Source organism: Sus scrofa, chromosome X, assembly GCF_054392235.1.
Source record: "Sus scrofa isolate SSC_HxYL_T2T_F1_AM1 chromosome X, Sscrofa_HxYL_maternal_Yorkshire_Landrace_v2.0, whole genome shotgun sequence".
Lineage (NCBI taxonomy): Eukaryota > Metazoa > Chordata > Mammalia > Artiodactyla > Suidae > Sus > Sus scrofa.
The window spans coordinates 14,294,601-15,448,033 of NC_139401.1; the positions used below are offsets into that span (position 1 = coordinate 14,294,601).

At 39.4% G+C, this 1,153,433-nt stretch overlaps 4 protein-coding genes, 2 long non-coding RNA genes and 1 pseudogene across 70 annotated transcripts; 3 read left to right on the plus strand and 4 right to left on the minus strand.

Annotated features, from left to right (window-relative positions):
• Positions 1 to 7,619: 7,619 nt before the first annotated feature.
• On the minus strand, positions 7,620 to 31,775 carry GEMIN8 (gem nuclear organelle associated protein 8). Of its 9 annotated transcripts, XM_085006218.1 has the most exons (7): positions 31,649 to 31,775; positions 30,165 to 30,233; positions 27,857 to 27,940; positions 26,124 to 26,163; positions 22,896 to 22,940; positions 21,803 to 22,253; positions 7,620 to 8,164 (listed from the first exon to the last, which is right to left on the minus strand). In XM_085006218.1, exons 5-7 carry the CDS (start codon positions 22,905 to 22,907, stop codon positions 7,908 to 7,910), a joined length of 720 nt encoding a protein of 239 aa, XP_084862344.1. In that variant the 5' UTR covers positions 22,908 to 22,940; positions 26,124 to 26,163; positions 27,857 to 27,940; positions 30,165 to 30,233; positions 31,649 to 31,775; the 3' UTR covers positions 7,620 to 7,907.
• A 4,433-nt stretch (positions 31,776 to 36,208) lies between these two features.
• On the minus strand, positions 36,209 to 778,304 carry FANCB (FA complementation group B). 50 transcript variants are annotated; one of them, XR_014835725.1, is made up of 22 exons: positions 778,197 to 778,304; positions 771,684 to 772,748; positions 768,101 to 768,253; positions 767,233 to 767,325; positions 760,773 to 760,901; positions 758,472 to 758,638; positions 757,401 to 757,843; positions 757,041 to 757,278; positions 755,995 to 756,313; positions 721,950 to 722,077; positions 700,062 to 700,217; positions 642,703 to 642,776; positions 633,980 to 634,123; positions 465,496 to 465,584; positions 419,896 to 419,975; positions 334,452 to 334,591; positions 327,147 to 327,304; positions 289,305 to 289,437; positions 249,197 to 249,287; positions 211,933 to 212,070; positions 39,057 to 39,235; positions 36,209 to 36,840 (listed from the first exon to the last, which is right to left on the minus strand). XR_014835725.1 is itself a non-coding variant. In XM_085008540.1 (10 exons), exons 2-10 carry the CDS (start codon positions 772,614 to 772,616, stop codon positions 634,064 to 634,066), a joined length of 2,535 nt encoding a protein of 844 aa, XP_084864666.1. In that variant the 5' UTR covers positions 772,617 to 772,748; positions 778,197 to 778,304; the 3' UTR covers positions 633,981 to 634,063. The 50 variants fall into 50 exon arrangements, 6 of the variants coding, with proteins under 6 accessions (XP_084864666.1, XP_084864665.1, XP_020936173.2 ...); XR_014835727.1 differs by lacking the exons at positions 36,209 to 36,840; positions 39,057 to 39,235; positions 211,933 to 212,070; positions 249,197 to 249,287; positions 334,452 to 334,591 and adding exons at positions 274,697 to 275,166; positions 275,951 to 276,097; positions 279,024 to 279,076; XR_014835723.1 differs by lacking the exons at positions 36,209 to 36,840; positions 39,057 to 39,235; positions 211,933 to 212,070; positions 249,197 to 249,287; positions 327,147 to 327,304 and adding exons at positions 274,697 to 275,166; positions 276,159 to 276,230; positions 434,101 to 434,243 and having other exon boundaries at positions 419,900 to 419,975.
• On the plus strand, positions 217,497 to 218,180 carry LOC146394481 (serine/threonine-protein kinase 16-like; annotated as a pseudogene).
• Positions 480,883 to 658,023, plus strand: GLRA2 (glycine receptor alpha 2). 6 transcript variants are annotated; one of them, XM_021080517.2, is made up of 11 exons: positions 480,883 to 480,927; positions 481,361 to 481,539; positions 483,642 to 483,775; positions 520,760 to 520,827; positions 520,924 to 520,991; positions 529,080 to 529,303; positions 547,289 to 547,371; positions 550,325 to 550,462; positions 552,108 to 552,322; positions 619,739 to 619,888; positions 656,449 to 658,023. In XM_021080517.2, exons 5-11 carry the CDS (start codon positions 520,989 to 520,991, stop codon positions 656,725 to 656,727), a joined length of 1,092 nt encoding a protein of 363 aa, XP_020936176.1. In that variant the 5' UTR covers positions 480,883 to 480,927; positions 481,361 to 481,539; positions 483,642 to 483,775; positions 520,760 to 520,827; positions 520,924 to 520,988; the 3' UTR covers positions 656,728 to 658,023. The 6 variants fall into 6 exon arrangements, with proteins under 6 accessions (XP_020936176.1, XP_084864670.1, XP_084864671.1 ...); XM_085008544.1 differs by lacking the exon at positions 520,924 to 520,991; XM_085008545.1 differs by lacking the exon at positions 520,760 to 520,827.
• A 319-nt stretch (positions 778,305 to 778,623) lies between the features above and the next one.
• On the plus strand, positions 778,624 to 843,406 carry MOSPD2 (motile sperm domain containing 2). 3 transcript variants are annotated; one of them, NM_001195355.1, is given in 15 exon segments: positions 778,624 to 778,745; positions 778,912 to 778,981; positions 801,128 to 801,283; positions 802,901 to 802,987; positions 804,788 to 804,942; positions 808,333 to 808,393; positions 809,872 to 809,910; positions 818,026 to 818,150; positions 823,998 to 824,174; positions 824,853 to 824,965; positions 829,882 to 829,978; positions 830,772 to 830,868; positions 831,126 to 831,255; positions 840,167 to 840,269; positions 840,873 to 841,489. In NM_001195355.1, coding segments are annotated over 15 exon segments (1,557 nt in total). In that variant the 5' UTR covers positions 778,624 to 778,736; the 3' UTR covers positions 841,011 to 841,489.
• On the minus strand, positions 830,534 to 890,018 carry LOC146394482 (uncharacterized). The gene is made up of 4 exons (XR_014835766.1): positions 889,871 to 890,018; positions 839,532 to 839,681; positions 834,367 to 834,538; positions 830,534 to 832,128 (listed from the first exon to the last, which is right to left on the minus strand). It is a non-coding gene; the product is annotated as an uncharacterized LOC146394482 (long non-coding RNA).
• A 153,130-nt stretch (positions 890,019 to 1,043,148) lies between these two features.
• On the minus strand, positions 1,043,149 to 1,147,457 carry LOC110257731 (uncharacterized). The gene is made up of 4 exons (XR_014835767.1): positions 1,147,391 to 1,147,457; positions 1,104,357 to 1,104,555; positions 1,099,929 to 1,100,050; positions 1,043,149 to 1,044,284 (listed from the first exon to the last, which is right to left on the minus strand). It is a non-coding gene; the product is annotated as an uncharacterized LOC110257731 (long non-coding RNA).
• Between the last annotated feature and the right edge of the window lie 5,976 nt (positions 1,147,458 to 1,153,433).

Consider the following 1,153,433-nt stretch of genomic DNA (forward strand, 5'->3'; position numbering starts at 1 on the left):
CCACACTTTTGGGCTATTATTCTCGCCTGTGGCTTCAGGGCCTGCTCTCTATCATGACATACATGCTATGGAAGATGAAAAGCTGTGGGGTATTTGCAGATCCTGGCATGCCCTTAAGCCACGGCATTGTCTCATTCACTTTCGTCTACTTTTGTTATTTGTACCTAAAGAAAGCAAACCACTTGCAAGCTTGTCTTTACTGTTCCTTTATGGTTGTATCACAGTGCTTACATCAGTGCCACATCATGTAGAGGCCATGGACCAGCAGCAGCAGCACGTGAGAGCTTGATGCCAATACAAGTTCATGGGCCTTACCCCAGACCACCAAGTTAGAATCTGCCAGTAGGGCCTGAGAATTGATGTTTTAACAAGCGCCCCAGGTGATTCTTACACGTGCTAAAGTTGGAGACAGAGTGGATCACACCACACCTCAAACTGAACATCAGTCGGTCCCCACATCATACTTGAGAACTGCTGATCCAGACCAGCAGGCACAATGAGACCCCCAGAGAGCTTTCATTAAAACGGTGGTGCCTGAACACCCACTGCCTTTCACTGTGATTGAAATGGCTGGAGGGGGTTCACATGATTCTAATATGTCGCCAGGCCTGGGAACCTTGGGAGCCTGGCAGATGGATGTCCACTCTGTTCACCATACATGACTACATTTTCTGCCTCTGGCTATTCCCTATGCCTGGAGAGTCAGTCTGTGCCCTCTGCATATTGTCTGATATGGCCATTCTAGCCATATTCCCAAATATGGCTTCTCTTCAACCTGGTCTGGGATCCTCTTCTCTCAATTTCCTGAAGCCACATGGGTGGCTTCCATGACACTTGCAGCCAAATCAGACCCCTACCTTGTTTTCTTTGTTAAAATGGGGCCTCATTCAATGGAAAGGTGCTTCTCAAACTGTGTTCTATGGAGTAGAAGCATTCGCTCAGATGCTAATACTTATTGGTGGGACTGTTCTTTGGCCAAAAAATGAAAGTTGAGAACTATTACATACCACATGATTTCTGGACCTCACTCTCTAGGTGTTTCTCCCATCCCTGGACCGTATCGCTCAATCTTTTAAAAAAAATAGCATTTTCTGTCATGGAGCTGAAATTCACATAACATAAAAGCAACCATTTTAAAGTGAACAACTCAGTGGCATTTAGTGCGTTCACAGGGTTGTATAATCACCACCTCTATCAATTTCCAAAACATTTCAACGCCTCGAAAGGAAACCCTGCTCCCACGTGCTGTCACCTGCCGTTTCCATCCAACCCCTCAGCCATTAGGCATGTTACTACTACTTACTTTGAATCAATTTGCTCTTCTGAAAATTGGGGATCCTGCTCTATCAGGCTGTTAGGAGAAACAAGGCAGGTGATGTGTGTAAATTGTCCAGCCCTGTGCACATCAGGTACTTAATGAAGGTCGGATCCTTACTTCACTTTGTCGTTGGTCTCATCATTCTGGGGTCCCCGAGGTCGGATCCCACATCACTCAGAAAAAGAAAAAAGGCTTTGTAAATTCTTTCTTTAGAAAACTAAAAATATATCTCCCCCCTCTGAAAGATGGAACAAGAGTAACTGCTCTAAAGACCATTAGCAAGAATCTATATAAAATTTCCCTTTTTATTTTAGAACCCTTTTAATTTGGGAATTATTTTAGGCTGATAGAAAAGTTGTAAAGATTATATGGCTCCTGTAACCCTGCACCCAGTTTCCCCCACTGTTAACTTTTTATCTAACTATGGGACATTTGTCAAAAGTAAGAAAACACTGGCACATCACTCTTCAATACGATTACATCCTTCATCCAGATTTCAGCATTTTCTCCACTAATACTATTTTTCTTACCCAAGATCCAACCTGAATCCCACACCCTGGAATTAGTTGTCCTGTTTCCTTGGTCTTCTCTGTGGCAGTTTCTGTCTGGCTTTGCTCTTCATGACCTTGAGGGTTTTGAAGGGTATGGTCAGGTATTTTGTAGAATGTCCCTCAATTTGGGCTTATCTGATGTTTTCTCAGGATTAGACTGCGAACATGGGTTCTGAGGCCACTGCGGGGGTGAAATGCCTTTCTCATCACACCAGATCTCATCAGGTAGTAGCGCGTGGTACCTGCAGAACTTACAACCGGTGATGCTGACCTTGAGCTCCGGCGTAGTGTTGGCAAAGTTTTTCCACTAAAAGTTATTTTCCTTTTTCTATCCTCTGGTTTTTGGAAGTGAGCCACTAGTTTAGCCCCTACTCAATGGAGATGGAGAATAAGATCAGCCTCCTAGAGGGGCAGTATCTATAGCCTTTATTTGGAAATCTTCTGGAAGATTTGTCTCTTCTCCCCGTATTATTCACTTATGAGGATGGACTCGTGTGTATTTCTATCATACTTTGGGTTATAATCCGATTCTCTATTATATATTTTGTTGCTCAAATTGTTCCACTTGGGCTGCTGGGATGTCCTTCAGATTGGTTCCCATGTCCCTTTGACATTTCGTGATCCTTTTCTTTTCCTAGTATATTAGCTTGTGTTTGTGTGTGTGTGCATGTGCGTGTCTTTTTAGGGCCGTACCTGTGGCATATAGAAGTTCCCAGGCTAGGGGGTCAAATCGGAGCTACAGCTGCCAGCCTATGCCACAGCAACTCAGGTTCCAAGGCGTTTCTGAGACCTACACCACAGCTCACAGCAACGCTGGATCTTTAACCCACTGAATGAGGCCAGGGATTGAACCTGTATCCTCATGGATACCAGTTGGGTTCATTACCACTGAGCCATGATGGGAACTCCCTAGCAGCTTAGCTTTTGATACACATTTTGGTTTTCTTCCCCACCTATCCACTGAAATTCCTGTAAGGTCCTTTAGGTTACAAAGTTTTCTAGATTGTCAGGCCAAAGTATACCAGTTTGTTCTTAGGTTACCAGACATTTCTGTGACAATACAATTGATCTCTTTTCTTCAAATTCCATTTCATTTCCTAAAAATCTACTACGGAATTTTCAAACTTAACAAAGCTAGAGAAAAGAGAATAATGAATCTCCATGTATCCATCACCTAGCTTCAACAATTTTCAGCATTTTGCTGACTTTGATTCAACTGTCACCTCTCCCATGCTCTGCCACTGGAATCCTTTAAAGCAAACCCCTGACATCATATGAATTCAACTACAAAGAGTTCAGTCTTCAATAGATCAGAACTTAAAAAATATATATATATATATATATATAAAACCAGAAAACAATCATTACACCTAATGAAACTTGTAATTCTTTAATATCCTCTAACGCTCAGTCCATATTCAAATTTCCCCTCAAATTTTAATAATTAATCTGTTTAAGTTACAATCCATACAGAGTCCACACATTACACATTATGACCATCTTTCCCCCAGCCACCACCCCTTCTCCATCACACATTTTTTAAAAGTCAATTTGTTGAAGAAACTGGGTTTTCTGTGCTATCAAATTTCCCAATTCTGGATTTGGCTGATTGTGTCTTCACAGTGCCTTGTAACATGTTAGTCTAGTCCTTGAATATCCCATAAATTGGATAGTTAGATATAGAGTCTTAATTAGATTCTATTTTCATATTTGCAAAAATATGTGCAATATGTTTGATACATATATCAATTTATCTATCTTAGCTACTTTAATAGCATACCTATTTTGCAAAAATACTTTATTGGTGGGGAAGTCAACTTCCTAAAGCCTCACAGTAGAGGCCCTATTACCCACCTGTCCCACTTGTAATTTTCCCTTTTGCGATTCCTCCAGTTCCTGGTGTCGCTGTTGCTTGTCTTTACCATTTTTTTCAGTTCCCTTCACCTGTGGGTTCACGTCATCGTCTTCAGGGCCCCTCTGTCACTGGTCCATTCCTCCTCGTCTCTACATGGTTCCCTTTTCTGTATTCCTAAGGCTGAGGGCTCCGAAGTCTGTAGTTTTGAAGCAGACCCTTTCCACTGAGTTCCAGGCCCAAATATCCAGTGACCGACAGGATGTTACTGGATGTTCAGTGAGCTCTTCAAACTCAGTGTGTCCCCAAGCGGAGTTAATTATCCTTATTCCTAAACGCTCTTTCTCAGCATGTTCTCCACCTCAATGACAAGAACCACATTCCAAGACAGAAACCCAAGCCACCTCAGACATTTCCTCACCTGCCCCAAATCGCCAAGCCACAGGACAATATCTCAACTGTGTCCCCTTTCTGCGCTGCTATTGGCTGATTTCTAAAATTCAGACAAAGCACAAATGCCTTACTCGGTCACACACTCTCCAGCAGGAGCAGAACCTAACCCTTTGCTCCAACGTGGAACACCCCGGAATCTTGCCGAGGGCCGTAATCAGCTCCGAACTGTACACTGTGCTCTGGATACACTGTGCTTTACACATATTGTGAATATGTTTGTAGAAAGGGAAGCAGCTAAAAGTAGGAGTTTAGGAGTCAGAGCATCTGGGTTTGACATCCAGTTCCACCACTGAGAGTGAATTTGATTAAGTGGGTTAGTTCCTCTGTGCTTCAGTTTCTTCATCTGCAAAATGAGGGTAATAATCCTTCACTACTTTTCTGAAATTCTCAAAGCTCTGGAAACTCGAAGTTGTGTTTCTTTTGTTTTTAAATAATTTGTTTGGTAGCCAAACCTGACTTGACTGTAAGGATTTTAAAATTGAAGCACAGATGGAGTTACCATCATGGCACAGTGGTTAATGAATCTGACTAGGAACCATGAGGTTGTGGGTTTGATCCCTGGCCTTGCTCAGTGGGTTAAGGATCCAGCGTTGCCGTGAGCTCTGGTGTAGGTTGCAGACGTGGCTTGGATCCCACATTGCTGTGGCTGTGGTATAGGCTGGTGGCTACAGCTCCGATTCAACCCCTAGCCTGGGAACCTCCATATATTGTGGGTGTGGCCCTAGAAAAGACAAAAAAAAAAATTGAAGCACAGTTAATGTGCAATGCTGTGTTAATTTCAAGTATACAGCCAAGTGGTTCAGTTAGATAATACGTTTTTTCAGATTCTTTTCCATTACAGGTTATTCCAAGATATTGAATAGATTCCTGTGTTATAAGTAGGTCTTTGCTGATTGTCTATTTTATGCATAGTAGTGTGTATCTGTTTGTTTCAAACTAATTTATTGCCCTCCCATTTCCCACTACCCACTTTGCTAACTGTGTTTCTTTTCTATGTCTGCAAGTCCATTTCTGTTCTGTAAATAAGTTCACTTGTCATTTTATTTTAGATTCCACATCTAACTGATATATTAGGCTTTCTCTTACTTACTGTGACTGACTGTAAGGATTTGATGACAAAACCTGATGTGAACGGAATTGAGGACATTTATAGTCTTTGTCCACTTAAATAATCTTCCATTTTACTGCAACGACTGGCTTGGATGACAGGCTGCTGCCCCAACCCACTGAGACAAATTCCACAATATGCTGTTCTACTTTTCAAAAAAATGGCAGTGTCTGAATTCTGAAACACACTTAAGAGTTTTTGAAAACTCGGTTGTGTACCTGTAATGGCTGCTTCATAGGTTGGTCACAGGTTGCTTGTAAAAGAAATGAGTATTTGTTAAGCAATTAGAAGAGTATGTGGCCCATAGTAAGTCCTGTATGAGTGTTTGATAAAGAAGCTTTTCATGTAACAGTTCACCCTAAAAATGAAGTGAAACAGAAACTATTTTGTGTCAGAAGTTTGATGAATTGGGGGGGGGCTCCATCAAAGCTGGGTTCTTATCATAGCTTTTCTGTTACAAAGAAATTAAGCATGAGAGAGACAGAAAAACCCCTTTGAATTGGCACTCCAATCCTCTGCCTGCTCAGAACTAACCTCCATTCTGAAGCTACCGTGTGTGAATCTTTTCCAGGGAAGTTTCTCAACTTTAGTCCAGACAGTATGCATCCGTGGTATGTATTATTTTAGAACCAAGAATGATCCAGCCCAAATGTCAACAGTGCTGAGGCTGAGAAGCTCCGCCCTCACCTTGCTCTCTCCTAAGCTCTTGCAGTGCTGCCGCGCCTCTGCCGCGCACATCCTGCAACTACTACCACTGCACCCCTGTGAACCTCCCTCCTAGACTGCCAGCTCCCCACAGGGAGAGACCGTGCTCTAGCTCACTGGGGTGGAAAGGCCTCAGTATGTGCTGGGTCAGTGAATGAACAAGGCACGGATCCTTCCTATCACTGATGATCACACAGGAGACATGAGGGCAGAAGGACAGGTGGGACCGACAGTGCTCACAGGGAGATATTTCTCCATATTTGGAAGAAGGTCCATACCGAGGACTTGCACTGGCACTCTGGCAATTTTTAAGACGGGGAATACGTAAGTGCCAACATTTATCGAGCAGATACCATGCGGCCAGTGCTGTGTGTGTTACAGGCACTAACTCCAGGTGGTCCCCTCACGAGGAGCCCAGGTGTGGGGGTCATGAATACCCACTTCGAGAGCGAGGAGCATCAAGCCCTGGGGGTTGTGTGTGTGTGTGTGTGTGTGTGTGTGAAAGGAACTTACCTGCAGTCACAGAGCCATCAGGGCTGAGACCAGCCTGGTGGCTTCTCTGGGGGAAGGTAGGAGAGTCCTTTGTAAAGAGGAACACTTCACTCTGAAATGGCTATGAGCCTGCTGCAATTACAGGCTTTGGTCTGTACTCACGCTTCAGTCACATTAATTTTCTGTTTAGGCGGATGGGTTTCAAATTAAAAAAGAGAACCACCAAAGAACTGAAATTTTGCTTGTGTGTTACCTCAGGGGAAGTTAATTCTGATTTTTGTCTGCAATACCCAAGCACAAAGTGCAACTCCAGTAATAAAACGTGAGCTAGGAAAAATAAGCACCTGGGGCTGATGAAAACAATGCATCTGTCTCGGGCCAGGGGCTGAGAAGTGCAGCCAAGTGTTCCGGGGAGAAACGTGTCAATACCCCGTCTTCTTACCAACCGTTGATGGATGTGCTCATCTTCTCAGGTCAGCGAGGCCCACCCTGGTAACGCTCAGTAATAACTTATTTAGAAGGCGGCTGGCTTTTATAAATGGATGGCACCATCAAGTTTTAGGTTTTCATTCTCAGAAACAGATTCTCTTAACCAAACAATATTCTCTATCTGTAGTAAGCGCTCAATTATACCTTTTCTACCACAGAGGAGACTGTAGAGGTGAGCAGAATTACTGACCTTGGCTCTTGATTCTGGATGATATTCAAGCTCTGTAGGGGTAAGCAGATGACCAGAATGTCAGACATGGATTCTTATCCCTTTAGAGCAGGGCGGGGCGAGCTACTGCCCAACCGGCCCAACCTAGCTCCCGGCCTGCTTTTATAAATAAAGTTTTATTGGCACACAGGCAGGCCCATTTACTTACCTGTCTCTGGCTGCTTTCCTGCTGCAAGGGCAGAACAGGAGGAGTCAAGACACAGACCACAGAGCCTGAAATCAGGAACAATGCGACCATCTATAGAGCTCCCCTGTCGAGCTTTGTGCTGGAGAAGTGGTGCTTGTTCCACACGGTTGCATCGTTTTCATCGGGGCTAAAGGCCTTGGAGTAGGAGCGGCCATCTAACTCGTTTAAAGCCTTTGCCTCCTTCAGGTGAGTTAAAGATGGAAGGAAACAGAAAACACAAAACCCAGGCAGAATCTCCAAGTAAGAACTTTAATGAACTCTATGCTATTATTGACATTAAAAACCAGGGGGATATATATGATTTACCTATGTCCAAAGAAAATCTCACGGTGGCCACAGGGCACGTCCTGCCCCCTCTAGGTGGCTGACACCGCTCCCCCTGCCCCTGCTCCCGGGCGGGGGCGGGGGGGACACTCGACTTTGGTGAGAATGCTCATTTGTCAGCATCCCCTTTCCTGGAGAAGACCAGGGGCGAGCGAGCGAGGGCAGAGGGCAGCCCAGGGCAGGGGCTGCAGGCGGGGCGTCAGAACTTGAGCGGGATGACGGGCCAGTACTTGGGCTGCTTGCGGTCGCAGTGCTTGTCGAAGCTGAGCTGCACGGCCGCCTCCATGGCCTGGATCTTGGCGGCGCTGGCCCCGTACAGGCGCCGCATCTCGGCCGCGCGCCGCTCGCCGGGCCGCTCGGCCGGGGGCAGCGCGGAGCGGCGCGTGTCACAGTACAGGTCGTGGTCGGCGTTGACATAGTCGTCCAGGCGCGCCGCATCCAGCTGCTGCTGCCGCCCTGGGGAGCAAGCGACACGGCCCACGGCCCGGTGAGCTGGGCGTGCCCCACGGCCTCACTCCCTCTACTCTACCGCTCGAACCCGGGCCGGGGTGTCTCAGAGTCAAGGCGTACGGCTCCCGCCTAGTTATGAAGCGGTGGGCTCCCTTATCGGGGGCTACACGCCCACAGAAAGGGCAACAGGCCACAAACTATCAAACCTCTGCAACCCGCCCTGGTAACATAGGGGAAAAACGCAACCACGTGGGCCTCTCTTTTCGTCTACACTGCTGCCCAAGAGCGGCCCAGTGGGGCCTGGCTGGTGGGGCCCACTTGCTCTCAAACAGTGCACGGGGCCAACAGGGAAAGCAAAGGCTTTCCACTGAGTCCCACGTGGTGAGAAGTTGTACTTCCCACCACAAATGAGGCGGTGGGAAAAATCACTTCTCTGAAAGAGGTACGGATTGGAGGTCATCTGGAAAAGGGAAGTGCTAACAGCTGGAGAACTGAAGATGATCGATGATCCCTGCATGCGTCCCAAAGACCAATCACTTCACTCAAGGAAAGGTTAGTGGAGACAACACTTGCCCAAAGCAACAGGGCCGAGAAAGCCCAATTGTGCCCACCCCATCCTGCTGTTGTGTGAACACCCCCACAGCAGCCTGTGCCTTCCTCACACAGAATGGGACCTGCCCCTTCACCTCCCAGGTCAGCTCAGGCTCAGCTTCAAGGAGGACGCCCTAATGCTATGAGTTTACATGGATTCTTGCAGAGCAAGAAGTATTTACTCAGGTTATTCTTGCCTCTTTCTTTTTACTATAACAAGTAACTTTATATTCTTTTTTTTTTTTCTTTTCTTTTTGGGCCGCACCTGCTGGCATATGGAAGTTCCCAGGCTAGGCGGTCGAATCAGAGCTGCAGCTACCAGCCTAGGCCACAGCCACAGCAACGCAGGGTCCAAGCCGAATCTGCAACCTACACCACAGCTCACGGCAACACTGGATCCTTAACCCACTGAGCAAGGTTAGGGATCGAACCTGCAACCTCATGGATACTAGGTCAGTTTCTTAACTTGCTGAACCACAATGGGAACGCCTGTAACTTTTATTCTTACGTAGGTAGAAAAAACATAAAAATGTCAATAAAACCAACTCAATTTAGCCAACTGACAACGATTTTTGTAAGGGACTCTGTCAGGAATAGAGAAACTGGTAGTAGAGTGCGAGCATCTTTAGCCACCACTGCTACCTAGAGAAATGCTACTTAGTAAGGAGGGAAGATGGCTGTAGGGGAATCAAACAATGATACAAATCATTCCCCCTTGGCTGAAAAAAAAAAAGGTAATAGAATGAAAGCTTACTATGGAAGGGAACACAACAGTGAGCAAGTCAAATGAATGGCAAGATATTTACGTGGCTGTGTTATTTATGTGGCTAGGCAGAGTCACTCACAAATCCTATTCTTTATAAATCACACCTTGGAGATAGTGGGAAGGAGTTTCATAAACTTGGAAATATTACTACAAATACATGTGGCCATTTCAGTCTGTGCGCATCTGCAGCTTATTTAAAATTTTTAAATTATAGTTAATTTACATTGTTCTGTCAATGTCTGCTGTACAGCAAAGTAACCCAGTCATACATATACAAACATTCTTTTTCTCATATTACCTTTCTTCATGTTCCATTACAAGTGATTGGACGTAATTCCCTGTGCTCTACAGAAGGACCGCATGGCTTATCCATTCTTAATGTAACAGTTTGCGTCTATGAACCCCAAACTCCCAATCCATCCCACTCCCTCCCCGTCCCCCTTGGCAACCACAGGTCTGCTGTCCATGCCTGCAAGTCTGTTTCTGTTCTGTGCAGCTTATTTTTAAGTAAGGAAGTAATGCATGGATAAGCCATGACTGTCAAGCAGAAGAAATGCAAAACAACTGTTAGCTCGCCCATGGAAAAGGCAGAACTGGACTCACTGTGCAAGGCACAACTAAGCCAAATACTGGCCTGATATGCAAATGAATGGTCAACCCGCATTTCTTTCTCAGTTTTGGTCTTTCCAGCAAGTGCGAAACTTGAGGATTTAAGATGTTCAGTTCTCATGGGCGTTTGAATTCTAGCCTCTCCTCCCACTGGGGCCTGCTCTTCCCAAGGCTTGGCATTTCCACCCTAGCCAGGGACAACAAATTCCCTCTGCTACCTGGGAGAGCCTTGGACTTGTCACCAATTCTTGGGCCCCAGGAAGCGACTTACCATGTGCGGCTGCTGCGGCAGAGGTTCCCAGACCACGCACCCCCTACTCTCGAATTTATCCCAAGACTGACATCATTCTCACCGACTGATTTAGTGCCACAACAGATGTTCAACTTCCTGCCGAAATCTCAGTCTCTGAGTTCGAAAGTTTTAATAAACACCGGAATCTCTGCTCCCTTAGTAAGTGTTGCTCTCTGCCGTTACGATATGTGAATTTTACCTTTTTACTTTTTGCCTCTTTTCTTTTTCTTAACATGGTTGTAATTACGCTTGTTTCTGCTGCCCTTCTGACAAAAACTATCTTCCAGACATTAGATTGGTTCAACAATTATACACCAAGAGCCCTTTCCTCTGAAACACTACGTGATGCCAAAGCAAGCCCAGCGGGCCATCAATGGAGCCCGTGCCGCTCTCCAGGTCTGCACTCAGCACATGCTCATCTCATCAACCGTCATAGGGTTTTAGTTCTTAATAAAGTTTACCCGGTGTAAGAATAAAAGAATACAAGACACGGCCCTCTGCTCCTGGTCCTCTACTTGTATCTCCGTCCCATCCAGGTTTCTTCATGAAAATTTAAGGCCCAACCCTTGTGCCCTCCCTGCCTCACAAGAAGTTGAGGAAACGTTCTAAAATTAGGTTGTGATGATGGCTGTACAACTATAAATATAATAAAATTCATTGAATTATTAAAAAAAAAAGAAGTGCGGCGGTTTCCTGCACGGTGGGCAGTCGTCCTCAAACACAGATTGGAGGGGCGGGGAGAGGGGCCCGTGGCACCAGTAGCCCGACCCAAAGCAGGTGCTCAGAAATGGTTGTCAAGAGAAAGCTCGGACACAGGCCATAAGTTATTTTTTGTGAACAACTGTTCCTTCCAGATGCTGCTGAAGAAAAATGACAACCCAGGGATAGAGAAACAGATGCTCAACTCTCAGAAGGCGCTGGGCAGAGCCCCCTCCTGCAGGTCCTCAGAGCCGCGGAGGGGAGAGGCTGGGGGAGCGGGGGAGGAAGGGGTACCACTGAGTTGGGGCCTGATTTTGTTCCCTTACATTTCCATCGCTGTGCCTGTACTTCCTCACACAATTTCAAAAAACAAGTTCTAATGTTAGACTACAAATCTGACAACCAGTCACCTTAAAACCAAATACCCTCAGACTGGCTGGGCACTGGAGGCTACAGGTAGCATCTGAAAGTGCTTTAGTGTATAATGACTTAGGGGAGGCAATATGCATTTGAAGGCCCCTACTTACTCTGAGCTCTATTTATGGCTTCCTCCCTCCTGATGAAAGAAAGTTTTCTCAATCACTGGCAGGTTTTCTTCCCAACAAAACAAGGGGAGGGATCAGCCAACCAGCTGGAGAATCATTTGGCTGAAGCAGAGAAGTCAACATCACACTTCAGACAGAACTGAACGGGGGCCCTGTCGTGGACAGGTGGGTCATTTTCCCTGAAAAAAGCTGTGGACTCAATGTTACCAAGCACTTTTTTCTTATAGGCTATTTGGGCAGGACAAATTTTTTTTTTTTTGGTCTTTTTGTCTTTTTTTTTGAGGGCCACAACCACGGCACATGGAGGTTCCCAGGCTAGGGGTCTAATTGGAGCTACAGCTGCCGGCCTACACCACAGCCACAGCAACACCAGATCCCAGCCGTGTCTGCGACCCACACCACAGCTCACAGCAACGCCGGATCCTAAACCCACTGAGCGAGACCAGGGATCGAACCCAAAATCTCATGTGTCCTAGTCAGATTAGTTTCCACTGCACCACAACGGGAACTCCGACAAGTTTTTTTTTTTTTTTTTTTTTTTAAATGGCTGCACTTGAGGCATATGGAAGTTCCCGGGCCAAGGACTGACTCCAAGCTGCAGCTGCGACCTACGCCACAGCTGTGGCAATGCTGGATCCTTTAGCCCACTGCGTGGGATGGAACCTGAACTTCTGCAGTGACCCGAGCTGCTGCAGGTGGATTCTCAACCCGCTGAGCCACAGCAGGAACTTCCAAGGCAACTGGTTTGAATATAAATCAGAGTATCTTTAGATTCCAGCTTTAAAATAGGGTATTGGAGTTCCCGTCGTGGTGCAGTGGTTAATGAATCCGACTAGGAACCATGAGGTTGCGGGTTCGGTCCCTGCCCTTGCTCAGTGGGTTCACGATCCGGCGTTGCCGTGAGCTGTGGTGTAGGTTGCAGACGCGGCTCGGATCCCACGTTGCTGTGGCTCTGGCGTAGGCCGGTGGCTACAGCTCCGATTAGACCCCTAGCCTGGGAACCTCCATATGCCGCGGGAGCGGCCCAAGAAATAGCAACAACAACAACAACAACAACAACAACAACAACAACAAAAAGACAAAAAAAAAAATTAGGGTATTAGTGGGTTTATTGTTGTCTCCCCAAATTTACATCAACGGGGAACTTTAGAATGTGATTTTATTTGGAAATAGGGTCTTTGCAGATGTAATTAAGGGAAGGATCGAGAAAAGATTGTACTGGATAAGGGTGGGTCCTAAGTCCAATGAGAGTGTCCTTATGTGAGACAGAAAAGGACATGCATAGCCACAGGGAGAAAGCACATAAAGATGGCAGAAGAGATGGCAGCTATGCTGCCACAAGCCAAAGAAAGACAGCAGCGAGCCACTGAAGCTGGCAGAGGCAGGCCCTAGAGTCTTTGGAGGGAGCAGGGCTCTGCTGACACGTTGATATTGGTTTTCTGGCCTCCAGAACTGCGAGAGAAGAAAATTCTACAGTTTTGCCCTACGCGGTTTGTGGTAATTTGTAACAGCAATACTAGGAAACTAATTCAAGAGTGAAACAAGAAAAACAGTATACTATTAAGAGAAACGCTACTGGATTTCACCTGGGTTCAGGATATATAACTTAGATATTCTCCACCTAACCTGTACATTTACATGATGTTACCATATGCACATTTAAAGTCTATAAAGGAAAAAAAAGTCATGGGAAGGGACTTGGGCTTCAGAGAACCTGACGTGGCAGGAAAATGTTCATTCAGTTTCCACAGATAAGTAGCTCAAAGGCAGAACATTTGGAAGACAAAGCACTAAGACAGAGGAGTGTTAAAGAGTGTGATTCCCCCCCTTTTTCTAGGATTAGCATGTCTGGTTATATTCTCCACTGTGTTGCCAGAATTAATGACCTCAGAACAACCGAGTGCAAGCACAGCCTTGATTTCTATCACGGATGCCCCATTTCCAGCTTGTCAGCAACACACCCAGAACACAGGTGCTTGCCAGCAGAGCTGGACCATTTCCGATGGGTCTGTGGTCCGCATTCCGCTGCCCTCTCTCCATAGCAAATGTAGTCCCTATGTCCGCGGACAATCGCCATGTGCAGTTTTAGAAGAAACGTGCGTTTCTAGCCCTCCCTTCCACTGCTCTATGGCCACTCATGTATCTTCTCATCCATCGGTTTCATGCCCATCTAAACATCTGGACTGGATGAAACAGGCACATGCGGCGGGACTGTGCGCAGACAACATGATCCCCCATTTCAGTCTCACTGACGGAACCAAAACGGCTCACTAACCCTGGACCGTGGCCTTTGCTGGACCCTCTAGGTTTTCAGTGGAGTGCAGACTGAGGGAGAGCCAGGTGGGGTTGCACGGACTGACGCCTCGCTAGGAAAACCGGGGTCGAAACTGTGCCCGAGTGGACACAGATGTTGACCATTGGATGTGCATAAGACACATCCAGGTCCTTGGGTGAGAAGAGCACTTTGGGTGCTGGGTGGGGAGGGCGCTCCCCCCCTTTCTTTCCCTGGTATTCTGCACCCGGGCCTCAAGGCCTAGCGTACGCTCCGTTTCGCCACCACGACCCGTGGGGCTCCTCTGACTGCTGAGTTCACTGGCTCTTCCCCTCACTGGCCAAGGACCCATGGCCCACACCAGGTGGCTCTTCCAGGTACCATTTTCAACTTGCCTTTGCCTTCTCTTCCCACCTAGGTTTGCTCTTTGTGACTATGTCCCTGTTTGGGCCCAACATCTACCCCCAAAACATAGGTGACAGGTATGTGACTGGTTCATGCCCCAAACGACAGTGGCAAGGATTTGTTTGGGGGGCCTGCTTCTCTACGGGGCATGAGAGCTTCCACTCATTTTCCCTCTAAGTATCGGGACGAGGAACTTGCAGTCTCAATGGATGGTTACAGATGGCTAAAAAACTGGTACCTTTCTTAACCTAACAATAAATGTTTTTCCTAAGAAATAACTGAAAACACAGCTGACCTTTGAAAACTTTACAACTGTCTTTCCTGTAAGCGGTGCTACCACTGAAGTTTTAAATGAAAGAATTAACTCCTTAGGAAATGATGACATATAACCAAAACCATGCCTGTCACCACTGCACAAAAGGGGTTCTTTTGTTTCTACTTAAAATCTTTTGGTTTTATCACTGAAATATGTGAAATTAGAAATATCTGGAAGAAGAGTAAGCACAAACAAGAACACGCTGTCCAGTCTAAAGGATTTTATCTCAAGGAAATATTAAATAAGACTCCAATGATGAACTATACCTTTCAAGTTTTGCTACATTTTCCCTTGCTAATAGTATCTTATAAAATCTGTGTTCTCTAAATGATTTGTGTTCAGGGTGGAGTCCGCCACTTCTACGGGCTCAGGAGCAAAATAACTTCAACCAAGTGTTCATACTGCTCGGGTCCCTCATCTCTTTAGCAAAGCATTTCCTCAGTTGTGTAGGTAACTACACCTCCGTGAGCATTCTGAGCGAAGGTGATGGACTGGGAGGCACCATGGGCATTCAAATTGCTTCCATCTGAATGCCATCATTCATTACTGCTCCAAGGGACATGTACTGATCCCACGTGCCACCTGATGCTGCAGCGCTGAACTAATGGGCAGCACTTCGCCAGCGTTACGTTTCTCACCAGCACTTTTGGTGTAAGATTAGATTTGGACACCACAGCCCATTCTCATGCTCGCCAGACAAATCTCACATCTCCTGGGGACCTGATAGTGCTTTCAGGGCAGAATACAGGACACAAGAGCATCGGTGACCCCAGCACAAGCAGTTTTGAATTATGCTACAATTACACGCTTTAAAAGCACACAGTCACAGAAGCTGAAGGTGTTTAGTGCTGCTATGAGAAATGTGGAAGTGGGTTCATTTTCCCAGCCCCTGCATTTTACTATATTAAGTTATATCAAGCAAGAAGGTCCTCAAAACAGAACTAAAAGTTGTGTTAATAACTAAATCGTATTAGTGCCTAAACTTGACAGACCCCAAAGCTTTTCATTCTTTTCTGTTTTCATTATTCTAAATAAATTTAAGAATTTGAAAAGTGCTGCCCAGGGCAGAAATATATGACTTTTTCTTGAAGTCACTGAACACCTTATTAAAAATAAACAGAATCTCAATCGAGCACTAATCAAGACAAAGAGTATCAGAGTAAATGCCCTCATGGTTAATAATCCATGTTAAAGCAGGAGTTACCAGCAACCAACTGTAACAATGAACATTCCGTGGGCGCTGACTTGCGAGCAGAACACTGTTCTGTTAACTTTTCCTTCTTGTCTCCTTGATCTTCACAAGTACCACCCCCTTCATCAGGATTCCCATTTCACAGTGGAGGAGACTGAGGCGCAGAACGGCGAGGGGAGGTGGTGCACAAGAAGAGAAGCCCTGGCCAGTAAGGGCTGGAGCGAGGCTGGAAGCCTGCGATTGGAGCGGGCCTGTGTATAACTACACCAACGATAACGTGAACATCGGTGGGTAAAGACGGAGGTTGTGAGGGTTTTCACCAAATTCCCTTTTTTGCTGTTTGCTACCTAGATCATGGCAAAACAAAGAGGTACCACATCTTCCTCACAGGGACGGCAAGACCCGCGTGGTTCACTTCACGGCCTGCTCACAGACTGCATCGGGGAACAAAAGAAAACTCCGACGGGGTTACCCGATCAGCTTCCTAGGGTTGCTGTAACAAAGTGCAGCAAACTGGGCGCCTCAGAACAACAGAAGTGTATTACCTCGCGGTTCTGGAGGCTGTCAGCAGGGCTGTGCCCCCCCACAAGCCGCTAGAGAAGGTCGGCCCAGGCCCGTCCCCAGCTTCTGGCAGCACAGCCCCAGGCCTCACGTCCTCATGCGGCCTTCTGCCTGGGTGTGTGTCGGTCTCTGCATCCAGATTTTTCGCTTTTTATAAGGACACCGGTCACACTGGATCAGGGCCCACCCTGATGACCTCATTTTAACCTGTTACCGCAGGTTAAAAAAGCACCTATTTCCAAATAAGGTCACATCCTGAGGTCCAGGGGATTAAGACTCCGACAATTTTTTTTTTTTTTAGGTCACCCAATTCAACCCATAACAGTTATGATAATAATATGATTTGGAGCCCTGATGTAAACGAAGCAGATTTAGGAATAATATCAAACAAGACATGAAGTTCCTCAAGTCTACAAAGGCATCAAAGCCTACTTTCACTCTGTAAAACGGCCCACAGAACCACAGCAAGTTCAGCCCTTCACAGGACGGGGTTGGGAAAGTTCTGATTTAAGGCTCATAATTCATACTGCAAGACTTCATTCATTCACTCTAAACAATATCAAGTGCCAGGCACGACTAAGCAGACAACCTTCATGAGTTTCCCTTAACCTAGCTGGAATTCTACCTGACAAAGGCAAGAAGGAGAAACAGGGTTTTTTTGTTTGTTTGTTTTTCCCCAGGCTAGGGGTCAAATCAGAGCTGTAGCCGACGGCCCACGCCACAGACACAACAACTTGGGATCGGAGCCTCATCTGTGACCTACACCACAGTTCAAGGCAACACCGGATCCTTAACCCACTGAGTGAGGCCAGGGATCGAACCCACATCCTCACGGATACTAGCTGGGTTCATTTACTGCTGAGCCACAACAGGAAGTCTCAGGGATGGTTCTTTTATTCTTTTGCTTTTTAGAGCTGCATCCAAGGCATGTGGAGGTTCCCAGGCTAGGGGTCTAAACGGAGCTACAGCTGCTGGCCTATGCCAGAGCCACAGCAACGCAGAATCCAAGCCATGCCTGCAACCCACACCACAGCTCACGGCAATGCCAGATCCGTGACCTACTGAGTGAGGCCAGGGATCGAACCCACAACCTCATGGTTCCTAGTCAGATTCGTTTTTGCTGCGCCACGACGGGAACTCCCTCAGGGATGGTTCTTAACCATGTATCTGCAACCGAACTGCTGACATGGGAAGGACACATTTCATTATTTTATTTTCATTTCATTCATCTCTATTTTCCACTGAATAATTCTATCAGGTTTACTTTAAATTAGCAAGTAATTAAAAATGGCCTTTCAGATAGAGTTACCATATGATCCAGCAATTCCACTCCGAGGCATCTAGCCAGACAAAACATTCATTCCAAAAGACACATGCACTCCTATGTTCAAACAGCACTATTCACAACAGCCAAGACCAGGAAACAACCTAAATGTCCACTGACAGATGAATGCATTAAGAAGATGTGGTACATATATACAATGGAATACTACTCAGTCACAAAAAAGAAGGAAATAATGCCATTTGCAGCAACACTGACAGAACTAGAGATTCTCATATTAAATGAAGTAAGTCAGAAAGCGAAAGACAAATACCATATGACATCATTTATATGTGGAATCTAAAATATGGCACAAATGAACCTATCTATAAAACAGAAACAAACTCATGGACAAGGAGAACAAACTTGTGGCTGCCAAGGGGGGAGGGGCTGGGGGAGAGATAGACTGGGAGGTTAGGGTAAGCAGGTGGAACCCCATGGAGGGGCTTAAACAACAAGGTCCTGCTGTATAGCACAGGGGACTATATTCAATGTCCTGTGATAAAGCATAATGGAAAAGGATGTTTTAAAATATATACATGTATAACTAAATCACTTTGCTGTACAGCAGAAACCCATACAACACTGTAAACCACCTATATTTCAACTTAAAAAAAAAAAAGGGCCTTTTAGATGACTGAGGTTTGCCCGCATCCTGACTTACAACTTCTAGCACAAAAGGAGTCCTCTCTGGCAGGAAAAACACGTTCTTCTGCCTTCAGGTAAGGACAACAGAAATAAGCCCTATCTCCACCATGTTTCTTTTTCAAAAGCTGTAACTAACAGCATTGCAACCACAGGTGGACACACTCCAATGCTGACTCTCCTTCATTTGTTGTGTACTTCTAAATTAGGCTGACAGTCGTTTCATATGTATTTTGAAAAAAGGTAAAATTTATTTCTGAAGATCAAGGAAAGCCATGCTTTCTATGTGTAATAGAAAGTACTGTTTCAAAAATACCTGCTTAGATATACTTTCTAATATGCATCAAAGAACTCAATGGTTTAATCAAAAGAAGGGAAGTAAAAAAACCCGAAAGAATAGTTGGAAGAATTACAAGCAAAACCACTGAGGGGCCTGAGTCCTATACACAGCTCACTGCTCAGGAGGGTGGGAGTCCTTGGTCCTACTCTGAGCAGCCCCTGGCCTCCGAGAACTCCCACCATCAGTATTCACACGCAGGTGGGCCTGGGCCGTGTCCACGTGACACAGAAGAGCCAGCTTCTGGTGGTGGGAGTCCCCAGAAGCCGGGGGACTGCTCAGAGTAGGACCAAGGACTCCCGCACTCCCCAGTTCCTGGGGCCCAGTAGGGATCAGTACATGCCAGCCCATCATTAGGAAAACAGAGATCAATCAAGATGGAAACGACACTCACCCATCCCCAGGCTTCTATGTCTCTGTTTATTAGAAAATTCTAAAATTTCCTTGATTAGTGTTTTATAGTTCTCAGCATATAAGTCTTTCAATGGAAAGATATTCCATGCTCCTGGGTTGGAAAAATTAATATTGTAAAAATGGCCATACTACCCAAGGCAATCTACAGATTCAATGCAACCCCTATCAAATGACCCATGATATTTTTCACAGAACTAGAACAAACAATCCCAAAATTTATATGGAGCCACAAAAGACCCAGAATTGCCACAGCAATTCTGAAGAACAAAAACCAAGCAGGAGGCATAACTCTCCCAGACTTCAGGCAATATTACGAAGCCACAGTCAACAAGACAGTGTGGTCCTGGTACCAAAACAGACAGACAGACCAATGGAACAGAACAGAGAAACCAGAAATAAACCCAGACACCTATGGTCAATTCATCTTTGACAAAGAAGGCAAGAACACAAAATGAGAAAAAGACAGTCTTTCTAGCAAGTACTGCTGGAAAACCTAGACAGCTGCATGCAAATCAATGAAACTAGAACAAACCCTGAGACCATGCACAAAACTGAACTCAAAATGGCTGAAAGACTGAAATGTAAGACAAGACACCATCCAATTCCTGGAAGAGAACACAGGCAAAACTTTCTCTGACATCACCCTCACAAATGTTTTCTCAGGTCAGTCTCCCAAAGCCACAGAAATAAAAGCACAAATAAACCAATGGGACCTAATCGAACTGACAAGCTTTTGCACAGCAAAGGAAACCACAAAGAAAACAAAAAGACAACTTACGGAATGGGAGAAAATAGCGTCAAGTGATGCAACTGACAAGGGCTTAATCTCCAGAATATACAAGCAACTTATACAAGTCAACAGCAAAAAAGCCAACAACCCAATTGAAAAGTGGGCCAAAGACCTGAACAGACATTTCTCCAAGGAAGATATACTGATGGCCAATAAGCACCTGAAACAATGCTCAACATCCCTGATTATTAGAGAAATGCAAATCAAAACTACCATGAGATACCACCTCACACCAGTCAGAATGGCCATCATTCTTAAGTTCACAAATAACAAGTGCTAGAGGGGGTGTGGAGAAAAGGGAACCCTCCTGCACTCTTGGTGGGAATGTAAGCTGATACAACCACTATGGAGAACAGTATGGAGGTACCTCAGAAAACTATACATAGAACTACCCCATGACCTAGCAATCGCACTCTTGGGCATATATCTGGACAAAACTTTCCTTAAAAAAGACACATGCACCCACATGTTCATTGTAGCACTATTCACAATAGTCAAGACATGGAATCAACCCAAATGTCCATTGACAGATAATTGGATTAGGAAGATGTGGTATATATACACAATGGAATACTACTCAGCCATAAAAAAGAACAAAACAATGCCATTTGTAGCAACATGGATAGGACGAAAGACTCTCATACTGAGTGAAGTCAGTCAGAAAGAGAAAGACAAATGCCATATGATATCACTTATATCTGTAATCTAGTATATGGCACAAAGGAACCTTTCCACAGAAAAGAAAATCATGGACTTGGAGAATAGACTTGTGGTTGCCGAGGGGGAGGGGGAGGGAGTGGGATGGACTGGGACTTTGGGGTTAATAGATGCAGACTATTGCTTTTGGAATGGATTAGCCATGAGATCCTGCTGTGTAGCACTGGAAACTCTGTCTGGTCACTTATGATGGAGCATGATAATGTGAGAAAAAAGAATGTATACATGTATGTGTAACTGGGTCACCATGCTGTACAGTAGAAAAAAAAGTTAAAAAAAAGAAAATTCTATGTAAAATATATAACTAGAACTCAATAAAAATACTACTGAGGCTGTATTATGGTTGTAATAGGGAGAAAAGCGTGTGTATGTCTGTGAGAGCACTTAAGAGTGTAAGTGGGCTGGTAAGTCTTAGTAGTAGGAAAAGTACAAAAAGCAGTTTTAGGTTTTTTTCTGTGGCAAGTTAGTAAGAAATTTTAAAAAGAAAATTCCTGCCTTCCAACTGAAGACATACGATCACTATCACAATTCTCTCACCCCAGGGACGGACAGCCATGTGCAGGATCAAACCAGAGAGGGTAAGGACCAGGCATTTTGTCATTCTGTTGAGGTTCATGCTGATTGCAACTCTGAAGGGAGCTTAAGATTTAAGACTTGGTAGCTGTGTAGCCCCAGGGCAGTCTCAGGGCTGGGTGCCAGTGAGCGGGAACAGTATTTTAGGAAACTAGGGGTCTTAGGGACAAAACCTAACCCCTAAGTGTGTGCTAGAATTGGAGTCAGACAGACCTTGGTTTGAATCTTAATAGCAAATGACAAGTTGGGGACCACAGACCACGTCAATGAACCTCCTGAAGGCTCCCTTTCCTCACGTGTGAAAGAGGCTTATCCTGAGGGACTGTCAGGTAGAGAGGAAACACACACACGTGCACACGCACACACCCCATCTGATGTAGTGTCTAAAAGCCAGTAAATGGCAGAGGGACTCTTAGGATGAGTTTTGCTCTAGGACCACAACTAGTCCTACACTAAAACAACTCTGGAAACGTATATGGCTGAGGTTCCACATCCCACGGAAGCTGTTCCAGGCTCAGGACTGGGTTGGAAATACTCTCTGTACCCAGCAGAGGGTTTGAAGGATACAGAGGCGGGAAGGGGACGCAGGGAGGACTCACGGCGCTCCTCCCGGTGCCGCTCGGTCTGGGCGAAGTACTGGCGCAGCTCCTCCGTGATCTCCATGTTGCTCAGGTCGCACTCTATGCCGCCGTCGTCGGACTCGCTCTCCTCCTCCTGCTCCTCCTCCTCCTCCTCCGCGGACCAAGCTGGCTCTTCTCTGCCGCGCGGACCCGGCTCAGGCCCACCCGCATGCGGATACTGGTGGCAGGAGCCCCCCGGGGCCGGGGGCTGCTCAGAGTCGGGCCAAGGACTCCCGCCCTCCTGGGCATAAGCCCCCTGGGCAAGGCCTGCGGGGGGGAAGTACCACGGGGAGGAGAAGAAAGATTCCACGGCCTTCCGATAGGCGCTCTGGTGGCTGCGCATCCACGCCATGGCCTGATGGTAATGGTGCCAGTATCTTGCGTAGACAGGATGGGAGCACCAAGACTCGGGAGCTTGCCCGGGGGCCGTCTACAAAGCAAAGGGAAGGGGAGGTTCCACGCATGGGGCAGCCTCAAGGGCGTCCTCAACTGTTTCATCGGCCGAGCGCCGTGTGTTTCCTGCACAGCGACGGACTTCCTCTTCTCCAGAAGGACGCAGCTGGGCCAAGGGGGATATAGGACAGGTCCACGCCGACGGTGGGCGCCAAGCGTGGGCACACCTGCTCTGAAGCACGTGTGCATGAGGCTCGTGTGGAACACTTAGTCTGAGGCTACAGCCCATTATAAAGTGCAGACAGAGGCTATTTAATGGACATTTTTAGATGAGATGCAGGAGGCAATGAGGACTCCACGTCTATCATCTTGGCCCTTTCTTCCCAGTGTAATTAAGTGCCTAGTTCCAAGTTACAAATGCCTACCAAGGACCACATGAACCAGTGAGCATGGTGTTCTCCCGCCCCTCTGTCTCTACCCACCGCCCCCACCCGCGGCTGCCCACTCCTCTGCCAGGGCCAGGAGAAGACCAGCAATGCAGCCATTGTGCTTACGTCTGAGCTTTCAGACGATTTCTTTGGTCTTCTCCATCAATGAGACGTCAAGACTTTAAAGACTAAAACTCACTTTTTTCTCCGGTGAGTTAAGAAAAAACAAAACAAAACAAAACACTTCTTACCTCTGCTGCCATCTCCAATAGTGAAAGTCCAAACGAGCACAGGAACTAGGAAAGAACAGAATGCAGACAGCTGGTCAGTAGAGGGGTGTGATATTTGTGGCCATTTTGCACTTCGTAAAGCAGCTCCTCAGGCTGCTCTCCTCAGCCGGTGCCTGGTCTTCACACAACACACCACCACGGCACCCTGGCACCTGGCTGGGACCTTGGGCTCTGAAAAGGGGGGAGCCCCTTTGGTATGATTCAGTGGCTCAAAGGACACTGCACTGTTCAAGCATAGCCACCTGTTTCCCTATTGAAAGTAAAATCTGTGAAAGTAACCATATAAATATATATATATATATATATAAAATAATATGGGCATCATCAACTAAAAATGAATAGCTATGACTTTATTAACAAATCCTTAGCTCATGCTAGCGCCTGTTTATCTTTCCCCTGGATGTCCCCGAGGCCTAAATCGAATACCTCTTGTCAACTCACTGGGAACCTTAGTTGGGTCTTTCCTCAGACTTGGGATTTGGGGAAGCCTCTCTAAATAAAACATCCATCTCTCTAGCCGGGTGGTCCCCTGGGCTTTAAGCTCCACAAATGGGCCTTGTTTTGTTTTGATTGCAATAAGCATCTTTCAGCCAGCACTGACCCCATACTCTCCTGGCTTAACAACCCTGTATCTCTGCAGGAGGAGACACAGTTCTGCAGAGACCCTCCACTGAGCAAGTGCATAGAGTACCTCTGCCCAACAGCCTTACTCTGCCAGGATTTACCCCTTTTCCCCCACCTACCTCTTATGATTTACTGACATGACAGGAAATACCTGAAGGTAAAGCTTAACCTGCAGCTTCAACTTTTACAACCTGTTTAAACAAACTCTTTTTTTTATTTCTTGTTCAAGGGTTCAGAGATACTAAGATGCCAGCCTATACCAGAATGTACTTGGAAAAAAAAGTTACACAAAAGTAATGACCTAAAACGCATGAGAATTTAAGCATCTATGAGATGAAACCACTAATACAACTGGATACTGAGTACACAGGTACCTGGGGTTTCAAAGTGTGGAAATCAGATACTGAAGGAGTCCTATTTTTCCTACTTCACTTAATTATACAGTAGAATTTTAAATCTCCAAGCCTTAAGAAATAAACTTGACTTATTGTGTAATCTCCATCAGATGTTTTGCTATGGTTAATATGGAAAACTGAGATGTTAACTGACCTCATCTTTTAAGATTTAGCCTAAAGAGAATGAAAGCTTAGATATAACAAGCTTTCAGATGGGGTATTTCCAACAGTACTGACATGATCTTCTGTAAATTTATCTTAAACACAGCCCACACTTCCTGTTCCCTGTTCTAAATTCACAAACACACACATGCGATGAATGTCAACCAGGGAAAAGGTAGTAAGTACAGTGAAAATACAAGTGTAAATGAAGTTCACAGTAGTTCCCATCATGGTGCAGCAGAAATGAATCCGACTAGGAACCATGAGGTTGCAGGTTCGATCCCTGGCCTCGCTCAGTGGCTTAAGGATCCAGCGTTGCCGCGAGCTCTGGTGTAGGTTGCAGATGTGGCTCGGATCCTGTGTTGCCGTCGCTGTGGTGTAGGCCAGCAGCTGTAGCTCCGATTAGACCCCTAGCCTGGGAACCTCCATATGCCATGGATGCAGCCCTACAATGACAGGAAAAAAAAAAATTAAGTTCACATTACTTTAAAAACTAAAGGCTTAAAACACTAGCAATTATCTGAAAATCTGGCTAACTGCTATGTGCTTTACAGACTACTGAGGAAATATGTATAAAACAGTCAATACAATTAAGGGGCTAACGACCTACAGAAGTAAAACCAACACAACAGAAATTACAGTAGAAATCAGTCTATACTTGAGGGCTAAAGTGTAAGGTGCAGCCTTTAAGTGGCTAATTCACTCCAGCCAGGTTTTATATGTCTACCACGAAATCTGAACAGCTTTCTGAGAGCCTAAAGCACATAATGACATTAAAGAGAACTCCATGTGTATCTTAATCAAATTTGTTTTAGAGATTAACAATTAGCACAGGAACTAAATTAGAAAAGCCTAGGAGACATCTGCGTGTCTGCAGGAAATTAAGAGTTTTGAACCCACGTGTCTATGCCTTATAAAATGTGTACTTAGAACCAGATCATTGTAAATATTAATTATCTCAAACTGGGAGATCTGACAGCTTCAGATATGTAATAAGCATTATCATGAATGAACACGACTGCAGACCTTAGGAAATCCTGTTTCTTATTTATAACTGGGAACACCCAGGCTGGCTTTAGAAGCAGTAGTACTAGTATTCTGAAAATGCACAAGATGGCTTATGAGAGGCTCCTCTCTTCAGGGCTACAAGGTGGACATGCGCAGTAGAGTAGACAACTGTTTAAGAGGTTCAAGTGCAATTCATCATGTTCGCCAGGCTGTTCAAATGTCAATGGCTGTGATTAAAAAGGGGATGGGAGTGCTAATTTGAGGAGTGGTTACTTACTTCTGACTTTGATTCAACAAATAAGCTGATAGAAGGGCTGCCATGTGCCACTGCCTCAGAAGTCACAAAAGGCACTGTGAGCACTTGTGCAAGAAAGCAGTCAGGACAATGAGGTGTGATGACCGAAGAAAGCCAGTTCTAGCATTTGGATCAGAAGCAGCTCAGATTCAGCACACTGTGCCAACTCCATAAAGCCTACCAACTCATCTGCTGAGATGCTGGACTCTTTTAAGACCCAGGCCATGAAGGAAAGATGAATTTACATTCATCATGGAATACAGGCAGCTCTGTCATTGATTTTATGCTGATTATGCTTTCTGTATTGTTTTGGCCATGGAACAGGTAGAATTAAATCTGCTGCCATCCTCCAACAGGTTTAGAGTCCTCAGGCTCTATGTGGTATATGCTGCTCACTTCACCCTTGGCTTTAATTACACCCCCCCTAAATTCCAAAACTCGTGTATCATACCCTTTTACATTTTAAGTATCTTTAAGATTCCTAAAATCCTATAGATATTTTATTAAAAATAGTACCACTTATATGTGAAATCTTAAAAAAAAAGATACAAATGAATTTATATACAAAACAGAAACAGACCCACAGACACAGAAAACAAACTTATGGTGACCAAAGGGGAAATGGGGCGGGGGAGGGGGAATAAATTTTAGGATCTTGGGATTAACATATACACACTACTATATATAAAATAGACAAGAACTTACTGTATAGCACAGGGAACTCTACTCAGTATGCTGTAATAATCTTGAAGAAGAATCAGAAAGAAAAAAATATAAATATATACACACACACACACACAAATACACACACATATATAATATCATACACATATGTATAACTGAACCACTTTCCTGTACATCTGAAGCTAACATAAATCAACTATACTTCAATAAAAAAATATATAAAACTTCAAGTTGAAAAAACAGTTCCTGAGAATGAATGACAAGTTAATCAATTAATCTCTCTAAAATCAAATAAAATATAGAAAAACACATCTAAAGAAAGAGCAGCTTGCACAGAGCTTTATAATTATTACTAGCTCACTATTTCCAGGATTACTCTTGGTATTTTATGCCAGCAATTTTTTTCTCTAAAGGGCCAAATCGTAAACATTCTGGGCCAATGGGCCACATCCAGCCTGTCACATGGCCTTCCTCTTTTTTTTTTTAATTAAAAAAAATCCTTATAATGGAAAAGAATCTGGAGAAGAATATGTATGTGTGTGTGTGTAAATGAATCACTTTGCTGTACACATGAAACTAACACAACATTATAAATTAATTACACTTCAATAAAAAACATTCTGTTAACCATATCAGCAAGGAAAGGAAGAAAAAAAAGGAGGGAAAAAACCTCTCACGATCCTTTAAAAATCAAAACACCATTCTTAGCTGCTGGGCAGTACAAACACAAGCCACAGGCCACCACATGCCCACCCCTGCTAGAGTTAACACATTATGACACTGTAGACTCTGCCCTCAGGATGGTGAGCATCCTAATTGTTCCTCACTTTGCACTTGGACATCAGTGGAGGAACTCTGAGATTCTCACCTGTCCTGTAAGTTATCAGGCTCAGAATAAGACTGGTGGCAGCAAGAAAACTGTGATGATGACCAACAGCAATTCTGGTAACCAGTTCCTAACACTGAGGGCAACAGAACCGTCTCCGTGACTAAATAAGCAAATTGGACCATTTCTTAAAGAGCTACATAGACATTTCAAGACTTAAGGGAGAGAAACAAACCAAACAAAAAACCAGTTTAGGGTTAATAGATGCAAACTATTGCATGTGGAGTAGATAAGCAATGAGATCCTGGTGTATAGCACAAACTATATCTAGTCACTTACGATGGAACATGATGGAGGATAATGTGAGAAAAAGAACATCGATATGTATGTGTGACTGAGCTACTCTGCTGTATAGGAGAAAGTGACAGAACACTATAAACCAACTATATGGAAAAAATAAAAATCATAAAAAAAGGAAACAAAAAACAAAACGAACAAACCCAAACTGCTGAAAACAGCATCAATCGATAGGGCTTAGAAAGCATATGCAGTGCCATGATTTCTGATGGGGATTGGACTAGCTGCCCGGGCTAGGCAGTAATCTGGCCAGGAGAGAGTCCTGAGTGTTATTATTGCAAGAAGCAAGACAAATCCTTCCTTGCTGACCGCATGGGTTAGCGCCCAAGGGAAGGTGAGAATCTGTAAGAACGGACCTTATTAGCTTTTTAAAACTGGTTCCTCTTCCTGCACAGACACCTTAAGGACCTAATAAAAATACCTGGGTTTCCAAAAAGTGAACATTAAAATAACTCCAGGAGCTACGGCAAGACTTTCACACACCGCCACCATCTCAAAGAAAAGAAAGCTATGTTCATAGCAGATTGAGATGCCCTTTCAATGGTCTTTAATTTTATCTTTCACGCCCTACCTCCCCGGGAGGGTCTCCTACTCTACAGTGGCCCCCTGACTTCAAGGACTGCACGGCAACTTTTCTTCTAACGGGATGGCGGAGCTGAAAGAAAGGAGAGGGTCAATGTCAGGGAAGGCTGGGGTCCACAGCCTGACCAACTGGGCAGCCCTCCCCAGGAAGGACAATGGCACAATAGTCACTGCCCAGCTGAGCCCAGGCGAGTACAGAGCCCGAATTCATCCTCTGTCCTCAACCACCAGAGAAGGAAGGAAAAACACAGCGCTGAGGTCATTCACGAAACACTGCCGCGGGCCCTGGGCAAAAAGACAGTGTCTCTGGGTCGTGAATGATATATTTTCCCATATGGCCTTTCTTAAAAAATGCACTCATTCTTCAATGACCCTGCTTACCCTGGGAAATGTATTTTTTAAATGCATAAATATACATGAACAACAACAGGCAAGAGCTTTGTGGTTTTCCATAGATGAAATGTGACTATTTCCATCCAGTCATTAAACATTTCCACCAATAAGTAACGTGGCCTGGTTGAAAGGTAATGACACTGGACACAGTCTTTTTACTGCCTATATGTATTCTCATAAATAGCAGATCTAGGATGTGTCATAGTGACAAGATAAACAAAATAAAACTCAAAGTCCTTTCAAAATGACAATATGTACTCTGGAACTGGATCTTCCCCTCTACCCTCCTTTTCCACTGGAATTCTGAAAATTAAAAACATGAAAATTCTTCTGCTTTGATTTTTGCAGGGAAACACATTCAACGTCAGCCATTAAAGAAGTTATGCAACTTTCCTGTAAGGCTCCTACTAGTGTGAGTTTTTTGAGCCAACCAGAGAATTGAGGGAATGTAATTAGGCCTTCAATACACACAGTTCCAAGGCAGAAGGAAAGGGCTCTGCTGGACATGGCTCAAAATAAAAGATGGGATGGTGAGAAATCTGAATTACCTACACCGAATCACATGCAGCTCTTGGAATCTCTGTGCAGTAATGACCCTATCAGAGATGTCTCCCAATAACACACACGCCCGCAGGAACTTCCTCAGCTAAGATAAATGAGAAAATGAGGTGTTTTGGAGAGCACTGCTTCCCGCCATCACCCCTAGCTCCCACGCAAGGTTGGCAAGTTCATCCGGCTCGCTGCCCTCAGGGGCTCCCTCCTGTGGCTTGGCATGGTCCCTGCTTAGTGATTTGGACGTCGAAGGTGGCTTGAGTCTGAATGGCCTTTTTCCACCCTCAGCGGCCCAAGCTCCATCTTCCCAACCTGGCAGAGGCCTCCCACAAGTGCACGGGCTACTGTGTTCAGAAGGCCTGCACCTCTCCGTCTGTAACAGTTAAAGCAGATGGGCGAGGGAGGCCAAAAGCTGAGCTTTATTTCCTTCTCATTCCGGCAACACCAAGCCCCAACTTACTCTTGTGGATGGTGCAATAAGAAGCAATGTCACAAACAAGGTTGAAAGGGTATAGTTAACAATTCTTTTTAATACCAATAATATTCCACCCACAGAAGGGCATTGTTTAATGTGTCAGCAAGGGTGATGGATTTGTGAATGGATTTATTTGCAAGTTCACCAAATCCCCATGTGACTAACATAAGAATCAGAAGTGAAATATGAGGACACCTTAAAACAAAGTTACCCCCTGACTCACAAACACAATAGGCAATAGGATAGCTGAAGACTGGGATAATTGAGAAAGACGTACTAATAATACAACACAAATCAGGAAGACGTACTAATTATACAATGAGGAAAAAGTTAAGTTCCCTTCATTGCAAGGATATTCTTCCAACAGCAAAACCTAGTGTGACTATAAAGGAATAAGGATTGGGTAGGCGGCAGGTAATACAAGTTATGAGCATATCAGCCCAAACCATGACTAGTTTTAAGTGGTTAAAATCGCCAGCGGATGTCAGGAGTATTCTTTCAAATTTTACTTCCGTAAACACATACAGGGTAATTCCACGTTAATCTCTCTTTTATAAATTTAAACGGCACTCACTATGTCCCTGCCATTTGGGTATTACATCAATTACCTGTAGGCATGGATTCTGTCATCTATTCCTTTTAAATTTCCTATTTGCTTTCCAGCACACACAAAAAAATCACAGCTAATATTTCCTGCCCTCAGATGCTATGGGGATTGTTGTTTTCTGTTAACACTCTCCTCCGACCTCTACCTTCCCTAAAATCACTGGCTAGCTAGTAACTCAAATAACTCTGACTATAATGCTCCAAATCTCTTCAGAGAGCAGACATTTAAATACATGAATATGTTTTTAAAGATATTTTCAAATCATCTGACCTTTGATCAAAAACAGTTATGCTCTTCTTTCACTCGTTCATTTTTTTCACAGTTCTGTAGCTGGATTTCCTATTGTAGAGAAATACAGAAGTCCCTCAGTGACTGTGGGGAACTGGTTCCAGGATCCCTGCCAATACCAAATTCCGCAGATGCTAGGTCAGTTACACAAAATGGGGGACAGTCGGCCCTTCGTACCCAGTAATGCAGAATGAAGGGCCAACTGGAGTTCCAACAGTAACACAACTATTTCGTGAATTCTCCGACCTCTACTCTTTGGTTATTTGTTCATTTTTCCCTCCCTATCTATCCTTATCATCCCATCCTATCCTTAAATGTGGCATCCTAAAAACCAAAATAATCCTTCACCATCTGTAAAACACTTTTAGAATGAAAATTCTCTCTGGAGCTTTAGTTTATATCCTTTTCCAAGACAGCCACAAACACAGAGAAGATCTGTACACCTTACTGTAAACTTGCCTTCAGCTATGCCTATCCAAAGTTACTTACTAGCCAACAGTCTTTTAAAATACATGGTTTCTGTTCACAGTGCCACCCCAAAGAGACTGTTATTCCTATAAACTACATTAGTATCAACTGTACTTTTAAAGATTACTGCCACTCCACAATTCATGGGAACGCTGAAAGTAAGTAACTGCAGAAACGTTACTTGTGTTACTAATCTTGAGACTTTCAGGTAATGTTCTGACTTAAGGTCCAAAACAGCTGAATACAGAACCTAGCCTGTGAAACAACTTTAAAAATCATTCCTGAAAGAAATAAAATTCTTCAGAAACTTCTGATTTGTTCTAAGGGACTCTCAGGGTTTCAGAGCTAAAAGGTACTTTGTTGGCTACTGGTTCAACTCCACCTAACTACTAAGAAAGAAAAGTGGGAAAGGACACTCTCCACCACAAGTAAGGTGCAGAGAGGACCACAGGTGGCCAAATGCTCTCCAGATGACTTCCATCAAAACCTCTGACCTCCCACAGAGGTCAACGTGCAAGGGGAAAGAAAACAACAATTTTTGAGTAGATGGGGCCAATATTCTGGACATCCCTCTAAGGATGAAGCTGACCGGGGCGATCTTCTGATACAGGTCTGGGTGGGCAAAGTCTGATTTCACTTTCCAGACAGTGTAACGTAGCATTTCCCGGCACATTAAAATCGCCTGGGTAGCTTTAATAAAATTACCAATGCCTGAGCCCCACTTCGCGCAATTCAAATTTAACTTAACTGCGCATTTAAGTCATCCAGTGATTTTCGTGCATGGCAGAGCCAAGAGGCTCTGGAACCAGTTCCTTCTCACAATTAACCAACGATTTAGGGATCTCATGGGCCTGTGTCCACCTCTTGCCTCAGGATGATAATGACGACAACGTGACGGCCAAGCCCTCAGCTCTCCTGGCCTCAGAGAAAGCCAGGCTCAGAAGCCTGCAAGACCCTCCTTCATTCCCCAAATGAAACCCAGCCGCCCCCGAAGTCACCTCGAGGGCGCGTAAGTTGAGGATCCTGGGCGGTGGGCGAGCAGGGACCTACTTCCGGTGGGAAACTGAGGATGCGGGGAGCAGGAGAGGCTGTTGCCGGGGCGACTACACGTGGGCTTCCGGTAAGGGTGACGCGCCGCGCAGCGCCGGAAGTCCCGCCCCTCGATGTCAACGTCACGTCCTCGCCGCGTTCCGCGCCACGCCGGGGAACTGGCTGGGAATGAAGCTCCTCCCCTTGGGGCGGGGCGTCGGGATCGCCGGTGTAGGGTTTCGCCTCCAGATTGAGGCGCGCGGCTGTAGACCCTCCCCTGTGCTGGGGTCGGGCGTTAAGGCGGGAAGGTGAGGGTCGTTTCTGCGCGGCTGCGGTCCCCGCAGCAGTTCCGCGGCTTTTAGCTTTTCGCCCTTCTCTCAGTTTTCTCACCTTCGTTCCCTGGTGTTTACTTAGCCTTTCCCTTTTCAACTAAAAGGGAGGGTGTTCGTGGCCCCAGGGAGAGACGCCCAGCCATTGAAAATAGTCACCCAGATCAGAGTTTGAGTCCACTTCTAGCCCTTAGTTTATTAACTTCCTTAAGCCGCAGGTTCTCGCCCCGTAGAGGTGACTAATAGTGCAGAGTGGCTGGTGCCTGATAAACATAAATTAGTGCTTATTAGCATTTTTAAAAATCACAGTCATTATCAGCAATACCTGTTCTGTTAGCGTCGCAGAGGATCATTAATAACTAAGCATACTCCACTCAAAGACTGGCACATCCTTTCTGGGGCAATTTGGCAAAATGCTGCAAAAGCCCTAAAAGGGGGCATATTTTTATACTAGAATGTTCACTTCTGAGAATTTATTCCAAGGAAGAAAAAGACGTAAACCGGATGCTCATTGCAGAATTATTTGAAAAAGGGGAAAATAAAGTTATTATACTGAATACACTAATTAAAAAAAAGGAAACTATAAATAGAAACGAAACCAAATAGAGTTATGGAAACTTTGTGAACAAATTTCTATTTGACCAAAAAAAAAAAAAAAAAAAAAAAAAAAGATGCAGGTAACTGAAAAAAATGCCAAGAAACATGAAAAAAAAAAAAAAGTGGAGAGTGAAAACAACTTAGATTCCTAACATGAGTGGATAGCTTGAAATGTAGTCTGAATTGAGGCGGGCTGTAAGGGTATATTACACAGTGGATATTATAGAATTCGTTTGAGAAAAAGACTAGATCTCATTTTTAAATAGTGACAACATGTTAAGGAAGGACTGTTTAGGTTGGATAAAATATACAAATTGGGAGTTCTCTTGAGGCACAGTGGCTTGGGTTGCTGCTGTGGTGGTGGTTCAGTTCCTTGCCCAGGAACTTCCATAGGCCAAAAACCGTATTTTGTATAAAAATTAATTTTACCTTTTTCTTTTTACTTTATAAATGTGGCTACAAGAACATTAAACATTCTATATGGGGCATGCATTATATAATTATATATGTCTGTTGGACAATAGTAATTAGCACAGACAATAAATTATATAATTGTATACCGTGGTAAGCGGAATGCAGAAAATACAGCAGAACAAGGGCCAGAAAATGCGTTTATATTGAGGGTTGTTTTTTTTTTTTTTAAACAAGGTCTGTCCTCCATTGTTCAGAAAGTGATTGTGGGAGGAAATAAGATCTCTGTGGATAGAAGGGTTGGGGGGAGGGGGGAATAGCAGGGATGTGGTATCTTCTGGGAAAAGTCAGGTATGGATGGAAGCTGATAAGTCAGTTTTGGTTCTGGTGGAATCCCTGCCAGAGGGAAGAAACCACATGAAGGGGGGGGGGAGGAAGCGGGGTAAAATACCAGAGAGGAAGACCTCAGGGGGCCTCTGGAGAAAGCAGAACAAAGCAGGCTCAGAGTTGGATGGGTTTCAGGTAGTTACTGGAGTCCCAGGAGTTATAGGCTATATATAGTATTGTGAGTTTGTGTGTATATACTCTCTTTTTGGGTGGAAGGTGTCCAGAGTTGTCAAGTAGACCCACAAGACCAGGGAATCACATTCCACCTACCTTGTGGGTCTACACACCTCAGTTTGCTGTCTCGGCACGCATAATCCAAAATGGCACACCTTTGCACCTCCCTTCTAGCCTGTGGGAAGAGGGAAATGAGAGGCAGATTCACGTCCCTTCCGTCGAAGGTAGGGTTTCTGCACCTCGACATAATTCATATTTGAGGCTGCATAATTCTCTGTTCTGGGGCCTCTCTTGTGCGTTGAAGGATGTTGAGCAGCACCCACTAGATGCCAGCAGCACCCCCCATCTGTGACAGCCAAAAATGTCCCTGGACATTGCCAAACGTTCCCTGGGAGTAAAGTGACACTCCTCCCCCAGTTGAGAATCACTGTTTTAAGCGGTGCTTTGACCTCAGCAACTGCCCACAACACTTCTGCTCAGGTGGCCAGAGCTTCATCACAGCTATCCTAACGGTAAAGGAGTCTTGAAATTGTCTGCTGGCCAGGTACTGAGGTAAAAGCTCCAAAAGAAGGTGAGGAGCTATCAGATTCTTCCACACCCTCCTTGCTAGAGGGAATGGAAGTTTCAGAGCAGACCGAGGAGACGGCCCTTTTTTTTCTGTCTTCCAGGCAGAGTTTTAGTCATTATTCGTTGCAATTCACTTGCATTTAAATGCTGGTGGTGAGGACACTAAGCACCTAAAAAGTAATGATCCCTTCAGGAAAGAACGGGCATTGTTACTCCAGAGAGCGGAACCTTGGAGAGAAGCTAGATTCTGAAATGGAGGCTGGAGGTTGGATTTTTTTTTTAACTTGTGTTTTAGCGCCATCTGGTGGAAATGTGTAAATCCTACCTTTCCTTACTCGTCCGTATTTTCTTTCATTTGTCTCTGGTCTAAGCCTCAAATTATAAAGAAACATTTGCTGGGTTTTAGCAAAGCTTTAAAGGGTCCTTTAAGAAGAGAGACTCTTCAAAGCAGGGTTTCTCACCCTCGGCACTATTGAGCATGGGGGGCCCTGTGCACTGTACAACGTTTAGCAGCATCCTTGGCCTCTATCCACTGAGTGCCAGCAGCACCATTTGAGAGAACCAAACATTGCCAAATCTCCCTTGGGGTGAGAGTGTGAACTTTGCATCCTTTAGAAAGAGCATCTAAAATTCCGCGGTCAATGTCAGTGTGTCCTGGGATTGGGAATGGTGTGCCTTGAGGAGATGGGAAAAAAACAAGACTCCAGCCACAGAGTGACACGTTCTGTTTTGTACCCTCTGGACAGCTCTGCTCCTGCTTGTCCCAGCAGCTGGAGGTGAGGTTGACTGAGGGATGCCCAAAGGCCTGGTGAGAGGATGTGGTGTTTCTTTAAGCCCCTTGGTGAGAAAATCCACAGAGGCCATCACCTAAAGCCAGAAGTGACTCAGAATAATCCCAGGCTGTGACACTCGGCCCCAGAGTTCCCCTTAAGGATGCGCAAGTGTGGATGATTCGGCCAGGGATGGGATGCCACAGCTAAACTTGTGGGGCTCTTTGGATCCGTCGGGCGCCCCTGTGTCACCTGGGTGTTGTGCAGAAGTGGTTGGGAGCCAATTCCCTTGCCTGGGAACAGTCCCGACTCCTTTCCTCAAAGCTGGGTAAAGGGAAGGTCAATTTCCCAGGAGTAACTCCTAGCAGGTCCGACTTCCAGCCTCTTGGAGGGCTCTCCTCTCATTTGCCTTTGATTGGACCTTTTCTGGAAGCCCCTGCGCCACAACCCACACTCTCCCTTTCAGTAGAGGACCTCATGTCCTACTGACAAAGTGAAGATGACCAGGGGCAGATCCCATCACTTAGAAATGCAATGCCGTCTGAACTCTGCACTCATCGTCCTCCTGTTTTAGAGGAAGAGGTATCTTGGCTTCTGCCTGGACTGGTCCATTCTTATATTCCCTGGATCCAGACCCACATCTTCACAGATGCCCCACTCCCTTGGTTATGCATCTCTCCCTTTCCCCACCAGTATGAACCTTGCTCAGGCTCCCTGATTTTTACAAGAGTTTTGGTTGAGTTTTCATCTCTCGCTCCTTACTGTTCTTTCAACTTCTCTTTTTGGCCTTACTCCTGCACTAAGTGGGCTAGCTCGACCCCCTTGCCTCCTTCCCACTCAACCCACGGCCATTTCTCCTCTGTCACGTCCATTATAGTACAAGGGTGTCACCAAGTCTCTCTGCAAACTTTCTCCTATTTACTCCATTGGCCTCTCTGCAGAATTTGAGCCTAGTGACCATAACTCTTTCTCTGCACTGACCACACTTCCCCTCCCCAAACTGCAAAAGCAACATATGCTCAATGCAGAAAACAAAACGCAAGAAGAAAATAAACACAAGAACACAAATACCAGCCTTGAAAAACACACGTGCTTAAGCATGAAGGAAATCAAGAAATACTCCCACTACCTGAAAATAACCACTCTTTATGTTGAGCGTGTGTCTTCCCACTTTTGTTCTGTACTGATCCATTTAAGCACATCCTTGCTACTCTCTTGAACATGTAAAACCAAATGCTTTTTTCTGTAGTCCCCTTGCGTAACTCTCCCCCAGAAAGCTGACTCTCTGTTGGAGTTTAGGGTGCAAGATGTTTATTACAGAATGACCCTGGAACCGATATCTATGAAAGGGAAATGCAGGAAGCAGGATTAGGTAGAACAGGGCTTCTCAACCGTGGTGTATTGCCATTCTGGACTGGGTTGGGTAATCTTTGTTGGGGGGCTGTCCTGTGCGTTGTGGGGTGCTTAGCAACATCCTTCTAGATGCCAGTAGCGCACACCTCACCACCCCCACCCACTTCCCCCCAATTTTGATGACCAAAAATGTCTCCAGACATTGCCAAATATCCCTGGGGAGGGATGCAAAATTACCTTCAGTTGAGAAATGAACTTGGATACGGCCTAACAATAGTCTTCATGGGCCACACAGGCATCTCAGGAGTGAGGATGGGGCTGAGATGGTTTGGCCTTTGTCTTTCCCACATGGAGCAGTCACTGGACTTGAGCTGCTGGAAAGGGGTGTGGCACTGGGTCAGGTGGCACTCGGCAACTGGAACAAGTCCTTCCCTCAAGGGGATCTGGGCCATCCAACGTTCCCAGCATGTGCTGCTCTAAATTGCTCACTTTCAGCATCTTCCACTCAATGATAGAGCTGCTGAGAAGTGGGGCTGTGCCTCATTCAGATCTGTGTCATCAAAACCTAGCATCCTACATGGGAATGAATACCGGTTAAATGAAAGAATAAAATGAAATGGGAAAATCATCGTGGCTATTTGGATATATTTGCAAACTGAAATATTATACGGAAAGGCTTCATTACGCATTTTCTTGAGATGCTGGAAACTCTCAAAGGGTTAATCCATATTTATTATGTTAAGTTATCAATACTTTTCTGAGAAGTAACAAGGGTCACGATCTACTGATTATACTAAATATTCTGAGCTTATCTTTAATGGTGTTTTGAATTTTTGGTAGATGAGATTCTTTATCAGTAATTTTAAGAGAGGATCAGGGGATTGGTGTAGCTCAGAAGTGTGATTCAGAATTCAAGTAATAAAAATTTTTACTTAGGCGTTCCCATTGTGGCGCAGCAGAGACGAATCTGAGTAGCATCCGTGAGGATACAGTTTCCATTCCCGGCCTCCCTTGGTGGAATAAGGATCCAGCATGGCCATGAGCTCTGATGTAGGTCCCAGACGTGGTTCAGGTCTGGCGTTGCTGTGGCTGTGGCGTAGGCTGGCAGCTGCAGCTCCCACTCAACCTCTAGCCTGGGAACCTCCATATGCCACGGGTACGGCCCTTAAAAAGGCAAAAATTTTTTTTACTCAAATGGATATGATTATAAAGCATTATTATGTCTATGGATAAATCCACAAAGTAGTACCCATTTCTGTCCAGCAGATGGCACAGTTATACATAGTTATCGATGGAGAAACTTTTTAACCAGTTTTTTTTTTTTTTTTTTTAATTTTTATTATAGTCAATTTACAGTGTTGAAGTAAAAAAGGAAGTGCATTAGTCTCACGGCCATACACTACAGTGAAGTGTGTCATCAGATGTCAATGGATGTAACTGTACATAGAAAGTTCAATAATGTATTTTTTTCCTAGACTGAGTTTCCAACTCTATTCTTCCACATTTTTTAAGTTCTTATATCTTCAACAAGCTTAGGATTAGGTAAAAGTTAATCTTGAAATAATACTGATTAAGTTCATCTGGCTAATATCACTGGAGCACAGCAATGTGTAAGGGTTTTTGAGAGCATGATTTCACATATGGCATGTTTTCTGTTCTCACAAGTTATTTTACAGGTCAAGACACAGAAATAAAGCACACCTACCTACATATACAGGGCAGTATCCCCCTTACAGATTAAGAAAAAAATCAAGTCATAGTGCTCCCCCCTCCAACATTTTCAGATTTTGCTTGGTGTGGATATTGCACATAAGCGCTCCCGTGGTGAAACAGACAAAGAACTGTTCTGGGGGGTGCAAGATCTGGCTCTGTCCTCTACTGGTTGTATGACTTTGATTATGTTCCTACTTCTCCGAGCCTATCTTCATCTGCTAAGAGAGGAACAATGATGCTCACCAGGCTCTCTTCATAGCTGGGTGATGTGTGCTCAACATGTAAAAGCCACAGACACCGGCTCCTTAGATATGCAGGGCTGTCTGTGCTACAGAACAGAGGAGCCCAAGCAACGGCCACTGTCATCAAGTGTCTACCAGACAGCAGCCAGGGTCTCTAATGTTCTCTCTGTGGAGAGGCTGAGTCCATGAATTTCTGGGTTCTTGGCCAATTCAGGGTGCCGGGAGGAAGCAGACTCCCGGTGGGAGGTTAGATTTCTGCTAATCTGGGAAGGGGCTTTGATGAGTGTCCTGACCTTTTTACCGAAACCTTGTAAAGATGGGCACTCTTCAGATATGTTTCTTATTTTACTTTACTTCGGCTCTATTTCTAATTTCATTTTGGGTAATCTCTCTCTCTCTTTTTGGCCACACCCATGGCATGAGGGAGTTCCCAGTCCAGAGATTGAACCTGCACCATGCAGTGACCCTAGACAGCAGTGACAATGAAGAGTCCTTAACCCACTGAGCCACCAGAGAACTTCAGGGAATTTCTGTTTTGATAGCAATTCAAAATGATAAAAGGATATAATGGCTATATATGTACAGACATTTATTACAGTATTGCTTATGGATAATTAGTGAAATTGGAAGCAATTTAGGAACATGGAATATTAGGCAGACATCAAAATTAACATGATGAATATTGTATAAGTGCATGGAAAATATGTCTGATGAATGATAAAGACATTTTCTAAAAAAAGCACAGAATGAATTATGTGTCATGTTAGTAACTGTGGAAATTGAGAGCTTATGTAGCTGTGAAAAAAATCGCATGAAGGATGGAATGGTACTAACCTGTGATATGTCAGAGCGTTAGCAGTCTCTTTCTTCCTATATCTCTGTCTCTGTGTGTATGTCTCTCTTCTTCCTAAATCATATTATTGCTGTCATACTGCTATTTGCAGAACCTGACACTTCTAAAGAGATCTTCACGCTTTGTTTGAAATACAGTAGCAGCTAATGTATCCAGTATGCTAGGGAAGAAGTGGCATACATAATGACTTATGAATCTGATTTTTTTCTGTTAACCGATCTTTATTCCTCTTAACACAAAAACAACAACAAAACCATTTTGGCAAGAAATCTTTCTAGGATGTATTGCCTACTTTCCTGCCTCCTCCAACAGTTTCCTGAACATATTCAAACATCTTTCTATTTCAGGCTTACCATGATGAAATATCAATTTCTCTCCCACACTAGAATATACTGTCTTTGTGTGTACTTCAAGCATAGGGTTATGTGCATCTACATGGCATGATCAAATCTCTGCTGAGTTTTGATCCTTTTATTCTTTTTTTTTTTTTTGCTTTTTAGGGCTGCACCCATGGCGTAGGAAATTCCCAGGCTAGGGGTCCAATCAGAGCGGCAGCTGCCAGCCACAGCCACAACCACAGTAACACCAGATCTGAGCTGCATCTATGACCTATACCACAGCTCATGGCAATGCCGAATCCTTAACCCACTGAGTGAGGCAAGGGATTGAACCTTCATGGATACTAGTCAGGTTTGTTATGAGCCTCAACAGGAACACCTGATCCCTTAATTCTTGCTTTGACATGTTTTCTTTTTTCGTGGTTTGGTCTTTTTCTCTCTTGAAGCCTATCAGCTGTCATTTTCGTGGTTGCCAGTGTCCCAGTCTTTAGGAGCCTTCCTTTCCTAATCTCCCCACAAATTTGCTGCTTCTGATAAGCCTTGTTAGAAAATAACACAATCGAGTTTACCGGAATTATGCGCAGAGAGCGTCAAAAGATTTTCTGCTTTGTATAGCTGTTTGGACTAGAGACATGGCCATATCCATTTTGGTTGCTCAGAGGTATGTTGACTCCTTTCTCAGCCCTTGGCTGTTTCCTAGCTACACTGAAGTCTCAGGGAAATGACCACTCACAAGGGACATGCTGTTACAGGGCAAACAAAACATTGGCTCTTAGAAACAAAGCATACTAGTGGCAAATGCGGTCAATGTCAACAAATCCATGGAAACCGAAAGCCGAGTCATTCAATCAATAGTCATCAAAACCCACACTTGCATCTGTGTCCTGTGTCACTTCATCCCTTCCATTCACAGACGTCATCCTGGTACAAATTTGCCTCCAGTTTAGAAAGGAAGAATGGAACAAGACAAAGCAGAAACTGTACAAACCAAAGTAAAGCATAATTAATGTGATTCAAGGATCTTTTCCTCTAGCCAACTAATCCATAGCACACATTTTGAACATAAAAAGGCATATTTTTAACATACAAAGTGGGTTGCTAGATGCCATGGAGACTCAAAAGAGCTATCATTTATGCTCCCTACCCTCTTTTTTTTTTTTCAAAATAATGAACTATAGGAGTAGGGTGGACCATTTGTTCCCTTGAGATGGAATTAAATGGAATTAATTAAATTAAATAACACAACTCTCTGGTAATATATATGTTCTATAAATTCAGTTATTCCTGCTACCTAGGGTGGTGCTATTTTCTTTTAGTTCTGGTTTCTAAAGTAAGACTTCAACTCAATGTTGGCCACACTGCATGTGTAGGCACTGTTTTGAATAGTGTTTCTACAATAATTTATTGAATTCCACCTCACTTTTTTTTGGTCTTTTTTCAGGGCTGCACTCAGCATATGGAGGTTCCCAGGTTAGGGGTCCAGTTAGACCTGTAGCTGCTGGCCTACAGCACAGCCACAGCAATGCCAGATCTGAGCTGCGTCTGTGACTTACACCACAGTTCATGGCAGCACCAGATCCTTAACCCACTGAACAAGGCCAGGGATCGAACCTGCATCTTCATGGATACTAGTCAGATTCCTTTCCTCTGAGCCACGATGGGAACTCCAAAATTCACTCCATTCTTGAAGGGATTTACGAATTTCCTGGGCCTGGGGAAAACTTATTATACTTCCAAGCCTTCTCTTTATTTCAAAAAATAACACAACAAAATTGTCAATAGTGACAACAGAAAATAAGCAAACCCACCCCCTAATCATTAGAGTAGCGGTGGAAAGATAACTCACAATGGGACATAACTTTTGGTTTCCTTTGCTTAATTCTGAAGAGACTTGCAGATGCCAGAGGTCGTGTGTGAGACGCAACCTACACCTAGATCAGGATATGAGAAGTGACCATCTTCTAAGCATCAATGCCAATTGCTGGACAAATTTTTGTTCCTTGTGGTTAGAAATGATCATCAGTACTGGAGAAATGATGGGGAGGTCTATACTGTTTTACTGGCACGTGTAGACTGTCCAGAGAATGCATTTGGAGTGAATAGCAGCACTGGGTCTAGATTAGAAAACATTTTCTGGTCATTGTGATAGAAAGCTAGTTGAGAACATGGGTATCATTTCCAGAGTTTGAAGTCTATTAATGAAAACCTACAATGTCCTGGGAGTGGCACAGTGGATTAGGAATCTGGCTTTGTCACTGCTGTGGCTTGGGTTCAATCCTTGGCCCTGGAACTTTCACATGGCAAGGGCTTGGCAAAAAAAAAAAAAAATTAAAATAAGAAAAACTACAATGTCCTATTGTTATTGGAATATATATATATATATATATATAATATATATATATATATTATATATATAGGAAACTGATACATCTACTGAATTTTGAATGGTTCCTGGTGGTAGGGACAGGGTTAATATTTAGAAAAATCATTGAATCAAACATATTGGAATAATCACAAAGAAAGTATTTAGAGCCCTGAAACCATTCCAAATCACATTTTACCCAATAATTTAAAAAATTCTTCATCCCATTTTTACGGTGTTGTGAAAAATTATGAAATGACCATCTTTTTTGCTCATTCTCTACTGGAAATGATGCTAGGAAACAAGATGGCCTAAAGCTTAGGAACTAGAGAATACTTTGGTTTCTGGTTATAGAATACTATAAACATCTACAAATTTGATGATCAGTAGCTCAGTGATGATTCAGAACAATTGTATGTACTTAATTGATGAGGCAACCATTTGGTTTTCTTTTAAGCTAAACGAATGCAATCAATCTAATATGCATAATTGATAAGACCCAGAGAAATAAAGTACTCCTTGAATGATTTAGATCAAGGGTTCTCAGCTCTGGATTCCCACTAGCAGTACTTGGAGAGCTTTAAAAACCCCCAAACACAGGCCACATCCCAGACCAATTAAATTAGAACCTCTTGGGGCTGAGCCTGAGATACCAGTATTTTTAAAACTCACTAGGTGATTCTAATACATTGCTGAGTTTAGGAAACCCTGCCTGATAGAATATCCCTGCTTACTCTTAGTTAAGCTTAAGTACATTAGGGGCTCTTTCTTTAACAACCTGTAACAGTCTGTTTCTTTAACAGCCTTTAGGAACCATTTCTGTCTCTTTTGCTTTAAATAAAAGCAAATTGTTCCAAAAGAATATTCCCATTTGTTTTCTCTCTCTCTCTTCTTTTTTTAGGGCCACACCCCTGGCATATGGAGGTTCCCTGGCCAGGGGTCCAGTTGGACCTGTAGCTGCTGGCCTACGCCACAGCCACACCACATCTGAGCTGCATCTGCGACCTACACCACAGCTCATGGCAACGCCGGATCCTCAACCCACTGAGCGAGGCCACGGATCAAACCTGTGTCCTCATGGATGCTAGTCAGATTCGTTTCCACTGAGCCACAACTATTTGTTTTCTCTTATTCTGCTTTTCTTTTTTTCTACTTTTGGTTTTTCTGCCATATTGATCAATGTAGCATAATAGCATATGGCATCAAATCATTCTAGAGTTGAATACTGGCTGGGCTATTTACCAGTTTTCATAGATTGGCAATGTATGTAACCTCTAGGCTAGGTTTGTTTTTGTTTTTTTCCCCCCATCTATAGCAGTGATTTTCAGCTGGAGGTCATTTTACACCCAGGAGACATTTGGCAACGTTGGAGATTTTTTTTTTTTTTTTTTTTTTTTTTTTGCTCGCCCAAAGCATATGGAGTTCCTGGGCCAGGGATCAGATCCAAGCTGCAGTTGTGACCTACACCCCAGCTGCAACAACGATGAATCTTTAACCCACTGTGCTGGTTGGAGACATTTCTAATTGTCACCCCTGGGTGTTGCTTTTGAAATCTAGTGGGTAGAGGCCAACAATGTTGCTCAACATCCTACAATGCACAGGACAGCCTGCACAGCAAAGTATTACCTGGCACCAAATGTCACTAGTGAATGTCACTAAGTGAAGGAACACTGATCCACTGAGTAAGGCTCTGGAGTCTGACTGCCTGTATTCGAATTCTCATTCCCCGACTTCTTAGCTGTGTAACCTTGAGCACTGTAGTAGTCCTGCAAGTCTGAGTATCGTTGGCACTCGCTTTGCAGTTGATGGGAGGTTTAAATGGGCGGATGCATGTGGAATAATAACACAGTGCCAGGGAGCGACTTATCTCCAAAATATGTTTCCTTCTATTTTGGGGGTCATTTAAGGCTTCTTGCCAATATCCTCGAGATCATTTTTTTGATCCTACTCCTAATAATCTCATTATTAATACTTCATGATTTGGTGGCAGAAGGGGGAAAGGGGTTGCAGGATGGAGTTGTCTTTGAACATGCACCTGCTTTGGGGTTCCAAATGGAAATTCAGAGGAGACAGTCCTACAGAAGGCTGTTAAATTCCATCCTCCCACCTTTCATGTTCCCCTCGCACTTTACCACTAGCATGACACTTGTGTTGAGGTGGAGTGTTCCAATAACCAAGCTTGAGTTGAGTCAAAGAGAAGTCAACGTGATTCTTACAAGTGCTTATTCTAAGGGAAGAGGGTTAATTGCAATGAACCAGTTTATTAATCATCTTTATAAACAAGGTCCCACTGTATAGCACAGGGAACTATATTCAATATCCTGAGATATACCATCATGAAAAAGAATATGAAAAAGAAAAAGAAAAAAAATATATACTGAGTCACTTTGCTGTACAGGAGAAACTAGCACAACATTGTAAATCATCTATACTTCAATAAAATAAATTTTAAAAATAAACTTTATTATTAACAAGAGGCAGATAGCTACAGGAGTCTGAAAGTTAGGAAAGAGCTCAGGCCAGAAATAGATTGGGCAATCAGAACTTCAGAAGGAGTCAAAGTTACAGCAGAGAAGGAAATTGCAAGGGAGGCTGTAGGGAGAAGAGAGAAGAGGCTCAAGATATAACCCAAGAAATCTCTGCTCGGCTAATATGAATACAGACCTACCATGCGTTTGCCAGTCAGCTTTTTATCTCTTACGTACATTTGACTTTTAGGGAGCATCACTTCCTACTCCTCCAGCTCTTGACCCAAATGTTCTAAGTCTGGCTTGACACTGATAAAATATATCTTTACTAAAATTTGAATTTTGCTATGCATGTGCTTTTCTCTAGTCATAGTGGGCATATAACTAGGGGTGTTTTTAATAACAATTTTATTGAGCTATAACTCACATACCATCCAATTCACCCATTCAAGGAATACAGTTCAATGGTTTTTAGCATCTTCACAGAGTTGCGCAACTGTTGCCACAATCAGTTTGAGAACAATCTCATCAGCCCCCAAAGAAACCCCATACCCATTAGGCATGGCTCCCTATTTCCCCTCAACTCTCCTAGCTCTAGAGACTTTCTTTCTCTATAGATCTGCTTATTCTGGAAGTATATATATATACACACACATATATATATATATACATTTGGATTAATTCAATATATTCAAATATATATATGGATTATTTCAATATGTCCTTGGTTTCTTTCACCTAGCATATTTTCAAGGCTTATCCCTATTGCAGCACTTCAGTACTTCATTCCTCTTACGGCTGAGTAACAGTCCATTGTATGGATAGACCACATTTTGTTTATTCATTCATGAGATGATGGACATTTGGCTATTGTGAGTGGTGCTGCTCTGAATATTCGTGTAGAAGTATTTGAACACTTGTTTTCAATTCTTTTGGGTATATACCTAGGAGTGGACTTGCTCAGTCACATGACACTTTTGAGGAAGTGCCGGAATGCTTTCCAAATTGGCTGTACCGTTTTGCCTTCCCATCACAAATGCATGACTATTCAGATTTCTCCACATTTTCACCAATTCTTATTATTACCTGTCTTTTTTTTTTTAGCCACCTTGTGGCAATATGGAGTTCTGCCAGAGATCAGATCTGAGCCGCAGTTGCAACTCACATGGGCAATGCCAGATCCTTAACCCACTGTGCTGGGCAGGGGACTGGACCTGCATCCCAGCGCTCCAGAGACACAGCTGATCCTGTTGTCCATGGCAGGAATTCCTGTCTTCTTCATTTGAGTCATTCTACTGGGTATGAAGTGGTATATCAGTGTGGTGTTGACTGGATATTGTTTAAAAAAACATTCTTTGATATACATTTCCAAGTCACTATCTTTATAATCAACATTTAAAATAGCTTCAAAATATTCTTTCAAATGGCTAGAGTATAATTTGCTAGACCACTCTTCCATCTCGGGACATTTAAGTTGTTTCCAAATTTTTACCATTATAGATAGATTTTTCTGGCATACAGACTTTCATTGTTTGAATTATTTACTTAAGCTAATTTCAAGACCCATTCTAAAGTCTTTATCTGTGAAGAATGCATAAAGGAATACACAAGTGGAAAATTTTGTGTGATGGACAAAATATTCTATCACGGATTAATATTTATCATCAAAGGTTTAAACTTTCAGAAAGCTCTCAATAAAAAGATGGATTCCAACCAAATAGTGATCACTATTTTGACCACCTAAGCCATCTTTGAAGAGAAATGAAAGGTCCTAATTCCCACTTGAATAGAGACAGAACTCCCATTGTTCACTGTTGAGCTGGTAGACTTAAATTTATTATTACCTAATAATAGATTTTTATTGTATAAGAAAACAGGAAATATCAGCAAAAAGAAGGAAGGAAAAATTCCCCTCCTTGGGAGTACCCACTGCTTCTTTCTACAGGTGCCTGGATGAGCATCTTTATTATTATTGTTCTTTATCTTTTGTCTTTTTAGGGCTGAACCAATGGCATATGGGGGTTCCCAGGCTAGGGGTTGAATGGGAGCCATAGCTGCTGGCCTACATCACAGCCACAGCAATGTGGGATCTGAACTGCATCTGTGACCTATACTACAGCTCACGGCAAAGCCAGATCCTTAACCCACTGAGCGGGTCCAGGGATCGAACCTGAATCCTCATGGATAGTAGTCGGGTTCATTAACCACTGAGCCATGATGGGAACCCCATGGATGAGCATCTTTAAATCATTAGCAGGTATGAATTCCTGAACCTCCTGTGGTTAAGCCTGAGAACAACCATCCACAGGCAGTTTTAAGAAATGCCAAGAGCTCCCCTGCAACGCCTGGAGCTTTCAAATTGCTAGGGTTTCTTCAAGGAAGTCCCTTTGGAGAAAAGCAACCTTTTTTTCTATTTTCTTTGTCTCTTAAGGTTAGTTTTTATGTATTTGAGAGAAAAATTCATACAAATATGTGGAAGAAATTTTCAGTAGGCTCTTCTATTTATTTAAGAAAATTTATTTAAAACTGGAATGACATTAATTTCCAATGCATTAATTAGACAGCTTGCAGGGTCCATCTAATTTAAATAATTTCCCTAAGTTCACTTTACCACTTTTGTATGCAAAGATGTGCCACTGAACTAATTTGACTGTCACAAAAGGGGCTTTTTTGACTGTAAAAAGTAAACTTTTAAAAATATCTTTGAATATGTCAAATTATGATTATAGGAATAATTCTACAGATTAACCATTCACATTCAAACATTTACTGACTACCTATGGTGTGCAGTGCAAGATGCTGGGGCCATGGGCTCAGTTACAAAATGGGTTGGGTTCTAGGGAGAAAGACTAATCTTGAGGCAGTAAAGTTCTATTATGAATGTCAAAGCATCCACTGTATAGGGATTCGCTAATTGGGGATTCTCTAGAGGCCAGCTTTATTAGAGTTTTCCTTTTTAGAAAGCCTGAGCATCAGGATTTTTCCAAGTTCCCCATGTGATTGCCATGGGTAACCAAGTTGAAAACCACTGGCTTAAAGGCATTCAATCCTGATGAATAAGCCCTCTTGCTATCAAAGTTCAAAATAAAGAAATACAGAAGGAAAGACACAGGTGGGGGGGATTAATAGATAAAAACTACTATGTATAAAATAGACGAGCAAGAAATATATATTGTACATCATAGGGAATGACAGACTATTTATTTATTTATTTATTGTCTTTTTAGGGCCGCACCCATGGCATATGGTTCCTAAGCTAGGGGTCAAAACAGAGCTACAGCTGCTGGCCTATGCCACAGCCACAGCCACAGCCACAGCAACGCAGGATCCCAGCTGCATCTGTGACCTATACCCAACTCACGGGAATGCCAGATCCTTAACCCACTGAGCGAGGTCATATATCGAATCCATGTCCTCATGGATACTAGTTGGGTTTGTTACTGCTGAGCCACGATGGGAACTCTATAGCCATTATTTTGTAATAACTTATAATGGAGTATATCTATAAAAATACTGAATCACTGTGCTGTACACCTGAAGCTAACGTAGTATTGTATATCAACCATACTTCAATTTTAAAAAGTGAAAAAATTAAAAAGGCATATTTGATTTGTCACCCTCTTGCTTGACAGAGAGAGAGAGAGAGAGAGAGAGAGAGAGAGAGAGAGAGAGAGAGAGAGAGAGAAATGGTGGCAGAGCAACTGAATCAGACAATTCAAGCGGATTGGGAGAAAGCAGAAAGGACCCAGAGTGGAATGTTATAGAGGGAGGGGGATGCATATCGTTATCAGTGTGACACCATTAAGAGCACCTGTACCTGCTCATTTAAGGGGAAAGGGTAGCAGCAAACAAAACCACTCTTTAAAAGGCCTGCTGCTTCTGTAGGGTTCATAAAGTGGCCAGTGCCTTGATTATGAAATGAAGCTTTTGTTTACAGAGGATAAGCATCTCAACAATCCTCTAGGTCCGGTAGAAACATTGAGAGGACCTGGTCTGGTGATTTCCCACCTAAAGGTGGGACACTTGTGCAGAGTGAGAGGTGGCCTTCACATAGATAACAGAGGAACTAGGCTGGTTTTTTTCGTAGCCTCCATACTTGTAACTCTGCATTGTTTTTTCTCACTTCTAACTGGCACAGCAGATGGCAGTCCAACATAAAAAGAACGAGATGAATCTGGGACCATCTCCAAGGAGGCATCGACACAAGAGACAGACTCTGGGAACTGTACAGCACCTGAAGAAACACTGTCTAATAGAACTTTCTGGGATGACAGAACTGTTTTCTGTCTGCACTGTCCAGTACAATAACCACCAGCCATGAGAGCTCCTGAGCACTTGAAATATGGCTGGTAAGACTGAGGAATGGAAATTTTATTTAATATTTTTTCCTCTTTTTTAGGGCTACACCCGTGCTATATGGAAGTTCTCAGGTTAGGGATCAAATTGGAGCTGCAGCTGCTGGCCCACTCCACAGCCACAGCAATGCCAGATCCTTGAACCACTGAGCGAGGCCAGGGTTTGAACCCACATTCTCCTGGATACTAGTTGGGTTCTTAACCCACTGAGCTACAACGGGAACTCCTAATTTGATTTAATTTTAATTAAGTACAATTTAAATTTAAGTAGCAACATGAGGCTAGTGACTTTTGTACTGGTCAGGTTCAGCTCTAGATAATGAATCTTGGTTCTGTCATTTGCTTCCCACTTAACCTGGCACAAATTTCTAAACTTCTTCAAGCTTTGGTTCCCATATCTGTATCTCTTGTTTGCTGGTACCAGAATTCCTCTCAGGGACAGAACTCTCGTTGGCTGGAGAATATATCTTGATGGAAAATTTGCCTATGAAAATATAGTCCTCAGAGAAGGGTCTGGAAAGGCAATGCAGAATACTGGAAGGGTCAGTCATTTTCTATAAGAATGTGGGAGAAATGATATTTATTTTTGGCCCTGTTGAGAAAAAATCAGGGAGGAGGGGAAAGAGGAGCAGTAAGAAAGGTTGGGATCCTTGAAATATTGGGGTGCCAAAAAGGATGCTAGGAACATGGGGAGGTAATATTAGTTCCATTACTTCTGTTACTGTGTTGTACGCCTACTCTATCTTTCTAAATCTTTGGTAAAATTTCTGTCAACACAAATGGCTTGGTTGGATTTGTGTGTGTATTTACATGTATGTGTGTGTTCGCCTGTCAATTAAGGAAAGGGAATGGGCCCAATGTTTAGAGTAGAATTGAACAGAAAAGGGAAAAAAATGGAATGATCAGATAGTTACTAAGTTAAATTCATTCAGCAAGAGCAGGTGCTCAGAGGCAGGGAAATCCATCAGAAAGTAAGCTCCTAAGGAAGTTTTAGAAATCAGAGGGCTACCAGAGTTTTTTTTTTTTTTTTTTTTTTTTTTTGTGAAATGGAGAGTGAAAACAAACTTATATAGCTCAAGGTAACTGCAGCTACTACTTGTATTATATGTAAACTACGTAAAGAGATGTGAAGATAAAATTAGGCTTGTAAACTGTACATATGCCTTGAACATAGTAAGAACTTAATAAATGAGAGTCAAGCTTCAGTTTCATAGGTTTAACATGAATATAATACTCTTTGTCTTTTTTTTTTTTTTTTTTTTTTTTTTTTTTTTGGTCTTTCTAGGGCTACACCCACGGCATATGGAGGTTCCCAGGCTAGGGGCTGAATCGGAGCTGTGGCCACTGGCCTGTGCCAGAGCCACAGCAATGCCAGATCTGAGCCATGTCTGTGACCTACACCACAGCTCACGGCAACCACTGGATCCTTAACCCACTGAGAGAGGCCAGGGATCGAAACTGCGTCCTTGTGGATAAGAGTCAGAGTTATTTCCACTGAGCCACGAAGGGAACTCCAAATATAATACTTTTTTTTTTTTTAAGAAAATTAAGCAAAATCCCTTGTGAGTTTCTTGGTTAACCATTGACATTCCTTAAATGCCATGATCCTTCCTTTTTACATTGTAGACCCACACAGGGTCCAGAAAATTATTAGCAACAAATGATATCTTTTCTTGTGTCCCTTCTCTCAATTACATATGGGCATTCCTTTAAGGAACAGTGACGTATTCCACCTATGAACTATTTTGTGGCAGAACAGCCTTTACACTGAGCTGCTGTCCGGTGTCCAAGTTCATCTTTCATCTTTACTCACAACCATCTCAGATTTTTCTTTCTTGTAACACATGGGATTATTGCATAACATCGATGAGCCTAGCTTCTATCTATTTTTACCAATTTGAGGATATTGTTTACTCAATCAAATGTCCTTGCCTCTCCCATAGTGGCCTTCATTTTCAATCATTTGTATTCCTCCTGCTTTTTGAATGTTACTAATTGTTTATTCAGTACATTCTGCCTTTGGCTGAAATGTTCCTTGCACTGTTTTTTTTAACCTCTCTTATTCATGTCAGTCTCCCTGTTGTTGAGTGAGTACTTAAAGATCCTTCTTGTATTAAGAATCAAGCCTCTTCCTGAGAGGAGACTAGGAAAATTCTGAGAATCAGAGGGCTTGGATTATAGCTCCTAAAAAATTCAGAGTGTTCAGGCTACTCTAGTGCTCACCAGAGAGAGGTCTGATTTTCCTCATGGCCAAGATGGTGACTTTAAGTTTGAAGGTTCAGTTTAAAAGTGTTTTCTCCATCCAGAAATAAAAAAGAAAAACTTCCCACCTCACCTGCAATTCAGCTACCTTGCCTCTGGTTGGTGGTGTGTTTGGTCCATGCCACTTATCAGCGTATGTGTGAAAGTGTGTTGATCAAAATAAAGATAAGCATGCCTTTTGTCCTTCAAAATATATACTTCTTTTTTTGGCCACACCCACTGCATGTGGAATTTCCTGGGCCAGGGGTTGAACCTGTGCCACGCAGTGACAATGACGGATCCTTAACCTGATGCGCCATAAGAGAACACTTCTATGCTTCTTATTAGAACAGCTTAGTGTAAGTATGATGGCATAATTAGTCAAATTTATTACTTGAATTTTCAGCTAACATTTCTATCCAAGAGATGGAGAACTAACTGAACCAGGATCCTTGTAGATTCTGATGCTGAGTATTTAATGATTTGAGGCCTGGGGATTATTGCATTTCCCAGTAATGCTTAGATTTTTTTTTTATGGCCACACCCATGACATATTGAAGTTTCTGGGACAGGGATCAAATCCAAGCTGCAGCTGCCAGCCTAGGTCACAGCTTCAGCAATGCTGGAAACTTTAACCCACTGCACCAGGCCAGGGATCAAACCTGTACCTCTGTAGCAACCCTAGCAGCTGCAGTCAGATTCGTAACGCACTGTGCCACAGCATCAACTCCTGCTTAGGTTGTTAATGCAAGGGCTCAGGTGTGCTGAGTAAAGACAACTGCAGTGCCACTTCTGAAACCCCAATAGCAGAATGAGAGTCCAGGAAGAACTGTTCCACATTCTGATGTCTCAAGAGAAACATCATTTTGTAGTCATTTCCTTTCAGCTCTTTACACTCCATGGTGAATAATAAACACAGACATAACAGGTAAGGAGACATTTTCTTTTCCAAGAGCTGGAGTTGCCTAGAAAACTCTGGAATAATAATAAAAAAAACCAACCCTGAGTATAAATCTTGTCAGAACTGATAACTAAAGCTTGAAGTCTATCTTCTCTAAGTGGTGAGAGCTGCCAAAGAGTGTATTAAGAGAAGCACCCCAGTTTGTCTCTGAATAGATAGGGTGTTTATCAGTCAGTATTAGATAGGAAGAGTTCACCACAGACTTAGTACATTCTGTCAAGCTCTCTCATTTTACTGTGTTTGTAAATCATAGAGCGTGTTTGAAATACAAAGTAATGGTGGGCTCTGATGTATGGTAAAGGGTTTCCATTAGTGTCAACTTTTTTCCTCTCTATACCTTTCCTACAGCTCCCATGAGGGACATACTACTGGGTAAAGAGCACATGCTGAGAAATGGAAAATATCTGAGAGGTGCAAGGGACATTTACTTTCTTCAAAAGAGGGGGTTTCTATTTAGAACCTGAGTCAGTTTTTTCTTTTTAATATCCCTAAGGTTGGTATATCAGTTAAGGTACAGTCAGAAGAGACAAATCACAAACAAACTGTTTGAGCTCTCAGTGGAACAGTTTGTGAAATTCCAAATCTCCACAAAAGGTTACCTAATATTTTCTCACCATCTCCATGGTGCCTCAAACCAGGCTGTCACTGTAATCTTGTGAAAAAACTAAAGTTATGTATTTTAGCAGTTTCCATGATTCAGACACAAAAGTAGTGAGGTTTATTTGAAAAAAAATTTATGCTTAAATCTGAAAAATTATATCGTGGAAGAAAATGCTAACTATAAAGGAAAATGTTTAAGCTAAATTGTTGGGTAAACAAAGCAAATTACTCAAGAGTATGTATAGAGGATTTCCTGTTTTAGTGATGGTGGAGTAGCTAGGATTGGACTAACCCTACTACATATGCAAATTGTAAACGAATGACAAAGTTTTAACAAAATAACTATTTGAAGACACTAGAAAGTGGCAAAAAGGCTACACAAATTGGATTTGATTCTTGAAAGAAGGGAGTTGCATGGGTAAGGTCCAAGTTTATATAGCTTTTCCCCTGAAGGCATTCTCCATCTATAAAACTCAAACAGAAAGCTGATATCATATTGGCTACAGATATCAGTAGATCAAATTAGGAGATGCAAGAGTGGCTAGGACTTGAGTGGTAGAACTCTAGAAAGGAAGGAGTCACAGAGGTGGCAGCATATAATTTCCCCGAAATCCTATAAATGCATCTCATATACACACAAAACTGTGTACAATCTCCCTTTACATCCTAGGCTGACTGCTAAGTTGAACTTGCACCACGGAGTACCTAAGGATACTAAGGGAAAGCAACAACCAGGAAACTGAAAAATGTGGGCAGAGATTTAAGCTCCTGTTCACAACAAAGGAGATAGTTTGGGGTGTGAGTTCTGCCAAGGTTTAGAGGGATGGCAGGTACTTTGGATTTTCTATGAAAACTCCAGAAAGGCCATGACCAGGGTGCTAAAAACTCTGTCACAGGACTAAGAAATTAATCCTAAGACTAAGGACAAATCAGAACAGATCTATCCTGATAAAAGTGTAAAACCAAGCCTCCAGAAATTCAAGGCTATTGGCCAGTAATTTAACTACCTGGCAAGAGAAAAATCAGCAATATTTCATTTGTGGATAACAGAGTCTAGATTCTCTAAAACATGTCTCCCATGATGTCCAATATACAATAAAAATTATAAGATATGCAAAAAAGCAGAAACATGTGACCTAAGGCCAGAAGAAAAAGCAGTGAATAGAAACAGATGAAAATTTGCAGACAGGGACATTGAAGGAGCTATTATAATCGCATCTAAGAACTTAAATTAAAAAATTATTATAATGAATGAGTAGCTGGGAAACTAAAGCAGAGAAATAAAAACTAAAAAAGAACCAAATGAAATTCTAAAGCTATAAAATACAATTACAGAAATAAAAAATTCACTGATGGGCTTAACAGCAGCATGGACTTGGCAAGAGAAAGGATAAATGCTGTTTTAAAGAGAAATCAATAGAAATCATCAAAATGGAAGAATAAGGTGAAAAGAAGATTAAAAAAAGGAACAGCTTTCAATGACAAGTGGGATGATATCAAGGGAACTTACATATGTGTACTTGGTGTCTGAGAAGGCTTAGAGAGAAAGAAGCAGAAAAAAATGTCTGAAGAAATAATGGCTAAAAAGTTCCCAGTGGTGAAAACCATCAGTTTGTAGGTCTAGGATGCTCAGTGAACCTTAAGTAGGAAAACCACAAAGAAAACTACACCTAGGAGTTCCTGTTGTGGCTCAGTGGATTAAGAACCCGATTAGTAACCTTGAGGTTGCAGGTTCAATCCCTGGCCTCACTCAGTGGGTTAAGGATCTGGCATTGCTGTGAGCTGTCATGTAGGTTGCAGATGCAGCGCGTATCCTGCATTGCTGTGGTCGTGGCATAGGCAGGCACCTGCAGCTCCAATTTGACCCCTAGCCTGGGCATTTCCAGGGCAAGTGTGGCCCTAAAAAAAAAGGAAAATTATACCTAGGCACATTATATTCAAACTGCTGAGAACCAAATGTAAAGAGGAAACTTAAAAGCAGCTTGTGGGGAGGGAGACACATCAGAAAACAGTGGAATGAATTATGTCTGACTTTTCATCAGATATAATAGATACCCAGAGACAATGGAATGACATTTTAAATGAGCCTAAAGAAAAAAAAAATTCAACCAGAAATCTATATTCAGTAACAAAAAAAAAAAAAAAAAAAAAAAGAAACCCAACACAAATCTATACCCAGAGAAAGTGTTTTTTGGAAATAAAAGGAAAAAAATAAAAATATATTTTGAGAAGAACAAAGACTTAAGGAATGTGTTCCAAGCAGAACAGAACTGCAGGAGATGAAAAAGGAGTTTGTTCAGGCTGAAAGGAAAGGGCATCAAATGGTATCTCCAATACAAAGGAAGAAATAAAGAGCACTGGAAATGATCAACATTTGCATAAATGTAAACAGATATTTCTTTTTGTTTTTAATTTTAATTTCTTTAAAATACAACTGACTTTTTTTTTTTTTTTTTTGCGGGGGCGGGGGGCATGCATGCGGAATATGGAAGTTCCCAGGCTAGGGTTCAAATCAGAGCTACAGCTGATGGCCTATGCCACAGCCACAGCCACAGCCATGTGGGATCTGAGTTGCATCTGTGATCTACACCACAGCTCACGTCAAATGCCAGATCCTTAACTCACTGGGCAAAGCCAGGGATTGAACCCAAGTCCTTGTGGATCCTAGTTAAGTTTGTTACCTCTAAGCCACAACAGGCACTCTGTTTATTTATTTATTTATTTATTTTTCAACTGACTTTTTAAAACAAATGTAATATTTTACTTTGGCACAAGCGTAATACATCTAGCAACAATAACAAGGGAGGGGTTAATAGAATTCAAGTGTTATAATAGATATAATAGATCTATTATATCATTTTATGCATAGTGATATCGAAACCGTGTAACTCAGATTGGGACTTGAACTCACTGTCTTTTTTTTTTTTTTTTTTTTGTCTTTTTGCCTTTTCTAGGGCCACTCCTGCGGCATATGGAGGTTCCCAGGCTAGAGGTCTAATCGGAGCTGTTGCTGCCTTCCTATGCCAGAGTAACAGCAATGCCCAATCCCCAACCCACTGAGCAAGGCCATGGATCGAACCCGCAACCTCATGGTTCCTAGTCGGATTCGCTAACCATTGCGCCACGACGGGAACTCCTCCACTGTCTTTTAATTAAAATCACACACCTGGTCTCAGGAACTACTGAAGTTCAAGTTCTTTCATCTCAGCACAGAAGGAATTCATCAAGAGGCAAAGTGATAGGAAAGAAGGAGATTTTTTAAGAGACAGAGTGTGGGCTGTCTCATAAGAAGAGAGCACCCTGGGAGTTGCACATTCCATAGACAGAATGGGGTCCATCTCAAAAGGCCAGAGAGTGCCCCTGAAATTTGGGAGTGATGAGCTTTTATGGGGCTGGGTAATTTCATAGGCTGATGAGTGGGATGATTATTCCAACTACTTCAGGGAAGAGGTGGGGATTTCCAGAAATTGGACCACCACTCATTTTTTGGCCTTTTATGGTTGGTCTCAAAACTGTGGTGCCAGTGGGCATGTCATTTAGATGCTAATGTACTATAATGAGCACCTAATAAGGCTCAAGATCCTCTGGAAGTTGAACCTTCCACCATCTTGGGCCTAATGGATTCTAACCAGTTCTTGCTGTATCCTCAGCAAGGATGTACTCTTTTAAGGTTGTACCCTGCCTCTTCCCTCCTGTTTCAATGTAATGTTAAATCTACATAGTTTCTGGTAAGTTCAGGATACATATTATAATGTTTAGAGTAACTACTAAAAATAACACAGTTATTAAAAAATCAATGCAGGAATTAACAAGGAATAATAAAACAATATTTGACTAACACAGAAAGCAAGAAAGGAGAGAGGAATGACAACAAACTTTGCAAAAATAAATAGGATTCTAAAATTTACCTGGAAGAATAAACAAATGGAGAATGGCCAAGAAAATAATAAAAACTTATTCTTTCTGATGTAAAAATGACCAGTAAAATTCTTGATTAAACCATTCTGAATACTAGTGGAGGAAAAGAGAGATCATTGGAAATAGACCCATGAATATAGGGGAATTTGATATTTAATAAGTGTGGTATTTCAACTTGGTGGTCATGATGGGCGATCCTGTAGCTAACATACTCATTCTTTCCAAAGATTGGAAAGAAGGCAAGTACATCTGCTCTCACAACTTCTCTTCAACATTGTATTGCTTTTATTTGCCGATGCCATGATCATGTCATGGCAGTTCAATGAAGGAAAGGATCATCTTTTCAACAAGTATTCCTAGAACAACTGGATATCCACATGGAAGAAGAGTAACCTCAGTCCCCAGCTGATCCACAGACTCCACACAATTCCAATCCAAATGCCAACAGGTTTCTGGGTAGAAATAGATAAGCTCGCTCTAAAATTTACATATTAAATATGACAGACCCAGAATAATAAAAATCAACATGACAAAGAAGGACCCAAAAAACTGGAGTTCTCGCCGTGGCCCAGTGGTTAACGAACCCAACTAGAAACCATGAGGCTGTGTGTTCGACCCCTGGCCTTGCTTAGTGGGCTAAGGATTCGGCTATGCCGTGAGCTGTGGTGTAGGTCGCAGATGTGGTGTGGATCCCGCGTTGCTGTGGCTCCAATTTGACCCCTAGCCTGGGAACCTCCATATGTCTCCAGAGCGGGCCTAGAAAAGGACAAAAAGCCAAAAAAAAAAAAAAAAGGAAAAAAAAAAAAAGAAAATTGGAGGAATTTACCTTACTTCAAAACTTGCTTGCTGTGATTCAGATTCCAATGTGGAAATGGTTGGTTCTGAGCCTGTGACATTTGCATGGAGGAACTTCACTGGGGAGTGCTCAAAGGAACCATGCTGAACAATGTACGATTAAGTAGAGGGAAAAATTGAAGAGCTGCAATGAATGTGTCAGTTGACCTCTCAGGAAACCCTGCAAATGAGAGAGCCCTTCACAGCTACCCTGCTTTCAAGAAGGGGAGGCCTGGCTTTTAAACCCTCAATTTGACCACTCATTGGTTTTGGGCTTCTCCCAGGGAGGGACTATCACCTTCAACATTCTTTGGCTGGGGGCCATCAGCCACTAGCACTTCCAGCAGTTGGCAAAATGAGGGCTTTAGTGTTTATAGGGGATCTGGCTGGTGTCAGACCACACCATCCTTTGTGCCACTCGGATATCCTCGCATCTTACAGTAAGCTCTGGGAACGGCTTCTTTGCAAGTCTGGCTGTTCTCTTTTCCCACAAGAAATTTTGTGAGGAAAGTTCGTGAGTACTACAGTTTTCATCTTGGTAGCTATTTTGACAACACAGCTGATATTTATCAGTTCTCTACTGCCGATTCGACATTCTACTTACCCTGCGCTATCAATACAAGATAGAATAAACAAAATGTGGTATAACCCTACAATGGAATACCACTATATTGATATGGTGGAAAATAGCTAAGCAATAAAAAAAAAAAAAAGTTAACTGCTCACGCATGCAACAACATGAATGAAACTCAAGAACACTTTGTTGTGTGATTCCATTTTTATGAAGGTTAAGAACAAAGCAAAACTAATCTACAGTGACAAAAATCAGAACAGTGTTTGCCTATGGAGGGTAGGAATAGACTGGAAGGAGACACAAGGGAATCTTTTGAGGGAAACGGAAACATTCTGCTTCTTGAGTCTGCTGGAAGTAACATGAGTGTATACATTTATCATTCAATTTTATATGACATAAGCCAAAATATTAACCATATTGGAATTCAGTGATTTTCTTATTTGCTATATCTGTTTTCCACAACTTGTAGTTCTTGAATAACTAGAATTTATTTTTAAGAAATAAATTGTTTTATTATTATTATTTTTAGGGCTGCACCAGTGGCATATGGAAGTTCCCAAGCTAGGGGGCGAATCTGAGCTTCAGCTGCCGGCCAACATCACAGTCATAGCAGTGCAGGATCCAAGCTGCATCTGTGAGCTACACCACAGCTCACAGCAATGCTGGATCCTTAACCCACTGAGCAAGGCTAGGGATCAAACCTGCATCCTCATGGATACAAGTAGGGTTCATTTCCACTGAGCCACAGCAAGAACTCCTGAAATAAATTGTTTTATTGTTTAAGTTCCTGAGCTAGTTTTCTAATTTGGCCATTTGTGAATTTATGTCTACACACGGTCACATTATCTCTGGATGTACTTAATGCTATACTATTTGAATTAGATTATTGGCAACAGAAGATTTCAAAGTTCTAAAGAATCACAGATTTTTTTTTTTTTTTTTTTTGCTTTTTAGGGCCGCATGTATGGCCTATGGAGGTTCTGACCTCTAGCTGCTGGCATACGCCACGGCCACAGCCACTCCAGATCCGAGCCGAATCTTTGACCTACACCACAGCACATGGCAATGCTGGATCCTTAACCCACTGAGTGAGGCGAGGGATCGAACCCGACACCTTATGGTTCCTATTTGGATTCGTTTCTGCTGCGCCACAACAGAACTCCTAAAGAATCATAGATTCTGTATGGTTGGAAAGTAACTTGAAAAATCAGCTGGTCCAGAAGATTAATGTCCATAGCTCTTGGGAGAGGTGGTTATTTATTTTCTTCTGGTATATCTCTAGGTATAGAGAGCCTGCCACTTCCTTTAGCCAGCCTCTTTCAATACTTTATCATCTTGATGGATGATTACTTAGAAGATTCTTTTCAGGCAGGTATATGCCAAATAGAATACTGTTACATTGAGGGCAAAGGAAGGTTATTGACTTCTAGAATGTTCTTACACCCACATAATCTTATTGCTCTATCATTTGATATTTCTGTAGTTTGATTTTTTATTATTCATGATGAAATTAAAGAGCTGTTTGTATGTATGAAACTCACTTTTCTTTAAGGACAAACTTCCTTTTATTATTTAAGAAATTTTGAGCCCAGAAGCACCTTGGCTCCATAATGATGCTTTGCCTCTAGTACAGAATAAAGGCATTGTACATCCATGCCTTCTATCTAATAGATGGTCTGAGAGAAGAAATACCTTATCTAGAAACTTGTATAAATTATCTCAAATTCCTATGAGAACCAGGGGATAGTCTTTGATTTCCTAATCCCTTTCTGCTCCCCTAATCTATTCTGTAAGCCTGCCATGGTCTAGCATCTGAGAGGTTTAGCATCTGAAAGGAAATTTGGAGGAGTCCCTTCATGGCTCAGTGGTAAAGAACCCAACTAGTGACCATGAGGATACGGGTTCCATACCTGGCCTTGCTCAGTGGGTTAAGGATCTGGCGTTGTCGTGAGCTGCATTGTAGGTTGCAAAGGCAGCTTGGATCCTTCGTTGCTGTGGCTGTGGTAGGCTGGCAGCTGCAGCTCTGATTTGACCCTTAGCCTGGGAACTTCCACATGCCATAGGTTTGGCAAAAAAAAAAAAAAAAAGAAAAAAGAAATTTGGAGATGTTCAGGAATGCTCACCAAGATTCAAAACTCCTTATTATGTCAGATCAGAAGAGAATGAAAATAGAATCTTTCAATGGGGACACCATAGGACCAGAGAATTTATATTCCAAACCAGGGCACTTTTGGGAGGGAAAAGGGTACTATTCCTAATTTAGCTAGCGCAACAACCATAAATGGGACTATCCCAGAGTAAGTTCATCTAAGCTTCTTTTAGCCAACCAATGAGAGATGGCTGCGATTGCATGCATGTTTGTACACTGAAGGGGAGTGAGGGAACATCTGTCTAGAGAGAGGAAGACTCCAGTTAAGGTTTTCTTTGTGAGTTCAGGTAGAGGAGAAAAATAGCTTATGTTTCTGCTGAAGTCAACAGTTATCATGAATAGTGCTACAAACAGAGATTTCATTATATTTTTGTGGTTCATGATGCTCTGAATATTGATGGGGATGTGGTTTGGTGCAAAGCTCTTTTATTTTGGGGGTGGTCTATCTTCCTATTGACTTTTCTGTATGCAGTCATGTGTCTGGTTGAGAGACTACCTGTTTGCCTATTTGTGAGAAAACTTCCCTTTGATTCAGTTTTTGGCCTGCTCAGCGCTTCCCTGTATTACTGTTTTGCCTTCCACTAATCAAAATTGACAGCTATTGACCAACTCTGACACCATTCTGATTTTATGCGTATCTTTATACACAAACTTCTCCTTGGTTATGCCCATAATTGGTACAGTGGCTATGGAATCATTTTTAGATTTAATTGGTTGTTCTTACTTTTAAGTAGTTTCTCATGTGTAAAATAGCTCCTAAATATTGCCTGATGAGAATACCATTCATCAGTTTAAAAATGTAGTTCCTGTTCATGGGTCTACAATTAGAAGGAAGAAGTTTGTTAAGGAAAAATGTGTAGACACTAAAGTGGACTTTCAATATTCAGTCTGGTCTGGGAACAAATAAGGGCAATGCCTTTCACTTAATTCAATTACTTGTGAGTTTGATTCTATTTAATTTGATCAAAAATCCATGAAACCAAACCATTTGCAATAAGGGCAACACAACTCCTCCTCTTTTATTTTGATAGATGTTAATTACTGCAGGCAGGCACTATGGGGTAATTCAATTACTGGCCATAATAATGTTGTCATTTAATTAATAATGCATGCCTCATATGTGATTGAGAGTGAAGAGTGTGAAGGCTTTGGAGAAGGATTTCAACAACAACAAAAAATTTAATTCAGATACAGGTCATTCAAATTCTAAGCATTTTGCTAAGGGTAAAGGCCTGCTGTAGCCTAAAGGGAATGGAAATGATGGAGCATGTCCAGTTGTCTGGTGAATAAGCCATTCCTTAGTGAAAAAAGTAGGAGGTACTTCAGGAAAATTACTGATTCTGAGGTTGCCAACTATCAAAAGTGGAGATAGTAGTGATAATAATAATAGTAACAATAATAATAATAATAACAATAATAATAATAACAATAATAACAATAATAATAATAATAATAGTAACAATAATAACAACAATAATAATAGTAACAATAATAATAGTAACAATGATAACATAGAATGCCAATTATATGTCTGGCATTTAAAAAATTTATAGATATTCCCTCCTTTAATCTTTATGACGTCCTTTTTCACCTTGCTATTATGGACAGGTGATGTTTTAGCATTGACTCCCTTAGAAGACTCTTCAGACAAGAATTCAAATGCAGGTGGCTTATTTGGGAGGTGAAGGAAACTCCAGTAAAGATAAGTGAGACAGGAAGTGGAAAGGCAGGCAATAAAGGATTAACAAGTTATGTACCATGAATGGGAACTGATGAGATTTGGGGATACAATATAAAACCATACCTCAGAATTAGCTCAGGGGCAAGGCAACGGAGGTACTTTTACTTGCCAAATCCCATTAGCCACTTGTTGAGAGCTGCTCTCAGAAGGCATTAATTCCCTGGCACTTCTAGCCTGCCAGTGGGTGGTCAAAGCAACTACTATGCCACAAGGAGCCTTTCAGTAAAGGAGATACAGGAAATGATGGGGCAATTTGGGCTATAGGCATGGAAGTGGTAAGTGCTCTAAATAGCATTTTACTACAATCCTTCATAATGCATAAAGTTAAGAAAGTAGGATACCAAACAATATGTATAGAATGACTCCATTTTTGCAAGCCCACTCCACGTACATACACACACACTCTTATAAATACATAGAACTTGCCACTAGCTTGTTGTGATTCTCTTCCCTCCAACCCTTCCACTTGACCTCTGGATCCCATTCTCTTATACCTTTTTGGGCATTTTATTCCTTCAGTCAACTGTCTTCTCACTCTCCCCCTGCCCTACTTCTTTCTCACATGTAACAGTAACCTTCTTGTTCTATTGAAATATTCTCATCTGATATACATATACTGTACTCGCTCTCATCCTTTCCCTTGGGGGAGATGTCTGCCCTGACAACAGAATGAAAACACACTATGAAGCCTCTATTTCAACAGTCAAACTAAGATACACTTTCATGTGGTGTTTTTATATTTATTCTGTTTGGGGTTCACTGAGCTTCTTGAATCTGTGGGTTGCTATCTTTCATTGGTTTTATCAGGATTGGAAAAATTCTCAGCTGTTAGTGCTTTGCTCAGAACATTGGTTGGCCATGTTAGTTGCTGTTTCTATGGGTTTCCTAGAATCTCACCTTGTGTGTACACAGCTTAGGAGGCAGCCAATCACTTGAGGAGAAATTTTGTGCAGAATTTGGGCCTCAAAGTCTCTCTGAAACTTTCCCCCTCAAGTTCCAGCCACTTTGGCAGCTCCAAACCGTGACCTCCATCTCCTTAGCTCAGTAACACCGTTGCTTTTGGCTTAGGCTGTGAGAATGAAGCATTCTCTGGGAAAAGCTGGGGTGAATGTGTAGCTTACTTCCTGGGCTTCTCTCTTATCAAAGTTTCTAGAGCTGCTTGTCCTGAGTGCTTTCTAATGTCTGTGCTCTTTACCTTGTTCAACATTTATAACTATTTTCATCATGAGTATTAGTCTGATATTAACTGGTCATCTTTTGGTGACCTTGAAATGTCACCTCCTCAAAGAGGTTTTCTCAGCTACCATCTCAGAGTGTTCTCTTCCTTTATCTCTGTTTATGTCTTAGTTTTTTTTTTTTTTTTTTGTCTTTTTTTTTGCTATTTCTTGGGCCGCTCCCGCGGCATATGGAGGTTCCCAGGCTAGGGGTAGAATCGGAGCTGTAGCCACCGGCCTACGCCAGAGCCACAGCAACGCAGGATCTGAGCCGCATCTGCGATCAACACCACAGCTCACGGCAACGCCGGATCGTTAACCCACTGAGCAAGGGCAGGGACCGAACCCGTAACCTCATGGTTCCTAGTCGGATTCGTTAACCACTGCGCCACGACGGGAACTTCCAGTTTTTTTTTTTTTTTTTTTTATCATAATATGTATGTTCTTTGCTTGTGCCTGTTCCTCCCTAAATGAATGTGCTGGAAATTTCTATCCATGGAACTCATGAGTTAGTTCTTAAGTTAAATGAGTTGTGAAGGAAAGTAAGGGAGTGCGACAAGTTGGTAGGAAAGGGAGGGGCAGCAAAGATGCTCCCTACTTTGCTAGGAGCAAGGGTGGTGGGAGGGGTTGCTAGAACTCCCAGGGTGAGGGCTGTAAGATGCTGGTGTGGGTGCCTATGGGCTGATAAACCAGGTCCTGAGATTGTTTCCTAATATGACCATTCATCTCATCTCTACTCCCAGGGACACAGAAGTAGCGATCATTATCCCCATTGCCCAAGGGGCACACAAAGAGACTGCACTTGAATCTAACCTGGATTTATTTGACTCCATAGCCAATGTTCTATTCCTGACATCTTCAGGTCATACCCTTTAGTATGTACACATTTCTGAGTCTCTGGGTCTAAGCTGGGTTCAGAATCTGATTTGGTGATTTGAATATTAATTGTCCAGTGGTTGTCACTTTGGGAATCTCCTGTTATGGTACTGAATTAAATTTGAGGTTCAAAGACTGTATTAATAGCCTTTGATTAAAATACATCATTATCAGGGGTTTCTGCTGTGGTAAAATGGGTTAAGGATCTGACTGCGGCAGCTCCGGTGTGGGTCACAGCTGCTGTTCAGATTCAATCCCTGGCCTGGAAACTTCCATATGCTGCAGGTGCAGCCATAATAAAGTAAAGTAAAATAAAATAAAATAAAATAAAATAAAATAGACCATTATCATGAAGTGCAAAAAAGCAAGGGACATTCCAGTGTGGATATAAAAAGAGAAGGAAAAAATGGACTCACATTTTCTTGGGTGTGCAGAGAAAACCTTTGGATGATACACAAGTAACTAATAACATGGGCGAGGAAATGGGTGGGTAGGGAGATGGTGTGCAGAGACTGTTTGCTGTATGCCCTTTTGTAACTTTGAACTTTGTACAATAAAATTGTAATATGTATTAAAAAAAACTAAATTAAAAATATCTACATAGGGTGTTTCCGTTGTGGCTCAGAGGAAATGAATTCAACTAGGAACCATGAGGTTTCAGGATTGATCCCTAGCGTCACTCAGTGGGTTAAGGATTTGGCGTTGCAGTGAGCTGAGGCGTAGATTGAAGATGCAGCTCAGATCCTGCGTTGCTGTGGCTGTGGTGTAAACTGGCAGCTGTAGCTCCAATTGGACCCCTAGCCTGGGAATCTCCATGTGCTATGAGTGCAGCCCTAAAAAAAGAAAAAAAATCTACATAGTACCTGTACAGATGTAGATGATTAACAAACACTTTTTTGCTTTGATTATCTGTCAACTGCATCCCTTATAGCCTTTCTGTTTCAGGGTGCTCCTGCCAAAAAGCCAGATTTTGGGCATATCGTATGAACATTCTGGATGAATCTTCCATAGAAATACGTGGAAATGAGTACCAATTATAATGACATTATTTACATTACATTTAGCTACCTTATGGATTAAATAGGGTTTTCAATTGTCCTGATCTTTATTTATTTATTTATTTTTTGCTTTTTAGGGCTGCACTCACAGAATGTGGAGGTTCCCAGGCTAGGGGGTGACAGAGCTACAGCTGCCAGCCGAGCCACAGCCACAGAAATGCAAGATCAGAGCCGCGTCTGCGACCTACCTCACAGCTCACGGCAAATTGTCTTGACCTTCTGTCATGCTGTTTGCATGGTATTATATGTTTCAAGTTTTTAAAAATATACTTATTAAATGAACATAACAGAACTTTTATAAATTGTCATGATTTAGATAAAATATACCTATACACAATTTATTAAAAAATTTTTGTTTAGCATTTTCACCTTCATGCGGGTACAGCTGCTAATTTTTCATGTTGGAAAGGGAAAAATCGGGCTTTCATTTTACAAGGGAAAAATTACTTCCTGGATGATGACAGGAGTGAAGAACATTAAGATATAATTCTCTAATTCAAGGAGACTCTCAGGAATCAAAGAAATTCCTTAATGATCCAATAGATTACTTAAAAGAGGATTTTTTTCTCCTCTTCTGTCTAGAAAAACTGGTATTAATTCATCAGAATAAAATGCGGCTTTTAAGAGAAAGAAAGAGTGCACTTTGCTTTGACACTGAGTGTATTTTTTTTTTCCAGTGGAGTTTCTTTCTTTCTTTCTTTTTTCTTTTTTGGTTGCACCCGCAGCATGTGGAATTTCCCAGGCCAAGGACTGAATCCAAGCCACAGCTGCAATCTACATCACAGCTGTAGCAACACCGGATCCTTAACCCACTGTGCCTGTCCAGGGATCAAACCCATGCAGCCATAGAGACTACACTGGATCTTTAACCCACTGCACCACAGTGGGAACTCCCATGGAGTTTCTTTCACTTATTCCATTAGAGCAAAATAGATGATTCTGCTCTTTGGTGTCACATATGGTCATGTCGAAATGAGTCTGTATGTTTATCTTAAGAATATTTTGGTTTAAAGGCAGCAAATAAGTCTTCAGTTTCTTTGAATCCTAAGAAGTGCCATCTGACTGCCTGAATAACACTGAAAACAGTGCCTTGATGACGGGGCAATTCTGTCGCAGGAGCCTTGCTAATTGAAGATGTGTCACATTACTCCCTTAATTTAAGCATCCTGCTTTGCAAATGATGACTGCTCTTTTATATTTGTGCTTTTCTTCCCAAGCAAATCATCATTGCTTGCTCTGTTCCACACCAAGGAAGATACAGGGACTGCTTGACGGGATGAAGGCGCCCAGCACCATGCCTCCTGGTACATGGCAGTCCTCGAAACTGATATTATTATCTAAAAGCACTAAAAGGGGGAGTTCCCCTTGTGCCTCAGCAGTAACCAACCTAACTAGTACCCATGAAGATGCCGGTTTGATCCCTGGCTTCGCTCAGTGGGTTAAGGGTCTAGTGTTGCCATGAGCTGTAGTGTAGGTCACGGACGTGGCTGTAGCCGTGGTGTAGGCTGGTAGCTGCAGCTCTGATTCAACCTGTAGCCTGGGAACTTCCATATGTCACAGGTGCAGCCCTAAATAAATAAATAAATAAATAAATAAATAAAAGCACTAAAAGGGAGGTTTGTTTGAATTTATGTTCCCCAGGAGCAGACCCTGACATAAGAATTTCCGAGGGAAGTGCTCCCAGGAGTGGTAGGAAGGGAGGGTGCAAGACAGAGAAGTCCCAGCTTCTGCCCAATCCCTGGGAGCTCGGCGTGATGGATGAAGCCTCAGAACCTGTCCAAGCCTCAAGGTCTCAAGGCAGGGAGCTGAGCTTCCATACTCCCACACTCCTGGGGAGGAAGTCAACTTCCAGACACCAAGGCTCTCAGTACAGGAGAGTGAGGTGGCAACAGAGGCTGAGGGCCTTCGCTCTGAGGAAATTTGTAGGGGCCAGCCTTGAGAAGCAAAGCCTGTAGAAGCCCGGAGAAGGGCACACAGAACCCATAAAAGAGATTTGAAGGGGTCAGTGCAGGGCATCCATGTGTCTGCTGCAAGGTCAAGGCAGGGCCACCTTCATGGGCATGTAACTAATGCGGTTGCACAGCGTCCTGCCCTTAGAAGGGCCCCAGGCTTGGCATTCAGTGCTCTGCAGCCACCATCTTGAAATTTTCAGAAGTTTTGTTTGACTTTGTGTTTGGCAAGTGGAGTCCAATGGAACAACAGAGCATGTGCTGGGCGCTTGGATCCTGGGTGCAGGCGCAGCTCCCCCTCCCACCATTGCCACTACCCAGGAACCGGCTCTAATCCACTGGTTTAGTTGCTTCCTGCTGCTGGGGGCCCACCTGCCCTTCCTCATCCCTCCCCACCCACTGACTGTAGCCACCTTCTGCTCCAGCAGAGACTGTTGTGAGGGTGTTGAGGAGGCTAGTTCCGCTGCTGCTGTCCGCCTCTAGCAGGGGAGAGGGGAAAGTGTGGGGAGGCCTGGGGTTGAGTGTGTGCTGGTCACATCTCCATATCGTCATTACTGGGGACCAGAGGGAGCGGGGTGAGGGGAAGGACGGCACACCCCACCCACCACAATCCAGGTGCTAAGTGTGTCCTGGGAATGGGAGATTCCAGCCTGTTGCATCACCAGGTAGCCTGCTGGAGGGGAAACATGGCAGCCAAGGGGTGGTGCACACACATGTATGACCACATCAAGTTACACGGTCAGGGTTCCCATTGTCTGGGAGGGGAAGGTGTGCATCACATCAGGACTACCCCATGGCAGAGGCTTCAGGGAACCTAGAATGGACTACCAATTACCACCATCACAAGCTGAGAGAGAAGTGGTGAAGGAGGGAACACTTTTTATGTGTTAATAACTTTAAAAGCACCTTTCCTTTGTTTTTCACATTTTCTTTTTGCATTGGGTCCTGCAAATTAGATTGGCAGCATAGGTCAAGGGAAGATAATATTTAATAGGGAGGCTTACTGTAGAAGGACAGAACAGGTAGAAACATGTTAATGCTCCCATCAGGAAAAGTAATAATTATTATACTACTGAAAATGAATTACCTTTCATCGAGCCCTTCTATACCGTTCATTGTACAAATTACCTTATTTATCTCTTTTAAGCTTAACAAAGATCTTACAAGCCATAGATGACAAAACCCACTCTCAGAAAAGTGTGTCATTTGCAATTCACAGAGTAAGTGGAGACAGAAACCAGGCTTTGTTTGATGACAGAACTGATGACTTCTAAGCCAGCTCTTTCCAATAGAAATACAGTGTAGGTCATCTCTGTAATTTAAAATATTCTAGTAGTCGCCCTAAAAAATAAATGGGTGAGGAGTTCCCGTCATGGCGCAGTGGTTAACGAATCCGACTAGGAACCATGAGGTTGTGGGTTCGATCCCTGCCCTTGCTCAGTGGGTTAACGATCCGGCGTTGCCGTGAGCTGTGGTGTGGGTCGCAGACGCGGCTCGGATCCCACGTTGCTGTGGCTCTGGCGTACGCCGGTGGCTACAGCTCCGATTAGACCCCTAGCCTGGGAACCTCCATATGCCGCGGGAGCGGCCCAAGAAATGGCAAAAAATAAATAAATAAATAAATAAATAAATGGGTGAAGTTAATTTTAATCATCAATTTTATTTAATCCAATATATTCAAATTATAATTTACAAATGTAATCAACACAAAATTATCGAGAACTTTTATATTCTTTTTTTAATCTAAGTCCTCGAAATCCAGTGTGTACTTTACACTGAAATCACATCTCAATTTGGATGCTAAATTTTTATTCTACATACTTAGTTTGCATTTGGATTTCAGAAAAATGACAGTTGAAAAAGTAGATTCACATACCCAAAGACGTTCCAAGCATACTTAAACATTTTCCAGTAACTGAATCAAGCATTTAATTTTTATATTTAAATTTCAAGTAATTAAAGTGATATAAAATTAAAAATTCAGTTCCTCAAGGGCTCTTGGCGTATTTTAAGCACTTGACAAGCCAAATGTCCCACCGAATTGGACAGCACAGCTCTAAGCTTCATGGTGGCAGTTAGAGGTGGCAATGGAAAGCCTCTTGGCAGGGTCTTGAGATAGATTTGCAAAGAGTCAAGAGACATGAAGAGAGGCAAGAGGGAGTGGGTACAAGCACGGGAGGTGGCAATGGCATCTCAGGTGCCAAAACATGTTACAGTCACTTCTTTCAATAAATATTTATTGAGTGCCAACTCCGTATTAGGTGCTGTTCTAAGTAACAGAGATACAGGACCTGTCTTTGCCCTCATTTTCATGTTTGTGGTGTATGTGGCCTGGGCCTGGGTAGAAGATAAACTGTAAATATGTGTATTAGATTCCTGACTTCTGTGACCAAGTGTGACAAACTTGGTTGCTTAAAATGACAGAAATTCAATCTCTCACACTTCCAGAGGCTAGAAGTCCTAAGGGTCATGCTCCCTTAAGAAGGCTCTAGGGAAGAAGCCTTCTTTAGCTTTTCCTAGCTTCTTAGCCCCGGGCATTCCTTGGCTTTTGGCAGCCTGACTCCAACCTCTGCTTCTGTCTTCACATTGCTGTGTTCTCTCTCTCTGTTTGGGTCTCTGTCCAAATTTCCCTCTTCTTGTAAGGACACTGGTTATATTGGATTAAGAGCCCATTGTACTCTAGTACCACCCACAGGTATCTGGGTTTAAGACTTCCCCCTTTTTTTGGTGGCACCTGTGGCATACAGAAATTCCCTGGCCAGAGATCGAATCTGCACTACAGCAGGGACAATGCTGAATCCTTAACCACTCAGCCACCAGAGAAATCTAAGACTTCAACATTTCATTCAAGGGGACACAATTCAACCATAACAACATGTAAACTTATTACAAAAAGTTCAGTATTATTGTTCCTCTCCTTTCCTCTCCTCTCCTTTCCACAGCTGCACCTGTGGCATATGGAAGTTCCTGTGGTAGAGACTGAATTGGAGCTGCAGCTGAGGCGTATACCACAGCCAGAGCAATGCCAAATCTGAGCCACATTTGCCACCTACACCATAGCTCGTGGCAACTCCGGATCCTAAGCCCACTGAGTGAGGCCAGGGATCAAACCTGCATCCTCAGGGACACTATGTCAGGTTCTTAACCCACTGACCCACATTGGGAACTTCAAGTTCAGTATTTTCCAAGAGTGATTCAATGGAAATAAAGCAAGACAATGGGACAAAGATGGGCATGAAGTGGGGTGGAGTGAAATCTCACAAGAGGAGGCACAAGCTGAAGGAATAAAGGAGAGACACAAAAATTCTGCCAGCCAGCTGGCCAGCCAGCTGGCCAGAGGTGCCTGAGGACAGCCCTCCCTGACCTTCCTATTCTGTGTGAGGATTCCAACCAGTGGCCCAGGGGCGTTAGAAGCTCTGCAGAGTTAGAAGCTTAGACCCTAAGGTCTCTGAGCATCTGTCACTCTTATTCTATTGCTCTTTCTCCAGCTCCTTGCTGAAACTTGTGCATTGAGACTCACTATCAACAAGAATGAACTTGTGAGCCAACATTTTATCCCCACTATAGGCACAATATCCCAAGAACAACTTTGATAGTATCCCCAACAACCTGGCCCTAAACCCAGTTCTATGAGACTTGGTCAAATGGCCATAGACTTGGATTGTTGAGAACTATTGTAAATGCCCACATCATCATGGTGTTGCCACTCAGGCATCTTCCCTTCCTTTTCTTTGACTTGAGCTTGGTTTTGTTCACATCTACAGCTGTACACTCTTGTTCAAGACCCACTGGACCAAGTCTGGAATCAAAGAGATGTCCATGAAAAGGAAAGGGGCCATAACAGTAGGCTATGAATACATTTTAAAAAAATTGTAATTGATTTACATTTTTTGTGCCAATTTCTGCTGTAGAGCAAAGTCACTCACTTCTACATATATATCCCAGGAGATTGGATATAGTTCCCTATGCTATAGAGTAGGACCTTATTGTTTATCCATTTTAAATGTAATAGTTTGCATTTACTAACCACAAATTCCCAGTTCATCCCACTCTCTCCCCCCTCTGCCTTGGCAACCACAAGTCTGTTCTCTCATCCAAGTACTAATCAGACCCAACCCTGCTTAGCTTCCAATATCAGATGAGATCAGGCACATTTAGGGTGGTATGGCCATAGACACAAGTCTGTTCTCTATGTCTGTGAGAATGTTTCTGTTTTGTAGACAGGTTCATTTGTGCCATAGTTTAGATTCCACATATAAGTGATATCATATGGTATTGGTCTTTCTCTTTTTGACTTACTTCACTTAGTATGAGAATCTCTAGTTGCATCCATGTTCCTACAAATGGCATTATTTTGTACTTTTTATGGTTGAGTTATATTTCCTTGTGCATATGTACCATATCTTCTTAATCTATCCATTTGTTGATGGGCATTTAGGTTGTTTCCATGTCTTGGCTATTGTGAATAGTGCTGCTATGAACATAGGGGTACATGTATTTTTCAATGAGTTTTTGAACAGTAGTACTCTTAAATCAATTCTGTTGTGCCTCTGCAGTTAAAACCATTCTCCACAGCACCATATGTGCAAAGATAATTGAAAAAACTAGAATAAAAACAAAAAACTCACTCCTCCAAAAACAAAACCAAATTTCAAAGCCCCAAAAAATCAATCAAACAAAACTCAAAATTCAGAGATAATCTTATGTGATATTCTCATTTCTAAAGTGAGAGCCCTGATTTTCCCCCTAAAAACCCCAGTGGACTAAGACTTAAACAGGAAAAGTAAAACCTTTTGAGAAGAACAGGGAAAAGGATCTGACACCCAATTCTAATGCGTGTGTTGGGGGAGGGTATCCCACACCACCAAGCTATTCTTGGACACAAGCTAGGTGTCCTACAACTCATTTCAATTCTGACACTTACTACCCAAAGACAGCATCAGATCCCACAGGTTAAGGCTAGTTCTACAATACTGTCTTCCACCCCCAACTCCCTTCTCAGACGCCAGTTGCAAGTCCAGGTTGTCATCTAGGCTTCTGGCTATAGATCAGAGGGTCCAGTGACCCATTCCTTGGGTTCCATTAATTTACTAGAGCAGCTTGGGGAACTCAGAGAACTATTTCACTTACTAGGTCACTGGTTGATTATAAAAGGTTATAACTCAGGAATGGCCAGATGGAAGAGATGCAGAGGGCAAGGGATAGCAGATGGGCATGGAGCTTCCATGCTCTCTCTGAGCATCCCACTCTCCCAGCACCTCCACATGTTTACTAACCCACAAGTCTCTGAACCCTGTCCTTTTGGGTTTTTATGGAGGCTTTGTTACCTTGTCTTGACTGATTAAATCATTACTCATTGGTGACTGAACTCAATCTCTAGCCGCTCTCCAATCCCCAGAAATCAATGGGGGTGAGCTTGAAAGTTCTAACCTTGGAGTACCCCTGTAGCACAGTAGGTTAAGGATTTGGCATTGTCACTGCCACAGCTTGGGTCGCTACTGTGGCTTGGGTTCACTCCCTCACTCCTTGTCCTGGGAACTTCCAGATGCCACGGCCATGGGGGAAAAAACAAGAAAGAAAAAACAAAGTTCTAACCCTTTAGTCACATAGTTGTTTCTCCTAGCACCCAGCCCCATCCTTAGGTGTGGTACCGAATTCACCTCACTAAAATAAGAATTTGCATTTCCCAGATGAGTAATGATGTTGAGCATCTTTTCAAGTGCTTATTGGCTGTTTGTCTATCTTCCTTGGAGAAAGGTCTGATTAAAGACCTTTGCCCCCTTTTCAGTTAGGTTGTCATTTTGTTGTTGAGTTGTAATAGTTCCTCCTATATTCTGGATATATATTCCCCTTTGCAAACAAAGAATGTCACTCATCCCTTGAAGACTCAATTCAGATCCTCTACAAGCCTACTGTCCCAGCTAGAGTTTTATTTCTCCACAATCAGAGAGTATGCAACAAAGACTGTACGTGGCCCACAAAACCTAGAATATTTACTCTTTAGCCTTTTACAGGAAACAAGCCGACTCCTGGATTATAAACTCCTCAAGGACAAGGATGGTTCTTGACTGTGTTAAATACTCTCAGTGATGGCCCTTGGTCACAAAACAAATCTAGTGTTTGAAATTTAGTCCAAAGTAGTCTGTTTTGGACCAAAAACCAATTCCAATGTGATTAGGACTAAAAAACTCTGAACTCCACATGTGTTTATTTGGAAACTGTACTTACATGGAATACCTCATTTTCTGGTAAGGTGGAATAAATGAGGTGTTCCTATAATTTTGTTTACCAAATGTTGTGGCTGAGTTTGTAGGGAATGATTTGCATAAAAATTTACATGCTTTGAACTCGGAAGTCTAAGATACAGGGTAAGACCAGAACATTGCTATCATTCGGTCCATTGCTGTTCTCATCACTATTGTAGAAACATAAGATTATTATTACAGTGTCACTTAAATACATGGCTCAGGAACTGAACCTCTTGGGTAAGAGCCAGCAATTACCTCGTGGATGGCAAAGGCCTGTAAATGTCTGGGCTCTTACCTGAAGAGGTTTCAGACTGAGAGAAGAAATGCACTTAAAAATAATGCATCTATTTTAGACATCCTGAAACTTGGATATTTCCACCTTGCTATTTTCACCTTCGACTAGGCTTTGCCTATACATCAGAAATAGTACAACGACAGAGAGGACAAGATGGCGGAGGAGTAGGGGGACACGCTCGCCCTCTCCCACAAACACAACAAAAAAAGCACATCTACAGAAGAAATGACTCGCACAGAACAACAACCAATCGCTGGCAGAGGAACCTAAACTCCAATAACGGCAAGAAGTTCGTGACATTATTGGGCAGAACGGGAGAAAAGAGGAGAGTGAGAGAAGGTGAATCCGAGCGGGACGGGCGCTCCCGAAAGGGAACTGCGGAGGAGAAAGGGATCCCGCACCCTGGAAAGTCTCCTACCGGGGGAAAGATCAAACGAACCGGAGGAATCTCCAGATGCAGAGAAGAGTGTAGCAGTAAGTCGGAGTACGGAAAAAAGATCAAGAACCCAACGGACCATCTGAACTACGGGCACAGTCAGCAAAAATTGAGACGCCTGGGTGGGGGCTGGGCACCGAATCCTCGGCTCCAGAGGTTAGTCCCCGGGAAAGGGCCGGGGGACGCCTGGGTGGGGGCTGGGCACCGAGACCTCAGCTCTGAAGGTTGGTCCCCGAGAGGGGGCCGGGGGACGCCTGGGTTGGGGCTGGGCACCGAGACCTCGCCTCCGAAGGTTAGTCCCCAAGAAAGGGCCGGGGGACGCCTGGTGGGGGGGGCTGGGCACCGAGACCTCAGCTCCAGAGATTAGTCCCTGGGCTAGGGGGGCGGGGAAGAGCGGAAACTGCTTGGGAGGTCTCTAAACCATTTGACGGGGCAGAGACTGCCTGGGAGACTAGAAAACAAAGCTGTCGCAGAGGAAGGGAGCAATACTCTAGGGGCGGGGAAGTGGAAAGCCGCCTCAGAGGGAACCTGGGAGAAGAGCCTGGTCTGCGCCCGTGCTGGGGAGGGGAGAGAAGAAGGGGTGGGTCCCCATAGAATACCCCCCACGCCACAGCAAGCTTACAGGCCCGCTAGCTAGCAGAAAGCTGTGCTTCCCAGTGCATTCCCTCCCCCCACCCCCGCCACCCCCTATGCTCTCGCCGAACCTGGGGCTGCCTGCCATCCAGGAGGGCTGGCCTCAACAATTGCCTGAAGCCTACCACCGCAGGGGCTCTCCCTGCACAGGCCTGCTTGCCCTTTGGAGGGGCTACACTTCCACAGAGCAGCACCAAACACCACCAGCCCCCTAGAAAAGGCCTGCAGCCCAGAAAAGCTAGAACAAGCCTAGCCAGGCCGTGAATAGATCGACCTAATTCTCCCACGGTTTTTCTGAGACGGGCTCCCCCGGGGAGGAGCCTCTTGAGTCTCCAAGGGCCTTGCTACACGCCCAAGACCCCAGGGGGTGCTAAGACCTAGTGGACCAGCTGCATAGGACTGCCAGCTCCAGGCAGGACCCCCTGCAGCCCAGAAAAGCTGCAACAAGCCTGGCCGAATCGGGAAAAGATCTCAGACGGTCTTTCTGAGTCGGGCTGTCCTGGGGAGGAGCCTCTTGAGTCTCCAAGGGCCCTGCTACCCGCCCAAGACCCCAAGGGGTGCTGAGACCTAGTGGACCAGCTGCATAGGACTGCCAGCTCCAGTCAGGACCCCCTGCAGCCCAGAAAAGCTGCAACAAGCCTGGCCGAATTGGGAAAAGATCTCAGACGGTCTTTCTGAGTCGGGCTGTCCTGGGGAGGAGCCTCTTGAGTCTCCAAGGGCCCTGCTACCCGCCCAAGACCCCAGGGGGTGCTGAGACCTAGTGGACCAGCTGCATAGGACTGCCAGCTCCAGGCAGGACCCCCTGCAGCCCAGAAAAGCTGCAACAAGCCTGGCCGAATCGGGAAAAGATCTCAGACGGTCTTTCTGAGTCGGGCTGTCCTGGGGAGGAGCCTCTTGAGTCTCCAAGGGCCCTGCTACCCGCCCAAGACCCCAGGGGGTGCTGAGACCTAGTGGACCAGCTGCATAGGACTGCCAGCTCCAGGCAGGACCCCCTGCAGCCCAGAAAAGCTGCAACAAGCCTGGCCGAATCGGGAAAAGATCTCAGACGGTCTTTCTGAGTCGGGCTGTCCTGGGGAGGAGCCTCTTGAGTCTCCAAGGGCCCTGCTACCCGCCCAAGACCCCAAGGGGTGCTGAGACCTAGTGGACCAGCTGCATAGGACTGCCAGCTCCAGTCAGGACCCCCTGCAGCCCAGAAAAGCTGCAACAAGCCTGGCCGAATTGGGAAAAGATCTCAGACGGTCTTTCTGAGTCGGGCTGTCCTGGGGAGGAGCCTCTTGAGTCTCCAAGGGCCCTGCTACCCGCCCAAGACCCCAGGGGGTGCTGAGACCTAGTGGACCAGCTGCATAGGACTGCCAGCTCCAGGCAGGACCCCCTGCAGCCCAGAAAAGCTGCAACAAGCCTGGCCGAATTGGGAAAAGATCTCAGACGGTCTTTCTGAGTCGGGCTGTTCTGGGGAGGAGCCTCTTGAGTCTCCAAAGGCCCTGCTACCCGCCCAAGACCCCAAGGGGTGCTGAGACCTAGTGGACCAGCTGCATAGGACTGCCAGCTCCAGGCAGGACCCCCTGCAGCCCAGAAAAGCTGCAACAAGCCTGGCCGAATCGGGAAAAGATCTCAGACGGTCTTTCTGAGTCGGGCTGCCCTGGGGAGGAGCCTCTTGAGTCTCCAAGGGCCCTGCTACCCGCCCAAGACCCCAGGGGGTGCTGAGAACCAAGTGAAATCTGCTACCATCGTGGGGTGGACCTCCCAGTCCTGTCTGCCCTCAGGAAGTCCTCCTTTGCTTCAAAGAAACACTGTTAGTCCCATCAACACTCCAGAAAAGCCACACTGCCTCAAAAAAAGATTGACCAACAACGACAGCCCTCAGGAAATATTCCAGGGCAGTGACAAGGCAAACACTACCCGATAACGGAGAGTACAACTCCCTCAGGAGAAAGAAGACAACAAGCAAGATGAAGAAGCTGAGAAACCACCCCCAGTCAAACCAACAGGAGAACTCACCTAAAACAGTCAACAATGAAACTGATCTCTGCAGTCTGACAGACCTGGAGTTCAAAAGAGAAATAGTGAAAATACTGAAGGAATTAAGAGAAGATATGAACAGCAATGCAGATACCCTCAGAAAGGAGCTAGAAAATATAAGGAGGAGCCAAGAAAAACTAGAACATTCATTTGCAGAGATGCAAACTGAACTAGGGGCAGTAAAAACCAGAATGAATAATGCAGAAGAACGAATCAGTGATATGGAAGATAGAATAATGGAAATCACTCAATCTGGTCAACAGACAGAAAACCGAATCAAAAAACTGGAAAGCAATATAAGAGACCTATGGGATAATATAAAACGGGCCAATCTACGCATAATAGGAATTCCAGAAGGAGTAGAAAAAGATAAAGGAATGGAAAATATATTTGAAGAAATTATCGCTGGAAACTTCCCAAATCTAAAGGATACTGGATTCAAGATACAAGAAGCACAGAGGGCCCCAAACAAACTGAACCCAAACAGACCCACACCAAGACACATCATAATAAAAATGGCAAAAGTTAGTGATAAAGAGAGGATCCTAAAGGCAGCAAGAGAAAAACAGAATGTGACCTACAAGGGAACCCCCATAAGAATATCAGCTGATTTCTCTACAGAAACACTACAGGCCAGGAGGGAATGGCAAGAGATATTTAAAGTGCTCAAAGGAAAAAATATGCAACCTAGAATACTTTATCCAGCAAGAATATCATTTAAAATAGAAGGGGAAATAAAAATTTTTCCCAACAAACAAAAACTTAAAGAATACAGCAACACAAAACCCAGGTTAAAGGAAATATTGAAAGGGCTTCTCTAAACCAAAAAGAAAGGAAGGAAAGGGAAGAAAAAAGAAAAGAAAAAAAAAAAAAAAGAAGAAGAAGAAGAAGAGGAAGAACTAGGACTGAGGAAGATACAATCAGAGAGCAGTCACTCAAATAAGCCAGCATACAGATTTAATCATGAACATGCTTCAAACAAAATAAAATTAAAAAGAAAAAAATAAAAGAGTCATCAAAACCATAAAATGTGGGCAAGGGATGTTAGGAGGTAAATAATCCTTTTTGTTTGTATGTATGTCTCTCTTCTTAATTTTAATATAATAATGAAGTGTTTGAACTTACAGGACCATCAGGCTAAAACACACAATTATGGGAAGGGGTTAGCATACTTAAAAAACAGGGCAACCACAAGCCAAAACCAAATATTGCATTTGCAAAAAATGAAAAAAAAAAAATACACTCAAGCAGATAATAACAGGAGACCATCCAACCAAAAAAAAAAAGAAAAAAAAAAAGAAGAATGGAGAACCATAGAATCAACTGGAACACGAGGATCAAATGGCAATAAATAATCATCTATCAATTATCACCTTAAATGTCAATGGACTGAATGCCCCAATCAAAAGACACAGAGTGGCTGAGTGGATAAAACGGCAAAAACCTTCAATATGCTGCCTACAAGAAACTCACCTTAGGACAAAAGATACATATAGATTGAAAGTGAAAGGCTGGGGAAAAGTATTTCATGCCAATAGACATGACAGAAAAGCAGGAGTTGCAACGCTCATATCAGACAAAATAGACTTTAAAACAAAAGACATAAAGAAAGACAAAGAAGGACACTATTTAATGATTAAGGGATCCATCCAAGGAGAGGATGTTACTATCATCAACATATATGCCCCAAACATAGGAGCACCCAGATACATACAACAAATATTAACAGACATAAAGGGAGATATTGATGAGAATACAATCATAGTAGGAGACCTAAATACCCCCCTCACATCAATGGACAGATCCTCTAGACAGAAAACCAATAAAGCAACAGAGATCCTAAAGGAAACAATAGAAAAGTTAGACTTAATTGATATCTTCAGGACACTACATCCAAAAAAATCAGAATACACATTCTTCTCAAATGCTCATGGAACATTCTCAAGAATCGACCACATATTGGGACATAAAGCGAATCTCAATAAATTTAGGAGCATAGAAATTATCTCAAGTATCTTCTCTGACCACAATGCCATGAAATTAGAAATCAACCATGGGAAAAGGAAAGAGAAAAAACCTACTCCATGGAGACTAAACAACATGCTACTAAAAAACCAATGGGTCAATGAGGAAATCAAGAAGGAAATTAAAAACTATCTTGAAACAAATGATAATGAAGACACAACCTCTCAAAATCTATGGGATGCTGCGAAAGCAGTGCTCAGAGGGAAATTTATAGCAATCCAGGCCTTTCTCAAAAAAGAAGAAAGATCCCAAATTGACAACTTAACCCTCCACCTAAATGAATTAGAAAAAGAAGAACAAAGAAGTCCTAAAGTCAGCAGAAGGAAGGAAATTGTAAAGATCAAAGAAGAAATCAATAAAATAGAGACTCAAAAAACAATAGAGAAAATTAATAAAACCAAGAGCTGGTTCTTTGAAAAGGTGAACAAAATTGATAAACCCCTGGCCAGACTCACTAAAAAGAGGAGAGAAAGAACCCAAATCACCAAAATTATAAATGAAAAAGGAGAAATCACAACGGATACAGCAGAAATTCAAAAAACCATAAGAGAATACTATGAACAACTATATGGCAATAAGTTTGACAATCTGGAAGAAATGGACAATTTTCTAGAATCTTACAGCCTGCCAAAACTGAATCAAGCAGAAGCAGACCAACTGAACAGACCAATCACTAGAAATGAAATTGAAGAGGTCATAAAATCACTCCCTACAAATAAAAGCCCAGGACCAGATGGCTTCACAGGTGAATTCTATCAAACATATAAAGAGGAATTGGTGCCCATCCTCCTTAAACTCTTTCAAAAGGTTGAAGAAGAAGGAATACTCCCAAAGACATTCTATGAGGCCACCATCACCCTCATTCCAAAACCAGGCAGAGATACCACCAAAAAAGAAAACTATCGCCCAATATCATTGATGAATATAGATGCAAAACTTCTCAACAAAATCTTAGCCAACCGAATCCAACAACATATCAAAAAAATTATACACCATGACCAGGTTGGGTTCATCCCAGGTTCACAAGGATGGTTCAACATACGCAAATCAATCAACATCATACACCACATTAACAAGAAAAAAGTCAAAAATCATATGATCATCTCAATAGACGCAGAAAAAGCATTTGACAAAGTTCAACATCCATTCATGATCAAGACCCTCGCCAAAGTGGGTATAGAGGGAACATTCCTGAATATAATCAAAGCCATTTATGATAAACCCACAGCAAATATAATCCTCAATGGGGAAAAACTGAAAGCCTTCTCACTCAAATCTGGAACAAGACAGGGATGCCCACTCTCACCACTGCTCTTCAACATAGTTTTGGAAGTCTTAGCCACAGCAATTAGACAAACAAAAGAAATCAAAGGCATCCATATAGGAAGAGAAGAGATCAAACTGTCACTGTATGCAGATGACATGATTCTATACCTAGAAAACCCTAAGGACTCAACCCCAAAACTCCTTGAACTGATTAATAAATTCAGCAAAGTGGCAGGATATAAGATTAACATTCAGAAGTCAGTTGCATTTCTGTATACCAGCAATGAAGCATTAGAAAAGGAATACAAAAATACGATACCTTTTAAAATTGTACCTCACAAAATCAAATACCTCGGAATACACCTAACCAAAGAGGTAAAGGACCTATATGCCGAGAACTATAAAACCTTAATCAAAGAAATCAAAGAAGATGTAAAAAAATGGAAAGATATTCCATGTTCCTGGATTGGAAAAATCAATATTGTGAAAATGGCCATCCTACCCAAAGCAATCTACAGATTCAATGCAATCCCTATCAAATTACCCATGACATTTTTCACAGAACTAGAACAAACAATCCAAACATTTATATGGAACAACAAAAGACCCAGAATCGCCAAAGCAATCCTGAGAAACAAAAACCAAGCAGGAGGCATAACTCTCCCAGACTTCAAGAAATACTACAAAGCCACAGTCATCAAAACAGTGTGGTACTGGTATCAAAACAGACAGACAGACCAATGGAACAGAATAGAGAATCTGGAAATTAACCCTGACACCTATGGTCAATTAATCTTTGACAAGGGAGGCAAGAACATCAAATGGGAAAAGGAAACTCTATTCAGCAAGCATTGCTGGGAAACCTGGACAGCTGCATGCAAAGCAATGAAACTAGAACACACCCTCACACCATGCACAAAAATAAACTCCAAATGGCTGAAAGACTTAAATATACGACAGGACACCATCAAACTCCTAGAAGAAAACATAGGCAAAACACTCTCTGACATCAACATCATGAATATTTTCTCAGGTCAGTCTCCCAAAGCAATAGAAATTAGAGCAAAAATAAACCCATGGGACCTCATCAAACTGAAAAGCTTTTGCACAGCAAAGGAAACCCAAAAGAAAACAAAAAGACAACTTACAGAATGGGAGAAAATAGTTTCAAATGATGCAACTGACAAGGGCTTAATCTCTAGAATATACAAGCAACTTATACAACTCAACAGCAAAAAAACCAATCAATCAATGGAAAAATGGGCAAAAGACCTGAATAGACATTTCTCCAAAGAAGATATACAGATGGCCAACAAACACATGAAAAAATGCTCAACATCGCTGATTATAAGAGAAATGCAAATCAAAACTACCATGAGATACCACCTCACACCAGTCAGAATGGCCATCATTCATAAATCCACAAATAACAAGTGCTGGAGGGGCTGTGGAGAAAAGGGAACCCTCCTGCACTGCTGGTGGGAATGTAAACTGGTACAGCCACTATGGAGAACAGTTTGGAGATACCTTAGAAATCTATACATAGAACTTCCATATGACCCTGCAATCCCACTCTTGGGCATCTATCCGGACAAAGCTCTACTTAAAAGAGACACGTGCACCCGCATGTTCATTGCAGCACTATTCACAATAGCCAGGACATGGAAACAATCCAAATGTCCATCGACAGAGGATTGGATTCGGAAGATGTGGTATATATACACGATGGAATACTACTCAGCCATAAAAAAGGATGACATCATGCCATTTGCAGCAACATGGATGGAACTAGAGAATCTCATACTGAGTGAAATGAGCCAGAAAGACAAAGACAAATACCATATGACATCACTTATAACTGGAATCTAATATCCAGCACAAATGAACATCTCCTCAGAAAAGAAAATCAATCATGGACTTGGAGAAGAGACTTGTGGTTGCCTGATGGGAGGGGGAGGGAGTGGGAGGGATCGGGAGCTTGGGCTTATCAGTCACAACGTAGAATAGATTTATAAGGAGATCCCGCTGAATAGCATTGAGAACTATGTCTAGATACTCATGTTGCAACAGAAGAAATGGTGGGGGAAAAACTGTAATTGCAATGTATACATGTAAGGATAACCTGACCCCCTTGCTGTACAGTGGGAAAATAAAATTAAAAAAAAAAAAAAAAAAAAAAAAAAAAAAAAAAAAAAAAAAAAAAGAAATAGTACAACGAAAGAGGCACTTTGCTCTTTTCTTAGTTTTTATACCTTGTTTTTTTTTTTTTTTTTTTCAGTTCTAGCTTGAACATTTCTCAGGCCTTGACAATCAGATTGAATTTCACTGCTGATTGCAGCCTAGTGGAGGGAAATTAAAAGTTGTGACTGTATTACCCTCTAGTCTTCTGTGTGATTGGCTGAGGTCTGGATTCGATTCTAATTAAAAGCAGATAGGAATTACTGAAGTGAAAGTAAAAGAGAAATAAGAGTCTTTACCTTCAGGAAGGCAGATTGGCAGGGGTCTGCACGTCAGGGGAAACCGATATTCCATGGCCCAATCAGCAAGTTTTTTTCTCTGAAGGGCCAGAGAGTTCAGCTTTGCAGCCCATACAGTCTCTGTTGCCACTATTCAACTCTGTCATTGCATAGGCAATAAGAGAAAGAAATGGCAGGGCTGTGTTCCAAAAACTTTATGTGCAGAAAGAGACTAGAGTCTAGATATGGCCTGGGGGCAGTAGTGTGCCCCTCCACATCTACACAGTCAATCTGGCCAACACACTGAGGATTTCTGTGTTTATAACCCACCCAAAGAAGGTGACCAGGGAAGGAAAAGAGAGACGCTGTTACACAAAGCACATTTTCTGTTAAGATTCTGCTAATGCCTTTGGATGGGGGCAAGGCTAAAATCACGGCCAATACGGGACTGATGATCCATGAAGTTCTAGCCTCATTTTTTGTAGTAGATTTAATCCAAAGAATCAAGAACTGACTGAGGTGATCCATAGATAAAAGAAATGGGGTAATAATTTGTCTCAAGATTGTCTAAGTGTCCACAACTCTTACTACCAGATAATTTTTTCTTTTTTGGTTCGAATCTGGAACTTTTCTCTTAGAAACTTGATGTTAATTACCTGTGTATGGTTTCAGCTAAGACTATTCACTTATATGCTGGGTTTTTCTCTCCTAATATAAATACCCCCAAGATACCCTTTAAGTTCTTCTGAGAAGTCAGAACTTGGAGGGGTATTTTATCATACAGCTTAATATTAACAGATGTTCAAATGTCTGCTAAAATCATAAGAGCTTAGACAGTATTGAGCTGGTGTAAGAAAAGACAGACAAAGAGAATGGCTTAGAAATGCCCCCCATCCAGTTCTTACCCTCATATAACCGCCCATTTTTACCCTTATTTAGACTCCAGTGTTTACATAAAAGATACTCACAAACCAGCAAGGGGAGGGGTGGTTTATGTAATAAATGGTAGTAGAAAAGTCAAAATCAGAAAAAACAATTTGGAAAGAAATAGTTTAGGACCTCACCCCATACTATACACTAAATGATTATCAGATAATATGAAGAGTTATAAATGATATGATATCAAGATATGATAAGACAAGAAAATATAATAAAATTCAGAAGAAAATTTGGTTGACTGTTCAAATGACCTAAGTAGGGAATGACTTTGATGCATAAAAGCAAAGGAAGAAACTGAAGCGGATAAATAGATTTATAAATCTATATCAATTTATAATATATACCTATATTCAATCTATAGCCAATCTATACAATTTCAAATCACCTCTATAATAGAAAATATTAAAATCAAAATAAAAGCTCAACAAATTAGAAAACTATTTGCCAAGAAGAGTTAATACGCCCAGTATATAAAGAGCTCCCATGACTTCAACAAACAACCTCAACTTAAACAAAGAATATTTCAGTAACAAATGAGAGAAGAGCACACAACATATATGCTACAAATGAGGAAATGTACATATCAACGAACAGAAGAAATTTTCCAACCTCACCAGAGATAAGAGAAATGCATTGTAAAACATGATGCTAATTTTTATCCATCAAATTGTCAAAAGTTAAAAAATGGTAATAGTCAAAACTGACATGGTTACAGTGAGACAAACACATTTGAACCCTGCTGTTGAGCATTGTACTTCTTTTCTGTGGAACAATTTAGCAATATGCTTTTAGAACCTGATATTCATATTCCCTAGCTTAGTTGTTCAGGTCCAGGAATTTATTAGTAATCTATCCAAAGGAACTGATCAGAAATTCAGACAAAGATTTATTTCTCCAAATGCCTAATATAACTCTCTCTCTTTCTTTCTTCTTTTCTTTCTTCCTTTCTCTCCCTTTCTTTCTTTCTTTCTTTCTTTCTTTCTTTCTTTCTTTCTTTCTTTCTTTCTTTCTTTCTTTCTTTCTTTCTTTTTTTCTTCCTTCCTTCCTTCTTTCTTTTCTTTTCTTTTCTTTATTCTTTTTGCTTTTTAGGGCCACATCCAAACATTCCTGGCTAGGGGTTGAATTGGAGCTGCAGCTGCTGGCCTATGCCACAGCCACAGTAACGAGGGATCAGAGCCACATCTGTGACCTACACCACAGCTCACAGCAACACCAGATTCCTGACCCACTGAGCAAGACCAGGGATCAAACCCACATCCTCATGGATACTAGTCAGCCTCATTACCACCGAGCCACAATGGGAACTCCATATATACATATATATGTATATATATTTTTTTAATTGGAAAAAAAATGGGTTGGCATATTATGGCCCGTGGGCCAAATATGGCCCCCACCATGTGTTTTGGTGCAGTCTGTGAGCTAAGAATGTTTTTTGACATTTTTCGATGGTTGAAAAAACTCAAAAGAAGAATAATATTTCATGACACGTGAAAATTATATGGACGTTTTGTTGGAACACAACCCACCTGTTTGCTTACGTGGTGTCTATGGCTGTTTTCACTCTGTAGCAGCAGACCTGAGTCATTGGACAGATGCCATAAAGGGTGTAAAACCTCAAATATTTGCTATTTGGCTCTTCCCAGAAATTTTTTGTCAACTGCTGGTATAATAAATAATGAAACACTTATTTGATGTAATATTTGATATATTTGCAATTAACATTTAGTAATATGAGAAAATACTCATAACTTCTTGTTAAGTGAAAAAATCTGGAACCAATCTATTTATATAAGAGTTTCCTGGGAGTTCCCGTTGTGGCTCAGTGGTAATGAACCTGAATAGTATCCATGAGGATGTGGATTTTATCCCTGGCCCTGCTCCGTGGCTTAAGGATCTGGCGTTGCCATGAGCTGCGGTGTAGATTGCAGATGTGGCTTGGATCTGGCATTGTTGGGGCTGTGGTGGAGGCTGGCAGCTGCAGCTCTAATTTGACCCCTAGCCTGGGAACTTCCATATGCCTCAGGTGCAGCCACCCCCGCCCAACTGCCCCGCAAAAAAAAAAAAAAAAAAAAAAAAAAGGAGTTTCCCAAGGACTATTTTCTTGGGTAATAGAATTCATAAAGTGAGAAATCCGAGTTTCAAAAGTTATGCAGGACTCCTCTTGGCTTCCACAATGCTACTTAGCAGAGTGAATCTCTCAGAGGGAAAATATGGTCTTCTATGTTCCCCAATTTTTGTTCACAGATCTCAATGTTCCATGGAACATAATCTTGGAACTGCTAGTTTATGTACAATGGCTTCCATTATTCTCAAATATATTTTATGTTCACATGCACACACAAGAGAGTGGTAAAAATGAGTCAAAATGCTGACCACGTTTCCTTCTCAGTGATAGGATTATAGATAATTTTGGGGGAGTTTATGTATGTAATTCACAAGTATGAATTAATCTTGCAATCAGAAAAAAAGGTTAATAAGAAAAGAATATGGAGTGATGCCTGCTAAAGGAAGATTTTGGAATGAAAGTAGAATCTCCAAGTAAATCAGAAATATGTAGAATACTGTGTACTTGAAGCAAAATTTCAAGTTATTCTCATTTATCCAGTACTTCTTCTCCTCTGCTTCCTTTCCTTTCTATTTATGTATATATGTATGCATGTATTTAAGTGTGTTCCCTATGTCTAGGGAACATAGGACAGGTTTCCACATTTCAATATAGAAGTTAATCTTGTTATTTTTGCCTCCAAGTAAGAAAGAATCATCATTTTCTCCCAGTCAGTCAAACTGGACTAGTTTACTTTTCAAAATAAGCTTCTTATTTTGGAATAATTTTAGATTTACAGAAAAGTTGCAAAGCTAGTAAGAAGGTTCCTACGCAAACTTCACCCAGCATCCTGCTAATGTTAACAACTTGTATAACTGTGGGACATTTGTCAGAACTGAGCAATTAACAGCGGCATGTTACTATTAACTAAATTCTAGAGCTTTGATGGGTTTCCACCAGTTTTCCCATTGTTCTCCTTTTTTTTTGTTCTAGGATCCAATCCAAGAAACTACATTGTATTTAGTCAACTGGTTTCTCTGGGTTCAGTGGAAACTTTCAAGACTGAGCTCCATCTCAAGTGTATGATTTATAAAACACTAAATAAAGATGAAGTTTTTGGCTGTCCCTTATCAAATTCCTGAAAGTGATCAGGAGGTATTCAGGAGACCCTCTACTTGTGTTTCCAGACTCTCATGACCTCTTCTCTGGATAAAGAGCTTTCAAATTTGCAAAGCGTTTTTTTATAGATATCTCAATTCATCACCCCAATCATCCCATGAAGGATGCAAGGCAAATGGAATTTTGTTTTTTTCCCATTTCACTGATTAAAATCTTGAAATCCAGAGACAGTACAACCCATGTGGTCATAAAGGGTCTTATGCTTAGAAGTGATTTTGTTTTGGTTTTTTGTTTTGTTTTTGTTTTTTGGTTTAATGCTCTGTTGCAACCTTCATCTTTTTTGGCTACACCCATGGGATATAGAAGTTCCAAAGCCAGGTATCAAATCCAAGCTGCTGTTGTGACCTATGCCACAATTGCAGCAATGCAAGATCCTTAACTCATGGTGCCAGGCCAAGGACTGAACCAGGAACACCACAAAGACAAGCCTGATCATTAACCTACTGCACCACTGTGGGAACTCCTGTTGCAATCTTTTGGAAATTTTTTTTTATATTGAAGTTTAGTTGATTTACGATGTCATATTAGGTTCAGGTGTATAGCAAAGTGAGATATATATATATATATATATATATATATATATATATATATATATATTCACACACTTTTTGAGATTCTTTTCCATTATAGTTTGTTACAAGATATTGAGTAGGGTCCCATATGCTATATAGTAGGACCTTGTTGTTTACCTATTTTATATATAGTAGTTTGTATATGTTGATCCCAAACTCCTAATTTATCCCTCCCCCATTTCCCCCTTCGTAACCATAAGTTTGTTTTCTATGTCTGTGAGTCTATTTCTGTTTTGTAAATAAGTTCATTTGTATCATTTTTAAAATTCCACATATAAGTGATATCATATAGTATTTGTCTTTGACTTACTTCACTTAGTATGATAATCTCTAGATCCATCCATGTTGCTCTATATGGCATTATTTTGTTCTTTTTTATGGCTAATTCCATTGTACATATATGTACCACATTTTCTTTATCCATTCACCTGTCAGTGGACGTTTATGTTGCTTCCATGTCTCAGATAGTGCTGCAATGAATATTGGGGTGCATGGATTTTTTTTGAATTAGAGTTTTTGTCCTTTCCAGATATATGCCCAGGAATGGAATTGCTGGATCATGTGGTAGTTCTACGTGCAGTTTTTTTAGGAGCCTCCATACTGTTTTCCACAGTGGTTGTATCAATTTACATTCCCATCGACAGTGTAGGATGGTTCTTTTTTCTCCACACCCTCTCCAGCATTTGCTATTTGTAGACTTTTTGCTGATGGCCATTCTGGCTGGTGTGAGGTCAGTGTTACCTCACTGTAGTTTTGACTTGCATTTCTCTAATAATTAGTGATGCTGAGCATCTTTTTATGTGCATATTGGCCATGTGTATGTCTTCTTAGGAGAAATGTCTATTTAGGTCTTCTGCACATTTTCTGATTGGGTGGTTTGCTTTTTTGATACTGAGCTGTATGAGCTGTTTGTATTTTTTGGAAATTAGTCCTTTGTTGTTTGCAGGGGCCCTGCAGTGATGAAGCAGGTCCTGCCTGGAGGGCTTGCCTTTCTCACATGAGAGCACATAGAATTGGTGCAGTTGAGTGGATTTTAGTGCTTTCTGCCCTGGAGTTTACTCTTCCTTCTCCTATGCTACATTTCCATCAAACTTAGGATCTATGACCTGAATCTAGTCTCGTGGTCTGTTCCCTTAATTTCCCCAAACTTTACTTTTCTAGTTCTATATCAATGCGTCAGCATTTTGTGCATGATTTTTCTCTCAACAACTTTGATCTCTGTTTTAAAAACAAATCAGTCTGAAAACTTGCTTACCTCTGGGTTAGACAAACTGTGCTGCTAATTTATGTTCATAATAATTTCCTGGCAGTGGCTACTGCCTCAGCAGCTATGCATATCATTTTTATTAAACAGGTTTAAAATAAAATAAAAACGGCTCTATTTTGTTTCCAAGGTTGGTTAATTAGCTCATGCTGTTGCCAGGGCTGAACTGTGAATTATAACTACCTTCCTGAAGGGGAGATATTAATTTTTCTGCAGACATGGAAACATTTGGCTGAGCAGCATGATTTTAAAATCAGGGAGCACTGTTTTGTGGCCACATAGTCAAAGTGATGCTTAGTGGCCTGGATGGCTGATCCATATATATATGTTGGCCCAGAGAGCACTTGATAAAATTGTGCTATGGTTTGGGGGAGTGATAAGGGCTTTACCAAATAAGAACTTCACCCTGGGCTTTATATCATTGACAGAAATAGCAGTTTTGTCTGGGAGCAAAGATCTGGATCAATCTATTTGGATTTAATTTTAGTCCAATAAAGGTCTGATCATATGGGCACTGGTTGTCTAAGAGAGTTGTGTCACAGTCATGCTTGCATTTAGTTTCTAAAAATAAACCACAAGAATATAGGAAAGAGGGAAGAGAGTGAGAGAAAAAAAAAGGAGACTTCTGGGGATGTTAAGATAGGGTGAATGTATTTTGCATGTGGGAAGGATAGGAGTTTTGGGGAGCCAGAGGGTGGACTGTTATGGTTGAATTTTGTCCCTCCTAAATATGTGTTGGAGTCCTCACCTCCAGAACCTGTCAATGTGACTTGATTCAGAAATAGGGTCTTTGCAGATGGAATCAAATTAAGATGAGGTCATACTGGATTAGAGTGGGCCCTAATCCAATGACTGATGTCCTTGTAAGAAGAGGGAGATTTGGACACAGACCCAGGGAAGAGAGTCATGTGAAGATGGAGACAGAGATTGGAGTGATGTGTCTAGAAGCCAATGAAGGTCAAGGATTGCTGGCAATCACCAGAAACTAGAAGATGCAAAGAAGATCCTACCCTAGAGCCTTCAGAGGGAGCAAGGCCCTGCTGACACCTTGATTTCAAATTTCTAGCCTCCAGAACTGGGAGGGAGTAAATTTCTGTTGTTTTAAGCCATCCAATTTGTGGTATTTTGATATGGCAGTCTTCAGCCCTAGGAAACTAATATATATTGTAAATGAGGGGAAAAAAGACAAACAAAAGGCAAAATAGCTTATCTATTCTGTAAGTATGAGTGTAAAAGATGGTACATCTTAAATAAGAACTTTTTTCTATCCGATTATGCTTACTGTAGAAAATCTGGAAAATAAAAAGGAAGTAGAATCCCTTTACACATATATAAAGAGTACCATGATCCCTCTATACATAACACATTTGTATTTATGTATTTCTCACCTATTCTATCTCTCACATTGTCTCTAAAAGTAATGTCAATTTAAATATGCAGTTTTGAAAGATTTCTATTGATTTTAATGTGCTAGCAGGACCATTTGAAATGCCATGAAATGTTTTTAGAAATATATTTTATACAAACTCAATAAGATTCATTTGTATAGATGTGTCAGATTCCTCTATACGGATGCACTATAGCTTAACATAAAAATGTTTTAAAAATTTCTATGTTTTTAGATATTTAATTTAAATTTCTTTAGTCTGTTTTTTTGTAAATAAAGTTTTGACCTGGTTGCTGATTTTTCTCCCTATGGTAGCTTCCAAAAATGGCTTTGTATTAGAAATACACACACAGACACGCACACACACTCACACAATAACTTCAAAAATCAACAGAGAGGAGAAGAGACTTTTCAACAAGTAATGATGTGGACCTTTGCAGTAGTCACTCTAGGGCTTGTTAACAAGATTCCAGGGACTTCTGGGAAATTTCCCATTCTGATGGCACAGAACTCAGCCCAGGCTGATCTGGTAGTTTGGGGACATTGGGCCTATGTTCATTCCCGAGTGTTTTGCACTGTTCCTCAACCAGTAATCAAACTGTATAATGTACAACTCCAAGATGGATGAGAAAATCCTGGCTGGATGACGTGTTCCCTCGTACATAACTGGCCTGACTCACCTGCTGACCTGCTCCTCTCTCTACATATGTAGGAACAGGGCACAAGACGTTATGAAGCATTAGTTTCTAACTTGTAAGAAATGGACAACAAATTTCATTTATAATGTTACATCAAGCTATAAAATACTCTATCAGTAGGGATATAGAACTTAACATTTTATTGAAGAACATGAAACAACACCTGAATAAATGGAGAAACATAGCCGTGTACTGTTCGGGAAAACTTAGTAGACTACAACTGTCATTTTTTCCCCAATACATATATAAATGAAAAATAATTCCTCTCAGAATCCAAAGAAATGCATATTTGGAAATATAAAAGTTGTTCTAAAAATTTAGGTGGAAGAAGAAATGAGTGAGATTTGCTAACAGAATTTATGTTTCAGAAGACAATCAGGAGGACGGGATCTAGTGTTAAGCATATAAAGCTTATAATAAATCTATAGTAATCAAAACATAATGTCAATGGCCTGAGAAATAATAAGCAGAATAATGGAACATGGTAAAGACTCTCAACACATATCCAAGAATATAGGAAAGTTAATACTGGAAAAGCTGGCCTTACAATTCAGTATGAAAAGAAAGATTATTATAAAAAATTGTTGGGTAACAAGGACTTACGATATAGCTCAAGAAGTCTATTCAATAGTCTGTGATAGCCTACATGTGGAAAGAATCTGAAAAAGAATGGATATATATGTATATGTATGGCTGATTCACCGTGCTGTGCACCTGAAAACTAACACAACATTGTAAGTCAACAATAATACTCCAATAAAATTTATTAGAAAAAAAGAAAAGGAAGACCATTAAATGTTGGTATTATTTTGCTATCCAATTGGAGGTAAATTATTATAACCTATGGCCTTATACCATGGATACAATTATGTACCTAGTGGATTAATAAATCTCAATGTAAAATGAAATCTTTATGAATATTAGAATAAAATTTAGGAAAATATTTCTGGAACCTTATGAGTGAGCAGAGATCAGGAATCTTGGAGGCAATCAAGAAAGTGACTAATAGAATACACATTTAAAAATATTTCTGAATAAAAAATGTATACTAAAAAGCTAAAATACAAGGAATAGATTGAGTCAACTATGCAAAGTATATAAGACAGGCAAAATGCAATATTTTCAATTTTCAAAGGACTCCCACAAATTGGGAAAACAATACAATAGAAAAGAATGTTCACATTTATAGAAACTAAAATGCAGATAATAAATAAGCTAATGAAAGGAGGCTTAACCTTGTTAGCTTTAAAGGGAATGCAGATTTGAAGCACAACTTTCCCTTGCCCAGATGGAAAAAAAAGGTCGATAACATTCAGTACTGGTGACAATCTGGGAAAACAGACATTTGTGTATCGCTGTGGGAAGGTGAATGTTGTACCATCTTCTACATATGGAAAGTTACCTTTTAATGTTTGTAGAAATGAAAAAATGGATATATCTTTGGGCCAGCAACCCCAGCTATGGGAATCTATCCTACAGGATTGAACACACTACGACATAAGGTATAGCCAAAGGAATATCCAGGCAGCTTTTTCTTTTCTTTTTTTTTTATTTTCCCACTGTACAGCAAGGGGGTCAGGTTATCCTTAGATGTATACATTGCAGTTACAGTTTTTTCCCCCACCCTTTCTTCTGTTGCAACATGAGTATCTAGACATAGTTCTCAATGCTATTCAGCAGGATCTCCTTATAAATCTATTCTAGGTTGTGTCTGATAAGCCCAAGCTCCCGATCCCTCCCACTCCCTCCCCCTCCCACCAGGCAACCACAAGTCTCTTCTCCAAGTCCATGATTTTCTTTTCTGAGGAGATGTTCATTTGTGCTGGATATTAGATTCCAGTTATAAGTGATATCATATGGTATTTGTCTTTGTCTTTCTGGCTCATTTCACTCAGGATGAGATTCTCTAGTTCCATCCATGTTGCTGCAAATGGCATGATGTCATCCTTTTTTATGGCTGAGTAGTATTCCATTGTGTATATATACCACACCTCCCGAATCCAATCATCTGTCGATGGACATTTGGGTTGTTTCCATGTCCTGGCTATTGTGAATAGTGCTGCAATGAACATGCGGGTGCATGTGTCTCTTTTAAATAGAGCTTTGTCCGGATAGACAGGCAGCTTTTTCTTGCAGTGGTGCAACTGGAAACAGCTTGATGTTCCTCATTAGAAAAATGGCTGAATTAATCATGCAAATTCTTCCTATGAATTACTAGAAAAATGAATTATAGCTGTATATATTGACTTAGTGATATATTACTGAGGAAGGAGGGATAACAATCTTCAGGGTAAAATAAAGGTTATGATATAAGTTAGGTGGAAAAAAGTAGACCCTTTTGCTCACTTGCAGTTGTTTGTATACCAGCCTAGTGAGAGATGTAATTTAGGACATGCCCTAAATTACTATTATTGGTTATTGTAGGGGGTTTGATTGGATTCAGGGATAGATATGTACATAAAGGATTTAGCAATACATCTATTACATAGTCAACACTTTAAATGAATGAAATGTCATTATTGTGCTTCAATTCCAAATTTTATAAATGCTTATTTACTTTATTTTATTTTTTAAAGAGTATCTGCAATTTTATTTATTTTTTTTACATTTTATTTTTATCAAAGTATAGTTGATTTATAATGTTATATCAATTTCTGCTGTACAACATGATGACCCATATTATTTTATTATCATATTATCTTATTATCATATTATCTTCCATCCTTCACTGTTGGTGCAAGTGTAAATTGGTACAACTACTATGGAGAACAGTATGGAGGTTCCTCAGAAAACTAAATATAGAACTACCATATGATTTTGCAATCCTACTCCTGGGCATTTATCCAGAAGAAACAATAATTTGAGGATTTACATACCCACTTATGTTCATAGCAGCACTATTCACAATAAACAAGACATGGAAACAACCTAAGTGTCCACTGACAGATGAATGGCTTAAGAAGATGTGGTACATATATACAATGGAATACTACTCAGCCATAAAAAAGAACAAATGCTTATTTATTATAAGCAATATGAAAGAGCATTATAGTGTTTATAAAAAAGAAAAAATTGATTATGTCAATTTGAATATATCTCCCTGTGTCTTTTATATCTATCTATTTATCTATGTATATATGTATGTATTGGCATCATAGATATATATATAGTTTAGAATTTTGCTTTAGTCACTTTACTGTGCATTTCCCATGGTATTTTACAATTTTCAGTATTATATATGTATATACTTCTAATACTTAGTTTTTAATGGCTGAATGGCATTTAATTTAATTGAAGAATCATGATAACTTTTCTAACGGCAGATGTATGTTATTTTCAGTTTCCTGATACTGTGGTTCTTGCTGCATGAACACCTATATGTTTATTATTTTTATTCTGCTGATTAATTTAAAAGATATGTTCTCTAATATGGGATTACTATACAAGTTGTATAGGAATATTTATTTATCCTGTCCCACACTGTGTTAGCTATGACATTTTACATCAGGTATTTGAATTGAGATTCATTGAAATCCTTTCCTGCCTGTCTTACCTTCTGAAGGCAGATCAGAAAATAATTTGCAAAGTGCTGCTTTTCCCAGCATTTTACTGATATCTCATCAATAAGGCACACATTACCACTTTTTAATTACAACTAGAAATTTTAAATATGTATACCAAAGTACCTGTAAGAGCTGAAAGGATCTTTAAAGGAGAATTTGACAGCATTATTGACAATAGTAGCAGTAATTTGCATTTATCTTTTACTCAACTGGATGACTCCACTTTCTTTTTTAGTATAATGGATTAATGCATAATTTCTAATGCTGCTTCACTACCATCTTTGTATACATCATTTAAGGAACAGTTTTCACTTGCCCGAGTTACAAAAGCTTAGTAGTAGAAATCTGAGAGAAAAACTATGACTTCTGTTTCCCTAGTCATTAATGTTTCCAGGAATCACATTTCCTATGTTTCTGATGAATTCCTTTACAGTAGTTCTCTTTGGGATTTAGGGGGAGGTTCTGCAAACACCTGTAGGCTTTGAGACATTCCCCCCAACCCGACACGTCTCTTCTCTATTGACATCTATGGGATTGAGGATTCGGGCATCTCACTCTGTTCTTTTTGTTGCTTATAAATGACTAAACTATATCCATGAGTCATGGAGGTGCATCACATGACTGTTTTCTACTATCTTTGGGGTTTATTAAATAGGATTTGACCTTGTTCTTCTTCCTTTCAAGATAGAATTCCTACCATGGATATCTAATAATACTACAGATATTTTTACCTCCTCTTTTTAAGCAATCTTAGCCAGTTCAGACAAGACACTTTGTATTCTTTTTTTTCCCAGAGCCACACCTGTGGCACATTGAAGTTCCCCAGTTAGGGGCTGAACTGGAGCTGCAGCTGAGGCCTATGCCACAGCCACAGCAATGCCAGATCTGAGCCGCATCTGTGAACTATGCCACAGCTTGTGGCAATGTCAGATCCTTAACCCATTCGGCGAGGCCAGGGATCGAACCTGCATCCTCACAGAGAATACATTGGGTCCTTAACCCACTGAGCAACATTGGGAACTCCATACTTTACATTCTTAAGCTTCATTAGTCATGATTTAGGAGCTCTAACGAATCACTTTCATTTAATTATATCTTGCTTTTAGGATAAAAGCGTCATAGGACTTGATGTTTTATTACTACTCCAGTATCATCAAAGTATCACTAGTATGTTACCTGCCACACTCCCTTCCCCTTTTATGATAGAGGACATAAGACACTGGTGGTGGTGAAGACATCTGTTTTTAAACTCATGTAACAGATGGTACCATTTGAACTCAACAGAAGTAGAGAAGAAATGGAATGCAAACTACTTGCACAGTTAGAAGCTATTTAACTGATGTTCTGCACACTCGGCTGGTACAGATTGCTTCGTAAGTGATACACCTTAAATTGAAATGCTCTGAGATATTTACTGTTTCACTTTCTGCTAATTTTTTTGTCCTGCACTAAAAGCAAGTTTTTGTTATTGGCTATCCTCTGCCCTCCTCCCCCATCTAACAACCCTGCTAGTAATTGACAATGGGACTGGTATGATGTTAAGCAAGTTAAACTTATGTAGCTCCCACCTCTATGACTTACATTCTAAAAATAGCATTTCACAGGGCTACACACTGTTGAAGGAAAATAAAAACACATGGAACACTGTCATAAAAAAAATGTTTTACCAGCTGTTCCTCCTACCTCTCTGTTTTCTTTGTGTGTATGTGTGAAGTACAATTCTATACAGTAAAATGCTTTTATCTTTAGCATACAATTGGATGAGTTTTGACAGTATGTACACCTAAGTAACCAACACCTCCATCAAGATATAGAATCTTCCAATCTTCCATCACTTCATAAAAGTCCTTTGTACATCTTTCCTGTTAATTCTCTTTTTCCACCAGGCAACCTCAGTTCTGATTTCTATTACTATAGACTAGTTTTAGCTGTTCTGGAACTTCATATGCCTGGGATCATAGGGTATTATATAGTCTTTGGTGTCTAGTTTCTTTCACCTAACCTAGTGACTTTGAGATTCATCCATGAGGTTGCTTGCATGAGCAGTTAATTTTCCTTTAATGCTGAGCTGTATCTCATAGTACAGATACACCACAATTTATTTTTCATTCTATTGATGGGGCACCTGGTGTGCTGGTAGTTTTGGGTTATTATGAATAAAGGTGCAATGAACATTCTCGATACAGTGTTTTTGAGGCCATGTGTTTTTTATTTCTCTTTGTCCAGTCTCTGGGAATGGAAGTGCTTGGTCATGAGGTAGTTTTATGTTTAACTTTATTAAGAAACAGCCATATGGACATTACATTCCTGCCAGGAATATAATAGTTTCCTTTGCCCTGAATCCTGGCCAGCATTTGTTTAGTACTGCTGGTTTTTAATTTTTATTTTTTTACTTTTTATTTTTTTAATTATTTTTATTTTTTATTACTCAAATGAATTTATCACATTTTTAGTTATGTAATGATCATAACAATCCAATTTTACAGGAAAATTTTATATTTAAAGTTAGAATTTGAGCCTTTCTAGTGAATATGTAGTGGTATCTCATTGTGATTTTCATTTGCATTTATGTGGGGACTAACAATGCTGAACATCTTTTCATGCTTTTATTGGCCATTCACATATTGACTATTTTGACAGGTCTGTTCATATCTTTTGCCCATTTTTTGTTCAATTGTTTGTCTTTTTTGTAATGGATTTGTAGGAGTTCTTTACATATTCTGGACACAAGTTTGATATATATAACATGTATTTAGTATTAATTAAATATGTATTTAATTTTTCTCAAGTCTGTGGCTTGAATTTTTTTTCTTAATGCCGTCCTTTGATAAGGAAAAGTTGTAAATTTTTATGAAATTTGACATATCAATTTTTTTCTTTTAAGGGTAGAGACTTTTGCATTCTAAGAAAACTTCTATTTTTTTCCCTAGTAGCTTTATCATTAAGCTTTCGTATTGAGGTCTGGAATTCATCTGGAGAAAGGTTTGTGTATGGTGTTAGGTACGGGTCAAAGTTCACCTTTTTTTTAACTCAATGAATTTTATTACATTTATAGCTGTACAATGATCATCACAACCCAATTTTACAGCATTTCCATCCCAAATCCCCAGCACATCCCCCCACCCCTCAACGTGTCTCACTTGGAAACTAAGTTTTTCAAAGTCTGTGAGTCAGTAGCTGTTCTGCAAAGAAATTCCATCCTTTTTTTAATACAGACAGTCATTCATTCCAGTGTGATCTGTTGAAAATCTTTCCTTGCCCACTTACTGTTGTGGAATCTTTGTCAGAAGTCATTTGGCTACAGGTGTGTGGGTCTGTCTTGACTCTGGTGTTTTGTGGATATAGTTGTGGATCATAGGCCAATACTACACTATATTAACTGCTATAATGTTATACTAAGTCTGGAAGGCAGGACCGAAAGTCCTCTGGTTTTGTTTTTCTTTTTCAGGTATTTGGGTCCTTTGCATATTCTATATGAAGTTTAGAATTAGCTTTCAATTTCTACAGAAAACTAGCTTTTTTTTTCCTGTTTTCATATTAACCTCGACAATTAACCTAATACTTCATTCCATTACCCCATGAAGTTTTCATTATGTTCAACACAGTACCAGTTTCTGAAGAATACTTTAGAAACTAAAGTCTGATTCTATGAGCATGTCTTTCAAGCACAAATTATTACTGAAAAATAAAGTTTTGCCTTTATACCTAGTACAAGAATTCAGGATGACTTCAAAGGCAGATGTGGGCTGATTGCTGTCATTTGAACATTAAGAAAATGCCAACCCAGAGGAAGCCAGACATGCTTATCAACACATTGTGAATTAAACACTGTCACTCTGGGAAATCGCTTGGAGGCCAAAGTGATTATAAAAAAAACAAAGCAAGAGACATATCTGAAAGTAAAAAACAGTTTCTGATTTAAAGAGGACACTCTGATGATCCACAATGTGGCATATTAAAACTTTAGGTTATTATTTAAATGAAAACACAAAAGTAAAAAAAAAAATCCAGACTTTGCAGACCTTAATAATATGTCAACTGTTGGGGGCAGGGGGGCCCTAAGATGCCATTTTGAGAACCTCAGTCACAATATTTTTAATCATATAGTTTTCTGTTTGGTACCTTATAGGCCTGTAACAGTTAATATTGCTACAGTTTGAATACAGATATTTTCTTCATCATTTTTTGAATGACTGCCAGTGTGTAGTAATGGGAGGGGTGTTACAAAATATTCAGGAAGACACACTGGGACTGAATAATTTCCGTCCAGTAAAATACAAAGGGAATAATTTTAGGATAATGGCTTCATTTCTTCATTTACTCATGCACCAACTATATATTAGGAACTGTGCTAGGTGTCGGATACAGAGTGATGAACCAAACAGCGTTTCTCTTTCAAGCTTGTAATGTATTTGGAGTTCCCATTGTGGCGCAGTGGTTAATGAATCCGACTAGGAACCATGAGGTTGTGGGTTCGATTCCTGGCCTTGCTCAGTGGGTTAAGGATCCGGCATTGCTGTGAGCTGTGGTGTAGGTTGCAGACGCGGCTCGGATCCTGCTTTGCTGTGGCTCTGGCGTAGGCCAGTGGCTACAGCTCTGATTGGCCTAGCCTGGGAACCTCCATATGCTGCGGGAGTGGCCCTAGAAAAGGCAAAAAGACCCCCCCCCCACACACAAAAAAAGAAGCTTGTAATGTATTTGGGAGGAGCATATAATAAGTAAATAAACCAGAAAACATGACTATGAATTGTGATCCATGCAACAAAGCAAATGATCAGAATTCAATAATGGACTCAATCATTTTCATTGATTGGTGTTAGAGAAGGCTCCTGTGAGAAGAGAATATTTTACCCAGTGTAAAGTAGGGTTGTGTAAATTAAAGGAAGTTCTCAGAGGACCCAGAAGTCAGAGATTTTGATCATATGAAGTGGGGTTAAAGGTGGGAAGCTTTGGGGGAGCTAATTTCCAACATAGACTTTTGAATATTAGAGGTGGTTTTATGGAAAATAGTGGGAGAGAAGGAAGAGATGTGGAGACCAATAAAGTTAGGAAATGTACCTAAAAGTCAGGAGAGATGATTAGCCTTTAAGTTTTAGGGAACAGGCAGAAGATGGAGATAGCTGACAAGGCAAAGTTTTATGACAAAGTTATAAGAGTGTGTGGTACACAGGAGGGTCATTTAAATGGATGGAAAAATTGCCAAACCAATGAAAAAGCATAGCAATAGATCCTCTTATTTTTTATTTGTCTCACCTCTCTGAAATTTTCATCATTACCAACACTTTTTTTTTTCAAATCCACTCAAGTTCCACTCTAATAAATTGATGTTATGTGTTCTCAGGGATCTATTTATAGATGAGATGTTCTTTTACAAGATAATGTTGAACATCAATATGAGAATAAATTCCTTTGGGCAGAAACCAAGATATGTCCCATGGGGTGCCCCCTTCTGAATATATTATAGTGGTGACCACATTTTTAAGAGAAAATAATTATTTTCTGTGCATGCTATTTTCAGTTGGGGATACTATTTTTCGGGTCAGACATTTCATTTGTGAAAAATGAGAATAATCACACAGAGCAATTAAAATATGGTGACCTCTTGAAAATATCACCTCATGTATTTATAATCTTTTTCAAACCATAAATATCATTCATTATTAATTCAACCATGAAACTAAAATGTAATTGAGATAATGAAATAGCCCATCGGTCTTATAAAATCAGTTTTTGTTGTTTGGGTTTTTTTTTTTTTTTTTTTGGCTGTGCCCACAGCATATGGAAGTTCCTGGGCCAGGGATTGAACCTGCAACACAGCAGTGACAATGCCAGATCCTTAACCACTAGGCCACCAGGGAACTCCTAAAGTTGGTTTTATAAGCTGGTTACCTTAGGAACAAATGTAATGACCCCATAAACTTAATGTGTCCGGTTTTCTTCAGGTGCATGTCACTTGCATCATTTTATCTTCTAGAATCTTCTGTCTGTTCAATTGCTACTGAATAAAGAGAGTATTTCACAGACACCAGGGGTACAAGTTTATCATTCATGATTATTTTGCTCCCTTCATGGATCTGATAAATTTTCCCTTAAGATATAGTTAATATTCTTATGAACTGCAACTTATGCTGTGGAATATGAGTTACTGATAAAATACATATATATATATATATATATTTTTTCTTTTTATGGATGTTCCCAGGCAAGAGATTGAATTCAAGCTGCAGCTGTGACCTATGCTGGATCATTTAATCAGCATGGAGAGATCAAATGCCAACAAGATTTTTGGTGGACTTGAAGCTTTCCAGAGCATCACAGAACTTCCTGATTCCAGGCATGCCCAAAGCCAAAGCTGGATGCCTCAGACAATGGGGTGGTACTGGTGAGGGGAGGGTATGAACGAGACACCTTGGTTCTTTTTTTTTTTTTTTTTTTTTGATTTTAGGGCCTCACACATGGCATATGGATGTTCCCAGGCTAGGGGTCACATTGGAGCTACAGCTGCCAGCCTACACCACAGCTAGAGCAATGCAGGATTTGAGTCATGTCTGCAACCTACACCACACCTCACTGCAACACCAGATCCCCCCAACCCATTGAGCGAGGCCAGGAATCGAACCTGAGTCCTCATGGATACCAACCAGATTTGTTTCTGCTGTACCACAATGGGAACTCTTTTTTTTTTTTTTTAACCTTGGTTCTTTGACAGACTACTTCAGGCAAACTCTGTAAAGCCACGTGTTAAACCCAATTACTCTTACTTGAAAAGGAGACAAATACAGACCGAAAATAATAATGTGACCTAAAAATTAGGTGTGGTTGCAATGACTGTTTAAAGAGCTACCTAGGAGTACCCTGGTGGCTCAGTGGTTTAAGGATCAGGCATTGTCACTGCGGTGGCTCAAGTTGCTGTTGTGGCACAGGTTTGATTCCTGGCCTGGGAACTTCCACATGATGTGGGGGCATCTCCCCAAATAAATAAATAGCTACATGTAGTAGCTCCTATTTTATAAAATTTTACAATTGTCACCTTCAGTTCCTTGATCATCTGAGTGAAGCATTAAAATCTATTTTTTTTCCAAAGAGGTAGAGGAGTTGGGAATGAAGGCAGCAGATGCCATATTTTGGCTAATTTACTAGAAACATCTTTCAATGGAGTCATGATAGAGCCTGTGGTTTTCTTGCTGACCCTGAAGTGCAGGTTCAAAGAGAACGATTATCATCAGATGATTTATTCTCTTTAAAAAGTTGACTCTTCCTAAGACCTTTGGATGACCATGTCATTTATCACTTATTCTAAAATGAAGTGAAGATACTTGATAAATTGCTCAGCCTGGCCTCAGAGAGCTTGGCTGCACTCTGCTTTTCAGGTGGAAAAATCAGTTCCTTGAGATAACTGTCTGGCATTCTTTAACTCACTGCCTAAACCGTTTTTTAGATTTTTGTTCCCTGAGTTCTTGATCCACCCATATTAGGATTGCAAAACAGAGAATTAGCTCTTACGGACCACTGACTGTTCATGAAACCACTAGGTAAAAATGCGAACGTCAGTCTTCTTTTTCTTAAAATGTAATTTTAGAAGCTAGGGGTAACTTGGTGTAATTGAACTGCAGGGGGCATGACAGCAGTGATTCCTCCTGCTGTGTGTTGTGGTCAAGGCAGGCTTTTCTCGATAAAAGAAAGATTTTATTCAAGCCTCTGCAGGATGATGTCATTTATAGTGGAATGTAGGAGACATGGATAGGGTGAAATACCTTAAAATAATGTCAGTATTACTTCCAGACAATACCAAGTCTAGAGAAGATTCCTTTTCTCAGTGAAAGCCATGGAGAATGCCACTTCCTCCAATCAGAATAGCGCAGAATGGAAGGAATACACGGGTCTTCTGAGTCAGTGGCAAGGAAGACAGAGCTCCTTCTACCCTTTATGTGGTACCCCAAATTTGCCCTGGAAGAATGGCTTCATGTCTGAGGAATGTTAAACTACAGTGTGAAGGGTGGAAAAGAAGACCTGAAAACGCCCAGGAGAGCAGAGTGTGGGAGTCATTTTTTACTTAGAATGTAGTGGATAATTTTTTGTTTGCCTCCTCAGTATGTAGTTAGGGAGCCACATGGTCCACGTGAGTCTGACCCCATCCCATGAGTCTGGACGTGGTCACCCATAATCCAGGTCTGGCTCATGAGAAACTGTGCAGGACTCCGGGTGATCATTCAGGAAAGCAGCTTTCTTCTCCACTGGTCTTGTTCAAGTGGTGGAAGGAAGTTCTAGAGCTGCCAGCAGCCACCTCTACCGTCATGTTGGGAAAGACCACTTACAGGAAAGCAGAGCCTAGTGTTGCTGACCTATTTGGGCACCTGAAGACATGGAAGCAACCTAAATGTCCAACTGCATAAAGGATAAAGACGATGTGGAACATATATACAATGGAATATTAGTCATAAAAAGGATGAAATCATGCCATTTGCAGCAAGATGGATGGAACTAGAAATTACAATATTAAGTGAAGTCAGACAGAGAAACACAAATATCATATGAGATCACTAATATGTGGAATCTAATAAAAAATGATACAATGGAATTTTTCGCTAAATAGAAAGAGATTCAAAGGATTTTGAAACCAAACTTACAGTTAAAAAGGAGGAAATGTTGGAGGGGGGTAACTAGGAGGTTGGGATTAATATATATACACTGCTATATATATAATAGATACATCACAAGGACCTACTGTACAGCACAGGGAAATCTATTCAATACTGTGTAGTAGCTTATATGGCAAAAGAATCTGTAAAGGAATGGATATATGTGTACATATAACTGATTCTCTTTCCTGTACACATGAAACTAATGCAACATTGTAAGTCAACTACTTATATTCCAATAAAAACTGTACTATATTCCAATAAAATTTTTTTAAAAATTGGGCACCTGGATGTGGCAGCATAGCCCACGTACACCTTTGGGATGCGTGAGAAATGTGGAGGAAAGATAGATGGAGGGAAAAAAAGAGAAAGAGAAGGAAAGGGTAGAAGAATGCTTAATATTCCCCATGAGACAAAGGCCAAGTTTCTTTGGGGAAAAATACCCACCTTCCAAGGCTGTGAAGGAGGTTAGAGCAAATGCGTAAGTGGCTAAGATGGAATCTGCCTACCTATTGGCCACATGAAGAGCTGGAGTTATTTGTCTTAAAATCCATCTTTGAAACAGTTCATTCTGCAAAATTTCATCTTCCTCTTCTGTAAAATGAGGAGTTCACCCTTGATCATCTCTCTAAGTGCCTTCCAGTTCTGGTGTGCAGGAAGCTGCCTCCCTCCGCAAACGCCAATGTACTCAAGTATAAGGCACAAATGCCCGCCAGAGGTCACTGTAGGATACGATTGACTGCTCCTTTCAACCAGGCAGGTACCACTGGAGACAGTGGAAAACCCCTACACAGCCAGCTCTGCAAGCCCTGGGGCAGATCACGAGCCACACCTTCACTTTCCTTATAACATGGCACTGACAATACCTTTTACTTCCTTGCTTCCTAGTCACTCACCATGTATAATATTTATTTACTCATGACAAACTCCTCTTTCCAAGTATAGTTGGAGCAGGCACTTTCTGTCTCTGAAGAAAAGCACTGTGCTTAATTATTGAGACTAAAAATGTTGTGCTTCTTTTGAAAAGGAGTTTGAACACAAACATCTCGGCAGCCCTTTGCGTGTTTCTCTTTCCTTCTCGGTCCTGGTATGTGCTGCCTGTCATCTCAAAGCCATTACTGGCCGGAAGATGCCCTGCCTTGCTTGGAGAATGTTCTAGAAGCCCCAGGAGTACCCCATAACTTGTAATTTCACTGATAATGTGAGTTCTAGCCTTAGGTGCAAGGGTCTTGGGAAGGTGGTGAGCATATGCGTGTGAGCACATGCACATCTGTGCTGTCCTCTCCCAATAAATATCCATTCTATTCTATTATTCCAAGAGTTTTAATTTGTAGACATGGAAGAGACTGTACTGCTCACTAAATCACCATGTTCACTCCTACATTTCCCATGCTTCCTTGAAGCTAGTCTTGAACATGTGATTGTTTCTGGCTAATGAACCCTGATTGAAAGTGACACATGTCACTGCTGGGTAACACAATTAAGGATCTGTATGTCATCTCCATCTCTCTCTTCACCTGCTACATTGAACTGTAGCCACATTTTCCAGCTGGCAGAGCCAGAAAAAGGAAGAAGATGGATTAAGAAATAAATCTTCATGCATTAAGACGCTGAAATTCCTGCTTTTTTTTGTTTTGTTTTTTGTTACTGTAGCATAGCCTATCTTACCCTGACTAAAACAGTGGGAATGTGAACACATTTGAGAGAAAGTGAAGGGCTTTATTCAGAAGCTAACTGAAGTCCTTGACATTTTAACTCTTAATTATTATTAATTTTTATCAACAAATTTATAAACATTGGTGAGAGGAACACTCTTATAAGCTGAATGCTATGTCAGAGAAAATGCCAATACCTGGAAAGCATATTTCTGAGTTCTTGTAGAGCCTGGAAATTATCATATGGAGATTTTAATGCTCCAAAATATTATACATTTGAATAACACATGTGGATGAATATTGAACTAATGGTCCTATGGAGAAAGACCCAGAAAGGTCATAAAGGACACAGCTCCCAGGTGAAAGAAGCCCGGCCACTCCTAAAATTAGTGGAGGTGCTAGTTATCTCGCCAGGCTCTGGAGAGCAAGGTTTCAGTGTCTTTTCAAAAACACAGAGATTCCTATTCTCTCTACCCAGGCCAAAATGGCATGTTATCCTAATTTTACCGACATGAAAAGAACTTCAAACAACTTTTTTCCAAGCAGATTTATTTTTGATGTCTTTTGATTCCAAGTTCTAAACCAAAAGAAAGGAATTTTTAGTTTGACGGTTATGACCCTCGTAGATTTTTTTCCCCACAGAAAGAGAATGATAAGGAAGTGTTTAATAGAAAATTCTTCACTTACTATAAAACTTCTGGTGCATATCATTAAAGCTGACTAGTGATTAAGGATTTTTATGGTTAGTCACATGTAAGAGAATTTCCTTTCTGCACAATACAGCTTGATTCAGCTTTATTTACTGATGGATTTAGTTTTAACTTGCTTTCTCCTTGCCTATTTTTATCTTTTGCATTTTATTAACTCAGATGCTAGAACATTCCTCAGCAGCCCACGTCTTCTCACAGGACCTCAGGCTTGTCTTTCTGCCTTGGGGTTCAGTTTGAAAGTGAGTTATCTCTTCAAGGTCTCTCCTTCTCTCTAGTAAGTAGGAGATGCCTCAAGAATCCACAGCTGCTATCATGTCAAGCTATTAAAGATATCCTTAGACTCCAGATAGCCAGCTCTAGGCTTCCCAAGTGACAATCCTTGATAAATTGAGAGACGTGAAAGTCTACAGAGTAACTTGGAGACCTTCCTTTCAGGTGTCATAGATGTACTATCTATGCCCTGGGGAACCCACAGGCATTATTCCTAGATGGTAGTTCTGTCCCACACATTATATACTGTGGAACAACTGTATGAGTCTAGCCTCTTGTTTGCTTAATTTTTTTTAATTTTTTAATTTTTTTTGGTCTCTTTTTTGCTATTTCTTTGGGCCGCTCCCGTGGCATATGGAGATTCCCAGGCTAGGGGTCCAATCAGAGCTGTAGCCACTGGCCTAGGCCAGAGCCATAGAAATACCAGATCCGAGCCACGTCTGCAACCTACACCCACAGCTCACGGCAACGCCGGATCGTTAACCCACTGAGCAAGGGCAGGGACCGAACCCGCAACCTCATGGTTCCTAGTCGGATTCGTTAACCACTGCACCACGACGGGAACTCCTGTTTGCTTAATTTTAATCCTTTAACTGAACTTCAAGGCTAGGGGTTGAATCGGAGCTGTAGCTGCCGACGTACGACACAGCCACAGCAATGCAGGATGTCTGCAACCTACACCACAGTTGACGACAATGCTGGATCCTTAACACACTGATTAAGGCCAGGGATCAAACCCGCATCCTCATGGTTACTAGTTGGGTTCATTGCCGCTGAGCCACGGTAGGAACTCCCTCTCCTCCTTTTCTTCTTTTCCTTCTTCTCTTTTATATGTTTCATTCTTTTGCTTGTCTTTACCACTTTACCCTGACTCTGTCATCTTCTCATTGATAGGAATTATGAAAAGGGGAAATATACAGTTTAGAACAGGAGAATGAGAAGTGAAGTGATCTCTGCAATAGGAGGACATGTTTTATAACACAGTCTTGGGCAGAGAATAGGAAATTGAAGGAAAACTTTTTCAGATGAGTAAACATGCTGTTAGCTCATTGCACAAGTAGGTATTTGGGGAAGAGTGACCAGGTATGTTCATTCCAATGTTTAGGAAGGAGAATTTCCCTATTTAAGAATGGGCTGAGTGTTGGGGGTATAAAGATTTAAGGAGGCAGGGTTCCTGACATTAAGGAGATCACTGTCTAGTGCCTTGGTACTCAAAGTGTGGTCAAGAAATGTAGCATTGGAGTTCCCATCGTGGTTCAGTGGTAACGACCCCGAAAAGTAACCATGAGGATGCAGGTTCAATCCCTGGCTTCCCTCAGTGGGTTAAGGATCTGGCATTGCCATGGGCTGTGGTCTAGGTCACAGACGTGGTTTGGATCTAGTGTTGCTGTGGCATAGGCCAGTAGCTACAGCTCAGATTCGACCCCTAGCCTGGGAACTTCCATATGCTGCAGGTGTGGCCCTGCAAAGACAAAAAAAAAAAAAAATCAAATTAAAAATACTGATAGAGCCAAATTCTTTGGCGGAAAAAAAAAAAAAAGAAATGAAGCGTTAACATCACCTGGGAGTCTGTTGGAAAGGTAGAATCATGGCCCTATCCAAATATGCTAAGTCAGGATTTTCATGTCAACCAGATGCCCAGGTCATCTGTATGTCTGTTAAAATTTAAGAAAGCACAGACAAGTAAAAAAAAAGCCAAGGACAACAGATGAAGTGTGAGAATGGATGTAAACATAGAGTGCTGTGGGATCACACTGGAACACCATCTGGCTCTTGGCTGCCAATGGCAGGTGATGTGAGTAGGGAGGTCAGGAGATGACAAGTGAATGGGAATTTGAAAAGGGAAGGGTTCCCTAGGGGCCATAGTACAGAGGCAGTAGACTATACAAGGGCCTGCTGGTGCTCAGAGGCAGGGCCCATTCAATTAAATGCAAGTAATTCAACTGGATAGAACTAGAATTTGAAATAAGAAATGACAAGAGGTGAGATTTAACAGGTGGATGGAGTCAGATCTTGAAGGGTTAACCGTGCCCTCCTAACAAGGAATGACATTATCTGTAAGGCACTGGAGACTCACTGATTATTCTAGTTTGTACTGCTGGGAAGTCAATTCTTAGAGGAACAGGAACAAAGCCAATAATAGTTATAATATTTATTGAGCATGTATTATATGCTAGGTGCTCTAACAAGTACTTAAGATGGCTTATTTCACTTAACCCTCCCAACTAGCCTATGTGAAAGGTATTATGACAACTTCTAGGGGTACAGGGGGTGGTACTGCTGTCCCCTATGCATGTGAGTGGGAGTGTAGGGAAAAAGTTCCCTTGGGGATGCTACAGAAAGGGGTGGAATACAGTTGCTTTATATTTGGATCACAAGGGTTAACCTTATGTTATCTTGGGGGTCACCGATTCTCGAGAAGGGAGGAAGTGAGAGCCAACTGTTCTCCTGCCCTCCTTTGTTTACTGCTTTCTGTTAAAATTTTGTTTTGTTTGAATAACAACCTCTTCTTCCTCCTGACATGGGTTATGCATTGTCAGCCAGCTTAACACAGAGACCCCAGGCAATGGCAGGTGCTCTGTGGGTTACCTTTAGAGCGAATTCTGTGAATAAACAGTTCAGTCAAAAAACACCAGGTGCCCAATCTCACAACCCATAAAGTCAAACCTGACTTTCACATCCTGTGGAGAAGTATTTTTTCCAGGGTTGGCGAGAGCCAGAATTGGGAGGCAGGGCACATTTGTCTTAGGGCTGCCCCCTGCCTTCCCTTTTTGGAAAACTGTCAGAATTAGATGGATTTCTCTTCCTCATCAAAACACACCTGGCTTGTATCCATTTCCTCAGATCCTATCCATCTCCAAGAAAATGTGTCATGATATATCAATGAACTAGCTGTCAATCCTTTATAATGGGTTGGCCCATCAATAACATTGTCTCTCCCAGATAACAGATGCCTTGTATTTAGAGTGATGCTGATGTGGAGCATGAAAAACAACAGTCAAGAAGATTCTCTGCTTTGGGATGCCTTCTCTCCATTTTCCATGACCATTACATTAATGAAGATTGAGAAAGAACAAGAAGAATCTCTCTGCCTAACTAGTCTCAGTTGTTCCTTCTCTTGGTTTTGCTGTTTCTCTGTCTAATACTGACTTATTTTCTAGGTTGTTCCTGTGACAGGCAGCCCTATGATTGGGCTCTGGTCCATGGTGTGCCATGTTTTCTTTGAAGGGTGCTGTAAAGGTTACTTCCTGATACATTTCCCTAATTTTAAAAACTAGCCCAGCACATTTTCTTCTGTCTCTCCCTCAGGTACTGCCATGGGTGGTGCACTCCATAGCAGCTTGAGGCTGGCTCCCCTCTCACAGAAGGTAGCCATCTTGGGTTGGGAGCCAGTAAAATGGCTCATGATCACTTGAATACCAAAATGAAGGGCATTACTCCCCTTCTCCTGCTGCCTAGGGTCTCCTGCCTATTGTCCTCTCCCTTGCTCAGGGAACCCAGAGGCAGAGAAGCACATCTTCTGCCTGAATAGATGTACAACTAGTGTCCAGATGGCAGTCTTTTCTTGCATTCTACTTGTGGGGACATGCAACTAGTGGTCCCCTTAGTGCCTGTCCTTTCTCTGGATTCAGAATTGGTAAGGATGCCGTGGAGTATGGGAGGAAAAAAACTACTGTGCTCCCTTGAGTGACTGACTCTTCTGTCTCCTGCCCCCTGTCTTTTAACATCATCTAGGAAAGTGGGGGAACTATTGTGGGGAAAGGGTGGCAAATGAGGTTCAATTCCTTCCTAGCAAGTCCTTTGAGGAGTTTTCTGCTCCCAAGTATTTATGACTCTCTTTAAAATAGGGAATCCTTGATATTTTAGCTCCAGCACCAATAGCTGCCACAGGAAAGCTCTTGTTCAAGTTCCATAAGCATCACACAAAAGCCAAAAATAATAAAATAAACAATGAATGGTTTGAGTAAAATTTTTAGAAGTTCTACATGTCAAAACTTGACTTTAACAATGACAAACTGGAAAAAATATTTGTACTGTGTATGCCAGACCCTATTGTTAGTATAAAATGATTGTGTTTCTTAGCACATAAAAGCTGTTACAAACCAGTTACAGAAAAGAGGAGTCTCAGGAGAAAATTATGACAAAGGACCCTAATGGGTAAGTACTAGGAAAGAGTTATAATGTAAAATTGAAAATGAACAAATAATTCAACCTTTCCTATTACCAAAGAGCTAAAAAATAAAATAACATTGAAATGCATTTTTGTCTAACAAACAACACAGATTAAAATAAACAAGATAGTACATAATGTGGTCAAAGGTCAAGAAACATATATATTATATATAGAAAAAATATAGTCTTTTCAAGGCAGCATATGGAAGTTCCTTGGCTAGGGGTTGAATTGGACCTGCAGCTACTAGTCTACACCACAGCCATAGCACTGCAGCTCACAGCAACACCAGATTCCTAACCCACTGAGTAAGTCCAGGGATCAGACCCACATCCGCATGGATACTAGTTGGGTTTTTAACCCACTTAGCCACAATAGGAACTCCAAGAAACAGATATGTTTATATACTGCTGATAGATGTATAAATTGATACAACCCACTTGGAGAATACTTTGGTAGTACATAGCAAACTCTTAAAATATTTTAATCCTTTTAGAGCCTGTGGTTCTACTTTTAAGATAAAAGAGGAAGCAAATGAACTTGAATCAATATGAAGAAATGGCTACAAGGATGCTCACTGTAGTACCTTTTTTTGTGAAAACTTGGAAACCACTAAAATATCCAACAAAGTGGGACTGATTAAATAAATGATGAAATACTGTGCAACTACTAAACACAACACTGCATGAAAATACTTAATAGCAGGGAAAGTGTTTGAAAAGCAGCTTATGAACAATATTAGGACATGATTTCATGTTGCAGAAGAACTTTAAATATTTGTACACCTGGAAAAAATAAAGTTGCTTCAAAATGTTAACTGAGGTATTGATGGGTGGGGAGTGAAGGGAAATGGAAGGAGGGTGGTAATTTTTCTTCCATATTTTCTATAATTCCTACAATGCATATGTACTCAATTCATGTCATGAAAATAAACAGTAAGAATCACGGACATATGGCAAAGGGAATGAAAAGTAGAAAAATGATATGCAAGTAAAGATAAATTTAATACACCAAATGTATATCTATATCTTAAGCATACTAAAAGAGATGGGCCTTGATGTATCACCTCACACAGGTCAGAATGGCCATCGTCAAAAAGTCAACAAACAATAAATGTTGGAGAGGGTGTGAACCCTCCTACAATGTTGGTGAGAATGTAAGCTGGTGCAGCCACTGTGGAAAACAGAATGGAGTTTCCTTGAAAAACTAAAAATAGAACTACCATATGATACAGTAATCCCATTCCTAGGCATATATCTGGAGAAAATCATAATTCGAAAAGATACATGCACCCCCTATGCTTATTGCAGCACTATTTACAATAGTCAAGACATGGAAGCAACCTCAATATCCAATCACAGGTGAATGCATAAAAAGATGTGGTACATATATACAATGGAATATTACTCAGCCACAAGAAAAAACAAAATAATGCCATTTGTAGCAACATAGATATACCTAGAGATTATCATACTGAGTGAAGTAAGTCAGACAGACAAATATCATATGATACCACTTATGTGTGGAATCTAAAAAAAAAAAAAGACACAAATGAACTTATTTAAAAAACAGAAATAGAAATACAGATACAGAAAACAAACTCTTTTTTTTGTCTTTTTAGGGCCGCAAGGGCAGAACATGGAGGTTCCCAGGCTAGGGGTCTAATTGAAGCTGTAGCTGTCAGCCTACGCCACAGCCACAGCAATGCCAGATCTGAGCCACATCTGAGACCTACACCACAGCTCAAGGCAATGCTGGATCCTTAACCCACTGAGTGAGGCCAGAGATCAAACCCTCATCCTCATGGATGCTAGTCAGGTTCGTTAATAGCTGAGCAACACCAGGAACTCAGAAAACAAACTTATGATACTAAAGGGCAAAGGTGGCTGGGGGAGGGATAAATTAGGAATTTGGGATTAACATATACACACTACTATATATAAAATAATCAACAAGGACCTACTGTGCAGCACAGGGAAATCTACACAATATTCTGTAATAACCAATATGGGAAAAGAATCTGAAAAAAGATGGATATATGTCTATGTACAACTGATCACTTTTCTGTACACATAAAACACAACTTTCTAAGACAACTATACTCCAACATAAATTAAAAATTAAATTTAAAAAAAGTAAAAAAAAAAGAGACGGGGTTTGCATTTAAGAAATATTCTCTCAAGAGAATAAGAAGACAAGTGATAGACTGAGAGACAATATTTGAAAAAGACCATGTGATAAAGAACTGTTGTCCAAAACGCAAAAAGAACTCTTATACCTCAATAATAAGAAACCAAACAACCTGGGAGTTCCCACTCCAGTGCAGTGGCTTAAGAATCCAGTGTTGCCCCCGCTGTGGTATAGGTCACAGCTGTGGCTCTGATTTGATCCCTGGCCTGGGAACTTCTATATGACGCAAGTACAGCCAAAGAAACCAAAAACAAACAAAAAAAACAAAACAACCCCCCCAAAACAAAACAATTAAAACCCAAGACCAGAACAGACACTTCATCAAGGAAGATATACAGATGGCAAGCAAGCACATGAAAAGATGCTCAACACAATATGTCATTAGGTAAATGCAAATTAAAACTACAGTGAGGTATCATTATACTCTCTTAGGCGAAAACCCAAAACACTGACAATATCAAATGCTGGTGAGGATATGGAGCAACAGGAACTCTGGCAAAGAAAAATGGCAGAGCCACTTTAGAAGAGAGTTTGGCAGGTTTTTTTTTTTTTTTTTTTCAAAACTAAATATATTCTTAACATATGATCCAGAAATCCTTTTCCTTGGGATTTACCCAAATGAACTGAAAACTTATGTCCACTGAAACCCACACATGAATGTTTATAGCAGTTTTATTTATAATTGTTAAAGCTTGGAAGCAACTAAGATGTCCTTCTGTAGGCAAAGAGATAAACTGTGGTATCCAGACAATGGAAGATTATTCACTGCTAAAAAGAAGTAAGCTATCAAGCCATGAAAAGACATGGAGGAAACTGCAATTCATATGGCTCAGAGAGAGAAGCCCATCTGAAAAGGCTACAAACTGTGTGACTGCAACTTTATGACACACTAGAAACGGCAGACCTATAGAGACAATGAAAAGATCAGTGGTTGTCAGGGGTTAGGAGGGAGGGAGGGATGAATAGGCAGGGAACAGAGGATTTTTAGGGCAATCAACTATTCTGTATGATACTATAGTGCTAGATACATGTCATTATACATTTGCCCAAAGCCATTGAATGTATAACACTAGGAGTGAACTCTCATGTAACTATGGACTCTGGGTGATAATGATGTATCAATGGAGATTCATCTACTGTAACAAAAGTACCTCTCTCTATGGGGGATGTTGATAATGGGGGAGGCTGTGTTTGTGAGAGATGGGGGCTATATAGGCAATCACTGTATTTTCTGCTCACTTTTGCTGTGAACCCAAAACTGCCTTAAAAAAATAAATTCTACTTAAAAGAGAGAGAGAGAGAGAGAGAGAGATGGGCCGCTTATCCCAATCTGAGCCAAAGTAAAGACCCCTCATATTTTAGTGGGAGCATATATCATAGACACTGCTTCTCCTGGGTCTTCAAAGAGTTTTCTCCTCTGGCCTGTACTAAAAAGGACAACATGTTATGTGCTAAAAAACAAACAACTTCCACCCCACCCCACCCCAAGAAAGCAATGTGAGCACTTTTTTTTTTAATGTAAATCAACTCCCTTATGTTGCCTGCTGGTCTAATACCAAAGCCCAGGCCAATAAATGCAAGACTAGGAAGAGCCAAAATAAAATGGATAAAGAGCACAAGTCTCTGATGATCTGGTCTCTACAAGGATAACATTTAATGTTCATGCAATCAAATAGAGTAGACAGAGGAACATGCTGGCCACAATGGACAAACACTATTTCTTAAGACTGAGCTTTGCTGAGTGGTTCTCCTCTTTGGCAAGAATCAGAAGGGAGAGATTCCACACCATCACTACAGTTGGATCCAGACATTTGAACTCAGCAGAGATGGTATTTAGGTTGACTCTTGTGGGATTTGAATACTTGCCTGAAAAGAAATCCATTCAGATTCTACATGGTAGTGGTAGGCATACCAACACAGGGTCAACCATGGGCCCAGTGAGGCATTACTAGAAAGTATTTCTGGGTTGGCTTCCAAAACATGATAGGTCTGGAAGAACTTGAAGATTTTATCTTTTCTCAAAGTCCAATTTTTCTTCTTTCCTTTCTCTGTTTATCTACTCAGACTCATCACCCCTTCCTTTCCTTTTCCCTTCCTTCTTTTCAAGTTTTTATTGAAGTATAATTGATTTACAATATCATGTTGGTTATAGGTATACAGCAAAGTGATTCAGTTAGACATTATCTATCATCTATTCTTTAAAAATTATTTTCCATTATAGGTTATTACAAGACATTGAATATGGTTTCTTGCACTTTACAGTAGGTCTTTGTTGATTATCTATTTCATACATAATAGTTTGTATATGTTAATTCCAACCTCCTAATTTACCTCTTTACCCTAGCTTTCCCCTTAACCATAAGTTTGTTTTCTTTTCTTTTTTGTTTTTAGGGCTGCATGTGCGGCATATGGAGGTTCTCAGGCTAGGGGTTGAATCAGAGCTGCAGCTGCAGGCCTACAGCACAGACACAGCAATGCAGGATCCCAGCTGAGTCTGCAACCTACACCACAGCTCAACTGACAACGCCGGATCATTAACCCCCTGAGCTAGGGCAGGGATCGAGCTGGCATCCTCATGGATACTGCTCGGGTTCATTACCACTGAGCTTCGATGGGAACTCCAAGTTTGTTTTCTATGTCTGTGGGTCTATTTCTGTCTTGTAAATAGATTCATTTGTCTCATTTTCTTTTTAGATTCCACCTATAAGTGATCTCACATGATATCTGTCTTCCTCTGTCTGACTTGCTTCCCTTAGAATGATCATCTCTAGGTCCATCCAACTCTTCCCCCTTCTTGTTTGCCTTTCTCTCCTCTTTTCTTTCATCTCCCACAGCCTTGAAGCCTGCTCTCCTGGTTGGCATGTGGAACTCTGCCTTCTAACACAGACAGAGATTTTAATTACGTAGGGAGACACAAGCATATCGAGCCAAGATTAACTGCCTGGGCAGTGCAGATTAAGGAAAGAAATGGGGAAATTAATTATAAAGACGAGATTGTTTTCTTTCATTTCGTTTTGACAGTCTGATAAGGGCTCCCTGGGAAGAGACCTGCATTTGATGTGACAGAAAACCACTGCTTTTGTTGTTGTTGTTGTTGTTATCCTGGGCAATTATTTCTGAGCTTCTCTATTCCTTTTCTTTTGTAGCTTTCTCCTGAGTGAGCTTGTAAGACAGGACAAGGACTTATGATATTCTTCGGGTTGCCTGATGTTTTTCTTCTGGCCTTTTCCACAGCCTGGTCACACTCACATTGCAAGGAGCTTTTACACGATGCCACAGCTGGACCCTTGGAAGAAGCAGTTCGATGCTCTGTCCTCATTAATTGCCACCAATTGAGCTATTCCCCGAGAAGACCAAAACTTTCTAAATATCTTTTAGAGTTCTACGAGGATAAAAGAAGTACCTTAAATATTTTTAAAAAAATGTGTTATACAGTCAGAGAGATGGTAAAATAAAAGGAAAGTAACACACTGTTATGATTCTTAGTTGGTTATTATGCATTGGCATCTATCAATGAAAACACGGAATAGTGCACGTGCAGTTGCTTCAAAAAGATCAAATGTACCTGTGTATCTGGGCAACAGATATTTAGAGCTGAGGTTACAGATATCAAACCATAAGCACGAATTTCCCCTTCTGCATGTGAGCTGATAAAGAACTATCCAGAACTGTCTTGTGTCTCATAGTAGAGGTTTCGTTGCCTCTCCTCAACCTGAGGGGGAGAAGTATATTTAAGAAAAAGGTAAATACAATTAAGGAACTGCAGGGCCAGTTCTTTTGTGAGCAGAGTTATCCAGTTCTTCTTCTTCTTCTTCTTTTTTTTTTTTTTTTTTTTTTTTTTTTTTTTTTTTTTTAGAGCTACACCTGCAGCATATGGAAATTTCCAGGCTAGGGGTTGAATTGGAGCTGTATGCAACTGTGACCTACACCAAAGCTCATGGCAATACTGGATCTTTAACCCACTGAGTGAAGCTAGGGATTGAACCGTGTCCTCATGGATATTAGTTGGGTTTGTTACCTGCTGAGCCACAATGGGAACTCCCATCAGTGGGTTTTCAGGTATTTTTTCTGATCATTCTGAGAGGAATATATCATAAATAAAAATTGTGAGTGAATTTGAAAAGAAAAAAAGACAGGTGGTTTGCTATCTAAAACTAGGAGCCAACTCTTTTTTTGTTTTTAACAGCCTTTTTGAGGTATAATTGACAAAGTTTTACCAATCTTCAGTGTACAATTCAATGCTTTTTAGTAAATTGCTAGAACTGAGTCACCAGCAGCACAAGCCAGTTTCAGAACAGCTCCATCATCAGCAAACTATGACCTGATATTTGTAAATAAAGCTTTATTGGAACACAGCCACGCCCACTCATTCAGGTATTGTCAGGGCTACTCTCCTACTGCAATGAAGTCAGGTTCAGTTCTAACAATAGAAACCTTATGGACTGCCAAGCCTAAAATATTTACTAACTCGGCTTCTTACAGGAAACATTTGCTGACTCCTGCTTTAAAAGGAAACATGAAAAATAAAACACAATGAAAATTGCCCAATGTGATGAAATGTGCCCTATTTAGATAAGGCTGGTTCTATTTTTAGACATCAATTCCGAGATACATCAGACTCACTTTTACATAATACACCTCTCTTAGCCTCACTTTTCTTCCTCTGTAAAAGGGGGACAGTTTCCACTTCATGGGGCTAGTATGAACACGAAGTTGAGATTATGCATGTAAAATACATTTAGCATAGAGCAAGGGTACATGGTAAGTATTCAGTAAATTACTCTGTGCACTTCCAGACGTCAGTGTTCATTTTGTTGTTTAGCCAGGGAGGGGAAGTTAAATCATTTTGTAAAATTGACTCTCAATAGAAAGGGTGGCCACTTCAGGGAAAGCTGCAGCTTCTGAAATGCTCCATGAAAGTAGAGTAATCTTTTTTCATGTCTCTGTTGAAGAGGGTAGCGTGGGGGTGGTTGCATTAGTGTATGCCTAGAAATCCTCAGCACTTCATGTTCAGGGCGGGGGTCACTGTTCTCCCCCATCAGCAAAGCCCCACAAATGTGCCCAGAGGAGCTGGCTGGGGGTCTCCAGTTACTCCCCCCATCTAGGGGTTTGGGATCAAATGGTCAGACAAAGCTATGTGAGAGATGAGAGATCATCTGACTAGGCTTTTAATTTCTGTAAGAGTCATATAGGTCTGGGAGATAAGAATTACATGAAAGGAGTCAAGTTCAAAGGTTTTTTTGAATTAGAAGGAAAACGCATGAATATATCTGGGTAAAACACATGTACATATCTGATGAGCTAAAGAAATTCAAAATTAAATCAACTGAGGCCAGCACTTCGGTGGGAGTGACGGAGTAAATCTAGCTTGAAAATATGACACATCGAAAAGATGCTATGTACCACTATGTTTGAAACTTTCGAAGTTGCTGTTAAAAGAATAAATAAGGCCCAGTTAGTTCTATCCGTGGTGTTGTCAAACATTCAGTTGTGCCTGGGCCAACACTCCAAATTACAGGGGAAGCCAACCTGCAAATGGTGTGGGATGACATAAAGTTTTTTAGTGGATCAGTAGTATTTAATGCCAGAAAAATTTAGAATTAAAGTTAGAAGTATTTCAGACAATCATAGTAGTAGTATTACTATGTATTTGTCTTAAAGCAGTGATATATATTTAGAATTTTAAGTGTCTGTAATGTTTAAAAGAATTTAACCTTTTAAGAGTGTTGGGTCAGTCCTTTAATTTTAAATTATGTAATTAAGTAATCAGATTTGCACTGTTAAATGGAAATTTTACTATATAAGCTGAATTAGAATATTTAGAGTACTTAAGTATTGTCCTACTTATAAGTTTAATTTATTAGATTTATAAATATTACTTAACTTGAAAAAAAATTTTTTTTGTCTTTTTGCTATTTCTTTGGGCTGCTCCCATGGCATATGGAGGTTCCCAGGCTAGGGGTCGAATCGGAGCTTGTAGCCACCGGCCTACGCCAGAGCCACAGCAACGCGAGATTCGAGCCACATCTGCAACCTACACCACAGCTCATGGCAACGCCAGATCGTTAACCCACTGAGCAAGGGCAGGGACCGAACACGCAACCTCATGGTTCCTAGTCGGATTCGTTAACCACTGCGCCACGACGGGAACTCCTTAACTTGAAAATTTTTAATTGCTATGATCCAGCAATTCCACTCCTAGATACATATATCTGGAAAAAAATAAGGCACTAATTCGAAAAGATACATACACCCAGTGTTCATAGTAGCATTAGTTACAGGAGCTATGACATACATGGAAGCAACACAAGTGTCCATCCATAGACAGATAAAGAAGATGTGTTATATATATATACAATGGAACATTACTCAACCATAAAAAGAATGAAATAATGTCATTTTTAGCAACATGGATGGACCTAGAGATCATACTAAGTAAGCCAAAAAGAGAAAGACAAATACCATATAATATCACTTATATGTAGAATCTAAAATATGTCACAGATGGTACTATCTACAAAACAGAAACAGATCACAGCCAAGGAGAGCAGACTTGAGGTTCCCAGAGGGAGGGAGGAGGGATTGAGATGGACGAGGAGTTTGGGGTTAGTAGATGCAAACTATTACATTAAGAACGGAAAGTAATAGGGTCTTACTGTACAGCACAGGGAACTATAGCCAATCTCTTGGGATAGACCATGGTGGAAGATGATATAAGAGAAAGAATATAGTCAGTCATAAGAAAGAACAAAATTCTGCCATTTGCAGTAATATAGATGGACATAGAGAATATCATGCTTCCTGAAATAAGTCAAAGACAAATACTCTATGGTATCACTTATATGTGGAGTCTAAAAAAATAAAACAAAGACATGTACATAGCAAAACAGGAAAGGACTCACAGATACAGAAAACAAACTAATGGTTTCCAGTGGGAAGAAGCAAGATGGGGGTGTGGGATTAAGAGACATAAACTACTCTGTATAAAATAAATAAGCTATGAGAGTATATTGTACATCACAGGGAATCATAGCCATTTTTTCATAATAGCTTTTAATGGGATGTAATCTGTAAAAATGTTGAATCACTATGCTGTACACCTGAAACTAATATAATATTATAAATCAAGTATACTTCAATAAAAAAAGAACTTGAAAGTTTTGTCTATGAAATCAGACAATTGTAGTTATTTTTTTGAAAAATAAAACTGAATGTAATACATTTGTAAATTTAGTTAAAAGTACTTAAAGACATTTAATTAAGTTTAAAACCAGAGCAAAATTATATAAGGGCCTTTTAAAGGTTATTCCTAAATTCTGCTAGACTTACACACAGAACAAAATTTTAAGCTTTTAAAAACTTAAGTAAGTAGATTTTTGAATTTGTAACTTAAATAAGTTGAATGTTGATTTTTTTTTTTCCTTTTTAGGGCAGCACCTGTGGCCTATGGAACTTCCCAGGCTAGGGGTAAAATCAGAGAGCTACAGGTGCCAGCATAAGATACAGCCACAGCAATGCCAGATACGAGCTGCATCTGTGACCTACACTGCAGCTCAGGGTGACACTGGATCCTTAACCCACTGAGCAGGGCCAGGGATCAAACCCGCAACCTCATGGATACTAGTCAGATTTGCTACTGTTGAGCCACAACAGGAACTCCTGAATGTTGGTTTTTAAAACACATGCACAAAACTTCAGAATACTCTTCTAGGCACAAAAATCACCCTTAAGGATGGACACACACACACACACATACACAATGTCCACAAAAATAGGTGACTGGATGAAAGTAGAGAACATTGTTGACATAGAGTGATTTTTCCTTTCTTTGCTGTGCCAGTGGGGAGGTAGAGAGAAGGCTCTCCCCATGCCCCCAGACTTGGATAAATTAAAGATGGTCACACATTCTTTGAAATTCCTTTTAAGAGGTGGGGTTTGTGTTTCTTCCCTTGAATCTGGGTAGCTTGACCAACATTTGATAAGGCTGAATACGCTGCTAGTCAAGCTCCATCAATGCCACTCTTGGGTACATGTCCCAGAGGAACTCCCTTACGTGTGTACAAGGAAAACTGCCCAAGGATGCACATAGTTACAGAATCAACTGACATGATTATCTACAGAAGAACAGATAATCTGTGATACACTCATGAATCAGAATGCTCTTCACAGTGAAAAAGGAATAAACTAGAGTTACACATATCAACATGCACGTATCTTACAGACATAAAACTAAGGGAAAATAGCAGATGGAGAACATGTTCTCAACTTTTTCATTACCACAGCACAGGGAACTCTACTCAATATTCAATTCCCTCAATTCCTCTATGGAAATAGAATCTGAAAAGGAATGGATATGTGTATATGGATATCAGTATATGTATAACTGATGCACTTTGCTGTACACCTGGAACCAACTCAACATTGTAAGTCAACTTTACTCCAATAAAATTTAATAAAAAGAGAATAAAAGAAAAAATAAATCAAAGTTTTTTTGTGTGTAGGGGGGACGCACCCATGGCATAATCGAAGCTCCCGGACCAGGGGTCGAACCTGTATCACAGAAGCAACCTGAGCCACTGCAGTGACAGTGCTGGATACTTAACCCACTGACCTACACAGGAACTCCAAAAAATATACAAAAGTCTTTATAAAAGAAAGAAACTTGCAAGCAATAATTATTTGCTTATGGATACATACACATGTGGTAAAGGCATAAAGGAAAGCGTGGGAGAACAGTTTCAGGAGATCAGTAACTTTGCAGGAGCAGGAAGGGAGGGAAATGAAACTGGCAAAGGATGCACAGAGGCTTCAAGCCTGTTGCTGGATACGTGATATCACTGATGTTTCAAGTGGAGACTCCCGGGGGTAGAGCTGCAGCCCCTATCCCAAGTACATATTGGTTTCATCCAGTTTCCCTCTCTGAAAAATTTCCCTGAGCTTCCATTAAAAAAACCTCTCTTCAGAGAGTTCCTATTGTGGCTCAGTGGTAATGAACCCAACCAGCATCCATAAGGATGTGGATTCAATTGCTGGTCTTGTTCAGTGGGTTAAGGATTGGCATTTGCTGTGGCTATGGCGTAGGCCAGCAGCTGTAGCTCCGATTCAACCTGCAGTCTGGGAACTTCCATATGCCACGGGTCTGGCCCTAAAAAAACAAAAACAAAACAAAAAAACCCTCTCTTCAAAGAAAATAAATTTAGTGGATTGTACTCATCACATTTTGTAATAAATATAATTGAGTCACTAGCATGTTTTACAAATTTGACTGGATATGGCATAATATTAAATAAAATGAAGTTGTGTGTCACAAACAGAAACCACTCTCCCCCACCCCAAATCAAAAAATGTGTGAAGTGTTGCAGTCATTGATTTATCTGAGGAGGGGCAGGACTCCCTTGGCATGTATCATCTTAAGAGAATTTTATAGAGGATGCCAATTTACATCATAAGAAAGCAAAGCCCACAGGTTGGAAGCATGGAACACACACGGCAGAACTTGTCATTTCTTAATTAGACTCATGAAGTAGCTTTCATGAAATACGTATTGGTATGTTTTCTTTTTCCTCTGTAACATGAAACTGAAAATACAAATGCAACATCGTCTTCGAAATGAACATTTTAGAGAACTAGAGTTCAGTATTTTTACACATGGCCATGGTTTAAAATGAACTCATTTGAAATATGCTGGCTACCTCTGTGAATGCTATGGCTTGAGTTGCCTTCATCTTGTAATTATATATTACGACTTCCTCTGAAGGTAAGCTCCATGTAATTCATTAAAACTCCCAAAGTTTTAGCTCACTGTCACATTAAGTATTTTAAGCTTTAGCTCACTAAAATATTTTCTACATATATGTTTATACTTACACATCTTTATGTGTATATAATATAAAGGGAAATTTACAAACACCCATTTCTGCAGCACTTGTTTTCATAATAAGACCCAGCAGGAACAAATGGTTTGGGTTGGTGCACATTGAATATATCAGATTTTACAGATTTTATTCTATTGTGCAGAAAAGAAATGCATCATAACATAGCAATGTAATTTCTTTTCTAAGTGATGCAGTGCTTTAATATGGAACCATATAAGAGGATCCCTTTCCCAAGCTACCACTGAATGAAGGGCTATAGCCGTTCTTATGAAAGAGATTAAGTTTGACTACATATAGCTATCATAACTTATTTCTAGATGAATCTTATAGGAGACTCATTATCGGATATTATATGGGCTCCTATAATCATACAAAGGAGAAGGGCAGTTTATACAGGAATCATGTAACAGGTAGGGTCCCAAGGAAAGGTGTGTCCTTCTCTGTGCTAGGGACTGAGGTGAGTTTTGGACTCACTTTTCCTCCTTTCCAAACTCCTGGGTGATGGAGAATATAAACAAAGTATTACAAGTCGAAGGATGCCAGCATTATTAATGGCAAGATGAAAGTCGATTAACTCTCAAACATAGAGATATCACTAAATCCTTGATACGCACAGACTGTTATTCCCTGGTGTTAATCCCTCAGCTTTCTGGAATGAGGTGGCAAAAGAGGAGCTCCTAGAGCCTGAGTTGAAGAGAAGCATTGCTCTGGGCTTTGGGGAATTCTGCATAGTTTTCGGAGATCATATACAAGACTTGGCTACATGTTCTTACTATGCTATGAGCATCACCTTGCTATATTATTCACAGGTTACATAATACTGATCAGGCATTAGACATGTAATGTATTAGAACCATTGAAGAGATGATAGCCTTGAGACTCACACATTCAGGTCCTCAAAAGGTCCAGAGACTAAGCACAGTAGATGGTATTAAGCTCTACCATACTTGTTAAGGATGGTGAGGCAGGAATTAAAAGCTCAGATTTCTTTTTTTATTATTAAAGTATAGTTGATTTACAGTGTTGTGCCAACTTCTGCTGTACAGTAAAATGATCCATTCATACATATACATTCATTCCCTTTCTTATATTATCTTCCATCTCCTGTTCTATCCCAGGAGACTGGATATAGTTCCCTGTGCGGTATGTCAGGACCTCATTGCTTACCCATTCTAAATGTCATAGTTTGCATCTACTAATTCCAAACTCCCCATCCCTCCCACTCTCTCCCATTTTCTGGGTTTTTTTTTTTTTTGTATCCACTCATTTTATTTTTTAGATCCCACATATAAGTGGGATACAGTATTTTTATTTCTCTGTCTGAATTACTTCACTAAGCATTATACACTCCAGGTCCATCCATGTTGTTGCAAATGGCAAAATTCCATTCTTTTTTATGGCTGAGTAATATTTTGATGTATGTGTGTGTGTATGTGTGTGTATGGTCCATATTCTTTACACATTCATCTGCTGCTGGATACTTAGGTTGCTTCCATATCCTGGCTATTGTGAATAATGCTGCTATCAACATGAGGGTGCATGTATCTTTAGTGTTTTTGTTTTCTTTGGCCATATACCCAGGAGTGGAATTACTGGATAATATGGTACTTCTATTTTTAGGTTATCGAAGAACAACCATACTGTTTTCCATAGTGGCTGCACCAATTTACATTCCCACCAACAGTGTTACTAGGGTTTCCTTTTCTCTACATCCTCACCGACATTTATTATTTGTTGCCTTTTTTTTTTTTTTTTTGTCTTTTTAGGGCCGCACGTGCGGCATATGGAGGTTCCCAGGCTAGGGGTTGAATTGGAGCTGTAGCTGCTGGCTTATTCCACAGCCATAGCAACGTTAGATCAAAGCTGCATCTTCGATCTACACCACAGCTCATGGCGATGCCATGTACTTAACCCACTGAGTGAGGCTAGGGTTTGAAACTGCGTCCTCATGGATGCTAGTCATATTTGGTTCTGCTGAGCAATGATGGGAACTCCTTGTCTTTTTTTAAATTAGTATTTTTATTTCTTCTATTATAGTTGACTTACAATGTTTCATCAACTTCTGCTGTATGGCAAAGCGACACAGTTATATATATATATATGTATATATGTTCTTTTATTTGTTGTCTTTCTGATGACAGCCATTCTGACAGGTGTGAGGTGATATCTCATTGTAGTTTTGATTTGAATTTCCTTGATGATTAGCAATGTTATTCATCTTTTCATGTGCCTGTTAGCTATCAGTATATCTTCCTTGGAAAACTTTCAATTCAGGATTTTGCCCATTTTTTAATCCAGTTTTGTGTGTTTTTCTTCCCCCTGATATTGAGTTCTCTGAGCTCTTTATATATTTTGGATATGAACTCCTTATCAGACATATAATTTGCAAATATCTTAACCCATTCCCACCCCTCTACTCATTTTATTGGTGGTTATCTTCACTGTGCAAAACTTTTAAGTTTACTGGTCCCATTTGTTTATTTTTGCTCTTATTTCCCTTGCCTGAGGAGACAGATCCAAAAAATATTGCTAAGACTCATGTTAAAGAGTGTTCTGCCTGTGTTTTCCTCTATGGTTTCCAGCCTTACATTTAGGTCTTTAATCCGTTTTGAGTTTATTTTTGTATATAGTAGGAGAAGAAGTTCTAATTGCATTTTTTTGCATGTAGCTGTTCAGTTTTTGCAACACCACTTATTGAAGAGACTATCTTTTCTCCATTGTATGTTGTTGCCTCCTTTGTCATAGATTAACTGACAATATGTGCGTGGGTTTATTTATGGGCTCTCTATTTTGTTCCATTGATCTATGTGTCTGTTTTTGTGTGAGTATCATAGTACTTTGATTACTTTAACTTTGTAGTATAGTTCCTTATGATTTTCTTAATAACATTTGCTTTAACTTACTTTATTGTAAGAATATGTTAATACATATAACATGCAAAATATGCACTAATTATCTGTTCATGTTATCAGTAAGGATTCCAGTCCACAGTAGGCTATTAATAGTTAAGTTTTGGGAGAGTCAAAAGTTGTGTGAAAATTTCTAACTACATGGAGAGGGGGGGATCAGTGCCCCTAACTCCTGCGTTGTTTAAAGTTCAACTGCAAATGTTTACATACATAGGTCTGTAAATGGAAAGACAAGAGTCCAAGAAGACATGATTTTTTTTTTTTTTGCTTTTTAGGACTGTACACATGGCATATGGAAGTTCCCAGGTTAGGGGTCGAATCAGAGATGCAGCTGTGGGCCTGCACCACAGTCATAGCAATGCCAGATCTGAGCTGCAGCTGCAACCTACACCATAGCTCACGGCAATGCCAGATCCTTAACCCACTGAGTGAGGCCCTCATCCTCAGGGATACTAGTCAGATTTGTTTCTGCTCTGCCACAACAGGAACTCCTGATACACTGAATTTTTAAATGTTTTTACTTTTAGGAAGGATAGTGGTTTGAGATAGGGCTTTTATTTTTTAATCAATATGCCTCCAAACTGTTAGATATTTTTGTTATAAAAGGAATGTATTTATATCTAGAGTAAATAAATTTGAAATAAAATAGCTTATACACACTCTTTGTTAAGACTTCTTTTATATAACCTATGTAATTCTGAACTCCAAAACTCATGAAGTTTAAGAACCTTAGAGAGTTCATACACAGCTCAGAAAATGCCTACATTGTAGGAAAGTAAAAACAGCAGTGGAATTGAATGACTCAGAGAGGCTAAAGGGAAATAAGAAAATGGACACAGGTAAATGAAAGTTTTTCTCCATCAAGTGAAGACAAAGGGAAAGTGGTTTAAAGTGCAAGATTAAGGATTTAAGTTAGACATAAGGAAGATCTTTTTCATGGTCTTGTTTGTTAAAAATTGGACTGAGTTATAATAGCAGTGTGTGGAATCTCATTTCCCAAAAGCTGGTGTCAGGAAAGAAGGGCCTATGTTGTTATATTCCTTAAGGTGGATAGAATTCCATCACTTTTGACTCTCATGGACATAGTTATTCTAGCTGAAATAGACTTAAAGGCTGTTGGTGTCTCCTATTTATCTTGTAGTTTTTGTCTTTGTTTACATCATTCCTGGAGAACTAGATGGCATATGTTACAGTAAGAGAAGACAGGTTGGCTAATGGTTGTACCCAGGTGGATGTATGCGGCTGAGGCAGCACAAAGCTGTCATCTCATTAAGCAGGGTTAAAACACAGATTTTCCCATTGATTACACTTTGTTCTGCATTCATATATATATATATATATTTATTTATTTATATGTATTTATGTATATATTTACATATTTGCTGCTTCTTTTCAGATTATTTAGGAGAAATATTTTGCCTATTAAGGTTGGTATGAATAAATGTTTAATCATCATCCCCTTATTATTCTGCATATAATGCTGGTATAGTACTTTCTAACTTGATAAATGTGTTAAATTTACTTGTAAATTAAGGATATTCATATTACAGATGGGTTTGTCATGAAAGGAATAAAAGCTAAACTTAATACAATAAAGTCTTACAGGATATTCACGGTGAGCTTTTTCTTTCTTTAAAAGTGTTTTCAATTTCTAGATTTAGTGTTCACAATGTTATGGCATGGAAGGGCAAACAGAATAGGGTAAATGAGCAAAGTGGTGTTAACTCCTTTGCTGGCTCCTGCTCAATCTTTTTTCTTCGTTAGTTAAACCACTTGAGACACCCTCCCCACAATATGGGGTTAAAGTGTGGGGGAAGGGAATCAGATTGAGGGAAAAGATGGTAAGAGGAATTTCTTATTCTTTAATAAAATCCCAGTTCAGGTCAGGTAATCTTCTATTTTGAGAAAATTTTGGAGAAAAGTTTGGAATTCTATAATTTTCATTTTAGAGGCTCTCCATTTACATTTTTACCTCTGATCTGCTTAAGCAGAATACTCCTCCCGCAATTTATTGCCTTTTAAGGCCATGAATTCAGAGGGCTGACAGTAAAGCTGGACAAGTTCTAATATGCCTTGTGCCAACTGTAATTTAGCTGGTCCTTTGAGAGCTCAAGTTTTTATTACCATAAATATTCTTCTGCTTCCAGGCGTCTCCCTGCTGACAACATTGTCCAATTGTGAATCCCAACATCAAAAGCCTAAGAATGAAACTGCAAAGGTCAGGTTTCATTGTAACTGCAGGCTGTGGTGAAAGAGAAACAGTGTTCCTTAGGACTGAACTGCCGCCCACCACTTGCTCTAGACAGCACAGGGCTTGGGCAAAATGTCACTGTGCAATTCAGGTGAATGATCGTACCTGGCACTTGGATCATCAGGAAATATTTGGTCATTTTTCACAGTGTCTGACTTTGTCACCATACAAGGAGAGAAAGATTTTTAAAGAGCACGCTGATTTAGCATACATGAATATCGCATCCTCCTACTTCTGGGATGTCCTTTTCTCCTTCTTTATCTAACGGGTGTTTCCCAACCTTCAGATCTTATCTCAAGCAACACAACTTGATGTGGCTGACCACTTAGTACCTTGTATTTACCTGCAAAACAGAGATAATGATGGCTTCTACCTCCAAGAGTCATTGGGAAGATTAAATGACTCAGGGCACAGCAAAGACTTAAAAGGGTGCCTGGCACGGAGTAAATTTCTCAACCATTGTTAGTTCTTATTATGACCTTTATCTCTGTAATAGCTAAGGCTGTCTGAGCAAGGTACTTTATGTGTTTCACTTGTACTTTCTCATTTCAACCTCACAGTAGCCCTATGAGGTCGGCACCACTGTCATTTGTAAACTACAGTGGAGGAGACTGAAGTTTGAATGGTAACTTGTTCAAAGTCACAAAGCAAGTCAATGACGCACCCAGAATTTGCATCCAAGCACTGAGACTCCAGCACTCATGCTCCTGAGCAAAGCCGTGGAGACAAACCTATGTAGGAGATGCTGTCGCTCCCCTGCCCATAACCCATCATCCTTTACTACATCAGGGCACACTGTCCTGACTTCCAACTCCCAGCACCCACATTTTGTTGCATTTCAATTTGGTCTCCAAACACTACTTTACCACTCATGTGCAAGACCAAAGATGTCAGGGATCAACATCTTGGGAGCAGCCCTTAACAAAAGATGGCGATGTGTTTGTGGATACCTCATCTCTGGGTAGGATAACTCTAAGAAAAGTTCTACCCTGGCTCCTGGGTTTAGCTGCCCACTCTGGCAGTGAACTCTGCACCCCTGACCCAATTCTTCACTCTCCTGTTGTTTCCTCCACCTCCCAAATAACTTCCACTCAAACCTTGTCTGAGAGTATGATTCTGGGGGACACCAAAGTAAGCTAGTATCTTTCAATGCTAGGAGTCCACATGATTCTAAAGATGCTAGGTGTGGAAAAGAGCAAGGGAATGGCTGGAATCAGACAGAAGGAAGAAGGGTGGATCATCAAGCAGTGTGTCCTGCAAGTATATGGCAAGGTTTCTTAACCTCAGCACTAGTGACATTTGGGGCTGGATATTTCTTTGTTTGGAGGACTGCCCTGTGTATTATAGGAATTTGAAGAGTATCACTAGCCTCTACCCAATAGTAGAATGGCAACCCCCAACACCATCTACGACAATGCAAAATGCCAACAGATATTGCAAAATGTCCCCTTGAGGGGAGGGCAAAGTCACTCCCAGTTGAGAAACACTGAGTTAGAAAGATGAGACTGTTCTTTCCTATTTCATTGATGTACTGACTTGGCAGGTATTAATTCATTCAAGAGAATTATAATGATATTGACATCACTGAATGCCCATGTGCAAGGCATTCTACCTGCTGCTCTACGTATCTTGTCTCATTTGGTCCTCATGGCATTTTGCTACTTCCATATCACATGTAAGGAAACCAAGGCTCATGGGAAGGAAATGATTTTCCCAGTGTCATAAAATAAGTCAAAGAAGGATCCAGGGTTCAAATCCAGGCCTGGCAGCCTGCCTGCAATTTCATTCCCCTTCAACTAAGATCCATTTATGTATTCATTAATGCCTTAGTGTATGCAATATTTATTGAGCATCTGCTGGGTGTCAGGGATGGGCATTAAGAGCAAATGCTACAACCATAATGCTTAGCTTGGTGCATGACACAAAGTAGTGGCTCAAGATCTCTTATACCAAAAGAAGCAAAATCAAACTACACTAAGTTATGGGGTTAATGTAAAAAATTAATCACTTTCTTGGACACCATTTTGTTAAGAAAATATATTCTACATTTCAAAAACCTTACGAAAATAAACTCTTGGAACACAACTTGTCCAAAATCTGGAAACTACCTGCACATATTTCAGAAAATTCCCTTTTCCCTTTATTCCTTGGATTTGAAAAGTAAAAGCTTCACTCTGCAAACAGTATGCAGGTATGATTTCAGTGGATGTAAAGATTTTTATGAGAACTCATGAGAACAAGAGTTCTGATGTTTCCAGAATGCCATTTCATTTCTATTTGACTTAGACAATTAGCAAGAGGACCTTAGCCACTTATCAAATCATATTTTCATTTACATTTCTCATCACTAGAAATTAGAAAGTAGTTTCCAAGGTAACAGAAGCCAAAGATGTTTTTCCCTCCAGTGTATCAGGAGTTTAAAATGGGATTCTACCTGTTTTAGCTTTTGCTAAAGTCTCAAAGGCTCTTAACAAAAAATAAAAAGTATTAAGTACCCTCACCTTCCAATGTTTCAACATGAGGGACTCGATGAACACATAGACAGAATTTTGGACCCTTAGCTCAACATCAACTCAGGTATATAAGAAGATAGATGCTTGAGAGGCCAGTAGAGGGGGTGGGGAGCTCCCAGAGATGGAGGGAGAGAGAGGTAGAGGGAAGGGGAGAGGGAGGGAGAGATATTTATTGATTGATTCTTTGGATTCTTTAGTTGTGTGACATTTCCTCTTTCTTCATCCCATGGTGGAGGTAAAAGTGGATGCTTCACCTTCCCCTCAAGGCACTGAGGAAGGCTTCATTGGTACCTCTTAGAGAGAGCTTGTTCCATGTGTCCTCTGGATTCAGTGAGCATGAAGAAGACTGGTATAAGATTCATGATGAAAGAAGGAATATAGGCAAGAGAATGACTGAAGTAGCCAGTATTAGTTTCCCAGGGCTGCTGTAACAAAGTACCACAAACTGAGTGGCTTAAGACATCAGATAGCTTTCCATTTATTTGTGTCTTTGTCAATTTCTTTCATCAACATCTTATAATTTTCAGGCAGAGATTTTTTCCTCCTTGGTTAAATTTATTCCTAGGTATTTTATTCTTTTTAATGGGGGTTAATGGGATTGTTTTCTTTATTTCTTTTTCAGACTGTTGTTGTTAGAGTATAGATACGTAAATGATTTCTGTATGCTGAAATTTCTGTATGATTTCTACTGTTTATTAGTGCCAACAGCTTTTTGGTGGAATCCTTAGATTAATATATGTGTATCCTTTCTGATTTTGATGCCTTTTATTTCTTTGTCTTGCCTAGCTGCTGTGGCTAGGACTTCCAGCACCATGTTGAATAGCAGTGGTGAGAATGGGCACTCATGTCTTGCTCCTGATCTCAGTAGGAAAGCTTTCAACTTTTCCCCACTGAACATGATGTTAGCTGTGGGTTTGTCATATATGGCCTTTATTGTGTTTAAAAATGTACACACACATTTTATTTATTTTTTTAATTTTAATTTTTTTTTGTCTTTTTGCCATTTCTAGGGCTGCTCCTGTGGCATATGGAGATTCCCAGGCTAGGGGTCTAATCAGAGCTGTAACCACCGGCCTACACCAGAGCCACAGCAACGCATGATCTGAGCCACGTCTGCGACCTACACCACAGCTCAGGGCAACACCAGATCCTTAACCCACTGAGCAAGGCTAGGGATCGAACCTGAAACCTCATGGTTCCTAGTCGGATTCTTTAACCACTGAGCCACAACGGGAACTCCCACACACAATATTTAGAGGTAATTTCCTTCTACTCTCAATTTGTTGAGAGTTTTTCCCATGAGAGGATGTTGAATTATGTCAAATGCTTTTACTGCATCTATTGAGACCAGTATCTACATTCCTTTTTCCCCTGGCTTTATTGAGATATAATTGATATGTAACATTTGTACACTTAAGATTATATATGTATATAATGCAAAATACTTACCATAATAAGGTTAGTTAACACATCTATCACCTTACATAGTTACAATTTTTGTATGTATGTGTGATGAAAACTTTTAAAGCTACTCTCTTAGCAACTTTCAAATATACAATACTGTTTTGTTACTTACAGTCACTATGCTTTACTTATCACAGAACTTATTCATCTTATAACCAGAAGTTTGTACCCTTTGATCACTTTTACCCATTTTCCCTTCCTCCCCTACCTCCCATCCCTGGCAATCACTAATCTATTCTCTATTTCTGTGACTTTGGGTTTTCTAGATTCCATATGTAAGTGAGACCATAGAGTGTTTGTCTTTCTCTATCTGACATATTTCACTTAGCATAATGCCCCCAAGGTTCATCCACGTTGTCACCAATGGCATCTACATTGCCACAAGTTCCCAGGTGAGGTTGACGTTACTGGTGTGGGGACCATACTTACAGTCATGTGACTTAGGGTTATCTGCTAAATACTGTATGCGTGTACATTTTCTGAGAGGAAAGAATTTATAGTTCCCATCAGTCTCAAGCAGTCACTGACTTGAAAAACAGCAAGAACCAATGCCTTGAAGAAAATTAAGGTATTATCAGATGAGTTAAGAATTCTTAAAAAAAAAGGATTCTTTATAAAGGGAGGGATAAGTCAGGAGTTTGGGATTAACATATACACTACTATATGTAAAAAAGGATAAACAACAGGACCTACTGTATAGCACAGTGAAGTATACCTAATATCTTGTAATAACCCATAAGGGAAAAGAATCTGAAAAGAGGATTGTATCTATATTTATGAATAACTTTGCTGTATACCTGAAACTAACACAACAAATGCAAATTGAACCATTTTACATAGTTGTAAATAAATCAACTATACTTCAATAGACCTAAAAATACAAACTTGGAAAGAGGCTAATAGAGATACCTATGGTGGGAGCACACTGAAGTCTTAGTTTGTGAGAAGGCATAAGGCTATACTTTTCTTTCTTCTTTTTTTAAAATGATTTTTATATTTTCCATTATAGCCAGTTTACAGTGTTCTGTCAATTTTCTACAGTACAGCAGAGACCCAGTCACACATACATATATATATACATTATTTTTCTCACATTATCCTCCATCATGCTCCATCATAAGGGATTAGATATAGTCCCTTCATGCTATACAGCAGGATCTCATTGCTTAACCCCATTCCAAAGGTAATAGTTCGCATCTATTAACCCCAGATTCCCAGTCCATCCCACTCCCTTCCCCTCCCACTTGGCAACCACAGATCTGTTCTCCAAGTCTATGAGTTTCTTTTCTGTGGAAAGGTTCATTTGTGCTGTATATTAAATTCTATATATAAGTGATATGTATCAAGACTATACTTTTCAATATTTTCTCTCTCTTGAGGATAGGGTGTAGGAGGAGGGAGAGTTTTTCTTTATTTCCAAGGCTCAGTGCCTCAGTGTTGCTACTTGGTCTCTCTAGGATGTTCTGGTTCTTCTGTTGCTTCTCTACCATTTTCCAGAGAGCAGTATAAGGAAGTGGAAATTAAACAAAAGACAAAATTTTGGGGGACATAATGACTACTGGAGAAGGTTACTTTAAAACGCAGACTCCCAGGCTCCAAGATGCCCTGGATCAGCCACAGAAGTGGGGTGAGCCCAGGAATCTGCATATTTAAAAACACCTCAAGGAGTTCTTATTGTGGCCCAGCAGTAACGAATCTGACTAGTATCCATGAGGTTGCGGGTTCGATCCCTGGACCCGTTCAGTGGGTTAAGGATCCAGCATTGCTGTGAGCTGTGGTGTAGGTCACAGATGTGGCTTGGATCCCACATTTCTGTGGCTGTGGTGTAGGCCTGAATCTGCAGCTTTTATTCGACCCCTAGCCTGGGAACTTCCATATACCATGAGAGTGGCCCTAAAAAAATAAAAACTAAAAAACAAAAACACCTCAAATGATTCTGATGTGGTCCTGCCCAGCCACTTTGTGAGAAACCTTGATCCATTATTTTCTGAGCATTATGCTGGCTTGAAGAAAACAAATTAAATCTCTAGGTGCATCACAAATCTAATTTCTTGGCTACCCATGGTTATGAAAGCCAGGCATCTCTCTTTTCTCATTACACTTCCAGCTAGGGTCATTTCCTCTTAAGATTCCAGCTCTCCCGTGCCCGCAGGTGAAGTCAGAGCATTTCTTCTTACTTACCTTCCTAATTGCTGGGAAGAGCTACTGTGCCAGGTTTTGCAACCTCTTCACCGTACCCTGGAGGGGAGCCATCCCAGTGGTGGGCCTAGTACTTTCTCTTTGCAACATGCTTTGTAGAGTCAGTAAAGTTTATAAAGTGCTTCGTGAGCTATTTGGACTCGAGGCACTGCATAAAGAGATTATGCAAACACAAAGACGTCCACGCTGCAGGCAGGTGGGGAAAAATTTCCTCTCCTCCCCTCCTACCTCCTTCAGCCCTGGGAAGAATTTGAGTTCAGATCTGCTGGGATGCCTTTGCAGAGAGAAAGGCTGAGCTGTTAAAAGAGTAAAGTTGGTAACACAAGTTGGTAACACCTGCAGGCTAGGAGAGTCATGGGATGAGATGGATTGGAGGTTGCATGTTATGCTTGGAGCAGAAAAATTTATTTGCTGAGGGTATTATAGTATTACCATTTACCTAGCATCTACTATGGGCCGGGCACTGAAGTAGGTGTCTGCTTATGTACTTTCTTTCATTTTCATCACAATGCAGTGAGGAAAGACATTCTTACCCCAATATTATACAAAGAGAAACAGAAGCTCAGGGAAATGTGAATTTGTTCCCTGTAATAAAATTACCAGCTGGAAAACCTAGGATTTTCTCAGCCATAAAGAAGAATGAAATAATGCCATTTGGAGCAACATGGATGCAACTAGAGAATCTCACACGAAGTGAAGTAAGTCAGAAAGAGAAAGACAAATACCATGTGATATCACTTACGTGTAAAATCTAAAATACAGCACAAATGAACCTATCTAACCAAAAAAAGACTCACAGACATGGACAGAAGACTTATGGTTGCCAAAGGGGAGGGAGTGGGATGGACTGGGAGTTTGGGGTTAGTAGGTACAAACTATTACATTTAGAATGGATTAGCAATGAGGTCCTACTGTATACAAAGGGAACTATATCCAATCTTTTGGGACAAACCACGATGGAAGATAATAAAATAAAGGGAATGTTTACGTATATGTATGACTGGGTCGCTATGCTATACAGCAGAAATTGGCACAACATTGTAAATCAACCATTAATAAAAAAGAAAAAATAACAAAAAGAAAATCTAGGATTCAAAACCATGTTTCTTAACTACAACAATCTTCTTGCCACTACACACATCTCCATCCATTAATATTTGGCTAATAGAGAGAAAAAAGAAGGATGACAAGAGAGATTTAAGATATACTGTAACACAAATTCCTCTCCAGCTTATTCTTTATACCAAGTTTTTGGATAGTCTTGGTATTAAAAAGCACTACCTCTGTGCTATACTTGGGAAATGTTTCCATTTCTGCTGAAGAAAAAATATAATTTTGAAAACAAGTAGATGGTGATGACATTTTGAAAATGATAACAATATATATTTTATTTCCTTTTAGGTGTTGTTCCCTTTCCACTATTTTGTGGGTCAAAAGGTTTATAACTAGGGGAGTTCCTGTGGTGGCACAGTGGATTAAGGATCTCATGTTGCCATGGTTGTGGCATAGGTCACAGCTGTAGATCAGATTTGATCCCTGGACCAGGAGCTTTCATTTGCTGTGGGCATGGCCATAAAAAAGGTTTATGACTAGGAAAAGAATGGGAGAAACCAAAGATTGTACACAAGGAGAGAGGGAATGGGGAGGAGATGCTTCTATTCCACTGGGCCAGGAAGTTCTTTTGGTTCTGGAAGAAAGAGCCAAGGAAAAAGAAAAAGGTTTAAGAGATCAGATATCAGTGTCCTTACTTCTTCCTTTGTTGATGGCTGAATCTCAAGAAGTGAAGATGCATTGGTAAAAAATTCCACATAGTTTCATGGGTGATGCCAAAAAGAGTGGGGCTCATATCCTATCTCCAAATAGGACTCTGGGAAGAAAGCTCACCAGGCTTTCTACAGGCACATGTTACCCATAGATTGTTCCAGAAGAGAACCCAGGTTTTACCGAGTTCCTCTATTTGAAATCTGCCATAGAGTTCTGATCTAACCACTTTAGACAGTTTTTAATTTAGTTTTTGCTAATATGAAGAGTTCTCTTCACCAATTGTATTTGGAGACACATACAAGTTTTTCTCTCTCTCTCTGATCTAGTAGCAGAACACAGTTGAGTCAAATTTCTTGACAGGTCAGAAAAATCTGACGTCTGTTATGGATGTTGAAAATTGTGATTCCTTATATGCCAAGGGGTAGAATTGGCTCCTCACTGTCTGCTCCCATTCCCAACAATACAACATGGATACGAGCCATGCCACTAACACTTCATGTTCATAGTAATGATATCAAATATAGGACAGACAGAGGTGGCAGTGCCCACCCACCCTTTGTGGATTAAGGTATATATATTTTTTTGTTTTCATGCATCACATGCACATGGGTTGATCTTACTTTAAGAAAATGCTGTAGAATATTGCAGTTGTTGGATATATTGAAAATAGACAATGATTCAAGAATGTCTGAAGCTGCCTGGTTTTAATGATTGTTAGTTCATTGATATCATGTCTATGTCCAGGTTATCAGCTTCAGATGCTTGGTGAATTGCATGCAAGGATGGTTCAATTTGTTCATGGCTTCCAGTAATCATGTTCTTTAGTGCTTCCCTCCTTCATTGACTCTGGGCTTAGCCTTGTGACTTGCTTTGTCCAATTAGACAAGAGCATATGTGATATGAGCTGAAACTTTAAAAGTGCTTGTGCATTGGGTCTTGTCCTTTTCATGCTCTTGAAATAATTCCACCAAGCCCAGCCTGACCTACTGGAGGATGAGACACCATGTGGAGGAGAACTGACAGTCAGCCAGCCTCCAGTTGGCCTGGCAGCTGATTAGAGCTACATGTGTGTGTCCCAACCAAGGTCAAGCAGAGTAGCTCAAATCAGCAGAGCCAGCCAGTTGAGCCCAATCTAAACTGATGACCTATAATCATGAGTTCAATAAACAGCTGTACCTTTAAATCACTGTGTGTCTGGGTGGTTTGTTTTACAACCAAATCAGTATAGCTATCAAGAATATGATTTACCCAGTCTATTCAGAATTAGTTGGTTTGGGGGGATGACCTCATGAAGGACAGATGAATAAAACAATGCAAATTTATTAACATGCTAAGATGCAAGATTGATAGGTAGATAAGATGATTATCAATGTATTTTCTCCCTTAGGAGACTATTCATGGGAATGCAAATGATACTCAAAAGGCAACCTTGATAGCAAAAAAAAATCAGCCCGAGGGAGGCAAATGCTTGATCTCAAAGCTAGCCTGATACATTCATGTCCACTGCCATAGTATGGATTTACAAAGAAGGTAGAGAGAGAGGGAGGTGGAGGAAGAGGGGGAGAGGGGTAAAGGGGTAAAGGGGGAGAGGGGGAGGGGGAGAGGGAGAGGGAGAGGGAGAGGGAGAGGGAGAGGGAGAGGGAGAGGGAGAGAGAGACTTAAGTTCCCTGTATAGATTATTCATTTTGCTTTACCCTTTCCTAGAATCCATGAGACCGGTATCACATATGCCTGCTGAAGTTACGCCCAGGTCACTTTGCTTACACTTGGAAATTATTACATCTTACAAATCATCTTTTATTATAGATTGTCTCTATGGCATTTTATGTTTAACTTTAAAAATAATATATACTTTAATGTTATGTGAAAATGGATTGAGTTGAGATGGATGGTTGGTGGAGACCAGTCAAGAGGGAACCCAAGTGAAAAATGGGCAGAAGACCTTAAAAGACATTTATCCATAGAAGACATACAGATGGCCAAAGGCACATGAAAAAATGTTCAACATCGCTAATTATTAGAGAAATGCAAATCAAAACTACCATGAGGTACCACCTCACACCTGTCAGAATGGACATCATTAACAAGTCAACAAATAACAAATGCTGGAGAGGTGGAGAAAAGGGAACCCTCCTACACTGTTGGTGGGAATGTAAGCTGGTACAACCACTATGGAGAACAGAATGGAGGTACCTCAGAAAACTAAGTGTAGAACTACCATATGATCCAGCAATCCCACTCCTGGGCATATATCTCGACAAAACATTCATTCAAAAAGATACATGCACCCCTATGTTCACTGCAGCTCTATGAACAATAGCCAAGACATGGAAACAACCTAAATGTCCATCAACAGAGAAATGAATTAAGAAGATGTGGTACTTATATTCAATGTAATACTTCTGAGCCATAAAAAGTACAAACTAAAGCCATTTGCAACAACATGGATGGAACTAGAGACTCTCATACTAAGTGAAGTAAGTCAGAAAGAAAAAGACAAATACCATATGATAACATTTATGGATTCTAAAATATGGCACAGATGATCCTATCTACAAAACAGAAACCCATCACAGCCGTGGAGAGCAGACTTGTGGTTTCTGGGGGCTGGGGTGGGGGGAGGTGGGAGGGAGTGGGATGGACTGGGAATTTGAGTTTTTTTGGTTGCAAAGTGTTACATTTAGAAGGATGGAAAATGGGCCCTACTGTACAGCACACGGAACTGTGTGTGATTAGGTCACTTTGCTGTATAATAGAAATTGAAGAAACATTGTAAATTAACTATACTTTAATAATAATAATAATAATAATAATAATAAAAAGAGGCTACTGCAGTGGTTCAGGCAAGGGAAATGATAAGATTAAGCTGTTGGCTGTGCAGATGGAGAGAAGTAAATGGAATCCTGAGAGAATTTGCAGGTAGGGCAGTCAGGACAGGATGACACCTGGGTTTAGGATGGAGCAGCTTGTTGGTTCTATTTGTTGGATGAGTTAAGTATCTTTATCTTGGGTTTTTCTTTTTCTTTTTTTTTCCTGCATAAAAAAGAACAGGGGCTCAGAGATGTTCTTTAATTAGGATGACTTGGGCACAGTTCTGGCACCAGTAAGCTCTTAGTAAATGTCACATTTTATTTTCCCTGCCTAGTCACACAGCTAGCCTGACTCCAAAGCCTATACTCTAAGCCAGTGCTTCTCCAACTTTAATATGCCTACAAATCACCTGGATATCTTGTTAAAATGAAGATTCTGATTCAGCACATCTAGGGTGGGGCTTTAGATTCTGTACTTTTCCTAAGTTTCCAGGTGAGGCTGATACTTCTAGTCCAGAGACCAGGCTTTGAACACGTACATGAACATGGGATTGTCATTACACTTCATTATTTTTATTTATTTATTTATTTATTTATTTATTTGGTTTTTTAGGGCTGCACCCACAGCATATGGAAGTTGCCAGGCTATGGGTCAAATCGGAGCTGCAGCTTCGATCTATGACACAGCCTCATGGGATCCAATGCAAATTACAGCAACCCACTGAGTGGGACCAGAGATTGAACCCACATCCTCACGGATACTAGTCGGGTTTGTAACTGCTGAGCCAAAATGAGAACTTCTGTCATTACACTTTAATAAGAGTAATGATGTCACTTTGGCAGCAATAAGAGCTAAACAGTATGTCTCACACTTACAGTGTGTGGGTAAAACATGACCAGTAGCCATCTGTGTTTGTCTTTGGGGCTTTAGTTCTAAACCGGTAATGGAAACAGGTGGGATGGTTCTTGGAATGGAAGAGGTAGGCTATGAAGCTCTGACATGGTAAGAGACTAGGATGCCCCAAACGGGTCGTAAGTAATTTGTTTTAATTTTGTGTATCCAAAGTCATGGCTTTTGATATTTTTTTGGTGAAATTCAAATATTCAGACAGGAATGAGCCTTAATCTTCTAAGAAGAAACAGAATAGTTTTGTTTGGAGCAAGGGCTAGCAGAACTTTCTGGGCATTCCAACAGAGACCTAGGGTAGCCTGGCATAGAATGCCCTTGAAATGTAAGTGACGGAACCACATTTGACATTCTTTAATGCATAAAGACTCACCCCTCTTTAAGAAGTTATCTCCAGTAGCTGACAGAACATAAAGAGCTAAAGAAGCTATCGCAGGCTGTCAGAAAATATTCAACTACATTAGTACAGGATCAGTTCGCTTGCTCAACAATTTAACCCAGGATGCTGTTGACAGATTTCTTAAGCAGCTCCATCAAACTGCATGCAACCTGACAGCATTTTTAAGAACTAAGCCCACATTTTTGTCAAAGAAAAACATTTTAAGCTGATTTCTCTTGGGCGGTGGGGTAGGGGGTAGACCAAGGTGTACAATAGCTTTTCATGGGCTGTCAGAGGAATCATTGTGAGTTAGCTTCAAAAGTGATTATGATCACCAAACTTTAGGGTTGGAAAAAATTTAGAATCCATAAAAGTCACAGAATTTCAGAGCTGGTAGGAACAAAGAATAATCTCTTATGATGCAATCAAGAAATCTGAGGCTCAGAGACTGAAACAACTTGCAGCAAGTCATAAGACTGGTGATTGACCATCTTTAATATAGCTTCTTGTCACTACCAATGGTGCAAAATAATCCTGTCGTTAAACTCTAAGAATTATAATTTTGCAAGGCCCACATTTCCATAGAGAGATTTATTAAAGCAAGGCTTTGATTACCTTTGAGCTCTTTGATGCAAGACTTGTTTAAAAGAGTGTTTTTAGGAGTTACCATTGTGGCTCAGTCGGTTAAGAACTCAGCAAGATGTAGGTTCAATCCCTGGCCTTCCTCAGTGGGCTAAGGATCTGGCATTGCCATTGCCATGAGCTATGTTATAGGTCGCAGATGCGGCTTGGATCCCATGTTGCTGTGGCTTACTGCAGGCCTGCAGCTTCAGCTCCGATTTGACCCCTAGCCTAGGAACTTCCATATGCCGGAGGGAGCCGTAAAAAAGATAAATGAATGAATGAACGACTGAATTCTCCTACGAAGGAGGAGATAATGTCAGGGGGCTCCTATTTGTAAAACGTGGAATGCCTCTAAGTCTCTTTTACATGACCTCAGGGATGGAGGGGATCATTTCATACTTTACTAAGACAGCCAGCCAGGACTCCTTCCTTGAAGGATTAAAGTGCAGCACCCAGCAGGGCACCCAAGGCCATTAATGATCTGGCTCCTTCCTGGCCGACACCCACCTACTGTTTCGCCAGGGGGAACCATATTTCTTTTAAAAATGCATCTTCCTTTTCCATAACTTTGTGTCTTTATGCCTGGAATATCCAACTCCCCCCCCCACCCCTACCCTGTGAGCATTTTCTTATCCAATTAGACCAGGTCCATGTCTCCTCCACTATGAAGTCCTCTGCAGGGTCTCTGGTCTGAAGTGGTGCTGCTGTCTTCACGCTATTTATAGCACTGTGCGCTTCTCCTCACCACAGTGTCTTCTAATTACTCATTTACATTTGTGTCTCTCCACAGGGATAGGTGAAGCCTGGTCTGCTGTTTTGAGTAACCACTAGCACCATCCTGGCCTGGCCCCTAGAGATTCTGATTCAAAAGGTCTCGGGGTGGGGGGGGCATGGACAGTGGTATTTATGCCTGAAAGTCCCCCAGGTGATCTGAATGTGCAGCCAGCATTGAGGAAATACCATGATTAGAAGGTCAGCTCTTTGCAGAGACTGCTTATTTGTCTTCTTCGCTATCTTTCCCTACCAAGTGTCCAGCATAGTGCCTGGCGAGGGGACTTGTGTAAACCCAGAAACTGCAGCCAAAGTAGGCTCCTCTCAACACTTGATTGCTGACTTTGTTGAATGATCCTCGTTCTCAAAAGGGATTTAAATCTCATTGGGGGAAGACAGGTACACAAGTGCCACAAAGAGGAATATGTGACTTCCATGTTTTCAATTGATCTGACATCCAAGCATACTATTTCCAAAATAAACCTACAAGGAAGCTCCCCTGGAGAATCATTTGTTTGCTATTAAGGAGGGCAGAAGTGGGAGGAGGTGGGGTCAAGTTGTGTAAGGTGGGATACTCTGGTAGGCGATGACAGAGTGCTTGGCAGAGCGGTGGAGAGCAGCATGAACATGAATGAATGCCAGAGCCATGCTGGCTGGGTCCAACTCTCAGCCCGGTCACTTTAGAAGTTCTGTGATCTTGTTCAAGGTACATCACCTGCCTTCCCTCATTTTTCCCATCTGCAAAATTGGATTCTCGTATTATTAGTGGTATCTGTCTTCCTAGCCTTATCACAATGATTCAATAAGTTCAAATACATAAGATACATAAAACAATGTCTGATGCAGAGTAAGCTCCCAATGAACACTAGCTCTTTCATTACTACTACTACTACTACTACTACTACTACTACTACTACTACTACTACTACTACTACTAGGGGAGGTGGAGGCTTTGCTGGAGCAGGGGAGCTGATGGAGTGAAGCCTGTCACCTAGCATAGAAGGAGATAAATGCAGTCTTATTGTTGTCCTCTGTTCTCTGTTTGTCGAGTATCTTTGATCTAATGTATTAGAGGAAGATGCTGCCTTTTATCTTTAAAAGATAAAATGAAAAAGTGTTTGGGAGATGCCTTGGGGCACCTTGTCCATTCAACTAGAGAAAGATCAATGATGGCACTCAGCTTTTCAAAAAAGAGCCTCAAGGGCATCATTTAAGCAGAATTGGCTTGGAACCTTTGGCTCAAAATACCATTGCTTTCCTACAGTCCTGCTGGGGGAAATTTCAGGTTTAAAGATATATATGTAAATATATATATATATATATATATATATATATATATATATACACACACACACATATGTACACATATATGTATATATATATATTTCCCTCCATCAGTTGTTTTTCTTAGGGGACGTCGAGAACATACCACATATTTCTGTAAAAGTCATTTCAGAAATGATAATGATTCATGGAAAATATATTTTATGACATCTTTCTTGGATTTCTTATGTGACTTGAGAGGAGAATTAACCCTTTGGTCACCACCTGTTCTAGCTAATGGAGGGTACACCCTCACCTACCCGTCAGATGGAAATCATGACCCCTGTGGGTTCCATCTCAATGTAAAAACTCAATTTCTAATTGATAAACCTGATTTAATTCACTAGGAACACAAACTTATTTGAGACAGCTGATATTTTGGCCTAGGAGGCCCTCAGAATATGACTGTATGTGGAGACAGGGCCTTCTAAGAGGCAGTTATGATAAAATGAGGTCATATGGGTGGGCCCTAATCCAATCTGACTGATGTCCTTAAAAGAAGAGGAGGTTAGGACATGCTGAGAGACAGCAGGGATCCACACCCACAGAGGAAGGATAATGTGATTACACCTTGATCTGGGATTTTCAGCTTCCAGAACTGTGAGAAAGGAAGTTTTCTGTTGTTTAAGTCACCTAGCCTGTGGAATTTTGTCATGCCAGCCCTAGTGAACTAGTACACTCCCCTCTGGTCAGTTATGACCCCCAGGTGCAGAACTATACTGGTCTGTTCTTGCTTTTTGGATGGATGTGGCTAGCAATGAACATGATGGTGATAACTCTTCTGCTGGCATCTGGGTGGCGCAGCCTCAGGTGTGCAAATAGGTCATACTCAGAGCAATCTCAAAACCCCTACAGGGTCACTACAAGCAGCAATGCCCCGCCTTGTTTGAGAGCTTATTTCTTACTGGTTCACTTTCTATAAAATCCACTGGAGGGACCTAGGGGTGTAATTACTGTTGCCTGTTTCATCTTGCTTAAGAAGACAAATTTGAACAATGCTGGAAAGTAATTAATTTTTTGTGGCCCCCATTATACTGACTAATATGACCTAATCTGAAATTAATTTATTCAAAAGAGTACATTTCCAACCCAAGTAGATTCAGCATGTTTGCTATTTTCCTGTTTTCCAGTGTGAGAGCAGAAAAGCATCTATTATGACTCTTCCACAATTCCTAAAGCTAAATAAGCGTATATTCTTGGGAAGTTTCTCTGTATATTAGGAAAACACTTGTTTTCCTTTCCTCAACATCCATGGATAAATAATTAAACATAATAATTATAATAACATTTAGAATGATAAATAACAATTATTGACTATTTCCATGGGTGAGGCACCATGTGATGTGTTTAATCTTGTATTACCTCATTAATTTTTAGGAAAATTTTTATGAATTACTTGCTATCAAGATCTTCATTTTGCAGATGAGGAAGTGGAAACAAATACAGAGAAGTTACCAAAAATGTCTTATAAAATTTTAACTTTTTAAGATACTACAAAACAATCTTCCAAAATGGCAGTATGATTTTACATTCCTATCAGCAAGTAAGAGAGTTCCTGTTTCTTTATACTTGTCATTGTCTGTTGTACTGATTATAGCCATTCTAGCCATTGGAGAAGGTGTGAAGTGGTATCTCTTTGGGGTTTGAATTTGCACTTCCCTCATGACTAATGATGTTGAGCATCTTTTCATTTGTTTAGTATCCATCTGCTTATCTTTTTTGATGAAATGTCTATTCACATCATTTGGTCCATGTTTTGACTGGGTTGTTTGTCTTATTCTTTTTTCTTTTTTTTTTTTTTTGGTCTTTTTTTGCTATTTTGTGGGCCGCTTTTGCGGCATGTGGAGGTTCCCAGGCTAGGGGTCGAATCGGAGCTATAGCTGCCAGCCTATGCCAGAGCCACAGCAACGCAGGATCCGAGCCGTGTCTGCGACCTACACCACAGCTCACGGCAACGCCGGATTGTTAACCCACTGAGCAAGGCCAGGGATCGAACCCGCAACCTCATGGTTCCTAGTCGGATTCGTTAACCACTGAGCCACGACGGGAACTCCTGTCTTATTCTTAAGTTGTAAAAATTCTATAGATTCTGGATAGAATCTGCTGAAATCCTTTTACATTGATTTTGAATTTTCCAGTATCAAATGCACCATACTATCCCAGATACATAATAAATATTTGACAAGGATGATTCTGATGATGCTATTCAATTCAGTTTAGCTCAACAGATTTTTATTGAGCAATGACTATGTGCTAGGCATATACTGGGTACTGGAAATGCAGTAGAGAACATGACAGACAAAATCTGTGCTCTCAGAGAAGTGAGGAGTAATCACTGACGGTCAAATGGCTGTGGAATGGAAAAGGCTGGAATTCAATCCAGGCAGTAACCTTTGAGGCTTGGGTTCTCAGACTCTCTGTTATCCAGCTCAGACACAGGTATGGTCAAATGTACTGAACTTCTGTTCTAGAATCTGATTCCCATTGTGACTCAGATCTTTTTGATCACCATGTGGTACCATGAAAACCCCAAATTCCAGTAGTCTTCTATATTTAAAAGTGAAAACTGGCATGGAGTAAAACTTTACTTATTTGGGTTAATCCTGTACAATAGGTTATTTCCATATATGCCATGTATATGTAACCCTGTATTTTTCTCCAAAGGCTTAAACCTCCACCAGAAACTGAGTCGTGGGGTCATAGTTCAGCTCTCTCTCTGACATAATACTTCCCTTTTCTCTTTTTCCACATTGTTGGTCTAAGAAACCCACAATCAGAAGTTCTGGGGTCTAATCTTCCTAGACTTACAGGTAGGGAATTTTATTCCATATTTTTAGGAAGCAGACTACTGAATGATCAATGTAGTCAGTCATTTGCCTTTATGTCATGAGAGTTTTCTCTAGAGACAGCAGAGAGGTCCTTAAACCTTTGCTGACAATGTCTCCCCAGCATGCCTTTCTATTAGCAGTGGCCTCAGTAACCACCTCTGGTGATGATGATTTCCTGCATCTCTGTTGACAGCAGCTTCCAGGAACATCTCCCCTAGTGGGGGCAGCTTTCCCTATGGCGGTTCCAAACTGTTTCTCTTGGTTGCTCTCTGGAGTTCCACCCTCCAGGACCATTTCTGGCAACTCTAAGTATCTCCACAAAAAGTTATCTGTCAACGCTTCTGTTTTTCCCAAATGTGCTTTCTGGAGAGCTGTTTTTCGGATAAGGGCTGGCTTGTCACATACGGGGTGACCACAAAGGGAGCTCTTCCTTCTGGCTATACTGTGACCTTCCTGCTTTGTTCTTCCTGGGAGGGTCTAGATGAGGCAGGGATGCTTATCCTCATGGAGTTGAAAGTACAGAATTTGCTATCAGGCAGTCTTATAATCTCTGCCTTTTCCTAATGGAATGTTCTTGGGCAAGTGACTAATCTTTGTTGCTTCAGCTTCTTCACCTATAAATGGGGGGATAAGTTTTTCTATGTCACTGGGTTACTCTGAAGATTAAATGAAGAGTGCTTTGTGGCTGGCACAATTTAAGAACTCAGTAAATTCTAACCACTGTGATATTAGTCCATGCTGAATAAATATTGCTTGAGTAACTAAACTATGGAAGGGATTTGGAAACAGCACTGCATTCTTCACATGGAGTTCAAGGACATCCTAGAAAATGGGTAAAAGAAACAACTGCTTGTCATTTCCAGAACACTGCCATGTCTTTACACCCACCTTCTCTATTTGGACCGCTGGAGTACCCTTCCTTGCTTCTTTACCAAGGGAACCCCGCAGCTTTCAGAACTAGCTCAAATGTCATATCATGTATGACAGAGGCTCACGGCTTTCCCCCATGTGTATCCATCTAATATTGCTAGTCTGATATTGCATTATATCAATTGTTTGCCTGTCTTCTTTACCAGACTCAGACTGTTTGGGAGATGGAATTTGCCTTATTTTTTGAAGGGTTTCATTTAAAAAGGTACTCAGTATAGAAAGTGACTTATGAGGTCTTTTACTTTTTGTGTGTGGAGGGGTGTGATGTCTTCAAAATCCTGTATTTTACATTTCTAGCACATCCCAATTTGAATGAGCCACGTTACAACTGCTTAATAGCTTTGTACAGCCAATAGATACTGGATTGGACAAGCACGGCTCTAAATGCTCCATATCCTATAGTCTCATAGCACTTCATGCATATCTCAATTATAGCACTTACCATAGATTATGTATATTACCAATTATCTTTTCATGTGTCCATTTCCTATGATCATTTCTAGGGTGAGGATTTTATCTTATTTATCTTTGTATCCCCAGTCCCTGATGTAGAGCTTACCATATATTCTTTATTTCTCAATAAAGAATTATCCAATGGATGGAGTTCCCTTGGTGGCGCAGTGGTTAACGAATCTGACTAGGAACCATGAGGTTGCGGGTTCGATCCCTGGCCTTGCTCAGTGGGTTAAGGATCTGGCGTTGCCTTGAGCTGTGGTGTAGTTTGCAGATGCGGCTCAGATCCTCTGTTGCTGTGGCTGTGGCGTAGGCTGGTGGCTACAGCTCCGATTCGACCCCTAGCCTGGGAACCTCCATATGCCGCAAGAGCGGCCCTAGAAAAGGCAAAAAAAGACAAAAAAAAAAAAAAAAGAAGAATTATCCAATGGAATAGTATAGCTATCATTTATTAAGCAACTAATGGGTACCTGGGACTTTATACCTGATATTTCATTTAATCATTACAATACCTCGAATGATCACTAGTCATCCCCAGTTTGCAGATAATAAAATGGAGACTCAGAGTGTTTAAGTAACTTTCTGGAGGTTAGAAATTTATAGGTAGCAGAGTTGGGATTGAACCCTTCTGGCTCTAAAATTAGAAGATGACTCTCATCAATGCATGTGGGTTCAATCCCAGTTTCGTTTCTAATTGGATGACCTTCTGCATGACATTGAACCCCTTGAGCCTCAAGTTCCTAATTGTAAAATGAAGGAATTGCAATAACTAATGTATAGGGTCTCTTTTAGTTTAGGATGCTGCAATTATAACTTGTTCCATATAATTGAGTCAGTTTTTCCTAACATCTAAGTTTTTTTTCCAGAAAATAAAATATCTCTTAAATTAGACAAGCTTATATCACTTGGTTAACTCCAGAGACTAGCTATATATTCACTTGATTTCACTGTAAGAAACACAAACAAAAATTAAACTTTTGTAAATGGGATTATTTTTATTTTCTATCCTGCATGAGAAAGTAAAGCTTGTTTTATTGGCATTCTCACTTGATCCTAATTCTTTTTATTTTTTTTTGCCACACCCACGGCATGCAGAAGTTCCAGGGCCAGGGACTGAAACTGAGCCACAGCAGTGACAACACTGGATCCTTAAGAGCTGAGTCACCAGGGAACTCTGATCCCAATTCTTTTTTTTTTTTTTTTTTTTTTTGCCATTTTCTTGGGCCACTCTCGCAGCATATGGAGGTTCCCAGGCTAGGGGTCGAATCGGAGCTGTAGCCACCAGCCTACGCCAGAGCCACAGCAACGCTGGATCTGAGCCGCGTCTGCAACCTACACCACAGCTCACGGCAACACCGGATCGTTAACCCACTGAGCAAGGCTAGGGATCGAACCCGCAACCTCGTGGTTCCTAGTCGGGTTCGTTAACCACTGCACCACGACGGGAACTCCTGATCCCAATTCTTTAACATTTATTTCTTCATTTAATTAATTTGAAGAACAAACTCTGTAAGTCTATGCCTAATTTTAACAAGGAGAGCAGTCATTTCCTCTGAATATTCTTTCCGTAAATCTCACAATCTTCCCTTCACTAGTTAACACATACTAAAAAAGCTCAGAGGCAATAAAAGAGGGCTTTATTCTGAAATAAAATCAAGTGGGAATATCTTCTATATTAATTTCCTCATTGGGTTAAGACATCTCAAATTTCCATCTAGCTTTAGCTTCATAAGAGTTTTTCCTACAAATTGTGTAATCATGGCTTTGCATACGCAAAGTTTTCTGAAAGTGGAACCTCATGGACAGTTAATGATGAATGTAATTTGTACTCTATAGTTCTACACTTGATCTTAGTTGAAAGGCCGAGAAGCCCTAGTTCTATAGTTCTAGAACAGAGGTTGGTACACTTAGCCTGTGGGCAAAATCCAACTTGCTGCTGGTGTTTTAAACATAACTTTATTGGCACAAAGATATGTCCAGTTGTTTATGTATTATCTATGGTTATTTTCAGGCTACATATGGCTGGTAAATATGAAAATATTTATGATCTGGTCCTTTACAGAAAATGTTTAGGTCTCTGTTTAGAGCACATTGCTTTGGTCTGCTAAATATCTGTGGGAACAGCTTCCATTATGAGGAACATCAAAATTTTGAAGTGACCCATTTCCTAGGAGTTCATAAAAACCCCAGTTGAAATCCATGTCTGGCAAAAGTTTGGGAAGAAGAAAAAGTCATCTCTAGACTTTGCTGGATGCTTACTTTGCTTGTGCTAGTTGAGATGCAGGTAGGAAAAAATGTAGTATAGTTGTTAGGAGACATTCAATTCTAGAACTTTCTGCATACCATTTATGTAGCTTTACCAGCTTTTATCTGCCTCTTTGTCTTTAATTATTATATATGACTGATGTTAGTACAAATCTCCTGGACATATGAAACTTAAAAGAATTAATACACATAAAGGGCTTAGAACAGAGCCTGGCTCTCAAAGGACATTAGTCGTTATTAGGTAGCTATTTCAAAGGAAGCAAAGCATGCCAGGAAAAACTTTCCCCTTGAAGTTACTCTAGATTTCAGTTTAGAGGATGAATTAAAGCAGTTTCTATCAAGACTACATTTATTTTCCTTGTCACATAGAATCCTATGGTGATGTCACACAGGAAAATAAATTATATGAGAGAAAATTAATTATGTTTGGCAGGGACTTCATTTGTTTATCATTAAAACATCTCTGATGATGCTTTAGCTGCCACAGCCAGAGGGAAGTAACGTACAAACCAAAACAAATTAGCAAATTTGAATGTTATTGTCTGAACACGATTTATTAGGGAGCGGAAGTTGTTTGACAGATACCAAGTTTTTGGGACTCCAGGAAAGGCATCCATCATCCTATAGCACACAATGAAACTATAAAATGGGGGAAAACATTGTTATTTACTCTAAGTGTCACCAGTGCTAGTTATTGTTTTGACTTGAAGGAAATAGCAGCTGCTGTTACAGCCCAAGCCCTACCTCTTCGGCACTGACATATGCTTAAGACAGCTTGACTTTCTTTTTGCTTTTTTTGCTTTTTAGGGCTGCACCCATGGCATATGGAAGTTCTCAGGCTAGGGGTTGAATCAGAGCTGCAGCTGCCGGCCTATGCCACAGCCACGCTGGATCCAAGCCATATCTGTGGCCTACACCACAGCTCTCAGCAATGCTGGATCCTTAACCCACTGAGCGAGGCCAGGGATAGAACCAGCATCCTCATGGATCCTAGCTGGATTCCTTTCTGTTGCACTACAATGGGAACTCCCAAGACACCTTAACTCAACTGCCAGCACCTGTGATTTTTCAAAGGTCTCTCTAGTCACCAAATCCCTTCTGTCTACCCACACACAGTAGTCTAGACATGCCAGAGAATTAATATCCTCTAGATGCAGGCCTCAACGATTACATAATGGGAAATGAAGGGTAGATACCACAGCTCTCTTGCCCTTCGGATGTAATATTTCTGAGGTGTGTGTTTCACGTTGGCTCCCAGATCTCCCCAGTGGATTTAAGCTCTAATCACCATCCCCGCCCCCAGCCTTTTGCAGGAATTTCATCTTTATTAGGATACAGAGACTTGCAGGGTTCAGTGCAATAATATGCCATATTAACTTATTCATACTCAGAGGAAATACAGTGCAATTATTATGATTCAAGCTTCAGTTTTTCAGAGTAGTAACTTGTTTCACCACAATCCCTTTCTTGCCTTTCTTCCTATCCCATATAACTTTCACCTGCCCTTCAAATGTTCCCTGAAACTACCTCCAAAATATACTTATATTTTAGGCCTTATTTCAGAATCAGCTTCTGGAGAAACTGATGTGAAACAGGTGAGAGCCTGTTGTACAGTTTTTGACTGTCTCTTATGGCTATAATTCCCTTTATTATTCATAGAAGTACATATAAGCACATAAATGAATAGGTTAATTATGTAAAGACCAACCATTTTTACTATAAAAACAATTGCTTTCCATACAACAACCAACTGAATCAACTTTCAGACCCATGTGTGAAAGATACAGTATGGTGGATATAAAGTTTAGGCTCACTTAGAATAAGACTTTGAAAGATCTTGAACCTTTTCCTAAGCTCAGAAAGCAAATCACACACACCTGTTGTGGTGTACATATCTTCTCTGGTACCCAAACCTATTTATATAAAATTTATCCAAATTTGCTATGTTGGTTGTTATCAGCTTGTTTTCATTTTTGGAAACAAAACAAAAACAACCACATGTGTATAGCTATAGAAAGGATACTGAATAGGGATTCTTCAATCTGAGTCTGTTGATAGAAATGCTTCACAGCTGGTATGGCACAGGGACATATATCTAGCTACTTGTGATGGAACATGATGGAGGATAATGCGAGAAAAAGAATGTATATATATCACTAGGTCACTTTGCTATACATCATAAATTGATAGAAAATTGTAAATCAACTATAATAAAAATTTTTTTAAATTAAAGAAAAAAAAAGAGAGAAATGCTTCACAGCTAGGCTTCAGGAAATCAATGCAATCTCTGGAATTGCCTGTAAAATGGGATCATGCACATTTTTTTTTTCTGAAGAAAGTTTCCTGAGCTTCTATTGGATTCTCAAATGTGTCTATGACCCAAAATTCACAGGGGAGGGCAACAACATTAAAGATACCAGAACTGATTTGCAAGAGCCTTTAGATGCATCCTCAGGGAAATCTTTGACAATATAAAAGCATAAAAATCAAAGACTCTGATTCTGACCACAGCAGAAATATGACTACTGGATTGATCTTCCCAATACAACCAACTATGAAAATGGACAAAGTCTAGGTAGACTCTGAAGATGATGTCCTCAAGTTGTTTACACGCTTGTAACCTGGGGAGAGGTGAGCAGAGATTATAGAAGGAAAGCAAAAATAATGCAGCAGTATTTCCCTGACAGCTGTGAGCCTAGGCTCCACTATAGCCTGAACTCTACTTGGCCACAGAGAGTATTAATTAGGTTTAGCTTTTCACCAGCTTAGTGCTGAAAGGGCCATAGTGATTAAGGGGACTAATTAGGCCAGCCCCAAGGGCAATATCTGCATGTAAATATAATAGGATTATTCTTCAGGCCTCTCTAGCATGCCACCTTATATTACTATAGTGAAATGTTTGGGGCATTTAACCTAATTACTTGTCTAGACATGTCTTCTAGATAGGCAGGCTTTTCATATTGTATTGTTATTCTTATCAAAAGCAGAAAAATAAGATTCAGTCCAGGTAGAGGCAAATGCAAAAGGGAAAAAATTCCCATAGTCTGGCCTCAAAAGAACCCAGGGAACATGTTGTATATACACCTCTGTTAGGAATCCAGAGCCTGTCAGGAGTGTTCACACAGTAATGCCTTTCTATTCCCACTATTTTTTTTTTTTTTTGTCTTTTCCCGGGTTGCACCTGCGACATATGGAGGTTCCCAGGCTAGGGGTCTAATCAGAGCTGTAGCTGCTGGCCTACACCACAGCCACAGCCACAGCAATGCCAGATCCGAGCCATGTCTGCGATCTACACCACAGCTCATGGCAACGCTGGATCCTTAATCCGCTGAGCGAGGCCAGGAATTGAACTTGCAACCTCACGGTTCCTAGTCGGATTCAATAGCCACTGAGCCACGATGGGAACTCATATTCCCACTATTCCCATACCTTTTGCCATTGTTTTCAAAATCTCTAGTAAACAAAGCCCCTATAGTTCCACAGTGCAAATGGTTTATGACAAACTTTTAGATCCCATAAATAAACATCATCAAAATTCCACTAAGAGGATTTCCCATTGTGGCTCAGTGGTTATGAGCCCAGCTAGTATCCATGAGGATGCGGGTTTGATCCCTGGCCTCACTCAGTGGGTTAAGGATCCTTATGGCATTGCCGTAAGCTGTGGTGTAGGTTGCAGACATGACTTGGATCCCACATTGCTGTGGCTGTGGTGCAGGCCAGCAGCTGCAGCTCCAATTTGACCCCTAGCCTGAGAACTTACATATGCTGCAGGTGCAGCTCTAAAAAGACCAAAAAAAAAAAAACCCACATAGAATAGTGTACACATCCTACCCTGAGGCTTCAAGAGCCTTACTATCTAGAAGTTGAGAAAGACTTTCTTTTCATTGGACCCCCCCCAACTAAGGTGGACCCTCATCACTATGTAAATATAAGTATGGGGGTGAGTAGAGGTAGATGAGAAGAAATGTAATGAAAACATGCCAAAACTGATAGTAATATGAGTATAAATATTACTTTAAAATATTTTTTATTGCAAAATGAAATACATATGCAGAAAACCACACAAATGTGCATCTTAGTGCATTATTATAAGATAAATAGGATTCTAACTACTAAACAAGTCAAGAAATAGAACTTTGCAAGTCATTCCCTGAAATCCCACCTCAAAATTCTTTTTATTTTATTTTATTTTATTTTATTTTCCCACTGTACAGCAAGGGGATCAAGTTATCCTTACATGTATACATTACAATTACATTTTTTCCCCCACCCTTTGTTCTGTTGCAACATGAGTATCTAGACAAAGTTCTCAATGCTATTCAGAAGGATCTCCTTGTAAATCTATTCTAAGTTGTGCCTGATAATCCCAAGCTCCTGATCCCTCCCACTCCCTCCCTCTCCCATCAGGCAGCCACAAGTCTGTTTTCCAAGTTCATGATTTTCTTTTCTGAGGAAATGTTCATTTGTGCTGGATATTAGATTCCATTTGTAAGTGATATCATATGGTATTTGTCTTTGTCTTTCTGGCTCATTTCACTCAGGATGAGATTCTCTAGTTCCATCCATGTTGCTGCAAATGGCATTATTGTGTTCTTTTTTATGGCTGAGTAGTATTCCATTGTGTATATATACCACCTCTTCCGAATCCAATCATCTGTCGATGGACATTTGGGTTGTTTCCATGTCTTGGCTATTGTGAATAGTGCTGCAATGAACATGCAGGTGCATGTGTCTCTTTTAAGTAGAGTTTTGTCCGGATATATGCCAAGAGTGGGATTGCAGGGTAATATGGAAGTTCTATGTATAGGTTTCTAAGGTAACTCCAAACTGCTCTCCATAGTGGCTGTACCAGTTTACATTCCCACCAACAGTGCAGGAGGGTTCCCTTTTCTCCACAACCCCTCCAGCACTTGTTATTTGTCGATTTATTAATGATGGCCATTCTGACTGGTGTGAGGTGGTATCTCATGGTAGTTTTGATTTGCATTTCTCTTATAATCAATGATGTTGAGGATTTTTTCATGCGTTTGTTGGCCATCTGTATATCTTCCTTGGAGAAATGTCTATTCAGGTCTTTGGCCCATTTTTCCATTGACTTATTGGCTTTTTTGCTGTTGGGTTATATAAGTTGTTTATATATTCTAGAGATTAAGCCCTTGTCGGTTGCATCATTTGAAGCTATTTTCTCCCATTCTGAAAGTTGTCTTTTTGTTTTCTTTTTGGTTTCCTTTGCTGTGCAAAAGCTTTTCAATTTGATTAGGTCCCATGGGTTTATTTTTGCTCTGATTTCTATTGCTTTGGGAGACTGACCTGAGAAAATATTCATGATGTTGATGTCAGAGAGTGTTTTGCCTATGTTTTCTTCTAGGAGTTTGATGGTGTCCTGTCTTATATTTAAGTCTTTCAGCCATTTGGAGTTTATTTTTGTGCATGGTGTGAGGGTGTGTTCTAGTCTCATTGATCTGCATGCAGCTGTCCAGGTTTCCCAGCAATGTTTGCTGAATAGACTTTCTTTTTCCCATTTTATGTTCTTGCCTCCCTTGTCAAAGATTAATTGACCATATGTGTCAGGGCCGCCTCAAAATTCTTTTTCCCCCTCAAATGTTACCACTATCTTTATCTTTTATAATAATCTTTCTTTATGTATATTTGTGGTTTTATTATACAACTGGGCATATCTAGAAACTATAACTTAGTCTTGCCCATTAAAAAATGATATGTAAAGTTTCAAGATATATGATTAATGTATAGAAATCTGGTACTTTTCTATATGCTAATAATGAACTATCAGAAAGAGAAAGCAAGAAAACAATCCTGTTTAAAATCCATCAAAAAGAATAAAATACCTACAAATAAACTTGACCAAGGTGGTGAAAGACCTATACTCTGAAAACTGTAAAACACTGATGGAGGAATTGAAGATGATAAAAAAACATGGAAAGATATCTTGTGTTCATGGATTGGAAGAATTAATATTGTTAAAATGTCCATACCACCTGAAACAATCTACATATTTAAAGCAATCCTTATCAAAATACTGATAACATTTTTTTACAGAACTAGAACAAATAATCCTAAAATTTATATGGAACCGCAAAAGACCATGAAGAGCCAAAACAATCTGGAGTATAAAGAACAAAGCTGGAAGTATCACACTCCCTGACTTCAGACCATATTACAAAGTTACAGTCATTAAAACTGCATGGTACTGCCACAAAAACAGACACACAGATCAATGAAACAAAATAGCCCAGAAATAAACCCATGCACTTATGCTCAATTAATCTCTGACAAAGTAAGTAAGAATATACAATGGAGAAAAGACAGTCTCTTCAATAAGTGGTGCTGGCAAAACTGGATAGCTCCATGTAAAACAATGAAATTAGAACATTCCTTAACACCATATAAAAACCCCAAAATAAACTCATAATTGATTAAAAATATAAATGTGATACCAGAAACCATAAAACCTAGAGGAAAACATAGGCAGAATGCTTTTTGGTATGAATTATAGCTATATATATATTTGGATCTGTTTCCTAAGGCAAAGGAAACAAAAAATAAAAATAATCAAATGGGATCCAATTAAACTTAAAAGCTTTTGCACAGCAAAGGAAACTATCAACGAAACAACCTACTGAATGAGAAAAAATATTTGCAAATGATATGGCCAATAAAGGGTTAAAAAGGTTAATATCCAAAATATAAAAACAGCTTATACAACTCAAAGAAACATGAAACTTTCTCTTGAAGCGTAAAAATGCTTTATATCTTTTAAAAAATACAACCAGCAAAACACATTTTTTTTTTGGCCTGGTGTCAGATAATAAGGCAGTTTTACTTTTAGAGTAATATTTACATCTAGATTTTATATACATAGTTTAATTTCTGTCGTGTTCAACTCATCACATGTGGAAGAGTACAAGCTATACAAGAGGGACTTATGTGATGGAAGATAATTACAGATCTATTGGTTTATAATTTAACAGTTAAGACCCAAGTGATGTCTTCACCTGGAGACTTTAGGGGCTAAGCTCAGTGTGCAAATGGTTGTGATTATAAGGGAGTTGGGGGAACATATAGATTAAGAGATTACTCTCTTACTGTGAATGCTTGAGTATGATGGGCATTCTCACTGAAACTGATTCTTTTTTTTTGGCTGTGTCCATAGCACATGGAAGTTCTTGGGTCAGAGATTGAACCTGCGCCACAGCAATGACCCAAGCCACTGCAATGACAATGCCAGATCCTTAACCCACTGCACCACAAGAGAACTCGCTGATATTGAATCTATCTACAAAATTTGGATGAAAATTTACTGAGGTGTTGGAAAGGGATTTCAACATTCTTTTCGGCATTCAGCAGAGTGGTTTTCAGAGTTATAAAAGTTGCCTCTTAGGCAATATTCTCTCTCTTGGTGGGAGAAATATCACTGAATTTACAGAAAAAGTGCCTCCTCAGGCTCACCCTAGGTATGCTATGCAGTTTGCTACTATATTTTTGCCACACACAACACCCCCCACCCCTGCCCTGGGTCTGTGTGGGTATATTAATATATTGTATTCATCGCTGCTGCTTTTAAAATTTAAATAGACATGATTTTATTCATTTATTAAGGAAAATGTGCAGGGAGGTATTAAGAGGTAACTCATTTCCATTTTATTTCTTGTTTATTTTTAAGGTCTTTTAAAAGGGCCTTACTTGCTTGAAGATTGCCAAGTGGTTGAGGAAATTTACAAAATCACATGCAGAATGATTTTTTAAAACATCAAAATCTGAACATGAGACTTTATTTCATGTTTTGGGCTGTGCCTGTCGTGTACAGAAGTGGTCAAACCTGTACCACAACAGCGACTTGGACCTGTAATGATAACACGGAATCCCCAAACTGCAAGGGAACTCCCCATGCAGACTTCTAGATTTTGCCCATAATTCCTATCAGAAGACAAAACTAAGAACTTGACTGTGACTTTAAGGAAGTCACATGATGTCTTTGGGCTCATTTTTCTTTGTCAACTGATAAGGCAGGTTTAAATATTTTTTTAAGTTTCCCTCTCTTCCACTTGTCATTACAAATTATCTGCTTAATAATCTATTAAAGAGAAACAATCATAATGTCATTGCACTTCACATTAAGACCTTAGCCCATATGCCATTTTGAAGTATTCAACAAATGTCCAAGCTTTGGGATATAAATGGAGTTTGGGTAGTTGCAAAGAAATCCATTCTGGTTTAAGATATTTGAACTAAGAAATTTAGTCCTACTCATAGTTTCCTTAGAGGACCCTTTAAAAACTTGTACTCATATCTTTCATTGTCTCAAATTTATTCATGGTTTTCTCTGTTAAACAGAACTTTAAGTTTTTGACATAGCCAAATTAATCAATTATTTTTGCATTATAATTTGTGTTGTCATTTTAAGAAGCTCTTCCCCTCACTTACATCATCTATATCATCAAGATATTCTCTTACATTATCTTCTATTATTTTATAGTTTTAATTTTTCACACTTGGATATTTCATTAAGCTTGAGCTTTCATTTTGTATATGATGCATTGGAGAAATACAGCATTATATTTCTCTATATAATGAGCCAGTTTTTCCTGAGGCTGTACTAAGAACAGTCTTTCTTTCCTACATTTATTTCTGTTACACTTTCAGATATTAAGTTTTCATACATTTCTGGTTCTGCTTTTAGAGTTTCTATTTGGTTCCACTAGTCTATTTGCTTGTTTTTGTTTATTTCTTTGTTTTTTGCCAATGTCTTACTGTATTTATTACCATGGGATTTATGAATACCTTAATTCTTGGCTAGGTCAAGTCCTCCTCTTTGCTTTTCTTTTTCAAAGTTGAAAAGCTATTTGCACATTTTATTCTTCTACATAAATTTCAAAATAATTTCATCAAGTTCCTAAAAAATTTCAGCTGAAATTTAGATAGAAATTACATTGAGATTCTCTAGTTCCATCCGTGTTGCTACAACTGGCATTATGTCATTCTTTTTTATGGCTGAGTAGTATTCCATTGTGTATATATACCACATCTTCCGAATCCAATCATCTGTCGATGGACATTTAGGTTGTTTCCATGTCCTGGCTATTGTGAACAGTGCTGCAATGAAAATGCGGGTGAATGTGTCTCTTTTAAGTAGAGTTTTGTCCGGATAGATGCCCAAGGGTGGGATTGTGGGGTCATATGGAAGTTCTATGTATAGATTTCTAAGGTATCTCCAAACTGTTCTCCTCCTGAGTGAAATGAGCCAGAAAGACAAAGACAAATACCATATGATATCACTTATAACTGGAATCTAATATCCAGCACAAATGAACATCTCCTCAGAAAAGAAAATCATGGACTTGGAGAAGAGACTTGTGGCTGCCTGATGGGAGGGGGAGGGAGTGGGAGGGATCGGGAGTTTGGGCTTATCAGACACAACTTAGAATAGATTTACAAGGAGATCCTGCTGAATAGCATTGAGAACTTTGTCTAGATACTCATGTTGCAACAGAACAAAGGGTGGGGGAAAAATGTAATTGTAATGTATACATGTAAGGATAACCTGACCCCCTTGCTGTACAGTGGGAAAATAAAAAAAAAAAAAAAGAAATTACATTGAACTTACAGGTTTATTTGGGAAGAATTGGCTTCTTCACAATATTAAATTGATTCAGCCCAGAACATGAAATCTCTTTCCATAAATTCAGAGCTTTCATGTCATGTAATATAGTTCAATAATTTCTCCACTGAAGTCTTGTGTATTTATTTTTACATTTTATTGCCATTATGGATGACACATTATTTTATTATATCCCCTAGCTAGTTATTTCTGTTACAGGAAAATACTGATTTTTCTAGGTTGAGCTTTAATTAGTGGTCTTGCTGAGACCTCATTTTCCCCCGGCTTTATTCAGGTATGATTGAAAAATAAAAATTACATATATTTAGGGTATAAAATACTGTATCATGATATAAGTATACCCTGTGAAATGATAGCCACAATCAAGCTAATTTTCATATCCATCACCTCACATAGTTACTTTTTTTTCTGGTGAGAACACTTAAAATCTACTCTCTTGGAGTTCCCATTTGGCTTACTGGTAACGAACCTGACTAGTAACCATGAGGATTAGGGTTCGATCCCTTGCCTCACTCAATGGGCGTTAAGGATCTGGCATTGCTGTGAGCCGTGGGGTAGGTCACAGATGCAGTTTGGATTCCACATTGCCATGGATGTGGCGTAGGTCTGCAGCTGCAGCTTCAATTTGACCTCTAGCCTAGGAACTTCCATATGCTACAAGTGTAGCCCTAAAAAAGCTAAAACAAACAAACGAACAAACAAACTACTCTCTTAGCAAATTTCGGGTATACAATATATTATTACTAACTATAGTCACCATCCTGTACATTACAACATTATGTTTATTCATTCTTCCACTGACAGACATATAGGTTGTCTCTATATTTTGGCTATAGTGAATAGTCCTACAATAAACATGAGAGTGCAAATATCTCTTCGAGATCCTGATTTATTTTTTTAGATATATACTTAGAAGTGAGATTTTTGGATCATATGGTAGTTCTATATTTTTCATTTATGAGGAAACTCCATACTGTTATCCACAATGGCTGCAACAATTTATATTCCCACCAGCAGTGAACAAGGGTCCCCTCTTCTCCACATCCTCACCAACACTTGTGATTTCTTATCTTTTTTAATAATAGCCACTTAAACAGGTGTGAGGTGATACTTCATTATGATCTTGATTCGCATTACCCTGATGGTTAGTGATGTTGACCATTTGTTGTATATGTGTATGTCTTCTTTGGAGGTATTTCCCAGGGTTTCCAACTTGAGGATTGATTTAATTCTGGTTTATCTCTACTCACAGAGTGTAACCCTTTGTTGTCACAACTACAAGACCTGGAGTATTCATCAGAATCTTTTTTTTTTTTTTTTTTGGGGGGGCAGGCCTTGAACTCCAATTTTCATCTATCTCATATCTGAGGGTCTTCTAAAAATATCTGTATAGTTTCACAGCCTTTCAGCCACTACCTTTTGAACTTAACACTGGCCCAAGTAGAAATAAAACCTAAACGCCGAGCTCATTTCTTACGAATTTTTCTTCTCTCTGAACCCTTGGACTTTTCATTCTTTCCTTTGTTTGTAGCTCTCCAATGATTTGAAGACATTTAAATACTTGTACATTATTTCAGTTGTCTTCAGTGGGGGAGTAGGGCCAAAACAATCTAGTCTATTATTTCTAAAAAGAGAACTTGAAAAAGCACTTATGATGAACCCTACCAGGCAACGCCCCTTGCTGAGAATTCAATCTCTTAAAAAGGAGTACAAGAATGAGGCAATTCCCACCACTCCTGGGGCTTTGTAGATCATAGGGGTGGAGGAGTGACTTTTAAGGATGGCAGAGTCACCCACACGTGCTTCATTTTAAATTTTAAAATTTGGCATAATTTCAGATTTACAGAAAAGCTGAAAAAGGGTTCCCATACACCCTTTATTCAGCTTCCCCTAATGTTATCATCTAATATAACCATGGTGTGTTTGTTAAATCTAAGAAACTGACATTGGTTCAGTACTATTAACTACAGACTTTATTCATATTTTACCAGTTTATCTATTAATGTCATTTTTTACTGTTCTACTCTGCATTCTAGGATGCCACATTATTTGTCATATCCTCTTATCTGTGAGAGTTTCTCTGACTTTCGTTGTTTTTCATGACTGATGGTTTTGAAGAGTATTTGCCATATATCTAGTAGAATATCCCTCACTTTTGTGTGCATCTGATGTTTTCTCAAAGGTGGAATGGAGTTATGAGTTTGGGGGGAAATACCTCAGAGATAAATTTCCATTCTCACTCTGTCATATCAGGGATACATGACATAACTGTGACTTATTACTGATAATGTTAAACTTAATCACTTGGTTAAGGATGTCTCTGCCAGTGCAGAGACATCTCCACTGTACAGCTACTATTTTTCCCTTTCCAACCTACACTATTCTCATTAGCTATTAACCAAAGAAGTACTTCTTTGCTCTCTGTTAGCACCCCCAAAGACTCCTGGCAGCCTGGATTTCTCTAGTGGTGTGACAGGTAATGATAGCCTCAAGGTACTGAGAAGAAATAAAAAACAATGGGACATTTAGGTTGCTTCCATGTCTTGGCTATTGTAAATAGTGCTGCTATGAACACTGGGGTGCATGTATCTTTTCAAATTATGATTTTCTCTGGACAAATCCCAATGTCCATCGACAGAGGAATGGATCAAGAAGATATGGTACATATACACAATGGAATATTTCTTAGCTATAAAAAATAATGAAATAATGCCATTTGCAGCAACACAGCTGACACTAGAGATTATTATTACACTAAGTGAAGGTAGTTAGACAGTGAAATATAAACATCATATGATATCATTTATATGTGGAATCTAAAAAAAGGATACGAATGAACTCACTTGCAGAACAGAAAAAGACTCATAGACTTTGAAAACAAACTTAGAGTTACCAAAGGAGATAGGTGGGTTATGGACTGGGGGTTCGAGATTGGCATATGCAAACTATGGTATATGGAATGATTGGCCAATGGGGACTTGCTGTATAGCACAGGAAACTCTGCCCAATATTCTGTGATGATCTATGTGGGAAAATAATCTGAAAGAGAATGGATATGCATATATGTATAACTGAAAAAAATGAATAAAAACAAACAAAAAACAATGGGAGGACCGTAAAGTTGTCTTCTAACCTCTTATCCACTGGTCCATTGCTGCAAATGCTGCATTCCACTCTAGGTAGCCGCCTTCTCATTCCTTCACTCATTTATAACCAACTTGCCCTCAGCCCTTCAGGGCATCCTAAGGTTTTCATAATTTTACTTATTCATTTCATGGTTTTCTCTTATTTTTTAGGAGGTAGTTTGTCAACTTGTCAGAAATAAGAAGCCACCCTTAGGTCATTTTCACCCAATGGAAATCCATAGTAGTGATGACTCAATTTTACCACCAAAGAAAATGAAGCTAAGAGAGGCTAAGGAATCTGCTCAGTGTCACAGAGCTACTTATTGCAGAATTCACATTCACACCCAAGGCCCTGGGTCCCTACCACTGTGATGTAGTATTTGTCAGATACCAACTTGAGCAGCATATTCTCCAAACAATGCCCTCTCATCTCCTCTAGAACCATTGTCCTTGGGCAAAACTTGAATACTAAGCTTAGCTTTGTTTCCTTGGCATGAGTTATTACAAGAGACATTATTTTCTTACCTGAGGAGCCATGGTAAGTCAACCTACAGCCCTCCAGACACCTGCAGGCTTATCTCAATCTCTTGGATCTTTATGGCTGGGGTTCTTGAACTAGAACTCCTGAGATACCTGTTTAAATGGATGCTTCATCTCTGCTGCTCTGAGTGTTTCTCTTGAGCTGTGTGCCAAGGTCCTTTTCAGACAAGTAGTTCTCTAGCAGTAGTTCGAGAAAGCCCAAGATGAAATTTATCTTGCAAATATTTTTTGAATGCCTCCTGAATGGTGAAGAGCTATGTTAGCTGCTGGCTGAGCAGGAAGGTAATTTGGGGAGAAATAAATAGGCTTCCAACTTCATGGAGTTTAATTGGCATTGCAGTGAAAAAGTATCTATTTCTACTTCCATCTCAGTATTTATTTCTCTCTCTCTCTCCACACACACACACACACACACACACACACACACACACACACGATAGCAAGTTCTTTTCCATTACCTTAGAGGTCAGAGAATTACTTTCTATACCTGGATATAGAAAAAAGATCAACAAATTTAATTCTGTAGCTAAACTACATGTCTTGCCAGCCTTAGAGAGGTTTTCTTGGTTAGGAAGCTATGAAGTTTTGCTTTTTAAAAAAATTCTTTTGGGAGTTCTCGTCATGCTCAGTGGTTAATGACTCAGACTAAGAACCATGAGGTTTCAGGTTCGATCCCTGGCCTTGCTCAGTGGGTTAAGGATCCGGTGTTGCTGTGAGCTGTGGTGTAGGTCACAGACATGGCTCGGATCCTGCGTTGCTGTGGCTCTCGCGTAGGCTGGCAGCTACAGCTCCGATTAGAGCCCTAATCTGGGAACCTCTGTATGCTGCAGGTGTGGCCCTAAAACAAAACAAAACAAAATAAATTGTTTTTTCTACCTGTACACCTGATGGGAGATCTTGTTTCACTTCTCTTATTTCTTTGATAACAATTTCCTCTTAGAAACATGTTTAGCTTTTCCCATCCCATATGTCATATCTGTGTAAAATTAGATTATTGACTCATTCTGATATTATAAGGAAGGGAAACCCAGTGACTACTCTTTGGTCTCCAGAGCATAAAAATTGGGAGGAAATTCCTTCATAAGAGAACACAAAATTTGCTAAAAAAAAAAAAAGGGAAGGGCTTAAAAGGACACATAGAATCTCTTTTTAATTGTCATTGCAGTGGGTCTTCCAGATGCATGCATTTTAATTTAGTATTTTTTAAGTCATCTACTGAAAAATAGATATTTTCTTTTTGAGCTAGGTAGAACCAATGCTAGGGGCAATTTAGAAAGAGACTGGCTTTTGTGATATTTACTGGCAATTTTTGGCCATGATGACTATTCCACTATGCCAGATTCTAACCAAGGATGAAATGCTGTTAGAGAGATGTTTTTTCCTGTCTTTATAAATTCTTAGCAATTCATTTGACTTCTGTTCCACAAATATGTTGCTATTTTATAAAAAACCAGAGATCATATCTCATGGTTTGAAAAGTCTTTGAATTGTAGGTTAAGCTCTGTTTTAAAAAGTTTTTATAGAGATAACATTGATTTATAACATTATATGTTTCAGGTGTACAACATTATGTTTCTATTTCTGTTTACCCTATGGTATGCTTACCACCAATAATTTAGTTTCCATCAATAACCATACAGTTGATTCCCTTCACCCATTTTACCTTCCAGCTTCTTCCCCTCTGGTAATCATTACTCTGTTCTCTGTAGCTACTTTTTGTTTGTTTGTTTGTTTGGTTTGGTTTCTTCATTTATTTTGTTCTTGAACTTATTTCACTTAGCATAATACCTTCAAGGTCCATCCATGTTGCAAAGAGCAGTATTTCATCCTTTTTATGGCTGAGTAGTATTCCATTGTATTTTTATCACAATAAAGCTCTATTTTAAAACTTTTTCATCTCAATGAATTGATAAGTTTAAAGATGTGTTATGTGGCACTTCCTGAGTAATTTCCAAATATTCTTGCCTTAAAAAACTACTTCTTAGGTTAATTAGAGCTAGTTAGAAAGAAGTTCAGTGGGCATAGGAAGTGGTTATTGAATGGTGAGAGGATGCTGGTAGTAGAATGGTGCTAGAGTTTATGTATGGGTATGTATGTATGTATATTATGAATATGTATAACATATACATATGTACATATCTCCATATATCTATCTCTCTATATATATAATTTAGAATCAAAATTAGGAAATTCAAATAACTGAATTTAGAAAATACATTCACCTTAGCTTTATGTCAAACTATCCATATAAGTAAAACCCTAAGATCAGATTTTATGTGGCAGATTATGTGCTGGAGTCTGAAAAGTATTGTTAAACCTCTGAGAGCTATGTTAACTATGTATTCTGGTAATTGAGGTATTCTTTTTTTTTTTTTTTATTTTCCCACTGTACAGCAAGGGGGTCAGGTTATCCTTACATGTATACATTACAATTACATTCCCCCCACCTTTGTTCTGTTGCAACATGAGGTATTCTTTAATGTTAGTGTCATTTTAATGCAACTGAAGACAAATCACTATTTTAAAGCTATGGGGGCTCCTACTGTATAGCATAGGGAACTATAACCAGTCTCCTGGGATAGATGATGATGGAAGATAATTTAAGAAAGGAAATGTATATATATATGTATGCCTGGGTCACTTTGATGTACAGCAGAAATTGGCACAATATTGTAAATCAACCATACTCTAATGAAAAATTAATTAAAGCTATGGGAGAACTTCGGAATACATGTATAAATCTTATGGCATGACCATTTTCTTAGATCACCCAGATCAATCCAACAGCCTCTCAATTAAATGTAACAGCTATACCGAGGTATCCATTCTTTAAATGGTTTCAACTCCTTGTTGGCATGTATCATCAGTATGCAAAAGATAGAAAGTGTGGTAAAGTGAAAAGTGCTCCAGATTATGTCAGGAGACCTTGATTCTAATTCTAAATCTGCCATCAACAGTAATAATTAAAAATCCATATGTGTATCTTTTTGCTATTGTTAAAAGCCCTTCTACACACGTTGTATCATTTGATAGCAACACCTAGGGAATCAGATTTCTTATTATCACTTCTTTCTTTTTGAAACATTTTGGCTAATTGGTAATATAATACTATATAATATATATAATGCAAGTTGTACCTTTGGCCAACATCTCATTTTCTCCATTTACTCTAGCCCCTGATAACCAACAATCTATTCTCTGTTTCTATAATTTTGACTTTTTAGATTCCAGTTCTAAGCTTGTGAATTGTTTCTGCTGTGAAGGGCTTTTTAGTAGCCCATGTGGTATGTTAGGGGCTATATAAATGCAAATTTCATTTCATTTAGAAATGAAATGAACCACATTAAATGGACATGGGTACAACCCTGGAATTAAAAGGAGGGCCAAGACAATATTCCATATCAAAATGTAACACTGTAGAAGTCTTAAGCATTAAAAGAAACAAGAGAGTATGGATGGGAACAGAAACAGGATGAATTATTGGTTCCATTTCATTGCTTTCTCACTCATCAGCTAGAAGGCTGAATTCACTGTGTTGCTTTTCTCTGGTGATTCCTGATTCTGCATGGCCACTGGGCTCAAATGAGCTTCTTTTTGATCTAATTGTAATAATTAGTTATAATAATGAAATATACATTGCCACAGCATTGTTGGATAGAGCCTTTCTATTGCTTAGCAGACAATGACCAACTTAGGAGCAATGGTTCCTAGATAGAAAAGAGAGTGGGAGAGAGGGAGAGGGAGAGAGAGGATCAAGCAAATTGTGTGCCTGTGGTGCCGCAAGGCACACATACAAATGTTCTTTCTTCTCTGTGGCAGAAATTTTTAATTGGCATAGCAGAAAAATCTTGTTGCTTTATGAAAAATAACTACAAGTTGGCTTTGTTTAACAAACATACCTTGGTTTCCTAAATGTTGGAGTACACAGAGGAAATATGGAGTTCTGGCAGGATAGCCGACAAGATTATCCTCACACTAAAACTTCAGAAATGAGGACGACATTAAAATGAAAAAAAATTTAAGTACACAGTTGAGTTCAAAAGGAAAAACAAGATCAATCTTAAGCTGCCAAAACCAAAGAAGGAATGTAAATTCATTTTATGAGTGGAAGATTAGAGGGGGTATGAGGGAAATGAATCAGATATAGGCTCCAGTGGGATAGAGGCCGAGGTTGATTAAAGATGGCCACAAATTATTTGCTGCCCTTCCCATCAAGAAGAAAAAGTTCCATTTGTACTAAGGCTGGCCTGCCACTTGCTTTGACCAATAAAGTGAGGCAGAATGGTGCTGTGTAATATTTAAGGTCACAACTTAAAGGATCTATAGCTTGGGAGTTCCCATCGTGGTTCAGTGGTTAATGAATCCGACTAGGAGCCATGAGGTTGCGGGTTCGATCCCTGGCCTTGCTCAATGGTTTAAGGATCCAGCATTGCCATGAGCTATGGTGTAAGTCGTAGATGCAGACTGTATCTAGTGTAGGCTGGCAGCTACAACTCCAATTAGACCCCTACCCTGGGAACCTCCATATGCCACGGGTGCAGTCCTGGAAAAAGACACAAAGACCAAAAAAAAAAAAAAAAAAAAAAAAAAAAAAAAAAAAAAGGAGGGGGATCTATAGCTTGCACCTTCCCTTGGAATCCTGGTGCTTTGCTGTGTGAAGCTCAAGCAAGTCTCATGGAGTGATCATATGGAGGAGCACCAATGCATCCCATCCAAAAGCCTGAGCTAAGCCCCCAGCCACCAGCTAGCATCAACTTCTAAGTCATATGAATGAGCCATCTTGAATGTTTCATCTCCAGGAAACCCTTTACATGACTATAGCTCAGCCGATCACCTCATGGAGTAGAAAATTTGCCAAGCTGAGCTCAATCTATAGATTCATGGGGGATAATAATTAGTTTTATTAGAGTATAGTTGATTTAAAGCATTGTGTCAATTTCTGATGTATAACATAGTGACGCAGTCATACAAAGAGTAATTAGTTGTTTTGTTTTAAGCCAATACATTTCAGAGTACTTTGTTACTCAGCAATAGATAAGCAAAACAAGATCTGAGATAGATAACCAAAACAAGATCTGAGATTTTTTTTATTAAAGTACAGTTGATATACAATGTTGTGCCAATTTCTGCTTTACAGCAAAGTGACCCAGTCACACATATACGTACATTGTATTTCTCTCTTTTTTTAAAGGCTATACCTGTGGCATATGTAAGTTCCTAGGCTAGGGGTTGAATTGGAGCTGAAGCTGCCGGCCTACGACACAGCCATGGCAACACCAAATTCGAGGTGCATCTGCAACCTATGCCACAGCTTGCAACAATGCCAGATCCTTAACCCACTAAGCAAGGCCAGGGATCAAATCCACATCCTCACAGATTCTGGGTTCTTAACCTGCTGAGCCACAATGGGAACCCTCTCCCTTTCTTATATTATCTTGCATCATTGTCTATCTCAAGATTTTATGCCTGCATAATAACAGAAACTTAGGCCCATATAATGCAGAAGGAAGATGCTGGAACTAAGACCTCTACATAAGTTTAGGACATGGAAGTGTTGTTCCCTTGGTAAAGGAGGAACTACAAACACTCTGCCCGTCATCCCAGCTAAGCACAAAGAAGCTTGCCTTTCTTGTCTTTATTAGGGGGCTAGATGAAAAGAACATTTTTGCATGCAATTGAAGCCTCAGATCAGCATTATGCATGAATGCGAAGTCTAAATTTACGCTACTCATTTAGTGAAGGATTTCTCCAAGATGAGAAATTAATATAAAAACTGATCAAGAAATGACAAAGCCTCTGGGGTGATTTAGTAGAAACAAGCACAAACTGTTATATTATAGCATTTCCACAATTTAAGGTGGCTGTGATACTTAATGATATGTGTGTGACTTAATGATATGTTGGGCCCTCAACCTTATTCACTGCCACACATGATGCTATTTTAGATAGAAATCAAAGATTTGAATGGAAAAAACTTGCAGGGGGAGGGGGGCACATGAGTATCACTGATGAACACTGCAGTTCTTTTTTTGTAAAAGTCCCTCTCTCCTTTATGCCAACTCTTCCATTTATGTATAGGTGAAAAAAATCCTTGATTTACCTCCTTTCCAGAGTAATAAAGGTTTTTATCCAGACCTGCTTAAATCAAGATTTTGTATTTTAAGGAAACTGACATTTCCTATGTATGATTGGAAGCATGACATTATAAATGTTACTAGCATTTAGGCTATAAGGAATATCTTACTTCTGCATCATTTTGAATTTATCAAAACTGTCAGTGAAGACTCTAGTACTGGTAATCAAGGGAAGTGGTGGAATGGATCCAAATTTATTTCTTTCCATTTTACAAGATAAAGATAAAAGTATGAGGAGGGAGTCTCAGGGAATAACTGAAGCATAAAGATGACAGCTTTCCAACTCTCAAAAGAAATAGGTTTATCCTTGGTAACCGACCTCAGCCCTCACAGTAGAACTCTTGAGAGAACTGAGGTCTGCTAGAAAGTTATTACATTTTGTAGTAACCAAGAGCCTATAAGCAGAGCTCAATTTTTCTTGTACTAGACACAACAACGATACTTTTAAGATGATACAGGAAAGAGAAATCTCCTCCCACCTCCACAGCAGCCCCACCACACCACTGTCCCCAGCCTGTGTATGGTGCTGACTGAAGCTAAATATCTACAACTTGCATTTCTCTTTGATCTTACCCATCTTTCTTTCAGAGAAAGTTAAGTTCTATCATCCTTTTTCCAAAATAGGAAGGGTCCTCTTTGATTTTCATTCTGAGAACTGCCTACTCAGCTGATGTTCCTCTCTTCTCTTCTCCCTCAACATTTTCCCCCCATAACCTTATTTTTCCTCATCTACCCTTCCTTTCTACTCAGATTTCCTGTACTGATATAGTTTTGGCTTCCCCACATGGAAGTTTGCTCTCTATTTACTTGACTGTGTTTTAGTTCCATTTTCTATTTTGATTTCTATATTTTCCAAGGGTCTTTCCTCACTGACTAGCATGCTTTAATAGCAAGTTGGCTTTTGAAACTCAAACTACTTGATACAGGGCAATAATATTGTAATTGATGGTTATATGTCAAACCACCTACTTCAGAAGTAACTTCAACCCATACTTTGTATAGGATATGGCATAATTCTAGCAACTGGTAAGTTTGTGGAATAGGAGGAAAGTGGAAGGGCAAGAGCTCCTCTCTCTGTACCTGTGGAATCCTGCTGTCCCAAGTTCTCTTCCTTTTGTGGAGTAACAAGAGCTTGACATTCTTTGTTTCCCAGAGTGCTTGATTCAGAATATTTTGCTTCCCCATCTTTCCACTCTAATCATAACATTCATGCTCTCAACCTACTGAATGTTAACTCAGCTTTGGGGATGGAGGAAAAGGGAATAAATTAGTTTATATGGAGACTCTAACATGTTTGGAGAACTTTAACTAACATTATTTCATTAACCCTCACAATCACTCTAAAAGGAATGGCATTTTTTGAACTCAGTTTACAGATGGGGAGGCTAGGACTCAGAGAACTGACCTCACTTGCTTTATTACTTATTTATTGCTGTGTAATAAAGAGTTTACCCAATATTTAGTGACTTAAGACAATACACATTCATGATTTCACAGCTTCTGCGAATTAGGAATCTGGGTGCAGCTTAACTGGGTCCATTACTTCTGGGTTTCTCACAGGCTGCAATTAAGGCATTGAGTGGGTTGTAATCATCCTAAGACTCAACTAGGGAAGGGTGTCCCAAGCTTATGTGGTTGTTGACAGGACTCAGTTCCTCATGGGTTACTGGACTGAAGGACTCAGTGCCTGGCTTTTGGGTAGAAGCTGCCCTCAATTCCTCAGCACATGGGCCTCTCCAATATGGCAGCTTGCTTAGCCAAAACATGCAAGCTGAGGGAATCTAATAGCAAGAGATGTCGTAACCTAATCATGTAAGTAACATCCCATCAAGTCTGCTACATCCAACTTGTTAGAAGCAAGTTACTATGTTCAGCCCACACTCAAGGGGAGGGGGGAGTGTGAATACCAGCAGGTGGGGATCATTGGGGCCATCTTAGAGTGTGCCTGCCACCCTTGCACAAGTCTATACGTCTGGTAAAAGCCAAAAGAGATTTAAAGCGCATCTATCAGTCTCTAACCCTGTGCTCCTTACTCTCAACTAGGTGGTAATGTGATTGGACTAGCTCACATTGATATCTTGCAGGTTTTCTAGATGTTCCTGTTAATGTGCTATCTCAATGGGTTATCAGATTTGACAGTGATATTGGGACCTGGTTATAGAGAACTCTGATGTACAAGGAGATGAGCTGAAATTTCCTGTGATGTGAACTATGGAGTCAGGGGTGAATGAGTAGGGGCATGGCCTGGTGCTGGTGGTGGTGGAGGAAGAGAAGTTAAGTGTAGCCTGAAGAGCAGAGAGAGAGAGAGAGAGAGAGAGAGAGAGAAGTCCATCATGGATATGGCAGAAAATATCTAAGATTTGTAGCATACTTAGGAATATAGTAAATGACTTTTACTTGCTACCACAACTGATGATCACACAGAAAACCACTAATTATATAAGGTTATTAACAAGGTAACTGAAGTACAGTAAGAGGGTACTATGGAGGTAGCAAAGGCAGAAAGCAATAGGGGAATGTGAAAATGCCTGTTTTAAAGATGAGGAAACTGAGAGCCAGAAAGTTTACCCAAGAACTGATATAATTTAATGACAGAGCTAGTAAAACTGTGTTCTGATACAATGGATGAAGTACTTTGCCCTAAATGTAAATAAGTGAATGATTAAGTATGTTTCCCTCCTTCTAACTATGAGCAGAGGAATTAGGTTTGGGTAAATAGAGACTGGCAGCAGGGAATGTCGATGATGCCTCACTACCAAGGGTATGGATCTGGCTTCCAGTAAATACTTCCATTAATCCAGAGATACCCATGGCCACTATTAAACTGATAAGGATTTGAGCAGATGCCAGGGATCTGACCCATCTGCTTCTTACTACATAGGTTCTTGCCACAGCAACTCCTCCCTACATTCCTCTTTGGGATACACATGGACTTATGTGGTCCACCCACAGCCTTGGTCATTAGTGCCACATCTCCATGTGTTTAGGTCCATTTCTTTTCCAAAGTCATAGGATGACTATGAGGTGACACTGAGATTTGAACTCAGGTCTCTTGACTCCAAGTGGTTTGCTCTTCCCTCTACACTATGCAGTTGACCAAACATTGGGAAAGAGTTTGAACCCGAGTCCTCATGGATAGTCGGGTTTGTTCACCACTGAGCCATGACGGGAACTCCCTGAGTTCATTTTAAAGGCTAATGAAATGTCAACCATAACACTGTATCAGTGTCCAATTGGAATTTGTACTTTAGACGAGAAAATACGGAGATTAAAAAATCTTCTCCCTTATACAGGTTATATACCTGGGAATGTTGGGGAGCATAATTTCAAAAGGAAAAGGTTTTAGCTAAAAGATTTATTAAGCTGGATCCTTCATGGTCCAATGGAAACTTCATCTGTTGCTTGGAAACTCTTTTTTTTTTTTTTTTTTTTTTTTTTGAGATGGTGCAACTTGATCCAGTTGAAACGAAAAAAAAAAAAAAAAAAAAAAAAGCCAAAGCAATTGTCTATCACATAAACTCATTCTTCTCCAATAGCTGAATCTGGATTCTGGATCATTTGTCCTCCAGTAACTTCTGTGTCTTTTTCCAAAATGACTAGTACTGTAGATAATATCTGTATATACGTTTGTAGCAAAATGAGAGCATAACATCTGGGATATTCTTTTTGCAAAGAAATGTAAGCTTTTTCAAAGCCCTAGGTAACTGTGGTTTTTCCTCAGGGAATATAAATCTTAAATCATCTAACCTGAGAAATACAGGAAGTTCAGAGATGATAGCAGGCCATCTGGATTCTTAGTGACCTTTCATCCATGTCTATCCTGAAGTAGATACAGTTTCAGTTAGTTTTTCTAGGTGCTACTACATTTGAAAACAGTAAGGACAAAACTTTTCTTCCCTTCTCATCATGCACCTGTCATACATGCGCTTTGAATATGCCTCAGGAGAATCTAGGTACTCTGCCAAAGATGGGCAGTATGAAGAGGTTTTATTTACAAAGAGCAGCAGTGGTAGTAGATTGCAGCAATGGTGAATTAGGTCTGAGTGTCCCACCATGCCAAGAATATCATTGGCTTTCACATCCTTTTCTACTCAAGATTTAAGAGCTTCTATGTGGTAGAGCCAAGATGTGAACCAGGTTCATGAACTCAGGATCACACTGTCTCCACTTTATAATGACAGAGCCTCTCTTCCTCAACTGTCAAGGACACCACTGTCACTGTTTTTTTTTTGTTTGTTTGTTTGTTTTTTTGTTTTGTTTTGTTTTGTTTTTGCTTAAAACATCAGAAATGTATTTTCTCAGAGTTCTGGAGGCTAGAAACCTGAACCAAGATGTCAGCGGGGCCATCCTTCCTCTGAAAATTGTAGGGAAGAATTCTTTGCCTCTTCCCAGCTTCTGGTGGTTTGCCTGCAATCTGAGGACATTACTGTCATTTTGATGAACGGTTTTACACCCTTGGATCACCTCTGCTGTCATGTGGGAAATCATGGTAAAAAACACCACAACCAAGTCCTGGCACTATACAATGGTTCAAATAGTGTTGCTATGAAGCTCATGCTTAGACTCAAATCTAGTAAGGCATTTGGTGGCATAATACCAAGCTTCAGCTTCAAGAATGCAAAAGGAAGAGGATAATCCAGTGATCACTTACATTCATTACCATTACAATGTTATATGTGCATTCACTATCATGAGTATATGTTTGTATAATTGTGAAATTGACAAAGACAATTATGATTTTTATTACGAACCACAAACATCATCATCATTATGGAATTAATCTTTTCCATCAAATTTTTTTGTGAGGGGTCATCTTCTCAAACAATGCAGTAGATGGGCTTGTAGTTGGTTAATTCATCCATTTAAATGGTCTCAGACAAAAATTAAAAATGATATATATATGTGGCTAATTATTACAGTATTATTTTAAAAGCAAAAGGCTAGAAACAGCCCAAATGCCCATCAAAAGAAGACCAAGTTGGAGTTCCCGTCGTGGCGCAGTGGTTAACGAATCCGACTAGGAACCATGAGGTCGCGGGTTCGGTCCCTGCCCTTGCTCAGTGGGTTAACGATCCGGCGTTGCCGTGAGCTGTGGTGTAGGTTGCAGACGCGGCTCGGATCCCGAGTTGCTGTGGCTCTGGCGTAGGCCGGTGGCTACAGCTCCGATTGGACCCCTAGCCTGGGAACCTCCATATGCCGCGGGAGCGGCCCAAGAAATAGCAACAACAACAACAGCAGCAAAAAGACAAAAGCAAAAAAAAAAAAAAAAAAAAAAAAAAAGACCAAGTGAATATTCCGGGATAAATGCACATGATAGAACACTATGAAGCCGTATAAGGAATGAGGATACACTCTGTATACTGAAACACAATGATCTCCAGGCTAAATTGTCAACTAAAAAGAGCAAGGTACAGAACAGGATTATGGTATCTGAATTTTGTGCAATAAAGATGGGGATATGAATATGTATCTTTATATTTACTTACATTTTAAAAAGAAAAATGAACTAAAATTTTAAAGTGGTTACCCAAAGGGGGAGGAAATAGGATGGAAAAGACAGAAGTAAAGGAAGAATTTATTGAATGTACACTGCTATTCAGTTTGTTTTTGAACTATCTAATGTGTTACATAATTACAAAACAAAGCAAAAAAAGAAATTAATTGAAAATAAATTGAAACAAGTAAACTTAATTATATATCAAGATGTCATTAGCTCATAGAAAAAAGAATAATATCAAATGACATTAAAATATAGTGAATTGACTATAAGTCTCTAGAGTGATATCTCCTGAGAACAGATAGAACCAGAAAGAAATCTTAACCATATTAGTGACTTTATGTTAGTAGTAACATTCATACTGATGGTTTATAATTAGTATAGACATATTTTCAATGAAGGAAATAAGTAATTATGTTACTGTCATTAGAAATCAAGATTTTTAGTGTTTGTGAGGATGTGGAGAAAAAGGAACTTTTGTATACTGCTGGTGGGAACGTAAACTACTATAGCTATTACAGAAAAGAGTAGGAAATTTCTTCAAAAGAAATTTAAGTAGAACTACACTGTATAGTTCAGCAATCCCCCATCTAGGTCTTTGACAGATGAATGGATACATATACATACACAGTTGACCCTTGAACAACATGGGTTTGAATGTCACAGGACTACTTATAGGTGGATTTTTTTCATTAAATGCATAATACAGTACTACACAATGTGAAGTTGGTTGAATCTGTGGATGTGGAACCACAAACAGGAAAGAAATGCTTGTATGGAGGGCCAAGTGACTATAAAGTTATCTGTGAATTTTCACCTGCATGGGGGTCAGCGCCCCTAACCCCTGTGATGTTCAAGGGTCAGTGGTACAATAAAATCTTATTAAGCCTTAAAAAAGATGTTAATCCTGCCATCTTCAACAGCATAGATGAATCTGGAGGACATTATGCTAAGTGAAATAAGCAAGACATAGACAAAAAAAATACTATATGATCTCTCTTATATGTGCACTCAAAAATAGTCAAATTTATATAAGAAGAGAGTAGAACAGTGGTTGCACGAACTGAGGGCAAGAGGAAATGGAGTGATATTTGTTATAGGTCAAAGTTTCAGATATGTAAGATGAGATCTAATGTAGAGTAGGGTATACTTGAAATCTGTTAGGATGATATATCTTAAACCTTCTCACCACATACAAATGGTAATTATGGAGAGGTGATGGATATGTTAATTAGCTTGATTGTGGTGATCATTTCACAGTGTATACAAATATCAAAACATCAAGTTGTACACCTTAAATATATACAATTTTTATATATCAAAGCTATCACAAGAAAACTGTTAAAAATGAAGACATCAAGATTTCCAGTATCAAAGAAAAGAGATTTTTGTGGTACAACAAACAAAAATCTTGTAGACTTAGATGTAAACAGAAAAACTTAAGGTTAACTTATTACTTTTTTTTCATAAAATGTTTCCCCCCATCTGCTCATTGAAAATGTCTTGAACTAGTGACAATCCAATAGCAATAAGCCCTTTAACTGCCCTGTCTATGTTGTAAATATACAATTCCTTGATTAAAAAGAGCCAAGGCTCCTTGGAGAAATGACAGATTTTGTATCTGGAGCAAGCCTTGGGAAAAATGGACTTGAAACTCTGTACCAGAAGGCAGATGATGCTATAGAAAATTATACTGACTGTGTCAAAAGGATAATGAGAGCCAAAAAATTACTGTCTTTTTTTGGTAGGTTGTACATTTTGCTGAAAATTGATAAAATGTCAGAGTCAAGATTTTTTTTGACTTTTCTGTATGAATTGCAAGATAGTGAGCAATAATTCCTGAAAGAAGCATAGAAAAGTTCTATATAATAAATACAGAACAAAATTAGAAAATCATTATTTTGGCAACCATTAAAGAAATAATGAATGTAGCCAATGACCATCAATAACATCAAACCACTGGGTGAAATGTCAATCAATAACTTCCCAATGGATGGATTGGGCTGATAGCCCATGAACCCAATGATTATTTTCACATCATTAAAAATGGAACAATCAGACATTGGGTGCCTCATCATGAGATATAGTAAAATGTTCACAGCACTACTTTTGAATTACTCTCACTGAAAACAACTGAACCTTAAATGAACTGAGCCTCAGGGTCTATCTACTGGTTTACAGAAAATATTAGGGAAGAGAGGAACAAGTTGAATGGTACCATGAGGAAGTAATCATAAAAATTCCAACCACACTGTATTCTTCAAGACAAACAACCAACTTTACCCAACAAATTTGTATCATGAGAACCAAAAAATACAAAAGGAGAAACCTCAGTAATAGAATTAATAGAGACTTAAGAGCCGTAAGTAGATGTAATGAGTAGACCTTGTAAATACTGATTCAAACAAATTAACTCAAAATGTCATTTTGAGACAAATGGAGAAATTTGCAATATAGATTAACTGTGAGATATTAAGAAATTGTTAATTTTGTTAGGTATCTTAATGGCAGGGTGGGTAGGTTAAAAATAATGCCTTTATCAAATATAAACTAAACTGAAATATTTACAGTGAAATGAAATGAAGTCCATCATTTGGTTTAAGATGCTCCAACAAAAAGAAAAAAACTGTGTCTATGTGTGTATATGAATAATTGAAACAAAGATGGAAAAATAATGATTTTTTGTTGAATCTGAGTGATAAGCACATGAGTTATATATATTTCTTTTTGTGTATGCTTGCAAGTTTCCAATACCAAAAGTTTTAGAAACTTTCCCCAAGAGTTCCTGCTGTGGAGCAGTGGGTCAAGAATCCTGCAGTGGCTCAGGTTGCTGTGGAGGTACAGGTTCAATCCTTGGCCTGGTGCAGTGAGTTAGAGGACCTGGCATTGTCACAGCTGTGGTACAGGTCACAACTGTGACTCAGATTCAATCCCTGGCCTGGGAACTTCCCTATGCCATATGTGTGGCCATAAAACAATAAAAAAACTTGTCCCAAACTCAAACCAATTATTTTGCATCATTTTTTCAAGATGTAAATACTTTTGATATTGGTAAAGGCTTTGTGATTTCATAATGACATACAAGTTCATATTTACATTTATGTGTAATACAAGGAAAGTACATTTGATGCTTCTGTTAATTTGAAGTTGTCATGGCTTTATTTACTGTGATAACATTCCTAGGCTAATTTTTCCTTTGATTTTTTTAACAGGAAAAGACTGGATTTATAGCTTTTGATTCTATTTTCTTCAAATAGAAGCTAAGGGGCAAGATACAAATGAAAATCCCTTTTTAATGCTCTACAATTCTTGACCTTCTATTTCAGTAAGTGAAATCTGGTTTGCTTGTCAGTTCAATGTTTTATTAAAGGTCAGATTGCAGTTTGTTATAAATAAATCCTAGAAAGGTGTGGGTAACAGGAGTTGCATTTAAGGGCAAATTCAGACATTAAAAAAATTATTAGATAAGGCAAAATATTTTTTTGGTGTTGGCATTACTCCATTATTTATATATTTTGTTTTTAAGGAAACATCTTGCTTTACTTTTATATAGCCTATTTACTGTATTTACTTAACCTTCTCCATTTTTTCCTCCTTATGCCATCTTTTCTAGATTAACTCTTTGCTGATACCTTAAGGCTCAGTTGTAATGTTACTTCTTCTATGACCTGAGTAATAATAATGATGCTCTTAGTGCACACTAATAGGGCCATGTGTGTTATAATGGCTTTACACATAAAAACTCATCCAGTCCTCACTACCAACTTATGAGATATGTGATATTTTGTATCTTCTTTCAAGCAGAGGCCCAGAGAAGTTGTCATTTGACCAAATAATAATATGTAGAAGACAAAAATCAGGTGATACTAAGGGATGGCCAATAGGGTGACCAGTGTCCCAGTTTGCCTGGCACTGAGTACTTACTAGGAAGCTGAATACTTCATTCTAAAACTGGGAAGTCTTGGCTAAATGAGAATAGTTGATTCCACTAGAGCAGTTGCTTTCCTGCAGCAAAGTCAACGATTTATCTCCGCCATAGGGTGTTTCTCTCCACATAGAACTGGAGCAGGGTGTAAGGAGTTAAAGTCAGAGGTATTGCTGAGATATTGCAGAGTTCCTATAAACATGGGGTGTTATTAACTTGTGGTGTTTGCTTTATATACTAGAAATGTGTTTGACAAATGATGAGTACATTTTTAGGCCTGTAAGTTAAACCTTATTTTAAATGTAGTCAGTTCTTTAAAAAAAAAAAATAGAAGGTTCTGATGTGAACCCACACTTACATAAATGTCATTTGTTTCTTTTCCCTAGCTGCTTTCAAGATTTTCTCTTTGTCTTTCATTTTGGTCAGTTTGATTAGTATGTGTCTCGGAGTGTTCCTCCTTGGGTTTATTTTGTATGGTACTCGTTGTGCCTCCTGGAATTGAGTGAGTGATTCCTTCCCAATGTTAGGGAAGTTTTCGGCTATTATCTCTTGGAATATTTTTTCTGTCTCCTCTCTCTCTTCTCCTTCTGGCACCCCTATAATACAGATGTTGGTGCGTTTAACATTGTCCCAGAGTTCTCTGAGACTCTCTTCATTTGTTTTCAATCTTTTTTCTCTTTCGTGTTCTGCCTCTGTAATTTCCATGAATCTGTCCTCCACCTCGCTTATTTGTTCTTCTGCCTCCTGTATTATGCTGTTAGCTGCTTCTAGTGAATTTTTTATTTCAGTTATTGTATTTTGCATCTCTTCTTGTTTAAGTTTTATATCTTGTATCTCTTTGGTCAGTGTTTCCTGTAAGTTGTCCATCTTTGCCTCCAGTTTATTTCCAATGTCTTGCCTCATCTTCAACATCAACAGTCTAAAGTCTTTTTCCTGGAGGCTGAGAATCTCCTCATGGCTTAGCTGTTTTTCTGGGGTTTTTTCTTTCTCCCTCGTCTGAGTTATAGTTCTCTGTCTTTTCATTATTATAGGTTTTTGGTGTGGTGACCATTTTACAGATGATAGAGTTGTAGCCTCTCTTACTTCTGTTGTCTGCCCCCCTTGTGGCTGAAGTCGGTATGGGGGCTTGCTGTAGGCTTCCTGATGGGAGGGGCTGGTGCCTGCCCCCTGGTAGGTGGAGCTGATTCTAATCCCTCTGGTGGGTGGGGCTTAGTCTCTGGATGGGATTAGAGGCAGCTGGGTGCCTGAGGGGTCTTTAGGTAGCCTGTTTACTGAAGGGTGGGGCTGTGATCCCACCTGGGTTGTTGTTTGCCCTGGGACTTCTCAGTGGCTGGCTGGGCTGGCTGATGGGTGGGGCCAGATTTTCCCAAAAGGGCCACCTCCAGAGAAGGGCACTGCTGCTGAATATTCCCGAGAGCTTAGCTTTCAATGTCCTTCCCTCACAGCAGGCCACGTTCACCCCTGTTTTCCCAGGATGTCCTCCAAGAACTGCAGCCAGGTTTGACCCAGATTCCCTTGGAGACTTTGCTTTGCCCTGGGACTCAGTGCACGTGAAAGTCCGTGTGCGCCTTTTAAGAATGGGGTCTCCATTTCCCCCAGTCCTGTGGAGCTCTTGCGCACAAGCCCCACTGGCCTTCAGTGCCAGATGCTCCAGGGCTCTTTCTCCCTGTGCCAGATCCCCATACGTGAGAGTTTGATGTGTGGCTCAGAACTCTCACTCCTGTAGGTGAGTCTCTGTGAACCAGTTAGTTTCCCGTCTGTGGAGCTTCCCACCCAGGAGGTATGGGGTTGTTTATATCGTGAAATCGCCCCTCCTACCTCTTGATGTGGCCTCCTCTTTTTCTTCTGGAGTAGGGTATCTTTTTTAAGGTTTCTGGTCCATTTTGGTGAAGTGTGCTCAGTCTTTAGTTGTGAATTTTGTTGTTTTTAGGAGAGAAATTGAGTTCCAGTCCTTCTATTCCACTATCTTAACCCCGTCTCCCCATAAATGTCAATTTTACTTCATGTATCCTATATTGACCTACCTATATTTCCCTATTTTTTAATATTTTAAGTGAGAATTGCAACGATTTTTGATATTTATTTATTCATTTATTTTGCTTTTAAGGGCCACACCCATGGTATATGGAGGTTCCCAGGCTAGGGGTCCAATTGGAGCTACAGCTGCTGGCCTATGCCACAGCTACAGCAATGCAGAATCCAAGCTGTGTCTGAGACCTACACCACAGCTCATGGCAATGCCAGATCCTTAACCCACTGAGCGAATGCCAGGGATCGAACCTGCAACCTCATGGGTCCTAGTCAGATTCATTTCTGCTGTGCCACAAGGGCAACTCCGCATTTCCCTATCTTATAAAAAGGCACCAATGGGGCAGAGAGTGAGGTGTGTAGAGGGGAAAGAATTACAGTGTGAAATGAACTCATATTTGCCTACAAGTGATGGTCATTCATGAGCAAAACACTCATCAACTTCCTTAGTCATGAGTCTTCCTTCAAAAAGTATCTTTGAGTTCATGAGAACAGGCTATTTTATTTTGCATTCTATATTACTGCAATAACTCCACAAGCTATTTCAGAATTTAATGATATGATAATTCAGTTTTCCAATAGACTTCCCAATATGGTCAAATCACTCATGGCCAAGGATATACCCCTTTATTTATTAAAACCAATTTTCAAGTGTAATTAAACCATGAGAGAAATTGTGTATCTGACATCATTTAAGATCCTCTTCTGAAAGGATGCCATTAGTTGCCCACATCCTTTAATTTGTCTGAGTTTTATTTATTATAGGAATGTCCTCAAGGTAAACCTTGCGACTGCTTTCCTGAAACATTAAGAAAGATTTGAAATTTTCAATGGTCAATATGTTTTAAACTGTTTTATGATTTGGTCATTTAGGATGATACAAATCAGCTCCTTGACCCAAGGAGATAGCTTGAGTGTCAAATGAGTGTTAAGATAGTTTATACAATTTTATTGATTCTTTGAGGTGTTGTTTTTGAGGATGGAGCCAACATCATAAATGACAGATATTATACAGATGGAGGTGGACACATCAAAAAATATTACATCTATACAGGAATGGTCTTACATGAATATAGTATTAGTCCCCTAAGAACACAGTAGATAACTGTTTCTCCTAAACTCATAAAGCAGAAGAAATAAAAAATGAAGAAGCAGAAGAACCCCTCTCAGTTAAAAGATCAAGAGAAGTTCCCTGAAAGGACAAAAAATTGAAATGGACCCTTTTAATAGATTATGAGTTTAAAAATGAGATAATGAAAATACTGAAGGAATTAAGAAAGGCTATTGAGAGGAATTCCCATTGTGGCTCAGCAGAAACAAATCTGAGTAGTGTCCATTAGAATGCAAGTTTGATCCCTGGTCTTGCTTAGTGGGTCAGGGATCCAGCATTGCCATGAGCTGTGGTGTAGTTCACAGATGTGGGCTTGGATCCTGCATTGCTGTGGCTGTGGTGTAGGCCAGCAGCTAGAGCTCCAATTTGATCCCAAGCTTGGGAACTTTCATATGCCACAAGTGTGGCCCAAAAAGCAAAAAACAGCAAAAGAAGGGCTAGTGACAGAAAAGCTATACTATAAAAAGGAACTATAAACTATAAAAGCCAAGAAAAATTATAAAATTCTTTTACAGTGACTAAAGGTGAACTAAAGGCAATGAATAGCAGAATGAATAAAGCAGAAGAATTAATAAGTGATCTGGAAGATACAATAATGGAAATCGTCCAATTAGAACATCATACAGAAACCCAAATGAAACATCATACAGAAACCCAAATGAAAACAATATAAAAGACTTATGGGATAAGATAAAGCATACCAATCTATGCATAAGACTGATCCCAGAAGGAGAAGAAAAAGAAAAGGGAATTGAAAATGTATTTGAAGAAATTATGGCTGAAAATACCCCAATTCTAAAGAAGGAAACATATCCAGGTAAAGGAAGCAGAGAGTATCAAATAAGATAAATTAAAAAATAGACCTATATCAAGACAGATTATAATAAAAAATGGCAAAAGTTAAAGATAAGGAGAGGGTTCTGAAGGCAGCAAGAGAAAAACAAAGAGTGAATTACAAGGGAACCCCCATAAGTCTACCAGCTGATTTCTCTACAGAAACTTACAGGCAGAAGGGAGTGGCAAGATATATGCAAAGTCCTGAAAGGGAAATATCTGCAAACTAAGGTACTCTATCCAGCAAGATTATCATTTAGATTAGAATGAGAGATAAAGAATTTATCAGAGAAGCAAAAACTAAAATACTACAGCATTACTAAATCAATCAATGTGATACACCACATCACCAAAAGACAAGACAAAAACCACATGATTATCTCAGTAGATTCAGTAAAAACATTTTATAAAATTCAATATCCACTCATGATCAAAACCTTTACAAAAGTGGGTATAGAGAGAACATATCGCAACATAATAAAAGCTCTTTATGACAAACCTATAGCCAATATAATACTCAATGGTGAAAAGCTGAAAGCCTTTCTGCCAAAATCTGGAACAAGAGAAGGATGCCCACTCCCACCATTTCTCTTCAGTATAGGACTAGAAGTCCTATCAATAGCAATCAGTCCAGAATAAGAAATAAAACCTATTCAGATTGGTAGGTTAGAGGTAAAATTGTCATCATATGCATATGATATGATACTATATATAGAAAACCCTAAAGACTCCACACAAAAACTACCAGACTAATGAACAAATTCAGCAAGGTAGTAGGATATAAGATTAACACACAGAAATACGTTGCATTTCTTCACGCTAACAATGAAATATTAGAAAGGGAATGTAAACAAACAATCCCTTTTAAAATCTCATCAAAAAATAAAATAAAATACTTTGGAATAAACCTCACCAAGGAGGTGAAAGACTTATATGCTGAGAACTATAAAACATTAATAAAAGGAATTAAAGATGATAAAAAGAAATGGGAGTTCCCACTGTGGCACTGAGGGTTAAGGATCCAGCATTGTCTCTGCAGTGGCTTAGGCTGCTCTTGAAGCATGGGTTTGATCCCTGGCCCAGTGCAGTGGGTTAAGGAACTGGTGTTGTCACAGCTGTGGCATAGCTTGCAGCTCTGGCTTGGATTTGATCCCTGGCCTGGGAACTTCCATATCCTAAGAGTGTGGCCCAAAAAACCCCCCCAGAACAAAAAAAAACCCCAAAATGATTCAAAGAAATGGAAATATACCCCATCTTCTTTGATTGGAAGAATATTTAAAATGGCCATACCACCCAAAGCAATCCACGGGTTGAATGTGATCATTATCAAATTACTCATGACATTTTCCACATAATTAGAACGAATAACCCCAAAATTTATATGGAACCATAAAAGACCCAGAATTGTCAGAGCAATCCTGCAGGAAAAAAAAAAGCAGGAGGTGTAACCCCGCACCTCCCCCCCCCAGACTTTATATAATAATATAAAACTACGGTAATCAAAACAGCAAGGTTTTGTCACAAAAACAGACATACAGATCAATGGAACAGAACAGAAATACCAGAAATAAATTCATGCACCTATGGACAATTAATCATTGACAAAGGGAGCAAGAATATGCAATGAGTAATAGTCTCTTCAGTAAGTGGTGCTGGAAAAGTTAGACAGCCACAAGTAAATCAATGAAGTTAGAACACACCCTCACACCATACACAAAAATAAACTCAAGGAGTTACCATTGTGGCTCAGTGGTAATCAACCCGACTGGTATCCATGAGGATATGGTTTGATCCCCACCCCTGCTCAGTGGGTTAAGGATCCAGCCTTGCCATGAGCTGCTGTGTAGGTTGCAGATGCGGCTTGGATCTGGCATTGCTGTGGCTGTGGCAGGCAGCTGCAACTTTGGTTTGACCCCTAGCCTGGGAATTTCCATATGCTGCAGGTGTGGCCCCCCCAAAAAACCCTCAAAATGGCTTAAAGAGTTAAATTTAAGACAAGACACAAGATATCATAAAACTCTGAGAAGAGAACATAGGCAAAAATTCTCTGACATAAGTCTACTAATGTTTTCTTAGGTCAGTCTCTCAAGGCAATAGAAATAAAAACAAAAATAAACAAATGGGACCTAGTCAAACTTAGAAACTTTTGAACGGAAAAGGAAACCACCAACAATACAAAAAGACAATCTATGGGAGTTCCTGCTGTGGTGCAAGGGATCTTCAGCATCTCTGGAGCTCTGGGACACAGATTCAATCCTCAGCAGTGGGTTAAGGATCTGGCATTGCCACAGCTGTGGCTTGGATATGGCCCCTGGCCTGGGAACTCCAGATACCATTGGGTGGCCATAAAAGGAAAAAAAAATATCTGCAGACTGGGAGAAAACATTTGTGAATGATGATACTGTCAAGGGCTTAATTTCTAAACTATACAAACAGCTCACACAATTCAATAACAAAAAAATATATAACCCACTCTAAAAATGGGCAGAAGACCTAAATAGACATTTCTCCAAAAAAGACATATAGATGGCCAATAAGCACATGAAAAGATGCCCATCATCACTAATTATTAGAGAAATGCAAATCAAAACTACAATGAGGTACCAGCTCACACCAGTCAGAATGGCCATCATTAACAAAGTTTCAAATAATAAATTCTGGAGAGGGTATGGAGAAAAGGGAACCCTCTTACACTGTTGGTGGGACTTTAAATTGGTACAACCACTATGGAAAATGGCATGGAGGTTCCTTAAAAAACTAAAAACAGAGGGGTTCCCATTGTGGCTCAGCATACTGAACCTGACTAGTATCCATGAGGGTGTGGGTTCAATCCCTGGCCCTGCTCAGTGGGTTAAGGATCTTGCATTACTGTGAGTTGCAGTATAGGTTGAAGACATGGCTCAGATCCTGTGTTGCTGTGGCTGTGGCATAGGCCCGCATCTGCAGCTCCTACTTGACCCCTAGCCTGGGAACTTCCATGTGCTGTGGGTGCAGGCCTAAAATAAATAAATAAATAAATAAAAGTAGAGTTCCCCTGAGACCCAGCAGTCCCACTCCTGGGTATCTACCCAGACAAAGCTATAATTTGAAAAGATACATGCACCACTATGTTCCTAGCACTATTTACAATAGCCAAGACATGGAAACAACCTAAATGTTCATTAAAATATGAATGAATAAAGATGCATATATATATATATGCACATACATACAATGGAATATTACTGTCATTAAATAGAATGAAATAATGCTATTTGCAGCAACATGGATGAACCTAGAGGTTATCATAACTAAATCAGAAAGAAAAATACCATGATTACATGTAGAATCTAAAATACAACACAAACGAACATATCTATGAAAGAAAAACAGATGCAAAGACATAGAGAACAGACTTATGGTTGCCAAGGGAGAGGGAATCTGGGGGAGGGAAGGACTGGGAGTTTGGGATGAGCAGAGGCAAACTATTATACATAGGGTGGATTAAACAAGATCCTACTAGGTACTAGATTTAATATCCTGCCATACATTAATATATTCTTCCAATATATAATGGAAAGAATATATTAATGTATGACTGAATCACTTTTGCTGTATAGCAGAAATTATTAACACAACATTGTAAATCAACTACACTTCAACAAAATTTTTTTTTATTTTTTATTGTTATTTTCCCCAACACACTTTTTTTGCACTGTACAGCATGGGAACCCAGTTACACATGCATGTATACATAATTTTTTCTCCTATTGTCGTGCTGCATTGTAAATATCTAGACATAGTTTTCAGTGCTACACAGCAGGATCTCATTGTAAATCCACTCCAAGAGCAATAGTTTGCATCTGTTAACCCCAAGCTCCAAATCCCTCCCCCTCCTTCCCCCTCCCCCCGGGCAACCACAAGTCTATTCTCCAAGATTTTCTTTTCTGTGGAAAGGTTCATTTGTGCCACATATTAGATTACAGAAATAAGTGATATCATATGGCATTTTTCTTTCTCTTTCTGACTGACTTCATTCAGGATGAGAGTCTCTAGTTCCATCCATGTTGCTGTAAATGGCATTACGTTGTTCTTTTTTATGGTTGAGTAGTATTCCATTGTGTATATATACCACATCTTCTGAATCCAGTTGTCTGTTGATGGACATGTGGGTTGTTTCCATGTCTTGGCTATTGTGAATAGGGCTGCAATGAACATGCGGATGCATGTGTCTTTTTTAAGGAAAGTTATGTCCAGATGTATGCCCAAGAGTGGGGTTTCTGGGTCATATGGAAGTTCTATGTATAGTTTCCTGAGGTACCTCCATACTGTTCTCCATAGTGGCTGTACCAGCTTACATTCCCACCAACAGTGCAGGAGGGTTCCCTTTTCTCCACACCCCCTCCAGTACTTGTTATTTGTGGACTTCTTAATGATGGCCATTCTGACTGGTGTGAGGTGGTATCTCATGGTAGTTTTGATTTGCATTTCTCTAATAATCAGGGATGCTGAGCATTTTTTCATGTGCTTGTTGGCCATCTGTATATCTTCCCTGGAGAAATATATTAACAAAATTTAAAAAAAGATGGAGGTAGAATTTGTCTACCTCACATATTCATAAGATTGCCCTCTGATCAGAAGGCAGAATGTTGTACTGTATCTACTGATGTTTGTAGTTTGGCCTACAGAATATTAAATATTATTATAAGTTTTATTATGTTATTTACAAAATATGCTCACAAGGCAAAGGAAGAAAAATTTTAATCAGCCATTATCTCATCCTCTTGTTGACATTTTATTAGTAAACATTCCTATATTTTCTCCTTGAAGAGAGACAAATTTATTTTTACTAAAAATCAGATATACTTCAATAAATAATCAGAAATTAAGAATAAATAAAACAGGATCCAAACTAATATAGTACATCATATCTTGCTTCAAAAATGTTTATAGAGTGAGAACTTCTTCATATGCTTGTAAATATTTAACCTATCATGCTATATTTAATGACTGTATGTGATTTTGTTGTATGGATATGACGATGTATATAATTCAATTCACTATATTTGAAAATTAGGTTTTTCCTTCTTTTTTGAAAGCACTGCTAGGTGAAGTTTTTGTAGCCAAATATTTGCACTTATGCATAACTATTTCATTGGACAAATTTCTTTCTTTTTTTATGCATTAAAAATTTTTTTTCCCGCTGTACAGCATGGGGACCAAGTTACTCGTACATGTGTACATTTTTTCCCACCCTTTGTTCTGTTGCAATATAAATATCTAGACATAGTTCTCAATGCTACTCAGCAGGATCTCATTGTAAATCCATTCCAAGTTGTATCCTATAACCCCAAGCTCCCAATCCCTCCCACTCCCTTCCTCTCCCCCTGGGTAGCCACAAGTCTATTCTCCAAGTCCATGATTTTCTTTTCTGTGGAAAGGTTCATTTGTGCTGTATATTAGATTCCTGCAGGGAGCCGAGGAGATGCAGGGACTCAAGGAAGGGACCTTGCCAGATGGCAGAAAAACCCAAAGGCAGGTTCCAGGCAGGTTCCTAACCAAGGAAGGGAGCTCACCTGAATGCTACAAGCCAAAGGTGGGCTTCTGGTCAGGATAAAAGCCTGCCTGAAAGGTGCAAAACCGAGGGCAGGCTGAAGCCTGCCTGTGCAGGTTACATGGCTCTCATTTTGATGTTGATGGGGAAGAATTGGGGCTTTCCTGGGAAAACAATTTCCATGTTTGTGCCAGAGAACATGGACTGTTTCTCGGGTGACCTAGTCTTTCCTGTTGTTTTACTTGTTGTTCAGTTTTTCCTTAGTCTTTCCTGTTATTTGCTTATTATTCTTATTTTCCATTCTTACTTTCCTGTGGTGATTTGTGATTTAACAAAATTGTAACAATAATATAATAAGAATTTCATCCTGAAAGACTTTCCCCTATTCAAATCCAATTTAATTAAAAACATAGGGTTTATCTACTAACTAGTTATACAGTAAACTTTAGAGTTAGGATTTTAATGAGGTTCATAGAAATTAGACATATATTATTCATTAAACCTAGCTGTGAGTTTTGTCCTTGATTTTAGAAGCTTTTAAGTGATAGCTAGTTAAGTTGATTAATATTTTCTTATACTGTCCCCCTGCCATAACGCTTTAAAGATAAACACTAATCTAAAAACAAGATTTGTGAATGACAAATTCTTGTAAAGACTGGCTGGCCATGGGATGATTTGTACTGAGTCTCCTCCTTTCCACATGATGTATTGTACCTATTTGCCCTTAAATTGTACTCACTAAATTTAGTTAAGATAAAGATTTTAGAACATGATGTATAGCTGCTGTACCATGTAAAAGTTAACCAATGTACTTTTAACACTGTGATGTAATCTGTAGTTAAAAACTGTCTATATAAACACTCATCTATGCCAATAAAATTTGAGCAGTCCAGAGCCCTGAAATAAGAGACAAAGAGGCTGTCTCCGTGTGCATTCGCTGACACCGTCCATTCCCGACAGGGTGCTCATCCCTGGCCGCTGGAGCTGGACTCCGGCAGATTCCAGTTATAAGTGATATCATACGGTATTTGTCTTTCTGACTCATTTCACTCAATATGAGAGTCTCTGGTTCCATCCATGTTGCTGTAAATGGTATTACGTCGTTCTTTTTTATGGTTGAGTAGTATTCCATTGTGTATATATACCACATCTTCCGAATCCAGTTGTCTGTTGATGGACATGTGGGTTGTTCCCATGTCTTGGCTATTGTGACTAGGGCTGCAATGAACATGCAGGTGCAAGTGTCTCTTTTAAGCAGAGTTTTGTCTGGATATATGCCCAAGAGTGGGATTGTGGGGTCATATGGAAGTTCTATGTATAGATTTCTAAGTTATCTCCAAACTGTTTTCCATAGTGGCTGTACCAGCTTACATTCCCACCAACAGTGCAGGAGGGTTCCCTTTTCTCCAAACCCCCTCCAGTACTTGTTATTTGTGGACTTATTAATGATGACCATTCTGACTGGTGTGAAGTGGTATCTCATGGTAGTTTTGATTTGTATTTATCTAATAATCAGGGATGCTGAGCATTTTTTTTTCATGTGCTTGTTGGCCATCTGTATATCTTCCTTGGAGAACAGTCTATTCAGGTCTTTTGCCCATTTTTCCATTGGGTGATTGGCTTTTTTTTTTTTTTTTTTTGGCTTCTTAGAAATGGAATGCCTGCATTGGAAAGCATATCAACCTCCCCAAATCTGTCCATTTGGCCTAATTTTGTTTCCAAGTAGTATAAAAATATATGAACATTAGGTTTCTTTGATTTTTTTGAGGTCCCTTCTACAAATTACCAAACTTCATCTCATGCCAAGAAATTCTGTTATTTGCTTAGTAAGGTTGCAATAAGGATGCAAAATTTCCATTGCTCCCAGCACTTTTTCAGTCTTTTCTTTTTCTTTTACCTAGGTGTCTTATAGGTAGCATGGCCATGTATCTTAGTTAGCTTTGAATAGTCATGGTTTATGCATATTACCATAGCACAATTATTTATAGCACTCTATTTCACTCTCAAAATCATTCCAATTAAGATGGTCATGATGTGAATGTTAGAGAAATGCATTTGAAGCTTTACAAATGAGCGTGAAAACTACTTAGAGCTCACTAGGTAGAAGATGAATGAGGAACAATGAAATCATCATTATCCACCCAAGACATCACTTGAAAATTCTAGTTTCCAAAGGAAAATCATGAAATGCTTGAACTGGGTAAACCATAACAGTGGGGGTTACCACCAGTGGTACTAGAAGCTGGATTTATCAAATGAATGAGAACACCTTAATTTGGAGGGTATTGTGGGTCTCCAGTTGATGGAAATTCATAGAATGTCCCTAGAAGGGGTATAACTGTTGATAGTCAAGTCATGGCTTGCAGAGAAGGGTAATCTTAAAGGAACTGAGTTCCTGCAGCAGAGGGTGCTAGCTTGAGATATTTGAAACAGAGGGAGGGGGTTCTTTGTTCTAGTGCCTACTTGCAAATTTTCCTAAAGTTTAATACTGTTATTTATTTCCTGTACATTACCATTACATCCTAAATAAAATATATATATTCATCTTTTGAATATCCAAGGATATAATCTTGAGCACATAGTAAATGCTCATTAAATGCCATGTATCATGAATAAAATAATGAATATTATAAAAGAATGCATAAGCCATGAAATTTGGCATCCAAACTATGTTTTTCTTTTTGCTTTTTAGGGCCACACCTGAGGCATATGGAAGTTTCCAGGCTAGGGGTCAAACTGAAGCTGCAGCTGCTGGCCTATGCCACAGCCACAGCAATGCAGGATCCAAGTGGTGTCTGCAACCTACACTGCAGCTCATGGTAATGCTGGACCCTTAACCCACTGAGCAAGGCCAGGGATCAAACCCTCATCCTCATGGATACTAGTAGGGTTCATAATCCACTGAGCTACAATAGGAACTCCCAGCATCCGAATTTTTAATTTCAGATTTCTTCTTACTTTTTTTTTCAAAGCAAATTATTTACTGTCTTTTGTATCCATTTTTTTTTCTTCTACAGAATGTTTTGAGCAGAGCTTCCAGGAATTCATTACTGAAGCCCTGGAATTTCTAGGAAAGTCCAGTTACTCCCAGTAGTTTGCACTTACAATATAGCTATTTTATTTTGAGGTATATGTTTCTATGAAGAAGCAAGTGTCAAACAGAATTCTCCATCTTTAATGATGATAAAGAAATTTCTAAACAGTTATGGTAAATAACTCAGCAGTGAAATCTCTGCAGTTAATTCCCCAACCATTTGCCATTAATTTGTCACATCTTACAAGCAGACATTTGGTATTTTCATTGATGCAATTCTTTTTTAATTGAAGTATAGTTGATTTACAATGTTGTGTTAGTCTCAGGTGTACAGCACAAGTATATATAAATACCTTTTCAGATTCTTTTCCATTATAGGTTATTACAAGATATTGAATAGAGTTCCCTGAGCTATATAGTAGGTCCTTGTTGTTTACCTATTTTATATATAGTAGTGTGTATCTGTTAATTCCAAGATCCTAATTTATCCCTCTCAACTTCTTTCCCCTTTGTAACCATGTTTGTTTTCTATGTCTGTAAGTTTGTTTCTGTTTTGTAAATAAGTTCATTTGTATCATTTTTTAAAATTCCACATGTAAGGGGTATCATATGATATTTGTCTTTCTCTACCTCACTTACTTCACTTAGTAAGACAATCTCTGTGTCCATCCATGTCGCTGCAAATGGCATTTTTTTCATTATTTTTTATGGCTGAGTGGTATTCTATTGTGTGTATGTGTGTGTATCCGACTGTGAATGGACATTTAGGTTGCTTCAAAGATGCAATTCTTATTCTGTCTATGACCAGTGATGAGGTAGAACAAGGATCAATCTAGCAACTTTGGTTATCATGACATTTAAATCATGTTTGTAGTACAACCCAATTGATTGTAGAACCATTAATTAAAAGTGGATGAAATAAAGCACTTTGTAAGTTTGTACTCTAAAATTTGCAGTTTTGCTTCCTCATACATTGCCTTTTTTGAAAATATAAGTGCTATATTTCCCTTTTTTATCTGAACATTTTAGTCTAGAATAAAATATAATGGATAATCAAGACTTCAAGAAAAACTTGCTGGGCAAAAAATCTCACCCTTTACATGAGCAAACATCTGTGATTCCTATCTGCAGAGATGGTATATTTAGTCTTACACAATCGAGTTGGTATTCCAACGACATCCCGTGGACCTCATCTTTAGTTAGCTGTAGCCCTAAGTTTAGAAGGTTTATTCTAAACCTTAAAATTAGCCCTAGAGGAGTTCTCTTGTGCTACAGTGAGTTAAGGATCTGGTGTTGCCAATGCAGTGGCTAGGGTTTCTGCTGTGGTGCAGGTTTGATCCCTGGCCCGGGAACTTCCACATGCTGTGCGTGTGGCAAAAAAAAAAAAAAAAAAAAGCCTTAGAGAAATACAGCAAGTATTCCTAATATCAAATGTTCTAACAAAAGATTGTAACTGTTTCATGAACTATTTCAAAGCTCTCAATTGGAGTTGTACACAAAACAACTTTATTCTTTTCTCTAGTTGCTCAGTAGACTGTTTTCTTATGAAATGAAATCTCAGAGCATGATCCATAAGGTTTCCAATCACCCTCATGTAATAAAATCCCTCCAGTCATAAGAATAGTCTTATTTTAGTAGTTGATATTTCCATTCCACACTCTACTTTTTCTTGTCCTATTTCAGATCTAAAACTGGGGGCGGGGTGAACAGGGCTGGGCTGAGTAGATATAGTTTAGGAGGAATGAGGATTTTTTCTTGATTAGGTGCATCTCCTCCTCCCCACTCAGTTGGCTGACCTTAGTTTTAGAAGCTTCCAGCATAAGGAATGGAATTAGGGGAAAGGAAGAGTCCCAAATGACTGGTACTGCGGTGACCTCCTGTTTATATATGCAAGGTTTGGAAAGCAGTTAAAGCTGACTTTTGATGCACTTCAGAGTTTTTAAGAGGCTTCCCTGGGAAATGTGTGGTATGGGTGAGTGTAGGATCTCTGGCTGGCTGCTTAGGAGTATTCTCCCCACCGATTCTTCATCCAAAAATACTCTTCTTTTCACATCACTTTGTTTCATGTCACAACGACTTCTTAAGCAATTTTCCTTTGGAAATAAAACCAGTCTATCTCCCACTTTCAGGGCCTACATCTTGCCCAAAGGATGGATAAAGTACCTTTGTCTTATAGTGGGTGGAGATACATGGCTCTCAACATAGCTCTCTACTCTGATGCTGCCATTAGCCTCTCCTTGGTATGAGTCAAGTATGAGTCAGACCCTAGTCCACTGTGTCCTTGATTGTCAAATGATACTGCTCTGGGGTCACTATTTACGTAGATGGTAGAATGAATAGTGACTCCTGCAGTTATTTAATACATATCAAGCCTTCTGAGTACTCCTCTTAAAGTCTGTCTCATTAGGCTTGAGGTGAGCGGTGAAACACCCCTCTCCCTTTCCCCCACGTGGGAAGGGGATAGGAAAACACCACAGGATTCCCAAAATACTTTCCAAAGAAAATTTCCCCCTAGCTTCATTAATTCATGCCCTCACCTCCCAGCCTGGAGTTTCCTTTTCTTCACTTTTTTTTAAATAAGGGAATAGAGATAAAAAAAAAATCGTAGTAGATTCATGTAGCAGAGAACAAACATGACTCTACATTGGATCTATTCCTCTAGCTCTAAACTTTGTGCTTTGTTGTCTATCCTGAGTCATGCTGTCTCTAAACCTTTGTAAATGACTGTTGTCTATAGCCTGAAATAGAGTTGATAGTCCTTTCTCAATTATCTGCCTCCCAGGCTTGACTTTTAAAAGTACAACACTTTCCCATTCATATAGAGATAAAAAGTGTCAGAACAGAGATAACAATTATCTTTTTGGAGGTTTACAGAACGTCTTGACCAGACCTATGGGTAGCTGTAAGAACAAAGGATTCTGGGCACCAAGAAGTTTGCAACAACTAGCCACACCTCCTCCCCTTTTAGTATAAAAGAAGTCTGAATTCTCACTCCCGTAAGATGTTTCCTTGGGACACTAGTCCACTATCTTCTCGGTCTGTTGGCTTTCCAAATAAAGTCGTCATTCCTTGACCCAACATCTCATCTCACAATTTTTTTTCTTGTCTTTTTGCCTTTTCTAGGGCCGCTCCCCCAGCACATGGAGGCTCCCAGGCTAGGGGTCTAATCAGAGCTATAGCCGCTGGCCTACGCCAGAGCCACAGCAACACGGGATCCGAGCCGCATCTGCAACCTACACCACAGCTCACGGCAAGGCCGGATCTCCAACCCACTGAGGGAGGCCACGGATCAAACCCGCAACCCCATGGTTCCTAGTCAGATACGGCAAACACTGCGCCACGACGGGAACTCCTCATCTCACAATTTTTGGGGCTGTTGTATGGTGAGCAGTATGAACTTGAACTCAGTAACAGTCATATAATGGTCTACTTTTCACCAATGAAACAAAACAACAAAGCAAAGTGAAACCAGCAAAACCTTGTACAACTGATACACACAAGAACATGGATGAATCTTAAAAGCATTTTCTTGAGTAAAAGAATCCAGGTAAGAAAAAGTTCACAAATGATATTAAACCATTTATATGAAGTTCTAAGTCGAACAAAATTAAATTTTTGCGATAGAACTCAGAACAGTGGTTGTCTCTGATTTGGAGAGAGGATTAAATGAGATGGGCATCACTGTGATGGGAATGTCTCAATTTGATACAGTTATCAAAACATATCCAATTATTGTGTGTAAATTATAGCTCAGTAAGTGATTTAAAAGAACTTAGAGTTTACTGGACAGATTTTGCAGAAAATTGGCAAGAGGAACATTGAAGTCAATTACACAAAAGGCACCCTAAGTTCTCCTTGACTCTCAAAAAACAACCTTGTGAAATTTGTTCAGCATTTCAACACATCAAAATGGCTTAGAAACTGTGTTCTCTCCTTGTTATTTTTGTTGTCTGCTATTATTATTGCTTTGTCTTCTGTCTTCATGCATATTGTCAATATAAATGTTAAGAAAATTTTTCCCCTCACCTCCCACCATCTCCTTTCAGATTGAGAACAGGTTGTTCTATCAAATGCTTGAAGTTGTGTTCCTTAAAAAGCTATGCCCCTAACTAAGCTTATTACCCCATAATGAATATGCCTTAAGTCATCTACCTGAATGTCACACAACACTTTGTCAAATACATGGTACACTATATTTCCATGATATATCCTCGGATTTACCAAATTATAACTGGTTTCAAGATGTATTTCCTTTATTAAACTAAAATATGTGAAATTGAGCCAATGTCTCTTTGAAATTATTTTTGGTATTTACAATGTCACGGATTCCATTTATGTTCCTTATCTCTTCATTGTATTTTATTTTTATGCTTACAAGTATACAGTATAGAGAACACTTGAAAGGCTGTAGCCCCTTGCCCTTTATAGATGATATTAGATAAAATGGAAAATGCCTCAAAGCTTTAAGCAATATGGCAGTCTGAGCTGATAAGGAAAATCAAATAGGCACAGATGCTGGACAAAATGTAATGATCTTTTTCTACACAGCTGATCTTGAAAGAAAATAAAGAAAATCCCCTGATACTAGAAATGAAAAGGAAATGGAACACCAGAGCACTAGGCAGAACTGATGCAATGGTGGGAGGTCATGGAAGTATCAGGTCCAGGGGTTTGGAGATTGGGTTTTGAGGCCCACACAGGGACAGAAGATGTATGCTTTAGCCTGCACACTTAAGGAAGCTAGAATGCAGCCCCATAAATAAAGCTACATAGCCCCCCAAATCTGTCTCAATAATGCAAAGTGTATAACTCTTTCTTGCCTTGAGGAAGATACAAATAATATTGCTGTCAGGGGATGTTGTAAAAATAAAAGAGTTGTCTATGAGATTAAAAACGATATGAAGGTACTACCTAAAGCCATCTATAGATTCAGTGCAATCCCTATTGAAATTCCAATGGCATTTTTCACATAAATAGAAAAAACAAACATTAAATATATATGGAACCACAAAAGAGCCCAAATCACCAAAGCAATCCCGAGAAAGAGCAAAAAAGTTGGAGGTATCACACTTCCTGATTTCAAACTTTATTACAAAGCTATAGTAACTAAAATAACATGGTACTGGCATAAAAACAGACACATAAGCCAATGGAACAGAACAGAGCACCCAGATAAACCCAAGAATATACACTTAACTAATATTTCATAAGGGAGACAAGAATAGACAATGGGGAAAGGAAAGTCTCTTCAATATATGGTGCTGAGAAAACTAAATATTCACATGAAAAAGAATAAAATTAGATTCCTCATGTCACTCACAACAATTAAATCAAAATGGATTAAAAACTTAAATATAAGATTGATACTATAAAACTCCTACAAGAAGACATAAGGAAAAGTCTCCTAGACACTGGTCTTAGGACCAGTGATTTTTTTTTGGATATGACATGAAAAGCACAAGCAACAAAAACAAAAATAAACAATTGGGACTACATCAAATAAAAAACTTCTGCATAGCAAAAGAAATAATCAGCAAAATGAAAAGACAATCTAAAGAAAGGGAGAAATCATTTCAAATCATTTATTGGCTAAAGGGTTAATATCCAGAACATATAAAGAACACATATAATGCCATAACAAAAAATTCACCAGACAATCTGATTAAAAAATGTGCAGTGGTTTCTGAATGTTAATCTTATATCCTGCTACTCTGCTGAATTTGTTGATCAGTTCAAATAGTTTTGGGGTTGAGTCCTTAGGGTTTTCTATATATAGTATCATGCCATCTGCATACAGTGACAGTTTTACCTCTTCTCTTCCTATTTGGATGATGCCTTGTAATTCTTTTGTTTGTCTGATTGCTGTGGCTAGGACTTTCAATACTATGTTGAATAACAGTGGTGAGAGTGGGCATCCCTGTCTTGTTCCAGATTTTAGTGGGAGAAGTGAATTCTGTTCTTTTTCCAAAGAAGACTTCCAATTGACCAACAGGTACATGGAAAAATACCCAATATCACTAATCATCAGGGAAATGAAAAATCAAAATGCAAAATGAGATACTACTTCACACCTGTTAGAATGACTATGATCAAGAAGGGGTAACAAGTGTTGACAAGGATGTGGAGAAAAGGAAATCTATGTATACTGCTGTTAAGAATGCAAATTGGCTCAGCCATTATGGAAAACAGTAAGGAGTTTCCTCAAAAAAGTAAAACTAGAACTACTATATGATCCAGCAATTACACTTCTGGGTATTTATCCAAATGAAATGAAAACAACATCCTAAAGATAGCTGTGCTGCCAGTTTGACTGCAGCATTATTCATAAATGTCAAGATTTATAAACAAACTAAGCATTTGTCAACAGGAATGAATAAAGAGGATGTGTTTTATACATACAATGGAATATTATTCAGCTGTGAGAAAGAAGGAAATCTTGCCATCTGTGACAATATGGATGGACCTTGAGGGCATTAAGCTAAGTGAGTTAAGTCAGAAAAAGACAAATACTATATGATGTTATAAAAATGCTGAACTCATAAATACAAAGAATAGGATGGTGTTTACCAGGGGCTGGCACTGGGGGAGTTGGGAGGATGTACAAACTTGCAGCTAGTAGATAAATCAGTCCTGGAGATATAATACACAGCATAGTGACTACAGAAAATATGTATCATAAACTTCAAAGTTGCTAAGAAACTAGATATTAATTTTTCCCACCACAAAAATGAAATGATAATCATGTGATAGACCTCAATCTTAACTAACACTATGGTGGTATAACTGATAAATATATCAAGTAAACATGTTGTATACCTTAAATTTACACAATGTTATATAACAATTATATCTCAATTAAAAATCATAAAGAATAGGTTCTGATACAAGTTACTTACATGATCCAGAAACCCCAAGATGAGAACTTAAAATAAAAAATTTTAGTAAGATGAATGAAAATCACCAAGTTCCAGTGGGGGAAAGTCTGTTCCACTAACTCCTTGGCCTCCCAAAAAGGATGAACTCACAATAAAAACTCCACACAATTATGGTTCTAGCAATATGGTGATCTTATTAATGGGAAAACACTTCTGCTATAAAATGGCCAGAAATGCCAGACAAACTATAACAAATTTTAAGTGTGTAGTATACACACGCACCTCCTGCCATACACACACACAAAGAAGAGAAATCTTCAGAGGGAAAAACAAAGAAGTGGCTACAGACAAAAAATAAAATCATGATCCAAAGTTACCACTTGCCTAGCGTGAATGGAATGAAGGTCACCAGTCTCAGTATTACCAAGAACTGACTTTTAATGTACAGAAATAGTCAATGAATCTTTGTTTCTAAGTGAGGAGGAAATTTGGAAATATGTCTTCTGAATAAACTTAATTTTCTGGACTGTCTGTTGGCATGAATTATCTTTCTAAACTCTTATGCTCTGTCCAATTTCAGTGTAGCTAGGTGCCTAAGAACAACGTTCCTGAGAACTCCCTGTAAAGAGTATTTTGGCTTATATTTGGTCAACAGTAGAGAATTATGGAAAGAGTTGAAGATGAAAGAGAAGCTGATGTCATTGTTCTTGCCTGGTGGTCATGCACAGATGTGTAAGCTGCAGATGTGAAACTGTTGGTATACCTGGAAGAAGTATATAGAAATCCTCTCTGAAGGGATATACCCTCGGTCCTGGTTATAGATTCTTACGAAGACAACTTCATTGAACTTGAACAACCCCAAATGAGGAAACTCATAAGATAGCAACCCATCATAAATGAGAATCACATTGTACTTATCAGTTGTAATCACAGCAGGGTTATATTGCTAAGAAATTTCAGTAATAGAACAATTTGATTAAGATGATAAAATAAGTATGTCTGAAATAATTAAAGACATAAAGAAGGAAATCAAAGCCAACTATGAAAAAACGAGGCAGTTTTGAAATATAACCAAATAGATTTCTGCAAGGAACAAAATAGCCAAGAAAAAAACTATGATTGCTAGTTTTAATGCAGATTAGCAGTGCTGAAGAGAGAGCCAGTGAACTAGAACTCCAGAATGAATCACAAAGAGTTAACCGTGTAGAAACAGGAACAGAATTAAGTGGCATGGAGGACAGAATGAGAAGAAACAGTGTATATCTAACTGGAGTTCTAAAAGAAGAAATGGGAGTTCCTGTCGTGGTGCAGCGGAAAGGAATCCAACTAGGAACCATGAGGTTGAAGGTTCGATCCCTGGCCTCACTCAGTGGGTTAAGGATCTGGCGTTGCCATGAGCCGTGGTGTAGGTTGTAGACATGGCTTGGATCTGGCATTGCTGTGGTATAGGCCGGCAGCTACACCTCCAATTGGACCCCTAGCCCTGAAACCTCCATGTGCCGTGGGTACTGTTCTGAAAAGACAAAAGACAAAAGAGAGAAGGAGAAGGAGAGGAAGAGGAAGAATAAGAGGAAGAGGAAGAGGAAGAAGAAGAAGAAGAGGAAGAGGAAGAGGAAGAAGAAGAGGAAGAAGAAGAAGAGGAAGAGGAAGAGGAAGAAGAGGAGGAAGAAGAAGAAGAAGAGGAAGAGGAAGAGGAAGAAGAAGAAGAAGAAGAAGAAGAAGAAGAAGAAATGTAGAAATATGAGAGTCAATTCTTTGGCCAATAAGAGGTGAGACTATTCTATAATTGTTGAAGGAATTAATCCTCAGATTTCAGAAGCATAAGTATTTCAGGGAGAATTAAAAAAAACTAAAAGTACATCTAGACATATCATTGTGAAATTCCAGTACATGAAAGATAATGAGATAATTTTGGAAGCAGCCAGTAAGAACAGGTCCTATGTTTCAGAAGTTATATGACTGGATCTTAGGTCACTTATCCTTTATCCATAGCTGATATAATTTGCAATGTCATGTTTTTCCTCACTTTATCATACTTTTGGTATGATTCACTGTAGAGTCACTATTGGCAGGCTGCCCATAGCCCCTAGGCCCTGACCATTCCCATGGACTCAAAAGTTTCCAAGTGCAAGTGTGTATGACACTTTTCCTGTCAACCAGGAGAGTAGGCTGGAGTTCTGGAGAGATGATGCACCTGTCAACCCATGAGAACACTGGCTCCTTCTCCCCTCATTTTGGATAACTCTGCTGCACCTAAACTATCTGGCAGAGTACCCCAGGGAAAATGGGCTTCAGTATCCCACAGTGGCAAATTGGCTCTATAACATGCCCTTAACTGACTTCCTTCCTTCTTTCTTGTAATTCCCCAATAGTGCTTCCTGGGATGATGTTTGACATAAATCATGTGCGTTCACATCCTGGTGTCAGGGACTTCTTCAAGGGGAGTCATAAATATATGATTTTGTTCCCACAATTTTAAATAAAAACACTATTTTTTGGAGGGGGAATATTGTTCTTCATTTTCAGACCTGTGAACTCTGAATTACTCAGCAGTTTGCCCAGTCTGTGTGAGGCATATGTGAGGCAAGCAGAATATAGTACATGTGGCCTCTTCTTGGCTGTTTCTCATCAAATCCTGAGTGAGGAACCTCTGACTCCAAACTAAGAAAGTCTTATTTTTACCTTTTAAAAAACTTTTTATTTTAAAATAAAGATTTCCAGGAAGTTGAAAGGAAGTATGGAGAAATTCTGTGTACTCTACACCCAGCTCCTTGTGATGGTAACACCTTACATAACATAGTATGTTATCAAAACCAGGAGATTGATATTGGTACAATATAAAGTCATTATTCACATTTGACCAGTTTTTGCATGCATTCGTGTGTACATGTGTATACGTGTGTGTGTAGTTCTATGCAACTTTATCAATGTATAGATTCATGTAACCACCACTATAATCAGGACACAACGGTTCCATCACCACAAAGGAGCTTCCTTGTGCTACTCTTTAAGAGACACCCCCCCATCCCCTTCCTCACCCCTGGCAACCACTAATCTATTTTCCATCTACTCCCCTTTCATGTATAACCTTCAGACTTGTGTAACAAGAAAAGTTTGACTCTCTCACAGAGACAAAGCAGATTAACAGGCAGTTTTTCAATGTCAATGGGATATTCAGACTTGATTTTAAATAAATTCACTGGCACTTTTGATACAGTGAAGTGTTTCTAAGAGTGTCTTTATATGGGTACAAACAACCCACTTCAAGGGAAATAAATGTTCATTTCAAAACTGTGCTTTTAATATTTATGAAATTGGTAGGTCCTGCTTTATCAGGTTAGGATACAAAATAAAGGGTATTTCTCATGACTTTTTTCATTTGTGTTAACTGCTTTGTTGGCCTGATACCTTCTTTTTGCAAGGAACACCTTTCTTCCCTCGATGTAGTCCACCTTGATGATAATTCTAAGAACTTTAGTGTTGGCTGTTTGGTCCAAAAGCTTCAGTTCTGACTACTATTACCTTCAGCAAAGAACAATGGAAATATACTGTTATTGTTGTTGCTTGGGCCCAGGAGTCCCAAGCTCTTCCATTGTTGTCTTTGTTTCATGATATTGCTGGTAGTCAATCAGTCTGATGACTTCCCCTTCTGCTGCAAAGACAAGATCAAGTTTCTTTGGGTGCAGTTGGGAAGAAGGAAATTTCCATATACCCTCAGAAATGTCTAGATCTGAAAGCATTCCAGCATCAGCCATGCCCTAGAAATGGGACTGGTCTTCTTTACAACCTTGAAGAACACAGCTTCTCTGTGTTCAAGAAGTGGCATTCCTGGCTTGCATGCTGCTTCTGGGTAGAGCTGAATTCTACCACTCTTCTACCCTACCAACAAAAGTAGGGAGGTAGGGAGAGAAAGGAGGTACCAAAGTGGTATTTACTGTGCCTTGTCTCCACAAGGCCAGGGGAAGCTTATCCACAACCCCAGTAACCCACCATCCCCAGTCTTTTTGAGCCCTGATGTCCTTGTCTCTAACCTTAATCTAACCCAACAAGGCTTGCCCATCACTGCTTGAGATGACAGGGCATTTTAATACTGCATATCTTGGCAATTGACAATCAGAGCTTTAAAAAAGTAATTCCTAAGATCTGGATTTTCCCATCTTATGCAGAATCAGTTTGTTATATTCAGAAGTAAACATGTTTTAGAATTACCATCTCTAAAATTGGTGGCAAGAATGAAGAAAACAAAAGGGAGTTATGGCATAGAGTGACTAGAGGTATGAATTTCTTTAGTTAGGAAAAACAGAGAAGGCTCAGAAAGAAGCCACAAAAAGTCCTGAGGAAGACAATGTATGCTTCGGTAGGGGAGGAGTTTTCATGTGTTTACTTCACACAAACCAGAACAGTGCCTGATCCATATACAAAATATGTGTGAAATGAATTAATAAGAGTTCCAGGCAGAGGGACCAGCAAGTGCAAAGGCCCTGAGAGAGAAAGCACAGTGTGGCTGGAAAAGAGTGAATGAAGAGAGAGTCAAAGATGACTTTGGAGGGGCAGGAAGGGGGTCAACTTTTGCATCTTGGCTTTTATTCCATTTGGAATGAGATCCCATGTGGAGAGTGTTGAGCAGTGGAGTAATGTCAGATTTTCATTTTATCTACCCAGTCACCAGGGGATGCAATGGGATACTGTGGTATGGGAGAGGTGGATGGGAAGTTATGACTTGGAGGGCTCACTGGATATCCGGGATCAGTGCTGACATGCCAGATTCTTCCTGGGGTAGGCCTCCCAATCTAACTACACCCTCCCTGGGAACAGTAGAATTGGAAGAAGTCCAAGTCATGAGCATCTCAGGATCAGGAATGAGGTGGGGCTGTGCAGGTGATACCTAACAGTGAATGTAGTGAAAGGACATGACAAAGCAGGAACAGGGAGGGACAGAGAAAATGCATTGTCAAGTGATCAGTGGCAATGACAGCCTAGGTAACTGATTGCCCTGGAAAACAAATCAATCAGAGGCACTGTGGTAGCATGGTCTTCCTCATTATAGTTAAAGAATCAAAATTCACTTTCAAATAGATTCATATGTCTGTTTTAGTTCTTGCCTTAATCTTCTTAGAAGAGAAACATGAGGGCTCACTGGTTCAAAATAAATATATTTCTAGAAAAAATTAATATATTTTTTAACTTTCCTTGTTCCAGAACTTTTATAAAAATTTTCTTTCAAAATTGAGTAAATAGGAGTTCCCGTCATGCTCAGTGGTTAACGAATCCGACTAGGAACCATGAGGTTGCAGGTTCAATCCCTGGCCTTGCTCAGTGGGTTAAGGATCTGGCGTTGCCGTGAGCTGTGGTGTAGGTCCCAGACGTGGCTCGGATCTCGAGTTGCTGTGGCTGTGGCGTAGGCCAGCGGCTACAGCTCCAATTAGACCCCTAGCCTGAGAATCTCCATGTGCCGCAGGAGCGGCCCTAGAAAAGGCGAAAAGACAAAAAAAAAAAAAAAAAAAAAATAAGGTAAATATGTTCATATGAAGCAGCTCTGCTATGAAATAAAAATTGACCAAAACATGATTAAAAATACAGTTTTTAAAAGTGTTTGGATTTTCACTACTCTCCAAATAGTTATATCTATTTCTCCATTAGTGTTTTATTTTTGCTTTTTTCCTCCAAATTCAGGATTTGTCTAGCCAGATTCTATTACTTTTTTTTTTCTTTTGTCTTTTTAGGGCTGTACCTGTGGCATATGGAGGTTCCCACACTAGGGGTTGAATCAGAGCTACAGCTGCAACCTACACCTCAGCTCATGGCAATGCCGGATCCTTAGCCCACTGAGCAAGGCCAGGGATTGAACCCACGACCTCATGGTTCCTAGTCAGATTTGTTTCCACTGCACCATGACAGGAACCCCAATATTCTATTACTTTTGAATTCATGGATATATAGGAAATACTTCATTTATGGATGGGGAAAACCTGACTGAAAGCCACAAAAATGGCATGACAGTTAAGCAGAAAACATGATCACTTTAACTAAAGTGGCCAAATAAAGATGATGCAGCTACATTATTCACGTTTACCTTATATCTTCTTCAGCTTTGAGAGGCTCACATAATAACCATCCTGTTCACGGTAGAATTAAAATCAATTCAATTCTACCTAAGTAACATTTACTGTGTCTCTGTACCTTACAACACGGCTTGAATTTAGTAATGCGAAAGCATGAAGAGATGCGAATTAGCTTTTTTATAATGATTTTAATTTTTTTTCCATTATAGCTGGTTTACAGTGTTCTGTCAGTTTTCTACTATACAGCATGGTGACCCAGTTACACATACATATATACATTATTTTTTCTCATATTATCATGTTCCCTTGTCTTTTAATGCCTATCTTTGGCTCGCCAGCAGACGGTATTATGTGTCAGGGTGGGAGGTGAGTAGGTTGCAGAAATGGCTCTATTTCTTCTCCCTTCCCCAAATTACGGCCCTTGGCCATGCGACTCTGCCATGCCTCCTACCTGGACTCTGGCCCAGGCTAAGAGAATGAGTTGGAAGTGGCGGTATGTTCATTCTGAGCCTAGAGGGGCCCTTCAGGGCCTTCAATGTTTATACGTGCCTCTGACATCTCCACGTCATTGGGGCCTATGCCAGGTAGAATAATGGCCACCCAAAGATATTGACACCCTAATCTTATACGCAAAGGAGTCTTTGCAAATATGATTATATTAAGGATCTTGAGATAGAGTTGTTATTCTGGATTATCTGGGTGTGCCCAATTTAACCATGTGAGTACTTGAAAGTGAGGAAGCTTTCCTAGTCAGTGCGAGATGTGACTGTGGGAAAATGGTCAGAGAGATGCTGGTCTTAAAGATGGCGGAAGGGGCTCATGAACCCAGCAATATGGATTCTTTCCTAGAACTTCCAGAAAGGAATGCAGCCCTGCTGACACCTTGATTTTAGTGCAGGGAGACCTGTGTCGAGACCTACAACCTCCAGAACCATAAGATAATAAATTTGCATTGTTTGAGCCACTAAATTTGTGATCATTTATTACAGTGGTAATAGAAAATTATGCATGGAAATTCACATAGATTATAAATTTGCATAAACTATGCATAGAAAATTATAACTGACACAAGAGAAAAAAGTTAACAGATTTTTCTCTCTCTGCTGGTTTATAGAATCTCTTTTATACAATTCAATCCATGTTACAGAATATGCAATCAATTCAAATTTCACCTCCCCATTAAGGCTCTTTTCCCGTTCACACTTTTCCCCCAATTGTGGTTGGATGGAGAAGCTTGTAGCCCTTCTAGTGTTTGGAATGGGAGGTAGGGGGCCTGGGCCATTTACTTTGTAGGGCTGGCCTGGTTTCTGCATGGATGTGACTGCATACTCTGGATTGTGCTTGCTATGGCCCTGATGTGGCTGCCTTTGGCATGTGAAGCTAAAGTTCATGGTTTATACATCTTCTGGTCTGTCTTCTCATTACAGTCAAGCATCTCTCCTTGTGTCCTGGGCCCCACCTAGATTCTCTCTGGCTTTGTGGACCCTTCAAGTTTTGAGTCACTCTTTTTTTCCCCCTTTTTAGAGCCACACCTGTGGCATATGGAAGTTCCCAATCTAGGAGTCAAATTGGACCTGCAGCTAAGGCCTATACCACAGCCACGGCAACACTAGATCTGAGCCATGTCTGTGACCTACCCTGCAGCTCATGGCAATGCTGGATCCTTAACCCACTGAGCAAGGTCAGGGATTGAACGCACATCCTCATGGATACTAGCTGGCTTCTTAACCTGCTGAGCCACAATGGGAGCTCCCTGACTCATAGTTCTGTTCATCCATTCCCTGAGTGACCTTTCCTATATCCCTCAGATACTAGGCTACTTTCCCCTCCATGGAGATCCTTCATGGAAAGGTCTCAAGAAGATGCTCAAGCCTCACTTTGCTCCTTCTGTGGAGCATGTGGGAACTTTCAGATCCATTCCACAGATGGGAAGTGGGGCAATACACAAAACAGTCACATCAGGACCACTCTACAAAACATCCTCCCTCCCTACCTGTCATGTCAGGAATTCCCAATTAGGAGCACCGCCCCCCCCCCCCAGCACCCTGCCTCCAACCACGCAGCTTCCAGCTTCTCTCCCAGACCGTGCAACATACGTCTCCACTGCGGGATTCAAGCCAGAGTAAGAAAGCCAAGGCCCATGTGCTCACACTTTCTTTCCTCTTCTTCTTCTTCCCTATATCCCTCCAAGGCAGGAGGAGGGAACTCCTTCTTTCTGAGAGGAATTCCCAATACATTTCAGCCTCCTCCTAAATAAGGGAGCATTTTCCTTGCCCTAATCACTGGGTTTATAAAGGCAAAGGGATGCAGGAAGAAAAACAGTGTTAATAATGATGCAAAAGATGTTTTCTTTTACACGCCTATTACATGCCAGGCACTAAGCTAGGTACTGTGATGTGAAATATAGCAACATTCACAAAGATAATTCTTTCCAGAGTAGAATGTGGAGTGTACGTGTGTGTGTGTGTGTGTGGGTGGGTGTGTGTACGCATGCATGTGTGCATTTGCATGTGGCTGGGAAAGAAAATAAGGACAGAATTTTTTACAGCATAACAAAAAGTATTTACATAAAGTTTTGGGGGTAGATTAAAGATCAGAGGAGAGATTGACTTAGAATGGCATATAAAACTGGGTGATGGATCACTTAAATCTGAAAAAAATATATCATTCTATCAATAGGGAACTGGGATAAAGATTCTGAGCTTTTACAGAAATATGTCTGGTTTTGAAGTATAAGACAAATCATTAGCATGAACGCTGGGAGTGATATGAATGGAAGAGAGGCCTTGCTAAGCTGTGATTCATTTAAAAATAATCCTTTCTGCATCCAATAACATCAGATTTAGGGCTTTAATTTGATGTGCTGATTCGTAACTTCAGAATTGGTAAAAATGGAGAGTAACTATTTTGACTTGGGCAAAATCCCAAGTCAAATTCTTAGCTTTATCCTGTTACTTTTTGCAAAAGAAAAAAAAATTATCCATTAAAAATGTGATGCGGAGGGAATTCCCATTGTGGGTCAGCAGAAATGAATCCTACTAGTATCCATGAGGATGTGGGTTTGATCCCTGGCTTTCCAGTGGGTTAGGGATCCAGCATTGCTGTGAGCTGAGGTATAGACTATGGACGCAGCTTGGATCCTGCACTGCTGTGGCTATGGCATAGGCTGGCAGCTGTAGCTTCGATTTAACCCCTAGCCTGGGTACCTCCATATGCTGCAGGTGTGGCCCTAAAAACGAACAACAACAAAAATCTGATGTAGGAGTTCCTGCTGTGCCGCAGTGGGTTAACAATACAATTGAGGCAGCTCAGGTCACCATGGAGGTGTGGGTTCAATCTCTAGCCTGGCACAGTGGGTTAAAGAATCTAGCACTGCTGCAGCTGCAGTGTAGGTCACCGCTATGGCTCAGGTTCAGTCCTTGGCCTGGGAACTTCCATATGCTGCAGGTGTTGTCATAAAAAAATTTTTTTAAATCTGATGTTGGAAGAGAGGCCAATTAAAGCCCACCATGAACAGAGTCTACATGGCACGTGTAAGAGCACTCTGCAAATGGAAGTGTGCCATCCTATGCTGGGTTCTCTAGAAGATACCCTGAGGCAAAGAATCCTATAGTCACAATATGTTTAGCAAGTGCTCCTAAGGGAGACTGGTAAGGGAGTTGGAGAAGCAGGACAGGGAAGAGAGAGTGCCATGAAAGCTCCCAACCTTGGGCCAAGTTCCTTCAAAGTTAGCTTATGTCCAATCCTACACTAGAGGTCTAGGGTATAAGAGAGGCTCCAAGATTTTGTCTCAACATGGAGGAAAGGAGTAAAGTTTCCATACTCTGGCATCTACCAGTCATTGGTTCAGGGCTGCCAGAACAATTGAGCATATGGGGGGTAGGGTGGGGGGGACATCAACCCCGGACACTCCTGGGTCTCTGCAGTACACAATTCAGCTCCAGTTGTTTGTAAAGTGTCCTCTAAAGAGTCCTACAGGTGCAGGTATTGGAAACCAAAGCCCAGAGAAACCAGAGTGGGCAAGTGCTAAAAGTGTAAAAGAGATCTGAAGGGATCTCGGTGGAGGAGCACTGAGAATGTTCATGACTGGTGTCACTAAGTTCATGTCAGGTCATATGATGAGGCAAGACTCAGCTTCCCCAATATACTCTTACTGTTCCCTGAGGATTTTGTGAGAATCATTAACCTCAGACCAGACCATTGACATATAACTGTGATGCCACTTAAACCCCACGTTACTGTCTTATCTTTTTCCATTCCAAGATCGGAGACTCACTTTATAACTAAGCTTTCATTCTCAAGCTTAAATACTTTTCAGCTCAGGAATCTTAGTTTCCCAAAGATGGCACCATCTGTCAGGACAGAAGACCAAGGACATCCCTTTCATTGACCTTCCAGTTTAGGCTCCTTTGCCTGGCTTCTGAGGCTGTCTGAAATCTGTCCCCTTCCCTCACTTTGCAGCCTTCACACTCCTTCTTGCCAGGTGGCTTTTCAACTGCCCACATCTCCTATCAATTGTAACATGCTCATATCTGCTTTGTCACTTTATCCTGCCTGTTTCCACTACCCAGATTCCCCCTGCCTTCTCTTTTACCTGTGCAAATGCCACTCACTGTTCAAATTTTAGCCTAAGTCCCCCCCCCCCAAATCATCCCTCGATAAGTCCAGGTCTCATTGCTATCACCCTTATTTGAACTTTTTTTGGGGGGAGGTGCTGTGACTGTGGCATATGTAAGTTCTTGGGCCAAGGATTGAACCCACACCACAGCAGTGAACTGAGCTGCTGTAGTGACAATGCCAGATCCTTAACCCACTATGCCAGAAGAGAATCCTGAACTTTTATGAGTAGGTTGGTATGAGAGCATTTCACATGCCTTTGTATTGGGCTTTATCTGTGTACCGAGAAAGCATTCTATGAATTATGCTCAGCTATAGTGCTATGGTTTGGTCTAGTCCAGTTGTTATCAGCTCTGGTTGCCTTTTAGAATTATTGGAATTTTGAAATTTTATTTTATATTATTTAATTTTATAAAATACTGATGTCTGCATTCCACCAAACCCAATTATATAAGAATCTCTGGAAGTGGAGCCCTGTATATTATTTTTGAGGACCCTGAGTGATTCTAATGTACAGCCAGAGTTGAGAATTTGAATGACAACTGGACAGAATCACTGTTAGTTTAAGTACTCACCTTTAGAAAACAGATTCATACATTGCGATAGTGGGAACTATCCAACACTGGAAAGAGCCATTTTACAACCATCCTACAAGAGCCCTGCATCGTTTTTAGCTAAACAAACAAACAAAACCAAAACAACAGAAAATAAGGAGGGAACACATATCTATCTCCATAATTTCAGATCCCTGTGTTTGGTATTTTAAGTCTCATTTTTGCTAATAATAACTCACAGTGGCACTACTGATATGACTGTCATCATGTTCCCCAGAAGAAACCTCTTTAGGAATTTCAAACAGACAGAAATTTGATACAAGGAATTGGGTTCTTAGAGAACTATTAGAAGGGATAAAGGGATCAAAATCAGGAGGCCTTTTCTATGATGACTTCAAGGTTTTATGCCAACATGATTGTGATGCAGAGACTAGGAAACTACTATAATGACCATGAAATCCAGCCAACATCAAACCTGCTGAGCCATAACTTTATGCTCAAAGAACATAGAAAAGAATGGCTTCTATCTCCTTCCTGTTCCCCCCCATCTCCTATGAGGATATACAGTTGGCAGAACCTCTATCACACCTAGAATACTAGTGTCAAGGGATTTTGGTAAATGTAGTTTTTGGACTTCCAGCCTTTTACTGTGGGTGGTTGGAAATGCAGAATGCCAAAAGACAGTATCTTGAATACATTCCTGAGCAAGCCCAAGGGTCAAATGCTACAGATGGGTTTGTGAAAAATAACAATGTCTCATATCAATGGTGTTGCCATAGGTCTAGGTTAAAAAGAGGAAAAAGTCCCAGATCTTGAGATAGTAAGTTCCTTTAGAAGAGTTGTTACATCTTAGGCTCCATCTGTGGCCCATAGCTCCTTGGAGGATTTGTCTTGTGTCAATTACTCCTGAGGCCTTTCTTAAACTGGATGGACATGTGCCAGTTGTGCATGCTTGGGCTCATTGCTTAATCTCCCTGAGTAAGTAAAATTAATGCATGAAGAATTAGCATCCCTGATGGCAGTAGGTACATGCAGCTTTTCCAAAGGCAACTCAAAGCTTAGGATAAATGTTAAACATGGAACTGGTTTGAAATGAGGAACTTTGAAAGTTTTCAGTTTGTAGTACAGAGGGAATACTTAGTTAAATGCTTTTATTTTTTATTGTTTAGACAGAAACAGTCGAAAAAGATGATAGTTGGAAATGTTAGTGTTAATATATAATGCTAGACACTGAGAAGTTAAGGTTGGTCCTTATCTGCTTGTCTTACATTCATTTCTATTCAAGCTGATATTTAAACATCAGTGGAAATCTTCTAATTAAGGGAGCTGTACCATTTTGGGGAAATGCATAACTTCTGTGAGTCTTAACCTCTTCAAGTGTAAAATAGGAAGGCTAATGCATTTGTTACGATTAAATAAAGGCCTCTCAAATTTCTTCACTAATGTTCCCCTAATGGCAGAAAAGAATGCAAAGGTAGCCATGGAAAAATCAAGGCTTCTTTGAAGTCTTTTGTTTCAGCATAAAATGTCAAGTGAATTCTAATATGAATCCATATTATATTCATTAATATTTTAGATATTTTTCATCAAGGAAAATTGACATTTTAGGAGGATGTACCTGTTTTATCCTATGGTTTCCAGTAGATTCTAGCATGCTCTCTTGAGAACCAAGGTTAAAACTGGAAGTGTTCCGCCAGTGTCTGCATGTAGGAGGTCCCTAATTCCTCTTAGTTGAATTCTAAAGATATAGAGATTTTTTTTTCTTCCAGGTTTATAATTGTACAGCATAACAATTTGACTTGCATCATGAAATCATGACCACAATAAATTTAGTGAACATCCTTCATCTCATAGAGATATAAAAGTAGAAAAAATAAGTTTTCCCTTGTAATGAGAACTGTTCAGATTTACTCTCTTAATAACTTTCATAAATACATACAAGTGTTAATTAATTCTGTTGTATATCACATCCCCAGTACTTATTTATTAGATACAGAGAATTTAGAATAAGAGTAGGTAGTAGTTTCTAAATTTTAAAGGTTACTGTTCTTGTTTTGCTTTTTCAATTTTGCCAGAAAATGTTCATTCTCTTGGTAATGCCGAGGTGTGATCGAGCCTGTTTTTTCCCTTCCCATCCAATTACAGATACTGCAATTTTTTTTTACCCACTGAGGTCTTCTCTGCCCAGCACTTAGTTAATCCAGACCAAGACTGCTTTTATGCCTTTACATTAGGAGCCCTATCCTTACTAGCTGATGGTGTCTACTGCTAAGCTCAAAAGTCTCATATATGCAAAGTGTAGCCCAAATGCCCAAGTACCACAAAGGCAGGCAAACCACACTGCCAATCAACAGGAATACTGAGCTTAATCTCTGTTTCCCTGAATATGCACTCTAGGTCCTTCAGTGTGGCAGGAGAAATTTCCTGGTCACCGGACTGGAGCACAACATGGGGGACCACAAAAAATCAAATTTCCTTTAGCTCTCAAACATGCTGGTCCAATTCTTCTCTCCCTATGCTGACTAGCCAGATATAGGGGTTCTGTACATTTGTCAATCTTGGATAAACCTATCAGAGTTTCTCAGTCTTTCCCTACTATGCTTCCATACTTTTATGGCTTTGCTTGTAAAGGTCACTAGGACCCAGTTCAAATGGCAAGTGTCTACGTTTTCCTTTCTTAGAAGCCTAATGAATCATCTACCATCCCTTTCCCTTTCCTTCCAACCAAGGTGTTCTAAGAGCTGTTACATATGTCTGTTTTGGCTTTTATCACATCATACCAGTGAATGTTACATGTTGTCTGTCTCCAGTGCTGGTCTGTAGAGACAGGGAGTGGGCCATGTCTTAGCTATGACGGCATACCCAGTGCCTACAAACTATGGGCAACCAAATATTGATTGAAGGAATGAATACACAAATGAACAAGTTAATAGCAGCCTAAATCATAAACAAAAGCACAATCCAAATGGCTGAAATGCGTAAGTGGAACTGAACAGGCTTTCCTTCATTGTGAAATATTTGCAAAAACCATATGAAGCGTGAAGATGTCTTTACGTGAAGGGACTTCATTTGGAAATGAAACATATAGAAGGCATTGCCTTAATACCTTAAATCTGATTTACTAGGAGAGTTATTTCTGAATAAAACACACTGGGAAGATGAACACACACCCTACACCCCGACTCCACCTCTGTTATAAATTGTGTAGAAAAAAGAATCTGCGTATATGAAATTCACTAACGTATAGCTTGAGTTTATGAACTGGCAATGCATCTATGCTGTTAATTATTTTGTAGTTCATGGATTAATTAATGGTTAACAATTACACGGCAATGATGCACAAGCCATTTTTCCCCAATATTAAATTTAATATTTAATAACTATTTCACAGATTATTTATATGCATAAAAGACAGTCTTATGGAACCTCCTTTCTCAAGGAAATGTCAAATACTTCCATTTTTAATTTAGCACTGAGATTGCAGTTTCTTTGTCATAGTAATTACGGGCTTTCCTGCCAGGGCCCCATTTTTGCTTCTACTTTATAACACAGTCATGGTTGAATAGCTTTAATCAGGCACCAATTAGTCCCAAATCTATAACTCATTGGAGTACGGCTTTTTGTTGGTTGTGCTTTATTCTTTCAAACTGGGAGGGAAATGTTAGAAAAGTTTGAGCAAATGATCTCAATCCCTGATGAGTAGTTAGTGGAGAGATATTTCTGTAACCTGCCCAATAAACTGGTTATCATATTAAACTCATTTCTAGCAGCTTATATTCACTTAAGCATTGCTCCAGATGGTGGCTGTCAAAATGTTTCTTATAATTAGCATCAGTAAACTTCTCCTGGGCCTTTAAAATTCATTGCAAATCACATGTTGTCTATAATCATAATAAGATTGGGAACGTTATTAATATCCTACTCCGTATTCTGCTAGACCAGTTTTGTAAAACTACATGGATCCACAGAGCCAACTTTTCTCTACTATGCTATTTCAAAGGATGTTAAATAGTAAATGTAACTATATCTCGATACCAGTAAAATTAAATATAAAATGGAGACCGGATGTGAGAATTCTCTGAACACACAGAACCATTTAAGCCACGTAAGCAAAACTGAATCTAGCTTATTTTATGAACATAAGTGAAACCTCTTAAGTTATCTCTTGTAAATACCTCTGACAATCATAAAGGAAACTTAGGTCATACTCCTAAATATGCTATGAAATAATAGCTTTTAACCAATCCCCTGCCATCTGGAAACCCTCATTGTAATGACCAATCATTGTAAAGTTAAATAGCTTGCTCATTTTCACTTTATAAGGCCTCTGAACTTCACACCAGTTTTTATTTTGGGAGGCTTCTAGTTCGTGAACAGTTCTTATATGCACAATAAACACTTACTAGATACTCTTTATTGATCTGGTGGTTTTATTTTAGCTATTTCTGGATTTTTGACAATATATAAATTGATTTACTCATTTTTATGGCGTTGACTAATCAACTCTGAAAAATAACGACCCGTCAAACCATTTGTTTAGTTAAGCACATAAACTGTTCATATTAACATATCCTATAAAATAATCATTTGGCTCACACTGTGTTCCATTGGACTGGGTGTCTCAGCTGTCAAGTTAATCAGGTCTCTTCTGACTGCAAATGACAGAATCCCTATTTGAACCAGTTTATGAAGAGAAAACAGGATTGAAAGAGCACTGGGCATCTTAATAACCAAAATTCAGAAGTATACCAAGCGGTCTCAGGAATAATCGGGACCAATGACTCACCTGAATGCTGTCTTCATTCTGCTTTCTGCGCTCTTTGGAGAAACCAGGAAGGGAGTGTGAGAAGCAGGATGGTGAAGGAGAAACCAAACAAGTAAGTTCTAAGCCAAGTTCCAGCTTCAGCCTTATCCTGCAGAAGAGCTCCAAGGCATAAATTTATAACTCAGAGTTGTTCCAACTGGCAGCAAGGGAGCTTGGTTTTCATAGTCTACACCAGTCAACCATTGACTAAGTGCTCAACGCCCATGCTGGGGAATTGTAAACCCAGGCACTTCTTGTTTTACATGCCAGGGCAAAGCAGCTCTACTGGCCAAAAGGATGGCGTCTTAGAATAGTCACAGGTGTGGACTATTAAATGTCAATGCACAGAGAATCTCCAGTCATCCAAAAGCTGTTGGCCTAATAGAGTCACAGGTGTAGACCATTAGAAGCCAACGCACACAGACACAGACACAGACACAGACACACATACACACACACACACACACAGACACACACACACACAAAGGAAATGGTTAAAGGAAGGCTCAGAGGGGAGTTCCCGTCGTGGCGCAGTGGTTAATGAACCTGATTAGGAACCATGAGGTTGCAGGTAAGTTCCCTGGCCTTGCTCAGTGGGTTAAGGATCTGGTGTTGTCCTGAGCTGTGGTGTAGGTCGCAGACGTGGCTCGGATCCCTTGTTGCTGTGGCTCTGGCGTAGGCCGGTGGCTACAGCTCCGATTAGACCCCTAGCCTGGGAACCTCCATATGCCATGGGAGCAGCCCTAGAAAAGGCAAAAAGACCAAAAAAAAAGGGGGGGAGTCTCATAGGAATATGGGTGGAATGTTGAGAGTGTTCACTACAAACACCACTGAAATTATTTTTCATCTTTCATCTCTGCCTGTTGGCTTCATCTTTCCCCCAATACCTGTCTCCTCCATGAGTCAGGGAACATGGCTGCCAAGTGCTCTTAAGTATCATATTCTGTTGTTTTCACTACTAAATTGGGAATTTCTTACTCAATACCAACTGGAAAAGGCATGAGGAGGAACTTGCATCTTACTGATTTGGGTCTAGCGGCCACTTTGTTACCAATCAACTCTAACTTTGGGAAGAGGATGATATAAACACATGGTGCCCTACAAGAGCTACATTTGAAGTAAAGGAAGCAGTTTCTAAAAGAAGAAGGGTTGGAGTTCCCACTGTGGTGCAAACGGATTGGCAGCATCTTGGGAACACTGGGATGCAGGTTCGATCCCTGACTGGGCACAGTGGGTTAAGGATCTGGCACTACCGCAGCTGCAGCTTAGGTCTTGACTGTGGCTCATATTTGATTCATAGCCCAGGAATGGACATGGATATGCTGTGGGGTGGCCAAAAAAGAGAAAAAAAAAAGGGGGGGAGGAGCTGTGATGTTACTGGAAGAAAGTATGCTGGGGAGACAAAAGAATATTTGGTTAGAGGAGGGGTTTTCATGGCCAGAGTAACATGTCCACTGCCTAAGGACTAATCAGTACTCTACACGGACATCCTATTTCAGATGACAGCCTTGGTATGGTAGGGGCCATGGGTGCCAGTTGCTGGCCACAAAAATAAAAACAACAAAAAAAGAGATTGTAGCTTGTTTTGGAAAAAAAAAATCTCAAAAGGACACCCTGTTGGGGTAGACCATAAACATGAATTCATAATATAGAATAGATATTATATGAACATGAATTCAATGTTCATGATTTTATTAGATTCTTATGCATGTACTTCCCTGTTGAATACAAAAGGGATTTCAAATGTAGGAAATAAAGCTGGAGGGGAATTGGACCATTTAGACCATCTAAATTTATCTCTTAGCCTGATTTTTCTTTGTGCGGCTACAGATGCTTAATAACTGTCTAATCCAATGAGAGCCCCAACATTAGTGTCTCAGAGGTGAGCTACCTACTTTTATTTCTCTAGTTTAAAGAGATTCCATCTTTGCTCATTTACCTTCCCTTTCAACCTATATCCCCACTTCTGTTTATCAAGCATTTTTCACGTAACATGCTCTGATATTAGCACAGCCTTGCATGAATATTTCAGTGTGTTGAGGGACAGCATTGTTATCAAGCACCAGCAGCTGCTGTTTATTGGTGATAAATGAGTTTTGTACCATCGAGAGCAATTTCCCTGGTTTTTGCTCTATTATCTAGGTAGAGATGAAGGATATAATATACCCTTAAAGCTATATTCATACAATTATCCAGTTAATGAGGCACTGAGGAGAGAGAGTTGTGGAGCGAGAAACACACACAGAGGGAGAGGAAGAGAGGGGGAGAAAGGGGTGGGGGAAGAGACATACACATGCAAGAGAAAGACAGTGACAAAGAGAAAGAGGTGGAGGGGGGAGGGAAGGAGAGAAGCAGAGAAGGGGAGAGAGAGCACAAACCACAGGCAGAATCTCAAAATACTGCAGATCCTCCACTGTGCATCTATCTCTAGAGTTTTGCTGTGCTATAATTTGTAAGGAAATATTATCCAATGTGGAAAGGTGGCGAATCATTAGTATTTATGATGAACAAGTTTCCAAGATCATATTTCATAGTCAGATGGGTGCTTCTGCTGCTGTTTGGAGTTAGTATTGACAGCAGAGGCTTAATTCAATGAGTAAATTCATACCTAACATGTTGGCAGAGGCATCGCTGTGTTTGCCTCTGTAGAACATGAAATCAAGGGAATTAAGTGGAAACAGAAGGGGTTTCAGATATACTGTACAGGGCAGAGAGGCTTCACCTGTTGAAGGAGTAAGTTGAGGGAAGATGAAGCAGTTGTAAAGTTGCCTGCTCAGAGTTGCTCCAGTATCTTAGGGCTCGTTTAAGGAAGAGCACTAACCCAGAACAATCCAATAACTGTTTCTTGAGCATATGTGCTATGCCAGATCCTATGCTCCATGCTAGGGATTCCAAGGAAAATCAGAGTTCCTGCTCACAGCAAGGTACATAGATTATGTCAAGTCATTGTGGTGCATACTGTGTTGGAACTGAACTCATGATGCCATGGAAATACAAAGGGGAGTTACCTCATGTCTCCTGGGGGTGGAGCGGGGGTGGGGTGGGGTGGGGAGTGTGGGCCAGGGCAATTTGTAGTTCAAAATATAGCAAAGGTGGGGAGGTTGACTGGTCAGATGGGCTACACGGAGAACACAAATCCAAGATTTGAGTTGCCTGGCGTGAAGGCTAGATCCTGTGTGATTATCCTAGGTTTTTATTAGTGCTAGGCAGCAATGGCCTTCCTAATGCTGCCCAAGGTAATGCTTGTCCTTAGCGGTTCTCATTAATGCTGGTTCATAATGAATAAGTACGAGCATACCTAGTTTATTTGATTTTCCTGCACTAGGGTCCGCACCCTGCTCCCTGGGCTATCTAATCAAACCAGACCCGTGACTTTGGGGTCCTCTTCTAAAAGGATCCTTGGTCTTGGTTGCTTTGCCTACCTTCTAGCACCTGGACTTCTGCATACACATCATCTGACCACTGTTCTAAACCTATATTTTCCACAAGTCCTAGAACGCTGATCATTAAGATGTACAGGTGTCTCCACAGTGGCCACGGACCACTACTTTATTCCCATTATCTGTGCCCTGCCTGCTTCTGGCTTCTTCCCCTTCCCATAGACTCAGGTTGTACATGATCCTTTTGAGTCTGGGCACTTGAATGGTTATATTCTTGTCTTTATAATCATTATTGTTATAACACTTTATATTTCTTTAGTAATTAATCATTTTTACATAGTTCTTTACATCTTATTTAAAGCATTCATGGGAGTTCCCATTGTGGCTCAGTGGTTAATGAATTCGACTAGGAACCATGAGGCTTCGAGTTCGATCCCTGGCTTTGCTCAGTGGGTCAAGGATACAGCGTTGCTGTGAGCTGTGGTGTAAGTTGCAGACGTGGCTCAGATCTGGCATTGCTGTGGCTGTGGCGTAGGCCAGCAGCTACAGCTCCGATTCAACTCCTAGCCTGGGAACCTCCATATGCCACGGGAGTGGCCCAAGAAATGGCAAAAAGACAAAAATAAATAAATAAATAAATAAAATTAAAAAATAAAGCATTCATGAAACTGTTAATTTATAAATGTGCTTTATAAATTGAAATTTCACAGTAGGCTTGAAGTTCCTTTGCCAGTGAATTTCAGAATCATGGCCCTGGTATCTGTAAGGAAATCATAATCAACTTTTTTAATTTTTAAAATTTTTTATTGTTATTAAAGTATAGTTGATTTAAAATGTTGCGTTAATTTCTTCGGTGCAGCAAAGTGATTCAGTTATACATATATATATATATATATATATATATAGTCTTTTAAAAACATTCTTTTCCATTATGGCTAATCATAGAATATTGAATATAGTTCCCTGTGCTATACTTTAGGACTTTGTTTATCCATTCTATATATAATAGCTTAATCTGCTAACTCCAGCCTCCCACTCCATCCCTCCACCAGTGAAACTTCTTTATATGGGAAGCCAAATTTTAAAAATGCTCTCTTTTATCCCTTTTTTATCTTTCAGATTATCTTATTCATCTTGACTGCAATTCTGTTTCTGATCATAGATGTGAACAAGAAAAGTAACAATCAAGCCTCTCCCCAGGCTTCCCAAATCACAGTGGACTTTTTTTGTGTGCCGTACCTGCAGCATATGGAGGTTCCCAGAGTAGGGGTCAAATCAGAGGTGTAGCTGCTGGCCTACGCCACAGCCACAGCAATGCCAGATCTGAGCCACGTCTGCAATTTACACCACAGCTCACAGAAATGCCGGATCCTTAACCCACTGAGCAAGGCCAGGGATCGAACATACATCCTCATGGATACTAGTCAGTTTTGTTTTCGCTGAGCCACAATGGGAAGTCCCACAGTGGCCTTTTAATTCTCTGAGTTTCTAAAGAAACTTTTGTGGCCTGAACTAATTATCTTGGCATTGGGATTGTATTTGATTACGTGTCTGGATCTGTGGATATTAAGTTCATTGAAAAATTAAGAGTTCCCTAGTAATTACTGTATAGTTTCCATAGTGCTTAGCAGTAGAGTTGATATTCAATATAGTTATTCAGTAAATACTTGAATGAGTACATTTATTCAAGTATTATAATAAATATACGATATGTGACTGACAGATGGAATGAGTAAGAGAACAAAAGAAAGACAAATACCATTATGATATCACTTATAACTGGAATCTAATATCCAGCACAAATGAACATCTCAGAAAAGAAAATCATGGACTTGGAGAAGAGACTTGTGGCTGCCTGATGGGAGGGGGAGGGAGTGGGAGGGATCGGAAGCTTGGGCTTATCAGACACAACTTAGAATAGATTTACAAGGAGATCCTGCTGAGTAGCATTGAGAACTTTGTCTAGATACTCATGTTTCCACAGAACAAAGGGTGGGGAAAAAATGTAATTGTAATGTATACATGTAAGGACAACTTGATCCCCTTGCTGTACAGTGGGAAAAAAAAAAAAAGAAAAGAAAAAACAAAATAAAATAAACAATAATAATAAAAAAAAAGAATAAAACAGGTTCTGGTCCCTGACGCTTCCCTCCAGCTTAAGACAGCATGATCCGCTGGACCTCCAGCACCTTGCCTGAAAAGGACAACTTAACTTGGACCGACCCTTTGGCAGCCTCAGCCGGTCCTTGAAGAGGATGACCGAAACACTATGTGCCACACACTGTGTGTCTGCTCTTGGGGAGCTGTCATCATTGACAATAAGCACTGCATCTGGGGGAGGGGGACCTGAAACCCAGTAACATCTTACTTGGAGATGAGGGTTTTAATGGACTTGGGTTCCATGAATCAAGCATGCATCCATGTGGAGGGCTCCCACCAGGCTCTGGCCCTACAGGACTGGGCGGCCCAGTGGTGCACCATCTCCTATTGGGCCCCAGAGCTCTTTTCCATGCAGAGCCACTGTGTCATCAATGAGCGGACTGATGTCTGGTCCCTAGGCTGTGTGTCGTATGCCATGATGTTTGGGGAAGGCCCTCATGACATGGTATTCCAGAAGGATGACAGTGTGGCCCTTGCTGTGCAGAACCAGCTCAGCATCCTGCAGAGCACCAGGAATTCTTCAGCTTTGTGGCAGCTGCTGACCATGATGACGACTGTGGACCCCCAGCAGCACCCTCACATTCCTTTCCTCCTAAGTCAGGTGGAGGCACTGCAGCCTCCTGCTCAGGGCCAGCACACTACCCAAATCTGAACAAACTAGTGGCCATGTTGAGAAGGTGGCCCCTGTGCCTTGGGAAGAAGCTCCCATCTCTCAGTGGAATCTCCATCCTTTCTATCCAGGACAGCTCTCTTGTGGTTGGGGCAGCCGGGGGTGGGGACAGTCAGCTCAGTTTTCCACATCTGTCTATGCTCTCTTACCCCAAAGAGCAACAACTGGACAGGGGACTTGACTGAGTGGGGGTGGATAAGGGTCAGGAATGGGGTAAGAGAAACGAATAGAATCTGGTAAAGGCTCTGAGCAGGTCTGCTGAGCTTATATCATGATATGCCTCCAAATCTGGGAGCAGAAGAATGTATAAATAGAAGAATAAAGTAAAAGAAGCTTGATGTGAAAAAAAAAAAGAATAAAACTGTCTTGGTCGCCTAGAACAATGCTTTGAATAAGGGTAATGTTCTTTAACTCTGTTGATATTGTCATTTATGAAATTGAATTAAAGCATTAAATACACTTAAATGTGCACGCAACACCGATCTCACATCATCATAAAATAGAGTCTTGTTAAATCAGGTTTTTTTTTTCTTGTATCATGAACTTTAGCAGTCCTGTGAAACTTATGTCCTACTTCTCTGAATCAATGTTTTTAAATGCTTAAAATAAAATGCAGAGAAACTGGTCATATCATGTTCATGGATACCTTGAATTTTGTCCAGGGATCACCTAGTCCATGGACTCCAGGTTATAAATCCCTGGAGGCATGAAGGCATGAATGCATGAATGCATGAATGCACTGGAGAAATGAAAGTCCAATGTATTAAATCATAACTGATAAATAACTGTTCCCACCATGTTCCACATTCCATGGCAAATGCCATGGAATTTACCTGTGATATAAATCTTAGATTGGGAGTTCCTGCTGTGGTGTAGTGGGTTAAGGATCCGGCATTGCTGCAGCTGTGGCATAGGATGAAGCTGTGGCTTGGATTCAATCCCTGGCCCAGGAATTCCATATGCCATAGGTGCAGCCAAAAAACTCCCAAAACAAACAAACAAACAAAATCTTAGAGTAGGATCAGCTTTTCCAAAAGTGTCAACACAATATTTTAAGTAACTTTATTAGGAAACATATGTTGTGATAAAAGTAAATGAGAGTATGACTAATGAATAAATGACCTGCAAGATTTTTATGGGAAAAGGAAAATTCACTATAGATATTCCTCCTTTAAAACATATCCAGCCTATGTATGTGTCACATACAAAATAAAACAGAAAACAGGAGTGCCCATTGTGGCTCAGTGGTAACGAACCTGACTAGTATCCATGAGGATGCTGGTTCAATCCCTGGCTTCACTCAGTGGGTTGGAGATCCAGCATTGCCATGAGCTGTGGTATAGGTTGCAGGCACAGCCCTGATCTGTATTGCTGTGGCTGTGCCATAGACCAGCAGCTGCAGCTCTGATTTGACCCCTGGCCTGGGAACTTCATATGCTGTAAGGCATGGACCTAAAAAGCAAACAAAACAAAAACAAATACAAAAAAACCCTCAGAAAATATAAAGGTGTATTTATAACTGCCAATCCATAATTGATTTTTATATTGGATTGGGCTCGTATTTGTCTATGCGTTTGAAAAGATTCCCTGGTAACTCAATGAATATGGGTATATTGTCATAATCAAAAGAAAAACTGATAATAACCAGTTACAATCCACGATTATTAACTTAAGTTAGCCATTACTTACAGTAATCATCTGTTAACAGTATAGGGCATGATATACATATAGTTATATATGAGTGTACACACACACACACACAGGTGCACACACACTGGAGGCAATGTTGCATAATGGAATGAAGTTGTGTTTGAAATCAAATGGATATGGCTTTGAATCCTGTCTCTACCACTTAGTCCTTCTGTGACCTTAGGGGCCTCCTTTTCTCCCTTCTTTCCTCTTTTGTTTCGTTCAGAAAATATTCATGCTATGTTTGGCTGAGTATACTGTGACTAAACAAACCGATGTGAAACCTGTCTCGATTAAGTTTCAGTTTCTTCCTATTTAAGGCAAAAATTCATCTGATCTATTTTTATAAAATTGAGCTGAGGAATATGATGAGATACTAAATAAGAAACATTTTACGAAACTCCTGACATTTAATAGGCACTGTTTAATTTCATCTCATACCTAGCAGGCCATGTGAATGCTTGGGGCTCCCCAAGGAAAATCTTTATGGAAAAAGATGTTAAAAGGAAATTGGGAGGAGGGGAGGATTGGGGGGAGGCACTCAAAATGTACAAACTTCTAAAATTATCACAACATTGTAAATCAGCTATACTTCAATAAAACTTTTTAAAAAATGAAAATAAGATAGACTGGGAATCTGGGGTTAATAGATACAAACAATTGCATTTGGAGGGGATAAGCAATGAGATCCTGCTGTAGAGCACAAGGAACCATATCTAGTCACTTGTGATGGAACATGATGGAGGATAGTGTGAGAAAAAGAATGTATATATATGTGTGTGTGTGTGTGTGTGTGTGTTTGTATGACTGGGTCACTTTGCTGTACAGTAGAAAATCGACAGAACACTGTAAACCGACTATAGTGGAAAAAATAAAAGTCATTAATAAAAAATTTAAAAAATGAAAACCAAATGAAAACAAAAAGGACAAACTTACAGTTATAACGTAAGTAAAGTACTAGGGATGTGATGAACAACATGACTATAGCTAGCACTGCTGTATGATATATAGGAATATTGTTAAGAGAATAAATCCTTGTGTTTCCACTGTGGCACAGAGGGGTTAAGGATACGGCATTGTGTCTACAAGGGTGCAGGTTTGATCCCTGGCCTCAGTGCAGTGGGTCAAGGATCTGGCATTGTTGCAGCTGTGGTCTAAGTTGTAGCTGTGGCTCAGATTCGCTCCCTGGCCCAGGAACTTCCATATGCTAGGGAGAAGCCGAAAAAAAAAAAAAACAAAGAGAGAGAGAGAGAGAAAGAGAAAGAGAGAGAGAGAGGGAGAGAAAAGGGAATATCCTAAGAATTCTCACAACAAGGATAATTTTTTTCCTTTTATTTTTTCTTTTTATTGCATCTATATGATAAAATGGATGTTAGCTGAACCTATTGTGGTAAACTTTTCACAATATATGTGAATCAAACCATCATGCTATATTCCTTAAACTTATACAGTGCTGTATTTCAATGATTTCTCAATATAATTGGAAAAAATTGAATACAATAATATATTTCAAAGAAAAAAAGAAAACAATGCAATATGAAATGGCTTTCCCATAATATTTTGTTGTCTTTTGATTGCATTAACCTAGCAAAAGAGCTCAAGGCCTACTCACTCTCTCCAGTACTTGCATCTTTGCTATAACTGGTAAAGCACACTAGAAAAAAAAAAGATGTGACTAACACTGATTTAAAATAATGAAGCCTGGAGTTCCCGTTGTGGTGCAGTGGTTAATGAATCCGACTAGGAACCATGAGGTTGCGGGTTCGGTCCCTGCCCTTGCTCAGTGGGTTAAGGATCCGGCGTTGCCGTGAGCTGTGGTGTAGGTTGCAGACGCGGCTCGGATCCCGCGTTGCTGTGGCTCTGGTATAGGTCAGTGGCTACAGCTCCGATTCGACCCCTAGCCTGGGAACCTCCATATGCCGCGAAAGCGGCCCAAGAAAATAGCAAAGAGACAAAAAAAAAAAAAATAAAATAAAAAAAAAAAATAATGAAGCCTAATGCAAATAATACACATCAGAAATCTAAGTCTAGATCAGTGGTTCCCTAACTTGAATCGCCTGGAGGAACATATCCCCAGAGTTCCTGATTTCTGCCCAAGAATTTGTATTTCTAACAAGTTCTAGGTGGTGCCTATCTGCTTTTCCACAGTCTGAGGTCTTGACTTTGTCACACTACAAAGAGTGATGTAACAGAAGATCCACTGGAGTTCAGAGAATCTTGCTCTTTGCTGATGGGCTATAGAACATCACTTGAGAGCTTCCATTTTAAGAGGAATGGAGAAGAAACACAGAAAGCAACTACGGGAGACAGAATGATCACCCCTAAAGATGTCCATATCCTAATTTCTACAACCTCCCAATACCTTACCTGACAGGGAAAAAGGGAGTTTGCCAATGTGATTAAGTACCTTGAGATGGGGAGTTTATCATGGATTATCTGGGTGAGCCCAATGTAATCAAAAGGGCTCTTATAAGGGAAGGAGGGAGACAGAAGAGTCAGGTAGGGATGGAGATGTGGTGAATGAAGCAGATAAGGAGAAAGAGATGTGACAATAGAAGGAGAGACTGGGGTGATGTGAGGATCCACCATGATCCAAGGAATACAAGTAACCTCCAGACACTGAAAAGGGCAAGGAAAACAGATTGTCTCCCAGAGGCTCCAGAAGAAAGGAAGCTCTGTTGACACTTTTTTTTTTCCAATCCAATGGGCCCATTTCAGATTTTTGATCCCCAGAACTGTGAATTATAATAAATTCGTGTTGTCTTAAGCCATCAAGTTTGTGGTCATTTGTTATAGCATCAATAGGAAATAAATACAGCTAGTAAGAGACAACTTAGCTCTTTGCTTAATTTATCCCAGCCAGAGATTATGATCACTTCTTCAAAATGCAATTACTTATTCTTTTCTTTAGGGATGCAGGTAAATAGTTTTTAAAAAATGAAGTTTCTAAGCTATTTAATGGGCCTGTAGATATGGTATCAGCCACCATTCTATTCGACAGTAATCCCCCATATCCCCTCATCCTCTTTACTCCAGTCCACTTCCTCACCAAGTCACCTAACCCTAGACTGTCCATTAGAGTGTAGCCATAGGAGGCTTAATATAAAATCAAGCCTGCTTTGGTTCACTAACAGGAAGTTCGGGTGTGTGTGTATTATTACTCTAAACCTTAAAGATAAATGAAACACACGTATCGTATAGTCAGCCAAATAAATTGCATACACTTCTTGATTAAGCTTACAGAGACTACTCTGCCTATTCTCAATTCTCAAATGTAGATTGAACAGATTATCGTGAAAACTACTAACAAACATGTAAATGTATAAGGGGAAAATATATATATATACACAAATAAGGAAACATAAATATATATGTATGTATATAATTATAACATATACATTAACATATATATTTTGTTTTTATTTATTTATTTATTTATTTATTTTTGTCTTTTTGCCATTTCTTGGGCAGCTCCCTCAGCATATGGAGGTTCCCAGGCCAGGGGTCGAATTTGAGCCATAACCACCAGCCTACACCACAGCCACAGCAATGCGGGTTCCGAGCCACACTGGCAACCTACACCACAGCTCACTGCAACGCCAGATCCTTAACCCACTGAGCAAGGCCAGGGATCGAACCCACAACCTCATGGTTCCTAGTCGAATTCATTAACCACTGAGCCACGATGGGAACTCCTGTATATATATATATATATGTATTTAATTTTTAGGGTCTCACGTGTGGCATATGGAAGTTCCCAGACTAGGGGTCGAATCAGAGCTGCAGCTGCCAGCCTACACCACAGCTACAGCAACGCCAGATCCGAGCCACATCTGTGACCTACACCACAGCTCACGGCAATGCCAGATCCTTAACCCACTGAGCAAGGCTGGGGATCGAATCTGCATCCTCATGGATACTAGTTGGGTTCTTAAGCCTCTGAGCCAGCCACAAGGGAACTCCCAACCCCCTAATACATTGATGGTTTTGAAATAATTATCTATAATTCATGTGATACTCCTATTTTCCTCCAAAAAAGATGTTATTGAACCAATGGTAACTTTTACAATTCTTAGTGTCCTAGATGAACAGAAATACAGGGTATTGACGGGGTATTTTGCTTGAAAAAAATTATAATGAATTTTATAGAGAATTTTAAGCATGCATTTAGAATTTCTTCTGACCATTTAGAATAAATCTAAAGTAAAAAAAATATATGCATGGATTTGTAAATATTCATAGCAAAGATATACTTTAGAAACATTTAAAAACTTTCCTGGGTCCTAGAAGAGCTGAAGATGCTCTGAAGGTCTTTACTTCAGGGGTTATTGCTGATATAGAATGACAAATGTGCCTTCAGTCAAGAGCAGAGATTGGAATCTGAGAGTGAATTCCTTAAGGAGACAAGATTTTTCTTAAAGGAGTGGGAACGTTGCTTGTAAGGCAGAAGAGAAAGTATGCATACTTTTTAATTTTCTGTATATTGATTCTGTAGGTTTGTTTTTGTCAGGATACCCAAGAACAAATAACCTCATTAATGTGTGCAAGTCTGCAATCTTTATGTGGTGTATAGCAACATCAATGGCTGAGGATAAGTTAGAATTATCCAGATTCCTCAGACTAAGCTTTGGTAGGAATAAAGAGCACAGTTCATTGCTTTCAATATTAAGATACTGAGGACATGATTTTGACTGGGCTCTAGCATTTAACAGGGTATAATGTGACTTAATATTTACTACCTCTCATTTGATTCCAGTGGCCATTGTTTCTATTCTAAGAATTAGGATAAATCAATGTTGTGTATTCATTTTATCATTACATGCTCAAGGGTGGGTCATAGTCTATGCAGCCTGATTTGATATTCTCCACTTTAGGTTGCTTTGTAATGCAGCATAGAGAAGAATTCTCATTCGGAATTATAAGGAAGAGAAAAAAAATAAAATTAACCAAAATTAATAGACAAGTTGGTGATACCCTTTAGAGACGATACTGATTTCACCATTACTCTAATTTGCCATTTATTTCTACTGGAAGCGTAATTTAGGCCAATAAATAATTTACATTAAATGAATGTTTGTTGACAGAATGAGTACCATAAAAACATACTTAATAGAATCGCTCCCTCAATGGAGATTAACACTCCCCCCCCCACACACGCAGTTCATTATGGATATGTCGTTGGCCTAAGGGACACAGGAAGGCAAGAGAATGTATGTGAATTTGGACTTGCCTCCCACATTTTCCTTTGAATGACTTTAGAATTATTTTCTCCTATTACATGAGTGACACTTGTAAAAATTTTCATTCCTTGCCCTTCTGTGATGTGCATGCCTCCTTTCATGAGACCTATGTTTTCCTATTTCCAAATTTTCCGTTTTCATTGGTAAACCCATTCCAGATCCATTCTGACACAAAGATCTTGTCATTTATCACTGTAATGTTAGCACCAACACCTAACACTGAATGTCCCTTGGTTGTCAGATTTTTTTTTTGAGAGCCGTAATTAACTAAATGCATGCATCATTGATGTTTACATGCAACAGATGGCTTAGCTGGGAGGAATAGATAAATTTAGCTTCTGTTGGGCATGTATGAGTAATACACTGGAAGGAAAAATGTGTAGAAAAAAATGACTTGAATCTTCCTATATTTTGAGTTTTTTAAATTCAGCTTTGGGGAATGATCTTTTTATAATACTGAGGTTCCTTGAAGGCAGAGGTCTGACATATATTTGCCTTGGTGAAGAAATGGCAATGAACAAAGGGAAGTTCTTGGCTTTGGATTCTAGAGCAGGACCCTTGGCTAGTCATGGACTCTTGGGGGATAGGCGAGTAGTTGATCCAAAAGGACAAAAATTATTTATTATTAGTTGTAGTTAGAGTTTTAGGTTCTCAAAGAATGACTGCTGGTATAAATGAATGAGTGAGTGAATGAATGAGTGACTGATAAGGATAATGGGCAAGGGCTTCTGAAGTCATAGTTTGTTCATAAAATGCTTTCATATGCATTTTGCTTGAACTTCAGGACAAATCTGTATGGTGGAAATTATTGTCCCCATTTTGTAGCTTAGAAAGCCAGGGCTCAGAAAGGTACAGGGACTTGACCAAAGTTCTTAGCTGGTAAATGACGAAGGCAGAATTTAATCAGAACTTCTGGCTCCAAATTCTCTACTCCTATGGTTATACCCTGGCATGTCCTACTTAACTACCTGTCTGAATTTGGGTGTCTAGGAGAATGATGGAATGACTTCTGATGGGATATTTGTGGGGCTGCGAGTTCCCTTGAAGGCCTAACCTAGGTCTCCTTTTATTTATAAGAGAGGAGGCCCAATGATCCCTGAATTGGAGAAATACATCTGACCCCTCTGATGGCAACAACTTCCAAAACAGAAACCAGAAGCCATTTATCTATCTATCCATCAAAGTATAATAGACATATAAAATTGTAAGTTATTTAAAGTATACAATGTGATGACTTGATAAATGCATACATTGTGGGAGTTCCTGTCGTGGCTCAGCTGTAACGAACCTGACTAGTATCCAGGTCGATCCCTGGCCTCGCTGAGTTGGTGTTGCCATGAGCTGTGGGTAGGTCACAGACACATCTCGGATCTTGTGTTGCTGTGGCTGTGGTGTAGGCTGGCAGTTACATCTCCAATTCCACACCTAGCCTGGGAACTTCCATATACCACGGGTGCAACCCTAAAATAGAAAAAATACAAAAAATGTATACATTCTGAAAGGGTTCTCCCCAGCAACTCCAGGCAGGTAGAGCCATATCTCTTGAAAATCAAAAATGATTTCAAATGTCTTTCCAGCTTAATTGTAAACATCAGAGGGCAGGGCCCACACCAATCTTTTCTACAAGTTCTTCCTGAGTTCGTAGCACAGTTTCTGAAGCATAGTAATTCCTCAGTAAACACACTCATCCCTCAATTATTGACTTTATTACTATATTTTTTTCTTTTATGGCTACCCCACAGCATGTGGACTCCCAGGCCCGGAATCAAATACAAGCTGCAGCTGCGACCTACGCAGCAGCTGCAGCAATGCTGGATCCTCAACCCAGTGCTGCTGGGCTGGGGATTGAACCCGTGTCCCTGCTGCTGTAGAGACATTGTTGATCTTATTGCACCATAACAGCAACTTGCCTCATTTATTGACTTTAAATTGTACCAGAAAACCTGACTGCAAAGTGAGAAGACTTTTTTGAGAGTGTGTGGGAGTGGCAAAGAAGAGGTGTTAGGGAGTTATTGTTTATAAGGTGCATTTTCCTTTCTGCCTAATTTTATCCACTAATTTTTCAATCTTTCAGGAGATTATGATTCTTTTGCACACAAACTGGCCTTAAAATTATTATAGCACGGAAAACCACTTAGAGGTCAAAAGAAAGGCTATTTTATGAGAGAACTTTGAAGCACATGAAGCTATCTCATGCTTCCAGCAGCTTGAAGATCTAAAAATAATTTCTGTTACTGATCATATGAACCCAAAGCAAAGTCATTTGGGTTCATGGCAATAGGTCACACCATTCCAATGTGTTCCATATGATTTGCTCTGATTAGGAAACTATTGTTTTTTGGTTGGTTGGTTGGGTTTTTGTTTGTTTGTTTGTTTGCTTGCTTTTTAGGGCCACACTTGCGGCACATGGAAGTTCCCAGGCTAGGAAGTCGAATTGGAGCTGCAGCTGCTGGCCTAAGCCCTACGCCACAGCCACAGCAACTCGGGATCTGAACTGCGTCTGCAACCTACATTACAGCTTATGGCAACGTGGGATCCTTAACCCACTCAGCAAGGCCAGGGATTGAACCTGCATCCTCATGGATACTAGATTCATTTCCACTGGGCCACAACGGGATCTCTGGAAACTATTGTTTTGAGTCAGCTGAGGGGTGTATCTTTTTCTGAAATGGTAATGATACATTATGTCTTTTTAGGGTAAAACAAAACAAAACAAAAAGAATCATCTAGAAGGTGGAATAACTTTCTAAGAACTCTCAGGAAGACAACTGTAAACTGACAGTCACTATATGAAGTAAATCTGCCTTTGATGATTGATTTAATCCTGACACCCAGCAAACTGGAAGCTTTAAATAGACTTGGATGATGCTGACCTCTGTTGGTATGCATGCTCGGCTCTGTCAAAAACTTACTAACTTTGCTTTTGTTGGAACAAAGCCCAAAAACAGTTGATCTGCTGCTTGAAGAGGGAAATGAGGGCACGGTAGGGAGAAGGGTTGGCTCCAAAGACCCCCACAGTCTAGTCTTCCCCTCCTCAGGTCCCATCTGTTTACCCAGATGCCTTTCTCCTTACTTCCTTGCACCCCTGTGATTCATCACATTTTCAGTTTTGAAAGTCTCAAAAACAGTTCGAAAAGGCAATCTGAATTTCAAACCTTGGTTCAGAGATTTTTTTAGAAAAATCTTTCTAATGTTGGTAAAAAAAAAAAATTGCACTCAACTCTTCAACTAGCATTTAAAGGTAGGTACTCTTGTAGGACTTTTAGTCTATCTCTAGTTTTACTTTACATAATAATTAGCAGTTTGAGTATCTTTTTTCCCAGAGTAATTGCAACTCCTCATGGGAGAGACCTTGTTCTTTTTCCTTGGATGTCTCCTATGCTTCACATATACAAGTCACTTGGGTTTTGTGAAAATATGAATGAATTAGATGCCACATGGAGAGACCGAAAGAGAGGCTATTTTAAAGATTTCCCATATATTCACTCCTAAAGTCATGTACTTATATGCATACTGATTTCTCAAATAAGAATCCAAGTAGGTGACCAGTAGCCTAGATTATCTGGTTGAGATTCATGCTAAAATTAATGTTATGTTTCCGTTTTTTTGTTTTGTTTTGCTTTTTAGGGCAGCACCTGAAGCATATGGAGGCTCCCAGGCTAGGGGTCTAATCAGAGCCGCAGCCGCTGGCCTATGCCACAGCCACAGCAATGCAGGATCCGAGCCGCATCTGTGACCTACACTACAGCTTGTGGCAACCCTGGATCCTTAACCCACTGAGCGAGGCAAGGGATTGAACCCACATCCTCACGGATACTAGTCGGGTTCTTAACCTGCTGAGCCACAGAGGGAACTCATAGGTTTCCAGTTTTAATCTAAGTATCTAAGTATTATCCATTGTCTAAGTATCATGATGCTTTCCATAGTTGTGTTTATCTATATTCTATCTCACACAATGAATTTTCAATCTTTGCATTCATTTCTGCTTCTGTGTACTTTGAAACTCTCCCTGAAACTTACATAGATATACTTGTGTTTAGGATCCCTTACTTTGCTTTCGGTGGTTATAGCTTATCTTGGGATCCTGGCATATTTGTAACCTGGAATTATTCTTTAACATAGCATGCACTACATTGACCTTTGGTTTTCAATTTTTCATGGCATTAAAATGGACTCAATCATATCACTTGTTTCATTTACCCACTTAAAATTTCTATCCTGTAGTATGAAACTGGATATTCACAAGAGTCACACAAAAAGTATTAGGAATCTGAAATTAACAATATGCCAAGCCCAAGGTCTGCATTCTGAAATGTTACTTGAATGCTTTGAAGTTGTAGGACACATTCCATGCACATGTTTGTTTTGTCTTTAATAAGAAGTAGTTTTGTTACACAAATGGTAATAGATTATGTGAACAAACAATGGAGTATGTGAATTTCTAACAGTCTTCAAGAAATAGATATGCTGATATCTAAATAAAGATAAAACATCCTTTGGTATTTGGAAATGAAGATAGAATTTCAGAAATTGTTTTCTTCATCAAATGAGAGCTAATAAGAAGTGATGACTGAGACAGGTAGTAGAATTAACTAGGCCAACCATCCAATCATACAAGCTAACACAAATCACTTGAATGTACTTTTCAGGCTGAAAACATGGGCTCTGAAACCCATCAAAATAAATTTTACAGATGGTTTGACAGTGTCACCATGTAGGATGCAAATCATCTTCTGCACTCCTTTAACACATATTTGTTTTTTTAATAAAAATTCCATCCTAGAGGTTTCTTTTAGATCATAACTCTACTAACAAGTGTTATCAAAATGAATCTATCTTATGTATTTCATGCTAGTACCTGAAAAACACACATGTACACAAATCCACCAACTTTCTCCCTTGTTAGAAAGAATGAAATTGTATTTTAAAGTGCTTTGATATTGTAGTGTTTTAATGACAGTTTTTAAAGGTGCTCTCTGCTGAAAAAGAGAGTATTGGTTATACCTTAACATTGCCAACCTGATCTAGGCCATTATTTTTCCCTGCAATTAGGGTATGATAACATTCTTGACTTTTCTCACATACTGCCTAGGAGAAGGTTAAGTACTGACCCTAGAAAGCTCAAATATCCCACCAAATCACATAGCAATTACAAGCCAAATGGACTTGGACTACATTAGGCACAGCCTGGTTAACTGTTGGCAGTTAGGCACACAGTTGGGTAGACTAATTCCCTAATCTAGAGATGAAGATCGATTCCCATGGTGCTATGTAAGTAGACTTTTCAACATACATTATTCTGGGAGAATGGTATCCATACACTCTTTCATAGTGACTGAAGAGACATTTAGTGACTTGTTCAAGGCTGGTTGTTCTTTCAGCAGGGATGGAACTTAAACTCCAACCTTGTGCCTCAACCCAAGATATTTTGCTTTTCTCATGACATTACACATGCCTAACAACACTGGTGTACTGGTAGAGTTTAACAACTGGGTCTCCAAGGGAAAATGAAAAAGCTCTGATTTGTAATAAACTGTCCCATGATGGCATATTTCAAGCTACCAATATGATATCACTGTATAAAGAATTGGGAAGCAATGCACAGTAGCACACCATTATATAATATTTCCACCCTATAGATATAATAAACACAAATAACTCTAAGCACATAGGTCATAGTAAAACAATTAAGAAATGATGAGTTTGAATGCTTTCTTGGCTTTTGATAATTTATTTCATTGTAAGTTTATATCATTTAATCTTTAATAATAGCTGTCTTTAACCTGTGGCTTGCAAAATTTCTGACTATTTAACAGTTGGATGTCATGAGCCAGTATATGCTGGTCCCATCACTCTATTGCCTTATATTTGCATGATAATGAGAGATAATGAATATTAGCATTTTAAAGAGTCCATGTTAAATCTACAACTTACTCACCATTACTTTTTATCTATTTCTGCCTGCAGTAGGAATACTTAGATGACAAAAAAAAAAAAAAAGGAGAAATTGAGCTTCTTTTTGCAACTCTATGAAGGGGAAAATTTGGAAACCTGAGCCAGACTTTGAAGCCAGGACTGGAGAGAGAAACTAGGTAGGAACTGGAAGCTACCCCAAAATGAGGAAGGAGGTTTAGAGAGTGAAGCAAGAAGCAAGAAGGCCCTATGCTCCTGGACAGATTCCCAGACTAATTTTTCTCATTGCTGATCACCAATGTGTTTTTCCTAGACAACTCACACACACACACATATATATATATATATATATATATATATATATATATGTCATTTTTATTTTAGAGCTATAAATTTCACTTCCCCTTTTCCCACATCCTTAGATGACTCAGAATTCTTAATTTCCACAATGTAAGATCATTCAAGCTTCATTTCTGGATCATACCCAATCCTTCTCTCTAGTGTACAACTCTTTCCTTATACAAGTTTTGAATCCTCAACTGCCTATAAGAGCATCTCCACCAGGGAGGCCCTAGGCCCCAGTTAGGTCACAATAATCTCATTTACTCTCCCAAACAAGGTGAACCTGCTTGCCTTTCTAGCTCCTGTTGGTGGCTCTACTGTTCACTCAGTCATCCACACTTAAAGCTTCTGAGTCACATGTGACTTTTCGCTTTCACCTCATTGGCTAAGTCTGGTCAATTCTACCCTTGAAAGGCCTTTCTAATATGTCTCTTCCTTTCTAAGGAAATTTTCCTTTATCTCTTTCATTAAAATTTTTCCCCAGCTTTATTGAGATATCATTGACATATAACATAGTGTTAGTTTAAGGTGCACAATTTTTTTTAGGGCCTCACCTGTGGCATATGGAGGTTCCCAGGCTAGGAATCGAACCAGAGCTGTAGCCACTGGCCTACACCCCAGCCACAGCAATGCAGAATCCAAGCCTTGTCTGCAACCTACACTACAGCTCAGGGCAATGAGGGATCCTTAACTCACTAAGCAAGGCCAGGGATTGAACCCACATCCTCATGGATACTAGTCAGGTTTGTTAACCACTGAGCCATGACAGGAACTCCCAATGTGTTGATTTGATACACCGATATACTGCAAAATGATGACCACCATAGCATTAGCTAATACCTCCATCACATCACTGGATGTGTTTTGTGGTGGGAATATTTAAGATCTATTCTCTTATACATTTCTAGTATATAACAGAGCATTATTAACTGTGCATTAGATCCCCAGAACTTATTCATCTTATAACTGAGAGCTTGTGCCTTTGACCAACATCTGTCCATTTCCACCTCCCCTGGCTGCTACTGCTCTGAAACTGAGTCCCCCTAAAACCAAGTTCCTCTGCTGAGTTTATGATTCATCTCCCTACCCAAAATGTTATTCCCTTTCTCATCCAATCCCTGTTGCCCTAAAGACTGAGAGGTATCAAAGAAATGGGGTGATCGAAACTACACACAAGCCTGTGAGTCCCTGTCCTTTTTCTCCTTTTATGCCTGCACCTGCAGCATCTGGAAGTTTCCAGGCCAGAGGTCTAATCAGAGCTGTAGCTGCTGGCCTACACCACAGCCAGAGCTACTCCAGATCTGAGCTGCATCTGCGACCTATGCTGTAGCTTGCAGCAATGCCAGATCCTTAACCCACTGAGTGAGGCCAGGGATTGAGCTCACATCCTCACAGACACTATGTCAGGCTCTTAACCTGCTGAGCCACAACAGGAGCTCCCTGAATCCCTGTGCTTTGACATAAAAGTCTTTTGCTTTAGTCTCCCAAACCTCCCCTGATTCTCAAAAGGCTGGCTCAAGAGTTAATGATTAGGAAATGTGAAGATGTAGAAACAAAGAATACTCGTTGGGTTGGGAAACTGATAACAATTTAGACTATAAGCCAGCCACATAGCAGTCACTGAAATCCCGGTTGCCTAAAGATAATAATAAAGGCCGGACACATATTCTGAAGTTATTTTTACAGGAAGAAGATCCCTCACCAGATGAAAAGTGCTGACCACAAGCATGTAGATCCCTCCTACACTGATTAAAATCAGAAGATGGGTGATGCTCAAACCTTCACCTTGATGCCATCCAGTCTAAGAATTGAACACAAGCTGATCAAACCCTAGAAGCCCCTTTCCTCATACTGCATTTAAGACTTTGTCTCCTAACTAGCAACTTAGAGATGGTCTTTGGACATTAGTCTAACATCGTCCCAGGTTGCTGGCCTCCTAAATAAAGCAAACTGTTCCTTTTCACCAACACTTGTGTTTTGAGTGTTGGCCTTTCAAGTGGTGAGCAGCTGAACTTGGGTTAGGTACCAGCCTCCTCTGGTTGTAATTCCATTCTCTGTTTCTATGAGTTCGGCTTTTTAGATTCCAAATATGTGATATCTTAACGGTATTTGTCTTTCCCTGTCTGACTAATGTTACTTAGCAGAATGCCCTCTTTCTTTGGAACTCTTCCTTTCTATACAACTGCCTCCCACTAACTCTACCAACAAGGCTTGTGTGTCTTATATATGCTGGCTCATTGAGATGGGCAGCCAATCACATTAGTTTCTTCCAGACTAACTTTGTTAAGGTTGTGAGAGAAAAAAATGCTGTGGGATATTGATCGCCAGGGTGGGAAAGATCAACAATGACAATGATGTAACAGTATTAACAGATATAGGAGCTCTCCTTGTGGTGCAGAAGAAACCAGTCTGACTAGTATCCATGAGGATGTGGGTTCAATCCTTGGCCTCGCTCAGTGGGTTAAGGATCTGGCTTGCCATGAGCTGTGGTGTAGGTCACAGACACGGTTCAGATTCCATGTTTTGTGGCTGTGGTATAGACTGGCAGCTGCAGCTCTGATTAGACCCCTAGCATGAGACCTTCTGTATACTTCAGGTGTGGCCCTAAAAAGCAAATTAATTAATTAATTAATTAATTAATTAAAAATTAATAGATATTATTCATGTGTCTGCTCTGCTGTCAGACACTTGTTAGGTGATCTCTCTCTCTCTCCCTCTCTCTGTCTCTCTCTTTCTCTACCTGCTCCCTATCTATCTATCTCTCCTGATCCTTACTACTCAGCAAATGATGCATTATACATGAGTCAACTGAACCTCAAAGAAGCTAGGTGATCTCTGGTAGAATTTAATGTGGGAGTACCTGTAGCTCAGGTGCATATGTTTCTAGAATCTATTGGGAAGGAGGACACTACTAACACAGAAATATCTGAAAATGGGAGGATGAGCCCACTGCTTTCTCTGTGCCCCTGACAATGCTCTGTCAATTGTTTGGAACAAACATTCAAATCTGTCTAAATTGTATACCCACAAATCACTTGACTTGGAGAAGGGCATGTTCTTGACCTCCTCCTGTGCAAGGCCTGACAATCAGTGGGGGTGCCTAAGGTTGACTCTTTTCGCATTCTCTTTTACCAGGTACACAATACTGGCATCACCTCAGAAAAAGTCCTTTATAGCCAGAAATGTGGTAAAAGATTAATTTTAAAGGCCAAGAGATATGTAAATATCAAGTGTAATAAAATCAGGTCAATCTACTTGCAAAAAATTCTATTGCAGTGAGAGGCACAGATAAATATCTATAACTTAAGTTCCACTGTGTGATGCCAAAGGGACCACTGGATCGCCATCTTCTGGGCTAGAAGGAGTGACTCAAATAGGGCTCAAATGACGATATTTCCCAAAACTGTCTACCAAGCAATATAACTGAACTTGTATTCAAGCAGTTTTGAGATCACGTCGAAGATAAGAGCTCCACATTTTTTATTTATGTATGTAGCTTTTGCCTTATAAACAGCATGATATAGAAGAAGAGGGGCTTTGGGATTAGGTGGGATGTGATTCTTGGCTCCACCTCTTGCTAGCTGACTGTTCCAGGGCAAGTTACCTAGCCTTTCTCAACCTGAGTACCTTCATGAATAAAATGAAGTTAGCACTATTTACCTGAAGGCACTGTTGCCAAAATTATCACATATACAGCCATTGTCTATGCATGTGTACCTTAGTGGCTTAGACAAACAATCACTATTGTTATTCACAAGTCTAAGGTTGAGTGGTTCTTTTGATCTGGACCAGACTTGGTTGATACTGGCTGGGCTCACTCATGCACCTGCCAGGCTGGTCTAGGATGACCTCACTCACATGTCGGATGGCTGGCCAGCTGTTGGTTGATATGAGAGAGCTGATCGGGCTACATGCTTCTCATCACTCAACATGATAATTTGAACTTATCTACATGGGGGCTGATGAGGGTTCTTAGCCCATATTCGAAGGTGAGCAAAAGAGACACCACCTTTTTTTTTTTTTTTTTTTTTTTTGGCTTTTTAGGGCTGCACTCACAGCATATGGAAGTTCTCAGGCTAGGGGTTGAGTCAGAGCTACAGCTGTCAGCCTAGGCCACAGTCAAAGCAATGCAGGATCCAAGCCGGGTCTGTGATGTGACCTACACCACAGCTCATAGCAACGCCAGATCCTTAACCCACTAAGCGAGGCCAGGGATTGAACCCACATCCTTATGGATCCTAGTTAGGTTTGTTAACCATTGAGCCATGAATGGAACTGCCAGAAACTCCACCTCTTGATTAGAACTGCAATCACACCATAAAAAGATATGGATAGAGGAGGGGTGGAAAGTGTGGCCATTTTGGCCATCTATCACATGATCACTTTGAAAAATCAGTCTTTTCTAAAAATGAACACATGCATTCCTTCTGAGCCAGTAACAGCATCCCTAGATATATTCTTAAAAGACACATTCACATGAGCTCAAAACACAAGCACTGGAATGTTTATAGCAGCACCAATCATAATAGCCCCAAACTGTAAACTACCCCAATACCCATTAGCTTGCTTATTTAGAATAGACAAATACATAGTGGTATTTTCACAACATGTAATACTGTGTGCAGTGAAAATGAACAAACTACAATTACCTGCAATAATATGGATGGATATTACTAGAGTAACGCTGAAAGAAAAAAGCCAGACACAGAAAAGTACATATTTTCTGGTTCCATTTAAAGAAACTTCAAAATAAGCGAAATCAATCTATTCTATTAGAACAAGATAGTGGTTACCTTTGGGGTAAGGGATTGGAAATGGGCACAGGCAGAGGGGGGCCTCAAGGGTGCTGGTCAGGTTCTGTCTCTTGATCTGGGTGCTGATTAAACTGCTGTGTTCAGTTTGTGAAAATTCACTGAGCTGTATTCTCATGAGTTAAAAACTGTTTTGTATGCATATTTTACATCAATTAAAATGTTTATAAAAGATAGCATATTTGAAAGTACCTATTCATAGCAGGCTCTCAAATATTTATCTTTTCCCTTCACATTCCCCAAAGAGACTCTGTATGTGGTAACAATTTCCACTGTTATCTATTTAGCATGAAACAATCAGTCATTTGTATGAATGTAAATAGGACACCCAAAGATAATTAAAACAATGGGCACACTTAATTCTTGTATTTTTAAAGGACTTATTCTGTCTGAGATATGATATTGGCATTCAAAGGGCTGAATCCAATTTAATGACTGGGTGGCATACTGTCTGAATGGTTTTTCAGCGGTCTTCAATCTTTTTTTCCACCTGTTAGGATCAGTGAGCAAACTCAGGGTTATATCCAATTTACAGGTCAATGCCTTATGTCCATTCCTTTTTTCCCTACTCAAGAAAACATATTGGAATGTAAGAAATGAAGCATAACTGTATTGTAGAGATAACTATTCATTCTCTAATTTATAGTGGAGGGGAACTTCATTCCAAACTCTGGAGATACAATGGTGATCTAGAAAGATTATATCCCTATTTTAACAGAACTTGAGGACTTCCTTTGTGGCACACTGAGTTAAGGATCTGGTGTTTTCAGTGTAGTGGCTCAGGTTGCTGCTCTGGTGCAGGTTCAATCCCTGGCCTGGGAACTCCCACATGCTGCAGAAGTGCCCCCGCCAAAAGGAACTTCAAATCATTCATAGTGATAAAATACTTGCAACATATCCACAATTAATCAGGATAACAAGTATATTAGGACAGTAAACTAACAACTGCTAAATCAGAGTGTTATAGCAGGCAGATAACTAGCCATGAGCAGAGAAGGGGGGCACAGGGCCGGATGGCAGGAAACCACACTTCATGTAAACAGTGGGGTCCATGGGCAGACAAAGAAAAGCAGGAACATCCAGACTGACAGGAAACCACACATTTTGGGCTAAGTGGCAAGAAAGGTGGAAAGGGCATGAATCTCCAGCTTCTGAATGTAACCTGTTGCTCATTATACATTACAATAAATTATAATATAATTAGCTAGGCAGATAAGAAGTACCCATCATGCACTGATGCCGTGACACTTCTAATCAAAGCTAAGTAAAGACAAAAATCCCTTCTCCCTTCAGGAAGGTGGAACTGGAATGAAAATTAGGAAATATGACTCCCAAACTCCTACTTCCCAGTGAATATTCCGCCTATGAAATTGGATGCCCCTTATTACCAGTGTGCCAAAGAAATGCAGGGTACCTGCTGGCATCTCTGCCCACTTCTCTTTAAGAGGTGTATTTCTCACTTAAATACATCCTCACTTTTCTTTCTCAATTTCCATCTCATTTCTGAATTCCTTCTGTGATGAAATAAGAACCTTCCCCTTGCAAACAAGAACATGGAACTAATACAGAATCTGGATAGGGCTGGGTTTTGCTCTTGCAAAAATCATCCCCCAAATTCAGAGGCATGAAATAATGAAGGTTTGTTTCTTTTGCTGCATGTTTCAAGAATTGATTGGGAATTTTGCTCCACTTTACCCTAAACCTGGGACAAGTGTCAATGTGGAGCATTGCATATCATTGTGGTATGGGGAGAGAAAGATGCCGAAGCACACACTTGCTTTTAAAGCTCTCACCTGACAGTGACACATGTCATTGATGCTCATATTTTGCTGGCCAAAATTAGTCACGTAGCCACACCCAACTTCCAGTGGGGAGTGAATTTCAAAACTATCATGTTTGGAGTTCCCATCGTGGCTTAGTGGAAATAAAATTGACTAGTATCCATGAGGATGCAAGTTTGACACCTGGCCTTGCTCAGTAGGTTATGGATCAAACATTGCTGTGAGCTGTGGTGTGGGTCACAGATGCAGCTCAGATCCATCATTGCTATGGCTGTGGTGTAGGTTGGCAGCTGCAGCTCCAATGTGACACCTAGTCTGGGAACTTCCATATGCCATAGGGCAGCCCTAAAAAGACAAAAAAATAAAAGTAAAAAATAACAAAACTATCATGTAGAAGAAAAGAGAGTCAGATTATTTGGGGAAAAACCTTAATGACTACCATATATTGTTAATGTTCAGGTCTTAAAATAGCTTTTATTGTTGGTCACAAAATCAACCTCAATCCCTACCCTTACTTCCCAAAAGATATCTTTGTAATCACAAGAAGGAATTGCAACCCAGCAGAACTCTCTGGGGCCTTCCTCAAACAGGAACTTTCCCCTTATCCTCTGCTTTAGTTCCTCTCTGAAGTACAAATAGCAGTATCTGATGTGCATTTCTTAAGTTGTTTTACAAATGTGAAATCCCCCACCACTAAATGGAAGATGTTAACTACTTGATGACCATGAGCCCTTAGCCCCAGGCCTCCTGGAGCCTAAGGACCAATAATGTTAATCCCACCCTGTGACCTCACCATCACCCAATCAGACAACTGTGTGCAAGCTAATCACATACCCTGCAACCTCCTTCCCTCACCTGACTTTTAAAAAGGCTTTACAATTTTGGTCCCTAGAGTTCAGGATTTTTTTGGAGGCACAAGTCACCTGACTCCTTGCATGGCCTTTCAGTAAACCTTTACCTGCTCTAAACTCCAATGCTTCAGTTTATTTGGCCTCGCTGTGTGTTGGGCATGCAAACTTGCACTAACAGAATGACTGAGAATTTGAACATGAATTAGCCTAAATCTATTCTGGTATTATTTAGGAGATGTCAGAGCTGGAAGAGACCTTCCATAGCATCTAGTTCAACCTTTTTACATTAAAGTTAGAGAATATGTAACTCAGAGGTCACCTGCATCAAGTCAAAGAGATATTTGCGGTATAACCAGAACTTGAACTAAATTTAATGCTTTTAATTCAAAGTGTCACCTTTGTAAGAGAAAGACACTGCATATTGTAATAGCATCTGAAGCATTTATAATTTTGGCCAACATTCAGTCTTTGTTCATTCCATATATATTTATTCAGCACTTATAGGCAATGAACAAGATACTGTAGTAAATAAAAGGTGAAAATAGCCACAGAATCTACACTCAAAAAGTCAGAGTCTGGTAGAATCAATCAAGTAATGGGATATAAGTATATTAAGAGTTACAAAGGATATAGAAAAGGTCATTTTTGCCCACTACAGGATTAACTGTTAATGATAGCTGGTCAAAAATTGATAGGTAAGAGTCAATGGATCTTTGATGAGGGAGCCAAGAATACACAATAAAAGGAAAGTCTCTTCAACAAATAGTGCTGGGGAAATTTGATATTCACATGCAAAAGAATGAAACTGGACCTTTGTCTTAACACCATACACCAGAATCAACTCAAAATGGGTTAAAGATTTAAACTTAAGACCTGAAGCATAAGATTCCTAGAAAAAAACATAGGAGAAAAGCTTCATGACACTGGTCTTAGTAATGATTTCATGGATTGGATACCAAAAGCATAGGCAAAAAAGACACAAACAAGTAGGGCTAATCAAACTAAAATGCTTCTGCACAGGGAAGGAAATAATCAAAAGAGTAAAAAGGCAACCTACAGAATGGGAGAAAATATTTGCAAAGAATATATTTGATAAGGGGGTTGAGCCTCAAAATATTAGGAATTTCTACAACTCAATAGTAAAAAAACCAAAACAAAACCACTTAGTGACTCAATTAAAAAATGAGCTAAGGAACTGAATAGACATTTCTCCAAAGAAGACATAAAAATGGCCAATACACTTATTAAAAAGATGCTTGACTTCACTAATCATCAGGGAAATGCAAATCAAAGCCACAATGAGACATTACCTCACACCTGTTAAAATGGTTATTATCAGGGAATCAAAAAATAACAAGTGGTAGCTGTTGGGCTTCCAGGCCTCTTCAAGGAGAATTGAACTCAAAGCCTCTGGCCAAGACAAGAAGTACCAGACCGTTATCATTGCCCCACCAATCTCATTGCAATACCCCTTCCCCCACTTTGAGCAACCCGGCCTACTCCACCCTGCCCCCTATTAAGAAGGGGCCCAATAGGGGGCAGGGTATGTGGCCCACTCCTCACCCTGCACTTATAAGGGCATTATATACCCCCAACCAACCAGCAAGTGTATCCTAAGACCCCTCTTTCCCCAACCAATAAGCAGGTTAGCAGGTGTATCATGAGACCTCTCCTCTCCCTGAGTTATAAAAACAGACACAACTGCACGCTTGGAGTCAGCACCCCCTGATTATAAGGAAGTTGTCCTGCTGCACTTGTAGCATCTCTCATCTTAGACTCTTTTTTCTATACAGTGTCGGCTCTCCTTGATTATCAAGAAGCCATCCTGCTGTGTTAACAGCATCTTTTGCTGCCTCAATAAACTTGTCTTTTCTTCACCTTGCTTGGAACCCGGAAAATTCTTCTTTCTGATTCACATGCACAGACCACGACATTAGCAAGGATGTGGAGAAATTGGAACTCTAACACCCTCTGGGTGGGAATGCAAAATGAGGAAGCTGCTATGGAAAACAGTGTGGAAGCTCCTCAAAAGATTCAAAATAGATCTACCATGTAATTCAGCAATCCTACTTCTGGGTACTGATCCAAAAGAACTGAAATCAAGATCTCAAAGAGATACTAACATTCCTATGTTCATTGTAGCACTAATTATAATCCAAAATGCAGAAACAACTTAAATGTCCATCACCAGATGAGTGGATAAAGAAAATGTGGTATATACAAACAATCAAATACTATGCAGCCTTTAAAAGGAAGGAAATTCTGCAGTATGTGCTGACATAGATAAACCCTGAGGACATTTTGCTAAGCAAAACAAGCCAGGCATAGGGAAACAAATACTGCATTATTCCACTTATGCTAAGTATTTGAAATAGTCAAATTCACAGAATCAAATCAGTAGATTGGCAGTTGACAGGGGGAAATAAGGAGTCACTAATCAATGTGCACAAAGTTTTAGTTAAGCAACAAAACTAAGCTCTAGAGATCTGCTGTACAACATCGCACCTCTAATCAACAATAATGTACACTTTTGTGCACTTAAAAATCTGTTAAGAGAGAAGGTAGATTTTCATTCTTACCACAATAAAATAAAATTTAAAAAAATTTTCTATTTAATCAAATATAGAAACACCAGCTAATATCAGTTGATTCCTTTTTGTGTACCACACACTCTTTCAAGGACTTTCTAGTTTCACTTTTTCAGACTGATTGAGGAAGGCTTGACATATTTATTATATTGATCTGTCCATTTATTCAGGTCTTCTTTTATGCCATTCTATGACATTTTAAAAATTTATCCAAAAAGCACTTGCACATGCATTGCTAAATTTATTTCTAGGTATCTTCTGGTATTTTGCTGTTATTGATTGAAACATTTATATCTGCTCTTTAACTGGATATTGCTGATATATATGAGATATGTTAATTTTGGTATGGTGATTTTGTATCAACAATCTTGCTAATTCTAATCTCTTACTAGTTCTAATAATGACTTTTTGATTATTCTGGATTTTTCATGATCATTTCATGTACAAATGAGGATCAGTTTTCTTTTCCTTTCTAGTCCTATCTTCTTTATTCCCTTTTTCTAGTTTTATCTCATTGGCTAGGGCCCCCATTAAATGTTCACTTATAAGTTCCTTCTGTGGCACAGTGGGTTAAGAATCCGACTGTAGTGGCTCTGGTCACTGTGGAGATGTGGGTTCAATCCCTGGTACTATGCAGTGGGTTAAAGGATCCAGCACAGCTGAGGCTCAGATTCAATCCCTGGCCCTGGAACTTCCATATGCCTCGAGTGCGGCCATGAAAAACAAACAAACAAAAAAACTATGAGTTCCCATCATGACTCAGCAGTTAACAAATCTAACTGGTATCCATGAGGACTCAGGTTCAGTCCCTGGCCTTGCTCAGCCGTTTAAGGATCCGGTACTGCCATGAGGTGTGGTGTAGATTGCAGACACTGGATCGGCTTAGATCCCTAGTTGCTGTGGCTGTGGAATAGGCCAGCAGCTACAGCTCTGATTCGATCCCTAGCCTGGGAACTTACATATGCTGTGGGTGCAGCCCTAAAAAGACAAAAAAAAAAAAAAAAAGGTTCAGTTATAGTGAGAACGGGATAACTAGTCTCCTTAACTTTCATGGGTAATTTTTAAGATTTTTACCATTAAATGTGATGTAATACAAGCTTTAACAAAAAGTTTTTGTTTTTGTTTTTGTTTTTTTTTTTTTGGTCTTTTGTCCTTTTTTTTTTAGGGCCACACTCGAGGCTTGTGGAGGTTCCTGAGGTTCCCAGGCCAGGGGTCCAATTGGAGCTGTTGCTGCTGGCCTACGCCAGAGCCACAGCAACGCCAGATCCAAGCCACAGCTCACAGCAACGCCAGATCCTTAACGCACTGAGCGAGGCCAGGGATGGAATCTGCAACCTCATGATTCCTAGTCGAATTCGTTTCCACTGCGCCATGACCGGAACTCCCAAAAAGATATTTTTGATGTTAATGATGATCCTATTTCTTTCAAGTTTTCTAAGATTATCTTGAATGGATATTGAATTTTATCAAGTGTTTTCTTTTCGATTCAATTGAGATAGTCAAACGACTTTTCTCACATAAGTTGTTTCCGTGTATTTTTCTGTTTTATCACTCTCTCATTCCCGAGTGTAAACAAACTCTTCTAAATTTGATGTATTAATTTTACAAACCACTGTTGGATTTAATTTACTAGTATTTTATTTAGAATTTTATTTTATTTTACTTTGGTTTTTTTTTTTTTTTTTTTTTTTTTTTTTTTTTTTTTTGTCTTTTTGCCATTTCTTGGGCTGCTCCTGAGGCATATGGAGGTTCCCAGGCTAGGGGTCTAATTGGAGCTGTAGCCACCGGCCTACACCACAGCCACAGCAACACCAGATCCGAGCCGCATCTGCGACCTACACTACAGCTCACGGCAACGCTACATCTTTAACCCACTGAGCAAGGCCAGGGATTGAACCCGCAACCTCATGGTTCCTAGTTGGATTCGCTAACCACTGAGCCACGACGGGAACTCCTATTTAGAATTTTAAAAATATACACATATCTGTAATTCCTTCTTGTACTGTTTTTAACATTAAGTTCATATTAACTTTGTAAAATGAGTTTGACAGTTTTCTCTTCTTACTAGTATTGGAAAAATTATATATAAATGTTCAGAAAACTTGTCCGGGCCAGTCCATTGACCAGAAGTCAATCACTGTCTACATGTAATTGCAAGGACACTTGGGAAATAGTGTCAGGTGTGTTCCCAGTAAGAAAAGAAGAATACAGATATTGATAAGCACTAATAGTCTGCCACAGTAATTTATATTGTTCTAGAAAACTTCCATTGCACTTGCATTTTTATATTTATTGGTAGAAATTTATTCACTGAATAGTTTATGATTTTTATAAATCTCCATTATCTCCATTATAACATTATTTGGTTATGTGGTTTATAACAGTGTTTATTGGCATATTCTCTCTTTATCCCATATATCTGTCTTGCAGAGGCTTATTTATTACTCATTTCTTTCATAAAGCTAGGCTTTTGTTTTGTTGACTTTTCTTATTGGTATTTTCTATTTTCTGAATTAGTTTGCTAATGAAACTGAGCAGGAATCTGTGAGGCTCCTGGGCACAAAAGCCTTTCTGTGTCCCCCATTTCTTGTTTTTAGGAAATATGCCTCATTCAGCCTCCCTGACCTTCCCTGTGTTCTAAAAGGCAGGCTCAAAAAGTTTGCTAACCAGGGAAGGTAGGGGATTCAGAGACTAGGGAGGCACAGTCCAGGCACAGTAGTGCAGCCTAGGGGCAGGGTCTTAATTCCTCCTCAAAGAACAATATCTTTGAGTTCTTCTGCAGATGTTAACTACTTTATGAAGCATTCTTCATTCCAGAAAAGAGGACCACAAGAACCAGTCCCCAGGCCACTAAACACCAGCTTTGAAGAAGAATGAAAGCTTGCTTCTACCCTGATCTTTATCTATGGCCCTATTTTCAACTTCCACACTATAAAACCACCTCCTATTCTCTCCCAAAGGAGGGCACAGCCTTTAAGGCATTAGCCTGCTGTGGCCTCCTTTGCCTGGCAAAGCAATAAAAGCTATGTTTTTGTGTGTGGTAGCAATAATAGCAAGAGGCCTATGGTTCCCAGACAAACTTAGTGCATCCTAATCCCAAGACTTTATACGTATAGACAGCTAAAACAGTAAAATGCAACCAGAAATTAAAAGTAACCCAAAGCACACAATCTTAATCACATCACACTGTTCCTTTCACTATACTCAACAGGAATATTACCCAAGGCACTCAGTTCCTAGCTGTTATTCTTGTTCTACATTACCATATAATAATTGCAACCTGCCTCTCAATTATACTTGAAACCGAGCAGGGCACTGCGGGGCTCCTGGGCACACAAGACTTTCTGTATTCCCTATTTCTTGGTTTTAGGGAACAAGCTTCAGCCTCCATGACCTTCCCTGAGCTCCAAAGGCAGGTTCAAACAGTTGATAATCAGGGAAGGGAGGGGATGCAGAGATCAGGGAGGAGCAGCCAAGAAACAGTAGCACAGCCTTGGGGTAGGGTCCTGGTCCCTCCTCAAGGGATACACACAACAATACCTTTGAGTTCTTCTGCAGAACTAAAACTCACAACACATGAAAACAACAGAAGAGGTTCAACAGAACCAGTCATGGGGCCATTAAACACCAACTTAGGAAGAATGAAAACCTGCATCTACCCTGATCTTTATCTGTGGCCCTATTTTCTACTCCCAAACTATGAAACCACTTCCTATTCTCTCCCAAGGGAGGGCACAGTCTTTAGGGCACCAGCCTGCTGTGACCTCCTTTGCCTGGCAACGCCATAAAGCTATTTTTTTTTTCCTTCACCCAAAACTGTGTCTCCACATTTCTATTTGTCACCAATGGACAGAGGCCAAGTTTCAGCAACATGCCTCGGTTTTTCTGTTTCCAATTAGGCTGTTCATATAGTGTGTCCACATATTCAAAATTCATCTTGTAGGGATTCATGGAGGAGAGAAACTGGAAGACAACAAAGTATATGTTGGCAAAGAGTATGCAAGAATGAATTTCCTAATTTTGAGTTAGGGGGTGCTTTTCAAGATCCTGGGCAGTGGAGGTCAGGCTCTTTCTTTTTTTTTTTTTTCTTTTATCTTTTGCCTCTCCCCCTTTTCCTCAACTTTACCTCCTCTCTGAAGCACCTAGATAACAGTATCTTTTGCGCATTTCCCAAATTGTTTTACAAATGTGGAAACTGCTCCCCTCCACCAAATGGAAGATATTAATTACTTGATGACTGTACACACAGCACCAACCCCCAAGGATTGATAATGTTAGCCCCTGTGACCAAGACATGTCACCTCATCATCAGCCAATCAGAGAACTGTGCAAAAGCTAATCAATTACCCTGCGATCCTCCTTCCCTCACCTAGCTTTTAAAAATGCTTTACGATTTTGTTGGGGGTGAGGGGGGGAGTGCAGGAAGCTACCAGTCTCCTTGAACGACCCTACAATAAACTTTTCCCTGCTTCAAACTCTGACATTTTGGTTTGATTGGCTTCCCTGTGCATCAGGTACAAGAACTTGTGCTAACATATACATAGTGGCTTTGGCTCTTAGAAGATTCTCTAAGTGTTATTTGTGGTTGATTAAAAAAATTAGAATCAAGGAATGGGAAGCATCAGTGTGGCCTGAAATAGCTTGGAAAGTTAATATACACAGTCAGAACGTTGAGATTATATATTTCACAGGTGAGGAAACTAAAGCTTATAAATGTTAGGCATGGTTCTCACACTATCTGGAAAATACCAATTAAAATGAATAATTATAGGGGAATTCAGGCCTTTGGAGTCATTTCGTGGTTATAATAATTTTGTATACATTCAGATGTGATGCTTTTTTCTTCTTTCTTTCTTTCTTTCTTAGGGCTGTACCTGTGGCATTTGGAAGTTCCCAGGCTAGGGGTTGAATCGGAGCTGTAGCTGCTGACCTACGCCACAGCCACAGCAATGCCAAATCCTTAACCCACTGAGCAAAGTCAGGGATTGAACCCGCATCCCCATGGATACTGGTCAGGTTTGTTACCACTGAGCCACAACAGGAACTCCTGTGAGGCATTTTTGGAAAGCTTACTCTGGGTCACCAGTTGGCAAATGACGACTGATGGGCCAAATCCAACTGGACACTTGTTCTTATAAATAAAATGTTATTGGAACACAGCTATTCCCATACATATTGTCTAGGGCTGCTTTCTCCAACAACGGCAGAGCTGAATAGTGGCAGAGACTGTACAGCTCACAAAGACCGAAATATTTACTATCTAGTACTCTGTAGAAAAGGTTTCCCGACCCTGCCCTAGGTAGCTGTATTAGTTCTCTTTTACTCCACAGCTGATCTGGAGGCCTGCATTTATTGCTTCCCTAGGGCTACAATTAATTTGACAAATGATTATGACTTCAAGACTGACATCCCGTGGTAATTTTGAGACATAAAGGCATTACTGTGAACCTTAGCGCCCCCTCCTCCAAGTAACTGTGAATAAGAAAACATTCTTCATGGGCTGGGGCCTATGGGTTTTTTTCTGGGGAAGAGAGATGAATGTAGGGAAATGGGTGGCATCTGTAAAAGTCATTAGGAAAGTAATTTCCAGCGATCCTGTAACATTTAGAGTTCATTTCCTCAAGAGCAGCATCGCCTCGGTGCATCTTTACGCATGGCTCATTCAGTCAGAGCGCCCTTTTGAAAGGCAATGGAATGTGCCCTTCTTAACACACAGCTGGGGAAGTGGAGCTTGTCATAGCTGAGGGTTCACTGGAAGGTTTACATGCAACCCAGTGGCAGGAATGCCGCTTGGAGGAAAGAGGACAGGAAGCTCAAGACCAAAGCCAGTTCCAAATGCCACCTCATTAGTAGCAATTAGCACTCAGTCATGCCTGGGAGATTGTCCCCATAAAGCAGGTCAAATCAATTACTGCCTGCCTCTTAGACAAAGGACGAGGCCATTGCAGATGGCTATGGCTAGTTCTGGGCTTTTATATCTAAGACCAGGAGCAGATTTGATGACGCTCTAAAAGCTTCTCCCCACAGGAAGGCTTCCCCTCTTTTCTTCTGCTCTGTGTGCACGGAGAAATATAGCTGCTGTCAAAAAAAGGCCCGTGAGGAGTTCCGTTGTGGCTCAGAACACCACTAGTACTCATGAGGATGCAGGTTCGATCCCTGGCCTCACTCAGTGGGTTAAGGATCCAGAATTGCCACAAGCTGCGGCATAGGTTGCAGATGTTACGGCTGTGGTCTGGGCCAGCACCTGTGGCTCCGATTCAACTCCTAGTGTGGGAACTTCCATATGCTGTAGGTGTGGCCCTAAAAAGAAAAAAAAAAAAAAAAAAAAGAGGGCCTGAGTATCTTCCAGGCCTGGGTGCAAGAGAACTGGGACAAACTTTAAGGATGCTAGAAACTTGGTGACTTTGTGAATGGATGCAGAGGGGTTTGCTTACGGTGAGAGAGATGGAAAGAGAATGAAATGCACACGTGACATGGATGCTAATGCCCTCCCTGACACAGACAGAAACCAGCTCAAAAGAAAATCAAAGAATTGATCGGGTCCCTGCTAATGGCTAAGCTGGTGACAGTGTTTTTGTCTTTTTAGGAGGTGATGGAGAAGGGTCAGCCAAGGTGTTTTATGAGCTTCTGGGAAGAAAGAAATGCAAGTGCTGGCCAGGGCCCTGGTGTGGATTCTTAACAGCTGGTGAATGTGCCCAGAGGCCGTGTCCATCCTCTTGCACTGCTGGAGGCCAGTGAAGAGCTAAGCGGGCTCTTTGGGAAAGAGGGGGGAGATTCCTGCTTTTTATGTAATGTTTCGTGTTAATACCAATTGGGGTAATTTTCACTGGGTGTTCACAATAAGGTGCTCTCAATTAATATGACTTTGCATTTATATAGTTCATTTTATCAGATGCTAAGCATACTTTGCAAGTGCCAGGAGCTGCTATTTTGTAAAACAGCTATGTCCTAGATAATATAAAGCTCTTCGGTCACCCTCTGTCATCAATGTTCTGAGAGAACTCCCTAGGCTCATCTCAAAGTGCTCCTCAGAGGTGTCATTAGTGGGATCCAGAGGGGGAGGTTGCAGCGTGGTCAAAAACTCAAGGGTGGGGACAGCCCGAGGTGAGGCTGGGGTTCTGTATCTGCCTCCTCAGTGTCATCATGCTCAACCTCCTCCAAAAAAAAATATATTATCTCAGAAAAAGAAACCCAACAGTGTTCTTGCTATATGCTAACTGAGCTTTATGACAAGTCCCTTCTTCTGGATCTCTTCAACACTGGAATTCATTGGCAAAATCTTGGAGGGGCATTTCTTAAAATATCCAAGGGTGCTTGTTAAAATGCCGAGGGCTAGGTTCCTCCAGCTCCTACTGAATGGGAATCTGAGGGCAAAGGGTTCCCATGACTCTCATGTCTACTGAAGTCTGAGAAGTGCTTGTTTAAGATCCTAGTGGCATGAAGTTTCACTTACTGTTAGTAATAACAGGGCTGTGAGACTTGCTATGTGATGTGTGAGTTTCCTGAATTCGCGGTTTTTCAAATGCTTACTATTAAGCACAAACCATTTTCTGCTGAACAATTTTTGTCTTTTTAGGGCTGCACCATGGCATATAGGGATCAAATTGGAGCTGCAGCTGCTGGCCTACACCACAGCCATAGCAACTCGGGATCCCGGCCGCATTTTCAACCTGCACCACAGCTCGAAGCAACCCTGGATCCTTAACCCACAGATCGAGGCCAGGGATCGAACCCACATCCTTATGGGTACTAGTCAGGTTCTTAACCCAATGAGCCACACAAGGACTGCCTTCTTGACAGCTTTAATCCCTGCATCATTACCTGTTCATCCACTCACCCATCAGGTATTCTGATGGTCTCACTGTGGCTCAGGCACAGAGCTCCTAACCGATGACTCAAAGATGGAGAGTTCCTGCATGGAAAGGACATCAGAGAAAAGACGGGTATGTGAGGAACCAAGGAAATGTGCAAGTGCTCCTTCCAGACCCTTTACTTTCCTTCCATCACAGCCATTCTGGAGGGTCTTCCCAATTTGAATCTCATCATCAATCATTTTACTTTTTTTTTCTTTTTACAGCTGCACCCATGGCATATGGAAGTTCCTAGGCTAGGAACAGGAGCTGCAGCTGCCAGCCTACACCACAGCCACAGCAACTCGGGATCCGAGCTGCGTCTGTGACCTACATCACAGCTCACAGCAATGCCAGATCCTTAACCCACTGAACGAGGCCAGGGATCAAACCTGCAACCTCATGGTTCCTAGTTGGATTCGTTTCTGCTGCACCACAACAGGAACTCCTAGAATGGCTTTCTTTCTACTTGATATTTACAATTTCTTTTCTCCTTGAACTTTGGTGGTGAACCTTAAACTTTCCTTGACCCTGTTAGGTCAATTCAAGCTGCCAAGTTTCATTTTAATTTGCTGTCTCCATTTACACAGAGTGGTCATCACATGGATGGAGAAAGGCATGAAAATGTACTGGTTGGGATGGCTCCAAATCTACCCTCTGCAGCCTGTACTTGGCCCTCGCAGTGGCTCTGCTGTTCCTTTTCTCCTATTTCCTTTTTGGCTATTGCAGACATTTTCTTTATATCCCAATGCCTTGGGATCACTTCTGTCTCCCTCACTCAGAGCAGATAAGCTTGTGTCTTTCATTATGTAGAATATCCAGAAGACTCAGCTGAATTTTCTAATTCCCTGCTCCTCCCGGTCATTATATCCTTCTCAAGGCTCCAAATTTATATTTCTTGTTAAGTCACTTCTTCTGTCCTTTTCTTTCTTTCTTTCTTTCTTTCTTTCTTTCTTTCTTTCTTTCTTTCTTTCTTTCTTTCTTTCTTTCTCTCTTTCTCTCTCTCTCTCTCTCTCTCTCTCTCTCTTTCTTTCTTTCTTTTTTTTTTTTGTCTTTTTAGGGCCACACTTGCAGCACATGGAGGTTCCCAGGCTAGGAATCAAATTGGAGCTGCAGCTGCCAGCCTACACCACAGCCACAGCAACACCAAATCCGAGCCACATCTGTGACCTATATCACAGCTTATGGCAATGCCGGATCCCCCACTCACTGATAGAGGCCAGGGATTGAACTCATGTCCTCATGGATACTAGTTGGGTTTGTTACTGCTGAGCCATGACAGAACTCCCTTATCTGTTCTTTCTCTTGGACCTGGGTTCAATGAAAGAAAATGTTAGAATCAAATAATTTTTGGAAATTCAGTTTATTTTATTCATCCTTTGGGGGATTTACATGGCACATTACCATATTAAAGGCTTTGAGAAGCTGTGTGGCAATAAAAAAATGTTTAATGTCATTTAAACCAAACTTTCTCATTAACTGTAGAGCCCTTTTTTGAGCAACACCTATTGATACTCTGGGAAACTCATTTTGCAAAATGTTACTTGAACATATAGAAGGTCGAGAACTTGGTTTTTTTTAGGCCGTACCCACTGCACATGGAGGTTCCCAGGCTAGGAGTTGAAAATTGGAGCTGCAGCTGCCGGCCTATGCCACAGCCACAGCTACACCAGATCAGAGCTGTGTCTGTGACCTACACTGCACCTTAACCCACAGAGCCAGGCCAGGAATCGAATCCACATCCTCAAAGAGATCCTCACAACATTGGACCCTTAACCCGCTGAGCCACAATGGGAACTCTGAGAACTTGCTTTTAATAACCTTGTTATCCTATCTCTACATATAAATCCCCTTTCCTGTGGCCTGTTGTCTTTTTGCAAACAATGAATCTTCAAGAAACGTTGCTACATGAGGAAATGAATGAGTTTACCCATTTAAAAATAAGTATTTATTAGAAAATTTACTGTGTTCTAGACACTGAAGGTACAATGGTGCATAAGACACAAAATCTCTTGCTCTCATTGAGCTTCCTTTTTAGTGGAGGAGGGCAACTATAAAGTGAGAGATGGGGAGTTCTGTTGTGACTCAGTGGTTACGAATCCTCCTAGTAGCCATATTGGCCTCGCTCAGTGGGTTAAGGATCTGGTGTTGCCATGAGCTGTGGTGTAGATCGCAGATGGGGCTCAGATTCCCCTTTGCTGTGGCTGTGGTGTAGGTCGGAAGCTACAGCTCTGGTTTGACCCTTAGCTTGGGAACCTCCATGTGCTGCAGGTGTGGCCCCAAAGGGCAAAAAAAAAAAAAAAAAAAGAGAGAGAGAGAGAGAGAGGGAGCTGAACAGAGATGGAGGAATAATGTTAGGTGATGACAGAATGCTTTGAAGAAAAATAAAGCAGAGAAATGGCATAGAGAGAGACTTGGATACAATTTTAGGTGGAATACGGGGTCAAGACCCCCTTTTGCAAATCAACTATACTTTAATTCAAAAAAAGAAAGACCTCTTTATAGTTGTGACATTTGAGCTAAGGCTTCAATAAAGTGGAGGAGTGAGATCTTTGAGTATTTACAGGAGAAGTTCAGGTAGAGGAAAAAGCAAGTGTGTGGTGGTTTGAAAATATGTCCACAAATTTTTTGCCATCTTCTCTTCAAGAGAGGGATCCTACTTCCTAACCCATGAGTATGAGCTGACCTGGTTACTTATTTCTTACAGAGGATATGCAGAAGTGAGCGTGCGTGCTTTCTGAGACTAGGTCTTAAATAGCATCACAGCTTCTCCCTTGACTTTTCTCTTGGATCACTTGCTCTGGAGAAAGCTGACTACCATGTTGTAAGGACACTCAAGCAACCCGATGATAACATTTCTTCCATTCTCATCTGGCTTGATTTATGTATGATCCTGAACAAACTGAGGTTATTCAGTCCTCCTAAACTCCACTTGCTTGGCACAATCTCTTCTGTTGAGCCTACTTCAGCCTATGCAATAAAATCACCCCAAATCCAAAGTCCTTTCAAAGCTCAGGAGATAAATCTGCGTGGTGTTGGCAGAATCTGAATTGAAGGGTAAGCAAATAGCAGCAAGGGATTATAAATCCCTGCTTGCTTCAACTATAAACCAATCTGTCCACAGTGAGAAAGCATTTAATAAAGGGTTTCATTGTACTAGAGAAAATGGAAAATTATACTCTGTGAGTGCCTGGTCTGCCAGCAACAGCCTGGAACCAGCAGCATGGGCACATTTTAATAGTTTTTTAAAAAATCAATAACTTTAGTCTTTTTAATTAAATTGCTGTAAGTGGGAAGAACACTTAATTACAGCTTCCATTCCTTCATAAAAAGTTCTCCATGAAGAACTAGTGTAATCGGATTTGGATTTTTCCCAGCCACCTTGCATATATATTTTTTATTGTGTGAGTGGGCTGAATTTTGTGGTTTTGGTGGCCTGGAAATAAACATGAGAATAAATGGGGGATAAATAACAAAATGAAAGTCTACCTAGGCAGCATCTGTGACATCATAAATCTCAACTTGAGTGCTAAGGAAAGGATGAAAAAAAAAATCAAGATTTCAAATAGCAGACAAAGTATATCCTGTTCCTATTCTAAGTAAGAGCAGGCGAGAACTGGCCAATGTCCAATCCTGGGAAGGCACCTAGAGATTTTTAATATACTGGTGAAAGCAGTGGGCGTTTTCAGGGATAAAATGCTAGCATGGTGCTTCTAAAAATATCCTTAATGCAATGGAAGTCATCCCTTCAGTTACTCTATTTTAATTAGATCCTCTCCTCTGTTTATTTCGTATTTGTGCTGCTTTCTTTGTTATTTTTCTCATCCTCCTGCTGTCCTGGAGGCTCTTCCATGTTAACACAGGCGGTGACACTTAGTGGTACTGACAGGTTGCCAGGCCGAGGCTGCTTCTCTCCCCTGGAGCCCAGCTTACACCAGCCCCCCTGCTCTGATTCATGATCTAGAAGATTTCCTCCACTCAGGTATGACAAAATTTCCCCTGAACAGATGCTGGCCACAACTTAAGCCCCCCATCTTTCCTATTTCTGGTCATTTTCTAAAGCAACAGACCTGAAGGTAAAGTAATATAAAACCTTCAAAATAACTTTATCTTATACACGAGCAAGATCAATGTCAAAGTCCCTCACCATGCTATTAGGTGATGAAATAGCATACATGGCAGGAAGCCATCCTTTTCTTTGATTGCTGTGCAAGGTGATGGGACTCTGACTTGTGTGAGAAACCCAGGAAACTAACACAGATTTGACAAGCTTGGTAAGTAACTTTAGACACACTCTAGTAGTTTTAGATTAAATCAAAAAGTGTCGTAGATGAGCCAAGGAACATGGCTTGACTATTGAGCTATATGTAAAGCTTCAGCATCATCAACCAGAAATAGCACATAGGACATGGCAGATAACCCTTGCCACTACCTCAGCACTGTTCATTCCAGAAGATGTGCTTCATCTCACAAAAGGCAGGACCAATGCTCTTGGCTTATTTTAGTATTTAAGGGCCAGTCTTCCCAGCCTAAAAGCCCCTAAGTAGGCTCATGGGAAAATCACTGAGATGGTCCAATCTCACAATGAGTCTAGAAAGAAAACCCACAGAAATGAAGGCTCTAGCTTAGAAAAAAGCTGGCGTGTAACAATGTGGGAGGGCTTATTTTTCTCCCTCCACAAGCATAAGAAGAAAGCTATTTAAGTGGTAGGGAAGGATTGTTTCATGCATCAGAGACCTCACCTGAGTGTGTCTACACCTGGCAGGTTGGGGAGGGCCCATTTTGCCAGCAAAGCACACCCCTTAGCAAATAGTCACAAGAGGCCTCTCCTGGCTTAACATTTCCTTCTGTCCTTAACCTTCTGCAGCCCCCTTAGTTTTGCCATATCGGAGTTGAGCTGGAATCAGTCTCTTGCTTTTGTACATTTTTTAAAGAATCTTTTTTTTTCTTTTTATGGCTGCAGCTGTGGTATATGGAGATTCTCGAGCTAGGGGTCAAATCAGAGCTGCAGCTGCCGGCCTACGCTACAGCCACGGCAACATGGGATCTGAGCTGCATCTGTGATCTACACTGCAGCTTGAGGCAACGTCTGATCCTTAACCCAGTGAGCAAGGCCAGGGATCAAACCCACACTTTCACAGAGACAGCTCAGGTCCTTAACCCACTGAGTCACAATGGGAACTCCAAGAATCATTATTTATAACATTAAAGAGGAGAATATTTTTGTGATGAGATTTGGATTTCCTTTACTGGCATTTCTCTCTCAGTCTTCTCAAGAAAGAGAGAGACCATCTACCCCTTACTTGGTGACCCCTCCATACAGAGTGATCTGGGTGAAGGGTCACCATTATTACCTAACTGCCCTTGAAGTTTGTCAGAATCTGCATTCACAAACTTGTAAAGGAGTGATACAGTGCAGTCTCTCTGACTGAAATATTGGCTACTGTTGGCAACTATCAATGATCATTGACCTAATGGAAAGGAAGGGGCTGATCTTCCCAAAGCAGGGAATCCAGTTGCTATGGAAGATTTCTTTTTAGGAGCAAGATTTTCATTTAGGAACAAGATCATACTTGCAAAAGTCAGAGGAAGAAGGAAATATGAAAAGTATTGGCCCTTCCAAGAAATCGTACATGATAAAATTCAGAACATGCCATCTGACACAAATCTATTTTAGATACCTTCTGTGATGCCGTGGTAGGTAATTTGCTCCATTGCCAACCTTACCATGGCTAAAATGTATGTGCTGCTCCCCTTCCTACATACTTCCATCGAACCCCATCAAACACACACTACTTAGAACAGTGGCGAGGGTGACCAACATGTCCTAGTCCTCCTTGGACTTTCCTGTTTTTAGCATGGAAAGTCTCATGCCCCAGGAACCTCCTCAGTCCTGGGCAAACTGGGATGGCTGGTCCTCCTACTTGGCTGCACAAGAGAGTCATATGGGGAGCTTTGAAACATCTTGATTCTCATGCTATACTCCAACCAACTACATCAGAAACTCTGTGGGCAGTATGCAGGAAACTCCAAGGCACGGTCAAGGGTGAGGACCAGACACAGAGAACTCATGTGCTAACTTTTTGATGCTAAAACCAGAGCCTCCAAAGGTAAGATGATACAGACACAGTTATATTTCCTATCCTGTTTGTGATAACTGTGCCTGCATTTTAACTACATTAAATTTATCAGATGCATTTCCCGAGTTGCCAAGATTGAAGACCATTTTGTATGATAAAACCATCCCTTGAAGGAACGTGGTTTGATTGTGAAAATGGGGAGCTCTCTCCAACAGCTAGCAATATTTGTACAGAATTTTGGAAGGCAACCCTCCATCCCTGGTCTTCTTGTCTTTTAGTTCACTGAGATAACAGACTTGTTTGGAGCTCCAATTTTAAGTACTGGTCACCATTCCTGGGGATCTCAGCTGTTTGCTGACTTTCCCTGTCTATGGATTTATCACTAGTGAAAACTGTCGCTCCCCCTAATTGGGTTACTTCATATTTTTTAGGGGTTGTTCACCTATACTTATTCTGAAAAATCTCCAAAAGAAGATAATAATTTAATTTCCCTTCATAGCAAGGAGGAGACAGGAGTGAATGGGTCCTCAGAAGCTCTATACTCCTTTCCTTTCCTGGGTTTTAATGATAACCAGATAAGCCTTTTAGAAATAAAGGTAATCTGAAAAACTCCCTCATCATGAAAGGCTAAGATTTTCATGGGTTGACATCCCAAGGCCATTTGCCTATAGAGGGTAATGTTTTCCATTCATTTATGTAACAAATAATTGAGTCCCTTTATGCCAGGCACTGTGACATTGACTGTGAATACACTGGTGAAGGAGGCATTGTATTGTCCCTGATTTCACAGAAATGAAGTTCTTTTTTTTCCCCTTAATTTTAGGGCTTCAGGTGCAACATATGGAAGTTCCCAGGCTAAGGGTCAAATCTGAGCTACAGTAGACGGCCTACTCCACAGCAATGCCAGATCTGACCTACACCACAGCTCAGGGCAACGCTGGATCTTTACCCCACTGAGCAAGGCCAGGGATCGAATTTGCATCCTCAAGGACAGTTTGTTTGGTTCGTTTCCATTGAGTCACAATGGGAACTCTGGAAGTGAGGTTCTGATGAACCTCTTAGCAGCAAAAAGGACTGAACTATCCACATCAGAATTTCCGGCATTGACAGAGAAATTTTTGAGTAACCTTGAATTTCCTTATATCATTGTATACAGGATGCCAAATACTCTGCTGACAGTATGGGTGGCCCTATAACCCTCTTTAACACAATCTAAGTGATATTTACATAAATATATTTGTATGTATGCACACACATCATCACGTTTGAATATTATTTAATTTGTAGGCTAATATTTACTGAAAGCTTATTACAAACCAAGTACTACTTGAACAGACCCAGTACAATGACATTTAAGATGAAGAACATCTTATTTTAAGAAATGACAGCTAATACCTTCATCTCTCATTCTCTTGTTTTTCTATCACTCTGGTACTTAGTCGAGACTGTAGAAAAAAGAACCATAGAGGCCTCTGCCTATATTTGTTTTCAGAAGAGCCTTAAGGCGTTCAACCTCTGGCAATCAGCACACTCCAGGCAAAATGACTCAAGAGATGGTTGATAAGCTTTTGAAGAAAACAAATCTTAGCGAGTTACAGAAGGGAAAATATGAGAGACAACAAATGAAGCCTCCATGGAGTGGCAGGGCACATCAAGGGCTGCTGCTCCCCACTGTCCTGGTGGCACTCCAGTTGCATGGATTAATACTTTAAAGAGTCACTCCTGTTAATCGTTTAGTAGGATTACTGCTTGGCATTTCAAGGCTTTCTCTACTTAGAAAATTGCATAAATTATATCTTTTCCTTTCTTTCCTCTGTATTGTTTGTTTTTCATAGTTTTTGAGAAGATGAAATTTTACTAAATGCATTTTTTTATGTTGTGTTGTTGGTTTTAAATCTCCGCATGAATGCCATCTGAAATCATTGTGCTTAAGATAGATTAGACTGTGTTATTAAGGAGAAAAATTTTAATAAAACAGAAATCACTTGGGAGAAGAAAAATAGTCTTTAGGCTGTCTTAGAGCCTTAAAGTATTTTTTTGGCTACATCTGAGGCATGCAGAAGGTCTCAGGCCAAGGATCGAACCCAAGCCACAGCAGTGACAATGCTGAATCCTTAATCACTAGGCTACCAAGGGAACTCAGAACTTAAATTTTTAAAATCTATCTATCTATCTATCTATCTATCTATCTATCTATCTATCTATCTATCTATCTATCATGTGTCAGTCTAGTTTGTTTCTTTTAGCATAATATAAGCAGGAATTAGGTAGGATTTGAATATGGCTCAGTCTTTTATGTAATACATACCGGATCTATTTTGGTGATGGTGACTTGAAGGTAGTTCCTGACATATAGAATGTACACAATAGCAAGTGATGCCAACTCAAGGAATCTTTTCTTTTTTTTCTTTTTTTGGCCACCTCTGCACTGCAGCTTCGGCAGCACTAGATCCTTTAACCCACTGTGCCTGGCTGGGGATCAAACCCACCCTTCCACAGTGACCCGAGCTGCTGTAGTTGGATTCTTAACCCATTGTGCCAGGCGTTTGAGGGAACTCCTGAAGTACTCTTTTCTAAAGTAAACAAATGAATTGGTGCCTGAGACAGCTTTATGGGTCCCTTTGGATAGTGCTGATCAATGAAACCATAATTACTAATTAGTTGCTCTGTACAAGGCCATTACCAAGTGTATTTTAAGAGACGGACGAATAATACTCCTAGCAATTTCTAAAAGATCCCATGAATTCAATTGGAGACAAATGGATAGAAGAGGGGACCCACATGACACCAAACACAGGGGAGTTTGAATGACACAGACAAATGAGACACAGGACCTTAGATGCTGAGTAAGGATTGATAGGGACAGAGGAGCTGGCAGGGCATTCAAGTTTGAGCGCACAGTTGCCAAGGAGAGCTTGAGAATCAGAGTTTTTCTTTGGCCCTGTGGCTGACACCCTAAAGACTGGCACATGCCACTGTAGTGACCGACATCTACTCTTCCTCATCATCAGGGGTCAGCAAACTTCTATAAAAGACCCCTGGCTTTGGGATCATGCGGTCTTGGATGTAACTACTCAGTTTTATTATTTTAGTGAAAAGAGCCATAGACAATATGTAAACAACTGGGCTTGGCTGTGTTCCAATAAAACATTATTTATAAAAAAAGGTGGCAAGCCAGTTATGGCCTGTAGACTGTCATTTGCTGACCCCTTATCTATTCTACACATTTGGTGTTTAATTGCCCCCCCCTTCTTTGTAGTCAATGGTAATAAAGTAGCCATTTTCTAAAAGTAAACCAAGAAATGAAAATAAACTAGTCCATGTAAATCAGCTTAGAAGATGAATGTTAGAGAACAAAACACATACTAAATAGAAGCAACAAATATGTCTCTAGTTCACATGCCAACTCTAGTTTTTTCAGCTTACTTTCAAAGATGAAAGAACCTATTACATTTTGGGTTCAGTGAATGGATAGACATTATCTGATTCAACCCATGTTCTGTCTGACCCTTATCTTTTAGGGATGACAAGGCCGGGGTGGCATTTCCCCTAGAGTCACCAGATCTCAACTTTCGGCATATACTATTGTAAACATGCAGTGAATCCTTAATCATTAATTTCCAACAAGAGTAAAAGAACCATTTCCACAGAAGTCACGATCCATATTATGCACAGTGACAAAGCCCATTCTTTTAGGTAGTGCATAAATAAGACATTATTAATGCATATGTAGGTAGATTATATTAGAGAGGACACAATATCTTCAAATTTAGCATCCCATTTCGCACACAACAGTTTGAATCCATCAATCTTTATAGACTACTGGGTACAATGATAATTTATTATTCCTACAGTAGCCAATATCTCTCTTTCACACAGGAGATAGAAATCCACACCAATCATATTAAGACATAGGATTTAATATAAATAATATTTCAGGCATTGGAAAACATAAAAGGCCAAAAGGAAACACATCAAGGAGGTAGGAACCTTAACAGGTACTATACCCTTTATAGCCCAGCAAAAAAAGAAAGAAGGAGAAGAAGAAGAAAAAAAAAAAAAGGAAGCGGTTGAGAGTATTAAAATGTAGAAGCTTGAATGAGGTAGACCACAGGAGTGGGATGTGGGCAACGGCAATGCTCGGCTTGCATTGATGTCTCTTGAGCTGGGAGAAGAGGCTCGTGGGGCTGCGACCTAGAACTCTAAGAAAAGGACTTTGCCAGTGAGTGATGCTATATCTGAGCATACACTGTGAGGCTAGGCCTGAAAGTGTCAGCAGAATTTCAAAGTGGTATCCACTATTGCTGCTGGAATAGTTGCGACGGCTAGGAGAAAGAAGCATTGCTAGGATGATGCTGATAGAAATAAATAAAAGCAAATAGCAAAGAACAAATCCCTTCTTCCTCCTCCAGGCTTGACATGTTCCTCTACTGCCCCCCATTGGCAGACTCTAATGCAGAGTGGCAGGCCAATTGAATCATGGTTTGCAGAATGCCAGCTCCAGGACTACAATGGTGGGTTTAAAGCTGAGAGCCAAGATGTTGTCACTGCTGTAGCACAGGTTCGATCCCTGACCTGGGACTTTCCACATGTTGTGGGTGTGACCACAACAAGAATTTAAAAAAATAAATCGAAAGCCAAGAGCTTTAACAAAGGTACCCCTTTTAAGAGCATTCTTCTGAAAATTTGCATGTAAATTCAATTTTATTAAGTAGAACAATTTTTCTTTTACCAACTGTCAGAATAATTTGAATAACTGCTTTATCTATATTCCTGAAAAAAAATCTATAGACCATTGATTGCTGGACATTTTGAGTTTTCCATGTCTCTCCTTTCTTCAGATCAGGGGTTGCCATACTTTTTCTGTCAAGAGCCAGATAGTAAGTATTTTCAGTTATGTCGGCCATATGGTCCCTGTTATGGTACTCAGCTATGCAGTTGTTGCAGCTATTCGACTATGCCTTTGTTGTATGAAAGCAGCCACAGAAATGGTACAAAAATGGCTGTGTTCCAATAAAACTTTATTAACAAAAACAAGTGGCTGGTATGAACTGCTTTAATGCAGTGATTCTCGACCCTAGATGCACATTAATTTTTTTTCTTCCATATATGATGGTTTATTTACTTCAGAAATTGTTGTTTCAAACTATTACTCATAACTCATGCACACATAAGTAAAGGACAAAAAGCACATGAGACACTACAATGAAAATAGTTATACTAAGTAAAATATGATTATATTGGGCATAGAAAATGAATATTATGCTACCTTAACAGAGTAGTTTGAACATATTCCAAGATGAGGTTTGTTTTCCACCCTTCTAGGTGATAAAATTTATTATAAATGTGTCATTAATGAAGTAAACATGTCTATGGTATCACCACACCAATGACCACTGTGGAAATTTTCATAATGTTATAGGCTCTGGCTTTCTGCTTACATGTTAATAAAGTTACATAATAATGAACAGCCAGGGGCACCTGCCTTTTTTCCCTCCAGCTGAGGAAACCGAAGCACAGAAAAGTAAAAAAACCACTTCATCTTGTTAAATTTCACCCTGAAGTCAATGGCTAGAAGATTATAATACAGGTCTTTCACTAAATATTCTTTTCTTAAATTTATTTTTTATTGTTATTTCCCCCAACACACTTTTTTTCCCCACTGTACAGCTTGGGGACCCAGCTACACATACATGTACACATAATTTTTTCTCCTATTGTCGTGCTGCGTGGTAAGTATCTAGACATAGTTTTCAGTGCTACACAGAAGGGTCTCATGGTAAATCCATTCCATGAGCAATAGTTTGCATCCGTTGACCCCAAGCTCCTAATCCATCCCACTCCCTTCCCCCCCACCAGGGCAACCACAAGTCTATTCTCCAAGTCCATGATTTTCTTTTCTGGGCAAAGGTTCATTTGTGCTGTATATTAGATATCACATGTGAGTGATATCATATGGTATTTGTCTTCTCTTTCTGACTTACTTCACTCAGGATGAGAGTCTCTAGTTCCATCCATGTTGCTGCAAATGGCATTATTTCATTCTTTTTTATGGCTGAGTAGTATTCCATGTGTATATATACCACATCTTCCTAATCCAATCCTCTGTCGATGGACATTTGGGTTGTTTCCGTGTCTTGGCTATTGTGAATAGAGCTGCAATGAACATGTGGGTGCATGTGTCTTTTTTAAGGAAAGTTTTGTCCCAAGAGTGGGGTTGCTGGGTCATATGGTAGTTCTAGGTATAGATTTCTAAGGTACCTCCACACTGTTCTCCATAGTGGGTGTACCAGCTTACATTCCCACCAACAGTAGATGCACATTTAGAATAATCATGGAAAGCTTTCAAAATACTGATGCCCAGTTCCAACTTCCAGAGATTGTTATTCAGCTGATTTGAAATGAGGCCTGAGCATTAGCATGTTTTAAACGCTCCTTGAATGATGTGACTGTGCAACCAGAGTTGAGAACTCTGTACTGCTTTAGACTCTGGGTAATCCCTTAATCAAGTGATTAATCATCAGTAACTCTTAAATGCCCTAAAGGGATTTATTTGAAAGAACTCAGAAGTGAATTATTTCTTGAAAGTTTTTTGGAAACCAGAAACATCATCTCCTCATTTATCTTTGCTAAGTACAGATTTTCATATATTAATTTTTTAAAAAGTAGGAAGCAAGTGTACATATACAAATCAGACTCTTAAGCATTTGTTGGTTTGGAGTAACATGATATATAACAAGACACTGGTGTCTTATTTATTTTTCTGTGTCTGGCATTTGGTATATGTCTGGCATGTAGTGATGGTTAGAAAGAATAAATAAACAAGTGAATGAAGAAAGGAAGGAATGAATTACCATCCTTCTTGATTCAATTCAGATTGCGCCGAGGCTTAACTGACCACTACTATAAGGCCACCACTGATCATGTGTCATGGATCTAACACCCTTTATTTCTGTACATAGATTAATTTCTTTCAGGATACTTGTAAAAGCAAGTTATACAACACCCTTAAGTCAGGGCAGGACCCAATGGCCATTTCATTTCCTTAAGCCGCACTTGTAAAATTCTCACTATTTTTATTTACAGTCTCACACATAGAGTCCTCAAAAACACAACAGTGTTTTGGCTGGTGCTAGAGTTGTCATGGCGATGTGCTTATGGTATCCCTAGTGTTATGAGAAGGCAAAAAAAGGGAAGATAGAAATACTTAAGATGGTAATATTGCTTCTCTTTGTCTTATTTGCCCCAGGCACCAACATCCACGGCTTGGGTAAGATGAGGAAAGGCAGCTGTAACTGCAGGGGGGCTTACACCTAGATCTCGTTATTAAGAAATCAGCAAGTCCAAGACTTCCCTATTACCTTACATTAAATGTCTTAATTAGCAACAAGCTCCCCTCTTTTACAGCTGTTTAAGCCTTCTTCTTTTCTTTTCTTTTCTTTTTTCTTTTCTTTTCTTTTCTTTCTTTCCTTCTTTCCCTCTCTCTTTCTTTCTTTTTGGTTTTTAGGGCCTGTGGCATATGGAGGTTTCCATTTAGGGGTTGAATTGGAGCTGCAGCTTCTGGCCTATACCACAGCCACAGATGCCAGATCTGAGCCACATCTGCAATCTACACCACAGTTCACGGCAATGCCAGATCTTTAACCCACTGAGTGGGGCCAGGGATTGAACCTGCTTCCTCATGGATACTAGTTGGGTTCATTAACCACTGAGCCATGATGGGAACTCTTTTTGAACAACAATATCTTTTTTTTCCCACTGCACAGCAAGGGGATCAAGTTATCCTTACATATATATATATTACATTTTTTCCCCACCCTTTGTTCTGTTGCAACATGAGTATCTAGACATAGTTCTCAATGTTACTAAAAGTGTTTTGAATAGTTTAGATATTTTAAAATTGCAGTCAAAAGCAGAAAGAAACCATTGTAACTTCTTAATGTTTTTTCACCATTACCATGATTCTGTAAGTAATATCAGACCACAGAACAGCTGCCAAATAGGATGCTGGCTTCTGTGAATATTGTATATTTTACACACATACACATTTGCACAACTAAGTTAGGGCTCCTGTATCTAAGGAGATTTAAAAAGATTCTCCTGTGGGTTTTCCAGACTTCCAAGCTCTAAGCCAGTACTGACTTGACTTAGAAAAATAAAAGATGTACAACTTACCCAGTACTCATCTATTCTCAGCCTTGATTTGACAGTGGAAACACCCAGGGAGCTTGACCAATTGCTGTTGACTAGGTCCCACCTCTAGATGCTTTAATTTGTCTAGAGGGGTTCTCTGGTAATTTTCCCCAGATGATTCAATGCTGAAAACTTGTCCTTTACGTCCTGTGCAGATAACCTGGTTTGCTAATTCAAACCCTTTGGCTGTTTTGCCCACTTCAAAGGTCTTTGTCGGAAGGCCACCTTGCCTTTTCTAATGACCAGAAAGCCATCTACGAGTGGTCTTGTAGCTGAGGCAGTTTACTTGCTTGTTGACCTTCATTCTATGTGCCAGCAGTTTGAGTTTGGGCTTTTTGTGCCATCTTTGCTGGTCCTGCCTGTTGAAATACTCTGTGGCCTGGACTGCCAAGTGCTGCATGCTTAGCTGGGTGGCATCTATTATTCTGCCTATTAGCACCACATCCAGACTATAACCCTCTACCTCCCAGTTGTTGCCTACTTTCCCAGCACCTTTTTGCATGCCACAGGACAGACTTCATTCTAGGCACCTGCCTTTTTCACCCTATCTCATCATGTTGGTTTCCTGGACTGTATCTGTGCCCAATATATGAAAAAATTGTAGATAATTTACATAAGCCTATGTCTTTTACAAAGAAAAGTTCTTTTGCTAAAAAAACTCAGGTTTGTCAATGACGTCAGAATTCTTAAGTCTCTTCAAGTCACGTGGTTTTGAAAAGGAAATAAAAGTTTTCCTCAAGTTCTTTAGAAAGCAGGAAGGGAATTCACTAGAAAGAAATATACAAGGCTTGGTTCTAAACCAAAGCAATCAGAAATCTTATAAACTTGTGTTTATTTTTTTGACATCTTTCTTTTCCTTATTCTCCACTACTGTAGTAGAGACAAAACTATCTGTTCACCAAACTGTTTTATTTTCCTCTCTCTGGGCAGACAGGGAGACTCAATTTTCTGACTTCTTCATCGTTGAAAACACATAACTGGGTTCTGTCCACAGGGATGTTGGTGGAAGCTAAATAAGCCATCCCCAAGCCAAGTCCTTAAAAGCATCCATCCAATCATTCAGTCTCTTCTGCTGCTGAATCCTTGGAAGCTACATGCTTCAGATAATTCTTACAAGTCTCCACCACCACAAATTCCTGAATGAAATGCAGAGGGAAGCCTCCCTGACCACCTGTGTTCCATTTTTAATGAAGGCGAAAAATGCTTTGATTAGGCCTTGAGTGTTTTGGCTACCATAGAATAGCCTAGCCACCCAATTGATACATCTCATTTCTATTTCTTCCTTAAAATTTTCTTCAAGATACAATTGAGAAAACAATACAAAGTTTGATGTAGAGTCACTTGTTGAAGATAAATGACCAAAATATTTTATCGTAGCAGGATGATAATAATAATCTATGAAATCTTCTCATGATAATAGGAATTATTATATTTATAATATCTATACAGGAAATGAGTAGTTGACCTATTTTATGCCATACGTACATGTAACAAATTCTTACAAGTGCAAATTAACAACAGAACAGAGATCTAACTGCTCCATGTATGTTTCTATACATCCACATTGTCATGAGGCCCCAGCAGAGAAGTTACCATAATATTAACCACACCCTTCTCCTTGAAATATTTTTCACTTGGTTTCTAAGACACCTCATATGCCTGATTTTCCTCCATATTAACTCATTCTCAGTCTCTTTTACTGGTTTCTTCTTATCTCCTTGAACTCCTTGAAAAGATCTGGCTGTCCCAGGCCTCAGTCCTTGAATCTGTTCTGTTTTCTATGTAAAATCCTCACTCTATCTTCTAAAGTATTGTCATGGCTAGAAATATTACATTTATAGCAAGACTTTCCAAGTTCCTATCTCCTGTTTTGACTCTCCCCTGAACTTCAGGCGTGTATATCCAGCTGACTTCTTGACATCTCCATTTGGATGTCTAACAGGCATGTCAAACTTAGCATAAGCAAAACTGAATTCATGATTTCTCCTGGAAACCTACTCCTCCTACAGTCTTTCTTGTTTTAGTAATAGGAAATTCATTGTTTCCAGTTGCTCAGGCTAAAATTCTGGCTTTAGCTTTGGCTTCTCTCTCGTCTCACACATTCTCAGACCGACTATATGGAGAAGAGCCTCTCTGATAATCTATGGAACCAGTTGCACTCTTGGCAATGAATATAGAATCCAATGATTTATTTCCCCACTGCTTTCACTATATTCTCTGCTTGGGTTATTGCCTTCTAATAGCACTAAACAATCTATTCTCAACACAGAAACTAGAGTAATATTGTTAAAATGTTAAGTCAAGTCATATCATTCTCCTGTTAAAATCCTTCCACTGGCTTCCTCTCACACTTATGGTAAAAGCCAAAGTCCTTCTAATGACTTACAAAACAATGAAGGGTACAAAACCCTACATGACTGACCCTTCATTGTCCCTCTAACATCTTCTCCTACAGCTCTCCCCCTTGATTCAAATCCAGCCAGACTGGCCTCCTTCCTGTTCCTTGAACAAGTCAGGCATCCTTCTAACTCAAGGCCTTGACAGTGAAGCTTTGCTGTTAGCTCTGCCTGGAACACCCTTTTCCCCAGATATCCACATGCTTTTTCCTTCATTTCCACTAGGTGTTGAAATGTTACAAGAAAGTGAAATTGACCAATCTACCCCAACCCCACCCTCCCTATTTCCTTCCTATTCTTTAAATTTCTCCATACCACTATTCACCATTTGACACGTACCTGTTTAGCATCTCTCTTCCACTAAAGTATAAATTCTATGATTATTAAGATTTTGTCTATTTTATTATTATATCAGCAGCACCTAGAATAGTACCTAGTACAAATGGAGTGATAAATAAATAATTATTAAATGAATGAATGAGTGAATGAAGAAATGGACGAATAGATTTTCCACTATAATTTAAGTGGTATTGGCTTTCAACTATTTCAGACAGATGCTTAAAATATTATCTCAGGGTGGCCAATCATTCAATAGATTCCAATTAAATTAAGTTACTGGCAGGATATATGCTGATGTTTCACAGTCTTCATTGTGTGAGAATTATTTCTATCTGATCTGCTGAAGTTAAAATTTTTATTCCTTACTCAGTGAAGATGGATAAACTGATTATCCAGGGTCTAGTAGGAAAACAGAAATCATACTAGGTACTTCAACTGAAGAAATTTAATACAGGGAGCCAATCAATAGTCATTGGAGGTTAGAAAGATCAAAAAGGGAACACTGAGGTAATCTAGTGATTATAACTTCAGGAAGGAGCTGCTACTCCTGAGAGTATGGGAATAAAATAAAGAGGCAGAGATGATCAGAATTAAGAAGCTTGGAAAATACCAAATGACCCAGTAATTCTACTTTTAGGTATATACTCAAGAGAAATGGAAATATAGGTCTACATAAAGCATGTACACAAATGTTCATAGTAGAAGTATTCATATTAACTGAAAAAGCATAAATAACCCAAATGTCTATCAACTGATAAGTGTCTAAACGAGAAAAACAAAGGCAGCACCAGGATTCCCAGGGTCCCCTGGATTCCAAATGTAATCTACTCTGACCCCAGTAAGTAGCAGCAGCTCAGTCTCCTGTTGGTTAATCTTGATCCTTCATCTCCACGAGGACAGACCTTTGCTCTACTTTGATTTTGGATTCATGATCATTGAGAGTCCACCATGACTCAGTGCCTGTCTCAACTGTCAATTCAGTGAAATCATGGTTGTGCCTGCTGCTTGGAATTAAGTCCTCCAAATCAGCAGAATCCAGGTAATAGGTTTGAAAGCAGACATTCTGTGAGTAGGATAATAGGTATCATGGTGAGAGGAGCCACTCCCACTTCCATTCCTTGATTCCTTGGCCCACGATTTCTGCCTATGGGAGTTAGACATGGATGTTGGTTGCTGACCCAAAGTACATTCTACCACCTGTGAGATAGTTCCCAATCTTTATCTCCCAACTGGTCACAACTAAACCTTTAGTTGGGTTTTCCTTCCTTCTATTAGACCAGCTGCTTCTGGGTGATGGGGCACATGGTAATATCAGTGAATTCCAAGGCCATGCACTCATTACCACTTTTTTCTTCCTGTGAACTGAGCTTTTGGTCACAAGCAATGGTTTGTGGGACATCACAGTTGTGAATAAAGCATTCTGTGTGAGCACAGATGGTGGTGCTGGCAGAAGTATTATCGGCAGGGAAGGCAAATCCATACCCAGTAAGCATGTCTACTCAAGTGAAGACAGGATACAACTCTATGTTTGATGGAAGGGGTCCAGGGTAATTAACCTGCCACCAGGTGTCTGCTTGGTCTCCTGGAAGAGTGTGGCCATATTTGAGACTTAGTGTTGGCTTCTGCTGTTAGTATTCTAAGATCCCAGCAGAGGCAGTTGCTGGATCAACTGGATCAGAAACAGCTAGCTTATAGGAAGCCCTGTCCCCTTCTCCTGCCTACCAACTTTCCTCTAGCACCCCCTACTGGCAAACCCAAGTATGAAGCTAAATGGTAAAGGAGAAATGAAATTTTGAGTCCCAGTCACAGCTTCATGGAGCCGAATAAAGACTGGTTGATTTTATGATGAGAGGCAATAGCTTAATAACCATTCGTACTTGGTAAATGTCTTTCTCCCCTTCCTGGGAAAAAGAAACAGTATGATGAGGCTGAATCTCCCCTATTTGTACTGAGAGTCATGAAGGCATAGCAGAATGAGCATGGGACTTGTCAGAGCTCCACCTCACCAAAGAATGGGTACGTGGACAAGTGGGCACATCACCTGATCCCTGTGAGTCTCTGTTTTCTCATCTATGAATAGGGAATAAAAAATTTCATAGAGCTACCATGAAAATGACATGAAGTACATGAGGTACTATCTGTCAAAACACATTTCCCAATAAATATTGTTTCCTTATCCCCCAGTATTTCCAGTTTGAATTTATGATCATTTATCTTGAGTATGGAATTACTCATTACCTTTTAGCAGTTGTTCTCCATGGTTGATCCCCCACCCCCCACCCCAACCCAGGATTCACTTGGAAATGTCTGGAGACATTTTTGGTTGACACAACTGGGGTGGGGGTGCTAATAGCATCAAGAAGGTAAAGGCCAGATATGTGCTAAACATACTACAGTGTACAGCCCCTAATGACACCCAAAATATCAGTTATCACACATCAATAATGCTGAGGTTGAGAAACTCTGCCCTATGATTATTTATGCCAAAGTCACTCTCTCAGATGGGAAGCCCAAAAAGGAAGTAATTACAAAAGTGGTTGACACTGAGTTAACTGACTCCTTGCCACACTGCCTTGATTTAACTCCAAACCTTGCTCCCAAATTGGTTCCTAATGGCGCTTTTAGATTATATTGCAATGGAATAGCCCAAGAGTACTTATAGAAGATAAAGATCTGCCAAACTGGCCAGAGACCAGCCATCTTCTTTGCTAAATTTACAGCAGTCTCATATTTTGCTTCATGGAGCAGGGGATGAGCCAGCCACATACTCTCTTCACCAGGTTAAACAACAATGACATCTAGGACAGCTTCAGTGGCAGCAAGAAGAGCTAAAATTTGTGTGCACCAGGCACTATGCTAAACACTTTCCATGCATTATCTCATTTTGCTTTCCTTTGGGGGTTCAACTTTTTTGCTTCTTCTTTCAGATTAAGCCATCTTATCAGAACTGATCAAAGTGTTAACTCTTTAAATGGTACTGCAGGGACATCCACAGGGTGCAAGCATTGGTTATCCAAAATGGAAAAGTGCTATGTAGGTATTCTGCTTTGCGTGCTCTCCTTCCCCAGAAAACAAATTATCTAAAGAGAGGAATAAATCATTGACTTTCAGACAAACCGTTTGATGCAAGTCTTGTCTACTTATGACTGAGTGAAAAAAAACATCTCACAAGTTTTCAATTTAAGAAATTACTTTTCTCTTGTCTTTTGGCTTCTATATTACAATAACCTCAAAGAAAATAACATCACAAATCTTGCCAAGGAAAGATCAGAGGCACTACGATGTTGTGTAAGATGAAAAAGTTTTCCATAAATTTTGAGCACTAAATGTTTGATTTTGTTCATCAACAGCAGAGGACAATTTCTCATAATGGGACTCTACACACCTCATTGGGAGGAAAACAAAACTGTTACTCAAACTCCAGAAGGGTAGTGACACACACCTACATGGACATAGTTTGATGTTTAACGCTTTCCCAAGGTAAAGAAATATTTATCCTGTGCTGGGGAAGTCCTGGCTTTGGAGTCAGGCAAATATTTTATGACTCTGAGTAAGCTACATATTTGAATTTTTAAATTTAAAAAAATTTAATTTTTGGCCATACCCATAGCATGTGGAAGTTCCTGGGCCAGAGATGAAACCTGTGCCAAGCAGTGACAACGCCAGCAGCTTAACTCACTGCACCACCAGGGCAGTCCCCATATTTTTAAAGAGACTCAATAAAATGCGGATAATTTATAGAGTCTTTAGGAGGATTTGGGAAAGAACAAAGGTGGTGTGCTTAGTACATAGTTGATGCCCTATAAGTAGTACTTCCACTCTCCTTCTGCAGCATTAAAATGGCATTTCCAAGAGATCATGGTCAACATCATGAGTAAAAAGACATATCAATGTCAAGGGCTACTTCATATGATGTACTCTTGCCAAAATGCATAACTTCAATCCAATTGTTAGAAACATCAGACAAACCCCAAATATGAAACATTTTAGAAAATAACCAATGAGTATTTTTCATATGTTTCAACATGGAAGATAGAGAACCTTTCAAAATGTTTCAAACATTTCATGGAAGACAGAGAAAAACTAAGGAACTGCTACAGACTGGAGGGGACAAAGGGGAATTAATAATTATACACAAAGTGGAATCTTGGATAAGATCCTGGAATAGAAAAAGTACATTAGGGATGTAATTGGTAAAGCTTGAATAAGTTATTCAGTGTTGTTAATAATAGTTTAATATCAATTTCCTATTCTTGATAATTGTGCTATGGTAAGATATAGGCATTGGGGAGATCGGATAGAGGTATAAGGAGATTCTATTTTTGGGCAACTTTTTAATGCAAGTCTAAAATTAGTTTAGAGTAAAAGAAGGCAGATTCAATAATTTCTTGATGCTAAGAAAATACATTCATGACTTGCATTAAGTGTATTACATTAAATTTCTCAAATGATGAAGAAGTCTCCCAAAAGAAATATTTTTCTTTTCTGGGGACCAAATGTACTCTTTCACTCATATAAACACATATACAAACACATACATCTGCAGGACAATTTGGAAATATATAGCAAATGTTTCAAAATGTGCATACATTTTGACTCTGCTATTCCACATCTAGAAGTTTATCCCAAGAAAATCATAATACTCTTGTACCATAGGTGCTCAATAAATATTAGTTAAATAAAGGAATAGATTGACATGTATAAATAAAAATGTCTTTCATGAGATCATTTATCATAATAGAAAGAATAGCCTCAATCTATGTCAAGAAAGAATTGATTAAATAATGGTAGCTTCCATGCAATGGAATTGTGAAAAATGTTGCTATAGAGATTTATTGATATGGAAAAATGCTCAGAATATATTGCTAATTGAAAAAATTTTTCAGGTTGCAAAATAACCTCATTTTTGTTAAGAAAAATATATTTTAAATAGATAAAAGGATATACAATATCCCAATGTTTTCAGCTTATGATCTCTGGATGATGGAATTTTGCATGTATAACCATGTTAAGATTGAAAATGCAGGCCAGACAAGAAATTACAATAGAGATGTAAGTCCAAAATCAGTCAGCCAAATCATCATAAGTGATTTTTAAAGGGATTGAGTCCAAGATTTTGTTCCAGGACTCCTGGACCCCTCAGCCATATCAAGGCTATGAAAAGTCATCAGGGAGAGGACTTTGTGCAGGAGATGGCTGAAGCAATTTCTCTTCAACAAGAGGACTGCAGCAGAGCTGTTGGTTCTCTCTCCCTTCAGAGGTGGTGTGGGAAGGGGTTACTGTCTAGTTCCATCCGTGTCAAGGAGCCAGGAAGGAAAGAATTGATAGAGCTTGAAATGTGCCTCTGGCTGCTGGGAGATACAGGAACTTGTATCTGACTCTTGCTTCAGAAATTTCAGATACCTGAGGACTAAAATCAGACCCCTGACCAAGACATGAAAAAGGGGGTTCAGGAAGGGCTGAGAAACTACACTGTCTCCAGAACCAAGAGAAGTGTTCTGCATTCAGATGGATTGCATTCTCTTGGTTCTGCTTTCAGTGTCTCCAGGACCAAGAGAAGGGTTCTGCATTCAGTTTGTGGATATAACACATACAAGTGGGACTGTTTCCTGGAGGGAGGGAGGGAGGAGAGAGAGAGATAGAAAGAAAGAGAAAGAGAGAGGGAGGGAGGTAGGGGGGAAGAGAGAGAAAAAGGATGCACCCTCTAGTCAAGGGAAGTCAGTTCAGAGGAGATCAGCCAGGAAACAATGAAAGGGTACCTCACATGTCTCAGGAAAGAGTTTTCAACATCTTTGTGAGTTTTTAACATCACAGAGCATAACAGCAGCTTACGGTGCTAGAAGGCAAGATATGAGCACTCTTCCCCTCCCTTCCCCTCTCTCCTTCCATCCACCCAGTTCTAAAAGAGCTCTGATTACAGCCTGTGGGTGTTCTTATATATATGTCTAAAGAGCAACAGTAGGCTGAAGCTCAGGTTGAAAATCGGAAGAATTTCTCAAAAGATCAAATCAGAATTGAGACTCCAACTGGAAGCTTGAGTGTTCAAGTGTTGATCCTTTTCTTGGCAAAGATCACAGGTTACATTAGTATAAGGATAATGTGAAAAAGGATGAACCCTTCATGTAAGAATGGACAGAGCATCTATCAGAGAGCAGTGGCAGTTCAGCAGGAATTGGATGATAGGTACTGAGATGGATGCTAGAAGACTCATGCACTCCTATTTTATGAGAATAAACAAGGATTAATTACAAAGGATGTTCATATTCCACTGGAGAGATCTAGGAAGATATGGACAAATAATTCAAATATATTAATTCACTTTTCACTAATACTGTGCTCATTGGAGAAGATAAAATCATTGGAATTTAATTTCTAAAGAGAAGACACATTTATTTTTGGCAACATGGCAGTGGCAATTCTTTTGTTGGGGCTACCCTTCTTTCTCTTTTCTCCTAACTCTCTTTTGGCTCATTCCGCTACATTTTGACTATGTTTTCATGATTATGCTCTAATCAGCTTGACATTCCTTCAACAGCTGTACTAATTTCCATCCATAAAACTCACTCCCACTGCTATTCAAAGCAGAGCATACCCATGACTGTGGTAGAGCACTGATCCCTCCTGGGAAGATTCAATATGTTCCTTCTAGATCATGAGCTAACTTACTTGAATTGGCCTTTTATCTTTATTGAGAAAGAAGATGACAAATGTATTTCTTATGAGAGGAGCTAGGCACGCTCTTCCTTTAAGCATTAGAAAATGCAATTCTACTAACTTCTTTGAATAAGATGTAAAATCTTTGTACTAGTTTTCCTTCCCATATCCGGTTCAAGCACTGGAAGGGCATAGTCAGAAAGCAGGATGCTCTATTCAACTAGCTGTTGGATTAATGGTCACTACCTTCCCTCCATGGGAAGTAGAGATGGATGTCCACTGTCCACAGAATGCTTGTGCCTGGCAAGCTTGTCTCGATCATCCACATCCACACACACACACACACACACCAGTTCCCACCATTAGGTTCTATACTTATCAAGTGTTCATTGCATTTGCTTCTACACCTGTTTATGCCACTTTTCTTTGTCATAGCAATTATGCAATTGAATAAGGAGGAAAATTGCTGTTCAAAGAAACTGAATTGGGTGCTTTGGAAAAACGCTTGTAAAGGCAAGTCTCTGAAACATGGCTGTCAAAAAATATGGGGGGGGGGCAACCATAAAAGATTGGGGAGGTTTGTAAAAATTAGAAGCATTCTGTGCCTTACACAAATTGGCAACCAGCTTTCCTTTTTTTTTTTTTTTTTTTTTTTATTTTCCCACTGTACAGCAAGGGGGTCAGGTTATCCTTAGATGTATACATTACAATTAGTTTTTCCCCCACACTTTGTTCTGTTGCAACATGAGTATCTAGACAAAGTTCTCAATGCTATTCAGCAGGATCTCCTTGTAAATCTATTCTAGGTTGTGTCTGATAAGCCCAAGCTCCTGATCCCTCCCACTCCCTCCCCCTCCCATCAGGCAGCCACAAGTCTTTTCTCCAAGTCCATGATTTTCTTTTCTGAGGAGATGTTCATTTGTGCTGGATATTAGATTCCAGTTGTAAGTGATATCATATGGTATTTGTCTTTGTCTTTCTGGCTCATTTCACTCAGTATGAGGTTCTCTAGTTCCATCCATGTTGCTGCAAATGGCATTATGTCATTCTTTTTATGGCTGAGTAGTATTCCATTGTGTACATATACCACCTCTTCCTAATCCAATCATCTGTCAATGGACATTTGGGTTGTTTCCATGTCCTGGCTATTGTGAATAGTGCTGCAATGAACATGCGGGTGCACGTGTCTCTTTTAAGTAGAGTTTTGTCCGGATAGATGCTGAAGAGTGGGATTGCAGGGTCATATGGAAGTTCTATGTATAGATTTCTAAGGTATCTCCAAACTGTTCTCCATAGTGGCTGTACCAGTTTACATTCCCACCAACAGTGCAGGAGGGTTCCCTTTTCTCCACAACCCCTCCAGCACTTGTTATTTGTCGATTTATTAATGATGGCCATTCTGACTGGTGTGAGGTGGTATCTCATGGTAGTTTTGATTTGCATTTCTCTTATAGTCAGCGATGTTGAGCATTTTTTCATGTGTTTGTTGGCCATCTGTATATCTTCTTTGGACAAATGTCTATTCAGGTCTTTTGCCCATTTTTCCATTGATTGATTGGTTTTTCTGCTGTTGGGTTGTATAAGTTGTTTATATATTCTAGAGATTAAGTCTTTGTCAGTTGCATCATTTGAAACTATTTTCTCCCATTCTGTAAGTTGTCTTTTTGTTTTCTGGTTTCCTTTGCTGTGCAAAAGCTTTTCAGTTTGATGAGGTCCCATGGGTTTATTTTTGCTCTGATTTCTATTGCTTTGGGAGACTGACCTGAGAAAATATTCATGATGTTGATGTCAGAGAGTGTTTTGCCTATGTTTTCTTCTAGGAGTTTGATGGTGTCCTGTCGTATATTTAAGTCTTTCAGCCATTTGGAGTTTATTTTTGTGCATGGTGTGAGGGTGTGTTCTAGTTTCATTGCTTTGCATGTTGCTGTCCAGGTTTCCCAGCAATGGCAAGCAGCTTTAAATTCTCATTCTGCTTGACTAAACTGAACTAGAAACTTTAGTCAAAGTACTAAGAAAGGCCGTCTGAAGTCTTATTTGGCAGACTTTTGCTAAAATAAAAAGTCCTGGCCCCAGGCTGGAAGAATTGGTAAGTGCATATCTATTGATGTGTTGTTATTTAAAGTAGTTTACTAGAGTTTCTACTGTGGCACAATGGGTTAAGAATCTGACTGTAGCAGCTTGGGTTGCTGTGGAGGTGCGGGTTGGATCCCTGGCTCGGTGCAGTGGGTTAGAGGATCTGGTGTTGCCAGCTTTTGCAACATAGGTCATGAGTGTGGCCGCTAAAAAAAAAAAGTAGTTTATTAAAAATGAGTATTATTATTTTTATGATTCCTTACTTTAACTGACTTTTTCGATTGAACAAGCAACTTCCAATCCTGAATGAATTGAAAGGGAAAAATTCTACCCTACGTCCTAGAGCAGGGATTGGCAAATGACAGCTCTTGGGCCAAATCCAGCCCACCCCTGTTTTCAGATGAGCCAGGAGCTAAGACTATTTTTACATTTGTCAATGGATGAAAAATATTAAAAGAATAATATTTTGAGATATATGAAAATTATATAAAATTAAATTTCTGTGCCCATTAATAAAGTATTTTATTTATTTATTTATTTATTTATTTATTTGCTTTTTAGGGCCACACCTATGACATATGGAGGTTCCCAGGCTAGGGGTCGAATTGGAGCTGCAGCTGCCAGCCTACACCACAGGCACAGCAATGCCAGATCTGAGCTGTGTCTGGGACCTACACTGTAGCTCACGGCTATGACAGATCCTTAACCTACTGAGTGAGGCCAGGGATAGAACTCGCATCCTTACTAGTTGGGTTCTTAACCCGCTGAGCCACAATGGGAACTCCCATTAATAAAGCCTTATTGGAAGATGACCTATTCTTTTAAATATCATCTAGAGTGGCTTTCAAGCTACATTGGCAGAACTGAGTCATTACAATAGAGGTGGTTTAGCCTGCAAAGCCAAAAATATTTACTATTTGGTGCTTTACAGAATAAGTATGCTGACCTCTGTGCTAGAGCATTATTGAGCATTATTGAGAACTTTCTTACCTCTCATGTTTTTTTCCTGTGGCTTGGCAGGAGACATTTAAGGCTGCCTTCAATTCACTTATCAAGGCCGTCTAGATTAATGTTGCCTTTCTGTGGGCTAGGATTCACACTAGGACAAAATGCTCTTGTTGGCAATCAGACATTTTTCTATGTCAGAACGGAGTGAAAAGAACCAAGAGTGACCTTTTAATGCACATTATTTACTCACAGGAAGCCTTTATTTAAGTACAGGCAGCTCTGAGTTCATCCTTTTCCTTCTGCTTCCTTTGGGCCAGGTTGTCTGAAAAAATAAAGCAATTCTGTTGCTTTGTTTCTATTCTGAAGGAATGACGTAGGTGAATAACCTGGAGAAAATTGATTTTTTTTTCTGCTTCTGCATCTTGGTTTGATTTTCCTTTCAGAGTTGACAGATAATCCTCCTTTCTGTTTTACTGGAAAATACTGGTATTCCAAGTTAGGTACTAGATAGCTAAATAATATGATTTAAACAGGGGGAAAAAAGGACAAAAAACCACATTGGTCTCTCTCTCTCTCTTTTGGGCAGGAAGCAATCAGGGACCAAAGAGAAAGTTAGGGAGGATCTCGAATCGCAGTCTCTTATGCTGAGGCAAAGCAATACCTTACTGACTATTAAAAAGTGTTGGCGGGGGCGGGGTCATTCCCGCTGTGGTGCAACAGGATGGGTGGTATATCTGAAGCACCAGAATGAAGGTTCAGTCCTGGCCTGGCACAGTGGGTTAAAGGATTCAGTGTTGCTGCAGCTGCAGTGTAGGTTGCAGCTTCATCTCATATCTGATCCCTGGGCCCAGAAACTCCATATGCCACTCAGGGCAGCTGAAAAAGAAAAAGAAAAAAAAAAGTGTTCAGGGGGCTTCACTGTTCTGGTGGAAGAAAACTAGGGTACTACCAGTTTAGGATAATCAGTTTCTGCCTTAACAAGGTGATACTTGCAAGCTTTGACGGGGGAACCAAGAAATGGTACATAGCAGTCTTAGATTGCCTTCTCTAGAAATAGAGCCTGAGTCAGGGATTATTGTCTAAGTAATTTATTGAGGGTGCTTAGAAGGACAGTCTGTAGAGGAGTGGAAAAAGCTGGCTAGGAAAGTGGAGATTAAGCAAGAATGTAGTTTCCAGTGAAGTGAAGCCTTGGCATGAAATTTTGGGGGCATTTGATGCATGGACAGCACCAGAGTCTGCCCCATCTTGAGGCAAGGATGCCTGGCTTTGGTACCCTCACATCACACAGTCCTTTGTCGCCTAGCGTGAGGGAGTGAAACTCCTAACCATCTCTAGCAAGGCCACCTCAGTCGTCCAGGGCAAGGCTCCACGGAGGAGGAGGTGGCAGGGGAGTAAGCAGCCGCTTCAGAGCAGCTGGTCAAGGAACCCGAGGAACCAGTTACCTTGGGCTATGGGATTAGATTCACAGTCAGGTCACGAGGCCGACCATCACACAGCACTTGTCAAGAGGAAGCAAGTCTCAAAACTCACAGACTCCTCAACAGGTTCAGGATGTTGGGACCAATCTTCGCAGGCAAGAGAGGGCCAGCAAGGCACAGTCTTCCATTGTGCAACAGACCAGTCCCAGGGGAAGGGAACAAGCACCTTCAAATGAAGGTGGAAGGGTTCTTAAGCACACTGGGCTGAACATGCTGATTGGGGATTATGTTGTGAGACTTAAAGTGACCACAGACTCTCTGTATTACCTAAGAGTAACTTAAAAAGTAATTGCATTTCCAAGTTTTAATACCAGAGCAGGGGAAGAACTAGTCCCATGTGGAGGAACTGAAAGAGGGCAACAGAAACAAAAATGTGCCTACATTGTGATCCCGCTGGTCTTACCAAAGAGTGTCTGTAGAAGGCACTCACTTGCCTTACTTAAAATGTGTGGCCACTGTTTCTAAAATGGATCAGAACTGTCAAACCCAAGGAAAATAAGTTTTCATGTTGATATTCTAAAGTTTGTGTCCTAGATTCCTCTTCGGATTTTAAAATATCAAAGTTGGAAATACATAGGTAGAGAGGGGCAAAAGGAAGAACCCAGAGACCTGTCTGGGTTGCTGATGTTTTTCCACATAGCTGGCTGGAATGGACTTCTGTGTCTTACAACCAAAGTCTTTTAACTAAGACTTGTTCCATGCAGGGTCTTAGAAGCAGTGATCTAGTTCCATGTGGGATGGATGAAAGGAATGAGCAGAAGGCAAAATATAAGGATTGAGTTTGAAGTTTCATTTTCAGGGCAATCATCCTATTTTTACTTAGTTCATTTTTAGCTGTGAGGGCTTTGGGGATGGGTGGTTAATGGAAATTATGGAGGTCCTTTGAGTATCCCAGGCCACCTTTGGGAGGGTGCCATTGTAAGACAATGTCATTCCCCTCCTTTTCATGGATGAGGAAGAAGGGACTCATAAGTGCAAGTAAATTGCCACAGATCACACAGTGGCCAAGTGGCAAAGCCAGGGAGCCTATCCTGTCTGCCTCCAATGACCTTGCCCCTTCCCTCCTACTTAGCCTGGTGGAAAAGACCCAGCTTTGGGGTGAAGTCACTTTGAATGTGTCCTCTGTGTGCTTTTTTGGTGAAAGATTTTCAAATCTTCGGAGGGAGATTATTTGTTTCTGTTCACGTAACGCAATTAGCCTGTTGAACGCAAAATGTTTTCCTCCACTCAGCCTATCCACTTTCAAAAGCACAGAGAGAACTAAGGCTACCGATGGTGATGCTAACGTTCGTGGGGAGCTCACAGAAATGAAAGCACTAATTTATCTCAGTCTAGTTATTACTCTGGCTTCTTCCTTCCCTCTTTAGTGTAAATTGATAAGAACGTGAAACTATGTCCTGACTGGAGGTTTATCATTTTGCTTAATTAAATAACTTTCTCCGAGGCATGGAATTATAATTATTTCCTCACTTTCTTATGCCCACTAGTTCAAATCCTCACATTTATTTATAAAACATGGTGGGTTTTTCTCCCTCTTCCTGCTGCTGCCAGCATGGGAGATATTTCCTGTTCTTTGATTTTCACTGTACTGGAACAGATTTTCATTAAACTTTTTGGCAATTACTTGTACAACTTACAGGATTCATCTTTTCTCTATAGATGGCAGGATTCTCATCTCGGGCAATTTTCTCTGGAAGAGATTTGGATCATGTAATTTTAAAATTCTATAAAATGAAAAGGGAGGAAAATATTATAACAGTATTTTTTAAACCAAGCAGCTGGTTTCATTATCATTTTTTTTCTCCCTTGAGTGTATGTTGATATACATAGTAAGCCTCAGCATTTAGTAAAATAATACTTTTAAACACAAGGTTCATCAGAGAAATGAAGGGTAATAATATTGCTATCATAGGCATATTCATCTCTAAGTCAGTGAAGAAGGCGGGGGCTCTTAATTTACCACACAGATTTTTTTTTTCACTTGAGATAAATTCCTTCAGACAAATTCAAAATTAAAGTCTTGGACAATGAAATTCCTTCTATTAGGTCCCTTATGAAACACCAAAGTTATCTTTTCAAGGTAAAAAGTACAAAAAAATACCTGATAATAGGAAATATCTGTAACTTATCCTATGTCAAGTGTTTGACATGCATTATTCAAATTCTTATTGCTATTTTACAAGTCACTTAACTGAGGTATGATTGACATGTCAAAAACTATACATATTTAATGTATATAAACTTGAGTTTGGAAATAAGGATATATTTACAAAACTATTATCCTCATTAAGGTTATAACTATATTCATCACTTCCTAAAGTTTCCTCCCACTCTCATTATTATTATTATTTGGACATATACTATTCTATGCAATATTCTATTTTTTCTTTGGAAAAATCCCTATGATTTAGGTATTATTATTATTATTATTATTATTATTATTATTATCTTTTGTCTTTTTAGGGCTGCACCCATGGCCTATGGAGGTTCCCAGGCTAGGGGTCTATGTAGCCACCAGCCTACACCAGAGCCACAGTAATGACAGATCCAAGCCATGTGTGTGACCTACACCACAGCTCATGGCAACGCCAGATCCTTAACCCACTGAGCGAGGCCAGGGATCGAACCTGCAACCTCATGGTTCCTAGTTGGATTCGTTTCCACTGCGCCACAACGGGAACTCTGGTATTATTATTATTATTATCTCCATCTTAGAGTTAAGGCAACTGGAGCTTGCAGGTTGCTCAAAGCCCCGTGCCTTTCATTAGGCAGAATTGAGATCTAAACCTTTACCTCTCTGAGTTTAGATCTTAATTTCTTGCTTATGCTACCTCCCATTCCAGAATAAGAGAGAGGATTCTAGGAATTCAATTCAGCTTGAAATCAGAAACCTCTATAGGCAGACCTCTTTTTTACTGTGATTTACCCTATATTGCTCTTTGCAGATACTGCATTTCCCACAAATTGCTGATTTGTTGTAACCCTGTGTTGAGGAAGTCTGTTGGCATCATTTTTCCAACAGCATTTGCTCACTTTGAGCCTCTTTGTCAAAAATTTTCATTATTATTTTTGCGACAGTGATCTTTGACCAGTGATCTTTGATTGTAATTGTTTGGGGGCTCCATAAACCTTACCCACATAGATTGGATGAACTTAAGTTCACATAGATGGTGAACTTAACTGACAAATGTGTGTATTCTGACTGCTCCACTGACAGGGTGTTTCGCTCTCTCTCCTCTGGCCTGTTTTGTGAGACTCAACAATACGGGAATCACACAAATTAATGACCTATAGTGGCTTCTAAGCCTTCAAATGAAAGAAAGAGTCATATGTCTCTCACTTTAAGTCAAAAACTGCAAAGCTTAGTGAAGAAGGCATGTCAAAAGCCAAGAGAGGCCAAAAGCAAGGCCTTTTGCACCAGTTAACCAAACTTTGAGTGCAAGGGGAAAGTTCTCAAAGGAAATTAAAATTCCAGTGATCACACAAATGATAAGAAAGCAAAACAACCTTGTTGCTGTTATGCAGAAAATCTGAGCGGTCTGGAGAGAAAATCAAACCAGCAACAACATTCCCTTCAGTCAAATCCTCATCCAGAGCAAGGCCCTGACTCCATTCAATCCTATGAAGGCCGAGAGAGGGGAGAAACTGCAAAAGACAAGTCTGAAGCTAGCAGAATTTGATCCATGAGGTGTGAGGAAGTAAATGGTCTTCATAACATTGAAGTGCAAGGGGTTGTAAGTCAATTAAACTTTAATAAAATGAATAATAAATAAAAGCAAAAACAAGTGCAAGGGGAAGCAGCAAGGGCTGAGGTAGAAGCTGTAGCAAGTTACCCACAGGATCTAGCTAAGATAATGAAGGAGGCAACACTACATAACATAATTTTCTTTCTTTCTTTCTTTCTTTCTTTCTTTCTTTCTTTCTTTCTTTCTTTCTTTCTTTCTTTCTTTTTCTTTCTTTCCTTTCTTTCTTTCCTTCTTTCCTTCCTTCTTTCTTTCTTTCTTTCTTTCTTTCTTTCTTTCTTTCTTTCTTTCTTTCTTTCTTTCTTTCTTTCTTTCTTTCTTTCTCTCTCTCTCTCTCTCTCTCTCTCTTTCCTTCTTTCCTTCCTTCCTTCCTTTTTTTGTCTTTTTAGGGCCACATCCTGGGCATGTGGAAGTTCCCAGGTTGGGGTCCAATCGGAGCTACAGCTGCCAGCCTATGCCACAGTCACAGATATGTGGGATCCAGGCAATGTCTGCAACCTACATCGCAGCTCACAGCCATGCCGGATCCTTAACCCACTGAGCGAGGCCAGGGATTGAACCTGTGTCCTCCTGGATACTAGTTGGGTTCATTAATACTGAGCCACAATGGGAACTGCTTTTTTTTCTCTTTTCTTTTTTTTCTCAGATTTTCAATATAGACAAAACAATCTTCTGTTGGAAGAAGATGCCATCTAGGACATCCATAGCTGGAGAAGAGAAGTCAATGCCCCTGGCTTCAAACTTCAAAGGACAGGCAGACTTTCTTGCTAGGAGCTAATGTAGCTGTTGACTTTAAATTGTAGTCAGCACTCATTTAGCACTCTGAAAATCTCAGAACCTTTAAGAATTATGCTAAATCTGCTCTGCCTGTCCTTTAAATATAGAACAGTAAAGGCTAACTGACAGCACTTCTGTTGACAACACAATTTGCTGAATATTTTATGCCCACTGTTGGGACCTCCTTCTTAGAAAAAAAGGGATTCCTTTGAAAACATTACTGCTTATTGAAAAAGCACCTGGTCACCCAAGCACTCTGATGGAGATGGACAAGAAGATTCATGTTGTTTTCCTGCTTCCTAATGCAACACCTATTCTGCAGCCCATGGATCAAGGAATCATTTTGACTTTCAAGTCTTATTTTTTAAGAAATACACTTCACACCCTGCCATAGATACTGATTTCTCTGGTGACTCTTGGCAAAATCAGTATAAAACCTTCTGGAAAGGATTCATCATTTCCAGATGCCATTAAGAATATCTGTGATTCATGAAAAGAAGTCCAAATATCAACATTCACAGGAGTTTGGAAGAAGTGGATTCCAGCCCTCATGGATGATTTGAGGGGTTTAAGGCTTCAGTGGATTAAGTAACTGCAGAGGTGATGGAAAATGTGAGAGAACTAGAATTAGAGGTGGAACCTGAAGATGTGACTGAATTGCTGCAATCTCATGACAAAACTGCAACAGATGAGGAGCTGCTTTTTATGGATGAACCAAAAAGTGGTTTCTTGAGATAGAATCTACTCCTGGTGAAGATACTGTGAAGATCATTGAAATGACAACCAGTGACTTAGAATATGACATAAACTTAGTTGATAAAATGGTGACAAGTTTTGAGAAGAATGACTTGAATTTTGGCAGAAGTTCTACTGTAAAATCCTACCAAATAGCATTGCACATTAAATACAGAGAAACTATTCATGAAAAGAACAGTCGACCCATGTAGCGAACTTCATTGTTGTCTTATTTTAGTAAATTGTGACATCCATCCCAGCCTTCAGCAACCAACACCCTGATCAATTAGCAGACATTGACATTGAAGCAAGACCCTCCTCCAGCAAAAAGATTACAATTCGTTGAAGGCTCAGATGACAGTTTGAATTTTTTTATCAATAAACTGTTTTTTAATTAAGATGTGTGCATTATTTTTTAAGACATAATGCTATTGCACATTTAATAGACTATAGTATAGGATAAACGTGTCTTTTATATGCATTGGGAAACAAAAAAATTCTTGTGACTCACTTTCTTGTGATAATCACTTTAGTGTGATGGTCTAGAACTGAATCTTTGATATTCCTGAGGCCTGCCTGCACTGCACTATGATATTATCTAATTAGAGAGTAAGATGGAGTAAATGGAGTAGCCAAAGCACCAGTTTGAGTTACTTTATTTGGGAGGGAGGTCTAGAAGTGCTAGTCATTTTGTAAGAGAAAAGCTCTCAAGGCTAAAATTTTCTAATTCAGGAAAATGGTAACACCATGCATACTGCTACCTCAGGGCCTTTGCACTAGCTGTTCCTGCTGCCTGAGTATTCTTAACTAAGATATCAACATGTCAAATTCCTATACCTTCTTGAAATCTTTGCTCAAATGATGGGCCTAACCAGACCATCCTATTTAAAATTAGAAACGCCCAAGCTCAGAACTTTTGAACCCCTCTGCTTTGTTTTAAAATAGCACTTATCACCTTTTAACACACTACTTAACTGACTTATTATCTATGGTTTATTCCTGTCTTTCCTCTCTAGAATATAAATACTCCAAATCAAGGGATATTTGTCTACTTTGTTCACTGAGGGACCCCAAGTTCTTAGAACTGTGCCTGACACACAATGGACACTCAATAAATTTAGTTTGATGAATAAATAAGGAAGATATATTCTTAGGAATTATCAACAAGCAAACAAGCAATTAGGAAATCAGGAAGGTCAAGCTAAGAGCATGACTGAAGGTGGAGTTCAGAACTTTCATTAATGTTACAGCAGAAAGTCTTTTCCTGGTTGAATTTCTCTCTCTCTGTCTCTCTCTCTCATACACACACACACACACACACACACACACACACACACACACACACACACAACTATAGAAACACACATACACACACCCTTTCCCCTGAAAGGCAAGGCCACTGGAGTATTTTACAGGTAATAATTCATTTTGGAGAAATCACATTTAATGCTTCTCTAGGAAAATGAACACAAAAGTCATTTTCTCTGCTCTATAGCACAATTGTAAGATGTCCGGTTACCTAGTAATCCGTGTTGGCTTGCATACCCAATGACTTAAGTGGGAAGGAATGGGCAACAAAGAACTATAAATGGTGTTCTTATCAGGAAAGCCTGCTTACTGTGAATTGACTGGTTCTTCCAAAGCAAAGTGTAATTTAGCCCACTCTCTATAGCTCAGAATGGCTTTCCCAGCCAATACCATTGATTATAACTTAATCCTCAATGTGGAGCACCTACTAAAGACTTCTGGGAGGTAACTGGCCTATGGGGGAGTGTTAAGAGTTTGTAAGTAGAGTAACCCCAAGAGCTTTGGGGCAGAAGGTGAAATACAGATGAAAGGGAGGTTAGAAGGAAAACGGGACATCATTTCAAAACAGAGTTTGAGATGAACACTAACAAAAAGCAGGTAGACTAGTAGTAAAAGGAGAGTACCACCTACAGTGGGTGAGTGCAAGAACACCTGCAAAATCTTTAGAGGTAACTCACAACAGGCCTTTAAAAGTCACCATTTAGAAGAGGAGTTGACAAACTACAGCCTACAAACCCAATCTGCCTTTGCCATCTGTTTTTGGATGGTCCACAAGCTAAGAATGGTTTTTATCTTTTTAAGTGGCTTTTCTCCCTTAAGAAAAAGATTAATATTTTGGAACACATGAAAATTATATGAAATTCAAATTTCAGTTGTCTGGAGTTAAGCTTTGATGGGACATAGTTACACTCATCTGTGTACATACTGCCTATGGTAATTTTGGTGCTACATTAATAGAGTTGGACTATTTGGATTTTGGTTTTTTTGTTTGTTTTGGCCGTTCCCCTAGCATGTGGAAGTTCTTGGGCCAGGGATCAAATCTGCACCACAGTAGCAACCTGAGCTGCTGCAGTGACAATGTCAGATCCTTAACTCGCTGAGCCACAAAGAAACTCCCAAGTTGGACTATTTGTGACAGAGGCTCTGTGAACTACAAAGTCTAAAATATTTCCTGTTTGCCTCTTATGGAAAATTTTTGTTTACTCCTGGCTTAGAACTTCGGTTACTTTGCTATGTTTTTGTATTAGAGATGAAAATAAGGTTTTTTTTTTTTTTCTACAGGTACTTTTGCTTAATAAAACAAATCTTATAACAATATATTTTTAATATTATAATAATACATTTTAACACTTTTTCTATTTTACTGCTGCACCACCTTGTTAAAAATATCTTGCCTTGCAAACGGCTCATCACCTGAGAACCATATATCTGGTGATAAGTAATAAGCATTACTCATTAATTTAAGTAAGATTCCAATCTCATGCAGTTTTCTTTCAAATTGTTTTCAGTTTAATAAAACTCAACTGCACCTAATAGAGAATTAAATGTCTATATTTGACTCAAATTCTGAAGTTGCTTTTCTCTTTTATGAGAAGGTGCTGGAATTTTTTTTTTTTCTTAAGCCAGCAAGGGGTGGATATGCTATGTCTTCCAAATGAATCTGAACCTTTTGGATCCTTGCCGTGGGTGCAGGGGGAGGTGGAAATCGTGGGTTCCATTCCAAAGATGCAGCAGTCCAAAGAGTTTAGCCTTGTTTGTGGCTATAAGCATATCTGAATGGTCCCATCTCTACCGGCTTGTGAGGACAAATGTGGTTTTATTAATACGACTGCAAACATGGATCTATTAATATTAATCTGGGATTCTCCTTGACTCCTGGTTTCCATCTGCTTATAAGGAAATGGTAGTGCCTTGCAAATTTCCCCTCCCCAGGCATTTTGGGGGTCCTCAGGGCTGGCTTGCTGTGGCTGCCAGCCAAGTGGGGATTTGAATGTGCAGGTCTTAAATCTCCCTGGAAGGCTGTGTGATGGTGTCACTACATTAGCTAGAGTTGCCTCTGCCACTTCATTGTTGCCGAGCTGGAGACTGCTGCCTCTGTGGAACTTTCCAGGGCACCGCTGGCCCTGACGGCCCTGCAGAGTTATGGCCCTTCTGCTCCCATGATACAGAGTTGCCACTGCTGCTTCCAAAACCTCATTCCCATGGTTCATTTAATATCAGCATCCAAACATCCCCCTTAAAAGTGAAAAGAAAATACACTTTGTCCCACAGCAAGGTCGCTTGGGAGCTAAAGTGCCACAAAGTTGAGGGAACCAGCAGTTCCCACTCAAACACATGGCTCTTCTACCTTCTGGGTTCATCACACCACAAGGGGGACAAGTTCCCAGAAAAGCTAAAATTATTATCTCCTCCCAACCTCAGGCCATGTTCCTGAGTCTGGCTGGTTATTCCGGAGTTTATCTCCACTATCATAAATTCATGCCCAGGGCACTTGGTCAACCTTTCCTGAAAGCTAGGCTTCTTTGAGGGCCTTGCCAGTGTGTTGAACTCATTTATACATATCTGCACTCAAGTTGTGGTCATGGTTAAATATACTTTACCTCCACTACCCAGTTCCCAAGTAATAAGCAATATGTAGATATAAACAAATAAAGGTGTGAATATGTGCATGTGTGCGTGTGTCTCATCTAGCAAACTTGTGAAATCTGGCTCAGCCAGGGTGCCCTGTTTACAGAAAATCAAAAGATTTTTTTCTTAGTGGAGGCCTTGATGATGGTTTACTACGAGAAAAATGATATATAACTTTTTACATTAGACCTTTGTTCTCAAAAAAAATTCTATGGACAATAATGGCTTTTAGGATGATTTTAACAGGTACACCACAAACATTTTTTAAATGAATGAATAAAATTAAACTATTCCTTATTAATACAGCATTTTTCATCCACTCAAAAGCATCTATGAAGAGGATCACTGAAAAAATATTCGTTGTGTATCTACTATCTGCCAGGCATTGGGGATACTGTGGAAATACAAGAGGTCCCTGCCCTGATGGATCTGATAACCTAGTTGGGGAGTAATAAACAAGCATAGAAATATATATATAGGAGTTCCCTTGTTGTGCAGTGGGTTAATGATGTGGCGTTGTTGCTGAAGTGGCTTAGGTCACTGCCATAGCACGGGTTTGATCTCTGGCCATAGAATCTCCATATGCTGTGGGTGAGGCCATAACAAAAGAAATACATAGATAATTTTTTAGTTGTGACAGTTTCTTTCACATTTTAAAAATTATAGTTGATAATAACTATACACTGGGTCACTGTACAGCAAAGTGACCCAGTCATATATATAATATAATATATAGATAGATAAATATACATTTCCTTTCTTATATTATCTTCCATCATGGTCTATCCCAAGACTGTGCTATACAGTAGGACCTCATTGCTTATCCATTCTAAATGTAATAGTTGCATTTTCTATCCCCAAACTCCCAGTCCATACCAATCCCTCCTCCCTCCCCCTTGGCAACCATAAGTCTGTTCTCTATGTCTGTGAGTCTTTACTGTTTTGTAGATAGGTTCATTTGTGCCATATTTTAGATTCCACATATAGGTGATATCATATGGTATTTGTATTTCTCTTTCTGACTTACTTAGCATGATGATCTCTAGTTGAACACTGTGACAATCATCATAAAGAAAATTAAAGTAGGGTAAGGGGATAGAGGGTGGAAGCTAGGGAATGCTTCTGTAGAGATGCAGGATAGAGAGATAAGGCCTCTATAAGGAAGGAACTTTGGAGGGAAAACTTGAAGAAAGTGAGAGAATGAGGCTTGTGGCAGTCTTGGAGGAGACAACTGGAAGGAAAGCATGTCATGAAAAGGCACTGGGGGTAAGGACAGAGGGTAGATGGAGCTTCTAGGATAGACAGATGGGCTTCATTTTTGTGCAACCTTCAACCTGAATCATACCCTTCCTCCCTCTTTTCCTCTCAGAAAGTTTAATCATGCTGCCTGAAATTCATCTATTAAACACCTCCCCCCACCACCAACAAAAATCACCACTTATGAAGATCTACTATGTTCCAGAGATTTTTGCCTAAGTCATTGACAATAATTAAAATGATCCTGGGAGGTGGACACTTTAGTCATCATTTTAGATTAATTACGTGACCTGTCCAGGACCATACAACTAGTAACTGATTGAACTCAAGTCTGCTGAACTCCAAAGCCCAAGCTATTTCCATCAGTTACAAAGTTTTCAGTCTTCTCCAACTTCAGCCTCTTTCTTCATATTAACTATCCTGTCCTAGGTAGGTTCCAAGGCTCAAATGAAGACCCATTTGGTGGGAATAAGGAGAATGGAAAGGAAGGCAGCTGGGGAAGGCAGTTGGGTAGGTCTCAGGTGACTACTGCTCCCACTGACTTTTGGAGGCCTCCACTGAGGCCCTGAGAGTGACCACACACTGTGAAGCCTTTCAGGAAGAAGTAGAGAAGTTCTTCTGCCTCGCTGGCCTATGGGTCTTTGGAAGTTTAGGGCCTGGAGATGGGGCATCTCATGGCCTACAAAGAAGGTTTCCCTGGAGTGGGCAGGATGTGATAGAGGATGGCCCGTTCACTTATAGATGCCACAGGTTTTCTGCCTCTACAGATCCGGCTCCCCATGTCATCTGTTCTGTCGCCCTCACTCTGAGCATTTATGGTGGTCAGTGGCTGAGAGTGTTCCATCTCCTACGGGAGCCCACTAGCACAGGTGAACTCAACGACCTGAGCTTAGGCCAGAAGCTCCTCCCTGAAAGCAGAGGGGTGGTTCTCCCACACAAAGTGCCCTAGACACAGCTAGAGTACAGGTCTCTTTCTTCCAGATTCTTTGCAAGGAGATTTGATGGTTGTGCAGGTTGAGATTTCTCAGGAATTGGGGTCGATTGGAACCCAATCGTCTCTATTGTAAGTCCAGCTCAGACGAGTGGGGAGCACTCTCTCCAGTACCTTCCTGAGGACAGGAATCTGTTTCATGTTTGTGAAATCCCAACCATGCTCTTGAAGTCTCTCAAGTCCTCCAAATGGGAATCCTAATTAGTTATGTACTCATTATTCAATGAATGTAATTGTTCACAAATCCAATCATTTATTCATTACTCTTTGCATTCTTTTGCCCTTTGGGCCATCCCATTCAATTTTCTAATACAGAGAATATAATTGAATGGTTCTCAGCATCTGCACATGGCTGTTCAGCAGTATTTAAAAAAAAATCACACCCTTGTGAAGATGAGTACGAGGATAGAGTAACTGCTATGAGGAACCACTGCTAAATTTTACGAGGTTAACATAGAAAAAATGAAGGTCTCACTTACATAAGAGAGCATGATGTGTATTCTCACTCAGATGACTCTCCTGAGAGCCTCCCACTGGCTCAGGAACCCAGGCTCCAACCACGTTGTGCCTCCATCTTCCTCTAAGTCCTTGGAGTTCTCTCTAGTCAATTATCTAAGAGAGAAAGAAAAGGAAAGGCCACATAGGTAAGGATTGTGAAAGGTCATGAAGGAGGTTTATATTCCTTTGTTTCATATTCTTTGGGTTCAGACTCAGATATTTGGCTGTATTATAGGCTGGAAAATGCAGCTTAGCCGACTGCCCTAGATGAAAAAGAAGTGATTTGGTGAATAATTGACTATCCATTGTAAAGCCATGGTCTCTAAAATCAACTGGGATGCTGCCTGCCCAACATCCTATGTTTCCCTAGCTATTTTTTTCTCATATCAATTATTTCAAATCTTAGTGTTTCCCAAGTTTCAGACTCTACCACACTTCTAATTATTTTTGTAAAACAAAATATTTCAAACATATGTAAAAGCATAATGAATGAAGTTCACGTGTGTAGTCTCCACCCACTGAGGAAATAGAATATTGCAAAGACAATTGAAGTGTTCTGATTATCTATCTCTGATTTTTTTTCTTAGAAGGCAATATTGTCTCTTATTTAACAAAGAAAATAAAACCCCACCGTATTGTAACTTCTTCAATATTCTGCCATCAATAAGACAAACATCTTTGCTTCTATCACCATTTCCTCCTGTCTTTTTGGTTGCCCCAGAAGAGCAATATCTCCTCTTTTGCCTATTCCTTTCACTTGTTCTCTTCTCTCTTCCCCATTTATCAGAAACCTCACTTTTTTCTTAGCTCCCATCTCTGTATATTCAGTCTCTTCCTTCTCATCAACATTTAATTATGTTCAAGTCTCTTCTTACTGACAAATTCCAAAGCAAAACCCCAAAGCTCTGTTTACTTCTAGTCCATCTCTAGACTCACTCTCCTCTTCATGAAAATTCTCTGTGAAATGACTGTCTGCTCAAACTTTAATCCACTGTAATCTGGACTCACCGCAATGCTCCAAGGAACCAATTCTATCCTAGGCCATTATGACAATCAACTCAAACCAAAAGACATTTCTCAGTCCTTATCATCTTTGACCTCTCAGCACTTTTGACCCCATGGATCTCTCCCCCCTTCTTGAAACACTCTCTTTCCATGGCTTCCCTGCATCTGTCCTCTACATTCCTTTAAATGATATTTATTTTTTTTCCTAGATCATCTTCTCTCCTTTTAAACATTTTTCTTAAGTGATCTTATCTACTTCTTTGGATTCTCTCCATTTTTCTTCTATATGTCATTTTCTACTGGATTCTTATCAGCCCCAAACCCACCTCTCTCCTACCAAAACCAAACAAAGAAACGAACAACACATCAACAAGAAAGATCTACCTTTCAACCCTTGATATGCCATCCACCTGGTTTGCTATTAATTCTTAGTAAAAATTCTTTATAATTACCTACAAATATCCTTCCACTTCCTCACTTCCCACTTTTTCTTCAGCCCATTCTAACATACTGGCTTCTGTTCTCACTGTTCCACCATGATGACTTTTGAAAAGGTCACTGGTAACCTTCACATCACTAAACCCAGTAGACAGTTTTAGCCATCTTTCCCCTGACCTCTTAGTAGCCTAAAGCCTGTGGAGTGAGTGCTTATTAAAATAGCCTTGGATTCTCCAACACCACACTTTGTCTCCACTTCTCTGACTCTTCCATCTATGCTACTCTGTGGGCTCATCTCAAAATATCTATCTTTTAAATACTGAGCTTTACAAGGCTTGATCCTAAGAATCCTTTTTCCCTCCTCAAAGTCTCCCTGCCCTTGACTTCAGCTACCGTTTAAATCCTGATAGTCCGTAGGTTTATTAAATGTCTGATCAGATTTCCCTTCTAAGCTCCAACCTACACATCCAATTTTCCCCTCAGCTTTACCACTTGGATATTTTAAAGGCTTCTCTGATTCAATATTTCCAAAACTGTTATCTTGCATTTTTCTCTCTACACCTAGGTCTAATTCTCCAGTGTTTCCTGTTCCATCATCCACTCAGATACACACCACACCCCTGCCCCAAATTACACTTAATAATTTCTCCTCCCTCCCCCCTAATTCCTTTTATTATCTTAGTTTCACCTCTCAAATCTGCCACATATCTGCAAATACCCCTCTGTAAATATCTTGAACCAATTTTCCTTCCTTCCCTGTGATCCTGCCATACTCACTTTAGAGGTCTTTAGACTAGTTGCATTGCTCCCTTCCCGTTTTGTGAAACATTCTCTTTTTCTGCTACATCACTCCCTATGACCTTTAAAGCCCCTCTCGTAATTCTGATCCCAACTTAAACACTTCTTTCCCCCAGGGAATTGTGCCTTGATTCCTCAGATTGGTTCAAGTTTCTTTGCTATACAATCATGGTTTACTGTATCTTTCACAGTATCTAAAATAGGATATTTATATTCATGTGATTATGCAACCAAAGTTGAACCTTCTCCACAAGAGTATATAGACTAGTCTGTATTGCTAACCTCCATCTTCCTGACACATAGTGCAGAACATAACACATATCAGGTGTTCAGCAAATGTTTAAGTGGTTTAAACTACCAACTCTAGCCTGATGATTGCCAAGCTGTCTCCACCCAAGGTGCTCTACTGAGCTTCAGATCTATATAACTAACTCTTTGCTGGGCATCTATGATTGGGTATCTCACTGGCATCTCAGTATTAACAAATCCCAAAATAGTTTTATTATCTTCTTCCTCTTCCCTCCCCCCACCAATCCAAACCTCATTCTCTCCCTGAGTTTCTGTTTTAGAGAATGATTCCCCTCAATCGGTTATTTGCTCAAATTAGACAGCAGACATCAGCTCTGGACTTTTTCTCTCACCCACCTCTCACTTCTGATAAAGCATCAAGTCCCACTAATTCTATCCCTCAATTATGTTTTCAATCGATTCATTTCTACTCTACCTCATGTCATTCTAGTTCAGAATATTATCAACTCTAGCTTGGATTGCTACACATGGCAATTCCTTTACTGGCCTCTCTCCTCCTAGCTTTGTGTTGCTCCTAGCCACAAGCTTTATAAACCAAATTATGTCAAAAAGGCAGATCTGATCATACATCTTCAGACTCCTAGATAGTTTCTCATCACTTAATAAGGCTTATGAAATGCTGAAGGATCCAGTTCTTACTTGGTCCTCCAGCCTCATCTTTCACCCCTCTCCCTCCTTATTCTATTCTCCATCCATCCTAGGTTACTTCCAGCTTATTGAATGGGACATGTTCTCTTATACTTTCAGATTTTCTGCATCAGTAAGTTATATATTATAAAAAATTATTCCAAAACTTAGTGTCATATAACAACAATCATTATTACTTCCCATGGGCCTACAACTGGTTAATTCTTCTGATTTGGGCCAGATTCATCTGATTTCCATTGGACTAGCTCATTCAACTTTACTAATTTAGCTGGCCACTTGGGGACTGGCTGGTCTAGAATAATCTAGCATGGCCGCATCTGGTTCTCCTCCACATGTCTCTCACCTCCAGTAGGCAAGCCCTGGTTTAAGTACCATGGTGGTAGCAGAGCTAAAAATAAAGGAAAAAAGGGAGAGCAGAAACATGCAAGGCCTCCTGATGAGGCCTAGGTATGAAACTAATATATGATGATTTCTCTTGCATTCTATTAGCTGAAGCAAGTCACAAGGTCATCCCAGAATCAATAGGTTGGAAATAGACTCTGGATGGGAGGAGTTATAAACCCACATTGCAAAAAGGTGGGTACATAAATGGGTGGAGAATCTGGGCCATTTTTGCCATCAGCCTACCCCATTATCTTTTGTGTTTCTTTTGCAGAAAATACCTATACCCCAGCCCTTCTCTTTAATAACTCATAATTATTTCTCTGATCTCAACTTAGGCACCACTTCTGGGAAGCTTTCCTAGATCCCTCTAGATGTCTCTCTTCTGGACTTCATCATCATAGAACATAGATTAAATACTTGACTACTTAGCTGATTCTCCATAAATCTTAGAGGACAGAGATTGTGTCTTATTTGGTCACTTTCTAGTACAATGCCTGGCAACAGCAGGGGCCATTATGGGCAAATTTAAATTTAAAATGTATGATAAAAATCATGCAAGGTCTCAATAAGTGAATTTAAATGTAAAATGCACAATAAAACCAATCAATATCAGCCACTTAAATCTCTGATTATGGATAAAAAAGTATCCAATATTTTCACCACCTCACCTTTACCCCTTTATTTTCCTTTCTTTCTTCTTCTGTAGAAGCAAGGGAGCAGGATTTGAACTTCACTGTGTGATTCGACTCATACAGGGTGGTCACAAAAATATAAACACAAGAATAATGGGCCTGAATCTACCTTATTTTCTTTGTGGGGCAGAAGTATTTATTTCAAGCTCCTTTTTCCACTGCACTGTTCTCTATTCGTCAGACATCTGACAAGAAGTATTGCAGTGTTTTATCTATAAATTACTTTTTCTCAGGGCTCAGTAATTTTCATCACCAGTCCCACGTCTTCTGCAAATCCTCGATGTCTCACAACAGTGCTAAATCTGGTATTCACAGTGCCTCTTCTAGAGCAGTGAGACACGAGATGACTCCAGCTTCCTTCACTTGGCTGCCTTCCTCTTTGCCATCTTATCACATTAATTTCCTAGTTGTTATTGACTTTTCTTAATCGCCTCTCTCACTTTGTAATTACTTTCCTCTTGCCGTAGCTGCTTCCCCAACCACATCTCACCTCATCCCACACTCAGATTCTTATGTGTTGCTGTACCTTCCTCTTAGGACATGGGAGCTGACAATTTTCCAGTCACTTTCCAATCCACATATTTACTTTTGCTTTCCCACCACATATTTTTTTTCTCTTACAAGTTATTATGATTTTCAGTCTATGATTCAATGGGGAATATTAATCCCCCATCCATATATAATTCATTTTAATAGCAGGATGTGATGAAATGGGCAGTTATCTCTTTCACATCTTTAAGCCCATCAAGGTTAATAATGTCCTCTCCTCACATGTACCCACTCCTATGGTCCCATCATTGCAACTGTAACATATTTTCTTGAACTTCCACAAATTGCCCCTGAGTCAATTACCATTTATCACAAAAGAGAGGATTAGCAATAAGAACAATCCATGAAACCCACAGTACTATACATAAAATAGATAAGTAGTAAGGGCCTACTGCATAGCACAGGGAAATATACTTAGTACTCTGTAATAACCTATGTGGGAAAAGAATCTGAAAAGGAATTGATATATGTATACGTATAACTGATTCACTTTGCTGTACACCTGAAACTAACACAACTTTGTAAGTCAGTACTACACCAATAAAATCTTTTAAAAAAAAGAAAATAATTCCCCCCCAAAAAAAAACCCATGCAAAAAGTTTTCCTCAGATGAGAGTCTTTTCAGCAAGTATTGCTGGGAAACCTGGACAGCTGCATGCAGATCAATGAGACTAGAACACACCCTCACACCATGTACCAAAATAAACTCAAAATGACTGAGAGACTTAAATATAAGACAAGATACCATCAAACTCCTGGAAGAGAACATAGGCAAAACATTCACTGATATCAACCTTGCAAATATATTCTCAGGTCAGTCTCCCAAAGCAACAGAAATATAAGCAAAAATAAACCAATGGGACCTAATCAAACTGACAAGCTTTTGCACAGCAAAAGAAACCACAAAGAAAACAAAAAGATAACTTGCAGAATGGGAGAAAATAGTTTCAAATTATGCAACTGACAAGGGCTTAATCTCTAAGATATACAAACAGCTTATATAACTCAACAGCAAAAAAGCCAAAAACCCAATGGAAAAATGGGCAAAAGACCTGAATAGACATTTCTCCAAGGAAGATATACTGATGGCCAACAAGCACTGGAAACAATGTTCAATATTCCTGATTGTTAGAGAAATGCAAATCAAAACTACCATAAGATACCACCTCACACCAGTCAGAATGGCCATACTCATAAGTCCACAAATAACAAATGCTGGAGGGGGTGTGGAGAAAAGGTAGCCCTCCTGCACTCTTGGTGGGAATGTAAGCTGGTTACAACCACTATGGAAAACAGTATGGCGGTACCTTAGAAAATTATACATAGAACTACCATATGACCCAGCAATCCCACTCTTGGGCATATATTTGGACAAAACATTCCTTGAAAAAGACACACACACCTGCATGTTCATTGCAGCACTATTCACAATAGCCAAGACACGGAATCAACCCAAATGTTCATCGACAGATGATTGGATCAGGAAGATGTGGTATATGTACACAATGGAATACTACTCAGCCATAAAAAGAACAAAATAATGCCATTTGTAACAATATGGATGGAACTAGAGACTCTCATCCTGAGTGAAATATGTCAGAAAGAGAAAGCCAAATATCATATGATATCACTTATTTCTGGAATCTAATATGTGGCATAAATGAACCTTTCCACAGAAAAGAAAATCATGGACTTGGAGAATAGACTTGCGGTTGCCAAGGGGGAGGGGGAGGGGGAGGGAGTGGAATGGATGGGGTGCTTGGGGTTAATAGATGCAGACTATTGCCTTTGAAATGGATTAGCAATGAAATCCTGCTGTGTAGCACTGGGAACTATGTCTGGTCACTTATGATGGAGCATGATAATGTGAGAAAAAAGAATGTATACATGTATGTGTAACTGGGTCACCATGCTGTACAGCAGAAAACTGACAGAACACTATAAACCAGCTATAATGGGGAAAAAATTATTATATAGAAAGGAAAAAAAATTTTTCCTCAGAAATTCTCCAGAAAGGAGTTTCTGTTGTGGCTCAATGGTAAAGAACCCGACTAGTATCCATGAGGACACAGGGTTTGATCCCTGGCCTCAATGAGTGTTTTAAGGATCCAGTGAGCTGTGGTATAGGTTACAGATGCAGTTGAGAGCTGGCATTCCTGTGGCTGCAGCTGTGGCCCGCAAGCATAGCTCCAATTCAACCCTTAGCCTGGGAACTTCCATATGCAGCAGGTGTGGCCCTAAAAAGCCAAAAAAGAAAAGAAAGAAAAGAAACGAAATGAAATGAAACTCTCTACAAAGAACATTAGAGTTAGTTAACTGGGACTGTGATTCAGCAAGATAACCCTTAGATTCTCAAAGTGACAGGACAAATGCCAAGGGCACCACTATTCCCAGTCACTAGAAGGTTCATTAGTCATAAAACATGCCAAAGTAGCCCCATTTACCTCTTTGACAAATTTACAAGACCAAGACTTCAATAAAATACTTGGCAAAGTTTCCTTGGTAGCCTTGAGAACCATGAGAGAGAATATAGATAGGATGCTTTTATGGCTGCATAAGTAAGTGGATGGCTAATCATTCCCACACATTGAAGGCTGATCAGTAGGGTTGGAAATTTTTTTTCTTTCTTGGCTGCACTCTCGGTATAGTTCCTGAGCCAAAGATTGAAACTGCGCCAGAGCAGCAACCCAAGCCACTACAGTGACAGTGCCAGATCCTTAACTTGCTGTGCCACAAGAGAATTCCAGCAATATATATATTATATATCTCCAGGTAGTAATTATTTTAGGCTTTGTAGACTGAACTACTCGAGTCCACCCTGGTAGCCCAAGAGCAGTCCTAAACAATGCATAAAAGAATAAGCATGGCTGTTTTTCAGTAAAACAATTTACAAAACAAGCCTGGGCTGAATTTGACCTATGGATATAGTTTTTTGATCCCTGTCTTAGTTTCTAAGCTACCAGGGGACATGACTATCTGCTGCAAGTTTTAGTGAACTGTACAGCATAAGAATTCAAAACCTTCAATCCGCGACTGTTGTCTTTAATTACTGGACCTCATGGCACAGTGTCAGTGTTCATACCTGCTGACACACCCATGTTCACACACAGGTGTTCAGTCCCCATAGAGAGGTTTTCTTTTATTCAGGTTAGTATCATACATCCTTTCAGAGAAAAGAAACATTGAGCCCTTTTTCTACAGAAATCAGTGCAGATTAAGAATTAATCTACACAGAGATGAGCTCATAAAAAAACATAAGACAACATTAGCAGTTAATTAGAAATTAATGCCAAAATGCTAAATGAAGTTCTTAGATTGAGGCAACACCATCACACTTGAATTGTTAATATGGCAATTAGCTCAGCCGCCTACAAAGTACTTGTTAATAAATACTTCATAAAGACTTCTGTTAAATGAGAGTACAGCAGGTTTAGAGAAATGTAAGTTTATATGGTCTTGAAAAATTTACTCAGTGTGCTTTCTTTTTAAAAAGTTTAGTCATGACAAATTCTTGAAAGAATTCATGCCACAGCTAAATTTCAAATGTTTTCTCCTTTCTGAAACTAAAGGCAAATCTTTAAAATAGGGGTTCTCAAAATATGGTAGGCAGACCAGCAGCATCAGCATCGCCAGGGACCCTGTTAGAGATGTCAACTCTTGGGCTTTACCCCAGACTTACTGAATCAGACACTGTGGGGTGAAGCCCAGAAATCTGTTTGAACAAGCCTTTCCTGTGATTCTGAGGCATGTCAAGCTTGAGAATTAATGCTTCACACCCCTGAGGATTAATGGCAAGTAATGTTCAACTGTGTGTGTCTTAAGCCATGTGCATGGGGCAGTGTGTTCTACTCTGACGCCATGTTGGAATCATCTGGGGTACATCATAAATACTGATGCCTGTGTCCTATGCAGAGATTATGATTTAATTGCTCTGATATATAGCCTGGGCTTTGGAATGTTGAAAATTTTTCCCAGGTGATTCTAACTTGCAGACCTGTTTAGTAACTTGGAGCAGAAGAAGCCATGCTCCAATCCAAACGTGGTAGAAAAAGCCATCCTCGATGGTATGGAGGATGACTTTCTACTTCTTTGCCAGGTTAGATTTAACTCTGTTTTTTATTGAAAAATGGTTTGTTGGGAGTTCCCGTCGTGGATCAGTAGAAATGAATCTGACTAGTATCCATGAGGATGCAGATTTGATCCTTGGCCTCGTTCAGTGGGTTAAGGATCTGGTGTTCCCATGAGTTATGGTGTAGGTTGAAGACTCAGCTTGGATCTGGTGTTGCTGTGGCCATGGCATAGGCTGGCAGCTGTAGTTCCGATTCGACCCCTAGCCTGAGAACCTCCATATGCCATGGGTGCAGCCTTAAAAAAAAAAAGACCTAAACGTATGTCTTTGGGAAAGTCCTAGGTTCCTAATAGCATCAGCTAAGGTATGATCATTGTGATGCTGTAAAGAATGGTATGTAATTGGATGGGTACATGTATTTTTGTTTTGCATAAACTAAAATACAGTTTCTTTCAACTTTAAAATATTTTCACACACCTAAACACACACACACATACTCTCTTATATCTTACACTGTTAAGTCCATAGTGGCATGTACACCATGCCTTTTTTGTTAATTTGACATATAGCATACAGATATTGTTTCCAGATTACCAGCCATTTACTAGACAGGCAAAAATGAAATAAATGAATTCAGCAGTCAACCTAAGAGGCAAATAATAAGAAATATAAACCAAAAGAAAGTAGAAGAAATTCATTCATAAATAAAGACTTTAGTAACATTGGAAATGCAGAAAAATTGGCATGTTTTCTTTAAAAATGAGAAAAAATAGATGAGCCATTAATTGGTCTAATAAAAAAATGAAACTCAGCAGACAAAATTAGAAATAGGAGCATCATATATACAGCAGAAACCCCAAAGAATTATACAAACATTCTACATACTTCTATGCTACTAATTCAAAATTTGGATAAAAAGGAAAAACATATAGGACTACAGAGCAGTGAAACAATGATTCAGAAAGAAGTAAAATGCTTAAATACATCACTAAGTAGAGGAGAAATTAAAAAAAAAAGTTTTAACAGGTGCATTTTTTTTCAAATCTTATGTTTCAAATATTCCTAAACCATTGAGACAGTTCCAGAGGATAGAGAAAAAAAGGAACATTTCATCTTTTTACAAAGCCAGGAGCTAGAGTAATGCTGACAAGCTTACCTGACATTCAAAAAGGTTTTCACAGGCTGGTGAGAGCAAAAGAGCAAGGGAGGGAAAGGGAGAAACTGGTGATTTCACGAGGACTTCACAAAATGGATCTAAGGAAAACGAAATTTTATTAGCCCAAGTGGGAGGCCAAGAAAAGACCTTGAGACTGTTGGAGCTCCCATTGTTCAGAGATGAATGGCATGGAAGAAGGAAGTATTTCCTGAATTCTAAATCTCCACTGACTGTGAGACCATCAATTTAATTATAGACATTCTAGGGAAAAAATGATACTGAATGTACCTAAAATAAGAAAGCATGCATTCATATACCAACATACCACTCTCTTTTCAACATCACCAGATTGCATCTAAGCCTTCTTTATGCGCAAAGTCTAAAACTTCCTGGGATGCATTTTCATTGGCGGCAGTGAAGCACAGCACAAAGTGATGGGCTGCTTTCAAAATGTGAGCTGCAGGCCTTGACCTCCCCACCAGCATTAGGATTACAGTATATTTGGAGGACTTATCGAAGAATACCAAGGCTGTGCCTGCATTTCTTATTTGGTTAAATCCTGGTTTCATTCTTTTCTTTAATCAAATCACATATTTGCTGGAAGAGAGTCAGCTTCCTTTGAAAGTCAGCCTGAAGTTCTAGATTAACAGCTCTCTGGTGCCTGGGGAATAGTCCCTGGTCACATGTGCAAACGCCATACCAACCACTCTTGGCTTTCAGAATCTTGTGATTTATTCTGAGATTTTTAAATTTCTACTGCCTTTGTAGCATGTCCTGGTACTTCACAAGAAATATTCTATTTGCACAGTAATGTCCCTTTCCAATGCAACACGAGTGGGGTATTTTTGGGGGGCCATGCCTGCAGCATGTGGAAGTTCCTGGGCCAGGGATTGAACCCTTGCCAAAGCAGCAACCTGAGCCACAGTGGTGACAATGCCAGATACTTAACCTGCTGTGCCACAAGAGAATTTCATGAGTGGGATATTTTTAAAAGCCATTTTTAAAAGTGGAATATTTTAAAAGATATTAAGGTACATACTGTCCAAATCGTTGTTTATAAAACCATTCTCTGATAAAAGGAGCTAGGGCTCTTTGGACAAATAGTTGATTCTAGAGCTGGGGCAGGAAATACACAAGACAAGTCTGGAACATCTTGTAGAACCAGAAATAAAGAAAACGGCTAAAAAAGAATAAATATATATTTTATAAATATAAATATATACTGGGTGGCTTTGCTGTACAGCAGAAATTGATGGAACACTGTAAATCAACTACACTTTAATAAAAATTTTAAAAGAAACCCCATAATGATGAGAGTATGTTAGAGGATAAAAGAGTCAACTGAAAGCACACCAATGGACAAAGGTGGAAAAAATTTGAGCAGGAAAATTAAATAGTATTGGATTATCATCCAAAGTATGGAATACATACCCATGAGTCCATATTGATATAAATAAATGAGTGGATTACTAAGTAACTAACTAGAGGAAAAGCAGAAAGTCTCCTGTGCAGAAGAATTTCAAATGATTTTTGTAGATACTCTGCCCTCAAGGAGGTGTAACTTCTCAAGTATGGGCTCTGCAAGGTGAATTCCTTCCAAAAAGTACAATATTGGAGAGGGAGGAAAAAAAAAGAGCAACTATATGATGGAGACACCATCAAATACTACCTCAGTCAGGCAATCAAGGTAAATGTCAGTCATGTCAAGTCATTTTGAAAGCTTGGATGATGGGCTGAGAATGCACCTTATCTCTGTCTTTCCAAAACCTCACAACCCTAATCAATCATGAGTCAAACATCAGACAAATTTCACCAGAGACTTTTACAAAACAGTTGACCAGTCAGCCCTCCTCAACACTGTCAAGATTATCAAAAGAAGAAAATTCTGGGAGTTCCCACTATGGCGCATTGGGAACCCGGCATTGTTTGTTCAGTGGCTTGGGTTACTGCAGAGGCATGGGTTCAATGCCTGGCCTGGCAGAGTGGGTTAAGGATCTGTCATTGCCTTAGCTGTGGTGGAGGTTGCAGCTGTGGCATGGATTTGATCCCTGGCCCAGGAACTGCCATATGCTGCTGGGGGAAAAAAAAAAACCCACAAAAGAACAATCATAAGAAAATCAATTTGACATCAAATAAAACATCAGTTTGTTTTATTTAAAAGAGCACACCTGTAAAATTGGACCAAAAACACTTATGTAAATAAAGGGCCCTAAGAAAAAGCGTGTAAGTTTGTGTGTTTTCCCTTTATTACTCCTTCTCCATTTTTATAATCATCCTGGTTGGCGGAGCCAGGCACTCTTATTAATCAATCAGTAAATTAATGCCATTATGAATTCAACCTCATATACTTCAAATACAGTTGAGCACCTGTGCTGTGGGGTACAGAGGAGACAGAGTTGAATGGGACCCACTCCTACTCTTAAGGAGTTCACAGCACAAAAATAAATATTTATCTATTATGAATTATAATTAAACTTAATAAATGCTAAATAAATTATCCTTAATCATAAGTGATCTATTTTAGCTTTTAATATTTATGAAATCAGTATGCATTCTAAAACACAGGATCAGAAGAGAGAGGAAATGCAGAGTTGTTAGCCTAAATTTTTTTGTCTTTTTTTTGGCTGCACCCACTGCATATGGAAGTTCCTGGGCTAGGGATGGAATCAAGCTGCAGCAACGCTGGATCCTTAACACTCTGCATCAGAGCAGGAACTCCTAGCCTGAATATTTGAATTTAGACATGTATTAAAAGAATCTATGCATCTGATTGCCATCTCCATTGAGATATTTGCTTTGAAAGTGCTACACATCATTGAATTTTAATTTATAGTTGCATACTTGTTTTTTCAAATAAACTTTTTATCTGAGAATAGTGAGTCCCATATACCCCATAATGAGTTTCCCGTATTTTTAGTTTCTCATACTGGTATGGTGACAATTAATGAAACAATATTGATACATTGTTACTAACTAAACTCCACATCACATTTTTCTAGTTTTTCCCTAATGCCCTTTTTCATTTCCAGAATTCCAGCCTGGATACTGCATTACATTTCTTTGTTGTATCTTCTTAGATTCTTCCTGACTATGACAGTTTCGCAGAATTTCCTTCTTATTTATTTAGGGTGCACCCACCACTGAACCGCTGCAATCAGACTATTAACCTACTGTGCCAAAGCAGGAACTTCTGATTTTTTTAAGTCCAATAAAATGGTAATTTAGAACTATTTCACCAAAAGCATTTGCATGATATATTTAAGTAAAACAACACTGGGAAAGACAAAAAAATCCAGAAGCTTCGAATTATCCTAAGAACATTTGGAAACAGTCACCCAATATCTACCATACATGTAGGAGGAATCATAGTTTCTGGGGATGATGATTTTAAACAAGAGAGTTGAAGAAGAGTTTAAAATCTTGTGGCAAGGTGAGTGCTGTGAAATTATTAGAAATGACTTAATCTTTTATTGCAGATCTTCTTCGGTGATTCTATTTCCAGATATCCACTTTCACCCTCCCAGTTAACCATTCCGGAAGCCCCTGGTCTATCTGGAAATGTCCTTCTCCATATTTCAATAGCAAATTAATCACAACGTCTTGTACTTCTAAGCACAGAGTGTCTTTTGAATTTGCCCACTTCTAAAGGTGGTTAGTCTTTTTGTCTGAGCTACCATTGTTCACTAAGGGATTTCTTTTCTTTGATTCATGTCCCTTCTGATCCATTGCTACACAGGAGCCAAAGGGACAACTATCAAATGCAAATTTTATGAGGTCATTCTGAAGACTTCCTGTTGTTCTTGGCATAAAGCTTAAAACCTTTCCTCAGCTTCTCCTCCTCTGTAGTGAACATCACAGTGCAGTGACTGGACCCCCTCCCTTCAGGATTAAGGTATTCATCTCCCAGTTAGCTGACATGGGGCTCACCCAGGGAATAAACCTCAGTTGAGAGGCAGTTACCATCTAATGGCTGCTCAATAGCAGGATATACAAAGGTGTATCCCCCTTGCCTCAATTCGGGACAAACCTAAAGGGCCACCCCAGCTCCTCATGTTGTTTACTGAGTTCTCTGTTACAACAATATTGAAGTTCAAAGTCTCCCTTTGCTCAATCTTGCTTCCCCTCACCTCCTTTTGAGATATCATCCCTAGTACACACCCTAACAATCTTCCTATTCCCCCTCCAACTCAAATCTCTATCTCAGAGGCTGTTTCTCATGAATCCAATTTAAGACATCACCAACTCTCTTGTCTCACCTTTCTCTCTCTCTGCATAGAATGCATCCTCTGCCTCAACTCTGTGTCAACCTGGATTTCTTTTGTTTTTTTTTTTTTTCAACCTCGATTTCAGTCCTGTGTCTGCACCAATTGATGGAGCTGAGGCTCATCATTTGACACATTTACTCTTCTAAAAAAGAAGGCATTCTATGCCATTTGTAGCAACATGGATGTACTTGGAGATTACCATACTAAGTGAAGGAAGTGACACAGAGAAAGACAAATACCATATGTTATCACTTAAATGTGGATCCTAAAATATGATACAAATGAACTTCTTTACTAAACAGAAACAGACTCACAGACATGGAAAATAAATTTATGGTTATCAAAAGGGATTGGGGGATATAAATTAGGAGTTTGGTATTAACAGATATATACTACCACATATAAAATAAACAACAAGGACCTACTGTACAGCACAGGGAACTATATTCGATATCTTGTAATGACCTATAATGGAAAAATAATATGAAAAATATATATGTATAACTGAATTACTTTCCTATATATTTGAAACAAACACATTGTAAATCGACCATACTTCAATAAAGATTTTGTAGAAGTGATAACATCATTAAAAAATAAACAAATGATGGCACTCTAGAGGAGAGATTCTTAAGCCTTCACATGCCTGTGAATCACACTGGTCTTGCTAAAATACATGTTTGGATTTTCAGAGATTCTGCACTTTAATATTAGCTCCGAGGTGATGCTGATGGTCCTGGTCTATAGACTACATTCCAGTATTAAGATTCTAGAAATTCACATAGATTTATTGTAGTTGTACTGGTTTGACAGGCAGCAGCACAGAATTCTGGATCAAAAATTCTGAAATCTCAGAGAATTGGCTTCAAGTCCCCTCTCTGCCCAACCCCCCTCCAGCTATGTGGCTTTGATCAGGCTATTCGTTCCAAATCTCAGTCTCCTCATTTACAAAATGGGAGGAAATGATGCCAACTCTTGGGTATCACAGTGGAGACTGAATGATACGATACAGGCAGAGCACTTAGCACAATGCCTGGCCCATAGTTCTCAAAAATTGTCAGCTTCATATTATAACTTCACATCCGCATTCCATGTGGGAATGTGGAGAGGGTGATTATGGATCAGTTCCTTGAGCTGCAGCCGACATCCAGATGAGCACTGCTAGTAGCATCATCTGTGAACTATAAGTGGTACAGAGCTGCAGAGAGGAATCCAGAGCAGAGGTGACCGGGTGCAGAAAAATGAAGAGGGGCTCTATCAAACAGAAGAGTAAAAGCTAGGAAGGGAGATGGAACTCCCTTATGGAATTTTCCATGTCATTTCACAGGTAAAGGAAGGCACATAAATTTCAGCTACCAGCTGTTCTGTGTTCTGTGGGTCAGATGACCTGGAAAGTGGGCAATGGATTCCTCGGAGAAGAGAACCTATCATGTTATTCCTCTTTTCTACCCTTTGTGCTTAGTAGCCCCTCCCAGAATACACCCTTAAGACTCATGCTGTGTTTAATCCTAGCAAGTGTATATATGATCAAAAAACCAGTCATCCCCAAAGAAAGCATTAAAAGGGACGTCGTGGCCTCAACATGTTTTCTTTGATTCAGAGCAAAGAAGCTCTATCAACAGGAAGCACTGTCGTCTTCTCTCAGTAGGGAGGGCTGAAAGCAGCAGCTGTTGTATGAGCCAGCATGTGGACAAAGGGACAAAGGGACACATCTTGGAGCTGTGTGAGACAAACAGGCAAACAGCGAATGTCATTAATTCCATTTCAGCCAAGAGCAGGTGCAGACAGGCTGGAGAGGCAAGGCCATACCGAGGGCAGCAAAGTTAAGGGGGGGTTGGTGGGGTGGGATTTGGGGAGGGTATGGGTAGCTGCCTAGCAAAACTTTTATGCCTATAAGTCAGTTTTAGCCTCCAACTTGAGCAAATGCACTGTCAGAGGAAGGGCAAAGCTAAGACAAGCCTATGTAAAATCATTCTGTTTTAAACTGGTGAAACAAACTCTGTATAGAGTGGAACACATTTTGCAAAAGACCTTCAATGCCTCTCAAAACATGAAGGGGAAAGGGAACATGAAATTTAATTGAGCTCATTATAATCAGTCCTGCTTGCCTTTTCGCCCCCCTGTGGCTGCATTCACAGCATAGGGAAGTTCCTGGGCCAGGGATCAAACCTGAGCCCCAGCTGTGACCGACACCACAGGCGTGGCAACACTGGATGCCTAACCCACTGTGCTGGGCCAGGGATCGAATTCACGCTGCCGCAGAGACAACATGGGATCCTTTACTCACTGTGCTACAACAGGAACTCCCAGTCTTGCTTGCTTTTTAGTAAGTTCAGGTAATATTAATGTTTTAGTCATCTACTAAGAGCAATATGTACACTGTTCTAAATGAATGAGGTTTTCCTATACTCACAACTCATTCATTCACCATTCAACTTCATTTCTAGCTTCCTCTGCTGTTAAATGTGGCCTAAGAATGGGCTCCTCACCATTGGAACATGAAAAGAAGGGATGCACTCCAAGTCTAGCCCATAAAAACTTTTATCTCACAATCATAACTCTCTTTCTTCATTTGAATGCAGGACAGAGAAGATTTATAGAATCTTCTGGAAGATTGAGCCACAAGACGGGACATTGAGTTGTTAAATGATTGCATGAAGTAGAGCTCAAATGCTCAGCTGATTCCATGGCCACATTATCTATGTGAGAAATAAACATCTATTGTGCTAAGCCATTTAAATTTTTGTGCTATATGCTGCAACAGCTAATCTACCCAGACTAATACATGCATATAATGCAAAGAGGGTAAGGAAGATGAGTTGTCTTAGTTCCAAGGAATCTGGGAAGGCATTGCAGATATGAAAACACTCAATGGAGTAGAAGAAGGACTAGAAGTTTCCGAAACAGGCAAGGGAGAGGTGTAGTGCATTCTGGGGGCGGGCGAGAACAAATGCAAGGGTAAGACATCACTAAATCAAATGGATTATTTGGGAAATTATGTTTTCATATGGTTGGAATGTTAGATGGCAGGTGAGACTTGGGAGGCAGCAGACAAATGAGGGGCAGGCGTGGGCAAACTATGGCTCATAGGTCAGTTTCAGCCTGCTACTTGTTTTGGTACGACCTGTGAACTAATAATGGTTTTTGCATTTTTAAATGGTTGGGAAAAAACTCAAAAGAATATTTTGTGACATATGAGAATGACATGAAATTCAAATTTCAATGTCAATAAGTTTTCTTGGAATATGGCCATGCTCATTCATTTATATTCCTTCTAAGGCTGCTTTTGCACTACAATAGCAAATGGCAGAAATGAATAGTTGTGACAGAGACCATATGGCCCACAAACCCTAAAATATTCACTATCTGTCTTTTTACAGAAAAGTTTGCCAACATTCACCTTAGAGTTCAGACTTTATCACATGTAATAGACTATATTATTGTTCCCATTCTTCACTCATCCTTGCATCCATACTCTTGTGTCATGTGGCTTTGAATTTTATACCACTGGGTAAATTATATTTTTCTGCCTCATTGATTTTGGGCTTGGGCCAGATGACTTGCTTTCGTTAATGGTACATGAGAAGAAGTGATAGTGCGCTTGTTTTAAGCCTTGGCAATAAGGGAAATTACATGTTTTTGCTTTTCCTTCTTGTATATCTATCATTGTCACTAGAAGGATATATTCCTCATAAGAATGAAAAGAATGTGGAGCAGAGCCACTAGAAATGAACCTCAGACCCAGAAACTGATGCAGAGCCATTCTAGCCAATTCTCATATCTATTTGAGTATTAATAAACATTGATTGTTGTATGCCAATGAGCTTCAGGATTGTTTGTTAAGTGGAAGTAGCTGACTGATACATCACGTGGCTGCTGAGGAAAGAAAATTGAGCTGTAAACCTGGAAACACTTCCTTATAACTGAATGTTAAAAAACACTAGCAAGTTTAGGTCACTGAGGCTAATGCTAAAGGTGTTTTATATTAATCATATAGAAGCCTGGTAGGAAAGCAAAATCATAGTGAATTTAGGCAGAAAATTCTTGACTCTACTTTTCTTAATAACTGAACGAGGCCTCTGGCATTCTTTCCCTTAAGTTAAGTGGTTCCATCTTTGCATAGAAATTGTCTTTTTCTTCCTTTTATTGCAACTTATATTTGTTTTGGCATACCACTGCTATGTCTTTAATGGCTCTCTCACACAGATACCCCACATCCGACCTGTATAATTTTGGAGCTTAAGAATCTCTCATTTATGCATCCCAGGAAATTCTCACATATAAATCATTCTATAAAATGTCTAAGGAGAAGAGGTGAAACACCAAAAGTGCCCCTTCTAGGTTTCTTGGCTAATACCTAGGTGGGTTGTCATGGTGACTAGAGAAGAGATGAAGAACAGAGAAGAGATTGGAGGATATATTGTCATATTGGGACCTAAAAAACCTTTGTGAACATTTGCTTTTTGGAAATTAACTCAGGAAATGGCATCATTCACTGACTTGGTTTTCTGGGTATCAAAAGTTCAATGAAATCCCCTCATGATTCTATAAACTATGGTTATTTCTTCTTTCTCTTATCTCAGAGACCTAGGGACCATGTCTATGAGAAGAAGTATTCTGGGCATAGCAATATTAAAATTCAAAATTTGATATTTTCTTTATTATATCAAAGTTTCCCACTTCTTTCCAGTTACCACCTGTCTGCTCATCACAAAAATTAAGCAAATAAGCCAGGGAGATACAGAAAACCACAATCATACTCAAAATAATGAAATCACCATCTCTAGAAGACATAGGCACCAATATTTTTTGAAACTCCTAGGTGATTCCAATGTCCTGATAAGTTTTAGAACCAATGCTCTGAGCCTGTTCTGCTCATCATAGGAGTACAAAGAGGCAATCACATCCTTAAAAGAATTGGGGACATTTAGTCCAGATCAAGACATGCATCAGTTAGGATGTTTTCAGTTTCAAAGTAAAAGAATTCCTTTTTTAAAGTTACTCAATGAATTTTATTACATTTATGATTGTACAATAATCATCACAAACTAATTTTACAGCATTTCCATCCCAAACCCCCAGCACACTCCCCACTTCCCAACCTGTCTCATTTGGAAACCATAAGTTTTTCAAAGTCTGTGAGTCAGTATGTGTTCTGCAAAGAAGTTCATTGTGTCCTTTTTTTAGATTCCCCGTGTAAGTGATAGAATATGATGTTGGTGTCTCACTAACTTCACTTAGCATGATAATTTCTAGGTCCATCCATGTGGCTGCAAATGTTGTTATTTCTTTCCTTTTAATGGCTGAGTAATATTCCATTGTGTATATGTACCACATCTTCTTGTCCACTCCTCTGTCAATGGACATTTAGGTTGTTTCCATGTCTTGGCTATTGTGTATAGTGCTGCAATGAACACTGGAGTACATGTGTCTTTTCAAGTCATGGTTTTCTCTGGGTATATGCCCAGGAGTGGGATTGCTGGATCAAATAAAGTAAAAGAAATCTGATTCACATAAGTTCACACACAGTAAGACCATATGTGAATTACACAAATGGAAAGTTTAATGGCAGGACCTTTTCTGTCTCTCCATGCTGCCATCCATGGTGTTATCAGTGGTGGTTCTAAGAGATCACCCCAGAAGCACCTGGGGATATATGCTTTCCTTTCAGGTTCAGCCCAAGAGAGAAAGCTTTCTTTTTCTCAACTATTGGACAATGCCCTACCTTTGCTTTGACTGGATCAACTCAGGTGTGTGCCACCTCCATCCACATATTAACCAATAACTAAGTGTCTTACCTCAGGCTGCTACAAAAAAATACTATGTGGCTTAAGCAACAGAGATCTATTTCTCACAGTTCTGGAGGCTGAGAAGTCCAAGATCAAAGTGCCAACAGATTCATTGTTTGATGAGAGTCCATTTCCTGGGTTGCAAATTGCTGCTTTCTCTTCGTACCCTCATGTGGCCTTCCTTTTCTTATAAGGCCACTAATACCATTATGAGGGCATCACCCTCACAGTGTACTCTAAACCTAATTACCTCACAAATACCTTACCTCCAAATACCATCACAATTTTGGGGCTTCAAAATTCAAAATGTATGAATTTTGGGGAAACACAAACATTAGCTCATAACACTAGCTAACTGGCCAGCAGAGTCTCTACTGATTGGCTTAAAGCTGGGGTATAACTCATTTCTTAACCAATTACTGGGACAAATGTTTGGTTTAGGCCAATTAGACCTGGCCCATAAAAGGATAGGGCTGGATCCTGTTAAGAAGGGAAAAGTATGGAATAGCTGTTGGCTAGACAATAAACAAACATCCACTGAAGAGTAGGAACAAAGCAGAAGATTCTTTAGATGATTCTTTGATTCTTCTTGGGTAGCAGAATAGAACTGGGTTTCTTCTGAGAAGAGGATGTCCTTTCACTCATTCTTTTGCAAGTCATGAACCATGTAGACAGATGATAAGCATCACCAAAGTCTGATTGTTCCTGACATTTTGGATTTCTTCTGTCATCTTAACCATTCTAGGAAGAGGAGAGGAACAGAGGTATTTGCCACTCAGGCAGCCAGAATGTACCAAGGAGTTAGGAAGTCCTCATTCATGGGCCCAAGAGAGCAGACTCTACTTCCTATCATAAAAACAATGGGCTACTCTTTACCCCACTGGAAAGATAACAAGTCATCCTCCGAATATCCTTAGCAACCTCCCAGTTTCCATAGAAGATGGCAGCTACTCTTCTTGTTTGATTGGGGTAACTCTCTGAGGAGTATGAAGTTCAAAGCCTCTAGAGATGAGAATCTTGGTTGAAGTAGTTCTCTGGTCAAAATGCAAACACTCTTTAGATTTGTCAAGTAAATCGTTAATAGCTATAAACCTTTTACTGTTAACTGGTGGGGCAAAGAAAATAAATCCAGGTGTCTCCTAAGGGAGTTAAAGGGCAGGAGTAGTGGACTAGTTTTCAGCTTGAGCTGCTCATAATTTCCACCAGATGAATTAAATCTGAATCTCTGAGGGGGAGACTCTGGTATTAATCTTTTCAAGCTTTAATGGTGATTCCACTGTACAGCTTAGATGGATACCTGGATTTGGTGAGGGCTTGTGGGACACCTTGGCTAGGTGAAGCAGCTGGAAGGTTTTGGAAGCTGGAGAGTAGAGTAGGTGGGGTGCAGCTGGGATAGAACTAAGGAGAGAAACAGCAGTGGATGGGGAGTTTGTTAGGGTACTGGAAGCAATTTGTACCGAAAGAACACACATCTTGGAGTTCCCACTGCGGCTCGGTGTAATGAACCCGACTAGTATCCATGACGTTGCAGGTTTGATTCTTGTCCCTGCTCAGTGGGTTAAGGATCAGGTGTTCACATAAGCCATGGCTTAGGTTGCAGACGTGGCTCAGATCCTGTGTTGCTCTGGCTGTGGTGCAGTCCAGCAGCCGTAGCTCTGGTTCGACCCCTAGCCTGGGAAATTCCAAATGCCACGGGTGCAGCCCTAAAAATTTGCTGAAATGATGTGTTGAATCTTCTGTATGCTCTTCTCGAACTTGAATGTTCTTTACATCCCTTGGGAACCTCTAAAAATTCAGTTTCTGATATAGCAGGTCAAAAATCAGTTCTGAGATTCTTCATTTCTAAGAATCACTGAGGTTATGCTGCTGCTGCTTTGCAGATGAAATCTGAGTAGCAATTATACAGTATATTATGAGATGGTACCATTTTTCCTGCTTTAGAGTACTAGCCTAATTTCTCGCTAAAAACTTAGAAATCAAATAAGATATTGAAATTTGATAAAATTTCCTTTTTATTAAAAAGTGAAGCTGATCAGATGACTTATTTCCTTTGTAAGGGAGGAAAAATAGCTTTTTTCTACCCATCTTAGATATAGACATTGGCTGTGTCTGTGTCACAAAAGACAGATTAATAAGAGAAAAGAACACAAATTTATTTAATGTAAGTTTTACATGACATGGAAGCCTTACAAAAGGAAACAAAGTCCTGAAGAAATAGTTAAAAACTTGAGTGTTTCTATACTAGTTAGATGAAGAGTGGAAAGTCATGGAAAAGTATAATAGGACAAAAAAAGGTAAGAGCTAAGAGTTGTTAACTGGGGAAAACTCAGCAAGGCTTCTGCTTTCCTCCACTTACCAGGGAGGGTACCTCTTACGTGAAGATCTTATGACCCATTTCAGGGGAAAGTCAGAGAGCCCTTCCAGCACCTGCCATTTCTCAAATTCCTTCAATTTAAAATATTCACTATGTCAAAATATCATATTTTGAGGCAGTGTACCATGAACAATATCCTTGTCCCATTATCTGGCCAGACAGGTCCACCTACAGTAAAATTTCAGTGCCATTTGCACCATCTAAGCCATACTTCACTGTTAGCTCAGCTTTTCTGATTCAGTCCTGTGGAGTTCCTGAGGGTTCATATGTACTGAGACTGAAGCTCTGAAGTTGAGGAAGAACAGTCAGGGACACAAGAGAATAATGAAACTCTTTCAGAAGGTTGACCCATGTCCCTTTGGAACCAATGATACATGCAATAAAAATAAATGTGGTGTGGGTGGGATAGATTGGGGTCAAGTACCTCAAGGGCTCCCATGAAAGGAAAATGCATTGTAGAAAGTTCAATTACCCAAAAAGTTAACAGCAGGATTTCTCATTTGCCTAGCAAAATGGACATTCTGAATTAAACATTACCATCAAATTGAGCCAGTGCTGGTGAAGTAATGCTCAAATAAATGAGTTTTTCGAAAATCATATTTTTCTTTAGAATGTTGGCTTCCTACTGCAATAGGCATTTTAGTCCAACCTATCCTCTGTCTGGATCAAAAGGAACATTTGTATTTTTGAGGGAGCACAAGAGAAGCTTCAGATTTCTCCAAGGGCCATTTATAACAATAAGCACAGGTTAGCAACGCCTTCTTATCCGGAGACCATAATCTGAATTTGAATTGGATTTCAATAAAGTAGCATTTGGAATGCAAATAGGAAAGTAATTAAGGTCACAAAAAAGGATGTAAAAGTATATGATTCTCTGAATGCATCCTAAAGTCGCTTTGGTTTGAACTCCTCTAGCTGGAGCCTGTGCAGAATAAGTTGTGCTAATACAGAGGCAAGAAAGCGACAGCTTTAAAAAAAAAAATTCAGTCCTTTAATGTTCTTTGAAATTAGCATGCTGATAAAGTATGAATCTTTGCAATTAAATGGAAGGATAAAAGCAGTGTACACATACTTATTCCAGAGAAACTTTTCCTGTGTGAATTAGCTCTCTTAGTTAATAAGCATGGATTGTGATAACACCATGAGATAGTTAGCAGCAGGATAGCTGATAACAGAATTTGGCTTTGCAATCTTTAAACACATAAGGAAGACATGGTCTACTGTATTACTGTTTACAGCTATTCATTCCCTTGCTTCCTTCTCAGAGGATCTTTCTGCCCCACGGATTCTAGACTTGATAGAACTTAGTTTGGCCAATGGAATAGGAGGTAATGTGATGTAGATCAAGTTCAAACAAAAGCTTTGAGTAAGTTTGTGTGGTTTGGCTTAGTCTCTTCCAAGTCCTCTCAAACAAAATTGGGCAAGAACTTCTTGAGCCCAAATACTAAAATGAGGAAGACAAGTGAAGCAAAGCAGAGCCAATAAGAGCTGAGCAAAGCCACAGTCATTCGACTGACCCACAGGTAACTTGTCACTGTTGACATGTAATGTGAGTGAGAAATACATGTTTATGATTGTAAGCCATTAAGTTTTGGTGGACTGGTTGTCAGTGCAAGCAAAACTGACTATTATAGAAATTGGTATACAGAAATGTCAAGCTGCCACAGCATTCTCTCCCTTCTATTCTTTCTCCCTGTCTCTCTGTCTCTCTCTATATCTGTCTCTCTCTCCTTCTCTTTCTACATACACACACTACACACACACATATACACACTTATGTGAGTGTGTGTATGGTGTGTGTGTTGTTTTAATTTTCTAGGTTTTACTGCTTTGTTCACATGCAGTTTTTAACTACGTTTTCTTGTTATCTTTGTTTTAATAACCCACAGAATGGGAGAAAATCTTTGCAAGTGAAGCAACTGACAAGGGAGTAATCTTTAAAATATACAAATATCTCATAGAGTTTTATATAAAAAACGCAATAAAAAATGGCTAGATCTAAATAGACATTTATCCAAAGAAGACATATAGATGGCCAATGGGCACATGAAAAGATGCTCAACATCACTAATTATTAGAGAAATGCAAATCAAAACTACAATGGGATATCACCTCACACCAGTCAGAATGGCCGTCATCAAAAAGTCTACAAACCAATAAAATCTGGAGAGGATGTAGAGAAAAGGGAACCCTCCTACACTGCTGGTGGGAATGTAAATTTGTACAACCACTATGGAGGTTTCTTTAAAAAGTAAATGTAGAGTTACCATACAATTGAGTGAGCCCACTCCTGGGCATCTATCTGGAGAAAACTATGATTTAGAAAGATACATGTACCCCCATATTCATCGCAGCACTATTTACAATAGCCAAGACAGGAAAGCAACTAAAATATCCATTGACAGAGGAATGGATTAAGAAGATGTGGTGCATATAAAAAACGGAATGTCACTCCGACATAAAAAAGAATGTACTAATGCTATATGGAACAACATGGATGAACCTAGAAATTATCATACTGAGTGAAGTCATAGAAAGGCAATATCATAGGAGATCACTAATATGTGTGGAATCTAATAAAAATGATAAAAAAAGAGCTTATTCACAAAACAGAGACAGAGTCAAAAGATTTTGAAACAAAACTTAGGGTTACCAAAGGGAAACACTGGGGTGAAGGATAAATTATGAGCTTGGAAATTAACATATACATACTATAATATATAAAAATAGATAGGCAACAAGGACCTACTATATAATAGCACAGGGAAATCTCCTCAATACTCTGTGGTAGCCTATATGGGGAAAGAATCTGAAAATGAATGGATATATATGTATATGCATGGCTGGTTCACTGTGCTGTACACCTGAAACTAACACAACATTGTAAGTCAACTATACTCCAATAAAATTTATTTAAAAATAATCCATTCCAAAGGCAACAGTCTGCATCTATTAAACCCAAGCTCCCAATCCATCCCATTCCCTCCCCCTCCCTCTTGGCAACCACAAGTCTATTCTCCAAGTCCATGATTTTCTTTTCTGTGGAAAAGTTCATTTGTGCCATATATTAGATTCAACATTTATGAGGAGAATATTGGTTAAGGTCATGGATCTGCAACAAATGTGCCTCTGTTTGAAAACTGGCTCCTATGAAAACAGAGATAATAAGAGTTTTTACACTGTAAGATTTTTGTGCAGACAAAATGAGCTGAATCACTGAAGTCCTTACAAGAATTCTTGGATCTTAGAAAGCACTCAACACAGGAGACCTATTCATATATTATGTTTGTACAAACTATAAAACGTTATGTTAAAAATAACGTAAGTTAAAACTGGAAATCTGTAAGAATGGTTTTCCTTTTATAAAGGTTGGACATCTCTCCAGCTAAAAAAAAAAATGAGATGCTTAAATTTGTCCTCAGCAGCTGACTGAGCTTAGCATGTGGGTGATGTGATTTTAAAGACTGATGGATGGCAGACAGTGCTGTGGAGAGGGTTAGAACTGTGTGTGTGTATGTGTGTGTGTGTGTGTGTGTGTGTGTGTGTGAGAGAGAGAGAGAGAGAGAGAAAGCTAGAAAGGGAGAGACAGTGAAGGAGAGAGACGGAGGAGGAGGGAGGGAGGGAGATCATTTTAGATTTCCCTACAATCCATAAGAAGGGCAGGTACACACCCGATTAAAAATGACTGGCGGAGGAGTAGGAGATGGGAGGGGGAGGGCCTGCTTTGGTCAAAGACCAATAGTATCTGCATCCATCTTCTCCTCCTTCCCTATTTTCCTCTCCCTCTTTGGGGGAGCTGATGATCATTAAGGAGTGTGCATTTCAGATAATTTTTCAAGCCAGTGTTCATACTTAAGAGATCTTATGCAGGAGTCTCACTTTGAGCTCACAGAGAGAGATTAAAATGACAAACTAGCCTTCTACATACTTTTTTTTTTTTTTTTACCCTCAGTACATTTGTAATAAGAGATTCTTGAGTGGAGAAACTTCCTAACTTTGAAAATTTCTGGAATCAGAGAACAGACAGCCTTTCCTTAGATTTTTTTCCCTCCATCAGGACATAGATGCTCTTGAAGCTACTTGGAGAAGGAATGTCAGTAGAAAAATGACTGAAAAAAATAGCCCTGTCTACTGTCCTGGGAAATTATTTACTGAGAGGAGCTTCTTAAATAGAAAAATCTGATTGCCTAGCTCGTGCATGGATCTAGCCACCAGAGCAAAAGTGATGCAGGAGCACGATGTAGGAACAAAGGACTGATGGGGCCGATAACTGCAGGTCAAATATCACACAAAGACAGCATGGGGACCTGCAATGAAAAAGTCTCCTGAGAAATGCAGGTCAGAATGAACAGCTGGAAAAATCATTTAACTGTGCCCTGGAGAATCATGCAAACTGTTGATATGGATGCAACTTCCATGATATGGGCTAAAGTTGAATACGCTACTACTGACAAATGCAAAGAAAATACAGCTTTGGGAGTTCCCGTCGTGGCTCAGTGGTTAACAAATCCAACTAGGAACCATGAGGTTGCGGGTTTGATCCCTGACCTTGTTCAGTGGGTTGAGGATCCAGCATTGCCGTGAGCTGTGGTGTAGGTTGCAGATGTGGCTTGGATCCCGAGTTGCTGTGGCTCTGGTGTAGGCCAGTGGCTACAGCTCCGATTAGACCCCTAGCCTGGGAACCTCCATATGCCATGGGAGCGTCCTAAGAAATAGCAAAAAGACAAAAAAAAAAAAAAAAAGAAAGAAAAAGAAAATAAAGCTTTATTTTCCTATTAATATTTTTTAAAAAGTATTTATGTATATGTCATATATATACACACACATATGTATATATAATTTTATATAGATGCATGAATGTAAACATGTATACACTCTTTTTAGACCAGGGGTCAGCAAAGGTATTCTACAGAGGGCCAGAGAGTGACTGTTTCCAGCTCGTGGACCCTATGGTCTCACATGCAACTGCTTAACTCTGTCCTTGTTAGGTCAAAGCACCCACAAACAATACGTAAATGAATGTGCATGGCTGTGTCTTAATAAGGCTTTATTTACAAAAAAGAGATGGTGGACTGGATTTGGCCCGCAGGCAATAGTTTTTCAACCCCGTTTTAGATCTTTATTTTCCCTTTTCTTGCACTGTTTGCTTCTCCTTCTTCTCCCCAAACACGTGCCAGCTACCTCTAATTTCACCCTGCACATACAACCTATGTTAATTAGCATGCATGTCCTTCCATATTTTCCTTCATAAAACAGCTTTATATTTTCCTTCTATAACTCATACATCCTTGATCCACAGGGAAGTAGGGAGATAAAAACTTCAGTTGTACATTAATGATTTCTTTATTAGTTAGGGTAAAAAATAACCTTAGCTGCTGGAGCAAACTCCCTAGTCTTAGCAGTCAAATCCAATACAATATTTAGTTCTCATTCACACAAAATACAATGCATGTAGTGTAGTGTATGACCAGTGGGGAGCTTTCAGTGGGTGGACTCAGAGATCCAGGTTCTCTCCATCTTGTGGCTTTGTTATCCCTCATGTCCTCTCAGTCCTAAACTCTTCTGGATCTTCTGCATGCACATCACTGACAGATAGAACAATTGAGAGGATGACATAGGAGCTTTTTATGGGTGAGGCTTAGAAATGGAATGTACCCCTGTCCACGTTCAATTGGTCAGGACTTAGTCACACGGATGCTTGTGACTACAAGGGATTCTGGGAAATATAATCACACTGTGTGCCCAGAGACACATTACCAAGCCCTCAATATACACAGTTTGGAAGACTTCTTTCCCTTCTAGTTTGAGAAATAATTTGAATGCTGGAACTCACTCTGACATGTAACTCCTTCATGTCTTACTCATTCTTACATCCAGCTCAAATGTCATCTCTTCTCTGTAGCCTCCTCACACGCTCCATGCAAATTTTATAGTTTTATTAGTTCCTTGTAGTATTAAGAGTTTCTTCATTTTTCAGTCCTAAAGACCTTTATATATGTCCCTTTATTTTAGACCTGGTCACAATATTCTACATCCTTTTGTTCAACTTGTAAGTCCAGCCAGGCTAGTCTATACATGACTATATGAGGTCAAGGATACAGATTTTGTTAAAATAATTTGAGCTCCTCTAGCCCTAACATGTTGCCTCATATAAAGCTTGGAATTTGGAACTTATTCTTCTGGTTGAATTGCTGACTGTCCTTATGAAAATTACTTACACTCTTTGTGCCTCAGTTTCCTAAACAATAAAATAGGGATTATAAAAATAGTACCTATCTCCTAGAGTTGTAAGGATCAAAGGAGATGATATTTATAAAGTTCTTAGAACAGTGCATGGAGTGTAGTAAGCACTATATAAGGGCTTAACAAAAATAAATGGTTTAATAAATGTATTCTACTTGGCCAGCTGAAGCAAATCAGGATTCTTCCCTTTCTAGTAGTAATCATGTTATTATGTGAATCTGACCTTGGGAGAAAGCTGTCCTATATGCATTGCCCCAACTTATGGCCACTGTTCAATTGTTTCCTAAAGATCTAGTGCTACATATGGTATCCGTACAAGCCACCATATCCTTGTTGTTAAGCTTTCTAAAAGGCAAATAACATATGAACTAAACATACTCTTGACTCTAATTTAGTAAGAAGAACAGATATTTACACTAAAAACTAGTCCTACATACATAAGCTGATATGGTTCACATTGGTTGTCATAAGAAACATTTCAAAAGTTTAGATGTAAAAGAATAATTAAAATTTGCTGTGTAAGTGTACATGGAGGATAAAGAAGTCGTGTGTGCCCATTGAGGATATGTGACTGGCTGCTCAGATAATATAAATATTAATGCAAAGGCCAAGATAAGAGGAGCACATACTGCTAGAAGAAAAGCAGACAAGAGAGCCCAGAAGCAAAAACAATGATTGGCATAAAAATGGGACTTCACAATTCAAGACCTCTTTCCTGTATTACTTACCTCTTCTAATTCAACCCCTCACCCCTAATCGATCAAACATGGCCTGCCTTTGGGTTTACTCTCAACAACCAGATAACTCATGGTCACATGACTTAAACTGCAAGTATATGTACATTGAGATGTCAGGTTTATGTGGTGTGTTTGACATAAACTCATTCCAACACCAGAATTCATATTACTCTTCCAGAACGCTTTCATAATGATGTAATAAATGAACAATATTTTGACTTATTTGCAATAACAAGAACTGCAGTCTTACCTATAGTAGCAGAACAAAGGAAACACTCTAACAATGGAGAAAGGGTTAACTAAGGTATGGACCGTGCATATTCTGGGATATTATGCAGCCACTTAAATTCCTGTCTTTAAAGTCCATAAAGAAAAAGAAATATGTGATTACAATATATGTTAGATTTTTTTATAAGATTACAGCATGACTTGCACAATATAATCCTGATTTTATTAAACTTATACATATGCACTGACAAAGGTGAAAACTAAAAGGAAAAATATCAAAAAAATTAATATTAATTATATCCAGCTACTGGGTTTATGGGCCACTTGGATTATCTTCTTACTTTTTTTAAGGATTCTAGATATTCTTTAATAAGCACTTATTGCCTTTATAAGCAAAACAAATACACTGTAATTAAAACAATTTTAATTTTTATTGACAATTCATGTGAAAAACTGTTAGGTCAGGAAATAGTGCTTTGGGACAACATTTCACAGAGGGAGTTCCAGGATGGTAAAGGTGTAAAAGATGCAGAGATAATCAGAGTTACAGCAGCTATTGCCAACCCACAGCTAATGAATTGTGGGCAAGAAAAAAAATCTTTATTCCAGTAAACCACTGTAAATGAGGGTTGTTTGTTATCCCAGGAAAGCTAAATCAGACGATAATGCTTAAAAGTTTCATGACCTTATTAGTTCTTCTCTTAACTATGAATCTTCTCCTAATTAGATTCATATGTTATATACATGGCACTATATATAAAATAGACAAGTAACGGGAACCTACTGTATATAGCACAGGGAAATCTACTTGATACTCTGTAATAACCTATATGGGAAAAGAATGTGAAAATGGATATGTTTGTATGGATAACTGAATCATTTTGCCGTACATCTGAAACTAATTACAATACTGTAAATTAACTATACACCAATAAAAATTTTTAAAAAGATTCATATGTTAGACTAAACACTTTGGAGACTGTTTTACCTTCTCATTTTTTGGATGAGTAAGCTAAGGTTAAAATACCTTAAGTAACTTAACTAAAGATACATTATGTTGATTTAATCACAAAAGCAGGACTGGAGTTTTCTTTGTCTCGAGCCCCTTCACTACTTTGCTAGTGGATAGGGTAACCGAGAGATTATTGGGGGAAATCTTGTGTGATGGTACCCCAAGTACAATTCTCCTAGGTCCAGTTTTTTATTTTGTTAACCATAATATTACGGAGTAGTTCAGCTTCTAGCCTCTCTGTTGTAGATTACAGACCTTGAATCAGAAGCATGTAATAAAATTTGGGCAAAACCCATATATGAAAATTTTCATAAACTTATTAAAAATTGCTAAAGAACATGGATGCATGTACATGTATGACTGAATCACTTTGTTGTACCTTAGAAATTATCACAACATTGTAAATCAACTATACTTCAATAAAACTTTAAAAACTGAAAAACATAATAAAGGTCACAATTCATGTGAAAACAAATGTTTATGATTAGAAAGTCAAAAGAATGTAAACACACCACTTCTCTTCAAACTGATGTGTAGTCCAATGAAAATCACAACAGATTTTTTAAAATTCATAAATCTACATGGAAGAGAAAACAGTCAAACTTATCTACACATTCATGAAGAAAAACGGGGTGAGCTCATTCACTATGGGAGATATTACTATATAATAAAGTGAAAAGTATGATCATTAGGACAATGAAGAATTCATACAGGGATAGAAAAAACAGACCAAAGAAACAGGACAGCCCAGAAACAGACATAAAGACAGCATTTAAAATCAGTGGAGAACAAATGGACTTCTCAAGAAACAGTGGTCTAATTAATTAATTAATCTATAAAGAAACAAATGTATCCTAATTAGAGATCATCCACACAATTAGTTTTAGGTCGTATAAAAACTTAAGTGAGGAAAGCAAAAATTTTAAATTTCTACAAGAAAAACAGGAGATGATCTTTATGAGTTTGGGATGGAAAAGAATTTTCTAAGCTACTTACAAAAGTATAAACTGGAGTTCCCGTCATGGCGCAGTGGTTAATGAATCTGACTAGGAACCATGAGGTTGTGAGTTTGGTCCCTGCCCTTGCTCAGTGGGTTAACGATCCGGCGTTGCCGTGAGCTGTGGTGTAGGTTGCAGATGCGGCTTGGATCCTGAGTTGCTGTGGCTCTGGTATAGGCCGGTGTCTACAGCTCCGATTGGACCCCTAGCCTGAGAACCTCCATATGCCACGGGAGCGGCCCAAGAAATACCAAAAAGACAAAACAAACAAACAAAAAGTATAAACTATTAATGAAACAAACAATTGATAAATGTGACTACATTAAAAAAGTAAAGAAGTTTTGGTAATCAAAATATGCTATAAAGAAAATGAAAAAGCTACAACCTAGGAGAACATATTTGTGACTTATACCATCAATAAAGAATTATTAGCCTAAATACATTAAGAATTTATAAAAATACATTAATAATTTATAAAAATTCATATAAAGATCCATATAAAGATAAACCAAGGAAAAATGATCAAAGACCATTTACAGAAAGAAAAAACCTCAATGACCAATAAACTTATAAAAACATGGCTTAATTTCATTACATGTTAGGGACATTATAAGGAAAAGTACAATGAACTGTCTTTGCAATCCATAGTGCTATGGACTGGATTGTGTCCCACCAAAATGGGACCCATTGTGACTATTTTTGGAGTAAGGACTCATTAAGTTTAAATGGCATAATAAGGGTGGGACTCTAATCCCATAGGATTAGTGTTCTTATGAGAAAAGACATGAAGGGCTCTCTCTCTCCCCTTCCTCCCTCCCTCCGTGTCTCTTCTTTCTGCCAAGTGAGAACAGAGTGAGAAGGTGGCCATCTGCAAGGCAGGAGGAGAGCCCTCATTAGAACCCAACTATGCTGGTAACCTGACCTTGGACTTTAAACCTCCAGAATAGTGAGAAAGTAAGTTTTTGTTGTATAAGCCACCCAGGCTACAGTATTTTGTTATGGCAGCCCAAGTTAAGACAACAAAAGGCAAAAAACTTTAGTCTGACAATACCAAGTAGTATGCATATGAGTGAGAAGAAATCTTATAGATTCCCAGTGGAACTAGAAATAAGTACTTCGAAAAAAAAAAAGGTACTCCTCAATAATTTTAAAGATTGTGCGTATAGAATTATTGGCCAATGGAGACCTGCACAGAAAACTCTATCCAATATTCTGTGATAATGTATGTGGGGAAACAATCTGAAAGAGAATGGATGTGTGCACATATATAACTGAATCACTTCATTGTGCAGCAGAAATTATCAAAGCAATGTAAATCAACCATACTTCAATAAAACTTTAAATAATGAAAAAAATAAAGATAGTATAACCTACAATCCAGATATTCTACTTCCTGCTATCACCTGCGGGAATCTCAGGAAAATAATCATAGGAAGCATAAACACAAGTGTTTTTAGCCACATCTTTATAACAGAAAAAGACACAAAATAAAAGGGGGCCAAGAAAAGTAACAACAAAAAAACACTGAAAATTATATAAATGCCCATTTTAAGAGAATGGTTAAGAACATTTTGGAATACTAATGGACTGTAACACTCCATAGCAGAAAAAATTAACAACCTAGTAGTAAATTCATCAACATGGGTTAATCATGAAAACATAAAACTATAGAAAATAAATAAGCAAATTGCAGAGGAATACCATTTATAAGAATTTCAAAAAGTTTAAACTATTCACATTTTAAGAATGCGTATGTATGTCCACATGTGTCACAGAAATCTTAAAAGAGAAACAACATAATAATACAAATGCTAAATTTGGATGATGGCTACCCTGGTGGAATAAGAGAGCAGTCAAGAAAGGACAGAGGGCATCAGATTTTGGGTATGTTAAATTCTTTAGCTTGGTGACTGGTATACAGGAGCTTATTTTATTAATATTTTATATGAGATGCATACTGATTAGTATTCGCCAAATATTTTCTAATAAATGGCAAGATGAAAATTATTGAGAAGTGATTTTGCCTATTAAATGTGATTTTCTTAATTAACAGGTACATATCCTTAAGTTCTAGACCATACTGGAGAAATATAACTAAAGAAACATGCTGCATGACTCATGACAGAATTTAAAATCTGACTAATTGGAACTAATTGCTGAGAAGCACCTTGTGAATTGCTCAATTTTATCATTAAGTTCATGGAATGAGAAACCGCCATGAAAAATCAATGAAACAACATCTCAAAATGTACCTTGCCTGATTATGCAATGATTATGTTTAGCTTCAATTAACTATGACAATTAAGTAGTTCTTACTGTAGTGGTAGCATTAATGCATTACATTAATTTGTTAGCAGAAGAATTAGCTTGTGACCTGAAAGGGGAATGGCTTTTTGTGATATATTGGCATTTGGAAAAATGATGAATATGCCTCTTTTGAAGAGATAGATATGTAGACTCCTTCTGTAAAGCATTTTCTATTGAGTCTTACTTCCATATCAGCTAATATTACACACTGTTTAATACTATACAATATAAAATATATAAATGCTGCAAGAGAAGCCATAAAACCCTCCAGAATTCTATACTGAACATATAGCCTCTTCCTCCTTAATAAAATATCTAGAAATGATACAAAAGACATGATAAATTAATGAATGCATGATCAATCACAAAAACAAAAAGAAGAACGTTGGCAAACCAGAAACTCTAAGAAAATTCTGAGAGGTAGAAAACCAAGAGGGTTGTATTGGAAAAGCAAACAGGAGACCCTAATGCATAGTGTTGAGGCCCACATCAGAAGGAGAGAACAAAACTAAGAGTGCTTATCTCCTGGGTGTCCCCGAGAGGGAGAGGGAAAGCAACCATGGAGGAACAAGCTGCTGAGGTTCAGTGCCTGGCAGGTCACTTGTCCCTCTTCAAATGCACTGAAAATATTTTATTTTTTTTATTTAATTTTATTTTTTGGTCTTTTTGCCTTTTCTAGGGCCGATCCCATGGCATATGGAGGTTCCCAGGCTAGGGGTCTAATCGGAGCTATAGCCACTGGCCTACGCCAGAGCCACAGCAACGCAGGATCCAAGCCGCATCTGCAACCTACACCACAGCTCACGGCAACGCTGGATCCTTAACCCACTGAGCAAGGCCAGGGATCGAACCCACAACCTCATGGTTCCTAGTCGGATTCGTTAACCACTGCGCCATGACAGGAACTCCAAATGCACTGAAAATATAAATCACTGGGGCATCTCCTCTATCCAGAGATCTCGATTACAAAGCTGAGTATACAAGCCCAAATTTCTATACATTTAATGAAAGCCAATTATGAAGGAGAGAAAACAAACTCAGCAAATGAAAGAATTTCCATGCAAGGAAATTGAGTAAGAAGAGCAAATGGGACAGGGTTTTAAAGTAAGTTTCATTTGTATCCTTAGAGAGTAAAAAGGATTTGTACCTAGGAAGAGAAACAGATGTTATCAAAGACAACTAAGTTGTAATCTCAGACAGTAAAAACAATAATGAGAAAATAAAACCTCCAACAAAAGAACAGAATTTCCAATATTTTTAAATATTTCTTGAAAGAGCCCATAGAGATAATGGAAGTACAATTCAATCTGTGAGGATTTCCTAATGGTAAATGAAAAATAGTCTACGGAAAGAACAAGGAATGGCCCAACCACTTGCTAAGTAAAATAACTGGAATACTTCCCTCCCCTGCCCCATAAAGAGTCACACTCACACAGACACTTATTTGGCTTCACTGTGCATAAGACACATGAACTTGGATTCAATGACAGAAGGAGATAATGGGATTTAAGAAGCAATGCCAAGCAGAGAAATTAGTAAGACTTCCCATTCAGTAAAAATTTACATTAATTACAAATTTCAGAAACAGGTCGAATAGTACATCTCCACATCAAGGGGATGACAGAGAGAGAAGATAGATCTGAGCATGCTAATTCTTTTGCTTTATTCAGAGAAGGACAAGTATACTGATTTACTTTAGTTCAGAGTAGGGCAAACCATCAAAGAGCCAGAAAGAAAAAAAGAGTAGCAAAAAAGTAGCTATAATGAAAAAAAAAAGTGGCTATTGCATATAATAAATATATTAGCATTAAAAAAGAGTCTAAAAAAATAAATAAATGAGTCTATAAACTACAAGCCAGATAAACACATGAATAAAAGAGATCAGGTAAAATGCCACACAACGAAAGGATTCAAAAAAACAAGAAAAGAGAGAAGAGTTCTGTTCAGGCAATGGCAGAGTCACTTGTATCTAGCTATTAATTGCACAGATAACAATGAAAACCTGGAAATATTTTAAGAAAAACTCGTTTGAAAGTGTGGTGAATGAGGAAAGCTGGAAGAAACTAGACAGAAGTTGACCCTTGAAAGAAAACTGCTCTGAGTTAAATTTGCATTTAGACAACTTTTTGCCTGAGGGCACTCCAGCCAGCCCAGCCAGTGGTTGCTAAAACTCCAGCAGAATACCACAGTCTTACTGCTTGAGGAATTCAAAGATGGAGTTTGGAGCTACTGAAGCAGTAAAAAAATAAGGGGGCTTACTCTAAAGGAGGGAGCCATAGAAAGGGAGACTGGAAATCGTATACTAATTCCATTCAAATACTGTGAACTGTGTGCATGTACATAAGAATCCAAGATTCTCAGGAAAGCCAAGTTCTGGAAAGCTAAAAGGACAGAGCAGGTTCAGCTGCTGCCTATTGCCAAAAAAGAGTTTTTAATGTGAGTACAGCTGAATTCATTTCTATGAGAATAAAAATCTCTCCTTTTCTTTCGTTCTGTTTTAGAGCCGCACCTGTGGCACATGGAAATTCCCAGGTTAGGGGTCGAATTGGAGCTGCAGCGGCCAGCCTATGCCACAGCCACAGCAACACAGGATCTGAGCTGCATCTGTGACCTACACCACAGCTCACAGCAATGCCAAGTCCTTAATGCACTGGCAAGGCCAGGGATTGAATCCGCATCCTCATGGATACTAGTCAGATTCTGAACCCACTGAGCCACAACAGGAACTCCACAAAAACCACTCCCTTTCAATGGAAGGTGAAGTAATCTAAAATCTCTATAATATGTTTTTCTAAATTTGGTGAAATATTTACACTCACGTATCTAAGAAGCTCAGTGAACCCTAGGCAGGATAAATACAAAGAAAACCACACTCTGGCACATCAGAGTCAAACTGCTGAAAACAAAAGATAAAAAGAAAATCTTGAAGGCAGACGATGAGAAATGGTACATTTAACACATTGCCAAGACTCAATTAATGACTGCTCTTTTATCAGAACAATGGCAACTAGAAGACATAGAATGGAAATCTCTAAAGTGATAAAAGGAAAAAAAAAAGTAAATCAATGCAGAATTCTCTTTAAACACCCATTAAAAAAGAAGGCTATTTTCCTTCCTTAATAATTTACTCCAAAAGCCACGCAAGGTAATTGCCTGCAAGGGTGGCACTGGAACCATATAGAGGTGAGAAGGATAATGATACAGAGGAGGAGTGGCAGCCCAGATTGCCCATGCCAGACTCCAAGGAAGTTAAGAAAGTTATCCTGGGAGTTTCCGCGGTAGCTTAGTGGTAATGAATCCAACTAGTATCCGTGAGGACTCGGGTTCAATCCCTGGCCTTGCTCAGTGGGTTGAGGACCCAGCCTTGCCATGAGCTGTGGTGTAGTTCTCAGATGCGGCTTAGATGCCATGTTGTTGTGGCTGTAGCTGTGGCTGTGGCTGGCAGCTGCAGCTGCAATTCAACCCTTAGTCTGGGAACTTCCATATGCTGTGGGTGCAGTCCTAAAAAGACAAAAAAAAAAAAAAAAAAAAAGGTATCCTGATGGAAGCAGGGTTTCCCACTCTTGGATAAAGGAGATACAGAAGGAGAAATTTAGAATGTACTTTACTGTATGTGTTGGAATCGGAGATAGCAGTGTGAATTCATATCTATATAATCAGTAGAAATAAGCATGTATAGCACCTAGATCTTAGTTTTTAAATACAGTTTTCTAAATAACATGAACCAGGATTCCTTGGAGAAAAGGCCAATTCAAGGTCAGGATAGGAAAATACAAGGTTAGCTTGCAATATCTCATTCCCCAGAAAGTAACAAGTGCTTACTTGTTCCCACTGTGGTGAAATGGGATCGGTGATGTCTCTGCAGTACTGGGAGTCAGGATCGATCCCTGGCCCAGCACAGTGGGTTAAGGACCCGGTGCTACTTCAGGTGCTGTGTACATCACAACTGTAGCTTGGATCTGATTCCTGGCTCAGGAACTCTATATGCCGCAGAAAAGCCAAAAAAGAAAAAAAAAAAATTACAGGATATTCCAAAAGGATATAGGTAGCTGTTTGAGGCGGCTCCTACTGGTAAAATCTAGAATAATTTGGCATGAAAATAAAGAGATTAGTGGATAATGTACTTAATAAACTATGAGTCCATGAGTCTATACTTATGAAAAAAAATGGATAAATAAATTAATGATGAGGAAGACAAAAAACTCTTCCTTACAGAAAAATGCCAACCAATATAAACAGAATGATGGAATCAGAAAAGCATCAATGGGTGCTTAAACTAATGGGTAAACATCTGATGAGGAAAAGTATCTACCCCATATTCAATGAGGAGACGTGTGACATCACAGTGAAGATCCTAGAAGACACCATCTTAATCAAGGGATCAAAGTTAATACCACCTCTACTGGGGCACACCAACCTTGTGTGTTTCTGATATCATGCACTGAGAAGGACATAACATCACTTCTGTGGTGTTCTTACTGATAAAGAATAATCCGGAAGTTAGTCCTGAGGAAACATGGTGGAGGAATCCTCTGAGATCATTGGTCTGTCTCTCCAACAATGTCAAGATTTAAAAAGGCAAAGAACCTCAGGGATATAAAGAGCTGGAAAGAGTTGTTATCATGCTTTTTTTCTTACAATGACAAAAGGATGGGAAAATTGTGACCACTGGGAAGCTGAGTTTTCAGAGCAAGATTGACCCAGTATCCACAAAGAAGCAGACGCAGGGACAAATGAGAAGCAGGCCCTGATTTGTCTGGAGTAGACCCAACCACACTAGCATAGTTCATCTAGCTCAGCTAATTCAATGAGATCAATATAGTTCAACTAGCATAGTTTGCAAATTTGCAGAGGGTGAATCTGAACTTTCTTCGAGGTTTTTATCCACCCTTAACATCAGGTGCACACAGAACAGATTAAAGAAAATATTAAAAATGTCCTTTGTGGAGCAGATGGGAGGACTGACCAGCCGAAGCTGAGGAAGAGGCACAGACCCTTCTCCTCTATCGTCTCTAGGGAATGAAATCCTGTCCTAAAAGTTATAGGACTGCGACAAAAGTTCAGTTTTTTTAAGTGAAGTTTGTATTGAAATATAATGTCATGCAGAAAAGTGTATGAATAAGAATATAACAACATATTTTCGTAAGATAAGTGCACTGTATAACCAGCTATATTTTAAAAAAAAAACCCTATGAAATGAAAATGGAACATTATCAACCCCCCTGAATCCTGCACCCCCATTCATTATCACAGTCACTTCTCCCCCAAATACAACTATCCTCAACTTCTAACACCATAGATAAGTCCCACTTGATTTTGAACTTCATATAAATGGACTTATGTGGAAGGATGTAGTTTTTTTTTAATGCCATGAAAATAAAGAAAAGAGCTCACAAAATAAGCTTCAAATGCCAAATCCTTATTAACAATGTCTCTTGGATGGGGTAGTATTAGCCAACCGGTGATTACCAGAAAAGTGGGTCATATCTGTATTGCTCTGTTTCCAGCTCTGTTTTTCAATCTTAATGACTTAAGTTTATAGCTGGATTCCTCATTAGAGGGCATACACCCATTAAAAAGTAACTTGAAAAAGTACCTTGAAAATCTTGAAAATGTTATGATTCACATTGCTCATGTTTAGCTGTTATAAAAGTTAGAGGAAAAGCTGGGGACTTAGTAAACAAGCACCAGAAAGAAGCTGGTAACTATAAAATGCCAGTATAGGAATGCCCAAAGCTCTCATGTTGAGAAGAGGGGTCCTTTAGAGCAGCATTTTCTCAACCTACAATGTTTTCCATTTGTTTTATATGTAGCGGTTGCCAGAATTGTTTAGGAATATGATAGTGTTGCACTTTCCTGCCTCCTTGAAGCAGTCAGGTAACTTGTTTCAACCAATAAAGTGAGAGCAGAAGTAATCTGTGTCATTTCCAGTTGCTAGCTGTAAAAGCCAGTGATTGGCCACAGTCTTGTTCCTCTGCTGTAATGATTACTATGAAGAGACACTTCATAAATGAGAAATAATTTTTACATGCATTATGCCACTGAGAGTTTGGGACTGTTTATTACTGCAGCATAACAGCCCAATACTGATAAGGTACTGGTTTCCATCTCTTTCTTGAAATAACTGAAAGATGGAGTCATCATATGAATACTTTTCCTCTGAAAGAGAAGTATTTGGGATTATCTGAGTTCACAATGATATCTATATAAAGACAATTGATGGGAATCATAGGCGCACACTCGGTAGTGACTCTAATCATCACTTATCTACAAAAATGATAAGTTTCAAACTGTTTCCATTCTGAGTCAAATATTATTTAATAATAGACTGATTGGTAAGGCAGGATTTATAAAGCACATGGATGTTGAAACACTGGCTAGTGAAGAGCAGAGAGAGGATAACGGTTCTGTGAGTGGGCCTAAAGATGACCTCCATCACAGCCGTGATTTGCATCCATTTGGTCCACATTCTCAATTTGCACATCCAGATGACTGTAGGATTCCTAAAGATGTGTGAAAAATTAAGTGGTGAAAATTACATAACTGTCACTTTTCATTCACTGAAAATGAAGACCATCCGCACCTGCCAGGTGTTGTTTGCACACTTTCAATTGCAAAGAGCAGTGGCTACCTCTACTTGTTGTCACTTAGCAACAAACCTTCAAATTCTACAAATAAGCCAAGTGGCTGTTTAAATACGAAATGCAAGAATTCGAAATATCAGGACATACAAATGATTCTTATCAATTTTAAATACCATAACACATTGTTCAATATCAATCCATGGTTTGTTTATTCAATTGCCAAATCAACTTTATGTAAATTTTGAATTTAATTTATTAATAAATTATACATTTTTCTTTAGAAATTAATTTCAAATAAATCAAATGCCTGTATCACCCTTAAATGAGAAAAAGCAAAATTTTTCATTATGAATGATGATTACGAGATCCCAATTAAACTTTCTATCACATTATTTAACAGTATAATGATCTTAAATAAAGTATATGTGCATAGTTTTCCTTAAAACTGTTTCTTGGAATTCTCATTGTGGCGCAGCAGAAACAAATCCAACTAGTATCATGAGGATGTGGGTTTGATGCCTGGCCTCGCTCAGTGGGTTAAGGATCTGCCATTGCTGTGAGCTGTGGTGTAAGCTGGCAGCTATAACTCCAATTCTCTCCCTAGCCTGGGAACTTCCATATGCCACAGGTGCGGCCCTAAAAAGCAAATAAATAAATAAATAAAACTATTTCTTTACCTCTTACCAGCAAAGAAGCTTAAGTGATTTTTTGAAACGTCCAAAGGAGGTTTACAAGATTATTCCATATTTTTATGAAAGTGGACCACAAGTCAAGTAAGGTTTGTAAACTGTGTTTTGAGAAAGTATTATTACTGTTATGAATACATTTCTAGAGTTAAAAATTCTATTAAAGCAATGGTAATATAATATCCATCCCTATGAATAACTCTGGAGCCATATATTGATAAACAAATCACTTTTACATACTTTCTCATTTCATTCCTCTCGACAACTATCCACTTTTTATTTAATAGATAAGAGGGTTAAAGAATTAAAGAGACTTGCCTAAAGTCAGACCTATATTTAGTGCACAATCCAGGATGAATCTTCTATAAACTACTCACTTCTGCTATACCAGGATCAGGAGCTAGTTAGTATACCCCCAAATATGAACAAGGATGTAGATTGTATGAGAAAAATTAAAGAAGCCAAACATGTTTGGTCTGAAAAGAAGAAAAAAGACGACTAAAGATTGCAGGATGTAGGATGATTACTATATTATCTTCTAGTATTTTAAGGGGTGAATGAAAATTCTTTTTATAAATTCCTTTCTTCCACAGAGGAAAAGAATCATGAATTCCATTTATTAAACATCTTATATATGCCAGGAGCTAAGAATCCATTAACTCATTTCTATTTTCTTAATTTTATTTTATTTTGGCCATGTCTGTGGCATGTGGAACTTCCTGGGCCAGGGATCGAACCTGCACTACAGAAGTGACCTGACCCAGAGCAGTGGCAATGTTGGATCTTTAATCTGTTGTGCCACAAAAGAACTCCTTCATTTCCATTTTAAAATAGTTCTCAAATTGTGGTTTATCATCCCTATTTTAAAGATGGAGAAACTATAATTTGAAGAGAGATTGAGAGTGAGAGAGAGAGAGAACATGCCAGTAAAAGCAAGAGACAGAGCACAAAATTGTTCTCTACCCAAAGCCCAACATTTAGCCACTCTGAGTTTCTGGACACATGAAAATAAGGTAAATTGAAACAAGACACAGAGAAGATGAAGGGTTCTGTTGCTGCTGTTGTTTTTGTTTTATCTGTTTGTTTTTAAATTTCTGAGCTTCCAGAGGAAATTCTCTGGCTTGGGTATGCTCAGACTAGAGGCAGGCTTGGAACTTTTCACTGTAGACTTCTTTATGTGGGAAGACTCGATCATGTCACAGAACACTTTGAGACCATGTGCCATTTCATGGAGACCCAGTTTCCTCTAGCCTGGACTTGGTACTCCCTTTACTAAGCAGATATAACACTGGGAAAGGAACCGTCCTGAGAATGCATGGCTTGTATCTCAGAAAGCATTGCTATTTTGAAACCAAAACATGGGGAATATTTTTTCCTCTGCTTTGGGTATTAAAAATGTTATTAACTGGAGTTCCCATTGTGGCTCATTGAGTTAAGGACCCAATGTTGTCTCTGTGACGATGCAAGTTCAATCCCTGGCCTCACTCAGTGGGTCGGAGATCCAGCGTTATGCTGAGCTGTGGTGTAGACTGGCAGCTGTAGCTCGGATTCGACCCCTAGCCTAGGAACTTCCATATGCCACAGGTGGGGCTGTAAAAAGAGAAAAGAAAAGAAAATGTTATTAACCAATCAATCCTCTAACAATGTAAATGTGCACACTGATAAAATTTCCTGTCCCTCAAAAAACCCCATGTGTATATATATTTGTACTCATCTGTATATATTTCCATACATATATTTTAACTTTATTATTTTATTATTATGAATATGTATTCCAACTCACTGTAAAACATTCCCTAGTGTGCAAATGCTCTAGTCACAGTTCTCTAAAACAGTGGTTCCTAACAAATTTAAAGTTGCAAAGTATTAATACAATTTGATTTGATGGCACCATTCTTCTCCCCTGCAAATGCCTTACAATTTTATATATTAAATGTTACTTTTTATATATTAATGTTACTTTGTAGATTTCTTGTTTCTCCTCAAGATAACTTAAAGCACCCTTTGTTACTACAAAGCCAGGTTGGTAAGCACAAAAGAAGCAGCAAAACAAATTCTAGGAAGTATTCAGTTACCAAGAGGGTCCTCAAGTTGAATATCAGGTTTGTTTTACCTCCTGGAGGTAGCAGTGGGATGGGCCATAACAAAATCTCCCTACGGGAGGCCCTTCTGATGGCGAAAATGAGAAATCTGTAAGTCTAGAGTGAAATGAAGTCAGAAAGCAGTGAGCATGACCAGCTACCACAGACAAGAATACGGCTGAGGGACAGAGTGGCTGAAGATAATTTACTAAATGGTTTGCCGGCCATTGTGGCTGATCTTACTGAGGCCAGCAGTCCATGTGGCATTTGTTAATTCAGGAGTATCTTAAATATTCCATGTGGCCCCTGACATACAAATTATAAGTCAGCGATGGTCTGCAGTGAGCTTGAACCATATTTGAAAATGCTATCCTTGACCATGGTTCCATAAATAAAGCTGAGTGATGAGGGTAGATTTAAAAAAATAGAAAGGAAGGGAGTTTCCATAGCAGCTCAGTGAAAATGAATCTGACTAGTATCCATGACTAGTATCAATCCCCGGCCTTGCTTAGTGGGTTAATGATCCAGTGCTGCCATGAGCTGTGGTGTAGGTTGCAGCTGCAGCTTGGATCCCGTGGTGTTGTGGCTGTGGTGTAGGCCAGTGGCTACAGCTGCAATTCGACCCCTATCCTGGGAACCTCCATATGCCATGGGTGTGCCCCTAAAAAGACAAAAAAAAAAATGGAAAGGAAGAGACTGATCAAGGGGAAGAGGGGGAGGATTCAGGTGATGAAGTGGGAGAGAGGGGGCAAAGCAGAGATCACAGGTAAGACAACAAAGGGAATGGTTGACATGGAAACAGAGGCTGGATTAAGGATACCTACATGTTGGCTTCTCCTTCTACTCTTCCTTAGAAAAAGGTCCTGATGCACGAGGGGATATTCTTTGGATAAAGGTGAGGGGGGCATAGGGAAGATGCTACCGACATACATAACTATTGGGCGGTGAAATACTACAAAGTCTTAACCTGTCTTCTTCTTGCCATCTTAGTGCTGATCCTATCAGTGGATAGAGTCTCTGTCATTCACTGGCTATGCTATTTGGGAAAATCACTCTCTTTAGGCCTTGGTTTCTATAGCTATAAAATTTGAATATGATAATTCTTGTTGGGTCTATTTCATGGATACTCAAATAATAACATATGGCAACACACTTGGCTAATTGTCAAGTTCTAGAAAATGAGTAATTGGTTAACTATTGAAGGTGGTCCTTGGGGCCATGAGTGACATGCTCCCCAAGAAGGTGGAAAGAACGTTTCAATAAGCATTAATGTAGTAACACACACACACACACACACACACACACACACACACACAATCGCACAGAATGTGCAGGGGTAAAGATAGGGTAAACTTGCATCTGAAATATCTGATTACAAAGTCTGATGCACAACTTCAGTCACAGGGACTTATAAAGAGGCTGAGTGGGAGAGTGAGTGCAATTTAAGCAACAGAAACCCAATCCATTGTAATTTAACATGCTTGGAGAAAGACTGTGAACATATGATTGTCAGGTCTGATCACAGTGCTCCACAAACATTTTCAAGCCACTGACATTTTTTTAAATGAAAGAAAAGAACCAAAGAGAAAATATCTGAGGGAATCACATGGTGTAAGGGTGAGAATCATCGCATGAAACTTTTCTTTCAGTTGGGGTACATGCTGGTGTCCTCATGTGTGTGTGTCCGCACCTGGTCTCCAGCCCTTTGCTCTCTGTTTCAGCATAATCTGTCATGGATCATAAAGTTTTGGCCCTTTCTTCTGATTCCCTGCTCACCTGAAAAATTTTTGCCCTTCATCTATCTTTGCAGGAAGCTTCCCCATGAGGCGAGGATGGCCCCATCTGCCGCAGTCTTCCTTCCAGTGGTATTTGGCTTCAAGTGTCAGTTTCAATAAACATGAATGATGTGGGTCTTTCTGTAAGAAAGACAGATCTACTTTCAGTGGGGGAATAAAAATCAACTTTCTAAGCCTGGACTAAGGGTGAGTTCATCAGCTTAAATGACAGTGCGGGAAACTTTTCAGTGACATCTGCTGACCTCTGACCTTGACCAGCTCCTAAGATCACCAGCCGTCCCTGAAATGCCTGGGACTTCAGATGCTCAGTACTAAAACTGAATCAGTGCCAGGCAAACCAAAATGACTTGATCACCATACCAGTACCTTTCTTATCTTTTACTTTTTTGTGACGGCTGCACCTGTGGCATGTGGAAGTTCCCAGGCTAGAGGTTGAATTGGAGCTGCAGCTGCTGGCCTACACCACAGCCACAGCAATGCCAGATCTGAGCCCCATCTGTGACCTATACTGCAGCTTGCAGTAATGCTGGATCCTTAGCCCACTGAGTGAGGTCAGAGGTGGAACTGGCATCCTCACGGAAATTATGTCGGGTTCTTAATTGGCTGAACAACAATGGGAACTCCTTTCTTTAAAAAAAGAAAAATTTATTTATGTATGTATTTATTTATTTTACCAGTACCTTTTTGTTTAAACTGCAGCAGTGCTTCCTGCACCGGTATCATGAAGGGGTAGTGATGTGAGAGGCAGGATGGAAAAGGAGGCACTGCCTCCAGATGGAGGCACATGAGCATACAGAGCAGGGATACAGCAGCTGCCCAGGCAAAGGAGGCAACTTCTGTAGCCTACAGACTGCCAGCAAGATCAGCTGATTGAGGTCAAATCCCTTCAGGTATTTCCAGACTCCCCTTTCTCATTCTCCCAAGTATTCCAGAGCCTCTGATCACATGTCTACCAGGCACTGGAAAAATAACTGGTCATGCGCAGAGGCTGAGGCAAGCCTGGATGAATTGAAGGTAAATTCCTAGGTCAGCCTCATTTGCAAACTGCCCTCCTAAGAGCCTAGAACTTCAGACCCACCAAAGAGTCTATTTCTGTAGCTAGTCACTCACATCTGGTCTCATATTTACACTGCATCACCCAATTAATTGAGGTCATTTTTGATTTAGTTTGTGCTAGCCCCACAATGGGTACAATCTGCTAAGACTCATACTATCCATGCTGGAGACCCCATTCTGTCTCCAATTTGCTTTTTTTCTTCTTCTTTTTTTTTCAGGGGGTGGTGGTATACAAATAGGATATTTATTGGTCCTAAGAAGGCAAAGTCAGAGGAAAGTATCTCTTCAGGAAAGGTTTGTACGTCTTTTTTTCTTTTTTAAAGCAAAAATAATACCAGTTTATTGTATAACTGACAACTTACGGAGAAGAAAAATAGGTGAAAACAATTACATAAGAATGAGAGGAGAGGAGTTCCCATCATGGCTCGGCAGTAAGGAAGCGAACTAGGATCCATGAGGATTTGGGTTCGATCCCTGGCCTCGCTCAGTGGGTTAAGGATCCGGTGTTGCTGTGAGCTATGGTATAGGTTGCAGACACAGTTGTTTTTTTTTTTTTTTTAGCTTCCTTTTTTAAAATTACTCAATGATTTTTATTACATTTATAGTTTTACAATGATCGACACAACCAACTTTATACCATTTCCATCCCAAAGCGCCAGCATATCCCCCCACCCCCAACTGGTCCCATTTGGAAAACATAAGTTTTTCAAAGTCTGTGAGTCATTTTTTAGACTCCACATGTAAGTGACAGCATATAATGTTAGTGTCTCATTGTATGGCTGACTTTACTTAGCATGATCATTTCTAGGTCCATCCATGTTGCTAAAAATGCCATTATTTCACTGCTTTTAATGGCTGAGTAATATTCCATTGTGTCTATGGACCACATCTTCTTGATCCACTCCTCTGCTGATGGACATTTAGGTTGTTTCCATGTCTTGGCTATTGCAAACAGTGTTGCAATGAACATCAGAGTACATGTGTCTTTGTGAGTCATAGTTTTCTCTGGATAGATGCCCAGGAGTGGGATTGCTGGATCAAATGGTAGTTCTATGTTTAGTTTCCTGAGGAATCTCCATACTGTTTTCCACAGTGGTTGCACCAATGTACATTCCCACCAACAGTGAAATAGGGTTCCTTTCTCCCCACACCCTCTCCAGCACTTGTTGTTTGTAGACTTTTTGATGATGGCCATTCTGGCTGGTGTCAGGTGGTACCTCATCGTGGTTTTGATTTGCATTTCTCTAATAATCAGTGATGTCGAACATTTTTTCATGTGTTTTTTGGCCATCTGCATGTCTTCTTTGGAGAACTGTCTGTTTAGATCTTCTGCCCATTTTTTGATGGGGTTGTTTGTTTTTTGGTATTGAGAAGTAGGAGGTGTTTATAAATTTTGGAGATGAATCCCTTGTCAGTCAATTCATTTGCAAAGATTTTCTCCCATTCTGTGGGCTGTCTTTTCATTTTGTTTAGGGTTTCCTTTGCTGTGCAGAAACTTTTAAGTTTAGTTATGTCCCATTTGTTTATTTTTGTTTTTATTCTCAATACTCTAAGAGGTGGATCTGAGAAGATGTTGCTGTTGTTTATGTCAGAGAGTGTTTGGCCTATGTTTTCCTCTGAGAGTTTTATAGTATCTGGTCTTATATCTAGGTCTTTAATCCATTTGGAGTTCACTTTTGTGTATGGTGTTAGCAAGTGTTCTAATTTCATTCTTTTCCATGTGGCTGTCCAGTTTTCCTAGCACCACCTACTGAAGAGGCTTTCTTTTCTCCATTGTACATTCTTGCCTCCTTTGTCATAGATTAGTTGACTCTAGGTGTGTGGGTTTAATTCTGGGCTTTCTATCCTGTTCCACTGATCTATAATCCTGTCTTTGTGCCAGTACCATACAGTTTTGATGACCGTTGCTTCATAGTATAGTCTGAAGTCTGGGAGCCTGATTCCTCCAGCTCCATTTTTCTTTTTCAGGATGTCTTTGGCTATTCTGGGTCTTTTGTGCTTCCAAACAAACTTTAGAATATTTTGTTCTAGTTCTGTGGAAAAATGTCCTTGGTAATTTGATAGGGATTGCATTGACTATGTAGATTGCTTTGGGTAGTATAGTCATTTTGACAATATTGATTCTTCCAATCCAAGAGCATGGTCTGTCTTTCCATCTGTTTGTGTCATCTTTGATTTCCTTCATCAGCATTTTATAGTTTTCAGAGTACAGGGTACAGGTCTTTTGTCTCTTTAAGTAGTTTTACTCCTAAGTATTTTATTCTTTTTGATATGATGGTAAATGGGATTATTTCCCTAATTCCTCTTTCTGATCTTTCATTGTTAGTATATAGAAATGCCATCAATTTCTGTGTATTAATTTTGTATTCTGCGACTTTGCCAAATTCATGGATGACCTCTAACAAGTTTTCTTGTAGAGTCTTTAGGATTCTCTAGGTATAGTATCATGTCCTCTGCAAACAGTGATAGTTTTACTGCTTCCTTTCTAATTTGGATTCCTTTTACTTCTCCTACTGTCATGGCTAGAATTTCCAAAACTGTGTTGAATAGTAGTGGTGAGAGTGGACATCCTTGTCTTTTCCTGATCTCAGCGGGAATTCTTTCAGCTTTTCACCACTGAGAATGATGTTCGCTGTGGGTTTGTCATATATGGCCTTTATTATTTTGAGGTAGGTTCCCACTATGCCCACTTTCTGAAGTGTTTCTATCAGAAATAGGTGTTAGATTCTGTCAAAGGATTTTTCTGCATCTACTGAGAGGATCATATGGTTTTTATTCCTCAGTTTGTTAATGTAGTGTATCAAACTGATTGATTCACAGATATTGAAGAATCTTTGCGTCCCTGGGATAACCCCACTTGACCATGATGTACAATTCTTTTAATGATTTGTTGGATTCAGTTTGCTAGCATTTTTTGTTTGTTTGGTTTTTTAGGGCCCCACCTGTGGCATGTGGAGGGTCCCAGGCTAGGGGTCTAATTGGAGCTGTTGCTGCCAGCCTATGCCAGAGCCATTCCAAACCCAGATCCAAGCCGCGTATGCAATCTACACCACAGGTCACAGCAATGCCAGATCATTAACCCACTGAGTGAGGCCAGGGATCAAATCTGCAACCCCATGGTTCCCAGTCAAATTTGTTTCTGCTGTGCCATCATGGGAACTCCGGTTTGCTAGCATTTTGTTGAGGATTTTTGCATCGATGTTCATCAGTGAAACTGGCCTGTAGTTTTCTTTTGTTGTGGTATCTTTGTCTGGTTTTGGTATCAGGGTGATGGTGGCCTCATAGAATGAGTTTGGGAGTGTTCCTTCCTCTGCAATCTTTTGAAATAGTTTCAGAAGGTTAAGTGTTAGCTCTTCTCTAAATGTTTGATAGAATTCACCTGTGAAGCCATCTGGTCCTGGACTTTTGTTCATTGGGAGTTTTATAATCACAGTTTCAATTTCAGTTCTTGTGATGGGTCCATTCATCTTTTCTATTTCATCTTGGTTTAGTCTTGGAAGATTGTACTTTTCTAAGAATTTGTCCACTTCTTCTAGGTTTTCCATTTTATTGGCATATAGTTGCATATATAGTCATTTTGCAACTTTGGTCCTTTGTATTTCTGTGATGTCTGTTGTTACTTCTCCTTTTTCATTTTTAATTTTATTGATTTGAGTCCTCTCTCTTTTTTGCTTGATAAGTCTGGCTAAGGGTTTATCAATTTTGTTGATCTTTTCAAAGAACCAGCTTTTCATTTCATTGATCTTTTCTATGGTTTTCTTTGTTTCTATTTCATTGATTTCTGCTCTGATCTTTATGATTTCTTTTTGTCTGCTAACTTTAGGTCTTGTCTGTTCTTCTCTCTCGAGCTGCTTTAGATGTAAAGTTAGCTTATTTATTTGAGCTTTTTCTTGTTTCCTGAGGTAGGCTTGTATTGCTACAAACTTCCCTCTTGGAACTGCTTTTGCTGCATCCCATAGGTTTTGGAGTGTTGTATCTTTGTTGTCATTTGCTTCTAGGTATTTTTTCATCTCCTCTTTGATTTCTTCAGTGATCCATTGGTTGTTTAGTAGCATGTTGTTTAGTCTTCACATGTTTGTGTTTTTTGCAGATTTTTTCTTGTTGTTGATTTCCAGTCATATGGCGTTGTGGTTGGAAAAGATGCTTGATATGATTTCAGTTTTCTTAATGTTACTGAGCTTGGATTTGTAGCCCAGGATGTGATCAATCTTAGAGAATGTTCCATGTGCACTTGAGAAGAATGTGTATTCTGTTGCTTTTGGATGGAATGTCCATAGACACAATGGAATATTACTCAGCCATTAAAAGGAGTGAAATAATGGCATTTTTAGCAACATGGATGGACCTAGAAATGATCATGCTAAGTAAAGTCAGCCAGACAATGAGACACCAACATCAAATGCTTTCACTGACGTGGAATCTGAAAAAAGGACAGACTGAACTTCTTTGCAGAACAGATAATGACTCACAGACATTGAAAAACTTATGGTATCCTGAGGAGATAGTTTGGGGGGTGGGGGGATGTGCTTGGTTTATGGGATGGAAGCCCTGTGAAATTGGATTGTTATGATCATTATACAACTATAGATGTGATAAATTCATTTGAGTAATTAAAAAAAGGTACTATCATGGCAAGGATATCACCTTTGAACTTTTATAGCAACAATGCCCACATACTCCACTCAGCCCCTGGCAACCACTCATCTCTTCCCTGTCTCTATAATTTTGTCATTTTAAGAAAGTTCTATATATGAAATCATGCAGTATGTAACCTTTTAGGATTGACTTCTTTCACACAGCATAATTCCCTGGAGATCCAGCCACCTTATTGCAGATGTCAGTAGTTCCTTCCTTTTTACTGCTCAGTGGCAGTCCATCCAACCAGCTTTTATACCTTGGACAAGTCGATCTGCTTCTCTTGATTTTACTTTCTCATCTATAAAATGAGGGAGTTGAACTGGATGACACTAAGAATTTTTTCAATTGCAAAATTTTTGTTTTATGGATTCTCATCTCCTCTTAGATATCGTTTTATGACTATAAAACACACATCAATATCTTCTTTCCTCCAATCTTCTCTGGGCTAAAGGCAGGAATAGTAAGCATTGCAGGAGAGGGGGCAGGGCAAGAAGTGGGAGTTTGGCCAGAAATCAGCAGTGAGCTGAGCATCTGATTACATTTTCTACTGGATTTTATAATTACTGAATGCCTATTGGGGCTAACTATGGGTTTGAATCATGGCACCCCTTCCTTTCTCCTTTAGTATCAACATAAGCTTCATTGCCTGACTTATGTTATTTGATTTTGGGCCTAGACTGAAAATCTGCTGGGCCAAGTATAAGGTGGAGGTCAGAGCAAAAGGAAACCCTTAAAACAATCTAAATTGTTAACATTTTTGACATTTGCCAGAAGCCATCACAATAAAAGTCTACAGCTGTGCAAATCATGTTCCAGTTTAGCAATTATTCATTCTGTATGGGCTTCTGGCTGGTGCTGTAGTGGAGGCGTGGGGAGTGAAATAGGAGCCCTAATAGACTGCCATGAATAATGGAGATCCATATTTACATTTGAGAAGAAGTGAAGCAACACTAGGTTGATAATAACCATCCTTCTATCATCTCTACTGGAAAATTGGGGGCCTTCCCTACTGCGCTTCCCTAGCACTTATAAATTCAGGGCAAGGTAACTGCATAATACCTCCTGGATCCTGTGTATGTGTTCGGCCCATAAACAACTCTGAGACCATAACTGCCGTCTTAAAGTGTTCAGCTGATAGTGAGAACTGGGTTGATCAGTTTGTATCATTAATTATCTGTCCTTTCACTCAGCTTCTCAATAGGGACCTTTTTATTTTTCCCCAGTTCCCTAAGACTCCACATGTCATTTATTTTTCTGTGTCAATTTTCTCAGTTTTCAGATGAAAATATCTCAGAGAACTGATTCCTGACTCTGGCTCTACAACTCCCCAGGATGTCTCCAATTATCTCAAGAGGTGTCACAACATTCTCCCCAAACAAACTTCTAATTAATTCATTAGTGAAAAAGAAGAATTTTGGAGACAGGAGGGAGGGGACGTAGGACCCTGAGTTGTCACAAAATGTAGCAAAGGCAGAGAGTGTTCTATTCCCAGGAGGTCAGGAGTTGCTGAAAATGCTGTGAATGACAGTCTTACCTCTAATGCCCTGCGCTGAGGCCCCATGACCTTCTTTTCTTTTCTTTCTTTCTTTCTTTCTTTCTTTTTTTTTTTTTAAGGCCACACCTGCACCCACGGCATATGGAAGTTCCCAGGCTAGGGGTTGAATTGATGCTGCAGCTGCCATCCTACGCCACAACCAGGGCAACGTGGGATCCAAGCTGTGTCTGCGGTCTACATCACAACTCATGGCAATGCTGGATCTTTAACCCACTGAGAAAGTCCAGGGATTGAACCTGTGTCCTCATGGATACTGGTCAGGTTCGTTACAGCTGAGCCACAATGGGAACTCTAACCTTCTTGTATGTAGCAAACATGTGCCTTCTAAGGATGACTGGCAGCTATCTTAGGAAAAAACTGCAAGTGATATTGAAGGAACCCAGACAATCTGAGATGAGAACTGACATATCTAATTAGGGATGATTTCACTTTTAAAATCCAGGTAGTGCTCTATTTTCCAGTGAGATGGACATTGTTTGGAATCATCTATAGAAACAAGGTTACAAATATATATTGGTTTCTCAGGAGACCAAGATGCTCCAGAAGATGAACAAATGGTATCAGCGTGAATTCTGGAAAGCTGGGTAGGTCAGAAGGAGTCCATGGTATGTGGAGGGGATGTGCAAAACAGGGGTCACATTTTTTTTTCTCCTTTCAGAAAAATTTTATTTTATTTTATTTTTTCTTTTTGGCTGCCCCACAGTATATGGAGTTCCTGGACCAGGGATCAGATCTGAGCCTCAGTTGTGACCTATACCCCAGCTGCAGCAATGCAGGATCCTTAACCCACTGTGCCGGACAGGGAATCAAACCTGCATCCCAGCACTGCAGAGATGCTATCAATCCTATTGCACCACAGTGGGAACTCCCAGAATAATATTTAAAGTGGTTGAAATTTGTCTTTGATGGCCTTCTAGCTTCACTTTCTTGCTTTTGTCCTAGTGAAACTTGCAGCCCATCTTCAACAGCCTATTCAAGACTGTCATACCTTATCCCCAAATGTTCGTGTTCCACCATTTTGATAATTTATGAGAAAAACGTTCCCCAGAATATCCTGGCCATCCTGCAAGTCTTTAAGATTGTACATAAATTTATAGTCACTGTTGCTCCCATTTTCAACTCTTTTCTCACAATTTCCACTTGAATATCTAACTGTCATCTCAAACTCTACATGTACAGAACCAAACTCTTGATCTTTTCCCCAGTGCCTTCTCCTACCACATTTCAGATCATAGCAGCTTAATGGTTCCAGATTCTCAGGCCAACCATCTTGGCATTATTGGTGATTCTTCTCTGTCTCACACCTCACATCTGATCCTTTGACAAATAAAACCACTTCTATCTACACATTGCTACTTTGGTAGAACCACCAGCATGTCCTACCAGATTCCTGTCATTTTTTACAGTTGTCTAACCTACCTCCCTTCTTCCTACCCTTGCCTCTGAGTAGTCATTTCCAAATGGAACTTCCAGAGAGATCCTGCAACATGTAAGCAAGCTCACATCACCACACTGTTCAAAGTTCTCCAACGTCTTGCCAACTCATGCGAGTACCAACGAAGAGTCATTATAATACCTTACAAGCCCAGCTGACCTCTTCTCTTACTCTTTTCCCCACTGCATCCCTCTGTCACCTCACTGTGGACCATTGGTGTTCTCTTAACATACCAGACCAGCTGCTGTCTTGTTCCCTCTGCCTGGAAATTTCTTCCTCTAGTATTCACAAGGCTAGCTCTCTGTCATCTCCAAGTTCATCTTGGTGACGTCTTTCTTGACAAGTCTGTTCTAAAGAGTGTATCTTACTCCCCATCATCCTCACTCCCTCATTATCTCCTTTCACTGCCTTGCTTGGCTCCATGGCACTGATCCCCTCTAATAAGCATTCTTTCACCAAGGAGGAAGCAGCACATCTCCCCATGAATGAATCCACAGTACTTTTTATTGGATAAATACTCTAATATCTGAGACTGGGGAAGTACCACTTATCACTTTTTTTTTTTTTTTTTTTTTTTTTTTTTTTTTTTTTGCTTTTTAGGGCCGTACCTATGGCATGTGGAGGTTCCCAGGCTAGGGTCTAATTGGAGCTACATCTGCGACCTACACCACAGCCACAGCAATGACAGATCTGAGCTGCGTCTGCGACCTACACTACAGCTCATGACAATGCTGGATCCTTAACCCAGTGAGTGAGGCCAGGGATCAAACCCACAACCTCATGGTTCCTAGTCACATTCATTTCTGCTGCACCACAACGGGAACTCCAGAAGTATCACTTTTTAAGAGGATCCTTGTTATTATAATTCAATTTCTTATTAGCAAACCTTCAAGTATAAGCAGCCAAAGTGAAACATTTAGGCAGCTTTGGGAGGCAAGGAGATTTATATAACCTGAGTGCATGCCTGCCTGGATTATAGGGATGGGAAAAGACACAGCAGGGGCACAATAGCCTATCAGACTCTTCCTAATCAGGTCTCCTAAACTCCCCTACCTACATTTTTTATTCTTCTGAGTCTGAATCTGGAGAAAATGGACCATTCATTCTCCAGTGGCTTTCTTTCCATGGCAAGTGGTAATCTAGTGGTTTTGTGTAGAGTCCCATACACAGGGAATGAGTATGTCATCTACATGCTAATTACTTGTAAATCAGGCCTTCCTTGTACTTTCTGAATTGATGCATCTGAATGGCTTAAAACTGTACCTGGCACATAGAAAGTTGTATATGGGATGGTTATTATATAACTATATAATATAATAAATTATTACTGTTAATATTCTAGTGACTATCCAAAGGAAGATTAAATCTATAGATTATATAAAATATATATGTATAATATATAAGTACACACACACACATATTTTTCCTTGCTGCACATTTACAGTAACTTTCCCTGATATCTTTCATCCCTACCTCCATTCAAGAAACTATGAAAATAACATAATTTAAAATGCAATGTCAGGGCTCCACCCTGGATCCTGTAATAATACTATTCAATGCCCTTATGAAATCCCCATTGGGAGACATGAAACCATGAGAGGCTGTTTCACGCCTTCGTTAATAAATGTTGCAATTACAGTCTAAAAATACAGCCATGTTTACCAATTAATTTTAATGGACCAGGTCACAGGTAAGCATTCGCTATGCAATATGTTGCTGATTAAAACCAGAACATTAGTCGCATATGGTGAAGTAAATCATCCTGTGGGTTATTTACAGGGAAGAGCATATTTTAACTCTTAATTTGTTAAATTTGACATCAATCATTTTTAGAAGTTTGCTTCCCATGACTTAACTTGTACAGCCTGAAGCCACAACAACCAGGAATTTACTGACAATGTATTTGGTCCCAAATACTTTCTACTCACAGATCTCTCCCATTTCTCAAGCTCATTTCAAGGTTGTTTTTTTCTACCTAAGGAGATCGAGTGGGCTAGTCACAGTTTTGCTTCTAAATGGCTATGTGACTTTAGACAAACATCCGTTCTTTCTGCAGCAATTGCCTCAATTGTAACAGGAGAACCATCCTCCCATTTACTCCTTCATAGGTGTGTCCATCACAGACACACACACAAACTACCCTCCCACCCCCACACAGCACAAACACAAAACTATTTAAAACTTTTTCATATTTTAGATTTACCTAAGGGGTACAAGCTAGTACACGGAGTTCCTGTACATCCTTCACCCAGCTTTCCCTAATGTACCACAGTGCACTTCTGAAAACTAAGAAATGCTCATCCCATTTGTAATCTCTTTGTCTTCTTCCACCTCCAGAATTTTGCTCATCTCTCATTTCTGCTTTGTGGAGTACCTCACCACTATGTTAAAGCATCCATCTTTACACAGGAAATCATCACAGACCACTCCAAGCCTTGGATCTTCCATTGTGATCTCCCAGACCCCAACACCATGCAGTAGCTCATAAGTTTCTTCAATATCGATTACCGTTATGCCTTATCTTTCTTATGACATTGAAAGCTCCCAGCAAGAAAGGACTACGTCCTAGATCCCAGGATGACTGAATGGGAATAGAGCCATCCCATGTAGTCTCCATCTCTCTTGCCCCTGCTGATCATCTTGGACTATTATGTAAACAAATCATAAACTGTCCTTGCGTTAAACCTTTGAGATTTCGGGTTTGTTGATGAGCATATTTAACACTAAATGACATGCTGTGGAACAAATTAGGTAGAAAAATTACTGTGAGAAAGTACATATTAGTTCTTCTCACAAGGATGCCTAAACAGATTGTAAAGTCGATGGTAAACCAATAAATAATTATTTTTGATGTTTATTCACTATCAGAAGGACATGCCACGTGAATTGTTCTCTGAAGCATGGCTGGTGTGCATCAGTGTTTTTCACTTGAGAAGTGAAAAACAGGAGGAATTTATGGCTTTGTTGGAGAACAGAACTATATGGGTTTTACTGAGGCTGGACCTGGGCATCAACTTCCTGAGGGTTATTCTGCAGCTAGCTTTCTGCTATTACTATACCTCAATCATATGAGCACTTCTGTAGCCCCTTTGCCATTTGATTCCCATAATCCTGGGAGGCTGACAGGATAAGAAAAGTTAATCCCACTTTCCAGATGAATAAACCAGAGCTCAGAGATGTTACCTGAATTGCCCAAGGTGACATAACAGGTAGTAACAATCTTGCTTGTCTTAAATCTCTAAATCCTCTAACTCTCTGCCTTGAGATTTGATGCAGCAATACTGAAAAATTTGTTTCCTTCAACGCAAAATACAATTGTTTTTAATTGTATTGGTGGGGTTGTAAAGCCCCATCTGGGTTTTATTCATGCTATTCTGACTCTAATGTCATTGTTTTTACTTTTGGCCACAGTCATGTCCCTGATATAAGTATTTCTCTCCCTCCATTTCTCCCTCCCTCATGAATACCTACAGTCTTACCCAGTTGTGGGAATGGAAAATGCTGCAGCTGCTGTGGAGTTTGGCAGTTTCTTAAAATGCTAAATTCAGAGTTACCATATGACCTAACAATTCTACTCCTAAGAACATATTCAAGAAAAAAGAAAAAACATACGTTCACACAAAACTTTGTATACGAATGTTTATAGAGGCATTATTCATAATAACCCAAAGTGAAAACAACCTGAATGTCTATCAACTGAGAAATGGATAAACAAACTGTGGCATTTCCATACAATGGAATATTAGTCAGCAATCAAAAAGAACGAAGGGCTGATATGTGCTTTAACATGGATGAATCTTGAAGCATTACGTGACGTGAAAGAAGTCAGACACAAAATGCCATGCATTATAGGATTCATTTGGATTAAATGTTCAGAATTAGAATTCATAGAGACATAAAGTAGATTAGTGGTTGCCTGGGGCTGAGGGTTGGAGGGGTTGGTGGGAGACAGGGAATGGAGAGTGACTGCTAATGGGTACAGTTTCTTTTGGGAGTTCTGGAAGTTGGTAACGGTGATCATTGTATAATCTTGTGAATATGCTAAAACCCATTAAGACGTACAATTTCAAAGGGTGAATTTTACAGTACGTAAATTATGTCACAATTTTTTAAAAGGCAAAAAAATTCTTAAGCTGGCTAGCACCTATTTGCAATTTACTACGTCTGTCGCACATGCATCAACCCCTTCAGAAAGTCTCCCTCGTATCACTATCATCTGCTCCCTTAACTTCTGAAGAATTACTGTTACCACATGGAAATGTGATGACACTTTTCTGTTTTGCTCTCTTTCAGACTTGGAGCTCTTTGATGCAAGAATTGTTTAAAAGAGAGTTTTTAGGAGTTCCCGTTGTGGCGCAGTGGTTAACGAATCCGAATAGGAACCATGAGGTTGCGGGTTCGGTCCCTGCCCTTGCTCAGTGGGTTAACGATCCGGCGTTGCCGTGAGCTGTGGTGTACGTTGCAGACGCGGCTCGGATCCCGCGTTGCTGTGGCTCTGGAGTAGGCCGGTGGCTACAGCTCCGATTCGACCCCTAGCCTGGGAACCTCCATATGCCGCGGAAGCGGCCCAAAGAAATAACAAAAAAGACAAAAAAAAAAAAAAAAAAAGAGTTTTTAGGAGTTCCCTGGTGGTATAGCAGGTTAAGGGTCTGGCCTTGTCACTGCTGTGGCTCAATCACTGCTGTGGTGTGGGTTCAATCCCTGGCCCTAGAATCCACATGCCACAGGCTCAGCCAAAAATTAAATAAGAAAATAAAAGAGTGTTTTTAAATTTCACAGAAAGTACAAAAAGGGACATTTTGTTCTTAGTTACTAATGTTATTTCAATATTGCTCAAGGACCTAGCTATAGAAAACTAAAAATTAATTCCTTGATGTTTCTTTAGTCCTGTTTTGTGGCACTTGATGAATTTTGTAAATGTTCCATGTGTATTAGAAAAAAAAGTACATTCCCTAAGTGCTGAGTATAAGGTTCCTTAGGTATAAAGAACTATATTATGGATCAGGTTTTAAATAATGTTGCTTGAAACTTTTACATTCTATAATTTTCTAGTCTGCTCAATCTACCAATTATTGAGAAAATGTATGAAAATATTCCAATGTGATTGTGAAATTAAAAATTACTTCTTATAACTCTGTCACTTTCAACTTTAAGTATTTTAGAGATATAATTTTAGGTGTACACAAGCTGAGAATTGCTGTATTATCTACTGAAGCTTCTTCACATTATGAAACATTTCTCTTTAAACCTAATCATATTTATTTTCTTAAAATTACATTTTGATTAAATGATACCTAGATATATTTGCTTTGTTTGGGTCACATTTGCACCTACATTTTCATTCTTTTTTTTTTTTTTTGCTATTTCTTTGGGCCGCTCTCGCGGCATATGGAGGTTCCCAGGCTAGGGGTCCAATCAGAGCTGTAGCCACTGGCCTAGGCCAGAGCCATAGAAATACCAGATCCGAGCCACGTCTGCAACGTACACCACAGCTCTCGGCAATGCCGGATCGTTAACCCACTGAGCAAGCAAGGGCAGGGATCGAACCCGCGACCTCATGGTTCCTATTCGGATTCGTTAACCACTGCGCCACGACGGGAACTCCCATTTTCATTCTTTATATGCGCATATAAAGTAGAATTAAAAATTACAATTAATATATGTTATTACATATATATAACTGAGTTGCATTGCTGAACACCAGAAATTAATACAACATTGTAGATGAACTGTACTCCGATAATATTTTTTAAAATGTTAGAATTCCCTGGTGGCCTTGCAGTTAAGGACCTGACGTTGACACTGCTGTGGCTCAGGTTTGATCTCTGACCTGGGAATTTATACATGCTGCAGGTGTGGTCAAAAACTTTTTTTCTAAATGTAAAAAAATTCAATTTGATAATCTCTGCTTTAAACTAGTAAACATAGTCTTTTTAAACTAATAATATATTTAGATTTATTCAAACTTTTTTTTTTTTTTTTTTGCTTTTTAGGGCCACACCTGCAACATATGGAAATTCCCAGGCTAGAGGTCTAATCAGAGCTACAGCTGCTAGCCTACACCACAGCCACAGCAATGTGAGATCTGAGCCGCATCTGCGGCCTACACCACAGCTCATGACAACGCCAGATCCTTAGCCCACTGAGCAAGACCAGGGATCAAACCTGCATCCTTATGGATACTAGTTGGGTTTTAACCTGCTGGGCCACAATGGGTACTCCAAAACTGTCATGTTTTATGTATTACATTTTACTTTTTCTACACAAGTTTTCCCTCTGTTCTGTTTATATGAGATTGTTTGGATTTATTTTTTAATCACCTACTAAATTGGAAATATTTTGGAAATATCTCCAAGCTATAATAGTTTTTACTTTTCAGTATTTAACATGTATATATTAAATTAATATTACTAAAACAGTATTTTATTTTATATTTATTTATCTATCTTTTGTCCTTTTAGGGCCACACCCACGGCACATGGGGGTTCCCAGGCTAGGGGTCTAATCGGAGCTATAGCCACTGGCCTACGCCACAGCCACAGCAACGCCAGATCCGAGCCGCATCTGCGACCTACACCACAGCTCATGGCAATGCTGGATCCTTAACCCACTGAGTGAGGGTCGAACCCGCGACCTCATGGTTCCTAGGTGGATTCGTTTTCGCTGCTCCACGACGGGAACTCCATTTTTTTTTTTTTTTAATTTTCTGCTTGTTAAGGCCGCAGGCACGGCACATGGAAGTTCCCAGGCTGGGGTCGGATTGGAGCTGCAGCTGCCGGCCTTCGCCACAGCCACAGCAATGCCAGATCCAAGTTGCATCTAGGACCTACATCACAGCTCAAGGCAACAATGGATCCTTAATCCACTGAGGGAGGCCTGGGATTGAACACACATCCTCATGGATATTAGTTGGGTTTGTTACTGCTGAGCCACAATGGGAACTCCCTAAAACAATATTTTAAAATCTCAATCTTTCTTCTAAATAATACAAGGGATTAGGATTGCTTAAACCATATTCAGCCTAATTCTCTAATATTTTACACATCATTTTCTAGGATTTAAAGTACAATTAGCCTTTGTTATTTCCCAAATTATTCAACTGTGATTACTGTTTCATTAGAGGCAAAATGTTTATATTTTTGCATGAATGTGTTTTGGCATCACCATTAATTTTTGTATCTCACTCCTTCCTTCTGTGTTCAATTTCCTTCTATAGAAACATATCTTATTTTTTTTTTCCTGAGTAAAATTCTCAGAATGATCAACCACCTTCTAAATTGGAATTTTTCTCTCAAATGTTATATAGATTTCATTAGTACTGGTCTGCCTTCAGATTAATTATCAATGCTTTTTATTTCATAAGTCTTATTTCAGGTTGATTTCAAGATGTTCTCAATGTCTCTGATTTTCTACAGCCTCATAATGTTATATCCATGTGCAAATTAATTTCATTAATCCTGCTTAGAATCTGAAGGGGAAGGTCTCTTGAATTTGTGTTTGTTTTTAATCAATTAAAGAGCCAAGACATTTTTCTCTTTGAATATTGTCAATTGCTCATTCTTTGGATATAATTTCAAGAATTCTTATTGGGTATGCTGATCTTACATGTTCTATTTTTCTTAACTTTTCTTATGTGATAATCATTTCTTTAGCTTTCTATGCTGCATTCTGAGTAATTTTCTCAGATCCAGATTCTAATTAATTTTATCTTTAGCTATTTTAATAGAATTTTTACCTAGCCACTGACATAATTTAAATGTCTGTCAAGAAATTCTTTTAGCTCTCAATTTTCTTAAGTGTTATTCTGCTACTAATTATTGTTATTACTATTGTTGTCATTATTATTGCTTTTTTAAAAAATTGAAGTATAGTTGTTTTACAATATCATGTTAGTTTTGGTGTATAGCATAGTGATTCGGTTTTATATATACTTTAAAAATTTTATTATATTTGATTTACAATGTTCTGCCAATTTCTGCTGTACAGCAAAGTGACCCAGTTATACATATATATATGCATATACATTCTTTTTCTCATATTATCCTCCATTATGGTTTATCACAAGTGATTAGATATAGTTCCCTGTGCTATACAGCATGTATATATACATTTCTGATTCTTTTATTTTGTAGATTATTTCAAAATATGGACTGTAGTTCCCTGTGCTATACAACAGGTATTTGTCTGTTATCTATTTTATATATAGTAGTGTGTATATGTTAATCCCAAACTCCTAATTTATCCCTCTCCTCCTCCTTTCCCCTTGTGTAACCCTAAGTTTGTTTTCCGTGTCTGTGAGTTCATTTATATCTTTTTTTTAGATTCCACATATATGCAATATCTCATATGATATTTGTCTTTGTCTGATTTAACTTAGTGTGATAATTTCTAGGTCCATCCATGTTGCTGCAAATAGCATTATTTCATTCTTTTTTATGGCTGAGTAATATTCTATCATAATATACATATAGATAGATAGACAGACAGACAGACACACTTAGGTTGCTTCCATGTCTTGTCTATTGTAAATAGTGCTGCAGTGATCATTGAGTGCATGTATCTTTTTGAGTTACGATTTTCTCTGGATAGATGTTCAGGAGTGGGATTGTAGGATCATATAGCAGCTCTATTTTTAGCTTAGCCTCCAATTTTCTTTTTCTTTTTTTTTTCTTTTTTGTCTTTTTGGGCCACACCTGTGGCATATGAAAGTTCCCAGGCTAGGGGTGTCATTGGAGCTGCAGCCGCCAGCCCACGCCAGAGCCACAGCAATGCCTGATCTGAGCCGCGTCTGTGACCTACACCACAGCTCATGGCAATGCTGGATCCTTAACCCACTGAAGGAGGCCAGGGAGCAAACCTACAACCTCATGGTCCTAGTCGGATTCATTTCCACTGAGCTACAATGAGAATCTTTTTTTTTTTTTTTTTTTTGATGAGCTTCACCTCTTCTTTTCTTTTTTTCTTTTTATGGCCACACCAGCAGCATAGGGAAGTTCTCAGGCCAGGGGTTGAATCAGAGCTGCAGGCCTATGCCACAGCCACAGCAACACTGGATTCAAGCTGCATCTGCCACCTACACCACAGCTTGTGGCAACGCCAGATCCTTAACCCACTGAGTGAGGCCAGGGATCAAACCCACATCCTCACAGAGATAACATCGTGTCCTTAACCTGCTGAGCCACTACAGGAACTCCTATCATTTGTATTAGTGTCTGTTTCTTACAGTCTGTTCCTTCTTTTATGCTATTTATACTTACTAATTTCATATTTCCTTCCAGAATGTCATTTCTTGTTTCTGAATTCTTTCCAGTTTAATTATGTGGATTGTTAAAACTAATGATTCTTATCCACAATAAACTATTTCTTTCTAAAAATTTCAAATTTTGTTTTTGAAACTCTTTTTAGCAGACATTCATACTGTTTCATTTTTCCATGAATATTCTTTGTGTTATGGGTTATAGGAACTTTTCTCTAGATGCATTTTGTGTTTGGTTTCCTGAGTTTTCTTGGTACAAGCTCGTAGTATAAATACAAACCCCACATCTGTATGAGGGGGAGGCCTAGGAACTAAAACTCTCAGATGAGTGCACCCTTTCTCAAAGTTTCTTCTTGTGTCCCTATGCTGATGGGTGGATTTTTTATCTCTTTTGCTCTCTCATTACGGTTGCAGCCTTAAGAAATCTTACTTCCAACCTCTTATCTCTTTCAGCCTCAGAATAACACTGTTGTCCCCTCCTGGGTGTTAAAACCCAAGCTTGCAAATGACAGAGTCATACAAACTCCCCCAGACTGCCAGTGCTGGCTCATTTGCCAGCTCCTTTGGGATTTTAACTCCTTCATTTCTGTCATCTATATTTCTTATGACTACACATATTTAAGCTATTTTTTCTTTTCAGAATGTCTAGCTATTGATAGCAAGGATTTTTATCTGCTATCTTAGGTTACCGTATTTCTGGGACCAGAGGTTTGTAATAACTTCATAACTGGATTCTTTGCATCCAATCTCACAATTCTCTGATCTCTTTTTATAATTACAGCCAGAGAGATAATTTTGAAATGCAAATGATACTACCCAACTTAAAAATCTGTCATGGCCCTAGGGAAAAAATCAACTCCCTGGCATGACTACAAGGTTCCCCATGATAGGAATCACATTTACCTCTAAAATCTCACCGTTGCACTCTTGACCTCATTTTCTACATGTTGGTGATAAAGAACTGTTTTTCTATAAATGAGTCATGTTCTCTTCCACTTTTGAGCATTGATATAAGCTGTTTTTTTGCATACCCCCTTCTCACTTTTAGCATATGCAATTCTTACCTATCCTTCCATTTCTACTTAAATGCCTTCTTTCAAAAGGTCTTTACTCTGGAAGCCCCAAGGATATGTGCACTTCACAACTTATAATATCTTTATGGTTACTAAAGGGGAAAGATGGGGGGAAGGATAAATTGGGAGCTTGGGATTAATAAGTACACACTATTGTATATAAAATAGGTAAACAACAAGGTCCTAATATATAGCACAGAGAATTATATTCAGTGTCTTGTAATAACCTATAATAGTAAAGAATCTGAAAAATTACACGCGTATATATATATATATATATAATTGAATTATTTTGCTGTACATCTGAAACTAACACAACATTGTAAATAAACTATATATAAATTTAAAAACAAAGAAAAAATAATACCTTCAATCTTGTACTTATCATTCAAGGTCTTTCTGTCTTGGTGCTAAGCTTCTTAACAAGGGAGACTGTCTCTCTGGTTCATTGCTTTGTGTCTAGCAATTAATCTAGTACTTGGCACAGAGTAGGAGCTTAATACATCTTTGTGAGCAAATTAAGCTCCCCATTTGTGAATGGAATTCCCTGACTGAAGTTTCGTTTAACTTCAGGTCATTGCCATCAGATTTAAGAATGGAATAACCCCTTAAGGAATTTTCTCTTTTAAAAGATAAATGGTAAGTTGAGAAAATTCTGATGCTTGAGAAGTGAGGACTAAAGTGAAGTAGAAATTCAAATTCCTCTTTTAATTCATCCTGTGCAAAGAAGGCTCTGAGCTGAGCAGGCCAGAAGAGAGAAAGACAGGCACGGTTTATGAGAGTTCAGTGCAGGCATAGTAATGAGATTCAATCAATGAGAATGCTTGGATGAAACAAAGGAATCTTTAAAAGATGAGCAAGAATCATTTTCTATTTCTTCTGGATCAGTGACTTCCAGCAAGACTTAGAAAAGGCTTAAGACACATGTCACAGTTTTGTCAAAGAGCGGGTCATCTTGTCATCAAGTACAGAGTAAGCATGGACTCACTGGACTATGAATCAATAACACAATTTAGATTTCGTAACCATCATGTCAGGATACTCCTTACATTGCTATCTTGAAAACCATTTATTTTAAGAATCAGGTATTCATTGACTAGAAGACCAGATTTGTAATTGTGTCCAATGCATTTTTATGAATGCATGCAACTTAATTCTATTTCCTTTTAACTTTAAGGTTAATCTTTCACTGCTTTTGCAGATAACATCCTTTCATGCTAATATTCATTTTTATTGCAAGGCACAGAAGCAAGTCTCTTTTTAAAGCTTTCCTTCTATGTCAAGATCCAGGATGAATAATTACTTCCAATATGTGGGTTGCCTTTGCTTCTTTTCTTTCGTCGTCCCTTCCCATTTCTTTCTTTATTTATTGGTGGAGGCACAATGAGAGGGAGCATAAAGGATAAAGTGTTTTCTTTTCAGAGTCTACAAATTATCCTTTCCCATCAGTTCCATCAGGAAGATAAAAAACAAAGCCAAAAAAGACTAATTTCAGAAGATAAAAATAAAACACAAATATTTCAAAAGTGCTTATTTTATTTTCTGTGGGCTCAAAGAAGCCTTCATATACCAGTCTTTGACATAAAAATATGATCCTGACCATTTAACCCCCCCCCAAATATATAACTATTTTGGGAAGTAGATATTATTGGAGAAATTTTATTATTGGGAAATAATGGATTATGAAAAGCAATTCCTAAGGCAGGGATGATATCTAAATCATCTCCCATCACTCCAAATATATCACCAAATATTGACTGAATTTTTACTTACTTCATGTACCTAAAATACTGATATTGAGAATGCAATGAGCTCATTAAAACTATAATGTAAGAATTCAAATCCTTTTGAAGGATTAATAAACCATTTTCATTAATAACCATTAGTATGAATTAGTGCAATTAGGCTATTTTAATATTATCTCGGTTTCACTGAATGAGTTAGAGATTCAGAGCTTTAACCAGGAAGGGATGGAGGATTTGGGATAGCATGAAAATACACATATTCTTAAGAGAGGGGAAAAAGGACAACGTTAGACTCATAAAGAGAGATGGAAAAGTACCAAAATAGAAAGGCATTTTCTTCTTTATTCTAACATTTGAAATAATTCAGTATTCAGGCACATACTATTAATATTAGGGTCTGGCTAAATCATGGTTTAGACAGTCTTTTAGAACTACCTATGGAACCTGGCAGTCATTTAAATATATTTTATTTACTGGAAAAGATATTCTGAGATTGTAAAGATATCCTGAGATTCAAACCTTGATGTATAATCATACTTTTGATGTTATAGATTGTGTTGGAAATTAAGATAACTCTGGCTCGAGTAGTCAGTGTCGGAAAGTGAGACACATGGACAAGGAGAAATCTCCACAAGTCTCTTTACTTCTTCAGAAGGGCACAGGTACTCCAAAAAGCACGCGCGTTGAACAAAGGACCCTCCCCTATTTATCCTTAACACAGGTGACGTACCTGTCCCCTTCCCATTGGTCACATCAGGGCGCACATTCTTCCTAGTTGGCTAATTGAAACAAATTGTTACTGGGAGAAGAGGGAAAGAGGAAGGGGGTCACAGGAGCATTTCAGCTGAAACCAGAGCAAAATGGAGTCGCCAAGATTTCCTTTGATAGAAGAAACATTATGCTACTTTCCACAACTGTTATTAAATTTTTATATGTATAATATCATGTCACTCTGGAATATAAATTTTGAGGCCATACACAGTAAAAAATCAGACATTTAATTATTAGTTTTTATTTCTTTGAGTTTGTAAAAGAGTATTAATATATCCTCTTCTTGGCTTGTTGGGGAGAGAATAACCTTCTTCCAGTTCTGAGACTAATGCTTCTTTTTGCAAAGTAGGCTATTAGAGTCTATTGACATTTACAAGAAAGAAAGAAAAATCCTCACTTTTTCAGTACTTAAGTTGTCACCTATCAGGAACATAGCCAAGAACAACAACAAAAAAAATAAGTTATAGAAACGAGTCTGAGTGACCTAAGTACCAATATCCCCTGTTCTTTACTCATAGGAAAGGTACTCAGACCAATCTTAACACTTATTTACTCTCACTTTACACACAATTCTAATAAGCTGGCTTGTCTGGTCTCTAAACCCAAAATAGCCTGGAGACACCTGAATTAAGGTGTGGTATGGGACAAGGTCCATATGTAATCTCATGAACACTCTAAGTGACATTATTTTATGACAAGTTATCTTTATTTTCCTTAAGAACTCTTTTGAAGATTACCTTTCTTGAGTTAATACTCTTTTTCCAACTTTAGGGCTGACGCTTTATATATTACTTAATTCTATCTCACTCACTTCAATGAGTTAGGAATTATTGCCTTTATGCATTCTCTCCCATCCCCTCTTCTCCTAGCCTCATAGAACTAGTGGTTGGGTAGGGATATTATATTTATTTAATTCATATTATAGGTCATGCCATACTTGAAAGATAAAGCAAATAGTTGAAAGACCATCAAGGGTATCATACTAGGGAAAATTTCAACCACAACTGCTGTCAAGAGGGTATATATATCTTGACCATTCTTTCTCTCTTCCTATTTCACCCTGCCATCCCCATGGCAGAGGGTTTTTGCCTCCCTTTAGAGAAGGTTCAGGACATGTAGAGGTTTCCCCCCATCCTACAGGAGCAGCCAAGCACCACCTTGTACCTATGCAGTTTTGTCCTACCATCAAACTTAGGCAGAACTTGCAAGTCTGCATGTATATGTAAAAAGTTTTCTCACATTTATTAGTATTCAAGGGAATGCAAATTAAAATCTGTTCATATTACTTATGCTAAGGATATACTGATACTAGGAGTATAAATTTGTACAAAAATTGAGAAATCAACTTGGCAATACTTATCAATGTCATGTCTCCTCTATTACCCAGAAATTCTACTCTTAGGTCTTTGTGCTCAATAAACTCACACACACATATAGAAACATGAACATACCACTACTATGGCATCAACTTTATGGCAGCAAAAATTAGAAGAACCTAAATGTCAATCATTAAGAGAATGTTTTGGAGTTCCCGTCGTAGCTCAGTGGTTAACGAATCCGACTAGGAACCATGAGGTTGCGGGTTCGAACCCTGGCCTTGATCTAGTGGATTAGGGATCTAGTGTTGCCATGAGCTGTGGTGTAGGTCACAGATAGAGCTGATCCCATGTTGTTGTGGCTCTAGTGTAGGCCAGCGGCTACAGCTCCGATTAGACCCCTAGCCTGGGAACCTCCATATGCCGTGAGTGCGGTCCTAGAAAGTACAAAAAAAAAAAAAAAAAAGAGAATGTTTTGATTATTGTTTATCTATTCCATAGAATAAGAGACAGCAATGAAGAAGCCATGGGCCCAGAGGTACGTGTACCCACACAGATGAAAATCTAAGTTTAATACTGAATGAAGACATCAAAGAAGACAGACAGATGGTGAAAAAACATGTGAAAATATATGCAACATCACTAATTATTAGAGAAATGCAAATCAAAACTACAGTCAATGGCCATTATCAAAAAGTCTACAAAGAATAAATGCTGGAGAAGGTATGGAGAAAAGTGAACACTCCTACACTGTTGGTAGGAATGTAGGTTGGTGCAACCATTGTGGAGAGCAGTGTGGAGGTACCTTAAAAAACTAAATATGGAACTACCATATGATCCAGCAATCCCACTCTTGGGAATATACTTAGAGGAAACCATAATTCAAAAAGATACATGCACCCCAGTGTTCATAGTAGCACTCTTTATGATAGCCAAGACATGGAAGCAACCTAAATATGCATTGTCAGATAAATGGTTAAAGAAAATGTGGTACATATTTAAAATGGAATATTACTTGGCCATAAAAATGAACAAAATAATGCTATTTGCAGCAACATGGATGGACCTAGAGATTATCATACTGATTGAAGTATGTCAAACAGAGAAAGACAAATATCATATGAGATCACTAATATGTGAAATTTAATAAAAATGATACAAAAGAAATCATTCACAAAACAGAAAGAGACTCAAGGATTTCAAAAACAAACTTATGGTTACTGAAGAGGAAATGTTGGGGGAAAGGATGGACTTAGAGGTTGGAATTAGCATACACACCCTACTATATACAGAAACAATCAGTAACAAGGACCTACTATATAGCTTGGGCAAATCTATTCAGTACTCTGGTAGCCTATATAGGGAAAGAATCTGAAAAAGAATGGATATATATATATGTGTCTGTACAGCTGATTCACTTTGCTCTACACCTGAAACTAACACAATGTTGTAAATCATCTACACTCCAACTGAACTTTGATCAAAGAGCCCTCAGCGAGGAATATCAATTCTTTCACTAACATCATTTCTTAAGTTGAGTGAGATGTATATATATTTCTGTTATATTATTTCAATAACTTTTTTATGACTGAAATATTTCAAAATAAGTTGAAAAATTATAAAGCAATATAAAACATTGGTTACTACTAAGTAAAAACAACTCATACACACCAAAGTCAAAATTCTCTCAAATATCATCAAGATGACAATAGAGTTGCATTTTACCATAATTAGATGATTTTCCATCCTCAACTAATAGAAATAAAGCTGAATTGCAGGAAGTGCAAAAATATGCATATTCAGACATAAATGGGCACACACAATCGCCTGCACACTCACGAATAACCAAGGTCAAAAAGGTCTTGTATGAAAAGTATGAATATTATACTTTGAAAAATACTATAAGTACACATTTTAATGGCTATAATTAGTGACATCTGTAATTTTAAACAAGTTTTGAATAGTTATTGAATAGAGAGAAGAGTAGAATATATTTTTCTAGTTAGAACAAGACAATTATCAAGATGTAGCTAAATTTAGCATACTACAACACTGTCATATGGGATCACATATATTACAAGTTATATATATATATAATTGTAGAATATATTTGACATTTAAAGTTGACCCCCTATTTATTAACAGACCAAAACCCAGCCATTCTTTACCTATATTCAAATAATGATAATGTTTCAGATTTTTTTTATTAAGATTGTGCTTATCCCCTTACTAGTGGCCATCACATTTTTTTTTTCGTCTTGGAAATCCCATGGGTAGGGTGAGACCTACACACCAGGTCATGCAAAAGAGTAAAAAAAAAAAAAAATCATCAATAAAATACTAATGACAAATTCAGGGGAAAGGGAGGAAGGAAGAGACTGAGGATGGAAGGAGAGAAAGAAAGGAATAACTATTGGACAGAGAAAAGCCTAGACTCCAGTTCATCTTCATCTTGCATCCTTGGGAACCACACCATGTACTTGATGGATATTATTTCATCGGAAAAAAATCTCTTTGAGTATGTCTCTACTACATGAATTTGACCATGGAGTTTTTGCTTCTATCTCCTCTTCAAATAGAAATATTCAGCGTGTGGATGTCTAAGACAACACCTTATTTTTTTGTTTGCTTGTTTTTATTAACGTATAGTTGATTTATAATGTTCCAGTTTCCGCTGTACAGTAAAGTGACCCAGTCATACATATACATACATTCCCTTTCTTATATTATCTTCCATCATGGTCTATCCCAAGAGACTGGATATACTTCCCTGTGCTGTACAGTAGAACCTCACTGATTATCCATTCCAAAATAGTTTGCATCTATTAACCTCAAACTCCTAGTCCATCCCACTCCCTCCCCCTCCCCCTTGGCAACTAAAGGTCTGTTCTCTATGTGTGTGAGTCTATTTCTGTTGACAATATCTTAGAGAATTCTTTTTTTAAAATTGAAATATAGTTTATTTATAAGGTTGTGTCAATTCCCGCAGTACAGCAAAGTGATTCAGTTATAGACACATATACGGTTTTTCAATATTGTTTTCCATTATGGTTTATCTCAGGATATTGAATATTTTCTTTTAATGATGGCAAAAGATTTTTACCCATAATCAAAGGTTCAGAGAACCATTTGTGTGTTTCCTTATCTGAGGCCCAACTAACTAAGCCTTATGCTTTCCTTTGTGTCCTTTACGGACAGGTTCCCTAGATGGCCTTGATTCTTAAACAATTTTAGTTTAGGGCCCTGTGGCAGACACACCTGATGCCTATATCATATCTTTTCAACCCATCTCTGATTTCACTCCCAGGTGAATCAGGTAGACAATTTCTTACAAGCTCAGTAACAACTGTGTTGACAGTATCCCATCCAAAGTGCACTTTACACACATGTTCCTAATTTTTCTTAGGCTCGTCCCTGAACTTAGGATTGCCCATGTGGCCCATCAGTGCAAAAGAAGCAACATCCCAGGGGGTAACCTTCCAAATATAGGTGGATAATTCTTAGAGACATTTATATACTTCTCAGAGGATCTGGGTGGAATCAAGGTTCATTGCCTACAGCAGTACTTGGCCAACTCATTGTTATACTGGTTTTCTATCTTCCCTGTGTCACTCCAATTTCTTCATTCTTACTTCCTGGAATTATTTCCAAAACCGGCTACCCACAGTCATATTAAATCCTTGCTTCAGACTCTAATTGAGGAAAACCTAAACTACAACCAAACCCTGCCAAAGTGTACATTATACACAATGCAATTCAGACACCTGTTTTGGGAAGAGTAATAAATGTATGCAACCAAGACTTCTCTGCCGTTATCTACTGAGATAATTGTCATTGGTAAACACAAGACAGTAAATATCCCGGATTTCAATGCATAGTCTGTCAGAAGCATCAGGGGACTCAAGGGGAAGCTAAGCCTGATAATATCTAGATAGAGAGTCTTACCTCTCTTTGGAAACAGACTATACAAACTCCAAAGTCATTACATCCTGGAGCTTCCAGGTAAGGTAGTATTCAAGATAGGAAGGGGAACAATTGAAGATGTGGGGCCAAAAAAACCCACTTTCAGTAAGGTTTTGGTCCTTGTTATTGAACCTTCCATGCTAAGCCCCTTTCATAGCTCTCTTCTTAAGACAACTCCCTCATGGTCTCCTTCACTTTTTCTTCATAGAGGAAAGTGATCTAATAAAATCATTGAAAACAAAGGCTTTGGTGAACCACCCTGTAATGCTGACCATAAATTTCAAAAGATACCTCTGGTGGCAGGCTTTCATTTTTAAGAGACACGTCACCATCCAAGAGAAGAAGCACATCTGCTGTATTTATTTGGATGTGTGGCTATGATGTGGTGACTTGCTAATAATCTGCTGTTCATGCTATAGTAGAAATTATTTACAATGAAGAGATTTTCCTTTCTTCCATGAAACATATAGCATGTGAATGATCACCTACGAGGACAAGTTAAAGCTGTGTTATTAAAAGTTGAGTCTTTAGAATATCTATACTGTTCACTTCAAAAAGCACACATTCTTCTATTACTCAAAATTTTATTGTACATTTCTCCTCCATCTTACTGATACATTCTACTGAGACTTTTACCTTATAATCAACTCATCCAAAACCTTCAGGCCAACTTGGTATCAAAAGTCTTTGCACATGGGGGAGTTCTCGTTGTGGCTCAGTGGTTAACAAATCTGACTAGGAACCATGAGGTTGCTGGTTCGATCCCTGGCCTCGCTCAGTGGGTTAAGGATCTAGCATTGCCGTGAGCTGCGGTGAAGGTCGCAGACACTGCTTGGATCTCACGTTGCTGTGGCCAGCAGCTACAGCTCCAATTCAACCCCTAGCCTGGGAGCCTCCATATGCCATAAGTACAGCCCTAAAAAGACAAAAAGACAAAAAAAAAGTTTTCTCACATGGTTTTGTTAACATGAAGAGGAAGATGAATGCCGAGTATGTGGAAACTCCCTGTGCCATCTTTGCAATTATTCGGTAAATCTAAAATTATTTCAAAACAAAATGTTTCCTTTTTTTTTTTTTGTTTTTGTTTTTGAAGCCTTCTCAGGTGAATTTCTTATTGGTCAGTATCTTGACATCAGATTAAATTCTCTACCTGAATTATAACAGTTTGTTTTTCTTTCTTTCTGAGACAGAAGGTATATGCTAAAAATTATAGTCAATAGGCTCACTTTTTATGTCAAAAGTATACATTCTTGTGCAAGGTTCTTTTTACCATTAAGAAGCGGGGGACATTGGAGTTTCCGTCATGGCTCAGTGGTTAACAAATCCGACTAGGAACCGTGAGGTTGCAGGTTCAATCCCTGGCCTTGCTCAGTGGGTTAAGGATCTGGCATTGCCGTGAGCTGTGGTGCAGGTTGCAGACGCGGCTCAGATCCCACGTTGCTATGGCTGTGGCATAGGCCGGCCAATTTGACCCCTAGCCTGGGAATCTCCATATGCCATGGGGTCGGCCCTAGAAAAGGTAAAAATACAAAAAAAGAAAAGGGGGGGGGTTGTCACCCTTCTTAAACCCAGACAGCATGAGACAGTGTGTAAACTGTAGTAGGAATCTAGCAGTTTCTTTTTAAATTTTTAATTTTTTTGCCTTTATTCTTTTACAATAACTTTCATTGGAATATAGGTGACTTATAATGTTGCGTTAGTTTCAGGTGTAGCTGCTTCTTGAGACAGGTGTGCCCACAATGTTTCTCATCATCCCCTCATACTGAGCAACAAGCTCACATTTCAGATTAAATCATCAGAAAGAAGTTCTTTTATTAGATGTTTTCTCCAGAACTGATTTCTTCAAATCCTTTTACTTTTAGCAGAAAAAAATTTAAGCTGAAAAAGTACACATATAATTGAGGCATTAGTGAAAGTTTGTTCCACCACATGCTTTCCAATCATGTTTCCACGTTGTAAATAGAATTACAGGGAGTAAAATCTGGCAAAATGAGTGAATTTTAAGACTCACTGAGGTGATATCTAAAAGCAGACAATGGGATGCAGGTCTTCCTAAGCATTTGATATGTATAGTATCAGTTGCTACTTGGGTAAAATAAGAGTCATACTGAAACGGATATGGGGTTGACCTTTCTTTTTTTCTTTTTCTTCTTGTTAACTACATATACCATTCATTCAGAGAATGAACCACTGTAGCATGGCTGCTGAATGTTATGTACTGTGTCTCTAGGAAGCACCAATACATATGGAACCCTCTTTTATAAAGCTACATCTTCTTTTTTTTTTTTTGTCTTTTGTTGTTGTTGTTGCTATTTCTTGGGCCGCTCCCGCGGCATATGGAGGCTCCCAGGCTAGGGGTTGAATCGGAGCTGTAGCCACCGGCCTACTCCAGAGCCACAGCAACGCGGGATCCAAGCCACGTCTGCAACCTACACCACAGCTCACGGCAACGACGGATCGTTAACCCACTGAGCAAGGGCAGGGACCGAACCAGCAACCTCATGGTTCCTAGTCGGATTCGTTAACCACTGCGCCACGACAGGAACTCCTATAAAGCTACATCTTAACAATGGGAATGTGAGAACAATTTATTTTCAGGAGTCTTTTTCTCTTGCCTGGAAAGCTCAACTAACCCTTCTTAAGTAGTCTACCTCTGTATGGTTTTACCAGCAATATCTCAAGGAAAAGAGAATTTTTCCTCATTGTCTTCTGGGATGGGCTATGATGACTCATGTTTTTGGGCAGACTGAAAATGTTCTTATGACACTCTTCTTAGTCCAGCTCCCTGTTCTGGGTGCTCTTTTAGCAGCCTCTAGATTTGAGGTTAGCTTAAGGTTATTCTCCAACTTGAAATGCTATCAGGTCCAAGGTTGTTTTCTACCAATTTCTGAAGCCTAAAGTGCATTGGCTGTGCCCAGGGAAAGGCAGATGACCTCTTGGAGGCCTCTTATCGCTTCTTTCCTCTGTTAATGGGCCAATATTAGTTGCTTAAGGTAGGATGGTCATTTTGGTGAATCTTAAATCTTCCAATGCCACTGGGTAACTTATTGAGCCTTTCCTTTGTCATTTATAACATAAAGGTCATAATTCTTACCTCTTAGCGATTTTATGAAGGTTAAACATGACTGATTTTACACCTAGATATAGATACAGAGAACCCTCATGCACGTGCTCCATATCTTGGGTTTTCTTGTCCTTTTGACAAGGCTCTTGCATACATATATGTTTACAGTGTTCTGTCAATTTTCTACTGTACAGCATGGTCACCCAGTTACACATATATGTATACATTCTTTTTTCTCACATTATCATGCTCCATCACAAGTGACCAGACATAGTTCCCAGTGCTACACAGCAGGATCTCATTGCCAATCCATTTCAAAGGCAATAGTCTGTATCTATTAAGCCCAAGCTGCTCCTAGAACTATTAGCGGTGGCTCACTTTGGTACCTATAGAGGGCTGCCACAAGTAGTATTCCTGAGAAGCCAATGAACTTGAACCATTATATGACATTTTGTTGCCCAGATCTCACTTTTACAATAAGTACAAAGTCCTTCAAGGAGACCAATGGAGCAAGACTGGTGATACCAGGCAGTGTTTCTCCAAAGCTGATACTCCATCTGATGTGCCCTGAAACCTACAACCTACAGTTGTTGCTTCCTCTGCAGTGTCAAACTTTGTTACCAGAAGAACATGGCAAAAACCCCTGGGCTGAGAGCCACAGAATTCAAACTGGATCACAGATATTCTCTATTCACTCAAGACCAAAGTCCAAACTAAGTCTATTAATGATGCTAATTTGTTTATGCATAAAGATATTCTCTATTATGGATTTTTTAGCCTCTTATGATGTTCTACCCATCACTTTCTGCTCTTACTTTGATTGCTTCTCACTTAAATTCTGACATTTCAAACTTTAGTTTAAAATCCATCTATTCCACCACACCTGTCTAGGTCACTTATTTCAGCCTGAAGTTATGTATCTCTGAATTGCTATTGGTATAATCATGCCTTATACAGTGACTGCCATCATCCTTTCAAAGAGCCATTTAAACATTTCATTGTTATTTAATGAGATATATATGTCAGGTTTATTTTCTCAAAAAAGATGGTAAAACTTTGAGGGAATGCATTATGCTTTTTTGTGTCTGCTGTAATGCCTACCACAAATATCTTTAGTGGACATGATATTTTCATTTGCATAATGGCTTCTTCAAATACCTGCAAACCATCAACCCTTAAAGATTTCTGCTCCTGGAGAAGGTCAAGTGGATATGAATAATCCAACATTTGAATTATTCAAAAATCATTTATATTGAGTTTTGGGAAATATTGGTGGCAGCTACATTCTTTCTGTAATAACGATTTAGAAAAAATAATAGTAACATCAGTACTCACTAGAACGCTATACTTTTGAGAGCTTAACTCAAACTAATAATAATTCAGGTCTATTCTCTGAGTAGCTGTAACAGAAGGTGGGAAGGTAGGGTCTCATTAAGGACTGGTCAGAAGAAAAGTCTAGATGCCCTGTTTCCTTGGTAGTACACATGCTACCCACACCATATTGGTCTATGCTTCTGCACTTGCCACATTTCACTTGTGTTTCTCACTGACATCAGTTGATGAGTGATTGAGAGGACCAGAGAGCTTCCATTTACATTCTGGCTCTTTCATGTCCTGGCTGTGTGATCACAGACAACTAACTGCTCTATACTTGAGGGTCCTCCTGAGTAAAATGGGGAGAAAGTGCCTATTTCACAGGGTTGTTTCCATGAGAGTTACGTGATATATGTAAAATGCTTGGTACAATGTCTGAGATGTAGTAAATTCTCAAATGTTAAAGAGAGAGCAAGCAAGTACAAGGACACAAGAGAGAAAGAGTACTTAAGTGTAAAGAGAACCCAAGCTGTATTCTCCTCTTGAGAGAGAATGAAGGGAAAGAAAGGCAGTACACAAGAGTGCGAGAGCAACTTGTAAATGGGTACAAAATTCCCAAGAGTAGGAGTTCCTGTTGTGGCTCAGCTGTAATGAACCTAATGAGTATCCATGAGGATGCAGGTTCAGTTCCTGGCTTCACCCAGTGGGTTAAGGACCCAGTGTTGCCATGAGCCGTGGTGTAGGTCACAGATGCAGCTTGGATCCTGCATTCCTGTGGTTGTGGTGAAAGGCTGGCAGCTGCAGCTCTGATTCAATCCCTAGCCTGGGAACTTCCATATGCAGCAGGTGCAGCCCTAAAAAACCAAAATTCCCAAGGGTAAGCCATTGCTACAGGGAGGAGGGCTGCTGGCTATGGAAGGCTACATGTGGACTGACTCCACCAACAATGAATGTTTGACTTCCAGATGTTTCCAGACAGTGGACTTTGTGCCTAACTCAGTTTATATGCCAACCGATGATATCATTGAACTCCTGCTGTGTTGTTGGGGTTGGTGACTCAAAGAACATTTAAGGGCTCAGGATCTCGGACTGCTGGGGATGGGGAACACAAGCATAACTATAATTGCAACTTGGGGGAGAACGAATGTGAATAAAAAAGGAAGCAAGAGTTCAAGTTATCATATGAAAAGTGCCAAATCAGGGCTACAGAGAGATCACTGAAGTCAATGAGAGAGAGGTGCCTAGTGAAGGGGTGATTTAGGCCAGGCATTTAAGGTTGAGTAGGAGCTTAATTGAAGCAGGCCATAGCAGTGCTTTATGAAAGAAAGAATACTCACTCTTTAGTCAAACAGAGCTGGGTTAGAAGCCAGGTTCCATATCTCACAAGCTGCATTTATTAAATAACGCATTCCTTTTTTTTTTACATTTTTAAAAAATTATAGTTGATTTACAATACTGTGCCAATTTCTGCTATACAGCATAGTGACCCAGTTATATATATACATTCTTTTTCTCATATTATCTTCTATCATGTTCTATCCTAAGAGATTGGATATAGCTCCCTGTACTATACAGCAGGACCTCACTGTTTATCCATTCGAAAAAATAAAAATGAAAATAAAAAATAAATAAGTAAAAACAATTCCTCATGGCACTGTTTGGAGGATGGGAATCATATGTCCATTGGAAAAGAAGACATATAACTTTTAAAAAATTATGAAGTATATATATTTGGCATTTTTTCCCTTGGTTATTTTAATACTATTTTAGACATACCAAAAGCAATAATTAATGTATACAACTTGATGAGTTTGGAGATAAGTACTCATTTTTGAAACCATCATCACAATCTGTGCTAATATTTTTATAAAAAATAAATTAATATGAATTTGTATAAAGTAAAAAAAAAATAACACATAAAGACTATTGTGGGGAATATTTGTTGATTATCTAGTACAGTCTCTGGCATAAAATAGAACCTCAAAAGTAATAACTACTATTGGTAACCAGAGAGTCTTAGAATTCACATTTCTTCTCTGTCGCCCTGGGTAGCAGTGGCAAATACCTGCAGGGGTTTCTGTGCACACCTCCCTGGAAATAACCTAGCAAAAAGACATAGGCCTAATTCAGAATATTCAGAAACCCATGACAGAAGCAGTGGAAAAAGCTCAAGCCAGCAGCTACAGAAAACTTCAAGTATAGCCAAGGTCCTTGGAAGGGCTGAATTATAAACCTAGGGTACTTTTCCTTCATCTTTCCTTCCTCCTTATCCTTCCATCCTTTTCCTCCTTTCTTCACCTCAAGGTGCAATGTGGACCTCAAACTGCTTTGTTCTTCTCATTAGTGGGTAAAGGCAGCCATCTGATCAAACTCCTAAACACTAAGATTTAAGGGATTTATTAAGTCACTCTTCCCACAGATATTGGTGTTGAAAATATTTCAAAGGATGGGCAATGTTTAATCTAAATCATGAATATATGAGAGTAGGAATGTGGGCTTTAGCAATGAGTCAACAGATGAGGTTGAGAGTAGGCTGGTTATGACTACAACTACTGCATTCATTTCACATGGTGAAAAGCATGGTGGCAGGGAGGAGTATCTGGCATTTCAAATTGTGGGAACCACCTTAAAATTTCAATCCTGGCACTTTTTCAGTTATTGATCCTTGTCAAGTAATTTTACCTCCCTGTTCTCATTCTCTAAAATGAGTAACAAGAATGAATCTTACTTTACACAGGATGTTCTCAGGGTTAGACAAGCACTTCTCAAATTGAATGTGCACACAAACTCTGGGCACCTCATTAAAATACAGACTTGGATTCTGGAGCTCTTGAAGGGGGCCTGAGCTTCTGCATTTTAATGAGATTTCGGATGGTGCCAATGCTGCCAATCCAAGGACCATATTTTGAATAGCAAAAGGCTGCTAGATAATGCCATTAATGACAAAGTGGGCTTTCTTCCCAGACAATTTGGTGGGAAGAGATCCTTTCTTGCCCCTGGCTTGCTCCCAGTTAAAAAATACAGTCAAGTCAAGACTGGAGAAATAGAGAGAAGAAAAAAATTGCTACCAGGTTCTGGGGAGGGAATTACTGCTGAAGCAAAAAGGCTGAAAACGGTATTTTTCATCTTGAAAGAAGCTGCTCAGGAATCTCCTGGCCAGGTTTGCTTAAGGGGAGGTCAATCTCATTAGCATTTTTCCTCCTCCAAGCACCAGGCAATGGCTGCCTGTGTTCTTCATGGAGGCTGCCTAGTTCCAGAGCTGCCTTTAGTTGCTGGTCATTTGCTCCTTCATTTGGTTGTAAACAATGATGTTATTTTAAGGAAAAGAATCTCTCAGTTTCAGAATCCTCACATTTGCTTCCATTTCTATAAATATGAGTGAGCTAGATTTCGAAAAGTTTCCTTCCTAAATGTGCTCCTGTCTCCTCTCAGAATTGTTCCTGCACTACACTTCAGCCTTTCTCGCTATTCTTCCTTGTCTTCGCCCTGCTAATGATGGTACAATGTAAATTCCTAAGCAACTTACTGCTGTATCAATTGGGCAGCCACATCGTTAATGTTCTTTCATTTACAGGCTAAATTTTCATGTAGCTGAAAAACACTGTGAGTTTCTACACAGGCGATGAAAGTCAGCCTCTTGACCTAGAGTTGGTTAATTTTAATCATCTGGGAAAGTGTAACTGTTCCGCCCAGGGCAGTATGACCTCCCTGCACCTATGCACATTGTTGATAAACACTTGTGAAGCATCATGTTGAGTACTAGTCATGCACAAGATATTGCTGAGGAAATAATGAGAGCAATAAAAAAGAACCAAATTCCCTTCTATCAGGATGGTGAAGTGAATATGAAGGAGGTAAAGGGGAGGGGGAAGTGAGCCCAATGTTTCTTTGTGCAGGTGGGCAGACAAGTGGGTGTTTCATGTGCAAAGTGAAGGTAGGATTTAGTGAGTCTATCAAATGAATTAAAAATTGTGTTAAAGAGCCTTTTGTAATTTTAAAAGTTAATCCTTAACATGGTTAAAAAAAAATAAGGGCTATTTAAAAAACACATTTATTGGGATAGAATTGACATATAAATATCATATATTTAAGAAGTACAATTCGGAGTTCCCGTCATGGCGCAGTGGTTAATGAATCCGACTAGGAACCATGAGGTTGCGGGTTCGATCCCTGGCCTTGCTCAGTGGGTTAAGGATCCGGTGTTGTCGTGAGCTGTGGTGTAGGCTGCAGATGTGGCTTGGATCCTGAGTTGCTGTGGCTCTGGCGTACGCTGGCAGCTACAGCTCCGATGCGACCCCTAGCCTGGGAACCTCCATATGCTGTGAGAGTGGCCCAGGAAATCGCAAAATGCCAAAAAACAACAACAACAAAAAAAGAAAGCATCCATGGAAGAGTTTCTCTAATTAAATAAATCTTAAAAAAAAGAAGTACAATTTGAGTTTTGACATATGTATATACTAGTAAAACCATTAGCACAATCAAAGTAATGAACATATGCATAACCCCCAAGTTTCCTTGAGGCCCTTTGTAATATCTCTCCATAGCCTTCCCATCATATTCCCCTTCCCCAGGAAATACTTGCCTTCTGTCACTATACATTAGTCTGCATTTTATTTTATTTTATTTTATTTTATTTTGTCTTTTTGCCTTTTCTAGGGCCACTCCCCACGGCATATGGAAGTTCCCAGGCTAGGGGTCGAATCGGAGCTGTAGCCGCCAGCCTACACCACAGCCACAGCAATGTGGGATCCAAGCTGCGTCTGCAACCTACACCGCAGCACACGGCATGGCCTGATCCTTAACCCACTGAGCAAGGCCAGGGATCGAAACCTCATGGTTCCTAGTCGGATTCGTTAACCACTGAGCCACGACAGGAACTCCCAGTCTGCATTTTATTGAATCCTATAAATAGAGTTCAACAGTATGTATTTTTTTGGATTGATTTCTCTCAGAATAATTATTTTGAGACCATCCACATTGTTGTTCATTCACTTTTTATTGCTGAGTAATATTCCATTTTGTGGGTTTATCTTAATTTGTTTATCCATGAATCTGCTGATAGACATTTAGGTTGATTCCAAGTTGGAGCTATTACAAACAAAGCTTCTATGATAGTCTTTGTATGGGCATGTGTTTTCTTTTTTAGTGGATAAATATCTAGGAGTGGAATCGTCAAATGTTTGTTTAGCTTTTTAAGTAATTGCTACAAACTCTTCTCCAAAGTGGCTGTACCACTGTATATTCCCACCAACAGGGTATGAAAATGCTGTTCCCTCCATATCCCTGCCAACACTTGATATGTTCAGTCTTTGTTAGTTTATACCTTCGAATAAGTATGGTAGTATCTCTCTGTGGTTTTAATTTTTATTCCCCCAGTGACAAATGATATCAAACATATTTTTATTGCTTATTTGTCATCTCTATATATTCTTTGATGAAGGGTCTGTTCAATCTTTCACCCATTTTATATTGGGATATTTGTTTACTTTTCATTGAGTTTGGGAGTTCTTTATATAATGTAGGTACAAGTCTTTTATCAGAGACATATTTTGCAAACATATACCTAGCATTCCAGGGGATTCAGAGGTGAATAAAAGCTAGATCCTGCTTATAGGAGCTCATAATTCAATGAAAGTGTCAAGACTACAAAAAATAAAACAATAATAACCAAATTTTAAAAAAATCACTGAAGGCTTAGGGGCTACAATTGAGACTGTTGCAAGATGCCATGAGAGTGCAGAAGGCAATGCACTAAATTTTGCTTGGGAGAGCTTGGAAAGATTTCCCAGAGGAAGGGAACTTAAAGCTTTGTTTTGAAATGTGAAGAGTTGAATAGGTAGAGAATATCTGTAAAAGAACACTCTAGGCAAGGAGACATTATGTAAAGGCAGGAGGGTAGGTTTGGGAATCGTTAGTTCTAGATGACCAATAAGGGATGGGGAGGATGAAAAGAGGTAAGGCAAGGTAAATAAATTTTGTAAATAAATTCATTTGTATCATATGGTTACTAAATGAAAATAAGTCTGACAGACTAGACTATCAGATGATGGAAGATTTTGTAGTTCAAGCTGAAGAATATGAACTTTATCTTCAAGGCAATAGGGAGTCTAATGAATGGTTTTAAGCATCAGAGTAAATGGTCAGATGAGTATTTTAAGAAAATGTTCTGCAGTGATAGTGAAGGATTAGAAGATAATAAATTCAGGGGGAAAAATGACAAGAGCCTAAACAAGGCAGCAATAGCAGGGAGAGAGAGAGAGAGAAGGGAATGGATTCTCAAGATATTTAAGAGGAGTGCTAGATGTTTGTGAGTGTTCAGATGTTACCAGTGAGGCAGACAGTGGTTTATAGGATGGCTCCAGGATTCTGGCTGAACTAATGGGGTAATTTGGGGTTACATTCATTATATCTACGAATATATGAATAGAAACAGGAGAAGTCGGGAGTATTATGAATTCAGCTTATGTCATGGATTCATTTATTCAACAAAATTTTACTGAGTGTCTGCCATGTGCAAGGAAATGGGGATGTGATGGAGATCAAAGCAGACACTGTGTTAGCCTGCACAGAGTAAAAAGTCTAGCATGGAAGAGAGAAAAATGAATAACCCTACAAATTTATAACAATTGGCTCTGAATTGCTCAAGGCAAAATAATAGGCTGTTTGGATACTGCACTCAGGTAGATCTCAGTCTCAAGAAGCACAACCTTGAAGTAAAGTTTAAGAGGAGACATGAAAGAATTAGGCTGGGCAAGATAAAAAATAATGTCTCATAAAGAAGGAACAAGGCAGGTTAAATGTTGTAGGACATCTTACAGGTGAAGGTTTCTAATAAGCAGATAGAAACATGTACTCAGAAACAAGGCCTTGGAGAAGTTATCAACCCATAGGGACAAGTAAAGCCATGGCAGAGAATGAAAACTTCAAGAGAGGTTTGAAGGATGAGCCAAGAATAAGACTTTTAATCGTTGGAATACTAGTATTTAAAATGCAGGCAACCGTAAGTTTGTTTTCTAAGTCTATGAGTCTGTTTCTGTTTTGTAAATAAATTCATTTGTATCATATGGTTACTAAAAGGGGAAAGGCGTGGAGAGGGAGAGGGATAAATTAGGAGTTTAGGATTAACATATACATACTACTTTATATAAAGTAATCAATAAGGATGTACTATATAGCACAGGGAACTCTACTCAATATTCTATAATAATCTATATGGGAAAATAATATGAAAAAGAATATGTATATATATTTATATAAACTGAATTACTCTGCTGTACACCTGAAACTAACACAACATTGTAAATCAAATATGCTCCAATATAAATTTAATATTTTAAAAAGATGAATGGATAAAGAAGATGTGGTAACCACACACACACACATATACATACAGTAGAATACCACTAAGCCATAAAAAAGAATGAAATTGTGCCATTTGCAGCAACATGGTTGGACTTGGAGGGCATTATGATAAATGAAATAAGGCAGATAGAGAAAGACAAACAGTGTATGTTATTGTTTATATGTGGAATTAAAAAATACAATGAACTAGTGAGTATAACCAAAAAGAAGCAGACTCAGATATAGAGAACAAAATAATGGTTCCAGTGGGGAGAGGGGGTAGGGTCAATATAAGGGTGAGATAGTGGGAGGTACAAACTATTGGGAGTAAGACAGACTATAAGGATATACTGTACAACACAGGGAATATAGCCAATATCTTGTAATAACTGTAAATGGAGTGCAACCTTTAAAAATTGTGTACAAAATTTAAAACGAATTAAAATAAATAATTAAAAATAAAAAATAAAATGCAGGCAGAGTAGGAAAGCAAATCAGCTAAAGGACAAAGAGGAATATTTAAGCATCTAAGGTGAGAAGAGAAGAAAGTGGAGACAAAGTCAAGAAAGAGAAAATCCATGGATATCAAAGCCCAATGGATGGAAATGACTGTTTGGGTTTATTGAATTCTTTTTCCTCTCATCCTGTATGGAAATCTTTGCATGGTAATAACTAATTCTGTTGATTGTCTCTTGCCAGGCTGAACCAGGTCTCTACCTCATTAAGTCTCAAGGAAGACATGCATACAAAGAAAAATATATTTTATATTGATTCTGAATGTTCTCAAGGGAACTTGTTTTGGCATTTTCCCCTTTGCCTGTCATTCTGAAGAGTGATTAATAATTTTGGATTCATGAAATCACTTTCCAGCATATTTTAAACATAATTACATTCCAAATTGTGTGCTCCTTGTTCCGTGAAATGAGTCAGAATACTGTGGCCGTTTCTTCTCTTCTGGGAAGAAAAATCAAGACCCCCAAAGAAGGTCCTCTCACCCTGTAATCATTGTATGCATCTACACATGATCAAGAATGTTTGCTAGGTGGGCTTGCTGCAAGACTCAGACAAACTACACAAGGAAAAACTTCCTCCCTGCCTCCCTGCTTCTATGGGTTGATCTTTCAAAGGGTAACTCATCATCTTCCACATAAAGGTAACTCCAACATTACAGTACTCACCTTATTGCCCTTCTATTAATGACAATCATTTCTTAAGAACCTGCTATGTACCATGCACTGTGCTAAGTATTATTGAACACATCATCTTGCTTAATTTCAAGCAATTGTGTGAGGTAGTTTTATGATACTCATACTTAGAGGAGAAGGCTGAGGCTTAGAGATGCTGAATTATTTCCTACATCTGTTGAACTCTAATATCTTAACCAAATAGATTATTTGGTCACACAGGACATGCCCAGCTATGCTTGCAATAACAAAAAAATCTCTTAATAAACAAATGTTTGTTTCTCACTCACACAGCACGTGTATCAAAGGTTAGTTCAGCAGAATGTCCCTATACCCCATGACTCAGGCTATCAAAGCTGCCACTATCTTGAAAGTTGTTGGTTCTCAAGATGGAGGGAAGGAGTTCTGGATGGTCCTGTGCAAGCAATTAATTGGTTTGGCATAGAAGTGACAGGTATTGCTTACCATTCACAATTTATTGGCTAGAGCAAGTCACTTGGCCCCACTGAACATGAAGTCATTCAAGAAATGCAATCTGACTTAGGACTTGGAAGGCAGAGAAGCCCAAAATGAGCTGTACTAATGGCCACCCAAAGTGAAAGAGGTTCTAAATATCAGATTTCTGCATCCCTTTAAGCACTGCATTCTAGATTTTAACATATAAGGACATTAAAATGGCACTGCAGAATCAAAACCATAATGAGATACCACTTTCATACCCACTAGCATGGCTATAATCCAAAAGACGGAAAATAATGAGTGTCGAGGTTGTAGAGAAACTGGAATCCTCATACGTTGCTGGTAGGAACAGAAGCCACTTTAGAAACCAGTCTGGCAACTCCTTAAAATGCTAAACATAGGGTTACCATATGACTCAGCAACCCTACTCAAGGTATATACCCAAGAGGAATATACCCATACAAAAAAGCATATGCCTATACAAAAAAACTGAATGCTAATGTTCATAGCAATGTTATTCATAATAGCCCAAAGTGGAAACAATCCAAATGTTCATCACCAACAGTTGAATATATAAACAAAACACAGTATATCTATACAGTGGAATATTACTTGGCCAAAAAAGGAATGCAGAATTAATTTGTGCTATAACTTGCATGAATCTTGAAAACATTATAGTAAGTAAAAGAATGCAGTCACAAAGGATCACATAGTTTATTAATCCATTCCTATGCAAATATCCAAAATAGGCAAATCCATAGATACAGAAAGATTAATGGTTCCCTAGGGCTGAGGGAGTTGGGAGGAAATGGGGAAATGTAACATGTATTAGTATTGCAGTGTCTGGCTGTTATGGACAACTGACATTAAAATCATGATACTGAACCTAGAATAGATCCATCTGGAATGGTAACATCTGGGATGACGGAAGTACCTCCCAACTGGCATCCTGCAGACTGATAAAGTGCTATTTATTAGACAATACTGGGCTTAAATGGGAGAAGGGAAATATGCTTATTGTCACTAACCCAAGAAGGAAGATCTCAAGGGGAAAAAATAGCCTCAAAAGTTGTGTTATTACTTTAAGTTATGATGAATTTATCATGAGTAGAATACCAGTCTGTATTATGGATTTTTAAAAGCTTCTTTTCTGAAAAAGTGCCACAAATTTGGAACTTGAACTTTGGATGATTTGAGCATCCAAACAACTTTTTAATGGCATACAGAGGTTTGGGTCTCAGAAATCATTTTCTATGTGAACTAGACACATTTCAAGTAGAAAAATCGCAAGTATTTCATGACAACATGAAACAGCCAATGGCAAAAAAATTAACAAAAAGTAATCGCTTTTTGAAAATTCTGTTTAAGGAGTTCCCGTTGTGACTCAGTCGTTAACGAATCCGACTAAGAACATGAGGTTGCGGGTTCAACCCCTGGCCTTGCTCAGTGGGTTGAGGATCCAGCGTTGCCGTGAGCTGTGGTATAGGTTGCAGACACGGCTTGGATCCCGCGTTGCTGTGGCTCTGGTGTAGGCCGGTGGCTACAGCTCCGATTGGACCCCTAGCCTGGGAACCTCCACATGCTGCCAAAGCAGCCTAAGAAATAGCAAAAAGACAAACAAAAAAAAAAAAAAAAGAAAGAAAATTCTGTTTAAGAGATGTCCCGGAACCTGGTGAAATACAGTACTAAGGATGTCTGAGAAGTTGAAAACTATATTCATCACTAGGGCCAGGGTGAAAGATGGTTCCTAAGCATGCTGATTTGAAACTGTCTCAACAATGCAAATAAAGTTAAATAACTAATGTCTGCAGACAAAATTTTGTTTAAGAAAAGACCTTCTTGGGACAGAACCACCTGAGATAAAGAAGGAGACACTGGCACAAGGCCCAGACCTTCTCAAATCTTGGAAAAAGACCAACTACTTTTTCCTATCTGGAACATTTTGAATTTTGACAAAACCGTAAGAAGATGCATGGGGAATGGGTAAGGGCTTCCCTCCTCACTCTCACATTTTCAATGAAAGATGATTCAAAATTGGGGAAGATCCCCAAGAGATGTTTGGCTGAATTGAGAGTGGATTTTAAAATATTTGGAAAGAAAAGACGTTCTTCCTCAGGCACATTAAAAATGACCCTGAGGGATGGGAGGGTTAACAGGAAGGAAATACAGCTCAAATAAGAAACTCTTGAGAACCCAGGCTCCCCAAAGATGGATTAAGCCCTACTACAAGATAGCCTGAAAGCAGAGACATTCCCCAGCCCTACCCCAGCAGAGCTGTAGTCATCAGTAGAAGTAATACCATAGGATACCTATAAGTGAAACCACTTGGCTCTCAGGTATTGGCAGTACCCCTGTTGTTCCTACCTGAATCCAGATGCTAATTACACATGTGGAGAGTCCCTCAGCAGATCCCAAGCAAGAAGCAATCAGGTTGGTTAAATTTTTGGAGATCATAAAATCAGAACTACAGAGATTACCAAACTATCAAAATAAATTACTTTTTCCTGGCTTCTTCTAGATCAAAGTAGGAATCCCAACATGCCATAGGCCTGTCTGGATTTGGGCAAAGCGATAACTCACACTTGGAGATCCTGTGATGCCTTGTGCGCAAAGCTCTCTAGAAAAAAAGTGACCCATTATTCCTTGTCTGCAATAGTTGTACACAGAATTAAGCACCAGAGGGGCCAAAATCTCTGCCAAATGTGGATGATTGCATCTGAATATTCTATAGTTACAACTGGCTGAATTCTCATATTTGTTTTCTATTTGGATGAAAACTTATGGGATACATCCAAAAATGGTGGGGAATTGATTGTACAGGGATTTCGGGGTATTTAAATGTAATGTGATTACAGAATTACAAATGAAATTTGCCATAATCCAAATGTGCTAGTGTCTTCTGGTTGGCTCTAGCCAAATTTAGACAATTCATAGACATTGTTCTACCTGAACCCTTGGGATTAAGTTTTCTAAGTGTCTGAAATTTCTCATTTTCAATATGGTTGTATTTTGTAACACTCTTAATTTGTTTTTGAAATGGTGGACTGGTACAACAACCAGATAAGTCATTTCTATATATTTTTTTGTATCAGTTATCTATTGTTGCAATAATGTTGCATGATGAGGAACAAATTTAAAAAAAAAAAGCCAGCATCATAAGACAGTAAGTGTTTATTGTTTACACATCTGAAGTAGTTGGTTAAATGGCTCTGCCATTCTTGGCTAGGCTCACCTACACGTGTGGATAATGCTCCCTATTGGTTGATCTTGTCTGGCTGTGGCTTGCTTACATGGGGTTTTTGACTCAGACAGATAGGCTACATGTATCTTTTACCCTATAGGGTATGTATGTTTTTATGGCTGGGACAGAGATACAAGGGAGAAAATGGAAACATACCAGGTTTATTGAGAACTAGACTCAGAACTGGAACACCATCATCTTTACTAAATTCTACTAGGTAAGGCATGTCACAAAACCAACTCAGATTAAAAAAAGATGGGGGAGTTCCCGTCGTGGCACAGCAGAAATTAATCTGACTAGGAACCATGAGGTTGCAGGTTCGATCCCTGGCCTCACTCAGTGGGTTAACGATCTGACGTTGCCGTGAGCTGTGGTGTAGGTCAAACACGTGGCTTGGATCTGACATTGCTGTGACTCTGGCGTAGGCCATACGCTACAGCTCCAATTAGACCCCTAGCCTGGGAACCTCCATATGCTGCAGGTGTGGCCCTAAAAAGGACAAAGAGACAAAAAAAAAAAGACAAAAAAAAAAAGATGGGGAAATACATTCTGCCTCTCTAGTGAAACTGCAAATTCACACAGTAATGGGTGTGGACACAAGCCGGGGTGTGCAGGTCAAAATATGGGACTGAATCAAAATAAAGGAAGAATCAACTACTAAATATATATAAACATAAAGGCCTTTAAAAAGTTGCCTTGCGGTGTTAAGCTTCCCATGATAAATAAGAAATCATGACACTATGACTCACAACAATAAAAAGTTAAAGAGCTTTGGGAAAAACCTTAAAGGTTTATAATTATCTGTACTGACCCCATTCCTTGTTATTGCTGGCAAATTTATGAGAATCTAGCTGAGACTCTGGGTAGCCTATGTCGCTATATTCTTTGGTATTCCCTTGGAAGAATGTTGGGATTTCTTTTTCTTTTTAGACAATGGGTGATTGACAGGTATAGACAAGGGAATTCATTTGGACTAAAGGATGGCAAATGTTTTCTGTAAAGAGCAAGGTAGTAAACATTTTAGGTTTTGTGGGCCAGGTACTCTCTATCACAACCATTCAACCCAGCCTTTAAAGTGAAAAAGCAACCATAGACAACATGTAAACAGATGGGCATGGCTACATTCCAATAATTTTTTTTTTTAAAAATCAGGCAATGGGCCAGATTTGGCTGATGGGCTATAGTTTGCTAACCTCTGATCTAGACTCCCATACTTTGGTGTCAATTCCATGATGCTTGAACAAAAAAGGAAGATGAGAAAATAAAATTTGGAGCAACCATATAAATCAAGAGCATTGTTTGCAGTGACAAAAAAGGCAATGGTGCGGCAGAAGTTAGTAAAATGAATAAATAAAATGGGTTAATCAACACTCATGATAGCGGAAGGTAAAAATACATCTGATACTTGAGCTTTGGAGAAAAAGTACTTTTCCTGCCTCATGTCAGTGGTTTGAAGCTCCTATGTCACATTGCTCTGCTTTGAGCTCTCTTGTGAAATAATACAATGTGTTCTCCCTGGTAACAAAATGTTTGTCTCTTTGGGGGCAAGAGAACTCAAAATAAATCTGGAATATCTTGTTGAGGATATATTTTTTAAATGTTTGAAGATGATGGCCCTTAAAAGGGTCCCTCTCAGGCATGCTGTGACAAATTGAACATCAAAAAGTAAGCAATAATTACTAAATTGGGACCAGCTGAGCCTGTGGAAGGCATTAAGTCCATATTGACAGTCACAAAAAAGCAAATACGAAATATGCACCCTCGAGAATATTTCTACCACCTAGCAATCTGAGTTAATTATTTGTACCCAATTACTAGAACAGGAAAAGGGTGGAGGACAAATAATTCAAGTAACAAAGGTATATGGAGCATTTTAGTCTGTTTAATGGATATAATACTTTCCTTTCTTTGGGTAGTTTGAATTTTTTATGCCTCTCATGTGAGCTACAAATCAGCATATCCCATTAGTCATGTCATCTCTCCATGCATGTCTCAAACATAGATCCAAAACTGAGCCATCAAGGTCTGACACACATGCACACACATAAATATTTCCCTTCCAGTGTTTCATATCCCTATAAATGAACCACCATCCACTCAATTGAACTAGCCACACTCCATGTTCAATTGATTTCTGAGAGTGTGTCTTTTTCCACTTCCCTGACTCTCAAGTTTATCTTCTCTCCATAGACACCACCACCCTGGTTCAGGACATGATTTTTTTGTGACCTGGACCACTGTCATGGCTTCCTTATGGGTCTGCTCCCTGAAATTTTGCTTTTCTCCAATGCATTCTCCATTCTCTGGTTACATAAATACAGACATGGTCCTGCTGCCATTCTTGCAAATGCTCTGATGCCTCCTAAATCCTTTACAATGAAGGCCAGATGCCTAAACTCGGCTCATGAAGCCTACCACGATCTGGCTGCAGCTCGTCTGTTCTGCCTCACTCACCTTTCCCTTCACCCACTAGGCTCAGCCTTTCTGAGCCATCTTGAATGGATCAGTGCTTCTATGCCCTCGCACTTACTGTTCTCTTGCCACACCCAGGTCGCCACGCTCATCTTTTCTCAAATTCCAACCCATTCACCGGCTTCCCTCCTGTGCTCCCCTTCCCTTTGGAGGGCATTTTCTGTCTTACCAATTTTCACTGCAGGACTAGGGAAGGCTGCTCCTCATTCACACACTTACATTCTTAGTCCCAACATCACTCTTGGCACATAATAGATGCTCTGTAAATAACTGCTGAATGGCTGAATTAATACTTTAATTACTTGACTATATATAACTTTGGTAGGAGTTACCAAATTTCTTTTAGGGGGAGAGAAAGAATATGTAATTTGGGGAAAAAATACATCTTTGGCTATATAATCATGTCATTAATGTTAGTCTCTGCTTTTTAAATTAACTTTATATCCCATATTCCTTAGTTCCAAATAGGCAATGACTCCATATTTATTTATTCTTTCTCCTTTTTACCTGACCAACTTTCTAACTCTGAAAGGTTGTATATACTTCTACTAATTATACATATTTTTTTCATTTACAATCTGATGGGACTTGTGAAGATACCCATTCTTTTTTTTATTATTCAATGAATTTATTACATTTATAGTTGTACAACAATCATCACAACCCAATTTTATAGGATTTCCATCCCACAAACCCAGTGCATCCCCCCACTCCCAAACTGTCTCCTTTGGAAACCATAAGTTTTTTCAAAGTCTGTGAGTCACTATCTGTTCTGCAAAGAAGTTCAGTCTGTCCTTTTTTCAGATTCCACATACCAGTGATAGCATTTGATGTTGATGTCTCATTGTATAGCTGACTTCCCTTAGCATGATTATTTCTAGGTCTACCCATATTGCTAAAAATGCCATTATTTCACTCCTTTTAATGGCTGAGTAATATTCCATTGTGTCTATGGACCACATCTTCTTGATCCACTCCTCTGCTGATGGACATTTAGGTTGTTTCCATGTCTTGGCTATTGCAAACAGTGTTGCAATGAACATCAGACTACATGTGTCTTTGTGAGTCATGGTTTTCTCTGGATAGATGCCCAGGAGTGGGATTGCTGGATCAAATGGTAGTTCTATGTTTAGTTTCCTGAGGAATCTCCATACTGTTTTCCACAGTGGTTGCACCAATGTACATTCCCACCAACAGTGAAATAGGGTTCCTTTCTCCCCACACCCTCTCCAGCACTTGTTGTTTGTAGACTTTTTGATGATGGCCATTCTGGCTGGTGTCAGGTGGTACCTCATCGTGGTTTTGATTTGCATTTCTCTAATAATCAGTGATGTCGAACATTTTTTCATGTGTTTTTTGGCCATCTGCATGTCTTCTTTGGAGAACTGTCTGTTTAGATCTTCTGCCCATTTTTTGATGGGGTTGTTTGTTTTTTGGTATTGAGAAGTAGGAGGTGTTTATAAATTTTGGAGATGAATCCCTTGTCAGTCAATTCATTTGCAAAGATTTTCTCCCATTCTGTGGGCTGTCTTTTCATTTTGTTTAGGGTTTCCTTTGCTGTGCAGAAACTTTTAAGTTTAGTTATGTCCCATTTGTTTATTTTTGTTTTTATTCTCAATACTCTAAGAGGATCTGAGAAGATGTTGCTGTCGTTTATGTCAGAGAGTGTTTGGCCTATGTTTTCCTCTAAGAGTTTTATAGTGTCCGGTCTTATATCTAGGTCTTTAACCCATTTAGAGTTCACTTTTGTGTATGGTGTTAGCAAGTGTTCTAATTTCATTCTTTTCCATGTGGCTGTCCAGTTTTCCTAGTACCACCTATTGAAGAGGCTTTCTTTTCTCCATTGTACATTCTTGCCTCCTTTGTCATAGATTAGTTGACTCTAGGTGTGTGGGTTTAATTCTGGGCTTTCTATCCTGTTCCACTGATCTATATTTCTGTCTTTGTGCCAGTACCATACAGTTTTGATGACCGTTGCTTCATAGTATAGTCTGAAGTCTGGGAGCCTGATTCCTCCAGCTCCATTTTTCTTTTTCAGGATGTCTTTGGCTATTCTGGGTCTTTTATGCTTCCAAACAAACTTTAAAATATTTTGTTCAAGTTCTGTGAAAAATGTCCTTGGTAATTTGATAGGGATTGCATAGAATCTGTAGATTGCCTTGGGTAGTATAGTCATTTTGATAATATTAACTCTTCCAATCCAAGAGCATGATATATCTTTCCATCTATTTGTGTCATCTTTGATCTCTTTCAGCAGTGTCTTATAAGTATCCATTCTTTTAAAAAAATTTTTTTCTCATCCTAAATCACCATAAAAGACATTCTTTCACTTTGTAAGTTAAAGTACAGATGAAATATGAGGTCTGATCAGCATATGGGAGAATTTCTCTATATTAGTGATACATTGAAATGGAATGGTTTAAAAAAGGCAAAAAAGTAGTTTTCAGGAAAGCCACATTCAAGTACCATCTCAGACATTTCTATGATACATAGCTACATGGCAAATGCATGAAACCAGAATCCCCAAGACATGTTTCGTGAGAGCAAGGGTTTTGTATGTTTATCAGTGTAGAACAGTGCACCTAGAAAAGTGCATTACATAATAGTCACTGTCCAATAACTATGTGTATAATGAATGAACAAATGAAACTCTAGGCTATATAGCTGTTTTTAGTTTCAAATTGCTACAAAGTGAAGGTTATAAAAAATTCTGGCAATTTTATAAAATTATTGGGATAGGTCAAAATGTAGGTTTGTAAAGATTTTAAATCTAGAGATAACTACACATTTAAGGTGTTATTATTGGTGGTTGTATGATTTTCCTCTAATGCCTACATTCTCAATATGTAAATTTACTGGATTTTTTAAAATCATATCTGGGGTTTTATGCCCTATCATTGCAGGTAATGATGTGTTCTTTCATACAAAGTACATTATAATTTTAATATGACCTGAGATTATAGGTATTGCCAATAACAGTCATAATTTGAACGTGGTTTGTGTTTAGGAAAAAAAATTTTGGTATAGTGGCAGATTAAGAATCCAGGGAGCATGATTTCACATGGAATAACTTCAAAAGCAATAAGGAAACATTTATATAATTAACATATATTAAAAACTACAATTTAAAAATATTCCATATATTATCTCATTAATTTTTACAGTAGTCCTCTTGCATATGGATGGTATTATTCTCATTTCATGGATGAGGATAGTAACGAAGAGAGAGTAAATGAACTGCCCAAGTTCACACAGCTAGTAAATCACAAAACCTGCCATTGAATCTAGATTTTCTGCCCCAAATATTTTGCCAATTACATTATATGGTGGTGAGGAGTTTAGGTCAAAATATGAAGTTAGAGGGAACAGCCCTCAAGATTGCTTTCACTCCTGATATCAACTACAAGTTTGGGAAGGTTTCTCCAAAGCACCCTTAGTTTTAACTCACTGAACTCACTGAAAGCTATATCACTCATGGTTATGTTGTATTACAGGACAAGGACAGAGATTAAAACCAGTCAAGGGAAGAAAAACATAGGGCAGAGTCCAGGAAGTTTACAAACGCAAAATTTTCACAATCCTCTCCTTGTGGAGTCAAGATATGTTACTTTCTAGGTATTAATATGTGACAATACACAGGGAGTACTGTTAACCTGAGATGCTAACTCAGGCCTCAGCGTTCAAAGTTTTGACTGACGGTCCCTTATGTAACCATGATTGATCAACTGACTGCCCACGTGTTTGATCTCAGTCTCCAGGTCAACTGATACCATGTGACCCAAAGCCCACACCCCAAATCACACTGTTGGCCTTCCTGGCATGGCCAGCCCTCAACTTATGACTATAGTGGTGTGGCCACATCCCACCCTAAGTCACTCTGTTAGGCTATCCAGTATAACTCTAGGCATCCAGACAAATAATGACACTCCTAAGAGGCATAACATTGCAATAGCTCAGAGATTACCTCCTAGAAAGAGGGCAAAGGTCAGATGTTCTCTTTCGGCCAAATTCTTTACTACAAGACTGTGTTGTCAAAAGAGTTCACATAGAATAGAAAGCTATATAAAATCAATACAGTTGGTAAATGTATCTGTATATATATATATGTATGTCAATATGGCTTGTTGAAATAAAAAATTTGAATCTTGATTTGGTTACTCTACTATGGCCAGAAGATCAAATGAATTGGAAATGTGAGAAGTTCAAGATGAAAGGGACTATAACATTGTCATGGTTTAGATATGGCTCTTTTAGCTTTTAAGAAGAGGTACAACTGTGGGAAGTGATAAAAGCATATGGCTCATTGTTAGAGGAGGAAGGTCTACTTGGTTTATAGGGTTTTTTTTTTAGGAGCTCTTGGTTGTTTTAAGTTTAAAAAATGGATATCTATTATCAGACCAGCAACAGTCAACTCCTGGGGCTTTTTGCTAAAATTAATTTTGATACCTTAAAGAATACTGATGACATTTTAGAACAGAACAGCCTAAAAGATCCAAAATAAAAGCTTTCTAAAAAAGACTTTATCCTTTAGCTTTACCAAGAGGCCAAAAAAGAAATAAAAATGAGTTCTGCTATTAGACGTAAAGGCTCCAGTCATTTCTATTTATACAACTGCTCAGTTTTACCTAGCATAAAATAAAATAAAAGGAAGCAGCAGCATGAGTGAGCAGGGTGGTGAACAATAATTCCTTTTTGGCTTACAATTTATTTTCCTTGGTATAATTTTTAACCAATGAAGCAGATGAGGACTGTCTCCTGTGTCCTGAAACCCCAAAATACTATGCCTTCTGCTCAATCCCCTCCCCTAAGAGACCCCCTTTTTGGCCCCCTAAAATTCTAAGACGACTTCTGTTTCTTGGATTTCTCTGGGAAGGATATAAATCTGTGATTATCAAGGTGGATAAGGTTCATGTGTTACCACTCTTCCCAAGATCATTTGCAATTAAAAGACTATCATTGGGATGAAATTTTCTAATTATAGTTATCATATTAGATTTATTAGTTAGGATAGGCAAAGCTCTGTGGTGGTAACAGATCTCCACATTTCAATGGATTGACACAGTAAAGGCAGTTAGAGTACAAATTCATGTGAAATGGGGCTTCTCTTGCCTGCCTCTTTTCCTAATGCTGACTCAGGGACTAGTGTGTCAGGGACTAGTTACTTTTATTTTGCCATTCCGCCATTTTGGAGTCCTTGGCTTCTAGCTGTGTGGACCAAAGAATAAGAAAGGATCAAAAAGGTAATCTGCCCTTTATGAGACTGGATGTGACACAACACTCTACTCAAGCTGATTGGATTAGCTACAGAGTAGCATGACAGCTGGGAAATGGAGAGAGCAAAATGAGGTATATTTTGAAGACAGAGGGAATTTAAGGAATCTACAAATCACAGTAGTAGAGAATTATCCCCTCTGCCAATAGTTTAACTCAAGTTTGGATCAAGAGTTCAGCAGACTTTTATTGCAAATCTATTGTGAGTCAAGAATTGTGCCAAGTGCTGGGCACACGCAAAAGTAAAATGTAGTTGTTATCCTCAAGAACACCACTTGAGTGAGGGAGGTGGACAGGTAAACCCCTAACTACAATACAGTATGACATTTACAATAATAGATATACAGGTTACATTTGTACAGTGTGTAACTCTTCAAGATTACAATGTGAGGGTGAGAATTGTGGACAGCATGACACAGTAAGTAACCCCTAGACAGGTGTGGAAGAAATTCTGCAGGCAGAGAAAGAAGAAAGAGAATAAACCTGGGAGGAAGAGCTAATAATGTCAAAACTGCCAAAGCAACTGAGAATGTGGTGTGTTGAAGAAGTGGCAGTGGAAGGCACAAGGTCATTTCAAGGTGGAGTAGAATACAGGAGGCTGGGGAGCTGGGCTGGGGGCAGCCTTTGTATGTTATTCCTTTTAGCCGTGCTGAGATGTTTAGTGTCCTGTGGGCAAAAGGAAACAACAGAAAGGTTCTTGGCAGGTAGGTGATCAGCGACTAAGGTGCTCTTGAAAGCTTAAAAAATTCCTAATCTTTATCAAATTTTCACCATGAGCCAAGCATCAAGTGGAGCATTTTGTGGACATGATCTTATTTCATCCTCTGTGAAACCTTATAGGGTAGTATTATTATCTCCATTTTCATATGAGGAAACTTGAGGCACAGAGGTGGCCAGTCACTTGCCCAAGGATACACAGCTTATATGTGATGGAGCCAGGATTAAAACCTAGGCAATAGGGGAGTTCCCATAGTGGCGCAGTGGTTAACGAATCCGACTAGGAACCATGAAGTTGCGGGTTTGATGCCTGGCCTTGCTCAGTGGGTTAAGGATCCGGCGTTGCCGTGAGCTGTGGTGTAGGTCGCAGACGCGGCTTGGATCCTGCGTTGCTGTGGCTCTGGTGCAGGCCGGCAGCTACAGCTCCGATTCGACCCCTACCTAGCCTGGGAACCTCCATATGCCGCGGGAGTGGCCCAAGAAATGGCAAAAAGCCAAAAAAAAAACACAAAAAACAAAAAACAAACCTAGACAAAAGGATGCTGGAGTCAGATCCTATCTCTAGACCACAGCTGTCCAATAGCAACATAATGTGAACCCTGTAAGAAACTTAAAAATAAATGATAAAAAAATAAAATGCCTTCAAAAAATTTTCTAGTAGCCACATGAAAAAAAGTTTAGAAAAGCAAAAAAAGGTGAAATTAAATAATTACACCATTTTTCATTTAATACAATAGAGCCAAAATACTATTATTCTTTCAACTTGTAATCAATATAAAGCACTGTTAATGAGTTATATTATTTTCCCATACAAGGTCTTTGACATCTGTATTTTATACTTGCAACACGTCTCTATCAGACTAACCACATTCCAAACAGTCAACAGTCACATGTGGAAAGTGGCAGCACTAACCTGGAAGGTTTATTTCTGTGCTTTTAGGGGAATTTAGCTAAAAGGTACTAAGGGGCCATAAAACTAAATGTCTACTTCTGATTTCAAGTGATTTGTTTATAAACACAAACAGATTAAACAGCTAGATTTTAGGTCATTTTCTCCTCTCAAAACTTATTCTAAAGTCTGCTTTCCCTCCTCACGGCAGTATTCAGCAGTAATTATACCTCAAATGGTAAATTAGCACATCTGGCACTGGTAGGTGTCATGGTTCATTGTCATGACTATACATGACAGATTGGATTATTCAAGCTCTACATGCAGAAGGGCCCACAAGCTGCCTAGTATCTAGCAAATTTTCTCTTCCAAGTTTGATTTCCTCAGAGAGATATTAGGTATTATATATGCCCAACATGTTTTGAATGCCAATGCGTAAATTCTAGCAATTCCTATTAGGGTCAGCTTGTGCACTCCGGGGAGTAATATCAAACATGGATAATTGAGTTTCCCAAACAGAGGATGACCTCACTGTTTGCCCTTCACAAATACACATGGTCCCTTAGCCTATTTAACTAAACTCCTATGTAAATATATCTTGTGGGAAAGAAGAGTTTATATAAAGCCATAAAATAGTCTTTCCCAAGACCTCTCTCCTCGCCAGATTCCTTTGTGCCCATTGAAAATTGTGCTTTTATTGAAAATCTATCCATCTGACATTCCCACATCAACTAAGATAACTCCGATTATATTTTGAAGCACAAGACACACCAGATAAATTTGTCTGTGGGAAAAAGTCTGTCCAGGGTATATATGGGGAATATACTCTGTATATTCTCAAGACTTGAAGAAGTATAAAAATTAGATATGGAAAATACTGCCAACCCTAGTTAAGACAATAAACAAACTGAGTGGTTGTTTACATTGCCAAAGGAGAAAATTTTCTCTCCTTCAAAACCTACAATTAATTTAATAAACTTTTTGAAGCTTCTATGTCCAAGTAATTATTCTGGATATTGGGAGATGGCAAAGGGTACAGAAATGATTATATACTGACTCTGAATGCAAGTAAGATAACACAGTGGCTAAAAGTTTGGACCACAGTCTGAGACAAATCTAAGTTAGAGGTATAGCTTCCTAGCTTATTTGACCTTGAAGTGAGCTATTTCAACTCTCTAAGCCTTAGTTTCTACATTTATAAAGTGGTATTAATAATAGAGTTGTTATGATAATTAAAGTATGACATAAAGAAAGCATTTAGTTTAGCAGCTGGCAAAAAAATAAGTAGTTGATTATTCTTTTTTTACTGTCTTTGTCATTTTTGTTCTATTGTTGTCATCTTCCAGGGAGAAAGGCAGACACATAAATACTGATAATGAAAACCACTATGCAACAAATACTACTTGTGGTACAAATCAACACTAGGCAGGTAGAAAAAGAACTATTCATTCTGATTAGAGTTAGAATGTTTTAATGCAGGTGGTAGCCTCTGCCTAGGGCTTTGAAGCATGAAAAGGGAGAGAAGAAAGAAGGAAATTCTTGGCAATGCTGCATACAGAGAAAATGTCATACATAGTCTAGGGAAAACAAAAGAAGAAAGTGGTGTGTTGATGTGTTGGATTTGGCTTGAAGAATAATTTGGTTCCCTGTATGGGTTATGAATATTGGACTAAAATATTTGTGACTTTTTAATAAATGGACAACCATGACTCATTTGTGAGAAGGGCAATCACAATACAGCATGTGGTTTTGAGAAAGGTAACACTGAAAGCTTTGTAGAAAACAAAATTAAGATGGAGACCATCTGGGCAGTTTCAAGATAGGGCTGGTATATAAGATGGGTCATGAAAAATTAATTTCTTGATTTTCAAGCCTCAACTACTACTAGTACAAAGATATTCTGAACATTCAAGAGATTATGAACATAAATGATATTGTGAACCCTATCCCATCTTCTCTTTCACCCTTGTATATTCTTAAGACTTGAAGAAGTGTAAAAATTAGATCTGGAAAATACTGCCAACCCTAGCGAAGATTAAAAATTAACCGAAGAGCTTTTATTTTCAGTATCTAGTATGATCATAAAAATGTTATCCTTTGGTAAGAAACAAGCCTAGAGGATTTTTAAAAATACTGTTGTCTATGTCCCACCCAAGTCTATTTACATCAGAATCTCTAGGTTTGAAAACCAGTGATCTCTGTTAGGTGTTTGGAACAAATCTGGATATTTACTAAACAGTGACTTGATGGCCAAGTGCATGCTAGTCCTTTGTAAATATTCTGTGGACATATGAAATAAATGATTATTATCTAGAAAAAAGCAGTGACTTATGACTTGAGATAACTTATACACAGTGTTGCACACAGATTATCTGATTCAAGTCTTCCCCTCCATTTTCTACGTGAATGATTTGTAGAGAAGTGACTTAGCAAGGAAAAGTTCACAATCCCAATGCTTCTCCTCATGGAATTCTTTCCTCTTCCATGATGATAATGAGATCATCTGAAACACAGGAGTATCAGCCTAGTATAGTGCTTCTAAAATATTCCACCAAAGTACCCATTATGGTTAAAAAAGGATGAATCTACCCTTAGGGAACCAGCAAGCTTATTATATTTTGAACTGTCTTTTGTGAATGACATTTGCACAATATGTTTATACTTTCTTGATTTAAATAAAAGCTTCAAACTAAATTCTATCAAGTACAATTAACATGCCAGAAATATGTACTACAGTTTTCCTATAGTTTCCCAAGCCCCTTGGTACTCTCCTGACATATCCAAGAATACAAATACAGCAGCTGAAGAAACAGTGAGCAGGGAGAAGTTTTGACTTCAAATTATCAAACTCGAGACATACATAGTTCTGCTCCTAGTTAGTTAAGGTGAATTAGTTGATACTTTGACCTTTCAGGATCGCACACACCCATATACATATTAAATGATATTTGGGGGATCTTTTATATGAAAAACATTCAAGATGGAAATTTTGTATGATTCTACAAAGAACTGGAAGTCAGAGGCTTGTATGGTTACTAAAGCACTGAAACCCGAAAATCCTTGAATGAGAATGGTGTGTGTGTGTATGTTTGGTTTGTTCATTAATTCTTTGGGAATATATTATGCACAAATGTAAATCTAGTTAGATACCTTACTAGATATTTAACTAGATTTAGATATCTAAGTTTAGATATCTTACTTTTTTCTCTAAGATCAACGTTAAAACCCACATCTTCACGTATTTGCTGATTAGTTGCTTTTGAAAATGGATACAGTGAACAATTTCCCTACTTTGTGTTTCAATGATCTATATCTGCAATATAAAGTATCCCCAAATATAATGGCTTAGAACAGCAATGTCATATTATTCCTCAAAGTTCTGTGGGTTGATTGAGCATTTCTGGCTCTCGCCAGAGCTCACTGAGGTCAGCTGGTGGTTCTCCTTGGATAGCCAGGCCTGTCTCTTCACAGGGTCAATCATGTTAGCTTCTCCACCATGGTCTCTGGGTTCTGGGAGGACAAAACTTAGTGCACAAGCAAGTATCAAGCCTCTGCTGGAATTGTATTTACTGATGTTCTATTAGCCAAAGCAAGGTACATGGCCAAGTCCAGAGTCCATGAGAGAAAGAATTAGTTTACTGCAACATCTTGCCCATTTGATAAAAGTGGGAGACAACACTGTGATTTGAAGAATGCTATGAAGACATTTTCTCTCTTAAAAAAATCCCTTTGTTACATTAGCAGAGAAACTACACTCAGGAGGAATCTCATTCCATTGGATTAAGGCAGGGGTTCTCTACTGGAGTTCACTTCAGAACTAATGTGGCATTTTTCTCAAAAGGCAGATGGATATCTGGCTCCCAACACAGAGCAAGCCAATCAAATCACTCCACCTGGTTAAGACTGGGTGGCAAAGTCCATTTCCAATAATGATGGATTAACTCATAGAAGACCAAACCAAAGATGGAGCCCCAGTTCCTAAGGACTAAGAGCCAAGTGAGAAGGTAACTCATTGATGTTTCCAGATCCCTCCTTTTCCAGGCTGGCAGAAGTGGTGTTCACTCCTCCATCTGGCCTGTGGGAACTTTTGCCAAGAACTGTTTAGTTCTCCAGTCTCTCAACCAAAACTGAGAGGGGGTATCATTTTAACATACTGTTACAAAAAAAATTTAATGACTAATCCTTAGGAAGTTACATATTCCTTGATGCTGTCCTTGAAGTAGGCACTGCCAGGTGAATAAAACCAGTGACTTGCCAATATGGTTAGCACTTACTCTTGTTGAAGAGACCTGATAGTGTAGATGAGTACATTATTTATTCATTTAAAGTACATAAAATATTTTAAAGGAGTAGATCATACTAATGAAAAACTCACTGGTGATTACGGAAAAGCAATACCCGATTTATCACCAAACTTAACTACAATCAGGCTTAATTGAACTCTTAAATTAAGGAGTCTTCTAAAGTTGAATAAAGCAATTATTCTTAAGTTGAAAAAAGCAACTTATCATGAGCCTTTTCTTACTGTGAGTGTTTCTGGTGCCACTGAAGGTCTCAGAGGAGCAGCACGTGGCTTTCTCATCTCACCTGTCAGCTGAGTATTCCATTGTACACTTTCCCAAGAACACAAGTTCTTTACTTGTTCACCCTTCTAACTTCCTCAGGTCTTCTTATCCATGTGGCAAAAGTAAGAGGGAAAATAGCAGGTCTCATTGTGACTTTCCAGGTCTCAAGTTGAAAAAGTAATTTACTCAAACCACCTCTTCTTTTCCTCAAAGCAGCTTACATTGGCATGCATAATTGTTATAAATGCTGACTTCCATCAGATGCCTAAGATTATCCATTAACCATTCAAAGAGGCACCTGGCTCCTTTTGAAACAGTTGTATTTTTTAAGGACTACATCCCCTTTTTTATTTTTGGACACTGCTTTTCAAATGCACTTAAAAAGAACTGTTTCCAAATGAGCAGGTAAAGGTGTTGTTGAATGCACTGGGTGACGCAATTGGAGACAGGAAAAGATGAGGGCTTTTTCCATTTGCATGACTCAGTCATCATGTAGATCACATACATGCATGTTGACCAGAGAAATAAGCACCGATTTGACTCATGAGACTAGACCTGTAATTCTGGCTCTATCATCAATTATCTGTGAAGTCTTGAACATGTCATTTTACCGGGTGGGAATTTACTTTCTGCATGGGAAAAATAGGGTAGTGGTGGGCTAGCTTATTTCTAAAGTGATTGCCATGTCTAAGAGCTGGTGATTCCGGACACACTGTACTTTTCTTGATACTGACTTGATTCAGTCTACTCTTCGAGGCTGTATTTATTTTGGTAACCTTTCCATCAGTATTTGGGAATCTAAATTTCTTTTAAGAAAATACGACACTAATATTTTAGGGAAATATGGAGATGGAGGAGTGTCCTTAGGTAACAGGAGTTTCAATCTCAATGTATTAATAGTTTTCAGTCCTTTCTTCTTGAAACCTCATCTGTGAAACCTGATAGGATGATATATCCTTCAATTGTCATCTTATAAATGATTACAATGGGGCAGTTAAGAAACTATTCATGACCAGACCAGGTAGCTTAGCAACTTATATTTTCACTCTCGGAGGCAGCTGCAACCCTTGTACTATCCACCAAAGTATTCTAAATGCAGAAGATTGGAAAAAGTGCATCACGGCAAAGATGCCATTTAAAAATGTCCTGACAATGTTACTATCGTCAACATATATGCCCCAAATACAGGAGCACCCAGATACATACAACAAATATTAACAGACATAAAGGGAGAAGTTGATGGGAATACAATCATAGTAGGAGACTTTAATACCCCACTCACATCAATGGACAGATCCTCTAGGCAGAAAACCAATAAAGCAACAGAGATCCTAAAGGAAACAATAGAAAAGTTAGACTTAATTGATATCTTCAGGACACTACATCCAAAAAAATCAGAATACACATTCTTCTCAAATGCTCATGGAACATTCTCAAGAATCGACCACATATTGGGACACAAAGCTAACCTCAACAAATTTAGGAGCATAGAAATTATCTCAAGTATCTTCTCTGACCACAACGCCATGAAACTAGAAATAAACCATGGGAAAAGAAATGAGAAAAAACCTACTACATGGAGACTAAACAACATGCTACTAAAAAACCAATGGGTCAATGAGGAAATTAAGAAGGAAATTAAAAAATACCTTGAAACAAACGATAACGAAGACACAACCTCTCAAAATCTATGGGATGCTGCAAAAGCAGTGCTCAGAGGGAAATTTATAGTGATACAGGCCTTTCTCAAAAAAGAAGAAAGATCCCAAATTGACAACTTAACCCTCCACCTAAACGAATTAGAAAAAGAACAAAAAAGACCTAAAGTCAGCAGAAGGAAGGAAATTACAAAGATCAAAGAAGAAATCAATAAAATAGAGATTCAAAAACAATAGAGAAAATTAATAAAACCAAGAGCTGGTTCTTTGAAAAGGTAAACAAAATTGACAAACCCCTGGCCAGACTTACTAAAAAGAGGAGAGAAAGAACCCAAATAACCAAAATTATAAATGAAAAAGGAGAAATCACAATGGATACAGCAGAAATACAAAAAACCATAAGAGAATACTATGAACAACTATATGCCAACAAATTTGGCAATCTGGAAGAAATGGACAATTTTCTAGAATCTTATAGCCTGCTGAAACTGAATCAAGAAGAAACAAACCAACTGAACAGACCAATCACTAGAAATGAAATTGAAGATGTCATAAAAACACTCCCTACAAATAAAAGTCCAGGACCAGATGGCTTCACAGGCAAATTCTATCAAACATATAAAGAGGAACTGGTGCCCATCCTCCTTAAACTCTTTCAAAAGGTTGAAGAAGAAGGAATACTCCCAAAGACATTCTATGATGCCACCACCATCACCCTAATTCCAAAACCAGACAGAGATACCACCAAAAAAGAAAACTATCAGCCAATATCTTTGATGAATACAGATGCAAAAATTCTCAACAAAATCTTCACCAACCAAATCCAACAACATATCAAAAAAATCATACACCATGACCAGGTAGGGTTCATCCCAGGTTCACAAGGATGGTTCAACATACGCAAATCAATCAACGTCATACACCACATTAACAAAAGAAAAGTCAAAAATCATATGATCATCTCAATAGACGCAGAAAAAGCATTTGACAAAGTCCAACATCCATTCATGATCAAGACCCTTGCCAAAGTGGGTATAGAGGGAACATTCCTGAACATAATCAAAGCCATTTATGATAAACTCACAGCAAATATAATACTCAATGGGGAAAAACTGAAAGCCTTCTCACTCAAATCTGGAACAAGACAGGGATGCCCACTCTCACCACTGCTCTTCAACATAGTTTTGGAAGTACTAGCCACAGAAATTAGACAAACAAAGGAAATAAAAGGTATCCATATAGGAAGAGAAGAGAGAAAACTGTCACTGTATGCAGAAGACATGATACTATACCTAGAAAACCCTAAGGACTCAACCCCAAAACTCCTTGAACTGATTAATAAATTCAGCAAAGTAGCAGGATATAAGATTAACATTCAGAAGTCAGTTGCATTTCTGTATACCAGCAACGAAATATTAGAAAAGGAATACAAAAATACGATACCTTTTAAAATTGCACCTCACAAAATCAAATACCTCGGAATACACCTGACCAAAGAGGTAAAGGACTTATATGCCGAGAACTATAAAACTTTAATCAAAGAAATCAAAGAAGATGTAAAGAAATGGAAAGATATTCCATGTTCCTGGACTGGGAAAATCAATATTGTAAAAATGGCCACACTACCCAAAGCAATCTACAGATTCAATGCAATCCCTATCAAATTACCCATGACATTGTTCACAGAACTAGAACAAACAATCCAAACATTTATATGGAACAACAAAAGACCCAGAATCGCCGAAGCAATCCTGAGAAACAAAAACCAAGCAGGAGGCATAACTCTCCCAGACTTCAAGAAATACTACAAAGCCACAGTCATCAAAACAGGGTGGTACTGGTACCAAAACAGACAGACAGACCAATGGAACAGAATAGAGAATCCGGAAATAAACCCTGACACCTATGGTCAATTAATCTTTGACAAGGGAGGCAAGAACATAAAATGGGAAAAAGAAAGTCTATTCAGCAAGCATTGCTGGGAAACCTGGACAGCAACATGCAAAGCAATGAAACTAGAACACACCCTCACACCATGCACAAAAATAAACTCCAAATGGCTGAAAGACTTAAATATAAGACAGGACACCATCAAACTCCTAGAAGAAAACATAGGCAAAACACTCTCTGACATCAACATCATGAATATTTTCTCAGGTCAGTCTCCCAAAGCAATAGAAATTAGAGCAAAAATAAACCCGTGGGACCTAATCAAACTGAAAAGCTTTTGCACAGCAAAGAAAACCAAAAAGGAAATTAAAAGACAACTTTCAGAATGGGAGAAAATAGCTTCAAATGATGCAACCAACAAGGGCTTAATCTCTAGAATATATAAACAACTTATATAACCCAACAGCAAAAAAGCCAATAAGTCAATGGAAAAATGGGCCAAAGACCTGAATAGACATTTCTCCAAGGAAGATATACAGATGGCCAACAAACACATGAAAAAATCCTCAACATCATTGATTATAAGAGAAATGCAAATCAAAACTACCATGAGATACCACCTCACACCAGTCAGAATGGCCATTATTAACAAGTCCACAAATAACAAGTGCTGGAGGGGTTATGGAGAAAAGGGAACCCTCCTGCACTGTTGGTGGGAATGTAAACTGGTACAGCCACTATGGAGAACAGTTTGGGGATACCTTAGAAATCTATACATAGAACTTCCATATGACCCCTCAATCCCACTCTTGGGCATATATCTGGACAAAACTCTACTTAAAAGAGGCACGTGCACCTGCATGTTCATTGCAGCACTATTCACAATAGCCAGGACATGCAAACAACCCAAATGTCCATCGACAGATGATTGGATTCAGAAGAAGTGGTATATATACACAATGGAATACTACTCAGTCATAAAAAAGAATGACATCATGCCATTTGCAGCAACATGGATGGAACTAGAGAATCTCATACTGAGTGAAATGAGTCAGAAAGAGAAAGACAAATACCATATGATATCACTTACAACTGGAATCTAATATCCAGCACAAATGAATATCTCCATAGAAAAGAAAATCATGGACTTGGAGAAAAGACTTGTGGCTGCCTGATGGGAGGGGGAGGAAGTGGGAGGGATCGGGAGCTTGGGCTTATCAGACACAACCTAGAATAGATTTATAAGGAGATCCTGCTGAATAGCATTGAGAACTATGTCTAGATACTCATGTTGCAACAGAACAAAGGGTGGGGGAAAAATGTATACATATAAGGATAACTTGATCCCCTTGCTGTATGTACAGTGGGAAGAAAAATAAATTAATAATAAAAAAATAAAATAAATAAGTAAAAAAAAAATGTCCTGACATTGGCATCTCAAAGTTTCCCACACAAAAACCACCTGGGGATCATGTTAATATGCAAGTTCTGAATGAGTAGGTCTGTAATAGCGTATGAGATTCTGCATTTCTAGCAAGTTCCCAGCTGAGGCCAGTGCTACTAGTCTTTTAACACTGAGGCACTAAGGGGCTGGATAAAATGTGTGTGGATTGTATATAATTTATGCGTCAGCCTGCCCATTATAAAGATAGATAGGCTGAACACCTCTTCCGAAACACCCTCAGCTAAGGAGACAAGGATCTTTTTTCAAACAGCACATCAATAGAATGGCATGTTTCAACTTGAAATATTCATGACTTGTATTCCTCTGGTTTCTTTCAAGCATTTTGACATTTACTTAAGTAATTACTGTCACTTTCAAATGGCGGCCCATATTTTCGTCCTTTGTATATCCCTCCCCCCCATGTTATTATTCATGCCTTTGTTCTGTTTCCACTCTTGGAAGCTGCCTTTATTGGGTGTGCCAGGTGGATTCTGCACATATCCGGAATTAATCTCCGTGGCCCATCCAAGTGTAGCCAACTTCATTTAATCAAGGGAAGAGGCAGGGAGGGGAGACAGCGGCCAGGGTCGGGTGTGGGGGGGAGAGTGTGTGTGTGGCACCGACGACTGATGAGAGAAAATGAACAAACAAAAAAAAACTACTTTCTGCTCACGTCTTAGAACTAGCGGCGTCAGAATCTTGATGTGTTTGGCTAAATCCACTGCAAAGAGTGTCTTCCAGGGACACAGATTGACATGCTAGCCCCATATTGTCTTTGTTTCTCAAGATTATCCACATTACAAAATATTTCAGGGCTGACACACTGTCTTCCTCTGTGAGTCCATTTGGGATCTGAGTTGTGGGAGATGCTGAAAAGGAATGGGCGGTGCTCCTAATTGTGCCAAAATCTCTAAATATAGTATTAATCCTCTAAGCCTATTTAGTGTATTTAACACATAGCCAGTTATGCATGAATCTCCCATGAATGGCTGATTTTTTTATTAAAGGAAAAAGTCATTTTCTGATTAAGAAGCAGTTCCTTTTTAAATGAAAATTCTTTTGGTTCTGCCATACAGAAATAGATCATCAAAGCTCTCATAGCAATAGCCGTAAATATTTTGTACTTGTGCGCTTTTAAAATAAAACTTGCAGTCATTTTAAAGTCGATCAATTAGTCTTTGCCAAGGTTAAGTACATTTGGGTATTAGCGCGCTGTTGCATAATACAGTGAGCTTGCAGAACAGAAAGTAATCGGCCAAGTTTAAATGTTCATAGATTCTTTATTTTGAGAGAGACCTTGAGGCAGGCAATTAACACATAATTTATATTTTAATTTTTCAAGTAAAGAAATCCAGAAGAGGTCAACTAATTTAATCTAACATCTGAGTGGGTCAGATGGATAGGGGAGAAGGTGATGTTTTATGGTATCTGTCACTGTAGCAGCTTAATTGGTGGGTGGGTGGGGATTATATTTTAAAAAACGACCTCTTGATGATATTTCTTTAATTTTGATAACATACATTATTTTTTCTCCTAGCAGGCATTACACCTCCTTCTTTTCCCAAAGAGACAAAAGAGCAATCCTTAATAGGCAGCTTTTGGTTATGTGACTTAGAACTGTTGCATGTAAGTATCCCATGCAGTAGGCTGTAAAATGCCTTCCACCCCATTGTAAGTGGCAGAATCTCAATCTCTCTCTCTCTCTCTCTCTCTCTCTCTCTCTCTCTCTCTCTCTCTCTCTCTCTCTCACACACACACACACACACACACACACACACACAGCTTTCACAAACACAAGTTTCAGATTCTACCTTTGGAATCATCAAGGTTAGCTGTGTGACGTCAGTGAGAGTGCAGGTTAGGGAGGAAGGGTTCTCTGAGGGGTATGCTAACGTCTTGCTGTGGAATGACTTCAGTGCTGATGCTCTGACTCCTCCCTCTGGGACTACAAATCCATCGTGACACACATCTGCAGGGGAAAAAATAGCTCACAGTTTCATTGACTCAGGCACAGCCTTTTTCTGGCAGCCTCTGTGGCACTTCAGGTGAGGTCTGCACCCTGTGAAGATCACAGAGAATGGAGAACACAGGGATCCTGCTCCCACTGTCCTCTCCTGGGCTCATTTCTATGCTCCTTTGGCAGTTAATCTTTTGAGTCTCCCTTTCTGTATAACCTCTCATCCCTTGAAATGCCTGAAATTGAACATGTTTACCTTCTTTTATGTGATGGATGCTACTAAGAATTGCTTATATAGGTTTAATCTTCTTTTTCCTTGACTCAGATCATCGCATGTGATGTCTTCTTTTCAACTCAGGGTGATCTAACACTTCAGATTTTGCACCACCATTCAGTCGAGTAGTCGATGATCTGTACAACATCACAATACATTAAGGAGGCTGGCTATTTACATGGGCCTTTAATGCAACACTTGAGGGTTTGGAGGGCATGGAACAAGGAGCTAACATGTCTTTTACTCTGATGCCTCTCTGCGGTGAGCATACTAATACTGGAGAATATTATATTGGAAAAGTCACCTCTTGAGAATTGCTCCCTAATATTGATTCTAATACCAGTGAATAACCTCTGATACTATAAAGGACACTCATTCTTTTTTTTTTTTTTTTTTTTTTTTGGTCATATCCATGGTGAGGGATCTGAGGGATCAAACCTGCATCACAGCAGTGACAACACTGGATCCTTAACCCACTAAGCCACCAGGGAACGCCTAGAAAGAACACTCATTCATTCTATAATCACCATCCATAACACTAGTGAGGAAAGTTTAGATCTTTTCTATCAGATACTGGAGATTTAATCAAATGAGGCTTAAAATGTGTATAATACATTTAAGTACCTATTCCACAAGTGAAGTAGCACCTTCTGGTCCACATTACACCCTTTCAATAGTACTGGTACCATCATCTCAAAACTGGATGATTAGAATTATAGTCAAAATTGTCATTTATTTCCTTTATGATCCTACTTGAGAACTTTGCCTACTCATAAGTCATGAAAATAGTATTCTATATTTTCTTCATTGCCCTACTCTTACATTTATGTCTACATTCTATCTGAAATTAATTTGGGGAATAAGGTGGGCTAGTAGTCAAGATTCATTATTTTAACTATTTGGATATTTACATAAACCAGGGCCATTTATTGAAAATACCATTTCTCCCATTGTACAGCAGAGTCAATGATGTCATAAATCATGTGACTATATATAGGTGGGTCTGTTTCTGGACTCTATTTTGCTTCAATGGTCTATTTGTCTCTTCCTGTACCAATACTGCATAGACTTAATTCCTTTAGATTTATACTAAAATTTGATGTCTGGCAATGTCCACCAGCTCTTTGCTTCTTCAAGATTACTGTGGGTATCTTGGCCTTTGCATTTCTATATAGATGTTATAGTCAGTTTGTGCATTTTTGGAATGATTGAGATTGCATCAAATCTATACAGCCATTTGGAGAGAAATAGTGTATTTCCAATATTGAGTCTTCTAATCCATGAATATAGTATACCTGAAGGAGTAGGACTGAAGTTGAAAAAGATCTGCCTCCCCCCAAATCAAGCATTTAGTTGAATATCAGATATGTCCTGAAAAGATATGTGAAGAAGGTGAATATTAGCTTCATTCCTGCTTTCCATTCTTTTTGGTTTTCTCTCCTTTTCCTACCACCCAAAGCCCAATGAAAATTTCATGAATTCTTTTGGGTGTCTGGGCATTCATCTCATCCAAACTCTGGATTTCTTCTTTCCAATCAAAACTCACATATCACACAGTAACACAGTACAAAATTGTGATGAGTTACTCATTTAAGAAATTGGGAGTTCCCCTCATGGTTCAGTGGTTGACGAATCCGACTAGGAACCATGTGGTTGTGGGCTCGATCCCTGGCCTCGCTCAGTGGGTTAAGGATCTGGTGTTGCCATGAGCTGTGTTGTAGGTTGCACATGCGGCTTGGGTCCTGCCTTGCTATGGCTCTGGCGTAGGACGTCCACTACAGCTTCAATTAGACCCCTAGCCTGGGAACCTCCATACGCCGCAGGAGTGGCCCTAGAAAAGTCAAAAAGACAAAAAAAATGTTATGTTGGGAATTGTAGGAACTGCATCAGCAAATATCAGTAACTATGCTCACGCTACTGCTATATAACAACAACAACAAAAAAACCCCACACAATCTCAGAGGTATACAGCAATAAGCCTACAAGTTTGAAGATGAGGTTGGGACAACTAATGTGGGAGGGACTGGGATAGAGAGGCTCTGCTCTCTGTGTCTCTCATTTTCTTCCTGGGAACTTAGAGATAGTAGATCTTCTCATGATGACAGCAGAGGTGCAAGTAAGAAAGTCTATTCTCTCAAGATCTTTTCAAGCCTGTGTCTCCCCATATCCCAGTGTCTAGTGCAAGTTAGTGGACAGACCCAGAATCAAGAGATGGGCAAGTATATACCTATAAAAATGGTACAGGGATGAGTGAATAATTTTTAACAATAACTTAACATACCACAGTTGGGAAATCTTACAAGCTCTTAAACCAAATGAGCTTGTTAACTGCCAACATACAATCTTATTTTATTTTAACTAAATAGAAAATGAATAGTGTGTTTGTCACCCTAAGAAGTCCTATGGATCCAGTTCACATTTCATCAGTGACATGATCTCTTATGACTCCAAAATTAATTTAATTAATCCTGTCCTCTCTTACAGTATCACTTCACCACAACTTCAAGCTGACCCAACTGATTCCCTCTCTACTTTTCCCGGTCTCTGAGAATGGTCCATCCAAATCTCCAAGCAGAATTCTGGGAATGTTCTTGATTATTTCCTTCATTTGGTCACTCCTTAGAGTCAATCAATCCCCAGATGCTATGCATTATCTTTCCTTAAATTCTCTCAAATTTAAGAGATCGCCTCTTTTCATAGTTCAGGCTACCCTCATTTTTCATCTACTCTACTGCATCTGCCTCCAAACTGGTCTCCATAATTCCTGACTTGATTTCCTCTAATCTAAATTCCATACCTTAATTTAAGGGGTTTTTCAAAACTATCTCACAATGACATTTCTCCTGCTTTCTAGCCAGATCCCACAATCCAACTCACTTACCAACTGAATAACTGTGTCTGAAACTAATTGTCCCCATTATCCATTTTCCCCTTTGAACTTTAGTAATAATATCCTTGAGTTTTTGCTGTGTGACTGACCAGATAAAGACTGAGTTTCCAATCTCTCTTGCAGTCTTATTATTTGGTGTTGGCCAAAACGATATGAACAGAAGTGATAAGTGAAATATTTCACTTGTTTGCTTTGAAGGAAAGGAGTATGCCTTCCTCACTCCTCCTGGAATATAGATAAGATGGTGGGAATTGGAGTGGCCATTCAGATCATGGAGATGGAAGCCATGTTGGAGATTACAGAGAAACAAGATGGAAAGGCCCTGGGTACCTCACACTATAGATCTGTATTATCTCCCTGGATGATTTATGATTGGAGTTACAAGTGGGAAAATAAATATCTATCTTGTTTAAACCACTGATATTTTGGTGTCATCGTTAGAGCAAGTGAGCCTGTATCATGATATTATTGACTTCTGTCCATCTTTACTGCCATGTCATTTACAACTTCCCAGACCAGTTGATGATGCTTGCTTTGTCACTTCTTTGTGCCCTTACATGTGTGCCCCACTCACATACTGTGTTAATTTCCCATCCTTTCAAATTCAGTTAAAGTCTTTCCTCCTCTGGAAGCCTCAGGAATGCCTCCTTCATTTGGGTATTTAAAAAATATCTGTCCCCTGGTCTTCCAGAACATTCACACTGGGCATTACCCTATTAAAGCATTTAATCCATTATGTTGAAAATGGGATTTGTTTGTCTGCCTTACTTTAGCATGTCTTCTTTCTCAACTGCCCCACCAGTTCTCTTACTGCGGGCTCCTGTATGACAGGATTGGTCTCTATTATTTGTTTATTCTGGATACCTTAACTGTGGGTGATAAGTAAATTTAAGTGAAGTGAATAAATGAATAAATGATTTCTCTGCACACTTAGTGAGTGTAAATCTTTTTAGGCCGTTTTGTGTCACCTAGAAAGAAGCAACACAATCGAGTCAAAGCATTTGTTAAATTACATGTTTTTCATATTTTAGGTATGCCTCAACTGAACTCTGGTGGAAACATTCTCTTTTTCATTCAGATAAAAGAAATGGAAAAATTTTCAGAGGGGGAAATTATTGAAATGTGAAGAATTATTTTGATTTAAAATAAAAATCAGCTGCCTGGTAGAAGGTTTTGCTTGGTCTCAGGAAGAGACCAAGTATTTCTATACCTATTAAATTTACATCTACAATTTTGGTTTCTTTGACTTATCTGCCTAGTGAGACTAACAAACAAAACAAAACAAACAACAACAACAACAACAAAGGAAAACCTTCCAATGCCCCTGAACAGAATGCATCTAAGTTTGAACTGCCTTTGAGGACCTATCTCAGGTGGCATTTGTTTGTCTTTGTGTAAAGAATTGTCCTCTCCCCTTCCTCCTTGAAAGGCCATTTCCTTTTCCTCCTCCAGCCCAAATATAAGTTCGTTTTGATTCATTCATTGACAGAAGGAAAGTCCCAATTACAGAAGCTCACGGGACCTAGAATTGTTACCTGACAGTGACATTTGAAACTGTTTAACTTTATATTGCCTTTGAGTGATAGCTCAAGTGTCTGGGCACAAGGTAGTATTGAAGATGCTTACATATATTCCCTTTTCTGTGTACCGAAAACCTCAAGATTTGGTTTAAAAATCCCTTTAATGTAGATGTTCAGTGAATTGATCTCTTTTTCTAATTATAATTTAATGATTTTAAATAATGTATGGTCATTGTAGAAAATATAGACAATAGTCAAAGGAAACTAATGAAATTTAAATTATCCCTAATTTCAACAATATATACTCATTGTAGCAAAACAGACAATAGTTAAATAAAAATATTCAAATTTTCCATAAACTTAACATCTAGATAGAACCACTATTACACTTTCACTCTTTGTAGGTATCTATAATACACAGATGTAAACACACATTTTTAAAAAAACATAAAAATATTATACATGTTTCTTAACCTACTTTTATACTTTATAATATACAAATGAACAATAACACTTTCCTTATTAATGATTCTTATTCTCCCACAATATTATTTTAGTGGCTGGATTACATTTCACTGTGAATTATGTAATAATTCATTTACTCAGTCCATACTTGGTGCATATTTAAGCTGTTTCCAATTTCTTCCCTCATGAACATAATTTTAGCAAATACCCATGTAACCAGATTTTCAAAGTCCTATGATTTTTCCCCCCTTAGGATAAATTCCTAGAAGTAGATTTGCTAGATCAAAAGATATGCAAAATACAAATTAAGTCTTTTCATATGCATTGCCAAATTGCCTCTTCTGGATTTATTTTAATACTTATATATTGCTTTTCCGTTATAAGCTGTGTGCCTCCCGAGCATATTCTGTCTCTCGCTCACTTCCTATGATCTCTGGGAACCCTGAGGAACATTGGATATTATGAAATGTGGTTGTGCTATCCGCCAGTTGTGCAAGCAGAGATGAATCCATTTCAGACACACACTGATGTCTGCCTTGCAGGGGTTCATCTCTATAGAGAGGCCCCTAGAATCTTCCCGTGGCCCTCATGGTGGCACCTTGGGAAGTAGTTAGCGAGAGTTTCAAATCTCAAGTCAGATGCCATTTTTAAAGACTAGTAAAAGTACACGCCAATGGCGGATTTTGTATCTATTCCTGAGAATCAGCTTTTTCACTGAGGGTATTTCATACATGGTCATGTTCTCATGAGACTTGCTACACAGACACTGCTAAAAAGAAATCACTGGGGGGCAGGGGTACATGTGCTGGTTATTGTAAAGTTAAAAGGGAACATGAATACATTATGGTCATGGCCATCTTCCCATTACTGTTCCTGGCACAGTGCATGGCTCCTAGTAGGCAGTCAGTAAACAGCTGGTGAAAGTTAAATGGCTAAGTGAATGAATGTTGTCTGCTATTCTTCATGTGTAAAAGTGTTTAAGTATGGTTTGAGTACTTTAGACTCTAGCCATGGCTGGGGTGTAGCCACATTCTTCTTGAGTTTCACTTAAGTCTGCAAGAAAATATGAGCTAGAAATGTACACCAAAAAGAGTAAGACTAATAATCATTACAAATACTACAGTACTGTCAATCAGTTGTAAGGTGAATAGGATGGCCTGACTAGGATTGGAAAGTGTGAATAATAATGATAATAACAACCCTAATTAACCTGGTAATTTTAGTGTTTACTTTTAGGGGATCAGATGGGCAACAATTCTTGTATGACAGGAAATACGATTATGCCCACTAGGGAGGAATCAAAAACTTTTCTGGAATCCTTCCTGATCATACACACAAGCACATGACTTCTTTGATGCTATGTAAAAGATGCTAACTATGTGACATTTTAATTTTATTTTTCAAAGTTTCATTGAAGTATAGTTGATTTAGAATAGCTCAGTGGTTAACGAACCCGACTAGTATCTATGACAATGCGAGTTTGATCCCTGGCCTCACTCAGTGGGTTAAGGATCTGGCATTGCCGTGAGCTGTGGTATAGGTCACAGATGTGGCTCGGATCCCACATTGCTATGGCTGTAGTGTAGGCTCTGATTGGACTCCTAGCCTGGCAACTTCTGTGTGCCAAGGGTGCAGCCCTAAAAAGACAAAAAAAAAAGTTTTACTGAAGTATAGTTGATTTACAATGTTGTGATAATGTCTGCTGTGCAACACAGTGAATCAGCTGTACATATACACACATCCATTCTTTTTCAGATTCTTTTCCCATAGAGATTATCACAGATAATTAGGTAGAATTCCCTATGCTCTACAGTAGGTCCCCATTGCGTGTATATGCCAATCCCAAACCCTCAGTCCATCCCTCCACCCCCCACCTGTCCCCTTTAGGAACCATAAGTTTGTCCTCAAAGTCTGTGAGTCTTTCTTGTCTGCAATTAGGTTCATTTGTATCCTTTTTTTAGATTCCACATATAAGTGATCTCATATGATGTTCGTCTTTCTCTGTATGGCTTACTTCACTTAGTATAATAATATCTAGGTCCAGGCTGCTGCAAATGGTATTATTTCATTCTTTTTTATGGATGAATAATATTCATTGTATGTGTATACACATACACACACATACATGTATATACCATAACTTCTTTATCCACTCCTCTGTCAAAGGACACCTAGGTTGCTTCCATGTCTTGGCTATAGTATATAGTGCTGCAATGGACACTGGGGCACATGTATCTTTTTGAATTATGGCTTTCTCTAGAAAGACGCCCAGGACTTGGATTGCGGAATCATAATGGTAGTTCTATTTTTAGTTTTTTGATGAACCACCATATTGCTCTTCACAGTGATGGTATTATGTAGCATTTTTAGATAAGAATCTGTATTCTCATATACATATTCCCAGTCTAGGGGTCAGATCAGACCTGCAGCTTCCAGCCTACACCACAGCCACAGCAATGCCAGATCCAAGCCACATCTGCGACCTACACCACAGTTTTCCACAGCACTGGATCCCTAACCCAATGAGTGAGGCCAGGGTTCTAACCCACATCCTCACAGACACTGTGTCAGGTTCTTAACCGACTGAGCCACATTGGGAACTCCTGCATTCATTGCTGCATAACAAATTATCCCCAAATTTAGTGGCTTAAAACAGTATACATTTATTATCTCAGAGTTTCTGGGGGGTCACAAATCCATATACGGCTTAACTGGGTCTACTGTATCAGGGTCTCTAACAAAGGCCACTGTCATCTCAAGGCTAACTGAGAGGGATTTGCTTCCTAGCTCACTAGTGAGGCTGTTGGACCTATGTTGGACTAATAGCCTCAGTTCCTCATTGTCTGTTGATCAGAGCCTTCTTCAATTCCTGACCATGTGGCCTTTCCACAGGGCATCTCCCAATATCATATCTGGATATATTAGCATGTATACATGAAAAGGCAAGAGAGAATGAGTATAAGTAAGATGGAAAGAAATCACAGTGATTTTGGAAGTTTTGCTACTTTCATTCGATAAAGTAACATCCTATGATTTTTCTGTATTCAATTTTTAGAAGAACTTGCTATGATGGTCCAGGCATACTCAAAGAGTATGAGTTATACATGGGTATGGATACTAGGAGGTGGGGATCCGTGGGGCCATCTTAGAGTAGGCCTGCTAGAGAACCCAAGAAGGGGAGTGGGTTTATTTCTACATCTACATGTCTGTCTATCCATCCATCCATCCATCCACATATTTACCTATCTAATCATCACTATTAGGAGTCCACTAGTTAAATAGCTGATGGGGAATATGTGAAGCCTAGATTAGCTTTACAGACCTTTATCTCCTCAAAACGATTACTCATTCCACTATTTCCTCATCCTATGTCCTCCATAGATAGCACCCTGTTTGGTATCAGATTAAGAAGGATATTATGGCAGCAGCCAGCAGCAGCAGCAAGACCAACAAACTTTTATTGGGCAACTTTACTACTCAGTGTAAGGAACATGTAAGAACCGAAAGGATATTAAGTTTATCCGTTTTCTTTTAATTTAATGAGCATTTACTGAGTGTCCTCTGCTTACTAATTGAAAGCATTTCAGAGATACAAAGATGAATAGGAAGTCTCATCAAAGATTTGTCTAGTTAAAGTCATTAAAAAAGGCCCAGAAACCATGATCGTTGGGCAGATTCTAGGCTTGTCTTAGCAAAGAGGAGGTGCTAACTAGTTTGACCCCATATGCAAACACTTCTCCTAATACCTCTCCATTGCAGTGCAGCTGGGATGACCTCCACAGGCTATGTTGTAACCTTGATGGTAAGCTCATGCTGTCAACATAGCTAGCTAGAACAGTGGTTCTCAAAGTGTGGTGTGGGACCACCAGCATCATCATCACCTGGAATGCTATTCCAGATGCATATTCTCAGGTCCATTCCTGACACCAAATCAAAATTTCTTGGGGTGGGACCAAGCACTTGTGTTTTAAGGGGCCTTACAAAGGATTCGGTTTGAGAGCCACTGCCCCAGATCTTTCGCCCTTATTGTAAAAATAAACAGGTTTTCCCCTGATCCCATAAATTATTTGGTTTCAAATTCCAAGATGAGCTTAGCCCTAAAGCCCCCTAAACATGCTGACTTGGAAATCACCCTTTCTTCCATTGTCTTTGAGCTGCTGGTTGCTTCTACATATTTCCCTCTCTTGCCTTCTATGTACTATACTGTACCCCTGTACAGGCACTTATGCTCTGGTCTTTAAGTCATTGAGAAATCAAATGAAAAAAGCTGGCCAGACCACTATGTAGAAAGATGTCCACATAACCAAAGCCTGGTCAGAATGACCTAAGTCCTGGTAAAGATTGAGGAGGAGATAAATGTTGGCAGAATCCCAGGGAAAAGATGATTTTGTTCCAGCTGGGAGGATTGGAGGTGTTACAGAAGATATACCACTTGATCTGAGATTTGGAAGATGAGAAGCATTTTAACTGACTGAGAAATGAGAGAATGAGAGTTTTGACAGATACCTGAAGTGATGGGCAGAGTTGTACACTAGGAGGTAAAACTCTGCAGGTTTAGATTGGCATTCTAGCTTTCCCCAGCTGGTAGCATTATCTGTTTTATCCTGGATTTATCCTGATCTGCATCAGCTCCCTATCATCCAGATTTTTCTCTCCTTTCTCATCTTGTAAATGTTCTGAATTTTCTCCTTTATGAGATTAGCGCTTTTAAACAAGATGGAGCAGGCACATTTGTAGCTAATGGAGATGATCTGAGAGTTAATAGTCTGGGCAAGACTTAATAGTTAAAATCATATGAAAGCAATTTCACTTTGGTCTTAGTCTAGTAAGTCATCAGAGCAGCCTTATAATCTCATGGGTCTGGGTGATGAGTTAAGGAGCTTGTTTGGAGGAGGGGAGTGCATGGCTAAGAAAAGTTTTTAATTTTCCAAAAGGGAAAGAGCCCAGAGGAGATAAATGAGCATTAGAGATCTTGTTTTACTTAGATTTAGAATGTCATGATGGATTACAGTGATTTTTAGAGGGGAAACTTTTGCCCCCAAGGGGACATTTAGCGATATCGGAAGACATTTTTTAGTTGTCACAATGGGGGCAAGGAACTACTGGCATATAGTAGATAGAGGTCAGGCCTGTTGCTAAACATCTTACAATGCATAAGGCTAGCCCTCCCCGCAATACCAAAGAATTATCCCATCCAACACATCAATAGTGCTGAGGATGAGAGGCCCCGGATTAAAAGTACAGTGTACACCAATCCTATTGGCTGAAATAAAATATGGTGATACACTGAGCGCTGGCAAGGATGTGGAGAGACAACAGAATTACTCATGCTGGTGGGAATGCAAAATGGTACAGGGAAAGAGTTTGGTAGTTTCTTATAAAACTAAACCTACAATCATCATAAGACTCAGAAATTGAATTCTTGGGAATTTAATCATGAGAAATGGAAATTTAGATTCCTACAAAACATGCGCACAAATATTCAGAGCAGCTCTATTCATAATAAACCCATACTGGAAACAACACAGATGCCCTTTGATGTGTGAATGATAAAACAAACTATGCTGCATCCATACTGTAGAATATTACTAATAAGCTGTACTAGCATATAAACAAAATAGACTATCGATACCTGCCAACAACTTGGACAAATTTCATGAGAAGTATGTTGAGTGAAAAAAGCAAGTCCCCAAAGATTACATACTATAGGATTCCATTTATGTAATATTATTGACATGAAAAAATTGTTTGATGGAGAATACGTTAGTGATTGTCAGGGTTTAAGGACAGGGAAATGAGGGAGCAGGTGGAAGGTAGCTGTGCTTTGAAAAGGACAGTACAGAGGATTCTTGTGGTGATGGAACTGTTTAGAATGTTCACTATAGCGGTGGATGGACAAACCTATCTATGTGATAAACATGAATGGAACTAAAACCAAGCACGTGCGTGCACACACACGCACTCACCTTGACACCATCACAAAAATGACTACAAGTAAAATCTAGGGAAACATCCCAGTTGTGATAATGTACTATGGTTTTGCAAGAGGTTATTGAGTGAAACTGAATAAAAAGGTACAGAGGATATCTCTGTATTATTCCTTAAAATTGTGTATGTATCCATAGTTAGCTCAAAATAAAAAGTTTAAAAAAACTAGTTCAGATCCACATACTTTGAGAGCATGAATGGTTTCTTATACACAAGCTTTCAGTAGATTATAACTTTTCTTTTTCATGCTCAAGGCCACTGTGGTTTGGGTCTTCTTTCCTCAAATTAAATGTAAGGCCTCAAGGTAAAACAAAACATACTCTCCCTTATGGATAATTTCTCAATGTCACTAGATAGGAAAATTATAGTGATCCCCATCCGCCTTACCATTTTTGTTTGCAAATGCCACTGTCCTTCCTAATTACACATGCTTGGCTAGGCTAAGAAAACATAGCTTGTTGGCATCGATAGAAATACAAAGCACTTGAAATAAGGCCATCCTTATCTCTAATATACTGTGATTCACAGCACTAAAGGAGAATATAAAACATAAGCTCAACAGAGATTATAAATATGAAAGAGTGACATTTAAAGAAAATTTAAGTTCTCAAAATAGCCCTTTCATTCCAAGTTTTATACATTCAACATTCCTAATTAATGTTTCTAATTAGAACTCCATAGATATTACTCATGTAAATGTTGAGCCGAATGTGTTTGTTCTGTTAACTTGTCACTGCTAAGAATATATCTTTACTTTTTCTGTTCAGGATGAACAGTGATTGGCTAAACCGGTTCCCTGTTGCAGGTGGGCTAGTAGCTTTGCTTCTAAATCAGAACCATTACAGTTCAGAGCAATGGATCAAAGATATAAAACCTCCCTTGGAAAATGAACGATACTGCTATTTCTGAAACTATAGAAGGTAGAAAGCAATAGGAGAGTGTCAAGTTAGGTTTTTCAACTCTCTGATGTTAGATTTATTTGACAAATAGAAGATAATCATAGTCCTCACGTCAGGACAAGATAGAACCAGTGTCGGCACAATACTTCAGAGAAACGTCTGGAAAAGCACACATCAGATGATATTGTGCACCTCTAAAAGGTGAAAAAGAATTTCTCTTTACTTAATGAGCAATTTGGTAATTTAAGAAATTATTTTGCAAAAATTTTTGAGGGTAAATGTGCCCAGTTAAGGCTCAATAATCCCCTTGCTTGACTAAAAGTAATGTTTGTTTTCAACAATGATTCTTATAATTGAAGGTTTCTTATTGCCCAGAAAGACAGTGAAAAAATTGTTGAATGGCAGGGATCACCGACTTGACACTTTTTTTTCTTTTTAGTGCTGCACCCGTAACATATGGAGGTTCCTGGGCTAGGAGCTGAGCTGTAGCTGCCGGCCTACACCACAGCCACAACACCACCAGATCCAAGCTGCATCTGTGACCTACACCACTGCTCACAGAAATGCTGGATCCTTAATCCACTGAGCGAGGCCAGAGAATGAACCTGTATCCTCACAGATACTGTATTGGATTCGTAACCCACTGAGCCACAACAGGAACTCCACTTGACCCTGTTATTAATGGGAATGTCTCTATTTTACTACTTAGTAAGAAGCTTGCTCTTGGTCCCTGATAAATATGCTTGCTCATGTTATTAAAGAGACATTTTTCTGTTCATCACTAATAATTTTACCATTAATTTCTGTTTCATTTTAGCACATAAACTTCTTAAAATGATCACAACTTTTTTCTCTTTGATTGCGTGAATTGTTTCCTAATGTTGACTTATTCTTGTATTTCTTAGATATGATGTATTATTCTTTTAGAATCCATGTTAATATTCAATTTGAGAATGTTTGTAGTATACCCCTAAATGAGAATGGTTAATAACGCTTTTTTTGAGGGAGTAGGGCTGTCCTTATCTGATTAGCATGTCAGAGTTAGCTTAGTCTCTGAGAAATAAATTTGGACTTTTATGTTTTTCTTAGCATTGGAAGAGTTTGAATAGAGTATGTACTGTCTCTCTTGTAAGGATATGATAGTTCTATGCCATAAAACTAAGTGGACCTAATGGCTCTTGCAGGGGAAGGGAGAATTTTGACAAAAAAAATTTTTTTTTTGGTCCACTCAAGTCTTTTTAACTGTACTTGAGTCAGAGTTAAGAATTTTTGTTTTCTCACTGCTGGTGGGAATGTAAACTGGTACAGCCACTATGGAGAACAGTTTGGAGATACCTTAGAAATCTATACATAGAACTTCCATATGACCCTGCAATCCCACTCTTGGGCATCTATCCGGACAAAGCTCTACTTAAAAGAGACACATGCACCCGCATGTTCATTGCAGCCCTATTCACAATAGCCAGGACATGGAAACAATCCAAATGTCCATCGACAGATGATTGGATTCGGAAGATGTGGTATATATACACAATGGAATACTACTCAGCCATAAAAAAGGATGACATCATGCCATTTGTAGCAACATGGATGGAACTAGAGAATCTCATCCTGAGTGAAATGAGCCAGAAAGACAAAGACAAATACCATATGATATCACTTATAACTGGAATCTAATATCCAGCACAAATGAACATCTCCTCAGAAAAGAAAATCATGGACTTGGAGAAGAGACTTGTGGTTGCCTGGTGGGAGGGGGAGGGAGTGGGAGGGATCGGGAGCTTGGGTTTATCAGACACAACCTAGAATAGATTTATAAGGAGATCCTGCTGAATAGCATTGAGAACTATGTCTAGATACTCATGTCGCAACAGAAGAAAGGGTGGGGGAAAAAACTGTAACTGCAATGTATACATCTAAGGATGACCTGACCCCCTTGCTGTACAGTGGGAAAATAATAAAAAATAAATAAATAAATAAATAAATAAATAAATAAAAGTTATCTAATAAAAAGGGCAGTGTAATTTATCAGAAAAAAAAAGAATTTTTGTTTTCTTTGAAAAAATATTCTGATCACATATTTTCAAAGCTATTTTCATATGACTAATTCTCTTGCATGCTTTTGAATGCCTTGGGCAAAGCAGCATTTGAAAATACTTAACTATATCTGCCATTGTATTAAAAAAATCTGCATTTAAGAAGGCTGATATTCTAACCTAGGTGTGGGAAAAATTAGTACTCACTCTACTAAGTGTCCTCTATTTTTTCTTTTTTAAAATTTTGTATTGAAGCAGAGTTGATTGACAACGTTGTGTTAGTTTCACGTGTAGCAAAGTGATTCAGTTATAAATATATCCATTCTTTTTCAGCTTCTTTGCTACTACGAGATATTGAGTAGAATTCCCTGTGCCCTACAGTGTCCTTTACTTTCCGTCAGGTTTGCTCTAAACACAGTCAGAATTGGCAGTTGCCTGGATGAGGTGTACTGAAAGGAAACAAAAGCCTCTTTGCTCCAAATTCTATACTACTTCTTGATCTCAATAGGAACAAATTCCACCAATTAGTCACTTCTTTAGATGAAGACTCAAGGTAAAGTAAAATATAGTCTTTAGGGAAGGAATGTCACACTCTTTGTTTTGCCTTATCACAATTTTGTTCAGCCTGAAGAGATTCTGGGACATCCTGGTTGGATATATACCCATGGATTTCAAATTCAACTAGAAATGGGCCCCAGTGCTTGCTCTTTAGAAATATATCAATCCTTACTGTTTTATTCCAGACTTTGTATTCTTGATTTTATTCCATTCCAGGCAACCCCCACAGAGTTTCTGCTTCAAATTTCCTTGCTTGTTTGATTTTGGATGTTTGATCTTTGGCTAACTAAAACATAACCCCTGAGAAGGAAAATTCAGAATCCCCACACTAGATGGAGGGTGTGTGTATGTCTACTGACCACAGATGAAGTGGCAAGTTAATTAATAATTAAGTAATTAAGAGCCAAATAACAGGGACATCAGCATGAATGGAACTAGTAGCTTGGAAGCTTAGTTATTCATTACCCTTGAAATTTGTATTGATTAAGATACATCTTCATGGCTTCTTGGCATCCATCGACTTGCTTATTATAAACAGAGAGGATGGTTAGGACTATCTAATAGTAAACCTAATGAAACTGAGAAGTTAGTTTTCCTTAATTCTAAAATGTGGAGTCTGGAGACACCACTACATGGAGTATGTAGCTAGGAACTAGTAGTCTGAGATTCAATTCACCATGCTTAGCTCTCTCCCTGCATTATCTCCAATGGCTTTTAGACTGGGCATAATAAATATTGATCCCTTTACCTCACAGGGATTTTTTTCCTGGTAAAGTTCCTTAGAGAAAGCTACTGCTAAGATAGCAGTGCTTGTGTAAAGTTCCTTAGAGAAAGCTACTGCTAAGATACAGAGCTTCAAAATGCATGGAAAAAAGGAATCAATTGCGGCCTTATCAAATAAGATTAGTACATAGTCACACACACCCCTTCTTGGTATCCTGAGGAAAATCACACTTTGGGGGTTTTGTTTAAATCAAGGAAGCATCAAAGACTTGATCCCCTTTTCCCCATGAGTCCCAAGAAGATAGCGTCAGGGAAATCACAGGGAGGAAATGCCCGGATGGAAGAAAACTGGGGAGTGATTAAATCTCTGCTGTGCATGCTAATGCTTTGCCCAGGGTTGTTCAGCTGGGGGAAACGAGAGGGCTGCATTTATTCCAGCCACACCTCTCTCCAGCTCTGGTGGATGCTGAGCCGTACTGCCCACTTGTCTGTTCCTAGAGGGCAAGGAGGCTGCTTCTTAGCTTACATGACATCAGTCAAATGGACTAAATGAGTCATGTCGGCTATATTTTGATGTGGCCTTTCAAATGTTTCAGAAAGTCTCCAGGTTTGGTTCTGTTTCACAGACTTGAAAACTCACACACCTAATACATTAGCTTTGGTGTCTATTTCAGAACCATAAAGAATGCTAGGGTTCAGAAGGAGTAGGCAGGTAAATGTATTCTTTCTAGCTTCTGCCTCCCAAATGAATTCCTTGCGTGGTAGCGTACCCTAGACCAATGCTTTCCTGACTTTAAGGTGCACACAATCCCATAAGGATCCTGTTAAAATGCAGAATCTGACTCAGTAGGTCTGGGTGAGGCCTAAGATTCTGCATTTCTAAACAACTCCCAAAGTGATAGCTAAACTTTTTGTCCACACACCACAGAATGAGGAGTGGAGCTATACTGTTAAACGGAGGTGCAAAATGTTCTTTAAATCAGTCTTAGAATATAGAAAAGGAAGGAAAAAATAAAGGAAAAAGAGAAGTCAAACAGACAATGAAGGAAAGATGGGAAGGTCTGAATTTTTAGACAATAGGTGAGCAACACATAATTTACTACCACTGGGCGAGCTGCTCCAAATGGGAGGTGTGGTGATGTGATGGGCCTGTGTGTCTAATGACTGAAGCTACATACGATAAGAAAATAGAACTAGTGGAGATAACCAGTAACTACTTTGAATATGTATTTCACTGAAGTTCCCAGATGGATAGAAATTTTCCCTCTCATGATTCCTCAGGTAATGAGAAAAAAACTCCTGAAGTGTGACATAAATGGCCTTCAAGAGGCATTAGTGTTTAAAGACAAAAAAACAAACAAACAAAAAAAAAACACCTTTACTTCAAGGTTATTGGGGAGGAAAGGAGCACTTCAAATTAGCAGGAATGGGAATAGCAAAGGGTGAGGCAGAAATTTCCTTCTTAAGTGGGTCAGTTGATAAACTATTCAAGTCTGTTTATAATCATCCAAATGTTCTGAGACATGAGGATGTATCACAGCGTTAGGCTGACTTGAGTCTTGGAAGGAAATGTCAGAAGGAATCTTGCCTGCTCTGTTTCCTAGAGGTGAGGAAAGGACTGTTGGAAGGATATGGAAGGAGGAATTGGCACTTCCTCATCTTTGAGTAAAGGTGTTGGACACTTGGGTTTAATAAAAATGAGCACTTGCCAGGGAGTCAGAATATCTGAGTTCTAGTGCCAATGACATTGGAAACTAGCTGTTGGATCTTGGGCAACAGCTCTCTGAATAAATTTCCTTCTGGAGGATTAATCTAGATTAGCACTTAGCCAAGTGTGAGAGCACACTAATTGAAGTTATGGGGAAAAATTCTGTCTGTGCTTAAATGAGGTACGCAGATAATCTGTTTAAGTACACTTAAAACAGGTTTCATTAGAGGCAAGCTTCTTGTTCTTTTTGGCTACACCTGTGGCATGCAGAAGTTTCTGGGCCAGGGACTGAATCCACGTCACTGTAGTGACAATGCCAGATCTGTAATCACTTGGGAAGTTGGAGGCAAGCTGCTGCTTCTTTCTTTCTTCTTCTTTTTGGCCATGCTGGTGGCATGCAGAAGTTTCCAGGCCAGGGAATGAACCTACGTCATGGCAGTGACAACACTGGATCCCTAATCATTAGGCTACCAGGGAACTCCAAAGCAAGCTTCTTGAATTCTTTATGTGAAGCCTTTGAATAGGGAGAGAAGTATTTACCGAACTAATTTGATTGTGGAAACTTTTTTACAAAGACCATCTCAAAAGATTAATGATGTTCTACAGAACTTAACTTTGGGAAATGTAGATGCTTTTTAAGGCTACTTCTACGTTTAGTACAATATCCGATTACCAAAATTAAATGAGGAATATCTAGAAATCTCCTACACCAAAAACTGAAATTAAAAAAACATTGAGGTGTATATTGTTTTTAATTTCTTACTGTTTCAGCTTGATAAAATCTGGTTTAAAAATAACCTCAATCTAATTTCTAAATCAGTGTACTTTTATTGCAGAATTTGATTTGAAAAATAGGGAAGAACCAAAAATGTATAATTATTAAGAGAGTTACAACCATTAATATTTCTACAGAGATTCTTCCAGAAATTAAAGTATATCCTATATTATTTTCTTTTTTTTTTTTTTTTTTTGCTTTTTAGGGTCACACTTGTGGCCTATGGAAGTTCCCAGGCTAGGGGTTGAATCGAAGCTATAGCTGCTGGTCACAGCCACAGCAAAGCAGGATCCAAGCCGCATCTGCAAGCCACACCACATCTCACAGCAACGTCAGATCCTCAACCCACTGAGCAAGGCCAGGGATTGAGCCAGCATCCTCATGGATATTAGCTGGGCTTGCTGCCACTGAGCCACAATGGGAACTTCCTATTTTCATTCTTAAGTCAAGATTTTTATCTCTTGTTCATCAGGTCTCATGTTCCAATTTGCAGATGACCATACTGCTTTCTCATTTGGCCCATTTTTCTAAATAAGAACTTTCAGATACAAAATTTTTCTATACAGGGTAGAATAACTGAAGCTTAAAAATAGTCTCAAAATGAAAGAGAGTAATAAATTGCAAAGTAGAAAATTAACTTCATCATTATAGTCAGATATATTATTTTTATAATAGCACAAGGCTGAATTCTTATTTTATATGAATATTCGGACAGTGGCATCCAATTGATTTGTATAGTTATACCCTACTCTGTTGCAAAATTAATTGATGGTGACTTTTGAAGTGTCTTTCAACTGACTCCAAGCATTAAAACTCACTAGGTATCAGATATTGAGAACCCATAGCATCTTAAATATCTTGGAGGGTAGGAGATGATGATCTTCATTTTACAGATTCATCAAACAGCAGTTTTCATCATAATTTTGGATAATAGTCTTCACATTGGAGCTTTTATTGAAAAGGCCAGAACAAATTCTAGGAGATTTTGTTTACAGCACTGCCTAGAAAAATGAGAGATCCACACAATGACCTCTGAGGTTGTTATGAATCCTTCCATTAGAAAAACGAGTTATTCAAAGAAGAAATACGGGGAATTTTTTTCCCCTTAAAATGTTTTTCTCCCCACTGAAATTGTGTAGTCATTATTTTCATAAAAGCCCATCCTACAGAGTCTCATTACTGATATTTAAGGGACAAACCACAGGTTTTTTGACTGGAAAGGAGTTTTACTGACTCACGGCAATGCCCGATCCTTAACCCACTGTGCAAGGCCAGGGATAGAACCCGAAACCTCATGGTCAGATCTGTTTCTGCTGCACCATGATGGGAACTCTTCATTGACTTTCTTAATTAAGGGGTAAAAGCAGATGGTGTAATACCAGTCTTCCTTGGCCAGCCACTGGTATTTTGATTGCAAATATCAAAATATATTTCCTTTTAATACACTTAAAAATTAACAGTGAATCTAAGAATTAGAGATAGTTTTAGTTTAGATGGTTTGCCATCAACCAAGGCTCACATTCAACTGAGGATGAAAAATCAGGCTGTCATCCTAAGAACTTTTATTTTTAATAATTGATGCCAAGTATGTTACTGCCACGGTTCCCTACTTAATTACTTTTCTTTTTTATCAAACACATTAACAAAAAGAGACCTAATAAATCATGTGAAAAAAGAGTAAAGTGCTTAATTAACATGTGTTGCCCTAATTGATGGTGATAGAAAGGCTCAGAAGGGCACCTTAAACATATGTGGTATTGTAATATCTTGAACAAACATAAGGCTAAAAGCATAATACAGAGACTCTATTCTCATTTAAGTACTGGTCATTACACTACAGCTCACAATATGATTATAGTCCTCTTTCTTCTTTTTGACTCAGAGACTCTGTGCCCCTAGCGTGGGAGATGTAAACAGTATGCAGGAAGCACAAATCAACAAATGCTGAGGTAGGCTAATCTTAACAGCCAGTATTCACTGAATACTTACTATGTTCTAGGCACTCCCCCCACAACGCTGGGGTTAATAGATGCAAACTACTGTCTTTGGAATGGATAAGCAATGAGACCCTGCTACATAGCACTGGGAACTCTAGTCACTTATGATGGAGCATGATGGAGGATAATGTGAGAAAAAGAATGTATATATGTATGTGTGACTGGGTCTCTTTGCTGTGCTGTAGAAATTTGACAGAACACTGTAAACTATCTATAATGGAAAAAATAAAAATCATTAAAAAAAAAACCCAAAAGAATAAGCCAAGCCTCTGAAGCCAGGAATTCAGGTAAGAAAGGCAAGAGATATTAGACAAGTTAGTGATATCAGTAAAGACACACAAATCTGGATTCTAAAAAACTGTGTCAGGAGTTCCCACTGTGGCATAGCAGAAACAAATCCTACTAGGAACCATGAGGTTGCAGGCTGCGCTCAGGGGGTTAGCAGTCCAGTATTTTGGTGAGATGTGGTGTAAGTCGCAGACATGGCTCAGATCTGACATGGCTGTGGTGTAGGCTGGCAGCTGCAGCTCTGATTAGACCCCTAGCCTAGGAACCTCCATATGGCATGGGTGCTGCCCTAAAAATAAAATAAAATAAAATAAAATAAAATAAAATAAAATAAAATAAAATAAAATAAAATAAAATAAAATAAAATAAAATAAAATAAAATAAAAATCTGTGTCATAATCAACATTCTGGCCATAAGGACATAGAAGAGCCTAATTCCAAGGCAGGAAGTACTTGATCTCTTAATACTTCCTGCCAAAGAGGGAAGATGGTAAGCAAACTCAGGGTCTGCTGGTGATTGCAAGGACATTATAATAGTTACCCTTGTGTTCCTACTGTCTAGGCTTTGTTGTCATATAAATCATTCAAACTGTAGGGAAAGAATTGCAACTAGAGTCCTAACATAAAATATAAGGTAAACAAAGTTGCTAGGCTTTCTACTGTAACAAAGAATCATAGAGGCTTTTTGCATTAATCCACTTTACAACCATGATTTGCAAAACAATGAATAACTAAGTGCTTAATAAATGCTTTTTGATGGGGGAGGGAAGCATTGGAGATGGTAGGATGGAGAAACCTTTGACAATCCTGCAAAGCATCTCTTTTATAAAGGGTTGCTAAGTGCATTTGGTAAATGAGACAAGTGGGTATTGTTCTAAACGCTCAGATTCAGATGAAGAGGGGAATGATTCATTCTCCGTACCATCACAGCTCAAACTTGAGGACCTTCAGACCAGGTGCATGACTTTAGTGTTGGGGATTGAGAGGAAGGCTAGTATACTGAGTATCTCAGTTCTGTTAAATACTCACATACAAGAAGACAGCAGAGCTCCAGCACTCACATCAATTCTTTTAGGCCATGGAGAGAGGCAGAGATCATCACGTGGGTCCTAAGGTCAGAAAAAAAAATCCTAATAGGTACAAGGACCACAGAAGACATTAAAAAGAGACCATAGGGAAATTGGAGAGGAGACTGGGGGAGAGAATCACCTCTTCACTTGATCCTTTTCTTGCCAAGACATTCGAAAGTAACAATTGGAAGGTTTTTTCTTTCCCATGGGGACACACATCTAATTTCATCATAAAGTCAAGGGAAAGAAAGAATTCATGTTCCATATGGAGTGCAAAGTACTTCCATGTAAAGGACAATCAAGGTCTGGTTTAAAAAGAAAAACAATTGAACAACAGCTCCCCATGAGTCCTTGCTCAATGGATACTGAGTTTCAGGTATGAAAGATGAGTAAGTTTTAGAGATTTGCTATGCAACATACTGTATACAGTCAGTAACACACATTTAACCATTACTGAAGGGGGTAGATCTTATGGCACATGTTCTCACCACACACACACACACACACAAGGGATACAAGGAAACTTTTGGAGGTGATAGATATGATTATTCCTTTGATTGTGGTGACTGTACCATAGTGGTATGCCTATGTCCAAACCCATCAAACTGTATACATTAAATATGTGCATTTTTTTCATACAACAAATACACTTCAATAAAGCTGTCAAATAAAGGAAAAGAAAACAAAGTTATCCTCTAACAAATTGGGATGCTCACAAATTAAGATTCCATTACTATAGTTGTTCTTAGCTTTTGGTGGAAAGGTAATGAGGACAAAGATCCCTTTAGGAATTGGATGAAAGCTACAGAACCCTTTCCACAGATAAAAGCACACACACACTCATATACATGAATTGTTACACTTAATCCCAGTGGTTCTGCATCCCAGTTCTGGCCTATCCATGGACCTCATTAAAGACCACCAGTGTTGCTGATTGTTCTCAGGATTGCTCCAGGTTTCCTTCTGTCCCCAGCAGGTGTATAAGGCGCTGCCCTTATGCTGTGGGCATCTCCGTGTCTTATCATCTTCTATGCATCTAACTCATCTTTCATTCACCAGTTGTTCACTCCCACTTCAGAATGATAAACCAGCCTGCCCACACTTCATTTCTGCATACAGGGGACTGTGCAGAGGTATGATTTTCCTTTTCCTGTGATCAATGCAGGTATTTGTGAATATCATGAAAGGAAACTTTCAGATTAGAAGAGGAAAACTTTCCAAATGGAAGAAAATATGGAAGGGAGATTCCAGTTTCTTCCTTTCACATGTGATGGTGTGATAAGGAGTAGCACGAGGGGAAAATGCCATGGGAGTTGACTGGCTATTTCCTGCTGCTCTGTGACAAAGGACCACATTTTAAGAGTGGTTTTGCACAGGATTCAGATTGATAATAAAATATTGAAGTAATTATGTCTTCTAAATATGCAGAGTTTGCTTAATAAAAATGGTCTGAAGTAATCTTTAGGCCCAAAGAGGCCATGTGTGTACAATGACCGCCTTCATTACAACAGTCAATCTGGAATTTTTGTGATGCTATACAATCTATTATGCATTGACTGAGTCTGATCTTATCATTATATCATTCAGTTTGCCAGCTCACCAGGCTCTTCTTGAGTCATTTCACTCTCTCATTTATGGACAGAGAGTCAGAATCCAACCACTCTACCAAGCAGAGATTTATTGGTGGTTACCCTGCAGTCTAGCTTGGTCTGGCTTAATACACTTGGCACCTCAGGCTGCCATGTGTAATGGTTCGGCTTGGGTCCTGCATAGATTGTTGGGTTTGGAGGCTTGAATAAACACTGTTTCCAATCAGAGCTTACTTGCCAAGAGTCTCATTAGCCTTCACCAAATACCTCAAAATAATAACTTAAATTGGCTTAAAATAATAACCTTTTTTTTTTGCTTATGGTTATTATAGGTTGGCAGTCTGGGCTGGGCTCAGCTGGATGGTTCTTCTAGGCTTGGTTGATGTTGGCTATCTTGCTTTTTCATCTGTAGTCAGCCGATGGATGGGCTGGAGGTGGCTGGTTTAGGATGGCCTCAGGGCCATCTCTGGGATGGCTGGGATGACAGAGACCTCTGCCCTTTTAGACTCTCAGCATCCATATGGCTAACTTGAATGGACTGTTTACATGGTAAGAAAAGTTACTGAGAATAGCAAGAGGGCAAACTCTAATGTATAAGCCTATTTTCAGGTCTCTGCTTGCACCATATTTCCTGATGTCCCATTGGCTAAATCATGTCTTAACAACAATCAGAATTAGTATAGGAGGGCAGTACCAAAGAGTATAGGCGCAAAAGAATTATCTGTGACTCTTGCTGTAATCTACCACACAGAACCACAGTCCTGGCCTGAGCCTAAGTTAATGTGGAGGAAGGGGCAACTCTTTCTAGATGACCTATTAGATGTGTGTTTTCCTAATTCCTCTGCCCTATTAGGTGTGTGTTTTCCTAATTCCTCTGCCCAGAATGGTAGCTCTTTTTCACTATTCACAAAAGGCACTATACGTGCTAGCAGAGACTCTGATTGACCCGATATATATCCAATCTTACTAATTGGATTGTAAGTGGCAAATAAAAGCCCCAAAACATTGTACCCTTTCCTTCTTTTGCAGATTTTCCAAATCAGGCAGGCCGAACGACTGCTTTTAAATATTTTTTACATCTTTGAGGGAAGGATCCATGTCCAATTCAACTTTATAAATTCCAGAGCCTTTAGCCTAGCCTTAATTTGGGCTCAAAATATTTAATATGAATTGTTAAATTTTTATAATTAATATTAATTATCATCTCTACCCTAGAAACTTATGGCTTGACATAGATCTCTAGTGAATCAGAACCAGCTGGAGCACTTATTAAAATGCAGATTCCTGGGTCCATTTCAGGTCTAGTGTATCACAATCTCTGCTGAGGCCCTGGAAATTCATCTTTAACTCAGCTGGGTACTTCTTATGTACCTTCAAGTTTAAGAATCACTATCTTAGACAAGTGGCTTTGACAACATTTTTTTTTTGGGTCTTTTTGCTATTTCCTGGGCCACTCCCGTGGCATATGGAGGTTCCCAGGCTAGGGGTCCAATCAGAGCTGTAGCCACTGGCCTACACCAGAGCCACAGCAACGCGGGATCCGAGCCGCGTCTGCAACCTACACCCACAGCTCACGGCAACACCAGATCGTTAACCCACTGAGCAAGGGCAGGGACTGAACCCGCAACCTCATGGTTCCTAGGCGGATTCGTTAACCACTGCGCCACGACGGGAACTCCAACATTTTGACCTATATTCAAGGTAATCATTTTTACATCCCAATCCAACACACACACACATACATATACATGAAGACAGATGAAAGAAAAGATTTTGAGGAGAAAGTACCCTAAGTACAGTAAGTATTTTTTCTTTTTTTAGTTTTTTGTTTTTCTTCTCTTTTTTTTCTTTTTTCTCTTTCTTTTTTTTTTTTTTTTTTTTTTAGGGCCAAACCTGTGGCATATGGAAGTTCCAAAGGTAGAGGTCGAATCATAGCTGCAGCTGCCGGCCTACACCACAGCAACACCAGATCCTTAACACACTAAGTGAGGCCAGGGATCAAACCCACATCCTCATGGATACTAGTCGGGTTCTTAATCCACTGAGCCACAACAGGAACTCTACAACAGTTATTTTTCTAATCAAGTTTTTAAAATGCTGATCAGTGACCTAGATATATTTCACGACCCAAAAATATGTCATGACCTGCCTTTTGAAAACCAGAACTCTTAGGGAATATGCTTATAGTACATTTATTTAAACATTTTTGTTTTGTCTCCCATCCATACATGGCAAATATATAACATCTCTCCCTTCATGCTAAATAAATGCCTTTTTTTTTCTTTTTTTTTTTTTTTTTAGTTTTTCTAACTTATTTTTTTTTCCGCTGTACAGCATGGGGACCAAGTTACACATACATGTGTACATACTTTTCCTCCCATTGTTGTGTTGCGATGTAAGTATAGTTCTCGATGCTACACAACAGGATCTCATTGTAAATCCATTCCAAGAGCAATCGTTTGCATCCTTTAACCCCAAGCTCCCAATCCCTCCCACTCCCTCCCTCTCCCCTCCGGGCAGCCACAAGTCTATTCTCCAAGTCTATTATTTTCTTTTCTGTGGAAATGTTACAATGGTGAAGATACGCTTTTCTCTTATGCAGGTCTCCTCACTTCTGGACCCATCCATCCAAAGGAAGTAGCACACCACGAAACTTGGTGGTTACTGTGGTGGAGGGAAGCAGCTGTGAATGTTATGAAATTTTCAACCCTAAAGGGATACAAGTGACTTCCCCATACAATTCATCAGCCAAACTAATCAGATGGTGACTGTAGTGGGGCCCAGAAATGTAATCTTACCATGATTCTGGGAGCCTGAGAGGTGGAACCATACAGAGAATTGCACTAACAATCAGTACAGATTTCAACTCATTAGCACCTGGTTTCTATCCAAAGTTCTTCCTGGATATGTCATCACCAATGACCAATCAAGTGAACAAAATAAATGCATCTTTTTGTCCATACCCACGGCATGTGGAAGTTCCTGGACCAGGGATAAAATATGTGCCACAGCAGTAGCCTGAGCTGCTGCAATGATGATGCCGAATCCTTAACCTGCTGCACCACAAGGGAGCTCCATGAATGCTTCTTAAATACCATGCACCTGGGGCACGTGTTAAATCACACCTTTTGGACCCATACCCCCAGAGGATCTTATTCAGCAAGACTGGGACAAGGCTGAGAAACTGCACTGCTAAAAAATTTGAAGAATGACGCTGCTCCCCCAGGGACCAAGTTTGAGAACCACTGCCTCATATATTCCAGCCTTTTTTATTTGGTCCACAAGCTCTGAGAAATCCCCAGGTTCCCTGATTTTTTATTACTGCTTTCTAACCACATTTACGCCATTTCCTGATTGGTTTTTTTTTTTTTTTTATTACTGCTTTCCAACTCCATTTGTTTCAGCTGGGTTTCCACTTGCTCAGATTTCGCTTGCATTGTGTAATGAACATATTGGATTTAGCTGGCATTTCCCTAAAGCCTGCCAAGTGCACTCCAACCATTGTCTTACTGGCATGTTTCCTGACTGTGATTCTAAAGCTGTTCTTTTCATTCCTCCATTTCTTCAGAATGTGCTAAGATGGCTCAAGTCCCAGTCTAGTGGTGCTGTTTGTTCTGTAAAGTCAGATTATTGTTGTCTTGGAGATAGCAGATCAGTCCCTCGAGGATGTCATTCTGATACTATTAATCATTTCTTCCTCCAAGGGTCGGCTAGGTCTCAGCCTGAGTCTACTGGCCTGCATTTATTATTGTGCCTTGTGTTATTGGAAATTTCACTACAACAAGCAGAGATTGAAACATTTTTGGAAACTGTATATGTTTGGTAGGAATTGGACAAAGGAGCAAGTTATTATATTACCTTCTCTTCCCCCAATGCATCAAAGTGATTTTTATTCTAGCCATTCTATCCACTTTGTTTGGGCTGTGAAGAAAGAAGAAGGGGGACACACATAAATCTAGACTTCCCTGAAAATTCTCTACTATCCATGGTAAGAATGGACCAGCTTTGAGTGTTTTAATACAGGGGATAGAGGACTCACTCCTGTCCCAAGAACCCTGCATCTGGCCCCACTGAAGGCAATTGTTCTTTTTTATTTTTTGTTTTTTTGGTCATTATGAGCTATGACACCTATGACATAAGTGCTTTCAAGGGAAAGATATTTGGGAATCTGATGTCATCACATGTCTTCTGCCCCTCATCTCTGACCCAGACATTCCTCAGGGCCAGAATGGTGCTATGGTGCTAAATGGCAGTCGACTTTAACACCTCCCAGTAAAGTTCCCAAGGTCAAAATATCTCTTTTATATCCAATAACCTGTTTATCAGGGGAGTGGGTGTGATCTCTGGGTTCTCATGCAGGATTTAGAGCAGACTTTAAGTTCTTTTCTGTAGAAAATTTGGACTCCATGCTTAAGTCCATCTGAGGCCCATTTCCATTTAAAGGTAGGATGACTTTTTAAGTGAGAATACAAGCCAAGTTTTTAATTTTCAAAAAAAAAAAAAAGATATATGATCTAGCAAGCCCACTCCTGGGCATATATCTGGACAAAACACTCATTCAAAAAGATACATGCACCCTTATGTCCATTGCAGCACTATTCACAATAGCCCAGACATGGAAACAACCTAAATGTCCATCAACAGATGAATGGATTAAGAAGATGTGGTATACATACACAGTGGAATACTGCTCAGCCATAAAAAAGAACAAACTAATGCCATTTGCAGCAACATGGATGCAACTAGAGATTCTCATACTAGGTGAAGTAAGTCAGACAGAAAAGACAAATACCATATGATATCACTTATATGTGCAATCTAAAATATGGCACAGATGATCCTATCTACAAAACAGAAACCCATCACAGCCGTGGAGAGCAGACTTGTGGCTGCCAGTGGGTAGAGGGGAGGGAGTGGGATGGACAGGGAGTTTGAGGTTAGTAGGTGCGAACTATTACATTTGGAATGGATGGGCAATGGGTCCCACTGTACAGTACTGACTGGGTCACTTTGCTATACAACAAAAATGAAGAAACACTGTAAATCAATTATACTTTAATTAAAAAAAAGAACAGTAGGAGTTCCCTCCATGGCTCAGTGGTTAACAAATCTGACTAGGAACCAGGAGGTTGTGGGTTCGATCCCTGGCCTCGCTCAGTGGGTTAAGGATCCAGTGTTGCCATGAACTGTCATGTAGGTCGCAGATGTGGCTCAGATCTGGCATTGCTATGGCTCTGGCATAGGCTGGCGGCTACAGCTTCAGTTAGACCCCTAGCCTGGGAACCTCCATATGCCACGGATGTGGCCCTAGAAAAAGACAAAAAGACACACACACAAGTAAAAAACAGTAAAAATCTAGCCAACTTAAAAAAGGGGCATTTATTTAAACTTTCCACATAGTCATCTGAAAGCAAAAGTATACGGGTCTTGTTTCATTCACAACACAAAGTATGCATGTCAGATGCCCACTGGAAGGCTTATTTTTGTTTGAATATGCAGCTTTGGCCAAAATCATGGTTGGGAAGGGTTATATTTGCAAGAGATATTCTAGTTTATCCACCAATAATTCTAGGATCTCTTGCTTCTAGACTTATGTTCAGTGTTAGGTCTCCTGAAAGCAAAGCATTCAATAGTATCATCTCGGCTGAAGTAGAATCCTTCTTCAGGACAACACCCCACTCCCACCCAAAAGGTAAGAGTAAGCTCCCCAGCACCCATTTTCTGTGATATGGCCTTAGCTTCCTGTGCACAGACGACTGGTCCAGACTTAAATGTGTGACTCGGACAAGACAAAATAGATAACCTCCCCTGAATATTTGGAGTTGGGATTGAAATTCCAGTTCCTATCAGGACTCTACTTATTTAAAATGAGGTGATATAAATCCATGAGTGGTGGTGTGATCATGTTTTTCACTATGAGGATTAAAAGGCAGAAATTCTAGGAGGAGGAGATATAGAAACTTAGAGAAAAAGAGAAAGAAATGAGGAAGACTTACACAGTGATGCAGAGATGAGGAAGGGAGAGAATGCAAATGGTGTCCTAAATCCTCATGCTAATCTACTCTCAACGCCTTCGGGAGCCCCATGTTATAACTTTTTAAGTTTACTGTTAAATTTTTATTGAAATATAGTTGATTTATGTTTTAGTTTCAAGTGTACAGCAAAGTATCTGTTATATAGATATATACTCTTTTTGGATTCTTTTTCATTATAGGTTATTATAAGATACTGAGTAGATTTCCCTGTGCTATAAAGTGGGTCCTTGTTGTTTATCTATTTTATATATAGTAGTTTGTATTTGTTATTCTCCAACTCCTAATTTATCCCTCCTCATCCTCTCCCCTTTGGTTACCATAAGTTTGTTTTCTATGTCTGTAAGTCTGTTTCTGCTTTGTAAATAAGTTCAATTGTATCTTTTTTTTTAGATTCCACATATAAGTGATATCATATGATATTTGCCTTTCTCTTTCTGACTTACTTAATATGAGAATCTCTAAATCCATCCATGCTGCTTGCATATGATATTATTTCATTCTTTATTATGGCTGAGTAATATTCCACTGCGTTTATTTACCACTTCTTCTTTATCCACTTATCTGTCGATGGACACTTAAGTTGTTTCCATGTCTTGGCTATTATGAATAGTGCTGCTGTGAACATTGAGGTGCATATATATTTTCAAATCATAGTTTTTTCCAGATATATGCCCAGGAGTAGGATTGCCATAGATCATATGGTACATGTTATTATATCTTAATAATAAATGGTGGCTTTTTAGCTTACACTAGTTTGGGTCCACTTGAGTCCATTTCTGCTATATACAGCCAAATTTGTTGTAAGTAGGACTCATGCCTTCTCTGAACTACTGTCTAATGGTATCTCTCAGCTCATATCAGAATCCTTATAGAAAAGATGTCTGCATCTTGTATAGACATGGCTGAAGTAGCCCCTTTTGTATTCCGAGTGAAAAATACTTACAGAGGCCTATATCATATTTGGTGTCTTTCTGTGTGCATATGTCACATTTTCTCCATGAAACTCTTGACCTTCTTTCAATCATTTGACAATTGTTTACTGAATATCTACTATATGTAAAGCATTATGATAAGACCTGGTTTTTAAAAAATGAAAATACCTTCTATTAGGTAGTGACAGTTTATGATCTATAATGTTCCCCTAATCATCTTGCCTGCCAGGTAAAGTTACGTGTCAGTTATGATGACTATTTCATTTCATTATCTTACTTTCTTTATATGATTCCTGACCCAATTTTAAATTCCTTTTGAATAGCCTGGATTCAAATGTCAAAGCATTTTTTTAAGTTAACTCCAGTACTTTTTTTTGAGAAGGTGGGGGTACAGATTATATGGAATTTGTACTAAGAAATTTGGTGCCATTTGGGTTGGTCTTTGCAACAGAGATGATATTAACTCAGGAGGTGGGTCATGATATTGCCATGTCACAAGGATGAGGAAGGAGAAAATATCAGTTGAGAGAGAGGCAGAGAGAGAAAAGACAAGAGTGAAAGAAGATAGAAGTAGGCATGCAGGAAAATAGAGTCAAAGTGGAGGATGTAACACTAAATTGGGCTTTCAACATTCACATTCATTCTTGCAATTATCCTCCAGAGATTCATTGGGTGCTTACAAGGAAATGTGCTGAATGCCAAATATCAGAGACAGTTTGCTCTCAGTCTTTATTAACACTACTGAGGGATCTTCATTTAAACCTTCTTTAACTGAAACAGGTTTAGTATTGCTGGCCCAGGATTTTCTGTTCGTTTGTTTGTTCCCAGACTAGTTTCCAGTGGGTCTTCTGGCTTTATTTCTGATGTATGTTGCTGGATTCCATTTTTCACCTAATGGCCTAATTAATGCCTGGGTGGTCTCTCCTAGGCTTCACTAAGCCCTTGGTATTTATTGCACACCCCTGATCCAGGGATAAGTCAGGATTAGGCACACAACCGGTGGTTTATTCCACTGAGGTCAATGGCAAGTCATGAGACAGGGATGAACACTTGATATTGGCAGCTGGCAGTGCATGCAAGTGAGCAATTTAGAGAGAAAATCCAGCTGCCTGTCCCTTGAGCTTTTTCATATTTTAATAGTGGAGGTTTACTGGCAGGGGATGCGAGGTCTATGAGGAAAGAAAGATTAAAAGATAGAAAATCAACCAATCTTCAGTACTAAAATTAGAGCTTTGTTACTTCTTCCCACTATATACTCTAATATGTTGATGTGAAGAGATTTTCCTTCATGCTGAGACTGTAAATGAATTCCATGAGATCCACAAAAATACTCTTATCATTTCAGAGCCTGAAGATGGATTACAATGTATGGGCACAAAAACAACAGACACACACATACACGCCCACTTAGTGGTGAATTTTTCTTCTAAGTCAATGAAATTTGGTCCTATTTATAAGACTGTGTTTTAGCCCACTCTCACATCTAAGAATGTACTGTAAATATCTCTTTGGAAAGCTGAAGGAAAAAGAAAAAACTAAATGTTTCTATTTTATAGAACTGAATACAATTAAAATGCTTATATATGCACATAATAGCAAGTAAAACTAACCATTTGGTTTAATTATGCATTCCAGATTTTTTAAAATGTGCTTTAACTTTCAATTGGCATTTTAAAATCTGAGCGTGTATGTCCAGTGATAGTGAGGGGAAGGAATCCCAGAATCCAAAGAAGCCTTTCTTGATGCCTCATCTCTCATCACAAAGAATACATAAAGCTCAGTGAATACAATTATAAATTAATTTAGATAAAGAATGCCCAGGGAATTATTTATTGAAATTCAGTGTGCTTGGTTACAGTGGACAGTACAGATGGGAAGGAGATGTATGGATAGTATGTATAATGAATTAAGTGGGATATTCCATTTACAGGCAACATTATCACACTATTTCTTTCATCTCCGGGAATTCTCTCATCTGTTCACAAGATTGTTCAGTAATGTTCTCCAAATACTAATGCTTGCACGATGTGGGGAGGGGGGAGGGGGAAGTAACGTTCATCTAAGCAAAAATCCTCTCAACCAATTTTACTCAAGTCAATTATGGTTAGAGGACAATTGGTAAAAAATTCTTTCAAATGCTTTTAAAAGGTCTCAGAGAGATGGGAAAGATAAAGCCTGTAAAATCAGTAATGGACCACAGAAGAACTCACTGAAGAATAATTTCTAATTATAAATATTATATTCATAAGTATAAAACATAGACCATCTCAGCTAAGCATCCCTAAATTGAAGGTTCGAAAACTGAGCATGCCATCAGCAGAGTAAGTTTTCATCATCATCACTATCATCATCATCATTGTCATCATCATGGAGTATTTTTGTATGTGCCAGGCATAAAGTTAAGCATTTTCTTCTCAACAGCTCATTTAGTACTCACAAAGACCCTATAATGTGGATATTATTATTATTCTCCTTTTACAAGGATACAAACTAAGTCTTAGTGCAGCTAAATAGATAAAAAGATAAATAAAGTCCAAATGTTGCTATTCATCCAGTTATCTGTCACTATGGAGTCAGCAACCTCCAGTGTTAATTTGGTATTCTTCCTAAGATAGCACATTTGAAGTTTGAAATATTCAATAAACATTCTTAGACTGAAGGGCAACCCTCTTCCAATGTGGAGCATGAGATACTTGAATTGATTTAAGACCCTTTTTACCATTACCTGACTAGCCAAAAGCAGCTACTTTTATATTAGCATGATTCCTGCTTTCGAAATTAGTAAAACTGGTGCACAGATAGACTAGGGCACAAAATTAAAAGTTCTCTTTTCACCCACCCTTTGTTATTATAGGAAGTGGTAAATTTGATTTTCCCACCTAGACATCAGAATGGCACAGTAATACAGAGGTTGTGATGCAGATTCTGAAGAAGGGCTGCTTGGATTCTTCCAGATCCTGGCTGTACCACTTGCTACCTACCAGTATGCCTTGAGGAAGTCAGTTAACCTGACGATACCTCGATTTCTCTGACTGCAGAATGGTGATCAAAATAATATCCTACTTCATAGGGTTGTACTAAAGATTAAATGAGATGCTATATGTACACACAGAACTATGCAATAAATCTTATATTACTATGTGACCATAGCATTCGTCTCTTGCTCACTACTAAATTGTCCCATGGAAGTAATAATTGGGCTTTTGCTGTCTTTAAAACACCCGCTTCTAACTGGATCTCTCCATGATAATAATCTCCTTAATGGCAGGAGCCATTTGTTATGTATTCTAGTGCCTGGCACAATTGCCTTTTTATGTGTAAGAACCCCATAATGTCTTACTGCATTAAAAAGGTGTGGGTGACAGGGAAGACCTTTTTATTTTGTACCCTGATCTGTCTTTATACTTATTTTACAAGTTTCAAGATCTAGACTCATAATGATATAAAAATAGCTGCTGGGAGTTCCTACTGTGGCTCAGTTAGGTTAAGAGCCTGACTGCAGCAGCTCAGGTTGCTGCAGAGGTGTGGGTTCAATCCCTGGCCCGGTGCAGTGAGTTAAAGGATCCACCATTGCTGAATCTGTGGCATAGGTCACAGCTGCCACCTGGATTCTATCCCTAGCCCAGGAATTTCCACATGTGGTGAGTGTGGCCAAACAAAAAATAAAAATAGTTGTACTTGACTAATGATACAAATGGAAAACAATACTCAAATCACATTGATGCATCTCTTACATACTTCACATTACCTTGAAGGAAAGGTTTTTTTCAACCTAGTCAATATTTACTGCTAATTAGTACCCTGTATTTTTGTTTGTCTTTTGAGCTTTTAGGGCCACATCTGCAGCACATGGAAGCTCCCAGGCTAGGGGTCCAATTGGAGCTGCTACCACCGGCCCCTGCCAGAGCCACAACAACGCCAGATCTGAGCCGCGTCTGTGACCTACACCACAGCTCACGGCAACACCAGATCCCCAACCCACTGAGCGAGGCCAGGGATCAAACCCACAACCGCATAGTCCCCAGTCGGATTCGTTTCTGCTGCACCACAACGGGAACCCCATACCCTGTATTTTTTTTATTTTTTTTTATGTCTTAAAAAGAACACCAAGTCAAGAACATTTAGTGTTGCAGAACTTATATTAGCAATTAACTCAAATGAATGGATAGTAGAATTGGGGCATAATTGTATGAATCCTCTGGATAAGAGTGATGTTAGGGACAGAAGGCATGAGAATGACACAGAGGGATTCAATTCTTGACCAAATCTTTTGGTTAGACATCTATTATAAACTCAAGAAAGGAGAAATCACAGTTTCTGTGGCAACCACACATTAATTTAGTGTTCATATGTTAACCTGAAAACCAGTGCCTGGTCCTGGCTTTGCAGACTGAGATGTTTGGGCAGACAATGTGTCATGTTGGTGATGGGTCTGTCATCTCCGAAAGTTACCTTGTCAATGAGGTCATATCAAGCCGTCCATCTTAAAGGACTGATGCAATTAGAAAAGCATTTGGAAGGCACTTCACTGGTCAGCAGCAGCAGAAAATAATGGTCATTTTGGTAAATACCTAAGCTTTCTTCCAAGGGGCTCAAATGTTCTATTTATATCCAGATAACACAGAAATCTCAAAGCTCTCTACTGTAAACATTTACCCTCAGGCTTGTGCTAAAATAGCACTTGGTCATAAAAAAAAAGTCCTCTTGGAAGCCACATCATTACAACCACTTTTGTTTATTTACTCTGATTATTTCCCAAGATGGGCATCATTGTTAGTACCTATCAGATACCTAAAAATCAAGGCTTATAGACATCACTCTTCCATCTCCACTCCATTATCAGGCAAGTATCATACAGAGTCACCACTTGAGTGTGACAGTATCTCTAGCTTTAAGGAACTACAGGATATTAAAGTCTGAACTAGGTTGTCCTTTATGTCCATATTCCATGGGGGAAAGAGAAGGACCATTTATTAAACATAAATACACACACACACACACACACATATATATATAGGTACACACTATGTTTCAGACCTATACTAGGCACTATGTGAGTGTATACTTTATATATATTCCCTATCAGTTATATATATACATTATATAGGAACTATGTACTATATAATCCATCCTTATGATTGCTCAAATATCTTAATGTATCATTCCTTTTTAAGTTGAAGTACAATTAATTCACAAAGTGATTCAGTTATATTCATACACATATATGTATACATACATATATATTCTTTTCCATTATAGGTTATTATAAGATATTGGGTATAGTTCCTTGTGCTATACACTAGGTCCTTGTTGGTCATCTATCTTGTATATAGTAGTGTGTACAAGTTAACTTCAAACTCCTAATTTATCCCTCCCTCACCCTTTCCTCTTTAGTAACCCTAAGTTTGTTTTCCTCTTTTTTTTTGCATTTTTATTGACATATAGTTGATTTATAAAATTGTGATAATTTCTACTGTACAACAGTGAGTAACAAACTGAAGAATAAAAACCATATGATCCTCTCAATAGATGCAGAAAAAACTTTTGACAAAATCCAACACCCAATTCTGATAAAAACCTCCAGAAAGTGGGCAGAGACGGAACTTACCTCAATATAATAGAGGCCATTTGTGACAAACCCACAGCTAACAGCATTCTCAGTGGTAAAAAGCTGAAAGAATCCCAGCCAAGATGACGAACCAGACAAGGATGTCCCTCTCACCACTTTCAGTCAACATAATTTTCGAAGTCCTAGCCACAGCAATCAAAGAAGAAAAAGAAATAAAAAGAATCCAAATTGGAAATGAAGCAGTAAAACTATCACTGGTTTGCAGATGACATGATACTATACATAGAAAATCATAACTGTTTTCTATGTCTGTGTGTCTGTTTTTTATAAATAAGTTCGTTTCTATCATATTTTAGATTCCATACATAAGTGATATCATATGGTCTTTATCTTTCTCTTTCTGACTTACTTGACTAAGTATGATAATCTCTAGGTCCATCCATGTTGCTGCAAATGGTACTATTTCATTTTTAAACTAATGTATCATTCCTGATACCCTCCTCTTCTTTTGATGCCTCTCTCTTCCTATACCTCACAATGAATTCATCAGCAAATATGATCAGCTTGATCTTCAGAACATACTGGGAATCCAACCATATGTTACCACATCTACTACCACAGTGCTGGTCTCATTTGCCATCTTCTCTCACCTGGATTGTTGCAATGGTTTCCCTGCTCTCACTCTTGCCTCACAAAGGTCTATTTACAATTAAGCTCCAGAGTGATACTTTGAAGACACAGGCCAGGTCATATAATTTCTCTGCTGAAAACCTTCCATTGGCTTCCATCTCACTCCATGATCTATTCCACCTAGTATCTCTATGATTTCATCTCCTGCTCTTCTCTATGCCTTATTTGAGAGAAAGTGAATCATTCTGCCTTGAGTTTTAAAGTAAATGGAAGCACAGATTGGCTATTATTTTCTGTCTGGCTCTTTTATTTCAGCATTATAGATGCTTCATGGTGGTCTAGTGGTTAGGATTTGGTGTTCTCAATATTCTCAGGATTAAACAAGTAGACTAATGGAAAAGAAGGGAGGATCTAGAGTTGTGCCCAAATATACACAAGAGAAATAAAAATATACATGAATAAATGAAGAGAGATGAAAGATACATGAAAAGAGAGGACCTGGAATTGGCCCACAGAAATAAGAGTTGGCATGGGAGATCAGTGAGTAAATAACCCTATTCAATAAATAATACTAGAATGAACAATTATCCCTATGGAAAGAAATAAGCCTGTATCTTCATTCAATATCACAAATAAAATCAGTTACAAATGGACTTAAAGGCAAATAGGAAACAATAACATAAAGAAGAAAACACAATAGAAAGATGCTACAACCTCTGAGTGGAGAGGATTTTTTTTTAAAAAAGATAACAAATGCACAAGCAAATACATGCTACATTTAAGTATATTAAAATCAAGAATTTCTGTTTAATAAATAGGCCATAAAATAATAAGTCACAAATAGGAAGAGAGATTTGCAGTATATATGACTGACAAAGGACGAATAACCAGACTACCTAAAATCCCATAAGTTAACGAAAAAAGAAAACAAGCGGGCATTTCAAAAGAAAAGCTACAGGAATGAAAATATTCCTAATCCCATCAATAATCTGGGATCAATAACAATCTAATTAGTGATACAATAAGATGGTGTTTTCTGCATACCAGATAAACAAAATGTCAGACAAAAGATGATTACTTCCAGAATGTGGAGAACCAAACACTTTCTGAACTGTTAGTAGGTATGTAAATGAGTACAGCCACTTTGAAAAATAACTTTGCATGACCTCATAAATCAAAAATATAAGTGAGGCTTGAAATTAAGATGGCAGAGGAATAGGACATGGCATTCACCTTCTCCCACAGATACATTAAAAAAATCTCTGTAGAATGATTCTAATAAAACATCTAGTGAATGCTGGCAGAAGACCTCACACTTCCAAAAAGGGTAAGAAAACCTTCATGTAACCAGGTAGGACAAAAGAAAAAAAGGAGAGAGGGGGCAAGAAAAAGGAATCAGGAAGGGACCAGCTCTCTTGAGATGGAACTATGAAAGAGGAAAGGAATCTGCACCCTGGGAGCCTCAAAACCTTGGAGAAAATTGCAGCAGCTGGTCTGAGGAGGGCAAAGCAGAGAGAGACACACACAGATAACTGGCACCCCCACCTGGTGCACCACAGCCTAAGACACTGGGGTGGGGGCTGGGTGCTGAGACTTGGGTTTCAGAAGTCAGTCTAAGGGAGGAGACTAGGGTTGGCTGAGTGGATACTGCCTAAAGGGGCCAGGGAGTGGTGTGCCAGAGCTGAGAGAGTACAGGAGGAGGCTGGGGCCTGCTGGAGAAGCAAGAAACAATTGTTATGGAGTGCAAGGTGAGAGTCGGACCACCATAGGAATGCCTTTCCCTTTTCCTAAAAGGAAATTATCCAATCAAAAAAAGAAGCAGAAAGGCACAAAGAAGAAACAGACTCAATTGGAAAACAAGGTTTAAAATGGCAATAAATACATAATTTATCAGTAATTATTTTAAATGCTAATAGACTAAATGCTCCAATCAAAAGACATAGGATGGAAGACTTGATTAAAAAAACAAAAAAAAACAAGAGCCTACAACACAATGCCTACAAGAGACCCACCTTAGGGCAAAGGACACTCGTAGACTGAAAGTGAGAGGATGGAAAAAGATATTTCATGCAAACATAAATGACAGGAAAGTGAGAGTTACAATACTCATATCAGACAAAATAGACATAAAACAAAGGCCATAAGGAAAAATAAAGAAGGACAGTATTCAATGATAAAAGGATCAATTCATGAAGAGGATATTACACTCATTAACATATATCCCCCTAATATAGGAGCATCCAACACATAAAATACTTACAGACATAAAAGGAGAAATTGATGGGAATACAATAATAGTAGCAGACTTTATTTAACATTTCATTCACATCAATGGACACATATTCTAGACAGAAAATCAATGAGCAACAGAGAATCTAAATGACAAAATAAAACAGACAATTGATATTTTCAGGACATTACATCCAAATGAAAAAAAAAAAAAAACCCAGAATAAACATTCTTTTCAATGCACATGGAACATTATCTAGGATTGACCACATACTGGGGCAAAACTAACCTCAACAAATTTAAGAGTATAGAAATTATTTCAAGTATCTTCTCTGACCACATGGCATGAAACTAGAAATCAACCACAGGAAAAGAAATGAGAAAAAAATGACTACATGCAGACTTAACAACATGCTACTAAAAAAACCAATGGGTCAAGGAGGAAGTCAAAAAGGAAATTAAAAAACACCATGAGACAAACAACAATGAAAACACAATTATACAAAAATCTATGTGATGCCACAAAAGCAGTTCTTAGATGGAAGTTCACAGTGAGACAGGCCTTCCTCAAAAAAACAAGAAAAAATCTCAGATAAAACACCTAACTTACCACCTAAAAGAATCAGAAAAAGAACAAACAAAACCTAAAGTCAGCAGAAGGAAGGAAATAATAAAAAATCAGAGAGGAAATAAATAAAATAGAGATTAAAAAATAGAAAAAATGAATAAAACAAAGAGGTGGTTCTTTGAAAGGGAAAAAATTTGACAAACTTCTGGCCAGGCTTAATGAGAAGAAAAGAGAGAGTACAAATAAACAAAATAAGAAATGAAAAAGGAGAAATTTCAACTCATACTGAAGAAATACATAAAATAATAATAATAATAAGAGACTACCATGAACAATTATATGCCAACAAATGTGACAATCTAGAAGAAATGGACAACTTTCTAGGAACATATAGACCACCAAAACTGAATCCAGAAGAAGTAGATAACTTGAACAGACTGATCACTAAAAGTGAAATTGAATATGTAATAATTAAAAAAAAAAAAAGAAAAGAAAACTCCCTACAAACAAAAGTCAGGACCAAACAGCTTCACAGGTGAATTCTACCAAACATAAAAAGAACTTATACTGATCCTTTTAAAACTTTTCCAAAAGATTGAAGAAGAAGGAAAACTCCCAAAGACATTCTATGAAGCCACCCTAATACCAAAACCAGACAAAGATATGACCATAAAGGAAAATTATAGGCCAATATTTTTGATGAATATAGATGTAAAATTTATCAACAAAATTTTAGCCAACTGAATCCAACAACACATTAAAAAGATTAGACACCACGACCAAGTGGTATTTATCCCACTTGGGGGATTCAACATATGCAAATCAATCAATGTGATACACCACATCAACAAAAGAAAAGTGAAAAACCACATGATCATCTCAATATATATAGAAAAAGCACCTAACAAAATACAACATCCATTCATGACAAAAACTCTGACCAAACTGGGTATAGAGAGAACATACCTTAACATAATAAAAGCCATTTATGACAAACCCACAGCCAATATAATAGTCAACAGAGCAAAGCTGAATGCCTTCCCACTATAATCTGGAACAAATAAGGATGCCACTCTCACCACTTTTATTCAACATAGTATTAGAAGTCTTGGCCACAGCAATCTGACAAGAGAAAGAAATAAAATGTATCCAAACTGGAAGGGAAAGGGTAAAGTCACCACTATACACAGATTACATGATACTATTTATAGAAAACCCTAAGGACTCCAGGGTTCAATCTGATAAACGAATTATGCAAACTAACAGGGTACAAGATTAACATTCATAAATTGGTTGCATTTTTGTATACTAAGAATGAAATATCAGAAAAGGAATATTTAAAAAATCTTTTTAAATTGCACAAAAAAAAAAACCCTACAAAAAAACTTTGACCAAGGAGGTGAAAGACTTATACGCTGCAAACTATAAAACATTAATAAAGGAAATTAAAGAGGATTCAAAGAACTGGAAAGATATCCCACTCTCTTGGACTGGAAGAATTATACTCGTAAAGTGGCCATACTACCCAAAATAATCTCCAGATTTAATGTGATTTGTATCAAATTATCCATTATCCATGTCATTTTTCACAGAACTAGAAAAAAAATCCAAAAATTTATATGGAACTATAAAATACCCAAAATTACCAAAGCAATCCTGAAGGGTTAAAAAAAAAAAAAAAAAAAACGAAGCAGGAGGCATAACTCTCCAAGATTCAGACAATGTCACAAAGCTACAGGAATCAAAACAGTGTGGTTATGGTACAAAAACAGACACATACACAGATCAATGGAACAGAATAGAGAGCCCATAAATAAACCCAGACATCTATGGTCAATTAATCTTTGACAAAGGGGGCAAGAATATAATATGAGAAAAGAGAGTCTCTTCAGCAAGTGGTGCTGGGAAAACCAGACACCTGCATCTGCATGTAAATCAATGAAACTAGAACACACACTCACATCGTGCAAAAAATAATCTCAAGATGGTTAAAGACTTAAATATAAGACAACACACCATAAAACTTCTACAACAGAACATAGGCAAAGCATTCTCTGACATTGACAGTACAAATATTACAAATGTTTTTGTAAGTCAGTCTCTTAAGGCAATAGAAATAAAAACAAAAATAAACCTTTGGGACCTAATCAAACTTACAAGCTTTTTCACAGCAAAGGAAACCATTAAAAAAATGTAAAAGACAACCTATGGAATAGGAGAAAATATTTGCAAATGATGCAACAAACAAGGGCTTAATCTCCAAAATATACAGAGAACTCATACAACTCAACAGCAAAAAAATAAACAGTCCAATTGAAAAATGGGCAGAAGATCTAAAGAAAAATTTCTCCAAAGAAGACATATGGATGACCAACAGGCACATGAAAAAATGCTCAACATCACTAATTATTAGAGAAATGCATATCAAAACTGCAATGAGGTATCACCTCACACTGGTCAGAATGGCCATCATTAATAATCCACAAATAGCAAATGCTGCAGAAGGTGTTGAGAGAAGGGAACTCTCCTACACTGTTGGTGGGAATGTAAATTGGTACAACCACTATGGAAAAGAGTATGGAGGTTCCTCAGAAAACTAAATATACAACTACTATATGATTAAGCAATCCCAATCCTGGGCATATATCTGGACAAAACTTTCAATCAAAAAGATACATGCAACCCTATGTTCATTGCAGTGCTGTTCTCAATAGCCAAGACATGGAAACAACCTAAATGTCCATCGGCACATGAATGGATTACGAAGAAGCAGAACATATACACAATGGAATAATACTCAGCCATAAAAAAAAAATAACGCCATTTGCAGCAGCATGGATGGAAATAGAAATTCTCATACTAAGTGAAGTAAGTCAGAAAGAGAAAGACAAATACCGTATGATATCATTTATATGTGGAATCTATAATATGGCAGAGATGAACCTATCTACAGAACAGAAACAGACTCAAAGACATGGAGTACAGACTGATGATTGCCACGGGGAAGGGTCAAAGGACTGGGACATACTGGGAGTTTGGGGTTAATAGATGCAAACTATTACATTTAGAATGGATAAGCAAGGAGATCCTGCTATATAGCACAGGGAACTCTATCCTATCACTTGTGAAAGAACATGATGGAAGGTAATATGAGAAAAAAAGAGTGTATACACATATGTACGACTGGGTCACTTTGCTGTACAACAGAAATTCTCAGAACAATGTAAATCAAGTATGATAATAAAAAAATTAAAAAACAACATCCATCTTAAACACTTAACTCTTTAAGAGTAAAATACTAAGGGGAGTTCCTATTGCAGCTCGGTGGTTATGAACTTTACTAGTATCCATGAGGGTGCGGGTTCGATCCCTGGCCTTGCTCAGTGGGTTAAGGATCTGGTGTTGCTGTGAGCTGTGGTGTAGGTCACAGGCACAGCTCGGATCCTGTGTTGCTGTGGCTGTAGTGGAGGCCGGCAACTGTAGCTCCGATTCAATCCCTTGCCTGGGAACTACTACATGCTGTGGATGCAGCCCTAAAAAGCAAAAACAAAAACATTACACCATAAAATTCCTAGAAGAGAATATAGGCAAAACATTCTCTTACATAACTCATACAAATGTTTTATTAGGTCAATTTCCCAAGGCAAGAGAAATAAAAATAAAAATAAACCAGTGGGACCTAATCAAACTGACAAGCTTTTGCATAGCAAAGGAAACCAAAAAGACAACCTACAGAATGCGAGAAAATATTTGCAAATGATGCAACCAACAAGGGCTTAATCTACAAAATATATACACAACTCATACAACTCAAAACAAAAAACAAGCAACCCAAATGAAAAAGAGGCAGAAAACTTAAAGAGACATTTCTCCAAAGAAGACATAGGAATGGTCAGTAGGCACATGAAAAGATGCTCAACATTCTTAATTATTAAAAAATGCAAATCAAAACTACAATGAGGTACCATCTCATACCAGTCAGAATGGCCATCATTAGTAAGACTACAAATAACAAATGCTGGAGACGGTTGTGGAGAAAAGGGAACCCACCTACACTGTTGGTGGAAATGTAAATTGGTACAACCACTATGGAAACCAGTATGGAGATTCCACAGAAAACTAAATATAGAACTACCATAAGATCTAGTAATCCCACTTCTGGGCACATATCTGGACAAAACTATAATTCAAAAAGATACATGCGGAGTTCCCATTGTGGCTCAGTGGTCAGCGAATCTGACTAGGAACCATGAGGTTGCGGGTTTGATCCCTGGCCTCGTTCAGTGAGTTAAGGATCTGGCGTTGCCGTGAGCTGTGGTATAGGTTGCAGACACAGCTCAGATCCCACGTTGCTGTGGCTCTAGCGTAGGCCGGCAGCTACAGTTCTGATTAGATCCCTAGCCTGGGAACCTCTATATGCTGTGGGAGCGGCCCTAGAAAAAGCAAAAAGGCAAATAAATAAATAAAAAGATATATGAACACCTATGTTCACAGCAGCACTTTTCACAATAGACAACACATGAAAACAACCAAAATGTCCATCAAGAGATGAAAGGATTAAGAATGATATAGTACATATATACAATGGAATACTATTCAGCCATAAAAAGAATGAATAATGCCATTTGCAGCAACATGGATGAAACTAGACAGTCTCATGCTAAGTCAAGTAAGTCAAAAAAAGAAAGACAAATACCATATGATATCACTTCTATGTGGAATCTAAAATATGGCACAAATGAACCTATCTACAAAACAGAAGCAGACCTACAGACATAGAGAACAGACTTGTGGCTGCCAAAGGGGAAGGGGAGAAAGTAGGATGGACTGGGAGTTTGGGGTTGGTAGATGCAAACTGTTATATTTATAATGGATAAACAACAAGGTACTAATATAGCACAAAGAACTGTATTCAGTATCCTATGATAAACCATAATGGAAAAGAATAATTTTTTTTAAAAGAATGTATAGCACCAGGAACTCTATCCAATCTCCTTGGATAGACCATGATGGCAATAACATAAAAAAAGAATTTGTATATATGTATGACTGAGTCCCTTTGCTGTACCACAGAAATTGCTACAACATGTACCCTAAAGAGACGTTTTCTTATCTAACCTTACAAACATGTGAGAATTAGTGTGAGTATTTGTAATCGCAAGAAAAATAGAAACAATGCTATTACTGTAGACTGAAGAATAGAAAAAAAAATCTAGTGTATTAATACACTGGAGCAGGGCACAAAAGAATATCTAATCCGTGCTTCTGCTAAATTATGTTAGAATATTAATAAGAGCAGTAAAAATGAACTACAGCTATATACATCAATAATGGGTGACTGTTAAATATAACATTGAGTAAAAAAGCCAGTCACCAAAAAATGTACACAGTAAAATTCTGTTTTTTATCAAATATTCAAAAACCTGTGAAGTGAAACAAAATTTTGTTTAGGAATGCATAAGAATTTTGGTGAAAAAACATAACAAAAAAACCCAAGGGAATGACAAATATAAAATTTAGGATAGTAGTTACCTGTGGAGGTGGGATGGGCTACAAAAGTAATGTGCAGGAGAATTTGGGGGAATTTCAGAAGTTTGGGTAATATTCTCTTAAGAAGAGTTGAAGGGTATGTGGATTATTTTAGTATTATCTAAACTTTATATATTATATACTCTTTTACATCTATGATATATTTAATAAAGTTATAGTACCCATGAATGGAACAGTTCTTCTAGAACTGTGCTTTCCAATATGGTAATCCTGAGACACATGTGGCTATTTAAAATCAAATTATTTAAAATGAAAGAAGCTTAAACATTCAATTCTCCAGCCATACTGCCACACTTGAAGTGCTCAACTACCACATGTGGCTTCTAGCTACCATTTTGCAAAGTGCACATTGGGCAGCACTGTTCTACAACATTCTTGTCTCCTTGGAGACAACTTTTATCCACTTTTAATAAAATCAAGGAATTCATTGGCTTTCTGCAAAAAATGAAAGTTTCCGTAATTCTTTCAACAACAGCAGTAAGAGATGAAGCAAAGATTTACTTCCTATGGATTTTGTTGCTCCTCTTGATTGAAGGAAATTCCATGAACAAATTTGTTAGACTTAATACTTCAGTTCACTTAACTCATCAAATGCCAGCATGAGCCTGGTTATTCTTCTGCTTCAGGAAGTCAAAGACTGTTTCCATGTAGCTTCTTGTGCCAACAGGGTGAGAAGAATTTCATCTGCCAAAAAATTTCATTGTGTGAAGATTTCCAAAGTTATGTATCCTCCAGGGTAGAATTAAAAAGCAGACAAGGGTCTTCTAGAATGAGATCCATAGGAATTACAGAGAAAGGAAATCTTCCTTCTTTCTATTTTTTAAGGTCCTCTCTGAAGCAGGTGTTGCTGATCTGAGTGGTTCAGACTCTAATTCTTTAGTGTGTGTTTTGACCCTGTGTGTTAGAGGGTCAGATACATGGGTATATTGCTTTGTTTCTCTGGCCTCTATGGAGCAGAAACCAGCCTTAGACTCTAGCTTCCTTTCCTTCTTTTCTATCTCACATACACTTGGATGTTCTAAAGCTTGACCTTACATTCCTAATACAGTATCCATAATGGTGATAAAACTTGACAGTGCGCTTTGGGGTTGATTAGAGGAGGGGTGAGCTCACACTGCACCCTTCCTCCTGGTCCTGGGTCAAAGCCTTGGATTCTTGTCCAGCTGCCTAGAAGTCTCTGCATTGGAGTTTCAGGCATAGGCTCACTGAAAAGAAATGAAGCCTTCCTTCCCTTGCCATTGTCCACTGTGGGCACAGTGACCTTGGAGAAGAGAGGGGATGAACCAAGATAAGATTCAGGTGATGCTTTATCCTTTGCTCAAAATTTCACTTAATGTCACTTGAAGCCCAATCATCACCCCCAGAGATTCCAGATGATGATTCACGATTCAGAGTTCAATGGGGAGTTAGAGAAGTGGCAGTCATGAGTCTGCTCCCAGCTATTGTACCACTCTGTGAGCCAACATTCCTCTTTAAACAGGTCTTTCCTCAGCTAGTTTGATCATCATCCCATCACCACCAGAGGTCCTCTGGGAGGAAGCATCAAGTTACCTTCCACCTTTGCTTAGGGCACTTGGGACATGCCTACCCATCCTGGCAATATTACATCTCAAAGCCATGAATGCCTGCATACTCTGCAATCCTGAATCCCTGAAGGTAACAACCGTCTTTAAAAACCATTGTAATAGCTAAAACCTACTTTTCACGAAGACTTATGATGGCTCCATTAACAGTTTGTTTACTCAAAAGCAGTAAGTACCCCTAAATTCATCACAGATATTCGCAGCAATAACAGGAATTATCACAAAATAATTCCCCCTTTACCAATCAAAATAATGTAATTCCAGAATCAGCAAAGAGATTTGCTTCTTTCTGTTTTACCAAGTCCAGGTTTGTTTCTCTCCCGCCCTAATTATTTCTTTTTTGTATTTATTCATCCGCCTCTTTATTTAATAGCATTCATTGTCTAAGTCACTGGCTTCAAATCTGTGCATTTCAGACACTCTGAAATTCTGATTTCTATGCTAAAGGACCTTTCATTCCTCTGCTCACCAAATGTTGGCTGCATCATCAATAAAAATAGATCTTCCTATACATGGACTGCTACTTGCAAATGTATTCAGTTGCTGTGACTGATCAGGTAAAAATCATTTAAAATTGGTTTTGAAACTGTAATCACTTATTTTCCTAGTACAAGTATTTGCTCGACCAAAGAATATTTGAAACATAGGTAAAATTATATGATGATTTGGAAATTTTTCTGATGGTATAAAGGGGTCCTCAAACTCATAAGGATTAGGAAACTCTGGTTGAATACCCTCAAAGCTGGCTCCTCTCACATTGTGAATTAAGCTCCACAAATGGGCTTTCCATATCCTTGAGCAACAGGAGCCACTGATTACATTAGAATATGGCTGGAGCAGAACCTGGGACAGATATCTGGGATGTTAATGATACAAAATAAACAAAACCCTCTCACAACCAAAGAAAAAAACCTTTGGCTGATATAAAATGACTGTTTCCTTCCTCTTTCTGAAAAATCCTTTAACACTACAATTTCTTTTCCAACATAAGGGAAGAACAGCACCTAGAGGGAGCATGCTGAGTAATCAAGGGATCCCAGGCACCTGGCCACTGAGTCGCTCCCACAAGCATTCCCTCCTCCTTCTTCTGACTTCTCTAGGTGTTCCTGGATGCAGGCAGCAGCCAGTTGGTCTGTTAGTCGGCACCCCTACCTTTCAGACAATCTTTTGCCTCTTTCTCAGGCTACTCATCTGCCTGGCATTCAAGCTGCAGGAAGATGAGTAACCAACTATGATTCCTCCAGAGGATGCTTGGGCAATGTGCCAAATATCTCTGAGGTTCTGGTTTAACAGTCAATGCCTCTCCTTCAATGTGCTGTAGGTGAAGTCTAGGTGGGGCAAAAGTCTAGATGTGGCAGAATGAGGACTAAAACTGGTAGTGCACCTGAGCTCCAGTCCCAAGAGCAAGAGATGAGATATGATGATTCATTTACTTCTTTTTTAGAAATGTTTTACTTTTTAAGAAAAACATAAACATTTTAGACTAATTCATCTCTAATGAATTTTTTCATAGAGAAACTAATTGGAAAAACATATCATGTGCTATGTCTCTTATGCTTAAAGTTTGAAGAGCAGGGATAGAAAATTCACCCACAGATAAAATCCTTCTGAATTATAATCCCTTTTAACGCAGGTCCATGTCCAGGTCCTTTACCCCCTGTATTTCGGTTCGTCAGCTTGCAAAATGCATGTTTTTTTTTGTAGTAACTGGGAAGGAGGAAGGTGAATTAGAGATTCTTCATTGCTGGATGAAACAAAGAAACAGTGGAAGTCCTGTGGCCTTAACGCTAAATCAGTAATGTGAGTTTCCTTGTGGAGGAAAACATACCTTGATAAGGGGTGGGTAGGGAGACTGCAGAGGAATGGAAGGGGAGTACAGAGGGAAAAAGAAAACTTTATCTTCTATTGTCTACATGAGTTTTGGTGGACATTTTATAAGGCTAGCCTATCATACTTCCAAATTGGTATAATGATGGCCAGCCTCAGCATGAAGCACATGCTCTGCCCATAATAAGCACCCAATAAATATTTATTAGCAGCATCTGACCAATTCAAGACCAATTTAGAAGACTGGCTTCTGTCTTTTTGCCAGCTTTTCCAGTTCCCCTCTAGTTAATTTCAGCTCTCAAAATTCCTCTAACTAGGCTTAAGACTGAGAAGATATCCAGAATTACTCTAAAACTTGTTCAATTTGCCCTACTGTTATACTCAGAAAATAATTTCTTTCCTGAGGGAAATACGCCACAGATAGCTCTACCTTTTCCCCCATTTTCTGGTCATTATTTTTTTGGCTGTGCCCATGGCATGCAGAGTTCCTGGGCCAGAGATCAAACCCGCATCACAGCAGCAACCCAAGCCACAGCAGTGACGATACCAGATCGTTAACCTGCTGAGGCACCAAAGAACTCCTGAATATTACTTTCCAAAACATTAACTGTAAGGAAAATAAGAAATTTTCTTTGTTTAAAAATTACTTTATATTGTGGTCATTTCCTAAAATAGTTCAAAAATAGGGTTGCATTTTTACCTACACTTCACAATACTATTTTACCACCTATAATTGTAAAAAGAGAGCTACACACTCATCAGTTGGAAGTTTTGTTCACTGCTATTACTGAAGTAATCTTAGTTCCTCTTTTTTTTTAAGTGTAGGGAAGTCTGGTCCTAAAAGAGTAATAAATCAACACTCAGTAGAAATTTGAAAGTATTGGGAAAGACATCTCATTTCCTATTTCCAGCTTTGAAATTCAGCTTTGTGATAAGTATAAATGACTAAGCAGTGGTTCTTGAACTTCAGAATGCTTAAGAATCCTTTGGAAAGCTTGTTAAGATACAAATTCCTGCATCCTCCCCAAGAGATCTGATTTAGAAGAGTTTGCCTGAACACTGTGAGTTCTAACAGGCTCCTAGGCGATGCCAGTGCTGCAGGTCTGCACACTATATTTTGAATAACACTATCCTCATAGCCTGGATGAGTTCATGGAGCCATCCAAAACACCTGACATCCTTCTAGAGGATTACATGTGGGTTCAAGTAATCCTGCCTAATAAGTGAGAATGGATGTCAATACTTGGGCATCTTAAGACTTAAGCTTTGGCTATCCCAGAAATACGTTTTGAGACCAGCTCCAGGTTGACAAATGTGTTGTCATCATCCTGACCCATGCCTACAAATTCTGTTGTCAAAGCAGCCTAATTGAGAACTATGTGTCCTTTAAAGGAAAGCCTTTTCCTTCCCTTCCTTGAAAACTACTGCATCAATTCAAACTGTGGAAAAGGGAGAAAGCATCCAAGCAGATCCAGTTACTTTCTATGATAGCCATTTAAAATACCATAACCCAAGGGGAATGGGTGAACGTTTCTCCTTGGGAAGCAAAATGGGGGCGACAGCCAGAAAAGTGTGGGGTATATTTTCAGTTAACTCCCTCAAGTTCTTTTGCCCCCTGGAATTTTGTAGGAGCTTATATAGAACAGCAGACTCTCAACAAACTGGGAGACATGATTCAAGGCATAGAGATGTCCTTGAGGGTCATGGAGATGTGTTTATATCATCTGGACTCCTCATGCTGTTAATGCTCCATTTATTTGCTGTGTCATCTGTGAGATCAAACGAAAGCACAGTCGCTGAGGAGTATAATAAACTAGATTCAAAAGGTATTGAGGACTTCTCAACTACCTGAGATGGAGCAAGCACCATTCACTCTATCCTCCCACTGATTACAAACAAAATACCCTGAACAAAGTATGTAAAGTAACTATCTGAGGATGGCAAGTAAACACATGAAAGTATGTTCAACATCATTAGTCATTAGGGAAATGTACATTAAACCAACAATAAGAAATCACTCTGTAACTATCAGAATGGCTCATAAAATAACCTGACAGTAATAAGTGCAGATGAGGGTGCAAAGCAGCTGGAGCACTAATCCATTCCTGATAGGAACTCAAAATGGGACAGTCATTCCAGAAAACAATTTTTCAGTTTCTCATAAAGGTCAGCAAAACACTAAATAAGCCACTCTTCCTAAATAATTATCCTAGAGAAATGAAACTTACATTCAAACACAAACATGTATATGAATGTTTATAGAAGCCTTAAAGTGGAAAAAAAAATCCGTTAACAGATGGATGAACTAACAGTGATCCAAACAATGGAATGCTACTAAGTAATAAAAAAGGATTGAACTAAGCATATATAAACAACATAAATGAATCTCAAATACATCGTGCTAAAGAAACCATTCTAAAGGAGTTGATATACTGCATAATTCCATTTATTTAAAAAAGAGGCACAACTATAGAGAGTGATCCGTGTTTTATCAGGGAAAGTGTAGGTGAGGAGTTGATTAAAGAAGGGCAGAAAGTGGGGGAACTTTTGTTGTTTAATCTTGATTGTGGTGATGGTTACAGGATTCTATGCGTTTGTCAATACTCAAAGAACTTTATGCCAAAACAAAAATAAATTTTACTATATGTAAATTAAAAATAAATAAAAAACGGTCTCTACTAAGGCTAAATATATGCACATTTTGGGACTCAGCCATTCTAGTTTTTGCTTCATATCTTATAGAAATGCACACATTTGTTCACCCAAAGACATGCATGAAAATGTCTATAGTGATACTATTCACAATAGTTCAAATCTAAAAATGACCCAAATGTCCATGAACGATGGAATGGATAAATAAAATGCGGTATGTTAATCTAATGAAACATACATGGAAGTTCATGAACAGCAACTCAACTACATATAATATGGTCTAATTTCAAAAGCATAATGTTGAATTTTAAAAAGCCAAATATTAAAGTGTGTATACTACATGATTTCATGTACATGAAATTCAAAAGCAGGCAAAAAGTAAGGTGTTAGAAGTTGGGTTAACATTTACCCTTGGTGGGCTAGTGACTGAAAGGGGAAACAGGTCCTATAAAGGTACTAGTAAGACTTTTTTTTTGACAATGTTCTATTTTTGATCTGGGTGCTATTGATATGGTCTACTTATTTTGCGAAAATTTATCAAAGCTGTGACCTTTTGATTCATACACTATCTAAGCTATACTTCAACAATGTGAATATACATAGTTTTCCTTGGAAGACTTTTCACAGCTTTTATCAGTTTTGCAAAGGGGTTCATGCCTCAAAAATAAGTTTAACTATTGAATTGGAGAACAGGGAGTAGATCTTAGATGGCATTAGATTATGGGCTGACCAGAATTGTTTTCTTGATTTTCCTAAATTGAACGAGTGACATTTCCCAGCCATGGCTCTATTTATAGGAAAGCTTGTGGTGCTTTCCTGAGACTGCAGGGCTTCCGGGGACTAGGACTTTCACTGCTAAAGCTGGTAAAGTCCTGGGCAAAATGAACAGAAGTGAAAGAGACTCCTGTTTTGCTTTTTAAAGAAAAGAATAAAGCTTTGAAGTCCCATGTCATTGGAGTTTTGGGGATTTAGGCATTAATTGTCCCCACAGAAGCACCTATATGGGTTTTTTAGGGGACACAGAGTGGAATTTCCCACATTTCTTGTGTTAGAAGAAAACAAATGCGGGTCAGGGCAGCATTTAGAATTTCCGTGGTGTCCTGAGGCTGAGGGTGACCATATAGTACCTGATCTTAAATTAACCCTCTGTAGGATTTCTCCTTTCATTTCCCACTCTAAGCGCAGGGACTGGGCTTCCTATGTCACTTCAGCTGGCTGCAATTTCATCAGCAGTTTCAGGACAAGTGATTAAATGAATGTCTTTCAGAGTCCTCGTTGGTAGATCAGACTTAGCCAAGGCAATCATGTGTCTCCATACAAGTTCCCTAATGCCCAGAGAGAAGGCACAAATGGCCAAAGAACCCCTGAAGGTTTTCAGCGTGGTGGTTTCTCTCTCTCTGGGACTGTGGGTTTTGATGGTTAAACACCACTTAAAAACATTGCATATAAGATAGTCAAAACTTGTCCCCTTAAGAAAGGACCAAAACAAGCTTTTTTTTTTTTTTAATAGGTGGTCTCTCTTTGCCTTTTTAACAATCATGTTTTTTTGCACTTGGGTTTTTTTTTTTTTTTTGTCTTTTGTCCTTTGTCTTTTTAGGGCCGCACCTGTGGCATATGGAGGTTCCCAGGCCAGGGGTCAAATCAGAGATGCAGCTACTGGCTTACACCACAGACACAGCAATGTGGGATTCAAGCCATGTCTGTATCCTACACCACAGCTCATGGCAACGCTGAATCCTTAACCCACTGAACAAGGCCAGGGATGGAACCCGTGTCCTCATGGATACTAGTCAGGTTAACCGTGAGCCATAAGGGGAACTCCATGCTTTTTGCACTTGTGATTAACAAATGATCTCAGCATAGAGTGGAGGAACAGACAAAGTGGCTGGATTCGCTAAACATGGTAGACAATTATAATATAGGCTGGTGGACCACATGTTTTACTTTTGAACGTGGTTTTAAATTTCCTCCAAAGGCACAGATGTACACATGGATTTTGTTAGGTGACATAGGGTCCTACTCTAGCCTCTAGAAGAGCTGCCATGATTGGTTTGAGAACAGGAAAAATGGCAGAGAGAGATTACTATTGCTAAACAAGCTTATTCAACACTGAGTACTTACATGAAATTTCTGGCTGTATATCTATATAGATATCTGACCATATGTATCTATTTCATGTCTATATCTGTATTATCCTCACATATAAGGATATATATGTGTAAGTAATGTATATGCACATACCTATTATATATGTAATATATATTATGTGTGTACATATATTACACATATATATCCTTATTTAATCTCAATGACTTTTGAGTGTATTATGATCCATTTGTAAGTGACAATCTAAGATTGAGAAAGATGAATTTGCCTTAACTATGCATAAGAAACAACAGAGAAGGGATTTGAATCCAGTTCTTCTTGATGCCTGGTGACACATTAGGGGCTTTATGAATAATGTGGGCCTGGGAAAGAAAACAATCCATTTTTACAAAGGAGAATTCGGTTTACAGGATAATTATTTTTCAGATCATTTGAGAGAACTATAAAAAAAATCTCAACCAGAAAAATTCAGTACTTATAAAAATATCACTAAACTTCATTGAAAGCCATATAAGAGATTCCCCCCCCCAAAAAAAAAGGAAAGGGCAGAAGTTTGTGAGCCTTTATGTCTGCAGCTGTGAAGAATTTGGCATGTTTTTGGGAGGGAGGAGAAAAAATAAACGAGTATGAGCAAAATGCAAGCTCTGCCTGGAGTAATGGCAAGGGCGTGAAAAAGATGCTCAGACTGCAGGGGGAGGGGAGGACCAGAACCCCAACTAATGCATATTGGCTTAGGTGACCCAAAAGTCCACCTTGGCATTGAAAGAGGTGACTGAAACCCAAATGAAGCCATTTTACATTCTCTTTATGGTGCTATCCATCTTTATCCTGAGTTTCTCCTCTTTGAAGTGACAGACTTCTCTATGATCAGCCAAATTAATGCTGTTTGAATCTCATGTATGTGCACTGACCTCAGACATCATAACTCAGATTATTTTTGAAGACTTTGATATGTTTTTCCTCAGTTTTCAATGCCTTTATCACTACTTACCATCCTTGACATTATTGTCTAAACATTCATCTCAGCTACAAGGCAGGCAGAGAGGCTGCTAACACTGTGTTTGCCTTAGAATCTCGGAAATCAGCGATTTAGCTGATCCTGCTTCCCAACATTATCTTTGTGCTAGCACCAAATTATTACAAATCCAACATATTTCCCAAGTGCATTTAGTCTGAAGGATTCAAACTGTTTTCTGGATTCTTTATTAATCCTCACAATATGTGCTGGAGGGACATGCTGTCAAATGTCAGGCCCATTTTACAGATGGAGGATTTAGCAGCTTAACCAAAGACGTGTCCGTCTCATCCTCCAAGGAGCATGAATCCAGCCCAGCTGTGATCCTGGACCTGCTTGTTCCTTCCTGTTGCTCTCTTTATTATGGAACGTGGCTTCTCTGTGTTTCACTCTGGTGCTGGTCTTTGGGTGGTTACTAGGCAACTTGAGCTATTGCAGTCTGGCTGGTTCAAAATACCAGAGCATCAAAGTCCCATAAAAATGAGGCGAAACCTTCTCATTGTACACATGTTAAATTTAGTTCAGTACAATGCCATTCCAGTGAGGACTGGCCAAGAAAAACACAAAGCTTTGAGGGGCAACCAAACAGTGTGCATCTGATGGATTGGGTTAATTTTAGGATGATCATTATTACAGGTGTCTCAGTGCAGAGAAGAGGAAAAAGAAAGTACAGCTGCATGCTCTCCAGAGCTCTGAGCCCAAGGCACTCAAATAAATGCTTGTACCACATGGAAAGATGATGTGAAGGGGATGATGAGGGGTCAAGATGGAAGAGAGAAATCATCTGATAACTGGGACAGCTTGACCTTGGCTTCTCTGAGCTGGCCCAATGATTTCAAAGGAGGGAAGCAAAAAAGGCAAAAGTAGAGAGAGCAGCACCCCTGCTATTTGTTTCTAAATTGTTAAAAGGAACTCCTCTTAAGAGTAAGAGGAGAAAACAAGCTCTGTGCAGTTGTTTACAATTCTTGGGATGTGGATTCACATGGGCCTGGTTATGGGAAGTGGGTTTTTTGTCTTTGAGGACAGAGAAGGGTATACAATGTGGTCCTGGACCTCGCAAACAACAGTGGAACCCCATGCCTGCAGCATAGTCCTTACACACAGTGAGGGGGTGGCTGATTGGGCTTCTAGCTTCCCATCAGCCCCACATACTTTGCTGGGAGTTTTCAGGCCATTTTATTTAATGAGGGGACATTTTGTCCACAGCTAAAAAGTTAAAAAGTTCAAATTTTCTTAGTTTTTTAAAAATGTGGCTACTCAAGTCTTATTATAAAACTACACGAATCAAGACAATATGGCATAAGCAAAAACAGAAAAAAAAACTATCAATGAAATATAATACAGATACAAGAAATATACTCAGACATGTATAGACAACTTATTTTCAACAGGGGTGCAAAGGCAATTCAGCAGAGAAAGGGTGATCTTTTTCAACAAAAGTTGCTGAAACAATTGGATATCCATAGGCAAATACATAAACTTTGAACCATGTTTCACAACATACTGCTAAATTCACACAAAATAGAGCATACAGCTAAAGGAAAAATCTAAAGCTATGAAAGTGCTAGAAGAAAATATACAAGAAAAATCTATGTGAGTATGGGTTCAATAAAGATTTCATAGACACAACATCAAAACCACAATTCATAAAATTAGAGAAAATTGACAAAAATTTAAAACCTCTGCCTTATTATATGTCAATTATACCTCAATAAAGCTGTTTAAAATAATTTTTTTTAATTGTGTAGGACAATCGACCTGAAATGTACTTCTCACCCTGACCCATGTGCTCCATTTCCTTGCTCTCATCAACATCACAGCTAGGGAGAAGAACTCTGTCAAAAAGTGTCCCTTAAGGGAGTTCCTGTTGTGGCTCAGTAGGTTAAGAACCAGACATAGTATCCATGAGGACATGGGTTCAATCCCTGGCCCCACTCAGTGGGTTAAGGATCTGACGTTTCTGTGAGTTGTGGTGTAGGTCACAGATGTGGCTAGGATCCCATGTTGCTGTGACTGTGGTATAGGCTAGCAGCTATGCTAGCTAGCAGCTACCATGCTGCACAGGAGAAATAAATATATATATAAACAAATGAAAATAAAAATAAAAGGTTAAATGAGATCATTGATCATCATCCAATATGACTGGTGTCCCTACAAGAAGAGAAGATTAAGATACTTACAGGCACAGACGAAAGGCCACATAAAGACATAGGAAGGAGACAGCCATCTACACACCAAGGAGAGAGGCCCTCAGAAGAAATCACTCCTACCTGCTGGCAACTTGATCTTGGAATTCTATCTTTCAGAAATGGGAGGAAATAAATTTCTACTCTTTAAACAAACTAATACAACTCCAATATCAGAGTCTGGCTGATAAATAAGACATGGCCCCAGACTCCAAATCGCTCAGAGTCTAGACACTTGTCAGCATCAACTGGAGGCAGTTTTCTCCAGGGAGGTAGCAGTACAGTTACAAATGAGGCTATGGCTAAATCTGGGATTCTGGAACTGCCTGCCAGAATGGGGCAAGGGAGGAAAAGTGCTGGATCTTGGGCCAAAGCCAAGTGGAACATAAAGATGGCCAAGCCAGAACAAAGCACTGGGAGGGATGCCAACTAACAACTACAAGCAAAATGGGGAGGACTTGTGCTGGACAAGAAACACACCAATGATCCAGCCAAGAAAGAGGACCCAGTCACAAAGGCCAGTGTTTGAAAAGCAAAGCCTATAGGGATAAAACAGTGGGAAAGGGATCATGAGGACTACTTTCCAGATCCATAGCCCATCTGGGACCCCATTGACTATAACAGATAGCTTTAAAAAGCTTAAACTCACTTCCCTTTCATGATCTTTTCTCTCTATGAAGCCAGTGTTGAAACAGTTCTAGCATCTCCATTAAAATGCGGTTGAGTGACAGACTTCATAACTGTGTCATGTTGGGTTCTGCAGAGGCAGGCACTGAGAGGAAGTCTTCACTCTGGAATATATTGTGGTTTTTTTAATAATGATTTTTATTTTTTTCCATTATAGCTGCTTTAATGGAAAATTAAATTTTCTGTAAATTTTCTACTGGACATACATGTATACATTCTTTTTTCTCACATTATCATGTTCCATCATAAGTGACCAGACCATAGTTCCATAGTACACAGCAGGATCCCATTGCTAATCCATCCTAAAGGCAACATTCTGCATCTATTTACCCCAAGCTCCCAGTCCCTCACACTCCTTCCCCTTCCCCGTTGGCAACCACAAATCTATTCTCCAAGTCCATGATTTTCTTTTCTGTGGAAAGGTTGATATGTGCCATCTATTAGATTCCAGATATAAGTGATATCATATGGTATTTGTCTTTGTCTTTCTGACTTACTTCACTCAGGATGAGAGTCTCTAGTTCCATCCATGTTGCTGCAAATGGCATGATGTCATTCTTTTTTATGGCCGAGTAGTGTTCTATTGTGTATATATATACCACATCTTCCTGATCCAATCATCTGTCAATGGACATTTGGGTTGTTTCCATGTCTTGGCTATTGTGAATAGTGCTGCAATGAACATGCGGGTGCATGTGTCTCTTTTAAGTAGAATTTTGTCCGGATATATGTCCAAGAGTGGGATTGCTGGGTCATAAGGTAGTTCTATGTATAATTTTCTAAGGTACCTCCATACTGTTTTCCATAGTGGTTGTACAAGCTTACATTCCCACCAAGAGTGCAGGAGGGTTCCCTTTTCTCCACAGCCCCTCCAGCACTTGTTATTTGTGGACTTCTTAATGATGGCCATTCTGACTAGTGTGAGGTGGTATCTCATGGTAGTTTTGATTTGCATTTCTCTTATGATCAGCGATGTTGAGCATTTTTTCATGTGCTTGTTGGCCATCTGCATATCTTCCTTGGAGAAATGTCTATTCAGGTCCTTTGCCCATCTTTCAATTGGGTTGTTGGCTTTTTTGCTGTTGAGCTGTATCAGTTGTTTGTATATTTTAGAGATTAGGCCCTTGTCAGTTGCATCATTTGAAACTATTTTCTCCCATTGTGTAAGTTGTCTTTTTGCTTTCTTTGTGGTTTCCTTTGCTATGCAAAAGCTTGTCAGTTTGATTAGGTCCCATTGGTTTATTTGTGCTTTTATTTCTGTGGCTTTGGGAGACTGACCTGAGAAAACATTTGTGAGGTTGATGTCAGAGAAAGTTTTGCCTATGTTCTCTTCTAGGAGTTGGATGGTATCTTGTCTTATATTTAAGTCTTTCAGCCATTTTGAGCTTATTCTGGTGCATGGTCTGAGGGTTTGTTCTAGTTTCACTGATCTGCATGCAGCTGTCCAGGTTTCCCAGCAATACCTGATGAAAAGACTGTCTTTTTCCCATTTTATGTTCTTGCCTCCTTTGTCAAAGATTAACTGACCAAAGGTGTCTGGGTTTATTTCTGGGTTCTCTGTTCTGCTCCATTGGTCTGTCTGTCTGTTTTGGTACCAGTACCATACTGTCTTGATGACTGCGGCTTTGTAATATTGCCTGAAGTCTGGGAGAGAGATGCCTCCTGCTTGGTTTTTGTTCTCCAGAATTGCTTTGGCAATTCTGGGTCTTTTGTGGTTCCATATAAAGTTTTGGATTGTTTGTTCTAGTTCTGTGAAAAATGTCATGGGTCATTTGATAGGGATTGCATTGAATCTGTAGATTGCTTTGGGTAGTATGGCAATTTTTACAATATGAATTTTTCCAACCCAGGAGCATGGAATATCTTTCCATTTCTTTACATCATCTGTAATTTCCTTGATTAATGTTTTATAGTTCTCGGCATATAAGTCCTTTACCTCCTTGGTCAGGTGTATTCCCAGGTATTTGATTAATCACTTCTTTAAAGACCCTTTCTCCAAATGCAGTCACATTCTGAGGTCCTGGGTGGGTAGGACTTCAACACACGAATTTTGGGCAGACACAATGCAGCCTATAACAGTAGTCAAGCTGCCTGGATTCAAGTATACATTCATCTGTTTCTAGCTGAGGAACTTTGACCAAGCTCCTTCATTTCTTTGGGCCTGTTACCCTCTCTGTAAGATGAAGAAGATAAGTGTTTTTCTCATAGGACTGTTGTGAAGATTAAAGAATATAATATATACTCCAATTGCCTGGTTCATAGCAGCACTCAATAAAGGTAAGCTAACGTTGGTCTCTTTGAGATCCCAAATGTGATGTAAGTATACATTAAAAATTTTGTATACGTAAAACATGTAGATTTTCGATTTTTATTCAGTTGCTCATTTGCCCAACAAGGATTCATTAAGCACATGCCATATACAGTTGGTTCTCCTTATTTGCTTTCGTTATGTTCTATTAAGTCATCATGGACACTGAATTAGCAAAGATTACTACTGAGAGTTTCCAGTCACAACATTTTCATCAACTGATCAATACATAACCTATCTTTATGTATGTTTTTGTTCAAGATACCTTATTTAAAATATGTATATAATATATATATACTTGATTCATTAACATTGACCTCACATTCAACATCGTTATAACTCAAGCCAGAACAAACCTTATCGAACATACAGATTTTCTTAGCTCATCACAGCCTTCCTGTGTTTAGCAACACTGGACAGTACCACAGCATTGTCATTGGGAGCCAATTTCAACAGTTAAATCACTAAGAAAAAGCGCACAAAGTTTTAAAGCAGGAGGCACTAAATTGACCAAGACGAGGACACTTGTTTACAGTGTGAAAGCAAACACAAGTAGGCAGCCCTTTCACTTGTTCACCAGCTGCAAGCATGCCGTGGGCTTGGGTGGCTAAAGGCTTTTGTTTCCCTGCATATTACCACAAATTACCATGAAAGCACTGTATTGATTTGTGGGTGACAAAGAAACTTAATGAGCAGATGAACTCACCAGCATGGAACAAGCAAATAATGAGGAGTTGCCCCTACATGAGGTAGTGTATTGGGTTCTAGGGTACACTGCAGAACTAGGGGGTTTCTTTAGTGCTGCTCACTGTCCAGCAGGCACAGAGGGACAGGGTGGTAAAAGGGGCTTAGTGAATCTGCTGACTTAAGCAGTTGGCAGGAATGTTCTGATCCCTTGGATCCTCTGGAAAGGAAGAGGATTCTAAGCATCTGCCTCTTGAAGGAGCTGCACCATCACTCTGTTTGCTAGATGATTAACATCACTTTTCAGAGGGGACTACAATCAGGGTAAATCCAAACTGAGGTATGGAATATGGCAGCATGTTCTTGTGTGTCCTGTGTCTCTTGGAAAATGCTTGGTGTTGCCTTACACTGAGCTAGCCTTCTCTGTCTTACTCGATTCCTGGCTGCAACATTTTTTCCTTCTCCTGCATGGTTGTGGCTCATCTAACTCCAGTGATCTCTGCAATGCCAGTGGCCAGCATTCTGCAAGGTGGCAGCATGTGGGCTGTGGACACAATTCTGATCTGGGTCTCACATGGCCTCATCCTATTCCACTCTGCCAATGAGCTTTAAAACAGGGATTCTGGACAACGGCTGTGTATGAGAACCGCCTGGGGGAAGGCTTTTAAAAAACCATCAGTGTGGTTCAAGATCTACGAATGCATCAGTATGATACACTACATTAACAAAATGAAGGATAAAAATAATTTAACCAACTCAATAGATGCAGAAAAAGCATTTGACAAAATTCACCATCCATTTATGACAAAAACCATCAAAAAAGTGAGTGTAAAAGGAACCTACCTCAACATGATATAGGCCATCTATGACAAACCCATAGCTAACATCATACTCAATTGTGAAAACCTGAAAGCTTTTCCTCTAAGATCAGAAGCAAGACAAGGATGCCCACTCTTACCACTTTTATTCACCATAGTATTGGAAGCGCTAGCCACAGCAATCAGACCAAGAAAAGAGAGAAAAGAAAAGGCATCCAAACTGGAAAGGAAGAAGTAAACTTGTGCGTATTTGCAGATAACACGATACTATATGTAGAAAACCCTAAAGATGCAACCAAAAAGATATTAGAACTAATAAAGGAATTCAGTAAATTTGCAGGATACAAAATCAATATACAGAAATCTGTTGCATTTCTATACACTAATAGCAAGCTATCAGAGAATAAGAAAACAATCTTATTTACAATTCCATCAAAAAGAATAAAATACCTAATACATAGGAATAAGAGAAGATATTTGCAAATGATATGTCCAATAAGGGGTTGATATCCAAAATACATAAAGAACTCAAACAACTCAAAATCAAGAAAACAAACAATTCAATTAAAAATGGGCAGAGGACCTGAATAAACATTTTTCCCCAGAGGCACATGAAAAGATTCTCAACATCAGCAATCACCAGGGAAATGAAATAAAAACTTCAATGAGCTATTACCTAACACCTGTCAGAATGGCTATTATCAAAAAGAGAAGAAATAGCTAATGTTGGGGAGGATGTGGGGAAAAGGGAACTCTTATGCACTATTGGTGGGACTGTAAATCAGTGCAGCCACTATGGAAAACACTATGGCAGTTCCTCGAAGAGTTAAAAATAGAACTACCATACAATCCAGCAGTTCCACTTCTGGGTATTTATCTGAAAAAAAATTGAAAACACTAATTCAAAAAGATATTTGCACCCCTGTTCATTGCAGCATTATTTAGCCAAGATATGGAAGCAACATGGGTCCATCAACAGATGGATGGATAAAGAAGATGTGGTACAAAATGAACATCTCCTCAGAAAAGAAAATCATGGACTTGGAGAAGAGACTTGTGGCTGCCTGATGGGAGGGGGAGGGAGTGGGAGGGATCGGGAGCTTGGGCTTATCAGACACAACTTGGAATAGAGTTACAAGGAGATCCTACTGAATAGCATTGAGAACTTTGTCTAGATACTCATGTTGCAACAGAACAAAGGGTGGGGAAAAAAATGTAATTGTAATGTATACATGTAAGGATAACCTGACCCCCTTGCTGTACAGTGGGAAAATTATATATATATATATATATATATATATATATATATATATATATATATATATAAAAGAAGATGTGGTACATATGCACAATGGAATGTTAGCCACAAAAAAGAATGAAATATTGCCATTTACAATAACATGGATGGACCCAGAAGGTATTATGCTAAGTGAAATAATTTAGACATGGGAAGACAAATATCATGTGATTTCGCTTACATGTAGAATCTAAAAAACAAATAAACAAAACAAAATAGAAACAGATTCAGAGACAGAGAGGAAACTAGTGGTTGCCAGAGGGGAAGGAAGGAGGGGTGGAGCAAAACAGGTGATGCAGATTAAGAGGTATGAACTTCCAGTTACAAAATAAGTCGCAGGGATGTAACTTACAGTAAAAAGGAACGTGGTCAATAATATGATAATTTTGTACAGTGATATATGTTTACCAGACTTATAGTGGTGATCAATTCATAATGTATTTAAATGTCAGAACAATATGTTGTACCCCTGAAGCCAATATTGTATGTCGACTAAATTCTTTTTTTTTTGTCTTTTTAGGGCCACACCCACAGCACATGGAATTTCCCAGGCTAACAGTCAAATCAGAGCTGCAGTTGCTGGCCACAGCCACAGCCACAGCCACAGCCATAGCAATGTTCAAGCCACATCTTTGACCTACACCACAGCTCACTGCAACACCAGATCCTTAACCCACTCAGCGAGGCCAAGAATCAAACCTGAGTCCTCATAGATACTAGGCGGGTTTGTTACTGCTGGGCCACAACAGGAGCTCCTATATCAACTACTCTTCAATAAAAATTATTTTATTTTATTTTAATTTTCCCACTGTACAGTTAGAGTGTTCCCATGATGGCTCAGTGGAAACGAATCTAACTAGCATCCATGAAGATGTGGGTTCGATCCCTGGCCTTGCTCAGGGATCTGGCATTCCTGTGAGCTGTGGTGTAGGTCACAGACGTGGCTCGGATCCCACACTGCTGTGGCTGTGGTATAGGCCAGCAGATACACCTCCTATTCCACCCCTAACCTGTGAACTTCCATATGCCTCGGGTGCGGCCCTAAAAAGCAAACATAAAAATAATAAAATAAAATTTAAAAATTAATTACAATTTGAAAAAATTAAACTTTAACTAAAACATCAAAAAATTTAATAAATGGCAAAAAAAAAAAGGATGCCAGTCTCCATCCTTGACCAATCGGGTTGGCTCTGGAGGTGGGGCTCAGGCATCCCTATTTTCTACCACTACCAGATAGATTTCATGTGCAATGAGAGTGGAGAACTACCACTTGGATCTGACTCTCACTTTCCTAATCTATAGAAAAAGATGTTGGTATCCGATGAGTCCCAAGGCAGTGTGCTGTGAGCTACAATCCTAAATTCCATTTTGAAATTACCCCCTTTATTATTTCTTCCACTGATGTAGCTACTAAGATTTTCTTCCCCATAGCGTGTTTACAATATCACTGATGTCTATCTCACTGTTTAGGCTTGGTGGGAAGTAAAGTGATTTTCCCCCTCCAAAGAAACTAGAAATGAAGGGTCAAAAATAAAACTCCGTGTTTACTGAATGGAAAGAAAATCACCATGATCTTTCACATGCTAGTTGAACTTGAATGCTCTATGGCTTGAATTTCAATGTCATTTCATGTCTCTAATCGCATCCCCTAAGCACAGAGGTCTGAGTGCCATCTCTGCAGCTGGAAAGAGCAGGAGAGGCACAGAGGTGAACTGGACTGGTTTTTTTGTTTTTGAAAAAGAACATATCTGAGTCTCTGAAAAATAGTTCCGATCAGAATCTACCAAGTGAGCCTAGAATAGATTTGAGTGGGCAGATGAGCAGAGCAGAGGCCACAAGGTTCTCCCCACAGGCCAAATGCTGAGTGAAGTAATAGGAGCACTTTGGCAGAGTTCTCGTCAAATAAGACTTTACAATTCCATGCTTGAGTTACTTAACAAAACCCTCTTTGGATGCTATGTAGCAAGTCTTCTTAAGGTAAAACTAAATGGTAAGAAAATTTTAGATATACTGATCAGCAGTGGTCTAAAGAGACTTTCTAGTTGCTTGATATATGGAGTTTTTTAAAAAGTATCCCCTTCTAAATGTAATACTTGGCATCCACTAACCCCAAACTCCCAGTCCATCCCACTCCCTTCCCCTCCTCCTCAGGCAATGAGGACCTACTGTACAGTACAGGGAACTATATCCTATTTCCTGGGATAGAACATGATGGAAGATAATATGACAAAAAGAATGTACACATGTGTATGCTTGGGTCACTTTGTTGTACAGCAGAAATTGGCACAGCATTGTAAATCAACTACACTTTAATTAAAAATACATTTAAAAATTATTCCCTACTAATCTGATTGGTCTAAGCACTCAGGTCATGGACTGCATGGGGGATAACATACAAGGTTGATTTCTACCAGCCAAGATACAGTATTTCCCAAAACTGTCAGTAATGAAGAGAAAAAAGTTGATGGAAAGAAGCTCTTGACGCAAGTCTGAATTTGGGTCTAGGACCTTCCAGAATGTATGAGAAGTTTGGCAGGACTGATTAGGAAAGTAGCCAGCAATTCACAGTTACTGAAATTCGCATGGACAGCAAATGATACTCAGTTACATCTTCCATGACTACATGTGATTGGATTCCAGAGGTTGTGGGGAAAAAATCAAGTCTGGACAGAGGGTGTTGTCCAGGATAGAAGTAAGCAGACAGGATGCATCTACACAAGTAAGAATCAGAAACCTTGAGGCCAGAAGGCAGAATTGAAAAAGCCAGGCTCAAAGACTGGTCTCAAGGTTGAAGGACTCTCTGAGGCTCTTAAGTGAGACCAAAATTTACTCAGGATTCCAGCAACAAAAAACAGAGTTGTTAGTAAAGAAAAATCTGGCAATCAAGGGCTTTTTGATAGGGTGACCAAGTGCCCTGGTTTGTCTGGGGCTTTCTAAGTTTTAGCACTCAAAGTTTGACAGCCAGGGCAACCTTTGAGACCCAGGAAAACAGGGATGGTAGATTACCCTGTTGCTGTATAAACCTAAGCCAAGGTCAGATGTTTTCTGAGTAAGAGGAGGGCTATTCTAAAGAAGATTGTGCAAGAATACAGCTGATCTAGGGGCAAAGTCAGAGAAGGACGAGGGACTCAAGGATGCTCCTTATAGCCACCATACCTGGCCATGAGATCTTCTAAATGACCTTTCATCTCTTTGGATCTGTTTCTTTATCTGCCAGATGATTGCATGGCCTTCAATTGCTTTTATCTTTCTCTTTTAAAAGCAGCAGAATCCTTTCCTCAAGTGAAATCTTATCCCAAAAAGGAATATATCCAGGAGTTAAAGCAGAGCCACTAGGTTGAAGCCTGGCAGGGGACCTATAACCCCTTTGCTCTACACTCAACCCTCCCCTATTCTGCCCCAGACAGCCCCTGAGACGTCTGTGCTGAACCAATACATCTCTGAAGAGCAGACTTTTAAAACTACCAACTGGATGATCTTCAAGTTCTCTCTGGGTCAGAAATCCCACGATGCCTTGGCCATCTGCAACATTATCACTAATTTACAGAAATGGATTAGCTGCCCCTATTTTCAGAGCTCTGGCCTCTACAGCTCTCTGTCTCTTCAACACACACACACACACACACACACACACACACTACTGCAAACACATTCAAAGAGCCAGCTTGAATGGGCTTTGCTTACTTTCAAAGTCAAATCACATATAGAAACACTCTGAAATAATCATCTCTGGAAGGCAGGATTATGGGCAACTGATTTCTTAGAGAGACAGTGTGTGAGTGCTTTTCTGTATTTTCTACCATTTGAATGTAATACTTATTCCTAGGCCTTGGACAAGTGTTCATCTTATCTATGACATCTGACCTACTACCTCCTCCTGCTCAGACTCTTTTTCCTTGGCTCTCCCCCTTTGCCTTGCACCCCTACTTTGACAAGGCACTTTCTTCAGCTTCTCCTATACCATTTTCCACCTTGCATTTCTTCCTTGACTTTAGCTTGCAATGCAAGTTTCTATTATTAGCTTTAATGTCCCCTGCTCCCAGGGGACTGATCCAGCCCTAAGACACCACACTTTGTTTCCATTGGGTCTTCCTGGGAGCTAATTCCCTAGTGAAGTCCTCTTCTCTCCGTGCAAATAGCTGACTAATACCTCTCCCTACCCACCTTCCAGCCATAGGGGGTGATCTACTCTCAGTTCTACTGGTCTCATAGGATGAGCTTCCAGGTGAGGAGGATGCTCTGATGATGAGGAGCCAAGTTCTTGAATTGTATGACCCTGAATAGTACACCATTTGGTTTCCATGAGGATAAAGACTCTCCAACCGAGCCTCAAATCGCACTAAAGGATATGTCCTTCCCTCTGCCATATAGAGTAAAGTGTTATGGATAGATATTGATGACCTTAACATCTTAAAAGAATCAGGACCACAGAGTTATAGTGAGATCCAGAGAGTATAATGGAATGCGGTAGAAGAATCAGGTAACAGCTGTTAATAAGAATATCTTTGGTTGCTTTAGGCAGTAAAAGAATCTTAACAAAAGGAGAATCTTTTTTTTCCAATTTTTTATTGGGGTAGTTGCTTACAAGGAACACTCCAAAGCCTGGCAGCCAACCCAGTTTCAACCATTCTTATCTTCAATTATCTAGTTTCTGACTCATGCCTGACCTGGTTCTCCTGGTCTTTTGCTTCCAGCATTAATTTGTGACCTTGGACTATCGAATCTGATTCTTCCTGATGTCACTGTCTGTCAGTAACCCTGCACATTGCAACCATCCAACCTTACTACTTGCTCATCCTTAAGAAAAAATGGCGGTGGATGGATTTGAGTCAGGAGGAAGCATTCCAACCTAGATTCATTTTGTGACTTTCAGCCTATAACCTAAACTCTGTCTAAACTTCATTTTTCATCTGTAAAACAGAAAAGAAGAATTGCCTCACAGGACTGTTCTGAAGATTAAATTATGATATTTATAAAACATTTGGCATAATGTTGCCCATTAAAAGGTGCTGACCATTATTTACTTAGAACCAGGCTAATCAAAGTGTGGTTCATGGACCATTACTGGTTTGTGATGAAAAAGAGTACAGAAATTGAGAGTTAGAACTCAGAAACTTTTAGATTAGAAATTTTCTTTTAAAAAATGAGTCTTTTCCATAGATACTTAGAGAAGCAATGATAGGAATGGGGCCTCAGTGGAGGAAACTATCCAATACACAGTATAGCATACGTTGCCTGGAAAGACATCCTTAAGAAATATTACTCGACCTGTCCCTTTTCTGTTGGCCCATTACCTTCATGGCATGGTTAATCCTTGAAAGTCCTGCCATCACCAACATATTTGTGAAGGACCTTTTTCTCTTTTCGGCTCATCTGCTGGTGTCTGTTAAGAAAACACAAATTAATGTTAACATTTGTTCAAAACATAACTCAGAAAATCTGTTTCAAAAGCACGCAGGATGCATTCCAGGGCCAACTGGCATTTCTGATTTGTGTTACCCATGCCATTTCCCAAAGCTGTCAGGGGATAATTAAAAGTCAGACGGGGAAATTTGATTCTCTTCATGTTAAGGTATAGTAGCGTAGTAGAGAGAAAGCATTAACATTTTCAGGGGAGGAGGGGAGGGGAATTGATTAAATCAAAAGAAAACAATCAATTCTAGGCGTATGCTGCGGTCACTTTATCCATTAGCTTCAGGACAAGAGTGCCATTTGGAGCACAGTCTTTTCAAGGCATTGGCACCAGGCCATTCCTGAAGCACACAGTCATTGTGGAGACATTTAATTAGTGCATTTTGCATGATTGCCTATGGACACAAGAGGGGCAATGTGCCATTTAGCCCTTTTAGGGTCAACTGATGGCTGGAGAGGAGTCCGGCCTACAAAGTCATGGTAAATTCTGTAAGGTTAGGGACTCCGTATTACCTCCACTTTTAACATTCCCCATGCCCAAAATAGGTCTGGAACATAGTAGGCACTCAATGAAATACCTGTTGAATGAATATATGATTTCAAGGTCACCAAAATGAGAATACCTCAGGAAATCTGGTTTTATCCAGCATGCCTGGTTCTAGTAAATCACAGAAGCAGGATTCAAACACAACTCTGAAGTTCAAGCTTCCTCTAGAGATGACATCAGAAACAATCACAATGCCCTCCACATTTGGGGTGACCCCAGAATATCCCCTCCCTTCACTGCTCTCACTCCTCCCTAAAGAGGGGTACAGACAGATGCCTCTTAAGCTTATTTCCAGGAAAACTGAATTTGACCCTTCTACTATGGGCTAAGAAATCCTCCCTCTCCCTATCATCCTCTACAGAGTGTGTTCTGGCCACATATTGAAGAACATAAGCTGGCCCTCGAGAGTATAAAAGGAGACATTACTGTAACAGACTGAAGTATAAAGTTGTTCTAAAAATCCATTCCAGCCTCCTTTTTACTTATCCTCTATGGTCCAACAGCCTCATGTACTATGTGACCCTAGAGCATCATCTTTCACTTGAATTTTTAAAGATACAGTAAAAGAATTAACAACACTGTTTAGTTTAAGTAAACACGATAGCACTTTCCAAGTAAATTGACCTCCTTTCTTTGATAAGCCCCCAAAAATGTTTAAGATGAGCTCTGTGTTTTGCCCTGAAGGGTGAAAAATTCAGACTTTGCTATACTGGGAGAGCAAAGGGCTTCCAGACTCATAAACTCAGAGCCCTTTTCTTTGTCATCAGTAATCTAATTTAGTGACTTTATAAACGGATGCTCAGGACTTAAAGGGTTATAAGAATAAAAATAGGAATGAATGCATGGGTTAAGACTGGAAGAAAACAATAAAGGTTAGAAAGAAAGAGAAGCAAATCAAGAAATAATGAGTTAAAATCTCAATTCTTGCTCCTAACTAGTGCCTCTTCCTGGACCAAAGGCTGTGAGAAATATGAAGAATGGATTTCTGTGTCATCTTTAGGTGAAATGTCTTACACTTAACCAAATATTCTATATGAATTTAAAACCAAATGTAAAAATCATACTAGAGCATAGAAAACATGTGCTAGAGGTGATAGCAAGAAGAGAAAGTAAAGTTGAATCGCACCTTGCAAAACAGACGCAAAGAATAGGAAAGGAAGTTAAAGATCAGAGAGAAGAGTTGGGAATGTGATCCATGGGTGGGCAATGGTGACCTGTATGGGTTCAGTGAACACAGTTTACTAAAAGGACTATTTATAAAGGCCTGTGGTCAGCATTAAAGTAAGCTAATCAGAAGCCAACAACGAGGGGAGCTGTTACCCTCCTAAGCCTGAAGGCACAAGAGTGGAGCCATTACTAATAACTGGAAAGAACAGCAGCTATAAGAGAGCCCCATCTTCCAGGAACTCTGTCTTTTTTCTGTCAATGTACTTGAGTTGATATAAATGATACATTTTTCTTCATCTGTATTTTTAATATTATAATTTTAGCTTTTAGTGTTTTCCTTTTTGATTATCCATAGTTTTTGTTTTGTGCTACGAAAGTTTAATTTGAGACTTCTCTATCCATTTTTTGAGGTATAATTAGCATACAACTATATTAGTTTCAAGTGTCCAACACAATGATTCCATATTTGTACATATTGTGAAATGATCACCAAAGTTATCTGTCACTATATATAGTTTTAACATTTTTCTTGTGATGAGAACTTTTAAGACATGTTCTCTTAGCAACTTGCACTATTATTATTATTTTTTTTGCTATTTTGCCATTTCTTGGGCCACTCCTGCGGCATATGGAGGTTCCCAGGCTAGGGGTGGAATCGGAGCTGTAGCCACCAGCCTATGCCAGAGCCACAGCAACGCGGGATCCGAGCCACGTCTGCAACCTACACCACAGCTCACGGCAACGCTGGATCCTTAACCCACAGAGCAAGGGCAGGGACCAAACCTGCAACCTCATGGTTCCTAGTCAGATTTGTTAACCACTGTGCCATGCTGGGAATTCTGCAATATTATTGTTAACTTCAATCACCATACTGTATATTACATCCCCATGACTTACTTTATAACTGGAAGTTTGTACCTTTCGACTCCCTTTACCCATTTTGCCCACCACACCTCCACCTTTGGTAACCACCAATCTGTTCTTTGTATCCATGAGCTTGTGTTGTTTTTTAATTCCACATATAAGTGATGTCATGTGGTATTTGTCTTTTTCTGACTTAAATCACATAGCATGTCTTCAAGATCCATCCAGGAGTTCCAGTTGTGGCTCAGCAGAAATGAATCCGACTAATGCCCATGAGGATGCAAGTTTGATCCCTGGCCTCACTCAGTGGGTTAAGGATCTGACACTGCTGTGAGCTGTGGTGTGCGTCACAGACATGGCTTGGATCCTGCCATTGCTGTGGCTCAGGCTAGACAGGCAGCTGCAGCTCTGATTCGACCTGAAGCCCAGGGACTTCCATATGCCACAGGTGCAGCCTTGAAAAGCAAAAAACAAACAAAAAAACAGGATCTATCCACGTTGCTGCAAATGGTAGCATTTCATTCCTCTTTATGGCTGAATAATATTCCACCTGCATATTTTCTATCATTTTAAATTGAGAAAATTCATCCTTTTAATATGCACAATTAAATGGTCTTAATATATTTGCAAAGTTTTGCAACTATCACCAATTCAAGAATATTTTAATCAGCTGCTAAAGCCACATATCCATTAGCAATCACTCCCCATTTTCCTCTTCCCCAAGTTGCTGGAAAATACCCATTTATTATCTGTCTCTTTGAACTTGACTTTCAATAGGAAAACAAAGCCACTAGCAAATTTCAGCTCAGCTGGGAGGGAGCAGATGGAGTAACTATTCTAACTTCTCTTTGCTTCTCAACACTGATCACCTGTTGGTTCCTCTCACTGGCTGAAATCAACTGGAAATCAGATGTCAGTAAAGTCTAATTTGTATAGCCCATTGACATCAGTCTCCAGGGGCAGGAGAAAAGAAAGTGCCCAAGGGCCCTAGAGATTCTTGATGAGAAGATCCTGGGAAGAGATCAGACTGCCAGACAGAAATGAAAAGTAGAAGGAGCATGCAATCCTGATGCAAGAAGCTGTGACTCTGGAGTTCCCATCGTGGCTCAGTGGTTAACAAATTCAACTAGGAACCATGAGGTTGCAGGTCCGATGCCTGGCCTTGCTCAGTGGGTTAAGGATCCGGCGTTGCCATGAGCTGTGGTGTAGGTCGCAGACACAGCTCAGATTTGGCATTGCTGAGGCTCTGGCAAAGGCCAGCGGCTACAGCTGTGATTAGATCCCTAGCCTGGAACCTCCATATGCCACAGGTGTGGCCCTAGAAAAGACAAAAAAACAAGCTGTGACTCTTTCGTGAAAGGATGGATCTCTGGGGATAATGAGTATATTCAACATAAAGGAAAAAAGAGTCTAAAGTCCACCACAAGACTGTTTTCAATGTCTTTATGTAAAAAAAATATTCATCATGGCACCCTTTCATTTTAATTTTTAAGTGGCTTCTGGAGACCCAAGAAAATGATTCATCATCCATTATTCATATTTCATTTCCATTCTTATCTGTATCAATGTGACTTTATATACATGACCTTGAGACTTGCATTTATCCTTTATGGTACCCTATCAATAAATAGAAAAGCTTATTTTCTGATTATATGATGGGAGCCTATGCAACTAGATTTGTCTAGTATTTATTTAAAAACTGATTTAGTTTTACAATGTAATTTCACCTTATCTTGAAGGCATCACAAGCCAAAACAAAAATAGTTTTCCTTAAAAGGAGAAAGATAAATGGTTACTCAATTGTTTCTGTCTCTTTAGTTGATTACAATTCTTAGTGTGCTGGTTGAGAAGCAAACACAACTCAGTATTCTCCAGACTTGGTCTTACGGTTACATTAAATTATCTTAAATCCCCTTCGAATTTTTTTCTGACAGGAAAACCTTTTCTTTGTGTCAATTTAATTCTCTCCTACGAGTATTTAGCAATTTATCCAAGTTATTTGGTGTGATTATTAAACACACTTTTTATTATTAAAGTCAATAACTTAAAAGTTGAATTAGGTTTTTCTTTCCAAAAAGTCATATGATAATTTCCCACCTGAAAAATAATAGAACCTTGTTTCTTCACCCACGTTTTGCATATACTATCCATCATCACTGAAAAATACATCTCTTTTTTCTATTTCCCTAAATTAATGTGAAATGTTGAATACAAAGTATAACCCTCTCCTTATAATTAAGTAAATGATTAAGGAAGCTATTATACAAATGGCCTCATGTGACTGGGATAATGAAAGCATTTATTGAAGAATAACAATAACTTACATTTATTGGAGTCTTTGAAGTTTATATAGCCCTCTAACCCATGTCATTGAACCCTTCCTACAACCAGGAGGGTGGGGTAGAAAAGGAAGGAGAGACATCTCCCATTTTAGTGAAGGGAAACTGGAGCTCAGAGAGTTAGTCATTTGTCTAAGATCATAGAGCTAGTAAGCAGAAGCTAGAAACCGGACATACATCTTCTCTGTCCCCAATATCATATGCCATAGATACATAAGTCTGGAAGGGAATAAGTAGGTTTATGACAGACTTGCCATGTTTTTCAAAAGGCTTGGTTGATGGAGATTCCATCCATTTTTTTCCTTGTCTGGTCCAAGAGTCAACCGTTTGGCAGGAATTCCCATCATTTATGTATCCTAGACCCATGACCCCTATATGGCTGTCCTGAAAGATGGAGCTATGCACCTCTGGCATATTTTAGAAAATGGATGTTATATTCGTGAAGGCAACAATTATGTTGTCCTTTAACATTCCTTTTTTTTTTTTTTTTTTAATGGCTGTCTCTGCAACATATGGAAGTTCCCAGGCCAGGAATTGAATCAGAGCAGCAGCTGTGACTTAGGCCACAGCTGCTGTAAGACTGGATCCTTTAACTCTCTGCTCTGGGCCAGGGCTCGAACCTGCACCTCAGCAGCAACCCAAGCCACTGCAGTTGGATTCTTAATCCACTCTGCTACAGCAGAAACTCCTGTCCCTTAACATTCTTATATAAAGTGAGCTGATTCAAGCATCTTGGTCTCTGAGAAGGGAGTTAAGGGGAGAGGGAGAGTAGGGTGGGGAAAGGGGGAGAGAGAGAGAGAAAAGAAGAAGATGAAGAGGAGGAAGAAGAGGAAGAAGAAGGAAGAGGAGAAGGGGATGGGGGAGGATGTAAGGGATATTCTGGGGTTACTCTTGTCTTTAGCATTTGAACTTCAATCTGGACTCATGCTCTCTTGTTTTGGGTCTCAGAATTTTTCAGTCCATGGTCAATTCAACTTTTCTCTTAAAAACAGATTTTTACCCATGAATTTTAGGTGTTTTTTTCTTGAGAGGTGGTTTTTTTTTTTTTTTTTTTTTTTTAGTCTATCTACTCTTCTTTATTACTTGAATTAGGTGACACAACACTCTGAGCAAAATTAATCCAGACAATACTTTGACACAGCTGTCTAATGAACCATAGCCTCTAATATTCACACCCTAGAGAGGTTCCCTTCTATACTAAAATGGAGCTGGCCATGGGTAACCAGTAAAGTGCAGCAGAAGTGACACAGCATGACCACCAAGACTGGATCATAAGAATCCTAGCAGTGGTATCTTCCTTGCTCTCAGAATGCTCACTGTTGAGACACACCTTCTCAGAACCCAGGTACCATGGTGTACGAAGCCCAAGTCCTAGGGAAAGACCATATGTTGGTCCTCTGGTTTATCCAAGCTGAGTTCCCATCTAGTATGCAACAACCAATATCAGCACCAATCATGCAAGTAAACTACCTAGAAGTCTGACTCAGTTGAGCCCTCAGATGACTCAAGCCTGAGCTTCCATACACCAACTTCAAAGATCCCAACTAAGAATGTCTAGAGGAATCCACTCCACATACAGAACCTTGAAAGATAGGAACGGTTGTTCTAAACCATAAAAGTTTGAGAGTAGCTTATTATACAGCCATATATTACTAGAACGGCCATTAAATCTTTTTGGATTACAAGCCATTTTATCTCTTTGAAGTGACTTTGCAAAGTTAGGCTCTAATGTGCCATGCTGATATCATAGGGCATTTTAATTTTCAAATTCTTAGAAGGATAGCACCTAGTTCCTATCTTCATATATGATCTACACACATCAACTAACGACTAAAAGTACATGACAGTCACATAGATAATTAGACAACATTTGCTCTAGGTACTAATTGTTCAAATGTGAATGGAACTAAAAATAGAATAGAGGAATACATCTTCGTAATTGCAATATTGATACAGACATTATAAGACAAAAACAGCAAAAATCATAAGGGAAAATTAATAAATTTTACATTAGTTATATGATAAAGAAAGTGAAAAGCCACAAACTGGGAAAAGATATCTGTAAAATAGACAACTAGCAAAAGATCACTATAAAATAGTTTTTACACATAAATAGGGAAAAGAAAATAACCTAATTGAATAGTTTTCAAAAGAAACAGGTGTTTCACAGATAAAACACAAATGGTCAGTAAACATATTGAAAAGGTACTCAAGCTCATTAGTAATTAGGTAAATACAAACTGAAACCACAATGAGATGCTATGCTATTTAACATTCTTCAGATTGGCAAAAATTAAGAAGTCTGATAATGCCAACTGTTGGTGTGTAAATAAAGAAACTAGAACTTATCTCCACTATGGTGAAAGTGTCAGTCATTAGAACACTGTAGGAAACAACTTGGCATCATCTAATAATATTAAAACTGTATACCTTAGGATTCAGTAGTTCTTTCTCTAAATATGCACATGTACAGGAGAAGAAATGTACAAGAATATTATGCAGCATTATTTATCATAGAAAAAAACCTGGAAACAACTCAAAAGCTCATCAGCAGTGGCATGGATAAATAAATTATGGAATGCTCAGAGAATGGAGCGACATAGTATGAAAATGAATGACGTCTTGCTATGTACAAAAACAGATTATGGACCAAACGAGTCATTATAACATAATACAGTGCAAAACAATATAATATGGACCAAGCAAATCATAGAATAAAAACAATCTCATTGAATTTATGTACCATTTAAAACATGAGCAACTAAACAATATATATGCATTAGAATAAAAAAGCTAAGCAAGAAAATGTTGACCGAGTAGATGAGTATTCAGGGGGCTTCAAAAGTGCTGGTTCTTTTCTATGTCTTATGTCATATGTGGTTACATAGAAATGTGTTTTATCATTATGTATGCTTTATATAATATATGTCATTATGTATACTTTACATATTATGACATATATAATATTTAATAATAGACCATTTACCAAAAGCAATGTAAGGTAATAGTTAGCAGTGGAGTTGATTAGACATAAAGTATAAAAAAGATGTCTGAGAGCTAAATCAAATCCCAAACCAAGGAATGACTAATAAGAACAGATAATACAAATATTTGGTTTCACAAATGGGAATTAAGAAGCTGGGGATAGCTCCATCAGTCAATATGAGATATATTCTACTCAACTTTTTCACATTTCATACAGTCAGATCCTATAAGTCCAATCTCATGCTCATGACGAAATCTTCCCAGGCAAAGTGGACCCAAGAAGCTTACACACTGCTCAGCCGGCATGGGCTGTTTGGTAGCCCAATAGCTGTATTATCTTTTTGAAAAGATATTTTTATTTTTTTATTTTATTGCTGCACCCGTGGCATATGGAAGTTCCCAGGCCAGAGGCTGAATCCAAGCTGCAAGCTACGCCACAGCTATGGCAATGCCGGATCCTTTTAACTTACTGCACAGGGATGGGGATCGAACCATGCCTCCTCGGTGACCTTAGCTGTGGCAATCAGATCTTAACCTACTTCATCACAACGGGAACCCCCCAATATCTCTATTTTCATTCTGGTTTATACGTCAGGCTCTTACATCTTATAAAGTTAGTATGTCACATCCTTTATTAGCGACATATTTGGGGCACTGACAAGACTAATTTTGGGAACTTGCCAAGCTAAGAACCAGAGTTTAAACTGTGAAGAATACATAGGTGAATGCCACATTTTGAAGTTTTGGGTATCAATAAGCTGATCGTTCCAGATAATACTCTGACCTAGAGTCCCAATTCCATAACGTTTGTTTTTCTTACCTTCACATTGAAATCCTAAGTCCCTAGAAGGCAGAGACAGTAGCTTATATTGCTATGCCTCATCTTCAGAGAAATACACAGTACTTTGCATATAGTAAATGCTCAGTTAATATTTGTTGACTGGTTGATTGACAGGACTGTTGATTACATAGGTACTTTGCTGTTAGCATCTGTATGATGCTTTACCACAACAATGATACAAATGCCAGTCACTGAATTTTATGAGTGGAACTCCAACTACCTTGTGCTAGCTTCCTTGCAAAAGTAAAACTATTGTTATTGTTCAACTTCAAATAATTCACTCTTTCAAAATCAGCCTCTTTTCGGCCTTCTTTGAACCAAGAAGAGGCATTTTATATGGGGGTGGGGGGAGCAGACATTATCAAGTAAATAACAAAACTTGAAAATCTGAGAACACTCCCAAAGAAAATTTCAGCAAGAGTATCATGATAATGAAGGTGATGCTGAGGCAGTTTTAAAGTCAGCTGCAGAACCAAACTTAGGAGATTCTAAGACAAATGAGACTGCAGCAGTCAATCGTATTGTTATTCATTATTTTCATTTTGAGAATTGTAGCATAGGAGGAAGCTTTCTAGTACATTCAAGTGAGATTATATTTGATTTATCCTCCAAATTATTGTTTGGCTACTTGATATTTATGAAAAGAAATGTTGCATTTCTCACATTAGCCAACAGAGAAGCAATCACTTGTATGAATCATCACTGGAAATAGAAATTGTTTCAAGTGCTGGGCACATTTGTGGTCTGTGAACACTGAACACTAATAAGCTGAAGAATTCCAATCCTAAAATGATTTTTCTGACTTCTAAATGATCTAATCCAGAAATGTTCTGGTCAAACATCCAATTGTCTGCATGGAACCTGGAAGAACATTGATTTCACATTTACACTTTATGGCCATGAAGCTTGCCTCTCCACATGCTGAGCATCTTTATTCATTCCACACGATAAAGAAGAGAGAAGCAAGCCAGATTTCAAAAAATTAAAGAGAATAGAAGCAGGGTGACATCAGGCTCTTTAGGCATCTTTGCCCTGTGGACAATGCTGGCTATTGAAAACAGCTTTAAATTCATCAGTCCTAGTGCTTGTAGCAGTCTGCACAAATAAACAAGCAGGAACTATGCTTCACTTTTTACCTTCCATTTTTTAAAAATTCCTGTCCTCCTCTCAACTTATTTAAGCCAATGGAGTGTGCTCTATAGTGTGCCTTTTATTTCTAATATAACCACTGCAAGGAGATAAAAGACATATGAGCCAGGGAATGGCAATGAAAACTGAGAGCCAACTGTTGACTCTGCAGTGATCACTTAGAGATCTAGGATTTAAGAGATAGACTCTCTACCTGATCGTTGAGATATTAGATATGGCCAAAAAATGGCAATCACTAATCTTTAACCTAGGGTCCTATACTGAGAAGAGGGTCTGCTGGAGACAGGAGAATTTCTCTTAAAATTCAAAAGGTGCATTTTATCCAGATGAAATTGGCCTTATTCTCTGTATAGAAGCATCCTTAAGCAACTAAAGCTTTGGTAAAACAACTTCTTGCCCTAACTTTTTTCTAACCTCTACTTCTCAGGTGATATTAATTACAAATTAAAAAGTCCTTTCTTGATCTCTACTTCAACTTTTCAAATAGAGGAAAGCATGTCCTCCATTTAAGGAGGACCATCTACCTCTGCAGGAAGACCTGTAAGAGTTTATGAGGAGACCTGATTCAGGATATTGATATATTAGACATCTTTCAACCTTTTTCATAAGGAAATTGACTTTGAGACTCTTAATAATAGGCTTTCATTTGTCATTTGTGTGCATGAATATAATGGAGACCAAAATGCCATCAAGAAAGGGGTATTTACTGAAATGGAATCATAAACACAGTTGTTAAAAAAATACTTGTGGGTATATAGTAGGTTTTCAGTGACTTGAAAAATATCAAACATACCATCAGAAGTAAGTTTGTTCACTTGGTAGGAAAAACAGTATGACTTTGTTACTTAATAACCATGTGGACTTGGGATAATTGATCAACTTACATGAACTTTAAATTCCTCATTGGAAAAAAATATGGTGGTTAATTATTTTTCTACCTATCACATAGTATGGGTATTTTGAAGACTATAAAGCATTTTGCATATATTAGAGATTTATCAGTGTCAGTAAATAATGCTGATGTTCGAATGATTCTGATGTTCATAAGAAATGTCTATTTTGTTTATATCTATTTAGTTTTTTTTAATACATAGCTTCACATAGGCCAAATACTGCGTACTGGTCCTTGTGATGTTATAGGATGCGTCAGAATTGTCTCATTTCTCTAAGATGAGCAGAAAATAAGGGTGCCCCACGCCTTAACCAGCTGTAATTTAGTGAATTAGAAGCATAGGTGGAGTTCGCTTCATGATTCCATTGCATTGCAAATAAGAACTTTTCCAAGCTCTTAGGTTTACTGTTCTTGAAAGTGAAACTAAGGGACAGAGTGAAAACATGAATTTTAGTAGTCAGTAGATGCTAAGAACTGAGAATAAGAGACTAAAACACATAGTTAGCTGTTTTCATAAGACCTTCCAGAGTAGTCCATATTTTATGTAGCAATATCATCATCTACATTTTAATATTATAACAATCAGTGGTATTAAATGACTTGGCAAAGGTCATATAACTGATCCGTGTTAGAGGTAGTATCTGAATTAAGGACATCAGATTCATAGTAGTATATTGTTTTCTTTAAGCAGTACTTCTGGGTGTATTTTAAAAATTACATATTCTAATCACCATCAATACCATTATGATTACTGTCATTAATATTGAACGTATGGATATTCAATGGTGGAGAAAAACCGATGCTATCTCTGTCTGTTATAATGCACATTACCTGAGCAATTAATCATACACATGTATACATGCAGCGGTAACAAGCTCTTTGAATCAAAGTTGTGGAGTACTAAGAGAGCCTGTACCAGGGTGAACTGATGAAGTCATGAGGGTCAGGGAAGTCCTTCTTGAGGAAATACCACTTGAGCAGAGGATTGAAAAGTAAGCTGATGTTAACAAGACAAAAATGGGAGGCATGGCACTCTCAAGGATCAAGAAATATTGTAAGAATGAGGGACTAACAAAAAACCAATATGGCTAGAGGAGAAGTAATGAGATGAAGGACAATTATATACGTGGGCCAGACTCTAAAGCTTTTAAGTAGTTTTCTCATTCTACCCAAATCTCAATGGAGACTCATCACGTTAATCATAGGATATGACACAATCAGACTTTGATTTGTGAACAACCATTCTGGATGTAGTTTAAGAATGAGATAGAGGAGGATCTGGTGTTGGTCCAGGGAAAGTAGTAAGGTTACTATTGCTGCAATACAACCAAGAGAGAACGATAGCTCAATGAGGGCCATGGAGGTTGAGAGGGAGAGAAGTGTACAGACTCGGGAAATATTTGAGAGGAAAACCAATAGAGCTTGGTAAAAAAATGTATATGAAAGGTGATAGAGAGGGAGTCTTAAAAGTTGATGCTTTGGCTTTTGGTTGGTGACAATGAAACAGGAACAGTAGAATAGAAAAAGGATTTGAACTATTAAAAATTTGCTTTTGAGGACTTCCCATTGTGGCGCAGCAGAAACACATCTAACTAGGATCCATGAGGATTTGGGTTTGATCCCTGGCCTCGCTTAGTGGGTCAGGGATCTGGCATTGCTGTGAGCTGTGGTGTAGGTCACAGACGAACCTCAGAGCCCATGTTACTATGGCTGTGGTTTAGGCTGGCAGCTGTAGCTCCAATTCGACCCCTAGGCCTGGGAACTTCCATATGCTATGGGTGCGGCCATAAAAAGCAAAAAAAAAAAAAAAAAGTTTGCTTTTGATATGTGGATCTTGTGGAGCATTTGAGCTATTCAACAGGAGTTGTTTAAGAAGCAACTGCATGTGCAGGTTTGGCTAGAAATATTTATTTGTGTATAAACTGCATAAAAGGAAAATGCAAGTTATAGATGTGTATAATACTGTTGATGAAAGTGCAGTGTAAGAAGATAAGAGGGTCTAGCATATAGACTTCTAGAAAATCCAATTTACCTCTTAAAGCCAGGTAAAGGAGGATATATGCCTGCCAAGGAGACTGAATAGGAGGCAAGCCAGAAGTGCATTGTGTCACAGGGTCAAGAAAGCACTTCCAGAGAGCAGAACGGTGGCTGCTAGGGACTAAGGAGGGGGGAAACGAGGAGCTGCTAATCACTGGGTATAGTTTCAGTGATACAAGATGAATACATTCTAGAGATGCACTGTACAATATTGAGCCTAGAGTTAATGACATTATATTTTACACTTAAAAATCTGTTGAGAGAGTAGACTTCAAGTGTTCTTACCACAATAAAATAAATTTATTAAAAAGAAGGGAAGAGATCGATGATGCGAAGTGCCATGAAAATGTCAAGTAAGATGACAACAGAAAAACATTCCTCAGGTTTAATTCCAAGAAATCCACTAGAAGACTTAGTGAGAGCTGTTTCTGTAGATTGACAAAGCTGGAATCCAAACTGAGAAGAGCAGAGAAGCAAGATGAGGTTATACTAGATCCTCCCTAAAGTTCCTTCCAACTCTAAAATAATACATGTGCTGACTTCACGCTGCTGGCCAGAGTCTCCCTTTGTCACAGGTTTCCCTACTCACCCTACTCTTGGATAAGAACAAAACTCTGCTGTTGAAAGAAAGTACTTGCAAAGACTATATTACTTGAAGTATCATCACAGCCTCAAAAATTTTTAAAACAAATCATTTTCAGATATTTTACATATCATTTTTCTCTTTTGGAAAGAATCCTGAGCATCAACAAAAATCTTGTATGATTTTTCCATAGCACCAAGTGAAGAAATATATTTCCAGGAATTGCTTTTATTTTGGGGGTCAGGATGGCAGGGATAAAACCAGGTCTAGAGTTTCCATGTGGATGAATTTGGAAGCAAACAGATTTAAAACTGCAGTCCAGGGAGGTCTCCCACTACACTATATTGTTTTCCTTTTAAATGGAATCCCTTTCTCTGGGCTTTGAGAGTTAAGAGAACACTTCCAAAGAATTGATTTTGTATGCAAGCAGAATGCCTGGCACTGCTGCTTTTCATCTGTAGAAAGCTCCTATACTCTCACTATCATGGAAGGATAGAAATCTGATAAAAGGGCATAGAGACCATTGCTACTCAAAGGGTGATCAGTGGACCCGCAGCATCAACCTCAGCTGTTAGAAATGCAGAATCTCAGGCACCACCTCAGATCAGAATCTGCATTTCAACAAGATCCTCTCCTCGGGTGATTTATGTTAACATTAAAAGGTAAAAAGAACATGCATTTTCCCCTCAGAACCTACTTGTTACAAACAGAATTCTATGTTACTATGTTATGATATTTAAACTTATCCAAGGGTGTATTAGTCATTTATGGACTAAAGATTAATCATTTTATTGTGTTTTAAAATTAAGACCTGCAGTGGCGTGCCAAGGTGATGAATAAGGTATATTTTACAGACAAAAAGTAGGTTACTCACCCAGCTCATGGCAGAACATGCATTTTTCATTTCCCCTTGCCGGAAGCTGATAATTACTTACACTGAACTATTTATGCTGCCTCCTTTTTTATTAATAACAATATTTGTAAGTTTAATTTGAGATAGCAAGGTTACCTGTTGTGCTTTTGTACAGGATTTACAAACTTTCACTATTTTCTGTCACTTTAGCCAATTTAGGAGAACGTTTCCACTTTATTACAAGACCCTCCCTGGTGATTAACATCTGGAATGGGCAAATGAAACTAAACCCGAGGTCTCACCCTTCTGTGCTCCAGCTTTTACTCGGAGCCTTACTCTAACCTTTAACCAGGGCAGAAAAAGATTGCTACTGCCCCCTGCCGGCCCACTGTATTTTTTCTCCTCTACAAATCCGTGACTTGAAGAGGATGCCCAAGGATTTTGAGCCACTAAGGAAAACTCAGCGAAGGGGCTTTCCCTAGTAAAGAAGCAGAGAGGTCCTTTAAGAACAGGCGGCTAAAATCAAACGAAAATACTCAAGGGGAAAGGAAGGTCTTCTACATTAATGATTGATCCTCATGAACCATTTTCTGCATATGGGCTTCTCTGTGCCAAGGAAATGTCCCCTCCCCTTTCAGCACAGGATTCTTCTTTGGCTTTCAGGATCCAGCGATAAGGAGTAGACTACCCACTCCTCTATTATAATTTCACTACTCCAGATCATGTTCTCTGCCTCCTCCAATTTTCTTTTCCCAAGTCTGGACATTATTCCCTTCTTTTTTCTGCTTCAAACTCCCGTCCCGCCCACCCACAGACAGACTTGCATTTCCAGCAGCTCAGACCCTAGCCTCCTTCACCCTATCTACCCTGACCTCTGCTTTTCGCTGGTCATCACCGCACCTGCTTCAGCACCCCTTTGCTGAACCGGCCAGTCTCAAAATCGTAGGCATATCCGCTCTGGAATGCCTCTCCCCGACCCCCGCCCCAAGCGACTGAAAAAGGAAACATGCGCACTTCAGAGCTAGGAGCTGTCCGAGTGCTGAAATTTATAGGCTGGGTAAGATCACGTCTCAGTCTCTTTCTGTAGCCCTCATTCCAGCACAGGATCTCAGCAATTTTGCCCTTTTCTCCCTATCTACTCTAGCAGGCAGAGTCCTTTCTTCTCTCTCATTTACAACTTCTTTTAAAAAGAGAACATTTTCTAGAGAAAAGAGATTCGCTAAATAGGACAAAAAACAAAAGCCACAGCAACTCGACTTCCAGCATGGCATTGTCACCAGCCCCCTTTGCCTGGTAATGCGATTAAGATAGCAGCATTTTTATTATTCAGGAAAAGCAGCTGGGGGATCCATCAGTTCTAAGGCTTTGTCTTTCCTGGGTTAACTGATGGTCCAAAGCCCCGGGTTGACGTGACCATGATGCCTAGTACTGGCACTTTTTGTTTTTTCTCAGCAAACTGTACAAACCCAAATCTCTTTTTGATTTTCAAGGAAACTAGACTCCTGCCAGATTTTGAGTCTGGACGATAAATAGATACTTTGTCCTAGCTTCTTTCTGGAATCATTTCGGGAATATTTTCCACAAGCATCACAGATACAGGAATGAACCGGCAGCTAGTGAACATTTTGACAGCCTTGTTTGCATTTTTCTTAGAGACAAACCACTTCAGGTAGGTGAAACGACTTTGCATGCTAATATTTTCCACATGTAAACTGCTTGAAAGAAAACGTGTCATGAAATTTTTATCTATTTTACTATGTCCCAAACCATATTATTTTAATTTTATAAAGGAGAGTTAGATTTCTTTTGTTCTTTTAAAAAGCTTAATTATGGTTGGAAGGTGGTAAATTTTTGCAAAAGCAAGTTTTATGATGCATTTCAACACCTTATCACAGCCAATGTGATATTAAGTAAGATACTCTGATGAGTTGCATTCTCTTTACATTTCTATATAATGGTGGGGTTTTTTGGGGGGGTGGCCTTCAAATTCTTCTGGAAGTAGTTTAAAGAGATTATTGAATGCAGTGTTTTTCATATGGTGGGAATGATTGAATTAATTTGCCAGGAGCATGATTATTTTATATAAAATATAAAAGGACCCAAATTCTTAGCCAACTTGGGACTTCTATTATATTTCAGCAACTAGATACATATTATGAGAACAATTCAGGAAATTTCTTCAAAGATCAAAAACATTTAAAAATATCATTTTACCACTATATTCTATGGTTTAATATATGTGGAAATTTACTGCCTATCAAAACTGAATTAATATGACATCTTTGTACTTATGCATGTGTGAGAAATGGACTATGCATAATTAAAATAAGTGAGAAATCATTATTTGTATGCTTGCATTTTCTACTTAATTTAAAAATCATCTATTGATATCTCAAAATATCAGATCATTACCAGTAAGTGAAATAGCCATCCTCATGGCTAAGAGGTTTTAAGATAGGATAGAGATAGATGTTCATACAACAAAGTGTAGCACTCTTCATTTAATTTTCACCAAATTTTGATATTTTTTCACAGAACCAAGAGAAATGGAACATATAGCAATAATGCTATGAGTACTGGGAAAACCCACTATGTTCCTTTCAGGTTCACACCTCCTACTATGGTTAAGAAAAATTGTAGGCTGGGTTTTATCATCACCATCTTCATCACCACCACCATCACCATCATAATTAAATAATACTTGTTTAATCAGATGAATCTGCCTATGGGAATGTGAGTATTTCTAGGTGATTGTATCAATTTTTAACTCTTATCAAATGTTTATATCATCTTTGCACTTCTTTTAAAAACCAGCAAGAATGTAGTATTTTCTTGGTGATAAGAATTAATAAAATTATGTGTTAAATTACTGAAAATAAAGCTCATAAGATATATACTTTAGGGAAGAAATCAACATTCATTCAGCCACCATATACTGTAAAAGAATTCATTTCACTACAAACCAAATATGTTCTTTTTATAAACCCTTTAATGAAAATGAAAAAATCTGAGAAATTTTCCAATTATCATTTAGTGGTTTTGATAATGCAAAAGACAAAATGATTTAGAAGTTCTTTTTTTATGTACTTTATTGGAGAGTTAACAATTTAAATGTTAATGTATAAATAACAACTGATAAAGTAATAGAAGTTAGATATGCTCATTGTTGACCTATATTAGAATAAAGTTAAATTTCCAAGTGAAGATTTTGTTTTAGATAACACACTAAAAATTACTTATAGCTGACAGCTGGAATAGAATCTAGCAGCTGAGAAAATAAGCAATGGGGTAATTAGTTCATGGTTTACTTTGTTCTGTCCATCTTAGTATATTATATAAAAGTAGAGGACTTATATTAAGGGCTGAAATGCTGGAAGAATATTTTAAAAGTCATGGGGAAATAATTTTAAGACAATCACATACATTTTAGAAATTATCTTCTTCATTTCTCTGATGACTCCAGAAAGAAACTGGTTTAACTACATAGCTGTAAAACCTACAACCTAAAGCTATGCATGTTGTATCATCTTCAACATTTTATGGCAGTTTGGTAACTCAGGAAACTTAGGAGATATGACTCATGATTTATACCTCTCATCACTTAACTCTAGATCATGTACAAGTTCGGAAGTTGACCAAAGAGTTTATAATTTTCTTTTTCTTACTAACATATCAAATATGTTTACAAAACTTGATGTCAACATTTTGTGAGCATTAGTTCTGAAGTTATAAGAATGGAATTGTTGCTAAAAGAGTTAATGATGTGTTTAGGGTGGCTCTGTGCAAAGACCATGACTCCAGGTCTGGAAAACAACCTTCGCAGACCCTATCTCCTTCAGATTTCTTGGACAAATTAATGGGAAGGACATCAGGATATGATGCAAGAATCAGGCCAAACTTTAAAGGTAGGTTACACTTACACTTACATTAATTAAGCCTGTGGGAAACCTAGATGCTTAAAGACTCTGGGAAAAAAAGTTTTCAGGGCTTTTTATTTTAAAATGGAAACAACAAATATAGTAATGATTTTATTTTGGCATTCTTTTGAACTAGTTGATAAAACAGTTTAAACTTTACAAGTTGCTTGCCAGTTTCCAAAACTTTCCTTATTTGTGTTATATTCCACAAGGAAAACTAACATCAAAGATGTTTGCCACATTCCCACTGTTATCTTGAGTGGGAGTGTGACTGGAAATGAATACAAGAGCAAATGATGGCCTTGATTAGCATGAGTGATTATACCAAAATCTTTGGTTTTGGTTTTAAATACCTACTCCCCAAATGAAGTTTAAATCTCAATATATAACATGACATTTTATATAATTTTAGGCCCCCCCTCTCATTTTTAAACATTCTGAGAAAAGGCTCTCAATATATTATGAATTTTTGGTTTCCTCTTGCTTAAACATTCTAATTGTTTACTTGAAATTATTTATCTGGAATTAACAAAGAAGATCATAGAATTACAATATACATGTCAAAGACTGTGGATACTTTTTTTGTTCAATGAGAAACAAATCGGAAAGTTTGGTGTTTTGTTTAACATTACAAAAATGTAACTAATAGTCTGCAGAAATTATTTTTTATCTATTTGACTTATTTTCATTCTGAATCAGAAAAATGCTGAAATAAGAACCAACAATTAATTTAATAATTTTGGATGTTTTAGTTTTTAAATATGTTTTAAGTGAATTCTATCTTTTAATTTAAAATAATGCATTGTGAAGTGTTTATAATATTTTATAAGACAAACCTATAATATTATCATAATTATGTCATAATTCATGCATCATTTTGGTTTTGCTTATTAGCTATTTAATTGGATTGCTTCCCTTAAGGTTTAATTTTTATTATTGGTAAATATGAGCATGAAAACTAAATTATAAATTCATTTCTTCTTTAAGTGATGCACCTCTGAATATATCCAGCTAAGGCCACATTTCATAAAGAAACATGTCCATATTTTGACAGTACAAATGTTTTTGATTTATAGAGTATTTCCAAAAGAGACAACAGAACTAGGTTCAAAGCTCCATTTTCCTGAAAACAACTTTCATGTTTACCCCATTTCATATTAATTTTGTGGTCATTGCTTTGGAAGTCAAAGTCTGAATTTAAATCATATGACTAACAAGTCGAGAAGCAGCTTTCAATGGGACTTCTCATTCGTACATTTATTCACTGAGCCATTCAATAACTTTTGAGTCTGAACTATGTGCAAAATACTGAGTACTGTATATGCTTTGAAAACTTGAGAGGTGAAACAGGTTTGGAAACTACTATCAAAACTTCAGTGGAGAGAGCAGATGTTACATAAATACTTATATAATAATACAATATATAATAATAAGTAGAAATAGTTAAGTAGCTAATAGTAAAGTAACATTAGGAAGTACAAATAAAATACTACAGGATTCCAAAAAAAGGAGAGATGATTTCCTATTAAGCAATTCATGGAAAGCTTCATAGAGAAGGTCCACAGATGGAAAATTGTTTCAAGTTTATGAGCACCTTGTTTAATAGAAGCTATTATTATTTTCTAGAAATAATGTTTAAAAGGGAAGAAAAGTGCAAAGAGTAATAAAACACCCATGTTGCCATCGCTATTTTAAGTGACCACGATGAGCAATAATTTCCACACAGAGCTTTTTCTCTAGTTCTTTTGGGGATGTCAGCCTTTGGAAATGACATTTCTCATAATTCTAGAGAATAAATAAATGAGGAGGAATCAAGCATAGAAAAGCATGGTAGTGTTTGTGAGATGAATCCAGTACTTACAGACCCTAGTATAAGATGTTTTAAAGATTTATAAAAGGGGGGATGGATGAATATAATACTCTAACATTAATGAACTTTACTAACTTCTGTCTCCCTCTCCCTTTAACTCTCCACTTCAATGAACCCTGATACCATTTCATAAATTTTACGTACATGGGCCATTTATATCAGATCAATTACCTAACAGTTGCCACAATTCTCTTTGCTATGAAGATCTTGGCTTTTCCTGGATGTAAAACGGTCCCCATTATTTTAGACTAAAATGATTTTCCCTCCTTGGTGTTCCCATGGAACTTTATATATCTAATATAGTTCTTTTGCATATGTATGTTTTATCAACCCACCCCCCACGCCACATTTGAGAGGGCAGGAAGGTACTACATACATACATACATATAACATTATATATACACAGGTATACATGTGTGTATATTAGGGAAAAGAAGTCATCTTTTTCTCTAGAATGAGGAAATGAGGACTGAGAAAGAAAGGAAAATGCAGATCAATTATGAAGGCAAGTGCTCCCAATTAGTTGTAGTAGAAATTGAGGGTGTGAACTTTTTAAATTCAAGTATAGTATATTTATAATATTGTGTTAGTTTCAGGTATGCAGCATAGTGATTCTGTTTTTTTATGCAGATTATAGTCCATTATAGGTCATTACAAGATATTGGGAAGGGATGGGAACTTTTGAGGGACCAATCAGTGGTCATAGTGGCTAGAAAAGATGATTTCAGTTGAGGTGGGAAGGAAATAAAAGAAAGAGATAACAGGGAACTTGTAATAGTGAAGAGGCCAAGAAGTCTATTATTGGTATTATTACCAGTACTTACTGCAGTTGATTAGCAATGTATCAATGAGAAATTTTACATGGTATGTAGAAATGAAGTGTGATTAGGAAATTTGATTGTAGCTGGAATAGTGATAGGCTCCTTACACATGCCAAAAAAATAAACTGACTATGACAACAATAAACATGGTGATGAAGATGACAATGATGCTGAAAACAGTAATGGTGATTAGTCAGGAGACAAAAGAGCAAGATTTCACCACAAAAATAAAAGCAAGAGCCAAATATGGGCTGCTTGGATAAAGGGAATGGATTTTCTAGAAGTCTTATTTAATCTTAGCACACTTCTCTCTTTTCTTTGCTGCCATGCATTGGCAAGGGAAAAGAAATGTATATGCCTAATTTTTCTCATTGGAAGGAATTTTTCCTGCATACTTTCAAGTCACTAAAATATTTCACATCTATTCCATACCCCTGATGAGCTCTGAAAGATGTCATAATGGGCGTATATACAAGAAGGAAGATGGATGTAAGCTAGAAAAGGGAACCAGAAATGATTCAGACTTAGACTGTAATTGAGAGCCATTCTTAGAAACTATAGGGAAAAAATAGCTTTTCTGATGTGCTGAAGCACAAGTGTATAAACAAAGTCATGAGTCAGAGTTGCCAATTGCATTCCATCTATGAGATCCATAGAGACTTGGGTCAGATCTTGTCAAAACAAAAATTTTCAAAATCCTCAGATAAAAACAACAAGCCATAAGCATTCACAATTACCTGTTTCTGAGACCATGGTAAATGTTGATTCTATGTCAACAGAGAAGCCTCTTTCCCCATTTGGGTGATTTGTCTCGTTGTCAGTTGATTTATCATGTTGTTATTCCATCATCCTATCAGCTATCCCTTTCTCAGTATTATTGTATCTTGCAAATGCCACTTTAAACATTAAGCTTTTAAAGAAACCAAATGAAATGCTCAAACCTGGGCAAAACGCATTAGTGCTGATTCTATTTGAAACAAAGCCTTTATCTTTTTGAATGAAATCTTCTTTGAAAATAAAATTAACTTACAGTTATATCCTAAGTTTCACCCTAACGTGAATAAGTACATTTCACCAGAATATTCATTTGGGGATAGGATCTGGAATAGATAATGCCAGGAGATAATTATTCCCTCCACTTCTTTGTGCATGCCATGCACACTCATTTTTTTTTTCATGTCTGGAGACCTAAATTTGAAAGTGTGATGTGTGACATTCAAACCTACATTTGCATGCAATATGGTTTCCTTTATTTTCCAAGGATTTATCAGCTCAAAAGGTGTTACAGACGTAAGAAAGAAACAGATCCACTTCCAAAGACTAGAGTGCTTCAGGTTGAGCACAAGTTCACCTGGTGTGCTTACCAATCCCTGGGTGGGAGTCGGGGTTTGAGCCCAAAGGTCCAGGAGGGACACTTGGAAAGACTGATTCTCTCAGGTAGTGATAACGTAGCCCAAGCATGATCATCTATTTGATCATCCTGGTAGATGCGGGCATCAGATATTACCGTGGATTCTGAGAAAAGGAGTGCAGTGCTTGCAACTATTGGAAGTATTTGACTTTGGTGCAGAAAGAATCAGAAACCTTCAGGCACCACAAAGTGTACAGCCATTTTAGACAAGATACTGTGTCACCATTTATTTTGGCTTTTATGTGCTTTATGTATCTGAACCAACTGCTATGATGGGCCTGCAATGTGCATGTCAGGGATTTGAGGTTACATCAAGAGGAGGCATCTATAGCATTCTAACACACTCTGGCAAAGTATATTCCAAAGGATAAGTTTCATTATTGGAATAAATCACTCCATGGTGACAGAGCAGTGTCAGGGGAGGGGCCCTGGACCTGGACCCAGACAACCCAGGTTCATGTCCTGGTTCAGCCACTTTTATGAAAAGATGTCTTCACTTCTCCATGACTCAGGTTTTCTTCTGACTGTGCCCACGTCATTTGGGTTGTTCTGAGAATCAGATGAGAGTAGGCATCTGAAGAATTTGTTTTCAACTATTAAAATTATTACAAATAATTGGAATTATTACTAGTATTCTATTTTTCTTTTATAACTGACACTGACTATGTATTTTCAAAGCTTAGTCTTCATGGTGACTGGATCCTTAGAGTTGTTTGAATTTTTTAAGGCAAAAAACCAAGTCAAAGTTCTAGCATTTCAGAGTCCTACCACAGTAACCAGGATGTAGATATCACATGTCTCAGCTGGTTCTCTTTTATTAGTTTGGTGGGAAGATTTCCAATCTGAAAGGGCTCGTTCATATTCCTAAAGATGAAACAAAGAGGGAGCCATTTGTAGGAAGGAATTATCTTTATCCATTCGAATGTCATCCCTAATCATTCTCTTAGACTCATTTTTTTTAAAGGAACCAAGTAAAAGACATAGAACTGATTCACTTGGTTCTAGAAAAGAGGAGTCTAAATTTAATGGAAGATATGTGACTATCATTTTTGATGCCTTTACTGCAGTTGCAAGGGTCATTGCACAAACGTGCTTAATTGATTTTCTCTTTTAGAATAAGTATTTTAAAGAGAACATTTAGTCTCTACACATGGCAGGTTAAGAGCACTGGAAATGGAAGCCCATAATTTAGTTTTTGAGAATGTATTGCTCCTTGGTTGATGCTGAGTGACTTTGTAACCTTAATTTTCATTATTGAAAATGCCTAAGCATTTTATCCTGAATTCTATAGTGCGTTCTGTTACTCCCCATCCTGAAGAACAATTCAGTCCATTTTGCTAATAACTGGAGACTTGATTTTAAAAAAAAATAATGGCAGGGATATCAAGGTAACTTGGTACTTAATGACTGGAAAGTATAATGTGTCCAGTCAGCATGATCAGGCTTAGAGAAAAAAAGAAAAGGTCACTAGCTTGTTCTTGGTGGTTTTGGATATTTTTCTTGGTGTGTTGGATCAGACATGTTTGGAACAGGTCTTGAAAATGAAAATATAATTAAGCCTCATGACAAGGTCTTGGGAAGCATTCTCCATTCTCCTTGGAGTTAGCACCTAAGAGGCTGTCCTGACTGAAGCATGCAGCATTTTCTCATTGACTCATTACTTGAGAGGGCTACTCTGAACACTTGTGACTGATTGCAGACACTTTTCTCCACGTGAAGCCCACTAAAGGAAGGGCATGCACAAAGGGAATAGGTCTCTAACTGGTATTCTTAAGTGTGAAGGACATGTAAGAATAAAGTCGCTAAATTCCCCTTTTGGAGTCTTGTCTGGCTAGCCAACCAAGTGTGGTCATGGAGCAAGCACAAAAGGGAAATTGGACACTCTGACTCATGCCCTGGCTTGTGCACCCACCACTCCGCTATGAACACGAGTACACCAAAGGGTGGTTCTGTCTTATTAACACAGCCATCCAAGAGGAAAAATAAAATTCTGGATTGAACCAAAATGTGGAAACTCGATAGGCAATTATCATGAATGTGACTGGATAACACTTGTTTTCTATTTTTTCTTTTTTCTCTTGGGAGATGGGTCATATTTCCTTGAGAAAAAAAAGGCTACACTTGCCCATGCATTGTCAAAGTAAGAGAATGAATTTGCAGCAAGGGAGCACATATGTGAGCACAAAAAATTACATGCAAAGGTTCTACATCAATCTTTATATTTGACTCTAAACACACAATTCCTTTGCTTATTCCTTTAATAAATAAGTAGTGAGCAATACCTATGTGCCAGGCACCATGTTCCTTGCTAAGTATACAGTGGTAAACAGAAATTTAAGTTTCTAAATGTCAGCTCTCACTTCAGTAAAAACTGGAGTATAATTTGTAAGTTTAGTGCTGTACCATCCAGGATCTTTACAGAAAAGAAATGGCACATTCCAACAGGGTGTGGGAGGGTTTGGAAAAAACTAATTCCAAAAGGGAGAATGTAGTACTCTGGGACTGTCAATAGTAGACCTGCAGAGGCAAGGGAGGGAGTGGCTGCCAGAACCAAGAGAAAATGGCTCTCTAGTGAGGCCACCTAATGGGATCCAAGGAGTCCATCTGTGCTGTCATAGCAGGGAAGAAGCTATGGAATAAATATTTTGTCCTTACTCTCCTACTGCCTTAGGTTTTCTTGTGGGAACCTCTCATTGATCAAATCCAACTAGAAGCCCAAGGGGCAAAAGGGCTCAATGATACAAAACCTGAGGGTCAGCTTCCCAGAGTAGAGGGAAACATAGAAAAGAGAAGAGATGGGTCTCTGGGAGGAAATGGAAGATAATCAGCACAAAGTCAACTTATGAGCAAAGCCCCCACCCCACGTCCGGGTGGTAGAGCAGACAGCTCCAAAATTATGATGAGTTAGTAAGCCTTCCTTTATGAGTCTTGGGAAAGCAAGGAAGTGAGACAGGGATATCACTGGATGTATTATCCCAATAGATAAAAAAATATCTCCAAGGGCTGAGGAGACAGAGGAAGGTAATGTAACACAGGAGTTGTGTCTCCTAAACAGACAAGTGAAAGAGGTGAAACCAATGGACTGGGGGTTGTGAGTGGTAGGGAGGGAGGAGGGAGGGATCTTCCTGTGAAATATATGAAAATAATTAATATAGTTTCCTTTCTGATTTAACATGTTTATATGTTTGCTAATATTGTTATGCTTGCCCCCACAATAATTCCGCCCCACCCCAACCCAGGCTCCCCATGATGGGATGAGCTTCGGGCTTAGATTTGAGCCCAAGACTCAATGCCAAGTCTCTTGAAGCATCATTTCTAAGACACATTCTTTCCTTCATTCTCTTCTGTTTTATGCATAGCTAAAGGAGTGTTAGATAAAGAGAAGATGCAGGGGGGAGGGTAGAGTAATAGTGTGCCTTTGAGGGAAATGGTGAAAGTAAGGAAGAGTTGCTTGTTTCCCACTCCTTGGTTGGTTTGCTTACTGCACCGGAATACAGCTACTATTGTGGCAACTCTGCTACTTTAGGAAAACCTCAGAACAACTTTATGACACAATTTTTCTTTCATTTTTTAAAACCCAAGTGTACAGAGAAGATAATATAATCTATCTTCTTCTGATTTATTTACATTTAAATACTTCAAGATGTTGATTTCTAAGAACCAATTCACGTCCAACAAGGCAGCTAAGATTTCTTTTATCAGGCTTTCTCTTAGAAATAGAATTCTTTGTGCCTCTCCCCCTCCAAAATTATTCAGAAAACAAGGGTTTGTTTTTTTTTTTAGCTTTGAACCTCAAATCCTGTGAAAAGTGAATGATACCCACATTTGGCAAACCACACTGTCACAGCTCCAGTTAGATGATCTGATTCAGGATAATTTATAAATATACTACAGGGCTCACAATGGGTTTCACATGTTCTACTTTTTCCTTTGAATCAACTCTGGTTTTAGTACTTGAACACTGTATAGAGTACACCAGGTTAAAAGACTTAGGATTTAATGTAAACCAAATTAACAACAAATTAAACGTGTTTCTCAAATCACACTTTTCAGAACACCTGCTTCAGAGCCACCTGAGTCCTACTCAAAAGGCACATACCTGGGCCCCGCATTTCTCCAGCTCTGCTTCTCCAGAATTGCTCAAGAGTGGGATTTTGAAACACTCACTTTAACAAATTCATTACTCCCTACAGTTTAAGAATGACAGGACTAGAATAAGTAATTTTTGATCCTTACACTATTTTTCCCAAGACACTATGTGCCAATATTCCCACATCAAATAAAGGGGATAAAAACATCTCACAAGAGGAAAAAAACATTTAAACTGAGACTCACGAGGCCCAGTTTTAACTACAGTTTTGCCAGCTGTGACCTACAGCATGCCAACTAACCTTCCTAGGATTAATTCTTGTCATCTCCAAAATAAAAGACTTGGGCCAAGATGTCTACATTGCTTTCAACGTTGATAGTCCTCAGTCTTTTTTCTTTTTGTCTTTTTAGGGCCACACCCACAGCATATGGAGGCTCCCAGGTTAGGGGTTGAATTGGAGCTGCAGCTGCTGGCCTACACCACAGCCACACAACGCCAGATCTGAGCCGCATCTGCAACCTACACCATAGCTCACAGCAACACCAGATCCTTAACTCACTGAGTAAGGCCAGGTATTGAACCTGCATCCTCATGGATACTAGTCAGGGTTCGTTACCACAACAATGGGAATGCCAGTCCTTTGTCTTTATAGTCCAAGTTAACATCCTTGGATATGTCCTTTTGTAAGTTATTGATTTGCCCATAGAAGAGCTTGAATGCACCCAATCTTCCTAGAGAATTGGTCTCTGAGAAATTAATTCACCCTAGAATTTTTTCTGAAGTTGCTCACATCTTATTTCAACTCCCAATATTTCAAGGCTGATGATTATTCTCTGGAAAGACTCTGGAAACTTATGAGGGGATAACTGAAGAAATCAGCCATTCATAATTTTTGTATTGCTTTTAAAAGGTCTGGAGGTAGCAAATTCATGTACAAAGGCTGCTTCTAGGAAAAGTGGCTACTGTGTTTCTTCAGTTTAGTATCTGGCCAAAGAGGTTTCTCAAAAATGCTAGTCCCATAAAATGCTCTCAGATATAAGGTTTAAAATATAGAAGAAAATGGAAATGCTACAAAACTTCCTCTAAAAGGGTTCCAATATTCATTAGCATATTTAAATGTTTTAAGAAAACCGCAAGTAAAAATATACAAATAAGTATTTTTAAAACTTTTTTTTTTTTTTAACATAGGGGCTTATCCTATACTTCTTTTTTATCATAGTCTCCTTAAATGGTAGTGTTTTATGGAATACACTTTGGAAAATGTGTTCTTAGTAAAATCTATAAATCTACAAGAAATGTTGCCATGAAAATAGGTGATGATGATGGGAAACCTAAATAGACATAAAATACAATGATCTGCTACAAAGGTAATATTCATGAGTGGGAAGGCCCTGGCATTCAGTAAATATGGTTTTCATTATGATACATGGTCAGCATTAGCATTCTGATGCCATAAGAGAATTACTCTACAAGTTATAATATTATTGCAGGCTATTTATTTCCTGCTTCATTTACATGAATAAATAAGCAAACAGTGGCATTTTGAAAAAAACAAGCATTGAAGACAAAAGGCATTAGTACAGCAAAATATTTTGATCTGATAATCACCTTCTGTTTTAGTCTTTATGATTCTTGAATGCTGAATGACATATACACACTTAAACAAGTTACCATTTACCTCGAAGTAGACATTTTTTTGAGCAGAATATGACAAAACTTCATGCCTGTATGGAAAATTTCTTTTGGATTGCCCTCTTTTCTTTTCAGGCAGTTTTCCAAGACTGACAAAACTTGCAATTGTACAATTTCCATTCAACTATTGAGAATTTTTTACCCATCACTTCCTTGAAATGAAATTTTTAAAAATTTGAATCCATACTAAAAGAAAACTTCATTTAACAACTTAAATCATGCAATATTTATTTTAAATAACTGTGTAGATTTAAGGTTAACAGCTTTGTTTATTAGTATTAAAATATATTCTAAGTTGCTCTGCCCAAAAGTGATGTTTCATATAGTTAGATATATCAATTCCCAGGAAAAACTATTAAAAATTGTTTTCAATGAAGATGGATGCAGAAACAGAAATGTCTTTGAAATATCACTAAATGTGTTGAGAAAAGAGTTATCCATATATAAAACTTCTTTATTACTAGTTCGTCCCCCATGCTTTCTCTGAGTTTGTCAAATAAGCAAGTATGAGTTTTCCTTCCTGTTTCTTACTCCAGGGTCTTAGTAAAATATAGAGAACAAAGTAAGGGGTGGGGAAATATTAAAGCTACCTTGGACTTAGTGGCTCCTGAGCAATGTTATTTACAGTTGACCCTTGAACAATATAGAGTTTGGGGTGCCAACCCCAGCAGTTGAAAATTCAAGTGTAATTTTTTAAATTTATTATTATTATTATGACTCGAATTTATTACATTTATAGTTGTACAATGATCATCACAATTCAATTTTATAGGATTCAAGTGTAACTTTATAATGGGCCCTCTCCTATTCACAGTTCTGCATGGGCAGATTCAACCAACCACAGAGCAGATCCTTTATTACTAGTAGGTATTTATTGAAAAAATTTGCATAGACATGTTTCAAACTCACATTGTTCAAGAGTCAACAGTATCTCATAAAGTAGATGAAGATACATTGATGATGCAGCCACTGCACATTCTGTACCACACTAGCCCTTTTTATGAAACATTGCTTTAAGGTATCCACAGTGATGGTATTAATGCTGCTGCCATCCCACTGTATAACCCACAGATAAAGGAATACCAATTCTTAGGCTTTTCTGGTAACTGAGGGTTGGCATATACTGGACCTTGAAGAGGAACCGAGTGAAGATTAACGATAAAGAAGTTGTTAAACATGCATACAGTTTGCTTATTCTGTCTTGAGAATTTGACACCCCGGGGTGCCTGACTCAGGTTCCTTATATTTGTTTCCAGCATCACTGTGGCTCCTCCGTTTCTAGGAGGCAGACAATGTCATTGTATTGGGGGATGGGGAGATTGGTTCAATGTATCCTTTTGTTATCAAAGTCATAGAATACGAACAAGAGGCTAACATTTCCTCCAGCCTTCTGAGATTTTATTTTAAAATGAAGTATATAGTGTCTTCCCAAAATATAAAAATTTAAGAGATCATCTCTGTTTGAAAGGAAGTGTCACACAGGTCCAGTGCCGTGCCTTGTGAATAGGAAACCCTGGCACCAACATTTCCTTTTTTTTTTTTTCCAGGAGGATTTTTTTTATAGGTAAAATGCTATTCTGCGTGTTCTAAAATTCGACCTCAAAACTTGTTAGTGACAAGGATGCTACACTATTAAGTATTTCTTTTCTCTGGAATATCCCTGTTTTATTTTCTGGAGTGAGTGACCACTCTGTGACTGGTGGCACATTTGGCCTGACCCTTACCAAACTAAGCCTTTATTACCAGACCTGTATTCTCTAGGTCTCACCAAGTAGGAGGAAATTAGCATAGTCTGGGATATGCATTTCTTTTACTTCCCCCAAAGCACCTAGACTTCCAATATTCACATTTGTTTATCATGCACATATGCCTCATTTAAGCTCATCCTTTATTCAAATTTTCTGAGCAAATATTCCAACTGCAAACTCAGCAGGTAGCTTCCTTTTTCATAGATCTCCTGACGCCAGCCAAGTCTGTAACATACAGGGCTTTCAGCAAAGTGAATCAATTTGTGACTTGGGGCAAATATCCCAAAGCCCATTAAAAAAAGGATTTCCTCGGCAAGAGAATACACTTGGCTCAAGGAAAAAGATTCCACATCTCTACTTCTCAACCAGACTCTGCAACTAACATAATCATACACATACTTTTAATCCCCACCTACTTTTGAAACTGGGCTTGCAGGAGCCCCTGGGTGAAGAGTTTTCCAAAGCACTCACCCACTCCAAATGAGTTCATTTAAGAAGTGTCAGTGTACAGTTAGCAGCAATGTACCTTGAGTGAAAGAATGGCTGTGGAGCTCAGTGGAAGTGGATTAACATGTGAAGCTTGCATGGTTTGAGTTCTAAGTCCTTCATCATGGGACCTTTCTCACTCATCTTTACATTTAAAGAACATCATTATTATATAACAGTCTGGAACCAGGTGCTAATAACATGGGCTATAATAAACTGCATATGGAAAGTTGAAGTAAGCAAGGATCCTCTCAGTATCTAACTTTCCATATAAATGTCAGAATAAATTATTTGCTTAGGTGATAATGCAAAGCAGTTGAGAATATGAACAAAAAGTGTCCATCAGTGACATCGTACAATATGTCACATTAACTGTAGAATAACACCTTTGAAAAAAGTTACTGACTTCTGAGGGGGGAGGTGGCAGGTGCAAAGAAGGCAAAGAAATATAGAGTGGATAATAAATAGGTCCTTCAGGAAAGCTAAGATCAGAAATAAACTCCTGTACTTTTTTTAGAAAATCCATAGTGCAGCTGCTCTGGGGTGCCTGATTGGCTATGTCTTTATCTGAATGCACAGGAAAAGCAAGCTGAGCTGTCACCCAAGCAAGTGAAGAGCTCAAAATACTAGTATCTTTGAATTTCTTGGCCCCTCATGAGTCTTGAAACTGCCCTGCATAAAATCCATACACCTGTACATCACTTCCAGATAAAGTCCATACACCTGTACATGGCTCACATTGGTGAAGCAGAATTCTGTCATCTGCACAGAGGGGGCCATAGCCACTACCTGGGCTGGTTCTGGGTATAGTCAGCATGAAGGTGAAAAGGAACACCAGGCTTCCGATGTTTTCTCTCAATGGCCCTCTTTACCACCTAGATAGGCCACCCAGACATTCAGGAAATATTTGTAAAACTTAAATACATCACAAAACAAAGCTTTCTACTAACAATATACTCCTCAGTAGGCTTATGTAGTAGGGAGAATTTTTTAAATGTATTTTAAATGTAAGACCCAGAAGATGAAGCCAGAAGGTATTATATACAATATTCAAACAAAAGATGCATGGATATAAAGGGGATCGATGTCCAAGTTATCCATCATTTGCCTTCTTTTCCAACTGTTATTATTATTATTATTTTTTACTTTTACAGCCACACCTACAGCATATGGGAGTTCCTGGGCCAGAGGTCTAATTGAAGCTGCAGCTGCAGCCTATGCCACAGCCATGGCAATGCCAGATCCGAGCCACATCTGCAACCTAAGCCACAGCTTACAGCCACTCTGGATCCTTAGCCCACTGAGCGAGGCCAGGGATCAAACACACATCCTCATGGATACTAGTCAGGTCCTTAACCTGTTGAGCCACAACGGGAACTCCTTGGCCAACTCTTTATTCCTCATTGCATCCATCCATATTTTTCATACCATTTTAACTATAGAAGTTCAGAAACCGTTAATAACATTATGTTTATGAGTAGTTACCACGTGTCAAGCATTCTTCTAAGTACTTTACATATTAATTCATTTAGTCCTCCCAATAACCTTACAGAGAAATACATGCATGTTATTGTTACCCCCACTTTACAGATTAAGAAACTGAGAAAAGAGAACTTATGTGTTTGCTCATGGTCATGTGGCTAGTAAGGGTGCGGAGCTAGCTTTCAATCCCAGGCAGTCTGGCAGGCGTCCGCCCTGCTACCAAAAGCAGAAGAGCAAAAGCCTAGAAATTTATGTTTTTGTACATCAAGTTCATGTGTTAGACTTGGATCTGTTTCTTAATTGCATAGCCATGCTAGAGGCTGAGAGGCTGAAGGCCTGCAATAGCCTTTGGAACATTTTGCCTCAGAATCTGTTTATTATTCAAATTTGTATCCTCAGACTCAAGCACATTATTAATTCTCCATAAATGTTTGATGAATAATTAAATGAATGAGCAAAGCTTATTCCTCTCCAATCACCCAACAGCTTTTTGCTTAGAATGTACTGGAACTAGCTTGTAGATGGTGGCAGGAGGGTATGTGGGGCGGGGGAGGCAGTCAGTGGCTGAGGAAAGAAGATGGGATGCAGCAACTATTACCTTCATGGGTTACACATTCTCTGATTTTGTCTCTGGCTAATGGCATTTTGTAGTCATTTTTTACATCTTCTTTCAGTGCAAATTTGTGATGCATTTAAACATACTCTAGGAAAATGCTGACTATGACATACCAAGAGCATGCCCTTCCATCTGGCATTTTCTCTAATCCTATAGTCTACTTCCCAGTGCAGTTTACTATCTGAGAAAGTTTTCATTTAATAATCTTGGTCATTTGGGCATAGTGGAGGAAAACACTAAGTCTGAGACCTGAAGTCTGCAATTTGCTTCTTCTTACTTTCCAGTGTACATCAGGAGCTCAAGCCTGCAAAGGGAACAGGGCACGGAAGGTTCTGAGTGTTGCGCGCTGGGGAAGCATTCTTTAAGAATTGAGGCTGCTCTCCGAAATAACATACATGATTGTTTCTTAAGCAGAGGAAGTACTTACCACTTACCTACAAAGTCAAGTTGACTCTGTAGCAAGGTACAAATGAATCACAAAGTATTGGGGAATGACACTTATGATGTGCCTAACTTAGAGGGGCTTTGGGAACTTCCTGAAAGCAGTATCAGACAACCCCTATCCCCTAGCAATGTGATCTCTTGTGGAGCAAATGAAATCACACACAGAAAAACAAGTCTGAGCAACATAAGCCAATTCTCCTCTCTATCAACATACAGCTACAGAGGGAATTATGTCATGGAAACTAGGAGTTTAGGATAAGGGGAAGTGGTGATGGCTGAAATGTAAGAGGGAGAAAATGAGTGAGGAAATGAAGTAGGGGTGGCATTTACAGGGACAACGCATGCATCATGATGTGCCAAGTAGCACGTCAACTGTGTTACATGCACCAACTCATTTACTCCCTACCAAATTGAGAAGTACTCCTCTTACCGATTCCCCTCTTTCCAGATCCAGAAACCAATGTTCAGAATCCTTCCAGCCGATATAGCTATGAGAGACAGAGCAGCTAGTCAACTCCGGGCTCTCTGGGGCTGGAGCCTACACACTCACCCACTGCACTATTCCTGGCAGTGGTCTAGGCAGGCTACTGGCATTCATATTTACACATGTACCGCACATCTGACTGGAAGGGAACATTCAGGAAGGTATGCACTGACTCAGGCTACACCCCAGAAAGAAGAGTCTCTTAGAAAGGTTCTTTTTTTTTTTTTTGTCTTTTTGCCATTTCTTGGGCCGCTCCTGCAGCATATGGAGGTTCCCGGGCTAGGGGTGGAATCGGAGCTGTAGCTGCCAGCCTACGCCAGAGCCACAGCAACGCAGGATCCGAGCCGCATCTGCGACCTACACCACAGCTCATGGCAATGCCGGAACCTCAACCCACTGAGAAAGGCCAGGGATCGAACCCGCAACCTCATGGTTCCTAGTCGGATTCGTTAACCACTGCGCCACGATGGGAACTCCATAAGAAAGGTTCTTGCATTTTAACCTGAGGGACATGCTCCCACCAATACCTGAGACTCTGAGAATGGGGCCATTTCTCCTCACAGGATTTTCTTTTTTTATAATCCTGCTCTATTGTGTTGGGTACAATACACAAAATTAGAGCCTTTTAAAAGCCTCAACAAATCTTGTCCCTAGTGTGAAAGGATTAAGTACAAACCCGACTCTGTTTCTTTAGCAAACCATTCAAATGCTCCTGTCTTCAAAGTGTAAGCCTTGAGAGGTCCCCAGGTAATAGTGCTTGCCCACTGTCATAAGCCCACAGGAAGTGATGGTGTCTAATAGGAGAATGGCATTCTCCATGTCATATATAAACACAACTGTGGTCAATGAGAGGAGGGCACTTGGCTTCCTCATTCTCAGAGGACAGCTCTACTCAGGTAAGCATCAGAGAACCTGTCACACTGAGATAGGGTAGAAATACATAATATTAATATTCACACATAGGAAAGTTTCTCCACAGCTTAAAAAATTCTAACAATACAAAATTTGAGGGGCCTTGGAATTTCAAGGTAAATACACAATACAAAGGTCAACAATGCAGACTCAGCCTTCAACTGCTGATGACACTTTACCTAGTGATGTGTACTTATAAAATAGAGCCATCTCTCCCCTCCTCTGTATGTAAAGAAATACATCAGCCTCCCAACAAAGAATCTCTCCTCTGCTTTCTCTTTCTCCTTTCCCCATCCTTAATCCATTGCCTCCTCTGCTACATTTCCTTAAAATGTGAGACATTATCACGTTACATTATAATTAGTCTAATTCATGTCTTTATGCCATGACAAATTATGAGTTTATTAAATACAAGGATCGGGTACATTTTGGTACTCACATCATCTTATGGGCACCACTTTCAGCACCAAACCAATATCCCCAGTCCCTTACCACATCAGTGCACTGACTTCCAAATGCCAGCACTTGCAATTCTTTGCTTGAGGGCTTGCTCTGACCCAAGCCACTTTGCCCACCCCTGTGGCTGACCAGGAGTGAAGATGAATCTATGCCCAATGAGAATATTTCCATCTAATGACTGATGGATGCTGATATAAATTACCTCAGCTCCTTCTCCCCTTGAGCAGAATAGCTCAGAAGAGTATATCTTTCAGAGTTGCTTGCAGGATAAAGCTTCATCTCCCTTTGGGGAATAACAGACTTGCTACAGCACTTTTTTCTTGGCTTCCTTCCTTACCCTGTCCCCCTTCCCCATTTCGCAATGGGGGTATCAGTCACCTCCCTAATAAACTACTTTCACCTGAATCCTTGATTTGAGAGTAACCCTAAGTAAGCTCTCAATATTCAGAAGAAGGCCAATAAATGTTCTTTAAAGTGATTACAAAGATGGGTGTTTCTACAGAGATGGAAGCACTATGCTACATAAGTACAAGGGGGCCTATCAGTCAAAACTGAGCACACAGAACCACAAGCACCACAATTTCAGGGTTTCCCTTTGCAGTAGGCAAGCAGCTGTCCTAGTTGTTAGTAGAGAAGAGTGCATGTCAGGAACTCTGGTTTCTATTTTTAGATATCTTGCTGACATAGAAAACTTCTGTTTCCTAACAATACAATGGTGACCTTCCTACCCTCCGAGACATGGTGCAGAATGCCTAATGAGGAAACAAGTCCCAATGTGTGGAAGCCACAGTTGGAGAGAGGAAGGATGTGAAAGCTTAGGTACTATTCACTAGCAGACATGGTGCTCTAAGATCTCTTTTGACTGTAAAACAGGAAGCACTGGGTTGCCCAGCAGTGTCACAGACTCGAATAGGATTTAGCTTAAAGCTTCCACAGTTTGGCTCTGAGTGTCACAATTCCAAAGGAGAATCATTTCTTCTAAAAACTCACATGAAAAGAAAATTTTCCCCCAAAAAAGGTAAAATCACAACTCACATGCAGATATAAAATGAATACATGTTAAAGATCTTATTTAACTCATTAATGAATGAGGGAACCAGGCAGATAGTATAATGGGGTCAAAAGAAAATCTAATAAATAGACACATTTATAGAACAAGAATATTGGCATGAAAGTGCAAATGGAGGCAAACCCAGCCTCTTCCACACTGGGGGATGGAGGTCACTTGAACCTCTGTAGGACAGGGCAGGGCAGGGCAGGGCAGGACTTGCATGAGAGAGCTATTTCACATTGTTATGTTATCAGTTATACAATTTAAAGAGTTATAAAATGGCTCCTATAGAATTAGATATCAGGGAGGGGCATATTATAGACAATCCATAGTTTTCTCTCAAAGTACAATTTTCTCTACACTCGTAATTGTTACATTCAGTACTACACTCCTTTTCCAATAAGGAGGAAATTTCTCTTTTCTTTTTTTGCCTAGAGCTTATTTAAAATCCAGGTATTTTTCTTAACACTGTGAGTAGGGGTGAGCATAATAAAATGTAGGGCAGAGATATGGTACTTGAGAAAAGTACATCTGATTGTTAAATAAAGGGGGGAATCTCAAGGTTTAGGAGGAAGAACCATCCTTGATAGGGGAAGGAGATGATAAGAGAAAAGAAATAGGTGGAATTTCACACACACTATGACATTCAGTCTTCCCAATGAACCTGTGAATTAGATGAAGATATTTCTTCTTTTATAGATGAGGAAGCAGAGCCCAGAGTGATTAAATAGCCTACAGAGAATTACACAAAAAGTACACAGCAGAGCCAGGCTTTAAATCCAGTTCTAGCTCTGAAGTTTATGGTTTTTCCCATTATTCCATGCTGCATCGGTGGGGGATAATGTCAGGAGGGAAGGCAATAGTCAAGAAGTTTCCCGACCCTCCCCAGCCTCCCTCAAACAAGGCAGCCCAGTAGTAGTTTCAAAGGGCCATACTGTTATGCTGCTCATTGGTAACTATCATGATTTTGTCATAATTTTCTCATTCTTGATGAGTGCTTTGGAAAGAGCAAACAGAAATCACTTTTGATTTCACAGGCTGAGATGAAACAATTGATTTAAATGAAGGGGCTCTTTTGAAGGAACTACCCTTTGAAGCTAAAGGGATGGAGGCCACCTGATGGGGTTAAAATGCCTTGTATTGAAAGTTGCTCTGAAATGGGTTGGAAACGCACAGATTTCTTGGCATGCCACTGGCATTTACTGACACAAAAAGGCTTATATTCTGATGAATAGCATTCACTGAGCATTTATTGAATGCCTACTATGTGCTTAGTACAATACTAAATGCCAGGGGAAACACTACAATTGATCAGATGTGATTTATACCCTGTCTATAGCATACTAGAAAAGGTCAAACATGAGAAAATGGTATAGTATACTCTTGGAAGTTGCAAGAAAGATGATATTCAAGTGGGGAGAATCATAGGAAAATTCACTAATTATGTATCATTTGAAGAATGAGATGTTCTGAACATGGGAACATATATGTATATGTGTGTGGATTGCACCCACCAATTTCATTATTATAATCTCAAAAACAGCATAGTTCCTTCTTTAAAATTATTAATTCAAAACAAATTCTTTTCAATTTGTCAGGACCTAACAAGTTGATGAACTTGCTATTCATTTTGCAAAGTAGTAGAAGATTCAATTAACATGAGAGAAAGTCATCTTTAATTCTACTTTTGTTACTTCCCAAAATGAAAGGAAATACCATTTGGGTTCACAAGAAATTCTCAGATCTCTTCATTTAAAAACTCATTCCAAATGGCATTTAAAATTGTCTTCTTCTAAGGCTAAATAGGCCTTTATTTATTACCTACCCCAATCCCAAGATAGCAAGAATCTCATGTTTTCCAGCAATTCTCCATCTGATGACATTTTAGTATAGCATAAATAGGAATATATGTACACTTATAAATTATTCCCAATGTGAAGGGTTCCATTTAGTCTCTGAGATCTTTAAAATAGGAAATGAACCTTGTCACAAGTCAAATGCCCTAAATCTCCCAGAACATAAACTGCTCACTTTAAGGTCACTATGATCCTGCAAAGAATAAGGAAGCAGCAGTTCACTTGTATTAGAAAGAGGCTTAACAAAAATTCCCTCTCTGTAATGCTGGGCTGGACACACGCTTTTTGTTTCATCTGACATTTCTTGCAGAATGACTCAAGGGCTTTTCAACAAATTATTTCTGACTTGTCCTTAATACTTGATTTTCTTATATTTTGTCCCACAATTCACCATCTAACTGTAAATGATAATTAGTACAACACCAAGTATATACCAGGCACATAACGGATACTCAATAAATGTTTGTTGATTTAATAATTGGGTGAAGTTTTATAAGATTAAAATGCACAGAATTCTGCAAAGAGGCACCAAAGTTAATTTCTTGACAAACCCAACAAAGGAGCATAAATTCCATAATGCTACCATACAGTCACCCAAAATGCATTTAAATATTTTTAAAAATCCACATTCTGTGTTAAAATAAATGTCATATGACCAAAAATATCATAATGACCCTAGCATTTATTAGGCTAGGCAGAAGCTCATTTCACTGTCACATTACACGTAATCCTTGTTAAGTAGCCTTTCCATTCATCCTGCATTTTTACCTGCTTTTTATAATTTAGTTGTTCTCAACCAGGGGTATGGTTCCTGTCCCCCAGGGGGCATTTAGTAATGTCTGGGCACATTTTTGGTTGTCACAATAGGGCCTATGGGAGGTGGGAAGTTACTGGTGTCTAGTGAGCAGAGATCAAGGATGTTGCTCAGCACCCCACAATGCACAGGACAAACTCCCACAACAAAGAATGACATGGCCCAAAATGCCAACAGTCCTTAGGATGAGAGACCTTTATTTTATTTTATTTTTTTTTTTGTCTTTTTGCCATTTCTTGGGCCGCTTCTGTGGCATATGGAGGTTCCCAAGCTAGGGGTCGAATCAGAGCTGTAGCTGCCGGCCTACACCAGAACCACAGCAATGCAGGATCCGAGCTGCATCTGCAACCTATACTACAGCTCACGGCAATGCTGGATCCTTAACCCACTAAGCAAGGCCAGGGATCGAACCCGCAACCTCATGGTTCTTAGTCAGATTCGTTAACCACTGAGCCACGACAGGAACTCCAAGAGACCCTGTTTTAAATAAACAAGCTAGCAGCAGTTATCTCAAACCCACAGTGTTACGTGATTCTGCAGACATGAAGAAGGCTTATGCCTAACTCCTAGAAGAAAGAAAGTTATTAAAGGTGGTTGGATCTTGCTAAAACTTTCTACAGAGCTGAGAGAAAAGTTTATGGAGAGAAGAAAAATAAAACTGGATGAGATAGGCTTTATTTCAGGTAAAGATGAGCATAGAAAAAGCTGGGAAATATAAGTTGTAATCTCAACATTCAGCTTACTGTATATTAAAATGGATTCAATGGTATACCTTCCACAAAGACATACTTTGACAATCCAGTGAATGTGTGATAATGATAGCAATACTATTACTATAACTATAAGTAAATTAAAATTTATTATACAACTATTACAGGCTTTCCATACATTACTCTAATTCTCACAATTAACATCAAGGCAAACATCACTGTGCCCTTTTACAGAAGAAATAATAGACCCAGAGAGTTTCTATAATCTGTTTAAAGTTCACAGGTGATAATAAGTGGAGCTCCTGGCAAAAATAAGACAGACTGGTAGTTACCACAGCACACATATATCTTTGAGTACTGTGACCCAAAGTCCAGGTTTCTCAGACAGTGCTGCATTGTGCCTGGTGTTCTTACATAATATTACCTACTTTCTCTCTCAAAAGTGATCATCCTACATCAGATACCAGCCACTGTCTTATCCCTTCTTTTTAAAATCATGGACACACCTTGCTGTACAGTGGGAAAATAAAAAAATAAAAAAAAAAACTGAAAAAAAAAATCATGGACACATATACAGTTTGCAAAGACAGAAACTTGCCAGCATTCTTGAAGCCCTTTGACATGGATCTCAACTGTATGCACATCTGTCCATTCCCTCATCTTTGAGTCAGAGCAATTGATAACTAGTAGTCATTAGTGGGAAGGACTCACAGAATCTTCCATTTAGTTCTCTATATTCAAGCTACCCTGTTGCTAATTAATTGTCTTCTCTGGCAATTTTATCATTTGATCAATATGGCTGGTCCAAAGCAAATGGTTTGTTTGCTGGACTACGTCATCAGGCCGTGGGAATCGGTAAATATCCAAAGTTTTAACTTATCTGAATAGTTTTCCCTCTGCACAGACCTGGATGTAAGCAACTAAATGGAATGTAGTCAGATGGATAAAACCATTTTGACCATGTGTTGGGCAGAAGAATCTATTGTATATAATTCATTAGTGCTGATTTTTTGAGATTTTAAAAATGTAATGGGTTAGTTTGTGTGACCATTTCTAATTACAATCATGATATTACAAAAAAAAAAAAAAAAAAAAAACAACAAACCTTTTTCCATTCTTTGAGATTAGATGCCTCAAATCACCCCTCACAAAGGGAGTGCCGCCATGAAAAGCCAATCGCTCCCTTTGCAATCTTCTCATCTTCCAAGACACTCTCTTTCATGGGCATCAAAGTGCCATGCAACACAGGAAGCCATCATAAGAAATGGTGCTTCCCCATGTTCAAAGTCTCTGACCCTTAACTATACATCTTCTTGATTCCTCTATGTGCTTTTTCCCCCCTCCCTTTATCTCTTGAGCTAATGGCAAGAATCTTTCTGCCAGACAAAAATCTTCTTATTCCGAAAGAAATTTAATTTCTGAATAAATCAAGCACATATGTTTACTATTCCATTCCCACCCAAGGGCCCCACACTAAAGCAATTGTGATACTTGAGGACACATTAAATTATTTACAAGGAATAAAATGTAAAATGAAATGTCATTCTTGTCTATTTGTGACAAGAGGAAAAAAGTAACATTTTCATCATGGAACTCTAAGAATACCCTCTGCTCTCAAGTCTTTGCCTTAAAATGATGTTGGAAAATAACATAACTAAGGCAAAACTAATGAATAGTGACTAGCTGTTTTTGTGTTACACAGATCCTCGAATGTTTCCTGATGCTTATTTTTTCTATCTTTGCTGCAGCCCTGATTTAAATTTTTTGAAGCTTTCTTGAAATATAACTGACATATAACACTGTAATTTTAAGGTATGAAATGTGTTGAGCTACACACATATATTGCAAAATTATTACCATGTAGCATTAACTAACATCTCTGTTGCATCACATAATTGCAACTCTTTTGGTAGTGAGAACATTTAAGGTTTACTCACTTAGCAATTTTCAAGTATATAATACAGTATTGTTAACTATAATCATCATGCCATACATTAGATCCCCAGAACTTATCTTACAACTGAAAGTTGGTACCCTTTGAGCTACTTCTCCCCATTTCCCCCTCCCCTTAGCCTCTGATAACCACCACTCTAATCTCTGTTTCTATGAGTTTGGCTTTTTTAGATTCCACAAAGAGGTGAACTTCAGAGTATTTGTCTCTGTTTATTATTTTTAAATAGAATCCATCACAAAGTTTGGAAATAGTATTTGTTATTAATTTAGAAAGCTTTAGTCAATACAAATATATATAAGTTTATTTTAATATAGTCATTGTGAATAGTAAATAGAATTTTCATTACCATGGTAGAATTTTTAACAATCAGTTCCAGGTTTTTTTTTTTATTTGAAATATTTAGTAAGTTTTTATTTATTTTTTATTGTTATTTTTCCAATACAATTTTTTTCTACTGTACAGCATGGTGACCCAGTTGTATAACATGTATACATTCTTAAATAGCATATATCACTGATATCTGGAATCTAATATACAGCACAAATCAACCTTTCCATAGAAAAGAAAATCATGGACTTGGAGTTCCAGGTTTTAAATATGCAAGATACAGAATACTCTTACCATTGATTAATTTTTTATGAGCAAGGCTGAGTCATATCAAATATAATTACTGAGTCAAATATATGATATATTTGTTGTCCACGTTATCTATCCTCATCCCATTTTACTTCCATACTGCCTCCTAGCTCTTGCAAATGCATAGTGGTATAATTGGAACTTGATGGTTTTCACTTGGGCCCATTACAGTGCAGCTGGTCCAAAGGACATGATTTTCCATCCAACCTATCTACTAAAGTGGATTTTGTTCATGCCACAAAACACAGTATTGAACTCATTGAGGAGAGTCCTAGAGACAGCCCCTATGCTCCTTGATGTCCATGGTCAGTCCTTACTTCCAGGTATGGAAAGATTATGGAATTCCAGTACAATTTCTATTGTTCTCCAAATTCCAACTCTAATAGTCCACAGCGGGGCTCAGTAAACTTGATCAATGGGCCAAATTTAGTCCACTACCTGCTTTCACATAAAGTTTTACAATAAAACAACCACACTCATATATTTAAATATTGTCTATGGCTACTTTCACTACAAAGACAGAAATGAGTAAATGTAACAGAGACCTTGTGGCCCACAAAGCATATTTACAATCTGGCCCTTTACAAAAAATGTTGTAGGCCTGTCATCTAGGGCACTGAGTTTTTAAGAGAACTCATCTAGGAATTAATACATTTATCAAATGTGCTTACAGGCAGCTTTTCACTTGAATTACACCTCTAGACTACAGGATCATTACATAAATTTGGAAAGGTTGAGCTGATCTTTACTGATGATTTGTTCTCTTCCATTACCTCATAATCCCAGGCACCCATTCTGCAGACCCCAATAAAAAATTCCCTCCTTGGCAGAATCATAGGGTTCTATAATAGCTCTATGACTGCCTTTAGTCTTATTAATAGTTATTTAAGTATCTTCTAATTTATTGTTCAACAAGAATTCAATTAATACATGAATTAATGTAGATCAGCACTTTCCAAACTATGTTTTAAAGAATGCTTGGCGTCTTTGAAACATGCTCCATGAAAAGGATGGTACATTAGGAGTTCCTGTTGTGGTGCAGTGGTTAATGAATCTGACTAGGAACCATGAGATTGTGGGTTTGATCCTTGACCTTGCTCAGTGGGTTAAGGATCCGGCATTGCTGTGAGCTGCAGTGTAGGTTGCAGACACGGCTCGGATCCCTCATTGCTGTGGCTCTGGCGTAGGCTGATGGCTACAGCTCTGATTAGACCCCTAGCCTGGGAACCTCCATATGCCTTATGGGAGCAGCCCTAGAAAAGGCAAAAAGACCAAAAAAAGGAAAAATAAAAAAGGATGGTACATTAAAAAAAAAAAAAAAAGAATCTCCTTCAGAAACAACATAATCCGCATGAATGTATTAAAGTATGGGGGAAAAAAGGCTGACATCAATAAAGCGGCAGAGTAGGCAGCTCCAATCTCTTGTTTTCCCACAGAAGTAAGCAGAAATTGTCAGAATTAACTTTGTCTAACTTAGTAGTCCTAAGTTTAGAGGAACCAAAAAACTACTGAATTGAGAAGCTAACTTCAAAATGGTAGGAAAGTTTTACAGTGTTTTTACTTGTCCTTGCCCCATTCCCTCACAGTAGTGATTTTGGTTTTGAATCAGTGGTAACCTTCATTCTCACTGTGGAACCCTGGCCCCTCATTCTGGAGGGGGGCAAAGCAAACATTATTCACAAATTATTGCTTATGTATTCTAACCAGTCTGTGCACTACCAGAAGGACATATGCAAAGCACATGTATTAGTTTAACAAAATACCATAGACCAGGTGACTTAAACAACAGAAATTTACCTTCTCACAGTTCTGGAGGATAGAAGTCCAAGATCCATGTGACAGCAGTATTGGTTTCTCCCAGAGGCTCTCTCCTTAGCCTGCATATGGCCGCCTTCTCCCTGTACCCTCATATGATCTCTCCTCTGTGCACACACATCCCTGATGTCTCTTTTCTCCTCCTTTTTAAGGATACCATTTTATCCAATTAGGAACAACCTTTATGACCTCATTTGATCTTAAGCATGTCTTTAAAGACCCTATCTCCAAATAGTTACATTCTGAGCTACTGGTGGTTAGCATTTCAAAATAAGAATTCTTTTGGGGGGGACACAATTCAGCCCATAAGAGTGCTCATCTTTGTTCCACCTACTCTGGTGGAACTCAGGATAGAAAAATGGTAGGAAATGAGCAAAACATTGCAAAACAAAACAAAAACAAAACAATAAAAACAAAAGAAAAAACCTTCAGATGTCTGGAGTAAAAGATTACAGTTGAAACATAAAAAAGATCATCTAAAGCCAGCAAAACCTGCAGAGGGTTTCTTAGAGAAATCAGGAAATTCAAAATGAGCCATGCATGCAGGAAAATCTAGAAAGAATTATGCATTCTCAAGGCAAGATGCATGCTCAGAAAGGACCTAAGCAGATCCTAAGATTTCAACTTGAGCTGACCCCTAGGTTGAGTTCAAGAATGTCTAAGTACTAAAGGAGATGCATGCTCAGAAAGGACCTAAGCAGATCCTAAGATTTCAACTTGAGCTGACCCCTAGGTTGAGTTCAAGAATGTCTAAGTACTAAAGGAGATGCATGCTCAGAAAGGACCTAAGCAGATCCTAAGATTTCAACTTGAGCTGACCCCTAGGTTGAGTTCAAGAATGTCTAAGTACTAAAGGAATGCCTCAAAACAAGGACAGTCTACAAAAACTGGGAAAGGTGTTTTTTGTTTGCTTGGTTGGTTGGTTGGTTTTTTTGCACTTGGCATTCAAGAAAATGTCTGTCAAAACCTTAGCTGAACATAAGCTGAGAAACAGAGATTATATAGTGTGGGAAAGTCACCAAACAGATGGCCTGCTATAGCTTTCAACAATCAAAACATCCACCAAACTCTGAGTGAAGGGAAATAATCTAATTTCCAGAGTTATCAGTTATAATAGTCAAATGTTTAATTATCAACAAAAATCACAAAGCATATAAAGAAATGGTGAACTATGTCTTAGTTGAAGGTAAAACAACAACAACAACAAAAAACAAAACAGAGAGTTCTCTGATGGTCTAGCAGGTTGAGGCTCCTGCGTTCTCACTGCTGTGGCTCTGGTTGCTGCTGTGCGGCATAGGTTCAATCCCTGGCCCAGGAATTCCCACGTACTGCCTGTGTGGCAAAAAAGAAAACACACGCGCGCGCACACACACACACACACACACACACACACACACACAAGAGAGAACCTGAAATAAACGTTGCAACTCTCATTTAAAAACAAAACAAAACAGGGAATTCCCATCGTGGCGCAGTGGTTAACGAATCCAACTAGGAATTATGAGGTTGCAGGTTCAGTCCCTGCCCTTGCTCAGTGGGTTAACGATCCAGCGTTGCTTTGAGCTGTGGTGTAGGTTGCAGACTCGGCTCGGATCCTGCGTTGCTGTGGCTCTGGCGTAGGCCGGTGGCTACAGCTCCGATTAGACTCCTAGCCTGGGAACCTCCATATGCCGTGGGAGTGGCCCAAGAAATAGCAAAAAGACAAAAACGAAAAACAAAAAAAACCCAGAAAGTCCAAAACAGACATTGGACTTACTAGACAAAGCCTTTAAAATAAATGTCTTAAATATGTGTAAATATCTAAAGGAAAACAAGTACAAACAATAAAAAGGCAATCAAAAAAGTGTTGTATCGGAGTTCCCATCATGGCTCAGTGGTTAACAAATCTGACTAGGAACGATGAGGTTGCAGAGTCGATCCCTGGCCTTGCTCAATGGGTTAAGGATCCCGCATTGCCATGAGCTGTGATGTAGGTCACAGACACGACTCAGATCCTGCGTTGCTGTGGTTCTGGTATAGGCCAGCAGCTACAGCTCTGATTTGACCCCTAGCCTGGGAACCTCCATATGCCATGGGAGTGGCCCTAAAAAGACCAAAAAAAAAAGTGTATCAATAAAATGAGATTATCAATAAAGAGATAAAATTATAAAAAGGAACCAAAGAAAAGTTCTAGAGCTGAAAAGTAAAACAAAACAGAAATAGAAAATTTGCTAGAAGAGGTTAATAGCAGATATGATCAAGCAGAATAAAGAATGAAGATGGGGCAATTGAATTATTGAGTTTGGGGAGCATAAAAGAAAAATAAACAAAACTGAACAGAGCCTAAAGGGAAACAGATCATCATACACTTTCTGAGACTGAGAAAGGGGTGGGAAGAATCTCTGAAGACTCCCTGAATATTTGAATAATGGCTTCCTAAATTTGATGAAAGAGATATATCTAAAAATCCAAAATACTCAATGAACTTCAAGTAGGAAAACCCAAAGGGATGCACACTGAGAAACACTATAATCAAACCGTTAAAAGCCAAAGACATTGAAAGAAATTTTGAAACAGCAAGAAAAAAGAAACTACTTACTTATAGGGGGTACCCAATAAAATTATTAACTCGTCTCTCAGAAGAAACCTTGGAGGCCAGTAGGCAAGGGATGATATACTTAGAGTGTTGAAAGAAAAGGTAGCTGGTCATGGTGCATTGGAAATGCAATGGAAATGAATCCAACTAGGACCCATGAGGTTGCAGGTTTGATCCCTGGCCTTGCTCAGTGGGTTAAGGATCCGGTGTTGCCATGAGCTGTGGTGTAGGTCACAGATGCAGCTTGGATCCTATATTGCTATGGTTGTGGTGTAGGCCGGCAGCTACAGCTCTGTTAGACTCCTAGCCTGGGAACCTCCATACGCCATGGGAATGGCCTCAAAAAAGCCAAAAACAAAAAAGGAAGCTGAGAGTTTATATTCAGCAAAACTATCTTTCATAAAGGAAAGATAACTTAAGACACTTCCAGATTAAAAATACTTAGAGAGTTCATTACAACCAGACTTGGCCTACAGGAAATGGTAAAGGAAGTCCTTCAGACTGAAGTTAAAGGATGCTATACAGTAACTCAAAGCCTAATAAAGAAATAAAGATCTCTGCTAAAGGTAGATACACTGGCAAATATAAAAACAGTTTGGTTTGTAATTCCAATTTTTGTCTCCTACGAGATTTAAAAGACAAATACATTAAAAAGTTATTAATCTATACAATTGGGAATACAATAAAAAAGATATAATTTGTGACAAAAAAAAACATAAAAGGAGAAGGATGTACCTATATAGGAGTAGAGTTTCTGTATGTTATAGAAGTTAAGTTGATATCAAGTCAAACTAATTATAAATTTAAGATGTTAAATGTAATCCCCATAGTAACCACAAATAACTAAAAAGTACATTTATTTGAAATAAAAGAGAATCTAAATGGTTCACTACAGAAAAATTCAACTAAACACAAAAGAGAGTAGAAACAGACAAAAGGAGAAACAAAAAATAAAATATGCAGACATCAAATACAAATGGTAGAAGTCATTCCTTATCAATAATTATTTATATGTAAGTGGACAAAACTCTTCAATCAAAAGACATAGACATGAAGTATAGATAAAACAAACTATGATCCAACTATATGCTGTCTAAAGGAGACTCACTTGAGATCCAAAGACACATGTCAATTGACTGTGAGAGGATGGAAAAAGATATTTTATGCAAAGAGCAACCACAAGAGAGCTGAGGTGGTTATAGTAACATCAGGGAAAAGAGACTTTAAGTTAAAATCTCTTTAAAAAGGCAAAGAATGACAACATATTGATAAAAAGATCAAATCATCAAGATGATATAAAAATCCTAAAAATATATGCACCAAACAACAGAGCCCCAAAACATATGAAGCAAGGCTTGATAGAATTGATGGAAAAAAATAATACTTCTACAGTAATAGTTGGAGATTTTATTTTTATTTATTCATTTATTTTTGCTTTTTAGGGCCACACCTGCAGCATATGGAGGTTCTCAGGCTAGGGGTTGAATCAGAGCTACCACTGCTGGCCTACACCACAGTCACAGCAATGAAGAATCCGAGCCGCATCTGTGACTACACCACAGTTCATGGCAATGCCAGATCCTTAACTCACTAAGCGAGGCCAGGGATAAAACATGCAACCTCATGGTTACTGGTCAGATTCATTTCTGCTGCACCACAATAGGAACTCCAGTTGGAGATTTTAATACACCATTTTCAGTAATGGAAAGAACATTAATACAGAGATCAGTAAGGAAATATGGGATCTGAACAACACTATAAACCAACTAGACCTTACAATATATAAAGAATGCTCCACCCAATAATAGCAGAATACAGGTTCTTTTCAACTCTACATGCAACATTCTCCAGGATATATCCCATATTGGGCTACAAAATAAATCTTAATGCACTTTAAAAGATTAAAATCATGACAAGTATCTTTTACAAACATAGTAGAAAGAAGGTAAAAGTCAATAATAAAAGGAAAACCACAAAGTTCACAAATAGTTGGAAATCGACACACTATTATACACCAATGGGTTAAAGAAGAAATCACAACGGAAATTAGAAAAGAATGAAAACAAAAACACAACATTATCAAAACTTATGGGATACAGTGATAGCAGTATTCAGAGGGAAATTTATAATGTAAATACTTGTGTTATAAAAGAAGAAAGATCTCAAAATCAATATCCTAATATCACACCTTAAAGAACTAGAAAAACAAACTAAACCCAAAGCTATCAGAGAAAACAAATAATAAAGATCAAAGTAGAGAAAGATAAAAAATAAAATAGAAAAGCAATTAGACACAACAAAAACGAGTTAGTTCTTTTAAGAGATCAACAAAAATTACAAACCTTTAGATAGATGGTCAGAGACAGAAGATTCAAAAAACTAAAATCTACTGACCTTACAGAAGTAAAAAGAATTAGAAGATTGTAAACAAATTAGATGACATAGATAAAACGGACAAATGCTTAGAAACACATAAATTACTTAAACTGACTCAAGATGAAACAGAAAAATCTTGGATCTAAAACAAGTAAAGAAATTGAATGAATAATCAAAAACCTTCTAACAAAGTTCAGGACCAGATGGCTTCACTGGTAAAATCTTCCAAATATTTAAGGAAGAATTAACACCAATCCTTCTCAAACTCTTCCAAGAAATTAAAGAGGAGAGAATACATCTTAACACATTCTATGAGGTCAACATTACCTTACCACCAAAGACATAAATATACCCCAAGAAAAGAAAATCACAGACCAATAACCATTGTGAATATAGACGCAAAAATCCTCAATAAAATATCTTCACAACAAATCCAACAGCACAGTAAAAGGATTATACATCATGATCAATTGAGATTTATCCTAGAACTGCAAAGGTGGTTCAATATAATTAAATTGATCAAAGCTATATACCACATTAATAGAATGAAGGAAAGAAAATACATGATAATCTCATTTGATGTTAAAAAGGCAGTTGACAAAGTCCAACATCTTTTCACAATAAAAAAGGAAACCACTCAGAAAACTAGGAATAGAAGGGAATTTCTTCAACACAATAAAGGATACTTATGAAAAATTCAAAACTAACAACATGACTCAGCTATATGCCATTTACAAGTGGCATACTAAATGGTAAAAGACTAAATGCTTTCTCCCCGAGATCAAGAACAAGACAAGGATGCTTGATTTCACCACTGCTATTTGACATGTAATTGGCAGTTTTTACTAGAGCAATTAGATAAGAAAAATAAAAAGGTGTCTAAATTTGAAAGGAAGAAGTAAAACTATCCCCACTCGCAGATGCCATGGTCTTATATATTCAAAACCTCAAATAATCCAAATGAAAACTAGTAGAGCTAATAAATGAATTTTATAAAACTGCAGCATACAGTTGTACGCTATACAAAAATCAGCTGTATTTCTATACAACTGCAATGAACAATCTGAAAAGCAAAGAAAAGAATTCTATTTATAATAGAATCTAAAAGAATAAATTAAACCAAGAATTTGAAAGACTTATATACTGAAAATCACAAAACATGTCTGAAAGAAATTAAAAAAGACAAATAAATAGACACAACATGTTCATGGGTAGAAATACTTAATTTTGATAAGGCATCAATACTACCCAAAGCAATCTATACTTCAGTATAACTCCTATAACAATTCCAATAGCCTTTTTTTGGTAGAAGTAAAAAAGCCAATCCTCAAGTTCATATGAAGTTGCAAGGGGCTCTGAAGAGCCAAAGCAATTTTGAAAGAAAAGACAAAGTAGAAGGGTTCACAATTCCTGATTTCAAAATTTACAACAAAGCAAAAGTAATCAAAACAGTGTGGTATAGATATAAGCATAAACACATTGACCAATGGAATATAATTGAGAGTCCATATATCTATGGCCAGCTGATTTTGACAAGGGTGGCAAGTCCATTCAATAAGGGGAAGACCAGTCTTCCAACAAATACTGCTAGGTCACTGGATTTCCACATGCGAAAGAATGAAGTTGAATCTCTCTATCTCACACCATAGACAAAAATTACCTCAAAATGAATCAACATCTGAAATATAAGGGGTGAAAACATAAAACTCTTAATTAAAAGAAAATAGGGGTAAATCTTTATGACAATGGATATGCCAGGTGACTGGTTGGTTGGTTTTGATGACACCAAAGTACAAGCAACAAAAGAAAAAATAGGTAAGTTGGACTTCATCAATACTAAAAACTTTTGGGTTATCAAAGGACATTCTCAGGAAAGAGTAAAGACAATACAGAACGGGAGAAAATATTTAAAAATTATATATATGATAAGGGTTTAATACCCAGAATATATAAAGAACTACTGCAATTTAACAAGACAACCCACCCAATACAAAAATGGACAAAGGACCTAAAGACTTTTCTCCAAAGAAGGTAATGAATAATCACAAGAAAAGATGCTCAAAGTCATTAGTCATTAGGGATTAGAAATTCAAAACCACTTTACAACTACTAGGACAGCTATTACCAAAAAATGGAAAGTGTTAATGAAAATGTGGAAAAATTCGAAGTCTTATACAATGCCTGTGTCAATATAAAATGATGTGGCTAATGTGGAAAACAGCATGGCAAATCCTTAAAAAGTTAAACACATAATTAGCATAGGATCCAGCAATTTCACTCCTAGGTATACATCCAGAAGAACTGAAAGGAGAAACTCAAATATTTTATTGTAACATTACTCAAATAGCCAAAAGCTGAAAACGACCCAAGGGTCCATCAATCAAAGAATGAACATGAAGTATATACATACAATGGATTATTATTATTAGGCTATAAAAAGTTCTGATACATGTTACAATACAGATGAACCCTGAAAATATTATGCTAAGTGAAAGAAACCAGACACAAAGGACAAATATTGTATGATTCTACTTAAATAAAATGTCTTGAAAAGACAAATTTATAGAGACACAAAGTAGATTAGAAGTTACCAGGGGGTGGAGAGAGAGGAATATGGGGCATTATTGCTTAATGGTTACAAAGTCTGTCTGAAGTGAAGGAAAATTTAGAAATAGATAGTGGTGATGGTTGCACAACTTTGCACAAATTAAAGAAATTTGCCTAACCTTATTCAACAGTTTTCTGAACTTATTTGACCTTAGAAGTTTTATTAATGGACTATAGCTAACATCTCAAGAAAAACTCGTGAAAGACTGAAACAAAGTAATGATCATGATATTGAAAGGGAGAAAAATGATCTTTAGGAACAAATTCCCCTTGTTAAAGTAGACAACTTCAGCAGGACTTGAATGGGGCCTGAGTTTCTGGGACCATTAAGGCCCCAGGTGGTGCTGGTTCTGCTTATCTTTCAAACCACAGTTTGAGTAGCAGGGGATACAAGAGTTGGATGCCTTATGCACAGTGATCCTATTCCCTATTAACATCAATTTGATCAACTGATCCAAAACTGAGGATGTTAATGAGCAATAACCAATACCTCTATTATCCCTCTCAAATAGCATAATCATATTTTTACTTGGGCTACCAAAACAAATGCCTTACTCCAAAGAAGATAATCTGAGAGATATAGAGCAACAAAGAGGATCAGTATGGAATGGGGCTTGTCATACTTTGTGCTGGGAGTCAGGGAGGGGAGTCATTTTTCCAAATACTTAAAGGCATTCCAAACATATTTTTTACTTCCGTTTATATATGAGTTACATACTTAGTTATGGCAATACTGTTCTTTCTCATAATAATAGGGCAAAAAATAAAGGAGGAAAGAGAGGGAGAGAGAAAGGGAAAGAGGAAGGGAGGGAAGATGGGAGAGAGAAGACAAGAAAGGAAGGGAATGAAGGAGAGAGAATAATGATATAAAAGATTAGATATCTACATAATTCCTCCCAAACTCTCATCCAATTCACTTTGGAACATCTTTGCTGATAAACTAATTAGATGAAGTTAACTAGTGTTAACTCTTTTTGCAGTTTATAGAATACATTCATTTGCAGGTGAACATACCTAAGAATGTGCCCCTGTTAATTAGAATACCTTAGCAGATTATTAGGCTAAAACACAGAGGGAAGCTTGTACTGGCACATAAGAGGGTAACTCTCAAAATTGAAAAACAATTCTATCACTTAACCCAAAGAACTTGCAGGCGTAGTCCCATATTTAGGTAACCTCTATCATTAGGATAATTCTACTGGTGTCAGGCATTTTAACCCTGTAGTTTTAAAAAGTGTCCCTAAAGTTAGGCAGTTTCTGCCTCTTATAAACTCTGCGACGTTGAGAAAAATAACGAATTCTTTTTGTGCCTCAGTTTCCTCATCTATAAAATGGGGGACATGGTAGCATTTAATTACTGAAGAATGAAAGAAGGCACTCACTGTCAAGCAGTGAGGTTTTAATATGTGTGAGCGCTTATTATATGCATGTGATAACCCCATATCAAAAAACCCTATTTTTTCTTACCAAGGTTTTATATCCAAATGCAAATGAACCTTGAAGCAATACCCAAGTTTGAAGCAATTAGATGTAAAGTATCAAATTATCCTAGAAACATACAAGCCAAGGGGAAATACCACGATTGGAAGGTCAGAAGAAAAGAGGTTATTACTCAAATGAATCTAGTGCAGCCAAGTGTTGAAAAGTTTAGGTTTTGGGGGAGTTCCTGTTGTGGTATAGCAGAAATGAATCTAACTAGTATCCATGAGGATGTGGTCTCAATCCCTGGCCTCGCTCAGTGGGTTGGTGATCTGGCGTTGCTGTGACCTGTGGTGTACTTGGATCCTGCATTGCAGTGGCTGTGGTGTAGGCTGGCAGCTGTAGCTCTGATTCAACCCCTAGCCTAGGAACTTCCATATGCTGCAGGTGTGGCCCGAAAAAAAAAAAAAGAAAAACAGAAGAAAAAAGAAAGTTTCGGTTTTAGAATCAGAATGATGAGACATTGAGTCTCAGCTTTTCTAATTACTGTAGCATGACTTTGAGCAAGTTACTTAACCTCTCTAACCCCCAGTTTCCTCATCTGAAAATATTTATTGGAGCTGTAAAACAATTCCTCTTTTGTGAGCATTAAACTAGATAATTTTTTGACATGCTCAGTACAGTATGTCAATATGTAGTAGGTTAAAAAATATTTTGAGTTCTAGCAATATACTCATACTGCCATTTATTGGGAAGGATAAAAATAGCTATGTGGTGGTATGACCCAGCCTTTTAATTGGTTCCAAGCCAGTTGGGGAAGCCAGACACACAGATAATGTATAGTACAAGACAACCTATATTTAGATTTTCAAATTCCTCCTGTTAAGATGACATTTTTCTTTTGTTTCTTTCTTCACATCATTCACTTTCTATCTTGCACATAAAAATTCATGAAAGTTTTCCATCCTGAATCTAACCATCTAAAAGGAAGTATTTTATTGTGAAGAAAAAAAGGAAAGATACACGATTTCTCATGACTTGCCTCTACCTTGTCTAATTTATTTCTTATTAGCAGGAAATTTTGTTATAGAATAGAATTCTATGGCAAAGAAAGAGAGTCCCTTTGATGTTTGTTTTTGTTTTGAGCAACCAAAAGAGAAAAATAAGACCAAGCAGAGTAGCAAGTGACCATGGAAAAGAAGTCAGGTTGGCAGATGCTGAGTAACAGGGGGATGAACTAAAAAGACGTAGGCTGAAAAATGTTTTGGTAATATGGTGGTGCCTATGATTCCATGCCTGCAAACACTTAAAAAAATAAACACAATTAAACAGGAAAGTTCGTTATTTAAAAACAAACAAACAGCTTAATACATCTCTTTTACCAAAATTCCTGCTCCTTCTTTTACCAAAAGTCTCTGCCTGGGGATTTAAATTAGCTGCTTTGCCCAAGTTTCATCATTTTGAGAATGCAACGTGGACTTGTAGCAGTAAAACCACGGCATTCAAGTGCTGTCACAGCTGTGTTTTACTACCAGCCTTTGAGAGAGGCCTCAAGCCAAACTCCTCCTCATTCAGATCCTTCCAGCTTGTTGGGTACAGAGCCAAATGTACTGAATGTAGCTTGCACCAGGTTGCTGAGCCTTTGTCAACTGAAGAGAGACACATTTCCATAGGGGAAAGCAGAGGCTGAATGGATGGTTCATGGCAGTATGCTCTTAACTCAGAAAGCATGATGGGGAAACTACATGAATGCAGTAAACATACTGCCCAGCAAAACATGAAACTAGAAGTCGTTGGAAAGTGATTTACCCACTTACAAAGAGCAAAGAGTCCGAGGTCATGCCTTCCTGAACACATCTAATTTATCTGATCTCTGAAGCTAAGCAGAGTGGGGTTTGGCTAGTGCTTGGGTGAGAGAGAAAGGGCAAGAGGAAAACAGAATTAGACCTTAGGTCTCTGGAGGGAAAAGCAAGCTCTTTGTTCAAAGCACATCTAGGATTTATAAACCTCACTCTATACTATATTTATTGAGGCAACCATCTGGACATTGACATGCTATATTTCTTAAGAGGAGCCAATTGTCTTTGTTTTTGCATTTCTGTGCATCATTTTTCATTGGGGGCCACAAGAAATAAAGAAGGAATGGGGTAAATTCAGAGGTATCAAGAGAATCAAACTAGACCCACCGATTTAAAGGTTATCCCACAAAAGGAAGTGGATGTCTCTGATCCATCTGCAGTTCAAAAATACAGCTTCTTGGGAACTCATGACCCAGGCTATTTCATCACCATGGCACCCACTGTTGACATCTACAAGGTAGATGAGCCTAAGGTCAAAGAAATCCACCCACCCAAAAGGCTATTTTGATAGCAACTATTGACAATGAATTCTGTTTAATAATATTCAGCTTATATTTTCCAAATTCAAAACTCTTTAGGGTAAGTTGTCATTGCTTAACTGTCATGACTTGAAATGCTAGTGGAAATGTTACCACTGTGAACCTCTCTGGGAAAAACTTTTTTTTTTTTTTTGCAATTTCACCATCATTTTAATTTTGTTTACGTCTCTAGTCATCTGCACAGATGTTAATGGAGCTGTATTTTTGCTTCAATGTCTATTGCAACATTCTTATTGCATTCTGCAGGTCCTCCAGTAAACGTTACTTGCAATATTTTTATCAACAGTTTTGGATCAGTCACAGAAACCACAATGGTAAGTGCTAAAATGCCACTGGCAAGAGAAAAAACGTGACTTGATTATGCCATGAACACAACCTGTCAAATTTTCTATTTATTGTTCAACTTGCAGGGCCTCCTGTAAATGTTACCTGCAACATATTTATCAACAGCTTTGGGTCAATAGCAGAAACTACAATGGTGAGTGGGACTGAGCATTGAAGCCATCGTGTGAAGGAGTGGGATATGTGACCAAAGAGCACTGTTGTCTATTTGTGGGACATTTACTGAGTGCCAACTTCCAAATTCATTCACCTTTAGAAAGCAATTAGTTATACTCTTTCACCTTAGAAAGTCAATAGTCAAGAGTTCATTACTTAAAATTCAATAATCTTTCATCCCTAACACCAGACAAATTTTGCAAACATGTTTCATTAGATTTAGGTGGATCGGTAACAAGCATGTTGTAGTTAAGGATACTTAAATATTTGCACCTCCAATGTTTAAGAAATACAAATATCAAAGTTCGGGAGATATTTTTCATATAATGGAAGTTTTAACATAATCAAGCCTTGGATATGCTACATTAAACACACACACAATTTGGTGGCAATAGAAAGTTGTTCCAAGTCCACAGCAATTACATCACATGCATGGCTTTTCCAAAAACAAACAAACAAAAAAACCAAATAACCAAAAAAAAAAAAAAACCCAAAACCCAAACCCATAAACATAAAATTAAAACTCATCATAATCTATGTGGAGACATGTTTCACATATATGCGAAGATTTGGACATTATAAAATCCACCAAGATTTCTTATTAATGGCAAGGTGGTATTGTTGCCTATAGCACAACCTATTAAATCAGTAGCCCTACAGTACTAGGCTATAGCATGGAAATTATGTTTTGGGTGAAATATTTTCTTGGTCCCCATACAATTTAAGTCCTAAGTCAATTGGCTGGTTCTAATTTTCATGACTGTAAAGTATACAGCCATATTATTAGATGGGATCAAAATAAAATACAGTTGAACTTGACTAAGTGCTATGGTGGCTGATGTCCTAGACATACTCAGGAAGTGAAATAATGAGCATAATTCCACTGAAAAGTAAAAAATAGTGTTCCCCTGTTTTTATGAATTCTCTCTTTTAGGCTACTAGGATCATGTTTAACAAATTACTGTACTTTTTGGTGCCCCTGATGTTAGGAAAGAATAATTTACTTTTACTATTCCTTTCCGCTGGCGAGTCAGACTTAATGCAACTCTACTACCCATTTTAATATTATTCTAACACAGCACTTTCCAGAAATGAGACTTATGGGTTTTTGAAAAGATGTAGTGTCTTAAGAATTTTACCCAAATAGGAGTTCCTGTCGAGGCTCAGTGGTTAATGAATCTGACTAGGAACCATGAGGTTGCAGGTTCGATCCCTGGCCTCACTCAGTGGGTTAAGGATCTGGCGTTGTCGTGAACTCTGGTGTAGGTCGCAGATTCGGCTCGGATCTGGCGTTGCTGTGGCTCTGGCATAAGCCGGAGGCTATAGCTACGATTAGACCCCCTAGCCTGGGAACCTCCGCATGCCGGGGATCCGGCCCTAGAAAAGACAACAACAACAAAAAACAAGAAATAAAAAATAAAGAATTTTACCCAAATAGGACCGTTTTGATAGGGTTATTAAATGAGTCATAAGAAAAGATGAACAGGGAAAGAATAATTCAACTCTGGACTTGGCATTCAGTTTCTGTCTCTCCCCTCTTGGTTTCATCCTGATAAGAGGGGCAAATCTTCCCACCCGCCCAACTCACTATCACCAGCTTTACACGATGGCATTCAATGACAATATTTGCACGACCTAATGCTGATTGCATTAATTAGACCCCTAAGTTGCTTTGATTAAATCTCCTCATTGCATTTTATCCTCAATCAAAAATGTAAATGTACACCTTTTCAATGTTCATTAAAGCAAGGAAAAACTAAACATTTAAGGAGATGAAAACGAAAACTATGGATATTCTTTTCAAAAAATTTTTCAGTTGATTTACAATGTTGTGCCAATTTCTGCTGTACAGCAAAGTGACCCAGTCGTACATATACATATATGTTCTTTTTCTCATGGATATTGTTTTCCTGTATCTTTAAAAGCTACTGAAGGTATTGAATAAATGGGCTGCTTAGGTGCTTCCTAGCCACTTGTTAAGGTGTCCTTTGTCATGTTTCATATGAGAAAATGTGGAAATCATTGCCCAAGTGTAATATCAATGGCCTGTCTATCCTGCTGTATGAGACAGACTGAATGGCATGATGAGAAGACTGGCATGTATTGTGCCACTTTTATTCCTCAGCTTCTGATGTAATGACAAACTGAATTTGGCTTTGAAAATTATCTTTTACTTTCTTCAATTATGGCTTTTGTGTGAAACTCAAAAAAATTTTTTTGAAACTTTACCATGCTGAATTCAAAGAATAAATCCTCATATCACGTAGGGTAGGGACAGGCAAGGTTTTTTTTTTTTTTTCTGTAAAAAGACAGAAAACAATATTTTGAGGACCAGTCTCTGTCACAAGTACTTAATTCTGCTTTTTTTTTGGCATAAAAGCAGTCATAAACAATAGTAAGCCAATGGGTGTGACTGTACTCCAAAAAAAAAAAAAATCTTCTAATTATAAACACAGACTGTAGCCAAATTTGACCCACCGATCATAGGTTGCCAAATCCGAGATCCACCTTGAAAAGATCTTACCTTCCCAGACCCCTTAGGGTCCTGCCTGGGAATCCACCTGGTGTACAATGCAGGTGTCATCACAGCATGAGCTTCCTTTACTCAAACCCTGACATTCTATCTTCCATGAATACAACACACAAAATGTGGCTCCAAAAAAATGGTCAAAAAGTTAAAGAGAACCAGATTCTCCCCTGAACTGTCTTTAGGTTGAATCAAAATATCAGACCCTTAGCTTTTCTGCACAGTAATGTATGTAGTCATTGAGGACACTGATTAGCCAATGAGGAGGGAGATAATAGTTTTTGTTTCTCTGTGTTTTGGGGAGTGAATTTTGCCAAGACTGCCTTAGATTTTTGAATTTCTAAACATGATGATTTTCCTCTCTGCCCTCATGTCCCATTCCTACTCCATGACCCTGATAGTATTATGGAAAGGATTTGGTGTGGATGGTTTTTTTGTTTCTAAATAAGAGGCAATAATTATCTGTTTTAAGAAGTCAACACAACTTTCTTTTAGTGCTATCCAGTCTATCATCTTAGGTTTGATGAAATACCGCTAAATTATTGTTGGTATGAACTGCCCACAAAATTTTACTCACAGACCCAATGTTGCCTCTCATTCCTTTAATACGTTGGTGTTGAAGGTGTGGGTTCACAGGACAACATATTTGTACTATTCTAAGGAATATTTCATGGATCATTAATATCATACACATTATTTCAAAATATACACTTTTGTTCACGAAGAGTCATGGGGATCTGTTGATTTCCTTTTCTTTCTTTCCCCTTTATCTAGTGATGGCAAGTGACTTCACAGGATGAGGAGTATATCTGCAACCCCTCTTTCCTAATATAAAGGCATAGTTTGGGAATATTAATCATGTCTGTAAAGGTCAAGAGTATTTGCCTGCCTTTTGCATGCAGCTCAGCCCAAGGCTGGGACATCAGAAAATGCAGAAGCTCCAAGCTTCCAAATGACTACCTGGAAGGATATGGGTGAAAAGAGTGTGATTTGGACCTGTGGTGCTGGACCAACCACTCACTACCCATGCCACAGCAGCAGATTCTGACCTTATCCTCATGTAATAGATTGCAATAGGGGAAGGGGTTAGAAAGAGCTGAAAGTGTCCACAGAGCCTCTCCAGGATATGATTCCAGCTCCCCAAACTCTTCAAATTCCACATGTTCTGCTGGTTACCGCTGCAGGGTGAAAAGTTGTTTTATCTGTGATCTGAAATCACATTCCTGAGGAGCTGGACAAGAGGTAGATAGCTAGCCCCTTAGGAGAATGTATACCATACTGTAACTGCAGAAATGACACTCTGGGCTCCCTTTCATTCTACAGCTACATATGCAACTCATAAGGAGATGCTAACTTACTGGGAATAGCAAGGAGCTAAATTTCTTATTTATGACTTAAGGAAGAACCAAGAATCTACCTGGCACTTTGTTAATCTGAGATTTAAGATGATCTTGGTCTCTAAATTAACAACGCAATGTTAAAACCTGAATTCATCATAAAGCAACTGTCCCCCTTCCATAATTTCAAATTCGAGCTAAGTTCACATATACAAAGCCTGAACAGACTCAAGATAATGAAAACTTTACTGTAGTGTAGCTAGACGTTAAAACCAAAGTGCCATTTAGGCTCTGTGGGAAATCCACATAGCATATCTTTGTCTCTGATAACTATAACATAACTGGGTCAAAAAATAATACATATAAAGAGAGAGTAACAGTAAAGTTTAATAAGAATATGTATTAGACAGAGTGGCAATACCTATCTACAAATGCTAGACTAAATATAACAGTACCAAAATAATTCAATTTAAGGAAACTTTCTTTGTGGCATGGATATAGCATTAGAAGATAACAGAAAAAGCGAAACTTTATAAATTCTAAATTTGATATGAAATATTAGTATGGAATATAGATAGTTATATTACCTGTTAAGAATATAATGAAGATTCTATGACTTACACATGGTTTTTGAAAAAATAAAAAATATGTGTATTTACACACACACTCACACAAACACATTTTTTAATTTGAATGTTTCCATTACCTAATCCACTACCCAGAGAGTCAACCATAGGAAAAAAAATGTAACACAAGGAAATATGCCATTTATTTGAAGTAGAATTTGTCTCTGGAGAGAGAAGGCAGTGTAAAAGCAAAATCAGTCTGCTCTTAAGCATGTCTCTCAATATTTATTTCTCCTTTAATATTTCATTAAACCTAGGAGCAAAAATAAGACAAAGAAAGGCTACAGGACAATGTAACTATCTCCTGTAGTCTGGAATATCTTGAGAGAATAAACCTATCTATAAAAAACAGAGATGATAAATTACACGTATCATATGTTTACCCTACATTAAAAATGAGAGTGAAATGAAAGAATTAGAGAGACCCAGCCCAGAAAATCTTTTCTTTGCTATCTACTTCTGTATATCCTTGGGTGTTCTTTTCTACTCTTAAAAGTTTTAAGGATTGTCATTTATTTTGGAATAATTTATATCATCATCATCATAAACAAAATTACAGAAAATTTTAACTCTGATACATTATAAAGGACAAATAATTCCAAAAGATCAAATAAAAGTGTTACTACAGATAATTCCTGTCATTGTGACCTAAATTATATCTTCTCTTTTCTGCTTCTTCTTGCTTAAAAATAGGAAAATTAACATATTTTAAATTAACTGTTAGACATTTAATGGTTTTATTGTGATATGAGAGATTCAGTGCTCTTTTTAAAGTTCTGATATTGGGATAATTTGTTTTATTATTTTCTATACATAAAATTCAAAATAGAAAACCAGGAAACAGTGGAGAAAAATGCTTGTGGTAAAGATTTTTTTTAAAAAGATGTACATTATCTGTGAAAATTTATATTGAGATTTTTAATTTTTATTTTATTTTTGTTTGTTTTTTTAGGGCCACACTTGTGGCATATGGAAGTTCCCAGGCTAGCAGCTGAATCAGAGCTATAGCTGCCAGCCTACACCACAGCCTCAGTAATGCCAGATCCAAGCCACATCTGCAATGCAGCTCACAGCAATGCCGGATCCTTAACCCACTGAACGAGGCCAGGGATTGAACCCACATTCTGATACTAGTTGGATACTAGATGGATACTAGTTGGATTCATTACTGCTGAGCCACAATGGGAACTCCCAAGAATTTTTTTTACAAGGTCATTGTTTTTATATTTTACGTCACGAAGGTCTCTAGTGTCTCTCAATATGCATCTTTAAACCATTCTCGGGTTCAAGAGAGGCCTGCAATGATGGTCTCCTGATGATTTTGATATCCAGTGCTCACTGGCTTTTCATGGCCTCTTCTATAATTCCTTCATGTGTGGGGGCCTCAATGGCCTCAGAAATTTAACCCATTCGCCTTTGCTATTTCTAGCTATCATTACTTCCTGTACTTCAGAGTTTCTCTACCTCCAGAACTGGCTGGGACGACATCTTCTTCTTTCCTACCTCCTACTGAAACAAGCTCATAGACCCCCACACAAAAAATTTATTAAGCATAACTGGTTCCCACCCTAAGGGAAATAAAAGGGGTAGGTGTCACATAATGCCAAAACTGCGTTTTTTTCCTTCAGGAAACCTTAAGAAAATCTCACAGTTGATCTATCCAGTGCACATTTATATGCAAATTGGATTATTATATTTTCATTAACCCCTGTTTTGATTTTCCACAAATCACACATTCCCACTCTTTACTCACACAAAACTTCAAAGCTACCAGGAACTCCTGTTGCCAATGAAACACTGAACTGGTCCTCTCTTTCCAGTTACAATCTTCTGGTTCCTTTGGGCAATTCCAAAAATGCAAAATATTTGAAAAGGAGAACGCTGAGGTTCTGCCATTCTCTTGGTTCACTCATGGAAGACGGGGGCAGCCAGTGAGCAAATAGGATGGGATGGGAGCCCAGCTGGGCCCACAATAGTACCCTCTTAGGTGTGGGAATTTGCTGCACAACCTGGTATCATCCCAAAGAAAGTCCACTGATGAAAATTTCCAATTCAGAAAGTCCTATATTGTACAAGGTAGAAGCTTATGATTATTTCTTTTAACATTTGTTTTTCCAAATGCACTGGGTTTTGATGACTGATTTTCAGAAGCTAGTAACTATTGATTATTAGCATTCTTGAGGGCCACAGTGGGCACTCCCTTCTAAGAACAGTCACCTCTAAACTACTCTATCAGCCTGATCATCAGGATGGCTGTATTTGAAAAGTCATGGGAATTTGAAGAGTTTTGTAATAAGTAGAAGGAACTGGATTGAAACTCTTTTCCATATACCCTGTTTTACAACTTAGTTATTGCTATTTCTTTAGGCTCTAAAAGGATTAAGCAAAAGTGACCATCCTGTAGTGGTCTCCATTGCACCTTGACTGAGTAACCAACCATCCAAATTTTTCCTAGGACTGAGTGGGTTCCCTAAATGTGGGACTTCTGAGGCTAAAACTGGGAAGTTCTCAGGCAAATCAGGGCACATTGGTCACCATTACAGAAGAGTAAACAATGACCCCAAATGCAGATGCCAGAACAAAGATGTGGAGACAAAGCAAATGAAGGTAAAAAAGGAAAGAGAAAAAGATGGGATGAGAATATATCAGCCTAAATGACCATGTGGCAGACATGGACAACTGTTGGTTCTGAACCATAGTCCTGCTTGACTACGCAATACTGTTGAAGACTCTATTGGGTCTGCTCTGTCAAGCGAAACAACAGTTGCATGAACCTAAAGACCTTTGAGTAGAAAACCTCTGGAGAGAAGTTACTGGCCCAAGATGATTCATTAGTCCAGAAGAAAATTCCCAGGCCAAGTGGGAATAACCGGAAGGTGTACCTGAGGCTCCCACAAGGAAGGAACACCTTTATCAAAATGTGCTCAGATTAGGAAAACATGAAAAAGACCTCTATTTTGATGAAGCATCAAGTCGACTACTGTAGATACAACCCATTCAGAGAAATGATAAAATGTTTAAGAATTTCAAAAGTAAGTAGCTGGAAGGGAATTATCTTGTCAACATGAACCATGTTAATATTGATGTTGATGAATTTAAAAATATTGACCCATCATGTCAGAGTTTTATAATAAGATTTCCACTACCAAAATTACAGAGTGGGTTTTCTTCTGCCCAGAGCATCTGAGTAGAATGAAAATAGAGATCATGTCATTTCTGATTTGGAAAATGAATTAGTTTTATTGGACAATCTGCCATCACAGACTGACTTCTGTCTCATAGTTAGCTTTTTCTACAACAAAATCAGATTGAGTTAGTATTATTTCCTTCCAGAACTATGAACTTAAAAAATTCAACCAACTCAACTTCTTCCATTAGTGTTCTGGTTTGGTTGAGTGTTCTTTCTTTCCCCCTCTGTTCTAACTCCTAATAGAACTGGGTGGTTTATTTTGACCAAGATATACAAGAGCCTTGTTTACTCAGACACCAACACTGCATGCACCAAATCAGGGAGAAGAGTGAGGATGAAATGAGCCAGAGTGGGTGATAAGTAACTCTTCCCCATGGCATTTCTGTAGGACTACCGAGTGAATATTTTTCTGAGACAACAGTGGAATGATTCACGGCTGGCATATAGCGAGTACCCTGATGATTCTCTGGACTTGGACCCATCGATGCTGGACTCCATCTGGAAACCAGATTTGTTTTTTGCCAATGAGAAGGGTGCCAACTTCCATGATGTCACCACTGACAACAAATTGCTTCGGATTTCAAAGAATGGCAAAGTGCTCTACAGTATCAGGTAAGCTTCCTTTGGTTGTCACCTATTCCCTTCTCCATCTTTCTCCTGGCCTAGAGCTGCCTGCTTCTGCAGGGCAAGATGTATATCAATGCTATCCTTTCTGGTCTCTTGTTTATTATTTCCATCTTAAAGTTGGTAAGAGTGCCAGTGGTTCCCAAGGTCTCAGAATTGTAATTCTCCACAAACAATATTTATTTTGGTAGGATGGTGGGTAGGTGATGGTATTGTCTAAATACCTGCACAAATATGGTTTTGATTGGTCCTATAAAGGAAGTGAAGGCCTTTTAGTTCAATTACCACTGAGCATAACATACAAATTCTCATTTCAAATAATTATACCATTCTATAGCATTTAACCACACACACACACAAATTCAGTAGCTCAGCATGGTCACTAACAGCATAATTTGAGCCCAGTGAATGGAAAAATGGTTCTAATCTCAGTTTTACTTCTAACTAAACATCTGCGAACTTTTCTGGGGCTTGAGTTTGGGATAGAAAATTCCTCAGATGCATTTTTTGCTTTTGTAGTCAAATATGATCTTCTCCAGAATCTTTATCACCCTAAGCTCAAAATAATCTCTCCTTCTCTGAACTCTAGTAATTAATAGTGTCTCTTTGAATCTGTAAGGCTCTTACTTCTTCCTACATTATATTTTGATTACTTCTGTATACAAATGTAGTGTAAGAACATAGATTTTTGGGAATCAGACAAATCTACAATTAAATCCAAGTTTTGCCCTCTTATGAAGTTACATAAGCTATACCCGTCAGTTACCTTAGTTGGAAAATGGGAAATACCGTATTTACCTCTGAGTATTCCTGTGAGATGAATTATGTACGGCAGATGTCAGCAAATATTTTCTGTAATGCACAGAGAGCAAGTATTTTAGCTTTGCAGGTCAGACTGTCTCAACTCCATCAAAGCTACTCAACTCTGCCACTGTAGCACAAAAGAACCATAGCTAATACTTAAACAATTAGGTGTGGCTGTGTTTTAATAAAACTTTATTTATAAAAACAGGTGGTGGTTTATACATGGCCCTTTGGCCATAGTTTGCTGACCCTTGATATTGAGTATATAAAAATACACAGAGTTCCCACATGGCTCAGCGGAAATGAATCTGACTATAATCCAAAAGGACAAAGGTTCGATCCCTGGCCTTACTCAGTGGGTTAAGGATTTGGCATGGCCGTGAGCTGTGGTGTAGGTCCCAGACGCGGCTCGGATCCTGAGTTGCTATGGCATAGGACAGCCGCTACAGCTGTGATTCAACCCCTAGCCTGGGAACCTCCATATGCCAAGGGCGCAGCCCTAAAAAGACAAAAAAAAAAAAACAACACAAAACTTGCCACAGTTTCTGATGAAGAATATGTTTTCAACAAATGAAATGACAGCTGTTTGCATTTTAAAGTTAACGTTCTTTCTAAATAATACACTCTTTAACGCCAAGATGTTTGGGCTTTGCATCTTTTATAACCCTTCCTAAAGAGCCAAGGCAGTGTACTGTATATGACAGATATTGAATGTACTGAATAAATATTTTAAACATCCTTTAAAGAATGAATTCCCCCTTTCTCTCTAGTCTCTTTAAAAAAAAAAAAAAAACCCACAAAAACAAACAAAAAACACGTTCATGGCTAGTGTCTTTGCAAATGATTTTCACAAGTTTGCAGACTCACCACCACCACAACCTTATTTCACAACTCTATTTACAATTTAGGTCTGTACTATATATTCCATTCTTAACCTAATGATTTCACAGCTTGCTGATGGCAGATAGTTCCAGTGTCTTTTCGATGGAAAGAGGCCATGCAGTTGAAAAAAGTGGCATAGTCACTGCTTCCACAAAGAACCAGGGAAACGTCCCTTGCTTTATTTTTTAAGGAACATATTTTTAAGAAACACAGAATATTCCACATGGTAATGAATTTGGAGTAAGGTGCAGTATTAGCCGCAACCTAAGTTGATGTGACCTGATGAAATGGGACATATGTAGAGCGTGGTGCTTGGAAGAAGAGTTATAAAAAGCAGCACAGGGTATCAGCTGCTCCAGCTAACCCTCTGGGCCTTGGGTGGCATTTGCTCTAGTAAATACCTGGCATCATGCACTGCTGAAATAAAACCAGGTTTTTTTTTTTTTGGTTTTTTTTTTTTTTGCATTTGGAGTGGATAAGCAATGAGGTCCCGCTTATGGGAAACTATATCCAAACACTTGTGATGGCAACGTGTATATATGTATAACTGGATTGCTTTGCTATACAAGCAGAAATTGACAGAACATTGCAAATCAACTATAATTTTTAAAAAACAGGTTGTTTTTCCTACTGTTCTATAAAGGCCCTTCCATTCTTGAAACATGAAGAAGACAATGATCCCTAGGCTAGATGCAGAGGCAATTATTCTATCTCCAGTTCCTAGTTGGCTCTGAAATAGCCTAACAATTGTTTGGGGTTTGGTGGAGTTTGTCCTGTGGCAGGCTGGTTTAGACTTTCCCTTCACTGTGAATGTTCTATGAAATCAGGGGAAAGACCCTTGGTGTAGGAGAATTGGGCATGACATTTTAGGGAAATGAGGCTCTTGGCAGATTTGAACTGCAGGAATCTAATTATTTGCCTGGAAGAGTTTTCAACGAGCCAGACACTGTGCTGGGCCTAGAGATCCAGAGCTGAGTAAAACGCAGTGTCTGTCCTGGAAGGGCTGCAGTCTAACAAGGCAGGCAGACATAAGATAAATTAAGTAGTAGGAGTCAACAGGGAATGAGGGAAAGAACAGTGGCTCTAACTTTGAAGCTCGTGACTTAAGTATTGTTAGAATTGGGGGGTTGGCACCCACACTCCTATTTACTTGAGTCACTGGACTCAATTTCGCTAGAGGCTAAGGAGTAATTAGTGCTAATAGATGCCCAGCTGCAGGTCCAACTCAAGTTTACAGTCAAGTGGGCTACGGTTTGTGGTGTCTTAAAGATGCTAGAAAGTCCCCGCTAATGTTCCATTAGGAAGGGCTTTCCCTCTACTCTGGTTTACAATGCAAATACCTGCAGGAGAGCGAATATACTGTCTTAAATTCATACTAAGCTGTAAAGAGCTGGTATGAAATTTTCTTTCTGAAAGTAGATTTAATGTCTGTGAAGAACAATGAGAATGAGCATGTTGGATGCCTGAGAGGAAAAAATCAGGACAAAGAGAGTTAACAAAGATACGAGGAAGGAATACAGAAGTACCAAAGATAAACTCATGAATTGCCTTCACCTGACACAGTTTAATAATTACTTCACCATTGGTCCATACTTAAGAAATAATGTTCTATGGTGATGTTTTATATTTGAATTTCTCTCAAACCTAAAGCAAATGGATGATAGCATTTCATCCAGGAACAATTCTATGCTTTTTTAGCTTTGGAGAAGCAAAGGTAGAGTTAACTCTGCATGGAAACTAAAGGTCAAGGCTTTGATGGCCAAACAAAGCACAAAGAGAAATATGCATCCCATTGACTTCGTAACAAGCAAGATCACACTGCCTAAGATTTAATATATCTGTTTGCCAAAAGATAAAGGTTTAAAAAGGGGATGACAGGAGACCAGAAATCCATAAGTGTCCTGCAGATTCAAACACTTGGGCTACTTGTGTAAAATTCAAACAAATCTTTTAAATATGAAGCAAAGGTCTTAGCTCAGTGTTAGAAAATTTCTATCTAGTGATGCAGGACACAGTCTCTGTTGATAAGAAAGTGTCAAGTCTATTTCTGTCCACTTCTCCTCTGATTTATTTTTTTAATATTCACTGATATGCCTGATATTCCTCTGTTTTCAAGTTTTTTGTTGACACACTCCATTAAGTTTTGGCCATCCTTGACCAAAGTGTAAAGAAAGATACACTTCTTGCTTTATACACTTTCTTCAGAGACAGTCAAATTTGAAATTGAAGTTGCTTTAAAAGGCCTGAATCCATGGGGAATAATGAGGTGAGCCTTGAGTATCAGACATATTATTACCCAAACAATATTGAATTGAGTGTAATAAACTGTAGTAGAAGGCAGGTGATCATGGCATATGATGTGCAGTATGAAAGGAGAAAGGAAAAAGGAGAAGGTGAGCATTTTTAAAGAGGACCAGCTGGTCTCAAATGTCTATAATGTCTTAACTAGTATTTGTTTTCTTCCCTTACTTCCCACTGCTTCTGAGAATTTTCTGCCAGAACACTGACTTTTATAGAAGCATAGGATTTTTTTTTCATTTGAAGGTATTACTTCGCAAAATATATAATACAACACCCTTGTTTTACTGATGAAGAAGCGACTGCTTTCCAAAATTAAAGGAGCTAAAATAATGGAGCCTATCAATAGGCAAGCTAGGACAAGAATCAAAGCTCTTGACTTCTATTTCAGTGCTATCATCTTCTATCCCACATTAATTCTTCATTTACCCCAACTCAAATCCAAAAACACAAATACAATTCCAAAGACAAGTCACTTTGGAATCAACCGTTTGGGGACTCAATTTTCAAAGGACTATTGGAGGAAGAAGGTAAGATTTAAGATGAGAATATAAAGTATCTTCAAATTTTGCAAATGTATAAAAAGACTTTAAGATGCAACAATTGACTTTCAAATAGGAAGCTCATTTGATAGTTTAATATAGTCTATGCAGCTTATGCAGCATATCTACTTTCTGAAAAATTTTACTATCCCAAGGATCAAGGGGCTGAAAAGATCCATTAAAGTTATTAACTCAACTTCCCTATCTTCAGGCAACCTGTTGAGAACTCATTCTATTTTTAAAGACCTCCAGAGAAGGAGATTTTACATTCTCTCCTTAGATCCCATAATAACTCACTCTAACACTGTGCAAAATTCTCCCTTACATAACTTAAACCATATTTGCTACAACTTAAATCAGTCGCTTTTTCCTACATTTGTTAACATGATAAACAAATGGTTACCATTTTTAGAAAGATGGAGGGATTACCTGTTTTTGCTTTCATACATTTTCATCCCACCAGACTTAGCAGACATGTTTGGTCACCAACATTATGTTGCTGGTTTAATTTTACAGTGTGTAAAATCAGCACCAAGATGCTCTTCATCTTGCAGTTTTCAGTTTGCTGTGTGGTTTGGGGGCGCTACTCTTGAAGCTTATGATAGTAAATGTTATCCTGGTTACTTCTGATACTATAGTAGACATGAGGTTTAGAGTCAAATACCCTTGGGCTAGGGTCTCTGGCCTCAGAGCTAGCCTTGTGACCTGGGAAATTTATTCTCTCTCTGAACCTCTATTTCTTTAGCTTTGAAAAAGATGATTTGGTTAAGAGCTTTAGCAGAATATGCTATATGGATAGACAGTCAACAGTGACACTGCCATATACTCTAGGGCCCTTGGCATTTTCTTGCAATTTAATGATTACTTTTTCTATCCCAATCTTTAAGACAAAGAGTAAACTGATCAGGAAAGATCTCTACCAACTCCAGACATTAGGGATGGGACTGACCCGCTCCTTGAGTATAACCCTATAAAGCAAAGGTTCTTAACCTGAGGACAAGGGAAAAACTCCAAGGGGCCCTTGACTGCCCCTAAAAGTGTATGCACATTTTGTGTATTAGAGTATTTAAGGTCTTTTTTATTTGTTCCTTTAGAGAAACAGGTCCTTATCTTTCTTAAAGATGCTATGACCCTCCAACTGTTAACAGTTTTGCTTCAAGGTTTATGGTGTGCCTCCAGAATGCGTATGCCTGAGGCAAAGTTGTTAAGGAAATACTGTTTTATCTTCAGTGTCTTCTTATTTAACTGCCCAAATACCTGGGGGCCCTATGCTCCAACCCAACTGCAAAGAATTCTCCAACCACTATAAAATTATGGAATTGTTCCTCCACGACAGCACCCCCCCTATCACCAAGATATCTATGCCCCTTGCCCTCAAATTTTAGCTGACATGTCACTCATTCCTTTATGGTGTTGGAGATGATTTGCTTGTTAATTCCTCTGCATGCAATTCATAATTCCAGGTGTTGATGACTCAGTGTTCACCATCCCGGTAGTAGCTGAGTTGTAATAGAGAACTCTTGGGGATTGACCTGGCTTCTCCCTCTGATGATAGATTACAGGCACTACTAAGAGTAGGTGGAGTATCGATTTCTAGACACACATCCAACAGTGCTCCTCAAATAATCCTGTCTAATGACCAACTCTATCCACACATGTAAAAGGCCAAGTTATCTAACATAGCCTCTCATCCTTGACTCATCCTACGGCCTGATGCAAGAGCTTCAAAAGATTCTAACTTTATATATAGAATGATTTTTATGGCATAGGAAAAAAGAACATCTTTTATTTAGATGGCAGAGCTGAAAATAGACTGCACAGTGAACTGAGCCCTGCCTAAATGTTACCAATGGTGATACTTTATCTTACTCTCAGTTTTGATGAGACATGTAAGCCCATATTTTCAGTTAGAAGGCAGCTATGAAAAAGCTGTGATTTCTTCTCTCTGTGCCTATGTGGATCATGTTTATCTTTATATCCTATAATCCAGGCAAAATTACATTCTCATTTTCCAACACTGTGTCCAAATCCTCATTAGTTTTGTGACTTGACTTAATGCAGTAATTAATGACTGTAACATAAGCGCCCACATCAGAATTAAGCAGTGAGGCTTCAGAGAAGCGCTGGAAAATGCCATGGAAACCACAATGATTCCCTTATTCCTAGAGGCAGGCGAGGTTGGGAGGGTGGGAGGCGCTGGCAGGCATACACGCTGCTGGATTCAGTAGAAGCTGACTAAGTGGTGCAAAGCGGGCATTTTTTGGAGAGTGGTCTTCAAAAAAGGTGTGGCTGAAGGTAGGAGAATTAAAGTCTAGAAAGTGTATTCTGTACATGACAGACTCTCAAAAGTGCTGGAAAGCTCTGTTGAGCTCCCAATTGCATTAGAAATACACAAACACTCAGGGGCATAATACTGGTTAAAACACAAGAGAATAAAGATCTTACCTTTGTTTGAAGGAAAAGAGGGAATTGAGCAATGAAATACATGGCAGCTGGCATGACCACTTGTCCTTGAGTGGTTACCTGATTGGACTACCAATAGCAACCAGTAGGTTTCTCTCCTTTTGGGGGTAACTTTCCACTGCATTAACATTCATCAGGGTTTGCTCTGAAGGTGATGGTGCAAAGAACAGAATACCTAGAAGGTAGCTTAGGGCATCAGGGACATCGCACTTCCTTCCATCACTTACTGTATCCTCTAGTCTCACAGACAAGGCTCTCTAACCCCTTCAGTTTATCATTGAGTCTCAGTTTCCTTCCTATAGAATGAGACCAGACCAGGAGATTAGATGAAATCATAGGCTCCTTCCTGCTCTAGAATAATTCTCAAAATGATCCCCTCCTTCTGAAACCACAAAGCTCTCCAGATGAGGAACTAAGAATGGTTCCTTCATGTTCCTTAGTGCCTGAGAGTAAGCAAGAAGCAATTCTGATTTTTAAGGTTCCTATCTCAAACTACCTTTAGATCATTAAACGTTTTTCTTTCGAGGTGAATATCCAACTCCTGAGGAGAGGAACCTGATTTTGGAGTAGGGAGCAGAAGGTTGGACTACCTGTTGTTTAAGAGGCAACATGTAGTTTACACAGTGACAAATAATACTGAACTCCCTATTGAGAAATTTCCCAATTGCAAATTAGATCATTTGTACTCTCTGATTCAACCAGCAGGAGTATCCATGAGATATTATTTTAGAATATTGTCATGAATTATGGGTTTATATACTTTTATACAATTATACAAAGATGGTTGACTGGGATAATTATTAACTGGATATGTAGACTGAAGGAAATCACCTGGTAGATTTGAGGCAGCAGAGTTGAAGGGCTAGTCTGCCATTATTCATGACCTGAATTTTCTTGTGGCAAGAAGCCAAAGGAAATTCAGAGGTCCTGGTGAGCCTGCTCAACTTATGTTGACGACGTGGGCTTCTGCCTGGTCCATAGTGCTGCTTTGAAAAGGCTCCCTGGATGGCATTAATCCCAAAATAAACACACATAATATCACCACAGCTTTTATGAGACACATGAATTACTTTAGCGCATTCTCCTAGCACATAATGCAAAGAAAAGGCACTCTAGTTTAAAACAGGAAAAAACTGTCCATCCTCAAAACTCAGCAGTCTTTCCTGCAAGTCTGTCCTTGCTTGCAGCATGTAAAATTACAAACCAGCATCTGATCCAACATTTATCATTGGATAGTCGTTGTAAGACAAGTAAGCACATACAGAATTATGAAAAGTTCTACACATGACACACACTCAGAGCAAGACCATGCCATATGGTATGGATCATTCCTTTCAAGGGACAACAGAACAAATGTTTATTTGATGTTTCATCTTAGGAGGGATATTTTGCAAATTCAAACAGATGAAACTGAAAACAAAACCTGAGCTAAGGGATTAAAGACGGAATGCTATGGGGTGGGGCAGATGTAGTTCTGAAGTTCAGGAAGACTTGAGCTCAAATCCAGTCTCACTAGGTGATCTTGAGAAGTAATTTAACCTTGCTTTGATCTGCAGTTTTTCTCAGTTCCAGATTCATATTAAATGTCATAATCACGCTGGTTGGCTACAGGATAAAGGTGAGGAAAGCGAGAAGGCAGTTCTCCCCGTTCTCCCTTACCCACACACGCGCACACTTCTTGTTACACTCAGGCTCCACTCACCTTCCACGCTGAGTCTTAAGCAGGTGAATACTCTCTCTGTCTTGGGTTTCCTTCCTTTGGGAGGCACAGAGCTTCTACTAGAAATGAAAGCTGCAGAAAAAGCAGTTGCATGTTTTTTTTTCAGCTAATGGCCTGGGCCTCCTCTTTAGCTGCCTGTTAAGAGCAAATTAAGGAATTGTGCTTGGTTTCAAATCAGGAATGGACCATCCTACCATGTGACCAAGACTCCATTTTCTCTCCAACCTTCACCACGAGAAACAGTGGCCAGCAGCCCCCCACCAGTTACCACAAGAGAAGTCTTAATGTAGCACAGCACCAGCAAAGTAACACAATTTTTCTCTCAGCTGTCAGCAGATGAAAAGTTGCTCTGGTTTTCTTAAAATCAAATCTGAAGTTCACAAGCATTTGTTCTCGTTCTTTTGCCAAAAGCAAAATAATCCCAAATAAAGCATTAAGAACATTGCTATACAGTGCTTTTCTCTCTTTCCTCACGTCAGTGCCACCATTAAATAGCTGTGAACTCAGACAACAAAGTGACCCTCTGGACAAGTCAGTTCTCATTATTGTAATGCATAAGCTAAAAATGTTTTATCTTCATGAATATTTGGGTGTATAAATAAATACTAGCTGCGAAATGACTGGATTTTGAAATATAACTAAAATATGGGCAGAATTGGTTATTTGTATCTTTGATAATTTGAGCTCTTCCTTCTGATGGTGTTCAAGTTAGCCTTCTCCCATTCACCACTTTGAAAACATTTTTGTCCAGGAAATATCAAAGCATTTGGAAAAGTTTTAGCTGCAGATTTATCAGTTGCTCTCCAAGTTGAATCCAATCCATATTTGGACTTAATTAACATGGGCCAACCATATGTGTGCACATTTTCCAAAGGGACCAGGCACAGATTGGAGCAGATATTGTATTTTTGTCCTTCCCAGCTAGTACTGCTCAATGCATATGGGTATTTTCTGTGATGCCTTTATGATGTTTTGTAAACATGGATCTTCCGAGTCAGCCACTGGCATTTTAGTTCAAGGAGAGGAGTAGAACGGCTGATGAACCAGCAGTGTGGCCATTCATCTTCTCCAAATTCCAAGGTCAACATGGAAAAACAGGTCTTCTACTTAGATGAAATTAACTAAGAGGATAGAGTCTAACCATACAGATCATGACCAACCTTGGGTTTGGTTTCATCCCTAGATAGTACTGAAAATATGATTTCTCTCTGGTGCCCCATCCACACATCTCTGAGCCCTGTTTTCCATCTAGTTTCATCCTTCCATGTGATACTCTCGGTATCAAAGTCCGCTCTTGGGGATATCAGTAGAGAACCTGAGAATCTATCAACTCAACTCTATACACAAAGAAGGAAATGACTAACAGAACTTGAAACACTATTCTCTCCCTAGATTTGCATCTTAGTAATCATGGAAGCCTTGAGCTAAATGTCTATTAGTTAGTTATATGCAAGAGTTTGCAGGCATTTGAGCAAGGGCATGCACTGAGTTCTTTCCAGAATTCCTAATAATTTACACATCTTCAATTGTCAACCTTTACTTATATAAGAAGCCCTTCCCAGGCACAGTCACATCTGTGCCTGTCCCCTGGACCAGGTGAACAGCTTAGAGCTGGCATGAGCAAGACCATCTCTATGCTTTATATGATGAGTGAGTTCGAAGCAGCCATTTAATTACAGAGCTTTCAGTAGGTGAGTTTAAAAACTTCATTCTGTATCTGCCCAGCCAAACTTGGACCAATTACTTTTGTCCTTTGTGGACAAAGACCCTTTTGTGGGTAGCTTGGGTTTTGATTCAGGATCACCAAAAGATTATTGCAATTCATACTTTCCTGACAGACCCAAAGGGCCCTCTCAGGATCTAGGTCTGTTAGGGTAGGTTATCTGCTCTATCCACTCAGCATTAGCGCTCATCTTGACCCCAAGGTAGTAACGAAAAGCCTTTTACTTGACTCAGTTCCGGTATGAATGAAATACATAATCAGAAGAGTTCTTTAAATGAGAACTTGGGAACAACTTTAGAAAGTTAAATAATAAACACACAACTACTAGGGTAGACTCCATGAAAAGAATATATATACACATACATATAAATACTACTAAACTATGAGATCAAGAGATCACTGTTATTTCAAGGGTCTACTAAACGTGATGGCCAATGAATGCTTGCCCTTAATTGCCAAATGGATGTATTCGATTACAGCCCAGGTGAGTTCTGTTTAACACTAATCCCTTCTCACTGAAGACCTGGAGCTGGTCTTCCTCCATGTTCTGTCCTCCTCCCTGAGCAGGACCATGAGCTTTTGTAAATTTTTAGCTGGGGTTCATCCAGTGCATGCTGCAGCCACTACCTCAACTTCCTTTGAATTTCTTGGTGGCTGACTTTCTAGTCAGAGACCAGAGACAAGGCCCTGAGTAGAGTTCCACTGCCTACCTGTGCACGTTCATGTGTGTTCATAAACATCTGGTTTGGGTTCCTCTCTGATGTACCTTCCAATATTCTTAGCAGCTATCACAGTTTTCTAGCCACACCTACTATGTTCTTGGATGCCAATGAACTAACCTTGCTTTCACTGCCTTGACCTTACCAGCATACCTCTCCATGATGAGCCCCCCCCCTTATCTTAATATTGCTGGTCCAGTCACTTAGAAACCTACTGGAGCCTAATTGTGTGGACCTGGTTTTGATTAGAAAGTCGTATTTCCCAAAGAGAGTGCTATTGCTACTGAAAAATCACAGACCCCTTTCTCAGTCCTTTCCTATTTCTCTTTCAGAACTCTCTCCTTTTAAGCCATCCCATTGACAGTAATTAATGTCCTTCCTTAGGACATGCTGAAGTAGAGCTTCTTCAAATATGATCCACATGACCAGCATCAGTGTTACCTCAAGAGCACCTGAGAATCTGCATTCCTACCAAGTCCCAACACTGAAGGCCCAGCAGAGTTTGAAACCCACTGTGATAAAAAAGATATCTTGAACAGACTATCAGCCCAGTGGTGTCTTTTAATCCAATGACCCCATAACTCTTTCCTCTCTCTCCTCACATGTGTGGGTTGTATTAATGATGCACATTTAACTTGATCTCTAAGTTGGCCCAGGCTGATTTCACTTAAGGTCTAGGTGGCTTAAGATGACACTCTTGTTCAATACATGATGCATCCTGTCAAATCTCCCTAATGTTACAATGTCACATGGTCCAGAAATTTTCAGGTACACCTGAGAGGAAAGAGTCTTCTTAGTTTGCTAAGAAGGTTGGCCTTATGTTCTTGGAGAAAGAGTAGACTGTGTGCTACGATGTTGGATAAAAAGCCCTATGGTGGCAACAAGTATCTCACCTACATACCCAGGTTGCCAGAAAGTTCCTATTTTAAGGAGCACTATAATTTGCACTTAAGGTTTTCATCATGTTTAAGAATACAAATACACCTATAAGGGGAAATATTCTAAGCTGGGCACCTTCAATTACTGTTTAGCATCATAGCTATTCTGAGAGAGATAGGACTCTGGGTGAGGATCGAGGCCCAGAGACTGAATTAAAGTCAAATCACTCTTTCTCTGTAAGCCTGGCCCACCACCCAGTCCCTAGATCCCTAGTCAATGATGCTTCTATTCTGGGGGGCTGCTGAGGAGGCTGGAGGAGTTTTTAAAAGGACAAGACATAGGAAGTCTGGATGCCTGCAGGAAAAATGAAAGGGGTGTCCCTGAGCAGGTACAAGGCAACTAAGGTATCTACGACCTATTCTGCCAGCTTCGCAGACAAGAGAGGATGAGAAATTCTTTATCTAAGGAGGAAACATGGTAGAATGGAAAATGATAAATAAAGTCGGGTTCAAATCTAACTTTGGTTGCTCACTGGTTTTGTGACTTTCGGAAAATGGCTTAATCTCTCTGAGCTCCAATTTGCTTATCTCAAAAAACCAAGAAAATGCTGTCTGCCCCGTGGGATGGTACTTCATGATTGTAAAATAATGAGTGCTTGACCTACAGCAGGTGCTCACAGAGTGATTATTAATACTATCAACATCACTTGAATTTTTTTCTTATCAAGTATTTTAATCCTAAAAGAACACAGTAGGTTCTCTCCTCTCTGAGATTTGGGTGGATTGCTGAGGGTTGGCAATGCGCTACATGGAGCAAGCTAAGCATGGTTCCTAACAGACCCTTGCTTTTCCAGATAAACACAGAATCATTCCCTTATCCCTTCTTCCCAAACTAGAGAGACTACTATCTCCACTAGAATTAAGTGGCAATCTTTGCTTTAGGCAACAGATCATAACAATTTGTAATTCCACCTGAAATTTTATTTTCTCTTTAAATAGCCTTTTCACCCCTCAAGAATCTTTGACTGGCAATGGACTACTTTTTTTTTTTTTTAACTTTGTCTTTTTAGGGCTGCACTGTGGCATATGGAGGTTCCCAAGCTAGAGGTCAAATTGGAGCTGTAGCTGCTGGCCTACACCACAGCCACAGCAACTAGGGATCCAAGCCACATCTGTGACCTACACCACAACTCACAGCAATGCTGGATCCTTAACCCACTGAGCAAGACCAGGGATCGAACCTGTGTCCTCATAGATGCTAGCTAGTCAGATTCCTTTCCAATGAGCCGCAATGGAAACTCTCTGGACTATCATTTCTGATCCTGAGTTCCTTACAAACAAGTACTTGTTTCAGGAGTCAAGGAACCCTCCATCTGCCATAATGTTCTAAAGTAAATGATTAATTCACATCCTTCTGCCAATCTGAGAACAGCTCATGGCCATGGACTAAGGCTTGAAGACAGGTGGAGAGGGCTTCCTGGCTTTCTTTCAGCTTGATTTGCCTTATTTCTAGTTCAGTCCAGAAATGCCAGCAACTTACAGAAAGTCCCAGGCAAGCTCTCTGGCTTCCTTTGCTAACTAGGAACTTGGTGATACTCCCTGAGCTCTGATGACCCTCCTTCTCTTTTCAATCCTTTGGCTTTTCTCATTTCTGAAGAATAAAACGCTTAAGTTCTCCCAAGAGCTTGAGGATGCTGGTTCTTTCACTTGTTCAACAAATATTTACTGAATACCTACTCTGAGTGCCAGGCATTATTTTAGATGATAAAAAAAAGAGTTCTAGCCTTCGTGGTTCTCGTATAAGGGAAGAGTCTTGCCTAGGCGTGAAATAAGTAAATTTAAAAATATATTTGATTGAAAAAAACATAACATCAACGGATATAATTTACAATGTCTTCATCAATCAGTCATTGAAACTTTAAGTTATAAACCCAATAGCTGGTTTGATGAACAAGGTGAACCAAACAGGAGAAGAGTAATGAAGGGAAGAGAGATTTGCTGTAAAAAGCTGACTTCCTGTGCTTTATCTTATTCTTTTGCCTTTAAAATGGAAATATTTGCTCAGCCTTCTTACTCTCAATAAAGCAGCAGGGCTTTTGTAAGGGAACTTCATTCCTTCCCTTGTACAAAGGGAGCAGGGGCACCCTGAATGCATGCATGTCCCCACAATAACAGTGGGGGATGTGTGATAATGCTTCAGGAAATAAGTTCTTTAACAAAAAATCCAGGGGAAGATGGGAGGCCTCAGCTCACTGCCTTCAGGTGCAATGGCCTTAACATTTTAGATCATGAGGAAGAGGAGAGCAAATCCGACATGCTGTAGGCAGTATCTGCCAGGCAAAAGTTTGAGTTTTAATTAAAATACTTAATTCTGTGAGACACACCAAAAATAGAGGGAGAGCCAAAGTAAAGGAAATCAAAAATCGTTCACATTTTAGCACAATGTTGGGTGTGTCAGTCTTATTTGGTGCAATTTCTACATCTCCATACAAAATAACATCAAGCTCATTTTTTCCCCCCAAACTCATATTTTCAAATAAAAAATAGCTTTAAGAAAAGCAATGGTAGGGGAGTTCCCATTGTGGCTCAGCTATAAAGAACCCAACTAGTATCCATGAGGAAGCAGGTTTGATTTCTGCCCTTGCTCAGTGGGTTAAGGATCTGGCGTTACTATGAGCTACGGTGTAGGTCACAAATGTGGCTTGGATCTGGCGTTGCTGTGACTGTGGTGTAGGCCAGCGGCTACAGCTCCAGTTTGACCACTAGCCTGGGAACTTCCATATGCCATGGGTACAGTCCTGAAAAAAAAAAAAAAAAAGCAGTGGCAGTTACTTTTGAAGATTCTTGACAGAGAAGAGAGCACAAGGGAATATTCTAGGGTGATTTGAGTATTCCAAATCTGGATCTGGGTGCTTGTTAAACAAGTCGGTATGGATGTAAAAAGGTTTCACATTGTAACTTAAGATCTGTGCGCTTTTACTGTGTTTAATTTATAATTCCGTGAAAAGGGAAAAAAATAAGTAAAAGTCTGGTCTGAATTTTAGGCCTGCAGGTGTGTGGTAAACTAGACATCATAAATTATGGGCTCTTTGGCCCATGAAAGAACTGATTGAATCTTTACAATCACATCCCACTTGCTCTGCTGATGACATGATTTAGCAAAGTGGGAAGCTGTTAATTTGCCTCCTTGTTATTGGCACCCAGTGGTTCCAATACAAAACATCCCTGGAAAGGAAATTAGAAAGGCAAATAAGGAAGAAGGGAAATACCCGCTGAGTTCTCAGCTGAGGAAAAATTCAGAGATAGTTTCAAGCTCTTTGGGAATTTCTCTTAATGGGGTTTTCCATGCCCCTAGTAGTTTTGACCCCAAGAATTCTGGGTCCCTGTACGATTATTAGACCTGCTGTATAGGAAGAAACACTGTGTCTGAAGCCTCTTCTCCCTAAATAAATGTGAAAACATCACTTCACAAAAGAATCACATTCAATAAGCCTATGATTAAAAATATTAGAATTGGGTTGTTTCCACTAACAAAATACAGCTGAATTCCTTATTGCATGTTTTTAAGTTGTATTCATTTCCACTATTATTATTTTCTAATATCTCAAGAGTAAACTTTCAAAATCCTAAAGAAATGTCCAGGTTTTATGGTTTTGATTCACTTAAACTATGCACATGTGCTCTCATTATTCTTCTATGATGGACAGACCTTTGATGAAAATATTTTCCTCTACAAAAAAAAAGAAAAAAATAGATTCTTACTATGTTAAAAGCAATTTTAAACCCATAGATCCTTTTGATGGCTTTCCCCTCCTTAATAAAGTGTCAATTTTTTAAAAATATTTTGATTCCTAGAGATTTTCATTTTGATTCTTTTACTCTTCCCTTACTTCAAGGAGTTCAGGACATTGACTTCGATAAAATAAAATCTCAAAAAATAAAGTCTTCATCATGTGAAGAAATTTAAATATCTTTATTTATATCAATATTTCTAAATGAACTCCACAACTGACAAGAGTTTGCCTGTCTAAATGTTATTTTAAGTCAGCTATTTAGAACTCAAATCTATTGTTTTTCTTTTAGAAACATGGTATTTGGGTGCTCAGAATAGCCCACAAAACTTAGGTCATTTAATACCAATGGTGAAATACTTTGTTTTTTATGTTTATGACAAAATTTTAATATAATAGTAGCCAAACATGAGTGAATAAAACAGAATTTAACCACTTCACCTTTCATCTGTTTGAAGAAAGGCATGTTTAATTACATAAAGATGGGACATCTTCAAAGTGCCTGTACTCATCAATATAGATAATGCAGAAGGAACAAAGAGTAAAAACAAAACATGAATCATCCCACCAAGCAGGAATACCTGCTCTTAATATAGTGTCATGTTTATTTCCAATCCTGAAAACATTTTTACATAATTGAGACTGCAGTGCACTGTTCTGCCTCTGGCTTTTCCCAGTCACTGTTGTATTTTAATGACTTTGAAGACTGTCAGCATGGATTCTTTGTCTATTCTCACTTCAAATCCCAAAACTTTTCTTTCTTTGAAATAACTGTTCCACTATTTTTCTGTTCTATCTTGGCTTGTATAGACAGGATAATATGAAGCTAAGAAAGGAAAGGGGGGGAACCAGGTGGCGAGAGCATGACAGTAAAGGCATGTTTAGGTAACAGTTCAAGAGTCGGGGGTGAGGGGGGCAGGTCTATGGATATAAAAAATGTTTGAGAGAAAATAACAGCATTTGGAGCAGTAGGATCCCAGAACAGCAGGGATTCTAGTATTAGAGCTAAATGGTAATTAATAAGCATCCTTTTAGCCTGCCCCACATAAGGATGCATATTTGACAAAGGATGCATGTTTATTGAGTTTAAGGTCTTGCTTAGGGGACAGAGACAGTTTGAGGCAATACTGGAAAGGGAACATGGATCTGCTCATTCTCAATCTTAAGTTCCTTCCTTCAATCTCTGAGGTATAGAAACATTGAAGAACAAGAGGTGTGTCCCATGTCCTTGAGGACTTAAAAAGGAAACGGTGGAAAAGAGACGGTAGCTCAGTCAATATCCTGATACAAGGCTTGATCAGAGCTGGCTGAAGCCTGGAAAAGTCACAGAAAAGGGGAGCACAGTAGTCTCTTCAGGGTGCAGAGAAGTGCAGACTATGTACAAGCCACCATCCTCAAATTTTTTTTTTTTTTTAGATCAAGGATTACCTGCTCCAGATTTGTTAAAATTCTAGAATGAATGCTATGATATACTGTTAACCAATTTGCATAATTGGCAAATGAAAAGGTAGTGAAGTATTTGCCCATTTGATGGAAGGAGAACCAATAGTTATCACAACCCATTAGGCTTATCACATCATTTACTATCCTTGAAGCAAAGTCCATATGTCCAAAGTATAATTCTAAAGCAGTACAAACTTGGTCTTTTGCTCTTCTTTTGGACATCAGTGTGTGCAAGAGTCCACTGTTCTTGTGAAAGTATCTCTCAGTGCTCTTCTTCTTTTAGGATTTTTTATTTTTTTGGCCATGGCATGCAGAAGCTTGACCTAGGACCTCAACTCCCAGCCCAGGGTTTGAACCCTGGGCTGATTAGGCAAAGTGGGAAATCCTAACCATTAGACCACCAGGGAACTCCCCTTTCAGTGCTGTCCTTGATTCTAGAATAAACTTGAGACCAGTGGGGAGGTGAGAGTCAGAGGGTGGAAGATGGGAAAGTGGGAGTAAGGAGCTATATCAGAATTCTATAACATTTTAAACATTTACTACTGTTGATTTGAAAATGAGAAAGCATTATCCTGAGTGAGAGCTTAGATTTCATTATTTGAATCAGTGTCAACTTTGCTTAATGTCAAATGTGTTTTTTGTTTGTTTCTCAAGAATCAGATCTCACAAATTAAAAACTTGTTTTTATTTATTTTTTTCTCTTTGCAAAGACTCACCTTGACCTTATCCTGTCCCATGGACTTGAAGAATTTTCCAATGGATGTCCAGACTTGTACAATGCAGCTGGAGAGTTGTAAGTCCCTACTATTGAAATGACCACCTACTTGCTTTAACCAATGACCTGGTTCTTTCAGTGTGTCATTAAGGAGGAAAAAAAAAAACCCTAAGACTCATTCTCTACCTACTGAACAATTCCCAAGGTTCTGACGGAAGGATAAGGAGAAGTATGTGTGCATGGCTTACCCAATAGAGCGAAGACAATTTTTGTTTCCTTTCTTTTTTTCTTCCTTTTTAGGTCCACACCTGCACCATATGGAAGTTCCCAGGCTAGGGGTTGAATCGGAGCTGCAGATGCTGGCCTATACCACAGCCACAGCAACGTGGGATCCAAGCCACATCTACAACCTACAGCACAGCTCATGGCACCACTGGATCCTTAACCCACTGAGTGGGGCCAACCTCATGGATACTAGTTGGGATTGTTACCACTGAGCTACAACGGGAACTTTGAAGACAATTTTTCAAAGTAAAATGCCAAATAACTTGTCCTTCCTCAAAAAACAAACCTGATTTAGTAGGTTTTCCTTGAAATGAAAATGTCTCCTGGGAAAATTATTAGTCATTTAACTTCTATCATGAATCACTCCCTAGTCAGAAAATTATATTTCCTTCTGTGCTTATATAGACCTTCACCCCAAAGGAATTTTGGCAGGAAGAGATAATTGATTTGAGGATAAGACAAAGGGGTCTTAGCCAGAGGAGGATGCAATGGTGAGGAGGAGCATAGGATGATATGGAATAAAGGCATCTCCTTCAGATGCGTAGTGGGTAGACAAAGGCCTGATGCAGGAGGCAGAGAAAATGCTACTTCTTTGTCCCCTGTATGCCCTAGCCCTGATGCCACTGAAATCTTTGACATGTGCCTTAAGTTGCTGATGCCTCCAAGGTAATGGGGTTGGCAGTCAAGAGACACGAATTTTTTTTTCTGGCTTGCTCTGTCAGTTTCTCTGTTTATAAAACGCGGAGAATAATAAGTGCTACTGACCTACAGGGATGTCAGGAGATTTAATGAGGCAGGGGCAAGAACATACTTTTAACTTCTTGGTTTAGAAAAATAATAAATGTAAAAAGACACGTCAACTGTTGTTAAAAAAAAAAAAGAGGTGGTGACAGGGTTTCCTTCTTATCATTTAAAAATCACTGTAGATTTCCCCTGAAACTTCCTACAGAAATAAACAAAATAATGAAATGTCTTTGTTTTAAGAAGTTGTCAGGGATAAAATGAGAATTTCTGATTTACAATCCATTTTATGTATTCATTTTTTTTCCTATTGCCCTTCTCTTGAGAAGACAGTTGAGAAAAACATTCTCTTACATAATGATTCCTTCTCTGTGTCTTCTCTATTGCTCCAAACTTTCCCCGGCCTCAATCCAACACTTAGTTTCTCTTTAAAACAGCAACCATAGCTGTCATCTGAGGCGCCTCCATGGCTTCAAAACTCCAATCAGTAAATATGCTGGGTCCTTGCAGGACCTGGAAGTAATGAAATCAAAGAAGCAGTGATGTGTTTACCACTAACTTTGACTGTGAAGGCTGGGAAGTGCCCTTTATTTTCCCACCCTCGTACTACCTTCTCCTTCCCCACATCTTTACCTCATCTATTAGCCTCAGGCTGGGGCTTCAGAGTGGCTGACAAGGACTATTATTATGGTGGTCAGCAAGAAGCTGGCCAGACAGAAATACGGAGTGTCTGATGAGTTGCCAGTATTTGCTGGAGATACTCAAGAAGTCCTCCTACAGCACTAATGTGGAAGAGATAGGGTAGGCCATTCGCTTTTTGGACATCAATGCTTATATGAAGTCCTCTTTGTGTTTCCTTGCGTGATTTTTTTTTTTTTTTTTTTTTTGGCTTTGAATGGAAAAGGTGCTCCAAAGAAAGAGGACAATAGATTCCAATAAACTTTACCACTGATTTCTTGGTAACTTTGGTGAGGTACTATCTTGCAATAAACAAGAATAAGAATCTATAAACTTAATAGAACAGGCTGAGGTCACTGGCCAGCTAAAACCTCACATAATAATGCTCATTCTCCTTGCCCTCATTTTTGAGTTCGAATATCACAAATAAAGGAAAAGGGGACAGAACTGATATCTGAAAGAACAGTAACTTTCCATTCTGGAGTGTAAAAAGATCCAGAAGCACTTGATGTTATGACCTAGTTAGCAGGAGTTTGGCGACTAAAGGCAACTTTAGTTTACTAAACTGGTAACAATCTTACTTTGGATGGTTCAAGAGTCATATAACTATATGACTTTACATAACAGAGAATCTGTTTTACTTCATATTAATCATTGTGATGAGTGGGACCATTTGGCAAGCCATTAACACCAATGAATATGCTTGATCTGTATATTCCGCAATTTATTCTTAGGTTATCTGCCTTTAGCCTTTCTCATTTGCTAAAGTAACTGAGGATTTGACCATAAGGACTTCAACATAAACTTTCTGAAAACAAAGCTAATAGACCCTAGGAGAGGGGCCAAGTTTGCAATGGGAAAATTTTAGGCAGGCCTGTGATTCATTCACTCTCTCTTTTTTTTTAAGAATGCTGTTTCTTTGAAATACTAAGACTGGTGCCACGAACTGCATTATCTTATTGTATATCCAGACACCAGCTCTTTCAAGTAAAGAAAATTTTCAAAGGATTTTTGTTTATTTACTTGTTTGTTCTTCAGGAAGATTTAGTGAATGAAGAAGGTAGAAGAAAAATTGACTTTATAAATTCCATCCTCTCGTTACACAGAAAAGAAATCATTCAGAAATAGCTTGCTGTCTTCCATTTCTTTGGCTCCAATGACATGTAGTCGCCACGACGATTGTGGTTCTTTTATTAAAGATGCTCTTGAATTGACTGAGCATGTCTGCTTTCAATGATTTCCTTGCTTTTTTTCCTTTATATGGCTGGGCCTTCAAGCTTTCTTTGAAAGATGCATTCAATTTTTCACTATGATCTGTTTCCTCCAGTTGGGTACACGATGAATGACCTGATATTTGAGTGGTTAAGTGATGGCCCAGTTCAAGTTGCTGAAGGACTGACCCTGCCTCAGTTTATTTTGAAAGAAGAGAAGGAACTTGGCTACTGTACAAAGCACTACAACACAGGTAAGCTTCCTTTCAGCTTGGAATATATAACCCCTCACCTTCATTGATACATATTTACCAAGAAAGTGGAGCTACAAGGTGCTGTCCTGGGCTTGGCTTACAAGCCCCTCAACACCTAAGATGCCTATACCCTTTGGAATAGGTCAGTGAGCACAGCAGATAACATTTACAAAACAGAGGGAGAAGCAAAGATATTGGGAATCTTCTGCTATTCTCTTTATGACCATTTCCTATCAAGCAAGTCTGAGGAAAGATGTATGAGACCTTGTAAATGTGCAGGACATGTATAAATTCTGGCCCACTCCAGGCACCTACTCTTGACATTGGCTCCTTATGGTCAACTTGTACCCTCTGCCTCAGTGGAAGACAGGAATAACAACACAGGTCTTTTGCAAACCCAGAAATACAGCCACTGTACTCTCCAGTCCTGGAGAGGGGGCATGAAAATCAGCTGGTGGGAACTGGGCTGGTTCTCAAGCCATGCATTGTTAGTACTGCTGACAGATACTTGGGGGCAGGGAAGAATCTGAGGCAGTAGCAACAGGTGGGCATCTGTGGTTACCTGGAAGATCATGCCTGCCCAGTAAGGTTAATGGCTTTTCCTATGAGTGTCCTGGTCTTTGATATTCCACACAAGCTGATCTGGAGAGGCAACTGAGACATGATGGTTTGTTCAGTGACTGCTCTAAGAGTGACTGCTAAGTAGAATGGTCCAGAAACACTTGTTTGAGGAGTCAATGCTCCCTACGACATAACTGAAACCTGATTCCAAGATGTTTTTCCTGACCAAGAAGAACACAACCCTATCTCTTATAATTGTGTGAACTAAGCCAAATGACCTTAGCGGTTTCTAACTCTAAGCCAATTAAAGGGGAAGAAAAGTGGTAAGGGACAGGAACAGCTGTCTCTAAATAGAATGTTAAAAGTTTTAATATCTTTATATGCAATTTTTTATAGGCAATGTAACACTGTACACAGATTCTAGGGATATTCTAAATGTCCTCCCTCAATTACTTACGAGGTTATGAAGTTTTTACAATGACAAGGTTATATGCATGCCTTACACAAATGTATACTTTTCTCTTGCTCTTGCTAATATAAAGACAGATACACAATTATCCAAATCCTTTAGAAGCCCCATGTGAACTTTACTGCTTTGGAAGAAACAGTTGCGACTATTACACATTATATATATATACACATATATATATACACACACATATATATACACACACATACACATATATAATAAGCTGTATAGTAATGCTATACATATATGCCATAGGTTATATATTGTATGCTATATATTACATACTATAACCTCCACAAAACGTATTTTCTTTCCACTGGACAGTATAGAAAATTCTGAAGCTCTGTCTAAATAATCAGGCTGCAACAAGCACAGATTTGAAAATTAAATATGCCACATGGTTTTGGTCCAGTGACTCTTTAGATCACTCATTCTTGCACTGCCATTTCCATTACTCTCTGAATTGAAAAGGAGTTGAATTGGATATGTAGGCTCAGCATTTTGTGCAATCTTTCAAATCTACCTGTAATGCTCTTTTTAGAAAAATTAAGTGGAAGGCTGGAATGGGAAAGATAAATTCAAATTGGATTTTAAATCATCATTTCCTGCTTCCAGGCAAGTTTACCTGCATCGAGGTTAAGTTTCACCTGGAACGCCAGATGGGATATTATCTGATCCAGATGTACATCCCCAGTCTGTTGATAGTCATTTTGTCCTGGGTCTCTTTTTGGATAAACATGGATGCAGCCCCTGCCAGGGTCGCACTGGGCATCACGACAGTCTTAACGATGACCACCCAGAGTTCAGGCTCCAGGGCATCTCTGCCAAAGGTAAGAAATCTCCTCACTTGACAACAAGTGATCTGAGAAGTTTGTCAAAGGTCTTACGGGGTGGAGAATTCTGTGGAGATAGAAATGTTTGCCATCATGAGCACTGTTGGAGATGCAAATGCAATAAGGGAATGAAAAGCTGAGTTTGAGAGAGTTACAACTCTGAGGACATAGGGGATCTTCATAATCAGACCAATTAGGGGAAAGGGGAATCAGGGTTAAGAGAGAAGAGTGGAAGCAGAAGCATGTCTCAGGAATTCTAAGAAGCCCTTGAGTGTTTCTGACCTCATGTTGTTTAGGAGGCATGAAGCTTTCAGGAACTGGAGTAAGACTGATGCAACTTATATTATCAAGTATTTATTGGTGAGGCTGTTGTAATTCATGTACTAAGCAAAGTCATTTGCAGTAATAAAAGACTGAATTAAGCTCCTGTGAGTCTACACAGAAAAGCCATATGCAGTGACTAGACATAAGAAATGAAGGTGGACTATTACAGTGTAGCAAAACAGGTATATGGACGTTTGCTATTCCTTTATTTACCTTAATGGGTAATAACACTATTTTGAGCAACATGGTTACCTAGAGAGCAACAGTAGTCATCCAAGATGGTGAAAATTCTGGCATCGTGGCAAGTTGACAGAGAAGTGTGGAGTGGATATTGGGGACAAAGAGACATTTTGTAACACCCTGAATAATCATAATGGCTGCATAATCTATTTTTACATAAAAGATGTATACATTCACATGTGTTTGTATGCATTTATAAATATTGCTTAAGTAAGGAATGATAAATATCCTGCTAATGAAATGCCCCAGCACCCTAGAATGTGCCTATGTGTATTTCCCTGTTTCAATGGGTACGTTGAGGCATTAGCTTCAATTTTCCAAGAGTTTGAGTTCAATTTAGTATTCAGTGTTCACTGTCTCAGACTGGATTAGCAGTCCCTCCAAAACCCAGTTCCAGAAAATAATTGAGATGTAATCCTCTATCTCTGCTGGCTTGGGCTTATGTTCACTTGTGCTGCAGCGGACATGATGAGAAATGTTACATCATGTCCCACATTATCTCTTATGTTGGGAGATAAGATGACATATGGAGGAAGTCTGTGGCTATAATGGAGTTGGGATGAACAGTGGGAAAATAGGTACACAAATTTTTCAAGTTCCATGTTGCCAAAGATAAATGTTAGATTTTGTATGCCAAAAGAGGAAGGAATAGGTCTGTCTCTGATACTTTTTTACTTTTTAGAATAAAAAATAGTACAAAATACCTGTGCTGTATTTTTATTGAAATATAGACGTCAGAAATATGAAGTTTTTTTTTTCAGCTACATAATCACATATCAATATTACCTAATAGAAATTCTAACCCACTCTATGCCTCCTCCAAAACAGGTTCATTTGCTTATTTCCCATTATTGATTAGTTACTGCCATCATTCTATGCTATGCTGTTAAACCATAGAATACACAAATATATCTTACAATTTAACAGACAGTTAAAGTATTGGTGGCAAACTGCAAGCAGATAATGTCAAAACATAAGACATTTAGCCTCCAAGTACTCAATGCTATGAAGACAGCAGTCATTTATCTTCAAAATAGGAGCTTGAGTTTTCATAATGTTGTTACGCATTCTCATTAGTTACTGTGATCCTACAATGGTAGTCAAAACTATGTCTAAAAAGGAGATCGATCAAGATGGTAGGGTATGAGGATGTGGAACTCACCACAAATATATCAAAAATGCACCTACACATGGAACAATTCTTACGGAAAAGTAAATGGAACCTGGCAGAAAGACTTCTGTACAACCAAGGCTGTAAGAAAGATACATATAGAATTAGGTAGGAAAAGAAAGCAGTCAGGTCAGGACCTGTGCCCCTGAGAGAGGACTCAGAGAAAAAGGGAGAATACAGGAATGGACCCTTGCCTTGGGTAGTGAGCAGTGAGAACAGCACACTGGAAGCCCAGTCCTAGGGACCTATACAGGGGAGACGAGACCCCTTGGCTGGTTGGAGGACCACTGGGACTAACAGGAGGGTTATAGGCAGCCTGGACTCTGCTCCTGAGGAGCATGCATGTGCACAAGAGTTTGTGCACTGACTTGCCCCTGGGGTAGGGAAGAGAGGGTGGTTAGAGGACTGCTCCTGGAACAGAACCTGGTGAGGCAGCAGTACTTATTGTTGGTGCTTACTCAAGCATCCTATCCTATGATGGTGGTGACTCTATCACACCTCACCCCAATACAAAAAAAGAGTCCATACTGGCCCTACCTACCCTGCACTGTGGCTCCACAAAAGGGTAGGAGCAGCAGAGACTGGGGAGAAGGGCTAAGCAGTGAGGGACAAAGGGGATTTAGACCAGAGGCTGCATCTGAGCAGACAAATGGAAACAATTGCTGGCACCTACACAGTACAGATCTCTGTCTGTAGCCAAAATGAGCTGAAAACTCACATGAACTTCATTTGCTTCAGCAATTACCACCTCTACCTCTGGGGTGAGGTCCCAGTGCTGAGAAAAGGGAAAGCATACACTTAAAGGGAACAGAGCCAGCTTAGGCCCAACCCATTAGGGTTTCTACTACAGCAACTTGGAAGGCAATGAGGGCCAGTGAACAGAGGGGCAGTCCCACCCTACATGTGGCTACAGCTCTAGCCCCTCCATCTCCAACTCCACCTGCTACCAAGGCCATGGCTAGGAGCACACCCTGAGGGAAGACCTGACAAATGTTCATGCCAAATTTACTCTTCACCAAAGCCATTAGGCATATAGAGTCTGTGTAGGGATGTTCCCACATAAGAACACCCCTTTGAGACTAGAACAGGTAACATTTTCAACTGAATTCATAAAAGCAAAGAAATTTAAGTAAAATAATAAAGCAGAGGAAATACTCTTACTTGAAACAGCAAGAGAAAACCACTGAAAAAATGAATAATGAAAACAGAAATAAATAATTTACCAGATAAAGAATACAAAGCATTGGTAATAAGAATGTTAACTGAACTGGGGGAAGAATAGATGAACACAGTGAGAATGTTAACAAGGAAAAAGAAAATATAAAAAAGACCCAATTAGAAATAAAGACTTCAATAAATGAAATAAAAGAAACACACTAGAAGGAATGAGTAACAGACTAAGTGACACAGAAGAATGTCTAAGTGATCTGGAAAATAGAGTAATAGAAACCACTCAATCAGAAGAGCAAAAAGAAAAACCAGGTTTTTTTTTTTTTTTTTTTTTTTTTGTCTTTTTGCCATTTCTTGGGCCGCTCCCGCGGCATATGGAGATTCCCAGGCTAGGGGTCGAATCGGAGCTGTAGCCACTGGCCTATGCCAGAGCCACAGCAATGCGGGATCCGAGCCGCGTCTGCAACCTACACCACAGCTCATGGCAACGCCGGATCGTTAACCCACTGAGCAAGGGCAGAGACCGAACCCGCAACCTCATGGTTCCTAGGCGGATTCGTTAACCACTGTGCCACAACGGGAACCCCGTGGTTTTTTTATGATTTTTATTTTTTTTCAATTATACCTGGTTTACAGTGTTCTGTCAGTTTTCTACTTACTCAATAGGGTAAAAAATTTGCAAATGATATAACCAACAAGAGATTAAAGTCCAAAATATATAAACAGCTCATACAACTCAATAACAACAACAAAAAAACAAGAACCCAGTCAAAAAAATAGCCAAAAGACTTGAATAGATATTTTTCCAAAGAGGAAAGGCAGATGGCCACCAGACACATGAAAAGTTTCTCAATGTCACTAATCATCAGGGAAACGCAAATCAAAACCACAATGAGATATTGCCTCATACTTATCAGAATGACCATCATCAAAAAGTCGACAAAGAACAAATGCTGGCAAAGATATAGGGAAAAAGAAATCCTTGTACATTGTTGGTGGGAATGTAACTTGGTGCAGCCATTAGGGAAAACAAAAACCATAAGGAGGACCCTCAAAAAACTAAAAATAGACTACCATGTGATCCAGCAATTCCATTCCTGGGTGTGTATCCAGAAAAAAAATGAAAATACTAATTTGAAAAGATACATGCATCCCAATGTTCATAGCAGCACTATTTATAATAAACAAGATATGGAAGCAACCCAAATGTCCATCAACAGATGAATGGATAAAATGCTGTGTGTGCTGTATACACACACATAAACACATGCAATGGAATATCACTCGGCCATATAAAAGAATGAAGTTCTGCCATCTGCAGCAATGTGGCTGGATCTAGAGAATGTTATGCCTAAATAAGTCAGAGAAAGACATACTATATGATGTCACTTTTATGCAGAATCTTAAAATGAATGTATATAGCAAAACAGAAATAGTTTCACAGATACAGAGAAAAAACAGTGGTTACCAGTGGGAAGAGGAAAGTGGGTGGGAGAAGACAGAGGTAGGGAATTAAGAGATACAAACTACTGTGTATAAAAATAGATAAGCAACAAGCATAGGGAATTATAGCCATTATTTTGTTATTACTATTAATGAAGTATAATCTACAGAAATAGTCACTATGCTATACACTTGAAACTAACACAGTATTGTAAATCAACTATACTTCAAATAAAAAAAAAAAACTATTCCTAAATACATGATCACTGATAAGTTATCTTTGTATGAGAGGCAATCAGGGAACTCAGATGTATCAAAAGAGGGTATAATACAAAATCACTTTATTTTTGGCTCTGAACTCGTAGTTGTTGTCCTTTTGCCATCATAGGATTATCATCCTATGTGTATTTTTCTTAGGCTATTATTTAACTTGGTTGGCTCACAAATGACTGTGGAGAGATCGAACTCATGGATGACAGAAAGGAAAATTGGATACAAAGTGAGTCATGGAAAACAAAGAATTACTTACACACACACACGTTTTAATTTGTAAACATGCCAGTCCCTGAGAAGGTGCTTCACTGTATGATTGTACAGTTGTTCCAGGGCCTGTGGCAACTCCCTTTACAGAGTAGGCATGCAAATTACACTATCTTATCTATAACAAGTAAGGCATGCTTATTATAGATACAATAACAAAAAAAATATCATTAACATTAACCATCCAGTATATAACTCTTGTTAATACTTCAATGTACTTCCTTTGAGTTTTTTTCCATGAACATTTGTACAAATGAACACAAAGAAAATTTAGATCAAACTTTTATACAGTTATATTCTATGTGCCACTTTGGGTGGCATCAAAAATCTATCATGAGTAAAGTTTATGATAATAGTCTATCTGATATGATCATTTATTTTACCATCTTGGATATTAAGGGTTTTCTTTTTTGTGTTTGAGTATAAGCATTATAAATATATCTGTATATGAGTGTTGCATCTTTGATATAGAAGACATGCTTATATTTTTTTTAAATATTATTTTGCAATGGAAAAAAGAATGAGCTGGGGATGAATAGAGAAAATGAGGGACGATCTATGGGAAGATGCTCAATAGGATATACGTTCCATTCAGGTAGAAACTTTGTCTTGTTCATGTCAATTTCAGCACCTAGAACAGTATGTAACTTAGAGTCCTTGATCAATAAATCCTCACCGAGTTCTTGTCATGGCTCAGTGGTTAATGAATCCGACTAGGAACCATGAGGTTACAGGTTCGATCCCTGGCCTTCCTCAGTGGGTTAAGGATCCCGTTGCAGTGAGCTGTAGTGTAGGTCACAGATGCGGCTTGGATCCCGTGTTGCTGCGGCTGTGGTGTAGGCCAGAGGCTACAACTCCGATTAGACCCCTAGCCTGGAACCTCCATATGCTGTGGGTGCAGCCCTAGAAAAGACAAAAAAAAAAAAAAAATCCTCACTGAACAGATACATAAATTAATCAACAACTATGTTCCCCCTTATGAAACCACGTAGAAGATAGAGAGTAGACCTGAAGCAGAACTATGGGCAAAAGTCTTATAGAAAAATATTAGAGCTCTAATATATGGAAGAATATAATAATAATATGACATATACTATAGAAGCAAGTCATTTCTCTAAAGACATATGTCTTCCTTTTCAGAAGTTTTCAAGTAGATTTTGGGAAGTTAATGTATCCGTGAAGGTGTATTTTGAAACACAGGCCTGTACCTAAATCTTAGAACTTCCACTTCATCAAATTCTCTAAGCCCGTTTCCTCATTTCTAAAATGAAAACAATATGATCTCCCCCTTTCAAAAATTAAATGAGGATCAGATGAAGCATTATCTATATAAATTGTTGAGCCCAGTTTTTGCACAGGATAGGCTTCCGATTCTTCTGGTTGTTACTGTTTCCTGTCCATAATGTCATAGAAGAGACCACTCACTGGGATGGAAGGTTATATTAGAAGACTCATGCAGGGCCTTATGAATGGAAGACCTCATGTTCTTTGGATGGTCGATTATTTGGTTATGGTCATAGTGCCAATGTGAAGAGCCAAGATTTATCATATGCATGCATGTTACACATGAGTATATTTTTCATAGGTAGGCAGTTTATTGAATGAACTAAGCTCTAGAGGGTCTAAATAAACAATGGCTCTGTTTTTCTCAAGTCACTGCCATTAAACAATTGGTTATGTCTTCCATGCAAGTGGGGGATTCTTTAGGAAGATGCCACAGACTCTCAGTCACTACACGCTATGCCCTTAGACCCAGAAAAAACAAATTGTTTTACAATTTCACAGGCAGCTAAGATATTCATGATCGATATCTAGGATAGTCCACTATCAGATTTTTAAAAAGTCATCTAGCCTGAAGCAAAACTTTAGTCTCACACCCCAGTTAATGTTCTTGCCTTCCCTTGTCCCTAGCTCAGGCCTGCTCTTTGGCTTGAAGTTACTCTCAATGAGGTAGGCACACTGATCCTTCACAGTTCTTCCCTCGCTTTTTCAATTCTCTTTCCCATTCCTGTTGCTGACTTCACCAGGCTGAGTGTGAAAGGGCTGATGGAAGGTGTATGCAACTGTCACTGCTGTATTCTAACTCTTGGTTTCTCTAATGGTGAGCCTCCAAATGTTAGCTTTCTTGTGAACTGAATTTGATTTCTTTGGCGATTTCTGGGGGTCCCTGCACTACGCCATCCCTGGATGAATTAATGCCCTCTGGATGATGTCTTACAGTCTCCTCCTAGCTACTGTCTCCTAGCAACATAGTCCATATGGCTTCTTACTGACAGGGTCTCCTTGCTCAAGTAGACAGCCCTCCTGGTTGGCATGTTTACAAGATGATTCACATCTGGCTATCTACCATACCATTTATTTGGCCCACCAAGAACAAGTGTTCTTGCCTTGCTCAATAGTGGAAATGCAACTTAATTGTCTCCTGTGTCCCATTATCTTTGGTATTCCACCTACCTACTGCTTTTGGAGTTTATCCAGGTAAGAAAGCAGTGCTGGTGTTCATAAAAAACTTAAACTCCTCAGGATACACGACAGGTTCTCTTAAGAATTCTTTTATACGCCAATCTCTGGGCAACTTGTTGGAATTCAGCAGCTCAGCAGATAAGACATGTGGAGGAGATGTCAATCTCTTCTCTTACTGTAGTGGGGGTAAGCCACCTTTTCCTTACCTTTAGAAGAGTAGGGGAAATGCCATAGCACTATCAACATCCACAAACTCCATTACTTCAATTAATTATTTTTAAATGTCTAGTCTTCCACAATAATAGAGTGTTGGGTATAATGGTCTCTAGAAAGCATTTGCTTTCTTTGAGGAAATCCTGCATCCTGCATGCTTATGTGTAGATTCTCCCTTCAGAATGGGGCTTTAGTCAAAATTCTAAGACAACAAGAATATCCCATACCCATGGTTCACACTTATAAATACACATACTTAATTCTAGAGTTTTAGCCCTATGAGGGCAGGGACTCCATTGATTTGTCTGAGTTTACACATACCCACCAGCTGGCACAACATCTGAATCATAGTAGGTGCTCAGTAAAGAAGTGGTTAGTGAATGAATAAACAGTGATGAAAAGACTTGTGTTGAAGTAGTATTCCAGGTGTAATTAAATTGCCAGTTCACTCATCTATTCATTTATTCAACTGTTATTGAGTGTCTTCTCTGTGCTATTCATTGTGCTAGGGGCTGGGGAAATCAAAGACAAATAAATGTAATCCCTGCCCTCAGCAGCTTTTAATCTGGTGCTCCAGAGACAGATATGTGCAATGGGGGCTATTAAACATGGGCTATAAGTACATCAATAGGGATGCCTAACCTATTAAATGGAGGAGGTAGAAATGGAGGAGAAAGAAAGCAGAAGGAGAGGGGAAGGGAGTCAGAGAAGCAGCAGCAGCAGTGCTAGGAAAATGGCCTGAAGGAGGAAGGCTGAGCTGAATCTAGGCAGCAGACTAAACGGCTGAAGTAGGAGGAAGTAAAGGTCATTCCAGGCAATGAGGACTTCCTGTTTGTAATATTTGGGCTACACTAATAAAATGAGCTTTTCTAGAAGACAATCTGGGCAGGATTCCAACATGCTTCACAAATTTTAAATGCATTTCAAGTAAGAAACTTGTGTTTATTGATTCCAAGTTAATTTCCTGCCTTCCTGCCAACCAAAGCTTTTTGTGGTTTTTGTTTTGTTTGGTCTGGTTGTGTTTGGTTTGGCATTTACAAGTTCGATCTCTTCCCTAAATACAGAAAAATGAAATATTGGCATGAAACCTGTTCCATAGGTACTTTCCCATTTGAAGTTATAAATTTTTTTTTTTTTAAACACACCAAACTTCAAGAAGCTGTTCTGCTGGTATTGTTCTAACACTCTGAAGCATAAAACCACTAGTGGCAGACTAAAGACTGGCTGTATTGTTGTCTTTCTGACTAACAGGAAAATATCAGAATGAATTGAGCAGAAGGCTGTGAGACATCCATCAGGCAGGCTTTGAGTGTGACCAAATGGAGTTCAACAATTCTTTTCCTTTATACTGTGTTTGTTATTATCACTAAATGATTTGCAGCCACTCCTGAGTGTGTCTTGAGTCCCATTTGTGGCTACAATCCACAGACTGCAGAGGTGAGAGCAAGCAATGAGAGGGGACAGTTAGGATACAGTGTGCAGGTGACTCTGACAAGTCCATAAACCATCTCCTTGGAGCAAGGATCCAGAGGTATTATCTTTAGCCATTATTAACTAAAATGCTCTATTGCCATTATATAAGGAAATATTACCTTATTTTTCAGCCATCTGGTCAACTAAGACCAGCTGCACCATTTTAAGAACCTGCCAAACCTAAGACAGCTTTAAATTTTAAACAAAAGAGTCCTACCATGTTTGGTCTTGCTTTAATCTCCCACAAGAATGTTTCTATCTAGAGACTGAATTAAGAGAAACCAGGGAAGCAATAAGACCTATAATTACAAAAGTATTGAAATCAGGGTATTTTTTTTGCATGTCTGTTTTAACTCTAAAAACTAAAAACGAATGCTCCCTGAATCAGGTACATCCCCAGCTAATTGGAATTAATTTCCTAGGTCAGAATGGTATTTCTGAAAGAGGTTGGGAAAAATTCCGTTTTGTGAAATCAGGATTTTACTAAGTTCCTGGATAAAGATGGAAAAGTAAGAAAGCCAAGCTTTGGCAAATTGATCTGCAGGCCTGCTTGCTTCAGCCAGATGTCTGCACACGTGGGAGACTTCATAAACCTTCCCTTCTGACATTTCCTGAGCCACAGCAAATTGAAGAGTCACTGATGTAGTGAGTGTGTGATAAAAATATGCAAAGAGATGATGTGTGCAAATTCTCTTGGGACAGAGCTGGAGCACCATGGGCACTTTAGGTCAAGGATGTTGTTGGCAGCCTTGCCAGGGAAGCTGACAGCAGGATAAGCTACCCAGGGTGTGCTTCTGCTCAACTCCTGATGAGGCTCATACATCTTTCTGGGATAGCATTTTGAGGTTCAGGATTATTTTGAACTCTCTTTCCATTGCACTAAAATGGGTAACTCTATCTAGGTCATACAGCCTAAATGTCTTTATTATAAATGCCACATAGTCAAGAAAAAATGAAATATTATGGAGTACATACTACTTACTTGGACATAGACATGAAGAAACAGACCGACATATACATAAGGGATTATAATTCTGCAAAGTAAGGGGAACAGGGTAGACTTTTTACAAAAACGGCTGCAATAGCTCTCATCTCTGTATACATACCCTTTGGGTAGTATCCCCCTCCCACACTGTCAACTTGACTATGTCACTTGCCCTGGCCAATGGGATAATGGCAAACATGACAGAAGCAGAGACTTCAAACATGCTTGCTAGCTTTCTCTTGCTGCTCTTGGGATCCTATGAACACCACCATGTGAATGAGGCCAGGCTAGCCTGTTGAATGATGAAGCATGTACACCCTGGTTATTCAGTTACCAAGATGACAGACAGCTAACCATCACTTTCCCGCTCACTTACTCCAGGCACAATGGCCTCCTTGCTGTTTTCCGAGTATGCCAGGCACATGTTGCCATCCCTGGGCCTCTCTAATGACTGTTCTCTGTGCCTGGAATGCTCTGCCCCCAGATATTCATATGACTACCTTCTCTACCTCTTCCAAGGCTTTATTCAAATTTTATCTTCTCAATAAAACCTTCTAGCCATTACTGCCTCACCCATGCCTCATCAACACCTAGACCCAAATGAACTTTTCAATTTGTTTCCCCACTGTATTTTATTACCTTAGAGCAACACTGACTCATATCAAACTCTATAATGAATTATCTTTATTTTATTTATTTATTCATTTATTTGCTTTTTAGGGTCCCACTCTCAGCAGATGGAGGTTCCCAGGCTAGGTATCTAATTGGAGCTACAGCTGCCAGCCTACACCACAGCAATGCGGGATCCGAGCCACGTCTGCAACCCACACCACAGTTCACGGCAATGCCGGATCCTTGACCCACTGAGTGAGGCCAGGGATCGAACCCACAACCTCATGGTTCCTATTCAGATTTGTTTCCACTGTGCCACGACGGGAACTCCAGGATTATCTTTATTGCATACTATCTGTTTCCTTTAGCTTGAGTATGAGCTCCATGAAAGCAAAGCTCTTTATCTGGCTTGCTTCCTGTAACAGCAATTAGCCTACAGTATATGCTCAATAAATGTTTGTTGATTGAATTATACAGCTCTAGAATCTAGTCACTTAGAAAAATCCATCTAACCTTTCTCTAGGAGAAATAAAAGGTAAACCGGAGTTCCCGTTGTGGCTCAGTGGTTGGCAAATCCGACTAGGAACCATGGGGTTGCGGGTTCAATCCCTGGCCTTGCTCAATGGGTTGGGGATCCGGCGTTGCCATGAGCTGTGGTGTGGGTTGCAGACACGGCTCGGATCCCGCGTTGCTGTGGTGTAGGCCGGCAGCTACAGCTCTGATTGGACTCCTAGCCTGGGAACCTCCATATGCCGCCAGAGAGGGTCTAAAAAAGGCAAAAAGACAAAAAAAATTAAAAAAGGGAAACCACATATCCCAGGGCCCATCTTTTTTTTAACCAGCTATTCTTTACCAGAGAGAATCCTGCCTACCTTCCTCATTTCACTCTAACATAAAAACAATTTTATAACATTTTACCTCTCCGATTGATTATATCAAGTCATGTTGTACTATTTTTTCTTTGAGAACTATTTCTTATAGAGTAATATAACCAAATAAATAATAATAAAACAGCAATAGTTTAGATGAGAGGGCATCCAGACAGGCTATTTTCATCTCTGTTTTGCTTCCTCAGCACCGTCACAACCGATTTGTAAGTTTCTCAATGTACCCATGCAAGCGTCCATTTCCACTTCCAGCTCCTCCGGTTTGTTTGGGGACAAACATCTTCTTTGAACTCTAACAAAAGTATTCAGGGGTCTCCTCACCTGAACTCTCTACAGCCACTCTTGGCCAGAGGTGCAGCCCCCATACTCTTCCATAGGAGCCCAAACATCAGAAAAGACTTCCTTTATCTATTACGAGTCAAGTGGGGTTTTGTTTTCCTCTGATTTTAATATGTCATTAAAAAGTATCTCTGCCACTGAACCTAAGAACTGCTTGCACTGTGTCATCTAGGACTTGAGAGGCCATGAGCTGCAATCTGAAGCAAACTGCTTGAAATGCCTAAATCAAACCATTTTCCATCCCTAGTGAGAAAAAAAGGGCTGGGGGTTACCTCAGTTTGTTCTCCAAAATTAACTGTGCCTTAATGAAACTGGAATATCACAATATTTCCCAAACTACACATGAACTGAAAAATCTTAAATTTTTATGTTGCTGGCAGAAGAAGGGGCAATCCTGTTAGGGATGGGAAAACTGTTGACTAGGAGGTGAATTCACTTTCTCTTTTTTTAAAGATCTGCTAGAAGTAGCTGCCACTTCTTACATGAAGCCCTCATAGATCTTCATCAAATGTAAATAGTCTCTCTCGCTTCCTTGCCTCCATGGTAATTTGTGCCTTACATCAATCATGTGTTTGGGTGTGTGGCTTAGTGATTAGGGCCTGCATGTACCTACTCTAGTCTTTGTAAACTCTTTGCAGCGAGGACCAAGTATTGTTCAACTCTGAATGACCAGTGCGACTAACATTGAAGAGGCCCTCAGTTGTTATTATAAAGGGACCATGTTCAGTGGTTCCTGATATTCTGTGATCAGAGTAAGAACAAGTGCAGGAGCTTAACTGGCCTGATATGGGAGTGTCACTAAAGCAGGGGGTGTCACCCTTTACTACTCATTAAAATCAGTTGAGATTGTGAAGCCTGCCCAGACTCAACCACAGCAAAATTAAGTTACATTACCTAGTAGAAGGGTCCAGGCATCGACATTTTTTTTTTTAAGCTGCCCAGATGAGGCATTCCTTCTGTGGCCCAGCAGATTAAGTATCTGGCGTTGTCTCTGGGGTGGCATGGGTATGAGGCCCAGCCCTGCTCAGGTTAAAGATCTAACATTGCAGCAGCTATGGCTCAGATTCAATCCCTGGCCCGGAAACTTGCCAGTGCAGCCAAAAAAGTGGGGGGAAAAAAGCTGCCCAGGTGATTTTAATGTGTAGCCAGGCCTGAGAACTATGGTTCTAAATTTTGCTGTTGTCTTGGGAAGTGTTTTCACTGTGTTTATCATTTATCAAAATATATAAGCATTTAAACTTCACAAAACCACTATGAACTGCATGTTATTATCCTCACTTTGTTGATGAGAATACTAAGGCACAGAGGGGTTAAATAACTGGCTCAAGTTCACACAGAGCTAGACCTTGAATCCAGGCAGTTGACTCTGACTTGGTATGATTAATCACTCTGCCATACCACCTTTCATCCTTAATAGTTATTGAGTTTCTTCTACATGCCTGGCACTGTGCCAAATGCTTCACATAGGTTATCTCACTGTAAACATACAAGTACTATTCTGCATCAAATTTACAGGTAGAGAAAGCAAAACATAGAGGTCAAGCAATTTGCCCACAGTTATGTTGCTTGCAAGTAAAGAGCCAAGATTCAAACCACTGGTCAGTTCAAATCCCCCCAAAGGAAGAAGTAAGAATTTAAAGTTCTATCACGTTGTCTGTACTATGCTAATTACAGGTGGAAGCTTTTGACTGTGAGAAAAATTATTTTCCAGGCTCTGTAATCCCAGTCTTTTGGCTGTGCATGCAGCATTCACTGTGTATTACATGCAGTTGGCAACTTTGTTCATCATTATGATGAAGAGACAATGTTTGCCTGATTGCTCTTTCTCTTTCATATTAAGAATAACTTATCATGATTCCTGAGGTTTCCATTACACATTAGTCCTCAGCAGACTTTCTAACTGAACTCAGTTGCTGTTCATTGCTTGTGTCAGCTGTTGCCATTTGAACCATCATTTTCATCACTGTGATTATGTTAAGAGCCCAACCAGGTAGAAGCTATTATCTATTATTTAATGGCACCTAGAAGGCTGATTAAAAGCAGCCTGGATGACCAGGAACACTAAAATGGTTAAATAAATTGTGGCCTATTCATACAATGAAATACTAGATGGAAATAAAAATGTAGGAACTGCCGTAACACGTAATAACAGAGATGAATCTCTCAAATCTAATGCTGAGAAAACGTGAACAATCACATACACACAAAAAAAATCAGAGGGAATATTCATCTATGGTGCTTGAACCAGAATTATGGTTGGAGTTGGGAAGCAGAGTGGGACTAGTGATTGGGAGGAATCATGAGGGGTTGAGCTTCAGGGGGTAAGACTTCTATTTTTTGACCTGGGTGGCACTTATGTGGGCATGTTCATTTTGTGGTGACTCACTGAACTGGATAGTTGTGATCTTGGTACTTTTTTTTTTCAATATGAATGGGACATTTTGTTTATAAAAAGATGAAAAAAGGTTGCTTGGTAAAGCAAAGAAATACAGTCTCCAAATAAGCTTGGAGGAATGTTTTAGTACAAGCCCATTCTTCCTCTTTTTTTTTTTTTTTTTTTTTGATCCTGGTGCTTTTAAATATTTTAATAAAGAAGTTAAAACAAACCAGATTGCACCAATAATGAATAAATAATGGAGAATACTCATACACTTTAGGCAGTTCCCTTTTCTTCCTCTTTCAGAATGAAAATAACAAAAGCTGATATTTACTGACTCCAGACCTACTACTAAGTGCTTCTCATGCATATATTAATCTTTTCAACAATCCTATGAACTTAGATATTATTGGTCCCATTTTCCAGATAAGTAAATTGAGACTCAAGGTTATACAACTAATAAGTCCCAAAGCCAGAATTCAAACTTAACTGGACCCTCATCTCTATTACTGTCTTATGCTAGTCTCCTTCTCACCTGATAGTCGCTAATGTCCCTTCGGCCTTTTAAAATGGATGTCTTATATGCCTGTTGCAATTTATATGCTTGAGAGTTGACTGATAGGACTCAAAGGATTCAGTAACCTAGACATTTTTCCGCATTATTAAATGCTGGCTCATAGTTTGCAGTCATCATGGTAATCTTCCACCTAGTTCTGACTTCTCCCTAGAACCAGCCCCACCCTTTATTTTGCTTCCACTGCTGTTTTTTTTTTTCCCTCATTTCCTCAACAACCCTTTCTTATGAAAGGGAAATTAGCACCTGTCATCTCAGAGAATATGAAAGCACAAGATACTAAACAGAAATTAATACCTATTCATGTTTCTTACCTCATGTAACCCTAATTAAAAGAGGAATTAAAAAAGGAATGAACATTTTGTAACTGGCTTATGTAGAAGACCATCCCCCTTTACCCATAAATTTCATTGGTGGTTCTAAACCATATGCATGGATTTTTATTTTTTGTGGGACTCCAGAGAAAGTATGCTCTGCAAATATGGAAACACGTTATGGGATTAGTTTTTACTCACTCATTCAGTTTATTTAATGTTCATGGTATATGGTGTATTCTAAGCCACTTTTCCCTCCTATTTTCACAGCTCTGAGTTTGGGTTGTAGCTTAAAATTGAAAACAAATCAGAGTTTAATTCAAGATGTTTTTCTTTCTTAGTGGTGTGTAAAATAATGGTGCATCTTACAGTCACTGGCACCTTAGATTTAATGAACTACTATACTGAACTTCTAGAGTCAGGTATTATGCTTAACACTGGGCATACAGAGTAAGTAAAATAAACATGCTCCACACCCTCATAGCCCACTGGAGTAACAACTCGAGTACGTAATTAGCTGATAATGCTTATTAAGAAGTAATCCTGTGTGCCATGGGAGCACGTAACAAGGAAATGGGTTCATCTCCAAATGTTAGAGAAAGCTTTTCCTGAGGATGTGAGGTCTGAGTGGGACTTGAAGGCTAAGTAGGATTTGGCAAGATGAAGGTGGAAAAGAAAAAAGCCGGTCTTTAAGATTTCAGGTTGGAAAGAGCCAGTGAACTTCGGAGAATTAGAAAGAAGGAAAGAAAACTTGGCTAGAACGTAGAAAATTAAAGGGGAAGTGGCAAACACAAGGGCACCAAGGCCACAAGGACCTTGTAGGCCTCAGGAAGACAGTTGAGTTTTCTGACCATAGAGATATGACATGATTAATTTTTTTTTAAAGTGCCATGATGACCACTCTGTGGAGTAAGATGTGAGAGGGGCCAGGGTGGATTCAGAGAGACTAGTTGGAGAACTATAGCAATAACAGTGGAAAAGTGCGTTGGATAGGTATTAGCTGTGGGAATAAAGAGAAATGCATACATTTGAAATAGATTTTGGAGGTAGACTTAGATACAGTAAGAAACATGGGGATATAAGTAAGGAATTGGTAAAGACAGAAATGGAGCTAAAGTCAAGGACGGGAGGAAAACTCATCCTAAGGGAATTAAAAATGAGGGCCAACAGTCTTGAGCCGAGGAAAACATCCCAGGATTAGAAGTAGGTATTTTTGAGTACAGCCAGGGACCTGTAACTCAGACATAAATACCAGGGAAGGAAGGCTGGGAGAAACAGTGGAAAGCCTCCTCCATAAAGCACTGGGAGCACAGGAAGCATTGATTTGCAGCTTACATATCAAAGAGTAGTGTCACTGGGTGCCAAAGCATACTTTCTGATTCGAGGTTCTTGTCAGAACACGGTGAAATGAGTACTGCTCCTCTGAACCAGAGAAGTAGTGCAAGAGTCCATGGCCTATGACTGGTATTAACAGCAGGCAGTAAGTGCATCTCCACTTTTGTAACACCACCAACATGTAGGTTCGTGACCATTAGCACTAAGCAGAAAACCTCACCCAGTGGTTCTCAATTGGAATGTTGTGACCATTTATGTTTAATGTGATTATAGATATGGTTAGATTCAAATCCATAATTTTGGTCTTTGACTTGCTCTATCTGTTCTTTAACCTTTTTCCTCTTTCTCGACCTTCTTTTGGATATAGTGCCTTATAGTGCTGTACCTGGTATCTTTCGTTGGCCTGTTATGCATGTTCTTTTTGTGGTTTCCTTAAGGTTTATAATATATATCTTTAACTCATCAAAGTCTGCCTTCAACTAATACTATATCCTTTCTCATATAGCACAAGAGCCCTACAAAGCAAACTTCCATTTTGCCTCTTACAGCTTTTGTGCTACTGCTGTCATGTTTTTTTATTTAGAATATAAGCCCTACATTATTTTTGTCTATGCAATTATTTTTTGCACGATTCTAATACTTTGAAAAATATCTTGTATATTCATCTGTATAGTTACTATTTCCAGTGTGCTTCCTTCCTTGGGTAGATACATAATTCTATCCAATATCATTTTTCTTTTGCCTATGAGACTTTTTAATCATTTCTTGTAATGCAAATGTGGTGATGAATTCTTTCAGCTTTTGTATGTCTGAAAAGTCTTTTCACATTTACTTTGGAAATATATTTTTATTGAACTTAAAACACTAGGCAGTTTTTCCAATCAGTACTTTAAAGATGTTGCTCCATTGTTTTCTTACTTGCCCTGTTTCCAATTTGACAATCTGCTGTAATCCTTTTTCTGTGTACATCATGTATCTTTTTTCCTTTGATTATCTTCACTATTTTCTTTTTATCCCTACTTTTGAGCATTTTGACTATTTTGTACTTCAATGTCATTTTCTTCATCTCTCTTGTCCTTGAGGTTTATCAAGCTTCCCGGATTTGTAAATTCAAAGTTTTTACCAAATCTGGAAAATTTTTATCCATTAGTTTTTAAAATAGTTTTTCTGTACTCCGTCTCCTCTCCAGAATTAAACTACATGTATATTAGGCCATTTGACCTTGTTCCACAACTTACTGAGCCATTGTTCTTTGTGATCTTTTCTGTTTCATTCTAGTTTCTATTGTCCTATTTTCAAATTCATTCATCTTTTCTTCTGCAAAGTATCATCTTCCATTAATCACAATCTAGTATTTTCATCTCAGGCATTATATAGTTCATCTCTAAGAGTTTGATTTGGGTCATTTTATAGATCTTCTATGTCTTGTGTTACCCTGTTCAGTCTTTTTTCCAGCTTTCTTGAATAGACAGAATACAATTACAATGACTTTTAATGTTCCTATCTGCTAATTGTAACAGCTGTGTCAGATCCAGGTTAGTTTCAACTGGTTTATTGTTATCCTAGTTAGGTGTCTCTTTGTGCTTCCTTGCATGCCTAGTAATTTTTTATCAGATACCAGGCATTGTAGTTTTGACTTTGTTGGATAAAATTATTGACATGCCCTGAGACACAGTTAAGTTACTTGGAAACAACATGGTCTTTTGATCTCATTTTTAAGATTGGTTAGGTGGGCTCAGAGCTGCAACCTAGTTAAGATTCTTTTGAGTACACTGAAAATACTGAATACAATGCCTTATGAAGAACCAGGTGTTCTAATCTGGCTCATAGAAACAAGGAGCACTGTTCTCAGCCCTGAGGGGTTTGTTTGTTTGGGGGATTTTTGTTGTTTGGTTGCTTTTTTGTGGTTCTTTTCTTGGCCTCAGATACCTTAATCACATGTATACATTTATCAGTACTTTGGTGACTGGTCCAGAGGAACACTCTTCAGACCTCTGAAATTCTCTCCCTCTCTGCATTTTTCCTGATTCTGGTACCCTGTAGTCAGTCTCTAGCTACTGTGGACCCTCCAGATCCTCAGTTTCATCTCTTTAACTTTGGGAGTTTGTTGGGTTCTGCTTAGATTCCTCTCTGTATCATGACCTGGAGACTCTCAAGACAGTAACAATAGTAGGACTGACTTTATTTGCTTTCCACCTTTCAAGGATTACCGTCTTTATTGCCTAATGTTTAGTCCCTTGAAAACCACTTTTTCATGTTTTGTTCAGATTTTTTAATTGATACAGGGTGGAGGGTCAATCTGGTTCTTGTTACTATACCTTGGCCTTAAGTAGAAGTGACTGCCAATCTTTTGAATCTTTATTATTTTTTGCTTTTTAGGGCTGCACCTGTGGCATAAAGAAGTTCCCAGGCTGGGGGTCAATTCAGAGCTATAGCTGCTAGCCTATGCCATAGCCACAGCAATGGGGGATCCGAGACACATATGCAATCTACACCACAGCTCACAGCAACACCAGATCCCTGACCCACTGAGCAAGGCCAGAGATGATACCCACATCCTCATGGAAACTAGTTGGATTCGTTCCCACTACACCACAATGGGAACTCCTCCTTGATTTATTTTTAAAATTAGACATGGAATGTAAATAAATTGAGTGTGACAACTTAGATAATTGAAATAATTATCAGACCAGCATTAGACTGTGAATGCTAAATGTACAATTGTTCTAAGCAGTGAAGTCTGCACTTATTAAATACATGGTCTATGAACTCTAAGACTGAGAACAAGTGTTTTGCAAAAAAAAATAAATAATTCTATGTGTGGGCAAAGATATTATCCTATTGGGAAAATTGGTTTTGCTCTACAAGATGTTTCATTAAAAGATTTGCTTTGAAGTGATATATTCTGACATATTTAGGCTGATAATTGACTGATTATTCTCACCTCTTACTTTCTCTCGCACAGCAACTCCTCTTTACATGTCCATTTCTCTTACTGGTTCCTGTCTGCCCCCCTCATGGATGCAGTCACTAAATCACGTATTTAATTAGGTTCAACACAATTCAATAGGTATTCAAGGTATACCTAAGTTAGGTATTAAGTAGGTTTAAAAATTGTAAGATAGTTCCTGACCTTTAGGAATTTGTAATCTATTGTAAGAGTCAGCAAGTAATGTCTGCAAAGGGCCAAAGAGTAAATAGTTGAGGTGTTGTGGGCCATAAGGTCTCTGTCACAAGTACTCTGTAGCTGCAGCACTAAAGCAGCAGTAGACAGTGCATAAACAGATGAGTGAGTCTGTGTTCCAATAAAATGCCTAATCTAATGGGAAGAAGCTGAGAAGAACATAGAAAAATATATGCATCACAAAGAAGACCAGAAGTACTACGGGATGTCAAAGAAGGGAGATTCATGTCTTAATGCATAGTTTCTAAAAACAGTGATTCAACCGAAGCAGCAATATTTGAGTTGGTGTATTAAGATTCGATAGAATTACAAAATACAGAAGTGACCAGGGAAGATCTGAAATAAACATTAGAGATGAGTAAACACTGAAGATTTGGGGGAAGAAGAAAGAAGTCTTATTTATCTGGAATGTTAATTATACTCAAGAGTGAGGTAGAAAAATAAGGCCTTTGGATACCACAAGACAGAAGTAATGCCTTCCTCCTCTACACTAGTTAAGCTCCTCTCTTTGGTCCATTATCTCATTCTGTTTTATAGTACGGTGGTTTGAGGACTTTTGTTTCTCTACTAGACAGTCCTCACCTTTAGGGTAAGGATTATAAAATACTCATAATTATATGTGGCTCATCCTTCAGTCTCCACTGTTTCCACCACAGAGATAGAACCTAGCATTAGAGTAAAAATATCTGTGGGATTAATAAAAGAAACCATCCTCTTTGGCCCAAATTATATGGACTTAGTCAACACTGAGGCCTTGCAGAAACAGTTTAAAAACTAGGTGACTGACAAGGAGTGAAAATGTTCACTTGTTTCCACATAGTGCCTTTATTTTTCAACAAGGGTTTTGGTAAGAGAGCTTATAATTGTGCATGGGTTAATTCCTTCAGTTCCTCCATCAAGTAGATTTGACCATAATTAGTAGTCACTTGAAATACAGCTTCTAAGGTGCAATTCCCAAACAGTCTATTTCAAGGGGAAAATCCATACAGAAAAGTACTAGGGTTTTATTTTTTAATCAAAAGGTTAATTAAGTGAATTAATCTTTATGCTTGAATACATTTTTGCATGGAATTTGGAATAATTTAAATGGGTTAAAATCAAATCGGTGTAGTATTAAAATGAATAATAAAACTTAGGGAATCCATAAAAACCTTACGTGTTCTATTAATTATGCAACAGCAGATAAAACTGCCTATGGCAAGTTTAACCTGAAAAGACAGAAAAGCTGATGAAGATTCTCAAATCTCCTTGCAATTGCTAGTATCCCCATAGAAATCATTTTGTAAAATGTATAGTGTTTAGCAAAGACATAACTTTTGAGCAATTCTTTAAAGAAAAACACCAAGCAGTTAGCATTTCAATGAACCTTCTGAATTGCACTGAGAGTAAATTAACTGCAGAATTATAAATCAGCTTTGTCATGTCCACGGAGAAAAGGAAGACAGACAGCAAAAATGGAATCTGACTACGCACGTGTGGCTGAGAGGAGGCCCAGAATCATTTACTGAAGATTTTCTAGGAGCAAATAGTGACACCATCCATTAGCAGCATCTGTTTATACAACACCTGTATGTGAGAGTACGTAGGTGGTAGCTTATAAGTAGGAAACTTTTGTTAGCAAATGTCACTAAATAAGCAAGTAAGTTGAGAGAAATATAAAGGCTGCAGTCTGTGTCACTATTCAGAGGAAAACAGAAGGATATAAGAAGGATATAATACACATACCAAAACATGAGAAGGCAAGACAATTTCTATCATGGCCTTTGAGGGCCTCCAGAGAAGGGCTCATTTGTTGTTTATGTGAAATTAATTGGGTCATGTGAGACATGTATATCATGTTCTCTATTAGAAACAAATCCTAGGGAGGACTTCTGAGTACTACATGTGCCTCCGATCCCCAAATCATGGGGATCGAACATTGCACGTTGAACTGAGAGCAAAGAGGTACTTGGTACTCCCCCCTCTTGCCCAAGTAGAATCACTGCTCCTGGTCTTCCCTGGCCATACTGAGATTGGGTCAAAAACAAAACAAAACATACCCTTTAAGGGTAGAGGTATGTCAAAGGGACATAGGAGCTAACTGAATGGGTTCTCAGTGGCCAAATCTGGAACAATTTAAACAACAAAACAAAGTAGCAGTGGATTATAACCTATATTATAAAATAAATATCTAGAAGTCCAAACTGATATAAATAAATGATTGGATAGGAGTTCCCATCGTGACTCAGCAGAAACAAATCTGACTAGTATCCATGAGGACACAGGTTTGATCCCTGGCCCCGCTCAGTAAGTTAAAGATCTGGTGTTGCCATGATCTGTGGTATAGGTCACAGATGAGGCTTGGATCCCACATTACTGTGGCCGGCAGCTACAGCTCTGATCCCATACCTAGCCTGGGAACTTCCATATGCCACAGGTGTGGCCCTAAAAAGACAAATAAATAAATAAATGACTGGATAAAAATCGTTGAGGAATAGGGAACAAGTCTCCCATGTGGAAGAATTCCAAATAATTTAGGGAGATATTCTACCCTCAAGGAGGTGCAGGATATTTCCTCCCTTCTGTGGTGTGGGCTAGGTATAGTGACTTCTTTCCAAAGAGGACAATTCAGGAGGAGAAAAAAAAAAAAAAAAGAGGAACTGGACAGTGGAGAAACTTGACAAACACAAAGTCTGCCAGATGATCAAAGTCAACATTAACAGTGAAAAGTCAGGTTGATAGTGTGTGCCTTTGATATGATGTGATGAGAAGGGAACTTTATTTCTGTGGGTTTCCTCTCCCAAATCATCATCCTGGTCTTATCATGAGCAAAACCTCAGATGGCTCCCAATAGAGGGGCATTCTACAAAATGCCTAACCTTTCCTCCCCAAAACTGTCAAGGTCATTAAAAAAAAAAGTGAAGTCTGAGAAACTGTCAAAGGCAAAAGGAGAGACAAGTGCAGTATGCTACCATGGACTGGATCCTTGAACAACAAAAATAGGCGAAAAATAAGGTATCATATTGGTTCATTAGGTGCAACAAAGGTACCATACCAAAGTAAGATGTTAACATTATGGAAAACTGGGTGTAGGGTATATGGAAGCTCTCTGTGTTATCTATGTAACTTTCTATAAATCTAAAATTATTCCAAACTTTTTCTCAGTCTTTCTTAAGTGATAACTATTTTAAAACAAATGAAATATCTTACATAGGCTAAGAAGTGATGTGCACCTGGACATCCAAACTGGACTGGAGGAATGAAAAGGACTAGGGGAATCCTCTTTCTCTGTCTTGAAATAAGAGATCTGGTTTATTCTATTCTCTGTCTCCCTTTTCTTAGTATCTTATTTACACAGAGTAGAAAGCCTGGCTGTCGACAGTGCCATGACGTTCGTTTACGTAATTCCAGCCACATGAAAATGGACTGCTCTTTTTTTCTGGCCCAGTTCCAGATTCCCAAAGGAAAGGATCATCTGCTTAGACAGGAGTCTACCTTTGTTTCCACCAACTGTGACAGGCAGGGTTGGAGAAAGAACTCGGATTAGCTTAGCTCAGGTTGCCATCAAGGGAATAGTTTCATGCATGTTCACAGCCGTTCAGAAACCCTACTCTGTGGATGGGGGGAACCATGGGGAGGTGGGACGAGGAAGAAAAGCAGTTTCTCCCAGGGTGGAGAGCAGTAGAGATGGCAGGGTAGCTCCCACCAAATAAGGGAATGATCATAAAGCACCTAAGATTAGCGAGGGCAGCAGGGGTTGGGGGAGGAAGCCAACTTAATGTGAAACATAAATAGTTAGCATTTCTGAAAATGTACAGGTCCAAAATCCCTTATCTATACTTCTGAAATACCCAAAGCTCTGAAAACAAAGTTTTTCCATAGCTCATTTGGCAGCAAACCTGTCCTGAACTGATGGGAGGCTAATTATAAGCTCTACACATCCCATTTAGTGTGAATATTCATACCATTTGCCAAAGAAATATTAATGTGTTTGATTACAGGGTTGTCCCTAAGCCCCAGTAGAAGCAGTATGTAATAAATTCTATATGTTACAGTATTACTTTAATAAAATCTGAAAAACTGAATTACGCTGCTTAATTACTCCCATGAGCTTCATATAAGGGATACACATATAATAGTACATATACTGAAGAACATAAATGTCAATTGACAAGGAGCTTCAAATAAGAGCCACAAAAATAAAAACCATAGAAGAAAACAAAACAAAAAACCTTTTAAACAATGAAAGTAAATTATATAATATCTATGCTAGGTCTGGAAAATAAGCTAACTCTATTAATAAAACATTTTTAACATAAGGTTTAGTCTTCAAATCTTTTTTTAAAAAAGCATCAAAACACGTCTTGGATATAAACAGGGCAGATAATATTATTTCCTTTTATGGCTAAGGGAGTGCTACCAAGAGGAGATTTTGCTGAAAAAAGGGTAGGGTCTCAGTTGCATGTCTCCTAAGTGCAAATCCAATGCCCTTGAATTCTGGCACTCTGTCTCAGACGGAAAGGAGTTACTGAATTGGCATTTTCACTATGTAGGTAAAAGAATACTGAAGGTACTTAATATGGGGTTTCTTTGATGTCTGAGGACTATAAAAAGAAAGGTTTGCCAAGGATCCTTGGGAAGGGTGGTGGAAAGGCAGCTTTCCATAGTAGAATAAAATATCCATGGGTCAGATTTCCTTGCATCTGAATCCCTCTCAGCCACAAGTGCCCTTGACCAGGCCAGTTATTATATCAGCTACTTCTAAAGATTGATGTAGGGTCCCACATGACTTCTATAAATAAAGTATTGTATGGCATATTCCATAAAAGGTAGGTAGTTCTCTTCTTCAAACTCTTCTTTCTCACAAGTCACCCTAACTTCCTTCCCCGGGTGAATCTTAATGGGAATCACATCCCCCATGCTGTAGACCATACACCTCATGAAGGCAGAGACCCATTGTGTACCCAGCCTAGCACAGAACTTGGTATGAAGCAGGTGATCAATTTGTATTTGTTGAATGAATAACTAGAGGAAGATTGGGAATTTCCCATTGGAGGAAATCTCACATTAGAGGCAAGGAAATATTTAACTAGTTAAATTAGGCGATTTAATACTCAGGGAAAAAAAATCCCTCTGGCACCACCAATTATTTATGGTATTCTCTCTTTGGTGACAATGCTTGTCTATTTCAGTGTCAGTATGGGAACCCCAGGGATGATTGCTAAAGCCAGCTCTTCAGTTCTGGGCCCTGCGCCCTTCTGCTTTTTGCTCCTCAAATACTGCCCATCATTAGACAATGCTGAGACTTGTGTTGCCTTTATAAGATTATAAATTCTTAAAAGTGCCTGAAAACTCCACAAAGAGGATTGAAATCTATCTAAATGTGAGAATCTAATCCTATCTAAATAAACCATTTGTTGGTTTGCTATACTTGTTCTTTTTACCTTTAATGGAAATGTTTTCATACAACTTTTAAAAATTTGCATTATTCAGCAGAATATTTGTAATAAAGAGAATGACTATAATAGATGTCAAAAGAGTCATAGAAAAAAGTTTTCTGTGATATATAGAACAATTATATCTTAGATGTGAATTTCACGTATTTGGTGATCCAATCGTCATTTTAATACTGAAATTCCAAAGTCCCCATTGTGGCTCATCGCTAACGAGCCCAACTAGTATCCATGAAGATGTGGGTTCAATCCCTGGCCTCGCTCAATGGGTTAAAAGATCCAGCGTTGCTGTGAGCTGTGGTGTAGGCAGGCAGCTACATCTCTGATTCGAACCCTAGCTTGATAACTTCCATATGCCACAAGTGTGGCCCTAAAAAGCAAAAAACAAACTGAAATTCAATTTTAATTCCTAATTGGAAGAATGTTTTGTAACTCTGTTCCCACACTTTGTGGTTTCTTCCTCTTTGCATGGCCTTAGGATAGTGACAGTTAACCCAGATCATAGCGTGTGGGTATATATGTTAAACGGATATAAATTTTAAAGGTTTGCCTTCCTTAAAAATTTTTGTTTGTGGTCTAAAAAGAAAAAAAGGAAAGCAATATCCAGCACAAATGAACATCTCCACAGAAAAGAAAATCATGGGCTTGGAGAAAAGACTTGTGGCTGCCTGATGGGAGGGGGAGGGAGTGGGAGGGATCAGGAGCTTGGGCTTATCAGACACAATTTAGAATAGATTTACAAGGAGATCCTGCTGAGTAGCATTGAGAACTTTGTCTAGATACTCATGTTGCGACAGAAGAAAGGGTGGGGGAAAAAATGTAATTGTAATGTATACATGTAAGGATAACTTGATCCCCTTGCTGTACAGTGGGAAAATAAAAAAAAAAAAAAGAAAAGCAGCTCATTGCTATACCAAGAGGTAGGCAAAATATAGCAGGCATTTTTAGGGAAGAAAATGCACAATCCTTCAAAATTTTTGCATGGAAGATACTTTGAATTGGGTGGTAAACTCATCATAAGAAAAATAATTAACAAGTATTGCACCAGGAGGAAAGGACTATCATACACGTGAAAAGGAAATGAAAAAGATAAATTGTCCTATTCAATCATATGTAAAGCAATTTCCCAGGCACAAATCTTTTCCTTTTTACTGGAGTCAAAGACACATATACACTAAAATGCCCTAATTTTAAGTATACTGCCCAATAAATAGTTCTATTTATTGGGCAGATAGCTCTGTTTCCCCTTGACAGTCAACACCTCCTCCCAGAAGCAACCACTGTTCTGACTTATTTAACTATTGATTAGCTTTGCCTCTTCTTGAATTTCATATTAACATAATTTTATTGTATGTATTCTTTTATGACTGGCTTCTTTTGCAGAATGTAATGGCTATGGGATGTATCCATGTTTGTGTAGCTATGACTTGCTTCTTTTTGCTATTCATTTTCCGACTGATGAGCATCACTGCCAGGTTTTAGCTTAATATGTGTTAAATCTATGAACACTTGATATATAACTTTTGATGGATATGCACAATCTTAAAATCTTAAAAAAAATCTATGAATGGAATTCCTGGACCATAGGGTATGAATATGCTTGGCTCCAGTATATATGACAGTTTTTCTTTTTTTTAAGCTTTATTGAAGTATAGTTGATTTACAATGTTGTGTATATTGAAAGTTTTGCCAATTGGTTGCAACAATTTACACTTCCCTAGCAATGTATGAGTGTTCCAGCTGTTCCACATCTGTGTCAATGCTCACTGTTGTCAGTCTTTTTCATTATGGCCATTTAGATGGTAGAAGTACTTCACTGAGGTTTTAACTTGCATGCGCCTAATGACCAACGATGACGAGCACCTTTTCATATACTTAGTGGTCATTTAGTTAGCTTCTTTTGTGAAGTGCATGTTCCAAGTTTTTGTCCATCATATTACTGCCCCAGTACAATTTGTGAGTTTAACTTGATTATCTGAGTAGACTATGTTGAGTTCTACATAATTTTATTTAACTCTTCTGTATTTTTAGGGCTGCACCTGTGGCATATGGAGGTTCCCAGGCTGAGGGGGTTGAATCAGAGCTGTAGCCATGTCTGTGACCTACACCACAGCTCAAGGCAATGCCATATCCTTAACCCACTGAGCAAAGCCAGGGATCAAACTCGTGTCCTTATGGATACTAGTCGAGTTTGTTACTGCTGAGCCACAACAGGAACTCCAAGTTCTACATAATTTTAATAAACCAGTCTAATACGGTTTTTCGGGGGTATCTTTTTTTTTTTTAACCTTTTTAGAAGCTCTCTGTGGTGGTGTCAAAAACAGTGATTTCAAAATGACCATTTTTTAAAACATAGAGTTCTATACGATAGGATTCTTACCCTGCATATGTTATCAGAAGTGAGATAAAATCCTGCACAGTTTACTACTTCAGAGCATAGACTCTGAAGTTAAGATGCCTGGGTTCAAGCATTTACATGCCTCGGATACCTTATCTGTGTGATGGGGATCTGATAGAACTTGCCACACAGTGTTGAGGAGATGACTAGGGTTAACCCATGTAAAGCTCTTAGGGTATGTGCACTGTACGGCAAGCCCTCAGTAGCATTATTGCTGACATTACTTGGGGTGTCAGAGTATGCCCTCATTGTGTTTTGTTCAATCAAGAGAAGGTAAAAACATTATTCGACAAATTGGGTAAATATTCACATGTGGATCTGGACCACTCAAATAAAAATTATGAAATAGGATGTGAATCTCCAGAACTGGCTGTGTGAAATGACCACTGAAATGATTACCCAAGCCTGTTGAAAATGTTCTTTCTGGTCCATTTGGCTTTGAGAACCCAACATATGCCTAATGGCTCCATTGCTGTATGAGTTAGGATGGCCCAGCCCAAATTATACATATTCATGATTGTAAATTGTTCAGCCTGGCTCCACATAGGAAGTAAAAGATTTAAGACAAAAAGAACACCTCCCTGTTCAGGCAGCCCAAGACACAGGAGCACTATAATGAGAACTTGGGTTCCACAAGAATCAATTTCTAAAATCTAAAATACATGGCTTTAAAGGTTATATATTCAAAGCCATCCAAGTGGCCAAAGCACAACTCAAATGTGGCAAGGGAGAAACTGTCTAAGGAAGAGCACTTCCTCTCCATCAATAACTTAAAGGAGAGGAAGGGGGCCTTGAGTTTTTTCCCTCATTAAGTCCATCTGTCTAGGCTGGGTGCCTGGCAGTTCTTCTGCTAATGAGGATCTGCTCCTCCTGACACTGGAAGATATGTCTTCATCTGTACTCCTGTGCATGTGCCAGTGTCATATCTAGAACAATTTTTCAGGAAAGAGATGTTTCAAGGTACAACCAAGTATGATCATTTGGGGACAAAGCTCTTCAGTCATTTGAGGCGATGAGGACAGAGGACAGTGCCGAGGGACTGTCCTTCTTCTGCTGACTCATTAGATTCAGAGGGGAGTCACACCCTTTATTATCCAATGCCCTTGAGATGCTAGCTTCCCACAAATGTTCATGTGAGAACATGCAATGATTTGCACTTGGTCATGATTTTTTTTCTTTTGCACAATTCAAATTAAAACTACACGGATTTCTTGCTATTAATATGTCCAGTGATCAGATAGTTATTTTTTAATTTTGCTCAGGTTTCTTTTAAACTTTCTACTCATGGATTCTAGTAAAATGATTCTTGGGAATTATTTGGATCAACAGAAAGACAGTCCTGGGACCCTTTATCAAATGCTTTTTGAGCTATTATGGTAGGTAGAACTCTAAAAGTGCCCTTCCCCATCAAGGCGCTATGCCCTTTCCGTCCCAGAATCTGTGACCAGGATGAGATATCACCAATGGGATTGTGTTTTGCTGTATGGCACAGTGGACCCTGACAAAGGAAGATGATGTGAGCGGGCCAGATCCAACCACAGGAGCCCTTAAAAGCAGAAAGCTTTCTCTGGCTGGTTGCAGAAGAGGAAGTCAGAGAGATCTGAAGCACAAGGGAGATTCAACTCTGGCTTAAAGACAGAGGAGACCTTAAGAGGAGTGTGTGCAGCCTTAACGAGCTGAGACCATCCTCTAGTTGACAGTGATCAAGGAAACAGTTACCTCAGTCCAACAAGTTCAAGGAATTGAATTCTGCCAATAGCAGGAATGAGCTTGGAAGTGGCCTCCAAGCCCAGATGAGAACACAGTGGCTAACACCTTGACTTCACGCTTCTAAGACCCTAAGCAGAAAACTCAGCCAGGCTGAGCCAGACCTCCAACCTACAGAAATCAGCTAATAAATGGGCTTTGTTTAAAAGCCACTGAATTTGTGGTAATATGTTACACGGTAATTAGAAAACTAAACATTCTGGTTTCTTCTCTTTGCACTCTTTTAAATGGCCAGGCAATAGATGAGATTGTGTAGAGAAAATTAAAAGGCCTGAGAAACATGCAAGGATTAATTCATGTTATTAGAGGTCAAGGGCTCATCTCAAGAAGAGGAGGCTCCAACTGACACCATCAGTAATTATCACAATACAACTGCAGGAAGAAAAAGAATATTGAGTCTTCCAATGGGAGTGCAGGAGAGTTCACCTGGTGCTGCGTTTGATGGTCACTTTTCCTCAAATTTGAACCAAACCAGGAATGTCATTTGGCTTTTTGTGCTTCCCTTTCTTCTTAGACTTAGAAGGGCTCTTTCTCATTCCTGTAGCAACATGGCCAAGCTCAGGAGTGCCTTGACAGCTCCATCAATGAAATGGGAACATGCTGATATAGTGCATCACAGTCACGAAATCCATTATTAAAATATCCACAGCAGGGAATTCCCATTGTGGCCCAGAAGGCTATGAACCCAACTAATATCCATGAGGATGTGGGTTCAATCCCTGGCCTCCCTTAGTGGGTTAAGGACCTGGTGTTGCCATGAACTGTGGTGTAGGTTATAGACGTGGCTCAGATCCTGAGTTGCTGTGGCTGTGGTGTAGACTGGAAGCTGCAGCTCTGATTGAACCCCTATTCTGGAACATCCCTATGCCATAGTAGGTACCCGCCCCACCCCCATCACCAAAAAGAATAATAATAATCCACAGTATACATGTCATGGAGTATTAGAAAAATGAAAGGTAGAAAGTGGTGATTGAAAAAGCAAATAATTTCCAGAATTACAACAAAGTATAATATGTAGACTCAGGAATCTTAGAAAGAGGATAGGAGTATGGGTCCTGTGTGGGTTTAACATAGAGCACCAGTAGGAAGCCACTAAGGAAGGAATACACTTCTCTACCCCTACAGCTCCTGGGAAAAGCTCTGTAGGCCCTCTACTCTGGTGCAAATCACTCGCCCCACAGGGCTCTGCCTACCCAGGTGTGCCACCAATATTGCTGGATTTTCTCTACACTCCTGACTTCTTTTGCCTTTCTTTCTGTGGCCAATGAGAGAACTGGCCAAATCCAATTCTTAGATTTTTTTTTTTTTCTAGAGAGGTTCTTCATGATCATACCCAAATGCCACTCCCCCGTCCCTTATTTCCAGGGTCCTCTCCTCACCAGAGCTCATATATCTTGCTTTATTTGATGAAAAGTTGGAGTTTGGACAGACTAGTAGGACAATCAAAGAAAAAGAGAAAGTGAGGGTCATGGATTTTAATAAACTAATGGGGCAATATGGGTATTTAGAAAATCCTTCTTTCAAATAATATTCCAAGTTTCCTAAAAATAGAGTATTCTGTATGGAAAAAAAATGTGAATTCAAAGTCTGCTAGTTCAAGCGAAGTACAGAAGTATGGCATTCCCTACGGCCAAAATCTCATAAGGAAAAGCTCAGGACATCAAACCAGGGTAAATTAATCTTCTAATCCTAACTTATAGTGTTTCTTTTGCTGATATAAGGTTTCAGAGGATGGATTTTATTTATCTTTTTAATTAGAATGCTTTTTTAGAACATTCCCGGGTCTATCAAATAATAAGTTTTATTTTCCTACCTAAATGAGTGGTTTAAAATTGTTTAAAGTATTGCTCTATCCTTAAATATTCTTACTAGTCAGGTTAAATGTTGGTTTGAGGGAAAGGAACGAACAGAAGATAATTCAGTTCAGCATTGGCTTTTGGCTTTATAGTATGATGAAAGCAATTTCTTGCTTGTTTATCCTATCCCTTTCTAGTGCTAACCTCTAGTACTAATCATAGCACTTAAATGGGTATTGTAAACAGTCTGCATTGTACCATCTCTGAAAACATTAATGCTTAAGCCTTCATCTTCAGGGGAAGAATTTTGATAAGAGGCAAAAATAAAAATGGCCCAAATGACTTTCTTCTATGGGCATTAATAAGAAACAACGATTTTATACAACTGATAAGACTTCTGTGATCCACAATAATGGCGTAGGCAGGTAAACGTAAAGAGCAAATTCCATGCTATCTCTGCCCATGGCTTGATTACTCAGCTTGGATAGATAAAAGATAATTCAAAGGTGGAGGATGTTCATCTTTCTTGATTTGAGCCATAGACTCTTTTTACCTACACATCAGAGTGTCTAATAAGTATGCTTCCTTTTCTTGCACTAAAGGTGAACACTTAATTGATGCCTTCATTTTTCTCTTCTCCATTCCTGATGGCTGTACATGCTTCGTATTATTACTGGGTTCTATTTCCCAATCTCTTCCTCCAGGAAGGGAATTAAGTTGTACTTTTTGCAACAGAAAACTGAGAAAAATATGGAGAAACAACCATAAACTGCTTTTTGGTCTTCTCTGAGCCCACAATTAGACTCTATGCACAAATACATATGCAAATGGCAGAGTCATTTTTCAAAGAAGAATACTTTGAACATAGATCCAAACAAAACACAGTTCTAGATCCATTATTTTGCCTTTTTGTAATTAAAGAAGAGAGGAGAACAAGAACTCATCACAGTTTTTGGAACAGAATCCACCTGGGGCTTGCCAGACTTGGTACACTATTAGACAGCTGGTTTTCCCACAGAGTGAGATAGATGTGCTTTGAAAAATAATTAAAGGGCTTTTATTTGTTGGGTTCATTAAAACTGCCCATTTGCCTACATGTTCCCATGCTTGTCTTCCTTGTACAACACTTCTGTTGATCCTCTGTGAGTTGAGAAATATCACAAACCTAGTTTATGAAAAAATAGCTCTTCTACCTTCCAACTTGACTTTACGAATATATAATTAATGCCATCCCCCAGAATAAATGGGGACATTTAGACACTGCTCCAGAAGACCATAATTAAATAATTAGGAAGGGGAATTCTCATAATCTAAGGAATAAAAGTACCCAATTCAAATGCATGTTTATTACATACTAAGCAGTGTGCTAAAGGTGATTTAATACATACTGTTTAATGCTTAACACAACCCCATATGATGGTCCTATTATTACAGATGAAGAAATTCAGCCTACCAAGATTAATTGCCTGACTTAGATTATGTTGATCAGTAAGTGGCAGAAACAAGAATAGAACCTAGAGAGTTAAAAGTGTGAAGCCATGTGCTTTATGGCTCTGTTCTAGATTCTTCTAAATCAATTAACTGGTATATAGTACTCGTATTGACCGCTTACTTGGTACTAGGCACTCTAATGAAGTCTTTATATGATTAACTCATTAAACCCTTTAATTGACCCATTTAACCCAATAAAAAATGAGGAAGAGACTCTCAGTAGCCCATTTTACAGTTTTATAAACTGAGGCAAGAGAAGTTCAATGGACAAGGGTAAGGCAGAGCTCGAATTTGAATTCAGAAATTCTTGCACCAGAGTCTATGCTTTTAACCATGACCTCTCCCTGCATCATTAAATAGCTTGAGCTTGACCCTTCTTTGTGAGATGGAGTCAATAATAATAATAATTGGGTGAACCAGACTCAGTCTCAGACCAAAATAGAAGGCTTGTAAGAAGATAGCCAGGATCTGCGGGTGGACATGTGACAAAGATAACTGAGGGTCACCAAGGTCCAGAGGGGAAGATTTTGCAAAGGGAGGGAGGGTCCATTAGTCAAGGAAGGTGGGCAGCCCAGCTGCAACCACCTTCCAGTTTTGGCTGGGGAGGCATGATGCTCTGACGGTACTGAAACTAGGAGGGGACTGTTTACTCTGGGCTTCAGCTTTCCTCTTATGCCATCTGTATCCCTGGCCCTCACATAAGTCAGTGACAGACACATTCGGGACAGCTTTCACAACTACAACAATCTAAGTCAATCAGGCAAAATAAGTCATCATTCCCCTTCACATGAGCTGTAGAGAGCACATCAGGAGGAAGTGTGAACAGATGTTGAACATTACACAGAAAGACCCCGAAGCATCTAATTAATCATAAAGCAAAATGCAGGGAGGGACAAGAAGGTGGTGTTCAGGGCTCACCTTGGCCATGGGGAGGGTCAGGAGTTAAGGGCCATTTTGAAGAAATGCCAAAAATACACCTGCCCAAAAAACATTTCTCCCAAACGCATTCGTCTTCAACTGTGGGGCTTGAGAGATGCATGGAGTCAAGCTAAGGTTGATTTCAATAATGGTTATAATAGCTTATATTTGTATAAGCTATTGACTTTCCCATCCACTGTATTATTTAATATCTAGAGCAGTCTTCAAAGGCAGGCAGGGCTAGGTCTCCTTTGCAAAGGAGACAATTAAGGGCCCAAGACCCACTCCCTGTGCCTGATTCCATGACTCTTGGTCTGAGGGTATATGAGGCTGAACTGGCCAACTTGGAGGCACAAGGGGAATGAAGGAGGATTCACATCTAGCTGGTCATTTATCTGGTCAGATTGTGGGAAGGGACATCAAAGTGTTGGCTTTTGAGACAGGTAGGATATTCTCAAGCAGAAATGGGGTGGGAAGCATTTTAAGGTGGAAGAGACAACCTGGATGAATGTGAAGAGGCAGAAATCAAGGGCACAGGTGAACAACAATAAATTGCCCACTGCAAAGGTTACCTCGGCAATGTCAAAGAGGACAGCAGCAAACAAAGCTGGAAAGGGTGGGGGTGGGGGAGTATTATCATGGATGGTTCTGAATGTCAAGCGAAATAGTTTGATTTTAATTCATTAGGCTTTGGAGAATCAATAATAGTTTATGAACACGCAATTAGCACAATGCCTGTCTCACAGGTTTCTTCTGAGATTTTAATGAAGTACAGACACTAAAGTGCTTTGTAAAACTATGATTTAAGGAATTTCCTTAAACTGCATTCTTTCATTTATGCATTCATCTATTCATTTCACAAGTATTATTTGAAGGCCTATTCACTGGGAGGCACAGTCTAGGCACTTGGTATTCATAGAAGAGTAAGACATCACTATGCACTGAAGCTCACAGTCTATTGGGGAAAATGAACACTTAAATAAATAATTACAATTAAGTACTCTGAGGTAAAGGTCCATATGGTGCTATGAAGTACAGAAGGAAACTTTGATGAACTCTTTCTAGAAGAGTGACAAGGGAAATGACACTTGAAATGAATCTTGAATAACCATAGATCTAAAAATGTAGGAGTTAAAATTATTAAACTTTAACAAGACATAGGAGAAAATCTGAGATGTTGGATCAGACAAAGTTTTATCAAATCACAAGAAGCACCAACCATAAAATAAAAAATGCTAACGTGGATTTCATTCAATTTAAATTTGCATTGAAGTAAATTAAAAAAAGCAAGCCATAGAATGGGAGAAAATATTTGCAAGACATGTAACTAAAGAGAAAGCTTATATCCAAAATATAAAAAGAGCTCTTCGACAACCCAATAAAATAATGTGCCAAAAAGTTTTAATAGACACTGCAGAGAAGGTATAGAAATGGCTAATAGTTAATAGCGTTGTACAAAGTCAAATCACAATGAGACCTCATTATACATCTAGTAGAATGATTAAAGTTAATGAGATTGACGATACCTAACATTGTTGAGAATGTGGAGTAACTGAAATCCTCATGAATTGCTGGTAGAATGCAAAATATTAAAGCCTATTCGAAAATAATGTGATAGCGTATTTTATAAAATCAAAAAGACACCATATAACACAACAATCCCACTCCTAGGCATTTACCCTAGAGAATAAGATCCATGTCCACACAGAGATTTGTATGTAAATGTTCACAGTATTATTCACAACATTCTAAAACTGAACACAACCCTAATGTCCATCAATAGTTGAGTGAATAAGCTCACTGAAGTTTATCTACACCATGAATTTTAAGAGTATTAAGACTAATTTTAAGAATATATTCTTTAAGAGTATAAGGACCTAGGAAGTTCTCCTATGGCACAGCAGGTTAAGTATCCTCTATGGTCACTGCAGTGGCTCAGGCCACTGCTGTGCAACAGGTTCAATCCCTGGCCCAGGAACTTCCATGTGTAATGGGTGTGGCCAAAAAAAAAAAAAAAAAGAGTTTAAGGACTTATGTGCCTGAATAACTAAAACTAAATTAAGGCTATACAGGAGAAAACAGAGTACCTAATGGCTTTATGCATTGATGATGTAGATACAGCACAGCTAGCAAATATGAGAAGACAGTAAATTTCACTGCGTAATAATTTGAAAATATTTAAGCAACTTCAAATAAACTATTTTTAATGCTGAGAGATTAAAATAATTTAGAGTAAATAAAGTTCAAGATGCAGTGTCATCTTTTACCCTAATACTTAAGTTCTCTGACTTGCCTAATATGACTCCAAACACATATTCCTAAGTATTCTTCTCTATCTCATCAGGGACACATGATTTTTGACCACTTACTCAAAAAAAGAAAAAAAAAAAAAGTAGAGGTAAAAAAAGTTAAGCAGATACAAAGGGTGATTTCCGAAAAGTTGATCTTTAAACTTCTTTATCATTGTTTGGAATTAACTGACAAATATGTATTGATTGTCAACTAATTCAGAATTCTACATAAGCCAAATACAATCTCAAGTTATAGATTCATAGGAAACATAATCTTCCAGCCCAGGTAATGTTATATTGCATATATTATAAAGCATAACAGGAATATTTTAGTTTCTGATTATCACAGGACTGCTGCACTAATCACCTTCAAAAACTAGTAACACATTGGTGCTAGTAAAACAAAATCTAAGTACATCGTAATGACTATAGGGAACTCTCTGATGAAATATTATTATATATAATAAATGACAATTTTGAAGCCTTTCTCAAACTGTGTTTTAATCATGTTTGTCTCCATTAAACCTCTAAGTTAATTAAATAGGCAAACTAACTTGAGACAAGGAAATTGATTTTCTGTATAGGACACTCTCAACAGAGTTGCAAACATAAGAAAAGGATCAATTTTTCTTCATGGTGTGCAAATTAAGCTCTGTTCAGGAAAGAAAAAAAATCCTTGTTCCCTTGTTCCCTTCTGTTCTTTTGTTCTTAAGTGACATGTTAATCAAGTAAATATGGCAGGAAGGGAAAATACATCTGAATGTTCTTGTACCCTTTACCTTTGGGAAAGCAAAGAAGTCTCCTATCTCATTAGAGAGAGTCTCTAAATCACTCCTTCCAGCCTCCTCCCTAATGGTGCCTGGGCCTTGGAACCTAAGAGGTGGATCTCAGGGCCTTTCCAACTGGCAAGGAATTCCAGTAGCAATCTATTCAGCATGGACAAAAAAAAGAAAGAAAGAAAAGAAAGAAAATGTAGCCTGTGCATTGTGCTTTTATTATTATTTATTATTATTATTATTATTATAGAGACGGCCTATTTCTTTGCCTTCCATTTGATCACAATCTTACTTTTACCCCTAAGTCCTCAAGTACACAAAGGTCTCATGAGCATTTGCACTCCCCAAAGAGAGATCAGGAGGGCCCACATTTGCCTGTATTTGTAAAGCTAGGGAAATCTTAGCTGTGACCTCCCAAGTTTGAGCTCTCTGACCTGGGATTTTATTGCTTTAGTGACTTCATCAACACCCACTTATAATCTAGAATGAGTGCTCTGCTGCTTAACTAAAAATCCAAAGCATGTCCTTTTGTGAATGGTGATGCTAAGAAGTAGGTTCTTGGATGGAAGACAGAAGGAAGGATTTTTCTTATATCCTTCTGATGATCTACATAATATTAATAAAATTATAGTCCAGAAGATGTGTGTCAACAGTTCAAACACCATACTATAGTATTCACTGTGGAGCATGACATCTGAGACAGCTGTGTGCAAACGTGAATGTATTCTTTATTCTTCTCCCATTGAATTTGAATAACACCTAGACTTAATCATTTGTGAAAGTGGCATTACTGTTTCATGAGGGCAGAATCTGCCTGCAAATGAAATTCAAGCAGCAGCTGTTAAACTCAGCTGACCCTTTAAAAACACAGGTATGAACCATACAGATCTACTTACATGTGGATTTTTTTCAATAGTAAATACTATAGCACTATGCCTAGATCTACGGCTGGTTGAATGAGCAGACGTGGTGCCATGGGTACGGAGAGCTGACTATAAAGTCATACTCAGATTTTTGCACAGAGGGTCAGCACCCCTAACTCCCAATGTAGTTCAATGGTCAACTGAAATTCTACAAAACTATTTTTCCTACACTTTGTAATTCCAAACCGTGGATAGAGAGCAATGAGCTATTTTAGATGTGAAAAGCTGAGTGTTGAGAGAGTTCAAGGTAAAACTATGCCTGATATAATATAGCACATTAAAACTTAAAATTACATGTTTATACTTATAAATTATATAATTATATACATAATTATATATTAGAATATAAATTATAATCCATATTATAAAATCATACAATTATATAATTCCAATATATATTAAAATATACATTTATATTCTATACATGTATCACACAATCATAACCTAACTCCATGTTATCATATTCAGATATCCCACAGTAAAATAATGTATGTTGAAATGTAAAGCTCCAAAGGACCAACCTAATTTAGAACATAGGCAACTAACTTTGCTTAGCATGCTTTCTCAAGGCTGTCACCCAGTCACCGCTTCACTTGCCTGAGAAGAAATTGAATCAGGGAAGTAAATGAGGGCAGGGTCATCCTGATGTCCTTGAGGTAGGAGGAGAGTCCTCTGCCCTCCCTCCACACATGGTGAGCATGCTGACGTTTCCATCCCTAAAGCATTTTTAGTCTCTGAAATCAGCATCCACCTCTGGTGAGCTTATATTTATACTCAGTGCCCTAAGCATGTTAGATACTGAAAATACTTGAGGATAAAGGATATGGCACCTTGGATTTTCAAGGTATTCCGAGATGTAGGAGAGAGAGAGAGCTGTTTGGTTAGAAACCAGTAAGCCAGGTATGACAACCGCACTGAGCAGGACTGACGTGCACATTGGGAATTCTCTGAAGGTGGAACTAAGTGCCCACTAGGATAAAGCCCAGAATCTTGAAGTTTCATTTTGGAGACAGAATATGCCAGGTAAACACAAACCAGGTGAGATCAGAGCCAGGCTAGGCTGTGGGAAGCATCTGTGAGCAGGGAGCGGAGTGCCTGCCAAAGCTCTCTATTAGCCTCGCAGTGGTGGGTACCCCTTCTCCCAATCCCATCCTCTGGGCCCGAACACATAGACTGGGCCTTTCATTTTCTCTTCAGCTGCCTCTGATCTACTTCCTGCTGCAGATCGGGAAAGGTGATGACAAGATCAGATTTCCATGAGAAGGCTGTTACTTTGGGTGAAAATTTTCCAAGCTGAGGGTTCCTGTATAAATCCCTCCTGACTCTTTGATGGCCACTACTCCCTGGAGGAATCTGCAGTCAGCTTCTTCAGCTGCACTTTTGGATTTGTTCTATTCTCAGAATCAGCCCAGAAGAAGGTTTCCATAGCTTGGTACTTACTTTCGGTTCTTTGGATATTTTTTAAATTTTCATTGTTTAATAATGTATAGTTGAATTACAGTATTAGTTTCAGATACAAAGTAAAGTGATTCAATTATACATATATTATTCTTTTTTCAACTTTTTCATTTTAGTTTATTACAAGATAGTGAATATAATTCCCTGTGCTGCACAGTAAATTCCCATTGTTTAGGTTATTTTCTTAATTGCTTCTCTCTATAGTCATGCTGCCAGTACTTCTGAACTGTGTTTCATAATGGGCTGAATTTCTTGCATTTGTACATTGTGGTTTTTCAATTTTTTTCCCAAATATAAAGGAGTCTCACTATGAAATATGTGGTCTATGCCATGTGCCCATCTATGTTATAACAGGGCTCTCTGCATATCTATTTCCTAACTATACAAAGACATTATTGTCTAATACAGATCACTTCCTACACTCAGGAACTTCCATATTGTATCAGCATCACCTGGGAGCTTGTTAGAAACGTTGGCTCTCGGGCCCTGCCCCAGACCTACTGCACCACCATGTGCAATTTAACAAGACCTGCAGCTGATCCACGTGCACATTACCATTCGAGACACACTGGGCTAGAGCGGTGGTTTCTGAAACAGGGGCTGTACAATAATCACGCAGAGAAATTTTAAAAAATACCAAAGGTGGATCCTAGTCCAAGTGATTCTATTTTTAATTGGTTTCAGGCAGAGTCCTGATACAGGGTTTAAGTTTATTTTCTTTAGGTTTCATATTTAAAGTGCAGTCATAGCTGAGTAACACTTCTCTAGAATAAGCAACATTAGATAAAATTTGTCTCCTTTTAGCTGTACATGTTTTATATTCAATATTAAACTGGAAGATCTTTGAGGGTCAAACCCGCCTCTTCTACTTTTTTGTGTCCTCCAAATTGCCCTTTGTATAGGGCTTAACATACGGTGATCACTCAATTACATGTTCATACTTGATGGGGTACAAAAACAAAAGAGATTTGACTAGTGTTCATGTCCTGGCTCTGCAAGATATGTCATCTTTGACCTTGGGCAAACCCCTGAACTTGGTGGGAAGTCCATTTCTTTGTCAGTCAAATACAAATGACTTTATTTTAGTCATGCATTCATTCAACAAATTTATGAGCATCTATTCTGTTCCAGGTACTATACAGCAATAAATAACAAAGACAGGAAAAGCTCTTGTCCTCACAGGACTTTACATTATCGTGAGAAAGATGAATAACAAACAAGCAAATAAAAATATAAAGTAGAATAAAGGCATAAGTAGTTATAGTACTAAGAAGAAAAATAAAGCATAGTAAAGTATTGGAGAGTAGGAAATTGTTAGGTGAGAGTGGGGAAAGCTAATTCAGCTGGGCAATCAGAGAAGACCTCTCTGAGGAAGGGGCTATCTTAACAGAGACTTGAACAATGGAAGAAGTAAGCCAGGCAAAGACAGCCCAAGATTCTGCAAGAAAAAGATCCCTGAGGCAGAAACAAGCTAGGAGTGGTCCAGGTTGGCTGCAGCAGAATCCATTATAAATCCCTCTAGTCCATGACTTAAAGGATTGAGTAGATTGGTCTTTAAACTATCAAAGCTTTAGTGCATTTATGGGAAAACATAAATTACCTGAAGGCAAAAATAGCCAATATTTGGGGCAGCAGAAAAGTAACAGAAAACCAGAGCATCACCATCACTGGCTCAACCTCTCTTCTCAGTGTTTTACTTTGGAATCAGCAAGACTACACTGCCAAACAGAGATAATATCACTGCTCTAGCTAGTGCCTTGAGTTCAATGGATTTCTTCTTGCTCTCTTTTAAGAAAAGGTCCATTTAGGCACTCCCCTATTTCTGTCTCTTCCCTTTGATTTATCAAAGCTCTGTGAGCTGCTAAGAACCAAGATTGGGAGAAAGCCAGCCCTCTGGGCCTGGAGTCCATGGCTCTGGTTCCAGCCAAGATGCATGTCATCGTTATTTTGTTGCGAGCTTCCTTCTTCAACCAGGTTCCCCACTCGTCCTCCTCTGCCCAGATGTCATGGTTTTATTTCTACAGTCCAAATGCCAAAATCCATCAAGGGTTCAGAGATTTGTGTCCCAATGATGGGAGTCTTCTTTACAAAATCTTGGTGTTGGAATATAAGTCCCCAAAGAAATAATATTTGATGATGATGATTCATGATAATGATTCATGTATCCATGATGAGTCTCCCCTTTTCCACATGCTTTGACTCCAGTAGTACAGGTTAAATATTCATAATTACAACAACATTCACTAACACAAGATAGACTTGATTCTGTTTCATCTCTCTTCAAAGTACCTCATATGTGTTGTCAAATTTGATCCTTATACTGTCATCTTTTTTCCCCAGGAACCTGAGTCACACAGAGATTGGGCAACTTGTCCAAAGGCAAATAAGAAGAGAATGAACCAGGCCTGAAATACCAGAGTTTCTGGTTCCAAAGCCTGAGTGCACAGTTGCATTGCTTACCTGCTTGACAAACACTTGTCTGTCTTACAAAATTCAACTTAGAGTCAACTCCCTATATAGGTTTTTCCTTCTCTTCCCCTCATCAGGTATAAAAACTGTAACAAAGTCACATAATTACTATTTTAAATTCTTTGTCTGTGTCAGACTCTGTGCTTAGTCCTATACTTAGGTAACCCTTATAAAGTCAGGCTGCCTCTTCACCAGGCAATAAAATGGTTGTATTTCTAGTCCTATGCTGTAAAGTTAAACTGTAGTGTTAGTTTTTACTGCATTCTCTAAAAACTCCAGTATTACATTTATAACACATATCAACTTTTTGGACTCCTTCTCTCCCTCCTTCCCCACCCCTCCATGCAACCTTCCAGCATTCCTCCAGCCTACAATAATCCACTTCTGCGCAACTTCTAAAACTCTCCCCCAAAACCTATCCCAGTGTTAGTCTCCTTCTGTATCCTCTCCCTCCACCTCCTTTCCAAATCTAGTTTTTTTTTTCTTCTCTAGAGCAGTTTTGTGTCCTTTCCAATATAAGCCAGTCTATTGTGTTTTAGGCTTCTTTTGCCTTGGCCTTCAATCTACAAAGTTAAGGATGAATGCTGAATCAAGTGACCTTACCACAGAGGCAGATGTGTTAGCAACAATTAAGAAAAAAAACAAAAAACAAAAAACAAAAACAACTTCCTCTTAGAAGAAAAGGAGAAAAGACAATGGCCAACCATATGTTTATATTTTGCCCTTGTCATGTACACTTTCTCACCACTCTGAGATGGCATTTAAATTTTTGCCATTTTAAGATTTTTTAAAATGAGGATTAACTCATTTACCCAACAGGATATGTTAAACTAATGCAGATCTAGAATCTGAATCCAGTTTCAGTAGATAAAAGTTCTTCAGTATAGCCACAACAGACATTGGGTATGTGACCTAATCCCTTCAACCTCCACTAAGGGCTCCAGTGCCTTCTAGACCTGAGGTCAGCAAGGGATGGCCCCTGGGCCAAATCCAGCTCACTCTTTTGTAAATAAAGCTTTACTGGAACACAGTGAGTCAGTTATTTACATAGTGTCTACATCATCTTTTGCATTACAAAGGCAGAACTGAATAATTTTAACAAAGAAGGTATGGCCCAAAAAACCTAAATTATCATGTAGTCCAGAAAAGGTTTGCTGACTCCTGCTCTAGTAGAAAACCCTCATAGTATGCCTAACAATTAATTGGAAATGAGGCAAGTCACCACAAATTGTTTTTTAAATAATTTGGTAATTTGAAAAGTTTAATATGGTAAATTGGTCATTTGATAAATTTATCTGGTGCAAATTGGGTTCTGGCAAATGTTTTAAGTCAACAAATTCATTCAAAAATGTTAATGGAGTACCTACTACATGCCAGGTTCTCTTGGAGTTTACAAATGAAAAAGACCCTCCATACTCTTACATGTTATGTTTCAGCAGGGGGAGTCAGATAATAAACAATACATATAATAAATAATTACATGGTACTTTAGAAGATAGATAACCAATAAGGACCTACTGCATAGCACAAGATACTCAATATTCTGGAATATCTATATGGGAAAAGGACCTGAAAAAGAATGAATATATGTATATGTTCACTGTACACCTGAACATGACATTGTAAAGCAATTATACTCTAATAAAATAAAAAGGAGGTATGTGCTTGGGGAAAAGGGGAGGAAAAGTCAATGCAAGATTCAGAGAACAAATGGAGGGATAAAATTTTAAGTAGTGTGGTCAGAGTGGACCTCACTGAGAAGATGATATTGAGGAAAGACTGAATAGGGTAAAAAGAAAGGGACATAAATATCTAAGAAAGATCATTCCAGGCATAGAGAAGAGTCAGTGCAAAGACTCTAAGGCAGGAAGAACAAAAAAGACAGTGCCTCTGGAATGAAGAATGAGGAGCAAAACAATAGATGACGTCAAAGCAATTACGACAGATGGACCATGTAGCTCCTTGTTGACCGATGGAAGGATTCCAGCTTATATTCTAAGTGAAATATGGGCCATGGAAGGTTTTGAACAGAGAAACAACATAATTTGATTTATATTCTAAAAAGATTGCTACAGCTACTATGTTGATTATAGACCCTGAAAGAACAAGGAAGGGAGCATGGGTACTAGTTAGGAATCTATTACAGTCACTCAAATGAGACGATAGAGTGGTAGATGGCAGTGGAGAGATGAAAAATGGTCACATTCTGGTGGATGTATATTGAAGTTAAGCCAACAGAACTTCTTTATGGATTAGATATGTAATTTACATGTAAGAAAGTAAACTTTTTAGTGTAGTGCTTAGAATGATGGAGTTACCAACCAACAGGTCCATGAGAAAGACTATAGATACAGCAGGTTAGCATAGGTGTCCATTAGACATCAAAATAGAGTTATTCAATTGGTATTAGATATACAAGTATGGAATTAATATAAGGTTCTGTCTAGACATGCAAATTTCATTGCCTGTAATGAAATGAAAAGCTCATGGCATTTGTTTCTTTCACTAGACTGTAAAAATTCTTTGATGGTAGGATCCTGGCTCATTAATTCTTTTATCTCTAGCTGTTAATATGGTACCAAGCACAATGGATAACATCGTATTTTACTGATGTTCAAATATGCTACAGGAATGAATGAACAGATGAATGGACAATATACTTTCATGATACCAATTTATACACTTGATAAAGGATTGTTTTCCATCTGCGGAACAAAGAAAACCTCAAGTTGTTCCCTTTACCTTTAATATTATTTAGGAAGGTATGTTCAAGTAGGTGTCATTGTAAAGGATCAAATATGGCCTTCAAACTTGGCAGTATACTGTCTTTTGCATCTTTTTAGTTGTATCAATAGGTAACAATTACATTGGCAGTCTTAGTTCTTGTTATTCTTGATATAAAAGAATGGCTCATACTGATCAGAGTTGTCAATTTCTGGACAAGCTGGATGATCACAGCAATTGTATTCCAAAGAAAAAGGGCAGAAAAATTAATTCCTCTGGGAAAAACTCTAGAGTTGAAAATTACACCAAGAGAAAAATAATAAATTCTAGGAAGTATTTTACTAAGTTAAAAAATTTTGAGAGAAAAGACTTGTCAATATCATCCAATCTAAGAATTAAGTATATTTTGAGATTAATAATAATATTTGAGCTGATTATATTAAGCCTATGATTTATTAAAATTTGTAACTCTGTCAAAAAATGTAATATTATAGTTATCACTTTTAATTTCTATATCATATTTGAAAAAGGGTGGAAAGAAAATGCTAGTACCTCTGGGATTTATAACTTTCCTGGATTATTTGCTAGTTTCTCACTATAATTCCATTTGTTGACTTGTGATCAATGAGAGTGAATTATACATTCTAAGATCCATATCTTTAAAATTCATGAAGCAGAACAAAGCACACACTTGTGCCTGCATATACACTCACACACACACAGACCTATTAGTGAAAATTCATGATCAATAAGATAATTTTACTTCAAGTAACAGATATAACTTGTTTCAGAGTTCCAGAAAGCTTTGCCTATATTTTTTCACATTAGCTTCAGGTTATACATTACTGCACAGGAAGATAAACACCACCATTCACTTAAGCTAACTTGGTCCCAAATGGTGTTTCAAATGTGAATAGTGATTTAAAAATAGAGAAATTACCCTGGTAAGAATTCTGGGCACCAAACTATATATATATATATATAATCTTCAGACTTTAGATGTTTAGTTGTACCTGACTTATAAAAAATATTTAATTTTCTGAACAGGTAATACATTTACATCAATGCCCATAAAAGGTGTTTAAAAAGTCTCCCTCCCCTGACCCCATCTTCCAGAGTACAGTTCCTAAGTTTGTATCCTTGTCAACAGGTAAACATTTCATATATTTATCAGAACACACTATAGTTACAAATTTAACCCATAAAAGGATCAAAACTTAAATGATAGTGAACCATCTATGCAAGTATATGGAATGCCTTTTCATTTGTTCAAATCAGCTTTTGGGTTCTTACACTTTTCCTTTCGAATTTACTCAAATTTTTATTATTTTCCTATTGCTATTATCAAACATTTAACATTAAAATTTTTTTTTCATTTATGTCTATTAATTTTGTACTTTGTTACTTTAGTGTTACTTTAGTGAATTATCTTAATACTTGTTTACCCGTTGATTCTCTAGAGTTTTCCAGATAAACTGTTCTATCATTCACAAGTAGCTATCACCTTTCCAATTTTTATACCACTAGTTAAGTTCTTTTGCCTAAGTGCTTTAATGTCAACCTCTAGTACAATGTTGCATGATTATGGTAATGGTGGCATCCTTGTCTTGTTCCTAATACTAGTTGGAATTCTACCAGTGTTTCCCCATTAAACATAGTGCTGGCTTTTGCATATTTTCAATAAATTAATATTATTAAATATAAATAATTTACACTCAATTTTACAAACATCTGTTTAACATTTCAATAGATGACCTTATAGTTTTTTCATATTTGATTTCACAGGTCCAGATGATTTCCCAGAGGACTTCTAGTATACCTTGAAAAAGAATAAGTAATTATGATACGTTTTGTCAATTGCAGAACCTAGTGTATGAAAGGAAAATTTCTAAATCATAAAGCAAACCTAACAGTGATCCAAGATTCCCTCAAAGGATTACACACACACACACACAAAAGAGAACTGTAGACAAGTCTAACTTGGGAAAATGGATGCAATAATTCTACATGGTAAACAACTCAGGGCATTAAAAATAATGTTATGACTAAGTAGGATTTATTTAAAAAAACACAGTAACTTGCTATAAGAAAATTAATTATTACAGGTTTAGTAGATACAAACTATTACACTTGGAATGGATAAGCAATGAGGTCCTGCTGTATGGCACAGGGAACTATATCTAAATTACTCGTGATAGAATAAAATGGAAGATAATATGAGAAAGAGAATGCACATATATGTTTAACAGGGTCACTTGGCTGTCCAGCAGAAATTGACAGAACATTATAAATCAACTGCAATAAAATTTTTTTAAAAACCAACAAAAAAGAAAACCTAATATTATAATACTTCATATTAACTTATCTAAGGAAAGAAATCACATAGTTATCTCTATGTTGAAAAAGGTAGCCTTTAAAGAACTGTCTCTCTTTTTCTTCCAGGGAAATGGTTTACTTAGACTTTAAAATTTTTTCTTCTGGGATTGAGTACTGGCTCTGGATATGCCTTACAAATTATAATAGTTCTATTGTAATTTTCAAGATACTATGCAATTTCAGTTTATATTTCCTTTTTGATTCATGAATTAAGAGAAATTCATTTTTCCTCCAGAAAGTAAGGACATTTTATTTTCTGAGCTTTGTTGTTCTCATTTTTATTATTTCTCATTTTGCCATATTATAAGAAAATGTTTGCTGTACTATTTCCAATTTTTGAAGTTTAGTTCTTAAGTCTACTTCATGGTTTATTTTTGACTATTTTGTGCATTTATGCAAAGCAGGCACATTCTTTAGAGAGTTCAGAAAATATCAGAGCTACATCATTAAGTCTTCCATTTGTGCCTGCTTCAAGTCTCAACTTACTGGTCATTTCCTCCAGATACATGTTTTAAAACAAGGCACACCCAAAGCCCAGATAAGCTCTTATCAGCTCTTCTTCACCTGTACTTCCTGCTATTTTAACAATTCTTGCACTGTATTATAATTGCTTATTTATTCATCAATGCATTCAAGGTCCTTAAGAACAGAGAGCATGTCTTGTTCACTGCTGTTTTCTCAAGACCTGACAGCTCTTGGCATGTAGGTCTTTATCACCATTTGTTGAGTAAATGGATAAATACATCCATAACTTTCCCTTCCTTAGAATTCCTCTTAGAGAAAGAGACTGGAGAGAGGGAGTGAGACACTGGAAAGAAAATATTAAGGATGGATTGGAGGTGTCTGATAGGTACGTAGTCTTCCAGACCAGTCCTTTAATTCCCATCCAGCCTACCATATTGGTACTTGGATGTGATCAGTAGCACACGCTCGGCCCAAGAGAACCACGAAAAATGGCAAGTGGCCAGTGTTTATCATCAGCATTTCCTACACCCCTTATTCTATACCCTGCTGCTAAAGAAGCCACTCAACACCTATCACTGCTCTGGTCCCAACATTCAAAAAAAACTCCTCAGTCCTTTATTCCCTTCTTCAATGGAAATTCCAGGCAATTAGGCAAGTCTCAGTTAAGTACTTGTTTTATTAAAGTAATTTGCTATGGGTTGTGACTGACTCTATTCAACTTAATTTTTGAGAACATAGGTTCATCCCCAAATGGGAGACTCCTAATCTGTATCTTAAGTTAGTGGCTACTTAGCCCTTCTGACTACCTCCTCCCTCCCCATCCTTAATTATGTTTGTGGAATGCATGGAATCAGCATAAAGCAGACAGCCATATACATCTTTCCTTCTTTCCCTTTCCTCATCTGAAAAATGAAAGATTTGGATTAGCTGATCTAGAAAGTTGTCTCAGCTCTAAATTTCTATGATTAGTATTCTGTATTAGTATTCTGCCTTTGCAAATTACTCTAAATAAACTCAATCATTTAATCACTACTGAAGAATTAGTAAGGACAAGCAAGGCAAAAATTAAATTCAAACCCTCAAATTAGGGGAGGGGTCGTATACTCATTCTTTGAGCATCCACAGCACTGATGCATGGCAAAAATCCTCTCAAGAGTGAATAACACAAATATCTGCTATCAGTTATCAAAGACAAAGGAATGGGGAAGAGCCTAACAGAACACTGATCCAAATCATTTCCATAAGAATAAATTTCCTGGAAATAGGTATTGTAGGAAGTAAGCTGGTTAATCAAATATTCCAATTGTTAGATCTAAGACACTAAGAAATAAAAGGTTGAAAGAATTACAGTACAATAAAAGCATCTCAAGTGTTAAAACTAGAATGAATATGTGATATCACAGTGGAAATAAGATTAGATCAAGAATCCTGTTCCAGGTCTAGCTTTGTTCTTTTTTTTTTTTTTTTTTTTTTTTTTTGCTATTTCTTGGGCCGCTCCTGCGGCATATGGAGGTTCCCGGGCTAGGGGTCCAATCGGAGCTGTGGCCACCAGCCTACGCCAGAGCCACAGCAACTCAGGATCCGAGCCGCGTCTGCAACCCACACCACAGCTCACAGCAACGCCGGATCATCAACCCACTGAGCAAGGGCAGGGACCGAACCCGCAACCTCATGGTTCCCAGTCGGATTCGTTAACCACTGCGCCACGACGGGAACTCCTAGCTTTGTTCTTAACTGCTGTTCTCCTTTTTTTTTTTTTTTTTTTGGAACATTAAGAAAATCAAACTCTCTGACGTCAGTTTTCTTCACAACTATAGTATTGGGAGATAGAATAAACTATATACTGAAATATTTTTCAAAGATCAATGTACCCTACACAACATACATTATACTAATTGGTCATAATGACCATGTGCTTCAGAGTGTTAGAGAAAACTGGGCAAAATTATGCAAATTTAGTATTTTCATAATGTTACTCATAACGAAATGCCTTCAATATTGCCACCATGAGTCATGATATTGGATAAAGCTCAACCAAAGTTTACAGAAAAGATCAAATTCAATTATGAACTATAAAAACATAAATGATTCTCTAAATAGCATTCGAGAGAATATGCAGGTTGCATCCTGTTCATCTAAAACTGTACAGGAATAATTTTTCCCAGTTCTCTAAAAATTAGCAGTTTGGAATTTAAAGGTAAAACAGAGCCATTTCAGGCCAAAGGGTAATTTTAAAACAAGAATAGTTGCAGGAAAATTGGCCCCTCACTGATAGCACTGACTTCAAGATACAGCAGTTGTTCAGAATCTCTTAAGTGCTCCCATCCAGGAAGAAGTCACATGAGACTGACTCCCACATTGAACTTTAATCAAGATCCTAAATTGGATGAAACTATTAATTAATCTAATTGGCAGCACTTAAGGCATTGATTCTAATAGCAGGACAGAGTCCAAGAGGTCAACTCCACCATGATGATGAGAGCTAATGTGTTTTAGCATTTGCAAGGTACCATGTCCACTTTGAAGCACTATACACTTGTTATTTCACATGTACACAAATCTTTACAGCAAGTCTATAAGATGGGCTCCATTACTGTCTCCATTTTTCCTCTGAGAAATCTGAGGCACAGAACGATTCAGTATCTTCCCCAAGGTGTACTACTAGGACGAGGCAAGACCTGATTTGGACCCTCAAAGTCAAACACTAGTGCTAATGTGTTTTACCACCACCTCAACCCAGGATTGATAGGGAACACAGCCATCATCTATTTTCTTGTCTTATGTTACCTCTACAAAGCAGGTTTCTGAGGGAAAGGAACCAAATACTATGATCTTTGTATATCTTTCAGCATCCCACACGTGGGGAACAGTTTACAATCATTTTTTGACTGACTGCTGAAAATAGGCAATTCATTTTGAGACCTTGTATTTGTACTGGCAACACAAAATGAAGGATTTAAATGATTCCAGAAAAAAAGAAATTTCCACAGTGGAAGGTTTGGGATTGTGCAACTCTTCAGTTTTACTTTCTGTGTTAAGTAGAATATAGAGAAAATCTATTAATTCAGACTATCCTGGATAGTGGTTAGCTTAAATTAGAATATGTGATTCGATTGGGAGTCCATTAAAAATTTTTTTTTTTTTTCAATAAAAGGCTAGCTGGTAAATATATTGGGCTTTCTCGACTGTAAGATTCCTGTTGTAACTCATCGGTTCTACCACTGTAAGTAGAGAATAGAGAACCACACACAACATGTAAAAGAACAGGAATAACTTTATTTATAAAAGAAGGTAGCAAGACAGATTTAAGCCATGGGCAGCAATTTACCGAGGCCTGGACTCAAGCACATGTAAATCGATTTTGAGTAGCTACTTGATACAGTTTTAGCAGGGATCTCACTTGAACAAATAGATTTTAAAAATTACTATGGTCTCGTTCTCTTACAGATTATCCTTGCAGGTATCTTACTACTTTTCTTATCTAAACTTTCCTTTTTAAAAATTGCAAAAAACAAACAAAAAAACCACCAAATCTCACCAAATTCTAGATCCATGAGGCCCAAAATAAACAACTTTCCTCTCCCTCCCTCTCCTGAAGATACCATATATGAGTATCTACTGCTGCCTAACAAGTTACCCCACCCCCCAATTTAGTGGCATAAACAACACCACTTTAATCTCCTAGTTTCTATGGGTCAGGAGCCCAGGCACAACTTAGCCACGACCTATGTTTCAGGGTCTTCAGGAAGCTAAACTCAAGGTGTCAGCTGGGATTGCAGTCTCACATGAAGGACCAACTAGAGAAGCATCCACTTCCAGCCAAACTCAAGTAGTTTTTGGCAAGATTCAGTTCCTCCTGGGCTGTTGGACCGAGGTCTCAGTTCTTCACTGACTGGTGACTGAATGCCACACTCAGTTCCTTGCCAGGCAGCCCTCTCCAGCAAGGCAAGCCATGTAGAGAGCCAGGGAGAATGCCAGCAACAAAGAAAGTGCAGGAAAGATGAAGCCAGTCTTTTATAACTTCATCATGAAAGTAACACTTTTACCATACCGAATGTTAGAAGCAAGTTGCCAGGTCCAGGCTCCAGTCAAATGGAGGGGTTAACCAACAATATGAATACCAGGAGGCAAGAATCACTGGGTTCCATTTTAGAAGGCTGCCTACCACACACTCTTCAAATGAAGTCTTCATTGGTCTTTTAGTGTAGTGCCAGTAACATTCTTAATTGATGTCCTGTCAACAGGAGTGTATAGCTGTTGACCTAACTGATGCCACCCTGGGCCCTTACAATTTCTCCTGTCCTTTTTCTGACCCAACCCAGAACTACAGTGAGCTGTAAGGAAAGCTCTTCTCTGTCAAAAGCTTTGTACTTAACATCTATTGTTTAATAATTATTACGACCAGATGGCCACTAGGTTGTTAGTCCCCATTGATGAAAATCTTGGCTGATATACTCCTGGTACCCACCAGACTAGTTACCCATTCATGAATTTTGACTTGGGAATGTACCTCCTGTTTCCAAGAACCCACCTCCATACCCTAGGTTACCTATAAAACTCTCCCAGTGGCCCCCTTGGCTATGCAGAGCTGCAAATGCTTCCAGATCTTTGTCTGCCTGACCCCCAACCCATCCTGTAAATATGTTACCCTTTAATCAGCTGATTCATTCATCATATGCCCGCCTTTTTTTTCTCAGTCTCAAGATGCCCTTTCAGTTCGATGGGCACTTTTTGTTCCCTCGGTGTTCCAACAAGTAGTAATTTGTACCTTCATGATAGTTACATCCTTTAGGCTCAAGATACAACTGTGATTCAATCTCCCTAACAAACTTCATATCTAGTGTGGAATAGTTTATATGATGTTTCTACAAATAAGCTGCTGCTCTCGTTATTTCCCCAATGCCGGGAGGGTTGGTATATGCAGAATAACTCTTGCACAGTATTAGAATGGAAATTAGTTTTTGTTATAATTACACAACTCTAATTTTGTCAAATTAAAACTAGCTGTGCAGAGCAAAAAGGGACGTAATGGGTGTTAAATTACATGGGTAATATACATCCCAAATTGATTTGATGCTTCCTTCTCCAGATTGGTTTTTGAACTGTGTTGACACTCCATTCTCATTGATAATGTGCAAACCAGAGTTTTGAAAAGGAGTTTGCAGAAGGGTCTGTGGTTTGTCTGCTATGCTGGTTCTAAATAGTGCATGATGTGACAGGCATTTTTGTGTCAGAATCCTCAGATCCAATTTTAGGTTTGGGTCATTTACGTCACCTGCAGATCCCATGACAAGTATGTAGATACACATAGTTCCTTTGGGAGATGGTCTGAGGAAGGACAAGTGAGAATATAGAGTGTAAAGAGGGAAAGGAGAAAAGCCAATGAATTCGATTATATCAGTTGCCATGGATGGCAAGTAAGGTTCAGTCCTGCCCGGGAGTCTCTGAAAAACTACAGAGAATTCTTATCACATTTATACCATCAAGTAAGTGGAAATCTGGGGTCTTTATCCATCAATTACCCTCCCTCCATGGTTGAGAGCCATTGCCCTGCAGCATTCTAGGCTTCCTTGCATCCAGGTTGAGAAAGTTATTAAAATGCAGCCCCCCCACCCCGGCCCAGCTCATAGGCAAGAAAGCAGCAAGGTTCAGGAGCTTGAGGCAAGTTGCTGATGATTTACAAACCTTCCCATTGAATCTGCTAGTGAACTCAGTACATCTGCCACACACACTCTTAAACAGATAAATGTTTTTCATCAATACAATTTGTTTCCAAGCAAGGAATTCACCATTTGGGTCAAGTTCTGCCTGACACACAGAGGTGCTCCATGAACGTGCATTACTGGATGACACTGAAGGCTAAAAGCAGAGCCAGAAGTCTGCTTAGATACTCACATCTCTGATCACCTTGAGACTGGGACCCTAGCCTGCTACTGACTTGGTTTCCTCTCTCATCACTTTCTCTTTCTCTGGAGTCATAGATTTGAAGAAGCCTAGAGATGATCCTCCAATCCTTTCATATTTCCAAGAAGAAACCTGAGGGCCAGAAGGGTTAAATGATGTGGCCACATTTGCAGTCATCTAGTGGCAAAGCCAAGACCCACATCCTTGGCCTCTTCTCTCTGCTTTCTCCATCACAGCTCTCCTGCTGCCTTCCCTTCATTCCTGTAATGCTCCAGGATTGATGTCCACCAAAGGACTGAGACTGATCTAAACCCTCTGAAGCAGATGGACACTACTGATGTCTTAGAAATGGGTGTGCTCAAGGAGCCCAACCCAAATCTTTCCACATTTGCAGTTTATCTTTTTCTCTTGTTTAGCAGTCTGTACACTTCCATATTGAAATAGAAAAATGCCTCCTGATAGCACAGTCTTTTTAATTTCTTCAAAGAGCTTGCATATCTATTTGTGTCATTTTATTCAAGAGGCTGTAGGATTTCTTTTTAATTATGGAGACTCCTGCAGGCTAGTATCTACTGCAAATAAGTATCTAATTATTAGTGGGTGGTTTGTGCTTCTGGTTTTCGGAGTGAGGAAAAAGGCATGGAACCGACTGGCATCAAAATACTGCTCAGCTATAAGAAATGGACCCAGTGGAGGTCAGGTTTTTGGTAATTTAAAGAAACAAAAAGTGAGGGCAGCAGCCCAGCTAGAGGCTTAAGTACGTGAATCCCCAGCCTCTGAGTGGGAGTTTGTTTTTGTGGTCTGCTCCCCACATATTATCTCAAACACGATGGGGGTCTGGAATTTTTCCGTTTTGGGTTCACTGTGGATGGGATGAAACCGTATGGAGCTGATTAACTTTAAGAGCTTGAGGTTAGCATGAACCAGGCAGGAGTGCCCCAGATCTCATGCCAAGAAGGGAAGGTTTCTGTCAAAGTGGCTCCCATGGAGCCATCCTCACTGACCTGCTGCCTCCAGTGTAACCTTGTATTAAAGTACAGAACTGATGCTAATCCAGGCCATAGGCTAAGGGGTTAGGTGGTAAAGTTTCTTGGGTACCACTGACTGCCATTCAACTAACATCTCATGCTGTGAAATACTCTTTGGCCCTCCCTCTATCAAAAGAACACCTGTCCTCATCTCTAGACAGTAGCATTCCAGGGCTCTGCGGATTCAGGTCCATCATTGGGAAGCTTGGCACCTGGAGCAGCCTCTTTGCACCCCTGTGGCATCACAGGATTCGAGGTGTTCTTGAGGAAATAGCTGCTCTATCACTGCAGGTTGAAATGAGCTTCTAAGACTGCCACCATTTTGCAGTCCAGAGCCATCCATTTCTCATCTATCTCACCCACCCTACCGATCACCTCTAAACTTCTCTGGCATTAGAAATACATGATCTTGATGACTCTGGGATGACAATATGCCTACTCATACTCAACACTGGCCTACTTGCTCACCCTGATGAGGTTCAGAGTTTCACAAATGGTCGCAGGGGACAGATTTGGCCTGTGCTGCCTTCCTGATCTGGCCTCCTCATCCCACTCTAGGGAGCACAGCCAATTTGGAAATCATGAGCCAATGAGCCCACTCAAAGAAGTGGAGACTGCTCAGCTTCTCCAGATTCCCCCTCCCATCCAGCCACCTCTCTGATGAGCAAAAGACAGAGGGCAGGAGAAAACCTCTGTCATCACTCTAAACCCTACCCACCATTCCAAGGCTTTTCACTCAACCCTAGTCCCAAAAACAAGAATGGACAGTTTTTACTCAACTTCCCTTCTTCCTTGTTCACAGGAAGGAAATTTGACCCTGGGGTGAGGTGGGTGGGGATTAAATGAAGTGGATACAGCACTCATGGGGGACTGAGAAAGAAAATGAAGGACAGTGTGGTTATCTCATATTTTTCAACATTTATTTTCACAATAGCTCCATGGCGGCAGGTGTGACTGTACTGTTTCTCACTTGCCCGGCCCACTGCCTGCACTTTCTCACCTCTCTTTCACATCAGATGCTCAGATGCTGTCATCTGGTGAAACCAGTCTGTAAGTAATTCTCCTGACTCACTCCCCAGAGAAGGAGCTTTCCACAGGGGTCAGTGAGCCAGAAAAGCACAGAGTGTGGAGTCAAGCCAAAGTAGATGTGAAGAGCAACTCAACCATTCTTTTCCTGTGTGATCTTGATAAAGTTAATGGGTAGACCGTTTTCTTATCTTTATGAGAAATGACTCAGAGTTGAGTGGTTGCAAGCTTTTCACTGACGATGGTGGTTGATAGTTTGCTGTTTTGGTTTTGTAACAGCCTATCTCAGCCCTACTCCGGACATACAGGAGTGCTCACTGCAACCAGGTTCCATTTGCTGTGAACTTAGCTTATGTAGATTTGAAATAGGGCAATATAAAAACACTAATAAAGTCTTAGTGCATGCACAGGACATGAAATACAACAAATTCTACTTTACATGTATTCCTCTAAGGAAAACAGCCTTGAATTATACAAGTTTTGAATTATGTAATGTCTTTAGGAGTTCATCCCTGGCAAAATGACATGACAGAGTGTCTACAGTCTCCCAAATGAGTGTTAAGATTTACATAAAGTGTCTTATTCAATCCCTCAATTACCCCGATCACACTGGAATCCTTGGGTCTCTATTTCAATATGAAAAAACTGTGATTCCAAAAGGTTAAATCATTTTCCCAAGTTCACTAGCCATTCAGCTAGGATTCAAATCTAAGTTGGCCTGGCTACAAAGCTGTTCATTTCCTTCCCTCCTTCCCTCCTTCACCATCTTCATATTCTCCCCAATTTATTCCCTCCCTCCCTTTCTCCCTTCCTCTCCACTCCCCGCCACAACACACACTGACTACACACATATCTGTTGAGTAGAGCATCACCTCATTATGCCCCCCAAAGTCTGTGGTTAGCCTTCTGATACAGAGATCTGCCAATTGGCTTTAAAAACAAACAAACAAACAAACAAACAAAAATTAAAAAGGAGTTCCCATGCAGTGGAAACGAATCTGACTAGGAACCATGAGGTTGCGGGTTCGATCCCTGTCCTTGCTCAGTGGGTTACGGATATGGCGTTGCCGTGAGCTGTGGTGCAGGTCACAGACGTGGCTCAGATCTTGCATTGCTGTGGCTCTGGTGTAGGCCAGTGACTACAGCTCCAATTAGACCCCTAGCCTGGGAACCTCCATATGCCTCGGGTGCGGCCCTAAAAGGACAAAAGACAACAACTGCCCACCCAAAAAAACACCTTAAAGTATAGTTGACTTATAATGTTGCATTAGTTTCAGGTATACAGTGAAGTGAATCAGCCATGCATATACATACATCCATTCCAATTGGTTCTTTTCTTCATTGGGATTGTTTCTATACTGCTGGGCAATTTGTTCCAAACTTTCAACTCCCTCCTCATCCGTGTCCTTGCTTAAGAAGCAATATACTGCGCTTATTTTGTCACTGAAGGTAGAGCCACAGTAAGCAGACGAGGGAAGGCATCAGTTCCTGCCCAGCAGCTAAGAATATGGTGAGACATGTGGCAGACACCAGCTCAGGGTAGCAGATTCCTCCTAGGCCTCCTTCTTCCCCTTCTTCCATATGCCACTCTACCCTCACTTTGGCTCTCCCCCAGATGCCTATACTTGCAAGAGGCTAAAACTTGGGGGTGCCTTTCTCTAGGGTGTGCCTATAGTGCCTCTAACAGTGGTTCTTACCTAGTATTACTCGTGCATTCTGGGGCTGCCAATTTTACCCCCTCTGACCTTTCAACTGACAAAACTCAGCAAATAGTGTGCTTTGGCAAGCTACTTGGAACAGTTTTCTGACCACCAGAATGGAGAGAAATTTATTCATATTTGGAAATAGTACCAGCCACCTAGGCCTGCGTGCCAACAAACTCCCCAATTCTTTGGTCCCTGAAGGTTGTTCAGGTCCTGTCGTGATGAAAGTGTTATGATCTAAGGAGCATCGTGTGTAACTACTTGGTTCCTGCAGATACCAGCCTTGGAGGCAGTGCCACCCGATGGCTGTTTCTACAAACAGCACCTTCCCAAGAGTTGGCACTTGTTCAGTACTCTACCCAGAACCCAACAAGAGTGTAAGACAGAGAGAGAAAATGGGGTGGGGGTGGTTACACTGGGACAGGCCAGGTAGTCATTGCTGCCATCATCCTTCTCTGCCTAGGAATTCTGATTTTCCTGGCATTAAACAGCAGATGTGAGCTCTTTAATTAGGCAATAAAAATGGCAACTTGGCAGTAAAATTGTCAAGATAAAATTGTACAACACCATCAATCTTTGGCACTAGGATTAATTCAACTGTCTATATTTTTTCTGATGATATTTTTACAGTGACTGAATGTATGTAAGAGGCAAAACAGAAAGTCAAAGCCAGAATTCTCACTTCCATCTTTGCTATTAGCTGTCTAAGATTTAGACATGCATCTTTTCTCCCCCTTAAAATGAGGATGGAGAGGGTGGGAGTATACTTCAAAGCACTCAATAAAAGACAAACTGCCTAGAGCTACCACAGGCCTCTGTTCCAGGTAATGGAAACACAAGTCAGGCTACTGTGACCCTTAAGTATCTATTCCCACAGCTGCAATAATCAAGGTTAATTAAAATTTTTCTTTCTAAATTAGAGAAGAAACCGTATTGTACAGAGCAGAAAAGCTTCTATCCTGGCTTAGCAAGGGTTTGTATCCATAGTTTGAGAATAATTATATATTGACTCAAGGAGGTGGATGTGAGGCCTCATTCCACTAAAATCAATAAAAATATATTAGTATATTGAGATTATTCCATAAATTCTATTTTGTCTTTTTTCTATTAAGAGTAATAATTAATGTATCATCATCATTTGTGATTTTTCTCTACTACAGAGAACTTCTCCTCTCTGTACATGTTCATAACTAGTCTTCCTTAATTGGCTGCTGAAGGAATATCACAGCTCTCTGGGGTCAGCCTAGGGGCTGGGAACACGGATGTATTATGGTTGGCACACTGTCAAATGGGAGTGCCTTGCCCAGGAGGGATGGAGAGGCATTCAAGCTCTAAGGACATTCAGGCAATCCTTATACAATAGTCCACTCTTCTGTGCTAGGGATAAACATTGGGTGGAAAATGGCCCAACCCATGAACAACTGTCTTCATGACACAAGAAATGGTATAGTCTTTGTAGACAAAGTATCTTATGGGACTAAGGTAAATAAATTCATGGCTTGATGCTCCACCTTGAAATTGTTATAATTTATGGGGAAAAAAAAGCTCAAGAAAAATTGCCAGAGTTTTCAAAAATACCTAGACAGTGATGAAAACTATTAATGAAAAGTTATCTCTAAGAAATGTCAACATGATGTCAAAGTGAGCAATGAGCTGAACACCACCATCCAATTGATCTGTTCAAGTATCAGATAAAGGTTGTTTATTTAGTGCCACAAAAACCTTGACCATTTGACTGGCTCTACTGTTTCACTAGACATTTTTATAAACTACATGAACTGTAAAAACATAAAAATAAGTGTTCTTCTTTCCTTTAAGATTACTCTAGACTTATCTGCATTAATGTCATCAGCTATTGGCTTTAAAAGACCTAAGCTAAATTTTTTTCACTTTAGTGATTGTGAAAGGAATTTGAATTTATATGCAGTTCATATAACTTGTAAATCAACAGAAAATATGGGGCACTTACTCTATGCCCAAAGACTTACCATTGGTGGTATAGATACAAAAGACATTACTGGGTCTTTATCCTCCAAGCATCCTCTACTTTAGTTGGGCAGATAAAATATGCACACATGAAGCAAACACTAAACCATCAGATCCTAACTCTCAATGTATGACAAATTCTAAAGATGGGTAAGACCATTGTGGGCTAGAACAGGCAGAGAAAGCGTCATTCTGAAGACGGAATTTGACCTACTCCTTGAGGAATTACTTGGAAATGAACAGGTAAAGAAAGAAAAGGGAGGAAGAGGGTCTATGCTTGGACAGGAGTAGTGACCAGGATTTCTTAACCTTAACACTATTAACATTTGGGGCTGGATAATTCTTTGTCCTGGGCTTGTCTTAGGCCATTGTTGAGCACTTAGCGTATCCATGGCCCCTACTCAGTAGAAGCCAGTAGCAAAACCTCGATGCCCAGTTGGGACAAACAAAAACATCTTCACACACTGCCACATGAGCTCTTGGGGCAACGTCACCTCCAGCTGAGAATCCCTGAGCCAGACAAAGATACTTGAGTTGGGGTTGGGGGTGCTTTCTCTATCTCAGAGTTTACCAGTTTCACAATTATTGACTTTTGATGCTGGATTCTATTCCTGGGGGGGAGGCAGTCCTGTGCATTAGAGAAAATGCTTAGCAGCATTCCTGACCTCACCCCTGCCTCCCGTTGAGACAACCAAAAATATCTCCAGACATCATCAAATGTCCCCTGGTGTGCAAAATCACACCCATTTGAGAAGCGCTGGGATCCTCAGTAGGAATGGACTCAGCTACCACAGCACAAGGTTCGTGTTAGGAAAGAGTGGAATGAGATTGAGTAACAAGGATGGACACAAGCGATGTGAAATCTTGGATACTAGAGCCTGTAACAGGCAGCCACAGTAGTCCTTAAGCAGATGTGTTTCAAAATGAATTGGTGTTTAAATTTAATCTGGCAGAAGTAAAAGGATAAAGTGCCAGGGGAGGGACTGAGTTCAGGGGGATCTTTTGGGAAATTGTTATGATAACCAGGTTTAAGTTTTGATGGCCAGGGTTGTAGTGACACCTTTGGAATGGAGGGAAAAGGGTGCTTTGCAGAAAGAAACGTTGAGCTTTTGCAACAGATGGAGTATTAAAGATGAAGGAAGAGGAGGAATCAATGGTGAAACTAGTGTTGCTAGGGAAAGGAAGATTCAAATAAGATGAATGGGAAAGAGGGGCATTTAATGATTTTGATTCTGTGACTCCTAACTACAAGCATTCTAAAGAATTAGCACAGGAATGCTGGTGAGAGATCAAGGTTGAGTAATGGGTTTGGGAGTGCTAGAAACACAAAACCCTGAAATCTCCATGGCTTAGCACAACATAAGTTTATTTGTCACTCACATTACATTCCACTGTGAAGTGGGTGGCCCTGTGTCTTTTAGAGATCCAGACTTCTTCCACCTTATGGCACTGCCTCTTAAATGAATGGCATCCAAGGTGGATGCAAAAGAGTTAAGTCCTAAGAACCTCTTGGACGATTTTAGAGGTCCTGCAGTGGTGTACATTATTTCTGCCCACATTCCACTGGGGATCCAGCTGAAATGGACGACCTAGTTTACTGGTGTCCCAGGCAGAGGAAATGGGATTCACAAGAACTTGGCCAATCTCTGCTGTGGGAGACACACATACACACAGAAAACTACAGAGGTGGATGAATTTTTTGAGGACCTGAAGATACAGGGAAAACTGGAGAGCAAGGAATTCAAGGAACACAAATAACAAATGGAAGAAGATTCAGCAAATAAATCTGATGAATTCAGATAGAAAATGGACGAAATTCAGAGATGTGGTTAGACTGCTTGGAAGAGAAGCGACCCTGTGTAGAGAGGAGGTAAATTTCCACAAGGAAGAGAAATGTTTCTTTCTGCTAAGACACTGGCTATTGAGACAAAGAAATTCAAGCTAATTATAAAAGGACTTACAGGAGTTCCCTGGTAGAAGAGCAGGTTAAAGATCCAGCATTATCACTACAGTGGCTTGGGTTCACTCCCTGGCCTGGGAACTTCCACGTGCCATGGGCGTGGCTGAAAAAAAATTTAAAAAAAAGAAAAGGACTCATAAATCTATACCCTACTCAAAACCCATCAGTAGCTGATATTTGTAAGCAGCCTGAAACCCAAACCCCTCTGCCCGGCTTTCAATGTGCTGTCCCAGCCTATCTGTCCACATCTCACCATGTGCTTTCCACAAACCTAGCACATCCTGATCACTGGGTTGTTCACCACTCTCAAGCCAACCTACTCTCTCCCATCTTCACAGTTTTACTTTCACAGCTCCTTCTACCTACCAAATCTTGGCTCTCTTCCAGCCCTCAAATGCTATGCCATCCATGAATGAGGGCTTTCCTCATTTTCCCTGTCAACACTGAAAGCCACCTTTTGGGTTTTCCTCTATTTTGGCACATGGGACCATCTGCTTCACATCAGGTTTTTTTGGTTTGTTTTTGGTTTTTGTTTGTTTTGTTTTTTGTCTTTTTAGGGCCGCACCTGCAGCACATGGAAGTTCCCAGGCTATGGGTCAAATCAGAGCTGTAGCTGCAGGACTACGCCAGAGCCACAGCAACGACAGATCTGAGCTATGTTTGTGACCTACACCACAGCTCACAGCGGATCCTTAACCCGCTGAGTGAGGCCAGGGATTGAACCCACACCCTCATGGATCCTAGTTGGGTTCATAACTACTGAGCCATGACAGGAACTCTCTGTATCAGTTTTATGTTCACTTGACTGTCACCTTCAGTAGCCCAAGGTTTTCTCAAGCATCAAGTAGGGCCAACATACCAGGACAAACCAGACAACACAACGATCTATGTTAGGGGCTGGCAAACATTTTCTGTGAAGGGCCATATAGTATTTTAGGGTTTCCAGACACATGGTCTCTGTTACAACTACTCAGCTGTGTCATTTTAGTGAAAAAGCAGCCAGAGACAACAGGTAAAATGAATGCGTATTGTGGCATTGCAATAAAACTATAAAACACATGGTGGGGTGGATTCAACCCACAAGCCGTAATTTGATGCTCCCTGACCTATGTGAATGACACTTTCTGGAGGATAGTGCAAACAGGTTCCTCTGGAGTATCACCTGGGAAGTTCTGTGAAGAATCCATGTGCACATTCATTATCCTTGTACCCTCCAACACACCTCCCGCCAGCACCAAGGACAGCATCTTCCACAGAGCAGGCCCTCAGTGTTTATGTTTCTGAATTCAACATACTTGGAAAGGTAACATCTCAGTAAATTGTAATAGCATCTTAAGAGCTTAATTAATTTGAAAACTATTTCAAGAGACTGTAGTAAAGTAGTTCAGGAAGAGCTCATGTAAGCCCAAGGGTCAGAAAAAGAAAGTGATGGGGGAAATATGAGCTAAACACATCGAAGGATTAGCAGCCAAAGAGAGAGAATCTGACATCAGGGCTGGATAAAGGTGGCAAAAAGGCATTTCAATCCTACGATATAAGCACTGAGGGACATCATATCATACGTCATAGATGTCTCACAACACCTTCTAAATCCATGTGAATAATGCATTTAATACCAGCACTTCAATGCTGGAAAGATGATCGTGATTTGGAGGAAACTCAGAGACCAACCAAAGTGATTAAGAGACTGAAAAGACTCATTTATGAGCAGCTATAAAAGGAGCCAAATACGTGTCTGGCCTGCTGATGGCCAGAAGGAGATGGGGAAAAGGTTTACAAATTACTGAATGCTGTAAACACCAGGAAGGGGAGGAATGATGGCAAGTTCTACGGGACTTAGCTCTTGCTATGGACATATATCAGGCAATGACAAATTCTTCTCATTATTAGGTCTTAAAACATTTACAGGTCATCTGAATAATATATAACTGGAAATGGTGCTGTGATTGGTAATGTTGTATTATTATAGGAGAATAGGACTGCTATAAAAGGGCAAATACAAGAAAATTATTGCTTATTAAGGAAAGAAACATTTCTGGGATGCTAGCTGAGCTGAGAGAATGAAAATGTACTAATAGTCACTCTCAGAAATTTCCAATATATGAAACTGTAGGTATTGTTACATAGGGAAGATCTCCTGAAGGTCAAAAATGCAAAGATGGGAGTTCCTGTTGTGGTGCAGTGGAAACAAATCTGACTAGTTCGATCCCTGGCCTCACTCAGTGGGTCAGGGATCCGGCATTGCCATGAGCTGTGCTGTAGGTCGCAGATGTGGCTTGGATCCCATGTTGCTGTGGCTGTGGTGGAGGCCATCAGCTGTAGCTCTGATTCAACCCCTAGCCTGGGAACTCTGTATGCCCTGGGTGTGGCCCTAAAAAAGACCAAAAAAAAAAAAAAAAGAAAGGGAAAGATGGCCAGATATTTCCTCCATTCCTTCCCTTCAGTCATTCAATCATCCACTGATCCATCCATTGCATGTATCTAACGTTCACTCACCATCTGCCAGGTTCTGTGGCTGTTGACACCAAGAGTAATACTACACAGAACCTGCTGAATGAAAAGGCTTACAGTCTAGTCAGTCTAGTGGTAGGGTCAGGGAAGCTGGTGGACTATGAAGCAACAGACAGGATTGATAGACAATTATAAGAAGCAAAGAAAAGTGGCCCCCAACCCAGATGAGACAAAGTAGAAAGGTTAGGGAGGCTTCTCAGAAGACCTGGTATATCCAAGCCAAGTCATAAAGGATTCTGAGTCATCTGTTAATCAGAAAGACTGAGAATAGTCTTTCTAGGTAGAAAGAGTGATATATTCAAAGTGCTGGAGATGACAAAGTACTGGACCAATTTGTCACAACATATGCAGGACTGACAAGTAGTTCAGAGTGATGGAGAAAAATAGGTTGAGGCAAGTGGTAACCTTAAAAATAATTTGGAATATTTTAGGATTGTGGGTGATTTTTACTTTCCTTGTTGATTTTTCTGTCCCTTCCAAGTTTTTTCCAGTAACAAAATCACACCCTTAGGTAGCCAAATAATTGCAAACATTTATATAGCACATTCTCTGTGCCAAACCCTCTTCTAAGCACTTTATACATTAAGTGGTTTTATCCACATAACTCTGTGAAATAGCTCTTATTATTGTCCTTCGTACAGATGAGGAGGGGAGGCAGAGAGAGGTTAAACAATTAGGCAAAGTTAACAGTCAGGAAAAAGCAGTGTGTCTTACTTCAGGCGCCTCATTCTAGAGTCTCTGCTTTTACCTCCTCTATGATTCTGCTGTCTTTTTAAGTTAGGAGCCTATATTCCTATCTTTTACTCCCATGATGTTAGCCTAAAAATTGATCTAACAAATAATCAGAGACACAGTCAAGTATTTGGGGGAAACAGTGCTCAAAGCCCCCAAATTTGTAGTAGCATAAAATAAAACTAAAAATCACCTACATACCCTATAATACGGAATGATTAATCATGGGATAGACAATTAAACAAGCACTGAAAATTACGATATAGAAGAACATTAAATCATATGGGAAATGCTTGCTATAAAGGTCAAAGAGAAATGCAAGATACAAACACTATAATCCCAGTAGTATGTTTCTGTATGTCCAGAAGTGAAATTCAAGATTGGGTTCCAATTTCTATTTTAGCTCTGCCACCATTTAGCTTTGTGACCTTGGGTGATAATAGTACCCCAGTTTCCTCATCAGAAAACAGAGGTAATATATTGGTATTACAATAGTTAGAAAATTAACATATGTAAAATTCTGGCTGGTAAACAGTGTCAGCTATCAAAAAGTAGGAAACCCTATTTAAAATCAGAACTAGATACTGCACATTCAGTTGGCAGTTGGGCAAGCATTCCTATGTAATCTGTGGTCCAGTATGTTACAACTTCATCGATTTATTTTCTCCCTCATATTTTAAAAAATAACAGGGAAGTTGAGTCAGATGAGGGAACTTTGCATTGCAAGTAAAAAGTACTTGCTTTCAGAATCTGCTCTATCAAGTTATAAAAATGTATGAAAAACTCAATAAATGAGAAGTTATAAAAGTTTCCTTTTGAACCAGATACCTTCCCAAAGCTAGAGCCCTGATATTTTCCTTTGGTTGAATATTCTGGAATTGTGATGGTTTAAAACTCTTTAATCTCAACATAACCAAGCTACATACAACAAACCCACAGCTAACATCATACTCAAGAGTGAAAAGCTCAAAGCATTTCCTCTAAGACCAGGAATAAAAACAAGGATGCTTACTCTCACCACTTTTATTTTTCATGGTATTGGACATCCTAGCCATGGCAATCAGACACGAAGAAATAAAAGGATTCCAAATTGGAAAAGAAGAAGTAAAACTGTCACTTTTTGCAAATGACATGATATTATACATAAAAAATCCTAAAGACACCACCAGAAAACACTACTAGAGCTCATCAGTGAATTTGGTAAAGAAGCTGGATATAAAATTAAAATACATAAATCTGTTGCATATCTATACACTAACAATGAACTGCAAGAAAGAGAATTAAGGAAACAATCTCATTTACCATTGTATCAAAAAGAATAAAATACCTAGGAATAAACCTACTTAAGGAGGTAAAAGACCTCTACCAGGGACACTATAAAATGCTGATCAAAGAAATTTGAAGATGACACAAATAGATGGAAAGATAGACCATGTTTTTGGACTGGAAGAATTACTATTATTAAAATGGCCATCCTACTCAAGGCAGTCTACAGAGTCAATGCAACCCCTCTCAAATTACCAATGGTATTTTTCATAGAACTAGAATAATTTTAAAATTTGTATGGAAATACGCAAGATCCCGAATAGCCAAAACAATCCTGAGTAAAAAGAACAGAGGTGAAGGAATCATGCTCCCAGACTTCAGATTATACCACAAAGCTATCATCATCAAAATAGTATGGTACTGGTACAAAAATAGACACACAGATCAATGGAATAGGATAGAAAACCCAGAAATAAACCCCCACACTTATAGTCCATTAATCTTTGGCAAAGGATGGAAGAATATACAATGGTGCAAAGATAGTCTCTTTGATAAGTAGCTCTGGGAAAACTAGACAGTTTCATGTAAAATAATAAAATTAGCGTATTTTTCTAACGCTATATATAAAACTCAAAATGGATTATAGAACTAAATTTAAAATCAGAAAGCATGAAACTTCTAGGAAAACATAGGCAAAACTTTCTAACATATATTCACACCAATGTTTTTTTGGCTCTAAGTCCTAAAGCAAAGTAAATAAAAGCAAAAATAAACAAATAGGGCCTAATTAAATTTAAAAGCTTTTGCACAGCAAATGAAATCATTGATGGAATGAAAAGACAACTTTTGGAAATGGAGAAGATATTTGCAAATAATATGAACAATAAGAGATTAATATCCAAAATATATAGACAACTCATATAACTCAACATCAAAAAAAAAAAAAAAGTGGGTAGAAGACTTAAATATACATTCTCCAAAGAGAAGAGGTGGTCACTAGGCACATGAAAAGATGCTCAACATCACTAATCACGAGGGAAATGCGAATCAAAACCACATTGAGGTATCACCTCACACCAGTCAGAATGGCTATCATCAAAAAGAACACAAATAATAAATGTTGGGTATGGTGTAGAGAAAAGGGAACCCTCCTATACTGTTGGTGGGAGTGTAAATTGGTGGAGCCACTATGGAAAACAGTATAGAGGTTTCTCAAAAAACTAAAAATGGAACTACCATATGACCCAGCAATTCCACTCCTGGGTAAACCCCCCCCCCCACACACACACACAAAATGCTAGTTTGAAAAGATACATGCACCCAAGTGTTCATAGAAGCATTATTTACAATAGCCAAGATATGGAAATAACCTAAGTATCCACCAACGGATGAACAGATAAAGAAAATGTGATGTATATACACAATGGATTATCACTCAGCTGTAACAAGAGTGAAATTTTGCCACCTGCAGCAACATGGATGGAGTTGAAGGGTATTATGCTAAGTGAAATAAATCACACAGAGAAAGACAAATACTGTATGATATACTTAAATATGGAATCTGAAAAATACAACAAACTAGTGAATGTAACAAAAAAGAGGCAGACTTACAGATCTAGAGAACAAACTAGTGGTCACCAGTGGGGAGAGGAAAAAGGGGAAGAGCAATATAGGGGTAGGGGATTAAGAGATACAAACTATTATCCATAAAAATAAACTGCAAGGATATATCGTACAATACAGAGAATATAGCCAATAGTTTATAATAACTATAAATGGAGTGAGTATAAGCTTTTAAAATGGTGAATCACTATATTGTACACCTGCAACTTATATAATATTGTATAGCAACTACACTTCAATTAAAAAAAAAGAATAAAGGTGTTCCCATGTTACAATCAAAAAATTAAGGGGAATTACCAATTGGTTTTTGAAGGGCCCCAGGCCATACATAGCTTTTTCTCCTCCTTGTTTTGGAATTATCTTACTGAATTTTTAAATGGTAAGAAAAAAAAAATACAAGAAAATGAGCAGTTTCAAGAGTAGCATATGCTCCGTTTTACCTCAAAGTTTTGTTTTTCTTTCTTTTTTTCATTAAGAAAATTCTTGCAATCTTCTTTGGAGGCTACCAGAGCGAGGGGCTACAGTGAGAGAGATAAAACAAGGGCCTGGGGCAGGGGGTGGGATGGGGACATGCAACTTTCACAGCTCTGCCCAGAATCTGCAAAATGGGATGGAAAATGCAATGGCACTTTCTTAAAGCAAGCCTAGAAAATAATCCTTGATGAAAGGAAATGAGGTAATTCTTTTGCTCACAGTAAGAAACCTGGTTTCCCCATGAGTTTTCATGGTGTCTCTCTCTCTTTCAGGTCTCCTACGTAAAAGCGATTGACATCTGGATGGCGGTGTGCCTTCTGTTTGTGTTTGCAGCCTTACTGGAATATGCGGCAGTGAACTTTGTCTCCAGGCAGCACAAGGAGTTCCTGCGACTCCGGAGAAGACAGAAGAGGCAGAACAAGGTACAGCTGACCTCCGGGGCAGACAAAATCAGTTAGTGCTTGAGATGGTTAACCAGGCAATGTAATTTGGAAAATAGAAGAACACAGAGGTATCAAGAAGGTTAATTTTTGTCCGGATTCAGCCTACTCTACTAAACTACTGCTCAAGTTAGTCATTTAAAATTGGGGTAGGGTTGTCACATTTAACAAATAAAATTCATCAACAGAGGAATGGATAAAGAAGATGTGTAATATAAATATTACACACAGTAGAATATCACCGAGGCATAAAAATGAAATAATGCCATTTACAGCAACATGGATGGACCTAGAGATTATCGTACTAAGTCAGAAAAGTACCCAAATACCATATGCTGTTACTTTTTCATGGAATCTAAAAGACGATACAAATGAACTTATTTATGAAAAGAAACAGACTTGGACTTCAAAAACAAACTTATGGTTACCACCGGGGATGGGGGGGGGGGGGATAAATTAGGAGTTTGGGATTGACAGTACATAGGACTATATATAAAACAGGTAAACAAGGACCTACTATAGAGCATAGGTAACTATGCTCAGTATCTTCTAATAATCTATAATGGAAAAGAATCTGAAAAAGAACAGATATATAATCAGCTCATATATATATATATATATATAAACTGAATCATTTGGCTGTACATTTGAAACACAACCCTGTAATTTAACAATGAAAATCACAGCATACAGTTAAACTTAAATTTCAGATAAATAAGCAATATTCAGTAAAATCATGTCCCAAATGTTACATGGAACCTACTTTTATTAATAAATTACTGTTTATCAAAAATTCAAATTTAACTGGGAGCCCTGTGTTTTATCTATCAACTCTAGTTGGAGATACATACTCCATTTGATTTTTAAAATCAATGTTTTGAACATTGATAATCTACGTATGCATCTTTGTGCACATAATTGCTTTGACTTTTTCATCAATTGCTCAGCTTTATGTAAATAAGGTCCCTACTCATGTTGATTTCAATCTGGTAAATCCAATTAGAGTGCCCTCACGGTCTCCACTTAAACTTTAATGCATAAACACAAAATTCACATTCTCTAGAAGTTTGTGGTTGGAAACATAGGACTCGAAATCTCCACTTCAGAGGTTCCCAACTTGCCCACACATGAGAAGAGCCTGGAGAGCTTTCAAAAATCCCACACCTTGGCCAGACCCCATACCAATTAATCTCAGTCTTGGGATGGGGCACACAAGTAGTTTCTGCAGCTCCCCAGATAATTCCAGTGTGCAGAGACACTTGAAAAGCACTGCTCTACTTTAAAATTCAATTTCACATAGGATTCCAGAAGCCTTGCGCTTGTTTTCAGTTTCAGACTCTGGCAAAAAAACATGCTCTTTGATACGGAAGATGCCAATGCCTGGAACAGTATCACTAGAGAACTGAGGTTAAAATTTTACATACAGGAGATAAGAGATATTTTTCAAAATCTGTTCCCCCTAAAAAATGACAAATTCAATCTGCTGGTAAAGCCACAGCTATATTACTACTCTGTCAGAGTGAAAACAAAACTGTTTCGTCGTCAGTTTCCTTGCTTCCAGATACCTAGATGTAAAGCTGAACCTTTGTTGTGATTTAGATGTTGCTTTAGTTGGGGAGCTTATATGTCTATGAGCTGAGTGCTAAGTACATCTGCCAAAATGCTGTCTGCACATACTCTGGGCTGGTATTCTGGTGGCTGCCCTCTTTCTCCTCCCCACCTCTGGCCCTGCCATAGCTTAAGCAAACACACGAACACACACATACACTGCTGTATGTTGCCCAGTGTCCGGCCTTTCTCAATTTTCACCTCCCTATTGGTGATAACCATTTCTTTGCCGTCATCCACAGGTGTCAAAAGCACAAAGTGGCAGAGGTTTAAGGTCACTTGTGCCACCCAAGCAGTATTACTAGAACGTCAGGGTATTTCAGCGTATCAGCTATATTCTTGAAATCCCTATCTTTGTATAGTAGATAGCCACTGACTGACTGCTTTCTCAGACCAGAGACAGAAAATGAGTTTCATTCTGCTTCCTAATTCTGAATAATTGGTAGGACTTTCATGGAATGCCGTGTGGAAAATTCTTAGGCTGTATCTCTATCTTATTTCATCATATAAGTCACCTGGAGTTCTTGTTAAGCTTATAGATTGTGGAGTTCCTGTCTTAGCTCAGTGGTAATGAACCTGACTAGTATCCATGAGGATTCGGGTTCAATCCCTGGCCTCGCTCCGTGGGTTAAGGATCCTGCATTGCTGTGGCTGTGGCGTAGGCCGGCAGCAGCAGCTCTGATTCAACCCCGATCCTGGGAACTTCCATATGCCTTGGGTGTGGCTCTAAAAAAGACCAAAAAACAAAAATACTATAGATTGTAATCTGCACCAAACTCTTAAGAAATAGAGTCTGCAGGGAAGTCACTGAGAATGGCTACTTTTCACAAGCGTCCCAGGGAAGTCATATGCGAAGTTAGTCTGGGGAAACCTGGGCAGTATTAGAGCAGGTGGCAGAGAATGAGCAAGACAAAGGAATAGGAAACAAAGTGGGAGGAGTAGGTCGAAGTTCATATAGGACTTCTTAGGCCAGTATGAAGGAATGGGTTTTCTTCTGACTGGAATCCATTGGTTACAATACAGCAAATATTAGACTATTAAGTGGACAGTTTATACAATCAAAAGTAGCAGGAGCTGATTAGTCAGAAGGCTATTGTAGAAATAGAAGCGAGATGCTGGTGGCTTAGACTTTAGAATCCAGCACGGAAATGAAGGAAAGTGGTCAGAGTCAAGATTCATTCATTCATTGCAAAAGTATTTGCTTCATACAGTGTGCCAGAGGCTGTTTACATCCTTAGAAAACATTTTTGCATAGTATGGACAAAATACAATACCTTGATGAAACTTACATTCTATTCATTATTCTTTTGAGGTAAAAACCAATAGGTCATGCTGATGCATCTGAGGTGGGGAGGTGAGGAAAAGAGAGGAGTATGTCTCAGATTTTTGGTTTAAACAATTGAGTAGGCAATGCTACTACTTATTAAGATGGGGACTATTATGAAAGAAGATTTGAAGTGGAACTCAAGTCACTTTGATGCCATTAAATCTGGATGCCTCTAAGACATGCCAGTCGGATTGGCAAGAAATTATGTAGATACATGCACTTAAGGCAGAGACAAGAAATCTAAAAAGTTGTATTTGAGAGTGACCAGCAAACAGATAATGTTTTACATCCACAAACCTGAGTAAGATCACCCACTAAGTGTAAATTCCAAAAAAAAAAAAAAAAGTAACTATGTGAGGTGAATACATAAATTAGCTTGGTTGTAGTAATCATTTCATGGTGTACACAAATATCAAATCATGTTGTATCTCTTCAATACACACAACTGTTATTTGTCAATTATACCTCAGTAAAACTGCTGGGGGGGAGCTCAATTACAACACTGAATAATGAACTCATTCCTCTTCTTGAGGAAAAGAAAAAAAAAGCTCTGAGAGTGGAATACTCCATCATTTAAAAAGCTTGTCAGGAATCAAAGAAAGGGAGGCAGAGTGCAGACATCACTTGTATTTGCCTCTTCTGTGTGGAAAAAAATGTAACTTCACGGGACCAATATTTTTTCAAAATGAAAGATAAAAGAACACCTTTGACAGTGGTGTACTGTAGTGCAAAGGAAGAAATTAATACTGCAGCAAAAGGACAGCATGAGGAAGAAAAAAAAAAAAACCGGGAGAAGATGAGAAAGGGTGAAATCCAGGCCAGGGGTGAGGATTGGCCTTACCTGGGGACAGATATTTCCGCCATTTTAATAATGACTTAAATTAGTGTCAGGTCATTGACAAGGATACTCAAGTACAGAGAGTTTGCACATGCTCATGAGCCAGGAAGTAGCACAGCAAGATCTGAAGTGTGACACTGTTTGCAGAGCCTGTGTAATCATCACCATACAGACAAAAATTGCAGAATGGCAACGGCTGTTGATCCATTGGTAGTTTGAGGCTGGTCAGATGTAAGAGCTCATAACTGCTTCTATCATTTCCATGCATTATGAGGCAGGTTTATCAGCTGCAAATGAGGTGTAAAGAAGGAATGCAGAGGTTTAAGGAGGAAAGAGATACAGTATTAAATAGTGGTTTGGGAGAGTAAGAACGCCATTGATCTGAGGAGAAAGATGAGCTCTGAATGCTAAGGCAGAGGTAGTGGGAGAGGCTGTCCAAGGTCTGTGGTTATAATTTTCAAGTTTAAAATTAAATTTAAAGCTGTAATTAAAATAAAACAATTGGTAGGTGAACACCCCTTTGCAGTCAAGGCTCTTATCATTGACAACTTATTTTTGGGAAAAAAAAAAAAAAAAGCCACTTGGGCTATCAGCCTTGGTCCAGGACATGGCAGGCAAACTCCAAGAAGTCACAGGCCACCACATGGTAGGGTCAATGGAAAACATGGGAAAATCAGAAGTTCTGTGAACATGAGACAAATAAAATAGAGGCCAACATTCTTGCTTTGAGCACCTGAAGGCTCAGGATTGAATGGCTTTGTTTTTTGGGGTTTTTTTTTTTTTTTTGTCTTTTTAGGGCCACACCTGTGGCATACGGAGGTTCCCAGGCTAGGGTCGAATAGGAGCTGTAGCTGCTGGCCTACACCACAGCCACAGCCACCTCAGAACTGAGCCACATCTGTCAACTACACCACAGCTCATGGCAACACCGGATCCTTAACCCACTGAGCAAGGCCGGGGATCAAAGCTGCGTCCTCATGTCGTTTCCACTGAGTCACAACGGGAACTCTGCTTTGTCATTTCTTTATGATTTAAATCTGTAACTGACTGTGTGATAATTACCTTAAAATTAAAAAGCATTAACATTACAGAGCTGTACTGTCTGTGCCACTTTCCAGTATCAACAGTCCTTGTTGGGATAAATTAAGTGGTCACCCTGTGTTCTTATCTCTATCTTACAGATGAGCACAGAGATGCCCAAAGAGGTTAGGTGAAATGCCCAAAGCCTCAGAACGCAGGCAGCCTGGCTCCAGACAGTCCCTGATCTCAGCTGCTGCAGCTCAGAGTTCACAGTTTACATCTTACATTACGATCCAGTATCTCTCACTCACACACACATTTCAAACAAACATCTCTAATGTGCTCTCAAATTTTCTATCTTGTTTTTTAATGCTGGTCCATCAGGAAAGAGATTGGGGTGAGGCAGATGAAATGAGTCACCCAAGTACAGGGTCAGATCTTGTTATTTAAATTGGGTATTTTTTCCCCAGGGATTTTAGCGTTATTAAGGAACTCTTCCAATATCACATTCAAATGTTGATCCAGAGTACTGCGGGTTGGGCATCCCCTAACATTTTGCATTTGAGGTCTTATTCACCTTGTCCTAGTTCCAGCCCAGCTAGTCATAAACTATTAAATTTTCACAGACACTAAGAGGTTGTGGCTTGAGTTTGAAAACAAAAACAAGCCACCATTTTAAAAGGTTCAATATCCTCAATGAAAAAAATTATTTCTTTAAATTTCCCACTGGGACAATGAACTCCCCATCACAGTACAGGTCGATTTTTCAGATGTGTAAGAAAATCCTAGAGCAGATTATTTCCCAAAGTGACACTAACATGCTGATGTAGTCAAGGAAGATCTTCACTGAGAGCCCCTGAGATCCCACTGACTTACATGCAAAGAGTGCCTGGTGTTTATGGAACAATCCAGTTATGAAACGGGGTCACTTTCAAGGAGGGACCAGGCAATTCGTAATTAGGTGTTGTTTTATGTTTGCTCTATCTCAGAAAGCAGCCAATTTTATCAAAGCAGAGTTTCTCAGCAAAAAAAGCCCAAATCTTCACCAACAGAAGTTGTAAATCCCTATGGTTCAGCCACCCCCAGTCTATTAGAAGCTGATGTCCCAGGTCTATGTGGTAAAATCCTGTTTTTACATTATGTCCTCAGCTCCAGTACCTCTCCACACCAAGTGATGGCTTAACAACTTTCCCCTAAGAACTTTAAAGCCTCCGCTGCACTTCCCTCACCCTATCTTTTTAAATTGGGCCATACCATACCTGACTTTGGCACTGGGCCTGATTTCGGGTGTTTCCAGTTACCCATATAGCCCTGACTTATTTTCAGGGACTGAATCATAGCTGCTTGAGAACATGGTTGTGGCTTTGAGGCTGCCTAAGGATGAACTACCTTTTAAAAAGGGATGCTGTTAGGAGTTCCCGTCATGGCACAGCAGAAACAAATCCGACTAGGAACCGTGAGGCTGCAGGTTCGATCCCTGGCCTCACTCAGTGGGTTAAGGATCCAGCATTGCTGTGAGCTGTAACATAGGCCGCAGATTCAGTTCGGATCTGGCATTGCCGTGGCTGTGGTGCAGGCTGGCAGCAGCAGCTCCGATTAGACCCCCCAGCCTGGGAACCTCCATATGCCATGGGTGCAGCCTTTAAAAAAAAAACAAAAATAAAAAGGGATGCTGTTAAAACTCTGTTTAGATTTTAACCTGCCCAGAGGAAAATATGGGGCCTCAACCTAATTAAACAGGGTGAGGATGCAATGCCCTGACCAAAATGTCTCAGATGATGGGAGCATGGCAAAGTACTCTTTTTTCCTCCCAAATTTTCTCTTTCCTGCCCCTCATTTATCTGTCTTTTACTTCCTAGCTAAATTGCTAATTTCTCAAGATAATTCCCCAGTAATCTGAAATATATATATACATATAACTGAATCACTTCCCGGTATACTTGAAACACAATAGTGTAAATCAACTATCTTCAATTAAAAGATAATTTCCTGATCCTACAGGGCTGAAATGATGCCAGGCTTTCAAGCACCCATAGTACCTAATTTGTTCCTTTTCCTAAGATGGTACTTTCTACCCACTTGGTGTACATGTCCTTATAGAAAAATATGAAATAGAAATGGATCAGGAGTATTATTTAAAACACTTTATCTAGAAATACCTGGATCCTGCTCTCAACCAATCACCTTCCCATTGAACTAATGGAGGGGAATAAACCTACAAGAACCATAACCATTTTCACTTCATTCCTGGCTTTAGCCCCAAGGCCCAGTGCAAGGTTCCAGGAGGGAGGGGAACAACTTAGTAGAAGCCATGCACCATTTTCTCCCCAGTGTCACAAGCCCCACTGGTGAAGGCAAGAACATAGAGCAAATGGTCACCTGGGAGTGGCTTCTTTAAACCCATGGGGTCCGGGAACATCCCAAGCCAGACCAACACTCCTTCAGGATCAAAGTCTCCTACCTCTCTCCCTGGAGACACTTAGGGATGGTAAGCTGGCAGGTCTTCTCAAAGCTTCTGAGCTCAACGGACCTCATCTGTCCTGTGATATGGCTGACAGCCCCTCAGCAAACTGCTCACCCTTTCTCTAGTTTGCTAGTGCCATCTTGAAGTTTGAGTCACAGAAAGTGACAGATAGTCCAGGCATGATCAACATCACAGATAAGCAGTAATACCCCCTTTCTCTTTATTTTCACTTTTTAATAGAGCATTAAATTCTAATAGTGCTTTTAAGAAGTCATATTCACGTTGCTAATGCTTGCTCACTTCCCAAGTCTTTCTTTCCTATTAATAGAAAAGGCTCTCAGGTTCTCTGTTCTTGATTACATGTTTCATTTTTTTTTCCAAACCTAAACAAGTGGCTTTATTACTGTAAATTCTCAACTCATTAAATCTGGCCCATCTTTTAGAATGTATGAATTGTTTTGATACTGATTTAGTCATCTGGAAAATTACCTTCCACTTCTAGCTTTGGAATACTGGCAAATACAGGGCAATGCCCTTTAGCCAATGGCCACCAGGAACAAGCCAGTAGTTGAGTTGGGCTCAGCACTCTCTGCTGTCAGGGAGGAAATGTAGCATAGAGAGGGCTTTCAACTGGGTGATTTGGGAGGAAAACCTAGGGAAGCAGGGCTTTGCTCTAAACAGGATGCCATCCAAAAGCAGGGGAAATCCTATGATTGCATATCTCAATACATCTTATTTAGAGGAGGGCAGACTAGAGTGAGAATAAAACTATTTGATAAAGCAGCAGTTACTCATTGTAACTTAGAGAAAGGTGTTCAGTATTTTCTGGATGGCAGGGTAACCTTGTTTTGTTCTGTGCTCTGATAACATGATGAAGCGGCCTTGTTTTGTCTCATTTTATAGTGGTCTTGGAGTAACCTTGAGATTGGTTTTCTCTGAGATGACTTCAACTGTCAACATTCAAATAGAGGCTCTATAACTGACCAGTTCTGTGACCTTGGTATGTTACTTAAAAAAAAAAAATACCCTGTGCCTCAGTTTCCTCATCTGTAAAACAGAGTTAATAATATGAATTCGCCTCACAGGATTGTGCTGAGAATAAAGTGAGTTCCCATAGGTAAAACTGATTAAAACGGGCCTGGCGTGTGCTAAGTTCTGTGTCCAGTGATTGCAGTTTTAGTGTCCACTTTCTCCACAACAAAGTAGGGGATGAACTCGGAGCCATAAAGCTTTTGCTCACTTTATGGGAGAACATATGCTATAAACTAAAATCAATTATATTAGAATATAGCACTAGGCTGCCTACAGGTCCCCCTCCATTTTTATGCCTCTTGCCTTTCTTCCACAAAGGGAAATTAGATTGCACAGTAAGATGTAACCCATGTACAGCTATTTTTATAATCATAGGGTTGAAATCATGAGTTTGTGCTTTGACTCTACAGTGTCCAAACAAGAGAAGGAAAAAGATTAAGGGCAAGCTGAATTCTTCCATTTTACCTCCCACTGCTAAGATGAAGTGTAGCCACAGCAAGTACAGGGCACTTCTCTCAAGGTTAGACAGCCCATTAAGACCCTTCCAATACAGCTAGAATGTAAATTGACTTTGAAAGAAGGCTGTTGAAATGCAGATGTCACTACCACCAAACCTAACCAACCAAACAAACCTGAGCCAATGGAGAACCCACTGAACTATATTTAGTGTAGGGTCAACCTTGGAGAATCTTCCTTATTAAGGTCTGTCACCTTTTACTTCCTCTCCAAAGGCTTAGAGCTGTGGTTTTCATCCTAAGCGATGTCGGAGCTATGTTTGGTTGTCACATCCAAGGGAGGGGTCCTACTGGCATCTAGCGGGTAGAGGCCAGGGGTGCTGCTAAAATCCTACCGTACACAAGACAGTCCCTCCCAACAAAGAATTATCCAGCCCTAAAAGTTGGTAATTTCACAGTAAAGAAAAAAAAAAAAAAGCTATTTTAGCATACTGTTAGGATATACTCCTTAGTATCAAACAGTCTTAATTATTTTGTTTCTTGAACATAAATTTTGTCTCCCTTGCAAACATCTGCATACCTAGTCAGGAAAGCACTTCTGGTGATGCTCACTCAAGAGTCAATTCCTGCAGGACTCATACATATGCGAGGCCCGCTGGGTGAAGGCCTGGTGTCTTTCCCGTACATTAGAAAACAACAAATTTCTATCCAGCAGCCTATCTTCAAAACTGGATTTATTCAAATGACACTCAGTTGAATATGAAGTAAAACTGCATCCGATTGACTTCATTCACTAAAACACAATTCACGTGGATTCCCCTCCGCCCAAAAAAAAAAAAAAAGGCTTTTTGATGCTATGCATAGCTTCATGCATGAAGTAAGGCAGGGTCACGTCTAGGAAATAACTAGGTTCGGACTGAATGAACATTCTGATTGTATGCAATGAAGATGCTTGTATGGGGGTGGAAAAAAGATTAAGTTCTTTACCACACCTATTTAGGGAATAGTTCAGTGGTGTGAAGAGTCAGGATGATAACATTTTTAGGATTAACATCTAAACATGTGTGGTTCAAGAGGTGCACACAACCATGTCCGGTGTTTTTTTTTTTTTTTTTAAAGGGAAGGCAGTAGGACAGTGTTAAAGCAACACAATACAATTTCATGCACTCTAGGAAAAAAAAAAAATCCTAATGGGAACTCTTAAATTGGGCGACTCAAACTGGGAGAAGTCATAGGAATCCGCGACTAGCACAGGAATCGAGACTTATCAGTAACAAATGCACTTGGGCACTTGTACACTGCAATCCACAGTTCACAGGTGGCACTAGGGTATGGCCTCCATCTTGACTGCCCTACTCTACAAGGGTGCTTCTCCAACTTGGGTGCACATAATAATGACCTGAGGCCTAGGTAACACATGATTCCTGGGCCCCAGCCCAGGAGATTCTGACTCAGTAGGTCAGAGCCTGGGATTTTTCCAACAAGAGTGTGCTGGGTAATGCTGATGCTGCAAGTGCAGAGACCTACATGTTGAGTAGCGAGCCTCCAGAGAACTCCTAGAATGGCTTCCAGTAATAAAATGCCGTGACTGCCAAATACCTTTGCTACCAATATGTCCATAGTCCTGTCAAGGACATTAACCCCAGAGATTCCATGCTGGCCAACTAGACATTGAAAGATTAACAGATAGAATACTTTATAAAGACACTTTTAGACTGAAGATCCCTATAGGTCTCCTTTTTCCTTATCCTGTTTCTCCCTGTTTTCCAGAAGAATACAGTGTGTGGTTCTCTTTTGTCATGCAGCACTTTTTCCATATTCTGTCCCATGTTTGTACAAGGTGTTTAAATAGGATTTCATAGATCATTAAGGTAACAAGCACTTCCCTAGCAAGCAGGATATTGAAGAGGTTGTAACTGCCTCCCTTGGGAGGCAGGAGGCATGTTTGGGTTTTTTTTGTTTTTTGTTTTTTTTTTTTTTGTCTCAAAGGCTAAAGAGTTTAGATGAGGCTTCAACAGATCTATATAGATTAGAAGTTTGGACTTAAATATCATGGTTCTTTGTAATGCCCTTGTGCCACCAAGGTCGAGAGCTAATGCTTGCCAGGGACAAAGAACCCTAAAATATTTTGAAGGTGTTTCTTCTTCCAAGCTTATTCCATTTTCCCAGGTATTGTGACAGAGTCATGTTAGAGTTATGTTATGGAATTCTTTTGCAAGATGCAAAGTGATTTGCAGAAGCAGCCTTGCAAATTAAATCCCTATCTTCTTCTTGTCTCCAATCCTTTCATCTCAGGCTATTTCCCATTATCTGTTTTCTTTACTACCTTCCTTCCTACTAGATCGTATTTTTCCTTCTCCAATTTTCTTCTCTTCAAAATTTTTGCTTTCCCTTACCTTTGGACTATTTTATTTATTCACTCATTCATGGACTCTGTAAATGTATTGCACACCTACTGCAAGCCATCCACAAAGTCCAATTGACTCTGCCTTTGGGATACTTACAGTTCAGGGAGAGGCAGAAAACCTGTCTACTTAGTAGTTTATGTACATATACTGTGATAGAGGCCCTGTGGTAAACACTGCCGATGCCCCACCCCTAGCCCCATGGCCCTCACTGTTTCTAAATACAATAATGGCTTCTACTAAAAATTCTGCTCTGCCTCGGTGCAAGAAGGAGGTATCTTAGGTCTCAGAGGCATGCTCAAATTTTGCAGGGCAACCCGTCAACACTTCAGGGCTTACTCCAGGAACAGCTTTCTATCAGTAACAGTTTGGGGTGGAAGATCAATATCCCAGCTTCCTTGTCCCTCTGAGGAGTGCTCTATGCTGACTTCGGGGGACTCGCAGCAGCACTGCGCCCCAGTTGGCCACACTGTAACCTGCTTACCAATGCCCCTTGAACTGACATGTTTTCTCCCCCACCATCTCATTTTCCCAGTCCTCTACGGGTACCTCTGGAGAACACCTCCCACATCAACTATGTGTACTCAAATCCTTGCCTCAGGGCCTTCTAGAAAAAGCCAACTAAAACAAAAGCCAACACCTGGGCTCTCGGGTTGAGCAACAAGACAGGAAACTGGAGAGCTACAGAGTTGCCAGGAAAGGCTCCACAGCGTAAGGTTGAACTTACTTCTCAAGGCAATGGGGAGACACAAAGATTTTAAGTCGGGAGTGGGTGGCATGGTCAAATCTGCATTATGGGCAGGGAAGGTGGGGCGGGGGGGAGCCCCATTGGGCACCATGGAAAATGCTTCAAACAAAGCAGGTTAGGAATCAAAAGAAACAGAAGGTTCTTGTTGTAAATCAATACCAGAGATGATGAGGGGCTAACAGCTAACAAGAAATTAACTTGTAAAAAAACTAAAGTGAAATCACCCACTGTCCACTCTCACTCTGCACAGTCCTAGCCACATCAATTAGGCAAGAAGTCAAACACATCCAAATTGTCAAGAAGACATAAAACTGTCACATTTTGCAGATGATATCAAACTATACATAGAAAACCCTAAAGACTCCACCAAAAACCTCTAAGAATTAGTAAATCAATTCAGTAAAGTCACAGAATACAGAATATCTATAAAAATATGCGGCATATCTATACAGTAATAATGATCAGAAATTAATGAAATCATCCCATTTACAGTTGCAGCAAACAATAAAATATCTACAAATAAATTTACTCAACAAAAAGAATACTGCTCAGCCACATGGGAAGAGTGGGAAAGAAGTGCAATTTTGGTGAACTGGGGAACTCAGCAGCTTGTGGGGGAGGGGGGGGAAAGGTAGTTGTTTACAGAATTGATCCAGACAGGACCAAGTCAAATGAAAAGGCAGAGCCCTTTGTTCCAAAAATTAAGAATTTTAACATGGCAACAACAAAACATCAAACTAAGCATAGGACCCCTCTGAGCCTGGGACCTTGTGTGGCTGCACAGGTTACAGGCCTTTGAAGAGTAAGGTCTTTGCCAGATAGGATAGATGAAGGGACCAAAATATGACTCATGTGATGGTCCAAGTCGGTGGGGGGATGGTTTAGAAAAATAGACAATGTCAAGAGGATAAGAATGACAATGAAAGGGAAACATTTTCCACATAAATGAAAATATGACCAATAATAACATATAGCATCTACTGCCACTCTTTTTTTTTTTTTTTTTTTTTTTTTTGCAATCAGTTACCTCAGGTCCTTAACATCAGTGATCCTTTACACATCTATGACTACCAAACATAGTTCTGGTTTTGCACATAGGACTCTTCAGAGACTTACACCATGCTTTTTTTTAAAACAAAATTCAACCTTAAAATGAGCAGAAAACATCCATCAGGCAGACTCCTTTTTGTGCTATTTGTGTCCCACTTGCTAGGATAGACTCACAAATAGAGGCAACGCAGACTGGGTGCCACATGAATCATAAGCAAGATTCACTGATGACCTAGAGTATATCCTTGGGGCGCCAGGGCATCGGAGTAAGATTTTGACAGATGAAGAGGGGGTGCGGAGGATATTCAGGCTGAGAAAACAGTTATGCAAAGGCTCAGAGGCAAGAAACCACATGGTGCTTTCAGGTCACCATCAAGAGTTGGGTCTGGACAAGTATGGGGGACATGAGGCGATGAGGAAGAAAGATGACAGTTGCTCACAAAGTGGGACGCAGCGAAAGGTTTCAAAGATGCTACAATCAGAAGCAAAATGCAGGACTGTCTGTCTGTATAGAAAGGGTCAGACTGGAATGGGGCACAGCACCGGGAAAAGTGCTGCTTCGGACTTCTATCTAAACACTTCTCACTGTACAGTTAGTCTACACTTGCCCCTCCCCACAGGCACAGGTTATGAATACACACTTATCTCTTTGTAATTTTGCTGCAACTACCTTTCCAAGTCAGAGATACATACTATGACCTTAGCAAAGCCTGCTTCCAACAAGGGTAAATGGGAAAATGCCCTTGTGGTTTGATTTATTTGCAGTAACCCATGCTTCCGACCTACCATGGCTGCAAGGTTTCCAAAAATTTAATACCTTGAAACGAGACACATTTATCATCTGTAAGTTGAGGTCAGTGCAATACGGGGCTGCACTGGGCAAAAACCAAGGTGTCAACAAAATTGCATTGCCTCTGGAGGCTTGTGGGGGTTCTCAGGATTCGGGGGCTGTTCAAGGGAAAAACTGCCAATGAGAGGCAGTATCCGGCAAGGGACAGCGACAGGGGAACACAAGGAAATCCCTTGCAGCATGCGCTGCTCTGGAGGCTGACAACAAGGACTTACCAAGAAGAAGGGAAGCAGGCAAGGGGGTTTCTGGGGCCAAGGAGGTCAGAGGTCACCTTACCTGTCTCGGTGATGTCACTCGGCAGAGTGACTGTCAGAGAGCTCCCAGGGGCAGCTGCGGCATGGGGGTCTTAATCCATGGGCTCTAGTTCATCATGGGCCAGCCGGTACTGGTGTCGTGCGAGGGAGGCCAAGCAGACAGGCTCTAGGAGACAAAAAAAAAAAACTGCTTGTTTAGACCATTTAAAAAAGTATTCAATGTGGAAAATTCGAATTTAGTGCCAGCAGGCTTTGGCACTCCTAAATCTTAGCCTACAATGAAGAAATAAACAACCTAGGGGCAGGCACACAACAGCCACCTTTGTCTCATTCAGCTGTCAAGGTTCCGGCGAAGAAGCTGATTTCTTGCCTTTTCCAACTTCTAGCGGCCACCCGCACCTGACTTACAGCCCCTTCGCTCCATCTTGAGAGCCAACGACGCTGCATCTCCCCGACTGCCTTCTTAGCGGTACTACTCTCCCAACACGGGTGGGGCGGATTCTCCCCTTTTAAGAGCCATGTGATTAAATGGGGCTCACCTGAATAATCCAGAGCCCGCTCACTCTCCATTGCTAAGGCCTTAACTGACTCACACCTGCCAACTCCCTTTGCCCTTAACATCCTCACGGTTCCAAGGTGGAGGCTACAGACATCATGGCATCCATTGTTCTGATGCCCACACAGAGCAGTGGTTCCCTGCAACTGTCTGAGAGGGTCTGCAGACCACACCAGTGGGCTCCATGGGTACCTGAGGCAGCCTGGAAGGGCCAGGAGGCGAATGCCCTGGAGTGGCTCTCAGTTGGTGAGAGCTGGGGGGCTAGTGGCCAAATAGCTTCCTCAGCTGCCGGTAGGTCTACATCAGGCTGCGAGAGGTCTGAGCCCCACTGGCCAGCAGTGGTGATCTCAAATCATTGCCCCCCTCTGCTGACCTTCCCCTTTGTCCTGCCTGCTTCCCCACACCCTCACCCCCCAGTAAACACAAATGCTTGCCTCAGGGTTGCTGTGGAGAGAACAAAAGCAATCAAAGGTGCAAGGACTCCCAGGCCTGATGACAATCACCGTCCCATTTAATTCTATCCTCGGCTGCTTCACCCAATACTAAAAAGATTCTACAGTCCCTTTTGTTCTCAAAGTGTGAAAACAGAGGGCTAAGGATCTAGAAGGAGCTGTGAGTGGCAGCCCTGAGGGCAAAATAATGGTTTCTCCAAATTATAGGTAAGCAACAACATTCCATCTACTGCAACTTAGGGTGGAATTGCTAAAATATTTTTTGTGCTGCTGTTTTCCAAACAACTTGACAGGTTTCATAATATGATTCTATTTCTTTATGTCCCAGAAATCAAGCCCGTGCCTTTGCTCTATGACTGCCTTGGAAAGGCTATGATGGCAGATATCTTAAACCTTCTCCTTTTACCAGCTAGCTACTAGTTGCTGTAGAATTCTTCATGATGACACAAGCTGGAGTTATTTCAACATAACTGGATTCTCATAAAAAGATCAAGCTGAGTAAGAGCAAAGTCTGGTACTTCCATGTCATTAAAGACATGGGTTTAAAGACACGGGTTTGCTTAATCACAGTATTAATCTGTCCTTTATCCATAGTATTCTTATTTGTAATCAACTTATTTGGGGGACAAAAATCTTAACCTGGAGTTATTTCCCACCTGACTGGGGAATGTCATCAAAAGCAAGTGTAACCACTTAGAAAATATATGACTCTGGCTCTGCGCAGAAGTGGGTATGAGGAAATAGGCCCCATTTTCTTAGTTTTCACCATTTGAACCCTAAAATTCATTAGATTAACTGATTTTTTTTATAATGCTAGCTTTGTACAGCTATGATAAGGGGGCAAGGGGGAGTGAGGCTATGAAACCTGCTTGAAACCTGTTGCCCTGCAGCTTTAGAGGTCGATAAGAGAAACAATTAAATGCACGGTGTTTCTAATATAGGATAGAGAATGTTAAGAACCGTGACACAGTTATAGTCGGAGCTGTGGCAATTCCTAGGAAGGGAAAATATTTTCAGCTGATGAGGAGGGGCTCTTCTTGATGAGAAAGTAGCCTCTGTAAACTTCATTTCATCGTGGAATGTTCAATGTAAATTATTCTCATGCCATCTTCTTGTTGTGACTAAATAAAATGGAAGTACTTCAACAGGTAGTGAATATACCGCTCTTGATGGTGACCTTCAAAGCTCTCCAGAAAATGGCCTTGTCCTACCTTGCTGTTCATTGGCCCCTCATTTGCATCAGATGAGCCTGGAGACATTGGAAACATTCACGATGAAAGCGAGAGTCACTGACCTGGAAACTTCCTTTCACCTATGGCAGTGGTTCTCAAGCAGGGACTAGTTTCCCCCTGCCCCAGGGGACACCTGGCAATGCCTGGAGGCATATTCTTGGTTCTCACGACTTGGTGGAGGTGTGGGGAGAGACTTTGTGTGTTACTGGCATTAAGTGGGAGAGGCCGGGGATGCTGTTAAATATCCTACAGGACACAGCATTCACGGCAAAGAATCATCTGGTCCAATGTCAAGGGTACCAAGGTCAAGAAACCCTGATCCCATGGAAGGACACACACAAAGGTCTGAGGCTTTTGAGAGGAAAAAAAAGTTTAGCTTCATAATCACAACACTCAGGTGAGGAGTAATTAATGAGAACTGGTATAACCCCCGCCCCCCAAAAAAAGCCACAGCCAGAAAATCCCATTAATTAGGAATTTCCTCTTTAGTGAGCTCTTTATACTATATAAACTTCTATTTATGCCAGATAGTAAAAAGCGGGATCCAAACTATGGGTTTTGGCCCTGGTAACCAGGGTATGAATTTTATTGGGCATGCAATTTAATTGCTTTTCAAGAAGTTGACATGGGTGTAAACATGACAAGGTTAAGTTATTAAATGTTCCCACTACATTTCACTCTGTTACTGCTGGATTTATTCGAGAGCAAGGAAACTCAAATCAGAAAGGAGTCCTGGTATTGTCTAGGTACCAGGTAACCCCCTAGAGCAAGGTTCTCAATTCTGGCTACACAGTACAGCCACCTGGGAGCTTTTTACGGTTTCCACATGCCGAGACCACACCCCAGACCAATTACTTCAGTCCCTGGAGGTAAAGCTTTACCAGGTGACTCCAATGTGCAGCCAAGTTTGAGAACCACTTCACTAGATCTTTGCTTCATGTTTTGGGGGGGTTGTTTGGTTTTCTTTTTTTTTTTTTTTTTTTGTTTGGTCACATCCACGGCATGCAGAATTTCCCAGGCCAGGGTGTGAACCTTCGCCATAGTAGTGACAAGACCAAATCCTTAACCACTAAGCCACCAGGGAACTCCATAGCATCATTTCTTCTAATGTCACCTGTCGACCAGCAGTACCAGTATCACCTGGAGCCAGTTAGATGCAGACTCCCAGGCTCCATCCCAAACCTACTGCAGCAGAATCTGCATTAGGACAGGATCCCCAGTGGATTCGCAAGCACACTGATACTTGAGAAATGCTGCCCTAGAAAATACTACAAATAGCCCGTTTTTAAGAATGTACACATTGCCATATGCAGGCTAAAATAAGGCATGCTATGAAGGCATGGAAAAATGCCCCCAAATCTCTAAATAAAATTAATTTTCATGTGATGACAAATGCTAATTTCACCACTAAGTTCTGTTTTTCAGTAAATTTTATTTTGAATTATGAAAGATTTCAATCATAGAGAATAATTTAATCCTATGCTGCCTGTTGTTGCTGTTATTTGCTTTTGCTTTTCCTGAGAAGAGTAGCACTAGCTGTTCAGTGGCCTAGGACTCTCACCTAGTATTGAGAACCAAGCAGGAAGCCCATGCAACACCTTTCTCGTAGCTGAGAAGGTGCCCTCTCAGCTCTGTGTTCAAGACGAGGGGATGGTGTGAAATGCCATCCAACAGTATCCGTGCCAGGGTGTGGAATCTCCCCATAGTTGACAGAACTGAACAGGCACACATGTATCATGGTAAAACAATTGTTCTAAATAGTCATGCGACTTTCTTATGGAAAGAACAAAAATGCTTCAAATTAAGATAGTTTGGCTATGGTCTCTCCAAAGGGAGTTTAGGAGGTTTGCTAAATGTCATCCAGCCAGTTCCTGGCTGCCAGACCATAGATGCCTTAATTCATCATAGTATCAACAAATGCTCTTTCACACTTCCAGTTTTTGCAGACAGATTGATAAAAAAAAAAAAACTTATAAAAATCCCTGTCATAAAGCCAGCTTTTTTCATGCCAGCCAAAAACCCTGTCAACATGTTTCATTATAGCACCCTTTTCTAGAATGATTCTGCCATGAGAATTCCCAACCTCTTTAAAAATACATACTTCTTCTCTTAAGATCATACAAATAGAGAGATGGGTGATGAGCATGGTGTAGCGAATGAGCTTTGGCCAGTAGTCCAGCTGGCTGAATTGAAATCCTGGCTGGTACTGCATGTGCTGACTGCCATGGTCTAACACTCTGAGTCTTAAAAAGGGTCTAATAAGCCATTTCTGATGGGATTACTACTAGGAGGAAGCAACATTATGCATGTGAACCACAGTGCCTTGCTTACAGCCACCACTCATCAAGTATTTCCTTTCTCTTCCCTTCGCCTGTTTAAAGAAAAAAAAACAACCCCAGTAAAATGTTATCAGAAATCTTCTGAACAGCACAGGCTATTACTCATCTTTCAATCCAAAGAGCCTGCCACACTGTCTGGTACATACTAGACACTTGAGAAATGTTGAATGAATTGCTGGTTTCCACTCAGGGTTCAGAGCTCAGGGGTCTGAAGGTAGGAAACCAGCCAGCAGGAAGTCCTCAGGCCATCTCTTAAATGGGGCACTTTCAACAGTCAGAGCCATGTCTTCTTAAGAATCCAGCCCACTGGCTTCTCACTTCTCGCCCAACACACAAAGCTGTGAGGAAAGGAATGGACAGCTGCCTGGAAGAGCATAACTGAGCTCTTGAGGTAAATGTATCTCCTCAGGCTCATGTCAAATGTCCTCTGACCCTTCAAAATGACCCTAGGTATTATTTTGATTAATTTTATTATCCATCATTTAGTGCACAAGGTATACTCAACTCCACAACAATATTATTCAACTCCAACCTAATAAATGCTAGCATTTAGGAGAGAATGGGGGAAAGGTGTGGCTACTGCTAAACAGGTGGCAGGAGTCAGGCGGAAGGTGCCTCCACGAGGGGCTATCATTTGAGCTAAGGATGCAAGCGGGAACCGTTGTTCAGCAGGCAGACAAAAGTCAAAGAGAATCACTAGACAGAAAGAACAGGACATGGAAAGAGCCAGAGATGTGGAAAAGTTTGGGCCACTGAGGCAACAGAGAATTTCTAAAGGATAGGCTATGTCAAGAGAAATGAAGTAAAATGAAACTCGAACAGCTATTAGGGGCTGATTATAAAGCGCCTGACAATCTGTGCCAACAGGATGGGCCTGTTTGTCCCTGGGGCAAACAATCTGTTCAGGGATAACCAGAAAAGTGAATTGAGAAGCCTTGATTACTGGATCTTAATTCTCGTAACAGAGGGTTGCTCCTCCTGAGAAGCTCCTAGACACTAGGAAGCATTTACTGCCACCTTATTGCTAAAATCAAACAAAAGCTGTATGCACGCAGTGTCTAGGACTCAGAAGGAAGTGCCAGGGCCTAGCCCCATGCCCAGGCACAGCAGGGAGTCTCCCAGACTCGCTGTGAATCCGAGAACCCTCTCAAGCCCGACAGGGAGGTCAGCTGCCGTGAGCTTAAACAGAAGGTGGCATTTTATCAGGGCTCTGCTGTGTATCTTGAAGCCTCTTTTTTCAATTTCCCCATGACCAGCACATGCCTATCATATGGGCAAGGCTCAGTAAAGCTGTGATGGATGCCTAGTGACAGCGAAGAAACCAACCAACCAAGACCATTAAACACAATACTGTTCAAACTTCGGGCTGTGACTGACTTGTGGGTCATCGAGTCAGTTAAGGGGCTCACCAGCAGCTTCTGTGCAAAGTAAAAATTAGAACATGTCACAGTCCATCCTGCTTTGGAAAAGTAAATACCATTTTGTGAGCCTTTCATTTCTGTTAGATATATTCATGTGCGGGGGAGTGTGTATGTGTCCTGGTTGGTTACGGAAAAAATGTTTCCTACCTTGGGCCACAGCAAAAAAGTGACCTCGGGGTATAGTGGCTTAGATAAACAAGTTCACCCAAGCTTTTTTGGCTTAACCCTTCTCAAACACCCTTAAGAGCCAGTCACGGATCCAGAAGCAGGGGGCCTTATTTGAAGCTATGATGACAGGGACAAGAGGCGTACCTTGCACTATGACACTCACTCCAACGCAATGAGCCCCTTGCCCTTGACGTAACAGCCCTCATCCACACCCAACCTGAGGACTGTGGTACCCAGGACCTTGTAGGCTCACCAGGAAGTAACCTTTGCCTGTAGTGTGGAAGCTGTGTCATTCTCAACTGGATGTGACACCTGCCTTAGAAGGAGTCGCACACTGGGAGAAAGACACACCTACCCAGGACTGAAATCTATTTTCTATGAAAATATGTCTTCTTATTGCCATATAAGATTTCTTCTTTGCCTCTGATTGCAACTATTGTGCTGGCATCTTTGAAAAGGAAAAGGTCAGGGAGTTTGGGGTTGGTTGATAAAAACTGTAACATTTAGAATGGATAGTAAATGAGGCCCTACTATACAGCACAGGGAACTATATCTAGTGTCTTGGGACAGACCATGATGGAAGAGAATATAAGAAAAAGAATGTATGCTTATGTATGACTGGGCCACTATTCTGTATAGCAGAAATTGGCACAACACTGTAAATCGACTAGACTTTAATTTAAAAATAAAAAATAATTTAAAAAAGAAAAGGAGAAGGAGGCAGAGTCCCCATTATGGACCACATCCTGGGCTACATACCTTAAGGCACACTGTCTTAATAAGAAACTCGACTGGTCGGCAATTAGATCAATGGAACCAGGTATTTTTGAGTTGTGCCCAATCCCTGTCTTCCGTGCTTACTATAATCGATCTTCCCTCTGGGCCTACAGAAAATTTGCTGTCTTAAATCTTAAATCTGGTAACCATAGTAATGAAGCAGAGAGGAGTGAAGATCTTGGAGATGCAGTACAGATACTTCAAAACAAAAAACAAAAAAACATCCCTCCATTATTTTCCATTTTCCTAAAATTTTTTTTTTTTTTTTTTTTTTTTTTTTTTTTTTTTTTTTTTTTGGCACGAGTGGCTTACAAGAAGCTATAGTTGAAAGTGCGAAGGAACCAATGGATGCAGGGAAGGGAGAAGAGAGTTAGGGCATGGCTGATCTGCAGAACTAAATAATGATCCAGAAGAATGGAGCCTCGATTGTGGTTTTTTTGTTTGTTTTTAACCTTTTCTTGGGCCGCCCCTGCGGCACATGGAGATTCCCAGGCTAGGGGTCGAATCGGAGCTATAGCCTCTGGCGTATGCCAGAGCCACAGCAGTGCGGTATCCGAGCCGCATCTGCAACCTACACCACAGCTCACGGCAACGCCGGGTCCTTAACCCACTGAGCAAGGCCAGGGATCAAACCCGCAACCTCATGGTTCCTAGTTGGATTCGTTTACCACTGCGCCACGACAGGAACTCCAGGAACTGCTAATTTTAAAATAGAACCTATGGTCCGTACTCAGAGAAGACCTAGCTGACTGGGATCATTCAAATTCCAAAAGAAATATGACTGGCCAGAGAAAGCAGGTTTATAGTTTTTCACCTGGAGAAAATGTGTTTGTTCTGCAGCTACTGAAAGTGGTGAAGTGATGGGCCAGCGACGCCTCTTTCCTCAGGCTCTGCCTCACTGCCCCTCTGTCAAACCTTCCTAATGCTTCGCCGAGTCACACCTGGGTGATTTCATCATGATGTTAACCTGCCTCTTCAAAGTTGGTAGGAAGAGATCAAGGCCAAAACCAAATATAGAGCCGATCCTACTGATTGAGTTCTCAGTTCTTAAGTTTATTGAGCTCCCTGCAGAAACAAACAGCTCACCAAAGTATGATGGCCAACAGCATTGATTCCTCTCCCTCTGACCTCCTTTCAGCAGAAACTGAGTGATGAGGAGAGCAGAGGAGAAAAAAGCAGTGCTCTTTGGAAGGGTGTTATTACGGCGTAAAGCCTCTAGGCAGTCAAACCTGGCTATAAGAGGGGCCTCCACAAACATCTTATACAGACCTCTAAAAACACATCCATTCTGTGCCTAACTCTCTACATAATATGAAGTTACACATTACTATTTGGGGTTTGTTAATTATTCTATATGATCTATCATATATTCTATATTAGAATCTTCAAAATTATAACAGCAGCAAGGGATTTGCTAGTCAAATGAAACCCTTAGAAGTGATAAAATATTTTGCAAGGCAAAAATAAATGAAAGAGAAAACACACAACCAAATTGTTGCTGTGGGTTGATTACACTAGAGCAGGATTTTTCTAAATGGGATCAGAATGACCAGAAACTTCCAGGAAGTCAAGGAGGGCACGGCTTATTAAATACAGCTTTTCTGCACTTGGATCAGCCCCTTCAATGTGGTCTGCCCTCCTGGACTTCTTACCTTAGCAATTTTCATACACAGAGACTCCCACAATGAGGAGGTATGTAAGTGGTCATCTCGTTCCCTAACCCACATGTTACATCAATACCCAACATCGCCAACAAATGATTAAACACTTAAGTACCTCCAGCAACAAGGAATTCATTACCTTGATGTCATGCTCCATGTTCAGTCAGGGAGTTGTCAAAAGTTCTTGCTCACATTGAGTTGAATTCTGTCTCCCTGTAACATCAACCGATGGCTTTGGATTAGCAACCTTGGAACCATTACCATAGATCCTCTTCACTCTTCTGAAAACACCTGTCGTGTGAGCCAGGCTCATCTGTTTTTTCAAGGCCGGCCTCTCTTGCTCCTTCTGGGCTCCCTTGTGTGGTGTGCTTCCAGGAACATTCAGCGCCCTCAGGCTCTGCCTCACTGCCCCTCTGTCAAACCTTCCTCAAGCTTCGCCAAGTCACACCTGGATGATTTCATCATGATGTTAACCTGCCTCTTAGCCTGCACTCAGGCTGTCTTGTTTTATCTCCTACCCCCTTTCCTATCCAGGAACTCAAGGACAATAGTCCATAAGCTGGGATATCAATGGCATTCTCTCTTTCAAGAATTTGAAGAAAGAGGGCTCTAATGAGATGATAGTAATGACGTTCTAGATTGTTCTAATTGAAAAGGTTCCCATAGGGCTGAGGTTGGGGATGGCCCGCTTGTAATATGCATAAGTAAAGGAAGTTGAAAGGAGAAAAGCAGAAATGGGGGAGAATAACAGACCTGCAAGATTGAGAATCATCTCATTTTCTGACTTGCACATTGGAGGTCCTGGACCGTGTAGCCCTGTTCACACCATCATCAATATCTTCACCATTGCTAACATTTCCTGAGTACATACTGTATACTGCAGTTATAAGCCCTTAATGTGCATTAGCTCAGTGAATCCTTTCAAAGCCCCTATAAGGAAGATGGTATTATTCCCCCATTTACTACAGAGGAGACTGAGGCACGTAGAGGTCTGTATGAATCACCCAGCTCCCACACTGCTTAGTGGCAGAGCCAAGACTGGAAACCAGAAGTCCTGGATCTAGAAGCCAGGCTTCTTACCTTTACAAGCTGTATCTTCTCTATCCGTGGAGACTTAGGAGATTTTCTTACTATATTCTTATAGTCATTTCTTTAAGAAGTTCCCCCACTTAAGCTGTCATGAGGAGGTTTCAGTCCTTTGTAACAAATTCTCCTTGATTAAGATACAGGAAGATGAAAAGAGACTAACACCGGACCAAATGGCACAGACAAGTGTCTTTGAGCTGCTCTGTAGCTGCATTAAAAAGTAGGTGCCAATAAAGAAGATGTGCTATGTATATGTGTGTACACACACACACACACATACACAACAGAGTACTACTGCATCAAAAAAAGAGTGAAATTTCCCCACTTGCAGCAACATGGATGGACATAGAGATGATCGTACTAAGCGAACTCAAAGGCAAATAGTAGATGATATCACTTATATGTGGAATCTAACATACGACACAAATTTATTTACAAAACAGAAGAAACTTATAGACATAGAAAACAAAATTAGTTCCCCCAAAGGGGAAAGATAAATTAGGAGTTTGGGATTAGAAGATACAAACTTCTATATATAAAATAGATAAATAACAAAGTCCTACTGTGTAGCCCAAAGAACTATATTCAGTATCTTGTAATAAACTATAATGGAAAAGAATATGAAAATAATATATAAAACTGTACTTCAATTTTTAAAAAAGTAGGCTCAGGGAGTTCCTGTTGTGGTGCAGCAGAAACGAATCCAACTAGCATCCATGAAGATGCGAGTTTGATCCCTGGCCCCGCTTAGTGGGTCGGCAAACCGGGACTACCCTGAGCTGTGGCATAGGTAGAAGATGCAGCTTGGATCTAGCATTGCTCTGGCTGTGGTATAGGCCGGCAGATGCAGCTCCAATTCACTCCTAGTCTGAGAACTTCCATATGCCATGAATGTGGCCCTAAAAACCAAAACAAACAAAAAAAAAAAGCAGGCTCAACTAACCAAATGAGGCTATCTTTATATAGGTCACTTTCCAGTAACATATCTGTAATATTCGTGTCTATCTTCCAGAGGCAGTGCATTTGTGGTATTATTATAGCAGGAATTGCCCTCTAACTATCCTTTGATTACTCTAACCTGACATTACCTCTTCCATAGTATCCTGTGGCCTGTACATTCCTTTACCATAGCAGATATCACATGAGATTGGAATCATTTGTCTGTATCAGGGTTTCCAAGCCTCAGCACTACTGACATTTGCCTAACTTTATTGCGGGGGACTGTGCTGTGCATTGTAGCAAGTTTAGCAGTATCCTGGCCTCTACCCACTAGATTCCAGTAGCACCCTCTGCCCCATTGTGACAACCAAAGATGTGTCCAGACATTGTTGGATGTCCCCTGGGGGGCACAAATCACTCTTGGTTGAGAGCCAATGGTCATCATGTTCTAGACTTCTCCACCAATCCCACAATGACTTAAAGGGAAGGACTCTGTCTTTTGTACCCTTATTTCTTTCCAATGTTTGGTATATTATGATACTCAATAAATCTTAATTCAACAAAAAAGAAACTATAGTAACTTGCATCGACATGGTATTTTATACTCATAAGCCTAGTACCTGTATATCTGTATCTGGTTGGGTTTAGTCAGGACACAGACACTATACATATTACTAGGATAAGGGGTTTATTATAGAAATTACAGTTTATATAATGGGAGACTAAATGAGGAAATGAAGGTCTGGATGGCTATAGCTAGGAGACAACTTTAAGCTGAAGCTCTGGTGGGAAAAGCAAGTGTTTACAGAAAAACCTGAGAAGTTACCTTATCCAAAGTGGGATCATAAGATGGAAGCCCACAGAAAGGTCTGGAATGCCACTGTGTCTAACAAAGCAGCCTCATCTGACCCCCATAGATTCTTCAAAATAATGGCCTCTGCTTCCCTTCTACCTTCCAAATCTCCCACAATCCTCTCACTGGCAAACCTTTACCTGGAATCAATCAAGGAGAGAATTCTGGGAAATGTAGTTCTTTCCAGCTTTAGACAGGCACTTCTACACGAGTGGCAGTGTCAGGTAAACAACAGATTATCTCACACAGTAACCACTTTTTGACACCAAGTATAGATGTTATGTACAAAGATTAAAGCATAATAATGGACTGAAGACTTTGTCACAATCACCCAAGTTAGAAAGCAAGTAAATGCTTGATATGATTTGTTGTTGCTACTATTGTTATTGCTTTTAGTTTGGCAGTGGACTCATTCTCTGATCACTTGTCCCCTCCAGTCTGCACTGTATAGACAGTCTCAACATTCACTTTGTTTGCATCCTGAACAGATGGCAAACTATGTTAATAATCGAACAGCTCAGACTCCAGATGGAAGATGTTCACCTTCATGCTTCTTAGAATTTAGTGCATCTTCCAAGCATTCTGGCCAGACCAGAATTGACGGAGACCACTAGGCAAGAACTTCCATATGCAAGGCACTGCTTCCCTCTTGAGGCACTGAAACATCACAACCATGTTACTGATTTCTTAAATGACTCTCTTTAGTTGACATTAACTGAAAACATTTCTGCTTTATAGATTTTGAGCCAAAAGTCAAACAATTCTTTTTAAAGAATGATTTCAAGTCCATTAAAATAGGGTGCTATAGGTGAGGTATGGTCCAAAATAGAGTGAAGTATATATTTTACTTTAGAAAATTGGATTCAAAGTGTACATGAAAAGGACCTATACTTCAGGATGGCCCACAAAGACTAAGATGTTTATCTTGGACTGGCCCTTTCCAGAAAATGTTTGCTGGTATCTTAACCAGAGGGAGGGCAGCAAAAGTTGAGTTCTGAAAGGTAAAAGGACCTTACAAGAACGTGGCTTTTACTGTGGTGAGAGCACTGGAGTTAGGACTAATGAAGATCTGACCCAGCTCACATTTTAATAAGATTCCTCTAATTGTTGAACTGAGAATAGACATTACTGCTGGAAGGAAGGGTCTAGAAGCCAGGGGATCAGATAGAAGATTATCACAATAATTCTGGTGGAAATGACTCTGATGAGCCGCTACTGGGTGGTGCAGACCAGCATGGAGTGGAGGGGCTGGTAAGCTCCTCGCTCTGGTTTGGAGATTGAGCTGCTTGAATTTCCTGGTACTAGATGTGTTGCATGGCCCCACTTAGATGCAGGGGAAGCTAGAAAATACAGTGTCTTCATGCTAAAGCAGGGCTTCTTAAGTAGGGGCAATTTTGCTCCCTCAAACACCTTTGGCAATGTTTGGAGACATTTTTCATTGTCCCAGCTGCGGGAGAGGGGTGTTACTTGCTTCTAGTGAGGAGGGGCCAGGAATGCTGCTAAATATCCTAAAATATACAGCATAGTTCCGTGCCACAAAAATAATAACCTGGTCTCCAATGTCAACAGTGCTATAGTTAAGCAACCTTGAGTTCAAGAAAGACTCAGCATTGGAAGAAAAAAGATGGCTTTTCATGGACAACTAGGGGGCTTAGCCCAGGTCAACTCCCAATGTCCCACCCCCTGCCAGGTACTTCAAGGCTATGGCAACATCAGTTCTGGAATCCTAGCACACACCACAACTGAGTTGTTCATCTCTTGTCCACACATCCCCCCCATTATTGGAGGTGAGCTTTGTCCTGATAAGAAACCCTGCTGGCTTTTTTTTTTCCTTTTTTTTAAACACACAGAGGTGGAGTTCCGGTTGTGGTGCAGTGGAAACGAATCGGACTAGGAACTATGAGGTTGCGGGTTTGATCCCTGGCCTTACTCAGTGGGTTTAGGATCTGGCATTGCTGTGAGCTGTGGTGTAGGTCACAGACTCGGCTCGGATCTGGCATTGCTGTGGCTGTGGCGTAGGCTGGTGGCTACAGCTCCGATTCGACCTCTAGGCTGGGAACCTCCAATATGCCACAGGTGATGCCCTAAAAGGACGAAAGACAAAAAATAAATAAAGTTCAACAGCTTGGAGCCCTTCCTTGTGTTGTTATCTGGTTTGACTGCATCCTAAACACAATCAACTGTAGTAAACTGAAGATGAGGCACCCTGAGCACAACTGAAAAAAACCAAACCAAACCAAACCAAAACAAAAAACCACACAGAGGTTTGTCAAAATAACATGTGTGACTGAGGCAATGAACATTTTGTGTAATGACGGCTAAATGGTGCACTGTTCCATAGTGTAGGTAGTAATTTAAGAGATTTGTGGGGAAAAAAAGTTTCCATTAATTAAAATTTCAAGACTTAGACTGATGTTTGGTGATAACCATAGATTTATAGGAATTTTACTCTCTAGGTCTCATTTATTTGTTGAAATATTTGCATGTATATGATACACACTGGCTTTTCATTTACTGAGCTTTATTATTTTGATTCGTGAATAGCTGCATAAGTGAAAAAAAATCTCTCTGTACTCTGAAGTATTCGTCTATTCCATTTATTTTCTTTGCAAAGAAGTACGCATTTTTTGCTAAGATTGTTAATAAGATGGATCTAATTTTACATATTTTCACACTATCTGGGCTTCTCACTAGCTTAACACTGGGCCAAAAAAAAAATGGGCAGTGTTTCAAATACAGATAATAAATACCTCAGTTCTTGAGTGGCACTGTTGAGTTTAGGTTTGCCCTAATTTTATATAAATTCAATATGCAAAAATAAACCACACAATAAATAAGAAAGGAAAGCATTTTTTATATTATGAAGGACTTTCTGTCATTCACTGAAGAAGCATTTACTGCATATATAGTATTTAACATAGGCAGCTTTAGCCAAGTATTGTTTTAGGTTCTGCAGCTATCAAGATATGCAAAACTGGGTCCTTCCATTTGAAGGTCACATGAAAGAGACTGACATGTAAATAGCTGATTTTAAAGTATGATGCAACAGGTTTCATCATGAAGGCATGTAACCAGGTGCTACAGGAGCTGAGGAGAAACCCATGGCCGAGGCTCAGGGGTCAAGAAAAAGCATCTTGATGGGATGATGGCAGAGTATAGTCTTGAAGGACATGCAAGAGCTCACCAAGTGAAGAGAGGAGAGGAGTATTCTATGCAAAGAATAAAGCTAAAGGCCATGGAACCCCACGAGAGAAGTAGGTTTAAGGAAAGACATAGGAGTCCTTGACTGTCACACAAAGGATCTTGGGACTGATCACTAAGGAGATGAGAAACTGTTGAAAAGTATGAAGCCAGGAATGGAAGCAACAGGCCAAGGCATTCCTTCAATTCCACTTGAGCAGAAAGCAGGGCTGGCTTCAAGAATTGGGGAACCCAACGCAAAATGAAAACATGGGGTGCTTGTTCAAAAATCATTATGAATTTCAAGATGGTTATAGCAAAGCATCACACCAAGTATACGACCCTTCTAAGCACTGGGCCCTGTGTGGCACAGTACACATGCTCACAGCGCCAACCCTAGCAGAAGATAACAGGGCAGGGAGAGGAAGAAAACATTAAGACCCCTATTTGCATACTGCCTAGTCTGCTGTTGGGAAGAAGCAACCAGCTAGAGGTTAGTCTCAAGGGACTATATAAGTCAGCATTATAGTCCTATACTCAAACTCAGAAAATGGCCAAATGGCTAATCTCTTGATTTTAAAGGAGAAATGGAAGAGCAAAATGGTTGAAAGACTGTCTAAAACTCACCAATCCAGGAGGTAGTAAAGATGAGAATTCAATCTGAGCCTTTCTGATTCTATCCCCATGTTTCCTTCGCTCCTCTATAATATGAAGGTTAGGGAGTCTGCAGTGAAAGGAATAAGATGGACGTTCTTTGGGCAAGACTGATCCAGAGGCTGCAGAAAGGGCTGCAAATGGCAAAGAAAGGGAAATCAACTAAAAGACAATTGCTGTCTTTCCCCTTCCCCCGGGGAGCACATCCTTTCTGAGACCTTATTCAGAATCAACAGGATCACTTTAAGCACAGTGTTTGAATAACTCGAGGGCCCAGCATTGTACCAGGGAATAGGGCTCCAGGGATGACTCTGGCACATGCCCAGGAGCTTACCCTCCGGTGAGTGAAGATTGTAGTGGAAATAAGCTATCATAATCCAGAATCCCTGTGTACCTATTCTTTAATATACTTGGGAAGCCAACAATTTTAAACAATGAAAAAGACATAGGAAATGAATTTGAAAAACCCATAGGGAGCTACAGAGTCTTTTTCAGATTAGGGGAATCATAGCTGATTTGCACATTGCCTCATAGCTCAACAGTATAACCATCTATACCTTCTCCAACTCTAAAGGCTTCAGGCTCATCTGCACTCCAGTAAACCTTCATACATATCTCAAGAATTTCATATCATTCTCTATTTAGAGCTCTATGATCCCCCCAAAACCTAAAGTCTTATTCATTTTTCTGCTTCCCTTGGTTCTTAAAATAAAGCTCCAAACAGGCACCATGGTTTGCAAGACTGCACGTGATCTAGCCCCTGGGTCATTCTGAAACGTCTCATCCTACTTTCCCCCTGCATTCCACGAGGCATCCTGCCATATCTCAGTAGCAAGCAAACCTTCCTATCTCAGACATCTCTTGATTCTGCCTTCATCTCTTTAATGCCTCTCATTTTTCAGATCGCTAATGAAATATCACTTCCTCGGGGCAAAGCTTCTTCTATCGGCCAGATTAGACCAGGACCTCCATTAATAAGCTCTTAAAACACTTTATAATTTTCCTTCAGAGCCCTTATCATAGTTAGTAATTCTGGATTCATGTGATTCTTTCACAAATGTTTGTCTTCGCATCAAGACTGGGAACGACCTGAAGGCAAGAGTCATCCGTTTTGTTCACCACTCGATCCAAGGCAGAAGGCAAAGGGCCTGGCCTCTCCCTCAGGCCTTTTCTGACCACTCAATCAAAAACATCCACTCCTCTGCCACTCATTGCTCTTAAGTCTCTTACCTTGATTGTCATTCTTCAAAGCATCCATCATTATCTGTTTGTCTATGCTTGTGTATAGTGTATACATGTGTGTATATACATGCATAAACAAGTTTGCATGTGGACATAATTTCTCTACTTGTTACTCTTTTCCCCACTAGAATGTAAACTCCAAAAAAGAAGAAACTTCATTCTTTTGTTCACTGCTATATGCCCACCACATACCTGGCACATAAAAGGTACTCAAGGAATTATTTGTTGGAAATATAAATACATAAAGGGCAAGTGCTCAAGAAATGGACACCAGAAACTTCTTATTCAAAAATCAATCATCCTATCCTGAAAAGGAGATGATCCAATGACATGCTTTTCTTTTGGAAAAAAAAATGCTATTCACTGTCTGCCCCCAAATGACATTGTGACAGTTTTCATCATTCATTTCTCCACATCTCATTAAGCAACATAGATTATATTTGGTTTATTTAATTTCAGATTTGTTTTTCTACTAGGTTCAGTCAGATTCTTCCTCCATAATTGAATGGAAGCCAACTGGGGTTTGATAGGGACAAATTCATAAAAACCAAAGACTTCCAGAGTCTTTGGAATCAGACAGCTTGGGGATCCAACAGGCCCGATTTGAATTTCAGCTTCAGCATTTACTAGCAATATAACTTCAGGAAGCCACATACCTCCTCTCAGTCTCAATTTCCCTTGAAAGCATGTGACTTGCAGGGGTGGCTTGGTGAGCGGACTGAGTGTGGTTTTAAGAGCATGGTATATCATTATAATTAATAAATGCTATCTACTTATTATTCATATCTACTCCCAAGTCCCCGTGACATAGAGAGGAGAAAAGTGAGGCCACCAGAACTGAGAATGTCTCAAGGATATCCCTCTTCCCCAAGTCTAGGGGATAGAGATTGGCAGGCCTAGAATTAAGCATCGTCCAGCCTTCATTTGCTCAGGGGACTTTTTTTTTTGTTGAAGACCTGCTTGTGTTTGGATTCACACTGTTTCCTAAGGAGGGCTGGACATTCCATTATGTCCTTGAGTTGACTGAAGTTCACTACAACCTTCGGTTACAACTGAGCAATTTCTGAGTCTAACAGAATGATGAAGATTCAATCAAAGAATCTGGGTGAGAAAAGGGATGAAGAGTTTTCCCCTACTTGAGTTTTCACGAGTCCTTTTATTTTCTCCTTTCTAAGACGGAAAAGAAAAATTGGAAGTCTGGGTCTCACTGAAATCTTTCATTATATAAATCCCATATTCTTTAATTATATTGAAGTTATTTGCTTATAACAAAGAATTCAGTACAGTGCAATTCTGGTGAGCTTTAGGTTCAATTTCACATCTAGACAAGAGCTATTCCAAACCCAGGAAGGAGTAAATTTTACAATAAGAAAAACTGATGGATAAGATAAATAAAATAAGATGGTGAGTCTCAAACAAACTGCATAGTTCCATGGCAATGCTTCATACAGCAGACAGGATTTAGGGAGATTTTATCAAAGTGGGATATAGAAATTGAATGTACTGAAACTTTGACTGGATGATTCATTCTCTGTGGGAACTTAATCAGTGAATAACAAAACAGTGAGCTAGAAGTATTTACTGCTCAAAGTTACCGAAGATGGTGGGTCAGCAGCAAAAATTAAGACATTGGTTTTCTGGCTAATTAGAAGAAGCGGAGAATGTATGCCCTAAGTTCTTTTCTTATGGAGAGAATCAAACTGACTCTCCCCGTGAATACATTCAACTGAGCTGTGCCTACAGACTGTGCTTTATTTTAGCTTCAGTTTATCCATGACTCAAGCTCATCTCCATTTTGCCCTCATATAGGAATCTTGCCATATTAACATTTTATTCTGAACCTGCTATAAAGGCAATTAGTCATTCATTATAACACAAAAATTCAAATTGCTTGCAATTATGTCTTCTGAATCAAAACTATACCCTTTGATGTGGGTAATTTAAAGCTCTATATTTAAAATGCATTGAATGAGTCATAATGGTAAATAAGAAGACCCTGAAACTAGCATTCATATCTCCTGCACATGAAAAATTAAATGGATAATTTCTACCTACGACAGATTTATTTTTGTGGTGGAAAATTTTAAAGAATTGATTTAATTAGTTGTAACTATGTTCAGAAGCATAATTTGAAAGTGTTGAATGAATGAGGAAAGTATTTTCAAGCATAGAGAAAACTCTCTTAAAATTCCCTTTGTTCATTATTTGACAAACATTTATTAAGCACCGACAGTTTGCACAGCAATGTATGACATAATAATAACCTAACCTGGCATCATTCTACTCTAGTTCTGCTAGTTAATTGAATGAGTTAATCTCTCAGTTGTCCATTCACAGTATGCGAAGAAACACTACAGAAATAAATGAATGACTCAGTCTGAAAAGAAACATGGATGTATGTGTTTAGGTTTCCTTTTGCTTTATGAGCTAAAAACAGGTTACTAGCTAAATGCTCTTTCTATTTCTTCAGGGGCCCAGGAATTTTCAAAGAATCTTATCTCACATAGGCAGTGAACTCTATACTTAATCATGGCTTTTTAAATGTTTATAGAGGTGAGAAGAGCAATTTGCCAAGATTCTACAGATATGGAAAAGAAAAACAGCAGAGTAAATTTAGGCACATAAAGGTAAATGTATATAGAGGGATTGTTTCCACTTGAAAAGTAATCTTAGACTTAATAATATTAAATAGGTTGAGCATTTGAGAGCTGGATATTAGAGCTGATCAAGGCTACTGGTTTCCAATATTTTACATTACAGTCACTGAAATTTTTCTTTTTAAATAAGGATCCTCAGAATTTTTTTTTTTAACATGGATCCTCAGTTCTCATTCCCAGAGATTCTGATTCAGTTGATGTGGAAGAGGCTGGGAGGTGAGGCAGTCATAGATACACCTGTAAAAGTTTCCAAGCAGCCAAAGCTGAGACCCATAGCCCAAGTCCAGCCTTAGCATTTTGGCATGAGGTCTCCAAGCCCTTGAAAGAATAAATACCTTGACTAAGACCAACATAGTTTATAACCCTTGGAGCCAGGCCTAGAACCCAAATAGCCAAGTTCCTAGTCTGGACCTCTCTTTACTAAACCAACTGGCACCATTTCTTTTTTTTTTTTTTTTTATTTTCCCACTGTACAGAAGGGGGTCAGGTTATCCTTACATGTATACATTGCAATTACAGTTTTTCCCCCACCCTTTCTTCTGTTGCAACATGAGTATCTAGACATAGTTCTCAATGCTATTCAGTAGGATCTCCTTGTAAATCTATTCTAGGTTGTGTCTGATAAGCCCAAGCTCCCGATCCCTCCCACTCCCTCCCCCTCCCATCAGGCAACCACAAGTCTCTTCTCCAAGTCCATGATTTTCTTTTCTGAGGAGATGTTCATTTGTGCTGGATATTAGATTCCAGTTATAAGTGATATCATATGGTATTTGTCTTTGTCTTTCTGGCTCATTTCACTCAGGATGAGATTCTCTAGTTCCATCCATGTTGCTGCAAATGGCATGATGTCATTCTTTTTTATGGCTGAGTAGTATTCCATTGTGTATATATACCACATCTTCTGAATCCAATCATCTGTCGATGGACATTTGGGTTGTTTCCATGTCTTGGCTATTGTGAATAGTGCTGCAATGAACATGCGGGTGCATGTGTCTCTTTTAAGTAGAGTTTTGTCCGGATAGATGCCCAAGAGTGGGATTGCGGGGTCATATGGAAGTTCTATGTATAGATTTCTAAGGTATCTCCAAACTGTTCTCCATAGTGGCTGTACCAGTTTACATTCCCACCAACAGTGCAGGAGGGTTCCCTTTTCTCCACAGCCCCTCCAGCACTTGTTATTTGTCGATTTATTAATGATGGCCATTCTGACTGGTGGCACCATTTCTAATTCTCTCACATTACTGGTTAAGATCTAATTACCAGTTAGCAATAGGTAGGAAGCTTATGACTGCTTATAACCCATGTGACTAACAAGTCCCCTCTTCCTAGTGACTAATAAGTCTTCCAATGACACTATAACAATTAATATATCTGTTTAGGGCACATTTAAAAATACATCACCTATTTGAAACTTTTGCACCCATAAAATGTATCATTCAAAGAAAGCAGATTTAGGGAGCTCCTGCTGTGGCACTGTCTCTGCAGCAGCTCAGGTTGCTGCTGAGGTGCGAATTCAATCCCTTGCCTGGAGCAGTGGGTTAAGGATCTGATGTTGCCACAGCTGTGGCATAGGTCACGGCTTCAGCTCCGATTCAATCCCTGGCCCGGGAACTTCCATATGCCATGGAGGGGAAAGAAAGCGGATTTAATATTTGAATCTGAGGTCTTAATATAGTCTAATACAATCTATTACAGAGGCAATATAGCTGAGTGCATGGAAGTACTCTAATGTCAGGCTGGGTTTTCTTAGCCAGCTTCCTTACATGATAATGCCTTTAGGGTGGCCACCTCCACTGGGTTCTGAAAGTTCCATGTGGGTAGGGCTCTTGTCCAACTTCATTAACTGTTTCTCAGCATCTAGCAAAATGCTTGCCATAGACTCAACTCTCAACAATTAATTGTTGAATGAAGAAATCCGTATTATATTTTGTTAAGAAATAAGAGTATCCTGAACCAACTAGTGCCGGGCAATCTCATATACATAAATGTACTGGGAAGCTGGTTTTATAAAGGAGTAGTTTCACAATTATTTTATTAGAAGAGCTTTGGCCTGATTTTCCTGATCTAAATTTGTCCTTCCTGTACCATCTGGATTACAGTTGGGCTCTCTCTCATTATTATGTTAAAATTCCTTCATTCAGTATATCTTTTATATGTGTGAAGGCACAACTGACATGCAATAAACACTGAAATGAAATTAATACCAAATGTTGCTGTCTATTGGAAAACATAACCAAATTAATTAATGTAATATTATTCTCTGGCAAAATAAAGAGTGCAATACCTTTGGTGACTCAAAGCAGTGGCACCATATTGTAGAAAGCAGTAATCTAGCTGCAGAAGATGATTCAATTGATGGCTATTTAGAATTAAATTTTTCTTAAGTCATTTTAATCCCATATTTTCAACCCTACCATTGCGACCAAACCACACACACAAATTCCATACATTTGTCTCTACTCTGGGTATTTGCTCTTCACCATGAGGTTACAATTATTCAGTCTTTTATCTAATTCAAGTAGAAATAATCAACACACAAAATACCACTGACATCAGCTAAAAAGACACATGTTTAAATATGGTAGAAACGAACAGCCAAAGAATCAATGTAAAAAAACTGACGCTGGAAAAATTAACCACGGTAGAAATATTCAACACCAAACAATGAATATTTAATTTCTGCTATATAACTGAGATGAACTAGTGGGCTGGAGGGTATACATTTAAGGGTTTAATATTAGATCTAACATTGACATTTAAGCCAACATCAATGGAAAGAAGTGGGCTGTGAATGGGCCACAAATACTAGAAGTTCCTAGTTCAGGGTCAGGTACACAGCAGGGATTCAGTAAACACTTTTTTGAATGAATGAATGGGTGAATGAATGAATGAGTGAGTGAATGGTCGTCTTCATAGACTTAGAGTATAATGTTGGGATTTGGGGACTTGGCTTTAAAATAGTCTCTTCAAAGCTGTGGATTAATAAATTAGATTTTGGGAAAGTCAGTGCTGAATATAATATAGGTGTTTCTGTTTAATTAATTTAAATGACCACAGTCATTATTTTTACCCTTAATTTCTCAGCCTGAAAAGTTAACAAATTGTATCTGTTCCATGAATAATTGAGTGAACTTGAAAGAGAACTCCCCATTCCAAAAGCCTCCCACACTACCAGTTAAACTGATTTATCCTTTCACTTCTGAAGAATTTTAGGCATCTTCCATCTGATTTGACTGACAACCAGTCTGTGCTTCCTCTGTCTTTATTCTTCCAGGAAGAAGATGTTACTCGTGAAAGTCGTTTTAATTTCAGTGGTTATGGGATGGGTCACTGCCTCCAAGTGAAAGATGGAACAGCTGTCAAGGCCACACCTGCCAACCAGCTCCCACAACCCCCCAAAGATGCAGACGCCATCAAGAAGAAGTTTGTGGACCGGGCAAAAAGGATTGACACGATATCTCGAGCTGCCTTCCCACTGGCCTTCCTCATTTTCAACATCTTTTACTGGATCACATACAAGATCATTCGGCATGAAGATGTCCACAAGAAATAGATGTGCCCTTCAGACCCTGGGACATTCTTGCTAACTGTTGTGCTTGTAAATACACAGTGAAATTGTCTTTACATCACTTTGACAGAGGAGAAGACTGGGGGAGGGGGGAGGGAGGAACATGGGAGTGGGGTTCCTGGCACCTACATGAATAAAGACAAGTTATCCGGGCAATGAAGGAAAATTGTTTGCACAAAATTAAGGTGTTACAGAATCACATGAGCATAATTCCCTTCATAGTCTTTAGCATTGCTCTTTCAGATGACGCATTAATTAGACATGATATGCAAGGTCAAGTACTTGAGGGCTATTTGTCTTTTGGTTTGGTTTGGTTTGGTTTTGACTAATTCTGATACTGAAAAGTTAGTTTAGAACAAATGCAGGTGTGAGGGTGGGCGTGCGCATGCACATGCACACACACACAGACACACACATACAAGGAAAATGCTTACCATTTGACCATGATGACTAGCCTATAGTTAGTCGAGGACCAAACTTTTTCAGGAAAATGCTGCCTCGTTTTTAAAACTAGCCTCCTGAGCTATGTTCTTTACAATGTCTGTAATTAGTGTTTCACCTGAGAAAACCTTTTGTGAGTCATAAATAATTTCTACTTATTGAGAAAACAACAAAAAGATAAATATCAATCACAAACAAAAGATTTCTACTTTACTGTCCATGTAGGTGTGCATTTTAATATTCTTTTTCTTTCCTGGATGTATTCGGGGATTTAAATTGTGTATTGTGAAATTGATTTGATAGTATGCCCTCTTAAAAATAAATGCCCATTTTCTTTTAGATCCAAGTTAGCACACTACATTTTCTTCGCTTTGGCTATATTTATGTGCAATTAAGTGCTCAAGTGTGACTTAGCCATTGCAGCCTCTCAGCCACAGTATTTATGGAGATGATGTGTCCTGAATGGTGTAGCTCCTATCAGCTTGAACTTTCCATTTCTGCTCTCATTGTAGGTGTAACTATTAGTCCTAATGTCAACTGATCCATAATTTCTACTGTTAATTCAAGTGAATATTGTTTTAAATATCCTTAATTAACTTAAAGAATTTTAAAACTGTACTGTGATTTTCATAACCCGTTGCCTTTTTGGTACCAGAGCTACGTGGTTTGAATCCTGGCTACATGTTTTAAGTAAGAAAAAAAAAAAAAAAAGACGTATTTTTGCTTACTCAGATAAAAGACAACCTGTAAAAATATAATGAAATAATTAAATTTTACATGTGCTGTAAAAGGGGTTGTAAAAAATATTTGTTCAATTTCAATAAAGCTAAGTGTGCCACAGAGGTTCTCTAAGAGTCTTTCAATTTTTGCTTTCAATGTAAATGATTTAGATGACAATGATATGATAACTTGGATTTTTGTTTCTGCTCTTCTGCATAAACTTGAGGCACTTATATAACTATTACACTTTTGTTGTAATATAATAGTAGCTTATATTATCCCCAAAAAGTAAGAAAAAAATATGTTATCCTCATTGCAGAAATAGGGGAAATGGAGACATGGAACTATTAGTAGTCATGGCGAGCAAAATCAAATACAGGATATTTCATATGAGATCATGGAAAAGATCCAAGAGCACTGAGGAATCATAAAATACCAAAGTGAAAAGAAATTTAAGAGACCACCCTGTCTACCTATCCACCTTGGTTTTGTCAGGAATGAAATTTCATGATGAAAAACAATGCTGAGAACCCCAGTGAAATAACTCATCTTGGCCCTTGCTGATTTTCCTTACCTAAAGTTATCCAGCATAAAATTTTCAAGATGTGGATTCACAAGTTGATATTTATGGCCTTTTAAATCTACTCAACTACTGAATCATTTCCATAGACAGGAATATCATGGAATGGCTAACAGCAAGAATTTCAAAGAGAGAAAAACTAGCTTAGCCACCTATCAACGGTGTTAACTTGTATAAGTTACCTTATGAGTAACTCCGAATTCAGAGTTTTAAGAGGATAAAGTGAGAAAAATGCAAGTAAAGCCATTAACTTGGTGTCTAACAGTAAATTCTCAATAACAGATAATAATAAAAATTAGTATTATAATGAATTTCACTACACTGGGCAAGAAGCTACACACAATTCCTAGCTTTGGCAACATTAATGCCATGCTTTTGCCTCATTCCTCTTTTTTTGGCTGCACCTATGGTATGTGGAAGTTCCCAGGCCAAAGATCAAGCCTACGCCACAGCAGTAACAATGCTGGATCCTTAACTGCTAGGCCACCAGGGAACTCCTGGCTCATTTCTAAAATAGTATTTCTTCTGTGTTATTACTCATGCCTTTCCAAACAAATAAGGCAAGATCTTTGGTTGTTCTCAATTCTCTTCCTTCCACTGAATAATAGTAAAATTGAAGATAAAATGCCTCCCAAACATGGGCCTGACTCCCTAAGTGTCCTAGGAAAAGCCCTGATGCTACATATGGTGGGATGGGGTGGCACCATAGGGGAAGATCCTAAACTAGAGATCAAGTCTAATCAAAGTGTGTACCATATAATTTTAGGATGGAGGGTGTGGTCCCTACATCAGAAAAATTATTAAATATTCACCTCTAAACATATGTGCCAGCCACTCAGGTTGGGAAAAATATTCTGGATGGCAAGGGAGTTTCTCGACTTTTCTAATTCTAGTCCACGTTCGGTGGAAAGAACTCTTGAATTTGGGTCATATAAATGAAATCTCAGAGAAAGATTTTGAGCATCACATACTCTGGCAAAATAGATACTTCCCCTATAATGTTATAGGATATTTTATGTAAGACATTTTTCTTTCACAATGGTACTTGAAAGGAAATACTCAAGAGTGGCCCTGAGGAAGAGAACTTACTCCCAGTTTTCATTAGATTGGAATCTTCTGGAAAAAAACAGTTATGTTTCCATGCATTCTCTGCACCACCTGCCAAAGCTCAAATGCTCAATGAATATTATTACTATCACCAGGAAAAAGTTGGTGAAGGAGGATATGCTGTGCCTGTTGACAAAATTATATTTTTTTCCCAATCAAGAAATGACAAGAAGTAACCAACTATTGCTACCATTTTTCAGATAATGGATTACTGGGGGATTTGCCTTTTAAACATTTTTCAATCCCTACCACTTGGTTTTAAGAACAGATTGAGATGACTTAAGGGCTAAGACTCTTTATGGCATTTTCAAACACCTTGTTCCAAAACAGATGCTACAAACCAGACTGGCTGTAGATTTTTTAAAATCCTTCCAAACAGTATTAACATTAAGCTCCTCATCTATGCTGCTGAAGAGAACTGCCAAATTCTGAAAGCAAATTTTCCAATAAAGATTAAATGAATATCATTTTACATTTCACTTACTCCATTAATATCAAGTAGGTTCTAACCAAAATGCAGCATAAAATTGTATATCATATGATTCGCAGCTTTGGAAAAGAAAAAAAAAAAAACCTCTTCAGAACATCTTTTAGGATTTTTGCATCTCCTAGTTTAAGCCTGAAGCCAATTTGCGGAACAAATATAAGTCATGCATCTGCCAAATATTCTTTTTTGACCTTTTAACCTCTGCTTTAAAGTTTTTCTTATTTGCACCAATTTTGGTTTGTTTTTTTCTTTTTTTAAAGTATAGACTGAATGATTCAAGGAATGGATGCTCTTCATAGATCACAAAATAGAAGAATTAAATATACACCATAATTTCATATTCATATAGTGTTTTGAACATACCAACATATGTTTCCATGTCTACAACAGCATTCAATTCTAATAATCATCCAAGGTAGCCAGATCACAGAGTCAATATCCATCCTTTGGTCAATGATAATGAGAAGCTCCATGAGTTAGACACCTCCTCCAAGTCATCTATCATTTTAGAGGTTGAACATCTGGCATAATTTGTTTCCTAATTTCTCAGACTATATATTTTCACTATATCCACACTGACTAGGAAAATAAAAACCTGGAAAATGAAAAGTCATGGTACCCTGACCTACTCTCATGGGTGACAAAATAAATCAGTAAAGGACAGCATACAATAGAATATTTCTGTTGAAAGTGCCTAAGAGAAATAGCTCAAATGCTGCAGACAATGTTAAGAACATCTTCACTGAGAGTAAATACCTTGTGTTATTTAACAGCCAAAAAAACAAACAAACAAACAAACAAACAAAAAATACTGGAGTTGACAAAAAAATCCAGTGAGGTTCAATTTAGAAGGTATTTATTTCCATTTCTGAAGGAGGGAAAATGACCTTCACATTGTCACACATGCCCCCATATGAGAAAAGATGCAATATTGTACTTTGGTGCACATGTATTTTAAAAATAACAAGTAATACAGTTTGCTCCCAGATGAGGGTAGTATGTAGTAGATGTTTTTAGACCTCAAGCCAGCATTTAGAAAGCCCATTATTATTTGGGCATAAATGATTCATAAACAGAGAGGAGAGCAAAGCTCTGAGATGCTCTCTGTGAAGCATGTGCCGCTCCAGCCTGCATCTAGTAGGCACTGGGGCTGGGCATGGAGTAGACTAGCTGGTCAGTCCTCACATAGACGGAAGCCTCATCAGAAGCTCCAGGTCCTCAGAAAGGACAGAATCAAGAGCTAGGAAACCCTTCCTGTACAAGGATCAAAACTCAATGAGACTTGATCAATTTCAATGGATAATCATTTCTTAAGCTACCCGTGCTTTCTGAGGAGAAAACTTTAGGAGCAGGTAGTGAGAAAGAGGGAGGAAATAAAAAGAAGACAGTAGCGAGAAAACCCCCTTTGAGGCATAAATCCAAACATGTCACTCTGCCTTAGACCTCCAAAGGCTTCCCATCTAACTCAGAGAATAAGCCAGAAGCTTCATTGTGGCCACATGATCTGACTTCCTCTCCTCTCCCACCACCTGTTCCCATGCCCCCTCCCTCCAGGCATCCCGCCCAGTGCTTAAACATACCAACCACACTTCTACCTCAGAGCCTTTGCACTCCTTGTGTGGTCTACTATAACTATTGCAATATGAAATTATCATCTAAACATCAAAAAGCCTGACTAAAAGTGAAAAGGTCCTATCAAGAGGCAGCATGAACAAACTTCTTTGATAAAAGGGGACACCAGAGCTTGTATTGGTTCACTTTGACTTAACACAGAAAGGAAAGCATTTTCCTGATTTAAGTGTTGAAAGATTAAGTTGGTATCTAGGGCCAGTTAGAGGCAGTAAGTAGGGGGGCTCTTGCTGTATCTGACTCACATTTGTGCAGCACCAGTACAGTTACAAGTTGCATTCACATACATTCTGCCACATCATCCCGTGATCACAGGAATGGTGGCCTTAGGCAAGTTTCTCTCACAGCCCCAGTTTATTCTCCTATAAAACAGCAAAGAATGGTTTCCCATCAGAGCCCCTGGCATGGAGTAAACCTGCAGTACATGGCAACCATCATGGTCATCACTATCAGAGGCAGAAGCATCATCATCATCATTGCCATCATCATTTGAAGGATGAGAAAATGGAAATACAGCACAAGTGAGAGACTGGTCCACCATCACAGTGGCAGATCCAGCCATTGTGCACTGGCCGTGAGACTCAAGGCAATGTTTGCAGAATGGGGATGATATTTGCTCCACCTACCCACCTCTCAAGGCTGCTGTGAGAATAAAATGAAACCACAAATGTCAAAAGTATCAGAAAACTCTTTTATGGATGAGGAAAGCAGGACACAGGGAGGTAAAGTAACTTGCCAAGGGCACAGAGTTTACAAATGCCACCACCAAGATTCAAACTCAGGATGGAGACACGATTAAGATGGTGGAATAGAAGGACTGGAGCTCAACTTCTCTCCTAAAAACAACAAAATTCACAACTAGAGGCTGAGCAATCTCCACCCAAATGGACCAGAAACCTTAAAAAAAGATACCCTCCTCCAGAAGAAAAAGAGGAGGCCACATCAAGAGGTAGGAGGGGCGATTTCACGATACAAACAACCCCATACCTCCCAGGTGGGAAGCTCAACAGACTGAAAACTAACTGGTTCACAGAGACTCACCTACAGGAGTGAGAGTTCTGAGCCCCACATCAAACCCTCACGTGTGGGGACCTGGCACTGGGAGAAAGAGCCCCTGGAGCAGCTGCCATTGAAGGCCAGTGGGGCTTGTGCACAGGAGCTCCACAGGACTGGGGGAAATGGAGACCCCATTCTTAAAAGGCGCACATGGACTTTCACGTGCACTGGGTCCCAGGGCAGAGCGAGGTCTCCAAGGGAATCTGGGTCAAACCTGACTGCAGTTCTTGGAGGACATCCTGGGAAAACAGGGGTGAATATGGCTTGCTCTGAGGGAAGGACATTGAAGGCAAAGCTCTCGGGAATATTCAGCAGCTGCCTTTCTCTGGAGGGGGCCATTTTGGGAAAATCTGGCCCTACCCTTCAGTCAGCCCTGAGAAGCCCCAGGGGAAACAACAATCTAGGTGGGATCACAGCCCCGCCCCTCAGTAAACAGGCTACCTAAAGACCCCTCAGGCACACAGCTGCCTCTAATCCCATCCAGAGACTAAGCCCCACCCACCAGAGGGAGTAGAGTCAGTTCCACCTACCAGGGGGCAGGCATCAGTCCCTCCCATCAGGAAGCCTACAGCAAGCCCCCATACTGACTTCAGCCACAAGGCCGGCAGGCGCCAGAAGTAAGAGAGGCTACAACTCTATTATCTGTAAAAAGGTCACCACACCAAAAACCTATAAAAATCAAAAGACAGAGAACTATAACTCAGATGAGGGAGAAAGGAAAAACCCCAGAAAATCAGCTAAGCAATGAGGACATTCTCAGCCTCCAGGAAAAAGAGTTTAGATTGTTGATGCTGAAGATGAGGCAAGACATTGGAAATAAACTGGAGGCAAAGATGGATAATTTACAGGAAACACTGACCAAAGAGATACAAAATATAAAATTTAAACAAGAAGAGGTGCAAAATACAATAACTGAAATAAAAAATTCACTAGAGGCAGCTAACAGCAGAATACAGGAGGCAGAAGAACGAATAAGCGAGGTGGACGACAGATTAATGGAAATTACGGATGCGGAACAGAAAAGAGAAAAAAGATTGAAAACAAATGAAGAGAGTCTCAGAGAACTCTGGGACAACGTAAAACACAACAACATCCGTATTATAGGGGTACCAGAAGGAGAAGAGAGAGAGAAGGAGACAGAAAAAAATATTCCAAGAGATAATAGCCAAAAAGTTCCCTAACATGGGAGAGGAAGCACTCACTCGAATCCAGGAAGCACAACGAGTACCACATAAAATAAACCCAAGGAGGAATACACCAAGACACATATGAATCAAACTGACCAAAATGAAAGACAAAGAGAAAATCTTGAAAGCAGCTAGGGAAAAGAAACGAGTAACATACAAGGGAACCCCGATAAGGTTATCAGCAGATTTTTCAGCAGCAACTCTGCAGGCCAGAAGGGAGTGGCATGATATACTTAACATGATGAAGGGAAAAAACCTCCAACCAAGATGACTTTACCCAGCAAGGCTCTCATTCAGATTTGAAGGAGAAATCAAAACCTTCACAGAAAAGCAAAAGCCAAGAGAATTCAGCAACATTAAACCAGCCTTACAACAAATCCTAAAGGAACTTCTCTAGGCAGAAAAGAAAAGGCCACAATAGGAAACAAAAATACCACAAATGACAAGGCTCACCAGTAAAGGTATATATAAAGATACGAAATCATCCACGTGCAATTATACCACCAAAATCGGAAATCATGAGAAAAGGTGGGTACAAATGCAGGACACTGGAGATGTACTTGCAATTAAGAGAACAACTTAAAACAATCGCATATACATATAGACTCTTATTATATCAAAACTTCTGAATAACTGCAAACCAAAAATCTACAATTGATACACAAACATGGAATCTCTGGAGAAGAAATATGTCTCCTAGTAAATAAGTGCATACTCCACCATGAAGGGGGTCATTTGACATCATTCTTGGAATGCTGAAGTCTTCTTAGATCTGATTCTGGTTTCCTCTCCATCAAAGAATTTATGATAATTACAATTAAATAATGCCACTGTACAATTAAATAATACAGTTCTACAATTGTATTATTAATAACCATTTCTCTCCATGGTACAATGTAAGGTCTATAATGTCTTGTTTATCACATTACCTAGAATGGTGTAATGCCTATATTGAAGAATCAAGACGATGTAACAAATTGTGAGGACATATTTATATAGTTACACTGTTTTTTAACCAATTTATGCATTTTGCATTTTACTTATTTTCAGAGGGTGTATTGTTTTTGTTATTCTTACCAGTTAAGTTATTCTTTTTATTATGCTGTATAAAATATTTAATGGTATATAAGGCTTTCTTATTTATAAATTTTAGTTGCATAATATAACAATTTTAATATAATGCTAATTGTTAAAGAAAAACTGAAATGTAATAGATAATACTAAATAGTAAAGATGAAAGCCATACAAAATGGGATAAAGTATAGAATAAATTTCCTATTTGTCTCAGCATATTTTCCATTCCACTTCTCCAGAAGGAGTCACTAATCTGTTTCTTAAGATCCATGATATAATAACCTGTGTGAATGTAACTGTATTTAAATGTATGTATTTTAGTCTGTAAAAAAAATTAAAAATAAATAAGTAAATAAATAAATAAATAAAAATAATGAAATAATTAACTTATGGCAAAAAAAAGATTCAAACTCAGTCTTTCTGCATAATCCATGCTCTTAGTCACATAATATTGCTTCTTCAATATAAAGAAATTAACTTGATGTGGAAGCAACCTAAATGTCCATCAACAAAGGAATGAATACAGAAGGTGTATGTAGCACACATATACAATGGACTACTACTCAGAAAGACTGAAATATTGCCACCGGCACCAACATGGACCTAGAAATTACCATACTAAGTCAAGTCAGACAGAGAAAGACAAATATTATCTATCACTTATTTGTAGACTCTAATAAAAAATGATATAACTTAATAAACAGAAACAAACTCACAGATTTCAAAATTGAACTTGTGGTTACCAAAGGGGAAACTGTGGAAACCAGGGAGGGAGAGATAAACTGGGGGCATGGGACAGGCATATATACACACTACTATGTAAAGCATAGATAACTGGCAAGGACCTGCTGTATAATACAGGAAAATCTATTCAACATTCTGTAATAACCTATATGGAAAAAAATAATGGATATATATATACTATATATAAAATGATATATATACGTTTATATAATTGATGCATATATATCACTGATTCACTTTGCTATATGCTTGAAACTAATACAACATTGTAAGTCAACTATATGCCAATAAAATTTTAAATCATTAGCTTGATGGATATACATTTATATATAATTGTATGTGTATAATTATCATGACAGATAAAATACATATTTCCATTTATTTGGGGTAGATTTTATCATGTCATTTAAAATTACTAATTTCCTTATCCAATTCTCCTACTAGCCTCTGAGACTTTCAAGGGCACTATCTATATTAGTCTCCTTGGGATGCTGTAAAAAATTATCATAAACTGAGTGGCTTAACAGAAATGTATTCTCTCACAATTCTGGAGCCCAGAAACATAAAGATGTCAACAGGGCCATGTTTCCTCTGAGGCTCTAGGGAAGAATCCTTCCTTGCCTCCTGGCTTCTGGTGGTTAATGGGAATCCTTGGCATTCCTTCACTTGTAGCTGTATCACTCCAGTTTCTGCCTCCATCATCACATGGCCATCTTCCCTCTGTCTGACATTTCATTAAGCATAACATCCTCTATATCCATGGATGTTGCTACAAATGGTAGAATTTCATTCTTTTAGATAGCTGATTATACACATATTCCACTATACACATTTACACACACACACACATCTTCTTTATCTATTCCTCTGTCAATGGACACTTGGGTTGCTTCTATATCTTGGTTTTTTGTTTGCTTATTTGTTTTTTGCTTTTTAGGGCTGCACCCGTAGCATGTGGAAGTTCCCAGGCTAGGGGTGGAAGCAGAGCTACAGCTGCCAGCCTATGCTACAGCCACAGCAACATAGGATCTGAGATGTGTCTTTGACCTACACCACAGCTCACAGCAACACCGGATCCTTAACCTACTGAGCAAGGCCAGGGATCAAACCCGCATCCTCATGGATAATTGTCGGGTTCATAACCCAATGAGCCACAATAGGAATGCCTTATATCTTGGCTATTGTAAATAGTGCTGCTATAGATATGAGGTGTGTGAATCTTTTTGTATTAATGTCTTCATTTTTCCAGATATATACACAGGAGAGGAACTGCTGGATCATCTGGTAGTTTTACTTTTAGTTTTCTGAGGACCTTCTGTACCATTTTCTACAGTGGCTGCACCAACTTACATTCCCACCAACAGTGTATAAAAGTTCCCTTTTCTCCACATTCCCATCAATATGTTATTTTTCGGTCACAGACATTCTGACAGGTATGAGGTAATGTCTCATTATGGTTATAATTTGCATTTCTCTGATGATTAGCAATGGTGAGCACATTTAATGTACCTGTTAGCTATGTGTAAGTCTTCTTTGGAAAAATGTCCATTCAGGTCTTCTGCCCATTTTTTGATTGGGTTACTTGGGTTGGTTTTTTAATATTGAGTTGTATGAGCTGTTTATATATTTTGGATATAAACACGTTATTGGTCATATAATTTGCAGATATTTTTCTCCCATTCAGTAAGCTGTCTTCTTGTTTTATCAATGGTTTCTGTTGCCATGCAAAAGCTTTTAAGTTTAATTAGGTCCCATTTGTTGATTTTTGCTTTTATTTCTTTAGCCTTAGGAGACAGATACAAAAAAGTATTTCTATGATTTATGTCAAAGAGTGTTCTGCCTAGGAGTTTTATTTTCTAGTCTTACATTTAGGTCTTTATTCCACTCTGAGTTTTTTGTTTTTGTTTTTTTGCCTTTTTAGGGCTGCACCCACGGCATATGGAGGTTCCCAGGCTAGGGGTCAAATTGGAGCTGTAGCCATTGGCCTACGTCACAGCCACAGCAATACCAGATCTGAGTCTCATCTGTGACCTACACCACAGCTCCTGCATCCTCATGGATACCAGTCAGATTTATTTCCACTGAGCCACAAGAGAAACTCCCTCGGAGTTTATATAAGATATGATGAAATGTTCTAGCATCATTCTTTTACATGTAGCTATCCAGTTTTCCACTGGGAAATCACTTATTAAAAAGACTATGTTTTCTCCATTGTATATGCTTGCCTCCTTTGTCATAGATTAACTGACTATAGGTTTGTGGGTTTATTTCTGGGCTCTCTATTCTGTTCCATTGATCCATGTGTCTGTTTTTGTGCCAGTGCTATACTGTTTTGATTACTGTAGTTTTATAGTATAATCTGAAGTGAGAGAGGGTAATATCACAGTTTTGCTCTTTTTTTTTTTAATCAAGATCGCTTTGGTAATTTGGGGTCTTTTGTGGTTCCATATACATTTTAGGATTATTGCTTCTAATTCTGTAAAAAATGTCATGAGTATTTTGACTTGCATTAAATCTTAGATTGCTTTGTGTAGTATGGCCATGCCACTTTAACAATACTAATTCTTCTATTTCAACAGCATAGGAATGTCTTTCCATTTCTTTGTATCAAATTCAATTTCTTTCATCAATGTTTTCAGGGTATAGGTCAGTATGAGCTCAACTATATCTGCAAAGATCCAATTTCCAAAGAAGGTCACAATTTGAGGTTCTGAGTGGACATGAATTTGGAGGGAACTCTACTCAACCCAGTATAGGCACCAAGTGTGTTTAATTTTTACCGTCTTCTAAGCACCTAGCCCAATATAAGGTACATACAGATTCAGCCACATATAGCTTAGTGGCTTTGTGTGAAGGTGCTCTAAGTAAGAATACCTGGGATCAAATCTTAGCACTGCCTTTACTAGCTATGAACCCTTGAGTAAAGGTTCCAAACTTTCCATGCACTGGAGTCCTAATGGTAAATAGTACTTATTTCACAGAGTTCTGATGAGATTTAAATTTGTCAATTCTTATCAAGTCCTTAGGACAATCATTAGCCTGAAACAAGTGTTTAACCAATAGTATTAGCATTATTTTAGACAAAAAAAAACCACAACTAATCTTTGTTAAATAAAATAATGAAATCAAGTAGTGTCAGAAAGCACTGAAAACAGCTTACATTCAAGCTGTTGATATTATAAAACATTTTCACATCAGCCCTTTTTCAGTGCATAGGCTTTTTAGAGCATCAGTGAACATTCAATTTAGAAGAGAGAAGGGCTGTAGGAGCAAAGAAGGTGAAAAGGAAAAGCTTGCTTTTCCTTCTCCCTCAGGGAAAAAATTTCAAAAGAGCCATGGAGAAGAAGCATTATTTCTAAGAGACCAATGCTAGGAAGATGGAATTGCTTTCTTGAAAGAATGAAGAAGATTAATACCTGGAGGGTCTAAAATGTAATTATGGTATTGATCTCAGGAAAGCCTTGAATGTATCTGTTGATTTTTGTTTTTTTTTTTTTTTTTGCTATCCAGTATCATTAAAATGGGCTCACATGTGTCTGCAGACTGCAAATATCTGAACATCACATCACACATCAAGAGAGGCAAAAAAATTCCTGTTAATGGATCCTGGGAGGTATTAAAGTGACATTCAATACAGGTGCTCCCATTTGTTCCTTCTTACCAGGAATTTTCTTAAAGGCTTTGGCAATGGATTTAACAAGGTTTTAATAAAGTGGCAAGGCCACACCAGGCTGCAAATCAACCTGAAGTTACTGTGTCCTGGCTCCATCCAGCCTGTGGGTTGACTGCAGGGCTGAGAGAACACTCAACTTCAGATTAAAAATGAATTAAAGCTGACTTCCATCTTTCCACTCTAGTCCCACTGAGAAGACTGTTTTTTGATTCCAGTTATACCTCGTCAGCTTCTGTGCCTCCTAAGCTGTTCAGAATCCAGCAACAACAATCACCTTTCCCACTTGGTTTGACAAAAACAACTCAAAGTTATCCTGGGTGCCTGGTTGCCATTAAACCCAATAAAACCCTTAAGACTAATGACTGAAGGCTCTAGATTTTTAAGAAACCATCTTAACTAATTATGAGTATATTAGGGGTACCTGGGGCAGTTCATGGGCATGTTGGAGATGTACTTGAGGCCTTTGGGGGATCAGATTCTATGGTTATATTTTTACTAAATCATTTAAACCCCTGAATGTTCCACATTCTCTTTCATAGAGAAACTCTGCCAGCTGCAGATAGTTTAAAATGGTTGGATCTTTTTCTGAAATGGGAATGACAAATGAGGCTGGAGAGAAAAGCAGATATGAAAAATATAAAGTCACCTGCCTGGTTAAGGATCTTGGGATTTCTCTTGTAAGTAATGGTATGGCATTATAAGGTTTTAAGTAGGGGAGGAACAAGATCAATCTTGCATTTCAGAACATAATTTTGGCTGCAGAGTATAAAGGAAATCAGACAAAGATGAAAAGGGCTGATAGCTAAAGTTTTGAAATTAAATATTCTTGTTGTAACTTGACAAGATCCAGCTGCTGCTGAACATAACTAAGCAAAGGAGAAAAACTTCTAATCTGGACAAAGCCAAAAGCAAACTGGACCCTATAAATGTGGATAAAAAATTTTACCAGTTAAAATTCATCAAAATTCACCATGCTATCATGTGAAAATTCAGCAACATTCCACTTCCGGTACAATCGAGACTTGAACACAGTACGCAAAATAATAAGGTATTATCACTCTGTGGTTAAGAACACGGGGTTCAGTACCAGGTAGGACTGGGTTCAAGTCTCAAATGTGTCACTTTCTGTTCCTTTTTGTTCCTGTTTCTTTGAGGTGTTGCTTCATTTCTCACATGCTCAGTTGCCCCATCTACAATGGCAATAATGATAGCAACACCTGATTTGCAACACCATTGTGAGATTCTAGCACCTAAAGTGTTAGAACCTATATAATAGAGGGTTTATGGGGAGGTTTTTGTCTCCCAAACTCTTTACACGTGGAGGGAGCTCCCTAGTATATTTCTTCTGGCCTCTCTCAGCCCTTCCCTAGAAAGGAAAAGTGAGTGAATCTGATTATGAAGTTTGAAAGTGGTTTCCTGCCCCCTCCTCTCTCCTTTTTCTTGGGGGATGGCCAATCTTCCAGAATGACATGTTGTGCTCTGGTCTTGCCATATGCTTTCAACATAATGGAAATGTTTTCCATAAAGGAAATGTTTTCAACATTTCCCTTCAGGGAAAGCCCACGGTTCTCCAGCACGATGTATGACTCAACAGATAACTCTGAATAATTCTACAGAGCAGAATTTTAAGCCTGCTCGCCCACAGATGTAAATCACATTTTCCAACATCAGCACTATTTTCAATACAAATGACACAGGTATACCACACAGAATGTATCTTTGGTTAATGTTTTCTTAGGAAAATATCTTTCGGTTTTTAATATGCAAATTTTATCTGAGAACTTTCCAGGGGAATTAGGGTTGAATTTAAAAAATTACGTTTGTGCCTTAACAAATCAATACAACTTCTTTGTAACAAAAGATCATGTGGGAAACATCTCAAGCTTCACTCCTAATACAATTGGCATTTAGAATAAATCAAGTTTGGATGGATCAGAAGCATGCAGAGATGGTCTGAAGTTCTCCAGAATGTCAGCAGAGGAAATTTGTGGCTAGGATGTTGCTGGCACTAAGAAAGACATGTCTGTAGACAAAGAAACTGCTTGTTAACAACCATATTAATTATTTGGTGCCAAGGAAGCAATGTCTTAATCACTTTACCTCATATGACAGTTTGTTCTGTACATATGGGCATATCAAAATGTTTTAGTTGGTTGGGGATTTGGGTTGATTTATAATACATAGCACTTTTTCCCATTTAAAATAATTAGAAAAGGGCTCCTTTAGAACTTTTGTGCAGAACATCTAATTTCATTACCAGAAAACCAGTATTAAGCAAGAGATGTCTGCATTTGGGCCTCCCATCTGCCTCACTTATCTGTCTGACTTTTCAGTTAGTTCACAACTCAATGGGAAAAGCAGATGGCTTTTTGCTGGTCTCACTAATAAACAGAATATGGCAAAAGTGACAGGATGTCACTTCTTGGATCAGGTTACAAAAGACTGGGATTTCTGTTTTGTCCTCCCTGGTTCTTATTGCTTGGTTGCTCTGAAGAAGCAGGCTGCCATGTTTTGAACTGTCCTATGTGGCAAGGAACTGAGGGAGTCCTCTAGCCAACACCCAGCAAGAAACTGAGGCCCTTTTGATCTCTGAGGCCTATGAGAAACTGAATCCTGCCAATAGTCATATGAATGAGCCTGGAAACAAATCCTCCACCAGTCGAGCCTTCAGTAGATTGCAGTCCTAACCAACACCTTGATTTCACCCTTGTAAGAGACTTTGAACCAGGGCACCCAGCTATGCTCTGCACAGATTCCTCACCCACAGAAACTGGACAATAATAAATGTTAGTTGTATTAAGCTGCTAAGTTCTAGGACAATGTGTTGTGGAGCAATAAACAACTAATACATTCAGCAAATGTATGATGAAGAAAGAATACATACATGATGTAATGTTTTCCCAAAGAGCCCAACTGATTTGGATCCTTAGGAAGTTACTGCTAGGAAATGTACCAAGACCTTCTGAATCTACTCTGGTGTTTATGGAAAACTAAGGAAGGCATTCACCCCAAACCTGACTGGATCCCATCAGTGTAAATCAAGCCTAGATGGAGAGAATTTCTGTCTGGAAAGGAACTTTGAGGTCACTGGCCAAATGCCCCTATATTATAGCCATGGAAACAGGCTCAGAAGAGCTAAGTAATTTGCCCAGGGTCACAGGGTCCATTGAAGTGGCAGGCTAGATCCGGGACTTCTGGTTCCCTCTCTGGGGCTCTGCTGCAGCACCTCATGGCAGTGTTTAGAGGACATGAATGTCAGAAGGGCTGGGGAAACCCCACCTACAGAAAGTAAGGCTCAAGCAGGTCTGGGAAGAATGGGTAGGATTAGGGAAGGCGTTAAATACAAGGGGCACATGACAGAAAAACAGGGATGGGATTATACCTTATGAGAATCAAAAGCTCCATCATTTGGCCAATTATCTTGAATCTCAGAAGAAAGGTAAGGATGGAGAGGCCTTGCAAAGAAATGGTACCTGCAAGGAGGAAAAGTCAGCAGAGAAATAAAGGACAAATCTTGGTGGACAGGCAAACCAAGGAAGGAATATTTGCATGAGACTCTATGGCTGGCAGCCGCAGTGAACGTGGAAGTAAGAAAAATGGGTGGGTGAGGTGGATGAAGTTCTGTCAAAAGGCAAAACTTCCAGTTATAAGTTAAATAAGTACTAGAGATGGAATGTACAACATGATAAAGATAATGAATGCTGCTGTATATAATATATGAAAGTTGTTAAGAGAGTAAATCCTGAGAGTTTCCATCACAAGGAAAAGGTTTTTTCTATTTCTTTAATTTTGTACCTATACATATGACATTATGGATGTTCATCAAACTTACGGCGGTGATCAGTTCATGATGTATGTAAGTCATGCCAAGCTGTACACCTTAAATTTCTGCAGTGCTATATGTCAATTACATCTCAATAAAACTGGGAAGAAAAAAGAAAAATGGCTGGGCAGGAAGAGATTGTGAGCATCAGAATTTGGGAATCTTGCTAGTTTCACAGTCTTGAGATAGAAGGAAAGAGGAAGGGATTACACCTGTAGACAGAGGGCTTAGGTCTAGGCTTAGAACATGCCAAAACCCTTACCTGGACCTTGTGGCAATTATGTCATCATTATATGACCGTATGAGCTTCCAGATATGGTTATGTAGTGATTCATCTATGCTGCTATACAACACAGACCTGTGACAGGCCACTAAGACTTTAGGAACTAATAGGTAAAATTAGCCCACAAGAAACCAATTTCAAAGACATTATTAAGAAACTGATTTCTAATTCTTCAGACCCATACTGAAGAATCTTAAATGTAAGAGCCCATCCTAATGAGGTTTGGTGGACTCTGCAATGGTTCTTTGACTCCCGACACAGACAGTGGGACATCAGAGAGGAGCCAAAAGGACAGTGGTCTGGAGCCACAAGTCTGGTTTCTAGTTCAGCATGATTGAACCTCTTTGTGCTTCATTTTCTTCAACTGCCCACTGGAGATAACAAAAGCCGCCTGTCCTATGTCACAAAGCTTCTGTTAGAGCTGAAGTTTGAAAAGCATAAAAGAGTTGTACAAATGCTTGGTTATATATAAAAAAAAGGTTCCACTAAATTTTCCATTGTTGCCATGAAAAGGCCTTTTTTTCATTCTGTAATGGTTTTCTTCACAAAGAACAAAGAGGTTCAAAGGCTAAATTACATTAAATTACATCACATTGTCACAGCACACGCAATAAATAATGGGGCTTAAGATGATTCACAAGGATAATCAGATCAAGGCCCTGCAAGAGCAGAGCATTTACTCCCTATGATTCTGGCCAATAAGAAGAGGCAGGGAATTAAGTCTGCAGGGTTTCAGCCACGGAAGAAGTACCAGAATCCAAATGATGGAAGCAGGAGGAGATGGTGGGATGAGCCTAGAGATTTCCCATGTGTATTACACTTAAGGTAACAATAGCTTCTGTAACAGATAAGGCCCCAAATCTCAGCAGTTTAACACAACAGAAATTTATCATTCTTCACTCCTGTGAGGTTCAAATGGGCATTTCTTTCTGATCGGCAGGTAGCTTTCCTCTCTTCCAAACTGTAATTTGGGACTCCGGCTCCCTAGATGGCTTCGGCATCATCATGGACTTAAAGGCCCGTATTGAATTCTCTGTGTCTATCTAGTGTACAAAAAAAGATCGAGAGGAGTTCCCTTGTGGTGCAGTGAGTTAAAGATATGGCACTGCCATTGCAGCATCTCGGATTGCTGCTGAGGTGCAGGTTAGATCCCTGGCCTGGTAACTTCCCCATGCTGCAGGTGCAGGAAAAAAAAAAAGAAGAAGAAGAAGAAAAGAAAAAGATAGGTAGAAGAAGGACACTTATTTTTAACTATTTATGCTTGGAGATGACACACATCACCATCGCACACATTCCTGTACTAAGAACTTCTCATGTGGTCCTACAAGCTGAATAGGAAATGCAGTTCCTGGTTTCCCAGCAACAACGCATCACTACAATGGGGAGCTCAAATTTGGGGGGAACTGATAGCATCTCTGCCTCACCTGGGAACAAAGAGAACACCAATCTCTACCATTTTGCATCCTTTGCTTTTTCCAGCATTTCTAGGCAATACACACACACACACACACACACACACACACACACACACACACAAAAGGCCTTTGTAACTAGAAATGTTACCAATAAAATAAATGAATAAATGGCATTGCTTGGAAATCCACTGCCATTTACTTTTTTTTTTTTTTTTTTTTTTTTTGGCTTTTTAGGGCCACATCCGTGGCATATGGAATTTCCCATGCTAGGGGTCCAATCAAAGCTACAGCTGCCGGCCTATACCACAGCAACAGCAACCCCAGATCCAAGCTACATCTGCGACCTACACAACTAATGGTGAGGCAGAATAATAACGCAGGTAAGTCAGTGTAGGAGAATGGGTTTGATGCATTTCTTGATATGGATATTGATTAACATTTGTGGCTTAAGGGCTCCAGGGAGTGACATCCCCACAAGCCTTGTTTACTCTAGGGAGTGTGCCTACGACCAGATGGACATTAATCCCTAACCCCCTGTGAACTCAGTCTACGGGAAGAAAAGAGCAAAGAAACCATAAGACTTACAGGACATTTCCACCCCTAAGACCCTATGGGACAAGGACTGATATAGGTAATTGAGCAAGGCCAAGAAGAGAAAACCACATCTTTCTGGACTCCACGTTGGTGCCCCCCCCCATCTTTAAGAGATAAAAATCCCTATAGGACAACAGAGAAGGGGAGCTCTTCTCCCCCTTCCAGCAATCCTGGGAGCTATGTGCTTTCCTTTAATAAAGACTTTGTTTGCTTGCTGCCTGTGTGTTCGTAGAGTTCATTATTCAACTGCCGTGAACAAGAACCTGGATTCTGGTATCGTCTTTCCAACATCAATGGCAATGCCAGATCCTTAACCCACTGAGCGAGGCCAGGGATCGAACCCACAACCGCATGGCTCCTAGTCAGATTGTTTCCACTGCACCACAATAGGAACTCCTTAAATCATATGGAAACAGTCTGAAGCTGATGGGAGGGAATCATTTAAAAACAAAACAGGCTTTGAAGTCAAGGTAGAATGGGTTCTAATCTCTGCTCCAGTCCAAACAATAAGCGACCTTGCACAATTTATTTAATCCTTCTAAATCTCAGTGTCTTTAGCAGCAGCGTAAGTTGAACAATAAGATCCTGAGAGGATTCTCTGAAGACTGACTGAGATGGCCTGGCCAGTGCTTGGGCCATAACAGGCATTTGCAAAATAATGCCCTCACAGCATCTATTGGAGCTAAGCACATATCTCCTAAGGCCCAGCGGTTTCACTCCCACATACGCACCCAACACAAACACAAGCTTACCAAAAGGCAAGTACCAGCACATTCAGAGCAGCACTGTCCGTAATAGCTAAAACACAAAAATAGTACCTATGCCCACCAAAACCAGAATGGACACATAAACTGTGGTAGATCTTACATGCAACATGACCCAGCAATGAGAATGAACGACTATGTGCACCAATGTGGGCGAATCTCACACCTGCTGAGCAAAGGATACAAGAGAACACCTACTGTGTGATTCCATGTGCATAAAGTTCCAGACAAAAGTAACATGCAAAATTAATTAACCGAGGGTTGGTTACTGTTGGAGGGAACTACTGAATGGGAATAGAGTGAGAACAGCTTGTGGGATGCAGGTACTGTTCTCTTTCGGAATGGGAGTGGCGGGCTGCTTACAAAGTGCATTTCAGTTTGTGAAAATTCCTGAAGCTGAATTTTAAAAGTTTTTTAAAAATAGCGTCCTTCCCCTGAGAGACTCCCAAAGTGCTTAAATATTGCTCACGAGTGCCACCAGCCTTTGAAAGGGGGTAAGAACTAAAAAGGAGCAGGAGAAGAGAGATGAGAAAGCCAGCCACAAAGTGGGAGGAGAAAGAGTGAGAGTGCATAATCAGGCTTCGGGGTACCAAGAGCCAGAGACATCTACCACTTTTCTAAAAAATGCCATTTTGTGTTATGTGTCCCGAATCGCTGACAATAACAAAAGGGTCCAGGACTTTTCCACAGTGACACTGGCATTCTTATTTGGGCTAAGTTTTAATGTTGCTAAAAATACATGTCTTCCCTATGGGCAATCCACTGCATGTCTTCCAGATTATAATGTATATTTCTGTTCCATATGCCACCCTGTCATTTCTGTCATTGTGATTCTTCTCTCCTGTGTCATTTTGGGGAGCTAAGGTTATATGCATGTGTGTACATTCAGGGGGAGGGGAGCATGTTGATCCTTACTAACCCCAGGCCTTGTGATCTATGTCACTTACCCTGATCACCAATGAAGGCTTCTGACATCATGATCGTGCAAATACCATTCTCTGCTAATATCATCCCAGAGAGCCTGGCTTCTACAGGGAAAAGCAGGTCATAACTCAAGCCTACGCCTACTATCCTTATACATATTTAATGAGGCATCCGCTACAACCATAAATATATGGTTTGTGTAGTTCTCACACCATAACAAGGGGTCACTAGGATTACACTAGAAGTCACTCATCAACCCATTTGGTCTCATTTTATAAGTACTGTATAAATGTTAGCATCACTAGGAACCTGAAGAGATCACCTTTCCATGTCATCTAGCAAGAAAGCTGAGGCCAAGAGAGTGGAATAACTTGCTTTAAAACATAAAGATGGGGAGTTCCCTCGTGGCGCAGTGGTTAACGAACCCGATTAGGAACCATGAGGTTGCGGGTTCAATCCCTGGCCTTGCTCAGTGGGCCGACGATCCGGCGTTGCCGTGAGCTGTGGTGTAGGTTGCAGACGCGGCTCGGTTCCCATGTTGCTGTGGCTCTGGCGTAGGCCGGCGGCTACAGCTCCGGTTGGACCCCTTGCCTGGAAATCTCCATATGCCGTAGGAGTGGTCCTAGAAAAGACAAGAAAAATAAGTAAATAAAAATAAAAATAAAACATAAAGATGGCTGTGACAGAACCAAGGCAAAAATCCAGATTTTCTGCTCCCTATCCAGCATCCTTTTCACTGCTCCATACCCTTAGAGGGCTTCTGTTTATCTCCACACGTCTTGGGCACAAAATGAGCATGATTCTAGCATACACCATTTCCCATTTCAATCCTAAGCCCCTAGATCCCATGTCTACATAAATAAGCATCTTGGCTTTTGCCTAAAACAAATGTATTGAGATAGAGATAATGTTATTTGGGAGTTTCTGAAGAAAGTTATATCAGTTCATTTTTTTGGCTCCTCAATTGCTGAGTTTTTTCTTTTCACTTTTTTTGAAATATTTTTAAACTTAAAGATACAAGAATGGTATAAAGAACCTCTATATAACGTTACTCAGACTGATTAATTTTTAACATTTGCCACAGCTGCACTATAATTCTCTCTTCCTCCCACCTTCCTCCCCCTCCTGCTGTCCCTCCTCCCCTCTCTCCCTGCCCATCCCTTTCTCCCTCCTCCTCCCCTCTCTCTCACACACAATTATTATTATTTATTCTTTGAGAGAGCATATTATTATTGCTGGTTTTCTCTGAGAGTAGGGTGCCTAAATTATTTCACTTAACTTCAGTGTGTATTTCCTAAGCGCAAAGATATTTTCTTACATAATCACAATAACCAATAAGAAAACTAATATTGTCACGATACTGTCATCTATTCTACGGCCCATATTCCAATTCTTTCAATTTTCCTGCCAATGTCTTTTAGAGCATGTCCTCCACCCAGTCCAAGACCTAAGCCAGTATATGCCATATTACACTTGATTCTCATGCCTCTTTAGGTTCCTCCATTCAGGAACAGTTCTTTTGTCTTTCTTTTCTTTCACGATATTGACATTTTTGAAAAATGTAGGTTTTTTTTTAGAATAGAACATTCTTTGATTTAGGTTGTTCTAGTTAGTTTCTGCCATAGAATCAACCACCCCTACACCTAGAAGTTTAAAACAGAAGAAAAAGTATCACAACAACAAAAAAAATGCTCTCTCACAATTCAGCAGGGCAGCTAAATGATTCTTCTGGTTTGGGCCAGCCTGCCTGGGGCTGGCTGGTCTTGGGTGACCTCTGTCACACGTCTGGCTGAATGTGAGCCAGGGTGATAAGGATGACTTCGCTGTGTGTCTGTGGTCCCCGAGCATGCTAAGCTGGCCTCATTCATGTGATGGCGCTCACAGTTCTGAAGCTCAGCTCAGCAAGAGCGCAAGCTCTTTAAGCCTCCTCCTGCATCAGGGCTGTGAATGTCCCACTGGCCAAAGGAAGTCACAAGGCCTGCCTGGGCTCAGTGCAGGAGGGCCATTCCCCCAGATCATGGAGAGAAGAAGTAGAACAATCTGTGGCTACTTTAACCATCTACCCCAGCAGCTAAATGCAGGGGATAAAACTGTTGTGGGGTTTGTTTGTTTTTTAAGGAATAAAATGCACTATTTCTTTTAGATTTCAAAATACCCTTTTTTGTCTTTTTAAAAAAATTATGTATTTTTTCCTAAGACCCTTATTATTATTATTATTATTATTAAAGTATAGTTGATTTACAATGTTTCATCAAGTTCTGTTGTACAACAAAGTGACCCAATGACACACATTTCCCTGTGCTGTACAGGAGGAAAACACGCTACTAATGGAAGAAATGACAAGACAAAAGCCTCCAAAATAGTAAGGTCTGAACACTTAAATTTATCCTCTTGAAAGAATGAAGATGCCACACTGGTGAGAGAAAAGGGTTTGTCACCTAGCTTGTTTTTATTGGTCAAAGAGGTCACTTTTTCAGTTTTTTTTGCTTTTTGGGGGAGGTCCTAAGCCAGGGATCAAATCTGAGCCGCATGTGTGACCTATGCTACAGCTGTGGCCACGCCGGATCCTTAACTCACTGCACCGGGCCAGGAATTGAATTGGCAATGACAAAGAGACAAGCCTGATCATTAAGCCACTGTGCCACAGTGGGAACTCGCAGAGAGGTCACATTTTAAAAGCCTGTAAATGAACTGTAATGCTCACCTTCTGAAGCTACAATGCACTTAGCGCAAACTGAATGAGTTCAGTGCAGAGTCCTAGGTCCCTCTCATCAGAAAACCAAGAGGAGGGAATGATGATAAAGGGAAACTAATGCTCCTCCTCCCTGTGGGGCAAGGCAGGGAGTCCTGGAGCCCCCAGGCCGAGGCAGCCTACCCCACCAGAAAGGCAGCAGCCGCACCTTCCGGCACTGCTGAGCACTGCTGGGCTGCAGCGCAGGCTCCGGAATACCAAGTTCACCACTTTTTTTTTTCATGAAAATATGGAATGCTAGACTTAAATGTGAAATTTCCGAATTTCTAAAGGTTGGTATAAGTACTTTTAAGAGCATATTCACAGACTGAGTTAGGCCCCAGGGCTCTGAATTTGAAAACGTGATTTTTCTAATGTAAAAATCAAAAAAATTAAAGTGCATGAACAGAAGGGTTTCAAAAAGTGAATACATGAAAGCCTTCTCCAATCCCCGTAGAGAGCTATAATACCCCTCTTAACCTGTGACTGTGTAAAATAGACTTTCATTTATGCTCAATAACTACCAGGCTCAGCATCATTCAGATAGCAGGGACACACTTTTACGCTCAGTAATGATCGTTTTTCGCGTGATATATCATATGGAGCACAGACGACTCAACCGTGTGACACTGGCACAGGCAGACATTCAAGAGGTAATGGAAAACTGACAAAGGAGAGGACCATCGCACAATTTCTGAAACCAAAAGCCTGAATGTCTTTCTTACTTAAGTAACAGAGTTCTGCTGGCAAGCAGAGTGTCCCTGGCAAAATAAACTGCTGAGTTAGGGGAAAGGCTTGTTTTCAGGTCACATTTCAGAGATAGGAGTGGTCAGCCTTAGAAACATGTTCAGAATCAGCAGCTTTCTAACAGCTGACTGTCAAAATATGAGATCGTCACTGAATGGCTGCCTTTCAGAGAGTAATCAGCCATGGATAAAACAGTATTAGATGGTGTTCTGGGGTTTGATGGTTACCATGGCTAGAAACTGGGCTGTCTTTCTCTGGGTATGTAAGGGCTTTTGTGAATTAGCACAACTGTATAAAACAATGGGGCACGCTGCAAGGGATACACTGTCATGGCTTCACATGGGTATGGACGTGACTTCACACTGGGCTGTGAGCTTATTACCACACGGGGTACGGCTCCTCTGTGAAGTCACAGCAGCCCATGTCTAAAGTCCAGGCCACTTCTCATCTCAATCTAACAAGAGCTCTATCAGTGAAAACGGGTAGACCTTGCTCCTCTGAAAGGTAAGGTTCCCACACTCATGAATCACAAAATCCATAAGTCAAAAAAATGGTATTTCATTGAAAGCATAATCTCTTTGATTGCCCCAATATTAGGACAAGAGGGGAGAATAAGAGAAAGTGTGGGATACTGAAGAGGAACTGCAAAAAGAAAAGGTAGTCTTGTGTCTTATTACATCTATGTTTGGGAACAGAGAATAGATTAAAATTCAGGCAGCTAGAGAGCATTCAGTTTTTTTATAGACTTCTATGAAAGAGCTCCTGAATCCCATGACTCACTTTTTTTCTTATTGATAACATACCCCTAGCTTTAAATAAAATAGGATGTGGGGTATCTCTTTAGAAATATGAAACCCAGGTTAGATCTCACGGGAGATTCTCCTCTCCTGACTTCTCATGTAAAGAGGGTCATGTGTGGCCTTGGAGACTTGGAAGGTCTCCAGAAAGGACCACAGGCAGGAGATGAGCCAAGAAGAACCTTGCCAAATGTTCAGTGCCAAATGACAATGCCACATATTTCAATCAGTCTTACATCTATCTGACCCTTGCACTGGGAAATCTATCTCCCTTTTCCACAAAACTGGCAAGATGGAAGGAAAGACTTTTAAAGCTGTATGACCAGAAAATGTGTTATTTCTCATAGTCGTTCACTCATCCATTCATTCCATGAACACTGAGCATTTACTAAGGCATAGACTTAAGAACACAAGTCATCCCCGTGCTGGAAGCACCAGAACCTTAAAAGGAGAAAAAGACACAGATAAATCTACATACCAGGTGAGTACAGAGATACCATCAGTGCCTGAAGGAGGGAGGTATTTGAATAAATAACATTCCCTGTGGATACTAAGAATTCACCAAATTGGTATTTGAATTGGATCTGGAAGGAAAGGAAATGGTTTACTAGGTAAAGGAAACTTCATGTCCAGGGACTCAGCAGAGACTCACTTTGAGTAAACCACAGGGTGAAGGTTCATGGTGAGAAATGGATATTCAAAAGTAGGTCTGGCCATAGGTTTGGCAATAGATTCCTATTTATGCATCAAAAGCACAAACTTAACAAAAGAAAAAAGAGATTAATTTGAGAACTTTTTGCAGCAAAGGACACTACCAAGAAAGTGAAAAGAGGAGTTCCCATTGTGGCCCAGCAGGTTAAGAACCCAAATAGTATCCATGAGGATGCAGGTTTGATCCCTGGCCTTGCCCAGTGGGTTACGAATCTGGCATCGCCACATTGTCATAGGTTGCAGATGGGGCTCGGATCTGGCATTGCTGTGGCTGTGGTACAGGCCAGCAGCTGCAGTTCCGATTTGACCCCTAGCCTGGGAACTTCCATACGCTGCAGGTGTGGCCCTAAAAAGAAAAAAAAAAAAGTGAAAAGATACCTTACAGAATGGGAGAAAATATTTACAAATCATATATCTGATAAGGGTCTCACATCCAGAATATATAGAGGACTCTTTTTTTTTTTTTTTTTTGTCTGTCTTTTTCTAGGGCTGCACCCGCGGCATGTGGAGGTTCCCAGGCTAGGGGTCTAATGGGAGGTGTAGCCACCAGCCTATGCCAGAGCCGCAGCAACGCCAGATCTGAGCCACGTCTGCAAGCTACACCACAGCTCATGGCAATGCTGGATCGTTAGCCCACTGAGCAAGGCCAGGGATTGAACCCACAACCTCATGGTTCCTAGTCAGATTTGTTAACCACTGAGCCATGACGGGAACTCCTAGAATATGTAGAGGACTCTTAAAACACAATAATAAAAAAGACAAATTTATACAAGAGTAAAAAAGACAAATTTCCAGGTAAATGGGCAAAGGGCTTGAATAGACATTTCCTCAAAAAAAAAAAAAAGGATACATAAAAAGCCAACAAACACATGAAAAAATGCTCAATATCATTAATCATCAAGAAAATGCAAGTCAAAGCCACAATGAGGTATCATTTGACATGCACCAGGATACATATAATTAGGAAAAAAAACCATAACATATGTTAGAACATAACAAATGTTGACAATGATGTGGAGATACTAAAACCATCATGCACTGCTGGTGGGAATGTAAAATGGCAGCCCCTGTGTGAAACAGTGCAGCAATTCCTCAAAAAGTTAAACAAAGAGTTACTGTATGACCCAGCAGTTCCACTGCTAGGTATTTACCCAATAGAACTGAAAGCAGGTATTCAAATAAAAACTTGTGCACAAATATTTATACCACCAGTATTCATAATCACCAAAAGCTAGAAATAAATGAAATGTTCATTCACTAATAAATAAGTAAACAAAATGCAGTATATCCATACAATGGAATATTATTAAATAGACATAAAAATATATATCCTTACAGAGGTAATCTTAAAAGACTTTACTTTTTATATTTATTTTTTGCTTTTTAGGGCCACATTCATGGCATACGGAGGTTCCCAGGCTAGGAGTCTAATCGGAGCTACAGCTGCTAGCCTACACCACAGCCACAGCAACACAGGATCCGAGCCGCGTCTGTGACCTACACCACAGCTCATGGCGACGCCAGATCATTAACCCACAGAGCGAGGCCAGGAATTGAACCCTCAACCTCATGGTTCCTAGTCAGATTTGTTTCCGCTGCGCCACGACAGGAACTCCAAACAATGATTTTTTTAAAGTAAGTTCCTTTAGTTCAGAAAACATCAACATCAGACTCAATAAACTCTTACAAGATCAAATATTCCTGTGGTTCACAACCGCTGAAATGGCAGTTAATTTGTCTCCCTACACCAGGCTTGCTTCTTTTCAATTCATTCTCTAAAATGTAGCCAGGAAGAGATATTTCAAATGAAATTTATCTTTTACTTTAACCGTTTAAGTGGCTCCTCAGGATAAAGTCAAATTTAAACATGGCTTACAGGGCAGTAAGCATTCTAGCACCAGCTTTTCTTTTTTATTTGTTTTTCCTTTTAGGGCCGCATCTGTGGCACTTGGAAGTTCCTGGACTAGGGGTCAAATTGGAGCTGCAGCTGCCGGCCTCCACCACAGCCATAGCCACAGCAATGCTGGGTCCAGGCTCCATCTGCAAGACCTATGCTGCGGCTTGCAGCAACATTGGATCCTTAACCCACTGAGGAAGGCCAGGGATCGAACATGCATCCTCACAGACACTACATCTGGTTCTTAACCCACTGAGCCACAACAGGAACTCCCTGGCCTACCTTTCGGACATCTGTTTTGATGACTCTCTCCTTCAAACATTTGTATTTCAGTGGGGTGGTCTAAAGCAAGCTTGGAAAGGTAGGCTGGTACTAGATTGCTAAGTTCCCTGTAAGCTACATAAGATGCCCCACTCCTTGGTTTCAAAAATCCAATGACTTTTGTTTTGTTTTAAGTTGTGCTCATGGCATACACAAGTTTTCCCAGGCCAGAGCAGCAAGCCAAGCCTCCACAGTGACAATGCCAGATCCCCAACCCGCTGAGCCACAGAAGAATTCCAGAAGTCCAATGCCTTTAGCCTAGGAGCCAGTTTCACTCCTAGGTGCCTACTCAACGTATGTTGTCGATCACCAAAGCCACGCACCAGGATGTTCACAGCAGCGCTAGGTATATAATAGCTCCAGAGGGGAAACAACCCAAATCATCCAGAGGAATGTAAAATAAATGTGCTAGCTTCTTAAAGGGGAACACTATGCAGCCATAAGACAAAAGTAACTACAGCTGTATGTGACAATAGGAATGAATATCACAAACACACACTGGAGGAAAAGCCAGGTACAGAAGAACATATGCTACATGAGTGTCCAAGTATGCCAAAGACCAAAACAAAGCTAAACTATGGTGTTACAAGTCAGGACACAGTTACCCATGCAGAGGAAAGCAAGCTGCTCTTTGGTATGGGACACAGGGGCTTCTGGGAGGCAGGTAACGCTGTGTGCTGATCTGAGCAATAGCTGCATGAGTGTTTGCTTTGTAAAAATCTGGCAAGCTGCACATGGGATTTCTGCACTTTTTCTGTCATACCACAACTCTTGACACTTTTGAAAAAGTTTCTGCCTTCATATTCTACATCTCTTCTTTGAGTCAAAATAACTTGCTCTTCCAACTTTCAAAATCACTTTCTCCAAAAGCCCTTACCAGAATTCCTTGATGGTTTTATAGTCACTCACCATGCCGTGTGTTCAAAGTCCCCTATTGTTCATCTAACTTAGCAACTCTCCACGTTGAATTACAATGACTTGTTGAATCAAGGTTTGCACATTGGCTTTATATCTCTTTTCAGGTACACTGAAAGTGCACACATTTTGACATAGGGCCTGCCTGCAAAGGGAGGGCGATTTAATAATACTGCCCAAGGGTAGAACATCAACCCCAATGCAGTGATGAACTAGTCATCTACTGCTTGCTTTTTATTTTTATTTTTTTGTCTTTTTAGGGCCACGCCCAAGGAATATGGAGGTTCCCAGGCTAGGGGTCCAATCGGAGCTGTAGCCACCAGCCATTTGCCACAGCCACAGCAACGTGGAATCCGAACTGTGTCTGCAACCTATACCACAGCTCACAGAAATACCAGATCCTTAACCCACTGAGCAAGGCCAGGGATCAAACCCGCATCCTCATGGATGCTAGTCGGGTTTGTTAACCACTGAGCCATGATGGCAATTCCCATCTACTGCTTTCTAACAAGGGACCATTCCTTTAGCAACACATTTATTCTCTCAGTTTTCATGCATCACTAGTCCCAGTACAGATTAGCCTGGTCCTCTGCTATGGAGTCTCACAACCAAGGCCACAATCAAGGTATTGTCAGGGCTGAGTACCTTCCAGGAGCCTTGGGATCCTCTCCCAAGCTCACGTGACTATTGGCTGAATTTAGTTCCTTGCCATGGTAGGACTAAGACTCTCACTTTCTTGCCAACTACCAGCCCAGGGCCACTCCATCTCTCCTCCTAGAGTCCACCCACCTTCCTTGTCACAGACCCTCCAGCAGGTCTCTCAGCACGGCAGCTTCTTCAAGGCCAGCAAGGCAAAGTCTTTTGCTCTGGTAGGCTAAGCGGTACTCAGATAATGTAAAAGGAATTATGAACATAAAATCCCATCACCTTTGCCATATAACATAACCTAATTAAGGTAGTGACATCTTATCACCTTGGTCATATTCTTTTGGCCAGAACAAAGTCCCAGCTTCTGCCCACATTCAAGGGGTTTTGTTTTTGTGTTTGTTTTCTGCAATCTGCTAACTTTACCTGCCAACAGCCACATGAATGAAACAAATTCCCCAGCCCAGTTTTAATCAAGTCTTCATCTGACTGCAGCCACAGCTGACATCTTGACTGCAACCTTGGGAGGAACCTTGAACCAGAACCTTCAGGCTAAGCTGCTCCTGAATTCCTGACCCACAGAAACTGAGATCATATATGCTTGTTATTTTTTCGTATTTTTATTGACCTTTTTTTTTTTTTTTTTTTTGCCATTTCTTGGGCTGTTTCCAGGGCATATGGAGGTTCCCAGGCTAGGGGTCCAATCGGAGCTGGAGCCGCCGGCCTATACCACAGTCACAGCAATGCAGGATCCAAGCCGCATCTGCAACCTACGCCACAGCTCACGGCAATGCCGGATCCTTTACCCACTGAGCAAGGCCAGGGATCAAACCCACAATCTCATGGTTCCTAGTCGGATTCGTTAACCACTGAGCCATGACAAGAACTCCTGACGTATTTTTTTGTGGCTGTACCTATGGCCATTGGAAGTTCCTGGACCGAGGATAGAACCTGTACCTCTGCAGCGATCTGAGCTGCTGCCGTCTGATTCTTAACCCACTGCAGCATGGGGAGAACTCCTATGTTTTTTTTTGTAAACCACTGAGTCTGAGGAGTAACTTGTTACACAGTAAATGATCACTAATATGATAGATAACCAGCTACCCATTATCATGGCAATCAGCTTGTGTCTTTTATGAGACAATACTCTCATATGAGAAGGAGAATGGTTCTATGGCTGAAGAAAGCAAACCCTCCTCTGTAGTTGAAGAATAGGATGATAGCTCAGAAATGACAGTCAAGTTCGTCATTTATTAAGGAAATGCCTCTGTCTGTATTTGATTAAATTAAATCTGTCAAACAAGACCACTTTGTCAGGTATGTCAGAGAAGGCATTTTTGGTTGTTCTCGCTTACTGTACTTGGCAACAGCAGCTTCGACATAACAAAGTCTGACAGCTTGATTCGGCCTAAAAATGCTGGTGACAGACCAGTGATGTCTGGTGTAAACAGGAGGTCCTGCGGTTCCTCAAGCAAAGACAGGAATGGCAAATGCACATTAGACAAGTGAGAGATCCACTCATGTCCCCTCTGCTGCTGGAGGAAAGGAAAGAAAGACATTTAAAAATAATTTACACATTATTAAACACATAGCTGGAGAGAAGGCAGGAAAAGGGTAACTGAAGGATCCTAAGAGCCATGGTTCTCAACTAGAGGGGATTCTGCCCCTCAGCAGACACTTGGCCAATTTCTGGAGACATTTTTGGTCGTTAAAATGGGGGGGAAAAAGTGGTGGAAGCTACTGGCATCCAGTGAGTAGAACCCAGGGATTTTTCTAAACATCTTTTTTATTTTAATTATTTTTTCTTTTCACGGCTGTACCTACGGCAGATGGAAGTTTCCAGGCTAGGGGTAGAATTGGCAAGTGTAGCTGCCGGCCTACACCACAGCCATGGTAACTCCAGATCCAAACCGCATCTGTGACCTAGACTGCAGCTTGCAGCAGTGCTGGATTCATAATCCACTGAGCGGGGCTGGTGACTGAGCCCACATTCTCATAGATACTAGTCAGGTTCATTACCACTGGGCCACAATGGGAACTCCTCTTCTAAGCATTTTTCAATGCACAGAACAGCCCCACACATCAAAGAATTATCTGACCCCAAGTGTCTTCCATGCCAAGGTTGAGAAATCTTGCTCAAGAGAGATAGAGATGAACTATATGTTATATTGACAGGTCAGACCATGTAATTCTCTAGTACCTAGAAAATTTCTTCCTTGAAAACATTCAGATTCACTGATCTATTCTACACACTTTTATTTATTCAATCCATATTCATTCATATATTCATATATCTATTTGTACATTCAATAAATTTTTATTGAGTGCTTCACTGTGCCAGGTGCTTTGAGAAAACTAATGTGTATAAGAAAATCCATTCAACCATTAAATAAATTAGTAAGCACCTGGAAGTAATGTGGAAAATGAATCAAATTTGTGTGCTTCCCTCTAAAAACATCAAATTTTGAGTTAATACTAAATGTGAGGAAAAAACAATGAAAAAAATGAAGCAAAACCCTGCTGACTTAACAATCAAAGCTTTGTATAATCCCAGTAGTGGGTAATTTTCTTCAGGCAAATATTCAAAGGGCAGTATCACAAGGCTATAGGCTCAATGAAGAATGTATCATTGGGCAAATGTGTGACACTAGCTAGCAAAGTGTGTTTTCATTAATTCCCCTTCAATTGTCTTTAATCTCAGAGAGCATATGGTAATTTATGAAGAGGTTAAAAAGTGTTTTAAAAAATAGCAATTGAGTAAAACCCAAAACTTCAGTGATGATTGAAGAGGTAGTTCTAGGATATACATGTGCCTTGCAGAAAACTTCAGCTGAGAAGAAAGTCTGAACAAACAAACATGAGGGTCTGTGCGTGCTCTGAATGTACTCTTAGGAAAGTTGAAGTATCATAATAGTGCTACTCAAAGCAGAAAATGAGAAGATTCGGGAGTCTTGGAAGAGGTTTCAAAGGCAAGAAAGGCAAAGTCATTAAGCAGTCTGGCTGATGTGCAGCGTATGTGGAGGAACAGGAGAAGGAGACACCCATGGAAATGCCATTTCTGCAATTTGATACTCAATACTAAGACCCTCACATCTATACAAGGGCATGGGGGGGAGGAAGGAAGGAGGGAGGGAGGGCGGGAGGGAAGAAGAATAGCTTTTCTATTGCTCAGCACTACTTCAAGAAAAACTATCTTTCTATCACCTCAAACCTGCTAGAATGGTCACTACCAAAAAGGTGAGATGAGTTGGAAAAAGTGTAGAGAAAAGGGATCACTATGCACTGTTGGTGAGAATTTCAACTGGTGCAGCAACAAGGGAGAAGAGCATGGAGATTCCTCAAAAAATTAAAAATAGAACCACTCTACGATCCAGCAATCCCACTCCTCGGCATATATCCAAAGGAAGTGAGATCAGTATCTTTAGATACTAGCACTTCCATATCCATTGCAGCATTATTCACAATAGCCAAGATATGGAAGCAATCTAATTGTCCATCAACTGATGAATGAAAAAAAGCACATGTGTTATATACACACAATGTAATATTATCTAGCCATTAAAAAGAAGGAAATTCTGCCATCTGGTTGACAATATGGATGAATCTGGAGGACATTATGCTAAGAGAAATATGCCAGACACAGAGACACAGAAAGAGAAATACTGAATAGTCTCACATATATGGACTTTAAAAATGTCAAATTCAGAAACAGAGGGTAGAAGAGTAGTTGCCAGGGGGTGAGCAGAGGGGTAGATGATGGGCGAAGAGTACAAACTTTCAGTATAAGATGAATAAGTTCTAGGGATCTAATGTACAGCACAATGACTAGAGTTAATAATAATGTACTATATATTTCAAATTCACTAAGAGAATAAATTTTAAGTGTTCCAACCACACACACACACACACACACACACAAATGATAACTATGTGAGGTGATGGATGTGTTAATTAATTGTGGTAATCATTTCACAGTGTGTATGCATATTCAATCATTACATTGTATATCATAAATACATTCAATTTTTATTTGTCAATGATACCACAATAAAGTTGGCAGGGTGGGGGGGGATCGCTTTAGCAAAATGGGATTTCTTGGCTCTTATAACCAGCAAGAGTGTGCTTCCAGTTAGAGATACCTAAAACTGGAGGTCCATGCCACCTCCAGCTCAGCAGGTGTCAGCTTTCTCTTGCTGCGTCCTCTGTGAAGTGAAATTACCCTTGCCTACAACTCTGGGCTCCCATTGGAGAGCCTGGGATTAGAGTTCAAAAAGAGTCTGACTGACCTGACCTCAGTCACAGATCCATCTGCTGAAGCAACTACCAGGGTGTGATGAGGTTCTTTGTTTAATGGCCCTCAACCAAATCATATGATTAGACAGAGATAGGAGCAATTACCCAAAAGGAGGAGGACAGATAAAGATCTGACAAAACAATCAATGCCTACATCCTAAATGTCCAAAATAGCAATAACAGTATGATAAATTAGGGTATAGCAATATAAAAGAATATTAAGCTGCCATTGGGAGTTCCCATCATGGCTCAATGGTTAATGAACCCAACTAGGAACCATGAGGTTGCGGGTTCAATCCCTGGCCTCGCTCCATGGGCTAAGGATCCGGTGTTGCCGTGAGCTGTGGTGTAGGTCGCACATGTGGCTCCGATGCCACATTGCTGTGGCTGTGGTGTAGGCCGGCGGCTACAGCTCCGATTAGACCCCTAGCCTGGGAACCTCCATATGCCATGAGTGCGGCCCTAGAAAAGACATTAAAAAAAAAAGCCACCATTAAAATTTTTAAATTGTGTTTTATAAATTTAATGAGATCCCAATGAATGCAAATATTTTTTGTCAATGAATTACACAAGCTGACTGTAAAGCCAAATGAGAAAATAGATGAGAATAGTTTGGCAAACACCTGAAAAACAATAAAACAATAAAAGCAATGAAGAATAACAAGTGCTATTAGGAATTAAAACATATTTATAATGGCACAATAATTTAAAAACACGGAATTAGTGCCCAACTAGAAATGCCAATGTAACTGAATAGCCTAGAATTATAGGGAAAAAAAAAACACAGGGGATTTAGCATATGCTAGAGGGGGCATCTGAAACGTGTTGGGTAAACTTGGATTTTTTAATCAGTGGTAGACGGACAACTGGGTAGCTCTGTGGACAAAGATGAAGTTGGCTCCACACATCATATTGTGCACCAAAATCAAGTCCAAATGTATCAGTGACTTACAGGTAAAATTCTGAAATCTTTAAAGTACTAGAGGGAAAAAATGGACAAATTTCTTTAGAACCTAGGAATAGAAAAAACCTTCCTATGATTCATGGGAAGTATATAACTCAGAGGAAGAGTACAAATGTCCCAATACATATTTTCCTTCCTATCCTTTCACGGGTAGCTAAGGAACGGATTCTTAAAGCCCTGGCCATGCCTCCATATTATATATAAACTAGAACATTTCCTTTTGGGACCTTCTTCTATGTCCACTTTGTTATTTCCATGCATTTCATCCAATCTTTCTATTTTGGTAGCACGTGCTATAAGCTTTCATAATCTGTTTCAAATATTTTGAAAGAGGGTATATATGAGAAAACAAAGAAATGAATGAATGAATGAAAATATAAAAGAGAAGAAGGGGATCTAGGGAGAATCAGGAACAAAAAAAAAAAAAAGAAAGAAAGCACTCTAATCAGAAAGGGTGATTATCACAGCCTTTACTATTTGCCACATTAGAATAGGAGGTTCCTAGAAGCCAAGGCAGGAAGGGGAAAATGAGGTTACATATATTCAGTTTTCATTAAGGAGAGTGAACATCAGTTCCTCTGAGGACATAGAGCATTTTTCTGGCACCGTAATCTCAAAGAAATTAAAACCTTATAAGGATAACAATGCTCAGCTCCCAAGGTTGTTAAGTGACTGGAATGTATATAAAAGCCCTAATCAATTGCAAACTCTTCTTTAGCACTAATTAACATAGACCTCTCTTTTCTATACTTGCAGATTTTCCTACTATCAACCCTTCCCTGCCCACCTCACTCTTTCAACACAATCCACGTGTGGCCACTCAGTGTGGATGGAGCAGGGGACCCTCAGAAGAGCTAGGCTGAGTGCACGTGGCATTAGGAGGACACTTGGGAATCCTGGTGCTGGGAGGAAGCAGGAGGGAAAGGAAGAGATCTATTCCAGAATAGTTCAGTGGGCTCAGAAAGAGGCCCACTGGTAGAAACATCCTAAGCTGGGAGAATTACTCTTTACAGCACAGTAGACTTGCAGCTGGAACGTCTCCTGGTTACCAAGGGAACTGAGACTGTCTGGACATACCTGTGGGTCCAGTGGCTTGAGTCTGCCAGAAAACCCATTTTTGGTTTGTTTGTTTGTGAAATTAAGGTGCCTCCTGGGACAGAATGTCTTAAAACAAAACAAAAAAATCCTGCATAACCAGCTTGACCCAGATACCTGGTTATAGCAATCAGAGGGTTGGGGCTATTTTGGTTTTTTAATTTTATTTTTATTAGAGTGTAGTTGATTTACACTATTGCGTCAATTTCTGCTGTATGGCATAGTGACCCAGTCCTACGCATATATATTCTTTTTCTCATATTATTTTCCATCACGTTCTATCCCAAGATATTGGATACAGTTCCCTGTGCTCTACAGTAGGACCTCATTGCTTATCCAGTCTACATGTAATATTTTCCATCTACCAACCCCAAACTCAAAACTTTCATTCAAAAAGATACATGCACCCCTATGTTCATAGAAGTACTATTCACAATAACTAAGACATGGAAACAACCTAAATGTCCATGGACAGATGAATGGATTAAGAAGTTGCGGTACATATATACAATGGAATACTACTCAGCCATAAAACAGAATGAAATAATGCCATTTGGAGCAACATGGATATAACTGGAGAGTCTCATGCTAAGTGAGGTAAGTCAGACAGAGAAAGACAAATACCATAGGCTATCACTTCTGTGGAATCTAAAATATGACACAAATGAACCTATTTACAAAACAGAAACAGACCCACAAACATAGAGAACAGACTTGTGGTTGCCAAGGGACTATTTTGAATCCCACCTGAAATCCATTACTTAGAGCAATCTCTCTACCCAGCATCTACTACTGGACAAATGTCTGTGCCTGATGGAAGGCGGCTGGTCACATTCATTCAATCTCTGTAAAGTTCCAGCGCACAAGAAGCTACTACACAGAAGAAAGGAGAACAGAGAGAGTCTGCATGCACTTCACACCGCATCTCCAGGCAAGGGCAGCAGCACACGGTGGACAGGCCACCATGGCCACAAACTCAGCTGGGAAGGGCAGAGCCTGAGATCCAGAGGCCTGCTAGGGATCCTCAGAGGAGCGGGGACACAACTAGTGATTTGTCTGTGAGAACGTTTTATATATCCTGATAGCTCTCAAAACCATGGGGCGGAGGACTCTGGGGACCTGCAACTGCAAGAAAGGTGGAAATGAAAAGACAGCTGGAGTTCCCTGGTAGCCTATCAGTTAAGAATCCAGCATTGGCACTGCTATGGCGCGGGTTCGATCCCTGGCCAGGGAACTTCTGCATGCCGTGGTCACAGGTCAAAAAAAAAAAAAAAAAAAAAAAAAAAAGAAGAGGTTCGCTCGTCATGGGAGAAGCTACGTATCCCCAGCTTGGATGGAATATCTTTTCAGAATGCTTTTCAGCTCAACAATGATAAGGCAAATAGTTCAGACTGAGCCTGGGGCAAAATGGCTACCTGCTTCAAACTGTCAAGAACATCTATATGCTGGATATCTGGCCACAAGACTTGGATGGACCACTGGGGAAAGAGTGCCAGGCCAGTTCAAATCCTGGCTCTGTCAGAAACAAGCAATGAAACTTGGAACTCGCGCCTGCAGCTACTGGGGACTAAATTCCTTGTTTGTAAAATAAGGAGGCTGGACTAGACCAGTGATTTGTGAATGATACTGAATGGTATCTAAGGACGGTCCAATCTAAGGACGGTCTGAGGGGAGCAGAGAAGACAGACCAGCCACACCCCTCCCTGGTTCTCCAAAAGCAATGGCACAAGTGTTTGTTTCACAAATAGGCGCTGTTAAGATGCTTTTATCTGAGGGAAGTAAGTGGCTGCTAAAATAAAGTCTGATAACCACTTAACCAGACTAAAATAGTTATTCATAAGGAAACAGCAAAGTAAAGCTGTGAGAACTGATGGCCCTTAGCAAGGAAGGGGGGCATTTATTCTGTAGGCTTGCCACACTGAACCCAGCAGGGATTCAGAGCCAAATGGGACTTGCTACAAGGTACACAAGGGGTGAAGACCTGCCTCTGGGCCACACTGGGTAGGCTTTGGGGCAGTCAGAGGGACGAAGCCAGGAATAGGGTGGAAAAAGAAGTAGAAAGAGGGAGGCAGGAAGGAGGACTCCTGGGTCCTCAGGTGAGATGGATTCAGGGTACTTAGTGCAGAGTGGCTGGGCGACGCTGGCCCTCTCTCCTGCTCTCTGATGATCTCCCAGCTTTACTGCAAGTAAGAATAGGTTGTTTCAGGAGCCTGGCCAGGAATTGCCGGGTCTAAAAGCAGGTTTACAAAAGTAAAACCAAACATTATAATGCTAAAATACTTAAAGCTTTTACCAAACCAAATGAAAAAGATTCAAAAGCCTCTCTTAAAAGAAGGTCTGCTTAGAGTGTAAATTAGTTGGTTTTTCCCTGGGATCCACCCATTAGGGCACCTGCTGGGAGCAGTATCTCAGCAGTTACCTATCATCACTTTGGGAATGCTTAAAAACAGTAAATTATTTTTCTATGATGAGAAAGTAATGATTTTGTACCTGTTCCAATTCCTGAGATTACAATTTGCAATACTCAATATTTTTTTCCACTTCTATCCGCTCCTAATAGAGATATAAATATTCAGTGGTGAAAACTGAATTAAGGGGATAATTAGTGGATTAGTATAAAGTCGCAATTATAGTAATTTGATGATTTCAATTACTCTGGCTTTCTCTTTGACAAGGATGACTGAAACAAGTTGAAAGTGACACCCACAGGTCACATAAAGATAAGATTATTGGACGGCATTTTGTACGGAAACATTCATTCCTAAATATGCCTCATTAGAATTGCGGTCACAAAACACTGTCGATTGTTTCTTCTAGATAAGAGATTGGCACATCCTGTCTTACCCAGTAACACTCATTCTATTCTTCCTGCCCCCAATAAAACGTTATCTAGGATATAATCAATCATTACTCAATATCATAGTCTGTCAACAGCTGCTTCTCAAACACTGGACTGGTGAGGCAGCTGGCATTCAAACCCTGGCTCCTTCAGAGACTGAGGTACAATATATATGAGCTCTCTGGAACTTCGAAACCATGTTGTTTGAAGCGTGGCTCCTCAAATTCCTGAATATGGAATATGTGAGCTTCCTCCCTTTCACCTTGCCCAGTGTCCAAAACAAAGCAAAGCTAAACAGAAACGACCAAAACACAAAAAAATACAAGAAAAGTTATATTATTTAAAGGGGGGCAAGGAGGGAAAATATTTCTAACATTTAAACGGTACTGTTGAAAAGGTACTGACACTCAACCTACATGATTTCCAAGATTGAAATCAACTTTGCACAGCTCCTAGGAGTTTCTTTAATCAGGTGCTTCTCAACCAGGAATGATCTTGCTCACCAAGTGACATCTGGCAATGCCTGATTACATTTTTGGTTGTCACAATTTGAGGCAGTGCTACTAGGATGTACTGGGTAGAGATCAAGGATGTTTCTAAAAATTCTACAGTGCACAGGGCAGCCACACTCATTACAAAGGATTTTCCAGTCCAAAATGTCAAGTGACGTTGGGAAGTTCTGCATAACCCAACTACAGAGGCTGCATCACAGGTAATAACAGTGCTTAACTGTACTAAAGAGAGAAGCTCCTAATTCATCCCATGTGTCACAGAGTAGAGAGTGATTCTAGACAATGATGAAGAGAGCAAGGAGTTGGCAGAGATTGGCCAAATGGGGACAATTTCAGATTTGACATGTGTGGAAGATCTCTTATATGTTAGTTTCCTGGGTAGTTTCTTTAATTGGCAGGGTATTCCTCTGAGGTACGTGGAACTAAGCTCATTTAAAGAGGCCCAGCCTAAGAGATCAAGAGAAGTTCAGACATATGGCCAAGGTTCCTTGGGTGGGTAGGGAGCCCAGGTTCCCTTCCAGGACACCTTCCTTCCCATGGTATTTGGAAGTAGAAGGTGGTACATGCCATGTGGCAAGCACATGCTAGAGGAGACGACGTGATAGAAACAATTAGGTTGTGATGATGGTTGTACGATTATAAATATAATAAAATTCAGTGAATTATTAAAAAAAAATAGAAACCAAGATCCCTCTTACCACTCCTGTGCACCCTTCCCTAACTTCTGGGGGATTCTGCTTATAATGGCTTGTACCCATGACTTTGTTTAGAAGAAGCCCTTAGATGCCTAGTGCCACTATTCCCACCTGCACAGAAAGCCCATAGTGCCTGGGATGCTACTTGCCTCTAAGAAGCCCTCAGCCAGTGACTCAGGGCCCAGAGAGTATAAAAGTCCAGGTCCTGCTCCTCACGGCAAGACAGAGGCTGAGAAATAACACACCGGCTGCGGCTGACGCTAAAGGACCCTCTGTGGGAGCTCACCTGCAATCCCACCCTTCCCTCTCCCACTCACTCCACTTCCGCACCCTTCTCTCCAAGAACACTCCCTTAAGAAACGACCTGCACACAAATCCTGGTCTCCACATCTGCTTCTCAGGGCACCTAATGCATGAGAGATGGTGTGGGAGTTCTCACTGTGGCGCAAGGGGACCAGCGGTGTGACTGGGGTGCAGGGACATGTTTGATTCCCAGCCTGGCACAATGGTTTAAGGATCCAGCAACATCGCAGCTGCAGCCTAGGTCACAACTGCAGCTCAGATCTGAAGATCTGATCCCTGGCCCAGGAACTTCATATGCCGTGGGGTGGCCAAAAAAGAAAAAAAAAAGAAGAGATGGTGTAGAGGGCACGAGGGTTGGGCATATGCTTCTGAGAGTAGGAGGACGTTTAACTGGAGGATAGTAGGAGACAAGGCCAGCGAGACAGGCTGCCCCCAGGGTGAGTCTAAGGCATTTGGATGCAGCCAGCATGCAATGAAAAACTATTAAGGATTTTTTTCAGTAAGGGAGGGCATGCCACATGAAATAGAATCCGCTATATTAATAAACCGTAGTTGATACTAAACGTAATTTTTTTGGCTATCTTCCAAGTGCGTTACTAAGTCATGGGAAACTTGCAAGTATAGCAAAATGTAATAAAGGAAATTGAAAAATTCTTAGGTGTTGATTACTCTCTGTGTACAAAGGGGCTCTGTGCTCTAGATATAAATGGATAGATCAAATGACTTTGAACCATGGTTACAGCCAACGATAAAAAGGAGACCTGCTTCCCTGTGGCCTGAGACCACTTATTTTCAAAATGAAACACTTCTCTCTATAACAAGTTAAATTTCTAACATGAAACAGGAGAACTACTTGGTATTTCAGAAAAATATGGTCATTTTTCGTTTATTATTAAATATTCCCTACCTCCCTGCTATGTGCCAAGCAGTTAAAAGATTATCTAAAAAGTAAATATTAAAGTTAAATATTATACTCACTTTCTGTTTTTTTAAACTCTGTGTTCTATACATATAACCAGTTCTGAGGTCTAAAAAGAAACTTATTAATGATAATTGGGTAGAAATTCTGCTAAACTTTTAAAATGCCTAAAATACTCTGAAAGAAAAGATTGTGATATAGCATAGAAGGTTAGATTTTAGCCTATACTCAATAATGTTACAATTCAATTTTAGTAGCACATGTATGGCCCAGATCCATGGGTCAGCAAGCTTTTACTCTAAAGAGTTAGATAGTAATTATTTGAGGTTTTGGAAGCAAGATGGTTTCTGTCACAATGACTCAACCCTGCCCTGCACTGCAAAAGCAGCTGGACATAATACATAAAATAGGCATAGCGGTGTTCCAATAAAACTTTACAGATACTGAAATTTGATTTTTATATAATTCTCATGTGTCACACAACATTTTGATTTTGATTTTTCTCAATCATTTGAAAATATGAAAATCATTCTCTGTTCATGAGTGGGCTGTATAAACATAGGTAGTGGGGTGGGGTCTGGTTCAAGAACCCAGTGTCCCAGTTTTGGGTTCCCTCCAAACAGAGGCAAGGGCTTGGGGGTGCAGGGGGTTTATTCCTAGGAAGCAAGAATGAAGGAGCATGGAGTTCCCGTCGTGGTGCAGCGGTTGATGAATCCGACTAGGAACCATGAGGTTGCGGGTTCGGTCCCTGCCCTTGCTCAGTGGGTTAATGATCCAGTGTTGCCGTGAGCTGTGATGTAGGTCACAGACGCGGCTCAGATCCCGAGTAGCTGTGGCTCTGGTGTAGGCTCGGATCCTGTGTTGCTGTGGCTCTGGCGTAGGCTGGCAGCTACAACTCTGATTAGACCCCTAGCCTGGGAACCTCCATATGCCGTGGGAGCGGCCCAAGAAATGGCAAAAAGACAAAAAAAAAAAAAAAAAAAAAAAAAGAAGGAACATGGAGAGAGAGAGACTGACTGGAATAGAAAAAACCTTTAACAAAGGATATGGACCTGTATCCATTATTGAGAGCAGCTGGGGTCTATCGCACTGGGGACCCTCCGAGACACTGGTAGAATGTGCCTCAGACAGGACCCTCTGAAGGATGGGAGGCTGCTCCTGATGGCAGTGGCCAACTTAAAGCGTGGAGAACAAAAACCTCATATACCTGAGCTTTCACCTCCAGGCATAGATTAAAATCAAAGATTTTCTATAACATGCTTAAAACAGTGTCTCTCTTAGAGCAGTAAAAGTAAAATATCCCCAAATCTAACTCAGACTTTGAGTCTGATCAAATCCAAGTTTGCTTTTGCTGAATTATAGTGTCAGTTGGATTCACAGCCTTGCCACATTTTTGATGTAAGTGAAGGCAGGGACCTAGAAAAAGTGCAATTCCAGCAATTTGACTGGAAACATCTGGAACACTTTGAGGAGTACCCTCAACCCCCAACCCTCCCATGAAGTGCTTTCTACTGGGCCGCCTGTATCTGCAGAGCAGTTCCTCTCCCCTTGCTTAGAGAAACTCTTATTTCCTGGCCTGTGCTCTCATGGAACAAAATTAATATTTTGTAGCCCACCAGTCACTGTCACTCCGTCAGTAACCACAGTCATACTCCAGTGTACATTGGGGGAAAAGCTGAGGGTGGAACCAAACTAGGGAAGGGAGACCCTGAGGAATTTATTAAATTATAAGAGCAAAAAGCAGGGGGATATTTGTGAGAAGAGATTTTGACCCGAAAGGGAAGAGTATAAAAGGCTCAATATCCAAAATATACAAACAGCTCATACAACTCAATAGCAAAAAGACAGCCCAATCAAAAAATGGGCAGAAGACCTGAATAGACATTTCTTCAAAGAAGACAAAAAATGGCTAACAGGCACATGAAAAGATGTTCAACGTCACTAATTGTTAGAGAAATGCAAATGAAAACTGCAATGAGGTATCACCTCACACTGGTCAGAATGGCCATCATTAATAAGTCTACAAATAACAAAAGATGGAGAGGTTGTGGAGAAAAGGGAACCCTCCTACAATGTTGGTGGGAATGTAAACTGGTGCAGCCACTACAGAGAATGGTGTGGACGGTCCTTAAAAAAACTAAATATAGAACTACCATATGATCCAGCAATCCCCATCCTGGGCATTTATCCAGAAAGGATGAAAGCTCTGATTCAAAAAGATACATGCATCCTCATGTTCACTGTAGCACTGTTTACAATAGCCAAGACACAGAAGCAACCTTGTCATCAGTTGCCAAGAATGGAATCTGACAAGCCAAAGAACCTCTCCAAAAGGAAACAAACTATTTTTAAACTCCTATTGGTGCTAATGCCTGTTTCACCTAGTCTCTCTTTGGCCTTTGTGGCAAGGGAAGGGAGCTGAGGAAAAGTGTACCTTGAATGAGTCTTTCCATGTCCCTGATAAGAAAGTGAGGAGAGGTTACAGTCCCCGGGTGGCATAAGCAGGTTAAAGATCTGGCACTGTCACTGCTGCGGCTCTGGTTACCGCTGCGGCACGGGTTCAATTCAGGCCCGGGAATTTTGGCAGGCCCTGCACGTGGGGCAAAAAAAAAAAGAGAGAGAGAAAGTGAGAAGAGAAAGAGCCTTGTAATAAGTAGGCAGGAAGCAGACTGGGTAAAATTGTCCAAGAAGCAGAGAAGCAGCAACATAATCTCTTATGGGTTCTCTAGTGGTATCGAGAAGTTCATTACTGGGAGTTCCCATCATGACACAGCAGAAACGAATCCGACTAGTAGCCATGAGGAGGCACATTTGATGCCTGGCCTCGCTCGGTGAGTCGTGGATCCAGTTTCGCCATGAGCTGTGGTGCAGGCTGGCAGCTGTAGCTGTGATTCGACCCCTAGCCTGGGAACCTCCATATGCTGCATGTGCAGCCCTAAAAAAAGAAGGAAGTTCATTACCACCTAAGAACACCATGAGATAGCCATACCCTGGCTGCCACCTCCTTAGTACCAACTTCTCCAGGTTTGTGATGCCAGAAGGATTTGTCCAGAATCCAATGATAATATATTTGATAGATCATGGATTTAGAGCCCAATGACTTGAATGGTGTGAAATGTCAGCATGCAAAATATTTGAATGAAGAAAATGGGTCAAAGGCAAAATGAGGACTGTGACTCCAAGGAGAGGTAACTTTTATATGGACTCTGTAACTACCTGGTGAACTTCTTGGTAGAACATGCCTCACCCAGGCTGGGAGATCCATTAGGGGGAGTTAGAGAAGTAAATGCCAGGAAGTGAGAGGAAAGAAAACCTCCATTTTTCTCAGCATTTAAAGCATTATCTCTGGGGACTCAGTGTCTGCTTTTGTCATGAAAAGTCATTTAAAACTTCTATGATGTACATCCATGTTCCTAGAAGCATTACTCACAATAGCTAAAATGTGGAACCAACCCATGTGTCCATCAAAAAATGAATGGATAAACACACAATGGAATATTATTCAGCCTTAAAAAGGAAGGAAGTTCTGTAATATGTCACAATATGGATGAACCTTGAGGATATTATGCTGAAAGAAATAAGCCAGTCACAAAAATACAAATACTGTATGATTCCATTTATATGAGGTACCTACAGCAGGCAAAACCGTAAAGATAGAAAATATAATGGTGATTGCCAAGAGGTGGGGGCAGGCGGGGAGAAAGGGGGTTATTGTCTAATGGGTATAGAGGTTCAGTTTTACAAGATGAAAAGAGTTACAGGGATGGATGGCGGTGGTGGTTGCACAACAATGTGAATGTATTTAATACCTCTGAACTGGGCACTTAAAAATGTTAAGATGGTAAATTTTATGTTATATGAATATGTTACGTGCTACATGTTACATGTTTTTTTAAAAATTTAAGCATATACAAAACAAAATAAAGAAAAAGAAGCAAAGAAACTTAAATCGATAAATTAAAAATAAATTTGTTCCTTTTAAAGTTTTTTTAATATACCCATCAGAATAAATAACAGAAAGGAAATATAAATGAAATAGCTGAGATTTTAAATGAGGAAATTGAGAATAAGATAGAAGAAAACCAAAAGACAAAGCAAAAATAATAATACTAATTAAAAACCCAATTTAAAGGAAATGGAAAATTAACATAAGAGTAAAAACTGAGATCCAGTGAGAAAAGCAACTGAAACTGAAGTTGAAGGTGGTATGGCTAAAATAAACCTTAAAACTTTTTGGCTAAAAGGTGAGGTTAAGAATTAGCAGAAAAGGAAAATCTGCCTAGCCTGTGTCACAGGTGAAGTTCTAGGTGAAGTTGTGGGCCTGGAGCTTCATTGGGCTAAAGTAGCGGGAATATACTCCATGTGGACTGAGATTGTAGGAAGCTGGTGTCATGGTCCAGGCAAGAAAACAGATACCATGCCAGGTACTGCAAATGAAAAGATTTAATGTAGAGAACTGACTGAACTGCTGTCAGAGAAACAGTAAGACAAAAAGAGAAAACTAAAGCAGCAACCTGTCCCCATATAAAAGGTAAGAGTCACCAGAACTTAAAGTTTGGAGGAAGAGCCCATGGAATTGGAGCCCAGACCCGGGGGCATGGGTGTAAAGGGTGAGTACTGCCCTGCTATCTCTGAGGGGTAAAATGGGCTAGTTCTGGGAGTGTGGCAAATATTGAAACCGACTGCCACTGTTGGAGTGAAGAACCACTGCTGTGGTGACACTAACTGACAAGGAATGAAAGTGGACTAGAAGGAACAGATCCCTTTTCCTCCCAACTTTGAAGGGTCTCTTTAGTGCCCTCTACTGGCAGAGCCTAATAGGGCATCGGATGGCAAAGATTTGCCAAGTTCCAACTCCAGCATGATGAAACACAATGCTGTCCAGTCTGATTGTCACTAGCCACAAGCAGCTTTTTAAGTTTCGACTGATACACATGAAAATTAATTAAAATTAAAAATTCAGTTCCTCAGTTACACTAGCTATATTTGGAGGGCCCAAAACATGTGGCTAGTGGCTACCATGTTGGAGAGCATAATTGTAAGGGATGATGAGGCCCTAAATCACATAAGAAGGAACACAATTCATCTTGGGAAGTTTCACTTTCTATGTTGTATCTGCAGACCCAGAGAAATCATCCATACCCTAGCAAAGGCAATCTTTCTTCAAACAAATAATGGTATTACGCCATTGAAAAAGGACTTTTCTTCAATATGAACATGGTAGTGGTGGTGGCAACATTTTATTGAGCATTTACATTTAGAGCCAGGACCTGTGTAAAGTATTTTGGTTTCAGTATTTCATTTAATACCACAACACTATAAGCTGAGTTCTCTTTTGATCCCATCTTACAGATGTAGAACCTGGAATTCAGAGTGGGTAAGGAATTCATCAAAGCTACACAGTTGACGCAGAGCCCTTGACTTAACCTCTGGAATATATTGTCTCAGTCTGACGAAGAAAGCTGAGGTGTATATATATATATAGACTATATATAGTCTTTTTAGGGCTGGATCTACAGCATATGGAAGTTCCCAGACTAGGGGTCAAATTGGAGCTATAGCTGCTGACCTACACCACAGCCACAGCAACACCAGATCCCAGCCATGTCTGCGGCCTACACCACAGCTCACGGCAACACTGGATTCTTAACACACTGAGTGGGGCCAGGGATCTAACCCGCATCCTCATGGATATTGGTCTGGCTTGTTACTGCTGAGCCACTATGGGAACTCCCCCCCCGCTTTTTTTTGAAAGAGAGCTGACATTTCACAAGGAGGAGATTTTATTTGCTTGCCATTGTTCAGAAGAACATTATTTCCTCAGAAAAAAATAAACTGAGCCAAAAAAAAAAAAAAACAATTAGTAATGATGCTTAATAACATAAGGAATTATGACAGTGAAAGTAATTTCCCTTTAATAAAATTCACTCCCAGCAGACTTGCAACAAGCCAACAGGGAGAAATAAATGTTCTTTCTGGTCTTATGATGAGTCATCACTCTCCATCAGATTTAATGTTTAGAAATAGCTTGGACTGATTCTTTCGCCTTTCAGTTACGATGTTTGCAAGATGATTGCTTAATTTATGAGTAGAGACTAAAGCTCGTGGTGCCCTCATTTTCTATAGCGTTAACACTGCAGTTATCTAAGTGATGCTAATCAGAGGCCACATGATCAAGATATGGTTGAGCCAATCATTAGCTCTGTGCTGCTGAATAACTTTGAAGCTCCTCTATGCTCCATTTCCCTACCTTACAGGGATATTGTGAAGATTAAATTAGATCATGGATGTATATAAACAATCTTCAACATTCTGTGACATGTATAACTGTGCCATTATTAATGGATTTTAGGTGGCCCTCTAATAGAAGGCAAAGGAGACAGAAACAATTATTTCTTGTCTTTTAGGCATTTGTTCACTCAACAAATGTCTGTCAAGTGCCTCCTATGTGTCATGGCCTACTCTAAGTTCTTGCGATATACCAATAAACCACACCAGACAAAAACTCGTGCCATTATGGAGCTAACATTATATCTATATCCAGCAGCGACTCCAAAAGGCATTAACCCCATTTGTCACAAATATAAATAGGAATCTTCCTTGTCTTTAAGAAGTTTATTCTCCATTACCTTAAAAGCGTGTAAAATACCCTCTAAAAGGAACAACCTTTATTAACATATGAAGTATTCCTGGCTACAGGCCTTAAACGTGTAGTGAGGGAAAATGCTAATTAGATATCAGAGAATCGAGGTTCTAGCCTTTACTCTGCTTCTAACTTCTTGTATTATCAATAAACTCTGTGAGCTTCAGTTTCTCTCACCTGCCAAGATGGGGGTAGGTTTCTTCAGCAATAAAGTTATATTTTCTATATGTTTACTATAATCATACTAGCAAGACAGGCCACATTTATGAAGACGAGAAAAATATACTTTTTTGTGGTTAATACCATAGTCACAGGCACTACTGTCACGTATAACTTGAGCCGCAACCTTACAGGGGATTACTTAGTTTCTTTACCGAAAATAGCAAGTAGCCGTTAGGATGACCCCAGAAGCAGAGTCTGAGACAAAGAGATCACCTCAGCAGAGTATCGATAATTTGAGAGGGGATCCCCAGAAGTTGTAGTAAGAGAAGGGAACAGTGAGACCGGGGAGCAAGGCGGGGTCAGGGTGCATAATGAAGTTGCCATTGCAGCCATTAGGACCCAGTCTCATTGGGACTTTTGAGGAAAGACAGAATATCTGCCAGAATAACCCAGCCAAAGGAGAGGAGGTTGGTGCATTTTTTCCACTGGGTCCCACCCCTGACAGATTGAGGACTGACCCAAGGGTGTCAGCAGGCTCACCTTCTGAGCCTCGCTGACTTCCACAGTTTCAGCTTTGAGACAGAAAGCAAGATGTGAGTTTAAAGCTTGATGCTGCTATGGGTGGAACCGTGTTCCCCCAGCAAACTTTGTGGTTGGACCTCTAACCCCCTATCACCTCAGAAGGTGACAATATTTGAAGGTAGGTTCTTTACAGAGGTAACCAAATTAAAATGACATCATTAGGGTAGACCCTAATCTAATATGATATCCTGAGAAAAAGGGGGAAAATTTGGACACAGATGTAAACACACAAGGAGAATGTCATGTGAAGATTGAAGTTCTGTTGCCACAAGCCAAGGAACTGCCAGACGCTAAGAGAGAAGCCTGGAACAGACCCCTCCCCAGCGCCTGCAGAGGGAGCGTGGCCTGTCAGCACCTTGATATGGAGTTTTTAGCCTCCAGAACTGTGAGACATTACATTTCTGCTATGTAAGCCACTCAGTTCATGGTATTTTGTTACTACAGTCTGAGGAAATGAACACAGACACTGTTGTGATGTATTTGAGCGTGCAAGGAACTGTGTGACACAGGTATAGCTGAAGTTAGAAGCAGGTGAGGTGGGTGACATGGACACTAAAGACATCTATGGAATCCCCAGAAGGTGGACGTGCTAGGACTGAGAGATAACCCTGTCACTTCTCAGCACCCTTTCAAGAAAGGGTGAGAAAGCTACAACCTGCAATGGCTGGAACTCGAATGCAGACTGTCAAAAGGTATGTTCTGTGTGTTCGTTACACTTGAAGTCGTGATAAACCCCTTATTATCCTCTCAAATGTTAATAATACACCCTTTCCTCCTAAGGCAGCCAGTGAGATTCCATGTCCTCTTTTATATGAACCAATTACACTTGCTAACACATTTGAAAAAGGGCCATCTTAACAGCCTGGTTTCTAGAGCAGCTTCCATTCCTTCTATGGCAAGAATGACAAAAACAAAAAATGTATGACAACTGTGTTAAACCTAAAAATTATACATTTATATTCATAATATTTTATATTGGGAAAGATTTAAAAATTGTAATGAATTCACTCAAATGTGTCAGAACTGCTGAGGAAATTGGGAGCATGGGTTTTTGCCTGAAATTTGAGATCTTTAACTGGGTCAGGAATATCTTGCTAAAAGCACTGCTCTCAGACACTGTCATTTTGTACTTTCCTTCCAGAAGCATCAACCTCAAAAGAAATAGGTGCACAAATTAATGAAAAGAGTTTTTCAAGACACTGTAATATGTTTCATCTGAAGAAAAGGCAAGGCTCTTCAAGGAAGTCACTCATTTTATCATGCTCTACTTAGATTTTTTTTCTTTTTTCTTTTTTCTTTTTTTTTTTTGGCCGTGCCTGAGGCAGGCAGAACTTCCTGGAATCAAAACTGGGCCACAGCAGTGACAGCACTGGATCCCTAACTGCTAGGCCACCAGGGAACTCCATATCATGCTCTACTTTGGTTAGAACCTGATTCTTCCTCCCTGAAGCTAAGCAATTTTCTGGGATGAATATATATGTATTGAACCCAGCTGGTCAACAGAGATCAGGAGCTGGGTTTCAATATCAATGCCCCATTTAAAAAAAATTAGACCTATTGCCTCATTGTAAAATTCATCAAGAATTAAAAAAACAAAAAGTAAGTTGGATGTAATCTAGACACTTCATTGAATGTAATGTTTCCATTTACAATATTGTAAATTAAAAACGGAAATGTGCCATTTAGGATCTATGTTGTTGGATAAGGAATTTAAAGTTCAGATTTTTTTTTCTAACATGAATTCTCATTACATCTTTTTTTCAGTTTTATTGAGACTTAATTCATACATAATGTTGTATAAGTGTAAGGTATACAATGTGATGACTTGATACATGTATATATTATAAAATGTTCACCACAATAAGGTTAGTCAACACATCTTCGTATGAGACAGTTACCATTTTGTTATTGTTATGGTGAGAACATTAAAGCTCTATTTTCATAGCAACTTTCAAGGATAAAATACAGTATTGACAACTATAGTCAATGTGTGGTAATTACATAACCAGAACTTACTCATTTTATGACTGGAAGTTTGCACAATTTGACCAACAACTCCAAATTTCTTTTTTTTTTTTTGTCTTTTTGTCTTTTGTTGTTGTTGTTGTTGCTGTTGCTATTTCTTGGGCCGCTCCCGTGGCATATGGAGGTTCCCAGGCTAGGGGTTGAATCGGAGCTGTAGCCACCGGCCTATGCCAGAGCCACAGCAACGCAGGATCCAAGCCGCGTCTGCAACCTACACCACAGCTCACGGCAACGCTGGATCGTTAACCCACTGAGCAAGGGCAGGGACCGAACCTGCAACCTCATGGTTCCTAGTCGGATTCGTTAACCACTGCGCCACGACGGGAACTCCCCAAATTTCTTCTACCCCTCAGCCCCTGACAATCACCGTTGCAATTTTCATGAGGGCAATGTTTTTAGATTCCATAGTTAAGTGAGATTGTACAGTATTTGTCTTTCTCTGTCTGACTTATTTCACTTAGCATCATGCCCCCAAGGTCTACCCATGTTGTCACAAATGGCAAGATTTCCTTCTTTTTTATGGCTGATAATATTTCATTGTATACATATATATTACATTTTCTTTATCCATTCATTTGTCAATGGACACTTATGTTGTTTTCACAGTGAGGTATTAAACACCCCTATTATTATGTATTGTTGTCTATTACTCCCTTTGGATATTAGTATTTGCTTACTGTATTTAGGTGCTCCACTACTGGGTTTGTATATACTACAATTATTACATCCTCTTGATGAAGTGATCCCTTTATCATTATATAATGACTTTGTCTCTTATTATAGAATTTGACTTAAAGTCTATTTCATCTGATATAGGTATAGCTACCATGACCTCTTTTAGTTTCCATTTTCATAGAATATCTTTTTCTATCCCCTTACTTTAAGCTTATCTGTGTCCCTGAAGGTGAAGTGAGTCTCCTATAGGAAGCATATAGTTGGGTCTTGTTTTTTCATCCCTTCAGCCACTCTATATCTTTTGATTGGAGAATTTAACCCACTTACATTTAAAGTAATTGTTAATAGGTAAGGACTTATTATTGCCATCTTGTTCATTGTTTTCTGGATGTCTTATATTTCCTTTGTTCCTTTCTTCCTCCCCTGCTATCTTCCTACCCATGAACTGATAATTTTCCACATTGTTGATATACTGTTGATTCCCTTCTCTTAATTTGCTGTGTATCCAACATAGGATTTTTCTTTGTGGTTAACCTGAGGCTTACTTTAAACATCTTAAAAAGATAATAGTTTATTTTAAGCTGATAAGAACTTAACTTTCATTACATATAAAACTCTATCCTTTTACTCCTACTCCCACATTTTATGCTTTTTGTTTATTTGTTTTTTGCTTTTTAGGGCCACACTCACATCATATGAAGGTTCCCAGGCTAGGGGTCAAATTGGAGCTACAGCTGCTTGCCTATACCCCAGCCATAGCAACACCAGATCCTTAACCCACTGAGGGAGGACAGGGATCAAACCCAAAACTTCATAGTTCCTAGTTGGATTCATTTCTGCTGCGCCACAACAGGAACTCTGACACATTTTATGTTTTGTTGTCATAGTTTATATCTTCTCATACTATGTATTCATTAACAAATCTGTAGCTGTATCTATTTTTAATACTTTTGTCCTTAACCTTTATATGAGAGTTAAGTGGTTAACACTCCACCATACTATAGTATTAGAGTATTTGAATCTGACTATGCACTTAATCTTACCAGTGTGTTGTATATTTTCATGTTTTCATATTACTAGTGTACTTTCATTTCAGCTTGAAGAACTCCTTACAGCATTTCCTGTAAGGTAAGTCTAGTGGTAATGAGCGCCCTCAGCTTTTGATAAGGAAAGTCTTTATTTCTCCTTCATTTCTTAAGGACAGTTTTGCTGGTACTATTCTTGGCTGGCAGGTTTCTTTTTTTTTCTTTTAGCACTTTGAATATACCATCCCATTCTCTCTTGGAAAAACTTTTTTTTCTCTTGCTGTTTAAAAATTCTCTTTGTCTTTGACTTTAAATAGTTTTTATTATAATGTGTCTTGGAGAAGACTGTTTTGGATTGAAATTTTGGGGTGTCTATTAGATTCATGAATATGATTTCCAAGTCTTTCACCAGGTTTGGGAAGTTCTCGGCCATTATTTCTTTAAATAAGCTTTCTACCTCTTTCTCCCTCTCTTATTCTTCTAAAATTCCAATGATGCATAGATTATTTCTCTTAATGGTGTCGCTAAGAACCGTAGGTTTTCTTCATCACTCTTCATTCTTTTTTTTTGTTCCTCTGATTGGATAATTTTTATATGATTTGTCTTTGAACTGACTGATTCTTTCTCCTTTTGGTCCTATATTCTGTTGAATCTCTATACTGAATTTCAGTTCAGTCATTGATTTTTTTCAGCTCCAAAATTTCTTTTATTTTTTGTGTCTTTTTGTTGAATTTCTAATTTTGTTCTTGCATTATTTTTGTATTATTTTCCTGATGTCATTAAAGTGATTATTTGTGCTGTCTTGTAGTTCTCTGAAAATCTTTAGAACAATTATTTTTAATTTCTTGTGGGGCACTTCCTGTATCTTCACTTCTTTGGGGTCAGTTACCAGAGGTTTATTGTGTTCCTTTGGTGTAGTCATGTTTCCCCGAATCTTTGTGCTCTATGTGGCTATGTGACCTATGGATCTATTCCATAGGTGTTTGCACATTTGAAGAACCAGCCACCTCTTCCAGACTTCATGGGCTGACTTGAGTAAGGAAAGACCTGCACCTGTGAGTAGGGGCATACTGGAGTATGCTGTGACCTTGGGCCTGTGGTACAAGGTGCCAGGTGCAGGGGTAAGTGGTGACTCTGACTCTGGGGGCTATGGTGATTTGATGATTCTATGTACTGGTGCTCACAGCATCAAAAACTGCATGGTCCTTGGTGAGCACTATTGGGGGGGGGCATCCACAGAGGACACTGTTACAAATGTGTCTTGTGTGTAATCACATGAGTGACATGCTTCTGTTTACATGGAGCTATGCAATAGTCCAGGTTAAAGAGTCAAGAGTCATAACCCAGGCAGAAGTGGCGAGGATGAGGACAGGTTATAATTATAAAGAAAGAATTAACAGTTTGTTGACTGATAGATCCTGGGGATGAAGGCTGAAGGAGAGGAAATGAAAGATGGAGGATTATACAAAGGTCTCTAGACTGGGTGACTGAGTGACGTTGCTGTTAATTAAATTAGAGAACACCAGAGGAGAAAGAATGAAAGAAAAAACAATGACTTGAGCTACTGTGTTAAAGATGCCCTTATGAGATAACATAGAGATATGCAGTTGGGATCATGGATTTGGATCTAAGGAGAAACGGGCTACATATCTTTAAAAGTCAGCTGTGAATATGGAAGGCAAGGAACCTGCCACCACAATAAGTGTTTTCAAAATTATGTCACTTAACGTCCATAACAACTCTGAGCTATATACTATTTTTACTAACGAGGACACTGAGATTCTGAAAGATCAAATCACTTCCCCCAAACCACATAGCTAGCAAGTAGCAGAATCAGCCTTCGGCTAATTCTAAATAAATACAAAGTCCATGTTCTTTCCTCTGTGTCTTGCTGACTCTCTCTAAGTCATGATAGGGATTGATTCCTCCACAAAAAGCCTACAGAGTGAGGAAAGAATAGGCACAACATTGGCTGTAAAGGAAAAAGTTAAATGCAGTCAGTCTGTTGTTTACATTTCAAAAGGAGGATGTAATAAATAACGTGATTGAGAGAGAGACAGTAGGCATCCTGCTACAGTGCGTCTCACAACTACTAATGGCTGTTACTCTGCTTCCTAAGATAATTTTCATTAGGCTCTTTGAGTGAGTGTGAATTTCTGACTCTGCAAAATAAAGAGAAATAAAGAACACTCAGGTAGCAATAAAAGAAAGGGTGTCGCAGATCTACAGCTTCTCAGTTTCAGTATGATGCTTTAAGTGCTCTAAAGTGGGAGTTCCCATTGTGGCGCAGTGGTTAACGAATCCGACTAGGAACCATGAGGTTGCGGGTTCCATCCCTGGCCTTGCTCAGTGGGGTAAGGATCCGGTGTTGCCATGAGCGGTGGTGTAGGTCGCAGACGCAGCTTGGATCCTGAGTTGCCGTGGCTCTGGCGTAGGTCGGTGGGTACAGCTCCGATTAGACCCCTAGCCTGGGAATCTCCATATGTCGCAGGAATGGCCCCAGAAAAGGCAAAAAGACAAAAATAAATAAATAAATAAATGCTCTAAAGTGGTCATTAGGTTGCCACATTGGCAGTTGACCACCAACCAGACACATCTAGATCTTAAGTTTAATACCTTTGTAGCTTCTTTTATTATATCTCTGGAGAAGAGGCTCTAACTTTCATCTTAGTTGTTATTTTCAAGAAAATGAAATACAAATTTTGGGGTAGATGCTGAAAAAGAGAAACTCTATTCTCCATTCAGTACTTTGGTATTTTCAAAATTAATGCATTTGCTCATGAATTCAATGAATCTTCATTAACAAGGCACTGCCTTGCCTTCTAGGAGCCTACAGTTCAGCTGGGGATAGAGTTCAGTCTTTAAGAGCAAATCATGAGCAGTTTCAATGAGGAAACGCTAGAAGAGAGGGAGCAGTAAAGATACAGACCAGCCCATGAGGAGAGGAGGAGATAGTGTGCTGCAGAGCACAGGTGGACGCATTAGCCCGGGCAAAGAGGACATCCACTCTTCAAGAATAACAGCCAGAGGAGATGAAAGACTGGGTACAAAAGCAGTTTGAAAACAAGAAAATGCAGGGAATTAATTCGTGTCTAGTGGTTTCTATTATTCTTCCTGTGGAATTTTCTTCCGAAAATCAAGAGGAAAGGCTCAAAACATCAGAAAAATTTAGAACAATATTATGTCTTTCATAGGGCTTTTACCCCGTCCCAGACACAAAGATGTCCACATTCACACATGAGATAATACAATTTCTGGGGTTGGGGGGGTCAATTCTGAGTGCAAAAAGACAAGGATCAGGGCAGTGTAATATAGTCCAAGTATGAAGCTCACTGATGGGAGGGTTTGTTTGGATATAAAGATGAAACTGGAAAACACTGAGAAGCAGAGAAAAGTTAGCACCACATACCTATTGCTTCACTTAGACAACTGACAGGCCCCTGACAATATAAATAAGTGGCCAAGATCCCTTTGAATGCCTAAAAGGCAGGTATTTAATGATTTTTACTGACAGAAGAGTAAGGCAGTGCTCCTTAACCTTGGCTGCATATTGGAATCACCTACTGTGGCAGGAAGCTATTGCTATACAACAAATTACCACAAAACTCAATAGCTTAAAACAAAGAACATTTGTTTCCTCATGCAATTTCCATGGATTAGGAATTTGGCAATAGCTTAGTCAGGGGTTTTGGCTCAGCATCTCTCATGAGGCTGCAGAGTCAAGATGTCAGCTCGGGCTGCAGTCATCTGAAGGCTTGAATGGGGCTTCCAAAATGGCTTTCTCACATGCCTTTGGCAGAAGGCTGTAATAGGCAAGGTTCTCCAGAGAGGAACCAATAAGAGATAGATAGATAGATAGATAGATAGATAGATAGATAGATAGATAGATAGATAGATAGATAGATAGATAGAGATACAGAGAGAATTGGAGGCTGAGAAGGCCCAAGATCTGCAGTCAACAAGCCAGTGTCCCAGGAGCACCAATATTACACTTCCAATTCAAATGCAAAAAAAAGCCCAAAAGCCAGAGGAGCTTATGGTGTCAGTTCCAGTACCAAAGACACAGATGTGAGACTCAAGAAGAGCAGACATTTCAGTTCAAGTCTGAAGGCAGGAAGACTGATGTCCCAGCTCAAGGACGTAGGCAAGAGGAGTTCCCTCTTAGTCTTTTCGTTTTATTCAGGTCTTTAGCTGATTGCAGGAAGCCCATCCACATTAGTGCGTGAAATCTTCTTTGCTCAATCTACCCTTTCAAATGTAACCTCACCCTGACACATCCTACAGACACAGCCAGAGTAATGTTTGTCCAAATATCTGGGCACCTATGGCCCAGTTAAGCTGACACGTAAAATTAACCACAAAGGCCTCAGTTCCTTGCTGGCTCTCTCTAGGGCTGCCTGAGTGTCCTCATGGCCACAGTAGCTGGCTTCCTCCAAAGCACAGTATTCAAGAGAAAAAGCCAGGAGGAAGCTTCAAAGCATTTTATGACCTAGTATTGGAAGTCAAACACAGTCACTGCCACCATATACTCTCGTTAGAAGTCACTAAGTCCAGGAGTTCCTGTTCTGGAATAGTGGGTTAAGGATCCAGTGTTGTCTCTGTGGCAGTGCAATTTGATCCTTGGCCCAGTGCACTGGGTTAAAGATCTGGCACTGCTGCAGCTGTGGCGTAGGTTGCAGCTGTGGTTTGGTTTCAATTCCTGGCCCAGCAACTTCCATGTGCCATGGGTGTGACACCCCCAAAACAAAATTCACCAAGTCCAACTCACTCTCAAGCAGGGACGAATTAAGTTTTACTTCTTAAAGAAAGGAGTATCCAAAAAATGTGTGGATGTATTTTGTTTGGTTTGTTGGTTGGTTGGTTGGTTGGGTTTTTTGGCCACACCCATGGCGTGTGGAAGTACCCAGGCCAGGGGCTGAACTCACACTACAGCAGTGACCCAAGGCACTGCAGTGACAACACTGAATCCTTAACCCACTGCACCACAGAACACCTGAGTGTATTTTTAAGACTATATCTGGGAGATTTAAAAATACTGATACCTAGCTACCACTCCTAGCCTTTCTGATTTAATTGGTCTGGGATTTTCAAAAGCAGTCCAGGCTATTCTAATGGGTCGCCAAGGGTTCCATCATCAGCATTCACTCTTGTATCTCAGTACTGTAAGCCCTTAGCAAGCACACAGCCCTGGGATTTGTGCTTTAGTGGCCCTAATGTTGCACCATATCATGCAAATGGGTGTGAAAACTTTCTCTGACAAAGAACTCAATTTCACTAAAAATTTTTTTAATACTTTTTTTTTTTTTGTCTTTTTAGGGCCACACCCTTGGCATATGGAGGTTCCCAGGCTGGGGGTCAAAACGGAGCTGCAGCTGCTGACCTATGCCACAGGCACGACAATGTCAGATCTGAGCCTGCTCTGTGACCTACACTACACCACAGCTCACAGCAACGCCAGATCCTTAACCCACTGATGGAGGCCAGGGATCAAACCCACATCCTCACGGATGCTAGTCAGATTCGTTTCCACTGAGCCAGGTCAGGAACTCCTCAAAATACTTTCTCGATTTAAAAAAACCAAGCAGTATATTTTACTCTGATACTCAAGAGGAGAGCATTTAATACCTAGTATTTTCAAAATCATATGTATCAAAGCAAGACTATAAAGTAAAACAAATATAAGAGACTCCCGGTTAAGTATGAAAACTAAAACTTATATAAAAATATAAGTATGTGACACTTTGAGCTTATAAAGTATCAGATACTTCTTGATTAATTCATGACAGAATGTGATCAAGCCTGATTTTGGGGGTGTGATGGCTAGATTTACTTATCAACTTGGTTAGGCTTTAACATAACTGTAAGGTAACATTGTTAAGTGCTTTCTTGAGAGTGAGGTCAAGAAAAACAAAGTAGCTGCTACCAAGGATAAGATGTTCTTAAAATATAACTAGAAGTTTCCCAGTCAGAAGGGCGGAGGAAGGACACTCCAGTTATTTAATCAAACGCTAATTTAGATGTTGCTGTGAAGGTATTTGTAACTGTTATAATCAGTTGTCTTTAAGGAGATTACCCTTGATAATGTGGTCAGCTCTCATCTAACCAACTGAAGGCCTCAAGAGCAAAACCTAAGGTTTCTTGAAGAAGGAATTCTACCTTAAGAATATAATATCGATGGACATTTGGATTGTTTCCATGTCCTGGCTATTGTGAATAGTGCTGCAATGAACATGCGAGTGCATGTGTCTCTTTTAAGTAGAGCTTTGTCCGGATAGATGCCCAAGAGTGGGATTGCAGGGTCATATGGAAGTTCTATGTATAGATTTCTAAGGTATCTCCAAACTGTTCTCCATAGTGGCTGTACCAGTTTACATTTCCACCAGCAGTGCAGGAGGGTTCCCTTTTCTCCACAGCCCCTCCAGCACTTGTTATTTGTGGATTTATTGATGATTGGATTCGGAAGATGTGGTATATATACACAATGGAATACTACTCAGCCATAAAAAAGAATGACATAATGCCATTTGCAGCAACATGGATGGAACTAGAGAATCTCATCCTGAGTGAAATGAGCCAGAAAGACAAAGACAAATACCATATGATATCACTTATAACTGGAATCTACTATCCAGCACAAATGAACATCTCCTCAGAAAAGAAAATCATGGACTTGGAGAAGAGACTTGTGGTTGCCTGATGGGAGGGGGAGGGAGTGGGAGGGATCGGGAGCTTGGGCTTATCAGACACAACCTAGAATAGATTTACAAGGAGATCCTGCTGAATAGCATTGAGAACTATGTCGAGATACTCATGTTGCAACAGAAGAAAGGGTGGGGGAGAAAACTGTAATTTCAATGTATACATGTAAGGATAACCTGACCCCCTTGCTGTACAGTGGGAAAATAAAATAAAATAAAATAAAATAAAATAAAAAAGAATATAATATCAATCATCCCTGAGTTTCCAACCTGCCAAACTAGATAAGTAGATCTGGATAAGGACACAGATATTTAGATGTAGATCAATACATCCATATGTATCTTACTAGTTCCATTTCTCTGGAGATCTGTGACTGATACACTTTTGGTACTTGGAAGTGGGATGCTGCTGTAACAAATACCTGAAAATGTGCAAATGGGATTGGAACTCAGGGATTTTGAGGAGCCTGACTGAAAAAGTCTAGATTGCCTTGAAGAGGTGGTTGGTAAGCATATGGACATTAAAGGTGATTCTGGTGACGGCTCAGGTAGAAGTGAGGAACAGAGTAGAGAAAGCGTCCACTACCTCCAAGAACACATGACACCATGATGAAGAGAATGCTGGCAGAAATATTAACATGCAAGGTGCCTCTGCTGAGGTCTCAGGTGGAAATGAGAGAAACGTTATTGGATGCTGGAGGAAAGGCAAACTGTGTTTAAAAGTGGCAAAGAACTTGATGGAAGTGTGTCCTAGAGTTTTATAGAGAGTAGAACTTGTAGGTGATGAACTTGGATATTTGGCTGAGGAGCTATCCAAGCAAAGTGTGGAAGGTGTTCTCCTTGCTGCTTATAATAAAATGCTAAAGGAAAGGGATAAATTGAGAAAGAATTGACGAGCAAAAAGGGACCAGCTCTTGATGATCTGGAAAAGTTTCAGCCTATTCAGATAGTAGCAAAAGATGAGAAAGTGAGCTCTGGCGAGAACACCCAAGGTGTGGTTGGATAACAGTTTGTTCAAGAGACTGGACATGTGATTTACAGATCCAATCAACCATCTAAGCAGAAGCCAGAAAGGGGGTGAGGTTGTTCAGGAAGGATCTGAGGAGAATCCTCATGTCTAATGGCTCAGCCTCCTGTGAGCTTCATCGGGAGACTGATGCATTTTTGAGAATTTTATACCAGCGAAAACACTGTCACCCTGCACTGAGAGAGAGACAAAAACACCATGTGAAGAGAGAGGTACACAGAAGGGGCCAAGTGAAGGTGGAGGTGGAGATGAGAGTGATGCATTAATGAACCAAGGAGCACTGCAACCACCTGAGCTTAGGAAAAGGCCAGGAAAGATCCTCCACTAAGGCCGGCAGAGAAAGCATGACCTTGTGGACACCTTGATCTCAGACTTCTGGCCTGCACAACTATGAGAGGATAAATTCCTGTGGTTTTAAGCCACCCGGTTTGTGTGATAACATCGCTGCAAGGTAACATGAAGTGCCTTCATGAGCATGAGGTCAAAAAAACCAAAATAGCTGCTACCAAGGATAAGATATTCTTAAAATATAACCAGAAGTTTCTCAGTCAGAGGAGAGGAGGAAAGACACTCCAGGCAGAGAGAACATGAAAGGAATGGGTATGTCACAGGACGGCCTGGAAGCACATGATGTCGCTGAAACACCAGGTCACATGGCAGAATGTCAGACCATGGGGTGAGGAGGGAAGGCAGAGACCAGCCCATACAGGAGAAGCTGTGGTGATTGTATAAAGAATTCAGACATTATCCTGTAGGCATGGGAAACCACTGAGGGGGTCTTAAGTTGTAATAAAACAATCAGATTTGCAACCCAGGAGGGTCATTTTGTAAGGACGACAAGGCCAGCTACTGAGCTCAGGGAGGCAGGAAGGCGTGAAGAGATACTATTAACACAGCACAGATCAGGTAAGATATGGTGGGGACCTTAAGTAAAGCGGTGGGAAAGTGCAGGAAAACAGAGAAATGAGAGACTGAAGAGACAGAATCAAGAGAATGTGGAGACTGGTGAAGATGCAAGAGGTAACTCCCATCCTTCTGGACTGGGTGTCTGTGTGGGTGGTGGTACTAACCCTTAGGACATGAATTGTGGGAGGAGAGCAACAATGGGGAGACAGAATGAATTCAATTTGGGCTAAATTGAATTACTGTGACTGTAGGACATCCAAGTGAATTAGGGTGTTAGATAATTAAATCCAGTACCCTCTTGTTTTCTAAGCTGAAATGCAATCAAACAACCCAAGAAATATACAGACCTTAAGCCAATCAATCCTTTCCTTTAAAGTCACCAGGCAGTGGTTTCTACGATGGTCCTTGGAAATCTATTTCAGAAGGTAAAAAAATCTGGTATGCACTGAATACAAGAAAGTACAGAAAAATTAAGGCACCCATGCTGGTATCTTCAGCTCTAGGTACTGCTGAGACCTGAATAAATTCTCTTCATCCCAGTATATATGAAAACCAAGTTTTATTTTGAGAGTTAAGACGTTTGCATTGGTAGAAGAGAGTCAGACAGGAATTTGTCTCTGTACACTCCAAAAGGACTTGGTCAGGAATCATTCAGCCTTGAGCTCTCCCAAAAGGAAGTGACGTTTATTCCTAGGGACAAGGTGCGAAAATCACCCAGGGATTTCAAGACCTGTCTGTAGATTAGCCACAGGCATGTACGGTGCTGGGGCAAAGCAGAGATGTTACTTGGATTTCAGCAATGACCTTGGTGCCAGAAAATGCTACTGCAGAACAAGATGCAGCTTAGTATGTCATCTTAAAGACATCAGGAATTCCTTTCTCCACTGGATATTTTAAAATGATCACCAAGTGTTTCTCCACCAATGAAGAAATTACATTTTGAAATGCCTTTCTGAGTCAAATCACCCAGTGAAAATTTTGGGTGTGTGTATGTGGGATGGGGTGGAGGTGGGGTGGAGGACTGCTGGGGAGAAAAAACTCCTGCCAAGGTGTTTGGGGGGAGGGACATTGAGGGAGCATCATGCAGGCATCAGCAAAGTTAAAATAATAAAAATTAAAGTGTCAGAGTGAAAACTTATCATGCTTCTGGCCTCAAATACCATTCTTGGTTTTCATCTTATGCATGCAGAGATAACAGAAATAGTTGTGCTGATGTGAATCAGATTTCATTGTCTTTTTCAAGTTCATTACTCACCTCAATCCCTTGGCAGATTGTTAAAGAACTACCTGCCTCTGCCAATTGCACGGGCAGGGGCGCCTTGAAGAATGTAGAGCAAATTCAAAATGCTAGGACCTGCTTCTCAGCCCCATGCCATTTAGCAGAGTTAAGAAATCAAGAAATCAGGAGTTCCCATTGTGGCTCGCTGGTTAATGAGTCCGACTAGGAACCATGAGGTGCGGGTTCAATCGCTGGCCTCGTTCAGTGGGCCGGGGATCTGGCATCGCAGTGGGCATTGCCATGGGCTATAGTGTAGGTCACAGACGAGGCTCGGATCCCGAAGTTGCTGTGGCTCTGGTGTAGGCTGGCAGCTACAGCTTCGATTCGACCCCTAGCCTGGGAACCTCCATATGCCGTGGGTGCGGCCCTAGAAAAGACAAAAAAAAGAAAGAAAAAAAAAAGAAAAGAAAAGAAATCAAGAAATCAAAGACTGAAGTTTGGCAAAATGAACTCGACTTCTGTTTCCCTAATCTACAGGTCCTGTCCTGATACCACCCAGGCTCCAGTCCTGACCATTTAGTGGCTTTTCTGTCACTGTATCCACTCAGACTCCACATGCTTAAATTCTGTTATCTCCTTCTCACCCTTCTAGCCATCACTTCAGGCTTCTGTCTCTGAACCCACCCTTTTTGAATTCTCAAAAAGCAGATGTGTGAGTCTCACTCACAGGCTATATGTTTCACTATTAAAAAAAAACTGAAGCATTGTTAACTTACAATGTTGTGTTAATTTCTTCTGTATAGCACACTAATTCAGTTTTATACATAACATACATACACACACACTGTTTTTTAAAATATTCTTTTCCTTTATGGTTTATCATAGGATATTGAATATAGTTGTCCGTGTTATTCAGTAGTGTCTGGTTGAGTATCTGATTCATTCTTTTTTTTTTTTTAATAATGGCCACACCTGCAGCATATGGAAATTCCTGGGCTAGAAGTCAAATCAGAGCTGCAGCTGAGGCCTACACCACCACCACAGCAACACCAGATCTGAGCTGCATCTCTGACTTATGCTGCTGGCAGCAACGCCGGATCCTAAACCCACTGAATGAGGTCAGGGATCAAACCTGCATCCTCACAGACACTACGACAGGTTCTTAACCCACTGAGCCACAACAGGAACTCCCTGATTCACTGTGAAACACCAATTTATATCTGTGCTGTCCTAATGACACGACCCTTAAGGATATTCAAAACCAAGCATGCTAAATCTGTGGGTGCTGGCATTTGTAGGGCTAAAGCTGCCTACTCAACATCCTCAAGAAGCTGTCAGTGGTACCTCAAACCAACCATGGGCACAACTGAATCCATGGTTTCCTAAACCCCCAGCCTAAAGCGGTCCTCCTGCTGTGTTCCCTTACTTCAGAGAGGGCACCATCATCCCCTCCTCTGCACAAGCAAGGCTCATCCTCTCACTGAGCCTCTGCCCCCAAACACCTGGCAAGGCCCTTCGATCCCACCTCCTCAACAGCTCCCAAATCCACGTCTCTCCATTCCCCTTCTTCTGCCTCAGCCCATACATTTGATATTTCCTTCCAGAGTGAAAGTCATAACTGTTCTCTCCATCTCCATTCTGTGGCCCTCTGACCCAAGCCAGAGTGATCTTCCTAGAACGTAGTTTTGAGCACAACATTCTGCTCCTTTACATCTTTTAAAAGCTTCTTTCTGGCCACATAATATGTCCCAAGAGCCTCCACTACATGGCTCATTTTGACCACTTGGATCCCACAGGCTCCAGCTCTGCAAGTCTTCTGTGCTCTCACACGTTCCTCCCCGCTCCCACAAAGTCACCTACTCCTTCTCACGCTCCTCAAATGCCTTGATACCTTATATTGTTTCCTCCCTGTGCTAGAAATTAGGAACTCCCATTTCTAACAATGCGCTGGATGAAAGAAAACACTAATCCGGAAGCACATATTTCCAAAGGGAGTCAACACAGAATAGGCAGCCTTTGTTTGGCAGAAGGTCTGGCTGAAGTTGATAAAACAAAAAAGCAGGACCATGAGTTGAACCAGAGCTTAGGAAAGCCAAAGGGTGGCACATACTAGAGTTAGGAGAATTTGCGGGCTTCCTAGGACAGGGGACAGAGATGGAGCGAGAGCCCTGAGAAAGGAGGGTGACCCCCTCGGTGACCCCTCAACCTTCCATCAGTCTATTACAGTAGCACTGTGAGCCAGTGCAGAGCCGTGCTCTAAGCCAGAGGTGAGAGAGGCAATGGGAAGGCACTGCTCGTGTGGAGAGAAGACAAAGCCGCCAGGATCCGGGGCTGACAGGGCAACAGGCCACAGTGTGGATGGACCACGAGAAAGTCACATGCATGGCACAGCCCGGCCATCCTAGTGCACATGTTAGATTTTCCAGCACCTGTAGGACTGCATCTCAGGGCAGTAGACTTGCCATCAGAGGAAAAGGAGATGAAACTCCCACAGGTGAAAAGAACTAAGGATTTCCAGGCAACCCTTAGGTAATAGTTACAGCTCATGTAATAAAGCTATAGGATTGGTAGGAAGTAAATAAACAGTCCTGAGCTAGCAAATAAATGCAATAATCAATCTGTTAGATATAAGTTAAAACAGATGTACTTACAGAAGGGGGTTAGTAAAAGGCACATTGGGCTGTAGACATAGAGTAACATTACAAGAGTACTGATAACTTAAACAGAAAAGATTGGTCTTCAGTCTCTAGATCTTTAACTTGCAAAAAATGGTAAACTGTTTCCAACAGGTCAGAGAAGTAATGACAGGGTTTTGACTCAAATTAGGAAGCAAGAAAGACTGAAGTGTGTGGAAGAGAGAGAAGTTGATTACCACTGTCCTAGAATTCTCACACTGTCTAATCGAGAAATTCGGGAAACCAAATCAAGTTTACATTATACCTTATATAATAGAAATTATATAATAAGCAGGTAAAAGTCTTCAAGCTTGAGATGTCACAATTCAGGACATATTTTAATGTCAACAGAAATGATTTCAGACATAAAATGTATTTTCAAGGCCTGAAAAAAAGAAAAAAAACCACTCCTTTACACAAAGCCCCAGCAACTATATGTGACAACATTTTGTGCTTACTGCAGTCACTGGAGTTTTATAGAGTCCAACATTTCTCTAGGACCTCAGTGCTAATCAAAATTTGAGAAAGCAGTGTGAAATGAATACGTATGTGAAATTTGGGGGTTCAAAAATTCTCAAATACTTGCTAATGAACTTGGATGAATGAGGTAGGATAAGTCAGAATATGCTACGATAATAATTTCCAAATTCTCTGTGGTATACCACAACAAAAGGTTAGTTCTTACTCATATAAAGTCTTTAGCAGATCTGGGATACTGAGCAGGACTGCTGTTCTCCACTGGGGCAGTTTTCCTCATCACTTAGATGTTCCAGTTTCTCCATCCCAAACATACACGCTCATAGTTGCTGTGGTCTAGAACAAGAGCAGAAAATCGGAACTTGCTTCCATCTGTAATTCACATTCCAGTCGCCTGACTAAACCCAACTTCAAGAAGCATGTGCTCAACATCCCATCCTCAAAAAGGAAGATGAGAAATTCAAATATTAGTCATGTCTACTACAGATATGCAGTAAATCTTTAGCTGTGACTTGTATTCCTACAGGCAAGGTTAAAGAAAAATGTTCCAGGTATCCTCATGCATCAGAAGCTCCTTCCCACCTTCCTCCCACTTGTTCCTGGCTTCAGGACAGTGTGACTACGACAAAAAAAGATTGAAAAAATAGAGTGCAAATACGTTATTTATTTTAATCCATCCCACAGCACCAGCGAAGGAATAAGAGCTTTCTCTGACCTATTGTAGGATTTCTCAACCTCGGCATTATCGACATTTTAAGCTGGACCATTCGTGGGAGTTGTCCTGTGTTGCAGGTTATTTAGCAGCATCCCTAGTCTTGACCTACTAGATGCCAAGAGCATGTCTCACTTTTCAGTTGTGAGAAGCAAAGATGTTTCTCGACATTGTTAAATGTCCCCAGGCTGAGAATCGTTTTTCTCTTTGTTTCCTTTGACCACCAGAAGGGTTCAGATCATCTAACATTTGATGTGACCCAGTACTGAGAAAGGGGAGAAACAGACCAAAGATGATACACTTTTTCCCAGATCCACCACTGAGACTTTAGGCAAACCTCTGAACCTCTCTTTGCCAAATCTATAAAGTGGGGAGAAGAGTGTTACCTGGCTCACAAGCTTACTGCAAAGAATTAAATGAGAGGCTAAGCAACCCATTCTCTTCCGTCTTGGGAAATTACTTCTGTACACATCCAGTCCCTACACATACATGGAAGCTACCTCAGGGCTTTCTGTTGTGTTCTACTTGTCTCTTTGCCTATTTCTGCAAGAGTTCCTCGCTGTGTAACTAACTACTATTAAGTCCTCTATTATCTACAGGTGACTTGTCTGGGAAACTCGGCCCATCGGGAAAGGAGCTAGAAATGGAGAAGTGAAGAAAAAGGCCTGCAGAAGCCCTGCATTGAAATTCAGACTCTTTCCTCACTGTGAAGTCCCCCACGGTTATTAAGATGGCTGGTAAGTTATTTCTTCCTCAGCCCCTGCACCACCTTGTGCCTCGCACACAGGTATAGGCAGACACCCGATAAATGGTTGCTGAGGGACTAAATGAGCAATTTCAGACATAAGTCAAAGAAGCTTATCATTACTGGGTTTCCCCACATCGCCTTAGGTTAAGAGTCCCAAATTAGGTGGGATGAGGACAGGGGAAGTATTAAGACAAGCAGGGCCAGCGTGAGCAATATGTGACAGGTGATAGTCTGACATTAAAAGAGGACCTTAAAGGGCAGACATTAATTTAAAAATAAAAACCACACGCTCTAGAGAGTAAGCCATCATACACATCACAATAACCCCTTAGCTGCATTATGCTGTCAGTGCATAATAATTGACATCCTTAATAATGACTCTGACATTTTAAAAAATGCTAATTTCTGTTCAGCATGTTCTATTTTAAAAATTCAGAGTAGCAAGTAAGGCAGTTGAAAAAGATTTCCATCATAGACTTACAAAATATGGGATTTGCAATATACCTTAGAGCTTATCTAATCTCTTTTCTAGGTAAGAAATTTCCAGAGAGGTGAAGTGCACTTATTCCAAGGTCAGGTGCCCAGGGAGATAGGATTGGAACTAAAAGCTTAGCTTGTTGACTTTGTGGCAAATTATTTTTCCACTACAGCACATCTTCAAAAGTATAAATTTATTTCTTTAATTAATTAAAATGGCCAAATTTAGTATCTGGCAACTCAATAATGGTACAATTCAACTATATGGAATTTTTCTTCACTGGTCCTTCTTGAGCCTTTGTATTGTTCAAAATAAAAGTTCAAATTTGGTAGATGTGACAAAGAAGGAGAAAGCATGATGCTTGATTCAAATTGACTGAACATTCTAGAAGGGAAGTGAAGATTTGCATGTAAGAAGTCAGAGCAATGCAACAAAGCATGGAGTGTGGCAATGAGTGTGACTGTGTAGAAACCAACTCTGAGTGCTCTGAAAAAATCAAGAGATAGGAGACATCAATCCATGGCGTATAGTCAAGGATGGCACAGAGGTGGGAGATGACATATAATCGGAGTTGGACCCAGAGGATATGTATACTTCAGTAAAAAAAAAAAAAAAGTGCTCCAGATGTAAAGAACATTGTTGGAAGACACTAGAAAGGGGTAGAAGCCTGGATTGCATTTTCTAAACCATTCACAGGTTATCTAACAATTATGAGTTATTTATGAGGATGGAGGAGGTGGTTACAGAAAATATTAAAAATTTAGCCTGCCCTGGAAAATCTAAGCTACGGGAGTGAAGAATAAGGAAAATGGCCCAACTGTTTTCGAATAGCAATGTCTGATAGAAGCGTAATACAAGTTACATGTGTAATTTAAGTATTTTAAGTAACCTCATTTTTTTTTTTTTTTGTCTTTTTGCCATTTCTTTGGGCCGCTCCCACGGCATATGGAGGTTCCCAGGCTAGGGGTCCAATCGGAGCTGTAGCCACCGGCTTACGCCAGAGCCACAGCAACACAGGATCCAAGCCGCGTCTGCAACCTACACCACAGCTCACGGCAACGCTGGATCATTAACCCACTGAGCAAGGGCAGGGACTGAACCCGCAACCTCATGGTTCCTAGTCGGATTCGTTAACCACTGCACCACGACGGGAACTCCAGTAACCTCATTTTGAAAAAAGCAAAGGATTCAATTCACTTCAAGATGTATTTCATCTAACTCAGTACATCTAAAATGTTATTTCATTATGTATTCAATACATAAAAATTATTAGGTGATATTTTATGTTCTTTTACTAAGTCTCTGATATCTAATATGTATTTCACACTTGCAATATATCCCAATTTGGATGCTAAATTAATCAGAAATTATTAATCTACATTTTTCTTTTTTTTATTTTTGGCTGCTGCATGGAGTGGCTTTATGTAGGATCTAAGTTCCCAGACTTAGGGTTTGAAATGAGGCTGCAGTGGTGAACACAAAGGATCGTACCCACCAGGCCACCAGCGAACTCCCTTAATCTGCATTTAGATATTATAAAATCACAGCTGAAAAGATGAATTCACATACCCAAACTGTTTCAAATATGTACATATAAAAGTTTTCTCATAACTGAATCAAATACTAAAAGTCATTGTTGATATTCCCATTCACATTGACAAAACTGCTTCTATTTTTAAGTTTAAAAGGCAAACAATCACAATTAAATAAATTAAAAGTTCAATTCCTTAAGCCTACAGGACAAATCTCAAGGGATCAGTCACACACGTGGCTAATGGCTATGTGTTAGGCTGCACAGGTCAAGAAGTGGATTTCAACGGTGACATGCGGCCCTCTGATGGCTGACTCAGAGGAGTGCCTGGGGGCAGACTCTGCATGAGCTGGTACACAGGACAGAGCCCCTCTGCACTACCCGCCAAGAAGCAAGGAGATATCAAGACAAAACCAGATTGCTAGGGAGGCTATCCTGCACCAGGATAGAGAAAACAAAAGAGAAAAAAGCAAAGTCGGGAAGACAGATGGAACGTTTACTGGATTAAGTAAAGTGTGAAATAATGAGGACTGGAACCCGACGTGGGAAAGGGGAGTGAGGCAGAGTCCATGAGAGGCTGCTTCTTGGCTGGAAGAACCGACAAGACTGAAGAACAGATGGGACACAGAAGAAGAGCCACCGGCTGAAGCCCTCAGAGAGACCTCTTTGTGGTTTGTTCGGGGGTTTGTTTTATGTTTGTTTTTCTGTATTCTTTCTTGTACTTGCATTTAGCAGGGAAAATTCTACTCCCTAGTGATTTATAGGAGTTCAGGGATTCCAGGGTCCATTATCATGGGCAAGAGGTAAAGACAGGAGGGGAGGGGAAAGGAAGGGTGAGGAGGAGACAAAGAGAGAGAGGTTCTAAATTCTAAGTTTAGGATTTACCAATAAACCGGTGAGAGATCAAACCACATGAGTAAGTGAGATCACCCAGGGAGGTATGGAGGGTGAGAAGACAGGGGCCACCCCACGGACAATACATTTCTAAGGACAAAGAAGCCTTGAAAGGAATGTTTCCAGTGTGCAAAGAGACTGAACCAGACAGGCTGGGGTCTGCTTCAGGACCTCATTCACTCAACCAACATTTATTGACACGAGGCCTAGGTGTTCACATTCTAGACCCAAGTGAAGTAGGCCACCATGGAAGAGTACACTGCTAGGGACACAGCCAGGACTGAAGCCCAGATGGCCTCTGCCTGCAGCAGGGTCTCTGTCCCATGCCACAACACAGCAGGAGTCACTCACAGTGTCGGGGGCAGGCTTTTGGCTTTGGAGATAGGTCAGTCTCAACTGCATTCATTTCTGTTGATGTTTCACTTGGTATTTTAAGAAAGCTCTTCAAATAAGATCTTATTTTTACCACCAACAACAAAGTAATTAGATATATATCTAAAAGGGAAAAGATGGGGCTGGGCAGAGTTGGGATGGTGGAAAAATCTTCTCCTTTACAGCAGTGATGGTGCTGGAGGCAGAGCAGGGCTTTGGGGAGGGAAGCAGGTGTTGGTCTCCCATCCACTAGCTGCTGCCAAAAGATGAGTGTGGAGATACAGGAAAAAAAAAAACATATAAACTTATGGTCTCCGGAGCAGACAGTTTGGGGGGTGGGGGGATGTGCTTGGGCTGTGGGATGGAAATCCTGCTATGATCATTATACAACTACAGATGCGATAAATTCATTTGAGTAATTTAAAAAAATGAAAAACAAAAAAGATAAAAAAAAAAAACCATAAGACACAAGAAAACTCCAAGGACATTCAGTTCAATGTGAACTGATGACACATTATACTATTTAACTTTGAAAAGAGCACTCAAATTGAGTTAGGATAGAAACGTCTAACTTAGGAACTTTTTCCAAAGAAATGTCACAATATTTTCCATTAAGGATCCAAGGGACCACCATATTTTCACTTGCTCTAACACAGATTTCTATGCGACCCTGTTGAACAATTGAGGCTTTACATTTGTTAGTTATAAAGCTTCTATTTCCCCTGCTTTGTAATTTGGAGGAATGCTTAGTATTCTGGGTTCAAACTGTGAAATACAATAGAGAAAATTACCCATCCTGGAAACTTAATTCCTTTGATTGCATAGTTGACTTTTCTTTTTTATTAAAAAAAAAAGGCCTTTAAAGAAAGAATTTATTCATTAAATCTAACCATTTGCATAAAATTCAATTCAATCCTTGTTTCTTTCTTTCCAAATTTTTCAGAGAAGGTAGAACTCAGTCTCATTAATTTCATACTTCTTTTAGTGACATTCAAGATTCTGAAATCAGAGAACCATGGAACATGCAATAAGAAAAAGCAGTTACCTGGGGTGTCTTTCTTCCCCCTTCACCTGACATCTCCTACATCATTCAGGTGGACTCTCTGTGCCCTTACAAAACCTCAACTCTTTAGGAGAAATCTACCTGTGTTTTTATTTTTTGTCTTTTATTTTATTTTATTTTATTTTAGGGCCACATCTGTGGCATACTGAGGTTCTCAGGCTAGAGGTCGAATCACAGCTGCAGCTGCTGGCCTACACCACAGCCACAGCAATGCCAGATCTGAGCCACATCTACAACCTACACCACAACTCACAGTCACACTGCGGATCCTTAACCCACTGAGCAGGGCCAGGGATCGAACCCATGTCCTCATGGATACTAGTCGGGTGCATTACCACTGAGACACAGTGGGAACTCAATACTTGCCTCTTTCTTATATGTGAACACATCTGTCTGTGCCAGATCTCCAGGGAAGGACTATCATGCACATCTTTGTATGTCTGCAGACTGCCCCAGTAACTGCTCTAGGATGCACATGATAAATATCAGTGTAAGAAATAAAGAATGGATATTTAAATGAATAAACACATGAATTATAAGAACTGGATTCAGAGCTGGAATTCTTGAGCAACTCACTCCACCTCTCTGAGCTTCAATTTCCTTATCATAATAAAGAGAAAGAGTGGATGGTCTAGAGAACTTCTCAGGGCACTGGAAAGCATCACATATGATAATATGCGTGAAAGCTCTTGACACACGGGAAAACACTATGGAAATGTGAGTTGCCGTCTGGTGTCTGGCAAGAGACGTAAAAGCCTAGCCAAGGAGCGAATCCCACACGTCTGGGAATGGCGTCGTGGTTGACCCAGATTCCATTACAAAATCCCAAGAAACACCCTTGATTCTTCCTTCTCCCTTGCTCCTAACACCCAGTTAGAACCAGTGTCACCTGTTTCACCATCACTGAGGACATACAGTCATGAACAATTATGCATTCAGGCCTCTACCCCTGCTGGTAGCAGCAAGTCCATTTCCTCCCTCTATAGCACATCTCCCCATAACTGACCATGACCTCCAAAGGATTACCCAATCCCAGAAGTAGGATCAGGATGGAAAGGATGGTAGTGATTTGTCATACAAACACTCACTGGAGAACCAACTAGAGAACTGCTAGCTGACAGAGTTCTCCCATAATTTTGCTGTAAACAAATCCTGAACAGCTGAATGCTGCTGGAAAGTCTGGTCAAGAGCCCATCTGAAGGAGTTCCCACTGTGGTGCAGTACATTAAGAATCCAACTGCAGTGGCTCAGGTTGCTGTGGAAGCACAGATTCAATCCCTGGCTCAGCACAGTGGGTTAAAAGGATCCAGCCTTGCTGCAGCAGCGATGTAGCTCGCAGCTGTGGCTCAGACTAGACCCCTGGTCCAGGAACTTCCATATGCCATGGGTGCGGCCATTAAAAAAAAAAATATTCAGGCTCCAAGGCATGCCAGATCATGTGCCTTAACAGCTGGGGAGGTTAGGTCTAGAGAAGCCTCCAGCACAAGCTACAGACTATGCCTAAACCAGCCCTTCTCCATCAACTCCAAAACCCCTGTTTTGGTCCCTGTTCATAAGCCCCCTTTCTTCAGTCATTATATGTGCAGGATCTCACTGGCTGTCTCTACCACTGGTTCTCAAGAGAGGTCTTCCTGGCCTAAGTTTACAGGTCTTCCTAACTTTGAATCTTGGGAAGCAGGTATGGAGTTCCCACATCTTTCCCCATGCTGAAGAATGGGTGCCCTCTCCTCTTGTATCGACATCACTAGAGGAGGTCAGATTTTACAAAATAATGAAGATCAGGGTCAAGGACACCACCCACCATGGGCACTCTGCCTTCACAGGCACTCTATTATACAAGCAGTCACAGAGTTCTGCCCTTTTGAATGCCAAAATGTTTCTCAGTTCCATTCCTTTGCCTTGCCACTACCTCGTTCAGGCCACATCTTTCACCTGGATTGTTGTGACAGCTTCCTAACACTGTCTGCTTTGTACTGCTCTGTTCCAATCCACTCCCCAAACACAAATCAGATCCCATCACCTCCCTGTTCAAAACAAGTCAGATGCTTCCCAGTGACCTCCCGGTGAACCCCTTAACAGGATTCCAAGACCATCAGGATCTGGCCTCTACTTACTTCTTAAGATTTACGTGTCCTCTTCCTCTGCCTCTCCCACAGCTCACCAGTCCCACTCCTTCTTTCCTAGTCCTGTCCTCTTGATTTATTTTCCCTTTCTGGCCAATACTAATTAATCAATAAATCTGTCTGTCTCTTCCCATCCCTGCCCCTCTACCTCTTACTTCTCAGCCTTTCCCTTTCCTATTCACCAGTCTGAAATCACCTTCTCTCCATTCTTCGCTGATATGTTTTGTGCTTGTCCTTTATGTCACAATTTAAAGCCACTCCACTTTTTTTTTTTTGTCTTTTTGCCATTTCTTGGGCCGCTCTTGCGGCATATGGAGGTTCCCAGGCTAGGGGTCGAATCGGAGCTGTAGCCATCGGCCTATACCACAGTCACAGCAATGCAGGATCCAAGCCGCGTCTGCAACCTACACCACAACTCATGGCAACACCGGATCCTTAACCCACCGACAAGGGCAGGGATCAAACCCGCAACCTCATGGTTCCTAGTCAGATTCGTTAACCACTGTACCACGACTGGAACTCCCAAAAGCCACTCCATTGAAAAAGTCTTCGCTGATCCTCTGTGAATAGGTTAGGGTCATGTTTTACATGCTCCCACAACTACTGAACTTACTTTATTGTACTATAACATCCATCATGTTGATATTGTAACTACCCATTTCATTTGTTCTGTTTTGTTTGTTTGTTTCCCAACTAGCAGCAAAGCTCAATGAGGCAGGGACTTTTTATAAGAGTTCAGTCCATAGGAAGGACAGAATAAAAATGTGACTATAGGAGGTCATGTAAATGAATAAAACCTAATAGGATTTAATATCAAAAGTAACTGAACTCTTAATTGCAAAGTAGTGATAATAAGTAGTCTTTGTTAGGGTATAAATCCAGTTAGACCTAGATTATGCCATCTTTTGGATTTTACCTTTTTTTTTTTTTTTTGTCTTTTTTAGGGCCGCACCCATGGCATATGGAGGTACCCAGCCTATGGGTTGAATTGGAGCTGTACCTGCTAGCCTACGGCACAGCCACAGCAACGCTGGATCCGAGCCACATCTGTGACCCATACCACAGCAATGCCGGATCCTTAACCCACTGAGCAAGGCCAGGGATTGAATCTGCGTCCTCATGGATGTTAGTCAGATTTGTTTCCACTGAGCTACAACACGAACTCCCTAGATTTTACCTTCTTGAAGTTTAAATCTAAAAGACATAACTGAGAAACCTCAGCTGTCTAAAACTTTACATGAAAACAGTATTTTTACTATTAAAATGCATTTTCTTATATAAGATATTAACATAAGGAGAAGTTGGGGAATAGTTCACAGGAACTATATACTATTTTTGCCATCCTTCAGAAGTCTAAAATTATCTCAAATTTAAGTTTTTAAAAATGCTTTTTTCGTATGCATCCTTTCCTTAGCTATGTAATCCCCCTCAAAAAAAGGAATTCCACAAAAAATGTCAAGACAAAAGGAGAATATGAACATTTTCTGAAGTTAATATTGATTTAGAATTTCAGATATATATATATATATATATATATATGGAATGCCTAAAATATTCTATTTGTTGCATTAAGAAAACTGTAATTAACTGCTACAAATTTCTTTTATTGCTTAAAGACAAAAGTGTATATAGAAAATTAAGATATTTTTTACCATAAACAGCTTTGATTCTAAAATTATGTAACGCCTACAATGGCTAAAATAGTAATTTTTGGTAAGAAATTGTCACATCGATTTAGTTGAAATACACTACAGTTATACCACACTTCAGTAATAGGTTACATGTCTCAATTAAAGAAAACCTTTGAGAGAGAGAAAAAAGAAATCATATGAAAAGCGAGGCCCCATGCTGAGTATAAATTTGATAAAAGCCAGAAAAGTGAGGGAAAAGGCATCCATCTAGTTTCATGTTTTCATTATGTTTTCATTTTCATTCAGAAAATGCTACCCTCTAATAAATTAACTATCATACAGCTGACAAATAGTTATGACATATGACATGACAGAATATAACATAAAATAAAATAGTTAATATGAACACATGATTTGTCCAGAAAGTGCTTTTTGAGTCTGAATAAATTCACATAGCCACAAAACCAGGCCATGTTAGACTAATATAAAGTGATATTAAATGAGGATTTTTGTAATATCTGGGCAGGGGGAGTGTTCCACGAAGCCCTCAGAGCTGAGGTCAGTAGGTATCAAGTATTCTAAAGATAGGTGATGACTTAATCACCTAAGTGGGTGGTTCAGCTCCCTCCACCTGCCTCCAGCTTATTTAGGAGAAACTCAGAGAGACGTATTAGAAAAATGAGAAGACGGGTGGTTTCTCAAAGTGAGAAGTAATGAGAACATCCTGGAATTTTTGTTTTCTTCTTCACGAGGACATTTTCTCTGCCTTCAAACTTAGGTCAAGGGAGTCAAGGGGTCAGCAAGAAACTCCTTCAGGGAGATGGGAGAATAGGACTAGGAAAGAAGGAGTGGGACTGGTGAGCTGTGGGGGAGGCAGAGGAAGAGGACACTTAAACTGAAGAAGTAAGTAGAGGTCAGATCCTGACGGTCTTGGAAAATCCGTTTGAATGGAGGTATGCAATTTCTTTAATCACTTCCTTTCAGTTTTCTTTTTTTTTTTTTTTGCCATTACAAATAATGACAAAGTAAATACATATACACAGATACATACACACATAGAAAGAATTGCAAATATATTTTAGGATAAATTCCTAGAAGTAAGATTTCTCTGTCAAAGAACATATGTATTTCCAATTTTCTTTAGATACTGCCCAATTTCCTGATTAGGAGATAGATCTGTTTGCACTCCGACCCGTAAAGCATGAGAGTACCAGTTTCTCCATGTCCCTGATGGCAGATGGTACTGTCAAACATTTAAATTTGTGCCAATTCAGTCAAGGAAAATTGTTATTTCAGTGAACTGCTTGTGTATGTGGGAACATGATTTTTAAGAGTTGTAGAATATTCCATTATATGAATGAAAAAAACTCTAAACCCATTTTTCCTATTGCTAGACATTTTTTCATTGTTTAAAGTAGTGAGTGCAGTGATCATCACTGAGAATAAATCTCTTTCCACATACTGGATTGCCTCCTTGCAATAAATTTCCAGCAGTGCCTATGCTCAAAGAGTTTGCTATCTAAGGTATTTGATACATACTGCAAAATGGCTTTGTAGAAAAGTTTTACCTGTTTTACTTTCACCAGTAGTATATGAGGGGCATATATCAGAATTTTAATTGCAATTATTTATAGTAACTGCTTATAAGTAAGCAATTACAAGTGTCTAGTGTTTTGGGATCCAATATCAATATGTGGGGGTGGGGGTTTCTACACACTTCCAACAAAAAATTCTCTGGACATCAACTGGGTGTCCCTCAGTTCAACTGAATTCTGAGGCCTATTTACCCAAAGACAGCACTAGATTCCACAGGTGAGGGGTTCAGTCCTACAAAACAAGTCCCTCCCACTTCAGATGCCATTCATGAGCCTAAGCTGTTACTTGTACTTCTAACCAATAGGTTATGTATCAGAGGTTCCCATGACCTCCTCCTTGGGTTTCATTACTTTTCTGTCTTCTAGTTCACTGCTTCTCTGTTCTCTTGATCCAATCTGGTGTTGAAGCTCTCTATTGCACGTTTTAATTTCAATCATTATATTCCTCAGCTGCAAAATTTGTTTGGTCTCTAATGTTTTCTCTGTTGAACCTCTCATTTTGTTCTTCTATCATTTTTTTCATTTTGTTAAGTTGTCAATCTGTGTTCTCCTGTAGGTCTCTAGGCTTTAGAACAATTATTTTATATTATTCATCAGGCAGTTTGTGGATTCCATTTCTTTGGGGTCAGTTACTGGAAGTTTCCTGTATTCCTTTGGTGGTGTCATGTTTCCTAACTCATCACAATCTATATAGCTTTGTGTATGTGTCTGTGCATTTGAAGGAGTCACCTCTTTCTTCCAGATTTTATGGGCTAATTTTGGTAAGAAAAAACCTTCACCTATGGGTCAGGGCATGCTGGTGCATGCTATGGTCCTTGGTCTAATGGCATGAGGTGCCAAGTATGGAAACAGATAGTGGCTCTGAGTCTGGGGGTGGGGTGCACAATGTTTTGCTGGCTCAGGCATCTGTTTATCACAAGGTTGACAACTTCAGGATCCTTTGTGGTGAGAGCTTCAGGGTGTCTGGTGGCTGCAATGGATGTTGGAGTCCTTAGGGATACCTCCACTTTCAGAGATGAGGGTCTGGGGATGGTGTTAGTTCTGGCCAGAGCTGGTGCTTTGCACATGTTTGGCTAGGGGCGCTCCCTATAGGTGCCTTTGTAGTGTCAGAGGCCAGCCATGTGTACACACGCAGTAAAAAGGTCCAAGGTCAGGGGCCAGTGCCAACTGTGGCCATGTGAATATCTGCAGAGTTCCAAGCTATTTAATGTGCCCTTGTGTGGCTGCAGGGGCTAGCTGCAGATATAGTCATGGCAGTAAAGTCTAGTGAAAGGAGGCAGGGCCAGCTCCAGGCATAAAAGCAGCTGTGGGGCCTGAGCTTTTGGCATGTACTCATGCGTCTACTGGGGCTAGATGCAAATATGTACATGGTGGTGATCCAAGGATGTTAAGCTGGCATTATGCACCCACATATCACAGAGACTGAGATTGGTGGCCAGTTCGGATCCTGGATCTTGAGCATCCTGAAGCAAAGTCACTGGGGGAGAGTAGAGGAAAGCAGGAAAGGACTCAGGCAGGTGGTGTCTGTGAATACAAAATCCTATGAGGCCCTCGATAAAAGAAGCTGCAAAAGGTCTGTGGTGGCTGTTCTGGCCATTGGTTTCCTTAGTGGCAAAATTGTTGGGATATTCTGTGGATGGAGCAGTCTGCTGGGGTCTATGGTGAGGTCCTTACTGATGAAATATGCAGGGGTTTGTAGCATCCACAAGCCTGTCAAGGTCCCCAGTGGCAAAGGCTACTAGGGTCCTCTGTAGAGCAGACCCCTGGGAACCATATTCACTCCTACGGCAGAGCTGATACTGATAGCCCCTGCCCTTCCTCCTCTGTGTGTGTGTGTGTGTGTTTTATTTTATTACAGTTGATTTACAATGTTCTGTCAATTTCTGCTATACAGCAAAGTGACCCAGTTATATATATACATTCTTTTTCTCACATTATCCTCCATCATATTCCATTGCAAGTGATTAAATATAGTTTCCTGTGCTATACAGCAGGATTTCATTGCTTATCCACTCCAAAGGCTATAGGTTGCATCTATTAACCTTCTGCCCTTCTTCCTTGATCCTAGCCATCTCTAGATGTACCAGCTAAGGCAGTCTCTGGGTAGGGTGAAACGAAGCAGGTATTTTGTGCCATGCCCTGCAAGGCTGCGTAAACTGGTCACTTATCCCTTTCTCATTTTCTAAGCAAAGAGAACTATTTTGAGCCAGGAAGCTCCCATTTGGCATTGAGTAGTAATGACTTAGAACTGGGATGATGCAGGCAAAGTGAAATTGTTCTTCCTGTCCTTTTCAAAAAGTACAATTATCCTAGGTTTTGGGGCCACTGTGTTGTTAAAACTGCTGCTGCTTTTTTTTTTTTTTTTTTTTTTTTTTTTTTTTTGTCTTTTTAGGGCCGCACCCACAGCATATGGAAGTTCCCAGGCTAGGGGTCTAATTGGAGCCATAGCCATCAGCCTACACCACAGCCACAGCAACGCTGGATCCGAGCCGCGCCTGCGACCTACCCCACAGCTCACTGCAATGCAGGATCCTTAACTCACTGGGTGAGGCCAGGAATCAAACCTGCGTCCTCATAGATGCTAGTCCGGTTGGGGTTTGTTAACTGCTGAGCCACAGCGAGAACTCTTGTTGAAGTCTGTTTTTGCTTTTTGTCTTTTTGTCCTTTTTAGGGCCGCACCCGCGGCATATGGAAGTTCCCAAGCTAGGGGTCGAATCGGAGCTGTAGCCACCGGCCTACACCACAGCCACAGCAATGCCAGATCCGAGCTTTGTCTGCAACCTACACCACAGCTCATGGCAACGCCGGATCCTTAACCCACTGAGCAAGGCCAGGGATCGAATCCGCCACCTCATGGTTCCTAGTTGGATTCATTTCCACTGCACCACAATGGGAAGTCCCTGAAGCTTCTTAAGTGGACTCTTGAGCACTCCCAGAACTGTATTTGTTTGTGGAGAGCTAATTGTTATTCATCATGGGGAGACAGAGACTTGGGTCTCCTACTCTGCCATCACGGTAATGTCACTCTTCAGTTGGAATGCATTTTAATCCTACAAATAATTTAAATTCAAGATGTGAAAATTGTTTCGTACAATACTGATTCGTGTATATTTAACCACTATACAGCTTTTCATATGTTCTTCATTTCCTCCTGCATTTTCATGTTTCCATACAGTATCATTTTGTTCCTGCCTGAAGAAATCTCCTTAATATTTCTTTTAGAGCAAGCCTGCTGGCAATGAAATCCCTTAGTCTTTGTCTGAAAATGTATGTATTTTATCTCCATTTTTGAAGCATATTTTTGCTACACATAGATTTCTAGGCTCAGTTATTTTCTTTTTGCTTTTTTTGCTTTTTTTTTAGGGCCACATCCGTGACATATGGAGGTTCCCAGGCTAGGGGTCTAATCGGAGCTACAGCTGCTGGCCTACACCACAGCCACAGCCATGCCAGATCCAAGCCGCGTAGGTGACCTACACCACAGCTCATGGAAATGCTGGATCCTTAACCCACTGAGCTAGGCCAGGGATCAAACCTGCAACCTCATGGTTCCTAGTCATACTCCTTTCCACTGTGCCATGATGGGAATTCCAAAGCTCAGTTATTTTCTATAAGCAGTTTAAAGGTGAAATTCCATTGCTTACTGAGTTTCCATTGTTTCTGATAAGACAATGACTGTTGGTTATATTCTTGCTCTTTAGAAGGCAATGTATTCTTTAACCCCTTTTCAGATTTTCAGTTGACTGGCTTTCATAGGCTGTTTTTCCATGATGCATATAAGTACAGTTTTTTGCTTGCTTCCTGAGTGTCTGGATTGTCTTTCATCAATTTTAAACAAATTCTCAACAATTACCTCTTCAAGTAATGCTTTTGCCTCATTCTCTGCCTTCTTTTCCTACAGAATGTCAACTACATGGATGTCAGACCATTTAATCTTTTCTCCACCTTTTCTCTCTTTGCTTCAGTTTGTGTATTTTCTACTGAGCCATATCTCAGTTCACTAATCCTACATTCTGCTACCTTCCCTGTGCTGCCAAACTCATATATTTGGTTTTAAATTTCAGATACTTTATTTCTCAGTTCTAATCTTTCCTATTAATTATTGTTCAGTTCCCAATTGTTTTAACTTTTCTATCCTTTCATCTATTTTGCCATTTTCCCTCTATTTTGAATACATTATATATTTTAGAGTTCTCAATCATCTCACATCAGAACCAGCAACATCAGTGGATCTGCGTCCATTTTTTCCCCTAATTTCCAGTCATATAGTCTTGACTTTTTGCACATCTAGAAATTATTTTCTTGTGTGCCAGACAGCATGTATAGAAGAACCATAGACATTCCATGGAAACGTGGAAACCATAGATGTTTCATGGAAAAATGGCAAAGAGAGTTTCCCTTTTATTTCACTACGCAATTAAGGTGAGTAGCTAATAAACTCAATCCAATCAGACGTAGAGCTAGATCAGGGATATATTGCTAGTTTAGTGAGACTCAATTTCCTTCTGGTATGTTCCTGTTCCTAGATTTTGGAAATACAGATCTCCTCAGCCCTAGAAGCTAAGAGACAGTTCTGTCCTTCAGAAGTTTTCAGCCTCCTTTAGCCTCCTGCTTCACTCAGCTTCAAAACTTGGCAAATGTCTTTAAGGGGAAACTCACTGTGTTTGAAGCAGAGCTCCTACTTGGCAACACTATACAACTGAAAGATATTTCAGTCTTTCAGTCTCTCTTTTACAAGGTTTTGTGCTACCTCCTTCATGAAAATAACCCAAGGTGAAAACTGTGTGCATTAAGAGCTCCTTAGTATTTCAATTTGTCCCTACAGTACTACGTAACTGCTAAAGGTTGCTGACTTCTCTGTCTTCAAGCAGATGCCCTTTGCCTGGAACAAGCCTGATCTATAGCCTGCCCCCAGAAAAACAAACAGCTGGCAATTATCAAGTAATTTTCAAACAATTTTCCCTTTTGTATAATTTTAGTTCAGCCAGCCCTTGTTCCCACAGCTCTCTAAATCCTTGAAAATGTGATTTTTATAGTGTATCCACTTTTGTCTGGTGGGAGAGTGAGCCTGTGGCAATATATTTCATTTCGTTGTTACATGAAAGTCCAGTTTCATTGATGCCGATTTTTTGGGGTTTTTTTTTTTTTTTTTTTTTTTGCTTGTGTGAAGTTAAATGTTTACTAGCATCTTCTTTTCCATTAATATTAAATGTTTACTAGCATCTTCTTTTCCATTAATATTTTTGTTTCTTTGTCCTTTTTTCTGATACTTTCTCTTCATCAAGTCATTTTCTCTGTATTGTATTAGTCCTTATTTTGAGCTATGTCATAAATAATGTTTTTCCAGTGTTAAAATGTCTTGACTTTTTAAATTTTTTTTTTTTTTGGAGTTTTCGTAATGATTAAGTTTTATTTATTTTTTTTTTTATTTTATTTTCCCACTGTACAGCAAGGGGGTCAGGTTATCCTTACATGTATACATTACAATTAGTTTTTCCCCCACCATTTCTTCTGTTGCACCATGAGTATCTAGACATAGTTCTCAATGCTATTCAGCGGGATCTCCTTGTAAATCTATTCTAGGTTGTGTCTGATAAGCCCAAGCTCCCGATCCCTCCCACTCCCTCCCCCTCCCATCAGGCAACCACAAGTCTCTTCTCCAAGTCCATGATTTCTTTTCTGAGGACTTTTTAAATTTTTTAATAAGGATGTTTTGATTTTTTTCTTTTATGAATGAATTTTATGGCTTCTGTATTTTCTGAAATAGAAAAGGCTTGCCCACTCTAAAGTAACATGGAAGTTATCCCTTGTTTTCAGCTAATATTTTGTTTCCTTTTTTCTTTGTTTTTTGCTTTTTTTGCTTTTCTTTTTAGGGCTACACCTGCAGCACATGGAAGTTCCCAGGCTATAGATCAAATCCAAGCTGCATCTGCCAGCCTACGCCACAGTCACAGCAACGACAGATCTGAGCCACATCTGCAATCTATACCACAGCTCAGGGCAACATCAGATCCTTAACTCACTGAGCAAGGACAGGGATCGAACCCATGTCCTCATGGATACTAGTCAGGTTCATTACCACTGAGCCACAACAGGAATTCCTTTGTTTATATCTAAAAATATGATGTGTTACTATTACTTGGTTTTTTTTGGAGGGGAGGACCCTTTAGTAGTATTCAAATGTTTCCTTCTTTCAGGTCTTGTACATTTGTTATTACAGGTGTTTTTGTTGTTGTTGCTACTATAATTACACTACATTTGCTTTCTTACGTAGTTTCATTTTGCAGATAATAGATGGGAATGAACATTTTAATTCTTGAAAATGAGATTGTTCTTTAGTATCTAGAAGTGCCAGAGAATCCACAGAGTTGTGCCAGAAACACTGTTTGAGAGTAGGCAAAGAAGACTGCCCTCAGGGAATTCAACCCACTTAATAAAAGTTTTCATAAATGGAATAGATTCATTGAAAAAGTTCAAATTATTCTTTCCCCTAAATTCTATCATTAACCAAAAATAAAAACCTGGGAGTCATCTTTGACTACTCCCTCTCCTTCTACTGACCATCTAGCCATGGTTTCTAACTGATAGTGAGCATCAGAATCACACTTACAGCTTTGAAAAATACATACAGGTGGTCTCTACCCTGGACCATTCTAGTTCATGTCCAGGGCAAGTCCAGCCATGTATGTGTGTGTATATACACAACCAACTCCAGTGATTGTGATTCCCCACCTTTTAAGAAACATTAATAAATTAAAAACTACATCCTGTTGACTATACATCCTAAATATCTCTCCAATACATTTCTTCATTTTTACCTTTGCCAATTTAAACCAATTCATCATCTCTCCTAGATTGTTCTAGCAATTTTCTTGGTACTATTCCTAAATCTCTTTGTCCCTTACAATCCAACCTCTAAAAAGCCAATAAGGCCACATATGTAAAATAAAACCAGACTGTGCCACTTGCCAACATAAACTCCTTCAAAACTTCCCATCTATGATTCCTAAACAGTGATCCACTGACCAGTGCCAATCCATAAGTTTCCACTGGTATGTTGCACAATAAGACTAAGAAAAATAAAGACAACATAGTGACTTTTTTGTGAAACCAAATTTATTCAGTTTAAATTATCTGAATTCTATGATGATATATTTAACATCAATATATTGTTTTATGGAAACGATCATGGCATGGGTGCCATTTTTTAACATTTTTATATGAAGAAAAAATGTCAAATCTATGCTTTTCTCCCCAGTGTTTAGTGTTAAAAATTACACCCACTCATGATCAAAGTCTAGAAACCAATGACTGAGAATTAAGTATAAGCTTCCTAATGTGATATGTGATATGGAACCCCCCCCCCCACACACACACAAACACAAACACACTCAGACTGGCTCTTACTTGCATTTCTTAAAACTATATTTCACTTGATAATGTTTCCTTTTTTATATTTATTTATTTATTTAGTCTTTTTAGGGCCGCACCTGCAACATATGGAGGTTCCCAGGCTAGGGGTAGAATCAGAGCTGCAGCCACTGGCCTACACCACAGCCACGGCCACACAGGATCCGAGCTGCATCTGCAACCTATACCACAGCTCACGGCAATGCCAGATCCTTAACCCACTGAGCGAAGCCAGGGTGCAAACCTGCATCTGCATGGATACCAGTCAGATTCGTTTCCCCTAGGCCATGACAGCGACTACCTGTTTCCTTTGTTAAAAAATTATGCTAATATTAGTTCACCATCAATTATGTGCAAAGTACTATGCCAGATCAGATAGAAAGGAGATCAAGACAGAAAAATGGGCCATGCCTATAAAGAAGTTAGGCCTACGGAAGGTTTTACATTTTGGAGTCAAAGGCCGGGATTTCAAATTGAACTTAAACTATAGTGCCGAGACCAGCTCAGCAAGCAGGGGTGAAGGACGGGCACTGCAAAGCCTAAGTTAAATGGCAATGAAGATATACAGACAGAGTAAAGTTTAAAGATGGAACTGGGGGCTCAAGACCTCATGGATCAAGAGCCCAGATGTGTGGTGCCTCACTGCTTTTACTGTGCTCAGGAGAAATGTGAGGCGGGGCAAAAGCTTAGGGGCGTTACTGCTTACAGTCACGTGGCAAGCTATTCTTTCACTATGGCCTGTAGGCAGATGTTTCTTATCCATAGGGAAACTGGCCATAGCTATTCACGCGGAACACCCTGAGAAACAACATGTGCCTGCCTGCGCAGGGGGTTTTCCTGCTTGCACTGACTGCGTTCCAGAGTAGACACCATGTTCTTTTAGTTCATGTATATCCTTCTTACCAGTCCCTTTCAGCCCATTTCCCATAGTTAATCATATACTAGCCACGGGCCATTGTGCAGTCACTTCAGAATTAAGGGAAGATGTTTTTCCACACTATCGTATCTGCCTATAATGAGGGAGCTATTAAATTATAATTAAGGTCACTGGAAAGAAGTATAGTGTACTACAAAAGTAACAGGGGAACCTGGCCTGGTCTTTGAGAGTCAAAGGTTCCCAGTTGTGAACTGGGATCTGAAAGATGAATGGGAATGAAACTAGGTGAATGGAAGAACAGGAATGAAGAGAGAGCAGCAGACAATGGGAAGAGCATGTACAGAATGTGAGGTGAGAAGCACAAGGCTGTGCTTGAAGAGCTGATGAGATGCTGGTGACTAGTGACCAGAGAGTAGAGTCCTAGCTGGGATCAAGAGGAAGACTAAATGACACCAGACCTCACATGCCATATATAGATTTTGATCTTTAAAAGTAATGGGAAGCCACTGAAGGAATAGTGAAACAATGAACACTTGAGGACAGAAACTTCTACTTTAACACTCCCAACCATCCGCTTGCAGTCCTATGCAAACATCATGCTGTTTTACTTTCTACTGCCTTTATAGTGAACTATCCTCCCTTTCTCCAAAAAACTCTTGATATTTTAATTGTGTTTTGGCCATACCCACAGCATGCAGAAGTTCCCAGGCCAGGGATTGAACCTGAGTGATAGCAGTGACAATGCTGGATCCTTAAACACTAGGCTACCAGGGAACTCCAATTTTTTAATTTTTAAAAGTAATGTAATGAAAACAAAAACAAATAATAATAATAAATAAAACTAACATGATGGATGATAAGTGCTGCATTAGTTTCCTAGGGCTACCGAAACAAAATGCCACAAACTGAGTGATTTACAACAAACAGAAATCTGTCTCATAGTTCTGGAGGCTAGAAGTCTGAAATCGGGATGGAGACAGGATCCTGCTCCCTTTGAAATCTGTAGGGGAACTGTTCCTTGTTTCTTCCTAGTTTCCAGTGTCTTGCTGGTAATCTTTGGCATTTTGAGGCTTGCAGCTATATAACTCCAATCTCTGCCTACAGTGTTGCTTTGCATTCTGTCTGTCTTTCCATCTTCTTTTTTATCTTTTAAAGCTTTACTGAAGCATAGCTGATTCACAAGGTTGTGGTCTTTTCTGCTGTACAACAAAAGTCTTCCCATCTTCTTATAAGGACACCAGTTATACTGGAGTAGGGGCCCGCCGTACTCCAATGTGATCTCGCCTCAACTGATTACATCTGTGACAACTCTATTTTCAGATGAACTCACATGCTGAGGTACTAAGGATTAGGACAACCTATCTTTGGGGTGAGGACAAAATTCACTTCATAAGCAATGCCTATGTTAAAATATTTAAGTGGTAGTAAACACTAAGTAATGAAGTCTCCCTCTCATAACCCCAGCCTAAGCCAATCAAAACAGGATAGTGAAATGACCACAGGCCATTTCAGGTCTGAAGGTGGGTAGAAAGACATGAGGGGAAATTGTCCTTTGGAAAAGAACGTTCTTCACTCTTCTGTAAGCTCTCTCCTCCTGGATGGAGTGGTGTGCAGATCTGTATACCTTAACATCCTGCTGAGCTTCTGAATCAAACATCTCAAACTTGTACATCTTCCACCAGTTACAATAACCATGACATCTTCTTCACTGGTAAATTCGTTTTGAGTTGGATGTTCCTTTACTATAAGTCCTAATGGATAAACTGTGTCATTTGGCACTGTGCAATCATTATCTTTCCATTGTTTCAGTATTCGGACTAATTTTTCATTGTTAGTAATTAAATATATCCTTCCACAATAATTACGGACATAAGGCACAGAAGATAATGTTAATTGGGAGTTCCCGTGGTGGTGCAGTGGTTAACTAGGAACCATGAGGTTGCGGGTTTGATCCCTGGCCTTGCTCAGTGGGTTAAGGATCTGGCTCTGCCATGAGCTGTGGTGTAGGTCGCAGACGTGGCTTGGATCCCGCGTTGCTGTGGCTCTGGCGTAGGCCAGTGGTTCCAGCTCCGATTGGACTCCTAGCCTGGGAACCTCCATATGCCACGGGAGCGGCCCACAAAATGGCAAAAGACAAAAAAAAAAAAAAAAAAAAAAAAAAAAAAGAAGATAATGTAAATTGGAAAATGTCAAAGGAGAGAGTAAGATTAAGCTTATTCATCCTTTGGTTTTCCTTTCATCACCAAAGATGGTGGAACATAAATAATGCAGGGGAATACTTTTGTGTAGAATTTGTATCAGTGGAAGTACAATGGCAGCAGAGAAGCATTATCTTGTAGCGGATACCTTGTAGTGATCCGTCCAGAAAATACATCCAACTGTGAGGACTGTACATAATGACAAGAGGATATTTGAAAACTTGAATATCCCCAACATAAAAGCCTTGACTTTGACAATACCACAGAATTGCTTATCACCTTGCCTCTCAGAATGTGGTCCATGAACCAGCAGCATCAATATCATCTGCGACCTTGCTAGACATGCAGTCTCAGGCCCCACCCTAGACCTGCTGAAGCAGAATGTGGAGCTGAACAAGCTCTTGAAGTGATATGTATGTACATTAAAGCTTGAGAAACGTTGGCACATTACATGGTGAAGAGAGAGATGACAAAGAAAAATCTGCAAAGCCATGCCCCTAGAAATGGTCAAGCTGATTTGCTGCCTGCTGCTGCTTGTTGGCTCTGGCTATACATCAAAATCATCTTGGGAGCTTTTAAACTGATGCCAAAGCCCAAGGCAGAACCTGGACTAACTGGATCAGAATCTTTGGGGTGATGCGTAGAATTAGCTAATCCCTTTAAGAAGTTTTCAGGTGACTCTTATCAACAACCATGGCTGAGAATTAGTACAAATCAAGGGCTAGGAAGAGGAGAAGGAAGATTTCATGTTTAATGCATAGAGAGTTTCAGTTGCACAGGATGAACACTGCTAAACTGCACACTTAAACATGATGAAGATGGTAAATTTAGTATTATGCATTTACCACAACAGGTAAAATAATTCAGATAATCAATGTAAAATTGTCTGCTTTAATGTACACAAATAGGTTATTTCAATTTTTACAAAAAAAACTGTTTCTAAAAGGGTTTTGGATATAATTATTTTATGGGCTCACTAATGCATTAAAACCATTTTTTTGATCAATAAATATGTCAAAATTGCATGATTTAAACATTTTAGATCCCTTTGTATTGTCCCAAGTGCTCTGGTTTGAACTTCTTTCTTTGTGTATACATATCTCTCTGGGCCGTTCTTCATGGGGCAGCAACAGGTCTGATGGATGATCCCTGAATCATAAGGCACAATCCCACTACATCACTTTAATCCACAACCATCCCAACATGAATATCGTTAGTTTATCAGATCCCCAAAGTGTCCTGTTATGAAAAATCAAGAACTACTGCTCTCAGAGGGTGACCCTACGGGTATAGTGTCCCAGAAGGGCATTCCCATGAGACCCCAGGAATACTTTTATGAATTAGTATAGCATATAACTGTGCCCCTGTCTCTCTCATGAAGGCTGCAAGCTTTACAAAAGCTGTGAAGAGTTGTATTTATCTTTAGATCACTATCACCTACTTATACGCCTGTGCACAACAAAGTATTCAATGAAACTTCAATAAACACACGACTGGATAAAAGATCTTCGTATCTTCTTCCACATACCACGGATACTTTGAAAGAGATGAAACCTTTTCTACAGACACATCATTTGAAATAATTCGAGCATACAAAGGATGAAAAAAGAACTCTACTCCCTTTCTTTTCAAGTGTTCTTGCCAATTCCTATGGAATAAAGACGGACATTTTCTGCGTTTACTTTTCCTGGAATTCCAAGATCTACCATGGTGATTCACAGTTAATGACAAACACTTCAGAGAATCTCAAGACTTCCTACAGATGTCTCAAAGACAAGTTATCTAAAGAATTGACACTTTCCTGGAGTCCCTGCTGTGGCACAACGGGCTAAGGATTGGGCAATATCTCTGCAGTGGCTGGGGTCACTCCTGAGGCAGGGGTTTGATCCCCAGCCCAGCACAGTGGGTTAAAAGATCCAGTGTTGCCAAAGATATGGCACAGGTCACAGCTGCAGTTTGGATTTGATCCCCGGCCCAGGAACTTCCATATGCCAAAGGTGCAGCCAAAAAAAACTAATAGATTTTAAAAAATAAATGAAGAACTGACACTTTCATTTAAGAAACCCTTAAATACAAGTGAGCAATGGTAAATGGTAATTGTGGAGAATGATGGTTCTAACCAAGACAACTGAGAGGAAATAGGGAAGAGACACTCAGGTATTTAGATGTATTTGGAGACAGAAGTAAAGAGTTAAAACTCTGCTCTCAATAGATCCTCTCAATAGATGCAGAAAAAAAGCTTTTGACAAAATTCGACACCCGCTTCTGATAAAAACTCTCCAGAAAGTTGCCACAAAGGGAACCTACCTCAACATAATAAAGGCCGTCTATGAAAACCCACAGCTAACACCATTCTCAACGGTGAAAAGCTAAAAGCATTCCTGCTAAGATCAGGAACAAAACAAGGATGACCACTCTCACCACCTTTATCCAATAGAGTAATCTGGAAATCCTAGCTGTGGCAAGCAGAGAAGAAAAATAAAAGGAACCCAAATTGGAAAAGTCAAACTGTCACTGTCTGCAGATGACATAATGCTATACATAGAAAATCCTAAAGCTGCTACCAGAAAATTACTAGAGTTCATCAATGAATTTGATAAAGCTGTAGGATAGAAATTGGATACACAGAAATTGCTTGCATTCCTATTCACTAACAATGAAAGATTAGAAAGAGAAATTAAGGAAAGAATCCCATTTACCATCACATCAAAGATAATAAAATACCTAAGAATAAACCCACCTAGGGAAGCAAAAGACTTACACTCTGAAAACTGTAAGACACTGGTGAAGAAATCCAGGATGACACAGATGAAAAGATATACCATGCTCTTGGAAAAGGAAGACAATATTATCAAAATGACTCTACTACACAAGGCAATCTACAGATTCAGAGCAATCCCTATCAAATCACCAATGGCATTTGGCACATAATTAGAACAAAAATTTTACAATTTGTAGGGAAACACAAAAGACACCAAATAGCCGAAATGATCTGGAAAAAGAAAAATAGAGCTGTAGGAAAATCAGGGCTCCCGACTTCAGACTATACTACAAATCTACAGTCATCATAACAGTATGGTACTGGCACAAAAATAGAAATACAGATCAGTGGAACAGGATAGAAAGTCCAGAAATAGACCTAAGCACCTATGGTCAATTAATCTATGACAAAGGAGGCAAGAATATTGAAAGGAGAAAACAGTCTCTTCAATAGGTGGTACTTGGAAAACAGCTACATGTAAAAGAATGATATTCGAACACTAACACCACACACAAAAATAAACTCAAAATGGATTAAAGCCCTAAACATACGGCTGCATACTATAAAATTCTTAGAGGAAAACATAGGCAGAACACACTGACATAAATCACAGCAGTATCTTTTTTGATCCATCTCCTAGAGTAATGAAAAGAACAAAGAAAAATAAGTAAATAGGACCTAACTAAACTTAAAAGCTTTTGCACAGCTAAAGAAAACATAAACAAAACGAAAAGATAGCCCACAAAATGGGACAAAATCTTTTTGCCAATGAAGCGATGGCCAAGGGATTAATCTTCAAAATACTCAAACATCTCATACAGCTTTATACCAGAAAAATAAACAACCCAGTTAAAAACTCGTCAGAAGATTTGTTTTTTTTTTTTCTTTTTGCAATTTCTTGGGCCGCTTCCGTGGCACATGGAAGTTCCCAGGCTAGGGGTCGAATTGGAGCTGTAGCCGTCGGCCTACACCAGAGCCACAGCAACGCAGGATCCGAGCTGCATCTGCAACCACACCACAGCTCACAGCAATGCTGGATCCTTAACCCACTGAGCAAGGCCAGGGATCAAACCTGTAACTTCATGGTTCCTAGTTGGATTCATTAACCACTGAGCCACAACGGGAACTCCAAAAAACTTGTCAGAAGATTTAAACAGACATTCCTCTAAAGGCAGACAGATGGCCAAAAAGCATATGAAGATGCTCAACATCACTAATTTTTGGAGAAATGCGAATCAAAACTATAATGAAGTATCACTTCACACCAGTAAGAATGGCCATCATCAAAAAGTCTACAAACAATAAACGCTGGAGAGGGCCTGGAGAAAAGGGAACCCTCCTATACTGCTGGTGAGAATGCAGACTGGTACAACCCCTATGGAAAACTATATGGAGGTTCCTTAAAAACTAAATATAGAACTACCGTATGACCCAGCAGTCCCACTTCTGGGCAAATATCCAGAGAAAACCATAATTTAAAAAATATACATGCACCCCAAAGTTCATTGCAGCACTATTTACAACAGCCAAGAAAGAGAAGCAACCAAAATGTCCACTGACAGAGGAATAGATAACAACGACATGGTACATATATAAAATGGAATATTACTCAGACGTAAAAAGAATGAAATAATGCCATCTGTAGCAACATGGGTAGACTTAGAAATTATCCTACTAAGTAAAGTAAGTCAGAGAGAGAAAGATAAATTTCATAGAAGATCACTAATATTTGGAATTTAGTAAAAATGATACAAAAGAACTTATTCAAAAGATGGAAACAAACTCAAAGATTTCAAAACCAAACTTTGGTTACCAAAGGGGAAACACTGGGGTGAAGGATAAATTAGGAGGTTGGAATTAACATATACACATTATGACATATAAAATAGATAAGTAACAAGGTCCTACTATGTGGCACAGGGAAATCTATTCATTACTGTAACCCATATGGGAAAAGGATCTGAAAAGGAATGAATACATATCTATGTATAACATTCACTTTGCTGTACACCTGAAACTAACACAACATTGTAAGTCAACTATACTCCTACATGAATGTGTGTGTGTGTGTGTGTATATATATATAAACAGCTCATACAATTCAGTATCAGAAAAATGGGCAGAATACCTGAATAGACATTTTTCCCAAGAGGGCATGCAGATGCCCAACAGGCACATGAAAAGATGCTCAACATTACTAATCATCAGGTAAAAGCAAATCAAAACCACAATGAGATAACACCTCATGCCTGTCAGAATGTCTATTATCAAAAAGAACAAGTAACAAATATTGGCAATGATGTGGAAAAAAGGGAAGCCTAGTACACTGTTGGTAGGAATGTAAATTGGTGTAGCCACTGTGGAGAAGAGTATGGAGGTTTCCCGCAACACTGAAAAATGAACTACCATATGACCCAGCAATTTCACTCCTGGGTGTATATCTGAAAAAAAAACAAAAAACAACAAAAAAAACACTAATTCAAAAATAAATATGCAACATTATTCACAGAAGCATTATTTACAATTGACAAAATATGGACACAACCTAATTGTCCATCAACAAATGGATTGCAGTTCCTGTCGTGGCTCAGTGATTAACGAGTCAGACTGGGAACCATGAGGTTGCGGGTTCGATCCCTGGCCTTGCTCAGTGGGTTAAGGATCCGGTGTTGCCGTGAGCTGCGGTGTAGGTTGCAGACGTGACTCAGATCCCGAGTTGCTGTGGCTCTGGCGTAGGGCAGTGGCTACAGCTCCGATTCAACCCCTAGCCTGGGAACCTCCATATGCCACGGGAGTGGCCCAAGAAATGGCAAAAAGACAAAATAAAATAAAATAAAGACAAATGAATGGATAAGGATGTGGCATATACACACACACATATACATGTATATGTGTGTACATATGTACACACACACATATATATATACACACACACACAGACACACATATACATACAATGGAATATTACTCAGCCATATAAAGGAATAAATAATGCCATCTGCAGCAACATGAACGAACTTGTAGGCTTATGCTAAGTGAAGTCAAAAAAAGACAAACACTGCATGATATCACTTATGTGTGGAATCTAAAAAAGACAACAAACTACTAAATATAACAAAAAAGAAACAGAATCTCAGATGTAGAAAGTAAACCAGCGGTTACCAGTAGAGGGGGCGGCAGGGAAAAGCTAAGGGTAGGGCATTAAGAGGCACAATTATGTATAAAACAAGCTACAAGGACATATTGTACAATACATAGAATATAGCCAATACTTTATACAGTAACTATAAATGGAAATAACCTTTAAAAATAGTGAATCACTATGTCATATTCCTGTAACTTCTAATACTGTACATCTGCTATACTTCAATAAAAATTATTTAAAAAAAATGGCCCATATTTCACCTGATATCTAAAACTATTAATAAATTCATACTTTTATTGACCTATATATTTTTTGTAAATTTTTTAAACAATAAGTGCATTTTATTAATATAAAACTGTCAAAAGACACAGCACTGTTTTACTACAAACGGACTTTTGCTCCTTCACCATGAATAGCAAAGGTCCTGGGGCTACACTGGATTTGAATCTGGGTTGTTCCTTACTAGCTCTATGACCTTGGATATATTATTTAGCCTGTGTGAGTTTCAGTTTCTTGATTTGTAAACAAGAGATATTAACAGTGCATATCTTAGAGCAGCATTGTCTAGTAGAACTTTCTGAGACTATGGAAATGTTCTACTCTGTACTGTCCAAACGGTAGCCATTAGCCACCTGGGACTACTAAGCACTTGGAATGTGCCTAGTGCAACTAGCAAACTGAATTTTTAATTTAACTTTAATTAATTTAAATATAAACAGTCACACATGACTAGTGTCAATGTCCTGGAAAGCATAGTTTTAGAGGATTTTAAGAATCCTGTGGGCTAAGCATTCAAATTAATGTCTGGCACACAATAATCAATAAATATAAGCTACTGCTTTCTCCCAGCATGTCACATTATTAAGAACTGGTATGCAAGTGTGGACTACAGTTTTCTTCAACTCTTTTCCTGAATTTTGTGTAATTATTTTTCTACTATTTATAGTTCCAGGCTAATTCTTTCCCCTTCTAGGTAGCATCAGCTTTAGGAAACACCAGACCGGTCTGTACACCAAGCCCCACCTCCCCTCCTTGGGCCCAACACATGTACCACATGTTCACTTTCTTTGAAGATTTTGCAGAAAGTCAAAAGCACATTTGGTCCTGGCTCCCCTCAGATGGTACCTGCTGCCCCTACTCCCAATATTTTTTACTACATTTACCAGAATCTTTCAAGTGTTAGAGCATATTCATTTCCTGTTTGGATAACATATAAGAGGATTCTATTATCACATCTGACACCACCAAAACAATTATTCTACACCTTAAAACACCTCAGCAGGCTTACGAAAACTACACTAAATATTTCCATCTCCTTGTTTTTTTATGAGATTAGACTGAACTTTAGGAAGATTCTTTTGCTTCCCAGTATATATATTAAAAGGCAATCACTCACGTTCTAGCACGTATTTGTTGCCTTTAAAAAGGCTGTAAGCTCTAAATCAATAAAGGTGTGCATCTCTTCTGACAGAGCAAAACTATTCTATTTCCAAAACAGTCCCACAGCATCACATTCATTTTTCCTAGCACAAAGACTCCTAGAATAATCAAAATTGGTCAAGATTCCTTTCTCTTCCCATTGGAGAAGCTATAGCTGAGTATATGAGAACAACTGTCAGGATTGAAGTGCAAGTCTGAATTCTCCTGCTATCTAAGAAGCACAATACAGACAGTCCTGACATTTATAATTTCATGTTCTAAAACAGGAAATATGGAGAAATAGGTTAAATAATCTGACACATACCTCTAACCCAAGAAGGAAGGCATAATTAAACAAGTGGCCTAGTGTAACAACAGAGGAAAGCTAAGGAATAGAGAAAAGATGAAGAATTTTTTTTAAAAAAAATACAGCTTATCTCAGATATAAACTACTATCAGGTATGAGTTTATTTGAAGTATAAACTTAAAAAAGCAACAACAAAAAAACCCCAAATGAAACAGGAAAGCAGCCTATTGAGCCACTGCTCAGAAATGAACAGAGTGGGAGACGCAGACAAGGAGGGGCAGCTCCTCCCTACACTTTTTTTGGTCTCTCAGTTGTTGTTTATTGGCCCCAGCTTGATGTGGGATCTGTTTCCAGACCAGGGATTGAACCCACACAGTGGTGAATGTGCTCAGCACTAAGCACTAGGCCAGTAGGGAATTAACTGCCTTTCCTACACTTTTAGCAGGTGCGAGCACTCTGTTTCTGGAGTAAAAGGTTCCTGTCCTGGGACCGCACATGTGCAGACAGGCAGCTTCGTTCTGTGGGATTCTTTATCCCCTTTCTAGCAGTGAGAAATGATTTCAGCAGCAAATAATAGAAACCTTGATTCCGGTCATAATTTTTTTTTTTTTTTCCCGAATAGGCGGTCCCAGGAAAGGGTGAGATTTAGGTTTGATTCAGGGACACGACAAAATAATTCTGCAGTCTACAGTGTCAATCTAAAGCCTAATTTCCTGTGATTATAACTCTCAGCTTTTCAAGTTAGGGCCACCTAATTCCAGCAGAACAGGAAGAGCCTTTTCCTAAGCAGACTGAAGGGAAGAACCAAGCCCTGGCCCTCCATCCAATGAAGCCCAATTTAGGTTTTGTGCCCAGCTCAGACCAGAAAGAGCTGCCAGGGAAATGTCTTACACTAACTGGCTAAATGTAGTCAGGACCAACCTCTAGAACTCAGGGTGGAGTCCGCTTGTCCAATCACATGAATGGCGGGTAGGAAGTTTTTTATGCAAAATGACAGCTCTGGTATGAGAAAAAGAGGAAGTCGATGTCGAACAGGTAATGCATACAGTGCATCACACTTGTCTCCCACTCTGATAGATGTGGTACCTAGAGACAAACGCTTTGGCTGGTTATTAAGAGTATGCTTTACTGGCCCAGAACACTACTTACACCTTTGGGTAAGTGACCGATGCCACAGGGAAAGGATCATCCAAGGTGAAGTTAAAGTTCCTAAAGAATTTTCCAAGCTGAACTCAGAACTATTCTATTGACCTGCAGTTATACACACAGGCACGTTTGTCCAGTAGAGCTGCTCATAAGGGGAGCACAGGCAAAATCTACACGGTGAGGGCACAGTAGGTGTCTGGTTTTCTGTCCTTATGAACATTCGCTACCTGAATAGTGGCTGCTTCCCTCCTGAATAAAAAGGCAAGGCAGGATTACTGAAATCAGATCCTGGAAAGCGCCACGCCAACAGAGCAATGAAGATACTCAATACCGTAGGATTTCACAGCATAGGGCTATGGTGTTGGGGCAGTAAGCAACTCAAGAAACCTCTCCAGGAAACCCAGAAAGCAAAAACGGAACAAATAACTGAGGGACTCAACTAAATGTATTGGTTATGGTTCAGCATTCTTTCCACTGCACCATACTGACTTTAGCAGTAAAAGCCCAAAGTTCTCCAGATGGGATTATCCAAGAAAGGGCTCTTACTCTCAGATTCTTAGGATAGAAAGTAATGTTTTCATAATTTAAAAACAAGAGAAAGGATACCTCTCAATATCTGGTAGTAGCTAAGTTTAGGGAGAAAAAAAAAGAAATGAAACAAAGTTTTGATTTTATTGGGAAGAGCCAACAAGAAAATAAGTTAATTAGATCTTTTCCTTTCTGAGACTGGGAAAAACCTGACTGGTCATTCCACGTGGTGTTATCAGGACAATAAAAGATTCACTTTTATAAGATTAGAATTCTTAAAGGGTCTGCTGATTTTGAAAAAATGTGTAACAGGAACACAGGATGAGGCTGCTTGCATGCAACCCCTTAACTGGGTTTAATCTTTTTTTTTTTCATACTGGGAACAACACTAATGAGCTGCCAAGAAGGATTAAACCATATATACATATAGATCAGGATATTAATATGTTTGTGCATGCATGTGTGTGTGTGTGTGTGTGGTTTCAAGCTTACTGTTTGGTATATAGTTGATTGTCACTAAATCTTACATCTCCTCTCCCTTCCCTCAACCTGTCACCAAACTGAGTAATACCCTACCAAAGCTGGCAGGCACACATTCCTTAGTTAAGGGATCAGGAGGCCAACACAAAACCTTGTGTCTGGAGACTGGAGGATTCTGTTCCAAAACAAAACTTATTTCCACTTAAGCAGCATGGATTTGAGATGGCAGGTTTTTTGGGTTTTGTTTTTAAGTGAAGTATAGTTAATTTACAGTGTTGTGTTAGCTTCTGGTATACAGCACATTACAGGATATTACAAGATATTGAATATAGTTCCTTGTGCTACAGTAGAACCTTGTTGTTTATTTAATATGTAGTAGTTTGTATCTGCTAATCCCAAACTCCTAAGTGATCCTTCCCCTCGCTTTCTTTTTGGTCACCATAAGTTTGTTTTCAAAGTCTCTGAGTCTGTTTCTGTTTTGTAAATAAGTTCATTTGCATCATATTTTAGATTCTACATACAAGTGATGTCATATGGTACTTGTCTTTGTCTAACTTACTTCACTTAGTATAATAATCTCTAAGTCCATCCATGTTGCTACAAATGGTATTATTCTTTTTTATGGCTGAGTAATATTCCATTGTGTACGTACCACATCTTCTTTATCCATTCATCTGTAGGTAGACACTGGGGTTGTTTCCATGTCTTGGCTGTTGTAAATAGTGCTGCTGTTAACATATGGGTGAATGTATCTTTTCGAATTAGAGTTTTATCTGGATAGATGCTCAAGAGTTGGATTGCTGGATCACAGGGCAACTGCATTTTTAGTTTTTGCAGGAACCTCCATACTGTTTTTACACAGTGGCTGCACCAATTTATACTCCCCAAAACAGTGTAGAAGGTTCCCTTTTGGGAGGACAAAATCTTGAGGGGAGCCTCAGATTCTTGATGAAGTGGTCAAAGGGGTATGACTACAGAGACAAACACAACTGAATAATAACAGCAAAGCATGGCTTTTCTAGTCTGTAGTAAGTATAAAAATTATACTGGAGTACAAAGTTCACTTGTGAAGAGGTTATCTGGTACATATAGATTAATACCTTTTGGTTGCTTTTATAAATAAAAATAAGCAATATGCTATTTTCTTTCCTTTTTTTTTTTTTTTTCAAACTATCCCAACCTTCCTACAGATAAAACTAAACTTTGGTTTAGTTTTCTGACAGCCTCCATTTTACAATTTAGTTATTCTATTTTCTACCTAGTTTCTCTTTCAGAACATGTCACGGGCCAGTTTCACTGTATCAACTGATACACAATGCTTCAAGATTTCCACAATTAATTCCCAAATTATCTCATTTCCATTTCCAGAAAGCCTGAAATATTCCATTGACATTTCATAGAAATGGAGATATAGAGTTCTACCTCAATTTGTAATGGATCTCTAAAAAAAGAGATAGCCCATTATACAGACAGTCATAAAAACCAAGACAAGACAATAACCACAAAACGAAATAACCACAACAACCACAAGGCGAAAACCCACCTGCATCACCAGATCGTTAGGGACAAGGGCTTCTGAGGTGTGAGGGAAATTAGCATTTCATTACAGCAAGCATGAAAGGCCACTTTCTATAATCATCTTGATTTCCTTCACAGAGACAGAAACCTCTATCTCACTTAAGGACTTTATAGCAAAAAGGATTAGAAACATTCTTTTTGGCCCATACTCTTTTGTGTCTTTGCCTTTCTCCTGACATTCTCTTATTACTCCAGAATTCTTATTGTTGTGAAAAGAAAGTTGAATTTTTATGCCTTTGAAATGCCTCATTGGAACCCTTAAAAATCACTTAACTGAAGTGAATTTTCACTTATTTTTTAAATTTCTCAGTCCCCAAGGCGTGCTATATTCTTTATCTTAGAATTTTGTATTTTACCTTTGCCTAGAATTGGAATTACAGATGGCTTTAAAGGCATTTTCAATTTTTTAAAAATAGTGACCTGTGAGGTATGCTTAGCCTTTTGAAAGAGAGATGCTTTTCAAAGAAAAGCCCTAAAATTTTTCACATGCCTACAGACTGACACAATTTCAGAGACGTTTTCTAATAAAATTTAACTTAATAAAGGTTTCCAATGTGTCTATTTTAATGGTCTCACCTAGACACTCTTCCATTTAAATTTCCACAGGGGCTCGACGTTTACAGGAACTTTGACAATCATGTTTATCTGTTTGAAACTGATGTCTATATGCTAGGTTTTTACTAAGCAGAGTATGACTAAGGACTATGTAAGTTTTTTAAAGATTTAGAATAAAATAATCGCTTGGGTCCTCACCAAGTGGTAACTCTAAGGCAGGATTTCTCCACCTCAGCACTACTCACATTAGGGCTGGGACAGTCTTTGTTGTGGAGCTGTTCTGTGCTGAGGAGGAAGTTTAACAGCAGCTCAACCCGCTAGATTCAAACAGCACCCCTCTCCCCCTGCCCCTCACGCTCCTGCCACTGCTTCTGACAACCAAAAACCATCCCCAGACATAGTCAAACACCCCAGGGGCAAAATGAGCCCAGTTGAGAAATGCTGCTCTAAAGCAAGCTCTTCTGTGCATCTTCAAAACCAAGGATCCTACAATAAACCTCAATCTTTATTTTTGCAGAGCAGGCCTATCAAGGAAAATGAAAACGAGTAGAACCAAAACATTCTGGAAGGGAAAAATTATTCTAAAATATAACCAAATTGAGACGGTAATTATAAATCAGTCAGTTTCTGGGCAGCAAGGTCTGATTTCAGCTGAACCTCAGCTAATTTCAAAGTCATTTCTCTGTAAAGGGCACCACTCACATTTAGGTTCGTCCCCAATGTTTGCTGCTTTTCTCTCTGAAGTTCTTCTCTGTAGAGATGGATGCGTTCCTCTCTGTCTGATGAAGCAGCCACATTACTACTCTTTTCTTCGCTTGCTTCAGAGCTCTGTACCAAGTTGCTCTCAACCTTAGCTGAGGCAGAAGAAAGAGAACCAAGGGTAACCAATTCCTTCTCCAAAGCTAACGTCAAATGATCAATTAGGATATCTTCGCTTCCTAATTTTAGATTTTTGAAGAAACTGTTTACAGGGAGAACTCTGCTGAGATTATGAAGGCACTGGAACAAAACTGTCTGATTCCTGGAATTAAGAAAATTAAAAACAGTATTACAAAACTCAGGACAGCTCAAAACGGTCAAGTACAACATACTGTAGTAATCAATTAATATTCATTTATAAACCCTCTAGTGATGAATAGAAGCACCAATGCATGCATGTGGTCATGGATATAATTCAGACTGTAGCAACCAAATACATTTGGCCCTGCGGTTCATCGGACGCATGGATGCGTAACTCATGGATGTGGAGGATGGACTGTAACAGTACAGTCTGTTTTATATAAGGGCCTTGATCATCTGTGGACTCTGGTGTCCACCAGGGTCCTGAATCAACCCCCCGTGGTAACAGACAAAATAACTATACATCCAAGTCATTGAACAAGGTTTGCTTCCTGATTACATTTTCTCTAATAAGATCAAAATTCTGCTTTTAAAATTTCATTGTGGGGAAGCAGTAAAGGGAAATCTTAAAATAATTATTAGGCCCTAAGCAAACCCTACCAAAAGCCAATAACAAAAATTAAAATAGCTTTATTTTCTAAATGAGATCAGCCCTTTATTCACAATATACCAGGTAATCACCTGGACATGTCCCACAATGGCATGGAACACTAACGTGGTGATCCCAGTAGGCACATGTCCACATACACACACACACACACACACACACACACATGAACACGCGCACATGCATGCGTGCGCACGCACACACAAACTTCCTGGACCAATTCCAACGTGATGTGCATTACCTGAAGTAGACTATTAAAATCCCTTCAAATGGTGTTCTTTCTTTCCAGCTGAAGAATGTTCCATAGAAATTTCCTGGCCTTTTGCAAAAGCAAACTTCTGGAAATTCCTTGATTACTTCACATTCCATGTGCTCTAGGAGCCATGACTTCACTGAAGTCAGAGCATAGCTGCGTGATGTAATCTGAAAACAAGCTCTGTGCAACACAGCAAGAAGTGCAAAGAGATCTTCCATGTGTTCTACGGCAAAAACATGTCACAAATCACTGTGATTAAACTCTGTCCATTATCACATAAAGAACGTGCTTAAAATTTTCTGATTCCATTAGGTATATGATTTAAAAGTTACCCATAAAAATTACCTAAAGGTTTCTTCTTTGGAAATGTCAGCAGGTATTTCCCACTTGAAAGATCTTCTAGACTTAAAAAAATTCTGCCACAGTGAACATAATGAACTTTGGAATAGTTCGCATTCTCTCTCTCTCTAATTTGTAGCAGCACTATGCAACAAAAATTACTGAATGCTAAAAGCGGCGAAAGAGATGTCACAGCAGTAATCATCTGTACGCAGTCTTTCTCAGAGGGCTGCTCACAAACAAGGCTTTCCTTCTTCTCTTCCTCTTGCTCACTATCAACACTCAACTTGATTCTTTTTACCTCTGATCGTACTTCATACGGCACTAGGCATGGTGGTGGGGAAGAATTCCTATTCAACTGGAGCACCCTATTTTGACACTTAATACCTGGAAAGCTGGAGTTACAGGCTCGATGCATTGACAGTGATAAAGTCACGTGACTCAGGGACCTGTAAAAAACACAGGCCTCAGTTTAGTCTAAAAGTTCATTCTCAACAGTCAAACAGATAATTAAAAGTCATGCAAACAACAACTTTTTATTCTCTCCTTTCCTAAGAAACAATTTCAAATGTAAAATGCATCAGAAAATTAAGTATAAAAGCCAAACACCTTTTTAAAGATCATGTAATGGCACTTCGCTTGAGACAGGAAAACAGAACCAATGTAAACATGCTGGACTTTAGGAAAGTAAAATTTTTAAGGGAAAGGGAAGGTGGGATAATGCCTGTATTTTATTTCGAGGTAGATTTTCCTCCCTTCTTCAACAAGAAAAAAACCACTCGTTTGTTAAACAGAGTTGAGTTTGGTAATATTTACAATGAAATACCTCTAAAGTAAAAACCGCATTTTATACTCTTCTAAATAACTTGAATAAAATCTGCATCTTAATACAGAATATTGCTTACCCATCAGCAAAATAATGTCTTTGATGTGAGAGTATTAAAAAATAATTTCACTTGTTTCTATTTGTATATGGCTACTAGAAGATTTAGGATGACTCATGTGGCATGCATTCTATTTGTGGAGGACAGTGCTGTTTTAGAGCATCGGGATGTTATCATGTTAGAATTTACTTACACCTTCAAAGAAGATGTGGTTTTCACGCCAACAACCAAGCTATCTTCTATTACACGATACCATATCTTCTCTACTAACTGTTTTGAATCTTGAAAATTTTCTGACAACTTTTCATCAGAGGTACAGACAGGATTTTCTTCTTTGCCACAAAGAGTAACAAGATAGTCCTTATAGAAAAATAGGTTTAAATAACTGATTACAAAAAAAACTACCAAATGTAGCAAAACTAAAAAAAAAAAAAAAAAAGGTAAATAGGCTTTTGGCTAGGCCTTATTCCTTATATATTTTAGAATAAGTTATCATAATGACATATTATACATTAGATATAATTCACTAAAATAAAATTTATAAAACATATAATTTACTATCTACTCAGATCAAGAAGCATGGCCAGAATATAAACAAGGCTCTGGGTACTCTACACAGAGCCAGCAGAGAGGCAAACCTGGAGTCCATTTTGAAAAATAATCTGGGAGTTTCCACTGTGGCTCAATGGGTTAAGAACCTAACTAGTATCCATGAGGATGCAGGTTGGATCCCTGGTCTCATTCAATGGGTTAAGGATCTGATGTTGTCACAAGCTATGGTATAGGTTGCAGATGTGGCTTGGATCTAGCATTGCTGTGGCTGTGGCGTAAGCCGGCAGCTGCAGGTCTGATTCGACCCCTAGCCTGGGAACTTCCATATGCCATAGGTATGACAAAAGAAAGAAAGAGAGAGAGAGAGACAGAGACAGAAAGAAATAGAGACAGAGAGACAGAGACAAAGAAAGAGACAGAAAGAAAGACAGAAAGAAAGAAAGACAGACAGACAGAAAGAAAGAAAGACAGACAGACCTGTTAATACCTGCCCAAGGCATGCTGAAAACAATCCAATCTTTGTCTTAACAGAGACTGACACCAAATCTGTAACTGTAAACTTTTGTTATGAATAACACTGATTAAACTATATTTGGACAGGTGATAGATTACTACTAAAATTTTCTTCTTGAAGTTCAGGCCATACTCACCCATTTCCACACACATATGGATTTATAATTCAAACACAAATAGGAGAAGTAATGATAATAATAATATACAACACTTACTGAATGCTTACAGTATGTCAGGCACTGTTCTATATGTATTCATGTATCAATTTGTTGACCTACCACAACAACTCTTGTTCCCAAGGGTGGTGGTATTATTATTATCTATGTTTCCAGATAAAGAAAACCTGAGGCACAAGGAGGTTCAGTACCTTTCCTCAGGGCACACAGTTAACAAGAGACAGAGCTGATACTGCTAAGACTGAAATACAGATACAGGACAAAGACCATGACAAGAATGGCAAATCTTAAAGGAAGTCAGAGCGAGGCACTAAAGTGACTCCAGGGAATAAAATACAACATCAAGTTTCTCTAGATCCAGCTTTCACTGATTTATCTGTAATTCTGCTATGCTGTCTTTCTCTGTATGGAACGAATGTGCATAAACACTATTTTTTTTATGAAGTCAAAGCAGTTTTTGTTAACTTTCTACACTACTATACTGGTATAAGTAACTACAAGGTATCTAAAGAGATTCTTAAGATGTCAACCACAAAGAAAACATGAGTAAATTTATAAAAAGCAGATATAAAGCCTAAAAAAAGGAACTGAGCGACAGTATAACCCTAGAAATGAACCATGCAACAGACCAAAAGAACAATGATTGTATTATTGATGAAATTATGTCACTGTTATAATAATACTCTGTAAACTCTGTTGAAGAAGTCAGAAAACAAAGGCACTTGCCCCTTGAGCTGGTTTGAACTGCGCAGGTCCACCTATACGAGGAGTGTTTCCAACAGTAAACACGACAGTACAAACACATCTGCAGTTGGTGGAATCTGTGCATGGGGAACTGGGGATTCAGACAGCCAAGTGTGACATTATTCATGGACTTTCATCTACAGTGGGCGTCAGCGCCCCAACCTCCCTGTTATTCAAGGGTTAACTAATTCATTTAGGAGTCATTTCTATTCAAACAAAAAAGGTTAATAGTTAAGTCTTTTTCAAACAAAAGGACTTGTTCCCCAAGGTTCCTGATGACTATTTTAATATCCCACAGAAGAATAGTAATTTGCAAACTGGTAAAAATATTGGCTTTTTTAACCAAATAGTTTTCAATGACATAAAAGCCTACCATTATATCCTGCCACTTTGTTTCTTGATTCACTGAGCAGCACTTTCTAATATATTCCAATATTCCAATTTAAATAATTCTTCGATAGCTTATAGATCTTCATAAAATGATAAAATGGTCACATGATTAACTTTACCTCCTTTGCACTTGGTGTACTATCATCTTTCCCTTGAAAAAGGTTTGTAAAAGCTTTGTAAGATTTTGATAGAATTTTTTCCTTAAGCAAGAGATTTTGCTGTAATTCCTGAATAGAAACGAAACCAACCTGTAAAGTACAAAGAAAAATCATTGTCAGAGACATAATTTCAAATGAAACCCGATGTGGTATTAATTCAGTATTTCCCCACATTTGCTTATTAATTCATTTCCTACAGAAAAGCAAAGAATACTTCTCAGAGCAAAACCATTCTATCTATAAATTTCAAATCTCTAATTAGAAAGGAAAATAACACAGCAAATAATTGCATTAGTTTATGCATTGAGAGAATGCAAATGTATTTACATGTTTCACTATTAAGTAATAAGTCCAATCAATACGAATAAAAATCAAGGCCTAACAACGCTCCTCCCCCAACAAGAAAATTGTTTTTCTTGATGAAATAATTTGTTTCAGGAGTTCATTTGTGGCACAGTGGGTTAAAGATCTGGTGTTATCACTCCAGAGACTCAGGTTGCTACTGTGACGTGGGTTCAACCCCTGGCCCAGGAAATTTCACATGCTTCAGGCAAAGCCCCCCCCCCAAAAAAAGGGGGGGGACTAAAAAAAAAAAAGAAATAATTTGTTTCAAAAAATGTCATTATGAAGAGACATGCTCACTTTTGATTTGATTCAGCTTGAAATTCTGTTCATATAACCTTTATAGCAAAATCTTGAAGACAATACATAAAGGATCCCAAACTGTTACAAGTTTATTTTTGTACTATTAAATCCACTACTGGGGTCGACTCTTAACTACCAGAAGAAAAAAACTGGCTCTGAACCTGGCAGAAGGTAAACCATCCCTTTTATTATAGTGGATAAATAGATTTCAGTAGTAAGGAAGAAACATTCCTGAAGTGTATTTTGCCACTGAAGTGTTAGGCACTGCTTCATTTCAGATGGATATCTGAGACTGTTGTAGGTACTAATCTAGCTTTGAATACGCTTTTCTAGATTTAAAACAAGATGCAACCTGCATTTGCCTTTTATTTACTTATTTATTTACTTATTGTTGGCCACAGTATGTGGAAGTTCCTGGGCCAGGGACTGAAACCACACCACAGCAGTGACATCGCTGAGTTCCTAACCCTCTAGGCCACCAGGGAACTCTTCGCCTTTCTTTTAAATTACATTTGAAGGCAGATAAATTCTGCCTCCTTTTATCAATGAATACAAGTTGGAGAGTGAAGACTGAATTGTATCTTACCTCACTGCACAAAATACATAAAGTGTCTAGCTACTATTTGACCTAGTTCTGTGGGCTCCGTATCACTCGCACTTCATCACTCCCGGGCTGAGGAATTCATGACCAAGGGGAAGGGAGATGAACCAGCCCAAGGTGGAGAGCCACGTCTGAAGCTGCTGGAGGGGCAGGGAGTGGAAGAAAGGGCCACGGGGGCACACTGACAGTGAGGGCGCCCTCAGAAACTAGCAGTGTGCCCTCTCCCCTACTCTCTTCAACATGACCCCCACTGCGGGAATAAATGGTGAATCGCTGGACTACTTAAAACATTCTAGGTGGCTTCCAGTTGTGATAAAACTTTGAAAATAAGCCCATGGTAAAAACTTTAAACAACATAAAAAGATACCTCACCTTCCCTTCCCAGACCCTCAATCCCATTTGCACAGCTGACAGATTGTTTACCTTTCCAGAACTCTTCCAGGTATATGTTAGGGAATGCTTTCCTTCTCCTCCCCATAGACAAATAAAACCCACCCGGAACCAAATGCAGGAACAAAATGCGCTGTGAGGCACCGAACCTCGCTTTCTTGTTCTCATTGTGATCTCTTTCATATGTGCAGAAGAGTACACGAGACAGACAGTTCACAGACTAACAATGAAGTCCACACCCATGTAATCACACCCGGGTCAAAAAAAGCAGCTCTTTGGGGGCACCCCATGGGCCCTCCCCCAATTGCGAACCTCTCTCCACTGGGGGCAGCACTTCCCTGGCCCTTCAAGGTAACTTCCATGCTCGTCTTCATCACTTTACCATCATGATATGAACTCCTCGAGAGTATTTTTAGCTGTCTGTGTTTTGCTTGAGTCTTTTCTAAGTGGAAGCGTTCTGTACATGATGGGTTCTGGGTTCGGGTCACCCATCCGTGGCTAGTAGCTATAGCTCACACCTTTCGCTATGCTCTGGTTTCCGTCGCATCTCTACACCAGTTCCCCTTTCCATTCTCCTGCTGGTGGACACCTGGGCTATGCCCAGTTGTGGAGCATACGAACCACGCTGCTGTGAACATTCCTGTACAGATGCACAAGTTTCTCCAAGGTCCTGGTCTCTCCGTGTCCCCTCCAACGAGCAGTTGGGAAATAAACTTCACAGGGGGAAGAATAGTGAGCTGAACTCTGCTTCTAGCTCTGCAAGCCACCTACTGTTTCTGGACCTCAAGGCATTTCCTCATATGCAAAATGGGGCAAAGGGTAGATGTGTTCATCTAGAAGGCCTTCCAATGCTTAGAAATGTTTCTAGCCATGTTGAGTGCTAGGGGTAACACATGGATACTTGAAACAAGACAGACACTCAACTATATCTCATCTGTATGTCCCCGCCTCCCTTCTATTTTTCCTATCTTCCTTGTGTCTGTGTTACCTTCTGGATAATACTTCTAACAGTCTGGTAGGCTTATCTGCATCTCTTTGAGTCAACTGTTAAATTCATCTGTTGAGGAGTTCCTATTGTGGTTCATCAGAAATGAACCTGACTAGTATCCATGAGGATGCAGGCTTGACCTCTGGCCCCACCCAGTGGGTTAAGAATCTGGTGCTGCCGTGAGCTACAGTGTAGGTCACAGATGTCGCTCGGATCTGGAGTGGCTGAGGCTGTGGCATAGGCTAGCATCTGGAACTTCGATTCGAACCCTGGCCTGGCACTTTCATATACCACACCTGCGACCCATTAAAAAAAAAAAATCTCGAGTTTTTTTTTTAATTTCAACATATTTTTACTTTATAGAAACGGCATTTTGTTATTTTCTGTAAATAATTATTCGTGATGTTTTATTTTTTTATGTGCTTAGTTATTCTGTGGGCGGCTCATTCTCTTTAAAAAATTACTTGTGAGATTGAGAAGATGCCTAGGATAAATGTGTGTTCTGAGAAAGGATTTGATGTTGTTTCTGTCAGGTGCCTAGGGCGCTTTCTTTGTTGGTTAATACAACTGCATCCAGGGCAACAGGAGTATCAGTGTTTTGCTTGTATCTCTGTGTTCTAGCCTTTAGAGTTCGGCCTGCTGATTTATTTTTATATTTTCAGCTTTCTGAAGCTTTTAAGAAAATTTTAAAAACATGTTTCAATCATCACTATAATTTTTGTTTTTTGTTTTTTGTCTTTTTTTGCCTTTTCTAGGGCTGCTCCTGAGGCATATGTAGGTTCCCAGGCTAGGGGTCTAATCGGAGCTGTAGCCACCAGCCTACGCCAGAGCCACAGCAACTCGGGATCCAAGCCACATCTGCGACTCACACCATAGCTCATGGCAATGCCAGATCCTTAACCCACTGAGCAAGGCCAGGGATCGAACCAGCAACCTCATGATTCCTAGTCAGATTTGTTAACCACTGCACCAGGACAGGAACTCCTATCACTTTACTTTTATCAGGGGAGTTGATCCAAATAAACTAAGTGACATATTACCAGAAGTGGAATTTCTACAAGTCATGCTTTCATAAATTAAACTATTTTGATATCATTTTAAAAATCAGTATAGGAGTTCCTGTTGTGTCTCAGTAGTAATGAACCCAACTAGTATCCACGAGGGTGCAGGTTCAATCCCTGAACTCACTTAGTGGGTTAAGGATCTGGCATTGCCATAGCTGCAGTGTAGGTCACAGAGCGGCTCGGATCCCATGCTACTATGGCTGTGGTGTAGGCCAGCAGCTGCAGTTCTGATCCCACCACTAGCCTGGAAACTTCCATATGCTGCAGGTGTGGCCCTAAAAAAGCAAAAAAAAAAAAAAATCAGTATAAAGAGTTACCTTACTTTTTCATAGATGCCTAGTATTCCACAGTTCAATTGTACCATAATTTATTTACCATACGCCTAATGATGGGTATTTAGATTGTAACTGAATTTTGTTTATAAATACTACTTAAATGTTCCTGTAAAATCAGCTTTGCCTGGAGTTCTCTCATGGAGCAGTGAGAGAAGGATCTGGCGGTGTCACTGCATTAGCTTGGGTCACTGCTGTGGCACGGGTTTGATCCCTGGCCCAGGCACATCCGTATGCCACAGGGGCAGCCAAAAAAAATTAAAAATCAGCTTTGCTTATATGCATAGGTATAGCCTTAGAACAGATTTCTAGAAGTGAAACTGCAATAGTAAAAAGACATGTATGATTCACATTTTAAGCTATAACAAATTTCCTTTTGAGGAGGTTGGGTCACTCAATAATACTGTATACTCAATAATACTGTATACTCAATAATACTGTATATAATACTGTATACTCAATAATACTGTTTTAGAATGCATACTGTTTTTTTTGGCTTTTTCGGGCTGCACTTGTGGCATATGGAGGTTCCCAGGCTAGGGGTCCAATCAGAGCTGCAGCTGCCAGCCTATACCACAGTCACAAGCAATGCCAGATCCAAGCCACGTCTGCAACCTACATCACAGCTCACAGCAAGGCTAGATCCTTAACCTACTGAGCAAGGCCAAGGATTGAACCCTCATCCTCAGAGATAACAGTCTGGTTCTTAACCCACTGAGCCACAATGGGAACTCCTAGAATGCATATTTATATGAAGAAAAATTAATCCTTTGTTACATGTTACATGAGTAACATGGGAGAATGTCATTTTTTTTAGAAGATTCCTGTTAAAATGCATAGAAGTGAATTATTATAATATTTGTAACTTTCAAATGGTTTTGCAAAAATACAAGTACATGCACACACACATGCTCCAACAGATGCAACAAACAGTTTTTTTTAAAGAAACAATAATTGAGTCTACATGGGACTAGAGATAATCACTGTACTATTCTCTGAATTTTCTGTATATTTGGAAATTTTTATGAATGAACGAAGAACAGCAGGTTACATAAGAGCATGTACTTTATAATCACACATTTTCATGTAAATTTGCACATATTCATTAAAAATATCTACAAGAATATGCAAATCAGGGAGTTCCCATCGTGGTGCAATAGAAACAAATCCGACTAGGAACCATGAGGTTGCAGGTTCAATCCCTGGCTTTGATCAGTGAGTTAAGGATCTAGCATTGTTGTGAGCTATTGTGTAGGTCACAGACACGGCTAGGATCCTGCATTGCTGTGGTTCTGGCATAGGCTGGCAGCTGTAGCTCCGATTGAACCTGTAGCCTGGGAACCTCCATATGCTGAGGGTACGGCCCCAAAAAGACAAAAGACAAACAAACAAACAAAAAGAACAAAAAATATGCAAATCAAAGTATTACAATTGGTTATATTGCAGTAATGGAATAATAGGTAATTGTTAAGTCTCTTTTTAATATTTATTGGCACTGTCTTAGTATTTTACAGGGAATATGCATTACCTTTGCACATTCGGGAAAAAAACAGAAACCGTTTGAGAGAGCTTTGTATGGAAAACTTGAAGGTAAACTGTTCATATTTAGAACATGTCATGATTCATCACATTTGCTGTTCTATAAAGAGTAATGGTATACCAATCCTAAAAGCTAGAAAGAATGTTTTCAAAAGTCAGCTTCTTATATTTTATCTTATTAAATTGACATAATCTTATTACAAAAAGAAAAATGATACATTTATAAGTAATGTCATAATCGTTCTTACAAAGGTACCAAAGAGGTAAATAGATCATTTGAAATACAGGTTCTCCCACTATCTTAAAGTAGAGTACTTCTATGAAGCCTTTTTGTAAGCCATTATGAAACGATGTAAAGTGAAGAAGCAATTACCTTAGGACTCATCTTGGAAAGAGATGTACAAAATAAACCAAGATAAAGTGCAGGTGCTCACAGACACAGGTCAAAGCTCCAGCGGCTTAATGCTGAGAAGCTGAGTGCAACTGCTGGGAAGCAGCTTGGCTGGGACCCTCTGGCGGGGTGGGATGCCCAAGGCCTCTGTAATGGCTCTTTGTAAAACAAATGCTGAGCGCTACTTTCCCTTTTCACCCTTTCTCACAGAAGTGAAACTCCTCTTCAGATTTCTTTTGGTTAGCAAAAACAGGTGCTAATGTATGTCTTTTGTAAAAGCAAAGAGGTGTAAAGCAACTTGGCATAAAGCAAAGTGACCTAAAGCAATGGAAAAGCAGGGATACCTGTACCATTTTTTTCCACCAATCTAAGTTGCTTATAGTTTAAGGACCTCTCTTTCAATGTTCTTTCCTTCATTTAGAACAGCACTAGTCCAAAAAAGCAAAGCAAAAAGCAAACATAGACACTAACTTTCAATCTTCTTTCCAGAGGTGGAATCATTAAAGAGCAATTATCTTGTTCGTTGTCAAATAAGTCATCTTGACTGCAATCCACTGGTTGGCTCTAATGAACAAAACAATATGCTAAAAATTAAATTTTGGAATAAATTGAAAATCCTTAAGATTAGCAAAATACTATTAAAGTTTATCCAAAAGGCAGTGTGCCACGATACATGCTATTATATAAAAGATACATATTTTCCCTATCATCTTCTCAAAACTAGGGGAAAAACTATCACACCACTATTTCCACCTACCTAACATTTGTATACTGCTTCAAAAGTATCAGTTTACTAGGTTTTTATAAAGTCCCTTAACAAGAGAAAGGAAACATTATCCTCATTTTCCTAACTAAAAAACTGAGGCTCAGAAATATTTTATATAGATCTGAAACTTCCAAGGTATTATTTCCCTCGTGCTCAAAATCTTAAGATATTATGAACTGTTATTTCTTTTAATAGTTTTTCATTTCATTCCTAAATCTAGTATAATCATGTTTACTGACATAAAAATGTGCTTTTCAGAAGCAATCATAAAGTTAATTTACAGTATTACTGTCACCTGCGTGAATACCAGATATATTCCAAATTTATATCAAAAGCAGTCAATTTGTAAGGAGAGTCAGTGTATTACTTGTTGAAAGGAGAGTCAGTGTATTATTTAAGATTCAATGTATGTATTTTTAAAGTTCTAAAAGCCTACTTTAAGTATAAAATAAAAACATTTAAAGGAGGGGCCAAAAGTATAAAATCAAAAATATTTAAAGAGTAAGTCAAAAGCTTTAAAGTGCTCAAATTTTCTAAAATGTTCTTAATGTATAAAAAGTAAACAGAACTTACTGAATAGTTTATGTTGTCAAGGTTTGTTATTTTAAATGAACTCAGGCAATCTGAACTCAAGGAGTCTTTAAAAAGTAGCAGTACTTGTTCAGTTCCAGTTCCAAGAAAGTCATCTACCAGTATTGAGCTCATTTTCTCCCATTTATCGACAACCTGAAAGAGAGTGGTAAAGAAGGAATAGAGGAAGAAAAATATCAGATGTGAAATAAGCTAAATCCTTTCGTCACACATAGTTCTAATCTGTCATCTTCAATTGTGTAAACAAGTAATTAAAATGGTAGTGTAAACACTAAAAACTAACTTAAGACAAAGATATTGGGTTTTTTTCTCTCCTCTTCTTGGTCACCATGCTGTACAGTAGAAAACTGACAGAACCCTATAAACCAGCCATAATGAAAAAAAATAAAAATCATTACATAAAGTTATTGGGGGATCAGAAAATGTAAGGATTCATAAATTTATAAATAGCAAGGTACTTAAATTTAGCATTTTATCAACATTTCTCCAGGGGCTGTCATGTTCCTGATCTCTGTATTAAAATAGTTATAAAATATAACACTTATCACTGAAACTCTAGTGAAGATTCTTTCTCTAACACAGGTAATTTAAGGATGACCCTCACTCCCACAAGACTTAGTATATATGGATTTATGATCAAAGCAATTACGCGAGGAATTCAGTTGCATTAGTAACTAGAAGGTACCAGAAAATACTTTCAGAGCTCTCAAAGCAGAATAACCTTTAATAGCTTAAACTCTGGTAGGAGAGAACATAGCCATTATCAGGGGCACAGAAGAGGAGGAATTCTAATACTGGGGATACCTAGAATCATGCTAGCCTTATAGAATGATTTGCTAAGTTTATACCAGAATATGAGACCCAAGTTTAAAATAGAAGACAACTTCTTAAACCTCCATCAAGTTGAAACCTTCCAGACTGGTCCCCTGGAAAACTAACACCATGAGGATCAGATAGCCCTTCTTCAGGCAGAAAAGCTGAAACTCCCACCCAGAGCCCCAAGAGCACAGCTAATACATCATCTTCTAGGTGACAGAGGGTGGCTTACATTAACCCACAAACACATGTAAGAATCTTCAATCTATATAATCAAACATCAATCTTTCCTCTATAAGGCTAATTCCAAAGCTGTGACTTTTTTTTTTGCTTATGCAGGGGGAATGTTTATTTGTAAACCCCTATCTTCCCTTCCTCCTGCTGCCCCCTTATAAGTGTCACGGAGTATAATGGGCCATGCCAAGAGACACCGAAAGAAGAATGTGGAAGTTCCTGTTGTGGCTCAGTGGTAATGAACCCAATTGGTATCCGTGAGGATGCGGGTTTGATCCCTGGCCTCGCTCAGTGGGTTAAAGATCTGGCATTGCTGTGGCTGTGGTGCAGGCCAGCAGCTGCAGCTGCAGCTGCGATTTGACCCCTAGCCTGGGAATTTCCATATGCTGCACCTGCGGCCCTAAAAAAGTAAAAAAAAAAAAAAAAAAAAAAAATGCATCTGGCACACACACATCACTGACCTATGCACGCATGCATGCATGCACACGCACACACACACACACACACTTGCAATCTCTAGCTCTAGGATGGTGTTGTCCAAAAGAAATACAGGTGAGCCACAAGTGCAAAGCACATATATAATTTTAAATTTTCCGACAGTCAATAAAAGAAAATTCTCTAGTAGCAGTAAAAAGGAAAAGGTGGGAAACTCATTATTGAATCTATCTAAAACATTATCATTTCAATTCAAAAGAACCAATACAAATTATTGAGATATTTCATTTCCATTTTTGGGGTCAGAGTAATGGGAAGAACATACTTAACCTGGGTTTCAGTCCCAACTGAGCACCATACTAGTGTTACCTTAAGGAATGTATTTACTTGGTGTCAACGCATTTTCCACCTGCATGGAATTGGGATCATCCTGCCTCTAACAGGGAAGAATTAAATAAAATGATATTGCAAAGTGACTTGCACAGTGGTTGGCGGTCAGGAGAAGCGCAGCAAGTGGTAGCTGTTTCTCTGTTGGACGAGCACCGATTAGACCCCTAGCCTGGGAACCTCCCATATGCCGCGGGAGCGGCCCAAGAAATGGGAAAAAAGACCAAAAAAAAAATTGCTTTCAAAATAAAATAGAATAGTGTTCAAATTCCTTTTCCTTTGAGAATTTAAGTCCTCTGTGTGTTACACAAGTTGATTGAGGTCACATAATCCCTATTAACACAAAGGTAATTTACAAGGCAAAGCCTGAGAAAAACACAATTTCAACCTGATATTTACACACACACACACACACACATAAACAAAGAATGCCTTTCGAACTTTCTAAAACATTTACCAATATTCCATATCAAGGTGATAATATAGTGACAGAAATTTTAATTGAGCCTCTAATTAAATGGACAGGGCACACACATCAAGGCAGTATCTGCTTTTTTCCCAAAGGAGCAAAAGAACTTTAAAAGTTGAATAATGTAATAAAACACTACGTTTGGAAGATCTTGAATTATAAACATTTTATATCACGTAACTGAACGTGCTGATAAACATCTTAAGCCAGGAGGATGCAGTGTTAACAAAGCATCAAGGCCAAAGCAATATTATTGGAGATACCCACTTACAATTCTCTGATATCCTTCTCATTTTCTGCATCTTTTCATCTGTTACTGAATGTTCAATACCAGTTAAGTATTTTAAAGTAATTTCTAAACCTGACATTAAAAGATAGGACTATATGTAGATAAAATGTGAATGCTTGCTCAAGGACAACTCTGAGTTTCAAAATGCAACATAATGAAATGCCCCAAGCAACAGGTTTTAGAAAAATTAACACACTGCTTTTCTCTGGAAAACAATTATCTGTCTTTAAAGGGACAATGACAGATTTCAAGGAATTCCTCTAGATTTCATTTTAAGCTTTAAAAAAATTACCAACTTTTAAGAAGTTGAACAACTGATCTGAGTTTTCTAGAAAGGCTTATAATCTTATTCTAAGGAAAAATACACATCCAACAATTATCAAATTAATGAAAATTAGAACTACGGTAAAAGACAAATAGATAATTAGTTATATATTTATGTATTTCCAAAAAACTCAACGGTTTTATGACTTAAAATGGCAAAGCAAAACCTCAGGTAATCTTTTTTTTTTTTTTTTTTTGTCTTTTGTCTTTTCAGGGCTGCACCCACGGCATATGGACATTCCCAGGCTAGGAGTCCAATTGGAGATGTAGCTGCCCGCCTACACCACAGCCACAGCAACGCGGGATCCAAGCCACGTCTGCAACCTCAACACAGCTCACGACAGTGCCAGATCCTTAACCCACTGAGCAAGGCCAGGGATTGAACCTGCGACCTCAAGGTTCCTAGTCGGATTTTTCTGCTGTGCCACGATGGGAACTCCCAGTGTTCAGATAATTTTTTAAAAAAGAATGATGTTAACATATGTGATTTTCTTTAAAATGCAGCAGTAAAACTTGACTTGGATAATAAGACTCCATGGTGAATTCCATGAAGCACAAGGCTGCGTAGCAGGTCTAAGACTACACCAAGTGAATGATTTTAAGTACCATACCTGAAAGGTCTTTGCCCTAACAGCACAAGCATCATTGGACCTAAAGGATACGATGAAATGGAGGTTTCCTCCACCTGAATCCATAAGATGAACTGCACAAGGATCTTCAAATGGAAGCTGGCACACACTTTTAGGAGTCCCATTTTGGAATGAAATCAGCTGATTCTTTTGAGTAAGGGCAATCAGAGACAGTCTCAATTGGTTGTCGACAATCTCAGTTGCGCAGACATGCACACAAGTTACCACGCTGCTGTACACGGGAGGGATAAGGTACGTGTCACTTAGGACTTCTTCCCTTTCGAGGGAGTATACACAAAATGGGGTATTCCAAGTTGCGTAATCTGATTTCGAAGGCTTCGGGGTGCATCCTTCCTCAGATAAATAATATCTCTTTAGTCCTAATAAAACTATACCTAGATTTTCAATCTCCCCTACCCAGTCAATAGAGGAAAAGTTAAAGGACACAGTAACAACTCTGCCAGTTTGGGAAGAGATATAGAAGAATGTCTGGACATGTCTCCATAAAACTAAAGGGCCATTAAGGACCCTTATGCTGTCTTTCAATTCATAGCCTAGTCTAAAACTCAAACGCTTTTCAAATTTATTGGTACTGTGAAGAAATAGTAGAAAGTATCTGAAAATGTTATTCTCTTTATTGCACTGTATCATAACGTAAGGCAGATTAATTCCAGTTCTGAAATCTGAAACAGAGTTGCAACACATAATTTTTAAATGAGAGTATTCTTCTTTTATGCTAAAGGATCCAGTGGACTTCTGAACAAATACTCCTGTTCCTCTGTCAAATGTCATTCTTCTGACATGTATCATGGTTATTTCTGCAGGCCCTTTATCTACAAAATTCCCTTTGGACAAACAAAAAACAAGGACTTCCCCATTATAACATAAGAGCCTTTCTTGTTCATTAGATGACATTGCTTATTTGCTAGTCAATCCACAATATCAAGTCCGATTTGTGTTGGTGCAATTTCCGAATGCAAACCGATTCCAGTTGAAGCTTTTAAACCTAAAAATGAAATGAGAGCAACTGCCATTGAGTAGGCCGAGCTGAAAAAAAAAAAAAAAAAAAAAAAAAACAGTTTTGTTAGAGAACTATCACACAGGTCACAATAAATTTTAGTAACATTTCTAAGCTTTTTATGCTATCTTAACAATGTCACATTTATCAAAAAACTGTATTCCAAATACTATTTTTGTACAGCCCTTGAAAAACACAATTTGCAAAGAATGCAAATAACCACAACACAAAACAACTGAATGTGCCAACAGCATCTATTAAAAACTGTGGGTACTCTATCAAAAGAGACTGTAGACATTCACCCTGGCTCAGGGAATTTTTTTTCGTTTTTTCTTTTTTGGCTGCTCCATGGCATATGGAGTTCCTAAGCCAGGGATCAGATACAAGCCACAGTTACGACCTAAGCTGCAACTGTGGCAACACCGGATCCTTAACCCACCACACCAGCCGGGGAGCAAATCTGCATCCCAGCGCTTAAAAGCCGCTGAACCTGTTGTGCCACATTGTGCCCAGCACAGGGCAAACTCCGGCTCAGGGAATTTCTTTAGGGGTTCCACTTCTGTCACAAACCTACGGATCTAATCTGGCTTCACCATTTTCTAACCTGTTGTCTCAAACGTGGTTTCTCCCTCTCGGCCTTAGCCCCTTTACAATGACAATTCAGTCAAAGATTCAAATCAGACTGCTCTCACAGTCTGGGCGCTTGGGTTTCTGCTTTCCTGAGAAAGGGATCTGTACAGATTCTATGGCCAGAATGAAAGCCCAGAAAGAAAAACAGGAGATGCTATAACGTGGCTTTAAAAAAATTTCCATTGAAGTAATAGAAATAAATCGTAAATCTTACTTTACAAAACCAATGCAGTTTTACACCCTAAGAAAATCACTACCCTTATTCAAAGTAGAAAAAAAAAAAGAGAGACTTGGTAATCTTATAATGAACATAAGAATTAATAGCTATCATTTATTCATGCTTATTATGTGCCAAGTACAATAGATGCATTATTTCATTTAATGCTCATAATTATTCTTTTAAAATAAGTATTCTTATTATCCCATCTTTTAAATGAGAAAACCATATTTTAACAAAGGTCAGAAAATTTTATAAAGCTAACCAGCAGAGGCATTAGATTTGGAAAAGGGGGCCCTCTAACTCCTGAACTTTTAACCACTAAGCTGCCTGGCACATGTTCCCTTATTCTGAACACTGCTTACAAGAAAGGCAACTTGAGAGAATTAGTATAAAAAACAAAGGAGCACTTTCTTCTTGAACACGTTAGAAAACATTTAAGAAAAAGATGTTGATCTTTGTCCAGTGGCTGTATACGCTGAGTCACAGGCAGAACAGTTACGGAGTGCTCAGCATATGCTAAGAACTGTGCACCGTGAGAGCACCCTCTGAATGTTGGGCCTGCGTCTGACCAGAGGTGTGATTTAGGGCAAACTACTGAACTTATGTCTGCATCTATGTAATGGGGTGCAATAAAGTATCTACCTTACAAGGTATTGGAACTAACTAATATAATCCACTTGAAATAGAACTTGTAACACAGAAAGTGCTAATAAAGGCCAGCAACTATCATCACCATCACTATCACGGTCAGCTTTGGTGTCCAGAGTACCTAACTTCAGAATCATCAAAATAGTTGCATACTTACCAGTCTGTGAATACTGAAAGGTCTCTTGTCACTATAAATAATTCTAACTCATAACCCTCTTTTTTCTCCTATTTGTGCATCATTTACAACCGGGAAATCAACTATTGCAGAAATAAATGAAAATTAGATCATACGAGTAATACTGTTTTCCTCTTTTGAATGGAAACAAACTCCAAAGGCTTAGGATTTGCTCTTTTATTAGAAAAATATACTAATAGTTCAATTAGAAAAAAGTATCACTGAACCATAATTTATAAATTAAACTTAATGTAGCCTACATTTTATTGAAATGATTTAGAGGCAATTCTACTTAAAAGCAGACTAGATTAGTCAGCATCTATATTCAAACTGGAGATGCTGCACTTTCTTTAACTTCCAAGTACATCACTTGGGGTTTTAAAATATGCTCGCTGATTTCTTTGAAAGTCCTTCCTTCCATCCAGACGTGACACTTAATTCTCCTCTCCTTGAGTGAGGCCTGGTGATTATGACTCACTTCCAGCCAACAGCATACAGCAGAAGACTGAGTCACGGAGCATGCTGTCCTCCTCCGTGACCTCTTCCTTGGATCACTTGCACTGGGGAAAGCCATCTGCCATATAATTAAGACACTCAGGCAGCCCCAGGGAGATGTACACACTGTAAGGAACCATGGCTTCCTGCCAACACCCCTCAAGGGACTGAGGCCTTTTGCCAAGAGCCATTTGAGTGAGCCTTCTCGGGACCACATGTTCCAGCTCCAGTCAAGCCCTCCTGAGACAGAACCACCTAGCTAAATTGCTCCCAAATTCCTGGATCTCAGAAAATTTTAAGATGATAAACATTTGTTGTTTTCCACTGCTAAATTTGGGAGTAATGTGTTACACGGCAACAGATAAATACATTTCTCTAGAGCATTTTTTTAAATCAAAGTGATAATATTGTTTTTGAGAATTTCAAGAAGTATTACTGAAGTAACTGGAGATATTGTATCATGATACAAGCTAGCAGAAGCCCCCTGGCTTACTGGTGTGTTAGGCAATTCATGCAAAGATCTGAGCCAATAGGCATCATGAAGTAGTTTCAGTTCAACAGTAAAGAAGATAGGGAAATCAAAGGTGTGGCTTTTACTTATGAAACTACCTTTTACTTTAAGGGAAATAAACATATTGGTTATATTACATGAAAATGAATAATTATTTATTCAAATATACCACAGACATCTCAGACCTCTTAGAAGATTTCCGAAAGCTGCCTTTAGCACTAAATGGTATATTAATTTTTTAGCAATAAAATTACATATTCTGAAGTGAAGATCTAAAACCTTATTTTTTACTAGCTACTCACTTAAAAAGGTTCAGATTTCTTTTTTTTTTATTTTTCTTTTTTTTTTTTTTTTTTTTTTTGTCTTTTTTGTCTTTTGTTGTTGTTGTTGTTGCTATTTCTTGGGCCGCTCCAGTGGCATATGGAGGTTCCCAGGCTAGGGGTTGAATCGGAGCTGTAGCCACCGGCCTACGCCAGAGCCACAGCAACGCGGGATCCGAGCTGCGTCTGCAACCTACACCGCAGCTCATGGCAACGCCGGATCGTTAACCCACTGAGCAAGGGCAGGGATCGAACCCGCAACCTCATGGTTCCTAGTCGGATTCGTTAACCACTGTGCCACGACGGGAACTCCCTTATTTTGCTTTTTAAGGCATCCTGTGCAGCATATGGAAGTTCCCAGGCTGGGGGTTGAATCAGAACTGCAGCTGCCAGCCTAGGCCACAGCCACAGCCCCGCCAGATCCTTAACCCACTGAGCAAGTCCAGGGATCGAACCCACATCCTCATGGATACTAGTAGGGTTCATTATTACTGAGCCACAACAGGAACTCCCAGATTTCTTAATAATACTAAAAAGAACCAAAAATAACTTCTGTCCAAAAAAGAATTTTGTTATTTTAATATTAAAAGTCAGAGCTAATGTGTAAGCAACACAATGCTCTGGTTTGCCAATACCCAAGTGTAACAGGAGTAAGGAGGATCTGATTGCTAAACGGCTAGTGGAATCGCCCCCTTCACTAAACTTTAGAGTATGTACTGTTGCACGTTGATAAAGTTATGAGTTTGGAAAATGTGGCCTCTTACATTCTGTTCTGTTAATGGTATCACCAAGATCCTTAACTTAGAAACTTGTTTCTTCCAACTCTCTGTTCCAACTGCCACAATGGTTTAAGCTTTCATCACTCACCTGGGTTGCAGTAAAAGCCTTTTAACGTGTCCTCCCTACTCTCGTCTCTCTCCTCCAATATATCAAATTTATTTATGCTACTTCAGTTACTGTTCTAAAACACAAACTTGATCTCTGTTCCCTAATTCAAAAGTTTTTCATGCACCTACCTACCCCCCATCAACTTCCGACAGATCTATGATCCCTGAACCTGGAAAGACAGACACTAAACAATGTATATTGAATATATGGATGATGGATGACCAATAATGTAGAGATAAAAGGTTGCAAACCATTGCTATAAAGCTTGGCACGGCATTCAAAGTCCTAGTATAATCTTGACCCAACATGCTTTTAGCATGAGCTCTATGCAAACAACATTCTCATGGACATAAACTCAAATAGACTAAAAGACATAAATAGCTGTTACATGAAAGGTCATTTTTCAAATTTTGAAACAGTATTGTAAAACATGCACATTTTCAATGTAAGGTTTTTTGTTTGTTTTGTTTTTTGTCTTTTTAGGGCCGCACCTGAGGCACATGGAAGTTTCCAGGCTAGGGGTCAAATGGGAGCTGTAGCTGTGGGTCTACACCACAGCCACGGCAACACCAGATCCTTAAACCACTGAGCGAGGCCAGGGATCAAACTCACGTCCTCATGGATACTAGTCTGGTCCATTAACTGCTGAGCCACAACAGGAACTCCAATGCAAGTTATTTTAAATGGGCCATCTTTGGAGTTAAAAATTAGAAGCAATTAATATATTAATTTATAAATTTTTACCTCAAGCTTTTTGTAATCTCAAAGCTTATTGCATTCACATGTTTTATTTTATATTGAGGATACATTTTTAAAGTTCTTAGCATATGTTCATAAGATAAACCTTTAAGCCTATGAAATAAGTGGTAACTTTCTTTTCTCAGAAAGAAATGACCTGAAAACAAGTAAAACTAAGATTCAATTTAGAGGTTCTTAAACCAATACAAACAAGCTCTGATTAGTGTGGAGAAGAGAATATCACCATTGGGCAGTGGAGCCAGATAAAGACTGTAGCTATGTCTGAAATACTATTTCAGGGATGTGTTCAAATACTTTTTAAACAAAGTGGCTTTTCTCCCCATAAAAAGTCAAATATAAAAAACGTTTGGGGCAAAGCTCAAGTGTCCACCGTGGCTGACTATGGATGGTGGGAATACGGGGATTGTTCTTTTCTTCTTATAATTTCTTTGTAGTTTTCAGCTGCGACAACCAAAAAGGTCTCCAGATGCTGCCAAAAGTTCCCTGGGAGACAAAATCGCCCTGGTTGAGAACTACATTAATAAACTGACAGACGCTTTCTAACTTTGACCTTTATATATCTGTCTTAAAGATTTCGAAGACACATCCTTTGTTAAATATCTCACACTCCAAGCGGGAAAGACGCTGCAGAGGTGAAGAAACTTTCAAGCGAAAAAATCCCCCAATAGAGCAAGCACTTGGTATCTAGCTATCCTTCCAGAGAATGACGAGCACAGGCCCCGGGACGCCCACTTCCTTCCCGCTCTTCCGTAACGAAGGGACTAGGAGAGCAAACCAGCCCCGCCACCCCCTCGTTGAAGGTCAGGTCAGGGCACACACCGCCGAGTCTACCTCTGAGCTGGAGGTCCCGCGTCCCGCAGCCGCCGCGTCCCCGACGCCGCAAACAAGCACCAAGTAAGGAAGCTCCAAACCTCCCGCCCGCGCGCTGCATCTTGGGAGGCCCAGGCCCGAGGCTGCGTCCTGCGCGGAGGAGGCGGAGCCTGCCCTACAGCCCAGAGCACGGTTGCCAAGGGAGGCCGAGGAGGCGGGGCCTCCGGGGAATGTTGTGAAAACGAATGGCAGACGGAGCTCGCACGGGCGGAGCTTGGCTGGGGAAGCGCCCGCGATCCGCCGGCTGACGGTCGCGGGGTGGGGACCGAAAGAGAAGCGAATGGAAAGCCACGCTGAGGGCCTGGTACCGCCTGCAGACCCAGGCGGCCGCACTGGATTGGGCGGCGTGGCGGTGCTTCCGCCCGCCTTCCCTTGTCACGCGACCGCCTCCACGTCCCGCCCTTCCTTCTACCTACGGGCCGGCTTGGCTAGTGATGAGATATTTGGATCTCAGCTGTGGAAGCGGTGACGGCAGCTGCGATCACGTCCGCGAGCGCAACCATGGCCGAGGTGAGGAGCAGACCGCACCGTGTGCTGCCGCCCCCCCTCCCCAAAGCGGATCCGGAAGCCGCCTCTGAGGCCCGGGGGCCGCGCGCCCAGGTGCAGGTGGGCTGGGCTGAAGGGAAGTGGGGTGGTGCGCGTGGTGTCCGAGCGTTTTTTCGTGTCTCCCTTCTAGTACCAAGCCCAGAATAAACCCAAGCTCATCGCTGACGTCCGACGGAGGTTCGAAGCTGAGTATGTGGCAGGTGAGTTCTCGGCGTTAAGGCAGGTGTGCAGTGAGCGTCCCCAACTTTGCTGGGGATGTTTGAGGGTGTCTCCGTGGGAGGCGTTAGGGACCATTTCGGTCCTCACGGGGGACCGTGCGGTAAACGTTTCCAAGTTTTTTTCTCTGTAATATGGCACGTATACTGATTGGGCAACTGATACGCCCATTGCTTCCTAAAGGGTTAATGCAAGTTGGAAATTTGTGTTTCTAGCCTCTGGAGTTTCTGGAACTTGCAGGACACTTGACATTGCGCAGTCCACGTTTCCTCTGCTGACCTTTCACCAGCAAAAAACGAGAAAATGAACCTGAAAATGGCCGTAATACTATTCACGTGTACTTAATTGGGGATCCAGATTCCTTGGATATTTTGCTTAATTGCACTTCATACAACCCAGCATGCTATCCACAAAGTAGGCCTGCCTGTGCTGGAACTAGTTCTTATCTTTTCATCCCACATTGTACCTAGCAAAGTATCTGGGTGTCCAGAATTGATTTCTTAGGTGAACGTTCCGTGTCCTGATGTCATAGATACCTGAGTTGTTGGATATTTAAGTGTTGATTTCATCCTTGTATGGTAATTTTGAAAACCATGCAGGATAATTTATTATAAATATGGAGTAAATAGTCTAACCACTTAATAGCTTGCTTGTCTTTCCTGAGCCCCTGATTCCCTATCTGTGAAATTCAGATCATTAGGTTAGGCAGATTAAACAGAAGCATATATCAAAGTGTGTGGCACAGGCTTAGCACATAGTAGGCTCTCAGTATTTTGCCTCAGTAGTCGTTTTGGTTCCTGTGCAAGGAGTCCAGTTTCCATATCTTGACTCTAGTGCTGAGCAGAGGTTCCCTGAAACTTGAGACTGCCCTAGATTACATGTCAGTTGATGACCTAGAACAAATAAAGAAATCTGTTCCGAATAACTTGGTAAGTCTTTTAATCCCTCCCTGTCAGTTTTCTTCACGTCCCAAACATTGTACCAGAGAGTTGCAAAAGCACTCTGTTCACTTTTAGCCCAGAGATCTCATTTCTAATAATATAACTACTTCCAGGAAAGACAGAATTCTGGAGGTATGTTCTATAGAAATGTAACTCTCATAGCTGCAAGGTTTATAATATTTTAAGAAGTGACCCAGAACTTGAGCTAGTGTGCTCCCCAAGAGTTACTTACTTGTGCCCAACGGAGGAAGCAGAATAGAGTCAGAAATTGAGCAGTAGGTAAGATCTTAAAGGTCTCATTGGTCCAGCCTTCTCAGTTTTCCAGTGAGAAAAGTAAGGTCTAGAGAGATTAAGTGATTTGCTCCAAGTCCCTGGTGTTAGTGGCTAGGCCAGGGCTGGCGAATTCACTGTAGAAATCTTTTGGTAACACCATCATGTCTAATTAAATTGTCACTTCTCAGCTTGAACAAACCCCTGTCGTACCTTGCCACTGTGTCTAGAATAAAAATCCCAGTTCTTTATGGTGGCTTACAGTGCAAGGCCATGCCCACCCCTCCATCCTCACTTGTTGCTACTCTTCTTGCTTGGTACACTTTTCGCCACCGCCTACAGTAAGAAACATGTTATACATTGCAACCAAGTACACGCTCACATGCATACGTGACCGAAGCAAAAGTTCATTAAGGAATACTTAGGCTGGAAACCTATGGCCCCCGATACAGTGACCCACAAAATTGACATTACAACCTACAAACATGACCCACAGTTGGAAAAACATGACCAGCCACACTGTTTCTTTGATGCTCTTCAAACAGACGGAGTCGCTTTCCTTCTCCGAACCTCTCCACTTCTCTCTGCCTAGAAGGCTCTTGACAGGTAGTGAGCACAGCCAGGTTCTCCTTTTCTTTTCCATCTTGGTTTAAATGTGTCAGAGAGGCCTTTGCCAATTATTAAATAGCCTCCCTGTCTTGTCTCCTTTCCAGCTCTTACCGTAACCTGTAATTATCTGGTTCATTTGTTTACTGTCCATTTCCTGCAGTAGAATATATTTGAGTCCGGGGCAACCTGTGGGCATTGAGGGCCGGGTCTGACTCACCTCTTTGTACTTAGCACATTCTCCATACATAGTCATAGATTGAATACACCAGCGCTTAAACATACGCATATCTGTATTAAGAGTTGGCCCAACCATCTCTCCTCCCCCAACCAAATCTGGCAAAGAGCACCCCTCACAATATGTCTCATAAAGGCCAGTGATATTTCAGAGTCAAACACCGCTGGCATTAAGTGGAGGGCGGCTTTTGTCACACTTGGGTATGTGTAAAGGTATGCGGGTGAGTTATCTACATGGCCGTTGCAAATATTTTTTTACTTTTTTGCTTTTTAGGGCCACACCTGTGGCATATGGAAGTTCCCAGGCTAGGGGTCAAATTGGAGCTGCAGCTACAGTCCTATGGCACAGCTACAGCACCCCCAGATCTGAGCCACGTCTGTCACCTACACCACACCTCACAACAACTCCAGATACTTAACCCACTAAGCAAGGCCAGGGATCAAACCCATGTCCTCATGGATACTAGTTGAGTTCATTATCGCTGAGCCACGACAGGAACTCCACAATTTGCATAGAAAAGGAAAATGAAACTGCCTTAAAGACTTTCTCCCCTTAAAAGTTTTGGTTGTTTCCTAAAATAGGGCACCAGGCAAAGGCAGAGTAGGAAACTGGTGAAAAGGGTTTTTTGATTTGCCTACATTCTCCCTTTCAAATTTACTTTTTAGAAACTAACGCAGGTGTTGAGAACATCCACTTTCCTCCTTCCGCGCTCTTTTATTTCACCCTTTCTAGTGTTGTTAACAATATTTTGTTTAGAAGAGGCTTAAGACCGACTTGAGCCAACGTGATGTTTCTCCTAAAGAAAGATATTTATTATCTGCAAGTCTATCACTTTACACCCTGGCCATACTCCAAAACCTCTTTTGGAGGCAGGTTCTTGGGAATTCCAAGCATGTTTTTGTTTCCGCAGAAATTAACTTACCAATTATGGATGGATTTATAGTTGCCAAAAGAATGAAATCTAAATCCGTAATTGTTGTATGCACTCCTAAGGGGCCTTTTTCTTCACTTATTGTTTCTGTGAGAAATTTCATGCTGTCTCAAGTGAGAAATATTTCCCGTTCTCTCTTCCTCCTTGTGGCCAAGGCAAAAGACTAATCCCTTGTGACATTAACTTACTCAGTTCCTCACATACTTATTATGTGCTTAATTCTGGAAAGAAGCATGTCAATATTAGAGAAAGAGCCAAAGGATCAAGCCCCTTCCTGAACGACTACAGTCTAGTAGAGGCATTCAGACAGAGCTAACTATTAAAGGCAAGTTCTAGCAAGAGGAGTAAGTGCCAAAATGACTTCTGTAGGAATCAGAGACCAAGAAAAATCACATCTAGTTGGGATGACTGGGAGAGCATGGAGTTGGAAAAACTTCACAGAAAAGGTGGTGTTTCTCAGGAACTTTGGAAGGTGCTAGAACTCGGCCAGGTAGAGAATGCGATCCAGGTGGATCCAATAGTCCGAGCTGAGGTGCTGAAGTGGAAGGTAGGGGGCATGTTCAGGAAGTCACAGACGCCCACTTAGACGAGCCTTTACGAATCAACAGTGGGAATCTAGAGTGGGGAGCCTTGGACACCGAAGTGACGTGTATGTGCTTTAGTTTGAAAAGCCACTGAGAGGTTTGTGGGTCTCATTATTTTAGGTTTTATTTCTGACTCTGCAAGTATAGGAACTCATTTAAATAAATTTGGGTGATACCAAAAACAGTCCAGAAAATCTCCCATAAGCTTATCATCCAGAGAAAACTCTTCTAAGAGTGGATGAATTTTTTTCTGGTATTCTATGCATAATAAATAGTTAAAAGATCACTTTGGATGTAATGCATTGCATTTTTTATTGACATGATCTTATTTCTCTATTATAAAGTAAGCAATGTTTTACGTTACTACTTAATATTCAATTCTATAAATAAAAGATCATTTGCGTATCTTTTAACTAGTTTCTTTTTGGACATGTAGGTTCTTTCTAGTTTTTTGTTACTTCAATTTTTTTTTTAGTAGTTTAGATTATTTCCTGAAGAGTCATGTCTAGAAGTAGAATTACTGGTTTTAAGAGGGTATATATTTTAAAGACACTTTGTAATATGTGTGAAACTTTTCTCTGTAAAAGTTACACCAAGATTTATTCCCACCAGCACATATGAAAGTGTTAGTGTAACCACAGCCTCACTCATGCTAGGATCATTTCTTAACTCATGCTTCTTTGTTTCAGTTTGCATTTGATTACCACTGAGAGTAAACTTCTTTTCATATTTTTACATCCATTTTTAGTCTAAAAATTCTTTTTCATTAGTACAGTTTTTAAAATTGGTTTGGACTTTTCTTGTTGATGTCACTTTGACTTTTTTCATTTTTTTTTTTTAACGTATTCAAATTACCCATTCCTGGAGTTCCCATCGTAGCACAGTGGAAACCAGCCTGACTAGTATCCATGAGGATGAGGGTTCGATCCCTGGCCTCACTCAGTGGGTTAAGGATCCGGCATTGCCATGAGCTGTGGTATAGGTCTCAGATTTGGCTCAGATCTGGCGTTGCAGTGGCTGCGGCATAGGCTGGCAGCTGTAGCTCTGATTAGACCCCTAGCCGGGAAACTTGCATATGTGGCCCTAAAAAGCAAAAAAAAAAAAAAATCATTTTTGGCTTCTTCCATTGCTATTAAATAATTTTCTCCCATTCAGTAACTTTCTAGTCTTTTAATTTTAGTTTTGACTTGGCTTATTGCTTTTTTATATTTTGAAATATCTTTGCAAAATGTATATCACATAAATTTAAAAACTCGCATGTACTCACCACTCAGCCAAGGAAACAGAACTTTCTGTGTATCCCCAGCCCTGCCATTCGTGGAGCAGCTGCTTGTCCAGCATTTGCTGTTGCTCACGCTCTTGCTTTTCATTAGATTTACCCACTTAGGATGTATTCCTCCCCAGCACTTTACTAGGTTTATTTCAAGTTCAAAAAAGAGGTAAAAGCTGAATATATTTTTCCATGAATGTAATTGATTCCTTTTTATCACTGTGTTGTAGTTACGTGGAATGAAAATACCAGTTGATGGATGTGGGGGTCTTTGTAGATTTTGTACCTAAAAAGATACAGGGCTGCTATAAACACTCTTACACATATCTGGTGCCTAGACTCTGTGTAGGGCAGTGGTTCTCAAAGTTGGTCTAGGAGCTATATTTCCTTAAGACCATATCAAGGAGTTTAAGAGTCAAAACTATTTTACAAAGAGTAACACTGAGACATTTTCCTTTTTCACTGTCATTCCTTCACAAGCATACAGTGGCCTCTTCCCAGAGGTTACATGGCCTGTGTTGATACCATTGGTGAAGGATGATAGAATATGTGCTCGTGTGTCCTTATGTTTAAAATTTTTCTCAGTTTAATACCAAATATAGTAACTACCAGTAAATATAACCTGTATAACCAAAAAAGCTCTTTAGAGCCTTCAGTTATTTTTAAGAGTGTAAAGGGGTCCTGAGACCAAGGAGTTCAAGAACTGCTGCTCTAGTTTGTAGCCAAGAGTGAAATGGATGGGTTGTAGAATAGGCCGCATGGTCCACTTTACTAGGTAAATCTGAACTAGTTTTCAAAGTGATTGCACCCATTTTCATTTTAACCAGCAGTTTTGTGTGTCCTTACTTTTCTTTACCATAAAATCTGGCATTGTTCGTGTTTTGTTTGTTTTGTTTTGTTTTTTTAATTTTTGCCCATCTGATGAGGGTGTTGGGATCTCATTGTGATTTTAATTTGCATTTCTTTGTATCTTTATGGGGCCATTTGGTTTCCACTTATGACAGTCACTTCTTCAGGATCTTCTTGGCCCTTTGTTGTTCCATAGAATCAGCTTATCATATTTCTGCAAAACAAACAAATGAAACCTTTGTTGGGATTTTGAGTGGAATTGTGTTAAATCAGAAGGTCAATTTTGGGAGAGTTGACATTGTCATGGTTAAGTCTTCCTCTTCAAGAACCTGGTACACCTATCTGCCGAACTCTTTTCTTATTGAAAGATTTACAGTTTTCGCCATAAATGTTAACCCACATTTGTTAAATTTATTTCTGGATACTTTGTATGTTTTATTTTTGCAGTGGTTTAAACAGTCTCTCTTAAGAATTTATTTTCTAAATGATTTTTGCTGCTTTGTAGAGAGTACATTTGACTTTTTTACATTAATACTGGACTCAGAAATCTTACTAGCTCGTAATTAATTTTGATAATTTATCTCTAGATTCCTTTGGGATGTCTGTGTAGACAATAATATCACCTTGAAAACATGAGTTTTCTTTCTAACTTTTGAACTTTTACAACTTTAAATGCTTCACTTTACACCAGCTGGAACTTTTAGAACACTCTTGAGTTGAAGCAGTGATAAAAGCCTCCTTGTCATATTCCAGATCTTAGAGAGAAAGCCTGGAATATAATCTCTGTAGATAGCCTTTATCAAAATGAAGAAGTTTCCTTCTTTTCCTGGTTTGCTAGGGGTTTTTTTGTTTGTTTTCTTTCGTTCCCATCCCAAATGAGGGTTGAATTTTACTAAATTCATTTTCTTCATCTGTAGCACATATGTATTGTATCTAAAGAGACATTCTCTTGTTTTTTCTTTTAATCTGTTAGTATGGTAGATTATATTAATCAGGGTTTTAAAATATATTGCTGTAGTCAGCTGATATTTTGCGAGTTTTGCATCTGTATTCAAAAACTGGCCTTTAATTTTCATTTTTTGTACTTTTCTTATGTGACTTTAGCATCAAAATTACATGGGCTTCATAAAATGAGTTGAGAGTGTTCCTCTTCTACTCACTGAAGGATATAGGCATTATGTAGTTGTAACCTGATTCCTTATATTCACCCTGCCTCCAATTTATTATTGTTTATGGTATTAGTGTTTACATACCATTTATTTGCCAATACCTTTATCATTCCTTCTTAAGTGCCAGATCTGGTATTTGAGATTGTTACTGTTTCATTTTAAGTGTAACCCTTAGGTTTTTCTTTGGCAGGGTCATGGTGGCAAACTCTTAATTTTGAAAATGTCTTTATTTTATCTTTTTTAAAAAATTAAGCAATCTTAATTTTATTGCAACTAATAATTTAACCTCGAGGAATACCCATGTCTTATTAGGCTGAGGGAGACAAAGAGGTTAGAGAAGTAGAACAACTTTAGTATTGTAGATGATTTCAGAAAGGAGAATTTCAAGGACAGGAAAATCAGCAGTGAATGGAAGGAACCGCTGTAGGTAAAGGGTACATGAAACAGGAATTGTTCTTATCAGCCTCCCTCTCTGAAAAGGAAGGGTAGAAGGAAAGTGACATTTAAAATATAACTACACTACTGGATGTTTTAAATAAACTCTCTAGATTATGAACCACCCAAGGGATTCGCTCAGGCTTTATTCGTCTTTGTGTCTGCAATATCTAGCTCTCTTTTCAGCTAACATTTGGTGGATGATCATAAATTAGTTCTTGTAGCTAATGAGTTACGTATTATTTCCCAAGAGAGGAAGACTTTAAAAGATAGATAGATTAGGTAGATGGACAGACAGACAGACACTTAATTCTGCTCCAGTATTCTCAAGGTCAACGTTTTAAAGGTAATCAGAATAATAGGAAGAGATCTTAAGAGTTTATCAGTTTTTATCCTTGTCACACATATAAAACTACCAAGCCTCTAACGTAGTGAATATAGTATAATATTATAACTTTACATGATGGGATAGATATTTGTGCTCTTGGAACTTTTAGAAACATTCAGCACATATTAAGTCATAAAGGAAGTCCCAGAAATTCCGAAGCAGCTAGATCACGCAGACCATGTTCCCACTCCATTAAGCAGCTAAATGAGAAGTCACAATAAAAAGGTACTCAAAAACAAATCAAAAGTAAGGAAACTTAAAATAACACCTCTAAATAACCCATGAGTTAACAATTTCCCGGCAATGTGTATAATTCTTACTTCTCTTAAATAACTCATAGGTGAAAGAGGATATGACAACAGAAACTAGAGACTACTTAAAGCTGAACAGGAGTCTTAGATTCATTTATTAGAAAACAGGGCCCAAATAAAAATCAGCAAAAGAGTCCATTCAAGAAGCTAGAAAATGAACAAGAGTAGATACAAAGAAAGTACAAGGAAAGAAGAGCAGATACTCATGGTATAGGAAAAAAAGAGATAGTAGATGTAATAAGGGTAGGTTGGCTTTTTGAAAGAACAAGTAAAATATATAAACCTAGGGTAACTGATTAAGAAGAAAGGGCAAAAGTGAAGGCATACTCTAGGACTAAAAAGCAGATCGAATTTCAGATGTGGTAGAGATTTTTAATCATGAGAGAATACAAAGACCAGCTTTATCAGAGTAAGTTAGAAGACTTAGATGAAGTAGAAAACTTTCTGAAGAAAAGGAAAATCATCCAAAAGTTGTCTCAATAACAAGTAAAAAAACCTAACTAGATCAGTGACTATTAAAGAAATAGAATTGATGGTCATAGCCTTTTAGCACTCTCCCTGTCCCACCATCACAAAGGCACACATGTACAACATGTACACATAAGGCCCAAGTGCTTTTGTTGGTCCCAGGACTGCAAAGATAATTCACAGTCAGAAAATTCAGCAGAGGAACTAACCACATTAACAAAATGCTTCTCGTTGAAATTTTTTTTTCTGTTTTCTTCAGCTATCTTTTCTTAAAAATTTTATTGGAATATAACTGACTTGCAGAATTGTGTTAGTTTCAGATGTACAGCAAAGTAAATCAGTTATCCATATACATATATATCCATTCCTTTTCAGATTCTTTCCCCATATAACTTATTACACTGTATTGAGTAGATTTCCCTGTGCTATACAGTAGGTCCTTGTTATTTATCTAGTTTATGTATTGTACTGTGTAAATGTCAGTCCCAGCCTTCTAATTTATCCCCCTCCCCATTTCCCCTTTGGTAGCCATAAGTTAGGTTTCAAAATCTTTGAGTCCCTCTCTTTTGTAAGTTCTTTTGTATTCTTTTTTTTACATTCTACATATTACTGATCCCATAGGATATTTGTCTTTCTCTGTCTGACCTCACTCCGTATGAAAATCTCTAGATGTATCCATGTTGAATGCAAATGGCATCATTTCGTTCTTTTTGTGGCTGAGTAATATTCCGTTGTATATATGTACCACATCTTCTCTATCCATTCCTCTGTCAATGGACATTTAAGTTGCTTCATTATCTTGGCTGTTGTAAATCATGCTGCAGTGAACATTGGGGTACATATATGTTTTTGAATTATGGTTTTCTTTGATAGATGCTCAGGAGTGAGATTGCTGGGTCATATGATAGCTGTATTTGTAGTTTTTAAGGAGCCTCTATACTTTTCTCCTATAGTGGTTACACCAGCTTCCATTCTCACCAACAGTGTAGGAAGGTTCCCTTTTCTCCACACTCGCCAGCATTTTTGTTTGTAGACTTTTTGATGATGGCTATTCTGACTGGTGTGAGGTGATACCTCAGTGTAGTTGTGATTTGCATTTCTCTAATAATAAACAAGGTTGAACATCTTTTCATGTGTTTTTTGGCCATCTGTCTTTGGATGAATATCTATTTAAGTCATCTGCCCATTTGTAATTGGGTTGCTTCATTTTTAAATATAAAACTGTATGAGAAGTTTGTGTATTTGGGAGATTAATCCCTTGCTGGTCATTTCATTTGCAAATATTTTCACCCAGTCTTTAGGTTGTCTTTCCAATTTTTTTATGGCTTCCTTTGCTATGCAAAAGCTTTTAAGTTTAATTAGGTGCCATTTGTTTATTTTTGTTTTTATTTTCATTACTCTAGGAGGTGGATCAAAAAAGATAGTTGCCATGATTTATGTCATAGTGTTCTGCCTATATTTTTCTCTAAGAGTTTTATACTATCTGGTTTACATTTAGGTCTTTAATCCAGTTTGAGTTTATTTATTGTGTATCATGTTACCAAGTGTTCAAATTTCATTTTTTTTTCATGTAGCTGCCCAGTTTTCCCGTACCACTTATTGAAGAGACTGTTTTCTCCATTGTGTATTCTTGCCTCCTTGGTTGTAGATTGACCATAGGTGTGTGAATTTATTTCTGGGCCTTCTCTCCTGTCCCACTGATCTATGTTTCTGTTGTTGTTTCAATACCATACTGTTTTGATGACTGTAGCTTTATTAAAGCTCTGTAGTATGGTCTGAAGTCAAGGAGCCTGATTGCTTCAGCTCCATTTTTCTTTGTCCAGATTGCTTTGGCTATTCAGGGTCTTTTGTGTTTCCATACAAATTTTAAAGGTTTTTGTTGTAGTTCTGTGAAAAATGCCATTACTACTTTAATAGGTATTGTGCTGAAACTGTAGATTTCCTTGGGTATTGTAGTCATTTTGACAATATTGATTGTACCAATCCAAGTGCATGGTACATCTTGCTATCTGTTTGTGTCATCTTTGCTTTCCTTCATCAGTGTCTTGTAGTTTTCAGAATACAGATCTTTTGCCTCTTTAGGTAGGTTTATTCCTAGGTATTTTATTCTTTTCGATGCAGTGGTAAATGGGATTGTTTCCTTAAGTTCTTTTTCTGATCTTTCATCATTAATGTATGGGAATGCAAGAGATTTTGTTCATTTTCTGTCACACAACTTTACCTAATTCATTAATGAACTCTAGTGGTTTTCTGGTAACATTTTAGGATTTTTCTATATCTGAAAACAATGAGAGTTTTACTCTTTCTTTCCCAGTTTGGATTCCTTTTATTTCTTTTTCTTCTCTGATTGCCATTGGTAGGAGTTTCAAAACTGTGATTGAATAAAAGTGTTGAGAGTAGATATCCTTGTCTTGTTCCTGATCTTAGCAGGAAAGCTTTTAGCTTTTCACCATTGAGAATGATGTTAGCTGTGGGTTTTCATGGACGGTCTTTATTATGTTGAGGTAGGTTCCCTCTGTGCCCACTTTCTGTAGCATTTTTATCAGAAATGGCTATTGAATTTTGTCAGAAGCTTTTTCAACATCTATCGAGGTGACCATACAGGTTTTATTCTTCAGTTTGTTAATGTGGAGTATCACATTGATTTGTTAATATTGAAGAATCTGGAATAAATCCCACTAGATCACGGTGTATGATACTTTTTGTTTGTTCATTTGTCTTTTTAGGGCTGTACCACTGGCATATGGAAGTTCCCAGCCTAGGGGTCGAATCAGAGCTGTAGCTGCTGGCCTATGCCATAGCCACAGCAACAGAACATAGGATCCAAGCCACGTCTACAACCTATACCATAGTTCATGGCAATGCTGAGTCCTTTACCCACTGAGCAAGGCCAGGGATTAAACCTGCCTCCTCATGGATACTGGTTGGGTTTGTTACCACTGAGCCATGACAGAAACTCCATACTTTTAATGTATTGTCGGATTAAGTTTGCTAATATTTTGTTAAGGATTTTTGCATCTGTGTTCATCAGTGATGCCTGTAATTTTCTTTTTTTGTGGTGTCTTTGTCAGATTTTGATATCGGGGTGATGGTGGCCTCATAGACTAAGTTGGGAGTGTTCCTACCTTCCTCTGCAGAATTTTGGAAGAGTTTCAGAAGGATAGGTGTTAACTCTTCTCTAAATGTTTGGTAGAATTCACCTGTGAAGCCATCTGGTCCTGGACTTATGTTTGTTGGGAGTTTTTAAATCACAGGTTCAGTTTGAGTACTTACATTTGATCTGTACATATTTTCTGTTTTATCCTGGTTCGTTCTTAGAAGGTTGTACCTTTCTAAGAATTTGTCCATTTCTTCTAGGTTGTCCATTTTATTGGCCTATAGTTTCTTGTGGTAATCTCTTACGATCCTTTGTATTTCTCTGAGGTCAGTTGTAAATTCTCCTTTTTTCATTTCTAATTTTATTGATTTTGAGCCCTCTCCTTTTTTTTCTTGATGAGTCTGGCTAAAAGTTTATCAACTTTGTTTATCTTTCCAAAGAATCAACTTTTAGTTTCACTGATCTTTTCTGTTGTTTTCTTTATTTCATTTATTTCTGCCCTGATCTTTATGATTTCTTTCATTTTACTAACTTGTGTTTATTTGTTCTTCTTTCTCTAGTTGTTTTAGGTGTAAGGTTAGGCTATTTATTTAGGATTTTTCTTGTTTCCTGAGGTGAAATTGTATTGTTATAAGCTTCCCTCTTAAAACTGATGTTGCTGCATCCCAGAGGTTTTAGATCATGGTATATCTTCATTGTTGTTTGTCTCTATGTATTGTTTTATTTCCTCTTTAATTTCTTCAGTGATCCATTGGGTAGCACACTGTTTAGTCTTGAGGTGTTTGTGTGTTTTGCAGTTTTTTCCTTGTAGTTGATTTCTAGTCTGTGGTCAGAAAAAATGCTTGGTATGATTTCAATTTTCTTAAATTTACTGAAACTTGATATATGGCCCAAGATAGGATCTGTCTTGGAGAATGTTCTGTGTGTACCTGAGAATAATGTATATTCTGCTGCTTTTGGATGGATGTTCTATAAATACCAATTAAATCTATGTGGTCTAATGTTGTCATTTAAGGCCTGTGTCTCTTTATTGGTTTTCTATTTGGTTGATCTGTCCATTGATGTATATGCGGGGTTAAGTCCCCCACTATTATTGTGTTACTGTCAATTTCTCCTTTTATTGCTATTAGCAGTTCCCTTGTATAATGTGGTGTGTCTCTGTTGGGTACATACATATTTACTCTTTTTATATGTTCTTGGATTGATGATTTGATCATTAGATAGTTTCCTTCTTTGCTTCTTGTAACATCCTTCAGTTTAAAGTCTGTGTTGTCTGTTATGAGTATTGCTACTCCATATTTCTTTTTATTTCCATTTGCGTGCAATATCTTCTTCCATTCCCCTCACTTTCAGTGTGGATGTGTCCCTAGATCTGAAGTGGGTCTATTGTAGACAGCATATATATGGGTCTTGTTTTTGTATTCATTCAGCCAGTCTGTGTCTTTTGGTTGGAGCATTTAATCCATTTACATTCAAAGTAATTATTATATTTGAACTTATTGTCATTTTTGTAATTGTTTTGGCTTTGTTGATGATTGACATTTTTTCTTCCCTTCTTTTTTTGTTTTCTTGTGATTTGATAACTACCTTTGGTGTTATATTTGGGTTGCTTTTTCTTTTTCTTATTCTTTTTCTTTCTTTTTTTATGTGTGTGTCTATTGTCCTTTCTTGGTTATTTGTTTCCATGAGGTTTTGATATAGCATTCTGTATATATGCAAAATTGTTTTAAGTAGCTTGTCTCTTAATTTCAAATGCATTTTCAATATCCTGCGTTTATACTTTCCTCTTATCACAATTGCTGTTTTTGATGTCATATTTGTGCGTGGATGATTTCCTACCTTTACTATATGTTTGCCTTTACTGGTGAGGTTTCCCATTTGTAATTTTCTGGTTTCTAGTTATTGTCTTTTCAACCTAGAGAAGCTCCTCTGACATTTGTTCTAAAGCTGGTTTTGTGGTGCTGAATTATTTTAGCTTGTTTTTTTTGGGTTTTTTTTTTGTTTGTTTGTTTGTTTTGTCTGTAAAGCTCTTGATTTCTCCACTGTATTTGAATGAGAGCCTTGCTAGGTAGAGTATTCTTGATTACAAGTTCCTCCATTTCATCACCCTAAATATATCTTGCCACTCCTTCTGCCTTGCATAGTTTCTGCAGAGAAATCAGCTGATATCCTTATGGGGGTTCCCTGGTGTGTTATTTTTTGCTTTTCCGTTGTTTTAATATTTATTCTTTGTACTTAACTTTTGTCAGTTTGATTAGTGTGTGTCTCACAGTGTTACTCCTTGGTTTATCCTGTATGGGATTCTCTGCACTTGAATGAGTGTTTTCTTTCCCATATTAGGGAAATTTTCAGCTATAATCCCTTCAAATATTTCCTTTGGTGGTTTCTCTCTTCCCCTTTTGGGACCCCTATGATGTAAATATTGTTATGTTTAATGTGGTCCCATAGATCTCTTAGACTGTCCTCAATTCTTTATATTCTTTTTTCTTTATTCCTTTCCATGGGAGTGATTTCCACTACTCTTTCTTCTACCTCACTTATTCATTTTTCTGCCTTCATTATCCTGCTATGGATTCCTCCTAGTACATTTTTCATTTCAGATATTGTGTCATTCATCTTTGTTTGCTTGTTCTTTAAATCTTCCAGCTCCTTGTTAAACATTTCTGGAAACTTCTCGATCTCTGCAACCATTTTCTTTCCAAGATCTTGAATCATCTTTATTATCATCACTCTGAATTCGTTTTCAGGTAAATTGTCTCCTCTCATTTAGTTCTCTTTGTGTGTTTTTATCTTGTTCTTTTGTCTGAAACATATTTCTTTATTATCTCATATTGTCTAACTTTCTACGCCTTTGGTCCTCTTGACAGCAGGTATATAGATGTGGCAGCTGGTGCCTGGTCCTGGAGTACTTGGCAGTGGTGGAGGTTCACATGCACCCAGAGCACATGATTGTAACTGCCATAGCTTGATACCTCTCTTGGATCCAGGTGGCTGTTAGGGATGTGGTCTGAGCAGGAGATAGCAGCAGTTCATGGGACTGCTCTTGAAATTGGGTGGGCTACATCAGCTCCCATGACACCTCCCTTTGCCATGTGGCTCTTGGGACCACTCCTTGTAGTTGCCAGAGCCAGTGGCTGCTCCTGTGACCCCTCCCTTTGACAGACGGCTCACACAACTGCTTCCTGTAGCTGCAAAGATAGAGGCTGCTCCCACAAACCCCCCTTTTCCCAGGCAGTGCTACAGGTCCTGGAGCTGTTGTGGGTGGTATCCTGGTGCCTCAGGGCATACAGGGAGCACGTTGTAGTGGTGGATCCTACCCCTTCCTTCCAGCACCCGCAAACATTGGCACCTGGCCTCTAAGCCAGCGCAGGTTTCCTCACCTTACATCGTCACATGTGCTCACCTGAGACTCTAGTCCCTCCAGGCTGTTTCCATGCCACCAACCTCAGGGTTTTTTTTTTTTCTACACAGCCAGCCCCAGTTCTCTTAGTCTGATATTCAAAGCCCTAGTTTTAGTTCCCAAGCCCTGCCCATACCAACAGATGTTCATCTTGGGCTGGGGCGTGCAGGCCACTAGCATTGACTGTGCAGAGCTGTTGCCATTGGTATTGCTATAAACCAATTGCTGTTTTCTCCAAAACTCAGAAGTTCCTCCTCTGTCCTGGTTGATCTCCGCACCAGTGGAGGGACTTCCCAAGGTGCAGAAACTTTTCTTCTTTCCCGGCTCCCTCCTAGGGGCACAGGTCCCATCCCACTTTCTTTCTCATTTTCTTTTTTCTTTTTCTTTTATCCTACCCTGTTACATGGAGTTTTTTTAGTCTATCAGAATCCTGAGGTCTTTTGCCAACGTTCAGTAAATTTTCTCTGCACATCATGCCACATGTAGATTTATCTTTGATGTGCTTGTGGGAGTAGGTGAGCTTCACATCCTACTACTCCGCTATCTTAGGAATTCCCTCTGGTTTTTGTATTTTTCAAGGGTTGCTAAAAAAAAAACAAGAATCAGCAATGGGAGGCTATATGTGACCTTCAAAGTCTAAGATATTTAGATATTTACCATCTGGCCCTTTACAGAAAAATTTTGCCAACCCCTGCAATAGACCAGTAGTTTTCAAAGTGTGGTCCCCGGACCAGCATTATGAGCATACTGTAGGAAGTTGCTTCATATGCAGATTCTCCCATCCTACCCATGAATTAGACACTCAAGGGGTGGGGCCCACTAGTCCCTGTTTTAACCAGCCCTCCTGGTGACTCTGATAGGTGGCAAAGTTTGAAAATCACTTCTATAGGCCGATGGCTTAATTCCATTATAAAAGATCACCTACTTCTCAATCTCTCACTGGATAGCTTCACAGGAAAGATGAGATTCAGGGTAGGTTGTGGCCAACTAGCAGAGGATGCCCTTAAAGGGAATTCTTTGTTATTTCAGCCTCATCACTCCCACTGTTGACATTTGCATGGTCCAGCCAATAGAGGTAGTCCATTCAATACAAATGCTCTTCCAGAGTCCCATCAGGACTTAAAGTAAATCAGTGCTCAGAGTCTTGGAGAGATAAAAGATCCTAAGAATTTTTAAACTATTGTAATGTGTGTCAGTTGTATATTTTCTGCCTTTGAACATTTTGACACCTAGTTAATTACTATCTCTAGTTTTCATTTTCGTAGCACTTTTTTTTGTCTTTTTAGGGCTGCACCCATGGCATATGGAGGTTCCCAGGCTAGAGGTCTAATTGAGCTACAGCTGCTGGCCTACATCACAGTCATAACAACACTGGGTCTGAGCTGCATCTGCAACCTGCACCACAGCTCATGGCAGCACCAGATCCTTAACCCACCGAGCGAGGTCAGGGATTGAATGTGCATCCTCATGGATACTAGTCAGATTTGTTTCTGCTGAGCCACGACGGGAACTCCATTTTTCATAACACTTTTGTATTTTATCAAGCTTAATATGAATTGTAAGCACATTTGTAATAACTATAGCATGTCCAAGATTTTCTCAACTGATTAACTGATAGGTCAGTTAGAATTTAGTCTTCTGTTCATGGGAAGCATTCTACCTTATGTTAATAAAAATTCAGTGGTATAGTGTGTAAAATTTTCAAAGTGTCCTTGGTCTGCATAAGACTGGATAGTCAGACCTTATCTCCATTTTACAGAGAATAAAGTCAGTCTCAGAGCAACTTGCTCAATTCCCTATACATAATTAGTAGCGGGGGTCTTCCGGTTCCATTACTCTGCTTGCTATCCTGAATATGACTAGAATTTTTTCATGTTTTTTTAACCTTAAAACACAGTTTCTAGCCAGTTGGTAATTTCACCAGCCGACAAGTACCCAAGAGAGAAAAAGGAAAGTTAATAATGGATTTTGCTGTTTGGCATATAAGCACTTTATCCTCTTTATGTTGCAACACTTAAAAATGTATTTGTGAGTGTGTAAAGGAGGTGCGTGTGCATGGAAGAGAGAGGTGAAAAGCTGAGAGAAGTCATCTCTCTCTCTCTCTTTTTTTTTTTTTTTTTTGTCTTTTTTAGGGCTGTACTCACAGCATATGGAGGTTCCCAGGCTAGGGGTCCAATCAGAGCTGTAGCCACCAGCCCACACCCCAGCCACAGCAACTCAGGATCTGAGCCGTGCCTGCAACCTACACCATAGGTCACGGCAACGCCGGATCCCCAACCCACTGAGCGAGGCCAGGGATCCAACTCGGGGCGTCCTCATGGATGCCGGTCATGTTCAGTAACCACTGAGCCGCGACAGGAACTCCCAGAGAAGCCATCTTTACCCAGGAACATTTAGTCCTGTCTGACCCAGAGGTGAATCACCATTGCCGCTTATCTCCATTTATCTAGTCCTTTCTCTGCAAAATTAGGAACATTACGGTTGGTTTGGTGCTGATATACTGTTTAAACATAAGACCAGTTTACAGAGTGAAATCCACATACGGAGAAATAAATAGTAGAAAGAGACAACCATATAGATATGGCAATAGTTGATTAAGGTTTCTCAACAAAGGAGTGGTCAAAAATGAGCTTGAGCTATTTCAACACATGCAAGGATGAGGCTTAAGAGTCTGCCACTTGAGGTTGATACTGGTTCGTGATGAAGTTTTCCCTGGTTGCACAAGATGAAAGTAGTAAGGACAAGGTATTATGAGAGTACATACGTATATATCTGTGTAGGAGTTCCCGTCATGGCACAGTGGTTAACAAATCCGACTAGGAACCATGAGGTTGCAGGTTCAATCCCTGGCCTTGTTCAGTGGGTTAAGGATTCAGCATTGCCATGAGCTGTGGTGTAGGCTGGCAGGTACAGCTCCGATTGGACCCCTAGCCTGGGAACCTCCATATTGCCATGGGAGCGGCCCTAGGGAAAAAAAAAGATATATATCTGTGTATAAGACTCATCTTTTTGGCATCTGTATGCTTGAATCATTGGGAGGTAAGGTTTTTCAAAGTGATTTGTCTTGGGGGGGAGGAAGGTGCATGCGCACATGTGTGTTTGGATATCTTCATCTTTAGCTTCTGTAACATCTAGACTTCCTGAAAGGCTGGTTTTCAGAAAGCTTAACACTTGATGTTTCTGAGGAAGTGAAAATCTTTCCCTTCTACCCTTCGAGGTTCTTTGGTCTAATAATTAAACTAATATAAGACAGATGAAGAGGAGAAAAAGAAAACCTTATCTTGTATACCTCCTGAATACATGGGAGAGACGCAGGAGAACTGAGTAACTCTCCAAAGTGGCTCCAGCCACCACCTTGGATGCCATCTTCAGCTGAAGACAAACAGAGATGTTGGGCAGCGAGTCAGTTGTTAGAGGGGACTGAGGAGCTCAGGAAACAAGGGTCTGATTGTGCAGATTTAAGCCCTTGCCTTCTCCACTGATAAGAGTGTCTAGAGATTTAGAGTCATTCTCCTTTTCCTGTTACAGGGAGGGAGGCACCCTTAGAGTGGAGACTTCTCTTATAAATGTTTTCTTAGAAAAGAATGACTTTTACTCAGTTTTCAGAGCTTTTCCTGTATCTGCCATTTGTTGCAGATAGCAGACTGAAATAACCAGTATGCCAGAGAGGCATGTTTTGGGCTGGTGTATTTTGCCTCCGTCCAGCTCAGTCATCTGGGGGCTGTGTTTGAAAGCAGGCCATTGTGGTGTTATAAGCAGTTATGATTGCACTTGGCCTTATGGTCCCAGGCCAAGTTTCCCTTGCCTTGAATGCTCAGTTTACTCTCTGTTTCTCCCTGTCTCGTGCTCTCTTTCCCTCTCCTCCTCTCAGTGCCCTTCTCTGGCTACTTCTGTCCCCACTTTTCTCCTGCTCTCTCCACTTCTTCATGACCTCCTCTCCAGCCCCCACGTTCTCTTCTTTTCTAGCTCTTTGTTTCCATTTCTCTCTGTCCAGGGGTGATGTTCAACAACAGGCATCTCCCATGTAAGCACATGTTCTACTCATAACAAAACTTAATCCTTTTAATATGAATGGAGATTGCTAATCTCAAAGCCCTGCATCCCTAGAAACTGTCCAAGAGCAGTAAGCTTTACATGTATTTCTTGGTAATGAGCCCTGTCTTGTTTATGGCCTCCATTGAGCTAATACCAGCAAGGGTGGTAATAGCAATAATAACAACAACAGTGTTTTCTTCTTATGGCTAATATTTACTGAGTTTTCACCACTTGTCACATGTTGTTCTGGAGAAGTGGTTCTCAGAGGTTAGTCTGTGGACCGTTGGAGATGCCCAGGAGCTAATACCAGCAAGGGTGGTAATAGCAATAATAACAACAACAGTGTTTTCTTCTTATGGCTAATATTTACTGAGTTTTCACCACTTGTCACATGTTGTTCTGGAGAAGTGGTTCTCAGAGGTTAGTCTGTGGACCGTTGGAGATGCCCAGGAGCTAATACCAGCAAGGGTGGTAATAGCAATAATAACAACAACAGTGTTTTCTTCTTATGGCTAATATTTACTGAGTTTTCACCACTTGTCACATGTTGTTCTGGAGAAGTGGTTCTCAGAGGTTAGTCTGTGGACCGTTGGAGATGCCCAGGACTCTTGAGGAGCCCATGAGGTCAAAGAGTTCCCGTCATGGCGCAGCAGAAACGAATCTGACTAGGAACCATGAGGTTGCGGGTTCGATCCCTGGCCTGGCTCAGTGGGTCGAGGATCCGGCATTGCCGTGAGCTGTGGTGTAGGTCGCAGACAAAGCTTGGATCTGGCGTTGCTGTGGCTGTGGTGTAGGCTGGCAGCTGTAGCTTCGATTCAACCCCTAGCCTGCGAACCTCCATATGCTGTGGGTGCAGCCCTAAAAAGCCAAAAAAAAAAAAAAAAAAAGGCCATTTTCACAGTGATGCTAAGAATCCATTTGATTGTTTCATATGTGCTGACTACAAGGAAACAATGGTGGCCAGAACTGCTGCCTCCTCAGCCCAGATCAAAACAGGTGGCCATTCTAATCTTCATTGTCAGCACTCTCAGTTAAAACCTTTTTTTAAAAAGCCAATTTTATTTTACAAAGTCCCTGTTGAAGCAGTAACTTTTATTAAATCTTAACTCTCAAGTACATGTCCTTTTAATGTTCTGGGTAACACTGTCAGGAGGTACACATCAAATACTTAGGTGTATTTGAGTTGCCGTATTTTTCATGGACCACCATTTTTATTTGAAAGAACAACTGTTAAGAAAACTATGGTTATTCAGACTTGGGTCTTTGGCAGAAATTTTCTTGAAAATGAAGCCAGTAATTTTAAGGCAAGTACCATATTGGTCCAGTGGAGCAAGCTGTCCAGTGGCCAAGCTGGATGGTCCTTCTTTAGGAGCAGGTACTCCTGGGGGCCTTTTTGCTGCCCAACAGTATAAATTCTTTTACCTCCAACTTGTGTTTGTAAATTATAATAAAAGAAAAGTTGTCCTTTGAATACTGATGAATTTTTGAATAGCAGAGGTAAAAAAAAATATACATATTTTCCAACATTGACCCACAACAGAACCACCCATTGTATAGATTATAAAAACAGAGCCCAAATAATGAAAGCCTTATCCAAAGTAACACTGTATAAGCGCATGATTTATGGCCTAGTCTTCTATTTTATGGTACCTTAAACTTTCAAGTACTTTCCATACATACATTTTTATCTGATCTTCACACAACCCTGTGAGTATCTAAAGCAGTTTATAACTAAGGAAAGTGGGACTCAAAGAAGATAATTCTGTGGATGCACTTAATATTTCCCTGCCCTTTCAGCTGTTATCTCTGAGGGCCTGAAGTAAGTCAGAGCAAATGGAGAGGAGATAGAAGCTATACAACTTGGCAACTAACTAGAAGCAAAAAAAAAAAAAAAAAAAAAAATGGAAATGAAGGAGCCAGGCGGTTTTCATAAGTTTCTTCCTCGGGCCCCTGGGAGGGTACCATTAACCCAGAAAATAAAATTAGAGAAGGAATAGATTCAATCAACCAGTGTTTCCTGAAGGCCTTTTCATTGGCACTGTTGTAATCTGCTCTGGGGGATTCTTTGGATGTATAGACTGTGCTGTTAGGATCTCTCTACGGGAAGATAGGGCATCAATGCCAGGAACTCTGATTCCAGGGGAAATGTGCTAAGTGCTTTAAGAAGGGTGTCGTTCAGGTCCTGTAGCTTTTCACAGGAGGGGAGGCATTGCTTCTGGGCCCAGGGAAAATGTTATGGATGAGGAAGCATTTGAAAGGAGTCCTGAAGAATGGTAGAACAGGGCTGTGCAGGGGTGGCTATGAGGAGACAAAGTTCAGTTACAGAAAAATGCCAGGTGTAGAGAGGTTGATGAGAACACAGTATGTGTGTAGGTGGATGATGAGAAATGATTGGCAGTGATTATTCCAGTAACTTAAGGGAAATGGTGACTGCCGCATACGTAGTTTTCTATTTCATATTTAGTTCATTTCTTAAAAAAGACGTTGGCCAAACACGTCTTTAAAAGTCCAACTTAGTTTTTTCTTTACACATAAGATTTCATTTTTCAATGACTGCAGTAAGGATTTCAAGTTCACATAACAGAATTGATCTTCCCAGATGTTATAGTTTTAGAGAAGGTTATATAAAATATTTTACCATGGTCTTAATCTCTGGTGGCTTGTTTTAAAATAAAGCTGCAGACGAAGTTCCCATCGTGGCTCAGTGGTTAACGAATCCGACTAGGAACCATGGGGTTGCGGGTTCGGTCCCTGGCCTTGCTCAGTGGGGTAACGATCCGGCGTTGCCGTGAGCTGTGGTATAGGTTGCAGACATGGCTTGGATCCCACGTTGCTGTGGCTGTGGTGTAGGCTGGTGGCTACACCTCTGATTCGCCCCCTAGCCTGGGAACCTCCATATGCCCCGGGAGCGGCCCAAGAAATGGCAAAAAGACAAAAAAAAAAAAAAAAAAAGAAAGCAAGAAAGAAAAAAGAAATTCATCAGTCCTTTAACTTGCATTCCCATCTGAACTGCATCCTTGTTTCCGTCTTCTTATAGCTTGGCTTTATCTTCCGGGTCTTTTGTCTCCTTTGGTATTACTGTTATCATTTACTACGGAATTTATCTGCCTTGGGTATTTAATACTGTTTTTCCCCTAGATAAGTCAGATAAATATGATCCACGTGATGTTGAAAGACTACAACAAGATGATAACTGGGTGGAAAGTTACTTATGTTGGAGGCATAATATTGTAGATGAAACACTGAAGATGCTTGATGAGAGTTTTCAGTGGAGGAAAGAGATGTCTGTCAATGGTAAGCTGTTGAATTGACCTCTGACTGTGTACTGTATCCCCTGCATAAATGTCATTGTTTTACATATATGTACATGTATTTGCAAATATTCTTGGCAGTCATCATAAATACCAGAATATAATGTTTTATAAACACCCAGTAACATTTTGAAAGGCGCAACTTATGAATAAGTCTTAAAAAGAGCAGGATGTATAAGGAAATCAGATCTCTAAGGAGCACAGTCACACTCAGATTCTTCACTCACAGCAGAGTCTCCTAATCTGTGCCTGGTTAGTTGGGTACTATTAAGATAGCAAGACAGCATCTTTACTACTAGGCCTGGAGAAAGGCGATGCTATTGGCCTGCCTTTCTCAGTTGTTGTTGCCAGAGTTCCTTATGCTAATAGGTGCTATGCATGCAATTACTAGACAAATGGGAGTCCCCCACAAGCAAGCTTATCCCCAAGGATGCCTACAGCAGGGTCCTCTTCTTGATTTCAGGGCCCAATTCTAGACTGAAATCCACCCCCCCCCAAAAAAAAAGGAATTTTAAACCTTAGAGGGGATTTTATAATAATCTTCAAGTATATGAAGAACTCTTTTCAGGAAAGATTACCTATTATCTCTCTCCTCCTAAAAATTTAACAGGAAGACACTGGCATAACTGCTGGTTTTGAAGAGCTATAAAGGCTTCCTGACCTTGGGGATAGTAAACTCTGGAGTGACCAAGTCTGCAGACTGAATCCAAAATAGTCCACAGAGAAATCCAGAGCAGATAACTTTCCCAGTCACTGTGCTTGTTGCAGGAATCTGTCAGAAGGAGAGTATTTTAAAATGATTTGATTGGAACTCTAAAAACTGTAGGTCGTTGCAGCAGTGAAGCCATTTATTAATCAAGCAAAGAAATGTGAGCCTAATTATTTCTAAATCGTTGAAGTACCGAATAAACCTTTATACTCCATGATACATTTGTTCTTACATAGAACTGCTGGTTTCTAGTGGCAGCCAGCAGAGGTGTGATGAAAGGAGGGTGGGGAAAGATAAAGAAAGCTGGGAGTGTTCTCAGGGAAATACTGGTGGATGCCACAAAAGCCCGGGCATTTGCTGCCTTGTTGTGTTGGTTCTTGGCCTCACTAGAGAGTGGGCCTCCTACTGAAGGATCCAGCATTTTTGGTGTTTCTCCACTTGCCCCAAGATTATAAAATGTATTAGACTCTGCTGGTTTTCAAACATAGAAAAATAGTGTTTTAATAGAGAAACCACAGTGATTTCTTTCATCATTTCTGAGGCTGTAAAATGTGTATATTTACTGCCGTGTTCTTTGAAATTGTCCAGTAGTGATTTGTTTCCGTATCATTGTGTGAAATACAACCAGAACATGAAAATGTGTCCACAGTCATGGCTGACGTGTACAGGGAATGGATTTTTACCTTTTCTCTCATCTGTGTCTTTATGTAGTTTTTTTCACCTATGTAAAAACACCATTTTTTAATTGTCAGAGATTCTTTCCAAATGTTTACATAAGCTTTATCTTTTTTAATATCATAAGTACTACAAAAGAGTAACCTTTATGTTGGAAGTTTTCTATTGGAAAGGCTACTAAGTAACAATTACTCACCAAAGTTTACCACTTTTTAGACCTGACGGAAGCCTCCATTCCCAGGTGGTTGTTGGAAATTGGTGGTATTTATCTCCACGGTTATGACAAAGAAGGCAACAAGTTGTGTAAGTAAATTTAATGGATGTTCCGGCTTTTCTGGATTTTGAGATGTAGTTATCTTTCTCAGCTGAACTAGTAATCGGCAGCACTTGCTCTGTACGTACCTACAAGAGGGAGAACATACAGTGTGTGTTCCCACAGTGGGGATTGTTAGGGCCAGCTGGACCAAGCATCACATACTTAGTAGCTTGCATTGTAATAAAGTAGGCTGTAAAGGCAAATGCCACATCCCATAAACACATCATAACACAGCCCAAATGATGCTACTCAGAGTCATTATCTTTTTTCTCCTTTACTGATATTCAGCCCAGGGTCTTCATGGACAATCTTTTTGACAGTCACTTGATTTTGCTAAATGGACTTTTTTCTTTTCACCTTTCCGGGTCTTCTCCTCTTGCTTCTTCCTCAGTCTGCGTGAGAGGAGAGGAATAGTAACAGTCATCCTGCTGTCCCAGTGACCCCCTTCTCTCTCCCCATGGCCCAACATCCAGCTTGGTGTCTACCAAGGCTGGGACTCAGCAGGAGTGTCAGAGCGCCATCCTGAGTAAACGTTCAGTCAAAGCAGTTTCCCGCACAGTTGGGGCCGCCCTGTGCACCCTGCTTGTGGCCTGTCACGGCCCCCTGTCTTAGCAGGACTCTTGGCATTTTCCTCCCATTGCTGCCTCTTCCTTCTCAGACTTCCTTTCCCATTTCTCTTATCCCCCCGCCTCCCCCCATCCCAGGCTTCATTCCTTTCTTGGCCTTTTTTACTTGCCAGCTGCCTCAGTCTCCTTGGGTGATCTCATGCACCTTGGCACCTTCCGCTGCCTTCCCCCAGACAGCAGTAACCCCAGACTGTCCCCAGGCCACATGCACATACATACTCAGCCACCCACCAGATTGATGGTCAGCCACCTTCCCCACCGTGCACAGCAGAACCGCACGCGTCCCAGCGCCTGCCCTTCCTGTACTGCCAGCTCGGGCCCCCAGCCATGGGTGCTTCCTCTGCCCAGCCTCACGCTAGCCCCGCCTCTGATGGCACCAGCGCTTCCTCCGTTCAGTCCCTTCCCAGGACACAGCCTGCTGGGCTTCCCTCTCTGCCAGTCTCCCCTCTGTGCTGCCGCCAACAGATGCTTTAAAAAGGAAAATCTAAACACCCTCGCGTTTCATTCAGAGTCCTTCAAGCCCAGCCCATGGCTCTCTATGTAGCTGCTCCTCTCCCCACATGTCACATTTCTCTCAGCTGCCACCACCCCAAATGGTCGCCATGCTCTGCCCCCATGCACGACACCTACTCAGGCTGCCGTCATGTCTCTCTGGGCTTTTCCTCTGGACGGAACATTCTTCTAGTGCTTTGTTTTCTCTTAAGAACAGTGTAGAATGCTTTTAGTTTATTACTGAATATTGTTTGTTGACCTGTATTTTCTTTTCCCCTTTACTTACCAAGGGAAAGAGTTTATTTTCTAAGAGAGGGATAATCGTTTACCTTTCTGCTGCTCTTGAGGGTTCCCAATTGGACACTGCTTCTCATTTAAATGAAAGAAGAGATGTTTTTAATCTAAGAAACAAAATGAATTGTAACTAAAGAAAAATGTCAAGGAAGGCGTTCCCTGGTAGTCTAGTGGTAGGATTTGGCACTTTCACCGCCGCAGGCCAGGTTCAGTCCCTGGTCTGGGAACTGAGATCCCATGTCAAGCTGCTACATGTCATGGCCAAAAAAATTCCCCCAAAATGTCAAGGGGAAGTAATGATACAGTATATGCATAAGATAATATTATAATGCCATAAATATTTCTTCTTATTTTTAACTTATGTTCTGCTTAAAGTCTGGATCCGGGTGAAGTATCATATAAAAGACCATAAGACCATACTGGACAAAAAGAAGCTCATTGCATTCTGGTTGGAACGATATGCAAAGAGAGAAAATGGGAAGCCTGTAACAGTGATGTTTGACCTGTCAGAAACTGGAATAAATAGCATAGTAAGCCTTCTTTGTTCATTCTGAATCATTGTTTATCGTGGCATCCTCCCTTTTTCTTTCCTCCCTGCCACCACCCCTCAACCAAACATTCCTCTAAAATTGAGCTCACCAAGTCATGTTTGGGATTTATTTTGTTCCCCCTGCATTGTGAGTGAAGTCAGACGTGAAATAGGATTTGCAAAGAATTAAGTGTGCTTCAGGATTCAGCATCAAAACGGTAGCTTTCCTAGAAATGTTTCTCGTCTGATAGGTGAGATGTGGAAGTAAGATGCCGAGGCTGGCAGGGTAAATGAGTAGATGTGATAACAGTGCACTTTTCTATCGGAGCTAATATCCTGTCCTGCCCCTCCCAGTAAATGGGGAATGAAGCTCCCCAGAGGAGCATTACTTGCATTGAGCTCCGGTGTTTTGCCGGAGCTCAATGTCCACCTGAGTTCTTGCATGACCCAGCACGTTGCGGTTTTGTTGAGGGGTTTTGTTTGCTCGTTTGGGTTTGTTTTCGGTTTGATTTGGTTCACTTTGGAAACCAGTTTTCTTCAGGTGATAAAGCCAAGCTTCAAAAATAAATAAAACCGGAGTTCCCATCGTGGCGCAGTGGTTAACGAATCCGACTAGGAACCATGAGGTTGCGGGTTCGGTCCCTGCCCTTGCTCAGTGGGTTAACAATCCGGCGTTGCCGTGAGCTGTGGTGCAGGTTGCAGACGCGGCTCGGATCCCGCGTTGCTGTGGCTCTGGTGTAGGCTGGTGGCTACGGCTCCGATTCAACCCCTAGCCTGGGAATCTCCATATGCCGCGGGAGCAGCCCAAGAAATAGCAAAAAAAAGACAAAAATAAATAAATAAGTAAATAAAACCTGCCAATCTTTAATTTGAGCCCTTGTGACTTCAGTGGTACCTACAAACCCTTCAGCAGTGATGGGGATTTGTTGGCACATTTATTAGAGCTCTTGTTTCTAACACTCAAACCTTGGCTAATTCTGAAAGCAGGAGACCTGCCTGCGGCAGTGTTGAAATCTGTTTGAAAATCCACTTGGCAGAGTATGTTAATCACCTTAAAGCGTTTGTATTCATACTCTTTGCCTGGTAACTATCTTCTGGAAGTCTCTTCTAAAGAAATACACCTGAGTACAGAAAAAGTGTTGTACTTCAAAATGTTTTTTCAGTGTCATTTAAAATGGTGAAAAATTAGGAAAAAAAAGTAAGCATCAACACAGTGAAGGGGTTAATTATGATGTATCTAATTGATGGTGTGTGTGTGTGTGTGTGTGTAGCTATGTAAAATGGTGCTTCCAAAGAATTTGTAATAATGTTGGAAAACAGCTTTTTTTGTTAAATGAAAAAGGCAACAGGGTTATATCACAGTGAGAGCTAGCCTCCAAAAGGGAAACTTTAGACATCAAAAACACAAACAAAAAACAGGCTAGAGGGGTTTTTTTAGGCAGTGAGACCACATATTTTAATGTTAGTTTTCTAATTATTAACCCAGAATCATAAAACATAAATGTTAATGTATTTTATTGACAGATACAGAGGCAAAGAATTGATTTGAGCTGTCTGATTATTTTTAAGCTACCTATATACTATTTTGTTATCTTTAATTTATAAATAAGGTTTATTTGCATTAGTAAGTATTAAAATCAGTAATGGTTTCAAATGCTAGAATTTTACCGAATTATGTTTATGTATGACCTTCCTAATTCACAAACGATTGAAGTTGGCCTTTAAAGGTGTATACAAAAATTGCAAGGCAAAAGCTTTTTTTTAATTATTTATTCGAATTGAGCCATTAATTTGGCTTTAAGCTTGCCTGAAAGAAATAGAATCATTTAAAATTACTCAGTGGACATACTTTCAAACCAGTGTCTTAGGAGAAGTGTATCCATTCCTGATACTTGAGGTAGAAGCAAAGTCTTTTATGGATCTTCAAAGGGAAGGCATTTTACAAGATAATAAATAGCATCCTTGAAAACATCCTCACAGAATGTGGAGCAATGAGTTTCATGGAGTTTTTTATGTAGTACCCACTAATATACATACATCAGTGGCAACCTGTCAAATCACCTTGAATTAGCAGTAACTTGGGATTTTATAAGCAAGGTTTTTCAATTAAATAAAAGATGAAAATAAGAATATTGGATGAAGACTTTTTAGGCTTTTAAGACTTTTTAGATCATATACTAGGTAACAAATCTTTATATAAGTATCTGTTTTGAGATATTTTTTTTGGTTCTTACTTAACTACAAGTTATTAAACTCTGTGTACAATGGATATAATCGTTAGTTATAAAGGTGTTATTATATGCTAGGATTTATCCCATAGTAAATACCTAAGATAGTTAAGGGTGCTTATTTTCAGTTTACTAGAGCTAAAGATGCTATAACTCCCATGTTAGGAATAACTTTATAGACTCTCCTCTCTCGGACAGCTCACCTTGTAATAATTGATAGGTTTAACTTTGCCTGGTTGTCTCTGATCCTACAGTGTTTATAAAATGGCTGATCAGTAAGTCAGACTATGGCCAGTGGAAGCACATGAAATGAAATGATCCATGTGAATAGTAACCCTTATAATAATCTAATTTCATGTTGCTGTGTTCAGTGCAGTAGAACCAACAAACAGCTATGTTTATAAGGTCTCCCAGAAAGTGAAATCAATGAACAACATTTAAATATAAACCGAAAAAAGCTAATTCTTATTCTAGGTCCCTATACAAAAGAAAAGAAGCTAGAAGTAAAGTAGATACAGTAGGCCGATAGGATCAGATTAACCACTGTATAAAAGATTAATAAAATATATTTTATTGAGGCTATTATAAGGTGTAGAAATTAGTTTTTAAAAACAAATATAGGAGTTCCCACTGTGGAGTAATGGATCGGTGGTGTCTTGGGAGCACTGGGACACAGGTTCGGTCCCTGACCCCACACAGTGGGTTAAAGATCCAGCATTGCCACAGGTGCAGCTTAGGTCACAGCTGCGGCTGGAATCTGATCCCTGGCCTGGGAACTCCATGTGCCGTGGGGCGACCAAAAAAACCCAAAATACAATAAAAAGCAAATATATCAGAATTTCTATACATATGTATTATCATTCCAAGTAGTCAGGTCGTATACTCTCTACTTGTTTTAATATTTCTTCAATTGTTCAAGAGATTTTTAGTAGTTCTCTATGGGGGTTGCTCTTTAGCTCCATTTTACAATGCCACATTACCTTAGCAGCCTGAAATACCTAACTAGTTTGAGGTAACATGAATGATTTAAGCATCTCATTTCCTTAAAGAATTTAATAATTGTCTCATTTATATTTAATAATTTATCATCTTTAGAAATATGCAATTTAAAATTCTCCAATATGGACAGTCTGAAAGATTTAAATGTATAATCTTTATTTTAGGACATGGACTTTGTACGCTTTATCATCAACTGCTTTAAGGTTTATTACCCTAAATACCTCTGTAAGTAACTTATTCCTTTATAAAAATATAGTGAAACTGAGCATTGTCTGAGAATTATGAAGCTTTATATTGTTAGAGACTTTAACGCCTGAAACGTTGTTTTCTGGTGAAGAACTTAAGTGTGTTCCTAGAAGTTTTAAGTACATATCCTAGAAGGTACAGGAGAAATTTTTCATAAATAATCTTTGTCCTTTACCGTTTGTTTTAAGACTCTAAGTTATAGTCTGTATATATGGTATCCTGTAATACACATGCACATGAGAAGACCTAAAAGCATTTATTACCAAGATTATCCCATTTTTACTAATTTTTCAATTGAAAAATTAATTTTAAATATTTATCATTTGGAACTTCTTACGTGTGAGAGACATGAGCAGTATCAGTAGGTATATTGTGTGGTAAGCAATACTCATACATAAAGTACACTGAGCTTTTAATTGCTCTTTTAAAATTGTCATTAAGAAACACTTGACTAGTGTCACTACATTTGAATCTGGCATTTGGAGTTTGTTTTTAATTGTGACTCTGCTGTTAATTACCTAAATGAAGAACTAAATCTTATGTATTCATTTTTGATTTGGGGGGCTTATGTAATGTTTTTTCCCAGGGGAAATCAAGATGCCATCCCACATAAACAGTCAAATATTTTTAAACTCAGTGGGTTGAAAGTGAAAAGAGAGAAGAGAGGCAACAGGGACATCCAAAAATGGAAACCCACAGGTCTGCCTGGGCATACCCCTGGCAAATACCACAAGTGGGTCTTTTGGGACTTCACTTGTCCTACATTAATATAATCATTCCAGGAGGTTCTCTGTTCAGAGAAGAAGGAAATTACATTTTGATTCATCTGGAATAGAAGAATGAATTTGATATCAAAAATCCCCTTTGTGGTTTCTCATTCTTTTTCACACTTCATCTAAGTATGCAAATAATACTTATGTATACTTTGGAATTATGGGCTTCCTGGGGCTCATAATATTAAGAAAAGCTAAAATAATTTTTGTTTCTTAAAACATAATGATTTATTAAAAATGGAAGGGGCAACTCTCGGAGTGGGTTTAACAGTATAATCTCTAGAAAATTTAAACCATAAATTAGACATTGAAATCATTTTAAAGCTCAGTGGACTTTAGCACTAATACAACATGCCTCATCCAGAGTCCCCACTTACCCACTTAACTATTTTCTTTTGTGCCTTTCTGGCAAACAGCAAAAGCAATAAATGAAGAAAAGAAAAGTTTATTTGCCAAAGGGCAGTGATAGTGCGTTATTCATTTCACACCAGCTGTCCTCTTAGGTGGGCCCCCTCACCATGTGAGAAGTTAGTTTAGTTCTAGCAATACTCACATTTCATGAAATTATAATTGAGTCTCAGTTTTTAGTCCCATTTAGATTACTAGTTTTTGCTAGGCCAGGTATAAGTGATAATATTATTGCAGTACTAAGTCGCAGTTGATGAATCGTTTTTCGTCTTTCAGCAAAAATGGTGATTTTTGATATGCCTTGGATCATGAATGGTAAGTATATTACTTATACTTTCCTAACACAAAACATCTCATTGCTTTTTATCTTTGCTAATTTAGCCATATTTCTGTGCTTTTTCTTAAAAATGTTTATATTATACTTGGTGTATATTCTTGAGAGGCTGGGGCTAGAACACGCAAAGGCTGTTTCTAAGCCAACTGGGCTAACCTTCTACCTCCAGGCTTTGGGGATACTCATTAGTCTTCTTTAAAAACAGCTTTAAAATGTTCAACTATTCAGGTAAAACCATAGCCAGAGGTCTCAGTTTGTCACCCACAGATGGGGTATGTCACAGAATGTAGTCCTTGGCTAGGGTTTCTCGTGGACTTCAGGTGTTGAGGAAGAAAATGGGACAAATCTAAAATTTAATCCAAATCTCTGTAGTCACATAATCCTTATGACAGTCATGATATATTTTTCAATAAAAAATATTTTTAAGCCATTAAAAAACCTTCTCTACCAACTTTAATGTCCTTATAAATTTAATGTTATTTTCAGAACATGCACTTTCATTTGTGTTTGCAGTCATTTGCTGCAAAGTCTCTACATAGAAAGCAGTAGAGAAAAACAATGAAATCAAAACTTGGTTCTTTGAAAAGTTTGGCAAAATTGATGAAACTTTAGCTAAACTATGAAGAATAAAGAAAGACTCAGGAGTTCCCGTCGTGGCGCAGTGGTTAACGAATCCGACTAGGAACCATGAGGTTGTGGGTTCAGTCCCTGCCCTTGCTCAGTGGGTTGAGGATCTGGTGTTGCCATGAGCTGTGGTGTAGGTTGCAGACTTGGCTCAGATCCCGCATTGTTGTGGTTCTGGCGTAGGCCAGTGGCTACAGCTCCGATTCGACCCCTAGCCTGGGAACCTCCATATGCCGTGGGAGTGGCCCAAAGAAATAGCAAAAAAAAAAAAAAAAAAAAAAAAACACAGACTCAAATTATGAAAATCAGAAATGAATGAGGATTTACCACTTCTGACTTTATGGAAATTTAAAGAACTAAAGAAATACTGAAAAAATTATATGCCAAGAAATTAGATAAGCTAGATGAAACGGGCAAATTCCTAGAAAGACACAAACTAGCAAAATGGACTCAGGAAATCTGAATAGAAGTATAACAAAAGAAATTGAATTAGATATCAAAAAACTTCACACATGAAAAGCCGAGACCCAAAATGGCCTCACTGGTAAATTCTACTAAACATAAAGAAGAATCAACAACAATGCCTCTCAAACTCTTCCAAAAAATAGAGGACGAGGAGTTCCTATCATGGCACAGTGGAAACTAATATGATTAGGAATCATGAGGTTGCAGGTTCAATCCCTGGCCTCACTCAGCAGGTTAAGGATCCGGCGTAGCCATGAGCTGTGGTGTAGGTCACAGATGCAGTTGGGATCCCACATTGCTATGACTGTGGTGTAGGCCAGCGGCTACAGCTCCAATTGGATCCCTAGCCTGGGAACCTCCATATGCCATGGGTGTGGCCCTAAAAAGACAAAAGACAAAAAATAAAAATAAAAACAAAAAAATAGAAAAAGAGAGAACACTTGCCAACTCATTTTATGAGGCAAGTATATCCCTAAAAACAAACATCACAGGAAGAATTATAAACCAATACCTTATGATTATCTATGTATCAGCCCTCAATAAAGTACTAAAACTGAACCTATGAGTATATAAAAAGGATTATATGCCATGACCAAGTGGGATTTTATCTCAGGAATGCAAAGTTGGTTCAGCATATGAAAAGCAACCAGTTATGCAACATATTAATAGCCTAAAGGAAAAAAATTAAGTCCTAATAGACACAAAAAGCATTTGATGAAATCCATTACACTCTTATGATAAAAGTACCCAAGAAGGTGCAGGAGTTCCCTTGGTGGCTCTGCAGTTAACGTACCCGACTAGGATCTATGAGGATGTGGGTTCAATCCCTGACCTTGCTCAGTGGGTTAAGGATCTGGCATTTCTGTGAGCTGTGGTATAGGCCACAGACGCAGCTTGGATCTGGTGTGGCTGTGGTATAGGCTGGCAGCTGTAGCTCCAATGGGACCTGTAGCCTGGGAACCTCCATGTGCCGTGGGTATGGCCCTAAAAAGCAAAAAAAAAAAAAGATGTAGTTCCCATCATGGTGCAGCAGAAACAAATCCACCTAGGATCCATGAGGACGTGGGTTCAGTCCCTGGCCTCGCTCAGAGGATTAAGGATCTGGTGTTGCCATGAGCTGTGTTGTAGGTCGCAGACATGGCTCGGATCTGGAATGGCTATGGCTGTGGCTGGCATCTGTAGCTCCAATTGGACCCCTAGCCTGGGAACCTCCAAATACTGTAGGTGCAGCCCTAAAAAGCAAAAGAAAGAAAGAGAAAGGAAGGAAGGAAGAAAAGGTGCAAAGAGTTAGAAGAACTTCAAAGTTAGAGGGACCACAGTAGTTCACACAAGACTACCTTCACTTCTCACACCAACCGTAAGTTTAAGGGGTTTCTAAACCACCCTCAAGTTTACTAGACTCACAGAAGTCACCAAAAGCTATTGTACTCATAGTTACAGTTTATTACAGGAAAAGGATTCAGATTAAAATCAGCCAAGGGGAAAAAAACATGACAGAATCCGAGGAAATACCAGATACGGAATGTGTTATTTTCCCACCAGCTATAAGTGACAATGCTCATGGAGTATTGCTAACCAGGGAAGCTTACCCAAGCCTTGGCATTCAGAGTTTTTATCAGGGCTCCATTACATAGGTCTGACTGGTTTATCACATGGTCGATCTCAGTCTCCAGTCTCTCCAGAGGTCTCCAGATAACTGTGTGACCCACAGCCCCCACCCTAAATCTGTATTGTTCCCATGTGACTCAAAGCCCCTACACAAACAAAGACTCCAACAGGCATGAAGCTTACCTCCAGAAGCTGAGGGCAAAGGCCAGACCTTTCTTAGGGTAAAGTTAATTATTTACAGAAGAGAATTTCCTCAGCCCAGTAAAGAGCATCTGTGTAGAACCTACGTCTGTGAAAAACCACAGCTAACATCATACTCAGCAGAGAAAGAATGAATGCCTTCCCCCCTAAGTTCAGGAGCAAGATAAGGTTATCAGCTCTTAACACTTATTTTGCCAGGGTACTTATCAAGAAAAAGAAAAGTCATCCAGATTGGAAAAGAAGTCCTATAGGTGACATAATCTATGCAGAAAATTTTAAATACATAGACACATACACAAAAAGCTATTAGAACTAATAAACAAGTTCAGCAAGGTAGCAGGATACAAAATCCATACACAGAAGAAACTATATTTCTATACTGGTAATGAATAATGCAAACATGATTTTTTTTTTTGGTCTTTTAGGGCTGAGCCCACAGCATATGGAAGTTCCCAGGCCAGGGGTCAAATCAGAGCTGCATCTGACAGCCTACGCCACAGGCACAGCAACGCAGGATCCCAGCTACGTCTGTGACGTACATCACAGCTCATGGCAACTCCAGAGCCCCAGCCCACTGAGCAGGGCCAGGGATCAAACCCACATCCTCGTAGATCCTAGTCGGGTTCATTAACCACTGAGCCACAATGGGAACTCCCAAAAATTAAATTTAAAAAACAATTGCATTCATAATAGCGCTACAAATAATAAAATACTTAGGAATAAAAGTAATAAAAGAAGTTGAAGACTGTATACTGAAAACTACAAAACACCATTGAAGGAAATGCAAGACCAAGGCAAATATGCATCTCTTGTAATATTGCCAAGATGGCAGTGCTTTCCCAGTTGATGGGACAGATTCAATGCAGTCCCCATCAAAATCCCTACTACCTCCCCCCCCGCCTTTTTTTTTTTTGGTCTTTTTGCCATTTCTTGGGCTATTCCCAGGGCATATGGAGGTTCCCAGGCTAGGGGTCAAATCGGAGCTGTAGCCGCCGGCCTCCGCCAGAGCCACAGCAATGCAGGATCCGAGCCGTGTCTGCAACCTACACCACAGCTCACAGCAACGCCAGATCCTTCACCCGCGGAGCGAGGCCAGGGATCAAACCTGCAACCTCATGGTTCCTAGTCGGATTCGTTAACCACTGAGCCATGACAGGAACTCCCCATTTCCCCCCCTTTTTTTTAATAGAAGTTGATAAGCTTGTCCCTAAATTCATATGGAAATGCAAGACTCAGAATAGTAAAAATAATCTTGAATACGTACAGTGAAAATGAAGGGTGCACACCTCTTGATTTTAAAACTCTCTTTAAAGCCAATAGTAATCAAGGTGTGGTGTAGACATAAGAATAGATGTATAGATCACTAAAATAGAATTGAGAGTCCAGAAGTAAACCCTCATATGAATGATTAATTGATTTGTTGACAGTGGTACCAAGGCCATTTAAGTGGAGAAAAATAAGTCTTTTTAATAAATGGTACTGGGACAACTGAATATCCACATTTGAAAGATTGAAGTTGGACCTTTACCTCCCATCATACACGAAGGTTAACTCAAAATGGATCAGTTACAACTATATAACTTTTAGAAAAAACCATAGGTAAATGTTTTGACATTGGAGTAGGCACTGATTTCTTAAGAGTTAAAACTATAAAACTATTAGAAAAAACCATGGGGGTAAATGTTTTGACCTTTGAGTAGGCACTGGTTTCTGAGATGTGACACCAAAAAACACAAGCAACAAAAGAAAAATATAAGATGTATTGTACTTCATTAAAATTTAAAATTTTTGTGTTTCAAGGGCTACCATCAGGAAGGTAAGAAACAACTCTCAGAATGGAAGAAAATATTTACAAATCAGACATTTGATGACGGACTTAGGTCTAGAATATATAAATAGCTTTTATAGTACAACAAGATGACAAATGGTGCAATTAAAAAGGGCAAAAGACTTTAATAGACATTTTTATTTTTATTTATTTATTTTTTTTATTTTGGTCTTTTTAGGACTGCACCTGCAGCATATAGAGATTCCCAGGCTAGGGGTCGAGTTGGGGCTATAGCTGCCAGCCTACGCCACAGCCTCAGCGATGCCAGATCCAAGCCGCGTCTGCAACCTACGCCACAGCTCACCGCAGCACTGGATCCTTAACCCACTGAATGAGGCCAGGGATCGAACCTGCGTCCTCATGGATGCTAGTCAGATTTGTTTCCGCTGAGCCACAATGGGAATATATATATTCTTTTTCTCACATTATCCTCCATTGTGCCCCATCACAAGTGATTGCATATGTTTCTCTGTGCTATACAGCACGATCTCATTGCTCATCCACTCCAAATGCAATTGTTTGCATTTATTAACCCCAGGCTCCCAGTCCATCCCACTCTCTCCCCCTCCCCCTTGGCAACCACAAGTCTGTTCTCCAAGTCCATGAGTTTCTTTTCTGTGGAAAGGTACATTTGTACCGAATATTAGATTCCAGATATAAATGGTATCATACGGAATTTGGCTTTCTCTTTCTTACTTACCTCACTTGGTATGAGAGTCTCTAGTTCCATCCATGTTGCTCTAAATGGCATTCATTATTTTGTTCTTTTTCATGGCTGAGTAGTATTCCATTGTGTATATATACAACATCTTAATCCATTCATCCATGTCTTGGCTATTGTGAATAGTGCTGCAGTTAACATACAGTTACATGTGTCTTTTTCAAGAAGTTTTGTCCAGATATATTTCCAAGAGTGGGATTGCTGGGTCATATGGTAGCTCTATATTTAGTTTTCTGAGGTACCTCCATACTGTTTTTCATAGTGGTTGTACCAATTTACATTCCCACCAACAGTGTAGGAGAGTTCCCTTTTCTCCATACCCTCTCCAGCATTTGTTATTTGTTGACTTTTTATTGATGGCCATTCTGACTGGTATGAGGTGGCACCTCATAGTAGTTTTGATTTGCATTTCTCTAATAATTAGTGATGCTGAGCATTGTTTCATGTGTTTGTTGCCCATGTGTACATCTTCTTTGGAGAAATTTTTCCAAAGAAGATGTACACATGGGCAACAAACACATAAAAGATGCGCAACAAACACATAAAAGATGGGCAACAAACACATAAAAGATGCGCAACACATAAAAGTTATTAGAGAAACCAAGTCAAAACCAAATGAGTACTACTTCATACCTACGAGGATGGCTGTAATCAAAAAGACAGACTAGGAGTTCCCTTCTGGCACAGCAGGTTAAGGATCTGGCATTGTCACTGTAGCAGCTCAGGTTACTGCTGTTGCATAGGTTTGATCCCTGGCCTAGAAACTTCCACATGACACAGGCATGGCCAAAAAAAAAAAAAGACAGACTAAAGTAATAGGTGTTGGTAAGGATATAGAGAAATTGGAACCCTCATACGTTGCTGGTGAGAATACAAAACGGTGCAGCCCCTGTGGAAAAACTGGCAATTCCTCAAAAAAATCAGAGAACTACCATAAGACCTGGCCAATTCCACTCCTTGGTATATCCCCAAGAGAATTGAAAGCATATGTCTACACAAAGACTTGTACACAGATATTCATAGCAGCATTATTCATAATAGAAGTGGAAGCAGTCCAAAGTTCATCAGTTGATGGAATAGATAAATGTATATCCATAAAGTGGAAAATTATTCAGCCATAAAAAGGAATTATTGATAACATGCTCCATCAGAGATGAACCTTAAAATCATGCTGAATGAACAAAGCCAGTAAGAAAAGAAAAAAAACCATATTGAATGATTCTATTTAGACAGAATGGCCTAAGGCAAATCCATAAAGACAGAAACTAGATTAGTGGTTGCTTAGGGAATGAGAGAGGGAGGATGAGGAGAGCTTGCCAGTGGGTACGGATTTCTTTTTGGTGAGATGAAAATGTTCTAAAATCAGATAGTGGTGGCGAGTTAGGTGCACAACTCTGTGATCATACTAAATAAAACCCGTTGATGTGTACACTTTAAAGGGGTTGATTTTATGGTATGTAAATTTTACCTCAATAAAGCTGTCATAAAAAATCAGATTTAGCACCATTAAATTCAAGTAGCATAGCTTCAGACATGTCAACTCAGACTTTTTAATTGAAAATTAATGAAACTGTAAATGTTATGTAAAAAAAGCTAAGCATAATTAGCCAAAATAAAAATGCAGTTTTCTGAACTACCATTTAATGTTTATCATGTTTTATTTCCTGACTTATCATCAGTGCTCTTGCAGATTTAATGCAGGATTTCTCTTTAAAATGTGCTTAGGAGTTCCCTTCGTGGCTCAGCAGTTAATGAACCCGACTAGGATCTATGAGGATGCGGGTTCGATCCCTGGCCTCCTTCAGTGGGTTGGGGATCCAGTGTTGCTGTGAGCTGTGGTTTAGGTAGCAGACGTGATTCAGATCCTGTGTTGCTGTGGTTGTGGTGTAGGCCAGCAGCTGCAGCTCTGATTCAACCCCTAGCCTGGGAACTTCCATATGGCCCAAGTGTGGTCCTCAAAAGAAAATTAAAAAAATGTGCTTAAAGTGTCATAGTGAAAACAGGGTTTAAAAAATGAGGTATTAATCAGAATGGCATGACAGAACAAGATTGTAATGAGTAAACGACCGTGTTTGGTAACAGTTGGTTCTTACGGGTTCCATAAGTTGCTCACAGTTCCAAGCTGCAGGGCTTGAAAGAAAGACATGGAAGTCTAGGGTTAGGAGGAAAGTCTGGGCCTGGCTTACACATCTAATGAGGAGGGCTGCTACTTTTTCTTCCTGACTTCCCCTTTGAGAAGGTTTTTCAGATCAGGCGGTTTGTCCAAAGCGGAAGCCAGGTGAGCTTCCCATACTATCGTGCAGTTAGTGGATCACATGCTGTTTGATTCATTGTCTGGAAATCTTAGGAGTTGGGATCACTGGTGGATTGGGCAAAGGCCAAGCCCTGATAAGTTGGTTAATGAACATCAGGGTAATTTAATCTTCCTCAGTCATCCTGGAACATTTGAAAACCATAAGGGACAATCAAAGTGTAAACGTCTACAGGGAATAGAGAATATGGATTAAGCATCATGCCATGGAAAAATACATATATATTAACAGATTTTAGCGCAAACCTAATTTCAGAGGACCTGGGTTAGCACATACAGGAAGTAAATTGAAAAAGAGAATGAAAGGAATTTAATGAAGTGACTGTTTTTTTCTTTAGCTGCTTTCAAAATTGTGAAATCCTGGCTTGGTCCAGAAGCAGTGAGTTTGTTGAAGTTTACAACGAAAAATGATGTCCAAGACTATGTCAGTGTAGAATACCTGCCTCCTCACATGGGCGGAAGTGTAAGTACAATACTGAAAACCTGTTTCTAAAATAAGACTGGGGGAGTTCCCGTCGTGGCTCAGCGGTAATGAACCTGACTAGGATCCATGAGGTCGCTCAGGGGGTTAAGGATCCGGTGTTGCCATGAGCTGTGATGTAGGTCACAGACACAGCTCAGATCCCGCGTTGCTGTGGCTGTGGTGTAGGCCGGCAGCTGTGGCTCCAATTGGACCCCTAGCCTGGGAACCTCTATGTGCCACAGGTGTGGCCCTAAAAAGACAAAATAAGACTGGGTTATGGCACATGAGGCTGCATTCTTTCCTCAAGGAAAAAGGAAAAGCAGTAACATCCTAAAAAAATCATTGATAACCCTAAAATAACAAGCATTGTTACAGACATTTTTAAGTTTTTATTTTTGAACAGGTCATGTCTTAGCATGGTTCTAAACTGAATGGTGTTCAGAAGCAAGTACTGAGTAAAAAGTCTTTCTACTGCTATGCCAACCACTCTGTCCTCGCCCCCCCAGTTTTATTTATTTTTATTTCCTGGGATCTGTATTGCCTGTGTAAGCAGCTGTAGTAAATATGTAATATGTATATAAGCAGCTATAATATATATATATATATATTATATATATATATATATATTCTTTCTCCCTCCCATCTTTTAAACAAGTAATGCATTTATATACTGTTGTGTATCCTGATTTTTTTCTTCATATCATGTCTTAGAGATCATTCTAAATCAATATGTGATAAGCTGTCTGAGTCTTGTTTATGGCTGCATAGTATGCCAGTGTCTAGAGATAAACCATAAGTTGTTTAATGAATATACGTAGGTTATTTCCTTTTGATGTGTCTTTAGTTTTGCTTCCATTTGTTTACTGGTATACAGTCTTTAATTTAAAAGATAATATATGCTGGAGTTCCCGTCGTGGTGCAGTGGTTAACGAATCCAACTAGGAACCATGAGGTTGCAGGTTCGATCCCTGGCCTTGCTCAGTGAGTTAAGGATCCAGCGTTGCCGTGAGCTGTGGTGAAGGTTGCAGACACGGCTCAGATCCCGTGTTGCTGTGGCTCTGACGTAGGGCAGTGGCTGCAGCTCCAATTCAACCCCTAGCCTGGGAACCTCCATATGCCACCGGAGCAGGCCTAGAAAAGGCAAAAAGACAAAAAAATAAATAAATTAAAATAATAAAAGATAATATATGCTATCAGTAACTCACTACTTACAAACAAGAGACCAGGAGTAGGTAGATATGAGTTAAATTTTACCACTCTATAACAATGAAAAATTTAGATAATGACTTTGTTTTTTAAGTTTTATTGACATAGATTTACAATGTTGTGATAATGTCTGCTGTACAACAAAGGGATTCATTTATACATATACACATATCCATTCTTTTCCAGATGTTTTTCCCGTATAGTTTATCAGAATATCGGGTAGAGTTCCCTGTGTTCTACAGCAGATCTCCATTGACCATCCATTGCATATCCATTAGTGTGCATATGCCAAGCCCAAACCCCCAGTCTTTCCCTCCCCCTCACCTGTCCCCTTTGTTAACCATAAGTTTGGTTTTGAAGACTATGAGTCTGTTTGTGTTTTGTAAATAAGTTCATTTTTTTTTTCTTTTATCTTTTTGCCATTTCTTGGGCTGCTCCCACGGCATATGGAGGTTCCCAGGCTAGGGGTCGATTCGGAGCTGTAGCTGCCAGCCTACGCCAGAGCCACAGCAACGCGGGATCCGAGCCGCGTCTGCGACCTACACCACAGCTCATGGCAACGCCGGATCCTTAACCCACTGAGCAAGGGCAGGGATCGAACCCGCAACCTCATGGTTCCTAGTCAGATTCGTTAACCACTGTGCCACAACGGGAACTCCCAAATAAGTTCATTTTTATCATTTTTTTAGATTCCACATATAAGTGATCTCAAATGATGTTTGTCTTTCTCTGACTTCAGTATGATAATTTCTAGGTCCCTTTATGTTGCTGCAAATGGCATTATTTTGTCCTTTTTTTATGCCTGAGTATACGAACAAAATACTGTGGTATATGTGCCACATTATCTTTATCCATTTATCTGTCAATGGACATTTTAGTTATTTCCATGTCTTGGCTATTGTGAATAGTGCTGCAGTGAACTTTGGGGTGAATGTATCTTCAGATGATGGTTTTCTGTAAATAGATGCCCGGGAGTGGAATTGCTAGATCATATTGTAATTCTATTTTTAGCTCTTCGAGGAACCTCCATACTGTTTTCCGTAGGGGTTACACCAATGTACATTCCCACCACCATTGTAGGGGATTCCCTTTTCTCCACACCCTCTCCAGCATTTGTTGTTTGTAGATTTTTTTGATGGTGACCATTCTGACTGGTGCAAGGCAATCCCTCATTGTCGTTTTGATTTGCATTTCTGTAATAGTGACTTTAAGCATCTTTTGATGTGTTTTTTGGCCGTCTGTCTGTCTTTGAAGAAATATCTATTTAAATATTCTGCCAATTTTTTACTTGGGTTATTTGATTTTTACGATAATGAGCTACATGAGTTATTTGGATATTTTGGCCATTAATCCCTTGTCAGTCCCTTCATTTGCAAGTATTTTCTTCCAGTTTGTGGGTTTTTTTCATTTTGTTTATGATTTCCCTTGCTGTGCAAAAGCATTTACGTTTAATTAGGTCCCATTTGTTTATTTTTGTTTTTTATTTGCATTACTCTAGGAGGCAGACCAGAAAAGATATTGTGGCAATTTATGTCATAGTGTGTTCTTCCTATGTTTTCCTCTAAGAGTTTTATAGTATCTGGCCTTATGTTTAGGTCTTTAATCCATTTTGAGTTTATTTTTGTGTATGGTGTTAGAGAGTATTCACATTTTCATTCTTTTACATGTAGCTATCTAGTTTTCCCAGCACCACTTCTTGAAGAGACTGTCTTTTCTTCATTATATATTCTTGCCTCCTTTGTTATAGGTTAGTTGACCATAGGTGCATGGTTAATTTCTGGGCTTACTATCCTGTTAACATTGATCTAGATTTCTGTTTTTTTGTGCCAGTACCATATTGTTTTGATGCCTATATCTTTGTAGTATAGTCTGAAGTCAGGGAGCCTGATTGCTCCAGCTCCATTTTTCCTTCTGAGGATTGCTTTGGCTATCCGGAGTCTTTTGTGTTTTCAGGTAAATTTTAGAAATTTTTTGTCCCAGTTCTTTGAAAAATGCCAAGATAGTAGCTTGTTTGTAAGCTGTGAAACCTGTGGATTTTGTATGCTTTGGGTTAACTTGATTGGTAATATTTCAGTTACTTGATTTCTACATTCTACTTGATACTGGCGAAATTGTATTCAGCTAGACCCACAGAACTAGTAAAATGCAAAGTTTTGGTACGTCCTTTTATTTATTTTTTTTCTTTCATTGGAAAATACTTGAACAAACATTTTTGATTTGAAGTTTGTTACTTTCCTCTTTTGAGTCTTTATATTTCACATTGTAACCTAGAAAAACATAGTATGGTTCATTTCAACCACTACCCTTAGTTAAAATAGCAGTTTGATTGATTTGTCATCTTTAATAATTTGACAATAGAACTGTTATATTTTACAATTAATAGCATGTAGTAAAAATTATTTTTAGGGGTGGAAAAAGTTATGTCCCTACTCTGTTGTTAGAGGTATATTCCCTCATGATTGTAGTTAAAATAGTAGTAGGACTACTATTCTTTTTCTTTTTTCTTTTTTTATTATTTTTTATTATTACTCAATAAATTTATCACATCTGTAGTTGTATAATGATCATAACAATCCAGTTTCACAGGATTTCCATCCCACAGCCCAAGCACATCCCCCCCACCCCCCAAACTGTCTCCTCCAGAGACCATAAGTTTTTCAATGTCTGTGAGTCAGCATCTGTTCTGCAAAGAAGTTCAGTCTGTCCATTTTTCAGATTCCACATGTCAGTGAAAGCATTGGATGTTGGTGTCTCATTGTGTATGGCTGACTTCACTTAGCATGATAATTTCTAGGTCCATCCATTTTGCTAAAAATGCCGGTATTTTGTTCCTTTTAATGGCTGAGTAATATTCCATTGTGTATATGTACCACATCTTCTTGATCCACTCCTCTCTTGATGGACATTTAGGTTGTTTCCATGTCTTGGCTGTTGCAAATCGTGCTGCAGTGAACATCAGAGTACATGTGTCTTTGGGAATCATGGTTTTCTCTGGATAGATGCCCAGGAGTGGGATTGCTGGGTCAAATGGTAGTTCTATGTTTAGTTTTCAGAGGCATCTCCATGCTGTTTTCCACAAGAGTTGCACCAATATAATCCCACCAACAGTGTACTAGGGTTCCTTTTTCTCCACACCCTCTCCAGCACTTGTTGTTTGTAGACTTTTTGATGATGGCCATTCTGGCTGGTGTCAGGTGGTACCTCATCGTGGTTTTGATTTGCATTTCTCTAATAATCAGTGATGTTGAACATCTTTTCATATGTTTTTTGGCCATCCATATGTCTTCTTTGGAGAATTGTCTGTTTAGATCTTCTGCCCATTTTTGGATGGGGTTGTTTGTTTTTTTGGTATGGAGCTGCAGAAGGTGTTTATAAATTTTGGAGATGAATCCCTTGTCAGTCGATTTACTTGCAAAGATTTTCTCCCATTCTGTGGGTTGTCTTTTTGTGTTGTTTAGGGTTTCCTTTGCTGTGCAGAAACCTTTCAGTTTGCTTAGGTCCCATTTGTTTATTTTTGTTTTTACTGTCAATACTCTAAGAGGTGGATCTGAGAAGATGTTGCTGTCGTTTATGTCAGAGAGTGTTTGGCCTGTGTTTTCCTCTAAGAGTTTTATAGTGTCTGGTCTTAAATCTAGGTCTTTCATCCATTTTGAGTTTATTTTTGTGTGTGGTGTTAGGGAGTGTTCTAATTTCATTCTTTTCCATGTGGCTGTCCAGTTTTCCCAGCACCACTTATTGAACAAGCTGTAGGACTACTATTCTTTAACATACATTTTTCCCCAAAAAGTAATACAAGCAACATGATTTTTTTAAAGCAGATAATACCAAAGACTTAAAAGTAGAATGCTTCAATGAAAAGTACATCTCCTTCCCCAGATCACTGCCCACAGACTCCCTATAGGCAGTCACTGAATCTAAGTTTTCTCTTCTTCTAGGGATATTCCATCTATTGTTATTTTTTTTCATCATGGTCACATACCACATAGTATATTCTATTGTGTTTTTTTGTATATAATTAATTTTGGTCATACCATATTGATTGATAGGGAGCTGCCTGATTCTTTAAACCATTGCAGAATATTCCATTATGTGGACCTAACAGTCTGTTATTTAATGCTTTCTCTTTTGAAGGACCATTAGTTGTTTTCTAATCTTTTGCCATTACTAACATCGCTGCAGTGAATATCCTGATACCTAACTCTTGGTAGCTGGGTGCAGCAGTATCTGTAGAAGATAAACTCCTAGAATGAAAACCATTAGTTCAATGGGTATATTTAGTTTAAGTTTTGCTAGATGTTACCAAATTGCCCTCTAAAGAGATTGTGCCACTTTACCAATCATGTGTGAGGATGCTTGAGTCATCCTTGCCAACACCACATATTCTCACTTTTTAAACACTTTTCCAGTCTCAGGTGAAATATATCGTGGTATTAAGTTGGATTTCTTTTATTGTAAGTGATGTAGAACATCGTTTTTATGATTTAAAAGGCAGTCCATTCTTTTCAGTCAACTCTGTCATTCCTTTATTATTTGTTTTGTTGGGTTATTACATTGTTGATTTGTGTATATTAACAAAAACTGTTTCTGTTATATGTGGTATGTATTTTCCCAGTTATGACTTAAAAAATTCTTTTCTGTCAGGATCCTTTCAAGTATAGCTATCCACCACTAGTAGATGATGACTTCCAGACACCCTTGTGTGAAAATGGACCCATTGCCAGCGAGGATGAAGCTTCGAGTAAAGAAGATCTAGAAAGTGATGGCAAAGAATCCTTAGAAACAGTTTCTAATGAAGAACAAGCAGCTTTTCTTAAAAAGGTAATTTGAATGATAAAATGAAATTGAGACAAACGCTTTGACCCAGCCCCAGTGCTACCGCTAGATGCGCTATGTGATTTTGGGTGATTCACTTAACTCACTGCCTTTCCACATCTTAGTATGTAGAAAGAAAGAGGGGGGTTCCCTGGTGGCTTAGTGGTTAAGGATTCAGCTTTGTCACTATGGAGAAGAAGGAAAGAGGAAGGGTGGCACTAGCTGTGTCACTGCAGTATATAAAAGGCTGTCTCCTTGCTTTTGTATAAAATGGCGAAACAAACCTGCAAAAAACTGTTTCATCTAAAATAAAGTAAAAGTAATTAATTTAAAACATTACCTTGATACACTTCCTCTATTTCACTTTTAAAGAACATTTTGTTATCTTTTTATGAGTCATCAGGAGCTTGATAGAGGGATAAATATACCACAGTGTAAAACAGATTCTGGAAGGAAAGACCATGTTATACTTTTTATAGGGGCCTAGTTACAAAATGGGCAGTCAAATACATATTAATGATCATCTTACTGTATGCTATATAGATAATTTAGATATAATAAACCTACGTTAAAGATTATAATTTGGATTGAATCACTACAATTTTTATTTTTTGAACTAATGAACTGGCTATCAGTGTGAAACTCATTTTATCTTTTTCTTCATATATATTTTTTCATCTTTAGAGTAATGTAACCGAACCTACTTCCAAAGCAGAAGAGAGTGAAAAAGTTGATTCCAAAATGAGAGCTTTCAAGAAACCACTGAGTGTATTTAAAGGGCCCTTATTACACATCAGGTAATAGTTGAGGATTTTATTAGCTGTGCTTTCATAACATATCTTGATCACCTTGAGGGAACTGCAAAATTAAACTTTTGGACTATTGGAAATAGAAAATTATGGGTTATCTGAAGACTCAGTCTTGGTTTCCAGACATAGTGGTTTTTTGTAGCTACCTTTTTATTTATTCTGTTGAGTGTGTTTAAGGGCCTTTATCCCACATCAGGTAGTAAAAGCAAATATTCATACATTAACAAGTCTGAATGACATTAATTTTTCTCATTTTACTGATAGTGTTTGACTTGTACAAGTTTGCAGCTGCCAGAAATGATCTTGAAGTAGCCATTTATCGATTTGACTTTCCAAAAGCTAAAACTAAACCAGAAGTTGACAAAAGCCAGACTTCAGCACATCTCTTCTTCCCTTTCTAGGTTGTTCAGTCCAAAAAATTCAGTATGGTTTCTTCATCATTACATAAACACCTTTCTCACTAATGATGCTTTTGATTGGTAAATCTATACAGCCTTACGTTCATAATATGTTTTACCAACTTTATTTAGTGATGTCCTCTAATGGATCATGTTCTATCCCTATTGAAACCTTTCTATGTAAGTGTTTTAGGTATGACTCCTACGAACAACACAGCCAGACATTTTACAGATCAATCTGAAATTCTCTAATTGACAAGATTGGTTTGTTTACATATTTTTTTTTAATTTTTTGGTTTCTAGGGTCACACGTGTGGCATATGGAGGTTCCCAGGCTAGGGGTTGAATCAGAGCTGCAGCTGCCAGCCTACACCACAGCCATAGCAACACCAGATCTGAGCCGCATCTGTGACCTACACCACAGCTCACAGCAACGCTGGTCCTTAACCTACTGATCGAGGCCAGGGATTGAACCTGCAACCTCACGGTTCCTAGTTGGATTCATTTCTGCTGTGCCACAATGGGAACTCCTATATATATTTTGTTTTATTTGGATTTATCTTCACCATCGGCCTAAGTGTGTGTGTGTGAGAGGGAGGGAAGGAAGCACACACACACAGAAACAATCATGTTGTCTGTGCTTTTTTTTCTTTGTCATTTCCCCCCTTCAGAGTTTGTTTCTCATTTTTCCCTTTAATAGTAAGGAAGTGACACACTGGTTTTTCACTGGAGGCCTATGAAAATCATAGGCTCCGAACTGTCGGGGTACAGCTGGAAGAACTGACTAGGGAGAAAGCCAAAGCGAGTGGGGCAGCTTCTAGGGCTGCACCGTGGGCTCTGCAATACCCTGCCCCACCCCCGGAAAATCACAGTGCTTCTCCGTGACATGCACAGGGCCCTCACCAACCTCTGTCTCCCCAGAGTTTTTCAAGGTTTTTGTGCAGTTTTGAGATCCATGACCTTCCTGTCTTTTCTGTGGCGTATGTCAGATTGGGTTCTAAGAAGAAGCCAGCAGCCATGCCAGTCGAACTCCTGTCCAGAGCTAGGCAGAGTTCTCCTGGGAGAGCACTGACTTAAAAATGCGTGGTCTCTAGATGAATCTCTCTGCTGTGTAGACATTCCTGATACAAAATGCATCTATTTAAAGATGGACCTCAGCATCTAGGGCTGTCTGAAGAATTCACCTTTTTTCCCAAAAAAAAAACGCAGTCCTCCGCATTGTTTGGAGGCACATGATACAATTTGGCTCATACAATTAAACTACACAAACTTTGCTGGAGTCTTGTAGTTTTTTGTTTAGGTCGTGGGCATTACAGTGGCCAGTAATAGTAAAATTTCTATTTTGAGGCTCACATTTTGTTTTTTGACATATTTTTCCTGTAGTTTCCACCTCAAATATTGTTTTGTTTCTCCTTCCGTATTACTTAGAAAAATCCTTTAGTTAGGAATTATTGTGTTACTTAAATATATTCCCACTAATCTTTTTAAGTTATAGTTTTCTTTGTTGGTGTATAAAAATGTGCCTCATTCTAAATGTTTATACTTAGGTAAAGTTGAAGTGGGAATTTCTTCTTTGGTTTTATCTATCACCTACCAAAGAGTTTATTTTTTTTCTATTATTTATTTTTTTAATTGCTCAAATGAATTTATCACATCTATAGTTGTATAATGATCATAACAATCCATTTTCACAGGATTTCCATCCCACAGCCCAAGCACATCCCCCCACCCCCTGAACTGTCTCCTCCAGAGACCATAAGTTTTTCAATGTCTGTGAGTCAGCATCTGTTCTGCAAAGTTCATTCTGTCCTTTTTTCAGATTCCACATGTCAGTGAAAGCATTTGATGTGGATGTCTCATTGTATGGCTGACTTCACTTAGCATGATCATTTCTAGGTCCATCCATGTTGCAAAAAATGCTGGTATTTCGTTCTTTTTAATGGCTGAGTAATATTCCATTGTGTATATGTACCACATCTTGATCCACGCCTCTGTCGATGGACATTTAGGTTGTTTCCATGTCTTGGCTATTACAAATCGTGCTGCAGTGAACACTGGAGTATATGTGTCTTTGCGAGTTGTGGTTTTCTCTGGGTAGATGCCCAGGAGTAGGATTGCTGGGTCACATGGTAGTTCTATGTTTAGTTTTCTGAGGAATCTCCATACTGCTTTCCACATTGGTTGCACCAATTGACAATCGCACCAACAGTGTCATAGGGTTCCTTTTTCTCCACACCCTCTCCAGCACTTGTTGTTTGTAGACTTTTTGATGATGGCCATTCTGGCTGGTGTCAGGTGGTAGGTACCTCATCGTGGTTTTGATTTGCATTTCTCTAATAATCAGTGCTGTTGAACATCTTTTCATGTGTTTTTGGCCATCTGTGTGTCTTCTTTGGAGAACTGTCTGTTTAGATCTTCTGCCCATTTTTGGATGGGGTTGTTTGTTTTTTTGGTATGGAGCTGCAGAAGGTGTTTATAAATTTTGGAGATGAATCCCTTGTCAGTTGATTCACTTGCAAAGATTTTCTCCCATTCTGTGGGTTGTCTTTTTGTGTTGTTTAGGGTTTCCTTTGCTGTGCAGAAACTTTTCAGTTTGCTTAGGTCCCATTTGTTTATTTTTGTTTTTACTGTCAATACTCTAAGAGGTGGATCTGAGAAGATGTTGCTGTCGTTTATGTCAGAGAGTGTTTGGCCTGTGTTTTCCTCTAAGAGTTTTATAGTGTCTGGTCTTAAATCTAGGTCTTTCATCCATTTTGAGTTTATTTTTGTGTGTGGTGTTAGGGAGTGTTCTAATTTCATTCTTTTCCATGTGGCTGTCCAGTTTTCCCAGCACCACTTATTGAACAAGCTGTCCTTTCTCCATTGTATATTCTTGCCTCCTTTGTCATAGATGAGTTAGCTGTAGGTGCGTGGATTTAATTCTGGGCTTTCTATCCTGTTCCACTGATCTATATTTCTGTCTTTGTGCCAGTACCATGCAGTTTTGATGACTGTTGCTTTGTAGTATAGTCTGAAGTCCGGGAGCCTGATTCCTCCAGCTCCCTTTTTCTTCTTTAGGATGTCTTTGGCTATTCTGGGTCTTTTGTGTTTCCAAACAAACTTTAAAATATCTTGTTCGAGTTCTGTGAAAAATGTCCTCAGTAGTTAGATAGGGATTGCATTGAATCTGTAGATTGCCTTAGGTAATATAGCCATTTTGATAGTATTAACTCTTCCAATCCACGAGCATGGTATATCTTTCCATCTATTTGTGTCATCTTTGATTTCTTTCATCAGGGTCTATAATTTTCAGCGTACAGGTCTTTTGTCTCTTTAGGTAGGTTTACTCCTAGGTATTTTATTCTTTTGGGTGCAATGGTAAATGGGATTGCTTCTCTAATTTCCTTTTCTGCTTTTTCATTGTTAGTATACAGAAATGCTATCGATTTCTGTGTATTGATTTTGTATCCTGCAGCTTTGCCAAATTCATGGATGAGCTCTAACAGTTTTCTCGTAGAGTCTTTAGGATTCTCTAGGTATAGTATGTCATCTGCAAATAGTGATAGTTTTACTTCTTCCTTTCCAATTTGGATTCCTTTTATTTCTTTTACTTCTCTGATTGCTGTGGCTAGGACTTCCAGAACTATGTTGAATAGTAGTGGCGAGAGCGGACATCCTTGTCTTGTTCCTGATCTCAGCGGGAATTTTTCCAGCTTTTCACCATTGAGAATGATGTTCGCTGTGGGTTTGTCATATATGGCCTTTATCATGTTGAGGTAGGTTCCCGTTATGCCCACTTTCTGAAGGGTTTTTATCAGAAATGGGTGTTGGATTTTGTCAAAGGCTTTTTTCATGTCTATTGAGAGGATCATATGGTTTTTATTCTTCAGTTTGTCAATGTGGTGTATCACACTGATGGATTTGCGGATATTGAAGAACCCTTGCATCCCTGGGATAAATCCCACTTGATCTTGATGTGCAATCCTTTTAATGTATTGTTGGATGCGGTTTGCTAGTATTTTGTTGAGGATTTTTGCATCGATGTTCATCAGTGTAATTGGCCTGTAGTTTTCTTTTTTTGTGGAATATTTGTCTGGTTTTTGTACCAGGGTGATGGTGGCCTCATCGAATGAGTTTGGGAGTATCCCTTCCTCTGCAATTTTTTGAAATAGTTTCAGGAGGAGATTTGTTAGCTCTTCTCTAAATGTTTGATACCAAAGAGTTTAAATAAATGCACCTTACAGTGGTACAGATTATAGGACTAGTTTAGAATCTTCCTAATGCTCTCTTCTGTTCCCTCCTATTTTGCTTTTGATCTTGGGGGAAACCATAGGACATATTAAGTAGCATGCATTGACTCAATAGGATTAAAATACAAATTATATTAGGTATTGTTTTATCATCTTTTGATGAAATCTCTATACAAATGAGTGTAAAATATTAACCAAATACTTTCATTCAAGCTTATGATTAGATTGTCATTTATTCTGAGCAGTATCAATACTTTATTCTTTTGTGCCCACCTAGCCCAGCAGAAGAACTGTATTTTGGAAGTACAGAATCTGGAGAAAAGAAAGCTTTAATAGTGTTGACAAATGTAACTAAAAACATAGTGGCATTTAAGGTAAATATCTGAAAGATATGAGTTATGTGTGAAAATTGAAAAATTGATCATTTTGAACTTGCATGTTTTTATTTATGATATATTTAGGCTTGTCATGCTTCCTTCTAGTTCTAACCATGTGTCATAGCTTATCTAAAATGTCCCCTGACATCTATATCTCAGTCTTTAATGTACACTGATAGGGTACTGTCCAAATTAACCCCAGGGTTTAATGTTTGTTGTAAAAAGTAAATAAATAAGCAAAATCACTCTTCATTATATGAGTGATTCATAACAGTGAAAAATTATAAAATCACAAGTTCCTTTTCCCCCAAGTGTGGTATATTCTGGAGTATAGTTTATAGTGGATACTAACCTGACTCTGAGCATTAAGTATAATAGGACTGAGTTCATCATTGCCCTGTGTTCTAGGCATTTCTTCCTTAAGTCATCTACTTTGTGGATGTCCTTTGATTATCTACTGTTTTTAAATTTGTGAATGCCATTGTAGCATGTTCTAACATGCATTGTTTTTTAATATGAATTATTGAACTCAGGCAATTAACACGATAAATATTAACATTTGGATTAATTTTTTATTTAAGAGGAAAGCTAAGTGACAGTGGGACTGATGAGTGTATTTTTAAAAAAGATCAAGATGCTTTTTTCCTATTGATGGGAAAAGATACATTCCATGCATAACCACCAAGGGTGTTTTATAGACTCAATTAACTGATTTTTTTAAGTCATTTAAAAGCCACTTCCCCCAAAAAAAGTATAGAGGTTATTATGTGACTACTGTTTTTATAAACAGGTGAGAACAACTGCTCCAGAAAAATACAGAGTCAAGCCAAGCAACAGCAGCTGTGATCCTGGTGCATCAATTGATATAGTTGTGTCTCCCCACGGGGGTGAGTTGTCACCGGGTGGAATGTTGGGGTTTGGGGACCTGGGGCTGGGTGATGAGTCAGCAGAGCTGGGCTGGAATCTAGAAATTAGCAGAGTGTCAGCAACTCATCTCACCACACTCTGGGCAGCTCTTTTCTCACCTGTAAAATGAGGTGGGTGAATGGGTCTCATTAACATTAGGCATTGAATAATGCCTAAGCCACATATCTGACCCCTTGTAAAGGTTCCTGTTTATGTAAGTTATCCTTTTGGAATTCAGGTTTAACAGTCTCTGCCCAAGATCGTTTTCTCATAATGGCTGCAGAAATGGAACAGTCATCTGGCACAGGCCAAACAGAATTGACTCAGTTCTGGAAAGAAGTTCCCAGAAACAAAGTGATGGAACACAGGTACGCTTTTTACTCAAAGGCTCTCAAACTGCAATAGGAAGACTCCGAAAGAGTAATGTGTTTAACATGGGCTAGGCAGGCATTCCTGCCTTCTTCCATCTAATAGACATCTAGGGTTACAGCGTGGGCCCCAAGCCCTCCAAGGCTCTGGGGTGCCCAAGTGAATGAGACCTGAAGTCTCCAGGAGATTGCTAGTAGCAGACACTAGCTTGTAGGCCAGTGCAAGCATCTGGGTGTGTCAGTATTACAAACACAGATCTCTAGTCCAGCAGTTACTCATCTTATATAATAGAATATTTGTTGCAGCATTGTTTGTACTAGTGAAAAATGGGAAAGAACCTAAACGATCACCAGTAAAGCAACAGTGAAATGCATTTGAGTATGTCCACACTAAGAGGTACTCTTCAGCCATTCAGAAGAGGGTAGTATGTCTGTCTGTTCTGATACAGGGAAGATGTGTATGATATACTATTAGGAACAGGAAAAAAAAACCCTATTTATAGAAACATATGTATGACAGTTACCCTATTTAAGAGAAAACCCTGTGACTGTACAGGCATATACATTTATGTCTGTGTGTGTCCATGCAGGTATGTCAAGTCTTGAGAAGATGTATAGAAAAGAGAAGGTTGGTTGTGGTCTTTTTTTTCAGAGCATGCCCAGTTTTGTCCCCCAAGGGACACTTGTCAATACCTGGAGACATTGTTGGTTGTCATAACTGGACAGTGGGGTGCTGCTCAATATCCCACAATGCACAAGACCGCTCCACTTAACAAGGATTGATCCAGCCCCAAATGTCAGTGGTGCCAAGATCCAGAGAGTTCAGTTGAAGGTAGTTAAAGGATGGCTACTCTGATGACATTTGAGTAGGACCTGAAGGAAATGAGAGTAAGCTAAATAAATAAATGGAAAAAGAGCTTTCTAGGTAGAGGGACTCACAAATGAAAAAGAAGTGTGTTTGGCCTATGTGATGAATAGCAAGGTGGTCCATATAGCCTGAACCCAGTAAGAGTGACAGTAGGGAGCCAGGTCATTGCCATAATTAGAACTTCTGATTTTGAGAGGAGAAACTGTTAGTTGGTGCCGAGCAGAGCCAAGAAATGATCTGGCTTATTTTTTTTAAAGGATTATTTTGCAGGGGGTGGGGGCTGGGGCTCTGTAAACAATAGACTATGGGCAGACACAAGTAAAAGAGTGATACTGAGTTAACACTTAAGTAGAACTTGCTCTATTGCCAGCACTGGTTTAAGTGTGTTACCCCCCCCCTTTTTTTTTTTGGCTTTTTTTTTTCCAAAGGACCACACCCGCAGCATATGGAGGTTCCCAGGCTAGGAATCAAATTGGAGCTGTAGCCGCTGGCCTATGCCACAGCCAATGCCATATCAGAGCCGCGTCTGCAGCCTACACCACAGTTCACGGGAAAGCCAGATCCCCAACACAGCAAGGCTAGGGATCGAACCCAAGTCCTCATGGCTGCTAGTCAGATTCATTTCCATTGAGCCACAATGGGAACTCCAAAAATACGTTACTCTTATGTATTCATTTAGCCACTAAAACAGCCGTAGGTCATAGGTAGTTATTTGCCCCACTTTATAAATGAGAAGATGGGAAGCCCAGTAATGGTTGCCATTGAGTTAAATCTTCAGAAAAGGAGTTGCAAGAATACAGATGTGGCCAGAAGAGAGGATGAGAGGCTCCATATGAGAAAGAATGTTGGAGAGGCCGACAGAGCACAAAGGAGCAGCTTGGTCAACATCATAAAACCAGTGAGAACGCTGACCCAATCTGAAACGCCTTGGACAAGGAGCCACTCATAGAGGAGAGGAGAACAAGAATGGGCCGGGGAAGATGAGCTCTATTTCCTCTGGGCTAGGTCTTACTTTTTCCCAGTGAGGGAGGTAAACTTAGAGCTGGCCTGGAGTAGTTAGTGGCCAGAGGAGGACAATACAAGAGTCAGGAGGGAAACCAGTAGGTGAGCTGTGTCATCAAAGCCCAAGTTAGAGTGCTGCTGGTGACATCATGGTCATTGATGACCTCACAAGGAACAGTTGGCACAAGCCAGATGCCAAAGAAACAAAACTCCCCAGGAGGTTTGACTTGTTGGGGAGGGCCTGGGGTCATATGTGGAAGGAAGAATGTAGTGATATAGGGATTATGTGGGCTTTTTAATGGGGAGATAACTGAGCACTATGTAAAACCATCATAAGGACCATTTCAGAAGGAGGGGCTGACCTTACAAGAGAAGTTGTTGGCAGTGAAATCCCTGAGAAAGTTAGAAGGAACAGAACCTAAGGCCCAGGATGGCTTTGACTGTTTTTAGATGGAGTAGTTAGATATTTAAATTTTCGAGTTATATGACAGGAGGGCCTAGTTTTGAAGTTCTTAGGAAAACAGTACCTCAAAATTAGGGTTTGGGGGTTTGTGGGGTTTTGGGCTTTTTTTTGGTTTTTTTTTTTTTTTTTGGTTTTGTTATATATGAGTTGCTTTGTTGTTCTCTTTTTCATAAACCAGTTCTGAATGGCTTACTGTTCTGTAACTGGCAAAAGGGGATCACTTATCTCACAGAAACAGCGAAGACTTGGTGGTTTGGTACTGAAGGCCCAGGTTAATACAGTGTCTCTCATCTAGAAGAGGTGGTTTCCTTCCTACTGAAAAACTATGCACACTGTTCTAGATGGTAATAGAGCACTTTGTAATTGCTTGTGTTATACATGCAATAACAAGTTAGAAGATGTAGGAAAGGAAAAATAACTTTCCCTCTACCCTTCTAGGTTCTTGGCTGAGACCCATCTCTAATAAAAGACAGATCAACAGAGAGAAACAGACCAAAATGGCATTAACATGCATATCTTAGGTAAACAGGGGAGAGACCCAGAAAAGCCCAGTAACTCTCCCAAATGGCCCAAGCTACCACCTTCAGTACCATCTCCAGCTAAAGACAAAACAAAGATGATGAGGGGTGGGGGGAAGCCAATTAGCAGAGGCTATCAGGAAAAGCACAGCCAACAAAGGTAAGGTTGTTATGCCAGTTTAGGCAAATTCCTCTCTTCTTGAGGTTCCCAAAATATCCTGAGGTTCCTGAGCTTGCCAGAAGTGACCTTCCTTACTCACCTGGGAAGGCAGTCTGGAACCCTGTAAGCAAGGTACCAGGTGAGTTTTTTCCAAGGGTCTTCAGTTCCTTAAAGCCATCTGGTCATATCTGACTTTACTCATTTCATTTTCAAATATGACATTTGAGTCAAAGTCTTGACAATAACCATGTAACCATGTCTCCAATTATATCCTGTTATAAGAAGAACAGATTCTCATTGAACTTATGCAGATAACTATATCACCATGAAAAGGAATAGTCACAAAGTTGCTAAATTCTGGAGGCATCGAGTATGGAGAAAAATTGTTTCAAGTCTGCTTACAATGGTGTAACTCACCAAATTGCCATAAATCATAGATAGCTTAAGAGAAAAAGTTTTACTTATAAGTGGAGAAACAAAACATTATGTTTCAAACAAAAAGTCATGATAATTATAATCATTCTCATCAGGTTCCTTCAGTGCCGTGTTATTAATTTTTGTTCTGATTGAATCCAGTTTTTGCATTAGTTCTGGAACTTCTTACCCAATTCAATTTTACAATCTTAAAGTTATCAGAAACCTATATTATAGAATACTTGTCAGAGTCCTTGCTGCAAATCTCTTTGAAGGTGAAACGTGTATCTATACAAATACAATCAAGAAATTAGAAGGTTTAGTATTCATATTTGACAATGCGTCCAGTGTAATTTAACATATCAAATAAGCCTAATTAGCATCTTTTTAAAAGGAGAGAATACATCTTCTGCGGTGTTCCAGGAACCCTCTGGGAGAATCCCAGAGTTAGTTTGAGGTCAAAAAGACCGTCTTTGGAATTTGATTTAGGGAAGTTTGTCAAAAAATACCAAAAGGTTTTTGGAAACTTGACTAAATAGAATCGTAAATCATTATGAAGCAATACTTAATTTCTAAGTTAACCAAAGTAGCAGTTTAAAAAATTTTCAAAGGCAAATGCAGGTCACATAGTTGTGAGTAAAACTTAACTCTTTAACTTTTGAAAGACTCAGTGTTCGTGTTTGGGAGTTCCCGTCATGGCTCAGTGGTTAACGAACCCGACTAGTATCCATGAGGATGCAGGTTCGATCCCTGGCCTCACTCAGTGGGTTAAGGATCCAGTGTTGCTGTGAGCTGTGGTGTAGGCCGGCAGCTGCAGCTCTGATTCCACCCCCTAGCCTGGGAACTTCCATATGCTGTGGATGAGGCCCTAAAAAGACCAAAAAACAAAAAAACAAAACAAAAGCTCAATTTTCTAAAGTAATCAAACGTCTAATGATAAAGACAACATGAAACACGGGAAATTGTTTTGATAAAAGGCAAAATCTTTGCTTTCTAGGCAGATTACTTAAAAAGGTAAAGAAAAACCTTTCATAGTCTCATTAGGAGCAGACCACTAGTCCAGTAAAACTTTGTTCTGTTAGCAAATGAAAGAAAGTTTAGTTTGACATAATTAACACTACTGATAAGCTTATTTTTAAAACCCTAAAAAGAAATTCATTCAATTTTAGCCAGCTTGACTACACCAGGTACAATTTTCTCATTCTTTCTCTTCCCAACTTTCTATATCCACTTAATTTGTCCTTTGTTCTCCTATTCCCTATTCTGAAATAGCTAGCTTTTTACTTTAGGGTAAAATAACCTTCATTTTCCCTTAACAAAAATGCATCTTCATACCTTCTCTTGGCCAAAAACACATGCTACTTCTTGGATACAGAGGTGTTATACTTACTATTTCTGGTAGTTTTAATAACTCTTAGAAACCTTACTTTCTAGTGAAAACTAAAAAGCACCTGCAGTCTGTGACAGCAGTATTCTTTTAGATTGGCAAATTTATGAATATATATATATATTGTAATTTCTAGAAGCATATGCTTCCTCATAGTCCAGCTTTTCAGTGTGGCACAAGATACGTTTACTCATAAACCCAAGTATCTTTCATTCTATAGTCAAAACCTAAAAGTAGATAAACATGTGGAGTACTTAATATTTCGGTATTTTATCTTATTTGGAAATGATCTAGATATTCAGTGATTTTCCCATCATTTAAATTTAACTTAGCAAAACTCTATAAAAGTTTCAAGTTACCAAAAACATTTAGAAAACTGCTAAGTAGATATGCCATAAAACACTCATTGCCGAGAATTTCACCTAAAAACTTTTATCCCACTGACATCTATCTAATTCCCTTGTTCCCAACACTTATATTTAGACTACTCATAAAAGCATCGAGACATTACACAAAATCAGTCTTATCCAAAGTTTTTTTTTTCTTGCTGACAAATTTGGTAACAGATAACGTGAACTTATTTGAATAGTAAACCCAGGTAGAATAAAACTCACATGTCTGCATTATATCTAATGTTGATAACTCTGAAGACCTACCTGTTTAATTAAACCAAACCTACCTTTTATTTACCAAAGAGTATCCCCAAATCATGTGAATGTCAAAAAGAATTGGGGTTAGTTTCAATATTTCTGAGAGTTTCAGGAATACTTCATTTGAAAAACACTTATTTTTCTTTAAGCCAATTAGTGCTTTTACAAATTAATTTTGGCACTACCCTTCAGAGGTCGAAAAATATCACATATTTATAACATACATAAACATATATAAACACACAGATGCCAACAGAGACCCTACAGCTTTGGTTCTAAAATTTTAGCCATGAATTAGGTGTAGTAACACAAAACTCACTGGTTTATAAAAGTTGGATCCAGGGAGTTCCCGTCGTGGCGCAGTGGTTAACGAATCCGACTAGGAACCATGAGGTTGCGGGTTCGGTCCCTGCCCTTGCTCAGTGGGTTAAGGATCCGGCGTTGCCGTGAGCTGTGGTGTAGGTCGCAGACGCGGCTCGGATCCTGTGTTGCTGTGGCTCTGGCATAGGCCGGTGGCTACAGCTCCAATTCAACTCCTAGCCTGGGAACCTCCATATGCTGCGGGAGCGGCCCAAGAAATAACAACAACAACAACAAAAAGACAAAAGACAAAAAGACCAAAAAAAAAAAAAAAAAAAAGTTGGATCCAAATTGTGTTTCTGGCAGTTGGAATAAGTTTACCTGCTCAGAGCGCTAGAGCTTTTTTGTTTTTTTTTTTTTACTAATATTTGTATTTTTTTTTTCATTTGCCTAACTTCAAAATAATAGCTCCTTTTACTCCTTTTTTTTTTTTTTTTTTTTTCTTTTCTAAGGCCGCACCTGCCGCATAGGAAGATTCCCCAGCTAGGGGTCTAATCAGAGCCGTTGCTGCCAACCTACACCAGAGCCACAGCAACGCGGGATCCGAGCCGCGTCTGCGACCTATACGACAGCTCACGGCAACACCGGATCCTTAACCCACCGAGCAAGGCCAGGGATCGAACCCGCAACCTCATGGTTCCTAGTCGGATTCGTTAGCCACTGAGCCATAACGGGAAATCCTCCTTTTACTCCTTCTAATGAAAAATCATTTTTCTGATGTTTGCATTTCTAAGAGCTGGCTATCAGGTCCTAGAGAAAGTGGGGTAGAAAATTTATGTCTCAACGGCACAGAGGAAGCATGTGCTTTTTTTTTCTTGGGAGTTTTGGGACGTGTTTGCCTATTATCAGAGGTTTAGAGTAATTATTTAATTTTTTTTTTTCTAAGTGCAGAACAGTCCTGATTGTAGTGTGCTGGTCTTTTATAATACCTACAAGTATTTGAGATAAATAGGGCAGGTTTGGGGATCGGTCAAGATGGGTGAACTTTGAATTGCTTCTAGAGCTGCATTTCTGGTTTTGTAAAGATTTGCAAGAGAAAGACAGTTGCTTTAAATTCCTAAAAATACTGGCTTGCTGCCTGAGTGATAGCAAGGGACTGACGCACTCATCCAACTGCATTTTCTTCAATGTGCTTTATATCAGGGAGAAGATTTCCAATTAAGATGAGAATCAAATGATTTCTATGTTCTGGACTTCTAGGGCTTAGTGCGGCATGCCTTTTTACATAGTCTGTATCAAGTGTTCAACAAAGGCCTCTGAATGCTCTTTTTCTACGTGTACAGTTCAACCTTGGACCAATTCACCTGTAAGGGAAAAGGCCCCTGCTATTGCTTCTGCCAGCCCCTGAACATCAGCCTGCAACTGATCCATTTCCTGATCATTTGTAGGCGGGCCTGGGAGAAACTCTTGTCACATTTCCTTTGTCAGTGTGCCTGTTTTCCCAGGGGACCATCTGGCTCTTCTGATGATGGGTGTGAAGAACACCCCTTAGCAGCCAGTCAAGGTCCCCGTGAGTGAGGAACTGAATGGCCACTAATCCTTTTAACTGTTCTCTAAATTTGGTAGATAGCTTCTGAAAGTAGAGGTTAAAAGAGCTTTGTAATTTCATCTTGCTAAGGACATCCCTAAGGCTAGCCACCATACTCCTTCATGTCCTCCTTTCAAGTTGGTCTTTCCAGAGAAGTTCTTCCAAATTCAAAAGATCCATCATTTGGCCATTGACAAGTAGGATCTTATATTAATCTCAATAGCAACTCAACCCAATAAGCGTTTTGATGGCTTAACCCTGAATGCAAGAAGCATCCCAAAAGAGGGTGCAAAAGGTGGAGCCCTCACAAGATTTGGTGAGTTCACCCCCAGTGTTGGCTTAAGAAAGCAGAGACCTTCGTGGGGACAGGTGCTAAGAATAATGTGAAAAGTGCCTCTGGTTTGCCCCAAGAATGGGCAATGCCTTCAGTTACAGACCTACTCTGTGACACCGGGTAGGCGCTTCTGCAACAGGACTGTGCCATTACTAAGTCAGACAAGGAAGGTTGAGATGCCAAGGGCCCCTTACGGACCAGGTCCTCTTATGACAAACTCCCACGAGAGCCAATAGGGTCAGAGAATGCCATGCATCATTCTGTGTCTCGGATCCCCAGCCTGTTCAGTTGGTCGCCAGATGCAGGCAGACACATGCATCCTCCAGCCAGCAGCGACCAGAGAATATTCTCACTGGTCATAAAGCCAAGCTCCCAAGACAGCTGCACTGTGATTCCCCTTAGGACAAACAACACAAAAGACAGAGATGAAACCATGGCCACCTGTGGGAGGAAAGAGGATTAAGAGAAAAGAAAAGTACTCATAACAAAAATGTCTACCGAAGTCAATCTGCCTAAGAAACTAGCAGACAAAACCATTTGTTTCTCCTACTAATCTAAATGTGGAAAGGAAGGGACAAGGTGAAACATTTACCTTCCTCTCTCAACCTGGCACCAGGAGAGCTGACTTTGGTACTTTGGTAAGAACTCTTGCCCTTCTCTGGCTTCTGCCAGTTTCCCAGGATCCCATGTGTAGGTTCCCAAGCGAGTGTGGTATCTCAGCAGGCAGTGGTGGCTCGTCAAACTGTAGGAGAAGAAAAATAATTCTCCCACTGCTTTTCTAGGTTCTTGGCTGAGAAACTCCACCCTATCCCCCCACAATCATAGACAGATGAACAGGAGAAAGACAGAAGTTTAATAGCACGTACACCTCCCGTATATGTGAGAGATACCCAGGCAAACAGTCAAACTCCCCGAAATGGCTTATGGACACCACCTTTAATACCACCTCCAGCTAGAGATAAAAGGTGATGTTGGGGGGTGAGGGAGCCAGTTACGGCAGGATGTCAGGAAAAGCACAGTATACACAGGCAAGTTTGTTGTTCACACTTAGGTCGGTGCCTTTCTCCACTGAGTTTCTAGAGGTTTCTAGAGTTTTGAATCCTCTCTCTGGTACAGAGAGGGAGACATCCTTACAAATAGAGATTTCCTTTGTAAACTATAAATGGCTTTTACAGAAGGGTAACTTCTCAGTTTTCAGAGCTTCTCCTGTGTTTGCTGTTTCCATAGGTTAAGATGCCATATTGTTGAGAGCAGTAAGCCAACCACTCTTACATTAAAAGACCATGCTTTTAACATGTCAGATAAAACCAATGAAGATCTATTTCTGCAAGTAAGTGTTATTTCTTCCTAACAGAAATGAAGTTGTTAATGTCAATCAATATTAGGAATCCATTTTTCCCACCACCATGAGGGAAAGCTTTGACATAGATGCGACAGAAATGCTCTCTTCTTTGTGAAGGGAAGCCAGATCAGAAATGGTAAGCAGTAGGTAACTTTTGGAGATCTACTCACTTTTTGAAAGCTCTGGCTATTTGGATTTGGACTAGGGACCACAGAGCAAAGCACATGGAGCTTTGGGGAGTATTGAAGAACTTGATCTCCCAGAAGAGGTACCACATAGTACATTTAAATTTGGCAAAGATGGAGGGGGGCCCTCTTTCTGAATAGCTTGGTTTCAGTACCGCCGGGAAGTGATTGCTTTGCTCCTTTCTCAGCTAGAAAATAAGACCTTTTCAAAATGATCATAAACAGAGATACTCATCTGTTCACCAACCAAATCTAATTCCTTATTACATTTCCAGCTCCCAGCCTTTCAAAGTAGAGGGACTCCATCCCTTAAATGTTTGTGAGATTCCTAATATTCCTGTTTGTCAGGCCCGTGACGAATGTACTGTTATTGATGTAAACCTTTCCACCTTTTTTCCCTCTTCAGCTCAATCGTTTACTAGAAAGCAATAGGAAGCTTGAAGACCAAGTTCAGCGTTGTGTCTGGTTCCAGCAGCTGCTGCTTTCCTTAACAGTGCTCTCGCTTGCTTTTGTCATCTCTTTCTTCTATTTGCTGTACAGTTAAAGAAGTGGTGCTCGGTAGGCAACATGGCTCTTCCGTTCATTAGTTGGAAAAAAGTAAGACCTAGAGATTGTCCACCACGCTGAGAGTGTCACACAGCTGTGCTTCCTCCAAGGACATGCACGACATTGAGGGGGAGACTGAAACACGTCTTGAAAATAAACTGTTAAAATAAGGAAACACTGAAGAAATTGATTACCAGAGACTATAGGTAGTTAGTAAATTAAGTAAAGGCATATCCATTGTGTGAATTAATAGCTTAGAGATAATTTATTTTTCCCTTTTGATTTGAGTACTCTGAAAGCTTGTTTTATCATGTACATATATGTTAGCCAAAAGGAGAAAGTATAAGGAACATGCTTTGTTGCAGCCAAAAAATGTAATCTGCTTTTTTTTTTTTTTTTGGACAGAAATATTACAGCTGAGCCAACTTAATAGCTTTTCTATACTATGTATATAGAAGAACCTGTATATTAAAAAAACATAAAGAGTAATTTCTGTAACCATGACTTTGTAATTTTGAGAACTACTAACAGATGCTAATCAATGTTCTTTTGGAATGTAAAACCACTTAATGCCAAACCACCTTTAGCCTTTGTTTCTTATCTGTCTTCCTTAAAGGCCTGCCTGCCTTTTATTCATCTCAGACTTTTTAATGAATACTCTCATTTAGGTGGGGATTTTGGAAACTAAATTCTCAAGTTAAGGTCCAAAAGGAGAACCGCTCTAGTCCCACTTTCCAGTCCTTTTTCCATGGATTCACGTTGCTCTCTATGGCTGGACATGAACCCTTTTGCTTCATTTATTATAAAGGCCTGATCCCCTCCACTGGACCATCTTTACCCTCTTTGCTAAATGAAAATGAGTTAAAGTCGTTTTGAAAAGTAAGTTTTTGAGATGCATAGCAGTATAATTTGTTTACATTTTCGTTCCTGGTTAAAATCAGCCTTGAGAAGGGAACTTGACCAAAGACTGGACCAAAAAAATCGAAACCCAAGTGTCAGTTCTCCATTTAAGAGTGAAAAATGTAGGTCAGAGATTGACTGTAAAACCTTCAGACCAGGGCTAATTGACTTGCTTGATACTCTGCCTTTGTCACAGCAATACTGAGGGCGGTTCCTCAATTCCTACAATGATACAGCTCACAGAAGCAGAGGCTAATGAAAGTCGTTTGTTTTCTCACCTCTATCCCCATTTTCAGTCCTTGTTGATTCACATGTAAATCTACTTTATATGAAAGAAAAAAAAATAGTCTGCCTGTAAAATAAATGGTGAGATTTGATTGAGCCATGTTTGGAGAATGTTTTATTCTGAGGCGTAGTGTTGGCAGCTCTCATCTTGAGAAGGTGATGATTCCAAAATGGCACTGTGAAGAAGGAAATGATAGTCCTTTCACAAGTGGCCTAGGAAATAAAACCTTAAATGGACACTGGTCTGATACTTTGTCTTAATTTGGGTTTTTCTGTTTCAGTTTGCCAACTCCAGATGTGACACTGACCGCAGCCCACCCTAAGTACTGTCTGTAGTATCTCCCTATGTGTGCGTACAGCAGTTTCCCCTTATATGGTAGATTCCTGGCTTTATTATAATCTAATCCCCATAGTATTTATGTGTTGCTTTGTTCTTTGGCAATTAAATGAGGAAATAATTGGTCAAAACTGGAAATGTATTGTCCTAACGGTGTCCCTTTAATGTTTCACATGAAAATGTTATCGCCTCACTAAAATGTTTTTCTCCAGTGTCTGGCCAGTTGAAATTAATAACTTAACATTTGTGTGTCTATTAAATGTGACTAAGCAAAATTTACTGAAAATGAACTATAAAATCAAAGGTATCTAAACTTTTGTACTTGTCTTGATTAATCACGTATATTTACATTTGATTTTATTGTCTTCATTTGATTTGATTTTATCACATTTGTATGATTATTTTGAGGACTCTATAATTAATGATTTTATTTTTAAATGTCATTACCTGTTCATGACCAAATTACCAAGGACCAACATTTAGATTTAGATTGTTTTCACTTGGAAATTGAAAGGCATAGAGTTTCCATGAAAACATTAATGAAATAATCATTATAGGCAAGTAGCCTAAAAATGCAATTGCTGGTAAACCTTGCCTCAAATTTCATAATATACCATAACTGTTTTTATATCTTGCCACTAATTTTGACTGGATTTAATAGCACTTTATTGTACAATTACAAAAAAAAATATATTCCTAGAATTGTTGCCAGTGTAATTTCTCTAATGTTCTGGTGCTTTTCATATATTTTCAGTATTTTTATTACTATATTGGTATTTTCTTTGTATAAATTGATCAAAAGAACATGTTTTCTATTTTAATATGTTTTAGAAAAATAATTACATTTGTGCAATAAATATCATCAGGAAAAACCTCTGGTCTCTAATTGATAAAACATCTTAAAAGTCCATGCTCAGGCTCACTCTGACCTTTCAGAGATCACATTAATTTCTCCTGGACCTGCTTGCATTTTTACAAGGATGGCACCACAAGCTTCCAAAGACGCAGTGGTGGCTTCAGGTAAACCCATCCTTAGTGTATCCCGTTTCTCCTCGCCCCCCCCCCCCCCCAGGTCAGGGTCTTGCTGCTCTTTAGGGGAGATGTCCATTTCCCCAGACTTAGCATTGGCCTCACTGTCCCCACTGGGGGCTCCATCATGGACACTACCACTAGCACTGTCACCCATGTCAGAATCACCCTACACCCCCCAGTCCTAGTCCCTACACGCCTGCCTGCCTACTGACAGCAACAGCAGGAAGCAGGCTGACAAGAAGCCCTACCCAGCTATCAGGCACATGGCAGGCGGTCTCTGCAAGGTGGCAACAGAGCACAAGCAAGGGGCATGGGTGTGGTCAGGGAGGGGAGACCGGGCAGCCCTGCGTGGTGGAGGAAAAGGCCCTGGGGATTGGTTATGTGGTCTCCTGGCCTCTGGAAGACAACTCCCAAATGGTAACTACCAATCCATAAAAATAAAAGGAATAGTACAGGTCTATCTTCTAAACTACAAAAGAGGTGGAGATACAAAACCAAGGGAGAAATTCAAAGTAGAGCTACAGAGACAGACCACAAACCTACCAGAGAGCACCACACGTACCCACAACTGTGAGGGGGTGGCCTCCTTTCCCCAGAGGCACAATTTTCTAGGAAACAGAAGAGCTCCGTTGGGAGAATTTCCAGCTAGAAAAGTATCAGTTACTTCATAAAAGGCTTCAGCTTTTTCTCCTCTAAATTTTTACCAGCAACTTGAGGTTTCTTGAGTCAGAACACATGGGTCCCCAGAAGCATAAGACTCCCCTTTTCTTCCTGGCCCAAGAGGACAGAATAGAAACCCTTCCATTTGTCCCAACCAAGACAGTGGTGGGCAGGAGTGAGGGCTCTGAAGACTGCCTGGGTTCAAGTCCCCTCTCTGACATTTGCTACCTGTGTGACTTGGGAATGTTAATTAACCTCTTTTAGCCTCAGTTTCCTCATCCCTGAGTGAGCCTATAATCATAGTACCACCTCACAGGATGAGCATGAGAGAGGAAATACATTTCACACTGCTCTGGAGAGGCAAGCCTGGCTTTGCTGGTGTTGCCTCACCATCTTCCATCCCAGCGCCCTAAAACTTTTCACACTTGGGTTGATCATCCTGAATATCCCATCTCACTTAAGGCCAAATGGTAGTTCTCCAAACTTTTCCCTGCTTTGTACTCCTATCCTTGGCCTTCTTGGTATCTCACTCTTAATTCTGGTGCCTAGGTCAAGGGACACATAGAAAGCCAGTGATGATTGGCTGCCTTGAATCTTGTGAAGGGGTATGTATCCCTTACCAGTCTGAGGAAGGCTTGGTTTGATCTTTCTTTCCACCACTGCACATATACCCAGAAATGATCTTGTAATATTCCACCTGTAACAGTTTCCCCTTATATTTGTAAAAATTCCATAAAGAAAATACATCCTCATAATAATTTAGTCCCTAACTTTGAATATAATTACTTCCCTGTAATGTCCAAATAGTCTCTTTCCTACCCTACTCATGTCCCCTGCCATGCAAAGTAAGACTAATCTCTTGCACATGTTAAAATATTTGAGACAAATGATTCAACTGGCAGGAAAAGAGAGGAACATCTCCCGGACCCAGAGGAACAAGATCCTGTGCACTTTTAAGTCTTTCTAGAGTGAGAATTTGAGTGATCCTTGAAACTACCCATTGTTCGGGTTTCTTTGAATAGTCTGGGAATACATCATAAGATCTTGTTTTACAGATAAGGAAACCAAGGGCCTAAGAAAGAATTCTTTTTCCCAAGGTCACATGGCTAGTTAGTAACTAAACTTCCAAGTTCACTGCTTGTTATAACCACTCAGAACTGCCATGTCTGAGGAATAGGTTATAATACTGAAAGGTCAGAGCTAAGAACTTTACCCTAACAACAGGAGGGGGAAAAGAGAAGATATAATATTTGAGAAGAAGAGATGAGAAAACCACCACTCATGACCTTTTACCGGAAAAGTTTCTTGGTATCCTAAGCTATATAGACTGGTCTTACTTTTTTTTTTTGATCTTTTTGCCTTTTCTAGGGCCGCTCCCACAGCATATGGAGATTCCCAGGCTAGGGGTCCAATCGGAGCCACAGCCACCAGCCTACACCAGAGCCATAGCAGCGCGGGATCCGAGCCCCGTCTGCAACCCACACCACAGCTCACGGCAATGCCGGATCCTTCACCCACTGAGCAAGGCCAGGGATCGAACCCGCAACCTCATGGTTCCTAGTCGGATTCGTTAACCACTGCGCCATGACGGGAACTCCTAGACCGGTCTTACTTTCAAGAAGATTTGAAATGTACAAGTTAATGTACTATTTACTTTGATGGAGGGCTTTGTTGTGTACCATCAACCTTCTGTGAAATTTATCCATCACTCTGTAGAAGGGCATCTAGAAGGGTGTGTTTCTACTAATTATCTTGGCCATAGTCTAGTCACCTCAAAGAGTATGATACAGTATGGCTGGGTTGTCTGGTCAAGGTTTCACAAAACAAAATCAAGGTGTCAGCCAACTGCATCCTCCGTGGAAGCACAACTGGATAAAGATCAAATTCAGGTTGTTGATACAATTTTTTTCCTTGTGGCTATAGGACTGAGATCCTCAATTTCTTGCTGGCCGTTAGACAAAGACTACTCTCAGCTCCTATAGGCCACTTCCAGGTCTTTGCTATCTAGGCTCCTATATAGGCAGTTCACAACATGGCTGTTCTCATGTCAGATCTCTTCTTTCAAGAAGTTCCATTTAATGGCTCACCTGATTAAAAGAGACCCACCCAGGGTAACCTCCATTCTGATGAACTCAAAGGTGACTGATTGGGAACATTACATCTGCAAAATACCTTCTGCTGTATAAGTTAACCTAAATCATGAGAATGTTATCCCATCACATTCACTAGACCCAGCCCCTACTGAAGGGAAAAGGGTAGGTATTGGGTGGAACCTGCAAGCTCATTCAATATGGTCCCTTTATTTTACAGACCAGGAAACACAGGGTCAGGAAGCTGAACCCAATATTACCCAGTCTAACTGACTGCTTTGAATTCCCAGAGGTCCTGCATATGAAAGGAAATTGACTAGAACTATGTGAGGCATTCAAACTTATAAATAATCTGTTAAGGGAAAGTATATCACCACTATTTGAAACATTTGTTCCATCATAAAGAACACTTGAGAAACATTCTCATGGTGACTTAGAGTGCTGGGGCAAAGAGGACTTCCAGGAATTGTGTACTTTTATAAATGAAGCTCTAGTTAAAAACAGGTTTGTTTTTTCTTTTTAACTTTCCCTTTTCTTTCTGGATAACCCATTCACTTCAGTTAGTTTATTTGTATTTGTTTTCTTAACATAGATATGCTCTGTGAAGGTAGCTACAAGAAAAGGTTAAAACTAAGAAAGGAAAAAAATTCTTTTCTTATGGAAACTTGCATCATGATTCCTAGCATATTTAACTGTTCCAATTGATTTTGGTCCAGTTCGATGCCTTGAATTCTATTATTCCAGAAAGTCCCCTGCAAATTTTCAGGTCATTCTAGAGCTGTGTATGCATGTATGTATGCTAAAAATCTCAACAGTTTTTGTAAGTTATTCAAAACTCCTTCTGCCTGGATTTGCTACACCCCCATGAATTCAGACGTGATTTCACCTTCTATGTATGTGTGTCATCTTGTTTTTAACTGCAAGAAACGTCAGAACTCCTCAGATTATGACTGGCCCCTTCTGCAGGATCTGAGACTATAACAAACTAAGAAGAAAATCATTTGTCCTTCCACTCCAATACTCCTCTCCTTTCTGCAGCCAGCCCTCACCCTAAAATTGTCACACTGATTTGCTCAGTAGAACTTACCACGTGCAGTTAAATTTGCCCTGAAATGCTTTCACCACTAACAGTCAAATGAGCTTGAGTAACTTGATTCAAATACCAAATTGCTGTTCTCAGTCATAAACTAAATGTCAAAAATGTGTTGCGGGTACTTTTCCAATCCTCTAGCTCTGTGACTCCAGCTACTTCCTCTTAAGGGGGTGGAGAGGGTGGAAGTTATTATTAGGGGAAATAACAATAGTCTGACGCAGTCTCACAAAATTTAAGTGTTTTTTTTGTTTGTTTTGTTTTTTTACTGTGGCTGAGATAATGCGTTGCTTAAAAGGCAACTGATGGAAAAAGCAAAGCTTCCTTGCAAATCCAGTATTTACTGCTCTCAGATCTCTTCAACCACTAAAGATCTTAGTTACTAAAGGTGGAAGTGTATCTCTAGAGGAATCATATTTTAAAATCAGCACTTAGGGTACAATTGAGTATAGTCAAAATTTTCCCTGAAAATTCATTAGGAAGATCCTACAATAGAGACGGACATAGTAACCCATGTCTTGTTGAGTCCAAATCTTTTTAGCACCAGATAAAGCATTTGCTTCTTTTTATGGGGCTGGGGAGCTAAGTCATATAGTATAATAAATATATGTGTATATATAACTGCTATGGAAAACAATATGGAAGTTCCTCAGAAAACTAATTATAGAACTGTCATATGATCCAGCAATCCCACTCCTGGACATATATCCAGAGAAAACCATAATTTGAAAAGATATATCCACCCCAATATTCACAGCAGCACTACTTACAATAGCCAAGACATGTAAGCAACCTAAATGTCCACTGACAGATGAATGCATTAAGAAGATATGGTACATAAATATAATGGAACACTATTCAGCCTTAAAAAATGAAATAATGCCAATTATAGCAACATAGATGCAACTAGAGATTCTCATACTAAGTGAAGTAAGTCAGAAAGAGACAGACAAATACCATATGATATCACTTATATGTGGAATCTAAAATATGGCACAAATGAACCTGTCTACAACACAGAAACTGACTCATGGACATGGAGAATAGACTCATGGTTGCCAAGGGTGAGGGAGGAAGGAGTGGAATAGATGGGAGTTTGGAGTTAGTGTATGTGAACTATTGCATTTAGAATGGATAAGCAATGAGGTCCTACTGTATAGCACAGGGAAATATATCCAATCTCCTGGGATGATGGAAGGTAATATGATTAAAAAGAATGTATATATATGACTGCATCACTTTTCTGTATAGCAGAAATTGGCACAACACTACATCAACTATAGTTCAATAAAAAATAAATTCATAAACAAATATATGTACTGTGTCTTTAAAACTAGAATGACCATCAGCAAGATTCTTTTAAGAGACACAGGAGAATTGGGAATGAATGAAAGAAAAACACTCCTATGTCCCCCTCAATATACAGTGGAATAGGCCATCTTGATTCTAAGAGTTGAGGGCCAGATACAAGTGAGGTTTTTCACATACTTAGGGCCAAAATGAAAACTAAAATTTGGTCTTCCTCTTAAACAAACCACTTTAGGAAGGGGCCTCACCTCACCTCCACTTCTATCTTGCTCCCTGTTGCCTCACTCCATTCTAGTGACTATTCCCATCACTCTAGCCAAACAGTATTTTCTAAGGTCCAGCAATGACCTCCCTATCACTTCATCCAATGGACTTGCTTCAGCCTGAATGTGAACTGAGCGCTTGCGGCAGCATTTGGCTTTACCAACCACTAGGATCCTGAGACAATAAACCTCTGGTTTTCTTTTCTCTCACTCTTGTGTCTTTATTGGCTCATCTTCCTCCACTAAATCTTTAAGACACTGAAGTTTTAACTTGGGTCTCTTTCCTTTCTTGCCATAGGTAATCATCTGCACACTCAGGCCTGCAATTAGGATCAGCAAGCCATTAACCCTTTGATAATCCAACCATGCCTATTTTAGGTCTAGACATATGTATCCCACCATCAGCTCAGCAGTTCCAAGTGTCCATCACAAAATGTCATCAACAACTCATGATCCCCCTCCCCAGACTTACTCTTCTAGTCCCTATCTCAAAGGATGGTACCACCTTCCATCTATGTAAAACTGAGTCCCCCCAAGACTGAGTTCCCCTGCCACATTTATGATTAACCTCTCTAACAAAAACTTTATTCCCTTTCTTGTAAGGCACCTGTTCCCTTTCCAGACTGGGGAGTATCAAGGAAAGGAAGGATTGTAACCAAGCAACACCCTTTGGGGCTTTCCCAGGACACCCCCCTGCCACATGTCCCCTGCCTGCCTCTTGTCTGTAGAAAAACTTTAACCTTCTAGGCCTTCCTCAAGGTCTAAAGAGCAAATTTAATTAGAGAAGTGAAAAAATGAAAAATGAAGTAAAAAATGAAGAAACTCAATATAATAAGAGTGTAGCCATTAAACAAAGTCAAGGATGTTTAGTTCCTCCACAAGAGATACAGATAATATTCTGAGCCATATCCTTGAGCTGTTTTGCAGGTACTGAAAATTCCCCCACTCAAGGTGGAAGAAGTTTTTTGTTTTTTGTTTTGTTTTAAAGTGGAAGAAGTTAACTACACGTTATTCACAAGCACAAAGACCCCAGATCAGCTGGAACCAGAAGGGTGATGATGTTGACTTCCAATTTCCTCACCACCAATCAATCATAAGACTGTCCATGAGGTGATCACACACTCTATAGCCCTCTCCCCCTCTCCGTCTTTAAAAACCTTTCCCTGAAAGCCATCAGGTCTTTTGAGCATTAGCCACTCATACTCTTTGCTTGGCCTTGCAATAAATGTTGCACTTTCCTTCACCAAAACCCAGTGTGAGTAGATTGGCTTTATTGCACCTAGGGGAAGAAAACTGAGTTTGGCCTAGTAACCCATTTACACCAGCTAGAAATCTGACCTTCTTCTTTGACCCCCAGGATTTCTCCCCTCTCCACTGCCATCCCCATGCTTCAATGCACAGCATCTCTCACCTGGGCTTATACAACAATCTCAGGTAGTCCCCAGGCTTCCCTCTGACTCTCTGTAGTCCTTTCTTCATATTGCAGTCATGGATATTCTGGACCCATTGAAAATGCACATGCTGGAGGTCCCATCGTGCTGCAGCGGAAATGAATCTGACTAGGAACCATGAGGTTGTGGATTCGATCCCTGGCCTTGCTCAGTGGGTTAAGGATCGGGCATTGCCGTGAGCTGTGGTGTAGGTCGCAGATGTGCCTTGGATCTAGTGTTGGTATGGCTCCAGCGCAGGCCTGTGGCTACAGCTCTGATTAGACACCTAGCCTGGGAATCTCCATATGCCAATGGGTGCAGCCCTAGAAAGGCAAAAGACAAAAAAGAAACAAAGAAAGAAAGAAAATGCACATGCTATCATATCACTCCCCAGGTTAAAATCCTCAAGTGGCTTCCATGGCTCTTAGACCATGATTAAATTTCCTAACTGGGCCTACAAGCTGCTGAATGACCTGGCCCTTCCTACCCTCCTGGCCTCATACCCCACCCCTCCTTCTCTTTATAGTCTTGTTCCACTTCTCTGCCTGGAATTTTCACCCATCCCAATTTCCTACTCTCTCTTCAGGGTGGCTCTCAGCTCATCATAGGCTCATAAAAGGTACCTCTCTGCCCATTCTCACCATTTTTCTTCAACATATTAGAAGTACTATCCAGAGCAATTAGGCAAAAAACAAACATACTAAAAAGCATCCAAATTGTAAGGCCAGAAGTAAAACTGTCACTATTTTTAGATAACATGATATTATATATAGAAAACCTAAAAACTCCACCAAAAAAAACCTATTAGAACTAATCAATTAATCCAGTAAAATGGCAAGGTAAAAAATAAATGTACAAAAAAAACTGTTGCATTTCTATACACTAATAATGAACTATCTGGGAAATTAAGAAAACAATCTCATTCACATGTGCATCAGAAAGAATAAACTATCTAGGAATAAGTTTAACCAAGGAGGTGAAATACATGTGCATTGAAAACTGTAATACATTATTGAAAGAAACTGGAGAAGACACAAATAATGGAAAGATATTCTGTGCTCATGGATTATTAGAAGAATTAATATTGTTAAAATATCCATACCACCCAAAGTAATCTACAGATTCAAAGTAATCTACAGATTCAAAGCAATCTATAGATTCAATGCAATTCCTACCAAGTTCCAATGCCATTTTTCACAAAATAAAACAAGCAATCCTGAAATCTGTATGGAACCACAAAGACCCTTAGTAGCCAAACTAATTCTGAGAAATAAGAATGAAGATGGATGTATTCCTGATTCCAAAGATTATGATAAAGCTATAGTAATCAAAACAGCATGGTACTGGAATAAAAACAAACATATAGATCAATGGAACAGAATAGAGAGCCCAGGAAAAATCCCTGCATATATGGTCAAATAATTTACAATAAATAAACTGAGAGTATGCAATGAAAAAAGGATAGTCTCTTTATTAATTGGTGTTGGGAAAATTAGGCACATGCAAAAGAATGAAATTGGACCACCATATCTTAAATCCTATACAAAAATTAACTCGAAATGGATTAAATACTTGAATTTAAGACCTGAAATCATAAAATCCCTAGGTAATCACCTTGATAGCAGTCTTAGCTCTGATTTTTTTGGATTTAACACCAAAAGAAGGCAACAAAAGTAAAAATAAGCAAGCTGGACTAAATCAAACTAAAAAGCTTCTGCACAACAAAAGAAACAATAAACAAAATGAAAAGTCAACCAATGGAATGGGAGAAAATATTTGCATATCATGTATCTGATAAGGAGCTATACGCAAAATATACAAAGGGAAAAATAATAAACAATCTGATTTAAAAATAGGCAGAAGATATGAAGAGGCGGTTTTTCAAAGAAGACATTCAGATGGCAAGGTACCTTAAGTCAAATATACAAGGTACATGAAAAGATGTTCAACATCACTAATCATCAGCAATATTCAAATCAAAACCACAGTAAGATATCACAATAAAACCTCACACATGTTACGATGGCTGTGAGCAAAAAGCTAAGAAATTGGTTGGTGAGGATGCAGAGAAAAGAGAACACTTATGCACTGTTGGTAGTAATGTACATTGGTGCAACTACTATGGAACCACTATGGGCAACAGTATGCAGGTTCCTCAAAAAACTAAAAATAGAACTACCATACGATCCAGCAATTCCTCTCTTCTGTATTTACCCAAAGAAAATGAAAATTCCAAATTGAAAAGATATATGCACCCCCATGTTCACTGCATTATATACAATAGCCAAGACATGGAAACAACTCAAATGTCCACCGACAGATGAATGAATAGAGAAAACATTATACACACACACACACACATACAAACACACAGGAATGTAATTCAGCCATACCATTAGTGACAACACAGATGGGCCTTGAGGACTTCACGTTAAGTAAAACGAGTCAGACAGAGAATGACAAATACAGTATTATCTCATTTTGTTGTGGAATCTTAAAAAAAAAATGAGGTCATATCCACAGAGCACAGAGGTGGAGGGTTGGGGAATTTGGGGGCAAAATGGCTATAGGGATCAAAAGGTACAAAGTTCCAGTTATAAAGTCAGTCAGTCCCAGGGATGTCACGTACAGCATGGTGACTATAATCAATAATATGGTATGGAGTATTTGAAAGTTAGGGCCACATATGCAGCATATGGAAGTTCTCAGGCTAAGGGTTGAATAGGAGCTGCAGCTGCTGGCCTGCACCAACCATAGCAACATGGGATCCGAGCCACATCTGCAACCTACAGCACAGATGATGGCAATGCTGGATCCTCAGTCCACTTAGTAAATCCAGGGATCAAACCTGCATCCTCATGGATACTAGTTGGGTTCCTTACCGCTGAGCCACACGGTGAACTCCAAGAGAATAGATCTTAAAATTCTCAACACAAGAAAAAAAAAAATTCTGTAATTATATGTGATGATAGGTGTTAACTAGATTTGTTGCGGTGATCACTTTACAATATATACCAATATTGAAGCCTTATGTTTTATATCTGAAACTAATATAAAGTTCTATGTCAATTATATCTCAATTTAAAATGAAAAGGGCTCTCTCTTTCCAAGAATGTAGTTATTCAGTTCCCACTATTAGATGTTCCCATGACATCACATTTTCTTCATAGCAGTTATTGCTGCTTATATTTAGATACTTGTGCAACTTTTATTGAAGTATAGTTAATTTACAATGTTTTGTTAATTTCAACTGTACAGTGAAGTGATTAAGTTATATACATATATATACACATTCCTTTTAAGATTCTTTTCCATTATAGGTTATTATAAGATATTGAATATAATTCCCCATGTTATACAGTAGAGGTTTGTTGTTTGTCTTTTTAATATATAGTAGTATGTATATGCTAATCCCAAACTCCTAATTTAACCCTTCCCCCTCTCCCTTTGGTAACCATAAGTTTGTTTTCTATGTATCTGTGTCTATTTCTATTTTGTAATTAAGTTCACTTGTATCATTTTTAAGATTCCACATATAAATGATATCAGATTGTATTTGTCTTTCTCTGCCCAACTTACTTCACTTAATATGATAATCTCTAGGTCCATCCATGCTGCTGCTTGTGTGACTTTTATTTATGCTTCACCCTCCATTCGACTATAAATTTCGCAAGGAATGGGATGGCATTCATCCTTGAGTCCCTAGAACCTGGCACATATCGGCCACATGGATGGGGCCTCTTTGGTGAAGGAATTAATTCCTTGGTTTTAATGAACAGACTATGCTGAAGTTCAAGGCTAGCCTTCCCCTTCCTTGTTTCTATTTCCTCCTCCCCATGCACAGCTTTAGGCAAAGCATATAACTTGCTGTGGAAAAAATATCAAGTAAAAGAGACAGTGGCTGTTCTCAGAGAACCTAGAATAGCTAGTGTGCAGTCCTGATGGGAATTATAGGTCACCAGGGACAGTGTCTTTCCAAGCCTCGCAATGACAGAATTCCTTGTATCAATGGTTATGAACAGTAGAGCATGACAGTGTCTGGGCTCATCCAAATGCTGAATGAGTGGGTAGCTTCTGAGAGCTTTTCTTACCCTACTCACATCACAGCAGAAATGACTATGGCTCTGTTAAAATCATGCCTAACATTTTCTCAAGTGCTGTTTTCTCTCTGTAGGCCTGCATTTCCCCCCAGGAGATCCCTTAGGATACTAATTCTATAGTTTACTTTGGGCCAAAAGGTTTCCATCATCATATAATTTTGAGAAACACTGTATTAAACAAAACTGAAATTTCCCCCCATAGAATTTCTCAGAATCTTTAGTGTACTAACGTGCACGACAAATCTCTGAGAATATTATGTATTTCCCCAGTTTTTATAACTGTGGAATCCTCTTTTTAAGAAATATTTTTGGGGACTAAGTATCATGAGAACACATGTGGGTAAACACTCTGTTGGGAGTTTTAAGACACACTGAAGGGATCCTGTATGCCTGTAAGCCCAGCTGCAACAGAAATTTAAGTCAGAGCCAAAGGTGATGCTTCAAAGTATAAACATCCAAACTGTTAGGTCAGGTATAGATCTTTAGATTCTCATTTTCTTAATTCCATTTGTAAAATTAATTGAATATGGCAGAGAGTATATTTTATCTTAAAGCTACCTGCACTCTCAAAGCTCATTCTGTGGATCTTCATTTCCATGTTCAATTCCCCCCCTCCCCACCCCCCACAGCTAGTTTATATTTTAGTCATGGTCAGATTGCATGTGTCTGAATCTCCCGTCCTTCCAAGCCATATATGGACCAATATTTGTCTGTTATCTTTCTGTAGAACAAATATATGAAACATGTTTACAAGTCCCCGAGATGGAAGTTCATCATGGCAGCCAGCCATTATTGCTCTCTGCTCAGTAGGATTTCAGCCAAACCACACACAACTTTGCACCCAAGCTCATATAGCCGATAGGCAGTTAGTACCTCCAAGAAATACACCCACTTTGGTTTGCTTTCCTTTCAAGGGCAAATCCAAACAGACTTCTAAGGTATTATGAGAATCCTAACTTAGGGGACTTCATTATAGCCACCAAATGTAAGTATGCTTAGAGTTAATGGCATTTTCTAAGTATTGGCAGATTTGGATGGAACTGTGTATAATCCTTTCATCTCAGCCTACCTCTTTCTCTGTTAATGGCATTTCTTTTTTGAGTCTTCTTTTCCAGCTTGATGTTTCTCTGAAGACAAATTCTGATGAGAACTTCATGCCAGTAGTATTTTCTTCTTCACTTACATCTTTGAATTTCAAATGTTCTGGCACTTATCTTTGGCTACCTGTAGCTATTAACCCTTCCATCTCATGGCTTAAAGATCAATATACATTTTTGTTGTTGTTGTTAAAAGTACAGGGGAGAAAAAATAAAGGTGACTGACACTATGATCTACCTATACACATTTTCTTTACCCCAGGTACATCTTTAACTATTGAATCTAATGTTCTTTGACTCAATTATAGGTGAAATTTCCACGTGCATTCTCTTGCCCACAGGACCAATTATCCAATACTGTATATTCCTGCCCTCCAGTAAATACCATGCATAATAGAATTAGACTGTTTGCCAGGCAGCCCATAAACAAACATGGCTTTGAGTCTAATGGATTAAAAGTTCAAAGTTTTATGGTTTCAGGAAGATAAAAGGGACAAAAATATGCTTTGTTGCTCTACTGCTCCTCAGCCATAAGCTTGGAAAAGCCAATCAATTATGATAGATATAGACAGAGGCCAATCAATTATGATAGATATAGACAGAGGCAAACAAAATATCACTTCTGAAATAGGGCCTGATAACCTTAGAGAGAGAACAATAGTCCTTGGCCCATCGACATGAATGGATAAAGAAGATGTGAGATATAGATAGAGATATATAGATATAATGCAATACTACTCAGCCATAAAAAATAATGAAATAATGCCATTTGCAGCAACATGAACTGACCTAGAGATTCGCAGACTGAGTGAAATATGTCAGAGAGAGATAAATATCATATGACATCACTTACATGCAAAATCTAATAAATATTACACAAAAGAGCTTACTTATAAAACAGAAACAAACTCACAGATTTCAAAACCAATCTTATGGTTACCATAGGTGAAACCATTGGGGGGAGGGAAGAATTGGGAGGGTGGGAAGAGTTGTATAAAAAAAGATGATTAATGAGAACCTACTGTATAGCACAGGAACATCTACTCAACAGTTTTTAATAACCTATATGGGAAAAAAAGAATGGATGTATTTATATGTAGGACTGATTCACTTTTCTGTACACCTGAAATGAATGTGACATTGTAAGTCACTTTTATGCCAATAAAATTAAATTTTAAAAAATTAAATTTTAAAAAATAATAGGAGGGAGTTCCCGTCGTGGCGCAGTGGTTAACGAATCCGACTAGGAACCATGAGGTTGTGGGTTCGGTCCCTGCCCTCGCTCAGTGGGTTAAGGATCCGGCTGTGGTGTAGGTCACAGACGCGGCTCGGATCCCGAGTTGCTGTGGCGCTGGCAGAGGCCGGTGGCTACAGCTCCGATTGGACCCCTAGCCTGGGAACCTCTATATGCCGTGGAAGCGGCCCAAAGAAATAGCAAAAAAAAAAAGCCAAAAAAAAAATAATAATAATAATAGGAATTTTCTCACTAAAAAAAAAATGGAGTCCTTGGCCCCTTTCAAAGAATAAGTTTGAAGGAATCAAGAATGTATAAAAAAAATCTGATTAAGAAAATCTCGACAGGACAGAAGATTCTGCATTTCTAACTAGCACCTAGAGGTCTAAGCTGATGCTTTAGCTTCTGACCCCAAGTTGACTAACGATTTAAAAATGGTAGAAAAATCAGGGCCTACCCTAGATTTTCTGTATTAGAAGCTAAAGGTAAACAAGAAAAATCAGGGCCTACCCTAGATTTTCTGCATTAGAAGCTAAAGGTAAACAAGATTCCAGGTGGTTCACATGCACATTAAAGTTTAAAAAGCGCTGATCTAAACAACTACTCCTAAGTCCTTTTTCCTAAGGGCCTTCTCATTTTACTTGGCTTTTCGTTATTACCTTGGCTGGAACAGTTGTAGTTAGAAGCTGTTATGCTCTTTTTATGGATTTTGCTAGCTAAATAATTTGTGGCCATTTATAAGTAGGTTGTGTTACATATATACATTCTTTAAAAGGAATTAAACATTTATTGCCTGTTCTCTAGGTACTGGATACTGTGCTGGGTACAATGTTGCAAAGAGGACTAAGATGTAGTCTCTAGCCTCAGGAAATCACAGCCTTTGGCTGGGATGGTCCTGGCCCAGATTTAACAGATGGGGTATCACTTATACAAAAGGAGGTAATTTTGCCATGAGGTTTATTCATTTCATTCTCTGATAATTAAAAGGATGACACTGATGTTTCCCAGCTTGCCATGAAGCCCATAAGTAAGTAATTCTATACAGACCTGCCGTATCCCAACAAAAACATTTCATAGGTAAGGACTTCACATCAACAAATACCATCACAAAGTTCAGCAATCGAGCTGATCTATAAGATTGGCTCAAGTCATTTTCCCCTGGTGTGTCCTCTGCAGGGGTGTGAAGGGAGCTGGACTGCAGATCAGCTGTTAACTCTTTCCTTCCCACTTGCACATATGTGTCATGCTGGGAGTTGGCTGGTGAAGTACACTCTTTCTAGAATGTGGGCTTTTCAGAGGCAGAAGGGGTGGAGAGACTGATTCTTAAGAGGTGTATGTGTTAACTATTAGACCTTATTCTAACAAAACACATCCTGGAAATGTAGCATCAGAATCAGGGGAAGCACTTAATAAATAATTTCCAAAAGATTGAAAATGTAAATCTGCTTTAGGGCAAACAGTTTAGAACACACAAGAATGTTCTTGGGGACATTCATGCTCACCCTCTTCCATACTGGTGGGAGCACACTCCTTGTGAAGGATTCATCATGCACAGTAAAAAAAAAAAAAAAAAAAAAAAAAGGCAGGATATGGCCTGACCTCTATCTGGCAGGGGCTAGTTGTTAGAAGTGCTGGTGTGACTACTAGTAATAAATGGCTCTCTGTTTATTCACGCTTCAAAAATTATTGTGATAATTCAGCTTTGCAAAATGGATTCAGATGTTTAATGCTCCACTGAGAATTAATGGATTTGTTTAATGTTCAAAACCCATTAGCAAAATAGAGATTATTTTGGGGACCAATTCTTCCACATTCTGAGGCTCTACAGAGCACCTATAAAAGATACACTTCAACAGGTGCCATTTGCAACTTTCTACCATCTAAGATGGTCCACGGAAATAGGAAATACTACTAAAACTCTTTCCTGGCAATGGCTCCTATTAAGTATGTTTCGTTTGGGTGCTAATTAAATGGATTTTTGCTTTGCTGGATCTGTGAAATAACTCCATTTCTGGTTTTAGCTCTTTCAGACAACCCATAGCTCTACTGATTTGTCTCCTTTTCTTTTGCTTTTTTTTAAGGCCACACCCATGGCAATATGGAAGTTCCCAGGCTAGGGGTCGAATTGGAGCTACATCTGCCAGACCATGCCACAGCCATGGCAAAATGGTATCTGAGCCACATCTGCAATCCACACCTGGCTCACAGCAATGCCAGATCCCTGACCCACTGAGTGGGGCCAGGGATCGAACCCTCATCCCCAAGGTTACCAGTCAGATTCATTTCCACTGTGCCACAAGGGAAACTCCCTCCTTTTTTATATATATTAAAAAAGGATTCCCGAGTCTACGACCAGCTACCAAGTATTTCCATGGTGGGAGAGAAGGGCAGACCTTTGAGATGATGATTAGAAATAAGAAATGTCACTGGAAGGCAGCTGGGGAAAGAAGAGTTGTTTTGTGTAGTATAATAACACTCATAAGGCAAAAGTAAAAGGGCATGTTTGCATCTACAAATAATGGTTCTACAAAGATAAAATGAACAAAGCAGCAACTCACAGCTAACACAAAGATTAGATTCCTTCTTCCCAGGTGAGGAAAAGTCTTGGCTGTACTGGAAAAAGCTCTTGCCACCAAAAATCCAGTGAAATAGATGGTGGAATGTTGAGATTATATCGGGGATTTCTCTCTCCAGGTTGGGAAATGAAGGACCTTTGAAATTCACACATCTCTGTGCAAATCTATGCACCTCCCATAAAGCCTGAGAATGGGCCTTGAACTGCTAAAAACCAGACAGCAGGGCCCAAATGGAGTTGCTTATGCTAAGCCCCACATCAGCAAACCAAGACTTCATTACAGTTTCAGCTCTCCAAGCAATGGAATCTTAAACCAGTCAATTAGGAAACTTTCTGATCAGCACTAGTTAGATAATATGCCTGACAGATCTCTGCTATCCCCTGAAGGAGAGTAACCTTGCAATAACCAATGCACTTTTTGGCCTAGTATAACTTCCTTGGTCCTATTTCCTTCCGCCTATGAAACTCTTTCACTTAGTACAGCTACTTTCTGTCTGCTGCACTGGACAATGCCTTTCAGGAATCAGTGAATAAGCCAGGAAGACCTTTCAAAGTGACTCACTGAATTTGTGTTTTTCTAACAGAACCCAAAATGACGCAAGCAAAGCTCATACAATGACAAAGAATAAAGACATGAGACAAAATAAAACAAATTGTGACTTATGTTACTTATGCAATTTTTTGATACTTTAAAAATGTTGGACGGGATTAAGATGTCAGACTAGAAGGACTGGAGCTCAACTTCTCTCATATAAACAACAAAATTACAATCAAATGCTGAACAACCTTCAACCAAGTGGACTGGAAACTTTCAAAGTGATATCCTACTCCAGAAGACAAACAGGAGACCACATCAAGAGGTAGGAGGGGTGATTACGTGATATAAGCAACCCCATATCTCACAGTTGGGAAGCCCAGACTGAAAAGTAACTGTATGACAGAGACTCACCTACAGGAGTGAGAGTTCTGAGCCCTACATCAAGTCCTCATGCCTGGGGGTGTGGCATTAGGAGAAAGAGCCCATTCTTGAAAGGCTCACAAAGGCATTCATATGCACTGGGTCCCAGGGCAAAGCAGAGGCTCCACAGGAATCTGTGTCAGACTGGAATGCAGTTCTTAGAGGCTTGCCTGGGAAAACAGGGGGTGACTGTGGCCCATTTTGGGGGAAGGACATTGGAGGCAAAGCTCTCAGGAGTATTTCATCAGTGTGTGTTTCTCTGGAGGTGGCCATTCTGGGAAAATCTGGCTCCACCCATCAGTGCTGATAAGCCCCAGGCCAAACAATCCAGGTGGGATCACAACCCCACCCATCAGAAAACAGGCTGCCTAAAGTCCCCCCAGGCACACAGGCCAGCTGCCTCTAATCTCACCCAAAGACCCACCAGAGGGATAGGAATCAGCTCCGCCTACAGGTGGGCAGGTACCAGTCCCTCCCATCAGGAAGCCTACAGCAAGCCCCCATACCAACTTCAGCCACAAGGGGAGCAAACATCAGAACTAAAAGAGGTTACAACTCTACTGTCTGCAAAAAGAACACCATGCCAAGAACCTATAAAAATGAAAATGCAGAAAACTATAACTCAGATAAGGGAGAAAGAAAAAAAACCCAGAAAAACAGCTAAATGATCTGGAGATTATCAGGGTCCAGGAAAAGACTTTAGACCAATGATGCTGAAGATGATGCAAGACATTGGAAATAAAATGGAGGCAAAGATTGATAATTTACAGCAAACAATGAGCAAAGAAATATAAGATTAAAATACAGCAACTGAAATAAAAAATTCATTAGAAGCAACAGCAGAATACAGGAGGCATAAGAATGACTAAGCGAGGTGAAGGAAAGACTAGTGGAAATCATGGATGCAGAACAGAAAAAAGAAAAAAGACTAAAAAGAAATGAAGAGAGTCTCAGAGAACTCTGAGACAACATTAAATGCACCAACATCCATATTAGAGGGGTACCAGAAAGAGAAGAGAGAGAGAAAGGGACAGAAAAAATATTCAAAGACATAACAGACAAAAATTTTCCTAAAATGGGAAAGCAACCACTCACTCAAATCCAGGAAGCACAACAAGTACTATATAAAATAAACTCAAGGATGAACACCCTGAGACACATCAAACTGACCAAAATTAAAGACAAAGAGAAAATCTTGAAAGCAGCTAGGTAAAAGAAACAAATAACATACAAGGGAACCCCGTTAAGGTTATCAGCAGATTTTTCAGCAGAAACTCTGCAGGCCAGAGGGGAGTGACATATACTTAACATGATGAAAGGAATAAACCTCCAACCAAGATTCCTCTACCCAGCAAGGCTCTCATTCAGATTTGAAGGAGAAATCAAAAGCTTTACAAATAAGGAAGAGCTAAGAGAATTCAGCAACACTAAACCAGCTTTGCAAAAAACACTTAAGGAACTTCTCTAGGCAGAAAAGAAAAGGCTACAACTAGAAACAAAGATAACACAAACAACAAGGCTCACCAGTAAAGGAATGTATACAGTAAAGATAGGAAATCATCCATGCATGGTTATGTTATTAAAATCAGAAATTATGAGAAGAGGAGGGTACAAATGCAGGAGGGTACAAAATCAGGAGATGAACTTGCAATTAAGAGACCAACAACTTAAAACAATCTCGTGTATATATAGACTCCTATATCAAAACTTCAGGGCAACTACAAACAAAAAATCTACAACTGATAAACAAACAAATAAGAAAAATCAATGCAAATACAACACTAAAGATAATCATCAAATCACAAGAGGAAAGAACAAGAGACGAAGGGAAGAAAAAAGGGCAAGAAAAACAAATCCAAAACAGTTAATAAAATGGCAATAAGAACATACATAACAATAATTACCTTAAATGTTAATGGACTAAACACCTCAACCAAAAGACATAGACTGGCTGAATGGATACAAAAACAAGATGCATATACATGCTGTCTTCAAGAGATCCACATCACGTCTAGGGAAACATGCAAACTGAAAGTGAGAGGATGGAAGAAAATATTCCATGCAAACAGGAATCAAAAGAAAGCTGGAGTTGCAAGAAAAAATAGACATTAAAATGAAGAAAATTTTAAGGGACAGGAAGGTCACTACGTAATGATCAAAGGATCATTCGAAGAAGATATTACAATCTTAAATATATATACACCCAACATAGGGTCACCTCAATATATAAGGCAACTGCTAACAACCTTAAAAGGACAACTCGAAATAACACAATAATAGTGGGGGACTTTAACATCCCACTTACAGCAATGGGCAGATCAATCAGACAGAAAATCCATAAGAAAACACAGGCCCTGAATGAAGCATTAAACTAGATGGACTTAATAGATATTTATAGGAAATTCCAACCAAAATAACAGAATACACATCTTCTCAAGCGAACATGGAACATTCTCTAAGATTGATCACATCCTGGGCTACAAATCAAACTTCAATAACTTTAAGAAAATTGAAATCATATCAAGCATCCTTTCTGACCACAACGCTAAATGAATAGAAATCAACAAAAAGAAAAATACTGCAAAAAACACAAGCACATGGAGACTAAACAACATGCTACTAACAACCAATGGATCACTGCAGAAATCAAAAGAGGAAATTAAAAAATACCTAGAAGCAAATGACAACAAAACACTACACTCCAAAACCTATGGGATGCAGCAAAAGCAGTTCTTAGAGGGAAGTTTATAGCAATAAAAGCCTACCTCAGGAAACAAGAAACAGCTCAAATAAACAAGCTAACTTTACACCTAAAGCAGCTAGAGAAAGAACAGACAAAACCCAAAGTTAGCAGAGGGAAAGAAATCATAAGATCAGAGAAGAAATCAATGAAATAGAAATGAAGAAAACCACAGAAAAGATCAATGAAATGAAAAGCTGGCTCTTGGAAAAGATCAACAAAATTGATAAACCCTTAGCCAGACTTATCAAGAAAAAAAGAGAGAGGACACATCAATAAAATTAGAAATGACAAAGTAGAAGTTACAATGGATATCACAGAAATACAATGGATCCCAAGAGACTACTACATGCAACTATATGCCAATAAAATGGATGACCTAGAAGAAAGGGACAATTTCTTAGCAAAGCACAATCTTCCAAGACTAAACCAAGATGAAATAGAAAAGATGAACAGACCAATCACAAGTACTTTTATTAAAAAACTTCCAACAAACAAAAGTCCAGGACCAGATGGCTTCACAGGCAAATTCTAACAAACATTTAGAGAAGAGCTAACACCTATCCTTCTGAAACAATTCCAGAAAATTACAGAGGAAGGAACACTTGCAAACTCATTTTATGAGGCCACCATCACCCTGATACCAAAACCAGACAAAGACACCACAAAAAAGAAAACTACGGGCCAGTTTCACTGATGAACATAGATGCAAAAATCTTCAATAAAATACTAGAAGAGTTCCCGTCGTGGCTCAGTGGTTAACAAATTCAACTAGGAACCATGAGGTTGTGGGTTCGATCCCTGGCCCTGCTCACTGGGTTAGGGATCCGGCGTTGCCATGAGCTGTGGTGGAGGTTGCAGACACAGCTTGGATCCCCACATTGCTGTGCCTGTGGTGTAGGCTGGTGGCTAAAGCTCCAATTCAACCCCTAGCTTGGGAACCACAATATGCCACGGGAGCAGCCCAAGAAAGGGCAAAAAGACAAAAATAAAAAATAAAATAAAATAAAATAAAATACTAGCAAACCTAATCCAACAATGCATTAAATGGATTGTACATCATGATCAAGGGGCATTTATCCCAGGGATGCAAGGGTTCTTCAAAATCCACAAATCCATCAGTGTGATACACGACATTAACAAACTGAAGAAAAAAAAATATGGTCCTCTCAATAGAGGCAGAAAAAGCCTTTGACAAAATCCAACATCCATTTCTGATAACAACCCCTGAGAAAGTGGACATAGAGGGAACCTGCCTCAACATGATAAAGGCCATATATGACAAACCCAGAGCTAACATCATTCTCAAAGGTGAAAGGCTGAAAGAATTCCTGCTGAGATCAGGAGCAAGAAATGGATGTCCACACTCACCACTACTATTCAACATAGTTCTGGAAGTTCTAGCCATGGCAATCAGATAAGTAGAAGAAGAAAAGGGAATCCAAATTGGAAAGGAAGAAGTAAAACTATCACTATTTGCAGATAACATGATCCTATACCTAGAGAATTCTAAAGATGTTACCAGAAAACTGTTAGAGCTCATCCATGAATTTGGCAAAGTCACAGGATACAAAATTAATACACAGAAACCAACTGCCTTTCTATATACTAACAATGAAAGATCAGAAAGAGAAATTAGGAAAGCAATCCCGTTTACCATCACATCCAAAAGAATAAAATACCTAGGAGTAAACGTACCTAAAGAGACAAAAGACCTGTACGCTGAAAATTATAAGACCTTGATGAAAGAAATCAAAGATGACACAAATAGATGGAAAGACATACCATGCTCTTGGATTGGAAGAGTCAATATTATCAAAATGACTATACTACCCAAGGCAATCTACAGATTCAATGCAATCCCTATCAAATTACCAAGGACAGTTTTCACAGAACTGGAACAAAATCTTTCAAAGTTTGTTTGGAAACGCAAAAGACCCAGAATAGCCAAAGACATCCTAAAGAAGAAAAAGGGAGCTGGAGGAGGCAGGCTCCCGGACTTCAGACTATACTACAAAGCAACAGTCATCAAAACCGCATGGTACTGGCACAAAGACAGAAATATAGATCAGTGGAACAGGATAGAAAGCCCAGAAGTAAACCCACGCACCTACAGTCAACTCATCTATGAGAAAGGGGGCAAGAATATACAAGGGTGAAAAGACAGCCTGTTCAATAAGTGGTGCTGGGAAAACTGGACAGCCACATGGAAAAGAATGAAATTAGAACACTCCCTAACACCACACACAAAAATAAACTCAAAATGGATGAAAGACCTAGATTTAAGACCAGACACCATAAAACTCTTAGAGGAAAACATAGGCCAAACACTCTCCGACAAAAACCACAGCAACATGTTTTCAGATCCACCTCCTAGAGTAACGACAATAAAAACAAAAATAAACAAATGGGACATAACTAAACTGAAAGGTTTCTGCACAGCAAAGGAAACCCTAATCAAAATGAAAAGACAACCCACAGAATGGGAGAAAATCTTTGCAAGTGAATCAACTGACAAGGGATTAATCTCCAAAATTTATAAACACCTCCTGTAGCTCCCTACCAAAAAAACAAACATCCCCATCAAAAAGTGGGCAGAAGATCTAAACAGACAATTCTCCAGAGAAGACATACAGATGGCCACAGAACACATGAAAAGATGCTCAACATCACTCATTATTAGAGAAATGCAAATCAAAACCACAATGAGGTACCACCTGACACCAGCCAGAATGGCCATCATCCAAAAGTCTACACACAACAAGTGCTGGAGAGGGTGCGGAGAAAAAGGAACCCTAGCACACTGTTGGTGCGATCGTCAACTGGTGCAACCACTGTGGAAAACAGTATGGAGATGCCTCAGAAAACTCAAAATAGAACTCCCATTTGATATAGCAATCCCACTCCTGGGCATCTATCCAGAGAAAACCATGACTCGCAAAGACACATGTACTCTGATGTTCATTGCAGCACTGTTTGCAATAGCTAAGACATGGAAACAACCTAAATGTCCATCGACAGAGGTGTGGATCAAGAAGATGAGGTACATATACACAATGGAATATTACTCAGCCATTAAAAGGAATGAAGTACTGACATTTTTAGCAATATGGATGGACCTAGAAATTATCATGCTAGGTGAAGTCAGTCATACAATGAGACACCAACATCAAATGCTATCACATATGTTCAATCTGTAAAATGGACAGAATGAATTTCTTTGCAGAACAGATGCTGACTCACAGACATTGAAAAACTTATGGTCTCCAAAGAGACAGGTTGGGGGGTGGGGGATGATGAGCTTGGGGTTTGGGATGGAAATCCTATAAAATTGGGTTGTGATGATCATTGTGCAACTGTAAATGCAATAAAATTTATTGAGTAATAAAAAATATTTGCAAAAAAAATGTTAACTGTCAATAACCCAAAAATAAAAGAAAAAGAACTGTCACCAGGTATTAACAAGCAGCATAGGAATTCCTGCTGGGTGCCGTGGGTTAAGAATCCAACTCCAGCAACTCGGGTTGCTGTGGAGGCACAGGTTCCATCCTGGGGCCTGGCACAGTGTGTTAAATGATCCAGCTTTGCTTCAGCTGCAGCTTAGGGTTCAATCTCTGGCCCAGGAACTTCCATACGAGAAAAAAAAAAAAAAGCTGTGGTCATAAAATAAACCAAAAAACAAGCAGCATAAAAACAATTCTTGCACAGCCTCTGATAGGCTGTAGATACTCTGTGTTTCCATGGCAATTTTTTTCCCTTTTCAAACAGACACTAGTCAAATTTCATTTTTTTATTTGTTGTAGTATTTTAAAAACACTTTTAAAGTATTTTTTTGCCATGCCCATAGCATGCAAAATTTCCCAGGTGAGGGATCAAACCCGAGCCACAGCAGTGACAATACCCCAAGCCACAGCAGTGACAATCTTTAAGCAGTAGGCCACCAAGAAACCCCTATTTGTTGCATTATTACTATTTGATATACTATTTTTATAGTTGACCCTTTTATTTTTTATTAGTCAACAGCCAAGATCTCAAAACACAAAAAACTTTTTTGGTTCTTTGGTTAACAGACCATAAATAATGACACATCGGAAGTCTCATAAGAAGGCTCCCATTTTAGTGATATGGCTACTGTTTAGGATTTCCAGAGCATTCTACCTACCCAAGCCAGAGCTCAAGGCTCCCTCTAATTCCTCACATCCAACAATCACGAGCCCGTTCTACCTCCTTGATGTCTTCTGAAAAATACCTACTTTATCCAACCCTACTTGCTACTCCTCTAAAGCAAGAGTCAGCAAAGTTTTTAGGTCAAGGATCAGATAATAAATATCTTAGGGTTTGTTAGTCCCATATTCTCTGTTGAAACTACTCAACTCTGCTATCAGAGAAAGCAGCAGAAGGGGACTAGAATAAGCCACCCTAAAATGTGCCTCTTTGGCGTAAGGATTATTTTGAGCTGATTATTTTTGAGAAAAAGCGGACACAGGAGACTTTCTAGAAATATAGTAGAAACTACTCTTTTGTAAAGGACATTTACATTTATATGGGAAATCTCTATATTGATGTCTCCCTCTCTGTAACAGGAAGAGAAGCTTGACTCTAAATCTCTAGAAACTTCTCAATGGAGAAGGCACTCACTTAGACCTGAATAACTTGACCCCTGTTGACCACGCTTCTTTTCCTGCTAACCTTCCATAACTAGTTCCCTCCATTCTCCAAAATCTTTCTTTTTTCTTTGGCTGAAGATATTTAGAGTAGTGGCTTGGGCGATTTCAGGGAATTTTACTCAGTTTTTCTACTTATCTCCCATGTATACAGGAAGTATACATATTATTTAACTGTCTTTGATTACAGGGTTCCCAGTCAAGAGCTCAGATATATAGAGGCAAATTGTTGTTTCCTTCTACACAGCCATAGACAATATCTAAGCCTCACAATTATGTTGCAATAAAACCTTACTTACAAAAAGAAGCAGCAAGCCAAATTTAGCTTATGGTCTGTTGTTTGTCAAGCCTCGCCTCTGAGTATTCCACTGCCTCATCCATTGGTCTGCCCATCTCCAGTTGTCTTTTTCTATAACCTGCTCTCCACACTGCTATCAGAATGATCTTCCTGAAATACAAATCTGATTGGGATGAGATTTTCCAGAGATATGGATATCAAATACCTTTTTACTCCCACTTATTCCATCACAGAGTTCTAGTTTTTAGTTGAGTAAATGGCAACCCAGAAGAAAAAAAAAATACATCACCTAGCCTCCTTCACAACTAAGTGGAGATATGTAACAAGTCCTGGCCAACGACTTGTGTGTAGAAATATGATGTGAGATTTCAAGGAAGCCTTCTTAAAAATCAGGAAGTGGTCAGTTGGCCTGGAGTGAAGATGCGTTGGATGAAATTTCAGCAACTATCATGAGGCTAGAAGTTAAGCAGGGAAAATGATAAAAGGTAGCAACGAGGGTTCCCAGTATTCTGGGGTAAGTACCTTCCATTTTAGCCTAGACTGCATATTGCTGAATTTTCTCTATATGAGTGGTAAACACATATCTCATTTAAGCAAATGTTGTTCTGGATTTTGTGTATGTGCAAACACAACACTAACTGATACATTAATGATGTGTCATTCTGGGCCAGTCAACTTCGGCTACAAGTAGCAAAACAACAAATAGTGTCTGGAGGCAGTATCTCCTGGCTTTGGTTCCACAATCCAACAAGTCAGGGCTAGCACTGGCCTTTTTCCCATCATCAAGATGGAATACAGCCTCATTAAGGGCAGAAAGAAAGAGCAAAGCAATCTGTCAGCCACACCTGTTATTTTAATCAGGAAAGCAGGAGCTTTCTCAAACATTATCCCAGTAGATCTCCAGTGAGGTGCTCAGCACTTCCTCCAGCTGCAAAGGACTCTGGGAAATTCAATATTGAGCTGCACACACATCTACCTGGCACCTATGGCAGAGGCAGGCAAGAGCTCCTAGGGCAACTAGTTTAGCCATCTTCTAGTGCCTAAACATCTTGTAATAGTTACCTGTACCCCTCGGGAGAAAGACACCAATAACAAAATTCAGCCTTCCTATGTCTCAGAACAGTGCTTCTCAGGCTGTCTTGAGCATAAGAATCCCCTTGGGTTCTTATTAAAATGCAGATTCTGATTCAGCAGATCTGGGGGTGGGGCCTCAAAGTCTGCATTTCCAAAAAGCTCCCAGGTGATGCAACTGTTACTGGGCCTTGGCGCCATACCTGGCACAGCTAGGGCTGACAAGGAATTCATCATCTGGCCCCTGCATTATTTCTACAGTCCCATCTCTGGCCTCTTCCTCTTCTACTCTCGGATCCAGCCAGGTTTTACTTTCAGTTCCCTGGAAGGGTTGTGACTAACTGCCTCCAGTGCAGTACCCTCTGCCTGAAACCCAGGCTCACCCTCCTCAGCTTCACCCTGTGAACTGTTAGCCATGTCTCAAGTCCTCCTGGATATCACTTCCCCGAGAAAGGTTTTCTGAATGCATGACCCTCACCTCATAGGTGGAATTTCATCCTCACTCATCTTCTGATTCCTAGAGCCCAGATCAGGGCCTGGTACACTGTGGGTTGCTGAACAAATGCATGTAGAATCAATCAATCAATCAATCAAAGAAATGATGCACAACCTACCAGCCAAACCCTCCATTTCAGTAGGAGTCTTCACAGCCAGCTTTCCCATGAATAAGAGCTATTAATTATCATGCTTTTCCAAGGGCATTCATTCAATTTAAAAACTAAATAGAAGTCACCAACAAAACAACTAAATCTAACCTAAATCATCTAATTAATTAATTAATTAATTAATTTTGCTTTTAAGGGCTGCACCTACAGCGTATGGAAGTTCCCAGGCTAGGGGTCAAACTGGAGCTGCAGCTGCTAGTCTACACCACAGCCATGGCAATGCTGGATCCCTAAACCACTGAGCAAGGCCAGGGATTGAACCTGTGTCCTCATGGATACTAGTTGGGTTCATAACCCACTGAGCCACAATGGGAACTCCAAATCAACTAATTTAAAGGTGACAAAATGTTGGACATGAACAGTGCTTTTACATTTAGAATGGGTAAGTAATGAGATCCTACTGTACAGCACAGGGAACTATATCCAGTCTCCTGGAATTGAACATAATGGAAGGTAATATGAGAAAAAGAATGTATATATGTATGTATGACTGGGTCACTATACTGTACAACAGAAATGGACACAACACTGTTAATTAACTATAATAAACATTTTTTAAAATTAAAAAATAAAATACAAAGTGTATCTTTAAAAATGTTGAAAATGATATAGTATAAAGACTTCAGAATAATTTCTTATTATGCAGCAAATAGTACTCAATTTAATGCATTTTTTTCCTCTCTCTTCAGGTTGAACTTTCTCTGAATTAGTATTACTGAGGACAGAGCCAGTCGATTGTTCATTACTGGTCCACATGAGATAAGTACAGAAATGGAGAGCAAAGATTTAGAAATCTTTTTGCCAATTTTAGAGTAATTTTATTTCATCTGAATCCAATTATAAAAAAACTGGTTTGTATTTTACATCCTTTTTTTACTTTACTTTTTAGCATAATTCATTGTTGCCATGTTTCAAAATGCATTGGTTCTCAATGGATTGGAAATTTTCTCAAAACTGGTTTCTGTTACAGGAAATTTGGGGAGCACTGCTCAAAGTCTTCTAATCTGGGATAGATCTAAAGCAGTGGCTCTCAACTGGGAGCCAGGGGATCCTAGTCAAAGTCTGGAGACGCTTTTTTTCTTGGCCACTCCATGGCATATGGAAATTCCTGGGCCAGGGATTGAATCTGAGCTGCAGCTGCAACCTACACTGCAAGTGTAGCAACACCGGATCCTTAAAACTGGAGACACTTCTGATGCTCACAATTGCAGAGATTAGGGCCAGATTGTACTGGCATATAGTGGGTGGAGACCAAGGATGCTGCTCAACATCCTACAGTGCACAGGACACCGCTCCCTACCAGGGGAATGATCCAGCCCCAAATGTCAATAGAGTGAGGTTGAAAAATCCTGACCTAAAGATCCAAACTCACAATCTTAAGCCAGTTTAGGTCCAAAGCCTTTTTTTTCTTTTGCCTCTTCTCAGCTGGTGAGTTGTTTCTTCCCATCAGAACCAAAAAATGAAAAGTCACATGCCCATCATGCTCACACAGATTTGATAAGAATCTTCTGCTCTTCCTCTTCTTGAGGTCAAAGATTTTTTCCTCTTCCTCTTCACACCCTTTATTCCTTTGAGGCAGAGCAAAGAGAGAAGCACAGTATGATTATTTGGCTGCAAGAAGGTCTTGTGACTCTCTTTCCCATCCTCAGTTTTTCTGATAGCTGGCTCATTGGTTTCTCAATCTAACATTTACAATGTGTGCGAGCACTAATTTGAAAGCCATGCTTAGATGTTCACATTACAAAAACTCCTCTGCTGACCCTTCTGGAAACCATCTCTAAGAGGACTAAATTAAAACTCTTTTCTCATTGGACTTGAACTTGCTGTTCCAGCTTCTAGAAAAATAACTTCAAAAACATGTGAACACGCTCTAACAACTCTTGCTGAAGAAAAATCTGAAGGGATGGATTTAAAGTTGTCTATGCTTATTTTCATTGCTCTGAGAAATCATTTAACTTCAGTGAATTTTCTTTCAATGATCCATTTTCTCCATTTTGCCAGGGTCAGTGTCTATTTGTAGATAAACGCGCTCATTTGCAACTGAGCCAATGCACGTGATTAACTGCAGCCAACTTATTTCCTGAAGTTCTTGTAAATGAGGTCTTTGCAATCTTTATTGAAGGCTTCTTAAAAATAATCTTGCTGCTGCTGCCTGGTATGATTTTTTTTTTTTTTTTTTTTGTAAAGAACACGGTGGATTTTACTTAGGTGATTTATTAAAAGGTTGCTTATCAAGCTTATATACTATCATAACAGTTCTGATTGGTATGTTATGATAAGAACTAATACTTTTGCAGAGCTTACTATGTGCTAAGTGCTTTAAATATATGATCTCAATCATTGCAACCAATCTACACAATGGGTAGTAACAATGTTCCCTCATTTAATTTTTATTTTTTTTTAGGAAGTGTTCTTTTATTGAAATTTAATTTAAATTTACTGGAAAATTTCTTTTTTTTGTAGTTTATTTTTATTTCCCCAATACATTATTTTATTTCTACTGTACAGCATGGTGACCCAGTTACACATACATGTATACATTATTTTTCCTCACATTATCATGCTCCATCATAAGTGACTAGACACAGTTCCCAGTGCTACACAGAAGAATCTCACTGCTAATCCATTCCAAAAGCAATAGTCTGCATCTGTTAACCCCAAAGTCCCAGTCCATCCCACTCACTCCCCTTTGGCAACCACAAGTCTATTCTCCAAGTCCACGATTTTTTTTTCTGTGGAAAGGTTCCTTTGTGACATATATTAGATTCCAGATATAAATATTTGTCTTTCTGATGTACTTCACTCAGTATGAGAGTGTCTAGTTCCAGCCATGTTGCTGCGAATGGCATTACTTTGTTCTTTTTTATGGCCGAGTAGTATTCCATTGTGTCTGTATACCACATCTTACTAATCCAGTCATCTATCAGTGAACATTTGGGTTATTTCCATGTCTTGGCTATTGTGAATAGTGCTGCAATGAACATGTGGGTGCATGTGCCTTTTTTAAGTAGAGTTTTGCTGGATACATGCCCAAGAGTGGGATTGCTGGGTCATATGGTAGTTCTATTTATAGATTTCTAAGGTACCTCCATACTGTTCTCCATAGTGGTTGTCCCAGCTTACATTCCCACCAAGAGTGCAGGAGGGTACCCTTTTCTCCACAACCCCTCCAGCACTTGTTATTTGTGTACTTATGAATGATGGCCATTCTGACTGGTGTGAGGTGGTATCTCATGGTAGTTTTGATTTGCATTTCTCTAACCATCAGGGATGTTGAGCATTGTTTCATGAGCTTGTTAGCCATCTGTACATCTTCCTTGGAGAACATCTATTCAGGTCTTTGGCCCATTCTTCCATTGGGTTGTTGGCTTTTTTGCTGTTGAGATATATGTGTTGCTTGTATATTTTAGAGATAAAGCCCTTGTCCATTGCATCATTTGAAATTATTTTCTCCCATTGTGTAAGTCATCTTTTTGGTTTCTTTGTGGTTTCCTTTGCTGTGCAAAAGCTTGTCAGTTTGATTAGGTCCCATTGGTTTATTTTTGCTTTTATTTCTGTTGCTTTGGGAGACTGACCTGAGAAAACATTTGTGAGGTTGATGTCAGAGAAAGTTTTGCCTATGTTCTCTTCCAGGAGTTTGATGGTGTCTTGTCTTATATTTAAGTCTTTCAGCCTTTTTGAGTTTATTTTGGTGCATGGTGTGAGGGTGTGTTCTAGTTTCATTGATTTGCATGCAGCTGTCCAGGTTTCCCAACAATGCTTGCTGAATAGACTGTCTTTTTCCCATGTTATGTTCTTGCCTCCCTTGTCAAAGATTAATTGACCATAGGTGTCTGGGTTTATTTTCTGGGTTCTCTGTTCTGTTCCATTGGTCGGTCTGTCTGTTTTGGTACCAGACCACACTGTCTTGATGACTGTGGCTTCGTAATATTGCCTGAAGTCTGGGAGAGTGATGCCTCCTGCTTGGTTTTTGTTCCTCAGAATTGCTTTGGCAGTTCTTGGTCTTTTGTGGTTCCACATAAAGTTTTGGGTTGTTTGTTCTAGTTCTGTGAGAAATGTCATGGGTCATTTGATAGGGATTGCAGTGCATCTGTAGATTGTTTTGGGTAGTATGGCCATTTTTATAATATTAATTTTTCCAACCCAGGAGCATGGAATATCTTTCCATTTCTTTACATCTTCTTTAATTTCCTTGATTAAAGTTTTATAGTTCTCAGCATATGTCTTTCACCTCTTTGGTCAGGTGTTTTCCCAGGTATTTGATTTTTTGGGGTGCAATATTAAAGTGTATTATATTTTTGTATTCCTCTTCTAATATTTTATTGTTAGTACACATAAATGAGACTGATTTCTGAATGTTAATCTTATATCCTGCTACTTTGCTGAATTTGCTGATCAGTTCAAGTAGTTTTGGGGTAGAGTTCTTACGGTTTTCTCTATATAGTATCATGTGATCTGCATACAGTGACAGTTTCACCTCTTGTCTTCCTATTTGGATGCCTTTTATTTCTTTTGTTTGTCTGATTGCTGTGGCTAGGATTCCCAATACCATGTTGAATAACAGTGGTGAGAGTGGGCATCCCCGAATTGTTCCAGCTTTTAGTGGGAAGGCTTTCAGCTTTTCTCCACTGAGTTTTATATTTGCTGTGGGTTTGTCATAAATGGCTTTGATTATGTTAAGGAATGTTCCCTCTATACCCACTTTGGTAAGAGTTTTTATTATGAAGTGATGTTGGACTTTGTCAAATGCTTTATCTGCATCTATTAAGATGATCATGTGATGTTTGAGTTTTCTTTTGTTAAAGCGGTGTATGACATTGATTGAGTTGCATATGTTGAACCATCCTTGTGCACCTGGGATGAATCCCACCTGGTCGTGGTGTATGACCTTTTTCTCAAATTCTTTTTTTTTTTTTTTTTGGTCTTTTTGCCATTTCTTGGGCTGCACCTGTGGCATATGGAGGTTCCCAGGCTAGGGGTCGAATCGGAGCTGTAGCAGCCAGCCTACACCAGAGCCACAGCAATGCAGGATCCGAGCCGCATCTGCAACCTACACCACAGCTCACGGCAACGCCGGATCATTAACCTACTGAGCAAGGGCAGGGACCGAACCCGCAACCTCATGGTTCCTAGTCAGATTTGTCAACCACTGTGCCACGACAGGAACTCCTGATCTTTTTGATATGTTGCTGGATTCGGTTGGCTAAAATTTTTTTGAGAATTTTTGTGTCTATATTCATCAAAGGTTTTGGCCAATAGTTTTCTTTTTTGGTGGTATCTTTGTCTGGTTTTGGAATCAGGGACATGGTGGCATCATAGAATGTCTTTGGAAGTGTTCCTTCTACAACCTTTTGGAAAAGTTTAAGGAGGATGGGTATAAGTTCCTATTTGTATGTTTGGTAGAATTCACCGGTAAAGCCATCTGGTCCTGGACTTTTATTTGTAGGGAGTGTTTTTATGACATACTCAATTTCATTTCTATGGATTGTTCTGTTCAGTTGATCTATTTCTTCTTGATTCAGTTTTGGCAGGCTGTAAGTCTTTAGAAAGTTGTCCATTCTAGGTTGTCAAATTTGTTGGCATATAGTTGTTGAAAGTATTCTCTCATGGTTTTTTGTATTTCTGTAGTATCCATTGGGACTTCTCCTTTTTCATTTCTTATTTTGTTTATTTGGGTTTTTTCTCTTCTCTTCTTGTTGAGTCTAGCCAGAGGTTTGTCAATCTCGTTTACCTTTACAAAGAACCAGCTCTTGGTTTGAATGATTTTGTCTATTGTTTTATGAATCTCTATTTTATTTTCTCCCTGATATTTATGATTTCCTTCCTTCTGCTGACTTTAGGTTTCATTTGTTCTTCTTTTTCTAATTCATCTAGGTGATGGGTTAAGTTTTCAATTTGAGATTTTCCTTCTTTTTTGAGGAAGGCCTCTATTGCTATTAATTTCCCTCTTAGCACTGTTTTGCAAAATCCTGTAGATTTTGAGTGGATGTGTCTTCATCATCATTTGTCTTGAGGTATTCTTAATTTCCTTCTTGATTTCTTCATTGACTCATTGGTTTTTTAGTAGCATGTTGTTTAGTCTCCATGTAGTCAGTTTTTTGTAATTTCTTTTCCTGTGGTTGATTTCTAGTTTCATGCCATTGTGGTCAGAGAAGATACTTGAAATAATTTGTATACTCTTAAATTTGTTGAGGTTTTGTGCCACAGGATGTGATCAATTCTTGAGAATGTTCCATGTGCACTTGAGAGGAATGTATATTCTGAGTTTTTTGGATGTCATGTCCTGAAGATGTTGATTAAGTCGAGTAAGTCTAACTTTTCTATTGTTTCCTTTACGATCTCTGTTGCTTTATTGATTTTCTGTCTAGAGGATCTGTCCATTGTTGTGAGTGGGGTGTTAAAGTCTCCTACTATGATTGTATTCCCATCAATTTCTCCTTTTATGTCTGTTAGTATTTGTTGTAGGTATTTGGGTTCTCCTATAGTAGGGGAATATATATTGATGATTGTAATATCCTCTTCTTGAATGGATCCTTTAACCATTTGTCTTTCTTTATGGCCTTTGTTTTAAAGTCTATTCTGTCTGATATGAGTGTTGAAACTCCTGCTTTCTTGTCTTGTCCATTGGCATGAAATATCTTTTCCCATCCCCTCACTTTCAATCTATATGTGTCCTTTGTCCTAAAGTGAGTTTCTTGTAGACAGCAGATTGAAGGTTTTTGCTTTTTTTATCCCATCTGCCACCCTGTGTCTTTTGATTGGAGTGTTCAGTCCATTGACATTTAAGGTGATTATTGATAGATATGCATTTATTGCCATTTTAAACCTTGTTTTCCAGTTGATTCTTTGTTTCATTTTTCTTCTTTTTTTGGTTAGATGGTTTCCATTTATTTTATACTTGAGTACTTTTCTTTCCGGCTTTGGTGACTGTAATGTTCGGTTTTGATTTGTGGTTGCCCATTTTTTAAGTATGTTAACCCCTTTCTATATCTGCTTGCTTTAGCCTGATAGTCATATAGACTCAAACATATCATCGAAATAAAAAAAAATCTATATTTTCTTACTTTCCTTCCCCACATTGTATGATTTTGATGTCTTTTTTTGTTTTTAAGATCTTCATGTTTAGATCTGTATGCTGGCTTATTTAAGTGACTGCTTTCCAATTGTGGTTTCCTCTATCCTAATTCTTCTATTAAAAAAATTTTTTTTTAAATTGGAATGGGTTTCGTACTGCTGTACTCTTTTAGCTTTTGTTTGTTGGAGAAATTCTTTATTTCCCCTTCTATTTCAAATGATATTCTTGCTGGATAGAGTATTGTAGGTTGCAAATTTTTTCCTTTCAGCACTTTAAATATATCTTGTCACTCCCTTCTGGCCTGTAATGTTTCTATAGATAAATCAGTTGATAGCCTTATTGGGGTTCCCTTATAATTACACGTTGCTTTTCTCTTGCTGCCTTTAGAATCCTGCCTTTACCTTTTGCCATTTTTATTATAATATGTCTTGGTGTGGGCCTGTTTGGGGCCTTCTGTGCTTTTCATATCTTGATATCTGTGTCCTTTAGATTTGGGAAGTTTTCAGCCATAATTTCTTCAAATATATTTTCAATCCCCTTTTCTTTTTCTTCTCTTTCTGGAATTCCTCTTATGTGTATATTGCCCAGTTTATGTTATCCCATGTGTCCCTTACATTGCTTTCATGTTTTTTATTTGGTTTTCTGTCTGCTGTCCTGATTGGGTGATTTCCATTATTCTAATCTTCCACTTCACTAATTCATTCCTCTGCATTATTCATTCTTCTCTGTATTGCCTTCAGCTCAGTTTGTATCTCTACAAATGAATTTTCTAGTTTTCCTTGGCTCCACCTTATATTTTCTAGTTCCTTTCTAAAGGAAACCATGTTACTCTTAAAAGCCTCTCTTAATTCCTTGGTATTTTCACTATCTCCCTTTTGAACTCAACGTCTGTCAGACTGCAGAGGTCTGTTTCATTGTTGACTGCTTTAGGTGAATTCTCCTGTTGCTTTAACTGGGAATGGTTTCAGAGCTCCTTCATTTTGCTTGTGTTTTTCTTTTTCCGTGAGTTTGGGGAAGCCAAACTGTTTTCTTGTAAGGCTACTTCTATACAAGAATACCCCTTTGTATTTTGGGGGGGGATTACTATTTACTTTTGGTGTGTTAGTTTGAATATTTGCTGTCTCTTTCTTCAGTGTGAACAGGCTGTTATTCCCAGGATGCTCAGTGTGTTTTCAGGAGAAGGAGGCAATGGGTAGGGCCAGCAGTCAGTGCCTGGTCATTGGGGTCTCAACAGCAACAAGGACCTGCAGGAAGGTGGCACGGGCTACTCCTAGTTTCAGGGCCCTGGGAAGTGATAATGAGCTCTAGGCAGATCTACAAGGTGCCCAGAGCATTTGACAGTTGCTGCAGCAAGGTGCATGAGTTCCCAGAGGGAGTGAGAGCAACAAAAGCTTGTGTATGATTGCAATGCCTTCTTCTGAGGTGACTAGAACTGCAGGTGGTGCCTGTTCATGGACTCCTAGTGGGAGCAGGCCATGACCATCTCTAGAGTCAGTGATAACTGTGGTGGTTTGCCCCTACCACCTGTAGACCATGCATGAAGCAACCTGTCTCACTTAGCCCACCTAGGAGGTGCTATACAGGCTTCTCCTAGTTGTAGGATCCTGAGAAGTGACAGAGATCAGGCATGTGGGTACTGCCCAGAGTGTTTGGGAGTGGCAGCAGCGGGCAGGTGTGTTCCCAGGGGTGCGAGAGCACCAACAGAGGGTATTCGGTCACAATGCCCTCCTCTGTGGTGCCTTTGACATGAATGGGGCTGCAAGTGATGTCTGTTCATGGACTCATAGTGGTTGTGAGCCACTCCCACCTCTGGAGCCAGCAATAACTGTGGTGGTTTGCCCCTGCTGCCTGAAGACCATGCAAGAAGCACCCTGTCCCACTTAGCTCACGCAGAAGGTGCTGCACCAGCTGCTCCTAGTGGTAGGGTCTTGGGAAGGGACAGTGACTAAGTGTCTGGGCCCCGCCCAGAGCATTTGGCAGTGGCAGCTGCAGGACAGGTGTGTTCCCAGAGGAGTGAAAGCAACAGCGTTTGGTGCTTGGTTGCAGTGCCCTCTTTTTTTGCCAACCCCTGAGGTGACTTGGGTACCAGGTGGGGCCCACTCACAGGCCTTTAGTGGTGGCAAGCCACACTTCCCTCTGGCCTCTGAGATGACCACAGTGGTCTGTCCCTGCCACCTGTAGATTGTGCAAGAGGCACCACATCACACTTAGCCCCCTGATGCCCTTAACCCACACAAGATGTGCCTGGCCACCGGTAGCCTGCATAAGAAGTGCCCAGTGTCCCCTAAACAAGCAAGAGGCTTCTTGTAGCCTGCGTCAGAGCCGCCCTGCCCTCTGAGAGCCCATGGGTGCACGCTCCAGTGCAGGGAGTTTCCTATGGCGGTCCACCCCTCCTCCTCTCCCCTCCCCAACAATGGCGCCTTGCCTCTCCAGCTGGTCTGGACCTTCTCCCGGGTTCCCTCTGCCATGGCATTTCACTCCCCAGCCAGTAGCACACAGCTCCCCCACTCATGGTGCACCACTCCTTAGCCCCTCAAGCTGTGCCCACACCACCAACCCCAGTCCTCTCCCTGGGACTGACCTCTGGAGCCTAAGTCTCAGCACCCAGTCCCCGGCCGAGCATCTCAGGTTGTGGTGTCTGGACCAGTGGTTCAGATGCTCTGTGCAGCTCTCACTCTGCTTTGCTGTTCTCAGTCCAGCTGTTATGCTTTTCTTGGTGACTTTGAAGTCCTGCCAACTTGGCTGATCTTTCTGTCAGTTAGATAGCTTCCCAGGATGTGGGTTCCTTTTCTCCTTCACAGCTCCCTCTCGGGAATGCTAGTCCCATCCTGAATCCTTTTTTTTCTCTTTTTCTTTTGTTGTACCCAGTTATGTCAAAAATTTCTTGCCCTTTTGGAGGTTTAAGTTATTCTGCCAGCATTCAGTTGATGTTCTGTGCAAGTCATTTTACATGTAGATGTGTTTTTTTGATGTGCTTGTGGGAGAAGGTGAGTGTGACCTCTTACTCCTCTACCATCTTGTTCCTTCCTCCCTCATTTAATGTTAAACAAAGTGAAACACAGAAGTGACAAGACTTGGACAAGCTTATAAAAGTAGTGAGCAACAGGACTAAGATTCAAACCCAAGCACATTGGATCCAAAAATTGATCATACTCAGCCTTTTCCTCTTTGAAGTTGAGAGTCATGGAAACAAGGAACATGAGTAGAAAATCCAAAGTTATGGTGTGTGTGATCTCAGGCTGGTCACAAGAAGCATCATGAAGATACGCATGGAAATAAGTTCCATACCTTGAGGCACTGCATCTTAGCCATCCTTGCTTCTCCCACAGGCTTATAGTGTACCACTAGATGCCTCTTGCAGAATGAGAAGACTACTGGTATTGGGTGCTTAGCCCCATAACAGAAGCTGGTCACTCACATCTTTCATGTTCTCCACTCACCCTATCTTCAACCTTTGGTAATTTGTAAGTCAGCTCTGGACTCAGTACGTCTCTGTAACCACGCCTTCTTCCACTGTGAAGCTAGCCCTTGATGCCAACCCATGAGCCACGGTTACACATCTGCACTAACTCTCTGTCTATCATTCTCTCTAGCTGCCTGTTCATCCTTGGCAGGGATGGTGGGAGCTGAAGTTCAAGGTAGATTAAATGACAAAATCTTGAACAGTTTTAACATTCATCCCTGGGATGAGAAGTTCTAGGCCCCTTTCCAAAGAAGAGGGGAGGAATGATGATTGGTGTTTTGGGGGGCCACTGATTTTCAGTCATTCAAGTCAAGGTCTCTAAAGTGTCTTTCTTCCTTCTTCCTCATGTAAGCAGGGCAATTTGGAGCTTAGCAGTCTCACAAGTAAAATGGCATATCAGAATGAGACCAATGAGTGAGTGGTGCTTTTCAACACCTCCCAAGACATCCTCCAAGTGTGATATCTAAACCAGCAGCATCAGCATCACCCAGGGAACTTGCAGAAATGCAGATGCTTAGATCCCACACAAGACTGACTGAATCATACTTTTTATTTTTTTTGTCTTTTTGCCATTTCTTGGGCTGCTCCTGTGGCATATGGAGGTTCCCAGGCTAGGGGTCGAATCAGAGCTGTAGCTGCCAGAGCCACAGCAATGCAGGATCTGAGCTGCATCTGCAACCTACACCACAGCTCATGGCAACGCCGGATCGTTAACCCACTGAGCAAGGGCAGGGATTGAACCCACAACCTCATGGTTCCTAGTCGGATTCATTAACCACTGCGCCATGACGGGAACTCCTTAATCATACTTTCTAAGGGTAGAGCCCTGCAATCTATGTTTTCAAAATTCTCCAGGTGACTGATTCTGATGCTTGGTCAAGTTTTACAACCACTGACCTACACTCATGATTCTCAACGCTGACTATTAAAAATCACCTTGGGAATTTGAAAAGTCCACAAGTTCAGGCTACATACCAGATGAATTAGGCTTCCCATATTGGGGCGGGTGGGGCAGTGTTTGGTGCACTGTAAGGTTTTTTTTTTTCTCTCTCTTTTTTTGTCTATTGTCTTTTTAGGGCCAGACCCACAGCATATGGGGGTTCTCAGGCTAGGGGTCAAATTGGAGCCGCAGTTGCCAGCCTACACCACAGCCATAGCAACACAGGATCCAAGCCACATCTGCAACCTACACCACAGCTCATGGCAACATCGGATCCTTAACCCACTGAGCGAGGCCAGGGTTTGAACCTGCATCCTCATGGATGCTGGTCAGCTTCCTTAACCACTGAGCCACGATGGGATCTCCTGCATTGTAGGTTATTTAGCAGCATCCCAGGGCTCTGTCCAATAGTACATCCTCTCTGGACTGTCACAACAAAGTGTTTCCAGACATTACCCAATGTCTCTGGTGGCGGAGTTGGGGTGGGGGCAAAAATCACCCCTAGTTGGGAGTTATTGGGTTAGAGTTCATCACTGTCTCAAGAATAGGCCAACCTGGAGTTCTTGCTGTGGGGTGCAATGGGATTAGCAGCATCTTGGGAGCATTGGAAGCACTGGGACACAAGTTCAATCCCTGCCTGGCACAGTGGGTTAAGGATCTGGCATTGTTGCAGCTGCAGCCTAAGTGGTAACCACAGTATAAATCTGATCCCTGGCCTAGGAACTCCATATGCCTTGCGGTGGCCAAAACAAAACAAAACAAAAAAACAAAGGCCAACCCACATCAGAATTATCTGTAGGGCTTATTAACAACAGAGATTATTAAGATCCCCTGAAGCCTTCTGAATCAGAATCCTCCAGGAAATCAGGCAATTTGTTAGTGTCTAAAATTCTTAAATGCTTTCAAGTTGGAGAACCACTGAATTGAGTATTTCTTCTTAAAGGTAGATTGAATTTGACTTTGGTGCTTACGAAAGCAAAATTCAGCTTGTTTGGAATCCTGCTCTATATCAGAGGTAGAACTGAATTAATTTCTGTTTCTTCCAAATATTCCAGCTTAGCCAGACAGACCTGCTTGCAGAGTTGAGACATTTCCCTGATGTGCTGTGAGATAAAGCAAAACTATAAAATTTCGATCTAGTGACAGCAGTGTCATGTTCTGTGTAAATGAGTATTTCAGCATCTACCCAGTAACTTTTTGTAGAGATTCTTGACTGTAAAGGGCATTTAGTGCGCATGTCGACTCCTTCATCTTGAAAGTTACAAATCACCGGGCCAGATGAGTTTGCAATGTTGATTCCAGTTTCTTTAAGGGTATGAATAGCACTGATGACCATTTTTCATAACTGCTCTCTGTCTTTGGTGTTCCCTCTGTGGATGCCATCACTCTTTTTTTTTATTATTATTTTAAAATATTTTTGGAGAGCTTCTTGGTGATGTTCTAAGCATGCATCTATTTCTGATTATTTTTGCTCTTTTAATTGTCTAGGTCCATGAAGCATGCCTCTTGGTTTAATAAGAGTTGGCTAAGCCTCATCCTCCAACTTCTCCCCAGAATGTCACTTGCAGTCATTCATTCATTTACTCACTCTCTGAGGATGATGATAATAACCACCAGATGCTTTTAGCAGAGCTTCAGCAAAAAGGCAAGGAGACCTCTGACAAAGGTATCATTTTTCTTGGGAAATTAGCAAAGACTTCTCAAATGAGGTGGCATTAAGGCTGGCCTTCCAGGATGAGTGGGAATTCATCAAGCTGGGAAGAGAGATCTTTTGCAAAGATAAATATTATATCAAAGATGAGATGAGAATCTGTCCTACTTTTGTGCTGCAAGGAGTCCATAGTATGGTGGCCAGAAACTAAGGGTGCCATTTTCCCCATGATTTAAGTCTGTGATAGGTGTTTTTCGAAACTCACTTACCCCATAGAGGAAAACAAACTAGAGAATGAAATATTCCATAATATTAAAGAATTAAAAAAATCCAGACAACAAGCCCCAAATGGAGTTGCTTATGCTAAGCCCCATGTCACCAAGCCAAGACCCCATTATAGTTTTAGCTCTCCCACAAATGGAATCTTCAACCAGTCAATCAGTAATCTCATGATCACCACTAGTTAGGTAACCTGGCTGACAGTAAAGTAACTTTGCAATAACTAATCTGCTTTTGTGCCTACTATATCTTCCTTACTCTTGATCCCTTCTTTCTATAAAGGTCTTTTATTTTGTACAGCTCCTTAGAGTTCTTTTCTATCTGCTAGATTGGATGCTCAATGTGAATTGGTTTGGCTCAGACAAATGCTTAAATTCTTTAATATGCCTCAGTTTATCTTTTAACAGTTAGAATGCAGTTAACCATGTAAAATTTCAAATTAGGCCCCCTAAACCCCACAAAACTTCAAAAGCCCATACATGACTCTAAATTTCCTTTCATTCTTGTCCACTGATTCTCATCAGGGGTTGCATGGGTCAACATTGATCCATAGGGGACATCTGGAAATGCTTAGGGCCATTTTGTGGAGTCACGCCTTTGGAATGTGTAGACCACATTCTGGTCTAGATACCGGAGACCACAGATGCTGCTAAACATCCTACAGTGCACAGAACAGTCCCCCCCGCCACCCCTGCAAGAGTGGTCCAGCCCAAAACATCAACAGCACTGAGGATGAGAATTTCTGTTCTAGTCCAGGCTGTATGGCTAAGGGTACATTTATTTCAACTGGTGTGCTTTCATTTATGGAATGGAAATCAGTACTGCTCTGCTCTTTGTTCCTTTGACAGTTTAAGTGATGACATGTAAGATTTACCTTGTGCCACCCTCACTGCTGCATAGATCCATCTGTAAACGAGGCCCTCATGAATTTAGAACACTGTGCAAACTCATGCGAATTTAATAACTTTAGTCGAGGGAAAATAAGATAAGAGTCCAAGTGCGGGGGGAGGACGTCATGACTCCAAGGCTGCAGGCCCATCACTGTCAGTCCATCATAAATATTTATGAAAGCACGTTCCACCATGACTGCATTTGTCTAGAATTGTTTCATCCAGCTGGAAGCAGAGGCAAGGTTTTCTAAATAGAGCCTGTATTATTTGAAATCAGTAGCCCTACATTTGTGCCAGGTAGAAACAGTGTGGGAATTTAATATTCAGTCAGCAAACATGCCAAGAATAGGGGGTGAAGAACAAGACTGTCTTTGTCTCAGATCCTATTTTTCAATTTGGTAGCCACCCACCACATGTGGCTGTGGAGTCCTTGAAATGTGCTAAGTCCAACTGAGATGTGCCATAGATATTAAATACATACCGGTTTTTAAAGACTTCTTCCACAAAAAAAGAATGCAAAATATCTCAATAATTTGGAGTTTGGTAACAAGTTGAAATAATTTTTTTAATAGACTGGGTTAACTAAAATATGTTATTAAAATTAATTTTACCTGGGTCACCAAGCTGTATAGTAGAAAACTGACAGAATACTGTAAACCAGCTATAATGGAGAAAAAATAAAAATAATAATAAAGAATAAATAAAAGCACACATTTCTTTCTTTTGTTCTTTTTAAATCATATTGTGATGCTCTTGAAAAGATCTCAGACTTCAGATTTTTAACAGGCATGTCCTTCAATCACAAGGCCAAATGCTGATGCTTGAACATCCACAGGCAAAAATAAAACAAACCAAAAGAAAAAAAAACCAAACAAAAAAAGCACCCTAGACCTAAGTCTCACATCTTATACAAAAATTAACTTAAAATGGGTCATGGATTTTAAATGTAAAATGTGGAATCATAAACTGTTAGAAGAAATCAGAGAAGAGCTTTGGGATCTAGGGCGAGGCAGTAAGTTCTTAGACTTTATACCCAAAGCACAATCCATAAAGGGAAAAACAGATAAATCAGACTTTATGAAAATTAAAAGCTTTTGCTCTGCGAAAGCCCAACAAAGAAGAGAAGATCAGCTACAGACTGGGAGAAAATACTGGCAAAACCCCTACCTCACAAAGTACCTAGATGATGTAGAGACTACTCAAATTCAAGAGTAAAAATCGGAATCACCTGGTTAGAGTATGAATGAAAGACATGAAAAGATTATTTCACCAGGGAAGATATACAGATGGCAAATAAGCACATGAAAAGACATTCAATATCACTAGTCATTAGGGAAATGCAAATTAAAACTACTGCCCTCAGGAGTTCCCGTCGTGGCTCAGTGGTTAGTGAATCCGACTAGGAACCATGAGGTTGTGGGTTCGATCCCTGGCCTCACTCAGTGGGTTAAGGATCCGGCGTTGCCATGAGCTGTGGTGTAGGTCGCAGATGCCGCTCGGATCCCACGTTGTTGCGGCTCTGGCATAGGCCAGTGGCTATAGCTCCGATTAAACCCCTAGCCTGGGAACCTCCATATGTGCAGGAGCGTCCCTAGAAAAGGCAAAAAGACAGAAAAAAAAAAAAAAAAACCCAAAACAAAAACTACTGCCCTCAACTCTTCAGTGGTCTCACTACAAATTCCAGTTTTATAAAGTATTGACACCACCCTTTCCATCCTCCCACTCCTGTAGATTCTGAATGTAGTGGTTTTGAGTATGGCCTGGGCATTGAGAGTTTAAAATTGCCTCTCGAGATTTTCAAGTGCAGCCAGGGTTAAGGACGATCCTTCCAGGAAAATATAGCTGAACAGGAATGGATAAAATAGAGCCTGAAGGCAGGTGAAGGAAGGTGCTTACTCTGGGCTTTCTGATTGAAGGTTATCATTACACTCAATCCTCAAATAAGAGAAGGCAGCCTCTTCTCAGGATGTTTTATGTCCCAGCATAATGTTTAGCCAGCAATCCAGCTATTTCTAGCCATTGGAAAGAAGAGGACTTGGGTAAATTGACCAGGTGGATTAAACAGTGATGGCCTTCCACTCTCCCTTCTCCTGTGCCCATGAACTTTCCTTTCAATCTCTTAGGCTATTTGTTTTCAAACTTGTCAGCACCATGGACTTCCCTGGGAAATTTATAAAATGTTGATTCCTGGGATCCTGCTTCTGGAGTTTCATATCTAATTGGGGAAGAGTATGGCCTGTGTATCAGGATTTGTAAAAAATCTCCCCTGGGGGATTCTAATAGACAGTGAGGGGGAACAGAATATGCCACCCCCAAGTCTGCATCTTTGTCTTTTTTTTAGGGCCTCACCTGCAGCATATGGAGGTTCCAGGGCCAGGGGTCCAATAGGAGCTGTAGCCACTGAGCTATGCCACAGCCACATCAGATCTGAGCTGCATCTGCAACCTATACCACAGCCCATGGCAACACCAGATCCTTAACCCACTGAGTGAGGCCAGGGATTGAACCTGCATCCTCAAGGATACTAGTCAAATACGTTTCTGCTGAGCCAGAACAGGAACTCTCCAAGCCTGCCTCTTTGGCATAAAGATTATTTGGAAAGCTAGCAGACACATGAAGAGTTCTAAAAGCTGAGCAGCAGTAGCAGTTACCCTCTTATAAGGGACATTTACAGTTACAAGGGAGACCTCTGTGTGTAACGGTGTCTCCTTCTCTGTACCAGGAAGACAATGACAACTACATTCCCAGAAACTCATGAATGAAGAAGGCACTGACTTCATCTTCCTAATAAACCTTACCCTTGTTTACCTGGTCACCTCCCATAGCCAGACTCCCTCTTCCCACCACTTTCCTTTTGTACTTAAGCAGGTGGCTTAGGCCATCTGAAGGCCACCATAAAAAGTTATTCATTTTCCTTGGGGATTTCCCACATATACATGAGGTATATATGTTAATGTTAATAAACTTCTCTCTGTAATTTTTTGTTAATCTTTTCTCACAGGGAGTCTCAGCCAAGAACTTGGGAGGGTAGAGGGAAATGATTTTTCCTTCCCTACAGCAATGAAATTTGAAGACCATTGACTGCTGTAGGCCACTGGCTCTCAGCCTTGCCTGCAACTTGGAATTACCCAGAGCAGCTTTTAAGTATCCTGATGCCTGATAGCCCAAGACCCTGATTTCATTGCTCTGGGGTTCAGCCAGATGGGTTGGGTTTTTAAGCTCCCTGAGTGCTTCTAACTTGGAGTCAAAATTGAAAACCACTAGTTTAGGCATTTGGCTTCCCTTATCTTCAAGAGAGCGATCAGCTGTGTTTTGGCATGCAGGATTCAAGGGTGAACATTTTCATAGATAGCAGATGACTGTACAGGTTGTGGGGTGGGGAAATATCCTTCTATTTCTCCAAAATCACTGATCGCTTCACCTGTTCTTAAGGCTGGGCAACCTTTTCCACTAAGCCCCATGACCAGCACACAGTAGAGCATCCCCTTAGCCTTATGAAATGGATTCATCTCTCCTGAGCCCACGAGACCCTTCCCAACCACCCATCCAATGGTCATGTAAATTGCCTAAGTCAAGGGTTCTCAATTTGCTGCATTTGGAAACTTCTTAAAAATACCAATGTCTGGGCCCCACCCCCAGATCATGTGATATAACTGCTCTGGGGTGCAAAGTAGGCAGAGGGAATTTTAAGAATCTCAGAGGACTGTAATGATCAATTAAGTCTGAAAGCCACTGGCCCAATGAGATTTGACTTAGTAATGGGAAACTGACTTTTGAGCCAAAAGAGCTGAACAAAAGTAGTAAACAAGGTATGCAGACATGCAGAATGGCTTCTATTTAAGGGCTCCCATACAAGGTGGTGAAGAGTTTGTAAAAGCAGCAGAGGATGCTTGCAGATGAATTGCTACTGAGAACCCTGTATTCCAAACCTAAATGGTCCCCTCCCACAGCTAAGACCCCTGCAGTGTATGAGCGGCTCCTGCGTCAACTATGCAGAGTTCACAGATATGCCAGTTCTACAGATGTGAAGGCAAAGCAGCTCTTATGCAAAACAGTGCCTCTCAACTCTCTCCCTCCTGGTGGGTGAACTTTATACCGACATCAAATGCAAATTAAAGATAAACCAATTTAAGTACTAACTGCCTCTACCTGGTCTCCCCAGGGAGCTGGTGTTTGCGATTGCACTTTCAAAGCTGTGTGCCACCTGCAGACTGTCATTTTCATCAGATGTACATAATTACACAGCCTCATTTTTGAAGCTATCCCCTGGCATGCATCTCCAGATTCCACAGTCATGGAAGACCTTTTCCCAAGTTAAAATATCTCCCCCACCCCCCTTTCAGAGGGCACTATCAGTTTCAAGATGAGCATCCGAGAAGAGTTGCCGCCCATGGCAGCACTCTTGAGGTAGATTTTGAAGAGAAGTTTAAGTTAATGTCAGAAGAGAGAATTGGATGCTTTGCACTCTGGTTACAAGTCCATCCCCTGGCTGATAGGGCTGAGTTCCAGAAGATGAGTCACAATGAGTGGGACGTGAATGTTAATGGCAAGGAATAGTATGTAACAGGAATCCTCTGAACCATGGCTAAAGGCAGACAAACAAGTGGGAGGAAAGCTTGTTGCTTCAGATTTTCTTGGGCCATGTGATCTGGAGACAAACATATAGAACATCTGGGAGGCACTGCAGTGGTTTCACCCAGATGAGCCCACTGGGAGCTCTTACTACATGCAGATGATGTGCTGTCCATCGTAGTGGGGGTGAGAATGAAAATGGTTATTTCCAAACTTCCCACTGGCTCTACACAGCCCTCTGCCCACACAGAGGGCAGATGACTAAACCAGAATAACTCTGTTTGGTTCAGCCTGGAAACTTAGGAGATTCTGCCAGCCAAGCTGTGTATCCAGGTCACAGTCAGAAACAGAGAGATGAAAAGCAAAAGCATTTCATTAAGCACACTGGCTTTTCTGAACTGTGTTTCAAATTCCAGTCAAGTTTAAAATATAAAAATCTATACAGGTGGGGAGTTCCTACCATGGCTCAGTGGTAACAAACCCAACTAGTATCCATGAGGATGCGGGTTCCATCTCTTGCCTTGCTCAGTGGGTTAAGGATCTAGCGTTGCCGTGAGCTGCAGTATAGGTCAAAGATGCTGCTCAGATCCCATGTTGTTGTGGCTGAGGTGGAGGCCAGCAACTATAGCTCTGATTTAGCCCCTAGCTTGGGAACTTCCGTATGCTGGCCAGGTGTAGCTGTAAAAAAAAACCCAAACCAACCAAACAAAAAAATCCCAAAAAAACTGTTTTAGGCCTTGGGACAAGGAAAAAGAATCTATACAAGTGGTTCTCATGCTTCAGTGTACATCAGAATGCCCTGGAGGGACTGTTCAAACACACCATGGGTGATTCTGCAGGTCTGAGCTGGGGCCTAAGAATTTGCATCTCTAACAAGTTCCCAGAAGATGCTGATGGGCCAGGGACCATACCCTGAGAGCCACTGCTCTGAGGATACCTCTGTGTTTTTTTTTTTAAAGGCTGCATCCGAAGCATATGGAAGTTCCCAGGTCAGGGACTGAATATGAGCCACAACTGCAGCCGTACCAGATCATTTAAACAACTGTGCCAAGCTGAAGACTGAATCCACGCATCTGCAGCAACCTGGGCCACTACAGTTGAGTCCTTTACCCACGTTGCCACAGCGGGAATTCCAACTCTGGATATCTTTTAACCTTAAAGGATGATTTACACATGACTCTGAGCACTTACCCCCAAGTCACTCTTTCTTGGTAGACATGTGGATCCCCAGGAGGTCAAGTGAACATGAGATTGGGAGTCACATGGAAGATGCTGACCGTGGATGCCCGGGATGTGACTTGTGTGACCGGAACTTCTGGTTTCATATATGAAACAGCAGCTGATTGCAAAATGGAAAAAATAACATTAAAAAAAACCTGTTGGGAGTATGGAGGGAAATACCAGACAGAAAATGCAGAAAGGAGAGTGTAAAACGGGGGAAAGACTCAAAGTGAAGGAAGGTTATTTTGTGGATAAGACCTTCATCTTTTATGTGGCAGACAGACCAGCCTTGAGGGATGGAGCAGGAGGGTTTTAGTTATTTATTTACTAATTTCATGATTATTCATGTCCACAGGGTGTGCAGGGTTGTGCTGAGTTACACATCTGAAAGAATATCCTAGTTGGGAGGGTTGTTATGTTAGGATCTGGTACCAGTGGAGGTGGAGTTCACCTCTATAAAGATTTAAAGTTGGGGCTTGAACATTGTTTATTGGTCAGCCAGAGCTGATTTTAGGTACTCTCCCAGATGCAAGGAGACTGGGTTTATGACATGTCAAGTTCCATTTCTTCTTTTCATAAAGAAAACATGTGAAGAAGAGTTAGTGCTTCAATGGGAAGCTATGCATTGTCTCTAGCTTACCCTTCCCCATCATCTCATTCTGAGTCTATGAAAGCTATTTAACAAGTCTGTAAGCCGAAGATAACTGACAGCCAAACAATTATTGCTAACAGACATGCAAATGGAAGTTTCATCAATTTCCCTATCTCCCTGGAAGAAGGAAGCTGCTGGTTTTAGCTCTACTATTCTGCAATACCTCGGTGACTATAACTACCTGGAGTTAGTGCAGACTCAGCAGGAGAAGGGCGCAGTCCTCCACAAGATAGCCCTCACTTCTGAAGCTAGGTGCAAGTTTGGTGGTCCACAAGCTACCTTCTCGTCCAACCAACTAGCTACAAGTTCAGGGAGTCCTGCTGCTCCTTCATGTTTCAGAATTCATGAAAGTGACTCATAGAATTCAGGAAGCCTCTACACTTATGACTACATATTTACGACAAAGGATATAAATGAGGACCAGTCAAATGAAAAGACACGTAGTGTGAGGTCTTCGAGGGTTTCAAATACAGAGCTGTTCTGCACTCTTCCAGTGGAATCAGGGCACACGTGTTCACTGACCAGGAAGCTTACTGGAGACTGGTGTCCAGTGTTTTTACTGGAGTCTCATTACATAGGCATAATTAACTGGCTACACCATTGAGCTCTATATCCAGTCCCCCTCTTCTCCCTGGAGGTCCAGCTGATATCCCCTGGTTCAAAGCCTCTAATAACATTTTGGTCTAATCTCAAGATCAGCCACATCCTGAGTCGTCTTCTAAGCAGAAATCCAGTTGTAGTTGAATGACCCACCATGAATAACACATAGAAGGGTTTAAAATTTTCCTCTCACAAACTACAGGGGAAAGGGCCAGCCAAACTCTTTATTATACATCAGTCCCCATCTGCACATTCATTTTAATTTTTTTTAAACGGCTGGACCAGAGGCATATGAAGTTCCCAACCTAGAGGCTGAATCAGAACTGCAACTGCAGGCCTACATCACAGCCACATGTCAGATCCAAGCTGCATTTTTGACCTACACCACAGATCATGGCAACACCAGATCCTTTATCTACTGAGTGAGGCCAGGGATTGAACTCACATTTTCAAGGATCCTAGTCAGGTTCGTTTACTCTGTGCCACAAGGGGAACTCCCTCATTTCAATCTTCCTGATCTATAAATGTGTTTTTTTTTATTTATCTTTTATCTTATTACAACATGGCTTTTTTTTTTTTTTGGAAGAAGGAGCATTGTATTGTTTTTAGCCATTTTTACTTCTTTATTTAAAAGTATTTTTTAACTGAAGTATAGTTGTTTTTAGTTTTAAAGCTTAGAAGTCTGCAGCAGGAAGACTGTTGAAACTGATCTTGGACCACTCCATGATTTTGTAATTAAGAACCCAAAGCCCAGAGATAAGTGATGCGCCCTTGGGCTTCACAACCAGGTGAGGCTGACCTGGCCTTGGAATTGCTGCTTCCAGACTCAACATTGTGTTTGAAGAAAGGTAAAATCATTTCCCTCTACCCTTCTAGGTTCTTGACTAAGACTCCCCAGTGATAAAAGACAAATTAACAGGAGAAAAACAAACAGCAGTTTAACAGCAAGGATACCTCCTCTATATGTGGGAGAGATCCAGGAAAACTGAGTAACTCCTAAAAGGGTCCAAACTACCACCTTAAATACTGTCTCCAGTTAAAGACAAAAGACGTTGGGTTCATGGGAGGTGGTTAAGGTGGGGGGTTAAAGGAAAAGCACAGTAAACAAGGGTAAGATTATTATCCAAATTTAAATCAATGCCTTCACTACTGATAGAATTTCTAAAGATTTAGAATCATCTTTCTCTTGCGGGTACAGAGAGGGATCCACCCTTACAAACGGAGACTTTCTTATACATGTAAATATCTTTCAAAAGGGTCAGTTTTACTTGGGTTCTAGAGATTCTCCTGGGTATGTTGTTTCTTAACAATAATTAGCTCAAAATAATCCTTATGGCAGAGAGGCATATTTGGGGACATCAAAGTCTGCTCCTTCTTTATGTTCTTCACCACCACGTATGCCACATAGCCGAACACTCTGTTTCTCTCCCTGCCTTCCCCAGACCACTCCGCCCCCAAGAGAACACCATCTAAGCCCTTATTTCTCCAGATAGGAACTCTGCTTTCCCTGACTTTTCCTTTAAATCAAGAACCCCTTGGAGGTGGAGTTCCCATCGTGGCACAGTGGATACGAATCTGACTAGGAACTTGAGGTTGCAGGTTTGATCCCTGGCCTCGTTCAGTGGGTTAAGGATCCGGCGTTGCTGTGAGCTGTGGTGTAGGTCACAGATGTGGCTCAGATCCTGTGTTGCTGTGGCTGTGGCCTAGGCCAGCAGCTGTAGCTCCCATTCAGCCCCTAGCCTGGGAACTTCCACATGCTGCTACTGAGTCCCTAAAAAGCAAAAACAAACAAACAAACCAAAACACCTTGGGGGTGAGTGTAGAGCCTTGTCCTACTGTGAATCTGTATTACCTAAGACAATTCCACTGGCCTGTACTTAATAGAAAACTATAAAAACATAAATGATAATATAAAATCAGCTGAGTAATAGTAAATAAGAATGATTAACGTTTCAAAGGACATTGGCTATCTGCCTGCAAGTGACTTTCCTTGCACTATCGCAGTTAAAACTATCAACTCCACAGATTATGTACCATTGTTATCATTACTGCTACTTGACAGTTGAGGAAAGTGATATTAGCAGAGGTTGAAAAACTTACTTTTGGAGATGGAGCATGGCAGAGCGTGCTCTGTTTGTTTCTGAACTGAACTTAACCTCTAGGCCAGCATTTCTCAAACTTGAGTGTTCATCAGGATCAGCTGGAGGGCTTGTTTAAACACCCAGGGTGGGTGGTGGAATTTGCATTTCTAGCAAGTTCTCAGGGGATAATGGTGATGTAGGCTTAGAGCCCACAGGTAAACCACTGCCCTGGGCTTTGCTGGCTGACTGTGAATGAAAATGAACATAGGGCAGCACAGCCTAAGAAGAAATGCAGGCCAAGTTTTATACACTAAGAGCAATTTTCTTGCACATTTTTCATTTTTACCAAGCAGACATGAGCGACCCAGGTTTATTCTTTCACTGCTTATTAAGCATATAATAGGGTTGGGGTGGAGCATAAAATTAAAGGCAGGGATGTCTTCTGGCATTATTAGGATCTTTCATGAATTGGAACACAAAATGCCAGTAAACTTATCTATTTCTGTGCAGATTTCAAAACTGAAATACAAGGTTGTCTCCAAGTCAGAACATTACAGCGATGGTGTATTCTGAGAAAATGATACAGGGGAACAGAAAAAAAAAATGATTTGAAACTCTTTTTTTTTCTAGCCAAGCCTGTGTCAACCAGGAAGAAGGTGGTAATCGTGGCAGTGGGTACATACAGTGGCCTTTATGGAATAAAACAGAGTCATTGCTTCTCAGCCCAAGGCTTTTGCAAGAACACAGAGTCCAGCTGCTGCTGCTCTACTGACTGAGGTCCACGCAATAGCCCTAGACGTTCTCAGTTTAAGGCGAACGGCTCTGGGCTGGTGAATTAGGTATCAAACACACACTGGAACAATCCTTGAAACACGTGCCCACACTGATCAAGGAGGAATTTTTGGTGAGAAAGAGTAGACCATGTAAAATGGTAGTTCTCAAACTTAACTGCAAAATGACATCACTTGAAGAGCTCTGATAGATCCAAAGCCCAGGCCATAGCCCAGACCAATTACACCTGAATCTCTGCAGGTGGATCCAAACATCACCATTTTTGAAGCTGCCCAGGTGATACCAATCTATAACCAAGCTTAAGAGTCAGTGTCCTGAAGCAGCCCTTCTGATATTTATGTATTTGTGTATTTATTTATTTATGTATTTTTTTTGTCTTTTGTCCTTTATGCACCCATGGCATATGGAGGTTCCCAGGCTAGGGGTTGAACTGGAGCTGCAGCCACCAGCCTACACCACAGCCACAGCAACACGGGATGTCTGCAACCTACACCACAGCTCACGGCAATGCCGGATCCCCGACCCACTGAGAGAGACCAGGGATTGAACCCAAGTCTTTAATGGTACTAGTCGGGTTCATTAACCTCTGAGCCACGATGGGAAGTCCCCCTTCTGACATTTTAAATGGCATAGGATTCCTCTGGGGATCTTGCTGAAATGCAAATCTGACTGAATAGGGGTGGAGCCTGAGATTTTGCATTTCTTATAAACTCCCGGATGCCACAAGGTATCTCAAGTGTAAGAAAAGCAGCAAAATGCCTGGCAAAGTTGTGCTACATTGAATGCAAAGATCTCCTGCTGCTGAGACCCTTGTGCTTGCCAGGAGTCAGAGCAAGCAGCAGATAATGTCAGGAAGATGTCTGCTATTCAACCCCATTGAGAGTGTTAATATCCTGCCTCTGGTGAGGAAGCATGGAAACAAGGAAGCTCCAGAAAGAGCTGAAATCCTAATTTTGCTTACCCTAGCCTCACTACATGAAATGCTCAGGATGGAATATTGGGCCCCTCTGGATAGACTGTTGCAGTTGATGAACCCTCAGCAATCCTACGTTTAGCATTGCTCAGTAAAATCAGATTTTAGAGGACAGGATATTCTTCCACATGACGTGCACTGCAAACCTTGGCAATGATTTTCTAAGAAAGAGGCATCTCCCTCTCCCTCCACCACCAAATTTCTGTGAAATGTGTGATATGCATTGGGCATATATTATTCAGTCTTCCTTCCCATGCTAGCTGTTCACCAAATCCCATCCACTCCTTCCAAACTATTCTACCAATCACAGCCTCTGTTGCTGTTACATGTGGCCATGTGACTGGAATATATCCAGTGGAAGGTAAGTAGAAATAATGTGTGTCTGCTACATACCTGGCCCATCAAAATCACTCTCGATATGATCTTCTAAGTTCTCTTCCCTTTGCCAACTTTGTGCAAATGAGCTTGGTGACTTGGAAGCCATGTGTTGCAGATGGCAGAGCCACAAGATGGAACAGGAGCTTCCTGCCAATTAGGAACACTTCTTTTTGACTTTATGGAAAAATAAACTTCTTTTGTGTTTGAATGATTCCACCTTTTGTAATTCTTTATAGCAGCTAGCCATATTTTATTAGTATAACTTGAAACCATCACAACTTCACCTTCCATGGAGAAGCATAACTTGCAGATATGGAGAGAGAACCATGAGTCACCCAGTTCACAGTGTAGCATCCCCCCCTCATCCTAGAGAGCACGGTATTTGTTGGAGGAATGGAAGAAATCTCTTCCTCTGTGGAACCCTCTCACCATGCCTCTCTCCACTGCAGGCTATTGTAATGGGGCTTGGGAGAGTTCCTCTATGAGAGGAGATAAGGGGAGCTAAAGAAGGAGCAAGGAGTTCCCACTGTGGCTCAGTAGTAACAAATTCAACTAGTATCCATAAGGACAAGGGTTTGATCCCTGGCCTTGCTCTGTGGGTTGGGGAACCAGCATTACCGTGAGCTGTGGTATATGTTGAAGATGTGCCTCGGATCCCATGTTGCTGTAGATGCGGTATGTAGGCTGGCAGCTATAGTTCTGATTTAACCCCTAGCCTGCAAACTTCCATATGCCTTGGGTGCAGTCCTAAAAAGACCAAAAAAAAAAAAAAAAAGAAAAGAAAAGAAGGAGCAAGGAGAAGCTGATTGCTGAGGTCTACTTCCTGTCTTGGTTTTAAAAAAGAACATGATGACAGTACATCCCAGTGTTCATAGCAGCACTATTCACAATAGCCAAGACATGGAAGCAACCTAAATGTCCATCAATAGATGAATGGATAAAGATGTGGTACATATAGACAATGCAAAACTACTCAGCTATAAAAAGAATGAAATAGTTCCATCTGCTGCAACATGGATGGACCTAGAGTTTCCCAAACTAAGTAAAGTAAGTCAGAAAGAAAAAGACAAATACCATATTATATCACTTATATGTGGAATCCAAATATGACACAAACTTATTTGCAAAACAGAAATAGACTCAAAGACATAGAAAACAAATTTATCTTTACCAAAAGGGAAAGGATGGGGAGGGATAAATTAGGAGACTGGGGTTAAAATACACACATTACTATATATAAAAGACGTAAACAACAAGGACCTACTATAGAGCACAGGGAACTATACTCATTATACTCATTATCTTGTAATAAGGCATAATAAAAAAGAATCTGAAATCAGCTTCTCTCTATGTATATATACATATATATATATGAATCACTTCACTGTATACTTGAAATTAATACAACTCTATAAATTTACTATCAATTTTAAATTTAATTTTAATTAACTATATATCAATTTTAAAAACAGAATGAGGATGATGAAAACACAGATTCACGGTGTCCAAGTAACCTCACCAAAGGAGACAAGGCAGAGATAATAATAGCAGTAATGACAATGATGGTAACTAACAATACTAAAAGTTTAACTTGTGCCACCAGTGCTCTACCATTTTATACACATTACCTCATCTACTCTTCAGAAGAATCCTATTATTAAGTAGTACTAATATTCTCCTCTTGCGAAGGCAAAAACAGAGGCCCAGAGAGATGAACTTGACCACTCTGCAAGTGGCAGAGCCAGGATGCAAACCCAGGCCGTCTGCCTCCAGATCTCACACTTGCATCCATTGTATTGGCAGTTTCAGGGCCTGGGAGAGGAGATCCAATCACCAGTGAAATGTAATGTGTGTGTCTGTAGGTCCTCATCTCTCTTCAGTAATGGAACTGCAGCTGAAAAGAGCATTGCTCTGCCGGAATCAGGGAACCCCCAAGAACTGGGGAACCCTCAACACCTATGGCATCATCATAAGAAGAAGCCCTCAGGTAGCTCACACCTGGCAAACTGCATGGCCTATTTTTTAGCATTGCTCCTGGCTGAGACCCTAAATAATACATTCAAACATCACCTGGTGGGAAACTTAAAATGTGTGAGAACATGCATACATTCAAATGCTTCTATGCCTATTGCCCTACACTTATAATTTATCTGTAACCCCAACATTTTTGAATTTTATTATCTTGAAAAAAATTTCATTATGCAGTCAAAAAGTTTATGCAATATATGTCTACTTGAAGATAATAAAATGCACATCTGTGCACCCACCGCCAAGCTGAAGGCCCTCTGTGCCCCTTCCTAGTCTCTTATTTTTAGTCCCCCACCCCCAAAAGATATTCAAAATTATGTTAAGCATTCCCTTGCTTTCCTTTTTGTCTTACTCCAGGATTTCTCAATAGCAGCACTATTGACATTTTTGATGGGATAATCTTTTGTTGTAAGGGGCTGTCCTATGCTGTTATTTGTTGAATTATGCCCCCCCAAAGATATTGAAATCCTGACTCCTAATATATCAAATGTGACCCTGTTTGAAAATATGGTTGTACTAGATATAATTAGGTAAGATGACATTATAGTGTAGTAGGATGGGTCTTTAATCCAGTATGACTGGTATGATATAACTCTATCTACATGGAATCGTATATGTGTTCCCCTGTGACTTGCTGCTTTGTTGAGCAGGGTTGTGTTTGAGATTTATCCAAACACAGAGGTCTTGTACAAGTTGGGGCATGGAGCTGTAGTGTATTCATTTTCTCTGCTGTATAATATTCCACAGTAGCAATATGTCTAGTTTCCCGTTCTTCCATCCAGGGAAAAGGCAGAGACAAGGAAGTTTCTGAGCTGTCTCCTCTGCATTACGGGTTGATTTATTTTTCACCCTATCCCTCAGGGTGAAAATCTTCAGGGTCCTAGCCTTATGGAGGGTTTTCCTATTAAAGTTTCTACTGTAGTATTTCCTAGGCTTTATTTTCTTATCCTTGGGTCCTATGAAGCTTCTAAAACAGAACTTGAGGGTCATCAAGACACTCTCAGGGTGAAATCCAGATAGACCCCTCCTCAATTCTTAGGATTCCCACTTCCCCTTCCACTTTGACCTCTGTAGATTTCTTTCCTTCTTGTCAGCCTAGGAGTGTGTTTGAAAAGTTCATTTTCCCAGAACTATTATCAGGAGTCTTAGAACTGAAGAAGTGTGATTTTCTCTTCCAAGAAAGAAGAGAAGCAGTTCTTGGAAATGAACTCATCAGGCTGGTAAGCCTTAAGATGTCTTGGAGTTGAACAGTGAAACAACTCAAGAAATAGTATGTTTGCAGCCAACCATCATCTTTCATGACACATATAGAGGTCTTGTGCAATCTATGGAAGATGGCCCCTCCAGTATTTCCTGACCCATTGTATTCCCATTTGTTACTAACTGAATAATGCTGCCATTAAGCACATACCCATCCTTGAGTCTAGTTCCAGAGGAATCCCTTTTGCTTTATGGAGAGAATCAGAAACACTGAGCTGAGAAGCATCATCTACATTCTTAGGTTGAGTTTACAGAGGTCACAAGCCCTCTCTGCATTCTGTTGAGAGTTCTAGGGCCATTCCATAATTTCTGGGTCCAGTAATTCTCTTGTAGAAATTTCACTACAATGATTATGAGGCTTATAGAAGTCTTGTAAAAGCTGCACAGTCATGCTAGAAGACAGCTCTGAGGTATCCTTTCCTATCAATGGATTTAAATCCAAAGTGAGAGATAAACTTTTATGTAAAATGAATAAAACAAAGCCAGGCTGGGGAGGGGAGGGTGATTTCAGATGTTCTGACATATTCCAAACTCCAAAAGCCCACAGATCTAATTTCTCTTCCACTGGTTTATGTGTCTTTCTGTGAGAGGTCAGCTTTGTAAGAAACATCTGTTCCCTGCTGGGGATTCTCAGAGATCTCTTTTGGAGTTGATTAGAACTCATGGGAATTCAGATATGATCTCAAGTTTAATTCAATGTCATGCTTAACTCTTTTCCCAGAGATCCCCCTCTTTCTCAAATATCAATGAGCAAGCACGTGAGAGATATCTTTTTATCTCCTCAGCTTTACTGAAGTAGAATTGACACATGAAATGGTAAGATATTTAAAGCATACATCATGATGATTTTATTTTCTTTGATGGCCACGCCCATGGGATATGGAAATTCCTTGGCCAGGGATCAAACCTGAGTCACAGGTGCAATCTACGCCACAGCTACAGCAACACTGGATCTTTAACCTGCTGCACCACAGTGGGAACTCCAACACCATGATGATTTGAAACACGTATACATTGCAAAAATATTCCCCCTACTTAGTTATTTAACACAGCCAAGGTGATGGATATCTTGATACTGCGAGATATGTTTCTGTGGCCTTGAGCAGCTGCAAAGCAACACTAAGACAATTCCCTGTGGCTCACGTCACCCTTCAACCAGCTGCTCTCCGTGAATGTTGGAAATAGGCAGAAGTCACTATACAATCACACATTATCATTTCTCTCTCCAAAATCACATTCAAGAATGACTTTTCTGGAGTTCCCATTGTGGCTCAGTGGGTTAAGAGCATGACATAGTATCCCTGAGGATATGAGTTTGATCCCTGGCCTTTCTCAGTGTGTTAAGGATCTGGCTTTGCTGCAAGCTTTGGTGTAGGTCAAAGATGTGGCTCAGATTCTGTGTTGCTATGGCTGTGGCATAGGTCTCAGCTGCAGCTCTGATTTGAACCCTAGCCTAGGAACTTCCATATGCTGCAGGTGCAGCCCGAAAGAGAGAAAGAAAGAAAAGAAAAGAAAGAAAGAAAGAACCAAAGGAATAGAGTTCCCATTGTGGCTTTATGAACCCAACTAGTATCCATGAGGATGAGGGTTCAATCCCTGGCCTTGCTCATTGGGTTAAGGATCCAGCATTGCTTTGAGCTGTGGTATAGGTCACAGACATGCCTCAGATCTGGTGTTGCCATGGCCGTGGCATAGGCTGGCAGCTGCAGCTTCTATTCAACCTGTAATCTGGGAACTTCCATATGCCACAGGCGCAGCCCTAAAAAAATTTAAAGAAAAATTTAAAAAATTGCCCCCCCCGAAAAAAAGAATGACTTTGCTTTACACACCAAGAATAACCAAAGCAAGACTTTAATCCCATGGAAAAACTTACTAGGATAAATATCTGGACTCTCAGAGCAAAGCCGATTCTTCAAATTGGAGTGGAAAAAATGTTATTGGCAAAAGCTGTGCAAGGTTAAAATGATGTCATTTTTCTGAAGACAAGTCTCCAGTGATTTCCAGGAGCACATATGGAAAAGCCCTTACTATGCCTTGCATGCTATATCTCAGGTTGGGGCACCACCCAGGTGCTACCTTCACTCACTTTTCACCCTGCTACCCTGCTACCTTTGCTCACTTTTCTCAGACTTATGTGTTCTAGTCTTTCTCGTTGAAATGCTCTCCTCCCAGGTCTTTCCATTGCTGCCTCCCTTCCTTCTTATAATTCAGGTCTCTGACCAACACTGATTCACAGAAAGGTCTTCCTAGACCATCTTTGCCAACTACCTCCATCCCTGTCATCTGTCTCTCTCCATACCTTCACCCGGCTTTATTGTCTTCAAAACATTAACCCTACCTAAAATTATATTATTTACTTATTTTATAATATTATTACACAATTATATTATTTTAAATTTTATATAGATATATATAAATTATTCATTTTACCCTAATTATAGTCTGTCTTCTCCACAAGAAGATCTTGGTTATCCAGGCTTCTCTGTGAGTCTTGCTCATTGTATATGCTCAATAAATATTTGCTGAATTATGAATGGATGTAAGAGGGGCATAGAGAGTTGGAATTAGAAATAAGGAAAATATTTTTACTAGAAAGTATGTGCTATCATTTAACTATTTCAATCCATTTTCTGCATTTATAATTAAGGACCAGGTAATGTTAATCTAGCCATTTAGGGGGACCAGTGTTCCCTCACATGAATAAGATGGTGTTCACTTTAGAATATAGCTGAACTTTGCGCAAACCTATCTATTAGCTTTTGTTTGTTTGTTTGTTTTGTCCTTTCTAGGGCCACTCCCGAGGCATGTGGAGGTTCCCAGGTTAGGGGTCTAATCGGAGCTGTAGCCGCCAGCCTACGACAGAGCCACAGCAATGCGGGATCTGAGCCGCGTCTGCAACCTATGCCACAGCTCACGGCAACGCCAGATCCTCAACCCACTGAGTGAGGCCAGGGATCAAACCTGCTGCCTCATGGTTCTTAGTCAGATTCGTTAACCACTGAGCCACAATGGGAACTCCATATCTATTAGCTTCTAATCATGATCAAGACTCTCTCCTTTGGGAAAAAAAAAAAAAAAAAAAAAACTCCCTTTGAGTCCATCTCAACCTCACCTCCCACCCCAGAAACAGCCCCCCTTTCCCTCTCTGTTTAAAGTAAACATCATTTCTGAACTTTCTTTCAGTACTTATTCACATCCCAGCAAGGCTTTCACCAAACAACTCCCACTCATGTCATCAGGATTTCCACACCACTAAATTCCACAGAAACTTTACTGGGCTCTGGCATCATGACACACTGGTGACTGCTCCCTTCCAAAAGCATGCTCTTTGTGTTGCTGGCATGACACTGTTTTTTCTGGTTGTCTTCCTAAGACTCTAGATGCTCCTTCACAATCCCCTTATCTCTTGTATTTGACCTTGAAGCCTACTCCTTCTCCTTTGTTTCTTCCATTTCTACTTCCTCTATTTTCTAACCCTGCCATTCACTCTCTGGCTTGAATTACCCATTGCACAACCCTCAGCCAGGTGGTAAAGACCCACATGCTTAACTCCTAACTCTCCATCTCATCTAGCTGTTGCAGAAAAAATCTTATGATGTTGCAAAGTAGATAAGTGCTCTTTCTTCCACCTGAGTGATTCCCCTCTCTGGGAATGGTCCCATCACCCACCTGCATGGTCTAGGAAAGTCACAGACCAGAAATCACTCCTGATACTTCCTTCTTCATGCCCACATCCCAAATCCAGATAGTTAAACATCTGACACTATACTTCACTGCATCCCCATGGCCCTATACTAGTCCTTTCTTCTTTAAAAGTTTGTTGCCCCCTTCAATCAGTTTACTAAAGTTATGCTTTTCTTTTTCTTTTTCTTTCTTTTTTGTCTTTTTGCCTTTTCTAGGGCCACTTCTGCGGCATATGGAGGTTCCAAGGCTAGGGGTCAAATCAGAGCTGTAGCCATCCATCTACGCCAGAGCCACAGCAACGTGGGAGCCAAGCCATGTCTGCAACCTACACCACAGCTCATGGCAACGCCAGATCCTTAACCCACTGAGCAAGGCCAGGGATCAAACCCGCAACCTCATGGTTCCTAGTCAGATTCGTTAACCACTGCGCCACGACGGGAACTCCAAGCTACACTTTTAAAACCAAAATTTGGTCATGTTTAAGCATTTCAATGGCTTCCAATTGCTCTTAGCATACAATTCAAAATTCTTACCAGGGTAATTTAATGTTTTCATTCCTCCTGCAAGTCCTCCACCCACAACATAGAAAACTTTCTGCTCATTATGAAGCTCTTAGTTAAGTATATTTTCCACCAAAAAAAACCCCTTTCCTCATTGCCAGATAGGTGACATCTCCATTATATGCTTTCCTAGCATTTACTTCTTATTACTCATCATATAGTAAATAGCAGAAGACAACCCTTTTCCCGAGGACCTATCCTACCAAGAGGAGAAGCTGAGATGTGAATCAAGCAATGTGACTCTCACAGTCTGAGCTCTAACTTGGGTCTCATGGAAAGTTTCTCTCCCCGCCCCCCTTTTTTTAAAGATGTGGACACTTCTAGGCATGTTTCGGTTATTTATTTTTTGGCCGCACCCACGGCATGTGGAAGTTCCCAGGCCAGGGATTGAACCCACACCATAGCAGTGATCTGAGCTGCTGCAGTAACAATGCCAGATCTTTAACCTACTGTGCCATAAGGGAACTCCATAGGCATGTTTTTTAGGCAGCTCTTTTGTGGTCTTTTGTAAAAGACACCTTGATATATGCCATTAGTGGTCAGTGCTATAGGTGAGTTATATACCATGAAATATCTAATTTTTGTTTTAAAGCACCACTGCTGAAATCAATAACCTTAATATTCCATTTCCATGTTCATCTGGTAATTCATGAATGCTACTGGCAGAATGTATTTGGGTCATCACATGTTTTCATTATTAAAAAATCATATCTAGTCCTAGAATAGTAACAAATTCTTTGCAAATTCATCAAAGATATATCACAGTTCAGTCATTTATTAATAGATGGTCTGTATCCTATTAGAGCTTGGCCCAACGTAAACATAGCATATATACATCCAGTTCCATCAGGTTGTCAAATGGATCCTGTCAAATCCTAAGCTTTCAAAGAGTCTCTATACAATTTCTGTCATGCTGAATTTGTATGCAGACATAATATTTAAATCCATTATAAAATATGTCCTCTGAAAATAAAGAGAAATAAAAATTCTGGTGCCCTAGAGCCAAAGTAGTAAGTCAAAAAAGCTAGTAAAGCACTTCAGAGTTTATTTAGCCTTATGGGTCTTCACATCAAGGATGAGGAAATTTTGATTTTCAAAGACCATTTATGATGGAAGGATCCTATACAGATCTAAGAATGAGGGTGTCTATCAAAGCATTGAGCATTTATATTTTGTAAAATAACTAAGAGGGCCACTTAGAATGTAAGTGCCAAAGAAGGAGATTCTGGAGTCCCTAAGTTTCTGCCAGCACAGTTTCAAATAAGGCCACTTAGATATCAGTAATTGGAGCCCTTGGTGTCTTGCTGTCCCAAGTGTGTTCTAAAGCGAACAAATTCTTCATAAAGGATCAGAAGAAATATTTTTCTCTGTTAGATTTCTTTTTCTTCAGGGATAGTTGCCAGAAATTGCGTTTTATATCACATACTAAAATTTCTAATTTAGTCTTGCAGGTTTTAGGCCTGATGAGTTGCAAAATGATTAGAAGTTTATAATTTATTGAAATTTGAGTTCAGTTTTCATTTATGAGAATATCCTTTTGCAATTTGTTACGTAACCACAGGAGGCAGGGTTCCATATTAAAGCAAGTCCTCTAGAGAACTGATACTGTTCTCAGATAAGGAAAAACAGAAAGAGAATGTTTGCAAAGATATAGGATAGTTGAAGGTGTATTAAAATGAAATATCAGAAGTCACATACAAAAGACTATGTAAGTGTTTTTCTCTTCTAGATTTTGAATAAGTATACAGTCATCCAGTATTTTAGATGAGGTAAAAGTATTCTGGTTAATCAAAGGTCTAGTTCCTAGAACTTTAACAAGATATAGATTATCTACTTTTAAGGAATCAGGATTCAGGAAGGTAATATTGATGCTTTTTTTTTTTTAAGGCCTCAACCATGGCATATGGAGGTTCCCAGGCTAGGGGTCGAATCTGAGCTATAGCTTCCAGCTGCAGCCACAGCCACAGCCGCAGCCACAGCCACAGCCATGCCAGATCTGAGCCACATCGCGGCCTACACCACAACTCATGGAAATGCCAGATCCTTAAACCACTGAGCAAGGCCAGGGATTGAACCCTCGTCCTCATGGATACTAGTTGGGTTCATTAACTGATGAGCCACAATGGGAACTCCATGATGCTGTTCTTAAATAGAGTCTAATAATGACTGTAATTAAGTTCTTGCTTTGTGCTAATCACTTTAGAATACTCTTTTAGTTATATTTAGTCAAATATTACATATATTGTTAAACATGGTTCCATTGAAAAATATACTTCAGTTTGTCCTTGGGCTTGGGATTGATAGAGATTTTCAAGTGATAAAGTGGTTGCTAAGTAAACCATTTCATTAAAAATAATGAAAAAGAGGAGGAAAATATTGACAAAAGGACTGCATAAAACTTAAAATAGAAGGTATGTTAAAGGTTAAATAGATTTTAGCTTAATTATCTTAATCTTTTAGAATTTTATAGGTAGCCCACTCTGAACCATCAAGGAAATTGATACCATAAAGTACATACAGATAAAATGTACACATTAGGGCTTCCAGTGCTTGAAGAGAGCAAATTAGAATATTAAGATCAACCTTCCTATTTATATATAGAAACCTTTTACAAATGAAAAAGACAAGCAATACAGGAAAACTGCCTGAATAAGCACATCCCAATAGAGGAAATTCAAATGGTCAGTATCATACAGAAAGGTGTTCAACCTCATTGACTATTAGGTAAATGCAAGTTGAAACTACAACAACATGCCACTACATATGCATTAGAGTGGCAAAAATAAAACATTCAACAATACACATATATCAGAATGTCAAAATTTTTTTAAATATGTGGCTTTGCTAGGATGTGGAGCCATGAGAACTCTCACACACGGTTGATGGGAGTAAACACCGTAAACTCACTTTTGAGTAATGTCTGACAGTCAAGCTGAAAATGTGTTCAGTCTATGAACTAGTAATTCTATTTCTGGCTCTCTATATCCCAGAGAAATATATGCTAACATGTACCAGGAAACACACCCTAGAATATTCCCAATCTCATTGTTAGTAAATGCTCCAAATAAGAACAAATCAATAGTATAACTGGTAAGCAAATGGAAGTATGTCTACATCATACTATACCACAAGAAAATGAATGAACTACACATCCACACAACAGCACAGATAAATCTTAAGCACACAAAACTGAGCAAAGGAAGCCAGCTTCATACTATATGATCCCATAGATGTATATTTCAAATATAGGTCAAATTAAACTATTATTATACGGTATGACAGTGAAATATAACTATATACACGTAACTATAAGTATACCTATAACCATATATACACACACACACACACACACACATATATACATACATACATATACACACACATACCTACACATAGAGAGAGGAATTATGCAGTATGACACCAAAGGAAGCAAAACAGCTATACATCAGAAATCAGGATAGTGATTGGTAGGAGGTAGGTTGGGATTATGATCAGAAGGAGATAGGTGGAGGCCTTCTGGGGCAGTTGCCATTCTATTTTTTCACCTGCAGGGAAGACACACTGGTGTTTTCCAATAATTTGTTAAACTAGAATCCAATAACACATAAAAAAAGATTATATACCATGAACAAGTGGGATTCACCTCAAGTTCACAGGGATGGTTCAACGTATGCAAATCAATCAATGTAGTACACCATGTTAACAAAAGAAAAGGAAAAAACCACATGATCATCTCAGAAGATGCAGAAAAAGCATGTGACAAAATTCAATGTCCATTCATGATAAAAACTCTTACCAAATGAGTATAGAGGGAACATATCTCAACATAATAAAAGCCATTTATGACAAACTCATAGACAATACTCCACAGAGAAAAGCTGAGAGCCTTCCTGCTAAAATGTGGAACAAGACAACCACTAAGCACTTTTATTCAACACAGTATTGGAAGTCTTAGCCACAGAATTCAGATGAGAAAAAGAAATAAAAGTTATTCAAATTGGAAGGGAAGAGGTAAAATCGGCACTATGTACAGATGACATACTGTTCAGCAAAGTAGCAGGATACAAGATTAACATTCAGAAATCACTTCCTTTTCTGTATACTAACAATGAAATATCAGAAAAGGAATGTAAAAAAAAACCTTTTAAAATTGTACCAAAAAATTAATATCTAGGGATAAACTTGACCAAGTAGGTGAAAGACCTATACAGTGAGAATTATATAAAGGAAATAAAAGAGGATTCAAAGAAATGGAAAGTTATCCTATTCTTTTGGATTTTGAAGAATTAATATTGTGAAAATGGCCATACTACCCAAAGCAAGCTACAGAGTTAATGTGAACCCTATCAAATTACCCATGACATTTTTCACAGAACTAGAACAAATAATCCAAAAATGTATATAGAACCATGAAAGACCCAGAATTGCCAAAGCAATCCTGAGGGGGGTGGGGATAATGAAGCAGGAAGCATAAGTCTCCCAAACTTCAGACAATACTACAAAGCTACAGTAATAAAAACAGTGTGGTACTGATACAAAAACAGACAATTTTAAACAAGGAGGCAAGGATATAAAATGGGGGAAAGATAGTCTCTTCAGAAAGTGGTGCTGGGAAAATTGGACAGCTGCATGCAAATTGATGAAATTAGAACACACCCTCACACCATGGATAAAAATAATCCCAAAATAGCTTAAACACTTAAACATAAGACATGACACTATGAAACTCCTAGAAGAGAACATAGGCAAAACATTCTCTGATATAAATTGTACAAATATTTTCTTAGGTCAGTCTCCCAAGGCACTATAAATAAAAACAAACAAAGAAAAAACAAATGGAACATAATCAAACTTACAAGATTTCTCACAGCAAAGGAAACCATAAAAACAAACAAACAAAAAGACAACATACAGAATGGGAGAAAATAGTCACAAACAATGCAATCTACAAGGGCTTAATCTCCAAATATACAAAGAACTTATACAACTCAACAACAAAAAACAAACAACCCAACTGAAAAAAAAAGATCAGAATACATAAAACAGACCCTCCCCCCAAAAAACATATGGATGGCCAGTAGTCCCATGAAAAGATGCTTGACATCACTAATTATTAGATAGATGCAAAGCAAAACTACAATTAGGTACCACCTCACACTGGCAAGGATGACCATAATTAACAAGTCTATAAATAATAACAACTGCTGGAGAGAGTGTGGCCCAAAGGGAACCCTCCCACACACTTGGTGGAAAGGTTAATTGGTAAAAACACTGTGGAAAACAGTATGGAGGGTCTTCAGAAAACTAAAAATAGAATTACCATATGATCCAGCAATTCCATTCCTGAGCATATATCAGAACAAAACTATAATTCAAAAAGATACATGTACCCCCCATGTTCAAAGCAACACTATTCACAATAGCCAAGACATGGAAACAACCTAAATGTCCACTAATAGATGAATGGATTAAGAAGAGTGGTACATATACACAATGGAATAATACTCAGCCATAAAAAAGAATGCAGGGAAATGGGATTAAGATAGCAAAATAGAAGGGCTCAACTTCTCTCCTAAAAACAACAAAATTTACAACTACATGCTGAGCAACCTTCAACCAAATGCACTGGAAAACTTCAAAAAGATATCCTACTGCAGAAGACAAAGAGGAAGACATGTCAAGAGGTAGGAGGGGAAGTGACATGATATAACCAAACCCATACCTCCCGGGTGGGAAGCCCCACAGACTGGAAACTAACTGGTTCACAGAGACTCACCTACAGGAGTGAGAGTTCTGAGCCCCACATCGGACTCCCACGTGTGGGATCTAGCACTGGGAGAAAGAGCCCCTGGAGCATCTGGCATCGAAGGCCAGTGGGGCTTGTGCACAGGAGCTCCGTGTGACTGGGGGAAATGGAGACCCCATTCTTAAAAGGTGCACACACACTTTCATGTACACTGGGTCCCAGGGCAGAGCGAGGTCTCCATGGGAATCTGGGTCAAACCTGACCGCAGTTCTTGGAGGACATCCTGGGAAGACAGGGGTGAATGTGGCTTGTTGTGAGGGAGGGACATTGAAGGCAAAGCTCTTGGGAATATTCAGCAGCTGCCTTTCTCTGGAGGTGGCCCTTTTGGGAAAATCTGGCCCCACCTGTCAGTCAGCTGAGAAGCCCCCAGGCCAAACAACAACCCAGGTGGGATCACAGCCCCGCCCCTCAGTAAACAGGCTGCCTAAAGACCCCTCAGGCACACAGCTGCCTCTAATCCCATCCAGAGACTAAGCCCCACCCACCAGAGGGAGTAGAGTCAGTTCCACCTACCAGGGGGCAGGCATCAGCCCCTCCCATCGGGAAGCCTACAGCAAGCTCCCATACCAACTTCAGCCACAAGGTGGGCAGGCGCCAGAAGTAAGAGAGGCTACAACTCTATTATCTGTAAAAAGGTCACCACACCAAAAACCTATAAAAATGAAAAGACAGAGAGGGAGAAAGAAAAAAACTTAGAAAGTTAGCTCAGTGATCAGAAGATTCTCAGCCTCCAGGAAGAAGACTTTAGATTGTTGATGCTGAAGATGATGCAGGACATTGGAAATAAGCTTGAGGCAAAGATGGATAACTTACAGGAAACGCTGAGCAAAGAGATACAAGATATAAAACTTAAACAAGAAGAGGTGCAAAATACAATAACGGAAATAAGAAATTCACTAGAAGCAGCTAACAGCAGAATACAGGAGGCAGAAGAACGAATAAGCGAGGTGGGGGACAGATTAGTGGAAATTACGGATGCGGAACAGAAAAGAGAAAAAAGACTGAAAACAAATGAAGAGAGTCTCAGAGAACTCTGGGACAACGTTAAACGCACCAACATCCATATTATAGGGGTGCCAGAAGGAGAAGAGGGAGAGAAGGGGACAGAAAAAATATTCCAAGAGATAATAGCCAAAAAGTTCCCTAACATGGGAGAGGAAGCACTCACTCGAATCCAGGAAGCACAACGAGTACCACATAAAATAAACCCAAGGAGGAATACACCAAGACACATATGAATCAAACTGACCAAAATGAAAGACAAAGAGAAAATCTTGAAAGCAGCTAGGGAAAAGGAGTAACATACAAGGGAACCCCGATAAGGTTATCAGCAGGTTTTTCAGCAGCAACTCTGCAGGCCAGAAGGGAGTGGGGCATGATATACTTAACAGGATGAAGGGAAAAAACCTCCAACCGAGATGACTCTACCCAGCAAGGCTCTCATTCAGATTTGAAGGAGACATCGAAACCTTCACAGAGAAGCAAAAGCTGAGAGAATTCAGCAACATTAAACCAGCCTTACAACAAATCCTAAAGGAACTTCTCTAGGCAGAAAAGAAAAGGCCGCAATCAGAAACACAAATTCCACACATGACAAGGCTCACCAGTAAAGGTATATATACAGTAAAGATACGAAATCATCCATGCACAATTATACCACCAAAATCGGACATCATGAGAAGAGGTGGGTACAAATGCAGGACACTGGAGATGCACTTGCAATTAAGAGACCTACAACTTAAAACAATCTCATATATATATATATATATATATATATATATATATATACACACACACACACACACTCATATCAAAACCTTAGAATAACTGCAAACCAAAAATCTACAGTTGATACACAAACAAATGAGAAAAAGCAGTGGAAATACAACACTAAAGATAGTCATCAAACCAGAAGAGGAGAGAACAAGTGAAGAAGGGATGAAAAAAGGGCAAGAAAAACAAATCCAAAACAGTTAATAAAATGGCAATAAGAACATACATATCAATAATTATTTTAAATGTTAATGGCCTGAACGCCCCAACCAAAAGACATAGACTGGCTGAATGGATTCAGAAACAAGATCCAGGAGTTCCCGTCATGGTGCAGTGGTTAACGAATCCGACTAGGAACCATGAGGTTGCGGGTTCGGTCCCTGCCCTTGTTCAGTGGGTTAATGATCTGGCATTGCCATGAGCTGTGGTGTAGGTTGCAGATGCTGCTCGGATCCCGCGTTGCTGTGGCTCTGGCCTAGGCTGGTGGCTACAGCTCCGATTCGACCCCTAGCCTAGGAACCTCCATATGCTGTGGGAACAGCCCAAGGAAATAGCAAAAAGACAAAAAAAAAAAAAAAAAAAACAAAAACAAACAAAAAGATCCATATATATGCTGTCTTCAAGAGACCCCCTTCACTTCTAGGGACACATACAAATTGAAAGTGAGAGGATGGAAGAAAATTTTCCATGCAGACGGGAATCAACAGAAAGCTGGAGTAGCAATGCTCATAACACACAAAATAGACTTTAAAATGAAGAATATTTTAAGGGACAAGGAAGATCACTACATAATGATCAAAGGATCAATCCAAGAAGATGTAACAATTTTTTTTTTTGTCTTTTTGCTGTTTCTAGGGCTGCTCCCATGGCATATGGAGGTTCCCAGGCTAGGGGCTGAATCAGAGCTATAGCTGCCAGCCTTCACCAGAGGCATTGCAATGCCAGATCCAAACCGTGTCTATGACCTACACCACAGCTCACGGCAAAGCCAGATTGTTTAACCCACTGAGCGAGGCCGGGGATCGAACCTGGGACCTCATGGTTCCTAGTCGGATTTGTTAACTACTGCACCACAATGGAAACTCCACATATAACAATTTTAAATATCTACGCACCCAACATAGGGTCACTGCAATATATAAGGCAACTGCTATCAACCTTAAAAGGACAACTCGACAATAACACAGTAATAGTGGGGGACTTTAACATCCCACTTACAGCAATGGACAGATCAATCAGACAGAAAATCAATAAGGAAACACAGGTCCTGAATGAAGCATAAACCAGATGGACTTAATAGATATTTATAGGAGATTTCATCCAAAAGCAACAGAATACCCATTCTTCTCAAGGGCAAATGGAACATTCTGTAAGACTGATCACATCCTAGGCTACAAATCCAACCTCAGTAACTTTAAGAAAATTGAAATCATATCAAGCATCTTTTCCAACAACAACGATATATGATTGGAAATGGAAAACAAGAAAAAAACTCCAAAAAGCACAAACATGAAGAGACTAAATGACATGCGACTAAACAACCAATGGATCACTGTAGAAATCAAAAGAGGAAATTAAAAAATACCTAGAAGCAAATGACAACAAAACACTACACTCCAAAACCTATGGGATGCAGCAAAAGCAGTTCTTAGAGGGAAGTTTATAGCAATAAAAGCCTACCTCAGGAAACAAGAAACAGCTCAAATAAACAAGCTAACTTTACACCTAAAGCAGCTAGAGAAAGAACAGACAAAACCCAAAGTTAGCAGAGGGAAAGAAATCATAAGATCAGAGAAGAAATCAATGAAATAGAAATGAAGAAAACCACAGAAAAGCTCAATGAAATGAAAAGCTGGCTCTTGGAAAAGATCAACAAAATTGATAAACCCTTAGCCAGACTTATCAAGAAAGAAAGAGAGAAGACTCAAATCAATAAAATTAGAAATGAAAAAGGAGAAGTAACAATGGACATCACAGACATACAAAGGATCATAAGAGACTACTACATGCAACTATACGCCAGTAAAATGGAAAACCTATAAGAAATGGACAAATTCTTAGAAAAGTACAATCTTCCAAGACTAAAGCAAGAGGAAATAGAAAAGATGAATGGACCAATCACGAATACTGAAATTGAAAATGTGATTTAAAAACTTCCAACAAACAAAAGTCCAGGACCAGATGGCTTCACAGGTGAATTCTATCAAACATTTAGAGAAAAGATAACACCTATCCTTCTGAAACAATTCCAGAAAATTGCAGAGGAAGGAACAATCGCAAACTCATTCTATGAGGCCACCATTACCCTGATACCAAAACCAGACAAAGATACCACAAAAGAAGAAAATTACGGGCCAGTTTCACTGATGAACATCGATGCAAAAATCTCAACAAAATACTAGCAAACCATATCCCATGATACATTAAGGACTGTACATCATGATCAAGGGGCATTTATCCCAGGGATGCAAGGGTTCTTCAATATCCGCAAATCCATCAGTGTGATACATCACATTAACAAACTGAAGAAAAAAAAATATGGTCCTCTCAATAGAGGCAGAAAAAGCCTTTCACAAAATCCAACATCCATTTCTGATAACAACCCTTGAGAAAGTGGGCATAGAGGGAACCTGCCTCAACATAATAAAGGCCATATATGACAAACCCACAGCGAACATCATTCTCAATGGTGAAAGGCTGAAAGAATTCCTGCTGAGATCAGGAGCAAGAAATGGATGTCCACACTCACCACTACTATTCAACATAGTTCTGGAAGTTCTAGCCATGGCAATCAGATAAGTAAAAGAAGAAAAGGGAATCCAAATTGGAAAGGAAGAAGTAAAACTATCACTATTTGCAGATATCATGATCCTATACCTAGAGAATTCTAAAGATGCTACCAGAAAACTGTTAGAGCTCATCCATGAATTTGGCAAAGTCACAGGATACAAAATTAATACACAGAAACCAACTGCCTTTCTATATACTAACAATGAAAGATCAGAAAGAGAAATTAGGAAAGCAATCCCGTTTACCATCACATCCAAAAGAATAAAATACCTAGGAGTAAACGTACCTAAAGAGACAAAAGACCTGTACGCTGAAAATTATAAGACCTTGATGAAAGAAATCAAAGATGACACAAATAGATGGAAAGACATACCATACTCTTGGATTGGAAGAGTCAATATTATCAAAATGACTATACTACCCAAGGCAATCTACAGATTCAATGCAATCCCTATCAAATTACCAAGGACAGTTTTCACAGAACTGGAACAAAATCTTTCAAAGTTTGTTTGGAACCGCAAAAGACCCAGAATAGCCAAAGACATCCTAAAGAAGAAAAAGGGAGCTGGAGGAGGCAGGCTCCCGGACTTCAGACTATACTACAAAGCAACAGTCATCAAAACCGCATGGTACTGGCACAAAGACAGAAATATAGATCAGTGGAACAGGATAGAAAGCCCAGAAGTAAACCCACGCACCTACAGTCAACTCATCTATGAGAAAGGGGGCAAGAATATACAAGGGTGAAAAGACAGCCTGTTCAATAAGTGGTGCTGGGAAAACTGGACAGCCACATGGAAAAGAATGAAATTAGAACACTCCCTAACACCACACACAAAAATAAACTCAAAATGGATGAAAGACCTAGATTTAAGACCAGACACCATAAAACTCTTAGAGGAAAACATAGGCCAAACACTCTCCGACAAAAACCACAGCAACATGTTTTCAGATCCACCTCCTAGAGTAACGACAATAAAAACAAAAATAAACAAATGGGACGTAACTAAACTGAAAGGTTTCTGCACAGCAAAGGAAACCCTAAACAACACAAAAAGACAACCCACAGAATGGGAGAAAATCTTTGCAAGTGAATCAACTGACAAGGGATTAATCTCCAAAGTTTATAAACACCTCCTGTAGCTCCCTACCAAAAAAACAAACATCCCCATCAAAAAGTGGGCAGAAGATCTAAACAGACAATTCTCCAGAGAAGACATACAGATGGCCACAGAACACATGAAAAGATGCTCAACATCACTCATTATTAGAGAAATGCAAATCAAAACCACAATGAGGTACCACCTGACACCAGCCAGAATGGCCATCATCCAAAAGTCTACACACAACAAGTGCTGGAGAGGGTGCGGAGAAAAAGGAACCCTAGCACACTGTTGGTGCGATCGTCAACTGGTGCAACCACTGTGGAAAACAGTATGGAGATGCCTCAGAAAACTCAAAATAGAACTCCCATTTGATATAGCAATCCCACTCCTGGGCATCTATCCAGAGAAAACCATGACTCGCAAAGACACATGTACTCTGATGTTCATTGCAGCACTGTTTGCAATAGCTAAGACATGGAAACAACCTAAATGTCCATCGACAGAGGTGTGGATCAAGAAGATGAGGTACATATACACAATGGAATATTACTCAGCCATTAAAAGGAATGAAGTACTGACATTTTTAGCAATATGGATGGACCTAGAAATTATCATGCTAGGTGAAGTCAGTCATACAATGAGACACCAACATCAAATGCTATCACATATGTTCAATCTGTAAAATGGACAGAATGAATTTCTTTGCAGAACAGATGCTGACTCACAGACATTGAAAAACTTATGGTCTCCGAAGGAGACAGTTTGGGGGGTGGGGGGGATGTGCTTGGGCTGTGGGATGGAAATCCTATAAAATTGGATTGTGATGATCATTGCACAACTGTAAATGTAATAAATTCACTGAGTAATATAAAAACATGGATGGACCTAGAAATTATCATGCTATGTGAAGTCAGGCAGACAATGAGAAACCAACATCAGATGCTATCACTTATACGTGGAATTGAAAAAAGGACACAGTGAACTTCTTTATAGACAGATACTGACTAACTGACTTTGAAAAACTTATGGTTTCCAAAGACGACAGGTTGAGGGGATGGGGGGATGCACTGGGGGTGTGGGATGGAAATGCTATAAAATTGGGTTGTGATGATCATTATACAACTATAAATGTAATAAATTCATTGAGTAATAAATAAAATAAAATAAAATAAAATGTTAAGAACACTAATGGAAAAAGCATACAACACATAAGAACAGATGGATAATATAAGTAGAGAGATGGAAAGTCTAAGATAGAATCAAAAGGAAATGCTAGACATCGGAAACACTATAAAAGAAATGAAGAATACTTTGATGGGCTCATCAGTAGACTTCACAGAGCCAAGGAAAGAATCAGCTAGCTTAAAAAATGTCAATAAAAACTTCCCAAACTGAAATGCAAGGAGAAAAAAGAATGAGCAAAAAACAGAAGGGAACAGAATATGCAAGAACTGTGTGACAATTGCAAAAAGTAACATATATTAATAGGATTAGGGATTGCATTGAACCCGTAGATGGCCTTGGGTAATATAGTAATTTTTTGACAGCTTCCTCTACTACAATAATTTATAACCCTGAGTGTGACGAGATCTTTTAACAAAGGTTGTGACTCTTGGGTTAAGAACTTTAGAAGTTGAATCCCGAACAAGGCAATGGGTCTTTAGTCAGAATGTACTTGTGCATCAACTAGTAGAGTGGCTAGAAGAACACCATGTTGTATTGAATTAATATTTCTGAATATTTTATTGTGAGTGGCATGGAAGATCAAATGTGAATGCAAATCACTGAATTAAAGTAAGCAAACGTGTTCTACCATTGTAGCCAGCCAAGAGGGGGAGGTCAAGAAACCTGGAATAGATTTCTCATGAAGATTATAAATAAGGTATGACTACTAAGATGAAAGTACTCTTATCTCTGTTAAAATACCTTGCTACATCCTGTTTAAATACATTTAAAAAACATTCTCTGGGCAGCTTAGATAGTAACTTCAAATCTTTCCAGAAAAGCACATTTACTATCCACACTAAGTGTGTGAATCAGCTATGGTTGCTAAGAGACCAGAGCTTTTAAATTAGTTCTACCTTCAAAGGGCAAGTTTAGGAGAAAAAAAAAAAATTTTCTCCTAGTTGGGAAAAAGAAGTATTCAGCTTAATTAACAGTGTAGAATGGCACTATTTATCTCAGGATTTGTTTTTGTGTTGCTGGAAATAATTTAGAACCACTGTCTGCTAACTCCTGGCAAAATATTTTGCACCAAGGGAATGTTAAGAAAAAATAATGCTTGTTTTTAATTAAATGCATGCAGATAGTTAATAGATGCCTTACCATTCTCAAATGATAATCTTTGCTTCCCCATCCACTTAAGCCTTCTACACTCCTAGTCACCTTCTCGAACACAACATTGCCTGAAAATTTCCACTTCTAAAACCTTCAACTCTGAAGTAGTAACTGCTCTCAGTTCACAACTTTGTTTGGTATGGTTATGTCATTCTCTTACTTCTATGACAGGACTTGATGGAGGATAAGCTAGTCATCAAATTTTGACTTTCAGGTTTCTGCCTTTAGCGTTTGGGAACATTGCGGAGGGCCATCTATCAAGATATAAGACACTGAAGGTGAAGCTGATTTGGGAAGCAAAATGATAAGTTCAAGTTTAGATACAATTAGCTTAGCATGTCTCAGAGACAATAAATGTATCTAGAGTTCAGGAGAGAGAACCAGGTTGAACCCATTGACACACGGACAATAAACAGGCCCTGGCAAGTGATGAGATCATTCACAAAGAGAGTAAGAATTAAGAAGAGGGCTCAGGGTCAGTCCCTTAAGAACGCTAATATTTAAGGGTTGATTAAAAAGAGAGTGCCTTAGAGCAGCCAGAAAGGCATGGCATACATAAACCAAAGAAACAGAGTGTTTTAAGAAAGAGACAGGGAGTTCCTGTTGTGGCTCAGTGGTTAACAAATTCTGACTAGGAACCATGAGGTTGCGGGTTTGATCCCTGGCCTTGCTCAGATCCAGTGTTGCTGTGAGCTGTGGTGTAGGTCTCAGATGTGGCTCAGATCCTGCGTTGCTGTGGCTCTGGCGTAGACTGGCGGCTGCAGCTCCGATTAGACCCCTTGCCTGGGAACCTCCATATGCCATGGGTGTGGCCCCAGAAAAAGACAAAAAACAAAAAGAGACAGAGAGGACAATATTTTCAAAGGTAGGTGGTAAGAGGTTAGGTCAGAGGTCTGAAGACTGTCCATTGGATTGAGTGACATGGAGGTCACCAATGATGTTGATAAAAGCAGTTTTGATCACTTGGAAGTTGTGGAATGAGAGTATAGGCTTGGAGAGGAAAGTAAAGAAGTAGAAATGAAAAGTATAGAGCATCCTTTCGAGAAGTTTCGGTGAGGAGGGAGACAAGAAAAATAGGGCAATTGTTTGATGAAAATGGGATAGAGTGAGAGATTTTTAATTGGGAGAGGCATAAGTGATTTTGAACACTAATGGAAAGACTGGGAATCCAGAACATGGGGGAGACCTGAGGCTTAGAAAGGAAAAGACATCTTGGAATTCCCATCATGGTTCAGCAGGTTAAGAACCCGACATAGTGTCTGTGAAGATGGGGTTCAATCCCTGGCCCCACTCAGTGAGATAAGGATTCAGCATTGCCGCAAGCTGTGGTGTAGGTAATAGACGTGGCTTGGATCCTGTGTTGCTGTGGCTGTGGTGTAGGCTGGCAGCTGCAGTTCCAATTCGACCTCTAGACTGGAAACTTCCACATGCCACTAGTGTGGCGCTAAGAAAAATACCAAACCAAACCAAACCAAAAAAAAAAAAAAAAAAAAGAAAAAGAAAAAGAAAAAAAAACCCAAAAAAACAAAAACAAAACAAAACAAACAAAAAAAACACCACCAACAAAATAACCCCCAAAACTCTTATCTAAAGGGTCTCATTTCTGATGGAAGAAAAATAGGGATATAAATACATTATTTAAATTACAAAAGTAACCAACAGAAATACAGAATAATAGTGTAACTATAAACATTGAATGTAGGATATGAGAAATAGTTGGAGGCAAATATATATGAGCTAATTCCTACATTTCGTACAGGTAAAAATCATAACTGATAAGTCTAGAATATTATTTAGACTTATAGAAATCATCATTAGAACTAAAAACAGAACAGTTAGAGTCCCATCAGGAGTGTCACTGGATGGTAGGATGGGCTGAAGTAAGAGATCATTCTTTTTCTTCATAGGCTCTCCTGTACTCTTTTTATTACACAATGCTTTAGTTCAATTGGGGTTTTGTCTTTTTTTTTTTTTTTTTTGCATCTTTAGGACCACACCCATGGCATAGGCAAGTTCCCAGGCTAGGGGTTGAGTCAGAGCTACATCTGCCGGCCTATACCACAGCCACAGCAACATGGGATCTGAGCCTCATATGTGACCTACACCAGAGCTCACATCAATGCTGGATCCTTAACCCACTGAATGACGCCAGGGATTGGATCTGCAGCCTCATGGCTACTAGTTAAGTTTTTAACCCACTGAGCCACAATGGGAACTTCTCAATTGTTTTTTAAATGAAAATTAGGTATTGCAGAGCATAGGAGAGTTAACCAAGAAATAGTAGTGAGCCTTTCAGCTAATATTAGGGCCTTTCTAAAATTTTCATCTTTTAGGCAAGGAGGGGGCAGGGAACCTCAGCTTGGGAAGTGGAAGCAGAAGGTATGCTCTTGTCACCTGAATGTTCTCTTGGAACAACTTTCCTACATTGGGTTAACAGAGATTTTCAAAAATACCCAGGGAACCCAGGATCGTTTGCATCAGTATTTAATCTGGAGCAGACAACTGCCACCAGGTGATGTTAAATTAGAGCAAGGACAAGAATGACTTTGTGGTCAGCTAGCTGCACAGGCTTGCGCCACATGAATCACTCACCATGCAGTAATGTAATTCAGCTTTTTGGACTCACTCACTGCTTTATGCGGGGGGAAAGAGTTCCACATTTTTCTTATCCTCGACTGTAATTATGTGCCCTTCTCATAAACACTGTGATTTGTATTGCTTCTTGAGATTGATCTGCTATGCTTTAATTGATTTCCTTACTCTAACATCCCTACTCCTCCATATTATTCCCACAATCAGTTAGTATACTTTTTTTCTATGAGAAGATTTTTCTCTTTTAGGTTATAAGATATTATTATTTACCTGCTGAAAGTATAGTCCCAATAGAGGTAAAATACAAAGACAGAAATAACCAGATCAGTGTCCATGCAAATTTCAGTCTTCAAAGAAAAGGCAAATCCCTTACATTCCCAATTCCTGCCTCAGTAGGGTTTAACTTGACTCTTCACAGATCTCTTTCACTTTGTATCTGAGTAGTACACAAGGTAACCATGGTGACTGGAATAAAACTCCTTTCAGGTGTGAAGGCAGAGTATGTTTGGCATGTTATTCATACTTCTCATCTTAAGATTGTTTAACAAATTGGACGTGTCTCTGCTGTTCTGCTTCATGTGGCTTCCGTCATTATTTGAAAAGTGTGTACTTCTTAGTCTGAAGTACCTGCTGGTTCAATACCTGTAACACTTCCTTGATATCATATTTAGAGAAAATTCTCCTCCTGCCCTATTGCCTGCTGTTTTTCCCTCCATGGAATTCATTTCCAAGCAAATAGCATAAGAAGTGGTTTTATGAGCATTAAACAAGTAATTCTCTGGCACATTAATTTTGAAAGCATTGGATGATAGCAACTATGGAGAAAGAACAAATCTCAAGGTTGACATTTTCTACTCCAGGGAAAGGAAAGCTTTTATTCATAGATTCCCTAAAGCAGGTAGCTGGACAGTCAATGATTTAATACAAATATAAACAAAAATATGATTACTGAGTGCCCGATAGTATATTATTCAGGGGAAATAAAATTTCTCATTCCTAATACAATGACCTTGCAAAGATTTTATCACCCCTATTAAACATCCCAACTAATATGTCCCAGAGGCTGGAGTCCATGACCAAAAATCCCACCTTCACCATGCATCACTTAGTGTTCTGTTTTTAAAAAATAATTACTGAATACAAATTTTTATGCTAGGTATTTTTAAGGCACTGTGATCTTTTCTTTAAAAAAAAAACATATCCTTGAGAGATTTGATCTATTATCTCACTGTATTATATTAGACTTTTGCCTCATAATGACTTTTTAAATTCCTACTTCTGAATGTGGTTAAAATCATAATAAATGACCACTATTAGTCTTGATTTTATTTCACCTTCTATAACCACAATAAACTAGTGAGTGCATTTAGTTGTCATTTTGATGAAAGTGACATATCTAAGAAGAATGAATAAATGTGTAATACTTCTCAAAGCAATGATTATTGACATATTGGCAATATTTTGCCTTATGACAGTCCCGTTTTTAAGGACTCAAGTTGATATGAAATGATGGTATCTCAGCTTAGGCAAAAATGAGATGAGTGAATTTGGGTTCAATCTCATTTTCTTCACTTATAAAAAGGTAATAATGCCAACCTCACTGGGTTTTGTGGGACTTGAGAGAGAAAACACGAATAATAACATTTTAGAAATGAAAATGCCCTTTACAAATGTGATATTTATTACAATTACCGCTAAATTTGGAAATGCTCTTCTTTAGTTTTATTATTTTCAGACCACAGTACAATTGAATCATGAATCCAAGTGGTAATTTTCTCAATTAAGGTTTCAACCCACTTTCTGTGAAAACCTGAGAAAGAGACATGGTTTTTTAAAGAAAGTATGATCTCAGGCAATACTCCCCATTCTCTTTCAGATGCAAGCTTTTTTTCTTTTCACAGCCACACCTGTGGCACATGGAAGCTCCTGGGCCAGGTGTTGAATCATAGTTGCATCTGTGACCTATGCTGCAGCTTGAGCAATGCCAGATCCTTAACCCACTGAGCGAGGCCAGGGATCGAACCCATATCCTCACAGAGACAACGTCAGATCCTTAACCAATGCTGACCCACAACGGAAACTCCAGATTCAAACTTAATACTATACCAGGAAATATAGTTTCAAGGTTTGGAAAAAAAATCTTAAAAGTATCCCTAAAGTTTGAAAGTCATTCTTCTATTTTAAAATGAAATATTTTGAAAAAGACAACTAGTGAAAATCAACACTATTGTCCAACTACAGAGAACATACACTAAAGTAACAATCCAAAGGGTGCCAAAAGATATTAAGTGCAAACAAAGGTAAACCTGAAGGATTAAAAAAAGGTTAAGAATGGTCAGGACAATATCTGCCAAGCCTAAAGAATTTTTTTTTTCTTTTTAGGGCTGCACCTGTGGCATATTAAAAGTTCCCAAGCAAGGGGTCAAACCAGAGCTGCAGCTGCCAGCCTATGCCACAGCCATGCCAGCTCATGGCAAAGCAAAAGCAGCTCATGGCAATGCCAGATCCTTAACCCACTGGGTGAGACCAGGGATTGAAACCACAACCTCACGGATACAAGTCCATTTTGTTACTGCTGAGCCACAACAGGAAATCCCCAAGCCTAAGAAATTTTGAATTGTCATCGGCTCTAAGACAATCATCAGGATCCTTTTGGGAAACTAAACCAGTAACAAAGTTTTCTCTCTATTCAACTTTCACCCTGGGCCCACAAATAAATGGAATTGGGACTTCTTAGCTGTTTTTGAATTATTCAGGTAGAGTGAAAGTCAAAGAATTCTTTTCTCTTCAATTTATTTATTCAATTTTTTTTGTCTGCACCCAGGGTGTGCAGAAGTTCCTGGGCCAGAGATCAAAACTGAGCTACAGCTGTAACAAGAGCCACAGCAGTGACAACACTGGATCCTTAACCATTATGCCACTAGGGGACTCCCTCAAAATCCCCCTTATTTTTTTGTCTTTTTGCCTTTTCTTGAGTCGCTCCCATGGCTTATGGAGGTTCCCAGGCTAGGGGTCGAATCGGAGCTGTAGCCACCGGCCTACGCCAGAGCCACAGCAATGCAGGATCCGAGCTGCGTCTGCAACAGCACAGCTAATGGCAACGCACAGCTCATGGCAGCACCGGATCCTTAACCCACTGAGCAAGGGCAGGGATCGAACCCGCAACCTCATGGTTCCTAGTCTGATTCGTTAACCACTGCACCACAAGGGGAACTCCTCAAAATCCCTTTTTAATGTAAAATAAAGTAATGACAGTTTCCAGGGATTAGCATGTGGACAGCTTTGGAAGCCATCGTTCATTCTATCACATTTATTGTCATTACCCTTATTATTTCAGAGCTTGATTTGTCAAATTAAGAGTGTAGAAGAGAATGCTAAAATTAAAGGGAGTGAAAATACCCGATACTCATTTTCATGACAAAATTAACAACAGTTAATAATTACTATCTTAACTAATAATTAGTCGGGAACCTTGCCCAAAAGTCTTAGAAATATATTTTTTTGAGGTTGCAAACCACATTTGGCATTCTCTTTTTAATCTTAGAGATCTCTTTGCCAAAATGAACTCTCACCTACTTAGGAAATATTTTTTTTTTTGCAGTTAACCCCTCTCTTTTTGTCTTTATGATGTTTTTTCTTCTGCTCCATCCAAGAATCACAGCTCTGTTTTGTGATAGTCTCTGACTCTCTCCTCTGGAACTCACCCTATCTCATTTTCCCCTCTGCCAGTCTCTTAGAAGGAGTTGCATACACCAGCTGTCTCAGTCATTACTTAAAAAAATTTTTATTATAACAATCAATTATAAGGCAATATTACATGATAAGTATTTATTATTTATTAATAAATTAATACCATTGTAAAATTTGTAAGAATTATCTAAAATCTTATTTTGGTTTCCTCTTTTCTAGTGAAAACAAACACTTGCAGGTAATCAATAGCACCTTTAACCACCAAGTGCAATAGCCATTTCTTTGTTATCTTTGGACATTTTTTACTATCCATTTTGAGACTCTTAATATTTTCCATGCTTGGAAAGCATGTGTGATAGGCGGCATTACTATTTACCATGTATTCACTTCCCCTGCTCCCTGCTCTGTTTCCATGAAAGAAATAGTATTCTTCCTATCCCCCCACCCCCCATGAATATTGGACTTGACCACTGAAGAGTAGGCCAGAACTGACAGGGAGTAAGTTCAAAGGCTTGGCCTTAAAAAGACTTGCAAGCTTTGTCCCACCCCTCTAGCAGTCTTCACCTCCTGCCATGGGGAGAATGTGTTCATATGGCTGCTGTCCCTCTTGCCCAAGTCAGTGAGTGAGGCAAGTGTTACAGGTCTGCAGCCCGAAGAAGTGCAGTCTGGGCCAGTTGTTGACCTGTGAGTATGAGATTGGTAGCATCTGTGTTTCTTTGCCAAAGAGCTTGTTCTGGCCCCTGAAGTCCATCCTGCTCATGCTCACACAGGCCGAAAATGGTTGGAAGTTTACATCCCTAAGAATATTTTTCAACTAGTGGCTGATGAGAGTTGCTATAGAGAATTCATCTCCCTTCCCCCTTGGGTAGGATAACTCTAGGATCCACATTCTATACGGCCCCTGGAGTTTCCCAGAGAACTGAGCAATAGCTCAGGGGTAAGGGGCTTGCTAATAGCCTCTTTACTGGCTGGCTTCCTTTCTCCAGCTCACTTTCTACTCCTTTTTGGCATTTCTTGTCTAAAAGTATGCATTGGAGGGGACCATTAATGCAGTAAGTGGATTTGATCCATCTTGTTGATATGCAGCCAAGATGGCTGCCCACTCAGTAAGATAACCTCAGGAACAAGGAGCTATGGGAGCTGAGGAAAGGTTGGAATAGGCCAAGGCTGAATGTCTCAAGCTCTTCAGGGTCTTGGGAAGCAGAGAGAACCCCTGAAGTCCTTTATCCCCCAAAGCTAATACCCTCAAACCCTAATCCACCAGAGAGTCAGTATTTGGCTCCTTTGAATGACTGCCATGGGGGTACAAATGTTCAGACACAGTGTTATCCATTGATACTATGATAGACAAAGAGGACAACATCCACCTTAAGTCAAGAGGTGCTTGTCTCCTTCCTTGTCTTTCCTCCTTGACTCTCTCAATAGTTAATCCTGGAAGAGGAGTGAGGGAAATTATATTTCAGAACTGATTAAGCTCCTCCCCACTAGTTGCAATCATTGTGCCAGTTTAAGTCTGAGTTGGAGCCAATGGAAGAGATGAGCTATAAATCACATCTAAGATTGAAGTTTTAGGAGTTCCCGTCACGGCTCAGAGGAAACAAATCTGACTATCATCCATGAAGATGCATGGCCTTGATCAGTGGGTTACAGATCTGGCATTGCCATGAGCTGTGGTGTAGGTCTCAGATGCAGCTCCGACCCTTCGCTGCTATGGCTGCAGCTCCGATTCATCCCCTAGCTGGGAACCTCCATATGCCGCAGGTGTGGCCCTAAAAAGACAAAAAAAAAAAAAAAAAAAAAAAAAAAAAAAAAAAAAAAAAAGATAAAAGTTTTAACCTGGGCTGGTCTTGAAGTAACTGAAAGCCACAGAAGGTAAGAGAATCTCCCAAGACAGTCATGAAATGATCCGCCATTTGCCAGGGAAGGGAGATATGATAGCACATGGTTGAAGGTAGTGAAGGAAAAATAATCCAGTCACATTTAAACCCTCTTCTCAAACTTTCTGTGAGTCATTTCAGAGATGAAAACCCAAGTGCCTGGAGTTCCTGCTATTGTGCAGTGGGTTAAGGATCTGGCATTTCTGCAGCTGTGGCATAGGTCGTGGCTGTGGCTGAGAAGAGGAAGAAGAGAAGAGAAGAAAGAAGAAGGAGAAGAAGAAAGAAGAAGAAGGAAGAAGAAGGAAGAAGAAGTAGAAGAAAGAAGAGAGAAAAGAAAACCCAAGTACTTATGTTGGAATGGTTTTAACTTCAAGAAAAAAAAATGTCCGACAGAAATTTATCTAATAGTATTGAAGCATAAATACAGCTCATATCTCCTCATACACCATCCCAGGGTGAAATCTAAAATGTTTGCCTCTGAAGATGCTGTCACATTGTCTGATGAAAACTCTCTGCTGAGGGAAACTGGTGTAGAGAAACAGTTACTACAAAATCCTCAACGTTTTATTGTTGAGTTACTCCAACTTTTTAAGGTCAAGAATAAAATCCTCTTGGAAAAACAAGAGAGTGTCTTTACAGCTGTTCAGAGTTCTTAACCCCAGGTAACAATATTAACAAAAGAAAGCTTAGAATTATAGGGTTTAGTCAACTTAATATTCCTTCTACCCCTGGCAGGAGAGAGGTATAATGGAGGGAGGGAGGGGAGGGACTTACCATATTTCTATGAAGTGGGGGTTCAACAATTGGCTTTTCATAAAATAAAGCTTTTTTTTTTCCCTTCAAAAGTGAGAAGAACAAGAAAAGAGAAAATTCTTCCAAGGGGGTACAGTCATATCCATATAGAACATAGTATGTTATAGCTGGAAAAGACCTTAGAATGATCTAATCTAAATTTTATAAATCTAGAGGCATAGCCTCTTGATGAAAATGCTATTATTTTTATTAACCACCTCTTTTTATGGACACAGAAAACACATCAGGCAGTGTGAGAGACACAGAGTCTGAATTGTTTTCCAAAGCAACCTGATTGCATAGGAATGTGAAGTTTATGAGAGCTATCTTTAGAAGCACTGGAAAAAGGTATTCTATATCCAGACATGTCTTAAGAAAAAAAAAAGATGATTGAAATATTCTAAATTCTCTCTTAGAGGAATCTAAACCAGAATTTGCTAAATAACAGACATACTTCTCATATTGAGAAGTTATCTCCTACCTGCTAAAAAGAGTAAATGGAAATTGTTTAGGAAATATGAGTTTTAAAGTGGTCATATAAAAATGTTCAAGATCAAGAATACTTGCATCTGGGAAAGAAAGACATTATAAACAAGAAATATTTACACTGTTTTCACAAATAAGTGAGGAAAAACTCTAAGAATGTGGGATTAATACATATGCCATCAAGAAGACATAAGTAATATTGAAAAATAAATCCGAAACATCCTTTGGCATGATTTCTTCCTATTTAAACAGCATGGAACTGAATGGAATCTTTGAGGGAGAGGAGGTGGCCCTCAGAGAAGATGTGAATTTATCATCACTGTTACTTGCAGATGACATTTTTGCATTTATTCCTATATATCCATTCACACTGCTGCTATACTGGACTCTAGATGACACACTGATACTCATGGTGTATATGAGCCATTATGAGACAGATGAAGTGGAATGATGAATTGTTGATGACCCTTTGCATTTGTAGGTGGCATAAATTACATTATTTTCAGGCTGACAGAGAAACATTGTGAAAGACATTGTATCTGTCCAAAAACTTTCAGTTGAAAGTCATAGAAACCCAACTCGAAATACTTTAAGCAGGAAGAAAACCCAGTGGGGTATAGTAGCTGAAGGTACAGAGATATTAGGAGATATAATTAATTGGTTTCAGGGCTTCAAGTAACATCATCTACTTTCTTCTGTTTCTTGAAAGATCTTGAAAGATCTCCACATGCATTGGTCAAGATGGCACCAGTAAATCAAGACTCATGTCCTGCTAGCTTAATAACACAAGGAATGGGAAGTTGTTTTTCCTAATCATTCAAGAAGGATACTTATTAACCCAGCCTTGGACAATATGCTCATCCCTGAATTAATTACTCAGTTGGGGCATGAGGGAATCTGATTGGCCAGAGCTTCCAATAAGATATTTAACCCCACAATCTTAAATAGGGGTGGACGCCAAGAGCTAATAGCTATCAGAGGAAAGCTTCTAACATACAATATTGAGACCAAAAATGCCAGTTAGATGTGACAGTGGCTATATGTAGGGAGAGGACAACTTAAAAAACCAAAAACTTTAAAAGTCTACATTAATATCACTAGAGAAGATATTGTAAGCATGAAACAAGAATAGAATATTATAAAAAAAAGGAATATCCAGAAGATAACTATGCCTATTTATTTATTTATTTGTTTGCTTTATAGGGCTGCACTCATAGCATATGGAGGTTCCCAGGCTAGAGGTCCAATCAGAACTGTAGCTGCTGGCCTACGCCAGAACCACATCAATGTGGGATCCAAGTCTCATCTACAACCTACATCACAGCTCACAGCAACACCAGATCCTTAACCCACTGAGCAATGCCAGGGATCAAACCCACAACCTCATGGTTCCTAGTTGGATTCGTTAACCCCTGAGCCATGACAGGAAGTCCAACTATGCCTATTTAAAGTAATTTTTTAAATGATAGCACAAATGAAAACCTAAATAGTTAGATTAGGAGACATATTTCAAGCTAGTTCTTGAAATACTAGAAAGTAGCTTTAGAAATAAAGAAATAGAAAAATAAAAGAGACGAGGAAACTAAAAGAGCAGCCTAGCATGTCAAAAATCGAAATAATAAGTGCTCCCACAGGGAGAAAAGAACAGAGGAGCAAAAAGCATCAAAGCAATAATAAAAAAAAATGTTTAGAATCAAAGGATATGTGTTTCCAAATGGAAAAAACTGACAAAGCAAATATGGCAATAGACAAAAATAAACACACACAAGGACCCACCATCAATAAATTTAGGATCCTGGGTATAAAAAATCTTAGATACCTACCAAGAGAGTGAAAGAGAGGATAAACAGGTCATATTACTAATACTCAGAAGGTGAGAGAACTTCAGACTTCTTAATAGCATTAGTGGAAGCTTGAAGACAATAGAACAATGCTTTTAAATGGAATACTACTCAGCCATACAAAAGAACAAAATCATGCCATTTGCAGCAACCTGGACGGAACTAGAGATTCTCATAATAAGTGAAGTAAGTCAGAAAGAGAAAGACAAATACCATATGATATCACTTATATCTGGAGTCTAATATATGGCACCTGAGCCTTTCCATAGAAAAGAAACTCATGGACTTGGAGAACAGACTTGTGGTTGCCAAGGGGGTGGGGGAGGGAATGGGATAGACTGGGAATCTGGGGTTAACAGATGCAAACTATTGCAGGTGGAATGGATAAGCAATGAGATCCTGCTGTATAGCACTGGGAACTGTATCTAGTCACTTGTGATGGAGCATGATGGAGGATAATGTGTATATATGTATGTGTTACTGGGTCACTTGCTGTACAATCAAAAATTGACAGAACACTGTAAACCAACTATAATGGAAAAAATAAAAATCATTATAAAAAAATAAAATAAAAATGATCTCCCATCTAGAGTTCTATATGCAATCAAATTCATTGGTCAAATGGGAAGACATATAAGGTTTCGAAAAACTTACCATTTCACTTTCTTTATTAGGAAGCCACTTCAGTGTGTGCTTTACCAATGAGGAAACCCCTGAGTACAGGACAGGGGAGATCCAACACAGGAGAGAGTTAACCATGTTCTCTGGCATGGAAGCAGTACAGAAGGCAATGCATCCTGGAGTAGCACAAATGGGAAAGCACTGGGAGAGATTTCTAAAAGTAAAATGAACATTGTAGAACAATGAGTGTGACTGAACCTCTTGAAAAGAGATTCAGAGAAGTGCTAGAAAATAACAGTATTTAATTAATGTTTAAGTCTGAATACATAGAAAACTGAGCATCTTATGCAAATTCCTATGCCATTATTAACCACAGGAGAATCAAAAGTACATGAATGGAAAAATAACCATATATTACTACAAAGCTCACAATTGTATAGTATTTATGTAGCCATAATAAGGTAAACAATAATATTGCTCTAACTGGAATTAAGATATAAGAACATTCAAGAAAGGAGAGGATGTTAAATGCCATTTTCCACAGTGGAAAGTCAATTGATTATGCCTAAGCTGAAAAAATCAAGAAGCAGCAATTACTGAGAGAAACATGGCTATTTAGAGAAACAGAAGAGTTAAATAAAAATAAATCAGCTAAGAAAAGGAGAAAGTGATTTTTCTCTGGAAGGAGGCAAGTAGCAGGGCAGACATTTGTTTTTTACATAAATCTATAAAAACATTATATGTGCATTTTATACACATTATAACTTCTCATATAGAAATATAACTTTGATAAATATAGCAGTTAAAGAAAAAAACCGAATCTTGTGTTTTACCTAGTTCATGCTCTATTCTTGGAAACTCTAAGCTCTAAATCTCTTTGAAATTGATGGTTTTCATGTCAACAATTAGCTAAAAGAAGGTGACAGCAAATAGATTTTTTCTTTTGAGATATAAATTTAGTAAGAGTGACATAAATGAAAAGGAGACTGAATAAAGCGTGTTGACAGTAAAAGAAATCATTTTATGCCATAGCCCATTTATTTACACTAACATCAAGCCTTTTATTTTTTAGAAGACTTTCTTTTCCCCCACAGCAGATAAATACTAGAAAACTATTATACTTTTCCCTTGAGAGCAATCAATAAAATTACCTTATAACATCGTTTAATAACTTTTATACTTTTATGATGTATAAATTCAGAAGAATGCCTTCTAAAATTGGTAAGTGCTCAATTAATAACAAAATCTTTCTCATGCCAAATTTTTTCTCAGAATCAACTTACTTTTATCAAGACTATAAAAAACTGTGAAGTTAAAAATAAGCTATGCTATCATGGAAATAAAAATAAAATAGCCTCCTAGTCAGCTATGTCCTGGTTGAAGCCCTCAAGTTGCTATAAGTATTGCCGGAAGAGACAGAAGTGCAAGCAGATAAAATATGAACACAGACATAAGTAAAGACTTGTGGTTGCCATGGAGGAGGTGGGGAGGGAGTGGAATAGACTGGGAGTTTAGGATTGGTAGATGCTAACTATTACTTTTAGAAAAGGATAAGCAATGGGGTTCTACGGTATGGTACAGGGAACTATGTCTGATCTCTTGGGATAGACCATGATGGAAGATAGCATGAGAAAAATAATGTATATATATGTATGACTGGGTCACTATGCTGTGCAGCAGAAATACAACACTGTAAATCAACTATACATTAAAAAATGTGAACAGATGATTTTAAGACAATATGACCAGAGTTCAAACAGGGTTGTCGGAACAAAATAGAGGGATGTCTAACTTCCTGAAGATGAGGAAGACACATGTAAGGCAGAGAACCCTCTTCTGAAAGACCAGGAGGGTGGGAGCACCAAAGCATGACCTGCTAGAGGCTGGCTGAATGCACAGAGGGACACCTGGATAAGAGGATCTAACACTAAGTAAATGCCAGCCCAATAGGAGGCCATTCACCAGGGAGGGAACACATTTAATGGAGTGCAGAGGAGCAGGGTGAAAGAAAGACTAAACAGGAATGGTTGAGATGTAGGCTTGGGAGTCAAGGTCAGAAGATTATGAGGAAGAGTGGGTCTGGGAGAAACATCTCAAAAGAGTAGGAGTCATTTAGACCTCCGAGCTTTTTTTCCACAGGCATCCTGCTAGGACCAAGTCTGAGCTGCAAGCAGAACCAGTAAGTAGGTCATTTACCACTTCATATTTGGCCTAGAGCCCTCCACTGTTTCTTTATTTTCTTTATATATTTGGCAGTGCCCATGGCATGTGAAAATTTCCTGGCCAGGGATGGGTCAGGTCCAGGGATGCTATGGTGGCACCAGAGCAGTGAACCGAGTCACTGCACTGACAACGCTGGATCCTTAACCCACTGAGCCACAAGGAACCTCTACTGTCTTTTTTTAATTGCAGTAAAAAACACATAATATAAAAATTAGCCTTTTAATATTTTCAACTGTATAGTTTAGAAGTGTTAATCATACTCACACTGTAATGTACCAGATCTCTAGAATTTTCATCTTGCAAAACTGAAACTTTCCGCCTATCTGGTTCTCTTCTTAGCTCTTCCCTGTGTCGACAGACCCAGCAGGTATTTGAAGGACCAGCACCTCCTGCTTGACTTCTCTCACTTGGAGGAGTTCAGAAACCCAAGCCAGGCACTTTGAAGCTCTAAGTATTGGGATTTTCCAAAATGTTTTTGCTATTAGAGTGGAATTTTCAAGTTTATTCCCTTTTCCATAAGGACTTCAGCAAAGATCTGCAAGGGGTTGCATGAATCAGCATCTGGTTTGAAAGAAGATCAATATGGCTTAGTGTTCTCAATAAAATAAAAACACGGAGTCAATTTAATTATTATGCTTCTGTTAAGCTTTCTATACCTAAAGCTAATTATTTTTTTTTGGTAAGGATCTCCACGTTGATTATAGTCCATGTTATACAAAATTTAGAGTTCAATCATGTTGCATCTGGCTGTAGGGAGTCAGGCTCAGCAAACACATTTTTATTAGGTAAAAATTCTGGCAAAGGCAGAGGCCCTGAAGAAAGCAAAAGGGAGGGAGCGAAGGGGAGTGGGGGTGAGGTGGGGAGACAGACAGACAGACAGACTAGTCTTTAAGAACATCTATCAATATGAACAGATTTTCCCACAAGCTAAAATTAGAAGTGTTCATTATAGCACAAATTAGCTTTACTCTGTTTCAGATATTGTGACTTCATCTCTGACAAATAGATTTCAACCACTGGAGATGGTGAATGAATTTACTATCTGGCTGTGATTCCAGTTAGCTTCACTCTGTCCATCATTTTTGGCACCATTTCTATAATCCTTCCTATGAGTCCTTAAGCTGGTGAGGGTAGAAGGGGTAATTAATTATAGGAGGTTATAGGACATCCCAGCGGTTGCCCTAGTCTGGTATCATAGGTGTCAGGGGAAAACTGTCAGGTTTTAAGGAAAGTCTTTTTTTTTTTTTGTCTTTTTAGGGCCACGCCCACGGCATATGGAGGTGCCCAGGCTAGGGGTATAATTGGAGCTGTAGCCACCGGCCAACACCACAGCCACAGCAACGTGGGATCTGAGCTGCATGTACGACCTACACGACAACTCGCAGCAACGCCGGATCCTTAACCCACTGAGCGAGGCCAGGGATCAAACCACAACCTCATGGTTCCTAGTCAGATTCGTTTCCACTACACCACAATGGGAACTCCAAGGAAAGTCTTAAAAGCAGACTTTGAGATGGGGATTTGCATGAGAGAAACTTATTAGGAAATGGTCCTGGAATCCGTATTTATGAGGAAAGGGAAGGCAAAGATGGGCCTCAGACAAGCACAAGGGGATTTCTTAGGGTGATCAACTTGTTCCAGTTTGCCTGAGTTTTAGCACTTAAAGTCTTGAATCTTGGGAAACCCTTCACTCCCAGCCAGGCCAGGATGACTGGTTACCCGAGGACTTCCAGAGCTGGGATGGCCCTGAATATCCTGAATGGCAACCAGCTGGCTAGGCCTTTATGCCCCTGCATCAAACATTCATTGGATAGGGGATGTCCTCCTAACCCCTAAAGAAGCATAACCTTGGATGAGGTGGTTCTCTGAAGCCACGGGCAATTTCTGGAGTGGGACTCAGCTGTAAGCTGTCAGTGACCCAACTTTTTCCTCAGATGGAAGAATAAGCACTTCATTCCTGAAGGGGGCAGTATTGGGAGATGCCTGATTTTGCAATAAGTTACATTCTGAGCTTTTCAAAGTTCCTGGATATTGATGGATCCAGTGTGGGTTCAGTTGGTCCCTTACAGAGAACTCATCTTAATCTTGGAGAACCAAAGGCTCAACACTAAGTGGCCTTTCCTGCCAACTACTGCTGTTAGTCTTGGCACTTGGGGAAGTTCTGACTAACCACCTGTCTATCTGAGGAGCTATTCCAGCCCACTGGTGTTGTTATACCATCATTCAGTTGCTATGAATCCTGGTGGCCCCAACCCTTCTTCTCCATACATTTCAGCTGCTTTGGAGAGGGGCTCTGGCCATGTCAAGGGCTACCAATGAGCATTGGGATGACAATGGCTGGTTCTACCTGCTGAAGCAAATGTAACCCTCTATATGGCAGAAACATGAGTAAGCCAGCCTGCATTTCCAACCACCCCAACTTTGTGGGCAAGTTGTTAATGTTTCTAAACAGCAGTTACTTCATCTACAGATGAGGCTAACGATGCTTATTTTTAAGGTTCTTATGGAGATTAAATGAAATTTAGACAGAGATATAGACAGATGTTGAAAGGTACTATATCTTAATTGTTAAGAACTCACATTTTCTTAGTTTCATTTTTTTGGTTCCACTATTCACTAGCTCTCTGTCATATGTCTCTGGGCAAGTCATTAGCTTTTATATACCTCAGTTTCCTCATCTATAAAGTAAGCGATAGTGAAAATAAAATGAAACAATCTATTTAGTGACCATGACTAGAGCTTAAGCCACAGGTTAAGCACTCAAAGTAGGTTAACTCATTTGTGTGTATGTGTCTTTTGTAAAATTATAGTTGATTTCTAATGTTGGGCCAATTTTGGATGTACAGAATGATGACCCAGTCATACACACACATGCACGTGCATGCACGCACACACACACACACACACACACACACACACTTTCCCTTTTTATATTTTCTTCCATCACGTATATCCCAAGAGACTGGATATAGTTCCCTGTGCCATACAGTAGGACCTCATTGCTTATCCATTCTAAATGTGATAGTTTGCATAGTTAACTCATTATTATTCAAAGTCCTATCACAGTGACTGGCATATAGTATTGTTCAACAAATTATTATTAAGATGGAGGTACAATTCCTGCAATTAGTAATGAAGCAATGATAGAAGACTTCCTCCTTCTGATGATGCTTCTTTATTCCTTTGTGAATGGGACATTTTGAGTGGTGAAATGTGGAGGTCCATGTGCACTCTTGGGAGAGGCCTTTGAGACAGGAGAGTTGAGAGGGCCTGGAATGGTATCTGGTGACAATAACAGGGGCTCTGGCTGCTTGGGACTGGCTATATCTTGGCCCACTGGTTATAAAAGTGTGGTTCTGAGAACCATTACCATCAACTGGGAACATGTTAGAAATGCCAATTTTCAGAAAACAAATACCATATGATATCAGATATGTGGAATCTAAAATATGACACAATTGAACTTATCTATGAAATAGAAACAGACTTACAGACATAGAGACTTGTGGTTGCTAAGGGGGAGGGAGGGTGGGGGAATGATGGATTATGAGTTTGGGATTAGCAGATGCAAACTATTCTATATAGGATGGATAAAAAACAGGGTCCTACTGTATAGCACAGGGAACTATATTCAACATCCTGTGATAAACCATAATGGAAAAGAATATGAAATTATATATATATGAATCACTTTGCTGCACACCAAAAACTAATACAACACTGTAAATCTACTATACTTCAATAATTAAAAAATACATAAAATGCTTTTCAATGCAAAAGAAAAAAAAGAAATGCAAATTCTCAGGCTTCACCCCTGAACTACTTAATCCAAAACTCTGGGGCTGAGGCCCAGCAATCTCTGTTTTAAAAAGTCCTTCAAGTGATTCTATGTGGTATATATGCACAATGGAATACTACTCAGCCATAAAAAAGAATGACATAATGCCATTTGCAGCAACATGGATGGAACTAGAGAATCTCATCCTGAGTGAAATGAGCCAGAAAAACAAAGACAAATACCATATGATATCACTTATAACTGGAATCTAATATCCAGCACAAATGAACATCTTCTTAGAAAAGAAAATCATGGACTTGGAGAAGAGACTTGTGGCTGCCTGATGGGAGGGGGAGGGAGTGGGAGGGATTGGGAGCTTGGGCTTATCAAACACAACTTAGAATAGATTTACAAGGAGATCCTGCTGAATAGCATTGAGAACTTTGTCTAGATACTCATGTTGCAACAGAAGAAAGGCTGGGGGAAAAATGTAATGTATACATGTAAGGATAACCTGACCCCCTTGCTGTACAGTGGGAAAATAAAAAAAAAAAAAGATTAAAAAAAAAAAAAGTCCTTCAAGTGATTCTGATGCACACTCAAGTTTTAGAGCTGATATCCTAGGCTTTGGAAAAGAGATTAAAGGGACCTCAATTTTTTCATGTTAGATGGGGAACAACACTTCTGGAGACAAGTAACTTCCAGAAAATTCCTTGATAGATGTCCATAAATGGACATACTTAAGAGTTGGCCTTCTACGGAGCCAGCAGTAAGAGAGAACCAGTGCCAGCTCTCCGTATGCTACATCATAGTGTGTAGATGCAGCTCAGTTATTCCATGTGTGCTTGGCCCATTGGCCCATAGTAGGTGTTCAATAAATAGTTATTTGACTAAGGAGCAAGGAAGGATATGCACAGGACAAAAGTCCTCCATATGTTCCATTGCTAAAGCCACCATAATCTCTTCCTCATGCAAATCCTGGAATAAGCAATCTCTTTTGTGTGGGCCTCCTTAACCCACACCTGCATACCTGGTTCAGTGTAGTTATTGGACAGGCACATGATTTTCAGGCTAGGGATATGGCCATTCATTACCTAAACTACCCATGTGGCCAGGTCCCCTATGCCCATGCTCAAATTTCTAAAATATTAGAGATTTATGGAATCAAGAGAAAACTCATTGAAAAATCTTCCTTCACCCAAAGGTTTTGATAGTCAATGTAAGATCATAGCTATTAATCTTGCTGTAATCCTACACATGAAAACTGTGATCATTGAGAAAAGTTGAAACACTTGTTTCTATATTTTGGTTTAAGACAGGAAAGGATATGGGAGTCCTGTTGGACACAAATGACTCGTTATTTTCAAAATCTCTAAAACAAAATGCATAAGATAGAATCTTCTGCTCTAAATTCCATATGGCTTTAATTAATTCACAAAGTGAGTAAATGTATTTTCCATTTAATGGAAAAGGCTTTTGGCAGTAGGACCACTTACTTTGCAGTAGTTAATGGAGCATTAAGAAAAAGACAGAGAAATATTAATCACATTTGAAAACATGGATAGCTTTGGGGTTAGGCTATTAACCACTTACAGAACCACTTACAGAAATGATAAAACATTCAAAGGAAATGATTGCCCTACTATTAATAATACAAAAGTTAATAAACCAAGACAATTATCTCAAAATAAACAAATAGAAAATATCATGTCTCCTGCAATTGAAGAGTGCCATTTTCCCACCTAAAGGGTCTTTTCACTTCAAACATGAGACTTTATCATTTGTCACATCTGCTCTGAGAAAAACAAATAGAGTAGAAATATTAGAATCCTTTGTCACTGGGTTTAGAAGAAATATGTTCTTTAAAAAAGAAAGGGAAACTGAAAATTCCCCAACAACGAAGGTGTCATGAATAGCTTGAAGGTGGTGCGTTCAAAAAGGACACATTTTGCTTCCAAAAAGAATGTCTTTCATATTAGTATTGATTGCTATCCATAGAGTGAGGGTAGTACAAGTAACACCAAGGTCATTTTTCCCCCAGTTTATAAAGATTGGATTTCAAGATGAACACAGGGAACAACGAGGTTTGGTGCTTTATTTACAGCAGATGGGAACCACCTGGTAGAGTCAAAAACTGTGTTTGGTAAAGCGGCAAAGTAGATGAGAACAGTTTTTTTTTTTTCCCCTATTTTAGGGCCGCACCCACAGCATATGTAGGTTCCCAGGCTAGATGTCAAATCAGAGCCGTAGCTGCCGGCCTATGCCACAGCCACAGCAATGCCAGATCCGAGCCACATCTTTGACCTACACCAGAGCTCAAGGCAACACAAGATCCTTAATCTACTGAGCGAGGCCAGGGATTGAAACCTCATCCTCGTGGATCCTAGTCAGGTTTGTTAACCGCTGAACCACGAAGGGAACACTTCTTCTTTTTTTTTTTTTTAATGAGAACAGTTTTTAAGGAATAAAATGGTATTGGATGCATCCCAAGATAGTATCCACTAACCCATTGAGATAACCAAGATATATTAGTTTGCTAGGGCTGCTGTAGCAAAATACCACAGACTGGGTGGTTTAACAACAAAAATTTATTTTCCCAGAGTCCTGGATGCTGGAAAGCCCAGACCAAGATGTGAGCAGGTTTGATTTCTTCTTCTGAGGCCTCTGTCTTTGGCTTGCAGATGGCTGCCTTCTCACTATGTCTTCACATGGTTATCCCACTGTCTATTTTCTTTGTCTTAAGCCACTCTTCTTATTAGGACACCAGGCATTGGAACAGCGCCATCCTAATGACTCAATTTTAACTTCATTACCTCTTTAAAGGACCCATTTCCAAAAACAGTCACATTCTGATGTACTGGGGTTAGAACTTCAGTATATGCATTTTTCTTTTTTTATAGCTGCACTTGTGGCATATGGAAGTTCCTGGGCCAGAGGTCGAATTGGAGCTGCAGCTGCAGGCCTACACCGCACCACAGCAACACCAGGTCTGAGCCACATCTGCAATCTATAACACAGAGCAGCAATGCTACATTCTTAACCCACTGAGTGAGACCAGGCATTGAAGCTGCATCCTCACAGATACTCTGTCGGGTTTTTAATCCACTGAGCCACAACATGAACTCCAATATATGAATTTTGAGGGGGACAATTCAGACTATAACAGGAGGTAAGAAAATTTTTCTATTTTGGGGAATGAGCTTTTTTCCTTTTTTTTTTTAAGGCCACATCTGTGGCATGTAGAAGTTCCCAGGCCAGGGACTGAATCTGAACTGTAGCTGCAGGGCTAAAGCAATGTAGCTGCATAACTAAGGCAATGCCAGATTCTTACCCATCTCCATCACAGCAGGAACTCCAGGAATGTAGCTTTTATTCATTCACTGATTCAGTGAAGTTATTCATTTAACAGAAAGATAACTGTGAATCTCCACTGTCATAATTATAATTCAAGAGAGAGAATTAGGGTTATGAAAGCTTATGTTAGGAGGATTTAGCCTGCTCAGAGAGATGGAAAACCATCCCTAAGGAAGTAACGTTTTAACCAAGATCTGAAAAATTATTAGCTATGGAACAAATGAAAGACAGAAGGAGGTATTTTAGAAGAGAGAACAGTATGTACAAAGACTCATGTCAGAGTAGAATGTGTGAAGGAGTAAAGGAAGGTCACTGTAGCCAGATCAGAAGGATGGATGGGAGAGTGTGGGACAAGATGAGGCTGGAGAAATAGGTAGAGGCCATACAGGAAGGATCGTGTGGTAGTGATGAACAATATTTGATGAATAATGGTTCTAATGTGTTTTAAATCTGGGGAGGGGGATAAGAACAGAAGTAATTCTACCACTTTGATTATAGTGTTAAGAATTGATCTCAAAGTGGTAGAGAGGAGGTGGGTAAGCAAGTGAAGAGGTGTTTGCAGAGGTTCAGGAGATGGTGGAGAGGCAAAAGAAGTTGACAGGTTTCAAAATATTTAAGAAGTAAAATCAAAAGGATCCAATTAATGATGGATTAGTCATGTGTGTTTGGGAATGGTGATACAGAAGAGAGGTGAATTGAAAATGATTACTAGATTTCAGCCTTTCAAAACTGGATGAATAGGGTTAAAACTCCCTGAGGTAGAAATCAATAGGATAGTACAGGGTGTTGGAGATGAGGTCATATTTTTCTTTGGATCCTGTTGGGTTTGAGCTGCCTTCAAGAGATCAAATAGTTATAAAGTAGACAATTAGCTATGCAGGTCTGGAGTGCAGAGTGAAGGTTTGGGCTGGAGTTGCAAATGTGTGAGTTATTTCCTCATGGGTGGCAACTAAAGATGAAAATGTAGATGAAATTATCCAGAGAGAGAATATAGAGTGAGAAGAGGAGTAGGTGTGGAATCAAGCCTTGGGGAAATTGAATAATGAATAATTAGTTAGAGACAGATGAGCCTGCAAGGGAGACCAGACAGGAACAAGCAGAGAAATAAGAGGAGAATGAACTAGTGGTACATAGCATCAAGGTGTCAAGAGAGTGTTGCAAGAGGTGTATACAGTCTATTTGTGCCATGTCATTGATAGACCAAGTAAGGATTGAAAATGCTCTTTGCATCCATTGACACAGAAGTCTTCAGTGTGACATGATGGGACAGAACCCATATGGGAGCAGTTTGAGAGTGATGAGGTGATGAAATGGAAACGGGTTGTCTTAGGTTTGGCTCCCCGAAATCAGATCCTGTGGCAAAGATTTGTCTTGAAGTGGTTTATTAGGGAGATAATCCCAGGAAGCAACAGTAAGGGAGAGGGAAATTGAGAAGGAAAGGGAAGGAAAAAAACAAAGGGTAAGATACTGAGCATATTATTACTGTGGGCAACTGCTGTTCAATCCTCCTGGGGATCTAAGCAAGACAATGGAGAACATATGTCAGAGTCTACATCAGAGCCGTGCTCATTTCACCCAGGGACTGGGAAGTTTGCCTTTATTCTCCAACTCCCATCCATCATTGCCTGAGTGCTATTTTCAAGGGCATGGATTCCCCAATACTTGGCGTGTGCCCTGCACTAGGCTGGAGAGAAGTCCCCAGGTTGGTGTCCAAGGTGCTTAAAATAGGATGCCACTGGCCTCTGCTGGGAGCTGAGTGATGAGAGCAGTTGAGTGTGGCACAGACTGCATCGGCCTCAGGGTGGTATGGATAACTCAAGAAATCTAGAGATGAGGGATGGAGGCAGATTTGGAGTTGGCTAGAATGAGAGATAAGGTTAGGAGAGATTATTTTGTTATCCTAAAGGGAGAAATTTAAAAGTTCATATGATGGAAATGCCAGGAAGAGAGTAAGCATATTGTAAAAAAAAAAAAGAAAAAAAAAAAGATAATCAGACAGACAAGCTGACTCATTTTCTGTACCATTGTTGATGGATACGTCAACTTGTGTACTCCATATTTTCTTCATTTTCACACCATCTGTAATCATGATTGCTACATATACATATCAGCTGGCAGAAATTTCCATAAACAACATAAAAATCATTACATGCATGAAATGACTTCCTGTACAGTTTTTAATCTAAAACAATCTGCTGAGAGGCTAACTGGAAAGGGCTAAAGGATGAGGCATGTTGGGCTGCCTCAGAGGGAGTTTAAATGGCACTGCTGTGTGAGAATTTCATTTTCAAATGGAAGTAATAGATCAACATAGTCCTCACAATGCTAGATATATATTTTTCTGGGTGATGGCAATGTATTAAAAGATGATGTCAGCTGAATTTTTAGATTAGTCTCTTCAATTTACACTGAATTCTTTATTACAGTTCCACTGTTGAGTTTTTCCCCTGCCAAAGCACTTTATGTCAGAGCCAGCAATAGCTTTTAGTCTGTTTATTTGCATTCCATTCCTTAAATTTAGCATATATCTAACTAAATCAAGTATGTGTTTGGCAATTTGCAACATCTCAGAATACCTGCTGATCTTAGCCATTGAGTTACATGGTTTTATGGGACAATCATCAAAGTGTGTCCACTGAGGTTTATCTCAGATTTTGATTTTTATATTTTCATTTCCATCCATTATTTCTTTATTCAATAATTTTAATAATTACTTGTAAATGCTAGTGAATATGTTGTGTGCTTTGGATATAATAATAAGTAATAACAAAAACTACAGTAAGTGATTCAGGTATGTTTGTATGAATGTAGATCAGCATTCATTTACTCACTTCATTTTTTTATGCCTTATTTATGTGATGTAGGTCACAGAAAACCTAACCGACATAAAGACATTTAGCATTTATTACCTGAAGTCTGTTGGTAGGTGGTCTAGGATTGCTTAGCAGGGCAATGGTGTCATTAAGGACCATGTTTCTTACTTTTCTTGTTCTTATTGGCCTGAATTCTAAATAGAACATCTTCCCGCAACACTATTCAAAGCACTAAATGGAAAAAGAGGCAAAAGGGCTTTCTCTTTGCACAGGTTTTAACTTTTTTGCTTTCCCAGAAGCTCCCCAACAGGGTTCCTATTCTGTCTCTTTTGCCAGAACTGGGTTACACACTCACCCATTAAGAAATCACTGACCTTGGGAGTTCCCATTGTGGCTCGGTGGTAACAAAGCTGACTAGTATCCATGAGGACGCGGGTTCAATCCCTGGCCCCACTCACTGGGTTAAGGATCTGGCATTGTCATGAGCTGCAGTGTAGGTGGCAGACTCATCTGGCATTGCTGTGGCTGTGGTTGTGGCTGGCAGCTGCAGTTCCAACCCCTAGCCTAGGAACTTCCATATGCCCTGGGTGCAGCCCTAAAAAGATGAAAAGAAAGGAAAAAAAAAGAAAGAAGGAAGGAAGGAAGGAAGGAAAGAAAGAGAAAGGAAGAATGAAATCACTGACCAAAGGAGAACTGGACTGCCATTATGGTTTAGATTTATCTTGGTTCACCCTCTAGTGCTGGACCCAATTATGCTCAAGTAAAATTAGGGTTTTGTTAACTATGAATAAGAGAGAATGGTGCTTGGTAGGTAGCCAAAAATGTCTATCACAGGTTTATTCTTTTAAATAGTCTTCTAAACTCAGTAGTCAATATTTAGTGAGAACATTCTAAACACACACACACACACACACACACACACACACACACAAATACAGGGTTTCATAAAGAAATTATTCCTGTGATTGCCTTGGATGTTGTCAGCTGCTACTAGCCAAGGACTAGAACCATGGCCTCTTCCTTACTTAAACTACCCTCTTGGGAATACAGCTATTGTGAATTCCACTGGACAATATTTTCACTGTTGAATCACTGACATGAACAGTAGAGTTCAGCCAAATATCTAGAAAGCAAGGGCCATTAGACCACAGGGTTAGGAATCTTGGTCGATCAAATATATGCAAAATAACTATACAATTCCATTGTTTTTTCTGCTGTCTCTGACTTTGAGAAACTGTAGAGTCATGACCTCACTGCATCCTTTTTTATTTCTGTGATTACCGTGATGTGTACACACTAAATTTTCTAATCATCTTTCTTCATTTTAGTTTGTGCCCAGTCATTTTTGCCTTGTTCATCCTTGCATTTTTCTCATCTTTTGTCAACCATCTTAGAGCTTCATTTTGTGCCTTGGTTTTTTTTTCCATTTTCTATTTACCAACGTCTAATATGTCAAAAAATTGTAAGTACAAACACCGACATATATGCTTAATGCAAGAGGGCTTGTGCTTGTTACAAGAATGGAGAGGATTCATGTTAATCCAAAAGCTCATTGAATTTAGTAGCATGTACCCTGCAATCAGACTGCCCAGGTTTTGATTCCTTCCCTACCACTTTGGAGTCCTATGATCTTGGGAGAATTTCTTAACTTGTCTGGAACTTGGTTTCTTTATCTGCAAAATAGGAATAATAACACTACCAACCACATAGAGTAGGTGAGAATATGAAAATATAGGAGTTCTCGCTGTGGTGCCATGGGATTGGCCACATCTCTGGACCTCTGGGACACAGGTTTGATCCCTAGGCCAGCACAGTGGGGTAAGGATCCTGTGTCGCTGTTGCCACAGTTAGTTATAGGTTGCAACTGTGACTTGGATCTGATCTCTGGCCCAGGAACTCCATAGGCCATGGGGCTGCCAAAAAAGGAAAGACAAAAAGAAAAGAAAAAGAAATACAAAAGCACTTAGCATAATCTCTGACACATAAGTTCTCAAACCTAACTTTTATTATTATGTCTATAGAGAGGCGTGGAGTGAGAATTAATAAGGTATTTTACCTTTTCCAATATGGCTTTGTTTTGTTCACATAGAATGAATCCATATATTATTTGTGTAAAAAATTAAGTAAAGATAAAGGAGGATGAATTTTTAAATGTTTTTAAAACCTGGAGAGTTAGACTTAAATAAATACATAAAAACATAAATAAATGACATTCCTTTGCGGAGACTGCAGTTGATAATAAACTATCTCCTATGACCTCAATATTTCTTTTACTCTTATTTAAGGCATGGATAGTTGTAGGCTCTTACTGCAAGTGGTCTAGGACTTGAAATAACAAAGCTATACCTCTTATAGGAATTTTAATAACAAATATATTCTTATACATTCAAGTATAATAAAATCTAAACAGTTCCAAGCACTTGATAACACCGGGCCTTTGCTCCAAAAGCTTGTCTCTTCTCACCCCAAGGACTATCATTAACACAAGTTGTCTTATACTTTTTAAATGACCCATTCCACAACTAATGAATGATGACTGATTTCTCAAAGACCATCATGATTGTATAGGGACTGATGTTGGGTCCAACTCACGGAGCTTGCTCAAAACCAGACAAAGGATGCTCTAGTCTGCCTGTAAGCAGCTGTAAATTCAATAGCATTGAGATTAACCACTAAGGCAGGGAAACTTGAAAGTGTACTAAAGCCTTAATAGGCTTGAAAGTGTATTCAACACTTCAGCTTCCAAGCCTTCCAGGTCTTAGGATTCCTTCATGTGGCAAATATGGAGCATATACTTGCTTTGATGCCTAGGGAACTACAGCAAAAAAATCTGCCCACATTTTGGTCATGTGACTCTCCTGAACTATGATTACATGGTGATGAACTAAGAAAGCAAATCCAGATCACTTACAACTGGATTGCCTTCCTGTCATTCACACCTCTACTCATATATCCTCTTCTCAAGGAGGCTGTGTCTTTTGAGAAGCCTTAGGTTACCAGCAATAGACAAACTAACTCAAGTGGCTTAATCAATGAGGGGAAGTAAAACCTCACATCATAAGAAGTCTCAAGTTAGTGTGGCTCCAGAGTAGGCAAATTAAATAGCTTAAGGACTTCTAGGATTGAGGTTCTTTCCATCACTTCCCCTCTGCCACAGTTGCAAGAACACTCCAACAGCTCCAAGCATTACTCCTCAGACAACAGCTAAAGCAGAGAATTTCTTTTTCTTATGTCCTTGTACAAATTGGAGGAAAATGGTTCCAGTAGCCTCCAGTCAACTTCCCTTTGAATCTCATTGGCCAGGATGGCTTCACTGTCCTATTCGTAAATCAGTCACTGGCGAGAGGGGTAAAACCACCACAACTGGCTCAAACTAATCAAGATTTATCTCCTGGTGTAGACGTGGGCCTGGCTTTGACTGAAGCACATGGCCACTTGTTTTGAAGGAAAATCAGGGTTCTGATAGCAAAGAAGAGGGTGATATGGCTTTTGCACAGGCAATTAACCGTGTTCCATACACTTTCCACGGCTGATCTAAATGTTAACCCACCTCTTCAATTTCTTCCTCACCATTCTGTTCTTTTTTGTTTTCCTTTATAGTTCTTATAGCTTTAAAAATGATATTTTTTTGGAGTTCCCATTGTGGCACAGTAGAAATGAATCTGACTAGGAACCATGAGGTTGCAGGTTCAATCCCTGGCCCTTGCTCAGTGGGTTAAGGATCCAACATTGCCATGAGCTGTGGTGTAGGTCGCAGACGCGGCTCAGATCCCACGTTGCTGTGGCTGTGGTGTAGGCGGGCAGCTATAGCTCCAATTCAACCCCTAGCCTGGGAACCTCCATGTGCTACAGGTACAGCCCTAAAAGGCAAAAAAAAAAAAAAAAAAAAAAAAAAGATATTTTTATTTGTTTATTCCTTCCCTACCCACAGTGTAATAATTTAAAGAGTTTGTGGGAAGAAAGTTTGCCTGAGGATGCTCAATAAACATTTGCTGAATGATAAATGGATGAATGGATGAATGAATGAATGGTGTTATCACCAACATTTTCCAAAATAGTCCTTGGAGGTTTGAATTCCAGAAAGAGAGGGGTGGTGGCAGGGAGGGGAGGATGAGAATAGGCAGTGTGAGACAGACCAAGATAGAATCATGCTTTTTAGCCTATTGTCTACTCTCTAGACAATTCTACATCTAAATAGAACTTCACAGCTTCAAGAAGGCATAGACTTTAACCAAGCCAATCTGGAGTACATCGAAAATACTTCAATATCAGCTTTGCACAAGGTAATTTGGTAGAAACAGGGCTAATTATTTTTAAAATAGCTACCCGGAATAAAGCTTATCTTTTCTTTGCTAGTGAACACTCAAATTACTTTAGTCTTTTGGTCCATATCCCTAGACAAGATGGATGCTGATAACACATCATGTTTTCATTTCCTGTATTCTCTACTGTGGAAAGAGCCTGTTTCATCTCTCTTACTGGGAATTTCCACAAATAACATACCAAAGAATGTCAACAACAGATCATGGATACATAAATCCTAAAGACAATAGAAAGGATTTCTCGATCATGGAATATCTTTTACAATGAAGAGACATGATAGCCCACACTCATCAAGTGTAATAACTACAGTTCCTAGAAAATAAAAAGGAGAGGAAAATGCATATAAAAGGCAATTTATTCCACTTTTCAAAAATTTTTAATAAGATATGATATCATAGTTTCCAGTCAAATTGCAGCTGGCAATGATAGAGCATTGCTCTTATTTTATTCCTTCCTAAGTTCTCAAATGAAGATAAAATATTCCAGTGAGTTAGTGCAATTGTTTTGCAAAGGTGCAATGAGGGCACTGCCTTACCTATTAGGTCTCAGCCTCGAAAGACATCTCCTTGGAACAGCCTTCCAAGACCATCCTATCTAATGTTACCTTCCTGATGCTCTCCCCACCCCTATAACAATGTCCTGTTTTATTTTTTTATTGGCATGTTTCACTAGGCAAAATCATCATTTACTATTTTCTAGTTTATTTGTTGTCTAGACTCTGTTGCAATAGCCCCGGCACCTAGATCAGCACCTGCCATGTGGCTGACACCAATCACTGTTCAAGGAATAAAGCGTTTGGAGATCCCGTCGTGGCGCAGTGGTTAACGAATCTGACTACAAATCATGATGTTGTGGATTCGATCCCTGGCCTTGCTCAGTGGGTTAAAGATCCGGCGTTGCCGTGAGCTGTGGTGTAGGTTGCAGACACGGCTTGGATCCTGCATTGCTGAGGCTGCGGTGTAGGCTGGCAGCAACAGCTCCGATTGGACCCTTAGCCTGGGAGCCTCCATATGTCGCAGGTGCAGCCCTAAAAATACAAAAAGACAAAAAAAAAAAAAAAAAAAAAAAGAAAGAAAAGTGAAGCCAGAGAGTGTGTCATGTATTGGTTCTTCTGATCTGAATTAGATCAGAAGATTACTAATTATAGCCTCTATGGGTAATGTATTTTTTTAAGATTTCTATTAAATATTGAGTAGATAGAAAATAATTTTATAAAGGATGTGTATGGATAGAGAATTCCAAAAATTATGAGCACATGTGAACACTCCCTACCCCCTCTTTTCTTTGGCTACTCCCATGGCATGCAGAAGTTCCTGGGCCAGGGACTGAATCCCAGCTACAGCAGTGACCATGCCAGATCCTAGGCCACCCAGGAACTCCTAACACATCTATAAAAGTTCCCATTTACCCATCTTCATTCTTATCCTGTCCTGTCCCTCAGAGATAATTATGGTCTTGAATTTTGTCTTTAACTTTCTCTTGCTTCTCATTATAATAATTTTTTCTTTCTAATTATTTAATTTCACATGCTTTTGAAATTTTTTTAAATTTTTTTTTGTCTTTCTGCCTTTTCTAGGGCCACTCCCACATCATATGGAGGTTCCCAGGCTAGGGGTCGAATCGGAGCTGTAGCCACTGGCCTAGGCCAGAGCCATAGAAATCCCAGATCCAAGCCGAGTCTGCAACCTACACCACAGCTCACGGCAACGCCAGATCCTTGACCCACTGAGCAAGGTCAGGGTTCGAACCTGCAACCTCATGGTTCCTAGTTGGATTCATTAACCACTGAGCCACGACAGGAACTCCTGAATTTTTAAAAATACAATACAATCATCTTACTGTAGCCATTTTTCTAAGACAAATGTTTTCACTTAACATTATGTTTTGAGGTTCATTCACACTTTTATATGTAGCTGTAACTAATTTCCCTTCAACAGCTGTATAGTGATCCAAATAAGTGTTAATTCCTTGGGTGTTCACTGTGCAATACTTTAAAAAAATTCTATCTTTGTATTTTAGCCTACTTTCCTGGATGTGTGTTACATTTCACAAAAAAATTTTTTTTTCAGTTTTTGGCATAACAAAAAGCAGAACTCTTTGATAGGCAGGACTCACTGGGGAAGGGGAGGTAGAGGGAAGTGGAGGGCGAAGCCATGGCTTGTGTATAGTGAGAGGACTTAATCTATTCTGTCTGACCTGGACCCAGGTGCCAAAAGTATCCTAGGTAACCAAGACTAGGGGGAGAAACTGCCTCAGCCTAAGACTCCAGTAAGAATCAGCCCTGTCCATTCCAGAACAGTGACCCATGCCTGTCTTTGGGTAGTCCTATCTGGTAGTCTCAATGTTTCTGTAGAGTGAATAGCTGTAGCAGCCTCAGCTCAAGCAGAAAGGGACTCTGGGCAATCACCATAGGCATAGGGCTAAAATATCCTCTAAAATGGCAAAGCAGCATTGTCAGGAGTGGAAACAAACTAGAGTCAGTGATTGATGGGCAACATTTCCCTAATAAAGAAATCTAGAGGTGTTAGATGTGCCAGTGGGTAACACTAGAAGCGAGAGATACATTAATAAGGTATGGCTCAAGCCCCAGACCTCTGCTTATGTAATTTTGTTATACTACCCTCCTTCTATAATTGGCCTTCTTCAGCAGCTCTTGCTGGTATTATGGTTTTCTAGCCCAGAGTACACTGAATGTGAAAAGCAAGACCACATATATAGCTATGTACAGTATTGACTCATTGCCTAATATTCATCAAGAAAGTAGAAAATGAAGGGCCAAAGTGTTCCTATGCTGGCATGGCCTGGGGCCACCATTATCTATATCAATACTCATAGAAGTTAGCTGTTTTATTATGCCATGTAAAGATAAATGTTCCCACTGAACCTGGATCTTAATAAAAGCTTAAACCATGTTTGTTATAATCTACATAAGAAGAAAATCTATACCTTATTTTACTGAATCCAAGATACACGTATTTCTCATCATTTCTTATCCCTGAACTGAATGGAGCTGCCCACTTGTGACATAGTTTTATATGTCTGAGCATGCTCACATTTGATTGTGACTACTAATACTGTCATCACTTCAAAAGTCATATACACGCATTGTTGGCATCTCATTTGTTTAGTCGCCATCTTATTTATTTATTTATTTATTTATTTATTTATTTATTTGCATTTTTTGCCTTTTCCAGGGCCCCACCCGCGGCATATGGAGGTTCCCTGGCTAGGGTTCTCATTGGAGATGTAGCCGCCGGCCTACACCACAGCCACAGCAACGCGGGATCCGAGCCACATCTGCGACCTACACCACAGCTCATGACAACGCCGGATCCTTAACCCACTGAGCAAGGTCAGGGATCAAATTCGCAACCTCAGGTTCGTTAACCACTGAGTCACGATGGGAACTCCAGTTAGTCGCCATTTTAAAAATGGCTTCTGAAGTTTATGCTGTGATTGAAATGAAAGGTTATTAGGTACAAAGAAAGGCATAAAACAGCATAGGGTCATGACTTTAGATAGTAGTAAAGCAAATTTTCATCACTACTGGAGGAATAACTACCAGTTCCATGCATCACACAGAGCAACAGCTAAGTGCTGTGCGGGATCAAAAAGCAAGATGCTCACGACTGAGTGAAACTGTGTTACATTTTGCTTTTGAGATGTGTGAAAAAGTATTGCTTGTCAACACCAAGCCCTGAGAAAGAGACTGGAGAAACTGCCAAATTTCTTGGAAAAGATGAAAAAGATTTCAAAGCAATGAGAGGCCACTGTGACCAATTCATGCAGTACTATTGTTAAGGAGCAGAATATCAACATGTCAGAAACTTCCTGCTGATTATGAACAGAAGCTGATGCTAAACTTCTATATACATATAGTCTAATAGAGGAAATATAAGAGAATGAGGCAAGCAGACATTACTAACAAAACCCAGTGATCCTCAATGTGCCACAAAATTATACTGCCCATATTCAAGATCAAAACACATCCTCAATACAAGCACAAGCTTAAATTTGATTCATGAGACAGCATTGTAGCAATTTAATTGGCAGGGTTTTTTCCATTCCTAGTGGTATGTGACAGTGAGTCTTGGCATCTTTGATTTATCAAAATACAGTACATCCAGAAAATGTTCATAAAAACTTCTAACATAAAAACTTATAAAAATATTTTAACAAAGTTTTGATGGACAAACTTGGAATAAAATATTTCTAACCCAGAGAACAGACAGTGGGTTAGTGTAAATAATGCACAAAGAACTCTTAAAAATTGCCCTAGAGGGATAAACAACCTACCAAAAAATGGATGAAAAATCCAAAGAGCTGTTTTACAGGAGGGTAAATGTATCTGGCCAAAGACCAACAATACTAATCAGGATAATATTTTTTAAAGCAACAAGACATCATGTTGCCCTTACCAGGGTGGCAAAAATTTTAAAGAGTCAGAACACATCTTGCTGATAGGGATGTGGGGGAGAGTATTTTCAAAATGTGCTGGTGGAAATGTGACTTATGACATTTCTTTTTGGAAAGCAATTAGGTGGCAACTATTGTAATTCATATAAATATATACTTTAAATCAGCAGTCCCTTTATTACAAGACTATCCTACAGAAACAAGGGTACTACAAATGAAGATATGTCAGATATATCAGCAGTGTCTACCTCCTATGTGCTCATTTTATTGCATTAATGCCCATTACTCTACCTTCGAACCAATAGACCATACACATATTTCTTTGCCTAAGAGTGTGGCTGGAGCCTTCTTGGCCATACTTACCAGGTACTGGGGAGTCAATGCACCCTGGCAGTAGCCTACAGCTGATCACTGTTGTGAACTGGTGTAAATACCCCAGTTCCCTTAGCCGTGGATAGAAAAATCCTGAGGCACATTTTCTATTACTGGCTCTGAGAGCTTCCCAATGGTATTAAGTTCCAACTGTCCATAGAGACAACAGTCTGGATAATGCACCCTTCATGGATTGTCTTCCCTTCCCTATCTCACTTTCCCACTCCCCGGCTGGTGTTCCCTCCACTTTCAAAATCAACCATTACACTTAAACTCTCCTCTTGGAGTTTGCCTCAGGGTCTTTCAAACTAAGACAAGGATGTGGTTGTAAAACAAAAAACAAAAAACAAAAAACCTCCCCCAAACCAGAAAACAAAATAAATATCTGTCAGTGGGTTAACAGTTACCTAGATTAGTTTAGATCCACATAATGAAATATTAATCTACCATCATAGAGAGTCAATTCATGTTATCTCAGTTGATTCCGAGTTATTTTAATAAACTATTATTGAGTGAGGGAAACAAAATGCTGAAAAATGGATTTAAGTGTCTTCAGATATTTCCAAATATCCCCTGGGGGCAAAGTTCATCTTTAAGAATCATATATCTGTGTGTATATAAATATGCATGCATATATTTGCTATGATTACATGAGCATGAGGAAAAATATAGCACGCTTATCTATCAGGTTGTTAACATGGGTTATCTGCAGAGATAAGAATGCAAAATGAGTGGAAAACATTGAGAGGAGAAAGGAAAGAGCAGGGAGAACAATAAAAGCATAAAAATTAGAGACTGGTAAATGATTTTATATATTTATGTAAAAATGTGACAGAAAGAAAAAAATACAAAATACTTTGTACCTTGAAGGGGAAAATTTTACTGGAAGCTTCACTCATGGGCAAGCACTGGATATCATTTTTTAAAGTGCCTGGCACATCCAGGCATGTGTGCCGCTGATGGGACGGTATGTCCCAGAGGATTGCCTGGGCATGTGACCCAAGTCTTGAAAATCATGGTACCATATAGTAATCTCCACAGTGACTGGGTTACAAGCCAAAGAGATATTTATGTAAGACTTGGTATTACAAGCTGTGAGGTTGAAACCTTTGGGTTGCCTGTGGCCATTTCTATCCATTCATAATAAGAGAGAATGGAGCTAGGATGCAAAGAAGAGCACAGAAAGACAGTCAACACACAGAAAGAGAGAGGGAAAGAAAGAGGGGAGAGATGAGGAGAGCAACCTGGTGGCATCATTTGAGATCCTGGATATAGCTAAGACTGAAATTAATTTCACCCTAAGACTTCACAACTAATATGGAAACTGCTAAAGCACCCCTTCTATTATTGTTGCCTCTACTCATCTGAGTTATATTTTTTCCACTGGTACCCAGAACGATCCTGACTAATACAAAGTAGCAGTGAACTCATCAACAGCAGGCACAAATGAGATGTCATTTTACAGGGATTACAGAGAAGAATGTTTGGCACGGGAACTAATTGGAAAGTTTTAGACTATAGATGATTCTTGGATAAAGCTGGAAAATGTCTAATGCCAATTCCTACCAGAGTCCTTATGAGTTAACAAAAACAGTTCTGTAAAGGGATGGATCTAGGTTTAGGGAGCCGCTTGATTTTCATCACAAATAAAGAATCCCAAGGAAACCCAGTATTTGGGCACATGTTACGTGCGGTGGTGGCCAGCAGTTTCACAGAGATACAACCTGACAGTGCCTTGCCATGTGGCATGCCTCTTACTTCTCCTTCCTGCCCCAAGATTTCTGCTACACCACAGCATGAGCCACTCAGAGGAACCCACTGAGACCTCATGCAAATATAAGCAGAAAGGGCATGTGGGAATGAACATGTGTAGATGCACCCTTGGCCAGCATGGTTAGCAACTAAAAGATAAAGCCTCCCTCATTTGTGCCTTGGGTAGACAGTTTTAAGGTGCATCTCCTAAGTCTCCTGGGAGGGCCTAGGTTGTCAAGTCCAAGTAGCTTAGAGTAGGAGCTGACTCAATACCTCAGCTTTGCACTGGCTTTTCTAGTTCCCTGATTTACCAACTCACCCCTCCCTTGGCCCCGTCTTTCTCTCCTACGTCCTTGGATTGGGTTGCCAATAAACTCTCTGCACACAAGCCTTCTTCTCAGGCTCTGATTTTTGAAAATCACAGGCAAAGATTTACAAATACTTGTACCTTTTCTAAACTCACCCTGTGATACCTCCGTAGCATCTTTTCACACCTCCCATAAAATGGTTTGATAGCATTTCTTTATCACTGAGAAGAAAAAAAAAATCCATAGTAGCACTTTAACCTTGAAGAAGAGAGGGGTGAACTAGAAAGTGAGGAAAAGGTGGTGGCTGTTGCAGAATTAGAGGAGGGGTCTTTGCCAATGGCACTGAGGTTCACTGAGTGATACAGTGCACTCCTGCATGACTGTGAAATGGTGCATTCAAAAGGAAAATGAAAGTTCTGATAGGGAACCTGGAGAAAGGTCCACAGGAAACTTGAAAACTTATTCATGAGGAAATACAGTGTGGACATATCAGGCTATTGATTTTTACTAACTATAAGGAGACTTCAGACAGCTAGATTTACTGTGACTGATGCAATGGGGAATGAAATGCATGTCCCTCGGCATGCGGTCTCTCCCCCCACTGAAAATCACACTTCATGAAATCTTCCTTCTCACCTGAATAGCACACTTCCAAGCTTCAAGTGCTAAGTGCCAAAGATGGGGCTGTGACTTAGCATGGGGTAAGTGTTCCAGAAAGGGAGAGGGGAATTATAAATTCCAAATTGCCTTCTTTTGGGTTCCTTGTTGTAATGGTTAATTCTGTGGACTCAGTAAGCCAACTTCTGGACAAGAGGAGCTGGATGTAGAGAAGGAGAGCAGGGGCTGGTAGGAAACCATGTCCTGTCCCTTCCTTCCCTTGGTTTTGGAGTTCTACCTACAGTAGCATATGCTGGGGATCAGGACAAAGAGAGAGGGTTGGCCAATTCGGAATTTCTCAGATCCAACAGAAGCTGCCAGATGAACTCAGAACAATTCTGTCCTACTGGGAAGATCTCAATGTAATTGTAATTATAATGGGTCTTAAAGATCACGTAAGTCTACAAGTATCTCTCACCTAAGTATATTTCATTTCTCCTGGATAATAATATCTATATCTATAAAGAATTGTTTCAGTTGCATACATAACTTCCCAGAAAGGATAAGTTTCAACAATAGTTTCTATTTCAAAGAAATCAAAATAGTGATTCTTTTTTAAAGTTTTTAATTCCAAACCATCATTTCATGGATATTAAGAGTAGATTCCATAAGGGCCTGAATTTGTTTATTTTCTTACCTAATCATTCTGAATCAAGTAAAAACGTAAAATATTAAACTGGTAGAATGTATAGGTTGGAAAGAATTAGAAGAGTTCCTACAAGGATGTGAGAAATTTAAATCTCAAAAATGCATTTTAGGAGTTCCCAGCATGGCACAGCGGAAATGAATCCAACTAGAAACCATGAGGTTGTGGGTTTGATCCCTGGCCTCACTCAGTGGGTTAAGGATCTGATGTTGCCATGAGCTGTGGTGTAGGTCTTAGACTTTGCTGGGATGCTGTGGCTGTGGTGTAGGCTGGCAGCTGTAGCTCCAATTTGAGCCCTAGCCTGGGAACCTCCCTATGCCACGGGTATGGCCATAAAAAGCAAAAGGAAAAAAATGCATTTTAAAGTGGTGTTCCTTGGAGTTCCCGTCGTGGCTCAGTGGTTGACGAATCCGACTAGGAACCATGAGGTTGTGGGTTCAATCCCTGCCCTTGCTTAGTGGGTTAAGGATCCGGCATTGCCGTGAGCTGTGGTGTAGGTTCCAGACACGGCTCAGATTCCGCATTGCTGTAGCTGTGGTAAAAGCCGGCAGCTATAGCTCTGATTAGACCCCTATCCTGGGAACCTCCATATGCCGTGGGCGCAGCCCTAGAAAAGACAATAAATAAATAAATAAATAAATGTAAAGTGGTGTTCCTTAAAGAATACATTGATATAGCAATGGTAATAGCAAACATATTTCTCTCTTTTTGATAAAGCATTGTATGTGTTCAGATTATAAGAAAAAAAACACTGATGGAAATTAGTAAACCCACATTTGATTCCTTTAAGTAAAGTTATTTCCTCCAAGAGGGAGCTAGGATAATTTGGAGGAGATATTTTTGAAAATTTTCATTAAAACAGCATGGTATGTATCTTCCTATATAACATTATCAGAAGAAAACATTTAATCTAAATGAAAGTTAAATTACAAATACACTTTTACCTGGAAAGATATAAATGCAATTGACAGAGGAGTAACTAATTTTTTTCTTAAGCTTTGCAAACTATCCATAGATAGGAAAACAAACGTTCCTGTTGAGGGCTGAATGAAACCATGATTAAGATGGACAAAAATTACAAATATACTATTTGTTTCCACAGCTAATTTGGCTCTATGTACAAATTTAATTGAGAAGTTGAATCCAGATCCCAAAGCTGAATATTTTCACATAAATGTAAAACCCTAAAGAGTTATCCTATGAAAAAAATAAATGCCACACAATTTTTCACCCCCCCAAACTCAGAGTAATAAAAAAATTATCATGGGAGAGCAGATTAAGATGCTGGAAAAGAAGGACTGGAGCTCAACTTCTCTCCTAAAAACAACAAAATTCACAACTAGAGGCTGAGCAATCTCCACCCAAATGGACCAGAAACCTTAAAAAAGATATCCTACTCCAGAAGACAAAGAGGAGGACATATCAAGAGGTAGGAGGGGCGATTTCACGATATAAACAACCACATACCTCCTGGGTGGGAAGCTCCACAGACTGGAAACTAACCGGTTCTCAGAGACTCACCTACAGGAGTGAGAGTTCTGAGCCCCACATCAAACCCTCACATGAGGGGATCCAGCACTGGGAGAAAGAGCCCCTGGAGCATCTGGCATCGAAGGCCAGTGGGGCTTGTGCACAGGAGCTCCGTGTGACTGGGGGAAATGGAGACCCCATTCTTAAAAGGTGCACACACACTTTCATGTACACTGGGTCCCAGGGCAGAGCGAGGTCTCCATGGGAATCTGGGTCAAACCTGACCGCAGTTCTTGGAGGACATCCTGGGAAGACAGGGGTGAATGTGGCTTGTTGTGAGGGAGGGACATTGAAGGCAAAGCTCTTGGGAATATTCAGCAGCTGCCTTTCTCTGGAGGTGGCCCTTTTGGGAAAATCTGGCCCCACCTGTCAGTCAGCTGAGAAGCCCCCAGGCCAAACAACAACCCAGGTGGGATCACAGCCCCGCCCCTCAGTAAACAGGCTGCCTAAAGACCCCTCAGGCACACAGCTGCCTCTAATCCCATCCAGAGACTAAGCCCCACCCACCAGAGGGAGTAGAGTCAGTTCCACCTACCAGGGGGCAGGCATCAGCCCCTCCCATCGGGAAGCCTACAGCAAGCTCCCATACCAACTTCAGCCACAAGGTGGGCAGGCGCCAGAAGTAAGAGAGGCTACAACTCTATTATCTGTAAAAAGGTCACCACACCAAAAACCTATAAAAATGAAAAGACAGAGAGGGAGAAAGAAAAAAACTTAGAAAGTTAGCTCAGTGATCAGAAGATTCTCAGCCTCCAGGAAGAAGACTTTAGATTGTTGATGCTGAAGATGATGCAGGACATTGGAAATAAGCTTGAGGCAAAGATGGATAACTTACAGGAAACGCTGAGCAAAGAGATACAAGATATAAAACTTAAACAAGAAGAGGTGCAAAATACAATAACGGAAATAAGAAATTCACTAGAAGCAGCTAACAGCAGAATACAGGAGGCAGAAGAACGAATAAGCGAGGTGGGGGACAGATTAGTGGAAATTACGGATGCGGAACAGAAAAGAGAAAAAAGACTGAAAACAAATGAAGAGAGTCTCAGAGAACTCTGGGACAACGTTAAACGCACCAACATCCATATTATAGGGGTGCCAGAAGGAGAAGAGGGAGAGAAGGGGACAGAAAAAATATTCCAAGAGATAATAGCCAAAAAGTTCCCTAACATGGGAGAGGAAGCACTCACTCGAATCCAGGAAGCACAACGAGTACCACATAAAATAAACCCAAGGAGGAATACACCAAGACACATATGAATCAAACTGACCAAAATGAAAGACAAAGAGAAAATCTTGAAAGCAGCTAGGGAAAAGGAGTAACATACAAGGGAACCCCGATAAGGTTATCAGCAGATTTTTCAGCAGCAACTCTGCAGGCCAGAAGGGAGTGGGGCATGATATACTTAACAGGATGAAGGGAAAAAACCTCCAACCGAGATGACTCTACCCAGCAAGGCTCTCATTCAGATTTGAAGGAGACATCGAAACCTTCACAGAGAAGCAAAAGCTGAGAGAATTCAGCAACATTAAACCAGCCTTACAACAAATCCTAAAGGAACTTCTCTAGGCAGAAAAGAAAAGGCCGCAATCAGAAACACAAATTCCACACATGACAAGGCTCACCAGTAAAGGTATATATACAGTAAAGATACGAAATCATCCATGCACAATTATACCACCAAAATCGGACATCATGAGAAGAGGTGGGTACAAATGCAGGACACTGGAGATGCACTTGCCCTTAAGAGACCAACAACTTAAAACAATCTCATATACATATAGACTCTTATATCAAAACTTCAGAATAACTGCAAACCAAAAATCTACAATTGATACACAAACAGGGAATCTCTGGAGAAGAAATATATCTCATAGTAAATAAGTGCGTACTCCACCATGAAGGGGGTCATTTGACATCATTCTTGGAATGCTGAAGTCGTCTTACATCTGATTCTGGTTTCCTCTCCATCAAAGAATTTATGATAATTACAATTAAATAATGCCACTGTACAATTAAATAATACAGTTCTACAATTGTATTATTAATAACCATTTCTCTCCATGGTACAATGTAAGGTCTATAATGTCTTGTTTATCACTTTACCTAGAATGGTGTAATGCCTATATTGAAGAATCAAGACGATGTAACAAATTGTGAGGACATATTTATATAGTTACACTGTTTTTTAAGCAATTTATGCATTTTGCATTTTACTTATTTTCAGAGGGTGTATTATTTTTCTTATTCTTACCAGTTAAGTTATTCTTTTTATTATGCTATATAAAATATTTAATGATAAAAAAATTAAAAAAATATTTAAAATTATCTTGGAATGACCCTTTTAATTCAGAATAGAGAGCAATTCTTTCCCAAGTGACTCCAAGTCTTCTGTGGCCTTCTGGAATTTAAAGGGTTTCACCATAAAAGGCTTCTGGAAGCATCTATATTTCTCCAACAGATGCAGTGGGAAGCACAAAGTAGACAGAGAGAAAGAAGAAATGACTGATGTATTTTTAATTGAGTCCTATAGCTATAGAGAGAATTAGCCCAATACTGGTAATTCAGTAGGACTTTGAATCCCTGTCCATATGCCATTTCCCCAGTGTTCCCAGGTCATGACACCACTCTCATCCTTGACCACAACCCCCAGGGAACCAATTTTCAAAACCACTTAATGAGGACCATGGGTTTAATAAATCACACCAAGAAGGTTTTGTGGTGGGCTAAAAGCTGGAGCCCGACACTAACCCTGCCCAGGTACAGGAGTGCTCAACTGAATTTCAGAAGAGATTTGACCACTAGACATGAATGGCATTCAAGAGCAAGATGACCTCTGCCTCAGTTCAGGCAAATGCTTACCTCAAGGTAAGAGGTGAAGTGGTCCATGCTCTCCCTGGAGGAGAGAGCACTGCATGGGTGACCCTTGGCCCTTGGTCTTTGGAATACATCACAGTCAACTGTCTAAGAGTGTGTCCACAGTAACTGTGCCTCATCCAATGACAAGACACTTGTTTGGGTGAGTATTATCAGGGAGGACAAGACCAAGGTCTGATTTTTAAAGAAAAGAGAACCAGAGAAACCACTGTAAGAGGAATTAAACACAGAAAGCAAAGCAGAAGGACAGCACCACTCTGGGGTGTGGGGAACAGAGAGGCTGGGGAGAAGGGAAAACTCAGTTGCCACCAATTAGCTAATAATGGGGAGGAGAAGTGATCTACCAGAGAGGAAGGGGGCCCTGTGATCTGTACTTACTCCATAGTATCAGAGGCTTACCAGGGGCAATGATGGAACCTGCAGGAAACTTCCAGATCAGCCTCATGACTTAGGTGTCTCTGTGCTTCCTGTCTGAGTCTGGATTGCTCTGGGCCATGGGAATGAGATGATCAACCCATAGACCAGTGCCTAAAGCTGCCAGTGAGGTGGGGAATACAGATGCAGGTCATCCGTACACTTCAATACTATCACATGTTAAAGCTTTTCACGTATGTCTCGTCTGTGGTGATTAGTTCATGGAGGGAAGGAGGAACACCCCATCTAACACATCGTGTGCATCCCTCCATGGCACCTACCATGGTCCGGGCTCTAGGCACAATAAGTGCTCAAAAGATATTTCTAGCGATAGGTTTAATTTGGAGTGGGATGAAATAGATACCTTGTCTAGAGCAGCCCATCACTGGGGATGACGGGGACTAAGGATGAGGAGCAGATATAAGGTGCTTAGGATGAGCACCTCTTCCACCCAATAGAGTACTTAAAAGACTGTCCACCCTACCACCCATTGGGGTCATTTCCCAGGACCTAAGAGTAAGCTTCTTCTTATGTCAACAACATCTACTGCACAACAATGGCAACTAACATATTCCTTCTGTCAACACATGTTAACACATCTAAACTCTAGGGCTGCAGCAGTGAAAAAGACAAGATCCTGCTCTAGGAGAGCTTTGTTTAATGAAGAGAAATAAGGGCATTAAAAATAATGACGAAGGACAAAGGAGTTCCTGCTGTGGCACAGGGGGTTAAGAATCTGACTGCAGCCGTTCAGGGCACTACAGAGCTGTGGTTTAATACCCCGTCCAGCATGGTAGGTTAAAGGATTTGGCTTGTTGCAGCTGTGGCATAGGTCAAAGCTGCAGTACATATTTGACCCCTGGCCTGGGAACTTCTATAAGCCACAGGTGCAGCCAAAAAAAAAAAAAAAAAACCACCACCACCAACAAAAAAGAACTTATGGCACTTGTGAAAAGGGCTACAAAGGAAAAGTTTGAGGTCATATGGAATCTCTACTAGGGCATTTTCTGAAGCTGTGAGGGGTTGGTTGGCCCAAATGGGAGATGGCATGCCTTCAAAAGCATGCTCCAGCTCCACCTTCCATGGAAAAGGTGATTCTGAACCTTATTCTTCATAGTCCCTCAGAGGGCCGTGGTGAGATTGAGGTTCAGTTGCTTCCTAGTGGTCTAATGACTCATTAACATGACTTTGAGAGTTCCCTCTATGTCTCACTGTTCATTTTTTTCCACAATGCCCCCTAGACAGGGTTGCTGGATAAAATACAAGACAGTCAAAAAATATTTTTTACTTCGGCATGCCATGTGCAAAACTTTCAGGGAGGCATGCTTATCTTTTGCCAGGATTTGTCAATGATGCTAGGTGCTGCCAGAATGCTAAGCACTCTTCATGGATTATCTCATTTCCTCCCACACAGTCCCACAGGATAGGTAATGTTCTCACCCTCCTCTTTGGAGGAGAGAACTGAAGTGCACAGAGGTTAATTAACTCAGTGCAAGTCATATAGTTGTGAGAACGGAAAAGTCATTTCTGGACCCACTAATCTAAGCTGGTATCCCTCTGCTGTGCTCCTGGGTGGCTCCACAGCTTTTTTTTTTTTTTTTTTTTTTTTTTTTTTTTTTTTGCTTATTCAGGGACATACTTGCAGCATATAGAAGTTCCAGGGCTAGGGGTTAAATCCAAGTTACAGCTGCCAGCCACAGCCACACCAGATCTGAGCCATGCCTGTGACCCACACCACAGCTCATGGCAATGTTGGATCCTTAACCCACTGAGTGGGGCCAGGGATCAAACCTGCATCCTCATGGATACTAGTCAGGTTAGTTTCTGCAGAGCCACAACTGGAACTCCCCCAAGGCCATTATTAAGGTCTCATCCCTCCAGCTTTCACGTCTTTATTCACAGTACCAGTTATTTTACTCAGGGGAATATGGAGGCAACATGACTTGCAATTAAGAATATAATTAAGGGAGTTCCCACTGTAGTGCAGGGGTTAAGAATCTGACTGCAGTGGCTTGGGTCGATGTGGAGGCAAGGATTTGATTCCCAGCCCAGTGCAGTGGGTTAAGGATCTGACATTGCGAAGCTGTGGTGTAGGTCACAGATGCAGCTTGGATTCAATCCCTGGCCTGGGAACTCTGTGTGCTATAGATGCAGCCATTAAAAAAAAAAAAAAAGAATGTAATTAAGAGTCAACCTCAGAATAGCTAACTACATACAACTGGGAAAGAGGCCTACTTATTTATTTATATTAAAACTTTTCATTGAAAAACTTCAAATATATACAAAGGTAGAGAAAATAATATAAGCCCCCACATCACTCACTCAGCTTCAAAAATTGTCAGCATTCTGTTATTTTTCTTTCATCTCTTCCCCCATCAAATATTTTAAAGCAAATCTCAGTCAACACATTATTTCACAGGTAAATACTTCACCAGGATTTTTTTTTTCTTTTTAGGGCCACATCTGCGGCATATGGAAGTTCCCAGGCTAGGGACTGAATCACATCTGTAGCTGCCGGCCTATACCACAGCCACAGCAAAGCAAGATCCAAGCCTCATCTGTGGCTTCCACCACAGCTCACAGCAACGCTAGATCCTTAATCCCCTGAGAAAGGCCAGGGATTGAACCCGCATCCTCATGGATCCTAGTCGGCTTCATTAACTGCTGAGCCACGAAGGGAATTCTGGAATTTTCTAACAGATAAGGACTTTTGAAAAAAAAAAAAAAACAACATAGCCATAATGCCAGTATCAAACTCAACAAAATAGGCAATTTCTTCCTATCATCTCTAAGAGGCTGAATAATGGTCCTCAAAGATAGTAGGGCCTCATCCCTACAACCTGTGTTACCTTAGATGGAAAAAAATTTGTGCAGATGTGATTAAGTTAAAGATTTGGATACAGAGAGATGATCCCAGATTATCTGGATGGGACAATCACAATTGGCCATAAAAGAGGAAGGCAGCGGGTGATTTGACACAGAAGGTGGAAGGCTACATGACAATGGAAGCAGAGAGAGGTTTGAAGATGCTACACTATTGGCTGTGAAGATGGAGGAAGGGGGCTATATGGTATACAGCTCTAGAGTCTGGAAAATGCAAGAAAACAGATTTTCCCCTAGAACTTCCAGAGGGAACATGGCCCTGCTGACATTTTGGTTTCAGCTCAGTGAAGCTGATCTTGGACTAGCTAATTTTAGAACATTTTCATCACCTCTAAAAGAAACCTCATACCCATTATTTTAATTTCAATTTTTTTGGAGTTCCCATCATGGCGCAGAAGAAATGAATCTGACTAGTATCCATGAGGCTGCAGGTTCAGTCCCTGGCCTTGCTCAGGGGGTTAAGAATCTGGTGTTGGCATGAGCTGTGGTGTAGGTTGCAGATGTGGCTCATATCTGGCATTGCTGTGGCTGTGGCATAGGCCGCAGCTGTAAACCTCCATATGCCAGGGGTGCAGCCCTACAAAAGCAAAAAAAAATTCAGTTTTACCAAATCTACAAAGTAAGGCATACTTATAGGAGTCTAGCTTACGTTTCTGTCCCTGACATCTTTTCTCCACTCTTTCTATTGGTAACCAACTTTTAAAAAGTTTTTGTTTAAACTTTGATTCTACTATAAACAAATATGAGTAGATATTCTTCTCATCTTTCTTTACTTGCTTAGTAGAATTGTATATATATACATCTTGCTTTTTTCACTTGATAATATATCCTGGCAATCATTCCAGAGTAATGGCAGAGATATACACATTCTTTTTCACAACTGTACTGTTTTCTGTTGCATGGTTATACCCTAATTTACTCAACCCATCTCCTAATGATGGGCATTTGGGAGTCTTTTGCTGTTATAAATAGAGCTGCAATAAATAGTCTTGTGCATACATTTTTTTCTCATATTTTTTCTAGTTGTATACATGAGATAGATTCTTAAAAGTTGGGTTACTGGAGCCTATTTAAACAACATAATACTTAAATTCTTGTCAAAGCTAGTTTATTTAGTTTTTCCATGAACAATTTCCTTTGGGTATCTTACTGAAAGGCTGTTGATGGACAATTAATCAATATCTGAATAGATAGCATTTGGAAGCTAGTTTCAAATCATAACAAAATCTGGGCTTACATTGTTCTGTATTAAAATAGAGTCACGTTCATTAATGATGGTGACTCTAAGAATGACCATTCTAAGAATGATGGTTTTGAATATTCCAAGGACACCATGTATTTTGTCTGAGTTGTCATTTTTTTCTGGAAAAGAGAGAATGTCCTAGTATGAGGAGCTGATCTAAAGTTCTAATAGCACTTTTTTCACCTCCATAAGTAGCACTCAAATAAAGTCTGAGCTTTCCTCATTTCTGATCTATTCTTACGGATGCACAACTGATTAGCATGCCTCTTCACGTTATTTCTTTTCTAGAAATGGAAAACATATCATTCCTTTAAAACTCTCAGATACACAACTGGGCAGACAATAAAAGCACCAAAATCATGTATTATTCGGATGATAATCAAAGGGACACTACAGCAAAATAAATCTACTAGCCCATGAATTAGTGGAGCAAATTCACCTTTGAGCAACATACATATTTACTAGTTTTTATGAGAACATTTTTCTCCTAGTCCTCACCTTTATGAGCAATAGCTATGAGTTCTTTCAAATCACATTGTTAACTGTCATAATCTCCCCATACGTTTTTGGCAGATTAAAATTAAAATACTGAAAATTTCCTGGTGGAGACAGACAAATGCCCACTACATAACTTCTTTGTTATGAGACTCTGCCAATAGCTTAGGAAAAAAGAAAAAAAATTCCCTCACCTTCATGCTTTTCCACCTATCCTCACAAAGCTGATACTTCAATGCCTAACAGCTTTCTGTATTGTCGCAGGCAAACACAGTGAGTGATCAACCATCTTCTTTCTACCTAAGTGTTGATAGGCTATAAAAAAACATTTTACCAATAAAATTACTCACTTTTTAAAAAATCTATTTTAATGCCAACACAGACTGGAATTTAACTCTATGGATGACTCTGAGATTCTGCCAAATTCCCCAGACTCTCTGAGTATCACTGCCTTATGCATAAAACAGGGCTAACAGGGCCACTTCACAGGACTGAATGAAATAACCCAAGATTGAATAATATAATGTATGCAAAAGCCTTAACTCTAGGTATCACACCTAGATAAATACTCTGGGTAAATATTCAATATGTAAGAATGTTTCATGGTGTGATTTATATTTGTAATCTGCAGACCTGAGAGTTAAAATAGTTTAAAGAGTTTAGTTATAACCCCTCTTTGTAGTGAAAAATTAACCTTTACCACAAAAGGTGTCTCATCTTTATCCTTGGCTATTGGGAGGTGATCTCTACCCCTTGGGATGTCATGCCTGATTTGAACGTATTTGCTTGCCATGGGATGTTGGCCATAAGAGAGTCAAATAATATGATTTATAATGGGAGCTTTGGACCATAAGGTATCAGTTCTACCTCTGAAAGGGCTATCTAAAATAAGGACAGCTACATGGGTAATATGTAATCAAGCCCCCCAAAATACTCTGGACACCAAAGCTCAGGTGAGATTCCCCATTTGGGGAATATATATATTATCACACATTAATGCCAGGGAAGTCACACTGTCAATGATGCCATGTGGAGAGAATAATGGAAGCTCTACATTTGGTACTTATAATATCTCCGTCCTATGCAATTCAAAACCACAATGAACTATCACCTCATGCCTGTTAGTATGGCTATATATATATATATATATATATAGAGAGAGAGAGAGAGAGAGAGAGAGAGAGAGACAACAAATGTTGAGTGTTGGTAAGGACATGGAGGAATTGGAACCTTGTACACTCTTTGTGGGAATGCTAAATGATGTAACCATTACGGAAAACAGTATAGAGGTGCCACGAACAATTAAAAATAGAACTACTCTACTGTATGATCTAGAAATCCCACTTCTATGTGTATATCCGAAAGAAATGAAATCAGGATCTTGAAGAGATATTAATACTCTCATGTTCACTGCAGCACTATCAACAATAGCCAAAAGGTAGAATCAACCTAAATGTCTACTGACAGATGAATAGATTTTAAAATGTGGTATATACATACAATGGGATGTTATTCAATCTTAAAAAAAAGAAGGTAGTTCTGCAATATGTGACAACATGATGAACCTTGAGGATCTTTTACTGAGTGAAGTAAGCTGGTCACAGAAGGACAAATACTGTATGATTCCACTTATATGAGCTATATAAAACAGCCAAACTCAGAGAACTAGAGAATGGAATGGTGGTTGCCTGGGGCTGGTAAGAAACAAGGGATTGCTAACCAATGGGTATAAAGTTTCAGTTATGCAAGATGAGTAAGTTCTAAGGATCTGCTGTACAACATTGTGCTCATAGTTAACAATAATGTATTGTACTCTTCAAATGTTATTCAAAGTGTAGATGTTATGTTAGGTGTTCCTATCAGAATAAAATATTATTTTATTGTACAAAAATACTGTGTTTCAATGAGCAACTATGCATTTTCTTGACCTCACCCTGCAAAGGTATCAAATTCTAGCCTTTTACTGTTTTTGAGCTATTTCACAATCCTATAAACTGTAGTTAAGCTTACAATGTAAATTAATGTAGTTAAGATGCCAATGTAAAATAATTCTTACGGACATGTAATTTCTGTCTTCTCTGAGAGTGATCTGACTTCTTTGTTCCTTGTGGAAGAACCCATTTTGTGTGTCCATTTGCACCTTCAATTAAACATTTCTTTTTCTGCTTATAAATTTGTGCTTTTTGACTTTTCCCTTGATCTGACTTCCTCATGAGTTAAATAATACCTTTAGCACATATTCATCTTTTTTATCTGTATGAGAGTCATGATTTTACCTTTTTCTGAAAGTTATCTTTGAACATAGAGTATGTTTTTGGGAGGGAAACCCTAAAGGTGAGTGGCTGTCATTCTTATTGATGGTAACATATAGTAGCTTTATGGTGTGTTGATTGAGGGGGTGGGAATGAGAACTATCACCTTAGCAAAATATTATGACTTGCTAAAGTGGAAATTTACTGATTACAGCTGGCAGTCCTCCATTTTCAGTTCTTTTTGGTAACAATTTCTGACATTTTTCTGTGATGAGTACAATTCTGCCATTCCAAGTCCATTTAGGTTTATGTGACGGTGACCCCACTCCAGTTCTAGAAGTGGACATGGGATCTAGGTCTAAGCCAGACAGAGAACAAGAGTATATTGGTTTACATTTGGGGGCTAGACCAAAACCACCCAAGTTTGACTTTCCATTCTACCACTTACAAGCTCTGGGAAATAGCCTTTTTACATCTCATTTTTTTCTTCAGTGAAATAGACAAAATAATAATGCCATCACATGGAGAAAGTGCTTGGAACCAAACCTGATACAAACTGATTAGTCAATAAATGTTATTTTCATCATTCTTCCATAAAACTGTCCACAGTGCTTATGTATGGTATGAGCCCATGACTCTCACTGGAAGTGGAGTCAGTGAGAATAAGGGCTAAGGCTTCTGTTAAGGTTTTTTGGATCTCTCTCTTTCTCCTGCTAATCTTAAATCAGGAGGATGTAAGTCTGAAGCCTACATCTTGGTCCCCTATGGGAAGCTGAGCCTGAGTCAATACAGAAAAGAAAAGATCAAGGAAATACAAAAAGAACAACTCATGCTGATAAGGCTGGAGTTCTTGGATTTACAAGTTACCTGATTCTGAAGCCGAAATGACATTTGTACTTTTCATATGTAGGAGTCTGTTTAGTCTCTTTTTGGTACTAAGCCAGTTTGACTTGGATTTTCCATAATTTGCAATCAGAAGATCCTAACTGATTAAGGAGTCAAAGATGAAATGTCTCTGGGATCCACATAGCAATATATTCTCTAGGGTCTCTCCAACTTCATTACTGAGGTAACAACTTGCATATAAAGCCTGGCCCACTCACCACTTTCCATTGCTGGGGAGTTTAGGTGGGGAAGAAGACTTTATCAATGACCCAACAGGAAATCTATCTTTTTTTTTTTAATTCTTTAAAAATTATAGTTGATTTACAGTGTCCTTTCATTTTCTGCTGTATAGCAGAGTGACTCAGTTATACATTTATGAACATTCTTTTTTTCACATTATTCTCCATCATGTTCCATCACAAGTGATTAGATATAGTTCCCTGTGCTATACAACAGGATCTCATTGTTTATGCATTCCAAATGCAATCATTTGCACCTGCTAACCCCAAATTTCCCAGTCCATCCCACTCTCTGCCAGTTGGCAACCACAAGTTTCTTCTCTAAATCCATGAGTTTGTTTCTTCTCTTTTGATAGGTTCATTTGTGCCATATATTAGATTCCAGATATAAGTGATATTTTATGGCATTTGTCTTTTCTCTTTCTGACTTACCTCACTTAGCATGAGAATCTCAAGTTCCATCCATATTGCTGTAAATGGCATTATTTCACTCTTCTTTATGGCTGAGTAATGTTCCATTGTACATATGTACCACATCTTCTTAATCCATTCATCTGTCGATGGACATTTAGGTTGTTTCCATGTCTTCGCTACTGTGAATAGTGCTGCAATGAACACAGGGGTGAATGTATCTTTTTCAATGAAAGTTTTGTCTGGATATAGCCCAGGAGTGGGATTGCTGTATTATACAGTAGTTCTTTATTTAGTTTTCTGAGGTACCTCTATACTATTTTCAAAAGTGGTTGTACCACTTTACATTCCCACCAACAGTGTAGTAGGGTTCCCTCTTCTCCGCCCCTTTCCAGCATTTCTTATTTATAGACTCACTAACGATGGCCATTCTGACTGGTGTGAGGTGGTACCTCATTGTAGTTTTAATTTTCATTTCTCTAATAATCAGTGATGTTGAGCATTTTTTCATGTGCCTGTTGGACATCAATATCTCTTCTTTGGAGAAATGTCTATTTAGGTCTTCTGCCCACTTTTCAATTGAGTTATTTCTTTGCTGTTGAGTTGTATGAGTTGTTTGTATATTTTTGAGATTAAGCCTTAACATTGCATTGTTTGAAACTATTTTTTCCCATTCCGTAGGTTGTCTTTTTTTATGGTTTCCTTTGCTGTGCAAAAGCTTTTAAGTTTGATTATGTCCCATTGGTTTATTTTTTGTTTTTATTTCTATTGCTTTGGGAAACTGACCTAAGAAAACATTTGTAAGGTTGATATCAGAGAATGTTTTGCCTATGTTCTCTTCTAGGAGATTAGGATAATCTGAGGAAATCTGTTAACAAAGAGACTATTTATAAAGCTGTGGAGAGGGTGTCACAGGACCACAAAGAATAAGCAGAGCACAGGACTAAGTACAGGGCAGCTGCTGCCACTCCTAGGCCCACGGGATGAGGGAGATTTAGAATACAGAAAGCTCAGAGAGTAATACAGAAAAACAAAACTATGAAAGAACACTGACCTTTAGTGGAGGTCCAGAAGGGAACCAGAGGAAAATGAAACCAAACACTTATTTCATTCTCCTTCCCCCAACCAAGCTCCTCATTGGCTAAATTGGAAGAAAAATGGCAGAAAGCAGAGTAGAAAAATATGGTGTATGGATCTAGAGAGGCAATGAGAAAGTTCCAGTCCAAAGATCCTTGTGAAATTGTGCTGGTTTAGACCCTCTCAACAACTCAAAAACTGTTTAGTTCTCATGTTTGATTCAATGATAAGATTTCCTGATAAGTTCATTGAAACTGCCAATTTATGGGGTCAATAGGGATCATGTTCGGACTAACTATGCCCTAGAAAACAATGATGAAATGGAAGATGTCCAAAGAGAAATGTTGATCATAAAAATAACTTCAGGGAGTTCCCATCATGGCACAGTGATTAACGAATCCGACTAGGAACCATGAGGTTGTGGGTTCCATCCCTGGCCTTGCTCAGTGGGTTAAGGATCCGGTGTTGCCGTGAGCTGTGGTGTAGGTCACAGATGTGGCTCAGATCCTGCGTTGCTGTGGCTCTGGTGTAAGCCGGTGGCTACAGCTCCGGTTAGACCCCTAGCCTGGGAACCTCCATATGCTGTAGGAGCGGCCCAAGAAATGGCAAAAAGACAAAATAAATAAATAAATAAGTAAAATAAAAATAACTTCAGAGAGTTCCCATCGTGGCTCAGTGGTTAATGAACCCGACTAGGAACCACAAGATTGCGGGTTCGATCTCTATCTGGCGTTGCCATGAGCTGTGGTGTAGGTTGCAGACGTGGCTTGGATCCTGCGTTGCTGTGGCTCTGGCATAGGCTGGCGGCCACAGCTCCGATTCGACCCCTAGCCTGGGAACCTCCACATGCCATGGGAGTGGCCCTAGAAACAGGCAAAAAGATAAAAAAAATAACTTTAGGAAATGAATAGCTTTATAAGGAACCTGGTTAAATAAGGATGGTATATAGGCAAAAGTGAATACCACGCAGCCATGCAGAAGCTTAGGATGAATTTATATACTGATGGGACTATATTTAAAGTATTCTATTGTATGTAAAAGCTATGTACATAATAATCTATACAGTATGGTCTCTTTGGGGGTAAAACCAAAGAATACAAAAGGATAATATACTTTCACTACATTTTCTTTTGTCCTATTTGAAGTTTTTACTACGTACAAGTATTACTGCTCCCACAAACTAAGACAAACAAAAAAACCCTGAAGACCAACAAGAACCAATGGCAAGTCAATAAAAGATCATTTCTAGAGTAGTGCTTTTCAAATACAAATGTTCAGACAATGTACATGGAGATCTCACTAAAATGCAGGTTCTGATTCAGGAGGTCTTAGAATGGGAACTAAGATGTTACATTTCTAACAAGCTTCCACATTATGCCGATGCCTCTGATCCCCAGATCATACTTTAAGGAGCAAGGCTCTAGACCAAGGATTGACAAACTTATTCTGTAAAGAGCCAGGTAGTAAATACTTCAGGCTTTGCAGACTATAAATTCTCTGTCACAATTGTACATTTGTAGCACAAAAGCAGCCATAGACAATATGAAAATGAATTAGTGGCAGCCTAATTTGGCCCATGGCCCATAGTTTGTTGAACCCTGCTCTAGACTATTAATAAAAGTAATAATGAGTATTTACTGTGTGACAGTTTTTCTGAAAAAATGCCTGTTATGGGTCAACTTTTGTCTTCCTGAAAATATATGTTGAATTTCTAGTCATTGTACCCATGAAGGTGACCTTCTTTAGAAATAGGATGGAATCAGGTTGAGATGATGATGAGCCCTAATCCAATATGAATGGTTTCCTTATAAGAAAAGGAAAATCTGGACAATGACCACGTGAAGAGAGAGATAGAGATTGGAGTTCTGTTGCCATAAGCCAAAGAATGCCTGGAGCAACCAGAAGCTTGGAAGAGACAAGGAAAGATGGTTCCCTAGAAGCTTCAGTGTGGAGCATGACTTTTCCAATACCTTGATTTCAGACTTTCATCCTGAGAATTGTGACAGAATAAATGTTGTTTTAAGCCTCCCAGTTTGCAGTACTTTATTATGGTAATCTTTGGAAACTGATACAATGCTTACCACCAAATGTTTAAGCTTACAGCTGCCCGATAATTCATGTATATCCCTATTTTAAAGATGAGGAAACTGAGAATTCCCATTGTGGCTCAGCAGATTAAGAATCTGACTAGTGGAGTTCCCGTTGTGGCGCAGTGGTTAATGAATCTGACTAGGAACCATGAGGTTGCGGGTTCGATCCCTGCCCTTGCTAAGTGGGTTAACGATCTGGCGTTGCCCTGAGCTGTGGTGTAGGTCGCAGATGCGGCTCGGATCCCGCGTTGCTGTGGCTCTGGCATAGGCCTGTGGCTACAGCTCCGATTCGACCCCTAGCCTGGGAACCTCCATATGCCACGGAAGTGGCCCAAGAAATGGCAAAAAGACCAAAAAAAAAAAAAAAAAGAGAGAGAGAGAATCTGACTAGTATCCGTGAGGATGCCATTTTGATCCCTAGCCCCACTCAGTGGGTTAAGGATCTGGCATTGCTGTGAGGTGCAGTGTAGGTTACAGATGCATCAGCTTGGGATCTGGCGTTGCTGTGGCTGTGGTGTAGGCTGGCAGCTGCAGCTCCTATTCGACCCCTAGCCTGAGAACCTCCATATGCTATGGGTGCGGTCCTGCAAAAAGAAAAGAAAAAAGAAAAGAAAAGGTAGGAAAACTGAGTCTTAGATTAATTTACTCTCTTAGGACAGGACAACCATTTGAATCTTCTTCAATTTAAGAAGGACCACAATGTGTCTTTTTATCTATGCAGGACATAACTATGGAAGAGGCAAAGCTGAGTAAGATATTCAGGGACTGAGGGCTTCTTATGACACTGTAGGGTGGGTAAAAGAGAGAACTTAAACTGATTCAGAAAGAGCAGCTTTCCCATGGTCATGCAGTTTTGAGTATTACAACTAAGAAGGGGTAGAACTCAGGTCTCTTAACTACCAGTCTTTCCCCTGCTTCTTCAAACATGAGTGAGGTACTGACCCCCTTTTTCTTCCTTTAAAATACTTGAAGGGTGCCCTAGTTATATTAGACAGAGATTTATTTAGTTAGTTACATGTTTATGATTTATTATGCATAAATCAAAACTAGGATCAATTAACTTTCCTTTCCCACTGTGGAAGAAGGACTGCTGCATAAATCAAAACTAGGATCAACTGCTTATCTTTAATGTTTTTGCTCAGTTTAAAAAGCCCTGTAGATATCCTTTTACCCTTATGGATATAACACTCTACTTGCCATTCTTCAGCACAGCATTATCTGAAAGACGTAAGTGAACACATAGGTAATTTAAAAATTTCAAGTAGCCATGTAAAAAAGGAGTAAAAAGAAATGGGTGGAATAAGTTTTAATGATAAGCTCCAAAATACTATTTCAAAATATGACCCATCAAAACAATTATTAAAGAGATATTTTACATTTTTTTTTCTATGTCTTCGAAATCTGGTATGCCTTTTACATGTATGGCACATCTCATTTTGAGTTAGTCACATTTTAAGTACTTAATACCCGTGTATATCTGGGGCCTACCAAATTGGACACCATGGCTTCAGCAAGTCCATTGGGTACAAATGTCAAGATCCACCATCCTGAATCTGAATAGTTCTCTCCACATTGATCAATATTTCTCAGGTCCAAACTACCAACTCTCTCTTCCCTGGATCATTTTGAAAGTCTCAAACTTGCTCTCTCTAATGAACTCTTAGCTCAATATATTCTAATATTACCTTAATATATTATAATCCTTAAAGATCCAGAAGGATCTTTAGAAAATGGAAATCATTTTAAGACTCTCCTCTGATTTTCAACCAGTCTGTGCCTGAGAATTATCACATAAAGTATAAAACCTGAAGTCCTCACCAAGGATTCCAAGGCCCTCATTCCCTGGCCTCTGACTATCTCTCTGACTTAATTTCCTACCCAGCTTCTCTTTCATTTGCTTTGCTCCACACCATTATTCCTCTATTTCTCAAAAGAGCCAAGTTTACATTTCAGGTTTTTTATACTTAGGTTCAACTTGCTTGTGTTAAAGGACAATTTTTCACAAAAGGTAAAAATCATGACTCTCATCTAGATATCAAATGAACACGTGTAACAGATTTTATTTAACTCGTTATCAATGAAGGAACCAGCAAGACGTTATATACAATTCAAAGGGAGAATCCCAAGGACAGATGTATTTATAGATTAGAGATATTGAAATGAATGTACAAACAGAAGCAAAACCCACCTCTTCCCCAGTGCAAGGAGGGAAGTTCACTGAACCTCCAAGGGAAAGAATTTATTACATGTCCACAGAGCAGTATTATTTTGCATTCCCATCAGTCTCCTGTCACTTACTGAGTTGTACAATAACTCAAAGGTAATGAAAGGCACAGAGCCCCCACAGAATCATAATTAAATAACCCAAAAGGGTGTGCTTTAAACCGGAATTTCTCAACCTCAGCACTATAAGCATCATGGGCTAGATAATTCTTGATTGGGGTGGGAAAAGGATTGTCCTGCCTATTATGGGATTTGTTTTTTGTTTTTTCTTTTTTGTCCATACTTGTAGCATATGGAACTTCCCAGGTCACGGATTGAATCTGAGCTTCAGCTGTGGCATACGCCATAGCTGTGGCAATGCCAGAACCTTAACCCAAAGCACCACAGTTGGAGCTCCACTATGGGATGTTGAATAACATCCCTGACATCTATTCACAAGATGCTAATAGCACCTTCCCTCCAAAGTTGTGACCACCAAACATGTTTCCATGTACTACTGGATGTCATGAGGCCAGGGCAAGAGTGGGGGTGGGGCAGTGGGTGTACATGCAAATTGCCACCAGCTAACAATCATTGTTCTAAGCAATGTATAACTTTCCAGTGAAACACATTTTCCCCTACTCCTTTTCTTCTATCTGGAATATCCCTCCCATTTCTTTTCTTGGCTCTCTCAACTTTACTCAAGTCGTTGCTCAAATGTCATCTCTTCCAAGAGGCCTCCCTTGCCTCCCTATCTGAAATAGAGCCCATTTCCCAATCACCATCTTCTTTATTCTTCTACTCAGCATATTTCTTTCTCTTAAGTGTTCTTGTTTGTTGCGTGGCTTACCTACTCTAGTACAAGTTCTATAAGGACAGAGACTTTGTCTAGTTTATTCATTAATGTTTTCCAAGGCCCTAGTACAGCACTTGTCACAGAGTAGGCCATCTGGAAAACTTTCTTGAATTAATGAATCATTCAATGTGAGGCAAAACCAAGGCAAATATAAATGAAAAGTACAAAATATAAATATATAAATGCAATGGATATATGGAATTTTTTCTTTTTTTGCTGAAAGAAAATGGCCACTTAAAACATGAATTAGAAGTGAAACCTCAGGATGCCAACTCTTTTGAGTTGGACCCTTCTCTCCTTCCACATGACTTCTGAAGACTGTTGAAGCAAAATCCTTTATATTAATCTGAGCATGTCAAACTTTATTACTCATTAGTGAGTGAATTAGCAGATAGAGAATGTCAGTTTGAAAAGAAAAGGGTAGGGGACACAGATATATGTTCTAAACGAGGGGCTGACTGAGCACACAGCTCAGTTGCTAAGTGATGGCGCTGGTTTCTTTCACAGAGGGCTCATCTTATCATAGTCCCAAATTGGCATTTCTTTACCAAGGGGCACAGGTTAATATTTAGAGCATGGGATCTTTAGCATCATTTTTCCCTGCTAGACATGTATGAAATAGCAGGTAATATGCATGAATTATCAACAGTAATCCAGCTATGTGTGGTATCACTTAGATGTTCCAATCAACAAAATCGTATCCCCTGTGAGAAGCAGTTAGCTCAATGGTGCCACACAGTACCAAGCAAAAATCAACCGATGTAGACAGAGGTCCTACTTTTCCTCTAAGCAGCTATTAGCAGATTTCTCTAGCAATCAAAGACACTGAACACTCTTTGCTTAATTCTCGATTTGGGGATACATTTTTTTCCTGTTAGGTGTCACTGAATTTTCCACTGTATACCACTGCACATTGGGATGTAATCAGCCTTTATACAAGTGTAATTGATTTATGTTATTAAGTCTTTGTTTTGGCCCCTTAGCCCAAGACAATTGAAGTTGGCAATAAAACGTTGTCAGTATTAGGTTACAAATGGTGACTCCTCCTTTTACAAACCTAAAACAGGTTAGTTCACCTCTCTGCACAAGCCTTAGTTATCTTCAAAACAGGGATAAAAATAAACTCGCGTCACTGAATTTTGATCACTACCAAAATAAAATAACTCTAAACAGAGCTCAACACATTTCTTTTTTTTGCATTTTTAAATTGAAGTATAGGTGATTTACTCTTTTGTGTTAATTTCTGCTGTATAGCAAAATGATTCAGTTATACACACACACACACACTCTTTTATATTGTTTTCCATTGTGGTTTACCATAGGGCAATGAATAGAGTTCTCTGTGCTATAAAATAGGACGTTATTGTTTATCCCCTCCATGTATAATAGCTTACATCTGTTAACACCAATGTGTTTATATTTCCTAAAGGTGATCATCTTGATAACCTATACTGTGCCTAAATTAATGTTAAGATTTTCCCCCCAAATTGGGCCAAAGTTTAATAAGTTATTGTCAAGAACTTAACTCCCCTGAGAGGCCAATATTAGAACTCTAGACGTCTAAAAATCCCAACCTTGAAAAATACTGTTCTTTACCAAAATGTCATGTTATGAATGGAGTGCTGAGAGGTAAACATAAAAAGGAAAATGTTATAAGTATAGTAAGTTTAATGCAAAGGTGGAACTAGAGATTTAAAAGCTCATTCCCAATGTTCCTTTAACAGGGGAGATAACTGCCACAAAGTAGCCCTGCTTAGACATTTCTATGCATATTTCCCATGTTCTGCAGTGATAAAGCAGAGCTTATGCTGGGTTGCTAACACCACTGCCTAAGTGGCCATTCACTCATAACATGCCATGCATCTTTGTAGCTATGTTCCCAAAAGACCTTCCTAAGAGAACACAGAACACTGTTTGGGCTGGCAATGGGAGCCTAAAGGAATAGGCTGTCAGGAACAGCAGCTGCTGCCATCTGAGACAGAGTCGACTCTGAGCCATTTCACCTCTGTCTCACGTTCCTTTGACTCCTCCATCATCCCTGTTCCCACAGTACCTCCATTTCCACACTGGAGTGGCCCTCTGCCATTAGCTGGACCTGAACAAAATTGCACAGTAAGGCAACATTTGCTTTTGATCCTGCCTCTACTACCTCCCAGCCCCACCCTCCATCCCAGGCAATGCCAGCTTAGACCCAGAAATGTTGGCTGCTGACAGCTTAAAGTCTTCCTCTTAATCTGGGCACTTGCACTTTCATAAGTCATTTTTGAAGGCCAACCAGGGAGTGATAGACCTAAGCTTGGAAGCAAGGAGATTTTGCCTTAGAGATGATCCTTCCTAAGGAGGCAAGAGTATACGACGGCAGAAAGACAGCCTCTTCAAGAAATGGTGTTTGGAAAACTGGATAGCCATATGCAAAAGAATCATGGTGGACCAATTTCTCACACCATAGACAAAGATAAAATTAAAATAGACAAAAGACTTAAATGTAAGGCCTGAAACCATAAAACTTGTAGATGGAAACTAGGTGAATTTTTTGACATAAGTCTTAGAAATATTTTTTTGGATCTATCTCCTCAAGCAAGGGAAACAATAATGAATTAGTGGCTTCTATGATTATGCCATGCCCTTGATAGGACTGCATTTCCTGTGCATTTGCTACGCCTGATCCTTAAAATCTTCTGGTATCTCAAGGCAGTGGACCCAGTGATGGGCCAACCTAGGTGAAAAGGAGAAGCAGGTGCACCTGGGTTCAACACCTGCCCGGGTACAGTCATATCCTCAAATGGAGCTGAGTGAATTTCGAGTGCTAGCTATCAGTTTTTCATCCCTAGGTAAATATACTGAAATCAACTGAAAGATATTCAAGACAACCTGATACGTATCATATATCCAGAGCCAAGGTTCTCAAATATTAACTAGTCACCCACTGGAATCACATGGGAACTTTCAAAAATACTGAGGGGTCAACTCCAGAGATTCTGATACAATTGGTCCAGATGTGGCCTGGGCATGGGAGTTTGTCAAACCTCCCCAGGAGATTCTAATATTCACTTGAGAAAGCCTGGTCCAAATCAAGACTCTTTATGACATAGCCACAACCACCCTCCTCCATGTTTCTAAAACTCCCCAGGGATTCTAATATCCAGCAGGGCTGAGAGCAGCCACTTTATGTGGGAAAACCACCACCACCAACAACAACAACAAAACAGCTAACAAAATAGCAGTCACAATATTATCACTATGTTTTAAAGTCTAAGTTAGCATAGGGGACAAAGGCTGAAGTGAGAGGCTCCAAAATGTGAAGAGAATTCTTTTTCAGAGATTACAAGTAATTTTCTAATTTATGCTTTTCTCAACTTTCCAAATTTTCCCCCATAGTTATTCTTGAAATCAGTGAGGAAAATATACCAGCAAAATTGTCCTGTATGCAATACTAGAATATCAAAGTGGAAAAATATGGCACTATATTTTGTCCCAAGTAATGAATCTCTAAGCATCCAACTTCATCAGAATATCAAATTAAATCCCATAAAGTGAAGCATTGATGTATGATGCTGGCTTCATTCGCTATCTTTGTCTTCTTTATTAGACTCCCCAACATTATTATGTTGGCCATGCCCTTCTTCTGCAGAGATCCTTTAAAAAATATTATTTGAAGGCATCCTCGGTTGCTATCCTCTGGGTAAGGAACTTTATGACATGACATAAATGTGCATTTCCCTGCAAAGATGGACACATGCCTCTGAAATCCAAGCATTGTCACTTTCCAGAAGAGCCCAGCTAATGCAAGTATTTTACACATGGCATTTCCTTTATGTCAATACAACCTGCAGCTTCCCTTTCTGAAAGATAATCTAAGCTCTAAGCTGAAAATAGGCAGTGCTCAGAGACTGACTTCAGTATGTTTTTTGTTTTTTTGTTTTTTGTTTTTTGGGTGTTTTTTTTACAGTTTAATACTAAAGGATTTTGAGGAGATAGATTGAAATCATAGAATTTCTCCCTCTTGGATGCAAATACTAGTCAACAGTGCTTACATAAATAAATGACTCCAGACAGTATAGTGTTTGGAATACTTGATGGTTCTAGAAAAATCAGCAATTTATTTAATTAGCACTTTAAGGCTTTTTATTGAAATACAAAGTATTCTCTTTTGTCAAAAGGAATTGGTGACCCACAAATTTCAAAACCAATATTGTGGTTACCCTAAGTGAAACTGTTGGTGGGGGGGAAGAATTGGGAGGGAGGAATAGCATATACACACCTACTTCATAAAATCGATGATCAATGAGAACCTACTGCAAAGCACAGGAAAATCTGCTTAATAGTTTGTAATAACTTATATGGGAAAAAAGAATGGATATACTTATATGTATAACTGATTCACTTGGCTGTACACCTAAAACTAACATTGTACATTGTCAGTCAACTATACTCGAATAAAATTGAATTGGAAAAAAAAGGAACTGTTGATGGACAGTTGGATATCTTCTATTTTGTACTGAAATTGCATTTTACCTACTTGATTATTTAATATTTTTAATGATTTTTTCCATTATAGTTGGTTTAAAGTGTTCTGTCAGTTTCTACAGTACAGCAAAGAGACCCAGTCACACACGTACATATATACATTCTTTTTCTCACATTATCCTCCATTATGTTCAATCATAAATGACTAGATATAGTTCCCTGTGCTGCACAGCAGGATCTCATTGCTTATCCACTCCAAATGCAATAGCTTGCATCTATTAACCCCAGACTCCCAGTCCATCCCACTCCCTCCCCCTCCTCCTTGGCAACCACAAGTCTGTTCTGCAAGTCCATGATTTTCTTTTCTGTGGAAAGGTTCATTTGTGCCATATACTAGATTCCAGATATAAGTGACATCATATGGTATTTGTGTTACTCTTTCTGACTTACTTTACTTAGTATGAGAATCTCTAGTTCCATCCATGTTACTGCAAATGGCATTGTTTTGTTCTTTTTAATGGCTATTTATTTATTTTTGGCCACTCTTGCAGCATATGGAAGTTCCCAGACCAGGAATTGAACCCATCCACAGCAGTGGCCAGAGACAAAACAGTGACAACACTGGTTCCTTAACCAGGGAATTCTCTAAACTGCATTTTTCTTTATGGCCATATCCAGGACATATGGAAGCTCCCAGGCCAGGGATTGAATCTGAGATGCAACTGTGACCTACACCAGCAGGATCTGCAGCAACGCTGGATCCTTTAAACCACTGTGTTTCGGTCTGGGGATCCAACCTACACATCCACGGCAAACCAAGCTGCTGCAGTCAGATTCTTAACTCACTGAACTACAGTGGGGACTCCTCTAAACTGCATTTTAAAAGAATTAAAATGTGCTTTGACCTTCCTTCAGGCCTCAGAAACTTTTCTAAATATGGGCGTACTTTTAGTGAGATGGGTTTTGTTATTGTTTTAGGTCTTACTACACAACACAGGAAACACCAACATGAAGCTATGCCATCACACGTGTCAGGGACTGTGCTAGTCTAAGAAGGTGCCTGGATCACTGAAGTACATCGCTGCTTTAAGGAATTTACAGGTTTCAGGGGAGATGCATGTGTTTACAGGTCACTAAAAATGCAAATTATTACCTTAGAAACCCAAAGAGCCCACAGTATATACAGACAAAATATGCTATGCAAACAAAGAAAAAATGGATAAAATAATGTAAGCCAGAGAGAGATGCAGAGTTACCTGGTACCAGCAGATATCTGGGTACCAGGCTTATTTAAGAACAAAGTGATGAGTGATGTGGGGATTAAAATCAAGAGCATCAATGAACCTCACCTTCCTTACAATCAGTTTTCCTACACTCCCTACCCCCACACCCTTTGTGTTCCCAATACTCTTCTTAGTAAATGAAGAACTTAATCTCAAAGCTCTGGTACACACCCTTGGGTTCTCTCCCCAGCTCTACCATTCCTCTGCCCACCCCCTATTCCTGGGGCTGTCTCTGAAGGAAAGACTGGAGTTCTGGAGTCAAGAAAGGGGGCAGGGGAGGGGGAAGGGCAAGAAGATATCCTATTTAAGATGGATCAAGGGAAACAGGTTCATGGGCAGAAAAAGACAGGACAAGTTTAGATCAAAGTAGGTAGGGAGTAGGGATGCCCACTCTCACCACTGCTATTTAGCATAGTATTGGGAATCCTAGCCACAGCAATCAGACAAACAAAAGAAATAAAAGGCATCCAAATAGGAAGAGAAGAGGTAAAACTCACTGTATGCAGACAACATGATACTATACACAGAAAACCCTAAGGACTCAACCCAAAAACTACTTGAACAGATCAACAAATTCAGCAAAGTAGCAGGATATAAGATTAACATTCAGAAATCAGTCTCATTTATGTATACTAACAATGAAATATTAGAAAAGGAATACAAAAATATAATACGCTTTAATATTGCACCCCCAAAAATCAAATACCTGGGAATACACAAGAGCAAGGAGGTAAAGGACTTATATGCCGAGAACTATAAAACATTAATCAAGGAAATTAAAGAAGATGTAAAGAAATGGAAAGATATTCCATGTTCCTGGATTAGAAAAATTAATATTGTAAAAATTGCCATACTACCCAAAGCAATCTACAGATTCATTGCAATCCCTATTAAATTTCCCAGGACATTCTTCCCAGAAATAAAACAAACAATCCAAAAATACGTATGGAACCACAAAAAAAGCAGAATTGCCAAAGCAATCGTGAGAAACAAAAACCAAGCAGGAGGCATAACTTTTCCAGACCTCAAGCAATATTACAAAGCCACGGTCATCAAGACAGTGTGCTGTAAGTGGGGTGTTAAAGTCCCCCACTATTATTGTGTTATTGGCGAGTTGTCCTTTTAAGGTTGTAAGCAGTTGCCTTATATAATGTGGTGAACCTAGGTTGGGTATGTAGATATTTAAAATTGTTACATCTTCTTCTTGGATTGATCCTTTGATCATTATGTAGTGATCTTCCTTGTCCCTTAAAATATTCTTCATTTTAAAGTCTATTTTGTGTGTTATGAGCATTGCTACTCCAGCTTTCTTTTGATTCCCGTCTGCATGGAAAATTTTCTTCCATCCTCTCACTTTCAATTTGTATGTGTCCCTAGAAGTGAAGGGGGTCTCTTGAAGAGAGAATATATATGGATCTTGTTTTTGAATCCATTCAGCCAGTCTATGTCTTTTGGTTGGGGCGTTCAGGCCATTAACATTTAAGGTAATTATTGATATGTATGTTCTTATTACCATTTTATTAACTGTTTTGGATTTGTTTTTCTTGCCCTTTTTTCATCCCTTCTTCGCTTGTTCTCTCCTCTTCTGGCTTGATGACTATATTTAGTGTTGTATTTCCATTGCTTTTTCTCATTTGTTTGTGTATCAATTGTAGATTTTTGGTTTGCAGTTATTCTGAAGTTTTGATATTAGAGTGTCTCTCTCTCTATATATATATATGAGATTGTTTTAAGTTGTTGGTCTCTTAAGGGCAAGTGCATCTCCAGTGTCCTGCATTTGTACCCACCTCTTCTCATGATGTCCGATTTTGGTGGTATAATTGTGCATGGATGATTTCGTATCTTTACTGTATATATACCTTTACTGGTGAGCCTTGTCATGTGTGGAATTTGTGTTTCTGATTGCGGCCTTTTCTTTTCTGCCTAGAGAAGTTCCTTTAGGATTTGTTGTAAGGCTGGTTTAATGTTGCTGAATTCTCTCAGCTTTTGCTTCTCTGTGAAGGTTTCGATGTCTCCTTCAAATCTGAATGAGAGCCTTGCTGGGTAGAGTCATCTCGGTTGGAGGTTTTTTCCCTTCATCCTGTTAAGTATATCATGCCCCACTCCCTTCTGGCCTGCAGAGTTGCTGCTGAAAAACCTGCTGATAACCTTATCGGGGTTCCCTTGTATGTTACTCCTTTTCCCTAGCTGCTTTCAAGATTTTCTCTTTGTCTTTCATTTTGGTCAGTTTGATTCATATGTGTCTTGGTGTATTCCTCCTTGGGTTTATTTTATGTGGTACTCGTTGTGCTTCCTGGATTCGAGTGAGTGCTTCCTCTCCCATGTTAGGGAACTTTTTGGCTATTATCTCTTGGAATATTTTTTCTGTCCCCTTCTCTCCCTCTTCTCCTTCTGGCACCCCTATAATATGGATGTTGGTGCGTTTAACGTTGTCCCAGAGTTCTCTGAGACTCTCTTCATTTGTTTTCAGTCTTTTTTCTCTTTTCTGTTCCGCATCCGTAATTTCCACTAATCTGTCCCCCACCTCGCTTATTCGTTCTTCTGCCTCCTGTATTCTGCTGTTAGCTGCTTCTAGTGAATTTCTTATTTCCGTTATTGTATTTTGCACCTCTTCTTGTTTAAGTTTTATATCTTGTATCTCTTTGCTCAGCGTTTCCTGTAAGTTATCCATCTTTGCCTCAAGCTTATTTCCAATGTCCTGCATCATCTTCAGCATCAACAATCTAAAGTCTTCTTCCTGGAGGCTGAGAATCTTCTGATCACTGAGCTAACTTTCTAAGTTTTTTTCTTTCTCCCTCTCTGTCTTTTCATTTTTATAGGTTTTTGGTGTGGTGACCTTTTTACAGATAATAGAGTTGTAGCCTCTCTTACTTCTGGCGCCTGCCCACCTTGTGGCTGAAGTTGGTATGGGAGCTTGCTGTAGGCTTCCCGATGGGAGGGGCTGATGCCTGCCCCCTGGTAGGTGGAACTGACTCTACTCCCTCTGGTGGGTGGGGCTTAGTCTCTGGATGGGATTAGAGGCAGCTGTGTGCCTGAGGGGTCTTTAGGCAGCCTGTTTACTGAGGGGCGGGGCTGTGATCCCACCTGGGTTGTTGTTTGGCCTGGGGGCTTCTCAGCTGACTGACAGGTGGGGCCAGATTTTCCCAAAAGGGCCACCTCCAGAGAAAGGCAGCTGCTGAATATTCCCAAGAGCTTTGCCTTCAATGTCCCTCCCTCACAACAAGCCACATTCACCCCTGTCTTCCCAGGATGTCCTCCAAGAACTGCGGTCAGGTTTGACCCAGATTCCCATGGAGACCTCGCTCTGCCCTGGGACCCAGTGTACATGAAAGTGTGTGTGCACCTTTTAAGAATGGGGTCTCCATTTCCCCCAGTCACACAGAGCTCCTGTGCACAAGCCCCACTGGCCTTCGATGCCAGATGCTCCAGGGGCTCTTTCTCCCAGTGCTAGATCCCACACGTGGGAGTCCGATGTGGGGCTCAGAACTCTCACTCCTGTAGGTGAGTCTCTGTGAACCAGTTAGTTTCCAGTCTGTGGGGCTTCCTACCCGGGAGGTATGGGTTTGGTTATATCATGTCACTTCCCCTCCTACCTCTTGATGTGTCCTCCTCTTTGTCTTCTGGAGTAGGATATCTTTTTGAAGGTTTCCAGTGCATTTGTTTGAAGATTGTAAATTTCATGTAGTTGTAAATTTTGTTGTTTTTATGAGAGAAGTTGAGCTGCAATCCTTCTATTCTGCCATCTTAATCCCGTCCCCATCAAGACAGTGTGGTACTGGTACCAAAACAGACATACAGACAATGGAACAGAATAGAGAATCCAGAAATAAACCCTGACACCTTTGGTCAATTAATCTTTGAAACAGGCAAGAACATAAAATGGGAAAAAGACAGTCTTTTCAGCAAGTATTGCTGGGAATCCTGGACAGCTGCATGCAAATCAATGAAACTAGAACACACCCTCACACCATGCACCAAAATAAACTCAAAATGGCTGAAAGACTTTAACATAAGACAAGACACCATCAAAATCCTGGAAGAGAACATAGGCAAAACATTCTCTGACATCAACCTTATAAGTGTTTTCTCAGGTCAGTCTCCCAAAGCAACAGAAATAAAAGCAAAAATAAACCAATGCGACCTAATCAAACTGACAAGCTTTTGCTCAGCAATGGAAACCAGAAAGAAAACAAAAAGACAACTTATAGAATGGGAGAAAATAATTTCAAATGATGCAGTGGACAAGGGCTTAATCTCTAGAATACAAAAGCAGCTTATACACCTCAACAGCAAAAAAGCCAACAACCCAATGGAAAAATGGGCAAAGGACCTGAATAGACATTTCTCCAAGGAGATATACAGATGGCCAATAAGCACATGAAAAAAAAGCTCAACATCCCTGATTATTAGAGAAATGCAAATCAAAACTACCTCTCATAGATACCACCTCACGCCAATCAGAATGGCCATCATTCAAAAGTCCACAAATAACAAGTGCTGGAGGGGTGTGGAGAAAAGGAAACCCTCCTGTACTGTTGGTGGGAATGTAAGCTGGTACAGCCACTATGGAGAACAGTATGGAGGTATCTTATAACACTATAAATAGAACTACCATATGACCGAGCAATCCCACTCTTGGGCATATATCCAGACAAAACTTTCCTTCAAAAAGACACATGCACCTGCATGTTCATTGCAGCACTATTCGCAATAGCCAAGACATGGAAACAACCCAAATGTCCATCGACAGATGATTGGATTAGGAAGATGTGGTGTATATATACACAATGGAATACTACTCAGCCATAAAAAAGAATGACATAATGCCATTTGCAGCAACATGGATGGAACTAGAGACTCTTTTACTAAGTGAATTAAGTTAGAAAGAGAAAGCCATATAACATGTGATATCACTCATATCTGGAATCTAATATACAGCACACATGAACCTTTCCACAGAAAAGAAAATCATGGACTTGGAGAATAGACTTGTGGTTGCCTGGGGGGAGGGGGAGGGAGTGGGAGGGTTTGGGAGCTTGAGGTTAATGGATGCAAACTATTACTCTTGGAATGGATTAACAATGAGATTCTGCTGTGTAGCACTGAGAACTATTTCTAGATACTTAGAACAATGGGAGAAAAAAATTATGTATGTGTAACTGGGCCCCATGCTGCACAGTTGGGGAAAAAAAAACTCTGTTGGGGGAAATAACAATAAAAAATAAATTTTAAAAAAAGTAGGTAGTCAGGCAGAGTTGCTATGGTGAGGCATGGAAGAATTTAGACCAGATTGTGAATGATCTTCAGCAGTGAGGTGGGGAGTCTGAGTGTTAATTGGTGGGTATTGGGGAACTTCTGAGGGCTTCTGACCATGAAGAATCTATGATCAGAATTCAGCTGCATGAATAGCACCCTGGCAATGATATGAAGCCTGGGTTGGAGAAAAAAGAGGCAGGAGGCAGAGGGACCAACTAGGGGGCTGCTGCCATGGGTGGATAGGAGGTCATGAGGCTCTGGGTCTGAGAAGAACATTGGAGATAATCACCATACATGGCAGTGGAAAGAGATGCCCACAATTTGTTCTTGTGACAAGTGCAGCACACTCCTGGTGACACTTCACTCTTTTTGCCTTTCCTCATTTCTTGTTTCACTTATTTTTACCTTCACTCTTGTTGCCCTGGAACTGTACCCCATACACGTTGTATACCATCAATAGCATATAGGTTGTAGACTATTTCCTGGAGATTGAGCTAAAGCAAGTAGCTTGTGATTACTATTTCTGTGTTGGATCTACATAAAAGATTTCAACACTCTTCTCTTCACTGCAGAAAAGTTTTAAGTTGACAAACAGTAAAGACCTACTGTACACCATAAAGGACTATATTCATTATCTTGTAATACCTTATAATGGAAAAGAACATGAAAAATTGAAAAAATATACATATGTATATGTATATACATATAGTATAACTGAATCACTTTGCTGTACACCTGAGTCTTGGAAAAGAACCTGAAAAATTGAAAAAAAAATATATAGTATAACTGAATCTCTTTGCTTTACAACTGAAACTAACACAACATTGTAAATCAACTATACTGCAATAAAAAAGAAAATTAAGTTGAAAAATTTCACCCAAAGATATACAGAAATATCCCTTTTAGGATAAAGAGCAAATAACATATTTCTTTACACTGTTAAAACTTAGTTGGCAATGAAGAACTGTGAACTGAAAGGGATAAAATGCATTGGCTCCCCCATAATGCCTGTCCCATAGAACACTAACTTCTCCATGCCCCATCCCCCAGTGTATAGCACTCCAAATGTGTTCCAGAGTGGTGGGAGGAGTCAGAACCTCAGTTAGTCCAGGTCAGTGTAGCATTGAAGTGGCTCAACTCATCCTGACCTCCCTGCAAGTGAGACCGAGAAGGTCCTGGGGTATGAAGCAGACATGGTGGCCAAAGCCTTCTCCATTATGCTCTTGGCCAAGGACCAGCAAGGCAGAAGGGGTCAAGAGAAGGTGGTGAGGAGTTCCTGTCATGGCTCGGTGGGTTAAGAACCCAACTAGGATCCATAAGGATTCAGGTTCGATCCTTGGCCTTGCTCAGTGGATTAAGAATTCGGCATTGCTGTGAGCTGTGGTGCAGGGTGCAGATGCAGTTCTGATCCCAAGTTGCTGTGGCTGTGGTGTAGGCCAGCAGCTGCAGTTCCAATTCGATCCCTATCCTGGGAACCTCCATATACCATGGGTGTGGCCCTAAAAAGCAAAAATAAATAAATAAATAGTTCCCATTGTGGTGCAGCAGAAACGAATTCAACTAGGAATCATGAGGTTGCAGGTTCGATCCCTGGCCTCTCTCAGTGGGTCAGGGAAACAGCGTTGCTGTAAGCTGTGGTGTAGGTTGCAGACCCAGCTTGGATCCCAAGTGGCTATGGCTGTGGCTATGGCCAGCCACTGTAGCTCCAATTTGACCCCTAGCCTGGGAACCTCCGTATGCCTCTGGTGTGGCCCTCAAAAGCAAAATAAATTAAACAAACAAACAAACAAATCAAATCAAATAAAGAGAAGGTGGGAATGTACATAAATTGAGTAAGCTACATCACTTTATGCCTAAGAATACATTTTAGGCCAGAATCGTAACTCTTTACCAAACTTCATGCTATCATCAAATAATGCAAAAAGAGATGATCAAAGTTCTGCTTGGTCAAAAAAAAAGCAGCAGCAGGGGATTCTAGATCTTGAGTGACCTTGTGATATTGGATATATCATGTACCACTCCTGCTGTTTATCTATTTTTCTTTGACTCACACCTAATGATGCTTATATTTTAACATTATCATATCCTAATTAATTGTCAAATACTAACAACTGTAATTCATGGAAGGCCAAACAAGGCAGAGGAATTACTTATTCATTTGGAAAGGTCAGCCCAATTATAGCAGACAAAGGCTTGTATTGCCTTATGTTCGTAGTTAATACCAAGAATCTGCCATTCCACAGGTTCAATAAAAATGTGACTGTCTACTATGTGTCAGGCATACAAAAAATACTAATAAAATTAATCTAAACCTTTGACCTTGAGGAATTCACAGTCCAATGAGGGGAGAACAACATGCAAATAGTTTGTTTTAACACAAAGAGAAGGCATTTGCTAATTTGGTGATATATTTTCTTTTTTTTTTTTTGCAATGATATATATTCTTAAATGAGATGGCAAACTAATGCTTAATGCCTATATAGAACATGAGACTTGTTCTATAGGAAGGCAATATGAAGCTTAGCAATTTCAGAAATGGTCTTCTCAATTGTTACTTATAGTGTCTGTGCAGCATGGTAAAAAGTTAGGATTCAGTTGCTAAAGTACATTCCAGAGCCCATGATATTTCATAGGTTCTGGACTGCATGCACAAACAGAGCCACTTACTTTGTGCCAATAAAAATCACTTTACATGTATGTGTATTCAAATTCTTCACAGGCCCCCATGTGGTAGGTACCATTACCATCCCTATTTTACAGATGAGGAAGCTGAGGTTTAAGGTGATTAAGAAATATATTTAAGGTCACAGAGTAGCAGCATATTGAATATTTGAACCCAGATCACATTACTCCAAAGTGTATGTGGTCCACAGACTGGCTGCCTATTAGCAAACTGTTATTGATCTATGATGAGATAAGGACATTGAGTCAGAAAGTAAATCAAACACATAATAAGACCATTGTTTAATTCATCAAAATATTTTTGATATCCAAATATTCTTGATAAAGTAAGCAGTGCATTGATTTACATTCTGATGCCTGTTTCTTTTCTTATCATGAATCAGTACACTGTGCTAAAACTACACTAACTCCTAGGAAAAAAATGTCTTAGATTACTGAAGAGCCTTCCTTCTATCACATCTACGGGGGAAGAATATTAAAGTATACATAGTTTGTCCTGAGACAGAAGTAACTCAGAAGATGAAAGCTACTACTCTAAAATTTTCAAATCTAATTTTGAATACTCTTCCTTCTGACTCCCAAAGAAATATGCATTTCAGAGGAAATAGGTAGTTTTAAAATTGGCTCAGGGAATTTTTTGTATGATGTTACTGGCCAAGCTCCTTGGCACCTTGTGAATACTCTGCACCTGTGACACATCCTCCTGGTTGCTTCAGTGCCCTGGACAAATGAGATGGTTGGGACCAGCTCTCACTCTCTGTTGGCATCTGTCAACCTCCATTCCTATATTCAGGGGCTTAACCCATTGTTTCCTTTCCTCACATTATTTTCTCCCCTCATGTAAGAAGACATCTTCCTAAACATATGCCCACTCTGTGATCCAGCAATTCCAAGAGAAATGAGGCTAATTGTCCAGGAAGAGACATGTATAAAAATATTCATAGCCACTTCATTCATGACAGTCCAAATTGGAAACAACCCAATGTCCATCAACAGGAGAGTGGATATATAAATGGTATATAAATTCAGATAATGGCCTACTATAAAGCAGTTACAAAGAACAAAGTACTGATACATGCACCATAGGGATGAATCTGACAGACACAATGAGGACTATAAGTAGCTATACACAGAGTATGTATGAATCTGTTTATATGAAGTTTAAGAATAGGCAAACTTGGAGTTCCTGCCATGGTGCAATGGGTTAAGAATCCAACTGCAGCGGCTCAGGTGGTTCCAGAGGTGCAGGTTTGATCCCCAGCCTGGCACAGTGGGTTCAAGGATCTGGCATTGCTGCAGCTGAGGTGTAGGTCATAGCTGTATCTCAGATTCAATCCTTGTCCTGGAACTACCATATACCATGGGTGCAACAACAACAACAACAAAATAGGCAGACTTATTTGTGGTGATGGAAATCAGAATAACAGTTACTTCTGGGGTGTGTGGGGTGGGTAGAGATTGGTAAGAGGCACAAAGGAGCCTACTGGAGGGCTGGTAATGTTCCATACTTTGATTTGGAAACTTCAAAATCTGAAAAAAAAAACTTTAAAAAATATAGCAAAGAGAAGAAATATTCAAAGGATTTGGGGGTTCAGTTAAACTCCAAATGTATATAACTATTGACACAGCAATTCCACTTCTAGAAATTTCTCCTAAAGAAACAGCCATGGACATTGTAAATCAACTACACTTCAATAAAACCTTAAAAAATGAAAAAATAAATAGCCATGAATATGCACAAAGATTTAGCACCACCATACTTGCAGAGCCCTGTCTATGACTGGAAAAAATTAGAAATTACCTACATTTTCTACAATAGGGACTTAGTTAAAGAAATTACAATTAAAAAGAAAAAAGAAATTATGATATATTCATACAGTGAACTATTAAGAAGAAATAAAAGATGAGGTTGTAGAAAATATTCAATGTCATGAAAAATGTTAGGATTATTGTTAAGTGAAAAGTGGTAGGTTACAGGGCAGCATGTAAAATACAAATCTAAGAGTTTCTTCTATGGATCAGTTCGTTAAGAGACTGACTGCAGGAGAGAGGATTAAGATGGTGGAATAGAAGGACTGGAGCTCAACTTCTCTCCTAAAAACAAAAAAAATTCACAACTAGAGGCTGAGCAATCTCCACCCAAATGGACCAGAAACCTTAAAAAAGATACCCTACTCCAGAAGACAAAGAGGAGGACACATCAAGAGGTAGGAGGGGCGATTTCACGATATAAACAACCACATACCTCCTGGGTGGGAAGCTCCACAGACTGGAAACTAACCGGTTCTCAGAGACTCACCTACAGGAGTGAGAGTTCTGAGCCCCACATCAAACCCTCACATGAGGGGATCCAGCACTGGGAGAAAGAGCCCCTGGAGCATCTGGCATCGAAGGCCAGTGGGGCTTGTGCACAGGAGCTCCGTGTGACTGGGGGAAATGGAGACCCCATTCTTAAAAGGTGCACACACACTTTCATGTACACTGGGTCCCAGGGCAGAGCGAGGTCTCCATGGGAATCTGGGTCAAACCTGACCGCAGTTCTTGGAGGACATCCTGGGAAGACAGGGGTGAATGTGGCTTGTTGTGAGGGAGGGACATTGAAGGCAAAGCTCTTGGGAATATTCAGCAGCTGCCTTTCTCTGGAGGTGGCCCTTTTGGGAAAATCTGGCCCCACCTGTCAGTCAGCTGAGAAGCCCCCAGGCCAAACAACAACCCAGGTGGGATCACAGCCCCGCCCCTCAGTAAACAGGCTGCCTAAAGACCCCTCAGGCACACAGCTGCCTCTAATCCCATCCAGAGACTAAGCCCCACCCACCAGAGGGAGTAGAGTCAGTTCCACCTACCAGGGGGCAGGCATCAGCCCCTCCCATCGGGAAGCCTACAGCAAGCTCCCATACCAACTTCAGCCACAAGGTGGGCAGGCGCCAGAAGTAAGAGAGGCTACAACTCTATTATCTGTAAAAAGGTCACCACACCAAAAACCTATAAAAATGAAAAGACAGAGAGGGAGAAAGAAAAAAACTTAGAAAGTTAGCTCAGTGATCAGAAGATTCTCAGCCTCCAGGAAGAAGACTTTAGATTGTTGATGCTGAAGATGATGCAGGACATTGGAAATAAGCTTGAGGCAAAGATGGATAACTTACAGGAAACGCTGAGCAAAGAGATACAAGATATAAAACTTAAACAAGAAGAGGTGCAAAATACAATAACGGAAATAAGAAATTCACTAGAAGCAGCTAACAGCAGAATACAGGAGGCAGAAGAACGAATAAGCGAGGTGGGGGACAGATTAGTGGAAATTACGGATGCGGAACAGAAAAGAGAAAAAAGACTGAAAACAAATGAAGAGAGTCTCAGAGAACTCTGGGACAACGTTAAACGCACCAACATCCATATTATAGGGGTGCCAGAAGGAGAAGAGGGAGAGAAGGGGACAGAAAAAATATTCCAAGAGATAATAGCCAAAAAGTTCCCTAACATGGGAGAGGAAGCACTCACTCGAATCCAGGAAGCACAACGAGTACCACATAAAATAAACCCAAGGAGGAATACACCAAGACACATATGAATCAAACTGACCAAAATGAAAGACAAAGAGAAAATCTTGAAAGCAGCTAGGGAAAAGGAGTAACATACAAGGGAACCCCGATAAGGTTATCAGCAGATTTTTCAGCAGCAACTCTGCAGGCCAGAAGGGAGTGGGGCATGATATACTTAACAGGATGAAGGGAAAAAACCTCCAACCGAGATGACTCTACCCAGCAAGGCTCTCATTCAGATTTGAAGGAGACATCGAAACCTTCACAGAGAAGCAAAAGCTGAGAGAATTCAGCAACATTAAACCAGCCTTACAACAAATCCTAAAGGAACTTCTCTAGGCAGAAAAGAAAAGGCCGCAATCAGAAACACAAATTCCACACATGACAAGGCTCACCAGTAAAGGTATATATACAGTAAAGATACGAAATCATCCATGCACAATTATACCACCAAAATCGGACATCATGAGAAGAGGTGGGTACAAATGCAGGACACTGGAGATGCACTTGCCCTTAAGAGACCAACAACTTAAAACAATCTCATATACATATAGACTCTTATATCAAAACTTCAGAATAACTGCAAACCAAAAATCTACAATTGATACACAAACAGGGAATCTCTGGAGAAGAAATATATCTCATAGTAAATAAGTGCGTACTCCACCATGAAGGGGGTCATTTGACATCATTCTTGGAATGCTGAAGTCGTCTTACATCTGATTCTGGTTTCCTCTCCATCAAAGAATTTATGATAATTACAATTAAATAATGCCACTGTACAATTAAATAATACAGTTCTACAATTGTATTATTAATAACCATTTCTCTCCATGGTACAATGTAAGGTCTATAATGTCTTGTTTATCACTTTACCTAGAATGGTGTAATGCCTATATTGAAGAATCAAGACGATGTAACAAATTGTGAGGACATATTTATATAGTTACACTGTTTTTAACCAATGTATGCATTTTATATTTTACTTATTTTCAGAGAGCATATTATTTTTCTTATTCTTATCAGTTAAGTTATTCTTTTTATTATGCTCTATAAAATATTTAATGGTATATAAGGTTTCTTGTTTATAAATTTTAGTTGCATAATATAACAATTTTAATATAATGCTAATTTTTATGGAAAAATTGAAATGTAATAGATAATGCTAAATAGTAAAGATGAAAGCCATACAAAATGGGATAAAGTATAGAATAAATTTCCTATTTGTCTCAGCATATTTTCCATTCCACTTCTCCAGAGGGAATTACTTAATCTGTTTCTTAAGATCCATGATATAATAATCTGTATGAATGCAATTTTGTTTAAATATATGTATTTTCTTCTGTAAAAAAAAATAAAAATAAAATTTCAAGAAAAAAAAGAAGGAAAATGACTGCAGCGGCTCAGGTGGATGTGGAGGTATGATTTGATCCCTGGCCCAGAGCAGGGGGTTAAAGGATCTGGCATTGCCGCAGCTGTGGAATAGGCTGCAGCTGCAGCTGCAGCTCAGATTCAATCCCTGGTCCCAGAATTTCCACATGCTGCAAGAGTGGCTACAAAAAAATAAGTTGTTGGTATATTTTGGAGATTAATCCCTTGTCAGTCACTTTATTTGCAAATATTTTTCCCATTCTGTGGGTTGTCTTTTCATTTTGTTTATGATTTCCTTCAGTTCAAGATCAAAAAAAACAAACTCAGTCAAAAAATGGCAGAAGACCTAAATAGACATCTCTCTAAAGACATATAGATGACCAAAAAACACATGAAAAGATGCCCAACATCACTAGTTATTAGAGAAATGCAAATCAAAACTACAAGGAGATACCAGCTCACACCAGTTAGAATGGCCATCATCAAAAAGTCTATGAACAGTAAAGGCTGGAGAGGGTGTGGACAAAAGGGAACCCTCCTACACTGTTGGTGGGAATGTAAAGTGGTGCAACCACTATGGAAAAAAATATGAAGGTTCTTTAGAGAACTAAATATAGGTCTACCATATGACCCAGCAATCCCACTCTTGGGCATATATCTGGAGAAAATCATAATTTGAAAAGATACATGTACCCCAATATTCATTGCAGCACTATTTACAATAGCCAAGACATGGAGGTAAGCTAAATATCCATCAACAGAGGATTGGATAAAGATGTGGTGTGTACACATACACACACACACACACACACAAACACTCTGAAATACTACTCAGGCATTAAAAAGGAATGAAATAATGCCATTTGCAGCAACATGGATGGAGCTAGAGCCTCTCATACTAAGTGAACTAAGTCAGACAGAGAAAGCCAAATATTGTATTAAATCACTAATATGTGGAATCGAACAAAAAAATGATACAAAAGAACCTACAAGACAGAAACAGACTCAAAGATTTTGAAACAAATTCATGGTTACCAAAGGGAAATGTGGGGCAGGAGGGATAAAATAGAGGGTTGGGAATGACAGGTACACACTGCCATATATAAAATAGATAGGTAACAAGGACCTACTGTATAGCATAGGGCAATCTACTCAGTACTATGTAACAACCTGTATAGGAAAAGAATCTGAAAATGAACAGATATATGTATATGTATAGTAGATTTACTTTGCTATATACCTGAAACTAACACAACTTTCTAAGTTAATTACACTCAATAAAATTTATTAATATATAAATATATTAGTATTTGAAAATTTTGCATGTATATATACATTGTACATATCTAAAACACAGTATGTGTATTGTGAATATATACTCATACTATATATATAAAACACTGGAAGTAGATTCACCCACGTGTTAAACACTGGGGTTCTATTATGGATAATAGTTCCTTTTCATCTTTGGGCTTTTTTGGATTTTTCATGTATTTTCAATAATAAATATTTATTACTCATGTCATCAGAAAAACATTACAAATAAAGTCTGTAGGCTGTGTGCCCATTAAATAAAGTTTGTAGGTGTCTAGCAATATGAAAATGCAAATGAGGTTATCAGACACAAAAAAAATTGTATCATTATTTTTGAAAGAATGTAAATACATCACCCAAATATCAAATGGGTAAATTAAAGCACTCCGAAACCACTGATTACACTCTGAGTGACCTCAGAGTAGAATACCTTCACCAGTTTCAAATAATAATAAGTATCTAGCCTGGCGTCAGTAATTCTGCATGAGAGGAACCTTGAGCTGAACTCACTTACTTAGAAAACATCCGTGATCTTCCTTCCAGCTGCCATTACTGACTGAACTTTTTGATGGAGATGAATAATGACCACAACTCAGTTTAAACCAAGATTTTGTTTTTCTCTTTGTCACTTTTCCCTCAAAGAAGTTGTCAATTAGACCAAAGGGGAAATTCAGTGCTCCGAAGTTGCGCAAAATAAGTTTCACTGGTATTGGGAGTGTGAATTCTAAAGTGTCAGCTCCTTCCACTCATCACGGAATGCTCACAGATCTTAAGACATTTCTGTTCTTTTAAAAATATAATGGGAATGGGGCACCAGCTGTGGCAACATCACTGTCAGTGTGTTTTAACAACTCCAAGTTAATTTTCACTGATGCCACAGTGTTCCAAAGTTATGAGATAAAATCAGGCCTATGTGCTTTGTTACAGAATCCCTTCAAGGGATGGCTGTAGGCAGTTGAATTTTTTCTAGTGGGAGAAAGGTAACTATGGTAACTATTTTTATCTACTAACATTATAATTGCATGTTGGCTCAAGCTGCCTACAGCTTTATTTGTAATAGTCAGCTATTAAGGGAATTCTTGAGAATGCTATTCTAGAAGCATGAGTCTCTCTGTTCTTCCTTTACCTGCTAAGTAGTTATTAAAAGAAAATTACACAGGCAACATAATCCAGTTCAAGTTTTCAGGGGGTTTTGAGCTATTGGTATTGATTTATTTTAATGTGCCTTACTTTTTTGTTTTTTACTTCAAAATACTTTTCCCAGATTGTACACATACACACATCATGTAATATTGTGATATTTGTACTATATTGTGTGCTCTCTTTTTTAAAAAATACATCGCATTGGGGATTCCCTAGGTAGCTACTGGGTTTTGTTTTTCCCACAAAGCCTTTGGGTTGAGTGTGGCGGTGATGAGTGTGGGGCTCAAACATGATAAGACAAGCTATTTAGGTTGGAGACAAGGGGAAGAAATGAACAGAGTATGGCTAGCTACCCTTCCTTCACCACACGGAATGTCTGTGGAACTGATGAGTGTGAGTGTTTGTTTGTGTGTTGGTAAGAGTCGGGGCAGGGGAGTGGAGGGGGAAATGATAAAGGTTACCTAGCAAGGGTTTTAAGATCAAATAGCAAACTATGATTAATGTAGTTAATGTATGATTAATGCATTAATGTGCCTTCAAAAAATACCTAAACCAGGGGACAGCAAACATTTTCTATAGAGGCCCATGTATTAATTTCCTAGGGCTGCCATTAACAAATTATGTGAAAACACGGTAGCTTGAAACAACACAGCTTAATTCTCTCACAGCTCTGGAGATCAGAAATCCCAAATCAATGTTTTCATAGGGCTGCATTTCCTCCCAAGGCTATAAGGGCATCTTTCCTCTTCCAGTACAGGGGGTGCCTGGCATTTCTTGGCTTGTGGTCTCATTGCTCCCATCTCTGCCCCTAATACTCACATGCCTCCTCTATGCCTCCTCTTCTGTGTCTTATAGAAATTCTTGGCATTGTAGAATAATCCATGATGAGCTCATCTCAAGACCCTTGACTTAATTATATCTGCAAAGACTATTTCCAAACAAGGACACATTAATAGGTTGTGGGTGTTAAGATATGGACATATCCTTTTGGGGACAACCATTCAACTCCCTCTAGGCCAAGTAAGAAATACTTTAGACGTCTTGGGCTATATGGTCTCTGTTTCAATGGCTCAACTCTGCCTTTGTAGAGCAAAAGCAGTCATATACACACATATGTACACAAGTGGATGTGACTATGGTCCAATAATTCTTTATTTACAAATACAGATGGGGGCCGGATGTGGCCCATGGGACTTAGTTTACTGACTCCTTGTCTAAAACTCCTCTCCTGGAATTTAAGACACTTAACAGCCTGGGCCCACCTGAAAACTGTGACATTAACACATCCAGTTTTGGGCATGGAAGCTCAGTTAACATCAAATATATTTTCCCAATGTCCTTTGAAGAGGTTTTCCTGGAACCCCACATTTTTTGCTCACTTAATATTTAGCCTCTTGAGAGAGCCATCTCGCAATGGAATAAGCACTCAATGTGAGTCATTGTTACAAAGTACTACAAAACTTACAGGTTGGTAGATGCAAACCATTACATTTAGAATGGATAAGCAATGAGGTCCTACTGTATAGCACAGGGAACTATATCCAGTCTCTTGGGATAGACCATAATGGAAAGGAAAATTAAATATATATATGTATATTACTAAGTCATTTTCCTGCACAACAGAAATTAGCATAAAAACAGAGATTCTCATACTAAGTGAAGTAAGTCAGAAAGAGAAAGACTAATACCATATGATATCACTTATATGTGGAATCTAAAATACGGCACAAATGAACCTGTTTACAGAACAGAAGCAGACTCAAAAACATAGAGAACAGACTTGTGATTGCCAAGGGGGTAGGGGAGGGAGTGGGATGGATTGGGAGTTTGGGCTTAGTAGATGCAAACTATTACACTTAGAATGGATAAGCAATGAGGTCCTACTGTGCAGCACAAGGAACTATATCTGATCTCCTTTATCTTCCATGATGGAAGATAGTATGAGAAAAAGAATGTATATGTACACATGTATGACTGGGTCACTATTCTTTAAAGCAGAAATTAACACAACACCACAAATCAACTATAATTTAATAAAAATTTTAAAATTAAATAAAAAACTTAGGCATGCAGACAGTTTACAGTGATTTTTAGGGAATGACATGCAGATGCTTTTCACTTTCCTTTATACACGTCGCTAAAGTAAGACTGCCAGATACAGGATGCCCAATTAAAATGAATTTTAGATGAATAGTGAATAATTTTTCATTATAAGTAGTTCCCAAATATTTTATAGGGTATATTAACACTAAAACAATTATTTCTTATTTATCTGAGATTCAAATTTAACTGAGCATTCTCTGTGTCTATTTGCTACATCTGGCAACCTTAGCCTTGAGCATCTCTTACTTTAGTAAGCAGAGACAAAATGATAACTAGAAAAAAATAATAAAATATAAGATGTCATTGTCATTATTTTCTTCATTCCTTTTTGTTTGTTTTAGTTGCACAAGTGATACATAGCTTAACTTCCCCAACAAGGTATGAGAGTGTCTGATTTTCTACACTTTGGTGACCCCTATATATTATCATTCTTTTAATTTCTGCCAACCAGTGGTATAAGAATGGTATCCCTGTATCTAGTGTTATGTTTGAACATATTTAAAAACATTATAATAGAAGGAAACTTCTTAGGCATATGGGCTTTAGATAATTATAAAACCAAAATAGACTTATAAATTAAATTCATTTAATTGAACAACACTAAGTTAATACATGATGTAATTTTCCTGAAACACACAGCTTTGGGTGTATTCATATGTTTTCTGGTCTACCAGCAGTCAATGGGATTTGATTTGATTTTAAAGATAGTAGGCCATGACCTTAATCCTTGTCACTATCATTACTGCTAATTTTCCTTCTCACAACAAACATATATATATAATCACTAGTTCTGTATCCTTTTAGGTCAATTAAATAGTAAAAGCCAAAATACAGTTCTTTGAGAGGCTTCTTGGCAATTATTAACTGAACATTTACTATTATAACTATTGAAAATAAACTTGTTGGCCAGCATAAAAATGTGATATTCACATCTCATCTGGTTAGAGGACAACAAAGGTGCTTACCATCAGGATATGTTTCCTTTTGAATTTGTTCCACCTGTGCTAGAGAGAGCCATGCAATGACTCAAGTCTCCCCCCAGTACTCTTTAACAGCCCTGCTGCAAGGTATTTGCATGGACACACACTGTGGCATCATTGGGCAAAAACATATCATTTTGGCCTTAAGTTCTCTTCTGCATATTTTTACTTATTTTATGACAATTAAAATAGTATATCACTCAACTCTACTATGCTGATTTCATTATTTCAAGCCACTTTCAATTGACTAAATAACTTATAAAACATCTTATTCTATGAAAGTGTTAAAGCTAAATTATCACTGCAAAAGATGTTTCATCCTTGCCGCTTTTGACAGGAATAAACAGGGCGCAATGGTGGTCGGAAAATGGCTGTTCTCATTGTCTTCAAAATATTTCAGGAGTTCCTGCTGTGGCACAGCGGGTTAGGAATTTGGCTACAGCTCAGATTCAATCCCTGGCCTGGGAACTTCCATATGGCATGGGTACAGCCAAAAAAATAAATAAATAAAAGGTGGGGGTTTAAATATAAATTAAAAAATTTTTGTTCTAGTTCTGTGAAAATGCCATTGGCAATTTGATAGCCATTTCACTGAATCTGTAGATTGACTTGGGAAGTATGTTCACTTAAACAATATTGATTCTTCCAGTCTAAAAACATGGTATAGCTCTCCATCTGTTTATGTGGTCTTCAATTACTCTCTCCAGCATCTTGTGGTTTCCAGAACATAGTTCTTTTGCTTTCTTAGGTAGCTTTATTCCTAGGTATTTTATTCTTTTTGATGCAATGGTAAATGGGACTGTTTCCTTAATCTCTCTTTCTGACCTTATCTTGTTAGTGTATAGATTTTTGTATATTAACTTTGTATCCAGCAACTTTACTGAATTCATTGATGAGCTTTAGTAGTTATCTGGTAACACCTTTAGGATTTTCTATGTATAGTATCATGTCACCTGCAAAGAGTGACACTTTTTACTTCTTTTCTGACGTGGATTCCCTTTATTTATTTTTCTTCGCTGATTGTTGTGGCTAGGAATTCCAAAACTATGTTGAATAAAAGAGTGGACTTCTTTGTCTTGTTCCTGATATTAGAAAAAATGCTTTCAGCTTTTCACTGTTGAGTAAGTTAGCTGTGGGTTTGTCATATATGGTCTTTAATATGTTGAGGTATATTCCCTCTATGCCTACTTTCTGAAGAGGTTTTTTTTTTATCATAAATGGATGTTGAATTTGTCAAAAGCTTTTTCTGCACCTGTTGAGATGATCATATGGTTTTTTCCTTCAGTTTATTAATGTGGTGTATCATACTGATTTGTGAATACTGAAAAATCCTTGCAACCCTGAGATAAATGCCATTTGATTATGCTGTATAACCCTTTTAATGTATTGTTGGAGTCATCATGCTAGTATTTTGTTGAGGATTTTTGCATCTATGTTCATGAGTAATATTGGCCTATAATTTTCTATTTTGTGATATCTTTCATTTTGATTTCAAGATGATCATGGCCTCAGAAAATGAGTTTTGAAGTGTACCTGCCTCTTTTTGGAATAGTTTCAGAAGGATAGCTGTTTACCCTTCTCTAAATGTTTGGTAGAATTCATTTGTGAGGCCATCTGGTCCTGGACTTTTCTTTTTGGGAATTTTGAAATTAATGATTCAATATTAGTACTGGTAATTGGTCTATTCCTATTTTCTATTTTTTCTTGGTTCAGTCTTTGGAGATTGTACCTTTCTAAGAATATGTCCTTTTCTTCTTGGTTGCTCATTTTATTGGCATATAGGTGCTCATAGTAGTCTCTTATGATCCTGTGTATGGAAACACGAAAGACTCATAATTGTCAAAACAATCTTGAGAAAGAACAGAGCTGGGGGAATCATGCACTTTGAGTTCAGACTATACTATGAATCTACAGTCATCAAAACAGTATGGTATTGGCACAAAAACAGAAATACAAATCAATGGAATAAGATAGAAAAAATAAATAAATCCAAGCACCCATGGTCATCTAATTTATGACAAAGGAGGCGAGAATATACAATGGAGAAAAGACAGTCTCCTTAATAATTGGTGCTTAGAAAACTGGACAGCCTGGTATAAAAGTTTGAAATTTGAAACTGTCTAATACCATACACAAAAATAAACTCAAAATGGATTGACAAACTAAATGAAAGCCTGGAAACTAAAAAACTTAGAGGAAAACATAGGTAGAACACTCTTTGACATAAACCTCAGCAATATCTTTTTAGATCCAACTCCTAGAGTAATGGAAATAAAAACAAAAACAAACAAATGGGACCTAATTAAATTTTAAAACTATTGCACAGCAAAGAAAACCATAAACAAAACAAAAAGGCAACTTACAGAATGGGAAAACATATTTGCAAATGAAGTGACTGACAGGGATTAATCTCCAAAATATACAAACAACTCATGCAGCTCAATATAAAAAAAAATCAAAAATAGGCAAACCTAAATAGACATTTCTCCAAAGACATACAGATGGCCAAAAAACACATGAAAAGATGCTCAACATTGATTGCGATTTATTTAAAAAATGCACATCAAAACTGTAATGAGGTATCAGCTCACACCAGTCAGAATGGCCATCATCAAAGTGTCTCCAAACAATAAATACTGGAGAGAGTACAGAGAAAAAGAGATCCTCCTACACTGTTGCTTGGAATGTAAATTGATACAATCACTATAAAGAATAGTATGGAGGTTCCTCAAAAAACTAAAAATAGGAGTTCCCGTTGTGGCTTAGCAGTTAACAAACTCGACTAGCATCCATGAGGATGCAAGTTCAATCCCTGGCCTCGCTCAGTGGGTTAAGGATCTGGCGTTGCTGTGAGCTATGGTGTAGGTCTCTGTGGTGTAGAGGCAGCTCTGATCCCATGTTGCTGTGGCTGTGGTGTAGGCTGTCAGCTATAGCTCCAATTCAACCCCTAGCCTAGGAACCTCCATGTGCCACAGGCGGAGCCCTAAAAAAAGGACCAAAAAAAAAAAAAAAAAAAAAAAAACCCTAAAAATACAACTACCATATGATCCACCAATCCCACTCCTGGGCAGCTATGCAGAGAAAACCATAATTTTAAAAGATACATGCACCCCAATGTTCATTGCAGCACTGTTTATAATAGCCAAGATATGGAAGCAACCTAAGTGTCCAGTGACAGAGGATTAAAGAAGATATGGTACATATATATAATGGGATATTACTACGCCATAAAAAATAATGAAATAATGCCATTTGCAGCAACATGAATGGACCTAGAGATTATCATACTAAGTGAAGTAAGTCTGGCAAAGACAGATATCAAATGATATCTCTTGTAAGTGGAATCTAAAAAATGTTAAAAATGAATTTATTTACAAAATAGAAATAGACTCACAAACTGTGAAAACAAAATTATGGTTACCAAGGGTAAAGGGGAAGGGAGATAAACTGGGAGTTTGGGATTAACATATACATACTACTATATAAAAATAGGTAAAAAAAACAAGGACCTACTATATAGCACAGGAAACTATACTCAATATCTTATAGTAACCTATAATGGAAAAGAATCTTAAAAAGAACATATATATATATATATACACACACACACATATATATATATATACGTGTGCGTGTGTATGTATAACTGAGTCACTTTGCTGTACACTTGAAACTAACACAACATTTTAAATTAAGTATAATTCAATTTAAGAAAGAGAGTTAAGGGAGTTCTCTCATGGTCTAGTGGATAGGACTTGGTGCTTTCACCTCTGCAGGCCAGGTTCAATCCCTGGCATGGGAACTGAGATCCCACATCAAGCTGCTACATGTCACAGTCACCTAAATATAGAGAAAGAAAGAGAGAGAAATGCACTCACTTCAGGGAGTTCCTATTGTGGCCCAGTGGGTTAAGAACCTAACTAGTATCCATGAGGATTTGGGTTCATTCCGTGGCCTCGCTCAGTAGGATAAGCATCACTTCCATATGCCGCAGGTGTGGCTATATATATACAGACACTAGTGTGATTAGAAACACAAAGGCAAATATGGACTGGGCTCATTTATAATGTGATCACGCAGATCAGAGATCAGCAAATATTTTATGTAAAGGGTCAGATGATAAATATTTTCCATTGATGCAATTACTGAATTCCATCATTGTAGTACAAAAAATAGTAATACATGAAACACATATGAATGGATGTGTGGCTATGTTCTAATACAACTTTATTTACAAAACTAACAGCATCCTGCACTTGGTCCATGGCCTGTGGTTTGCCAACCCCTGATATAGATGACCCAGAAAGCACTTATACTATTTTTAGATAATCAAAGAATTTAAAACACAAAATTAAAAAGATTCTAAGGGACCCCAGAGAATATCTCTCTCCTAAAGAACTTACTTCATTCTAATTACTTCATCCTGAATAGTATTTCAGTTTCTAATTGTGCCATGAATAAACTTGAAATTCTTTTTGTGTTCGTTATTCCATTTTCTAATTGGATGTGGCTGATCTGAAGGAAATCTATTGATTTTCATATGTTGATCTTATATCAGGCTTACTTACTGAACTTTAACATTCTGTTAGGATTTCAGTTGATTGAATAGGCTTTTCTAGGTAGATGATGATAACTGAATCATGACAGTTTCCAGTATTCATATAAGTATCTTAATTTTTTTCTTGTCCAAATGCACTGTCTAGGAATCCTAGAATAATGTTGATTGAGCAAATGAAAGCAGCCAAAGTTGTCTTGCTCCTTTTTCAGTATTTTATTTACTTTTTTTTCTTTGTAAGAGACTTTATTAAAGTTTTCAAAAATTCTTCTGGGCTTTTGATATGAAGCAGACAATAGGGGCCCAAATTTGTTACATGTCAGCAATCTGGATCAAAGCCCTAATGCCAGTGGCTGCAACTTATTAAAAATACTGGCACCGGACCAATTTAATTAATTTTCTGAAGGGCGTATAAAACTCTTAGGTTACACATAAGATATGAGAAATTCATCTTTATCAATCACTAGCAAGGGGTATGGGTTTTGGCTCAGATAAATCACTAAAGACCACTGGATGATGTGGAGTCAATTAACATGGCCGTCAGAGTCGTCTGCAGGCAGTACTTTAATTTCATCACCAACTCATACTCTAGATGGGGTTACTTCTGCAAACTTAAGTGCCAGTCATAAAACCACTTTCCTCCAAACCTCCCTTTCTATACTGGGCTCTTTGATGCTGGGGCTGGGACTCCACAAACACATTTTAAGTTGCCAGCTAATGCCCCTTGGCTCTCACTTGGTGGGGGGCAGGGGCAGTAATAGATCGTAAGGCCGAGAAAGAGAAGGGACTGGTTTTTTCCTGTCTGTTTCCTGATTGCTTTGTATGGGCTTCCTGTTGTATTCTTTGTTTCTATCATCATCACCCCAGTCTCACTTCTTTACCCTGGCTGTGGCAAGTCCTTACTATAGCAGCAGCTGAAGTCAATTTTCACTTTTTTTTTTTTAACAGGCACAGCTAGCTTCACCTCACTTAACCACCACCGTGAGACACCAACACCCACCAAGCAGTGTGCCTTGCTCGGCTGAGTTTTACCTCCATGGGCCCCTCCTCCTCCAACCCTGTAAAGTATTACAATCCCATCCTCTTCCCTTTGTTTCCCCAGAGGCAGGAGCTGCTTCCTGCAGTAGCTAATTCAACAGTACCCTTTTCAGTTAGCTAGTTAACACTTTAGACGGGTTAACAATTCCTTGTATTAAATTGTCTCTATTAAGAAAAACAAATACTGTATGATATTACTTATATATGGAATCCAAAAAAAATACAACTAGTGAATGTAACAAAAAAAGAAGCAAACTCACAGATCTAGAGAACAAACTAGTGGTTATCAGTAGGGAGAGGGAAACAGAAAGGGGCAAGATAGAGGTAGGGGGGTGGGAGGTACAAACTACTGCGTGTAAGACAGACTCAAGGATGTGTTGTATAACATGTGGAATATAGCCAATATTTTGTAATAACTGTAAACAGTATAATCTTCAAAATTATATGAAAAAAAATAAAAATTAATTTAAAAAATAGTAATAACAAATTATCTCTATTAAAATTCCTGCTGATTTCTGTCTCCTGACAGGGTCCTGATTGATGCTTACCTACAGAAAAAGACTTCCTTACTGGGTAATGTGGATTCATGTTAGCTCTCATAAGAAACGGCTTTCCCCAACATTGTCCTTCCTTTTGAGGATCATTTATTCTAAGGGCCACACATGCAGCATATGGAACTTTCGGGCCAGGGGTGGAATCAGAGAGGCAGCTGCCAGCCTACTCCCCAGCCACAGCAACACTGGACCAATGCCACAGCTTGTGGCAATTAGGGTCCTTAACCCACTGAGCGAGGCCAAGAATTGAACCTACATTCTCATGGATACTATGGTTCTTAACTGGCTTTTAACCCTCTGGGCCACAATGGGAACTCTGGGATCAATTTATTTTTTGAGAGCAGAAGGTTCTAGTTGAGAATCACAAGTTACCATGATTAAGACAGATAGACAAATAAACACCCTTATTTAAAAGTTAGTTTCACTTATACCACTTTCTTCCCATTACTTTTGAGACTTTTCTGCCATCTAGAAATCTGAACCTCAAATGATATTTTATGAAGTACTCCTTTGAATAGTCATTGGAGAGCAAAATCAGGTTAATAAATACCAAAGTTTTGAGAGTACGAAAACTCAGAGTGCTTTCACCAACATAATTAAGTTTTGTCCACCAGAGAATGTCACTTGAGGAGAAAGAAAAATGAAGATCCAGGACAGAACACATCATATTGTTGATTAAGAAGTGAAAGTTTTTTTTTTACCCTGTGAAAGTATATATATATATATATGTAGTTATATATATCATCATCAACATATCTAATGATTAATATGTTAAACAAAATCACCTTTGTGTGAAAAAGAAAATATTTTGCTCCCAGGGGGTTGGGACTATGGAGAAATCATTGAAAAATAGCTCAATTAAAGCTGGATGAGAATGAAACATCAGCATCTTGGTGGGTGTTCCCAACTTGCCTCAGGCACTGAGACACAGGATGAAATGTGAAAGTAATAAAGAACAGATAGAAATACTTGGTATTGAGAGCAGTCAATTCTGCTCTCATAACAAGCTTAGATCCCCAGAGGGAAACCCAGCAGACATTTAAGTTGATGGGGGAGGGGGAATTCACTCCTGAAACCATGCAGGATCCTGTGGGGCTCCAGGACAGGGATACAGACAATATCTTGGAGCTCGCCTCCTTCATTCCAGAAAAAAGATCACAGTTTGATAACCTTGAGAACCACAGACTCATCAGGAGACCCCTGAGGCCAGAATGAAGGAATGCAGGTCTTAAGCATACCCTGATCCTTATCAGCAATCCAGCCCTTGAACCATTGCTATAAAAGCCTCACCAAGTCCTCCCCAGTGGGACACAGTTTTTTTTTTTTGAAAATTTATTTATTTATTTATTTTTCTTGTCTTTTTGCCATTTCTTTGGGCCGCTCCCACGGCATATGGAGATTCCCAGGCTAGGGGTCAAATCAGAGCTGTTGCCACTGGCCTACGCCAGAGCCACAGCAACGTGGGATCTGAGCCACATCTGCAACCCACACTATAGCTCACGGCAACGCCGGATCGTTAACCCACTGAGCAAGGGCAGGGACCGAACCCCCAACCTTATGGTTCCTAGTCGGATTCATTAACCACTGTGCCACTACCGGAACTCCAGACACACAGTTTTTAAAGGCATAAGCCTGGTGTGTCCCCCATTGCCTGGCAAAGCAATAAAGCTATTCTTTTCTCCTTCATCCAAAACTCTATCTCCAAGATTCAATCAGCGTCAGTGCACAGAGGCTGGATTTTGGCAACACTTGCCCCTTCACACTGACATAATATCTGAACCCATAGACTTAGCACCTCCTAATCTTCAATGTCATAAAGCATCTAAATTGGATGGGAGGACTTAGAAAACTGAGCAATGTCTATCCTAGTTCCATGTACTGAAATAAACAACAATTTAGTTCGTGCTTATTAATTAGTGGTTGAAGTCAACAAGCCTTCTAGATAGAGGTGCATATTTGTACAAACCTTCTATCTTCTGTGCCTTTCTGCCCACCCATCCATCCATCAATCCATGAGCCAGGCACTAAAGAGGCAAAAGCAAGTGTCTGCCCTCATCCCTTTATTCCCTTCCTTATGGGATGCATGTGGTGACAAGGATGAGGGGGAGAGTAAACTCTAGACAGGAACACAAGTATTTCACAAAAAGTATTTTGGAACATTTCTATTTTATCACTGCTTGAAGAAAAAGACTTTTTCAAATTACATGAAATTCCCCTCCTCAGAACCTTTAGCTCATACTTTTAATTGTGACTAGAACAAACTTCTTTGCTTGGCTAATGATTACTTATGTCTTAAGATTCCATCCATCCTGATGCCCCAATAGCTGTTTCTTATTAGTAATAAGCACATTTCTTATTAGGAGAATCCATTATTTATATATTAGAATAATCCATTTAAGTGTTGTCTCCACATATAAACCAAGGCAATGACTTTTTCTGACTTGATTTTATTTATTTATTTATTTACGGCCATCCCCAAAGCCTGTAGAAGGGTGCAGGCCAGGGATCGAATCCATACCACAGCAGTGACCTGAGCCGCTGCAGTGACAACACTGGATTCTTAACCCGCTTTACCGCCAGGAACTCCCATTTGACTTGATTTTGTATCTCTTGTGCTTATCTCAACAGTTGGCACATAATGGGTGCACAATAAATGTTTGCTGTTCTGAACAATGTCACTGGCAAACTGAAGATTGAGACATGCAAAAGGGAACCCTCCTGCACTGTCGGTGGGAATGTAAGCTGGTACAGCCACTATGGAGAACAGTATGGAGGTACCTTAGAAATCTATACATAGAACTACCATATGATCCAGCAATCCCACTCTTGGGCATACATCCAGACAAAACTTTCCTTAAAAAAGACACATGCACCCGCATGTTCACTGCAGCTCTATTCGCAATAGCCAAGACATGGAAACAACCCAAATGTCCATCAACAGACAACTGGATTAGGAAGATGTGGTATATATACACAATGGAATACCACTCAGCCATCAAAAAGAACAAAATCATGCCATTTGCAGCAACATGGATGGAACTAGAGACTCTCATCCTAAGTGAAGTAAGTCAGAAAGAGAAAGACAAATACCATATGATATCACTCGTATCTGGAATTTAATATACAGTACAAAGGAAACTTTCCTCAGAAAAGAAACTCATGGACTTGGAGAAGAGACTTGTGGTTGCCTAGGGGGAGGGGGAGGGGGAGGGGGAGGGAGTGGGGTGGATGGGGAGCTTGGGGTTAATAGATGCAGACTATTGCCTTTGGAATGGGTTAGCAATGATATCCTGCTGTGTAGCACTGGAAACTATATCTAGTCACTTATGATGGAGCATGATAATGTTTGAAAATAGAATGTGTACATGTATGTGTAATTGAGTCACCATTCTGTATAGTAGAAAAAAAAATTGTATTGGGGAAATCATTAAAAAACAAATAAATAAATGAAGACATGCAAACATGAGAACATCTGAGTTTTCTGCCCATTTTTCTGTTTACATACCTGCGACCTTTTTTCTCCAGCTTCATTTAAAAGTGCTTGACATAGCCCTTATCTAGTCATTATTTTATTCAAAGTTCTTCTTCCTTATTTCTTGCCAGTGGTACTACAGTGTCTTTCTAGAATCTGAGCAAATTTGTGGGTTGCAATTTTTCATTTCAACAACGTGGTTATAAACTTTTTTTCCCAATCATACCCGAAGATGAATACTTTGATTTCCCTAAAGCAAATACCTCACGTTGTATAATGAAATACGCTGTTCAAGGTTCTTTCTCACCCAACGGGCCAAGTCCTTATTTATACTCATTTTTGAACTTCAGCAGTTTCCCAGAAACAACTGCTAATGTTCCCTTCTGGGATATAGCAAAGTCTTCAAGGCAGTTTGAAACTGCCACTGTGTGCGAAACAGGCTCTTTAGGATAGAAAAAGTTAGAAACAGAAATTCAATGAGTTGAGTTCAATCAACACTTCTAACTTTTATGTACGCAAAGGAGTTCATAAGAACTCATATATTTCCTTTGGTAGCAGGTGGATTTCCTTCCACATTTCTTTCTCTCAAATTAGCATCACCAGGCAGTACTTGACTAGAAAAGCAAAGGGCTGGAAACCCAGCAGCCAGAATAAATAACAGCAAGGAGTGTTTCAGGAGGGAAAGTGGAAACATGATGACTCTGTGGCCTCCTTTCAGCTTGTTCAGGGGGGCATACCACAAGCAGGTGACATAGTCTTACAGGAAACATTTATTGTCAGATGCTCATCCTCAAATTCAAGGCTAACCATTTCCATCCCTGCTTATATCCCAGAAGGCAGGTAGCAGGTTTAAAACAGCCCTGAATATCAATATATGTACTATAAATGTCACGTATGGTTAAATTGTTTAGAAGAGATTTGGCTGTCCTTCTACTCCTCTGCTACATTTAAAAAAATACTAAGAATGTGATCCTCAGGAAAAATATTTTGGTGTTTTATAAAACACACTGGTTTTATTTTGTCTATAAGTGTAAGGCATTTTCTTTTTTCTTTTTTTGTCTTTGCTTTTTAGGGCCACAGGTGCACCATATGGAAGTTCCCTGGGTAGGGGTCCAGTAGGAGACACAAGATCTGAACCATGTCTGTGATCTACACTGCAGCTCACAGCAATGCCGGAGCCTTTAACCAACTGAGCAAGGGCAGGGATTGAACTCTCATCTTCATAAATACCAATAGGGTTTGTTACTATTGAGCCATGGTGGGAACTCTGGCATTTTCAAACATACAGTTACAGTGTAGAAAAATCATATAATGTACTTTGGTTCCCACACCAGTATGAAGTACATAGAAATTTCTGTTGTTGTTGGCCCCACTCATGGCATATGGAATTTTCTGGGCCAGGGACTGAACCGGAACCACAGCAGTGACCCAATCCAATGCAGTAACAGCACCAGATCCTCAATCCTCTGAGCCACAAGAGAACTCCAGATAGGAATTTCTTACATTTTTTTCCATGTCTCTCTTTTTTTTTGTTTGTTTGTTTTGTTTGTGTTTGTCTTTTTAGGGCCACACCTGTGGCATGTGGAGGTTCCTAGGCTAGGGGTCCAATCAGAGCTACAGCTGCTGGCCTATGCCACAGGCACAGCAATCAGGATCCAAGCCGTGTCTGCGACCTACACCACAGCTCATGGCAACGCTGAATCCTTAACCCACTGAGCGAGGCCAGGGATTGAACCTGTGTCCTCATGGATACTAGTCGGGTTAGTTAACTGCTGAGCCACAAAGGGAACTCCTCTATCTCTTTTTTTATACAGTGTTACGGATACAGCTGTGTCCACTCCATTTGTTCTCTTTCAGCCTGAAGTTGATGTATATTCTCCTGTCTGTTTTTAACATTAACAACATAAGCATATATCCATTGGAGATTACATTGTTTTCTTTTGTTTTTAGTTTTTACATAAGTGATATACATAGATCATTATATGTATCTACTTTCAGGCAACATTTTGCTTAGATTTATGCAGCTAATAAGAGCAGACTTAGTCCATACATCTTCAATATTGTATGATATCCATTAACGGAATATTACAGCTCCCCATTATTCTATTAAGGAATAGAGTTAATTACCTCCAATGTTTCACTAAATCATCTTGTACTTGTTTTCCTGTGCACAGGTGCCAAAGTTTCTAGAAATGGAATCACCCAGTTGGTGTGTATGTTTATCCACATCTTAAATAAATGCTGCAAAAATGGTTCCAAAATAAATAGTCCAATTTATAATCTACCACCATTGACTTTGAGTTCAACTCTTTCCAACTACTGGTATTTTCAGACTTGAATAATATTTGCCAACTTTAAAGGGGTGGAACAATATTTGAATTTGCATTCCTTTGACTATAAATGAGGCTGAGGAAGTTTTCACACAGCTTATTAGCCATAGAGAATTTCTTCTGTCTGAATTATCTGTTCATCCTTTGCCCATGTCTCTTTTGGGTTGTTTTCCTTTTTAGTAAAACTTGATTGTAAAACCACCTGGGCCTAGTGTGCATTTTATAAACAGATTTTATATTATTGAGTTCTATTTCTTTAGTGGTTATGTTTTCTTTTTTTTTTCTTTTGGTCAATTTTATCACTTAAATATTTTAGGAAGAACATTTTTTTCTAAGTCCTCATTTTGCGCTTAACTTTGAATGCTATTTTAGCTGGATGTGAAATGATGACAGCTAATTTCCCTCATCATTTTGAAGCTATTATTACAATGTTACTAGGTCTATATTACCACTGCTGCAAAACCCACCGTCTGTCTTACTACTAGTATTGTGGATAATCTGTCTTTTCTTTTTGGCTGATTTTTATTTTATTTTAATTTTATAAAATGTTTTCTTTGTTTCTTTGCCTACAGTTTAAGTACATATGTTTAGATGTAGGCATGTTTTTGCCTAATCCTACTCAGGACATGTCGCATTTTTTTTAATTTTAGGAATTTTGTTTTTAACCAATTATGAAAAATTCTGTTATTATCCTGTAAGAATTGCTTTTCTGACAATCTCTTCATGTCTCTCAACCCTTCTTTCATTCATATTTTCCATCCCTTTATCTTGTCAAAGTTCATTCTGATCAACATACTCAGATTTACTTTCTTTGTGACTGAACCTCTCTCTAGCTTTGTATAATTCTCTGTTTAATTTGTCCAACAGGTTTTAAGTTTCAATAACTGGTTTTTTTTATTTCTACAAATTCTATTTGGCTATTTTTCAAATATCTGTTCTTTCATAGTATCTTTTTTTCTGGTTTTGATTACTCTTTATGTCTATAATTATGCTAAGCACATTTTTAATAGTCCTTAATAAATTGTTTTATGATTTCAAGTTCTTTGAGTTCTAATGATTCTAATTGTTAGGTCCATGGACTCTTGGTTCATGGTAGATTTTGTCCTCAATTATTATCATTAGTATTAAGTTTTTAAATTATCAATAATAATATATCAGCCAAATTCTTGGCAGGAAACAGATGGCATATTAAACAGAGTAATTGTGGAGAGTTTAATGAAAGGACTATTTCCAAAGGTGTAGGCAGGGCTAAGGGAAACCAACAGATAGTAAAATGTGCAGTTGTTGCTATCCAAAGCTTGAGTAGCACAAGGAGGAAGTGAAGATCAGACCCGTAGTTGGAGGATAGGGCTACCTGACAGGAGCCATGGTCTTCAAAAGAGACAGGCTGACTGCCAACCAGTGACCCGGCATCAATGTGGTTGAAGAAATTAGTATCATGACTTTACTAATCTATTGTTTTTCAGTCTCCTATCACTACCTCCTATTGGCTGAACCCATTGAAAAGCCAGGAACCAGATTTTCAAAACGAGCAGAAGACCTGAATAGAGAGTTTTCCAAAGAAGACATACAAGGAGTTTCCTCTGTGACAGTGTAGGTCACAGCTGTGGCTTGGATTCGAAACGACCCAGGAACTTCCATATGCTATGGGTGTGATCTCCCACCCCAAAAAAAGAAAACATAAAGCTGGCCATGAAAGGATGTTCGGCATCACTCATCACAGGAAAAATGCAAATCAAAGCCTCAATGAAATATCACCTCACATATGTCATAATGGCCATCATCAAAAAGTGTACAAATAGCAAATGTTGGCAAAGATGTAGAGAAAAGAGTACCCTTGTATATTGCTTGTGGGAACGTAAATCCACTGCAGTAAACAGTATGGAGATTCGTTAAAAAACTAAAAACGGAATTACCATATGATCTAGCAATCCCACTCCTGGGTATATATCTGAAGAAAATGAAAACATTACGTCTAAAAGATACATGCACTCCCATGTTCATAAAAGCACTATTTATAATAGCCAAGACAGGGAAGCTACCTAAATGTCCATCAGCAGATGAATGGATAGAGAAGATGTGTTGTATGTATATGTATTTACACACATACACACACACCCCAGAAATGTGCTTTTGGTTGCAGTATTATACTAATGGATGAAACTTCTTCAACTCTTGCCCTGTATTTGCAGCATTTTAAGAACCTTGGCTTTGTGCAGGGATCTTGGTTCCTACTATCTGCCTTTCATAAATTGAAGACCTTGTGTCTAGTCCCTGCATGGGTAGTAAAAACCCAGACCCCTAACTTACTGAGACTGAACACCTCCTTACCCACTAGCCAGTCAGATGCTTACTACTCTGACTGTAATTCCCATCCTATAGAAAGGAGGAAATACAGTGTCAATTTATATTATTTTCATCCATACAAGAAATTAAGCATCATTAACATTTTATATAAATACTGACACTGGCATGTTCATTCAATTGTATGTCAGAGGGTCACAAACAGTCCATGAGACAGCCTGAAGGAAGAAGGGGACATCGAGGTGTGGAGGGACTGACACTCTTTTATCCAGCACTGGAACTTGGTGACATTTCAATTTACATACTACGGGATGTCATCAAGTTTTATTTTATAAAAATAAGACTTGTAAACAGTAGATTCTTTAGAAGGCTTTGTAACAAAATGACGTTCTAGTCCATTGCCTATGCTATAGGATTTTATGACTATCTTGTGGCAAAGCATTTAATAGTTATTGATCTAAAGGTGAGTTATATATTTTTCTTGCCTAAAAAGGCCAGTTTCCTAGTTTTCTGGCAAAAAACAGAAATTTTCCATGATGACAAGCAGCTGTCCGTAATTGGCTATTTAGCAGATAAAAATGCGCTAATGTGTCTTTCCAAGGTACATATTAACATTTTAGCAAAGCATGCACAACATTTTTTTGAAGAGATATTTTATGGAGCGATCATTTTCAAAATAAATATTTGCGAAATTTTCTAGTATTATATAATTTCTTACCCAAAATGATGTAAGCATATCACTTATAAAAATATTATCATAAATATATAGAGACAAGCCTTGAAACTGAATATTCTCAACTGAAAACTGTCTTCAAAATGCAAAGGCTTACTCGCTTTTAAACCCATTAAAATATATTTAAATGAAAAAGTTTCATAAATTAGCAAGGACAACGGATTTGCATCATGGAAGATGGAAATTAATAACCAACTGTCAACAGAAGCTTTGGCATCAATGGTGAGGGGGATTGAAAAAAATGAGACTCATGAAACAGATGCAAGTAGGCAATGAAGCTTTTCTTATAAAATTCAGTGATATATTTCAGAGAGCATAAGCTAGGGCTGTTACCCTCTGCAGTTGGCGATCTAAGAGGCATATTTTCATGGTTGCAGTAGCAGTACCCGGACAGCTGTCAGGTTCTGTATTGGGTTCAGGGCCATCAGGACGAGTGCAGTCATTCCTGCCTTTTGGCCAATTAAAAATAAGTTTGCTGGCACCAGCCTGCATCAGCATCTTCAATGCTGACCCACCAGCCCACCTACCCATTTGCTGAGTATGGAGGGGTATGGTGTGCCATACAACCTATCAACTGTGAAGGCGGACAATGCACATCCTTACCCACTATGGGGATGAAGGGAAGGCTGAACAGAAGAAGGAAAATCCAATTTCACAGATACTTTTCTCAGAATATTTCAAATGCTTTTCTCTTCCTTCTATTTCATCAAGTACTTGGTCTATGACCAAATACTATTTGGAAAGTGAAAGGCCCATATGTACATACAGGTAAATAAAGAATGTTAAGATAAACGCTCTTTTTTAGCATCTGGGGCTGTTGTACAAATCCTTGACCAAACACGGTGATAGAAACAATGAAGTCACCTCTATGAGGTGCTTCTGCTGGGAAAATGTTTGGTACAACACCCTACAGTTGACTTTTTATTAAATTTTATCCTATGGGCTATACTTTAATTAGGTCCCACATACATTTCCCAGCTTTAAGTTCACTTTGTTGATTAATGATTCCAGCTTTGAATTTAATCATCAAATGTGTTTATATGAGACTTTAAAATCACATACAGTAGAAAAGTCTAAAAATCCTTAGTGTCAACTACAGGCTAAAGTGGAGATTCCCAACCTTTATGAAATGATGATCGTTCCCAATACTGTAGGGATGTTAGATTTCCTAATACACAGCCGCTACTGCACCCTCGTGACCATTTTAAAAAACTTTTGTGACACCAATTTATTTTGAAATGTAAATTCATTTTAAAAATATTTTTAACATTTGATTATCCATTAAAATAATGAAAGATAAATGAAGTTATACAAAAAACAAGGGCCTAAATTAAAGGGCAGGTACTCGTATGTTGCTTTCTTGTGTTAAGTACTGGGCTAACTCCACACGATACTAAACTATTAACCTACTAGTATAACTCTATACTATATGGACTCATAGAGGGTCCATGTATTAGCTAGTATAATGCCAACTACAGAAACAAATAAATGTTTAAAATGTTTAAGGCATAGAAATCAGACATTTACTTTTCCCTCATGTAGAGTCCAGTCAATGAGCAAAAGGAAACTTAAGATAATGCTATAGTGATTTTAAAAAGTGGATTTTAGGAGTTCCTGTTGTGGCGCAGCAGAAATGAATCCAATTAGTATCCATGAGGTTGCAGGATCAATCCCTGGCCTCGCTCAGTGGGTTAAGGATCTGGTGTTTCCATGAGCTGTGGTGTAGGTCGCAGACACGGCTTGGATCTCAAGTTGCTGTGGCTGTGGGGTAGGCTGGCAGCTACAGCTCTGATTCAGCCCCTAGCCTGGAACCCTCCATATGCTGCGGGTGCAGCCTAAAAAAACAAAAAACAAAAAAAAACAAAAATTAAAAAGTGGATTTTATCAGGGGTCATCTGGGTTCAAAACCTCAATGATCATCATTTAATAACCGTAAGCTTTGGCATGGTACTTAACCCTTTTGTTCCACAGATTATCAGAGACCCAACTAAAATTAATGTGAGATCCAGCACCAGAAAAAGGACATCAGTGGGGAACACTGAAGAAAGTCACAAAAGAGCTGTAGCATGGTGAATAGTGCTGTGTCAAGGTTAATTTCCTGGTTTTAATCATTGTACCATGGCCTTGCAAAATGTAAGCGTTGGGGAAAGCTGGGTAAAGGCTTTAGCTAGGAACTCTCTGTAATATTTTAGGAACTCCTGTGTCCTTTTAAAAGTAAAATGTTTAAAAAATAAACATTTAAAAGATCTTTTTTTTTCTGGTGGGATTTTGTCTGACATTGATGTGGTAACCTGGTAGCAATGCTGTGGGCATAATATCTAACCTATAACTGTCACATAGTCTAGTTATTGGTTAGCTTGCAACAAGTAGCCAAGGTTACTCTGGCACTTCCCAGCTTTGCAACTCTTAGCCTCAGGCATGGAAAGACCTTCAGAATACCTGAAGGACAAGGGGTAAATGGTAGAAAACTGGCAAAGAAAGAAATGATGGCTAACTTCTGTCCTCTCACAATCCCTAAGAGAAAGAGAACACAGAGGACATCTAGTTTCTTTCACAGCAGGTATTAGACTTGAATTTGATGTCCTCATTATTGTGATTAACAAAAACAGTAAAACCAAGAAAATGACTAGATCTGCCATGAAGACATTTTGAAAATACACCTCCAGGTTCAGAGTTGAAACTACTCAACCCAGCTGGTGATCTCTAGAGTTCTCTTCCCCTTCAACTTTTATGCCATCGGCCTGGCATGTCCTGAGTACCTGGGCTATGGAAGGCTTGCTACCTGAGTTTCTCTGGTGTTACTGCTGTGCAGCTTTCAGCAGAGCAAAGGTGAACTTCCCACTGTGGCACAACTGGATCAGTGGCATCTCTGCTGCACCAGGACACAGGTTCCATCCCCAGCCTGGCACAGGTGGGTTAAAAGATCTGGCATTGCTGAAGCTGTGGCGTAGGTTACAATTGCAGCTTGGATCTGATTCCTGGCCCTGGAACTCCATATGCTGCTGGGTGGCAAAAAAAAAAAAAAAAAAAAAAGAAAGAAAAGAAAAGGGAAAAAAAACCAGCAGAGCAATGGAAAGGGAGAAGCAGAAGTAATTGGTTTATCTCATGTTTTGACAGAGAGACAGCTATATTCTCTGCTGTTGTCCACATGAGACTTCTCCAAAACGCATGGCTTTGATGTGAGATTCATATGGCAGCATAGTGAAGACTCTAGGGAGGTTGGAATTTATCAGCACAAAATGAACTGACATGAAGGGATGAGTGGAGAGAGGAGGGACGCAGTTAGAATACAAAGCCAGGCTGGGACTTAACTGCTTCTCTAGTCCACCAGGGTTTTTCTTTTTCTTTGACACCGGAAAATGAAGGAAGAGTTTCCTGCCTAATCTGTTTCCACTTGGAATGAATGTTTCCAACTCTAGGAACTGCCTTGAGATGGGTTATTTGTGCCATCATCTGTGCCTCAGTTTCCTAATCTAGAAAATGGGGATGGCAAGAGGACATGGGCCTGTGGGGAAGGAAAAATGAGTTCACACCTATAAAGAACTTAAAACAGTGCCAGTCACCTTGTGAACTCAATCACTGTTAGCCTCTCTCCAAGTTCCTGAGATGAGGCTGAATTCCAGTAACCAAGGACTGGCAAGGTGGCTGAAGTCATTTGGGATAAAACTAATAAGATTTGATGAGCTGCGTTTGTTTACACAGACTAACCATTCTTATTGAGAGACTGGCATCTGAGAGTTTTGAAGGGTGCACACAAATGAAGAGAGGAATTCATACCACGAAGTTGTGAACGTAAGGTTATAGCCTTTCTCATATGATTTCATGCCAGGGGTCAGCAAATTATAGCTCTGTAGGCTGAATGTGGACCATCTTCTGTTTCTGTGAATAAAAGCTACTGAAATACCAACAAAACATTCATTCATTTATGTACTGCATATGGCTGCTGTAACAGAGTTGTTGAGTAGTTGCAGCTAACACTCTATGGCCCATAAGGCCTAAGACATCTAATATCTGTCATTTTTATAGGAAAATGTACTGACCCCTGGCCTTTGTAGTCTCAGTCCACAAACTAAGGTGGTGGACTATGGTGTTAAAAACATCATTTGCTCATATGAGTATCATGTTTAAAATGTGGACACCAAGCTTGCAGAATGTAGCAGAAAAATCAAGCTTCTCAATACTTCTTCAACGATGAATTTCATTTGGTAAATTTTTTCCTGACATCAGTACGGAAGAAGAAAATAGGAAACAACTCAAAATGTAATAAAAATAAAGAGTTGTGAAGTATTTCACACTCCTTGCACAAAAAGATACTATAAAGAAGCACAGAGAAATAGGTCAACAGGCCACGTGCCATGTGCTTCAAAGTAAAGTGCCCAATGCCAGTTAAAGTTTTTCTCTCATACTCGTCTTTATTACTAAACAGCAAAACACAGTGGAAGCTTACAATCAAAATGGGATGGTGTAGATGCTTGGAAATTATTATCAGAGAAACAATGTAGGAGTTCCCACAGTGGCACAGGGGGTTAAGAGTCTGACTGCAGTGGCTCAGGTTGCTGCACAGGCACAGGTTCATTCCTTGGCCCAGTGCAGTGGGTTAAGGATCCTATGACATGGCTGTGGCTCAGATTCAATCCCTGGCCTGGGAATTAGATGTTACTTTGATTATTATCACCCTCTCTCCTCAAATTTACACAGAAATTTTAATAAATAAATGATTACAGTCATCAATTTTCTTTTCGGTTTTTGTTTTTTTTGGCTGTGCCCTGTGGTATGTGGAAGTTCCCAGGCCGGGGATGAAAACCATACCACTACATTGACAATGCCAGACCCTCAACTCGCTGTGCCACAAGAAAACTCTGAAATTTTAGGGGTATTTTTTCTTTACAATCATCAATTTACCTACTAAAAAGATGGCTAATTAAAATGACATAATCTTGCAAAGGTTTCTAAAACTCTACCCAAATCATCAGTTTTTCTCAGATCAACTCTAAGTTAGATGCTCCACTTTGAGAAAGCAGAAGCATTTTTAGCCCTAGAAGGTAAGGCTCATTTTCTCTCCTGATCAGGTCAAATCCTTCTGATTTGTGTAACCTTAGAAAAGCTTCTGATTGCCACTTAGATTTTTTTGTTTACCTTTTTGGGGCCACAGCAGCAGCATATGGAAGTTCCCGGGCTAGGGGTTGAATTGGAGCCACAGCTGCCAGCATACACCACAGCCACGGCAATGCCAGATACAAGCTCTGTCTGTGACCTACACTGCAGCATGAAGCAATGCTGGATCTTTAACCCACTGAGTGAGGCCAGGGATCAAACCCACATCCTCACAGATGCTATATTGGGTTTTTAACCCACTGAGCCACTATAGGAACTCCCTGACACTTGGATTTTAAAATGCTGCATTTTCTCCCCTAAACCTCTCATTCTCATATTTTTTTTCATTTTTTAAAAATTTTATTGATGTATAGTTGTCACTGGTATATGAATTTCCCAATAAACTTGGGACAAAATTGCACTAACGATCTAGGGCCATGGTTGAGAGGCTGGGCTCTAGATTGAGGCAGCCCTGGTGCCACATTCAAGATTTCATGCAAGCCAAACTCCCCAAGGCCCAGCTGCTACATCTGTAAAATGGATATAATCATAGTACAACCTCACAAGGTTTTTATGAAGATTAAATGAGATAAAGCCTAAGAAGTGCATAGAAATTATGTGGACAAAGGAAGTACTTAATACTTTTAACTGTTTGAGTATTATCTTTAGCATCATTTCAATAAAGTTGAAATTAATACCATAGTCATATTTGGGATGAAATGTTGACAGGCGTGTATGTGTTTGCCCAATAGAGAGGTAAAGAAGTGAGAGAAGAGAAAAAAGCCAAATGAAGGTATATTATCAAGCTAGTTAGCACTGTAGGCAACCATAGCTCAGTTCTGCTATGTTGGGAGACAGAAGAGACCACATGCCTTGGAATTATCCTACTGAAGGGGTATGGGGACTATTTACACAACATTCTCTGTAAGTCATCTGTAGCTGCTACAAGCAGTGGAATTGTGAGTTGTCTAATTATTTCATTAACAGGCAACTGGTGGGAAGTCTACAATGATGAATTCCAAGATTTATGGGGAGAGGGACAGCATCTGCTAAACATCCTTCACATATATTTCAGAGGAATCATTCTAGAGCTTAATCACATCATTCTTTCATTGGTTTTCCATCATCTTTAAGATAAAAGCCATATTCACAAGGTGATACACTAGACACTTCATGACTGAGCCTTATCCATCCCATCGGCCATGAATCCTATGTATCAGACAGAACTGGACTTTATAACTCTAGGTTTCACATTGGACTTACCTCTAAGACAGTGATTCTAAACTTGGATGCACACTGGTGCTTTAAAGAAATAATTTTCCTGAGGTGCAATCCCTAGAGATTCTGATGTAACTGACCTGGGGTATGACCTGGACACTGGAATTCTTTACAACTCCTCTGGTAATTCTAAACTGCAGCCAAAGTTGAGAAACAGTGTATTCAAATGCTGCTTCCTGGGGACAGGACTATCTTATTCACCTTAGTATTCTCCTCATGACCTTCCACAGAGTGAATCCTATATTACATGAGCAACTAGTGTTTACTGAATTAATATAATAAAGAGAGTAAGAGAGACCAGGATTGTGTGAAAAAGGGCAAAGCTTAGAATCAACATCAGTTGAGCATCTACTATGATTATTAGCACTTTACATGTTTTAGTACTTTTATTCATTGCAACAGCCTTGTTCTGCTTTATTTTTTTCAAAGGAGAAAATTAATATTCAGAAAAGTTAAGATGACTCACTCAAGATCATTACTTAAACTTTGACCACTTTGACTCCAAAGATCAGGTGATTTTCAATACACATCCTCTCTAACAGGAAATGGGAAGTGGATATCACCTAAGAGTGTGATTCCTTTCTAATTATAAGGATCTAAAAGGGGTTCCCAGGAGACTTCTGGAAGCAGCAGAGAAGGATCAGGAGGCCCTCATGGTTCTGCTACCATAAGGCATTCCTTTGGACACCCTACATACTCAAATATGGAGGTTATACACTGAGCATTAGTGCCATGGTAAGCAATGGAAAATCAGAAACCATCACCACCAACAGGAATCATTTCAGCACTACTGAGATGTGACCAGAGGATCTTCTTCAGTGAAACCTATTTTTTTTGGTTTTTGGTTTTTTTGCAAAATGTCCCCTTAGGAGGTTTTATTTACCCTATTTTACCACAACCACTGCTTCAATAGATTCTGATTCTTTTTGACCAGAAGGATTTACCTCTGAGATGAAGAGAACCAGCTCAATACGAGTTACCTCATAACTTTTCAAAAAGTGTGGTAAAAATTACATATAATAAAGTTTGTACTTTTAACCACTTTTAGGTATACAATTCGGTGACATTAAGTACATTCGTATTGTTGTGCAGCCATTACCAGCATCTATCCTCATAATTTTTCATCTTGTCCTCCTGAATTTTTTTTAAGGTACCATGTAGTGTGTTTTATTTCTAGTTTTCCTGGGTCTTCCTAATGGTGCCTTGGGCATTGGTTTGTTTCTTGATACTGATCAGGCCAGATTTGTAACTCAAGTTTTTGTCAAGTTGACCTTACATTGACCTCTGCCTATGCTGATTACACTCCCATTCCCAATCACGTGGTAACCACACATCTCCCCCCATTCCTACAGAACTTGGTCTCTAGGGCTTGGATGCTGTGTCCAAGGCTGAGTAACCCTATTATTCCTCATCAATCTCTATTCCAGAAAAGTGACTTCTCCCTTGTTACATCATTTCATTTAATTTGATCCTTTTGGACCTCCTCATATTCAACCTTATATTCCTGCTTTGTTTGCCTACATCTGCCTATCTGAAATCATATCTTGTGAAACCCAGGTCTTCTTGTGTAATTGCTTTCTTATGGTTTGGGCCATGGTAAAAGCTGGGATGGCCCAATAAGCAAGAGGGAAGGTATGTAACTCTATGGCTTCAAGCCTGTGAATCAGAAATAATACAAATAAAAGCATCACCAACCAGAAATAAGTTTGCAATGATTGACAGGTAGGCTGAGAGAATGCCTAAATAAACAGGTGATGTTTCCTTTTCAGAACATCAACAGTTTAAAAAATAAAAACATGATGAAGACTGTTATGCCACCAGTTCTTCTCATCCTAGAAAAGACGGTGAGAAAAAAATCTACTATTCTACATACATGCAAGTAAACTACAGAAGGTTTCCATCAGTCTTGGGATTAAATCTTCCCGCATCATATCCTCAAAAGAAGTCATATTAATGGATAGGGTTGCAACAGAATGGCGCAAGTCAAAAATATAAACTCTAAGTGTATTCACTGGGTTACAAATTTCTAGCTATTGTTCAGTGCATTTAGTGGGTAAGTCAAACAACAGTGACAGCATGCTACCTTTCGTTTCAGATACTTAAATATTGTGATGTACAAATGGAGACACTTTGAACAATAGAAATACAACCTGGCTATTAACTATAATACTACTAAACACTGCCGTACCTTCAAATACAGAGATGGTTCCCAATCCACACTGCTAAGCTTTTCTTCCTACAAAGTCTGGGAAACAAAGACTTGACACATCTGACAGAGACTCAGAAATTCTACTTTCCATCTCTGAATTTCAGTGTCTCCTGACTTGCTGACAACCTTTTGATGATGTGTGAAGTATCAAATCTGAAATGCATGATGGATTTCACAAACACAGTAATGCTCTCAATTTGGCCCACTTTCAGCGGCATGTATTGGTCTGAGAGCTGCAAGAACAACTTGCTTTGTAAGTGTAATTCAATAACACTGTGAGTCAAAAGGAAAGCAAATCTAAAGCTCTGTGTCACGACACCATCATCTTCTCAATGAGATGAAAAATAGGATGTTTAAAAAAAATTAATACATAGCCAAGAAAGTGGTAAATTTTAGGTCAATGTATAACTACGTGTTTCGTTTCAGCATTCATTTGTCCATCAGAAAATCCTCATGTCTAAGGTTAATCGCCTTGTGCTTGCTGGCCCACTGGGTATCCTGAAATCCAAAGCTTTGCAGGCATGGTAATAAATCCATGTTGGGTTCCCTAATCAGGCTTTCAGTGAAGACCCAACTCCACTCATGTCTCTAGTTATGCCTATTTATGGTGCCAAAATCAAAAGACAAAAATGCTGTAAACAAGCTGTTGTGTCTCTCCTGCACAAATGGAACACAGAGGACATTTATCATAACAGATATGAATTAATCACTCTCCCAACTGTCTCAGGTAGGCAAGCCAAAAAGCGTTTCATTTTCCAGCACTAAAATATCTGTGATGAGAGAATTTTTCCCCCATTTTCCCAGTCTGTATTTTTTAAATTGTCTCTTTCAACTGAAAGGAAATTTACATGGGAGGTAATCATAGCAATCAGCCATAAAGTTTAAAGGAATACTTATGCCAGAAAATTCTTGGTGTTAGAATTCTTAGCAGTTTTGAGTTAAAAAAATTTTTTTTATTTTTTGGCCATACCCACGGCATAAGGAAGTTCCCAGGCCAGGGATCAAATCTGAGCTGCAGCTGCAACCTATACCACAGTTGTGGCAATACCAGATATTTACCCCACTGCACCAGGCCAGGGATCAATCCCACACCTCCTCAATGACAACATTGGATCCTTAACCTGCTGTGCCACAGCAGTAACTCCACTGAGTCAAATTTTTAAAAATTAAGTTTTGTAAGAAGAATATGAGTATGAATATAAAAATCTCTTTGTTCTTCTGTGGCACTGTTTATTTTATTTTTATTTTTGCCTTTTCTAGGGCCACTCCCACAGCATATGGAGGTTCCCAGGCTAGGGGTCTAATCAGAGCTGTAGCAGCTGGCCCATGCCAGAGCCGCAGCAACGTGGGATCCGAGCCGCGTCTGCAACCTACACCACAGCTCACAGAAACGCTGGATCCTTAACTTTCTGAGCAAGGCCAGGGATCGAACCCACAACCTCGTGGTTCCCAGTCGGATTCGTTAACCTCTGAGCCATGACGGGAACTCCTGTGACACTGTTTAAATAGGAAAATGTATGTTTCTAGCCCAACAGAGTCTAGAAAAAGGAAAACAGAAGACTTCTGATTGGTCATTAGGGAACACAAAATCTGTAAGAAAACAAACATGTGGAAAAGTATTCAGAAAAAGAGGTTGGGGGAGTTCCCACTGTAGCGAAGTGGGTTAAGACTCTGACTGCAGTGGTTCAGGTTGCTGCAGAGGCATGGGTTTGGTCCCTGGCCTGGTGCAGCGGGTTAAGGATCTGGTGTTGCTGCATCTGCAGCATAGATCCTGGCTGTGGCTCAGATCAAATCCCTGACCAGGGAAACTTCCATATGCTGTGGGTGCAGCCATAAAAAGAAATATATATATATATATATATATATATATATATATATATATATATAATACATATATATTAAAAAGCAAAAAAATGAGTTCCCATCCCAGCACAGCAGAAACGAATCCAACTAGGAACCATGAGATTGCGGGTTCAATCCCTGGCTTCACTCAGTGGTTTAAGGATCTGGTGTTGCCATGAGCTGTGGTGTAGGTTGCAGACACCACTTGGATCCCGCGTTGCTATGGCTGTAGTATAGGCCTGCAGCTGCAGCTCTGATTAGAACCCTAGCTTGGGAACCTCCATGTGCCACGGGTGTGACCCTCAAAAGACAAAAAAAAGCAAATAAAATAAAATAAAATACATATATAGGGCTAGGTCACTATGCTGTAGAGCAGAAATTGGTACAACACTGTAAATCAACTACACGCTAATAAAAATAGAAATTAAAAGAAAGAGAGAGAGGTTAGGAAGCAAGGCAAGATGACCTTTGGATCCCATTACACTACCTGGGAGTTTTGTGTAGAAGCCAGGGCTGCCTTTCCCATGGATCTGTATTATCTCACCCTATGTTCTCCCTCCAACTCTTGTTCATCTTAGCTGGCAAATATTTATCTAATGTGCTTGGCAGGAAGCCTAGCTCTGTCTTACAACAGTTTATTTTTTCTGTGCTCTGAATCCTCTTAGGACCTAAACTTAAGAAACTCAACTTTTTTCTTGTCCCCTTACCCCTCGTTGTAATATTCCTTTCCATATGATATAGCTGCTCAAATGATCAAGATCACTAAAGAAGATAAAGGACAGACATTAAAATGAAGAGGGTAGGCTGGGAGTCCAGAGCACAACTGCCTCTGTGAACTCCTGTCCATGGACACCTGCCTACAACTTCATCTGTGTCTCATGTTAAATATGGGAGACTCACTGGATATCATTGGTCTCTCTTTTGGTCTGTACTTGGCAGTGAGAAAAAGGGCTTCCCTTGTAAAATTTGATTTATGGATTTATTTCTTTATTGGCTTTTAATTGAGATGTAACAACACACACACTAAGCCATATACAGAGTACAAAAAATGTACCATTCAAAGGTATCTGTGTAACCACCACCCAGCTCAAGATCTATAACACTTACAGCACCCTGGGAGGCTCCTTTGTGCCCCCTCCCATCAATACCCTCTTCCTTCCCCACGCTCCAGAGCAGTGACCACTATTCTGACTGCCAGCACCGTAGCTTCTTCTGACCTCTTCTTAAACATCACGTACAGCTTACATCCTTCAGTTTCTTTCATTCACTATAATGCGTGGGAGAGTTATACATATAAGCTGCATATACCAGCAGTTCTGTGTTTTTTTTTTTTCATTGCTGTGGAATATTCCACTGTATGAATATGCCACAATTTACTTTCCATTCTACTCCTCATGGACATTTGTGTTATTTCCAAGTTTGTGCTATTATAAATGAAGCTGCTATGAATTTTCTTGGCATTTTTTTTTGATAGGCATAATCACTCCTTTCTCTTAGGTATGTACCTGGGAGTATAGAATTGCTAGATCATAGGATAAGCATTTGTTTACAGTTAGTAAACACTACAGAGCTCACTTTTGAGAAATTCAGATACCCTTTGTAGCAACAGGTTAAATCACTTTACAAACCTCTGGGTCATTTGACTTCATAATGCTATTGGCAATAGGAAAGACTGAGATGGTTATGGAGAAACCTACTGAAGAGAAGTCAGGCATGTTTCTTCCAGAAAGTAAGCCCTGCTTATTGTCCACCAAAGGCACACATCCGTAAGTTTATCTCCAAGGAGAAAAGTCTGAATTTTAAACATTGAGGATTTTATCCTCCCCAAACTACAATCTAATTATGCAGTATACCAAGCTTGTAAACAAGTTTCAGCCACTTGCCAGTCCACCAAGACATGTAATTAGCTGTTTCTGTTCTCACTGCCCTATTCCCTCTGGAGATATATAGGTAATAAAATAAATGAATTAAACATTTTAAAAAATATTCTCTTGGCGAAATGTGTCATTCAGCCTATAATTAAGTGAATGGTTGTATTTGAGACTGGCCAACTTATACATATTTAAATTTCCCCACAATCAATTGCAATGTTGCACTATGGAGTACAGATTTCTCAGACAGCTTACAGTGGTTTCACATTTACGTACATATGTCATATATATTTACATATATACATGTCTTAAGTTTCTGTAATTCTATGTGGAATTGCAGCAGGAAGGAAGAAAAGAAGGAAGGAAAGAAGAAAGGAAAAAGACAAGAAGGAAGGGAAGGAGGAGGGAGATAGATGGAGGAAGGAAGGAAAGAAGGAGCCATTTTTCCTGTAGCAATTTTACACTCATATTCCATTCAGAGCAGCCTCCATCCCCACCCTCGATGCATCAGTGTAATGACTCAATCATCACAAAGGTTGAAAAGATGAAGTTTGTCATTTCAGGTATCCATCCTTCACTTTTCAAAAGTTCCCTTTAAGGCCACTTCGCTTTTAGGAAAAACCTACTTTAGCACTTGTTTTTGCTAGTCAAAAGAAATCCAAAGAGGAGTTCCACATTTACCAAAAAAAAAAAAAAAAAAGAAAGAAAAAGAAAAGGTAAGGGGCGAAAATGATGCTCTACATTTGTTTTGCAAAGATTGGTTAGATCCCTCAGCCTCTTAGCATCAAGCCACCACATCTTTGTCCTGTGCCTGTGAGCACCTGTGCTTTATCTTGGTTTATTTTTGAATTTATATTTATTAGAGTATAATTGATTTACAGTGTTGTGTCAATTTCTGCTGTACAGCATAGTGACCCAGTCATACATATGTATACATTGTTTTTCTTATATTATCTTCCATCATGGTCTATCCCAAGAGACTGGATATAGTTCCCTGGGCTATAGAGTAGGACATCATTGTTTATCCATTCTAAATGCACAGTTTGGATCTGTCTATCTCAATTTATTTTGTGCATCCCTTAGCAGATGTATCCTATGGTAGTTGCTTCTTTACCCCATTTTGGCTTCTGAAATGTTTCACAGAAACTCTACTTTCAAATAGCAGGAGAAACCTGTATGAACCTTGTCCTCAGAAATCTCAATGACATTTTGACGCATCATGAACAGAATAAGTTCCATATGAATTCTAAAAATATTGCTAGATGGATATTATTTATCTCAAAATATTGAACAAATCAACAGATTAGACAAATACTCAAATGACTTAAGCCCTACATATCCATCCAGGGAAAAATGAAGAAACGTTTTTATGCAGTGGTGGTGTTGACTTTTGCTGGTACTACTCAGTAGGTGCTGAAATACAGGGAACTAATAGAGATAAGAACTGCAAATCTTGTAATAAAAAGCAATGTCCTAGAAGCTGTGTCAATTTCATAAACCAAACAACAGGAAAGACTATAAGCCAGGTGATTATTAGAGTTGAGTTTGCATAAGGTAAGATACAGGAAGAAATATATCAAAATATAGGGCTTAGAAAGGCTTTAGACATCACTAGAGATGATAACATTCCTGCTGAAAGGTGAAATAACTTGCCTAAGAGAACAGGGAGAAGAAAATGAATAAGAATTGAGTGGCTATAATGGCCATTATGTAGCATACATAATATGTGTTAAATATTTTTGCACATATGTGTGTGTCTCCTGTGGTACAGGTATATTATTATTTCCAAATTACAAACCAGGAGATAGTTAACAATGGTTACCTCTGAGAATAGGGAGCAGAACTGGGATGTGTAATATTAACTTTTTTACTTTATAAATCTATTTATTTTTGAACTTTTAAAAAAATAATTCCTGGCGGGAAATAATGATGTATTATTTTTAAGTAAAAACCTAATGGTTTTGAAAGATACAAAACCCAAACTCCATAAAAGATCATTAAATTTGACTATTAAAAAAATCTTCTGCATGGGAAAATGACCAACGAAAGACAATTTTCTTGAGGATTTTTGCACTTACATACATCAGATATATTGGCCTGTAATGTCCTGGCTTTGGTATCAGGGTAATGGGGGCCTCATGGAATGGAATGAACTTCAGAGGGTTCATTCTTCAATTTTTTGGAATAATTTGAGAAGGATAAATATTAGTTCTTCTTTACATGTTTAGTAGAATTCCCCTATGAAGACATCAGATCCTGGACATTTGTTTCCTGGGAGGTTTTCTTTTTATATAATTACAAATTCGATTTTGCTAGTAGTGATCAATCTGTTCAGACTGTCTGTTTCTTCCTGAGCCAACCTTGAAAGGTTGCATATTTCTAGAAATTTATCCATTTCTTCTAGGGTGCTCAATTTGTTGGCGTGTAACTGTTTGTAGTATCTGCTTACGATTTTTTCTATCTCTGTGGTTTTGGTTGTTATTTCCTCTCTTTCATTTCCTATTTTATTTGGGTCCTATCTCTTTTCTTCTTGATGGCTAGAGGTTTGTCAATGTTGTTTTAAAAAAACCCAGCTCTTGGGTTTCATTGATCTTTTTTCTATTTTTTTTTGGAGGGGTGTATTTCATTTATTTCCTTTCTGATTGATCTTTATTATTTCTTTCCTTCTGCTGACTCTGTGTTTTCTCTGTTCTTCTTTTGCTTTTTATTTTTTTATTTTTATTTATTTATTTACTTATTTATTTATTTTTGCTTTTTAAGGCCATGCCCACAGCACGTGGAAATTCCCAGGCTAGGGGTCAAATTGGAGCTACAGCTGCTGGCCTATGCCACAGCCACAGCAATGTGGGATCTGAGCTGAGCTGTGTCTGTGACCTACACCACAGCTAACAGCAATGCTGGATCCTTAACCCACTGAGCGAGGCCAAGGATTAAACCTGCATCATCATGGATCCTAGTTGTGTTCGTTAACCACTGAGCCATGAAGGGAACTCCCTGTTATTCTTTTTCTTTCTTTCTTTTCTCTTTTTGGCCATGCCCACATATGTGGAAGTTCCCAGATGAGGGATCAAACCTGTACCACAGCAGTGACCTGAGTCACAGCAGTGACAATGCCTGGTCCTTAACCCACTGAGCCACAGAGGAACACCTGTTCTTCTTTTTCTAATTCCTTTAAATGGCATGTTGGTTGTTTGAGATTTTTCTTATTTCTTGATGTAGGCCTATATTGCTATAAACTTCCTTCTTAAAACAGCTTTTGCTTGATCCCATAGATTTTGTAAAGTTGTTTTTCCATTTTCACTTGTATTTTCTGAGATCCTCTTTGATTTCTTCATTGATCTATTAATTTTTTAGTAGCATATTGTTTAATCTCCTTGTATTTGTGGTTTTCCCATTTTTCTTCACAGAGTTAATTTCTAGTTTCATACCAGTATGGTATGAAAAAATACTAGATATAATTTCTATCTTTTTGAATATCTCGAGACTTGTTTTTTGGCCTTGCATGTGATCTATCCTGGAGAATGTCTCATGTGCATGTAAAAAGAAAGTGAATTCTGCAATTTGTGGATGGAATATCCCATAGATATCTACTAAATCCAACTGGTCTCTTGTGTCATTAAGACCACTCTTTCTTTGTTGCTTTTCTGTCCAAATGATCTGTTCATTGATGAAAGGGGGACATTACAGTCCCCTACTATTATTGTATTATTATTAACAAAATGAATATTTTAGTATGATATTTTTAAAAAACAAAATTAATGCCAAAAAATCCATGATGAATAAAAAAATAAAAATTTTAACTAAAGACAGGCTGTTGTTTGCTTCATGACCCGTGATATAGGGCAATGTTGTTTTTATAGCCTTGGAAGACAGTGTCTCCCTCCAGAAAAGGTGTCAAATTTACTTGCTATCCAATATAATGAAGATACTATGTCCATCTGGGGCAAAGTTCAGGCAGGTTTGCTTGCAGCCCATTACTAAATATTTTAGTTTCCTAAGGCTGCAGTTCTTCAGCTGTGACACAAACCTACTTTGTGTGAAGCATCCACCTGGGCCATTCCATGTAGCCTTTGTGGGAGTTGGCAGGCAAGGGAAAGTGGCACAAACATGAAGCTGATGCTTCTTGTTGTGCTGTGAGTAATGAAGATGTTTGTCTCTGACTCAGAAATTTCATGTCTTCGGATTGCATCCATGAAATCCATGCTAACTTGTCAGATTTCCAGTAGGGTAAAAATTACAGACCCTTTGCAATTCTTGACAAGAAGGTTTCTTTTCTCCCACTTCAGGAAAAGGGAATAGTTCAAGTAAACACTTGGGGTTCCAAGAGAATCAAAAGCTGGGTTAACTTCAAAAGTAGAGTGCATAAACAGCAAGAGCTGGAGATAAAGACAGAGAAGGGGATTGACGCTGTATGGAGTCTTATGTGCCATAAAAATGATTTGAACTTTGGCCTGTGGGCTTCATGCAGCCAATAGAATGTTTTAAGCCAAAATATAAAATTTTGCCAATTTCACAAATGGCAAAGTGAGGTGTTGACAGAAGTCAGGAGGAACCACTGGAGGCTGTTGAAATAGTAATAATAATAATTACAAGTGCAAACATGTATTGGCCCCTGAATGCCAGAAGTGCCAGACACTGTGCTGGCTCACGGGCTAGTACATTCTTTATTCCTGTGAGAAAATAAATCACTGTTTGTATTTTACATAAGCAAAATTAAGTGTACAGAAGTAAATTAACCTGTTCAAGTAAAGAGCAGAAATGAGATTAAGATTAGAGCTATCTGACTTCAGATCTCAAGTTCTTTTTTTTTTTTCTTTTTTTTCTTTTTAGGGTCGCATCCAGGGCATATGAAAGTTCCCAGGCTAAGGGTTCAATTGGAGCCACAGCCGCCGGCCTACCCCAGAGCCACAGCAATGTGAGATCCAAGCTGTATCTACGACCTACACCACAGCTCACGGCAACGCGGGATCCTTAACCCACTGAACAAGGCCAAGGAAAAAACCCACATCCTAATGGATGCTAGTCGGGTTCGTTAACCACTGAGCCACAATGGGAACTCCCAGATCTCAATTTCTTAAACACAATCTGAACAGGGTTTTGATTAAATATATCTAACTGATGCCATTTAAATTCCTATGTTGTGACCTTCTGTCCAATATGGATTATAAGCTCTTTATGTTATACTAAATATCTAAATCTGCCTACACTTACCCTGAAATTTCTAGCTATATTTGGCCACACTGCCTTTCAAATAAATTTTGTCTCCTCCAAATACATTACCTTGCCATTGAATAGGTTACATTCCCATAGTTTGATTCTTGTCTACATCCAATCAAATTCTCTAGATCTATTTTTATAACTTTATTGGCCTTCCCAATGTGGGAAAACTTTATAATGGCTATCAGAGTAAAATTTAATGAGACTTTTGTTTATTCTCTCTTCCAGGTCATTAATGAAGACTTAAAATTTCCTCTCTTTCTGTGCCATCATGTGACACAAATTAATTCAAGCCTCAGAATGCTAGGAGATTCTATTTTTAATAAGAAATCTAAGTAAAAAATGCTAATTAGTCATGCCTATAAAAGATTACTAAAATTAATACATACTGATTGCTTTATATGGATTATTCTGTTAATAAATATCAATCATCCTTACATGATCTGAAATTCCTAACAATATAAATGTGAAAACTGAGAAAAAACTTCAATTCAGTTCCTTCTTTTCTGTCAACTCATTATGATTTATCACTTTTATTACTGATTTCCTTATAGAAGGAATTTTCCATGATACAGAACGAAATACTTTTTTTTCTTTTTTGGCTGCACTCACAGCACGCAGAACTTCCTGGGCCAGGCAATGAACCCATACCACAGCAGCACCCTAAGCCACTGCAGTGACAACACCAGATCCTTAACCTGCTGAGCCACAAGAGAACTCCACAACACACTTTAATAAAAAATAAAATGGAGAGAGGAAAATTAGATGGAGATACACAAATCTTTATGGAAGAAAATATCAAGCTATTTTATAAATACATAACTCCATTTTCGCTTCATGGTTGGGACTATAAACGATTTGAGAAATTGGACTATTTGATGTTGGTAGATATTTGCTCTTCTTTTGCAATAGCTTTATTTAGATACAACTCATATAACCATATAGTTAACCCCCTTTAAAGTATACAATTGAATGGTTTTTAGTACATTCACAGAGTTGTGCAACCATCACAATTTTAGAACATTTTCATCACCCCAAAAAGAAATCGTACATGTTTTAATCACCTCTCAACCCTCACATCCCCTTTAGCCCTAGGTAACCATTAACTGATTTCTGCCTCCACAGATTTGCCTATTCTTGGCATTTCATATAAATGGAATCATATGTGATCTTTTGTGTCGAGCTTCTTTTGCTTAGCATAATGTTGACAAGATTCATCCACACTGTAACATGGATTGCTATTTCATTTTTTTTTTTTGTGGTCAAATAATTTTGCATTGTATGGATGTGCCGCATTTTATCCATTCACCAGTTGATAGACATTCGTACAGTTTTTACTTTTTGACTATTTTGAATAATAATCCTATGAACAGATGTGTACAAGTTTTGTAGGCATGGAAGAGCTGAGTCAAATGGCACTCCATATTTAACTTTTTAAGGAATTAGCATAGTGGCTAGGCCATTTTACCTCCCCACCAACAATGTATAAAGGTTCCAATTTTTCTACATCTTTGCCGATACCTGTTTATTATCTGGGTTTGTTTGCTTTTTATTATAGTATCCTTGTGGGTGTGAAGTGTTATCTAATTGTGGTTTTGATTTCCATTTCTCTAATGACTACTGATGTTGAACTTCTCTTCATGTGCTCGTTGGCCACTTACATAACTTCTTTGGAGAAATGTCTATTTAAACCCATTGCCCATTTTTTTAATTGGGTTATTTGTCTTCTCATTATTGAGTTGTAAGAGTTCTTTATATATTCAAGACATAAGTTCTTCATCAGAAATGTGATTTGTGGAGTTTCTGTCGTGGCTCAGAGGAAAAAAATGACTAGTATACATGAGGATGCAGGTTTGATCCCTGGCCTCACTCAGTGGGTTAAGGATCCGGTGTGTCCATGAGCTGTGGTATAGGTCACAGACATGGCTCAAATCTGGCATAGCTGTGGCTGTGGTATAGGCCTGCAACTACAGCTCCAATTTGACCTCTAGCCTGAGAACCTCCATATGCTGTGGGTGTGACCCTAAATAGACCCAAAAAAATGTGATTTGCAAATATTCTCTCACATTCTGTGGGGTGTCTTTTGGCTCTCTTGATACCGATACTGCCCTTTGAAGCCCAAAAGTTTTTAATTTTAATGAAGTCTAATTTTCTTTTGTTGCTTGTACTTTTGGCATCACATCTAAGAATTCATTGTCAAATCCAAGATCACAAAGGTTTACCTCCATGTTTTCTAAAATTTTTTATAGTTTATGCTCTTATTTATTTAGGTCTTTGATAAAATTTTATATATTGTAGGGGTCCAACTTCATTCTGTTTCATGTAGCATCTTTGTCAAAAGTCACAATCCCTACATATTTACTTTTTTTTAAAATTTCTGCACCCAAGGAGGCATATGGAAGCTCTGGGCCAAGGATTGGATTCAAGCTACAGCTGTGGCAATGCCAGACCCTTTAACCCACTGTGTCAGGCTGAGGATGAAACTGGTACCATCACAGAGACAAGCTGGGTCATTAACCCACTGCCCCACAGTGGGAACACCCCTATATATTTACCTTTATTTTTTGTTTTATTTTATTTTATTGTCTTTTTCTAGGGCTGCATCTACAGTATATGAGTGTTCCCAGGCTAGGGGTCTAATCAGAGCTACAGCTACCAGCCTACACCAGAGCCACAGCAACGCCAGATCCAAGCCCCATCTGCAACCTACTCCACAGCTCACAGCAACACCAGATCCTGAACCCACTGAGCGAGGCCAGGGATCAAACCTGCATCCTCATGGTTCCTACTCAGATTTGTTAACCACTGAGCCACAATGGGAACTCCTATATTTACTTTTAAAGTAACCTACCTATACTTATTTTTCTTTTTTGTTCGTAAGGGTTTCTTCCACTTTATTTCTGGTAACATTACTCCTAATTTTTCCTTTTCTTCTTTGCCTGTGGCTCTTTAAAGGAAGGAGGCACAGTCCTGATTCATAATTTATCACTGGTTAATCAAAACACTTTATTTCTTTAACCACAATGATTTGTTCAAGGATAGGCATGTGACTCAAATAATGCTGATAGTCCCAGTCAGAGTCAATCCTTGGACTTGGTGGGAGCTATCGAAAAAATCTTTTCCTTTGGATTTGAACTTAGAATAATGAAGACCTGGAGTTTTTTACTGCCATCTTCTCACCACAAGGACTCTGGGAATAAAGCCAACATGAAAAAATTGTAGAGCCCAGGGATGGGGAGAAAGTAAGTCCTAATGATATGACTTGAACACCTGAGTCAATCTTTTCCTACTGCCAGTTCACTCAACTTTTCAGTTAGGTAACTAATAGGTTTCTTCTTCGGCTTACACTACTTTTAGTTGGGTCTCCATCTCTCAGAGAAAGAGTCCTAAATGATATATAAGCCAAGTGGCCTTTTAAACAAGGAGCATAAAGAGGTTTTGTCCATCCCTCTTTCTATATATATATATATTTTTGTCTTTTTGCCTCTTTCTATATTAAAAAAAAAAAGCCAGTGGAAAATTTAAAGGGTTTCCTTTAATGGAGAGAATAGAAGTAAAGTCTACATATATTCAGAATGATCCTTACATGAAAGCAGATTAGTGGTGATTCAAATTAAAGAGTGGAATTTTGCTTTTCAATGCCAGGTAGTATTTGTGTACTAGAAGAGTTTCTACCACATGACAGACTCTTGATAAAGATAATGGATAGATGAATTAATTGAAAAAGTGTTCACTCTTTTTGTAGCTTCTTGGCACAAAGATATTAATCTAATCCAGTTCTTTCCAGGACCCAGGACCCTGTGTAGGCCTCATTTTGCTTGTCACTTATTGCTGCATAACAAACAACCACACCCATGTGTCTGTGAGTTGGCTGAATTTGGATGTTCTAAGTTGATTTCTAATAGGCTGCTCTGCTCTAAGTTCTAAGCTGGTTACTAATAGGCTGCTCTGCTTCAAGCTGTGGCCCCAGCCTGGTTTGCCATGCTGTGGGCTGGGCTCTGTTCTGCTCAGTGTATCTCATCTTTCAGCCCAGGCTGAACAGGTAGCAATTTCCCAGGGGAAGATTTCTCATGGTAATGGCACAGACATAAGCATGCATGCCCAACCTTCAAGTATGCTTAAAATATTTGCTTGCATCATGCTTGCTAATATCTCAGTGGCCAAAGAAAGTCACATGACCGAACACAATATCAAAGGAAAAGGAAAATGTATTCCTCTAGTTGAGATTTTCGAAGGCAAAGGGAGAGTACATTATGAACAGTAACTCTACTACAGTGTTGAGAACAATATTCATGTCAAGAGTTAGTTCTTTTTCTTGGAAAAAAATCTTATCTCTGATTATTTTAAGTCAAATTGTTTCATTTATTTATTTACTCATTCATTCATTAAAAAAGCAACTCACCGAACATCTACTAATACTGTGTGTCTGCGTGTGTGTGAAATGGGAAGGCTGAAAGGACTTCTCAGAATAAATCTACAACTGTATTTTGACGTTGACCTTCTTTATCAAAGAACAACACATCCTGTACCATCCTCTCCCGGACAGTGATTCAACATCCTAATGACTCTCGAGGAGGAATACAAGGAAAGCAGGGGAAAACATGGATGGAATGACAACGCGCTTTGTTTCACCATCATCATACATTTGAACTATCCCAGTGTTGATAAAGCACAACCTAAATTCCCAAACTAAGCCCTCATTGTGTCCAGTTGTTCTGCCAACATAATCCACTGTGGCTCCTTTGTGTTGCATATAAAGAAAGGCTTCCACAAACCCATCCCCTTTCAAAGGGAAGCTGCAAGAGCAGATGCGTGGTCTGGGATGGCTTCCAGGAGTTGACAGTGCTGAGTTGGCAGCAGCTCTCACTACCAGAAGTCCACCTATAAAGACACAGTTGCCTGTACCCCCACATGCTAACCATTGTTCATGTCCACTGGAGCAAGGGGGTTTGGCTCCTCTACTTAGCAACTCGTCCTACAAATTTCTCCTTTGCTAGGAAGACTGGAATCTCCAAATCACATGCCACTCAGTACATGCTGAATCTGCCTTCTACCTGCTCATGAGAGTCAATTGTTGAAATGTCAGGAAGTGAGAGCTGTTAAACATAGCCTATACTAGAAATAATGTAAACTTGAAATTAAATAATTTTTAAAACAAAGGCAATACTCAAAACTCATCACTTTGTCATTATTTAGTGTATTGTATGATCATGCTCTTGAGAGCCATTACATCTATTGTATCTGCATGTTGTAAATACCGTATAATGGTGGGCTACCACACCTATCTTCCCAATTTTGCCCACAATGACACTACATCAGTAGTTTGAAACCTGCTGAGATGGAAGTATTTACACCATGAGAATCACCAAATGCCAACAATCAGACTTTCTTAAACATTTATTCCCCAGAGAACTGGTTATTCAATGTTAACAAGCACATAACTAATGACCTCCATTATTTATTTAATAAAGGTAATAAAGGCATATTTACCTTTACAAATATTAACCCCTTTTAATCTCCAGAGACAGCCTATGAAATAAGTACTATTGTTGGCCCTATTTTGCTGAGGCACAGAGAGGTTAAGTGACTTGCCCAAGCTCACACAGTTAATAAATAGGTGGGCATTTTGGTTCCAGGCTTCATGTCTTTTTTTTTTTAAATGGCCACTGCCACAGCATATGGAAGTTCCCAGGCAAGGGACTTAATCTGAGCTGCAGCTGCAACCTACACCACAGCTGTGGCAATGCTGGATCCTTTAACTCACTGTACCAGGCCAGGGATCGAACCTGAGCCTCCATAGCAACCTGAACCACTGTAGTCGGATTCTTAACCCACTGTGCCATACCAGGAACTCTGTGGCTTCATGTTCTCAATCTATGCATGTGCAGCCTTTCCTTTTCTGAAAGTACAGTACCTTCGAGGGAACACTCTCCCTTCATCCATAATTAGAGCTTGACTTCTTTTCATCATCTCTAACCTTGTTAATATGTTCACCCCTGGTGTCAGGTCCACTCTGATAGCTGGTATCAACCTACAAAGTACAAGGTCCGGCTGGATCCAGGGGTGGCCAACTGGGTTCCTATGTGCAGTAGAATTGTCCCATCACCTCCCTCTTCCCCTTCCCACCCCTTGATGCTGGTCTAGTTTGCCAACACGGCTACTTCCTGTTACTTTCATTTATTAGCATTGTTGTCTGTGAAAATACTTGAAAACTGATGGAGTCTTGGTTTCTCCATCCATATATTGGGGCTCAGGCAACATATGCAAAAGCCTTACTCCATATCAGATGAACGTTGAGTTGAATATGAATGAGCTCCCTCTAATCTTCACACCTGCCCCCTCTTTATCTTGTGCTGCAGGTATCCATCCTGCTGACTTCATCCTACCTATAATGCTTTCTTGAGTCATCAGGAAAGTGATAGAGGCCTGCTTGGAGGAAGGATTTCTTGGAGAGGAGTAATTCCTGCTAAGACGCAGGATGGCTAGATGGAGCTGCATGATCAATAGCAAGCCTTGCTCCCTGCGGGAACTCAATCCATTTTGGCTGCTCCAATGGGGCCCCTGGGGCTTAGACACTATGGAAATGCAATTACTCATTTTCATTTATTTGAGCTCTATGAATTCCGCTGGCTCGGTCCAGTTAGCCTCACCTCTCCAAGCTCCTTCTGCTTCAAATCAGCCTCTGCCTTCCTATTTGTGACAAAAAATCTGCCTGTGGGTATTTTAAGGCTGCAATGCCTCTTTTTCTCACTGTGGGTTTTTAACCTCTGATTCAGGGCTCCCTGCCCCCCCGCCTCTGACCTCATACACAACTCCCTTGTGTTCTGCTCAGTTCAAATTTGTTAGCCCAGGAAAATACCTTGGAACAACTAGTATTAGCTACTCAGAGTGAACTCTGTTGAACAGATCCAGACTCAAGCCCCTCATTCCTCTACAGCTCAAATCAGCAAACTTTCTCTTTGCTGTAAAGAGAAAGGCAGATAATGATAACAATTTCAGGCTTTGCAGGCCACACAACCTCTGTTGTAATCATTCCACACTGTGCTGCTGTTGTAGTGGGAAAAGAGCCACAGACAATATGTAAACAAGTAGGCGTGGCTGGGTGCCAATCAAACCATGTGAATGCTACAATTTGAATTACAGATGATCTTTACATGCCGTAAATATCATTCTTCCTTTGATTTTTTTTTTTGAACCATCAAAAATAGAAAACCATTCTTAGCATGGGGATTATACCTAAATGGGCTGCGGGCCTAAACAGCAAGGGGACTGGCCTCTTGGGCTCCTCCCCACCCCGCTCCCCTTGCTAATAAGTCATTAGCTGTGGACCCTCCAGTGGAGAGGACCTGCTTAACTCCCAGGTGAGGCAGCCATTCTGTTGAGGACAAAGCTGTAGAGAAAGGCACAGCTGTGAGCTGTTAGGGGTCAACACACAACACAGCAGGGTGATGGGGGGAGCCCTAGCCCAGTAGACAGGATCTGGCTGGGGCATCTACCACATTACAGAGCTCCCAGTGCCAGGAACACATGGATTGCCTTTCCATCATGGCTCCTTCCTCATCACAAGCTGCAAAGGTCTCAATGAGTCTTCCCAGGAATGAGAATGGACAAGAATAAATGGAAGTGCAGTACTTTTTACATTTCTGAAAGTTGCTTGCCTACCTCATCTGTAAAAAAAACCTTTTCTTCTCTTCAGGGCCGCACATGCTGCACATGGAAGTTCCCAGGCAAGGCGTCCAATGGGAGCTGCAGCTGCCAGCCTTTGCCACAGCCACAGCAATGCGGGATCTAAGCAAATTCTGCAATCTACACCACAGCTCACAGCAATGGCAGATCCTTAACCCACTGAGTGAGGCCAGGGATCAAACCTGCATCCTCATGGTACTAGCTGGATTTGTTACCACTGAGCCATATTGGGAACTCCCAGAAAACCTCTCTAGTTATGAACTAAGTGGCTCATAAGCCCAAGGGAGGGAAGTTAATTGTCCACTGCACCTGCCACTCACCCCAAGCCAACTTTGGGAAGATGCTATCTTGCCTGACCTGCTGCTCCAGCTATTTCTCCCTGCAGCCTTTCCTGGGAATTGTTTATAGCTACTCGGCCTAACTCTGAGACACTCAGATGTCCCTGTTAGGTCCCCCATAAACCCTTTTTGGATAAGTGACTCTTCTGTTTATCCTCTTATCAGGGACATAATCAATGATGCTCTGGGGTATAGGAAATGGTTCAGCCACAGTGAGGACAGATGGCTTAAACTTTCATGTAAACAGAAAATTAGTCGAAGTGCCACAGAGGGTTTCAAAACCTTGAGGACATAATAACTGATTTAGAATCACAGCTGAATCTCAATTTTCTAACTTTTGCAAAGTGCAAAACCACAACCTTAATAGGTTTATCTTAAGAAGAAAATCTTGTCATGCATGTAAAAGCAAATAAAAGGATGGAAGACAATCCCTAAGCCACCCCTGGGGGAGGCCCAATGACTGTCCTTACCTCAAGCCTAAGGGCACAGTTTGATTATCCCTAGAATGTGAATGCTACAAATCTGTGCCTTAGACTCTAGTGCAACAGTTAGAGGAAATAGTTACAAGATACTGGCAAACCTGTTTGCGATAGAATTTCTCTAAACATGTGCTAAGGGATGTTTACAGAACTTTTAAGAAAAGCGTTTTGCCTGGTTTTCCCTTCTGCCCTCTCATCCTCCCAGCTCTGCATTGCAGCCACAAAGGACCTCTGAGTACACAAAAATGGTCCTGCCACTTGTCTATTTAGCATCATTTAATGGCTTCCTATATCCCTTTAAATGAAGGCCTGAATCTGCCTCCATGAATTCCAAGGCTTGATCTGGGTCAGCCCAGCCCTCCTTTGTGGTTTTATCTCTTGCTTCTCCTCTCCTCACTCTCTACATTCCAGCTACAATGACTTGAAATGAGACACATACTTCCTGTGGCTTGGGAAACATTTTCTTTCATGTCTCTCCTGATGCCATGCTTACTCATCTTTCAGACCTCCACTCAAATGTAGTATCTATTAGGAAACCTCCCCATATCAAGTTTGCTCTCTCAGACAAGATCAGATCCCTATTTCATATACTATTGTAGTCCTATATTTTTCCTTTTTATCACTGTAGGTGTGGCACATGGAAGTTCCCAAGCTATGGGTCGAATCAGAGATGCCAGCCTATGCCACAACCACAGCAACACCAGATTCAAGCCACATGTGTGGCCTATGCAGCAGCTTGCAGCAGTGCCATATTTTTAACCCACTGAGTGAGGCCAGGGATGGAACTCACATTCTCACAGAGATTATTTTGGGTTCTTAACCCACTGAGACACAATGGGAACTCCCTGTAGTCCTGTCTATATTTCCTTCAAATAGCACCTATTACAATGTGGATTCACATTTTTGTTTCTGTAATAATTTGATTCTCTGCCTCCCTCACCAGATTGTTGGGATTATGTCAACTTTGATCACAATTATTCCCAGCACCTAGCACTGTGAAATAATTTTGGAAAAAGCAGATTTAAGGAGGAAAGTTGCAAGTCACATGGAGCAGAAGCAAATCATCCTAGCCAAGCCCATTCTAGATCTGCAAAGCCTCCAACCAACCAACTATATAAATGTTTGTTTATGCCACTGAGATTCTGTGGATGTTTGTAACCCAGTATGGTCATAGCCACAGATGACAAATATGCAGACATTTTCAGAATTTTTTTTTTGGCCACACATGAAGCATGTAGAAGTTCCTGGGCCAGGGATCAAACTCATGCCTTAGCAGCAACCCAAGCCGCTGCAGTGACAATATTGGATCCTCAACCAACTGTGCCACAGAACTCCCCAGAACTTTTACTATACTCATAACCATAGTAAATCTCCATGAAGGAAATAAATACGTGGCATTCTCCACTTATTTGACTACAAACTCCTTTTTTAATCTTTCACAGACTATGTTATGGGACTACTTTTCTGAGAACGTGATGTGGGAAATGCTGTTTTAAGGTTTTTCCAGCTCTAACATTAATTCTGTGATTCAAGAGACCATATAAGTGAGTTCTTGGGCATAACCTATGGTCCTTTTGTATTTGGATAGTTGTAGATGCAAGTGAAGTCAGAAGAAATAATGCAGAGAGATTCCACTTACATGTCACCCATTTTCCCCAATGGCAATATTTTGTAGAACTATAATGTAATATGACAACCAGGATATTGACAGTGAAACAGTCTACTGATATTATTCAGATTTACCCATTTTCACTTATACTCATGTGTGAGTATCTACCCAACTGATCACAAGTGTAGGTCCACCACTACAGTCAAGATGAAGGATAGTTCCAACACCACAAGTACAAGGATCTCTTGTGTCATCCTTTTATAACTACATTCAAAATTAACTCAGAATGGATCACAGATCTAAATGTCAAACACATATCTATTAAACTTCTAAAGTAACAGAGCAGAAAATCTTCATGACCTTGGGTTTGGCAATGACTTTTTAGATAGAATACCAAAGGCATAATCCAAGAAAGAAATAATTGACAAGCAGGACTTCACTAAAAGGAAAAATTTCTTCTCTGTGAAAGACACTGTAGGAGAAGACAATAAGCTAAAGACTTGGAGAAAATATTTGCTAAAACACATCTGATAAAGGACTGTTCTCTAAAATACACAAAGAAGTCTTAAAACTCCACAATAAGAAAGTAAATAACCTGCTTTACAGCAGAAATTGACACAACATTATACATAAACTATAATAAAAAGAATTTTTAAAAAAGAAAACAAACAACCTAGTTAAAGAATGGGCCAAAGATCTTAACAGAAACCCCACTGAAGAAGACACAAGAGTTCCTATTGCAGTGCAGTGAAAATGAATCCGACTAGTATCCATAAAGATGTGTGTTCCACCGCTGGCCTTGCTCAGTGAGTTGGTAAACCAGCATTGCCATGAGCTGTGGTGTAGGTTGCGGACTTGGCTCAGATCCCTCATTGCTGTGGCTGTGGTGTAGGCTGGCAGCTGCAGCTTTGATTCGACCCTTAGCCTGGGAACTTCCATTATGTCACAGGTGTGGCCCCAAAATGCCCCCAAAAAATGTACAAATGCCAAAAAATGCATAGGAAAAGATATTCCACATCATATGTCATCAGGTAAATGCAAATTAAAACAACAATGAAATACTACTACACATCTATCAAAATGGCCAAAATCTGGAAACTGACAACACCAAATACTGACAAGGATGAAGAAAAATAAGAACTCATTCACTGTTGGTGGGAAAGCAAAATGATATAACCACTTTGGAAAACAGTTTGGCAATTTCTTACAAAACTAAACATACTCTCAGCAGATGATCCAACAATCTCATTCTGATATTTACACAAAGGAGCTATAAACTTATGTCCACACAAAATCCTGCCCATGGATGTTTATAGTGGCTTTATCCATAATTGCTAAAACTTGGAAGCAACCAAGATGTTCTTCAGTAGTTGAATGGACAAATTACCTGTGGTCCATCCAGACAATGGAATATTATTCAGTGCTATAAAGAAATGAACCATCAAGTCATGAAGTAACATGGTGGAAATTTAAAGGCATGTTAATAAGTAAAAGAAACCAATCTGAAAAGGTTTAGTTACAACTATATGACATTCTGGAAAAGGCTAAGCTATGGAGACAATAAAGAGATCAGTGGCCCTGCTGTATAGCACACGGAACTTTAATCACTTATGATGGAACATGATGGAGGATAATACAAGAAAAAGAATGTATGTATATGTATGACTGGGCCACTTTGCTGTACACCAGAAATTGACGGAACATAGTAAACCAATTATAATTTTAAAAATTAAAAAGGGATCAGTGGTTTTTAGGAGTTGAGGAAAGGGAAGGATGAATCAGCAGAGCACAGAGGATTTTTTTTTTTTTGGTTGCCCTGCTATCATATGGAGTTCCTGGGCCAGGGATCAGATCTGAGCCACAGTTGTAGCAGTAACATTCGATCCTTAACCCACTGTGCTGGGCTAGGATGGAACCTAGATCCCAGCACTCCCAAGATGCTGCTGATCCTGTTATGCCACAGCAGGAACTCCAAGCACAGAGGATTTTCAGGAAACTGAAACTACTCTATGTGATACTATAATGATGGATACATGTCATTAAACCCCAAACCCACAGAAATGCAGTATATCTCTCCCTTCCTCTCTTTTTCTCCTACCATGTTATAGCTATGATTGCCCATCACTGCTTCTCCTTGCTCATGTATTTTATTCTTTTTTTCCCTAGTTATCTTTTTTTTCTTTGTGCTCAGAGCCATCCCTCCACAGACCCTAAATTTCCATGTCCTCGGTATAAGCCAGACACAGAGAATTCCTATTCTTTTCTGAATCCTGATTCTCGATTTCTATTACAGAATATCTGGTTGCCCTAGCTTGGAATATATGTTGTCCCCTAAATGTCAGCAGTGGCCAGTGGCTGGGAATGACAGTATGTCACTTGTCACAGAGAACACATATGACCCTTGTGAGGTGGATCTTCATGGGCAGGTCAAATCTGCCATAAGTCATACCCTAATTGGGTCATTATATGTCTTTTGTTAAAACATGATCAGCTCTCCTCTACTGGATTTAGATGTTGAATTTCAATAGAAGAAAGGACATGTTTGTGTTACATCTTATAGTGATGAAATCCATGTAGATACATTGTACTTACATTCCTTTTTAAATTTACCTGCACCAAATTTGAGCCTTTGGGAGGGTGGCAACAACAAAGCAAAACAAATTTAAGACAACCCCACAATCTATCCCACCCCTTGATTATTGCCACTCCATCTTTGGCCCACACATGTTGGGACATCTTTGGATAAAGATGGGATACTTCAGTTTAGAGTACACTTTTCTTACAATTTGTAAAAGACAATAAATAGAGCTGGAGCGGGGTATCCAGAAACATTTGTTACCTAATAACCAAGCTTTTATCCATGGATGAGTTCCCCAAATATATTCAATAATGATGATAATAATAGTAATAATAATGTAGTAATAATAATACAAAGCCATAGTGTTTTCCTGAAGAATAAATGAGGTAACACATGTAAAATGTTTAGAACAATGCCTGGCACTGAGTAAGAACTTGATAAACATTAGCTACCATGTGGAAACTTGCAAGAAGCATCAGTCGCCAACTGAGTGAAGCAGCTTAAGTTTTCAGGGAGCAAACTGGACTAGAATTTGAAGGGGTAAGTAAGGAACCACATTGACTGGTGTTGCTGTGTAGTGTGGTTTGGTCATAGGTAGAAGTGGCCTCATTGAAGATGCAACAGGCTTCCACATGTATGAGTATATTAAAGATATTAAGGACCAGTCATTGGATTCCTTTACATCATCAAAGTGAAAAAACAACATTTGGAATTGACCATGAATTCAAAACCCCTCAAAAAACAAAACTAATGTCAGTAAGAGTTCCTGGGCCTTTTCATTTTCTTTCATAATATACGGATAAAAACATTTTTAGAGAGAGCTGCCCATCTTTGAAATTAGGTCTACCAGCATGTGGATTAGAGTGTTCTGTCTTATTCACTGTAATTTTCAGGCTATATATTTGGCCCTGATTGATATATTCTGACAAGAGAAATTTGTGTCTGAATTGGGGGAATTAAGTAATTTTAATTTTGATGGGACCCTAGGGAAGAAGACACTACATGTGAACGGTATTTTTTCAGAGTGTAGTTTCAGTGTTTATCTAAAAAAGAAATAAGAAAATCAATCTTATCTCCACAAATAAATGGCAATGGATTTTGGTTGTATTTTTTTTTTTTTTTGTCTTTTTCTAGGACCACATCCGTGGCATATGGAGGTCCCCAGGCTATGGGTCCAATCGAAGCTGAAGCTGCTGGGAGGTTCCCAGGCTAGGGGTCTAATCGGATCTGTAGCTACCAGCCTACGCCAGAGCCACAGCAACACGGGATCTGAGCCACATGTGCGACCTTCACCACAGCTCACGGCAACACCGGATCCTTAACCACTCAGCAGGCCAGGGATCAAACCCGCAACTTCATGGTTCCTAGTTGGATTCATTAACCAATGAGCCACAACAGGAACTCCAGATTTTGGTTGTATTAATGAGGGTCAGGCAAAAGGATTTGGGTAAAGATGTATATGTTGTTAGTTAAAATTGAGTCTTTCTTTTCAGGGTTTGCTATTTGGGGAGCTCAGTGATAGCCCAATTATATCCCAAAGGGAGAGTCACAGTAAATTTCATTCCATTTTGATATTCTAAGTTCATTGATAACCTTTAAAAATAAAAGCTCTGAATTGTTTTCTTGTCTGTTTCAGTTACACAAAATAATTATGTAATTTTCTGTTATGGCTATACTATAGTTCCTGGGATAATAAACAAGCAGTAAAACAAACCAAAACATGAAAAACAGAATCCCAAAGTGGTGGGAAAATTCTGTTTAACTTATAGGCCCACAGGAGGTTTAAGCCAGGACCTCTCTGAAAAATGGGCCTCTCCCTCTTCAACATATCTAGGAAACTGCAAAACTGCTAGGAGTCTAAAGTTAAGGTTAGGCAGCCCGGAAATAATCTCTCAGCACAGTGAATAAAGTATGGCAGATGCTGTCAGTTGGTACACAATAGTAATCCCAACCCTCTTCTCTGACACTTCCTATGAAAGAGGTTAAAAGAAGTACTTACATTCTTGGTCTCTTCTATAGCTAAAACTATCCATGTGACACAGTTCCAGTCAGCTAAATGGAAGAGGAAGTCTGTTGGGAACTTCCGGAAAGGATCTTTTTTTCCCTAGAAAGGGATGAATGTGCAAAGAGTACTTTCTGGGACAGCTCCTTCACTCTTCTTCCTGCCTCGAATGTGGACATGGGATGCTCTGATGCATAGAACTTCATCAGCCATCTCACCTTGTGATCATAAGGCAAGTAACCTAAGACAGAAAATCCAACAGGTTGACAATGGCAGAACAGAATGATAGATCTTGCATCTTTGAAGATTTCATCTAGCCATCATACCAAGCATGGGACCATCAGAGTTCTTCTTATATACTATAGTTGGATTTCTTTATCATTTTGATAGCTTTTACCCGGAAACTCTCTTAAGTCAGTCAAAAGTACTCTTAGTTGATACAAAGAGGGGTAGAACTAAGATCTTATAACATGCTATCCCCAATTATATTCAGACACTAGGAGATCACAGTAATGGCTTTCAATCCATTGTATATAAAAATTAAAAAAAAAGAAATAACTGTATCCATTTATGAAAGTAAGGATATAGCAACTCTGTGAAGCTCTGAAGATGAGTAATAATCATGAAACATATTGGAAGCAGTACTAGCACAATGGTTGTGGCAGATTGCACTAAGGGCCCCAGTCAGCCTTCTCTTTAGCCACATATTTTGCTATGTGCTTCCCTCACCTCATTCCCTATGACATCAGGCTTTAAAGAAAATGCATCCTATGTCATTCATTATTGTTCCATAATTTTTATTAGCTGCATAGTATTGAGTTTAATACATATGAGTTACTTCATCCGTCTTATTTGCTATTTTAAATTTTTAGATATAATTTTAAAAATCTGTACAGTACCTGACCATTATATGGCTAAATCTTTGTGCATATTAATAATTATTTCCTCAGTAAAGAAGTCCATAAATTGAATTGTTAGGCCAACAAATATAGCTATGCTTAATAAATTTTCCATACATAAAGGTTGCATTAATTTTCACTCTCACCAGCAGTGTATGAAAATGTCTGTTTTTCCACACTGTCCTCATCATTGAAAATTACTAATCCTTTCAATCTTTTCCAATCCAATGGGTGAAAAATAGTATCTTTCTATAGTTGTAATTTGCATTTTTTAAAATTTGGCAAAAGTGAACTTTTAAAATCTAGTTATAGGTTTATCTTTTTGGTGACTTATGTCTTGTCTCCTAATTTTTATTAAAATTGTTTTGTTAGTACTCTTTATTTATGAATACTATTAGTTCCTCTTTATACATGTTGCAAATATGTTTCCTCACTGATCAAATGCTTTAAATAATTTACTTTGGTATTTCTTTGCAAATGTTTTTCTTCTTTTCCTTTCTTTTTAGGGCCATACCTGCAGCATATGGAAATTCCCAGGCTAAGGGTTGAATTGGAGCTGCAGCTGCCAGCCTATGCCACTGCCACAGGAATGCAGGATCTGAGCCACATCTGTGACCTGTGCCTCAGCTCATGTCAATGCTGGATCCTTAACCCACTGAGGGAGGCCAGGGATCAGACCCACATCCTCATGGATACTAGTCAAGTTCAGTAATCCGCTGAGCCACAATGGGAATACTTCTTGTTTTTCTTTTTGATGTTAAACCAGTCTATGTTATAAAATTTTATAGCTTATATCTTTGCTTTCACAGACAAAAATGCAACAGAACCTGTAATTTTCTTATGTCTTATGTAGAATAGCAGAGTGGAACTTCTCATTTAATCAATATAAACAAGTCAAAGGAGGAAAAATAAAAAGTATCACATGTACATTAAATGTTGTGCACAAGTCTATATATTTTCTTATTCTTTAATGTATTTAATGCTTACACTTTAGAGTGTGCTATAATTACCTCTCCATCTTTTTTTTAACAGATAAGAAAAGTGAAGCTCAGGAAAAAAGTATGTATTCATCTTATAGTATTTGGAAGTGAATTTGCTATTTTATATTATCCTAGATTTTGATGGCAATTTTCCAGTCACATTTATTTGATAACATGGGTGTGATCATAAATTTGACCCCAACTATAAAGTTATCTCTATGATCAAAGCTGGCCTCCTAGACTTCTAAGGGAGTTGAAGAATACAGTAACACGAAAGCAGCAGAATACACATTCTTTTCAAGTGCACATGGAACATCCCTAGGAGAGATCACACACTAGGCTACAAAGCAAGCCTGGGTAAATTTAAGAAAACTGACAAGCATCTTTTCTGATCACAATGCTGTGAGATTAGAAATCAACTACAAGAAAAACTGCAAAAAAAAAAAACCCACAATAACATCTTCCTAGCTATAGAGAAGATATATCTTCAATGCTTAACACAAATGCACATTCTTAGGGATGGGCAGCAAAACTTCAGGTAGCTCTAATTGCAACATCAGTCTCTACCACTGAGATGGAGAGAGCTGTGTTTAAATGTGTTCCTTTCATGAAGTTAGAACAGAATAACATTCTAAGAAAACATCTGGGGAGTTCCCATCGTGGCGCAGTGGTTAACGAATCCGACTAGGAACCATGAGGTTGCGGGTTCGGTCCCTGCCCTTGCTCAGTGGGTTAACGATCCGGCGTTGCCGTGAGCTGTGGTGTAGGTTGCAGACGCGGCTCGGATCCTGCGTTGCTGTGGCTCTGGCGTAGGCCGGTGGCTACAGCTCCAATTCAACCCCTAGCCTGGGAACCTCCATATGCCACGGGAGCGGCCCAAGAAATAGCAACAACAACAAAAAAAAAGACAAACAAACAAAAAAAAGAAAACATCTGGTATTTCAAAAGCATGTCCACTCTTCATTACATCTATAAAGAAAAACTAGAAAGCAAAGCACCTATATTAACCAAGAGGTCAATGTTTACCCCATGTGACAGAGCACCTCTGCCCTCAGTATTTCTGGGATGCCAGGGCCTTAGTCAACAGCGAAACAGTCAATAGGTGTCTATGAAGCTGCTTAGTTGAAAGATTGTGCTAAGGAAAGTTACTAAGTGTCAAAATGGCAAGTGCAGGAGTACCCATCATGGCTCAGTGGTTAATGAATCCAACTAGGAACCATAAGGTTGCAGGTTCGATCTCTGGTCTTACTCTGTGGGTTAAGGATCCGGTGTTGCCGTGAGCTGTGGTGTAGGTCACAGATGTGGCTCAGATCCTGCGTTGCTGTGGCTGTGGCATAGGCCGGTGGCCACAGCTCCAATTCGACCCCTAGCCTGGGAACCTCCATATGGCACGGCAGTGGCCCAAGAAATAGCAAAAAGACAAAAAAAAAAAATGGCAAGTGCAAGGAAGGCATGTGTTCTCTGAAAAGCAAAGGCCTTTGGAAGTACCTGGACTGAGCTTATGTATTAGGCAGTGCAACAGTGTCCAAGTCTCAGAATTCTAGTTTCACAGGCCTTACTGTTGGCAGATCCCTTAAAAGTAATGTAAGTAGATTAATGATTGTTCAGCCCTTGGGCTAGATAACTAGGATTGATTGCACCTGAGCATAGGGGATACTTGGGAGGTGATGAAAATATTCTAAAAATGAATTGTGGTGGTAGTTGCTCCATTCTATAAATTTACTAAAAATTCAAAAAAGACATATAGATTGGCCAACAGGCACATGAAAATATGCTCAACATCACTAATTATTAGATAAATGCAAAACAGATAAAATATTACTCAGCCATAAAAAAGAATGAAATAATGCTATTAGCAGAAACATGGATAGGCCTAGAAATTATTACTAAGTGAAGTAAGTCAGGCAGAGAAAGACAAATGTTATATGATATCACTTCTATGTGGAATCTTAAAAAATTATTCGAATAAACTTACACAACAGAAATATACTCACAGACATAGAAAAGAAAACTTATGGCTACCAAAGGAGAAAGGGGAGAGGGAAGGATAAATTAGGAGCTTGGATTTAACAGATACATACTAGTATACATGAAATAGATTTTTTAAAAGGACATATTTACAGCATAGGGAACTATATTCTGTATCTTGTAATAATCCATAATGGAAAATAATCTGAAAAAGAGTATGTGTTTGTGTGTGTAGACATATATACATAAATATACATATTTCCCACCTAGCAGCCCACATTCTGTTGAATGTTCCATTTTTCTCTCTTACTCAGAGTCAGTTTACTACTGTTCATATTTATTGGTTCCACTTCAAAACTCAAAATCTGATTCCACTTTTATGTATAAACCCAACCAAAATGTATATGTATAGTCACACAAAAAGGTCTCTTACATTTTCCTAGAACACTCTGTGTAATCAGAAAAAACCAGAAACCATGCAAAGGCCAATCAACAGCAGAACAGATAAATTGCGGAATATCCACACAATGAAATGTTCTATGGCAATGAGAATCATTGATCAGCAACTATGTGCAGCAATATGGATGAATCTCACACAATGTTGAACAAAAGAATCTGGGAAAAAAGAGGACATGTTGTGTGATTCCATTTATATGAATTTCCAAAACATGCAAAACTAGTCTACATTTTGAGAAGTCAGGAGAAGGGTTGCCTTTGAGCAGTCGCTTGCATGGGGTACAAAGTAGAGGCTGCTGGATGCTGGTAATGTTACATTTTCATCTGGGAGCCAGTTACAGAGAAGTTTGTTTCAAATTTGTTTCATCTGTACAGTTAGGATTTGTGCAGTTTTATGCATGTATGCTGTGTTTCAGTAAGTAATTTTGAAAAAAAAACTCAGCATCAATGCTACCCTGCTTAACATTTTTCCTCAATAAATCCTCACCATAGGCTTCTTAAATGCAAATATTTTGTTTTATTCATCTTCCTCTCCCAACGACACAGTACATATCTAATTATTTTACATAAAACTGAAGATAGAATTGTTCCATTCTGCTTGGGACAGCCTATCATAGCTCACTACTGGAAAAAAAATCAATTAGATTCAGTTTTTATTTAATATCTAACGGTTGAGCTGTCAGATAACTTACAACCTAGCAAAAAATTAGACATTAAAAATGTCTAATAATATCATAACAACAGCTGACTTGAGTGTTGGCCTACTGCCAACCAATGAATTTAATACTTATAAAAATTATGTAACTTGTATTTTTATTATTTTATAGATGAGGAAACTGAGGCACACATATTCTCAGCTCAAGGTCCTTGATAAAAACAAAGTGAGTTGGATTCCAAAAGTCCTTTTTTATTAGTTTTCCATTGTCATATAATAAATTGCCACAAACTTGGTGGCTTAAAACAACATGCATTAGTTATCTCACAATTTCCATGGGTCATGAGTCTAGGCATGGCCTAGATGGATGCTCTGTCGGGAGTCCTAAAAGGATGCAATCAAGGTGTTAGCCAGGCTGCTTTTCTATATGGAGGCCTGACTGGGGAAGGAGCTATATCCAAAATCTCTCACATTGTTAGAATTCATTTCCTTGCTATCCTATGACTGAGGCCCCCATTTTCTTGCTAGCTGTTGGCTGGGGACCACTTTCAGCTTCTCAAGGCTCTCCTCAGGTATTCGCCATGTGGTCACCCCAAAAGGCCCTCTCACTACCTGCCAGTTTACTTCTTCAAGACCAGCAGTAGAACCTCTGTGGCCTCTTAGACCATCTTCTAAAGGGCTTACTTGATTAGTTCAGGCCCACTTAGGATAATATACCTTTTAATTAATTCAAAATTTACTGAGTAGGGGGTTTACCTTATTTACATACCCTCATTAGAGCTAAGTATTAAAGGACTGTACAGACTGGCTGGATTTGAGGGCATGAGGGGAGAAGGAGGAGGAATGAAGCCTGGAGAATCCTTTGAACAGATGGAGCCTGATGACTAGGGGGCAGCGTGGAAATGAAGATGCAGGCTGGAAAGCAAGGTAGCAGCCAGGTAGGGAGAGTCTGTGCAGGTCATGCCAAGGGTTTTGAACTTCTTCCTAAGAGCAACATAAAGACATTTTCCCAATTCTAAAGCATGATAGGTTCCTATTTTTAAAAGGTCACTTATTCTATGTGCTGATGCAGGAATGAGCAAAGACTATTAAGGGTATTTTTCAGTGTATTTTCTTAACATAACATGACATTTGTCAAATATATATCAATAAATACAGATGAAATCTATTCATTTTAACTACAATAAGGACTCTACTGTATGAATAAACCACCATTGGTGTACATTGTAAAATATACAAAGGAATACATTATGTTTAGGCTCTATTCATAGCAGTAAAAGCATACGTGCATTCATAGGAATAATATACACCATCTCCAGGGAAAAGAAGAAGGAAAAATGGATGGGAGGGGGAAAGAGATTTCATCCCACTTACACTATTTTATTTATTTTAAAAGAGATCTGTTACACACTACTATATATAAAAAGATAAACAATGATCTACTTATAGCTCAGGGAACTATATTCAGTCTTGTAATAACCTATAATGGAAGAGAATCTGAAAAAGAATATATACACACACAAATATACACACGAAGCTTAGAGTTTCAGGGGATGGACATTAAACATGTATGTGTATACACATGAATCATGTTGCCACAGTGATTGTGAAATCTGAATCTAACCTTCCTTAGTTCATCTGAGACTAACACAACAGTGAAAATCAACTATACTTCAATTTTTAAAAAGAGCTCTGAATCAACAAATGAAAAATGTTTATCTCTGTAAAAATATGTTAGTCTTTGTAAAACAGTGGTGAGTTCTATTTTCTGAGTCATTTACCTAAGTGTCTGTGACCCTCTCCTTATTAAATAGTTCATAATTAATATTTTACCAAATCAAATATAGACTTGGGACAAGAATGGTCCCTATACTTCCAGGAAAGAGAGTATTGCAATGGTTCAGCTAAGAGTTTCTGGGCACTTGGATAAGGATGCTGGAGCTAGAGAGGGAAGGAAGCAGGTGGACTCCAAAAATATTAAATGAATTCAAGATGGCATGGAGGAAGGAAATAGCGAATGAACTTCAGGTTTGTGAGATGAGAACTGGATAGATGGCAATGTCATGACTCTAGATCCATATCGAAGAAGTTACAGATGGGATGGAGATGGTGAGAAAGATCAAAGATTCACTTTTGGAAATGTGAGGTTTCTAATACCTCTGAAATAGATCCTTTGAGATGACAGGTGTCAGATGGCAGAATTTGGATCTTAGGAAGGCCTAAGCTGGATATATAATATGTATGAGCTGCGTGTATATATGTATCTTGAGTTTGGATCAAATAACCTATAGAGAAAACATGGGATAAAAAAATAATTAGGGACGGAGTTCCCTTCCTGGCTCAGTGGTAACGAACCCAGCTAGGATCCATGATGATGCAGGTTCAATTCCCTGGCCTTGCTCAGTGGGTTGAGGACCTGGCATTGCCGTGAGCTGTGGTGTAGCTTGCAGATGCAGCTCAGATCCTGCGTTGCTGTGGCTGTGGTGTTGGCTGGCAGCTATGGCTCCAATTCAACCTCTAGCCTGGGAACTTTCATATGGTACAAGTGCAGCCCTAGAAAGCAAAAAAAAAAAAAAAAAAAAAAAAAAAAAAAAAAAAAAAAAAAAAAATTTAGGGGCAGCTAAGCTGATAAAGGATTATGTTTCCTTATCCATTGTTCTAGCCATACTACTTTGGTCTATAGGGAGTAATACTAAAATAATTACACTATTCAGAGTAATAATTACCAGTTTCTAACTCTTAGAATCAACCTATAGATAAAGGATCTCAAATATTTAAATGTTTAAAACAGGTAAAGGATCCTTTTTTTTTTTTTGGATTGGAATATTGGCTCTACCTCTTGTATACTGCATTATTTATAATGAATTAGTTTACTAGTGTGATGCTCAGTGTCACAATACGAGTATCAGAAGACATGATCAGGAGTTCCCTCTTCTCAGACCATTTTGGTTATGTGAGCTAATGCATACAAGTTGGCCTATTAGTAAGTTCTCAATAAAGTTACATAATAGAGTAGTAGTAATGATAAACCTGTATTACTGCATTATGGAATTACGAAGAAATTATCTACCAAATATATCCTACATGTTCATATATATATAAGAGATTTCTAGCTGGGTTGTCAAGTGTAGTAACTGAAGTATCACTTTCTTAAGCTTTAATATGATCAGATTTTGGTCATTTAATATTTAAATGTCACACTAGTAACATTTTACAGCTATACTATTGTATCTCTGAAATAAGCAACACTCTTCATTTTGAAATTTTTTAAAATATGAAACATACCTTATAATAACATCAATTCTACTGCTCAGAGCAAAAACCATACTTCTGTTGCCAAGTGCTTTTGCTGATAAAATAAAGTAGCTGGGAGAATGGTGGTTAGATTTGTTTTTTTCTAAATGATGCTGGAATACTCCATAGCATTAGTACCCTTTGCTCCATAGCATTAGTACTCTTGTGTCATAAATATGAAAAGACCCACACAGTGGGAATTGTACTTTGGAATTCTGAGAAGAAGTTTGGATGCAACCGAGAATGGCTATAACCTCAAAGTTATTAATATTAACAGAAGAACTTTTAGGATGTTCCTATGAACCTCTACATTTTATTTGCTTGCAAAATGATTCTTACAAAACTCAGAATATTACATTTATTTGCCATATTTATTTCATTTAACTTGAAATTATCTTTTATTCTCTTGGTGACCTGTGAAGAAAACAACACCCATGCATGGTGTTTCTGATTCTCAGGGTCCAGAGAAAAATCTTATGGGACAAGTTAGTATAATAACATTAGTGAGAAATTTTTAAAATAAGTTATTTCCTTTTCAAGAGCTCTAATTAATCTTCTCTTACTATTCTACGCCTTCCTATTTATCAGAATTTTTATAGATAAAAACTTGCTCTCTCCCCTAAATATACTAGAAAGGCTTTGATGAAGCCCTTGCCTCTCTATCAGAGAGGGCCCCAAGCATACGTCCATCTGGGCTCTCAGGGATGTTAGATCAAGCTGTTTCCCAGTCATTCTCCCTCCCCCCACAGCATTGCCATGGTGACTCTCTAAATATGTTTGGCTGTATCCCAGGTGTGTTTTCAATAATGGAAACTGATACACAAAACTATACATGAAAGGGATGAGTAACATGGATCTACTGTGCAGTCCAGGGAAATCTACTCAATACTATATAATAACCTATATGAGAAAAGAATCTGAAAAGGAATGGGTATATGTATATGCCTAAGTGATTCACTTTGCTGTACACCTGCAACTAACGCAACATTGGAAGTCAGTGATACTCCAATAACATTTTTAAAAAAGAAATAAACTTGTGTTAATTCACTGGAAACAAAACAAATGGACCCTGAGAAAAGTAATATATTGGGGAGGCAATGTCTGCAAACTCTGGTGGGCAAAGTGCCACAGGAAAGGACATGAAGCCAGTTTAGGATGGGTCACTGGGTGGATTGCTACTATGGGCAACTGGTCTCACTCTAGCTAGAGACTGCTGGAGATGGCCTAGGACAATCCTCAGAATTGTCCCCCCTGAGGGGCAAGGAAGCAAGCATGTTCATTCTATTGATTAATGGTTATGGCTATTCCTAGGGGCTCAACTGCCTGGCATACATGGCCTGCCAGTGCATGCACAAGTCTGTGTCCATAGCCAGAGAAAGCTCTCAGGCCTCTGGAGAGTTGACTGTTTTCAGGAGAAAGCCTTTGGGCGGTGTACCGGTTTCCTATTCTCAAAACCTTAGTGCTTCAAAACAACACACATTTAGTGTCTTATGAAGACATCTGAAGAACAGACGTTTACAATTTGTTGGCATTCCTCTTTGAAACCCTCCATTTCCCTGCCTTTCTGAGCTTCTAGAACCCACCTGGACCCCTTGGTGCATAGCCTCTTCTATCTTCAAAGGCAGCAGCAAACATGTCCAACCTCAGGTTCTATCACTGCATCTTCTTCTCCAATTAGGACACTGTTGTGTAAGAACTTTTGTGAGAGTTCCCGTCATGGCTCAGTGATAATGAATCCAATTAGTATCCATGACGATGCTGGTTTGATCCCTGGCCTTGCTCAGTGGGTTAAGGACCCGGTGTTGCCGTGAGCTGTGGTGTAGGTCGCAGACGCGGGGCTCGGAGCTGGCATTGCTATAGGTGTGGTGTTGGCCAGCAGCTGTAGCTCCAATTCGACCCCTAGCCCGGGAAGTTCCATATACCATACCTGCAGCTGCCCCCACAGAAAAAACAGCAAGAACTTTTGTGATTATGTCAGGTCCACACACAGATAATCCAGGATGATGCCCTCATTGAAAGATTAGGAACCTAATTGATTCTGCCAACTCCCGCCATCTCTGTAAAGTAACAGTCACAGGTTCTGGGGAGCAAGACATGGACATCTTATTTTAAGGGCCCATCTAATTTTAAGAAGTTTCATCAAAAGCAAATACACACACACACACACACACACACACACACACACACACAGTTTTCCCGAAGAACATCACTGTTCTGTTTATGAAAACAAAAACAGCAAGTGTTCACACACAGGTGTTAGGAAATACAGGGAGATGAAAATCAGAGTAAAAACATTCTCTGCCATGGTGGGCTTTTGCCAGAGGAACCAAAAGCTTCAAAATCAAGAAAACTTGACACTTGCCAAAAAGAATGAGGATGGGAGTTCCTGTTGTGCCTCAGTGGGCTAGGGACCTGATGCTGTCTCTCTGAGGATGTGGGTTCAATCCCTGGCCTTGCTCAGCGGATTAAGGATCCAGTGTTGCCATAAGCCGTGACATTGGTTGCAGATGTGGCTTGGTTCTGGTATTTCCATGGCTGTGGCATAGGTCACAGCTGCAGCTTAAAATCAACCCCTAGTCTGGGAACATCCATGTGCCACAAGTGCAGCCATAAAAAGAAAAAAAGAAAGAGGATAAATAAAAGAAGAAGGAAAGAAACCATGCAAGAGTCACCAACAAAAAGGGATGACTGTCCCTTTCTGTTCCTTCTCTCAATCTTTAAATGGGGCTTTGACAGAATCACTTACATCTTTTTTTGGGGGAGGGGGGTTCCCAGAGTAATTTATTAAGTACTTTATTTCCAGAATAACTATTTAATGTCTCAGATAAACGCAGGTCTTATGCCAGATGTAGAAATTCAAACAAGAATTGAGGTAAATAATAAATGGGCTCTAGCCTCAAGCTAATCAGTCCAGTTTGAGTGGATATAGGTAACCAAACAGTTTCAGTACATCATGACACTTCCTACTTGTAGAAGATTGACTTCTTTGTCCCTAATTCTTCACTCAGTTAAGGGAACATTAAATAACCACATCCTTATCAGATTATCCTCAAGGGCAGGGTTACCTTTCAAACCCCTTGACTTTTGGTTTGGCTATGTGATTTGCTTTGGATAAAAAGATGTACAACCAGAGGCTTGAAATGCATTTGTTCTATTGAGCTTGCCTTTTTTTAGGCTGCAGCACTACTGTGAGAAGTCCATGCCCCACATGGATATTGCCTCTTCATCCTGTGTCCCTGAATGGGGCAGGCTGAGTTCACCACATGCCCTGAGTACCCTCTGGTCCACAGTAGCAGAGTCATGCCAGACAGAACTGGATTCAACCTGGAGACTGAAATCTGGATATTAGAGCCCAGATCCTGAGGCCCAGATACCATCATAGCCCAGGATAGATACACCCAAAACACAGACCTGTGAGCACTAGAACAAATTATTGTTGCTTAAGGTCACTGAGTTTGGGAGTTGTTTGTTATGAAGCATTATTGTGTCAAGAGCTGACTGATATACTATTGTAGAAGCTGGGGATAGGGGATCCCAGAAGGTGGGAAAGGGAAAACTAATGTTCAATACTTAGAGGGTCAAAGATATAGCTGAGAAACAAAAACAAAAAAGATGACAAAAAGAGAACAGAAAATAAGTGATCATCCCATGATAATACCTTTTCTTTTTAAATTAGCAAAAGGCCAAATGAGGATGTCATCCAAATGCCAGGTCATCCTGGGCACTGCTGATATGAAAGTGAAGATGTACCATGACTTCTGCCCTTGGGGCCTCTCACTGTGTCTGCCTTCCTTCCATCTCTGCTCTGCATCCCAAAGGCCTTTTGCAGAAATGAATTGGAAAGGATTACAACCTATAAAGCTACACATAAAGAAAGCCAAAAGTCATAGCTTTTTAAAAATCCTTTCATCTTGTGTGATAATCTCCTCATGAAATTTGGGGGGGAAAAGGCTTTAAATGAGAAAACATTTTCTAGAGCCTGTGAGTCCCATGTTAGGGACAGATAGGGGATCGTATAAATCTGTTGCAATGAAAGACTCTCCATCTCTTTGGACTCACCAACCTCATTTTAAAATGTTGAAGGTAAGATAGCAATCACTAAAAGAGAAAATGTTACAATGTCTATGGCTGGATATATATAATTAAAAAAAAAACTGGAAATCTCTTTAAAAGTCTCCCCAAAACATATCATATAGGGAGATATCATCCTTGTATAGGTTTTCTGCTGATTAGATTTCTATGTTTCAATGAGACAAGTACATAAAAGTTCCTCCAAGTAATACTTCTAAAATGCTCACCTTCTTCAAACTCACAACGCAAATACATTAAAAATATAAGGAAAGATGTCCATGCTAAGGTCTGCATGCAAATAGGAAGATGGGAGAGTACATGTATATTAAAGTAAATCTATGTGCTAGGAGCCCTGAAATATTTTTTTTGTCCTGAAAATTGTTTATTTTTCAAGCTCAAATTACAGTTTGTGTATATGTTTGATGCCTTTGGATTACCAGCTTTTAGCATGTGAGAGCATGGTAGCGATTAAGAAAGTTTCCTCCATCAGTCTCTCAAGGCAATAGAAATTAAAAAAACAAATGAACAAATAAGACTTTATCAAACTTACAAGTATGTGTACAGCAAAGGAAACCATAAACAAAAACAGAAAGACAACCTACAGAATGGGATAAAATATTTGCAAATGATGTGACTGACAGGGGATTAATTTCCAAAATATACAAACAGTGTATACAACTTAACATAAAAACAAACAAACAAAAAAAAAAACCTGGAGTTCCCATCATGGCTCAGTGGTTAATGAATTCGACTAGAAATCATGAGGTTGCAGGTTTGATCCCTGGCCTTGCTCAGTGGGTTAAGGATCTGGCATTGCCATGAGCTGTGGTGTGGGTCGAAGATGTGGCTTGGATCCTGCATTGCTGTGGCTCTGGTGTAGGCCAGTGGCTACAGCTCCGATTAGATCCCTAGCATGGGAACCTCCATGTGCTACACATGTGGCCCTGAAAAGACAAAAAAAAAAATCCAACCCAATCAAAAATGGGCAGAAGACCTAAATAGACATGTCTCCAAAGAAGATATACAGATGGCCAACAGGGACATTAAAAGATGCTCAACATCACTAATTATTAGAGAAATGCAAAATCAAAACTGCAATGAGGTACCACCTCATGCCGGTCAGAATGACCATCAGTAATAAGTCTACAAAGAACAAATGTTGGAGAGGATTTGGAGACAAGAGAACCCTCCCATACACTGTTGGTAGGAATGTAAATTGGTACAACTACTATGGAAAACAGTATGGATGTTCTTCAGAAAACTGATAGAGTTACCATATTGGTCCAGCAATCTCATTCCTGGGCATACATCCAGAGCAAACATTCGCTAATATACATGCACAACTCTTTTCATAGCAGCACAATTTATAATTCCCAAGACAGGGAAACAGCCAAAATGTCCATTGACAGAAGAATGGATTAAGAAGATGTGGTACAGGAGTTCCCGTCGTGGCGCAGTGGTTAACGAATCCAACTAGGAACCATGAGGTTGCGGGTTCGGTCCCTGCCCTTGCTCAGTGGGTTAAGGATCCGGCGTTGCTGTGAGCTGTGATGTAGGTTGCAGACGCGGCTCAGATCCCGCGTTGCTGTGGCTGTGGTATAGGCCGGCGGCTACAGCTCCAATTCGACCCCTAGCCTGGGAACCTCCATATGCCATGGGAGCGGCCCAAGAAATAGCAAAAAGACAAAAAAAAAAAAAAAAAGAAGAAGATGTGGTACATATACATAAAGGAATACTACTCATCCATAAACAGAATGAAATAATGGTATTCATAGCAATATGGATGCAATTGGAGATTAGCATACTGAATGAAATAAATCAGAAAGAGAAAGACAAATACTTTATGATATTACCTATATGTGGAATCTAAAATATAACACAAATGACCCTATCTACAAAACAGAAACAGACTCATGGACAAGAAGAACAGACTTGTGGTTGCCAAGGGAGAGGGGATTGGGGAAGGGATGGACTGGGAGGTTGAGGATAGCAGATGTAAACTATTATACATGGAAGGGATAAACAACAAGGTCCTCTGGTATAGCACAGACAACTATATTCAATGTCCTATGATAATAATGGAAAATAATATTTTAAAAAGTGTATGTGTATATATACATATATGCCCCCCCCAAACACACACGTACACATACACACACACAACAGATACAAGAGTTGGGCAAGAAGTCATAAAAGAAGTACTGAAAAAGCTCGGCCTAGTCAGCCTGAAGTTTTTTTGTTGTGATTTCCCCTCTTCTCTGCATCTTCCAAGCCCTGCACCAAGTGTGCATGCTTATCAAGTTTATCACACTCTGAAAGATGTGTCAAGGCTTGCCCTTTCTTATCAAGCCTTCCAGCTCAGCTTCTGAAAGATGTACAAGTGAGTGGAGAAAAGGTCATTTTGGGAACAGTTTTAATCAGATATGCCACGCTATTCACCTAGAGTTAAGCTGTTTCCTGCGGGTGGATTACACAACTTTTTCTTTACTTCTTTCCATTCCTCTTTCTTTCCATAACCTCTTTGGCACTTCAACTGAGAGCTTCAAGATGAGCCTTCACTATTTAATCTAGCAGCTGACCACAGACCATATCGATAGGCAGAAAAATAGAGGCAGCAGAACATACTCAACCTGAACTTATTACAACTCCAGGAAGAGAGGTATTTTGTTTTGGGTCTTGGTTTTTGTCTTATAAGAAAAATCAAACTTGGAAACCACAAGCTGTTCTCAGCTGTGGAAGCAGCCCCAGGAAAGTTCAGCAGACTAGCCAAATTCATTTTATACAATTTAATATAAAGGGTGACTCCTTCTGTCCTTTGTCACTTAGGTTCTTTGCTTCTGAATGCAAGAGCCTCTGTTAAAAAAGGTGAGGCCAAAGCCCTTGGGTTTAAATAACTGAAAATTGCTTGTGTGACCTCAGACAACTGTCTTTGCAAACATGATACCATTATCTTCGCCCTGGAGTCTATGGAGGCCGCTTTCACTGGAAGCAAATAAATCCCAGTCTGTAGCCAGCACATTTGTATGGGCAGAGTCTTGTATCACTGCAGGACCACGGAGCTCAGACCATGGAGAGGGAGATTCACCGTTGTGTAAGATCCCTGCCTTCTGGCCACCATCCCCCATCTCTCCTAGTGCCCTCCGTCTCCAGGAAGCCAGGTCCCCCCAGCTCCCTCCTGTATGGGCTCTCCAAGATTTCTCTCCATTTTTCAAAACCCAGGTCTGTAAAATGTGTCCTTAACTGAAATGCTACAGGGGTCTCTCTCCCTGTCTTCCTATTCTACATTTTCTGCTTATTCTTCCCTACTTGCAGTCTTCACTTAAAACCACCCCAGAGGGGCAAAGTTAGTAGACCCTCATATCCGAAGCCTCGATCTGAATCTCACTGCGCCACCTAGTGTCCATGTGGTCCTTGGGCAACAACTTTGAAATTGGAATTTTCAGTTGAAATACTGGGATGACAATTGTTGCCAAAGACAATTATTTTAGGATAATGAGAAACACTGCTTTTCTTTCCTTTTATTTTTTTGGCAGCCATGGCAGCATATAAAAGTTCCCGGGCCAGGATCGAACCCTCACCACAGCAGCAACAACGCCAGGTCCTCCACCCAAAGAACCACCAGGGAACTCCAAACACTGCTTCTCACTGACATTTTCTAAAATTTAGCCACTTTCACCGACCCTTTCCATCTTCCCCCACCAGGGCTTAGCTCAGACCAAGAATCTAGAACAGAGCAAAGTCTCTAAGTGGTAAAGCCAAACCAGCAAGTTGATGAACATTAGGAACTGGGAAGAACCACCTGGTGGCACCCAACCTAGCACTAAATCCAAAAAAAAAGTCTATTTAAAGGATTTGAGACTTGAGCATCCAGAAGACAAAACTAGCAGCTAAAACAATAGGCATGGGAAAGACAGTTTCAAACCGAGCCATCTGGTGTGTCTAAGACCAGCCCCGAAAACCTTGTTTTCTTAAAGACATGAGACTGGAAATTTATTTAGACTTGGCTCTGGGTGTTCCGTGAAAGTAAGGAAAGAAATGAATTTTTATTGAGGAAGAAGTACAATTCTGTAATTTTGTTCTGAATATGTTTTCTACCCTGAGATTTCTTATCCATCAGGGAAATAGATTCTTGTACTTTGAACAGCTGGCTGAGAGTGTGATGGAAAATTTATATAAAGCTGGGGCTCTGAGGAGACCTCAGGGAAAAAGTTATATCCCCAAGGCTGTAGTTTTATCAATTTTTATCTCTTGTCTGGTAGTTATGGATGCAACTAGCCATGAATACAAAAAGGCTTCTGTTTGGAGATGCTTCTGGTGCTTTTTCATAGAACAATTTTCTTTTTTACAAAATGGCTGACCACTGACCCCTCACAGAGTTAGAATCTATCTAGTCAGGGCCCTAACCATTTAAGTCAGAGGAGCGTGCTTCTGAAGATCCCTCCATATCGCTAATAATGATATCACTGATAATGATGCTTGTTGGTTTGGCACACAATTGTTTTGACCAAGTGAACACAATTGTTTTTAAGGACATCAACACTACAGTATGTTTCCATAGCCATGTACAACATGTCCTGTCTTGGTGCCTCCATGAAAACACTCTTGTAAGTACTTTGAAATCACCTAGGAACTTCCCTACAGGTGGGCTAGCAGTCAATAAATAATGTGGTTTCTGCTTTAGAGACTCAGAACATGATAAAGTTTTTTTTTTTTTAATCAGCAAGTCATTTGCAAGGGAGCTGAATAGTCTATCATTCCTGAAGAGAAGTAGAAATATTTTCAGATAAAATATTACTGTGGTCTATTTGGATTTAAAAAATCCTATTTACCTTCTCTCTAACCAAGATATCTTGATAGAGTTCTAGCAGTAATTTTGTTTTTAAGCCCTACCTACCACCAAAAATGTGAGCTGATAATCTCTAAACATCTCAAAAATAATAAGTTATTGACCCTTAAACAGCCACATCCTATGCTAACCTACCTTGGGGAGATTTCAAATTTTTTAACTTCAATTTACATACATAGAAAAGCACAAAACAGTTAGGTAGTACAAAGATCAACCAGAGGAGAACAAAATCTCCTATTATTTTGCAGACAATTTCTCTTGAGGATGATACTGGGGCTAAGTTATAGCTAAATCGAGTAGACATGAGAAATGTCAGCTATCCCATCAACCTGCTCATCTCCTTTACATAGTAAACCGTGCCCTTGGGCCAACCAGGAATTTATTCAATAGATGATAGCCCTGGAGAGGAGGAAAAAACAGTCTCTGTTCTCAAGAAATGTACAGCCAAGCAGACAGCCCTAACTGGGCTTCATCTATAAAGTGAAGATGATACAATCTGCTTTAAAGGTGTCATATGCATAGAAAACAGACTTGTGGTTGCCAAGGGAGAAGAAGGGTAGGGGAGGGATGGATTGGGAGTTTGGGATTAGCAGATGCAAATTATTATCTAAAGAATGATAAATCACAAGGTTTTATATCACAGGGAACTATAGTCCATATCCTGTGATAAATCATAATAGAAAAGAATATGAAAAAGAATATGTGTGTGCATATATATATATATATATATATATATATATATATGAATCACTTTGCTGCACAGCAGAAATTACCACAACACTATAAAGCAACTATACTTCAATAAAATAAATATTAAAAAATACAGTATCAGAGGGAGTTCCCGTCGTGGCGCAGTGGTTAACGAATCCGACTAGGAACCATGAGGTTGAGGGTTCGATCCCTGCCCTTGCTCAGTGGGTTAACGATCTGGTGTTGCCGTGAGCTGTGGTGTAGGTCGCAGACACAGCTCGGATCCCGCGTTGATGTGGCTCTGGCGTAGGCTGGCAGCTACAGCTCCAATTAGACCCCCTAGCCTGGGAACCTCCATATGCCGCAGGAGCGGCCCAAGAAATGGCAAAAAGACAAAAAAAAAAAAAAATACAGTACCAGGAATTTCCCTTGCAGCTCAGTGGATTAAGAACCCAACATAGTATCCATGAGGATGCAGGTTCAATTCCTGGCCTCGCTCAGTGTGTCAAGGATCTGGCATTGATGCAAGGTGCAGCGCAGATCAGCGATGTGGCTCAGATCCTGCAGTGCTGTTGCTGTGTCTGTGGCATAGGCCAGCAGCTGCAGCTCCAATTCAACTCCCTAGATTAGAACTTCCACGTGCTGCAGGTGTGGCCCTAAAAAAGGGGAAAAATTTAAAAAAAAACAAAAAATAAAGTGTCATATGAAGATGAAATAAAACAATATGGAATATAACCAAATGAAATAACATGAGTAAACAAAATAATATAAAATATAAAACTTATATGAAATCCTGTAAATTCTTTAGCTTAACACTTAAGAGTGTAGTATATCATTCGTGCCTGTGGGTGATGTTATGCAGAAACTTGGCAGGTGTTCGGGAATGGATTACAGATGGCAAGGTTAGAAGTTTATTCTCTGTAAGGAGAATCTCCACTTGATTTCTCTCTGTGAAGCTGTGATGGCTGTATTAAGAGAAGTCAGTGGGTTAACATTATGTATGCTGCAATAAGTTCCAGCTATATGTAAATGACTAAATGTAAAACAAACTGAGAGACCACAAAGAAACTGGGAAAAAACTAGAAGAAAACACTTGTGCACTGTTCATGGGAATAGAAATTGGTACAGCATTGTGGAAAATACTATGGAGGTTTATCAAAAAAACTAAAAATAGAACTAACATGTGACCCAGCAATTCCACTCTTGGCTATGTGTCTGAAAAAAACAAAAACACTAATTCAAAAAGATACATTCACCCCTATGTTCCTACCAGCATAATTTACAATAGCCAAGATATGGAAACAACCTATATGTCCATCAACAGAAGAATGGATAAAGAAGATGTGGTACATATGTGTGTATATATACACATATATATAGATGTGTATATATACACATACACACACACACAATGGAATACTACTCAGCCATAAAAGAATAAAATTTTGCCATTTGGAGCAGTACGAATGGACTTAGAGGACATTATGCTAAGTGAAAGATATCAGACAGGAAACGTCAAATATTATATGTGGAATTTAAAAAATACAACAAATGAATAAAACAAAAAAGAAGTAGACTCACAAATATGGAGAACAATCTAGTGGTTACCAGCGGGAGGAGGGAAGATGAGGGGCAAGACGGATCAGGGAGTGGGAAGAAGAAACTATCAGGTATAAAATAAGCTATAAGGATATACTGTGCAACGTGGTGAATATAGAAAATATTTTATAATATCTATAAATGGAGTATAATCTTTAAAATTGTGAATCACCATATTATACAACTGTCTTACATAATATCAATGATACTTCAATAAAAAATTTAAAAAAGAAAAATTGTTAAGCACACTAATAATTAACAAATTTGAAATAACAATAAAGAAGTAGAATGCCATATATCAAAAAGTACAGAGGTAGATAATATCCATTGGCAGGTGAAGAGTATTTGGGAAACCACACACCTTCGCATATTCTTGGAAGAAATATAAATTAATATAACCTTTAGTAGTTCAAGATAGCAACATATATAACCCCTCAGTGGTATAATCTTTGACCAGGAAATTATCCTTCTAGGTATTTATCCCAAAGTAATATGTGGAATGATGCACAAGCACAGAGAGTCTTGGATAGTCAATGCTACCATAGTAGAAAAAATCTGGGAATACTCCAAACTTCCACCAATAGAGAATTTGTTAAATAAGTTGTGGTACAATTATTTTCGGTTTCTCAACCTTGGCACCGTTGACATTTAGGCTAGATCATTCTTGGTTGGGAGGGCTGTCCTATGCCACTAGCACCTTCTGCTCAACTGTAACAAAAATGTCTCCAGACATTGCCAACTGTCCCCTGGGAAGCATAACCGCCCCTCCCTCGGCTCCTTAGGAACTACTGATTAAGTGAATAAGATATGGTTTTTTAAAAGAATGTATCAGGGCCAGACATACTGACATAGAAATACAATCATGGTATATGGTTTTGTTTGTTTTTTTGGGTTTTTTTCCCTGCTTTTTAGGGCCTCAGCTGTGGCACATGGAAGTTCCTAAGCTAGGGGTTGAATCAGAGCTGCACCTGCCAGCCTACACCACAGTCACAGCAACGCAGGATCCGATCCATGTCTACCTGACACCACAGCTCACAGCAATGCTGGAACCTTAATCCACTGAGCAAGGCCAGGGATCAAAGTCACATCCACATGGATACTAGTTGGATTCATTACCACTGAGCCCCATTGGGATCTCCAAGCATGGTATATTGTTAAATTAGTTAAGTAACTGTGGAATTATATGTACTGTGTAATATCATTTGCATGAATAAAAGTTACTTTGTATAATTATCTGCACATATGCTAACATGTCCATAGGAAGAATCAGGGAGAATCCTGGCAAATCACTGGTCAACAATGACTATCCTAAGCCTCTAATCTTGGACACGGAAGAATGTCTGTGTTTAATACGAACGAGTCACGTGACCTCTCTGATTCTTGGGATCTCTCATCTCTGCCCAACATCTTTCAAATGATAAAGGATTCGTGAGGAAGACATTACAAAATATAAAACTGAATCATTTTGTGAAAATACTCTCTCCTGAAAAGGATCTAACTTGGGCTTTGACGTCATTGTTTTTAAGCTTTTACAAAATAGATTTGTAATGATTTCTAGGAGAATTTGTGAGTGCGAAATTCCTATTTCAGCTCACCCCTCAACCCTGACTTTTCCCGATTCCCTAGGCTTCCCTTAAGCTGTATTTCCTTGCTATTTCTCTTTGCTGCAATTCATTTTTTTTTCCACTGACCTTTTTTTAAAACAAAGAAAATGCGCCCTTGAAACTTTGGAGAGACAAGCCATTTAAAACATGAAGGTCTCTAGTGTTTTTTTGGTCCTGTGCTGATATCTATCTTATGGACTAGAAAGGAGAATAATTTTCCAGCCTTTCACTGTTTAAAAATAGGCAATGATGATCAGAGGTCTTGGAATTAAAATGTCTAAAGCTCAGAGAATGATGGAAGTTGGGCCACAAATATGAGTTGTTCTTGCTGATCTATCTCTAAATGAAAATAGAGATCACCACATTAGCTGTCTAATTCTCTGGGTCTTCAGTGTCAAGTGAAAGAATTTATGTGATTGAGAGATTTCTTTAACAGAAGACCCCATCTGTGATAGAAAAAACAAAATTAACTGTTATGCTTCATTTGTTTTCATTCTCCACAAAACAGCATGTCTTGAAGATCAAACAGATTTCATTCTTTTCTTCTCCATGTAGCTAGGGCAAGTGTCACTGAGGAGAAAAAAAAAAATCTACTTTCTTTTGCAGGCCAGAGAGCCTGCAGGAAATAAGCTAAGAAGTGCATCAGATTAGGCATTTTAACACAAATTAGATACTAAGATTATATTAAAAGTTATTGTGTTCAATAACTATCACACAAACTTCTAGAAATGTCAAATATAGAAGAAGCATTCCTGGAAATGATGAAAGATTAGGCTATCAGATGGGGGAAGATTAGACACAAACTCCAATTATGTTCAAAGCAAGAGAGCTATATTCTGCAGAAGTACATGCTCTTTTGTATAAGCAACTGTGAATTAATTTCACAGGGCCTTCTTCCTTCAATAAGTTTTATTATTTCATACCAGTAGCAACTTAGAAAAATTCAAAAGGGAGTTAGGAAATAACTAGCACATTGTAGATTTTTACTAAGAGTCACGACCTTGAATAATATCCAGAACTAGAGGATCACACTGGGAGTCATGGCTGAAAGGCCACCTGTATACTGACAGATTCCTAATCTTGACCTCTATCCCAGTTATTCCACCATCCACCCATTCATCTTCTGATCCCCCGTCCATCGGCAGCATTAAACTTCCCTGTGAAATCCTATCTCCTTGTTTTACTGAAGACTCCTTATCCACCTGGGTGGGCTGGAGGGGTTTTCACCTCCACTTTTTCCATCAGTCCAATTCTATTTTTTTCTTTTTCTTTCTTTTTTTTTTTTTTTTTTAAGGGCCACACCCGTGGCATATGGAGTTTCCCAAGCTAGGGGTCCAATTGGAGCTGTAGCCGCCGGCCAATGCCAGAGCCATGTCAGATCTGAGCTGTGTCTGAGACCTACACCACAGGTTACAGCAACGCCAGATCCTTAACACACTTAACGAGGCCTGGGATAGAACCCACAACCTCATAGTTCCTAGTTGGATTCATTTCCACTGGGCCGCAACAGGAACTCCTCAACTCTATTTCTTAAACTTCCAGATATTTCCCCAAATGTATGATCTCATGGTAGCACTCCCCCGTCTTTCCAGAGCTGTCATGAGTTTATCATAATTCTTAAAATTCTGACACATCAATGGAATTTTCAAGTGCAGAAAAGGGTAAAGTTTGCCCACTTGACATAGAAGTAATAAATTAGTATTTTGCTTAGTGCTCTCGTTCATAGAATAGACAAAGTCAGTTGTGGTTTCCTATTCCCCATAAACCTACAGAGCTATGGTAAATGTGCCTCACACAGATTTAAATATTTAGTATTTCCTCCTTGTTTATTTCTTATCTTTGTTTTCTCCTATGTGAAAATTTCAAAATCCTCTATACTAGGATTGCTAGGAAGAGACAGCCATCACTTCAGATTAATAAATAATGTATACAACTCTAATGCTATTTTCCTATTAATCTTTTTTTTTTTTTTTTTTTTTTTTTTGTCTTTTTAGGGCTGTACCCGAGGCATATGGAGGTTCCCAGGCAAGGGATCAAATTGGAGCTGTAGCTGCTGACCTACACCACAGCCACAGCAACACGGGATCCGAGCTACATCTGCAACCTAAACCACAGCTCACAGCAATGCCGGATCCTGGACCCACTGAGCAAGGCCAGGGATCGAACCCACATCCTCATGGATACTAGTCAGGTTCATTAACCACTGCGCCATGACAGGAAATCCAATTTTCCTATTAATCTTTAGTAAAGCATGAAATTTAATCTCCTCAGTGTGGTAAACATATGGAATGGATGAGCTCTGACCCAGGGGCCATATAACAGGGCCTATACCACTACAGGACAACATTCTGTGTGGAGAATTTCATGTTGATTTCTGAATTACTTGGGTTAATGATATTTCATTAAGAAACCCTTAACAATCACAAAGTTTTCAGTTTCATGAAGAGATTTAATGGGACTTAATAGATTTACTCTATTACTTTGCTCATTTAAAAAATATTCTTTAATTAGACATGACTATTAATAGACCTATTACGCACATTTCAAGGAGTCTCTCATTTTTCAGAACTTAATCATTAAAACTGATCAAGTCAGATGGAGGGAGCAAAGATGAAGACAGTTACATATTTAGATAAGCACCCTTGAATTTAAGACTGATGATATAAATGAACTGTTGAGATAAGGGAGGGATATTACGAATATATTTGTAAATGAAAACTGATCATCAAATTTTTCTTTTTTGTATGTAAGGGGTTACTCATTCATTTATTAAACAAGCCTTTTTTTTTTAATACTACTGATATGTGAGCCACAGTAATTCTTTTAAATGGAAGAACTTCAAAATCAGATGAAAGCGGAAATAGACAATTTAAACCAGTAACTACACTAGAATGTTGTTTGTGCTGAAATAAAGCTAAGGAGGAGTTCCCGTCATGGCTCAGTGGTTAACGAATCCGACTAGGAACCACGAGGTTGTGGGTTCGATCCCTGGCCTTGCTCAGAAGGTTAAGGATCCGGTGTTGCTGTGAGCTGTGGTATAGGTTGCAGACGCCACTCGGATCCCATGTTGCTGTGGCTCTGGCATAGGCCCATGGCTATAGCTCCAATTAGACCCCTAGGTTGGGAAATTCCATATGCTGTGGGAGCGGCCCCAGAAAAGAGGCAAAAATTAATTAATTAATTAATTAAATTAAATAAAGTTAAGGAGAGTGTGCCAAGGAGCAAAGAAGGGAAACTCACCTGATGTGAGTAAGAATGGAGGAAAAGGCATTAGAGAGAAGGTACCATTTTGAAATGAGTCTTAAAAAGTGATTTAAACATTAACCAGGTACCTGAGAGGCAGAAGGGTATTGTAGGCAAAGAAAATACTGAAACATGGAACACTGTGTGTTTCATGAGGTCATGGTACACAGGAGAATATTGTGATTGCTTGAATTAATGTCGAGGCAGTGAGGATGAAGAAGATGAGATAGAGAATTGTTTTGGAAAGCTTGACATGTCTTTGATAACTGATAATATGCAGAATGGGTTGATGGAGAGGGCTGGAGCATTTACCAAATGTTTGAGTTGTATGATGGTATGTATGTAAGTGCCATACAGCCATGGAGGGAATATGAGAGTAAGAGTGGGTTCATCAGGGATGGGGTGTCTAGGACTATGAAAGGGGCCATCTTGGACCGGCTTTTTAGAGAAGTGTATAGGAATCCAGGTGTTCCAGGCAGCTGGGTATATTTGACACTCTGGATAGAGATCTGTGTTAGGATAGTGGGAGTCAAGAGAAACAGAGGCTGGAGCAATGAGATCTCAAGCAGGGTTATTGACCAATAGAGGCTGGGAGCGCTGAGCAGAGAGAACTCAGGCTCCCTGCTGCTGGGGCAAAGACTTTTTATAGTTAAGGTTTCCTGTGATGGGTCATGTGGTCTCAAGGAAAAAAGGGAAGGGGGCTTGGGAAAGAGGGAAGGAGGATTTAAGTCACTGAGTGTGAATTTTAACAGTCCTTTTGGCTCTGTTTATTTTGAGGTTTAACAGCTCCTTAAACTATCTTGGGCCCGGGGCCTTCACCCCTACTGGTGTCTGTTTCTCCCGTTTCTTTGGTATCTGGAGCCTGGGTGGAATGTTGATGGGATGGTTGCGTTAGGTCCTCCGTTTGGTTTTCTCCCTCCAGTTTCTAGATACCACCTAACAGTCAGTACTGAAAATATAGAGTTGAGGTCATTATTATATGATCGAATTTTCAGGAGTTATTTTTGTTGTTGGAGAAAAAACAAAGTTATTTTTGTTGTTGAAGGAAAAAAATCCGCTATTTTTAAAATTAGCGTCTGGAATCACTACCCGCCATAAGACACACAGACCTACTGTGTACCTGCAGCTTGATCACTTGCATATACTCCTGAATTAGAGACTCTAGTTGAGCACTAGGCATTCCTGGAACATGGTTTGTGAAAGAGGATGTACTTGGGGTTGATATGTTAGAGAAGAAACAGTCCTAAGAAAGAGGTCAACAGGTAACAAGTGAGATTCTCATACTAAGTAAGTCAGAAAGAGAAAGACAAATATCATATGATGTCACTTTTACATGGAATCTAAAATATGACACAAATGAACTTGTCTATGAAACAGAAACAGAGTCACAGACATAGAGAACAGGCTCGTTGTTGCTAAGGGGGAGGGGGATGGCAGTGGGAGGAATTAGGAGTTTGGGATTAGCAGATGCAAACTATTATATATAAGATGGATAAACAACAAGGTCCTATTGAATACCTCAGGGAACTATAGTAAATATCCCGTAATAAACCATAATGGAAAAGAATATGAAAAGGAATGTATATACATGTATAACTGAATCACTATGCTGTACAGAAGTTAACACAACATTTTAAGTTAACCATACTTCAATACAACAAAAATTTTTTAAAAGCAAATGATATATCCAAATGTTCATAGCAGCATTATTCACAATAGCCCAAAAGTAGAAACAATTTAAATATCCATCAGTTGATGACTGGATAAATAGAATGAGAAGGCTCTGCACAATAGGAACACTGGGAAATAAGCACCATTGGAATCTAAGTTGTGACCTGCAGCCAGGAGGCAGTATTTGTCAAGTGTTTTTGTTTGCTTTGTAGAAGATGGGTTTAAGATGTGAACCCATCAGCAATAAAAAGAAATAAAATCCTGATACATGCTATAGCATGAATGAACGTTAAAGACATGCTAGATGAAGGAAGCCAGTCACAAAAGACCACATGTTGTATGATTCCATTCATAGGAAATCTCTATAGGATAGGAAAAGTTATAAAGACAAAAAGTAAATTCCTGGTTACCTAGGGCCAGTGGGGTGGGGAGATAGGGACGGCAGTTGCTAAAGGGTACGGGAATTCTTTCAGAAGTGATGAAGTGGAGATGAGAGGGATAGAGAGGCAAAGAGGATGATGTCATACCCACTCCTCAACCTGGCCTGAGGGAGGAGAGTTGAACCAAATAGAGGAGGCTCTACATGGCAGGAACACTGGGAAATAAGTAGCACCATATGAATCTAAGATGTGACCTGGAGCAAAGGGATGCTATTTGTCAAATGTTTTGTGTGCTTTGCAGGAGATGGCTTCAAGACTGTAGGGAAGACTGGAGGAAGCATCATCTCTCGGAACACTTCTGACAGAGAACACTGGTAGTACAGTCACTGATGAGTGCATTTCCTAGAAGCTGCAGCTGAAGACCAGGGCAGGCTAATTCACAACACTGTATCAGACACTCCTTGTGGACTCTCTCAGAAGTCAACAAGGCTGACTTAGCGGGAAAGCCTGGAAATAGGATGGTAACAGGTGGGGACTAAGATTCAGCTATATTGGGTGTTAACAATAACGGTACCTCATGTGTACCTCTGTTTGTGAGATATGAGGGATTTGGGGTACAGTTGTGATGTCTGGCCCCTCAGATTTGGTTCACATCTGTCCATGTAATAGGCAGACTTTGAAGATGGTCCCTGATGCCCGCCTCCTATTATTCACAGCTCTGCATAATCCCTTCCTATTAAGTGTGGGCAAGATCTAGTGACTTGCTCCCAACGAAGAGAATCTGGAAAAGTCACAGGATGTCACTTCAGTGATTAACTTTTAAGACTGTGACTCTACCCTGCTAGGGGACTGTCTTTATTGCTTTCTCTTTTTTTCTTCTTAGGGCTGTACTCATGGCATATGGAAGTTCCCAGGCTAGGGGTCAAATCAGAGCTGCAGCTGCTGGCCTACACCATAGTGATGCCAGATCCAAGCCGAGTCTGTGACCTATGCTGCAGCTTGTGGCAATGCCAGATCTTTAACCCACTGAGCAAAGCCAGCGACAGAACCCGCATCCTCACAGACACTATGTCATGTTTTTAACCCTCTGAGCCACAATGGCAACTCCTTTATGCCTTCTTAGCTCACACACTTTGATAAAGCAAGTTGCTAGGTTGGGTGGGAAAGCCCACCTTGCAAGGAACTGAAGGCATCATCTGACCAACAGCCAGAAGCAAACAGGACCCTCAGTCTAACATCTCTGGAGAAACTGAAACTTGACAACCACCAGGTGAGTGAATTTGGACATCAGTCATTCCCCTGTTGAGCTTGATATGAGACCATAGCATTGATTGACAGGTTGATCACAGTATTTTATGGTCTCAGGGCCAGAGAACACATACATCTACGCTATGCCTGAATTTGTGACCCACAGAAACTTTGAGATAATGAACGTGTATTGTCTAAAGCTGCTAAGTTTGGGGATAACGTGCTATGTTGCAAGAGGTACCTAATACGGGCTGGGAGGCCACAGATGTTTGTACAATCAGTTCCAGGCTGGCATTAACACTAGATCATAAATCCTACTACAACAACTTTTTAAAGGGTAGTTAAAGGATGGCAGAATATTAAAGAAAATAATACCTGAAGGTGTGAAGAGATGCAGAGTGACAGGCAGAGATAGGCTTTGGATAGGGAAGTAAATCTAATTCAAATTCTGGTTGTCAAGCATCAGGCAAGGCCAAGGCCTGACCAGTTTGACCAGTAAAGAAACATGAATCCTTTTTAGATTCAGACCATTTATTATACATTGAAAGGTAGACTAGGCAAAAATGTCAGCTCCCCATGGCCCTTACTCAGAGAAGCACTGGAATAAAAGGGGCTAGATGACTATTCTGGATGAGAATCCTTTTGCATTGTTCTCGGTTATCCACAAATTAGAATTAAAAAATTATCCCATAGCTTCAGAAGTAAATAAAGGAGAAAGTATATACATCTATACTGAAACACACATTTTTCATTATACCACTGTTCCAAGTGCTGTGAGGGTATTAACTCACCTCAAATTGACAATAATGGGAGTTCCCTGGTGGTGCAGTGGGTTAAGGATCTGGCATCGTCACTGCTGTGGCGCAGGTACAATCCCAGGCCCAGGAACTTCCACATTCCATGGGTACAGCCAAAAAATAATTGACAATAATGATGAAAGAGTGGTAAGAATGGTAATTTTATTACCAACATTTTTGTAAAGAAGAAATTGAAGGCACCCGGAAGTTAAAGTGAGCCATTCAAAGTCCCACAAAGTGAATGGAAGAGTCAAACTTTGAAGTGAGTCTATGCTCTTAGGCCCTGTGCTCTCCTACTCTCTGGGGTAAGCCAGTTAGCTTGGTTGGACAAAGATCCTGAGGAAGGGACTATTGAAAATGGGACGCTCCTGACTCCCATGGCCAGGAGCCCTTGAGAACTGAGAAAGGATGAAATGTAGATCATCAGGTTATTCTTTATCTTCCAGAAGTTGCCATGGTTGTTATTCTCTAAGAAGGGGGAGGGACTAAAAGTAAACAAAAGAAAGCTTCTTGAGGGGCGGTGTTTTCTTCATTGCATAGACAAGGAAGCCAAGTACAGAGCAGGTGCTGTTCCTGAGATGCTGGAAATTTGAAAACAGTTCAACAAATTATTGAGAAGAATGTTTGTCACATGGTAGTCATATTTCCTCTTAGGACCATCAAGTGTGCATCCTCAGTGGCAGGGCTGATGAGCTTCTGTTGCCAGCCTGGATGCTCAGACAGGAATCACTGGAAACCTCCACTTGGCACAGAATACCCCTTCTCTCTCTACAGCAGTGCTTCTCAATGGGGAAATTCCACTCCCCACTTGACAATGTCTGGGGATTAGTGGTTATCACAACCAGAGAAGGGGGCACTGCTGGCATCTAATTGGTAGAGGCCAAGGATGCTGTTTTATGTCCCACCACGCACAGGGCAGCCTCCAGTACAAAGACGAGTTGGGAAATCCTACCCTCGAGGAAGAAGTGTGCTGAGTCACTGACTCAAACACGACCCTGAATGTCTGCAGGAAAAGAAGAGCTTGGAGAAAGAGGAAACAGATCAATGGATATAAAAGTGAGCAACACCTGAGCTGTCCTTTGGTGACATGGGTTCCTCAAAAAGCCAACAAAAATGAATCAATGGAGCCCCAAGTTAGTTTCTGTCTTAAATTATTGGTTTTATATTCACAGATGGAGCCAATAACTAAGAATCAAACCCTGAAATTTAGTCTAAGTAACCTTTCTTCTCATGCCTGCAACATCCTCCATTAACAATTAGGATCATCAAGCACACTGTAAAATTCCTGGACATCCATTTTTATGGTTTCTGAGTAAACACAAAAATACAGAAAACCGGAGGTGCTTCATTATTTGGCAACTAAATTGATTTGCTGAGAGCCCACAAGCATAATCACTTTAACTTAACCAGTGCATTAGTATAATTTGAACTGCATAATGGCAAAGCCAAAAAGCCATTTGGTCAGTGACAGACGCAAACAAGCCCAAGAAATTTAAAAAGAACAGCCTTCCCAGTATAAAACACAGACATATGGTGGAGAAATAAAATAATCCAACCAACAAAACATGCTTCTGTATCAATATAGAAAAGAGAGGGAATACAATTTACAAAGAGCATGCAGCACCAGATTTATTTGCATGTAAGGGAGCTCAAAAGAATCTACAAAGTCCAGACAGAATTTTATGCAAGTTTCTACAGAGAAGTAGAAGAAGGTATAATTCAACCTTCTCTTATCTCCTTGAGAGCTAAATGGATTCATCTTGTGATTGTCTCCCGTACATCTCAGGAGAGAGTTAATTCTGGAGGTGTGTGTACACAATGCCAAGGACCAGAAGGCTCCTGATGTTTCATTATAACATTAAAATATTAATATCATACAATATCACTTATATGTGGAATCTAAAAATGAGACAAATGAACTTAACAGTAATAGACTCACAGACATAGAAAATAGACTTAAACCAAAGGGGAAGGGGGATAGGGATAAATTAGGAGTTTGAAATTAATATATACACACTACTATACATAAATAGATAAACAACATGGACCTATTGTACAGCACAAAGAACTATACTCAATATATTGTGATAAACTAATGTAAATGAATACAAAAAAGAATATATATATATATATGTATATATATATCACTTTGCTGTACACCTGAAGCGAATACAACATTGTAAATTAATAATTCTTAAATTTAAAATGGTTATAGTGCTGCAGTGAACATAGGGGTGGATGCATCTTTTTCAATGAAAGTTTTGTCTGGATATATATGTGGAATTGCTAGATCATATAGTAGTTTTATATTCAGTTTTCTGAGGAACTTCCATATTGTTTTCCATAGTGGTTGTACCAATTTACATTCCTACCAACAGTGAGGGAGGGTACCCTTTTCTCCACACCCTCTCCAGCACTTGTTGTTTGCTTATTTGTTAATGACAGCCATTCTGACCATTGTGAGGTGGCACCTCATTGTAGTTTTGATTTGTATTAAAAAAATTAAAATGTCAGACTTCTGACCTTATCAGTACTACAGTATTTTCCAGGAAACGCTCTAAGGAAAGAAGGGTAGAGAAGCAGTCACTCTTCCCCCATCAAAGAAAATTCATCATTCCCCTTATTCATACAAAATGAAGACAAAGGAGTAAGTATTTGTTTAGATCGAAGTAAGTACCAGGCCTTTAGAGTACAGTCTATTCATGGTAGTTCAGGTCTTGATATTAATGGTAGTCCAGGTCTATTCAGTCACTACAAACACTGGATTAGCAAACACCACATCACTACTCTCCTGGGGAAATACAGGGTTAGGTTCCTGCAAGCCTAGTATAAATCAATACATAATCTTGTTTTATGTGTTTCTGTTTAAAGACACCTTAGTGACTACATATTGCTGATCTGTGAACAGCAAACTCATGGCCAGCAGCACTGTACCTCAGGCCTGAAGGAAGCTTCTCTAACACACGTATTTTATCCACAAGGTATCTCACAGCCTTCTGGCCCTTAGGAACACAAGACAGCACTTCAGCACTATGCCTGCGAGACATTTAAAATGGCGAGAACGCCAACAAAAAACACAGTGGACGCTTGAACAACACAAGTTTAAACTTCACAGGTTCACTTATACATGGATTCTCTTCAATAATAAATTCTCCAGCACTACATCACCCAGATTGGTTGCATCTACAAATGTGGAACTGCGGATACAGAGGGCCAATGCAGATTTTTTGACTGCGCAGGGATCAGAACCCCTGACTTCCTTATTATTCAAGGGTCAGCTGTAGAAAAATGCAAAACCCTGGGCACTAAAGAGACCCCAAAAAGGACACTTGTTTACAGCATGAGAGCTGAAACAAGAAAGCAGAGAATTGTCTTTGACCTTAGCTGGAAGTGTGTGTTTTGGGGTGGGGGGGAGGTTCAAATATTTTGCCACTCTGCCCATCTCTGTAAATAATTGTAAAAGAGATGTAAGTATTGATTTGGAGTTACAAATACATTTTAGCAAGCAGGCAAATTCATAAATACAAAACTGCAAATAGTGAGGACTGTGTATTACCCTGTTTAAATCTTATTGTGGCCTTGCACAGTAGGCAACATTGTAATCTCTGTTTTATATAAAAAGAGCGGGTTCAGAAAGGTTAAATAACTTGTCCAAGATTACAAACTAATAAGTGATCTATCTGCTGGTGAATAATTCTAGGGTTTCCACTGCCCCGTGATAGGCCTTGAAGTCCACTGAAGGTCATCCAACATCATCAGTCAGGCAAAGTAAAAAAGATCAGTGGACTTAAAGGTCAAGACACATGCAGGTTGTAGTAAGACTCCTTTAGTAATACAGTCAAACACACTGCTTTTGTGTGCTCTGGTCTACCCAAAGGAGCATCTAGGTGGGCACTGTCTTCCTGGAAAAGCAGTGAAACACCACCTAAATGGGAAAGTTGAGGACCTGCCAGTAAAGAACAACTTAAAAAAATGTAAATGTGGGGGCAAAAATTGTTCCTCCTTAACCAAAAGTTCAAGTTCCCCAACATGGTGACTCTGGAGATTTCACTGTTATTAGAGCAACTTGTGGAAGAGTGAGCAGTGTTTTCTAATTTAATGCTTCCTGTAGCTCATACAAATGGGTCAGTTCTCAGCTGGAAAGTGGCATATTTATCTAGTCTGACTTTTCTGAAACTTCCACTAGGGATTTCAGATACCCCAGGGAGCATTTTGAAAAGACCTCACTCAAGTTTTCTGCCCATTGGATCAATGGTCCGACAAGTGCTTTACATTTTATGTGGAGGCACAGTCTCTCTTGCTCTGAAGGTCAATCCCTAGGCCTTCTATCTTCCACAACCTTCCTATCATCTCTCCTCCCACTCTACTAATTCTTAGGCATGTAAATCCCCCAAATACTTTCTCTAGAATTCCAAGTGCAAAAAATAATAACGAGTTGTATCACTAGGGCTAACATGGTCCTGTGCTCCAACGTGGAGGAGAATCAGTGTCCTTGCACCCTCCCTCCCTTCCTCTCAGTGAGATGACCACTGGTGCCCCTGGTCCCCAGCTTGAAAAGACTCACAGTTGCCTAAGGCCAGACCCTCCCAATGAAGGCAACAAGAAAATTCAGGACAGTGGCCTTGAGCCCAAAACGTCATCAGTTGAAATGGCAAGAGAGAAAAATGCTAGAAAGGCTACGCTTGCTAGCACAAAAGGGAAGCTCCTAGAGTAGCAGGAGAGATTTATGGGAAGAATTGGGTTTGGCAAATTTTGGGTATGGCTGAAGAACTACTTCTTCCTAATTGCTATCGAGACATTATCTTAGGACCAGGTGAAACAGGGGACATGTGTATTGGGTCAATAACTTACTCCCCTGAGCTCATAGAAATATGTTCTGTCATTCTAAATCTAAATATGGCACCATGTCTTTCCTCTGGAAAAGGTTGTGGCTGTGTATGTCGGTGCTGAGTTCCAAGAGTAATATATTCCCCTGGGCACTGGTTAGGGATCTAAGATTATAATACCTAGCCCTAGTTTAGGGACATAGAAAATATTTAGTATTGGTCTCTATTTGATGTCAACATGTCAAATGAGATTTCTTATAACTTATAAGTATTGCTACTTTAATGTTTTAGAATTTATGATCGCAATTAGCTGACCCTAACCAATAAATAGGAAAAACCGAACTGAGTCTTGATGTGTCATATTTTTAAACATTGTTATATGTTCCTAAATAGAGTTGGCCAGTATTTTATTTAGAATTTCTTTTTTTACAATGATTTTTATTTTTTCCATTATAGCTGGTTTACAGTGTTCTACTTTAAAGGAAACTGGGGCTAATGGAGACGAAGGATGAAAGGAAAGGAATTCAAAATATTTCTTAATATTCTTCAGATATTTTTGTTTGAAAACTGGCTGATAATTATACTTTTTAAAAAAATTTTAAACTCTATAATTTAGAGAAAAGGATGTTTCTGTAAATACCTAGTGTAGATCTTTAAGAATGTTTTGAAGCAATTTCAGTGGTAAAATAAAAACACTCAGAAGTAAATAAATCTTATTTTTTTAAAAAAATATCAATGTTTCCAAGTAGATCACTATCTAGAAAGTCCAAGCTTAAAAAGCAGAATATTTAAGGAAAAAAAGGCCTTATTCTTCATTTTTTAGGAACAGGAATAAAATGAGATATTTTTAAGTGTGTAGGGTTAAGTAACACATAATAGTTTTCCCATAATCCACAGTGGCTTTTATTAGATACCATCCTTTTAGGAAGCGCTATGATAGAGACCATAATAAAATAAAGTTTTAGTTTTGTTTTGTTTTTAGGATATAGTAACTAAGCCAGCTTTAATGGCTCTTAGGGAAATTTCACGCTTTGTTTAAATACCTGCCTGTGAGCTATTTAGTTCCATTTTAAAAAGCTGTAATCAATAAAAAGAGACATGTTCCCTTTTCTCAAAGCCAGGTTGTAAAACTGCAAATAATATAGACTGCTTTATCAGGAGACAAGCTGCGTAAAGCTCTAACTCTGCCTTATTAAGGCCACGTCTTATCTGTGAATCAACTATGGTGCCTAGAGCAACACCTTGCTCCTAACTGGTGTCTGATAATTCTTGCCGAGTAAATTAATGAATAGGCAATTGCACTGGTGATACATGCTGGGCAGGGATGGGGAGGTAGAGGGTAAAGGAAGCAGAGGAGGCAATGAATGACATTCTCACCAATGATAACCAATAGCAACATGTTGCTCTATAAAGTTATTACTTGCTCCCTTGAATCTGGCCTTTTCAGAAAAATTCAGCAATTTCATCTCCTCACTGTTTTGGGATTACAGATTTATTATCCTCTTTCTTAAGTAGATACGCCGATAAGCCAGACTCTGTCTTCTGGGAGAAGGATAAACTCTATGGGAGGTAAGAATGGGGCTAGAAAATAAGTTAAACTCCTTTCCACTTCTTTTCTGCAGTAGCACTGAACATCTCAGTGTTACTAAATTGTCCTAACAAAGCTGGTCATGGTATGTCACGGTATGTCACATTATGGTAATGACTATGGTATGTCATTATATGCTAGGATATTCTACCTCTGTACCAATATTCACTATACCTAAGTATAATGACACCATTACCTTATCTCTACAGTGGTACAGATACTCAGAAGAGGAGTTTAAGACAACTCTTTTCATGATGCCCTTAATGTGACATAAATCTGACTACAGACTTAGAGTTTAATATTTTCCTACTTCTGAAAAGCTTTTAAGCTATGGTGGATAAAGTACCTTGTGCTTTTTCAATTTGATGGCCAACCCTTAAATAGTATTCTTAAAGCCAAGAGAATATCATTACTGCTACCACTCATTAATTCAGCAAACATTTGCTGGGATCCTGGAATGTAACTGGTTATGAGCCGGGTTTTAAGGATACAGAGGAATAAGCCATGGGCCCCACATGTAAACATTTTTAGTCTAGAAATCATAAACAAACATCTGTGTAAACAATAACTTTATAAAGAGAAACCAAAGCTGTGATAAATGCACGCACAGTATACAGTGAGACCCAAAGGAGACTATCATCAATTCTTCCTAAAAGATTAAGGAAAGCCTTCACAGAAGAGATGAAATTGAACTAGGCCCTGAGTAATGAGTTGGTACCAAGGTAGCTCAACCTCTTACAGTGAAGTCGTATTTTTCAAACTTGAATGATAAAGTGATAGAAAAATATGGTTTGGCCTCTGAGAATTGACTTATAGCATTTTTTATTCTAATGATATTTTGAAATGCACATACATAAAACTAGGTATAAAATCCTTATGCTTTTATTCTATTATAAAATCAAAACAAATTTATAAAATAAATATGATCAAGGCTATGATACCAATAGAGTCCAAATTAGCCACATTTCACTTAATGCAATGGATGACATTGTTCTCCTGAAACATCTTCTGTTTCTCTGGCTCATAAAACTGTTTAATATGTGCAAAGCAGTATACTTAAAAATAGTACAAAAGAACTTATGATAAAAAACTACAGTTGCCTACCTTGGAAGAAAGCACATTTCTAATTTCGTTTCTCTGATAGGTACTGCTTTCTCAATCATTTGCTTATACTGGTATTTTTATGTAGCACCCTTAAACATCTTGATTTTTAAATGTAGACTTAACTCACTTATCTACTCCTCACTTCTCCTCTGTATTCCAGCGAATAGACTGACGAGAATGATCATCTCTGCAACATTAAATAGCATTTTAAATCTCCATGTCTAGAACTTTCAAACATAGGCTCTCTCATTGTGTTAGTCAAGGACACTACCCTGTCCTTCTTTCTATGTCTCCTCTCTCCCTATAACCTCCCAGCTATTGTCAATTATATTTTTCTCTGCATGACAACATTTATATCCTGACTTGTAACCATAGTTGAAGTTCTTGTGATTTGTCTATAGATTGATCCTAAAGGCAAAAAACCTATAAGCTTAGCTAACATTGGTTTTACCCAACATTGTTTACCCTAGAACCAGATGATGTTCTCTGGAGGCAGACTGTCAGAGGCAGATGGTTGAAATCCCAGCATGTTTGTATTATCTGTGTAACCCTGGGTAAGCAATTTCACCATTCTTTCATTAAACCATCTCAAAAATATGGAATAATATTTTTATCTACCTCATAGGTTTGCTATGAGTATTTAAGTGAATTAGTATATGTAAAATACATAATGCATATACATAGTCATTTCTCAATAAATGCTTGCTTTTATTATCATACATTTTCTTTGCATGGTTTCAGAGAACATCGCTAGTATCAGGTTCAAATTGATTATCCTCTTTCATATACTTGACTAGTGACCTTTTCTATACTTGACTAATGGCCTTTCCTTTATACTATATTGTCTCCAAATTGTTTATGATGTCTCTTCTGCTGATTCCCTTTATACCTGGATACTTTGCTCTTTGACTTCTCCATCCTCTCTCATCCTTCCCCCTGTGGCTAAGCTGGAGGTTCTCTAAGTTGGCTGACAGATTCCATTAGCCCCAGATCCCCTTCCCCATCACCGTGTAACTCCTTTTCACATCTCTTCTTTTTTAGATCCTTTATTTTTCCTCTGTCCCTTGTCTACCAATCTCTTGGATTTTTTTTTTTTTTTCATCTAAGACAGACCTTTCCACTTCTATGCAAATCTGGCAGGTTTCACATCACGGTTTTGGCCAATGGTCATAAGCAGTAATTTTATTGATTTCTTGATTGATAAATGAAGTTGCAGGTTCTAAGAATATCTTAGCTTTTAATTTTTAAAAAATGTATATAATTGGTTCTATTCATTTTTTAAAATAAAATGTATCCTCAATAACTTCCCAAAAAAAAAATTCATGGGTGCCCAATGTCCTTGCATGTCTGAAAGTCTTCATTCTGTCCTCATACTTGTTTGCTATCTTCTCTGTTTATGGAATCTAAGGTTAAAATCTATTTTCCCTCAGAAGTTTGAAATTGTTGCTTTAACAGCCTTTAGTAGAGTGACCATGTGTGCCAGTGTGCCTATGACAGTCATGGTTATAGCTGCTACCCCAGGGACTAATTCATGTGTCACAAGTAAGATTTCCTGGGTTGGACAATTAATTGTATGGTCCCTGAAGCATTTAGCATCTGATATTGCTGATGAAAAGAGAGATAGTGATATGATGATGGTTGTACAACTATAAATACAATAAAATTCATCAAGTTAAAAAAAAAAGAAGTCAAGAAAGAAAAAATAAAATTGAGCTGTAAAAAAAACAAAAAAAACAAAGACATCACAAGGGGACTTGTCAAAAAAATAAAAATAAAGACAAGACGGTGGTTTAATTCTTGTTCCTGTATAGGTAACGAATTTTCTTCTTGAAAGTATTTAGACTTTTTATCCTCAGTGTTCTAAAAATAAATAAATAAATAAATAAATAAATAATAGGATGCGTTAACTATTTTTTTTTCTTTTATGGTGATGGCCACTTGGCCATCCCTTTCAATTTGAGGCATTTTCTTATTTAGCTGTAGAAAATTATCTTTCCTAATTTCTTTGGAAACTTCTAGCTCTCCATTTTCCCTGTCCTTACTTTCTCTAATTCTTAGGTTTCTGGTTGAGGTGAATGAGAGGATGGTTGGGCAATTCACCAAAACAGGGAATACCTAAGGAGGAGTAGATGTAGAGGAAGTTAGTCTTGGACAAATTGCCTGTGGGACATCTAAGCAGAGATCAAATTACATGTTCTCTACTCAGAAAAGTTTTCATCTCCTTTTATCTCAAATTCACTAAGAATTAAGAGTATGTCTTATTTGTAGTGTTTTTTGGGGGTAGAATATTCACTTGAGAAATTATCTGGGAAAAGTATATTTACCAAAAACCTCATGAGTCAAAAATATGGTTTCTCAATTATGCCAAAGGTCTCAGTGCAGGTTAACATTTTCCACTGCCTGGAATAACCAAACAATAACATCTGTGATAGACAGGACGAAATGCTGATTCCATAGGGACAAATCTAGCAGCTGGGAATGAAGAACTCACTAAGTTTTTTAAAGTGTGTCTCTTCTCTTCCATCCTTTTCCTTTTCTTCTCTAGTTTCTTCCTTCTTAATCACACATTACCAAAACATTTCAGCTCTCACATTCCAGGGTAAGTCGTAAGGCTTGGAGTATGGTATAAAAACACTCCAAGGTCATAAGACATTTCCAGTTGATTATGCCACTTGAAAGAGAGAAGAGGCTTGAGAAAATGAAATATTAAAAAGCCTCTCCTGAAACTCTCCTGAAATCCTGTGGCTGCCACTGAACAAAATGTTCCCTTTTAGCACAGGAAATTGGAGCCTTGGGGACCCCAGCAGTTGTTCAGTTCATTTAAGCATTTAGCCCGCAGGCATTTAAAATGGTTCCTAAGGGATTCTCCTTAGTTCCTTCCCACTGTTATTTCCTTAACACAGACTTGGCAGACATATATGCTAGAAAGTTTAAGCAGGCTCCAATCTGGTTGAGGAATCTATGGGTATTAGGAGTATCCAAAGAATGGGTTGCTTCAAGAGAGTGATTCAAGAGTTAGAAGTAGGATACTGAGAGCAGATCACCATCTACCTTGCACGAGATGGAACTGCTGACCCACAAGAAAGATGTACAAGTCAAAAAGGAAGATATGATTTCCTTTGAGTGATGGAGAAACTCCTTACTGTAGAACAACAAAGCTCAAGAATGTTATGGTGAGGGAGTTCCCGTCGTGGCTCAGTGGTTAACAAATCCGACTAGGAACCATGAGGTCGCAGGTTCGATCCCTGGCCTTGCTCAGTGGGTTAAGGATCTGGCGTTGCCGTGAGCTGTGGTGTAGGTTGCAGATGCGGCTCAGATCCCGCATTGCTGTGGCTCTGGCGTAGGCCGGCAGCTGCAGCTCCGATTCGATCCCTAGCCTGGGAACCTCCATATGCCACGGGAGCGGCCCTAGAAAAAGACAAAAAGACAAAAAAAAAAAAAAAGAATGTTATGGTGAATACTATGATGGATTGCCCAGATACCCCTTCAGGAATGAAGGACCCACACCTCCAGCTACTGGGAGTGGTTGTCAGGGACTGCGTCAGCTGAATCTAGAAAAGTATACCAACCTATATTCTCTTTCCAGATCAGCCTCATCTCATAATAAGCAATGGAGGTAGCATAAAGGTCTAGACCCTGGGACATCCCTGTACAAGTCTGAAGGGGTTCCAAAGTCCCCATGGGATCTGCTGATGCCTTTTTTAAGCATGCATCCCAGCTCAACTTTTCCCTAGCCAAATCCTGCTTCTTTCCCCTCCCTTCCATAGGTGCTAATCCCGCTTTCTAATAAATGCCTCGAATCTTAACTCCAAGTACCATTCTATAACATCTCCAAGTGTGCTCCCTAGGCAACCCAACTTGTAACAAATGAAAAGTGCTTACGTGCAAATGCCTTGCCAAAAGGCATGTTAACACTTCTGAATCTATGGGAGCAACCTCTAGATGTTTGTGTGGTGGTTCCAAGTTCCAATGGTGCTTTCATAAGTTTCCAATCTACTCTGTGAATTAGGGATAATTTTATCTCTATTTTAGGTCAGTTTCAGAAAAAGTTAACTAGTACATGATGCAATTCACTAAACCGTTGGTGGGAATCCTAATGATGATGGTATAAAGAGTGGCCTTAAGGTTGGGAACTGTTACATTTGACTATTACTGCCTGTATTAGTTCTCCATTGCTGCCAAAACAAATGACCACAAACCTAGTAGCTCAAGATAGCACAAACTTATTATTTCACAATTCTATAGATCAGAACTCCTGGCAGGCTTATCTGGTTTCCCAGTTTCATATCTCACAAGACCAAAATCAATGTGATTGCTGACTAAGTGCTTGAGGGACTCTAGGAAAATCAGTTTTTGTGTTTATTCAGGCTGTTGGCTACATTCTGTTCCTTGGGGTTATAAGACTGTGGTCTTCATTTCCTTGCTGGATGTCAACCCAGGGGCCAATCTTTGCTCCTAGAGGCTGCCTACACTCTTTCTTATGCTTTCTGTGTGACTCCCTCCTCCCCAACTCCCCCATCAACAGGTCAAGTCTTTCTCATGCCTCAAATATCTACATCTTTGATTCTGCTGTATCTCTCTTCTGATTCTGGTCAGATAAATTTCTTTGTTTCTAAGGGCTCATGTGATTAGATTGGACCCATAGGAGTGAACCAGGTTAATATTCCTATTTTAAGGCTCAGTAACCAGAAACATACAGGCAAAAATCTCTTCACCGAAATATCTATATTAGTGTTTGAATAACCAGAGGATGGGAATCTCAGGAGCACATCTTTGGAATTCTGTCCCCCATATTTCATGATTTGTCTTACCTAAAGCAGTTGGTGACCTCAGGGCCTGGGGAGTAGGCTATGTCTGATACATTTGAACTTGCTTGCTTTGATCATGACTTCTGACAGGGTAACATTGCCTCCTTTGCACTCAGCCCTCACCTCTTTCACCACTCTATGATCCAAATACCATATACCAAAAACCATTGATAGTGCTTTCTGGGCAGGATTTCCCAAAGGCTTCTAATGCTAACATTTACCTGTTTCCCAGGATTCTCCTCTCTAGAGCCCATCCCAGAAATGCATACTTTCTGAAGTGCCCCCAGGTCATCTTATCCTAAAGGAAGATGGAAACATACTGTTATAAGACTTAGGCCCTTTCATTTGCTCTTCCCTCTGCCTGGGTTACATCGCCACCTGCTCTTTGCAGGTCCAGCTCCCCCCCCATCAATCAGGTCTCAGTTTTCACGTTCTGTTCTCAAAAGCATCTTCCCTGACTACCTGATCTGCTTGAGACTGTTTATCCATACTTACATTTCAGCCCCTCACTGTTTTCATTTCCTGTGTGGTGCTGATCATAATCTGCACAAATTTTATTAAAGAATTTACTCGTTTCTTATCTACCTCCTAAACTAGTGTGTGATACTGAACAAGGCCAGGACCATTTTGAAATCTGTCTCTTATGCTGAGCACACTATAAAATACTTAACAAGTGTTCACTGAATGAATGAACACACAAAGTTCAGCAAATCCATAAGCATGGTGCCATACTCCAAAAAAATCCGAAGTCCACTAGGGCAAAAATATTTCTGGGAGCTGATCTGGTGATCTCTCCATTTTCCCAGTAAGAACATGTGAAAAGATCCCTTTGTCCAGTTTAAATCAAATAAATTTTGGAGATGTTGATGCAATAGTTGGTCAGCTGAGAAAAGATCTGTGTAACACCAGTGTTTCAAACAGTAAGGAAAACAGAAACCCTTCTGCTTCATGAGCACTTATTACTAATCTATCCATGTGCTAGGTTATGATCACAGTCCTCTGCTTAAGTATGTACCCAAGCTTATATAGACTTTCATATAAATACCGGTGAATAATCTAAACTTTAGGCTAAAAACTACTTCATGTGTTCCTCAACTGGTTACTGTCAGTGCTGGGTCTATCTTTTGAGGAACTAAAGCTCTCTTGAAACTTATTTTGCTTAAATATATTTCAGAATTGATTTGTGAGTAAGCAAAGTAATGACCTCCCTCTTCCTTTACCAGCACCTTGTTGCTACTTTCTCTCTCCCTGACTTCCATGGACTCTATTACTCAGACCTCCATACCTCTGGCTTCCAGTTGGGTTTAGGGGGTCACCTGGAGAGTGACCAAAGCATAGGAGGTTTTTTTCTTTTTTAAGGATAAAGTAATTGTTCCCTTGGCTTTCTTCTAGATCCTTACAATTCTCCAGTGATGACATTTCCTGTGAGGGTCGGGAGTAGGGGCGACTCTTCCATGGTTCTAATGTGCCTTGATGGTCTCCTTAACTGTACCTGTGCCTCTAAATAGTTCCTCCACTAAAAAAGACCTCTTCAAAACTCCCAGCTGAGTATCCTGTTTTCTTCTGTGACTTGGAACCATATACTCATTTTGCTTGGCCAATTTCCCATTTCACAAGGCTAATGAGAAGCTGAGAGAGCATTTCTAGGATATCTTTTGTTCCTGCCTGTTATTTATGACTATTGAGGATACTAGGCAAATCTCTTCCACTAGTCTTTTCTTCTGCCTTCATACTTCTGCTGTTTTTAAAGACTGAGAATAACAAAATGAAAAGAACTCACAACTGGACAGGGATTTTCTTTTCTACTTAGTAGAAATGAGAGCTAAGACTTTAAACCTAATTTGAGTTTTTTAGAATGAGGAAGAGCTGTCCTGGAATACTTATATTTGAAAGCTTAATTGTTCAGCTTTGGAGCATTTCTTTTAATTTGTGAATGATAATATATCATTTGAGTGGCCTATTTTGTATACAAAGTGCTTCATTTGGCTGTATTTCAAGAAATGCAACATGGCAAACAATACTTGTAATATGAATGGTTCAGAAAACAGACAAAGAGCTAATAAAGTCTCCATTCTGTGAATCACTGTAAATGGGTCCTCACACTTGAATACAGCTCATCTAAAGTATGTTTACCATTTCGATTAATTGCAGAGGGGTCACTTTGAATAAAGGCATTGTAAAATACCCTATGCCTATCTATGCCACTGAAATTTTACACAAATAATTAAAGTATTACATGGAAAATGCTTTGCATCGTAGGTGGAACGGAGACAGTGGTATAGAAACAGTGGACTGGGATATATTCCTAGCTATGACACATCTAAGAAATAAAACTTTCAACGAGCTACTTCACCCATCCATGCTTTGGCTTTCTCATCTTTAAAGCAATAGTAATAAAACCTTCCAACTGCATAAATAATAAATATATTAGTTTGTGTTCACTCCAAAGCAGAGCCCCAGACAAGAACTAGAGAGCAAGTGGTTTCCTTGGGAGATAAGTCCCAGAAAGCAATAGTAAGAGATCACAAAGAGTAAGGCAGAGAGGGAGAAAAATACAATTTAAAACTTCAAGAATGAGCTTGTTACTAAAGTAACTTGAATGCAAACCCACCAGGGACCCTACACATCCACAGAGAATGATCCTCAGAGTTGTTTCTCTGAAGGAAGAGGAGGAAGGCAGTGGCCAAAGCACTGATCCAGAGGCTTGGTACTTGATGGTTGCCACCAGTGTTAAGCTCCTGGCACTGCCAGCTGTGCCAGTAAAGAGGTTAAGAGGGCCTCGATGGCTCTAGGGCAGAAAAAGAAAGCAATTCTCTTATCTTTGAGGTTGAATAACTTCAGGGCATGTGGAACTGTCTGCCTCAGAGGTGTTGAAATCAGGGGGGTGTGACATGGGACAAAAAGGTGTCTGTTACAGGAAATATATTTTAAAAGCTTTTTGTTCGTCACCTGAATGTAGGCAGCTGTAGTGGGAAGAGGGAGGGAGTAAGGTTTCAAGAGACTTCTAAAGTAGAAATGACCAGGCTCATGACTAGTCAAAGAGAAAAATTCAGAATGAACTCGCTACTTCCAGCATGGAAGCTGGCTTAGATAATTGAGCTGACCACAGAAGTATTAATATGGTGCTAGGGCAGCGTTGTTGAAGGAGAATAAAGAGATTACTGGTGCACAGTATGTGGTTTAGTTATAAGCAATCTCTTCACTTTCTAGTTTCCACAATGTTGAGAGAGGCAAATCTCTTACCATCATGTCATTCCAGACTATTGTCATTCTTTGAGGCAACAGCATTCTTAACCCAGGAAAGTAAGTGGGGGAACTAAAGGAGCTTCCTCTTCTGTAGCAAAGTAGGCAGTAAGATGAATCAATGAAGAGGTTTCATACTAAGTGATACTGGGGTTGGAAGTATTTAGTCCCTTCCATGTCCGATACTTCCTTCCACTTGGAGGGATATTCATTAGTGCACTCATTATGGCCTCTGCATCTGACAATGACTCACCTATTTGGGACAGGGTTGTAAAGTAGGCTTCTATAACTCTGTTCCTTCCTCCTCTTCCTCTCTAAAGCCCAGCTATATGCAGAGTAGAGGTGTATTTTGTCTTTTTAGGGCCACACCTGCAGCATATGGAAGTTCCCACTCTAGGGGTCTAATTGGAGCTGCAGCTGCCAACCTACGCCACAGCCACAGCAACATGGGATCCAAGTCGCATCTGCCACCTACACCACAGCTCACAGCAACACTGGATCCTGAACCACTGAGCGAGGCCAGGGATCAAAGCTGCACCCTCATCAATACTAGTCAGATTCGTTTCTGGTGCACCACAACGGGAACTCCCAGAATACAGGCTTTTGATTTCTCTCAGTCCTACCCTTGGATAAGAGGCTTATGGTTTTCTAGGGATGCTGGTGATCTGGTACAATAATTCTGACTGCATAAGCAAACTACTACATTTAGAATGGATAAGCAATGAGGTCCTACTGTGCAGCACAGGCAACTCTATCCAGTCTCTTGGGATAGAAAGAACCACCAAAGTCCTGACCACACATTGCAGCTCATTCCAGAAGGACCTTTGCGGTAAACAGGAACACTTAACAATTACTTATGAAGAGACTAGATTTTGGAAATGAAATAAGAGAGCACACATTTCTAGGAATTTAACAAAGGGATAAGCCAGAAATCTGGACAGAGTTTTGACCTTGAATGACCCCAAGTGATCAAACATACAATAATGTATGTAATCAGAGTGCATAGGTGCAATACCCTGGGATATTAGAACTATAGAGGGATGAACAAAAACTGAAATATTTTCTTTTGGAACAGCATGTCTTTATAGGACATACTGATCTAATTTACCAGAAGGGAGAGCGTTTTCTGGCTATTTGTCTTTCAGGGTCAGACAGCCAATTTTCCCTGTTACCAAGTATCTTGGCAGAATTATTATTTCTTTGTGCTTGAAAGAACCTAAGAAAATTAATTCAGCTCCTTTATTTTCTGTCCTCTCTGAACCCAGGGTGGACAAATTTTTTTCATAAAGAGCCAGATAGTACATGTTTTCGATGCCACAGAGTCTTGGCCACAACAACTCAACTCTGCCATTGTGGCACTGTAAGCAAATGGTACACAGCCACACCTGCTCTAAACCAATGCCACTTAAAATGCGTTCTGATGACCAGCGTCCATTGAAAGCAAATGTTCACCACGAGTCCACAATGAAATAGGTAGAGAAATTGACAGTAAGCCTTTAGAAACCTGTACTGCAATTAGACATTGTCAACATCCAAGCACATGATTATTTTCAGTAATTCATTCTTACTGTATGTATTTAACAAAAGTATCCATTGATGATGAATTGGAAATAAACCACCCAAGCCTTTACCCATACAGTTTGAGAAGCAAGACTAAATTCTAAGCTTGTCCTCCTTTTCCAGATAGTAAATGACTCAGAGAATGGAGCTGTTCAGTGTCATTTAGCCAGTTGGGGAAGAGTCAGGGTACGAACTCAGGTTTCTGGATCCCTAGTCCAGTGATGTCTCTCATGTAGAATAAATTTCACAGTCTGTGTTAATTTCTTCACACCTTAAAAGCTTCCCATGAGGCTAGAGCTATAGCTTTGAGCCCTTTGTCTGCTCAGAAGGTCAGAAAATCATATGGCACCTTGACAGTGAATTTCTGTCAAGGTAGGGAACACAGCCCTTCAGCTTTTGAACTGCTAATCCTGTGTCCAGTGTTATCTGGGCCAACGCAGTTGCTCAAAGCTGGTCTGCCCTTCCTCAATTATTAAGATTCTAACTTCCAGGCTAAGTAGCTCTGAGAAAACAAAATTAACTTCAGTATCCCTTTTCATCTTCACTCATGCAAAGTTGTTGGGTGATGAGGAGGGACTTAACGGTTTTCAAGCAAACAAAAAGCTACATTATTCCCAATATTCTGCCCTCTTACTATTCCCTACCATCCATGTAAAATATTTTCAACCCTGGGAGTCCCTGTAGTGGTTCAGTGGAAATGAATCTGACTAGCATCTATGAGGATGCAGGTCCAATCCCTGGCCTCCTTCAGTGGGTTGAGGATCTGGCGCTGGAGCAAGCTGTGATGTAGGTTGCAAATGTGGCTTGGATCTGGCATTGCCGTGGCTGTGGTGTAGGCCAGCAGCTGTAGCTCTGATTTGACTCCTAGCCTGGGAACCTCTATATGCTGCGAGTGCGGCCCTAAAAAGACAAAAAAAGAGAGAGAGAGAGAGAGAGAGAGAGAGAGAGAGAGAGAGAGAGAGAGAGAGAGAGAGAGAGAAGACTTTCAAACCTTACTTACATAGAAAAAATAATAGCTACATATATACCTCCCAAAGAGTCCACACAGCTATTAACAATACAGTGAGTAATGGGGAGCAAATGCACTGTCAGTGGAGGATGGAGTGCTGACATAATTTGTGGAGGGCTCTTAAGAGCCTACAAATCTACATGGTGATAAAGATCCATCGACCAAATTGGCAAGATAAGAATGGTTACTTAAAAATGAATAAAAAATGTCAATTCAGAAATGAAAAAGATGACTCCTGCTAACACATAATCAATGCTAAGATGGCCATACTAGGGTAGGTCAAGAATTAATTTTAGACACACTGCTTGAATTTTATATAGGAGACATTTAAATGTATAATAGTCTCAGTTTCAGATTTCATTGATTTAGTGTCACTGGTGAATGATCAAAGACTGGGGCCAAAGTTTGCCGCTTTTGAATAAACTCTACATTGATTGGAGACAATTAATATTAGATACTTACTATAGACTTTATTCATATTTAAAGATTTATTTCTACTTCTATGCCATTTTTCTCTGTTCCTTAAATAGAGCCCCGAAGAGCCTTTGCTACGTGACATGGCAAATATATTTGTTTTATTTTGTTTCTAAATAAATGCATGAAACAAAAGGCATTTATTTTAAAATAGCCTATGATTCATATATTCTATTGGTTCTGAAGGGCCTTTTCTTTTAATTAATCCAGATTAGTGTTGACTGGGTTTTTTTATTTTTATTATGTATTTTATTTATTTAACCTTTTTACTTTTTGGCTGCACCTAGAGCATGCAGAAGTTCCCAGACAAGTTCCCATGCCATAGCAGTGACAACACCAGATCCTTATCCTTCTAGGAAACCAGGGCACTCCCATATGGGGTTTTTAGAATCACTATATTGTTAATCTATCCAGAGGCAATGAAAACGTCCAGGCTTACTACATTGAAAAATGCTCACCAAGAGGAAATGTAAAATGGTGCAACTGCTATGTAAAACTGTATGGAGTTTTCACAAAAACTAAAAATGGAACTACCACATGATCCAGCAATCCCATTCCTGGATGTATATCCAAAAGAATTGAAAGCAGAATCTCGAAGAGATATTTGCATACCCATGTTCAAAAGCCAAGAGACAGAAGTAACCCACATGTCCATCGATGGATAAATGGATAAAGAAAATGTAGTATCAATGGTCTTAGAAGCTGAGTATATCATAGAGGAAGCTGAAGCTTCAAACCTCAACTTGCCTGACATGTCAGAGCTGGTAAATGGCACAGCTGGATTTGAACCTTGGTCAACCAATGCCAGTCTAAGTTGTCTTCCCACTACAGCGCACAGCCTTGTGATGACATAAATAAAGATTAGGGAGTGCTGTTTTAATAAAAAATTTAAATTTTGGTAGCACACACACACGTTTTACAGATAGTATACAGTTCAGTATTGTTAACTATCCTACTGTTACTATTCCACTTTCTGTTTTGGTACGTTTGGCCACTGTAGATACATCCAATGGAACATTACCCTCTAAAAAGAATGAAATCTTGTCATGTGTTACAACAGAGATGAACTTTGAAGACATAATGCTAAGTGAAATAAGCGATTCACCAAAATACAAATACCATGGGATTCCACTTACATGAGGTATCTCAAGCAGTCATACTCATAGAAACAGAAAGTAGAATAGTGATTGCCAGGGACTGGCAAGAGGGACAAATGGGGAGCTGTTGTCCAATGGGTGCAGCATTTCACTTTTAAGAGAACACTGTGAATATAGCTAAGACTACTGAACCACACACTTAAAATTGTTAAGCTGGCCATTTGTGCTTGTGTTTGACCACAGTTTTAAAAATCAATGTTTAAAAATACTCACTAATCTTTATGTATTCTTTCACAGAGGCTGAGAAGGCAGCATGGACAGTGGCATTGGTATACCAAAGTTCAAATCCACTCATGCCATTTACCAGTTCTGCTGTGTCAGGCCAGCTGGATTTCGAAGCTTTAGCTCCCTTGTCTATGATATACACAGTTTGTAAGACTGTTGATCAGATTAAAAGTCATCATCAATGTAAAGCTTCTATTCTGCTCAGCAAACAATGGCTATAATAATGATGATGGTGAGAGTGTTGTTCTTGCAAGGTATGACAGGACGGGAAAAGAATAAAAGAAAATTCCTAGCCCTAAGGGCCTTTCAGTGATGTTTTAGGTTTTTTTCTGATTTTTTTTCCATCCAGAAGAGAAGGAACACCCTCTGGTTTTTCTTAAGATGCTGTAGGAATCCAGTAGAAGTGGCAAATTTGTTCCCTGATTTTATAACAGAGTCATCTCAGTGATTTGCCCACAGCCTCTTATTAGTTCAAACCCTTCATTTCCCAGGAGTAAAATAACCCTCTCAAATAATACCCTGTATCTGGTGGCCACTAAGTTTTGCAGGCATTGGCTGGGAAAGAGACAGTCCATGCTCAAAAGCCAGGAGGAAAGCACTCCACACCACACTTCACCCACCCTGCCCTTGGATGAATTCATGTGTGTGCTCATATATGTTTGCTGTCATGCAGCCTATATGTTTTATGACTGGTGTCACAGATTACAATGTCATGTACTGAAGTTAGTCCAGCATTGGTGTGCACTTTGGCTTATTTTTAGGGCCTTCCTTTTGAAATTTTCATCTATGGAAAAGCGCACCATGGAGTGTCATGATTTGGGCTGTAAAGAGTTTTTAATACAGTATGCTGGGGTTCTCATGAAATGTGAATGAGTAGAAAATAGAAAGGGCCAGATAGCTAAAGAGTTGTGGGGTTTTTTCATTTTAAGTGATCAATAAAAACAAATGAAGTTCTTCAACAGGTTTCAGATTTTGATTATCTAGGCCAGGGGCTAGCAAACTGCTTCAGTAAAGAGCCAGATAATAAATATTTCAGGCTTTGTGGGCCATGTTGCCTCTGCCACAACTATTTGGTTCTGCTGTTATAGCATGAAACAGCCATAGACAATACATAAATAAATTAGTGTGGCTATATTTATGGTCACTGCATTTATGGACACTGAAATGTGTTCCAATAAAACTGTATTTATGGATGCTGAAATGTGAATTTCAAGTAATTTTCACTTGTCATGAAATATTATTCTTCCTTTGATTTTTTTTTCAACCATTTAAAAATGTAAAAAAAATGGAGTTTTCTCTGTTGGCACAGTGGGTTAAGAATCCAACTGCAGCGTTTCAAGTCACTGTAGAGTCGTGGGTTCGATCTCCAGTCGAGCATGGTGAGTTAAAGGATCCTGCATAGGTTGTAGCCGTGGTTTGGATTCAGTCCCTGGCCTGGGAACTTCCATAGGCTGCGGGTGCAGCCATAAAAATAATGTGATCCGCCTGCTAGAATAAAGTCAATAAAAACAAAAATAAACCAATGGGACTTAATTCAAAAGCTTTTGCACAGCAAAGGAATCCATTAAAAGAAAAAAAAGACAACCCACAGAATGGGAAAAAAATCTTTGCAAATGATGTGACAAAGGCCTAATCTCCAAAATATATAAGCAACTCATACAACTCAACAAAAAACAAACAACGGAAACAACCCAATTGAAAAATGGGCAGAAGACCTAAATAGACATTTCTCCAAAGAAGACATGTAGATGGCCCATAGGCACATGAAAAAATGCTCAACATCACTAATTATTAGAGAAATGCAAATCAAAACTACAATGAGATACCACCTCACGCCAGTCAGAATGGCCACCATTAACAAGTCAACAAATAGCAAATGCTGGAGAGGGTGTGGAGAAAAGGGAACCCTCCTATACTGTGGGTGGGAATGTAAATTGGTACAACCACTATGGAAAACAGTATGGAGGTTCCTCAGAAAACTAAACACAGAACTACCATGTGATCTAGCAATCCCACTTCTGGGCATATATCCAGACAAAACATTCATTCAAAAAGATACATGCTCCCCTATGTTCATCACAGCACTATTCACAAGAGCCAAGACATGGAAACAACCTAAATGTCCATCGCCAGATGAATGGGTGTTAAGAAGATGTGGTATATATACACAATGAAATACTACTCATCCATAAAAACAGACAAAAATGCTATTTGAAGCAGCATGGATGGAACTAGAGATTCTCATACTAAGCCAAATAAGTCAGAAAGAGGCAAATACCATATGATATCATTCACATGTGGAATCTAAAATATGGCACAGATGGTCCTATCAACAAAACAGAAACAGATCACAGACATGGAGAGCAGACTTTTGGTTGCCAAGGGAGAGGGGGAGGGAGTGGGATGGACAGGGAGTATGGGGTTTTTGAATGCAAATTGTAATATTTGGAATGGATGAGCAATAGAGCCCAATAGAGCAATAGGAAACTGTGCGTGATCAGGTCACTTTGCTCTACAACAGAAATTGAAGAAACATTGTGAACCAACTATACTTTAATTAAAAAATAAAATGATCAAAATTAATTTTTTTAAAATGTAAAAAATTATTCTTAGCCGTAAGCTGTACAAAAACAGGCCACAGGCCAGATTTGACCTATGGGCTAGAGTTTACTGATTCCAATCTAGGTAAATTGTCCTTTGGAATGTTGCCAATATCAAGAGGAGTCCTAAATGTCCACAAAATAGATTCCAAATATCTTATTCTAGCATACCAAGGCTTTTGCCACCTGACCTGAACCTATTCTCCTACTAACATGCTCCAGTTATCTTCCATCCAAGTTTATCTGTTTTTTCATCATTCCAGAATATTTACCATGGCGTATTCCTATGCATTTCTCTCAACCTGCTCTTTCCAAACTGTACAAGGTAAAACCCATTCATGTCTTAAGGTACACCTCCTATACCATGTTTTTCATGATAAATTCCTGGATGCACTCTTCTCCTAGCCAGAACAAATCATTCACTTCCTTCTTTTTCAAAATAATTTTATTATAGTTGATTTAAAATGTTCTGTTGATTTATGCTGTACAGCAAAGTGACCCTGTTTTATATATATAAATATATATATATATGCATTGATATATATATATATGCATAAATATATATATGACCCTGTTTATATATATATATATATGCATAAATATATATATATATGACCCTGTTTTATATATATATATGCATTCTTTTTCTCACATTATCTTCCATCATGTTCCATCACAAGTGATTGGACACAATTCCCCATGCTATACATCAGGACTTCATTGTTCATCACTCATGTCCTTCTAAATCATGGCCTTTTTTGTATACCTCACCTGTACCACATATATCAATGTTGTCATATTTTTGTCTGCATTCTAATCATATGGTCATCCCTGTGAGGACAGAAAATGTGTTTTATTCATGGCTGTGTGTTCCCTTAGAGCCAATTTTTAATACCATGCCTTATATCATGCAGCAGGTGTTTAATAAATACTTGTTGGTGAATGAATTTATTCATATATTCAGACACAAGATCAGGGCAACTTTAAAATAGGCTAACACACCTTTATCTTTGTTCCCTTTGAGTCCTGATAGGGAAGAGATGGGGGACAGCTTTCCTCTGAAAAGAGGACATTTCCTGAAGAGCTACCAAATATTTTGGACTATTTGCAATCGGAGCCCTTCCACATGCTGGCACCAGGGAGGGCAGATCTTTCACAGCTTTTAAGGTAAGAGTCACATCACCAGGGAGTATTTCATACAATCTTACAAGGAGAGCTGAAACGCCCATAGAGTCAAAGCTGGGACATAACTCTGAGTCAGAGTTGGTTCACATCCACTTTGGTGAATACACATTTTCATTCCTTCTTGGTAAATACCTAGAAGGATAATTGCTGGGACAAAAGTAGGTGTGTGTTTTACTGTGTAAGAAAATGAAACACTTTCCCCAAGTGTTTGTACCACTTCATATTTCCACAGGTAACGTATGAGAGAATTCAGTCCTTCCACAGCCTCACCAACACATGATATGGACAGACAATCAGCGTTTTAAATTGTAAGCCTTCTGGTGGATAGCAGTATTCCCTGGAACCACATCAGAGGTTGCAGGAAGCAGCTCACACATTTAAAATTGGTGTTTAGTTTGCCTTTTCTCATTGACTAATGATGCCGAAAACTTTTTCATGTGCTTACTGACCCTTCATATTATCACCCTTAGTGAAATTCTGTTCAAGGCTTTTGCCCACTTTTTATTGAGCTCTGTGTCTTTTTACCGGGCTATAGGAGTTACAGAGCCTGCTATACTTTAAATAGAGCCTTGGAAATAGTTTTTTAGAATATTTGACCAGAATAAATGTAACTGGGCTCACCATATTCCATTTATACCTCACCCATGTACACCATTTGTACCCCGCATCCTATTCCTAGGCAGTGATAGAACTTCTATTTCTTTGCTCACTTAAGTGACTCATACTTTCAACTTGCAGTTGAAACACTCAATTTCTGCTACCTATTCCCACAAAAAATCAGCATATTCCCATCCAAAATATGAAAATAGATGTAGAGTAAATTGAATTTCTCATATTGTCATCAGGCCCGTTGACCAAAAGCTATTTGATTTGCAAAGCCCTTCCTGGGTAGATGGGTCAGTGTTTATTTTCATGGATTTTGCTATTCTAAATCAAATCAACGAACCAACAGGCCTTTATTGAGTGCTCTAAGTCATCTCTGCAAGGCATTTCATGCATTACATATTAAATTCCAGCTCACAAATCCAATTCCTTTTTTGACCTTAGTTTTATTTGCTTTCTTTTGCACCCTGTATTAAGGCTTTTCATCATTTTTAGCAGCCAGATATCCAATTGGGAAGGAAAATTATTTCCCTGAAACTTGACACTGTCATAATTTCAGGACAAGTAACGATGATAGTAATAAAACTAATAAAACCTTAAATTTTCATAATAATTCATAGCATGTGCATACAATTCAATTATACTTCCTACTACTCCATAGGGTGGAAATTATCATGCTCTTTCACTGTTAAGCAAATAGTTTCAAGAGTAAAGAAACTCATATGAGGTCATGTAGCTGTTGAATAGGAAGAAGAAAATCTGAACCCTTGTCTCATAAAAGAGCCCACTGATATTTCTACACTGTAAGGAGTATTTTCCAAAGGTGAAATCCATTCTAAAATTAAACATGAAATAGCAAATATAATTCCTGCTAAGTGCTGCTATAAATCAGGGAGCCAGGGAAATCAGGTCCATTTTCAGCCCATGTAAAGTATTTTAACAACATCTTTTCATTATCTAAAAAGAGAAGTTAAAGAATCTGAAAAACACCAAGAAGAAATTAAATATCAGTTGAAGTCACACCACAGTTAATTATTTGGAACATTTAAACATCCTTCCAAATTACTTGTTCTCAATTTCCCCTCTACTTTGTCTCTCATAGTCTATACACAAACACACTCCATGACCCAGTCATACATATATATACATTCTTTTTCTCATATCATCCCCCATCATATCCTATCCCAGGAGATTGGACACAGTTCCCTGTACTATACAGTAGGACCTCACTTCCTATCCATTCTAAATGTAATGTAAATGTAATGGGTTTAAGAGATGCAGCAGACTATTACATTTAGAATGGATGGGCACCTATATTTCTTTATTGCCAAGGGTCTTCCACCAATCTTATCAGATGTTCCAGGGAGCACCCTACAAAACTAAAAATAGGTTTCAGTGCAATGCTATTGACAATAGCCAAGATATGGAAGCATCTAAATGTCCATCGACAAAGGAATAAAGAAGATGTGGTATGCATATACAAGGGAATATTACTCAGCCATATAAAAGAATGAAATACCATTTGCAGCAATATGGATGGACCTAGAAATTATCATACTAAGTGAAGTCAGACGGAAAAGACAAATGTCGTATCATATCACTTATATGTAGAATCTAATTTTTAAAATGATACAAAAGAACATATATATAAAACAGAAATAAGCTCATAGATTTCAAAGTCAAACTTATGGTTATCAAAGGGGAACCGTGGGGGAAGATGGGTAAATTAGAAGAATGGTATTAACATATACACACTACTAAACACAAAAGAGATAACAACGACACACTGTATAGCACAGGGAGGTCTACTCAAGATTCTATAATAACTTATATGGGAAAAAAGCATGGATATATGTATTTGTATAACTGATTCACTTTGCTGTAAACCTGAAACTAATACAACATCATAAACCCACTATTCCACAATAAAAAATTTTTTAAAAAAATAGAGCTAGCATATGAACCAGCAATCACACCTCTGTGTATTTATCCAAAAGAACTGAAATCAAGATCTCAAAGAGAGAGTAGCACTTTCAGGTTCATTGCAGCACTATTCCTAATCACTAAGATGTGGAAACATAAATGTCCATCAACAGGTTATTGGATAAAGCAAAAATGTGGTATGTACACACAAGGAAATACTATTTGGCTTGTTACCATAATTTAAAAAAAGAGGAACTAGACTGACGTGGCTTTAATGCCTTGGCACCCTACATAAACAGACGAAACTTGATTCAGAGTTAATTCATATAAATATCTCAAGTTTAAGAACTCAAAACTTTAAGACCCATCAGTCACAAATAGCCAAATAGACTTTCCCAAATAAGGCACTAATTAAGCTAAAGCTAATAAAAAAATTTCCTTGCTTTGCTTCCATATCTGCTCTATAGTTTCTGCAGGTGGAGTGCCCCTAACTACCTTCACTTTGACACTACCTGATTCAAATCAATGTTTGCTCAAATAAGTCCTCAAAAATTATGAGAAAAAGAATATATGTATATATGTATAACTGGGTCACTATGCTATACAGCAGAAATTGACACAACACTGTAAATCAACTATACTCCAATAAAAAAAAAATGGACATGTTATGTGAACAACAAGAAAATCATGGATTTAAGCCAGTGGGAAAAAATTTAATCTTTTAATAGCTTTAAAAAAAGAAGGAAATTCTGCAATAGGTGACAACATGGATGGACCTTGAGGACATCAAGCTCAGTGAAATTAAGACAGATATAGAAAGACAATTACTACATGATTCCATCTATATGAGATAAAATAGAAAATCAAAGACTGGAATGATGGTTGCAAGGGGTTGGGAGGGAAGGGAAAATGGGGAGTTATTGATCAACAGGCATAAAGCTTCAGTTAAGTAAGATGAATAAGCCCTAGAGATCAACTATACAACATTGTACCTGTAGTCAATAATAACGTCTTATACACTTGAAATGTGTTTTAAGAGGATTGATCTAAAGTTAAATGTTCCAATCACAATAAAATAAAAATTGAAAAAAAATTCCTGGGAAATCTGACCCAACAATTTGTGCTTATCTCTCATTAAGCCTTCCTTATCTTCAAAGAATACTGAAAAATACAACTTACTTGAGAGTCTGGGCACATTGGTGCTCCCAATAAGAAGCAGGTTCTGGGAGCTCCCGTTGTGTCTCAGCAGAAAAGAATTTGACTAGTATCCAGTTTATTCTTCATAGAGGAATCTATCTGTACTGTTAAAAAATGTCAAAAATACCAAAGTCATAAAAAAGAAAATCAAATTATTTTTGTATGTTAGTATATTTCCTTCCAGTAATTTATATATGTGTATGTAAGTGTATGGGAAGGTGGGGGAGGATGTAGCATTTGTTTTTTGCTTTTTGTTTTTATTTACAGAATTATGACCATAATTTATATTATCTTCCTTTTTCACTTAATTCCATATGAAAATTTCCTTGCCATCATATATTCTTAAAAATATTTAAAAGTTACATAGGATTTTATGATATAAATGTAGCATAATTTACACAACTATTTTCCACCTTTCAATCACTCTCTCTGTCTTTTTAGGGCCTCACCCTTAGTATAAGGAAGTTCTCAGGCTAGGGGTCGAATGAGAGCTGTAGGTGCCAGCCTACACCACAGCCACAGCAACATGGGATCCAAGCCAATCCCATGTCTGCGACTTATACCACAGCTCACAGCAATGCCAGATCCTTAACCTACTGAGTGAGGCCAGGGATCAAACACACATCCTCGTGGATACTAATCGGATTCATTACCACTGAGCCACAACAGGAATTCCTCAATATCTCTTTTATTTCTAATTCCTTTCCATAATAAATAATGCCACAATGAATATAGTTTTCCATAAATCCGTGCTCACATTCCAATTATGTCATTAGGATATATCCTTGGGAAACTAATATCTAGCTTTTTGATGCGTATTTCCCACCTGGCCTCCAGAAAGACTGACAAATGTGGACTCCCAACATCTATTTTGTAAGTGACTATTTAACTACACCCTTACCACTACCAACTACTTTGTCTTTTGGGGGCGGGGGGAGGGAATCACACTTTTGGATAGGCAAAAACTTTGTTATTGCATAGATTTCACCTATACTGCTTGACTAGTAATAACATACATGTTTGCCATTTGTATTTGTTTTCTGATTTTTATTTCTAGTGCTTCTATTTTCTATCAGGATATTAATGATTCATTGATTTCTTTCTTTGGTCTTTTCCACCTTCACTCTTCAAAGGTAAAGTACATCCAAGTTGCATGTTGCAAGAAAACCTTCACTATTTCATTCTATAATCTAAAGGGGGAAAAGAATGTAATGAATTTTTCAACAGCAAATTTTCTTATTCTTTTCCAGAATCAGAGGCACATTATCATGAAAACTGTGTCAGCTTTATGAAAGCAAAATGTGTGTTCCATCAGTGGACACAAGGGAGAAGCTAATTAGCTTGCACTAGAAAACAACTATATTTAATCTTCTTGGATAAAATTATACGATCTAAAGTCAGTCAGTTCATATTTGCCCAGCAGACTCCTTGCGAAGTTTTTAATCACATAAGAAATTTGTTCTTGCTTATCTTTATTTGAAAAAGATTCCAACATGGACAGGCATTAATTTGGGAAATGAAATACTACGCCTCCAAACAGGAATATTAAAAATATTTCAGGACTAGTCAGGCATGGGAACCAACCAATCAAGATGGATGCCAGCTGTAAACAATGCCTCCAGCCTCCTGGGTGTGCAGCAGTTGAGAAAAAGTCCTGCCAACAAGGCTGCTCTGATAGAATCCAGAGGCTTTTAGTTCCTTTCTCTTTCTTTAAATCCTATGATTCTCCTTCTCCTTCTTCTTCTAAAGGAAAACCCATGGCATATGGAAGTTCCCGGGCCAGGGACTGAATCTGAGGTGCAGCTATGACCTGTGCCCTAGCTGCAGGAACAACGGATCCTTTAACCCACTGCTCCTGGCTGGGGATCAAACCCACACCTCCATAGAGACCCAAGCTGCTAAAATTAGATTCTTAACCCACTGCACCACTGTGGGAATTCCCTATGATTCTTTTTCCATTGGAATTCTATCATCATTTTGAAACCCCCTAAGCATATATAAAGAAAAATAACTGGAATTTCTGGGGAAGAAATTAAAAGCGGTGGAAAGAGAGGAAATAATTTCAGGCAATTATCTCAATTCAGTAAGTATCTACAGTCGGAGATCAATATGTGTATAATTACTATAAAAGCTTACGCTGAGGCCATTACCTAGAGACTGGAGAAGCAATTGAAAATTCTAGGATTAGAGAGTATGTGTAGTGGTCCATTGGGGGTGCTTAAGTATTTAAGAGTTGGCTGAGAACTCAGGTCCATGAAAACTAATGGTTTCCTCTGCAATTAGAATAAATAAGAAAATTTTCAGGTTGTCAAATAAAAATGAAAAAGAAATTCCTAAAATTGAAAACTAAAACAAATGAACCTAATTATACATAAAATGGTAATATAACCAGAAAAAATAATTATTTCAATTGTCTCTAAAACACAGCATTTTTGACTTTGCATCCTTAGAGCATACATTACAAGGAAAAAAGAAATGCAAAACAAGTCTTAAATTTTATTGAGTAGTTTTATGGTTAGTGGTAATACTGTATTGTTATTTTGAAACCATTTTTTGTACATTAAAGAATAAAATAAATGATAGAATCCAAGATTTTTCAGTGTAAAAGAGCCATAAGTATAAAACCAAATAAGTAAGACTGATGTAAAAAATAAATTCAAACTCAGTGTGTGTTTTAAGCCTGCCTGCCTATCGCACCTGGAAACAATGACACGCCAGAAACTATGATTCCTAAGTGCCATTAACAACTAAAAAGAAGCAGGGGTCTTTGGAGAAACAGCTGTTTCAAGGTGTGGGCTATGGAAAATTCTAGGTGAACATGGGACTACCTGTTGAGCCAGAAAGCAAGGAAGTATTCAAATTTGAATGGGATTGAGTCAAAAGAAGCTAGCTTGCAGGACTTCCCATTGACCCATTTGGGGCTATTTAAGAATCATTTAGTAAAATAAGGGTGTATATTTAAAGAATGCAAACTAATTTTCATAATATTCCAATCAAAATTACCTGGCAGGTTTATAAATCTTTGCTGCAATAAAGAAAAATCACATGCCCTCCAAAAATATATATATGATTATCATTGATTAGAATGCATTAATTGTATTAAAACCCATGAGTAGGAAGAAAATAACAACACTCATTTTCCATCACTGGAGGAGATTATTACACCTACTCCTTACCCTAGAATGTGTACTGAAGAAAAAAAACATTTATCCTGGTTTGGAAGAGGCCTTATGTTTCAGAGTAACCAAATTGACACAGCTGATGAGAAAGCTCTTTCATAAAGTAGAATGACAGTTGATAAATGTAGAACGAATGATAAAATAAGAAAACCACCAATCAGCAACCTCTTAGGTAGTCTTTCATTAGGGCAAGGATTAGCCACAGATGTTAAAATCATTACTAAATTGTTGATAGGGAACCGGATCATCACCTGGTATCAAAGAATCACTCCAGAGATTACAAATTGCTGGCCAGGGGGAAAAAGTAACTTTACAAAAGAGGGATCAGCCTGTCACAACTTTAACCCAGTGATCAATCAGCATTTTCTAGTAATAATGGGATATTCAGAACTTGTGAGGCCCCTGAGGTAATGTGGTAGGAAGTACACCCCAGAATTATGAAGTATTCCTTCCAAAAAATGTTAACTGTGAATTAAGTCACACCTGAAGATCCGACTTCCAGTTTACAGAAAATACGGAGCAGAGCAGGACAAATAAAATGACCCCCCCCAAGGTAAAATGTGAACAAGTCCAGGAAGTGGAAAAATTATGGAATTACTATTTGAAATAGAGCTTCAGGTAGAGTCCTGCTCTTTATCAGAGGCTTTGGACAAACACCAACAATCTTTGCACAGCATAGGCTGGAACTGGAAGGCAGAAGTTTCTACAGTAGAAGACATGAACAGCAGAAAGGATCATGAGTGATACTACAAAAGAGGGACTCCCTTTCATGAGTGGCCTTGTAAGCAAAAGAATCATGGACCCAGGAAAGTGGTAAACAAGTATTATGTAGTTGGATGGCTCTGCTGATATCACCTAGCAGTCTTGAAGGATGTTGAGGCCATGCACAACAATGCTTGCAGCAGGCGGTGGGGGGGGGGGGGGGCAACAACCCCAGGAGTAGGAAACCTGGAGAGAACCAACAAGTGCCATTCCCTGGACAACTCTATTTGTCTCCTTACAGGGATAATTTCCCATGGGGATTTCAGCAGGTCAGTGGGAGGCAGGGTTGGGACTTCTAATTTCGGCTTCTGCACACAAGGAGCCATCTGTCCTAATAACAAGTAAAAACTGAACAAACTGAAAAATCAACAACTCTTCTTAGATCCATGGAAGTGAGGTCTCAGGGCAAATCGCTGCCCCCTAAACTGTAGGGACTGATAGGCAAAGAATACAGAGAATCACACCTTACCTGAGCAGACATTTCAAGAGCCGCAGACTGCATGGGAGCTAGAACTGGAAATGAGGAATTGCTGTAGGCTCAAAATGGGCAAATCTCAGATCCAAGTGGATCCAATCATAGAAAGGCCCTCCACACTTCCGTGAGTTTTAACTCCAGGAGCTTGATCAGGATCTCACAGTATATATCAGAGAAAAGTCCCCTCGTGCTCCTGACAGGAGAAGAGAAAGGAACCATTTTGAGACAGAGCAGAGCACTCTGTTTTTCTTAACAAGGTCTACCCTCAGGAGAAACTATTTAACCCTGGAAGAAGGGAAATCCCCAACTCCAGCCCACTCCAGTCATCCTATTGCATCTAAGAAGGGAGGGGAAAAGAAGCACTTGGGAGGTTCACAATCCAGAGGCATAAGCTCATTAAAAGCCTGAGACCTAATCCTAGGGCTAGACAACATTCTCCATCCTCTCCTCAACACACCTTATCACTACATTACTGAAGGCCTATTTATTTCAGTCCTTTTTGCCCCATACATCACGTCTTGGCTATCAAGAAAAAAAAATTACAAAGTAGAGGTGCTCAGTGGTAACAAACCTGACTAGTATCCATGAGGATTCGGGTTCATTCCCTGACCTCACTGAGTGGGTTAAGGATCCAGTGTTGCTGTGAGCTGTGGTGTAGGTCAAAGATGTGGCTCAGATCTCATGTTGCTGTGGCTGTGGCGTAGGCTGGCAGCTGCAGCTCTGCTTCGACCCCTGGCCTGGGAATTTACATACGCCACAGATGCAGACCTAAAAAAGGGGGGAAAAGTCATACTAAAAGGCAAAGAACACAATTCAAAGAGACAGAGGAAGCATCAGAACCAGACATAGCAGGAATTTGGGGATTATCAGCCCAGGAATTTAAAATAACTATGATTAATGTACTAGGGGCTCTCATGGATAAAGCAGACACAGCAGGTAAGAAGAGACTGGCAGTAAGTCAGGAGAAAGGCAAATACCATATGATATCACATATCTGGAATCTAATACACGGCATAAGTGAACATTTCCACAGAAAAGAAACAAACTCTCGGACATGGAGAACAGACTTGTGGTTGCCAAGAGGGAGTGGGAGGGACAGGGAGTTTGGGGTTAGTAGATGCCAACTACTGCATTTGGAATGGATAAACAATGAGATCCTGCTGTATAGCACAGAGAAATATATCTGATCACTTGTGATGGAACATGATGGAGGATAATGTGAAAGAATGTATATATAGGTATAACTGGGTTAAATTTCTGTACAGCAGAAATTGACAGAACATTGTAAATCAACTATAATAAACATTTTTGAAAAAAAAGAGAACATGGGCAATGTAAACAGAGAGATGGTAATCCTGAAAATACAAAAAAAAAAAAAAAAAACTAGAGATCAAAAACACCATAACAGAAATGAAGAATGCCTCTGGTGGGCTCATTAGTAGAGTGGACACAGCTGAGAGAGGCAATGCTGACCTATTTAGGGGTGAGTTGTCACTATGTCTCTAAGCTACTTTAAAATATTTCAGACAAAATAGATGGAGCAAATATGGGAAAATCTAGATGATGGATGTCCATTATATTTCTATGTCTTTGAAAAACTGATATATATTCCAATAAATGCTTAATGAATTAAATAAAAACCTGCCAATTTAATTATATATTCAATAAATAAAAAATAAATCCAGTACAGGTATGCCTCATTTTATTGCACTTCACAGATATCATGGTTTTTTGCACATACAACCCTGCATTGAGCAAGTCCATCAGCACCATTTTTCCAACAGCATTATTTTTAAATTAAGGTGTGTATCGTGGTTTTTTAGACATAATTCTACTGCACACCTAGCAGACCACAGTATAGTGTAAACATAACTTTTATATGCACTGCAGAAAAAAGATGGTTTCCTGTGGCTCCATTTACAGTGGTCAAACCCACAATATCTCTGAGGTATGCCTGCATATAATAAATATATTTTAATTAAATTTATATTTAACTACACATAAGTAAATATGAAAGAATAGTGTTCACTATATTACCCTCGTCTAGGACTAAATGATGGCAAGAAAGCTGAAGACTTTAATTAAAATAATTAACGTGTTAAGTAAAAGCCTAAGCAGGACCTGAATTAATAAATGCGGTAATTGAATAGCCCTGCTGAGAACCCTACCTCATTTGGATTTAACTGTGGCATACATTATTTCTAATAGGAGATTTAATATTTGTACAGCACTTCATTTTTATAGCCTTGCTTTAAAACATTTTCAAAATACGGAAAAGTAAGTATTTCTTAAGCCTCTATTAGCCCTCCCAAGAAGGAAATTAGCTGCAGCAGTTTTTTCCAGAATTTTTCTATGCCAATTCAGTGTTAGATTACTACCCTTATAATTATCCACCTTGCTTTTTCATTTTTGCTTTATTTAGCTTTAAATTTTTACCTGAATATTTTGGGCTTCAGTTTTTAACTTTCAGTTTTGGCTTTTTCTTCAGGAAAGTTACAAGCACTCAAGTAGCCAAAGAATAGTATCATTATACTTTTCATTAAATTCCACATTTCCAACATCCATCTACAGGGCCAATCTTGTCTTAACCATATTCTCCTTTCTTCCCACAGATTAATAGACAATCTTCATAACCTATATATTATTATGAAGCAAATCCCAACTACCATATCGTTTCACTCAGAATGTTTTATTATGCATCTTTGAAATATAAGGGCTCTTCTTTAAATAAAACATCAACATCATTAACCTAAAAAAATAACGATAATTATTTAGTATCATCAAAGTAGCCAGTCAGTGTTCACATTCCCCAAACAGCTCATAAATGCACTTTTACAGTTGATCTGTTGTAAGGATTCAAACAAGATCCCACACATTGCATTTAGCTGAAATATCTCTTAGTCTCATCCAATCCGTATGCTGGTTTTTTTTTTTTTGGGGGGGGTTGTTTTACAGCCGCATCCACAGCATATGAAAGTTCCCAGGCAAGGGGTTGAACCCAAGCTGCAGCTGAGGCCTATGCCACAGCCAGAGCCACACCAGATTCAAGCCACATCTCTGACCTATGCTGCAGCCTGCGGCAACTCCAGATCCTTAACCTACTGAGCAAGTCTAGGGATTGAGCCCACATCCTCACAGAGACAACGTCAGGTCCTTAACTTGCTGAGCCACAGTGAGAACTCTGATATGCTGTTTTAATTAATAATGCCTCATAGAGATCATTCCAATAACCTGTTTTTCTTGTCTGCATTGTTTTCCATTGTACAAGTGTCCCATAATATATTTTACCCAGTCCTCAAAGACGGATTGTGAGGCTTTTTCCAGCTTCTTACTGTTACAAACCATGCTGCAATAAGTAATCTCAAATATATGGGTTCGTACATATATGCAACTGTATACGTAAGATAAATTCCTATACAAGGGAGTGTTAGGTTAAATCCAACCCAAGGGACTGTGCAGTTTTGACAAAAACTAACAAATTGTCTTCCAAAGAGACTGTCCCTAATGTATATCTGTTTCCCCATACCCGCACCAAAACTGGGTACCATAAAATGGGGTGCCAGCATAACAGGTGAAAAACGGTAACTGTTGTTTTATTTTCATGTTCTTAACTAGGAGTAAAACCTATTATCATTTTGTATATTTATGAGATGTTTGTTCTTCACTTTCTATGAACTAACTCTTTGTGACCTTTGACCATTTTTCTATTGAATTGTTGGTCTTACTGATTTGCTTGACCAAGTTATACAGCAGGGAAATTAGTTCCTTCTGATGTGTCACAAATACTTTTCTTACTTTCTTGTTTGCCTTTAAATTTATTTGTGGTATTTTTTTGATAGACAGGAATATGTTTTCCTTACACAGAGGGCATTAGAATTTCCAAAGCCTTCTGCATATATTATCTCATTTGAAACACAAACACACACACTTAGCAAGAGTTGGCTAAGTGACTCCACTCACGACTTTCATCTTCATTATGAACACTTGCCTGGTAAACACTAGTAAATACACCAGCATGTGTTTCTCCCTCAATTCATCCCAGGTGTGTTCCACAAGAAATGAACACTCTAGTGAAATAACTTTTAGAAATAATGGATAACTTCCTGGATGTCTTTCTTCTCCTTTATTACATTTAGTGATATAAACTGAGAGTGATTGAAAGCATTGGTTAGTAGTGGTATTTTTTTCTATCAATAGAATTTCCAACAGTGGTTAATCAAAGCATTCAATGGAACTGGCCACCTAAAAAGTCCTCCTGAAATAAAACCAAGAATGGTTTCCAAGGGAGAAGCTACCAGTCAGGTTGGTTTAGCCCCTTAATGTATAGTACTGGATAATGGGAGGGATAGTGTTGTCTCTTTTGCTGAAAAACGTTGCTGAGAAAAAATGAGAAGTTAGAGTTAAATGAGTTGCCCAAGGTCACCCAGGGAGTAAGTGGTGGAGCCAGGATTCACATACAAATTTCACTTTGGACCATAGCCACTATTCTGCTTTCTTGAAAGAATAATCTAGAAATGAGAGAGGATATTAAGCTAAGGCAACTACACATTAAAAGTAAATTTTGGTTTATAGAGTAGATAAACAACAAGGTCCTACTGTATAGCACAGGGAACTATATTCAATATCTTATGATAAATCATAATGGAAAAGAATATGAAGAGTGTATATATACATATAACTGAACCACTGTGCTATATAGCAGAAACTAACACAACATTGTAAATCAACTACGCTTCAATAAATTTTTAAAAATAAAAATAAATTTTAAAAATTTGGGGGAGTTCCTATTGTGGCTCAGTTGGTTAAGAACCTGACTAGTTACCCATGACGATGAGGGTTCAATCCTTGGCCTCGCTCAGTAGGTTAAGGATCAGGTGTTTCCACAAGTTACAGTGTAGTTCACAGATGCAGCTCTGATCTGGCATTCCTGTGGCTGTGGCGTAGACTCCAATTTGACCCCTATCCTGAGAACTTCTATATGTCACAGGTGTGACCCTTAAAAAAAAAAAGTAGATTTTGGGTGTTACTGGTCCTCATTTACCTTGAAAGACAATGATTTCTGCCTCTAATGTAAACAACTGCCTCTACAACCCATGAAGCATTTATTTATTAAAACTTGCTATTTTTTGTATGTCTTCTTCCTCCTTCCCACAGTTGTCAAGGAGTCACACCATGCCTTTTAAGCAATAGATGCTTGGTATCTCGTTGTTCATTTGCTGAATGGACTCTTATTGCTACTCAAAATCTCAAAGGAAGTTCAGCAGTGGGTTGTCACATATGAATCTTGATTTGTTTTGTTTTGTCTTTTTTGGCTGCCCCACAGCATATAGGGTTCCTGGACCAGGGATCAGATCTGAGCCACAGTTGCAACCTACACTGCAACTGCAGCTGTGCCAGATCCTTTAACTCACTGTGTGGGGCTGGGGATCGAACCCGTGTCCTGGAGCTGTGCAGACACCACCGATCCTGTTGTGCCACAGCAGGATTGTCTGAATCTTGATGTTACGTGTACATGCACAAGTATATGTAAGATGCCCACAGCAGTAAAATAGCCTCTTTTTTTACTGTGAAGATCTCAAATGATTTAAGAAGTTACCATCATTAAATATAAAACCCAGAGCGTGAGCTGAGTCCAAAGAAAGAAAACATAGATTTTCTTTTTTAATAAGCAAAACTATGACAATATATAAAGAAAAAGTAGAATTATGTAACCACTGACATATATATCTTGGCTCACTGAAATCTTATGTGTAAACTATAATTATGACAACTTTTATTGAAAATTCTCCATGTGGTAGGCACTGGATTAAGGCATTATTTGGGTTATTTCATTTCATCCTCTTATAAAGTTTTTGAGTTATATGCTTTCAATTTTCCCATTTTACAGATGAGAATACTAAGGCTCAGAAGTCAGGGTGGACCTAGAACTCAGAATTAGGGTTATGCAACATTGATTGTCTAATTGTTCTCTGATGCCAAGTGCTGAGATGATCTGCTAGAATTTAAAGACCAGCTTTGTCAATATGGCACTTGCTTATCCTCCAGTCTATGGCATGACTCAGAGAAATTTTAAGAAAAGGCTTGTACTTGAACTAAGTCTTAAAAATCAGGGGATGGGTCTTAATTTTGCTGCTAACCTAAAACTGCTCTAAAAATATAAAGTCCTTTTTCAAAATTAAGGGAAAACAACCAAAAATAAAAATATAAAATAACAAAAAATAAAAACATAAAAAAAGAAAAAAATCAGGGGATAGGTAAGATTTGAATTAGCAAGGAAAACAAGGAAGGGCTATCTGAGTGAAGAGAATTATCATATGGATGTTATAAACATTAATATTTGACAAACAGCTTATGTATTAACCTCAAAAATGTGATTCACTGGCTTTTTTTTTTTTTTTAGTAATAATGGCGGCAGGCTTTCATTTCCACCCCCAGCAGATCTGATCAGTTACCAGCTTGCCAAGATAACTTGAAAAATCATCTTCTTCCCTGAGATGCAAATTCTGACACGTTAAAACATGAAGATAATAAAATGTAAAACTGAGTCCTGTTTTGCGCTTTTCAAGTGAAAACAATGAGAGCCTTCACATAGAATCTACTCAAGACATACAGTCTGAAAGTTGAAATGAAATTAGCATGGTAATGTTCTTCTTGATGCCATCCGTCTTATCAGTTACAGTGACAGCAACCCTGAGCACCTTGTGAAGAAATGTCAGTGATTTGCTTTGCACAAGATGGGAGTATCATGACGTCTGTTTTCAGAATTACTCCGCTGTAATTGTTGAATCTCATTATAGTTGGTAAAAACTGTATTCTTTCACCTGGGATAAGTACCTGTGATTCTAAATAGCATCACATCAGAAATGATGATTGTGAAGCCATGCTAATTATGCTATTGTGCCATGCTTGCCATAAAGAAAGGATTCTTGCCAATGATTTGTATAAGTAAGGGCGTGTGTGCCTGTGGGCAGCCATGAACCTCACATCAGACTGACTTAGGCATGGAGGTAATGTAATAACACATGCAACAGGTAGTCGAGAAGTCGGGTTGGCTTCAGGGATTCAATAGTGGCATTAGGGATTTGAGATCCTTCCATTTCTCCCCTCTGAGGATTTGAAATTTGCAGAAAATAAGAAAGGGTTTCTTCTCAAGCTTGTGGGGTCTTCTTTATCCTAAGGCATGCTCTGTAGCTGCAGAATGGCTGCAGGTAGTAATCTGTACCCCCATTCATCTTCCCTCATGTCTATCAAGTAAGGGGAGTCTTCTCCCAAATCTCTCCTAAGACTGAGGAAGCTTCTTTCCCAGATGCCCTCAACAGATCTTTCCTAGCATCTCTCATTATTCCAAGCTGCCTTAGACCTGTCCAGCCCTGAACCAAATTACTGGCAAGAGGGAGTGAATGTCCATGATTGGCTTAGAGACTAATGGGTTGGGATGCAATGGATACTGAAGAATTAACCACAATATACACCCTACTATAGTATTTTTTAGTTCAATATTAAACCTTCTTAGGACATCGAGGAAGCCCTCTCTGAAAAACTGAAATAATCTCAGGAGGTAGAATTTCATTTAGCAGACAAAGTTAGTCTGTGATGCATTGCAAATTATTCATACTACAAGTGACAATATCTACTATTCCAGCATTTTCTGTAGTTACCAAAGACTTTTTTGTGACAAAATAGGTCATGCCCTGAGAAATAGCCCCTTAAAAGACACACAGGTAGGTTCTCCAATCTCCTTCTCCTCTTTGCTTTGAAATTGGAAAAAAGGAAGGGGTAGTGTCTTCTGAAAACGACTGCACAGTATGTAAACTTTCTTTCCATTCTGGTGTCCAACAACACCACATCTTTCACCTTTTCCCCCATGCTCCATCTGTTTGAGTACACAACCAGATTTTATGTCAACTTTGGAAAAGTTCAAGTTCAAAATAATAAGTGGTTATTTGGTGTGTTGCTGTACAGTTTAGCTACTGCATAAATGCAGTCCTGGTTTGGGCCAAGATTATAAATCCTTAAGGCAATGCATACAGATGAATGTGATCTTGTTAAAATACAGATTCTGATATAGTAAGTCCTCAGAAAGGATTATGATAATGTTGACAAGAGCAAGGAGACCTCCACAAGGGAACAGTGAGATGATAGCAGTGTGTGACGAGAGTGAGACAAGCAAAATAAGCCTTATAGGGAGAATGTGTTGCAATTTGTATTGTATTCCTAGAGAAAATGGAGGACTAAAATGGCATATTAGATCTGCTGTTATCCATAAGACTTAGCTGCTATTCTTCCCACACAAGCCCCCAGATATAAGAACCTCAGGTATCCAAGATGCTTTGACTTAATTCTTCTTCGGTATTTCTCAATCCTAGATCTCTTATTAAGTAAAAATTGAGTCATGAAATGGCAATTAGGCAATCTATGTGCCAGATTCTGTGCACAATTTTTCATCTGGCCACCTGGTCTCAATTCATTGTAATTGTCAACTTGTTTATGTATGCATGTGCCTGCCAAGCTCTGGAGCTCCCATAAAAGGTGATACCCATTTACTCCTCCGTCTTTTTTTTCTTTTTAGGGCCACACCCATGGCATATGGAAGCTCCAAGACTAGGGATTGAATTGGAGCAGCAGCTGCCAGCCTACACAACAGCCACAGCAACACCAAATGCGAGCCACATCTGCAATCTACACCAAAGCTCATGGCAACGCCAGATCCTTAACCCATTGAGCGAGGCCAAGGAATGAACCCATGTCCCCAAAGACATCAGTTGGGCTTGTCACCGCTCAGCCACAACAGGAACTCCCTACTCCTCTGTCTTCTCATGTGACATTCTTAGTGACAGACCTGACCTCAGCCTTGGAGACCCCATAAGAGCAGATTCAGATGACAAAACCAGAAGGCACATAAATGTATCATCCCCACTCTGTCTTTGAGACACATACACACACCCATGGTGATTGTGAGACCTAGAAGGAATCTCTGTTGCTTCAGTGCCCCTTGCTGGAATGGTCTTCAGAACTGGGTGAGTAGATTCTTGCTTCCCCCTATTAGTGCAGTGTTAGGAAGAATAACAGAAAATTGAATCTATTTCTCTCATATAGTTCAGCATCTTTTCCAAAATAAGCATTTCCTTTTAAGCATCACTGAAAACCATTCATCCAGTTTCTGCTTCAACTCTTCTAAGGCAGCCCATTCCTATTTTTTGACAGATCTGTATTTTATAAGTTCAATATTCTTAGCTGAGAACTGGCATCACTGTATCAATTCCTCACTTCTAAATTTTTTTCATTCCTCTGCCACTTGGAAATCCTTCAAAAAGTCAAAGGCAGGGATCACTTCCCCTAAGATTTCTCTTTTCCCAGTGAAACATAACTGTTTCCTTTAACAATTCCAAATTTAACATGATTTCTATACTTTATAATCTTAGTAACTCTTGCTTCTTTTTTTCCCAATATCCATCATCATATTACTTTACCCAATAAAGTTTAAACATTATAACAAATACCTACTTCGAAGTGAATACTGTATTAGATATTAACCCAGAATAAGAATAATTTGCCTATTTGTTTGCTTACTTGCTTCTTTAAGCAACAAGTGCAGAGCACAGATTTGTATGGCATTTGGGTAAACTAGAAACTCTAGAGCTTTTGGTTTTATTTTTTAATAGAAAGAGCTATTAAATCAGCCATTTCTCATCCTAGGAGATAGTTGATTTAATTTCAAAAAGCATGGTACTTGGCATCTTACAAAAAGTCTACTTTTTGGCCATCATCAAAAAGTCTACAAACAATAAACGGTGGCGAGGGTGTGGAGAAAATGGAAGCTTCTTACACTATTGGTGGGAATGTAAATCGGTGCAACCACTATGTAAAATAGTATGGAGGTTCCTCAAAAAAACTAAAAATAGAACTACTATATGATCCAGCAATCTCACTCCTGGGCATCTATCTGGAGAAAACCATAATTTGAAAAGATTCATGCACCCCAATGTTCAACACAGCACTATTTACAATAATCAAGACATAGAAACAACCTAAAGGTCTATCAACAGAGGAATGGATAAAGAATATGTGGTACATATATACAATGGAATATTGCTCAGCCACAAAAATAATGAAATAATGCCATTTGTAGCAACATGGATAGACCTAGAGGTGATCATACTAAGCGAAGTTAGACAGTGAAAAACAAACATTATACAATATCACCTATATGTGGACTCTAAAAAAATGATACAAATGGACTTTTTTCCAGAACATAAACACACTCACAGACTTTGAAATTTTATGATTACTAAAAGGGACAAGTTCATCCCAAACTGGGGGTTTGGGATTAGCATATGTACACTAAGGTATATGGAATGACTAGCCAAGAGGGACCTGCTGTATAGCAGTGAGAACTCCACCAAATATTCCGTGATGGTCTATGTGGGAAAAGAATCTGAAAGACAATGGATGTTTGTACATGTATAAATGAATCACTTTGCAGTACAGCAGAAATTATCACAACACTGTAAATCAACTATACTTCAATAAAAATTTTTTTAAATGGGGTTGGGGGAAGCACGGTACTTGGAACCAGAAGACCTGTGTTCAAATTCTGGCTCTTGCCACTTACCAAACCTGGACAAATCACTGTCTTCTCTTGGTTACATTTTTTGACCTGGAAAACAGGACTGTTCAAAAAATCTGCCTTACCTAACTAATAGGGTTCTTAAAAAAAAAACAGTTGAGACAATACATGTCAGTGTTCATGACTGAAAAACATGATACTAATTTTAGCAATGCTCCGTTATTATTCCATGCCTAATCTTATACCCATTATCCCATTAACTCAATACCTATTTGTTCTTGATGACACTAAGTATGTAGTAATGTATCAAGACATTTCCTGAAGGGGGTTCCCACTGTGGCTCAGAGGGTTATGAAACCAACTAGTATCCATGAGAATGTGGGTTAGATCCCTGGCATCACTCAGTGGGTTAAGGATCCGGCATTGCCATGAGCGGTGGTGTAGGCTCAGATCCTGCTCCTATATGTATTATTTCCCAAATCACCACAAACTTAATGGTTTAAAACAACGCAAATCTATTATTTTATAGTTCTGGAGGTCAGAAATCCAAAATGGGTCTCAATGGGTTAAAATCAAGGTGGTAATAGGGTTGCAATTCTAGGAATTTTAGGGAAGAATCCATTTCCTTGCTGTCCTGTGGGATGTTTAGCAGCATCCCTGGCCTCTATCCACTAGCGTGAAAGCACCTAGGGCCAATAGCACCACCTCCAAGCATTTCTAACAACCAAAAATATCTTTAGACAGTGCAAATTTCCCCTGGGGGCCAAAATTACCCCAGGTTGAAAATCACTGGTTTAGAGACTGCCTGCATCCCATGGCCTCTGGCACCCCTCCATTTTCCAAGCCAGTAACTGCATTATTCCCCTCTCTTCCATCTTCACATCTCCATCTTTCATTCTGATCCCCCTGCTTCCCTCTAAGATACTTGTGACTTTACTGGACCCACCCTGGACAATCCAGGATAATTTCCCCATCTCAAGATCCCAAACTTAATCACATCTGCGAGATCCCTTTTGCCATGTAAAATTTCATGTTTATAAATTGAAGAGATTAGGACATGGACAGTTTTGAGGGAGCCATTTATTCTGCTTATCATGATATCCTTTGCCCATTTTTCTACTGGGATACTTAACTCATTCTCATTTATTTATAGGCATTCTTCACACATTACTGATATTAATGTTTTGTCCATCACATGTATTGCAAACGTCATTTTCAGTCTGCTATTCGTCTCTGAACTTTGGTTCTGGGGTATTTTTGCATATGGAAATTCTAGATTTTATTATAGTCAAAATTATCCAAGTTTTCTTTCTGGTTTGTGCTTTTTGTATCTTAAGAAGTCCTTTCCAATGCCAAAGTGTAATTATGATGTCTTTTCAAAACCTCACACTGTTGCTTATAATCTGTTTAGTTGAAATAAATTACTTAAGCTCTCTAAGCCTCAATTTTCTTGTTTGTAAAATGGAAAAGTAATTGCTATATATAGTTTCTCCTTTCCATGTAATATTTAATTCTCCTTCAATCTCCTATCAAGTTGGTTTTTCTTTCTGTAGCAGTCTTTACTGGGGCTTTCTCTTCCATTACCTAGATATCACAAAGATGTATTTTCTTTTTTATTGGCCAAACCCACAGCATGTGGAAATTTCCAGGCCAGGGACTGAACTGATACCGCAGTTGTGGCAACACCAGATCTTTAACCTGCTGCACCACACAGGAACTTCCAAGATGTATTTTCTTCAAGTATTTCCAAAGTTTTACTTTGCACATTTTCATCTTCTGTGTACCTGAATCATATGTAGTGTGAGAGAGTAATGTAATCTTAATTTTCTGCAAGTGAAAAGCTTATAACCATGATTCTAGATCAGTTTCTGCACCTTGGCACTATTGATATCTTGGGCTGTGAGGGCCTGCCCTGTGCACTATGTAGGAGGTTTATCAGCTTCCCTGGTCTCTACCCACTAGAGCCAGTAGAACCCACTGCCTCAGTTGTGACAACCAAAAATATCTTTAGACATTATACACAGTCCCTGGGGAGGGGGTGGGAAATGGGGAATCACTCCTGGTTGAGAACCACTGATCTAGAACTTTAAACTCTGAATCACTCTCCTTTGCTTCCCGTGATACTAACTGAAGGTCCTGCCAGATATAAGGTTAGATACAGAGAATGGAAAGAAAGACCCCCCCAACCGCCATTATCTGGAAGTTAGAGTCATAGAAGTAAGTTAGACTAGTATACGTAAGACTTCAAATCTTAGCAAAATGAGATGACTTGCCAAAAAAGGGAATAAAAGCAAAAAAATTAAAACAAATGTGGAGTTTATGTTCTAGACACTTTATTTTGAGAATATAAATGGAGATATTTCTAGTTATGCTTAGGAATATTATTTCTACTTATGTTTATGAAGTTGCTGACAGGTGAACAATGTCTCAGTATGTCATATTTACATACTGAAGCAAAAGCCCCTTTTCTATTTTAATCTATTTCTCATTTTATATTAAAAAGAAACCATAATTCACATATGATGCTCAGTGGACTAAAATAGTTTCTTTCAGATGTCACCATAGACCTGAAAATTAATGGAGAAAATAATTACGTTTGAATAGCAATTTCCATATAATTATGGGATAATTCTATAATCTCCATAGTTTTTCCTTTTACAAAACCCTAAAACTTTAATTTAGTCTATATTTTTAAATGGCTCTGAAGATCCAAGACATTTGCAGTTAGAATTCAGTCAGTATTTCCTCTCACACTTGAGTAGATTTGAAGGACCTAGATTGAGACTCCTGGATAAATCTTTCTTTCCTTGGTCAAACCAATTTCATATTTTATGATTGTGAGATGTGTCCAGATAAGCCACAGCCAATGTAATTACATTCCCCACTCATGAGCTCTTTGGTTATTCCTACTGATCAGTAAGACACAAAGTAACCCCAGGGTGTAGGAGAGGCAGAATCTCAGTGAAAGGGGCAAGAAGAGACTCTGTGAGCAAACTTGAACTTGACTGGAAGGAACTGAGAACAGAAGATTGCTGGGAGGGGATCACCATCCCTAGCTTATGGATGAAACTAGCAACTCCAGCTCTTCTCAGTTTCCACTCTTGAGAAAGATGAGAAGAAAGGCCATGGAACAGCATGGATTCCATACTCTTTGGCTGCATGTACAGAGCTTGCTAGAGGACAGGCACCCAGACGGCAAATACACCCAGATTTTCCTTCTGTGAGAATCAGAGACACCCTTATGTTGGGGAGAGGATGAAGAAGTTGGGGAGATCAGACGCATCTTTGAAGAGATTTTTGGTTTTCCAATTCACAAAGGGTGAAGGATCCTTTCCGAAATGTTGGCTCCAGTGTTAGAATTTAAACACATTCCACTGGCAGAAACTATAATTCTTGCAAGGCCAATTTATAGCATCTACCCAGAGCAATAATATTTAAGACATGTTAAATATTAATAATGTCTGATTTTTGCCAAGGCCTTCTGCCCAACTTTCATTGCCTGATGAAACTACCTATTTTTCAAGTCCGCAGAGACAATTAAAATACAACGTGTCAAATGCTACAGGAAGGTTACATGCAAAGGGCAGGAAGAAAAGAGACCATGATGCATTAGAGAAGGTTAAGATATACATATATATTTATTATAGAGTATTTTAATTTTATTATATAACTTGCTATGACTTATATTGTAATTTCTAATAGACTTTTTAAAGAGCAGTTTTAGGTCCAGAAAAAACTGAGCAGAAGGTACAGATATTTCTCATATATCACTTGCCCCAACACAAGCACAGCCTGCCTCAGTATCAACATCCCTACCTAAGTGATACGTTTGTTATAACTGATGAACTTACATTGACACATCATTATCACCCAAAGTCCATAGTTTATATTATAGTTCACTCTCAATGATATATATTCTACAGGATTAGACAGATGTATAATGACATGTATCCATTATTTTATAGCATCATACAGAATAGTTTCACTTCCCTAAAAATCCTCTGTGTTCCGCCTACCCATCCCTCCCTATACCCTAACCCCCAACGACTGCTTTCATTCCTCCTGCTTTCAGCCTCAGCCATAGCTGGTGAGTGGAGTACAAAGAAAGTGGTACAGACAAGAGTCAGAATCCCTGGTTTTGAATTCCAATTCTTTTTTTTTTTAACTTTTTTTTTTTTTTTCGTTTCAGGACTGCACCCGCAGCATATGGAGGTTCCCAGGCTAGGCGTCGAATTGGAGCTTTAGCCCTGGCCGACACCAGAGCCACAGCAACGTGGGATCCAAGCCATGTCTCTGACCTACACCAGAGCTCAGGGCAATGCCAGATCCTTAATCCACTGAGCGAGGCCAGGGATCGAATCCACAACCTCATGGTTCCTAGTTGGATTCGTTTCCGCTGCACCACGGCAGGAACTCCTGAGTTCCAATTCTAATCATCTAAGGCAAAGTGCTTAACTTCTCTACTATATATATATATATATATATATAAAATGGAAAAAAATATTAGCCTTACACCATAAAGTTGGCTTGAGATTCAAAGAGGATAGTGCTATAAAAATGATACAAAAATCATCAACAATTGTACCTTGCTATTACTGCTTCCATGTATATCTCTTAACTTCTCTAATACATACAGACATGTACAGAGATGTATTACATGAAAAAGAATAGCGTGACACAAAAATAAATGATATGAATTGAAAGTCCAAGGCCTAGCGTTGTACCTGGCTAGATCTATGACTATGGGCAAGTCATAGTCCCTTTGAGCTTTGATTAATAATAATAGTTAACATTTCCTATGCAGAATTAAAGCTAACATTTTTAAAAATGGAACAAGACAGTTGTAACTGTTCTGCATGTTTTCACATATTTAATCCACCCAAGAACCCTATAAGGTATGTACTACTATTATTCTCCCCATTTTATAAATGAGGACACTGAGGCACAGAGAAAGTAAGTATGGTACTCAAGGCTATATATCTAATAAGCAGTAGATCTAATAAGCTAGTCTGTTTCAAAAGGTCACTGCCTCAATCACCATAGGTCCCTAACAGCTATGGTTCCATGTTAGCACCTTGCAGAATTATCTGCATGTGGGTATTCCATTCTTCTTTAGCGAATGGGTTATTTTATTCTCCATTTTCACCTTTGCTGTCTTTGGTAATTTGGCAACATATACATTTATCTCATTAATTTCCTGGACTAATCTTCCCATCAGCATTTCAGGGCTAGACAAAGTCTCCTAAGACATGCTATGAGTCATCCCTCCCTATTTCAAATTACTTGAAGCTCCGTGACTTCAGCTATTTCTCTAGGGAGCCTAGTTCCTCATTTCATATCCCAGTAACTCTTTAAATGAAAGTCATTTCAAAAATCATTCTCTCAATTTCCTTTATCACTTGTTTGTGGTCACAAGTTTTATTTGGCCCTTCCTACGTGTTCTTAAACACAATCACATGTGACCTAAGTCAGCAGCCCTTCATCTTGGTAATCCACAGCATTTCTCAATCCCTATTCTAATATCTAAAGGTAAATAGAAAAAGCAAACTTGACTTTAATGAATATTTCATTTAATGAATATTTATTTTTTCATGCTCTGTCACATGCATAAAATACATTGAATTCTGAGACCTTTCCAAGCTCTTTAAAAACTAAATCTTGAGGCTCTCTCACTTACACACACACATACACAGATACACACCTTTTAAATTCTTTCACTCTCATCAGATACCAGTGAAAGATTTTTTAAAACTGAACAAACACCTCTGACATTTCGCAAGTGTTTACTCAAAGCTTCAGCCATGATAGAAACCAAAGGATAACATATCCAAAAAGTCTTCCTCTCAGGCTGTGTGGAGCTCTGAATCTATTTATAAATAGCCTGATTGGGCAAAATTGTTAAAGTAAGAAACAGTTTAAAATCTGCTCAATAATCATTTCAGAAATAGTGTTTAGATAGTATCTAACTCTAGTTCTCAACCTAGGGTGATCTGGCACCCCAGGGACCATTTGCAATATGTGGAGACATTTTTATTTGTGACCACTTTTGGTGAGGGAAGACTATTGGCTATCGCTATCCAGTGGTGGAGGCCAGCAATGCTGCTAAATATCCAATAAGGCACAGAACATCCCCCTCAACAAAGAATGATCAAGCTCAAAATGTCAACAGGGCTGAACTTGAGAAATTCTTAAAACTTCTGTCAACATTTAACATAATTTATGCTTGCACAATTCAACTTCTTAAAAAAGTTCTTTCCTGACAATTACATAACATATAATGGTGACATCAAAGTTCCTATCCCAAGTCATTCATTCTAGAAATAAAAGCATAGATACAACAGGTTATAAAGACAAACAGGACCCAAACCTTAAGTAACTAGCAAAATCAGCAATCCACAATGCATTTTTTGAATGTTTCCAAAATTCTTCATTTTCCAAAACAAGTAGGCCAACTTTAAAAAGCCAGCCAAATTTCTTTTTGTAATCTAATATCCTGTTCTCAGAATTTCAAGTTTCTAAGACAGTGTCATCTGATCTCGCTTTTGCCTTAATTTTGTTTTCCTATGAAAAGCTACATGATATCAGCCCTCTTGAGTTTTCTAAATGAGAGAATCTAATGTTCTGACATATGACATAGCCTCAAAGTGCACCTCTAGGAGAGATCCAAATCTGAAAAGAAAGAGGCTATGCTGGAAAGGATTGTGTCTTTTTAGTTTTCATATGGAAAAATTCTATTTATTCTTATCAACCTCATTTCCACAACAAGTCACCTTTGGAAAAAAATGCCCCCCCACCCCCAGTTGTTCATGGCCACAGTCTTGTAAACTCAGCCTAATGGCCCTTTTTTTACTTGGCCCAGTGCCATCAAGGACTGTTGGCTTGCCCCAAAATCAATCCTCTTGGCTACTCTCTAATTTTCATTTAGTAAATTTAGAATTTTATGAAGAACCCTTCTAACCTCTCTCTGGGATGATGTCCAGGAGCCACTTTGCCTAAACAAAGTCAATGATTTTAATGGACAAATGAGAGGGCCGATTTGTATTGCATGGCACACTGACAAAGATGGAAAAATGCTGGGATTCATTTGTCCCAAATTCCATCCCCTAGTAATAACTCTGCAACCAAAGCAATCTTTCAAAAAGGAAATTAGATCATGTCACTTTCAGGTTAAACCTCTTTCATAGCTTTCTATTACTGCTAGGATAAATTCTCAAATCTGGTGTACAGCGTTTGGGACTGACCATTTGCTACTCCCTTTCTCCTCAGCCTTAATGTACTCCCTCTCCATCAAATTCCGTGCACCCCTCTTCTGGATCTCTTTAATACTCTACCCTCTTCCTGGAAAGCTCATCCTCACCCAGCCTGCCCTCTTCTTTTGTTTACATAGCTCCTTCTCAGCTTTTAGACCTTGGCTTTGAGTCATTTCCTCAAAGTCTTTTCTGCTTACATAACATGTATTAACAATTCCATTGATCAAAGCAGGTCATAGGGCCAAGTCTAACATCAAAAGTTGAGGATGTGATAAGGCCAAGGCAAGAGTATGGATGTAGGGAGAGGGGAGAATTGAGGCTAAGAAAGCAATTATCACCTTCCTCTTCCATGTGTGTGCAGGTGATGGAGGCTAGGAGCAAGTCCTAAAGCCATCCTGGGCAAGGAGGCAGCCGTGTGCCTGAAAAATGAAAACCAGCCATATTGGAGCCAACCATGATGTTCTCAACTGACCATAAGCAAAGCTGACAAAAAGTGAATTGTGCTGACCAGGCCGCTCTGTGATCATGTGTGGAACAAGGCCAATCCACAACCACTAAAAATGATTAAACACTCTTCTCCTATGATCATCATGAATACCTGCTGCTTCTTCACCAATGACCACTCAAGCCTGGCTTTAACCCTCCTGCTTCCTAGATAAACATGATTAAGATACCCAATCGTGAAATCGTTCCAGCTCATTGATAGCAGGTAAGCTAGAAGAGGCCCTGATTTCTTAAACTCTCCTTAGAGGATTTAGCTCAAGCCTAAAACCTCTAAGGAGGCCCTCCCAGATTCCTCTTACTGAGATGTCAGTGGTTCATCTGAGAGATGCTATTTCTTGTGGCAACAAGCTCAATAAAACTTTGACTACAAGTATGTTCTCAGGATGTTTGTTCAGTGGCTTCATCTCACTCCTTTTGGTACACCATTCCTACTCCAAGGGTTATGTGCTCAGACATAGGTTTGAAACACACTCAACTTCAAACAGCAGTAAAGGGTCAGTAAAGGAGCCTTTAGCAGCAGTAAAGGAGCCTTAAATGCTGTTACCAGGCAAATTTACAATTTACTCAACCTAGACAACGTGCTAGGTTCTAGATAGCTGCATGAAGCAGTCGCAGATAAAGCATGATGTGCCTTTTCTAGCATTTCTAAATAGGATAGTCAGTAATGTATTCAGAGCAACTGAATGTATTCTCCCATTAGTGCCTAGCCTCCAACACGGTAAAGTAAGTTTCTGTAAGATAAAGGGGGTTCCTCCTCCCGCCCACATTAGTTCCTTATCAGACTCATACCTACACAGACTGAGGAAAACCAGGTCTTACAGGGACCCATAGACTCATTCTTTACAGTTACTGTGGCCTGAATTTCTGCCTCATTTACCATCACATTTTTTCCAACGAGTATTTTACACTCTCTTATGACATTGCTTTCATTTGCAGTCACTGAAGAGTGGAAATGAGCAGTGGTAAATTCTCACTTCTACCAATTTTCCAGATGCCATCAAAATCACATACAATCATATTACCAGAAGACACACGTGCACCATTGCAGAAATACCATTAATCATGGTATTTTCAGTAATTGGTATATTTTGTCGAAATAAATTATCATTTGGGAAAAAAATAGATATCTATTCAGTATCTGCCTGGATACCAGATAAGAAGTGTTACATCCTACTGAAATATTTCCCCAGGTATTCATCCAAAATAGCTGTAGAAGCCACAATCTACTTTTTCAACATATTCCAATTTCTCCAGTTCTGTAAATGAGGATGGATATTCTTTACTCAAATGAGGAAGGGAGTTAAGTGAGTAATTTTGGAATATTGATTAAGGTTTTAGGAATGTTACCATAGAGGTCTAAGCTCCAGTTTTCTCACTTGGCTTTTCCTTTGTCCTGCAAAAGTAATGCAAATGTGGTAGACATTAGGATGGTATGCAAACTCTCCTCTTTCTGGGCACACAGTCTGTTTGTATCTCCCTGCGCTCTTGGACTCAGGGCAGCCAAGAGCCTCCCTTTGGCCAATGAAATATATGTTAATTCTTTCCAAGAGAAAAGCTTTAAATGGCCACCATGAGACCCCGTATTTCTCTCCACATTATGGTGACAAGTGAAGCTCCAGGTGTAAGATTCCTCAGCCCAGGTCCCAGGACGACAAGACATGGAACAGAGCCCATCAGCAAAGTCATGGTGAACATGTGCAATATGAGAGAGAAATCAGCACTTGTTTAGTCAAAAATTTTAGGGCAGGTTGTCATCACAGCATGACCTAAGCCAAAACAGAGGTGGGCATTTTTATTGTTTAGAAAAAGTGAATTTTTCCCAAACCATACAAAAGTATATAGAGCTACACTGTCCAACACAGTACCCACTAGTCATATGTGGATGTTTAAGTTAAAAATTAAGCAAATTTTTTAAAAAATATTTTAAAAAATTGAAGATTCCTTTCCTCAGTCACACTAGCCACATTTCAAGTGCTCAACAGCTACATGTCACTAGTGCCTAATGAATAAGACAGCAAAGACACATTTTCCTCATCACAGAAGGTTATATGGATAGTGCTGAAGAGTTAATCAGCGAAATGCATGCACCCCAATGTTCACTGCAGCACTATTTACAATAGCCAAGACATGGAAAGAACATAAATGTCCATCGACAGAGGAATGGATAAAGATGTGGTATGTATATACAATGGAATACTACTCGGCCATAAAAAAGGACAAAATAATGCCATTAGCAGCAACATGGATAGACCTAGAGATTATCATACTAAGTGAAGTCGAACAGAGAAAGACATATCATATGATATTGCCTATATGTGAAATCTAAAAAAATAATGCAAATGAACTTATTTACAAAATAGAAGCAGACTCATAGGCATAGAAAACAAACTTATGGTTACCAAAAGGGAAAGGCGGGGGTCAGCATAAAGCAGGAATGTGGATTAACATGTACACACTACTACACATAAAGTAGATAAGGAACATGGAATTACTGTATAGCATGGGGGAAAATATTCACTATCTTAAAACAACCTACAATGGAAAATAATGTGACAAAAAATTCACATACATGTATTTATATTTATATAACCACTTTGCTGTACACCTACAACTATCACAATATTGTAAGTCAACTCTTTTTCAACTTTTTATTGTTATTTCCCCAATACAAATTTTTTTCTACTGTACTACATGGGGACCCAGTTACACATACATGTATGCATTCTTTTTTCTCCCATTATCATGCTTCATCATAAGTGACAAGACATAGTTCTCAGTGCTACACAGCAGGATCTCATTGCTAATCAGATTCCAAAAGCTATAGTTTGCATCCATTAACCCCAAGCTCCCAATCCCTCCCACTCCCTCCCCCTACCCCTGGGCAACCATAAGAAGTCTGTTCTCCAAATCCATGATTTTCTTTTCTATGGAAAGGTTCCTTTGTGCCATATATTAGATTCCAGATATGAGTGATATCATATGGTATTTGTCTTTCTCTTTCTGACTTACTTCACTCAGGGTGAGAGTCTCTAGTTCCATCCATGTTGCTGCAAATGGCGTTATTTCATTCTTTTTTATGGCCGAGTAGTATTCCATTGTGTCTGTACACCACATCTTACTAATTTAGTCATCTATCAGTGGTCATTTGGGTTGTTTCCATGTCTTGGCTATTGTGAATAGTGCTGTAATGAACATGCGGGTGCATGTGTCTTTCTGAAGGAAAGTTTTGTCCTGATATATGCCCGAGAGTGGGATTGCTGGGTCATATGGTAGTTCTATTTATAGTTTTCTAAGATACCTCCATACTGTTCTCCATAGTGGTTGTCCCAGCTTACATTCCCACCAAGAGTGCAGGAGGGTTCCGTTTTCTCCCTACCCCCTCCGGCATTTGTTATTTGTGGACTTCTGAATGATGGCCATTCTGACTGGTGTGAGGTGGTATCTCATGGTAGTTTTGATTTGCATTTCTCTAACCATCAGGGATGTTGAGCTTGTTGGCCATCTGTACATCTTCCTTGGAGAACATCTATTCAGGTCTTTGGCCCATTCTTCCATTGGGTTGTTGGCTTTTTTGCTGTTGAGATATATGTGTTGCTTGTATACTTTAGAGATAAAGCCCTTGTCCATTGTATCATTTGAAATTATTTTCTCCCATTGTGTAAGTCGTCTTTTTGGTTTCTTTGTGGTTTCCTTTGCTGTGCAAAAGCTTGTCAGTTTGATTAGGTCCCATTGGTTTATTTTTGCTTTTATTTCTGTTGCTTTGGGAGACTGACCTGAGAAAACATTTGTGAGGTTGATGTCAGAGAAAGTTTTGCCTATGTTCTCTTCCAGGAGTTTGATGGTGTCTTGTCTTACATTTAAGTCTTTCAGCCATTTTGAGTTTATTTTGGTGCATGGTGTGAGGGTGTGTTCTAGTTTCATTGATTTGCATGCAGCTGTCCAGGTTTCCCAACAATGCTTGCTGAATAGACTGTCTTTTTCCCATGTTATGTTCTTGCCTCCCTTGTCAAAGATTAATTGACCATAGGTGTCTGGGTTTATTTTCTGGGTTCTCTGTTCTGTTCCATTGGTCGGTCTGTCTGTTTTGGTACCAGACCACACTGTCTTGATGACTGTGGCTTCGTAATATTGCCTGAAGTCTGGGAGAGTGATGCCTCCTGCTTGGTTTTTGTTCCTCAGAATTGCTTTGGCAGTTCTTGGTCTTTTGTGGTTCCACATAAAGTTTTGGGTTGTTTGTTCTAGTTCCGTGAGAAATGTCATGGGTCATTTGATAGGGATTGCATTGCATCTGTAGATTGCTTTGGGTAGTATGGCCATTTTTATAATATTAATTTTTCCAACCCAGGAGCATGGAATATCTTTCCATTTCTTTACATCTTCTTTAATTTCCTTGATTAAAGTTTTATAGTTCTCAGCATATAAGTCTTTCACCTCCTTGGTCAGGTGTTTTCCCAGGTATTTGATTTTTTAGGGTGCAATATTAAAGTGTATTATATTTTTGTATTCCTCTTCTAATATTTCATTGTTAGTATACATAAATGAGACTGATTTCTGAATGTTAATCTTATATCCTGCTACTTTGCTGAATTTGCTGATCAGTTCAAGTAGTTTTGGGGTAGAGTTCTTACGGTTTTCTCTATATAGTATCATGTGATCTGCATACAGTGACAGTTTCACCTCTTGTCTTCCTATTTGGATGCCTTTTATTTCTTTTGTTTGTCTGATTGCTGTGGCTAGGATTCCCAATACCATGTTGAATAACAGTGGTGAGAGTGGGCATCCCCGAATTGTTCCAGCTTTTAGTGGGAAGGCTTTCAGCTTTTCTCCACTGAGTTTTATATTTGCTGTGGGTTTGTCATAAATGGCTTTATTATGTTAAGGAATGTTCCCTCTATACCCTCTTTTGTAAGAGTTTTTATCATGAAGTGATGTTGGACTTTGTCAAATGCCTTTTCTGCATCTATTAAGATGATCATGTGATGTTTGAGTTTTCTTTTGTTAAAGCGGTGTATGACATTGATTGAGTTGCATATGTTGAACCATCCTTGTGCACCTGGGATGAATCCCACCTGGTCGTGGTGGATGGTCTTTTTGATATGTTGCTGGATTTGGTTGGCTAAATTTTTGTTGAGAATTTTTGTGTCTATATTCATCAAAGATTTTGGCCGATAGTTTTCTTTTTTGGTGGTATCTTTGGTTTTGGAATTAGGGTGATGGTGGAATTCTAGAATGTCTTTGGAAATGTTCCTTCTTTTTCAACCTTTTGGAAAAGGTTAAGGAGGATGGGTATAAATTCCTCTTTGTATGTTTGGTAGAATTCGCCTGTGAAGCCATCTGGTCCTGGACCTTTATTTGTAGGGAGTGGTTTTATGACATTCAATTTCATTTCTAGTGATCGGTCTGTTCAGTTGATCTATTTCTTCTTGATTCAGTTTTGGCAGGATGTAAGATTCTAGAAAGTTGTCCATTTATTCTAGGTTGTCAAATTTGTTGGCATATAATTGTTGAAAGTATTCTCTCATGGTTTTTTGTATTTCTGTAGTATCCGTTGGGACTTCTCCATTTTCATTTCTTATTTTGTTTATTTGAGTTTTTTCTCTCCTCTTCTTGGTGAGTCTAGCCAGAGGTTTATCAATCTTGTTTACCTTTAGAAAGAACCAGCTCTTGGTTTCATTGATTTTGTCTATTGTTTTCTGAATCTCTATTTTACTGATTCCTATTTGATCTTTATAATTTCCTTCCTTCTGATGACTTTAGGGGTTTTTTGTTGTTGTTGTTCTTCTTCTTCTTCTTCTTTTTCTAATTCATTTAGGTGGTGGGTTAAGTTGTCAATTTGAGATTTTCCTTCTTTTTTGAGGAAGGACTCTATTGCTATGAACTTCTCTCTGAGCAATGCTTTTGCAGCATCCCATAGATTCTGAGTGGTTGTGTCTTTATTATCATTTATCTTGAGGTATTTTTAATTTCTTTCTTGATTTCTTCATTGACCCATTGGTTTTTTAGTAGCATGTTGTTTAGTCTCCACGTAGTCAGTTTTTTTGTAATTTCTTTTCCTGTGGTTGATTTCTAGTTTCATGCCATTGTGGTCAAAGATACTTGAAATAATCTCTACACTCTTAAATTTGTTGAGGTTTTGTGCCACAGGATGTGATCAATTCTTGAGAATGTTCCATCTGCACTTGAGAGGAATGTATATTCTGAGTTTTTTGGATGTCACGTCCTGAAGATGTCAAGTCGATTAAGTCTAATTTTTCTATAATTTCCTTTACTATCTCTGTTGCTTTATTGATTTTCTGTCTAGAGGATCTGTCCATTGATGTGAATGGGGTGTTAAAGCCTCCTACTATGATTGTATTCCTACCAATTTCTCCTTTTATGTCTGTCAGTATTTGTTGTAGGTATCTGGATGCTCCTATAGTAGAGGAATATATATTGACGATTGTAATATCCTCTTCTTGAATGGTTCCTTTAACCATTAAATAGTCTCCTTCTTTCTCTTTCTTTACAGCCTTCGTTTTAATGTCTATTCTGTCTGATATGAGTGTTGCAACTCCTGCTTTCCTGTCTTGTCCATTGGCATGAAATATCTTTTCCCATCCCCTCACTTTCAATCTATATGTGTCCTTTGTCCTAAGGTGAGTTTCTTGTAGGTAGCATATTGAAGGTTTTTGCTTTTTTATCCAATCTGCCACTCTGTGTCTTTTGATTAGAGCATTCAGTCCATTGACATTTAAGGTGATTATTGCTAGATGTTTATTTATTGTCATTTTAAACCTTGTTTTCCAGTTGATTCTGTTTCCCCTTTCTTCTTTTCTTTTTTTGGGTTGGATGGTTTCCATTTATTTTATGCTTGAATACTTTTCTTTTTTCGGTTTTTGTGACTGTAATATTTGGTTTTGATTTGTGGTTGCCATTTTTTAAGTATGTTAACCCCTTCCTATATCTGCTTGCTTTAGCCTGATACTCATATAGACTCAAACACATCATTGAAATAAAGAAAGAATCTATTTTTTTCTTACTTCCCTTGCCCACAGTGTGTGATTTTGATGTCTTTTTTTTTTTTTTTTTTTTTTTTTTTTTTTTTTTTTTAACATCTTCACGTTTAGATCTGCCTGCTGGCTTATTTAAGTGACTGCTTTCCCATTGTGGTTTCCTCCATCCTAGTTCTTCTTCTTCTTCTTCTTTTTTTAATTTAGAGAAGCCCTTTCAGTATTTCTTTTAGAATGGGTTTCATACTGCTGTACTCTTTTAGCTTTTGTTTGTTGGAGAAATTCTTTACTTCCCCTTCTATTTTAAATGATATTCTTGCTGGATAAAGTATTCTAGGTTGCAAATTTTTTCCTTTCATCTCTTTAAATATATCTTGCCACTCCCTCCTGGCCTATAGTGCTTCTGCAGAGAAATAAGCTGATAGGCCTTATTGGGGTTCCCTTATAATTAACGCTTTGCTTTGCTTTTGCTGCCTTTAGAATCCTCTCTTTGTCTTTAACTTTTGCCATTTTTATTATAATATGACTTGGTGTGGGCCTGTTTGGGTTCAACTTGTTTGGAGCCCTCTGTGCTTCCTATATCTTGATATCAGTGTCCTTTAGATTTGGAAAGTTTTCAGCCATAATTTCTTCAAATGTATTTTCAATCCCCTTTTCTTTTTCTCCTTCTGGAATTCCTATTATGCATACATTGGCCTGTTTTATATTATCCCATAGGTCTCATGTTGCTGTCATGTTTTTTCATTTGGGTTTATGTCTGCTGTCCTGTTTGGGTGATTTCCATGATTCTATCTTCCACGTCACTAATTCGTTCCTCCGCATTATTCATTCTGCTCTTTATTGCCTTTAGCTCAGTTTGTATCTCTACAAATGAATTTTCTAGTTTTTCTTGGCTCCTCCTTATATTTTCTAGATCCTTTCTGAGGGTATCTGCATTACTGTTCATATCCTCTCTTAATTCCTTCAGTATTTTCACTATCTCCCTTTTGACCTCAAAGTCTGTCAGACTGCAGAGGTCTGTTTCATTGTTGACTGTTTTAGGTAAATTCTCCTGTTGCTTTAACTAGGAATGGTTTCTGAGCTTCTTCCTCTTGCTTGTGTTTTTCTTTTTCCGTGAATTTGGGGAAGCCAAACTGTACTGTGGCACAGTCCAGGGCGGGCCAGCGGGCAGCTTCCCATGGGCGGGGGTGCTGGTCTGGCCACAGCAAGGGGGGTGTTGCACTGGGAATGCTCTGCCCTCTGCAAGCCGGCGGGCAAGAGCACACGCTGGGGCACAAGGAGTTTTCTATGGCATCCCACTCCTCCTCCTCTCCTCTCCCCAACAAGGGTGCCTTATCTCTCCTGGTCCAGAACTTCTCCCGGGTTCCCTCTGCCGTGGCTTTCCACTCCCCTGCCCTTAGCGTACCACTACCCCTGCCCACAGTGCACTGCTCCCTGGTCCCTTAAGCTGTCTCTACACACCAACACCAGCCTGCTCCCAGGGACTAACCTCCAGAGCCTAAGTCTTAGCACCCAGCCCCCACCTGAGCATCTCAGGCCGTGGTGTCTATGCCAGTGGTTCAGATGATCTGTGCATCTCTCACTCTGCTTTTCGGTTCTCAGACCTGCTGCTGCACTTTTCTTGGAATCTTGGCGATCCCTGCAACTCAGCTGATCTTTCCGTCAGTTAGATTGCTTCCCAGGGTGTGGGTTCCCTTTCTCCTTCACAGCTCCCTCTCGTGAATGCTAGCTGGTCCCATCCTAATTCCTTTTCTCTCTCTCTCTTTTTTTCTTTTGTTCTACCCAGTTATGTCAAGAGTTTCTTGCCCTTTTTGGAGGTTTAAGTTCTTCTGCCAGCATTCAGTTGATGTTCTGTGTGAGTAGTTTTACATGTAGATGTGGGTTTTTTTTGATGTGTTTATGGGAGAGGGTGAGTGCATCCTCTTACTCTTATGCAATCTTGCCTCCTTCGCCTCTGTACTTCAATTTTTTTTTCAAAAAAAGAGTTAACTAGCAAAATACCCAAATCACTGCCCATACTCCTTCACCTAAAGGTTATATATCCTGACAAATTGTTATAGAGCATTCCAGTCCTTCTTCTATCTTGTATAACTTTTTCTATGGTTTTAATTTTTTTTTTTGTCTTTTTGCCTTTTCTAGGGCCACTCCCTTGGCATATGGAGGTTCCCAGGCTAGGGGTCTAATTGGAGCTGTAGCTGCCTGCCTACACCACAGCCACAGCAATGCAGGAACCGAGCCACATCTGCGACCTACACCACAGCTCACAGCAACGCCAGATCCTTAACCCACTGAGGGAGGCCAGGGATCGAAACTGCAACCTCATGGTTCCTAGTCAGATTCATTTCTGCTGCACCAAGATGGGAACTCCAGAAATTTATTTCTTACAAATAATTTAAATAAAGATACAAAAAATACAATGTGTGAATTAATTACAAATAAGCATGTGTCAGATTCTGAATTCCCTTTTCTATTAATCCATTTCTTTTAGTTTTAAGTGCTATAGGTTTTATCTGAAGTTCCATGGCCTCATAGAGTACTTATAAAATATTTTGTTTCTGATATGGCAAGTTTTCCTCAATATTATTTTTTTTTTTTTCCTTTTAGGGCCGCACCCATAGCACGTGGAAGTTCCCAGGGTAGGGGTAGTATCAGAGCTGCAACTACTGGCCTACACCACAGCCACGGCAATGCCAGATCCAAGCCGTGTCTACAACCTACACCACAGCTCACAGCAACTCTGGATCCTTAACCCATTGACCGAGGCCATGGATTGAACCCACATCCTCATGGATACTAGTTGGGTTCATTATTGGTGAGCCACGATGGAAACTCAATATTCTTCTTTTTAAATTCTCTTGGTTCTTTTAACACATTTTCACTTTTATGTGAATTTTAGGGTTAGATTGCCAACTTAGTTTTAAAATTTCATGTTGGAATTTTTAGTTGTAAAGCACTGATCTTATAAATGAATTTGACAAAAGCTTACATTTTTACATTGAGTTTTATCATCCAGAAACATGATATAACTGCATTTTCAGATATTATTTAATATCCTTCAGTAAAAATTCCTTTTTTAAATTTCCTCATAAAAATCTTACAAACTTTATTAGGTTTAGTCCTGCAATTTTTTCTACGTATTTGCTATTGTTGAAACAGTGAATATAATCTTTTTAAAATTACATTTTCAAATAGGTTGCTAGTATAAGAAATCTATTAATATTTTTATTTTGTATCTCAACTATATGAATAGTATTAACAGTTGTACTCATTTTTCAGAGAGATCTTTTGGGTTTTAAAAGCAGATAATCAGTATTATCATCAGAAAAAAAGACACTTTTCTCTCTTCTTTCCAATATTTATGCCTCTAGTGTCTTTTGCCCAGTGAAAATGGGCATTTTGTATTCTTCCTGGATTCAGTAAAAATGCTTCATATATTTCTCTAATAAGCACAAGAGAAATCAGTCAAATTTAATTATCAAGTAATTTTTCCACATGCATGAGATGAATACTAAGTTTTACTCCTTTAATCTGATTCCATCATAAATAACATATATAAATATCCAAATTCTAAACCATTCTTGCCTTCCTTGGATAAAAACTACCTGATCATTACATAATACTGATTTAATACACCACTAGATTTGAAATGCTAAATTTACTTAAGACTTCTGCATAGGAGCTCAAAGGTAAGGTTGGCCAAATGGCACACGTGCCTGTGTGTGCTTATGTGTGTGTGTGTGTGTGTGTGTGTGTGTGTGTGTGTGTGTGTGTGTGTGTGTGTGTTAGTTTCCTGATTTTCCATCAATCTACAAACCCTCAAAAATGTGAGTGTAGAAGCTTTTCACATTGTTACATGATATGCAATAGTTTACAAAGCATGGAAGCTATCTGATCTTGAAAGTTTGGGAGAAAGTACTAAAAAAAACAGTACCTGTGTGTTATATATTTATATCTTTATTTTTCTTGACATCAGACTTGTCAAAAGATAGACTATTTGGGGGAATCGTTTAAAAGAATCAGGTTCGTGTTCTATTGATCAGTTTTTAGAAAACTATCATTAATGTCTGCTGTACCTTTATATTTATTTCTGTTTTTTTAGGTTTTTCTGTTGTCCTTTTATGGGGTTTTACATTTCACTGCTAATGTCATTTCCTCTACTCCTCTAGGAAATAGATTTATAACTGTATATTTTTATTCATGCCTTGTGGCATATGGAGGTTCCCAGGCTAGGGGTTGAATTGGATCTGTAGCTGCTGGCCTACACCATAGTCATAGCAATGCCAGACCCAAGCCACATCTGTGATCTACACCACAGCTCATGGCAATGTCAGATACTTAACCCGCTGAGTGAGGCCAGGGATCGAACCTGCATCCTCGTGGTTACTAGTCAGATTTGTTTCCACAGAGCCACAACAGGAACTCCCTCTTCATACATTTTTGAGCTGTACCCCACATTGTATTTTTTGTAGGGCTCTCACTGACCTTAATTGACTTCATAATTTTCTTTCTTTGCCTCTTTATTGTAAGAGTAATTCGGGTTGTACTGGTTTTTGTCATGTCATTAATTTCTAATTTTAGTACACTGTGATCAGAAAAATATGACCTATGGTTTCTGCTTTGGAGAACTTGTTAATATAAATGTTTGAAAAGAATATTATATTTTAGTTTGTAGCTTATAAAAATATATCAAGTTAAGCTTCATAAATGTGCAATTAAAAAAGCTCTACATACCAAGGCTTTTGTGGTTTTGCTATAAGTTTATGAGAAACTGAATTAAATTCTACCAATATGTTTAGAAATTTATCCATTCCCCTGTATTTTCCCTTGTTTTTACTTTGCATATTTCAAAATTCTGTTGTTTTACTCTTAGGTCTTCTTAAAGAAATATATTTACTGAATATGAACTCTTCTTCTCTTTTACTGCTTTTGACTTACACTTTTATTTTAACAATATTAATATTTCTGCCCTTTCTTTCTCTTTAGAATTCCATAATATATCTTTTCCATCACTTACTTTTTCATTTTTCTATGTTTTTAATTTTAAGGTTATTTCATGTAAAACAGCATACGGCTAGATTTTTTTATAATGATTTTTTTCCATTATAGCTGGTTTACAGTGTTCTGTCAATTTTCTACTTTACAGCAAGGTGACCCACAATGGAATACTACTCACCTATAAAAAAAGAAAAAATAATGCCATTTGCAGCAACATGGATGGAACTAGAGACTCTCATATGAAGTAAGTCAGAAAGAGAAAGACGAATACCACATGGTATCATTTATATCTGGAATCTAATATATGGCACAAATGAACATTTCTACAGCTCGATTTTTTATGTTGTTCAACCAATCTGTTTTCCTTTTCCATTTTTTTTTTGGGGGGGTGTTTGTTTGCATTTTAGGGCTACACCCACGGAACACGGAAGTTCCTAGGCTAGGGGTTGAATCGGAGCTGCAGCTACAGGCCTATGTCACAGCCACAGCAATGCAGGATCCAAGCTGTGTCTGTGACCTACACCACAGCTCATGGCAATGCCAGGTCCCTGACTCACTGAGCAGGGCCAGGGATCATACCCGCATCCTCATGGATACTACTCAGGGTGGTTACCACTGAGGCACAACAGGAACTCCCTCCTTTTCTTTTTTTTAAGGATGTATTTAACCTATTTACATTTAATGTGATTAATATTCTTCAATTTAGGAGTTCCCATCATGGTGCAGTGGTTAACGAGTCCAACTAGGAACCATGAGATTGAGGGTTCGGTCCCTACCCTTGCTCAGTGGGTTGATGATCCGGCGTTGCCATGAGCTGTGGTATAGGTTGCAGACAAGGCTCGGATCCCGCATTGCTGTGGCTCTGGCGTGGGCTGGCGGCTACAGCTCCGATTAGACCCCTAGCCTGGGAACCTCCATATGCCGTGGGAGCGGCCCAAAGAAATAGCAAAAAGAAAAAAAAATATTCTTCAATTTATTCATGTCATCTCACTTCATTTTTTCTATTTACCATGACTTCTCCTCATTTCTTCTTTATACTTTCTGCCTACTGTGTTGAGTTTTTTCTTACACTTAATTTTCTTCTAGCAACCTATAACTAGTCATCATTTTTCTATTTTGCTACTTGACAGTCTTAAATTTGTAACAGAAGTGTATTTTAATTGTATTAAAAGGCAATTAGCATCTAAATCCTCCTCTTAACAAGACAGAAATCTCATCTCCTCTCCTTTTTAACATCTAGGATTTTAGAGCCTGGATTTTATTATTATTATACTTTTGCTTCTATAATCATATGCAGTTATCAACAGCTTTTTCTGGGGTTGTTTGTTTTGCTTACCACTGTTATTCATATGTCCTCTCTCTCTCTCTCTCAGTCTCTCAGCTCACATTTTCCTTCTGTTGGCATCCATCTTTAAGAAATGCTTTTAGGAGTTCCCATCGTGGCTCAGTGGTTAACGAATCCGACTGGGAACCACGAGGTAGCGGGTTCGGCCCCTGCCCTTGCTCAGTGGGTTAATGATCCGGCGTTGCCGTGAGCTGTGGTGTAGGCCACAGACGCGGCTCGGATCCCTCGTTGCGGTGCCTCTGGTGTAGACCAGTGGCTACAGCTCTCATTAGACCCCTAGCCCGGGAATCTCCATATGCCTCGGGAGCAGCCCTAGAAAAGGTTAAAAAAAAAAAACTTTTAAAGTGACTCTCTGAGCCTCTGAATATCCAAAAAGTATTTTTTTTACAGTTGAATGGGAGTCTTCCATGATATAGGATTCAAAATTCAAAACCATTTCCCTCAAATTTTAAAAAATATGTGGCAGGAGGGATGGGAGGAAGAAAACTAGTATTTATTTACCACGGGCCATTCTGACACTTCCAATATGCTTGTTATTTTATCATCATTATAACCCTAAAGTAGAGGTAGTAGTTGGCCATTTCACATAAGTGGAAACTGAAGCTCAGAAAGGTGTTCTTCTGGCAAAGTAACACAGCAAGTGAGTGACAGAAATACTTCTAGTCCAATGTTGTTGGATCTCAAAGCCATGCTCAGAGTTTATCCCACTGCTTTCCAATAGAAATGTAATGCAAGCCACATATGTAATTTCAAATTTTCTAGCAGTCAAATTCTAAAATATAAATAGGTGGAGTTCATTTTAATAACGCATTTTATTTAGTAAAATATATCCAAAATATGATCATGTTGGCATATAATCAGTATGAAAGAATTATCCATGAACTATTTGGCTTTGTTGCTTCCTACTAAGTCTTTGAAATCTGGTGTGCCTTTTACCCTTACAGTACATCTCAATTCAAAGTGGGTCCATGTTGTGTGCTCCCTGGCCACATAGGGCTAGTAGCCACCGCATTGGACAGCCTAGCTCTACGCCATGCTGTTTTTGATAGCAAATACATTCCAACATTGACAGAAAGGGCTATATCGGGTGATTTTTTTCCACCCAATTTTGACATGAGGAAGTCTGGCTCTCCATGGAAATAATTTTATGGCTATTTTTGCTGATTATAGATACACAGCTAATTCCCCCTTGGTCCTCATCCTCCTGGTCTACCCAGCCAAATGTCAGAAGCGCCTTCTTAAAGCCAACTGTTAATCCATTCAAAAGTCAGATTAAACATTTCCCCATTTGATGCCAGCTGTGTGTGCATTTCTCCACACGCCTGACTTCCTTTTCCAGGCAAGTACCTGGCCCCGGTTCAGACAAGGCTTTTTATCACTCTTGGGGCAGCACTGGGGCTGGGGCAAACATGTGATAGTTTTCCTTTAGCCAGCCTCCAAGAGTGATATGAGAAGGAAATAACATACACAGAGCAATTTATTTTAAATCTCTGAAGCATCTACCATTTCACGTCCTTCTGCCAGCATTCCACCAAAATTAATCTCTCAGGCCCCTCACACAAGCTCCCCAGAGCCTCGTAAGTCCAGAACATCAACAGCTTAGACACTGAAGCTTTAAATAATAAAGGATACCCTCCCTCAATGGTTGACAGGCTGGGACAGTGGAGACTGGATATCAGAATTTGGGAGCTCCAAATTGCAGCTTGACTTACATGTCAGCCAGCAGAGACGAGCTGTGAAAAGCCCAGCTATAAACCCTTGGGATCAACACATCACAGCTCTGGCTTCCTTAAGAGCTGTATGATCTCGGGCAAGTCACCTCCTGTCTCTACCCCTTACTTCCTTCATCTCCATTTGAAGATCATAATGCCTGCTTCATGGGGCAGCAGGGAAGATTAAAGGGTATGATATGGATAAAGGCTCATTATATCGCCTTCAATAAATGTTAGCTGAAAAATATTTTAAGAGTTTAATTTGTCCACCCTAATAAGGTATAACTGACAAATGAAATTGTATATTTTTAAAGTGTACAGTGTGATGATTTGACGTACATATATTTAGTGAAAGGATTACACAATCAAATGAATTAACCCATTCATGATCTTACAGTTGTGTGTGTATGTGTGTGTGTTAAGAACTTAAGGTCTACTCTCTGAGCAAATTTCAAGCTACACCAGGCAGTATTATTAACCAGAGTTACCATGCTGTACATTAGATCTCCAGACTTATTCACCTTATTAACTGAAGTCTTGTTCCCTTTGATCAGCATCTCCCTGTCTCCCCTCATGCCCCAGGCCCTGGTAGCCACCATTCTACTCTCTATTTCCTTCTTTCTTTCTTTCTTTTGGGTGTACCTACAGCATGTGGAAGTTCCAAGGCCAAGGATCAAACCCATACTACAGAAATGATCCAAGGTGCTTCACTGACAACACCAGATCCTTAACCTACTGTACCACAGGGGAACTTCATCTACTCTCTATTTCTATGACTCTGGCTTTTTTCTTTAGATTCCACAGACAAGAGATCATACAGTGTTTGTCTTTCTCTGTCTGGCTAATTTCACTTAGCATAACATAATTTTTTAAAAATATGTTGACACTCAAGCAATTATCTTCAGGCTTAGGTTCAAATGCTGGTTCTACCGCTTACTAGGTTGGAGACCTTGGATGTGTTTCTTACTTCTCTAAAATTCAGTTTCCTACAGCAATGGGAACTATATCTAGTCACTTGTGATGGAGCATGATAATGTGAGAAAAAAATGTATATATGTATGTGTATCTAGGTCACCTTGCTGAACAGAAGAAAATTGACAGAACACTATAAACTAGCTATAATGGAAAAAAAAATAAAAATCATTTAAAATAAAAATAAAATTCAGTTTCCTTGATTCACTCTAAGATGACAGTCAAGGTCTTAGTCTCACAAGGTTGTTATCAAAATTGAACAAGGCAACACATGTAAAGTACTTTGCATGATATGAACCACACACTGAGGGCTCCATAATTCAAAGCTCTTGTTATCATGGATTGATGGGATATTATAACAATAATATTTCCAGCATAATGGGATTTTTTTGGTTTTGCTTTTGTTTTGTTTTTGTTTTGCTTTTTAGGGCTGCACCTGCAGCATATGGAAATTCCCACTCTAGGCATCCAAATGAAACTGCAGCTTCTGGCCACGGCCATAGCCATAGCAACACAGGATCCAAGCCATGTCTGCGACCTACACCAAGTTCACAGATCTTTAACCCACTGAGCGAGGCCAGGGATCGAACCTACATCCTCATGGATATTAGTCAGGTTCATAACATGCCAAGCCACAACGGGAACTCCTCTATCATAATGTTTTAAGAAGAAACAATTAGTTCTAATTGATGTTACTGGAGGAATATTTATCCAACATACCAGCATACCTCAAACTCTTAAAGATACAATATTAATAATCAATTAGTGACCTTTAGGCATAAAGGCATTTTTATTTCTTTTGAGAGGAACTTCTTAGGACATTGGTCAAGGACACATGAGACCTTTAAGACAGCCTGATTGGAAAGGTGTATACAGGGCATTGCCTGTGTGTCTGCAACAGACAAGCAGCCTGCTAGAGTTGTCAGTGCACCTGGCACGGCCTGTCCACATCCTCTGTCCTCACACCTTGTCATTTGTCTCCATCACTTCTGGTCTCTGAGTGGCATTTGCTCACATTACTCAAGGTACATTCCATCCTGACCCCTTAGCTCCTGGTGCCAGCCAAACCCCTTCACTCTCTGCCTGACCCTGGTTGACCATTAGCATCATTTGGGCTCAGGGTGGATTTCCCTTCAATCTCGTTATTGACAAAATTAGATTGATTTCATCAAATCCAGGGAGGGCCCCTTATTACTTGGGCATCAGGAAAGCAAGATGAATATGCTGTAGGACCAGAGGGATCTCATCTCTGTAGCTTAAATTAAATTTGTGCAGCAAATGAACCAAAGCTGGCATGTGGCAACTGATTTCTATTCTGTCTGTCTACATGGTGTTTTTCTGTGACCCCTAGAATCTCCCCCAAAAAGTCCTTGCCATTAGCCATGAAAATGCCTCGGGCAGCGGAGCAACTTGTTAAGGGACAGTGACAGCAGGATGTACATAAAGCACCTGATAAAAAGTAGGCTCCTCAAAACAGAAGGCTTCCCCTGGGAAATCAGGGCTGGTGAGCTCAGGAGCACACTCCATATGCCAGGTATACCATCGCCAGCCACAGCCACCTGCGACCCAATGTCCCTACCTTCTAAGGTGCCTCCAGGCGAGGCTCTGCCCAGCTGTTTACTCCTTTTTCATGTCACCTCACGTGGAATCTCATTTTTGCTCTCTCTTCTGCCGCTTCTTGTTTACTTAATTATTCATCTAACAAACACCTCAGCACAGAGAGACCTGGTTCTATCCACTTCTCAGAATGGCCTTCTTAGTTTTTCTGCATTGAAATCATGAAAGCTAATTAATATATATATTCCTTGGCCTCTTCTCTGCTCTGTCGAATGAAATCTCCTCATGAGCAGACTCAGGGACTTGAATTTGTGACCAGACATCCAAGTAGTATTTTGATACACAGGGGAGTGTGTAAACCATTGACATGAAATGCCCTAGCCACGGGATTCCTTTCTGCTTTGTCTCCCTTTCTCCTCCAGCAGAATTTCTGCCCGCATCAATCAAGTCTACATAACACCTAGCGCCTCATACCATAAAGTGGACAAGAGAATACTAGCTGCTTTAACATACACATTCCTAAATTTTTTGGCTTAACAGTCATAGTTCATGCCGCACTCACATAACATTTCAATGCACCATAACCAGTCACGTAACTTTTCTCCAAGTGGTGATTCAGGGCTCCGACTCCTTCCATCCTGTGACTGCAATGCCTTCAAGGTACAGCTCCCAAAATGTCCTCCTTGGAGTGCCCTCCATTCCAATTCACCAGAGGACACATACAGAGGACAACAGTCAGAGCTTTCATGAGGCAGGCAAGATGTGACATTTCCCATTTCTGTCTCTATTCCATTGGTCACACTCAGTCATAGAGCTACACCACATCTCAAGGAATCCTGGGAAGTAGCCTGGCCATATGCACAAAGAGAACAGGGGATTTTGAAGAAAATTATCAGTCTCTACTTCATACAGCTCATGCCAAAAAGTTCTTTTCAGCACGAGTTGATAGTAGCCATGAGCCTGCAAGCCAGAAGGAGCTGTCCAAAGACTTGAGAACTTCATTAAAATGGGTTGTAACTGCTGGTGCTCGCAGGATCCTTGGCAAAGAATAGAAATGAATCAATTTATTCAATCCATTCTCTCTCTACCTCAATCTTCTGCAGGCTAGTGGGACCATACAACTCGTAAAGGCAAGCGAGTTGTATGTAGCCTTATTATGAAGCTCAGGACCAGAAATGTCATGTGTCCTCCAGATGGCTAGAAAAAATTTGACCAGCTGGAAATCTGACCAGAGTTAACCCTTATGCTAGTAAAGAATATTCTTAACAAACCAGGAATATTCTGGTGAGGCCTGGTCACCCAAAGTGTGCAGTCAAGAATCTGTTACAGTGATAGCAAACTGAGAGCAAAGGCAAAGCCTAGTATCTGAAAGGGTGTGATAAAATGAGCAGGTATAGGAGTCCCCATCTCAGTGAAGCAGAAATGAATCTGACTAGGAACCATGAGGTTTGGGGTTCGATCCCTGGCCTCAGTGGGTTAAGGATCTGGTGTTGCTGTGAGCTGTGGTGTAGGTCACAAATGCAGCTCGGATCTGGCATTGCTGTGGCTGTGGTGTAGGCCGGCAGCATCAGCTCCGATTAGACCCCTAGCTTGGGAACCTCCATATGCTTCGGGTGCAGCCCTAAAAAAAGACAGAAAAGACCAAAAAAAATAAGCAGGTATAGTAACAGAACCATCAAAACGTATTATCTGAGCCCCTTCACTCCGGGGCTGTAAAAGGACTAGGAGAGAAGTGAGATCTTGGGACTCTGTGATTTAAAGGAAAGAAAGAAAACTGCCCCAGGTAATTTTCATCATGAGATGGGCAGCTGGAAATGATGAGAAAAACAGGAGGGTGCTGTCATTTGATGACATTACAAACTAGCATCTACTGGGAGGAGTCTGTTTATATTTTCACTGGACTCAAAAAGATGCTAGAGCTCCATTTTGGCAAGAAATAGGGGAAAACAGACTTTATTTAAACCCCAGCTGCAGTCCACATGTGTACAAATTAACAAACCATGCCCCACAGCTACATTTTTTTCCCAGAAATGCAGAAACAGCACAACATAATTAAAGCTTGAGAGACACACAAATCAGCATCATCAGCTTCTCAATTTCTTGGTCATCTTCTGGTTCAATACCTAATATTCCTTGGCTATAGGGATGTATGAGACAAAGAAGGTGACTTTGTACCCTCCTCTATAATAATACTTTACTTTTACAAAGAATTCTACCATCTATATGGCACTATCATTTTACTTAGCAGGGTGGTTATAAGAATAAAATCAAAAGAAGTGAGAAGTAAAATTTTATCTTCTTCTCCATAACCAGCATCACTATAATCCACAACAGTGTCTCCATTTCACAAACACATTAGCTCTTGATAGTGTTTACTGGAAATGTCTCCTTATTCTCCACTTTACCCCAAACTTTCAAAATCATATCCATGTTGAAAATTCCATTAAAACTTCCCTGATCCATTAAACCTAATTATTTCCCATGGGTTTTGTTTGTTTGTTTGTTTGTTTGTTTTTGTTTTGTTTTGTTGTCTTTTAGGGCCACACCAGTGGCATATGTAGGTTCCCAGGCTAGGGGTCTAATTGGAGCTGTGGCTGCTGACCTACACCAGAACCACAGCAACACAGGATCTGAGCCATGTCTGCAACCTACACCACACCTCATGGCAATGCTGGATCCTTAACCCACTAAGTGAGGCCAGGGATCAAACCCGCAACCTCATGGATGCTAGTTGGGTTCATTAACCACTGAGCCATGATGGGAACGCCCACCATGGAGTTTTTGATATGATATGGTTACCTGCTATTTGTTTGTACCTTTAATTCCTCTTTTGGCATAAGATAATGATGATTGAGTAGATGGATGAATTTTTGAATGGATGGACAGACAAGCAGATAGGTGGATGAATGGGTAGGATAGATGGAGGAGAAAGAGCCATAGAAAGGTAGAAAGATAGGTTGTATAATATTACAGTTAAATATTTGGGCTCTGAAGTCACCATGAATTCCAATTTCAGCTCTCTTATTTACTTGCTATGTGACCTTGGTCAAATTAGTCAACCACTCAGTTTCCTCATCTGAATAATGGGACTAGTAATACCCTCTCCTAATATTATGATTTGAATTAACAGAATTGATTCATGAAAAGTACTTAGAAAAGCATTTGGTATATATAGTAAGCACTCAATAACCACTAGCTGCTTTTATTTTGATACATAAATAGTGAGTTTAAAACAAAACATACATACTTGTTTCTCCCCATTTACCATTCTGTAAGCATTGTGAGGACTCACTCATACTTCGTGTAAAATTTCAAACACACCCACAAGACTAGGAGCTCCTTGGAACAGGGACTGTGTTCTGTGTCTTAAACAGAGAAGAAATAATAGCTGTTTCTTGAAAACAGAACAGCACAAGTGACTTTTTGTTAGATTTAACTCTTAGCTGACCTAAAGAGTGCCAGAAATAATTTGAATCATTAGCTCTCTTCACTTTCCTTCCTTAGGATTGACACTAAAAAAACAATCTATGGAACATGTGGTTTTGTGGAAATGAGTGTCTTTTACTCCATGAACTACTAGAACTGGTTAATATGAACCAGGAATTAACAATACCATTATACCTTGAAGTAGATTCCCTGAAAGAGCAGGGGAAGCGCCCTAATGGGACTTTCTAGGAACAGGAGTACTTGGGACTGGTTCTTTCTCTCATGAGGTGTCCTTACAGGGTCAGGGCTTTCAGGAGGAAGGGCTCTGAAGCTGGGATCTAGTACTAATCGGCCCTGTCTCTTCTCTATTGGAAAAGAATGAGCTTCTTTACTAGTCAATGGACAGATGCTAAGATGTCCTTTGAAATCATTCACGATCCCCTTCCATCTGGACAAATGAACCATGTGGTTAAGAGATGCAACTTGGATGTCTGGTTAGACAGGATGAAGTTCAGGAAATCTCAGAGTTGTCAGGACTCTGGAAGGGATGTCTCAGTTGGGACCTCACAAAAGCAGAGACTGAGACAGCTTATTTGAGAGTTGATACCAGAAAGAATGAATGAGCAAGTAGGAAGAGTGAGACATGGAAAGAGAAAAAGTCAGTATCAGGGTACCTTTTCAAAGTCACTGCTATTAGAAATGAGTGCCATTCCACCCCAAAAGCAGGAAAAAAATGACCAACCTAAAAATGGGAGGTTGAAGCATTTACAAATTAAATTTCTCCCCTTATAGTGAGGGTATTCCTTCAATATTTCTGGGCTGTGCTTGTACAAGGGCTTATTGAGTTTCCAAGGTGTCAGAAGAGACCTTGAAGCAGAATGCAGAGAGGTGTGTGCTTGAGGTGGGGCCTTGTAAAGTGCAAGCTGAGTCTAGATTTGCAGGGAACTGTCCATCTCGGCTGCAGCTGAAATCAAAGGTAGACCAAATGAATATAACATAAGTACCAAAGGCATCTTCCCAAGAGATCAGCCAAAAGCTTCCCTTCCCCTGAACTCATCATTGGTGTCTTCCTGAGAGAGTGGCCACCTCCTTTTCCTCATCTACTATTTGCTTTCAACCCACCCTGATTTGTTTTCAATTCACCATAATCAAATTTCAAACTCAATGAAACGGAGTTACTGTTTGCTTATTGAATTGATGGACAGATGGTCACTTCTCAGTTCTTATGTTATGGGACTTGTTGGTATAACTGGTGGTATTTATAGCCATGGGAAGACTACTTGGAAGAGGAGGAGGTGAAGGAGGTGAGAGAAAGAGACAGATGCTAAGAAATGGACTTTCCAAAGTCAGGGACGTGAGTAAAAATCAACAAAAGACCCTTCAGTTTGTTATTCTCTTCTCCCTCTGCAAACTCCCTCTCTGTGAAATCTCAGTCTCACTCATGACCTCTCCTATGATCTACTATCACACCTTCTGAAGGTTCATGGCCAAATCTCCACCTGACTGCTAGGGTTTCAGAAACTTTTGGTTCCACACAACCAAAAGACTGCTAATTATTTCTCCCCATCCCACCACTGTAAAAGAAAGTCCTTCTCCCATCAGCCTGTTCTGATTTATAGAACCATCACCTTGCGCAGGACCCCAAGTCAGACGTGTGGGTATCATCCTAGCCTTCTCCATCTCCTTCTCACCCAAGTCTCAGCCTCCACTGGCACGCCTAGTCTACCTCTTCCACATCTCCTCTTTCAGGCTGAGTGACATCAGCAAGATGGCCGAATAAGCCATCCCTTGCTCTATTCCCTCAACCAAAACAATTTGGCATCCTTCTATGGACAAAAGTGCCTTTGTAGGAGCTGTGGGACCAGATAGGAGATTCTAGTGCAGTCTCAGAACAAGAAGAGCCATTTTGAAAGGACAGGCCTGGCCTGGCTAATTGACCCACTGACTATGGTCCATGCCCCTGGGGACTTGGCTACAGCCCTCTTTGGCTTTGGTTCTATCACCAGCACCATATGCCAAGAGAGTTGCATCCAAAACACTCTTTAGAGTCCTCAGTTGTTCTTAAGGTTATGAACGGCTCCTGACACCAAAATGTTTGAGAACTGCTAGTTTACATTAAAAATAAGTATTTCCGAAGTTCCCTGGTATTGTCACTGCTGTGGCTCAGATTTGATCACTGCCCTGAAAATTTCTGCATGACATGGGCACAGCCTAAATAAATAAGTAAACGACAAATATTTCTGTTTTAAAGTTTTGAAATTGCTAATAGTGTCATAAAGAATGTGGGGTTAATATCTAAAACATATATAAACATCCGACTCAATAGCAAAATAAATCCAATTTTAAAATGGGCAGAGGACATGAATGGACATTTTTCCAAAGAAGAAATACCAAATTAACATAGGCTTAATCTTCAATATACAAACAACTCATACAACTCAACAACAACAACAACAAAAACAGTCTAATCTAAAAATGGGCAAAAGACCCAAATAGGCATTTCATCAAAGAAGACATACAGATGGCCAATAGTTACATGAAAAGATGTTCAACATCACTAATACCAGGAAAATGTAGATGAAAAGCACAATGAGATATCACCTCACCCCTGTCAGAATGGATGTCATCAAAAAGACAAGAGGCAAGTGCTGGGGAGGATGTGGAGGAAAGGGGACTCTTGTGCACTGTTGGTGGAGATGTAAAGTGGTACAGACACTTTGGAAAACAGTAAGCAGGTTCCTTAAAAACTCAAACACAGAACTACCACATGATTCAGAAATTTCATTTCTGGGTATACATCCAAGGGAAATGAAATTATAATATCAAAGAGATATCTGTATTCCCATAATAGCCAGGGTGTGGAAACAATCTAGGTGTTTGTCAAAAGATAAATGCATACAGATGAGATAGAAAGATAGACAGACAGATAGATAGACAGAAAGACAGACAGGAATATTATTCAGCTATGGTAAAGAAAAAAAACATAGTATTTGCAACAACATGAATAACATGGGAGATATAAATACATCAGGCAGAGAAAGACAAATACGATATGATCTCACTTATATGTGGAGTCTTAAAAAGCCGAATTCATAGACAAAGAATAGAATGGTAGTTGTACTGGGGGCTGAAGAGAAGGAGAAATGAGGAGATGTTGGTCAAAGGGTAAGAACTTTCAGTTATAAGATGAATATATTCTGGGGATCTAGCATGGTGACTATATGTAACAGTAGTGCACTGTGTACTTGAAAGAAGAATGTGTATCTTAAGTGTTCTCACTACACATACACACACACAAAAAGGTAATTATATGAGGTGTTGGAGGTACTAACCCTAATGTGGTACTGGTTTTGCAACAGATATGTATACCAAGTCATCACATTGTATACCTTAAACATATGCAATGTTACATAAAAATTGTATCTCAATAAACAGGAAAAAATGTCATCCTTTACATCTATGCTGCCCTCTCCAACCCAATGTTTCATGCTTGCTTCAGGACCACATCATTTCCCAGGAATGAATACCATCATCTCCTCATCTCTCTACCTCCAATTTCATTCCTACCCTCTCATCTATCATCTATCCCACTGATAAAATGATCTTTCTGTAACATAAATCTGATTGAGGTATTCTTCTTCCATTGCTCTCTAGAAAATAAGGCTCAGATTCCTAAGCATGCCACGGCCACTCAAGTGATCACTACCCTACCTTCTCAGATTTGATAACATCAGAGCCAACAGGAAGAGATGGGTCTCATTCGACATGCAGTGAGTGTCTGAAGAAAGGAAATGAGAAATAAAAGTGAAAGTTAAATTGGGAATTGGATGGATTATCAAGAAGTTGTTATGAATAGCTTTGTCGCCTTACTGAGCTGCAAAGAATTCATTACTTTTTTAATAATCATGTATTTGAGAAAACGCAATGTTTATGAAGCAGACATAGCACCCACTGTGATGATGTGGTATATGAAGGTCAAAGGTAAGGTGTTAATCTTAGCTCACACTTTAAGGGGAATCTCAGGCATGTACACACACACACACACACACACTTGCTAAGTTTGATTTGATCCATACCTGACCTTTCTATCATCTCCTACCCTTTTCTAACATGTACAACAATGCCGATTTATCTTTTCTCAGTGGACTATGTTGTTTCATACTCCCTTCCTCAGGTATAATGCTGTTCCCAATATCTAACATTTCTTCCCTCCTTTTCCCTGCCTTTTCTACATTAAAAATCCAGTTCAAGGACTCCCTTCTCTGTACACCATCATTCCAGCATATTAATGTTTAAATGATCACATTCTACTACAGTCATTTGTTTATGTATCTTTCTCACATGTTAGACTAAGAATTCTTAGACAGGGTATCTTATTGATCCTTAAATACCTAGTACCAGCATAGTGTGGCAGGCATTTGATTAATGCTGCTTAATTACATAATAAGTAAGTGAGGCCACAATTTTCTTATGATGGAGTACCACACAGAGGCCAGCCAGCTGAACCCAAACATGGAGGCTGGTGAATAAAGTTTTCAATAAAGGATCAGAAGGATCTTGCTTGCAATTAGAGTCAACTCAGTTCCGATGACCATTTGATAGCCCAAAATTTCAGATAACTGTGCTAAGGTACTTCTTAAATGGATCATATCAGTGCTAATACAGTGGTGCTCTTAAGTGAGAAGAAATTGTTTGAATTACAGTAATTGCCTCATTCCTGTGAATTCCCTCAGCACCAACACAATCTGTTCACCTAAAAGGGGCTTTTGAAAAGCATCCTATGTTGCAAGGCTATGCTCAATATGTTGAATAAATTCACCCAGAAACATCTGTTAAGGTGTAGCTACTACAAGGTGGCAATGATTTCCTTAAGTGTCGTGAATTACATGAAAGTACTTCTCTGTTATCCAAATATTGTCCAAAATTTGAAAATCTCTTTGACTCCCCAAAGAATATACAGCAACAATAAGGTAAAGAAGGAAAGCAGACACGTTAACATTTACTGAGTGTCAGATACTTGTACTTAAAGCTGTTATTTCATTGGTGCTTAAATGCATATTTTCATTTCATCCTTGTGATAACCATTTGTAATTTCCTGAATATGCTGTTTGCTTTCTTGTCTCTGTCATATAACATTTCCTTTTCAGCCTCTTCTCCATCTAGCTAAATGTTGCATGTCCTTTGAGACACAGATCAGATATCATCTCTTCCAAGAACCCATCTCCAGGTCCCTCCAGGCATCTTGTCGGAGCTCCCTCCATATCCTGTGCATGTCTTTCTCTCACACACATCACAATGCACAGTTTTCCAAATCTTGTATGTTCTTAGTGGACTAGGGGATCCGTGAAAATAGGATCATAGTCTCTGTAACTACAGCAACTAAAACAGGAACTCTTCCTGTGGTTGGGCTTGGAAATGTTTGTCCAATAGATACATAGATAGATGTATAGATATCTCTGCTCTGGGTGTTCATAGCCAGAAATCATGTGTTCCCTTTCATAGTGCTCTAATGGATAATTTTATGTGTTAACTTGATTGAGCCACAGGTAGGATGCCCAGGCATTTGATTAAATATTATTCTGGGTATGTCTGTGAGGCTGTTTCTGGATGAGAAACATTTCAATGGGTAAACTGAGTCAAGTAGATTGTGCTCCCTAACGTGGGTGGGCCTCACCCAATCAGTTGAAGACCGAATACAACAAAAGGGCTGACTCTCTTGTAAGCCAGAGAAAAAGTTACCCTACCTGACTGCCTTCAAGCTGAAATACTGGGGCTTTTTTCCTGCCTTTGGACTTGAATTAAAACATCAGCTCTTCCTGGGTCTTGAGTCTTTGAACTGGGACTACACCAACAACTCTCTTGGTTTTCAAACTTTCAGACTCAAACTGGAATTAAATCATCAGCTCTCCTGGGTCCCCAGCTTGCCAATACAATCAAGTGAGCAAATTTCTTATAAATATAGATGTTTATACACATCCTATCGGTTCTGTTTCTTTGGTGAACACAGACTAATCCGCATGGGTTTTTATTGGAGTCTCTTTTTAAATTTAAGTCCACCATCAATATTACACCAAAATTATAGATTATAAATAAGGATCATTGGCTAAAAAATTCTGTTCCAAATCTCTGGGCAAATAGCACAAAAAAAAACCTACATATGGAAAACATCTAACCTGGAAACACATCAACTTAAGAGTTCATTTTTTTTATATGACTCAGACATTTTGGACTTATATGAATAGAGCACTATTCCCCTACTCCTCTCCGCCCGCAAAAAAAAAAAAAAAAAAAAAAAAAAAGAGAGAGAGAGAGAGAAAGGAAGTCTTCATCCTATTCTCCAGAATGCCAAGGAGCTAAAAAAACAAAACCAAAAAATTCCTCAAACCCTCCAAAAATGCCACCATCCTGATCCACCAAGGAAGCATTATATGATAGATTTTTGAACAGCAGTGCCACCTATAATTCTTAATTTTTGTAGTAAATTGTACTTTCCGCTTCATAGCACCACACAGTACACAATTCCCAGTATCACTGCACTAATGTCTGAGAATTCAGATAACACAGTCACTGTATGCATGTTAATGAGGTATTTACGGTCTGTTCATCCTTCATTCCTCATTCACTTGCACAGACTTATAGAGGGTTTCAAGTCTATGACTTTAAAACATGCACTGTTTTATATCCATCAGCTTGATACAGGCTGGCACCTCTTGGGAGACAAGAGAATATTCATCATCAAGGACCCCCTTTCTCTTGAAATGATTTTTACCTTGATTTTTAAAGTAATGTACTAGCTTCATTGTTCTAACATCTCTAAAAATACCTTTGCTTTGTTACCTGAGTTGGATCTTCTTCCCCTCACCTAGTAACCATTAACATTGGCAAATCAAATTCAACATTTTCTCTCAGTAAAATCAGTTTATTTATGTATCAGTCAGGGTTTGGCCACAAAACCAGAAACCTTTCTAGGTATTTTGAACAGGAAGGGATTTGCCATAGGGAATTAGAGGCTTACACAACTCCTAGAAGGGTAGTAGAAATGAAAGACAGGGAAATCTGTCAGAAAGTAAAGAAATCACAGGAACTGCTGCCAATGAACTCAGATGCCTAGAGTGTTAAAATGAGCTGTTTTCAAGGGTTTATCAACAGCTCCTGTCACCTGCCTCCAACCATAACTGAAAGATCGCTTTCCAAATAGTGTTTGCATCAACAGAATGAAACTGGAACCCTCATGGCAAGATATCTGGGAGATGTAGTTTCTAGTCTTCCAGCCCCTGCAGTACAGGGGAGAGCTCAGAAGGGCTGAGATGCTACTCAGTATGCAAAGAGGATATTTGGTACAGCATGTGAACATGCCCAGTAAAACACTAAAGTGCCAAGACTGAAGAGCCAAGAGTTCACTCAGTGCTGGTAATGACGAGATCTATGCAAAAGCATTTGTCAATAAAAATCAGGAATGAATAAGTGAGTGGAAAGAGAAGGATAGAGACAGAAGAAAGTCAGTATCAGGGTACATTTTCAAAGTCACTGCTATGAGAAATGGGGGTGCCATGCCACTTCAAGAGCAGAAAAAAATGACTACCCTTAAGGTGAGAGGTTGGAGCAGTTACTCATTAACTTCCTTCCTTCATAGTAAGGATAAATACCGAGGGAACTTCACTCATATTTCTAGGCTGTGGTCTTACAAGTGCCATACTGAATTTCCAAGGTGTCAGAAGAGACCTTGAAGCAGAATGCAGAGAGGTGTGTGTTTGAGGTGGAGCCTTGTAAGTGCAAGCTGAGTCTATATTTGCAGGGAACTGTCCATCTCGGCTGCAGCTTAAATCAGAAGTTGACCAAGTGAATACAACACAGGTACTAGAGGCATCTTCCCAAGAGATCAGCCAAAAGCTTCCCTGCCCCTGACCGTCATCATTGGTGTCTTCTTGAAAGAGTGGCCATCTCTACTTCCTCACCTACCATTTGTTTTCAACCCACCATGATCAAATCTCAAACTCAGTGAAGCTGAGTTACAGTTTGATTGTTGTATTGATAACTGGCACATCAGATGGTCACTTCTAGGTTTTTATGTTTGGGAATTGTTGGTATAAAGATGACATTTACAGCCATGGGGCTGGGTAAAGCCGCCTGGAGTTTTATGGATTATAAGGAGTATGATGCAAGAGTAAGCCATGTTGCCTAAGAGGACAGAGACAGCAGTCATCCTAGGTGGCGATTAAAGGGATTTGCTGAATGTCCTTAAGCTCCAACATCTGTTCTTCCAACCTATAGAAGCATGACATTAGCAGCTATTGTTTTGTGTCTCAAGGACTTTTCTGTTTCCTAGCATTTCCACATATTTTGCTAGAGAGTACCTTGGGCTCTCATTAACAAACATCAGAGCAGGAATAGTCAGCAGCCAGGAGACCCCAAGATGGTGGCATAAATGGATCGTGGATTCTGTGGTGGGAAAAGGGACCACAAGTGGTAATTAAGGACAGCCATTTATTACAAGTTTGCCTTACTTCACAATGTGTTGTAGGTCTGATCTGTGTTCCAATACCATCACCCACTACCCTGTGAAAATGCGCTTCCTCACTTCTCTCCCATCATTTCAACTGTCCCACCATGGCCTTTCCTTTCCATGGGGCAAATCAAAGCACCTCTAACTCTGACTTTAGGTCAGAGTTAGAATATTGTTTGAAACTCATTTATCACTCAGTCGCTTCATCATGTGAGTCATGACCACATTCAAGTTCTTTATTTGGACATGAGCTAAAATAATATTAATTAGGAGGATGACATATATCAGTATGCACAATATATTATGAGTGATATATGATAAATCAATATCCAGTGATATAAATCAATATTTTAGCATAAGATAATTGAACAAAGGAGTTCCAAGTTTGGGTACTTTCTTACATGGTGCCAGAACCTTGCTCTAGCCTTCCCTGATCATGGCTGCCTCCTTTCTATGCACAGGAAAGATTAAAGCAGGACAGAAGTGAGTAATTTCCATGAAACAATCCTAAGTCCAGAGCAGAGACACATTCGGAAAATGTGTCAGAACAGGCAAAATGGCGTACCTTTACTTCCTTTCTTTACCTGGCCACTATGCTCCTGAGACCCTCCTCTCTGCAAGCCTGACACTACCAGGCAGTTCTTGTGCACACTCCTCTATACCAGGGTTTCTTACCCTTAGCACTGTTCACATTCTAGGCCATGGTTCTTGGTGGTGGGGCTGTCCCAAACGTTTTAGGATATTTAGCAGCAGCCCTGGACTCTACCCACTAGATGCCAGTAGCATCTCATTGTGACAACCAAAAATGGTCTCCAGATGGTATCAAATGTCCCCTGGGAAGGGGCTAAATACCCCCTAGTTGAGGACACACAGAGCCCCAAGAAGTCAGTGAACCCAAGAGGTCCCCAGAAGATTTCACTGCATCACACAGGGTGGAGAGAGGGCTGCTGGATTAGATGTTAGTTATCGGCCCTCAATTTAGATGACTGTCAGATGGGTTTAGAACCCAGAACAATAACTCAAACAGAACCCGAGGGGTGAATATTTCTCAGCATAGGGGGCATGGCTGAGATAGCATTTTTTCTTAGTGTAATTGGAGCTTTCAGCCAAAAGCATTTCTTTCTTTTTTAAAAAAAATTTATTAAAGTAAATTGACTTACAATGTTCCTTCCATTTCTGCTGTACAGGAAAGCGACCCAGTCATACATATATATATTCTTTTTTTTTTCATACTATCTTGCATCATGTTCT

What these genes read in the sequence shown, in the direction of transcription:
- GEMIN8 (XM_021079467.2), bottom strand. An exon ending in GCGGCACCGGGAGGAGCGCC is followed by an intron (nt 8,165 to 21,802) that starts GTGAGTCCTCCC and finishes CTTGCTCCCCAG; the next exon opens with GGCGGCAGCAGCAGCTGGAT.
- MOSPD2 (XM_005673413.4), top strand. An exon ending in CGAAGCTGAGTATGTGGCAG is followed by an intron (nt 778,982 to 801,127) that starts GTGAGTTCTCGG and finishes TTTTTCCCCTAG; the next exon opens with ATAAGTCAGATAAATATGAT. An exon ending in CAAAGAAGGCAACAAGTTGT is followed by an intron (nt 802,988 to 804,787) that starts GTAAGTAAATTT and finishes TTCTGCTTAAAG; the next exon opens with TCTGGATCCGGGTGAAGTAT.
- GLRA2 (XM_085008544.1), top strand. Translation starts at nt 481,472, where the DNA reads ATGAACCGGCAGCTAGTGAACATTTTGACAGCCTTGTTTGCATTTTTC. An exon ending in AAAGTGCTCTACAGTATCAG is followed by an intron (nt 529,304 to 547,288) that starts GTAAGCTTCCTT and finishes CTCTTTGCAAAG; the next exon opens with ACTCACCTTGACCTTATCCT. An exon ending in GACAGAAGAGGCAGAACAAG is followed by an intron (nt 619,889 to 656,448) that starts GTACAGCTGACC and finishes TTATTCTTCCAG; the next exon opens with GAAGAAGATGTTACTCGTGA.
- FANCB (XM_021080514.2), bottom strand. Translation starts at nt 772,616, where the DNA reads ATGTCATCTAATGAACAAGAAAGGCTCTTATGTTATAATGGGGAAGTC. An exon ending in GTACACCAAGTGCAAAGGAG is followed by an intron (nt 758,639 to 760,772) that starts GTAAAGTTAATC and finishes TTTTTCTATAAG; the next exon opens with GACTATCTTGTTACTCTTTG. An exon ending in ATTTTAATAGTCTACTTCAG is followed by an intron (nt 756,314 to 757,040) that starts GTAATGCACATC and finishes TCTTAATTCCAG; the next exon opens with GAATCAGACAGTTTTGTTCC.